Raw genomic sequence first — 885,063 nt, forward strand, 5'->3', positions numbered from 1 at the left:
AATTGTAACCCGCCAGGAACCATGATGATACACTTGAATCTCAGCCAAGGCCACGTTCGCAACATGTCCTGGGAAAGTAATGGACATCCTGAAGGATGAATAGCAAAACTGTTAAATGTATTCTTTTATTGATAAAGATGTGTAATGCGGGTGGGAAATAAAGCTTGGGAAAATACATTAAGGTGTGGCAACACTGAACAATAGACTAAAGAGAAATTATTCAAACTTAGCATGGTGTGATGATCACGCCCCCTTGCTTGTCCAATCAGAATTGGGATTTTCATAAATGTAAAACATTTAGGGGTGGTGTTTACCGTTAGAGGAGTATAATTGAGGTACTTTAGTTAGTTAGTTATTCCATGGTGATGCTGAGATGCAGAGAGACCGGGATGCTGTCCGAGAGCTGAGCAAATACTGAAGAAGAATCGAATAGCAGACTTAGAGCCTAAACCTAATAAATTAGAAGAATATCGCTGAAGAATCGGGGATGAAATTAAGGAAAAGACTTAGAAGAAGATCGCGGAAGAATCGAGGAGGAAGATAGTGTCAGACAGGGGTGCGATGCAGGCGTCGGATCTAGAAGAGGTTATTTATCCTGTCCTAAACCTTTGTCATCTGCGCTGTCCCAGGGGACCCGTCCAGCTCCTTGGCCAAGGGGTTGGTTTCCACACCATCCTAGGTAACTATAACTCTATGTGGTATGTCATTGTACTCTCTCTTTGTTTCTCCTCTCCAGGTACTGTCATCGTAATAACATTTCTTGGATGAATTATTTTACATTATTTTCGATAGACTAATTTCTTCCTCGGTGTACGAATTGTATTGGTTTTTGGCTCACATGAATTTAACTATATAAACTTTTAAAACTCTCCTGAGTCTGTGGTTATTTAAAGATATGTTATTCTATGTCATTTCACCTACAATAGTTACCTAAAAGGTCGATTGACCAGAGGAAACTACATTCGGACAGAAAAGGTTTGGTAAGAAATTATAAGGTAAATTCATTTTGCAGGTATTATCACAATAAATTGACCCCAGCGGTACTTTACTAGCTTATGTGAATGTGTGTTTATGGGCCCAGGTGAGTATGTGAGTATCTCTAGCTGGTAACCCGCTGGATCACCAATCTTTGGGGTATCATGATAGTATGGCATGGTGCGGTCTAACCTCGACACCGCATAATACTCCACTTTCCTACACATAGCTATCAATGGCAGTGGCATAGCTAGCCACTTTGCCTTAGCAGCGGCGGGCATTAGAGTAGAGGGGTGGTCTGGTGATTTTCCCATGATTGCTGCACCATAACAAACTCATGGAAGAGCAGGCTACATTACCCAGCCTGCCCTGGTATCCAGTGACGCTTTTCCCGCGCCCGGAGGCGAGATTAAAGCCCGCACAGCACGGAGGAGCGCGAGTTTGGGGAAACACTTACCCAGTGACCTGCCCAGTGTGCTGCTGACATCGCCGTTCTCCCTCCCGCTGCCGCAACCGGACATCCAGCGGCCGTCGCGCGGAGGGAGACTACATTACCCAGCCTGCCCTGGTATCCAGTGACGCTTTTCCCGCGCCCGGAGGCGAGATTAAAGCCCGCACAGCACGGAGGAGCGGGTGGAGTGCGAGTTTGGGGAAACACTTACCCAGTGGCCTGCCCAGTGTGCTGCTGACATCGCCGTTCTCCCTCCCGCTGCCGCAACCGGACATCCAGCGGCCGTCGCCCGGAGGGAGACTACATTACCCAGCCTGCCCTGGTATCCAGTGACGCTTTTCCCGCGCCCGGAGGCGAGATTAAAGCCCGCACAGCACCGCGTCGCGGGATCGCGCGCGGGATCACGCGCGGGTCGCACCGGGCGAAGCCCGGGCAAAGGGCGGGCCGTCTGTGGCCGTCCGAGGTCGCACAAGGTCGGGTTGGGCCACACTCATTGCATCCAGCTACGCCCCATTAGATAAGTAGACATTATTATTACTATTAATCCCTTGTCTTAGGGGGACTGTGCTGAGTGTGTTGGGATTTGATCTGGACTGAGCTCCCGTTTGTAATGTCAACTCGCTCCGGTAAAAGTTTGAGGGGGGGAGGCGGGGGAGGGGAGGGAGACGGGGGGAGTATGATTGGCACCATGGATCGTTTTATTACCCGCGTGGCTGAGCGCCGTTTGTCGCGAGGGCCCCTTGGTACTCGACGTTCATCGTTGGGACCGTTAGCTTTGGTGCCTTCACCTGAACATAGTCAGGAGCCCCCTTCCCATGTCCCCTTTCCCCTGGACCATCCCCGGGTGGCAGCCCTGAGAGCCAATATAGATGATCTTGAAGTGCTCACAGATTCTGTACTTCAAGCGGAATATAATATGGCCACAGATTTAGTGATTAATGAGGCGGACATCATGCCTTCGCCCTTGGCCAGTCCCCCAAACCACGCAAAAACAATTGTTGTTCCAGCCCTAGTGGTACAGGCGGAAACTCACCCTGTCCCTACTAAAAGGAAATGGTTGCTCACCCCGCAGAAAGGTAATCTGGCTAAAGATTACAAGAGACGCAGGCAGGCTGGTGCCAAGTTGGGTGGCCCTCATAAGAAAGTGTGGCGAGATTCTTGCCCGCCGCAGGAAGATATAGAGGAGGGTATATCAGGAGGGACAATGAATACTGGTTGTGGAGTACCGCTTGGAGGCCTTTTAACACAACCACTCCCGGACTCCCTACTCGTAACACATTTAGAGAAAATGATGAAATCTTTACTTCTCCCGGTGTTGGATAAAATTGGGGGGCTCTTACAGCGGGTGGATAAAATGGAGCAGGTAACCCTGGATAATTTTTTCTCGCTAAAAACATTTAGCAAATTACAGTTGAGAAATATGGAGGTCGGACAAGGGAGAGGGGATGACAGTGGGGAGTCATATTGTTGGAAACCGGGCAACCGGGTTAGCAGTCACCAGGTTCCCAGCACAGTGGTAGCTTGGCTCGAGCGGTTGGAGATCAGGCACCGTGTTAAGCGTACGTCACACCCTCACAATAACCATGCGTTCATCCGTTCCAAAAACGACACTACACCGTAAAAATTATGAAAGACAAGATGAAAATATATATGTCTTTATCTTATTTTCTCTTAGTTGCAGGTTTCATAACATAAATACAATACAATAGGATTTCCCTTTAAAAGAGCAGGTCAAATAAACAATGCTACTTTGGGATTTCAATAAATAGGTTCAGGTCCTCATTAAGCAAAGAATAAATAGATGTGCAATAAATACAGACGGCAAATAAATACAGTCAGACAATGAATACAGTGCAAGAATAAATTAGTGGAAGACAATAAATAAAGCACCCTCAATAAATAAGGAAAAGCAATCAATGACAGTTACAGATCAGATCATTTTCATGAGGTAACTTGGTCTTACTTTGCCCATACACAGCTTGTGGTCATTTGGGTGGCATGGGGGTGTCCCACCTAGATTGGTCAAGGCTGGGGCCTAAGCTGAGGCAGAACAAGGGTAACCTAAAGATCTGGCCCTCCAAACTACACAGCCCCTCAAAGATGTCACTGCACCAGTCTTAGTTCACCCCTGGCACTCCCAGGCTGGTTCTAACACCCCTCTAGCCCCTAGAATGGTCTTTTAGGGCTCCACGGGGCCTCAGACGCCCCCTCTACCACTTACTGCCCTTTTCACGATGATCGGCTCCGCTCGGCACCGTGTCGACGCCGTGAGGCTGCTCCGGATCGATGTCGCTGGGCGGCCTCGACTCGGTGTCGCTGGGCGGTCTCGACTCGATGTCGCTGGCGGTCTCGACTCGATGTCGCTGGACGGGCTCGACTCGATGTCGCTGGGCGGTCTCGACTCGATGTCGCCTTCCGGCGTCGCAGGGACACGGTCTCCCCGCTTCCGGGTGTCTCCGGAGTGCGATCTCCACTCCCGACCTCCGGCGCGCTTCACCTCAGTTGCCGGCGACTCCGGTGGGCGGACTTCACTCCCCCGTCGACGCCTCACCTCGACCTCGGGTGAATCTCCACTCGACCTCCGGCGCCTCTCCACGACCTCCGTCGGCGCCCTCACCTCGACCTCGGGTGAATCTCCACTCGACCTCCGGCGCCTCGACCTCGGGTGAATCTCCACTCGACCTCCGGCGCCTCTCCACGACCTCCGTCGGCGCCCTCACCTCGACCTCGGGTGAATCTCCACTCGACCTCCGGCGCCTCTCCACGACCTCCGTCGGCGCCCTCACCTCGACCTCGGGTGAATCTCCACTCGACCTCCGGCGCCTCTCCACGACCTCCGTCGGCGCCCTCACTCGTCCTCTGGCGGCTCCGGGTACGACGTCTGCTTCCTGTCAGCGCCGCTTCTCTACCTCAGGCCCCAGGTCTCCAGGCTTCTCAACGTCGGGACTCCAGCAGGACACCACTGAACAGGTCAGGAACTTGCTGTTCTTCCTCTTTAAGGCCTGTTTCAAATGTTCAGTTCCTAAAGATGGTTCTTCTGGTCTTGGTCCCACACAGGGCTTTAGGCTGGGCTTGGTCAGTAGGGACTAGCATCAAGGGTGGGTTTCTGGACCCCACTCCAAGCACTGGTTTCCACCCCTGCTGCCTTACTCCGACCTCCTTCTATATCTGTCCTCTCTCTTCTCCAGTCAGTTGCCAACTGCCCCCCTGAGATGGCCTCCCAACATTCTAAACTGCCTCCCACTGTCACAGAGTTCTAGAATGTTACAGAAGGTTCTAGAAACCTCCAGTGGGTTCTGGTTATGTCACAGGTGACAATGGGTGGCCACCATTTTGTGTCTCAGGCCCTCAGACAGAAGTTCCAGGGGTAGGGAAAATGGCTCCCTGACCCTGCATCAACACTAAAAAGTCTGGTGGTTCCCAAAAAGGAAAAATTATAACAGGGTTTGAGGCAAAAGTGGGACAAAATAAATAATGATGAGGAGGGACCACCCAAAGGGCTGACAGGTCTAACACGCGTCCCCCCAGCTGAAAGTGGGGAGAGCTACCCAACCCCTTGGGAGTTCTCATCACTAAGGCGGAAATACCTTGAGAGACCGTCTGCATTGGCGTGGTCCACTCCAGGCCGATGTTCCACCTGAAAGTCCATTCCCTGTAGGGAGATAGACCACCTTAGCAACTTGGGATTCTCCCCCTTCATCTGCATCAGCCACCGAAGGGGTCTGTGGTCGGTCTGAACTAGGAAGTGCGAGCCAAACAGGTATGGCCGCAACTTCTTCAGAGCCCATACCACTGCAAAGGCTTCACGCTCTATTGCACTCCACTTCTGTTCCCTGGGAAGTAGTCTCCGGGATAGGAAGACCACGGGTTGATCCAGACCCTCTTCATTGAGTTGCGATAACACTGCCCCAATGCCATGTTCCGATGCATCCGTCTGGACAATGAACTCCTTGGAAAAGTCTGGGGCCCTTAAGACCGGGGCCTCGCACATGGCTTGCTTCAGTTTCACAAAGGCCTGCTGACAAGCCTCCGTCCAGACTACCCGTCGAGGTTGCTTCTTGGACGTAAGCTCCGTGAGGGGGGCCACAATGGTACCATACCCCTTCACGAAGCGGCGGTAATATCCGGTGAGGCCCAGAAAAGCTCGGACCTCAGTCTGAGTCTTGGGGGGTTCCCAGGCCATGATGGCCTCGATTTTCGCCTGGAGGGTTTCACCGCTCCCCTACCCACCAAGTGTCCAAGGTACACTACCGACCCCTGCCCGATCTGGCATTTACTGGCCTTGATCGTTAACCCAGCTTGCTTCAGGGCCTGGAGAACAGTTTGCAGGTGACGCAAGTGATCCTCCCAGCTGTTACTGAAGACGGCAATGTCGTCCAGATAAGCAGCAGAGAAACTCTCCATTCCAGTGAGGATCTGGTTCACCAGACGCTGAAACGTGGCAGGTGCGTTCTTGAGCCCAAAGGGCATCACGCAGAACTGGTAGTGGCCCTTGGGTGTGGAGAAGGCTGACCTTTCCTTAGCTCCATCAGTCAGAGAGATCTGCCAGTACCTGGAAGTAAGGTCAAAGGTACTCAGATATTGGGCAGCTCCCAGCCGGTCAATCAGTTCATCCGCCCTTGGAATCGGATGAGCATCAGTCTTGGTTACTGAGTTTAGTCCCCGGTAGTCCACACAGAACCTCAGTTCCGGTTGGGCACCCGGTGGTACAGCTTTTGGTACTAATACCACCGGAATAGACCAGGGGCTGCTGGAAGGTTCAATCACTCCTAGCTCCAGCATCTTAGTGACTTCACTATGAATGCTGGCCTTCACCTTGTTTGTCATCCGGTAGATCTTTGACTTCACAGGTGGGCTGTCTCCTGTGTCCACGTCATGGACGCACAGGTGAGTCCTACCCGGAACAAGGGAGAACAACGAAGAGTACGGCCCCAGGACCTGGCGGCAGTCCTCCTGCTGTTCAGGAGTTAGGGACGGGGAGAGAATCACTCCCTCCACCAACCCATCCTTCTCTTGAGACGCAAATAAGTCGGGGAGAGGCTCGCTTTCCACGTCCTCTGCTCCGTCAGTCACCATCAGCAATATGACTTCGGGCCTCTCATGGTGGGGTTTGAGGCGGTTGGCATGCAGCACCCGTAGGGGCTGGCGAGGGGTCTTCAGATCCACCAAGTAGGTAGCCTTACCCTTCTTCTCCAACACCTCAAAGGGTCCTGACCAGCGATCCTGGAGGGCACTAAGCTCTCCTGGTTCGATCACCCACACCTTCTGGCCAGGCTCCAATTCCACCGGGTGAGCATTGTGGTCATACCATGCCTTCATTACTGCTTGGCTGGCTTCCAAGTTGTCAGAAGCTTGCTTCCACAACTTAGCCATTTGGCTCCGGAAGGCCAGCATGTAGCTCACCACATCCTGGGGAAGCTTTCTGGGAGTTCTTTCCCATCCGTCTCTCACCAGGCTGAGAGGTCCACGCACAGGGTGCCCATACAAAAGCTCGAAGGGGCTGAAACCCACTCCCTTTTGTGGCACTTCCCTGTAAGAAAACAATAGACAGGGTAGGAGGACGTCCCATTTCCTCCGCAGGCTTTCAGTTAGACTTCTGATCATGCCTTTCAAGGTTTTATTGAACCTCTCCACCAGACCATTGGTCTGGGGGTGGTAAGGAGTGGTGAACCAGTAGGTCACTCCACACTCCTTCCACATGGCCCGCATGTATGCTGACATGAAGTTGGTCCCCCTGTCAGACACAACTTCCTTGGGAAAACCCACTCGGGTAAAGATTCCCATCAGGGCCCTAGCCAAAACAGGTGCAGTAATGGTCCTCAGAGGTATAGCCTCTGGGTACCGTGTGGCATGATCCACCAGAACCAGGATAAACCTGTGACCAGCTGTAGTAGGCGGATCTAACGGACCCACAATGTCGATGCTCACCCTTTCAAAGGGGGTGCTAACGACAGGAAGTGGTTCCAGGGGAGCTTTCAGCTTCACCCCTGTTTTCCCACTGGCTTGACAAGACACACACGTCCGGCAATAGGTGTCGGACGACACTTTCATTTGAGGCCAATAAAAGTGTGGGACAAGCCGGGCAAAGGTCTTGTCTTGCCCCAGGTGTCCTGCCAAGGGGATTTCATGAGCCAATTCCAGGAGAAAGGCTCGATAACGTTGAGGGACAACCAAGGCCCGTGACGATCCGTGCATGGGTGCCTTGGGTTCACTGTAGAGGAGGCCATCCTCCCAGTAAATGTGGTAGTTCCCCTCAACGTTCCCTGCTGCCTGGGCTTCGGCCTGTCGCCTCAGTCCCTCAAGGGTAGGACACTCCTGCTGGCCCTTGCAGAATTCCTCCCTGGTCGGCCCTCCTTCCACGTGCCACTCGGCCGGGATGGGTAGGTTCTCCAGTTCGGTAACATCCCCCTCCGCGGACTCCTGGTCCACCACCTCCGGTGGCCTATCCATCACACGGGGCGCCTATGTCGAGGCAGGCTCCTCCTGCCCTCGGTTCTTCCCTTGGTCGGCAGCTGGCGGTGCCTTTGTTCCAGGCTCCCGCCTAAACGAACTCCCCCTCCGGGTAGTCGCAGACCCTGTGCTGACACAGGCCCAGTCAGGTGTACCCAGCATCTCAGCATGAGTCCGGTATTCCACCTCCTTCCAAGCATTATGCTCCATGTCATTCCCCAGCAGACAATCGACTGGCACGGCAGGGCTTACGGCAACTCGAAGCAACCCTGTAACCCCTTCTCATTCAAATGGAACCTCGGCCACCGGATAGTGGCCCATTCTGCCGTCAGCCATCGCGGCAGGGTGGAGCACATCGGGAATCACCTGCTCTGGAGACACCAGTTGGCTACGTACCATAGTCATACTGGCTCCTGTGTCTCTCAGAGCCTCCCCTCTTTGGCCGTTGATGGTGACCCACTGCCCATACTTTGTGGTATTTGCGGGCACCTGGATCTTAGGAACCATCTCCCGTTCTCCCAGGGACACTAAAGTGACACCCGCCCACTCCCTTCCCTTATCTAAAGGCATCTCCTCCCCGAGCACTACACCAGCTACTCCGGGGGCCTTTCCTCCGATGGGAGGGGGTGGTCTTTTCGGGCACTTCACATCTCCCTTATAGTGTCCGACACCACCGCACTCAAAGCAATGGACAACCCTTGGCTGCTGACTCTGGCCAGGATTAGGGTTTCTGGGTGGGTTAGCCCTAGGGGTGAATCCCGTTCCCTTCCCTTGGAAACTATTTTGGGGGCCTTTAGAGAACTCCGTTTTCTTTTCCCCTCCCTCTTTCTTCTGGGGGGCGCCCTGTCCGGTCTTTTGAGAGTCCCCTCCAGTCCCCCTTGTGGACACCCGGGTACTAGCCCAAATGTCCGCCTCCTCAGCAAGCTTCCGGGGTTTGGTCAGCTTGCTATCCACCAGGTGTTGACGCAGTTCGGGGAAACACTTTTCGAGCAGGTGTTCCTTCAACATCAAATCAAACAACCCCTCGTAGTCCCTCACCTCGCTGCCCTGTATCCAACCCTCTAATGCCTTCTTTGCATAGTCCAGGAAATCCACCCAATTCTGTGTGCCCAGTTTGTGGCTACCCCGGAACTTCTGTCTGTACTTCTCGGGTGTTAGTCCAAACTTCCTCACGAGCGCCACTTTCATGGTGGGGTAGTGGGTCTGCTCATCCTGCTCTAGGGCCAATAATGTATTCCTGCCAGCTGGAGGCATGTATTTGTACAATCCCCCTCCCCAATATTTCTCTGGAACCCCATGGACTCTTAAAGAGACCTCATAGGCCGCTAGCCACTTGGCGATGTCATCTCCCACACTATAGCTGGCTACTATGTCTTTTGGCAAATAAGGTTTGGGTTCCCTGGTGATTTCTCTTTCTTTGCTGCCACCATTAGGAACAGTGTGTGCCCCGACCCGTAGGATCTGGAGATCTATCTCCCTGAGCCTCAACTCGTGAGCCATCCTCCGTTCCTCCTTTTCTTTCTCCAGCTTCGCCAACTCCCATGTGAGCTGTCTTTTCTCCCTCCGGTCAGTTAACTCTGCTTCTAATAAGCCGTTGCTAGAGACACTGCTGCCCTTCCTTGAAAGTGTTCTGGGCCCCGCTAATAGGTTCCCCACCTCAGTTTGGTACAAACCAGCCCCCTCGCTGTCAGGCTCTCCATCCCTGTCCTCCTTCTCAACCTTACTTTCTCGTCGTGCCTCCCCCCAAGCCCTCAAGCTGGTCTGGAGCTCACCCTTCTTTGCACCTTGGGGACAAAACACCCCCTCTCGCTGACAAAACTCTCTGAGTTGGGCCACAGTGTAAGTTTCCACATCCTCCAATACAAACTCCATTTTGCCCACTCAGGATAGAAGACAGTTGCTTACAGAAGCTATGCAGGGGGGTACCTTTTGTAATACCTCCTCCCACCACCAGAAGTAAATTTGAAAAAAACAAAACTCAAAATTAGGAAGTCCGCTTGGAGAAAACTCCCGGTGTAGGCCTATGGACTACCCAAAGTTATTGTCGAGTAGACGCAAGCACAGCTCTATCCCACCGCTGAACACCAATTTTATGTTGGAAACCGGGCAACCGGGTTAGCAGTCACCAGGTTCCCAGCACAGTGGTAGCTTGGCTCGAGCGGTTGGAGATCAGGCACCGTGTTAAGCGTACGTCACACCCTCACAATAACCATGCGTTCATCCGTTCCAAAAACGACACTACACCGTAAAAATTATGAAAGACAAGATGAAACTATATATGTCTTTATCTTATTTTCTCTTAGTTGCAGGTTTCATAACATAAATACAATACAATAGGATTTTCCTTTAAAAGAGCAGGTCAAATAAACAATGCTACTTTGGGATTTCAATAAATAGGTTCAGGTCCTCATTAAGCAAAGAATAAATAGATGTGCAATAAATACAGACGGCAAATAAATACAGTCAGACAATGAATACAGTGCAAGAATAAATTAGTGGAAGACAATAAATAAAGCACCCTCAATAAATAAGGAAAAGCAATCAATGACAGTTACAGATCAGATCACTTTCATGAGGTAACTTGGTCTTACTTTGCCCATACACAGCTTGTGGTCATTTGGGTGGCATGGGGGTGTCCCACCTAGATTGGTCAAGGCTGGGGCCTAAGCTGAGGCAGAACAAGGGTAACCTAAAGATCTGGCCCTCCAAACTACACAGCCCCTCACAGATGTCACTGCACCAGTCTTAGTTCACCCCTGGCACTCCCAGGCTGGTTCTAACACCCCTCTAGCCCCTAGAATGGTCTTTTAGGGCTCCACGGGGCCTCAGACGCCCCCTCTACCACTTACTGCCCTTTTCACGATGATCGGCTCCGCTCGGCACCGTGTTGACGCCGTGAGGCGGCTCCGGATCGATGTCGCTGTGCGGCCTCGACTCGATGTCGCTGGGCGGTCTCGACTCGATGTCGCCTTCCAGCGTCGCAGGGACACGGTCTCCCCGCTTCCGGGTGTCTCCGGAGTGCGATCTCCACTCCCGACCTCCGGCGCGCTTCACCTCAGTTTCCGGCGACTCCGGTGGGCGGACTTCACTCCCCCGTCGACGCCTCACCTCGACCTCCGGCGCCTCTCCACGACCTCCGTCGGCGCCCTCACCTCGACCTCGGGTGAATCTCCACTCGACCTCCGGCGCCTCTCCACGACCTCCGTCGGCGCCCTCACTCGACCTCTGGCGGCTCCGGGTACGACATCTGCTTCCTGTCAGCGCCGCTTCTCTACCTCAGGCCCCAGGTCTCCAGGCTTCTCGACGTCGGGACTCCAGGAGGACACCACTGAACAGGCCAGGAACTTGCTGTTCTTCCTCTTTAAGGCCTGTTTCAAATGTTCAGTTCCTAAAGATGGTTCTTCTGGTCTTGGTCCCACACAGGGCTTTAGGCTGGGCTTGGTCTGTAGGGACTAGCATCAAGGGTGGGTTTCTGGACCCCACTCCAAGCACTGGTTTCCACCCCTGCTGCCTTACTCCGACCTCCTTCTATATCTGTCCTCTCTCTTCTCCAGTCAGTTGCCAACTGCCCCCCTGAGATGGCCTCCCAACATTCTAAACTGCCTCCCACTGTCACAGAGTTCTAGAATGTTACAGAAGGTTCTAGAAACCTCCAGTGGGTTCTGGTTATGTCACAGGTGACAATGGGTGGCCACCATTTTGTGTCTCAGGCCCTCAGACAGAAGTTCCAGGGGTAGGGAAAATGGCTCCCTGACCCTGCATCAACACTAAAAAGTCTGGTGGTTCCCAAAAAGGAAAAATTATAACAGGGTTTGAGGCAAAAGTGGGACAAAATAAATAATGATGAGGAGGGACCACCCAAAGGGCTGACAGGTCTAACACATATATAGTCCCTCAAAGTCCAGCCTTTACAACAGGCACCCCAACAGTTGTACTGGAGGCGTCTGATTGTGCCCCACAGCCTACCCCTACAACTGCAGGGTTGGGAAGGAAGTCTGGTCCGTTAGCAACTAAATCCGCAAATAAAACTAAGCCCACTAAAATATCCAACATTAAGTTAAGTAAAAAGAAGACCTGTCCCACAGCTTCTGGTACTGCCTCCAAAGATAATCCCATTACCCCTGCCTTTACGCCTGCGGCTTCTAGCCCATCCATGATTCCAAACCCTGAAGCATCCAAGCCTGTAAAGGCCCGCACTCATCCGACAGGCGAGGGATTAAGAGAGGGAAGGGTGAACAACGTCAATCTCCCCCCTGCTTGCCAGCCTTATGTAGCTGTCTTGACTGGGGTGCCTGTGCTTAGCCCGGGCAAGCGGGAGACCTTCGAGGATTTGTATAATAAGACTCTTTTTTGGTTCAAAGAAAATAGGCCTCTGCCTAAACCTTTGGAGGGACGGATCATACACGTTAGGAGAGTTGGTTGGATTGGCTCTAAACAAAAAACGATAAATGGGGACTGTATTATTGTAAATTTTGACGACCCAAGGCTGGCCAGTTATGTATGCAGTGGACCCCAGAGGATGTATAGTCCACTCGCCTGTGGGGGTCAAATTGATATACATGACCTCAGTTATTTCTATTCCCCTAACTTGCCTGGGAAGACAGTTGGTTCTTATGGGTGGGAGGAGAGGGACGGCAGACAGTTCTGTCGACCCCTCCTCCACCCTAGCTTTTCTGATAAGCCTCCATACCAGCCACGAGATTGGCTTTTGCAATATTATTGACATCCTACCTGCCCAATATGGGAAACACACCTTGAGGTAATAGAGGAGTTGCCAAGCATTAGTCAACCGACTGGTGTGGAATTGGTGAGGCCTCCCACTTGTATTCCATCTAATATAAATCCCCCTAAGGAACAATTGCAATCGCCCTTGCCATGTCCTAAACCACTTGCCCCGTCCGTTCAAACTAAGGCTGCTTTGAAGGAGGTCATTACATCTAAAGAGACTATGTTGAAGCCGACTACTGAGGCAATTGCAACTATTGCTAGCGCCCCCCTCGTCAGTAATTTGGAGCCGGGGTGGGAGGAGGGAGGCAGTGCCCCATTGAAGGTTGTTAGTTGGAATATAGCAGGACTCGGACGGAATTTAGGTATGCCAGATTGGAATGCCATGATTGAATCATATGGGATTTGTCTGTTCCAGGAGACTTGGTCCCTGGAACTTCAACATAAGATGGGCTATACCACTTATTCTGTCCCCGCTATACGCCCAAAGGGAGGGAAAGGCCGTCCTTCGGGAGGGCTGACAATCTGGGTGAATATTTCCCTGCGATATTCTATTAAACTTATTACTACGAAGTCTCCTGATCTCCAAAGGCTAACAGTCAGAGGCCCATGTGGAGGGAAAGTACTCGAAATTTTGAACATCTATGTCAGAGGAGCACGGGGGGGTTCATCTACGTTATCCTCAACTGGCCTCGATGAGGAACTCAGAAATATCAAATCTGATGCCCTTATCTTGTTAGCGGGGGATTTTAATTGTACGTATGAACCCCTTGCCCCGGACGATGTGTTGGGTAATAGAGAAGATGATAATAGGAGAGGCATTCCAACATTGCAAATTCCACCAATCAGGAGATGGAATCAAGGTGTTATTGATTTCAATGCACTCTGTATGGAGTATGATCTTAGAGCCACTAATGGTAGATCCAACTCAGACCAAATGGGGGCCCACACGTTCAACAGAGTAGGGCATTCCTCACGGATTGACTACATTCTGCTGAACTACTGTTTATGGCCCTACTTGTTGGATATGGTGGTTTTGCCGTCTACTGATAGCGACCATAATCCATTGTCTCTATCTCTGTGCCCCCCTTGGTTGGGCCACTCCCCACCTCGATTCCCTCACACGTGGAGAGCTACACATGAAGTATGCCCTTCAAACTGTGGTAGGCGCCTAAAATGGAACAACTTTGCTGCCAGGGAGTGTAAGATCCAGGAGGTTAACCTAATAATGTAAAATGTTCCTCATCGTCTAGATTCTCCTCTTCGTAGTGCCCAGGAGATCTCATTATTGTTCGATCAAACTACGCATGCACTAGGTGATTTATTTTTAGTCCACACTGTGGGAAAGAAACCTAATACAAGAGGCGCCACAAAGGGCAATGTCGGGTGGTTCACTCCTGTCTGCCGTGAGGCTAAAAGGGAACTAATTAAGGCGGTTAAATCTAAGAACAGAGCCTTGATTAGTGCTGCGAGGGGCAACCAAAGGAGAATTATAAAGGAGGCTAAAATAGCATGGGAGGATCAGTTTTGGCATGATTTAAAGGCCGCTAGCACAAGGAAGGACTCTAAGGGCTTCTGGGATTTACTAAGAGCAAGGGATAAGCCCGCGGACTCATTAATAACATGTAATATACCAGAGGACGCGTGGTTTGACCATTTTTCCCAGCTCTATACTGTGGTTCTGAGCGCGGAGACATGTTTGACTGAAAGTTATTCTGTAGTACCCTGTGAACTCTCTGAGGAGCATTTGTTCACTGTTAAGGAAGTGGTGGGGGCTATTACATGTCTTGTCCCCAATAAAGCCGCAGGCCCGGATGGCTTGCCAGGGGACTTGTTACGTATTAATTCAGTAGAGTGGGCGAAACTTATCGCTGCTCTACTGAATGCTAGCTTCAGTGGGGCAACTCTCCCAGGTTCATGGAAGGGCGCTGAAGTTGTTCCCATTTTTAAGAAAGGGAGTCGGTCCGACCCCGCCAATTATCGCCCCATAAGCCTTTTAGACTCCTCCCAGAAAGTGGCAGGCAAAGTGGTTTTAGGCAGGCTACTACAATGGATTGAGGAAAAAAGTATTCTTTCTGATTTTCAGGCCGGTTTTAGATCAGGTATGGGGACGTTAGAGCAATCCTTTCGGCTTTTGATGCTCTATTGGAAAGTGGTTGTACTGGGCAAGGGCAGTCTGTATCTCGCCTTTATAGATTTGCGGACTGCCTTTGACCTGGTCCCGCGCAACCAACTTTGGGGTGTGCTGAATGACCTGGGCATTCCTCCTTACCTTCTAAGCTTATTGGTAAAGTTGCATGCCGACAACTTTGCGCAGATCAGGTGGGGTAACCAGGGCCAAAAAACAAACCGAATACCTGTAAATAGAGGAGTACGCCAGGGGTGTGTTTTAGCCCCCACTCTGTTTTCTTTGTATGTAAATGGAGTGGTGGACTATCTATCGGAAGTTCCATCAGATGCACCATCCCTGGCTGGTAGAAGAATACCTACTCTCCTATTTGCAGATGATACCCTCCTGATCTCCAAAACCCCGGTAGGCCTGCAGAGCCTGCTATCTAGCTTCAAATCCTTTTGTGACGTAAGGGGGATAGTTATTAATACTGGGAAAACAAAGTATCTAGTTCTCAACCCTCCAAAAAAGACAATTAAACCGCCAACTTTAGATGCTGTTTCCCTAGAGAGGGTTACTGAGTTTGACTATCTTGGTATCCGCCTCTGTGATTCGATGAGTTGGGAATGTCATCTACACAAGATGTTGCTGACTCATAAAAGGGTATTGGGTGTCCTTCTTAAGGAACAACGTGCCTCAACCCTAAAACCCATTGCACCAATTCTTGACATTTACAGGGCTAGGGGTGTCAGTGCAGTTTTATATGGGGCCGAACTCTGGGGGACACACAAGGTGGATCAGTTGTCTCGCTCGGAAAGCAAGTTTTTGAAAGATTTAATGGGGCTTCCTTATAGCACCCCAACCCTCCCACTGCTATTAGACATGGGGTTAAGATCAATTAGCGACCAGGCTAGGCTCCGCCCTCTTCTTTTATGGGCAAGAATCTGGAGAGTCCCAGAGTTGTCTTGCTTTGCGGACGGCCTAACTGATGTGCTGGAGTCACCGGGCTGGTCCAAGATCCATTGGTTGAGAGAAGTTAAGCGTCTTCTTCTGAACATGGGTCTTGGCAATGCCTGGGTCAATAGAACTGCCCCCCCAATATCTGTGCTAAAGAAATTATATTGGAATTGGGTAGCTGATAGCAGATCCAGTAATTCTAAATTGTGTAGAACCTCCTTGGACTTCCTACTAATAAAAGATACGCCCCTTTGTGAACCATATCTGGACATCGTCACAAAGCGTTGCGATAGGGCATTGTATTTTCAGTTTAGGATAGGCCTACTCCCCGTCGGGGAACTTACTTCTAGGTGGAAGCACTTGACTCAAACTACCTCCATGTGTCCATTTTGTGAGCACAGGATAGAGTCAATCCCGCACCTGTTTTTTGAATGTCCGGCCTATGCCCTTCCCCGCAGTAGATGGTTAAAACCACTATGTAGAGAACTTGGGACAAGACATTTTAAGGAGGCCTTACGTGTTTTAAAAAATGATCCATGCCCACTTTATGCCTGCGGCATAGCCAAGTTCCTTGGTTGGGCCTGGCGCATTAGATCATCTAGGCGTTCCTATCTTGTATAATTTGTTCTTAAATGATTTTATCTAATTTATTGGGGTCATTTGCATAATGAATTGTATGTTAATGTACTGGCTACTTTTATTGACTTATTGTTCTGTGCCAAATGTACTGCTTTTTAAGATATTTTTTATATCGAAATAAAGCCTATGATGATGATGATGATGATATGGAAGAGCAGGGGAGCTTTGGGGTCGCCACCCCCAAAACTCGTGCCTCCTGGGGTGGACCCCCACTCCCACATCTCCCCCCTTGCTACTCCACTGATTAGTGGTGCAGCAGGGCAGTAGCACTGTACCCAAGAGGCTTCTGGGGTGCTTAGTCTGAACATTGGAAACTAAAATATCATGTGACAAAATATTGTGTCAAGAATATTGAGGACAGAAAATGTAGTGAAGGTAAGTTTCTATAGGTAAGCAAAGTTTTACTATATATCACTCCACATATATGTACCCTGCTGATATGTACATCTTCAAGGAGGTACGTAGACGTGGAGTGCAAAATAGTAAATCTATACTTAGCTAGTTGCACTTATCTTAAAAAAAAAATTGGTTTTCTATATTTTTGACACAATATTCTATCCGCACGATATTTTTGTTTCCAATATTCTGTCAGTGATCCTGCCAGGGCCGCAAATTGAATCTGGATTATTGTTGTATTTTACTAATCAATACTACTTTATTTGCTTGCACTAGCTGCCCTTGCAACACCACTGATTCACTTACAAAAAATCAACCTGATTTATCTCTAATTACTCAAACAAACTATGTATAATCCCTCCACACAGAGGGAACATGAATCGCCGGAGCAGCACAGTTGCATGGTAATGTTAATCAAAAAGAGCAGCCTTTTTTCACTGTTACCTAAAAGATTAATTATCTTTGATTGGTGATGAATACAATCATAGACGGGGATGCTTTTCACCAAGGAGTTCTAAGTGACAGGATGGAGACAATGTGAGCGAAGCTCAACGTGTCTTTGATGCCACTCAGAATTTCGAGGTAATTAATCCGTTGTTCACTTTTTACCCATCTCTAATTCTATGTTTCGTGTGTCCCCAAAACCATTTTCCCTCGCTTTTATCTGCCTACACAAGGTCAGAGGTATAATGGAAAGCCAAATATAACATGGCCTCGCATTCCTGTTCCAAATGTAAAAAAATACCTGCCCTACAAAAACGCACCTCACCACCCTCTGCGGCTCCCCGACCTAAGCGACCTTCCCACAAAGCTGTGCTGTCTGCTGTCTAGCACTGCACGAACCGGCTGTTGGTGAAACCTGTCAGTGCAGTCGGGAATTCTGATATGACGCAGCAACAGAGGGAAACAGCTTTTGGGTTTTTTCTACGTCATAGCAGTAAAGAACGAGACTTCGGATCTGGTATTCACACTCGCAGAGTTCAATGACAGCTAAACATAACAGCTGGATTACATACGGAAAGAGAAGTTCTATTATTGGCGACGGTGGCTGGCATAAATTTCCCACACCAAAAATATGGAGCAGACAATTGGCAGTGGCCTATGAGCGCCGTGCGCCGACGGCCTTCACAGGCTGTGACGTACTTCCTTGAAGCATCCCGAGAAACAATAATGTCAGAGCGGCAGACAGGTGGGGAGGGGCGGTGGGCAATTAGACGCAGAGAAGGAAGTTGTGAACTGGAATTGCCATTGGTACTCAACCTCTGACGTTAGCAGAACAGTGAACTTTGTACTTTTTATGATGTGGTTAAAGCAAGCTAAACCTGAGAGAGATCAGATCAGTGTAACACGGGAATAAGACTCGGTGCCATCCGCCATGGAGGGACGTATCTTCTTACCACTTTTATTCGGCCTCTACCTTTTGAATGGGCAAGGTAAGAACGTACTTTTTTTCTAAAAAATAAATAAAAAAACCATTTCTGTCAGCCAAGGATAGATTATTGGTTAAATCAGTTAGAAAGAAAGGTAACCAACTGTAAATTATTATCTTGCCATGTCTCCTTTTAAAGGGAACCTATTATGACCTAAATTATGTTCTGCTCTAAGTTCTGTCATACAGTCGTATTTGAAATTGCGACTTCAAACCCAGCGATGACAAAAAACATCATATCGCTGTTTTGCTGATTTTGTTCCGAGCGCCAAGACGCCTCTTGCTGACTGTGGGGTGAATAAATAACGGAGTAACCTGTCTGTCAGACTTTAAATTAGGCACTATATCATAGCGATTTTACAGGCCTTGCTGGAGGACGGTCGTTTTCACATATGAACATGGTGACCATTTTTTCAAAGTTTTACAGAGGCCAGAAACAGAGGCTTGCGAATTGCCCTTTCTTTTCACCAGATTTGGCAAAATATTCTAGAGGGAATTAATAAGGCTGTAATTGGAGTCCAGCCCTTTACAGCCTGTAAACACTCTCAGTAGCGCCTATAGTATGCTTACCAGATACATCCATGTCATCCCAGGACATTTTAGTTCGGTCCAGTTTTTACCTCAACCAAACATTGTAATTTGAATTATTATTCCAAGTGAGGTAAACCAGGACCAGCCGGTGCAGGTAAGCGCGTTTGGTCGGGGTAGGGGAGTCGACAGAAAATAAAATGTCAAAAAAGATAACTACTTACCTTGCGCTCACTGCATCACCGACTCGGGGATGCAGCGAGCACAGGGCAAGTGGTTTTCTCTTTTTTATTTTATTTTCCCTCATCGTCTGTGGACTCCCCCCACCCCACCGCGCTTACCTGCACCGGCCGCTCCTGACCAGGAAACCAACTCTAAGAATGCATTGTGTTGTTGAATAAACACCAGGGCCTGTATTATGTAATGGGCGCACTGTCCCAGTTTGTGACATGGTGCACCTTTAACCATGTGTGCCTGCTGTGATTAGAAACAGTGCACCTTATTTCAGTCAGTGCGCTGCCCCCAAGGGCGGGCATAAACTTGAGCTGCCCTGGGGACAGTGCATTAGTGAAAGACAGAGCTGCTGAGCTCTATCCTTCACTGTTCAGGTGGCAGCTGCATTGCACTTCAAAGGGGGTACATATCCCGTTGAAGTGCGTGCAGTGAGTGACTGCACCCGTTTGCAGAGGGATGTCTGTGGGTGTCCATGGAACTTCCTTTCCCACCTCCAGAGGACTGGCCTATGTGGGCGCCCTGGGAGTAGCCACCTCTGAAGGCCTCTTTGCCTGTGTGCCTGCTTCCATAGTATGGCATTAGCACAGAGATAGTGTTTTCTCATTTGGCGTTGCCCCATGCAAATGAGATAACCCCCCCCCCCACTTAACGCACCCCTTAAGGTATCTGTATTACAGAAAGGGCAACAAAAGTGTCTGTGTTCCCTCCTGTAATACAGTGTCTCGGGAGCTCAGAAAGCGGGAACACAAGTCTGTGTAATACACCCCTAAGGAATAAGGTGTCCCCAATGATATATAGTCATTTGGCCACCTTATTCTAAATAACACCAGCAGTCCATTGCCCCAGCCACATTTCAGTGACATGCCGGCATGCTTTCCCTCACATCAATAGTCAAAAGCTTGAGTCCTATAAGTGGTTGAGGATGTCCACTTCCTATTCCTCCTTGGCTGGCTAACTGGTGTGGATACTGAGACCTTGATTACAAGTGCATGGTGGATTTTTCTGCTGTTTATTGCATTGGGTAAAATTAGATGCCCTACTGCTCGGATGCAATAAATAGCAGCAGTTATGAGTGTCTCTAAAAACAGGGTATCACATGCACAAATCTGCATGTGCCGGTGTATCCAGAACTTTATACCCCACTAAGGTTATTATTTAGGTGCAATAATAACATCTGATAAGATCCAACACTAATGTGTGTGAAATGTTTTTGGTGAGATAATTATCACCTATTACAAAGTTTACCTATTAATTTGGCAGAATATGTGAAAATCTGCATGTCCAGGAATCTTTTGGGCCTTTTTCTCACTTCAAAGCATGGCAGGTTTGACCTACCGAAATTTAATTTTGGAGTGTGTTTTTTATTGCACCCTGTATGTAGATCTGGGGTGCAATAAAAACTGTAAAATTCATAATTCTAATATGTGCAGTAACCAGCGGTTGAAGAGCATTAAAAAAGTATGGAAACTGTGATGCTGCTACTCAATGGGGGTGGGGCTTGTGAGTGTGGGGGCAGGGTCAAAAGTGTGGCTGTTAAAACAAAATATTCTGTACTTGTTTTGGTCTTTCACCTTCGGGTAGCTATATTTAAAATAACGCGCAGCTTAAATGAGAAAGACATTTTTTAATGTTACGTTAATTAGTGGGAAATTGACTATAGTACATTATTAAACCTCTATTAGTTAATTAATGCACTGCAGAGGTCTATGTGTAACCAAAGAGCCACAGAATAAATCTTGGTTGGTGCAGAGTAGAATACAGACTGGAGTATTTTTAGTACTATGAGGTCCCAGCCTGTAACAGAAAGCACTGTGAATATGTAAGTCAATATTTTAAACTTGCATTACCCACAGTATAAGATAGACTGTTACAAAATGCACAACAAGTTTTAAGATAAAATGGTGATTCCAAGATTCCAAAATATGGATTTTAGTTATACCCAGAATGTACATAAGGCACTTTTTTTATATAACTCCCTTAAAAGCTCATACTTCACAGCTCAGCTGGTAACTCTTGTGCACTACTATTCAAAAAGATGTAATCTTTGACATCACAAAACTTCAAGTGATTCCATCAATTAAAGCCAATTCTGGTTTACAAGCACCCTTTATATTTGCAGAGCAACCAGTTGCACACATTTCCATTTCTTTCAGGCAAGCAGACACTCTGACAAGGTTTGTTTATTGTTTAGCTGTCTGCCCGCCTTCCGTTTCACAGCACAGGAGACTCCCTGAATGACACTTCAGCTGAAGCATTTAAACTATCGAAATTAACTGTCTGTTCACAAAAATAGGGGAAGGGTTTTTCCTAACTTAAAAAAAGTATGGGCACATCGTACCACTCCGATCCTGCCTACTTCGACATCTGACAGTAACAGGAGGTAATCGATATACTTAAAATTGTTGGGTTACTTGTAAGGAGGCCCACATGTAACTGTGACCCCCTGCACAAACAGGAGTTTGGGCACAGACCACAATTTAAGAAGGCACTCATAAACGAGACCTAAAATGCAGAATATTTCCTCTAACACAAATGAATACCTCAAAATAAATGTTTTACTGAAACCCATTCAACTCCGCCTGTAATCGTTTACTCACATTTCTATTAACGTTACCAATATATCTATATCATGGATACTAATTATTGAGAAACTGGTATCCTTGCTTTCCTTGATTTTATCTGAATTTCGCAACTTAGTGTAGAATGTTAGAGGCATTCTGGCAGCAGAGTGGACGCTCCAAAGTCTAACCTAGCCCAATATACCAATAAACTTAGGAGCAAAGGCTGTGCTGAGGAGCGGATGGTAACCATGACAAATAATTGTGTTTGTTCTTTACAGTTATGGCTTCACGGATGGAGTTCGGAAAAATTCATAATGAAGGGCTGTGCTTATAAAAGTGCTAGCAAAATATTGAAAAAACAAACTATCGAGGAAAATGTTTACTTAAGTATGTCAAATTAAAACGTTTTTTAAATGATTAAGAAATAAGAAGTGTCCATCTTATGAGGCAGTGTAATAAAGAAGTCTATGGCCAGGATGTAGTTTCAAGTAAATGTATTAAGTTGTAGTTACAAGTTGTGAAGAACCTGTAGAATAGCCCCACAAGGAGCAGCCTCCCTACTGCTCAGCCCAACTTCAACTGTCAACACTCACACCTGGCACCTAACCATTCCAAACATGTCCATCACACTAACATTCCACACAGAACACTCACACCGGCTGAGCAGCTAGCAACCAGGTACATGGGAACAGGATAAACACAACAACAGGATATCACAGGCAGCTGTATTCAAATTAGAGCAAGTAAAAAAAAAGTGTACACCTTGGCTCTGGCACGAGAGGACAAGCGTGTTTTGATATGTCTGGACTGTCCAGCAAAAGCAAACCAGAGTTGGAGCCATGCCACATTTTACCACAGACAATGTAAATGATTGACCTTAAGGGCCTCATTTGAGTACCCAAGCTCTTGTCTAGTATTCTTCCCCATCTGAGTTACTGATACCGGAGTATCAGTACTTCCTGGATATATATACCTGGTCTTTTAGAAGTTTACTCTGTGGGTTCTCTAAGAAAGGAGGCATTGCCCTGGGAATTGGCAATTCTGTACTCAGTTCATCCCTTAACTCCTCTCTTTTCACCAGAAGTTTTAGTTTGCTTTCTGTAGGCCAGGTCAGAATTACAATCTTCAGATCCACAGTTACTGCATAGCTCCTAATTCTGATGGACCCAACAGCTCCTGTTGCTAAAGACATCTGAGTTAAAGTGGACTCATAATGAGTGCTAAAGACTCATTTCAGTTGAATTCATCCCCTGTGGCATCCTAAAAATCAGATATGGCTTAGCCCTTCTGAACAGACGTGGGACAGCCTTAGGATAAGTGTTACTCAAGAGAGGTGAAAGCCAAAAGTAAAGCGCTGCACTTACATGGCAGACATAACTTTAGTTTAGTCACACACAAGGTGATGAGAGGGATGCTTGAGAAGACGTCTAACCACTGGCAATCACTCGGGGTAGCATTCCAACCCATAATTTCTCACTGACTGTACCACTCTATATGAAGGCCTGCCACATTCAAATCAGAACTGACTGTGTTCCTCAACTTTAGTTTAGTCTGCACACCAATTGCCACAAAAGGCAGAATTCCATTCAGTGAAAACTATAGGTATTGTGCCTGAAGCTCTTCCATTGGATGGCTGTCTATGTAATATAAGTAAGTTTTATTACATAGAAATTACTTAGGGTTATCAATTGCACATGTAACATTATTACTCTTCTGTAAGACCGCTATTGCTTAAATGGTAGGATCAAAGCCCAATGAAAACATGTTCTTTGCGAGAAATACTACCAGACATAAAAATGTACTACGAGCATGTGAAAAATTACAGCCTGAGAAAATTATTATATTTCAGGGGGAGGGATGAGTCACCCCTGCAGGACAAAAGACTATGCCAACATTATCTGAGTATTTAGTGTGTAAACAACATTTCATGCTACTGAACTGTCTTAGTGATTTTACTCTTTTCAAGATCTTTTAAAGGCTTACTAAAATTTGGATAGTAAATTCCATAATTTTGGGGTATTATATTTTCTTTCCATGATGGGTATGATTGGTGTAATACATTTTTCAGAAGTGTTATTCACTTTTACTGCCAGTGGTAATTGTATCATCCACCCTCCCTCCCCCACCAGCGTGGCATCCCTGGACAATGGATTTTACATCCAGATGCTATTGCAACATGAATTTATTTTCTATGTCTTAGAAGGAAAAAATGTTAACCATGGAGAGACTAGCCCTCTAAGCTTCCATTCACTTATAGAATTTAGGGTAGTGTCTAAACATTTCACAATAACCAACTGCGATTAGATTTTAATATAGCCTATTAAAAAATGAATAATAATGGCTGCTTTAGAGCCAAGCAGCAATGGCAATAATGCCAGTGTAAGCCCCCCAGAAACTTTTTTTATGCTGTTTATGGCCATTTATTCACTCAATTCCTGGTTGTAACAAATTTAAACTAATTAAACTTATGTCACTCTCATTTGCTTGCTTCTTATTCAAGTCTTGCCTTGTGCATCTTGATTGATGTTCCAATCTGCATATCATGCCTTTCCGCTGCTTTCTTTTAAGGACCTACTTTTTTCTTCCTACTTAAACACTCAATTAGAGTGCATGTGTTTTCCAGCTGCCTCCCTCGTGTACTTCTCCACCCACACCTTGTGTTACTGGCTCCCTGGTATGCTTCTTCTCCCCTCCCCCTTCTGTGTTGCCCTCTCCCTTTTTGGAGGGCCTCCAATCCATCTGACGCTCCAGGTGCCTCATTTGTGCTGTCTTGTGCAACGCCTCAGCGTTCTCTCAAATGTCTTTGGCAGTCTCAAAAGAGACTTTTAAGACATGGGCAGAGTGGGCAATTGCCCGGCCCCCTCACCCTAAACTTTCCAAGGGGCCCTCTGATAAAGTGATCATCCTCCCACTCTGTCTATCTGAATCTCTCTCTGCCTATCTTTACCTATGACTTTCTCACGTTTGGGAATTTTGGGGGTGCCAGGAAAGACTTTCAGCTGTTTTTGTGTAAAAGTTAAAATATAATTCAACATTGTTTGTCATAATGTAGGCACAAATTAGGAGGAATTAGGTAATACTGTTTTAATTAGTCTCAATGCATGGCTTCACTTAGAGTCTCCTACCCCTTCATCGCCCCCAGAGGTCCTGGCTGTGGGTGACCCTGGGCTGCTGGCGCTGCCTCCTCGCCCTGTGCCTCCTCACAGCTCCTGTGTCCTGCACATTTCCTATCCCAGCCATGTCCAACTAGAGAAATACGAGCCACTGAAAGCTCGAGGCAGGCTCAAACCAGATGCCTGGCTGTGGCTCAGCTCGAGTCCTCCCTGGCTCTTGAGCCCAAAACAGGCCCAGCTTTAATGTGGCTTCTGCCTGCTACCCACTCTCTACCAGCATGCACCAAGAATTGAAAACAAAGCACAAACCTTTGGTGTTAAAAAGGAAAGTAAGAGATGGCCATCTAGTGGGTGAATTGCATAGTGCCAATATCGGCAACACTTCTTAGTTCTCATACAGCAACCTACATAAATAAACCACAAGACACCTTCTCAGTTTTTGTACAGCAAAGTACATAAATAAACCACACGACACCTTGTTAGTGGAGAAAATTGCTGCAGGTTTATTTGCATAACAAATATGCCAACATGGTGGGTTATCTTGCGGGCGATCCAAGGGCAGGTCAGCCCCTACGTGGCCTGCCCGTCTGATGAGCCAAATTACACCGTGGCTGTTGCCAATCGGTGGTTGCCAATTTTGGGAGGGGCCACCCCTCCCATCAGTGGACCGCCAGGCCATGCACATACTCACGCCCCCAAAGGGGGGGGGGGGGCGGAGCGTTCCAGGCAGCCCCCGGTTGCTCAGGTCCACAACCGCCCGTAGGACTAACGGGGCGCCGTCGCTCTTCCAGGGGACAACTCTAAGATATCCCTGGGTATACTTGGCTTTGCACCCTTGTTGTGCTGCTGCATATAGGACTCTTCTGTACCTTGCAGACTCTGGATCACCCTGTAACTCCTCCTGCAACACAAAACAATAAGTTAGATTCTTCCCCTCCCCCTACCACCCTTTGGCCATCTGCAGGGTAAGCGGTAGGGCAGGAAACAGAGAGACCGGCAGCAGGCAAGAGGCTGCACCGTAGGTGAGGGAAGCTATTTGTACCCCTGTCCTCCCCCACCACGGCCGGAAGTGACACGGCCGACTAACTCTCTGGTCCCTAGACCGGGGACAATAATACTCTGACTCATGTGCCTTCCTGTGGAACTAAGGCGGCCGCCCTGTTAGGAGGCTCCCCTATGTGGACCCCGGGCCGCCTGACATAGTGCCAATATCGGCAACACTTCTCAGTTCTCATACAGCAACATACATAAATAAACCACAAGACACCTTCTCAGTTTTTGTACAGCAAAATACATAAATAAACCACACAACACCTTGCTAGTGGAGAAAATTGCTGCAGGTTTATTTGCATAACAAATATGCCAACATGGTGGGTTATCTTGCGGGCGATCCAAGGGGAGGCCATCCCCTACTCCGCCTGCCCGCCTGATCAGCCAAACTACACTGTGGCCGTTGCCAATCGGTGGTTACCAATTTTGAGAGGGGCCACCCCTCCCATCAGTGGACCGCCTGTCCACGCATGTACTCACGCCCCCAAAGTGGGGGGGGGGGGGCAGAGCGTTCCAGGCAGCCCCCGGTTGCTCAGGCCCACAACCGCCCGTAGGACTAACGGGGCACCGTTGCTCTTCCAGGGGACAACGCTAAGACATCCTTGGGTATACTTGGTTTTGCACCCTTGTTGTGCTGCTGCATATAGTACCCATCTGTACCTTGCAGACACCGGATCGCCCTGTAACTCCTCCACAGCTCTGGGGGTGCCACCATCACAATCAGGGCCCCCCACTAAGGTAGGCATCTTTACCTAGATTCCTGGGCCTCTTCCAGGTCCAGCCAAAACAAGTCCAAGCTCATACTGGACCAGAGGCCAGCATGCCCCTTCTGGACAGGTGCCCCCATCCTTTCTAAACTCCCTGTGAACTTAGCCTGGTAAAACCAAGACCCCTCTGTTCAAGGCCTCTACACCTGGCACTCTTAATTCTTCCTGCGAGAGGTTTCCCCTGCAACCCTTGGCCAGGCCCCTCCCATACTACATTGGGGTATCTTTGACCATCAAACTCACATGCCCACCGATGGTTGCATAACTTACACCAGGAAGAATTCAATTCTGGCAGCAAGACCCTCCTACCCTGGAAAGTCAAGTCATTGCCTACCAAGTGTCAGAGCACAATGATGAGAGGAGAGACCCCCACCCCCCACCCTTACCGCTTCTTCTACAGAAGCTGTTCCAGTGCCAGTATAGTAACACTACCCCTCCCCAGGGTGGCCTACGGCCGACTGTACCCTTTAACGCCTTGGGGTTCCCATCGCCCCACATGTAAGCATGTCCTGCCGAGTCTGAAACTCGAAAGGGGGGGGCAGTATCCGGGGCACTCACCTCGCCTCGCCTTGCCCATCAGTGCTGCCCAGAAAAGGCGAGACATAGTAAGATCGGCCTGGTCCCCCCATTTAGTATATTGGCAACTGCCAACCGGTGCTGTGTTGCCACCCTAGTGTCCCTACCCCAACAAGTGTATCTGCGCCCAGGATGACCTAAAACAATTAGTTTGGTGTTGGTTCAATATTGACATTGCCTGGCTGACGAGCAACACCTTTGACAAGCCACTCCTGACAAGATGTGCCAAGTAAGAGATATCAATCCTGCCTTACTTCCTCTCACCCAGTTATCTGTGTATAGCGCTTTTTGGAGTATGTCCATCGAATTCAGCCAGTCACTCCCTAGGTGATGCCTGGCCCTCCCAAACTTCTGCCAGTATACCAGGGAACAGACAAGACAGTGTGAACCGGAGGGGAACCATATGTATACATTCCTGCCCTTTCTTGAATACTGGGAATGCCAAGGTTCTTTAATACTTTATAGCCCATTAGTGCTTTAACCCAGAGTTTCCCCAATTTGTGGACCGTAGCACACTCTGTGGATGACAACTTCCACCCTGCATGGCTGCCAGCCAAGGCTATAAGGCAGGAGAAATTGCACATGGTTATGTTACTCAACTCAATGGTACTCGTTTTATTGACCTCAGAAGGATGAAATGCTAAGTGGACCTACCAGGATCTGAACCTGTTGACCAGAGGCCGAACACAAGTCCCTTTCATTTCTGCCACTCCACATGCCTGTGAACTTGTATCCCCGGGCAGACTTCAGGCACCTTAACCCTTACTTGGACATGCCTGAGCTAGAAACCCACATCTAAAAGGCCTGCCAACCGGCTGACCACCAAAATTGCAGTCCCAATGTTAGCTGACAACTCCCAAGGAAAATTTGCGTAACCGAAGCAACTGGTAACATGCAAACAATTTAATCTTAACTATGACTGCAAAATGTGCTCTGGTAGTTGTCTATATTAGTGCTCCATCACCTCCATATCAGCACTATCAAGGCAACCCGCACCCTCTTGGGAATGGCAAACTCACGCCCCAGCTGACAGAAAGTGCCTATTCGTGTGTAGCCCATAACCTTACGTTTATCACTGACGGTATACCAGGATTATGTTGAAACTTAGCTAGCTCTACTGCTGAGTGTGCATTGCACCATCACAGGTATGTCTTTGCCTATTCAGTTTTTTGGCTGCAAAGTTTGCTGACATCGCCAGCCCCAATCCCGGGCGAAATAAAAGGAAGCTTTACTGCTACATCTGTGAGCCTCTGCTGGTGCTAATGATGGTACAAATAACACTGGTAAACTAGATGCTGTACTATAGCATTAGAGGGCCATTGTAGCACTTTATTAAAGTTCATGGCTAACCTACTCACAGTATGGCAGGGACAGGAGAGACTGTTAATTTAAAGGCCATTGAGATGATCGTTAGATAGACCCAACTGGGAGTGATCCTGTGAAATGAGGTAGGGCTACCACCACCCCACCTCGCATGTGAATCAGTCCAGGTTTACTTCGCCATGTGCAGTAGTGCAGCCACAATTCACCGGCATCTAACCTGTACGGTGTCCTGTTCTGTGCAGTCACCCTCATACTTCCACTGGGCACCTCTGCCTGATGTGTGTGACCTAGGTACATGGTCCCCTTTGCATGGCGGCCTGCCAGTGAGATAATACATCACATACCCCATAAGTACAGCTACCCGCCTTTGCTAGAATCTTGCCTGGCATTCCTACATGCCCAGATATACCAAGCGAAAATGGCTGTACTCGGTCAATTGACCCGACCAACATCAAACCCCACAGAGACAAGATACGGCCTGTTAACCTGCTCCAAACTCTGTGGAAACCACAAATAAGCAGGATCTGCCATAAATTAGGGGATCCCGGGTTGTACTTGGAAATTTTTGTACTGCCCCAACCCGATGTGCCCCTTGGAACGATACCACAACTGCTTTGGATTTGAGCCTCACCAAGCACACTTTTTATCCTGGACCTACCTCCAACATGACGTGTATTTGAGCGCGCTGTCACCCTAGGGGTCTGCTGGCTCTTGACAGAGAAGTGACAAGATGAAACATGCTAACCTGCCTCCCACACTCAGCGAAACACCCACATGTGCGAGCTAGCCACCAACATCTGCCAAAGCATGCCAACCCATATAGTGTTTTACTTCCCTTTGCTCAAGGGGGGGGGGGGCAGTCCTGTCTAGAGGTGTGTGTATTGAACAACATGTGTCCTGGACGTACCTATGATTTGAGTACAAATTTCACAACTTCATAGTACCTGGTGTGTTTAATAAAACTAATAACAGGTCTAAAAAATCCATCCGGCATCCTCCGCTTACTTTAGGCGTGTTGGATTGAGGGGATCCAGTGAAATATGGAAGATATCTCCCTTGGCATGCCATCCCTTTAGCACCACATTACAGCTTTTATGCATGTCGCTTAAATCGTCTCCATCATGTGTTTAAGGCTAATTAGTTTGAGTTCTGCACTTGACTACATCCCTTCTAACCAACAGTGTTGAGTAACCACTCATGTTTGTTTCTTGTACAAGTCGTCCCCGTTAACCTGGCACTGCTAGACCAAATGAAACTTTTAACAAGCTCCCTATACAAAGTATATCATGTTGCGCAACTTGGAACACTGTTACTTCATCACTACATACGTTCAGGCATGAAAATACTGTCAAAGGTATCCCCACCTTAGTACCTGTTTAACCACTAAATAAATACTGTATAAGGGCACAAAAGATTACCAGTGCACTTAACCCTGGGCCTTTCATTAACTGACACAAAGTAAGGACCCTAATGTGTGCATGTACAAAGCTGCTAGGTAGGCTGTGGGCAAAATGCCACCAAGTAATGTCACTTCGGGTCCACAATTGACTGTCCTAACCGTCAGGAGTACGGTAAAGGAGGAGCATAGGCACATATGGGTAGTATAATAGTACCTGAACAGTCTGGTATGCAATGGCACTCGGCTATGCTCCACCTGTATTATCCGGTATCTCCAGTGCTAAAATGGAAATTTAGCAGTGCAGGTACTCTGGACCAGAGTACCTGCTTGTTTCTAAGAAGAACGTACGTCGTCAAGCCACCCGCTGGCCCAGTGATTCTGGCCTGGGCGATGGCCTCTCTTAGGCATTGGGTTAAAACATTAAGCTGCAATCTTTTCCTAGCCTAGTATGCCACACAGTTCTGGCTCTTCTGCCCAGTTTCCCTCTAATAAAACAACCTGTAACCTTTGGACCCATCGCCAGTCCTAATATTGCCTTTGGCAAGGGTTGATAGTTGCATAGGCAAATAAGCAACCAATAGAGAGAAATCGAAACTCGCTACAGTACTGAATATGAGACTGTGCAAGATCTATACTGCAATTGTTAGAGGTGAATCTGTCTCTCACTCCACCCTTACAACTTAGTCGCAGAGTTGCTCCAGTGCGCGCCTGCTGCATGTGGGCCGCTGCTGACACCCTTAGTAAAAGCCCTCCTTTAGCCTATCCCATAACTGCAAACCAGACCTGTTTGCACCCATAGGAAACCTTGTAACAAGGTGAAATCCCATAATCACTAGTCCCGTTACACCTATGTGCCAGATATGACCCTGCATTCTAGATGAAACAGAGTTCCTGTGCTGTAACCTTTGCCATCTTTTGTAATCCTGCTGGTACCAATTAAAATATATATACTCTCCCTATACAAGTATAAGCATGATTCTAAGCATGTGGCCTGAAGTACGCCTGGTACTGAAATGCACAAACGCACAAAACACTGGCTACACCACCCCTACTGTCACTCCAAATAGGCTAATACATTCTTTGCTTGAAAAACAAAGAGACTTCGTTTTCGCTTCCGATCTCGGGTTGAGTTTCCCCATAGACAACACAATAACGCTTGTAATAATAAACGCCCCCCGAAACCATAATAACCGTTTGCTTGCATTCGACCATTACCACCAAGCACTGCAATACTACACATGAACACTCCAGCCCCAAGGAGCCCAGAGGCATAACCCTCAGTCCCAAAAAGGGGAGGGCGCCAGGAGGCTAAAAGAAATTGTCCCGACGGGCCCCGGACTCCCCTCCTAATACACCGACGCTGCCTGCACCTCAAAAGTGCAGTGTCTCGAGGACTGCGTTACCAGGCGGGTGGCGAAGCCTTCCAACCCGCCAAAGGGCTCACCTGTACGGCCCTACAAGCATCACAACCGGCGCGCCATAGCCACTCAGCAGGGGAGGTGCACAGGCAACACTGCAACATCATCCCTACCCCAAAACGCCGAGGCAAAAGGTGCGCCCAACCTGACCACCACAGAATCCCAAGGGGTAGCAATTGCCCGCACACTCCCCAACCGATAAGCGGGCCCCCACAACAGACGCACGCAGCGAACCAAGCCAGGCCCAGCCTGGTCCGATCACCTAGCTATGGTGATTTGCTCAAACTCCTCTGCGGCAAGGATCAAAGAGCGGAGACAAGACCCGAAACCCGTCAAGGCCCCGACAGACCGTGACCCCCAAGACGACCGCGAGGAAGTAGGGGGGCCGACTCCCCGCAGCCAGAGAGGCCAACCCCGGGACAGGCTGCATAAAATGAATTGCATGTTAATCATCAGTCTTGTCCTCTAGGCTGAGTGAGGTTTGAACCCCGGTCCCTTTTAGTTCCGAACACCACCGCTTGGCAACGCGCTTTCCTGATAACACTGATGTGGGTCCACATCCTCACCTAATGCGAGGCCTCGCGAAGGGACAAAGCGCCATACACACACAGTAGAACACAATGGAGCCAACCCGAGCGACTAATCACTCCCGGGACCGTGCACATGAGGACATCACGGGGTGCAGGGCAGTGACTTGGCCTCTGCACCCCGCTGTCCACCGCCTAAAGACGGGGTGATGTCCGGCGCGAAAAGGGAGCACAACACAAGCTCTGAGGTACAGCTGTACATCCCCAAAAGCGATGGGACCCATCCGGGGAGAATGGGTCGCCCATGAGGACCGCACACCAAGGAAGGGAGAGGATATGACTCACCGCAAACAGACGCCAACCACACGACCGAAAATGTAACGAGCACGCGGCCGACGCCAGACCAGGCCTCTGGATGGAGCGACTCGAAGGCACGCAAACAGCGAGACGCGCAGCAGGCAAGAGGCTGCACCATGGGCGAGGGAAGCTATTTGTACCCCTGTCCTCCCCCACCACGGCCGGAAGTGACGCGGCCGACTGATCCTCTGGTCCCTATACCAGGGACCCTAATACACTGACTCATGTGCCTTCCTGTGGCACTAAGGCGGCCGCCCTGTTAGGAGGGTCCCCTAAGTGGACCCCGGGCAGCCTGACATAATGTGAAAACAGACCAATCCAGCCTTTCCCGCTCGACCAAAGTGTGTTGTCCTCAACAAATTATTTACTTACAGAGCGTCCATTTTTCCTTGTTAGCATATATGAGAGTACCTTCCAATGCCGGAGTTCAAGGCGTGCACTGTACACAAATAATTTAATGTATTAAGGGGAAAGACTTCTGCATGTTAAAGAAATAAATGTTTTTGAAATTATTTTCACATGCTGTTTGTTGCATGTGTAGTGTTGTTGGCCCTGGGCCCACCTGCTACTAAAATCACACTCTGGACACTCCCGGGCCCTTTTATTAACAGGGTCACGTCACTTGTGACGTCTGTGATGGACGCCTGTGATGGATGAGTGTCGGGTGCATGCGTGTCCATCCCTCAAAGAAGTGGCTGGTAAACCCAGTGCCTGCTGAGACACTGGAACGTGTCCAGCAGGACACTACAGCATGGTTTAGATGAAAACTGTTTTCATGGATTGGTTCTGGCTCGACTATCCTATTAATTTGTCGACTCGCTTACCTCTACGTCCAACAAGGAGAGCTCACATTACTCGTATATATGCGCTCCCTGAAGCTGTTCTGTACCAGTGGTTATGATAGCAGCTTCAGCAAGGCATTCGGACGATGAGAATACAGTGATGGCTGCTTTAGCTTGCCTGGACTTTGAAGCTGGGGGACCTGGTTCGAGTCTGGCGTCAGCTCTCATCCTGTTATTCTCGGCAATTCAGTTAATCTCCCATGCCTATCAAGAAATGAATGTGTCCTTGTGTCATGTAACTGGTGCTCACGTAAAGTGCTCCAATACCTTTGGGTCGAGTTCGCTCTATATATTTCTGACCCCAAAAATAAAATCAGTGGGTACCTTATTCCTCGTGCACTTTCTACTGTTCCAGACATTCAAGATAAACAAGCATCGGCGTTTGTATTGTGAAAACGTTATACCAGACTTAACTAGCACATATCACAGGCAGCAGTGAAAGCATGGAAACGGGTGTCAATCTTTTGAGGGTGGTTAAAAGCTTTCTTTCCCCGTCCCACTCAAGGTGCATCACAAATACTGGGCTACACCATACTGCACACACTGGAATAACACTCACGAGTCAACCTGATAACAGATGTAGTGTTGTGGGAAGTTGGGCCTCACCATGTCATGCGCTGTGCAAGGGGGGAATCTGGTAGCCCCCGGACACCTAAGTAAGGTGGTAGGGTCTGGCATACGGGCCATATGAGATAATAAATAGCCCGGGGACCCGGGTGTGGTCAGAGTTGAGACCACCACCTTTACACCTGCGTGCATGGTCATTCTTGCACGCCCAGGGCCTGGCCGCCATCATGCTACAACAGACTCCCCCCCCCAGTTCCCCCCTGGGCAACCCTCCTCCCCCCACGGCCTCACATAAATTTGCTCACGCCTAAAGTGTCATATGTCTTGAATCACCTACACAGTCCCTTGGCCACTCCCTTCCATCAATGTGTATTCGACATAGCGTGTCATACAACACGTTGCGCTTCTAAGCTATGCATATAACTGTAACCTACAATGCGTATAGTGGAGTGGAAGAAGTGGGGGTATGAAGCACTATCTATCATATGTGTATGTATCCTATCAGTACAGCCTATCAACACGATCCCTCGTCATCTATCTTGCACTGGCAAATTATGTTTTACATAGTGCTTCGTGCCACACCTGCTGCTCCAAGTGCTGTAAATAACGGCACTTCCTCACTGTTATGTCTGTGGGCAGGGCTCTTGTTATACCTTGCCCCAATGCCGTAGGGTAGGTTGCACACAATCGAAGGATGTAAGGCCTTGAAATAATCACACATGGAGGCAGGGTAAACGGGTGCACACGCTGCAAAGGTCAGGGTCTCTGCACACTAATGCCAGGCCTGGCAGCAGCAACATTTATTTAATCAGGCCCCACGTGATGTGGGGGAAACCAAAAGGTCACCGGCCCAGAGGGGCATGTACAGGAAAACCCCCTTCGCCACAGGGGCACCATACTTTGAACCAGACACTTCAGTTGTGTCACTGGAGCGACACTACATTTCTCCCCAAAATACAAACTAAAGACAACATAGGAGTACGTAGACATCACATTATGACCACAACTTAATTCTGAGCAGAAAACCCAAGGTCACACACTTTAAGGACAGATATATATAAAAAGGTGACATACCTAATAACAGGAATTGTCCTGACACCCTGAAAAATACAGCTCCTCACACCAAATAATCTTTCAGTCTAGCTGAAGGCATAGGATTGCTCTGGAGTTCATAACTGGTGTGAGTACGGCGATCAAGTGGGGGAGATTAAATGAACTCACCTGGGAACTACCCAGAGGGTGCACAGCCACAACAGGACTTCTGAGTCCGTGGTCAATAGACTCAGAGGATCCACAATCTAGTGGCTTTGCTTCAGACCACACTTCCTGCTCATTCATCCCAGAAGTCTCATTCTGGTTATCCAGAGAGCTTATTTCGGTGTAGATGAAACCTTTTGAACGCTGAAATTTCAGAGTGACAGTCTCTTGTCCACGATCGCAGTTACTTGGGTTCCATGCATAGAAACTATGTTCCAAGGATTATGCTCAAAAGGCAGTCTAAATGTGCAGCCGGGGCATCGGCCACCAAATCACTGAATTTCAGACCTGACATCTTTGCTCACCGGCAATTGCTAGCCCGTGCTTCGAATTTCTTCCTTCGTTCATGAACCATGTGATCATCAACAGGACCCGGGGCCAATTCGGGATGATGAGGGATGGAGTCCATGACTACCCACCCCATTGACAGTTACCCAGGTGCTCGCTCTGTGGTCGAGTGGGGAGTCTGTCGATAGTCACGAATTAAAGAATAAATGGCCAATTCAGGAGACTGTTGGCTCGCCGATGCAATCTGGATGACTTTATTTAAAGTCTTCATTAATGTTTCGGCCTCCCCATTGGCTTGAGGCCACCTTGGAGTGATTTTCCTGTGAGTGATTCCCAAGGATAGTAGATACGAGGCTATCTCTTGCGCCTGGAAAAGCGGACCGTTATCTGTTCTGAAAGGGAGCTTATTGCTCTGGCCTCCAGGACCACGGGACGGATACTTTGGTTAGCTCCCTAAGGGGTTGTGTCAGGGTTGTGAGATTCTTGATTAAGCGGCCATAATAATTAACCATGCCTAAAAAGCAGCACACCTCTTTTTACTGGAGCTGGGGCAGGTGCTTCCTTGAAGTCACGTACCTTATCAGGGTCCAAGGCTTATTCCTCTGACAAGAATTCGTACTTGTTGCAATGTAGAATGAGGCCAGTGTCCTGAATTTATTGTAACACCCTTCATAACCTGGCGTTGTGCTCGGGCACAGTCTTTGCATGAATTACATTTTTTATCATTGCTGACAATAACAACACCTTGGAGGTGTGCAAGAAGTTCTTGAATCGTATTTTGAAACACCGACGGCACTGGAGATGCCAAAACTCAAATGTTTATAATGCCGCACGTCCACATGGGTCGAAAAAGTTGTAATGTAACGGGACTTCTCAGCAAGGATGAGCTGGTGATATCCTGAGCGCAAGTTCAACTTGGAACTCCACTGAGCTCGCCAATCAGGTCATCAATTGCTGAGGTCAGGTGCTGTTTCCTTTTTATTGCAATGCTTGGCAAGCACATTCTATGCATATCCGCACCTCGCCGGGCTGTTTGGGTTTCTTGCAACCACAATTGGCGATACCCATGGGTTGGCCCCTTCACCTTTTCAACCTCAAGTTTGTCTAGTTATTTCTCCATGAGAGGTCTTAGATGGAATGCAGTGCGCCGGTGTTGGAAAGCTACCAGCCCCACTGACTGGTCAATATGTAAGTGGATCTTCTAGTCCTTTAGTTACCCAATGCCTTCAAAAACGGTCGGAAATTCGTCGAGAAGGTGAATGATGGCTTCCTGATATATCCCAAAAGTGACAATGCCAAGAGCCTCTGCCGCCCTGCAGCCCAGGAGCATGCCATGGCCTTTCTCTATGACATACACTTGTGAGTCTACACATTATGAACCATAGGTCATGGTTGTCTTGAACTTTCCTCGCATCACTAGGGGTCAATCCTGGCTGTAGGCGAACACTTTAATTTCCGCTGGGTGTAACGGTGGGGGTGATCGCATGGCACCATAAGTCTCAGCAGACATTATGTTGATCATCGCTCCTGTGCCTACCACTGCAGTGGATGGGTGACCTCCAACTCGTATTTGGCACTGTGGCAGGCGCGGTGTGGTTTGAGGGGCACTGCCAATAGTTAAAACAGAGTGGAGGTTGTGTTCCTCACCTTCATCATCATCCATGTTGTTGCTTCTCTCTTGTACCTCTGGTATAGCGTTTACGGTGGTGCGCTATACTTGCCATTTTCCTGAGCGGCAGACCTTCAAGAAGAGATTGAGTTTTCCCCACCCTGTGCACTTCTTGCCTCTCGCAGGACTCTCGGAGGGGCAATGGGTAGGTCCCAGGCAGTAGCCACCGGTTAGGTTCTTTGTGCCCTCTCTCCTGTCCTGTTTCACGCAGGTGCTGGGGTGATAATGTTGACTGGTTCTGTCTTTACCAATTTTTGTAAGGCTGTTTCTATGTGAGCAGCTTGAGCTCTGAAGAGATCTTTGGTCCCACCCAGTGTTAGGATATCAGCTAGATATTTACCTGACTCTTCCAGTATTCTCTCATGAAGTTTGGCCGAGGCGCACCCTTAAATGATTTGCTCGCTTATTTCCTCATTCTCGTCATTGAAGCCACAAGTGCTGGCCAGTTCCTTCAGACACACATCAAAACACATCAATGGATTCCTCAGCCTGCTGCCTTGCTTGGTGAAATATGAATCTCTCATAGTCCTGGTTCGCCATAGGTTCAAAATGCACAGTGAGAGCTGCTATAAGGGTGAGGTGCATCTTCGGAGCAGCTTCATTGATGGACTTGGATATCTCATCGATGTCTCTTCCCTCTAAATGGAGGATCAAAGCTCGTTTTTTAGCATTATCCACTTTCGTGGCTTCAAAGAAACGTAGTACACTCTCGACCCACTCCTTCCACTTAGGTGCTTGTGCCGATGATGCACCTTCCACTATGAATGGTTCCACTGCTGGTATGTTTGCCTTTATGTGGATGATGAAATGAAACCTGCTATATTCTTCACTTGTATCCGCCTTTTGTTCTTGTACCCAGCCTCATTCAACCGGTATGTATAGGTCATAGGGAGAAGTTTCCACTGTGTTTTCACCCTTTGTAATTTTTCTTTTTTTGCTTTTGAGCCCTCCACAGTCTTATGTCCTTCCTCTATGGATTCCTTTATTATTTCATATTTTGTATGCTTCAGCCACTCACACGGGGCAGGCTTGCTCAACTCAAATGGTACAGAAAGCAGGAGGAGGGGGCTGTCTTCTGCCTCTCCTCACCACAGCAGGCCAGAGTCACGTTTAACTTTCTACCTGCTTCGAACCAGCTGCTGGGAGGGGCACCTCTCGCCGATACCATGAGATAGAGAGTGCGACCGCGGTGTGCAGCACAACGGGTGGCCTCACACTGCAGTAGGGCAGGACCAAACTCGGCTACAACGGTCACGTGGCACGAGCACCGCACACCCCCTTGACAGGTATACGTAGCCGCCACGAAGCACCGGGAGCGACGGGAAAACACCCGCTCATCGCTAGTCTAATGTCTGTGGTCAGGGCTCGTGTTTTACCTTGCCCCAATGCCGTAGGGTAGGTTGCACACAATTGATGAATGTTAGGTCTTGAAATAATCACACATGGAGGCAGGGTTAACATGTGCCCCCCCCTGCATCAGTTGGGGTCTCTGCACACTTAGGCCACACCCGGCAGTAACAACATTTATTTAACAAGCCCCACGTAATGTGGCGGAAACCAAAAGGTCATCGGCTTGCAGGGGCATGTACAGGAAAACCCCCTTCGCCACAGTGGCACAATGCAGTAAACCACATGGTCAGTGACTGGCTACCGCCCTCCCCCTATGACCTCACCACCCCCGGACACAGGAACATAGACGTGGTATCTTTGGAAGGCGGGAGGTCGCAAGACCCCCCCGGCCGTATTTATTAAGTTATAAAACAATACATTTTATAATTGCATAATAAACAGTTATACAAAAATCAGCAGGACATTAGATACATTATTGTCAACAGGTGTGAGTGACTATCCTTAACAAAGACTCTAATACAGATTGTTTCCTAACCGAGTCTAACATCCTCCTCTGCATTTTTGTATACTAGCATTTCTGGGCTATATGGCAAGGTCGCTAACCGGTGTCAGGTCCTACTAGCTGCGCCTCCCCTACAGATGTGCGCATGCGCAGCCGGGCCCGGTAATTACCCGGTCCACGCCGTGAACTTCATTTACCCACTAAAGGAGGGCCCTTACTCTGCGCCATCCGGTGACGTCATGAGTATGCGCGCGCGGGGTGGCTACCAGCCTAAGGAAAGCGTGACTCCCCAACCCGCGCCCCTTTGAAGCACCAGTTACCTTGCCCCTGAAGTTCTAGGAGGGGCCAATGGCCCCTCCCCCTGGGCGGGAACCTCCATCAGATGATGCCCGCCCCCTCAGACCTTCAAATAGTTGCTCACCGGTCATGACCTTACCGCATGCCCCATAACTAATAAATACAATGACCTATGGGAAAAAATTCTAAAGGACAACTACACTGACTAACATCACACATCATGTATAACACCGTAAAGCTACAAGGGAAAGAAAGGGTCTAAACACAACTGCTCCGGTTACACATAATACAGTACCATTCACTACATTGGGAGAAAAAGGCCTACGAGAAAGCATAATCAGGAACATCCTTCAAGATACAATATTGATCACTACAATGGGAGAGAAAGTCCTAAAAGAAAACCTCATCAAACAATAACATTTCAGAACAGTTTACCGTGCCAAATCCCCACTACTCGGACTAGCAACGCATCAACCGCGTACTCCAGGGATGGTGGGTGGGGAAAAATTGAAGACCCGAACGCCGGGGCACGTCCGTTGTGGGGGAGCGTCCAGGCAACAAGGGAGTCACCTGGGCGCTCCCCACCTCTTTATTCTACAGTGGCCCGCCCCCCTCCCCTCCGACCCGGACGTCGATTAACGACATCCGGGTCAAGGTGGCAACCAATCGGTGGCAGGGCGCGCCCCAGAGGACACGCCCCACCACCGAGAGGTCCGGAAGGAAAGGGGGAGGTCGCCGCACCGCCATGCAGGCGGGGGGGCCAAGAGCCCCCCCTTTCCACATGGTCAGTGACTGGCTACCGCCCTCCCCCTATGACCTCACCACCCCCGGACACAGGAACATAGACGTGGTATCTTTGGAAGGCGGGAGGTCGCAAGACCCCCCGGCCGTATTTATTAAGTTATAAAACAATACATTTTATAATTGCATAATAAACAGTTATACAAAAATCAGCAGGACATTAGATACATTATTGTCAACAGGTGTGAGTGACTATCCTTAACAAAGACTCTAATACAGATTGTTTCCTAACCGAGTCTAACATCCTCCTCTGCATTTTTGTATACTAACCTTTCTGGGCCATATGGCAAGGTCGCTAACCGGTGTCAGGTCCTACTAGCTGCGCCTCCCCTACAGATGTGCGCATGCGCAGCCGGGCCCGGTAATTACCCGGTCCACGCCGTGAACTTCATTTACCCACTAAAGGAGGGCCCTTACTCTGCGCCATCCGGTGACGTCATGAGTATGCGCGCGCGGGGTGCTCGGGAAAGCTAAGGAAAGCGTGACTCCCCAACCCGCGCCCCTTTGAAGCACCAGTTACCTTGCCCCTGAAGTTCTAGGAGGGGCCAATGGCCCCTCCCCCTGGGCGGGAACCTCCATCGGATGATGCCCGCCCCCTCAGACCTTCAAATAGTTGCTCACCGGTCATGACCTTACCGCATGCCCCATACCTAATAAATACGACGACCTATGGGAAAAAATTCTAAAGGACAACTACACTGACTAACATCACACATCATGTATAACACCGTAAAGCTACAAGGGAAAGAAAGGGCCTAAACACAACTAAACTTCATTTACCCACTAAAGGAGGGCCCTTACTTCCTTGTGAAGGTTTGCGCCAGCAGACCGATCCAGCAAACTCCTGCTTTGGAGCTGCACCCTCTCACCCTCATCTAATTTAATTCAACCCAAAGCTGCACCCTTCTCGCCCTAATTTATTTTAATATAAATCTTAAGTTTATTTTCGCTCATCTGCACCTCCGGTTTCCCACCACTACTACCCCGCCCCCTTGCTCAGCCCCCGCTCCCACCTCCCTACCACTCGTCCCGCCCCCTCCCCTACTTAATGGCGGCCGCTTTGGGGGAGTGCGAGTGAGACCTTGACCTCCAATCTGAGTCAGCTCTCTCCTCGGCAGCTCCGCATCTGTGTTGCCTCGCCTCAGCGCCAAGCCCTCCTCATGGTTAGGGTTCGCGCTAGCAGACCAATCCAGACTCCTGCCTTGGAGCTGCACCCTCTCGCCCTCATCTAATTTAATTCAACCCAAAGCTGCACCCATTCTCGCCCTCATTCATTTTAATTGAAATCTTTAATTTATTTTCGCTCCTCTGCACCTCCGGTTTCCTGCCCCTGCAGCCCCGCCCCCTTGCTCAGCCCCCGCTCCCGCCTCCCTACCGCTCGTTCCGCCCCCCTCTCCTACCTAATGGCGGCCGCTGTGCCTGCCAAAGGCAAGCCCGTCTGCGCCCGTCTGTGACCCGACCGCAGCCAGCGCCGGGGTCCCTGGATCTTTGACCCCTCACTGCTACACCGCTGCCGCCCTCCTCGCACTCAACCCCGGGAGAAACAACCACTGCCAGATATTGGCGCCGAACACCACCCACGGCCAGTTCTCCGGCCGACACAGCTGTATATCCTTCACCAGCAACAGCTCTCCCATGACTGTAGAACCCTCGCCAGACGCTGGCACCACTGAAGCCCTGACGTGTATCATCTTCAACGTACGGTCCCTCCACAGACATGCCACTGAGATCTGGGGCCTGCTCGACACCCTCTCGCTTGACATCACCTTCTTCACGGAAACCTGTACTAACGCCACCTCCTCCCCCGACATCGCCACCGCCATCCCCGACGTATACAAGATCCAAAGAAAGGACTGCCCCCTCCGACCAGGAGGAGGACTTGTTATTGTACACAAGAGCTCCCTTCGACTCTCCACCTCCAGCACAAGCGACCCACTCTCCAACACAGAGCACCTTCACTTCCAGATCCAAACCAGCCTCAGAACCATGCTGCGAAGGACCCTGGTCTACAGACCCCCCTGGGCCCCGGTCCTCTTCCGCAACCACCTTTGCCGACCTCGCCGCACCCCACGCCATCCCTTCTATGGACTACATTCTCATCGGAAACTTGAATTTCCACCTTGACAACCACAGGGACCCTGACTCCACCACCCTCCTTGACAACCTAGCCAACCTTGGACTGAAGCAGCTTGTCACCACCCCCACCCACAGAACCGGACAAACCCTGGACCCCATCTTCGCAGGAGAAACAAACATCCACTTCAGCCATACCATGCAGCCCCTCTGGACAGACCACCACTGTGTACACTTCACCTTCACCAACACCACCACACCCAAACCCGTCCCGCGCCCGCCACGGAGGAACTGGAGCAAGATCACAGAGGAACACCTCAACACGACCCTCCTCCGCCAAGACCGACGCCAACTCCACAGCCAGAAAACTACACTGCTGGATCGCCAGCTGCGCTGGCAAGCTCACACCCCTCCGCCACCCCATCAAACAACGCCCCCTGAAGGCCGCCTGGTTCACCACCGAGCTCCAAGAAGCCAGACGCTCCTGCAGGCACCTCGAGAAACTCTGGCGGAACAGGAAAACCACCGAAGACCAGAACAACTACAGAAACCCCATGAATGAAAACCACCTGCGCATAAGAGTCACAAAGCGGACCTTTATCAAGAACAAAGCTACACCAACGCAAGCAATGCAAAATAACTCTTCAATGTCCTACAGCAGTTCACCAAACCCCCCTGCAAAGCCACGGATGTCACTTCTTCTCAGGACCTCTGCAACAAGCTGAGCTCCTACTTCCACCTGAAAATCAAGGCCCTTTCTGACAACTTCAGCGAACAGACTAAGGACAACGTGCCCCTCTCCACCACCGACAACCAGCCGACCATCACCACCTGGAAACCTGCCACCACTGAAGACACCACCACGACAATGAAGAACACCCACTCAGAAGCCCCCACGGAGCCCTGCCCACCGCACATCTACCAAAGAGCCACCGCCATAGCACCACGAACTAGGCTGGACCATCAACGCCTCCCTCGATTCCGCCATCTTTCCTGATGACTGGAAGCGGGCAGAAATCAAGCCTCGGCTCAAGAAACCCTCGGCCGGCCCGATGGACCTGAAAAACTACCGGCCCATCTCTCTCCTCCCCTTCGCAGCCAAAGTCACAGAGAAATTCATCAACACCCAACTGATCACCTTCATCGAAGAGAACGCCATCCTCGACCCCTCCCAGTCCGGATTTCGCAGCAACCACAGCACCGAGACCGCCGTCCTTGCCTCCACCGATGACATCCACATTCAACTCAACCAGGGCCACACTGCGGCCCTCATCCTACTAGACTTCTCTGCAGCCTTCAACACAGTCTCCCATCGGACTCTTGCAGCCAGACTCCAAAGGATCAGACTCCCTCCCTTCCTCTCCGAACCTACGAAGATCAACTGCGGAGTACCCAAATGATCCACGCTCAGCCCCACGCTCTTCAACATCTACATGGCCCCCCTCGCCACCATCATCAGACAGCATGGGCTCAGCATAGTATCTTACACTGACGACACCCAGCTCAGCCTCTCCCTCACGAAGAACCCCGAAGACACCAGACTCAGCTTCCAAGAAGGAATGAAAGATGTCACAGCCTGGATGAGCAACAGCTGCCTAAAACTGAACTGGAGAAGACAAAGGTCCTTGTCCTCGGACCCTCCCCCACTGCATGGGACAGCTCCTGGTGTCCCCCTGCCCTCGGTAACCCACCCACCCCGACAGACCATGACCAGAACCTTGGCATCATTCTAGACTTCTCCCTCAACTTGACCCGCCAGATCATCGCAGTCGCCTCCACCTGTTTCAACTCCTTCCTCATCCTCCACAAGACCTTCAAGTGGATCCCCCCTAATACAGAAAGACCGTCACCCACGCACTCATAAACAGCAGATTGGAGTATGGCAACGCCCTCTACGCTGGAATCCACAAAACCCTGTTACACAAGCTCCAAACCATCCAGAACACAGCAGCCAGGCTCGTCTTCGGAACCCCACGACACAAGCACATGACCCGGCACCTATGAGACCGCCACTGGCTCCCCATTGAGAAGAGAGTGACCTTCAAGCTGCTCACCCACGCCTACAAATCCCTCCACAACATCGGACCCAAATACCTCAAGGAAAGAGTCTCCTTCCACGTACCCACAAGGAACCTCCGCTCCGCCGACCTCACCCTGGCAGAGACCTCACGCATCAGCAGAACCAGAACAGGTGGAAGAGCCTTCTCCTATGTCGCAGCAAAGACCTGGAACGAGCTCCCAGTCAACATCAGATAGTTCCCCACTCTGCACACCTTCAGGAAGTGCCTCAAGACCTGGCTCTTTGGCTTTTCCAGAGCTGCACCCCCCAGCACCTTGAGACCCTCACGGGTGAGTAGCACGCTTTACAAACCCCTGATTGATTGATTAGGTATGGTAAATATATATATGAAGCATTGCAGATTACAGCAGTAATTGCACGAGGTTATAAGTGTTGTAAATACTAATGCATAATAGCAATTATAAAGGAAAGATTGCAGTAGACAGTAATATAGATGAACACTAAGGTGTTGAGGTAGCTAGGGTAGGGTCTCGAGACGGTGGAGGGGCAAGGCACAGGTTTTTCCTGGAGGTAGCGAAGCTCAGATTTACTCAGAGAGTGCGGGGTGGGAGCAAAACAGACCACTCTGATGGATTAGGAGAGAGCATTCAGATATTGGTTGACAAGAAGTTTTAGCTTCTTTTTGAATTGAAGGAATACGTGATTTTCATGTAGGTCTTGGAGTAGTGAGTTCCATATTCTAGGAGCATTAACGGAGAAGGCGCAGGTGCGAGAATTCTGTTTCTTAAATTTTGGCAGAATCAGGAATAGTCTGTTGGAGCTGTGAAGAGTCTCTTTTGACCGGCTTTTGATAATTTGTTTGTGAGGTAGACTGACTTCTGTTGTAGAGAGCTTTGTGAGTTATGCAAGCTGTTTTGAATATATCTCTTGCTTTGATTGGAAGCCAATTGAGCTGCTTGAGAGTGGGAATGATGTGGTCAAAGCTTTCAAAGATTCTAGGTGTGTTTATGGAGCGCCGTAATCGTTGCATTACCGTAATAGAGCTTGGGGAGGACTAAAAATTCTACCACAGTCTTTAAGTCTTTGATGGGGATGAAGGGTTTGACTTTTTTAAGGTGTTTCAGTGTGGAGAGGACGCTTTATGCAGAGCCAATACCATGTTATTTCATGCCTAAGTGACTGTTAAGTGTAATCCCCAGAGATTTAACAGAGTTGGAGATGGACAGTTTGCAGTTTAATGCAGTGAGATTGCCAAGCTATGTGTCTATGGGAAAGGATTTTTCCTTAGGTAGGCTGAAGAGAAGTTCGGTTTTGTTGGGGTGGAGCTTGAGATGGTTGCTAGTCAGCCAGGCTTGGACCATGGTGAGGGTGCTGTTTAGGTGGTGGATATATTTTACTGACGAGATTTTCATGTAGAGTTGGCTGTCATCTGCATAAAGATGATAGGCAATTTTTGCTTTATTCTGGATCACTGCCAGGGGTTCCATATAGAGGTTGAAAAGGACAGGAGGCAGGATTGACTCTTGAGGGACTCCTTGTGAGACTGGTGCTGTTTTTAAGGGATGAGTTGTTGATTTTGATTAGCTGTATAGGAAAGAGGCTAACCACTGGAGGACAGTTCCATTGATGCCTGTGCGCTGTGAGAGGGTGTTCAGGAGGATGTCATGGTTGACAGTATCAAAGGCGGCTGAGAGATCCAGCAAGATCATCTACTCCATCTGCTCAAACTTGCTATTGTAGCCCCTAATTCACCTCATCCCGCCAACTACAATTTTACATAGCACTTCAGGCCTCTCTGCCGCCATTGTAAGCAATGTTAAACTAAGCAATGCAGTTTAGTTATTTTTTTCATCTCAGATGCATAGAAGCCAGAGTAGGCCTTTTTAGAGGACAGCCTCGCAAAGGCCCCATAAAGACTGGGCTAAACTTCTCACACGGGCAAACTTCACACTGACAGCAGCTGCTGCTACTCCCAAATGCTTCAAAATGGTTTCAAAATCATGCTGAAATCATCAATATATCTAGGCTATCTGGTTTTAGGTTTAAACCTATAATAACTGATAAAACCCCACAGAAAGGAAAATAGCCATCACAAGTGTAAACATATAACCACTGAAAAAACACCTTCACAACCACAAACTAAGTGACATTCAAAGAAAGGAAAAGATGAATGAAAGAGTCATTTTTATTTCTTTCTGAAGGGGCGAATACAATGTAACTTTATTGTATAAGGCAGCGGCAAGAAATACTGGGCTAACAATAGTCTGCTTGAGTATTGTTGTTTAGGGGTGTCACTAAAATATTGTTTCTTCTTCCTTCTGCTTTTTCAGTTTTGTGGTCTTTGGTCTAAAGATGCAGTGTTATTTAGTTATTTTATGAACTTTAGAGAATCAGTAAATCAAAATCATACTTGATATTTTGGCTACATTTGAATTCACTGATAGGTAAAGTGGCTGGTTTCATAAGAATTCTTCCTCAATATGTACCATCACATTTATGCACTGACAGAGAATGGATGAAATCCTTTGATACATCAGCCCCCTTTTCTAGTGAGTCAGTATTGATTGTAGGTAAATTGCCAAACACCCCAGGCTTTAAACATTCAATTCAAGGTGTAGTGACAGGTATATGTGAAAAGAGTGTTGTCACCAAGCATCTGAGATAGTGGTGAAAATTTGCCACCAGACGTTTGGTAAACATGGCAGTGTCACTTGGAATGCAAAAAATTCCTACCAAGTTCAATAAAGATTGGAGTGATATTATTTGTCTTTGCAGTAATTCAGCAACATATATTAAAAAGTTGTATAATGACCTGTCAAAATGGATACCTGAGCTGCAGTGCTTCCCTGTAAGAGATCCTTGTCACTTTCTAGATGGTATGCTGAAAGCATCTTTACAATTTTCAGAGTTAATGAAGAATGCTATTGACTTTGTAGTCCATTCTGGTGCACTGTTTTGTTATGCCCAGGAACTAAAATGCTAATATTTCTAATTTTGTGCTTTGTGTGGCATCAAAGAAAGATTCATCCTTATTGTGTTGTCATTCTCAGTTCTCAGTTCAAAAGGCTGTAAATGCTATATTATTCATATGGGGACCGTTTATAGAATTTTTGCTTAGTGATGATGCCAAAGGCAAGAAATGTGATGATCTTTGGTCACATATTGATAGTGATGTGAAAAAGTACAGTCTACTGCATGCTTAGGTTTTTATAGGAAAACATGACTGCTGTAGTGGACATAATCAAAATACTAGAGTCTGAAAATACCCTTTAAGTGGGTCGCACACCGCTCGTCATACTAGCAAGTAGCCCCATAGGATTCTGGACAATGAAGTAGCAGCGGCGAGTACACCTATGCTACGAGTGTTAAATAAATGCCATCCCTGGACACGTGTTTCGAGGTAGTTGCCTCTCGTCAGCAGGGAGCAGGTCTGTATGTGGGGTGCCGGTAGACTGCCAAATATACAAGGTTAAATACCTTTCACGGCGCGCGGGTGCGGGATCCTGACTCGTCAGCCGTTTAGCTCGAGGGAGCTTTAAATTCAACCATTAAGTGGGTCGCACACCGCTCGTCATACTAGCAAGTAGCCCCATAGGATTCTGGACAATGAAGTAGCAGCGGCGAGTACACCTATGCTACGAGTGTTAAATAAATGCCATCCCTGGACACGTGTTTCGAGGTAGTTGCCTCTCGTCAGCAGGGAGCAGGTCTGTATGAGGGGGGCCGGTAGACTGCCAAATATACAAGGTTAAATACCTTTCACGGCGCGCGGGTGCGGGATCCTGACTCGTCAGCCGTTTAGCTCGAGGGAGCTTTAAATTCAACCATTAAGTAGGTCGCACACCGCTCGTCATACTAGCAAGTAGCCCCATAGGATTCTGGACAATGAAGTAGCACCCACTTGGTTGTATCTGAAAATACCCTTGTCTACCAAGTGTTCAGTGTAATTGGTGTAGATGTGACACATCTCCTTGAGAGTAGGCTGGGCGACACTTTTAGTCACTTTGGCACTGCAACATGCTAGAATTCTTGCCACTTAGTAAGCAAAGTAATGTTGAGGAGCAATTCTGGAAATTTAATTTTACAGTGTATGGGAAATGGCTTGCAATGATGCATAGAAATGTCCCTTCGCCAACCATAGAATTTAAAGTTAATAAAGCCTCACTGAGGTACTCTTCATAAGTTCTAGATCCCGTCTGAATTTTCTCCAGACTTTGAAAAGTACTGGTTTATTTTTGACCGCTGCAATAACTGAGGGCATATGCGCATAATTCAATGCATATGTTGGAGAACATGTCCTAGAGAATCATAATCTTCAGGTGCTCCAGCATTAGCATAGAAAGTAATGTCATTGGCCAGAGTTAGTAAATTGTATATCGGCTGTTTTAGTGTTGCCTGTCTTAAGTGCCAATGTTGAGAGGCCCTTTTTAGTGATAAACCTTTACATAGGAAGGAAAGAGAGAGCGCACATGATCAAAGACTCAGAGAAGAAGAATTGTATGGTGTACTACAATAAGTTTGATCTGTAAAAATGTATCTGGACCTCATATAACCTGTACACACACTGTCTATACACATGCACTATCAATGTAGAAAGCAAGCAATAATTAAAAACAAAACATTCCATAAACACCGGAAAAACACTGTTTCCGTTGTTTTTAATGGCTCGAAAATGTGTAACCACTGATAACCACTGTTTTTTTAAGGTACTGAAAACACTGAAAAACTCCACCAGAATTTACCAAAAATAGAAACTGAAAATAGGAATGCCTAAATATATCCAATGGCTACTTTCCTTTCATCAAAATGTTCTACAAAGCACTTTCTGTAGGTCTTCAGACCTTCTATGCTACGTATATAAAAGTTGTGATTTACAACACTTAAAATGATAAACTTGAGACGTAAAGCACTATTGAAAATGTGTACCTATCCGGCATTGTAGTATCCTGCTGGACAAGTCATGCAGCAGCCCCTACCTAGGGGCAGTCCTACCACCCACACCACACCCCCAACACAGGTGTCACCAGTCAGGTGACCTTGTCATTAGAAGCGTCTGGGCACACGTGCTCGTGGCCAGTTATGTATCCACCACACTTGTGTCTGTGTCATTACTTTACGTAGCATGTGGGCCCAGGCTCCACTACTCTGCAATGGCAATGAGGATGCGGGTCGACCCAACAAGCCACCAGATGCTGCCCCATCCTGTATCCTGACCTGCCTGCAGTACAGCTCGCCCATAGTATAGGCAGGCAAGGCTTGCTCCTGTGTCGAGGGCAGAAAAACTACAGCATGCGACACCTACCCTGAAAGAATCTGCATGCGCCGCACAGACCCGGTGAGCAACCCACAGCCTGCCCCTAGATCTATCCCCACCTGGGGTAAGCTGCTGTGGCACCGGCACTGCTGTCCTGCATTGTCCCACACCGTGAAAAGGGATTCCCACTGTGCCTCAGCGTGGAGGCCTTCAAATGGAAGGGGTATGCAGGGAACATTAGGCCCGTTGGAGACAGCACATGGTAACAGCAAGCTCTGCTGGAGAGGACATAGCTGCAACAGTGGGTGGAGGACACTGTGAACACTCCACTGGTAAAGCCCATCAGTCCGTGGGGGCAGCCTCGGACGGAGTCTACAAAACGAGGACATCCAGCGGGCACTGGCCAGAGGGAGAGAGACAAGAACAGAAGGAAGAAAGGCCCGAAAAAAACATACCAGAATGCCCAGATCTGCTCGTCCACACAACTCACCCACATTCAGGCAGTAGCAGGAACAGTCACATTCCCTGCAACAGCAACCAAAGCAGTGATGGGGAGAGAAGCCAAAGTCAGCGCAGTGAGCACTGTGTGCCCCCTGGTGGCTGTATGATCCCACTATGAGGCGGAAGTTGGACAGGACCCGTCACTACCCGCACCAGCTCGGCTACCCATGAGCCATGCCAACACACCCCCAGCAGGAAGGAGGGGAGCTGGCCTCGCTCCCCTAGACAGGATGGGAGAACCAGTGGGAGCAGATTTCTGCCTCCCGTTACAGGTGAGAGGAGTGCTGAGCACCCCCTAGTGGCCATTTGCCACCACCACATGAGGAGAAGAGGAGATGTTCTTGCTCTCACACAGTCCCACAGCACCGCCCAGGTCCCTAGCCCCAGCTAAAGAGGAAAGAGAAGCACCTGGGGCAGCAGAGGGGACAGGCACACTGCCAGAACAAGTTGGCCCTCTGCATGAGAAGGAATGACTCTGGGCTGACTGTGCTGATTGAGAACAGTGCAGCGCAAGGGCAGTGGCTTCCCACCAGAGGATGCACATGCCCATTTGAAGAAACTAAGCAAAACCTCAACAACAGAAAGAACAAGCATTGGCATAGCCAATAGGTCTCGCTTTTGGGACCTTATAAGTATTTAGCTATGCAGCACAACATCCTTGGTGTAACAACATTAACTGTTGCATGGTTAAACACTTATAAGGCTACAAAGGCGAGACCTATTGGCTATACAAATGCTTGTTTTGTTTGTTCCAATGTTTCTGTATCTGATAAAAGGGTAGAGGCCGACTGTCTATCGACATCTTCAGTATATTCGTTAATTACATTTTGTTGGTCCATGTGATTCGTTTGAAACTTTGGTACTACTTTAGCAGGCCAGGGCTGGGAAGAGAAAGACAGCGAGGAAGTAATGAAGATTCCAGGAAAGTAACCGACCAATAACCTTTCACTGTTTATTTTACTGGTCTAATAGGCAATGATCTACCCTCTCTTTCTTCATTATCGAGTGATATTATATAGTAAATTTGATGCGATTGTTGTATGATTTTGCAATATTCTCACCCTTCTTTTGATTTGATTTTGCGAGGAAATATTTTTTAGTTGAAATGTAAAGTACATCATGAATGCTCTGTTTTTTGTGTATGAGAAATCAATAGCTCACACCTTGCCTTCCAACTTGAGTTGCGAAGCTGTAAGTTACTCTATATTTCAGTGGGCCAAATATATTTGAATTTCTCCATTAATTCAGCTTCACAATTTTGTCTCTATCACATCTGTGACAGGACTGAAAACTGTCGTTTGTGCCTATACTGTGGTACATCTGTGAAATGGTGGCTGGACTGTTAGGACAGCAACTCACGCAGGTCTTGAGCCCTAGGAAAAACATAAACTACAAATCCCAGCAGGCTTCTCGCTGTTGACTGAAAAGCGTATCCTATCATGGGTGACTGTCAACCAGCCCCAGCTTTTCAACCAACATCACAAACATGATATTGTTTTCCGTTCCCGTCAATCGTTTGTGGTGGAGCCTTTTCGGGCGTGACCTTAGATGTGATTAAATAGCGACACAATACTCTGCTGAATTAATCTACTGATTTATGACTGCCCCACGTGATTTAAGATTAATGTGCCATTACTATCTTCTCTAATGGTGAAAACTCTCGGTACAACATTTAGTATGTTTGTTCTAATTAAAATTGATGTACCAGGCCCACAATGCAGTGCGGCTAAACAAGTGGTTTACAGCGCTGCATAAAAAATCGCAAATAAACAATAAATATCAGATTGGGGTTTTAGACATAATGTCTATCTCATGTTTCCACTTTTAGGGAAGCAAGTACTTGCATTGTAGCCTCTGTACCCTCTCTGGTGTGTTTTGTTTGTTCCCTTGGTACCCGTTTGTCGTGGGCCGTTTTCGCTCCTTGCTGTGCACCTTGCATTTATTCAAGTTAAGTATGTGTTTTAGTGTGCTTCGCAGCTTCTTGTTTGCATTGCATGTATATAGCTCCTCATTGTGTGCTGGAAGCACCCAGGATTGTTTGCTGTAAGCATTTGTTTTCTGTTTGTAAGCAGTAATTATCACACAGGGACACCCACTGTGGAGATCCCAGTTGCTCTTTTTTCATTCTAATGGCTTTTACAGTTTTGTTGTTTAAAAGAAAAAAAGTGCTTCCTCGGTTTAACACATGCATGGTACTCCGCTTAAGTGCCAGATGAAAGCTGTGTAAATAAAAGAGACAAATAGCCCCTCAGTAGAAGTTAAAGGTGCCGATCACGATCCGGTAAAAAATTACCCCGTGTGACTCGTATCCGGTCTTTTTACCGTACGAATCGTACAAGTGCCGTACGAACTGGCAATCACGATTCGCATGGGAAAAAGTCCATACGAACCGCATTGGGAACCATTCCCCACACGTCCTCGGGTCGGAAAATGTGTCCGACACGTCCTCGGACGATTTACCGTACAAACGTGAAAAGTCAAGTCCGACCGAGGAATCACGATCCATCCCGTGCGTCCGAGGTCACAACCGTATGGAAAAAACACCGTCCGCACCGAACTCCTATAGCAACCATGGAGACATGTGCCCGCATACGCGCCCAACACTCCCCCCAGCCCCCGTACGTCCGACACGTACCCCCCGTGTATGTACACCCCCACCCGTCTAGGTACACCCCAGTACGTTCGAGTCCTACCCCCACCCCTGTACGTGTCGTACCACCGTGTACCCCCACCCCAGTACGTTCCAGTCGTACCCCCACCCCTGTACGTGTCGTACCACTGTGTACCCCACCCCAGTATGTTCCAGTCGTACCCCCACCCCTGTACGTGTCGTCCCACGTGTACCTCCACCCCAGTACGTTCCAGTCGTACCCCCACCCCTGTACGTGTCCTACCACCGTGTACCCCCCACCCCAGTACGTTCCAGTCGTACCCCCACCCCTGTACGTGTCGTCCCACCGTGTACCCCCACCCCAGTACGTTCGAGTCCTACCCCCACCCCTGTACGTGTCCTACCACCGTGTACCCCCACCCCAGTACGTTCCAGTCGTACCCCCACCCCTGTACGTGTCGTCCCACCGTGTACCCCCACCCCAGTACGTTCGAGTCCTACCCCCACCCCTGTACGTGTCATACCACCGTCCATGTACACCCCAGTACGTTCGAGTCCTACCCCCACCCCTGTACGTGTCCTACCCCCGTGTACCCACACCCCAGTACGTTCCAGTCGTACCCCCACCCCTGTACGTGTCCTACCCCCGTGTACCCCCACCCCAGTACGTTCCAGTCATACCCCCACCCCTGTACGTGTCGTACCACCGTGTACCCCCACCCCAGTACGTTCCAGTCGTACCCCCACCCCTGTACGTGTCGTCCCACCGTGTACCCCCACCCCACTACGTTCGAGTCCTACCCCCACCCCTGTACGTGTCATACCACCGTCCATGTACACCCCAGTACGTTCGAGTCCTACCCCCACACCTGTACGTGTCCTACCCCCGTGTACCCACACCCCAGTACGTTCCAGTCGTACCCCCACCCCTGTACGTGTCCTACCCCCGTGTACCCCCACCCCAGTACGTTCCAGTCGTACCCCCACCCCTGTACGTGTCGTACCACCGTGTACCCCCACCCCAGTACGTTCCAGTCGTACCCCCACCCCTGTACGTGTCGTCCCACCGTGTACCCCCACCCCAGTACGTTCGAGTCCTACCCCCACCCCTGTACGTGTCATACCACCGTCCATGTACACCCCAGTACGTTCGAGTCCTACCCCCACCCCTGTACGTGTCCTACCCCCGTGTACCCACACCCCAGTACGTTCCAGTCGTACCCCCACCCCTGTACGTGTCCTACCCCCGTGTACCCCCACCCCAGTACGTTCCAGTCGTACCCCCACCCCTGTACGTGTCGTACCACCGTGTACCCCCACCCCAGTACGTTCCAGTCATACCCCCACCCCTGTACGTGTCGTCCCACCGTGTACCCCCACCCCAGTACGTTCGAGTCCTACCCCCACCCCTGTACGTGTCATACCACCGTCCATGTACACCCCAGTACGTTCGAGTCCTACCCCCACCCCTGTACGTGTCCTACCCCCGTGTACCCACACCCCAGTACGTTCCAGTCGTACCCCCACCCCTGTACGTGTCCTACCCCCGTGTACCCTCACCCCAGTACGTTCCAGTCGTACCCCCACCCCTGTACGTGTCGTCCCACCGTGTACCCCCACCCCAGTACGTTCCAGTCGTACCCCCACCCCTGTACGTGTCGTCCCACCGTGTACCCCCACCCCAGTACGTTCCAGTCGTACCCCCACCCCTGTACGTGTCCTACCACCGTGTACCCCCACCCCAGTACGTTCGAGTCCTACCCCCACCCCTGTACGTGTCGAACCACCGTGTATGTACATCCCAGTACGTTCGAGTCCTACCCCCACCCCTGTACGTGTCGTACCACCGTGTATGTACATCCCAGTACGTTCGAGTCCTACCCCCACCCCTGTACGTGTCGTACCACCGTGTACCCAGTACGTTCGAGTCCTACCCCCACCCCTGTACGTGTCGTACCACCGTGTACCCCCACCCCAGTACGTTCCAGTCGTACCCCCACCCCTGTAGGTGTCGTCCCACCGTGTACCCTCACCCCAGTACGTTCGAGTCCTACCCCCACCCCTGTACGTGTCATACCACCGTGTACCCCCACCCCAGTACGTTCCAGTCGTACCCCCACCCCTGTACGTGTCGTCCCACCGTGTACCCCCACCCCAGTACGTTCCAGTCGTACCCCCACCCCTGTACGTGTCCTACCACCGTGTACCCCCACCCCAGTACGTTCGAGTCCTACCCCCACCCCTGTACGTGTCGAACCACCGTGTATGTACATCCCAGTACGTTCGAGTCCTACCCCCACCCCTGTACGTGTCGTACCACCGCGTATGTACATCCCAGTACGTTCGAGTCCTACCCCCACCCCTGTACGTGTCGTACCACCGTGTATGTACATCCCAGTACGTTCGAGTCCTACCCCCACCCCTGTACGTGTCGTACCACCGTGTACCCAGTACGTTCGAGTCCTACCCCCACCCCTGTACGTGTCGTACCACCGTGTACCCCCACCCCAGTACGTTCCAGTCGTACCCCCACCCCTGTACGTGTCGTCCCACCGTGTACCCCCACCCCAGTACGTTCGAGTCCTACCCCCACCCCTGTACGTGTCATACCACCGTGTACCCCCACCCCAGTACGTTCCAGTCGTACCCCCACCCCTGTACGTGTCGTCCCACCGTGTACCCCCACCCCAGTACGTTCCAGTCGTACCCCCACCCCTGTACGTGTCCTACCACCGTGTACCCCCACCCCAGTACGTTCGAGTCCTACCCCCACCCCTGTACGTGTCGAACCACCGTGTATGTACATCCCAGTACGTTCGAGTCCTACCCCCACCCCTGTACGTGTCGTACCACCGTGTATGTACATCCCAGTACGTTCGAGTCCTACCCCCACCCCTGTACGTGTCGTACCACCGTGTACCCAGTACGTTCGAGTCCTACCCCCACCCCTGTACGTGTCGAACCACCGTGTATGTACATCCCAGTACGTTCGAGTCCTACCCCCAACACAACCTCCTAACTACGGAGCGCACCCCAGGCCCCAACATCACAACCACATGTACGAGTCGTACCAAGCCACACACAAGGACAGCACCGTACAACCAAATGGCCCATGTACACACCGTACACACGCTCAAAACGCACGGACACAACCAGGACAAAACAAAACAACACAACAATACACCATTCGAATGGCACAAAGCCACTAAACATGGCCAAAAAACACTAAAACAACACCTTCACTGACCTGCAACTGCCAAAAACAAACAGAGGCCCAATACACCACCACTCCTTATAACCAACCCACCCACAATTCAAACACAGCCACACCCACCAATGGACCAATAAAAAGGGCCCACGCACACAAACCATGAGCCTTTGCAACAGACCCACTGCTGCCAGACCCCACAGACAACCCACAGCACCAGACCTCAACCTTTACTACACCTTACACTTGCACACCTTCACACAACCACCTTCACAAACACACCCTCATCACATTCACACACACACGCACCTGCACAACCACACCCACACACCCACAACCATCCACACACCACCCCCACCATCCACACCCCCCCCACCATCCACACCCCTCATCATGCCCACTACCAAGAATCCAAAGTTCAGTAACCGAGAGTTGGAGGTTCTTGTTGATCAAATCCTCAGAGTCGAGCCACAGATCTTTGGAACATTGGTCAGAAAAACCAGCCAGGCAGCAAAAACAGCCATGTGGCAGACCATCGTCGATGCTGTGAATGCTGTTGCGGACACCAGACGGACCAGGCAGGAATGCCAGAACAGGTGGTACGATCTGCGGAGGAGGGTCCGAGCCAAGAGGCAGGATGAACACGACCAGGCCAACGCCACCGGAGGAGGGCCCTCCCGCAGACCCATACACTACCATCCCTGGGAGGAGAGGGTGATGGCCATACTGCCGGTGGAGGCAGTCGAAGGATTAGAAGGACTCCGAGACCCGGGTGAGTACACAAACAACGCACCTCACATGGGGGGAACGGCATCCACAACCAACATCACTAACAGGCACGCAACCACCACAAGCCATCGCATGACTCAACCACACTCCATGAGCACGCACATGCCACTGCTGCCACCATGCCCCATGCACCCAGCTGGACAATGTCAAGTCACAGGCCACAGAAGACAACAACACATGACACGGTAACCCGGATGGCGGGAGGCTGGGCCCAAAAAAGCACATAGTGCAACTCAGAAGCAGACAACAATTCACTCTACCCATATGGCCTAGGTCACAGCCAGACAAACAGTGTGTCCCAACACAGGAATGACTTGCCAGCAAATGGCGGACGCCTTGCATCAACACATGGGGGTGAAGGCACTGTTTTGCACATGACAGCAGCTAATGAACAGCCAACATTGTGAAAGAGTGGCAGCACACACCACCACAGCAGCAGCGCACAGACACACATCACACCCAATGGGTGCCTGGAGATCAGAAACAAACTCACATCAACAAGCCAAGGGCCACTCAAAGATCTGCTAACAGTGTGTGCCCAGGAAGCTGGGCCGAGGTGACAGAGGGTGACACACGGAGGGAGGGAGAGGGGGACAGAGAGGGAGGGAGAGGGGGACAGAGGGAGGGAGAGGGAGACAGAGAGGGAGGGAGACGGACAGAGGGAGGAGGCTGACACACGGAGGGAGGGAGAGGGGGACACAGAGGGAGGGAGAGGGGGACAGAGAGGGAGGTAGAGGGGGACAGAGATGGAGGGAGAGGGGGACAGAGAGGGAGGGAGAGGGGGACAGAGAGGGAGGGAGAGGGGGACAGAGAGGGAGGGAGACGGACAGAGGGAGGAGGCTGACACACGGAGGGAGGGAGAGGGGGACACAGAGGGAGGGAGAAGGCGACAGAGAGGGAGGGAGAGGGGGACAGAGAGGGAGGGAGAGGGGGACAGAGAGGGAGGGAGACGGACAGAGGGAGGAGGCTGACACACGGAGGGAGGGAGAGGGGGACACAGAGGGAGGGAGAAGGCGACAGAGAGGGAGGGAGAGGGGGACAGAGAGGGAGGGAGAGGGGGACAGAGAGGGAGGGAGACGGACAGAGGGAGGAGGCTGACACACGGAGGGAGGGAGAGGGGGACACAGAGGGAGCGAGACACAGGGAGAGCTAATCAGCCGTGTTGCGTGTGTGAATGTCTGCTCGTCAGCAGGTAGACTGCGTGCATGTAGACAAGGGTGGCCAGTGCCAGAACCCCCCCTCTTCACCATGGCAAAAAACAGGGCCATGTCACAACCTGTACACGAGCACAAGGACAGCTACCTGGATCATATAAGTGTGTGGATCCACTCCATGTGCGCATGTACAGTGCTACACGGAAGGCGCCAATGCATGGCTCGCCACACCTGCCCACTCCACTGCTGACTGCAGTCACACTTGACGCAGCAAGTAAGACTGTGCCACACATAGTTAAAGGGGCCAAAGTGGTGGCCAAGGGACACACCCATGCACAAGTGCACTGTGAGTGGAATGCAAGACAGATCCTAATTCCAAGAGGAAATGTGCCAACTTTGAAACGGATGAAACATGGATGTTGCATGGACCAAAATTAACATTGTCTCTCTCACACACAGGTCAACGTCGTGGTGCACCCACCAACACTGGGGGGGAACACTCCAAGGACCCGGATCTGCAGGAGCCCGATCCCACCGGCAGCGACCACTCTCACCACTCTGCGGACGACCCCGACCGACCTGGCCCCTCTGGTGTCCAACCACCTGCAGCACCTGCGTCAGGTACAACTGTGCCAACCACCACCCCCACTCCTGCCACATCCCAGGAGACACCCAGGATCCCTGCCCCAACACCACAATGCAGCCAGGCTCGCCAGGAGGGACACGGTGTCCCGGGCACCCAGGAGGAGGCAGGCGACAACGCCAATGCCACCCCTCAGGGGTCCCGGAGACCCCATGTGCCCACAAGTGCAGGCCAGGCGCAAGTGGGCAGGGGTGGTGGGAGTGGAGGACGGCGGAGGCGCGAGCCTGACCAGTTGGCTGGGGATCCGGTATTTTCCCATGTCCGTAACATCCTGGACTCATACCGGCAGGACACCACGGGCATGGCCCAGGTTGTGTCCGTCCTCGAGGGGATCAAGGCCCAGCAGGCCCAGCAACATGCGGAGCTAATTGCCTGTCTACTGGTACACCAACGGAGGATGGAGGACAGACAGGCTGAGCAAGTGACGGCATTCCAGGGGATTCACGCTACACTCCGTCAGATGGCCGACACCATGGCCGACCCTCCCTGTGCCAGAAGGCGGAGAACATCACCACCCACAGGGAGGGATCAGGAGGAGGAGGAGGAAACATCCGACGGAGCATCCCAGACGTCGTCACGGCCTGCTGGTGAGGTTCCCCGCAGGAGGCCGGGTCGTCCACGGAAAGGACCGTGAGGGTGGCTGCTACATCACCATCTCCCAGGACACCTGGCCTGGCACCTGGCCCACTGGAGCAACAGCATCACAGCATCAAGAGACATTCTCTGCCACATGGCCCTGCTGGTCACTGGCTGACCAATGTTGACAAAGACTGTGGCATGGACTCTGAGGATTTCCAATGGCAAGGACACCAACTCCCCTACTGAACTTTGGATTCCCTAATCCCGGAAAGCCCCTCACTTTGTCCCCCCCCCCCCCCCCCAATAATAAATCACACTATGAAGAGTAGATGCCTGCTGGTAGCATTATTACCTAACATGTGTCTTGTAAAGTCTAAACATGCCTGAGTCATCTTTTCTCTTCAACCATCCACACCCTGGGGCCTGAGTCTGGCACAGGACACATGGGTCACAGTTTATTAGGCAAGACAGACATGGAGCACCATACACACCCGTGATGGGCACAACCAGCTGAGGGGGTGGCCGAACAACCGTGCTGACACACACATTGAGTACACCAACAGTCATGCGCAGAGGTCAGGGATCCAGTCCAGTGTCCTGGGTGGCACCCAGGTATGTGTAGACAGGTGGCAGAACCATGTCCTGCAAGCTTGAGTCCGGTGGATGCAGAGAATGGGGGCCTGGCCAACGTTGGATGCATGGGGATGGCACATGTCACAATACCCACGCAGTCATGGACATCATGCCCAATACACAGTCTCAGCCCACACACACAGCTTGCATCTTGCGACTCGACACATTGACACATAGCCACAATCAGGGAATACCATGCCAGACATGCAGGATGCACCGTGCCAACACACCAGCATTGACTGAGAAGAGGCACCTTGGAGGCATAGGGACACCTTTATTAGTCATGTATTCGGGTTTGCAGAGGCAACTCGAAGTACAGATGAACACATCATGTGGAGTGACATGTGGGTCCAACACTGGCACCCCCCTTCTGCAGCACAAATGCGTGATAGCCATGGTACTGGCACACAAGCGTCGGCTAACAGCTAAATACCCACAGCTGCACACGGAGAGCCTGCCATACACCATAGATCCGCTGATGTGGAAGTCCCACACCATGTCAAGCCAATGCTAACCGTATGTGTCCGAGGGCAGTGTCACACACATTGATGCCATCATCACAATCCACTATCCCATCACTGATGACTGTCAACCAGGCAGACCATCTATTCAGGTGTACACAGCTGCATGTCGTGTCCCATGGGGATGCGACATGGCTGCAGAGGAACCAAACCCCGACAGGGGCAGTGTGCACACATCGTGAACAACTGCCACACCCAATACACCCCAGATGCATCCCTTACCCCATGGAGACTTCCAAACGTGTCCGTGCCTGTAACGCTGAGTCAGCCCACGATGTCATGTCCATGAGGAATAGCAGTGCCACAACAATGCAACCAGCAAACGGCATGCGCAGGTACCTGGGGAAGAGAGACACACAAGAAGTCAGCCACAAAAAGCACAGCCACTTGCATGTGCATTTACTCGACACATGTATGGATGACAACATGCTAGGTCACAATTATGACTGGGGAAATACTACCATCACTGCCACCATCACTCCAGTGACACACCCACACACACCTCTGACCCACGTGCCATACATGCAGGTGGAGACACACATCACAACGCATGCCACACGGGGACCAATGCGTGCACACTCAGACACTGGTACTCACCACTAAGCAAAGAAGTCGCGTATGAGCCGAGTCCGGATGTCCTCTTGCGGCTCCACATCCTCCACATCACTAGCCCCATTGCCAAGCCCTTCGTCCTCCACGGGTGGATGGTCCTCGTCATGTTGATTCAGGATGAGTGGCACAGCTCTTTCAACTGCCATGTTGTGCAGCATGCAGCAGACCATGAAGATCTTGCAGACCTTCGCCGGGGCATAAGGGAGTGCACCGCCGGTCTTGTGGAGGCACCGGAATCGGCTCTTCAGCATGCCAAACGTCCTCTCTATCACTCGCCTTGTCCGGCCATGGGCGGTGTTATAGCGGAGCTGGGCCGGCGTGATGGGGTTGCGGAGAGGTGTCAGCAGCCAAGGCATGTTGGGATAGCCAGCGTCCCCTACATGGGAAGCACATGGACATCGTTAGAAGTGGTGAAGCGGTCGTGCTGGTCGGCTATACAGAATACAGGACAGACAGACTGTACCCACCAACAACACATGCCCGTTCGTTGCGCAGCTGCATCATCATATCAGGCATCCCGCTACGCCTCATGATGTAGGCATCGTGTGCTGATCCTGGGAAACGAGCACAGACATGTGAAATCACCATATTGGACAGACACACCACAAGGGCATTGATGGAGTGGTAGTGCTTCCGATTGCGGTACGCCACCTCCCGTGCGTGTGGTGGTACCAAAGCTACATGTGTCCCATCTATGGACCCAATGACATGGGGCATCCCTCCCAGGGCATAGAATCCACGCTTGACCTCAGTCATCTGTTCAGGGGTTGGGAACTTGATGAAGTCATCCAGGTGAATCAACATGGCCTCCAAGAAATCATGCAGCACACCGCTGAACATGCTCTGGGACATGCCACCAACATGAGCTATGGTATTTTGGAAGGTACCCGTGGCAAGAAAATGGAGGGCAGCCATTACCTTCAGCTGGGGTGTCAGTGCCGTAGGATACCTGTGCTGCGGTTGCAGGTGTGGTGCCAGTCTCGCCGTCAGCTCCAGAATCAACGGTTGGGTGAAGCGGTAGAGCCGGATCCTGTCATTCTCCTGCATGGCAGCCAAGTCTGGAATTCTTCGGGCAAGAGGCGGCGCTCTGCAGTAATTTGGAAGTGACAAGGAAGAGTGAGTGCACTACAACAACAACTCATGTCTACTGAGCACATGTAAATCTGGCAATACACACATGCTACATAGGGAGTCAGGTATGTGCTACATGCCCAGGACACGTATGGATGCAAGGTGACACTCCTTCCAAGACCCAGCTACACACGGAGATTGAGAACCTCCCCATGCCACGCCATGGGAATAGCTGTGTCCCAGTGCAAGTGAACAGCCCGACGCAAGACAGGAGTGACATACACCCACACATCAGCAGAAGTGGGATGCCGATTGCAGAGACTGGTAGCGGAACACCGGAGCCACAGGTCACATGACATTACACTAGGCCTGCCCACACACCTTGCCATGAAGGTGCACATGTCATGACTCACCACACATTCCTTGTGAGGATGCTGACATGGCCTTGTCACGCTACTCCGTGTCCCATGCATACATGTGCACCTCACATCCGATAACACATGTGGCATGGTGTGCGGAACAGTGTGCAATGACAATCTACACACAGACACATGTTGGTTGCTGCAACGGCTGCAGCTTTTGAGGGTGCTACAACATCAACCTGATGAAAATCCCGGACACATAAATGACATAGTCACATTGTGCACTGTGGGTAGTGACAAGTCATGTGTCATGACCCCTGTACCGGGCATCATGGGACACTTCCGTGTGTTGGTGTCCGTGCCATGCCAGTGACGCTCACCCCAAGTGCGCAGTCCGACATGCACACATGTCAAAGGAGTCAAGGGCATGCCTGGCACACATTGCACCGTCACACAGTACACCTATACACATCTCATCATACATCTGGTGCCTTCTCCACTCAGGAGGCATGTTCCACATCACAGCCTGTCACACCTGTGCCCCACACATGTAGTAATGCACAGACGATGCCTTGATGTCCATTCCTGGACAAGTATGTCCATCCATGGACAAGTATGTCCATCCATGGACAAGTATGTCCGCCCTATTCCTACCTGTGTGTCGCCTATCACCACTGTGATGTGTAAAAACCGCCGTACTGCTGCTAAGAGGGCCTGTGTATGTTCCCAAATCACTGTGGGAGTGCTGCCGTATGTGTACCCATCGTGATGGCGAGCGTACAGGCATTTGTACGGTCCGTACCACTACGGGTACGCATACGCGTGCAGACCCATAGTGATAGTGAGCGTAGATGCGTGTGTACGGTCCGTACCACTACGGGTACGCATACGCGTGCAGACCCATAGTGATAGTGAGCGTAGATGCGTGTGTACGGTCCGTACCACTACGGGTACGCATACGCGTGCAGACCCATAGTGATAGTGAGCGTAGATGCGTGTGTACGGCCCTATCACTATGGGTCTGCACGCGTATGCGTACCCGTAGTGGTACGGACCGTACACACGCATCTACGCTCACTATCACTATGGGTCTGCACGCGTATGCGTACCCGTAGTGGTACGGACCGTACACACGCATCTACGCTCACTATCACTATGGGTCTGCACGCGTATGCGTACCCGTAGTGGTACGGACCGTACACACGCATCTACGCTCACTATCACAATGGGTCTGCACGCGTATGCGTACTCGTAGTGATAGTGAGCGTACATGCGAGTGTACGGCCCGTACCACTACGAGTACGCATACGCGTGCAGACCCATAGTGATAGTGAACATAGGCATGCATGTACGGGCCGTTGCCATGCATTTGGGGTGCCCTAGGGCCCCGAAACGCACCGTACCTGTGTGTGATGCTCCAAATTACATAGGGGACAAGTATTAAGGCCTACATGCATGCTGGTTGTCATGGAGACCAAGTTCAAATTTCGAAATTGTTCTGGAAGGTGCACAGCAGAAGTCAGTTGGAATTCTTCTACTTTGTTGCAATGTGTTTGTGGGGCTGACATCATGCAGGAGAATGAAACCGATAGAGAACCCACAGACTGCTAGGTTTGAAGGGATTGGTGGAAACATAGGATGCAAATGTGAGTGACCAATCACTCTGTACTCCTGTGCATGAGACTGGGCAGAAGGGCACATATAAGGCAGCCAGGTCCCATGAGGGAGTACTTGCCTGCACATCTTTGCATTCGTCGACCCAGCTGCTGCTACTGATTCCCTGGAACCATGTCAAGGGCTGTGGAGAGGACACAGCCATTCACCCTGGAGGAGAACATGGCTCTGCTGGATGTGATCCTCCCACAGTACTCCATGCTGTATGGGCGACCAGGGTATCAGGTGAGTGCATAGGCCACTGCCACAGACTGTCCCTATGTTGTGACTGTGACTTCAGGCATTGTGTCCTGGTGTGACACACATGCCATGTACTGTCGGGGGGGTCCCAGGGGGGGGGGTGCCTGATGTCTCCCAGCAGTGCCCTGAGACAGGAGGGGTGGGGGCCTATCACTCACAGCAGTGCCCAGAGACAGGAGGGGTGGATGCAGAGTCCTCACAGCAGTGCCCTGAGACAGGAGGGGTGTGTGCCTATCACTAACAGCAGTGCCCTGAGACAGGAGGGGTGGATGCAGAGTCCTCCCAGCAGTGCCCTGAGACAGGAGGGGTGGGGGCCTATCACTCACAGCAGTGCCCTGAGACAGGAGGGGTGGGGGCCTATCACTAACAGCAGTGCCCTGAGACAGGAGGGGTGGATGCAGAGTCCTCCCAGCAGTGCCCTGAGACAGGAGGGGTGGGGGCCTATCACTCACAGCAGTGCCCTGAGACAGGAGGGGTGGGGGCCTATCACTAACAGCAGTGCCCTGAGACAGGAGGGCTGGGTGTGATGCACAGTGTGAGCCTTGATCATTGATTGTGACATTGCCATCATTCCACCTGTGTACCCACTATGGCACGTACTGCTTTTTCCCTCACCAGGGGATGATGTCCCTATGACAAAGGTGCAATGCGTTGACTGCATGACATGCCTTGTTGTAACCAGCTAATTTGTACTCATATGTCTCTCTGTGACATGTGGCTGGTGTATTGATGTGGTGTCACTTGTTCCTCCTCACAGGTAGGCGCCACTGCCAAGGAGCAGATCTGGCTGACCGCCGTCAGTGCCGTGAGGGGTGTGGATGGTCGGAGGCGGAGCCTGCCCCAGGTGAGGAAACGCTGGCAGGATATCCGGTGCTGGACGTGGAGGATTGCACGGCTCCTGCTGGGGGACTCACCTGAGAGCCACAAGAACCGCGGCCGCCGCCGTCTGAGCCACCTCCACAGGCGTGTGCTGCCGGTGGTCTTTCCAGACCTGGAGAGGCGCTTACAGGCGATGCAGCAGCCGGAAGGGGGTAGGTACATGTGTGTTTGTTGTGTGTCACCGGCATTTGTAAGGGCACAGTAGCATGAATTCACTGGCAGGGTTTAAAGGTGCTGTGCAGATCCTGTTTGCCCCAGTATAGCGCTGCGCCCCTGCCACCCTTGCCCTCCTTGCAATGTGTTCCCTGGTCTGTGTGTAGTCACTCCTTCACAAGGTAATGTAGGCTGGCGCTTTGTCCACGAGAACAATGACTGTAGCATCATGTGTGGGGGTGGTGTGTAACAGGTTGTGGGACATTGCCTGTGCACTGTCAAGTTCACTGCATGTGGGTTCCATGTCAGTTGGCACTGATGCTGACTCCAGACATGGGAGTTGGTCTCTCATGTGTCATGCCTTACAGCGCGCATGTCCTATGTAGTGGCCTGTGACATGATGTGCATGAGTGTGCGATACGCATAGTGCAGGGATGGTGACATGTGTTGCAGTCATTACCATTCAGTAGCATGTAGTTGCGTGCCCACTACTGTCCCCTGGGGCACCTTTTCCTCAGTGGTGTATGTGTCATCATAAACGTGGACACTCTCAGTGTCTACAGCGTAGGTTGTGCTCTGTGCCATTGTCCCCTGTCACCATGTATGCTATTTTGTACAGGTGTCCACTGTGCAGCCTGACCTGATTGTCCTTCTTCATACTCACAGTTGCCAGTGCCTGTGTGTCTTGTTATACTCATCTGAGGATGGGCACTGGTACCTCATTATTTGTACAGGCGCACCTTGGCTGTTTGGCGTCCAATCTTGCATTTTGCCTGCCCCTGTGTTTATCACCCAGACTATGAGATGTTGGTGCCACCTGTGTCTCAACAATTTGCCTCGTGTAGGGTTTTGTTGGGGCGGGCAATGCCTATGTGTCAAATCCTGATTTCTACTTGCTGGGTCTGGGCAGTGTGTGATGTTTCTGGACACACACGCAAGGTGCAGTGACCGAGTCATGTTGGGCATGTTTTCAGCATTACCTATGCAGCATGTGTCTCAAGTTCATGGATATGTTCCCTGGTCATCGGTATTTTCGCCAACGCTGTGTGGTGCAGATGCAGTGCTGGATTGTCCCCAGGGCCTGGGTGCTATGTCAGACTCCGTTTCCTGTCTTTAGCTATTGTCTCATGCTCTCCATGGTATTTCAGTGGCATGGTGGCTCAACCAACTGTGTGTTTCATGCCCTACATCGGTACCTTGTTTAGTAGATGTTAGGGATCTTCCTTTTCAGGCTATGCAGTGTTACCTATGTTGATTGGACTCATGTGACTGATGTGTACAGCTGTCTGATTTATTTCTGTCTCTCCACCCTGCCCACAGCATCGTCGGGGGACACAGAGGGAGACATGGACACAGGCAAGGCGGAGGGACCGAGCACCAGTGCCAGCCGTGACATCGGGGCTGGCACATCGAGTGGGACAGAGGTGGAGGATAGTGCGGCCGAGGACCTGTCGACTGGCACGTCAGAATACGAAGCTGACAGGTCCGAGGAGGATGTCTCCGAGTGGGCGGTGGCTGCACCAGCAGCTGACAGCGGAACAACACCTCGCACCGCCCCCTCAGTTCCCATCAGCCGCCTCCCACTTGCTCGTGTCCCTTCCCAGCGTGCCCGGTCACCGCATGTCTCCTTCCGGCCAGGCACCGCACCCCCTGCCCCTGTCTCCACTGCTGCCGCCAATGCTGAGTCTGTGGACATCCAGCGGCAACTGCAGGTTGGTCAGGCTGCGATCCTTAATGTCCTCCATGCCCACGGGAAAACCCTCACCAACATCGAGGCATTCTTGGAGGGCATTCATTCATCGCAGGCTGACCAACGCAACTTGCTGAGGTCCATAGACTCCACACTGACTGCAGCAGTGGGTCTCCTGCAGCGCGACCTCCCCCCACCTACCCCTGCCCCATCCACACTTCCCACTCCCATGCCTGTCCCACGTACACCCAGACGTCGGCATGCACCCACATCAACAGACACAGGCACCACACCAGCAGGGAAGGTCCACCGCACTCCTCCTGACACGCACACACAGGGTGAGGTAGGCACACCCACTGGGTCGGGGGGCAAACGTGTGACACGCAGCCATAGTGGGAGTCCGCATTCCACCCAGTCCACTCCCTCCAAATCCCCTCCCCTCAGCTCTCCTGGCCACATCTCCCCCAAGGACTCCTTCATGGCCGCTCTGTCCCTGAGCCCCACAGTTACACCACCACGCAAGCGGTCAAGGAAGTCCTCGGTCAGGGTGGTTGAGTCTCCCCCCCTGTCTCCACCCTCCCCCGGTGGCGCTGCGACCCATCCCTCTGACCCCCCCCTCCTTGGGGCCTGAGGTCCCTTCGGGTGCAGGGGAGTCCCTGGAGGACCTTGCTAAGGTGTGTAGTGCCATCCTGGCCTCCGCCTTTGGCCATGACACACCCCCTGTGGTTGAGTCCTCCATCCCTGCACCCACAACGCCGCCCCTTTGCCCTGATGTCCCTGCGGTGCCTGGTGCTTCCCCCCCCCCTGATGCCCTCACCAGTATGGAAGACGATGCCATTTGACTGTGCAGGCAAGGTAGGGGACACGCATCCCACTGTGTCCCCCATCCAGCTGCGAATCATTGACTGCCCTATGGGCTTTGTGAATATTGAACTGCCTGCGATCCACGGACATTGTGCTCATGCTGAATAAAGCTTAATTTTGTTTTCATTATCACACTACTGCTATGGTGGTATTGGTGTTGGTGGGGCTGCTACATGGTTTTGGGTGGTGTTTAAGGGTTTGGGTGTGTGGGATATGTAGTAGTGTTCTGCTCATTGGGGGGACCCTGGGATCTGTGTGCCATCACAAGGTGTTGGCTAACTTCCTTTGGTCATGTAAGCAGTTACTGCATGGTGCAATTGTCCCAGGGTCTATTCCTTCCTCTGTGTACCCAGATTTCTTCCCTGCAGGGTGTTCCCAATGTTTAGCGCAGAGCAGTGTCTACATGAGCTGTGTGTGTGACGGAGCCCTTCTACTTTGGCCATGCATGCATGGCCATGTCTCCACCTGCAACAATCGTGGCATCCTTGGTGATCACTGTACTTGTGTGTGGAGTCTGTTGACATGAGTTCATGGGGACATGTTCCCTTGTAGGCAGTATGGATGTGGGTAATTCCGGCCTCACACACATGTGTTACACTCCTCCTGTCTCTGGGCACTGCTGGGAGGACTCCACACCCACCCCTCCTGTGTCTGGGCACTGCTGGGAGGACTCTGCACCCACCCCTCCTGCCTCTGGGCACTGCTGGGTGGACTCTGCACACACCCCTCCTGTCTCTGGGCACTGCTGGGAGTGATAGGCACACACCCCTCCTGTCTCTGGGCACTGCTGGGAGGACTCTGCACCCACCCCTCCTGTCTCTGGGCACTGCTGGGAGGACTCTGCACCCACCCCTCCTGTGTCTGGGCACTGCTGGGAGGACTCTGCACCCACCCCTCCTGTCTCTGGGCACTGCTGGGAGGACTCTGCACACACCCCTCCTGTCTCTGGGCACTGCTGGGAGGACTCTGCACCCACCCCTCCTGTGTCTGGGCACTGCTGGGAGGGCTCCACACCCACCCCTCCTGTGTCTGGGCACTGCTGGGAGGACTCTGCACCCACCCCTCCTGTCTCTGGGCACTGCTGGGAGGACTCTGCACACACCCCTCCTGTCTCTGGGCACTACTGGGAGGACTCTGCACCCACCCCTCCTGTGTCTGGGCACTGCTGGGAGGACTCCACACCCACCCCTCCTGTCTCTGGGCACTGCTGGGAGGACTCTGCACCCACCCCTCCTGTGTCTGGGCACTGCTGGGAGGACTCCACACCCACCCCTCCTGTCTCTGGGCACTGCTGGGAGGACTCTGCACACTCCCCTCCTGTCTCAGGGCACTGCTGGGAGTGATAGGCACACACCCCTCCTGCCTCTGGGCACTGCTGGGTGGACTCTGCACACACACCTCCTATTTCTGGATATGTACGCTTGGAACATACACGGTGGGGGTGCGCTCCATGCATTCGAGGTGAGGGTACGAGTCTAGTTACACTGGTGTGGTGGGGGTACGGTCCGTGAGTCCGCGGGTGGGGGTACGGGTCGTACTTACACTGTTGGGGTGGGGGGTACGCTCCTTGCATACGCGGGTGAGGGTTCGAGTCGAACTTACACTGTTGGCATGGGGGGTACGGTCCGTGAGTCCGCGGGTGGGGGTACGGGTCGTACTTACACTGTTGGGGTGGGGGGTACGCTCCTTGCATACGCGGGTGAGGGTTCGAGTCGTACTTACACTGTTGGCATGGGGGGTACGGTCCGTGAGTCCGCGGGTGGGGGTACGGGTCGTACTTACACTGTTGGGGTGGGGGGTACGCTCCTTGCATACGCGGGTGAGGGTTCGAGTCGTACTTACACTGTTGGCATGGGGGGTACGCTCCATGCATACGCGGGTGGGGGTACGGGTCGTACTTACACTGATGGGGTGGGGGGGTACGCTCCTTGCATACGCGGGTGAGGGTTCGAGTCGTACTTACACTGTTGGCATGGGGGGTACGGTCCGTGAGTCCGCGGGTGGGGGTACGGGTCGTACTTACACTGTTGGGGTGGGGGTACGCTCCATGCATACGGGGTGGGGGTAGGGTCCGTACATATCCGTCCCCACGCTATGTGATGCTTGTGCGGGCCGTACCCAGGCCTTTGCCACGTGGGTACGATCCGTCCCGCCATTGTTGGGGTGACGTGTGTGTGGGCGTGGTACGACTCGTACCCACGCTCTTCAGGCGTGGGTACGGGACGTACCTGTCTGGTTGGGTTGCCGGTTCGCGTGGTGACGGACTTCCGTTGTGGCGGTCGCTGGCTTATCAGGACACGCCCCCACCCCCTCGTGGTGACCAGGGCATGGGAGTCAGGTATGTCCAGGCCATGTGTGGTGTGTGACTTATGTGGTTGTTTTGTGGCCTGCCCTGGTCGTGCCACCCCCACCCCACCCCACTTTCCCCCCTCCCTTAGTTATTCTGACCTTCTGCGGCGTCTGCGTCGTAACCTGTAGAGGAGGTGGACTGCTATGAGGGCAGGGATGACTCGTAGGTTCGGGTCCATGTCTGTCCGTCGCGTACTGGTACTCCTTGATCGCGTCGTCCTGTCGCGTACGGGTCCTCCTTGATCGCGTCGTCCTGTCGCGTACGGGTCCTCCTTGGTCGCGTGGTCCTGTGTGTCCGTCGCGTACTGGTCCTCCTTGTTCGCGTCGTCGTCTGTCCGTCGCGTACTGGTGGTCCTTGTTCGCGTCGTCCTGATTTCCCGGCAGTTTTTGGCTGCCGCAAAATATTCACCGTGCGGGGTGACGTCGGTGCGAATCGTGATTCCTGGGTCGTGAATGGCTGGCTGCGAGCGTCCCGACGTCAGGTCGGCGCTTTTCCGGATCGCAATGGTAGGTTTTTTTTGGTCGGTCGGGCTTTTTTACGATTCGTACGGTACTGGGGTACCCGTGCGAATCGTAATTCCTTGTTTGTAAAAATTGACGACCGGGTACGCGTCGGACGGAGATTATGCTCCGTCCGACGGTTCGTACCCGGTTTTTGCCGGATCGTGATCGGCACCAAAATGTTAACATATGAATGCTCTAGTGAGCCATACCAGGTGTGACTGCTGGGGCCCAGGCAGAATGGCCTGCAGTGGGATGGGGCAGTTAGATAGAAGGTTTTCAGAGCTTTTCTCTTTATTTATTTATTTGAAAGGTCTTATATAGCGCGAACATGACCCGTAAGGATATCAGAGCGCTGTACAACCGAAAGAAGATAAGATTGGTCAGTAAAAAGCATGCATAAAATATTTGATTTCATTTCAGATTTTTTTTAGCTCCTAAAAGATTGCTTGCCCGCATAACCTAGTTAAAGTTTAAAATTAATCCCCTTACATGTGCGTCCGCAAGAGCGATACATTACGCCGCCCACAGAAAAAATGTCTGTCCCCTCTTACCATAGTTTTATATCGTCTCACTAAGCATAATTAAATGTGAGACAAGCTTTAAATGCATATTTATGAATGTATGGTAAGTCTATAGCGCAAAACTAGCCAGACGGCAGTGGAGCGCGGTAAATGACGCTGCCGAAATGTCACTTAAGGGAATTGACTCTCATTAGCGAACCGGGTTCGTAAACACAGTTCCAAAGAGGCTTGGACCTGTTCATGTCATAAAGCGAATAGAATTCGAATCTATACCTTTCTCCAAATTATTTTGTTTTAATTTCCGATCCCCCTTGATGACATTCTTCACTGTGATTGTCTGAGTAAACAACACTAACCCGGCATGCGGTTCATGTATGCATAGCCATTTATTGCTCTGCGTGAAGGATTGTGCAGAATATAATGAAAGTTAAAGCAGAAATCTGTTGGTAGAGCAAACCATGAAGGCGGAGACAATAAAAAGGAAAGCAACATTGGAATAACAAGCATTGGCCGCGCGGCCATAAAATAAAGCGAAAGTAATCGCGATCGCGATCAAAGAGAAAGTGATCGCGATCGCGAGGACGGGACGTGCTGTGTCATAAGCACGCGAGTGGTGCGACCGTAGCAGTGATTGGCTGCTGCACACGTGCACGCTCGTGTGAACGCAAGCGTTATGCCAGCGGTAGCACTTTGGAAACCCGCATAGAAAATGTCTCTCCGAGCAACGCATGCGCTAGCTCAGGCGAGACCTAAAAACCAGCATCACCCCCACAACCCTACTTCCAGCTCCTATGACTGATACTTTTTACACACTGCAAGCGCATAAAAACAGGAACTCAGCTCTGTGCTGAGGCAGCCCAGTTCTTTTGGATAAAGCCTCAGTAACTCTCCATATTGTGGAAAGTTCGTTCTACCAGGCAAGACACATCACAATAGTGGTATAAAAATGGACACGGACAGTGGTAAATAAATCATAAGAGCTTGATGTAGGGGCCTCTAATCGGAAATTAAAAAAAACAGAAAAACCTTGCCGTCATGGTAAGTAATTCCATTGGGAGTGGAATAATGAAAGATTTCGTGTTTTGTCAATCAATGCATAAAATAAACCAATACTGGAGCAGGAACATTCGCATTTTTAGGGTTCATTTTACACAAAAGAATTTCAACAAGAAAACATCTGAAAAAAACCCAACCCGTTTCTTTCAAGGGAGTGCCCACAGAAGGTCAGTGGGATGGAAAATCTGGGCACTGGCAACATACCGCTATCTTAAGGAAATTATACTGTGCTTAATTTGTTTTAATAAACATAAGTGCCAGGTCCCTTGTCAAGAGGCCACTGCAGCTTGCACCGCCCATTGCACTTGCCAGAGCTGCCAAAGACGATACCAATACAACTACTATCGATCACACGTCTGCAAGTGTTGCAACTCATACTATTCCAGGCCACCCAAAGTCTCAAGAATAGTTTATGTGGCAGCTATTAGTACTTTTTATTGTATGTAGAATTATTAAATAACTGTTGCTGTGCTCATCTAAAATACAGGCAAACAGACAAATAGCCCCACCATGTGGTGAACTGTCACAAGTTGACAATTAAGCACTGGTGCTGAGCATCAGAAACCACTAGCTCAAATTAAGCGCAAGATGAATATTTCCGGAGCTTTCACATAACTAATGAAATTCTGTCACTTATGTTGTGTATTGCTTGGAATTCTACCTACAGATTGCCCAAAGGCTTTATATTTGCAGTTGAAACCACTGGTGTAACGAAAATTGAGGGGTGCCCCCTTCAAGGTACTTGGAGGGGCCCCCTCCATGACTCAATCAGGGGCTCTCTGGCGAGAGTACTGTGCTGAGGGGGCCCCCTGGAGCTTAGGGGCCCCCCTGCTCCGCGGTGGATGCGGGGGTTAGTGTTACGCCACTGGTTGAAACTCATCTTGTTCGCATCTATCCTATTTTCAAATATAATGCTGGTGAGCACCCCTCGCAGAGATGTATAGGAGCAATCAGAAGCTCAGAAACAGAAAGAGGCAAACCTTGCTCACCATTTCTGATCCATGTTGTCTGAAAATGAAACTCTAACTTTGAGAAATATAGGGGTAAATGGATAGAATTTACACACTGGAGGCACATAAAACAGGCACTCAGTTCCAGCATTCAACAAGTTTAAAGTGGACTAAAGGCCAAATTACGAGTCTGGCAGTCCTAGGACCGCCAGACTCGCAGGGCGTGGCGGTCCAGCAACTACCGCACCGATGGTCCGACTGTCCCTTTACGAGTTGGGCAGTTGGACCGCTATTGCACTTTAATTGGTTTTAAAACAAAAAAAACACGGCACATAACAATACACAGTAAGCCATAAAATCAATTCACAAGATAATGTTCATACAAGTAATACTTAAAACTGACACATCAGAGAATATTGACACGTTTGTCATTTTTGTTATTTGAGCTTCAACAGAAAAAAAAAGAAAAAGTTATCACCTAAAAGTTGCCACATTTGCATGTGCCTATTATAGCTATCTACTATAAACCAATTTAAAATATCAAACGTTACAGTGCATTCTAGAACTAAGGTGCAATTATGTGTATTGGTTCCCTGAAATTGTTAGGGAAATTTCAAGAGAGAGCAACAAACCAATTAATTGATAGGTTAAAATCTCGAGAATACTAAAAACTACCTATAACATTTCTGAGGATAGCAAAGATAGATTTACATCTTAAAATACAAATCAAGTATCAAGAAGTAACAATTTCCTTCTGTCAAAAGATAGTGACATTTTTTTTTCTTTTTCTTTTTCTTTTTATTGAACAGTTGTGATGTTAATGTTAATGTTAATGTTAAGCCGAACTTTTTGAGCGCACGGCTACCCCAAAAGGGTGTCCCGGCGCTTTAGCAAAGAGGCCCAGAGAAACAGGAAACCAAAGGCAAACCTACTACAGTCACAGCGGATTACTTGGTAAAGAGCAGAGTCTTCAACTCCTTCCTGAAAGCCAGGAGGTTGTTCGCTTTCCGAAGGGAAAGTGGGAGCTCGTTCCACAAGCAGGCTGTCACGTATTGGAAGGAACGACCTCCCATCCGAACACGTTTGACCACAGGCACCTCCATTTTAGCCAGGTCCGCCGACCTCAGCAACCTCCGCGGCACATAGAAAGCAATAAGCTTCCTCAGATAGTTAGGGCCAATCGCATGGAGGGCTTTAAATGCCAGAGTGAGGAGCTTAAATCTGATTCTCCACGAAATTGGCAGCCAGTGCAGCCTAGCCAGGAGCGCAGAGGCGCTAGCTCTCCTGGGCAGCCCATAGATGGCTCTGGCCGCCGAATTCTGGACAATCTGCAGTCTGGATAACAGATACTTAGGTAGGCCTGCAAAGAGTGCATTAGCATAGTCCAGGCGGGAGCCCACAAGCGCCTGGACTACATTCCTACGGTACTGCAGTGAGAGCAGAGGAAGAAATTTCCTAAGCATCTTGAGGATGCTGAAACATTTCCCTGCTAATCCCAGGATGTGTGGACGGAAGGATAGATCATCGTCAAACACCACTCCGAGATTTTTTACCTGAGAAGATGGTTTCTCTGGGGGGAACATGTCCTGGGGCCACCATGTACAGTGCAAGGCCACGAGGTCACATAACAAGGAAATATAGTGGTAAAAGGACAAATAACCATCTTTTACAATTAAAACACATTCTCTGTACATCGTTAAGCAGGGTTGAGATCATGTCCACTTCAGTGCTACACAGTTCATCTGTTGGGGATACACGTATTTCACCACGTGATACATTCCATTTAGCCCATTTTCGATCCTATTTCTTGGGACAGCCCCTGTGTTTGAAAACATCCTTTTCTGCGATCATCGCAGTGTCCATGTCGTTTGCCCATCTCTGATATGTAGGCAAGTCCCCAGTCCCCCATACTTGAGCTATATTCCTCTTAGCAAGGACAAATCCTAGTGATGCCCACGTGCGCTCAGTCTGGGTCAGGTCGGTGGCCTCCCATAGGCTCAGTAAACAAAGGTGCGGGGAGTAAGTGATGCTTTTCCCGCTTACCCTCGCGAGTGTGGAGGTGATTCTCTCCCAGTACGGCTGGAGGTTTGGGCAGTCCCAGAGTGTGTGGAAAAATGTAACTTCCGCCGTGCACCTCCTGAGGCACCCAGAATCGGGCCTAAGCCCCATTTTCACCAGTGTATGTGCAGATAGGTAAGTTCTATATAGGATTTTGAGCTGGACTAACCGTAGCCTTATTGGGATCGCAAGTTCCTTTGGGGAGGAGAGGGCTTCCTGCCAATCGTCGTCCTCTAAATATCCGAGGTCGGACTTCCACAGCTGCCGGAGGCGTATCAATGGATCTCGTCTATTGTTTATTAATTTGCGATATGTGAGTGATATTGCTTTACGTGACATGGGATCTGTTAACAATCTATCCTCCAGTGGGGAGGCCTCGGGTAGAGCCTCACCGCTCGACACAACGGTGGTTATTGCATGACAAATTTGTAAATAGCGGAACATCTCTGACCCTGCCAGTTGAAACTCAGCTTTTAGGTCTCTAAATGGGACCATCTCATTCCGCTTCCACAGGTCCCCGGCTGAAGATATACCAATTAGGTCCCATTTATCGAAGTCCGGGCATCTGCTCTATGTGCCGAGTTGCTCCGACTCCCACAAGGGAGTGATCAGTGTTATAAGTTTTGGCCATAGGGCCAATGAGGTGTTGGCGTTTGGGGTTGGAATAAAGTGCAGGCTGATACCCCCCCGATTCATTATCCATTTGTCTGTGCGGTATGCAGGTTCGGACGGTGAGGCCAAGACCCACTGATTGATCACTGCAAGTTGCGAGGCCCAGTAATATTGTTTAAGGTCGGGCAACGCGATCCCTCCGTCATGAATATGACACGTTATTTTGCATGCCATTACTTCGCATGCCATTACTACGCGGTTATTACTTAGCAATAACCGTTACTACGCAAGTTTTTACATCGCATACCATTACATTAAAAGTGTTAATGTATGCGAAGTAAAATCTTGCCTAGTAATAAAAATGGTATGCGGAATAACGTGTCATGTTAAAAAAAAATACATTTAACCCCTTTTTTTAAATGTTTAAAACACAACAGTACTTTAAATAATAAACAGAAATATACTACCCTACACATCTAAAATTTGAAAACACTACCAAAACACTCAAACACTACACTACCCTACACTACTGAAACACTACTACACTACCCTTAACCCTAAATCACTACACCCTGCACGAACATACGCATTCCCCCACTCCGGTCCCTACACTCTTTCACTACCCATCACAACCCCCCGACACTACACTAAACACTAAAAGAGTAACCTACACTACACTAACACCACAACACTACCCTAAACCCTAAAACACTACCCCCAGCATCACCATGCCCCTACCCCCAGTCCTGTCCCTACTCCCAAACACTACCCTTCACGACCCCAACACTACCCTAAACCACTTACCTACACTACACAACACCACAACACTACCCTAAAACCTAAAACACTACCCCCTGCACAACCCTCCCCCGACCCCCAGTCCTCTCCCTACACTACAACACTACCCAGCACGACACCCCAACACTACCCTAAACCCTAAAACACTACCCTACACTACACAAACACCACAACACTACACTAAACCCTAAAGCACTCCCCCCTGCACAACCCTCCCACGACCCCAGTCCTGTCCCTAAACTCAAACACTACCCTGCACGACCCCCCGACACTACCCTAAAGCCTAATACACTACATCACACTACACAAACATCACACCACTACCCTAAACCCTAAAACACTACCCCCTGCACGACCCTCACCCTTCCCCCAGACCGCTCCCTACACTACAACACTACCCTGCACAACACCCCAACACTACCCTAAACCCTAATACACTACCCTACACTACACAAACACCACAACACTACGCTAAACCCTAAAATACTACCCCCAGCACGACCCTCCCCTGACCCCAGTCCTGTCCCTACACCCAAACACTCCTCTGCAGGACCCCCCGACACTTCCCTACACCCCAAAACACTACCCTAGACAACACTAACACCACAACACTACCCTCAACCCCAACACACTACTCCTCAAACACAACACTACCCTTAATCCTAAAAGACTACCCCCTGCACGACCCTCCCCCTACCCTAAACCTTTAAAAACAGACCCTCTTACCTCTTTCTCCTCGTGTCCTCTGTTCTCCTTCCTGCCTGCGTTGTCAGAAGGGCGGTGATCATTGCACGTCGTAGTGAGGAAACGCCTCAGTTTCCTCACAACTATGTGGTTCGCATTACAACGCATGTTTTGTAATAACATGCGTAGAAATTGCTACACAGCACATGCCGTGTAACGCTTGCATAGTAATGGTACGCGTTGTAATGACCGTGTACAAATGGATGTTTACCCTCTGTCATACTATCCCCTGGTCAGTCTATGGGTCGCGATGCGTGGGTTTTTCCCATCCCATAGAAGAGTTCTGACTTTGCTTTCTACACTGATGAAGTATGTGGCTGGGACTTTATAAGGGGTGTTTTGCAGTACGTATAAAAATCGAGACAGCGGTCCTCTCTGCCATTCGAGGTTGACTCCATTACCGTTGACGATAGGGGGCGCTTTGCGGCAGTAGCGGGGCGGTGGGAGGGCAGGACCCTGGTCCTGGTGTCGGTTTACGTCCCCCCTGCATTGCAGCCCTCTACACTAGCGGACTTAGAGAGGACATTGTTGGATCTCCCAGAAGGAATGCTGGTGGTGGGTGGCGACTTCAATGCGGTTGGCTCTGGCCTGCTCGACAGACACCCGCAGAGGAGTTCGGGGGGGGCTCAGAAGTGGCTTCCTGATTTTATAGATAACCTTGGGCTGGTTGATTGTTGGCGACTGTTGCATCCCACACAACGACAATATACTTTCCACTCAGGGGCGCATGGCAGTCTCTCCAGAATTGACTATGTCCTTACCCTAGCTGCACACGCCTCCTTCGTTTCTGAGGCCAGGCACATGGCACGAGGTATTTCTGACCATTCCCCGGTGTGGATCTGTATGGATGTTGGCAGAGGAGTGGGTGGTAGGGTGGCCCCAATTAACCCGTGGTACTTCAGGGACCCTGCGACTCGTAGTGCGGTACTGAAGGCGGTCGACCGTTACTTTCAAGAAAACCTTGGTTCGGTCACCTCGGCGGTGTCCTTGTGGGAAGCGTTCAAAACAGTGATTAGGGGTGAGGCCCTCTCCTTGATAACAGCGGCCAAGCGTCGTAGAGAAGCGGAGGTCGCCCAGCTTGAGGCGGAGATCGCGGATCTAGAGTTGGCTCTGGAAGGGGAGGTCACGTCGGAGGCGCTGCACAAGTTGAGCCTTAAACAATCGGAGTACAGGGCCCTCGTTACGGATGCGGCCAAAGCCCTGAGTAGTGAACAGCGGGGCCGTCTGTACGACGTCGGGGACAAGGCCGGGAAATTGATCGCGTGGCTCGATAAAAAGGAGCGGGCCAATCGTGTTGTGCCGGACCTTGTGATGGAGGATGGCGTCATGGTCACGGAGCCGGACGGCATAGTCCAGTGCTTTGCGGATTACTTCCACACGGTCTATACCTCCGTGTCTGACAGGCCAGTGGAGGATTCATGTGAGCTCCTGCGCGATCTTGCCCTGCCTTGCCTCTCCGACATAGACAGAGACGATCTTGATGGCGACATCACAGTCGACGAGATTGCGGGGGCTATCCGCTCTTTGCGCCCGGGCAAGGCCTCGGGTCCGAATGGCCTGCCAATTGAGCTTTACAAACTCCGACCGGACAAGATCGCTCCGTATTTGCGGGCTATGTTTGTGGAGGCGCGGGAGATGGGCTGCCTCCCACTTGACCAGCGTCTGGCAACGATCGTGGTCATCCATAAAGATGGCAAGCCCAGGAACCGGTGCAGCTCATACAGGCCGATCTCGCTCCTTAATGCTGAGCCGAAGATCCTTGCCAAAATCCTCGCAAACCGGCTGGTCAGGGTGGTCGGGGATCTGATCCACCCTGACCAATCTGGCTTCATCCCGCATCGTAATACCGCGTTGAATCTTCGGCGCATCCATGGAGTGATCGCAAGGGTGGGGACGATGCGGGAGCCGGCCATGGTGGCTGCGCTCGACGCCACAATGGCATTTGACACGGTGGAGTGGGCATACCTGTGGGCTGCGCTTGCGAAATTCGGTTTCGGGCCCGGATTTGTGGGCTGGGTAAGGCTACTATACGAAGGACCTCTCGCCAAAGTCGCAGTTAACGGTAGGGCGTCCCGTCCCTTCGATCTGGGGAGGGGTACCAGGCAGGGTTGTCCTCTATCGCCGCTGTTGTTCGCTCTCGCCCTTGAGCCGCTGGCAGCCTGGATACGATGGCACCCAGACGTGAGGGGGATTCGATGGTCCCCTGATCACGAAGACCGCATTTCCCTCTATGCCGACGATATTCTGCTCTATCTTACTTCACCCCGGAAGTCCCTTATAGTTGTTTGCGACATATTGACTTCCTTCGGGAGGAACTCGGGGCTAACCATTAATTGGGGTAAGTCATATCTGTATGCCCTGTGTGGGGACGTCCCGGTTCCCCCGCAGAATTGCCCGATCCAGATTGCCCGGGAGGGTTTCCTGTATCTTGGGATTTATATCTCTGCCGACCCAACGGTGCGGTATGAGAGGAACCTGCTCCCTCCGTTGGCGCGCCTGCGGTGGGACGTGGCGGGCTGGCGGCGGCTGCCGCTTTCCCTCCTTGGCCGTGCGGTGCTATTCAAAATGATGTCTCTTCCCCGTTTTCTCTATGTCCTGCAGAACACCCAGGAGCTGGTTCCGGCCAGCTACTTTCGGGAGGTTGAGAGTCTGCAGCGTTCGCTGCTGTGGGACGGCCGCCCGCGTATAGCGATAGCAAAATTAACTCTCCCTTGGTACGACGGGGGTATCGCGCTTCCCGACATCCGTAGATACTATTGGGCCTCCCAACTGAGCGCGATCAATCATGGAGTCTACGGTCCGGCGCTTGGCCCCGGCTTTGCTATGGACCGGTGGCTGCTGCGGGGTGGTGGCTATTATAGAGCACTTTATTCGAAGCCACCGGCTGGGTCCCTCACAGGGCCGACCGGGGTGGCGGTGCACGTGTGGAAGACAGTCACGAACTCCCTGGGATGGAAGGATAGGCTCACCCTCGCCACTCCGTTGTACGACTCGGACATGTTGGGGAACCTCTGGCACTCTAAGGGATTCGACAAATGGGATCTGATTGGCATCTCCAGGGTGGGGGACATGCTGACCAAGGGGCGGATTAAGTCGTTCGATGAGCTGCGGTCGGAATATGCGCTTGAGGGCACGGAATACTTTCGGTATGCGCAGGTGCGCCATGCGCTGCAGTCGGTCCTCGTTCAGGGGGAAAAGGTGCCTGAGTCCTCTCCATTGGAGGACCGGATCCTGGACGGCCATATGCCGGAGAGCACAATCTCCCTAATTTACAAAAAGCTTGTGAACGTTCGGACCGATCTCCTCCTGGGGGTGCGGGACCAGTGGACTAGAGACGGCCTTGAGCTGGACGATGAGGATTGGCAGTACGCGGTCTCCTCTCCTAAGGAGGTCGCAATCCCCGCCAGGTTGCGGCTTGTCCAGCTTAAGATACTCCACAGAGTCTATGTCACTGGGCCCCGATTGGTCCATATGGGTTTTTCCGAGGACGGGCTGTGTAAGAGGGGCTGCGGGATGGTGGGCACCTTTCTGCACATTATATGGGAGTGTGGTGTGATTGCGGAACTATGGAAGCGGATTCACGCGGTTATGCAGGAGGTCACGGGAATTGTATTGCACCCAGAGGCCCGGCGCTGTCTCTTGAATGTGTGGGGTCCTACAGACTACGACGCGGCGCAGACTCAATGGGTGACCCTAGGTAATATGGTGGCTAAGCGAGACATTGCAAGACTGTGGGGATCCCCTAGCCCTCCCACCCTGGATGCTTGGAAGGACAACATGGACTGGTGCATGTTCCGGGAGAAAACGGTGTATAGTGCGCGGGGGAGGCCCAAGAAATGGCATAAGGTATGGGGAGGTTGGAACCAGTATAGGGGGTACATATGTTTGCCTCCTGCCACTGAACCACTAGAGGAGCAACTTTCCCCCTAGCCTCGCGTCCGACTTGGGTATTTCTGATGCACCGCTGCTAGAATGTTAGCGCCTCTGCTTCTCCCTCCTCCTCTCAATCGGTGGCTCGAACTGATGTTGGAAATGGGGCCTCCCCCTCGCTGGGAGCTGACGCGAACATATGATGTATATTGCCTTGCTTGTTGTGTTCATTTTTAAAAATTGGAACCTTTGTTTTTATCCTGTATGATAGCTGTAGATGACTGCACGTGTCGGTTGAGGAGCTGCCGAACCTCCGGGTTGTCGGCTAAATAGCAGTGTATCTGAATTATATGAATAAAGGTTTTTAAAAAAAAAAAATAAAAAAAAAAAAAAAAAATCGAGACAGCGCTAGCATTTTAAACAGCACGGCCCTGCCCAAGAGAGTGAGGGGCAAAGACCGCCAGAGGAGCACATCGGTGTGGAGCCTATTGAGCGGGGCCTTGAGGTTAATGTCGTAGAATTGGGTGGGGTGCTGAGTCACATATATACCAAGGTAGCGAAATCCCTCAGTAGCAACTGTAATGTGGGTGTCTCTGGGCATCCGTCGCACAGGACCTTTAAGCATATATAGTACTGATTTTGTCCAGTTGATAGTATACCCAGAGTGGGCACTAAAAATGGCAAAGATGTGCAGGATCCTAAGGATCGAGGCTGCTGGAGCCGCAGCATACAAAAGGACGTCGTCAGCATAGAGGGAGATTCTATCCTCATGCTGATCTGTCCACTTGAGCCCCCTGATGATGGGGTCACCCCTAACTCAGGTCGCTAAAGGCTCTAAAATCAGGGCAAACATGAGGGGCGATGGGGCATCCCTGTCTAGTCCGCCTCTCTAGACTGAATTGTCGGGAAGTGTGTTTGTTAACAAATACTTGGGCTGTTGGTTCTGTGTATAGTAGTCTAACCCACTTTATAAAATTCGGGCCAAACCCCATACGCTCGAGGAGGGCAAATAGGTAAGGCCACTCGATAGTGTCAAATGCATTTTTGCGTCTAACGACAGCAGTGCTGCATCCTCTTGAATGGTGTGAATTCTCCCCATCACCCCATGTAGTCTTCGAAGTTTGAGGGCCGTGTTGCGGCCAGGCATAAAGCCTGACTGGTCTGGGTGCACTAATTTGCAGATGACAGGGATCAAACGGTTGGCCAATACCTTGGCACAAATTTTTGCTTCGGCAGTTAACAGGGAGATTGGGCGATAGGAGTCACATCTCGTCCTAGGTTTACCTTGCTTATGGATGACGACCACTGAGGCCAGCATCAGATCTCTGGGTAAGGACACAATTTGATAGCTCTCCAAATACATGGATCGGACGGCGGGTGTTAGCTTGGATGTCACTAGTTTAAATAGTTCTATTGGGAGCCCGTTAGGACCCATGGCTTTCCCCGACTTCATCCCTCGTATGGCAATCGCTAATTCCTCCTCTGTGGGATCCCTCTCCAGGGATTCACAATCGTCCGGGGCAAGAGTAGTAACCGTAATAGGGGCCAGAAGGACCCTGGAATCAGTTAAGGTAGTGTGAGTGGTGGAGGAATATATGGAGGCAAAGTGGGAGGCAAAGGCCTCAGCAATTTTCTGTGGGTCACTCAACAATTCTCCTGCCTCACTCTCAATTAGGGGTACCCATCGCTGCCCGGTTTCCCACTTCTCTAACCATGCGATCAATTTCCCCGTATTGTCACCCAACTCATATATTTTATGCAAGATGGCTCTCTGTTTTGATCTAGCTGTCTCTGTTGCAAGCTGTCGGTAGTTTTGTCTTTTTACACTGAGACTGTGTGCGATTTGTTCGTCATCTGTGGTCGCCACCTCATCCTCCAGCCCCCGAATCTCTCCTTTGAGAGTCTCCAATCTTGCCCTCAATTCCCTCTTACGTCCCGCCATTAGTGAAAGTGCCTGACCCTTAATAACTGCCACAAAGGCCCCCCCACAGGATCTGGTGGGATTCAACTGTATTTGTGTTCTCAGTAAAGTACTGGTCTACCCTTTTGAGAATTGCGCTCCTTACATCGGGACATATTTTTGCATCTTAATATATCTAGATAAGGCAAAAATTTGCCACACTGTGGTATTGCTTCTGAGAATCCTATTTGTAGTCCTCATATGTCTTACCGACAGAATAGGATAAATCAGAATTAACCAAGTTTTCCTGTGATCAGTGTAACTAGGACAGAAGAATAAGAAATTCTCTTCTGCTTCAGGTCTATCAAGACAGGATGGACAATTAGGGGAGATGTTATAACCATTTCACCAACAGTGAAAACCAATGAATGTCAAGATGCCATATCTAAATTGCAAGTATAAAGATTTTGCTTCGGGAGGTTACATTTGATTCATGAATTCCTCACAATGCAAGTTATCTTTAAAGTGCAGAAACCTTTCTATTAACTCCCCAGCAGTACTGTAATTCAGCTAAAGACCACTGATATAATGCCAGTATCTCTTCTTTAGGCACAGCAAGGAGTTTTTCTGCATGCAGTATAGGTTTGACCAGAATTCACTCATACCGAGTCTGTACAGCCATGTCTTGACATATTTAAGCCATGGTATACCTCCTTTAATATTGAGTGCAATCACTTCAAGAAATAATTGTCTCATAGGGAGTGGTGAGTTATTAAACCAGACTCGGATCCAGTAAGCTAGGGGACTACATGCACTATATTTTCAAGCCCAATATCCAGATTTATGGGGGTCAAGGGCGCATTTTGAGGTAAGCCAAGAATTGATCTCAAGAAGATGTTCTGTGTTTTTTTATACAACAAAAAAGGGGTAGTAGTGGGAAAAGGTGTCGCACCTCGTAAAGCAAACAAATTTAGTGGGCATGTAATGCTAATAGGTCAAGTAAACATTAACTGTTTGAGTAGTGGTGCCACTCAGGGTAATCCCACACCAGCAGCGGCTCGCACAGGTACATGCTGTGGGGGGGAGGGGGGCGGGGCAGCGTGGGGGTAGTGGAATCAGACATACGACGGGAATGTGAAAAGTAACTAAATAAATAAAACCACTTACCTTGCGTTGGCCGCATCGCCGACTTCGGCGATGCGGCAAGCACAAGGTAAATGGTTTTATTTATTTATTTAGTTACTTTTCACATTTCCGTCGTATGATTCCACTACCCCCACCCTGCCCTCCCCCGCCTCACCGCCCCACAGCATTTACCTGTGCAAGCCGTTGCTGTACCACACCCTACTGCCTTAGGTGTGAGTACATAACGGACAATGCCCTTGTGTTACAATATAATTGAGGAAGTATACTGTGGCACTCTAATCGTTTGATGATATTTAGTAACATGTATTTATGAGGTTTACTGGAAGAACTTTGTTTCCTTTTCACAGGTTACAAAATACAGAAGAACGTCATTTTCTCAAGGGTTTAATAGTACCACTGAAAGCATATAAATTAAATGTCAGTTTTTACAGAAAGGAAAAAAGTACAAGGACTATGCAATTTGATGATGGCATTTCCGAGTCCAATTAACACATTAATGTTCAGCGCTTTTGTTATGGCCCCTATATTATGAGAGCCCCAGATCTCTGGGCCATATAGCGCAGCACCAACACCCTTGATTCGATAGCTATCAATTAACCGGAGCAACTCGCCTATAAGCGGACACTTTACCCCTTTTGGCCAGAGCGGAGCTTACATGCTGAAGTATGAGCTGGCTCTTAGAGATTTGCGGGGTCCATGATAGTGTATTTCTGAGCCTTACCCCCCGGGTAATCGAATTGCTTCAGTTGTTCCAGGAAAGTATCACCCAATTTGACCTTGCCTCGGAATTACTTATGTGGGTTGAACACCATGAATTTGGTCTTGTTGATGTTTACATCTAGACCAAGTTTCTCACAAGATACTAAAAACCTATTCTATAGATTTTGTAGTACCATCAGAGTTCTAGATACAAGGAACGTGTCATCAGCAAACAGCAGAGTTGCAACTTTGTTATTAGTATTCTTGGGGGACTACTCATTACAGTCATCCAAGGACTTAATCAGCTCGTTAATGTATAAGGTGAGCAGAGTTGGTACCAGTACACACCCTTGGTGCACACCTTTCTTCACCATTATATGTTCTGAAAGTTCACCGTTGCGTTCCCATCTTATTTGGGTGTAATTGTCCCTGTGGATGCTGGTAATTACTTGTAGTAGATAGTTTGGAACTCCTAACTGTTCCAGGGCTGCTCACACTTTATATCTAGGGGTGATATCAAAAGCAGCACGTAGGTCCACAAATACTACACATAGGTGCTCTCTTTTAATCACCACATAGTTCCATAAAACTGTTAAACTCTTAAATAATTGATCAGTGATGCTTATGTTCTCTCTGAAGCCAGCCTGTAGATATGAGAGGATCTGATTCTTCCCTATCCAATCCAGTAGTCTCCACCCCAGCCAGGAGTTAGGAACCTCTGCACCTTTTAGGATGGCATTCAAATTTTGGTTAAGGATTACACACCATACTTCAGGTGCGGAAAGGAAGAGGTAACATGGTATTTTATCTAGTCCATCTGCTTTTTCCCTTTGTAGAATAGTACGGGCTAGCTTAGTTTCCTCCAACCTAAAGTTAATCTGGTCTATAGCCCAAGGCTCTCAGTTCTTATCTAGACAGGTTAGGTCATTAACCCCCAAATCCGTGATGGCCTGGCTGGCATGGTGTGGTCAAAAATGTGTTTCTCAGGACTGCAGTTGGATATGGGAGTCTTCTTCTATTTTTTGTGTGGAATCTGTTTATTGTTTTTTCCATTTTACATTATGAAAAAGGTGCAGAAAATAAGTAAACACAAGGAGATGATGGACGAAGTGCTGAAACTTTTCAAACACTTACCCCCAGTCACAGATCTGGGTTGAATCCATCATCATTCTTTAGTTCACTATGCCACCTCAGTTCAGACACAGCTATATGCAAATCAGTCTTGACTTTGTGCCTCATGGGAACAGTCCAGCACGAACTGCCAAGCCATGTCTTCCCTGGACCGGAAACAAGCATCCTGGGACCGGTTTCGGGCTAACAGCCCTCATCAGCCAGGCTAGCTTGAATCCAGTGGCAAAGTGAGCAAGGGACCCACGTCTGGGCATACCCTGCCAACTTAGGGCGAACAAAGCAAACACAAGGACATGATGGACGGAGTACTGAAACTTTTCAAACACTCACCCCCAGTCACAGATCTGAGTTGAATCCATCATCATTCTTTAGCTCACTATGCCACCCCAGTTCAGACACAGCTATATGCAAATCAGTCTTGACCCTGTGCCTCATGGGAACAGTCCAGCACGAACTGCCAAGCCATGTCTTCCCTGGACTGGAAACAAGCATCCTGGGACCGGTTTCGGGCTAACAGCCCTCATCAGCCAGGCTAGCTTGAATCCAGTGAGAAAGTGAGCAAGGGACCCACGTCCGGGCATACCCTGCCAACTTAAGGCGAACAAAGCAAACACAAGGAGATGATGGACGGAGTACTGAAACTTTTCAAACACTCACCCCCAGTCACAGATCTGGGTTGAATCCATCATCATTCTTTAGCTCACTATGCCACCCCAGTTCAGACAGTGCCTCATGGGAACAGTCCAATATAGGAAAAAACAACAATGCCTCGGGACTAATAATGTAACATAAATTTTAACGAGAAGATAAGTCAAATATCTCCTCCTTTGGGAAATATTCTTTCTCCAACACAACCTTTGTTGCTATGTTTTGTGGCCTAGTCAATGGCAATTCCAATGAACACAATTTTTTAAAGAAAAAACAAAATTTTTTACTATTTAATAGTGTAAGTATAAGTATATTTATTTTATACCCCACTTCTTCTTCTCAATTTAGTAGAATTCTTTTTTTTAATCTATATATACAAACATATACAATATTTACAATACTTACATACGACAAAACAACTCAAACATATACATATCAACAAAAAGCCCTATTTTCAACCAGGATGCCTATGGGCTTATTTTGTTACAGCATTCCTATATATCGAAGATCACTCTTTTAGAGACACTTCGAGATTTTGTTGTTACAACCTCCAAATTATTTAGAGCGCTCTTTTCCAATTTATTTATAACACCAAACACAATCCAGCGAGTGTCTTCAAAATAAATGTCGACGCGTTTCAGCCAAATAACTTTTTCGGCCTCATCAGGACTAGGGCATCAAAAAACGTATAGTTTTATACACTTCAACCTATAAGAACAAATTAAATGTCCTTATTCGTCATTCATCTTGGTTCTATATACACTATATACTCACAGGAGGAACATGGGAAACCACAACAGGTATACATTATGTTACAATTATGTGAAATTATTTTTAGCGTCATCTACTTTACCACCGAAAGTGAATATAGAGAAAGATAAAATCAAATAACCACAAATCTACTTTATTTGCCCGAAAAAACGGGAACTATATATTACCTCTTGTCTAACTACAATCTTCTTCGACAAGTGGACGTTCTTTTTCTTCTTATTTTGTATTTTTGTATATATATCTCCTGGCGAGCTGGAAACACAAAACCATCAAAGGAAATGGTCTCAGTCGTTAAATCCCAAACTAAATTAAATCCTAACGGATGTGTATACTTTAAATGACATACTTTCTCTCATTACACCGGTATACCTCGTATTCCTCTTTCAAACGAAGGGAACGTTTGCGATAACCACAGCTTCAAAACTATCAATGCGACATGCAAAAAGTGTCAGTCACTTAAAATATAGACATACCTTGCACATTACTATTGAGCCGTAGCGGAAGACTCGTAACCTTTATTACTTTCCGAAATTTGGGGTGCACTTGTAATACCTTTGTATTTCAACTCTGTCAAAAAATAAGAAATGAACAATCTAAGTTTCGATACTAACTCGCTATCGGTAAATCTTCTAATGGGGAATATGATAGGGAGTCTTCCTACCTCCAACTTCTCCACGGTGCAAACTTGCAAACTTCCGTCTCTCTCCTTCGTGTAGCTCACGTCCAAAATCACGTGATACGGAAGTAGATTTATACACGTCGCTTTAGGCCATCGACACAATAAAGGGACCACATTTACGTGTGAGGCGAAACTAATCGTGTTAAAGCAACAGTCCAGTCCAGCACGAACTGCCAAGCCATGTCTCCCCTGGACTGGAAACAAGCATCCTGGGACAGGTTTCGGGCTAACAGCCCTCATCAGCCAGGCTAGCTTGAATCCAGTGGCAAAGTGAGCAAGGGACCCACGTCTGGGCATACCCTGGCAACTTAGGGCGAACAAAGCAAACACAAGGAGATGATGGACGGAGTACTGAAACTTTTTAAACACTCACCCCCAGTCACAGATCTGGGTTGAATCCATCATCATTCTTTAGCTCACTATGCCACCCCAGTTCAGACACAGCTATATGCAAATCAGTCTTGACCCTGTGCCTCATGGGAACAGTCCAGCCCGAACTGCCAAGCCATGTCTTCCCTGGACCAGAGGAAACAAGCATCCTGGGACCAGTTTCGGGCTAACAGCCCTCATCAGCCAGGCTAGCTTGAATCCAGTGGCAAAGTGAGCAAGGGACCCACGTCTGAGCATACACTGCCAACAATGTATAATGCCAGGCAGCACTACACACAAAGGGCCGGGAGCATCAACAGGCGATGGAAGCCCTAGGTTACAGAATAAGAAAAAGAGGTCTAAATGTCAGTCCGCAGTAGATGCAAACAGCCCAACAAGGCTCTGCTGAAAAATAAAAAAGATCTACATGGTAGCCAATGCTATAAGCTAGCAATCCGAAAAACAGGAAAATAGATAAGGGTTAATTTTTGGATATCAAAACATAACAACAAAGGAAACATAAACAGCCATACAGCGGACCACACATACGGAAACCCGGAGGAGTGAACAGTGTCCACCTAAGGTAATTTCACATCATTGATTGTGTCAGTGTTAGTATCTACCTGGAGTTCAGTCAGAATGTTATCCCAATAGGTTATTGCATAAACCAAGGCTATCTTCCCTATGCAGGGCAACACTTTCAGCTTGAGCTCATCCTAGCAGCGAGTGCGTCCAGGCTATCAATGGTGGTAGTCCCAGTGATTTCCACAGACGAGTGACAAGGCATTTAGCTACTATGAAACCTAAGTCCGGGAAGCGAGAAGTAGCCTCATGTTTCTTAAGTTCGCGACACAGGCTAAAGAGACATATCTCCCATGCATGTAGGTCCTGGTGCCCAGTGCAGGTGGACAGCTGGGATATGACACCTATCAAGTAGCTGTGTACATCTGGACAAGCTAATGAAGCATGCCAGCACCAACCTGCTGACATCTAGGACATGCCACATCTGTTCTGGTGTAGTAGCGGTTAATTTTATCAGGGTTGAGGTAAGCCCTATGCATGATATAAAATTGAAATTAAAAATCCGATTGGCCGCACTCTGCTAGTCCTACCAGCGTGTTACCCCAAAGAATTGTGGTCCATGAAGTAGCGTCGGCGGGTACGCCTATGCCAAAAGTTTAAAATGAAAATAAGTGTCGCGTTAGCCATCCCTGGACATGTGTTTCGAGGTAGTTGCCTCTCGTCAGCAGGGAGTAGGTATGTGTGTAGGGTTGCTGCGTAGGCTGCCAAAAAATATTCTCAGGTAAAGTACCACTCAAGGCGCGCAGGTGCGTAGCCATGGGCTCGTCAGCCCCACCGGCTCAAGGGAGCCTGAATGTAAACAAAAATCCGATTGGCCGCACTCTGCTAGTCCTACCAGCGTGTAACCCCAAAGAATTGTGGTCCATGAAGTAGCGTCGGCGGGTACGCCTATGCCAAAAGTTTAAAATGAAAATAAGTGTCGCGTTAGCCATCCCTGGACACGTGTTTCGAGGTAGTTGCCTCTCGTCAGCAGGGAGTAGGTATGTGTGTGGGGTTGCTGCGTAGGCTGCCAAAAAATATTCTCAGGTAAAGTACCACTCAAGGCGCGCAGGTGCGTAGCCATGGGCTCGTCAGCCCCACCGGCTCAAGGGAGCCTGAATGTAAACAAAAATCCGATTGGCCGCACTCTGCTAGTCCTACCAGCGTGTTACCCCAAAGAATTGTGGTCCATGAAGTAGCGTCGGCGGGTACGCCTATGCCAAAAGTTTAAAATGAAAATAAGTGTCGCGTTAGCCATCCCTGAACACGTGTTTTGAGGTAGTTGCCTCTCGTCAGCAGGGAGTAGTTATGTGTGTAGGGTTGCTGCGTAGGCTGCCAAAAAATATTCTCAGGTAAAGTACCACTCAAGGCGCGCAGGTGCGTAGCCATGGGCTCGTCAGCCCCACCGGCTCAAGGGAGCCTGAATGTAAACAAAAATCTGATTGGCCGCACTCTGCTAGTCCTACCAGCGTGTTACCCCAAAGAATTGTGGTCCATGAAGTAGCGTCGGCGGGTACGCCTATGCCAAAAGTTTAAAATGAAAATAAGTGTCGCGTTAGCCATCCCTGGACACGTGTTTCGAGGTAGTTGCCTCTCGTCAGCAGGGAGTAGGTATGTGTGTAAGGTTGCTGCGTAGGCTGCCAAAAACTATTCTCAGGTAAAGTACCACTCAAGGCGCGTAATATAAAATTGAATGAGCTTAAAACTGAATATTCGTGGTACATGTACAGGGCATTTCAATAAAGAGGCCAGTGCCTTATCTGTGCAAAAGTGCCACAATTCGGTCTCTCAGCGCCGACCTAATGCAGTGAGCAACGGGGCAGTATGAGTCCGCAGCGAATTGGCAAACCAGCGAACGAGGTGTCTGCCGGTCCTCATTATGTGAAGATATTGTTTCAGAAGATGGGTCGAATGCTCACAGACCATGTTGCCCCACCTACGACCTAGGGATGCAGTCACAGAATTAGATTACACAAATTGACCAGGGGGTAAACCATCCTTCTCTATCAATGTCTCAAACGAGACATTGATAGAGATAAAGATCCCCTAGGGTATTTATACCAGCGATGTGCCAGGCGATCAGTTTTGTTGATGAGGTGAAACAGCTACTTCTGGGCATGCTGAGTATCACCAATGCTGGTGTGTAAGGAATCACAGAGAGGGTGAGAAAGAGACATTGGCAGTAGCAGCAATATGTCACTCCCAGCAACAAAGAATTGGGCGTTTTTGCCTGTGTACAGGGGTGGAACAGATACAGGACTGATGGCAAACTCCATGCAGGCAGGGTGGTTGCTGTGTCCTCTAAGTGCAAGCTCGCCAACCACCGGGTGATTCACTGGATTTGTGAGTCAAGTTAATACTACTCAAACTGTGGAAAACCAAGTCCTGATCTGTCAGTAGGTGTTAACTTTGCCAATGCCACTCTACATCTGGATTTATTCCAAAGGAATTCCCTCACCTGACTAGCAGATGAACAAAACAATGCCGCAGGGATGAATAGGGAAAGGTTAGTAAAACAATACAAAAGCCTTGGCAGGACCACCATTTTTAGAAGTTCCACTACAGACACAGGCAGTGCGCACCAGAAGGACATCTGGGATGCCACAGTATGGGAGACGTTGCTGTCAGAGGTCCGCCTGGCTGTGATACACACGCAGTCCGAGGTAGCGAAACATACTGGGTTGCCAATCCATCTCTGTGCGATTCAGAAGAAAATGTGGGTATGGAAGTCTTCTTCTATAGTTTGGCTCTGAGTCCCCTTAGCTAAAATGCGCCAAAACTGTTTGCTGACCTTAGTTTTTGCTGCAGTAGTTCTATCACTCTTCCCTGGTTATTTCTGCAGCCATTTTTTATGGCACCCATCAGCTCCATTCTTGCTGCCTTACGGAGCTCATGAAATCATTCAGTTTTATTATTACTTATGGCCGTACACCACTGTTTTATAGAACAATTATTTGATCTTGCCATTAATTCACTAAAAATATTTAGATTTAGTTGTACCTCATCCATGAGCTTGTCGAGGTTGATAGGTTATTGTACTACGATGGTATATATCCGAGCAAAGGTATCCTCTTTCCTCTCACGTTTCGGCCACTTGACCCTCCTTCTGTTGTTGCTTAGGACAAGTGAATTGGCCGATTCTCCCACTGAGTGGGACTGGGGGAAGATAAGTCTATGACCCAGTTCTAGGATCAGGGCGTTGTGATCGCTGTCTATTCTTTCGGTTAATCATCATGTCAATCAAGGGGAGAGGATGTGGTCCATCGGCTAGACTGCTGACTTTGGTGTTGGAAACCAGGGTTCGAGCCTCGGGGTCGCGTCCACATCCTGTGATTCTGGGCAAATCACTTTAATCTCCCGTGCCTGAATGTGTAAAGTAAAGCGCTCCAATACCTTCGGGTCGAGTTTGCGCTACATAAATATGCAAAAAAAACAAAAACATGTAGCACCAGGATGGTAAATCTAGTAGGATGTAGTCTATTCTATTTCAGCAGTTAGCCCTTTGAAGGTGTGTCATGGGACCTTGTCTGATAAGGAGTGCACCTTACAGGCTCAAAGACCATGCTTAAGAGTAAATGAGGCTACCTGGAAAGCAGGTTTCGGCACTGAACTGGAGGGGGCACTGTCCTGAGGGGGGGGGCACTGTGTTTAGCAATACCGATCTAAAAGCACCTGCTTCAAAGTCACCTTGTGTGTCTAGCGTTTAGGCAGCAATAACAATGTCATGATAACTCTTGTGATTAATGTTCCTGCAAGAGAATGAGGTCAATGTTTTGTCCAGTGGCAGCCTTGACTCACCATAAAGTAGCGCAGAGGGTTAATATGCCTGCTGCAAAGAATAGAGCTGTATTTTACATGGATAGCTTAGAGGATTAGTAAAGCCACCCTTTGCCAGCACTTTAAAAAAAACGAAATGCACTTGAGACAGGGGCTATGGAGAGATGAGGGGTACTTTTGCCGGGTAGTGGTGAGGGAATCTGAGGAGGAGCTCATATGCAAAATAGGCCCGGGCACCCTAAAAAAGTGGCCCACAGTTCCATATTGCGCCTTTTCACAAAACACGGCTTCAGTGTTTTCAGTATTATGAAAAGAAGGGGAAAAGTTGACTAAAAGAGGCATGTTTTCCTAACTTCATTGAAAATGCTGCCAAGACTCTTTGTTCATGGAGTAGTTCACACTGGTGAACCACAACTGAATATAAGTGAGGCCACTTCTGCTCAGGCTCCACTGCCCCTGCTCAATCTGCATACATTAACAGGCCAGCCCAATGAGAGATTGAGAATCATACCTCCGCCCCATTGGTAAAAGGGAGTTAAAAGAGGCCCATCTGCCTCCAGTGAGGGTGCTCAGGCCCCCACTGGACCGCTGACGGCATCTGAACAACACAAAGCCCAAATCAGCCCCCATGCTGTCTTCCCAATCCGACCCTAGTTAAATGGGGGGGCACCAAAAACATTGTGGCACCTGGCGTCATCATCAGTAAAGTTGGCCCAGAAAGGACTCATATATTGAATTTAGATCCCCTTCATGTAAAAGGTGGCGCGTCCCCCGTACTCTTTCCAGGAAATCATTCAGGGCTGTTTTTGGTGGGAGAATCCTGGTGCTGTGAAGAAAATCTATTGTAAATGTTAACTACAAGAACTGACTGTTTCCCTTTCATACTTTGAATACTAACAGCCAAGAAGTCCCTAGAATTTATGTCAAGTTTTTTTGATGGTGCATTGTAAATTAATGTTACCCCAAATAATAAGGCCCCCTATCTGCCGGCATATTGGTGATGGGGAGACTTCGACACTAAAATTGGTAAAACCCACCCTTTGAACCACATGAGTGGCCCACGTCTCTTGTAGGAGACATATATCAAATCTATCAATGTAATTCCCCCAATCTTCACAATTAAATTTAGACTTAATACCAGCTATGTTACTGTACAGTATCTTTAATTTCCCTGTGGCCACAGGGAAAGGAGACTGAATACGTCCTAGGGATTGCCTCCCCTCTTCCCAAACCTCATTGATGTTGATATATGAGTCTGTTGCTATAGTTGCATGGGTGCAAGCTTCCTACCACATCAAGCTGGCGTTGCTGCTTTGGAGTCACAATCCCTCTACCAATCATGTTCTACCAACTCCATCCTCGCTGGAATGACCCTTTCTCGAATTGTCTTGAGCATTATCGGTTTTGTTGGCAAAAGCCTACTCCTCCCCAACGCAGGTACCTACCACCTACTAGGTAGAGTGTATTTAAATTGGATCTTAGACCCTTTGGTTGGTGAGGTGCGTTGGTCTAAGTTCATTAATCCATCTCCAAGGTTTACATTGGCTAGCTCTAGGGTAATGTAGAATTAATCTTCGTCAAAATTACACATCTTGTGGCCACTATATCTGGACTTATGATGGAACAGAATTGTCTCACCTGCCTGATCCAATTATTTATTAAAATCTCACCGTTTTCATTTGCCTTAGGTCGCATTTTAGGTACATTTACCTTGTAAATGTCATATGCACTACGTTCTAGGTGATACCCACGACCTGTATGAGAGTTCCCCATTGTATACTCAGTACAGTCCCTCATGGCCCGTCTTTCCGCATGAGGGTGCATTCCCGCCCTCCCATCCATTGCCCCTAGATAGTAAGAAGGGTACAATGGCATTGACATGCCCTCCTGCAATAGCCTGTGCCAGGGATTTTGCAAGAGGTTCTTAAAGCTGGTCTCCTTAGGGGTGTGGGGACTCACTCTAGTTAAAGCACTCCTAGAACTAGACATCCTGTAACCACTGGATGTGAGTTGGGGTATTTGGTCCAGCCGTTTATTTGGGCCTGCCACTGGGACAGGATGGTGTAAGATGTGTGTCCCAGTGTTTCCTGAACTCGTGGTAGGCTGGAGTCTCTTGTTATCCTCGGGCCTTAGAACTTCTTTACTTGAACCACATTGATTTAACCTTTCAATTTTGATAGTGAGTGACCCCAGATTGGCTCTTCATAAGGAGACTTAATTGACTAATTTTTGATGGTTACTTGGAGCTGACTTGATTCGCTCTTACATGTGCAATTAATACATACATTGCTGTCCCCTTCTGCCATCTTGACCCCCGCTCCCACTGTTGCTGAGCTACTTATGTCATCGTTCACATTGCCAGTACCTAGGCGGGCCAAGGATTAACAAACAATTTGAACATGTAATCTCAGGTGCCACAAATAAACTCAGGGTAATCCCCCAAGTCTTACTGGTTGATGTATCGTGCAGCAACACTTTAGCAGAGTTGTTTTTCCCAACATAGCCCCTTCAGTAATTGCGCAGCCCTCCTCATTACCATCCACAGAAGCTAGGAGTGTAGAACAGATTTTCCCATGTGCTAGTGGTTCAGGGATTTTTTTCTTTTTTTTAAAAAAAATGTCTAACTTTCTGACATAGGGCATTCGATTTAGGGAGTTTCTGCCACTGACTAAAGTCTCAACCTCTTCGATTAGGTTATGAATGTAATTGACCGCACAGTTGTTGGCTGCACTGGGTGCTGATAGTTTAGCAATCTTTGAGGTTCAATAAGGACGCCCTTTTGCTTTCCTTTCACCCATAAAAGGTAATAACCTACCCTGGAGTTTTCCTGGGACTCGAGTTTTCAAGAATAAGCTGGTCAGAGTCTTGAAGAGTAGACAGAGGCAGTAAATGTTAATGGTATGGCCCTGCCCTGCCTCTTCCTGTTGCTGACGGGCGTTGACGGGCCACCTTTGGCCCAGGCGTGGACCGCTCGTGTCCCGAGCTGTGGGATTGCAGAGAGGCTTTTCAGCGTGGATGGCCCTGCCCCCTTCAGGCAGCACTTAGCACCCGCACCTCCTGCAACATTTCACAAAGGGGGATGGAGTCCCCCTAAATGATTGAGGTCCGCGGAGGCTGAGAACCCTCCGCAGACTTCAAGAAGGTCCCACACTGTAGAATTGCAGGGGACCTTCTCAGTGTGGATGGCCCCGCCCCCTTCATGCAGCACTCATCACCCTCTTCTCCTGGCACGTTTCACAATGGGGGATGGAGTCCCCTTAGATGATTGAGGTCCCTGGAGGTTGCCAACCCCCTTCCTGACTTCAAGAAGGTTCCACACTGTGGGACTGCAGGGTGCCTTTTCAGCATGGATGGTCCTGCACCCTTTTAGCAGCACCCATGCCTCCTGGCGCATTTCATGATGGGGGATGGAGTCCCCTTAGATGATTGAGGTCCCTGGAGGCTGAGTACCTCCTCACTGACTTCAAGAAGGTCCAGCGCTTTGAGATTGCGGGGAGCTTTTTCAGCATGGATAACCCCAACCACCTTCTGGCAGCACTCAGCACCCGTGGCTCCTGGCACATTTCATAATGTGGTATTGAGTCTCTATAGATGATCGAGGTCCCTGGAGGCTGAGAACCACTTCGCTGACTTGAAGAAGATCCCACAGGTAAAATGAACAGCATCTGATCTCAGATAATTTTGCCTGTCCCCTTGGAATGGCATCCGGCCATCCATATATTACCAATCAGAGTGACGGTTTAAGCCTGTTTGTATGGATGCATGATTATTAGTATATTTAAACTGCCTCTCATTTCTCGAGGGCACCCCAGACTGTGATTGCTGAAAGTCTCATGGTTTAAACACTATACTTCATCGTCAACCTCTTAAATAAGAGGTTCAACAGACATCTTATTAGACTTCATCCTCAAGAACACTTCCTCCCTTCTCGAGCCTTATTGAATGAGTGTGCCGAGAACCTTAAATAATATGATTCTCCCATCCCCGGTTTCTTCTGGGTGACTTTTGTTCCACTCACTGTCAAGAGACTTTACACCCCTTACAATTTCTGCTTGCCCATTCCTGATGTGAGCCTGATGATGTATCCCCAGATCTAGTGACACACACATCTAGAGTTGTAGAACTATGGCAGAAATCCGTTTGGTGTCTCCCACAATATTCTGACCTGATGATGACCCTTTTCTAATTAAATTTGTATTGTGGGTCGAAACATTGACAAACTTCTACTGTGGACTGTCTTTTATTTTTGATTGTGGATTTCGACACTTTTAACTCGAGTGTTGCATCATAATGTCCTTTTAGTCACATGTATATATTGTTATTATGTATAGCACTTCTGCACCATTTATTCACTTCATCACTTTCACTACACCATCACTAAATAGGAGCACCTTGTCTAAATATCAACATTGTGAATTGCAAATAATTTGTATCAGTATGCAACTGAAACTACCTGGCTTGAAAGAACTCAGGTGGCATTGTTTCAAAATGGTTTAAAAGTGGAAATTAAGGGTGATTTTATTCAATCACAGTGTCCTACTTCTTTCTCTAACTTAGTGATTTTACACTTTTGATTGAATGTCGGTTAAAAAGAGAGATGAAGGGAAAGAAGGAAGTTCAGTGGAAACCAATCAAATTTCTCTTTGATAAAGATGCATAATCCATATGTCTATTTGTCAACTGGAACAATATACTCGTCATCACAGGATATGCCTCTGGAAGGTATAGGTCACTATCTGATCAAGATGGCCGAAGGAACAGGAGAGTCTTTATGAGCTCTTGGGGCCAGGATCACCATCATTGAAAATCCCTTGTTATGCCCCAGCCATACAGCCACCATTTGGACTCTCATCGGATCACAGTGGGCATCTACCTAAACTTGGAAGCCGGCGAGAACCTAAATGGGAGTCGAGCTGACATTTTACATGAAGCGGCATTGATCCTTTCATCGTGTCCCTGGTCTGCCCTTGATCCGATACAACTGGCTGGGAGTCAGATACCTGGATTCTCTGATTGTGCAATATCAAGCTTGGGCTGCTGGCAGGAAACTCTAATCACCCAGAAAACAAAAAAAGGGGCCACACGATTGCAGAAATAAAGGAAGTCGAAGTCTTCGTGAAGAACAACTTTATTGTTCAAACCAACACGGAGGCTCCAACAGCGGAGCCGGCAGAACATGTGGTGCGTTGCGTGGTCAGCTGTCAACTGTCAAAACAAATGGCAGCTGATCACGTCAAGGCACGAACGTCACAACTGATACGGCGTATCAGTTGGGACAATTAGCAAGGGTGACTACGGTGTCCACGCAGGGACAAAGGTAAAACACAACACATCCCCTTCCCTAAGGGAAGAAGAGATTCATTCACACACAAAGTCTTTAAGTCTAGCTGGAGGACCCAGGAGTCTGCCTGTTCTGCTTGTGATGGCTAGTGGTGCACTGTCCAGACTTGGTGTCTTGGGTAACTTTCGTCTGACCACGTCTTCCATGGGTCTAGGCACCAAAATTGGATTAGGTGGACTCGACACTGCTGGGTCTGCACTAGTCATCCCTTCCGTGGGCACCTCACTCTCTGAGTCGTAGTCTATGGTTCGCCTGCACCCATAAGGGTTAACTGGTTCAAAGCAGGGATAGTCTGATTCGATAGGTGTTTCATTAGTATGTTTGACTGCAGATAATTTCGAAAAATGCCACACCCTTCCGTCACTCAGAAGTGCTGAGTTGCAATACACTTTCTGGACTTGGTACGGCGGGGTATACCTCTCTTGCCCTTTGGCGATGTGTCCACTTTTCTTTACCTTTACATAGTCCCCTTCTTTGAGTTCTACAGCTTTACTACCATGGGTTTTGTCATAGTATGCCTTCGCCCTAGCTTGTGACTTGGCAAGTTTATTTAGCACCAACTTAGCTGACCAGTCAACCTTTCTCTCCGCAGTGATCCAGCCCACATTGTCCTTCGACAATGGCGTCCTTCCTCGCATCAGTTCAAATGGACTGTGTCCTGTGGACTCGCACGGGGTGATCCTGTACGCCCATACAGTCTTCATAGTTTCATTTTCCCATGGCAATCCATTGCTCTTGGCTATTTGTATTATGCCCTTGATGACTCTATTGAAACGTTCTACTGCACCGTTCCCCGCCGGGTGGTACACTGACGTGGTCTTGTGGCAGATGTTGTGCCTTTTCACGTATTCTTGGAATACATCTGACGTGAATTGTGTTCCGTTGTCACTCACAACCACCTTAGGTAAACCTTCGCGGCAGAAGATGCTGTCCATGAATTTCACAATGTTCACTGCTTCAGGATTTTGAGTGAACAGCACTTCTGGCCACTTGGAGAAATGATCAATCATGACAACGACATACCATTTTTCAAGTTCCTCAGTGATGGGACCCATTACATCTATGCCTATCCTCTCCCAAGGCATGTTTGGGCACGTAAGAGGATGGAGAGGTGGTCTAAATGTGACTTGCGTCTTGTCTGCCGACATGCAGAGCGCACACTCTCTAACTGCTCGTTCAACCTCCAATCCGACACCAGGCCACCAGTACAGGTTTTTTACTCTCTCTTTGGTCTTGCTGATGCCTAGATGGCCCTCATGACATGCATCAAGTAGTTTGCTCCTAAGACTGGAAGGAGGAATGAACTTCCCTCCCCTGAGAAGGAATCCATCTTCAAGTGACAGCTCGTTTTTAACCTCCCAGTAAGCTTGTAGTTGGTCATTGAGTTCTCTTTTGTTGCACCAGCCGTCTTTCACGAATGACATTACCTGTCTAACATTTCCATCTTTTTCTTGTTCTTTGAACCATTCGTCTCTGGATATGTTACCAATCTGCTCCAGGACAGCAGCTATGGCATTCCCCTCCACATCTGTGGGTGTCTCAAGATTTTGGTGCACTACTGGCATTCTACTGAGAAAGTCAGCGACCACATTTTTTACTCCAGGCACGTATTCAATCTCATAAATATAATCAAATAACCGGACAGATAGCCTAGCTAGACGTGGTGAGGCAGTGTACAAACCTTTAGTGGTGAAGACCTTTGTCAACGGCTTATGATCCGTACATAAGGTAACCTTGCGGCCCCACACAAAATGTCTAAAGTGTTCCAAAGCCCACACACACGCTAACGCTTCACGTTCAATTACTGAAAAAGTTTCTTCAGAGGGTGTGAGGGAGCGTGATGCAAAGGCTATGGTGTACTCTGTCCCATTAATGTCTTTTTGCGAGAGCACCGCCCCCAAACCTTTGTTGCTTGCGTCTGTCGTTACGAAGCTTTTCAGGTTCGTGTCAAATCCCTTGAGGGGCAGAGCTGCACACATTTCGTCTTTAATGTTCTTAAAGCTACAGTCACAGTCCTCTGACCATATGAATTTGTTCTTCAACTTGAGCAATTGCCTTAAATCATATGTCTTGTGGGAAAAGTTTCTAACAAATCTAGAATAGAATTCCACCATCCCAAGGAACGATCTCAGTTCATCCTTGTTGGTTGGTACTGGTGCATTTTGTATAGCGTCCATGAGTTCTTTCTTGGGGCTTATGCCATCACCTGTTATGCGATGGCCTAGGTAGTTAACGGAGTTGCATCCAAATTTGCATTTGTTGTACTCGGCAGTCAACCCTTTTTGTTTTAAAACATCTAGCACCTGTCTCACTTTCATATTATGTTCCTCTTTCGTCTTTCCCATGACTAAAATGTCGTCTTGGAAGATCAAAATGTCACTAATGCCATCAAACAAATTGTGCATTAAACGTTGGAACATTGCCGCTGCAGAGGCCAACCCAAACGGTACTCGCGTGAACCTATAGCAACCAAATGGCGTGATAAATGTCGTTAGTCTTTTGCTCTCTTTGTGGAGTGGCACTTGGTGGTAGGCTGACTTTAGGTCAATTGTAGAAAACCACCGTACCCCCTTGGTGGTTGCGAGCATCTCATTTATTTTAGGTAATGGGTACTGTTCAATCACAATGTTCTTGTTGAGATCACGTAAGTCGACACACAACCTCAATTTGCCATTTGGTCGTTTAGCAACAACTAAAGGTGCGACCCATTCAGACGCCTCCACTCTCTCTATTATCCCTTCATCCAGCAGTTTCTGTAATTGCTCCTTGACTTCTCCCTTGATGGCGAAAGGTATGTTTCGTACCTTGTGTACAGTTGGAATGGTGACTGGTTTCAGTCTGATCTTGTGCTGATAACCCTTTAGTGCACCGATCTCTTTGCTGAAAACCTGTGGATACTCGCGACATAAGCTTTCACTTGAACCTTCCAGCTCAGTCACCACCAGTACAGGGTCAAGTCTTCTTGGATCCAGTATGATGCCTAGCTCACCCTGGTCCATCCAACCTAGAACCGATGGCCCTACTTTTGACACATAGAGCTTGCTTTGCGCTTCCCTTCCTTTGTAGGCAAACAAAAGATCTCGGAAACCGCACACTTCAATGGGTTCACCCGTGAATGACTTTATCTTTATGTCAGGTTTGTGTAGTTTGTCACCCAATTTGTCTTTAAACTTTTCTATCCACACTTTCTCATTTACGATGGTGTAGGGTGACCCTGAATCCGCCACAATACTTATGTTTACTCCTCCTATAGTCATTTCACACATGGGTTTTTTTGTCTTTGTAGCGCTCACATATGTACTGTCACCCCTCCTTCCTTCCTCAATGTTAAGTACGAACATGTTCATATCTACTTCTTCCTGCCCACCTTGTACGCTCTCATCATCTCCAGCCACTAGCTTCACCTGTTTGGTTCTGCGTCTGTTGCATGCTTTGGCAAAGTGACCTTTCAGTCCGCAATTGGTACATTTCACCTCTCGAGCTGGGCACTTAGGGTCGTTCGCCAGGTGATATGTGCTTCCACATCTGTAACAACGCCCCCAGACTTTAGTTTCCTGCTTTTGGCCAACGAATTTTTGACTGCTTCTGCCCCAATTTTGTTTAGAAGTAGTTTTATGGTCCGTCACTTTGCTTACACTTTCACTGGGTTTCTTATCTTTTTCATCACTGAGGATCGCTTTTGCACAGCGTCCTGTAAGCTCGGCCTTGCGAGCAATATCAATTATATTTTGCAAAGGATACTCGCCTTTAGCCCACAAATTGTCTTGGATGTTTTCATTGGACCCTTGCATTACGATCTGGTCGCGTATAAACTCATCATGCAGTGCTCCGAAGCGACAGTTAATGGCAAGATTTTTCAACACAGACACGTAATCATCTATTGATTCCTCCTTGCCCTGTTTTCTATGAAAAAATTTGTAGCGGTCAACCCCTACACACACCGTGGGCTTATAGTATGTGTTTAAATCGTCTATGGCATTGAGAAAAACATCGCCTTCATTCTCCGCTCTTATCTTTTTATTTATGGAGTTGTAAACCTTAATTCCCCCTGCTCCTAGACTATGCATTAGCATCTTGTATTTTCTTTCTGGCTTTACGTCATCATCCTCCTCCAGGGTTGATATGTAATTCAAGAAATACTCCCTCCACTCTTCCCACTTAAGCGTGGGTTCACCGCCCCCACGTAAGAATGTCTCTGGTGGAGAAAGATTCCAAATGCAGCCAGAGGCCATGTTGCGGCTGCAGGTACTGAAGGAGGAAGGTTGAATACTAGGTAGTCAGAGGATAGGTATAGGTGCTTTATAATAATGTTTGTGGCTACTGTTTCATTCAAGTATGCTCAAGGTTATTACGGTTAATGGTATAAACTCATAAGGTGTGTTATTGCTTGGACGCTAGAAGGAAGTACCTGGATAAGGCTTAAGGTGAGGAGGCAATATAATGGTCGCAGGGTACCATGCAGTCTTTGTGTTTCAGTTAGGATCGGCAAAGACACCGCTAATGCGCAGGCTGAAGAGCTGAATACTGCTTGAAAAGTCAGAAAAGCTTAAAAACACACGAGCGCCGGTAAGCTTCCACAGTTGTAGTCGCTCTAAAAGTCAATAATGCACAAGAATTCAAGAGCGCTAGCAGGATTTTACCTTTTCTCAGCAAGTTCTGCACTCCGATTTCAAATTTTCCATCAAAGCTCCAAACACGCGCCGGAGGATGTGCTCGGGTGTTTACACTTTGAACGAAGGAAAAAAAATCAATTTCAAAATGGCCGTCACGTTGCGTGCATAAGCTAGACTGCTGACTCTAGTTTCCGTTGTCCTGGGAACGTCATGACGTAGTAACGCCGCACATGCGCACAGTTCTCAATGATGATGCGCTGCTCAGCTGTTGACAGTTGGAAACGAACGTTGGTGAATGACAGTTAAAGTCGTTGGAACTGACAATCACTCCTGAGGCGCAACAGCTGTGAAATGGTTCCAGTACACAAGAAATAGCCAAACCTTCACACGGTCGTGACAACCAGCTCACCTCACACTTGCCGAAGCATGGAATGCGTGAAGCTCGTCACAGTTCAAGCTCCCACCTCAGATGCGGAGAGTTGACAGTCACTGTAGTCACTTTCATTAGGTTCTCATTTAATGGAAATTTAACAAGTTCCACGCTGACATGTAGATTAATTATGCACCGAACATTGTTCTTTAAAGTTATATACTCCAGGGCACTTCTGAAAGAAGACGTACCAAAAGTCTCATAAAGGTGTTCCTTCCGTGGGTTCCCGTGTTGGCACTCGTCGCCAATTTGTAGAAATAAAGGAAGTCGAAGTCTTCGTGAAGAACAACTTTATTGTTCAAACCAACACGGAGGCTCCAACAGCGGAGCCGGCAGAACATGTGGTGCGTTGCGTGGTCAGCTGTCAACTGTCAAAACAAACGGCAGCTGATCACGTCAAGGCACGAACGTCACAACTGATACGGCGTATCAGTTGGGACAATTAGCAAGGGTGACTACGGTGTCCACGCAGGGACAAAGGTAAAACACAACAACGATATACCCATACAGGCCGGTAGCTGAGTTTCTGATACGCCACCAGGAGGACCACCACGGCCCTAGAGGGATGGGAGCATCCTTCTCAGTCAGAGCTGGCTGTCAAGCTCTCTCTTCCCGGAGTTTAGGAGGAAAGGGCTAGAAGGTAAACAGAACCGATTGTTGTTATAAATCCAGCTGCAGGCCTCTGTGTTCGGCGAGATGATTGCTACAATTGTGCTAGTTACGGTCCCTGCTGCATAGACCCTGGGACTGTATTAGTGGTGCTGACCCATTCATGATCCAATCTCACCAGGGCCACCATTCACTACCTGGAGCATCAGCGCAGGTGGCCGGGAGGCGTGGCAACTGCGGCGTGAGCAGATTCGGGCTGGGCCTCGTTCAGTTTAGCCTGCAGTTCCGTCGCCCCATGACAGAGAGCAAAGAGGTGCAAATCTGCCCGAGAAGGTCCCCTACAGAGGCGACAAGGAAACACAGTGGCCGGTAAGTCGGCTGCACATGATATATCCTGCACAGCGCACACATCTTTTTTTGCCCTGATCACCTTCACAGGCCCTGTGGCCCTGGGGAGTACAAGGGTTGCCCTGAAGAGTCCCTATCTAGACGGGGTCGACCAAGACTTCACCTACAGGCCACCTCCACAAGGAGCAGCCATCTTGGCTGCTCCATTGAAATCAACACCACAAAGCAACAGAAACAAAAAGAGGCCCACCTGATACAGCGAGTGGCAGACATCTTGGATTGGTCTGAGACTTGCATCAGCTACAAATAAATAGTACATAAAGGCTCCTCTGAAAAATCACGTTCACCCTCCCCTTCACTCAAAAAGCAGCATCCCATAGATGGTCAGATCCATCGGAATTCTAATGAGGAATATGGAGATTCTCCTGGAATCCCCAAACAGCAGCCATCTTGGACTGGTCTGTCACCAGTCCTGGCACACCACTTGCAATCTAAACTCTAACTATGTGATCCCACTTATGTAGACATCCCAAGACCCATTGCAAGAAGGGAACAGCTCTTTTAAACTGATATGGCTGAGCTTCAATATAGGCTCACATCCTTCCCTGCAGTATCCCTGATGAAAATGAGGCCTCTTTCCACAGACACTAGCGATAGTCCTGGAGATCCTAGAGAGACCCCTGTGTAACCAAGTAGATGACAAGAACTCATGTCAGAAATTGTGTGCTATCAACAAACTCCTCACACCCCTACAACTCAACAACTTGAAACCCCATGGTCCGAACTCTTTCTCCATGACTTACCCCCAACCTCTCAGCTAAGGCTACCAAAATCTTCAACCATAATCTGCTCAAAGTACACCCAGAATCAATCATAGCAGACTTATATGACAACACAGTCAAAGGACAAGAAAAAACTGATTTAATTTTCTACATAACCGAGATGAAATGGAGAACTAACCAAGCAAACCACCTACGAATAAAGATTACCATCAACATCCCGTATGGCCAAAAACTGCTGATCTCGAACTCCAACTATCTACAGGAATGGGAATGCCCTGATCCAAGCCCATGACATCAACCTGTGGTCATTTGATTACATATTCCCTTTGCTACGCAACTCCATCTCCTATTCCTCTAATATTTCTACCACACCAACCCAATCCCGGGACCCAATGCAAGGAGAATGGCACACGAGATACACCAGAAGCTCACACTCCATCTCTACTACTAACATACATCCTGCCCTCACTACATGCGCCTCTGTTTCTATGACACCTATCTCCCATTCCTACATCCCAATACACCACTTTCTCATAACAGACCGATCAGCAGCCCCAACATATCAGCTGGAGTGGCGCCTAACACCAACACCAGTACCAGTCCTAGACATAAACCCAACATCTCATGAACAACTCTCCTCCCAAGAAACCCCTCCCTAACTCCCAACCTTCAGACTTCCATACCAGACAGGATCCCAACCAAAAAACACCTGCCTCAGAGAACCCAAACCCGAACCCTCACCCTAACCACATCTAAGAAAGGTCAAGGGTCCACTTTGAATCCATATCCTTCAACCCTCCTCTCTGGGGAAGAAACACAGGACAACGTTACTCTCTCCCATTGCCATGCAACCCCCAAGTCCTGAATAACATGAAAATGTCAACCCACTCATTCACAACCACACCCTCTCTCCATTGAACATCTCCACGATCGATCTAACTGAACATCTACCTCAGATGGAGAGACAAGTCGAGTCACTCTCTCCAATAAGCCTTAGTTCCATGAATATTTTAACTGAATGTCTAATTCACATGGAAAGACAACTCAACATAGTCAAGCATGAATTCAACAACATCCTCCTTAACCTCAAAACCTACTCTGAACACGCTTAACACTCACGCCACCCCTACCCCAACTGCACCAGACAACCCCTACGGCTGCCTGAAACAAAACCGAACAACTGGCATGCAACCCCTCTCAACAATCAATCTCACAAACAGTAAAGAAAGAGCCCCAAAATGTCCCTGAACGAGGTGACAGAGCTAGCAAAAACTTACCACCTTATGCCAACTCAGAACCACTCCACCTTCAACATCCAGTTGATCACTGGAATCGGCAGAGACTTCAACCCTTCTAAAGCCACCAGGCCACCCTCACAGTTCGTTGGAATACCTATGGCACTCCCTCCCAGAAGCATACTAGCAGAAGTAATGCAAAATGCATGCTCATAAACTGTAGGTCAGCAACCAAGCATGCAACAGAGCTGGCTGAAGCTATCCTGTACCAAGACATTGACATTGCATTCATCACAAAGATATGGCTGAATGAATCCTCCTATCCAATCCTGGACCACTTAGTTCCTCTTGGTTTCTCCATCATTAAGGAGGACAGGGAGATCCGACATCATAGTGGTACAATCTACAAGAACAGCTCACCTATGGCAGAAACAAATTCCCTCTCTCATCCCGCATTTGAATACCTCAGCACCTCCATTACGCAAAGAGACAATAAACACACAAATTATCACTTCCTCTACCACCCACCAGGAAACACTCTTGCCTTTGTTGAACACCTGTCAGACCTAATAACTCACTGCTCCCTCTCTAAAATATACCAGGTGGCTTCAACCTTCACTGGAACAATAAGAAGGACATACTAATCCTCCAATCCCTAAACAAGCTCTTACTCAGTCAAGATCTCACCCAACACTGCAAGCGGAAAATCCACAACAGAGGCTCAACCCTTTATGCAATTATAGCAATAAGCATAGACATCAGACTTCCAGTCAACTGGTATTATCACCACATTATTCTGCTCCACACCAAACAAGTGGAAGCACCTCCAAAACGACCGCAGAAAACTCTCCAATGGTCGGGAATCTCAAACTGATCCCATTAACTGACCTGAAAGAAAAAGTTTCATCTCTACTCCCCCACCTTACTGATAATCTCTCGACAGATGAGCTCACACCTCTATACAACTCATTGATGAAAACTGCCCTGAACCAGATAGCTCCCTTGAAACTAAAAAGGGTCAGACACATTCCTTCAAGATTCTGGTTCAACAAGGACCTCATCTTTATACGGTGGCAAGTAAGAGCTGCTGAAAGAATCTGGGAGATAGCCCTTCCACATCCCACCTCTACCAGCTCAAAAGATAATGCAGAAAATACAAAACTAACAAGCAAAAAGAAAAAACACCTTCTTCCACAATGCAATGCTAGACAATGCCAAAAAACACCCCAAAGATCTTTGTTTACATCATCAAACAATAAACCAACCAAAAACGCCCCCACTGTCTCTAAAGAACGCTGTGACAACTTTGCCAAATTCTTTGATGACAAAATCACAAAGATTGAACTCTACCTCAACCCACACACGAGGACGTCAACCAAAAATACTCCATCCATAACTGAGGTTAATATAACCCCAGCACACTCTGGTCCCCAAATCAGAGTCCTTTATTCCAGGGAACACCAAACCCAACCGCTGCCCAAGGTCCCCGGCAGCACCCAAAAACTGCAAGACATTCCACCCACTCACTGAAGAAGATATCTTCATGGTGATCGCAAGTTCTAAACCCTCCTCACATTTTGCAGACCCGCTCCCAGCCTCCCTGGCTAAAAGCCTCAACCACACCTTATCCACACAATGGACCAAGATAATAAATAGCTCACTGAGTAACAGGATACCTGACGACCTCAAACAGAGTCAAATAAGAACCCTACTGAAAAAAAAAACAGTGACAACCCAGAAGGATTTCAAGAATTTCAGGCTGGTTTCAAACCTTCCCTTCCAGACAGAAATTCTCAAGAAATGTGTTCTTTCCCAACTCAACCAACACATTGAAACCAATAACCTTCTCAATTCGCACCAGCCAGGTTTCAGAAAAGGTTGCAGCACAGAAACAGCAATACTGAATATAGCTGATGACATACATAAATCCATAGACACAAACAGATGCAGCTTGCTCATCCTCCTAGACCTATCAGTGACCTTTGATACGGAGGATAATAAGCTACTAATGGACTCCCTTCAACAACAAATTAAAGCAGATGGCATAGTTTTACAATGGTGCACCTCATTTCTACATAACCCATTTAATAAAAATAAACAATGTGAAGTCCAATACTTCAGCCATCACCTGAGTTGTCCCCCAAGGCTCAATCCTCTCACCAACACTCTTCATCATTTACATGGAGCCCCTCACCACAATACATAGACAAGAAAACACTGCATACTACCTTTATGTGGATGACACCCAGCTGTACTTGGATATGTCCTTTTTGAATGACATTTGCCGGCTAATGCCAGGCTCATAAAAGTTCAAAACTGTCTGTTGCACCACCCCTTCAAACTCAACCAAGAAAAGACGGAAACTCTTGTTTTGTCCAACCACAACGAATAACCATACATCCAAGAATGGGTAAATAGCCTGGATGCTCTAAACTGCAAGCTGACCGCCAAAACTCTAGGGATCACTTTGGACTTAAACTTGAGCATTAGCACACACATAGGAGCATATTTACAAGGTGATATTGCCACCAGAATCTCCCTTTAGGGAGGTTCTGGTGGCGATATGCCCTTCTCCATATTTACAAAGCGGTGTTAAGGTACTTTTTGTGGCTTAACACCACCTGGTAAATAAGGCCCCTTTAACACGCATCACTTAGCGTCAAAGGGGCGTGCAGTACGTGTTGCTGTGGGCGTTTCAACTCAGCACACATTGCTTTTCACGCTGCCCCAGATTTACAAGGAGATGTAAATCTGAGGCAGCTCCAAAAACTAACACCATGCAAGAGCAGGTGTTAGAATGGTGAAACGAGTAGAAATTCTTTCATTTCCCCTTGTTTTTGCTTTAAGAGCAAAAAAACATTAATGATTGTTTATGTGCAAGAAGGTCCCATGCCCAGAGTGCTATCTTAGCAAATGCCGGTTCTGTCTACAACCACCTGAACAAATTAAACACTGCACTAGACTCTGGACCGATCACTGGGCAGCTGCTTAAGGGATCTCTAAAATTTGGATGAATAAATTGCAACACAACTTAAAAGTATTATTGACTGGAAATTCAATATAATAGTGTCTAATATTGTTACAACTATCAACCTAGACTTATCCTATTAGATCAATTCCTATGGGCTAAAGGGGTATTGCCCACCTCTAGGTTTTGACAGTTTATACTATTACCAGAGCCATTTCAGGAAAGTGCAGCCCCCGAAATTTTAACCCGCTCTTTCAAACTTTAACACTCCCTCTATGGACTCTGCCCATGCTCTGCTTGTGTACCTGTCCTGTCGACTGTTCCACTGAGGTCTATCCCACAACAGGTAGGTACAGTCAGCACAGTGCTGACAGATAGGGGGATAATGTCTTTGCATGCACCTCGTCTGTGGACTCATCAGCCATCAAAGTGCATTAAAAGTATGGGAACTGTGATGCTGTGCACAATGGGGGTGGGTGAGTAAGTGTGGGGGGGGGTCAAAGGCATGGCAAAAAAAGAAACATTCTGTGATTTTTTTTTTTGGTCTTTTACCTTCAAGTAACTGTATATAAAATATTTATATTAAATGTAGAATATATGCAAGTTAAGTTAATCAGTGGGAAATACACTTTCGCACATTATGAAACCTCATTAGTAGATGCACTGCGGAGGTCTTTGTTTGTAACCAGAGAGCCACAGAATCGAATCCTGGTTGGAGGAGTAGAGAATAGTTAGGGGTGTAACACAGGCCCATGCAGCCTCTGTGGCTCAGCGGCAGGGCCGTTTCTACCATTAGGCAAGACTAGGCAGCCGCCTAGGGCGGCAAAAGGGGGAGGGCGGCAAAAAACAGGAGTTTTTTTTATATCTAATGCATTAATTCTTCTAGCCTGGATGACAGGGGGAGAGAGTGATGGTAGTAAAAGGGAGGGGGCGGCATTTTTCAATTCTTGCCTAGGGCGGCAAAACACCTAGAAACGGCCCTGCTCAGCGGCCTGTGTTATGCCCCTTTAAAAAGCACTCTTAAAAGCTCGCCTGGTAACTCCCTTCCAATGCCACTCAAAAAGTATAAATCTGTCATCAGGAATCGTCGTGATTCCATTAATTAAAGCCAATACCTGCTTAAGCTCCCTTTACATTTGAAGATTGTTCAGTTGTGCACATTTATATTTCTTTCATTTAAGCAGGCTCCCTGGCAAGAAGGCTTGTTTAGCTGTCTTCCCTTTCCTCGGTTTTACAGCACAGGAGACTGCCAGCCGTCCATTTCAGCTGAAGCATTTCAGCTCTCGGAATTAACCGTCCCAGAACGGTTATCTTTTCATAGAAAGTAGGGTAACTGTTTTCCTTAAATCAAAAAAAGTATGGGCATGTGGTGTCCCACATAACCGCCTCCTTCGAGTACTCATAGTCATGTGCCAACATGTGTCGATCTGCCTTTAAAACCCATAAAATGTGCCTGGCAAAGCAGCATTCGCCTCATATTTCCTCAAAGGCAGTGCTTTAAATGGGCCGGTACTCACCGGTACTGAGTACCGGCACTTCTTAGATTTATCAATCGGAGTACCGGCACTTCTCTACTGCCGAGGAGAGTACCGGTACTCATGAAACGCTGGCGGCCTTTTTTTGATAGCTAAGGTACTTCTATAGACCTGCGCCGAGCCCAGTGAACAATTCAGCGTGGGCTCATTTGCATACCATCTGGGTGTTCACAGACATCGAGGCAGCCCAGTGATTAGCTTAATTAAGAATGCCATGGGAGGTAACCAGGTTCAAATGGCTTTAAAGCGTACCCGATTCTTTTGTTAAGTGTCTGCTTATGTTTGCTTGCCTGTGATTGTTGAGAAAAACGAGAGAAATGGGGGGGATGGAGACAATAGAGACACTCTTGGAAGTTATAGTAGCGGAAATGTGTGGAATGTGTTGTGGGTGCATGTCTGCTTGTTTCTTTCTGTGTCACTCGAGAACAGCAAAAATGTATGTTGCATATTTTACAAAACAACAAAAAGTTGAAGTATCGCCGCGTTTGGCTTTCGTGTTTTTTGTTATAAGTAAACAAACCTGCTTTGTTCATTGAAAGACATTTCCCATGTCTGTGCTGCAAGTAGTATCGAAGTGAATAAGTATTGGCATGTCTTGCCCTAAGCCCCGCCCCCAAGCCCCGCCCACTCGCCACATTTAAATGAGTGCCTGCACTATTTTGCCCCCATTTAAAGCACTGCTCAATGGTGCATTTAAGAAGTAATGCTCAATTACATGTATAAATGCATTTATGTCCTAATTCATTTTCCTCGTTTTTTTCTAGCTAGAGGCCCTTTCAAAAGATAATTTAAAAAGGACATTTCCCGAAAATGAAAAATTATTAAAATATTTCACCCATTCTGTGTCTATGGTGAAATACGCTGCTACATAAACGCCCCTGTGCTTTTCAAGGAACACCTTCCCATTAAGTATAACAAATATTTTTTTAAGCAGAATAATACATATACTTCAAAGATTGTTGGAAAAAATGTTGCATTCTTTAAATACTCGCCATATTGTTCCTTATTTAAAAGAATCTGGAGGGTGAGTGGTAGAGAGAAGTAAGCATGAGAGCTTTGTCTTCAGGGTCCTGCTTGGTTGCTTGGTAGACGCTTTCAGAGATATAGACTAGGTATGCATGGATGTAAATGTATCCTTTGTGGAAGTTCTAAAATGATACCTTAGATGCGGCCCTCTGTACCAATTGTGGGCATCGGTGATTTATGGGACTCTAAAAATGATATCATTAAGTATATTCACCACACAGTAAAGATGATTGACGCCGCAGGGGGGTCCTATTTTCCCTTCAATCGCCGTCATTATGTGTCTAGGACTTTTGGGTTGAAAATACCTCTCCCCACCCCCATAAACTACTGCTACCATCTGTGATACTAGATTACCGGTACCACCAGGTGATACAATGCGTTGGTCACCATTAGACGCCAACGTAATGGGGAATAACAAGCGGATATTAATACAGCTCACAGGTTTCCATGTGTGAACTCCTAATTTATAGATGGTATGATATCTGAGGACAAAGTACTTCACGAAGTTCTTATGATGTTGATTTAATTTTAACAACCGAATAAAGAACTATTGATTGATTGATACTTCACGAATGACCTGCACGATTGGTTTCTTGTAGAAAAGCGGAATTACCGCACCTAGAACACCGGTTGCGGTAATACTGCATCACTTGTAATCCCCAATGCGGCTAATAATGCCCGTGAAAGGCCAGATGGCGAATTATGGTACGATTGCAATGAGGGCTATAGTCTTTTCATTAGAGCCCGTTTCTCTTTCGTGTTAGACAGATCAGAAAGCTCATTGAAGTTGTCCTGTAGATTGTAAAACGCTACTTAGCGCAGCATCATACAATACAAGGCGCTAGAAATCTGCAATCATTCATTAACCTTTTCTGTGTTTTGCAAACGGCCACGGAAAAATCCAACAGACTGTTAACCTTCACGAGGCACACGCATATCATAAATGTACTTTCTTGTGTTAAATCAGGAGGTGACTATTCTTCTAAATTGATGAGCTTCTGCCGGCAAAATTTCAAAAACCGTAACAGTCTTTAAGAGCAAACGTGCACTTAATTTAACATAGAAATTATTCGGTATGACAATAAGGGAAACTTATTTTAGACAAAGTGGGCCCATAAAAAAGAACAATATTCTTACAACAAAGTGACATTGTGTGGCTGGGCTGACGCGTGTATCAAAATAATGTTGGCTCTCAGATTGACTGCGACATTCTGAATTATTCTTTCTGTTCTTAATTATACATCTATGACCCCAATGCAGGCACTTTCGCACAGTCACCGAATATAACCTCAACGGCTCCCCCCACTCTGACGACTACACCAGATGCAGCCACAACCATCACCTCCGATGCAACGAGTACAGGGAAGTCTCCAACCACCACCACTGAGACATCTACTATCACCACTACTCCAACAACGAAACAAAACCCTACAGGTACAACTCCCAGTCCTCCAACAACCACAGAACAGGGCACAACCTCAGCCACCAGTGTGGCGGGCGGACTAAGTGATACAACCCAACCTAATAGTCCCACTTCGGCGCCCAATGACACAAGTGCAACCACAACCGATGGCACCACTTCCACAGCTGCTGTAAACTCTGAAGCTACGTCGACTAAAACTACTTCCACATCACCAGAAACAACTAGCATAGGTAATGTTTTAAACCCATATCTAATTGATGCTTACGCGCAGGACTACCTGAGAGTAACCAAGTAAGTGGCTCGTGTCTTTATCGTCTTCTGCAAACGCTAGCTCTGCACTTTCACATTATGAAAATAAGAGTGCGACATTGCTTATTTTTTGCCTGAAAATGAATCGTAACAGCCGTTGACGCTATTTGTAGCATCAAGCCGCTCAAGAATGTGTGTCTAGGATGAGCCTGTGAGCTGCTCGTCCAAGATGGATCCGCTGATGCACCTTGAAAGGCCAAGCTCGGATTCAGCTAGGACCAGGGAGCTGCGGGTAAAATTAGATGAAAGAGGGGCTGCATTGTTAGCTGAATATCTAAATCCCGTTTATGTAGGAGTCCATCTTGGAATGAACTCCTGAATAACCCTCGGGCTAATTGTTGAAAAGTACACTCCCTGTAGGCCACAACTCCCTGATTAATCAATGATGTGTATTTTGTACCTTGTGGTCAGTGCATTCCGCAAAGCATGTCTCACACACCCAGGATTTATTCACTGTTAAGGCGCGTGGTTTCCATTGATGCAGTAGGTGCAGTGGCACTGGGGCACAGACCCCTGAGGGCCTTACTGAACCCTGATTATTGCTGTATTGTATAATTCAAACAGCAGCTGGGGCGAAGGGGGGGCCCGTGACATCATGCAAAACGAATGGACCCCTGCTGAATGTGATGAGAGGCCCCCATATCTCACAGATATTCACTGGGCCTGGGCTGAATGGGGCCCCCTGAAAGGTTGGGGGGCCTTGAAGGCTCGGCAGCCCCCCCTGCACTGCAAGGACTGCAGGGACCTGTGTTACCTCCTGCAGGGAACCATTTTCTTTCTTTCACTGGGGCCCGTGATACACTGACTAGGCCGCTTTCACTGTCACCTACTGCCAGTGCTTTAGGATACTCCACTTCACATGATTGTGCAGCAGATTGTGAATGGCTGTAAAGAACATCTGTATTGCTGAAGAGAGCAACATTTCCTTTTAGCCTTTTTTAAAATTGTTTTTTTAGTTGTACTCCTTTTTGTTAGAAAAAGTCATAAAATGCAATAACTCAAAACTTGAAAATTCATAATTCATAGCAATTTTTAGTGAAAAGCTCAAAATTCAACAATGTAACTCTAGCAAGAAGGAAATTGTTAAAAATAAAACACAAGTCGGGAAGTGTATCATCCAACTAGTGTTTAATTCAAAATAGCAAGCACAGCGACAAGCACAGCGACAAAATATTCAAGAAAACAGTCAGCTGGAGCTTAAAATTCATAGAAATCAACATTATATGCATGTTTTGCTTAGTAAAAGTTAATGAAACTTCATTGCATAACAGAAACTTGTTGCTCTCAGCGAAAACCTCCTCTAGGAGGTGCTGATTGGTGTTGATGGGAAGATGTAATTCATGTTCACAATATTTGTCTCACTATTCTCACAAAACCTTTGAAAACAAGGTTGCATTGTTAGGAAATGTGCAAGGTACAACCCCAAGCCATGGCTTATGAGCCACCGAGAGTTATGAAAATTAGGAATCATGTTTAGTGTTACAGAAAGCTTCAAACTACTATAAAATGACATTCATGTTTGATTCAAAATAGTTAATACATTCAGGGCTATATGTGCATTTAGTAACACAACATCATATGAACGTAAATTTGTATACTACAGACAAGATTTTAAGTTTGTTTTCACAGTCCCCTTTTTATCCAATAGGAAACATTCAAACTTACAGTAGTTCCATAAAGTATAATCTCATCATTCCTTTATTAATCTCATTGTTACCACTTTTCTCATCGTCATGAGTGGTAGCCAGCGGAAACGTTTGGCAATGCCATTATTTGTGTAAGTGGTTGGATAATGCACAATATTTAGTTAAGAGCTATAACTATAACAACCTTGAACAATACCACTATCTTCATACCCCAAAAGCCAAAATATCCCCAGCCACATCAGATGCTATTAGTGCTTGGTCACTTTGTATTTCATGTAATATCCATTCCCCTTAATATTATCTATTTTTCTTGTATGCTAAGTGAAGTGTTGGGAAGATGAGTGCAGCTTTCGTTCCCTACAATAGCACAGACCTCCCTTTTGGCCGCTAAGAGACAATCGAAAGTTATTCTGTTTTGGATCAGCATCTTGACAGTGGCATCTAACTGTTCTGTTTCTAATCCCAAAGCGACCGAGGTGTAATTTCGTATTCCACTCTAAATGTCTGCATTTCTTCTTATCTCATCTAAAGTTACAGTCATTCCAAACATGGGAATTAAAGCGGAGAAGAATCAGAAGGTAGTTGAAATAGCAGCCTGCTCCTCTTTTCTCTAATGGATGATCATCAAAGTGTCTTACGTCTGGAACGATGTACATTTGCATAACAAGTCCCAGTCTGGTCTGAAGCTAGCCAGGAGTAAGCTTGGGATCCACAAATGAAATATTCATGACCTCTTTGTGGGGGCGTTTGAGAAACAACAGTCCAAAGGGGAAGGTACTATTCAAAAGGAGGTGACTCAAAATAAATGGTTTCCATTGTTAAATCACATTTTCCTTGTCCCCAAAAATAATACTGGAGACATTTGCTCCTCTGTGCTCAAAAGTAAGTCCTTGCTCAGTCATTGCAAGACATGTCGCATATGGCATATTACAATCGAAAAGGTTAGTAAACTTTTCAAGGCTTGGGAGGAAAGAGGGGAAGATGAAGTCTATGCCTGAGATGAAAAGTTGAAGGCATATGTCATTAAAACTCACGGGAAGTCCGACCAAAGCAATGCTATCTCCCACAAATGTGTGTGCATATCCAAAAGGGGGAAGAGGTTTTGTTAAGTGTCTACTTTACCAGCAGAAACACATTGGAGATACCCTTGTAAGCCAAGCGGAAGTTCAGTGCAAGGGAAAGTGTAATACAGTTTGGCCTCGGAAAATTACCCATTCTGCCGTAAAAATGTACCAACCAGCAGCCAGATGCTCAAGGCTTAAGGCCACACACACACACAGAGGTATCTGATATCCAGAAGGAGGAGGTGGCTTACCTTGGAAGGACGCAGGAGCGATGAGAAGCTGTTGAGGCAGCAACACATGATGGTGGTGGAACAGGCATGGAGAGGAGCATAGAGTATTTGCCCCACTGTTAAAAATTGGATTGTTGGTTGACTAGGGTATGAGCCCAAATCAAGCAGCAACCACAATCCTAGACAGGTTAAGAAGCAGGCAAACCCTAAATTAACCTGTGCTCACCCTCTGGTAGCTTGGCACTGAGCAGTCAGGCTAAACTTTAGAGGCAATGTGTAAAGTATTTGTGCAACACTTCAAGCAGTAAAGCAGTGAAACCACCTCCACAAAAATAACACTAGGTTAGAAAAATAGAGCTTAATGTAATAAATTAAACAAGACCAAAACAGCAAAAATCCAATCATATAACCGAAGTTATGAATTTTTAAAGAACAAACTGTAAAATAACACTTAAAAGCATAACGTGCCAACCGAGTATATCTGGTCGAACTGGACCAGTTCAAAGTCAAAAAGTTCAAGCTGACCACCATGGAACATGGGTTGGATACAGATACGGGTTAGTCCAGCTGAAGTTTTACTTTCTCAAGTTTTGTGGCAAGAGTCTCTTTAGCTGGTTAGAAGTTCACTGGTAGTAGCGTGGCACAAAGAGCCAGCCAGGTATTGTGGACAGGCGGGCTGAGGCCTCGCAGTGACAATCCACACCGGCAGATGATGCTTGCTGGGCAAAGAGATGAACTTGTGGTGGTTTGCACTGCTTCTCTGTGCGAGAGGCGCAGTTGTGGGTCAAACTGGCCTGTTCGCGAAAAGCCCAAAAGTTTGACTTTAAGACCATAAGAACCATTTCCAAATACCCATGATCTGAGAGGCACCTCTTGGGGATCAGGAGCTCATTGAAAACGTGTCTAGGAGCTGTGGGGAGCCTGTTGTTCCCCTGAGGCTCAGATCAGGAGGCCGGCAGACTAGCCATTTGAGTCCCTTTGGGGTCCTGGGTTCAAGATGGGTTCCAGGCCCAGTTTTTCCTCTCCAGGCAAGTGGGCAGCAGGCAGCAGGTCAGTACAGCAAAGCACCAGCTCTTTTGGAGTGGCAGTCTAGCAGAGATCCAGTCCTTTCAGCAGCACTGCAGGCTTCCTGGCAGAGTATCCACAGGCCCAGAAATGTACTGATGTGGTGATGTCTGAGGTCCAGTACTTATACCAAGTTGTGCCTTTGAAGTGGGGGAGACTTCAAAGAAATGCCCTTGAAGTGCAATGATGTCCTCCCTTCTTGCCCTGGCTCCAGACTTACTTCAGGGGGGCATGCCACCCTTTGTGTGGAGACAGGACACAAACTATTCAGGTGTAAGTGAGGCTAGGTGCAGCTCCTCCTTCCCATCCTGCCAGGATGGCCCATTGAGTCACACATAAGCTCTTATTGAGAGTGGCGTCTAGGGGAAATGCAGAAAGCCCAATTGCTGCCCACTCCAGACATATGATCAAAGACAGGAAGCACGCACCAAATAACTAAAGTAAGAAAATGCCATCTTTCTAAAAGTGACATTTTCAGAAGTGCAATTTAAAATCCAACATCATCATGAATTTAGATTTCAAATTGTGATTCCAGAGAAACTAAACTTTAAAACTCTATCTCTTCACAATTGGGAATTACACGTATAAAAGAGAATAAGGTAATCCCAAATGTATCCTATGGTAGAGATAGGCCTTGCAGTAGTGTAGAACAAATGTGAGAGTTCTTCATTACCAGGACATGTAAAACTTAAAAGTAAATGTCCCGCCTTTTAAATACATTGCACCCTGCTCTCTGGCAGGGCATACGTTAGGGGTGAAATAAATGTAAGAAAAGGGATGTTTTTGGCCTTGCAAGAGGTGTATGTTGTCAGGTCCACATAACAGTTTACACTGTACAAACAGGGTCTGCATTGGTATGCCTGAGATACGGTTAAGGGGCTACTTAAGTGGTCAGTACAATCAGTGCTGAAAGCCCACTAGTAGATTTCAATTCACAGGCCCGGGCATATGTAGGGCTCTTTACAAAGGACTTATAAGTAAATTAAATATGCCAATTGGGTATGAACCAATGTTACCATGTCTGAAGGAGAAAGTACATGTGCTTTAGCATTGGTTGGCAGTGGTAAAGTGCAGAAAGTATTAAGGCTAACAAAAATGAGGTCTCAAAAAGTGGAGGAGGAAGACAAAAAATGTGGGAGTGACCATGTAGAGAGGGTCATTTTCCAACACACGGCAATAGATGATGGGGCCACATCAGAAACAGCCTCAGCAGATGGTCCAGTGCCAGGAATAGCCTTAAAGCAGCAGCAGAAGCAATCTAGTCCCTCGGCGGAACAGCTAAGTTGCAGTGAGATGTGTGGATCCAAGTCACCAAACAATGGTATTTGACAGCTGTGTTGGTGATGAGCAATATCTCGTACATATCTGGTATGCGGGGCTGTGGTGTGGTCTTCCTCTGGAATACCAGAACATTGATCCAATCACAGGGCTGTAGAGAATGGCAGACCTTGGCGGGACACTCAGATAAAGTATCTTGCTCCTGAGAACGGAAACTGGAAACACATTATATAAGGTCATGCAATACTGTAGAATAGCATCATCACTTAACTGTAAATCTACCTTGGTAGAGGAGACAAAGATTTGATGAGAGCATCACAGATCAACCAATGACAATTTCATATGAGCTCAATTTTGTCTTATGGGAAAAGATCACTCTCAAAGGCCACACAGCTACTGGCAGGGCATTTTAGCTGTGTTTTGGAACATGTCTTAGCTATCTAATTCTTCAGTGTCCCATTATTCTTGCCTGCTTTGCCCACTGACCCGTAGTGATAGGCACTGTGGATGCCGATCTAATCTGCAGAAAACTGCCTGCTCTACTGCTGACTCGAAGTGGTTCCCTTGATCACTACTGATCTGGCTCAGTGTCCCAAACCTAAGAATGAAGTCTCTGGGTAACCACTTAGCTACTGTGATGGCATCAGTAAGGGCACAGAAGTACGCTTACATCCATTGTGAAAATATACACACCATTACAAGAGCATAAGAATTTTTTGAGCATTTTGGCAGCTGAATAAAGTTTACATGTACATGCATGAAGGAGCCCAAAGGGAAGGGTGAGCAGAAGGGATGACCTTAATGCATTGTCTGCCAGGTGATAAAGGATTAGCAACAGCTTTGGTCTTTTGAAGAGAAGAGGGGTACAGACCAATGGGTTGCAGTGGCAAATATATTTTACATTGTTGCATGAGCAAGGATAGTTTTTCACTTTTGGAGGCGTCATCCTACAATTGAGACAGATCCTTTAAAGTGGGTACAAGAAATAAATCAGTTCTTACAACATACATAGCAACATAGGCAGTTTTGGAAAGTGTAGCACTAATAGCAGCTGAATCAGCTAGGGCATTATCCCTTGAAACATCGTTCTGAGGGTGCTAGTGAGCAGCGCACTTCACCACTGCCAACCTTTCCAGCAACTGTAAGGCATATAAAAGATTGAGAACATACTGTCCATTTTTATAGGATACTGCCGAGGTCAAGCAACCTCTTTGCATTCTAAGGAGCCCATACATACAAAGTGTACCTCAGGGACGTTACACCAGCATCGGGTGGATTCTCAGTTATTTGGCTCTATAGAGATGGGAAAGATAGCTGATTAGTGGGTATGGAGAGGGTGCCCAAAAAGTCCCAAAGTGGTGATCATAAGACAGTAGGAACTTAACCAGCCTAGGAAAAAAGTTGGAAAACAAAGTCTGGGTAGCATATATAAAGAAATTAAGCCTGGGCAAAGCACTACGCTACGCTCGCGTAGTTTGCGAAGTTTGCGCTACTTTGCACTACGCGAATTTCACGTAGCACAGTGCAAACACGCGTAGCGTAGTGCAGCAGTCATTTTTTGCTTGCTTGCGGTCCTCAACGTCAAGTTGGCGACCGCGAGCAAGCAAAATGACATCCCGGCGAGACTTTTTCCTCATTCGCGATCAGCAACATCAAGTTGCCGATCGCGAGCGTGGAAAATACACCTCCCGGCGAGCTTCTCAACGCGGGGAGGTCAGGTTTCTCATTGCGAGTGGTCGCGTATGCTCGCGACCGCTCGCGATGAGAAACTACCAGTCCGAGTTGAGAAAGCTGCCGCTCGAGTAGAAATCTACTCGAGCGGCAGAAAACGACCGCTTCTGCTGTGCAAGATGCAGTTTGCACTGATTGCACAGTGCGGACAAGCATCCGGCACTGTGCAATTAGTGCGAACAGCATCTTGCACAGTGCACTACGCAGTTTGCGAAGCTACGCGTAGCTCGCGTAGTGCGAAGTGCACTTCGCGTAGCTACGCGTAGCGCTACATCGCAAACTACGCCCAGGGTTAAAAATATGATATCTGTTGTTTTCAGGAGACGTGGGCCTTGGACAATATTGATCTGTAGAGTTAGGCAACATTTGCATTACCTGCCGAGAGACAGCCCAATGGCAGGCAACGGTGGGCTATAAATGTGGGTTGGTTACCAAATTCTTATATTGAGTAGAAACTACCTATCAAAACCGAAATAACAACGTCCAGCACTTAAAGTTGAGAAAACAAAACTGGGAATTGGACCTCTTCAGATTTTTAGAGCGTCTATGTGCCCCCTAGCGGCCAAAAAGAGATTCTCCTAGCTCTTAAAAGTTTTAAATCAGCATTGACAAACATCCAAATAGAAACAGAAAATCTCTCAATCTGAAGGAAACCTTTAAAACAAAACATGAAGGCTCTAACGGAGCCATCATGATTTGCGGAAGCTTCAAGATCAGGCAGAGGCCTCAATACCAGCCTGCACCCACTCTTGCTAGAACAATATGTGTTAGATGAAGATAACAGATGGGGTCTACTGCATCAGTGCAGTTAACTTGTAAGCAAACGATAAAGGGGAAGTATCTATGTAACATATTAGTTGACACATTGCTTAGACCCTTGAATGGTCACATAAAATCAGACATTCCTCCAAAACCAACATATTAAACCTCAACCCAACCCAATGCCTACAGTTTTCAAACAGGGAGGTTCCTCAAAAGGGTCCATTTGCTTGACTTTTTGGACACCTTGCAAAAGGTCCCTTGAGCTTGCCAAGAGAACGTTGGGAGACAACGCTCTAAGAACCCGAACAAGATTAAGTGAACTATGTACTAATATTTCACTTGAGGACAGCTGACTATATATATAGAAAGCAAACAAGAATCTGTAAGTGCTTGTGAAGCACGGGTATGATCAGAAGTCCTCCATGGTTAAGTACCAACCAGGACAGCTGGTATGGGTGTTTGAGCCTGTGGTACCCCGGGAGCATCGAGACAAATGGACTGGATGCTACCCTACCTTGGAAAAGAGGGGGGTAGTCACCTATCTAGTGTACTTAGGGACTGCAAGGCACCCTCACAGGGTGATCCATCTGAACAGCCTCAAGCTCCACCATGACAGAGCTTATATTACAGTGTTCATGGTGACAGATTGAAGGGAACAAGAGGACAGTCAACCTCTCTCTGATCTCCTTCCCACCAATGTCAAAGATGGCTCAGTGGAAGGGGTAGTCCTCTTCTCCACTTTCACAAACCAACAGGAGACAGACTGGTACAGATTCCTGAGGCAGTTTTCTGTGCTACTTTCTTTGATCTTAGGTCTGACAAGTTTGTGTACCCATGATGTGTAAATGGGTGATAGCTTGCCTGTACAAAGCAAAATCTACAGACTGTAAGATCAGGTCAAAACATGCATCAAAACTACTGTTGCCAAGATGCTAGAGCCTAGGGTGATAGAGCCAAGTGGTATTGGTGCTCAAACTAAACCCAAAAGGAGGAAAACCTGAGATGAAGTTTTGTGTGGACTACAGAGGCCTAAATGTAGGCACCACAACTGATGCCCACCCCATACCAAGAGGTGCTGAGCTCATTGACAAGCCGCGGTGCGTAATATCTGAGCATCTTTGACATGACTTCAAGTTATTGGTAGATAGCCCTCACACCAGGAGCCAAGAAGATGTCTGTTTTTTTTACCTCTGAAGACTAATTTCAGTTTACAATAATGCCTTCTGGGCTGAAAATGCACCTGCGACCTTCCAGAGGTTCGTGAACATTGTACTTTCAGGTTTGGAAAAGGTTAGTGCAGCATACCTGGATGATATTGTTGTGCTTAGTTCCACCTTCGAGGGTCACCTCGTCCACCTCAAGGAAGTGCTTCAAGATCTGCAACAAGCAGGGTATCAAGGAAAGTATGTGCCAGGTTGGGCATGGTTCTGTTGTTTACCTGGGACACCAAGGTGCCGATTACGATCCGGTAAAAACCGGGTACGAACCGTCGGTCGGAGCGTTTTCTCCGTCCGACTCGTACCCGGTCGTAAAACTTTACAAACATGGAATTACGATTCGCACGGAAACACCATTTCCGTACGAATCGTAAAAAACACCGACCGACGAAAATATACATACGAATGTGATCCGGGAATGCTGCGACGTGACGTCGGGACGTTTTCAGGCAGCGTTTCACGACCCAGGAAGTACGATTCGAACCGACAGCAGTCCGGACGGCAATATTTTCACGGCACCCAAAAAGTGCCGGAAAAGCGAAGTATGGCGCGAAACGACCAGAGTAGGCGGCCCGGTACGCGCCGTACCCCCCCCAGCCCCCGTATGTACGCGCCGACCCCCCCAGCCCCCGTACGTTCGAGTCGTACCCCCACCCGTGTATGTACACCCCTGTACGTGTCGAACCCCCGTGTATGTACACCCCTGTACGTTCGAGTCGTACCCCCACCCGTGTATGTACACCCCTGTACGTGTCGTACTCCCCCGTGTATGTACACCCCTGTACGTTCGAGTCGTACCCCCACCCGTGTATGTACACCCCTGTACGTGTCGTACTCCCCCGTGTATGTACACCCCTGTACGTTTTACGCGCTGGGGGTACGCACCGTACATACACGGGTGGGGTACGACTCGAACGTACAGGGGTGTACATACACGGGGGTTCGACACGTACAGGGGTGTACATACACGGGTGGGGGTACGACACGTACAGGGGTGTACATACACGGGGGGGTACGACTCAAACGTACAGGGGTGTACATACACGGGGGAGTACGACACGTACAGGGGTGTACATTCACGGGTGGGGGTACGACTCGAACGTACAGGGGTGTACATACACGGGGGAGTACGACACGTACAGGGGTGTACATACACGGGTGGGGGTACGACTCGAACGTACAGGGGTGTACATACACGGGGGTTCGACACATACAGGGGTGTACATACACGGGTGGGGGTGTACATACACGGGGGGTATGACTCGAACGTACGGGGGCTGGGGGGGGTCGGCGCGTATGCGGGCACATGTCTCCATGGTTGCTATGGGAGTTCGGTGCAGACGGTGTTTTTTCCATACGGTTGTAACATCGGACGCACGGGATGGATCGTGATTCCGAGGTCGGACTTCACTTTTCACGTTTGTACGGTAAATCGTCCGTCCGTGGACGTGTCGGACACATTTTCCGACCCGAGGACGTGTGGGGAATTCTTCCCAATGCGATTCGTATGGTCTTTTTCCCATGCGAATCGTAATTGGCAGTTTGTACGGCACTTGTACGATTCGTATGGTAAAAAGACCGGATACGAGTCGTACGGGGAATTTTTTTACCGGATCGTAATCGGCACCCAAGTAGGTGGAGGCCATGTACAACCTCTCTAGGCCAAAATCTAGACAATTCTGGTCTGGGAAGCTCCTAAGATCCAAAGCCAAGTCAGAGCCTTCCTTGTCTTGACTGGGTATTACAGACGATTTGTCAAATGTTATGGTAGCACCTTTGATAGAATTAGCCTCCAAGAAGCAACCCAGAAAAGTCATCTGGAGTGACCAATGTCAGAAGACCTTTAACAACCTAACGAAAGCTTTGTGCCCAGTACCTTTCCTAAAGGAACCCAATTTCATGAAAGAGTTTGTTGTCCAGACTGATGCTTCTGAACAAGAGATTGGGACAGTATTGTCACAGCTAAATGATGAAGGTAGGGATCAACCAGTTGCCTTTATCAGTAGGTGACTCCTCCCCAGAGACCAGCGTTGGAATGTCATTGAGAGGGAAGTCTTTGCTGTGGTTTTGTCCCTGCAGAAGCTGAGACTCTATCTGTTCGGGACTCACTTCAGAGTGCACACTGACCACAGGCTTCTCAGGTGGCTGGTGCAGATGAGAGAAGACATGCCCAAACTGTTGAGGTGGTCCATTTCCCTACAGGGTATGGACTTTACAGTGGAGTACAGGCCTGGGACTAACCAAGCCATAACAGATGGCCTTTCCAGGTTCTTCCACTTAGGTGAGAACCGTCAGGATAAAGGTTAGTTGCTTATCACCTTTTGCCAGGATGGGCAATGTAAGGGGAAGCCTCTTTTTGCATGATCACTCCCAAAGTTTTGGATAGATGCTGCTGGTTTTTTGACTCTGAGAGTTCACTTCGGCCTGCTAGCCAGATATTAATGCCAGTGTTCTAACCCTTTACAAATTGTATGTTGAATTGGCTATCCCCAATTGGCATACATTAACTAATGTATACATCCCTAGTATGTGGTAACCAGAGCCTGTAAGTTAAAGTGTCCACCCTGGGCTGCAGCACTGATTGTGCCACCCTGTGACAAAGTAGAGCATGACTCGCAGCCTGCAAATGCAGCCTGGAAGAGCAGTTTGAAACTGCTAGTTCGACTTTCCCATTCAAACCAATGGCAAAGCCACCACTTTCCTTAACAATATACATTAGTCTGCAATAAGGAAGGCCTATAGACCCCTAAGTCAGGAAGCTTTATATCATGGTGTTTAACCAAAATATCGGAGAACAAATATCATGTGGACAAAATAAATATTGTGAAGGTAAAATCCTATAGGTAAGCAAAGTGTTACCATATATAACTCCACATATATGTAACTTGACAATATATATATATATACCTTCAAGGTACGTAGATGTGAAGTTGAGAATAGTGCATCTATACTCACCCATTTAAACTTACCTTCTCAATATTTTGGTCCTCCACATTTTTTCACAATATTCAGCCCATACAATATTTTTGTTTCCGATATTTGGTCAGTGATCCGAATATTATCAAGTGGGGCATATCATTTGTTGTGTCCCAACAGTAAAACCCCCCAAATTGTTGTCTATACTGTGAAAAGGCTAGTAGCCCCAATTTCAAGTACAGGGTTACAGGCTGACATCTCAGCCCTGTTAACTTCTGAACAGGACTACTAAAATAGGTAATTCAAGGTATCAAAGTAATCTTGGCATTCAACAGGACATGATGGCTAAGTCGAATTTAATGTCAATTTTAAGGAAAAGCCACGTTTATAAAGTTGCCACTCTGCAGCACAGTCTTTCTGGTGGACAATTGCAGTTGCTGCCCATCAGGCAGCCTTCTGCCTTCCTGGGGAGTAGCCTGAATGACTCCCTAGCCTTAAGACAATAGCTTCCTGTTACAGAGGGATGCATTACCTGCCTCCGGCAGGAAGTCATACAGGGTGTTAGCCCACAAGGCGAACTTCAAAGGAAACCACACTCGAGAGGCACTGTCCCTTTGTTCAGGTAGACGGGCTGGTGGCGGCAACAGAGTGGGGAAAATCGTTGCCAAACTGTTTTTTTTCCGTGGATGTGTAGCCCAGAAATAGCCACACCTCTAGGGTGGGCTACTGAGCTAGGGGTTCAGAAATCTTGAGAATGGACCGAATAGAGCTCTCTGGGATAGCTAAGATGCCACACATATCTGAAAGTCATCATCAGGCATGAGGAAACCTGGTGGCTACTGACCGCTTCATTCCCCTGGGCACTTTGTGTGCATGCATAGGGCGCCCCTGGCACCCTGGATCGCAGATTACATCTGGACTGGAGAAAGGACGAATAAGGACTGACCTAGCAAAAGAGGCTGCCCCAACCACTTGACAATGCCTGCTGCTCCTTGAGCAAGCAAAAAGAGAGTACTGTGCCTGTTGTGCCTTGCAGGAGAAATAAATGCTCCTGAGCCCCAGACAGGAAAGGTGAAATCCAAGAGTCAGTCGGCTGGCTCCCTATTTCAGCACCAGGGCTAAAAAAGCAGAAGCAGCAGGTCCTGGCTAGTCAGTAGCCACTTCTGTTGCATCGCCACTGACCACCAACGTGCAGCCATGAAGACCGCTCCTCTGGACTCAAAGTCTGTCTGACCTGGGAGAGTCATCAGAAGGCAGATTTTTCACCAAAGATAGACGCTGTCCCTCACCAAAGGAAACCACTGGACTTGCTATGACTGGAGACCAGTAGCTCAGTCGTAACTGGACATTGACTGGCTCAAAGAGGACTTCATGGGACATCATCTCCTGTGGCCCAAGTCGACCCACCTTTGTCATGGTCTAAGGAACAACCCCAGGAAGACCCCGTTGATCGCAGAGCACCCAGAGGATCTTTCAGCATCCTCATCATCCTGTATCCTCAGCATCAGGACCACTCAATTGAAGACCATCGTGGTTTTGATGTAACGTGTGGAACTGTACTCAAGACTGCTTTGGTGACCAGGTAACTGTCCCAATACTCCTTACTGGCCCCCTGGCCTTCTCCCAGTCAGAATTTGTCACCCAGTCTGGGTCGAAGTAGGAAAGCACAACTCTTCAAAATGTTTTAAAGTTTCCAAACTTTATTGTTACCAATGCTTGTTTGCGCATTGAACTAAAAAGCTGAGATTTACATTCTCCTTACAAAATCTATATCTACAGAACCTCTCTCTAGATTTTGCTCATTTTGGTGTTTAAAATTCATAAAAATATGATCTATTTTTATGAGTTGGTGTGGGATTTCTTTCATGCTATATGATTTTGTTATTCTGTTGTTCGGAGTGCCAAAATGCTTTACACTAGTTTGTTTGTTTAAGCCTTGCTGCTCAAAGCCACAGCTACCCACTTTTGAGCTAGAGGTTTTATAAACAAGACTGGCTGGACCCACAGCAGTTTTCTGAGTGTATTACATGTTGAGGTCGCACAACCACAACATATAATAAACCAAAATCCTCACATTGGTGCCTTGCGGTAGGATTCAGAACTCAGCTTTAGCTGTACCAGTAAATTAATAAGTTGGAAATCACTGCAAATCCAATAGTCTACACTGAAGGAAGGTTTCAAATGTTTTACTAAGTTTAGATATATACAAGGCACCGTTTTCCAGGAGGTATACCAACTTTCAGTGAAGTTCACAAAAGTTTGAAAAAATGTGCAAAAGTTTTTTTTTCAAAGGATGGAAAACATGGTGATCGACTTGACTACCCTTCCCACACTCAAGACCAATGAACTGAGGTTGCTGTGCAGGGACAGAAAGATCAGCATGGGTGTCACTAAAGGAGGACCTGGTGAAGGCCTTCAGAGTCTGTCAGAAAGCCAGGAGAGCCCAAGCTCAACTTGAAGAGGAGATTACCCCTGACAGTGGGCATGAGGAAGTAGGCAGAGACCTCCTCAATGATGAGGGTGAAGGGGACAACACAAGTGTGCCTCCACAGTTCATTCAAGGCATCCTTACACATCTGGGAGTGAGAAGATTTCTGCTTCATTGAAGAAGCACAAGGACTTAGAGGCCCAACTTAGTCTACTCAAGCTTCCAGAGAGGAGACTGGCCCTAGAAAAAAGAACTCTGGACCTGGATTAAAAAAAGGTCAAGCTGGGACTGAAGCCCCAAGGATATGATGGCAGCAACAAAGCCAAAGAGCAGACTGATCATAAATAAGATTTATAGAGCACACAGATGCTCCTAGGAGTGTCCTGGCACTAGTCTAGTGGCAAGTTAAATATTACAGGGTGAAAAGCCGTGTTTTTAGCTTCTTTTTAAAAGTAGGCAACAAACTCTCCTGCCTCAAGTGCAGGGGGAGTTTATTCTAGTCAGATGGACCTAGAATGGAGAAAGACCGTGCATCAGTCCTTACCCTTTTCACTCTCAGCACGCTTGCCAATGCCTGATTTGAGGACCGGAGATTCCTGGCGGGCTGTAGAGATGGACTGGACAAGCCAAGTAACTTAGACTAGTGTTCTGTAGAGCATGAAAAGTCAGTTGCAGTATTTTGAACAGGATTCTCTTCCTTACAGGGAGCCAGTGCAAAGAATGAAGGTGCTTAAAAATCCTGGCTTTCCCAGGAATATTCAATAAAAGTCGTGCTGCAGCATTCTGTATCACTTGAACGTTATGAATGGCATGGCCTGGAAGTCCAAGATATAGCACATTGTCATAATCCAAGCGGGAGGGAATGAGAGTCTAAATAACAGCTTTCCTGGCAGGAAAAGACAGAAAAAACGGAAACTTTTAAAATGCCCATAGGAGCCCAAAACACATTCCAACCATTGTGCTGATCTGAGGTTGAAAATGAAATCAATTATCAAACTTAACCCCTTAAGTTCTTGGCCACCTCCGTACAAGAAGCTCGTGGAGGGGCTCCATCTGGCCAGCATGTCAACATATTGGATGGAACCAGGGTGCCAAAAAAGTGTATTTCCATCCAATCAGTGTTACACATCAGCTGTTTCTGAGGCATATAGTCAAACACAGCAGTTACGCAAGGTTTGAATGATTCAAAGACAGATTTTCACAAGCCTCAAAGGAGAAGATAATTTGGGTATTATATGCATATTTTATGATTTTGGCACCAAATGACTTAACCAAAGAGGCAAGAGGGGTAAGATAGATATTGAACAAAGTAAGGCTAAGGGTGGAGCAAAAGGAGTTAACCATCCTTCCTGTTCTCTATTGCTTAAAACGTCAACCCCCTAAGTACTAGCCCCTTTACTCCAGTTCTCAGAAGGCGGTCTAACAAAGAAGGCAGGGGGTACCTATGATCCCTTGTTGCCCAAGGTTACTATTCCAAAGTATGTAGAGGGGATGATATGCACAAATGGCTAGCATATTATGAGAGGGCTCTCAGGATAAGGGTGGGTGGTCACCACTGGGGATCCTTATTGTGGGAACATGTTCCATTAGTGGGGAGGTTAAGCTGCTGACACTGGAAGATTATTTGTCAGAGTCATATTCATATATGAATTAGGCATTCATTGAGCTGTTTAGTCTAATCCCTGAATAGTACAGACAGAAGTTTAGGAATACACAGAATGGTTCAATTCAGATATGAGTGGACTTTGTAGATGCTTATGTGAAGTCACTGAAAGGCTAGATAAAAGGTAGCGAGGTAGATACCTATGAGGTGCTCTACACCTTAGTTGTAAAAAAAACACATACTTACAAATTGTACCTTAGAGAAATTACTCCAATATCTGATGGATTCTAAATTATTTAGTCCTAGAGAGCTAGGGAAAATAGATGTTAATTGGGTATGCACTGGGGTGCCCAAAAAGTCCCCAGGTGGTGATCACAAGAAAGGAGGACAGCTCCCCCTTCAAGTGAAAGAAGGGGTCAAAAATCAAAAAGTCAGAAACTCCGAAAGAGTTTTCTAAAGATACCCATCGGGAAGCCCAGAGCCACATCCTAATCAAAGGGGAGGGGGTACCTAGGAAATAAGTTTAACCTTACAAAGGCCAGTGGTGTGCTACGACTGTAAATAGTCAGGGCACAAGAATAGAGATACTGTGTGCACCAAAAAGTCACCCACAGGTGACCCTCCCAAAGACACTGCAGGTGTAGAGATGGGGTTGGAAGCTGTCTCTGGAAATTGTAAGGGGTACACTGAGGCCATCTTAGTTTCCATATGTGAGGTGAAAAGTGAACTCTTGGCCCACTGGTCTGATTGTATGACAGGCAGTGGCCAAGAATCAATGGGATTGAAGTCCAGGCCCTGAGGGATACAGGTGCCAGCATCACCATGGTTATGCCTAAGCTTGCTACCCAATGACAGATCATACCAGATGAGGTGCACCAGATAGTAAACTCTGACAATGTTGTAAAACCACACCCATAGTAATGGTAGACTTTGAATGGGGAGGGGTTTCTAGCCCATAGAAATTAGCTGTGTCCCCTCTCTTTCCAGTAGAGTGTCTGCTGGGCAGTGAACTTGAAACATCTAACTGGGCAGAGATGGAGAGTAGGACTCATGCAGCAATGCTTGGTCTCACTGAGTGGGTTTGTGTCCCAGCAAGAGCACATAAGTCCTTAAGGGAACACCAAGGATCCTTGGAGCCTGGAACCATGACTCAAGGCTCTAGTAGCAAGCAGAAGGGCAAAAAGTCTGGCAACGCCATTTTACAGAGTCCCTAGTCCCAGGGGAAAGGACTAGTGCCTTAAGAGGAGACTGCTTCTTTGAGAGATTTGTCTGACATGGCAGAACTTCAGGGAGCAGGAGGGAGCTCCAGAGCAGACATGAGCCAAGGACAAAAGAAGATTCTTGAAGGCCTGAGACAGCTGGTTCCCCTCTGATACCTTAGCACAAAAACAGTCAAGCTTAACTTAGAGACAATGTGCAAACTTACGGAACACACAAGCTGTAACAAAGTAAAAACAAAACACAAGAAAAAATCTTAAACTAATTTAGAGAAATACAGTACATTTTTAATGAATAAAATTATGCCACAACTACAAATAGCCTATCACAAGAACCAGAGATATTACATTTCAAGGATTTAGGTAGTCATAGTGTCTAAAGACACAAGTGCAAATCACGTTCATCTAGTCGTGCTAGACCGGTGGAAAGTCACAAGTTCAGGCTGACTGCAGTGAATCGTGGGCCGGATACGGGGACCAGGATAGTCCCACTGAAAGAATTTCCTTTTCAAAGTCTGGCGCAAATAATTTTGTCCGCGGTGGAGAAGACCATGAGGAGCAGGGAAAGCATTGCAGTCGGTCATCCATATAGCACGAAGAGCAGGCCTGCCATCGTAGATGGTCTTCACTGTTGCGTGAAGATCCAATCAGGTGTCGCGGACGGTCATTGCTGGAACTTGCCATTGGTAGTCATCGTGGTCTGTTATTGGTGTAGCACAAATAGTCGAGTTCACTGGAGCTTCACATTTTCGGTTGTCCTGGGCATTAAATTCTGAGCATGAACGGGCCAGATCTCAGTCGCCAAGAGCCCAACACTGTAGGATTTCTCCTTTTCTTGAAGACGAGGGAAGTCTGCTGCCAGCCATGGGTACAGAACATGGGAAGGCCCCTCTTGGAGATCAGGCACTCACTGTAGCAGAGACCATCAGGGTTCAGGCAGGTCCACTTGGAGGTCCAGGCAGGTAAAGTGCAGCAGTTCAGCTGAGCAGCTGCAGGCAGGCTTCTGAAACTTTTTTTCCCCTTTAGCTCAGAACAAGAGTCACTCAAGTAAGCTTGCAATTAAGAGAGCAGGTCTGGTCCTCCTTCTCAGAGAGCAAGGTAGGCCTTAAGCAGCAAGCATGGCAGTCTCCTGTGGGACAAGGCAGGCCTCAAAAGCAGGGCAATCTTCCGGTAGCAGCAGGGCAATCCTCTGGGGAACAAGGCAGTCCTACTTATGTAATGTCCACAGGTCCAAGAGGGTACTGAAGACGTGTTTCGAGGGTCTAATATGTACTCCCGCACCAGCCTTTGAAGTGGGGGGGGGACTTCCCTTGACAACCCCCACATCTGGTATTGAATATTCTTTCCTTCCACTGTCAAGGCTTCAAGAAGTCTGTGGTGACAAAAGATTAGTGTCAGGTTATTTTGTGTATGCTCAATCAATCAATCAATCACAGCATTTATATAGCGCACTACTCACCCGGAGCTGAAGGCAAGTCCCATTTAAGTGCAAGAAGGGCAATGAACAGCTCTCCCCCACCCACCCTGGCAGAATGGCCCATACTCTCACATCTAGTCCCTGTTTTGTCACTGTCTGGATGGAATACACACTGCGTAACAGCAGAACCATTCACTGTCATGTAAGCCAGGACACCGGCAGAGGGGGTATTTAGACAAAATATCGATTTGTAAATGTCGACCTACACAAATATCGAGTTGCAAACAAAGTGACACAGAAATATCAACAGCAAGAATATCGTGGTCAAGAATAACGAATTTAAGGCCTTTCCCCCCCTGTGCTAAGCCCTTTTTTGGCTATTTGGGGTAGTTTGCGCTTAGGCCCCTGTAACTTTTTGACCACATAAGGGATCCTCGCCAGATTTGCGTCCTTTTCTTCCAACATCATGAGGATTCTAAAGGTATCCAGGGTTTGTGGATTCCCCTGGAGGAGACTCAGAAATTAGCCAAAATACAGCAACATTTTGTTGTTTTTTGGAAAAATGGGAAAAAAGGGCTACAGATGAAAGCGTCTGGTTTTTTCCCTGCAAATGGTATCAAAAAAGGGGGTGTGGTGCTGAAATCACCATCTTCCCAGCTTTCAAGGACAAGCAGACTTTTGTCAGAAAACCAGCATTTTTTACACAGTTTTGGCATTTTTCTGGGACATAGCCTATTTTTGCTATTTTTTCTGCTTTCAACCTTCTTCCAGTTAATGGTAGAAATTAGAATGAAAGCAATAATGGATCCTGGAAAGCTATACATTTTTGGAAAGTAGACAACATTCTGAATTCAGCAAGGGGTCATTTATGTAGATCCTTCAAGGTTTCTCTATAGAAACTAACAGTTGAATATAGGAACAATTGAAAATTAGTTGAAAAAAGCAGTCATTTGTGCCAACGTTTTCACCTGTAACTTCTTCAAATTATGAGAGCTGTTTAAAAGCAATATACTGTTACATCCGCTGGACCTTTCTGGTTGTGGGGATATATAGGACTTTTAGGTTCACCAAGACCCCGACGAACCCTGAGCCAATAACTGAGCAGCGTCTTGCAATGGTTTTTTATTATGTACCGGGTATAGAGCAAGTCATTTGGGAAAATATACACATGGAAAAATCGGTATGAAAGACACCTATGTATTTATGAAATAGGAACAAAATATAGAGTTTAGAAACAGTATATATTTGCACATTTCCGAAATTGTGAGTACCCATACTAGCATGAGAATTATAGGTCATTTTTCAAAATGACTTATTTTTTACACATTGTCTTTCATTTGGAAGGTAGAAAAGCATCGAAAGTCAAAAGGCAATAACAGTTGCTCTACAATTCTGTGTTACCCTAAGTCTCCCGATAAAAATGGTACCTCACTTGTGTGGGTAGGCCTAGTGCCCGCTGTTATATTCTTGTCTTCTCCTTCTCCCTGCTGCTCAGCCTGTGTGTGTGATGTCATCGGAATGTTCGTGAATGCATGGTTTGAAGTGTGGTCAGTTTGAGTGAGATGGGCTGAGCAGCTGGATGCTGCTCCCGGTGGGGTCTTCTTTACCATCTACCTTATATGACTAATAAACCTACTTAATTATACCTACGGCTACTGGATTACTTACCTGCCAGAGTACTTTCTTCAATGTACCAGTGGCGACGATTGGAAGTAAAGAACCACGCGAAAACCTAAGGAACTGATGAAACTGCACAAGCGCCTAAGCGAAGCCAGCTGAGCCTGAATAACAAAGCTAATCCACGCCTTGGATGCCCCACCGGTGTCTTTTATAACAGACAGCCTACAGAGGTATGCTTTGGGCGTTGGATGTTGTGTGGCTCAATGGGTTTGTAACCTCTTATGCCTATTGACATTTTCACCTTAAAAAAAGAAAAAAAAAATAATGATAATAATCTCACAGAGTGTGACCTGAAATCTGAAACCCGCAAACATTGGACTTTTTGGCTGCTTACTGCTGTAGCGTTTCTAATTGCTAAAATACGCTGTGGAAAATGTTATCTTCGAAACTTGCACATGTTAAACATAGGATGCTTAATCTACGTGCCTTGTCGTCAAAGGGCCTGCATTATTCTCTGGATTGTTTTTCTTTCATCAACGGAGTTTGCTCCAGAACATCATTATGCCTGAATTTCCTTTCTACTAACGATCTACATACATGTGGGAAGCATACACAGAATTATTTGATTCCGCTGCATGAACTGGCTGCTTATTTGTCATTTTCATCAACATGGGGCCTCCCTTTTTTTTCCCTCTCCATTTAATTCACTGCAGACAAGTCAAAACAATCTGGGAGATGCTTTGCAAGTACCGGCAATTGACACCCTGAGACTGTTCTTTTTCGATACCGTTAAAGTACTTAACTAATTGTTTTGTGTAAAGCAGTAGTGGTCAGTTGCTATTTTTCAAAACTGTGCAATTTTTGAAAACGGAGGCGCGTACTATGCATGGTCCACGCGCCCTTACCTGCTCTACAACAACCGTGCGCACGGACTGGTATCTTCTCTGACGTCGCAGCAATTCCACTACTATTGCATTTCCGATTGACGTCGTCACTCATAGACGTGCCTTGGCCACCCGGCATGCGTCCATTCAGCGTGCCGCCATTTTGAGCTAGACATCAGTGAAGCACTGAGCTCCAATAAGTAGTGTACCAAAACCGTGTGAGCTGCAATGTTGCCCACTGCGAAGGATGTCAATGAACAATTTGGTACTGCAATGCGCGCTGCATAAATGTGTCAGGTAACCTAAGCTCCGATCCTTGGTACTTCTGCCTCAATGTTTTGCTGCAAAGGAATTCGATGCGATGTGTGGCGTGAAAATAGACAAGAGAAGGGGCTTCTGTCAAGTTGGTTTTACCTAGTAGATCGCAACATACCTAATTTATCTTATAATAACGTGAGAAACAGTTACATTATTAAATTTTCGTCAACACTGCCATCTTGTGGATTTTGATGGATCCTACTGAGTTTTGTTTCAACTTGTTTACTGGTGGGATTTTATTAGAGCAACTTTTTCAGTGACGACAACGGTGGCTACTTTCTGTTATTTTAGTTTATTATGTTTATAGTTACGGTCCAAAACATAGAGTAAAATATGCACTGTTAATGTATATTGTACTGTGGTAAAGTCTTGCAAGAGCTATTAAATGTGAATTTGATCATTTCTTGTTTTGGCAGTGGTTTGATCAATCACCAAATACATGTTGGCATTGGCAGCCACTGTGATATGCATGTTGAGTATTTTCTAAGTTATGCGTGGGTGCAGATCTGTAACAACACTGGCACTGTTTAATATCCTAGTACCATGATGTTCGCGCTTGGTTCAATTGGTTAGCGTGAGCATCTGCATTTGACGAGTCACAATGTCTTTATTTAGTTTTATTTTGGGGTGTCAGTTACCCTTTAAAGTGTGTCATGTGTTTTGTCTAGGCGTGCGTTTCAGGGAGTCAAGTATCCCGTGAGCGCTGGGGAGTCATGCACCCCTTAAAGTGGTTTTGCCTAGGCGTTCGTTTTGGGGGTCAAATACCCTTTAAAGTGTGTTATGTGTTGTCTAGGCGTGCGTTTCTAGGTGTCATGTATCCCGTGAGCGTTGGGGAGTCATGTACCCCTTAAAGTGTGTTTTGCCTAGGCGTGCGTTTCGGGGGTCAATTACCCTTTAAAGTGTGTTGTTGTTTTGTCTAGGCGCGTTTCGGGGAGTCGCGTACCCTGTGCACTGGGGGTCAAGTACCTTTTAAAGTGTGTTTTGCCTTGATATATGTTTGAATAGTCATTTAACCTACGTGTTTTGAGGAGTCTTATACCCCATGCTGTGTGTGTTTAGTTTAGAAATGTTGCGTTCCTGTCCTTGTTATTCTTAGGGGCGCCTCTTCTTTTAGTTCCGGTTCCCTGTTTATCGCTTTTTGTGCTGGTCTGGCCAACTGGCATGATTTGTGATATTTTGGGTATTTTTGGTTTGGATGAGGGATGGTGGTTAGGTGATGTGCTGCAGATCGGAACATATAAATTCTCCCTACTTCCACGGACAGAGTAATTCCACAGTCACACGCACATACACTCATCATACGCTAGGGCCCATCACACTAACATTCATTCTATAACTCTATCCACACTGAATATATAGGAGAAATCCTAAACAATCTGCGTCTAAAGCGAGGTCAATGCAACCTAAAGAAACTGTCTTGAGTCATGATTTTTAAACATAGGAAATACATTTGATACTCAATAAATGACAAAGAAATAACCACCCGACACTGTAATTCAAACAAAGGTTATCTTTATCCAAATTAGTTCAAAAGAAAATCAATCAATAGCGAAATCATTATTCTCATAGTTACCTATTCTAGCTAAGTGTCATTTGGGTCAGGACAGGTCTCTCAGTAAAGTCTCCCGAGTCGCCGTCCTCTCAATCAGCGTCGATCCTCTCGAGCATAGGTTCGGGAAGAAGTGGCCTTAGACCCTCTCTAGTCTAACAATATTTATAGGGAAACTAACAAATTGAAAGTAACAAACAAACTCTAAACGTCCGTTGAGCCGTTGAGCAGAGCGAGCAGGAAAGGATGTTGACTTGCAACATTTAGAAAATCTCCGCTCTCAAAAATCACAAAAATAAAAACACGGAAGAAGGAAGCTCAAGCTAAAAAAATGTTACATCCATAAATGCTCTTCCTCGGAATCATAGTGAAGCCACCACAAGTTTAGCAGAGTTCATTGTGGCTTTATTCTTCTCCAAGGGCAACTGGCAGCATGCCTGGAGCTGCTGTTCTCACGGAAACTTTTAATACAGTCAGAGGCCGAAGTCAGGTGGTTTCTAACCATATTCAGCAAGGCCTCTCTTCGTATTTCAGCAACTCAAATGCAGGCTGTAAATATCGGCCATCTTGGATTAGGCCAAAACGGACAATCTTAATTAAAAGAAATACAAAACAACGTTACTACATTGTAATGATTAAACAGTGTTAATACCCACTAATACCCTTATGTGTATGTAATTAACTAGCCATCTGCGACATAAAGAAGCATTAAAGCATGTTATTTAAAAGCGCAAACACAAAACAAATAGCACTTTAACAACACTTATTTAATTAATTCGCTCACCAACTTAGTTCACGTATTAATAAAGCAACATAAACGCATTCCCACGTGTAATTCTTTCATTAGTAATGTTGGTTAATCAGAAACTTCAACAAAATTAATAATTAACAATTAATTATCAGTAATTTTAATTATGACATATACACATAAACTGGAGTTTAAATCTCAATAAATTTTCAATAGAAAACCCTGCTCCAGCAATCCCCCCTTTGGTGATATATATCACCACAAAAACCAACCCCAAAAAAAAATGTTGTCCCCATTTTTAGGAGAAATTGAAATGTCTTTTTACGACACTACACACCAGACTCTCTTCGACTCCAAGTAAACACTCTCCCTCAATTCTTCTAATTCTATTTCTTGTGGGTCTCTCTTTGACCTCTTTTGTTTCTTTTCAGTATTCTGTCTTATCATTTTCTTTTTCCCTCCCCTGTTTTTACAACACAAACACCCTAATCTAAGCATCAATAAAGCAACAATTACACATGTCAAAGGAAGTAATATTTTACCAATAATGGTACTACCTATCTTAGCAATAAAACTCTTAACAGCAAGTAGCTTATTAGCCATTTTAGTCCAGATACTTTCAGCTTCCAGTGGTACTAATTCTTCATGCAAATCAGTAATATTTTTGATATAAACCTTTAGATCTCTGCTTTCGTCAGGAATGTAAGTGCAACAATGTTGAACTTTCAGCATTCCACAGACTCCACCCACTTTGGCCAATAGAATATCAAGGGCAAGTCGATTTTGCATAGACATGGCGCGTACGGCAATCATCTCCGTATTTACCAAAAGAAACCCTCCAGCGGTACTTGTCGATAAGCGATCCACCACTGTTGACAGTTTCCGAATTCCATATGCATTTAATGAAATTCCCACTGCTGGAATTAAAGCTCCAAAGATATCACCTACAATTTCTGACCAAGTTTCTCTCTTAAAGCGTGTTAGTAAATTAATTTGTCCTACATCTTCTATCTTATCTATATGAAAAATCTTTGGAAAGACCAGGCCAACATAACACGTGCCATACCAATGGTCAGGCAACCTGTAATAAGCCTTATTCCCACAAATATAATACACTCCCGGGAAAACTGGATCTTCTCCACCTTTAAAACCCCATCCTGTTGCAATAAAGTATGTATCATGACACTCACTAGTCCCAACAAAATACCTATCATATTGGGATTTCCTTCTGGTAATGCATAATTTACCCTTCTGTGGTGCATCTAAAGCCAAAGTTGGACTGGCCCCATTCCTCAACTCCTTTCCCATCTCAATATCCCATATTGTCTCACTCACTTTATATTTCCCTGCCTTTTCATGCATGCTCACTCTCCTTTTCTCTACCATGTTTAGGAAAGCCTTTTCTTCTTCTTTCAAACTGGCCAGTTAAATTGTTTCTAAAAATGTAATCTAATGTTAATTCTTCTGTCTCAATAAAAATCTCACCAACAATGTTAGCTTCTTTAGCTGGATTCAGCTTCTTATTCATAGGTAATTGCCCAAAAATGTTATCTTTGTTAGACATCTCATAGTCTATTTTCTGTAACAAATAAAAAACACTACTTAGCACACTACATGAAATCCCATACGTAGCTGGTAAATGATGATAAGTAACACCCTCTGAAACGGATGCAGGTAATTGCATACAGACGTAGCAATCCCTAACTTCCATCGTCTTCACGTATTCGTACAATAACTTTGAAAAAACATTGCTAGAAAAATCATTAATTGACCTATCCTTATGTATGTAAATGTTACTAATTCTAGTTGGAACTACCTTCTGTGAACTCTTCTCTATGTTAGTCACATTTTCAGTATGTATTCCAAAAGTGTCTATTGTAATTCTAAAAGTAACTAGTAAAGCAAGTACACCCCATAACAGCATTAATAATCCTGTACAGCAGCAGCACATTCTACACCAACTTTTCAAGAAAGCACATCTACTTTTATTATTTTCTGTGTTAGCCATTTTACTACTTTGGCAGTGTCTTTTGACTCAGCCTCTTCTACTCCACTACTGGAAACACTAGAACACTAGATTATTTCAATCTGCTAGTTTTAGATTTCTTTTTTTTTAACTTTTCTCCAAGCGACTCCTTTAGTTCACTCAATTTGGATTTTCATCACTTTTTACTTCTTCTTCAGCAACATCAAATTGTATCAGATCTTCAACATCCTGAGCATCTGACTCTTCTCCAATGTCAGTCAAGATAACTTTCAGGATTCCAACAGTTTTCTCCTCCTCAACCACTTCTCGTACGGTCCCCTCTGGATTTCCTTGACTTTCTGCCTCTTCTCCTTCAGACAGTGCCACATACGTCCATTCCGGTGACCTATACTTCTGGTTAGGTTTTCTGATTCTCTTGATCTCCTCTGGTTCTTTTGATTCTTCTTGTTTCTCACCTTTTGCTTGATTCTGACTCGACACCTCGTTCACCTGTTCGGCTTTCGATGAACTTGAACTTGCACTTGCTCGTGTCAAGTCTGTACCTTAGCCTCTTTATCTTGTTAGGCCAAAGATCTCCTCTTACACTCCTTTTCGGTCTCACTTCTTTATTATTTCTCTCTCCGATCCAAGTTCTCTTTCTCAGAACTCGACCTTCTGATTTCTAATTCTCACTCTGGTCTGATTCTGTTTCATTTGCCTCTGGTCCATGAACAATTTTCTTTTGCTCCACAGACTTCTTCCCCACCGATTGAGATTTCCCTGCTACTGTCCCTCCTCGGGTCTCCAACACGCAATCTTCTTGCTGTCTACTTGTCCCTTCACCTAGCTTATCAGGAATGTTCCCTACACCTCCTCGGGGGTCTTCCGCAATCTGTCCCTCTCTATCTTCTACTGACCCTACTTCTTCAGAAATAATCTCAGGTGAATCTTCAACCTTCTCATCTGAATCAGATGTAGTCTCTGTGGATTTGTTCTTTCCTCCTCTTTCTTCTCCACTGCTTGTTGGAACTTCAGGCACTCTTACAGAATCCGATCTCTCCTCTGAGGCTCTCAATGTCTCTCTTGAAGTCTCTCTCGGAAAGAAAAAAGAATCACCTGACTCTCTTTCTCCTTCCCCCCTTTCAGGATTCTTTTTTCTTCTCACTGGTTCAGTCTCCGCATCATCACTGGAATCTGACTCTTCAAAATACTCTTTACCAGTCCCATCCTTTGGATTCGGAACTCTCAGAGTATGACTTGCATGAACCCAGTTCTTCACACCAGCACACTTTACTGCAGTTGTCGTAGTCAGAATAACTTGTCTTGGCCTTCCCCACCTTGGAACCAAGCAATTTCTTCTTCTGTGCACTTTTATCCTCACCCAGTCCCCTGGACTCAGATCATGGGCTTGCTTCTTTTCAAGTGTGGTGGCGTCTTCTCCAACCTGGTGAAACACAGAATGAACTGCGTCAGCCAGGCCTTTACAGTAATCCAAAATCATGTCATCAGTTATTGTCATCAACTTGTTGACAGGCACGAAAGCATGTCTCATCGCACGTCCCATCAATATTTCATGTGGACTCAACCCTGTGGTTCTATCTGGAGTAGACCTAATAGTCATTAGCACTAGAGGCAAGACATCAGGCCATTTCATTCCAGTGGCTAAACACATCTTACCGATTCGGTTTTTGATTGTGCCATTCATCTGTTCAACAACACCAGAAGCCTCTGGTCTATATGCACAATGTAGCTTCTGCTGTATGCTCAATGCTTCACAAATTAAACCCATAAGCTCATTGTAGAAGTGTCCACCTCTGTCTGACTCAATTGTCACTGGGAACCCGTACCTAGGAATCAACTCTCTTAACAGTAACTTTGCCACTGTTATTCCATCATTTCTCCTAGTCGGATAGGCCTCCACCCATCTTGAGAACAAACAGACTACCACTAGAACATACCTCAATCTATTCACTTGGGGCATTTCAATGAAATCTATTTGCATTCTGGTAAAAGGACCTCCTTCTCTGCCTATTGTTCCTAGGCTTACCACTGTCTTCTTTCCTGTATTGAACTGCTGACAAATCAAACATCTTTGACAGATGCTTTCTGCAATCAGCCTGAAGTTTGCATTGTACCAGGTTTGCTTAAAGGACCTAATCATTGCGTCCCTCTCCAGATGTCCCTGGCCATGATACATTCTTGCCATTGTTGATAGCATCGAGTTAGGCATGACTGGTCTTCCATCTCTATAGATCCTAACATGATCTGTCTCTCTTGGGGCACAACCTGCCTTGATCCAATCTCTCATTTCCTCATCTCCTGCTTCATCCTGCAACTGTTTCACTTCATCCCATGTTTCTAGGACATTAGTAAACATCACAGAACAAAAAGACATCTCCTTTTCTCGTCCCCGGTTAATCGAATGATTGTTCTATGCACAATACTGTGCTATGTCATTAGCAAAACGATTACCAAGAGAAACAAAATCATCTCCTTGTCCATGAGCAGCACATTTTACAACTGCTAGTTCTTTAGGCAGCTGTATCGCCTCAAGCAACTTTCCAATCACTTCAGCATTCTTTATTGGAGTCCCACTCGACGTCAAGAAACCTCTCTGAAGCCAAAGTTGGCCAAAATCATGAACCACTCCAAATCCATACTGACTATCAGTCATCACAGTCACTCTCTGATTCTTCCCAATCTTGCAAGCCTTCGTCAATGCCACCAATTCAGCCACTTGAGCAGATCTTACTCCTTTCAAAGACGAAGCTTCCATAACTTCTGAAACCTTGCACACCGCATATGCTGCACTCAGCACACCATCATCAGTTCTCAGACATGATCCATCCACAAACAGCACATGATCACTCTCAGGTAATGGCAAATCTCTTATGTCTGGTCTGGGTTTTGTGCAGTAGTCAAGCACATCCAAACAATCATGATCAACATCATCTCCCACACTCACATTTTCTGCATCTGGCAACAAAGTTGCTGGATTCACATTCACACATCTCTCAAGAGTCACATTTGATGCTCCCAGAATAATTTTCTCATATTTAGTCAGCCGACTGTGTGACATATATTGAGTCCTGCTTCTTGTCAAAAGAATTGCCACATCATGAGGTACGAATACCCATACAGTATATCCCATTATTATACCCTCATTTTGTTCCAAGCTTCTGCATGTAGCAGCTACTGCTTTCAGGCAACCTGGCAAACCCACAGCTACGGGGTCAAGTGTTGATGAGAAGTACGCAATTGGCCTTCTCAGTTGTCCATGTTTCTGAATTAATACTGAAAGTGCACAACCATTTCTCTCACTGCAGTACAACTCAAACTCTTTCTCATAGTCTGGCATTCCCAAAGCAGGAGCTTCACACATTCTGCTCTTCAACTCTTCAAATGCTGCCATTTGTTCTGCATTCAGTTCCAATGGGTCTTTCACTTCACTTTTGGTCAATTTAATCAATGGCTTTGCTATCAGGGAGAAATTACTTATCCACTGACGACAATAACCCACCATTCCCAGAAACATCCTCACTTCTCTCTGGGTCATTGGGGCTCTCATTCCTCTGATAATTTTGATCCTGTCATCGATCACCTTTCTCAGACCTTTTTCAATATTGTGTCCAAGATAATGCACCTCTTTCTTGCAAAATTGCAATTTAGCTGGAGATACGTTTAACCCTCCATCTGCCAGATGATTCAGTAAAGCTATGGTATCTACTTCACAAGCTTTACGTGTCTTCGATGCCACAAGTAGATCATCGATGTACTGCACTAGTACTGAGCTTTCAGGCATGATCAAACTCTCCAATGATTTCTTCAACAACTGATTGAATATCGAAGGACTCTCTGTATACCCCTGTGGGATACGGCACCATGCCAAAATACGCTGTCCAAACCGAAATGCAAAAATCGGCTGGCTGTCATGATGCAATGGAATTGAAAAGAAAGCATGACACAAATCAATTACCGTGTACCATTCAGCATCATGAGGAATCTGATACAAAATCACTGACGGATTTGGCACAATGGGACAACATGCCACCACAATTTTGTTAACTTTTCTCAAATCTTGTACAATCCTGAACTTTCCATTAGGTTTCTTTAGCCCCATTATCGGTGAATTACACGGGCTACTCAGTAACTCTCTCAAAACACCCTGTTGAATCATCTTGTCAATTATAGGGGTTATTCCCTCAATTATCTCTGGTGTCAATCTGTACTGTGGGATATTAGGATAAACAATTCCCTCTTTCACTGAAATCTTCACTGGATCTACATTATTCATAAATCCCACATCTTCTCCAGTAAAATCCCAAACCGCTGTTTTCACTGTGTGTCTCAACTCTTGAGGCAAATCATCTGGATTGAACACAGCATACGTACCAACAATTTCACTCTCTCTATTATCTAGAGTCATCCTGTACAGAACATCCTCATCTGGTGTCTCAAAAGCTATTCCATCCGGAGTACAGAAAATTGTGCAATTCATCTTACACAATAAGTCCCTACCTAACAAATTCACTGGACTAGTGTCACAGACTACAAATCTGTGCATGTCTGAAAATTTCCCTATTCTTACCCTTACTGGTTCAGTAAGACGAGTCTTAATCTGTGTATTAGCTACACCAACCACTTGGATTGCTTCGTCCGAGAGAGGAAGATTTCTTATATCTGCTGACCTGACAGTTGATCTCGTCGCTCCTGTGTCTACCAAAAAAGTAACACTCTCCCCATTTATTTTCCCATCTACAAATGGTCCTGCCTGGTCTATTTCTAGAGTTGCACCAAGTATGCACTCTTCCTCCTCTCTTCGGCACCGTCAATAGTCCCCTTCAGACTCACTCCCCTCATTCTTTAACCAGTACTGCTGTACCGGGTTAGTACGTCTTGGTTTGTTTACCTGCTCATCATTGTAGAATCCTGAGTCCTGGTTATACTTTTGGGACCCTCTATTCTGCGGCAAGGGCGGTTTTGGCTCTTGACTCTGCTGTCTGACAACCTTCTGCTGTGGCTGCTGATGATTACACCCCTCGTTCTGCACCTGTTGATTCAATGATTTATTCTCATTACTCACTAATGGTGGATTGGTACACTCGGATCTCCAATGCCCCAATTGTCCACAGTTGTGACATGGGAACTTCTTCTTGGCCTCCTCTAAATTCCCCTTTCCTTTTCCTGCACCATATCTGGGCCTATTTCCTGGATTATTTGCTTGTTCCACCATCTGTGCTTCTTGTCTTTCAGCAACTTTCACCTGTGCCCACATTGCTTTCTCTTTCAGCTTCCTCTGTTTTGCCTCAATCTCATCACTGAAGTACTTTGCATGTCTCAAGATTTCATCAATCTTTTTACTCTGCCAATCAACTGCGTGCTCTCGAATCCTTTCACTGATTTCAGGTCTCAAGCCATATACAAATCTGTATACAAAATGACTCAAATCCTTATCACCCAGGTGTTCATCTCCACTGAACTGTTTAAAAGCCAGTATCAGCCTTTCATAAAAAGCATGAACTGATTCTTTTGCTTCTTGATGTGTTCGATCTATCTTAACCCAGTCTGTCTCTTTCGGGGGTACCTTATTTTTCAGGAACACAATAACCTGCTCATACTTTTTCATAACCTCCGGGTCTGGTGCTCCCGTTTTCGGATCTCTTGGGTACTCCTTTGCAGGCCAATCTACAACTATTTTACACTCTGCCCACAAGTCTGCTGGAACAATTATATAAAACAGACTATTCAGGTCAATCCACAGCACTTTTGACAATTTCACAAACCTGTCTACCTGCCTATACCACTCGACGGGCTTTTCTCTCAGTCGAGGGAAATCATTCGTAAATGACAAAATATCCTGTCTAGTCCATGGGACATGTACATATCCTCCTCCAGGAATCTCTCTCATAGGATAAGCATCCACTGTTTTCTCTTTTTCTCTCATAGGAAAAGCTGAGTAAGTCCTGTCCACTGAATCTTCCCTTTTCTTGTACCACCTATCCTTCCATTTTTCCACATCACCCCATTTTCGCAATAAGGCAATCATTTCCTTAATCTGCCCTGTTCTGCCAACATAATTTAGATTCTCAATGTCCTTATCAGAGAAATCCACCCTGTAAGGTTTCTGCAAAGCTTTCACTTTATCCATGTCAACTCCTAGTTCACTCGCTATTCCTTTTAACCTATCATGTGTACTCTTAGCCCTCCAGGTGATACTCTTGCACATGAATAACAACTCTCCATCATGATGAATTTTCAACATTTCTGTAGGAATTGTCCCTGCTATGAGTTCCTCCAGTTCTATGCGCAACCTGGCTACATCCACTGCCTGTGAATCTTTATCCTTTTTCTGAAGAACGTTCAACCAGTCATTCAAATCCTCAGCTGTTATTTCTGTAGACCTCTTCACTGCACCCACTTGTTCTGCCAGCCTCTGTGGTTCCAAAATCGTTCCTCCCATACAACCAGTATTCAATCCTGAACTAGGCTGTACATCTGATCCTCCACTACATGTGTCATGTCTCAACTGTCTCAAATTATTTTCTCCCGTCCTCATTCCTGATTCCTCCAAAGAACAAGAACCAACCAAACCATTTCCTACATAGGGAACTGTCAAACCATTTTCACCCATTCTTTGCTTATCAAAAATAGGCATAACCGGACCTATGGTTACAGGTACTGTAACAGCTTCTAGATTATTCGTCAGCTCTCTAATTTTCTCAGTCAGCTCAGATGTGGTTCTGGCTAATTCTCTTGTTTTCTCATCACCGATTTGATTCTCTCTCTCTCGCTCTCTCTCTCTCTCCCTTTCCGTGAAAGAGCTACCACTTTTCAAATCAGGTATCACAATCTCAGTTTTAACAATTCGTAAAGTATCTCTTATGGGAGTAGCAACCGGCGTTCTCTCTTCTGGTTCTGGTCTATATGGAGGTGGTCTCTTATAAATCATATCATCCAAGACCTCATCCTCATAATCATTAGCCCCATACCTTCTCACTTCTGTATCAGGTACCTTTTCTGCACCTTTTCTCCCTTCCGCTTCCTCAACAGTTCTCATAGGATATAATCCCTCTGACATACTAGCATCTCGCCATCTCCTCATTCGATCATGATGAGTTTCACGATCATATTTCCTCCCAAAAATATACCTATAATTACCTCCACTCCTCTGCTTTACTCGCTCATGCACCTCATCTTCCCATTCCACCAACGCCTCAAACTGTGTCGGCCTTGGTCTAGGCTCTAGACACATCATCTTTTCCCGTAAATTTCTCAACACGGCCAGATTAAATGAACCATGTTCCGGGAATGCTAAAACACCATCCTCCTTAGTGTACTTAGCCCAGTTGTCTAACCAAATACAGGTATGATACCCATATTTTGCAACCATGAAGGATGCAGGAGTTCTTGTCGGAGGTAACAATTCACCTTCACTAGTTATTATGTTTTTATCCTTGTCGAACCATCTTTTAATTTTACCGAACAAGGATTTCTTCTTTTTCTCCTCCGTTTGGTAATACATTTTAGCGTTTACCACTATTCTCTAATCCCTTCCGCAACTGTACGATCTTTTGTCCAATAACAGCGCGACTCACACTAACGCACCAATCCTGGAGCATCTATGTCACCCTGTACTCCTTCCAATCCCTATGCGGCTCACACCAACGCACCAATCCCAGCGCGAGCACTGTTCTAATTCACTGGCCAATCACAGCGCGGTTTGTCTCTGACGTCAGTAGTCGCTGCAGTCGCTCCTGTCTCCTGTCACTCGTCTACCCCTCCTTTACAAAGCCTTCTCAGTAGACTTCATTTCAGATTCTACAAAATCTATTAGTTACAACATATAAACATCTCCATTGTCTGCTTCGCTAACCACAGAATAGTAAAGAAAAGTCTTTTTCACAAGAATCCCGCTTCACTCTAGAACAGCGCTTGCCTCTGCTCTACCACGGAATTATTACTTTCGTTGACACAGTAGCACATCCCTCTACTCTGCCCTTCTAACATGCATCCATTAACTGTTTCCTCCAGGAATGCTCCAAAGAGTCTCACAATCAACTAAATGCTCATACATTCACGCACTTTCACACCAGAAAATGTAGTACACCCACACAGAATCCTGTCTTTCCCGAGAACAGCAAATAGTCTGTCCCACTACAGAATTATAACACACGTTAACCAAGCAGCGCTTACCTCTGCCCAGTCCTTCAAACAAGCTCAGAGAATACCTATTACTTCTCCAGTGATAAGCTTTAATGGCAAACCTTACGGATCCCTGGGACTTAAGACCAGAGTTTCACAGATAACCTTCGCTACCATATGCACTCCTTTTATACTGAAAATATGTCTCTAATAGTAACACACGACGATGTCACTGATTCCGAACCCAGACAATGCGACGCGCAACTTCAATTGTCACACGTTTTCCCCCGCATACATACAGGGCCAACAATCCCGTCTTTCCCGAGAGCAGCACTCACTTCCCTCTGCCCTACTACGGAACCGTCACCAGCTCCCCACATTCCAGAAGCCGTACACACTACATAGAACTCAATACGACGACTTCAACATATAGTATTAGTACATATATCAACATCAATCAATAAATCAATGAATCCAAAAGCCTATGTACAAGCAATCTATCAGATCAAGACAATAATCTAACCATCATACTGCTACCAGGAAACTGCTGCAGATCGGAACATATAAATTCTCCCTACTTCCACGGACAGAGTAATTCCACAGTCACACGCACATACACTCATCATACGCTAGGGCCCATCACACTAACATTCATTCTATTACTCTATCCACACTGAATATACAGGAGAAATCCTAAACAATCTGCGTCTAAAGCGAGGTCAATGCAACCTAAAGAAACTGTCTTGAGTCATGAATTTAAACATAGGAAATACATTTGAAACTCAATAAATGACAAAGAAATAACCACCCGACACTGTAATTCAAACAAAGGTTATCTTTATCCAAATTAGTTCAAAAGAAAATCAATCAATAGCGAAATCATTATTCTCATAGTTACCTATTCTAGCTAAGTGTCATTTGGGTCAGGACAGGTCTCTCAGTAAAGTCTCCCGAGTCGCCGTCCTCTCAATCAGCGTCGATCCTCTCGAGCATAGGTTCGGGAAGAAGTGGCCTTAGACCCTCTCTAGTCTAACAATATTTATAGGGAAACTAACAAATTGAAAGTAACAAACAAACTCTAAACGTCCGTTGAGCCGTTGAGCAGAGCGAGCAGGAAAGGATGTTGACTTGCAACATTTAGAAAATCTCCGCTCTCAAAAATCACAAAAATAAAAACACGGAAGAAGGAAGCTCAAGCTAAAAAAATGTTACATCCATGAATGCTCTTCCTCGGAATCATAGTGAAGCCACCACAAGTTTATCAGAGTTCATTGTGGCTTTATTCTTCTCCAAGGGCAACTGGCAGCATGCCTGGAGCTGCTGTCCTCACGGAAACTTTTAATACAGTCAGAGGCCGAAGTCAGGTGGTTTCTAACCATATTCAGCAAGGCCTCTCTTCGTATTTCAGCAACTCAAATGCAGGCTGTAAATATCGGCCATCTTGGATTAGGCCAAAACGGACCATCTTAATTAAAAGAAATACAAAACAACGTTACTACATTGTAATGATTAAACAGTGTTAATACCCACTAATGTGTGTAACAAGAGGGAGAGAGAGGACTAGAAAGCTAGTCCATGTCCCCGAGGGATTTATATGTGATTAAACAAAGAAGACTAGCTTAAGTTGACCAAAGTGATGCAGTACTCAAAGTAGTTCTGTCACAGACACCTTGTAGGTGTATTCATGAAGCCCTCACCCACCAACCTAGTTGGAGGCATGCTTCATCATCGGGCCCACCCAGTGACACCTAGTATGTCCCGGGTGTGCTACGACACCTGATTACAGCGGAGCTGGTATATTTCTGAGAGTGCAGTGAGGTTGGGTGAATTGTGATTTAAAACGGCTTGGTGGTGGTCCCAGTACCCAAGGGTAAATTAAATTTTAATAACTGGGCCGACACCAGCGGTTAAAAGTAAGGCTACAGGACGTGTAAGGGTGGAGAGTTACTGCCCCCTGCGTCTCACACATAGAAAAACGCCTTAGTGAGTGTATCACATAGTCTGTACCACAACACTAAGTCTGTTTTATTTTCACCACACCCTTTTAAAAACGGTCCTGAGGAAAGCCAGAATACTCTAGGCTGAAACATGTCGACCATCTGAAGGACGCAGGGGGCAGTAACTCTCCACCCTTACACGTCCTGTAGCCTTACTTTTAACCGCTGGTGTCGGCCCAGTTATTAAAATTTAATTTACCCTTGGGTACTGGGACCACCACCAAGCCGTTTTAAATCACAATTCACCCAACCTCACTGCACTCTCAGCAATATACCAGCTCCGCTGTAATCAGGCGTCGTAGCACACCCGGGACATACTAGGTGTCACTGGGTGGGCCCGATGATGAAGCATGCCACCAACTAGGTTGGTGGGTGAGGGCTTCATGAATACACCTACAAGGTGTCTGTGACAGAACTACTTTGAGTACTGCATCACTTTGGTCAACTTAAGCTAATACCCACTAATACCCTTATGTGTATGTAATTAACTAGCCATCTGCGACATAAAGAAGCATTAAAGCATGTTATTTAAAAGCGCAAACACAAAACAAATAGCACTTTAACAACACTTATTTAATTAATTCGCTCACCAACTTAGTTCACGTATTAATAAAGCAACATAAACGCATTCCCACGTGTAATTCTTTCATTAGTAATGTTGGTTAATCAGAAACTTCAAAAAAATTAATAATTAACAATTAATTATCAGTAATTTTAATTATGACATATAAACATAAACTGGAGTTTAAATCTCAATAAATTTTCAATAGAAAACCCTGCTCCAGCAATGTTCTTGTGTGTCAGCTTGAACTGTTGAATTGTATGGTCATATGGTGTTTTTGCATTAGTTAATATCGGATGAGTCGTCATGTGGGGTTTCTGCATTAAGTTGTTGGATTGTATTGTCATGTGATGTTTTTACATTGGTTATTGTCGGATGAGTTGTCATGTGAGGTTTCTGCATTGAAGTGTTGGATTGTATTGTCATGTATTGTTTTTGCATTGGGTTTGTGCTAGGTGAAATTGTGCCTCTCTTCATGTTTTGTGCGAGATGTGACGTCCTATCTTTCTTTTGAATTTAGTGTGAGTGGTGTTTTGTTATGTGGGTGTGATACTATTAATCATACCATTTTAAATTATTCACCGCGGTTTGAGTTCTTACATTGTGCTGTATTGCTATTTCAAAATTTTATTTATAGTTATTCATACATTCTTGTTTATGCTTATTTGAAATCCTGACCTTGTCATCGTCAGGGCTTACTGTGTTTATTTTCTCTTGTATTCTTTTGTTTTCATTGTTTAAAGGAGGGAGATGTGTTATATTCTTGTCTTCTCCTTCTCCCTGCTGCTCAGCCTGTGTGTGTGATGTCATCGGAATGTTCGTGAATGCATGGTTTGAAGTGTGGTCAGTTTGAGTGAGATGGGCTGAGCAGCTGGATGCTGCTCCCGGTGGGGCCTTCTTTAACATCTACCTTATATGACTAATAAACCTACTTAATTATACCTACGGCTACTGGATTACTTACCTGCCAGAGTACTTTCTTCAATGTAACACCCGCGACAGGAAACTGCCCAAAACACAACGTTGACACACCACATTTTTAGAGTGAGAACTGACCCTTTTTTTCCAAAGTACCCAGCTGTAGATTTTGAACCCTAGCTCTGCCGGCACCTAGGGAAACCTGGCAACCCAATACATTTTTGAAAACTAGACTCCCTGGGGAATCCAGGATGGGGTGACTTGACTGGCTCTCACCAGGTTCTGTTACCCAGAATGCCTTGCAAACCTAAAACTTTGTAAAAAAAAAACACATTTTCCTCACATTTCTGTGGTGGAAAGTTCTGGAATCTGCGTGGATCCACAAATTTCCACCCACCCCGCGTTCCCCAAAGTCTTCAGAGAAAAATGGTACCTCACTTGTGTGGGTAGGCCTAGTGCCTGCGACAGGAAACGGCCCAAAACGCAATGTGGACACACCACATTTTCAGAGTAAAAACGGACCCCTTTTTGGCAAAGTGCCTAGCTGTATATTTTGAACAATAACTCTGCCGGCACCTAGGGAAACCTAGCAAACTTGTACATTTTTGAAAACTAGACACCTAGGGCAGAGGTCTTCAAACTTTTTCACTCTGAGCCCCCCCTAAGCAAAATGTTTTGAGCTCAGGCCCCCCTTCAAAACTTTATGACAAGGATTGGGGGAGCGGAAGGGACTTGGCTGCTTGCAGGGAGCGGGGCTTATGAGATGATTTCAGGAATACTTTTTCAATAGCTTATGAACTGCACCAAATATGAGACTTATAAAACAGCAAATGCATCAAACAAAAACAGATATCCCAAACAAACTGCTCCCCATAATTGGGGTGTTGTGAGCCCCTCACACTCTTTGACCCCAATGCAACTATACCTGCTTCACTAATGATAACTGCAGTCCTGAGTAGCAGGCTATCTCCTTTGCCTTTTTTACCTCTTCCCCTCCATGATGGATCATCACCTCTGTCCTAATGCTTGAAAGGACAATAAGCTCTGATGCCCCTTTTTTTAAAGGTAGACAGTCATAATTGTGATGCAGTGAGCCCCCCAAATCCCTGGGCCCCAGTCCTGCTGCATCTGCTCCTTTATGATAACCAGCAGTGGCCACTTACACACTTGGCTGCAGTACCAGCTTCACTAATTAATGTACCTTTTAAAAAAAAAGAAAAACACTTATATTGTCCCCTTCTTTGGGGTATCTCGCTGAAGAAGCGGTCTCTCGCCATTTGTAAACATAAAAATGAGTCTGCATACAGTGCTCCCTATTCTGGGCCTTCTCTTTGACAATATCTATGAATCTCGCTCCTTTCCTCTGTCTCCTAGACCATTACTGTGAGGCCCCCAGGGATTGAGAGGATTAGGGCTCTGCATCTGAATGCAACCCTGCTGGCCTTCTACCTGCTACCCCATGGACTCAGCTTTCACAAAAAACTGCCCCATAATGGTTAATACTGACTTTGAGATGCCTCTGTCTGAAATTGAAGTGTGGGTGGTAGTGCAGAGAGTTAAAAAAGAAACTATGGAATTTTGAGTTTCTGCAGCAGCGTTTTCCACATAATTATCGTGTACTGCATTTGCTACATAATCTGCAGATTTCAGCAACAAAAAACTTGATTCTAGCTCAAACGGAACAAAAGTTACTTAAAGCGTGACAAAGTGTTCAGGAGCAGTGGAAGGCCCTTTGCAAAGACTGACTGGTAATCTTGTAGTTGCTTACTGCTGTATTTGGGTGCTACACTGGTACTAATGAGGTGCAATATTTCCCCTGACAGTGTTACCGTGAGGTAAAATGACAAAATAATGAAGTAATGCTAACAGGAAATGTGGCACATTGTGCCGCATAATTTACCTTTTCTTACTGCATAATTTAGTCAAACCTTCCGCATAATGTTGTCCTCTTCTGCTGAATAATTCCAGTGGATCTGCTTAAAGTTTTATGGTGGCAAAGATCTATTCTTTTTAAGATGTAATGTAAAGGAGTTATCAGCTGGGATCTGGAATAGCGGAGACACTTACAAAAATGTCTGCATTTGATACAGTTTGATTACTTATTACTAAAAAGTATGTTTTGTAAGAACTTGTTTTATCTCAATCACTGTATCATGTTGCAGCAGCCTAGCTTAGAGTATGTAAATACTGTTTTAAAATAATGACTTACATATTCACAGTGCTTTCTGCCACAGGCTGGGACCTCATAGCACTATAAACAGGGTCATTGAAATTATGCGGCAGGAGAAGACCAAATTATGCAGCATGGTTGACTAAATTCTGCAGCAAGCAAAGGCAAATTATGCTGCATATTTTGTGATAGCCCCAAGTAGCACTATTTTGCTATTTTTACACCTGTTAACATTGTCCTGGCCTTTATTGCCCCTCATAAGTACCACATTTACACCCACATATAGCAATAAGCAACAGAAAGGTGACCAGTCAACCTTTAGAAAGGGCCTTCCACTGTGAGGTAACATGTGTTGCTGCATTTTTCATTCTGCAAATTATACAGCAGACGATGGATTTTGTGGCAAATGCGGGAAAACCATAACTATGCGCTGTGAGTGCAGGGTGAGTGTGAAAGCGAAGGGTGAGAATGAGCAGTGAGTTGTCTGAATGCAGGATGAAAACCAAGACACTTGAAGTTAATCAGCATGTTATTGACGGGGCGTAGGGTTTCAGATATAAGTTAAACTATTGCTACTATTGAATTAAATCAGGGAATCGAGGGTGAAGGAAATAAATAATGTGCTGATCCTGCAACAAACTTCCAGTCTTATGATTAGGGTTGCCAGCTCATTATTTTGAAGTTGCAGATATTTTAAGCACTTATCTGTGCGTACTTCGAAAAGCAAATATAAAGCACTTTTAAATGTGTTCTAGGGCTGTCTGAATGTTTCATGACTGAAAATAAAAGGAACAGACAGAAAGTCAAATTACAAATGAATACATAAGTTTTTTATTTAAGACCCTATTTAGGTGTCGATTCCGATCCGTTAAAACCCGGTACGAACCGTCGGACGGAGCGTTTTCTCCGTCCGACTCGTACCCGGGAAAAACACCTTACAAACCCACAAGTACGATTCGGCCTGAAATACAATTTACGTACGATTCGTAAAAACCACCGACCGACAAAAAAATACCCTCAATTCCGAACCGGAACACCGTGGACGTGACGTCCGGACGGAGTCAGGCAGCGTTTCACGAACCAGCAAGTACGATTTGTGTCCACGTCACTCCGCACGGATTATATTTTACGGCAGCCAAAAACTGCCGGGAAATCCGGACGACGTGCAGAAGGAGCACCTGTACGCGACGGACAGCCACGGACCCCAACCTACGTGTCATCCCGGCTCTCATAGCAGTCGACCTGGTGTACAGGAACCGACGCAGACGCCGCAGAAGGTCATAACAACACCCAGGGCCAAAGGGGGTGGGGGCAGGGGCAGGAAACATAACCCCACCCAAGTTAAAATTCATACATGCCCTGTACATACATGACCCCCAGGGCCTGGTCACTTCGGGGGGTGGGGGCGTGTCCACCAAGGCCTGCGTCCCGCCACAACGGAAGTGGATGTGGACGCGACCCGTCACCACAACAATCGTGTTACGCACCGTACCCACGCCTTAAGAGCGTGGGTACGGGTCGAACCACGCCCACCCCTACGTCACCCCAACAATGGCGGTATAGCCCGTACACATGTTCCAAAGTGCTGGGTACGGGCCGTCCCACCATTGTTGGGGTGACGTAGGGGTAGGCGTGGTGCGACCCGTACCCACGCTCTGAAGGGCTGGGTACGGGCCGTACCCAGAATGTTGGGGTGCCGTAGGGGCACGGCTCGTACCCAGCCCTTCAGAGCGTGGGTACAGGCCGTACCCCCAATGTTGGCGTGCCGTAGGGGTACGGCCTGTACCCAGGCCGTCAGAGCATGGATACGGGCCATACCCCCAATGTTGGGGTGCCATAGGGGTACGGCCCGTACCCCCAATGTCGGGGTGCCATAGGGGTACGGCCTGTACCCAGCCCTACAGAGCGTGGGTACGCGGTACCACGCCAGTGGACAGACACATAGGGGTGGGTGCCTATCACTCCCAACAGTGCCCAGACATAGGAGGGGTGGGTGCAGAGGCCTCCCACCAGTGCCCAGACATAGGAGGGGTGGGTGCAGAGGCCTCCCAGCAGTGGACAGAGACATGGGGGCGTGTACACCATCCTACAATGAGCAAAACACCATGGGTGCATGAAGCATCCACAATGTGCGACAATATTGAGAGTGTCATGACAACACATCACTGACAGCAGTGTCCCACTCCCATGAGGGTGGATGTCCTTCCCCCACTGCATGACACACCACATGTGTGTGTGATGACAAATGACACATGCACACGCACCCCTGGCGCTGGCAGCACAATACACACACTGAGAGCATGCAACAAGACTGTATACTCATGTTCCACCCCAAGAAACTAAGAGATCCTAAGGGAACACACACTGTCACGCACATTCCAGGACTGATAGGGATGTACAGGTGCTGGGGCAGCCGACAAGATGTGTCCTCACATGGAAGGAAAAGGGTTGAGTCCCCACAGATACAATGCCCACAATTGTCATTCAGGTGCCCAAAGACCCTGCAGAACACGTAACACATGTGTGCGAGGCAGGGAGTACACACATGCATAGTGCGTAAAAGGGCAAATGTCCACATGAAGTCATGTCAATATACACCATACACAAGTACAGTGACCACCAAGGATGCCACAAACGATGCAGGTGGAGTCATAGCTGAGCATGCATGGCCAAAGTTGAAGGGATCCGTCACACACCAAGGAAATGTAGACACAGCTCAGCACAACAATTGGGAAACACCCTGCAGGGAAGATGTCAGGTGCCACAGAGGAAGGAACACACCTTGGGACAATGTCACCATACAGTAAGAGCGTACATGACCAGAGATGATATGCAGAGACCTTGTGATGGCACGCAGATACCAGGGTCCACCCCATGAGCAGCACACTACACCATTTCCCAGACACCTAACACATCATCACCACCCCAACTCAGGGAGCAGCAGCACCAACAGCAATACCAGAAAAGCAATAGTGTGCAAATGAAAAACAAAATGCTTCATTCAGCACTCAAAAGAGTATTTGCCAAAGTACACTATTTACAAGGCCCATAGTCCACCCCAGATGCGAAGTCCTGGGGGGGACACTTTGGGAGGCCTCTCCCCTAGATTAGCTGCACAGTGCACTGTTCCATATCATCCACAGAAGGGGGGGCATCATGTGGGCGGAAAGGACCAGGCACCGCAGGGACAGGAGGGGCAAGGGTAGGTGTCGTGGGTGCAGGGACGGACGACTCCACCACAGGGGGTGGGGCAGCACCAAAGGTGATGGTTAGCAGTGCGCTGCACACGCTCGCAAGTCCTTCAAGCATCTCCCCTGCACCCGAAGGAACCACAGGCCCCAAGGAGGGGGGGGGGCGGAGGGATGGGTTGCAGCGCTACTGGGGGAGTGTGTGGACAGGAGGGGAGACTCAACTACCCTGCCCGGGAATCCCTAAAACGCTTGCGGGGTGGTGTCACACTGGGCCTGAGGGAGAGACTGGCCATGAAGGACTCATCGTCCGACTGTTGGGCAGGAGAGCCAAGGGGAGTTGTTTTGGCGGCAGTGGGTCGTGAGGACTGCGGACTCCCACTGTGACTGCGTGGCTGCTGTGTGCCCCTGACCCAGTGGCTGTGCCTACTCCCCCCTGTGTGTGCGTGACAGGAGTTGTGTGCTTGGCCTTCCCTGGTGGTGTGCTGGCTGTGTCTGGTGGGGTGCGTGCATGGTGACGTCAGGGTGTGCTTGGGACAGGCATGGGAGTGGGAAGTGTGGATGGTGCAGGGGTAGGGGGGGGACGGAGCGCTGCAGGAGACCCACTGCCGCCATCAGCGATGATTCCATGGAGTTCAGCAACATCCGTTGGTCAGACATCGCTGCTGACATGTCCTCCATGTATGACACCATCTGTGTCAGCAGTGTGGTGTGGTCATGGGGGACACTCAGCAGAGATGTCTGACCAACATGCAACTGGCGCAGAATGTCCACAGACTCTGCATTGACGGCAGCAGGGGAGACAGGGGCAGGGGGTGCGGTGGCTGGCACGAAGGGAACATGTTTGCTGTACCAAATACTCCCCTCAGAACCCAGAACCCCTTATCCGACTAGCTCAGTGTCCCATTCGTTAGCCGAAGTGTAGCTCGGCGGTCCCAATGTATAGACAACTCAGAACAAGCGACTTAGAAGATTCTCAGGAATGGTGGGAATCAGAAATACCTGTTCGCAATCATTCTTACAACAGTCCACAACAGAATAAACAAAGACACGGTCAAGTTGAGAGAGTTGATTTAATGAACCTCGCGTCCTAACATGCAGTACTTTGGCCAACATAAGCAGACAAATGGTCACGGACAGAACCATCTGCATTGTTACAATCCAATCGAAAATGAATGGAGCAAGCATAATAAAATGACAGTGGAAACAGCCACCTTCCTTTTGCTAGTCAACTAAAAGTAGTATCATTAGATCAATAGAAGGTCTCTAGGCGTGAATGGGGGACCCCCTACCGTACAGATCAGCTTAGTGGAATCACATCACAGGATCAGCTAGTCTCATCTCCTGCGAAAGCTCTTCTTCCGAATGAAACAAACACATGCTGCACTGCAATATTGAAAGCACTCGTCATACAGGTATCTGCAGCTGCGTGCATGTCATGGCGAAATAGTGGGACGATCAACCTGCACACAACAACATGCACCGTCTACTGACCCAGTCAGTGTCTTTACACAATGTACAGACCAAGCTCGCTGCTCACCGTCAAGGATGTTAAACAACAGACAGTTCTCATGTGAACCAAAGTCGAGTAAGCAGTTCTCAATTAATAACATGCAAGTACAGTGTCGCGTGCAAAAGCAGCAAAAGCGGCAAGATGGCTATCTAACATCTGACGCGGTTGTGCTAACTTAGCATTGTACACAGGGAGATAGTCATCTTCAATACACCCCCCCCTTTGTTCGGACCAATAACCACCAGGGACGCAAACTCAAGAACACCGAGTTCAAGTTTGATAGAATGGAACCAAGGGCATGAACTGTAAGTCCATATAAGGTAGGTGATAAAGTTAGAAATACTAATTAAATCCAAACGATGTGTCAGACAAAAAAAACATGTAAAAGGGCTAACAATATAACATCGATGGATGCACCATTAAATGAGCAGGGCAAAAGTCAATCCATCAAGGTATAAGCACAATAAGTTGCAACAGCTTCCAAGAGGAAATCATCGGAACGTTCTACAAAATTGTCGGCCATCCACACGTGTTCCTCGACCACTGGAGCCTCTAGCACCATATGAGGACAACAGGCGGGTTCCTCAAGATAACTTCTCTCCAAGAAGTCAGCAGCATCCGTTCCGATGTCCCAAGTCCCCAGGACTCCATGTGCTGCTCCACAGGCCATGAAACTGACGCTAGAACAGTCCAACTCATGAGCCACTAAGGGGCTCATCATTCAATCATAATCCGGCTCAGGAGACACCGAGTTCGACAGGCTAAAATCCAAAGCCCATTTGAATGGACAATCTAGGCAAAGAAAGACAGGTTGCACGCAGGTAAAGAAGGGAAACCGGAAGGACAATCCATAGGCAATGCTTAAGGTCGCCAGCGGCAGAGTGCCGTAGTATTCAAGCATCTTGCTATGAAGATGGAGCAGCTGGGGCATGCTGTCTTGTAACGCAAGTTGTGCAGCCATAGCGTAGTACGCAGAAAAATAATAGCACCCCAGCTACGAGGGCGAGAAGCAAAGGGAGACCTCCGAAGACGCTGGTAAAAATAGAATGAAAAAATGCGGGGATCAGACCAAAAATATTTTTGAAGGAGGTCAGGAGGCCGGATCCCACAATGTAAAAAAAATGAGCCAGGCCACTTGTTGACGAGGCATTAAAGATAGTCTGCATCAGAGTCCCAAAATGTTGTGGGAGGTCAGTGTACAAAAGCGCTCTGTGCACGTGTTAGGTACGTCAAGGACAAATGTTTCTCGGGATGAAGTCAACGCGACTTCTGTTTGAGACAATAGAGCCCTTATTCTGCTCATCTTGTTGAACTCTGCTTTCAAGGTTGGAATGGAAGGCCAGATGGATTCATCGAGCCGGCCATGCGGGGGTGGGAAAAGGACGTTATTACAGAAATTACTCGTTGTGATACAGTCCCTTTCAGAATACATGCTAAATTAGGAGCGTGTATATCACAAGCACCATGCAATTGAATGTGCCTACACACTACAGAATGATCCGGAGTGGAAGTGCACCCTTCACCTTTTAAATAAATCTCCTTGCCGTCTCTCACGCACCTGTCGTTGCCTAGCACGGACACAAGGGACCCGAGCAAGTGGGATGCCGGTGATGGGAATGGAGGGGGCTGCGATAGATGGAGTGCTGCTTTCAGCTCTGAGAGCAGCCTCCGCCCCCTCTGGGAGCTCAGCCTCGGACCCCTCAGCGCCATAGTCGGTGGTGGGACTGGACAGGTCCTCCGCCTCACTCCCATCGGCCTCCGTGCCACTTGCTGCGCCAGACTCCCCAGCACTGATTGAACCGGTGCTGGATCCCTCCTCGACGTACGTGCCAGTGTCTCCCTCGGTTTCCCCAGACGATGCTGTGTGCAAGGTGAAGAGACAGGAAATGACCAGACACCTGTATACATATGACACATGAGTCCAAAATACATAGGTCACAGTGCATAGCATGAAAAGCAACATGAGTAACATCTACAATACTAGGCACATATGTAGGCCCTGCACCACACAGTTGGTTGACCTACCATGCCACTGGGTAACAATGGAGAGCAGGACACAACAGCAAATTACTTGATATCAAATATTACAGAGGAGGTAGTGTCTGGGGACAGTCAAGCACTGCATCACTGGCATGGCACAGTCACCAACACCCGCAACTGTCCCCTGATGCCAGGTACACGGATAATTACACCTGAGATGTAACTACCGCCGTATCACGATGTGACTATGTCATGTGTGTGTCATGTGTTCCCATGAGCTTGCTGTTGTTGTTCCGTCAAATGCATCAGCAGTTTCTGCATCCAACATGTGTCTGTGTGTAGATGGGCATGGCACACTATTACGCACACCAGGCCACATGTGGAATCAGACGTAACGTGTGTATGTATGCATCGAACATGGACTTGCGAGACAAGGACATATCTGCGTAGTCCCAATGTATGTGTGATCAGTATTGACATGTACCCCTTCATGGCAAGGTGCGTGGTTTGTCCTTTTTCAAGGACATGTGACCTGTGCCTCTAGTGTTCCGCAACCTGTCTGTATGATAAAACATCCTTCTTCTGCACATATGTGGATGTCTGTCACTCCTGTAATGCATCTGCCTGTTCACTTACACTGGCCCACAGCTAGTTTCATGCCATGTCATGTTGACCTTGAGCACCCACATTTGTAGCTGGCTCTTGGTAGGAGTATCACCTGGCTGGCATACGTGTCCTGTATATATTGCACAGACCAGACTCTGAATGTAGCATATGTGTATTAGCTGTTGAACATGTGCTCAGTCCATTGACATTGTTGTTGTAATGTTCTTACTCATCGTTATCTGGTCAAATTTACTGCAGGGCACCGCCTCTCCCCCGACCAATGCCAGACTTGGCTGCCCTGAGGGAACGTGACTGTATACGCCGCTACCGCTTCTCACAACCGTTGATTGACAACTTGACCGCAAGGCTGGCACCACACCTCCAACCGCTACACAGGTATCCTACTGCACTGACACCCAAGATGAAGGTGATGGCAGCCCTACATTTCTTTGCCACGGGTACGTTTCAATTGACCATAGCTGATGTTGGTGGCATGTCCCAGACCATGTTCAGCCGTGTCCTGCATGATGTTTTAGAGGCCATGTTGGTTCACCTGGATGAATTTATACATTTCCCAACTCGTAAGCAGTTGACAGGTATCAAGGGTGAGTTCTATGCCCTGGGAGTGATGCCCCATATCATTGGGTCCATTGATGGGACACATGTGGCTTTGGTACCACCACAGGCACAGGAGGTAGCCTATAGGAACCGCAAACATTACCACTCCATTAATGCCCTTGTGGTGTGTCTTGCTAACATGCTGATTTCCCATGTCTGTGCTCGTTTTCCAGGGTCAGCACACGATGCCTACATCATGAGGCGTAGCAGGGTGCCTGAAATGATGCTGCAGCTGCGCAACGAACGAGCTTGTCTTGTTGGTGGGTATACTCTGTTAGTCCTGTATTTAGCGGTATCCTTATATCTTACTGCTGCTCCTGACCCACTTCTGTCCATGATGTTTCCATGTAGGGGACTCTGGCTATCCCAACATGCCATGGCTGATCACGCCTCTTCGCAACCCCAGAACGGCTGCCGATCACCGGTACAACAATGCCCATAGCCAGACCAGGCGAGTGATTGAGAGGACTTTTGGCCTCCTGAAGAGCCGATTCCGGTGCCTCCACAAGACCGGCGGGTCCCTGCCATATGCACCGGTGAAGGTCTGCAAAATCCTCCTCGTGTGCTGCATGCTGCACAACATGGCAGTGGAGGAAGCTGTGCCACTCATCCTGGATCCGGATGAGCAAGAACATCCACCCATGGAGGATGAAGGGCTTGGTCACGAGGCAAGTGATGGGGAGGAGGAGGAGGAAGAGGACATCCGGAGTCGGCTCATACGCAACTTCTTCGCTTAATGGTGAGTTCCAGTGTCTGAGTGTGCACGCATTGAGCCTTGTGTGGCATGTGTTGCAATGTGTGGGTCCATCTGCATGTATGCTAAGTGAGTAAGAGGTGTGTTTGGATGTGTCACTCGAGTGATGATGTGATTAACCAAATTGTAGCTCAGACACTATTTTCACCTAGCATGTTGACAACCTTATACGTGTCGAGTACATACCCATGCTTGCGGATGAGCATCTTTTTTCTGACTTCTTGTGTGTCTCTCATACCCAGGTATTTGCGCATGCTGTCTGCTGGTGGCATCGTTGGGCTCCTGCTATTCCTCATGAGTACAGCAAAGTGTGCTGAATCAGCGTTACATGCACAGACAAGTGAAAATTCTCCTTTGGGTAAGGGATGCAGCACGGCTTTTTGGGTGTGGTATTTGTTTAGAATGTGTGTGCACTGCTCCTGTGCATGTTTTGTTACTTTGCATACATGTTGAATCACCATGGGGCACATGACATGGAGTTGGATTCACATGAATTAATAGTCACACTTGGTGACAGTCATCTGTAATGGGATTGTGGATTGTGATGAAGGCATCAATTTGTGTAACACTGCCCTCGGAAACATACGGGATGCACCGGGTTGACATAGTGTGGGACATCCCCATTAGAGGCTCAATGGTGAATAGCAGCCTCTCCGTGAGCAGCAGGGGGTGTTTGGCTCAAACCCATCACTTGTGTGCCAGTTCTATGGATTTCCAGCATCTGTGATGCAAAGGGGGGTGCCAGTGTAGGTCCCACATGTTCATCCACATGACCTGTGCATCTGTTAATATTGATGCATTTGCCTTCGTGCGAACATGACTAATAAAGGTGTCCCTCTGCCTCCAAGGTGCCTCATCTCGGTCAATGCAGGTCTCTTGCCACTGTGCATGCGGCATGTCTGGCATAGTTATCAGAGATTGTGCATATGAGTCTATGTGTAGAGTAGCAAGATGCAAGCTGTTTGTCAGGGATTAGAATCTGTATTGTGCATGAAGTCCATGGCTGTGTAAGTATTTTGGCATCTCTATCCCCACAACGGCCACTTTGCTGATTGTGCATCCATTGTCTCTGTGTGTGCCATGTTGAACCAGACACTCCTTCCTTAACATACACCTTTTGCAGTAGTCCTTTCTGACATCCTTGTCTTTGTGTGCAACTTGTGCCATGGTTTTCAGGACATGCCGCCTGCTGCTGCAGGCCCTGCAGCAAGGGCACACAGAGTTTCTATATTTTGCCTCACACACACGCCTCTAAGATGCACCCCCTTCCTCCCTCCACCCATTCATTTGGATGTAATCAGCTTGTGTGTGACACAGTTGCGGTGGCAAAGGCTGGACCGTGTGCACATGCTACGTGCACATTGCACGAGCCTCATGTCCTTGCATGAGCCACATCACGCTACACCATGATGTTGAAGGCCACCCACCAAGCAATGTCCATCCAATACATCTGTCGCATGCACTCAGGCATGCACTAAGCGCCCACACGACACCTTTGCATAATGAGTGTGCAACTCCAACTGCCTACACAGTGCTGGCACGCCTTCCAGGCCCTGTCACACCAACTAGGTCATGTCCCTCCTACTCCCCACCGGCTCTGTACCCCGACAAGGCCATGGGAGTGGTACTCCAGGCCTCTGCATGTAGTATGGTGTCGTTGTCGGACACATGGCAGATGTATCATGTCTCAGCGTGTCAGTCTGCAATGTGTCCAGGATCCCCCTCTACACCATGATATGCGCACAGCATCTCATCATCATCTCGTGTGCCATTGACAGCCAGGTGCTCCTCACCCTCCCCAAAGATGCAGTCCTTGCCAGTTCTCATATTCAATAATGCATGGGATCCATTGGCAGATGGCTGAACATCAGCCACCTGATGCTGGACTTGTACAGGACTGAGGTGATCATCTGCGGATTGTCCCTTTACAGGTGGCTCAACTGCTTGTGTCCCACCCGCAAGGGCCCTGCACAAGCACCCAGTGGCCACGCACATGAGCTGGTGTGCATCATGGATTGCCTGCTCACATGTGCTATGCTGATCACCAGCATCTGTACCTCAGGCTGCAGCACACTCTGCATTATGCACATGATCCCCAGTTCGATCCACCTCAAGGCAAGACAGACCATCCCCCAGGTCCACTACAACATCCGTGTCAAATCCTACCCTGCCCTCTACGGACAAGTACATTACAACTCCCATGATACTTGTCCACATCCAGGGTGCATCTGCACAGCTCTGCTTCAACATCCGGCGACTCAGCCACATCACCGTCCAACAGAGATAGCTGCAATGGATCACTGTCAGCTGCAGGATGACCTTTGCAATCCACACCCACACTCAGGATGCAGCCCACGACCACGACCCTAACACAACCTTGTGGGACTGTCATCCAGGACCCCATTGTGCCATCTACATGCATCCAACCTTGGCCTGGCCACCATTCTCCACATCCACCTGACTCCAGCATGCAGGACATAGTTCTCCCACCTGGCTACACATACCTGGGACTCCCACCCCAGGACACTCCACATGAGCCCTGACCTATGCGCATGACTGATGCTCTACGAAATAGGTATGTCCGCACGGTTGTGCAGGCACCCCCTCAGCTGGTTGAGCCCATCACGGGTGAGTATGGTGCTCCATGTCTGTATTGGATGATACATTGTGACCCATGTGTGTCCTGTGCCAGACTCAGATCCCAGGGTATGGATGGCTGGAGTTACTTTAACACTCAGGCATAGTTTGACATTACAACACACACATGTAATGGAATAATGCAAAATGACGGCATCATCTCATGATTGTGATGATTTTTATTAGTGGTGGGGTACGTGTTTGGGGGGATGTAAAGAGGTGCTCGCCGGGTGTCTAGAATCGAAAGTTCACAGGGGGAGTTGGTATCCTTGCCATTGGAAGTCATCAGAGTCCATGCCACAGTCTTTGTCAACATTGGTCAGACTGTGACCAGCAAGTCCATGTGGCAGAGAATGTCATTGCATGAGGTGCTGCTGTTGCGCCAGAGGACCAGGTGCCAGGCCAGGCGACCTGGGAGATGGTGATGATCCGCTGACTCTCAAGGTCTTTTGCGTGGACGACCCACCTTCCTCCGGGGACCCTCAGATGCAGGCCGTGACGATGTTTGTGATGCTCCGTCGGACGAATCCTCCTCCTCCTGATCCCTCCCTGTGGCTGGTGGTGATCTTCGCCTGGTGGCACAGGGAGGGTTGCCCATGTTTTCGGCAATCCGACGGAGTCAACGGCTCATGTACGTTTGCACCGCCACGAGCTCAGCCAGTCTTGCCTCCATCCATCCTTGGTGTTGTCATTGACTGGCATGTTGCTCGGCCTGCAGGGTCTTCATCTCCTTGAGGGTCCCCTTGATGTCTGTGAGGGTCGACACAACCTGGCTGATGCCCCTGGTGTCACGCCGGTATGTGTCGAGGATGTTGCGTACGTGTGCCATACAGGTTTACTCAGCTGGCTGGTCAGGTTCGCGCCTCCGCCTGCCTCCACCCCCACCACCCCTGCCCACACGAGCCTGGCCTGCCGTTGTGGGCACATCGGGTCTACGGGACCCCTGAGGGTTGGCATTTGCGGGGTCGCCTGCCTCCTCCTGGGTGCCCGGAGTACCTTGTCCCTCCTGGTCAGACTGGCTGTGTTGTTCGGTGCGAGCAGGGCTCCTGGGTGTATCCTGGGATGTGGCAGGAATTGGGGTGGTGGTTGGCACAGTTGTACCTGATGCAGGTGCTGCAGGGGCTTGGGCACCAGAGGGGCCAGGTTGGTCGGGGTCATCCACGGAGTGGTAAGAGTCGTCGCTACCGGTGGGATCATCTTCACGCCGAGCCTGGGCCTGTGATTCTTCCCCCCCAGTGTCGGGGGGAGATCCATGACGTTGCCCTGTGTGTGAGAGATAGACAATGTGAATGGTGTTTCATGCGACACCCATGTTTCATACATATTCAAGTTGGCACAGTTCCTCTGGGTAGTTGGATATGGCTAGCATTCCTCTCACAGTGCACTTGTGGATGGGTATGTTGCGGGGGACAGATTGATATGTACTCCTGGTTATTTGGCCTGTCTAATGACTGGTAGGATGCTTATTTGGCTATGGATTGGTCTTGTTGTGTCACGTGTCCATTGTGGGAGTGGCAATTTCCGTTGGATGCCCCGGGGGTGTGTGCTTGTGTAGGGGTGGGGTGTGACCGGGCATGCTGTTGGGTGTGGTGTGATTTGTCATTGGGTCTACCAGGTGATGTGTCTATCCCCTCATGGTGCATGCTGGCATGACAGTGAATGTGAGTTCCTGTGGTAGGGAGGTGGCATGTGGAGTTGGTGTTTGAGTGTACAGTGTTCACAGGAGTGCCTTGTGCTGTCTACTGCAGGGCCAAGTGTCATCTACCTTGTCTGTACTTGGAAAGTCCCTGTGCATTGAGCATGGTGCATGGGTATGTCCCTAGGCCACAGCTTTCAACACTTTTCCTGTGTGTGACACACTCTTTGTAGATGCATCATTTTGGAACGCAGTAAGGCAGTGTAGCGAGCGAGCGTAGCGAGCGAGGCAGAACCGCCTGACGTGTTGCACTGCACGTGGGCAAATGGTGCTTTTTCAAATCCATTGGAGAATGCAGGTAGGTTACTTATGCATTTGTGCCTTGGTTCTAACAAACACAGTGAGTGGGTAAACTGGGTGTAAGGTTAGGTTTGTGCCTGCAGCAAGGATCTACTCGTGCACAGATTGACACATGGCCCAGTGATTTCCAACACAAAAAGGGGTGGTTCACGCACTGCCAAACCTTGTCAACATGCACACAGTCCACCTGCTGACGAGCGAGCATGCCCACACCACCCAAGGGTGATTTGGTCTCCCTCTGTCTCCCTCTCTCCCTCCCTCTGTCACCCTCCTCCCTCTGTCTGTCTCCCTCTGTCGCCCTCAGTCTCCCTCTGTCTCCCTCCTTCTCTCTCCCTCTCCCTCCTTCTGTCTGTCACCCTCTGTCACCTCAGCCCAGGTTCCTGGGCACACACACTTTGCAGGTCTTTCAAAGGCCATTGGCTTGTTCATGTGGCTTTGTTTAGAATATCCCAGCCCCCATTGGGCAGAGTGTCTCTGAGTCTGCGCTGCTGCGGCGGTGTGTGCTGACACTCTTTCAAAGTGATGCCTCTTCATTAGCTGCTGTTATGTGCAAATTGGGCCTTCATACCGATGCCATCCTGCGACGCGCCCACCATTTGCAGGCGACACAGTACTGTGTCGGGACACACTGTTTGGAAAGCTCTGCCCTAGGCCATATGGGCTGAGGGCATTGGTGTCTGCTTCTGAGTTGCACAATGTGTTTTGTGAGGCCCACCCTCCCGGCATCGTGGACATCCTGTCTTGTGTTGGTGTTTTGTGTAGCCTGTGACTTGGCATGGCTTTGCTTGGTGAATGGGGCATGGAGACGTTAGTGGCATGTGCGTGTTTTTTGAGTGTGGTTATGTCCGGTGAGGGCTTGGGTGGATGCCATTCCCCCCATGTTAGCTCAGTGGTTTGTGTACTCACCAGGCTCGGGGACTCCTTCTACTCCATGTACTCCCACCGGCGGCAGCGTGTGCATCACCTTCTCCTCCCAGGGATGGTAGTGTACCGGTCTGCGGGGCGGCCCACCTCCATATATTCGTCAGTCATTTTGCGCCGGACCCTCCTCCGCAGATCGTACCACCTGGCTTGGCATTCATGCCTGGTCCTTCTGATGGGCACAACAGCATTCACCCGATTGACTATCCTCTGCCACATGGCTGATTTCTCCGCTATGCTGGTGTGTCTGACCAATGTTCCAAAGAGCTGTGGCTCGACTCTGATGATTTCGTTGACAAGGATGTCCAGCTTCTCCCTTGTGAACTTTAGATCCTTGTTTGTGGGCATGGTGTGGGGTGTGGGTGTGGATGTGGTTGTGAAGGTGTGTGTGTGAATGTGATGAGGGGGTGTTTGTGAAGGTGGTTGTGTGAAGGTGTGCAAGTGTAAGGTGTAGTCAGGATTCAGATATGGTGCAGTGGTTTGTATGTGGGGTCTGTCAGCAGTGGGTCTGTTGCAAAGGCTCATGGTTTGTGTGTGTGGGCCCTTTTTATTGGTCCATTTGTGGGTGCGGCTGTGTTTGAATTTTGGGTGGGTGTGTTATAAGAGGTGGTTGTGGTTTGGGCCTCTGTTTACCTGTTTGGCTGTTGCAGGTCAGTGTATTGGATGTATTTGGGCTTGTTGGACGTGTTTTGTGGTGTTGTGCGATCCGAATTGACCCTCCTTGTGGTCTTTTGCAGTGTCCTGGTTCACTACGAGTGGTTTTTGCGTCTGTAAGGTGCGTACATCGGCCATGTTGTACAGTGCTCACATTTGCTATGGCTTGGTACGACTCGTACATGCGCGATGATGGGTGAGGGTGCTGGTGTAGGGGCCTGGGGTAGGGTGCGTACAGGCACGGGCAGGGTGTAGGGGCCTGGGGGTACAGGCCGTACATACGTGGACCGGGGGTATGGCGCATACATAGGGGGGGCTGGGGGCACGGCGCGTACATACGGGGACCGGGGTACGGTGCCTACATAGGTGGGGGGGCTGGGGGTACGTCGCGTACATATGGGGGCTGGGGGTATGTCGCGTACATACGGGTGGGCTGGGGGTACGGCGCCTACATACGGGGACCAGGGGGCATAGCGCGTACATACGGGGGTGCTGGGGATATGTCACGTACATGCGGGGTCTGGGGGTACGGCGCCTACATACGGGGGGCTGGGGGTACGGCGCGTACATACGGGGGTGCTGGGGATACGTCGCGTACATGCGGGGGCTGGGGGTACGGCGCGTACTTGGGGGGGCTGGGGATATGGTGCGTACATACGGGGGCTGGGGGTACGGCGCGTACATACGGGGGGGGTGTTCGGCGCGTATGCGGCCACATGTTTGGACGTCTCCATGGTTGCTATTGATGTTCGCTCCGTACGGTGTTTTTTCCATACGGTTGTACATTCGGTCGGACGGGACGGATCGTACTTGCGCGCTCGGACTTCATTTTTACGATTTGTACGTAAAAATGTACGGGGACGTGTCGGGGACTTTTCCCGACCTGAGGACGTGTCGGGGAATTTTCCCAATGCGATTCGTATGTAGTTTTTCACATCCGAATCGTACTTGCCAGTTTGTACGGGACTTGTACGATTCGTACGTAAAAAAATATGGATACGGTTCGTACGGGGAATATTTTTAACGGATCGGAATCGACACCAAAGTTTGTTTTTAATTTTCAACTAACTGAAGTGGAAATAGTAAATTGTATCCCTCCTCTATCCAACACTTTCCCTACTGTTGCACTCACTGGAGTGGGAATAGTAATTTTTAACCCTCTGCTATCCAACACTTTCCCTACTGAGGTACTCATTGGAGTGGGAATAGTAATTTTTACCCGTCCGCTATCCAACACTTTCTCTATTGATGCACTAATTGGAGTGGGAATAGTAATTTTTACCCCTACGCTATACAACACTTTCCCTAATATTGCACTGACTCGAAGCAATTTTTACCCCTATGCAATCCAGCAGCTTCCCTACTGTTGCACTGACTGGAGTGGGAATAGTACATTTTATCTCTCCGCTACACAGCACTTTCCCTACTGTTGCACTCACTGGAGTGGGAATAGTAATTTTTACCCCTCCGCTATCCAACACTTTTCCCACTGTTGCACTCATTTGAGTGGGAATAGTAATTTTTACCCCTCAGCTATCCAACACTTTCCCTACTGTTGCACTGACTGGAGTGGGAAATGTAAGTTTCAAGATTTTTAAATAGTTTAATATTTTAATTGATAACATAGTTTTTTTAATAGATTTTATATTATTGGTATATGAATATATATATATATTTTTTAAGTTCTGTTTATTAATTTGCAGGTTAAACTTTCAAGTACGGTTACAAATTAAAGTCTCGATATACAAAGCACTCCTCATCTTACAGTGGTTCTTCTCTTAAAATTATACAGATATTGCATTTGACATTTTAAGACAGTATCCGACATGTTTCTACACCCACTTATGTTAGCTCGAGTTATGTATATGTATTTATTTGTTAACTTTTTATATAATTTCAAAATTATAAAATAAATTAAAATGAATAGTTTATTAATTGTTTTAAAGTAAATATATATATGTATTAGTTATTTTATGTGTGCTTAACTTTTTTAAATTAAGTGTATTTGTTATATTTGTTAAACTGTATATTAAATTAAAACATTTTTTCTTTTTAAAATTATTTTATTTAATATTTTATTTTATGTATAAAAAACTATATTTTGTACAACTATATTTACAACATCGATATTTTCTCTCTCAATATTATTGACATTGATATTTATAATTCGATAATGTGGTATGGGGATATTTTCCCTACTGTTGCATTGACTGGAGTGGAACATTTTAGTTTAAAGATTTTTAAATAGTTTAATACTTTAATTTATAATATTTTTTTTTAATAGATTTTATGTTATTGATATATGTATATATATTTATTTGTTAAATTTTTATATAGTTTCACAATTATTTAATAAATTAAAATTAATAGTTTATTCATTGTTTTAAAGATGATATACATATGTATTAATTATTATATATGTGTGCTTAACTTTTTAAAATAAGTTTATTTGTATTATTTGTTCAAATGTATATTACATTTAATTTATTTTTCTTTTTAAAATTAATTTGATTTAATATTGAATATTTTATGTTATATATAAAAAACTATATTTTGCACAACTATATTTATGACATCGATAATTTTTCTCTTAATATTTTTGTACTTGCCATTATAAATATAGGATGTCGATATTTTTTAAATTGATTTTTATAATTCGATAATGTGGTATGGGGATATTTTAGGTGTCGATATTCTGTCAGTGAACCGGCAGAAGGCACAAGTGGTTAGGACAAGAAAATTTAAACTTTCTAAAAGTCGCATTTTCAGAATTGATGCTTGAAATCCAACTTTACCATTGAAGATAATTTTAAATTAAAATTCATTTTGGTATGAACATGACATTTCTATCTTCTCCAAATCAAAGTTAGCACATATAAAATGTAATAAAGCGACCCAATGTAAGTCAATAGGAGAGGTGGTCTTACAGTAGTGGAAAACGAATTCAGGATTTTTTCACCACAAAGACATGAAAAAGTTAAACCGACATGTCCTGCGTTTTAATCACAGTGCACCCTGCCCTATGAGCCTTCAGGCCTTCTTTGGGGGTGACATATATGTATTAAAAAGGAAGGCTTAGACCTGGCAAAAGGTTTATTTTGCAAGTCGAAAATAGAGTTTAAAACTGAACTACAGGCTACAGTGGCAGGACTTAGATAAGCTTTGAAGTACCAAGTTAGTAGGCGACTCAATGAGTGCTGCAGGCCCACTAGTAGGATTATGCAAGCCTTGATTACAGGCAGTATTATATACTAGGGACATACAAGTAAATTAAATGTGTCAAAGGTGTGTAGGTGAATTGTACCAAATTTTAGGGAGAGAGAGCACAAGCACTTTAGCACTTGTTAGCAGTGGTTAAGTGCGCACCATCCTAATGTAAACAAAAAAAAAATTCAGCAAAGTAGGAGAGATAAAGGCTAAATGTTTGGGGTGACCCTGCAGAGATGGCTAGGTCCAACATGAAGTAAATGAGAAATTCATTAAATTGGCTCAGTGGCCAAATATGGAACATTGCATGAGTGCCATGTATCAAATTATGACAATCTTGCTCTAATATAAGGACAGGAATGTTCTTAACAAGGAAGCTGATGATCTCAGGCTCAAAGTAGGTGATAGGCTGTAGGGTCTCCACCGCTCTTTTTTTGTAATATGACTGTGCCTCGGGAAGGTGGTTGCCCTCATACTATTGTAATTAGTCAGGGCGAGATGACAGTCCCTGGGGCAGGGGGGTTTGCCAGACCCCCACCCATATTGTTGGCAATAACTCTGGGGAGGTGGCGGTCTCTGGGGCTGCAGGCGGGTCAAGTGGGCCCACCTGTATTCATTATGATAATAGCCACAGGGAGGTGGAAGTCCCCATGGCTTTGATAAGCCCTCAGAGGGGGGCCCTGTGTGCCACCCTTCTATATTTACCGCATGACCCTGTGACCTCACCCACCTGGGGGGTTATTTTAAAGCAAGTGCTGTAGCCCTTGCTTGCTTTTTATAAAACAATTGCAGCAAATTTGCAAATATCGAGATTTTGCAGCAATTTAAAAAATATATTTTATGCCATGGATGGGCCCCAAGAGGACCCCAATACCATGGCTTGGGGGTCAGGGTATTCCTAACCTGCCCCCTTTTCTTTATTTGTACCTTTTTTTGGGGGACTCGGTGAAGCCGAGTTCCAAAATGGCTGCCAACACTTCCTGGTTGAACTATTGGCAGTCAATCAGATATATATAGCTTTTCTTCTTAAATTTTTGAAAAAAACTACTGAACGGATTTACACCAAATAACAAAAAGCACAACCTGAGTAACAACATCTCCAGTGGTTTGGACTGTAGGTTCAACAACGCGTTCCTATGGGAATTAACATTACAAACGCACCCTTTTGTTGTGCCCCTATTTCTTGATCCCCACTACACGGATCACCCCCAATCTTTCCATGGCACACAGAACCTACATTAACACTTTTTTGGGTTAAATTTCATGAAGATTGGTCAAACAACTCTAAAATTATAGGCAAGTCCAAAAATGTTTTTCCAATGGAAGCTAGGTCCTAACTATATCTACCTACTGGCGACTGGGAATATATATATATATATATATATATATATATATATATATATATATATATATATATATAAAGTCCAATCCTCACTCCACAAGAAGAATGAGGCCGACATATGCTGGGGTGCACAAAAAGGATTTATTCCAAATTAGAGAAATATATATATATATATATTCACTTAAAAAACCATAGGTTTCACACATGTTATAGTTAGCTGTACATTTCACTCGTAAAAAACCAATGAAATTCCACGTTATAGTTAGATCAGGTAACTATAACTTGCGCGCCCACAATAAACTGCTGATGACGTCACATATTACATCACTCATGACATGGTCAGTGACATCACTCATGACATCAATGATGACATCTGAAATTACACATTGTGGATTGCGGTCGCGCAAGTTATAGTTACCTGATCTAACTATAACGTGGAATTTCATTGTTTTTTTTACGAGTGAAATGTACAGCTAACTATAACATGTGTGAAACCTATGTTTTTTTCAGTGAATTTGTACGGTTTTTTAAATGCTAAGTTATGTATTTATTTTTTATTTTGTTTTCTGGTTTTTCACTGTGCGCACAATTATTAAATGTATTTTTCGTACTTTTGGGTCCTTCTTGGACCCCCTGAAAAACACTAGGGGGTCTGCAACTCTCTTCGTTGCCCCCTTTTCACGTTCCCCACCTTTGTTTCTCAGTGCGAGAGACAGAAAATGGCGGCCGACACTTCGTGATTTCGACCGATTCGAATGTTTACAGTCATGTAACCACCAATCAGAATTGAGCTCGCGCACGGCACCGTACGCGTACGGTAAGCTTACGGTAAGCGCACGGAGCGCGCTTACAGATATATATATTGATTTAAATGCTATTTTCTCAGGACCTACAGAACAGATTTACACCAGACCTACAAAAGGCACATCCTTGACCTGAGGACTACCTCTCTGCCAAATTTCAAGTAATTCTGTTCAGCCGTTCGGGCTGTAGCTCGGACTAAAGGTCCTATGGGAAAATGCATGGGGAAAACGTGTTTTGGGACCCCCCTTTTTTCTCAGCCCCCGCTTGACGAATCCCCCCGAGACTTTCTGGGTAGGAGCGGAGCATAGCGCCCCATTAGTTTTGAAAATTTCGCGAGGATTCGTCGACCGGCGCCAAAGTTATTCCAAATAGAATGTTGCGGATTTCCTATGGAAACACGGTCCTAACTATAACTATCTACTGGCGACCGCCAGTAGATTATATATATATATATATATATATATATATATATATTCAAAAAAACAGGTTGCCCCATAGAGAATGGCCACAGGGAAGGAATCTCTCTTAGGCTGAGGATAACAGCACATGTGCAATTCAGCGTCTCTCACACCATGCGGCTCTACGCGTTTCAAACCGAAGTCCTTGTTCACGATCCAGGAATGAAGAAAGCAACAACAGCTTGAAGGAGCACCACTTTATTTCAATGACCATCCCGCCCATGTGGGCGTGTCACTCAGGCGCTATGCCTACTGGTATTTGCAGTGCTCCCAGTAAGTATCAGTCCAAGTGGATGCTGTTGCCTGCTGATATCATGTTCAATAAAAACACCCAAGTGGGCTGGGGAAACACTGGATGTCACATGGGCTGCCTTACGCACTCCAACAGTCCGAGCATTGCCCTTCTGAAACGGCATCCGGCAGTCCGGACGCCACAGATCCGCACTGCCGCGGGCCACTCTCGCGACCGGGCCGGCCGCTTAACACTCAAAAAAACAGGTTGGCTTTTGACACAGTGAATGGATTAGTACTTGGTACTGAATGGGTCACTAGAGGAGTGCAAAGGGAGTGACAGGATGTTTGCTGGACTGTATGGATACTGACTAGGGAATTGAAGATGTGAAAGACAAGTGTATAGTATGTTAGAAGACTGCATGTATACTGCATAGACATTTGAAGCAGTCTATGTGGTAATGTATGGTTCACAACATGAGTACTTGGAAACTGACTAAATCATCAGACTACTGCTAGGACAGTGCCTGGGTAAAACTTTTAAATTTTCAGATCTGGCACAGTGAAGAGAATAGTACATGGTACTGCACTTTAGTGTCAAACCCTGACTCATTTTATCAATGCATAAGCAAAGAATAGCTTCTAAAGCTACTAAAACTTGACAACATGACCGATTTTAAAACAATTATCTGTTAGCAAATACACCATGTTACCAAATACTTCTATCACAATCCTTACCCAAATGTACACAGACTCACAGTGTGATTTTAGACAAGCAACACCATCCCTAGCAGTTTACCAAAACTCATTCACTAGTCTAGAAGAGGTAAGGGTACTGCACACAATCTACATATATAAGTACAGCACATTAGTGTGAAAGCATGACTCATTTAATCAATGCATAAGCAAAGACTGGCTTCTAATGCTACTAAAACTTGACAACACGACAGGTTTTAAAAGAGTTCTCTGTCACCAAATACACAATGTTACCAAATGCTTCTCTCACAGTGGTTCCCAAATGCACACAGACTCACAGTGTAATTCTAGACAACAACCACTATACCTAGGAGTTTACCAAAAATCATTCACTACTGTGCAAGTGGTAAGGGAACTGCCCACAATCTACATATTTCAGGACTGCACATTTGTGTCAAAGCCTAACTCATTTAATCAACGCATAAGCAAAGACTGGCTTCTAATGCTACTAAAACTTGACAACATGACAGGTTTTAAAAAAGTTATCTGTCAGAAAATACACTATGTTACCAAATGCTTCTCTCACAGTGGTTCCCAAATGCACACTAACTCACAGTGTGATTCTAGACAAGCACCACTATCCCTAGGAGTTTACCAAAAATCATTCACTACTGTGCAAGTGGTAAGGGAACTGCACACAATCTACATATTTCAGGACTGCACTTTTGTGTCAAAGCCTGACTCATTTAATCAAAGCATAAGCAAAAACTGCCTTCTAATGCTACTAAAACTTGACAAGACAGGTTTTAAAACAGTTATCTGTCAGCAAATACACGATGTTACCACATACTTCTCTCACAGTGGTTCCCAAATAAACCCAGGCTCACAGTGTGATTCTAGACAAGCAATACTATCCCTAGCAGCTTACCAAAACTCATTCACTACTGTGCAAGGGGTAAGGAGACTACACACAATCTACATATTAAAGTACAGCACATTAGTGTCAAAGCATGACTTATTTTATTAATGCATTAGCAAAGACTGGATTCTAATGCTACTAAAACTTGACAACATGACAGGTTTTAAAACAAATACATGATGTTACCAAATGCTTCTCTCACAGTGGTTCCCAAATGTACACATACTCACTGTGTGATTCTAGACAAACAACACTATCCCTTGCACTATACCAAAACACATTTCTTCATCTAGAAGGAGTACTACATTTTAATATAGAAACGTAACTCATTTCACAAATTCATAAACAATGACTGGTTTCTATTTCTACCAAAATATAAAAACAGCACAGTTATCTGTCTGCAAACACATGAAAAACACAAATGCTTATCACAGAATGGTTTCTACATGCACACACACTATCAATAAGATTGTAGAAAAAAAAGTACTCCCTACACTTTAGCTGGAGAAATACATTAGTCTGATTAAAATCAAAATAGTCTACATACATCCCCTAACAATTAAATAACTCACCTTTCAAGTTGTTTTGTAGATTAAGAAGTATATCATTCACACACCAGATTTTCTTTTACCGAATCTCAGCAAAAACAAAGAATGGAAAAGCTTCCCTTTCATTTTCCACCCATATACATGTAAACATCAAATCACAATCCTTCACACATGAATTCAAAAGCAAACACACATTTCTATTGGTTAAACATTTCAACCCTTTCCAAATGAAATACATTTCAACCCTTCCCCCAATCTGCCTTCTGCCTGTTACCATAGAAACAGGTCATGGAACACTGCACTGAGCACACAGGTCACAAGTTCAGCACAAAATGTTGCTAAACAAGACAGCAAGTGTGCTTGACTTTTCAACATATCAGCTTATCATACATTATGTTCCTTACAATCAGTTTTTGTTAACCAATAAGAATCATGCCTTTCGAAAACAGAAATATACACCCTACCTTTCAGTGTAGAAAGTTGTCATACAACCAATGATTTCTTGTCTTTTTTCAAATTTTTTTTCCTTGGTTCTGCGCACCCAACGCGAGAGGATCCGTGCATCAAACGCGGTAGGATGCGTGCACCGTGCGCGCATTCCGCCATTTGAAAAAGAAAAAAGGGGGCCCCAGGGGGTCCTTCTGGGACCCCCTAAGCACCTCTACAGGGGTATTTCCACTCTGACCCCTTTATATGTTTTACACACTTATTCCCCTTGCTTCATCAGCCTCGCTTCTACCGAGGCAGAAAATGGCCGCCAACAGTTCCTGGTTTCGAATGTAGACAGACACTCGACAGCCAATTAGCATTCAGCGTGCGATCGGGAGGGTGTGCGCTCGGTTCGGGGAGGGTGCGCATACGGTGCGGGTAGGGTCCCCGGATCCTCCCCGGCCATAGATATATATGTACTTTTAACTCTAATTTTCTCAGGAACTACTGAACGGATTCACACAATTTATGCAAAAGGCACGAGTCTGAACTGAGGACTACCTCTTTGCCAAATTTGGTGTCATTCCGTTCAGCGGTTCGGGCTGTAGCTGCGACAACAGATCCTATGGGAAATTGCATGGGGAAAATGCGTTTTGGGACCCCCCTTTTTTCTCGTCCCCCGCTTGACGTATCACCACGAAACTTTCAGGGTAGGAGCGGAGCGGAGTTGGCCAAAAGTTTGGAAAATTTTGAGAAGATTCGTCAACCGGCGCCAGACTTATTGGGAATAGAATGCTGCGGATTTCCTATGGAAAATAGGTCCTAACTATAACTATCTACTGGCGACCGCCAGTAGATAATATATCTATATATATATATATATATATATATATATATATATATATATTGCTCCTCCTCACTCGAGTAACTGCCGCCGCACGCCAGACCAGAGGGTGCGTCGTCTTAGGCGAACTACTCCAGCAAAGTCCGCAAACTATCCACCAGTCCTCTGCCAGCAGCCAAAGGATGACGACGCCGTGTCTGGGCTCGATAAAGTTTTTATTCAATCAGCCGATTTGTACGCGTTTCGCCTGCCAAGCAGGCTTGATCACCAACAATTCAACTGAACTCGAGTGCCTTATTTACATAGTTTCCTGTGCTCGTGACACGTCACATGATATGACTACAACTCCAGTGCATTAGAAAACAGACTCGTAGTCCAACGGTACAAAGACTCTTTGCTTGCTAGAGCCTGGGCCCATCCTGCCCATAAGAGGATTTTACAGCATCTGAGGGCCATCAAGAATGGGGACAGGTCATATCCCGTGGCTCGCCACTTTGAGTCTCATCATGAGAAGAATGAGAAAGGACTTACGTACTTTGTCATCGATTGTGTACCGCTAAATGTGAGAGGGGGCAATAGGGAAAGGAAATTGAGGAGACTTGAGTCAACCTACATCTTGGCACTCAATACCCGTACCCCCACAGGTCTCAATATTGAGGAAGACCTAATTACACACCTGTAACAGGACCTGTTTAATAGTCATATGAAATGACAGCAGCAATCCCCCTCGACTGTGTTTTTAAAATTCGTTAAAATTGTTTTTTTGTTGCTTTTTGGTTTTGATTTTTATGGTGTGAACACACACAAATTTTCTTTTTCTTTTTATGAAAATTCTTGTTATATTTTTCAGTTTATAGCAAGATACGTCCAACGTATGATTTTGTAATTAATGACTGCCCACTTGGGCACAATTGTTAAACGTGGCAAGCATGCAAATTGTAAATGTACGAACTATTGAAGTTTGACAGGCTGGTGTTGCTAATAACAATCCCAGGGATATGCGGTATATGAGTGATTGTCGTTTCGATGATCACTGCCATCATTCTTGAAACAATATGGAATGATTAGGGCACCTGCCGGCCTCGATGCCCTTGAGGAGGCATGATATGAAATTGCCATTATTTTGCATTATTTTGCATTAACTGATTGATATTATGTTTTGTATGTTTGCCCAGGCTCTAGCAAGCAAAGAGTCTTTGTACCGTTGGACTACGAGTCTGTTTTCTAATGCACTGGAGTTGTAGTCATATCATGTGACGTGTCACGAGCACAGGAAACTATGTAAATAAGGCACTCGAGTTCAGTTGAATTGTTGGTGATCAAGCCTGCTTGGCAGGCGAAACGCGTACAAATCGGCTGATTGAATAAAAACTTTATCGAGCCCAGACACGGCGTCGTCATCCTTTGGCTGCTGGCAGAGGACTGGTGGATATATATATATATATAGATATATTATCTACTGGCGGTCGCCAGTAGATAGTTACAGTTAGGACCGTGTTTCCATAGGAAATCCGCAACATTCTATTTGGAATAACTTTGGCGTCGGTTGACGAATCCTCGCAAATTTTTCAAAACTAATGGGGCGCTATGCTCCGCTCCTACCCTGAAAGTCTCGGGGGGATTCGTCAAGCGGGGGCTGAGAAAAAAGGGGGGTCCCAAAACGCGTTTTCCCCATGCATTTTCCCATAGGACCTTTAGTCCGAGCTACAGCCCGAACGGCTGAACAGAATTACTTGAAATTGGGTAGAGAGGTAGTCCTCAGGTCAGGGATGTGCATTTTGCAGGTCTGGTGTAAATCTGTTCAGTAGGTCCTGAGAAAATAGCATTTAAATCAATATATATATCTGTAAGCGCGCTCCGTGCGCTTACGGTAAGCTTACCGTACGCGTACGGTGCCGTGCGCGAGCTCAATTCTAATTGGTGGTTACATGACTGTAAACATTCGAATCGGTCGAAATCAGAAAGTATCGGCCGCCATTTTCTGTCTCTCGCACTGAAAAACAAAGGTTGATAACATGAAAAGGGGGCAACGAAGAGAGTTGCAGACCCCCTAGCGTTCGTCAGGGGGTTCACAAAGCACCAAAAAGTATGAAAAATAAATTTAATAATTTTTTTATAAAATCGCGGTGTACGCGTACGGTAAGCTTACCGTACGCGTACGGTAAAAAAAAAGAAAAAAAAAAAAAAGAATTAACAATCACATTTAATATAGAAATCTAAGGACCCCCAAGGGAGAAAAAAACAATTGATATTTTGTAAAAAATGGCGAGGCGTGCACGGTATGAAATGCGCAACGTGGGTGCTCGGTGCGCGAGGCGCACCGAGTGCCCACAGCGCGCGCACGGTGCGCGAAGCGCACCGTGCGCGCAAAAATTAAAAATAAATACATAACTTAGCATTTAAAAAACCGTACAAATTCACTGAAAAAACCATAGGTTTCACACACGTTATAGTTAGGAATTAGCATTTAAAAAACCTTGCAAATTCACTTAAAAAACCATAGATTTCACACAAGTTATAGTTAGCTGTACATTTCACTCGTAAAAAACCAATGAAATTCCACGTTAAAATTAGATCAGGTAACTATAACTTGCGCGACCGCAATGCACAATGTGTCATTTCAGATGTCATCATTGATGTCATGAGTGATGTCACTGACCATGTCATAAGTGATGTAATATGTGACGTCATCAGCAGTGCATTGCGGTCGCGCAAGTTATAGTTACCTGATCTAACTATAACGTGGAATTTCATTGGTTTTTTACGAGTGAAATGTACAGCTAACTATAACTTGTGTGAAACCTATGGTTTTTTAAGTGAAAATATATATATATATATATATATATATATATATATATATATTCACTGTATAAAACATAGGTTTCAGGGGCGTTATAGTTAGCTGGACTTTTCACTCGTACAAAACCATTGAAATTTCCCTGTTATAGTTAGTTCAGCTAACTATAACTCGCACGCCCGCAATGCACTGCTGATGACGTCACATATTACATTACTCATGACATGGTCAGTGACATCACTCATGACATCACTGATGACATCTCAAATGACATCACTGATGACATCACTGATGACATCATCCAGTGAATGTGTGTTTTTCTGAAAATTACATCTGTTTTATATATGTATATCTCAAGGTCGATGGAAGAATAAATGGGTATATAAGTGTCTAAATGGATGATTTGTTTTTGAAAAATTGATTGTATAACTGACTGATTAAGTGTATCTTAGTGAATACATGGCTTAGTGATTAATGTTTAAATATGTAAATATCTGTATCAGTCTCTCACTTTGTGTATAAGTGGCTGCATGGGTTGGTGAGTAGCTACATGAGTGTCTATATAGGTTATTAGTTGGTCTTGTGAGTATCAGTATGAGTGTCTGAGTGTCTGTATGGTTCGGTGGGGGGTATTACGTAGTGCATAGGTGCATGAATGAGTGACTCACTGTTTGTATGTGTTGAAGACAGCATGTGTGCAGGACTGTATGGGTGGATGAGTGTGTGCATGGGTGTGTTAGTGAGTGAATGACTGTCTCAATAGTGTCTTTATGAGTAACTACATATGTTTTAAACTAGTATAGGTGACTATTGGTGTATATAAGTGAATATATGTGAGAGTGAGAGATTGGAAAAGTTCCTGTATGAATAAGTATGTGTTTCTATAAGTGATTGTTTAAAAGACTAAGTATGTGTAAGTTTCTGTAGAAGTAAGTGTGGTGGTGTGTGTATAACTGTATATGCAAGTAAATGGATGTTTGATTCTTTATTAGCATGAGTGACTATGTGTGTGAGTAACTCTATGGATGAGTGGCGTTGTGTAACAGGATGTATAGGTGTATGAGTACATATGATGAGTGAGTACATGTATGAGTGACTGTATAGGACTGTTGGCGAATGAGTGGATGTGTATGTGGATCTTAGAATTACTGAATAGGTTGTTGTAACTGATATTGGTATGTCCATTGTTTTGAAAAATTTTGTTTCTATTTTTGAATGTGTGTATCAAAGGTTATATTAGGGGGAGAGGAGGTCTGCCACTCTATCACAAGGATGATGTCATCAGTGATGTCATTTGAGATGTCATCAGTGATGTCATGAGTGATGTCACTGACCATGTCATGAGTGATGTAATATGTGACGTCATCAGCAGTGCATTGCGGGCGCGCGAGTTATAGTTAGCTGAACTAACTATAATGGGGTATTTCAATGGTTTTGTACGAGTGAAAAGCCAGCTAACTATAACGCCCCTGAAACCTATGTTTTTTTCAGTGAATTTTTAAGGTTTTTTAAATGCTAATTCCTAACTGTAACGTGCCTGAAACCTATTCTTTTTTCAGTGAATTTCAAAGGTTTTTTAAATGCTAATTTCTAACTATGCCTACAGAGATGGGACATGTGAAGAAAGAAGAAAAAACGCACAGAAAGAAAAAAATGAAATGCAGAAAGAAGCAACAGAAGTCCTCAAAGACGAAGAAAAGTGCAGGAAGATGGATAACGTGCAGAAAGAACAAACAGAAGAGCAGATAGAAGCCTTGTTGCAAAATTATCCTGTACCCTCAACTTTTTCAGACGGATACTGGTGGTAACTTAGTCTGACTAACCAGTCCTAGAGCCAGTGCTATGTTAAAAGACACTCAGAATACAGTGAAAACACCTACATACACTAGGGAACACTATGCGTTGCGGTCCCCCAGTGATTAGCATGACCTCCTCTGTAAGCCCCTAGTATATAATAGGGCAGGTGATTAAAACTACCTCTTAAAACGTGCCACAGGGCGTGTTTGCACACGTCACCTCAGGCCCCGTCCCCTCCCTTCCCCACTGTGTAAACACGCCCTGTGGTCGTTTTAAGTTGGGAGATTAAGTCCCCTTGAATCCTGAGGGTCCCTAGGGTCCAACTAGACCACTAGGTACCTCCAGTAAGCGCCACAGAGCTGCGTTGCAGAGAGATGTGAAAAGGGGCACGGTCTAGACCACCTCTCTCCAATGCAGCGCAGTGGCGCTTACTGGAAGCACCTGGTGGGTTAGTTGGCCCCCAGGGTCCCTCAGGATTGAAGGGGAATTATTTCCCCAACTTAAAACGCGCCACAGGGCGTGTTTGCACACGTTAACTCAGGCCCGTCCCCTCCCTTCACCACTGTGTAAACACGCCCTGTGGCCGTTTTTAGTTGGGAGATTAAGTTCATTTGAATTCTGAGGGTCCCTAGGGTCCAACTAGCCCACTAGATACCTCCAGTAAGCGCCACAGAGCTGCGTTACAGAGAGGTGTAAAAAGTGGCACGGCCTGGACCACCTCTCTGCAACGCAGCTCAGTGGGGCTTACTGGAAGCACCTGGTGGGCTAGTTAGCCCCCAGGGGCCCTCAGGATTGAAGGGGAATTATTTCCCCAACTTAAAACGCGCCATAGGGTGTGTTTGCACACGTCACCTCAGGCCCCGTCCCCTCCCTTCCCCACTGTGTCAACACGCCCTGTGGCCGTTTTAAGTTGGGAGATTAAGTCCCCTTGAATCCTGAGGGTCGCTAGGGGCAAAATAGCCCACTAGGTACGTCCAGTAAGCACCATTGCTGAGAGGTGTAAAAAGGGGCACGGCCTGCATCACCTCTGCAACGCAGAGCAGTGGCGCTTACTGGAAGCACCTGGTGGGCTAGTTGCCCCCAGGGTCCCTCAGGATTGAAAGTGAATTATTTCCCCAACTTAAAACGCGCCACAGGGCGTGTTTGCACACGTCACCTCAGGCCCCGTCCCCTCCCTTCACCACTGTGTAAACGCGCCCTGTGGCCGTTCTAAGTTGAGAGATTAAGTCCCCTTGAATCCTAAGAGTCCCTAGGGTCAAACTAGCCCACTAGGTACCTCCAGTAAGCGCCAGAGAGCTGTGTTGCATAGAGGTGTAAAAATGGGCGTGGCCTCAGAACACCTGTCTGCAACGCAGCTCCCTGTGTATACTGGAGATACCTGTTGGGCTAGTTGGCCCTCAGGGACCCTCAGTATTGAAGGGGAATTAATTCCCCAACTTACAACTGGCCAGGGGGCGTGTTTGCAGAGTGCTGCAAGGAGGGGGCGTGGCCTCCGGCGCGATGCCGGTCTTTTAATTATGTTAGTTTTTTAAGAAGGAGGGCTGTGTGCCCCCCTTCTTTTTCTAATTTATTGGCCCTGGGGACCCCATCCCCCAGGGCCTGCACCCTAATTGTTTTTGTTGAAAAAAATTAATTTGGAAGGGGGCCCCCCTCCCAAGGCCTTAATCGGCCCCGGTGACCCCAACCCCCAGGTCATGGCCTTTTTTTTAAAAATTCTTTAGGAGGGGGGCTGCGTTGCCCCCCTCCTCAGGCCACTTATGGCCCCAGGGACCCCATCCCCCGGGGCCGGCCTTTGTTTTTTATTATTTAAAAAAAATATATATTTATAGAAACACCTAGGACATGCTGGACAAACCGTATGTACCTATCACCATGACGATTTGCGTGATATTCATTAAAAGGCGACTATGCATACAATGAATCCACGTGGAATGTATTTACACCGCTAGTGAAGCTCTGACGTGTCTGACGCCCTACCGTGCCTAATCCCGGCGCCCCCGCCGGTGGGTGCTCTCCAAGTAGACACCCTTGTCGTTTATTTATACAAACATGGGTAGCTATTGACGGGCACATTTAATACACATGCAAACCAAGCCATTCAAAGGGGATTCAACAAAAATTCGACCAAACTATGCAAGAAACCCCCCTCACGGTTAATAAAACACACATCCACCGCCGGATGTGTAATACTTTTTATTTTACTCTCTGGAAAGGAGACGAACCTCACTTGAGAGTCACAGTGTTCTCCTGGCTGAACCAAATGCCCGCCGAGTGCCACACACCTCTGTGTTGTATTCCACCAGCTAGTGCGTATGCTATGACAGTCTCTAGCCCATGTGCACTGTAACACCACTGCATGAATATGTCATGCCACACTTGCCTTCACACGGGTTATATTGCCCCATCTAACGTGCCTTCCTCGATGCCTATGTTATAACGCACAGCGCTATGCCATACATATTACAATCTGGGATCCTTATCTTTGTCACAGTGCATATGCAACGTTACACTCCCCAGCACATATTTTATATTACAACTTTAGGGACTAGTTAGGTTACACAACACTGCCCTGTGCATATTACACTCCAAGGCGCATATCGCATAGCACGCGCTAGTGCCTGTGCTATCTCGCGCTCTCCAATAAATCTGTCATTGCGCACAATGTATTGCATATTATATTTCATGCCCCGGTTCATCTTATATCACACTTTTTGGTGCATAGTTTATACCATATACTATATCTAGTTTTCATTTTCAATCGTGCTCTCAGGACTATGTTCTATATAACACTGCGTCCACCTACCCTTTTCACGGGCATTACATTTTGCGATGGGGGTGGAGGGTCGGGGGGTGTTTCTGCAAAGTGAGCCCGGAGTCACAGTCACAAACGTCCTCTTCTTCCTGAATAAAAGTGAGATTATACTGCATACTTGTTCATATTTTAAGTAGTTCGCACAGACACACATTTTAAAAACAATAAAGTTCCTAATACCCAACTTCTCTGAACAGTTAGCTTACTGCCCCATCCACCTCCTCCCTATCCTCTGTTGTCTGAATCAATGGACTAGCCTCCTCCCTCCTGCCATGCATGGTCTCATGTGCTGCCACTGCCCTCCATTTAGCATGATGTACCAGTCCACTCCTCCTGCCCTCCATTGCCCAATTCTATGGCCCATCATTAACCTCCTGCTTAGCCTCTGTGCTTAGCTTGCTGCCCCTATTCTCCTTCCCCCTGCTCTCCGATGTCTTTGTGCATGCCCCTGCTCCATCCTTTTTGCCCACCATGTTCCAAGGACCTGCCACTCCTATCTACTCTGAGTGTTCTGTTGAGCTGCCACTCCCCTCCCACCTGCCTAGCATTGTCAGATGACTGTAACCTGTCCCTGCCACCTCCACCCTGCCTGTCCACATGCCATGGCCCTATCCCCTTCCTCCTGTCCTCCATGGTCCATTTTATTGCCACACCCTTCTGCCCTCCCTGGTCTGTTGTGCTGCAACTGCTCCTCCTGCCTGCCCCGCGCGGTCTGTTGTGAGGCCCCTTCCCCTGAACTCTCTTGTCTGTGCCCAGGTCCTGAACCTCTCTTCTATCCTCCATGGTCCTTTGTGCATGCCCCTGCACCCTCCTTCTTACCCATCATAGCCATTGGGCTGACACTAACCCTCCCGCTTGCCATGCATGGTCTTCTGTGCTGCCATGGCCCCTCCCACCTTCCCTGTGTGGTCAGCTATCTTCCCCTGACCCCCTCCCACCTTCCCTCCATGGTCTGTGTGTATGCCATCATAGACTCACTGTTGCTCTCCATGGTGTGTCTTGTTTCTAGAGCCCATCCTGCCTGACCTCCATGGTCATCTTGCTGCTCCTGCCATGCCCTCTTGCCCCCAGCCCTCTGTTTCCATGTGCAGACCCCTATTCCCTCCCTCCTGGCTTGTCTGTTCCATTGTAATGCCCCTGATCCGTCCCTCCTGCCCCTTATGGTCTGTTATGCTGCAGCTTTCTCTCCTGTCTGTCCATTATGGTCGGCTAGCTACCATTGCCTCTTTCCCCTCTGTTCTATGTTGTCCATGTGCATGGTCCTGTCCCCTCCCTATTGCTTTCTATGGATTGTTGTGCTGCACTCCTATCCCGCATGCCCTGTGTGGTGTATTGTGCTGCTGCAAACCCTGATGCCTGCCCTGTAGGGTCAGTTTGGTGCACCTCTCCATGTCCCTCCTGTCCTCTGTTATCTGAGTCCATGTCCCTACCCTAATTCCTCCTGCCTACCATGATCCAATGTACCATACTTGCGAACATTTTGAACTTGGTAAGAGGGAGATTTTGAAAAAAAACTGGGGTATTGATTTTCCCCTTTGAGTTACATTGAAAAAGAGGAGATTGTAGACAGGAGACAGATCAAATAAAGCCCATTTGAGCTTAAAAACATTGGACGTTTCCTGGCTGAAACGGGTCTGTTGGCATGTATGGTTGTACTACCACTGCCTCTTCCTTCTGCCCACAATGGTCTATTATATTGCCACAGCCTCTCTTGCCAGACCTGTATTGTTGGTTTGTTGCCCCTGCCCCCCTTTCCACTACCCTCCATAGTCTGTTGTGCTGCCACTGCCCTTCCTGCCTGCCCAGTGTGGTCAAATTGTTGCCTCTGCACTCTCCTACCTGCCTTCAATTTTCAGAGTCCGTGCCCCTGGCCTCTGCTTCTCAACAGTATCCCAATGAACAACTAGATTGCTAACATTCTATATTTATTACAAAAGTGTGGAACGCCTGACGTCATCTTGATGTAATCAAAACTGTAATACCTAGAGCATTTCCTTTAGAAATTACATATATGAGAGGGTCTTATTTGCATCAAAATTATGGTTAGTGCTCTAAAAAACTAAAATGAGGACATATTTTCTGAGTTTTCAAATAGCGACAAAGAACTTTTAAATTATTTGTAATCTTTATGTTTTTTTATCCAGTTGACCACTTGATTAAATGTTGCACTTAGGGGAGAGGATGTGGTGTTACTTCCAGAGCTGCAGACTTTGCAATTGGGGAACCAGGTTGGAGTTTCTGCTTCAGCTCAACATTCTGTGATTCTGGTCAAATCACTTAATCTCCCCATGTCTACAACCAAAATGAATTTGATCTTGTGTGATGTAACCAATGCTCATGTAAAGCACTCCAATACCTGACAAGTCTGCACCATATAAAACTGCAAATACACAAAAAATAAGTGTTTTGCACACTTCTGTCATTGGGCTACATGTGGGTGATATTTGTGCTGCATTTGGGCTCTTTTGTCTCTGGTGGCCATCTTGGAAGATTTATTTGTTATGAAGTTTCCTAATTTCCTCATTTACTGCAATCTCCTCAGTAGGAAATGCTCTCAGTTTTTTTACTTTGATTCCATCACGAAGGAATTCAGATATGTCACACATTTGCCATACATTCTGAATGTTAGCACTCTAGTTGCTCATTAGATCACTGTAGTAAAGCTACTGCTCACCAGGGAAGTCTGCTGCTGGTATTAAAAGTGCATGTTTCAGTCTGCATATCAGAATTTTTTAATGAAATAGAAGAGGATTTGAGAAGTCACTCAAAATATGCCCTAATTTTTCTTTCTTCAGCACTAGTCATAATTTCTATGGCAAAATGAGCCCCCTCATTGTGTTCCTTTTTAAATTAAATGTTTTAAGTGTTACCAGTTTATTCCAATCAAGATGGCTTCAGGTGTGCCATACTTTTGTCATAAGTAAGACAGTAAGCGCTATAGTTGTTCTTAAGAACACTCTGGGACATTCTGTCATTGGGCTATACTTGGGCTACATCTGGGTGATATTTGGGCTACATTTGGGCTCTTTTGTCTCTGGTGGCCATCTTGGGAGATTTATTTGTTATGATGTTTCCTAATTTCCTCATTTACTGCAGTCTCCTCAGTAGGAAATACTTTCAGTTTTTTACTTTGGTTCCATCAAGAAGACATTCATATGTGTCACACATTTGCCATAAATTCCGAATGTTAGCACTCTAGTTGCTCATTAGATCACTGTAGTAAAGCTACTGCTCACCAGGAAAGTCTGCTGCTGGTATTGAAAGTGCATGTTTCAGTCTGCATGTCAGAATTTTAATGAAATTGAAGAGGATTTGAGAAGTCACTCAAAATATGCCCTAATTTTTTTTTCTGCAGCACTAATCATACTTTCTATGGCAAAATGAACCCCCTCATTTTGTTCCTTTTTAAATTAATTGTTTTAAGAGTTACCACTTTATTCCAATCAAGATGGCTTCAGGTGTGCAATACGTTTGTCATAAGTAGGACTGTTAGCGCTCTAGTTGTTCTTTAGAACACTCTGGGAAGCTGCAGTAGAACACAAAGGAATCAACTGACAGTCTCTGCCCTTGTTGGATGTACATGTTTTACTGAGAATGTCAGACTTAATTCTCACATGACTGAGAAAGATAATGTGAATTTACAGAAAATATGCTCTCAGTTTAGCTTATAGATCACCTTCCAAACCTCTGTGGGAAAAGCATGAGAAAATAGTTTTCTCTCAAACATGATTCATGATATCACAGCAGAAGGCTTTTTCACATGGAAAAATCACCTTAGAACACACCACAATTCCTAAAATGAGTATGGTACCATCTACAAATGATTTATAATGTAACTAAAGTCTTAAAACTTTCTATTAACTGCAATGCTTTTTTTTTTTTTTTTTTAAATATTTCTTTATTAAGTATTCTTGAATTACATCCAACATTGATAAGCATGTACAAAGTGAAGGGATGAAATATTGAAATATTGACAGCTCTAGACCAGTTAAAAAAAAAAAAAGAAAAGAGAGAAGCAGAACCAGATTGACAGACCCTCCTATATTTGAGTTTGATTACTTAAGGCCATTCACCCAATCATTAAGTGGACTCCATATCTTAAGTCCCTTAATTCTCCCTCTTTTCCCTTTTTGGGCATAAAGAGCATTCTCTAAATTAAATATGTGTAGCAGTCGCGCTTTCCATTGCCCAAATGTGGGTGGTAAAGGATCAAGCCACGAGGAGGCGATACACAGTCTAAGTACAGACATCACGATAAACAGAAACTCCTTACAGTTGTCTTCTGGTATGGCTACACCAAGTAGCATAAGTTGGGGGGTTAACAGTATCTTTCTGTTCAAAACATGTTGCAAAAAAATCGAAACCTCAAACCTTAATTGCTCCAGCTCCGAACATGTAGAGAAAATATGCACCAAGTCCGCGCCCAAACTTTTACATCTAAAACAATGAATACCCTCCATACCCCCCCATTTAATAATTTTAACAGGAGTAATATAAAGATCAAAGACTGTTTTAAAGCATTGTGCCCGGAGATTTGCTGTAAGTAATACTGTATTAGCCAGTACAATAGCTCTTTCCAAACACAAATCTGTAACCTCCAGCCTTTCCTGCCATTTTGTAGAATGTTTTTCAATATCATCTAGTACCCCTTCAAGGAGTATCCTATAGAGCTTTGAAATTGTAGGGGGGTTCCTGCCAGTAATAGCCTCCAACAAAGGAATCTCGGAGAACCCAGCTATGCCACCAGTTTTCTTAGTAAAGACATCCCTAATCTGTAAGAACTTTAAAAAATCCATATTACTAAGATTAAACCTGTTTTTAATTATCTAAAATGTTGCTAGCTGGTCTCCATCCAACAGATCTGCGATCCTACGCACCCCCGCCCTTGTCCACCTCCCAAAATATCCATCCAACAATGTTACAGGAATCTGACTGTTATCCAGAAATGGAGTATATCTGCTAAACCTACCCATACCAAGTTTTTTTCTAACCCGAGTCCAATTTTGATATGCGGTTATAAGATTCTTAAATCGGGTCTTTTTAAAATAGTTAGGCTCATATATTTTTAAAAGACAGCCATTTGCTCCAGAGCCTATTAAAGTCTCAAATATAGAGGGTACTTCATTTGAGGTCGTGTTCCTATTATCATCTATTCGAAACATAGGCCAGTAGTATTTGAGAGATGCCGCTAAGTAATATAATCTAATGTTTGGTAGTCCTAGTCCACCCCTTCCAACTGGAAATGTTAGAAAACAATTTGCTCGACGTGTTTTTTTATAAGACCAAATAAATCTCGCTATCTCCCGCTCGATCTGCCCAAACCATATATTATGTATTTCCAGCGGTATTGTACGAAAAATATATAATAGTTTGGGCAGAACTGCCATTTTAATCAGGTTGCATCTCCCTATTATAGATAGCTTCAGATTGTCCCATCGACCCATGTCCTTCTTAATTTGAGTCACTATAGGGGTAAGATATGCCTCTACTACCTCCTTGGTTTGAGCCCTGACTCGAATGACCAGGTACACAGCCTCCTCCACTATTCTATCGTCTATAGAAGTCATAAATTTATTAGCTATAATCTGAATTTTCTCCCTATTGAGCCTGTAGCCAGAAACCCGACCAAATTTCTCCGACAACATTTCAACTTCGGCCAATGTCTTAGCTAATTCTAACGTGACGACAGCCACATCATCGGCATTTGCCAATATTTTCGTATCAGTATCATTCAGGCTGAAGGGAGATATGTTCTCTGAGCCCTCAAGGAGCCTAAGAAAAGGGTCCATATATAATGCATATAGTAAAGGAGAGGATGGACATCCTTGTCTTGTCCCTCTTTCTATAACAAAGGGTTCTGAGAGACCGCCCATAATCTGGACCTGGGCTGAGGGTTTATAATAAAGAGCCTGAATTGCCCTAATAAATCCGTCTCCTAGATTGTTAGCTTCTAGACATTTCCACAGGTAATTCCAAGAAAAACGGGCATTCTCCTTTCCTGCGTCTAGAAAGGCCACTGCCAAAGGAAGTTATGGAACATCAGAAGCATCTAAAAGTGTGATGAGTCTCCTTATGTGATCTTCTGTCCCCCTCCCCTGAATAAATCCGTGCTGCCACCGGGAAACCAATTGTTGCATAACTCTATTAAGACGAGAGGCAAAGATCTTAAAGTATAGTTTAGCATCACTATTTAGAAGCATTATTGGTCTATATGAGGCCATGTTTAAGGGGTCTTTCTCTTTCTTTAAAAACATTACAATGTTTGCCGAACCCCACGAGGTCGGTGGAACGACTCCCCCTTAACGATTTTAATAAGAGCAAGAAGCTCCGCACCTGTTTCCTTAAAAAAGGTTTTATAGAATTCTAATGGTATGGCATCAGTGCCTGTGGCTTTGGCCGATGGTAGATCATATAACGCTTTCTGGAGTTCCTCATGTGAGATTTCTGCTTCAAGACAATGCGCCTCCTCTGTTGTCAGTTTTACTTTAGGTAAAAAAGAAGAATCATAACCTTCAACAGGTAATATATCTGCTGTATATAGTGCCCTATAGTAATCTTTAAAAGATTCTCTGATTTCGCTCTTGTCAGTTATTATAGCGCCGTTCATATCTTTTATTTGGTTTATATGGCGTGCAGATATTCGTTGCCTGATCCTGCCTGCAAGCAATCATCCTACAGTTTCGCTATACTCATAGCACTCTTGCTTTTTAGCTAAATATGTGCCTGCAAGCTTAATTAAATAGAAATCATATATGGCCGATTTAGTCACTAAAATTAAGTCCAAAGTTACAGTTAGATCCCTTCTATCTCTTATATTTGCTATTAATTCAATTTTCAACTGAGAAAGCTTCTAATAATAGCTCTTGACTTGTTCAGTATATTTCTTCCTTCTGCGTACTCCAAATCTAAGGGTCTCCCCTCGTATCGAGGCCTTAAACGCATCCCAGACCATTCCTAGAGATGCGGTGCCCTTATTGAACCTAAAGAATTCACCTATCCAGCCTTTCATATGTTTAATATAGTCTTGGTCTAAAAGGATATCCCTTTCAAATGTCCATCTTTTATGTATATTTACCATCCCATCCCAAAAAAATTCAAAAACGAATGGGTTATGATCTGATAAAACCCTGGGATAAAGTTCAATTTTTCATTCCTTTAGTAATGATGGTGAAACTAAAAAGTAATCTAGCCTGGCACATTTTTGATGGGGAGCTGAATAATAGGTAAATCCTGGATCAAGACCCCTTAGCTTAGGCCATACATAGATAAGCCCTAAATCAAATATCAGATCATTTAGTGCTTTACGTTACTTGTGGTTTACGATCTGCACTTACAGTACTGCCGGGATCTTTAGCCCCGTTAACATTTAAATCCCCACATAGTACATAAGGAGCTGGCCAGGATGGAAGCTCAGTCGATAAATGTTTCAGAACTGATGGATCATCTAGCACTGGAGAGTATATTGAACACAGCATAAACACCCCCGAGCCACATTAGATTACCATAAGGATCCATCTTCCAAATTTATCCACAATTTTTCTGTCACAGGTAACACTATTATTTCTACATAGCACGGCAACTCCTTTTGTCCTACAATCCTGAGTTGTATGTGCAAATCTTTTAAACCCCAAGGTGTCTAATAAATTATAATCTTTATTAGTTACATGTGTCTCTTGCAGACATACCAAGTCCGCACAGAAGACGTTAAGGTCTTCTTGTACCCTTGTTCTTTTATTCTTGTCGTTAAAACCACATATATTTGTAGAAGCTATACGAATATAAGAGCTACCCATTATTTGATAGTGTTGCTTCCCTCGAATAGACATAGTGCTCTAGGAGCAATTTTGGGTTTTCTTGACCTGTATTGCTTAAAGATTTAATATAGGCAATGTTCCCACTAATATTGAAGTTCAGATACCAAAAATACAGCGATACACACAAAAATAAAAATAAAAATCTATCTCCCTCCAGTTGTACAATGCTTACATCATTTGTGTCAGAAAAAAAGTTATATTTGTCTCCCCCCCCTGCCCCCCTGCCCCCTCTGGCCACCCTGGCCAGACCCCAAGCTCCCATCCCAACCCTTCCCCATCCCCCAACCTTCCCCCCCACTAAACACGGCAAAAGGACCATAGGTCCCTAGTGATGTGGAGCCGGGAACTCCCCTGTAAATATCCCCAAAATATCCAGTAGATGAGGCCAAAGAGAAAAAAAAAGAAAAAGAAGCCCCCAGCCCATAGCTCGACAATCATGAGGCTGGCTAGACTATCAAGGGACTGAATAATTGACATCAGGTCATATGTTCTTAAAGCAGATATAAATTTAGCCCGACAATAACTAAGCCTCTTATATTGAATTTGGGAATTCTTTGGCCTGACTCTCCGATGTAAAATAAGATGTATGTCCCTGGTGCAGTACTTTTAGCTTCGCAGGATTAAGGAGAAATACTTGTGCGCCCCTTGCCAGGAACATCGGGATCAATGAGCGAAGCTGCCACCTTCGCTCAACTGTAGCCTGACAGAAGTCTGGCCTAACAAAGAATTCTTGTCCCTTCCCCTTTCTCTTCCGATTAGGTCTAGCAGCATCGAACACGGCTTCACGGGCCAAGAAATTGTTAAAAGAGATCAAGATGGCGCGGGGTAGCACATTGTCCTGGTTTGATTGTTGTCGCAGCTTGAAGGGAAAACGATGAGCTCTTTGTATTTCAGTCTTCCAGTCCCAGTTCTTTAGATCTGGAAAAGCTTCCGAAAATAACTCTATAACGAACTGACGAGCATCTGAGCCTTCTGAACCCTCCGATATACCAAGAATACAGAGATTATTCCTTCTCATTCGGTTCTCTAAGTCGGAGAGCTTCCACACAACATCCTCCTTCTGACCTTTCAAAATCTCTGTGATCCCTTTCTGCGAGTTCAGTTCATCCTCAAGCTTTGAGATCCGCGCTTCGGCTTCACATGTTCTAGCTGCTATATCTGCGCAAGTTTTGGCAACTCTTTTAATTGAGTTTTGTAGTTTACGACAAGCACTTTGGGCCCGGGAGCTTTCTACTCTGGTCTCTGCTCTGTGTGCCATAATAAGCTGGTAGATAGAATGTAAGGTAACCTCCTTAAGGGCCTCCTGATCCGCGCCGCCAAGGCTCAAGTTATCGCCCCTTTCTCCAGTTATTGCATCAGTAATATTGCTTGAGAACGAGTAGTCCCAGGCAGGTGACTCCTCTATGTTGCTGACAGAAGGCTCTCCCGAGGTCCCCTGTGACTTAGCCTTCCGGATTGTTCCTGGCCTGAGAGATATCTTTTCTTCTAATTGACTCTCTTCATCAAGAAAGCCTGTGCTGTCGCTATCCTCTTCACACCGTTCTTTACTCAGACTGCCTTCTTCCGATGACGTAGAGGGGTCAGACATTGAATAAAATTTGTCCACCATTTCCTGCTCCTTAGGATGTTCTGGTCCCCCATCTTTTAAAGCCCCCCACCGAAGGGATGCCTCCAACCATGGTACTTATAGCGCTTACTTTATTGTTACAGCTAGTTTTCTCATATACAGTCTCAGGGCCCGCCGGCAGAACTACAGTACCCACAATGCCCCTGCCAGGTTCGCTAGTGCACTGACCTGGACTGCGGTTCCCGCCGTCTTCGCCCGAAGTTGTACCATTCCCAGAGTCAGCGGCCAGCATGGAAATTACTTGCCCACCCACTGGATCAGGTAGGAAACTGAAGTTTGTAACGCCTTCTGCAGATGTGTTCAAAGCTACAGCTACGAGTGTGGAATTTAGTTTACTTTCACTTCCAAGGCTCTCCGTCTTAGCGTCCTGTAGGTTCGCCAGTTTTTTATTATTCTTTACACTCTGTAGCTTAAACAGCGAGTGGACACCTTGTTTAGCACGGACAGTCTTGGGTGTCCCCTCCTTCGATGCACCGTTTTCAGACAACAAACTTTTTGAAGTTTTCGTCGGGCTGTTAGTGCCTCCTAAAGGTTGTCGAGTCCTGGCATTCTTCGGGAGAGCCTTCGGAGCCATACCGGTGCCGATTAGCGTTGACCAAACAGCGAGCCTCTTTTTTCGAAAAACTCGGGGCACACAAAACGTTCTAAAGAAAACCTGCAGCTCATCTTGCTGAAACAGCAACAAACGCCAAATCATTCCAATAGTAGTTTTCCATACACAGTCAGGTAGGAGACATTAGCAGGGGAGCGTAGGCAAGATGGCGGCTGGTCAGTCAGCCAAGTGAGCTGGGTAACTGCAATGCTTTTTATTGAGGTGCTATCATGAATCTTGGTCCCAAGATGGCTGCCAACACTTCTTGGATGAAGTGCTGACAGCCAATCAGATCTCACGATGAGATGTGTGGTTATGCTCCGCCCAGATATATCTATGATTTTACCTTTGATTTTCTCAGCAACTACTGAACGGATTTACACCATTTAACCAAAAGGCACGAGTGTGAACTAAGGGCTACCTCTTTGCCAAATTTCGTGTAATTCTATTCAGCAGTTCGGGCTGCAGCTGCGATTAATGGTTCCTAGGGAAAATTGCATGGGGAAAGCACGTTTTGGGACCCCCTTTTTTCTCGGCCCCTGCTTGATGAATCAATCTGAGACTTTCAGGATAGGAGTGGACCGGAGCGCTCAACCAGTTTTGAAAATTTCGCGAAGATTCGTCAACCGGCGCCAAAGTTATTCCAAATAGAATGTTGCGGATTTCCTATGGGTAATAGGTCCTAAGTATAACTACCTACTGGCGACCGCCAGTAGGTTATATATATATATATATATATATATATATATATATATATATATATATATATATATATATTGTGTTTCCCAATTGCCTTAGCTTTCCAGGGTGCACTCGACAGCGCGCCACCTCAAGGGCATTACCATTCATCTCGCCCTCACCATCCGATTTATTCAATTCGCCTGACGTGTTTCTGTGGCCCACTGCCACTTCATCAGAGGCTTTCTCCTGCATTTGCTGAATTGCGCTCCTTGTAGTGCATGCTGATTTGTTTTGTAACCATGCGTGGGCATGACTTAGTTCTTAATTGGTCCACACTGCATGCTGGACTTTGTAGTTCCTTCGCGCTTCATTTGCCACCTTTAGTAGGTTTCAGTAAGTGCAGTTATTGGAGATTGTATTTCAATCCTTTGTAGGAGTCAGATTCGTAAGAGCGAGTCATTTTACACATCACGCGCTGTGCTGACAGGACCAGGAAAGTTCCTATTCCACAGCCGCTTGATTCTTTGAGCTGGTGCATCCTGCACGGGAAGGCCCCCGTGTTCACATTTTGTTTCCCAATTGCCTTAGCTTTCCAGGGTGCACTCGACAGCGCGCCACCTCAAGGGCATTACCATTCATCTCGCCCTCACCATCCGATTTATTCAATTCGCCTGACGCGTTTCTGTGGCCCACTGCCACTTCATCAGAGGCTTTCTCCTGCATTTGCTGAATTGCGCTCCTTGTAGTGCATGCTGATTTGTTTTGTAACCATGCGTGGGCGTGACTTAGTTCTTAATTGGTCCACACTGCATGCTGGACTTTGTAGTTCCTTCGTGCTTCATTTGCCACCTTTAGTAGGTTTCAGTAAGTGCAGTTATTGGAGATTGTATTTCAATCCTTTGTAGGAGTCAGATTCGTAAGAGCGAGTAATTTTACACATCACGCGCTGTGCTGACAGGACCAGGAAAGTTCCTATTCCACAGCCGCTCGATTCTTTGAGCTGGTGCATCCTGCACGGGAAGGCCCCCGTGTTCACATTTTGTTTCCCAATTGCCTTAGCTTTCCAGGGTGCACTCGACAGCGCACCACCTCAAGGCCATTACCATTCATCTCGCCCTCACCATCCGATTTATTCAATTCGCCTGACGCGTTTCTGTGGCCCACTGCCACTTCATCAGAGGCTTTCTCCTGCATTTGCTGAATTGCGCTCCTTGTAGTGCATGCTGATTTGTTTTGGAACCATGCGTGGGCGTGACTTAGTTCTTAATTGGTCCACACTGCATGCTGGACTTTGTAGTTCCTTCGTGCTTCATTTGCCACCTTTAGTAGATTTCAGTAAGTGCAGTTATTGGAGATTGTATTTCAATCCTTTGTAGGAGTCAGATTCGTAAGAGCGAGTCATTTTACACATCACGCGCTGTGCTGACAGGACCAGGAAAGTTCCTATTCCACAGCCGCTCGATTCTTTGAGCTGGTGCATCCTGCACGGGAAGGCCCCCGTGTTCACATTTTGTTTCCCAATTGCCTTAGCTTTCCAGGGTGCACTCGACAGCGCGCCACCTCAAGGGCATTACCATTCATCTCGCCCTCACCATTCGATTTATTCAATTCGCCTGACGCGTTTCTGTGGCCCACTGCCACTTCATCAGAGGCTTTCTCCTGCATTTGCTGAATTGCGCTCCTTGTAGTGCATGCTGATTTGTTTTGTAACCATGTGTGGGCGTGACTTAGTTCTTAATTGGTCCACACTGCATGCTGGACTTTGTAGTTCCTTCGTGCTTCATTTGCCACCTTTAGTAGGCTTCAGTAAGTGCAGTTATTGGAGATTGTATTTCAACCCTTTGTAGGAGTCAGATTCGTAAGAGCGAGTCATTTTACACATCACGCGCTGTGCTGACAGGACCAGGAAAGTTCCTATTCCACAGCCGCTCGATTCTTAGAGCTGGTGCATCCTGCACGGGAAGGCCCCCGTGTTCACATTTTGTTTCCCAATTGCCTTAGCTTTCCAGGGTGCACTCGACAGCGCACCACCTCAAGGGCATTACCATTCATCTCGCCCTCACCATCCGATTTATTCAATTCGCCTGACGCGTTTCTGTAGCCCACTGCCACTTCATCAGAGGCTTTCTCCTGCATTTGCTGAATTGCGCTCCTTGTAGTGCATGCTGATTTGTTTTGTAACCATGCGTGGGCGTGACTTAGTTCTTAATTGGTCCACACTGCATGCTGGACTTTGTAGTTACTTCGCGCTTCATTTGCCACCTTTAGTAGATTTCAGTAAGTGCAGTTATTGAAGATTGTATTTCAATCCTTTGTAGGAGTCAGATTCGTAAGAGCGAGTCATTTTACACATCACGCGCTGTGCTGACAGGACCAGGAAAGTTCCTATTCCACAGCCGCTCGATTCTTTGAGCTGGTGCATCCTGCACGGGAAGGCCCCCGTGTTCACATTTTGTTTCCCAATTGCCTTAGCTTTCCAGGGTGCACTCGACAGCGCGCCACCTCAAGGGCATTACCATTCATCTCGCCCTCACCATTCGATTTATTCAATTCGCCTGACGCGTTTCTGTGGCCCACTGCCACTTCATCAGAGGCTTTCTCCTGCATTTGCTGAATTGCGCTCCTTGTAGTGCATGCTGATTTGTTTTGTAACCATGCGTGGGCGTGACTTATTCCTTAATTGGTCCACACTGCATGCTGGACTTTGGTGTTCCTTCGCGCTTCATTTGCCACCTTTAGTAGGTTTCAGTAAGTGCAGTTATTGGAGATTGTATTTCAATCCTTTGTAGGAGTCAGATTCGTAAGAGCGAGTCATTTTACACATCACGCGCTGTGCTGACAGGACCAGGAAAGTTCCTATTCCACAGCCGCTCGATTCTTTGAGCTGGTGCATCCTGCACGGGAAGGCCCCCGTGTTCACATTTTGTTTCCCAATTGCCTTAGCTTTCCAGGGTGCACGCGACAGCGCGCCACCTCAAGGGCATTACCATTCATCTCGCCCTCACCATTCGATTTATTCAATTCGCCTGACGCGTTTCTGTGGCCCACTGCCACTTCATCAGAGGCTTTCTCCTGCATTTGCTGAATTGCGCTCCTTGTAGTGCATGCTGATTTGTTTTGTAACCATGCGTGGGCGTGACTTAGTTCTTAATTGGTCCACACTGCATGCTGGACTTTGTAGTTCCTTCGTGCTTCATTTGCCACCTTTAGTAGGTTTCAGTAAGTGCAGTTATTGGAGATTGTATTTCAATCCTTTGTAGGAGTCAGATTCGTAAGAGCGAGTAATTTTACACATCACGCGCTGTGCTGACAGGACCAGGAAAGTTCCTATTCCACAGCCGCTCGATTCTTTGAGCTGGTGCATCCTGCACGGGAAGGCCCCCGTGTTCACATTTTGTTTCCCAATTGCCTTAGCTTTCCAGGGTGCACTCGACAGCGCACCACCTCAAGGGCATTACCATTCATCTCGCCCTCACCATCCGATTTATTCAATTCGCCTGACGCGTTTCTGTGGCCCACTGCCACTTCATCAGAGGCTTTCTCCTGCATTTGCTGAATTGCGCTCCTTGTAGTGCATGCTGATTTGTTTTGTAACCATGCGTGGGCGTGACTTAGTTCTTAATTGGTCCACACTGCATGCTGGACTTTGTAGTTCCTTCGCGCTTCATTTGCCACCTTTAGTAGGTTTCAGTAAGTGCAGTTATTGGAGATTGCATTTCAATCCTTTGTAGGAATCAGATTCGTAAGAGCGAGTCATTTTACACATCACGCGCTGTGCTGACAGGACCAGGAAAGTTCCTATTCCACAGCCGCTCGATTCTTTGAGCTGGTGCATCCTGCACGGGAAGGCCCCCGTGTTCACATTTTGTGTCCCAATTGCCTTAGCTTTCCAGGGTGCACTCGACAGCGCGCCACCTCAAGGGCATTACCATTCATCTCGCCCTCACCATCCGATTTATTCAATTCGCCTGACGCGTTTCTGTGGCCCACTGCCACTTCATCAGAGGCTTTCTCCTGCATTTGCTGAATTGCGCTCCTTGTAGTGCATGCTGATTTGTTTTGTAACCATGCGTGGGCGTGACTTAGTTCTTAATTGGTCCACACTGCATGCTGGACTTTGTAGTTCCTTCGCGCTTCATTTGACACCTTTAGTAGGTTTCAGTAGGTGCAGTTATTGGAGATTGTATTTCAATCCTTTGTAGGAGTCAGATTCGTAAGAGCGAGTCATTTTACACATCACGCGCTGTGCTGACAGGACCAGGAAAGTTCCTATTCCACAGCCGCTCGATTCTTTGAGCTGGTGCATCCTGCACGGGAAGGCCCCCGTGTTCACATTTTGTTTCCTAATTGCCTTAGCTTTCCAGGGTGCACTCGACAGCGCGCCACCTCAAGGGCATTACCATTCATCTCGCCCTCACCATCCGATTTATTCAATTCGCCTGACGCGTTTCTGTGGCCCACTGCCACTTCATCAGAGGCTTTCTCCTGCATTTGCTGAATTGCGCTCCTTGTAGTGCATGCTGATTTGTTTTGTAACCATGCGTGGGCGTGACTTAGTTCTTAATTGGTCCACACTGCATGCTGGACTTTGTAGTTCCTTCACGCTTCATTTGCCACCTTTAGTAGGTTTCAGTAAGTGCAGTTATTGGAGATTGTATTTCAATCCTTTGTAGGAGTCAGATTCGTAAGAGCAAGTCATTTTACACATCACGCGCTGTGCTGACAGGACCAGGAAAGTTCCTATTCCACAGCCGCTCGATTCTTTGAGCTGGTGCATCCTGCACGGGAAGGCCCCCGTGTTCACATTTTGTTTCCCAATTGCCTTAGCTTTCCAGGGTGCACTCGACAGCGCGCCATCTCAAGGGCATTACCATTCATCTCGCCCTCACCATCCGATTTATTCAATTCGCCTGACGCGTTTCTGTGGCCCACTGCCACTTCATCAGAGGCTTTCTCCTGCATTTGCTGAATTACGCTCCTTGTAGTGCATGCTGATTTGTTTTGTAACCATGCGTGGGCGTGACTTAGTTCTTAATTGGTCCACACTGCATGCTGGACTTTGTAGTTCCTTCGCGCTTCATTTCCACCTTTAGTAGGTTTCAGTAAGTGCAGTTATTGGAGATTGTATTTCAAGCCTTTGTAGGAGTCAGATTCGTAAGAGCGAGTCATTTTACACATCACGCGCTGTGCTGACAGGACCAGGAAAGTTCCTATTCCACAGCCGCTCGATTCTTTGAACTGGTGCATCCTGCAGGGGAAGGCCCCCGTGTTCGCATTTTGTTTCCCAATTGCCTTAGCTTTCCAGGGTGCACTCGACAGCGCGCCACCTCAAGGGCATTACCATTCATCTCGCCCTCACCATCCGATTTATTAAATTCGCCTGACGCATTTCTGTGGCCCACTGCCACTTCATCAGAGGCTTTCTCCTGCATTTGCTGAATTGCGCTCCTTGTAGTGCATGCTGATTTGTTTTGTAACCATGCGTGGGCGTGACTTAGTTCTTAATTGGTCCACACTGCATGCTGGACTTTGTAGTTCCTTCGCGCTTCATTTGCCACCTTTAGTAGGTTTCAGTAAGTGCAGTTATTGGAGATTGTATTTCAATCCTTTGTAGGAGTCAGATTCGTAAGAGCGAGTCATTTTACACATCACGCGCTGTGCTGACAGGACCAGGAAAGTTCCTATTCCACAGCCGCTCTATTCCTTGAGCTGGTGCATCCTGCACGGGAAGGCCCCCGTGTTCACATTTTGTTTCCCAATTGCCTTAGCTTTCCAGGGTGCACTCGACAGCGCGCCACCTCAAGGGCATTACCATTCATCTCGCCCTCACCAACCGATTTATTCAATTCGCCTGACGCGTTTCTGTGGCCCACTGCCACTTCATCAGAGGCTTTCTCCTGCATTTGCTGAATTGCGCTCCTTGTAGTGCATGCTGATTTGTTTTGTAACCATGCGTGGGCGTGACTTAGTTCTTAATTGGTCCACACTGCATGCTGGACTTTGTAGTTCCTTCGCGCTTCATTTGCCACCTTTAGTAGGTTTCAGTAAGTGCAGTTATTGGAGATTGCATTTCAATCCTTTGTAGGAATCAGATTCGTAAGAGCGAGTCATTTTACACATCACGCGCTGTGCTGACAGGACCAGGAAAGTTCCTATTCCACAGCCGCTCGATTCTTTGAGCTGGTGCATCCTGCACGGGAAGGCCCCCGTGTTCACATTTTGTGTCCCAATTGCCTTAGCTTTCCAGGGTGCACTCGACAGCGCGCCACCTCAAGGGCATTACCATTCATCTCGCCCTCACCATCCGATTTATTCAATTCGCCTGACGCGTTTCTGTGGCCCACTGCCACTTCATCAGAGGCTTTCTCCTGCATTTGCTGAATTGCGCTCCTTGTAGTGCATGCTGATTTGTTTTGTAACCATGCGTGGGCGTGACTTAGTTCTTAATTGGTCCACACTGCATGCTGGACTTTGTAGTTCCTTCGCGCTTCATTTGACACCTTTAGTAGGTTTCAGTAGGTGCAGTTATTGGAGATTGTATTTCAATCCTTTGTAGGAGTCAGATTCGTAAGAGCGAGTCATTTTACACATCACGCGCTGTGCTGACAGGACCAGGAAAGTTCCTATTCCACAGCCGCTCGATTCTTTGAGCTGGTGCATCCTGCACGGGAAGGCCCCCGTGTTCACATTTTGTTTCCTAATTGCCTTAGCTTTCCAGGGTGCACTCGACAGCGCGCCACCTCAAGGGCATTACCATTCATCTCGCCCTCACCATCCGATTTATTCAATTCGCCTGACGCGTTTCTGTGGCCCACTGCCACTTCATCAGAGGCTTTCTCCTGCATTTGCTGAATTGCGCTCCTTGTAGTGCATGCTGATTTGTTTTGTAACCATGCGTGGGCGTGACTTAGTTCTTAATTGGTCCACACTGCATGCTGGACTTTGTAGTTCCTTCACGCTTCATTTGCCACCTTTAGTAGGTTTCAGTAAGTGCAGTTATTGGAGATTGTATTTCAATCCTTTGTAGGAGTCAGATTCGTAAGAGCAAGTCATTTTACACATCACGCGCTGTGCTGACAGGACCAGGAAAGTTCCTATTCCACAGCCGCTCGATTCTTTGAGCTGGTGCATCCTGCACGGGAAGGCCCCCGTGTTCACATTTTGTTTCCCAATTGCCTTAGCTTTCCAGGGTGCACTCGACAGCGCGCCACCTCAAGGGCATTACCATTCATCTCGCCCTCACCATCCGATTTATTCAATTCGCCTGACGCGTTTCTGTGGCCCACTGCCACTTCATCAGAGGCTTTCTCCTGCATTTGCTGAATTACGCTCCTTGTAGTGCATGCTGATTTGTTTTGTAACCATGCGTGGGCGTGACTTAGTTCTTAATTGGTCCACACTGCATGCTGGACTTTGTAGTTCCTTCGCGCTTCATTTCCACCTTTAGTAGGTTTCAGTAAGTGCAGTTATTGGAGATTGTATTTCAAGCCTTTGTAGGAGTCAGATTCGTAAGAGCGAGTCATTTTACACATCACGCGCTGTGCTGACAGGACCAGGAAAGTTCCTATTCCACAGCCGCTCGATTCTTTGAACTGGTGCATCCTGCAGGGGAAGGCCCCCGTGTTCGCATTTTGTTTCCCAATTGCCTTAGCTTTCCAGGGTGCACTCGACAGCGCGCCACCTCAAGGGCATTACCATTCATCTCGCCCTCACCATCCGATTTATTAAATTCGCCTGACGCATTTCTGTGGCCCACTGCCACTTCATCAGAGGCTTTCTCCTGCATTTGCTGAATTGCGCTCCTTGTAGTGCATGCTGATTTGTTTTGTAACCATGCGTGGGCGTGACTTAGTTCTTAATTGGTCCACACTGCATGCTGGACTTTGTAGTTCCTTCGCGCTTCATTTGCCACCTTTAGTAGGTTTCAGTAAGTGCAGTTATTGGAGATTGTATTTCAATCCTTTGTAGGAGTCAGATTCGTAAGAGCGAGTCATTTTACACATCACGCGCTGTGCTGACAGGACCAGGAAAGTTCCTATTCCACAGCCGCTCTATTCCTTGAGCTGGTGCATCCTGCACGGGAAGGCCCCCGTGTTCACATTTTGTTTCCCAATTGCCTTAGCTTTCCAGGGTGCACTCGACAGCGCGCCACCTCAAGGGCATTACCATTCATCTCGCCCTCACCAACCGATTTATTCAATTCGCCTGACGCGTTTCTGTGGCCCACTGCCACTTCATCAGAGGCTTTCTCCTGCATTTGCTGAATTGCGCTCCTTGTAGTGCATGCTGATTTCTTGTGTAACCATGCGTGGGCGTGACTTAGTTCTTAATTGGTCCACACTGCATGCTGGACTTTGTAGTTCCTTCGCGCTTCATTTGCCACCTTTAGTAGGTTTAAGTAAGTGCAGTTATTGGAGATTGTATTTCAATCCTTTGTAGGAGTCAGATTCGTAAGAGCGAGTCATTTTACACATCACGCGCTGTGCTGACAGGACCAGGAAAGTTCCTATTCCACAGTCAGGCGAACTGAATAAATCGGATGGTATGGGCGAGATGAATGGTAATGCCCTTGAGGTGGCGTGCTGTCGAGTGCACCCTGGAAAGCTAAGGCAATTGGGAAACAAAATGTGAAGACGGGGGCCTTCCCGTGCAGGATGCACCAGCTCAAAGAATCGAGCGGCTGTGGAATAGGAACTTTCCTGGTCCTGTCAGCACAGCGCGTGATGTGTAAAATGACTCGCTCTTACGAATCTGACTCCTACAAAGGATTGAAATACAATCTCCAATACCTGCACTTACTGAAACCTACTAAAGGTGGCAAATGAAGCGCGAAGGAATGCAGGAGAAAGCCTCTGATGAAGTGGCAGTGGGCCACAGAAACGCGTCAGGCGAATTGAATAAATCGGATGGTATGGGCGAGATGAATGGTAATGCCCTTGAGGTGGCGCGCTGTCGAGTGCACCCTGGAAAGCTAAGGCAATTGGGAAACAAAATGTGAACACGGGGGCCTTCCCGTGCAGGATGCACCAGCTCAAAGAATCGAGCGGCTGTAGAATAGGAACTTTCCTGGTCCTGTCCGCACAGCGCGTGATGTGTAAAATGACTCGCTCTTACGAATCTGACTCCTACAAAGGATTGAAATACACTCTCCAATAACTGCAGTTACTGAAACCTACTAAAGGTGGCAAATGAAGCGTGAAGGAACTACAAAGTCCAGCATGCTGTGTGGACCAATTAAGAACTAATTCACGCCCACGCATGGTTACAAAACAAATCAGCATGCACTACAAAGAGCGCAATTCAGCAAATGCAGGAGAAAGCCTCTGATGAAGTGGCAGTGGGCCACAGAAACGCGTCAGGCAAATTGAATAAATCGGATGGTATGGGCGAGATGAATGGTAATGCCCTTGAGGTGGCGCGCTGTCGAGTGCACCCTGGAAAGCTAAGGCAATTGGGAAACAAAATGTGAACACGGGGGCCTTCCCGTGCAGGATGCACCAGCTCAAAGAATCGAGCGGCTGTGGAATAGGAACTTTCCTGGTCCTGTCAGTACAGCGCGTGATGTGTAAAATGACTCGCTCTTACGAATCTGACTCCTACAAAGGATTGAAATACAATCTCCAATAACTGCACTTACTGAAACCTACTAAAGGTGGCAAATGAAGCGCGAAGGAACTACAAAGTCCAGCATGCTGTGTGGACCAATTAAGAACTAAGTCACGCCCACGCATGGTTACAAAACAAATCAGTATGCACTACAAAGAGCGCAATTCAGCAAATGCAGGAGAAAGCCTCTGATGAAGTAGCAGTGGGCCACAGAAACGCGTCAGGCGGATTGAATAAATCGGATGGTATGGGCGAGATGAATGGTAATGCCCTTGAGGTGGCGCGCTGTCGAGTGCACCCTGAAAAGCTAAGGCAATTGGGAAACAAAATGTGAACACGGGGGCCTTCCCGAGCAGGATGCACCAGCTCAAAGAATCGAGCGGCTGTGGAATAGGAACTTTCCTGGTCCTGTCAGCACAGCGCGTGATGTGTAAAATGACTCGCTCTTACGAATCTGACTCCTACAATGGATTGAAATACAATCTCCAATAACTGCACTTACTGAAACCTACTAAAGGTGGCAAATGAAGCGCGAAGGAACTACAAAGTCCAGCATGCTGTGTGGACCAATTAAGAACTAAGTCACGCCCACGCATGGTTACAAAACAAATCAACATGCACTACAAAGAGCGCAATTCAGCAAATGCAGGAGAAAGCCTCTGATGAAGTGGCAGTGGGCCACAGAAACGCGTCAGGCGAATTGTATAAATCGGATGGTATGGGCGAGATGAATGGTAATGCCCTTGAGGTGGCGCGCTGTCGAGTGCACCCTGGAAAGCTAAGGCAATTGGGAAACAAAATGTGAACACGGGGGCCTTCCCGTGCAGGATGCACCAGCTCAAAGAATCGAGCGGCTGTGGAATAGGAACTTTCCTGGTCCTGTCAGCACAGCGCGTGATGTGTAAAATGACTCGCTCTTACGAATCTGACTCCTACAAAGGATTGAAATACAATCTCCAATAACTGCACTTACTGAAACCTACTAAAGGTGGCAAATGAAGCGCGAAGGAACTACAAAGTCCAGCATGCTGTGTGGACCAATTAAGAACTAAGTCACGCCCACGCATGGTTACAAAACAAATCAGCATGCACTACAAAGAGCGCAATTCAGCAAATGCAGGAGAAAGCCTCTGATGAAGTGGCAGTGGGCCACAGACACGCGTCAGGCGAATTGAATAAATCGGATGGTATGGGCGAGATGAATGGTAATGCCCTTGAGGTGGCGCGCTGTCGAGTGCACCCTGGAAAGCTAAGGCAATTGGGAAACAAAATGTGAACACGGGGGCCTTCCCGTGCAGGATGCACCAGCTCAAAGAATCGAGCGGCTGTGGAATAGGAACTTTCCTGGTCCTGTCAGCACAGCGCGTGATGTGTAAAATGACTCGCTCTTACGAATCTGACTCCTACAAAGGATTGAAATACAATCTCCAATAACTGCACTTACTGAAACCTACTAAAGGTGGCAAATGAAGCGCGAAGGAACTACAAAGTCCAGCATGCTGTGTGGACCATTAAAGAACTAAGTCACGCCCACGCATGGTTACAAAACAAATCAACATGCACTACAAAGAGCGCAATTCAGCAAATGCAGGAGAAAGCCTCTGATGAAGTGGCAGTGGGCCACAGAAACGCGTCAGGCGAATTGAATAAATCGGATGGTATGGGCAGGATGAATGGTAATGCCCTTGAGGTGGCGCGCTGTCGAGTACACCCTGGAAAGCTAAGGCAATTGGGAAACAAAATGTGAACACGGGGGCCTTCCCGTGCAGGATGTACCAGCTCAAAGAATCGAGCGGCTGTGGAATAGGAACTTTCCTGGTCCTGTCAGCACAGCGCGTGATGTGTAAAATGACTCGCTCTTACGAATCTGACTCCTACAAAGGATTGAAATACAATCTCCAATAACTGCACTTACTGAAACCTACTAAAGGTGGCAAATGAAGCGCGAAGGAACTACAAAGTCCAGCATGCTGTGTGGACCAATTAAGAACTAAGTCACGCCCACGCATGGTTACAAAACAAATCAACATGCACTACAAAGAGCGCAATTCAGCAAATGCAGGAGAAAGCCTCTGATGAAGTGGCAGTGGGCCACAGAAACGCGTCAGGCGAATTGAATAAATCGAATGGTATGGGCGAGATGAATGGTAATGCCCTTGAGGTGGCGCGCTGTCGAGTGCACCCTGGAAAGCTAAGGCAATTGGGAAACACAATATATATATATACACTTAAAAAACCATAGGTTTCACCCAAGTTATAGTTAGCTGGACATTTCACTCGTAAAAAACCAATGAAATTCCCCCGTTATAGTTGGTTCAGGAAACTATAACTCACGCGACCGCAATCCACTGCTGATGACGCCAGATATTACATGAGTTATAGTTTCCTGAACTAACTATAACGGGGAAATTTCATTGGTTTTTTACGAGTGAAATATCCAGCTAACTATAACATGTGTGAAACCTATGGTTTTTTAAGTGAATTTGCAAGGTTTTTTAAATGCTAATTCCTAACTATAACGTTTGTGAAACCTATGGTTTTTTCAGTGAATTTCAAAGGTTTTTTAAATGCTAATTTATGTATGTATTTTTTTTTATGGGATTTTCACCGTGCGCGCACTGTGCGCGCACATCGCGATTTTTTTGGTAAAAAATTAAAAAAAAATTGTCACCCTTCGGGGTCCTTCAGGGACCCCCTGAAAAAGCTAGGGGGTCAGAAACTCTCTACCCTGCCCCTTTTCACGTTCTTATATGTTTTTTTTGCTTTTTAAGAGTTTTTACCGTGCGTGCACAGTGCGCGCACCCCGTAATTTTTTTAGAAAAAATAAAATCTATTTTTTTGGCCCTTCGGGGTCCTACTGTGACCCCCTGACAAAGGCTAGGGGGTCAGGAACTCCCTACCCTGCCCCCTGTTCACGTTCTCCACCTTTCCTTTTCAGTGCGACAGCCAAAATGGCGGCCGACACTTCCTGATTTCGACCGATTCGCATGTTTACCGACATCTAGCAACCAATCAGAATTTTGCTCGCGCACAGCAGCGTACAGATATTTATATGCTTTTAAATGCTATTTTCTCAGGAAATACTGAACAGATTTACACCAAACCTGCAAAAGGCACTTCCATGACCTGAGGACTACCTCTCTGCCAAATTTCAAGTAATTCTGTTCAGCCGTTCGGGCTGTACCTTCGACTAAAGGTCCTATGGAAAAATGCATGGGGAAAAATGCGTTTTGGGACCCCCTTTTTTCTCGGCCCCCGCTTGACGAATCACCCCGAGACTTTCAGGGTAGGAGCTGAACGGAGCGCCCCATTCGTTTTGAAAATTTCGCGAGGATTCGTCAACCGGCGCCAAAGTTATAGTTGCCAGCACTAACTATAACGGGGGAATTTCATTGGTTTTTCACGAGTGAAATGTCCTGCTAACTATAACATGTGTGAAACCTATGGTTTTTTAAGTCAATATATATATTATCTACTGGCGGTCGCCAGTAGATAGTTATAGTTAGGACCGTGTTTCCATAGGAAATCCGCAACATTCTATTTGGAATAACTTTGGCGCCGGTCGACGAATCCTCGCGAAATTTTCAAAACTAATGGGGCGCTACGCTCCGCTCCTACCCTGAAAGTCTCGGGGGGATTCGTCAAGCGGGGGCTGAGAAAAAAGGGGGTCCCAAAACGCGTTTTCCCCATGCATTTTTCCATAGGACCTTTAGACACAGCTACAGCCCGAACGGCTGAACAGAATTACTTGAAATTTGGCAGAGAGGTAGTCCTCAGGTCAAGGATGTGCCTTTTGTAGGTCTGGTGTAAATCTGTTCAGTAGGTCCTGAGAAAATAGCATTTAAATCAATATATATATCTGTAAGCGCGCTCCGTGCGCTTACCGTAAGCTTACCGTACGCGTACGGTGCCGTGCGCGAGCTCAATTCTGATTGGTGGTTACATGACTGTAAACATTCGAATCGGTCAAAATCAGGAAGTGTCGGCCGCCATTTTCTGTCTCTCTCACTGAGAAACAAAGGTGGGGAACGTGAAACGGGGGCAACGAAGAGAGTTGCAGACCCCCTAGTGTTTGTCAGGGGGTCCAAGAAGGACCCAAAAGTACGAAAAATAAATTTAATAATTTTTTTAAAAAATCGCGGGGTACGCGTACGGTAAGCTTACCTTACCGTACGCGCACGGCAAAAAAAAAAAATAAAGATGTAACAATCACATTTATTAAATAAATTAAAGGACCCACAAGGGAGAAAAAAACAAATGTTACTGCGTAAAAAAAGGCGAGGCGCGCACGGCATGGACTGCGAAGCGCACCGTGCGCGCAGGGTGTGCGCATAGTGAAAAACCAGAAAAAAAAAAAAAAAAAAAAATACATAACTTAGCATTTAAAAAACCGTACAAATTCACTGAAAAAAACATAGGTTTCACACACGTTATAGTTAGGAATTATCATTTACAAAACCTTGCAAATTCACTTAAAAAACCATAGGTTTCACACATGTTATAGTTAGCTGTACATTTCACTCGTAAAAAACCAATGAAATTCCACGTTATAGTTAGATCAGGTAACTATAACTTGCGCGACCGCAATCCACAATGTGTAATTTCAGATGTCATCATTGATGTCATGAGTGATGTCACTGACCATGTCATGAGTGATGTACTATGTGACGTCATCAGCAGTTTATTGTGGGCGCGCAAGTTATAGTTACCTGATCTAACTATAACGTGTAATTTCATTGGTTTTTTACGAGTGAAATGTACAGCTAACTATAACATGTGTGAAACCTATGGTTTTTTAAGTGAATTTGCAAGGTTTTGTAAATGATAATTCCTAACTATAACGTGTGTGAAACCTATGGTTTTTTCAGTGAATATATATATATATATACACACATCATATATATATATATATATATATTTCAATCTGATACCTTCGGGTCAAGTTCGGACTAAACAAAACATGATAAATATATAAAAGTAAATAAATTGGTGTGGCGATTCTTTTTTAATTAGAGTTAAAGGACATATTTATAGCGTTTACAAGTTCTTTCTAATGAACCCTGAAGTTTAATAATTGTTCTGTTCAATTTCATATCTCCACATTATACTGTAGAACAACCAATAAATCAAATTGCTATTCGTTTTTTAACACTTGTGGTGTGTTGTGAGTTGGCTTAAAATATAATGAGTTGGTTTAAATAATTTTATGAAGGCCTACATGTGATTTTAATTAACTTATTTGATATTTGCCTACTTTATGGTTTTGCAATAAGTTTTATGAACCATGATCAGAGATTTGTGACGTTTATTCTGTTAGTTGGATTGTTTTATGGGCAGCCTGGGAGTTACCTTAAATATATAGTACAAAACATTTAATGGTCTTTTTTATTCAACAGGGAGTTCAACTTCGCCAGTATCAAGTACAGAACCTTCGACCCCAGGTAAGGGATAAGAAATACTTGCATGGTTCACTATAATGACAAGAATATGCTTAGAAATGCGTTCACTCAGTCTGTCTGCTTTCAAACCAGTGACCTTTCCGCTGTGCTTGTTTTCACCTTCATCTGTGGACGACTCCAGCCTTTAGGCTCTTACCCCTTTCTCTGTGATATGTACCTCTTTGCTCCCTTTCTGTATACCTATTTTACTTTATCACTCTTACTCTTTCTTTATATTTCTCTCTGAGGTGCCTTTATGTTTCTGGCTCCCTCTGCCTTCAAAAGTCTCCTCTTCATTCCATGTCCCATTATATCAATTGTCCAGTGAAGCATTACTATGGTAGCTGCTCTACAGCAAGAGCGTACAGACCAGGTTTACCAACAGACCCGTCAAGAGGTACTAGATTTTCTCAAGTCCTCTGCAGTCTCTATACAGGGCTGAAGGTTGTTCTCATAATCAGCTGTGTATGGGCAGCGATGCTTGGCTGACTCTACATGCCGTCTGATACTACTTGTCCTTAAGCAGTAGGGTGTCTTCCTCCTAGATTGTGATGGCGAAGTAGTTCCGTTTAGCCTCAAGCAAAAATGTATTACGAAAAACAAAATCTCACAAATTTCACAGTTCCTGAAGGTGAGTGGTTCAGGCAGAAAATCTCCTACAGGACCTATAAAACTGGGGCCAAAAGATGGTTTATCCTCAAAGCAGTCTGCATTTGGCATCATGCTTCACTTTGGTACATGCGCTATACCCTCCTGTACAGTTTTCATGCAAGGTACCAGGGAAGTACATTTCGTGCAATACAGTCAGAGAAGTTACTCAAGTGTCAAAGGGCAGTGCGAGCTCTCACAGCTGGACCTGCCATGTATATTTCTTCACCCAAGTTGCCCACGTAATAGAGACGCACTCCTCCAGCTGGTAAGTACAAAGCCTTTTATTTCCAAAGGAAGAGGGTTACAGCTCCGCTTTAGTGTCCATTTGCTTAACGTGTTTCAGAGCGTTCACGCTCTTTCTTCAGAGGCGGTTTCAAAGCACTTGCATTCTTCAGGCTCACACAGTTCCCTGCGTGCTTCATTCAAATTTAAAGGCCTCCAGTGTGCCATTCTTTATAGATTCTGTTCGGATGCATGCCGGAACTTGTAGTGCAATTCCATGCCTATTTTTAAACCTCTAATGGTTTTGTGCATTTAAAATGATTTTGTGGACTAATAACAGCCCTCCAGTGGGCTCCAGAGCTGTAATCTTGTTCCACTGTTTCTGGGGCCAGCTGCGCCGTACTTGAAGTCCTGATCAGTTCAGGTCTCACGATCCCTTACAGTGTCAAAGGGCGGTGTAAACTCTCATGGCTGGACCTGCCGTGTATATATCTTCACCCAAATTGCCCACGTAATAGAGACGCAATCCTCCAGCTAGTAAGTACAAAGACTTTTATTTCCAAAGGAACAGAGTTACAGCTCCGCTTTAGTGTTCATTTGCCTAACGTGTTTCAGAGCGTTCACGCTCTTTCTTCAGAGGCGGTTTCAAAGCACTTGCATTCTTCAGGCTCCCACAGTTTCCTGCGTGCTTCATTCAAATATAAAGGCCTCCGGTGTGCCATTCTTAATAGATTCTGTTCCGATGCATGCCGGAACTTGTAGTGCAATTCCATGCCTATTTGGAAACCTCTAATGGTTTTGTGCTGTTCTGGAGGGCTGAAAAGGCACACTGGATGCCTAGATTGAAAAAAAAAAATATATATATATATATGTATATATTTATTTTTTTTCACAGAAAATAACATAGGTTTCAGGGGTGTTATAGTAAGCTGGCCATTTCACTCATACAAAACCATAGAAATTCCTCCGTTATGGTTAGTTCTGCTAACTATAACTCGCGCGCCCGCAATGCACTGCTGATGATGTCACATATTGCATCATTCATGACATGGTCAGTGACATCATTGATTACATCACTGATGACATCTCAAATGACATCACTGATGACATCATCTACGTGACAATCTGATAACCTCATCTTACACTAGTATAACCTTTCATCGCTCACTGTAAAATACAAAGTACCATATTTGAAACCATTGACATACCAATACCAGTTACTACATACCCACTCACTGATTCCTAAGTCTACACACACAACTCCCCATTCAACAACAGAATCATTTATACATGCAGTCACTAATTAATAGAACACTATCAAATGCACTTATACACATATATAGACATTGACACATCAGCAGTCATCTTAGTCGGTTGTGCAGTCATCCTACTTACTCATGAAAAAAATTAATCACACTTACATTTACTCACTTACACAATTATCCAACACCTCATTTATTCAAACACATAGTAACTCATAGTTAATATGTTAAAAACTCACCATTACAATTATACACTCATTCATAGAGTTACTCTCACAATCACTGACTCTTACACATACTGATTTATATACACCAACTCTCACATACAATGCCTTTTATTATTTTACTTTGTTGAAGATGTACAACTAAAACATATATTCGCTCACCAACACACAAATAAATACACTCAGTCACCCAAACAACTGTTTCCACATGCACTCTTACACCTATACACCTAGTCAATCAACCATTCACACATCTATGCATAGTTACACACACCCCATCCAACCACACACAAACTCAGTGTCCCATACGAATACTCACCCAACTAATCAATAACCAATATACACACTCATGTAGTTAGTGACCAACTGATGCAGCATGTTATACAACAACTGAGACAGTGATGCACACATTCACATAGTTTAGTTACTAATCCAGGAATTAAGTGAGACACTTTTAATTACTCACTTAAACAGACAGTCAGACAGCTACTAAATCCGCAATCCAGACAGGTATATATACACTCAATCTTCAATACAGATTGGTATATATATAATACATATTTAAATTTCAAACTAAACCACATTCACTAGATGATGTCATCAGTGATGTCATCAGTGATGTCATTTGAGATGTCATCAGTGATGTCATCAGTGATGTCACTGACCATGTCATGAATGATGCAATATGTGACATCATCAGCAGTGCATTGCGGGCGTGTGAGTTATAGTTAGCAGAACTAACTATAACTGAGGAATTTCTATGGTTTTGTACGAGTGAAATGACCAGCTAACTATAACACCCCTGAAACCTATGTTTTTTTCTGTGAATTTCTAAGGTTTTTTTAAATGTTAATTTCTAACTATAACGTCTCTGAAACCTATGTTTTTTTCTGTGAATATATGTATGTGTATGTATATATATATATATATAAATACATATATAAGCAGGTTTATAATGTGCATATCTATATAAATACAAATATAAATGCATGCATACATATACATATACATATATGTATACATATGCATGTTATGTACATGAAAGTTTAAAAAACACTAATACAAGCAAACCTAAAAAGCCACCTAATTACAAACAGAATTGCTTTAACTTAAACAAGGGCGAGACCTATTGCATTTTCAATGCTTGTTTACTTTGGTTCCATCAAGATGGCATTCAGATGTGTCACACATTTGCAATAAATTCTGAATGTTAGCACTCTAGTTGCTCATTAGATCACTGTAGTAAAGCTAGTGCTCCCCAGGGAAGTCTGCTGCTGGTATTCAAAGTGCATGTTTCAGTCTGCATGTCAGAATTTTTTAATGAAATAGAAGAGGATTTGAGAAGTCAAAATGTGCCCTAATTTTTCTTTCTGCAGCACTAATCATAATTTCTATGGCAAAATGAACCCCCTCATTTTGTTCCTTTGCAAATTAAATGTTTTAAGTGTTACCACTTTATTCCAATCAAGATGGCTTCATGTGTGCCATACTTTTGTCATAAGTAAGACTGTTAGCGCTCTAGTTGTTCATTAGAAGACTCTGGGACATTCTGGCATTGGGCTATACTTGGGCTACATCTGGGTGATATTTGTGCTACATTTGGGCTCTTTTGTCTCTGGTGGCCATCTTTGGAGACTTATTTGTTATGAAGTTCCTAATTTCCTCATTTACTACAGTCTCCTCAGTGGGATATACTTTCAGTTTTTTACTTTGAATCCATCAAGAAGGCATTCAGATATGTCAAAGCACACAAGATGATGGACAGAATGTTGCACATTGGCAAAACATTCACCCCCAGTCACAGATCTGGGTTTAATCCATCATTATTTTGCTCACCACGCCACCCCAGTTCAGACATGGCCATATGCAAATCAGTCTTGACCCTGTGCCTCATGGGAACAGTCCAGCCCGAACTGCCAAGCCATGTCTTCCCTGGACCAGAATCAAGCATCCTAGGACCGGTTTCGGGGTTTCACTCCTCTTCAGCCAGGATAGCTTGACACCAGTGGCGTAGTGAGCACGGGACCCACGTCTGGGCATACCCTTCCCACATAGGGCGAACAGCAAAACACACAAGATGATGGACGTAATGTTGCACATTGGCAAAACATTCACCCCCAGTCACAGATCTGGGTTTAATCCATCGTTATTTTGATCACCACGCCACCCCAGTTCAGACATGGCCATATGCAAATCAGTCTTGACCCTGTGCCTCATGGGAACAGTTCAGCCCGAACTGCCAAGCCATGTCTTCCCTGGACCAGAATCAAGCATCCTAGGACCGGTTTCGGGGTTTCACCCCTCTTCAGTCAGGATAGCTTGACTCCAGTGGCGTAGTGAGCACGGGACCTACGTCTGGGCATACCCTTCCCACGTAGGGCAAACATCAAAACACACAAGATGATGGACGGAATGTTGCACATTGGCAAAACATTCACCTCCAGTCACAGATCTGGGTTTAATACATCGTTATTTTGCTCACCACGCCACCCCAGTTTAGACATGGCCATATGCAAATCAGTCTTGAACCTTTGCCTCATGGGAACAGTCCAGCTTGAACTGCCAAGCCATGTCTTCCCTGGACCAGAATCAAGCATCCTAGGACCGGTTTCGGGGTTTCACCCCTCTTCAGCCAGGATAGCTTGACTCCAGTGGCGTAGTGAGCACGGGACCCACGTCTGGGCATACCCTTCCCACATAGGGCGAACAGCAAAACACACAAGATGATGTACGGAATGTTGCACATTGGCAAAACATTCACCCCCAGTCACAGATCTGGGTTTAATCCATCGTTATTTTGCTCACCACGCCACCCCAGTTCAGACATGGCCATATGCAAATCATGTCTTGACCCTGTGCCTCATGGGAACAGTCCAGCATGAACTGCCAAGCCATGTCTTCCCTGGACCAGAATCAAGCATCCCAGGACCGGTTTCGGGGTTTCACCCCTCTTCAGCCAGGATAGCTTGACTCCAGTGGCGTAGTGAGCACGGGACCCACGCCTGGGCATACCCTTCCCACATAGGGCGAACAGCAAAACACACAAGATGATGGACGGAATGTTGCACATTGGCAAAACAGTCACCCCCAGTCACAGATCTGGGTTTAATTCATCGTTATTTTGCTCACCACGCCACCCCAGTTCAGACATGGCCATATGCAAATCAGTCTTGACCCTGTGCTTCATGGGAACAGTCCAGCCCGAACTACCAAGCCATGTCTTCCCTGGACCAGAATCAAGCATCCTAGGACCGGTTTCGGGGTTTCACCCCTCTTCAGCCAGGATAGCTTGACTCCAGTGGCGTAGTGAGCACGGGACCCACGTCTGGGCATACCCTTCCCACATAGGGCGAACAGCAAAACACACAAGATGATGGACGTAATGTTGCACATTGGCAAAACATTCACCCCCATTCACAGATCTGGGTTTAATCCATCGTTATTTTGCTCAGCACGCCACCCCAGTTCAGACATGGCCATATGCAAATCAGTCTTGACCCTGTGCCTCATGGGAACAGTTCAGCCCGAACCGCCAAGCCATGTCTTCCCTGGACCAGAATCAAGCATCCGAGGACCGGTTTCGGGGTTTCACTCCTCTTCAGTCAGGATAGCTTGACTCCAGTGGCGTAGTGAGCACGGGACCTACGTCTGGGCATACCCTTCCCACATAGGGCAAGCAGCAAAACACACAAGATGATGGACAGAATGTTGCACATTGGCAAAACATTCACCTCCAGTCACAGATCTGGGTTTAATCCATCGTTATTTTGCTCACCACGCCACCCCAGTTCAGACATGGCCATATGCAAATCAGTCTTGACTCTGTGCCTCATGGGAACAGTCCAGCCCGAACTGCCAAGCCATGTCTTCCCTGGACCAGAATCAAGCATCCTAGGACCGGTTTCGGGGTTTCACCCCTCTTCAGCCAGGATAGCTTGACTCCAGTGGCGTAGTGAGCACGGGACCCACGCCTGGGCATACCCTTCCCACATAGGGCGAACAGCAAAACACACAAGATGATGGACGGAATGTTGCACATTGGCAAAACATTCACCCCCAGTCACAGATCTGGGTTTAATCCATCGTTATTTTGCTCACCACGCCACCCCAGTTCAGACATGTCCATATGCAAATCAGTCTTGACCCTGTGCCTCATGGGAACAGTCCAGCTTGAACTGCCAAGCCATGTCTTCCCTGGACCAGAATCCAGCATCCTAGGACCGGTTTCGGGGTTTCACCCCTCTTCAGCCAGGATAGCTTGACTCCAGTGGCGTAGTGAGCACGGGACCCACGTCTGGGCATACCCTTCCCACATAGGGGGAACAGCGAAACACACAAGATGATGGACGGAATGTTGCACATTGGCAAAACATTCACCCCCAGTCACAGATCTGGGTTTAATCCATCGTTATTTTGCTCACCACACCACCCCAGTTCAGACATGGCCGTATGCAAATCAGTCTTGATCCTGTGCCACATGGGAACAGTAGAGCCCGAACTGCCAAGCCATGTCTTCCCTGGACCAGTATCAAGCACCCTAGGACCGGTTTCGGGGTTTCACCCCTCTTCAGCCAGGATAGCTTGACTCCAGTGGCGTAGTGAGCACGGGACCCACGTTTGGGCATACCCTTCCCACATAGGGCGAACAGCAAAACACACAGGATGATGGACGGAATGTTGCACATTGGCAAAACATTCACCCCCAGTCAGAGATCCGGGTTTAATCCATCGTTATTTTGCTCACCACGCCACCCCAGTTCAGACATGGCCATATGCAAATCAGTCTTGACCCTGTGCCTCATGGGAACAGTCCAACCCGAACTGCCAAGCCATGTCTTCCCTGGACCAGAATCAAGCATCCTAGGACCGGTTTCGGGGTTTCACCCCTCTTCAGCCAGGATAGCTTGACTCCAGTGGCGTAGTGAGCACGGGACCCACGTCTGAGCATACCCTTCCCACATAGGGCGAACAGCAAAACACACAAGATGATGGACGGAATGTTGCACATTGGCAAAACATTTACCCCCAGTCACAGATCTGGGTTTAATCCATATGTTATTTTGCTCACCACCCCACCCCAGTTCAGACATGGCCATATGCAAATCAGTCTTTACCCTGTGCCTCATGGGAACAGTCCAGCCCGAACTGCCAAGCCATGTCTTCCCTGGACCAGAATCAAGCATCCTAGGACCGGTTTCGGGGTTTCACCCCTCTTCAGCCAGGATAGCTTGACTCCAGTGGTATAGTGAGCACGGGACCCAGGTCTGGGCATACCCTTCCCACATAGGGCGAACAGCAAAACACACAAGATGATGGAGGTAATGTTGCACATTGGCAAAACATTCACCTCCAGTCACAGATCTGGGTTTAATCCATCGTTATTTTGCTCACCACGCCACCCCAGTTCAGACATGGCCATATGCAAATCAGTCTTTACCCTGTGCCTCATGGGAACAGTCCAGCCCGAACTGCCAAGCCATGTCTTCCCTGGACCAGAACCAAGTATCCTAGGACCGGTTTCGGGGTTTCACCCCTCTTCAGCCAGGATAGCTTGACTCCAGTGGCGTAGTGAGCACGGGACCTACGTCTGGGCATACCCTTCCCACATAGGGCAAACAGCAAAACACACAAGATGATGTACGGAATGTTGCACATTGGCAAAACATTCACCCCCAGTCACAGATCTGGGTTTAATCCATCGTTATTTTGCTCACCACGCCACCCCAGTTCAGACATGGCCATATGCAAATCAGTCTTGACCCTGTGCCTCATGGGAACAGTCTAGCTTGAACTGCCAAGCCATGTCTTCCCTGGACCAGAATCAAGCATCCTAGGACCGGTTTCGGGGTTTCACCCCTCTTCAGCCAGGATAGCTTGACTCCAGTGGCGTAGTGAGCACGGGACCCACGTCTGGGCATACCCTTCCCACATAGGGCGAACAGCAAAACACAAAAGATGATGGACGGAATGTTGCACATTGGCAAACATTCACCCCCAGTCACAAATCTGGGTTTAATCCATCGTTATTTTGCTCACCACACCACCACTGTTCAGACATGGCCATATGCAAATCATGTCTTGACCCTGTGCCTCATGGGAACAGTCCAGCCCGAACTGCCAAGCCATGTCTTCCCTGGACCAGAATCAAGCATCCTAGGACCGGTTTCGGGGTTTCACCCCTCTTCAGCCAGGATAGCTTGACTCCAGTGGTGTAGTGAGCACGGGACCCACGCCTGGGCATACCCTTCCCACATAGGGCGAACAGCAAAACACACAAGATGATGGACGGAATGTTGCACATTGGCAAAACATTCACCCCCAATCACAGATCTGGGTTTAATCCATCGTTATTTTGCTCACCACGCCACCCCAGTTGAGACATGGCCATATGCAAATCAGTCTTGACCCTGTGCCTCATGGGAACAGTCCAGCTTGAACTGCCAAGCCATGTCTTCCCTGGACCAGAATCAAGCATCCTAGGACCGGTTTCGGGGTTTCACCCCTCTTCAGCCAGGATAGCTTGACTCCAGTGGCGTAGTGAGCACGGGACCCACGTCTGGGCATACCCTTCCCACATAGGGCGAACAGCGAAACACACAAGATGATGGACGGAATGTTGCACATTGGCAAAACATTCACCCCTAGTCACAGATCTGGGTTTAATCCATTGTTATTTTGCTCACCACGCCACCCCAGTTCAGACATGGCCGTATGCAAATCAGTCTTGACCCTGTGCCACATGGGAACAGTAGAGCCCGAACTGCCAAGCCATGTCTTCCCTGGACCAGTATCAAGCACCCTAGGACCGGTTTCAGGGTTTCACCCCTCTTCAGCCAGGGTAGCTTGACTCCAGTGGCGTAGTGAGCACGGGACCCACGTATGAGCATACCCTTCCCACATAGGGCGAACAGCAAAACACACAAGATGATGGACGGAATGTTGCACATTGGCAAAACATTTACCCCCAGTCACAGATCTGGGTTTAATCCATATGTTATTTTGCTCACCACCCCACCCCAGTTCAGACATGGCCATATGCAAATCAGTCTTTACCCTGTGCCTCATGGGAACAGTCCAGCCCGAACTGCCAAGCCATGTCTTCCCTGGACCAGAATCAAGCATCCTAGGACCGGTTGCGGGGTTTCACCCCTCTTCAGCCAGGATAGCTTGACTCCAGTGGTGTAGTGAGCACGGGACCCAGGTCTGGGCATACCCTTCCCACATAGGGCGAACAGCAAAACACACAAGATGATGGAGGTAATGTTGCACATTGGCAAAACATTCACCTCCAGTCACAGATCTGGGTTTAATCCATCGTTATTTTGCTCACCACGCCACCCCAGTTCAGACATGGCCATATGCAAATCAGTCTTTACCCTGTGCCTCATGGGAACAGTCCAGCCCGAACTGCCAAGCCATGTCTTCCCTGGACCAGAACCAAGTATCCTAGGACCGGTTTCGGGGTTTCACCCCTCTTCAGCCAGGATAGCTTGACTCCAGTGGCGTAGTGAGAACGGGACCTACGTCTGGGCATACCCTTCCCACATAGGGCAAACAGCAAAACACACAAGATGATGTACGGAATGTTGCACATTGGCAAAACATTCACCCCCAATCACAGATCTGGGTTTAATCCATCGTTATTTTGCTCACCATGCCACCCCATTTCAGACATGGCCATATGCAAATCAGTCTTGACCCTGTGCCTCATGGGAACAGTCTAGCTTGAACTGCCAAGCCATGTCTTCCCTGGACCAGAATCAAGCATCCTAGGACCGGTTTCGGGGTTTCACCCCTCTTCAGCCAGGATAGCTTGACTCCAGTGGCGTAGTGAGCACGGGACCCACGTCTGGGCATACCCTTCCCACATAGGGCGAACAGCAAAACACAAAAGATGATGGACGGAATGTTGCACATTGGCAAACATTCACCCCCAGTCACAAATCTGGGTTTAATCCATCGTTATTTTGCTCACCACACCACCACTGTTCAGACATGGCCATATGCAAATCATGTCTTGACCCTGTGCCTCATGGGAACAGTCCAGCCCGAACTGCCAAGCCATGTCTTCCCTGGACCAGAATCAAGCATCCTAGGACCGGTTTCGGGGTTTCACCCCTCTTCAGCCAGGATAGCTTGACTCCAGTGGTGTAGTGAGCACGGGACCCACGCCTGGGCATACCCTTCCCACATAGGGCGAACAGCAAAACACACAAGATGATGGACGGAATGTTGCACATTGGCAAAACATTCACCCCCAATCACAGATCTGGGTTTAATCCATTGTTATTTTGCTCACCACGCCACCCCAGTTGAGACATGGCCATATGCAAATCAGTCTTGACCCTGTGCCTCATGGGAACAGTCCAGCTTGAACTGCCAAGCCATGTCTTCCCTGGACCAGAATCAAGCATCCTAGGACCGGTTTCGGGGTTTCACCCCTCTTCAGCCAGGATAGCTTGACTCCAGTGGCGTAGTGAGCACGGGACCCACGTCTGGGCATACCCTTCCCACATAGGGCGAACAGCGAAACACACAAGATGATGGACGGAATGTTGCACATTAGCAAAACATTCACCCCTAGTCACAGATCTGGGTTTAATCCATTGTTATTTTGCTCACCACGCCACCCCAGTTCAGACATGGCCGTATGCAAATCAGTCTTGACCCTGTGCCACATGGGAACAGTAGAGCCCGAACTGCCGAGCCATGTGTTCCCTGGACCAGAATCAAGCATCCTAGGACCGGTTTCGGGGTTTCAAACCTCTTCAGCCAGGATAGCTTGACTCCAGTGGCGTGGTGAGCACGGCACCCACGTCTGGGCATACCACTGGAATCAAGCTATCCTGGCTGAAGAGTGGTGAAACCCCGAAACCGGTCCTAGGATGCTTGTTTCCAGTCCAGGGAGGACCTGGCTTGGCGGTTTGGGCTGGACTGTTCCCATGAGGCACAGGGTCAAGACTGATTTGCATATGGCTGGGTTCAAACTGGAACGGCATGGTGAGCAACAAAACGATGGATTTAGGCCCAGATCTCTGTACTGGGGTGAATGTATGACAATGTTCTGCATTCTGTCCATCAATTTTTGTTTTTGCATTTGTCACCCCGAGTGGGAAGGGTATGCCCAGACGTGGGTCCCTTGCTCTCCATGCCACTGGAATCAAGCTATCCTGGCTGAAGAGGGGTGAAACCCCGAAACCGGTCCTAGGATGCTTGTTTCCAGTCCAGGGAGGACCTGGCTTGGCAGTTCGGGCTGGACTGTTCCCTTGAGGCACAGGGTCAAGACTGATTTGCAGATGGCTGGGTTCAAACTGGAACGGCATGGTGAGCAAAAAAACGATAGATTTAGGCCCAGATCTCTGTACTGGGGTGAATGTATGATAATGTTCTGCATTCTGTCCATCAATTGTTGATTTTGCATTTGTCACCCCGAGTGGGAAGGGTATGCCCAGACGTGGGTCCCTTGCTCTCCATGCCACTGGAATCAAGCTATCCTGGCTGAAGAGGGGTGAAACCCCGAAACCGGTCCTAGGATGCTTGTTTCCAGTCCAGGGAGGACCTGGCTTGGCAGTTCGGGCTGGACTGTTCCCATGAGGCACAGGGTCAAGACTGATTTGCATATGGCTGGGTTCAAACTGGAACGGCATGGTGAGCAAAAAAACGATGGATTTAGGCCCAGATCTCTGTACTGGGGTGAATGTATGACAATGTTCTGCATTCTGTCCATCAATTGTTGTTTTTGCATTCAGATATGTCACACATTTGCCATAAATTCGGAATGTTAGCACTCTAGTTGCTTATTAGATCACTGTAGTAAAGCTACTGCTCACCAGGGAAGTCTGCTGCTGGTATTGAAAGTACATGTTTCAGTCTGCATGTCAGAATTTTTATTGAAATAGAAGAGGATTTGAGAAGTCACTCAAAATGTGCCCTAATTTTTCTTTTTTCAGCACTAATCATAATTTCTATGGCAAAATGAACCCCCTCATTGTGTTCCTATTAAATTAAACTACTCACTCTCTACTACTCACTCGCTACTACTCTCTACTACTCACTCTCTACTACTCACTACTACTCACTCTACTACTCTCTACCACTCACTCTCTACTACTCTACTACTCACTCTCTACTACTCTCGCTCTACTACTCTCTCTACTACTCTCTACTACTCACTCTCTACTACTCTCTCTCTACTACTCACTCTCTACTACTCACTCTCTACTGCTCTCTACTACTCACTTTCCACTACTCACTCTCTACTACTCTACTACTCTCTTCTACTCTCTCTACTACTCACTCTCTACTACACTCTACTACTCTCTACTACTCTCTGCTACTCACTCTCTACTACTTCACTACTCTCTACTACTCACTCTCTACTACTCTCTACTACTCACTCTTTACTGCTCTCTACTACTCACTCTCTACTACTCTCTCTCTACTACTCACTCTACTACTCACTCTCTACTACTCTCTACTACTCACTCTCTACTACTCACTCTCTACTGCTCACTCTCTACTACTCTCTCTCTACTACTCTCTACTACTCACTCTACTGCTCACTCTACTACTCACTCTCTACTACTGACTCTCTACTCACTCTCTACTACTCACTCTCTACTAATCACTCTCTACAACTCTCTACTACTCACTCTACTACTAACTCTCTACTACTCACTCTCTACTACCCACTCTCTACTACTCTCTACTACTCACTCTCTACTACTCACTCTACTACTCTCTACTACTCACTCTCTGCTACTCTCTCTACTACTCTCTACTACTTACTCTCTACTCTCTATTACTCATCCTCTACTCCCTACCTCTACCTCTCTCTACCTCTCTCTACACGCACACATATGCATATATATATGCATATATATGCATATGCATTTATATATGTGTATATATGCATACATATATAAACATATATATAATCTGCATATCTATATAAATACAAATATAAATGCATGCATACATATACATATATGCATACATATGCATGTTATGTACATGAAAGTTTGAAAAACACTAATAAAAGCAAAGCTAAAAAGCCACCTAATTACAAACAGAATTGCTTTAACTTAAACGAGGGCGAGACCTATTGCATTTTCAATGCTTGTTTACTTTGGTTCCATCAAGAAGGCATTCAGATGTGTCACACATTTGCCATAAATTTTGAATGTTAGCACTCTAGTTGCTCATTAGATCACTGTAGTAAAGCTACTGCTCACCAGGGAAGTCTGCTGCTGGTATTCAAAGTGCATGTTTCAGTCTGCATGTCAGAATTTTTTAATGAAATAGCAGTGGATTTGCGAAGTCAAAATGTGCCCTAATTTTTCTTTCTGCAGCACTAATCGTAATTTCTATGGCAAAATGAACCTCCTCATTTTGTTCCTTTGCAAATTAAATGTTTTAAGTGTTACCACTTTATTCCAATCAAGATGGCTTCATGTGTGCCATACTTTTGTCATAAGTAAGACTGTTAGCGCTCTACTTGTTCTTTAGAAGACTCTGGGACATTCATCATTGGGCTATACTTGGGCTACATCTGGGTGATATTTGTGCTACATTTGGGCTCTTTTGTCTCTGGCGGCCATCTTGGGAGACTTATTTGTTATGAAGTTTCCTAATTTCCTCATTTACTACAGTCTCCTCAGTAGGAAATACTTTCAGTTTTTTACTTTGATTCCATCAAGAAGGCATTCAGATGTGTCACACATTTGCCATAAATTCAGAATGTTAGCACTCTAGTTCCTCATTAGATCACTGTAGTAAAGCTACTGCTCACCAGGAAAATCTGCTGCTGGTATTGAAAGTGCATGTTTCAGTCTGTATGTCAGAATTTTTTTACGAAATAGAAGAGGATTTGAGAAGTCACTCAAAATGTGCCCTAATTTTTCTTTCTGCAGCTTTAATCATACTTTCTATGGCAAAATGAACCCCCTCATTTTGTTCCTTTTTAAATTAAATGTTTTAAGAGTTACCACTTTATTCCAATCAAAATGGCTTCAGGTGTGCCATACATTTGTCATAAGTAGGACTGTTAGCGCTCTAGTTGTTCTTTAGAATACTCTGGGAAGCTGCAGTAGAACACAAAGGAATCAACTTACAGTCTCTGCCCTTGTTGGATGTACATGTTTTACTGAGAATGTCAGACTTCATTCTCACATGACTGAGAAAGATAATGTGAATTTACAGAAAATATGTTCTCAGTTTAACTTATATATCCCCTTCCAAACCTCTGTGGGAAAAGCATGAGAAAATAGTTCTCTCTCAAACATGATTCATGATATCCCAGCAGAAGGCTTTTTCACATGGTAAAATCCCCTTAGAACACACCACAATTCCTAAAATGAGTATGGTACCATCAACAAATGATTTATAATGTAACTAAAGTCTTAAAACCTTCTATTAACTGCAATGCTTTTTTATTATGTGCTATCATGTATATTGATTCCAAGATGGCTGCCAACGCTTCTTGGATGAAGTGCTGACAGCCAATCAGATCTCACGATGAGATGTGTGGTTAGGCTCCGCCCAGATACATCTATGATTTTACCTTTGATTTTCTCAGTAACTACTGAACGGATTTACACCATTTAACCAAAAGGCACAAGTGTGAACTAAGGTCTACCTCTTTGCCAGATTTCGTGTAATTCCGCTCAGCAGTTCGGGCTGCAGCTGCGATTAATGGTTCCTAGGGAAAATTGCATGGGGAAAACATGTTTTGGGATCCCCTTTTTTCTCGGCCCCTGCTTGACGAATCACCCCGAGACTTTCAGGATAGGAGCGGACCGGAGCGCCCAACCAGTTTTGAAAATTTCGCGAAGATTCGTCAACCGGCACCAAAGTTATTCCAAATAGAATGTTGCGGATTTCCTATGGATAATAGGACCTAACTGTAACTACCCACTGGCGACCGCCAGTAGGTAATATATATATATATATATATATATATATATATATATATATATATATATATATATATATATATATATATATATATATATATATTTCAATCTGATACCTTCGGGTCAAGTTCGGACTAAACAAAACGTGATAAATATATAAAAGTAAATAAATTGGTGTGGCGATTCTTTTTTAGTTAGAGTTAAGGGACATATTTATAGCGTTTACAAGTTCTTTCTAATGAACGCTGAAGTTTAATAATTGTTCTGTGCAATTTCATATCTCCACATTATAATGTAGAACAACCAATAAATCAAATTGCTATTCGTTTTTTAACACTTGTGGTGTCTTGTGAGTTGGCTTAAAATATAATGAGTTGGTTTAAATAATTTTATGAAGGCCTACATGTGATTTTAATAAACTTATTTGATATTTGCCTACTTTATGGTTTTGCAATAAGTTTTGTGAACCATAATCAGAGATTTGTGACGTTTATTTTGTTAGTTGGATTGTTTAATGGGCAGCCTGGGAGTTACCTTAAATATATAGTACAAAACATGTAATGGTCTTTTTCATTCAACAGGGAGTTCAACTTCGCCAGTATCAAATAAAGAACCTCCGACCTCAGGTAACGGATAAGAAATACTTGCATGGTTCACTATAATGGCAAGAATATGCTTAGAAATGCGTTCACTCAGTCTATCTGCTTTCAAACCAGTGACCTTTCCGCTGTGCTTGTTTTCACCTTCATCTGTGGACCACTCTAGCCTTTAGGCTCCTACCCCTTTCTCTGTGATATGTACCTCTTTGCTCCCTTTCTGTGTACCTATTTTACTTTATCGCTCTTACTTTTTCTTTATATCTCTCTCTGAGGTGCCTTTATGTTTCTGGCTCCCTATACCTTCAAAAGTCTCCACTTCATTCCAGGTCCCATTAGATCAATTGTCCAGTGAAGCATTACTATGGTAGCTGCTCTACAGCAAGATAGTACAGACCAGGTTTACCAACAGACCCGTCAAAAGGTACTTGATTTTCTCAAGTCTTCTGCAGTCTCTATACAGGGCTGAAGGTTGTTCTCATAATCAGCTGTGCATGGGCAGCGATGCTTGGCTTACTCTACATGTCGTCTGATACTACTTGTCCTTAAGCAGTAGGGTGTCATCTTCCTAGATTGTGATGGCGAAGTAGTTTCATTTAGCCTCAAGCAAAAATGTATTACGAAAAACGAAATCTCACACATTTCACAGTTCATGCAGGTGAGTGGTTCAGGCAGAAAATGTCCTACAGGAACTATAAAACTGGGCCCAAAATATGGTTTATCCTCAAAGCAGTCTCCTTTTGGTATCATACTTCACTTTGGTACACGCGCTATGCCCTCCTGTTCAGTTTTCATGCAAGTTTCCAGGGAAGTACATTTCGTGCAATACATATATTTTGCAAACTTTTCAGAAAGTGTTATGAAATTTAGCAAAAAAATGTATTGCACAAGTTTGCAAGGTCCTAGTGCTGCTATTGTAAGTGAATGCTTGGTCTATATGTATGTTTCGTATTTGCACCCTTGAGCCCAACAGTGAGTCTGTGGCAGAGGGCATAGTACTGGTGATGAAGGGCATGGTAAGACTACTAAAGATCATATTTGATATAGGTGCACATGCATCAAAATAGGCAATTGCGATTCTATAATTGAGATTTTTAAGGAATAGCAATTATAGAATTGCAATTGCCTATGTATGTAGGAATAGCAAAACAAAAATTGCGAATCCAACACATTCCTTAATTGCGAGTCGCAAATTGCGAGTCGCAATTAAGGAATGGCTTCCCATTCATTCCTATCGGCCTATAGGCTCATAGGAATGAATGGGAATTGCATGCGCAATTTGCGAGTACCCAATAGGTGCGCAAGCAATTTCAAGGGTGCCAAAAGGACACCCTGTTGCACCCCTGAAATTTCCATTTTACCACATGTTGCGCACACACATGCCCCAAGGGCATGTGTGTGTGTAAAAGTGCATTTTTCAAAGAAATCGCGAATTACCATCAATTTGAGATTGACGGTAATTTGCAATATCGCACATTTTTTAAGTTAATGCATTGCATTTAAGGAATCGCAATTTGTGATTCCTTAAATGCAACTGCAATTTAAGAAATCGCAATTTTTGCGATTACTTAAAAAGCGTTTTTTGCATTTGGGATGATGCATCCCAAATGGTAAAATAAAGGTCGCAAAGGGGCAGATTCAGTGAATCTGCCCATTTGCGACCGTTTTTTAGGTTGTGCATGTGGCCCTATATCCCATACAGAGTATTTCATTCTGAATATCACAGCTGATATACAATTTCCCCCTTACTCTTTTAGAAGAAAGTAAGCTCCGAACTCTCTTGCCTCAAGTGCAGGGGGAGTTTATTCCATTCAGATGGACCTAGAATGAAAAATGAGCGCCCATCAGTCATTACCCTCTTCACTCGCCAAGGCCTGATTTGAGGACCGGAGATTCTTAGTGGGGCTGTAGAAATGGACTCGACAAGCCAAGTAACTTGGACTAGTGTTCTGTAGAGTGAGAAAAGTCAGCCGCAGTATTTTGAACAGGATTCTCTTCCTTACAAGGAGCCAGTGCAAAGAATGAAAGTGCTTATAAAATCCTGGCATTCCCAGGAATATTCAATAAAAGTCGTGCCGCAGTATTCTGTACCACCTGAAGCTTATGAATGGCGTAGTCCGTAAGTCCAAGATATAATGTGTTGTCATAATCTAAGCGGGAGGTAATGAGAGCCTGGATAACAGTTTTCCTTGCAGGAAGAGACAGAAAAAATTGACACTTTTTAAATGCCCATAGAAACTCAAAACACATTCCAACCACCGAGCTGATTTGAGATTGAAAAGTGAATCGATTAGCAAACTTAACTCCTAAGTTCTTGGCCACCTCTGTACAAGAAGCTGGCGGAGGGGCTGCATTTGGCCAGCATGCCAACCTGTTGGTAGGAACCGGGGTGCCAAAAAAGAGTATTTCTGTCCTATCAGTGTTATACATCAGCTGTTTCTGATGCATCCAGTCAAGCTTAGCAGTTAGGCAAGAATTGAATGATTCAAAGACAAGATTTTCACAAGCCGCAAAGGAGCAGATAATTTGGGTATCATCTGCATATGATATGATCTTGGCGCGAAATGACTTAACCAAAGAGGCGAGAAGGGTAAGATAGATATTGAACAAAGTGAGGCTAAGAGTGGAGCAAAAGCAAAAAAGGAGTTAACCATCCTTCCTGTTCTCTATTGCCTAAAAAGTAAACCACTTAAGGGCCAGCCCCTTTACTCCAATTCTCAGAAGGCGGTCCAATAAAGAAGGTAGGGGGTACCTATGATCCCAGGTCACCCAAGGTCACTATTACAAAGTATTTAGAGGGAAATGATATGCCCAAATAGTATCATATTATGCAAGGGATCTCAGGATGATTATGGTGGGTGGCCATCAGAGGGGATCCTTATTGTGGGAACTAGTTCCATTAGTGGGGTGGGTAGCTGACACTGGAAGATGATTTGGCAGTCATATTCACATATGAAGGAGGCACTCATTGAGCTGTTTGGTCTAATCTCTGAAGAGTAAAGACAGAATGTTAGAAATATACTCAAGGGTACAATTCATATATGAATGGACTTTGTGGATGCTTCTGTGAAGTTACAGGAAGGCTGGATAAAAGGTAGCCAGGCAGATACCTAAGAGGCGCTCTACACTTTAGTTATAAAAGACCACATACCTACAAATTGTAGCTCAGAGAAGTTACTCAAGTATCTGATGGATTATTAATGATGTAGTCCTAGAGAGCTCGTGAAAAGAGATATTAATTGGGTACGCAATAGGATGCCCAAAAAGTCCCATGGTGGTGATCACAAGAAAGGATGGCAGTCCCCTTTCAGGGGAAAGACGGGGTCAAAAGTAAAAAGTCAGAAACTCCCAAGGAATCCCCTAAAGATGCCCAGGGGGAGCCCAGAGCCACATCCCATTCAAAGGGGAGAGGGTACCTGAGAAAGAATTTTGATGTTACAAAGGCTAGTGGTGGGCTACGACTGTAAATAGTTAGGGCACAAGAAGAGAGAATCTGTGTGCACCAAAACGTCACCCACCGGTGACCCTCCCAAAGGCACTGTGGGGTTGGAGGCTGTCCCTGGAAGCTGTAAGGGATACACTTAGACATCCTTAGTCTTCATATGTGAGATGAAAAGTGAACCAATGGCCCACTGGCCTGACAGTATGGAAAAATACAGGCAGTGGCCAGGAATCAATGGGATTAAAGTCCAGCTCCAGAGGAATACAGGTGCCAGCATCACCATGGTTATGGGTCAGCTTGCTTCCCCGTGACAGACCATACCAGATGAGGTGCACCAGATAGTAAGCTCTGACAATGTTATAAAATCACACCAATAGTAATGGTAGACTTTGAATGAGGAGGGGTTACAAGTCTATAGAAAATAGCTGTGTCCCCTCGTGACCTCAAAACATCTACCTGGGCAGAGATGGAGAGAAGGACTCATGCAGCAATGCTTGGTCTCACTGAGTGTGTTTGTGTCCCAGCAAGAGGACATAAGTCCTTAAGATAACAACAAGGTACCTTGGAGCCTGGAACCATGGCTCAAGGCTCTAGTGGCAAGCGGAAGGGCAGAAAGTCTGGTAAGGCCACTTCCCAGTGTACCCAGACCTAGTGGAAAGTAATAGTGCCTTAAGAGGAGGCTGCATCTCTAAGAGATTTGTCTGACATGGAAGAAATTCAGGGAGCAGGAGGGCGCTTCAGAGCGCACATCAGCCAGGGACAAAAGACATGTCGACCTGTTGAAGGCCTGAGACAACTGGCTCCCCTCTGATAGCTTAGCACAAAAGCAGTCAGGCTTAACTTAGAGGGAATGTACAAAGTACACAAACAGTAACAAAGTGAAAGCAAAACACAAGAAAAATTCTCAAACTAATTTCAGAAAAATAGAGTACATTTTAATAAACAAAATTATACCAGAACTACAAAAATCCTATCAGAAGAACCAGAGATATTACATTTCAAGGATTTAGGTAGGTATAGTGCATAAAGGCACAAGTGCCAATCACGGTCATCTAGTTGTGCTAGACCTGTGGAAAGTCACAAGTTCAGGCTGACTGCAATGGAGCATGGGCTGAATACAGGGACCAGGATAGTCCCACTGAAAAAATTACCTTCTCAAAGTCTGGCGCAAATTGTTCTGTTTGCGGTGGAGAAGGCCATGAGGAGCAGGGAAAGCGCTGTATTTGGTCATCCATATAGCACGCAGAGCAGGCCTGGCATCGTAGATGTTCATCGCTGTTGTGTGAAGTTCCGATCGGGTGTCGCGGACGGTCATTGCTGGACCTTCCAATGATAGTCATCATGGTCTGTTATTGGTGTAGCACTAAGAGTCAAGTTCACTGGAGCTTCACATTGGTGGTTGTCCTGGGCATCAGATTTTTGGCACGAAGGGGGAAGATTGCGATTGCCAAGAGCCCAACACTTTAGGATTTCCCCTTTTGATGAAGAGGAGGGAAGTCTGCTGCGAGCCATGGGTACATAACTTAGGAAGGCACCTCTTGGAGATCAGGCACTCACTGTAGCAGACACCATCAGGGTTCAGGGAGGTCCACTTGGAGGTCCAGGTAGGTAAAGTGCAGCATTTCAGCTGTGCAGCAGCTACTGGGAGGCCTCTGGAGCTTGTTTTGTCCCTTTAGCTCAGAACAGGAGTCACTCAGGTAAGCTTACAATTAAGGGAGCAGGTACGGTCTTCCTTCTCAGAGAGCAGGGCAGGCCTTAAGCAGGAGGGTAGACCACTGGGGGACAAGGTAGGCCTCAGGCAGCAGGGCAGTCCTCTTGGGAACAAGGCAGTCCTTTTTCTGTAATGTCCACAGGTCCAAGAGGGTACTGAGGACGTGTTCTGAGGGTCTAATATTTATACCTGGCATCAGCCTTTAAAGTGGGGGGGGGGCTTCCATTTACTACCTCCACATCTGGTATTTAATTTTCTTTCCTTCCACTTCAAGACTTCAAGAAGTCTGTGATGACAAACTATTAGTGTCAGGTTATTTTTTGTATGCAGAAGGCAGGTCCCTTTAAAGTGCAAGAAGGGCAGTGAACAGCTCTGCCCCAGACACCCTGGCAGAATGGCCCATCCTGCTCACATCTAGTCCCAATTGTGTCACTGTCTGGAAGGAATACACAAAGTCTAACAGCAGAACTATTCACAATCATGTGAGCCAGGACACTGGCCGAAGATACAAGTGGTTAGGGCAAGACAATGCAAACTTTCTAAAAGTGACATTTTTCAGAATTGTGGCTTGAAATCCAACTGTACCATTGAAGATAATTTGAAATTCAAATTCATTTTTGTCTAAACATGACATTTCTACCTGCTCTCAATCAAAGTTAGCACTTATAAAATGCAATAAAGCAACCCAATGTAAGTCAATAGGAGAGGTGGTCTTACAGTAGTGAAAAACGAATTCAGGAGTTTTTCACCATAAGGACATGAAAAATGTCAACCAACATGCCCTACGTTTTAATCACAGGGCAGCCTGCCCTATGAGCTTTCAGGCATACATTAGGAATGACATATGTGTATTAAAAAGGAAGGCTTAAGCCTGGCAAAAAGTCTATTTTGCAAAGTGAAAAACAGAGTTTAAAACTGCACTGCACGCTGCAGTGGCAAGCCTGAGACAAGTTTTGAAGTACCAAGTTAATTGGCGACTCAGTTAGTGCTGCAGGCCCACTAGTAGGATTTTACAGGCCCTGGGTACATGCAGTACTATATACTAGAGACCTACAGGTAAAATAAATGTGTCAATGGTGTGCAGGCCAATTTTACTAAATTTTAGGGGGAGAGCAGTAGCACTTTAGTACTTGTCAGCAGTGTTTAAGTGCACAGCTCTCTTAAAGTAAAAAAACAAATTCAGCAAAGTAGGAGTGGTAAAGGCACAATGTTTGGGGGTGACCCTTTAGAGATGGTCAGATCCACCATGAAGTAAATAAGAAATTAAACATTTTGGCTCAGTGGACAAATATGGAACATTGCATGAGTGGCATGTATCAAACTATGACACTCTTGCTCTAATATAGGGACAGGAATGTTCTTAACAAGGAAGCCGATGATCTCAGGCTCAAGGTAGGTGATAGGCTGTAAGGTCTCCCCTGCTTTTTAAAACAAATATGAATATGCCCCGGGGAGGGTGGTCCGCAAGGCCCCTCCATACTACTGAAATTAGTGCCGGGGAGGTGGCGGTGCCTGGATTGGAAGGGTCCGTGAGGCCCCCCTATATTGTTTAAATTAGCCCCTGGGAGGTGATGATCCCATGGGCAGGAGACTGGGAGGTCCCCCCATAAGTGACAATAGACCTGGGCAGGTGGTGGTCCCTGGGACTGTGGGGGGTCCAGTGCTTTGATAAATGTAAAAATGATGTATTTGTATAGCGTGCAGCTACCCGGAGGCATCCCGGCGCTTGTACTCATACCGCTGTGGAACTCTTCCTGGCTTTTCCTATGAGATGTCCACTCCTGGGCACCCCAAGGTGAAAGCCAGGCATCCTTTGCGCTGTGGGGGCCGTTGTGGAGATTAAGCAAGCTATTGCCCAGAGTTGCAGAGTGGGACCCATGATTAGAATAGGCACCGAGGCGAGAATTCACAGGTCCGGGGAATTTAAGTCCAAGAGCCGCCGAGGCGGGAATTGAACCCTGGTCCAGGCCAGACTTCTGCATCAGGGTCTGCCGCTCTAACCATTGAGCCACACTTCTCCACGATAATCCCTAGGAGGGGGCCCCGTGTGCCCCCCTCCTAAATTTATCTTATGGCTATGGGACCTAAGCCACCTATTTTAAAGTTCGAGCGGGAGCCTGGGCTTGCTTTAAAAAAACAAAAATTGCCTCGCATTCGCAAATATCCCAATTTTGCAGCAATTAAAATATATATATATTTATGCCTTGTGGGGGTCCCAGGGGACCCCACAACCATGGCTTGGGGGTCAGTGTATGCCTAACCTGCCCCCTTTTCTTTATTTTCAGTTTTGTTTGGGGGACTTGGTGAAGCTGAGCCCCAAGATGGCTGCCAGCACTTCCTGGCTGAAGTGTTGGCAGTCAATCAGAGCGGTGCATATCACCGCACATGCTTGTTATTTTTCACAAAGGCTTTGCGACCAGAGATGTATCGTCAACTTATCCTAATGTCTTTCGTAGACTTCGTTTACATACGGTCACTATGTATTTATATTTACTCCAAATGTAACTCATGTAATTGCTGTCATGCAAATTCCGTCAAGCTCCCTCATACTTTCGGGTTAAGTTCGGGCTATACAAAACTTGGTAAATTAAGAAAAATAAATACATTGCTGTGGCGATTCTTTTATAATTAGCGTTAAGCGACATATTTATAGCATTTCCAAGTTGTATCTAATGAATCCGGAATTTTAATAATTGATTTGTGCAATTTCACATCTCCACCTTATACTTAAGAAAAACCAATAAATTAAATTGGTATTTGTTTTTCGAACCCTACATATGTTATTATGTAAGATTTTTTTATCATTGATACCTTTCACGGTTGTTGTTAATCTTGTGGTGTGTTGTGAGTTGGTTTAAATTATTTTATGAAGGCCTAAATGTCATTTTAATAAATATTTGATATTTGCCTACTTTGTGGTTTTGCAATAAGTTTTATGAAACCGTATCGGAGATTTATGACGTTTATTTTGTTAGTTGGATTTCTTTGTGGGCAGCCTATGAGTTACCTTAAACGTATAGTACAAAACATTTGATGGTCTTTTTCATTCAACAGGGAGTTCACCTTCGCAAGAATCACGTACAGAACCTCCGACCCCAGGTAAGGGATAAGAAATACTTGCATGGTTCACTATAATGACAAGAATATGCCTAAAAATGCGTTCACTCAGGCTGTCTGCTTTCAAACCAGTGACCTCTCCGCTGTGCTTGTTTTCACCTTCATCTGCGGACCACTCTAGCCTTTAGGCTCCTACCCCTTAATCTGTGAGATGTACCTCTTTGCTCCCTTTCTGTGTACCTATTTTACTTTATCGCTCTTACTTTTTCTTTATATCTTTCTCTGAGGTGCCTTTATGTTTCTGGCTTCCTATACCTTCAAAAGTCTCCTCTTCATTTCAGGCCCCATTAGATCAATTGTCCAGTACAGCATTACTATGGTAGCTGCACTTACAGCACAGACCAGGTTTACCAACAGACCCGTCAAGAGGAACTAGATTTTCTCAAGTCCTCTGCAGTCTCTATACAGGTCTGAAGGTTGCTCTCATAATCAGCTGTGCATGGGCAGCGATGCTTGGCTGACTCTACATGCCGTCTGATACTACTTGTCCTTAAGCAGTAGGGTGTCTTCTTCGTAGATTGTGATGGCGAAGTAGTTCCATTTAGCCTCAAGCAAAAATGTATTACGAAAAACGAAATCTCACAAATTTCACAGTTCATGCAGGTGAGTGGTTCAGGCAGAAAATGTCCTACAGGAACTATAAAACTGGGCCCAAAATATGGTTTATCCTCAAAGCAGTCTCCTTTTGGTATCATACTTCACTTTGGTACACGCGCTATGCCCTCCTGTTCAGTTTTCATGCAAGTTTCCAGGGAAGTACATTTCGTGCAATACATATATTTTGCAAACTTTTCAGAAAGTGTTATGAAATTTAGCAAAACAATGTATTGCACAAGTTTGCTAGGTCCTAGTGCTGCTATTGTAAGTGAATGCTTGGTCTATATGTATGTTTCGTATTTGCACCCTTGAGCCCAACAGTGAGTCTGTGGCAGAGGGCATAGTACTGGTGATGAAGGGCATGGTAAGACTACTAAAGATCATATTTGATATAGGTGCACATGCATCAAAATAGGCAATTGCGATTCTATAATTGAGATTTTTAAGGAATAGCAATTATAGAATTGCAATTGCCTATGTATGTAGGAATTGCAAAACAAAAATTGCGAATCCAACACATTCCTTAATTGCGAGTCGCAAATTGCGAGTCGCAATTAAGGAATGGCTTCCCATTCATTCCTATGGGCCTATAGGCTCATAGGAATGAATGGGAATTGCATGCGCAATTTGCGAGTACCCAATAGGTGCGCAAGCAATTTCAAGGGTGCCAAAAGGACACCCTGTTGCACCCCTGAAATTTCCATTTTACCACATGTTGCGCACACACATGCCCCAAGGGCATGTGTGTGTGTAAAAGTGCATTTTTCAAAGAAATCGCAAATTACCATCAATTTGAGATTGACGGTAATTTGCAATATCGCACATTTTTTAAGTTAATGCATTGCATTTAAGGAATCGCAATTTGTGATTCCTTAAATGCAACTGCAATTTAAGAAATCGCAATTTTTGCGATTACTTAGAAAGCGTTTTTTGCATTTGGGATGATGCATCCCAAATGGTAAAATAAAGGTCGCAAAGGGGCAGATTCAGTGAATCTGCCCATTTGCGACCGTTTTTTAGGTTGATGCATGTGGCCCTATATCCCATACAGAGTATTTCATTCTGAATATCACAGCTGATATACAATTTCCCCCTTACTCTTTTAGAAGAAAGTAAGCTCCGAACTCTCTTGCCTCAAGTGCAGGGGGAGTTTATTCCATTCAGATGGACCTAGAATGAAAAATGAGCGCCCATCAGTCATTACCCTCTTCACTCGCCAAGGCCTGATTTGAGGACCGGAGATTCTTAGTGGGGCTGTAGAAATGGACTCGACAAGCCAAGTAACTTGGACTAGTGTTCTGTAGAGTGAGAAAAGTCAGCCGCAGTATTTTGAACAGGATTCTCTTCCTTACAAGGAGCCAGTGCAAAGAATGAAAGTGCTTATAAAATCCTGGCATTCCCAGGAATATTCAATAAAAGTCGTGCCGCAGTATTCTGTACCACCTGAAGCTTATGAATGGCGTAGTCCGTAAGTCCAAGATATAATGTGTTGTCATAATCTAAGCGGGAGGTAATGAGAGCCTGGATAACAGTTTTCCTTGCAGGAAGAGACAGAAAAAATTGACACTTTTTAAATGCCCATAGAAACTCAAAACACATTCCAACCACCGAGCTGATTTGAGATTGAAAAGTGAATCTATTAGCAAACTTAACTCCTAAGTTCTTGGCCACCTCTGTACAAGAAGCTGGCGGAGGGGCTGCATTTGGCCAGCATGCCAACCTGTTGGTAGGAACCGGGGTGCCAAAAAAGAGTATTTCTGTCCTATCAGTGTTATACATCAGCTGTTTCTGATGCATCCAGTCAAGCTTAGCAGTTAGGCAAGAATTGAATGATTCAAAGACAAGATTTTCACAAGCCGCAAAGGAGCAGATAATTTGGGTATCATCTGCATATGATATGATCTTGGCGCGAAATGACTTAACCAAAGAGGCGAGAGGGGTAAGATAGATATTGAACAAAGTGAGGCTAAGGGTGGAGCAAAAGCAAAAAAGGAGTTAACCATCCTTCCTGTTCTCTATTGCCTAAAAAGTAAACCACTTAAGGGCCAGCCCCTTTACTCCAATTCTCAGAAGGCGGTCCAATAAAGAAGGTAGGGGGTACCTATGATCCCAGGTCACCCAAGGTCACTATTACAAAGTATTTAGAGGGAAATGATATGCCCAAATAGTATCATATTATGCAAGGGATCTCAGGATGATAATGGTGGGTGGCCATCAGAGGGGATCCTTATTGTGGGAACTAGTTCCATTAGTGGGGTGGGTAGCTGACACTGGAAGATGATTTGGCAGTCATATTCACATATGAAGGAGGCACTCATTGAGCTGTTTGGTCTAATCTCTGAAGAGTAAAGACAGAGGTGCCGATCACGATCCGGTAAAAAATTACCCCGTGCGACTCGTATCCGGTCTTTTTACCGTACGAATCGTACAAGTGCCGTACGAACTGGCAATCACGATTCGCATGGTAAAAAGTCCATACGAACCGCATTGGGAATCATTCCCCACACGTCCTCGGGTCGGAAAATGTGTCCGACACGTCCTCGAACGATTTACCTTACAAACGTGAAAAGTCAAGTCCGACCGAGGAATCACGATCCATCCCGTGCGTCCGAGGTTACAACCGTATGGAAAAAACACCGTCCGCACCGAACTCCTATAGCAACCATGGAGACATGTGCCCGCATACGCGCCCAACACTCCCCCCAGCCCCCGTACGTCCGACACATACCCCCCGTGTATGTACACCCCCACCCGTCTAGGTACACCCCAGTACGTTCGAGTCCTACCCCCACCCCTGTACGTGTCGCACCACCGTGTACCCACACCCCAGTACGTTCCAGTCGTACCCCCACCCCTGTACGTGTCATACCCCCGTGTACCTACACCCCAGTACGTTCGAGTCCTACCCCCACCCCTGTACGTTCGAGTCGTACCCCCACCCCAGTACGTGTCGTACCACCGTCTATGTACACCCCAGTACGTTCGAGTCCTACCCCCACCCCTGTACGTGTCGCACCACCGTCTATGTACACCCCAGTACATTTGAGTCGTACCCCCACCCCAGTACGTGTCGTACCACCGTCTATGTACACCCCAGTACGTTCGAGTCCTACCCCCACCCCTGTACGTGTCGCACCACCGTGTACCCAGTACGTTCCAGTCGTACCCCCACCCCTGTACGTGTCATACCCCCCGTGTACCTACACCCCAGTACGTTCGAGTCCTACCCCCACCCCAGTACGTTCGAGTCGTACCCCCACCCCAGTACGTGTCGTACCACCGTCTATGTACACCCCAGTACGTTCGAGTCCTACCCCACCCCTGTACGTGTCGCACCACCGTCTATGTACACCCCAGTACGTTCGAGTCGTACCCCCACCCCAGTACATGTCGTACCACCGTCTATGTACACCCCAGTACGTTCGAGTCCTACCCCCACCCCTGTACGTGTCGCACCACCGTCTATGTACACCCCAGTACGTTTGAGTCCTACCCCCACCCCAGTACGTGTCGTACCACCGTCTATGTACACCCCAGTACATTCGAGTCCTACCCCCACCCCTGTACGTGTCGCACCACCGTGTACCCAGTACGTTCCAGTCGTACCCCCACCCCTGTACGTGTCATACCCTCCGTGTACCTACACCCCAGTACGTTCGAGTCCTACCCCCACCCCAGTACGTTCGAGTCCTACCCCCACCCCAGTACGTGTCGCACCACCGTCTATGTACACCCCAGTACGTTCGAGTCGTACCCCCACCCCAGTACGTGTCGTACCACCGTCTATGTACACCCCAGTACGTTCCGGTCCTACCCCCAACACAACCTCCTAAGTATGGAGCGCACCCCAGGCCCCAACATCACAACCGCATGTACGAGTCGTACCAACCCACACACAAGGACAGCACCGTACAACCAAATGGCCCATGTACACACCGTACACACGCTCAAAACGCACGTACACAACCAGGACAAAACAAAACAACACAAGAATACACCATTCGAATGGCACAAAGCCACTAAACATGGCCAACAAACACTACAAATACACCTTCACTGACCTGCAACTGCCAAAGACAAACAGAGGCCCAAAACACCACCACTACTTATAACACACCCACCCAAACTTCAAACACTGCCACACCCACCCATGGACCAATAAAAAGGGCCCACACACACAAACCATGAGTCTTTGCAACAGACTCACTGCTGCCAGACACCACAGAACCATACTACAAGCTACACCACACCTTACACTTGCACACCTTCACACAACCACCCTCACAAACACCCCCTCATCACATTCACACACACACACCCACAACCATCCACAACCCCCCAACATCCACACCCCCCCCACCATCCCCACCCACACCCCTCACCATGCCCACTACCAAGAATCCAAAGTTCAGTAACCGAGAGTTGGAGGTCCTTGTTGATCAAATCCTCAGAGTCGAGCCACAGATCTTTGGAACATTGGTCAGAAACACCAGCCTGGCAGCAAAAACAGCCATGTGGCAGACCATCGTCGATGCTGTGAATGCTGTTGCGGACACCAGAAGGACCAGGCAGGAATGCCAGAACAGGTGGTACGATCTGCGGAGGAGGGTCAGAGCCAAGAGGCAGGAGGAACACGACCAGGCCAACGCCACCGGAGGAGGGCCCTCCCGCAGACCCGTACAGTACCATCCCTGGGGGGAGAGGGTGATGGCCATACTGCCGGTGGAGGCAGTCGAAGGATTAGAAGGACTCCGAGACCCGGGTGAGTACACAAACAACGCACCTCACATGGGGGGAACGGCATCCACAACCAAAATCACTAACAGGCACGCAACCACCACAAGCCATCGCATGACTCAACCACACTCCATGAGCACGCACATGCCACTGCTGCCACCATGCCCCATGCACCCAGCTGGACAATGTCAAGTCACAGGCCACAGAAGACAACAACACATGACACGGTAACCCGGATGGCGGGAGGCTGGGCCCCAAAAATCACATAGTGCGACTCCGAAGCAGACAACAATGCACTCTGCCCATATGGCCTAGGTCACAGCCAGACAAACAGTGTGTCCCAACACAGGAATGACTTGCCAGCAAATGGCGGACGCCTTGCATCAACACATGGGGGTGAAGGCACTGTTTTGCACATGACAGCAGCTAATGAACAGCCAACATTGTGAAAGAGTGGCAGCACACACCACCACAGCAGCAGCGCAGAGACACACATCACACCCAATGGGTGCCTGGAGATCAGAAACAAAGTCACATCAACAAGCCAAGGGCCACTCAAAGATCTGCTAACAGTGTGTGCCCAGGAAGCTGGGCTGAGGTGACAGAGGGTGACACACAGAGGGAGGGAGAGGGGGACAGAGAGGGAGGGAGAGGGGGACAGAGAGGGAGGGAGACACAGGGAGACGGACAGAGGGAGGAGGCTGACACACAGAGGGAGGGAGAGGGGGACAGAGAGGGAGGGAGAGGGGGACAGAGAGGGAGGGAGACACAGGGAGAGCAAATCAGCCGTGTGGTGTGTGGGAATGTCTGCTCGTCAGCAGGTAGACTGCGTGCATGTAGCCAAGGGTGGCCCGTGCCAGAACCCCCCCTCTTCTCCATGGCAAAACACAGGGCCATGTCACAACCTGTGCACGAGCACAATGACAGCTACCTGCATCATATAAGTGTGTGGAACAACTCCATGTGCACATGTACAGTGCTACACGGAAGGCGCCAATGCATGGCTCGCAACACCTGCCCACTCCACTGCTGACTGCAGTCACACTTGACGCAGCAAGTAAGACTGTGCCACACATAGTTAAAGGGGCCAAAGTGGTGCCCAAGGGACACACCCATGCACAAGTGCACTGTGAGTGGAATGCAAGACAGATCATAATTCCAAGAGGAAATGTGCCAACTTTGAAAATGATGAAACATGGATGTTGCATGGACCAAAATTAACATTGTCTCTCTCACACACAGGTCAACGTCGTGGTGCACCCCCCAACACTGGGGGGGAAGACTCACAGGACCCGGATCTGCAGGAGCCCGATCCCACCGGCAGCGACCACTCTCACCACTCTGTGGACGACCCCGACCGACCTGGCCCCTCTGGTGTCCAAGCACCTGCAGCACCTGCGTCAGGTACAACTGTGCCAATCACCACCCCCACTCCTGCCACATCCCAGGAGACACCCAGGATCCCTGCCCCAACACCACAATGCAGCCAGGCTCGCCAGGAGGGACACGGTGTCCCGGGCACCCAGGAGGAGGCAGGCGACAACGCCAATGCCACCCCTCAGGGGTCCCGGAGACCCGATGTGCCCACAAGGGCAGGCCAGGCGCAAGTGGGCAGGGGTGGTGGGAGTGGAGGACGGCGGAGGCGCGAGCCTGACCAGTTGGCTGGGGATCTGGTATTTTCCCATGTCCGTAACATCCTGGACTCATACCGGCAGGACACCACGGGCATGGCCCAGGTTGTGTCCGTCCTTGAGGGGATCAAGGCCCAGCAGGCCCAGCAACATGCGGAGCTACATGCCTGTCTACTGGTACACCAACGGAGGATGGAGGACAGACAGGCTGAGCAAGTGACGGCATTCCAGGGGATTCACGCTACACTCCGTCGGATGGCCGACAACATGGCCGACCCTCCCTGTGCCAGAAGGCGGAGAACATCACCACCCACAGGGAGGGATCAGGAGGAGGAGGAGGAAACATCCGACGGAGCATCCCAGATGTCGTCATGGCCTGCTGCTGAGGTTCCCCACAGGAGGCCGGGTCGTCCACGGAAAGGACCGTGAGGGTCGGCGCTACATCACCATCTCCCAGGACACCTGGCCTGGCACCTGGCCCACTGGAGCAACAGCATCACAGCATCAAGAGACATTCTCTGCCACATGGCCCTGCTGGTCACTGGCTGACCAATGTTGACAAAGACTGTGGCATGGACTCTGAGGACATCCAATGGCAAGGACACCAACTCCCCTACTGAACTTTGGATTCCAAATTCCCGGAAAGACACTCACTTTGTTGTCCCCCCCCCCCCCCCCAATAATAAATCACACTATGAAGAGTAGATGCCTGCTGGTAGCATTATTACCTAACATGTGTCTTGTAAAGTCAAAACATGCCTGAGTCATCTTTTGTCTTCAACCACCCACACCCTGGGGCCTGAGTCTGGCACAGGACACATGGGTCACAGTGTATTAGGCAAGACAGACATGGAGCACCATACACACCCGTGATGGGCCCAACCAGCTGAGGGGGTTACCGAACAACCGTGCTGACACACACACATTGAGTACAGCAACAGTCATGCGCAGAGGTCAGGGATCCAGTCCAGTGTCCTAGGGGGCACCCAGGTATGTGTAGACAGGTGGCAAAAACATGTCCTGCAAGCTTGAGTCCGGTGGATGCAGAGAATGGGGGCCTGGCCAACGTTGGATGCATGGGGATGGCACATGTCACAATACCCACACAGTCATGGACATCATGCCCAATACACAGTCTCAGCCCACACACACAGCTTGCATCTTGCCACTCGACACATTGACACATAGCCACAATCAGGGAATACCATGCCAGACAAGCAGGATGCACCGTGGCAACACACCAGCATTGACTGAGAAGAGGCACCTTGGAGGCATAGGGACACCTTTATTAGTCATGTATTCGGGATTGCAGAGGCAACTCGAAGTACACATGAACACATCATGTGGAGTAACATGTGGGTCCAACACTGGCACCCCCCTTCAGCAGCACACATGCGTGTTCGCCATGGAACTGGCACACAAGCGTCGGCTAACAGCTAAATACCCACAGCTGCACACGGAGAGCCTGCCATACACCATAGATCCGCGGATGTCGAAGTCCCACACCATGTCAAGCCAATGCTAACCGAATGTGTCCAAGGGCAGTGTCACACACATTGATGCCATCATCACAATCCCCTATCCCATCACTGATGACTGTCAACCAGGCAGACCATCTATTCAGGTGTACACAGCTGCATGTCGTGTCCCATGGGGATGCGACATGGCTGCAGAGGAACCAAACACCGACAGGGGCAGTGTGCACACATCGTGAACAACTGCCACACCCAATACACCCCAGATGCATCCCTTACCCCATGGAGACTTCCAAACGTGGCCGTGCCTGTAACGCTGAGTCAGCCCACGATGTCATGTCCATGAGGAATAGCAGTGCCACAACAATGCAACCAGTAGACGGCATGCGCAGGTACCTGGGGAAGAGAGACACACAAGAAGTCAGCCACAAAAAGCACAGCCACTTGCATGTGCATTTACTCGACACATGTATGGATGACAACATGCTAGGTCACAATTATGACTGAGGAAGTACAACCATCACTGGCACCATCACTCCAGTGACACACCCACACACACCTCTGACTCACGTGCCATACATGCAGGTGGAGACACACATCACAACGCATGCCACACGGGGACCAATGCGTGCACACTCAGACACTGGTACTCACCACTATGCAAAGAAGTCGCGTATGAGCCGAGTCCGGATGTCCTCTTGCGGCTCCACATCCTCCACATCACTAGCCCCATTGCCAAGCCCTTCGTCCTCCACGGGTGGATGGTCCTCGTCATGTTGATTCAGGATGAGTGGCACTGCTCTTTCAACTGCCATGTTGTGCAGCATGCAGCAGACCATGAAGATCTTGCAGACCATCGCCGGGGCATATGGGAGTGCGCCGCCGGTCTTGTGGAGGCACCTGAATCGGCTCTTCAGCATGCCAAACGTCCTCTCTATCACTCGCCTTGTCCGGCCATGGGCGGTGTTGTAGCGGAGCTGGGCCGGCGTGATGGGGTTGCGGAGAGGTGTGAGCAGCCAAGGCATGTTGGGATAGCCAGCGTCCCCTACATGGAAAGCACATGGTCATCGTTAGAAGTGGTGAAGCGGTCGTGCTGGTAGGCTATACTGAATACAGGACAGACAGACTGTACCCACCAACAACACATGCCCGTTCGTTGCGCAGCTGCATCATCATATCAGGCATCCCGCTACGCCTCATGATGTAGGCATCGTGTGCTGATCCTGGAAAACGAGCACAGACATGTGAAATCACCATGTTGGACAGACACACCACAAGGGCATTGATGGAGTGGTAGTGCTTCCGATTGCGGTACGCCACCTCCCGTGCGTGTGGTGGTACCAAAGCTACATGTGTCCCATCTATGGACCCAATGACATGGGGCATCCCTCCCAGGGCATAGAATCCACGTTTGACCTCAGTCATCTGTTCAGGGGTTGGGAACTTGATGAAGTCATCCAGGTGAATCAACATGGCCTCTAAGAAATCATGCAGCACACCACTGAACGTGCTCTGGGACATGCCACCAACATGAGCTATGGTATTTTGAAAGGTACCCGTGGCAAGAAAATGTAGGGCAGCCATTACCTTCAGCTGGGGTGTCAGTGCCGTGGGATACCTGTGCTGCGGTTGCAGGTGTGGTGCCAGTCTCGCCGTCAACTCCAGAATCAACGGTTGGGTGAAGCGGTAGAGCCGGATGCTGTCATTCTCCTGCATGGCAGCCAAGTCTGGAATTCTTCGGGCAAGAGGCGGCGCTCTGCAGTAATTTGGAAGTGACAAGGAAGAGTGAGTGCACTACGACAACAACTCATGTGTACTGAGCACATGTTAATCTGGCAATACACACATGCTACATAGGGAGTCAGGTATGTGCTACATGGCCAGGACACGTATGGATGCAAGGTGACACTCCTTCAAAGACCCAGCTACACACGGAGATTGAGAACCTCCCCATGCCACGCCATGGGAATAGCTGTGTCCCAGTGCAAGTGAACAGCCAGACGCAACACAGGAGTGACATACGCCCACACATCAGCAGCAGTAGGATGCCGATTGCAGAGATTGGTAGCGGAACACTGGAGCCACAGGTCACATGACATTACACTAGGCCAGCCCACACACCTTGCCATGAAGGTGCACATGTCATGACTCACCACACATACCTTGTGAGGATGCTGACATGTCCTTGTCACGCTACTCCGTGTCCCATGCATACATGTGCACCTCACATCCGATACCACATGTGGCATGGTGTGCGGAACAGTGTGCAATGACAATCTACACACAGACACATGTTGGTTGCTGCAACGGCTGCAGCTTTTGAGGGTGCTCCAACATCAACCTGATGGGAAGCCCCCACACATACATGACATAGTCACATTGTGCACCGTGGGTAGTGACAAGTCAGGTGTTATAACCCCTGTACCGGGCATCAGGGGACACTTCCGTGTGTTGGTGTCCGTGCCATGCCAGTGACGCTCACCCCAAGTGCGCAGTACGACATGCACACATGTCAAAGGAGTCAAGGGCATGCCTGGCACACATCGCAACATCACACAGTACATCTGTAGACATCTCATCATACATCTGATGCCTTCTCGACTCAGGAGTAATGTTCCACATCACAGGCCGTCACACCTGTGCCCCACACATGTAGTGATGCACAGACGATGCCTCGATGTCAATTAATGGACAAGTATGTCCGCCCTATCCCTACCTGTGTGCCGCCTGTCACCACTGTGATGTGTGAAAACCGCTGTACTGCTGCCAAGAGGGCCTGTGTACGTTCCCATATCACTATGGGAGTGCTGCCGTATGTGTACCCATCGTGATGGCGAGCGTACAGGCATGTGTACGGCCCGTACCACTACGAGTACACATACGCGAGGCCACCCATAGTGGTACGGGCCGTACACACGCCTGTACGCTCCCTATCAGTATGGGTGGCCTTGCGTATGCGTACTCGTAGTGGTACGGGCCGTACACACGCCTGTACGCTCCCTATCAGTATGGGTGGCCTCGCGTATGCGTACTCGTAGTGGTACGGGCCGTACACACACCTGTACGCTCCCTATCAGTATGGGTGGCCTCGCGTATGCGTATTCGTAGTGGTACGGGCCGTACACACGCCTGTACGCTCCCTATCACTACGAGTACGCATACGCGAGGCCACCCATACTGATAGGGAGCGTACATGCATGTGTACGGCCCGTACCACTACGAGTACGCATACGCGAGGCCACCCATACTGATAGGGAGCGTACAGGCGTGTGTACGGCCCGTACCACTATGGGTGGCCTCGCGTATGCGTACTCGTAGTGATAGGGAGCGTACAGGCGTGTGTACGGCCCGTACCACTACGAGTACGCATACGCGAGGCCACCCATACTGATAGTGAACGTAGTCACGCGTGTACGGGCCGTTGCAATGCATTTGGGGTGCCCTAGGGCCCCGGAACGCACCGTACCTGTGTGTGAAGCTCAAAATTACATAGGGGACACATGAGGGACAAGTATTAAGGCCTACATGCATGCTGGTTGTCATGGAGACCAAGTTCAAAATTCGAATTTCTTCTGGAAGGTGAACAGCAGTAGTCAGTTGGAATTAAAATACTTTGTTGCAATGTGTTTGTGGAGCTGACATCATGCAGGAGAATGAAACCGATAGAGTACACACAGACTGCTAGGTTTGAAGGGATTGGTGGAAACATAGGATGCAAATGTGAGTGACCAATCACTCTGTACTCCTGTGCATGAGACAGGGCAGAAAGGCACATATAAGGCAGCCAGGTCCCATGAGGGAGTACTTGCCTGCACATCTTTGAATTCGTCGACCCAGCTGCTGCTACTGATTCCCTGGAACCATGTCAAGGGCTGTGGAGAGGTCACAGCCATTCACCCTGGAGGAGAACATGGCATTGCTGGATGTGATCCTCCCACAGTACCCCATGCTGTATGGGCGACCAGGGTATCAGGTGAGTGCATAGGCCACTGGCACAGACTGTCCCTATGTTGTGACTGTGACTTCTGGCATTGTGTCCTGGTGTGACACACATGCCATGTACTGTTGGGGGGGTTTCAGGGGGGGGGAATGCCTGATGTCTCCCAGCAGTGCCTTGAGACAGGAGGGGTGTGTGCCTATCACTAACAGCAGTGCCCTGAGACAGGAGGGGTGTGTGCCTATCACTAACAGCAGTGCCCTGAGACAGGAGGGGTGTGTGTGGAGACCTCACAGCAGTGCCCTGAGACAGGAGGGGTGTGTGCCTCTCACTAACACCAGTGCCCTGAGACAGGAGGGGTGTGTGTGGAGTCCTCACAGCAGTGCCCTGAGACAGGAGGGGTGTGTGCCTATCACTAACAGCAGTGCCCTGAGACAGGAGGGGTGTGTGCCTATCACAAACAGCAGTGCCCTGAGACAGGAGGGGTGGGTGTGATGCACAGTGTGAGCCTTGATAATTGATTGTGACATTGCCATCATTCCACCTGTGTACCCACTATGGCACGTACTGCTTTTTCCCTCACCAGAGGATCATGTCCCTATGACAAAGGTGCAATGCGTTGGCTGCATGACATGCCTTGTTGTTACCAGCTAATTTGTTATCAAATGTCTCTCTGTGACATGTGGCTGGTGTATTGATGTGGTGTCACTTGTTCTTCCTCACAGGTAGGCGCCACTGCCAAGGAGCAGATCTGGCTGACTGCCGTCAGTGCCGTGAGGGGTGTGGATGGTCGGAGGCGGAGCCTGTCCCAGGTGAGGAAACGCTGGCAGGATATCCGGTGCTGGACGCGGAGGATTGCACGGGTCCTGCTGGGGGACTCACCTGTGAGCCACAAGAACCGTGGCCGCCGCCGTCTGAACCACCTCCACAGGCGTGTGCTGCCGGTGGTCTTTCCAGACTTGGATAGGCGCTTACAGGCGACGCAGCAGCCGGAAGGGGGTAGGTACATGTGTGTTTGTTGTGTGTCACCGGCATTTGTAAGGGCACAGTAGCATGAATTCACTGCCAGGGTTTAAAGGTGCTGTGAAGATCCAGTTTGCCCCAGTATAGCGCTGCGCCCCTGCCACCCTTCCCCTCCTTGCAATGTGTTCCCTGGTCTGTGTGTAGTCACTCCTTCACAAGGTAATGTAGGCTGGCGCTTTGTCCACGAGAACTATGCCTGTAGCATCATGTGTGGGGGTGGTGTGTAACAGGTTTTGGGACCTTGGCTGTGCCCTGTCAAGTTCACTGCATGTGGGTTCCATGTCAGTTGGCACTGATGCTGAGTCCAGACATGGGAGTTGGTCTCTCATGTGTCATGCCTTACAGCGCGCATGTCCTATGTAGTGGCCTGTGACATGATGTGCATGAGTGTGCGATACGCATAGTGCAGGGATGGTGGCGTGTGTTGCAGTCATTACCATTCAGGAGCATGGAGTTGCGTGGCCACTACTGTCCCCTCGGGCACCTTTTCATCGGTGTTGTATGTGTCATCATAAACGTGGACACTCTCAGTGTCTACAGCGTAGGTTGTGCTCTGTGCCATTGTCCCCTGGCACCATGTATATAGACGTGCTATTTTGTACAGGTGTCCACTGTGCAGCCTGACCTGAATGTCCTTCTTCATACTCACAGTTGCTAGTGCCTGTGTGTCTTGTTATACTCATCTGAGGATGGGCACTGGTACCTCATTATTTGTACAGGCGCACCTTGGCTGTTTGGAGTCCAATCTTGCATTTTGCCTGCCCCTGTGTTTATCACCCAGACTATGAGATGTTGGTGCCACCTGTGTCTCAACTATTTGCCTCGTGTAGGGGGTGGCTGGGGCGGGCAAAGCCTATATGTCAAATCCTGATTTCTACTTGCTGGGTCTGGCCAGTGTGTGATGTTTGTCTGGACACACACGCAAGGTGCAGTGACCGAGTCATGTTGGGCATGTTTTCCGCATTACCTATGCAGCATGTGTCTCAAGTTCATGGATATGGTCCCTGGTCATCGGTATTTTCGCCAACGCTGTGTGGTGCAGATGCAGTGCTGGATTGTCCCCAGGGCCTGGGTGCTATGTCAGACTCCGTTTCCTGTCTTTAGCTATTGTCTCATGCTCTCCATGGTATTTCAGTGGCATGGTGGCTCAACCAACTGTGTGTTTCATGCCCTACATCGGTACCTTGTTTAGTAGATGTTAGTGATCTTCCTTTTCAGGCTATGCAATGTTACCCATGTAGATTGGACTCATGTGACAGATGTGTACAGGTGTCTGATTAATTTCTGTCTCTCCACCCTGCCCACAGCATCGTCGGGGGACACAGAGGGAGACATGGACACAGACAAGGCGGAGGGACCGAGCACCAGTGCCAGCCGTGACATCGGGGCTGGCACATCGAGTGGGACAGAGGTGGAGGATAGTGCGGCCGAGGACCTGTCGACTGGCACGTCAGAATACGAAGCTGACAGGTCCGAGGAGGATGTCTCCGAGTGGGCGGTGGCTGCACCAGCAGCTGACAGCGGAACAACACCTCGCACCGCCCCCTCAGTTCCCATCAGCCGCCTCCCACTTGCTCGTGTCCCTTCCCAGCGTGCCCGGTCACTGCATGTCTCCTTCATGCCAGGCACCGCACCCCCTGCCCCTGTCTCCACTGCTGCCACCAATGCTGAGTCTGTGGACATCCAGCGGCAACTGCAGGTTGGTCAGGCTGCGATCCTTAATGTCCTCCATGCCCACGGCCAAACCCTCACCAACATCGAGGCATACTTGGAGGGCATTCATTCATCGCAGGCTGACCAACGCAACTTGCTGAGGTCCATAGACTCCACACTGACTGCAGCAGTGGGTCTCCTGCAGCGCGACCTCCCCCCACCTACCCCTGCCCCATCCACACTTCCCACTTCCATGCCTGTCCCACGTACACCCAGACGTCGGCATGCACCCACATCAACAGACACAGGCACCTCACCAGCAGGGAAGGTCCACCGCACTCCTCCTGACACGCACACACAGGGTGAGGTAGGCACACCCACTGGGTCGGGGGGCAAACGTGTGACACGCAGCCATAGTGGGAGTCCGCATTCCACCCAGTCCACTCCCTCCAAATCCCCTCCCCTCAGCTCTCCTGGCCACATCTCCCCCAAGGACTCCTTCATGGCCGCTCTGTCCCTGAGCCCCACAGTGACACCACCACGCAAGCGGTCAAGGAAGTCCTCGGTCAGGGTGGTTGATTCTCCCCCCCTGGCGCTGCGACCCATCCCTCTGACCCCCCCCCCCCTCCTTGGGGCCTGTGGATCCTTCAGGTGCAGGGGAATCCCTGGAGGACCTTGCAAAGGTGTGTAGTGCCATCCTGGCCTCCGCCTTTGGCCCTGCCCCACCCCCTGTGGTGGAGTCCTCCATCCCTGCACCCACAACGCCTCCCCTTTGCCCTGATGTCCCTGCGGTGCCTGTTGCTTCCCCCCCCCATGATGCCCTCACCCCTGTGGAAGACGATGGCATGTAACTGTGCAGGCAAGGTAGGGGACACGCATCCCACTGTGTCCCCCATCCAGCTGAGACTCATTGACTGCCCTATGGGCTTTGTGAATATTGAACTGCCTGCGATCCACGGACATTGTGCTCATGCTGAATAAAGCTTAATTTTTGTTTCATTATAACACTACTGCTATGCTGGTATTGGTGTTGGTGGGGCTGCTACATGGTTTTGGGTGGTGTTTATGTGTTGGGTGTGTGGGATATGTAGTAGTGTGCTGCTCATTTGGGGGTCCCTGGGATCTGTGTGCCATCACAAGGTGTTAGCTAAGTTTCTTTGTTCATGTAAGCAGTTAATGCATGGTGCAATTGTCCCAGGGTGTATTCCTTCCTCTATGTACCCTGATATCTTCCCTGCAGGGTGTTCCCAATGTTTAGCGCAGAGCTGTGTCTACATGAGCTGTGTGTGTGACGGAGCCCTTCTACTTTGGCCATGCATGCAGGGCCATGTCTCCACCTGCAACATTCGTGGCATCCTTGGTGATCACTGTACTTGTGTGTGGAGTCTGTTGACATGAGTTCATGGGGACATGTTCCCTTGTAGGCAGTATGCATGTGGGTACTTCCAGCCTCACACACATGTGTTGCACCCCTCCTGTCTCAGGGCACTGCTGGGAGCACTCTGTACCCACCCCTCCTGTCTCAGAGCACTGCTGTGAGGACTCCACACCCACCCCTCCTGTCTCAGGGCACTGCTGGGAGTGATAGGCACACACCCCTCCTGTCTCAGGGCACTGCTGGGAGGACTCCACACCCACCCCTTCTGTCTCAGGGCACTGCTGGGAGCACTCTGTAACCACCCCTCCTGTCTCAGGGCACTGCTGTGAGGACTCCACACCCACCCCTCCTGTCTCAGGGCACTGCTGGGAGTGATAGGCACACACCCCTCCTGTCTCAGGGCACTGCTGGGAGGACTCCACACCCACCCCTCCTGTCTCAGGGCACTGCTGGGAGGACTCTGCACACACACCTCCTATTTCTGGATATGTACGCTTGGAACATACACGGTGGGGGTACGCTCCATGCATACGCGGGTGAGGGTACGAGTCGTACTTACACTGTTGGGGTGGGGGTAGGCTCCATGCATACGCGGGTGAGGGTACGAGTCGTACTTACACTGTTGGGGTGGGGGTAGGTTCCATGCATACGCGGGTGAGGGTACGAGTCATACTTACACTGTTGGGGTGGGGGTAGGCTCCATGCATACGCGGGTGAGGGTACGAGTCGTACTTACACTGGTGTGGTGGGGGTACGGTCCGTACGTCCGCGGGTGAGGGTACGAGTCGTACTTACAATGTTGGGGTGGGGGTACGGTCCGTACGTCCGCGGGTGAGGGTACGAGTCGTACTTACAATGTTGGGGTGGGGGTAGGCTCCATGCATACGCGGGTGAGGGTACGAGTCGTACTTACACTGTTGGGGTGGGGGTAGGCTCCATGCATACGCGGGTGAGGGTGCGAGTCGTACTTACACTGGTGTGGTGGGGGTACGGTCCGTACGTCCGCGGGTGAGGGTACGAGTCGTACTTACAATGTTGGGGTGGGGGTACGGTCCGTACGTCCGCGGGTGAGGGTACGAGTCGTACTTACAATGTTGGGGTGGGGGTAGGCTCCATGCATACGCGGGTGAGGGTACGAGTCGTACTTACACTGTTGGGGTGGGGGTAGGCTCCATGCATACGCGGGTGAGGGTACGAGTCGTACTTACACTGGTGTGGTGGGGGTACGGTCCGTACGTCCGCGGGTGAGGGTACGAGTCGTACTTACAATGTTGGGGTGGGGGTAGGCTCCATGCATACGCGGGTGAGGGTACGAGTCGTACTTACAATGTTGGGGTGGGGGTAGGCTCCATGCATACGCGGGTGAGGGTACGAGTCGTACTTACACTGTTGGGGTGGGGGTAGGCTCCATGCATATGCGGGTGAGGGTACGAGTCGTACTTACACTGGTGTGGTGGGGGTACGGTCCGTACGTCCGCGGGTGAGGGTACGAGTCGTACTTACAATGTTGGGGTGGGGGTACGGTCCGTACGTCCGCGGGTGAGGGTACGAGTCGTACTTACAATGTTGGGGTGGGGGTAGGCTCCATGCATACGCGGGTGAGGGTACGAGTCGTACTTACACTGTTGGGGTGGGGGTAGGCTCCATGCATACGCGGGTGAGGGTACGAGTCGTACTTACACTGGTGTGGTGGGGGTACGGTCCGTACGTCCGCGGGTGAGGGTACGAGTCGTACTTACACTGTTGGGGTGGGGGTAGGCTCCATGCATACGCGGGTGAGGGTACGAGTCGTACTTACACTGTTGGGGTGGGGGTAGGCTCCATGCATACGCGGGTGAGGGTACGAGTCGTACTTACGATGTTGGGGTGGGGGTAGGCTCCATGCATACGCGGGTGAGGGTACGAGTCGTACTTACACTGGTGTGTTGGGGGTACGGTCCGTACGTCCGCGGGTGAGGGTACGAGTCGTACTTACAATGTTGGGGTGGGGGTGCGGTCCGTAAGTCCGCGGGTGAGGGTACGAGTCGTACTTACACTGGTGGGGTGGGTGTATGCTCCATACGTACGCGGGTGGGGGTAGGGTCCGTACATATCCATCCCCACGCTATGTGATGCTTGTGCGGGCCGTACCCAGGCCTTTGCCACGTGGGTACGATCCGTCCCGCCATTGTTGGGGTGACGTGGGTGTGGGCGTGGTACGTCTCGTACCCACGCTCTTGAGGCGTGGGTACGGGACGTACCGGTCTGGTTGTGTTGCCGGTTCGCGTGGTGACGGACTTCCGTTGTGGCGGTCGCTGGCTTCGCTGGACACGCCCCCACCCCCTCGTAGTGACCAGGGCATGGGTGTCAGGTATGTCCTGGGCATGTGTGGTGTGTGACTTTGGTGGGGGTTTTGTGGCCTGCCCTGGTCCTGCCACCCCCACCCCCCCCACTTTCCCCCCTCCCTTAGTTGTTCTGACCTTCTGCGGCGTCTGCGTCGGAACCTGTAGAGGAGGTGGACTGCTATGAGGGCCGGGATGACACGTAGGTTCGGGTCCATGTCTGTCCGTCGCGTACTGGTCCTCCTTGTTCGCGTCGTCCTGTCGCGTACTGGTCCTCCTTGTTCGCGTCGTGCTGTCTGTCCGTCGCGTACTGGTACTCCTTGTTAGCGTCGTCCTGTCGCGTACTGGTCCTCCTTGTTCGCGGCGTCCTGTCTGTCCGTCGCGTACTGGTGGTCCTTGTTCGCGTCGTCCTGATTTCCCGGCAGTTTTTGGCAGCCGGAAAATATTCACCGTGCGGGATGACGTCGGTGCGAATCGTGATTCCTGGTTCGTGAATGGCAGGCTACGAGCGTCCCGACGTCAGGTCGGCCCTTTCCCGGATCGCATTGGTAGGTTTATTTTGTTCGGTCGGGCTTTTTTACGAATCGTACGGAAATGGTGTTCCGTGCGAATCGTAATTCCTTGTTTGTAAATTTTGACGACCGGGTACGCGTCGGACGGAGAATATGCTCCGTCCGACGGTTCGTACCCGGTTTTTACCGGATCGTGATAGGCACCAGAATGTTAGAAATATACTCAAGGGTACAATTCATATATGAATGGACTTTGTGGATGCTTCTGTGAAGTTACAGGAAGGCTGGATAAAAGGTAGTCAGGCAGATACCTAAGAGGCGCTCTACACTTTAGTTATAAAAGACCACATACCTACAAATTGTAGCTCAGAGAAGTTACTCAAGTATCTGATGGATTATTAATGATGTAGTCCTAGAGAGTTCGTGAAAAGAGATATTAATTGGGTACGCAATAGGATGCCCAAAAAGTCCCAAGGTGGTGATCACAAGAAAGGATGGCAGTCCCCCTTCAGGGGAAAGACGGGGTCAAAAGTAAAAAGTCAGAAACTCCCAAGGAATCCCCTAAAGATGCCCAGGGGGAGCCCAGAGCCACATCCCATTCAAAGGGGAGAGGGTACCTGGGAAAGAATTTTGATGTTACAAAGGCTAGTGGTGGGCTACGACTGTAAATAGTTAGGGCACAAGAAGAAAGAATCTGTGTGCACCAAAACGTCACCCACCGGTGACCCTCCCAAAGGCACTGTGGGGTTGGAGGCTGTCCCTGGAAGCTGTAAGGGGTACACTTAGACCTCCTTAGTCTTCATATGTGAGATGAAAAGTGAACCAATGGCCCACTGGCCTGACAGTATGGAAAAATACAGGCAGTGGCCAGGAATCAATGGGATTAAAGTCCAGCTCCAGAGGAATACAGGTGCCAGCATCACCATGGTTATGGGTCAGCTTGCTTCCCCGTGACAGACCATACCAGATGAGGTGCACCAGATAGTAAGCTCTGACAATGTTATAAAATCACACCAATAGTAATGGTAGACTTTGAATGAGGAGGGGTTACAAGTCTATAGAAAATACCTGTGTCCCCTCTCATCCCAGTAGAGCGTCTGCTGGGCAGTGACCTCAAAACATCTACCTGGGCAGAGATGGAGAGAAGAACTCATGCAGCAATGCTTGGTCTCACTGAGTGTGTTTGTGTCCCAGCAAGAGGACATAAGTCCTTAAGATAACACCAAGGTACCTTGGAGCCTGGAACCACGGCTCAAGGCTCTAGTGGCAAGCGGAAGGGCAGAAAGTCTGGCAAGGCCACTTCCCAGTGTACCCAGACCTAGTGGAAAGTAATAGTGCCTTAAGAGGAGGCTGCATCTCTAAGAGATTTGTCTGACATGGAAGAAATTCAGGGAGCAGGAGGGCGCTTCAGAGCGCACATCAGCCAGGGACAAAAGACATGCCGACCTGTTGAAGGCCTGAGACAACTGGCTCCCCTCTGATAGCTTAGCACAAAAGCAGTCAGGCTTAACTTAGAGGGAATGTACAAAGTACACGAACAGTAACAAAGTGAAAGCAAAACACAAGAAAAATTCTCAAACTAATTTAGAGAAATAGAGTACATTTTAATGAACAAAATTATACCAGAACTACAAAGATCCTATCAGAAGAACCAGAGATATTACATTTCAAGGATTTAGGTAGGTATAGTGCATAAAGGCACAAGTGCCAATCACGGTCATCTAGTTGTGCTAGACCGGTGGAAAGTCACAAGTTCAGGCTGACTGCAATGAAGCATGGGCTGAATACAGGGACCAGGATAGTCCCACTGAAAAAATTACCTTCTCAAAGTCTGGCGCAAATTGTTCTGTTTGCGGTGGAGAAGGCCATGAGGAGCAGGGAAAGCGCTGTATTTGGTCATCGCACGCAGAGCAGGCCTGGCATCGTAGATGTTCATCGCTGTTGTGTGAAGTTCCGATCGGGTGTCGCGGACGGTCATTGCTGGACCTTCCAATGATAGTCATCATGGTCTGTTATTGGTGTAGCACTAAGAGTCAAGTTCACTGGAGCTTCACATTGGTGGTTGTCCTGGGCATCAGATTTTTGGCACGAAGGGGCAAGATTGCGATTGCCAAGAGCCCAACACTTTAGGATTTCCCCTTTTCATGAAGAGGAGGGAAGTCTGCTGCGAGCCATGGGTACATAACTTAGGAAGGCACCTCTTGGAGATCAGGCACTCACTGTAGCAGACACCATCAGGGTTCAGGGAGGTCCACTTGGAGGTCCAGGCAGGTAAAGTGCAGCAGTTCAGCTGTGCAGCAGCTACTGGGAGGCCTCTGGAGCTTGTTGTGTCCCTTTAGCTCAGAACAGGAGTCACTCAGGTAAGCTTACAATTAAGGGAGCAGGTACGGTCTTCCTTCTCAGAGAGCAGGGCAGGCCTTAAGCAGGAGGGTAGACCACTGGGGGACAAGGTAGGCCTCAGGCAGCAGGGCAGTCCTCTTGGGAACAAGGCAGTCCTTTTTCTGTAATGTCCACAGGTCCAAGAGGGTACTGAGGACGTGTTCTGAGGGTCTAATATTTATACCTGGCATCAGCCTTTAAAGTGGGTAGGGGGCTTCCATTTACTACCTCCACATCTGGTATTTAATTTTCTTTCCTTCCACTTCAAGACTTCAAGAAGTCTGTGATGACAAACTATTAGTGTCAGGGTTTTTTTTGTATGCTGAAGGCAGGTCCCTTTAAAGTGCAAGAAGGGCAGTGAACAGCTCTGCCCCAGACACCCTGGCAGAATGGCCCATCCTGCTCACATCTAGTCCCAATTGTGTCACTGTCTGGAAGGAATACACAAAGTCTAACAGCAGAACCATTCACAATCATGTGAGCCAGGACACTGGCCGAAGATACAAGTGGTTAGGGCAAGACAATGCAAACTTTCTAAAAGTGACATTTTTCAGAATTGTGGCTTGAAATCCAACTGTACCATTGAAGATAATTTGAAATTCAAATTCATTTTTGTCTAAACATGACATTTCTACCTGCTCTCAATCAAAGTTAGCACTTATAAAATGCAATAAAGCAACCCAATGTAAGTCAATAGGAGAGGTGGTCTTACAGTAGTGAAAAACGAATTCAGGAGTTTTTCACCATAAGGACATGAAAAATGTCAACCAACATGCCCTACGTTTTAATCACAGGGCAGCCTGCCCTATGAGCTTTCAGGCATACCTTAGGAATGACATATGTGTATTAAAAAGGAAGGCTTAAGCCTGGCAAAAAGTCTATTTTGCAAAGTCAAAAACAGAGTTTAGAACTGCACTGCACGCTGCAGTGGCAAGCCTGAGACAAGTATTGAAGTACCAAGTTAATTGGCGACTCAGTTAGTGCTGCAGACCCACTAGTAGGATTTTACAGGCCCTGGGTACATGCAGTACTATATACTAGAGACCTACAGGTAAAATAAATGTGTCAATGGTGTGCAGGCCAATTTTACTAAATTTTAGGGGGAGAGCAGTAGCACTTTAGTACTTGTCATCAGTGTTTAAGTGCACAGCTCTCTTAAAGTAAAAAAACAAATTCAGCAAAGTAGGAGTGGTAAAGGCACAATGTTTGGGGGTGACCCTTTAGAGATGGTCAGATCCACCATGAAGTAAATAAGAAATTAATCATTTTGGCTCAGTGGACAAATATGGAACATTGCATGAGTGGCATGTATCATACTATGACAATCTTGCTCTAATATAGGGACAGGAATGTTCTTAACAAGGAAGCCGATGATCTCAGGCTCAAGGTAGGTGATAGGCTGTAAGGTCTCCCCTGCTTTTTAAAACAAATATGAATATGCCCCGGGGAGGGTGGTCCGCAAGGCCCCTCCATACTACTGAAATTAGTGCCGGGGAGGTGGCGGTGCCTGGATTGGAAGGGTCCGCGAGGCCCCCCTATATTGTTTAAATTAGCCCCTGGGAGGTGATGGTCCCATGGGCAGGAGACTGGGAGGTCCCCCCATAAGTGACAATAGCCCTGGGCAAGTGGTGGTCCCTGGGACTGTGGGGGGGGGGGTCCAGTGCTTTGATAAATGTAAAAATGATGTATTTGTATAGCGTGCAGCTACCCGGAGGCATCCCGGCGCTTGTACTCATACCGCTGTGGAACTCTTCCTGGCTTTTCCTATGAGATGTCCACTCCTGGGCACCCCAAGGTGAAAGCCAGGCATCCTTTGCGCTGTGGGGGCCGTTGTGGAGATTAAGCAAGCTATTGCCCAGAGTTGCAGAGTGGGACCCATGATTAGAATAGACACCGAGGCGAGAATTCACAGGTCCGGGGAATTTAAGTCCAAGAGCCGCCGAGGCGGGAATTGAACCCTGGTCCAGGCCAGACTTCTGCATCAGGGTCTGCCGCTCTAACCATTGAGCCACACTTCTCCACGATAATCCCTAGGAGGGGGCCCCGTGTGCCCCCCTCCTAAATTTATCTTATGCCTATGGGACCTAAGCCACCTATTTTAAAGTTCGAGCGGGAGCCTGGGCTTGCTTTAAAAAAACAAAAATTGCCTCGCATTCGCAAATATCCCAATTTTGCAGCAATTAAAATATATATATATATTTATGCCTTGTGGGGGTCCCAGGGGACCCCACAACCATGGCTTGGGGGTCAGGGTATGCCTAACCTGCCCCCTTTTCTTTATTTTCAGTTTTGTTTGGGGGACTTGGTGAAGCTGAGCCCCAAGATGGCTGCCAGCACTTCCTGGCTGAAGTGTTGGCAGTCAATCAGAGCGGTGCATATCACCGCACATGCTTGTTATTTTTCACAAAGGCTTTGCGACCAGAGATGTATCGTCAACTTATCCTAATGTCTTTCGTAGACTTCGTTTACATACGGTCACTATGTATTTATATTTACTCCAAATGTAACTCATGTAATTGCTGTCATGCAAATTCCGTCAAGTTCCCTCATACTTTCGGGTTAAGTTCGGGCTATACAAAACTTGGTAAATTAAGAAAAATAAATACATTGCTGTGGCGATTCTTTTATAATTAGCGTTAAGCGACATATTTATAGCATTTCCAAGTTGTATCTAATGAATCCGGAATTTTAATAATTGATTTGTGCAATTTCACATCTCCACCTTATACTTAAGAAAAACCAATAAATTAAATTGGTATTTGTTTTTCGAACCCTACATATGTTATTATGTAAGATTTTTTTATCATTGATACCTTTCACGGTTGTTGTTAATCTTGTGGTGTGTTGTGAGTTGGTTTAAATTATTTTATGAAGGCCTAAATGTCATTTTAATAAATATTTGATATTTGCCTACTTTGTGGTTTTGCAATAAGTTTTATGAAACCGTATCGGAGATTTATGACGTTTATTTTGTTAGTTGGATTTCTTTGTGGGCAGCCTATGAGTTACCTTAAACGTATAGTACAAAACATTTGATGGTCTTTTTCATTCAACAGGGAGTTCACCTTCGCAAGAATCACGTACAGAACCTCCGACCCCAGGTAAGGGATAAGAAATACTTGCATGGTTCACTATAATGACAAGAATATGCCTAAAAATGCGTTCACTCAGGCTGTCTGCTTTCAAACCAGTGACCTCTCCGCTGTGCTTGTTTTCACCTTCATCTGCGGACCACTCTAGCCTTTAGGCTCCTACCCCTTAATCTGTGAGATGTACCTCTTTGCTCCCTTTCTGTATACCTATTTTACTTTATCGCTCTTACTTTTTCTTTATATCTTTCTCTGAGGTGCCTTTATGTTTCTGGCTTCCTATACCTTCAAAAGTCTCCTCTTAATTTCAGGCCCCATTAGATCAATTGTCCAGTACAGCATTACTATTGTAGCTGCACTTACAGCACAGACCAGGTTTACCAACAGACCCGTCAAGAGGAACTAGATTTTCTCAAGTCCTCTGCAGTCTCTATACAGGTCTGAAGGTTGTTCTCATAATCAGCTGTGCATGGGCAGCGATGCTTGGCTGACTCTACATGCCGTCTGATACTACTTGTCCTTAAGCAGTAGGGTGTCTTCTTCCTAGATTGTGATGGCGAAGTAGTTCCATTTAGCCTCAAGCAAAAATGTATTACGAAAAACGAAATCTCACAAATTTCACAGTTCATGCAGGTGAGTGGTTCAGGCAGAAAATGTCCTACAGGAACTATAAAACTGGGGCCAAAATATGGTTTATCCTCAAAGCAGTCTCCTTTTGGTATCATACTTCACTTTGGTACACGCGCTATGCCCTCCTGTTCAGTTTTCATGCAAGTTTCCAGGGAAGTACATTTCGTGCAATACATATATTTTGCAAACTTTTCAGAAAGTGTTATGAAATTTAGCAAAAAAATGTATTGCACAAGTTTGCTAGGTCCTAGTGCTGCTATTGTAAGTGAATGCTTGGTCTATATGTATGTTTCGTATTTGCACCCTTGAGCCCAACAGTGAGTCTGTGGCAGAGGGCATAGTACTGGTGATGAAGGGCATGGTAAGACTACTAAAGATCATATTTGATATCGGTGCACATGCATCAAAATAGGCAATTGCGATTCTATAATTGAGATTTTTAAGGAATAGCAATTATAGAATTGCAATTGCCTATGTATGTAGGAATTGCAAAACAAAAATTGCGAATCCAACACATTCCTTAATTGCGAGTCGCAAATTGCGAGTCGCAATTAAGGAATGGCTTCCCATTCATTCCTATGGGCCTATAGGCTCATAGGAATGAATGGGAATTGCATGCGCAATTTGCGAGTACCCAATAGGTGCGCAAGCAATTTCAAGGGTGCCAAAAGGACACCCTGTTGCACCCCTGAAATTTCCATTTTACCACATGTTGCGCACACACATGCCCCAAGGGCATGTGTGTGTGTAAAAGTGCATTTTTCAAAGAAATCGCAAATTACCATCAATTTGAGATTGACGGTAATTTGCAATATCGCACATTTTTTAAGTTAATGCATTGCATTTAAGGAATCGCAATTTGTGATTCCTTAAATGCAACTGCAATTTAAGAAATCGCAATTTTTGCGATTACTTAAAAAGCGTTTTTTGCATTTGGGATGATGCATCCCAAATGGTAAAATAAAGGTCGCAAAGGGGCAGATTCAGTGAATCTGCCCATTTGCGACCGTTTTTTAGGTTGATGCATGTGGCCCTATATCCCATACAGAGTATTTCATTCTGAATATCACAGCTGATATACAATTTCCCCCTTACTCTTTTAGAAGAAAGTAAGCTCCGAACTCTCTTGCCTCAAGTGCAGGGGGAGTTTATTCCATTCAGATGGACCTAGAATGAAAAATGAGCGCCCATCAGTCATTACCCTCTTCACTCGCCAAGGCCTGATTTGAGGACCGGAGATTCTTAGTGGGGCTGTAGAAATGGACTCGACAAGCCAAGTAACTTGGACTAGTGTTCTGTAGAGTGAGAAAAGTCAGCCGCAGTATTTTGAACAGGATTCTCTTCCTTACAAGGAGCCAGTGCAAAGAATGAAAGTGCTTATAAAATCCTGGCATTCCCAGGAATATTCAATAAAAGTCGTGCCGCAGTATTCTGTACCACCTGAAGCTTATGAATGGCGTAGTCCGTAAGTCCAAGATATAATGTGTTGTCATAATCTAAGCGGGAGGTAATGAGAGCCTGGATAACAGTTTTCCTTGCAGGAAGAGACAGAAAAAATTGACACTTTTTAAATGCCCATAGAAACTCAAAACACATTCCAACCACCGAGCTGATTTGAGATTGAAAAGTGAATCGATTAGCAAACTTAACTCCTAAGTTCTTGGCCACCTCTGTACAAGAAGCTGGCGGAGGGGCTGCATTTGGCCAGCATGCCAACCTGTTGGTAGGAACCGGGGTGCCAAAAAAGAGTATTTCTGTCCTATCAGTGTTATACATCAGCTGTTTCTGATGCATCCAGTCAAGCTTAGCAGTTAGGCAAGAATTGAATGATTCAAAGACAAGATTTTCACAAGCCGCAAAGGAGCAGATAATTTGGGTATCATCTGCATATGATATGATCTTGGCGCGAAATGACTTAACCAAAGAGGCGAGAAGGGTAAGATAGATATTGAACAAAGTGAGGCTAAGGGTGGAGCAAAAGCAAAAAAGGAGTTAACCATCCTTCCTGTTCTCTATTGCCTAAAAAGTAAACCACTTAAGGGCCAGCCCCTTTACTCCAATTCTCAGAAGGCGGTCCAATAAAGAAGGTAGGGGGTACCTATGATCCCAGGTCACCCAAGGTCACTATTACAAAGTATTTAGAGGGAAATGATATGCCCAAATAGTATCATATTATGCAAGGGATCTCAGGATGATAATGGTGGGTGGCCATCAGAGGGGATCCTTATTGTGGGAACTAGTTCCATTAGTGGGGTGGGTTAAGCTGCTGACACTGGAAGATGATTTGGCAGTCATATTCACATATGAAGGAGGCACTCATTGAGCTGTTTGGTCTAATCTCTGAAGAGTAAAGACAGAATGTTAGAAATATACTCAAGGGTACAATTCATATATGAATGGACTTTGTGGATGCTTCTGTGAAGTTACAGGAAGGCTGGATAAAAGGTAGCCAGGCAGATACCTAAGAGGCGCTCTACACTTTAGTTATAAAAGACCACATACCTACAAATTGTAGCTCAGAGAAGTTACTCAAGTATCTGATGGATTATTAATGATGTAGTCCTAGAGAGCTCGTGAAAAGAGATATTAATTGGGTACACAATAGGATGCCCAAAAAGTCCCAAGGTGGTGATCACAAGAAAGGATGGCAGTCCCCCTTCAGGGGAAAGACGGGGTCAAAAGTAAAAAGTCAGAAACTCCCAAGGAATCCCCTAAAGATGCCCAGGGGGAGCCCAGAGCCACATCCCATTCAAAGGGGAGAGGGTACCTGGGAAAGAATTTTGATGTTACAAAGGCTAGTGGTGGGCTACGACTGTAAATAGTTAGGGCACAAGAAGAGAGAATCTGTGTGCACCAAAACGTCACCCACCGGTGACCCTCCCAAAGGCACTGTGGGGTTGGAGGCTGTCCCTGGAAGCTGTAAGGGGTACACTTAGACCTCCTTAGTCTTCATATGTGAGATGAAAAGTGAACCAATGGCCCACTGGCCTGACAGTATGGAAAAATACAGGCAGTGGCCAGGAATCAATGGGATTAAAGTCCAGCTCCAGAGGAATACAGGTGCCAGCATCACCATGGTTATGGGTCAGCTTGCTTCCCCGTGACAGACCATACCAGATGAGGTGCACCAGATAGTAAGCTCTGACAATGTTATAAAATCACACCAATAGTAATGGTAGACTTTGAATGAGGAGGGGTTACAAGTCTATAGAAAATACCTGTGTCCCCTCTCATCCCAGTAGAGCGTCTGCTGGGCAGTGACCTCAAAACATCTACCTGGGCAGAGATGGAGAGAAGGACTCATGCAGCAATGCTTGGTCTCACTGAGTGTGTTTGTGTCCCAGCAAGAGGACATAAGTCCTTAAGATAACACCAAGGTACCTTGGAGCCTGGAACCACGGCTCAAGGCTCTAGTGGCAAGCGGAGGGGCAGAAAGTCTGGCAAGGCCACTTCCCAGTGTACCCAGACCTAGTGGAAAGTAATAGTGCCTTAAGAGGAGGCTGCATCTCTAAGAGATTTGTCTGACATGGAAGAAATTCAGGGAGCAGGAGGGCGCTTCAGAGCGCACATCAGCCAGGGACAAAAGACATGTCGACCTGTTGAAGGCCTGAGACAACTGGCTCCCCTCTGATAGCTTAGCACAAAAGCAGTCAGGCTTAACTTAGAGGGAATGTACAAAGTACACAAACAGTAACAAAGTGAAAGCAAAACACAAGAAAAATTCTCAAACTAATTTAGAAAAATAGAGTACATTTTAATGAACAAAATTATACCAGAACTACAAAGATCCTATCAGAAGAACCAGAGATATTACATTTCAAGGAATTAGGTAGGTATAGTGCATAAAGGCACAAGTGCCAATCACGGTCATCTAGTTGTGCTAGACCGGTGGAAAGTCACAAGTTCAGGCTGACTGCAATGGAGCATGGGCTGAATACAGGGACCAGGATAGTCCCACTGAAAAAATTACCTTCTCAAAGTCTGGCGCAAATTGTTCTGTTTGCGGTGGAGAAGGCCATGAGGAGCAGGGAAAGCGCTGTATTTGGTCATCCATATAGCACGCAGAGCAGGCCTGGCATCGTAGATGTTCATCGCTGTTGTGTGAAGGTGTCGCGGACGGTTATTGCTGGACCTTCCAATGATAGTCATCATGGTCTGTTATTGGTGTAGCACTAAGAGTCAAGTTCACTGGAGCTTCACATTGGTGGTTGTCCTGGGCATCAGATTTTTGACACGAAGGGGCAAGATTGCGATTGCCAAGAGCCCAACACTTTAGGATTTCCCCTTTTCATGAAGAGGAGGGAAGTCTGCTGCGAGCCATGGGTACATAACTTAGGAAGGCACCTCTTGGAGATCAGGCACTCACTGTAGCAGACACCATCAGGGTTCAGGGAGGTCCACTTGGAGGTCCCGGCAGGTAAAGTGCAGCAGTTCAGCTGTGCAGCAGCTACTGGGAGGCCTCTGGAGCTTGTTGTGTCCCTTTAGCTCAGAACAGGAGTCACTCAGGTAAGCTTACAATTAAGGGAGCAGGTACGGTCTTCCTTCTCAGAGAGCAGGGCAGGCCTTAAGCAGGAGGGTAGACCACTGGGGGACAAGGTAGGCCTCAGGCAGCAGGGCAGTCCTCTTGGGAACAAGGCAGTCCTTTTTCTGTAATGTCCACAGGTCCAAGAGGGTACTGAGGACGTGTTCTGAGGGTCTAATATTTATACCTGGCATCAGCCTTTAAAGTGGGTAGGGGGCTTCCATTTACTACCTCCACATCTGGTATTTAATTTTCTTTCCTTCCACTTCAAGACTTCAAGAAGTCTGTGATGACAAACTATTAGTGTCAGGTTATTTTTTGTATGCTGAAGGCAGGTCCCTTTAAAGTGCAAGAAGGGCAGTGAACAGCTCTGCCCCAGTCACCCTGGCAGAATGGCCCATCCTGCTCACATCTAGTCCCAATTGTGTCACTGTCTGGAAGGAATACACAAAGTCTAACAGCAGAACCATTCACAATCGTGTGAGCCAGGACACTGGCCGAAGATACAAGTGGTTAGGGCAAGACAATGCAAACTTTCTAAAAGTGACATTTTTCAGAATTGTGGCTTGAAATCCAACTGTACCATTGAAGATAATTTGAAATTCAAATTCATTTTTGTCTAAACATGACATTTCTACCTGCTCTCAATCAAAGTTAGCACTTATAAAATGCAATAAAGCAACCCAATGTAAGTCAATAGGAGAGGTGGTCTTACAGTAGTGAAAAACGAATTCAGGAGTTTTTCACCATAAGGACATGAAAAATGTCAACCAACATGCCCTACGTTTTAATCACAGGGCAGCCTGCCCTATGAGCTTTCATGCATACCTTAGGAATGACATATGTGTATTAAAAAGGAAGGCTTAAGCCTGGCAAAAAGTCTATTTTGCAAAGTCAAAAACAGAGTTTAGAACTGCACTGCACGCTGCAGTGGCAAGCCTGAGACAAGTATTGAAGTACCAAGTTAATTGGCGACTCAGTTAGTGCTGCAGACCCACTAGTAGGATTTTACAGGCCCTGGGTACATGCAGTACTATATACTAGAGACCTACAGGTAAAATAAATGTGTCAATGGTGTGCAGGCCAATTTTACTAAATTTTAGGGGGAGAGCAGTAGCACTTTAGTACTTGTCATCAGTGTTTAAGTGCACAGCTCTCTTAAAGTAAAAAAACAAATTCAGCAAAGTAGGAGTGGTAAAGGCACAATGTTTGGGGTTGACCCTTTAGAGATGGTCAGATCCACCATGAAGTAAATAAGAAATTAATCATTTTGGCTCAGTGGACAAATATGGAACATTGCATGAGTGGCATGTATCATACTATGACAATCTTGCTCTAATATAGGGACAGGAATGTTCTTAACAAGGAAGCCGATGATCTCAGGCTCAAGGTAGGTGATAGGCTGTAAGGTCTCCCCTGCTTTTTAAAACAAATATGAATATGCCCCGGGGAGGGTGGTCCGCAAGGCCCCTCCATACTACTGAAATTAGTGCCGGGGAGGTGGCGGTGCCTGGATTGGAAGGGTCCGCGAGGCCCCCCTATATTGTTTAAATTAGCCCCTGGGAGGTGATGGTCCCATGGGCAGGAGACTGGGAGGTCCCCCCATAAGTGACAATAGCCCTGGGCAGGTGGTGGTCCCTGGGACTGTGGGGGGGGGTCCAGTGCTTTGATAAATGTAAAAATGATGTATTTGTATAGCGTGCAGCTACCCGGAGGCATCCCGGCGCTTGTACTCATACCGCTGTGGAACTCTTCCTGGCTTTTCCTATGAGATGTCCACTCCTGGGCACCCCAAGGTGAAAGCCAGGCATCCTTTGCGCTGTGGGGGCCGTTGTGGAGATTAAGCAAGCTATTGCCCAGAGTTGCAGAGTGGGACCCATGATTAGAATAGACACCGAGGCGAGAATTCACAGGTCCGGGGAATTTAAGTCCAAGAGCCGCCGAGGCGGGAATTGAACCCTGGTCCAGGCCAGACTTCTGCATCAGGGTCTGCCGCTCTAACCATTGAGCCACACTTCTCCACGATAATCCCTAGGAGGGGGCCCCGTGTGCCCCCCTCCTAAATTTATCTTATGCCTATGGGACCTAAGCCACCTATTTTAAAGTTCGAGCGGGAGCCTGGGCTTGCTTTAAAAAAACAAAAATTGCCTCGCATTCGCAAATATCCCAATTTTGCAGCAATTAAAATATATATATATATTTATGCCTTGTGGGGGTCCCAGGGGACCCCACAACCATGGCTTGGGGGTCAGGGTATGCCTAACCTGCCCCCTTTTCTTTATTTTCAGTTTTGTTTGGGGGACTTGGTGAAGCTGAGCCCCAAGATGGCTGCCAGCACTTCCTGGCTGAAGTGTTGGCAGTCAATCAGAGCGGTGCATATCACCGCACATGCTTGTTATTTTTCACAAAGGCTTTGCGACCAGAGATGTATCGTCAACTTATCCTAATGTCTTTCGTAGACTTCGTTTACATACGGTCACTATGTATTTATATTTACTCCAAATGTAACTCATGTAATTGCTGTCATGCAAATTCCGTCAAGCTCCCTCATACTTTCGGGTTAAGTTCGGGCTATACAAAACTTGGTAAATTAAGAAAAATAAATACATTGCTGTGGCGATTCTTTTATAATTAGCGTTAAGCGACATGTTTATAGCATTTCCAAGTTGTATCTAATGAATCCGGAATTTTAATAATTGATTTGTGCAATTTCACATCTCCACCTTATACTTAAGAAAAACCAATAAATTAAATTGGTATTTGTTTTTCGAACCCTACATATGTTATTATGTAAGATTTTTTTATCATTGATACCTTTCACGGTTGTTGTTAATCTTGTGGTGTGTTGTGAGTTGGTTTAAATTATTTTATGAAGGCCTAAATGTCATTTTAATAAATATTTGATATTTGCCTACTTTGTGGTTTTGCAATAAGTTTTATGAAACCGTTTCGGAGATTTATGACGTTTATTTTGTTAGTTGGATTTCTTTGTGGGCAGCCTATGAGTTACCTTAAACGTATAGTACAAAACATTTGATGGTCTTTTTCATTCAACAGGGAGTTCACCTTCGCAAGAATCACGTACAGAACCTCCGACCCCAGGTAAGGGATAAGAAATACTTGCATGGTTCACTATAATGACAAGAATATGCCTAAAAATGCGTTCACTCAGGCTGTCTGCTTTCAAACCAGTGACCTCTCCGCTGTGCTTGTTTTCACCTTCATCTGCGGACCACTCTAGCCGTTAGGCTCCTACCCCTTAATCTGTGAGATGTACCTCTTTGCTCCCTTTCTGTATACCTATTTTACTTTATCGCTCTTACTTTTTCTTTATATCTTTCTCTGAGGTGCCTTTATGTTTCTGGCTTCCTATACCTTCAAAAGTCTCCTCTTCATTTCAGGCCCCATTAGATCAATTGTCCAGTACAGCATTACTATGGTAGCTGCACTTACAGCACAGACCAGGTTTACCAACAGACCCGTCAAGAGGAACTAGATTTTCTCAAGTCCTCTGCAGTCTCTATACAGGTCTGAAGGTTGTTCTCATAATCAGCTGTGCATGGGCAGCGATGCTTGGCTGACTCTACATGCCGTCTGATACTACTTGTCCTTAAGCAGTAGGGTGTCTTCTTCCTAGATTGTGATGGCGAAGTAGTTCCATTTAGCCTCAAGCAAAAATGTATTACGAAAAACGAAATCTCACAAATTTCACAGTTCATGCAGGTGAGTGGTTCAGGCAGAAAATGTCCTACAGGAACTATAAAACTGGGGCCAAAATATGGTTTATCCTCAAAGCAGTCTCCTTTTGGTATCATACTTCACTTTGGTACACGCGCTATGCCCTCCTGTTCAGTTTTCATGCAAGTTTCCAGGGAAGTACATTTCGTGCAATACATATATTTTGCAAACTTTTCAGAAAGTGTTATGAAATTTAGCAAAAAAATGTATTGCACAAGTTTGCTAGGTCCTAGTGCTGCTATTGTAAGTGAATGCTTGGTCTATATGTATGTTTCGTATTTGCACCCTTGAGCCCAACAGTGAGTCTGTGGCAGAGGGCATAGTACTGGTGATGAAGGGCATGGTAAGACTACTAAAGATCATATTTGATATCGGTGCACATGCATCAAAATTAGGGGTGGGCGGAATTTGCGGAATTAACCTTCGCAAATTATCGCGAGAATGTTTAAAATTATCGCAAACAAGCAGAAATATCGCGAAGATGCGGAAGTTTTTTTCCGGCATGTTCGCGAGATTTTCTGCATGGTTGCGGGTCGCCAACTTACCCATGTGGTTGCTTGCGGGCGCGGCCATCTTGTTTTGAGTTGTTCTCGCGGTGCATGATCGCGAGAAGAAAGACGTGATCGCGCGACGCATGACGTCACTGCGGGCGTGAACTGTCGCGAGACAGCGCAAATGGCTAAAAACAATACAACATCTCATGGAGAACGCGACCGGATCAAGAAAACTTGTCGGCGAACGCAGGGATTCAGGTAAGGCGATCGCGCGCGCGCGAGAATGTATCATTTTACAGCGCGAGCAAGAAACAAATTATCGCCAAGCTGCGGAAACCGGAATTTTTGACATTTTCGCGCTCTCCGCGGAACGCAAAAATGTCAAATTATCGCAATTTCCGCGAACGGAACGAAATTTTTGCCCAGGCCTAATCAAAATAGGCAATTGCGATTCTATAATTGAGATTTTTAAGGAATAGCAATTATAGAATTGCAATTGCCTATGTATGTAGGAATTGCAAAACAAAAATTGCGAATCCAACACATTCCTTAATTGCGAGTCGCAAATTGCGAGTCGCAATTAAGGAATGGCTTCCCATTCATTCCTATGGGCCTATAGGCTCATAGGAATGAATGGGAATTGCATGCGCAATTTGCGAGTACCCAATAGGTGCGCAAGCAATTTCAAGGGTGCCAAAAGGACACCCTGTTGCACCCCTGAAATTTCCATTTTACCACATGTTGCGCACACACATGCCCCAAGGGCATGTGTGTGTGTAAAAGTGCATTTTTCAAAGAAATCGCAAATTACCATCAATTTGAGATTGACGGTAATTTGCAATATCGCACATTTTTTAAGTTAATGCATTGCATTTAAGGAATCGCAATTTGTGATTCCTTAAATGCAACTGCAATTTAAGAAATCGCAATTTTTGCGATTACTTAAAAAGCGTTTTTTGCATTTGGGATGATGCATCCCAAATGGTAAAATAAAGGTCGCAAAGGGGCAGATTCAGTGAATCTGCCCATTTGCGACCGTTTTTTAGGTTGATGCATGTGGCCCTATATCCCATACAGAGTATTTCATTCTGAATATCACAGCTGATATACAATTTCCCCCTTACTCTTTTAGAAGAAAGTAAGCTCCGAACTCTCTTGCCTCAAGTGCAGGGGGAGTTTATTCCATTCAGATGGACCTAGAATGAAAAATGAGCGCCCATCAGTCATTACCCTCTTCACTCGCCAAGGCCTGATTTGAGGACCGGAGATTCTTAGTGGGGCTGTAGAAATGGACTCGACAAGCCAAGTAACTTGGACTAGTGTTCTGTAGAGTGAGAAAAGTCAGCCGCAGTATTTTGAACAGGATTCTCTTCCTTACAAGGAGCCAGTGCAAAGAATGAAAGTGCTTATAAAATCCTGGCATTCCCAGGAATATTCAATAAAAGTCGTGCCGCAGTATTCTGTACCACCTGAAGCTTATGAATGGCGTAGTCCGTAAGTCCAAGATATAATGTGTTGTCATAATCTAAGCGGGAGGTAATGAGAGCCTGGATAACAGTTTTCCTTGCAGGAAGAGACAGAAAAAATTGACACTTTTTAAATGCCCATAGAAACTCAAAACACATTCCAACCACCGAGCTGATTTGAGATTGAAAAGTGAATCGATTAGCAAACTTAACTCCTAAGTTCTTGGCCACCTCTGTACAAGAAGCTGGCGGAGGGGCTGCATTTGGCCAGCATGCCAACCTGTTGGTAGGAACCGGGGTGCCAAAAAAGAGTATTTCTGTCCTATCAGTGTTATACATCAGCTGTTTCTGATGCATCCAGTCAAGCTTAGCAGTTAGGCAAGAATTGAATGATTCAAAGACAAGATTTTCACAAGCCGCAAAGGAGCAGATAATTTGGGTATCATCTGCATATGATATGATCTTGGCGCGAAATGACTTAACCAAAGAGGCGAGAAGGGTAAGATAGATATTGAACAAAGTGAGGCTAAGGGTGGAGCAAAAGCAAAAAAGGAGTTAACCATCCTTCCTGTTCTCTATTGCCTAAAAAGTAAACCACTTAAGGGCCAGCCCCTTTACTCCAATTCTCAGAAGGCGGTCCAATAAAGAAGGTAGGGGGTACCTATGATCCCAGGTCACCCAAGGTCACTATTACAAAGTATTTAGAGGGAAATGATATGCCCAAATAGTATCATATTATGCAAGGGATCTCAGGATGATAATGGTGGGTGGCCATCAGAGGGGATCCTTATTGTGGGAACTAGTTCCATTAGTGGGGTGGGTTAAGCTGCTGACACTGGAAGATGATTTGGCAGTCATATTCACATATGAAGGAGGCACTCATTGAGCTGTTTGGTCTAATCTCTGAAGAGTAAAGACAGAATGTTAGAAATATACTCAAGGGTACAATTCATATATGAATGGACTTTGTGGATGCTTCTGTGAAGTTACAGGAAGGCTGGATAAAAGGTAGCCAGGCAGATACCTAAGAGGCGCTCTACACTTTAGTTATAAAAGACCACATACCTACAAATTGTAGCTCAGAGAAGTTACTCAAGTATCTGATGGATTATTAATGATGTAGTCCTAGAGAGCTCGTGAAAAGAGATATTAATTGGGTACACAATAGGATGCCCAAAAAGTCCCAAGGTGGTGATCACAAGAAAGGATGGCAGTCCCCCTTCAGGGGAAAGACGGGGTCAAAAGTAAAAAGTCAGAAACTCCCAAGGAATCCCCTAAAGATGCCCAGGGGGAGCCCAGAGCCACATCCCATTCAAAGGGGAGAGGGTACCTGGGAAAGAATTTTGATGTTACAAAGGCTAGTGGTGGGCTACGACTGTAAATAGTTAGGGCACAAGAAGAGAGAATCTGTGTGCACCAAAACGTCACCCACCGGTGACCCTCCCAAAGGCACTGTGGGGTTGGAGGCTGTCCCTGGAAGCTGTAAGGGGTACACTTAGACCTCCTTAGTCTTCATATGTGAGATGAAAAGTGAACCAATGGCCCACTGGCCTGACAGTATGGAAAAATACAGGCAGTGGCCAGGAATCAATGGGATTAAAGTCCAGCTCCAGAGGAATACAGGTGCCAGCATCACCATGGTTATGGGTCAGCTTGCTTCCCCGTGACAGACCATACCAGATGAGGTGCACCAGATAGTAAGCTCTGACAATGTTATAAAATCACACCAATTGTAATGGTAGACTTTGAATGAGGAGGGGTTACAAGTCTATAGAAAATACCTGTGTCCCCTCTCATCCCAGTAGAGCGTCTGCTGGGCAGTGACCTCAAAACATCTACCTGGGCAGAGATGGAGAGAAGGACTCATGCAGCAATGCTTGGTCTCACTGAGTGTGTTTGTGTCCCAGCAAGAGGACATAAGTCCTTAAGATAACACCAAGGTACCTTGGAGCCTGGAACCACGGCTCAAGGCTCTAGTGGCAAGCGGAGGGGCAGAAAGTCTGGCAAGGCCACTTCCCAGTGTACCCAGACCTAGTGGAAAGTAATAGTGCCTTAAGAGGAGGCTGCATCTCTAAGAGATTTGTCTGACATGGAAGAAATTCAGGGAGCAGGAGGGCGCTTCAGAGCGCACATCAGCCAGGGACAAAAGACATGTCGACCTGTTGAAGGCCTGAGACAACTGGCTCCCCTCTGATAGCTTAGCACAAAAGCAGTCAGGCTTAACTTAGAGGGAATGTACAAAGTACACAAACAGTAACAAAGTGAAAGCAAAACACAAGAAAAATTCTCAAACTAATTTAGAAAAATAGAGTACATTTTAATGAACAAAATTATACCAGAACTACAAAGATCCTATCAGAAGAACCAGAGATATTACATTTCAAGGAATTAGGTAGGTATAGTGCATAAAGGCACAAGTGCCAATCACGGTCATCTAGTTGTGCTAGACCGGTGGAAAGTCACAAGTTCAGGCTGACTGCAATGGAGCATGGGCTGAATACAGGGACCAGGATAGTCCCACTGAAAAAATTACCTTCTCAAAGTCTGGCGCAAATTGTTCTGTTTGCGGTGGAGAAGGCCATGAGGAGCAGGGAAAGCGCTGTATTTGGTCATCCATATAGCACGCAGAGCAGGCCTGGCATCGTAGATGTTCATCGCTGTTGTGTGAAGGTGTCGCGGACGGTTATTGCTGGACCTTCCAATGATAGTCATCATGGTCTGTTATTGGTGTAGCACTAAGAGTCAAGTTCACTGGAGCTTCACATTGGTGGTTGTCCTGGGCATCAGATTTTTGACACGAAGGGGCAAGATTGCGATTGCCAAGAGCCCAACACTTTAGGATTTCCCCTTTTCATGAAGAGGAGGGAAGTCTGCTGCGAGCCATGGGTACATAACTTAGGAAGGCACCTCTTGGAGATCAGGCACTCACTGTAGCAGACACCATCAGGGTTCAGGGAGGTCCACTTGGAGGTCCCGGCAGGTAAAGTGCAGCAGTTCAGCTGTGCAGCAGCTACTGGGAGGCCTCTGGAGCTTGTTGTGTCCCTTTAGCTCAGAACAGGAGTCACTCAGGTAAGCTTACAATTAAGGGAGCAGGTACGGTCTTCCTTCTCAGAGAGCAGGGCAGGCCTTAAGCAGGAGGGTAGACCACTGGGGGACAAGGTAGGCCTCAGGCAGCAGGGCAGTCCTCTTGGGAACAAGGCAGTCCTTTTTCTGTAATGACCACAGGTCCAAGAGGGTACTGAGGACGTGTTCTGAGGGTCTAATATTTATACCTGGCATCAGCCTTTAAAGTGGGTAGGGGGCTTCCATTTACTACCTCCACATCTGGTATTTAATTTTCTTTCCTTCCACTTCAAGACTTCAAGAAGTCTGTGATGACAAACTATTAGTGTCAGGTTATTTTTTGTATGCTGAAGGCAGGTCCCTTTAAAGTGCAAGAAGGGCAGTGAACAGCTCTGCCCCAGACACCCTGGCAGAATGGCCCATCCTGCTCACATCTAGTCCCAATTGTGTCACTGTCTGGAAGGAATACACAAAGTCTTAACAGCAGAACCATTCACAATCGTGTGAGCCAGGACACTGGCCGAAGATACAAGTGGTTAGGGCAAGACAATGCAAACTTTCTAAAAGTGACATTTTTCAGAATTGTGGCTTGAAATCCAACTGTACCATTGAAGATAATTTGAAATTCAAATTCATTTTTGTCTAAACATGACATTTCTACCTGCTCTCAATCAAAGTTAGCACTTATAAAATGCAATAAAGCAACCCAATGTAAGTCAATAGGAGAGGTGGTCTTACAGTAGTGAAAAACGAATTCAGGAGTTTTTCACCATAAGGACATGAAAAATGTCAACCAACATGCCCTACGTTTTAATCACAGGGCAGCCTGCCCTATGAGCTTTCATGCATACCTTAGGAATGACATATGTGTATTAAAAAGGAAGGCTTAAGCCTGGCAAAAAGTCTATTTTGCAAAGTCAAAAACAGAGTTTAGAACTGCACTGCACGCTGCAGTGGCAAGCCTGAGACAAGTATTGAAGTACCAAGTTAATTGGCGACTCAGTTAGTGCTGCAGACCCACTAGTAGGATTTTACAGGCCCTGGGTACATGCAGTACTATATACTAGAGACCTACAGGTAAAATAAATGTGTCAATGGTGTGCAGGCCAATTTTACTAAATTTTAGGGGGAGAGCAGTAGCACTTTAGTACTTGTCATCAGTGTTTAAGTGCACAGCTCTCTTAAAGTAAAAAAACAAATTCAGCAAAGTAGGAGTGGTAAAGGCACAATGTTTGGGGGTGACCCTTTAGAGATGGTCAGATCCACCATGAAGTAAATAAGAAATTAATCATTTTGGCTCAGTGGACAAATATGGAACATTGCATGAGTGGCATGTATCATACTATGACAATCTTGCTCTAATATAGGGACGGGAATGTTCTTAACAAGGAAGCCGATGATCTCAGGCTCAAGGTAGGTGATAGGCTGTAAGGTCTCCCCTGCTTTTTAAAACAAATATGAATATGCCCCGGGGAGGGTGGTCCGCAAGGCCCCTCCATACTACTGAAATTAGTGCCGGGGAGGTGGCGGTGCCTGGATTGGAAGGGTCCGCGAGGCCCCCCTATATTGTTTAAATTAGCCCCTGGGAGGTGATGGTCCCATGGGCAGGAGACTGGGAGGTCCCCCCATAAGTGACAATAGCCCTGGGCAGGTGGTGGTCCCTGGGACTGTGGGGGGGGGGGGGTCCAGTGCTTTGATAAATGTAAAAATGATGTATTTGTATAGCGTGCAGCTACCCGGAGGCATCCCGGCGCTTGTACTCATACCGCTGTGGAACTCTTCCTGGCTTTTCCTATGAGATGTCCACTCCTGGGCACCCCAAGGTGAAAGCCAGGCATCCTTTGCGCTGTGGGGGCCGTTGTGGAGATTAAGCAAGCTATTGCCCAGAGTTGCAGAGTGGGACCCATGATTAGAATAGACACCGAGGCGAGAATTCACAGGTCCGGGGAATTTAAGTCCAAGAGCCGCCGAGGCGGGAATTGAACCCTGGTCCAGGCCAGACTTCTGCATCAGGGTCTGCCGCTCTAACCATTGAGCCACACTTCTCCACGATAATCCCTAGGAGGGGGCCCCGTGTGCCCCCCTCCTAAATTTATCTTATGCCTATGGGACCTAAGCCACCTATTTTAAAGTTCGAGCGGGAGCCTGGGCTTGCTTTAAAAAAACAAAAATTGCCTCGCATTCGCAAATATCCCAATTTTGCAGCAATTAAAATATATATATATATTTATGCCTTGTGGGGGTCCCAGGGGACCCCACAACCATGGCTTGGGGGTCAGGGTATGCCTAACCTGCCCCCTTTTCTTTATTTTCAGTTTTGTTTGGGGGACTTGGTGAAGCTGAGCCCCAAGATGGCTGCCAGCACTTCCTGGCTGAAGTGTTGGCAGTCAATCAGAGCGGTGCATATCACCGCACATGCTTGTTATTTTTCACAAAGGCTTTGCGACCAGAGATGTATCGTCAACTTATCCTAATGTCTTTCGTAGACTTCGTTTACATACGGTCACTATGTATTTATATTTACTCCAAATGTAACTCATGTAATTGCTGTCATGCAAATTCCGTCAAGCTCCCTCATACTTTCGGGTTAAGTTCGGGCTATACAAAACTTGGTAAATTAAGAAAAATAAATACATTGCTGTGGCGATTCTTTTATAATTAGCGTTAAGCGACATATTTATAGCATTTCCAAGTTGTATCTAATGAATCCGGAATTTTAATAATTGATTTGTGCAATTTCACATCTCCACCTTATACTTAAGAAAAACCAATAAATTAAATTGGTATTTGTTTTTCGAACCCTACATATGTTATTATGTAAGATTTTTTTATCATTGATACCTTTCACGGTTGTTGTTAATCTTGTGGTGTGTTGTGAGTTGGTTTAAATTATTTTATGAAGGCCTAAATGTCATTTTAATAAATATTTGATATTTGCCTACTTTGTGGTTTTGCAATAAGTTTTATGAAACCGTTTCGGAGATTTATGACGTTTATTTTGTTAGTTGGATTTCTTTGTGGGCAGCCTATGAGTTACCTTAAACGTATAGTACAAAACATTTGATGGTCTTTTTCATTCAACAGGGAGTTCACCTTCGCAAGAATCACGTACAGAACCTCCGACCCCAGGTAAGGGATAAGAAATACTTGCATGGTTCACTATAATGACAAGAATATGCCTAAAAATGCGTTCACTCAGGCTGTCTGCTTTCAAACCAGTGACCTCTCCGCTGTGCTTGTTTTCACCTTCATCTGCGGACCACTCTAGCCTTTAGGCTCCTACCCCTTAATCTGTGAGATGTACCTCTTTGCTCCCTTTCTGTATACCTATTTTACTTTATCGCTCTTACTTTTTCTTTATATCTTTCTCTGAGGTGCCTTTATGTTTCTGGCTTCCTATACCTTCAAAAGTCTCCTCTTCATTTCAGGCCCCATTAGATCAATTGTCCAGTACAGCATTACTATGGTAGCTGCACTTACAGCACAGACCAGGTTTACCAACAGACCCGTCAAGAGGAACTAGATTTTCTCAAGTCCTCTGCAGTCTCTATACAGGTCTGAAGGTTGTTCTCATAATCAGCTGTGCATGGGCAGCGATGCTTGGCTGACTCTACATGCCGTCTGATACTACTTGTCCTTAAGCAGTAGGGTGTCTTCTTCCTAGATTGTGATGGCGAAGTAGTTCCATTTAGCCTCAAGCAAAAATGTATTACGAAAAACGAAATCTCACAAATTTCACAGTTCATGCAGGTGAGTGGTTCAGGCAGAAAATGTCCTACAGGAACTATAAAACTGGGGCCAAAATATGGTTTATCCTCAAAGCAGTCTCCTTTTGGTATCATACTTCACTTTGGTACACGCGCTATGCCCTCCTGTTCAGTTTTCATGCAAGTTTCCAGGGAAGTACATTTCGTGCAATACATATATTTTGCAAACTTTTCAGAAAGTGTTATGAAATTTAGCAAAAAAATGTATTGCACAAGTTTGCAAGGTCCTAGTGCTGCTATTGTAAGTGAATGCTTGGTCTATATGTATGTTTCGTATTTGCACCCTTGAGCCCAACAGTGAGTCTGTGGCAGAGGGCATAGTACTGGTGATGAAGGGCATGGTAAGACTACTAAAGATCATATTAGATATAGGTGCACATGCATCAAAATAGGCAATTGCGATTCTATAATTGAGATTTTTAAGGAATAGCAATTATAGAATTGCAATTGCCTATGTATGTAGGAATTGCAAAACAAAAATTGCGAATCCAACACATTCCTTAATTGCGAGTCGCAAATTGCGAGTCGCAATTAAGGAATGGCTTCCCATTCATTCCTATGGGCCTATAGGCTCATAGGAATGAATGGGAATTGCATGCGCAATTTGCGAGTACCCAATAGGTGCGCAAGCAATTTCAAGGGTGCCAAAAGGACACCCTGTTGCACCCCTGAAATTTCCATTTTACCACATGTTGCGCACACACATGCCCCAAGGGCATGTGTGTGTGTAAAAGTGCATTTTTCAAAGAAATCGCAAATTACCATCAATTTGAGATTGACGGTAATTTGCAATATCGCACATTTTTTAAGTTAATGCATTGCATTTAAGGAATCGCAATTTGTGATTCCTTAAATGCAACTGCAATTTAAGAAATCGCAATTTTTGCGATTACTTAAAAAGCGTTTTTTGCATTTGGGATGATGCATCCCAAATGGTAAAATAAAGGTTGCAAAGGGGCAGATTCAGTGAATCTGCCCATTTGCGACCGTTTTTTAGGTTGATGCATGTGGCCCTATATCCCATACAGAGTATTTCATTCTGAATATCACAGCTGATATACAATTTCCCCCTTACTCTTTTAGAAGAAAGTAAGCTCCGAACTCTCTTGCCTCAAGTGCAGGGGGAGTTTATTCCATTCAGATGGACCTAGAATGAAAAATGAGCGCCCATCAGTCATTACCCTCTTCACTCGCCAAGGCCTGATTTGAGGACCGGAGATTCTTAGTGGGGCTGTAGAAATGGACTCGACAAGCCAAGTAACTTGGACTAGTGTTCTGTAGAGTGAGAAAAGTCAGCCGCAGTATTTTGAACAGGATTCTCTTCCTTACAAGGAGCCAGTGCAAAGAATGAAAGTGCTTATAAAATCCTGGCATTCCCAGGAATATTCAATAAAAGTCGTGCCGCAGTATTCTGTACCACCTGAAGCTTATGAATGGCGTAGTCCGTAAGTCCAAGATATAATGTGTTGTCATAATCTAAGCGGGAGGTAATGAGAGCCTGGATAACAGTTTTCCTTGCAGGAAGAGACAGAAAAAATTGACACTTTTTAAATGCCCATAGAAACTCAAAACACATTCCAACCACCGAGCTGATTTGAGATTGAAAAGTGAATCGATTAGCAAACTTAACTCCTAAGTTCTTGGCCACCTCTGTACAAGAAGCTGGCGGAGGGGCTGCATTTGGCCAGCATGCCAACCTGTTGGTAGGAACCGGGGTGCCAAAAAAGAGTATTTCTGTCCTATCAGTGTTATACATCAGCTGTTTCTGATGCATCCAGTCAAGCTTAGCAGTTAGGCAAGAATTGAATGATTCAAATCAAAATCAAAAAATCACTTTATTCGGTTTTGCGAAGAAGACCATAAAAGTTCATAGAAATACATTTCATACATTAGTTCAATTTAAAAAGACTGTTAAAAAATCATGAGTTTAAAATGCATTTTGTAAAATCATTAAAAGAAGAGGTTAGACTCTTACTACCAACCCTTGTAGTCTCTTCATACATTTGATTTTCAGAGATTAGACCTATGGCGTATGCAAAATTTCAAAAAACGTACAGTTGCTTTTGCTATCAATTCATTTTCCAGATATTGTAACGCCAGGTAGGCTGGGCGACATTGGCGTAGACCCCAATATTTAAATATGGGCAATAGCCATTGTCTGCGGGGTGCCTCAAAAAATGTACAAAATAAGACTGTATGTATTGTCGACTGCTTTGATTGGGAGTCACAAGGGCACAATGACATTTTTGATGACCAATCATTTTGTGTGGGAAAGCAGACCATTAAGTGGAACATGTTGAACCTGAAGCGTGTCAGAAGTAGTTTTTCAAATTGGGTCATGTTATACAGCAAATAAGGTTCAATGGATGATACTGTTTGGACTAATAGACTTTGTTGTACAGAGGATTTATGGATTTCTTTTAGCAGACGTGTTTGGTGCAGGTGTGATAGACATGCTTTCCTCAGATCTTTTTTGGAAATACTGTATAAAGATGATGGATCTGTAAAATAATGACTGTGTCCCATATCTGTAAGAAAGGCTTTTACATAGGCTGTCCATTTCATCCGCCCGTAGTGCTCCAGCGTCTGAATGTCTTGAATGATGAGTCTGGTTAAATTGCATTGTTCAGTGACCCAAATTCTTCTCCAGAGCATTATAGGTTGTGTTCTTATAATGTCCTCTAGGTGGTCTATGCCCAGCTCTTCGTGACAGGCGTATGTTGAAGAATTTTTCGGCAGCCCCAATAAGAATCTTAAAAAGGCATTTTCTATTTTTTGTAATTCAGTCACGTTTGCGTAGCCCCATATCCCTGCCCCATAGATAGCAGTACTGACACATTTTGCCTTGTAGATTTTTAAGGTTTCTAGAGGTGGCTTGTGGCCCAGTTTTTGGACAAATGTTCTCAAGGCCGCTGTTGTTTTTAGAAATGATAGTTTTCTCGCCGAAATTGCCGCTTTCCACTTAAATTTATCGTCAATGACAATTCCCAGGTATTGGTAAGTGGGTGTTCTTTCCAGGGCTTCCCCTTTCACAAATAGTCTTTTAGGTTTCATGTTTTTCCTCCCCGCATGCATAGTAAAAGTTTTTTTAACATTTAAAAACAAGTTCAAACTTAACATGAATTCACAGTATCTATCCAATTCTCGCTGCAGTTCCACAGATGTTCTCGCTAAAATGACCGATGATTCAAAGACAAGATTTTCACAAGCCGCAAAGGAGCAGATAATTTGGGTATCATCTGCATATGATATGATCTTGGCGCGAAATGACTTAACCAAAGAGGCGAGAAGGGTAAGATAGATATTGAACAAAGTGAGGCTAAGGGTGGAGCAAAAGCAAAAAAGGAGTTAACCATCCTTCCTGTTCTCTATTGCCTAAAAAGTAAACCACTTAAGGGCCAGCCCCTTTGCTCCAATTCTCAGAAGGCGGTCCAATAAAGAAGGTAGGGGGTACCTATGATCCCAGGTCACCCAAGGTCACTATTACAAAGTATTTAGAGGGAAATGATATGCCCAAATAGTATCATATTATGCAAGGGATCTCAGGATGATAATGGTGGGTGGCCATCAGAGGGGATCCTTATTGTGGGAACTAGTTCCATTAGTGGGGTGGGTTAAGCTGCTGACACTGGAAGATGATTTGGCAGTCATATTCACATATGAAGGAGGCACTCATTGAGCTGTTTGGTCTAATCTCTGAAGAGTAAAGACAGAATGTTAGAAATATACTCAAGGGTACAATTCATATATGAATGGACTTTGTGGATGCTTCTGTGAAGTTACAGGAAGGCTGGATAAAGGGTAGCCAGGCAGATACCTAAGAGGCGCTCTACACTTTAGTTATAAAAGACCACATACCTACAAATTGTAGCTCAGAGAAGTTACTCAAGTATCTGATGGATTATTAATGATGTAGTCCTAGAGAGCTCGTGAAAAGAGATATTAATTGGGTACACAATAGGATGCCCAAAAAGTCCCAAGGTGGTGATCACAAGAAAGGATGGCAGTCCCCCTTCAGGGGAAAGACGGCGTCAAAAGTAAAAAGTCAGAAACTCCCAAGGAATCCCCTAAAGATGCCCAGGGGGAGCCCAGAGCCACATCCCATTCAAAGGGGAGAGGGTACCTGGGAAAGAATTTTGATGTTACAAAGGCTAGTGGTGGGCTACGACTGTAAATAGTTAGGGCACAAGAAGAGAGAATCTGTGTGCACCAAAACGTCACCCACCGGTGACCCTCCCAAAGGCACTGTGGGGTTGGAGGCTGTCCCTGGAAGCTGTAAGGGGTACACTTAGACCTCCTTAGTCTTCATATGTGAGATGAAAAGTGAACCAATGGCCCACTGGCCTGACAGTATGGAAAAATACAGGCAGTGGCCAGGAATCAATGGGATTAAAGTCCAGCTCCAGAGGAATACAGGTGCCAGCATCACCATGGTTATGGGTCAGCTTGCTTCCCCGTGACAGACCATACCAGATGAGGTGCACCAGATAGTAAGCTCTGACAATGTTATAAAATCACACCAATAGTAATGGTAGACTTTGAATGAGGAGGGGTTACAAGTCTATAGAAAATACCTGTGTCCCCTCTCATCCCAGTAGAGCGTCTGCTGGGCAGTGACCTCAAAACATCTACCTGGGCAGAGATGGAGAGAAGGACTCATGCAGCAATGCTTGGTCTCACTGAGTGTGTTTGTGTCCCAGCAAGAGGACATAAGTCCTTAAGATAACACCAAGGTACCTTGGAGCCTGGAACCACGGCTCAAGGCTCTAGTGGCAAGCGGAGGGGCAGAAAGTCTGGCAAGGCCACTTCCCAGTGTACCCAGACCTAGTGGAAAGTAATAGTGCCTTAAGAGGAGGCTGCATCTCTAAGAGATTTGTCTGACATGGAAGAAATTCAGGGAGCAGGAGGGCGCTTCAGAGCGCACATCAGCCAGGGACAAAAGACATGTCGACCTGTTGAAGGCCTGAGACAACTGGCTCCCCTCTGATAGCTTAGCACAAAAGCAGTCAGGCTTAACTTAGAGGGAATGTACAAAGTACACAAACAGTAACAAAGTGAAAGCAAAACACAAGAAAAATTCTCAAACTAATTTAGAAAAATAGAGTACATTTTAATGAACAAAATTATACCAGAACTACAAAGATCCTATCAGAAGAACCAGAGATATTACATTTCAAGGAATTAGGTAGGTATAGTGCATAAAGGCACAAGTGCCAATCACGGTCATCTAGTTGTGCTAGACCGGTGGAAAGTCACAAGTTCAGGCTGACTGCAATGGAGCATGGGCTGAATACAGGGACCAGGATAGTCCCACTGAAAAAATTACCTTCTCAAAGTCTGGCGCAAATTGTTCTGTTTGCGGTGGAGAAGGCCATGAGGAGCAGGGAAAGCGCTGTATTTGGTCATCCATATAGCACGCAGAGCAGGCCTGGCATCGTAGATGTTCATCGCTGTTGTGTGAAGGTGTCGCGGACGGTTATTGCTGGACCTTCCAATGATAGTCATCATGGTCTGTTATTGGTGTAGCACTAAGAGTCAAGTTCACTGGAGCTTCACATTGGTGGTTGTCCTGGGCATCAGATTTTTGACACGAAGGGGCAAGATTGCGATTGCCAAGAGCCCAACACTTTAGGATTTCCCCTTTTCATGAAGAGGAGGGAAGTCTGCTGCGAGCCATGGGTACATAACTTAGGAAGGCACCTCTTGGAGATCAGGCACTCACTGTAGCAGACACCATCAGGGTTCAGGGAGGTCCACTTGGAGGTCCCGGCAGGTAAAGTGCAGCAGTTCAGCTGTGCAGCAGCTACTGGGAGGCCTCTGGAGCTTGTTGTGTCCCTTTAGCTCAGAACAGGAGTCACTCAGGTAAGCTTACAATTAAGGGAGCAGGTACGGTCTTCCTTCTCAGAGAGCAGGGCAGGCCTTAAGCAGGAGGGTAGACCACTGGGGGACAAGGTAGGCCTCAGGCAGCAGGGCAGTCCTCTTGGGAACAAGGCAGTCCTTTTTCTGTAATGTCCACAGGTCCAAGAGGGTACTGAGGACGTGTTCTGAGGGTCTAATATTTATACCTGGCATCAGCCTTTAAAGTGGGTAGGGGGCTTCCATTTACTACCTCCACATCTGGTATTTAATTTTCTTTCCTTCCACTTCAAGACTTCAAGAAGTCTGTGATGACAAACTATTAGTGTCAGGTTATTTTTTGTATGCTGAAGGCAGGTCCCTTTAAAGTGCAAGAAGGGCAGTGAACAGCTCTGCCCCAGACACCCTGGCAGAATGGCCCATCCTGCTCACATCTAGTCCCAATTTTGTCACTGTCTGGAAGGAATACACAAAGTCTAACAGCAGAACCATTCACAATCGTGTGAGCCAGGACACTGGCCGAAGATACAAGTGGTTAGGGCAAGACAATGCAAACTTTCTAAAAGTGACATTTTTCAGAATTGTGGCTTGAAATCCAACTGTACCATTGAAGATAATTTGAAATTCAAATTCATTTTTGTCTAAACATGACATTTCTACCTGCTCTCAATCAAAGTTAGCACTTATAAAATGCAATAAAGCAACCCAATGTAAGTCAATAGGAGAGGTGGTCTTACAGTAGTGAAAAACGAATTCAGGAGTTTTTCACCATAAGGACATGAAAAATGTCAACCAACATGCCCTACGTTTTAATCACAGGGCAGCCTGCCCTATGAGCTTTCATGCATACCTTAGGAATGACATATGTGTATTAAAAAAGGAAGGCTTAAGCCTGGCAAAAAGTCTATTTTGCAAAGTCAAAAACAGAGTTTAGAACTGCACTGCACGCTGCAGTGGCAAGCCTGAGACAAGTATTGAAGTACCAAGTTAATTGGCGACTCAGTTAGTGCTGCAGACCCACTAGTAGGATTTTACAGGCCCTGGGTACATGCAGTACTATATACTAGAGACCTACAGGTAAAATAAATGTGTCAATGGTGTGCAGGCCAATTTTACTAAATTTTAGGGGGAGAGCAGTAGCACTTTAGTACTTGTCATCAGTGTTTAAGTGCACAGCTCTCTTAAAGTAAAAAAACAAATTCAGCAAAGTAGGAGTGGTAAAGGCACAATGTTTGGGGGTGACCCTTTAGAGATGGTCAGATCCACCATGAAGTAAATAAGAAATTAATCATTTTGGCTCAGTGGACAAATATGGAACATTGCATGAGTGGCATGTATCATACTATGACAATCTTGCTCTAATATAGGGACAGGAATGTTCTTAACAAGGAAGCCGATGATCTCAGGCTCAAGGTAGGTGATAGGCTGTAAGGTCTCCCCTGCTTTTTAAAACAAATATGAATATGCCCCGGGGAGGGTGGTCCGCAAGGCCCCTCCATACTACTGAAATTAGTGCCGGGGAGGTGGCGGTGCCTGGATTGGAAGGGTCCGCGAGGCCCCCCTATATTGTTTAAATTAGCCCCTGGGAGGTGATGGTCCCATGGGCAGGAGACTGGGAGGTCCCCCCATAAGTGACAATAGCCCTGGGCAGGTGGTGGTCCCTGGGACTGTGGGGGGGGGGTCCAGTGCTTTGATAAATGTAAAAATGATGTATTTGTATAGCGTGCAGCTACCCGGAGGCATCCCGGCGCTTGTACTCATACCGCTGTGGAACTCTTCCTGGCTTTTCCTATGAGATGTCCACTCCTGGGCACCCCAAGGTGAAAGCCAGGCATCCTTTGCGCTGTGGGGGCCGTTGTGGAGATTAAGCAAGCTATTGCCCAGAGTTGCAGAGTGGGACCCATGATTAGAATAGACACCGAGGCGAGAATTCACAGGTCCGGGGAATTTAAGTCCAAGAGCCGCCGAGGCGGGAATTGAACCCTGGTCCAGGCCAGACTTCTGCATCAGTGTCTGCCGCTCTAACCATTGAGCCACACTTCTCCACGATAATCCCTAGGAGGGGCCCCGTGTGCCCCCCTCCTAAATTTATCTTATGCCTATGGGACCTAAGCCACCTATTTTAAAGTTCGATCGGGAACCTGGGCTTGCTTTAAAAAAACAAAAATTGCCTCGCATTCGCAAATATCCCAATTTTGCAGCAATTAAAATATATATATATATTTATGCCTTGTTGGGGTCCCAGAGGACCCCACAACCATGGCTTGGGGGTCAGGGTATGCCTAACCTGCCCCCTTTTCTTTATTTTCAGTTTTGTTTGGGGGACTTGGTGAAGCTGAGCCCCAAGATGGCTGCCAGCACTTCCTGGCTGAAGTGTTGGCAGTCAATCAGAGCGGTGCATATCACCGCACATGCTTGTTATTTTTCACAAAGGCTTTGCGACCAGAGATGTATCGTCAACTTATCCTAATGTCTTTCGTAGACTTCGTTTACATACGGTCACTATGTATTTATATTTACTCCAAATGTAACTCATGTAATTGCTGTCATGCAAATTCCGTCAAGCTCCCTCATACTTTCGGGTTAAGTTCGGGCTATACAAAACTCGGTAAATTAAGAAAAATAAATACATTGCTGTGGCGATTCTTTTATAATTAGCGTTAAGCGACATATTTATAGCATTTCCAAGTTGTATCTAATGAATCCGGAATTTTAATAATTGATTTGTGCAATTTCACATCTCCACCTTATACTTAAGAAAAACCAATAAATTAAATTGGTATTTGTTTTTCGAATCCTACATATGTTATTATGTAAGATTTTTTTCTCATTGATACCTTTCACGGTTGTTGTTAATCTTATGGTGTGTTGTGAGTTGGTTTAAATTATTTTATGAAGGCCTAAATGTCATTTTAATAAATATTTGATATTTGCCTACTTTGTGGTTTTGCAATAAGTTTTATGAAACCGTATCGGAGATTTATGACGTTTATTTTGTTAGTTGGATTTCTTTGTGGGCAGCCTATGAGTTACCTTAAACGTATAGTACAAAACATTTAATGATCTTTTTCATCCAACAGGGAGTTCAACTTCGCCAGTATCAAGTACAGTACCTCCGACCCCAGGTAAGGGATAAGAAATACTTGCATGGTTCACTATAATGACAAGAATATGCCTAAAAATGCGTTCACTCAGGCTGTCTCCTTTTAAACCAGTGACCTTTCCGCTGTGCTTGTTTTCACCTTCATCTGTGGACCACTCTAGCCTTTAGGCTCCTACCCCTTTCTCTGTGATATGTACCTCTTTGCTCCCTTTCTGTATACCTATTTTACTTTATCGCTCTTACTTTTTCTTTATATCTCTCTCTGAGGGGCCTTTATGTTCCTGGCTCGCTCTACCTTCAAAAGTCTCCCCTTCTTTCCAGGTCCCATTATATCAATTGTCCAGTGAAGCATTACTATGGTAGCTGCTCTACAGCAAGATAGTACAGACCAGGTTTACCAACAGACCCAGCAAGAGGTACTTGATTTTCTCAAGTCTTCTGCAGTCTCTATACAGGTCTGAAGGTTGTTCTCATAATCAGCTGTGCATGGGCTGCGATGCTTGGCTGACTCTACATGCCGTCTGAAACTACTTGTCCTTAAGCAGTAGGGTGTCTTCTTCCTAGATTGTGATGGCAAAGTAGTTTCATTTAGCCCCAAGCAGAAAGTCTCTATGAATTCTCACGAATTTCTCAAAGTTTCTGCAGGTGAGTGGTTCAGGCAAACAATGTTTTGCCGGCACAATTAAACTGGGGCCAAAGAGGATTTATCCAGCAGGGGTAAAATGCTGTGGTGCAGTAAGGTGGCGGGGAGCGTGTTGGGGGGGGTAGTGGAATCTAACATGCAAAGGGAATGTGAAAACGAACTAAATAAATAAATAAAACTACTTACCTTGTGCTCGCTGATTCGCACACTTCGACTATGCAGCAAGTGCAAGGAGGGTTTATTCGTTTTCACATTCCCGTTGTATGTCGGATTCCACTACCCCCACCCTGCACCGATCCGCCCCGCCTCAGTGCCCACAGAATTTACCTGTGCGAGCCACTGCTGGATTTATCCTCAAAGCAGTCTCCTTTTGGTATCACAAATCACTTTGGTACACAAGCTTTGCTCCCCTGTTCAGTTTTTATGCAAGTTACAAGGGAAGTAGATTTGTGTAATACACATGTCTTGCATACTTTTCAGAACATTTTATGAAATTTAACAAAAAATGTATTTCACTATATTACTAGGCCCTAGTTCTGTTATTGTAAATTATTGCTTGGTCTATATATGTATGTTTCTTACTTGCACCCTTGAGCCCAACAGTCAGTCTGTGACAGAAGGCATAATACTGGTGCTGAAGGGCATGGTAAGACTACAAAAGATCATATTAGATATACTCACTCATAGCCTGGCTGCATCATCAAAGCTTTCTGTATTAAAATAAAACTGTACGATATAGTGCCACTTATACACGTGCTATATTGCCGACTATGATATACACTGTCAGTTTCCATATAACATATTCTTAAAGAAGGTTAGATTCATGAGTTGATAGAAATAGTTCAAGAAGACTGTATCTCATACAGAGTATTTCATCCTAAACATAACAGCTGATATACAATTTCCCCTTAACTCTTTTAGAAGGCCAACAAGGCAATGAAATAATTCTCTTTGAAGAAAAAAACTGAATGATTGTAATATAGTCTTATTTGTTTTTTATAAAAATAGATTACAATTAATGTTTTACTTCTGAAAGAAGTTTAGAATATAATTTTGTGGAATTTTAATGTTGCTCTAATGGAAAACTTCCCACCAAAAGGTAACACCTTCTCAGGTTCTAGATTGTATCGGTAGAAATATATCAGACCGTTATGGGGTGTGTGACCAGCTGGGCGTGAGTCTTTATAGGGATACTGGCTTTCCCATTTGAGGAGTATCTTATATTCACTATTAAAAATCGGTGCATATTAAATGACACATATTCTTGTTTTTAACTCAGTAAATCATTGAGATCCGTGGGCATTGCTAAGATACATTTGGCAAAAGACACACAATTGATGGACAGAATGCAGAACAAATCAAAACATTCACCCCCAGTCAAGAGATCTGGGTTCAATCCATCATTCTTTTGCTCACCATGCCACCCCATTTTAGACCTGGCCATATGCAAATCAGTCTTGACCCTGTGCCTCATGGGAACAGTCCAGTCCGAACTGCCAAGCCAGGTCCTACCTGGACCGGAAACAAGCATCCTAGGACCGGTTTCGGGGTTTCACCCCTCTTCAGCCAGCATAGCTTGATTCCAGTCGCACTGTGAGCCCAAGCCCCACGTCTGGGCATACCTAGTGCACTTAGGGCGAGAATGCAAAAGACACACAATTGATGGACGGAATGCAGAACAAATCAAAACATTCACCCCTAGTCAAGAGATCTGGGTTAAATCCATCATTCTTTTGCTCACCATGCCACCCCAGTTTAGACCTGTCCATATGAATCAAGCTATCCTGGCTGAAGAGGGGTGAAACCCCGAAACCGGTTCTAGGATGCTTGTTTCCGGTCCAGGGAGGACCTGGCTTGGCAGTTCGGGCTGGACTGTTCCCATGAGGCACAGCGTCAAGACTGATTTGCATATGACCAGGTCTAAACTGGGTTGGCATGGTGAGAAAAAGAATGATCGATTTAACCCAGATCTCTTGATTGGGGTGATTGTTTTGATTTGTTCTGCATTCCGTCCATCAATTGTGTGTCTTTTGCTTTCTCGCCCCAAGATACATATGGGGCTATCTGGAGTTGTGCCATTATGACTTGCGGGATGGAGTGGAATACATTCATTGCACATCCTTTGGAGGCTGAGATGGCGATATTTATGTAACTTGCCTCACTAGAGAGTCAGGAGATATGAATATGATATTCAAGAAGCAATACTGAGTCTCAAGCTGGCATCCCAGAGTTAGTGAGCTCATTGCAAGCTTCAAGAGCTGGAGGCCCAACGCCTGGCACCTCGCTGAAAGAAGAAATACAGATCTGGGGCTGCATTATAGATGCAGCGCATTTCCCTTCATTTCACTGGGTGCACCTTTTAAAAGGTGCACCTAGCGCAATGAAGGGAATTGCACCGTATTATAATGAATGCACTGCCCCCAAGGCAGTTGCGAACTCAGGCTGCCCTCAGGGCAGCGCATTCATGTGAAACCCGTGTTTTCACAGTGCAGGCAGCTACCCTTCTGCACTTTTAAAGGGGTTTAGAGATCCTCTTGCAGGTGAGTCCACTGCACCCGCCTGCAGGGGGATGTCTGGGGGGGTTCATAGGACCCCTTGCAGAGGGCTTGTCTCAAGAGGGGCAGAGGCAAAGGGATTCCCTCATTTGCATGTAGCACGCCCCTATGCAAATGAGTGAACGCCCTTTTGAAGATAGCGCTGGTGCTGTATGTGCGCCAGCGCTATCGATAGTACAGAAGGGGTCGCACAAGTCTCTGAAGACCCTTCTGTAATACCAAAGTGCCCTGGTGGCACGCTGCGTAATACAGCCCCTGACAGTCGTAAGGACATTAAGACCTGCAGAGTGGAAAGTAAATCAGAAAAAACAATTGTCTGCTACTTCAAGGAATGCCCAGGAACCACTAACCCAAGTTGGCCACTTTGGCCAGAAGTAGGTGAATATCAGGTGAAAATAGCTGACTCACGGGGTGATATGGAGGACATCCCAGTTTTCCCTAAATCTAGTGTTTAATGGAACTGTATTTACATTCTGCTTCTATTACTCTTACAGGAATGCTTCAGAGCACTGGAACACTGAATGCAACCAAACCAGGCAATATTACAAATATGCAAATTAGTAAACATAGCTCTAACCAGCCTGGATAAAATGTAGGTAGGACAGGGATGTCAAGCCAAACGGAGAACATTGGGACTTCTGGGTGACAATCCACGAAATTACCCAAACTAGGTTTTGTTCCTTTCCAAAACATGGTTTAGCACAATAATTGCAATGAGCCTTTTTTCATCCTGAATGTGCTCCTGCTAAACAAAACAAATGCATTTAGTGCAAATAACACCCAGAAGAAAATAACTGCTTGATAACCTCAGAAACCAATGTAAGTTTGTTTTGCATTTTGTTCCTACTTATTTGAAATGGACATAAGGATAGCTACAACCAAAATAATCAGACTTAAATATGGAATGCGAATTCAGGGAAATATGACTCTGCCACCTTTGGGATTTCCGAACATATTCTAAATAACTTTCGCCATGTTAAAATGAATCATTCTGTTATTTAAATAATGATAATGTGTAACTTTTTATTTACAGCTGAAAAGATCTTTATAAAATATGCGAATTCTGCATTCTTCCATGCATTGTTTGAGTTTCTGTCAACTATCTGCTAAACGCTCTTGTGTTTTAAGATTTTCCATTTTCTAAAATCACTAACGATTTTCCTGCACATGACTTTGAGAGCCTGCCAGGGTCATAGCCTATTGTGTTTGAATTAGGTTCACGTAATGCAATTGGACATATAATAGTTCTGTTGAATTAATTTCGTCGATAACACCACATGACACTTGAATGGAGTTACCTTGATTTCTGTGTTGCCCTCTCATAAAAAAATAATTACATTGTATTTATACAAACCAAATAAATCAGTTATGGCTCATCAGATTTACTGTATTCAGACATAAACACAGCCTTGAGTTGCACGTCCAGGTTGTAATAAAACATATTTCATCCTAAACCAGGTGATTTCTGTTCCAACAAACCCTGTCAAACGGACGCAGCTACCTGCATAAACATACAACATGGGCATGTCTGTCGATGCCCGTATGGCTTCTATCATGCAGCGAATATTTGTACTCAAGGTAAGGCAGTACCAGCATATCAAGCATTGTAACACAAACACTCGCAAACTTGTCTTGAGACAGATACAAAGGAAATCATTTGTGTGTTAAAAAGTATTTGTGAAAATAACTGAATGTCTTATGCCAAAATATTGTAATAAATGTTTTTTTTCCTCTTTTATTTTAATCAAGTGATGATAAAAAAAGATGGGTACAAGCAAACAGGATAACTAGACACACAACATGCTGTAGAAGTAGTGGCCTGTTCACAAAGGTAAATGTACAGGTGCACATTTACTCGTGTAAATCTACCACTGCACCTAGTAGTAACACTTCATTGCTATTCGCCATTTCCAAGTGTACACTTACTCCTAAGGGCAGACTTACATGTCTCCAGACCCCGATGAAGCCCCCTACACTGGGATTTAAGAGTGTAACCTCCATCAACATCGCAGAGATCTCCCAGTGAAAGTATAGGGAGAATAATTAAAGCTTATTAATATTTTGCAAACATTTTAAATATTTTAATGTACAATATTAATGTTAAATCATTTTATATCATTATTTTAAGGCCTAACGTTAATAAAATATTGCAGCATATTAACTTAAATGTGTATCTAATAATTAGTTGAATACAATATTTTCAAATTTTTTGATAATATTTCTTAAAGAAGTATTTGAAAAAATCCCCTTTACAGTCTGTTTTACATTTTTTAATATTTATGTATTAAAATGTTTTAAACATTGTATGTAGAATTAATGTAACTTTTTTTTTTTCAACAACAGTTTAAAAGTTGAATTTAATTGTAATTTTAAAATACGTGAGTATTTTAGCAGTACTACTATAGTACTATTGCCCACACTACAAAATGCAGTTTATGATTAGGCCCGAATGTGCCAACAGATAATGGGCTTGATTCACAAATTGCATTTTGTAGTATATAAAGTAGTGTTAGAGTAGAACTCCTTACAAAACTACAAAGTGCAATTCACTACCCTACATGCTTAGACCTCTGTCTCCGCCACGCCTAACTTTCCATTCTGGAGATCTCAGCCACGATGGCAGAGTTGTCTACCAATGTAAAATAGGGTTATAAAGTTACTAGACCTAACTTTACGGTTCTAATTTAAAAGGTATTTTACAATTGGAAATTGTGAACAGCAAGAAAGTGTAACGCTACTACTAAGTGTAGTAGTAAATCTGCATGTGAGTAGATCTACATGTGTATATTTAACTTTGTGAATTGGACCTATAGTGTATAAAACATGAGTTGTTGCCTATTTTTAATGTGTATCCAACCTGGATTAACCACAACATATCCACGTTTCAGAAAATAATGTAATGCCAACTTTATCTTCACATATTTTTTTGAAGAAAATTGAATTACTCACGGGGGACGATCTTCTGTCTGAGTATTTGAGTGCATTGATTTTTCACTTTTTATCATTGCTTATCGTAAACCTTGCAAACAGTTTACATCAATAACTACTTTCGATCTCAGAAAAATCCAGCAGATGACGACCAAAGTGTGGGAAGCACCTCCTTGACTTTCCAGCATGAATGTTTGACATTATTTATGGCAGACATACACCTGTTTTACTTAAAACATTTCTCATCCCTTAGTCCAGCTTATGTTAGTGAATAGGGTACATTATGGCAATTTACTACAGAAAACTGTACATGGAAAAATATCCATCTCTGGAACTTTTCCATCTCATGATTGCAATAGACATAGACAACTCAAGCTTTGCTCTTGTTTTCCATGGTCACTCAGAATCCATCAATGAAAATCATCATTGTTGTTGATGCCTACTATAGGAACAAAATCTTCACACTGTGCAGACAACTGTGTCATAATGCCTCATCAACTTTTCTGGCATTATGGTGCAAGGGTGTTTGTGTTGTTGGCATGATTGTTTTTGTGCCGGAAGGGACACCTTTCTGCACAAAAACAATTATTGGAGGTGTTTCCTCCTTATATGTGTGCTGCAGAATGCAGCATCCATAGAAAGAGGAAAATATGAGGAGAAATAATGTTATTTCTCCTCATTACGCCACCCCTGGGAAGGCGCATGGTTTTTACACATTCCCAGATATATATGCCATGATGGAAATTTGGAAATGAGTCAAAAACTTAGGGGGGTTGCATGAGAACACCTACTGCAACACCCATGGCACTCGTCCCCAATGCAGTGTGAGACAGCGCAGCGAGCGTCACTCCATAGCTACAAGGCCATGAAAAGCCACTCAGATATGGGTCTGCAATGTGCGCTGTTGAAGCGTCAGAATAAGTGATGCTCTGGTCGTGCACCGGGCTTGTAAATAAGCCCTTGAAACTACATCAGATTTTATTACATTTACATATGCACAGTTATGGAGCTTTTCAGAGATTCGGTTAGGATCACTCACCAATGGCAGGATGTCTGTCTAGGCTTATACCACAGGAAGTCCAAAATCAGAATAAGAAATACATTATTGTCTGTTGTGCAAGAAGAATCTTTCCTAACCTAGCGGTGGAAAAACGGAAGGGCTGTATCTATTTCTGTCTGACTTGTTGCCCTCCAGGGCCTGATTTAAAAACCTTGACCAATTTTTGTATTATTGGTTTATTTTTCTTATTACATGTTTCCCTTTTTGCCTATACACCTTTGTTGGCCATAACCTGCTTCAGGCACTTAACATATTTATTTATTGATTGAGTTAGCACCGTGTTTTGCCTTTTGATTAAGAGTGCTGTCTGCAAAAAAAAAAAGATTAATGACTGAAAGGGGGAGGGGAAGTTCTATTGGTGCAGAGGTAATGAACTGTGGATTACCTTCTTCAATCACAACCCCTCTTCAGTTGAAGCTTGAATATTAAACCATGTTAATGGATGTGTAAATTGAATTGCTTAAGCCATTGTTTTTTAAACATGAATTTGCTAGAACAACAGCGTTTAACTTACCCTTATGTCAACAATATATCTTATGTGTTGGACTTGGCCCTTTTTGCAGGGTCATCCCTGAACTTTTTGCCTTCCTCCTATATTTTTTCTGACCTGTTGTTGGCTGTTTTATGACTCTGGGCACTTTACCACTGCTGATCAGTGCTAAAGTGCATATGCTCTCCCTATTATGAATTGATGTATGAATTAGTGATTCCATGATTGGTTGGTTTGGTTTACCTGTCATACCCTAGTTCAGTGCACCAGGAGTGCCCAGGGCTGGTAATCCAAATGCTGATGGTGGGCTTGCAGCACTGGTTGTGCCACCCACAGAAGCAGCCTGTAAAAGTGTGTGTAAGGCCTGCCATTGCAGAGCCTGCGTGCAGTCTGGTTCTGTCATGCTGACTGGGCAAGTGCACCCACTTGCCAGTCCCTAAACCCTCCCTTTTCTTCATATCAGACACCCCTATGGTAGGCCCAAGGGCAGGGTGCATTGTAAGTATAAGGTAGGGCATGCCCTGGTGTGTGTGGAAAGTCCTAATAGTGAATTACAGCCATTTTCGTTTTTCACGATTGCAAGGATACCTGTTCCCCATGGGCCAGAATGGGCAGCTTGATTACAACATCCTATATTCCTAACTGACTCAGGGAACATGGTAGCAATTCAAGTTTAGTATGCCTGAACTCAAAATGATAAAATACATCTTTTAGTGAAGTTGGTTTTAACATTCTGTGTTTGAAAATACCACTTTTGTCTTGTCTAACCATCCAAACCTGCCTCTGCTAGGTTGTGTATTCCTTGTCTGGAGTTTGAGTGACGGGCTGGGGAATTCCAGGGGGCTGGGGAATTCCCGGAGACAGGGTGAGTCAGCACAGGGCTGAATAGAGAGATCTCCATGTAGATGGGTGGGAGGAGTTGCACCTGGGACCTGAATAGGGCTGTGCTTTCCCTCCACAATGCTGGCTCCACCTCCTGTGGTGCGTCTGATGTCTCTTCCCTGCACTCTGAAAGGAAAGAAGGAGTCATGCAAACAAAGTGCTCCAGGACTGACCAGAACTGGTTTGGACTAGGCAAAGACCTCTCTGCCTTCAGAGAACAGAGAGAAACTGTGTATAAAAAGGGGGGCCCAGGTCCCAGCACTTTAGATCACTTTGGGAAACAAGAAGAAACCTTTGCTGAGGAGTGGAACCAGAGGAAACTGAGGAGAGACTATCTCTAAGCTGAAGTGCTGCTTGGGGGATTGGCCTGCAGTGGTTGCCTGACTGCCAAAGAAAGGAGAAAGGACTTTGTGTGCATTTTCGTTCAGCTTGTGTAAGGATCTCCAAGGGCTTGGAAAAGAGCTTGCCTCCTGCTGAAGTCTCAGGGACAACAGACTTCAACCCCCAGCTCCCCAGAGTTCTTTGGAAGTGCCTGCTGCTGTTTTGGGCCTTCTGAGGGACTGCGTGTCGCAAGGAGCTGGAAGCGCGACTCACGGAGAAGAAGCGTGTCACCGTTGCAGCCGCTGCCGTCACATCTCTGAACAAGGGTGTCGCCACTGTCGCATTGCACCGCTTCAAGAAAAGCGCCTCGCATCCACAGAGAATCGTGCCGCCCTCGGAGCTGCTGTCGTCGCATCACTGAACAAGGGTGTCACTGCTGCAACTGTCGCATCGAGCGGAAGCGTCTCGCATCGTTGGAGAAGAGTGTCGCCGCTAAAGCCGCTGTCGTCGCATCACTGGACAGGGGTGTCGCCGCTGCAGCTGACGTATCGAGCTGAGATATCTCGCAACGTCGGAGAAGCGTACCGCATCAGGAAGATCTTCAGGTCTTTATTACTTTGCACCAAAATCTTCAATGCATCACCGTCCTTGCAACACTTTCGTTGCCCTGCGTGTCGCATCTAAAGGTACATTGAACTAACATCGCACTTTAAGAACTAAAAAGAACTAAGCTAAACTACCATTTTAAGTAACAGTATTGTAGATTTTTGTCGTATATGGTCTTGTGTTAAATCTATATAAAGAATACTTATTTTTGATATAAAACTTGTGAGGTGTCCATCTGTAGTGTTGTCACTTGATTACTGTATGTGTTCACTAATGCTTTACACACTGCCTCTGAGATAAGCCTGTCTGCTCGTGCCAAGCTACCAAGGGGGTGAGCAGGGGTTATTTTAGGAGTGTACCCCCTACCCTGACTAGAGGCAAGGGTCCCTAATTGTCACAAGTACCTACATGTGCCAACTAGAGACCCCCAAATCTAACATTATTTTATCAATAACCCACAAAGCACTAGTCAATATAGTTAACACAGTTTTGTAATTTTTTCTCAATTATGGGCCTCCCCAAAGCAAAGTAAAGAGATAAAGCATTTTGAAATACTGCTTTCTGGTCTCTAAAGCCGCAACCAAAGATGTTGGGTGGAATGTTTTCAAAAGTCTCACCCACTGGTTAATTGCTCCAGTCAAGGAACAACCGCATAAAAATCAAGGCCAATCAAACCAATCCTCTTCCTCAGCCGCCCTCCCTTCATCTCCTCACGCTCTCTCTCCCTCACTTTCCATACAGGCACTCTCTCTCACTCACTCCAGCTCTCTCGTTCCTTCTCTCCCTTCCTTAGTTTCTCTCTCTCCAAGCCCCATGTGCCTGTTAGTCTCTGGGAGCTCGGAAATTCGACAGAGACACCTGCAGTGCTCCTGGGCTTTCAAAAGCAGACTCCAATGCTTCCAGCCCACATGGAAAATGCCCTATTGAAAAGAAGCCAGTCTGGCCCTGATGAAAATGAGTTTTGCTCCAGACTGTTCCTAGTGGAGCCGTACCAAGTCTGATTTGCATATAGCTGACCTCTGTCACCACTCACTGACATTAATTCAAACATCACACCCATTACGTTTATTTTAAATTAAGGACAGGAAAGTATTTGAGCTTTCCTTTCTGGCTCTTGCTCCTAGTAAGTGGTGAGCAAAACTGTAAACTTCTTTTTAAATTTTTGTGAATTGCCTTTTGAGTGGCCTGAAGTTATCAGGCATTGCAGTTTAAGGGTTTGGGAAGTTGGCTGACTTTTTGATCATTGCTTGAAAGATAAGTCTACAAAAAAAAAAAAAATACAATTTGAGCGAGAGAATTCTCCCAAAAGTATTTTTTGGTAGAGACTGCTCATCTTTTTTTCAATTAGCAAATTTAAACCCCACATGTCAGGCCCTACAATAAAATGGATGGAACCTCATTTATATTTGGCCTGAAACACTGATTGCTGGGCGCAGGTATTTTTTTCTAAATTAGGCACTTTGTCATTTTTTGGGTGTCCACCAGCGAGTGAAGTTTTGAGGTGGCAATTACATATTTATACCTATTTTGTAGACTATCATTTCTGGTTGTTTTTCACATTTTCAGAATATCTATTTTTAAATTAAAAATCGAATAATAGCTGATCGAAGTGAGTTTTTATATTGTGAACAGATAGTTGTTAACTTATGGCGTGTTCTTATGATTATCATATGTTTCCCTACACAATTAGTGCTGTATTTAAATGTACTCGATATACAGAAATCGGATTACTTGGCTTGGATTGGCTTTCCATATAACTTTCCTAATATGATCCTCTTGCTATGATGAGATAATGATATTGAGGCTGTGGAATTGCATTGACTTAAAATGAAAGATGTATGCTAGAATTAAAAATGCACGTTTTGCTCATTTATGTGTACTGTTGCTAAACACCTTGCTATAATGGTTTTCTTAGGAAAACAGTTCTTTGGAACAGTAAATCTAAACAAACCGTATTCACCGGCCTTTGAAGAACCAGGGTCTGCAGAATATAAACAGCTATATCAGGAAGTCCAAGACTTTGTAAGTTATAGCATGTTTTGTTAACTCCAATCATACCAGTTTTGAAAATGCTTGATTTAATACATTAAGTAGCATTAGAGTTGTATGCATTTTGCAGGCGTGGGGTGTTTGACTGGTGGGATCCAGGAACACCCCACCCAAGTTACTATTACAGTACCTGACCACCTGTTCTTGGCTCTTGAACCCGATCTGTTTTGCATGTGCAGAGAAGACACTGAGAGTAAGACTAAGAGTTTGGTGGAGGCTTTACACTGCCATAGATCCCACCTGCTTTATTACCAGTGCATTATATCCTATGGCACTTGTAATACTGTGGACGTCACGTTTGTGAGCCGTACTTGTTCGCCAAGCTCTAAAGCAGGCCATCTGTTGTCAATATCGGTCTTTTATTCAGTTTTGTGTATTATTGCAGTTGCTCTTTGTATCGTTCTTGCATTATTTATTCTTAGTCCCTTTGTTGAATATGTAACGTACACTGCATTGTTTGCGTATTTCAAAGGACTTGTTTGGCGTTCAGGTGACAAATGTTTTGCCGTGAACTTAGGTGTGCTCTCTCCTATATCAAGCTGTTCAAATAGTAGCAGTGGGATTTTCAGTTAAACACATGGTGAGACCAGAAAACATCCACTGCAAGCACATATTTTCTACATGCTGAAAAAACGAGGATATGGTAAGTACATAAGTAAATAGTAAATTTATATAGCACATTATACACTAGAGCATTTCTAAGCACTCAGGTGCAAGATGGCATGAAATACTTATGAGAATAGAAGCATCTTAGTCATAAGCCAAAACCTCTGGTAGGAAGGAGGGTTCTGTCCTTAGTGAAGTAAGAAGATTGTTTCATAATTTAGGATGAAGGAGGGGACAGGGCTCCCTCCCATCCATGCATGTTTGGTGCAGGAAGGGTGGATGGGCTTGTGCATCGTAGCATGCGGAAAGATTGGATAGTAGATTTTTCCCATGTCAATTTTCCGAGGCAGTATTGGAGAGGGCCATGTCCTCCATGTACAGGCACTTGAAAGCAACCCTACCCTCAGCGTTGGGGCAGTGAAGTTTGATTGAGACTGTAGACACATGGAGCTCCTTTTTTTTGGATTCATGATCAGTCTTACGCCATAATTTTGCGTGACCTGCACCCATGCAAGATTCTTTTTAGCCTTAGATACACGTGTAGGTGCCTGTGTGCCAAGGAAACAGACTATATGGACACAATATATGATGCTAATCAATCCTTTATTGAACTGCCCTTTCTGTTACTTTTGTTCTTTTTTAGAGGAGGAGCATGAATCCACCCATGCTGTCCCCATCACCCACTATAGCAGAAAATCCAATTTTTATCTAGAAGCATCTAATCTTATCAAATTGGAGTTTGTTGGGTGAGTCAAGCTACTCCCAGTGCTGAGGAATTTGTAATGCTCATGTTTTTGTGTGGCAGTAGCTGGCATGACGTGGGTTGTGTGGCTGGTGATTGCTTTGAATCATCAGCATATGGTCCACTGCGTTCAGAGTGGGGAAGATCCTCTAACTCTGATGTCTGTCCCCCTTTTATGGAAGATACCACTGCTGAACACCTCCTCACTTGTGTTTGTTAGGCTTGATGCCCCTTATTCACTCACTTCCTTGATGTGAGGTTTCTGCACCTCAGTCTGTCTCTAGAGTACCAGTATCCTGCCTCACTCTCATTTTCAGTTGTAGACATTTGCCACCAAAATTGCATGTCACATCTTTGGTTGTGAAATTTGTGGGCTGACCAAGATTTTTCTTTTTCCTCACTCTCCTTTGCTTTTCTCTCAGTCTCAAGTGTCTTCCTTGATGGTGTGTGAGACATCCCCTCTCTTTTTCTTAATTATTGATTTGAGGGGTGTGATACTTCATATTTGGCCAGTGCACAGTTATTACCCCCTTAATGGTTGTTGTTTTTTGAGCAGTTTGAATTGCATGGTTGATGACAGGCAGCCATGAATGATTCAAAACGTATTGCAGAGACGTTTTAAGGCATGGGCAAAGGGAGCAATTGCCAGGGGCTCCACTATCCAATGCCCCCCTGAAAAAAGTGATCTTTCTCCCCTCTATGTATCACATCTCTCTCTGTCTATCTCCACCTATGACTTTCTCTACTCAGTCTTACATTTAGGAATTTAGGAATCCCAAGAAAGACTTTCAGCTGTTTTAGTGTAAAAGATAAACTATAATTCAACAATGTTTCTCATTATGTAGTCACAAATTATCAGGAAATTGATAATAGAATTGTAATCTGTTTCGAATAGGGGGCCCCAAAATATTCTTTGCCCAGGGCCCCAAAATCCATAAGAGAACACTAACTGATTGACATCTTTAATTTGTGAATATTTTAAAAGAGCAATGTTGTACCAGAGCTTGTAGCCTTGCAGCAAGAGCTTCTTAGGATTCACCCAGGTCCTGGCATGCCAGGTTCAAAATGTGATATTCTTGACACACATTCCTTTCAGGGTTGAATTTTGCACACATTGCTTCTTTGCTTTGCTTTTTTATGTCTCCATCTTTCAGAATGTCCTGAGTGCTTGCAATCCTGCCCTACTAGATCAATCAGGAGCTGCAATTATGCTTGTCTCTTGCTTTGTCATGAAAGACATCCAGAGAATGCATCCAGCCACCTTGTATGGCTGGGCCCAAGTGTCTTTGTATTAGCTTCTAGGACTGGTTTAGCACTTTGAGTTTGAAAGGCAATCTTCGTATATTTCTGTTTCTTCCTGCCCAATGATGTAATGTGATAATATGTTGCTACTTGCATTGTTCAATGTAGTATCTCCCCTAGTGTGCTTTTCTACTGGTATCATTGCTGGAAATCTCTTTCAGACTGACCTTTTTAGGTCAAAGCCTACCCAACTGCGGAGCTGTCTGGTTGCTAAAGACTGCTTGGGGACGTTCTGAAAGCTTCCCTGGAAATGCATTTCACTCATTACCTACCATTGGTTTTGTGGTTTGTAACTCATATTTGCCTGTTTTCTGTTTTCTGGCTTTGTTTTAAGCTGTCCAGCATGTCTTTTTCCCGCCTGTGGAACATAGCCCGTGTACTGTATTTTTTTAACGGGTGCTCACTTTCTGTAAACAGGCCTTTAAATTTTATTCTTATCTTGTCGCATTTGCTGTGCATGCAAAGACAGAGGTCAAATGTCATGTTCTGTCTTCTGAGGGCAGTTGGTGCTTTTCTTTCTCTCCCTTCAAAGTGGGAGGATTTGTGTGACAATCCGGTGGTGTGAAAGGAAAGTCTCACTCACTCAATAAAATGTAAATATCTGTAAATGAACTGTGCAAATATTTCAGAATATATCAGACTTAGGAAAGAAATAATGAAGTAATTTTTTTTTGTAATTCTGAAGTATGGTGGAAAAAAATATTTTCATATGATCAAAACAAATCAATACACATAGGGGCCGTTTCCGATCCGGGTTGGAAAGCACTCCGACCGAGCCGGAGTCCTGCAGCCCGACCGAGCGAGTACGATGCAGCCGTATGCTGCCGGACTCGGTTCGGTCAGACTCCCATGGAAGTCAATGGGAGCCGGTCGTACGACACGTACATGGGCTCCCATTGACTGAATGGGTACGTCGCGGACAAGGGCGCCCCCTACTGTGGGTACACGTCGGTGCCATCCACACCGTACATGCCTGTGTTGGGGAGACCCATGGGTCTCCCCCTGTGTCCGAGTCGTAGGGCTGTGGGTGACAGGGGGTCCGATGCAGACCCCCCAATGGCAACCACCCGGACAATTTGCGAGCCGTACACTCCGGCTCGCACAGGCTGTCCGACGCATGCATCGTACTGGCTCGGTCATGAATCGCATCCATTGCACGCCACTCCATTCTACGCCATTCCACTCTGTGCCATTCTTCACCACTCTACTCCACTCTAACCCACTGCCCTCTATGCTGCTCTACTAAACTCTATGCCCCTCTAAGCCACTCCACTCTATGCCACTGCACTATACGCTACTGCCCTCTCTGACACACCACTCTATCCCACTCCACTGTACTCAACTTCATGACACTCTACGATACTCTACGCCACTTCACTCTATGCCACTTCATTTTACACACCTCCACTTTACGCCACTCCACTCTATGACACTCTATTCTACGACACACCACTCTCCGAAACTTCACTTTTATGTATTCCAAATATGACACTCTGCCACTCCACTCTGCAACACTCTAATCCACTTTATGCCACTCTCCTCTATGCCACTCCACTCTATGGCACTCAACACCACTTCACTCTAGGTCACTCTACTCCTCTCTGTGCCACTCCACAACACTCTACTACACTCCACTTATGGCACTCCATGACTCTCTACGCCACTCCACTCTATGCCACTCTGTGCCACTCCACTCTACTACACTCCACGCTACTTTTCTCCACTCTATGATCCTCCATGCTACGTTACGCCACTACACTCCAACACTTTACTATGCTCTTCGCAACACCACACCACATTTCTTCATTCTACTCCACTCCAGTCTACGGCACTTCACTCTATGACACTTTACTCCACTCTACGCTATGCTATTTTACAACACTACACTCTATGCCCCTCAATTGACTCTATGACACTCTACTCCACTCTATTTCACTCTGAGCCACGCTACTTTGTGACACGGTACTCCACTCTATGCCACTCTATACAACTCTATGACACACTACACAACTCTATGCCACTTAACTATAGACCACTCCACTCTATGCCACTCCACTCTACAACGCTACTCCAGTCTACTCTACAACGCTCTACTTTACAACACTCTATGCAACTCCACTCTACACTACTTCACAATATGCCACTCCACACCACTCTGTCCACTATATGATATTCCACTCTACCACACCGTTAGCCATTGTAGTCCACTTAACGCCACTCCACTCTACACCACTCCACTCTACTACACTGTACGACATTTTACTCCAGTCTATGACACTTTAATCCACTTTAAGCCCCTTCACTCTACTCCCCTGCACTCTACACCACTCCACTCTGCACCATTCCACGTCACTCCACTCTACACCACTTTACACCAATCTACTCCACTCTACACCACTCTACTACATAACACCCCATTCTACCCCTCTACTCCACCCCACAGTACTCCACTGTACTCTACTCCATTACACTCCATGAAACTTCACTCTACTCTACTCCACTCCACTCTACTCCACAACACTTCACTCTACTCCATGATACTCCCCCACAACACTTCATTCTACGAAACTCCACTCTACTCTACGCCACTCCACAACCCTCCTCTCTTCTCTACGGTATTCCACACCTCTCTACTCCACTAAGTATTAGCCATGCTGGTGTACAACATGGCTAAAGCACATTGGCAAATCCAATAGCTCTTGCATAGGCAAGACCTATTGGCATTGCCAATGCTTGTTACTGTGTTGTGTTTCTGTTTTACGCCACTCACACATAGCTGTTGTATTAATTCTATCAAGTTGGGACTCATATCAGTTTAGGAGCTGCGCCAAATGTTGTTAGTTATAGGGAAAAGGGGAACTCCTGGTCTGCAATAGGTCACAGGCTCCACGACATGGGGAGCCTCACTTACCATAGAGCGCCCTATGCCTAGAGACTACACCACAGTGGGATCCTACAATTTACTAACATGGAATGTGCGGGGCCTGGGAGCAGTACCGAAAAGACATCGGGTCCACGCATACCTCCTTAGACATAAAGCCCAATAGTCTTACTACAAGAGTCACACCTTACCTACACGGAAGCTCAGGAAACCCGCAAGAAATGGCGGGGTCATATTTATTCCACTAACTACTCTGCATTTGCTAGAGGAGCAACCATTTGGATCCACCATGGGGTCCTGTTCACGGAGCTGGATCATCGCATAGACGACCAGGGGAGGTTCATCCTCTTGAAGGGCACCCTCGATAGCTTACCCGTGGTCCTGGGGAGTATATATGCCCCGAACACCGACCAGGACAAATTCTTTCAGCAGCTGAGCGCAGCATTAACCGGGTGGGATACAATTCCATGGATACTAGGAGGGGACTACAATGCGGTGCTCGATATTGGTTTGGACAGGTCACACCCCCCACTACATGGCGCTAATGCCTGCAAGTTAGCAGAGATACTGAACACTTGGCTAGAGAGATGGGTTTTATCAGACGTGTGGCGCTGTTTTCACCCTACACATAAGGGATATTCCTTTTATTCACCAGTTCACCAGCTTCACACTAGGATAGACAGATTCCTTTGCTCCACCACCATAGCAACGCAGATCGGTCAATCTACTTACTTAGTGAAAACACTCTCAGATCACAACCCACTTGAGCTTACACTTAGAGTAGAGAATTTAATGACCACCTTAGAGCAAGAGGCAGTGACAGACCCAGATAAACGAGATGCACTACAGAGTGCCCGCATTAGTCATGCTGAAACACTCAAAACGTTGCGGGCTATAGACCATAGAGCCTTTCTGCAATGGAAACACTCCGAAGCGGATAGAGCTGGGACCTTATTAGCTCGAATAGTACAGGATAGACCTGAACCACCCATTATTACTCATATTCGTACACCGTCTGGCAGATCGGCACACACGTAAAAATAGATAAATGAAGCCTTCTGCCGAATCGCAGCACGTCCCTTAATACTAGACGGTTACATTATGTCATGAATACTGCCCCGGCGGCCTATCCGGATGCGAGATGTCTGGCACTGGACCTCCGTCAGGCCTTTGATTCTATAACCTGGGACTACATGTTCACTGCCCTACAACGCTTCGGCTTCCCGGCTGACTATCTCAAATGGGTGCACCTGCTCTACACCTCTCCCACGGCGAGGGCTCGCACTGTACAGCATATCTCTCGCGAGTACACGATTCATAGGGGTACACGGCAGGGATGCCTCCTGTCTCCCCTGTTGTTTGAACTTACGCTGGAACCCTTAGCAATAGCCCTGAGACAGTCGGCAGAACAATTGGGAATACCCATTGCTGGCACAACCCACCTCACCTCCATATATGCAGATGATATGCTTTTATACCTTCGTGACTTGTCTGCCGAAGCTACACCCCTCCCCACTATTCTTTCCGACTTCGCAAAGATCTCAGGACTCGTTATTAACTCGAGGAAATCCAATGCTTTCTTCTTTCGGGAGGGGCTCCGCCCAGATGAGGTACAATTCAGTGCCTATATGTTGCCAGTCACCCATACCACGTTCAAATATCTGGGAATACAGGTATACAGATCACAGGCGGACCTACTGGGGGGTAATCTCTTGAAGGCCATAACGGCACTGCGCTCGAGCGTGGCCTTTTGGACTTCCCTGCCCCTCTCGGTGATGGGATGGATTGCCATCTCCAAGATGGTAGTACTCCCCCGGATATTATATTTTCGCGAACCTACCCATAGTGGTTCCATCATCCATATTCCGCACCTTGAACACTATCTTGGTGGAGCTCATATGGGGTGCAGGTCGCCGAAGAGTGAGCCTCCAGAAGCTGCAGCTGGAGTCCTGCAAGGGAGGTTTAGGGGTCCCCGACTTCAGGTCATACTATTATGCTTGCCAAATCCAGTGGCTATCTTACTGGACAGCAGGGAGGAATCTACAAGAAATAGGGTTTACGTCACGAGATATAGACCGGAGCCTGCTACATTCCCTGATCCTACCCAAAGCTAGGATCCCCCTGGAGGGACCCTGTTGTTGAGGACAGCGCTACATTGCTGGAAGAAAGCTCTGCGGTATGCATCAGATGTAACTCCTTATTCCCCTAATGTTCCGTTACTGGGTATTCCCATTCCCGGGGGCAGGCTTACGAATGCTAGAATACGCGCCTGGGCAGAGGCAGGTGTGAAGGAGGTTGGCGCTTTCTTTGGCGATGGTAACCTCATGGATCACGACACATTCGTGCAGGCTACTGGGGCACCGGAGGGTCAATACCTATTATACACAACTGTATCACATTATATTAGGAACACTTAGGCACCGCAACACAGAGAGCCCCCGCAACATGGCCTGGTCCATTTATTATATTATATGGGAGCCGGTGGACATCTTATCAAATGGTTATACATCGTCATCAGGGCGCATGCTGGCATCCCACTCACAACCCTCAGGACGACATGGGCGGAGGACGCTGTCTTAGAACTCACTGACAATGCATGGGTGAGTATGCTAGAACATCCTAGGAGGGTATCCCGCAACGTTAAATTGAAATGTATCCAAACAATGGTCTTACATAGGTCCTACCTCACCCCACAGAGGATACATCGGATGTTCCCGGAGGCCTAACACTGCTGCCCCCGCTGCAAAGGCGATGAGGCAGACTTTATTCATATGCTATGGACCTGCCCGCGTATATTAGATTACTGGAATGGCGTTCGGCATTTCCTAGGAGAGGTCACACATATGACAATTAACGCCAATGTCCTGGAGTGCCTTATGGGACTCCGTAGACGCACCAAAGCGCAAAAAGTCCAAAGCCGCTTTCTGGATCTTGCCCTTTTGCTGGCCATTAGGACCCTCACTATGAGGTTGAAATCCCCCAGATGCCTGTCATTATCTAGTTGGCAAGATGATATGATCCAATGGGGTGGGGCTGAGAGTACGGCGCTCAGAAGAGAGGAGTCTAGAGGGTTGCAGAAACTGCCCATCTCTATGGAATGGGACATCATGTTAGAGGACTTCAAACAACTAGATTTAGTCCCTGTACCAAATACTCCCATGCAATAACCCATTTTCACACTACCCGGGAACACAGCTAGATCTACACTGACCCAGGCCCATAAATCACTGATTATGGACAGAGTAGGACGTGGGACACCTCGCTAATAACCCTATAAGGCAATCACATGCCTCGGAAACAGCAGACCAGTAAGGGGGGAGGGAATGGGTGGAGGGTGGGGACTAGTTAGAAGTTGAAGTTAGTTTACATATAACCATGCTTAGTATTTTGGATTTCGATGCACTGTTTATGGCCGTTTATAGGTCTGTACTTCTCATGCCACGAAGGCGAACTACTGACGAATTGCATTTGTAACCAGAGGTTATATCATGGTCAACTATGTATTATGTATGTGATGGCAGTAACAAAAAACAAAACACCTGTTGTACCGAATGCTCCTGCCGTTACTCTGCTGAGGTGTTTCAATAAAGTGTGTTAAAAAAAGAAAGTTGGGACTCATATGTACTGTTTTACTTCTTGGATTAGTGCTTGTGCTTTTCTTTGTGATTATGTTGCTTTTTCACGGTTTTCCAGACTGTGAACTTCAGATTGTTTGTCTATTTTTCTGTTGTTTTAACAGCATTCCATCCACTAGTTTTGAGAAAATGAACGGCTGAGTCAGTACAGATAGTGTTTGATTTTGTAATTGTCACAAATTCTTCTCGTACTTAAATGGTTTACACATAGAATGAGTGAGTGTGTGACACGTTAAACTCAGTGGCGGCTGGCATGTACGGAGGGTGGTGAAGTGGGTGGCACAGAAAACAAATACACTTACCTTCCTGCGTGTCACGACGTCCTCCTTGACCCGTCTTCTGTCTTCGAGGCAGGCTCCAGTGTGGGACCCCGCCAACTCTCCTAACCAATCCTGGCACTGCTCTCTTGCTGGTAATCAGCATATGAGAAGTGCCAGGATTGGATGGAGTGGGCTCTCTCAGTGCTTTCAAGAGCACTGAAGACCTGCACGTACTCTAACCCAGCTGTCTTGGACAGCTGAGTTTGAAAGGCTTAAAATGTGCATGTCTGGCTGGCCATCGCAAGACAGCCTGCCAAAGAGACATGCACATTTTAAACGTAAGAGCACAGCTCCCTACTGCCACTCAGCAGCAATGGACCCACCCCGTCCTGACACTCAGTTTGGGATGGGTGGATTGCTGAAAAATAAAATAGTAATAAATAAACGTTCTTACCATTTTATTTTTAAGTTCTGTCCTGGGGCAAATGAATGAGCAGTCCCTGTAAAACTGACTTGTAGTCTGTTTCGTGCTTCAGGCAGTAGTTTGCCACAGGCACTCAGCCCAAATGTCCTCAGTTTATCAATGTTGGAAGAATGAACGTCACCCTTAGCTAAGTTTCAAACTTGTGACTGGAGGATTACTGCACTCTCCATCAGTGGACATTAAACTAATTTTGCTGCTCTCCTTGCCTTAGTTCATCTTTATTTGTCTTCCTTGACACGCGGTATTCGACATTTATGCTGAGTCTAGTCTACCCGTCTGCCATCTACCTCAAAAGGATTTGTTTGACTTCTCTCAATCTCTTTGTCTTAGTATGCCTCCACCTGATTCCATGCTTCATAGCATGCTATGTTGGTGAAATGACTTGTGGGCCCTGTTAAATATGGGGGTCTCTAGTTGGCAGAGGTAGGTACCTTTGTCCAAATAGGGACCCTCGTTTCTAGTCAGGGTAAGGGGGATACACTCCTATAATAACGCCTGCTCACCCCCTGGGTAGCTTGGCACGAGCAGACATGCTTATCTCGGTGGCAGTGTGTAAAGCATTTGTGGATACATACAGTAATACAGTGAAAACACTACAAATGGACACCACACCAGTTTAGAAAAATATGTAATCTTTATCTAAACCAGAACAAGACCAAACAACAAAAATACACAATGCAGTATTAAAAATAAGGCTTTCAAATGGTAGAAATAGTTCAGTTCAATGCAAGTTGTAAATTCAACACTTTTCTCAAAAGTACCTTAGATGCGTTACGCAAAACAAACAAAATGACCGCAGGGAAGATGATGTGTTGGTTCCTTACACTCAGGGAAGGTGAGGCGTTGATTCCTTGTTCCTGGGGAGGTGATGCATCAGTTCCTTACTGCATTGCAGGGGAGTGATGCATTGGTTCCTTACTGGAGAGGAGGTGATATGTCGTTTTCTTACTGTGTGGGGAGTTGATGCATCTGTTTCTTACAGCAGCCCCCAACGATACAACAGTCTTGGTGCCTCATGCAATGCGTTGATCTGGTACGATGTGTGGTTTCGTGAAGCCGCACAGCAGGCTTGCGTAGGGATCGGTGCTGTGATCTTGGACTTCGGAGGTCGTTGCACCAGGTGCGCCATGCGGCTATTTATCGAGCTGCGTCAGGCGCTGACGGTTTCTTCGGCAATGCATTGGAAAACAGGTGCGGATGCGACACGCTTCTTCGAACAGTCTCTAGAGGTCCTAAACAGCAGCAGGCCTATTCAGCCCAGCCCTGACTCATCAGACTTCTGGAGCCACTGCCCCTCTCCAGCCCCTATCATCCAAAAGCCAGACGTGCAATACACAAACCTAGCAGAGGCACACTAGAAGGTTAGGCAAGAAAATACCTACTTTCTAAAAGTGTTATTTTCAAACACAGAATGTAAAAATCACCCTCACTAACAGATGCACTTTAACATTCTGAGTTCAGGCATACTAATCTTTTTTTTTTTTTTTTTGGAAAACCTTTATTTTAAATCAGGACACAGCTATTCAGCCGACAACCCGGAGGTTCAGCAGCATCGATAATTAGAAACAGTGATGCGTCCCCGGTACAGTGCAAAGAGAAGTGCAAAGGTTCGATTTTAAATAAACACCAAAAACTCACAACAAACCCCAGCAAGGCAAGAGCACTGAGAGCCCATGGTGAAACCCCCAGGGGGGGCCGGACCCCACTCATCTACCAGTTACAATATATGGTAAGGAGGAAGAAGGGAGACAGCAGAGGCCAAAATAGTTCAGAAACAATACTGTGCTGGAAAGGAGGTCAGGGGGAAAGCTGTTCCTCGGGAGGTTTCAGATCCGGGGCAAGACATATTCCCCCCCTGTATTGATTCCACCGCCCCCAGATGGCATGCCACTTTCGGGGACGGCCTCTAGAGCAATAGACCGTCTTCTCCCGAAACATACTCCAGTCCATGTTTTCTTTCCACGCTGTCAATGTGGGGGGCCCCGAGGAGCCCCACAATCGCGCGATATCCCTCTTAGCAACCATATTACCCAGAGTCACCCATTGGGTCTGCGCCTCATCGAGGTCAGTGGGCCCCCAGACGTTCAGGAGGCAACACCGCGCCTCCGGCTGCACAGCAATACCCGTCACCTCCCCCATAACTGCATGGACTCTCCTCCAGAACTCCACAATGACACCACATTCCCAAATGATGTGCAGGAAAGTACCCACCATACCACACCCCCTCCTGCACAGGCCGTCCTCCGAGAATCCCATGTGGACCAGCCTTGGCCCCGTCACATACACTCGGTGCAGTATTTTTAGCTGCACCAGCCTCAGACGCGACGGGATCGCAACCTCCTTAGGAGAAGAAACAGCGGACTGCCAGTCCTCATCATCCAACTCGAGGCCATCCCTAGTCCACTGGTCCCTCAGCCCCAGAAGCATGTCCGCCCGGACGTTTATCAGTTTCTTATATATGAGCGATATCGTGCTCTCGGGCATATGGCCATCAAGGACCCGGTCCTCTAAAGGAGAGGACTCAGGCACCTTCTCACCCTCTACGAGGACTGATCGGAGGGCGTGGCGCATCTGAATATACCTGAAATACTCAGAGGGCCCCAGCTCATACTCAGTCTGCAGCTCCTCAAAGGACTTCACCTTCCCCTTATGCAGCACATCTCCCACCCTGGAGATGCCTATCAGGTCCCACTTATCAAAACCTTTTGTATGCCAAAGCCTTCCCAATCTCTCCGATTCAAACAGCGGGGTAGCGAGGGTGAGCCTATCCTTCCAGCCCAGCGAATCAGTTGCCATCTTCCACACACGCACTGCCACACCAGTGGGCCCCGTGAGGGACGAGTCTAGAGACCGCGAGTACAACGCCCTGTAGTAGTTCCCACCACGCAGCAACCACCTGTCCATGGCATACCCAGGGCTGAGGGCAGGGCCATAAAACCCATGGTTGATCGCGCTCAGCTGTGTGGCCCAATAGTACCGTCGGATGTCTGGGAGCGCAATGCCCCCGTCGTACCATGGAAGCGTCAACTTTGCAATAGCTATTCGCGGCCGCCCATCCCACAGCAACGTCCGTTGGAGGCCTTCGACCTCCCGAAAGTATTTGGCCGGTACCCAGTCCAAAGTATTCTGTAGGGCGTAGAGGAAGCGGGGAAGAGACATCATTTTAAACAGTGCCGCACGCCCAACGAGGGAGAGCGGCAGCCTCCGCCATCCTTCAACATCGCGCCTCAGGCGTGCCAGGGGGGGGAGCAGGTTCTTCTCATAGCGCACAGCAGAGTCCATGGAGATAAAAATCCCCAAATACACGAAGCCCTGCTGGGCGACCCGTATCGAACATGTTCTAGGGATCGGTGGAACCTCGCCACTAAGAACATACAAGTACGATTTGCTCCAGTTGATAACGAGACCCGAGTTCCTACCAAAGGATGTGAGTACGTCACAGACCACTATAAGTGACTTCTTAGGTGAGGCAAGATACAGCAGGATATCATCGGCATAGAGCGAAATACGGTCCTCGTGTTTAGGCGACCACCGAAGGCCCCGTATATCCGGGTGCCAACGTATCCACGCAGCCAGCGGCTCAAGGGCGAGGGCGAACAACAAAGGCGACAGGGGGCAACCCTGCCGAGTACCCCTCCCAAGCTGAAACGGAGTCGACGCCCGACCATTCACCACCACACTCGCTAGCGGCCCCTCGTACAGCAACCTCACCCAGCTCACAAAACCACGGCCGAAGCCGAACTTGGCCAGCACGGCCCACAAGTATGCCCACTCAACCGTGTCAAAGGCCATCGTGGCATCAAGAGACGCCACAATAGCCGGTTCACGCAGCGTGCTCGCCCTGGCGATTACACCATGAAGACGCCTAAGATTTAACGCTGTATTTCGGTGCGGGATGAAGCCGGATTGATCCGGGTGGACCAAGTCGCCGAGTACCCTAATCAATCGGGTCGCCAGGAGTTTAGCCAGGATTTTCGGCTCCGCGTTAAGAAGTGAAATAGGCCGATATGAGGCGCACTTATCTCGGGGTTTACCCTCTTTGTGTATGACCACAATCGTCGCTAGTCGCTGATCTAACGGGAGGGTACCACCCCCCCGCGCCTCCAAAAACATGGCGCGCAGGTGAGGGGCGACCCTATCCGGGAACAGCTTGTACATGTCGATCGGCAGGCCGTTCGGTCCCGAGGCCTTGCCCGAGTTTAACACGCGGATAGCCCCCGCCACCTCGTCAACCGTTATGTCACCATCCAAATCGTCCCTATCTATATCGGAGAGGCAGGGCAGCTCGATATCACGGAGGAGGTTACACGAGTCCTCGGGCGGCCTATCCGACGCTGAGGTATAAACCCTACAGAAATAATCCGAGAAACACTTTACAATCCCCTCAGGTTCCACAATCGCCTCTCCCCTCTCTCCCGTCAACTCTGGCACAACTCTATTGACCCGTTCTTTTTTGTCCAGCCACGCCAGGAGTTTCCCTGCCTTATCACCAACATCATACAGACGGCCCTGCTGTTCCCTACTGAGGGTCTTAGCGGCGTTCGTCACCAGGTCCTTATACTCAGTTTGCTTCAAGCAAAGCTCATGCAGTGAGGACTCTGCAACCTCCTCCTCCATCGCTCCCTCCAGAGCCGCGATCTCCTCCTCCACCTGCAGAACCTCGCCATCTCTCCGCCGCTTGGCAGCCACCACTAGGGAGAGGGCGTCCCCTCGAAGCACGGTCTTAAAAGCTTCCCACAGCGACACTGCCGAGTCCACGGTTCCCTGATTATCCTTGAAAAACTTATCTACTTTCTTTACCAGTGCGCTGCGCATCTTGGGGTCTCGGAAATACCACGGGTTGATAGGGGCCACCCTTCCTCCTCCCTCCCGACCTAGATCCAGCCGGATCCACACTGGCGAGTGGTCAGATATACCACGCGCCATGTGCCTCGCCTCGGAGACCAACGAGGCATGCGCGGCCAGAGTGAGTAGGTAATCAATCCTGGAAAGGCTACCATGTGCCCCGGAGTGGAACGTGTATTGGCTCTGTGTGGGGTGCCGGAGCCTCCAGCAATCTATCAGGCCAAGCGTGTCTAGGAAGTCTGGAAGCCATTTCTGAGCACCCCTCGTCCTCCCGCAACCCTCCACAGTTACTGCACTCTATTCAAGTCTTCAAGTATAGTCAAATCAAGTCAGACCGGTTCCGAGATATCAGCCCTGTCCATCCCGGCCACTGTCTCCGTCCCCGGCTATGTCGTCCCCCGTCCGTCGCCGGGGCAAAGCGTCCAGCCATTCGTCGGCCATAACAGGAGAGTCAAAAAAGAATGTCTGATCTTCATACACCACACGCAGTCTGGCAGGGAAGAGCATGGCATACTTCAAATCTCTCTCCCGGAGCCGCCGCTTCACCCCCAGGAAGCCCTGTCTCTGCCTCTGCACCTGCTGGGTGAAGTCTGGATAGAAATTCACCGACGCGTTTTGAAAGGGAACCGGGCCCGTCACCCTCGATGCTTGCAGGATAGCGTCCCGATCTCGAAAATGAAAGAGCCGGGCGACGATCGGCCTCGGCGGGGCACCCGCCTTAGGCCTCCCGCCCGGCACTCTATGGGCCCTTTCCACCGCGAAGAACTTTCCAAGACCCTTAGGCTGCAGATGATTAAGCACCAGGTCCTCAACAAGCAGGTCAACCGAAGCCTCATCCGAGGACTCCGGGACCCTGATGACGCGCACGTTGTTGCGCCTGGCCCGGCTCTCGAAGTCCTCCAGCCGGCGGGCGGTGAGATCGCTATCGGCCCGCAGCTTACTAACCTCGTTCTGCAGTTCCGTAACAGCATCAGTGAGGCCCGTGGTCTTGAGGTCCAAGTCCTTAACCCGTTCATTCGTTTTGCCCAAGTCCGCACGGATCAGGTTGACATCCACCAAGATGGCATCCACCTTATGCGCCAGGGCCTCAAACTGTCTCCCAATCGAAGTCTGCATCCCTTCGAGTGCACCCATGACATCCTGTAGGGAAAGCTCCGGGGCCGAAGGCGAGTCCTCCTTCTGGGCGTCCGGCGCCTGGCTCGACCCACTCGGTGATCCCTTCTGCAGGGCATAGCGGTCCATGCTGTTGACTTGGGTATAAGCTCCCCGCCTGGTAGACTTAGCCTTCAGCCGATCCCCTTCTGCTTTGCCCGACATGGTTGACACCAAGCAGATCGGTTCAGTTAAGTCGGATCCCTCTCAAGGAAAGGAATCAGGAGTGATCAGTTCTGCCGTGGGCCGCCAGAGTAGCCTGCAGAGCTTCCACAGGGCAATAAAGCCACCCAGAGCTCTCCAGTGGCAGAGCTGACAAAGGGAGCGAAAGCGAAACTGAAAGAGCGGGGACCTCCGTCCGACAGGTCACACCTCGCCTGGCCGTTGTTCTTCAACTAAGCGTCGGGCATCCTGCCCACTCTAGCCCCTGGCATCCCCCGAAGATAGGCCTCAATCTTCCGCCAGGCCCAAGTCCGGTTCCCGGTGGGCGATCCGACCGCGGGTAGCATCAATCGCCTCCCTGACGAGTCATCCACACGATGCCATGCATACCAACAGGATTAGAGACAGGATAGTCGACGGAGGGCGCGAGGGTCTCGGGAGCTCTGAGCTCACGCGGCCATCTTGGTCAAGCGCTAGGCTCCTCCCCTCAGGCATACTAATCTTTACTTTTCTATCTTGTTTCTAGGGTCAGTTATGTTTATAAGATGTTATATACAAACTCCCCATTCTGTCCTATGGAAACAGATAGCCTTGCAATAGTGAATACCGAAATTGGCAGTATTTCACTATCAGGACATGCCGCACTCATCAGGGCATGCCCTACATTTCAAATACAATGCACCTTGCGCCAGGGGTACCTTGGGCCTACCTTAGGGGTGACTAATATACAAAAAAGGGAAGGTTTAGGGACTGGCAAGTGTGTGCACTTGCCAAGTCGACATGGCAGTCCCAGACTGCACACAGGCTCTGCAATGGCAGGCCGGAGTCACATTTTACAAGCTGCTTCTGTGGGTGGCACAATCAGTGTTGCAAGATTGTTATCAGCATTTGATTTACATGCCCTGGGCACACACAGTGCACTGTACTAGGGTCTGACTAGTAACTCAAATAGCCAATCATGGAAACACCAATCCATAACAACAATTTACAGGGAGAGCATATGCACTTTAGCACTGATCAGCAGTGGTAAAATGTGCAGAGTCATACAACCAACAACAACAGATGAGAAAAAATACAGGAGGGAGGCAAAAAAGTCCTGGGATGACCCTGCAAAAAGGGACCAGTCCAACAGGCCCACATCATGAATTGCCCACAGCAGTAGTATCCCAGGGGAGGCATGAATAGCACTCTGGGCAATTACATCTTTCTTGGTGTGCCCAGGTCTGCAATTAACAGGTAGGTAAACTCCAGATGCCATAATTTGGGGCCCGGACATACTGGGCCCGATGTCCCTGTAGAGATCCATGAGCTGTGGGCAGATGTGACATCTGGTGCCCTCCTACCTCCATCCTCCACTCTGGCGAAGTAGAAGAAACTCCCTTCAGTTGAAATAACACAGAACTTGCCCTCATGTGGCCCTCGCCATCCTTTGCCTCCCCCTACTCCCATGGGCAAATAAAAAAGCCCTTGCTGCCTTTGCCACCTGTCACAAGCAGAATTTAGGTCTGCCATTTCCCAGCCGCGGCCCATGCAGGTAAGAGCTGTGGGGGGATTCGACAGACGACTATGAAGGAAAATTAAATAAATAAATAGGTTCTGCCCTGAACACTCAACGGAATCTGAGCTATTGGAAATAGTGGACACATTAAAATCCACCCTGGACAAAGGCAGGAAGGCTGTGTGGATTTTACTTGATCTGTTAGGCGCAATTGACACCATCTCACATGACATCCTCCTCACATGGCTAAAAAATAGTGGCATTTCAAACACAGCATTAGTTTGGATCAGATCCTTCCTTACCAACCGCAGGCAATCAGTGGCCCTAGGAACGTTCCTTTCTTTCGAACATCCCATTCCATCAGGCATCCCACAGGGTTACTCTCTTACCCCACTGTTGTTCTACATATATATGGCCCCTCTCATCTCTTTGATATCCGCTTTTGGTATCGAAGTAACATCATACGCTGATGACCCGCAATTGATCTTATCCCTGGACAAAGATTCTACCAGGGCAGAACTTAATTTTAAATTATGTCTGACAGAGGTCATTCATTGGATGAAGCTTAACCACCTCAAATGCAACACAGAATAAACTGATATCCTACTGATAGGAAAGGACAATCCCTTCAAGCCAAGTGTGTGGTGGCCGCAAGATGCACCAGCACCCCCAAACACAGTTGAAGTAGCAAAAAACTTAGGAGTGAATTTGGATGTTTCACTCTCATTTTGCCCACACGTCATGACTCTGGCAGGGACATGCTTCAACATGATAAAAACCCTAAAAAAATTATTTGACTTTATTCCACTTCCAGCGAGGAAGACTGTTGCAGTGGCACTTATCTTGTCATGACTGGACTACTGCAACAGCCTACTTGCGGGTGTAAACAAGCAGGTTCTTAAGAGATTACAAGTGGTACAGCATGCTGCTGCTCGTCTAGTGCTAAAACTACCACGCAGATCTTCCGCCTCAGCTGCCCTCAAAAACCTTCTTTGGCTACCACTGCATAAGAGAATCCCATTCAAGGTACTCTTAATCACCTTTAGAGCATCCAAGAACGTGGGGTCTACATATCTTTCAGCCAGGTTCACCCCCTACACTACTGCTGGAACACGCAGATCCTCATCCGCAAATCTTCTCAAGCTCTCAGCTTCAGGTGCAAAACCAAAGGAGGAAAATCTATAGCCATACTGGGAACCAGAGCTTGGAATCTCATCCCTATGCACTTAAGGCTGATGGAAACTGAAATTCAGTTCAGAAAGGCCTTGAAAACTTGGATTTTCGTGCCCTCAGATGCAATCTGCTCATCACTGATATTGTAGTGGGTCTTGTCTACCCTGACTTTCTCCCGCATAGCGCCAGGATGATCATTTCGGAGTGACAGTCGCGCTCTATAAATACCCATTCAAATTCAAATTAAAAATTCTCATTTTCCCTCATCGTCTGTCGAAATCCCCCCCACCTGGTCCCACTGCCCCACTATTCTTACCTGCACGGGTCGTGGTTGCTATTTCCCCTGGTAGAGGAAAACTTGTAATGGAGCCCTTAGAATGTCTCTTGCCTTTGCATTGCGGCTTCTGCCTTCAGATCAGATTACTCTTTCATTTATATTCTTATTCTTTTTAAATCATTACTTTGGAGATAACCACTCATAGGAAGGGTTTTCGTTGCTCTTCTGAGCAACATTTGTTTTGGTGTATCTCACCTTTATTGTCTGCTTGCTCGCTTTGTTCTGTCTTTAGTAGTTCTAATATTCTTTCTTCATTTGGTATTCTCTTTCTAAAGGCTTTTAGTTTGCTTGTAGCTTTCACGCTTAGCTTGCAATGTATATGTTAGGGTCTCTTTCACCTCTCCATTACTCTATTTATATTCAGACGCAGCTCGTGCAGGTAAGATCGGTAGGGCCAGGTGAGAGGAAATTTCGACAGACGACGAGGGAAAATTAATTATTTCTTTGTAGGTTCTGAACTGTAACTAGGCCCATCAAAGCTCCTGCTGTCACTACTGGGCATAGTGGAACTGGGGGTTCTTTCCCAACCTTGTGTTTGACATATAGCAACAAAGGAGTGGGGTATTTAGGGAGCATTTAAATACCACAGACTAAGAGCAATAAACAAGGTGAAGCGAGAGAGCAAAATGAGTGTGTTGTAATAAAAACAAAAATGGAATGGGATGTTGAAGGAAGGACAATCGGGGGTGGCAGAGCAACACAGAGAGCGTGCGGTGCGGGGTGTGAAGAGGTAAGCCACGTACAGGAGGGAGAGAGAAGGAGCAAGAAAATACATGCAGTCCAATATAGCGCTAAAAGAAGAAGAAGAAAATAGTTCCCTGAATGTAAGGCAGTGGGAGGACATAAGTCTTTGGGGCTCATTAACATCTTAAAGTCCCTACTTCTGAACACCACGGCTGCGGTCAGATACAATCAGGAGGCAAAGATAACAGAATCCTTTAAGTGTTCCAGTGGGGTCAGACAGGGTTGCATATTAGCACCCTTTCTGTTCACCCTATATATAAATGGCCTTGACCATGCACTGAGCACTTTACAGGCAGATACCCCCAGGATAGGTACCCGCAGGATTCCCGTTCTGCTCTACGCAGATGACGCGGTACTCCTCGCTCGCACCCCTAAAGGCCTGCAGCTCCTAATAGACGGTTTTGTGTCATTCATGGAGAACCTGGACTTGTCACCCAATCTTGCAAAATCCTATGTTATGGAAGCGGGGAAGAAGACAGGTAGATCCTATAACTACAAAATTGGTTCTCACTGTCTAGGAAAGGTACAGTCCTTTACGTATCTGGGGATTTTATTTGATGGCCGATTACATTTTAAACATTTATTAGAAGAGAAGTGCCGAGCTATGACCAGGTGTACTGGATCAATAATGAATTTTGCACACAGGTTAGGACGTTGGACACCAGAGCAGATTTTAAAATTATATAGCTCCATGTACTGTGCCAAAGAGCTATACGGAAGTGAGGTATGGGGATTTATTGAGGCCAACAAACTGCAAATTGAAGAGAACATGTATCTCAGGCGCCTGTTAAAAGTCCCCCAGAGCTCGCCAGCTTACGTTATTCATGAAGAATTGTGTGTCAGACATATTATGTACATGATGGCAGTTAAACCCTTAGTCTGTTGGGTAAAGATCTGGGCAAATGAGGAGGCGGCCTTAAGCAGGCTGGTTATACAAGACTGTCTTTCCCTTGATCATGGTCTCAAAATCCCTTGGTTAAGATATGTGAAGGAGTCGTTTGAGAAAATGGGATGTGCAGATTTATTCACCAGTCCTTCTAAAATGAGTATGCGGGTAAGGCCTTGGTCAAGGATCGGTTCTTTAAGTATTCTTTGACACTCCGTGAGGATAGAGAGTTTGCCAAGCCATCGGTGAGAGAATATCTAGCAGTTAGGTCTACTGAGGGCCTTGAACCATACTTTTCATGTTTAAGCAGTGCCCACAATAGATTTTTAATGACCCGGTTTAGGTTAAACCTTTTGCATCATGTACTAGCAGATCCGGCAGGGTTCACATCGTCAATAGAAGTGAAGGGGCCCTGTGGCTGCGACAACAGGTCTTCACAGGACACCCTTCACTTCGTTTTATTATGCCCATTTTATTCATATCCCAGAAGTCTCTTCTTGAAGGATCTCCTAAAAAAAGCCAGATTCAGACAAGCTCATGTGAGTCTGTTATTTTTAAAATTGGCCCCAGATGTTTTTGCACTTTTTTGTATTACTAACTTTTTAAGGGCTGCATTTAGATTAAGACCACAAGGGGTGGCGGAAGCTTATAGACTCCCCACTTGCTACTCTCTTATATTGTTTAAAAAAATATATATATCTTTGTAATTCTTTTTCATTATGGCGTGCTATAGGCCCAAATTAAGTAGATGGATAAGGAACATGAAATATATGATGTGTAAACTCCTTATTTATCTGTTAAAGCTGCACTATGCAGAATTCATTGCGTTGAACCTTTTATAATGCCTGTACCTGCAACCTCTTCCTTTTTTATACATTGTATCTTTTATGGTATTTTTATATGCCGAAATAAGATTGTATTATTATTATTATTATTATTATTATTATTATTATTATTATTATTATTATTATTATTATTATTCTTAAGTCTTTTAGTCAGAAGATAAATAAATGCTCCAGAGGAAAGCCATTGACTAAAACGCAGGAGAGTGGTATATAGACATGAAAGTAATCCAAACAAGAGTAAACGGCTGACCCAAAGCCCACTATATGTATATTTTAAATGTATTGCAGCCAATAGGTCTTCAACTACAGGCAGCTAAGGCTCTGTGTAGGCAAGAACTAAAAATGGTGAGACTACAGTACACCTGTGGGCTGTTCCAAGATGTGATTGTCAATGTCTCAAGCCCATATAAGAAAGCAAAAGAAGCTAATGCCTAAATAAGGCTGACCCAGAGCTCTTTAAAAAAGAATGGGAAAATTATGCTCACCATGAATAGTGCACATGTGGAAATGTGCCTTTTCAGGGGCACACCGGTGCAGGGTCCACCCTTAAGTTTGTCCATGGGTCCTTAGACTAACAAAGAAGAGATTGGCACTGAAGCTGGAATTCAAAATAACAAGTTTATTAATCACTCATGAGTGGGACTAAATCAATATAACACCCTCAGGCGCTGTAGGTGGTAGTACATGGAATACAGAATCCATGGCCCTTTTATTCACAGTTTGTCACAGAGTAAGCATGTAGTTACAAATGGAAGGTACAGGCCTACACAGGAATAGATACTGACAAACAATGGCAGATGAATATCACTTAGTCAGCAAAGTGGGAGGGGAACAGAACTGGTTACATCAGTAGGATATGATAGACAGTTACATTCTCAAGCAGGTGGATTCTAGCAGCTACAGGCTTTTCTGAGCTCATACATTGCTCTGTCTCAGTACAGAAGGAGTTAACTAAAATTGATGACTCAAGCAGAATAGAAAAGCAGGCAACAGTGAAGACGGCAGAATCACAAGGCTAACAAAATGGATGCTGCAAACAAGATGGCTTCAGCTCAGGCTAACAGCAATTAATTTTGATTTCCACATAAGTCCCTTTTAGCATTAGCTGAAGACATATCTATGATTTAGAAGGAGCATGGAAGATATCATGGACATCAATCATCATTAACTCACTAATTTCTTGGTCTGTTACTAGTCGGGCATTTACATTGTTGACATTTTGTTTAGTTTGTATACATGAGGTACCGGTAGAAGCACAAAGGGAAGAGAGCATCGGCCACATTGGATACATAGGCAACAGATAAAAAGGATCGCATAAAATATATACAGGTCTGACAATATCTTCCTGCTCCATACAGTAAACATAGTCCATAGCCATCCAGTCAAAGTCCATGTTCCTGAATCCTGATGGATTTCAGTGGCTATCTTGTGCAGCTTAGAAATTGCTTCAAACACTGAAGGGGCATGGTCAGGGATGTAAACACAGCAGCTGCTCCCAATAATGTGGCATGCTCCACCACGGTCTGCCAGGATCACATCCAAAACCATCCTGTTTTGGAGCACCACAATTCTCGCAATTCATAGTTCTTCTGTGATGTTTCCAAGTGCCATGGCTGATTGGTCACAGCCTCTACAACACGTGTTAAGCGCCTTATTTTTCTGCTGTTTAAGGCCGCACCAACAAAGAAGAATAGTCCCAAATTAAAGTCAATGTACTTCTGCAATGCAGTATCAGTTTGATCCACCTCATCGTGATTTATTGTCCTCTTAAATCGGCTCTTAGAAATGTCATTATACAGTTTATAGTCTTTGTGGTAGGATGCAGGTGCCAAAAACACAAGTGGTAGCAAAAATGACACAAAACAGCTACCTGACCACCCAATAGATAGGTGGCAATAGCCTTTACTTCCACAAATGAAATAGGTGTTATGTGAGGACAAAAAACGACTATTGTTCATTCCAGTAATGTTCAGCACTGTAGTACAGTCCCATTTTCCCGCAGGAATACTGCCAATACTGCTCACACAAAGGTCTGCTCAAGCTCTAGTAACAGCTATAACAGGAGGCCCATTACCCTTGACATTTCCCATACAGTTCCTTTAGCATGTGGATCTCCTTCCTCATCAGGGTAACAGACTCTATTTAACTGAGCGTTAAGTCTTCCTATATCAAAGTTGGTAATATTACCAATATAAGAAGCCCACAATAGTGCAAACCAGGCTCTGCAAGAGCCATTGTGTGAAAACGGCAAAGGAATGAAAGGCGTTGCTCCCTTTTTCTGATGAGCTGGCATCATTCCACACACCCAACAGTTGGTAATGTTTGTAGCATTATGGGTGTGATGCAACATTTGAATGAACGTATTGTTGAGATAGGACATTCTGTCCTTCTGCTCATGATAAGGGAGAGTAAAATATCGGTGCTCAATGGGGACAGGAGTAGTAGCAGTCAGTAGTTTTCGAGCAGGAGATACTCCCTCTACAACCCATATTATTGTAGCGATGATGTCAAAAATCAAAGTGAGTCCAATAATTAACATACTCTTTTGATCACAAACTTTTGCAGCAGTTGATTTCTTCGCAGGCATGTTCATTTTGCTGTTGAACAACAGAACAGATAGTGCCCTAAGGTCCTGGGCAGACGTTGGTTTCTTTGCTGAGGTTGAGACGAGTAGCCACTAAAAGAGTACCCCCCTTTGTAACTCAGTCTTTCACTACCCAGGACAGTGGCTCAAACAGTCTTTTTCAGCAGCAAAGTGTCTCTCTTCTGAGGTCGCAGCTGATATCGAGATGCACCAGGGATCGTGTGGTCCGGGAAGACTTCCTCAGGTCCTTCAGGTGACGTGGCATGTCCTTTCTCTGTGTCCAGGATGTCGCGATGTTCTGCCAACACAGCTGGGCTCACTAGGTCCTGCAAGACCTTCCGACAATGGGTTGCGTGGACCCAGTTCTTCCGGTTGGTCACTCGAACCGCAGTCCTGGTAGCCAAGAGCACCTGCTCAGGGCCACGCCAACGAGGCTCCATGGAGCTGGTCCACTGAAAGGACTTCGTTAGGACAAATTCCCTAGGCCGTAGATTATGGCTCTCACCCTGCGACCTGTCTGGAAGAGTCTCCCGAACCTGTTGATAAATAGAAGACAAACTGTCAGTCAACCGAGACAAATAGTCGTTCATCAATACATAGGGTACATCATGTATAGGGCGTGGCTTAAGAATCCCCCAAATATTCATTGGCCTTCCAAAAACCACCTCATACGGTGTGAGGCCAGATCGTGTATGTGGTATCGATCTAATAGATAGCAACGCTAATGGCAGTGCATCAGGCCATTTCAAAGATGTGGAAGCCTGTATTTTGGCCAATTTTAGCTTGAGGGTAGAATTGTAACGTTCCACTAGCCCTGCTGATTTTGGGTGAAAAGCAGCATGGAACCTCTGTTTAATTCCTAACCCTTTCATGAGGTAATCAAAAACTTGCCCAATGAAATGGGGTCCGTTGTCACTCCACAAAACTCGACAAATGCTGAAGCTGGGGAAAAACTCCTTTAGGAGCACCTTTGCTGTTGTAAGAGCTGTATTATCTTTCATAGCGTATGCCTCCACCCATTTACTGAAGGCGCAAATCACTACCAAGACATATTTTAGGTTGTTACAACGCTCAAACTGTATTTAATCCATTTGCAGAACCTCAAAAGGTGCAGTAGGTATGGCAAACCCTCCTGCTGGAGTTCGTGTTCCCTTTCCAGGATTATATTGGAGACAGATCAGACAAGACTGGACAATCTTTTTAGCTGTGCCGGCAATATTTGGATGATCGCAAACTTGCATAAAAGTTGCTTTGCCATTGAGGATGCTCCAACATGTGCCGGCCCATGTGCAATGTGAATCATAGGATGTAAATAGGCTGTGCGTAACTTCCATTTTGTCATTTCTTTATTCCTCCAACAGCCCTCATCATCCAATGTTCCCTTCTCAGACCATTGGTCTAATTTCTCAACAGAAGCAGATCATTGAACATCCAGTACCTCTTGCCTGGCATCATGCCAACGCTCAGCCTGTGACTTAACTACATACATGGGTGTAGTACTTTGCTGCATTGCAGACCCACGAGCTGTGTGATGCGCAAAGGCATTGTCTTTTCCTATTTTATCAGTCTCTTTCTTGTGTGCGCTACATTTAACAATTGCCACTTTCTTAGGATATGTCAAGGCAGTAAGGGGATTGTGTACTAATTCCCCATGCACTATGTGCGTCCCATGTGAAGTAAGAAAGCCTCTTTCCTTCCAGAGTTGCCCAAAATCATGAGCCACTCCAAAAGCATATCGGCTATTGGTGTAGATGTTAACAAGTGGATCTCTACTAAGCTCACATGCTCTTGTCAATGCTATCAACTCGGCTGCTTGAGCTGACTTCTGTGGAATGCGAGCTGTCTCAACTACTGTCTGAAGTGTTGTGATTGCATAGGCAGCGGATGTCGTGCCATCAGGCAACTTCAAGCAGGTCCCATCAACCCACAGTTCCCTATCAACACTAGAAAGGGGCGTATCTTGTAGGTCAACACAACCCTTTGTTTGTTCTTCAGTAAGGAATATACAATCATGTAACTCTTGTGACTGAGACTGAGTGGCTAGAAATGGCAATAATGTAGCAGGTCGAGTCGAGCATCTTTTCAGTGTGATATGAGGAGCCAAAAGTATCAATTCATATCCTGTCAAGCGGGCACTAGTCAAATGTGTTTTCGTTTGATTTAAAAGAGCATCAACTGAATGGGGTACTAGCACAAGCAATCTGTGTTACAAGACTATTCCCTCACTTTGACGTATGGACACAGCTGTTGCCGCCACCGCTCGAAAACACCCAGGCAACGCACAGGCGACTGGATCAAGGACAGCTGAGAAATATGCACAAGGACGCTGCTTATCACTGTGTGTCTGTGTTAAAACTGAGAGAGCACAACCGTCCCTCTTGTGTACATAGAGTGTGAAAGCCTTAGTGTAGTCTGGAGTTCCTAATACTGGTGCAGAACAAAGAGCTTGACGCAACTGTTGGAAAGCATACTGGCATTCAGTAGTGGGAGGGGTATCGGAGTGTCTTTAGTCAAAAGGACCAACAAGGGTTTAACAATGTGAGAAAAGCTAGGGATCCACTGCCTACAGAAAGAAGTAAGACCAATCAGGGCACGAACATCCTTCAGAGTATGAAGCACAGGCGTGTCTAAAATAGCTTGAATGCGATTTGGTGTAAGTGCATGTCCCTCCTTAGACAGGAGGTGACCTAAATAGGTAACCTGCTGTCTACAATATTGCAATTTCTTCCAAGAGACTTTGTGATGTTGAGAGGCAAGGAATGATAGCAATAACAGTGTTCCTTCTTCACACTGTTCAGGGGTATCGGCAGACAACAAGATGTCATCAACATATTGAATAAGAGCCACCCCTTTTGGCACAGGGAAAGAATCAAGCTGCCTTTTCAATGCCTGGCTATAAATGCTAAGACTCTCTGTATACCCTTGTGGAGCTCAACAAAATCTGAATGATCGATTATTCAAAGTGAAGCCGAACAAATAACAGCTGTCAGGATGAATAGGTATCGAGAAGAATGCATTCTTCAAATCGATCACACTGACTGTAGTTGCAGTAGGAGGAACCATAGTAAGAAGTGTTGTGATGTCAGAGACTACCGGATATTGGGGCACTACGATCTTGTTAACCTCTCGCAAATCAATGATGAATCTATACATTTTAGAATCAGCGTCTTTTTTCAAAATAGGAAGAATAGGACTATTACAGGTATTGTAAGGGACTTCTTCCACAACCCCCACCTTAATCAAATCCTGAACAATGTGTATCAATGCTTCTTCGTCCACCCGAGATATTTTATATTGGGGCAGTCGAGGCAAAGAAGCACCTTCTTTCACTTGAATATGTACTGGTGAGATAACCATTTGTCCCACATCGCTATCTGATGTAGCCCACAAGGTACTAGGTAACAATGCCAAAACAATATCCTCTTTAATAAGACAAGACCTCTCAACCATTGGATAGTTATTGTTTAAAATAACACGCACACCCTCTGGGAAACAACGTATTGTAGCACGAAAATGTTTAAGCATATCAATACCCACAATGTTATCCTGCGTGTTAGGGGAAAGCAGAAATGGAGATGTTGCAGTGAATTTATCAAGACTAAATGCAAGTGGCTGTGACAGTGTGTTAAGTGTAGGTGTCCCATCAAACCCTATCGATGTTATCATTGTGCCAGACAGGGGAGCCCTAGGAACCAATACGATTAGCTCCTGTATCAACCAGAAACTGATCAGTAGAACCCAAGACTTTTGCATCGACATAGGGACCCCTCTGATCTACGGACCTCAACCTGTTCCTCACCTATGCATAATCAGAATCCTTAGGACCATCAGCCGAATAATCAGACATTTGGTATTGGTTTCGTTTATCAAAGTTATTAAAAGAATTTGGATTGTGTTCAACTGCCTCAATTCTGGTATGAATAACCATGCCTCCCCTATTTCCTGTGTTCCCTGGGCTGTTTCTCATACTTCCTCTATCCCGCTGATACTGCTGACCTTGCAAAAGGGGGAGCACAGCACGCCAATGCCCAATTTCTTTACAATAAGCACACTGATCAGAAGACAAAGTTGCTTGAGGAAAAGGGGGTACACCAGGGCAATACATCGCATGTCCACCTCTACCACCACCTCTAAATGAGGGACCATAGACTTGAGCCAACATAACTTTCGTTTTTAGATCCTTAACCTTTTTATCCTCCTTGTCTTTTGCATCTAATTCCTGTTGCTCATAATACTGAGCCATAGTCAAAAGGGAGACTGGGAAGACGTAGTCCACGAACTCTCGCTGGCCTTTAGGCGACTATCTATTTCTGGCAACATGTTAGCGACAAATTTGCTGAGGAACGGATGCTTATCCGTGGCATCTGTCAATGACTGCGCACTAAAATCATGGACTGACTCATCCGCTTTCTGTATACAATACGCTAATGTAGTCCAATCTATTTTCTTAGGGGGTATAAAGAGTTTTCAATTTAATCACAATAGCTTTGGGAAGATCTAATATCTCCTGTAGAGGTTTCTGCGCAGGCTCTTTAGCCGCATCTATTTGCTCTAAATGCACCCAAGTATCACCATAGGCTACATTATCATCTACCTTCCAAATTGATCTCCACATATCAGGGGGTAAAATAAGTCCAAAAAACATGTCAATATCTGGCAGTCATAGTACAGGAGCTAATAGCTCCTTCCACTTCTTCATAAAAAGCGGCCGGGTTTTTCCGTTGGTCAGGCAAAGCAGCTTTAAGAGCCATGACGTCTGCTCTACTCCAAGGCGTGTAGACCCTATTATAAACAAAATATCCCTTTGCATCATCTGAATCTTTATCATCATTCATTCCCGCTCCCTCTGGGGGAACATACAGAGGTGCTGCTTCACGCATGGGTTTCATAGTAACTTCAATATCACAAGTATCTTTATCTGTCCCCGTAGATCCCTCTTGTCGCTCCAGGGTCTGAACTGTTTGTTCAGTTGTAGTTTTACCAGCTGCTTTTTTCTCCTCTCACTGACGGAACATCTCAGTGCGCAATTTAACCACTCGCCTAATTACATCAGGCACCTGGGAGGGAAGAAAGGTGCCATCACTTAATTGTTTATAATTAGAATTTATATCAGAGGGCTCTAAATCATCAGAATGTTTTCTAAAACTGAGTATTACTTCCCAAGTAAACGTCTCCACAAAATATAACTGCTCTAAATCTATCCACTGTGGAACCATTGCTATGAGTTCTGGGGCGGAGGCACTCCCATGAGCTGCTTTACGAACAGCGGATCTAAGAGTGGCCTTAAATTCAGTGGTCAAAGTAGAGTTAGTCTTCCGCCCGTCCTGCTTATCTTCATCTTTTTCTTCTGAAGACAAATGCTCTTCATCAGAACCTTCATTCTCAGGGGCACTAGGGAATTTATAGGGGGGTGGAGGTCGATCTAACAAAATAGAATCATCTTGAGGTCTATTAGTATGGGATAAATGGGGCACCTAATAGGGTACTGGCCAGTTACCTCTAAACAACGCTCCCTATCTTGTTTTTCTTTTATTTCCTTCATCTCCTTATTTTTCAATTCCAATGCTTTTTTATATATTTTCGCTGTTCTTTTTCTGCTATAGCTTCTTCTTTCCTCACTCTCTAATGCACTGTTTTCTCCCACATTCGTAGACAATCAAACATATCTTGTCGACTCTTTCGTTTAAACAGGCACTGCTCAACATACTTTTTAAAATCAAATGACCCATTTACTGGCCATCGTAGATCAGAATCCTTTTTCGTATATTTGTTCCACAGTGTACTATACATTATGGAAGAAATACCGTATTTAATGTACATGTACCTATTAGGTGTCCCCTCTAGGGGAGCCGGCTGACTACTTTCTAAATCCATTTTGGTACCACCAAGACAGCAACACAACCTACGAAGTGTGCTAGGAGCAGGCATGCTACCAATTTGGTAGTAAAATATTACTTATCCCAGATATTTCAAAGTAAAGAAAAATCTCCACATTACCTGCCTTTATTTATTGCAATAAACAAACAAACGAAACCAGAATCTTGGCCAAGCAAATCCAAAATCAAGAGTGTCGCTTCAGCGACCTTACCAAACAAAAGTCTCCAACCTCCAACTGCCAATCTCTTGGTCGACCTAATGGTCACTGAAAAACTTGCGCCAAAGGAGCTCTCAGTTGGGACCAGCCACCACCTGGAGGGTCAAATCGGGAAAACCGGAAAAGCACTTCGGTCTGCAAAGACAAAAGGTCTCCTTGTGCAGGATGTCTCCTCAGTAAGTTTCCATTCCTCCGTCAAGACCATTCCTTCGGACGGCCGTGTCTCCGATGAGCCCAACGAGTCGGGCGCCAAACTGTGGAAATGTGCCTTCTCAGGGGCACACCGGTGCATGGTTCACCCTTAAGTTTGTCCACGGGTCCTTAGACTAACAAAGAAAAGATTGGCACTGAAGCTGGAATTCAAAATAACAAGTTTATTAATCACTCATGAGTGGGACTACATGAATACAACACCCTCAGGCGCTGTAGGAGATAGTACATGGAATACAGAAACCATGGGCCTTTTATACACAGTTTGTTGCAGAGTAAGCATGTAGTTACAAATAGAGGAAACAGGCCTACACAGGAATAGATACTGACAAACATGGGCAGATGAATATCACTTAGTCAGCAAAGTGGGAGGGGAAACAGACCTGCTTACATCAGTAGGATATGATAGACAGTTACATTCTCAAACAGGTGCATTCTAGCAGCTACAGGCTTTTCTGAGCTCATACATTGCTCTGACTCAGTACAGAAGGAGTTAACTAAAGTTGATGACTCAAGCAGAATAGAAAAGCAGGCAACAGTGAAGACGGCAGAATCACATGGGTAACAAAATGGATGCTGCAAACAAGATGGCTTCAGCTCTTGCTAACAGCAATTATTTTCAATTTCCACACATACGCCATAGATGTCAAACCTAAAAATAGGTTTGGATGTGGATGTGCCTCCCAATAGTGGCCAGGTGAGGAGGGGCCTAAGGAGGAAGTGAGGCAGGAGTGGGAGGAAGAAGTGAGGCAGGAGAGGGTTTTTTGTTATAACTAGGTTAGGTGGTGACTTTGGGGAGGTGGTATGACCTCATTTAACGTAAGAACCGGGTTGAGGAAAGTTTAAGGAGGTAATTAAATATGGAGGTATGGAAACATATCATGTACTTAGCACGTAAACAAACCACATTTGGATAGAGCAATTGTAAATGTACCATACACAGTGCATGTACTGCATACAAACACGAATCAAACACTAAACGCATATGCTGTTTATAAATATAATTTGTGTTTATGATATTCAAAGTTTTATTTTTTGTTTTATTTGTTTTATTCAAATTGGAAAAATATAGGCTGCTTTTATATTTTTTAATTGTTTTTCAAGTAGAACATATATAAACATTGATCTAACACCAAATAAATAATTTTGGAAAACTATTTGAAAACGCCTAGCGAAATGACCATAAGCAGAGGACACACCAGTTATGAAACTAGCAACTTTATGACAACCTATTTCATGTAAGGGGCCCATGGGATACAGGCCACAAGATGATATTATTTTTTATTACCTGCTGTGTTCCATGGTATTGAGTTATTATATAGCACTACAGCCCTGTCCCAGCAGTAATCTCAGCGTGTCCCACCATAATAGAGTCGAAGAATATCCCAGATGTTGCATTTTTCATATAAAAATATACTGAAATACATTTAAAATCCACATAAATAAATACATTTACTTGTAGCATGCTTGAAATGTTGGCTATATAGTGACCCTCGCAGGTGATTAAATAAAGAAATTACTTTCATGGTATTTAATGAAGCAATTAAAGCAAAGGGAAAAATATCCTTTGACTAGCTACAGAAGCAGAAAGTGCTATTATTGATGCAAAGGTTCACCTACTCGATGTTATTAAGCAAGCAAGTAAGCCTGTAGAATCTCTAAAAAACAAGCATTGGCATAGCCAATAGGTCTCGCCTTTGGGGCCTTATAAGTGCTTGTTTTCAGAAACAGCAATGGAGCAATAACAGCACTCTGTTTATAATGTACTCCATTGATATTATAGCCAGATATAGATTATAATTTGTTGTAATGGCGGAAAACACAAAAGCACTATTATTTAATTAAGTGATAAAGGGGCATAAAAGTAAATTATGTAGGTGGACGGGCACAGGCTGTCTGAACATGCAAGCTGTAGGGAGAGATGAAGACTGTGTTGTGCAGCTAACACTGCATTAAAGGTCACTTTTACTCAGTTTTTGGTGTGCAAAGCACCATAGCAGTGAGAGCTGCCGCCCTCCCTGGAAAGGCCTGCGGCTATTTAAATGCTGAGTCCGGGGAGGGAAGTGTTGTTGGGGCGAGCTGGGGAGATGAAACAAAGTGCCTAGTGAGCAGTAAATCATCACCAACACTCCAGTCCTCAGCCGGCATGCAGACACAGTGTGGCATTAATGTGGGAACCACCCAGGGCATGAATGTTTTCATTGCTAAATTGCACATGTTCTGTCTAACTTCATAAAAACAAAGCGCTAGAAAAGACATTACGTAATATTTGAACGTGCTCCATTTTAAATTATATCCCTATCTGTGGCAAGTACCAAGTCTGTAGGATAGGTGCCTGAAAATTTGCCATGTGACCTACTTCATAACCCTGTCCTTAACGCTGTGCACCACACTTTTTGATATGTTATCAGAAAAAGATGTCACTACGTGTTATTTCTTCTTCTGAATTATGGTTTACATATTTTGTCAGGTTTACTAATAGTGTAGCAATCCATTTTAGCTTTCTAATAATATCGTGCAAGACAACTTGGATAAGGATCTTTGCGTCCTCAGACATGCAGGCCCCACAATCCTAGTTCTGGATTTGTCTGACAACAAGAGGTGAAAGGATTCTGCGGCCCTATTGTCTCAGCTGCAGGCTCTGAGAACACACAAGCTGGCTTCATCAGAGTACTCACTCAGGTAGAAATTCAAAGAGATTAGAAACGAAAACCTGGCAGGATTCTTCCAGAGTGAAGACTACCATTAAATAACTATTAGCAGCTTGAGTCAGAAAAGCTTTGCTGGAGCTCTTGCCTGGTCATTCATAGTTTTGAAGAATAACATCTCTTACCCAGGTCCATTCAGAAGTGGAATGTATATTCCCTGCTTCAGGCAAGACATATTCGTCTTTATTCCTGACAACAAAGGAGCCGATTCCGATTTCGGTCAGAAGGGCTCCGAACGATGGTCGAAGCCCTTCCGACCGAATCGGAACGTGTCGGCAGGATTCCTTTCCGACCGAGCCATTCTGATGGGCTTGGTCGGAAAGGAATCCGACTCGGATTTCCGGATTGGGGACGACAGGCTCAGAGAGCCCGTCCGCCGTCCGGAAATCCCTCAGTACTCCACCTCTTTGCGACCGAGGGAGTACGACGGCAGTTTTTCACTGGCTTTTCATGCCGGTCTTTCCGGCACGAAAAGGCAGTCGGAAACTGTCATTTGGGGCCCCACCTCTGTGGATCCCTGCACCCGGTGGCAGGCACCTTGGGGTGACGGACACATGGTGCAAGGATGAACTGCACCCCTGCTTTTCACAATGCAAGCATGCATTTTGCTAGGAATGCATGCTTGCATTGTGAAGTATACGAGTGCGACCGAACCCTGTTCGGTCGCATCGTACTTGAAGGGCCGTAACCGACATCAGCAGGTCAGTCGGTTACGGCTCCTGACCGATGTCGGACAGACCTGAGTCCGTCCGACATCGGGATCGGCCCCAAAGTGTCAAAGCGGAAACGAGGATCGCCTCCATATTTCAAAAGTCAGCATCTCCCAAGACCGCAAGCTCCAAACAAGACAAGCTAAGGACAGCAAATGGTTGCTCCTGTTACACATGCCAAAGCTAGAGACAGCAGGCGTTAATTTGAGTTGAATGAGTGACTAAATAGGCTGCGTAGGTCCACAGCGGCTATTTATGCTTTCCCAGGGCCAGAGCCCCAGTTGTTTATCAGTTATCGAGTGCTGCACATGCACTGGGTTGGTGTAAATACAGTTCAACGCATAAAACGGAATGCCGTTCAAGGCGGGAGCGACCTCTGGGAAAGGTGACACGCGCCTGAGGCCTGCCTGCCCCTCAACGGCTCTAAATTTATACTATGTCTGATTTGCCTAGACAGAAGGAGAGACGGGAAATGGAGATGACTAAGCGCAGTCATAGGCTTGTGGGAAATGGTGGGGAGTGAAAAAAAAAGTGCGGCCGCAAAAGTGAAAGCGACCGCGCTGTGTTTATTTAGTAACATGATCCACGACACGACGAGGACTGCAGCTGCACCCTGCGCGCCGCTGCTCACTCCCTAGACCCAAACGCAGTGGGAGTGAACATTTGAAGAAGAAGTGGAAAATGCACCCACCTTTGGCCATTTGTGTGCTTTCATTATTGAAAGCCATATGCAAAGGCCAACCAAATTTGTGGGTGTAGTCACACCCACACGAAGAAGTTTTGGAGTGCTCACAAGAAGACTCCCATAGAGAAGCACATGGGCGCTGCGCTAGGCTTGACCTAAAAACGGTCAAATGTTACTGTGTGAGCCAACTGCTTTCCACATCGTTATATCAATTCTTGGTGTACTTTATTACTTGACACTCGCCCTCCAAACATTTTCCAAGACAAACCAACAAAAGATGCAGCTAGCCAGCAGCAGCATCATTTATGACTAATGAAGGAGAGTGAGTAGACGGGGATGTAGTCATGCAAGTGTTTTTTTGAGACATTATTTTTGGTACAGTTTCCCTTATCAACAAACCTTATATCATGTAACAGCGACTGCCAGTAGAGGGCGCCGCCCACCTCGTTTTTCAAGTTATGTGGGTGGTAAATGCCAAGAGCAATTACCATCCTTTGACGTTTAAAAAACAAGAAACAGAAAAAAAGGTTTTAAGCCTGTGCCGGGTGCTGCCTCAGTGCCTGGCAGCCTCTCTCATTCGCTGTGATGAGAGTCAGGCAGCCAGGCAATTTCAAGTGGGACACATGCCCTAGTGAACATGTGTGTCTCAGCATTTATTTGTACAAAAAAATAATCCCTATGCAGTCTAAGAGCTGACCTAGCTCCACCCCTCGCTTGCTCTTTTTTGGGGGTCTGAAGAGACCTCCCATTCATGGCCCACAGCAGCGTCATATTTACAAGCAGTTCCGAGAGTCTAGGGTATAAGCCCTGTATTCCCTGGACTCCCGGTCAATCACTTTAACAGTCTGCAAGCAACAAGCTTTCCCAACACGTCACCTGTGGCCTGCAGCGGCTGCCACTAAAGAGTGCCAGGTCGCCGCCCACCTTGTTTTTCAAGTTATGTGTATAGTAATTGCCAAGAGAATTACCATCTGCATAAGTTAGTAAAAAAAAAAAATAGGGACCTTAAGTGCATGCCGTGTGCTGCCTCAGAGCCCAGCTGCCTCTCACACTTGCTGTGATGAGAGTCAGGGAGCCAGGTACTTTTAATTGGGACACATGCTCTAGTGAGCATGTGTCCCTCAGCACTTTCCATTTAAAAAAAAACTCCCTATGCAGTCTAAGGACTGTCCTAGTGCCAGCCCTTGCTTGCACTTTTCGGGTGTCTAAAGAGACCGTCCATTCATGATGCGCAGAAGTGCCACATTTACAAGAAGGCCTGGGTGTCTAGGGCATAAGCCCTGTATTTCTGTCAATCACTTTCACAGGCTGCAAGCAACATTCCCAACTCGTCACCTGTGACATGTTGGGAAAGGGTGTTGCTTGCAGCCTGTGAAGGATTACAGGCATGGGACTCGAGGTCACAGAGTCATGGGACTCTGTGACATCAAGCCACATGCATGCTGTAAACAGATACACTGTGCATGTTTTACCACACGCAGAGTATCTGTTTCTAGCATGCTAATTGCATTGGAGGCTGAGAGGGCATGCTTGAAATGAAATGAAATGAAATGAAAACAGATTTCTAAAGCGCATGGCTGCCCTTGAGCGTCCCAGCGCTAAGTAATACACTGAGCCACTATCCCAGAACATCAGAAGGAACCTACAAAGGGAAAAGAAGGGTCTTAAGTGTTTTGCGGAATTTTATCAGGTTGGATTCATTACGCAGAGCCGCTGGTAAGGAATTCCAAAGATGACCCGCGTTAATGGAAAAACGACGTCCACCCGTTTTCACCTTTTTTGCTCTGGGTATCACTACAAGGTTCCCAGCTTCAGAGCGAAGGGCACGGAAGGGTTTATAGGGGCGGATCAAATCTCTAAGAATGGGGGGGCCGGATCCTTGTAGAGTCTTAAACACCATGCAGAGGGATTTGAATTTGATGCGTGATCTAATTGGTAGCCAGTGCAAGGCCTCCAAGGCAGGCCGAGCTGAAGAGCTTTTGGCTGTACCAGTAAGCATCCGCGCAGCTGCATTCTGTGCTCTTTGAAGAACATTCAAAGTCGATTCAGGTGCCGCCAGGAAGAGGGCATTGCTATAATCCAGCCTCGAAAGCACCAATCCCTGGATCAGAAGTCTCCTGGAATTATCAGGAAGGAGCGGCAGGATTTTTCGGACTGAGCGAAGCAGCCCGTAACACGTCCCGGCCACTCGCTTGGCTTGAGTAATAAAAGACAGCTCAGGTTCCAGCCATACCCCAAGACTTTTTATAGCGTCCTTGGGGGCCGGAAGGGCTCCCATACTGGCCGGCCACATACATTTGGGCAGTGACGAGCACAAATTGCCAAGGAGCATTAGCTCCGTTTTCGACCCATTCAGTTTAAGCCGGGATTCCGCCATCCATGCCACGATGTTGGTGAGGCAAGCAGCGAACTTCTCCCCCTGACTTTCTGAAAGAGACAGGGAAACAATCAATTGAGTGTCGTCTGCTTAGGTTGCCATAGTCACTCCAAAGGGTGCCACCATCTCCTCCAGCGGGGCCATATAGACGTTAAAAAGCGTAGGGCTCAACGAAGAGCCCTGCGGGACTCCACACTGGAGGGGAATAGGCGAAGATCTAAAATCGCCGTCGCAAACCTGATAAGAGCGACCACTCAGATATGACTGAAGCCACTGGAGGGCCCGTCCCCCTACTCCAATGTTTCCCAGACGGTGGATCAGAATATTATAGTCCACCGTATCGAAAGCTGCGCTTAGATCCAGGAGTACCAGCGCCGCGGAACCTCCTGAATCTAAGATGCATCTGCCTTCTTCCACCATCGCTAGCAAGGCCGCGTCAGTTCCCTGGCCTGGGCGAAAGCCAGTCTGCGTCCGGCCTAATGAATTGTTGGCTTCCAGGAAGCCGGAGAGCTGGCGATTAACAAACTTCTCCGCGATCTTATTCAGGCCCGGCAGGAGTGAGATGGGGCGGTAATTTGCCAGATCAGTGGGGTCAAGGCCAGGCTTTTTCAAAAGGGCCTTGACAATGGCCTGCTTCCAGCTTGGTGGAACAATGCCATGGGTGAAGGAGGCATTCAGAAGATCAATTGCAGGACCAACAATCGGATCCACACATTGTTTGAGGATCCGGATAGGCATAGGATCCAGCGGGGAGCCACTCTTCAGAGCCGAAAGCTCCTCACGGAAGGCCTCCCTTGAAATGGGGGAGATTGTATCAAAACCCTTCATGCCTAAAACCCCCTTGGGGGCTGCTGTGCTCATATCACCTAAACTAGGGGGAAGGCTAGCTAGGATATTTTGTATTTTGGTGTCAAAAAACTGAGCCAGCTCATTGCATCTATTGGGATTCGCCACCTGAGAGGGTGGGGGGATGGGAGCCGTAATAAGCTCTTTGAAGATTTTATAGGCTTCCCTTGAAGAATTGCCTGCCTTATTTATTCGCTCCTCAAAGTGGGCGGCCTTGCAGTTCAAAGCCTCCCTTCCTGGACTGGACAGCAGCAGCACACCCTGTTGTGGGCCACTGTGCTTGTTCCAGAACAGGAATTACCAGGTAAGTGGGAGGACGAGGGGGGTAATGGAGACCTTCCAGTTTTTTAGGTCGAACCTAGGCAGCACGCATGCGCTGTCTGGAAGACCTGGTGTACCCGAAAAAGGACTTAGCTCCCGCCTGCTGGCCTCCCATTGGCACTCTAAAGTGTTGGTCTTATTTGCTGTGGCCTAAATGGCTCATACAGCGTAACATCATTTCCGCGTACTGGCTCAACAGCACCCCTCAACTACAGTTCCCTTCCGTTTAAATTGTTTTGTGGCATTTCAGCGCAGGCATTCCCAGCTGTATCTTGATCTATGACGGCCGCGCCTTTGTTTGCTTAGCACGGCGTGGCTCGTAGATGGTCATTTCTCCTCCTGCTCAGCGTCAAGTTTAAATTGTTTTGGTGGCATTTCGGAGACCTCTTTCTGTTTTTCTTTAATTGCAGTGCAGGCATGCTAAGCTGTATCTTCAACAATTGCGGCCGCGCCTTTGTTTGTTTAGCACGCCGCGGCTCGTAGATGTACATTTCTCCTCCAGCTCAGCGTCGCTGCTCTTCAAAGCCCTTCATCTTTCAGAGAGGTGAGAAGGGGGTGAAGAGGGGGTTAAGTTTGCACAGACGTCAGGGACGGGAATCCGATTCAGCTACTTACACCACCCTCTCTGCTGCTGCGTCAGGTTTGTTGTTCTTAGTGTTCAGGTTTGTTGCTCTTTCAGCCCCCACGCACTTCCTACAGCAGCTGAGCCAAGAAATGAGGGGTGGAAGAGTTTTGCAGCATCATCCCTCCCTGCTCCACGAGTCCAGACCCCCTCCTGAAAATGGAGCCTTTTGTGTCCTGTGTCAGTCCCCAGGGACAATAAACTGCTATTGCTATTGCTGCACCCCCCCACCTCCATAGTGCTTCTGTCCCCACGGATGGCGCTTCATACAGTGGTTATAACTTATGCCAATTCTGCCCTTGTGTAGCGCTCTCTTGCTGTCTAGCTAGGTTCACGCTACACACGCTCCAGCACACAACAAAAATTCTGAAGGCTTGCTACCATTGGATTCATTGGATCCATTCATACTCCTCGACTGCTCGCCGGAATCAATAGAACTCTTTTACACAAACTCCAAACCATCCAGAATGCCGCAGCCAGACTCGTCCTCGGAACACCACCCCACGAACACATAACCCAACACCTACGAGACCTCCACTGGCTCCCCGTCGAGAAGAAGGTCAACTAAAAGGTCTTCACCCCCACCTACAAATCCCTCAACAACATCAGACCCAAATACCTCAACGAGAGAGTCTCCTTCCACGCACCCAAGAGGAACCTCCGCTCTGCGGACCTCGCCCTGGCAGATGTCCCGCGCAACTGCAAGAACAGAGCAGGCGGGAGAGCCTTCTCCTACATCGCAGCCAAGACCCGGAACGAGCTCCCTGTGAACATCAGACGCTCCCAAACCCTGTACACGTTCAGGAGGGACCTTAAAACCTGGCTCTTCGACTGATCCAGGGCTCCCCCCCCCCGCCCCCCAGAGCGTTGAGACCCTCAGGGGTGAGCAGCGCGTTTTATAAACCCCCTGATTGATTGATTGATTAATTGAGCGGACAATGTTGTCATTGTGATCCTCCTTCCACTACCTAGCACGGGTACCAGTAATCGCAGCTTTTCTCCGGACGAGCTTCCCTGCACAAAGTCTACCTGTGACTCACCAGTGGAATTGTTTCTTGAAATCTTATCCCCATGCCCTAACTCGAGTTTAGCAGAGGTCAGCTGTAACTGCAGCACTCGCTGTCATCTGATATTAGGACCTTGTCTAGCTCTCCCTTTGTCTCCTCTTTCTATTATACCTGGAGAAACCCTACAGCGAGGAGATTGTCTCTCCCTTGCATTTCTTATACAATTCCCTGGGAATCCATCATCCCAAGTGATTCATTGGTGGACATTTCTTTTGCGGCTCTGGTTATAACCATGTCGGCGCTCCCTTTCCTCGCCACATAAGCCGTGTCACATTGATGGATGCGAAGAAGCCTGCTTCTGCAGCCTTCTCTATTTCCTCTGGGTGACAGAAATGAGCGTACTATTTCCGAAGGCACGGTCACCATCTCTCCCTTCTCGTTTTTCCTAGTTGTCATGTTGCACAGCCAGTTTAATGATTATTAAAGGCAGTATAGTGTCTATTTTAGTTGCAAATAAGAATGTTTGTTATATTAGGACCTTGTCTAGCTCTCCCTTTGTCTCCTCTTTCTATTATACCTGGAGAAACCCTACAGCGAGGAGATTGTCTCTCCCTTGCATTTCTTATACAATTCCCTGGGAATCCATCATCCCAAGTGATTCATTGGTGGACATTTCTTTTGCGGCTCTGGTTATAACCATGTCGGCGCTCCCTTTCCTCGCCACTTAAGCCGTGTCACATTGATGGATGCGAAGAAGCCTGCTTCTGCAGCCTGCTCTATTTCCTCTGGGTGACAGAAATGAGCGTACTATTTCCGAAGGCACGGTCACCATCTCTCCCTTCTCGTTTTTCCTAGTTGTCATGTTGCACAGCCAGTTTAATGATTATTAAAGGCAGTATCGTGTCTATTTTAGTTGCAAATAAGAATGTTTGTTAGATTATTTTTTGGGTCAAAAAATACCCCAGCAGTAACATAAGTAATTAAAGAAATCCACAAAGCAAGGAAGTGGTGCAATACCACAGGCTGTTACTAGGTGTTCCTGTTGAGTTATAAATAGCCCTCTATTATCCACATAAGATAATGCATCATTAATGCAATTATCAAAAGAAAGATTATAACTGAGAATACTTCCAATAAAAACAAATGGAAAAGTAGGCTCAGGTGCAATCTTTTTTTTATTTTTTATAATTGCATTAAGGGTGGAGTACATTAAGTTGCTGATACAGGTCCCTTTACAACTCCACAGGGACACCTAGTAACAGCCTGTGGTACTGCACCATTTCCTTGTTTTATGGATTTTATTTCATTATTCATGGTACTGATGGAATATTTTTTGACAAAACAAAATCTAACAAACATTATCATTTGCAACGGCAATAGCTCAAAATTACCCTAATGCGAATGCTTGTACAGATTTTGAAACAATAAAAATAAACCGCAGGCCGGCACAGCAGAGCACACATCCCGAACTCGCATATTTAAAAGGGCGCCCTTTGTGTGTTTTTATCATGCGAGCGCGTTTCACTTTAGTACACCAGTTTATATCACTATATTGAGAGGCATGTGTTAAAACTGTTAATAAATGCCTCTCAATAAAGTGATATAAACTGATGTCCTAAAGTTAAACAATCCCGCATGTTAAATGCATACAAGAGCAGTGATGGCTGCCACAAACAAACAGTGGTGAGGCTGGTGGAGGTGGCCCAGGGAGGAGCGTGGGAGAGACAAAAAAATATAAAAGGACTCACCTGGAACAGCTGGCCACTTCGAACCTCGCACCTCCGTCTTCCTCTTCTTCCTGGTCCCAGCAGACTCTGGGACAGCATCACAGACTCCCTGTGTAATCCCTGGGCTGCTCTCATGCTATGAGAGTAGCGCAGTGATTGGCCTGAGCGGGCTGGCTTAATGCTCGCTCAGGCACAGGGAGTCTGTGCTGTTTCTCCAGCCCAGCTGTGCAAAACAGCTGGGTTGGAGAAACCTAACTGCGCATGTGTGTTTGACCAGCCTAAGACGTCCGGCCAAATACACATGCGCACTCAGAAGTGCACTGCACTCCTTCTTCCCCTCCTATAGCCCCCCCTCCCTACACACGCTGGCTTAGCAAGCAACTGAAAAGTAAAATAATAATTAAATATTGTTTAATTTTTCAGCTGCTGGCTCTGAGCCAGTGGGGCGATGCTCCTCTGTAATTGCAGAGTAGCCGTCGCTGTACAAGAGACGGCTTGCCCCTTTCAAATTCCACCAGCCACCGCTGAGATCATGCCACCTGTATTGACGCTTACCAGACACCAATAGTACAATACAGTAGCATATACGTTATGTATGTCTATGACGTTCTAGAGTGAAGCAAAGCACCCCGTCCTTTCTCAGGACTTGGCCTTTACCCCTCTTCTTCAAAGACATCACTATCCCAGACACGCCTTCTGCCTTCTGAACATAAATGTCTCCCTATAAAAGCTTCCTACATTGTTTCTAGGGTGCCAGCTTCCAGTAGCATTCCTCTGCCTCCTTGCACATGAGTTCCTGCAGCCATGCTCATGACAAGGCTCCTACTGCCTCATCCATCACAATGCAACCCTTCTTTGACTACAGCCACTGGTAGAATCAGGTAAATGGTTTATTTGACAAGGCTGGGCGGTCTTTCTCAACCTCAAGTTGGGCATGGAGCAACAAAGGAGTTGGATCTTGGGGAAGGAGGGTGGGGGGCATTTAAATTCCACCAACTAAGATCAACGAACAAGGAGCGGCGAGAAAGCAAAGTGAGAAAAAGCCCAAATGGAATATTGAAGGATGGTCCCTACAATGTCTTGTTTGGGCTTTTTTTGCCAATAATTGGGAGTCAGGCAAAAATGGCCGATCATGACCTCTGTATCCCACACATGATTTTGCCAGAAACCAGCCATAAGCAAGCATTTCCACTTCAAATGAAAAAGCCTACACACGTACGAGTGAAATTAGGGCAGTTGGATCAAAATATGGGTGTATTTAAGGGCCCATACTTGGGTTTTTGTAGCTTCTAGTGAGAAGGTTGTGGAGATTATCTGGAACCTTACATTAAGTGATACCTTTCAAGTTATCTCAGTTTATCTCATAAGAGGGTCCTCAAAATGCTGATCTACATCCTTCTCCCATCCACTCTTATCTGTTATCGGGGAGCTTGTGAACTATTTGCATTGCATTATGCAGATATTGGTGTTGTGAAACAACCAATACAACGCAGTCATAACAACGCACTACTTTTACAATGCAGTCATTACAACGCAACTGCCTTTACATTGCATGCCATTACAATGCAGCCATTACAACACATGTCACTACAAGGCATGCCATTACAATGCATGCCATTACAACGCATTATACGGTAAGTAATGGGGAATAGTAATTTTTAACCCTACACTAGCCAACACTTACCCTACTGTTGCACTCACTGGAGTGGGAATAGTCATTTTTACCCCTACACTAAACAAAACACTTACCCTACTATTGCACTCACTGGACTAGGAATAGTAATTTTTACCCCTACACTATCCAACACTTACCCTACTGTTGCACTCACTGGAGTGGGAATAGTACTTTTTATCCCTACACTATTCAACAATCACCCTGCTGTTGCCCTGAAAGTATCAGCATTGTAATGGTATGTGTTGTAATGGTATGTGTTGTAATGGAATGCATTGTAAATGTAGTTTCAAAAAATGCATTGGGGTGCATGAGTTGTAAAATCATGCGTTGTAATGGATGTTGCGATATTAAAACTGCATTGTAAAGTCATGCGTTGTAAATATTTGCGTTGTAACGTGTCCTATTTATTGGTGTCATTCTTTCAGAATACAGAAGCTGCAAATATGTAACAAAGTAGATGATTAATTCCTGGTTCGTTGAAGTCCTGTCCCCACCACACTGTCATCAGTTTTCAGAGCTTAGAATGTCAGATTGTAACCTTTGTAGATCTTCCAATGGTTCCTCAACTATCTCAGTTGACTTATCCTTGGAGTCTTGATATACATTGTCCATCACTCTAAATCCTCCATCTCCTCAGCTTGCATACCTAACCACGTTTGCCTGTCTGATATATGCAACTGTATCATGAAAACTTATGACGCTTTTACATCCCATGAGGGAAAATTCTATTGGTGTGGTTAGCTATCTTTATGTAATTTGCATCTATCAAACTTTGCATGGATCCCAATTTCACATAATTATATGGGGATCGCTTTTCGAGTAACAAACCACTGTAATCATGGTGTATTTGTTGTGGCACAAATGTTCTGATGAATATTTCTAACCGCCGGCGACAGACTGTATCTGGAAAGCTTTCTTCAGCAGTACTACCACACTCAACTCGGTGGTGCTGTGTGGCTCCGCATGGGCTCCGTACCACCGAAGAAGTGACAGAGCCACATAAAAGTGCCATCTCTGCTTGCTAATGTCAGTTACTCTCTTTCTATGTCTTCTAATGGAAATCTGGAGCTTTGCTCCCAATTTTGTCAGCCTACCGACAACTTCTAAAAGCAAAACACAGTGTGCCAGTGAATATGTTACCATCCCAAACTACAGATTTCAAACCATGCCATGACTGGTGAAAACAGATGTTGGTGACAGAACTCCATGAGGTGGGTCTCGGATGTCTGGGCTGAAGCCATGATTCAAGTTTGTGGGATAAATGTGCCCTCATGCACTCAAAGGAAACGTGGGACCACAAAATGAAGATAAGCACCGTCCATCACAAGAAGAAGTCACTGCCTTTGTATTAATGGCAGTGGACCCAGTCCCGCTGCCAAGGCCGTTACCCCAAGCTGTCAACTTCACTCTCAGAGTCCTATGGTAAGTCAAAATCGAAGTCCAAGTGCAAACATCAAAACGCGAGGCTGGGCTTGACCCCATCCCACCACTCTGAACCTAAAAAGAAGGTGCAAGGGCATCTTAATGTGGGTTGTTCACCCTCAAGGTCTTTGGTCACAGAGCTAATTCCTCAATTGATGCTGGTGCTCCCTGTGTTCCCCAGGTCAATGGTGATGGTACAGCAGATTTAAGTACTTAAGGAGGCCGTACTGCAGACATTTGGTTTGGTTCTAAGTCCTTTGGGTGTACCTTTGGGCTCCAAGGTCCCGTAAGAGCCCCTAGTCATTCACCTGACTGCATACCTTTCCTCTGCACTGTCTGACCCCGTAGGCACACTTCGGGCCCAATACCTGTATTGCTTCTGATTTGAAGCAATAGGATACACCTAAACCTAGCACTCCCGAGAGGAGGAAAATTTACTGCTGTACCTTTAAATAACACACGTAAATCAGCACTTCCAAAAGACGAGGCAATAAAACAAGACCCAGCACTCTCTTAAGTTGAGGCAAGAAAACAGATTCAGGTGCATTAACAGTGACACACACATATTTATTAATCAAATACTTTTAGAAGGAAAGCAAAATATATCGATTGATTCAGTCTCCCAAATATCAAGTAACTTAGGCACAAAATCAAAATAACATATGGCATATATACATGGAGCAGAGAAACTTAGAGATTATATACATGAAGTGAATAAGAAGAATACATCACCGAGCAAGTGTTCATAATTCTGCCAACTCGACTGGAGGAGCCTTTGTTAGCCCAGGCAGAAGTCTCGATCGCGACCCTTAAAAGTTCCATGTGACAACACATCTGCTCCGCAAGCGAGCTCCTGTCCGGGTGCCAAGATTACCCTGCCTTTATTACCTTTACTCAACCTGATGAGAAGGTTCTAGAAACCTCGCCCCCTTTCTTCTGTTGTGAAAAACCAAGCTGACCGTACTGGTCTGTGTCAAGGTCAAGACAGAAGCTGGCCAGGCCCCTGTATTATGACTCTGACACAGAGCTGTACATTCCATTCATTTCTCTGGCAACAACAATCTCTGCCCTGAAAGATACCAAGCACGCATCCTTCACTACATGTTCCAGTTTACTTTGCTCGGTGAGGAGTGAAAACAAGTGAAGAGCGAAAACATCCCTCCCCACCCTGCAACTACGTCTGATCACAAAAAATGGAGTTGGTTTCACAAAATGGAGTCAGCACAGAAAATGAAGTCAGTTATACAAAATGGAGTCAATGGTAAATATATTCTTCTTAATAGCACTACAATACCGACACGGGTACAGACTTCCATTCTGCCTCCAAGACCTCCGCCGGTCTCTTCCAAGTTGACGCCATTACCAATGCCAACTGTGGAAGAGGATCTGTTACTGATCCCAATGTCTCACACTGAACCAAATTAGGCTCAATTGTGCCACTAAGTTTTAACAGCACAACAGGTCATCAGGCACTCTGACTCTGACCCAGTGCCTCCACTAGGGTGATACATCAACAGAGGCTCCATTGTATTTTTGGCTCAGATTCTGAACATGGGACACACCAAGATGTAGACAATGATGGTGGTGATGGGGATGGTTTTCTCCACCATCACTTATCAGATAAAGCCTTCTTCAAGCTCTTGCAAGATGCCAGTGAACTTGACACCACTCCAGAGGCAGGGTTTGACTCGCCACTTGGACTACCAATGGAAGAAAGCGTTTTCTTTGCAGTAGTGGACAGAAGAGTAGATATGGTTCTGGATTTATAGATGTCTTCAGCCAAGACCAAAACAAGCATCCTAACAGAAATTTTTCAGCATGGCCCAGCTATTTCTGACCCCTTGTACCCTTTTACTGAGGCCTTCATTGAAACTTTGGTGCCCCTTTGTCTGCAGTCCTTGAAGACTTTAGGGCCTCTTTGTCTTAGGCAATTCATGATGGACAAGACAGGGCCAAATATTATTGGTACTGGTCTGGGTACTACTGATTGTGTGGGGAGGGCAGTTGGCACCAGTGTAATACTTTCTTGACAAGTGTGAATGGGCTCCATATGAGTTTCCAGTTATGTACTGCCTTCCCTCATGGATATGCCCTTTGATGGAACATGCCTTTTTGGTCAGAAGCCATACATTGCATTTTGAGCGCTTTAAGGAAAGAATGGCCACAGCAAATTCCTTGGATCTGTTGGCCCATGTCAAGTATTTTCCACGTCAGTGCTAAAAGTTCATAGGATAATCCAGAGGGTAGGCCTATAGGAAGACAGTCTCCCCAACGAGTACAGCAGTCACACCAGTACTTTCGATGTCATGGACTTGGGTCTGGCAGGCAGTGCATTGTCCAGCAGGGGCATCAGTCCTCCCATTCCTCTGCCCCTGCAGCAGCAGCCACAAAACCACTTTAGTTTATGCTTATAGGCGCATGCTCAGTGGTCTAACGAAACTTGAGGGGGCTCCCTGCAAAGTACATGGAGGGGGCCCCCCATTCTCCACGTCAGTCAAGAGCTCTGAGGCCAGTGACCCGCCACACTGCAGGGGCTCACCCCAGCCATAAAAAAAGGATTCTGGTTCCTCCATTGGTCACATCCGCCCTTTCATTGGGAGATTTAAATATATCAGTAAATACTGCTGCTGCACCCTCCAGAAAGATACAGAACACTGCCTCCAGCCGGCCCACCAAACACATCCTCCTACTTGATGACCCACCTTCAAGCGAAGCCCACCTCCAAACACAGACCACTGCCTTCGTGCCTTCTACTAACGCATCTATTAACTCTACTCTCACCCCTACCACAACCGCAGATATGCTTTTCCGCCCATCTTTAAAACCACCCCTCGGATGTCATTGCAAACCCGTGACCGTCGCCCACTGCTCCCCTGTCCACCACTGACAGAAAGACTGATGGCCGGTCCCCATCTAACCACTGCCTACCAGTAAAGACAGAGCCTTTCAGCTGCTGCCCTCCCCAATGCCACTGTAGTAGTTTAAAACATGTTAAACAATCTCTTCAACTGACCACCCCAAAACAGTTCTTCCTGCTAGCCTCTACGGCAACAAAGCCGTTCCTGCTACTTTTCATCCCCTGCATGATGCACACAATAATATATTAAATGCACAAAGGGTCCGATTTTTGTTTCCTCACACCAAAATTAATTTACACTATGTACCCCACTAAACCATACCTCCTGTCAAAGGCAAACCTGATCCCATGTGTAGCACCAGTCAGCAAGTACCCCAAGGACAAACACCAGAGAGAATGCGCGATTCATGTAATTAAACCTATAGTGACAACATAGCATTTCCGCACCCACTGTCAGCCCAGCGAAGTCTGCAACTGCACAGTAGCCATCAATACCTGCAACATCTAAAGCGCATTTCCACTTCCTTTCAATGGCAGCTCCTGATACATATACCTATGTCTTCTGGGCGGCATCTACCACAGACCACAGCATTTTTTATCTCCGTAAGACTAACTGAATGCTGTTGGTGAACGCTTCTCTTCCCTCTTCTTTACTAATAACTAATGGAGGATAATGAAAAAAATATATAGTATTTTCTTACGCAAATAGCGTATCAAGCACTTGCTGCCCACAGTCCTCACCAGATCCACACGTATCAATATTTTGCTATCGCACCTTCCTGTCAACCCTATTATTATCTGGAGATGTTTTTTATCCCTTCCGCGAACTGGGAAAAGCAATACCTTACACTAAAACAAGTCCCTTTAAAACCTTTGCTACTTATACAGGCTCGCAAAGTACTTACTTGTTTTACTAACTGTCATTGTAAAGCAACCAGGTAACTTATTCTGCGGTGCAATGCAACAACTACGATGGCTGCGATGGCGACACGCTTCTTTCTCGATGCGAGGCTCTTCTCTTGATGCGGTGCAATGCGTCAGCTGCGATGGCTGCGATGGCGACACGCTTCGTCGGCGTTGCGAGACTTCCGGAATGATGCGAGACGCTTCCGCTCGATGTGATGCTGCAGCGGCGACACTCTCTGCGAGATGCGACGGCAACAGCTCCGACGGCGGCACGCTTCTCCTTCTCGAGTCGCGCTTCCAGCTCCTTGCGACACGCAGTCCCTCAGTAGGCCCAACAACAGCAGCAGGCACTTCCAAAAGACTTTGGGGAGCTGGGGGTGAAGTCCACTGGTCCTGGGACTTCGTTTAGGGGCAAGCTCAGCACAAGCCCTTGGAGATCTTCTTCAGCACAAGTTGAAATAAAAAGTATTTCCCAGTCTTTCTCCTCTCCTTCAGCAGCAAGGCAACCACTGCAGGCCAATCCCCCAGGTCAGGGACAGTACTCCTCCTTACAGCTTTCCTGGTTCCTTCTCCTCTGGCAGAGGTTCTTCTTGATAAGCAGGATCTCCTTTCTTGGGAGCAGGGTCCCAATACTTATACCCCTAATTCCTTTGTTCCGCTGGGGTAGAGGGGCCTTTGCCCAGTCCAAACCAGTTCTTGAGCACCTTGTTGTTGTGAGGCAGGCTGTTTCTTTCAGGGTGCAGGGCAGAGCCAGACCTATTCAGAGTCCAGGTGTACTCCTCCCACCCATCTATCTGTCAATCTTCCTATTCACCACCAGGCTACCTAGCCCTGCCCATCTGGGTTTCCCCAGCCCTGTCACTCACACAAGCCAGACAGCAGATACACATCACACAGAGGCGGGCTGGAATGGTTAGACAAGCAAAGGCCAACTTTCTAAAAGTGGCATTTGCAAACGCAGAATATTAAAATAAACCTTACTAAAAGATGTACCTTATTATTCTGAGTTCAGGCCTACTAAACTCTATTTTCTACCATGTTCCCTGGGCATGTTAGGATCATAGGATGTAACAATCTTAACAGCCCATTCTGGCCTATGGGTACAGGTAGCCTTACAATAGTGAAAAACGAAAATGGCTGTAATTCACTATTAGGACATGCCACACACATCAGGGCTTGTCCTACCTTATGCTTACAATGCACCCTGCCCTTGGGCCTACCATAGGGGTGACTGATATGAAGTTAAGGGAAGGTTTAGGGACTGGCAGGGTGGGTGCACTTGCCCAGTCAGCATGACAGTACCAGACTGCACGCAGGTTCTGCAATGGCAGACCCTAGAGACATTTTACCAGGCCGCTTCTGTGGGTGGCACAACCAGTGCTGCAAGCCCACCAGCAGCATTTGTATTTACAAGCCCTGGGCACTCCTGGTGCACTTTACTGGGGTCTGACAGTAAACCAAATAAGCCAATCATGGAATCCAACCAACATATACATTTCACATAGGGAGAGCATATGCACTTTAGCACTGAACAGCAGTGGTAAAGTGCCCAGAGTCATAAAACAGTCAACAACAGGTCAGAAAAAATGCAGGAGGAAGGCAAAAAGTTTAGGGATGACCCTGCAAAAAGGGCCAAGTCCAACACCTTATATCCAGCTCCCCCCTCCAAGTCTTGTGTATATTTCTGCTTGATTCCTGGAAAGTGCTCTGATACCCTAACGGGTCAAGTTCGCGCTCTATAAAAATAAATAAATAAAATAAATAGATCACTGAGGAGGCGCTAGAGGGTAAGTCACTGGGTCTTACTGTGATTTTAGCATCCCAGAAATGGACTGATTACTCATTGATGAAAGCAGCTCTTTTTGGGAGTTTTAATCTGACCACAGATTAGCATTAAAAAAAAACTTTGCAGCATTTCCACGCAGAGTAACCAGACATTATTGGAGACCTGATTGGACCTTGAATGAACTGCTAGTTTTAAAGTGCTGGAATAAGTGTAACCTGGTGCAGGCAAACCTCTGATTTCTGCAGAGAACATCCTATGTATTTATTTTGTAGAGTTACATTAACATGTAGCTGATGGAAAACTGCTTGGCGCTTGCAAGTTTGCAAAGACACCTGGCAGGCTGGTCACCATGAGAGTGCAGAAGAATACACCTCAATTAGAGCACATTTTCACACTGATTCACTCATAGATGCCAAGGTTTAAGTTTGGTACGTGTGACAATTTCATAATTTAACTGTAATAATGGGTGGCATTCACACAGTCTGACTCTGCTCAGTTTTCAGTAGCCTGCTGTTAGCACACTTTAGTTCAGTGACTTTCTTAGAGTTTCTAGTTGCTCAAATGGGGGTATTTCTAATATTTATATGTTTCCCTCCTCTTCATTACTTGATTTTGCTCACGAGAAAGTGTCACTCATAGTCGTTGAAATGTCACTCATAATTACACTGAAATTATGAAAATGTCACACATCGTAATCTGAAACCTTGGCAGCTATGCTAAGTCTACCACACACAGCACATTTGAACATCTCATAATCCCATGCCACACAATTCAACTATAAGCAATTTAACCCTACAATATTCCATACCACATAATTACAATCCTAAAAATTAAAAAACACATATTTCCACTTCACTCCATACCACATAATTCCACATCACATAATAACATTCCACACAACTTAATACCACTCCAAACCACATAATTACACTCCACACAACACAATTCAACTACACATAATTTCACTTCAACCTATATAATTATACTTCACGCAACATATTTACACTCCACTCCAAAACACATAATTACCCTCCACAAAATACAACTCTGCAGCATGCTGCATAATTCCACTCTGCACAATTATACACCACACCACGCCACATAATTCCACACGTCACACAATTCCACAATTCATCCCCACACAATTCATCACACAACATAATTACGCTCCACATAATACCACTCAGCACTACATCATTTACCTCCACATAATTATGCTCTGGATCTCAGTGAGAGCAGGTCTGAGGCTTCTTGACCTTTAGCCTACTTTGTCCTCTTTGTCAGCTACCCCAGGCTGCACAGATGGGCTTTGCTATGGAATCTGAAGTTCCAATGGGCCCAGCATCAAATACATCTGACAGATATCATCCACATCATGAGTGGAGGCGGTTCACGATCTGCAGTGGTGACTGCTCCAACACAACTGGTCTAGTGGCAGGCTGTAGGCCATCTTATATATATACATGCAGAGATAATATCAGACGTAAATTGGAATAAACAGATGTCTAATATACAACTAAATTTCAATGTTTTAGATATAAATTTGGAATGGTCGAAGTAAAGAAATGTATGGAATGAATGCCTGAAATGGATAGCAAATCTCTCAAATCATGATTTAATACAATGTATGAACAATACTAGATATTACCATATGACAAGACCTGAAGGGAAAGGTGATCTTGTAGGTATTTTCAAAATTTGCAATCCTAGTAAACAAAGATATGGATACTAAGAATGAGAATGGGCCAAATAACACAGCAAATAAAATGTCATTTTAAACATAATGCAATCTTCCATTGACACTGTGTGCATTCTGCAGGCAAAACCTATGAACATTTACAGACCTTTACAATTTTTTTTAACTACTTTGCACATTGAAAGACGGAAACATTTAATTCTGGTTATGAGAAAACTGTACATTTGTCATTTCTCTCCTATGATAGACTAAATATTTAATTATGAGAACATTACCCAATTCATCAAATGTGGAATTTGTTAGCACTATGTTTTAGGAAAATAAATGAAATGTCTAGTAATGTTATACAAATTGGTTTAAGGTTAGCTATAGTTATTGGACTTCTTAAATAAAAATATTGTTGATGATGGTCTTAGGATGATATTTGGAAAGGTTTTATAACTGATTTTATTTATTAATGGTACTAAAGTGAAATGTAGGACATAGAAAATGTGCTTTTAAATATAGTATAATATGATATGTTTGCTTGACTCTAATAGCATAAATCAAACATGAAATAAAGTTGAAACATGACCTTCATTAACAGGTTAAGTAGATTTACCAAAATTCCTCCTGTGAGTAGCCAGAATGTTTTTTAGACAAGCATGCGCTGTACGCTTTAGCCTTGAGTTGTGTAGGAAAAGTCCCCTGCTTGGTAAAATATAAGCTCCCCTGCCCTGAGTGCCCAACTGTACTATTGTCTGGATCACTTCTGCTGATTTGTATTGCCATAGGCAAACACGGATTATGTGTGTTCGCCATGACATATGTCTGTTTTGCATATTGTGGTCTTCTTGGCCTGGGTGGGGTGACTAATGTTCTACCCACATAGTGGTGGAAGGCTAAGGCCTTCACCAAGAGGCATAAGCGCAGTGGTGGCAGCATACTGTGTGGTGATCAGTAGGAGTCTACAGGTCATTTTAACCCTGTGTCACTGGAGTGGGGACTACAGGCTCTTTCCCTCTTGAAGGTTCATCTGCTGTGTGCATAACTCACTCTTGGCCAACATCAGGTAGCTATAGAGTGCTGTGCTGTATGTATGTGTGCCTGGGAAGAGTACAGCACAGAGATAGAGCATGTGTAGTATATGTGGGATTAGTGCATGTACTGAGTGTATTTAAGCCTGTGACTAATATATTACATGAGAGATGCAGTACTGCACAGTACGTGCTCAATGAAATGCATGTGCTGGGTGTATTTGTGCTTGCGAGAAGTACAATACCTGAAGGGTGAAGTGTTGTGCAGCACACACATGTTGAATGTGTGTATTGGAAGTGTGTGCTTTTGCAAATAGCACACCCTGATACAATACAGAGAGGCTAAAGTACTGAACAGTGGGCACAAATTGAATCAGTGTGCTGAATGTATGTGTGTCTGTTGTGTCAAAATGGATGGAGGTAACAGTGCTGGACAGTATGCGTGCTATCAATGTACACTGAGTGCAAGTGTATCTGCAGTGGTACATTATATGGAGGACCCTGGGTTCCATTTTGGGAAGCCCAGGCCTGCATGGTGAAGAAATGAGGAGTAGAGGAATCCCTCCCACACAGATTTGTGTATTGATGCATTCTTGTGAGCTGGGTGTATTATTCTTGAGGAAGGGAGGAAGAGACTCCCCATTTACTCTTCAAAAAGTTTCTCTTTGATTCAGTGATACATTGCAAGGAAGGGGCTTGGTCACATCTCAGGAAGGAGATGGGGCGATAAGAGAATCAGAAAGAGTAGGGGTAGTAGTCCTGGATTAACCTTTTGATGCACATTTCACTGTGGCTGACATCCAAGTGTGAACCATGGTCACTCACATGAACTGTGCTATGGGTCTAACAACTTCAGAGTCTTTCCTGCTGTGACAGAAAGCCTTTAAGTGGGATTAGGAGAAGGAAAAGTGTAGACTTAATAAGAAGTAGCACCCCAACATAAAACTTTATTGACTCAGAACCTAAATCACATTTGGTGTCTCAAAATGGACTATAAGAAGAGGCTGTCGAGACCCCAAAGTGTATCATCTGCCAAGCAGCCAGATGGGCTGTGTGAGAAGGGGAATTTCTGCAAAACGTCTGCCTGTGTCCAGGACTGGGCGCCAAGACCTGCTAGTCTCCATTCTGGGAGATGGGACAACACCCAGGGAAACCAACACCACCTGCCCAGGAGCCTAGAGCACTAGCGTCTTCCTGCTTACCAAGGCCAGTGTCCTGCGAGGAAGAGGAGAATGTTGGAGGGAGCAAGGCTGTATCAAGAAGACTCCCTGTGTGAAGTGTGATGATTCCGCTGTGCACCAATCAGGCTATTGTCAGTGTGCAGGATTGTGTTTGGTGTTCCCCGTATGCCAGGCGAGGGCCACTGTGGCATCAGCCAGACATCGAGCACTGCATGGGAAGCGCAAAGCCCGTACTGCCTGGTTGCGGTGACCCATTATGCCAGATGGGGCCACCTTTGAAAGGTTTGTGTGATCAGTGCAGCAGGAATCATGAGCCCTTAGCGACAACCCCGTATGTCGCGAGGGGCTGCCGTGGAGTGAGCGACTGCACTGGAGTAGTCTGCATTGTGTCCAGAGGTACTGCAACAACACCGTATCGCTGGAGGGCTGCCGATAATAAAGTGCCAAAGAAGTTCAGGCCGTTGCTCAGGGCAAGGGTGAACTGCGACCAGCTGGTCGAGCCGCTTACATTGAGGATTGCCCCTGATCAACCGCTGAGGATGTTGGCGGAAGCTGAAGAAGACGTTTCACTTTTGCTGAGCTCCGGTCGGGAGCTGAAAGACCAACACAAACTCTTAACTGCTGGGCATTCCCCCTCCCCCAGTGCTGAGCCCTTGTTTTGGCTATTTGGGGTAGTTCATGCGTAGGCCTACATTCCGTTTCGTCCACATAAGATATTCATGCCAAATTTGTATCCTTTTCGTCCAACATCCTAGGGGATTCTAAAGGTACCCAGGATTTGTGGATTCCCCTGGAGCGAACTGAGAGAATAGCCAAAATAAAGCTACATTTTGAGTTTTTGCGGAAAATTAAGAAAAAAGTGCTCTGAATAAAAGTGTCTGGTTTTTTTCTCATAAAAATGGCTTCAACAAATGGTTTGCTGTGATAAAATCAACATCTTCCCAGCTTTCAGGAATATGCAGAGCAAATCGAAAAACCTACCTTTTTACCACAGTCTTGGCATTTTTCAAAGACGTAGCCCATTTTTTCTGTTTTTTGTGTTTTCAACCTACTTCCAGTTTGTGGTGGAATCCTGGGTAAAACCCATGGGTGGTCCAGGAAAGTAAAATTTTTCTGTAAAGTAGACAGGATTCCAAATTCAACCAGGAGTCATATGTACAGTTACCTCAAGGTTTTCCTAAAAAATAAATAACCATTGAAAGAAAGATCTCTGACCTATTGTCATGTTAGCCGATTTACAAAAACAACGTACCATTGCGTTTGCTAGACTCCTTCGGTTGTGGGGTTATATAGGGTTTGTAGGTTCTTCAAGAACCCAAGGTACTCAGAGCCAACAACTGAGCTGCACTGAAGAATGGTTTTTCGTTGAGTATAGACCAATTCATAGGGAGAAAAATGTGGAGTGAAAAATAGGTATCAAGGTAACCTATGTATTTCTGAAATGGGCAAAAGACATGGAGTTTAGGAGCAGTGGTTATTTGTACATTTCTGCTTTTGTGGGTACTCGTACCAGCATATGATTTAGAGGGTATTTTTAGGAATGTCTTTTTTCTTACACACTGTCTTACATTTGGTATGCACACATGTAGTGAAATCCAATTGGTAATACCAAATATCCTACTATTCTATGCTCCCAATTGCCTTCTGATAAAAATGTACCTTATTTGTCTGGGTAGATCTAGTGCCTGCGACAGGAAGCGGACCAAAACCCAACATGGATACATCACGTTTTGCAACTCAAAACTAACCCGTTTTTTGCAAAGTGGATAGCTGTGTGTTTTGGGCCCTAGCTCAACCGGCATCCTAGGGACCTAGACCACCTGCACATTTTTAAAACTAGACACATGGAGAAATCTAGGATGGGTTTGACATGTGTGGCTCTCACCAGGTTGTTTTACCCAGAATCACTTGCAAACCTCAAACTTTGAGTAAAAGAAACAACAATTTTCCTCACATTTCAGTGATAAAAAGTTCTGGAATCTGTGGGGAGTCACAAACTTCCTTCTATCCAGCATTCCGCTAAGTCTTCCGATAAAAATGGTAACTCTCTTGTATGGGTAGGCCTAATACCCGCAACTGGAAACAGCCCAAAACACATTGATACATTACATTTTTCCACTGAAAACCAGCCCATTTTTGACAACGTGGGTAGCTGTGGATTTTGAGCCTTACCTCAGCTGGCACCAAGGTAAATGTAGCAAACCTATACATTTTTGAAAACTAGGAACCTAGGGGAAATCAGGATGGAGTGTTTGCATGGCTCTCACCACGTTGTTTTTTTCTAGGATCCTTTGCAAACCTCAAACTTTGAATGAAAAAAATAATTTTCCTCACATTTCTGAGAAGGAAAGTTCTTACGCGTAACTATGCAAAAGGCTGCTAGGAGGGACGAGGACTCCAGCCCCCAGTCTGCTTTGCAGCCACCCGACGCAATATTCCTGTGCCCGGAGGTGCATAAATTATTCCCGGGGGGTCCTGGAGCGCAGGCCGCATAATTTTAGAGAAGGCTGCCAGGAGGGGCAAGGACTCCACTCCTGCCCACGACTCACTATTCTTGCTCCCGGAGGCGCATAAATTATTCACTTTACATCTGCCAGCAAAAAGGTATTGTTTTACTTGCTGTTACTTTTAATACTTTGCTTTGTTGGAACCCTGTACTATTGACCCCAGTCTTGCATTTTGAGCTCTTCATTGGGTGACTATGGGGAAACGGAAGCCTGCTCCCGGCCCTGGGAAACCTACATTAGATTGCTTCTTTCAACGTGCTGTGGGGGTCATTAGGAAGGAAATCGATTTGGCAGCATGACATCTGTCCTTTACCTCTTTGCCTGAGACATCTCCAGAGATATTGCAATATCTTCCTGAGTCTCACTTCTCCTCCTCCACCTATCTCGGGTCTTGCCCAGCAGGCCACTCTAACCAGCACTATTACTTTGTCTGTTGCTACTACTGAGGGGTGTGATGAAATTATGCTGCAAGACCAGCAACTTGTGTGCCCAACTAACCCAACTAACTCTGAGGCCACCAATAACAGAGGGGGCAAGAGGAAGAGACTGGACCAGAACACCAAAGTGAAAAGACTCCATCCAGAACCACCAATTGTGTCACCTACCCCAGCCCGAGTCCCAGCCTCAAACTGTGAAATCAGCCCCAGACAAATGAGTTGTTTGTAAGACTCCTTGGCGATGTTGGTCTGTGATATGTGTAGAAATGTTATATCTTCACTCAATGCATTCCTGGTCCCCATCATCGATAGACTAGGCAAGGTTGAGGAAGCCTTGGCTAAGTTCAGGGATTCTTTGCTGGTGCAACATTCTGTAAGACCTTCTTTACCCGGCCCCTTAGGCAGCGCCACTGATAAGGCCCTTTCAACATACCTCTCACCATACCCCTCGGTTTCTGGTGGTGTGACTGATTCTTCTTGGGCTACTAGGGGTACCGCCTGTAGCTTTAGTCTAGCTAGGCCTATTCATGTATCAGGGACATGCCCACGGAATTCTCTTGAAGGTACTAGTTGGGACCGGGCTCAGCAAGCTAGATTGGGTGGCTCTGGAAGCATGTCCGTTGGTTCTATTCAGCGCTCTGGTCCCTCCAGGAGCCATATGTTGCAATTGGCCTGTCAGGCCACCCCTTTTGTCGTGATCTTAAGAAATGTACACCCATTAAGCAAGAGTTCACATGAAGATCATGAGCAATTGGCCAATAAGGTCGTACATTGGGTTAAAACTTGACTGAGCAGTTACCAGCTATTTCATAAACAGATAACCCTTGTGAGCAGAGTTCCCTGAGTGGGCAATACTCCAAAAACAGATGGTAACAACTGTATTGTTATTAATCTTAAAGATAGATGAGTGGCAAATAACATCTTGTCTAAGGTAAGTTCCATACATCTTGCGTCAACTGCTACTGAGGCTCTTACACTGGGCTTTTTCTATAGACCCCAGGGGAGTCTGCCCACTCGCTTATCATCTGGGCCTACTCTGCCAACCTTTAATAGGTTTACTCCTCTTTCGCAATTGGAGTTAGAGGACTGACTTCCTGACATTGCTACTCCCTCTGGATCAAGTGATCGACGAGCTGAACCTGTGAAACCTGGGATTTACATTCAATTAAGGCCCAATGTGCCTGTTAGGCGCAGCCCTACTCCCACCAGGGCCATTTAAAGCCATACCAGCAACCATTATCTATAGCCTCATAGAATATCGCTGGCTTAGCCAGCTAATGGGATAGCTTAGATTAAGTTTATTGAATGTCATGTTATTATATGCATACAAGAGATGTGGCTTATTGACCCTATTTATGCGGATGGGTATGCTACCTATCACACGCCAGTAGTTGCTAGTAATATGGCAAGGGCCATGGGTGGTTTGAGCATGTTTGCTTCCCTTTCCTTCCTATTGAAGGTATTATGGACAAAGTGTGATTCAGTATATTACCAGATTATTTTTTTCCAGTGTTCTGCAACAAGACTACTGCTGATTAATCTATATCACGGGTACTCATAGTACGGCCCGCGGGCCGTCAGCGGCCCGGCAAGCCTTCCTTGGCGGCCCGCGGACCTTGCAGACATAGTGCCTGTGCCCTGTGCTTGTCAGCGAACACCGCCGGTTGCAGCAGCGCGGAGCTGTGAGGCCGGGCGATTCTTTTAAAGGCCATTTACTTGTTAATGAGGCTTTGTTGTATTTCACCTCTTCTTAGCGCCCCTGCATCTCCCCTCTGATTGAGTGGAGATGCAGGGGCGCTAAGAAGAGGTGAAATACAACAAAGTCTCATTAACAAGTGAATGGTCTTTAAAAGACCTGTGAAGTACTTGGGTGCGGCCGTGTGAGTTCCCTGGAAGCCGTCTCAGCACGGGGTGAGGTGACAGAGGACAGCAGGGTGAGGTGATGGAGGGCAGCAGGGAGTGAGAGCAGGGGGTGAGGTGGCAGCGGGAGGAAGACAGAGTGCGACAGAGGGAGGAAGAGGGAGGGAGAGACTAGAGAGGGAGAGGAGGAAGACAGGGAGAGGGGGGAAGACAGGGAGAGAGAGAGGGAGACAGAGGGAGGGGGAGAGAGGGTGGGAGAGGGAGGGAGACTGAGGGAGAACGGAAGAGGGAGGGAGGGAGACAGAGTGAGGGAGACAGAGGGAAAGAGAGAGCAATAGAGAGAGGGAGGGAGACGGAGAGAGGGAGAGAGAGAGGGAGGGAGGGGGACAGAAAGAAAGGGAGACAAACAGTGAGTGAGACAGAGGGAGGGAGAGAGAGGGAGGGAGACGGAGAGGAAGGGAGGGAGAGAGGGAGACAGAGAGAGGGAGGGAGAGAGAGGCAGGGAGACAGAGGGAGGAAGGGAGGAAGGGAGGACAAAGGGAGGGAGGGAGGGAGACAGAGGGAGGGAGGCAGACAGAGGGAGGGAGGGAGACAGAGGGAGGGAGACGGAGACAGAGGGAGGGATAGGGAGGGAGGGAGACAGAGGGAGAGAGGGAGAGGGAGGGAGACAGAGGGAGAGAGAGAGAGAGAGAGAGAGAGGGAGGGGACAGAGTGAAAGGGAGACAAACAGTGAGTGAGACAGAGGGAGCGAGAGGGAGACAAACAGTGAGTGAGACAAAGGGAGCAAGAGGGAGAGAAACAGGGAGGGAGACAAAGGGAGCGAGAGGGAGACAAACAGGGAGGGAGACAAAGGGAGCGAGAGGGAGACAAACAGGGAGGGAGACAGAGAGAAAGGGAGACAAACAGAGTGATGGATGAAGAGAGAGACAGAGAGAAAGGGAGACAAACAGAGTGATGGACGGAGAGAGAGACAGAGAGAAAGGGAGACAAACAGAGTGATGGACGGAGAGATAGATAGATAGAGAGGGCGGGAGACAGAGTGAGAGATAGATAGATAGATAGATAGATAGATAGATAGATAGATAGATAGATAGATAGAGAGGGCGGGAGACAGAGTGAGAGATAGATAGATAGATAGATAGATAGATAGATAGATAGATAGATAGATAGATAGATAGATAGATAGATAGATAGATAGATAGATAGATAGATAGATAGATAGATAGATAGATAGATAGATAGATAGATAGATAGATAGATAGATAGATAGATAGATAGATAGATAGATAGATAGGGCGGGAGACAGATAGATAGATAGATAGATAGATAGATAGATAGATAGATAGATAGATAGATAGATAGATAGACAGACAGACAGACAGACAGACAGACAGACAGACAGACAGACAGACAGACAGACAGACAGACAGACAGACAGACAGACAGATAGATAGATAGATAGATAGATAGATAGATAGATAGATAGATAGATAGATAGATAGATAGATAGATAGATAGATAGATAGATAGATAGATAGATAGATAGATATGTGTGCATACCGGGCTCAGTGGATGAAGGCGTCCGCTGCAGTGGCCTGTGTTCAACCTCATGGTCATAGTTTTTTTTTGCTCTAGCCCCGCCCCCTCCCCCACTGGCCCCGCCCCCACCGGTGCGGCCCTCAGCCAGAAACCACACTGTAAATTTGGCCCCCGAGAGAAAGTTTGTGAGTACCCATGATCTATATAATAAAGTTTTTGACCATGTCAAGATGGACCCAGCGTGCTCTTTACTCAAGGACATTGAGAAATGCACCAGTAATATTCACGGTGACTGTATTTTGGTACTGGTGGGGGATTTTAACTTAAAAGTTTGTCAGTTTTCTCAGGAGAATATTTGTGGGCTGGAGCATGAGGCTGGGGTTCCTTTAATCCATTTTGTACATTGTCCTCTTGGTGATGAATTCAACCTGTTGTTGGCTAAATTCCACCTCCATTTCTCCTTCGATGTTCTAAGCCTGACACCAAACACTACACCCACCTTTGTGGGGTGAGGTACTTTGAGCCATAATGATTTTATTCTTTTTTCTAAATCACCAAGAGATTGGGTTTTGGATTACAATCTTGCTGATTCCCCCCTTAGTAACCACAGGCTTTTGTGTCTCTCTCACTCTACATGGCTCACTGATCTCTGGAATCTCCGTAGTGGTTTATCCTTCATGCTTACTATCCTCTGGGAAACGTGGGGTAATAAAAGCATGGTCCAAGGTCGACGAACCCTTGTTCTTAGCGCAGTTAGTCGTTTCCACGTACCCCGTTTTTTAATCTGTTTATCAGACGATTACACACAGAGGTGGGGCCTGCGCTTCTCAATAGCTTTGATAAGATCTGCAGAGAAGCATTTGACCTCCTTTTGGTTCTGTACAATGGGGGACGTAAGCCACCTGTAAAGTGGTTTGATGCTTATTGCACCCAGGCACATAACCAGTCACTCGCTGCACTGAGAAAAGCTCCTGGAGAACAGGATACGGAGCAGAAATGTAGAACCCTATATCGAAATCAGGAAGAACGCAATCAGAGAGGTAGTTTCTTCATCACTCGGTCAAGAAAGTGAAATTAGGGACTGCAAGCCTATTTGGGCGACAGTAAACCACAGTTTTTTTTAGGTCAAAAAAGATCCTGGTGTTGACAATATTATTCCCTCTGACATCTAGGTCGCCCATTTTACCAAGCTCTATGCTGACCCTTGCTTAGGGAACCAGATATCCCCAAACATGTCCCTTTATTTTCTCTCCAGCCGCCGCCCGGCATTTTAACTATGTCCCAGTGTCCCACTGAGTCTTCTGTGGGCCCAGTTATTGAATTGGAAGAGGTTATGTGGGCTGTGGCTGGTTGTCTGGTTGGGCGTGCTGCTGGTCCAGACCATCTTCCCGCTGATATGTTTAAAACTAACTTTCCACTGTGGGCTCCTTTATTGGCAAATGTCCTCAATGCCACCTTAGTTGCTGGCCCCTCTCCAGAACAGGTCACATGCAACGTTTGTTCCTATTTTTAAATAAGGTTACAAAAATGACCCCCAGTGTTATCGCCCCATCTCACTGATTAATTCCACTGCAAAGATTATGTGATGAATTCTGTTGGACCGTTTGCAGCTATCGATTTCCACTCTGGCCTGGGGCACAGTCAAGCAGTCCTTAGATCTATATCTATTAATTGCCAAATACACTGTGGCCAAGTGTGGCAAGCTGTATTTGGCTTTCATGGATTTGATTTCTGCCTTTGACTGTTAGTAGGTTCAAATTATGGGTACCATGACTGATATCGGGGTTGATCTTAACATTGATAATTTCCTTGGAGATCTGCACAATGATGTGACTGCAAGCGTAAGATACAGCACCTGCTTTCATCCTGGCAAGGGGCGTACTCCAGGGCTGTGTCTTGCCTCCTTTTCTATTTTTCATTTATATAAACAGCCTGGAGGATAAACTGGTAAACCTCAGGGCAGATTGTCCTCATGTAGGTGCCCTTAGTATTTCCACACTACTTTTTGCAGACAACACTTTCCTAATAGCAAGGCCTGCAAATAGCTTACAACGATTACTGGATTATTTTTGTGAGTTTATGGCCAGTCTAGATATTATGGTAAAGCAAAACAAGACTCGCATAATGATTTTTGGGGGAAGGAAATAGGATAATGTTTCTTTTGTAGTGAACAGCAAGAAAGTTGACTTTGTTCCTACTTTCTCCTATCTTGGCAATCTATTTGATACATGTCTCTCATGGGGACCCTTGAAGACCAGTAGAGCTGTTGCCTTCTCCAAATTAGTGGAGGCTGTTCTCAATTTTGCCCACACATTTGGTCAGAACCCCGTAAAGGAACTCTCGATGTTCTACAAAGCCAAATGCTGTGCTATTGCCTTATATGGGGCAGAGGTGTGGGGCATTGGAGATCAAGATAGGCTTGAAAAAATTGAGAATGGCTTTATTAAGAGACTGTTAGCTGCCCCTAAAGTACTAGGTCCTTCCTCTTCCACACGGAGGCAGGGATTGGCTACATAAGCTATCTCATCAAAATGCAACCCCTTCTTTTGTGGCTCAGACCAAAAGCCAGACTTCCTTTAATAGGGCTGTGCTTGCAGACTGCTTAAAACTCGACCACTGTTTGAGTATTCCCTGACTGAAGTATATTCAGAATACTTGTTGGAGTATGGGACGGGAGGACTTGTTTACCTCTCCTAGCAATGCAGCAGCCAGCTCCATTAGGACGCTGAAGAATGCATTCCTAGACGGATGGATAAAATTCAGAGTGCTGTAGATAAACCAACGGTCCAGACTAGTATGGGGATCTGTCCGATTGTTAGTCCTACGCCATAATTAGTATGGGTGGGAAATATGCACCATAAATTCTTATTGACTAGACTCAGGTTATGCACGGTGCATCTTCTTGCTGCTTTTACGTCACAAGGCCCGTGTTTTTCACAACTTCCCTCTTGTCCTTGTGACGACCAGTCACCTCAATCTACCCTACATTGTATGTTATTCTGCAATTTTATTAGTTGCTGAGGAAACGCTATTTGCTGCCCATCCTCAGGGCGGCCAATATTAATTATTGCAGAACCTGCTAACCCGGCCCACGATGAAGATCTGCATTTCTGCTGCTATATATATTGAAATCACCATTAAGCAGAGGGCTATTGTTAATATTCGATGTTTAATGGATTATAGGTAGATATTTAATGGACTTTTGTATATTGATTGTTCTGCTTTTTATTTATGTATTGATTGTTTTCTAATTATTTGATATTTAACTCAGATAACTTGGGTAACATTGTGGCCCCTAACAAGCCCACTCCTAAGGACTTTTTTCAAGGTTGCTGTTCCTCTGGCTTTTGTCTGAGCACTGGGATAGCTTTTCTGACAACTGATGTTGTATGACTGTTTTACATATTGTCATGAGCTGAGATGTGTATTTATTATATTTGTAAGTATTTATTTTGTTTTGCACTGTGCAATTTTATGGCTCATTGAGCTGAAATTAAGTTGATTGACTGACTGACTAAAAAAAAACATTTTCCTAACATTTCTGTGATGGAAAGTTCTGGGATCTGTAGGGAACACAAAAGACACACAGATGATGGACGGAATGCAGAGCAAAACAAACATCCACCTCCAGTCAAAAGATCTGGGTTAACCCCTTCAATGCCCATGACGAGCTGGACTCGTCATGGGCTGCGGTGGCGCTGTGCCCATGACGAGTCCAGCTCGTCATGAACTCCGCCCGCTAATGAAAGGCGCGGCACTGGGCGGGGAAAGGGGCGGGCATGCAAGGGGTTAAATCCATTGTTCGTAAGTACATAATAAATAAATAAAACGAATTACAATGCGCACTCTGCATCGCCATTTGGCGTTGCAGCGTGCGCAATGTAATTTGTTTTATTTATTTATTTATGTACTTCCATCCATTCGGCCGTATGCCGGAGTTTACTACCCCCCACCCTGCCCCTCCCCCGCCCCACCGCACTCCCTCCAGGAGCCGCTACTGCCCCTTCCGCCTGCAAGGGGGGCAGAAGGACTGATGCCATATTGTATGGAGTGGGGGCATGGCCACGCCCATGGTGGACAGCCCCCACCCGTACATTTTATTTCTTTCAAGGATTTTCCCTGGCAGATAATCACCCCATATGCCCGCTAGGAGCGCAGAAAGACTAAAACAAAAATGCACAGGATCGGGGGCTGCCCACTATGGGCATAGTAATGCCCCTACCCCCCCCCCCCAAAAAAAAAAAATGCCGGAACAAAGCTTCCCTGGTGTTCTAGTGGGGGTTTCTGCCCCTCGGGGGGGGGGGAGATTGTAGGTAGCCACCCCAAACTTGCCGCCTGGGGGCGATAGACTGGTGCCACCCTTTTTGGAGTGGGGGCATGGCCATTTACGAAATCCCCCTGGTGTCTAGTGGGCTTTATAATCCCCCTGGTAGGAGGGGCAGATTGGGGGTAATGTCAACTGATACTTTATTTAGGAGTGGGAGCAGGACCATACCCTTAAATTCTATTTTTTTGTATCGCTGGGGTATAAAGGGGGTTTTCTGCCCCCAGGGGGCAGATGGGGGTAATCACAAAAGACTGAATATTTTATTGTGGTGGGGGGAGCACAAGCCCTTGTCTAAGAGGTGCATCCCCCATGTCCCTAGGGCCAAGAGGGTGAATCCTGCTTGGGATTCACTCTGCTGTGGCAAACCCCAAGCAGGGATCCACTGAGCAGAGGTACCATTGGAAAGGGGAGATTCCCCCCTTTCCAGTGACACCTATCGCAAAGCAATTGCGAGTGAAAGTAAAACGAGCCCATCGGCTAGTTTTGCTTCCACTTTTCTGTAATGACATCAGCGTGCCCAGCCTGCTGATCACCATCACAAAAGAAAACACTCAGGCTACTTGGGATGCTCTTTCCGAGCAGCCATAGGTTAAAATACAATAAAGGGCTTCCTCTGAGCAAGGTGAAGCCTTTATTTACCTTCCATTGTAAGCCAATGGCAACACCTGCACTGGGGAGGTAGTGTGACCGTCGGCCATTGTCCAATGGCCGCACTTAAAAGGTTAACAGCTGGTGCCTTGTGAAGTGCAAGACTCCAAAACCCAAGGTGAGAGTCAATGGCTGCTTGTCAGGCTGTTTTGATATTAGAAGGAGTATGAGACAGTTCTATCAAGGTTCAGGGTGAACTTCCAAAAACTGCAAGCCCTTAATATCTCAATCTGCCAGAGAAAGTGCAATATCTCATGGTGGCTTCTCCCTCTTTTATTGTGTTAAAGCAATCACATTCCACTGGGTCTGGATTACCCCTTCACTATTGGGAATGTTAAAGGTGAATTGTGAACTACTCTAGAGGGACTTCCGGAAAGAGGCGAACACTTGAATGCTATCATTGTTTGGAAGGTTGGCAGCAGTGAAAATGACTTTTACCAAAATTGGCAAAAACTCCTACACTTATTTCAAAGACTTCAAATCTCCCTAGGCGCAACAGAATTCAAGAAAGTTCAGAGTGCTACATGACAATGTATATTGACTGTGGAGAAGTGTGGCTCAATGATTAGAGTGGCAGACCCTGATGCAGAGGTCTAGCCCGGGACCAGGGTTCAATTCCCTGCCTCGGCGGGTCTTGGGCTAAAAATTCCACGGACCTGATAATTCTCACCTTGGTGCCATTCCAGTCATGGAGTCCCACTCTGCAACTCTGGCCAATAGCTTGCTTAATCTCCACAACGGCCCCCACAACGCTAAGGATGCCTGGTCTCCACCTTGGGGGTGCCCAGGAGTGGACGTCTCACAGGGAAAGTCAGGATGGGTTCCACAGCGGTATTCGTACAAGCGCCTTGAGACCCTTGTGGGTGAGTAGTGCGCTATATAAGTATCAATTTACAATTTTTTTACTGTAAATAAACCTCGCAAGGAGAAAAGGCTCCTGTATAATTCCTGCTGGCGTAGTGTGGCGTGCGACTTGGGCATCCTGGTGTAGTAAGATGTCAAGCCAAGCTGTTATGATAAATGATGGAATTGGGGAAGCTGTAGTCTAGGAAACAGTGGTGTTTTATTGACCATGAGATTGCTGTTAACCACATACGGAAAATTCTGTGGCTCAGTAGGGGTCATTGATCATGGGGGCTGTGTTCGACCCCAGTCACAAGAGTTATATTGGAAGGAAGAGAGATCTATTTGTTCTGATCAGATAATGTTTTGGTCTCCCAGAGTTGGTTATATTTGACCAATGAGCAAATCTGTCTCAAATAGTACAGTTGTTTAAATTATCATTATTTGTAAGACGGTGATTAAACTTCAAAAGTGCCCTTGACATGCAATCAGTACTCAGTGTTCACTTCTTATTTCCAGTTTGTCAAGTGCTTCCACCGGCCTGACTATGAACAGACGATCATAACTAAAATATCGTAAGTTTTTTAAAAATTGTTCTATGACCTAAGAAATGTTTTTCACTTTGTTGTCAAGCTGCTTTATCTTGCACCGCTCTTGATTGCACAGACAGTTTGCGGGGAAGACAGAAAATGACTGATAGATTAGAAGTGGAAAAATAACAGTATTCTTAGTTTTTTGCCTTGAGTGGAGCCCTCAGAGCAATGCAAAATGACTACTTTTCAACAATTTCTTACAATACTTGAGAAATGTATATTTTACCCAAAATATTCCAGGAGTTTAGTTAGAATGGTACATAAGTGATCCAGCGCCATTCGGGAATCAATAATCAATAATAACACAAACTCAGGCCCATTCTCATTCACCCAGTATCAATGAAATCCCTATTGTGCTGGTTCAATTTTGAGTTATATCAGTTATTCATCAATACAGGTTCATCTAACATGCTAAATATATAACTGAACCTGTATATCAACTCTCTTTCCTATGGTCGATGGACCTAAAGTTGAGAAGTTGATGGTAATAATTAGAACTATCTATCTATCAATACTACTAAAATAAATCACAAACTCAGTGTAGGGTTAACAATGTTTATCTCCAAATAATGTGAAGGTAAATGGTCATCATGTACAGGTTCACAAGGCAAACAAAGAACCAATCACAAAGAAAGAGAACATTATTAATGCAAGACAGTATCAAACTCATATCAATAATGAACAAATGCAAATGAAGGAGTGGATAGGCGAAAAGACAAGTTTCAGAGACAAAATACATTTGCAAATGAATATGCAAAATACAGATCATTTAGCTATACTAACCTAAGGAAATCAGTAGGAAACTACCCCCCCTGGCTAAAGGGATAGCAGGGGTTCCTTGTGTAAGGGGTCGGAGAACAAAGAATAGATCAGGATACAGTATTCAGGTCAGGAGCAGGAAAATAGGTCGGCCTGTGTCTGGATACAGCAAACCGACGGACAACGACGATCTCCCTCTCTCTAGCTTCTCCCAGGACGCGCCCTTTATCAACCCCCAGGCACCCCAGTTATACTTTAAAAACTAACATGTCCAACCCACCATTGTAGCAACATTTTAGATACTCAGTCTCTCATTGCTCAGTTTAGGGGGTGTTCTGTCACACCACCATAGTCACGTTCATAATTTTCACTGCGTTCTTTGTTTTACTCATTTTACATTACATTAGCCACGTCTCATGAATACACGTTTCCTCCAACAAGTAACATGTTGCAAGTCTCTTCACTTCCATTGTTCCCCTCTGCAATTTTGCGCGGAAGAAGTTTGTACATTTGCACTTGATCCCACGGCCATCCTTCCGTTACTTGGCAGACACACAATAATCCTTGAAAGTTATCAGCCTTTGCCTTCTCCATTCGCCCTCAGAGCTCGATTTTCAGCTTATTTATCCATATTTATTTTCTTTAACCTCCAACTGTCATGCAGAAATGTAGGCCCATACTTGTTTCACTACGATGAACAAAAACACAGACATTATTAATTTCACGAAATATATTTCTCACTGGTTACCACCCACCATTGCACTTCCCACGTTATATTCCTAGGAATAGCATTAATGTGCAAAAGCGGCATTATTTGTATTTTATTCCAAAGCAGAACACAAATACGTCCTAGTCTTCATGCATTAGTCCACGCATTAGGGTACGCATGCGCAAAAGCATTTCTCCATGTTTTTGTGTTTTTGCAAGTTATTGTCACAGCACACGGTTAGTGAATGTTACTGAGGACTTAATCCGAACAGGTTATATTTTTGGCAAAACACAGCTCCATCGTAAGCCACCTGTAGTATACTGGACACAGTCCCACTTTCACCCAATATTATAGGACCAGACCTTGAATAGTAAATTTCACTTCAAACTCAAGACGCAGATTTTCCCACAATCATCTTAGAGAGCCCTCCAAGACTCCTATTGGTATTTCCTTCCAGTAGTTTGGACAAGGTGCTAAAAATTCAGGTGCCCCCCACATTACTTTGCAATGCATCTATGACATAAATAGAATGAACACATCTTGAAAACCGAGAAAAACTGCCTTATTAACAAACATAGAAGTGGGACTACAATTTCACATCCAGTGAAATTCACAAAATAATTTAAAACAGCACTCAACAACACAGCAAATAAAGAAAACGAGGTACTAAATGGAATAAATTAAATGCAATTTCCAGGTAGTATCATTTGTGTTGATTAAATAGATTTCTGTATAGTGTGGTAACTAATCCTGCAGTGGAACACATAAAAACTTGCTTCCCTCTGTGTTCAGTCGACCCTCTCTTTGGCTGAGGGCCTCAGCTGGTATGGATGCCCTCTTCTTGCTGGCTGGTGGTCTGTGGGTCCTTAGCAATTTCCATGACATTCTACCCCAGAGTCTATTGTGTAGCATCCTCCCCAGCCTGGGTACCCGGCAACAATATGCCACACACAGAGCTTAGTATTACACGTCTTTATTTGTGTGTAACTGCAAACTGAACATTCTAAACCAGCCTTCATCACATTCCTCACTAACACTTGCGTCACTGTTCTACGGAGTCCATCAGGATCCAAAAGGGGTCCATCATTTCTAACTCGCAAGACACTACATCTCCCTGCTGTTAAATAAATAATTAATTTTATTGTACAAAATATACACATAGATAGACATATGCAATTAAATCTCTTCAGTCAATCTTTTTGGTGCTTTAATTGTTTGACCTGATCTCGTTCTTGCAAACTGGGAACTGTCATCACCAATGTCCAGGATCTGGGTCAACGCTGTAGAGGCAACAGCAGTCACTGATGTTTCCGACCCATTTTCTCTTTCAACAGTTAGTTTTCATGAATGATTAGTTAAGTGCCTAAAATGAGAAAAGACTTTAGTAAAACATTTCCCAGAGCGCTGGGCAGTCACCAATGTTTCCTTTGGTAGCCACCACTTGAAAAGGTTCTGCATCAAATGGAGCATCAGATTTTCTCAGTAATCAGAACGGATCTCCACACTCCCTCCCCACAATTCTAGGGTAGCTGTCTTCAACCTACTCTAACTCCCAATCCACCCTCCCTCCCTCGATTCTTTAACGGATTCCTGTATGTCTCCCACAGGTTCCACACTTTCTCCCACTTTTTGGGGCAACCCCAGCTCTCATATATTGTTTTTTCTGCTGCACCGCACCAGTCGAGATCTACCTTCCATTGGCCTACTGTCGGAGCAATGTCGCAGGACTTTTACCTGTGGTTGAGTGAGGTGTTGAATGAAAACAGTTTTCAAATCCAGCTGCTCAAGTGTATCACGCAGCACTGCTTTCTTTAGCATACTCATAAAATGCTCAGCAAATCCGTTGGCCTGGGGCTTCAGAGGTCTGCATTCCGTCCATCAATTGTGTGTCTTTTGCTTTCTCACTCTAAGTGCGCCAGGTATGCTCATACGTGAGTCCTGGGCTCACTGTGCCACTGGAATCAAGCTATCCTGGCTGAAGAGGGGTGAAACCCCGAAACCGGTCCTAGGATGCTTGTTTCCGGTCCAGGGAGGACCTGGCTTGGCAGTTCGGGCTGGACTGTTCCCATGAGGCACAGGGTCAAGACTGATTTGCATATAGCCAGGTCTAAACTGGGGTGGCATGGTGAGCAAAAGAATTATGGATTTAACCCAGATCTCTAGACTGGGGGTGAATGTTTTGATTTGTTCTGCATTCCGTCCTTCAATTGTGTGTCTTGTGCTTTTCTGATGTTTTATATTCATATGCTCCAAGAAATCCTTGAACTCTTGACTATTGAAAGGCAAGCCATTCAATTCACTTCACTGTGGCTGGAATACCCCATGTCACAAAGATGGCAGTCTAGTCTTTGAATTAATTGTTCTTGAGTGGTAGATGAAAGATCTTCAATTATTGGAAATCGTGAGTATTCATCTACAATCACCAAAAGGTGATGTTCATGGTCTAGTGGACCGAAAAAGGCAATAGACACTCTCTCTCAGGCATGCTCCAGGAGTTCTGACAGGTTCTAGGTGTGGTGAGTAGTTTTTGTAAAAAGGTAGTTGCATAGCTGACAGGCATTTAATTCCTTTTCAACCCTGTCATCAAGATAAGGAAACCAGACTTGGTCTCAGAGACCTTTTTTGTGGCCACGATTTCACGATGTCCTTCATTGGCCACATCAATTATTTTCTGTTGCAGACTCTCCGTAATCAGGATTCTCGACCCTCATAGTATAACTCCTTCCTGGGTCATTGACAGTTCATCCTTGACATTTTTGTATTTTTGAAGTTTCACCAACACTGGTGAGCGGTCAAGGGTTGTTGCGGGGATTCTGCACATACACAGAACTATGCGCAGGAAAAAAGGGCCTTGGTGTATAGGGGTTGTACCTTCCTACCATCTTAGTACCCAAAATTTGAAAAACGACTAGCAATAGTGTCTCATTCATTCTCCTACATAATCACAAAGCTACAAATGATTAGACAACCCAGAACACAACACTCCCGACTCTCTCAGGAATTGCAGATTCACTGTAATAGTTCAAAATGTTTATTTTAACTTTTATGCTCTATAATGCAGTATACGAGCCACAACCAGCAGCAAAATGCATAAACCTAGCACAGTTAGCATTGTTACAATACCATAGAATATAAAAGGGGATGTCATTATATACAGACAGTAGAAAAAAGGACTATAAGGCCTAACCACCCCCCCTTGGTAAGTTGAGGTTTATTATATAAAGGAAGTTCTCTGAGCTTTGTCAGCAGACCCCATACCTTAAAGCCTAGATGGAAGGTTTACATCATAGGTACAGCATAGCTCTTCTCCATGGAAAGGCTCTCTCCAAGTGTGTGTTTGAACAACATGCATCCCCGTAATATCAAAGAACGAGTCTCCACTAGCTGTGTTCAGCATGTTTTGTCTAGGTGCTAGGGACTGACTAGAACAGAATAACAAGGACCTTTGTTTATCGACCTAGCACATCGTGTTCAGACTAACCTCCAGGAACTAGCAGAACGCAGGAAGCAGACAGTTCTCATGTAAAAGGCATAAACAGAGTTTAGCGAAATAAATTCCTGTGGTAACGTGCGCAAAAGCAGCATCATGGCAGCAAAGCTCCTGCTAACTTAGCAATGTCGACAATGACCCTAATGGCCATATAACAGGGTGTTGGTTCCATGACTGATGTGTAATTATATCCTTGTGCTTTAACATGTCACTATCATGGTTCGTGGTAGTGATAATCTGGGTTAATGAAATGCAGATGGTGTTCCTTATTTTACAATGAAGTTAATATAGGCCTCAGCCGCCTTGGATTGGGTACCGTGACTTTGTATAGACACTCTGTAAAAGTAGTCAGCAGAGTTCTGATCCTTCCCTTGATGATCCACATTGATATAATTATACTCTTGTAACTGTAGTCCCCATTGTTCAGTGTGAGGAGGAATTTTGGCCTTTGGGTTGGCAAATATAGTCAGTAATGCTTGATGATCAGTTACCATTGTAAAAGGATTTCCATACAGGAGTTCATGTCAATGTTCAAAAACCCATATCACGGCTAAACTTTCTGTTTCGGGTTGTGAGTAAGCTCGTTTTGTTTGGGACAAACTTCTGCTTTCATATGCCACAATATGCATTCTAGCATTTGGGAGTCTGCTGTGCTGTGCAGTGATGGTACCTAACCTGACTAGACTAGCGTCAACTTCTGTTTGACCTTGACAACCCTGTTTAGGAGCAACTGCGGGAGGGTCGGGCCTGGGCCCCCGCAGCACCCAATCCAGTTGGAGCGAGCTAAGATACTCAAGGCTATTGATGACACTAAGGCTACGCTGCACCAGGACATTAGTACTTTTTCAGTGGGGCTGCAGCGAAATAAACACCACAAATTAGCGGAGAAAGTCAAAATGGGGAAATCATCGATTACTGACCTCCGGCCTGAGCAGCAAACACTGACGCACTAGGTTGAGGCTGATAGGGTCCACATACATGAATGCAGGGTGGAAGATGCTGAGTGCCACAACAGGAGAAACATTATTAGGGTGGTGGGCCTCCCTGAGGGCATAGAGGGTAAAGACATGATTGCATATCTTGAGCCTTGGCTCAAGACAGTGGTCGCCCCTGAGAACTTGTTCGCCTTCTACACTCTGGAATAAGCACGTCGAGTACCAGCGCGCCAAACTGTTCCACTATAAAGATGGAGACATACTGCTCCAAAGAGCGCAAACTGCAGGCCCGTTCATAGTGGATAACAGCAGGGTCTCAATCTTTCTGAACTATTCCATAGAAGTCCAACTGAAACAAGCTTAGTTTCTAGAAGTTAAAAAAACTGTGCGTGAGGAAGTCCTGCAGTATTCATTAATCTTCCCTACCCGACTGCGGATAATACTAGATCGTGCTACCCACTTCTGCGATGATCCCAAAGCTGCTTGGGTGTGACTCGAAACCTACAGGTCGGGATCTATGCCTTCAACGGTGAAACAAGCTGATATGCCTTGAGCATGGACCGTGAGAAAGAGGACATGGAAGAGACCCCGGAGGGGACCATCAAAGAAGCCAAGATAAGTCACACACTTAGAAGGGAAGGGCGTCTGCCCTTTAGGTTGTGACAGAGATCCTGAAGACCAAGGAGACCACCTTGGAAAATGGTTCCCCCTCTGTCAGAGGAACTGGTGAATCTGAATCGGATTCCTCACACGCAGACAGCACCCTCTTACCCTGAGAATGGCGGACAACTTCCTCTGAGCAGAATCCTCTGCACAGTTCAGGAGTACACAGTAGCAGGACTTATCTGGATAATATGCTCTGTGAACCCACGGGTGCTTCTGCTACTCTGGGCCGTCGCAGACCCAGATGGGACTTGATGCCAGTTAGCCATGGCCTACCTCCTCTTGGGTGATCTCGCCAATGCCTGGTAGAGACTCTCTGATGACAGTGTTGGTTTGCTCGCATTTTGGGCGACTGGCCATTGCCAGGCTACTCTGGGGATGAGGTTTCTTCATTCTTATGGAGTTTTCTCTTGTTTTGTTTGGTTTTGCCTGCAGGGATGGCTCTGTATTTTATGGCAGTGGGATCGGGGGCTGGTTGGGTGAATGGGGGGCTCCCTTGAGGCAGATCCATTATGGCGAGAGCACAATGCTTGCTAAAATTCATGTCCTTGAACATTAGGGAGATGAGCTCAGCTACCAAGGGTCATAATATACAGAGGTATTTGCCATATTGCAGGAGATGCACCTCAGACAGAGTGAAGTGGAAAAATTGCACTGTAAATGGAGAGGGCAGTTATTCGCCACCTCCTTCTCGGCGTATACAACGGGAGTGCTGATTTTGATACGAGCTGGCGTACCCTTTGAACTCTTGCATGCATTTATGCCCCGAACCATGACCAGATACCTTTTTAACATACACGCTCGGCCTCAATGGCATTACTGACCACAGGTGACTGGCTCCTTGGAGGCGAATTTAATTGTGTAGCAGACCACTCCTTTCCCCCTCTACCTATGGCTCAGACTCACCGTACTGCTGAGGGCTTCTGTGACTGGATAGGGCACTGGGACCTGACAGACATCTGGCAAACACAACACACAGTTGTTAGAGACTACTCCTTTTATTCCCCTGCAAACCAACTGCACACAGGCTTGGATGCTTTTTTGTGTTCCAGAGGGCTCGGACACTCTGTGGTTTTCATGGAGTACCTGGGGTGCACTTTTTCTGATCACAGCCCAGTGCTCCTTGATTTTAAACCCCTGGAGGAATGCCCATTGAACCCTTTGTGGAAGCTCAATCCATTGAACCTGGACGATACCTGTTTTTGTGAAGCTTTAGGAGACTCCATAGACAATTACTTTGCCGAAAACACTCGGTCAGTGTCCACTGGGCTAGTGGAATGTGAGGCATTCAAGGTTGTAGTGCTGGGGCATTGTCTGGGGCAATCTGTAGGTAAATAGCACAAACTCAACTGGGAGTTGGACGACCTTGAAGGTCGATTGCATAGCCTTGGCTATGCACAGGCACGGATGCTGTTCACCCCGGAAGGCCTTCAGGAGGCACGTGCGCTATATTGTGATGCTCTTGAGCGGCTGCGATGTCACAATTATAAGGTGTATCTTATGAGAGCTCAGTATGAAGAGGATCGACCCAGTGGATTGCTGGCATGGCTTATTCAGACGGAGACTCGCGGCTCTCCAATTGCACATGTTAGGTCGAGTGCTGGAGAGTTCAATTACCCGCCGGGGTAAATCAATGACCTATTCCAAACCTATTACGAGGACTTATATAGCGCGCCGCCCCAGTGCCGCCAGAGTCTCAGGTGGCCTTTCTAGGTGAAATACAGCTCCAGGGACTAGATCGGCAGGCAAGGGAGGTGCTGGGTGGCCCGGAGATGGTGCAGGAAATTCGTATAGATAATAAAAGCATGGCCACAGGTAAGACCCCGGGCCCGGACGGCCTCACTGCAGAATTCTACTCAGTATATGCTGCAAGGTTTGCTCCCCAACTGGAGGCCTTATATGCAGAGTCTGCAAGACAGGGGAGTCTGCCCGGGTCCACACATGCCACAGTTGTTCCGCTCCCTAAATTGAATACACAGGGAGCCCGCACCAGGGACTTTTGCCCACTCTCTTTGTTAAATTTAGACTTCAAGCTGCTTAGAAAAATCTTGGCACTTCGTTTGCTTCCACATATGTCCACCCTCATTCATGAAGACAAAAACAGGTGTATCCCAACTCGGAATACCTCACTTAATCTGCGCAGATTGTACTCCACGTTCTACCACCCTGAAGCACAGTTTTACCCGCGGGCGGCCTTCTTGTCGATCGACCCCAAAAAGACCTTCGGCACATTATGGTGGGACTATTTGTTTGCGGTTATGGGGAAAATGGGCCTTGGAGATGGCTGGATACGGTGGCTGAAATTGCTGTATGAGAGCCCCACAGCATGAGTTAAGATGGGCAGAATAGTGTCTCCGCAATATGGGGTCTTCCGCGGTACCAGGCAGGGCTGTCCTCTATCCCCGCTAATGTTTTCCTGGCCATTGAGCCCTTGGCAGAGCTGTTCAGTCTGCTGGGGGTGGGTATGGGGCTAACTGTGGGAGGACATATTATCTCCCTGTACGCTGATATTCTCTTACTCTATTTGTCAGACACCACAACGGATACTGCCAGGGCGCATGACCTTCTGGGGGAGTTGGAGCATTTCTCTGGGTTGAAGGTCAACAAAGCTAAGACCTACTTCTTTCCTGTGTCCCCAGATCTACTTCACCCCCCGGGAGTCCCGTCAGATCTCAACTGGGCCCAGACCACCCTCTGATACCTAGGGATTCAGGACTTCCGTTCCCTTGACGACCTATGGGAGGGTAATCTTGGGAAGATGCCCAGATCTCTTCGATCCTGTTTTTCCTTTCTGGTGCTCCCTAAAGTCTCACTGTCCAAAATGGTAATGCTTCTGCGTTTTCTCTATTTCTTTTATCAATCCTTTGGTATCTGTTCCCTCCTGCTGGATCTGCCAGCTTGATGCTCTGCTGTGCGAATTGATCTGGGATAAAGGCCAGCAGCGGGTCTCCTTGGAAACTCTTTATTGCCCTGTGGTAGAGGGCATCTTTGGAGTGTCGAATTTTGAGCACTATTTTTAAGCCTCCCAGGGACAGTGGATTGAACAGTGGCTGAACGGGCAGAGGCTGGGAGAGTTAGGCTTGGCAGAGTGCTCGATACACACCAACCTACTGTTGGCTCAATTGCTCAACCCGGGGTAGGGGATCCCTTGCCTGACCTGATTGCTGAATATGGCATTGCAATTTTGGAAGCATTGTGTCACCAGGACAAGGAGAACCTCCTTGTATGCGCCGGGTTTACCCTTTGTGGGTCTACCTCATGGGGGCCCTTTGACAATTTTCTCCACTGAGCAGCTCTCAACCTGGACTGACGTGGGACTGGAAACAGTGGGGCATTGTTACCAACAAAGTACCATCATCCCATTCGGAGACTTGGTCTCAGATTCCGTCTGGCTTACTGGCTGGCCAATTCCTCCGGTACGAAGCTTTAGTTCACACTTTTAGAGGGCTCTGGGGAGGAGGTCGTGAAAAACTCAAAACACACATGGTACAGCAATCCTTGCTTACCCTGGGCACGGCGAGGCACTTGGTAAAGTGGTTCTATGTCTCTCTCTCTGATATGACTCGCAAGCCTTTGTCATGATTACGCCAGCGGTTGGAGGCAGTTTTAACTCGGGAAATTCCAGACTCCGACTGTAATAGATCCTGGTGTATCCTAAGAAGGTCTCCAGGAACACAGGACTGACATATACGCAGTTTAACTACCTGCATATGACTTATATGACACCCCATAGACTTCATGCAGTATATGGTGGTGAACAGCGCCCCTGCCCAAAATGTGCTCATATTAATGCAGATTTTATACACATAACCTGCAAATGTACCATACTGTGACAGTTCTGGGATGCGGTATTGACAACACTAAATAATAGAGTAGGACGTGGGCTTGATTCAACTGTTGAGGTTTGCCTGCTGGGACTCTTCCCACAATCTCCAAAACAGAAAGTCAGAACTAGGTTCCTGGACCTGGCAGTAGCAATGACCTGTAAATCTACTAGTGGGCCCGTGGTGGGTATCTGGCTGTGAGATGTGTGTTATTGGGCTGAGGCAGAAGGGAGGGCTCTCCTCAGAGAAGAGGCATGGGGACTGTGAAGGTGCCCCATAGCAGGGCAGTGGAGGGAAGTCCTTGACACTTGAGAACACCCTGAACGTGATCTGACTGAGGACGTGGGGGACAGTGATGAGATGCAGGCAGATGGGGGCGCTCACATATAGGGGTACCTGGTGGCTGGGAGGGAGCTGGTTCATAATTGTGAGGCTGCAATAGGCCTTAATGGAGGTCTCCGACGTGCCTTATCAAAGGGACATAATGTGGGGAATGCTCACCCCAGGATTCCTGCGTGACTATGATTAGCGTTGAGCAGTTGTAAGACACATATACATCTAGACAGACCCCCCTGTTTACCCATATACTATCTCTAATTTGCTTGTTTGGAGATTAGCTGTTTACTATAGCCACCCTGCAATAGTTAGTCAATAAGGTTCTTTTTTGTGAGTTAAACTAATTGAAACATGTGATGTAGATATCTCCACAGACTTCCTGATCAAATGTAGCTGGGCCCCCCTAAATGTGGGACTGTAATGGCTAATTGATATATAACAGTGATGCTCACCGCTATGGTACACCCAAAGATAGATTGTTGTGTTGTTCTATTGTGTACTGTAACTGCTATATCAATCTGATAATCCCGCAATGGACCTGCATGGACATACTCCCGGAGTTTGAAGATGTATGTCATATCTGTGGAGTGTTTTGTTGGGAAAGGCAACTGGTATGCAGAATGTACATGTATTTACCTGACTGTTGTTTATACTAAATGCCAATAAAATATGTTTAAAAGAAAATAAGAAACATCTTTTGAGGGATCGGCATTTGACAAGGCTTGTCCTTTAGCAGTATCTGGTGTCATACCCCCATCGGAAGATATGGCAAAATTATTTTAGCTTTGTCTTATTGAACTCACGCTTTTCTGCATTCAAAGTCAAACCTGCTTTGGAAAGTATATAACATACTTGTGTAGGCGCTTTTTCATGCTTTTTCTGTGTATCTCCGAAAACCAATATGTCAGCACTGAAATTGAAAGCATTCATGACAGGTTGTAAGATACGTCGAATGGTGTCTTGAAACAGTTCTGTAGTGGATGATACATCAAAACACAGTCTTTTCTATTGAAACAGACCAACATGTGTAGTAGAGGTTGTAATGTAACTGCAATGGTAGCCTTCATTTAATTCAAGGCGAGAGAAGAGCTTCCCACCACTGAATCGCGTTATCAAGTCACCAATGTCAATCAATCGATCAATACTTTATTGTTTTAGTTAGTTAAAACCATAACAATATACTAAAAATAATTATAATAAATGTAAAAGATTTATACAAAAGAGATTTCTTTTTCTTTTTAAAACATCATTTGCTTCACAATACATTAAATCCATTGCACATTTAAACGTGAAAAGTGACAAATGCAATAAAATCAAGAGGCAGTAATCTTTTTTATAAAATACGGTCTCCAAGGGGGCCTGCTAGGGTTATAACCTTAATTCGTAGTGCTTTTTAGCATATTGATTTGAATATGTAAGGGTTGGACAAAGCTGTTCAATATGAAATATATGTTCTCCAGTTTGCTTTTCTGTTTCTCCATTTGGAACGGTCTTGACTAATTTTCCATCAGGGTTAAAAATCTTACCAGGTTACAATTCAGCTGTGGGTCATTTGGATCAAAGCATTTTAATAATACTGCTCCACAGGTATATTAAAATGTTTTTCAATAATCAAATGCCATGTGATTTTAAGTTAGGGCAGACGCAGATTAGATTAATTAGATCCTGTTTTGGTGCACCCCACAGATTGCATGCTTTCGAGCCCTTATATTGCCAACTTGGTTGATCAGCATTTGATGGAATTGTACCAAGACGTAGTGCTAAGAACTTTGTTTTTAAATGCGGTGCATACGTCTGGCCTAGATACATTGCTGGTTTTAATTTTGTGTATGATTGTGGGACCATACATGCGTGGGATCGCTTATTCAGGCTTTTTTTTAATCCTCTGTTAGCGAGTGCTTTCTAGCCGCTTTCTTTAGCACAAGCTGAAAGGAAGAAAACGGGAGGTTCATTTGCCAGAGACTTGTAGTATTAGTGATTTTTAATGATGATCTTAGGTACGTAGTGTAGATGGATCCTGGGTCTTTATCTAGGGCCCTCCACAGCTCATTGTTGGTTGGATTTTGCCTGTTAGTTCAGATTTTATACCAAGTTTTTATAGTTATATATCACCTTTTCACGTGCTGCTGCTGCAACCCAAATTCTAACCTCACCTGTGCCGGGGAGGAGTTGCGTGGTAGGGAGAATATTGTCTTGTAAGCTTTTGTTTGTAAGGCATCCAAAGTTGCCGAGTCTTTCCCATGCTGGATTTCACTTGCGCATGCCACTGTTGGCAAAAGTTTGGCTTTAATTACTTCTAGCAGTGGTGTGAACGATGGACCTTTCAGGTTCTTTGCGATTGTGCAAAAGGCACCCTTACCCTTTTTCATTTGGATCTCATTGTGGTTTCGAAAAGTAAGTCTATTATCCATGAGCACTCCCAGATACTTGTAGGTGCTAACCACTTTCAAGTCTATATTGTTGATTTGGAATGGCCGGGACTTCTGAGCCCGACGACTTATTATCATATCTTTTGTTTTTGAAATATTAATTTCTATTGAATTTTCCTTGGCAAATTGCGCCAGTTCATTAATCGCCCTTTGTAAGCCTATGTGTGTCTGCCTTAGTAGCACTATATCATCTGCGTAAGATAAATGAGTGATGGGCAAAGTGCCTAGACATGGAGGATGTGAGTTCACCTTATGTATCTTTGGAGAGAGGTCAGCCATGAAAAGGGTAAACAGATGTCGGGCCAGGACACACCCTTGTTTTAAACCAGCATTTGTGTAGACCTTCCTAGTAAGCTTATTTCCGTCTGCAAATTTGCCTTGAATCCAGGTGTTTGTGTAGAGTAGCTGTAAGGCTCTTAATGATGGTTCCGAGAGTCCCCACTGGATTAATTTGTGCCATAGTAGACCTCTATTTACCCGGTTAAATGCCGCTTTAAAGTCTATAAAGCAAAGGTATAAGCTCTTTTTTTCCCATTAGCTCTTATCTGCCAATAAGCCTATGGCAAGAAGATTTGTAGTGGTACCTACGCCTTTATGAAATCCCGACTGGTTAGGAGGGATTTTGTTGTTCGTCTCTGACCAGTCTAGCAAGTCCGATAAAATCAAAGATGCATAGTATTTTGCTTCAGTATCGAGTGAGTTGATCATTCGGTAGTTGGTTGGATAGGTTCGGTCTCCTCATTTGTATATCGAGTTAATTATTGATCCTCTCCAACTCTCTGGCAGGCTATTTAGTTTGCTGACCTCCTGCAAGAGTCGAGACAGCAGGACAGCCCAGAAATTAGGGTTCTGTTTATGGATTGCTTGCAGGATCCCATTTGGGCGAGGGTGCCCCCATCTCGTCTGCCCGCCTGGATCACTGAGGCTGTTTGGTCTATTGAGATGTTTGCAAGCCTATTGCCATCTTAGGATTTATAGTTCCTGTTGTAATTTTCTGTTTCCCGATGATTGTTTGTGATAGTTCTAGACGATGTTTTTGCCTTAGTGCTTCAGATGATATAGCCAGTATTTTCAAATTTGTTGATAATTGGTGTGTTGACGACTCACAGGCCTTAGCCGAGGAATTGGTGACTTTTTCCTCTTCTTCAATCCTTTTATCAGGTACTATGAAGAGGATTGTATGTGTGTTATCCAGGCTAACTCAGTTAAACAAGTATTATTTATTGCTGATTTTGATCTCGTGAGGCCATTTACTAATTCCTTGAAAGCTTTCGTGGTAGATGTTTTAACGCTAAATAGGATCTTTGCCCATAGGTCATCTGTTCAGCTTTTTTTGTCTTCCCAGATTCGTTTCTTGTATTGCCTGTTCAGTTTTTTATTTGGTCCCAGGTTACTTCATACACTGTTGTTCCCCTTGTCCATTTGATAGTTCTTCTTAACTCTGCTCTAAGATTTAATGCTGTTTTATTCAGCTGCTTGTCCTGTTTGAAGCCCGTGGGGCTGAGATGGCGGGTTTGCGAAAATTCCTTCAATAGTGTTATTACGAGTGTGGTCCAATCTTCTATCAACAAACCTTCCTGTGCTCCGAGGGTTACGATCAGTTCCTTTGCCCTTGAAGATATTTTTGGAAGAGAACAGCTTGTCCATTTTAGCTGTTTTAAGTTGAGTGATGATACTGTACCAAGTTCAGGTGTCACCATTGATCGTCTACTGTCAGAGATTGCCAGCACAACGTGTTGGACTGAGTGGTCACTCTGAGTAGTATATCTGATTGAGAATTCCTTCCTTTGTGCAAGTAGTGGCAGGGTGACAATTGTATAATCTAAAATTGATCGGGCTTTAGGGCCGTGATAGGTGTACGTTGGAGGTTTATCTTGCTCAGATCTTCCATTAAGCACACGTAGGCCTAGAAGTCCTAGGTCTACTACCAGTCTCTGGCCATTTACATCACAGCGTTTATGCACGGGCTGATCTTGAGAGTGTATGGCCCATATTGCATTTGCTGTTACTATGTCATCTTCCTCATCCGGTGTGTGTATTAAGTTTGAGTTAAAATCCCCGGTTAGTATTATGTCCCAGGTTGGGAACTCAAACCTTATTTCTTCTATTGCCCTAATTAGCCTGTTGAATAGGATTTTTTTGGCTTCACGCTTCGGATGAGCATACACACATTAAAAAGTATTACAGTACTTGCCGTTTTGTCAGATCCCACATCTATTTTTATTACTTGCATATCTGTCGTAGAGGCAGGTATTTGGGTTGAGCCCGTGTTTAATGTCGTAGAGATGTAAACGGCCAGATCATCCTTTGGTCTGCCACATCGCTGGGTTCTTATGGCTTAAACAAAGTGAAGAAGATATCCTGGAATCTGTTTAAGGGTTCTCAGTCATGTTTCTTGTAGTGCAATTATTTCATATTTCTTCCAGCTATCTGGAAATGAATGATCCCGCAGATTTTGTTTCGCGCCTGCTATATTCCATGATAAAAGGCTTAGTGATGAGCTCTGTACTGCTGTTTTTTGATTATATGTCAAACTTCTTTTCCTCCCCTTCGGACTGCATCAGTTTCTTGGCCTACTTTATCGTAAAGCTTTGGCTTTAGCCCAAACACAGCCTGGTCACCTTTAGCACTTTGCAGGACTGAATGAACTCGGCCTACACTGGGATCCGCTGGCTTTGCCTTTTGCCGATGGATTAAGGGCGAGGAATAACCTTGTTTTTTTGGACAAGAAAGTGTGATGTCCCATGCTTCAAACTGGGGTGTAGCAGTTAGTATCAATGAAGTAATCTCTGCTGTCCTCCAGGTTGAAAGAGTTGCTTCATTTTGATTTTGTGTTCCTAGACTAATAAACTTGATGGCTAGCAACCCTGATGAGGAAAAATGATCTAATAAACCCGAAGTCTCATTGGAGTTTGTGGGGTCGTCCTTCAATTCTTGATGTGTTGCTAATGTATTTGAAGTTTGTTTTTTATTTTTAAACTCAAACATAGGAGTCTGGTTACCTGTTGCGCTGCCCTGTTAGTGGACTGTTGACTTTTTTTGGCTCGATTTATATCTACTAAGGAATTAGGTGGTGGAACAAATGATTCTCCATCACACTTCTTTGCTGAAACCTGCAGGGGTTGCTCGATGTGTAGTTCATTTGAGGCAACTGGGGAAGTGATAGATTTACCCCGAGGTGATATGATGCTTACCTTCATGTTGTGTTGTACTGACATTTTGTTAGAACATTTAACATCTTGGAGTATAGACTTTAGGATTGTTGGAACTTCACTGAGCTTCTCAATTATAGGTCCACACGCACAGTTGGTCGCTGGCAGCGGGATTGATTTGCAGTTATTCTTTATTATTAATTCCATCATGGTATCAAGTTTTGAATTAATCCCTGAAATACATGAAGCTATGATATTCATCAGATCAATCTGGATATCGAGTTTATCTGACTACATGTTTAAAACGCTGATTGAGTTTTGCAAAGTATTTGTTAAAGTAAGGTGCAGATTAACTAGCTCTTCCGTTCTTATGTCAGCTTTATCCTCCTGGCTCTTCCGCTGGGATGAGTTTGATCCCTGGAATTGAAGCGGGTTTTTAGACTTTCACTATTATGTACCAGGTTTAATTTACTTTGCTGTTCATCATATACTTGTATTTTATTTACTGACTTGTTGTCTTCACTGCTTGGGCACTCTGAGGTGCTAGATAATTCGATTGCTTTTTTGCTGACGCATTTCGAGTTGGCTTGCTTGCTTTTCCATTCTTAAATTAGAATAGTCCACCTGGCCCATCGGCTGGGGAGTAAAAACCAATTTCTTGAACTTACTGCTGTTTGTTAGTTTATCACTGCCATGGACTGAAGTTAACTTGGGTTGATAATCCTCTTGAAGTTGAATTTTGTTTGCCGGGACAGTGCCTTTACTGCTTAAGCTTTATGAGGAGCTCGATATTCCAATTACTGTTTGCTGCAGAGTTTCCGGTTGGCTTGCCAGCTGAGTAATAACTTGGGTACAGTAAGGGACCTTTGTGATGGTTTCCATTGCCTGGACTAAATCCGAGTGGTTTGTAATTGAGGGGTGAATCAAGCCAGGAGTCCCGGGGATTTTCTGTGGTGTTAATTGCCCTCTTGGTGCTGCCATTCTCTCTTTCCTATCTAGGCATAGAATGAACTACATTGCTAATATGCACTTGAGCAAAAGCTTTTATCTTGTTCTTTGGTGAGTAGTTTGTTTTTACAACCACCTGTGTGGGGTCCATTAATGTCGTCTTTGGCTTAGCAGGGCTTTTTGAATCCTTTACTGGTGCCATTTGGTACTTGACTACACTGTGCGTTGCTGCTTCCTCCATAGAGGTGTACTTGTCCGCTGTTGCGTAGATGGCCTCCATTGGATCTTTTAGAAATGTAAATTTTCTACTGGGGTTATTTGATTAAAAAACTGAGGGTATGGGCGATATAAATGTTGCATCAGGAAATTGCGGTGGGTTTCATGTGCTAGCACAGTGGTTTGTTGCACCTTTCGGGACTTGCTTTGACCTAGGATTTTTTTGAGTCAATTGCTTCCTAATGCTCCCCTATCTCATGATGTAGTGCTCGGCTGTCAGCAATGTGTGGACCTGGATATTATTCTCGTTCAATTGCCTTGTTTGCCTGACACATATCAACGCATAAAGCAAACACACGGAGATGATGGACAGAACGCTGAAACTTTACAGACACCCAGTTCTGACACAGCTATATGCAAATTAGTCTTGACCCTGTGCCTTATGGGAACAGTCCAGCCCGAACTGCCCAGCCATGTCTTCCCTGGAACGGAAACAAGCACACTGGGACTGGTTTCAGGCTAACAGCGCTCATCAGCCAGGCTAGTTTGAATCCAGTGGCAAAGTGAGCAAGGGACCCACGTCTGCGTATACCCTGCCAACTTAGGGCAAACAAAGCAAACACAAGGAGATGATGGACGGAGCACTGAAACTTTTCAGACACTCACCCCCAGTCACAGATCTGGGTTGAATCCATCATCGTTCTTTAGCTCACTTCAACACTCCAGTTCAGACACAGCTATATGCAAATCAGTCTTGACCCTGTTCCTCATGGGAACAGTCCAACCCGAAACTGCCAAGCCATGTCTTTGAGCAGCAGGACTGACGTCATCATTAATATGTAACTTTACTTTTATAGTCTTAAGCTTTCCCAAACCATGAAACAACAAAGGGAACTGATTTACTATTTGTGGTGAGAATTCAGGTTGTAATTCATGGACATCTGTCCCATATCAGCGGTTGTGCTGAAACTGAGTAGACAGGCACTTGACGCAATGCCTTGAAGCACATGGATGGGTGCTTGCACTTTTGTTTTCTTGTGTTTCATTGTCGCTACAAATAAACCTTGACTTTTTAAAGGCATCAATGCAGCCCTGGTATTCTCTTTGGTTTACGATGACGTAAGTTGCGGCAATGGCGATAAATCATTGTATTTCTCCTCAGGCATCATGTTTATCAAAGCATCACTGTCGAAAATTAAAGGTATCGAACAACCATTTATTTTCATTGTAATCTTCAGACAATGTTTGAATGTCTTTGGTGTTTAGGCATGTCGATCTTTCCTAGACTGACATTTTTCTTCACAGGCGGCCAAACCAACATGTGCACTTTTTTCTGAGGTAAACATCGACATGGCACAATCATTCTCTTCACTTTCACTTGATACTACTACCGAATAACTTTTTGACGATGATTTAAATGACGATCAACTTTGTTTAGTGCAGATTTATCTTAACTGATGCCGTCGCTTGGCCTTGTGGGTGTGCATTAAAGTTGCTCCTGGAATGTTCTGGTGGCCATTTTGTCTTCCTTCACTTTGCAAACAGTCACTAAATGTTTCTGCCTCATACAACCTTTGCATATCTGTCAAAGAGTGGGGCATGTACCTGCGTGTGGAAACAGAAATCCACATCTAAAACACAACTTCTTTTTACTTGAAGACATCACTTTGTGTCGTTCAATCTGTTGTTTTGGATTACTTTTCACACACATGACAGATTCATTCTGGACACCTCTCGCCTCCATGTCAGCAGCTTGTCTATCAGCATGCTCTTCAGCTCTGGCAGCAATTAACACTCGCTCCAGACTAAGAGTTTCCCATAACATTTGTCTTCTGAATTAATCTGACAAGCATCTGTCCATAACTCTCTGACGCATAGCTTTCTCATCATTAAATTAATTGAAGTTACAATGTCTGATGAGTGTGTCAAGTCTAGCGCCAAATTCAATGATTTCACCAACTTTCTGGCTTTCTTGGTTGATTCGTAATCAACATTTTCCAATGGATTAAACTTGAGATTCAACACTTCTTTAATCTGGTGTTATGTGACTTCTTCGTCCTGTTCGCAGCATTTACTTTATGACTTCTTTTATCCCTTCACCAGCAAGATTTTTGAGATGCGTGATAATCTTTTTGTTATCAGTCTCTTCAAGAGCAACAATGAAAACGTCAAATGTCTCTTTCCAAGCAGTCCATCTATTGCCAATATTTTGCCTTTTGGCGGTATCGAATGGTGTTGGTGGTTTCAAGAAAGCAGCAGCATTGTAGCCATTTCTGTGAGTGGCTGACATTGTGGGTGGAGCCTCTCTCCAGCTCCCTGGCTGTTCATCTTGAACCTGTTTGTGTGAACCATCTCTAAGGCCTTGAGATGTGGTGGCCTCTGGATCATCCTTGATAACTTTGTAAATAATGGCCTCAGTCTCTGCCTCCATTCTCTCAGCCTACCACAGTTTCCAAGATATCTTCGGTCTCTTCGGATTGTCACCAGCTTGGTAAGCATATCCCCTGTGCTTTGCTTGGATTGTGGCACCAGGCGCTGACTCGTACCAGCTCACATTAATCAGGTTCTAGTGAGTAAATAACTGTTTCATTCTTTGGTGTCTCTTTGCCCGCTCCTTGTCTTCTCCACTTTCTAATTGTAAGGTTATCTTGCAATTTGTGATTATCAATAGCTGTTGTTTGAAAACCTGGTTGTATCTGCTTTTAGCATTAATTCTCCATATTACGTATGACTGAATATTACGTAGTAGCGCAGTACCTTTATGTACGGTCTGACCAACAGGTTATCAGTAACCTATATGTAAATTTCTTTGCAATGCTTTTGTTGTTTTCAACTTCTTTACAGAGGCTGGAGTTGCGCTTTGACTCCACATGCGTTAAGTGCTGGTTCCCTACTGCGACTGCAACACACGTGACATGCACAAGCAATTTGCTTGATCCACGGCAATCTATCTGGGAAGGCAATGTCGATCTTCGTGTTACTTATCCCTTAACTCGTCACCAGTTGTAGCGTACTCCCCAGCCCGGGTATACGCTAATGGCTACACCACACACAGAGCTTAGTATTACACGTCTTTTTTCATCTGTGTGTAACTACGAACTCAACATTCTAAACCATCCTTCATCGCATTCTGTTTTAATACTTACATCACAGTTCTACAAGTCCATCAGGAGCCAAAAGGATTACATCCTTTCCAACTCACAAGACACTACACATTGGGGGCGTCTGGGATTTTAGATGGCTCCTGGTAGTCAAGGTCACTTTCTTGATCACTTTCTGACAGGTTCTGGTGTTGCTCTCCTGTCTGTCCTTGCAGCTTGTGGGACCATTTCTAGAAGGTGGACACATTGAAGGGCTTTTTTACAAGTCCCTTGTGCTGCTGGTGCATCACCCTTAATATGGGAAAAGGTGACGTACCAGCGGCGAAAGGGGCTTGTAAATAAGCCCCTTAGTTTAGTTAGTGTTACTTGGTCTAGTCCTCTTTCTGCTGTCATTATCGTGCCCTTCTTCTCGGTAAAGGGGAGGAGATGGCTTTCAATCCCAATCCTTATGGCCTTGTTGATCAATTTCATTATCCTTTTTACTTCTCCACTGGCTTGTGGTCTGCGAGGCATCACTTTTCTGTGTTTGATAGCAAGTGCCTCCACATATTCACTGAAGTACTGGCTTTGGAATGGAGGGTGATTGTCCCTGTTAAATGCGAAGGGCACCCCATATATTGCAAATGTTTTGTCCATGCAGAGTCGTGTTCACTCAAAGTTTGTGTTCATTAGGAGTTCCAAAGCTGGGATCTTGGAGAAGGCGTAAAACATAATCTACATGTTATTCCCATTGGGCAAGGAATTACTTCTATGCTGATGTCATGCCATGGACCACCACTGGGTGTCTCTGTGATGACAAGGGATGGTCTGTCTGGTGCTTTCAATGCCTGACACCAGTGACACCGGGCCACCATCTCGTCTGCTTCCATAGCCAAGAACCAGACCTTGGGTCTTAGATGTGGTTTTGTTTCTGTTGCCCCCTGGTGTCATGTGTGGGCCAGGCTCAGCATTTGGCATCTCATTAGGTGGGGAATGATGATCGGATGGCCCTGCAACAGAACTTCTTGGTCTGTGACACTGAGCTCATTCTGGATGTTCCAAAGTTCGGTCAGATCCCACTGTTAGATGTCATTGTGCCCCCTGACATTCCTGATGAGGTCCTCCAATTTGTTCAGCAGGGTTGCCTGGATTGTCTTTTGATGGCATAGATTGGATGCTGTTGCTTCTGTGATGTTGTTCAAACTGACTGCACAAGGGCATTCGATCTCTGCTATCCACTGGACATACTCATCCGCCCCATTGTGAGACTCTGTGGGTGGTCCCTTGATGGCCTTGGATCCTTCAAGAGGTAATGGACAGGCACCTCTGCTTGTATCCCATGGTCATCCTGAACTTCTGTATTTGGAGGGCCCACTTCTCAATACCCAGAGTAGGGTGTGGGGCTTTCCCTCCAAATAATGGTATGAGTGGCTTGTAATCTGCTATGACCCCAAATGGTTGGCCATATATGTACAGGTGGAAGTGATTGCACCTGCATTTGATCGTCAGTGAATCTGTTCAATGGGGGCATACCTCTTTTCTGACTTGGTTAGGGCCCTGCTGGCGAACATGATGGGTGACCACTGCTCATCTGTGGCATTTTGCATTAGAATTGCTCCAGGCATTCACCGGAAGTTCAGACTCCTCGGCTAAGTCAAAGTAGGCCATTACAGAATTGTTTAGGAGTGTGTGATTGATGGCTTGGAAGGCTTGGTCTCATCTTGCTCCCAGAACCATGGGACAGATGCTTTTGTCAGGTTTCTCAGTGGGCCTACCAGAGTAGCTACATTTAGGATGAACCTCGTGCAGTATGTCACTAGACTTGCAAATCTTTGGACGTCCGAGAGGGACAGCGGGAGTGCTGCCTCCCTGATATCCACACACTTTGCTGGATGGAGCTTGCTGCCTCTGCTTGAGAAAATGTACCCAAAGAATTCAATTTCTTGAGAAGGAACTGGCAGTTTTGCTGATTAAGGGTTAGGCCCCGGTCACTGACCTGTTTGGGGGCTGCTCTGAGTTGAGAAACAGCCATTACAATGTGGTCATAACAACACTTGACCATTTGCACGAATACATTACCATGCATATGCCTTTACCACACATGCCTTTAGCACGCATGCATTTACTACAAATATGCTTTCACTACACATGCCCTTACAACTAATTCTGTTCTAACGGCATGTATGATAAAAGCATTTGCATGGTAAAGGTTTTAAAAAGAAAGGCCTATGCGTGGTAAAGGTTTAAGAGCACATTTGGCTGGGCGTTGCTGTGAGCACTTACTCATACAGTGTATGACTTTGAGACTGGCCACTACACAGATGTCCGACGTGTGTGAGCGAAGGAGGAAAGAAGTGAGACTCAGTAATCTGCCATTGGTCAAAATATTTAAGAACCTACTAATTTTGAGAAAATACATCGTAACTGTGACAATTCCGGAGGCTGAGCATAGGAGGAAGGAAGTGTGGCTCCAAAATCTATCATTGGTCAAAATATCTTTGATGCTACTTGTTTTGAGAGATGACGTAAAGGTGTAAGCTGGCCCATACGCAATGTGAGGGGTCATTTCCAATGAAGGGGAGAAACATGGTGAGAAGGTAAATGCAGCTCATATGACCTAGTTTTGTCATTTTGCAAATCTCCTAAAATGTAGCCTGTTGTTATGAATGACATGGGCTTTGCATACTGGTGTTGTAGAATATAGCTGGAGAGATGTGCCTGGGTTAAATTGTGTAGGGTCTCACAAATGACTACAATTTCTACCTCTTTTAAAAACATGTTGCATATGGTGAGAAAGCTGAGGAGGAGACAGGGGATTCACAGAGGATTAGAATGAGAGAGGAAATACCGGCTTTGCTGTCGACCCCGACTGGGGAGTTCATAACTCTTGTCTAATATCAAGGTGAGAGAACTGTATTGGTACCGGCAGCTCGCATCCACAGATAAATCCGCCCATTTTTTAAATTTTGGATGCAGGGGGTTGTTCAACTTGCACTGCACTCCCCCTAGTTCTGTCCTGAACAATTTGCAATTATCTGCCAATCGCTCCCAGGCATGCTCGACAGACAGCCATTATAATGCTGTTGTGACCGTTACTAGAAGCCATTACCACTCAACACATGCTACCATTCATACCTTTAGAACAAATTCATTGTAAAGGCATGCGTGGTAAAGACGTATATATTTGTGCTAAAGGCATGCGTGGTTAAGGCAAATGCATGGTAGTGGCTGCATTGTAAAGGCATGCGTGGAAATCGCATGTGTGATTCCATCATACAACCCTCTGAGTCAGTTGCAGTGGTGGGGGTGTAAATGAAGAAGTCATCACTGACATTCATGACGCCTTATAGTCCAGAAAGAACCTCACATCTGGCATTCTGAAAGATCCGTGCCGCTGAAGGCATCCCAAAGTTGATGCTGATAGCAGCAAAGACCGATGTAGGTCAAAAATGTGGTAATGTACCAGCAGTCTTCCTGTTCAAGCTGGTGGTAGTCTGAGTTTAGGTCCACTTTGGAGAACCACGTGGAGCCCTTCAAGTCTGTGACAAGGTCATCAATGGTTAGGGTAATGTGGCGTTCCCGCTTGATGGCTTTATTGGGTAGCCGCATGTCGATACATATGCGGATACCATCAGGCTGATTCAACTTGCTCACCACCCCCATCGTTAATACCCACAGGGTTGGGCCAGATACTCTTTCAATCACTCCCGCGTCTTCCAGCTTCTGATGTTTCGCTTCAACTGTTGGGCAAATTTGAAACGGTACCTGCCTGGTGCGCATGGCTACTGGTCTTACCGATGGATCTATATGGAGAAACACTGGGGCCCAAGATGTTTGCAAGTCTCTGGAAGAGGTGGGGGAACTCTTCCAGCATTGACCAATGCCACCATCATCAACAGATGTGGCGTCTTTGATTAGGTGGAGTTTTTTCTGCAGGGTCACAGCTGGGGAGTGTCTCGGTGCCCTTGGAGGTGATGGGTAGGTGTTACTGTTCAGGAAGCAAGTCTGCCGGCTCCTCCGAATGAATTATTCTTGTCAATGCGAACTCCTGTGAGTACGTCCTTGCTTGCAGAACAACTTTGGGACATGTTATCACAGCAAGTTCTGGCCATGGAGGATCGCACCGGCATGAGAAATGGATCATTAGGCCAAGGGTGAGGAATGCTCTTCGCCTCGTAAGGCACAGAAGCTCTTGATATTTACCGGATATTTGCCTCCTGGGGCCCACCGGAGGGATTAAAAAAGGATTGTAAAATAAGCAACTGAGCAGGCAACCCACTGAAGGGCTTATAATTTTTTGGATTAAAAAGTACATATAACATCAGGCATTTTGAAAAGGTACTCACCTACAACCCACTAAGGGGCAATTATCATGTGACATTAAAAGTGTTTGTACTTTGCCTGAGCAGTTGTTGTTCACCCAGGAAGAAGGAGCTGGGGGCTCCGAAACGCGTAGGTGTTACTGTTCAGGAAGCAAGTCTGCTGGTTCCTCTGAATAAATTATTCTTGTGAATGTGAACTCCTGTGAGTGTGTCCTTGCTTGCAGTACAACTTTGGGACATATATATATATGTATATATGTATATATATATATATATATATATATATATATATATATATATATATATTACCTACTGGCGGTCGCCAGTAGGTAGTTATAGTTAGGACCCCTTTTCCATAGGAAATCCGCAACATTCTATTTTGAATAACTTTGGCGCCGGTCGACGAATCCTTGCGAATTTCTCAAAATAGGTGGGGCGCTACGCTCCGCTCCTACCCTGAAAGTCTCGGGGGGATCCGTCAAGCGGGGGCTGAGATAAAAGGGGGGTCCCAAAACGCGTTTTTCCCATGCATTTTTCCATAGGACCTTTAGAACGAGCTACAGCCCGAACGGCTGAACAGAATTACTCGAAATTTGGCAGAGAGGTAGTCCTCAGGTCAAGGAAGTGCCTTTTGTAGGTTTGGTGTAAATCTGTTCAGTAGATTCTGAGAAAATAGCCTTTAAATCAATATATATATCTGAGCCCGCTTACGGTACGCTTACCGTACGCTTACCGTAAGCGTACGGTGGCGTGCGCGAGCGTGATTCTGATTGGCTGTTAGATCTTAGTAAACATTCGAATCGGCCGAAACCAGGAAGCGGCGGCCGCCATTTTGTGTATTTCACTCTGAAAAAAAAGAGTGAAAACAAGAAAAGGGGGCAATGAAGAGAGTTACAGACCCCCTAACATTTGTAAGGGGGTCAAAGAAGGACAGAAAAGTACAAAAAAAACATTTATTGATTTTTAAAAAAATCACGGGGTACGCGTACGGTAAGCTCACCGTACGCGTACGGTAAAAAAAATAAAATAAAAGAAATGAAATGCAGATTTAAGAGTTTAGATATTAGGGGGCTCTAAAAAGAGCCGTTGTGTTTATGAAGTCATTTTTTTAGTGGTACCTACAAGTAAGTACCGATGCAGAGTCTAAGGTTCAAAAGGAAGACTCTGTTCCCTTCATCATTGAAGTGCACACCATCTCCTCTATAAATGTCTTGCATGTCATAACGCAAGTTGTTGTGGTAAATGGCACCCATACCATAGTCACGGAGGAAAGCAGAAACAGATTTGTTGACGTGCTTTCTTGCTTTGTCAATCTGCGGACAGAAATGATTGGACCAGTTCCATTTTTGCCTTTGGCATATGTTGGAAAACACAAAGGCAGTTTTAGGGAAAAGTGAAAACAGTTGTGCAAAGGTGTCCTTCATAAGCATTTCCAGACCTACCCCAGTCAAAGTGCCTAGGTCATTGCCACCACAGTGCACTATTATGAGGTCAGGGTGTTGGATTTGCATGAAGGATTTCACCAATGGCATCAATTGGTGCCACTTTAACCCTCTCTGACCAATCCATTTAATGTCTACATTTGGCAAAGCAAGGTCTCTCACCATATCTGTTTTCTCTGCAAACTTTTCACTCCAGAAGACATAGCTGTGTTCTACAATTCACACTGTGAACATCTTCAAAGGAGAACTGGATGCACTCAGGAGGTGTCTTTCAGTAGAATGGCAATATGAAAAGAAAGACAGTTTGGAAATGGAGGCATACATATTTTTTTCAAAACAAAAAGAACTGATTGGCTGTTTCATACCATTCTAGAATAAAAACTAGGCTGTATGTGTAAATTAATAGAAGCATGTTTTGTATTGGTACAGAAAAATGTATAACCTAAGAACAATACTATGGATTTGCTGTTAGGTTTGAAAAGTCAAGCACTCTTGCTCTGTGGAATTGAAACATTGTGTGGCGAACTTCTGACCTAACTCTGCACAGCAGTGTTTCAAGAGCTGTTGCTATGGTAGCAGGCAGAAGTCAAGTTGGGGGAAGGGTACTAGGCAGAAGTCAAGTTGGGGGAAGGGTACTTTTGGAAAAGGGTTGGTTTTCAACCAATAGAAATGTGTGATTACATTTGAAAAAAAGGGGGAAGCACTGAGATTTGAAACTTACATGTATATGTGTGGAAAAATAGAGGGAAAGTTTGCCATTATCTGGTTCTGCTGAGAGGAGAGAGGTGAACACAACAGAGATCCTGGCTCTGATAATCTGCTGTTTGAGTGTCACATTTCTTTCACAACTAACTAATTTTAAAGGTGAGTTTAGAGTTTGAGAGGGGATGTATGTGGTAACTTAAGAAATGAATAATAGAAATGGAAATTCTTTTTGTTGTAGTTGCGTTTATCATTTTCTGTTTTGGGAGAAATTTAAATGTGAGGAACATGTAAAATAATATGGAGTATGTTTTCACAATAAATTAAGGTGTACTGGAAAAAAAAAGAATAGTTTAAGGGTTTGAGGTTGGACTCAGTAATGCAAATACATTCAGCATCACTAAGGCTGGTTGCCCTTGCTGGAGTGTAGGCAGCCACCCAGGTTACACATGGAGGTGGTCTGAAAAAGAAGTTTGGACATGTGCATTTAAGAAAATCAAAAAAGTGGTTTCATAATGTGTCAGTCTGTAAAAGTGATTTTCACTTGCCCAATAAAAAAAGGGCAGTAAGTGTGCTTTCAAATTGGCAAAGAAATTTCGTTTTGGGACTAATGTGAAAACATGACTCTGTGTGCAAAGAGGAATTATAGGCAGAGATTTATTGCGTATTGCTCTGGTGATTTCACAGTTGCATTAGATGGAAAGGGGGAGCGATTTTTTGGGGGAAGAAGCAGACTCTTAGCACACACCCATGTGCTTGCCATGTATAATCATGCACAGTATTTACAAGCGAGTGGGGTTTTCAGGTTTCAGTCTGTAATGCAAATACATTCAGCATCACTAAGGCTGGTTGCCCTTGCTGGAGTGTAGGCAGCCACCCAGGTTACACATGGAGGTGGTCTGAAAAAGAAGTTTGGACATGTGCATTTAAGAAAATCAAAAAAGTGGTTTCATAATGTGTCAGTCTGTAAAAGTGATTTTCACTTGCCCAAAAAAAAAAGAGCAGTAAGTGTGCTTTCAAATTGGCAAAGAAATTTCGTTTTGGGACTAATGTGAAAACATGACTCTGTGTGCAGAGAGGAATTATAGGCAGAGATTTATTGCATATTGCTCTGGTGATTTCACAGTTGCATTAGATGGAAAGGGGGAGCGATTTTTTTGGGGAAGAAGCAGACTCTTAGCACACACCCATGTGCTTGCCATGTATAATCATGCACAGTATTTACAAGCGAGTGGGGTTTTCAGGTTTCAGTCTGTAATGCAAATACATTCAGCATCACTAAGGCTGGTTGCCCTTGCTGGAGTGTAGGCAGCCACCCAGGTTACACATGGAGGTGGTCTGAAAAAGAAGTTTGGACATGTGCATTTAAGAAAATCAAAAAAGTGGTTTCATAATGTGTCAGTCTGTAAAAGTGATTTTCACTTGCCCAAAAAAAAAAGAGCAGTAAGTGTGCTTTCAAATTGGCAAAGAAATTTCGTTTTGGGACTAATGTGAAAACATGACTCTGTGTGCAGAGAGGAATTATAGGCAGAGATTTATTGCGTATTGCTCTGGTGATTTCACAGTTGCATTAGATGGAAAGGGGGAGCGATTTTTTGGGGGAAGAAGCAGACTCTTAGCACACACCCATGTGCTTGCCATGTATAATCATGCACAATATTTACAAGCGAGTGGGGTTTTCAGGTTTCAGTCTGTAATGCAAATACATTCAGCATCACTAAGGCTGCTTGCCCTTGCTGGAGTGTAGGCAGCCACCCAGGTTACACATGGAGGTGGTCTGAAAAAGAAGTTTGGACATGTGCATTTAAGAAAATCAAAAAAGTGGTTTCATAATGTGTCAGTCTGTAAAAGTGATTTTCACTTGCCCAAAAAAAAAAGAGCAGTAAGTGTGCTTTCAAATTGGCAAAGAAATTTCGTTTTGGGACTAATGTGAAAACATGACTCTGTGTGCAGAGAGGAATTATAGGCAGAGATTTATTGCGTTTTGCTCTGGTGATTTCACAGTTGCATTAGATGGAAAGGGGGAGCGATTTTTTGGGGGAAGAAGCAGACTCTTAGCACACACCCATGTGCTTGCCATGTATAATCATGCACAGTATTTACAAGCGAGTGGGGTTTTCAGGTTTCAGTCTGTAATGCAAATACATTCAGCATCACCAAGGCTGGTTGCCCTTGCTGGAGTGTAGGCAACCACCCAGGTTACACATGGAGGTGGTCTGAAAAAGAAGTTTGGACATGTGCATTTAAGAAAATCAAAAAAGTGGTTTCATAATGTGTCAGTCTGTAAAAGTGATTTTCACTTGCCCAAAAAAAAAAGAGCAGTAAGTGTGCTTTCAAATTGGCAAAGAAATTTCGTTTTGGGACTAATGTGAAAACATGACTCTGTGTGCAGAGAGGAATTATAGACAGAGATTTATTGCGTTTTGCTCTGGTGATTTCACAGTTGCATTAGATGGAAAGGGGGAGCGATTTTTTGGGGGAAGAAGCAGACTCTTAGCACACACCCATGTGCTTGCCATGTATAATCATGCACAGTATTTAGAAGCGAGTGGGGTTTTCAGGTTTCAGTCTGTAATGCAAATACATTCAGCATCACTAAGGCTGGTTGCCCTTGCTGGAGTGTAGGCAGCCACCCAGGTTACACATGGAGGTGGTCTGAAAAAGAAGTTTGGACATGTGCATTTAAGAAAATCAAAAAAGTGGTTTCATAATGTGTCAGTCTGTAAAAGTGATTTTCACTTGCCCAAAAAAAAAAAGAGCAGTAAGTGTGCTTTCAAATTGGCAAAGAAATTTCGTTTTGGGACTAATGTGAAAACATGACTCTGTGTGCAGAGAGGAATTATAGGCAGAGATTTATTGCGTTTTGCTCTGGTGATTTCACAGTTGCATTAGATGGAAAGGGGGAGCGATTTTTTGGGGGAAGAAGCAGACTCTTAGCACACACCCATGTGCTTGCCATGTATAATCATGCACAGTATTTACAAGCGAGTGGGGTTTTCAGGTTTCAGTCTGTAATGCAAATACATTCAGCATCACTAAGGCTGGTTGCCCTTGCTGGAGTGTAGGCAACCACCCAGGTTACACATGGAGGTGGTCTGAAAAAGAAGTGTGGACATGTGCATTTAAGAAAATCAAAAAAGTGGTTTCATAATGTGTCAGTCTGTAAAAGTGATTTTCACTTGCCCAAAAAAAAAAGAGCAGTAAGTGTGCTTTCAAATTGGCAAAGAAATTTCGTTTTGGGACTAATGTGAAAACATGACTCTGTGTGCAGAGAGGAATTATAGGCAGAGATTTATTGCGTTTTGCTCTGGTGATTTCACAGTTGCATTAGATGGAAAGGGGGAGCGATTTTTTGGGGGAAGAAGCAGACTCTTAGCACACACCCATGTGCTTGCCATGTATAATCATGCACAGTATTTACAAGCGAGTGGGGTTTTCAGGTTTCAGTCTGTAATGCAAATACATTCAGCATCACTAAGGCTGGTTGCCCTTGCTGGAGTGTAGCAGTCTGGACATGGGCTTTTTAAAAAATCTGAAAAGTGGTTTCATAATGTGACAGTTTGTAAAAGTGATTTTCACTTGCCCAAAAAAAAGAGCAGTTAGTGTGCATTCAAATTAGCAAAGAAATTTCGTTTTGTGACTATTGCGAAAAGAAATGTAGTAATATATTTAAATAAAATAAAGGAATTTTTTTTTAGTTTTTTTCAGGTATTGCTGAAGAGCAGTGAACAAAATTTAAGATGCCTACAAAATCCAGAGTTCAAAAAACGCTAAAAAAAAAACTATATTTGAAGACAACTAGAGGATCAAAGTTAGTAGAAGATGCTGATGTTGGAAGGAAGAAAAAATCTTCTGGTAAGCAAAAAAAAGATTTTCTAAGGAATATATTCAAAAAAAGGAAAAATGTACAAAATGTCTGTACAGGAAAGAATGATTTCAATCGAAAAGGACAGGAAAAAATTGAGAATTTAGTTAATGCAAATATACCTTCTGCAACTAAAAAGTTAAACTTAAACAGAAAAACAGCGTTTAAAGAGATACGTAGAAAAATGTTTCAGAGAAGAGTTATGTCCAATTTGATAAAGGATGTGAAGAAATATAAGAAAAAAACAAAGTTTATAAGAGAAAAAAAGAAATTGAAGCCATTGCAGCAAAGGCATTAGAATTAAAAAGGAAACTATTCATATTAATTTTGAATAGGATGCGTACATTAGACAAAATGGTTAATGTACTGAAATCACATAGCAAAAGGAAAAGAGTAGTGAACAGAACAAACTTTTGTAAAGTGTTTTTAGGAAAGTGGATGCATAGTTCAAGTAGTGAACCTTTTTTTAATGAAGAGAGCTATTTTCAAAGTAATAGTTTGCTGCATGCAGTTGACACCAGAGGTCGTTCATACGAAGTAAAAAATGGTTGCATAATGGAGAAGGAGATAATGGTTCCAAGAGATGAGGTACAAGTGATGGCAGATGAGGCAATGGGGAGACGTCCTAAAGCCCCAGTGTACACTTGGAATTGTAGTAGTATTTGCACTGTGCGTCAGGAATCTATTGACAAATTTCGAGAGTTTCTAAGAGAATATAGTAAAAAAAGTGTAAAACAGAAGATTAAGGTGCTTCAAAGTCTGGATCCATGCAGAGTGAGAGAGAATACTGGTTTGCAGGGTCATTCTCTGGCTTGTCTATCTAGAAAAGTGTGCAATAGTGTTTTCCATCATTTTAGGATGCTGGCTGTTCATCATACTGAAATGAGAAAGTTTGTGAGACGGTTGTATTTTGCCAAAAGTCCAGCAATAAAGTTAAATGAATTGAATAGGGCTCTGTTCCGAGGAACGGTATCAGATGTAGAGAAGGTTGTTGATGAAATTCAGTTTTGTTACTTTGGTCCTGAACAAAACAGTGCAGAGAAGGACACAGTAAATGAGGAAGAAGTGGAAGAGAATGTAGAACCCTCTGTAAGTAACACATTTAATGATCACATAACAAAATTTGCAATAGTCTCTAATGAAAGACCAAATTTTACTTGTATTTGTTGCCGCAGAACTCATTATAGAAAACAAACTAGGAATGTTGATCTCTACAGAAAGAGTGAAAATGAAGATAATTATAAGTGGAAGGATTTTGCCACATATATATTTCTAGAAAATTGTTTTGAATTGGGTGAAGATCAGCGTATTTGTAAATACTGTTACAACAAGTTAGAGGAAAATAGAATGCCGACCAGAGCTGTACATAATAATTTAGAATTGGATGCTATTCCTGCTGAACTTTCTGAATTGAATACATATGAGTCTATACTCATTCAATGTGTTCATCCGTTCCAGACCATAGTACGTATGGAGCCCAAAACTGGTAAATTACCTCCTTCAGATTTACTGAGAGGTTTAAAAGGTAGAGTGGTGTATTTGCCCTTGGATTTGAAAAAAAATATGGAAACTATTGATGCGGATACTTTGGAAACTGAACCATTAATTATTCTGGTTAATGGTGTACCTACAAAGAATAAGAAGATTTGGCAGGAGCTGGTAGATGTGCGGAAAGTACAAAGAGCAAATTTGTATTTGAAAAAAAATAACAAATGGTATGAATCAATTTATATAGAAGAAGAAGAAGAAGAAGATTTACAAGAAGACACAGAAACACCAACTGGACAAATTGAAAAAGTGGACAAGTCAAAGGAAGAAGAAATTTATGAACATTTTAGCATACATCCTCTTCATTCGAAAGAAGTTATGGGAGACAATATTGATCTCTTTCAGATGAAGAAAGCAAAAGGAACTCCCGTGAGTGTATGGGAGGAGAGCTTGGAAGCTCGATGTTTTCCCCAGCTGTTTCCTAAAGGAAAAGGAGGACGATACGATGAACGTCCAGAACAGATTCCAGCTTCTGAGTATCGGACTACAAGACTATATGCTGAAGATCCCAGATTTCGACAAAGTATTCCTTATTTGTTCCATCTTTTATTTGAAAGCGACTTGTCTGCACTGTCTTATGCAGTAAATCACATTTTAAAAAGTGGAGTACATTTACAAAATGTGTCTGCTAAGGATTTTATGGAGAAAGTGCAGCACCGAGATGATCATTTGGAAACACAACTGATCAATCTGATGGCTTGTCAGCGTGGGACAAATGAATATTGGTACCGACGCCATGGTGAACTAAAATGCATGTTACGGAATTTAGGAACACCAACATGGTTCCTTACCCTAAGCTGTGCCGAGTACGCTTGGGATGATTTACTGGATTTTCTACGAGAGGCCAATTCAAACATTAAAAACATCGAATACAAGACAGCAGGAGAACTGTGCTCATTGGATCCGGTTAATGTTTGCAGATATTTCAATCATAGATTTGAGGCTATGATGTCCTTCATCTGCAATAAAAAAAATCCACCCCTTGGAGAAGTAGTGGATTTCTTTTGGAGAAAAGAGTACCAGGCAAGAGGTGCTCCTCATATTCATATGCTGTTGTGGATCAAGGATGCCCCAAAGTTTGGAACAGATACTGATGAAGCAGTGTTATCTTACATTGAAGAATATGCAACATGTGCTATACCAAAAAGCACAGAAGAGAACAAGTTAAAGGAGCAAGTTTTACGTTTCCAAAGTCATCGGTGTGGAAAATACTGTCGACGGAAATACAAGAGCAAAGAAAAATACTACACTAAATGTCGATTTGGATTTCCTAGACCTGTTCTTTCAAATGGAAGAGTAAACAGTTTTATGTCAGCTGTGAGACATACTATCACAAGAAAATCACCTAAGAATACCTACAACCTTAAAAGAAAAGAAGAATCAAAAAATATAAATGACTACAACCCAGTCATTTTATCCATGTGGAACGCTAACATAGATATACAGTATGTTGCTGACAATTCCATTGCTGTTACTCGATATGTAACGTCTTACATTACAAAATCAGAAAAAACAGAATTGAAGGAAATGTGGGAAGAGATTTCTCACGAGAAGACTGTCAGTAAGAAGCTGTACAGTTTCAGTTTGAAGATGTTATCGCATCGAGAAATTGGATCCTACGAATGTTCAGATAGGTTATCTTCTGCAAGTCTCTACTCGAAGTCAAGAAGAAGAATTTGGGCAAGTTTAGGCCTTGCAGCAATGAGAAATCGGGTACTGAAATCTGTAGGAGAAATTGAATATTTGGCCGAGAATGACCCAGAAAGTACAGATATTTTGAAATCAAACATGTTGGACACATATTATCCCAAGAGAAGTCATCATCTGGAGAACATGTGTCTCTATGAAGTGCTGCAGAACTACATTTATTCACGGAAAGCTGCAGAAGACATCAATAATGGAAAATATAAAGTCGTTGGTGAAGAAGGATGTTTGGTGAAGCAAACAAAAGGAAGTTTGATAAATCACCGGAAGCTGAGTTGCGACACTACTGACAAGAAGGAATTTTACTACTTGGCTCTTTTACAGTTGTTTAAACCATGGCGTACAGAGGATGAACTACTGGGAGAATTCCAGAGCTATGAAGATTCTTTTAATGCTTGCAAAGACAGCATACAATGCAGTACATTCTCAAGTTATCTGCAAATGTTAAATGAAGAAATTGAACAGGAAACTACAATTGCGGCAGAAATAGCTAGAGATAGTTCTCAGGACAGCCAAAGTTCAGGAACACTCAGTCAAGATCCCCTAGGACAACCAATCGTTGAAAATGAAGCATCAATAGCCATGAATGAAGTGGAAACGGCTATGAATCAAGCTCAAGAAGAATTTATAGACTTAGAAAATTTGGAAAGACAACTGAATCAAGAGCAGCAACAAATTTATGAAGAGATCAAAAACAAAATTGATCACGGATTTCTACATGAAAAAAAAGAGTGCTCATGCACATCATTTCATCCAATCAGGATGTATGTAAGCGGACAAGCTGGAACTGGAAAAAGTTTCCTAATAAAAGTCATCAGAAGCTACCTAAAGCAAAAAACGGATTCTACTTTGTCTTGTGTGGTTACTGCTCCAACTGGGTTAGCAGCATATAACATAAAAGGAAACACTTTACATCGTTTGCTAATGTTACCAGTGGAGCATGAGAACAAAATACAATTCAACAAGCTAACTGGAGAAGCATCCTTGGAAGTTTCAAGAGTATTGAAGAAGATGCAAGTTCTCATTATTGATGAGGTGAGCATGGTATCAAACTTAATGCTTGCCTTTGTGCATTTAAGAATGCAGCAAATTTTGAAGACAGACTATGACATGTTATTTGGTGGAAAACACGTCATAGTTTTTGGAGATCTTTTGCAACTTACTCCAGTTAAAGGACAACCAGTGTTTAATACTGTCACACATGAAGACACGAAGAAGTCATTGGGAAGCATCGGAAATACAAATATTTGGTGCTTCTTTGAGTACAAGGAACTTACTACTAATATGAGGCAAGCAAACGATGAAGAATATGGAAGTATTCTGAAAGATATCAGGATTGGACTACTCACAGAAGTTGGCAAAAAAGCATTACAGAGTCGGCTGCTACATAATTTATTTCCAAAGGAAGAAATAGTTGCAGAGAAGATATACAAGAACATTGCAGAAAACAAAAGTGTCATCTGCTTAATGCCAACTCTACGTGAATGCTCAATATTCAATGAGGAGCTTTTGAAATTGGAAAAGGAAGAGATCAGGAAATTGGAAGCAGTGGACAAAATTGAGGATGGAAGAATTACTGTCACAGTAACAGGCAAAATGAAAAATAAATTGGACTCACTAGAGAAGAACATCTCCAAAACAGCTGGATTAGAAAAAAATCTATATGTTTGCATGAACTGTAGAGTATTTTTAAGAAGAAATTTGGATGTTGAAAAAGGTTTAGTTAATGGAGCGATGGGAAGAGTTGTGGGTTTTATTAATTATCAGAAAAAAGAAGGAGTTGAATGTTTAAAAATAAAATTTGATCAGATAGAAGAAGTTAAAGATATTTGTCGTTGTTCAGTTCGTTTCATGCTTGTGAAAGACTTGTATGTACGTAGGAAGCAGTTTCCGTTTTCTCTAGCATATGCTGTAACTATTCACAAGTCTCAAGGATTGACTGTAGATTGTGCTTTTGTGAACATTGGTTCAACTGTGTTCAAAGAAGGTATGGCATATGTAGCTTTGTCACGAGTGAAAACATTATCTGGTTTATTCATGATAGACTTTGATGACTCAAAAGTTAGTGCTGATACAAATTGTGTAAAGGAGTATAATAGATTAAGAAGAAGCTATGCTCCTCATTTAGGTCAGTATCCTGTGTTGGAGAAACGTGTAGTTTCTCGTAAAAGGAGAAATGAGAATATCTGTAATGAAGATGTAGAGAGGAGGAAAAAAAAGAGGAGTGATGTAATTGCAAGCAAAAAGAAAAAGGAAAATGAAGAACAGGTTGTAGGATGTCATTTTGAAAATAGCTCTGGTGTCAACTGCTACGCAAATGTAGTGCTGAATGTTGCATTTTATCTGGAAAGTTTGCAAGAGCAGATAATAGTAAATCAGGGAAAAAGATTCTGTTCAGAGCTGAGTCTCCTTTTTCAAAAGCTAAGTAAAGATAAAACTCAAATAGAAAGTGCTACTGAAATTAGAAAACTTTTAGATGTATGTTCAGGACGAACACAGTTTTCTCAAAATGTACAGCAAGACGCACAGGAATTCTTGTTGTATTTTCTTCAGGTAGTGGAAGAAGAAGGAGTTCCCATTGAAATTTTTTTTGGTCTCTCTTATAAATGGGAACATAGTTGTGAAAATTGTTATAATATATGTGGCTCTAATGTTGATAATGAAAGGTTTATTTATTTGACATTGCCAGAGAGTAAAACAGTTACTTTTGCAAAATTAGTTAAAGATGCTAATCATAGCATGAAATGTGGTGAGTGTAAATCTGACATGTTTTCAACATTAATTTTAAAGGAATACGGACAGTATGTAATTTTAATGATGCAACGATGTAGAGCTGATGGTTCAAAATTGGATACTTTAATAAAGAAGTTTACAGGACAGCAATTATCAATTTCAGGAAAAACTTTTGTAACTGTTGCAATAATTTTCCATGATGGACCTACTGTTACTTCTGGACATTACACAGTTTATCTTAAATGTGAAAAAGGTTGGACACTGTGTAATGATTCCCAATTGATTTTCAAACAACGTTTGCCTTTTGATTTAGCAAATTCCTATCTAATCTTCCTGAAACCTAAATTTTAGAGAGATTTGGCAAGATCTGGACAAAATAATTTTACCATTTTACTGGATTACCATTGCAATTTTATAGAAAAAAGATTTTTTAAATTATCATTTGGCCTAATGGAAAGATAACCAATTGTAATGTGGACTTTTTTAATTTTAAATGAAACTTTGAAAAACCAATAATTTAGAGATAATCGGTAACATCTGCACAATTTAAATTTTGGAATGTTATTGGACTGCCATTGGAAATTTTTTCAAAAAAGATTTTAAAAATTACTATTTGGCCATGTGGAAAAGTAACCAATTCTATTGTGGACTTAATAAATTATTCAAAAAATTTTCGTGAACCAAAATGTTACAGAGAATCGGTGAGATCTGGACAAATTAAACTTTAGAATTTTATTGGATTACCGTTGGAAATTTATTCCCAAAAAAAATTTAAAATTACTATTTGGCCTAAAGGAAATGGAATCAGATGTATTTTGGAGTTATTTGAGATATAATATTGTGATTATACTTCTGAAACAAACATATCAGACGATATTTTAAAGAAATAACTATTGGTATTAGATGATATTTTTTTAGAATATTATGCATTTCTATAATGTTAAGTTTAAGTAAAAAGAGATTCTGGGCTTTTTTATTACAATCTTTGTGATTGTTATTTTTTTTTGCCCGCTGTAAAATGATGAATGCAATTGCTTTCACAATTTATAGTGAAATGCAATATATTCTGAAAACAGCAAAAATAAGGCAAAAATATTTTTTGGAAAAAAATGTAAATATGTGTACTGTATTATAAATTGTTTTAAAAATATTAATACTTTTTTCTTTTTTTTCAGATTGATATAGAAAATTTTCGAAAACTAGAACCATTTTTAAAACTATTTTTTTAAAAAACAAATGAATAAATATTTTTTTGAGTGAGTATGGTAAGTGAATAATAATAATTGTAGTCTCTCAAGGACCTTGTAATGTGATAATTGATTTTTAGTGTTTTTTTTTAAAAATAAAAAAAAAGTACGCGCACCGTACGCGTACGGTAAAAAAAAAAAAAAAGTTTTTAAAAACATATGTAAAAAAAAGATGAAAGATAAGGTTGGCTCTTAAAAGAACCGTTGTGTTCATGCAGGGACAGAGGAAAGAAAGAATGGGAAAATTAGTCTCTGTGACAAGTGTGCTGATCTATTTTGAGGTTCACTAGGGAAACACTGGTCTCCCTATGACAAATTAGATCATGACAAGAGGCACATCGAATATCAACCCTCAGAAATCGAGGGTTAATTTCCAGAGGGCCAGCAGAAGGAGATGCTCCCCCCACAGATGAAGGGCTCACCTGACCTGCAGAAGAAGGAGTCAGCCCTGCAGATGATGGTCCAGGCTGAGCTGCTGTGGATGTGCTTGCTTGTCTTTCTGAAGAGTTACCTCCAAAAAGATGACCATGTGTCCTTCTGTGTACATCCTGGAGGTGTCTCTTCATGGTGTGATTCCCAAAGGAATACTTCCTGTCAGGATTACCTCTAGAAAGTACACGCTGACACAGCCTGCAAGTTACTAAGGGTGCATTCACCTTTTGCTGGCCTTCAGGAAAAGTAAAATAATCCCATACATAAGAGGGCTTTTGTTTCCTCGATCTCTGCCTCAAGACAGTGCTGCTAGTGCTAGCCTCACTCTCAGAAGGGCTCTGCTGTTCTGCCATCGTATCCCAAAGACAAACCAGCTCCTTCTCCCAAGGGATCACAAGCAGAAATGAGGGGAATGGGTGTGGTGTAGGAGAGTTCTAGAACTGAAAGTAGTTTCAACCAATCAAAAGTTGTGTTTCATGATCACATGACCTACCGTACGCTTACGGTACGCTTACGGTACGCTTACGGCAAAAGTACGCATGCGCGTAAAAAAGACACGCGCTTGCGCGCATGCGCTTAACAGTCACTCCCTGACACTTCCGCGTAACGTGCGCATGTGGCGTAAGCGCGCACGCGTCCCACGCGGAGTACGCGCGGCTACGTAAATTGCGTAATTACGGACGTTGCGTAAACCGTACGCTTACCGTGAGCTTACGGTACGCGTACTAAAAAAATAATTAAAAAAATAGAAAAAAAGTACTGCTACTAAATTTTACATGTTTATTTTAAAAATTATATTAAAAAAACAAATTAAAGAATTTTAAAAATTTAATCATAGTCTTTATAAAAGGTAAGAAAATTAAAATAAAAATATGTTAGAAAAAATAGAAGAAAAAAAAAAAAATTAGCATTTAAAAAACCTTGCAAATTCACTGAAAAAACCATGGGTTTCACACACGTTATAGTTAGGACTTAGCATTTAAAAAACCTTAGACATTCAGTGAAAAAACCATAGGTTTCACACACGTTATAGTTAGGAATTAGCATTTAAAAAACCTTAGAAATTCAGTGAAAAAAACCATAGGTTTCACACATGTTATAGTTAACTGGACATTTTACTCGTAAAAAACCATTGAAATTGCCCCGTTATAGTTAGTTCAGCTAACTATAACTCGCGCGCCCGCAATGCACTGCTGATGACGTCACATATTACATCACTCATGACATGGTCAGTGACATCACTCATGACATCACTGATGACATCTCAAATGACATCACTGATGACATCACTGATGACATCATCCTTGTGATAGAGTGGCAGACCTCCTCTCACCCTAATATAACCTTTGATACACACATTCAAAAATAGAGACTAAAATTTTCAAAACAATGGACATACCAATACTAGTTACAACAACCTCTTCAGTAATTCTAAGATCCACATACACATCCACTCATTAACCAACAGTCCTATACAGTCACTCATACATGTACTCACTCATCATATGTACTCATACACCTATACATCCTGTTACACAATGCCATTCATCCATAGAGTTACTCACACACATAGTCACTCATGCTAATAAAGAATCAAACATACATTTACTTGCATATACAGTTATACACACACCACCACACTTACTTCTACGGAAACTTACACATACTTAGTCTTTTAAACAATCATTTATAGAAACACATACTTATTCATACAGGAACTCTTTCAATCTCTCACTCTCACATATACTCACTTATATACACCAATAGTCACATATACTAGTTTAAAACATATGTAGTTACTCATAAAGACACTATTGAGACAGTCATTCACTCACTAACACACCCATACACACACTCATCCACCCATACAGTCCTGCACACATGCTGTCTTCAACACATACAAACAGTGAGTCACTCATTCATGCACCTATGCACTACATAATACCCCCCACCGAACCATGCAGACACTCAGACTGATACTCAAAAAACCAACTATTAACCTATATAGACACCCATGTAGCTACTCACCAACCCATGCAGCCACTTATACACAAAGTGAGAGACTGATACAGATATTTACATATTTAAACATTACTCACTAAGGCATGTATTCACTATGATACACTTAATCAGTCAGTTACACAATCAATTTTTCAAAAACAAATCATCCATTTAGACACTTATATACCCATTTATTCTTCCATCGACCTTGAGATATATATATATAAAACATATTTAATTTTCAGAAAAACAGACATTCACTGGATGATGTCATCAGTGATGTCATCAGTGATGTCATTTGAGATGTCATCAGTGATGTCATGAGTGATGTCACTGACCATGTCATGAGTGATGTAATATGTGACGTCATCAGCAGTGCATTGCGGGCGCGCGAGTTATAGTTAGCTGAACTAACTATAACGGGGCAATTTCAATGGTTTTTTACGAGTAAAATGTCCAGTTAACTATAACATGTGTGAAACCTATGGTTTTTTTCACTGAATTTCTAAGGTATTTTAAATGCTAATTCCTAACTATAACGTGTGTGAAACCTATGGTTTTTTCACTGAATTTCTAAGGTTTTTTAAATGCTAAGTCCTAACTATAACGTGTGTGAAACCCATGGTTTTTTCAGTGAATATATATATATATATATATATCTATCTATCTATATATATATATATATATATATATATATATATATACACACACACATTTTACATACTGGCGGTCGTCAGTAGGTAGTGATAGTTAGGACCTTGTTTCTATTCAAAAAGCATTTTTTCTTTTGCCAATATCTTTGGCGCCGTTGATGAATCCTCAAAATTAATGGTTCACTCAGGTCAACTCCTATCTTGAACGTTTCGGGGTGATTCGTCAAGTGGGGGCGGAGAAAAAAGTGGGTCCCAAAACGCATTTTCCCCATGTTAATTTCCATAGGAACTTTAGACACAGCTACAGCCCGAACTGCTGAACGGAATTACACCAAATTTGGCAAAAGGGTAGCTCTTGGTTCATAAAGTGACCTTTATTTTCAATGGTGTAAATCCGTTCAGTAGTTCCTGAGAAATTCAAAAAATAAAAATATCAATATCTGAGAGCCGAGGAGGGTTCGCAAACCCTCCTGAGCACAAGCTTCATTGTTATTGGCTGCCAACACTCCAAACCAGGAAGTGTTGGCAGCCATGTTGTGACTCAGTAAAAGCAAGTCACAAGAAATCAGTTAAAAAAAGCATAAAAAACAAGAAAAGGGGGAAGGGTAGAAACACCCTGACCCCCTAGGCCTGTTCAGGGGGTCCCATAAGGACTCCCAGGGCCAAAAGAAAGCTTTTTTTAATCGGCCGAATTTGCACTGGGTGCGTGAATTCACCCGATAAAATTAAAATAAAACGAAGCATGGGCTCCCGCGCCTCGTTTTCTATAAGCTCCTGGGTGTGCCAGGCCCAGGGGGCAATACCTATTCACTTAGCTGGGGCCTTCAGGCCCCCCCCGAAGCCCCGGGGACTGCCACCTCCCCAGGGCATTGTTATTTTAGGGCGGGAGGGCCTCGCGGGTCCCCCCATGCCCCGGGGACTGCCACCGCCCGGGGCTATAATTTATTTAGGTAGAGGGGCCTCGTGGGCCCCCCAAGCCCCAGGGACCACCACCTCCCCGGGGCTACATGATTTAACTGCGAGGGGGCCACGCAGCCCACCCGCAGCCCCGGATGTGGCAGTCCCCAGGGGGGGTGGCAGGACCACCACCTCCCTGGGGCACTGTTGATTAAAATGGGTGAGTCCGTTGCAGACCCCCGGCCCTGGGGACCACCACCTCCCAAGGTGCAATGCCGTTTGCTATGGCAGGGAGGGAGCACTGCTCCCGCCCTGTCATAGCAAACACTGCTTTGCTTCTTGGAAGCGAGAGCAGGAAACCTGAGGGCCGGCCCAGGAGGATGGGGTCCCTGGGGCCAGAAGTGGCCCAGGAGGGGGGCCACTCGGCCCCCTCCCTTTTGATGTATTTTTTGTTTTTTTTAAATAAAGCCGGGCCCCGGGGGATGGGGTCCCCGGGCCATAATTGTCCTCAGGAGGGGGGCCATTCGGCCCCTCTCCCCCAAAAAAGACAGGCTGGCCAGGACCCGGGGGATGGGGTCCCTGGGGACAGAAGTGGCCTGGGGGGCCACGCAGCCCTCCTCCCGGGAAAAAAAAAAATTACAACGAGACAGGCCCCTTGGGATAGGGTCCCCGGAGCCAGAAGGGGCCCAGGGGAGGGGGGCCACATGACCCTCTTCCCGTTTTTATTTTCAATAAAAGAAGAAAAAATGCTCAGGCCCTAGGGAATGAGGTCCCCATGGCCCAATAAATACTAAAAGAAGGGGGGCCACACAGCCTCCCTTCCAAAAAAAAAAAATTTTCAACAAAAACCAGCATCTCGCCGGAGGCCCTGCCCCTTCCCTGCACCACTGTGCAAACGCACATCCTGGCGCATTCTGAATTGGGGGATTAAGTCCCCTTCAATCAAGTAAGGGTCCTTAGGGGACAACTAGACCACCAGGTGCCTCCAGTAAGCCCCACACAGTGGAATTGCTGAGAGGTGGTCCAATGCCATGCCCCTTTTTACACCACTCTGTCTTTTGACGCATTGCTAGTGGGGCGATGAGGTCCTCTTGTGTCCTGAGGACTAAAGTGGACTTAATTACCGAGCAGCAGTGCGCCAGGAGGCGTGTTTGCATGTGGTGTAAAAAGGGGGCATGGCCTCGGACCACTACAGCAATCCAGCTGTGTGGGGCTTACTGGAGGTACCTGGTGGGCTAGTTGGCCCCCAGGGACCCTCAGGATTCAAGGGGACTTAATTCCCCAATCCAGAACGTGCCAGGAGGCGTATTTGCACAGTGGTGGATAAAGTGGGCGTGGCCTGTGTCCACCTGTCAGCTATCCCACTATCTGGGGCATACTGGAGGTATCAGGTAAGGTAGTTGGCCCCTAAGGACCCCCAGCAGCGAATTCCCATCCAAGAGCATGCCAGGAATTGTGTTTGCAGAGTGGTGGGGAAAGGGGGCCATGGCCTGCTATGGGAATTTAGCAATCCTGCTGTGTGGGACTTACTGGAAGTAATAGGAGGGGTAGTGTGCCCCCAAGGTTGACCTTAGGGGCTAACTACCCCTCCTGTTACCTCCAGTAAATCCCACACTGTGGGATTGCTAAGAGGTCTTCGGAGACCACGCTCACCTTTCTCCACCACTCTGCAAACGCGCTTCCTGGCACAATGCTGGTTGGGGGATGAAGTCCACTTTACTCCTGTGGGACTTTGGTGGCTAAGTAGCCCTCCTGGTACCTCCTGTAAATCCTAGGTAGCAGAATTCCTGAGCACTGGTTGGAGGCCCAGCCCCCTTTCTCCACCACTCTGCAAACGTGACTACCAGTTAAAGAAGCATTTGTAATGTAATAGGTCTCGCATTTGTAAGAGTTAGAGCTATTAGCGCTGTAAATCTTTGTTTTATTAATGTGTCTTGGAGTGGAGTGTTCTGTAGGTTGTGTGTAGTGGAATTATGTGGTATGTTGTGCAGTGAAATTATGTGGATAGAAAATATGTGGTATTTAGTGTATACTAATTATGTAGAATGGGATTATGTGTTATGGAGAGAAGTTGTGTGGTATGATAATCTGTGTTGTGGAGTGGTAACCTCAGGTTTAGTCTTCCTTGTTTCCATAGATGCTAAACTATAAACTCAATGAGACAAAAAAAGAAAGAAACACTGAGGAGCACTGCTGGACCTAGTCGGAGGTATGAGCAGGGCCACTGGAATTATGCAACTGTTTGGCTGTGATGACTTTTGCACAATTATACATTTTCTGCATTTGCCACATAATCCATCATCTGCTGCATAAACTGCAGATTTGAACACAAAACCTTGTTTCTAGATCAAGCGGCTCAAACGGTACCAAAAATGCAGCGACAAGTATTACAGCGTGGTGGAAGGCCCTTTGCAAACCTGGAATGGTCACCTGTTACTTATTGCTAAATATGGGTGTTAAATTGGTACTAATGGTGTGCAAGCCACTCTTGCTTCTTTCTGCTTCTCTCTTGCCCATTTTCAGCATTTCTGTTGCTTCTGTCTACACCTTTCTCTCTTTTTCTGCACTTCTTTTGCCTCGTTCTGCTCATCTCTTCCACTTTCTGCACCTCTCTTGCCTCTTTCTGTACCCCTATTGCCTCTTTCTGCACCCTTCTTCCCTATTTCTGCACCTCTTTTGCCTCTTTCTGTACCAATGTTCCCCATTTCTGCACCTCTCCTGCCTGTTTCTGCACCTCTTATGCCTCTTTCTGCACTTCTCTTGCCTCTTTCTTCACCTCTGCTGCTTCTTTCTGCACTTCTGTTGCCTCTTTCATCACCCCTCTTGCCTCTCCCTGCACCTCTGTTGCTTCTTTCTATACTTCTCTTGCTTTTTTCTCCACCTGTGTTGCTTCTCTCTGCACCCCTCTTGCCCCTTTCTGCAACCTTCTTCCCTCTTTCTGCAACTCTCTTGCCTCTTTCTATACCTCTCTTCTCTCTTTCTGCACCCCTCTTGCCTCTTTCTGCACCCATCTTCCCACTTTCTACACCTCTCTTGCCTCTGTCTTCACCCCTGTACTCTCTTTATTCACCTCTTTTGCCCATTTCTGCAACTTTCTTGCCTCTTTCTGCAGCTCTCTTCCCTCCTTCTGCACCTCCCTTGCTTCTTTCTGCACTTCTCTTCTTTTTGCACCTCTCTTGCTTCCTCTGCACCCTTCCCTATTTTGCATCCATCTTGCCTCTTTCTGCAGTTCTCTTGCCATTTTCTGCACCTCTCTTGCCTCTTTCTGTACCTCGCGTGCCTCTTTATGCACCTTGCTTGCCTCTTTCTGCACTTCTCTTGCTTCTTTCTACACCACAGGTGCTTCTTTCAGCAATTCTCTTGCCTCTTTATGTACTTCTCTTGCTTGTTTCTGCATCCCTCTTGTGTCTTTCTGCACCTCTGTTGCCTCTTTCTGCACCTCATTTCCTTTCTATACCCCTCTTGCTCTTTCTGCACCACTCTTTGCCCTTTCTGTACCCCTTTTGCCTCTATCTGCACCTCTCCTACCTCATTCTGCACCCCTCTCGTCTGTTTCTGCACCTCTCTTGCCTCTTTCTGTACATCTGTTGCTGCTTTCTGCACTTCTCTTGCTTCTTTCTGCACCCATCGTGCCTCTTTCAGAACCTCTGTTGCTTCTTTGTTAACTTCCCTTCCTTCTTTCTGAACCCTCCTGCCTCTTTCTGTACCCCTGTTGCCTCTTTCTGTGATGTGTGATGTGAAGGGGTTTTTGTAAAGCGCAGGTTGCACTCCAAGGAGCATCTTTGCGCTGTAGAAGAGATTTAAGAATCCTAGTGGATCTGGAATGAAGGGGGAGGTATCTAGACTAGGTTTTTACATTGCTGTTCGGAGAGAGTGAAAAACCAAGTTTTGAGGGCCTTTCTGAAAATTGCTTCCGTAGGGATTTGACGGAGAGGAGAGGGAAGAAGGTTCCAGGCCTTGGAGCCTAGTACCGCCAGGGATTTTCCTCCTTTAGTCTTGAGTCTGAATTTGGGAATGGTGAGAAGATTGGCCCCTTGAGACCTGAGGCATCGCGTGGGGCTGTAGTGCTTGAACATTTTCAGTATGTAGTTGGGTCCCTTTCCATTGAAAGCCCTGAAAGTGATCAGTAGAATTTTAAAAAGCACCCTTTTGTAGATGGGCAGCCAGTGTAGGAAGTTCATTGCTGCTGTAGCTGAGGTTCTCTTTTTCCATCCTAGCACTAGTCTGTCTGCAGCATGCTGTACCATTTGTAATTTGTGGCAGACTTCTCTGTTGGTCCCTGCATATAGACTATTACAGTAGTCGATGCGGGAGGTGATGAGGGCTACTGCGACCGTTTTCCTTGCGGAGATGGGAATTAGGTCGTAAAATTTCCTGAGCCCTTTAATAATTCCGGAGCAGGTCCCTGCTACGGCTGTGGCTTGCTGTTTGAAGCTCAGGGAGGGGTCAAATTTGATCCCTAGGTTACGGACTGAGGAGGCAGTACTTGGGGGGGCAATGGCGTCCTCAGGCCACCACGATGAGGGGTTGAAGGTATTTCCTTTGCCGAAAGGTAGAATTTCAGTTTTCCCAGTATTGCACTTGAGATGATTTAGGTTCATCCATCTGAACGTGGCGGTAAGGCAGTTTTGGAGCTTTTTTTCGGCTTCACAGGTGTCATTCTCCAGCACCAGAATGAGCTGTGTGTCATCTGCGTATGCAATGGTATCTATACCAAAAGATGAGATGAGTGTGATTAGTGGGGCCATATATATATTGAAAAGTGTGGGGCTCAAGCAGGAGCCTTGAGGGACTCCGAGCCTACTAACTTTCCTTCTGACCTGTACTGTCCTAAAACCACCACTTGTCTCCTATTTGCAAGGAAGCTTTTGATCCAGCTCAGTGCGGTTCCGACAATTCCTGCCGCGGCTAGACGGTCCAACAGAATGGTATGGGACACCGTGTCAAACGTCGCGGACAGGTCTAACAGACCCAGGACTGCTTTCTTTCCCTGATCTAGTGCTGCACGGAGGGTTTCGGAGGAGAAGATTAGGGCTGATTCTGTAGAATGTTGGGATCTGAAACCTGCTTGGTTGGGATGCCAGATGTTGTTGGTTTCCAAGAAAGCAGTGAGTTGTTTATTAACAGCTTTCTCAGTAAGTTTGCAGAAAGCTGGAAGTAGGGAAATGGGATGAAGGTTTGTGAGGGTAGTAGGGTCTGGTAGTGTTTTTTTTTGCAAGGGTTTGACTGCTGCGAGTTTCCATTCTTCGGGGACCAAACCATGGTTGAGTGAAGAATTTATGATGCTATTAATGAGTGGGTTGGCAATCTCTATTAGTGAATGGAGCACCAACGGGGGACAGGGGTCAAAGGGGGATCCTGATTTAATTTTGAGGATTTCTGTCTGAGTTTCTTCTTGGCTTACAGGTTGAAAAGAGGTCAGGGTATGAGTTTTTAATCTGGAATTAATTGCCTTGCTGTCCTCATTGTTATGAGGTTGCGGGAAGTCTTTGGTCAGTGTTAAGATTTTGTCCTCAAAGAAGTATGCAATGGTGTTGCAGAGGATCTGTGAGGGGGGGATGTCTTTCTGCATGGTTTTAGGGTTAGTAAATGTTTTTACAATGTTGAAGATTTCTTTTTATTTCTTATTGCTTTTATTAATGGCTTCCGTATAGTATTCCCTTTTGCCTGTTTTAATCGAACCATGGTATTGGCGACGGGCGATTTTATACATGTCTTGGTCAAGGTCTGTATAGTTAAGTCGCCACTTCCGTTCAAGCGCCCTAACCTTCCTTTGTTCCTCTTTTAGGGTGGAAGAGAACCACGGGGCGGTGGGTCTCTGTTTTCTCCTGGTCTTCAAACAGGGAGGGATGGACTCCTGGCCCTTTATGAGTGTGTTGATCCATTCCCTAAAGGCCTGACTGTCTTTGTCAGGAGCTCCTGACGGAGTCGGTCTAGATTTGTCAGCTCTTGTCAGGAAGTCTTATTTGCCAATCAGATCTTTCCAACAGGGTCCTTTCATGGTAGGCCCTGGGGAATCGTTAGCTTTCTTGGTCCGAGAGTGGAATGTCACTGGGAATTCAAACGGGATATAGCTATGGTCTGTCCAGGTTAATATTTGTGGCGTGTCTACCTTAAGTGCTTCGATATTGGAGCAGATACAGTCAAGTATATGTCCCGCCTTGTGTGTGACGGAGGTGGTAAGAATTTTCAGGCCAAGTACATTCATAGTATCAGTGAAGCAGATTGTAGCCTGGTCTGAGTGGGCGTCTAGATGTATGTTGGCGTCTCCCAGGATGGTGAAATTGGCTGATTTGAGGGCTAGGTTGCCTATTGCTTCACCGATGCTGTTAGTGAAGTCTGTGTGTGTGCCAGGTGGTCGGTAAATCAAAGCCCCTGAGAAAGTGAAGGAGTCGTGTATTTTTAGCGCAAAACCAACATTTTCTGCCCCTTTAAGGCCTGGTATGGTGAAAATTTGGCAGTTCAGGGTGTCACGGTAGACAATAGCAATACCTGCACCCCTCTGAATAGGTCTATCCTCTCTGGAGATTAGGTATCCTGGGGGGAGGGAGTTTGTTATATCAGGATTACTATTGGGTGTCAACCATGTTTCCGTCATAAAGAGGCAGTCTAGCTTGTTTTCCATTATTAGATCAAAGATATGTGCGGTGTGCTTTCCCATGGACCTGACGTTAATCAGTCCGCACCGTAGGTTCCTTACTTGTATAGGTGGCTGATTTCTCGCTTGATTGTTGGGGCCAAGGCTGTGTCTGCAGAGTCTGCAGCTCCAGGAACCTATCCAGGTCGTCATGTCAAGTGATAGAGTGCAGGACGATGGGTCTGGTTTAAGTTTTAGTAGAGCTTCTCTTGTATAGCTAATTTTTTGAGCAGGGGGGGTGGCAATAGGCACGGGTGAGGCGCAGACGGGCGCAGACGGGCTTGCCTTTGGCGCGCCTTCGGCGCGCAGGCGGCGCGTCCGCTGCGCGCGTCCGCTGCGCGCGTCCGCTGCGCGTTCAAGGTGGGCACATTGTGAAGTGAAGGGGGAGTGGCCTACGTCCGTGGGCGGGCCGAGAATGGCAGCAAGAACTCTGACCCGCGGCAGCCCTTGGATCGGCAGCGCGGGGAATTCTGATCAGGTGAGGTGGGGGGGAGTGCTCAGGAGGAAAGTGCAATAATGCAAAGTACAAATTTGTTAAAAACAGTTTCTAAGATCAAGTTTTTTTAAAATATGCGAACGAGCTCCCGGCTATCTCGCCTCAGGAGTGTTGAATCTCTACTGCGGGCTTGTAGTCAGCTCGCTTTTAAGTGGGTTCGCGGAGGGGGCGTGGCCTACGTCCGTGGGCGGGCCGAGAATGGCGGCAAGAACTCCGACCCGCGGCAGCCCTTGGATCGGCAGCGTGGGGAATTCTGATCAGGTGAGGTGGGGGGGGGAGTGCTCAGGAGGAAAGTGCAACAATGCAAAGTACAAATTTGTTAAAAACAGTTTCTAAGATCAAGTTTTTTTAAAATATGCGAACGAGCTCCCGGCATCTCTCTTCTTTCTGTACCCCTGTTCCCTCTTTCTGCACCTTTCTTGCCTGTTTCTGCACCTCTCTTGCCTCTTTCCGCACCTCTGTTGCTTCTTTCTGCACTTCTCTTGCTTCTTTCTGCACCCCTCTTGCCTGTTTTTGTACCCCTTTTGCATCTTTGTGCACCTCTCCTGCCTCTTTCTGCACCTCTCTTTCCTTTTTCTGCAGTTCTCTTGCCTCTTTCTGCACCTCTTTTGCTTCTTTCTGTACTTTTCTTGTCTCTTTCTGTACCCCTCTTGCCTCTTTCAGTACCTCTGTTGGTTCTTTCTGCACTGCTCTTGCTTCTTTCTGCACCTCTATTGCAGATTTCTGCATCCCTCTTGCCTCTTTCTGTATCCCTCTTCCCTCTTTCTACACCTCTCTTGCCTCTGTGTGCACACCTGTTCCCTCTTTCTGTACCCCTTTTGCATGTTTCTGAAACTGTCTTGCCTCTTTCTGCAGTTCTCCAGCCTCCTTCTGCACCTCAATTGCCTTTTTCTGCACTTCTCTTGCTTCTTTCTGCACTCTTTTTCCTTCATATCTCTTGCCTCGTTCTGTACCCCTCTTGCCTCTTTCTGCACCTCTTTTGCTTCTTTCTACACTTCTCGTGCCTCTTTCTGCACATCTGTTGGTTCTTTCTGCACTGCTCTTGCTTCTTTCTGCGCCCCTGTTGCTTCTTTCTGTACTTCTCTTGCTTCTTTTTGTACCTCTCTTGCTTCTTTGTGCACTTCTCTTGCCTCTTTCTGCACCCCTCTTGTCTCTTCCTGCACACTCAGGGCTACTTTTAAACTGACCTCAGGCTCAGGAGTGCACACATGCAAGTGCAGAAAAGGGCTGCTGTCCTCTAAACTGACATGCCCTATTATATGCAAGGGACTTGGAGGTAGTTTAAATCCCCCTGCCCTATTAGGTACTAGGGCCTTACAGGGGAGGTCATGCCAATCTCAGGAGTACCCCAACCCTACAGTGTACCCTAGTGTATGTAGGTGTTTTCAGTGTATTATAAGTGTCTTTCAGCATAGCACTGTCTCCGGGCTGGTTAGGCAGAGCCCAGGGTCAGTCAGAGTCGGTTACCACCAGTACCAGTCAGCAAAAAGTTGGGGGGTGCCCAGGGCACAGGATGACTTTGCAACCAGGCTTCTTTCTGTACCTCTGTTGGTTCTTTCTGCATATCTCTTGCTACTTTCTGCACCTTTCAATCAATCAATCAATCATGGGTTTGTTGAGTGTGACTACTCTCCAGCAAGGCACCTTTCTTCATCTTTCTGGACTTCTGTTGCCTCTTTCTGTATTTCTCTTGCTTCTTTCTGTGCCTTTCTTCCTTTCTGCACATGTCCTACCTCTGTAGGCATAGTTAGAAATTAGCATTTAAAAAACCTTAGAATTTCACTGGAAAAACCATAGGTTTCAGGGACGTTATAGTTAGAAATTAGCATTTAAAAAAAACCTTTGAAATTCACTGAAAAAAACATAGGTTTCAGGGACGTTATAGTTATAGTTAGAAATTAGCATTTTAAAACACATTGAAATTTACTGAAAAAACACAGGTTTCAGGGATGTTATAGTTAGTTGGACATTTCACTCGTACAAATCCATAGAAATTCGGTCGTTATAGTTAGTTGAGCTAACTATAGCTTGTAACCCCGCAATGCACTGCTGATGATGTCACATATTACATCATTCATGACACGGTCAGTGACATCACAAATGACATCACAGATGACATCATCCACGTGATAATCTGATGCATCTCCTCACACCCTAATATAACCTTTGATACAACCACTCTAAAATACAGACTACCATTTTCAAAACCATAGACATTCTAATACCACTTACTACATACCCACTCACTGATTCCTAGGTCTACACACACACACACATCCACTCATTCACCCATAAAGTCACTCATACATGCAGTCACTCATCCATACAGCACTATCATATGCACTCATACACTCATACACCTATACAGACACTCACACACTGCCACACATCCATAGTTACTCACATACCTAGTCAGTCATGCAAAGAATCAAATCAATCACACTCCCATTTACTCACCTATACAGTTATACACACACCACCTCACTTATTCATACTAACACATAATTACTCTCTTATACAATCACTGATACAAGCACACACTCATCCATACAGCCACCCTCACAATCACTCACTCTCACATATAGTCATTTATTTACTCCAACACTTACATATACTTCCTTCCACATATGTAGTTACTCACACATGTAACACTGAGACATCCATTAACTTGCCAACATACCCATACACATACTCACCCACCCATACAGCCCTTCACAGATGCACTCTTGAACCCATACACACAGTGAATCACCCATTCACCTATCTATGCACAGACTCACGTACCCCCTATCCACAACCCACACAGACCCTCAGGCACCCATACAGATACTCAGACAACCAATCAATAACCCATATAGACACTCATGTAGCTACTCACCAACCCATGCAGCCGCTTACACACCAACTGATAGACTGATACAGACATTCACACAGTTTAGTCACTAACCCATGCATTTAGTAAGACACGTTTAATCACTCACTTATACAGTCAGTCACACACCTACTTAATCATCCATTCAGACACTTATACACCTACTCATTCTTCAATAAACCTTGGCATATCTATATAAAAAATATTTAAACTTGACAGAAGCACACAGTCACTGGATGATGTCATCAGTGATGTCATTTGAGATGTCATCAGTGATGTCACTAACCATGTCATGTATGATGTAATATTTGACGTCATCAGCAGTGCATTGCGGGGGGTGCGTGTTATAACGCCCGAATTTCTCTAGTTTTGTACGAGTGAAATGTCCAACTAACTATAACGTCCCTGTAACCTGTGTTTTAAAAATTGAGCACTTTGTAAAAATTATAAACTAATAAGACCAGTTGCATTTGTACTTCTCCACTCCAACATCGTGCAGGTAAATTAAGACAAGGATTTCCTTACTTGTACTTCAAATAGAACTTACCTGCATTATGGGAAACGTAGTTCTAATTGACTGGTCATGTGACACATTGACTTTAAAAACGCACGCTTGCACTTTGCATTTTTCATTGCTTCCACCTGTGAGCAAGGCGACAATGTTCGCCGAAACGCGTAAGGAGACGGAAGCTTGTGTGCTGTTGTGCCAAGAATAAATTCAACTTTTCCAGCAGTTGGCCTCTATCTGTTGCTTCATGGTTTTGGAATTGGTGGGTTGCTCCGTGCCCATTGTTAAGAGGCCGCCCTGAAGGGTCGGGGCCTCCGGTACTCGGAGGATGTTGTGGAATGTTGAATGAGGAGCATGACCCACTTGCCCTCTCAGGACTTATCAAAGGATATGCTACTGAGCGAATCCAGAGAGCGCATGGAAGGGATTCGGAAAGGAAGACATCCCTTCTGATCGTGCTGGAGACGGGCATTTTCGAAGCACGCAAAAAATTGAGCACTTTGCAAAAATTATAAACTAACAAGACCAGTTGCATTTGTTTTTCTCCACTCCAACATCGTGCAGGTAAACTAAGACAAGGATTTCCTTACTTGTACTTCAAATAGAACTTACCTGCATTATGGGAAATGTAGTTCTAATTGACTGGTCATGTGACACATTGACTTTAAAAACGCATGCTTGCACTTTGCATTTTTCATTGCTTCCACCTGTGAGCAAGGCGACAATGTTCGCCGAAACGCGTAAGGAGACGGAAGCTTGTGTGCTGTTGTGCCAAGAATAAATTCAACTTTTCCAGCAGTTGGCCTCTATCTGTTGCTTCATGGTTTTGGAATTGGTGGGCTGCTCCGTGCCCATTGTAAAGAGGCCACCCTGAAGGGTCGGGGGCTCCGGTACTCGGAGGATGTTGTGGAATGTTGAATGAGGAGCATGACCCACTTGCCCTCTCAGGACTTATCAAAGGATATGCTACTGAGCGAATCCAGAGAGCGCATGGAAGGGATTCGGAAAGGAAGACATCCCTTCTGATCGTGCTGGAGATGGGCATTTTCGAAGCACGCAAAAAATTGAGCACTTTGCAAAAATTATAAACTAACAAGACCAGTTGCATTTGTTTTTCTCCACTCCAACATTGTGCAGGTAAATTAAGACAAGGATTTGCTTACTTGTACTTCAAATAGAACTTACCTGCATTATGGGAAACGTAGTTCTAATTGACTGGTCATGTGACACATTGACTTTAAAAACGCACGCTTGCACTTTGCATTTTTCATTGCTTCCACCTGTGAGCAAGGCGACAATGTTCGCCGAAACGCGTAAGGAGACGGAAGCTTGTGTGCTGTTGTGCCAAGAATAAATGCAACTTTTCCAGCAGTGGGACTCTATCTGTTGCTTCATGGTTTAGGAATTGGTGGGCTGCTCCGTGCCCATTGTAAAGAGGCCGCCCTGAAGGGTCGGGGGCTCCGGTACTCGGAGGATGTTGTGGAATATTGAATGAGGAGCATGACCCACTTGCCCTCTCAGGACTTATCAAAGGATATGCTACTGAGCGAATCCAGAGAGCGCATGGAAGGGATTCGGAAAGGAAGACATCCCTTCTGATCGTGCTGGAGACGGGCATTTTCGAAGCACGCAAAAAATTGAGCACTTTGCAAAAATTATAAACTAACAAGACCAGTTGCATTTGTATTTCTCCACTCCAACATCGTGCAGGTAAATTAAGACAAGGATTTCCTTACTTGTACTTCAAATAGAACTTACCTGCATTATGGGAAACGTAGTTCTAATTGACTGGTCATGTGACACATTGACTTTAAAAACGCACGCTTGCACTTTGCATTTTTCATTGCTTCCACCTGTGAGCAAGGCGACAATGTTCGCCGAAACGCGTAAGGAGACGGAAGCTTGTGTGCTGTTGTGCCAAGAATAAATTCAACTTTTCCAGCAGTTGGCCTCTATCTGTTGCTTCATGGTTTTGGAATTGGTGGGTTGCTCCGTGCCCATTGTTAAGAGGCCGCCCTGAAGGGTCGGGGCCTCCGGTACTCGGAGGATGTTGTGGAATGTTGAATGAGGAGCATGACCCACTTGCCCTCTCAGGACTTATCAAAGGATATGCTACTGAGCGAATCCAGAGAGCGCATGGAAGGGATTCGGAAAGGAAGACATCCCTTCTGATCGTGCTGGAGACGGGCATTTTCGAAGCACGCAAAAAATTGAGCACTTTGCAAAAATTATAAACTAACAAGACCAGTTGCATTTGTTTTTCTCCACTCCAACATTGTGCAGGTAAACTAAGACAAGGATTTCCTTACTTGTACTTCAAATAGAACTTACCTGCATTATGGGAAATGTAGTTCTAATTGACTGGTCATGTGACACATTGACTTTAAAAACGCACGCTTGCAGTTTGCATTTTTCATTGCTTCCACCTGTGAGCAAGGCGACAATGTTCGCCGAAACGCGTAAGGAGACGGAAGCTTGTGTGCTGTTGTGCCAAGAATAAATTCAACTTTTCCAGCAGTTGGCCTCTATCTGTTGCTTCATGGTTTTGGAATTGGTGGGCTGCTCCGTGCCCATTGTAAAGAGGCCACCCTGAAGGGTCGGGGGCTCCGGTACTCGGAGGATGTTGTGGAATGTTGAATGAGGAGCATGACCCACTTGCCCTCTCAGGACTTATCAAAGGATATGCTACTGAGCGAATCCAGAGAGCGCATGGAAGGGATTCGGAAAGGAAGACATCCCTTCTGATCGTGCTGGAGACGGGAATTTAAGAAGCACGCAAAAAATTGAGCACTTTTCAAAAATTATAAACTAACAAGACCAGTTGCATTTGTTTTTCTCCACTCCAACATCGTGCAGGTAAATTAAGACAAGGATTTCCTTACTTGTACTTCAAATAGAACTTACCTGCATTATGGGAAACGTAGTTCTAATTGACTGGTCATGTGACACATTGACTTTAAAAACGCACGCTTGCACTTTGCATTTTTCATTGCTTCCACCTGTGAGCAAGGCGACAATGTTCGCCGAAACGCGTAAGGAGACGGAAGCTTGTGTGCTGTTGTGCCAAGAATAAATGCAACTTTTCCAGCAGTGGGCCTCTATCTGTTGCTTCATGGTTTTGGAATTGGTGGGCTGCTCCGTGCCCATTGTAAAGTAAAGAGGCCGCCCTGAAGGGGCGGGGGCTCCGGTACTCGGAGGATGTTGTGGAAAAAAAAAGTAATATATATATATATATTCAGTGAAAAAACCATAGGTTTCACACATGTTATAGTTAGCTGGACATTTTACTCGTAAAAAACCAATGAAATTGCCCCGTTATAGTTAGTTCAGCTAACTATAACTCACGCGCCCGCAATGCACTGCTGATGACGTCACATATTACATCACTCATGACCTGGTCAGTGACATCACTCATGACATCACTGATGACATCTCAAATGACATCACTGATGACCTCACTGATGACATCATCCAGTGAATGTGTGTTTTTCTGAAAATTAAATATGTTTTATATATGTATATCTCAAGGTCGATGGAAGAATAAATGGGTATATAAGTGTCTAAATGGATGATTTGTTTTTAAAAAATTGATTGTGTAACTGACTGATTAAGTGTATCTCTCACTTTGTGTATAAGTGGCTGCATGGGTTGGTGAGTAGCTACATGGGTGTCTATATAGGTTAGTAGTTGTTTTTTTGAGTATCAGTCTGAGTGTCTGTATGGTTCGGTGGGGGGTATTACGTAGTGCATAGGTGCATGAATGAGTGACTCACTGTTTGTATGTGTTGAAGACAGCATGTGTGCAGGACTGTATGGGTGGATGAGTGTGTGTATGGGTGTGTTAGTGAGTGAATGACTGTCCCAATAGTGTCTTCAGGAGTAACTACATATGTTTTAAACTAGTATATGTGACTATTGGTGTATATATGTGAGTATATGTGAGAGGGAGAGATTGAAAGAGTTCCTGTATGAATAAGTATGTGTTTCTATAAGTGATTGTTTAAAAGACTAAGTATGTGTAAGTTTCCGTAGAAGTAAGTGTGGTGGTGTGTGTATAACTGTATATGCAGGTGAATGTATGTTTGATTCTTTATTAGCATGAGTGACTATGTGTGTGAGTAACTTTATGGATGAGTGGCATTATGTAACAGGATGTATAGGTGTATGAGTACATATGATGAGTGAGTACATGTTTGAGTGACTGTATAGGACTGTTGGTGAATGAGTGGATGTGTATGTGGATCTTAGAATTACTGAAGAGGTTGTTGTAACTGGTATTGGTATGTCCATTGTTTTGAAAATTTTAGTCTCTATTTTTGAATGTGTGTATCAAAGCTTATATTAAGGTGAGAGGAGGTCTGCCACTCTATCACAAGGATGATGTCATCAGTGATGTCATCAGTGATGTCATTTGAGATGTCATCAGTGATGTCATGAGTGATGTCACTGACCATGTCATGAGTGATGTAATATGTGACGTCATCAGCAGTGCATTGCGGGCGCGTGAGTTATAGTTAGCTGAACTAACTATAACGGGGCAATTTCATTGGTTTTTTACGAGTAAAATGTCCAGCTAACTATAACATGTGTGAAACCTATGGTTTTTTCACTGAATTTCTAAGGTATTTTAAATGCTAATTCCTAACTATAACGTGTGTGAAACCTATGGTTTTTTCACTGAATTTCTAAGGTTTTTTAAATGCTAATTCCTAACTATAACGTGTGTGAAACCCATGGTTTTTTCAGTGAATTTGCAAGGTTTTTAAAATGCTAATTCCTAACTATAACGTGTGTGTAACCCATGGTTTTTTCATTGAATTTGCAAGGTTTTTTAAATGCTAATTTTTTTTTTTATTCTTCATTTTTTTCAAACATATTTTTAATTTAATTTTCTTTCATTTTATAAAGACTATGCTTAAATTTTTAAAATCCTTAAATATTTTTATTTAATATATTTTTTAAAATAAACATGTAAAATTTATTACCAGATTTTTTTTTTTTTTTTTTTTATAGTACGCGTACCGTAAGCTCACGGTAAGCGTACGGTTTACGCAACGTCCGTAATCTATCTACGCTGCTTGCGTAAAGTTACGCACTTTGCGTAGCCGCGCGTACTGCGCGTGGGACGCGTGCGCGCTTACGCCACACGCGCACGTTACGCGGAAGTGCCGGGGAGTGACTGTTATGCGCATGCGCGCAAGCGCGTGTCTTTTTTACGCGCATGCGCACTTTTGCCGTAAGCGTACCGTAAGCGTACCGTAAGCGTACGGTAGGTCATGTGATCTTGAAACACAACTTTTGATTGGTTGAAACTACTTTCAGTTCTAGAACTCTCCTACACCACACCCATTCCCCTCATTTCTGCTTGTGATCCCTTGGGAGAAGGAGCTGGTTTGTCTTTGGGATACGATGGCAGAACAGCAGAGCTCTTCTGAGAGTGAGGCTAGCACCAGCAGCACTGTCTTGAGGCAGAGATCGAGGAAACACAAGCCTTCTTATGTTTGGGATTATTTTACTTTTCCAGAAGGCCAGCAAAAGGTGAATGCACCCTTAGTTACTTGCAAGCTGTGTAAGCGTGTACTTTCTAGAGGTAATCCTAACAGGAAGTATTCCTTTGGGAATCACACCATGAAGAGACACCTCCAGGATGTACACAGAAGGACACATGGTCATCTTTTTGGAGGTAACTCTTCAGAAAGACGAGCCAGTACATCCACAGCAGCTCAGCCTGGACCATCATCTGCAGGGCTGACTCCTTCTTCTGCAGGTCAGGTGAGCCCTTCATCTGTGGGGGGAGAATCTCCTTTTGCTGGCCCTCTGGAAATGAACCTTCGATTTCGGAAGGTTGATATTCATTGCACATTTTGTAAAGGTCTAATTTGTCATAGGGAGACCAGTGTTTCCCTAGTGAACAACAAAATAGATCAGCACATTTGTAGCTTTGAATGATTTTCCCATGCTTCCTTTCCTCTGTCCCTGCATGAACACAACGGTTCTTTTAAGAGCCAACCTTATCTTTCATCTTTTTTTTACATATGTTTTTTAAAACCTTTTTTTTTTTTTTTTTACCGTACGCGTACGGTGCGCGTACCTTTTTTTTATTTTTTAAAAAAAACACTAAAAATCAATTATCACATTACAAGGTCCTTGAGAGACTACAATTATTATTATTGACTTACCATACTCACTCAAAAAAATATTTATTCATTTGTTTTTTTTAAAAATAGTTTTAAAAATGGTTGTAGTTTTCGAAAATTTTCTATATCGATCTGAAAAAAAAGAAAAAAGTATTAATATTTTTTTAACAATTTATAATACAGTATACATATTTACATTTTTTTCAAAAAAATATTTTTGCCTTATTTTTGCTGTTTTCAGAATATATTGCATTTCACTATAAATTGTGAAAGCAATTGCATTCATCATTTTACAGCGGGCAAAAAAAAATAACAATCTCAAATGCACACAAACTGCTCTTTTTTTTGGGCAAGTGAAAATCTCTTTTACAAACTGTCACATTATGAAACCACTTTTCAGATTTTTTAAAAAGCCCATGTCCAGACTGCTACACTACAGCAAGGGCAACCAGCCTTAGTGATGCTGAATCTATTTGCATTACAGACTGAAACCTGAAAACCCCACTCGCTTGTAAATACTGTGCATGACTATACATGGCAAGCACATGGGTGTGTGCTAAGACTCTGCTTCTTCCCCCAAAAATTCGCTCCCCCTTTCCATCTAATGCAACTGTGAAATCACCAGAGCAAGACGCAATAAATCTCTGCCTATAATTCCTCTCTGCACACAGAGTCATGTTTTCACATTAGTCCCAAAACGAAATTTCTTTGCCAATTTGAAAGCACACTTACTGCTCTTTTTTTTTTCGGGGCAAGTGAAAATCACTTTTACAGACTGACACATTATATGAAACCACCATGTGTAACTACAACAAAAACAATTTCCATTTCTATTATTCATTTCTTAAGTTACCACATACATCCCCTCTCCGACTGTAAACTCACCTTTAAAATTAGTTAGTTGTGAAAGAAATGTGACACTTAAACAGCAGATTATCAGAGCCAGGATCTCTGTTGTGTTCACCTCTCTCCTCTCAGCAGAACCAGATAATGGCAAACTTTCCCTCTATTTTTCCACACATATACTTGTAAGTTTCAAATCTCAGTGCTTCCCCCTTTTTTTCAAATGTAATCACACATTTCTATTGGTTGAAAACCAACCCTTTTCCAAAAGTACCCTGCCCCCAACTTGACTTCTGCCTAGTACCCTTCCCCCAACTTGACTTCTGCCTGCTACCATAGCAACAGCTCATGGAACACTGTTGTGTGCAGTTAGGTCAGAAGTTCGACACACAATGTTTCAATTCCACAGAGCAAGAGTGCTTGACTTTTCAAACCTTACAGCAAATCCATAGTACTGTTCTTTGGTTACACATTTTTTTGTACCAATACAAAACATGCTTCTATTAATTTTCACATACAGCCTAGTTTTTATTCTAGAATGGTATGAAACAGCCAATCAGTTCTTTTTGTTTTAAAAAAATATGTATGCCTCCATTTCCAAACTGTCTTTCTTTTCATATTGCCATTCTACTGAAAGACACCTCCTGAGTGCATCCAGTTCTCCTTTGAAGATGTTCACAGTGTGGATTGTAGGGCACAGCTATGTCTTCTGGAGTGAAAAGTTTGCAGAGAAAACAGATATGGTGAGAGACCTTGCTTTGCCAAATGTAGACATTAAATGGATTGGTCAGAGAGGGTTAAAGTGGCACCAATTGATGCCATTGGTGAAATCCTTCATTCAAATCCAACACCCTGACCTCATAATAGTGCACTGTGGTGGCAATGACCTAGGCACTTTGACTGGGGTAGGTCTGGAAATGCTTATGAAGGACACCTTTGCACAACTGTTTACACTTTTCCCTAAAACTGCCTTTGTGTTTTCCAACATATGCCAAAGGCAAAAATGGAACTGGTCCAATCATTTCTGTCCACAGATTGACAAAGCAAGAAAGCACGTCAACAAATCTGTTTCTGCTTTCCTCCGTGACTATGGTATGGGTGCCATTTACCACAACAACTTGCGTTATGACATGCAAGACATTTATAGAGGAGATGGTGTGCACTTCAATGATGAAGGGAACAGAGTCTTCCTCTTGAACCTTAGACTCTGCATCGGTACTTACTTGTAGGTACCACTAAAAAAATGACTTCATAAACACAACAGCTCTTTTTAGAGCTCCCTAATTTTTAAACTCTTAAATCTGCTTTTCATTTATCTATTTTTATTTTTTTACCGTACGCTTACCGTAAGCTTACCGTACGCGTACCCCGTGATTTTTTTTAAAATCAATAAATGTTTTTTTTGTACTTTTCTGTCCTTCTTTGACCCCCTTACAAATGTTAGGGGGTCTGTAACTCTCCTCATTGCCCCCTTTCCTTGTTTTCACTCTTTTTTTTCAGAGTGAAATACACAAAATGGCGGCCGCCGCTTCCTGGTTTCGGCCGATTCGAATGTTTACTAAGATCTAACAGCCAATCAGAATCGCGCTCGCGCACGCCGCCGTACGCTTACCGTAAGCGTACGGTAAGCGTACCGTAAGCGGGCTCAGATATATATATTGATTTAAAGGCTATTTTCTCAGAATCTACTGAACAGATTTACACCAAACCTACAAAAGGCACTTCCTTGACCTAGGGACTACCTCTCTGCCAAATTTTGAGTAATTCTGTTCAGCCGTTCGGGCTGTAGCTCGTTCTAAAGGTCCTATGGAAAAATGCATGGGAAAAACGCGTTTTGGGACCCCCCTTTTATCTCAGCCCCTGCTTGACGGATCCCCCCGAGACTTTCAGGGTAGGAGCGGAGCGTAGCGCCCCACCTATTTTGAGAAATTCGCGAGGATTCGTCGACCGGCGCCAAAGTTATTCAAAATAGAATGTTGAGGTTTTCCTATGGAAACGTGGTCCTAACTATAACTACCTACTGGCGACCGCCAGTAGGTAATATATATATATATATATATATACATATATATATATATATATATATATATACATATATATATATATATATATATATTCAACCAAACTGCCCAGCAGATGAGGCCGCAGCACACAACAAGTAAGGAACAACCTTTTTATTTCTAGCAACAGGCAGCTTACGATCCCGTATTAAATCCTCCTGGCCTGACGCGTTTCAAAGGGTGTCTCCCTTCTCTTCAGAGGCCGCCCTGTGCAGATGGTAAATCCGTGCTTTGCCACAAGTTCCCTGCATGTTTTAACTTTTCCGATTGGCCACAGGTGTGCCTTCTTCACTTTCATTCAACAGTGCATGCCGGTCCTTGTGGTTAAATTTAATGCATAGTAAATCCCTCTAGTGGGTCCCAGGTGCTGCAAGGCATTAAAGAGTCCGTTTCTAGCCCACCATTGGGCCCCCGAATCACACTCTGCCTGTCGAAATTAATTCAAGTTGTGCCTTTTGCCAAGGGGGAAGTTTCCCCCCTGTAAGCATCCCAGTGTCAGATGGCGCGATCCCTTTGGTTTGGTTAAGTAATTAACACGGCGGGTCCAGGCCGTGGAGGGATCGCGCCATCCGAGACTGGGATGCTTACAGGGGGGAAACTTCCCCCTTGGCAAAAGGCACAACTTGAATTAATTTCGACAGGCAGAGTGTGATTCGGGGGCCCAATGGTGGGCTAGAAACGGACTCTTTAATGCCTTGCAGCACCTGGGACCCACTAGAGGGATTTACTATGCATTAAATTTAACCACAAGGACCGGCATGCACTGTTGAATGAAAGTGAAGAAGGCACACCTGTGGCCAATCGGAAAAGTTAAAACATGCAGGGAACTTGTGGCAAAGCACGGATTTACCATCTGCACAGGGCGGCCTCTGAAGAGAAGAGAGACACCCTTTGAAACGCGTCAGGCCAGGAGGATTTAATACGGGATCGTAAGCTGCCTGTTGCTAGAAATAAAAAGGTTGTTCCTTACTTGTTGTGTGCTGCGGCCTCATCTGCTGGGCAGTTTGGTTGAATAATTAACACGGCGGGTCCAGGCCGTGGAGGGATCGCGCCATCCGACACTGGGATGCTTACAGGGGGGAAACTTCCCCCTTGGCAAAAGGCACAACTTGAATTAATTTCGACAGGCAGAGTGTGATTCGGGGGCCCAATGGTGGGCTAGAAACGGACTCTTTAATGCCTTGCAGCACCTGGGACCCACTAGAGGGATTTACTATGCATTAAATTTAACCACAAGGACCGGCATGCACTGTTGAATGAAAGTGAAGAAGGCACACCTGTGGCCAATCGGAAAAGTTAAAACATGCAGGGAACTTGTGGCAAAGCACGGATTTACCATCTGCACAGGGCGGCCTCTGAAGAGAAGAGAGACACCCTTTGAAACGCGTCAGGCCAGGAGGATTTAATACGGGATCGTAAGCTGCCTGTTGCTAGAAATAAAAAGGTTGTTCCTTACTTGTTGTGTGCTGCGGCCTCATCTGCTGGGCAGTTTGGTTGAATAATTAACACGGCGGGTCCAGGCCGTGGAGGGATCGCGCCATCCGACACTGGGATGCTTACAGGATGGAAACTTCCCCCTTGGCAAAAGGCACAACTTGAATTAATTTCGACAGGCAGAGTGTGATTCGGGGGCCCAATGGTGGGCTAGAAACGGACTCTTTGCAGCACCTGGGACCCACTAGAGGGATTTACTATGCATTAAATTTAACCACAAGGACCGGCATGCACTGTTGAATGAAAGTGAAGAAGGCACACCTGTGGCCAATTGGAAAAGTTAAAACATGCAGGGAACTTGTGGCAAAGCACGGATTTACCATCTGCACAGGGCGGCCTCTGAAGAGAAGGGAGACACCCTTTGAAACGCGTCAGGCCAGGAGGATTTAATACGGGATCGTAAGCTGCCTGTTGCTAGAAATAAAAAGGTTGTTCCTTACTTGTTGTGTGCTGCGGCCTCATCTGCTGGGCAGTTTGGTTGAATACTTAACACGGCGGGTCCAGGCCGTGGAGGGATCGCGCCATCCGACACTGGGATGCTTACAGGGGGGAAACTTCCCCCTTGGCAAAAGGCACAACTTGAATTAATTTCGACAGGCAGAGTGTGATTTGGGGGCCCAATGGTGGGCTAGAAACGGACTCTTTAATGCCTTGCAGCACCTGGGACCCACTAGAGGGATTTACTATGCATTAAATTTAACCACAAGGACCGGCATGCACTGTTGAATGAAAGTGAAGAAGGCACACCTGTGGCCAATCGGAAAAGTTAAAACATGCAGGGAACTTGTGGCAAAGCACGGAATTACCATCTGCACAGGGCGGCCTCTGAAGAGAAGAGAGACACCCTTTGAAACGCGTCAGGCCAGGAGGATTTAATACGGGATCGTAAGCTGCCTGTTGCTAGAAATAAAAAGGTTGTTCCTTACTTGTTGTGTGCTGCGGCCTCATCTGCTGGGCAGTTTGGTTGAATAATTAACACGGCGGGTCCAGGCCGTGGAGGGATCGCGCCATCCGACACTGGGATGCTTACAGGGGGATAACTTCCCCCTTGGCAAAAGGCACAACTTGAATTAATTTCGACAGGCAGAGTGTGATTCGGGGGCCCAATGGTGGGCTAGAAACGGACTCTTTAATGCCTTGCAGCACCTGGGACCCACTAGAGGGATTTACTATGCATTACATTTAACCACAAGGACCGGCATGCACTGTTGAATGAAAGTGAAGAAGGCACACCTGTGGCCAATCGGAAAAGTTAAAACATGCAGGGAACTTGTGGCAAAGCACGGATTTACCATCTGCACAGGGCGGCCTCTGAAGAGAAGGGAGACACCCTTTGAAACGCGTCAGGCCAGGAGGATTTAATACGGGATCGTAAGCTGCCTGTTGCTAGAAATAAAAAGGTTGTTCCTTACTTGCTGTGTGCTGCGGCCTCATCTGCTGGGCAGTTTGGTTGAATAATTAACACGGCGGGTCCAGGCCGTGGAGGGATCGCGCCATCCGACACTGGGATGCTTACAGGGGGGAAACTTCCCCCTTGGCAAAAGGCACAACTTGAATTAATTTCGACAGGCAGAGTGTGATTCGGGGGCCCAATGCTGGGCTAGAAACGGACTCTTTATTGCCTTGCAGCACCTGGGACCCACTAGAGGGATTTACTATGCATTAAATTTAACCACAAGGACCGGCATGCACTGTTGAATGAAAGTGAAGAAGGCACACCTGTGGCCAATCGGAAAAGTTAAAACATGCAGGGAACTTGTGGCAAAGCACGGATTTACCATCTGCACAGGGCGGCCTCTGAAGAGAAGGGAGACAACCTTTGAAATGCGTCAGGCCAGGAGGATTTAATACGGGATCGTAAGCTGCCTGTTGCTAGAAATAAAAAGGTTGTTCCTTACTTGTTGTGTGCTGCGGCCTCATCTGCTGGGCAGTTTGGTTGAATAATTAACTCGGCGGGTCCAGGCCGTGGAGGGATCGCGCCATCCGACACTGGGATGCTTACAGGGGGGAAACTTCCCCCTTGGCAAAAGGCACAACTTGAATTAATTTCGACAGGCAGAGTGTGATTCGGGGGCCCAATGGTGGGCTAGAAACGGACTCTTTAATACCTTGCAGCACCTGGGACCCACTAGAGGGATTTACTATGCATTAAATTTAACCACAAGGACCGGCATGCACTGTTTAATGAAAGTGAAGAAGGCACACCTGTGGCCAATCGGAAAAGTTAAAACATGCAGGGAACTTGTGGCAAAGCACGGATTTACCATCTGCACAGGGCGGCCTCTGAAGAGAAGGGAGACACCCTTTGAAACGCGTCAGGCCAGGAGGATTTAATACGGGATCGTAAGCTGCCTGTTGCTAGAAATAAAAAGGTTGTTCCTTACTTGTTGTGTGCTGCGGTCTCATCTGCTGGGCTGTTTGGTTGAATAATTAACATGGCGGGTCCAGGCCGTGGAGGGATCGCGCCATCCGACACTGGGATGCTTACAGGGGGGAAACTTCCCCCTTGGCAAAAGGCACAACTTGAATTAATTTCGACAGGCAGATTGTGATTCGGGGGCCCAATGGTGGGCTAGAAACGGACTCTTTAATGCCTTGCAGCACCTGGGACCCACTAGAGGGATTTACTATGCATTAAATTAAACCACAAGGACCGGCATGCACTGTTGAATGAAAGTGAAGAAGGCACACCTGTGGCCAATTGGAAAAGTTAAAACATGCAGGGAACTTGTGGCAAAGCACGGATTTACCATCTGCACAGGGCGGCCTCTGAAGAGAAGGGAGACACCCTTTGAAACGCGTGAGGCCAGGAGGATTTCATACGGGATCGTACGCTGCCTGTTGCTAGAAATAAAAAGGTTGTTCCTTACTTGTTGTGTGCTGCGGCCTCATCTGCTGGGCAGTTTGGTTGAATAATTAACACGGCGGGTCCAGGCCGTGGAGGGATCGCGCCATCCGACACTGGGATGCTTACAGGGGGGAAACTTCCCCCTTGGCAAAAGGCACAACTTGAATTAATTTCGACAGGCAGAGTGTGATTCGGGGGCCCAATGCTGGGCTAGAAACGGACTCTTTATTGCCTTGCAGCACCTGGGACCCACTAGAGGGATTTACTATGCATTAAATTTAACCACAAGGACCGGCATGCACTGTTGAATGAAAGTGAAGAAGGCACACCTGTGGCCAATCGGAAAAGGTAAAACATGCAGGGAACTTGTGGCAAAGCACGGATTTACCATCTGCACAGGGCGGCCTCTGAAGAGAAGGGAGACAACCTTTGAAATGCGTCAGGCCAGGAGGATTTAATACGGGATCGTAAGCTGCCTGTTGCTAGAAATAAAAAGGTTGTTCCTTACTTGTTGTGTGCTGCGGCCTCATCTGCTGGGCAGTTTGGTTGAATAATTAACTCGGCGGGTCCAGGCCGTGGAAGGATCGCGCCATCCGACACTGGGATGCTTACAGGGGGGAAACTTCCCCCTTGGCAAAAGGCACAACTTGAATTAATTTCGACAGGCAGAGTGTGATTCGGGGGCCCAATGGTGGGCTAGAAACGGACTCTTTAATACCTTGCAGCACCTGGGACCCACTAGAGGGATTTACTATGCATTAAATTTAACCACAAGGACCGGCATGCACTGTTTAATGAAAGTGAAGAAGGCACACCTGTGGCCAATCGGAAAAGTTAAAACATGCAGGGAACTTGTGGCAAAGCACGGATTTACCATCTGCACAGGGCGGCCTCTGAAGAGAAGGGAGACACCCTTTGAAACGCGTCAGGCCAGGAGGATTTAATACGGGATCGTAAGCTGCCTGTTGCTAGAAATAAAAAGGTTGTTCCTTACTTGTTGTGTGCTGCGGTCTCATCTGCTGGGCTGTTTGGTTGAATAATTAACATGGCGGGTCCAGGCCGTGGAGGGATCGCGCCATCCGACACTGGGATGCTTACAGGGGGGAAACTTCCCCCTTGGCAAAAGGCACAACTTGAATTAATTTCGACAGGCAGATTGTGATTCGGGGGCCCAATGGTGGGCTAGAAACGGACTCTTTAATGCCTTGCAGCACCTGGGACCCACTAGAGGGATTTACTATGCATTAAATTAAACCACAAGGACCGGCATGCACTGTTGAATGAAAGTGAAGAAGGCACACCTGTGGCCAATTGGAAAAGTTAAAACATGCAGGGAACTTGTGGCAAAGCACGGATTTACCATCTGCACAGGGCGGCCTCTGAAGAGAAGGGAGACACCCTTTGAAACGCGTGAGGCCAGGAGGATTTCATACGGGATCGTAAGCTGCCTGTTGCTAGAAATAAAAAGGTTGTTCCTTACTTGTTGTGTGCTGCGGCCTCATCTGCTGGGCAGTTTGGTTGAATAATTAACACGGCGGGTCCAGGCCGTGGAGGGATCGCGCCATCCGACACTGGGATGCTTACAGGGGGGAAACTAACCCCTGGGCAAAAGGCACAACTTGAATTAATTTCGACAGGCAGAGTGTGATTCGGGGGCCCAATGGTGGGCTAGAAACTGACTCTTTAATGCTTTGCAGCACCTGGGACCCACTAGAGGGATTTACTATGCATTAAATTTAACCACAAGGACCGGCATGCACTGTTGAATGAAAGTGAAGAAGGCACACCTGTGGCCAATCGGAAAAGTTAAAGCATGCAGGGAACTTGTGGCAAAGCACGGATTTACCATCTGCACAGGGCGGCCTCTGAAGAGAAGGGAGACACCCTTTGAAACGCGTCAGGCCAGGAGGATTTAATACGGGATCGTAAGCTGCCTGTTGCTAGAAATAAAAAGGTTGTTCCTTACTTGTTGTGTGCTGCGGCCTCATCTGCTGGGCAGTTTGGTTGAATAATTAACACGGCGGGTCCAGGCCGTGGAGGGATCGCGCCATCCGACACTGGGATGCTTACAGGGGGGTAATTTCCCCCTTGGCAAAAGGCACAACTTGAATTAATTTCGACAGGCAGAGTGTGATTCGGGGGCCCAATGGTGGGCTAGAAACGGACTCTTTAATGCCTTGCAGCACCTGGGACCCACTAGAGGGATTTACTATGCATTAAATTTAACCACAAGGACCGGCATGCACTGTTGAATGAAAGTGAACAAGGCACACCTGTGGCCAATCGGAAAAGTTAAAACATGCAGGGAACTTGTGGCAAAGCACGGATTTACCATCTGCACAGGGCGGCCTCTGAAGAGAAGGGAGACACCCTTTGAAACACGTCAGGCCAGGAGGGTTTAATACGGGATCGTAAGCTGCCTGTTGCTAGAAATAAAAAGGTTGTTCCTTACTTGTTGTGTGCTGCGGCCTCATCTGCTGGGCAGTTTGGTTGAATAATTAACACGGCGGGTCCAGGCCGTGGAGGGATCGCGCCATCCGACACTGGGATGCTTACAGGGGGGAAACTTCCCCCTTGGCAAAAGGCACAACTTGAATTAATTTCGACAGGCAGAGTGTGATTCGGGGGCCCAATGGTGGGCTAGAAACGGACTCTTTAATGCCTTGCAGCACCTGGGACCCATTAGAGGGATTTACTATGCATTAAATTTAACCACAAGGACCGGCATGCACTGTTGAATGAAAGTAAAGAAGACACACCTGTGGCCAATCGGAAAAGTTAAAACATGCAGGGAACTTGTGGCAAAGCACGGATTTACCATCTGCACAGGGCGGCCTCTGAAGAGAAGGGAGACACCCTTTGAAACGCGTCAGGCCAGGAGGATTTAATACGGGATCGTAAGCTGCCTGTTGCTAGAAATAAAAAGGTTGTTCCTTACTTGTTGTGTGCTGCGGCCTCATCTGCTGGGCAGTTTACTTGAATAATTAACACGGCGGGTCCAGGCCGTGGAGGGATCGCGCCATCCGACACTGGGATGCTTACAGGGGGGAAACTTCCCCCTTGGCAAAAGGCACAACTTGAATTAATTTCGACAGGCAGAGTGTGATTCGGGGGCCCAATGGTGGGCTATAAACTGACTCTTTAATGCCTTGCAGCACCTGGGACCCACTAGAGGGATTTACTATGCATTAAATTTAACCACAAGGACCGGCATGCACTGTTGAATGAAAGTGAAGAAGGCACACCTGTGGCCAATCGGAAAAGTTAAAACATGCAGGGAACTTGTGGCAAAGCACGGATTTACCATCTGCACAGGGCGGCCTCTGAAGAGAAGGGAGACACCCTTTGAAACGCGTCAGGCCAGGAGGATTTAATACGGGATCGTAAGCTGCCTGTTGCTAGAAATAAAAAGGTTGTTCCTTACTTGTTGTGTGCTGCGGCCTCATCTGCTGGGCAGTTTGGTTGGATATATATATATATATATATATATATATATATATATATATATATATATATCTTACCTACTGGCAGTCGCCAGTAGGTAGTTATAGTTAGGACCTATTTTCCATAGGAAATCCACAACATTCTATTCCCAATAAGTCTGGTGCCGGTTGACGAATCTTCGCGAAAGTTTCCAAACTTTTGGCCAGCTCCCGTCCGCTCCTATCCTGAAAGTTTCGTGGTGATTCGTCAAGCGGGGGCCGAGAAAAAAGGGGGGTCCCAAAACTCATTTTCCCTATGCAATTTCCCATAGGACCTGTTGACGCAGCTACAGCCCGAACTGCTGAACAGAATTACACCAAATTTGGCAAAGAGGTAGTCCTCAGTTCAGACTCGTGCCTTTTGCATAAATAATGTTCAGTAGTTCCTGAGAAAATTAGACTAAAAAAGATAGATATATCTATGGCCTCGGAGGATACGCGCACCCTACCCGCACCCAGCGCGCACCCTCCCCGAACCGAGCGCGCACCCTCCTGATCATGCGCTGAATGCTAATTGGCTGTCGAGTGTCTGTCTACATTCGAAACCTGGAACTGTTGGCAGCCATTTTGTGCCTCGGAAAAAGCGAGGCTGAAGAGGTAAGGGGAATAAGTGTTTAAAACATATAAAGGGGGCAGGGTAGAAATACTCTGACCCTCTAGTGTTGCTTAGGGGGTCCCAGAAGGACCCCCTGGGGACCCCTTTTTAAAAAAATAAATAAATCGCCAAAATGCGCGCAGGGTGCGTGGATCCGGCCAAAAAAAAAAAACCCAAAGCGCGCTTCATTAATAATTAGCCTCCGGGTGGGCCAAATCCCGGGGGGCAAAATGTCTATACACTAATAGGGGGAGGGGGCTGCGTGGCCCCCCTCCTGGATCACTCGAGGGCCCTGGGGACCAGCACCCCCCAGGGCCGGCTCCTACAGTGTCCTGGGGTGCCCACCCCCAGGACACTGTTGTTTGCTATGAGAGGGCGGGAGTCTCCTGCCCTCCCATAGCAAACTTCGTTAGGATTTTGAAAGAGAGAGCAGGTCCTGCTCTCTCTTTCAAAATCCAAACGATATTGCTTTTCCACACGGGGAGCTGCATGTCAGCAGCTCTCCATGTGGAAAAGCAATGCCGGCTCCCGAAGGACGCGGGGAGCCGGCTGGGACCGTGGGGGCCTTGGGGCTCCCCCCACGGTCTCCAATGTTTTTTTATAAGCCCCTGGTGATGGGGTCCCCGGGGATAATAAAAATTAGTGAAAGGGGCTTTTTTTTTACGGTAAAATTAGGAGTCGCGCATCCTAACGCGTTGGGTGCACTGTTCCTCTCGCGTTGGGTACGCGGTTCTAGCGCATTGGGTGCGCGGATCCAAGGAAAAAAACAGAAATTTTTGGGAGATAAACATCTAGCTTAAGTGTTTTGTTCTTGAGTGGCTCTAAAAAGAGCCGTTGTGTTCATTGAGTGTTTTGGTACTTATAAGTAAGTACCTATACAGAGTCTAATGTTGTTGAGGAAGACTCTGTTTCCTTCATTAGTAAAGTGTACTCCATCTCTCCTATACATCTCTTGCATATGAAAGCGCAGATTGTTATTGTAAATGGACCCCATTCTATAGTCTCGGAGAAAAGCAGAAACAGATTTATTCACATGTTTCCTAGCTTTCTCAATTTGTGGACAAAAATGATTGGACCAGTTCCACTTCTGCCTTTGGCATATGTTAGAATACACAAAGGCAGTTTGGGGAAAAAGTGAAAATAATTCTGCAAAGGTGTCTTTCATAAGCATTTCCAGACCTACCCCAGTCAAAGTGCCTAGGTCATTGCCACCACAGTGCACTATTATGAGGTCAGGGTGTTGGATATGCATAAAGGTTTTTACCAATGGCATCAATTGGTGCCACTTTAACCCTCTCTGTCCAATCCATTTAATGTCTACATTTGGCAAACCTAGGTCTTTGTGAATGCCTTTGTTTTCTGCATCCTTTTGGCTCCAGAAAATATAGCTGTGTCCCACAATCCACACTCTAAGCATCTTGAAGGGAGGTCTGGATGCACTCAGATGGTCTCTGTAAATGAAATGGCATCGACTATATTCTTGTTGACATCTATTTCTGGGGAAACGTTGTGGATATGGTCGTTAAAAATACCATAGATAGCGACCATAACCCACTGTGTTTACAAATTAAAGATGTCTGGTTGACCCCGGACCATGAGAACAATCGACCACCTCTTATGTCAACCAAAGAAGTATCGCTGGCAGGTTGCAATAGACGCCTTAAATGGCATGGAATTTCACAACACGAGGGGAAGCTCGCATCAATTAAAGAATTATTAGCCAGGAAATACATCCAGCTCTCTGAAGCCAGCAACAAAACGGATGATCCCCAACTCATATCCTCCCTTTACCATGATACTATCAACAAGATAGGGGAATTTTTCATTCTGGGAGAGAACCCTCCCCGTAAAGTGTACCCCGTGCAAGGCTCAAACCCATGGTATTCTAAAGATTGTAGAAGGGACAGAGCGACCCTGTCAAAAGCCCTAAGAAAACAAGATAGCAATTTATTTAGAAAGGCGAGACGGGACTACTCTAGAACCCTGTTAGTCGCCAAACGTAATTGGGAGGAAATGCACTAGCAGGAATTAAAAGAGGCGGCATTAAATCGAAATTCCGTGGTCTTTTGGGACCTCCTAAATAGAGGTAAACGGGCTAAAACGACAACTATCCCAAATCATATAACAGAGCTGCAATGGTTTAACCATTTCTCTGCTATATATGCAGGAGAGATTGTCTCCATAGACTATGTGGAGGAGTATTATTCGCCCCCTGCCGTAAATTTTACAGCAGAGACTAATTTTGGGACCCAAGAAGTTATCCTGGCTATCAAAAGTATCGCACCCGGTAAAGCGGCAGGCCCAGATGGCCTTCCAGGAGATCTCCTTCTACATGATCCAATCCCCTGGGCTTCGTTCATTTCTGTTGTAATGAACGCTATAGCCAAGGGTTCTACAGTACCTGAGTCATGGAAAGCTGCTGTGGTGATTCCCATTTATAAAAAGGGCAACAGAGAGGACCCTGCCAACTACAGATCTATTAGTCTAATTGACGTGATACAGAAAGTGGTTGGCAGGGTTCTCCTTATGAGATTGAGGTCTTGGATTGAGAATATGAATGTTTTATCTCATTTGCAAGCAGGTTTTAGACAAAAGGTAGGCACTATGGATCAAGTTTTTAGATTTTTTATGATCTACTGGAAAGCGGTAGTTCTAGGCAAAGGCACTTTATATTTAGCTTTTATAGACCTAAAGTCTGCTTTGGATTTAATTCCCCGTCAAAGATTGTGGCAGGTCCTATTCCAATTAGGTGTCCCCCAAGAGATCCTTGCCTTTTTAAATCTTCTCCACGAGAACAACCATGCTAACATTAGATGGGGTGCCCAGGGCCAGCTTACAGGGAGTGTCGCGGTGAACAGGGGGGTTCGCCAGGGCTGTGTATTAGCTCCCACCCTGTTTTCCTTATATATTAACGGGGTGGTGGATCTCCTTAGAGAGGTTCCAGCTGATGCTCCAGTCCTGGCTGGTGAAAAAGTTCCTACCCTCCTGTTCGCCGACGACACTCTCCTGATCTCTAAATCCCCGGCTGGCCTACAAATTTTTTTAAATAGGTTCGACTCTTTTTGCAAGTCCCATGGTCTCATCATAATTACAGAGAAAACTAAATTAATGGTTATCAATCCTCCAAGACGTATTAGATATGCCTTTAGTCTGGATGGTACACCGTTAGACATCGTGGACTCCTTCGACTATTTAGGCATACGCATTGTAAAAGGGATGAAGTGGAGCTCGCACTTGACCAAGATGCTCCTATGCCACAAGAGGGTATCTGGTGCCATTATTAGAGAACAACATCTCTCTACTAGTCGACCAGTGGCACCGGCCCTTGTGGTATATGAAGCACAGGCACTATCCAGCTCTATGTATGGGGCAGAAATTTGGGGCTATGAAAACATCCAAGATCTGGTCATGTCTGAGAACAAATTTATGAGGAATCTTATCTCTCTTCCCACTTCATCTCCTCTAAAACCCTTGTTTTATGATTTAGGCAGACACTCCATTCAGGACATTGCACGACTCCGACCTCTATTATTCTGTGCAAGACTGCGACGGACACCGGAACTTGCCAAATATGCTGCAGGCCTAAATGAATTAATATTAGCTGACACTGGGAGGAGGTTAAAATGGATTTCCCATGTAAAACAAATGCTGAAAGCCATTGGCTATGAAGACTGTTGGGAATCCCAGGTACCCCCCTCGAAACAGGACCTCAAGAAGGCTTACTGGAGTTGGGTTAATGCAAGAGAGCTGAATAATGTAAAGATGGGGAAGATGAGCGAAGCATTTTTTGAGCATAAGCCCCTTTGTAAATTGGAACCCTATCTCGACTTTATTCAGACTCCACTTGATAGATCACTGTATGTGCGCTTCAGATTAGGGTCCCTTCCTCTCAATTCTGTCACTGCTAGTTGGAAGGGTTTTTCCCCTACGTCTGTTGGCTGCCCGAGTTGCGCAGCACCCAAAGAGTCTATTCCCCACTTCTTATTTGCCTGTTTTTATTACAGAAGAGCTAGAGCTAAGTGGCTGAGACCGATTTGCAGAATGCTGGGTAGTCGTGACTACCGCGTTGTGTTACGCATTCTACAAACAGATACCTCATCCCTCACTATAGTTTGTGGAATGGCTAAGTATCTGGGTTGCGCTTGGCTACTGCGGAAAAAAAAACTCGCTCCTCATACGCACTAAACAACCTAAGTGGTCTGTCTTTACTACCTGATATTTATCCACTTATAATGAAATCTGGGTCCCTAAGCTTCTTGTACTTTGCATATATTGTTTTTATCTTGCTATATAGTCTTTTTATAGATATATTTATGATTGATCAATTCTTTTTATTGTCAATGTCTACTTGATCCTTTTTATAATATTGTATGTTGTGCTTTTATGATATTTTTTATCGAATAAAGCCTTACCTACCTAAAATGGCAGTTTGAAAAGTAAGATTTTTCTAAAATGGTGGCTAAGATGCAGTTTTGAAAAAAAGACAAGAAATCATTGTTTGTTTGACAACCTTCTACACTGAAAGGTAGGGTGCTTGTTTTTTTTTTTTAAACGCGTGATTCTTATTGGTTAACAAAAAGTGTGTGAAAGGAACATTATATATGATAAGCTGATATGTTGAAAAGTCAAGCACACTTGCTGTTTTGATTAGCAACATTGTGTGCTGAACTTGTGACCTGTGTGTTCAGTTCAGTGTTCGATGACCTGTTGCTATGGTAACAGGTGGAAGGCAGATTGGGGGTAGGGTTCAAATGTATGTTATTTGGAAAGGGTTGAAATGTTTCACCAATAGAAATGTGTGTTTGCTTTTGAATTCATGTGGGAAGGAATGTGATTTGATGTTTACATGTATATGTATGGAAAATGAGAGGGAAACTTTGCCATTCTTTGGTTTTGCTGAGAGGTGCACAGAGCAGAGATTCTGTATAAGAAAATCTGGTGTGTGACTGATATCTGGTGTGTGACTGATATACTTCTTAATCTACAAAACAATTTGAAAGGTGAGTTATTTATTTGTGAGGGGATGTATGTAGACTATTTTGATTTTAATCAGACTAATGTATTTCTCCTGCTAAAGTGTAGGGAGTACTTTTTTTGTCTACAATCTTAATGACAGTGTGTGTGCATGTAGAAACCATTCTGTGATAAGCATCTGTGTTTTTCATGTGTTTGCAGACAGATAACTGTGCTGTTTTTATATTTTGGTACAATTAGAAATCAGTAATTGTTTATGAATTTGCAAAATGAGTCATGTTTCAACACTAAAATGTAGTACTCGTAGATTAAGAAATGTGTTTTGGTAAACTCCTAGGGATAGTGTTGTTTGTCTAGAATAACACTGTGAGTCTGTGTGCATTTGGGAACCACTGTGAGAGAAGCATTTGGTAACATCATGTATTTGCTGACCGATAACTGTTTTAAAACCTGTCAAGTTGTAATTGTTTTAGTAGCATTAGAAGCCAGTCTTTGCTTATGCATTGATAAAATGAGTCAGGCTTTGACACTAAAGTGCAGTACTTACATATGTAGATTGTGTGCAGTCCCTTTACCTTTTCCACAGTAGTGAATGAGTTTTGGTAAACTCCTAGAGATAGTGTTGCTTGTCTAGAATCACACTGTGAGTTAGTGTGCATTTGGGAACCACTGTGAGAGAAGCATTTGGTAACATTATGTACTTGCTGAGAGATAACTGTTTTAAAACCTGTCATGTTGTCAAGTTTTAGTAACATTAGAAGCCGGTCTTTGCATATGCATTGATAAAATGAGTCAGGCTTTGACACTAAAGTGCAGTGCTTAAATATGTAGATTGTGTGCAGTACCCGTACCTCTTCTAGACTAGTGAATGAGTTTTGGTAAACTCCTAGGATAGTGTTGCTTGTCTAAAATCACACTGTGAGTCTGTGTGCATTTGGGTAAGGATTGTGAGAGAAGCATTTGCTAACATTATGTATTTGCTGACATATAAGTGATTAAAACCTGTCATGTTGTCAAGGTTTAGTAGCATTAGAAGCCAGTCTTTGCTTATGCTTTGATTAAATGAGTCAGGCTTTGACACTAAAGTGGAGTCCTGAAATATGTAGATTGTGTGCAGCCCCCTTACCCTTTCCATAGTAGTGAATGAGTTTTGGTAAACTCCTAGGGATAATGTTGCTCGTCTAGAATCACACTGTGAGTCTGTGTGCATTTGGGAACCACAGTGAGAGAAGCATTTGGGAACATCATGTATTTGCTGACAGATAACTGTTTTAAAACCTGCCATGTTGTCAAGTTTTAGTAGCATTAGAAGCCAGTCTTTGTTTATGCTTTGATAAAATGTGTTAGGCTTTGACACTAAACTGGAGTCCTGAAATATGTCGATTGTGTGCAGACCCCTTACCCCTTGCACAGTAGTGAATGAGTTTTGGTAAACTCCTAGGGATAGTGTTGCTTGTCTAGAATCACACTGTGAGTCTGTGTGCATTTGGGAACCACTGTGAGAGAAGCATTTGGTAATATCATGTATTTGCTGACAGATAACTGTTTTAAAACCTGTCATGTTGTCAAGTTTTAGTAGCATTAGAAGCCAGTCTTTGCTTATGGATTGATAAAATGAGTCAGGCTTTGACACTAAAGTGCAGTACTTAAATATGTAGATTGTGGACAGTACTCTTACCCCTTCTACACTAGTGAATGAGTTTTGGTAAACTCCTAGGATAGTGTTGCTTGCCTAAAATCACACTGTGAGTCTGTGTGCATTTGGGTAAGGATTGTGAGAGAAGCATTTGGTAACATCATGTATTTGCTGACAGATAATTGTTTTAAAACCTGTCATGATGTCAAGTTTTAGTAGCATTAGAAGCCAGTCATTGCTTATGCATTGATAAAATGAGTCAGGCATTGACAGTAAAGTGTAGTACTGAAATATGTAGGTTGTGTACAGTACCCTTACCCCTTCCACAGTAGTAAATGAGTTTTGGTAAACTCCTAGAGATAGTGTTGCTCGTCTAGAATCACACTGTGAGTCTGTGTGCATTTGGGAACCACTGTGAGGGAAGCATTTGGGTTCTTCATATGTTTGAATATGCATAACTGCTTAAAAACTTTCCTGTTCTCAAGTTTTGTTAGAATTAGAAGGCAGTTATTGCTTATGTAATCACCCAGGAAGTGTCCTTGCAATACTGTAAACATTCAGTTAATATTCAAGTAGTAACTAAGTGAGGCAGGCCTTAGCACATGCATTGATTCAAATGCTTATCCACTATGCATGCAGTCCTCTAACCATCTACACAGTTCTCTTTTACACCTTTAATTCCATAGTCAGTATTCATACACTTCAAGCAAACACTCTGTTACTCCCCATGTACTCCTCTAGTGACCCATTCAGTAGCATATACTAAACCATTCACTTTGCCAAAACCCAAACACTTATAAATTCACTCAGGCACTCTCTTTGTAGTACTCTTCTCATTCAGTCAGTATCCAAGTGCTCATGCAGCGAGCCAGGCCTTACAACATGGACTGCTTGAAACCCCTATGCAGTATGCATACAGGCCTCTAGTCACCTACACATTTGTCTTTCACTTCTTTAATTAACTAGTCAGTATCTATATACTTCAATAAACATCTTGTCACTCATCTTGCACTCATCCAGTGACTGATCCAGTACCATGTACTAATCTTTTTACTGTGCCAAAACTGAAAAACTTAACAGTTTTACCCAGGCACTCTTCTAGCAGTAGTCTAATGATTCAGTCAGTTTCCAGGTACTCATGCAGTGAACCATGCATTACCATATAGAGGGTACAAATGTCTATGCAGTATGCATGCAGTCTTCTAACACACTATACACTTGTTTTTAATAGCTTCAATTCCCCAGTGAGTATCCATGTACTTTCAGGAAACATCCTGTCACTCCCCTTGCAGTGTTCCAGTGACTTATTCAGCACCATGTAGTAAAGCATTCACTGCGCCAAAACTGAAACACTTGTAAATTCATCCAGGTACACTTCTTGCAATAGTCTAATCATCCAGTCTGTACCTAAGTACTAATGGAGTGAGGCAGGCCTTAGCACATGGATTGATTTAAATGTGTTTCCAGTATGCATGGAGGCCTGTAACTACCAACACAATTGCCTTTCAGACGTTCAATTTCTCTGTCAGTATCTATAAACTCCAATAAACACTCTGTCACTTTAGTTGCACACCTCCACTGACTCATTTGGCAGTAAGTACTAACCTATTCACTGCACTAGAATCCAAAATCTTAAAAAGATTCACAGAGTCACTCTTTTTGTAGTACTCTAATGATTCAGTCAGTAGTCAGGTAGTTTTGCAGTGATCCAAGTGTTACTCTATGGACTGTTTCAAACGTCTATCCATTATGGATGTAGGTCTCTAGCCACCTACATACTTGTCTTTCACACCTTCAATATCCCATTCAACAGTATTCATACAGTTCCCGCAAATACTCTCTCACTCTCCTTATACTTCTCCAGTGACCCATTCAGCACCATGTACTAATCCATTCACTGCACCGAAAGGCAACCACTTATAAATTCACCCAGGTAGTCTCCTTGCAGTGCTTTAATCATTCAGTCAGTGCCCAAGTACTCATGCAGTGAGCCAGCCCTTAGCACATGAATTGCTTCAAACGTCTATCCAGTATGCATGCAGTATTCTAACCACCTACACTCTTGTCTTTCACATCTTTAATTCCCCAGTGAGTATCCATGTACTTTCAGGAAACATCCTGTCACTCCCCTTGCAGTGTTCCAGTGACTTATTCAGCACCATGTAGTAAAGCATTCACTGCGCCAAAACTGAAACACCTGTAAATTCATCCAGGTACACTTCTTGCAATAGTCTAATCATTCAGTCAGTACCCAAGTACTCATGCAGTGAGCCAGGCCTTAGCACGTGAATTGCTTCAAATGCCTATCCACTATGCATGCAGTCCTCTAACCATCTACACACTTGTGTTTTACACCTTCAATTCCCTAGTCAGTATTCATGCACTTCTAGCAAATACTCTGTCACTCCTCTTGGAGTCCTGTAGTGACCCATTCAGCACCATGGAGTAATCCATTCACTGTGCCAAAACCCGAACACTTATAAACTCACCCAGGCATTCTTCTTGCAGTACTCTAATCATTTAATCAGTATCCAAATAGTATTGGAATGAGACAGGCCTTAACGTATGAATGGATTGAAACATGTGTCCAGTATGCATGTAGGTCTCTAATCACCTTCACACTTGTCTTTCACACCATCAATAATCATGTCAGTATTCATACACTTCTAGGAAACACCCTGTCACACACCCAGTTTGTTTCCTAATAGTATTGTAATGATTCAGTCAGTTAGCATGTACTCTTTTAGTGAGGTAGGCTTTAGGGCATGAACTACTTCAAAGTAGTATGCACTATGCTTGTAGTGTTTTAACCATCGTCACACTTGTGCTTCATGGCTATAGTTTCTTAGTCAGTTTTTATATAAAATGTGTTTTTACAGTAATAGAATAGTATGAATTTGAAAGTTATTAATATACTTTTATTTGTAATTCTTTTTTACAGATACTGTTTTTCGACGATAAAATAGAGAAAGCATGCCTGAAAAAAAAAGAAAAGAAGCGAACAGAGACAGGAGAATTACTTTAAGAAAAGTCAACCACAAGTAATGTGGCTAAAAAGAAAAAATCTTCTGGTAAGATCACAAAGCAATTCATTAAAAATGTTTGTAGGAGGAAACAGAATGTACAGTACGCTGAATCCACTTGAATGTTTCAACTACAAAAAATATTCAAAATAAGAGGAAAAGCAAAAAAACAAATATTCAGTCAAAGGAGACAAAGTGTGCTAAAAGAAGGCAAAATCAGTATAAGGAATTACGAAAAAAAATATTTTACAAGAGAGTAGTACATAATTTGCTGAAAGATGTGAAGAAATATAAAAAGAGAGCTCTATTTTATAAAAAGAAGAAGCATATTGAAAACATTGTTGAAAAGGCTTTAGAAGTAAAAAGGAAACTATTCATTTTAGTATTAAACAGAATTTGATCACTAGATAAACCAATCAATTTAATGAAGGCCAAAAGTAGGAGGAAAAGAGTAATTGATAGAAAAAAAATGTGTGATATTGTTTGGGGAGAATGGAAACACAGTTCCAGTTCAGAGCCTTTCTTTAATGAAGAGAGTTATTTACAGAGCAAAAAATCACTGTTTGCAGTTGACACCAGTGGTAGAGGTTACGAAGTTAGAGATGGTTGTCCAATTGAGAAAGAGAAAATGGTTGAAAGAAATGCAGAAGAAGTGATAGCTGATGAAGTTCTAGGGAGACGTCCTAAACACCCTGTGTATACATGGGATTGCAGTAGTATTTGTAGTGTACGACAGGAATCTATTGATAAATTATGCAGTTTTTATGAGCATATACTAAAAAAAGTGTTAAACAAAAGATTAAGGTGTTGCAAGGACTAGACCCTTGCAGAGTGAGAAAAAATACCGGTTTGCAAGGTCATTCTCTGGCTTGTCTTTCTAGGAATGTTTGTGAAAGTGTTTTTCACCATTTCAGGATGCTGGCAGTACATCATACTCAAATGCGGAAGTTAGTGAGAAGATTGTATTATGCGAAAAGTCCAGCACTAAAGTTAAATGAGATGAACAGTGCTCTTTTACGTGGCTCAGTATCAGATGTGAAGAAGGTTTGTGAGGATATTGAGTTTTGTTACTTTGGTCCTCAGCAAGAGAGTGGAGAAACTGTGACATTAGTAGAAGAAAATGTTGAAGACAATGTAGAACCTGTGATTACAAAATATTTTGAGGATGAAATCACACAGTTTAAGGTAATTTTAGGTGAAAAACCAAATGTTTCTTGTATATGTTGTCGGGGAACTCACAATAAATATCAGACTAGGGGTGTCAATCTGTATTTAAAAAGTGAAATAGAAGATAATGATAAGAGGATGGAATTTGCAACTTATTTGCTGGTAGAGGATTGTTTTGATTTGGGATCTGAGCAGCGTATTTGCAAATATTGTTATAACAAATAAGATGAGAATAAAATGCCTGCTAGAGCAGTTCATAATAATCTAGAGTTGGTTGCTATTCCTCCAGAGCTGATAGATTTAAATACGTATGAGTCTATTCTCTTTCAATGTGTTCACCTGTTTCAGGCTATTGTTCGTATGGAGCCTACAACAAGTAAATTACCTCCATCAGAGTTGCAAAGAGGATTGAAAGGAAGAGTTGTGTATTTACCGTTAGACTTAAGGAAAAATATTGAAACTATTGGTGTAGACCATGCAGAAAATGAGCCACTAGTCAGTCTAGTTAATGGTGTTCCTACTAAGAATAAGAAAATCTGGCAAGAGTTAGTGGATGTTAGAAGAGTGCAAAAGGCATCATTGTATCTGTTAAAAAATAATGAGTACTATAGAAATGTGTTAGTAGGAGAAGAAGAAATAGATTTAGCAGAAGATACTGAAACATTAATTGGACAAATTGAAAAAGTGGACATGTCAAAATGTGAATAAATCTATGAACATTACAGTGTACATCCACTTCATTCTAAAGAGGTGATGGAGAATACGATTGAGTTGTTCCAAATGAAAAAAGCAACAGGAAGTCCCATCAGTGTATGGGAAGAGAGTTTGGAAGCTCATTGTTTCCCACAGTTGTTTCCAACAGGAAAAGGTGGACGATATGATGAACGTCCTGTGCAGATTCCTGCATCTGAATATCGGACAACAAGATTATATGAAGAAGATCCAAGATTTCGACAATGTATCCCTTATATGTTTCATCTTCTGTTGGAAAGTGACTTGTCTGGACTTTCATATGCAGTAAATCACATTTTAAAAACTTGAATGCATCTGCAAAATGTAACTGCAAAGGATTTTATGGCTAAAGTGCATCAGAGAGATGATCATTTAGAATCTCAGTTGATTAATCTGATGGCATGTCAGCGAGGGACTAATGAATATTGGTACCGTCGTCATGGAGAACTGAAATGTATGCTACATAACTTGGGAACTCCTACATGGTTTGTTACACTAAGCTGTGCTGAGTATGCTTGGGATGATTTACTTGAATTTCTTCGAGAGGCAAATTGCAATATAAAAAATATTGAATACAAGACACCCGGAGAATTGTGCTCATTGGATCCTGTTAATGTATGCAGATATTTCAATCATAGATTTGAAGCTATGATGTCTTTCATCTGCAATAAAAAGAATCCTCCTCTTGGAGAAGTTGTGGATTTCTTTTGGAGAAAGGAGTATCAAGCAAACGGTGCTCCTCATATACATATGTTGTTATGGATCAAGGACGCCCCCAAATTTGGAACAGATTCAGATGAAACTGTTTTGTCTTTCATTGAAGATTATGCCACATGTGCTGTACCCAATAGCAAAGAACATAAAAACTTAAAACAACAAGTCTTACGATTCCAAAGCCATCGATGTGGAAAATACTGTCGACGAAAGTACAAGTCAAAGGATAAGTTCTATACCAAATGTCGTTTTGGATTTCCACGTCCTGTATTATCCAAAGGAAGAGTGAACAGTTTTATGTCAGCTGTGCGACATACCATCACAAAAAAGTCTCAGAAAAATACCTACAATTTAAAAAGAAGTGAAGAATCAAAATACATAAGTGACTACAATCCAGTTATTTTATCCATGTGGAATGCTAACATGGATATTCAGTATGTTGCGGACAATTCCATTGCTATCGCTCGGTATGTAACATCCTACATTACTAAATCAGAAAAGACAGAATTCATAGAAATGTGGGAAGAGATTTCTCACAAGAAGACTCTAAGTAAAAAATAATACAGTTTCAGTTTGAAGATGTTATCGCATCGTGAAATTGGAGCATATGAATGGTCAGATCGGTTATCATCTGCAAGTCTATATTCCAAAAGTAGAAGAATCATTTGGGTGAGTCTAGGTCTTGCAGGAATGCGAAATCGGGTACTGAAATCTGTTCATGAAATTGAATATTTAGCAGAAAAAGAACCAGAAAGTACAGATATTTTGAAAACGAATATGTTGGACACATATTACCCGAACAGAAGTCATCATCTTGAGAGCATGTGTCTCTATGAAGTGCTGCAAAACTACACTTTTAAACGGAATACTACAGAGAACATCAATGATGGAAAATATGCAGTTATTGGTTCTGAAGGATGTCTGGTGAAACAGAGGAAAGGAAATTTAATTAATCACAGGAAACTGAGTTGCGACACTGCTGATAAAAGGGAATTTTACTATTTAGCCCTTTTGCAAATGTTCATACCATGGCGTTCAGAACTGGAATTACTTGGAGATTTTCAGAGCTATGAAGATTCATTTAATGCTAGTAAGGATAGCATACAATGCAGTGCTTTTGCAAATTATGTGAAAATGTTGAATGATGAAATTGATCAAGAAGCTACAATTGCAGCTGAGATTGCTAGAGACAGTTCTCAAGACAGTCAAAGTTCTGCTGCACTGAGTCAAGATCCACTAGGACAACCAATTGTTGAAAATGAAGCAGCAACTGTCATGAATGAGGTGGAAACAGCAATGTATCAAGCTCAAGAAGATGCAATACAGTTAGGAAACTTGGAAGAACAACTAAATGTTGAACAGAAACAAATATATCAACAAGTGAAAGAGCAGATTGACCATGGATTACTTCATGAAAAGAAAGGGTGCTCATGTACATAATTTCAACCTATCCGAATGTATGTGAGTGGTCAAGCTGGAACAGGAAAAAGTTTCTTAATTAAAGTAATTACAAGTTATCTGCAAAAAACAACTGAGTCGCATTTGTCTTGTGTTGTCACTGCTCCAACTGGGTTGGCAGCACATAACATTAAAGGAATTACTTTACATTGTTTACTAATGCTACCAGTAGAGCATGAGAACAAATTGGAATACCAAAAGCTATCTGAAGAAGCTTTTTGTGAAGTTTCAAGAGTCTTGAAGAAAATGAAACTTCTCATTATTGATGAGGTGAGCATGGTCTCAAACTTGATGCTTGCCTTTGTGCATTTAAGAATGCAACAAATTCTTAAAACAGAGTATGACGTGTTATTTGGAGGAAAACACGTCATAGTTTTTGGAGATCTATTGCAACTCACTCCGGTAAAAGGACAACCGGTATTTAAAACACTTGCACATGAAGATACCAGAAAGTCTCTTGGTAGTCTTGGTAATGTGAACATTTGGACTAATTTTGAATACAAAGAAATTACAACAAATATGCGACAGGCAAATGATGCTGAATATGGAAGTATTCTTCAAGATATAAGAATTGGAATTCTTACACAACATGGCAAACAAGCTTTGGAAAGTCGATTACTTTGCAATGTCTTTCCAAATGAAAATGTACTTCCTGCAAAAGTGTACATGAAAATTGCTGAAAATAAATCAGTGATCTGTTTAATGCCAACACTGCGAGAGTGTTCCATATTCAACGAAGAACTATTTAAACTGGAAAATGAAGAAATTATAAAAATGGAAGCCATCGATAAAATAGAGCATGAAGGAATCACTATTATTTTGACAGGAAAGTTGAAAACAAAACTGGATTCTTTAGAAAAAAAAATATCTAAAACAGCTGGTTTAGAAAAGACACTGTATGCATGTGTAAACTGTCGGGTCATTTTTAGGCGAAATTTGGATGTAGAAAAAGGGTTAGTTAATGGCGCAATGGGTAAAGTGGTAGATTTTGTTAATTATCAGAAAAAAGAAGGAATTTAATTTTTTTAAATTAATTTTGATCAGATTGAAGAAGTTAAAGAAATTGGTCGTTGTTCAGTTCGTTTCTTGCTTGTTAAAGATTTATATGTCCGTAGGAAACAATTTCCATTTTCTCTGGCATATGCAGTGACTATTCATAAATCTCATGGATTAAGTGTAGACAGTTCATTGGTGAACTTTGGATCTACTGTATTTAAAGAGGGTATGGCATATGTTGCTTTGTCGCGAGTCAGAACATTATCTGGTTTGTTTCTGATTGATTTTGATGAGACAAAGGTTACTGCAGATGCAAACTGTGTAAAAGAGCATAATAAGTTAAGAAGGGTGTATGCTCCAAATTTAGGTCAATATCCTGTATTTGAAAAGCGTGTGGTTGGTCGAAAAAGAAGGTTTGAGAGTATCTGTTCTGAAGGTGTTGAGAAGGGAATAGCACAAGATAATGTTGTGATTGCAAGTAAAAAGAAATTGGACACTGTTGAAGAGGTTGTTGGTTATCAGTTTGAAAATAGTTCAGGTGTCAACTGCTATGCTAATGTAGTGGTCAATGTTGTTTTTTATCTTGAAGGTTTGCAAGAACAAATTATGCAGAATCGGCAACAAAGATTTTGTTCTCTGTTGCATTCTGTTTTTGAAAAATTGACAAAAGACACAAGTAAAATACAATCTGTTTCAGATGTTCGTAATCTTTTGGATGTGTGTTCTGGTTCTACACAATTTACACAAAATATCCAACAAGAGGCTCAGGAATTTTTAATGTATATGCTTACCATTTTTGAAAATGAAGGTGTAGAAATAGAAAATATTTTTGGCCTTTCTTATAAATGGGAACATCATTGTGAAAATTGCATGTATACATGTTCCACTAATGTAGACACTGAAAGATTTCTATATTTAACATTACCAGACTGTAAATCAGTGTCTTTCAATAAATTAGTTAAAGGTGCAAATCAAAACATGGAGTGTAGCAAATGTAAATCAGAAATGTTATCCACATTATTTTTAAGAGAATATGGACAATACATAATTTTAATGATGCAACGTTGTACAGCTGATGGAAGAAAATTGGATACTTTCATAAAGCAATTTGTAGCAACACAAGTATCAATATCAGGAAGGACTTTTGAAGCAATTGCAATAATTTTCCATGATGGTCCTTCCACCACATCTGGACATTACACTGCCTATCTAAAATGTGACAAAGGTTGGACACTTTGTAATGATTCCCAGTTGGTTTTCAGACAACGTTTGCCTAGGGAATTACTAAATTACTATCCAATATTTTTAAAGTCAAAGTTTTAGGAAGATAATTCGCTCTCTGAGAAATTTATTATTATCATTTAATAGGACTATTATTGTACAATTTACATAAAAAGGAGTGCAAAAATACCATTTGGCCTCAAGGAAAGGTATAGGTTTGAATTATGGACTTTTTTGTGCTCATTGACTCGGTGAATATTTTTAAGCGGCAACATTTACAGTTTTTGTAAGTTAAACTTATAAAATTTTGTTAGCCATGTGATTTGTATCTTGTGGTATTTTACTGAGAATAGCATGTTGGGTTTTTTTAAACAATCTTTTTGATTGTTTTTTTTTTGCCCGCTGTTAAGTGATGGGTACGATTGAAATCACTATTTCTAGTGAAATTCAATATATTCTGAGAACAGCAAAAAAGGCAAACACATTTTTTTGTTGAAATAATGCTGTGTTGTAAAAAATGTATTATTACATGTTATAACTATCTTTTCTTTTCTTTACAGATCCTAATTCCAAAATAAGCAGTTTACATCTATTTTTATTGCAAAAAAAATCTGAAAAAAATGTATACCATTTTTAATTTCTATTACTGTGAAGGTAAGTTTAAGTAAATATAAATATGCAAAATGAGCAGCTATGCATGAACCTTCAAAGATTGAAAAACTTTTTTTAAAACACTGTTCATACCGATGTAGTTTTGAAATCTCTCTGTTACCGGATATTATGCGACTTGCAAAAAAACAGATTTGAGTGGTTCAAAATATTTCCCATTGTACCTATCCGACACTGGGATGCTTACAGGGGGGAAACTTCCCCCTTGGCAAAAGGCACAACTTGAATTAATTTCGACAGGCAGAGTGTGATTCGGGGGCCCAATGGTGGGCTAGAAACGGACTCTTTAATGCCTTGCAGCACCTGGGACCCATTAGAGGGATTTACTATGCATTAAATTTAACCACAAGGACCGGCATGCACTGTTGAATGAAAGTAAAGAAGACACACCTGTGGCCAATCGGAAAAGTTAAAACATGCAGGGAACTTGTGGCAAAGCACGGATTTACCATCTGCACAGGGCGGCCTCTGAAGAGAAGGGAGACACCCTTTGAAACGCGTCAGGCCAGGAGGATTTAATACGGGATCGTAAGCTGCCTGTTGCTAGAAATAAAAAGGTTGTTCCTTACTTGTTGTGTGCTGCGGCCTCATCTGCTGGGCAGTTTACTTGAATAATTAACACGGCGGGTCCAGGCCGTGGAGGGATCGCGCCATCCGACACTGGGATGCTTACAGGGGGGAAACTTCCCCCTTGGCAAAAGGCACAACTTGAATTAATTTCGACAGGCAGAGTGTGATTCGGGGGCCCAATGGTGGGCTAGAAACTGACTCTTTAATGCCTTGCAGCACCTGGGACCCACTAGAGGGATTTACTATGCATTAAATTTAACCACAAGGACCGGCATGCACTGTTGAATGAAAGTGAAGAAGGCACACCTGTGGCCAATCGGAAAAGTTAAAACATGCAGGGAACTTGTGGCAAAGCACGGATTTACCATCTGCACAGGGCGGCCTCTGAAGAGAAGGGAGACACCCTTTGAAACGCGTCAGGCCAGGAGGATTTAATACGGGATCGTAAGCTGCCTGTTGCTAGAAATAAAAAGGTTGTTCCTTACTTGTTGTGTGCTGCGGCCTCATCTGCTGGGCAGTTTGGTTGGATATATATATATATATATATATATATATATATATATATATATATATATATCTTACCTACTGGCAGTCGCCAGTAGGTAGTTATAGTTAGGACCTATTTTCCATAGGAAATCCACAACATTCTATTCCCAATAAGTCTGGTGCCGGTTGACGAATCTTCGCGAAAGTTTCCAAACTTTTGGCCAGCTCCCGTCCGCTCCTATCCTGAAAGTTTCGTGGTGATTCGTCAAGCGGGGGCCGAGAAAAAAGGGGGGTCCCAAAACTCATTTTCCCTATGCAATTTCCCATAGGACCTGTTGACGCAGCTACAGCCCGAACTGCTGAACAGAATTACACCAAATTTGGCAAAGAGGTAGTCCTCAGTTCAGACTCGTGCCTTTTGCATAAATAATGTTCAGTAGTTCCTGAGAAAATTAGACTAAAAAAGATAGATATATCTATGGCCTCGGAGGATACGCGCACCCTACCCGCACCCAGCGCGCACCCTCCCCGAACCGAGCGCGCACCCTCCTGATCATGCGCTGAATGCTAATTGGCTGTCGAGTGTCTGTCTACATTCGAAACCTGGAACTGTTGGCAGCCATTTTGTGCCTCGGAAAAAGCGAGGCTGAAGAGGTAAGGGGAATAAATGTTTAAAACATATAAAGGGGGCAGGGTAGAAATACTCTGACCCTCTAGTGTTGCTTAGGGGGTCCCAGAAGGACCCCCTGGGGACCCCTTTTTAAAAAAATAAATAAATCGCCAAAATGCGCGCAGGGTGCGTGGATCCGGCCAAAAAAAAAAAACCCAAAGCGCGCTTCATTAATAATTAGCCTCCGGGTGGGCCAAATCCCGGGGGGCAAAATGTCTATACACTAATAGGGGGAGGGGGCTGCGTGGCCCCCCTCCTGGATCACTCGAGGGCCCTGGGGACCAGCACCCCCCAGGGCCGGCTCCTACAGTGTCCTGGGGTGCCCACCCCCAGGACACTGTTGTTTGCTATGAGAGGGCGGGAGTCTCCTGCCCTCCCATAGCAAACTTCGTTAGGATTTTGAAAGAGAGAGCAGGTCCTGCTCTCTCTTTCAAAATCCAAACGATATTGCTTTTCCACACGGGGAGCTGCATGTCAGCAGCTCTCCATGTGGAAAAGCAATGCCGGCTCCCGAAGGACGCGGGGAGCCGGCTGGGACCGTGGGGGCCTTGGGGCTCCCCCCACGGTCTCCAATGTTTTTTTATAAGCCCCTGGTGATGGGGTCCCCGGGGATAATAAAAATTAGTGAAAGGGGCTTTTTTTTTACGGTAAAATTAGGAGTCGCGCATCCTAACGCGTTGGGTGCACTGTTCCTCTCGCGTTGGGTACGCGGTTCTAGCGCATTGGGTGCGCGGATCCAAGGAAAAAAACAGAAATTTTTGGGAGATAAACATCTAGCTTAAGTGTTTTGTTCTTGAGTGGCTCTAAAAAGAGCCGTTGTGTTCATTGAGAGTTTTGGTACTTATAAGTAAGTACCTATACAGAGTCTAATGTTGTTGAGGAAGACTCTGTTTCCTTCATTAGTAAAGTGTACTCCATCTCTCCTATACATCTCTTGCATATGAAAGCGCAGATTGTTATTGTAAATGGACCCCATTCTATAGTCTCGGAGAAAAGCAGAAACAGATTTATTCACATGTTTCCTAGCTTTCTCAATTTGTGGACAAAAATGATTGGACCAGTTCCACTTCTGCCTTTGGCATATGTTAGAATACACAAAGGCAGTTTTGGGAAAAAGTGAAAATAATTCTGCAAAGGTGTCTTTCATAAGCATTTCCAGACCTACCCCAGTCAAAGTGCCTAGGTCATTGCCACCACAGTGCACTATTATGAGGTCAGGGTGTTTGATATGCATAAAGGTTTTTACCAATGGCATCAATTGGTGCCACTTTAACCCTCTCTGTCCAATCCATTTAATGTCTACATTTGGCAAACCTAGGTCTTTGTGAATGCCTTTGTTTTCTGCATCCTTTTGGCTCCAGAAAATATAGCTGTGTCCCACAATCCACACTCTAAGCATCTTGAAGGGAGGTCTGGATGCACTCTGATGGTCTCTGTAAATGAAATGGCATCGACTATATTCTTGTTGACATCTATTTCTGGGGAAACGTTGTGGATATGGTCGTTAAAAATACCATAGATAGCGACCATAACCCACTGTGTTTACAAATTAAAGATGTCTGGTTGACCCCGGACCATGAGAACAATCGACCACCTCTTATGTCAACCAAAGAAGTATCGCTGGCAGGTTGCAATAGACGCCTTAAATGGCATGGAATTTCACAACACGAGGGGAAGCTCGCATCAATTAAAGAATTATTAGCCAGGAAATACATCCAGCTCTCTGAAGCCAGCAACAAAACGGATGATCCCCAACTCATATCCTCCCTTTACCATGATACTATCAACAAGATAGGGGAATTTTTCATTCTGGGAGAGAACCCTCCCCGTAAAGTGTACCCCGTGCAAGGCTCAAACCCATGGTATTCTAAAGATTGTAGAAGGGACAGAGCGACTCTGTCAAAAGCCCTAAGAAAACAAGATAGCAATTTATTTAGAAAGGCGAGACGGGACTACTCTAGAACCCTGTTAGTCGCCAAACGTAATTGGGAGGAAATGCACTAGCAGGAATTAAAAGAGGCGGCATTAAATCGAAATTCCGTGGTCTTTTGGGACCTCCTAAATAGAGGTAAACGGGCTAAAACGACAACTATCCCAAATCATATAACAGAGCTGCAATGGTTTAACCATTTCTCTGCTATATATGCAGGAGAGATTGTCTCCATAGACTATGTGGAGGAGTATTATTCGCCCCCTGCCGTAAATTTTACAGCAGAGACTAATTTTGGGACCCAAGAAGTTATCCTGGCTATCAAAAGTATCGCACCCGGTAAAGCGGCAGGCCCAGATGGCCTTCCAGGAGATCTCCTTCTACATGATCCAATCCCCTGGGCTTCGTTCATTTCTGTTGTAATGAACGCTATAGCCAAGGGTTCTACAGTACCTGAGTCATGGAAAGCTGCTGTGGTGATTCCCATTTATAAAAAGGGCAACAGAGAGGACCCTGCCAACTACAGATCTATTAGTCTAATTGACGTGATACAGAAAGTGGTTGGCAGGGTTCTCCTTATGAGATTGAGGTCTTGGATTGAGAATATGAATGTTTTATCTCATTTGCAAGCAGGTTTTAGACAAAAGGTAGGCACTATGGATCAAGTTTTTAGATTTTTTATGATCTACTGGAAAGCGGTAGTTCTAGGCAAAGGCACTTTATATTTAGCTTTTATAGACCTAAAGTCTGCTTTGGATTTAATTCCCCGTCAAAGATTGTGGCAGGTCCTATTCCAATTAGGTGTCCCCCAAGAGATCCTTGCCTTTTTAAATCTTCTCCACGAGAACAACCATGCTAACATTAGATGGGGTGCCCAGGGCCAGCTTACAGGGAGTGTCGCGGTGAACAGGGGGGTTCGCCAGGGCTGTGTATTAGCTCCCACCCTGTTTTCCTTATATATTAACGGGGTGGTGGATCTCCTTAGAGAGGTTCCAGCTGATGCTCCAGTCCTGGCTGGTGAAAAAGTTCCTACCCTCCTGTTCGCCGACGACACTCTCCTGATCTCTAAATCCCCGGCTGGCCTACAAATTTTTTTAAATAGGTTCGACTCTTTTTGCAAGTCCCATGGTCTCATCATAATTACAGAGAAAACTAAATTAATGGTTATCAATCCTCCAAGACGTATTAGATATGCCTTTAGTCTGGATGGTACACCGTTAGACATCGTGGACTCCTTCGACTATTTAGGCATACGCATTGTAAAAGGGATGAAGTGGAGCTCGCACTTGACCAAGATGCTCCTATGCCACAAGAGGGTATCTGGTGCCATTATTAGAGAACAACATCTCTCTACTAGTCGACCAGTGGCACCGGCCCTTGTGGTATATGAAGCACAGGCACTATCCAGCTCTATGTATGGGGCAGAAATTTGGGGCTATGAAAACATCCAAGATCTGGTCATGTCTGAGAACAAATTTATGAGGAATCTTATCTCTCTTCCCACTTCATCTCCTCTAAAACCCTTGTTTTATGATTTAGGCAGACACTCCATTCAGGACATTGCACGACTCCGACCTCTATTATTCTGGGCAAGACTGCGACGGACACCGGAACTTGCCAAATATGCTGCAGGCCTAAATGAATTAATATTAGCTGACACTGGGAGGAGGTTAAAATGGATTTCCCATGTAAAACAAATGCTGAAAGCCATTGGCTATGAAGACTGTTGGGAATCCCAGGTACCCCCCTCGAAACAGGACCTCAAGAAGGCTTACTGGAGTTGGGTTAATGCAAGAGAGCTGAATAATGTAAAGATGGGGAAGATGAGCGAAGCATTTTTTGAGCATAAGCCCCTTTGTAAATTGGAACCCTATCTCGACTTTATTCAGACTCCACTTGATAGATCACTGTATGTGCGCTTCAGATTAGGGTCCCTTCCTCTCAATTCTGTCACTGCTAGTTGGAAGGGTTTTTCCCCTACGTCTGTTGGCTGCCCGAGTTGCGCAGCACCCAAAGAGTCTATTCCCCACTTCTTATTTGCCTGTTTTTATTACAGAAGAGCTAGAGCTAAGTGGCTGAGACCGATTTGCAGAATGCTGGGTAGTCGTGACTACCGCATTGTGTTACGCATTCTACAAACAGATACCTCATCCCTCACTATAGTTTGTGGAATGGCTAAGTATCTGGGTTGCGCTTGGCTACTGCGGAAAAAAAAACTCGCTCCTCATACGCACTAAACAACCTAAGTGGTCTGTCTTTACTACCTGATATTTATCCACTTATAATGAAATCTGGGTCCCTAAGCTTCTTGTACTTTGCATATATTGTTTTTATCTTGCTATATAGTCTTTTTATAGATATATTTATGATTGATCAATTCTTTTTATTGTCAATGTCTACTTGATCCTTTTTATAATATTGTATGTTGTGCTTTTATGATATTTTTTATCGAATAAAGCCTTACCTACCTAAAATGGCAGTTTGAAAAGTAAGATTTTTCTAAAATGGTGGCTAAGATGCAGTTTTGAAAAAAAGACAAGAAATCATTGTTTGTTTGACAACCTTCTACACTGAAAGGTAGGGTGCTTGTTTTTTTTTTTTAAACGCGTGATTCTTATTGGTTAACAAAAAGTGTGTGAAAGGAACATTATATATGATAAGCTGATATGTTGAAAAGTCAAGCACACTTGCTGTTTTGATTAGCAACATTGTGTGCTGAACTTGTGACCTGTGTGTTCAGTTCAGTGTTCGATGACCTGTTGCTATGGTAACAGGTGGAAGGCAGATTGGGGGTAGGGTTCAAATGTATGTTATTTGGAAAGGGTTGAAATGTTTCACCAATAGAAATGTGTGTTTGCTTTTGAATTCATGTGGGAAGGAATGTGATTTGATGTTTACATGTATATGTATGGAAAATGAGAGGGAAACTTTGCCATTCTTTGGTTTTGCTGAGAGGTGCACAGAGCAGAGATTCTGTATAAGAAAATCTGGTGTGTGACTGATATCTGGTGTGTGACTGATATACTTCTTAATCTACAAAACAATTTGAAAGGTGAGTTATTTATTTGTGAGGGGATGTATGTAGACTATTTTGATTTTAATCAGACTAATGTATTTCTCCTGCTAAAGTGTAGGGAGTACTTTTTTTGTCTACAATCTTAATGACAGTGTGTGTGCATGTAGAAACCATTCTGTGATAAGCATCTGTGTTTTTCATGTGTTTGCAGACAGATAACTGTGCTGTTTTTATATTTTGGTACAATTAGAAATCAGTAATTGTTTATGAATTTGCAAAATGAGTCATGTTTCAACACTAAAATGTAGTACTCGTAGATTAAGAAATGTGTTTTGGTAAACTCCTAGGGATAGTGTTGTTTGTCTAGAATAACACTGTGAGTCTGTGTGCATTTGGGAACCACTGTGAGAGAAGCATTTGGTAACATCATGTATTTGCTGACCGATAACTGTTTTAAAACCTGTCAAGTTGTAATTGTTTTAGTAGCATTAGAAGCCAGTCTTTGCTTATGCATTGATAAAATGAGTCAGGCTTTGACACTAAAGTGCAGTACTTACATATGTAGATTGTGTGCAGTCCCTTTACCTTTTCCACAGTAGTGAATGAGTTTTGGTAAACTCCTAGAGATAGTGTTGCTTGTCTAGAATCACACTGTGAGTTAGTGTGCATTTGGGAACCACTGTGAGAGAAGCATTTGGTAACATTATGTACTTGCTGAGAGATAACTGTTTTAAAACCTGTCATGTTGTCAAGTTTTAGTAACATTAGAAGCCAGTCTTTGCATATGCATTGATAAAATGAGTCAGGCTTTGACACTAAAGTGCAGTGCTTAAATATGTAGATTGTGTGCAGTACCCGTATCTCTTCTAGACTAGTGAATGAGTTTTGGTAAACTCCTAGGATAGTGTTGCTTGTCTAAAATCACACTGTGAGTCTGTGTGCATTTGGGTAAGGATTGTGAGAGAAGCATTTGCTAACATTATGTATTTGCTGACATATAAGTGATTAAAACCTGTCATGTTGTCAAGGTTTAGTAGCATTAGAAGCCAGTCTTTGCTTATGCTTTGATTAAATGAGTCAGGCTTTGACACTAAAGTGGAGTCCTGAAATATGTAGATTGTGTGCAGCCCCCTTACCCTTTCCATAGTAGTGAATGAGTTTTGGTAAACTCCTAGGGATAATGTTGCTCGTCTAGAATCACACTGTGAGTCTGTGTGCATTTGGGAACCACAGTGAGAGAAGCATTTGGGAACATCATGTATTTGCTGACAGATAACTGTTTTAAAACCTGCCATGTTGTCAAGTTTTAGTAGCATTAGAAGCCAGTCTTTGTTTATGCTTTGATAAAATGTGTTAGGCTTTGACACTAAACTGGAGTCCTGAAATATGTCGATTGTGTGCAGACCCCTTACCCCTTGCACAGTAGTGAATGAGTTTTGGTAAACTCCTAGGGATAGTGTTGCTTGTCTAGAATCACACTGTGAGTCTGTGTGCATTTGGGAACCACTGTGAGAGAAGCATTTGGTAATATCATGTATTTGCTGACAGATAACTGTTTTAAAACCTGTCATGTTGTCAAGTTTTAGTAGCATTAGAAGCCAGTCTTTGCTTATGGATTGATAAAATGAGTCAGGCTTTGACACTAAAGTGCAGTACTTAAATATGTAGATTGTGGACAGTACTCTTACCCCTTCTACACTAGTGAATGAGTTTTGGTAAACTCCTAGGATAGTGTTGCTTGCCTAAAATCACACTGTGAGTCTGTGTGCATTTGGGTAAGGATTGTGAGAGAAGCATTTGGTAACATCATGTATTTGCTGACAGATAATTGTTTTAAAACCTGTCATGATGTCAAGTTTTAGTAGCATTAGAAGCCAGTCATTGCTTATGCATTGATAAAATGAGTCAGGCATTGACAGTAAAGTGTAGTACTGAAATATGTAGGTTGTGTACAGTACCCTTACCCCTTCCACAATAGTAAATGAGTTTTGGTAAACTCCTAGAGATAGTGTTGCTCGTCTAGAATCACACTGTGAGTCTGTGTGCATTTGGGAACCACTGTGAGGGAAGCATTTGGGTTCTTCATATGTTTGAATATGCATAACTGCTTAAAAACTTTCCTGTTCTCAAGTTTTGTTAGAATTAGAAGGCAGTTATTGCTTATGTAATCACCCAGGAAGTGTCCTTGCAATACTGTAAACATTCAGTTAATATTCAAGTAGTAACTAAGTGAGGCAGGCCTTAGCACATGCATTGATTCAAATGCTTATCCACTATGCATGCAGTCCTCTAACCATCTACACAGTTCTCTTTTACACCTTTAATTCCATAGTCAGTATTCATACACTTCAAGCAAACACTCTGTTACTCCCCATGTACTCCTCTAGTGACCCATTCAGTAGCATATACTAAACCATTCACTTTGCCAAAACCCAAACACTTATAAATTCACTCAGGCACTCTCTTTGTAGTACTCTTCTCATTCAGTCAGTATCCAAGTGCTCATGCAGCGAGCCAGGCCTTACAACATGGACTGCTTGAAACCCCTATGCAGTATGCATACAGGCCTCTAGTCACCTACACATTTGTCTTTCACTTCTTTAATTAACTAGTCAGTATCTATATACTTCAATAAACATCTTGTCACTCATCTTGCACTCATCCAGTGACTGATCCAGTACCATGTACTAATCTTTTTACTGTGCCAAAACTGAAAAACTTAACAGTTTTACCCAGGCACTCTTCTAGCAGTAGTCTAATGATTCAGTCAGTTTCCAGGTACTCATGCAGTGAACCATGCATTACCATATAGAGGGTACAAATGTCTATGCAGTATGCATGCAGTCTTCTAACACACTATACACTTGTTTTTAATAGCTTCAATTCCCCAGTGAGTATCCATGTACTTTCAGGAAACATCCTGTCACTCCCCTTGCAGTGTTCCAGTGACTTATTCAGCACCATGTAGTAAAGCATTCACTGCGCCAAAACTGAAACACTTGTAAATTCATCCAGGTACACTTCTTGCAATAGTCTAATCATCCAGTCTGTACCTAAGTACTAATGGAGTGAGGCAGGCCTTAGCACATGGATTGATTTAAATGTGTTTCCAGTATGCATGGAGGCCTGTAACTACCAACACAATTGCCTTTCAGACGTTCAATTTCTCTGTCAGTATCTATAAACTCCAATAAACACTCTGTCACTTTAGTTGCACACCTCCACTGACTCATTTGGCAGTAAGTACTAACCTATTCACTGCACTAGAATCCAAAATCTTAAAAAGATTCACAGAGTCACTCTTTTTGTAGTACTCTAATGATTCAGTCAGTAGTCAGGTAGTTTTGCAGTGATCCAAGTGTTACTCTATGGACTGTTTCAAACGTCTATCCATTATGGATGTAGGTCTCTAGCCACCTACATACTTGTCTTTCACACCTTCAATATCCCATTCAACAGTATTCATACAGTTCCCGCAAATACTCTCTCACTCTCCTTATACTTCTCCAGTGACCCATTCAGCACCATGTACTAATCCATTCACTGCACCGAAAGGCAACCACTTATAAATTCACCCAGGTAGTCTCCTTGCAGTGCTTTAATCATTCAGTCAGTGCCCAAGTACTCATGCAGTGAGCCAGCCCTTAGCACATGAATTGCTTCAAACGTCTATCCAGTATGCATGCAGTATTCTAACCACCTACACTCTTGTCTTTCACATCTTTAATTCCCCAGTGAATATCCATGTACTTTCAGGAAACATCCTGTCACTCCCCTTGCAGTGTTCCAGTGACTTATTCAGCACCATGTAGTAAAGCATTCACTGCGCCAAAACTGAAACACCTGTAAATTCATCCAGGTACACTTCTTGCAATAGTCTAATCATTCAGTCAGTACCCAAGTACTCATGCAGTGAGCCAGGCCTTAGCACGTGAATTGCTTCAAATGCCTATCCACTATGCATGCAGTCCTCTAACCATCTACACACTTGTGTTTTACACCTTCAATTCCCTAGTCAGTATTCATGCACTTCTAGCAAATACTCTGTCACTCCTCTTGGAGTCCTGTAGTGACCCATTCAGCACCATGGAGTAATCCATTCACTGTGCCAAAACCCGAACACTTATAAACTCACCCAGGCATTCTTCTTGCAGTACTCTAATCATTTAATCAGTATCCAAATAGTATTGGAATGAGACAGGCCTTAACGTATGAATGGATTGAAACATGTGTCCAGTATGCATGTAGGTCTCTAATCACCTTCACACTTGTCTTTCACACCATCAATAATCATGTCAGTATTCATACACTTCTAGGAAACACCCTGTCACACACCCAGTTTGTTTCCTAATAGTATTGTAATGATTCAGTCAGTTAGCATGTACTCTTTTAGTGAGGTAGGCTTTAGGGCATGAACTACTTCAAAGTAGTATGCACTATGCTTGTAGTGTTTTAACCATCGTCACACTTGTGCTTCATGGCTATAGTTTCTTAGTCAGTTTTTATATAAAATGTGTTTTTACAGTAATAGAATAGTATGAATTTGAAAGTTATTAATATACTTTTATTTGTAATTCTTTTTTACAGATACTGTTTTTCGACGATAAAATAGAGAAAGCATGCCTGAAAAAAAAAGAAAAGAAGCGAACAGAGACAGGAGAATTACTTTAAGAAAAGTCAACCACAAGTAATGTGGCTAAAAAGAAAAAATCTTCTGGTAAGATCACAAAGCAATTCATTAAAAATGTTTGTAGGAGGAAACAGAATGTACAGTACGCTGAATCCACTTGAATGTTTCAACTACAAAAAATATTCAAAATAAGAGGAAAAGCAAAAAAACAAATATTCAGTCAAAGGAGACAAAGTGTGCTAAAAGAAGGCAAAATCAGTATAAGGAATTACGAAAAAAAATATTTTACAAGAGAGTAGTACATAATTTGCTGAAAGATGTGAAGAAATATAAAAAGAGAGCTCTATTTTATAAAAAGAAGAAGCATATTGAAAACATTGTTGAAAAGGCTTTAGAAGTAAAAAGGAAACTATTCATTTTAGTATTAAACAGAATTTGATCACTAGATAAACCAATCAATTTAATGAAGGCCAAAAGTAGGAGGAAAAGAGTAATTGATAGAAAAAAAATGTGTGATATTGTTTGGGGAGAATGGAAACACAGTTCCAGTTCAGAGCCTTTCTTTAATGAAGAGAGTTATTTACAGAGCAAAAAATCACTGTTTGCAGTTGACACCAGTGGTAGAGGTTACGAAGTTAGAGATGGTTGTCCAATTGAGAAAGAGAAAATGGTTGAAAGAAATGCAGAAGAAGTGATAGCTGATGAAGTTCTAGGGAGACGTCCTAAACACCCTGTGTATACATGGGATTGCAGTAGTATTTGTAGTGTACGACAGGAATCTATTGATAAATTATGCAGTTTTTATGAGCATATACTAAAAAAAGTGTTAAACAAAAGATTAAGGTGTTGCAAGGACTAGACCCTTGCAGAGTGAGAAAAAATACCGGTTTGCAAGGTCATTCTCTGGCTTGTCTTTCTAGGAATGTTTGTGAAAGTGTTTTTCACCATTTCAGGATGCTGGCAGTACATCATACTCAAATGCGGAAGTTAGTGAGAAGATTGTATTATGCGAAAAGTCCAGCACTAAAGTTAAATGAGATGAACAGTGCTCTTTTACGTGGCTCAGTATCAGATGTGAAGAAGGTTTGTGAGGATATTGATTTTTGTTACTTTGGTCCTCAGCAAGAGAGTGGAGAAACTGTGACATTAGTAGAAGAAAATGTTGAAGACAATGTAGAACCTGTGATTACAAAATATTTTGAGGATGAAATCACACAGTTTAAGGTAATTTTAGGTGAAAAACCAAATGTTTCTTGTATATGTTGTCGGGGAACTCACAATAAATATCAGACTAGGGGTGTCAATCTGTATTTAAAAAGTGAAATAGAAGATAATGATAAGTGGATGGAATTTGCAACTTATTTGCTGGTAGAGGATTGTTTTGATTTGGGATCTGAGCAGCGTATTTGCAAATATTGTTATAACAAATAAGATGAGAATAAAATGCCTGCTAGAGCAGTTCATAATAATCTAGAGTTGGTTGCTATTCCTCCAGAGCTGATAGATTTAAATACGTATGAGTCTATTCTCTTTCAATGTGTTCACCTGTTTCAGGCTATTGTTCGTATGGAGCCTACAACAAGTAAATTACCTCCATCAGAGTTGCAAAGAGGATTGAAAGGAAGAGTTGTGTATTTACCGTTAGACTTAAGGAAAAATATTGAAACTATTGGTGTAGACCATGCAGAAAATGAGCCACTAGTCAGTCTAGTTAATGGTGTTCCTACTAAGAATAAGAAAATCTGGCAAGAGTTAGTGGATGTTAGAAGAGTGCAAAAGGCATCATTGTATCTGTTAAAAAATAATGAGTACTATAGAAATGTGTTAGTAGGAGAAGAAGAAATAGATTTAGCAGAAGATACTGAAACATTAATTGGACAAATTGAAAAAGTGGACATGTCAAAATGTGAATAAATCTATGAACATTACAGTGTACATCCACTTCATTCTAAAGAGGTGATGGAGAATACGATTGAGTTGTTCCAAATGAAAAAAGCAACAGGAAGTCCCATCAGTGTATGGGAAGAGAGTTTGGAAGCTCATTGTTTCCCACAGTTGTTTCCAACAGGAAAAGGTGGACGATATGATGAACGTCCTGTGCAGATTCCTGCATCTGAATATCGGACAACAAGATTATATGAAGAAGATCCAAGATTTCGACAATGTATCCCTTATATGTTTCATCTTCTGTTGGAAAGTGACTTGTCTGGACTTTCATATGCAGTAAATCACATTTTAAAAACTTGAATGCATCTGCAAAATGTAACTGCAAAGGATTTTATGGCTAAAGTGCATCAGAGAGATGATCATTTAGAATCTCAGTTGATTAATCTGATGGCATGTCAGCGAGGGACTAATGAATATTGGTACCGTCGTCATGGAGAACTGAAATGTATGCTACATAACTTGGGAACTCCTACATGGTTTGTTACACTAAGCTGTGCTGAGTATGCTTGGGATGATTTACTTGAATTTCTTCGAGAGGCAAATTGCAATATAAAAAATATTGAATACAAGACACCCGGAGAATTGTGCTCATTGGATCCTGTTAATGTATGCAGATATTTCAATCATAGATTTGAAGCTATGATGTCTTTCATCTGCAATAAAAAGAATCCTCTTGGAGAAGTTGTGGATTTCTTTTGGAGAAAGGAGTATCAAGCAAACGGTGCTCCTCATATACATATGTTGTTATGGATCAAGGACGCCCCCAAATTTGGAACAGATTCAGATGAAACTGTTTTGTCTTTCATTGAAGATTATGCCACATGTGCTGTACCCAATAGCAAAGAACATAAAAACTTAAAACAACAAGTCTTACGATTCCAAAGCCATCGATGTGGAAAATACTGTCGACGAAAGTACAAGTCAAAGGATAAGTTCTATACCAAATGTCGTTTTGGATTTCCACGTCCTGTATTATCCAAAGGAAGAGTGAACAGTTTTATGTCAGCTGTGCGACATACCATCACAAAAAAGTCTCAGAAAAATACCTACAATTTAAAAAGAAGTGAAGAATCAAAATACATAAGTGACTACAATCCAGTTATTTTATCCATGTGGAATGCTAACATGGATATTCAGTATGTTGCGGACAATTCCATTGCTATCGCTCGGTATGTAACATCCTACATTACTAAATCAGAAAAGACAGAATTCATAGAAATGTGGGAAGAGATTTCTCACAAGAAGACTCTAAGTAAAAAATAATACAGTTTCAGTTTGAAGATGTTATCGCATCGTGAAATTGGAGCATATGAATGGTCAGATCGGTTATCATCTGCAAGTCTATATTCCAAAAGTAGAAGAATCATTTGGGTGAGTCTAGGTCTTGCAGGAATGCGAAATCGGGTACTGAAATCTGTTCATGAAATTGAATATTTAGCAGAAAAAGAACCAGAAAGTACAGATATTTTGAAAACGAATATGTTGGACACATATTACCCGAACAGAAGTCATCATCTTGAGAGCATGTGTCTCTATGAAGTGCTGCAAAACTACACTTTTAAACGGAATACTACAGAGAACATCAATGATGGAAAATATGCAGTTATTGGTTCTGAAGGATGTCTGGTGAAACAGAGGAAAGGAAATTTAATTAATCACAGGAAACTGAGTTGCGACACTGCTGATAAAAGGGAATTTTACTATTTAGCCCTTTTGCAAATGTTCATACCATGGCGTTCAGAACTGGAATTACTTGGAGATTTTCAGAGCTATGAAGATTCATTTAATGCTAGTAAGGATAGCATACAATGCAGTGCTTTTGCAAATTATGTGAAAATGTTGAATGATGAAATTGATCAAGAAGCTACAATTGCAGCTGAGATTGCTAGAGACAGTTCTCAAGACAGTCAAAGTTCTGCTGCACTGAGTCAAGATCCACTAGGACAACCAATTGTTGAAAATGAAGCAGCAACTGTCATGAATGAGGTGGAAACAGCAATGTATCAAGCTCAAGAAGATGCAATACAGTTAGGAAACTTGGAAGAACAACTAAATGTTGAACAGAAACAAATATATCAACAAGTGAAAGAGCAGATTGACCATGGATTACTTCATGAAAAGAAAGGGTGCTCATGTACATAATTTCAACCTATCCGAATGTATGTGAGTGGTCAAGCTGGAACAGGAAAAAGTTTCTTAATTAAAGTAATTACAAGTTATCTGCAAAAAACAACTGAGTCGCATTTGTCTTGTGTTGTCACTGCTCCAACTGGGTTGGCAGCACATAACATTAAAGGAATTACTTTACATTGTTTACTAATGCTACCAGTAGAGCATGAGAACAAATTGGAATACCAAAAGCTATCTGAAGAAGCTTTTTGTGAAGTTTCAAGAGTCTTGAAGAAAATGAAACTTCTCATTATTGATGAGGTGAGCATGGTCTCAAACTTGATGCTTGCCTTTGTGCATTTAAGAATGCAACAAATTCTTAAAACAGAGTATGACGTGTTATTTGGAGGAAAACACGTCATAGTTTTTGGAGATCTATTGCAACTCACTCCGGTAAAAGGACAACCGGTATTTAAAACACTTGCACATGAAGATACCAGAAAGTCTCTTGGTAGTCTTGGTAATGTGAACATTTGGACTAATTTTGAATACAAAGTAATTACAACAAATATGCGACAGGCAAATGATGCTGAATATGGAAGTATTCTTCAAGATATAAGAATTGGAATTCTTACACAACATGGCAAACAAGCTTTGGAAAGTCGATTACTTTGCAATGTCTTTCCAAATGAAAATGTACTTCCTGCAAAAGTGTACATGAAAATTGCTGAAAATAAATCAGTGATCTGTTTAATGCCAACACTGCGAGAGTGTTCCATATTCAACGAAGAACTATTTAAACTGGAAAATGAAGAAATTATAAAAATGGAAGCCATCGATAAAATAGAGCATGAAGGAATCACTATTATTTTGACAGGAAAGTTGAAAACAAAACTGGATTCTTTAGAAAAAAAAATATCTAAAACAGCTGGTTTAGAAAAGACACTGTATGCATGTGTAAACTGTCGGGTCATTTTTAGGCGAAATTTGGATGTAGAAAAAGGGTTAGTTAATGGCGCAATGGGTAAAGTGGTAGATTTTGTTAATTATCAGAAAAAAGAAGGAATTTAATTTTTTTAAATTAATTTTGATCAGATTGAAGAAGTTAAAGAAATTGGTCGTTGTTCAGTTCGTTTCTTGCTTGTTAAAGATTTATATGTCCGTAGGAAACAATTTCCATTTTCTCTGGCATATGCAGTGACTATTCATAAATCTCATGGATTAAGTGTAGACAGTTCATTGGTGAACTTTGGATCTACTGTATTTAAAGAGGGTATGGCATATGTTGCTTTGTCGCGAGTCAGAACATTATCTGGTTTGTTTCTGATTGATTTTGATGAGACAAAGGTTACTGCAGATGCAAACTGTGTAAAAGAGCATAATAAGTTAAGAAGGGTGTATGCTCCAAATTTAGGTCAATATCCTGTATTTGAAAAGCGTGTGGTTGGTCGAAAAAGAAGGTTTGAGAGTATCTGTTCTGAAGGTGTTGAGAAGGGAATAGCACAAGATAATGTTGTGATTGCAAGTAAAAAGAAATTGGACACTGTTGAAGAGGTTGTTGGTTATCAGTTTGAAAATAGTTCAGGTGTCAACTGCTATGCTAATGTAGTGGTCAATGTTGTTTTTTATCTTGAAGGTTTGCAAGAACAAATTATGCAGAATCGGCAACAAAGATTTTGTTCTCTGTTGCATTCTGTTTTTGAAAAATTGACAAAAGACACAAGTAAAATACAATCTGTTTCAGATGTTCGTAATCTTTTGGATGTGTGTTCTGGTTCTACACAATTTACACAAAATATCCAACAAGAGGCTCAGGAATTTTTAATGTATATGCTTACCATTTTTGAAAATGAAGGTGTAGAAATAGAAAATATTTTTGGCCTTTCTTATAAATGGGAACATCATTGTGAAAATTGCATGTATACATGTTCCACTAATGTAGACACTGAAAGATTTCTATATTTAACATTACCAGACTGTAAATCAGTGTCTTTCAATAAATTAGTTAAAGGTGCAAATCAAAACATGGAGTGTAGCAAATGTAAATCAGAAATGTTATCCACATTATTTTTAAGAGAATATGGACAATACATAATTTTAATGATGCAACGTTGTACAGCTGATGGAAGAAAATTGGATACTTTCATAAAGCAATTTGTAGCAACACAAGTATCAATATCAGGAAGGACTTTTGAAGCAATTGCAATAATTTTCCATGATGGTCCTTCCACCACATCTGGACATTACACTGCCTATCTAAAATGTGACAAAGGTTGGACACTTTGTAATGATTCCCAGTTGGTTTTCAGACAACGTTTGCCTAGGGAATTACTAAATTACTATCCAATATTTTTAAAGTCAAAGTTTTAGGAAGATAATTCGCTCTCTGAGAAATTTATTATTATCATTTAATAGGACTATTATTGTACAATTTACATAAAAAGGAGTGCAAAAATACCATTTGGCCTCAAGGAAAGGTATAGGTTTGAATTATGGACTTTTTTGTGCTCATTGACTCGGTGAATATTTTTAAGCGGCAACATTTACAGTTTTTGTAAGTTAAACTTATAAAATTTTGTTAGCCATGTGATTTGTATTTTGTGGTATTTTACTGAGAATAGCATGTTGGGTTTTTTTAAACAATCTTTTTGATTGTTTTTTTTTTGCCCGCTGTTAAGTGATGGGTACGATTGAAATCACTATTTCTAGTGAAATTCAATATATTCTGAGAACAGCAAAAAAGGCAAACACATTTTTTTGTTGAAATAATGCTGTGTTGTAAAAAATGTATTATTACATGTTATAACTATCTTTTCTTTTCTTTACAGATCCTAATTCCAAAATAAGCAGTTTACATCTATTTTTATTGCAAAAAAAATCTGAAAAAAATGTATACCATTTTTAATTTCTATTACTGTGAAGGTAAGTTTAAGTAAATATAAATATGCAAAATGAGCAGCTATGCATGAACCTTCAAAGATTGAAAAACTTTTTTTAAAACACTGTTCATACCGATGTAGTTTTGAAATCTCTCTGTTACCGGATATTATGTGACTTGCAAAAAAACAGATTTGAGTGGTTCAAAATATTTCCCATTGTACCTATCGAAGGACCACAATCATTTCAATCATTCTTCTTTGAGCATCTTTGCAGACAAAACTCTGTGCTTACCTTAAATTATTCGGAAGCAATTTTTTTTTAAGTTCAAGAAAAGGTTTATTGGAAAGATTATTATGATCATAAAAACAATACTTCATATATGCAGTTATTTGTTAATACATAAATACATGAAGGTGTAATAAAGAATAACGATATATAATATCCATTAAAATAGTAAAAGGATAATATAGAAGATGATATGAATACAAGCAAAGGTTCACAGAAATCTTAAATAACAGTACATGTCAAAAATACACAATTAAAATTAAAAAAAATATATATATAGATATATATAATAGAAAATGATAAATTAAACATAATTATAAATAAACAATAGGAGGTCACGGAGGCTTGGTCACTTCTTGTTGTGAGGGAGCAGGTAAAGGAGTTTTCTTCACGATATCGTCTAGAAATTGTGTGAGTGGGCCCCAAAGGTGAGAACGTTTAGTAGCAAGAGAGATAGGATGAACGAGTGCTGTATCAAGGCGATGATTGTGACATACAGCATACCACCAAGCTAAATAGGACAATTTAGAGGAATCTTTCCAGTTTTTTTATATTTGCTGAAAAGCTACAGCTATTAACAAATCAGTAAGTGGTAACTGAGATTGACTTGTTTTCCGGTCCAGTGTTAAACTACCTAGGAAAATGTTTGTAGGGGAGAGTTCAATTGTGGTGTGAAATATAGTGTTGATTTGGTGCCAGACCTGTTTCCAAAATATAAAAACATGTGGACATGTGAAAAGCATATGATGGAGATCAGCGTGAACCTGGGAACATGTCCAGCAAGTGTTGAGATTTGTGTTGTGTATTTTATGTAGGTATGTGGGAGTAAGAAACAATCTGTTGTAAATAAAGAAGAGTGTTTGTGTTGTGCTGGCCGCTCTGGATGATTTCCTAAGTTTTGTCCAAATTCTGTTCCAAAAAGAGATAGGCCAATTTGTTCCCAGATCGGATTCCCACGAGAGTTCCACTTTGGTTTTGTCTCGGATCTCAGGAGGTACCATTAAACGGAAATAAATGGTGGATGCTTTGGGCTTTATGTGCAAAAGGTTATGCCATGGGAAAAGGGAGTGGGAAGGTGAGGAAGGTGAATATTTGAGTTTAGCATAAGTATCAAGTATTGCTTTCTGCAAGGTCAAAAATTTAGGTTTAAAGGAAGAAGGCAAATGATAAAGAGTTTGTAATTGCGTAAATTGAATGGGTGTGCCCTGATCTAAAAATTGATGAACCCAGAGTAGACCTTTATTTCTCCAAGCCTTCCAAAATATAGGTTTCCTATTGAGAAGGATTTGTTTATTGTGCCAAATTGTGGAATTGAGAAAAGTGTCTAAATTATGTACTACTAAGTGGGGTGCAGTGGATAGTAGCTTACAGGATTGCTTAATTATGGGAGTAGAGAGCTTTTGTGGTTTGCGAGTAAAGGAGAGATATTCCTGAAATGAAAAGGGAGCTAAAAACGAGGTCTCAAGATCCACCCAGAGAGGTTTATCTTCAGATTGATTAGTGATCCAATTTGATAGTTGTCGTAACTGAAAGGCTTTGTGATAATTGGAGAAATGGGGGAAATTTACACCGCCTTCAGATTTTGGTCTTGTTAATTTCTGTAACGCCATTCTTGGTTTTTTAGCATTCCATAAAAAAGAAGTCAAAATAGAATTAATCTTTTGAAAGAATTTAGATGGAATGGAAAGTGGAATGTTAGAAAGGATATACAAAACTATCGGAGTCAACATCATTTTGATTGTGTCCAGACGACCCCACCAAGAAAGATGAAGGGGATGCCATCTTGCGACCAAAGTTTTAAGTTTGGCAGAACATTTGTCTATGTTTAAAGAGATAGATGTCTTTATAGAGGGAGAGAACCAGATACCAAGATATTTTATATGTTTAGGGCTCCAGGTAAAATTGGAGATCTTAAAATCATCCTTAAAGGTGTATTTGGTTAAGGGTAATATCTCACATTTTCCTCTATTCAGTTTATAGCCAGATACCAATCCATAGGCCTCCACCTCTCCCATGAAAGCTGTAAGTGAAGATTGTGGTTTGGAGAGAAAAACTAAAATATCGTCAGCATATGCTGCCAGCTTAAGTTGTTGAGGATCCGAGACAAAACCTGTGATTGAGTTATTCTGGCGTATTCTTGAGAGAAAGGGTTCTAAGGCCAAATTGAAAAGAAAAGGGGACAAGGGGCATCCTTGGCGTACTCCTCGTTTAAGATTAAAGTAGGGGGAGATGAGGCCATTGGTAGATATGGCGGCCTTGGGCTCAGAGTAAAGTAGGGCTATTAAAGAAATTATTTTCGGTCCAAACCCAAACCACTTGAGAGCGTGGAAGATGAAAGGCCAGTAAACCCTATCAAAGGCCTTTTCTGCATCTAACGCAATTGCTGCCAAGGAGTCCGGATAATGTGATGATTTAGATAAAATGTCAAAGAATAAGCGTGTATTGTCAGTGATGTTGCGACCTTTGACAAAACCTGATTGTTCTTTTCCAAGCAGCATGGGAAGATATGGTTCTAATCTTAGGGCTAGAGCTTTCGAGAAAATTTTATAATCTACGTTAACTAAGGATATAGGTCTATAATTCTTACAGTAACGTAAATCCTTATCAGCCTTTGGTATTAGACAGATCAAGGCTTCGGAAAAAGAGCCAGTGGAATTACGGGAAGAGATAAAGGAAGAAAGAAGAGTGTGTAAGTGTGGGAGTAATAGATGAACGAAATGTAAATAAAATTCAACTGTGAAGCCGTCTGGGCCTGGGGCCTTGTCTTTTTTAAGAGTTTTTAAAGCATTTAACAATTCTGTTTGTGTAAGTTCAGCTTCCAAAGAGGCTAAATCTAATTGGGGATTAATATGTTTTTGAATCGCGGAGAAATATTGGGATATGTCTGTATCTGAGGGTGTGTTTTCTGGTGTGTAAAGGGATTGATAGAAATGTACAAATTCTTGGAGTATTTCAGTGTCTTTGAATTTCGGTGCTTGGCTATCATCGATAATGGAATCAATATGAAGTTTCTGTTGTTTAATCTTTAGATAATTGGCTAGAAGTTTGCCTGATTTATTTTGGCCGCCATAATACTTTGCTGAGGATTTCAGTAAGTATAGGGAGGCCTGTTCGGTAGTGGACTTGTTAAAAGCGATTTTTGCAGTGATGAGATCTTTAAGGGAGTCCTTCGACTTGGAGGTGTGGAAGGAGTGCTCAAGTTTTTTAATCTTAGCAAGAAGTGTGTTATGTAATATGCGGTAAACTTTACGTTTATTTGACACAAATCTAATGATGAAATCCCGAGCGGTGGCCTTAAAGGCGTCCCACACTGTATGAAAGGAGACATCATTCGTTAAATTAATGTGAAAAAACTCTTGGGCGAAAGAGGTAAAAGATGAATTGAAATTAGGGTCAAGGAGTAAGGAATTATTGAAACGCCATTTTTTTGGCAATGTGGATTGATTTAAAATGTCTAATTGAATTGAAACAGGTGCATGATCCGAAATGAGTATAGGGCCTATGTCAGCAGAACGTAAGGATTGGGAAATGTTGCGGGAAATAAAAATATGGTCTATCCGAGATTGTGTTTGATGTGGAGAGGAAAAAAAGGAGTATTCTCTTGTGGATGGGTTGCAGAGGCGCCATGAGTCTAATAAGTTTCTTTGTTGAATAGTTTGTGTGAAAACTTTGTGTGGCGTGTTTGGGATAAAGGGGGATTTAGAATTTCTATCAATAAACGGGTCCATCACTTGGTTGCAGTCTCCTGCAAGAATAACGTTTTCTGATGGGTACTTGAGCAATAATTGAGCTATACGAGACCAAAACGTGGCATCACCACTAGTAGGGGCATAAATGTTAAGCAAAGACAGAGGGGTCTTCCCCAGCAGGAGGTTAGTGAGAATCCACCTACCCTCTGTGTCGGATTCTTGAGATACAAGCTTTGCATTCAGTGTTTTGTGACAAAGAGTTATAACCCCATTCCTTTTGCCATCTCCTGGTGAGAAAAAGATTTCACCAACCCAATTTCTTTTGAGTTTTAGTGATTCTCCTTCGGTAAGATGTGATTCTTGCAGTAACGCAATATTAACATCTAATTTGGAGAGGTGAGATAAGACTCTCTGTCGCTTAATGGGGGAGTTCAAGCCTCGGACGTTCCATGTGACAATTTTCAAAAACATTTGTGAGATGAAAGTAATAAAAACATAAGTGAACCAATAAAATCTCGTAAATTGTGAACGATAGTACATGTGAAAAATTCAGCAATAGAAACTATAAAAAACATTGAAGTAAACCTTATATTAGGTACGAAGATATTACAAGTTAAAACCAATTGAGAGAAGCTGAAAAGGTGGGAAAGATGAAGAAAAGGAAGAAGCAAGATTGGAAAAAGAGGCAAATGATAGAAACATGTATGATAAGAAAGAAGAGGGAAAAAAGGAGAAGGGGTGAGAGCTGTAAAGAAGAATATAAGAAAAAGGATCATATCCACAAAGAAGTCAAAACAATGGAAGGATGTGGGGGGGGGAGACCACATGGAATGATGACGTACCCAGACTCCATGAGGTAAGGCGGGGAAGACTTCGGGATGTAAACAACATTCAAAACTAAAAGGTCAAGCACATGAGGTTAGGTCCTGTGTAAAAAGAAACAACAAATAGTTAATACAAACAGGATGGAATATGTCACGACACATTATGAGGTCATAATGTGAAATGGAAGAAGATAGTGAGAACAAACAGACCATTATACCATGACAAAAACCATTCTAGAATTCTGTAAGTAAAACAACATACTGGAAAGCTAATCCCTATTCCAATATATAACAGAAGAAGAGCTATTTAGAGATTCATGAGATCAAACAAACCATTATACCATGGCAAAAGGTATATTAAACTTCTATAGTTAAAACAGCACACTGAGGATTTAATCCCTATTCAAATATATTCCAGACAAAAAAACTATTTAAAGCGAGTGCTGGAAATGTCCATCTTTTCTGGGCATTGTGCATTGAGGAAACTCTTCAGCTTTGTTGGGTCCTCATAAGTTGTGGTGTTATTGTTGAGAGTGACTTTAACCCCTTCGATGCGGCGCCGATTCCCTCTCAGCGCTGACCGTTTCTTGCGCGGGCGTGGTCATGACGGAACGGTTCCGTCATGAGCACAGCTCAACCGACGCTCAAGATGGAACCGTTCCGTCATGAGCACCGAAGGGGTTAAACAAGCAAGGATGAAGCAATCCGAAACGAGCTCCAATTGAACGCAACGCTGGACGCATATTGAGGAATTCTTTGCGTCTATCTGCTGTGGATTTGGCGTAGTCTTGCGAGAAGAACAGTTGATGACCTGAAAATGAAATACGCTTCAGGAGCCTAACTGCGGAAAGCACTTTGAGGAGGTCCGTATACTCAAGGAAATATAATATAACCCCTCTTGGTCTTTTCGTGCTTGAGGGTGTTGAATGCAGTGGGCCCAGTCTATGAGCACGTTGTATATTGAGAGTAGTACCCTCCGGTAGATTTAGTACTGTCGGTAGAAATGTTTGAAAGAAGGAGATGGGATCCGATCCCTCCGTGCCTTCCGATAATCCATAAATGCGAAGGTTGTTGCGTCTGTTTCTATTTTCAAGGCTTTCAACCTGTTTTTGCAAGGATGTAATCTGGGAATTAAAGATGTCTACTTTGTTGTAACATGCACTGAGAGTTTCAACATTATGTTCAACCTTGGTGACTCTTTCTTCCAATTTTTCCCAGCCATCGGTTAAGATCTGTATTTTAGAATTTGTCTCTTCAACAAATGGCCGCAGAGCTCGAATTTCCTCCAGAAGGAGATCCATGGAGACAGACGAAGAAGGCTTGGGTGGAGAGGGTGGATTTTGTTTAAGGCGTTTAGTTGTTATTTTAGTAAGAGAAGAGGAGCCATTAGTCGTATTCGAAGAAGCAGCTGTTTTGGGTGTCGATGTTTGGGAGTCTTCCATTTTAATGAAGTTCACACGTGACTTTGAATGGACAATAAATCTACGATGTGAAGATACTTGCGATGAAGATACTTTTTTTAACCTACCCATGCAATGGGGCGAGTTAAAACCTATAGAGACAAGATAATGTAAAACTGCAAGGTATAACTTACGTGCGTAATTCCACCTAATAATAGTGGGCAAGGCACACTGTAACAGAATTTGTGTGCATTTGGCGCATGAAAGAATATCAAAATATACATTTACCAATAAGCATGAAGTGAAATATAAAAGTGATATCTGTATGCTTAAATGGAATAGAATATATGTATGAAATGTAAGTCACCACAATACATTACAAGACTGTGTCTATGCCCAAGCAAACCATACCACATGCTTAGCTTAATACCATATCCAATAAAGCCACTTTAAATAAAGAATCTCGTGGTACACTCATATAACATTGTAGGTTCTGAGAGAAACACAGCTAAGAAATGCAGATATTTGCACATACACATATTAGCAACACAGTAACAAGGTTGCTGAAATGCCCATCTAAATCCTGTTAATACAAGCGCAAGGGAGTAATGTCCAAATTCACTTTTCAATATGATTTCTAGTGTGAAACATCCATAATCAGTGAACCGGGGTCAGTAAATGAATAAAACATTGCTCCTTTCTGAAGAAATTCAGAGTGTGATGGAAATAATCTCCTCAGTGTGCAGACTGCTTTGAAGCCACAGTTCTCATTCAGTTAGTCAGGAAGCCATGTGTTTCACAGAAAGGGCATTGCAGGGCAAAGTGAGGCAATAAATCACTGCAGAATTTAACTTTAGAGTTCTTCTCATGTTAGTTCAATTTGTTAACCTCCAGAAATCTATGCTGCCAGTGAAAATGCAAACTGAAAGGAAACCGGGCTCTCCCAGCGAGTGAGCGGCAGTTAAGCAGCTGTCACAGATACCTCAGCTGTGAGCAGAAAGGTTAATAAAAGGTCAAAGCTTGCCAGAAAGAAGACGAAAATGCTTCCATTTAGAGGCTCTTACATTCCGACCATAAATTATGCAGTTTTGCAGACCTTCAAGACTCCAGTAAAGCCAGAAAATCCCTCAGAAAGCCCCATCACCTCAAGCGAGTCACAGGAATGCCGCCATCTTCCTCGGGCTCAAGCCACGCCCCCCTGGAAGCAATTTTAAAACAGAAATATGTCAGTTTTTGTCACAAAGTTATTGCGCAAGATACTCTTTCATATTTACATACAAAGGCGCTCTGTGTACTTTTTCTACTCCATGTAAATACAACCTCATCATACGCACCACTTTGCGTTGAAAGGTTGTTCTATAAGTGTTGTTGTGTATGATTGCACTGAATACTCATAGAAGAAGACACATCTCCAGATTTATCAGAAATCATGAATCTCGATATGTGTGTGAATGCTGCACCATTCTCTAATTGGTGTACGGAAGCAGAACAAGGAGAATTGTTTTCTTTTCTCCTCATTTTTATATCTTCAATGCATGCTAAAATGTTCAGCATACATTGATGGAGAAAAATGCGTTTATTGATTGTTTTCGTTTCCTTGAAGGTGTGTCTTTCTGCACAAAAACAAACAGCACATGACATAGATATCCTTGCACTATGGTGCAAGGGTGCATGTGTCACCACATGGCTGCAATTTAAGCAGCCGTGCAGAGAGAAGCATAGATTTGCAACATATTTATGTATATATGTTGCATCCCTGTGCTTCGGAAGTACTACAGCACACTGCAGTTACTGTGTGATGCTGCGGGCACTTCCTCATAGTTCTGCACTTATTCATTCACTATACGCTATTAATGCATTCATTCAGTCAATCACATACTACACATACATTCATCTAAACTTTCACACACCTACAAACAAATATAGCTCTTTTTTTAAACCAGGAAAGTTAGTTCTTACAAGAATTTTTATTTCCTTCTTTTTTCTTTTTTAATTTATTTGTACTTTTTGGAACAATTTTGTTATTTTTTTGTTTTTTTCAAAAAGAAAAAAAGACAACAGGAGGAACTAAACAGTCAACTTCTGCAAAAAAAAAAAAACAAGTTCAATTGACTGCTCGCTGTAACATAGCACTTTGTTGCATTTAATGCAACTCATTTTTAGTTTTCCAAATTCTGGACGTATGTCCGGGTGAGTGATCGATGGTGATTCTGCAGAAGTGCTTGCCACTGCTGGCTGAGGCTGCTGTCGGAGTCTTCTGCATTCCTGCTTGACCAGGTTCACGGGATGCAGAGTCTTCAGGTGTTTTAACATACTCACCGTCCCACAAGAGTATTTTTTAGATGGATCCCCTCTGGAAAGCACTTTTTGACATATTTTACATGTCACTTTTGTTGAATTAGTTTTATTTTGTCTTTCTGGGAAGGAAAAAAATTTCCACACCACATAGGTGTATCTATCTGTGCGTGGAGGTTCCACAACAAATTCCTCATCGGACGAATGGTCTGAATCTGATGGTGGCTGCTGTCCAGAAGCCATTGTCTTCAGATAATGAAAAATTGCAGCTGTGGAAATCTTCCCCAAAAAGTTTCTTCTAGTTCTAAGGTGTGAGATGTTCCTCCAAAGAAGCTCAAAGAAGAATGATTGAAATGGGTGGGGTCTTTCAATAGTTAGAATAGGAAGTGTAATGAACCAATCAAATCTCTTTTTTTCAGGTCACATGGGATCCGCGCACCGTGCGCTTACGCAGCACGCACCCAGCGCACATCCACGAAATTGAATTTTAAAGGAATATAGGATTGGATGTAAAAATATATTACTTTTATGAGTAGTTTACAGTTTGTCTTCAATTAATATTCACCTAAAATACATATATATTTGTTTTTTTAAATGTTAAATGTTTTGCGGGATTCACGCACCCACCGCGTCATAAACACATATGACGTATCGTGGAAGCGAGCAAGCGTCACGATACGTGCATCGTACGTGTCGCGTATAGGCGTGGAGTCGCATTACAATCGCGCAACAAACACGTACCCAACGCATACCATACGCAGGTGCTTACGCGTAGGGCTCGTGAAGGGTGCGCATAGGGTGCGCGGATCCCCAAATAATGGAGAAAAAAGTTTTGAAAATACAGTTTAAAAAATATTTTAAAAAAATATACAAATATATTTTAAAACATTAACAATTTTTTTTAAACCCAATAAAAACAAATAATTTTTTTAAATTTTAAAAGAATTAATTGAAAAAAATATGTTAAAAAAAGGTGATAAAAATGCATTTTTCAAAAAACATTAAAGGAATTGACAGACTGAAATAGAAAAATGTAGAGATCCAATGAAAATCATTAAACATCATAGCTTTAGTGATAAATTACAGATAGGAATTAGCATTTAAAAAACCTTTGAAATTCACTGAAAAAAACCTAGGTTTCATGCATTTTATAGTTAGGAATTGGCATTTAAAAAACCTTAGAAATTCACTGAAAAACCATAGGTTTCAGGGGTGTTATAGTTAGCTGGACATTTCCCTCGTACAAAACCATTGAAATTCGCCCGTTATAGTTAGTTCAGCTAACTATAACTCGCGCGTCCGTTGTCACTCCACAAAATTCGACAAATGCCGAATCGGGGAAAAACTCCTTTAGGAGCACCTTTGCTGTAGTGAGAGCTATATTATCTTTCGTAGCATATGCCTCCACCCATTTACTAAAGGCGCAAACCACTACAAGACATACTTCAGGTTGTTACAGCGCTCAAGCTGGATGTAATCCATTTGCAGGACCTCAAAAGGTGCAGTAGGTTTTGCAAACCCTCCTGTTGAAGTTCGTGTTCCCTTTCCAGGATTATACTGGAGACAGATCAGACAGGACTGGACTATTTTCTTAGCCGTACCGACAATCACTGGATGATCCCAAACTTGCATAAGTTGCTTTGCTATTGAGGATGCTCCAACATGTGCCGGCCCATATGCCATGTGAATCATAGGGTGTAAATAGGCTGTGGGTAACTTCCATTTGGTCATTTCTTTATTCCTCCAACAGCCCTCATCATCCAATGCTCCCTCCTTGGACCATTGGTCGAATTCATCAACAGAGGCAGTTTGTTGCATGTCCAGCACCTCTTGTCCGGCATCATGCCAACGTTCAGCCTGTGATTTAACTACATACATAGATGTGATACTTCGCTGCATTGCGGTTTCTCGAGCTGTATAATCCGCAAAGGTATTGCCTGCTCCTATTTTATCGGTCACTTTCTTGTGTGCGCTACATGTAACAATTGCCACTTTCTTAGGATAGGTCAAGGCAGTAAGGAGATTATGTACTAATTCCCCATGCACTATTTGTGTCCCATGTGAAGTGAGAAAGCCTCTTTCTTTCCAAAGCTGCCCGAAGTAATTAGCCGCGCCGAAGGCGTATTGGCTATCAGTGTAAATGTTAACAAGTAACTCTGTACTAAGCTCACATGCTCTTGTCAGTGCTATCAACTCAGCTGCTTGAGCTGACTTCTGTGGGATACGAGCTGACTCAACTACTGTCTGAAGTGTTGTAATTGCATAAGCAGCAGATGTAGTGCCATCAGGCAACTTCAAGCAGGACCCATCAACCCACAATTCCCCTTCAACACTAGAAAGAGGTGTATCTTGTAGGTCAACACAACCCTTTGTGTGCTCTTCTGTAAGAGATATACAATCATGTAGCTCTTGTGGCTGAGACTGGGTAGCTGGAAGTGGCAATAATGGAGCAGGATTCAGAGTCAAACATCTTTTCAACGTTATATGAGGGGCCAAAAGTGTCAATTCATATCCTGTCAAATGGGCACTAGTCAGATGCTGTGTCTCTGTTTGATTTAGCAAGGCATCGACTGAATGAGGTACTAACACAAGCAATCTATGTGACAAGACTATTTCCTCACTCTGACGTATAGACACAGCTGCTGCCGCTACCGCTCGAAAACAACCAGGCAGCGCGCGGGCAACTGGATCAAGGACAGCTGAAAAATATGCACAAGGACGTTGTTTATCACCGTGTATCTATGTTAAAATCGAGAGGGGACAACCTTCCCTTTTGTGTATATAGAGTGTGAAAGTCTTAGTTTAGTCTGGAGTTCCTAATACTGGTGCAGAACAAAGAGCTTGACATAGCTGTTGGAAGGCATTCTGGCATTCAGTAGTCCATGGGAGAGGCATCGGAGTGTCTTTAGTCAAAAGGGCCAACAAGGGCTTAATAATGTACGAAAAGCTATGGATCCACTGTCTACAAAAAGAAGTAAGGCCAATCAAGGCCAATCAATGGATGGACGTCCTTCTGAGTACAGGGCACAGAAGTATCTAAAATGGTCTGAATGCGATCTGGTGTGAATGCACGTCCCTCCTTCGACAGGAGGTGACCTAAATAGGTAACCTGCTGTCTACAAAATTGCAATTTCTTCCGAGAGACTTTGTGATGATGAGAGGCAAGGAATGATAATGGGGACAGTGTTCCTTCTTTACATAGTTCAGGGGTATCGGCAGGCAACAAGATGTCATCGACATATTGAATAAGAGCCACCCCTTTTGGCACAGAAAGTAATCAACCTGCCTTTTCAATGCCTGGCTATAAATGCTAGGACTCTCTGTATACCCTTGTGGAGTTCTACAGAATCTGAATGATCTATTATTCAAAGTGAAGCCGAACAAATAACGGCTGTCAGGGTGAATAGGTATTGAGAAAAATACGTTCTTTAAATCAATGACACTAAACGTAGTGGCAGTAGGAGGAACCATAGTAAGAAGTGTTGTGATGTCAGAGACTACCGGATATTGGGGCACCACAATATTGTTAACTTCTCGCAAACCAATATTGAATCTGTAAATTTTAGTATCAGTGTCTCTTTTCAAAATAGGGAGGACAGGACTATTACAAATGTTATAAGGGACTTCTTCCACAACCCCCACCTTGATCAAATCCTGAACAATGTGCGTTAATGCTTCTTCGCCTTCCCGAGATATTTTATATTGGGGCAATCGAGGCGATGAAGTACGTTCCTTCACTTGAATATGCACTAGTGGAATAACCATTTGTCCCACATCGGTATCTGATGTAGCCCATAAAGTACTAGGTAAAGATGCCAGAGCAATATCCTCTTTAATGAGACAATACCTCTCAGCCATTGGATAGTTATCATTTAAAATAACATGCACACCTTCTGGGGAACGACGTATTGTAGCACGAAAATATTTGAGCATATCGATACCCACAATGTTATCCGGCGTGTTAGAGGAAAGCAAAAATTGACATGCTGCAGTGAATTAATCAAGACAAAATGCAAGTGGTTGTGACAGTGGGCTAGATGTAGGTGTCCCATCAAATCCTATCGATGTTATCATTGCGCCAAACAGGGGAGCCCTAGGAACCAATTTTTTAGACAGAGCACTATGAGTAGCTCCTGTATCAACCACAAACCGATCAGTAGAGCCCAAAACTTTTGCATCAACATAAGGACCTTTCTGATCTACTGTGACCTCAACCGGTTCCTTACCCCATCCTAGGCATTCCTATGCATAATCAGAATCCGCAAGACCAGTGGCCGAATAGTCAGACATTTGATATTGATTTCATCTGTCAAAAGTATCAGAATAATTTGGTCCGTGTTCAACTGCCTCAAACCTGGGACGAGTTCCTATTCCTCCCCTATTTCCTGAATTCCCTGGGCGTCCTCTCATACTTCCTCTACCCCATTGATACTGCTGACCTCGCAAAAGGGGACACTCAGAATGCCAATGTGCAATCTCTATCAATAAGCACACTGATCAGAAGACAAAGTTGATCGAGATAAAGGGGGTACACCAGGGGTATATACTGCACGTCCGCTCTACCACCACCTCTGAATGGTGGACCATATACTTGAGCCAACATAACTTTAGTTTTTAACTCCTTTACCTTCTTATCCTCCTTGCCTTTTGCTTCCAATTCCTGATGCTCATAATACTGGGCCATAGACAAAAGGGAGACTGGGGAAGACGTAGTCCATGAACTCTCGTTGGCCTTTAGGTAACTAGCTTTTCCTGGCAACATGTTAGCGACAAATTTGTCGATGAACAGATGCTTACCCATGTCATCTGTCAAGGACTGCCCACTAAAGTCATGGAATGTCACTTCAAATTGTGTAAAGAAATCAGAAACTGACTCATTCGCTTTCTGTTTTCAAGACACTAACGTAGTCCAATCTATTTTCTTAGGGGGTAGGAGAGTTTTTAACTTAGTCACGATAGCTTTGGGGAGATCTAATATTTTCTGTTGTGGTTTCTGCGCAGGCTCTCTAGCTGCATCTATTTCTTCTAAATGCACCCAAGTATCACATATGCTACATTATCATCTATTTTCCAAATTGTTCTCCCATTATCAGGGGGCAAAATAAGTCCAAAAAACATATCGATATCTGGCAAGGTCATAGTGCAGGAGCTAATGGCTCCTTCTACTTCCTCATAGAAAGCGGACGGATTTTTCCACGGATCGGGCAAAGCAGTTTTATGAGCCATAACATCTGCTCTACTCCAAGGAGTATAGACCCAATTATAGGCAAAATATCTCTTCGCATCATCTGAATCTTTATCAGCACTTGTTCCCGCACCCTTCGGAGGAACATACAGAGGCGCAGCTTCACGCATCGGTTTCACAGTAACCACAGTATCACTAGGGTCATTATCTGTCCCCGAAATTTCTTCTTTTTGCACAGGGTTCTGAACTGTTTGTGCAGTTTTAACTTAACTTGCTGATTTTTGCTCCACCTTTAAACATAGTGTATCATGTCTTAATTTAACCACTCGCCTAATTAAATCAGGTATATTTGAAAAATGGAAAGTTCCAACATTCAGGTGCCGATTCCGATCCTGGAAAAAACGGATACGAACCGTCGGTCGGAGCGTTTTCTCTGTCCGACTCGTACCCGGTAAAAACACCATACAAACTTGCAAGTACGATTTGTACGGAAACACCATTTCCGTATGATTCGTAAAAAACACCGACCAAGGAAAATATACATACCAATGTGATCTGGGACACCTCCGACGTGATGTCGGTACGCACTCAGGCTGCGTTTCACGAACCAGGAAGTACGATTCGTACCCACAGCAGTCCGGACGGCAATATTTTTACGGCACCCAAAAAGTGCCGGGAAAGCGAAGTACGCCGCGAAACGAGCAGATTAGGGGGCCCGGTACGCGCCGTACCCCCCCAGCCCCCGTAAGTACACGCCGAACCCCCCCCAGCCCCCGTAAGTACGCGCCGAACCCCCCCCCAGCCCCCGTACATACGGCACGAACCCCCAGCCGTGTATGTACACCAGTGTACGTACGGACCGTACCCCCACCCGTGTATGAACACCGGTGTACGTACGGACCATACCCCCACCCGTGTATGTACACCGGTGTACGTACGGACTGTACCCCCACTCGTGTATGTACACCGGTGTACGTACGGACCGTACCCCCACCCGTGTATGTACGGCGCGAACCCCCAGTGCTACGCGCTGGGGGTTCGTGCCATACATACATGGGTGGGGGTACGGTCCGTACGTACACGGGTGGGGGTACGCGCCGTAGATACACGGGTGGGGGTCCAGCGTGTACATCCGTGGGGGGGCTGGGTTCGGCACGTACATCTGTCGGGGGGGCTGGGTTCGGCACGTACATCCGTGGGGGGGGCTGGGTTCGGCGCGTACATACGGGGGCTGGGGGGGGTTCGGCGCGTACAGACGGGGCTGGGGGTTGTTCGTCGCGTATGCGGGCACATGTCTCCATGGTTGCTTTTGGAGTTCGGTCCGTACGGTGTTTTTTCCATACGGTTGTAACTTCGGACGCACCGTACGGATCATACTTGCGCGCTCAGACTTCACTTGTCACATTTGTACGGAATTTCGTCCGGGGACGTGTCGGACACGTTTTCCGACCCGAGGACGTGTGGGGGAATTTTCCCAATGCGATTCGTATGGACTTTTTCCCATACGAATCGTACTTGGCAGTTTGTACGGTACTTGTACGATTCGTACGGAAAAAAATCCGGATACGATTCGTACGGGGACATTTTTTCCAGGATCGGAATCGGCCCCTTAATCGTTTAGAATCAGAATTAATATCATTGGGATCTAAGTTTTTAGAAACGTTTCTAAAACCAAGTATTACTTTCTGCAAAATATAACTGCTCTAAATTCTTCCACTGCTGAACCAGCACTAAAGGTCTGAAGCAGAAGTAGTCCCATGAGCTTCTTTGCGAGCAGTGGATCTAATAGTGGCTTTTTCGTCAACAGTCAAAGTAGAGCGAGTCTGCCGCCCATCTTGCTTATCTAAGTCTTTATCGTCTGAAGATAAATGTTCTTCTTCAGAAATATCATTCTCAGGGGCAGAGGGAAACCTATATAGGGGGCGGAGGTCAATCTAACAATAAACCTCAGGATGATTCCATCTTAAGTATGGGATAAATGGGGCGCCTAACAGGGTACTGGCCAGTTACCTCTAAACGACGCTCCCTTTCCTCTTTTTCTTTTATTGCTTTCAACTCTTTATTTTTTAATTCCAACGCTTTTTGATATATCGTTTTTTGCTGTTCTTTTTCTGCTATAGCTTCTTTTTTCCTCACTCTCTCTTGCACTTCTTTCTCCCACATTCGTACACAATCAAACATATATTGTCGACTTTTTCTTTTAAACAAACACTGCTCTACATATTGAATCTTTTTAGAGTCAAATGACCCATTCACTGGCCATCATAGATCAGGATCCTTTTTCGTATTTGACATACGTATATCTATTAGGTGTCCCCTCTGGGGGAGCTGGCTGACTTCTTTCTAAATCCATATTGGTACCACCAAGACAGCAACACGGCCTACGGAGTGTGCTGGAAACAGGCATGCTACCAAGTTTTTGTAAAATATTACTTTTCAAAATATTCAAAAGTAGAGAAAAATCTCCACATTACCTGCCTTTATCTTTTGCAAAAAATAAATCAAACAAACAAAACCAGAATCTTGGCCAAGCAAACAAGAGTGCCGCTTCAGCGACCTTACCAAACAAGAGTCTCCAGCCTCCAACTGCCAATCTCTTAGTCGACCTAATGGTCACTGCAAAAATAACGCCAAAGGATACCTCAGTCGGGACCGGCCAACACCTGGAGGGTCAAATCGAGAAAACCAGAAAAATCGCTTTGGCTGCAAAGACAAGGGTCTCCTCATGCAGAACGTCTCCTCAGCAACATTCCACTCTTCTGTCAAGACCACTCCTTTGGACGGCTGCGTCTCCGATGAAGACCCACGTTTGTGCGCCAAACTGTGGAAATGTGCCTTTTAATGAGCACACCGGTCCAGGGGTCACCCTTCTCTGTCTACGGATCCGTAGACCAACAAAATAGAGATTGACACTGAAGCTGGAATTCAAATTACAAGTTTATTAATCACTCATGAGTGGGACCACGTCCACACAGCACTCTCAAGTGCTGCCTGAGGTAGTACATTGAATACACAGACATGGTGCTTATATACAGAGTTTGTTGCAGAGTAAGCATGTAGTTACAAATAGAAGGTACAAGCATACACAGGAATAACTACCGACAAACATGGGCAGATGGGAGATCACTTAGTCAGCAAAGTGGGAGGGGGAACAGAAATGTTTACATCAACAGAAAACAGTTGACAGTTATATCTTTAGCCAGGTGCATTCTAGCAGCAACAGGCCTTTTCTCAGCACATACATTGCTTTGGCTCAGTACAGTAGGAATTAACTAAAGCTGATGACACAAGCAGAATAGAAAGGCAAGCAACAGTGAAGCCGGAAGAATTACATAGCTAACAGAATGGATGCCACAAACAAGATGGTTTCAGCTTATGCTAACGGAAATTATTTCCGATTTCAACAGACGACCCTTTTAGCATCAGCTGAAGACATCTTCTTATGTTTTCGAAGGAATACGAAAAATATCATTAACATAAATCTGCATCATTTAATTAATTTCTTGATCACTTGCTAGTCGGGCAATTACATTCTTAACATTTTGTTTACTCGGTATACACGAGGTGCAAGTAGAAACACATAGGGAACAAAGCATTGGGCCACATTGAATACATAAGCAACAAGTGATAAGAATCGCAACAATTATACACTGACAGTGCACCACCTTTAAGGCTCCTGGTGAACATGCTGCTTCCTTTAAACTAATCAATGGTTCATTGTACAGAGATATTTCATCAATGCCCTGATTGTGTTTACCTGATAGGGCTGCGCTGTCTTGAGTACAGGATAAAAGAGCCTTACTCTGCATATGGTGCGCGTGTAGCAAAAATATTGCAGACGGGAGTCTTAAAAAGCTAAGATATTTCAACTGTATGAATGCTTGGGAAGGTGCAGCGAAACCTTTAATGTCTCAACCAAAAGGACTGTACATTTTGGGCTTATTTTGGGAAGTCATAAATTGTGAGCTGGAATGTGTTCCTCCCTGGTGACAGCTAGCTGCTGGAGTGTGTAGAGCGAAATTAAAGAAGGGAAAGCTTGCCTGAATTTCAGACAGTGACATTCACATTTGAAGCCATTGAATTTGCTTTTTGTGAGCTTTGAATTGTTAATTCACAAATATAAACCCACAGAAGGCACATTTAATTGTTTCAAATGTGAATGTCATCATCTAATATTCAATACCAGATTTTCATTTTTCAGGGCTGTTTAACATTATACATGTTTACTTTCACTTTATACACTCTATCAAGACTACGTTCCAGCTCCACATTTATGACTCAGCAACAATAATGAACTCCATTCCCTAGATGCTGGTCATAACTAATTGTTAATCATTCTTTGCGGGGGCGCATCTGCTCTCAATGGCAGGTTTTGCACTATGGTGATATGACAGTCTGACAGTTTATTTATAGCTGGCACGTCTTTAGATTGCTTATGTACAAAATTTCCATTATTTCAGTGTACCTATGTCGAATTATACAAGTGTCTCACAACAGTAACTGTTTTAAAAAATATTTGTATTCAGTTTTCTCTTTAAACATGTCATGTTATCAAACAACATATTCAATAACAAAGCTACATAGGGTAGAGCATACAGAGCTTTTGGTGGTTCAGTGGTAGAGTACAAAGTCAGTTTAGACCCAAGTGTTCTATCTTCAGCCAGCACAAGTCTAAGCAGGATAAAACCTAGGCCTTCAGAGGCTTTAAATGGTTGAATATTCTGCAGCATCCCCATTCATATCAAGGTTATAATATTTAAATCAGGGCCCCCACACTTTACGAAACTTCCAGGGACATCCTCTTGCCTGATACATAACTCTCTCTGCTGCCATGTATAGGTCCATTCCCTGCTTCCATACCTGTAGGGTCGGTGGTCCAGGGGCTCCCCAATAGTGTGCCACATCTCGTTTTGCAACTACCATGCCTAGATTTCCAAAGGTGCTTGCTTCTGGGTACGTCTACTTCTGTGGGTATTCCCAGTAGGATTAATTTGGCGTCTATCGGTAGGGTGACTCCTAGTATCTTGTTAAGTTCCTCAACTATGCAAATGCCAGTAAACACTTCTCGGGCATAATCATAATGTGTGTAGACCCCATCTCGTCTCCACATCTCAAAATGTTGGATGTAGCAGCCCTACCAACTCTGTGAGGTGGGCCCTAATATAGTATCCTCTATGAAGGACTTTACATTGAATGTGATGCTGGCGGGTTTGATAGTCCCCTCTTTAGGGTGCATCAGGGCCACCTCCCAGTCTGTGGAGTCTAATTCTCCCTCTTCATTTTCCCAGGTTACTTTTAGTTTTGTCAGGGTGTCAGGGACATTGTTTAGGATAGTCTTATAGGTCCATGATACTACCTTCTCAATTAATTCTCCATGAAGGAGCCTCCCTTCAAGTGATGCATATTCCTGGAGGTCTTCTATCACTGTCTTTTCTGCCTGCCAGGCATATTTTAACTACAAGTATTTAAAATACAGGGTTAAGTGTAAACATTATTCCCGCTGTAGGGAGCTAAAAGGAATCAATGCACCCCATTTGATAAGGTCCCCCAATTTGGAGATGCCAAACATTTCCCACTTTCTAAAATTCTTTAATTTTACAAATTCTTTTAGGCATGTTTCCACCCATACAGGTGTTTCCTGAATGGGTGATACTTATGTGCCTCACTGCACTACACTGCATGTTGTTGTGAACGCATTGTGATCATTTTTAAAACGTTATTCTACGCACTGTGATCATCTTAAAAACGTTATTTTACCTTGTGAATTTGTGTTTTCTGTCTTGATCCTGCGTTTGCTCCCCGGTCCACCACAGCTGGTGCTGGTTGTGTGGAGGGACGCCTACGCTATAATCGTCTTCCTCACTTCCGGTGGGACACTCGATATCCGCCATCTTGAGAGAGTTACGGTCTAGTCCTCAGACCCATTCCCTCGCACACAGTACTTAAACAGGATATGGCGCTGACGCGCAGCGGACGCGCGCAGCGGGCACGCCGGCGGCGCGCCGAAGGCGCGCCTAAGGCAAGCCCGTCTGCGCCCGTCCGCGACCATGACGCGCCCAGCGCCAGCCACGCTGCCTGTTTACCTTCACACCAGACCATGACAGCTCAGCATTTGGAGGCATTAAATATAGGTAATCAATGTGGTCATTCGCTCAAGGTTGATGGCATTTCGGGTCCGTTAAGTTGTCGATTATGTCGGACCCAAATTAATGTAATTAACCAGGATATAACGTCTAACTCATACACCACCCACTCCCTTCCAGCACCCATCCTTGGAGGCCTAATAAATGCTCGTTCTCTTAGAAAGCATGCCCTGGATATTAAGGAGTTGATTGTGGAGAACAAATTAGACTTCCTATTTGTCACCGAAACGTGGTTGAGGGAGGACTGTAATCCAGACATAGTAACCGCTCTGCCACCAGAGTTCACCATGTGTAGGTTGGACAGAGAGGAGGGCAGGGGAGGGGGGGTAGCCATTATACACAGGGATTCTCTGCAGGTGAAGACCTTTTCCCTCCAAGGCCTTACAGGAGCAGAAAACATGGGATTCTGCTGTGCTATGGATAACTCCTTTTCCTTTGCTGGAGTACTGTTATATCGGCCACCAGGAAATAGCAATATTTTTTTGGATTCCCTGGGAGAAGCTCTCAGCGAGGCAGTACTCAGATACGCGAACTTCACTCTTTTTGGGGATATTAATCTTCATTTAGAATGTGAGGATAGCCCGGGAGTGTCTTCCTTTATAGAAACTATCTCTATGCTGGGGCTCAAACAGTTGGTCCAAGGTCCTTCTCACTGTGGAGGACATACTCTGGACATTGTCTGTTCTAACCTAGAGTCCCTACAGACTGGCAAACCAGTGCCACAGGCCTGGACTGACCACAGTTTTATTCCTTTCGACTTCTCTATTCCCCAAAAAGTTAGTGCAGTTATAAACGACAGTGACCACAGCTATTCTAGTAAGCGGAAGTGGCATCTGTTGGCCTCTAATCCCCTCTTGACAGCCACGGCTTTAAATACTGCTCCGGAACTTATAGGGGAACCTGAAGCGGATTCAGATAGACTGAATAATTGGATCATATCCATCGGGAATAAACTGGAACCCCATAGAAGAGCCATTAGAACATCTAAAAGGAAGATCCACAATGACCCTTGGTTCTCCAGGGATCTTGCGGAGCTCCATTTACAGAGCAAGCAGCTGGAACGTAAATGGAGGAGAGGATACGAAGTATCCAGTCTGCTGATCTTCAAAGCATTTAGGAAGAAATACAAGGTGGCCATTAATTCTGCAAAAAGGGAATACTTTTGCAATAAAATTGCTTTAGCCAAGAATAACTCTAAAGAAATATTTAAAATCGTAAAGTCTTTTACTGATCCCAAGGTCCTGCACACCACCATACCGTCATCTGTGGCACTTTGCAATGAAATTGCATGTTTTTTCGAGGACAAAATTAAAAACATTCAAAGAAACTTTAGGACTTGGAAAGCGGAAGATTTTAACGATATAAATGAACCAGACCTCAGTTCTAATCTTCCAGTTCTGGCATCATTTCAAGTGGCCACTTTAGCCCAAACTAAAGAGGCTATATTAGCTTGCAAATCTGGTTCACCACTGGACGTCTGCCCTCCGACGTTCTTACATCATATTATTGATGTGGTTAATCCTGTGATCAATGGCATAGTGAACTCCTCTCTTGCCTTGGGTAAAGTGCCCACAGATTGGAAATACGCGATTGTCAAACCGCTAAAAAAGAAACAGAACGTAGATTCCTCAATATTATCCAACTACAGGCCAATTTCGCTTCTCCCCATCTTGGGTAAGATCACTGAGAAAATAGTGTGTCAACAACTGGCAAGCTTTACTGAATCTGCGTCCATCCTCCATCCTCGACAATCGGGTTTTCGTCCCAGACACTCGACGGAGTCAGCGTTACTCGAGATCACGGACACCCTTAAATTCATCTTGGACAGTGGCAGGAAGGCAGTCTTGATTTTGTTAGACTTGTCTGCCGCGTTTGATACCATTTCCCATGACATCCTGTTAGCCAGATTAAGATCATGCGGCATTACAAACTTGGCCCTGGCATGGATATCATCATTTCTGTCTAACAGGAAACAAGTCATCTCCTTGGGATCATGCGTGTCATCTGAACGCACTGTCTCTACGGGTGTCCCTCAAGGGGCCTCCATCAGTCCCCTGCTGTTTAACATATACATGGCCCCTCTGATCTCATTGATCTCTTCCTTTGGAATTGAGACCACATCCTACGCTGACGACACTCAACTCATTTTGTCTTTGGAAGATAAAACAACATCAGCAGAGGAGAATTTTAAAACCTGTTTCTCAGAGATCATTAAATGGATGACTAACAACCACCTCTGTTGCAACACCGATAAAACAGAGATCCTTCCCATTGGTAAAAACAACACATTCCAACCCAAGGATTGGTGGCCAGAGGATACGGCAGCTCCTCCATCCATTGTGGAGGTTGCCAGAAATCTGGGAGTTTTGTTTGACACCTCACTTTCATTTAAGCCGCATGTATCAAAATTAACAGGGATTTGTTTTAGCCATATTCGAACTTTGAAAAAGTTCTTCAATGTTATTCCAGCAACGGCAAGAAAAACAGTTACAGTAGCTCTGATTCTGTCACAAATTGGACTACTGCAACAGCCTTCTCGTTGGGACCAATAAATCGTCCTTAAGACGGCTTCAGGTTGTCCAACATGCAGCTGCCAGACTGGCCCTGGGCCTTCCTCGTAAATCATCGGCCTCAGCTGCACTGAAGTCTTTACATTGGCTATCAATTCCAAAAAGAATTCTCTTTAAACTCCTCCTGACAACCTTTAGAGCTGTTCGAGGAGTCGGCCCGCCTATCTCTCTGCCAGGTTTAAACCATATACCACTGCCAGAACGTTACGATCTAGCTCAGCAAATCTTTTGGCAGAAGGCAGGTACAAATTGTCAACTAGGGGAGGAAAATCAGCCTCAATACTTGGAGCTAAAGCATGGAATCAATTACCTAGGGAACTCAGGGCAATACAACAGCAAGATCCATTTAAACGTGCCCTTAAGACCTGGATATTTGGTCTATCTGATGCCTGCTCTCTTGCTCTAATTTAGATTGCTTTGTATCAGTATGCTTGGTTATCGGCAGCGCCAGGAGGCTCCAGTCGGAGTGACAGATGCGCTATATAAACATACCCTTCATTTCATTTCATTTCCCGTGATAGTCTCATTTCGCATTACATTAGCACTTCCGCCCCTTTACATGCGCCACTGTCACTTTAGTAGCAGTCAACAAACTGTGCGACCTCCACACTATAGTAACTGATGAACATATTTAATGAAGTGAGATATGGGGCAGTTTTTGATATGTTTAAACACTACACATTCACAATTGCTTTATAAACCTTCTTCCTTTCTCAGATTTCCTTTAAAATGTACCATTTGCCACTGTTTTCCTCAAATGTTCTCTGAGGAAGAACGTCCCAGACACCCTTTCTGTTGCTCCTTGCGAGTTCATTTCAGTGCTATGTTATAACAGATACTTTAAGATCCTCATCTACAAATTTGTGAAGCTCTTCTTTCAATGAGCCCACATTGGTGGCCACTCTTTTTCCCACTTGTCCTTATTACTGTGGAATTTTCTCCCAGTATATTTGCTTACTATTTCTCACAATTATACTTTTATTGTGTTTTTAAAACCACCATATATTTTTTCATCAGTTTCTTGATAACTCTGTCAGCTTCAGATCAACCTTCAGCACTAGGATACCTCTTTGGAGTCTTTATTACGTTATACCAAGTTTTCTTGCTTTCATTCATTCATTTGAATGGTGGGAGTGTATGACCCCATGAGTCTGCTATATATTTTGCATGTACTTTGCCAGCCTTGTAGCCCTATCCAGTCCTTTTATTCCTATACTAAGAAATTGCCTTAGTCAATGAGGAGGTTGAAGGTATCCTCAAAAATGGGGCTTCTCTGCTGGCCCTTTTCCTATGCTGCTGCATGAACTTTCACTTCTTCGTGAGAAAAAAGATGACATCAGTACACAGATAAATCTCTCAGGCCTGAATCATTCGATTTATAGAAGCATTTCAAGATGGAGAGAATCTTTTTCCTGTAGGATCTCTTCGTGCCTGGGGATTGAATGTGAGGCTTACTCTAAAAGAAACATAATTTTCAAATTTGATCTCTGAGAGTCACTAAATACTTCTGAGTTTTCAGTGAAGAACCTGAAGGTTGCAGATTGTGGGCCTTATTCGGGATCACTGACAGAATATCGAGGAGGAGAATATCGACCTACAAAAATATCGAGGAAAAAATATAGAATGCCAAAATATCGAATCCCTATCTGCAAACAGGTAAGTGCAAAAATATAGAATCCAAAATATCGATGTAAAAAATATAGTTGGTCAAAATATCGAATTTTTTAAATGTCTTAAAAGTAATGTAAAATTAATGAAATAATAAATATAATTAACTAAAACATACTTAAAAATACTTAAATACCTTTACAATTAATAAATAATTGATGTAATTTAAAAAAACTATTTTTTTAATACATATATATATTAACGTAATATTAATAAAAAATAATCAATATTTTTAGCGTAGGATAGCAGGCGGGTAAAATTTACTATTACCACCCCAGTAAGGGCAACAGTAGGGAAAGCGTTGGATAGCGGGATGGTAAAAATTACTATTTCCACTCCAGAGAGTGCAACAGTAGGGAAAGCGCTGGATAGCGGGAGGGTAAAAATTACTATTCCCACTCCAGAGAGTGCAACAGTAGGGAAAACATTGGACAGCGTAGGGGTAAAAATGACTATTCCCACTCCACAGAGTGCAACAGTAGGGAAAGCGTTGGATAGCGTATGGGTAAAAATTATTATTCCCACTCAAGAGAGTGCAACAGTAGGGAAAGCGTTGGATAGCGGGAGGGTAAAATTGACTATTCCCACTCCAAAGAGTGCAATAGTAGGGAAAGCGTTGGATAGAGTAGGGGTAAAAATTACTATTCCCACTCCAGAGAGTGCAACAGTAGGGAAAGCGTTAGATAGCGTAGGGGTAAAAATTACTAATTCCAGAGAGTGCAACAGTAGGGAAAGCGTTGGATAGCGTAGGGGTAAAAATTACTATTCACACTCCAGAGAGTGCAACAGTAGGGAAAGCTTTGGATAGCAGGAGGGCAAAATTTACTATTCCCACTCCAGTGAGTGCAACAGTAGGGAAAACGTCAGATGGCGTAGGGGTAAAAATTACTATTCCCACCCCAAAGAGTGCCACCGTAGGGAAACCGTTGGATAGCGTAGGGGGTACAAATTACTATTCCCACTCCAGAGAGTGCAACAGTAGGGAAAGCGTTGGATAGCGGGAGGGTAAAATTTACTATTCCCACTCCAGTGAGTGCAACAGTAGGGAAAGCATTGGATAGCATAGGGGTAAAAATTACTATTCCCACTCCAAAGAGTGCAACAGTAGGGAAAGCGTTGGATAGCATAGGGGTAAAAATTACTATTCCCACTCCACAGAGTGCAACAGTAGGGAAAGCGTTGGATAGCGTATGGGTAAAAATTACTATTCCCACTCCAGAGAGTGCAACAGTAGGGAAAGCGTTGGATAGCGAGAGGGTAAAATGTACTATTCCCACTCCAGTGAATGCAACAGTAGGGAAAGCGTTGGATAGCGTAGGGGTAAAAATTACTATTCCCACTCCAGAGAGTGCAACAGTAGGGAAAGCGTTGGATAGCGTAGTGGTAAAAATTACTATTCCCACTCCAGAGAGTGCAACAGTAGGGAAAGCGTTGGATAGCGGGAGGGCAAAATTTACTATTCCCACTCCAGTGAGTGCAACAGTAGGGAAAACGTCAGATGGCGTAGGGGTGAAAATTACTATTCCCACCCCAAAGAGTGCCACAGTAGGGAAAGCGTTGGATAGCGTAGGGGGTAAAAATTACTATTCCCACTCCAGAGAGTGCAACAGTAGGGAAAGCGTTGGATAGCGGGAGGGTAACATTTACTATTCCCACTCCAGTGAGTGCAACAGTAGGGGAAGCATTGGATAGCATTGGGTAAAAATTACTATTCCCACTCCAAAGAGTGCAACAGTAGGGAAAGCGTTGCATAGCGTAGGGGTAAAAATTACTATTCCCACTCCAGTGAGTGCAATAGTAGGTAAAGCGTTGGATACTGTAGGAGTAACAATTACTATTCCCACTCCAGTGAGTGCAATAGTAGGAAAAATAATAATTTAATATTTTATTAAAAATAAATTAATTATTAATACTAATAAAAAAATTATTACAATTAATGGAGTCTTGCTGAATTTTGCCCTAGCGGTGCCACGATGTGCTGGAGGTGCACCAGAGGGAGGAAACCACATCTCCCTGTAGTCCCTGCGGCGTGTATGCCGCCAACGCCGCCCACGCGGCCCACGCGGCAGGAGACGCATTAATTGGGACCAGGGCTCCCGCAGCGCGGTAAGCCTTTGAAACCTGATTTCTGTGTGTAGTGCGGGAGCGCTTGAACTGTGCCGTGGAGACTTGATGAATTTTGCCCTAGCGGTGCCATGAAATGCTGGAGGTGCACCAGAGGGAGGAAACCACATCTCCCTGTAGTTCCTGCAGCGCGTACGCTGCCAACGCCACCCATGCATCAGGAGATGCTTTAATTGGGGCCAGGGCTCCCGCAGCTCGGGCCGTGCGCGTTCCTGCCCGGGCCGTGCCCGGGATGCGCCCGGGCCAAGGGCGGGCCGTCTGTGCCCGTCCGAAGCCGAAGGAGGCTGGGCTGGGCCCACTCTCTTGGCTTGTGATCAATCCCTCGCATTATACCCCCAGAGGAGCACCACGAGTAACGCCGATCGCCCCTGCTCATTACTGGCCCTCCCGCAGCAGCTCCATTGCCTAAGGTGAAGGTAGGAAGGCGCCTGTCTCGCCCCATATCTGTTTAATACACCACATATCTGTTGGGTTACCTGTTGACGATTGTCCCTCTAGCCTGGTGCTTGGGGTACCCTGTTGCTACATTTTGTCCAGCTCTGTCTGATTGCCACCTCTTCTCAGGCCCTAACATTTGACAACCCGTTTGAGTAATACCAACTCCCAGTGCCAGGCAGCTGTTGAGACTGCTAGCATTAAGTCCATCATGGTCAGACGCAAAGCGACATTAGCCTCGGGAAGGACTGTAGCTGGTATCACCCCCTCAGTAACTACCATGGACTAATTTCTTCTACGTGTTGCAGCTGTCTTGGACAAGGAGATCGAGTTAGTTAACTGTCGCCTTTCTAGGTCACCGGTTGCTGGTGCAACTGCCTTGCACACAGATATACCTGATTTACAGACCAGCATGGACAATGATCCTCCCAAATCCCCAGACAACATAGAAACGCATGACCACAGTGGGGTTACTTCCCTGCCCATAGCTCAACGAAGGCCCCTCTCGCTGGTTGTAATAACTAATAATCATGGTGGCACTAAGGCCAAATCAAATCAGGCAGGGGTGGTATCTACCCCGTGCATGTCCACTTCCCGACTTGACGTTTCACCGCAAGGGAACCCTCCACTGACTACACTGGGAGTTAAGGGGATGGTTACAGGCACTAAAAGGAAATCACAAACAATGGGGACAAGACCAAAAAACAAAAACCTAATCTGCCCCCTAAAGCTCAACCATCTGCTATATCCACACTGCCAATTTTGACATGATGGGTGCTCTGGAGTCCCTAAAGGGTAACGATGGAAGTCATGATGGACTCTAAGCTGGCCCCGATGTATCAACGATTAACGGCAATTGAAAAAAGTTTATTAGACCTGAAATGTTCCCCGCTAACAGTTCAGAATGGCGGCACAGTTGACCAACCTGTACATCACTCTATACTAGATCCCTCAAATCTGGATCGCCCGCAAGATCCCGACAGCAGCCACTTACAGAGGCAGGGCAGACAAGATATCGAAAGTCGACCATCGTCGACACAGAGAGGATCTTGTCACCCGAGTAGCAGCTCGTCTCTGCAGCCACAGCCCCAGCCCCAGCCCCAGCCAGGGACTCATCAAACAGGGGCATGGCCTACGAGGGGAGGGTAAGTTCATCCTTTAGACCTACCAGTAATACATCTGCCCGTGGAATCTACCCCTTATGTTGTGGTATTGGGGAATGTGCCAACTCTTCCAGGGGGTAGGAAAGAGAACTTTTCCCAGTTGAAGAATAAAGTTTTACACTGGCTATCATACAATACTCATTTGAGATCAAGGGTGGAAAAAAATCTTATCGTGGTTTAGAGTGAAGTGGATTGGTAGCTCTCACAAATTATTATTGGGGGATTGTATCATTGTACATTTTAACAGACCACACCTGGCAGAAAGGATTTTATCTTCAAGGTTATATTCTGGTTCATTGAGTCAAGAGTCGGCAATTGTGGCTCTACCACTCGGGTTCTTTTATAGACCCGCCTTCGCGGGGAGTACACACATGAACCATGTTAATACGGCTCTACCTGTCAACCTGCCGCAGCGAATCTTGCCTACTAGGCATGTACATTAGAATCTGTTTGCTACAACAGCATATTCTGATGATACGACCCCTTACTGGCAGGGATTTGGTTTACCGCCCCTGGAGCTGTCAAACAGATTCACCCCACTGTCTAGATTGGACACATGCGACTGACTTGATAGGTCCCCTGCATCGGACTCGGCAAATTGTGTTGTTCAGCGGGACATTCTAGGGAAAAATCAGTGTTATATTCTGGAATGTCGCAGGCTTGGCTAACAAGCTCTCTGACCCTCTGTGGAGAGCTTTCATGAGACGATTCCAAGTGATTTGTTTGAAGGAAACATGGCTGGTAGACTGCAGCTTATTTTTAGAGGGCTATAAGTCTTTTTTCGTCCCGGCTTCCCCCTCAACGGCTGGTAGACCTAAGGGTGGTTAGGTCATTTTTATCTCTGTCGCATTGGACTGTCAGATTCAGGTTTCACCCTCACATAGTCCCTGTATACAATACCTGACCCTAAGAAAGGGATCTAGAAAACTGGATTGCATTAACTTCTATAATTCAGTATCAAGTACGTCTGGTGAATGTAACATTAGTCTAACCTTATGTTTGTTGGGGACTTTAATATACACCTCTGTGGAGATCCCATGTTGACCAGATTGGGTGATTTAGGTTGCCCTCGTGTGAGGGGGCTGCATTTTGAGCATACACCTCAGGGGGACGCCCTGAACATCCTCCTTCATGAGTTTGATTTGATATCTCTCTTGTCATTAGGTGACTCTTGTAGTAAGGCAGCCATTCCCTCCTTTAAAGGAAGAGGGTGTGGTACAATTATTGACTTTATGATAATTTCATCATTCTTGAAATCTTCATTTCGGGGTTTCTTTATACAAGAAAGTGCTTACAGTGACCATAACCCATTGTGTGTTGAATTGTGGAATCCATTAATGTTATGTAAAAGGGGTATTGCGGAAAAGGGGTTATTAAGACCGACAGATGGTAAACAAAGGCTTAAATGGACACAGATCTCTCCAGATGCTATTCATAAATCGGTTATGGAACATTGTGCCAGTGAACTGGCCACATGTACCTCGCCGCATACTTCACCAGGGGGGAACATTAGTGCTTTTAATACCATTTCCTCCAGAGTCAGTGATCTCTTAAGTGCCCCGGAACGCAGAACAGCCTCTCCAACTCCTAGGTGGTTTGATTCTTCATGCTCAAAGGCGGCAAGATCCTTACGAGAAGCTCTTGACAGGAGTCCTAGAAATCAGACCCTGGTCAGGGCTTGCCATTAGGATTGTAAGGTGAAACTGGCCAAGCGCAGGTCTATTCTGAAGGAGGAGGCCTGGAGGGAGTCGATCGAGGCTTGCACCCTGTAGAATAGCTCCAACTTTTGGAGCATTATTAATAGTCCGTTCCTTGAGAGTGTTGAAGGAAGCACTATATGCGCACACATCACGGAGGATGACTGGGTGTCTCATTTTAAAGTAATGTTTGAGAGTCCCCCCGAGTTGATTTGTGAGTCCGGTCAGGAGGTAGTTTTTACTACATTGACCTTTGGGCTGGGGGAGATAGGGGTAGGCATTGCAGGGCTGACAAGCAACAAAGCGCCGGGCCCTGATGGTATTCCTCCAAACTTTTTTAAATCTGACCCCTCGTTTTGGACACCGGTTCTCACTGCCGTAATTAATGCGGCAGCCAGGACTGATTGTCCTGAGTCTTGGGCCACCTCGACTATTGTGGCAGTTTTTTAAAAGGGGGATCGTAACAACACACATTGTTATAGACCAATATCGCTGTTAGATTCGGTTTTTTAAGGTGGTGAGTTGTGTGCTTCTAGATAGACTGACCGGATGGGCAGAGGAACACAATATCTTATCAAACGTTCAATACGGGTTCCGCCCAGGCCGGTCTACTGTGTCCCAGTGTCTTAACCTCACCCTGATTCTTAGCAAGTACACGGTTGCACGCCCTGGTACCATCTACTTAGCTTTCATGGACTTCTATTCCGCGTTTGAACGCGTCAACAGGTCCAAACTGTGGCAGTCCATGAAAGATATAGGGGTAGATGGCAACATTGTTCACTTTTTAGAAGATCTCCATTGCGCAACCAAGGCTAACGTCAGGTTTTCACAAGATCTGCGTGTGTCTAGTGATTTCGATATTAAAAGAGGCGTTCGTCAATGGTGCATTATGGCCCCCTTCCTGTTTAATTTAATATATTAACGACCTAGACCAAGTTCTTTTGTCTACAGGGGTGGATTACCCGTATGTAGGCAGACGCGGACTCCCTGTATTACTTGAAGCCGACGATGCAGTCTTTATTTCTAGAACTGCGAGGGGGCTACAAACCCTACTTGATGCTTTTTCCACCTTTATGGCGGATCGGGATTTATCTATTAATGATTCTAAATCCTACGTCATGCAAGTGGGGATCCGCCCGAAAAAACTTTTTCAATTCACGGTTGGCCTGGCAAAGGTGCCGCAAACTGATGTATTCTCATATCTGGGGGTCTTTTTGGATATGTGTGGAAAGTGGGGCCCACTTAAACAAAGAAAGAAGGGGGATCTGATGCGGGTGAACGCTGCTATTTTTAACTTTGCATCCAAGTTAGGAAAGAGACCTATTGCAGCCTTGTTGAAGATTTATCAGGCATAGAGTGTTGCAACAGCCTCTTATGGAAACAAAATTTGGGGGCATGTCCCCTTAGAAAACATCCAGGTAGTCGAGAACAGTTTCCTTAAACGTCTATTGGGTGTTCCTTGTGGTACATCAAATATGATGGTACACGAGGAACTTGGGGTGCCTTTCTTAAATGATACACTGGCACTGCGTCCCATAACGTTTTGGTTAAAAACCTGGTTGAATAAGGACCTAACCTTGAGTCATATGAGTTTTAAAAAGTGTATGACCCTCGACCGGGCACTTGGCATCCCATGGCTCAAATACATTAAGGACAATTTTGAAAGGCTGGGCGGTAGTGAATTGTACACCAACCCTGACTCAATAACCAAACAGGATGTGGGGACAATAAGGGAGTCCTTTGGCAATCTTAGGAGATTGGAAAGAGAAGAGCTGGAACTGTGTAAACCCAGCGTACTCAAATTTATAATGTTAAAGACCACATTATCAATCGAGCCTTACCTCCTGGGACCTTTTAGTACTTATGAACGGTTTTTATTGTCAAGGTTCCGACTGGACCTTTTTCACCTCCTGGTCGCCGTCCCTAGGGGGAATAGCTGAGGGCAAGTATTACCACCCTGTGGCTGCGACGGAGAGTCTCCACAGGATCTGCTACACTTTGTTTTATTTTGTAGTTTTATGTGGTCCCTCTAAAGTTTTTTATCGTGCCCATTTTGAAAAGGATGGATTTTAAACAGGCTCGTCCAGCTCTCCCGTTTTTACAATCATTGAAGGATGAGTGTATCCCTTTTGTTCTTGGGTACCTGAAATCTGTGGCAAAATCCAGGGCCTGTCTTGATTGAATTTTAACTGTTGTCAGGGGCCAAGGTTGTTTTTAAGTTCCGTTATAGTTACGGGACGGTGCAATCATGTTGGTAGATAATTAACTTATTGCTTATGCTCAGTGATATATGAATTTTGTAGTTTTATCTCCTTCACTGATTTATTTTTGGGAACGTCGTGGAATGTGTTTTATCTGTGACAAGAAAAAAAGATGTGACTTTTATGTAATTAATATGTGAAGATAACCTTTATGGTTTTATATTTCTGAAATCGAATAAAGTTGAATTGAATTGAATTGATATTAACTGTGTATTATTCATGTTTGGATTGACCATCGCTAATGTAGGCCGGTGGTTAAAATGGCTAGCATTTGGGTGCCATCTTGCTTCATGACACAGGTGCATTTTTTCTAAGAGAAGTTGGAGCTCAAATTAACTAATACAATGTGCCTTTGCCTTTTTTCCCATGGAAGGATGTTTTCTTCTTTGTGATAACCATAGAATGCCCTAACTGGTTGCAACAGTACACCTGTAGAGTTCAGACTAAAGTATCACGTTTTGTTGCAGATAATTGTACGTTTGAAGGACAATTAGTTAAGCTGTCCTTTGGAAGATCCTGAGAAATGAATGAGCTCAAGACTATGGGCCATATGTAGGTAGCCTAATACCGGTCGGTAACGGCCGATTTTTGGTAAATATCACGTTAACGACCGGTATTTAGGCTTTTGCTATGTAGGGGGAACATTTGAATCTGTAAAATTACCGAATCGGTAATTTTACCGATTCGGTAAATACCGAATCCTGAAATGAGATGTAGGTGACACTCAAATGAGTGATGTGTAGGGAAAATAATTCGGTATTTAGCACCAAATATATGTTGGTGCTAAATACCGAATTCATTGCAAAAAGCAATATTTTGCTGGACTAACAGTGCCATGTGGCAGACATACATGCCCTTAGGGCATGTATGTGCGCCACATGTGCACACATGCAGGAATCAGGGGTGCAACAGGGTGTCAATGTGACACCCTGCCACCCTTGAATGTGCTCCCCCCATTACCGAATCGGTATTTACCGATTCGGTAATGAGGCATACCTTCCCATTGATTCCTATGGGCCTGGAGGCCCATAGGAATCAATGGGAAGGTATGCCTCATTACCGAATCGGTAAATACCGATTCGGTAATTACCGAATTTCTCCGAATCGGTAATATTTACCGAATGATTACCTACATACGAGTTACCACTTCTTAAATACCGAATCGGTAAAGTTTGGTATTTAAGAAGTGGTAACTTGTATGCTACCTACATATGGCCCTATATCTCCTTACTCTAACCTGGTTGGATCGTTTAGGGGAGCTATGTGTTGGTGTAGCAAATGTTCCAATTGTGTGATTTAAGCTAGTGCAGAGTAGGTTACCGTTCATATATGCTTTGTCCACTTTCAAAATGGCTTAGAGTAAAGTAGAGTACTCTCTATATGAAAGAATGTATGCTACTTAACTGTTCTTTGAGGCAGCTCTATGACAGTTCAGCCCCTTACTTATATGACTTTAATTGATGTGAACTTCATATTAACTAATGCATTCATGTATTGATTATTGATTAATACTAGTTTGATTATTTCTGCATCTGTAAATATTTTAACCTTTAAAACACCTATTTAGTCTGAAACTTGATCACTCTCTGTCTTCCTTGTGGAGCTTAATGTGCTTCACGTTATTTAAATGCATTGATGTATTGAACAGCGTCAGTTGCGAACTTCGATTACTCATATAGAGGCTTATGGGACTCAAATTGATGGAATCAGTGATAACATATTATGATAAAAGAGACAGAAGAATTAATCAGTACATGGACATACCCCACACTCCTGCTGAAGTGACTGCAAGTTAGAAGACAACAATCTAAGACCATGGCTAGAGGTTTGCCTTATACGGAAGTTATAAGGGTACCCATCAATTAGAATGCATACATTTCAATGATGTAAAATTCTCCTGATAGTGAAAAACCCTTAAAACCACTTTGAAAATCTTTGCCAGGCGCCAGGTTCTTAATCCTTTCCATTGGAAGTCATAATATGATGTTGTCGAGGAGAATTTTGTTCCATTCAAAATACTAAGGGGCTTATTTACAAGGCCCTTGCGCCACTTTTACATCACTTTTCCCATGTTAAAAATGACGCGAAAGGGGCGCAAGTGCCTTGTAAATCTGCCCCTAAGAATATTCAGGTTGCAGTATTTCACATTCTTAGGGGTCACACTGTGGAAAATTACAATGAAAATCTTATTTGTAAGATCCTGCCTGACATTCTGGATGCCTGTGGCTTGCACAAAAGATTACTTTTTAGTTGGAAGGATTGATGGAGCTGATCTGGATCCCACCACGGATGAGCCCAGTCTTTAGAAACAAGTCAGTTTGTTGATCATCATTGACAGAACATAGAGGGAAAGTGGACAAATTGTCCTTGAGAAGTCTATAAAGAAAAGCTTTGTGTTTGGTTTGAGGCCCTGCTCTTGCTCTAAGATAGAATGCTTGGAATGTGTATAAGGGCCATCAATATTGTAATGCTCGATGTAGTGAACATTAAGAAAGATATAAAAGACAACAAGATCAGCAAATCAAGCAAGATACTTATGAAGCTTTCAATATTGTGGTGGTCAGACCTTTTCCCCCTCAAATGTTAACAAGGAGAACTGATACCCCCTTGCGTTCTCAGAAGAGGTGGTACATGCTGACACATTTTCTTGGTGCTTACCAAGAATATCTTTTGTGGCCCTAAGATCTATTCTCTCCTAGTCTTCTGTAAGGTGTCTTCTGGTGGATTCCACATTTCTAAATGGAGTGAGAAACTGGAAGACAAACAATGCAGATGCAGTGTTTATAGTTCCAGGATTCTTTTATTCCACAAGAGCCATAGCATGGTGGCCAGAGAGGGTTTGTGAGAGGGCAAACACCTTGACCAAACAGAGAGAAAAAGGGACTCCTACTTTCAAATGAATAGTATAGTCTTAGTCTTAGTCTTTATTCGATCAACCAAGAGTAGATCATAAAAGATACACAAAAAGAGACCTTTAAAAATGAGAAAGATTAGATAAAAATGTTTAAATGCACATCTACGATAATATTCATAAGTGATGACATACAAAGAGATAAAAAGTCTAAAAATCAATACAAGAATAACAATATGTTATTCAAATAAACTTACAACCCCTAACAGCCACTAAAGAATAAATAATGTGCATTAGTTCAAAAATAGCATCATACGACAGAGCTTGCAATCTCTAATACAAATAGCTCTCTATACAATAAAAATTTAAAACATCATGCTCCTTCTTAGGGCTAAAATGCACTTCAGAAAACTGGGAACTAGGTAACATGTATCTCGATCGTACAATTGTAATAAGAAGACTAGGGCAGCCTTGCACTTAGAGAATTTATGTCTGCGCAACAATGGTAATAAAAACCTCCTTGTGAACAGCAAATAATATTGACAGAAGAAAACAAAATGCTGTAAAGTTTGGCTAGGATGCTTATCGCATGGGCAAGTACTAATAGTATCAGAAGAGTATTGGCCCAGTGAAAACCATATTAACCAACAAAAATAAACTAGCCTGAATCCAGCCAGTAGTGTTCTTGCTTTCACATTTTCTACATGTAAAAGATATGGGGCAATCGTAGGCACGGTCTGGATAATACAATTGTCCCTTACCGTGGGTTTGGCCACTTCCATTAGGTCCCTAGAGGCCTGTCTATGCTTAACAAAGCTTTCCTGAACCCAAATGTTATCCTTTTTCATGATGGCCCCCGGGTGCTCAAACAAGTGTACACAGCCATGGGCTGAAAAGCAATCCTTAATGTATTTTAGCCATGGAACGGCCAGGCCACGATCACAAGACAGGCACTCTCTAATGACGGCCTGTTTAAGTTCTGCTTCTTTTTTTGACCATAATGAGCACCAGAGAACCAAGGGGGCAGCATTAATGGTATCCTGCACATATTCCATGCCTAGCTCCTGGTGCAGGCGAAATGTGGGGTCGAGGGGAGACGCCCAATAACCGCCGACAAAATCTATTCTCCTCCAGCTGCATGACACCCACATCCTTGCATCCCCAATTCCCCATTCCATAGGGTAAGATTGGCACACATTTCCTATTGTATATCTCCACAATTGGGGCAATAGGCTTTTTACCAATGGACGTGGAAAGCAAAGGTAGTGCCTACAGCTCAAGTATATCTAGTAACCCTATGGCTAATGCAAATTGACGAGGAACACCTCTCATCAAAATCCGTACTCAGGTAAGAAAATGAGGTTACCCTATCCAATATCTTTTCATTCATGTTTAGGGTGAATGTTTGTTCAGGTTTGTCTCCAGGTCTAACCCTTGCATAAATCTGACATAACTGGAGATTAACAAATCAATAAGAAAGGGGACTAGGAGCGAATTGAAAAAGGTCCTGAACCAATGCTCCTGAAAGTCATATGTTATTCCAATGGATGGTTACAGTTCCTAAACAAAGACAAGATAGTAACAGCCAAAGGATAAGCTGTAGAGAGTAGGGGATGTCTCCAAAGACCAAGTGAGTGTGCAGAGTGAGGAGAGAGTACTCCTTGTTGTGGTACTTGGTGCCCTCACACACCCTTGCGGATGTTTAGCATTATCATTGGGCACAGTTGCTCCTCGTGGGGGTGGCGCTGCAGTCCCTCACGGGCCCTTAGTTAGGGGCTCTCTGGTGGAGTTCTTTTAGGAGTTGCCGCATTTGTGAGTGTGGGTGTGTGGGTAGAGCTGTGCTAGTGAGTGCAGGTAATAAAATTGAGACAGGGACCAAAAGTAATTTAATTGGGAGGTCCCTGGTTCAAACTAAAATATTGACGGGGATGGAGATGCACGATAGTGCTATTATGAGAGGGGAAACAGAACCAAATAAAGTCCCACTTCTCTCGACCCGTGTAGTGTATTAACAAAAGTGATGTAAAGAAAGTCAGGTCAACATGTTTCGCGCTTTTGATGGTCCCTATTGGATCCAGGAGCGCTTCGTCAGGACCAAAAGAAGAATATTAGAAGAACGGGTTCGGGAAAAGACAACCCGTCATAACTGGAGATTAAACTCTTAAGGCCATTAGCCGTCCTTGCCAAGAGAACCGCATCATCTGCGTATAAGAGGGAAGGTACAGCTTTTTGCTCGACATGGAGGACATCTGCCCCAACAGATGCCAGCACTCTTCCCAAGTTGTTTGTGTAGAGCAAAAAAAGAATCGGAGCAAGGACGCAGCCATGTTGTACCCCACGCTCGACTGTATAGGGTTCAATGCATTCGCCATTATTACCAAATCTTACAGAAGCGGTGAGATCATATTTAATTTAATAATTCCACAAGAGCCATAGCATGGTGACCAGAGAAGTGAACAGTTGAAATGTAAGCAACACGGATTAACACATCGAGCAAACACAATGACCTCACAGTAAAGACGGGTTTCAGCCAAATGTAAGCTTAGATAAACACTTAAGTCTTACAAGATCCACGCTCAATGGGTTTATTGTGCATTATGGTACATTGTAAAGTCTAGAATTTTTAAAGTGGAAGTGTCGGTTTTTTTACATGGCAAAGTCTATAGATATGAGCACCAATCCCTGAAATGTTTTTTCAGTTTAAGAATAATTTCTAAAGTGTTATTTTTATGTAAAGGCGTGATTCAGATTGCTTTCTTTCTTAAATTATTTCAAGCTTACATATTTAAAGATGTGTTCCAGAATCAATGGCAGTCCGAGTTATTCTACTGTTTATGAATATCCAGTAGATTCACAAAAAACCTATCTCTGAAATCGTTTTGGAGGAAAAACATAGGGGCAGATCTACAAGGAAGTGCCGCAGCGTGGCAACGCAAGCCCTTTGGCTGCGCCACGCTGCGGCACTTCCGAAGCACAGGAATGCGGCATATTTACAATACTATGTTGAATTCCTGTGCTCTCCCCTGCGCTGGCGCACAAACTGCAGCCATGCGCAGGCACCCTTGCACCATGGTGCAAGGATTCCTGCGTCATGGGGAGATTGTTTTTGTGCAGGAAGGTGCCCCTACAGGCATTTTCCTCTTTCAATGCGTGCTGTAGAATGCAGCATGCTTTGAAAGAGGAACAAACAAGGAGAAATGAAAACATTTCTCCTTGTTGCGCCTCACTACGCCCCCCCAGGGTGAGGCGTCATTGACATGCAGTTCCAGATTTACGATTCCTTGTAAATCTGGAAATGTGTCTCGTTCCATGGGTGTTGCTGTGGGTGTTCACACGCAACACCCATGGAACGAGACACATTTCCAGATTTACAAGGAATCGTAAATCTGGAACTGCATGGAATCTGGAACTGCATGGAATGCCCCTTCCACGCAAAGTGCTGTGTGTGCAGAGGCCATGTTTACAAGATGAGGAAAAGTCACTCAGGGTGGCTTTTCCTCTCCTTGTAGATATGGAGAAGTGAAATGCGCCTCCAGTACATCTTAAAAAATGATGTACTGGTGGCGCAGGGGGCTTGTAAATCTGCCGCTTAGAATCCTTTTTTTGTGATGTTTCTGTTCTACTAATGATTTCCATTTTCTTTGTCTTTTGGGCAACAATTATTGTAAAAAATGTGTTTCTTCATTTATCTGTGTAGTGCCTTAAAGATTCCATTACAGTTTTAAAGGAACTCTAGGCAGAAATCACCCTTATTCTTGCCAAACTATCAAATTAAATGGCAACTGTTCAAGACTTTCATCATTTGGTGTGCATCATTATTATATCTTTTCCAGTGGTGGCTGCTTCCTTTAGAAAGTGGTGGGGCGCAAACATTACTTTCAGCCCCTTAAAATTAAAAACAAACTTTACCCGAAGTTCCTCCTACCTCGCTCTACTTGCTGGACAAAAGCACCGAGGCAATCCAAGCACTACTCTCTTGCTGCTTTCAATGCTAAATAGCATAAGGGCAGTGCTAGGATGGGCTGGAGCAGGCAAACACAGTGCGCCATTGGACACCTACTGGGGTGTGCTTCTGCTTCTCAGCTGCCTTTCAGCTGTTGATTGCAGAAGCCTGAACTGCGCATGTCAGGCTGGCCACAGTGAAAACACAGGCCTGTCCGACATGCGCAGTTCAGTTAACATAGCCTGAACAGCTACTGTGATGCCGGGAAAGAGAGCTCCGTCATGGCGCCAGCCCCTGTACAAGTGAGAGTGGAACGTGTGAGAGGGGATAATGTGTACAGTTTGTTTGTGTAGTGGGTCGCAAAGGGTGGGCCAGGCGGTCAATGCCCGCATGCTCCTATGGACGAACTGCCCCAGATCTTTTCACTGCAATTAGCCAAATTTAAAATTCCCTAAAAGCCTGAGAGGTTCTTATTTAGACTCCAAATATATAAACAGTCCCAAGAATCTCCCCATTTCGTGAAATATTGTTATGCATGTGTTGTTTGTGCATGGCCTCGCTAGCAGCATGTTTGCAAAAATGTGATTGCAAGTGGAAAGCTCAGAATGAAACTCAGTACACCAATGTAAGATACATAGATTGACTTTACCAGCATTGATTGTTTTATTAAATTCTTATTGTTTCAAAAAAGTTTGGGTATGTATGATTTGCAGTTTATATTCTTACACCTTACTGTTTTTAAGCTAAAACCCATGTTTCTTCAGGGGAAAAACATTACAAAATCCAGAAATCTCCAGGATCTAGATCCTCTCCTGGAAGGATACAAGCTTCCAGGTGAACATCTGGTGAACATCTGTTTGTAATTTGTGGTAGTCTTCTTACTGGCAACAAACCATTTACGCCACTTTTACTGGCTGGATAGTTGGGTGCATTTCAGAGTCTTGTGGCATCGGAGGAGTTTAGGTTTCTCACAGTCGGAGACCATATGCTCGACCCCCAGAGCAAAGCCACTATCTGCTGAGAAGGTAGGAGCTTTTTTATCTAAGTATTCCTTAAGAAATCAGTGCAATTGAAACATTGTATTCCCTATAGTAACCCTCTTTTTAATACCAGGTTTTGTATCAGCAGTATTCAAAGTGACATCAAGCATGTGCACTGGCACTGGCCTCTGGCACCCCAAAATGGTGTGCACTGCAACCTTCTGTGATTGCCTCATTGCTTCAAGATTGATATAATTGGTAGTACTTTGAGTCCTCTTAGCATACTTTTTCCCTCTTTGAAGTTAAATGCTCTATTTAAAGGAAGAGCAATTGGGGCCCAACTCACAAAGCATTTTTATCTGTAAGCGTATATTTACTGCTCAGAATGGTTACATTTATACCTCTAAGCGATTAAGAGAAGTAGAAATGGAATACTGTGGATCAAGGACCCTCCCCACACTCAACAATGAGAACAAATAGCATATTACACATTGCACATCTGCCTATGTATTAAGGGGCATATTTACAAAGAAGTGCTGAAAAACAGCACGGCAAGAAAAGTTGCTGGACTGCTTTGCTTCACCTGCCAAAAGCAGATCTGTGCCAAATCTTGGAATGGTGCAGTTAGGTTCTTTCCATGCATTGGCAGACCTAGAGTTGTCTAGCGTCAATGCAGACACCATTGCACCATAGTGCAAGGGTATTTGCATTGTATTCAGGATATTTTTTGTGCTGCACAAAAGCTATCCTTTAAGACTATTTCCTCTTTGAGTGTGTGCTGTGTCATTTAGTCTTACTTTTAACATTCTTCATCCCGCAAAAGCAGCCATAAAACCAACCACAAGATGACCCTAGACTCCAGGTAAAGAGCATAGAGCTCCAGCTAGTAGTGCTTCAAAAATATGATAAGCTCTCCTGGAATCATAGATTTAACCCGTTCGCTGCTTCTTTCGGCCAACGGCCGTCGCGAGCACTACCTGACTAGTGCTGCGCACGTCCGTTGGCCGACGCAGCCCCGCCCACTCTTTAAAACCGCCGCAACGCGGTAAAGGGGTTAATGGCCCAGAAAATATACAGTTTTTTTATTGTTGCTAGGGGGGCTGCTGCACTCACTGCAGCCCCTTCAACATTATAAAATGCTTGCTGGTGCCCCTGCCCATTTTTTGGAGCACCACTAGGATATAACAAATGAGTAAAAAGCCCATGCAGCGAATTATGGGGACCAGAGCAGTCAATGATAAACAAAGGGCTCCTGACGCTCATTTATCATTCTTTTCCTTTTTTTTCCTTCTTTGGGTATCCCATTGCCCACCCAGGACACACCACATCATTTTTTATGTTGAGCGCTGCAGAGTAAGCCCCTCAGCCCCATCGGCTCCTCTGTCGGTACCCATTCCAGGTGCGGCGGGAGCTGCATTCCTCCCACCCAGCAGGATCAGCTTTTCTTCCTGCTCCTGCTTGGCGGGAGCAATTCTGTGTTTCCCTGCCTGCAGAAGCACGGCCAAGGAGAAACATGTGACCCCCCATCAGGAAGGAGCGGCTTTCTGGGACCACCAGGTGGGAAGACATAAGACTTCCCTGCCCGTGCTCTCAAAAGCTAGCAAACAGAATTACACCAAATCACAAAGTATACGTTTTCTGGCGCCAGATCTTGTGTTCTGCCAAGTTTGGTTTAATTTATTTCAGTTGTTTTGGCTGTAGCTGTGTCTAATTTTCCTATGACTCGTTTGACGGATCACACTAAAACTTTTCAGAAAGCAGTTGAGGTGGACAAACCTTTTTCAAAACGTTTTATGAAGTTTCGTCAAACAGTCGCACAGTTATTAGCAAACCAAAAAATGCTTTTCCTATAGAAATGTCATCCTAACTATAACTATCCAGTGGCGACAGCAACTGGGTAATATATGTGTGTAATATATATGTTTGTATATAAGTGTGTGTGTTTGTATATATACAGATCATCAAGACACATGGTTATAGTACACTGTTTATTGTATAGTCATGATCTGGGTAGTTTTATTCAGCTGCTTGCACATGAAATTACACAGTATTTTATTCAATGTGAAACAGTTGAGTAATTTCTAATTAGTAATGCTCTGTTTGTTAAATTAAAAGCACTTTCTTTTTTGTATTGGTGGCACCTTTCAATTTGAAAGGTAAACAACTATTTTTTCACAGCAGAAGAAAACTCTTGCCTTCTAAACGTATAATTGACCCAATTTTTTATATATTTGGGCGAGGGGCTTGGAAGTGGGTTTAGGTGCACTTATGTAGGAAAATATATATTTAAGGTAGACGTTTTAGAAATGTATATTTCAAGTAGATGTTACATAAGTGTTTTATATGTTTTCATATGCTACTTTATTCAGCTGTATTTTATAGTTTAACACATGATGTTCTATGTTATTCTAAATAATTATGTATGGGTCCAAAGGACACATGTAGAAAATAAGTTTTTATACTTTGAGAATGATTAAATCCATGCTTCTATTTTTAATAGTTGTGAACTGTATTTCAGATATTTTTCAAACAGCAAACGTGTCTGGAAAGCTGCACCTGGTACTGTGATAGAAGTAATTAATATATTCACAAGCAGTTCCATCATCACACCGCAAGAAGTGATTGATACTATAGTAACAGCTGCAGGAACAAATGAATTATTTTCCAATGCTACAGGTAAGAAAAAGGTTTACAATAACATAGTTATACAATCATGTGGAATTAAAATAAAGGTTTTTTCTATTTCATCCCATCGTTCTTCCTTGAATTTGCTGAGAAATTGTTTGATTATAATTATGTATTCAGGGAAAAATCTAAAATAAACAAAATGTCCTTCATATTTTCAAATGTTGGCATGCTACAAGTTTTAAAAGGCGACCTGCGGGTTAGCACTAGTCTTGAGTTAAACAGTAGTCAAAAACGAATGCAACAGAATAAGCAGTTTTGATGTAATGTGCTCGTGGGTCAAGTTTTGTTGTAATTGTATTTATATAGTGCTCAATAACCCTGATGAGATGTTGAACCGCTTTATGACGAGTAGCACGCTACTCCGGAACCCAAGGTTAGTGATTAAACCAGTGACATTGTTGGTTATTGGGATTAGGCATGTGTTCTGAAGACAGAAAAACATAAATGCACTCCAGTGTCTTTGTGATAGATTAAAATGAATACCAGTTAGATGTGCTCATTAATGGGCTCTATGAGGTTTCAGGCATTTGGTTGGTAAGATAGGTAGGCTGGTGGACCTTAGATATTTTTAGTTTTCTGGGGAAAGTATTTTTTTAAAGGAGGGATTTTAATCTATGACATGAGGTGTAAGCCAAATGCAGAATTGCAATATGACAAGTAAAGGCAGACAGGCAAGAGAATAAAGCGGCTACACTTAGAAACAGAAGGCATGCAAAGGATGAAAGGCAAGGGGAAGGTTAGTCTGAAGAAAGAAAGGAGGGGATTATTTGGCAGTAAGTCAAAGTCAATTTTTCCTGCAGGGTTTTACAAGTATCGAGGGGGCAAGGCTTTCTGGGATAGCCAGCAATCTGGAAATGTAAGCTGTACAAAAAAACAACGTAATATAGAGTACTCCATGTCCTAAGACAGCTTGAGCATGAGAGACCAAGTGTACAGATCATTTAAACATTAGGAACCCAAGCGTGCGGTATGCCAAGTCTAGGCAGATTTTTCAAACATAGACTGGAGTATCCGAACCTTGGTATTGGGTCTGTATGCTGCATATGGGAAGTGGTGCAGAAAAAGAAAGTTTGATTTAATGATCTTTCCTCACTATTGTTTATTAAAGATTGTTTCACTAACTCACTAAAAAGAAGTTATTTGACACTGGCTGAGAGCATCTCACAATGTGTGGTCTAATTTATACCTTGTTTGTAGCCTAATCCCATTCTAAATTGTTTCTTTGGTACAGCAGGGCAACCACAGGTATGAAAGGTACCTAGTGCTAACATCCATGTATATGTTGTGTGTGTTTATGTATGACCCTGTGTGTTACATGCATTATCTGTGTTCATGAAGCAAAGTAAGGGAGGTCTGTGGAATCCATTTTGGAAGCCCCATGTCTGTTCATGTGCAAACAATGGGGGTGTGGTTGTTTTCCCAGACAGTGGAAGTGTATTGCTAACATTCCTAAAGTATGAGAGAGGAGACCTAGACAGTGAAGTGGTGACAGATGAGACAGTCCTCAGGACCACTTGGTTGTTGCTGCTGCTGACTGTGCCTGCTTCCTGTCTGTTAGGGAGTATGTAAGGATGTGACGCCATCCATGTACTGACTAGTTAGAGAGAATGTGCACATGCCTGGCCCTTGCATGTCTGGTGATTCTGTGTGTGCCTGAGGCCACTGGAGGTCAGATTGGGCCAGTGCTGGATTCGTGTATCTTGTGAGAGAGTGAATGAAGCTGGTTCTTGGTTTTGTTATTTTGGATCTCTGGGCAGAGGAGCTTTCTTTGACAGTTAGAGTTTGCTGTCAGTTTTTATTGCTCTAGTTTACTGAAGAATATAAATATTCATGTCCGTACAAGGGTAGAGAGCATTCAGATGCTAGATTCTGCTGTTGTGTCTAGATTCACCTGACAGGTTTTTCCAGTGACAGAGGTGCCCTGTGGACGGGTCTAGTAGGTGCTTTCACCACTCCGAAGAGAGAGATAATGTTAATTTGTTTACTTTACATTTGATATAAAGGATTCCGACACCCAGTGTTCAGTGGGCTCTGTTTCTGTCTTCTGGAAGCATTACAGCATCTTGGATGCTGCAATGTGGTCATTATTTGCCCTCTATTTTGGCCACAATGACATGGGCCACCCGCTCATGTCAGAGGAGCCCACATGTTGAACCCTCTAAATGACTCCTGTGGTCTTTGTTCTCTCAGCACGACCTGCAGAGCTGTTTTCTTTCCTATTATATCCTTGGGTCTCCCAGAAGACCATCTCCAGAAATCTTGCAATTGCTTGAATTATACTGTGTTAATTTCTTGTAGATGAACTGAAGTGCGCAGGAGATAATTAGCAGGGCCTCGGTGTGTCCAGAATTGTTTTTGTTTTTCAGAGTCAGGTTGACAATAGCGCCATCAAGAGATTAGCTGCTGGTGTGAAAGAGTTTCTTTGATTCAGAGTATTTTTGGGGGGAGCTGGACATAGACACGAGTCTGGATGTGGCACTAGCAGGTGGAGAACAAGACTGGATTATATTCATTATTGCTTATCGATCACTTACAAGCTCTTGCTTCCTTTTCCAGGAATTGTAAGACCACTTCTCCATTTATCATGCATGCTGAAATTGTGTGATGAATTATTTGCCTAAACACTGAAAATGGTTTGCACGGCCCTGTGTGGACCACAAAACAGTGCATGGAGGTCGCACAGTTGCCTTAACCGGCCGCCTAGTAGTCAATCAGAATGATTTCAACACAAGGACGGATACTGTTTGAATGAAGTGTGACCAATCAGAATTGCTAAAAAATACAAACTGTGCATTTCTGACTAGCTGACCTTCAAAGAATTAGAAATGGTCTATGTGTGTAGACCAATCTGACGGGCTGCTTGATAGCCAATGATAATTACTCTTGATATCCAAAACAAAGACGACCCCTATCAGGAGGGAAAGACTTCAATCTTGAAAGGGTCTGTAGTAACACAACTAGCGCTGTTGGCCACAGTTTTTTTGTCCTTGAAACAGGAAGCAGATCTCTTCAAGGGTACTTTCACCCAATTGTCCGTTCTTTTCCTATCATAGGATCTGTAAAATTATATTTCATTTATCCTTTGTTGGAACACTGTAGATTATATGTAACAATTGTCGTCATCTGTTGTTTGCATGTTTTTTGTAAACACAGTTACAGCTCATTACTTAAATTCGACTCTGAATATTACCTAAGCATCAAAATGTATAATTAGCTCATTTATTTGATTTATGATCAGTTCATTATGTTACAGATTCACTTAATTTCCACAACGGGTACGTTATAGCACTTTACAAGCATCCTGGAATGATTTGGATATATATTGAGGAAGCATACACAGAGTTAAAAAAAACATAAAACTTTACATCACTTGCAAAAAAGCACATGACACCTAAGTAAATAGAGACTTAAGGTTAAAAGGGAAAATAAAACACTTTTCAAAATATTGCGAGAGATAGAATACATTTTTTTAAAGCAATTTCTTGCATCTGGGAGAAGCCACCCTGATGGTGCGTCCCAATATAAGTCAATGGCTGGAATCATTTAAGTGGTGGTGCCCTATGGGCAGAGGGGCGAATATGTCACATTTGGAAGTGCATGTGGTAGCTAAGGTGTCAGGCTTCACGTTCTCCCGGGTTATGTGCTGAGTGTAATATGCAATTTATTGGCATTGTTGTGTGTCGGGAAGGGCTGTGATGCAAGAGAGTTGTACCTGCACTTGGTACAAATTGCCGCAGCCTACCCTCAACTGTGGGAATAAGCAGCGTATATCCTGTTGCAAGTCTGCATACCGTGTCATGTCACATCTCAATGTGTATCTGGTGTTCTTATCTTTTTACTTACCTTCTGTTAATTTAGTTTCGTGCTGCATTGCTAGCTTATTCGGTGCACACAGCTCTGTCACGACACCCTGGTTCCAGCGTCCCTGGTCAGTTGACACTTGGAGCCTTGGAACTGGAGGGCTAGGACATCTGCTGCTCATGACTCCAAATACTTATGCAATTAAAGCTTCAGACTAATTAATGTCTCCTGTGTGCTTCCTCTGCAACACAGAGAACGTTGCATATGCGACGAGTTTCCTTTTCTGGAGGACTTTCTGGATTCTGAGCGGATTGGATCTATTAAGAGCCCAGGCATTGTGCAGAAGACAAAAGGCGTTTGCTGTATGAAGAATGCTGCCACGGTATTGATCACAACACATAGGCATCTGTTGGAGGTGTGGAGATTGGTTTTAGGGACCAAGTGTTGGAGTGTAATTGTGGAGTCCATGACGCCGCCCAGGTCGTGTGAAAATCGTATTTAACAGTGACATACTAGTTGCATCCTGGCTTGATGTTTTTTATGATGTTAAGGTTACAAATGAGCTGCCATCTTGGCTTAGGTCTCAACTGTATCAGACAAGAGGTGTTTCATAAGGGAAACATTTCTCTTCAGCTGCAGATCAATGTTGGAGCCACATATCGAAATGTCACATTCATGAGCAGTAGTAAGAAAAAAACAAGGATCGATTTCTTCATTGCTAGTTGAAACATTTTGCTTACATTTACTCTACACTTCTGTAAAAATAAATAAAAAAAAAAGTTTTTCATCACCACTAAATTCACCTGAGCAAGAATAGAATATAAAACGCAATTAATAGGTAGTTGCCTGCTAGTTGTAATATTTTTTACTCATTTCTCTTCTGCATATTAAAAAAGTAATATAAAGAAGAATAGAGAGTGCATTCTACTCTAAGACATTATAGACACGTTTAGCACTACGCCGCCATACCATAGTAGGATATGTGATCGCGTTCTTGAAGTTCAGCCTTCAAGAGAAGATTTTGGCCATTCGGACGAATTGGAAGCGACCAATAGGTTAGAAATGCATTTCACCGACAAACCAAATACTGTTGTAGATTTTTATTCTAGAAGACAGCACAGTGACGAGATTATTGATGAATGTGTTGCATCCTTACGCATATTTCCAAGTTCATGTGAATTTGACAACCTTGTCGATCAATATATATTTATTTTCACATTGTTATTAACTGTTTTTCGTTGGAAGAAATAATAAGTATTACAAAATAAATTGAGAGATCAGCATGTGCACCGCGTGTGCTTGCTCACAAAAGTGATGATCCTGTTCCTAGTTCGGTGAGTGCTGTTAGTAAAGAAAAGATGATAGTAATTTTAGGGTCTGATTACGAGTTCCTCCTAATATTCCGACCCATGCTTAAACTCGTGTTTATGCATGGGTCGGAATTACGAGGTTGGTTTTATTTAAAGCATCTGATAATTATAGAATGCTATTTACCATATCATGTGGATTTTGGTGTGTTGAACACCAAAATCCACATGTTATTCCCAATGGACTCGTAAGAGGTGTAATTTATCACACCCAATAAATAACGTATCCCGTGGTATTGTTATTTATCAGGGATGATAACCACTTAGCTTGTAAAAAGGCCCTTAGAGGTGTTCAGTAAGGCGGACCAGCTAACTACAGATGTTGGGTCACACTTTAATTTGCTCTGAGTAATCTTCTTTTCATAAAAAAGTGCATTAAGAGCAAGAAAATCAGCCAGTTCCTACATGTTTGTATCAATACTTCTAGTTCAGATAAGGTCCGCAACAGCTCTAGTGATGTTAAACCTCTTTAGGAAGATGTTTCTAGACTTATTTTGATGCTCGATATATATATATGGATGATTTATTTAGTGCGGCTTATCACCCGTGAGGGTATCCAGGCGCTGTCCATGGGCATGGGGAGATTAAGTGATTTGCCCAGAATTACAGGATGTTGAGCTGAGGCCAAGACCCGGACCTGGATCCTCAGCCCCCGAGTTGGCGGCTCTGGCTGCTGTGCCACATTCTCTCCCCAGGTTGAGTAGGTGAACTTGAAAGCCATGGCTAAAGTACTAAGAGGTGTGGTGTCATCATATTTCAAAGCGATACCAAAGGGGATGATGGACAGAGCGTTTGTGCAAATCAACCACTCACCCCCAGTCAACTGATCTGGGTTTAATCCATCATCATTCTTTAGCTCACTCCACCACCCCAGTTGGACCCTGTGCCTCATGGGAACAGTCCAGCCACGGGATTCAAGATAGCCTGGCTGATGAGGGTTATGAACCCGAAACCGGTGCCAGGATGCTTGTTTCTGGTCCAGGGAAAACATGGCTTGGCAGTTCGGGCTGGACTGTTCCCATGAGGCACAGGGTCAGACTGATTTGTGTATGGCCATGTCTGGTGGAGTGGATTAAACCCAGATCAGTTGACTGGGGGTGAGTGTTTGATTTGCTCAAACGCTCCGTCCATCACCCCCTTTGGTATCGCTTTGTTCGCCCTAAGTTGGCAGGGTATGCCCAGACGTGGGTCCCTTGCTCACTTTGCCACTGGATTCAAGATAGCCTGGCTGATGAGGGTTATGAACCCGAAACTGGTCCCAGGATACTTGTTTCTGGTCCAGGGAAGACATGGCTTGGCAGTTCGGGCTGGACTGTTCCCATGAGGCACAGGGTCAGACTGATTTGCATATGGCCATGTCTGAACTGGGGTGGTGGAGTGAGCTAAAGAATGATGATGGATTAAACCCAGATCAGTTGAATGGGGGTGAGTTTTTGATTTGCTCAAACGCTCTGTCCATCATCCCCTTTGGTGTCATCATATTTCAGCCATAATAGCCTGCACACATAAAGATTATTTGATTGCTTCTGAGTTTGCCTATGCTCCATCTACCTGAGGAGTCAGTTTTATAGTTTAGGAGATTTATCCCTGCATTCTTCTCTATAATAAGAGCAATCGCTGAGAATTCTCTATCTGATATCAGCAGATAACATACTGAACTCATCTTTGCATAGTGCCTTACATTCCATACTGGTCAAATGTGTCTCTCGTAATTTGGAAAGTTGAGCCTCACAATCTTTTAGACACCTTAAAACAATTCTCTGTTCTACTTTTGATACCTTCAATTTAAAAATTATAATTCTTTTATTTATTTTCGCTTATTTGTACCCATCACTTAAACTTTAACTTCCAGAATTTCTAATTTGCTAAAGTGTTTTTTTCTCTACTATTCTGTTGATAAACATGAGAATTTGTTTAATGCGTTTATGAAAACCTAGATTGATTTTCTAATCTCTCTAGGTCTTCTGTTAGGCTTTGGTTCTGCAAATTCAATATAATTATTCCTCTCCTTATGTTCCTCACATGTCTTGACTAACCTTAGAAATATTTTATTCAAATACCTTTGTTCTTTCTGCAGTATCATCTAACTCGTTCTCCAAAGGCTGGCATCTATATTCCACTTTGATTTGATTATGAAATTTCAAATCTTTTCTGGATTTCAGTTTTGAGACCTAACTGGATTGTTTCTAAGGATATTGCTTCAAAACTAAGCTGAGTCTCCTGTTAATCAGCTTTGAAGTTGTTTTTGGCCTGTCAGAGCGTTTTTTACCGTAATCGAAGTGTTTAGGGTGGTATCTTCAAACAGGCTATGGAGTACTTCAAACCTATTTATAACAGGTATATCTTGGTTATTCACTCTTTCGGATTTATCTGGAGTAGGGTTGTGTAAATAATCATGCTTGCTTTATTCCCGCAGACTGTTAATTTTGGGGGGTGTGATATTCTGAAGTCCTCTGTTATTATGAGTGTTTCATAAAGGGTCAAAATATTAAAACTTAATTTCTTTTATGATTCTTTAAAGTGTGAAGATTGTAAGATTTTTACAAAGATTTGTGTGGTCAAGAAAGGCAATGATATTTTGGGTTGGGTAGCCCAAGGTTGTTTAGGTATTATGCTTCAACTAGGTAATGTAACCCTGTGATGCTTGTCGTACCACACTACATACCTATAACTCGCCTGTGTACCTTGCAGTGTGTTCACGCAAATCATGTAATTTAGATTTGATGAGCGTTGTTAATAATGGAGGGTTTCACATGCTATAACTTCTGTAATATGCAAGGGTATAGGTAGGACATGGTGAAGGGGTGAGTTATAGTTGATGTAGTGTGGTGAGTGAAGTGAGAAGACTGTGAACAGAGGTGGGCGAGTTATCTGAATTTTAAGGTGGCGCGTAATTATAAATGTGAGTTGCGCGAAAAGCGGGAGTAGTATTTTGTTTTAATTTGGCAGGATTACATATTATGGTGCTTACATGTTTATTTTGTGTAGTGCAGGTAAATTATGTAATTATTTGATGAGTTTTAATGAATTGAAAGTTAGCAATATGAGTTACTGTGTTTTCTTTTTCAAAATGTGCGGGTATTTCGTGGTAGTCCCACGGTACATAGTTATCACAAGTCATTAGCTGATTAGGTAATCATTGGCTTTATAAAAGTTAAAGGCAGACATGCTGTTTTTAGTTACACTTTCCCAGTGTTGCGCATGACGTCTTCCAATGTGGGTGTTAGGTTTGGTATTTTTGCCCTAACTATTACCACTTGATTAAAGTCAGTCAGCCAGTCAGTCAACCATTGTTATTTTGGTTCAGCGAACCATAAAAGTGCACTGTATAAAAATGTGAACAAAATAAATGCAGATCATGATGCAAAAGTAGAAGATGAATTTCAATTCATTAAAATACATCTTTTGACAATGAAGTGTCATGCAGTTAAGACAGAACCACGGAAATAAAAACCTCCAAATAGTTCATAGAAAGGAAACATAAAGGGTCCGCTAGGTTACCCGGAATGTCTTATCAGCTAACTTTCAGGGCCTTATTCATGAGGCCTTGCAACACTTTTACGCTGCTGTTGCGTCACTTTTTTTTACTTACCGGCTGCGTAAAAAATGTGCCACATTATGCCCTATTTGCAAAGAGACGCATCTAAGCAGATGCGTCACTATGTAAAGCCCTTCGCTACATTATACCTGCATCAGGTATAATGTATGCAGGGTGGGTGTTCCCCCGCAAAAACCCTCGTAGAAGTGGCTCAGTGAAATCTATCAGATTTCACTGCGCCACTTCTATGATACTACTGCATCAATATCTTATGCCTGCCTCACAGCAGGCGTAACACTGACGCAGGCCTATGTGAAAGGACACATTGCTGAAGTTGTGTCTGTTTTCAGATACACCCAGCAATGCGTCACTTTGAGCCGACAGATACGTCAGTAATACTGACATATCTGCCATTCCTTGCGACATGATGCATCATACAGTAAATATGACGCATCCATCATGTCGCAAGGAGGGCGCAGAGAAAGCAGTCACATCACTATTTTCATGCAGCGATGCAAAAGTTTTCATAAATGAGGCACTCAGTTGGTTAGTCCATCTATTTTACTGAAATCTGCATGGATCATAATAGTAAAAACCATACCACGTGAGCAAAACGTATTAAAACCCTTGAGAATAAAAATCGATCATAAAAATGTATAATAAAGTAAACATAATCAATATTCAGATTACAAATACAATTTTCAAGTACTGCTAAAATGCTACAGATATTATTAGATCTTTTTAGCTCCTAGAGTTCCTGATTTTTAAGCAGTGGCGGCTCCTCCATGGGGGCGTCGTCCCTCGTCCCACTGCTTTCTCGCAGTGCGAGAAGCAGAAACATAAAATGTTAAATCTACCATTTTATGTTTTTGCTTCTCGCATTGTGAGAAAGCTGAAGTGCCTGGTTGGGGGCGGGCGGGTGGGCAGTCCTGCTCGAGGGCAGGGGGGGAGTGGCTTGGCCAATGTTATGGACCCTGACTGTTTGGTCGGCACCAGGGCTGACCAAAGCAGTCATGCCCACTGTACATTTTCTCTATATAGGCTGTATATAGCCTACAAAGAGAAAATGGCCTCCCCTTAGGTGCCCAGCTGGGGCGCTCTCCACTGCGCCACACCAATCACAACGCTGCCATTGCAGCATTGTGATTGGCTTAGGGTAGGGGAGGGAGGCTGCCTGCTGGCTGCTTCCTGTTCCTGCAGGAACACGCGGGAGCGGTGGGACCCGGCTGCACCATTACACCCCAGGAGCGGAGGCAGCGCGGTACCTGGCGGTATGGTAGGTAAGATTTTATTTGTTTATTTTTATTCCCCCCCCCATTGCCCCCCCCTGCGAGCATGCCGGCCACGGCTGCCAGTAACATGAGTGGACCTTTGGGGAGACACAATGGTTGCCTATGTTCCCACATGCATGTTTATTTTATTGCAGAATTCATTAACCCCTTGAATGCCCATGACGAGCTGGACTCGTCATGGCACACAGTTCTCGTGTGCCCATGACGAGTCCAGCTCGTCATGAGGCATTCCCTGGGAAATCCCTCTGGTGCGGGCACCAGAGGGATTCCCTTTAATTCAAAATAGCCTCGGGAACTGGGGAAGAGCTACCCCAGCTCCCGAGGCCCCCCTCTGCTTTCCCTGTAATGACGATCGGCACGCACGTTGCGCCGATGTCATTACAGTGAAACTGAAACTGAAATGAGCCAAGAGGCTCATTTCAGTTTCACCTTCTACGTGCTCAGGAGGCTATCTCAGCCCCCTGAGCACGTAGAAAGACGGGAGAGGTATCGTTGGAAAGGGGAGAACCTCCCCTTTCCGATGGTACCCCTCCCCAGTGAGGGGGGAACAGCCCCTTGGGCAAGGGCCTTTGCTCCCCCCTGATTATTTTGGCACCATTGAGTCTTTTTGTTCCCCCTGGGGGGCAGATGGGGGCAGTAGCCCCTAATCTGCCCCCCTGGGGGAGGGGGGGGGCAAAAAGCCCACTAGCCACCAGGGAATAAAAAAAAAAAAAAGGGTAAGGCCTGCCCAAAATGGGCAGGCCCATGCCCCCACCCCACCCCCCCCCATTATTACAGTATTTCTGCCCCCCGGGGGCAGATGGGGCAGTGGCCCCTAATCTGCCCTTTCGGGGGGGCAGAAAGCCCACTAAACACCAGGGATTTGTTTTTAGGGTTTTTTAGGGTGGGGTCTGCCCTAAATGGGCACGCCAATGCCCCCACCCACCCGCCACCATTACAGCCTTTCTGCATTGGCCCCTAATCTGACCCTTCGGGGGGGGCGGAAAGCCCACTAGACACCAGGGATTTTTTTAGGAACTAAAAATAAGGGTGGGGCTGCCCAAAACGGGCATGCCCATGCCCCCACCCCCCCAATTATTACAGTCTTTCTGCCCCCTCGGGGGGCAGATGGGGCATTGGCCCCTAATCTGCCCCTTCGGGGGGGGCAGAAAGCCTACTAAACACCAGAGATTTGTTTTTAGTTTTTTTTTAGGGTGTGGGCTGCCCTAAACGGGCACGCCAATGCCCCCACCCACCCGCCATCATTACAGCCTTTCTACCCCCCCTGGGGGGCAGATGGGGCATTGGCCCCTAATCTGCCCCTTCGCGGGGGCGGAAAGCCCACTAGACACCAGGGATTTTTTTAGAAAGTAAAAATAAGGGTGGGGGCTGCCCAAAACAGGCATGCCCATGCCCCCACCCCCGCAATCATTAGTCTTTCTGCCCCCTCTGGGGGGCAGATGGGGAATTGGCCCCTAATCTGTCCCTTTGGGGTGGCAGAAAGCCCACTAAACACCAGGGATTTGTTTTTAGAAGGTTTTTTTTTAGGGTGGAGGCTGCCCGAAATGGGCACGCCAATGCCCCCACCCACCCGCCACCATTACAGCCTTTATGCCCCCCGGGGGGGAGATGGGGCAGTAGCTCCCAATCTGCCCCCCACAGAGGGGCAGAAAGCCCACTATCCACCAGGGATTTATTTTGCGCAATTGTTTTTAAGGTGTGGGCTGCCCGAAACGGGCACGCCAATGCCCCCACCCTCCCCCCCACAAAAATGACAGTCTTTCTGCCCCCTAGGAGGCAGATGGAAGCTGTAGCCCCCAATATGGCCCCCCTTGGGGGGTGCAGAATGCCCACTAGAAACCATGGATTTTTTTTGTTTTATTAGTGTAGGGGTAGGGGCTCCCCAAAATGGGCATGACAAAACCCCCACCCCACCCCCAGAGAAATTCCAGTCTTTCTGCCCCCCCGGGAGGGCAGATGGTGGCAGTGGCCCCTGATCTGCCCCCTGGGGGGGCAGAAAGCCCACTAGGCGCCAGCGAGTACGCAGGCTTTTTTTATGCGTGGGGGTGAGGGCTGCCCAACATGGTCATACCAATGCCCCCACCCCCACAAAAAATAGCCACAGTCTTTCTGCCCCTTTAGGGGCATATCGGGATGAAACCCCCTTCCCCGATTCCCCCCCAGAGTGGCAGAAAGCCCACTGGGCTCTGACTTTTTTTTTGCAACGTGCATACCTGTGGATTTTGGGCCCTAGCGCAGTTGGCACGTAGGCAAACCTAGCAAACCTGTACATTTTTTAAAACTAGACACTGAGGGGAATCCAAGATGGGGTGACTTGACTGGCTCTCACCAGGTTCTGTTACCCAGAATCCATTGCAAACCTAAAAATGTGTCCAAAAGAACACATTATCCTCACATTTCTGTGGTGGAAAGTTTTGGAATCTGCGTGGGTCCACAAAATTCCACCCACCCCGCGTTCCCCAAAGTCTTCAGAGAAAAATGGTACCTCACTTGCGTGGGTAGGCCTAGTGCCCGCATCAGGCAAGGGCCCAAAACCTATTGAGGAGACATCAAAATTACCTATCACAAAACAACCTGGTTTTGCAAAGGGGGTCCCATGAGTTTTTGGCCCCGGGCTTGGCGGCCATCTAGGGAAACCTACCAAACCCACACATTTCTGAAAACTAGACATCCGGGGGATTCCGCGGGTACTTGGGCCTCCCACACGAGTGAGGCACCGTTTTTATCGGGAGACCTGGGGGAATGCTGGGTGGTAGGAAATTTGTGTCAGCCCGGTGATGCCACAACTTTCCCACGCAAAAATGTGTGAAAAGGTGATTTTTTCAGCTAAATTTGAGGTTTGCAGGGCATTCTGGGTAAGGAAACTTTGGGGGATCCATGCAAGCCATACCTCCCTGGAATCCCCGGATGTCTAGTTTTCAGAAATGTGTGGGTTTGGTAGGTTTCCCTAGGTGGCTGCCGAGCACCGGGCCAAAAACCTAAGTGACCCCCCTTGCAAAACCAGGTCGTTTTGAGATAGGCAATTTTCATGTCGCCTCACTACGTTGTGGGCCCTTGCCTGTCGCGGGTACTTGGGCCTCCCACACGAGTGAGGCACCATTTTTATCGGGAGACCCGGGGGAATGCTGGGTGGTAGGAAATTTGTGTCAGCCCGGTGATGCCACAACTTTCCCACACAAAAATGTGTGAAAAAGGTTATTTTTTCAGCTAAATTTGAGGTTTGCAGGGCATTCTGGGTAAGGAAACGTTGGGGGATCCATGCAAGCTATACCTACCTGGAATCCCCCGGGTGTCTAGTTTTCAGAAATGTGTGGGTTTGGTAGGTTTCCCTAGGTGCCGGCAGAGCTAGGGTTCAAAAACTACAGCTAGGCACTTTGCCAAAAAAGGTTCATTTTTCACTGCGAAATTGAGTTGTGTCCTCGATGCGTTTTGCGCCGTTTCCTGTCACGGGCACTAGGCCGACCCACACAAGTGAGGTACCATTTTTCTCGGAAGACTTTGGGGAACGTGGGGTGGGTGGAAATTTGTGGATCCACGCAGATTCCAGAACTTTCCACCACAGAAATGTGGGGAAAATGTGTTTTTTTTGGCACTTTTTTAGGTTTGCAAGGGATTCTGTGTAATAGAACCTGGTGGGAGGCAGTCAAGTCACCCCATCCTGGATTCCCCTGGGTGTCTATTTTTCAAAAATGTGTATAGGCTTGCTAGGTTTCCCTAGGTGCCGGCAGAGCTATGGTTAAAAAACTACAGCTAGGCACTTTGCCAAAAAAGGGTCAATTTTCACAGCGAAATTGAGGTGTGTCCACGTTGCGTTTTGCGCCGTTTCCTGTCGCGGTCACTAGGCCGAACCACACAAGTGAGGTACCATTTTTCTCGGAAGACTTTGGGGAACATGGGGTGGGTGGAAATTTGTGGATCCGCGCAGATTCCAGAACTTTCCACCACAGAAATGTGGGGAAAATGTGTTTTTTTTGGCAATTTTTTAGGTTTGCAAGGGATTCTGTGTAATAGAACCTGGTGGGAGGCAGTCAAGTCACCCCATCCTGTATTCCCCTGGTTGTCTATTTTTCAAAAGTGTATAGGCTTGCTAGGTTTCCCTAGGTGCCGGCAGAGCTATGGTTAAAAAACTACAGCTAGGCACTTTGCCAAAAAAGGGTCATTTTTCACAGCGAAATTGAGGTGTGTCCACGTTGCGTTTTGCGCCGTTTCCTGTCGCGGTCACTAGGCCGACCCACACAAGTGAGGTACCATTTTACTCGGAAGACTTTGGGGAACACGGGGAGGGTGGAAATTTGTGGATCCACTCAGATTCCAGAACTTTCCACCACAGAAATGTGGGGAAAATGTGTTTTTTTTGGCAATTTTTTAGGTTTGCTAGGGATTCTGGGTTACAGAACCTGGTGGAAGGCAGTCAAGTCACCCAAACCTGGATTCACCTGGGTATCTAGTTTTCAAAAATGTATAGGTTTGCTAGGTTTCCCTAGGTGCCGGAAGAGCTATGGTTCAAAAACTACAGCTAGGCACTTTGCCAAAAAAGGGTCATTCTTCATTGCGAAATTGAGGTGTGTCCACGTTACGTTTTGCGCCTTTTCCTGTTGCGGGAACTAGGACGACCCACACAAGTGAGGTACCATTTTTCTCGGAAGACTTTGGGGAACACGGGGTGGGTGGAAATTTGTGGATCCACGCAGATTCCAGAACTTTCCACCACAGAAATGTGGGGAAAATGTGTTTTTTTTGGCGATTATTTAGGTGTGCTAGGGATTCTGGGTAACAGAACCTGGTGGGAGGCAGTCAAGTCACCCAATCCTGGATTCCCCTGGGTGTCTAGTTTTCAAAAATGTATAGGTTTGCTAGGTTTCCCTAGGTGCCGGAAGAGCTATGGTTCAAAAACTACAGCTAGGCAATTTGCCAAAAAACGGTCATTTTTCACTGCGAAATTGAGGTGTGTCCACGTTACGTTTTGCGCCGTTTCCTGTTGCGGGCACTAGGCCGACCCACACAAGTGAGGTACCATTTTTCTCGGAAGACTTTGGGGAACGCGGGGTGGGTGGAAATTTGTGGATCCACACAAATTCCAGAACTTTACACCACAGAAATGTGAGGAAAATATGTGTTTTTTTTTACAAAAGTTTAGGTTTGCAAGGGATTCTGGGTAATAGAACCTGGTGAGAGGCAGTCAAGTCACCCCATCCTGGATTCCCCTGGGTGTCTAGTTATCAAAAATGTATAGGTTTGCTAGGTTTCCCTAGGTGCCGGCAGAGCTAGGGTTAAAAAACTACAGCTAGGCACTTTGCTAAAAAAGGGTAATTTTGCATTGTGAAAATGTGGTGTGTTCACGTTGGGTTTTGAGCCATTTCCTGTCGTGGGCACTATGCCTACCCATACAAGTGAAGTACCATTTTTATCGGGACACTTAGGGTAATTCAGGTTTGTAAAGGAACTGTTATTACCTATTGACTTTCGATGCATTTCTGCCTTCCAAATGAAAGACATTGTGTAAAAAAGAAGTCTATCTAAAAAATGACTGATAATTCTCATGCTAGTATGAGTATTCCCAATTTCGGAAATGTGCAAATATCTACTGTTTCTAAACTCTATATTTTGTTCCCATTTCAGAAATACATAGGTGTCTTTCATACCGATTTTTCCATGTACACATTTTTACAGAAAAATTACTATATACCCGGTTCATAATAAAAAACCATTGCAAGTTGCTGCTCAGTTTTTGGCTCTGGGTTCGTCGGGTTCTTTGTGAACCTACAAGTCCTGTATATCCCCATAACCAGTAATGTCCAGCGGATGTAACGGTATATTGCTTTCAAAGAGCTGTCATAATTAGAAGAAGTTACAGGTGAAAACGTTGACACAATAGGCTTTTTTTTCAACAAATTTTCAATTTATCCTATATTTGACTGTTAGTTTCTATAAAGAAACTTTGATGGATCTACACAAATTATCCCTTGCTGAATTCAGAATTTTGTCTACTTCTCTAAAATGTATAGCTTTCCAGGATCCATTATTGCTTTTGTACCCATTTCTACCATTAACTGGAAGGAGGTCGAAAGGACAAAAAATAGCAAAAATAGGCTATGTCCCAGAAAAATGCCAAAACTGTGTAAAAAATGTTGGGTTTCTGACAAAAGTCTGGTATCCCCTAAAAGCTGGGAAAATGGTGATTTCAGCCCCACAAACCCTTTTTTGATAACATTTGCAGGGAGGGAAAATCCCAGATGCTTTCATTTGCAGCCCGTTTTTCCCATTTTTCCCCCAAAAAACTAAATTTTGCTGTATTTTGGCTCATTGCTGTGACCCCTCCAGGGGAATCCACAAACCCTGAGTACCGTTAGAATCCCCATGATGTTGGAAGAAAAGGACGCAAATTTGGCATGGATACCTTATGTGGTCAAAAAGTTACAGGGGCCTTAGCGCGCACTACCCCAAATAGCCAAAAAAAAGGCGTGGCACAGGAGGGGGAAAAGGCCTGGCAGCGAAGGAGTTAATGTTAAAAGGCATTGTGACTGAAATCTGATAATCACGTGCGTCAGTGCAAAGCTTCTGGTGACTTCTTCATTCCACAGAACAAGGCTGCAAGTACAGCTCCACACATATTAGAACGAGGAGTAGAAATGAATGAATCTTCGTACTGCTTCAAATTAGATTCTGGTGTTTACAAAGTTACGGGGTTGATTGATTTCAAGCTATTGAGTGGTTACATAGGAGCGTAGTGATTCCCATGCCATCTTGAATACAGGCGGTCTGTCCTTGGAATTTATTTATGTGTTTTAAGGGTGACCAATATTCAAAATAAGGGCAAGGGGAATCATGGTATCTTGTGGAAAGAAAGGCAGAAGACTATACGGCTAGCAGCCTTCAGAATAAGAAATGAGCTGAGAGACATAGCGACTGAAGTAAATGCGGTTATTACGAGGACTACACCTCCCCAAAAATGTACTTTTTATGCTAATGCATCCCAGGGAGAGAAAAAAATTAGGGAGTGCTAGGTCCGAGAAAGATTTTTTAACATAAGACAACCAAGGGATGGCGTTTGCTTGATCTAGTTTTACACAATCGGCCAAGATCTCTTTAGAAAAAGAACGAAATGGGGAGGTCCATACTTTCATCCACAGGAGCAGGGGGGGCGGCCAAAACTATGGGGGATATTCTCAAGAATGTGTGATAACTACTGCAAAAGTAGCTTAACGCAACTCTTCACATCTCAGTCTATTGCGGGAAAATAACACCCTGTCAACGTGGTATTCTCAACACGGCGGCACCATGCAATAGACCCACCACAAAGCATCAAATGAACTCGCTAAAATCAACGCGATGCCGCAAAAATGCAAAACACTAACGCGAAAAAAGCGGCAATGACGCAAATCGCAATACAAAAATCAGCAAAAAACAGCCACAGGCCTGCAATCTCCACGCGACATGCAGGAATATGCACTACAAAAGTAGAAAAAACCCACATACAAAAGCCAAACAACAGCAAAGCACAATAGAGTCAGCCGGAGCAAGTGCAGTGGACACCCAGAACCCCACAAGTCCCCCGGAGGACCAGCCTGGGACCTCGGGGTCAGGGAAGGGCAAGGACAAGAAGAGTACGAAGAAAAGGTTCAGTCCACATGAATTCAGGATCCTGATAACGGAGGTGATAGAACACCATCAACTACTGTTCGTCACCTCCACTGTGTCACAGGGAACCAAAAATGGAATATGGCAGACCATCGTGGACAAGGTGAATGCAGTCGGAGTGCTGAAGAGGACAATGGAAGAGGTCAAGAGGCGCTGGAATGATGTCAAGCAGAAAACCAAGCAGAAACTCGCAAACAACCGGAAGGCAGCAATGCAGACTGTAGGTGGCAGTCCAGCGCCACAGGAGGAGACACTGCTCAACATGACCGGACACAACAGCAACAGGGTGAGTAACGACCAGGGACTGGGGGGACGGGGGGGAGATGGGCACAATGGCACACATGCACAAGTAAGCATAGCACATCTGCTGACAAACCAGGCCCCAGACCCCCAACTCCCACCAAGAGACCAATGCACCCAAGTATGCAACATCCCAGCACTGTATGAGCACAGAAGTCAGAGGCACACCACATGTAAGGGATAAGGAGCAGCCACATCAGAGCTGCAGGGGCAACTCCCCCAAAATGCGGCACACACACATCACATGCAGAGCACTACAACATTGACAACGATGTGGCACAATCCGCAACACGTCCACAACAGAACAGAGGACACAACTGGTGCCGCTTGTGTGCAGAAAATAGCCAATCACATATGGCATCGCAGGGACATATGAGTTGACAATGTACAAGTACAAACACACATCTGTGATGTTTTCGAAATGTCCACTGTCCCGCATCATATAGGCAGCTCCCTACAAACAGTCACAATGTACACTGTCATTTAGTCCGAATGTAAACATGTACAATGCGGCGGCATACATGTGAACACAATGTTAAACTGCATCTCCCCTTCACATTGCAGAGGGAAATTCAACACCTCCTGCATAGCAGTCCCAACCTCTCTTCTCTGATGATGGAGAGGACCACAACACCTTCAACTCCAACGCCCTCCAACAGCTCGTGGACAGCCTCTGCAGCCCACTTCCAGGAGCAGGGCAGCCCAGCTGCCGCGAGGAGAACCCACCCCCTGCACAGAACACACAGCTGGCAGCTCCCACCACCACGGCTGGCTCCCAGGACCCCCACGATGAACACATGGCCTTCCAACGCCGTGTGTTGGGGTGCCAGGAGAAGCTGGCTGAACAGGTGCAGGTGGGTTCGACCGCATGGCAGACAAACTGGATGCCATACGTGGGTGTCTTAAGTCCCATCAGGGACCACTCACAGTACCTAACGGACACCGACACTCCACTCCATGCCCTCCAATGAACCATGGCTGACATCGCCAGAGTCCTGACTGTGCGACAAGAATGACTGTCTAGTCAGAGTGGCTCCAGCGAGCTCGCCCGGGAGTTGGGAATCATGCAGAGGCTCATGGAGAACACGGAGCGGACGGGTGCGGAAAGAGCGGCTGACACGGCTGCACACCAGCGAGAGGTAGCTGGGTCCTTCAGTGGCATAAAGACCCTCCTCATGGCATTGCTGCAACAAGGCCAGGCGCTGATGCATGCTGCTGCTACCACTCCATCCACATCTCCGCCCCCTGAGGTGTCACTGCCACACAGTGTTGGAGACAGAACACCACCACCCACATGTGAGGCACATGAAAAAGCAGAGGATGAAGTTGCGGATTAATCTGCCATGGTGGTGAGAAGAAAGCGGTAGCATTCATCTCCGCCATATGGCCTGTTTCTGCTTAGTTCTGCCCTCTGCATCATCACCTTCCACTGTCCCCCGATGCACTCTGCGACACTCACCTTGGACCTCGACATGGACTGCCATATTCTGTTTGGTCACCAATCACACAGCTATCAGACTGCGGACTGTACTCCTCCTCTTCTGATGTACTTGTCCTTCCCTGAAGGACTCTGGCTGGCCCTCCATGGGCTATCAATGTAAAGTGGGGTTGTCACACCCATGTGCCATGTCTATTATCTTGCAAGTGTGGAAGTATGGATGTATGTAGGGTCAATGATTCCCCCTTACATCCATGTTGCTCATGTGTTGGGACTTGGGTCACGGGGTGACACATTGCCGATTGCGTTCCGGGTGGCGCTGACACTAGAACGGAGACACACGCATTAGTCACTTCCTTGTCCAGCCCAGAACGGAAGTACGCCCAGATCCTTGAGAATATGCCCCAATGTCTTCAAGAAAAATTAAGCCAGATTGCAGGTGGGTAATTAAACTGGCTGTACTCCGTGGTGTAGCTAACACCATACAAACAAACTTGTTCTCGATTATTTGTAATGTACCAGGTAAGGTATAATTCCACACTCCTGCCCAATAAGTTCCCAAGGGGACACATTTTGATTTGTACAGGGAAAGTAATTCCTGAATTGGTTTGTGGCCAAATTTATTTGGGAAAATCAGAATATGGCTTCTATTGCTCCCTCCATTTTACCTGCTCTCTAGATCAAACTTTTTCCAATTTTAAGTTGAAAGAGAACATTATCCCAAGGTAACTAAAGTTCTGTGCTCTGATGATTGGAGTCCCTGGTCATGGATAAAAATTGTGGGGTTGGGAAAGGGTCTTTTTGGGCCCGCACATCAAAGTATAGGACTTTGCATAATTTATTTTCAACTTAAGCTCACTCATGAAATCATTAAAGATAGCCAATAACAGCTGAAGCCCGTTCGCTGTACGGGCTAAAAGGACCACGTTGTCTGCATAAAGAAGCACGGGGATGACACAGTCCCCTATTCGTGAGAAATCTTTGACTTTTAATATCAATTCTTTCCCTAGGGCATTAATATAAAAAAGAAAAAGAAAAAGAAAAGGTGCTAAAATACAGCTCTGTCTGACACCCTTATTTGAAAAAAGAAAGGGGTGCAGTCACCATTGGCGTTAAAACGGACCTGTGTCTTCGCCCCCTCATTTAATCTGATCAAGACATCTATTAGTGCCGGATTTACTCAAGCTTTCCCCTTCATTGACCTGCGCTTCACCCTATTAGCCAGGTCAAATGCGCTGGATAAAGCGATAAATGCCATATGGATTGCCCCACCCTTGGCCTGCACGTATTTACCTGAGATCATAAGGAGGTTCAAAGATTGTTCCACGGTTCCAAGTTCAGGGCGTAAACCCAATTGAATCTCCAAAAGGAACTTTGTGTTGCTAGCTCATTCCCCAAAATTTGAGCTGAGGAATCCAAAAGGGATATGGGTCTGTAGCGGGGGGTGTATTTCTATTACCCTTCTTAAAGATTGGGACTATAGTGGAATCTCTTCATGAGGAGGGAATCTACGAAAAACATTTGTTAGAAATGGTGCCCAGAAGACAGGGTTTGGTTTAAAAACGTCAATGGGTTCCCCATCAGGCCCTGGGGCTTTACCTGAGGAGGACTTGGAAATGGCTGTCTCTGTCTTTTCTACGGTGATGGCATTGCTCAGGACTAGGACTTTGTCCAGGGTTGGGGAAACCAATTGCTTGTCTTGGCTTAAACAAATATTACCAAAGATTTCTGAAAAATGGTGGAGCCATTCAGCAGCTGAAAATGGCATTCAATCTGGGGGAATTGTTATCACTAGAATAAGACCTGTTGATAACGTCCCAAAAGACCTTAGAGTCGCATGATGATGATGCCGTAAGTAAGTCGTCCCAGGCCTGGTCCCTCAATTCTGGTTTCCTAGCAGCGATGATGGCTTTGTACGAAGTCCTACGTAATTTGATTTGGGCAGTGTTAGGTGGATAGTCCTTAAGAGCATCCTTAAGCTGTTTTAAGGCTGCTGAACAATTTGAGGAAAAACATTTAAAAGGACTAGGCTCTCTGGGTTTAACCTGAATTACAAATTGCTTGGTGGCTTGTTTACAGATAGTCTCAAAGCTCTGAACCATATCAACAGGAGTGACACCCTCTGCCACACAAACCATAATTTCACAGTGGCTCTGAATGGACAGATTGCTCCAAAATTTGTTAGGGTCTATTTGGCCCATTTAAGATGGATATTCTAATTGACTAAATATTTTAATTCGATGGCACAACTAGTCCCCATTGATTTAGTAGTGGGACCTGAGTGAACTAGGAAAATGGAGTTGTGATCTCTCAGAAATGAAGGGACTGTGCAGGAATCAAGAACATATGGAACCATATGGGAAGAAAATAACAAAATCAATTATGGAGCCTCTTCCTTTGCCAGTAAATGTGGGAAAATCAACACTACAATGAAGATTAAACTTTACGATACTTTGGTTCAGGGTGTCCCCCATACAGGGTGTGTAAAAAATAGATCAAATTCTCGTTGGATCGATCTGAAACCCCACATACCCGCTTGGTCACTATAGGGCACACAATGGAGTTAAAATCACCCACCATGGGAAACGCCTCCCTGTCTGGGTGATTTCAACGATAATCTGACATGAATTAATCTAAATCCTTAACCAAATTAAAGGGATGATTAACAAAATTATTGAAATAAAAGGTAATCAAAAGCCTGTCCAATAAATCTGGAACTACAAGGCGTAAAATTTGGGAGCAAGACAAAACCCTAACGTTTCTGCTTTCAACAGGAAATGCTTTAGGCGAACAAAGATCTCCAAAACCTCCTCAGCCCGACCTTAGGTTGATGGTAAAGCTGGTAAACAGAATGATTGAAAGCCATCAATAAAAGAGTAATAATAGGTAGAGCAAAATAGTTATAACTTTCTACGTATTTTTTTAAAAAGCTATAGAGTAGCTGGGGAGCAAGGGAGCACCACAAATTGTTTTTTCCAACATTAAAATTTTTGTTTATGAATTTTTCTACATTTTTATACCACTGCACGGCGAAGTGCATTTTTTTAAAGTAGCAAAAGTCATTTTTAGTAATTGCTGCCCTACTCCGTACACTTTTATAAGAATATTTAAATGTGTCAAAATAATTTGTTTTTTAAATGTTGCACACTTTAGCACATTATATTATTAAAATACAGTGTCTTATAATGTATTTCCAATTTTTATTTTTTCTTTGGTACCGCAGTACTCCAGATTTGAAAAACAAAAAAAAAACAACAAAAAAAAAAATATATATATATATATATACTCACTGAAAAAACCATAGGTTTCAGGGGTGTTATAGTTAGCTGGACTTTTCACTTGTACAAAACCATTGAAATTCCCCCGTTATAGTTAGTTCAGCTAACTATAACTCGCGCGCCCGCAATGCACTACTGATGACGTCACATATTACATCACTCATGACATGGTCAGTGACATCACTCATGACATCACTGATGACATCTCAAATGACATCACTGATGACATCACTGATGACATCATCCAGTGAATGTGTGTTTTTCTGAAAATTAAATATGTTTTATATATGTATATCTCAAGGTCGATGGAAAAATAAATGGGTGTATAAGTGTCTAAATGGATGATTTGTTTTTGAAAAATTGATTGTGTAACTGACTGATTAAGTGTATCATAGTGAATACATGGCTTAGTGAGTAATGTTTAAATATGTAAATATCTGTATCAGTCTCTCACTTTGTGTATAAGTGGCTGCATGGGTTGGTGAGTAGCTACATGGGTGTCTATATAGGTTATTAGTTGGTTTTTTGAGTATCAGTCTGAGTGTCTGCATGGTTCGGTGGGGGGTATTACGTAGTGCATAGGTGCATGAATGAGTGACTCACTGTTTGTATGTGTTGAAGACAGCATGTATGCAGGACTGTATGGGTGGATGAGTGTGTGTATGGGTGTGTTAGTGAGTGAATGACTGTCTCAATAGTGTCTTTATGAGTAACTACATATGTTTTAAACTAGTATATGTGACTATTGGTGTATATAAGTGAGTATATGTGAGAGTGAGAGATTGAAAGAGTTCCTGTATGAATAAGTATGTGTTTCTATAAGTGATTGTTTAAAAGACTAAGTATGTGTAAGTTTCCGTAGAAGTAAGTGTGGTGGTGTGTGTATAACTGTATAACTGTATATGCAAGTAAATGTATGTTTGATTCTTTATTAGCATGAGTGACTATGTGTGTGAGTAACTCTATGGATGAGTGGCATTGTGTAACAGGATGTATAGGTGTATGAGTACGTATGATGAGTGAGTACATGTATGAGTGACTGTATAGGACTGTTGTGTATGTAGATCTTAGAATTACTGAAGAGGTTGTTGTAACTGGTATTGGTTTGTCCATTGTTTTGAAAATTTTAGTCTCTATTTTTGAATGTGTGTATCAAAGGTTATATTAGGGTGAGAGGAGGTCTGCCACTCTATCACAAGGATGATGTCATCGGTGATGTCATCAGTGATGTCATTTGAGATGTCATCAGTGATGTCATGAGTGATGTCACTGACCATGTCATGAGTGATGTAATATGTGACGTCATCAGCAGTGCATTGCAGGCGCGCGAGTTATAGTTAGCTGAACTAACAATAACGGGGGAATTTCAATGGTTTTGTACAAGTGAAAAGTCCAGCTAACTATAACACCCCTGAAACCTATGTTTTTTTCAGTGAATTTCTGAGGTTTTTTAAATGCTAATTCCTAACTATAACGTGCCTGAAACCTATGGTTTTTTCTGTGAATTTCAAAGGTTTTTTAAATGCTAATTTCTAACTATGCCTACAGAGATAGGACATGTGAAGAAAGAAGAAAAAATGCACAGAAAGAAAAAAAAGAAGTGCAGAAAGAAGCAACAGAAGTCCTCAAAGACGAAGAAAAGTGCAGGAAGAAGGATAACGTGCAGAAAGAACAAAAAGAATAGCAGAAAGAAGCCTTGTTGCAAAATCATCCTTTACCCTCAACTTTTTCAGACGGATACTGGTGGTAACTGAGTCTGACTAACCAGTCCTAGAGCCGGTGCTATGTTAAAAGACACTTAGAATACAGTGAAAACACCTACATACACTAGGGAACATTATGCGTTGGGGTCCCCCTGTGATTAGCATGACCTCCTCTGTAAGCCCCTAGTATATAATAGGGCAAGGGGATTAAAACTACCTCTTAAAACAGGCCACAGGGCGTTTTTGCACACGTTAACTCAGGCCCCGTCCCCTCCCTTCACCACTGTGTAAACATGCCCTGTGTCCGTTTTTAGTTGGGAGATTAAGTTCATTTGAATCCTGAGGGTCCCTAGGGTCCAACTAGCCCACTAGGTACCTCCAGTAAGTGCCACAGAGCTGCGTTGCAGAGAGGTGTAAAAAGTGGCACGGCCTGGACCACCTCTCTGCAATGCAGCTCAGTGGCGCTTACTGGAAGCACTTGGTGGGCTAGTTAGCCCCCAGGGGCACTCAGTATTGAAGGGAAATTATATCCCCAATTTAAAACGTGCCATAGTGCGTGTTTGCACACGTCACCTCAGGCCCTGTCCCCTCCCTTCACCACTGTGTAAACGTGCCCTGTGGCTGTTCTAAGTTGAGAGATTAAGTCCCCTTGAATCCTAAGGGTCCCTAGGGTCAAACTAGACCACTAGGTACCTCCAGTAAGCGCCACAGAGCTGCGTTGCAGAGAGGTGTAAAAAGGGGCTTGGCCTCAGAACACCTGTCTGCAGCGCAGCTCCCTGGCGCATACTGGAGATGCCTGTTGGGCTAGTTGGCCCTCAGGGACCCTCAGTATTGAAGAGGAATTAATTCCCCAACTTACAATTCGCCAGGGGGCGCGTTTGCAGAGTGCTACAAGGAGGGGGCGTGGCCTCCGGCACGATGCCAGTCTTTTATTTATTTTAATTTTTTAAGAAGGGGGGCTGTGTGGTTCCCCTTCTTATTCTAATTTATTGGCCCTGATGACTCCATCCCCCAGGGCCTGTCTCCTAATTATATTTTTTTTACCCCAATCCCCAGGGCCGGCCACTGTTTTTTATTATTTTAAAAAAATATATATTTATAGACACACCTAGGACATGCTGGACAAACCGTACGTACCTATCACCATGACGATTTGCGTGATATTCATTAAAAGTCGACTATGCATACAATGAATCCACGTGGAATGTATTTACACCACTAGTGAAGCTCTGACATGTCTGATGCCCTACCGTGCCTAATCCCGGTAGACACCCTTGTCGTTTATTTATACAAACATGGGTAGCTATTGACGGGCACATTTAATACACATGCACACCAAGCCATTCAAAGGTGATTCGACAAAAATTCGACCAAAACTATGCAAGAAACCCCCCTCACGGTTAATAAAACACACATCCACTGCCGTATGTGTAATACTTTTTATTTTACTCTCTGGAAAGGGGACGAACATCACTTGAGAGTCACAGCGCGCTCCTGGCAGAGCCCAATGCTGTGTTACACCCACCATTGCCTGCTGAGTGCCACACACCTCTGTGTTGTATTCCACTAGCTAGTGCATATGCTATGACACTCTCTAGTCCATGTGCACTGTAACACCACCCCGTGAATATGTCATGCCACACTTGTCTTCGCACGGGTTATATTGCCCCTTCTAACGTGCCTTCCTCGATGCCTATGTTATAACGAACAGTGCTATGCCATACATATTACAATCTGGGATCCATATCTTTGTCACAGTGCATATGCAACGTTACACTCTCCAGCACATATGTATATTACAACTTTAGAGACTAGTTAGGTTACACAACACTGCCCTGTGCATATTACACTCCAAGGCGCATATCGCATAGCACGCGCTAGTGCCTGTGCTATCTCGCGCTCTCCAATGAATCTGTAATTGCGCACAATGTATTGCATATTATATTTCACGCCGGTTCATCTTATATCACACTTTTTGGTGCATAGTTTATACCATACACTATATCTAGTTTTCATTTTCAATCGTGCTCTCAGGACTATGTTCTATATAACACTGTGTTCACCTACCCTTTTCACGGGCATTACATTTTGCGATAGGGGGTGGAGGGTCAGGGGGTGTTTCTGCCAAGTGAGCCCGGAGTCACAGTCACAAACGTCCTCTTCTTCCTGAATAAAAGTGAGATTATGCTGCATACTTGTTCATATTTTAAGTAGTTCGCACAGACACACGTTTTAAAAACAATAAAGTTCCTAATACCCGCCTTCTCTGAACAGTTAGCTTGCTGCCCCATCCCTCTCCTCCCTATCCTCTGTTGTGTGAATCCATGGACTAGCCTCCTCCCTCCTGCCATGCATGGTCTGATGTGCTGCCACTGCCCTCAATTTAGTATGATGTACCAGTCCACTCCTCCTGCCCTCCATTGCCCAATTCTATGCCCCATCATTGACCTCCTGCTTAAACTCTGTGCTTAGCTTGCTGCCCCTATTCTCCTTCCCCCTGCCCTCCGATGTCTTTGTGCATGCCCCTGCTCCATCCTTTTTGCCCACCATGTTCCATGGACCTGCCACTCCTATCTACTCTGAGTGTTCTGTTGAGCTGCCACTCCCCTCCCACATGCCTAGCATTGTCAGATGACTGTAACCTGTCCCTGCCACCTCCACCCTGCCTGTCCACATGCCATGCCCCTATCCTCTTCCTCCTGGCCTACATGGTCCATTGTACTGCCACACCCTTCTGCCCTCCCTGGTCTGTTGTGCTGCAACTGCTCCTCCTGCCTGCCCCATGCGGTCTGTTGTGAGGCCCCTTCCCCTGAACTTTCTTGTCTGTGCACAGGTCCTGACCCTCCCTTCTATCCTCCATCGTCCTTTGTGCATGCCCCTGCACCGTCCTTCTTGCCCATCATAGCCATTGTGCTGCCACTAACCCTCCCACTTGCCATGCATGGTCTTCTGTGCTGCCATGGCCCCTCCCACCTTCCCTGTGTGGTCAGTTAGCTGCCCCTGACCCCCTCCCACCTTCCCTCCATGGTCTGTGTGTATGCCATCACAGTCTCAGTGTTGCTCTTCATGGTGTGTCTTGCTTCTAGTGCCCATCCTGCCTGACCTCCATGGCTATCTTGCTGCTCCTGCCCTGCCCCCTTACCCCCAGCCCTCTGTTTACATGTGCAGACCCCTACTCCCTCCCTCCTGGCTTGTCTGTTCCATTGTAATGCCCCTGATCCGTCCCTCCTGCCCTTTATGGTCTGTTATGCTGCAGCTTTCTCTCCTGTCTGTTCATTATGGTCAGCTAGCTACCATTGCCTCTTGCCCCTCTGTTCTCTGTTGTCCATGTGCATGGTCCTGTCCCCTCCCTCTTGCTTTCTATGGATTGTTGTGCTGCACTCCCATCCCGCATGCCCTGTGTGGTGAATTGTGCTGCTGCAAACCCTGATGCCTGCCCTGCAGGGTCAGTTTGGTGCACCTCTCCATGTCCCTCCTGTCCTCTGTTATCCAAGTCCATGTCCCTACCCCATTTCCTTCCATGATCCAATGTACCATACTTGCGAACATTTTGAACTTGGTAAGAGAGAGATTTTGAAAATAAAACTGGGGTATTGATTTTCCCCTTTGAGTTACATTGAGAAAGAGGAGATTGAAGACAGGAGACAGATCAAATAAAGCCCATTTGAGCTTAAAAACATTGGACGTTTCCTGGCTGAATCTGGTCTGTTGGTGTTGGAAGGCGGACCCCGAGGAGTCGGCGAGATCACTCAGGGGGGGGCCCCCACACCGTACGAAGTAGCCGAGCGCTGCAGAGAAGCCTCCTGGGAGATCCTTCTCCTATTATGTACTAGCACAGCAACACCACCACACCGGACTCAAGGAGGTTGTCTCAAGATGAGCAATTCTTTATCAGCACTTTAAAAGGTTACGGGTTCAATATTACACAAAAAGGGGATCCAGGGATCCGCAAAAGTCTCAGTGTCTCTTTTAGGAGGGAAGGGGTAGCGGGACAGTCTTAGGCAGGAGCTTGGTACGAGGGTACCTGGGGCCCAGTTCTTATCCTCAAGCTGGAGGACCTCCGGGTCTCGGAGGTGTCGAGCCGCGACGGTGTCCGCAGGGCTCTGGCGTTCAGTTCGTGGGGAGCCGCGACCAGGTGAGCGGGACTCTCAAGATGGTTTCTGCTCAGCTCGAGCCGCGAAGTCGTCAGCAAGGCTCCGAGGGAGGCTTCAGCGAGGTTGGGCCGCGACAGCGTCAGCAGGGCCCCGATGTTCGGGGGGGCTTCAAGGTTTCAGCAAGAAGGAGCCACGACGCAGTCTGCAGGGCTCGTGGTGGTTTCAAGCAAGAGTTCCTCTCCGTAGGGTCGGCCGCGATTCAATCAGCAGGGCTCTCGACTCCGGGATACAACTGCCGGTCTGTGGCGGGGTCGCCCCAGATATAGGTCTGGAGCCCTTTGATGTCCGGACCCTTGCGCCCGGGGGGCGGAGAGGCCGGGTTGGGAGCGGCCAGACGCCCAGCAGGAGAGGCGCCCGGCCCAGGAGAGATGGAGGCCGATCGCACATCGGTGTGTGGGGACGGTTGGGGGTACCATCGATACCACCCTCCGCCAGGGCGATGAGGTGTTCACGTGACACCCCCTGGCCAGTTCTTGGTGCCTCAATGTCTGGGCCTTGCTGGGGCCGAGGCCGAGTTGAGCGGAGTCATGAGGACTGGTGTGCAGGGTCACGTGGCAGGCGACAACATGGCGGAGCCCCGAGGGGTAGGTGACCTCGTGCGGCCCGGACGGGTAGCTCGTGGAGGCTAGGGCGGGGAACGGGCCCAACCCCCGGGAAGTCAGGACCACGCCACGAGGCCGGGTCCAACAGGCGTCCCCCCCAGCCGAAGGCAGAGAGAGTCACTCATCTTCTTGGGGATTCTCCTCGTCAAGGCGGAAGAAGCGGAACAGGCCGTCCGCGTTGGCGTGGTCATTGCCGGGTCGGTGCTCCACCGAAAAGTCCATCCCTTGCAGGGCAAAGGACCACCGCAGCAGCTTGGGATTCTCGCCTCTCATTTGCATTAACCACCGCAAGGGCCGGTGGTCGGTCTGGACCCGAAAGTGGGTACCGAAGAGATAGGGCCGGAGCTTCTTAAGGGCCCACACTACGGCGAAGGCCTCGCGCTCGATGGTGCTCCATCGTTGCTCCCGGGGCAGCAGCCGTCGGCTGATGAAGGCCACCGGGCGGTCGAGTCCCTTCTCATCAACCTGAGACAGGACGGCCCCGATCCCATATTCGGAGGCGTCTGTCTGCACGATGAACTCCTTACTGTAGTCAGGGGCCTGGAGCACAGGGGCAGTGCACATCGCTGCCTTGAGAGTCTCGAAAGCTAATTGGCAGCGGGGAGTCCAGTGCACCTTCTTGGGCTGTTTCTTCGAGGTGAGCTCTGTGAGAGGCCCAACAATGCTCCCATAGTTCCGGATGAACCGCCGGTAGTATCCAGTGAGGCCCAGGAAGGCCCGCACAGCGGTCTGGGTAGTGGGGGGTTCCCATGCCTGGATGGCATCGACTTTTGGCTGGAGAGGGGCCACCTGACCGCTTCCCACCTGATGGCCCAGGTAGGTCACCGATCCTTGGCCGATCTGGCATTTGCTGGCCTTGATCGTGAGCCCGGCCCTTTGGAGGGCGGCCAGGACGGCTTTGAGGTGAATTAGGTGCTCAGCCCAGTGGTTGCTGTACACGGCAATGTCATCCAAATAGGCCGCGCTGAAGGCCTCGAGCCCGGCCAGAACCTTGTTTACAAGTCTCTGAAAAGTGGCTGGGGCGTTCTTCAGGCCGAAGGGCATCACCCGAAAGTGGTAATGCCCATCAGGAGTAGAAAAGGCGGATCTTTCTCGGGCGCCGGGGGTGAGCTGGATCTGCCAGTACCCGGCGGTGAGGTCCAGCGTGCTCAGGTAGCGGGCGGACCCCAAGCGGTCGATGAGTTCGTCGGCCCGGGGTATAGGATGGGCGTCCGTCTTGGTCACAGCATTCAGGGCTCGGTAGTCTACACAAAATCGTAACTCCGGGGGATGGCCGGGGGCTGCGGCCTTTGGTACCAGGACGACAGGGCTGGCCCACGGGCTGTCGGAGGGCTCGATGACCCCCAGGGCCAACATCTTCGCTACTTCGGCCTGGATGCATGCCCGTACTCGGTCGGGTACCCGGTAGGCTCGGTGTCGCACGGGGGGGCTGCCCCCGGTGTCGACGTCGTGGACGCACCAGTGGGTCACCCCCGGGGTGAGGGAGAAGAGGGCTGCGTAGTCCTGCAGCAGCTGTTGACAGTCGATACGCTGTTCCGGGGTCAGAGAAGAGGCGAGTTGGACACCTTTGATGGATCCGTCATGGACGTTGTTCTGCAAGAGGTCGGGTAGGGGCTCGGAGTCGTCCTCGCCCCCCTCGTGGGTCGCCAGCAGCAGGCTCAGTTCGGTCCGGGCAAAGTGGGGTTTGAGCCTGTTAGCATGTAGAACCCGGAGGGGGTTCCGGGGGGACTCTAGGTCGACTAGGTAGGTGACGGGGCTTTTCTTCTCCACCACCTTGAAGGGCCCGGTCCACTTGTCCTGGAGGGCGCAGGGCTCAACAGGGGCCATGACCCAGACTCTCTGGCCTGGCTCGAATTCGATTGTAGAGGTGTTCCGATCGTACCACCGCTTCATGTCCTCCTGGCTGGCCTCAAGGTTGGCTTCGGCCATGGCTCGGAACTTGCGGGTCTGGTTTCGTAGGGTCAGGAGGTATCGGTAGACGTCAGGAGGGGCGCCTGAGAGCTTCGTCTCCCAGCCCTCCTTGACCAGGCTGAGCGGTCCGCGGACCGGGTGTCCGTACAATAGTTCAAATGGGCTGAACCCCAGGGACTTCTGCGGGACCTCCCGATAGGCGAACAGGAGGCATGGTAGTAGGACATCCCATCTCCGCCGGAGGGGCTCTTCCAAGCCCTGAATCATCCCCTTCAGGGTTCTGTTAAAGCGCTCGACCAGCCCGTTCCCCTGAGGGTGATAGGGGGTTGTGAATTTGTACGTGACCCCGCACTGCTGCCACAGGGACCGCATGTACTTGGAAATGAAGTTCGTGCCCCTGTCGCTCACCACTTCGCGGGGAAATCCCACTCGGGAGAAGATCCCCATCAAGGCCCGGCCTACCACGGGGGCCGTCACAGTTCTTAGCGGGACCGCCTCCGGGTACCTGGTGGCGTGGTCCACGAGGACCAGGATGAAGCGGTGGCCCAGGGCAGTCCGGGGGTCCAGGGGCCCCACGATGTCGATCCCGACCCGTTCGAACGGGGTGCTGACGGCTGGAAAGGGCTGGAGGGGGGCCTTGACCCGACCCCCCGTCTTCCCGCTGGCTTGGCAGGTCTGGCAGGACCGGCAGTGGTTGTCCACGTCTCTCCGCATCCGGGGCCAGTAGAAGTGGGTCACCAGACGGCTGTAAGTTTTATCTTGCCCTAGGTGTCCGGCGAGGGGCACGTCATGTGCCAGGTTGAGAAGGAACTCCCGGAAGCGGAGGGGGACCACCAACACGCGGCTGGCCCCGAGTTCTGCCACTTTCTGTTCACTGTACAACAGGCCCTCGGCCCAGTGGGTACCGGTCTGGTCCCCGTTGGCTTGTGCGGACGCTTGTTGTCGGACCCCTTCGAGAGAGAGACATGACTGCTGGTCTTGCTGGAACTGCTCACGGGTGGGGCCCCCTTCGTGGCGCCATTGTGCAAGTTCTGGTAGGGCACCGAGGGAAGCAATCTCTTCGGGGGAGGGTTCAGTAGGTCCAGTGTCGGTGTCCGCCTCCCCCTCGCTGCAGGCGGGGGGTGGTGCGAGCCCCTCGGGCGGGGCGTCACCGGGGGCCAGGGACGAGCGGGGGGCCTGGGTGGTCATGGACCGGGTGATGGCGCAGGCCCATTCGGATAGTCCCAGCATTCGGAGGTGCTCTCGTCGCTCCACTTGAGCCCAGGGGGAACTCTCCAGGTCGTTCCCCAGGAGGCAGTCTACTGGTGCGTCGTCGCGGACAGTCACTTTTAGTAGGCCTGTCACCCCTCCCTACTCGAAGGGGACTAGGGCCATCTGGCACAGGCTTTCGCTGTTGTCGGCCGTCCGGACGGGGCACAGCACATTGGGTAGGATCTGTTCGGGGGTCACCAGGTGGCAGCGGACAGCGGTGACACTGGCGCCGGTGTCACGAAGGGCTTCGGCCCGTTGACCATTGACGGTGACCTGCTGCCGGTACTTCTGGGTGTTGCTTGGGATGGGGGTGCGGGGCACCATTTCTCGGCTGCCCAGGCAGACCAGGGACATGGCCGCCGGCTCCCATTCGGTGGTTCCTCGGTCGAGGGCTTCTTCTTCTTCTCCTTCCCCCAGGGCGGCGGCCGCCAGCTGTCGGGGCGGGGGCCCGCCGGCCCCGCTTCTTCGGTTCAGGGGGCAGGTCGGATCGCTGGCATAGTGTCCGGTTTGTTGGCAGCCGTAGCAGGTGGCTGGGGGCCGTGGTCCGGTTCTGGCTGGGGTCGCCCCTCTTCGGGCTAGGCTCGGGGAGAGGTGTTGCTGCGGCGGCCCTCGAGGTGGGCTCTTGGGGGCCCCGGCGGGGGGTTCCCGGTTTCTGTTCGGCCCTCCCCCTCCACCGCGTTGGCGGGGAGGTCCGGTGGGGTTCCTCTGGTACTCCCCCATCGAGTTCCGGGGGACTCGGGTGTTGACCCATCGATCGGCCTCGACGGCGAGTTTTCGTGGGTCGGTCATCTTGCTGTCGAGGAGGTGTTGCCTTAGCTCCACGAAGCAATTGTTGGAGAGATGTTCCCAAACAATGAGGTCGACCAGCTGCCCGTAGGTGGTGACTTTGCTACCCTTGATCCATCCTTCTAGGGCCCGGCTGAAAAAGTCCACATATTCCACCCAGGTAGTACCCGGGATCTTCTTGCAGTCTCTGAACCGCTGGCGGTACATTTCCGCGGTTAACCCGTAGCGGGTGAGCAGGGCCTCCTTCATGTGGTCGTAGGAGGTCATCACCTCCTCTGGCAGCTGGAGCAGCGTGTCTCGACCTTCACTCAGGAACCGACCCCACAGGCCGGCACCCCAGTCCTTTCGGGGCACCCGATGGGAGGTCATGGCCACCTCGTATGCCCTGAACCATTGTTGGATGTCGTCATTCTTATAGTACTCCTTGACGACATCTTTCGGGATATGTACCTTGGCCTCGGCAGGCGGTAGGGTGTCTCTATTACTGGGGGTGTCGGTCCCCCCGTTCTTTGCCTTGATTTCGAGCTCTTTGAGACTTCGCTCGTGCTCAAGGGTCAGTCTTTTTTCCTCCAACTCTCGGTGCCGTCTCTTCTCTTCTATCTCCTCTTGTAGCCGTAGCTGCTCTAGGGCCAGTTTCTTTTCCGCCAGCTGGAGTTCGCCGTCCAGCCGCAGTCGTGCGAGCTCTAGTTCGTGGTTCCGGACCTTCTCCCGCTCTCGTATCTTCTCTTCGGAGAGGCCGGTTTCTAGGCTCTTTCTTCCTCCGGTTGCCGGAGTCGGGGCGGTTGATGTGGCCACAGTCAGGGGCAGGGAACCTTCTTCCTGGGAGTGGCCTGCCTCGGCCTCCAGCCAGGTCCTCAGGGCTTTCTGCATCTCCTCTTTGGTACCTAGGCCGGTGGTTGCAATGCCTTTGTCCTTGCAGAACTGTTTCAATTCTTTGTGCATGTATTCCTCCAACCGTTCGGGCTGGAACTCCGTGGTCGCGTTGTTTTCTTGGTTGCTCATGACTTCTGTTTGTCTGGATGGGTAGCTAGTGGGTTACTGGCTGGTACGTACTGCGTTCGGCTCGGATCCCGTCGCTGGCCACCAAATGTTGGAAGGCAGACCCCGAGGAGTCGGCGAGACCACTCAGGGGGGGGCCCCCACACCGTACGAAGTAGCCGAGCGCTGCAGAGAAGCCTCCTGGGAGATCCTTCTCCTATTATGTACTAGCACAGCAACACCACCACACCGGACTCAAGGAGGTTGTCTCAAGATGAGCAATTCTTTATCAGCACTTTAAAAGGTTACGGGTTCAATATTACACAAAAAGGGGATCCAGGGATCCGCAAAAGTCTCAGTGTCTTTTTTAGGAGGGAAGGGGTAGCGGGACAGTCTTAGGCAGGAGCTTGGTACGAGGGTACCTGGGGCCCAGTTCTTATCCTCAAGCTGGAGGACCTCCGGGTCTCGGAGGTGTCGAGCCGCGACGGTGTCCGCAGGGCTCTGGCGTTCAGTTCGTGGGGAGCCGCGACCAGGTCAGCGGGACTCTCAAGATGGTTTCTGCTCAGCTCGAGCCGCGACGTCGTCAGCAAGGCTCCGAGGGAGGCTTCAGCGAGGTTGGGCCGCGACAGCGTCAGCAGGGCCCCGATGTTCCGGGGGGCTTCAAGGTTTCAGCAAGAAGGAGCCGCGACGCAGTCTGCAGGGCTCGTGGTGGTTTCAAGCAAGAGTTCCTCTCCGTAGGGTCGGCCGCGATTCAATCAGCAGGGCTCTCGACTCCGGGATACAACTGCCGGTCTGTGGCGGGGTCGCCCCAGATATAGGTCTGGAGCCCTTTGATGTCCGGACCCTTGCGCCCGGGGGGCGGAGAGGCCGGGTTGGGAGCGGCCAGACGCCCAGCAGGAGAGGCGCCCAGCCCAGGAGAGATGGAGGCCTGTGGGGACGGTTGGGGGTACCATCGATACCGCCCTCCGCCAGGGCGATGAGGTGTTCACGTGACACCCCCTGGCCAGTTCTTGGTGCCTCAATGTCTGGGCCTTGCTGGGGCCGAGGCCGGGTTGAGCGGAGTCATGAGGACTGGTGTGCAGGGTCACGTGGCAGGCGACAACATGGCGGAGCCCCGAGGGGTAGGTGACCTCGTGCGGCCCGGACGGGTAGCTCGTGGAGGCTAGGGCGGGGAACGGGCCCAACCCCCGGGAAGTCAGGACCACGCCACGAGGCCGGGTCCAACAGTTGGCATGTATGGTTGTACTACCATTGCCGCTTCCTTCTGCCCATAATGGTCTATTACATTGCCACAGCCTCTCTTGCAAGTCCTGTATTGTTGGTTTGTTGCCCCTGCCCCCCTTTCCACTGCCCTCCATAGTCTGTTGTGCTGCCACGGCCCTTCCTGCCTGCTCAGTATGGTTAAATTGTTGCCTTTGCACCCTCCTACCTGCCTTCAATTTTCAGAGTCCGTGCCCCTGGCCTCTGCCTCTCAACAGTATCCTAATGAACAACTAGATTGCTAACATTCTATATTTATTACAAAAGTGTGGAACGCCTGACGTCATCTTGATGCAATCAAAACTGTAATACCTAGAGCATTTCCTTTCGAAATTACATATATGAGAGGGTCTTATTGGCATCAAAATTATGGTTAGTGCTCTAAAAGACTAAAATAAGGACATATTTTCTGAGTTTTCAAATGCCGACAAAGCACTTTTAAATTATTTGTTATCTTTATGTTTTTTTATCCAGTTGACCACTTGATTAAATGTTGCACTTAGGGGAGTGGATGTGGTGTTACTTCCAGAAATGCAGACTTTGCAACTGGGGAACCAGGTTGGAGTTTCTGCTTCAGCTCGACATTCTGTGATTCTGGTCGAATCACTTAGTCTCCCCATGTCTACAACCAAAATGAATTTGTTCTTGTGTGATGTAACCAATGCTCATGTAAAGCACTCAAATACCTGACAAGTCTGCACTATATAACACTGCAAAAACACAAAATAATAAGTGTTTTGCACACTTCTGTCATTGGGCTATATTTGGGCTACATCTGGGTGATTTTTGGCTACATTTGGGCTCTTTTGTCTCCGGTGGCCATCTTGGGAGATTTATTTGTTATGAAGTTTCCTAATTTCCTCATGTACTGCAGTCTCCTCAGTAGGAAATGCTTTCAGTTTTTTACTTTGATTCCATCATGAAGGTATTCAGATATGTCACACATTTGCCATAAATTCTGAATGTTAGCACTCTAGTTGCTCATTAGATCACTGTAGTAAAACTACTGTTCACCATGGAAGTCTGCTCCTGGTATTAAAAGTGCATGTTTCAGTCTGCATGTCAGAATTTTTTAATGAAATAGAAGAGGATTTGAGAAGTCACTCAAAATGTGCCCTCATTTTCTTTCTTCAGCATTAATCATAATTTCTATGGCAAAATGAACCCCCTCATTGTGTTCCTTTTTAAATTAAATGTTTTAAGTGTTACTAGTTTATTCCAATCAAGATGGCTTCAGGTGTGCCATACTTTTGTCATAATGAAGACAGTAAGGGCTCTAGTTGTTCTTAAGAACACTCTGGGACATTCTGTCATTGGGCTATACTTGGGCTACATCTGGGTGATATTTGGGCTACATTTGGGCTCTTTTGTCTCTGGTGGCCATCTTGGGAGACGTATTTGTTATGAAGTTTCCTAATTTCCTCATTTACTGCAGTCTCCTCAGTAGGAAATACTTTCAGTTTTTTACTTTGATTCCACCAAGAAGGCATTCAGATGTGTCACACATTTGCCATAAATTCAGAATGTTAGCACTCTTTTTGCTCATTAGATCACTGTAGTAAAGCTACTGCTCACCAGGGAAAACTGCTGCTGGTATTGAAAGTGCATGTTTCAGTCTGCATGTCAGAATTTTTTATTGAAATAGAAGAGGATTTGAGAAGTCACTCAAAATGTGCCCTAATTTTTCTTTCTGCAGCACTAATCATACTTTTTATGGAAAAATGAACCCCCTCATTTTGTTCCTTTTTAAATTAAATGTTTTAAGAGTTACCACTTTAATCCAAGCAAGATGGCTTCAGGTGTGCCATATGTTTATCCTAAGTAGGACTGTTAGCGCTCTAGTTTTTCTTTGGAACACTCTGGGAAGCTGGGTAGAACACAAAGGAATCAACTGACAGTCTCTGCCCTTGTTGGATGTACATGTTTTACTGAGAATGTCAGACTTCATTCTCACGTGACTGAGAAAGATAATGTGAATTTACAGAAAATAAGCTCTCAGTTTAGCTTATAGATCACCTTCCAAACCTCTGTGGGAAAAGCATGAGAAAATATTTTTCTCTCAATCATGATATCCCAGCAGAAGGCTTTTTCACATGGTGAAATCACCTTAGAACATACCACAATTCCTAAAATGAGTATGGTACCATCAACAAATGATTTATAATGTAACTAAAGTCTTAAAACCTTCTATTAACTGCAATGCTTTTTAATGAGGTGCTATCATGTATATTGGTCCCAAGATGGCTGCCAACACTTCTTGGATGAAGTGCTGACAGCCAATCAGATCTCAGGATGAGATGTGTAGTTAGGCTCCGCCCACATATGTATATGATTTTACTTTTGATTTTCTCAGGAACTACTGAACAGATTGACACCAGACCTGCAAAAGGCACTTCCCTGACCTGAGGACTACCTCTCTGCCAAATTTCAAGTAATTCTGTTCAGCGGTTCGGGCTGTACCTTGGACTAAAGTTCCCTATGGAAAATTGCATGGGGAAAACGCGTTTTGGGACCCCCCTTTTTTCTCAGCCCCCGCTTGACAAATCCCCCCGAGACTTTCAGGGTAGGAGCGGAGCGGAGCGCCCCACCTATTTTGAAACTTTCGCGAGGATTCGTCAACCGGCGCCAAAGTTATTCCAAATAGAATGTTGCGGATTTCCTATGGAAACACGGTCCTAACTATAACTATCTACTGGCGACCGCCAGTAGATAATATATTTATACATATATATATATATGTATATATATATATATATATATGTATACATATACATATATATTTTTCTCTACCTCTTACCACTTTACTAAAGTGGTAGTAAGTATGGAAAAATGGCAAACCTAATACTTACCTACATGAATGGTGTAATACAGAACACAAGAAAACTCAAGCTGAAAACAAGATGGTTGCCTTTCACTTTTGTAAAGGCAGTCATTAGCCAATCACCTATATACCTTGAGAGTGGCCACAGATATAGCTAAATTAAAAACACTTTTTAAAACTTATAAAAATGCTGGTCAGAGGCTGCTAACACAGGCACCCCCCAACACTAGCTATTATCTAAACTAATGATTTTGAAATTGATGCTTATGGTCCTACACTTAAGAATCAATATTCAAGGTGAGAGCCGTAGGCCTCATCTATGCACAGTATGAATGAGTAGACAGGAAGGCACGCTTACAGCCCTGATGAAGGCCTCTGACCCAAATGGGCTTTAAATGTAGGCCAAAACATGTTGACGTTTACAAGGGTAATTGAGGCATTGATACTCAAACAGACCCCATGATCTGTTTTTATCCATGTCCAAGGTACCCAACTAATAAAGGAAGCCTCCTCAGGTATACCATGAGACATTTTTATCACCTTTCTTCTGAATCTCTGATTTAAATCCAGTCAGGATTTTTATAGGAGCTCCCAATTTTGGTTGAATCCGCCCTGGTGGTACTATCCTACCAGGGTGTGGATAGGCGCCGATGATGAGGCATGGCACTAATTAGGTGATGAGGCATCTACTCCAAAATCTTTGGATTCCCCTTAGGTCTTTTGGTAAATCCATCCTAGTTGCTCATATTTGTATGTGATTGTGTCAGGGAGAACACAACTAGGACTCCTACTCTCTCACTCTCTCTTGGTAAAAGAAAATAAATAAAGAAATATATACATATATGACAGAGGGGCTGTAGCCACTCTGTGTAGTTATAGTTAGGGAGACGAGAGATTGAGATTTTTGGGATTTCTGTCCCTTAATAACGTTGCACCCTTTTGACGAATCTCCACAAAACTTTGTAGACCTGTTGCACCTGTTACATTGTTGGAATATTGAAAGTTTTGTGGTGTTTGGTCTAGGGGGTGCAAAGACAAAAGGGTAGTCCCAAAACATGCTTGAAATCCAATGCATTGTACATTGTACTTTATATTTCATGTAGCATAAAAACGGCTGAACTGACTGTAATGAAATTTCACAGCAATGTACTAGACTATGTAGATGCTATTGCAAGTGATAGTAAGAAGTGATTATGAAGTTATAAGGGCCAACAACTTAGTGATATCTTGTAGAACAATAATACTAAATGTAGCACGGAAGCTGAAACAATAAACTAGACTGCATATGTAAAGTTTCAGATTTACTTCATGAACAACGGAAAGACCCGTATGGTCACATGCTAATGAAAAATGTATAACCAAATACATAATGAATATAACACATCTTTACATAGAGTTTTCTTTGCATGATCTGTGGCTCATAAAATAAAACTGGCCCAACAAGCCAAATAAAAGCAATCTGTCTTATTCATGGAGGACATGATAACTATAACTAAGCTTTGGCTTTTTTAGTTGAATACATATATATATATATATATATATATATATATATTCACTGAAAAAACCATAGGTTTCACACATGTTATAGTTAGCTGTACATTACGCGACCGCAATCCTCTGCTGATGATGTCAGATATTACATCACTGATGACATATGTGTCTTTATGAAAAATAAATATTTGTAATATATGTATAGCTAAAGATACAGTATTAGCATCAACAGAGGATTGCGGTCGCGTGAGTTATAGTTGCCTGCACTAACTATAACGTGGAATTTCATTGGTTTTTTACGAGTGAAATGTACAGCTAACTATAACATGTGTGAAACCTATGTTTTTTTCAGTGAATTTGCAAGGTTTTATAAATGCTAATTCCTAACTATAACGTGTGTGAAACCTATGGTTTTTTCAGTGAATTTGTACGGTTTTTTAAATGCTAAGTTATGTATTTATTTTTAATTTTTGCGCGCATGGTGCGCTTTGCGCACCGTGCGCGCGCTGTGGCCGCTCGGTGCGCTTCGCGCACCGAGCACCCACATTGCGCATTTCGTACCGTGCACGCCTCGCCATTTTTTTCAAAATATCAATTGTTTTTTTCTCCCTTGGGGGTCCTTAGATTTATATATTAAATGTGATTGTTAAATTATTATTATTTTTTTTTTTTTTTACCGTACGCGTACGGTAAGCTTACCGTACGCGCACCCCGCGATTTTTTTTAAAAATTATTAAATTTATTTTTCATACTTTTTGGTCCTTCGTGAACCCCCTGACGAACGCTAGGGGGTCTGCAACTCTCTTCGTTGCCCCCTTTTCATGTTATCAACCTTTTTTTTTCAGTGCGACAGACAGAAAATGGCGGCCGATACTTCCTGGTTTCGACCGATTCGAATGTTTACTTTGATCTAACAACCAATCAGAATCGCGCTCGCGCACGGCACCGTACGCGTACGGTAAGCTTACCGTAAGCGCACGGTAAGCGCACGGAGCGCTGCCACATATATATATTGATTTAAATGCTATTTTATCAGGAACTACTGAACAGATTTACACCAGACCTACAAAAGGCACTTCCTTGACCTAAGGACTACCTCTCTGCCAAATTACAAGTAATTCTGTTCAGCCGTTCGGGCTGTAGCTGTGTCTAAAGGTCCTATGGAAAAATGCATGGGGAAAACGCGTTTTGGGACCCCCTTTTTTCTCAGCCCCCGCTTGACGAATCCCCCCGAGACTTTCAGGGTAGGAGCGGAGCGGAGCGCCCCATTAGTTTTGAAAATTTCGCGAGGATTCGTCGATCGGCGCCAAAGTTATTCCAAATAGAATGTTGCAGATTTCCTATGGAAACACGGTCCTAACTATAACTATCTACTGGCGACCGCCAGTAGATAATATATTTATACATATATATATATATGTATATATATATATATATATATGTATACATATACATATATATTTTTCTCTACCTCTTACCACTTTACTAAAGTGGTAGTAAGTATGGAAAAATGGCAAACCTAATACTTACCTACATGAATGGTGTAATACAGAACACAAGAAAACTCAAGCTGAAAACAAGATGGTTGCCTTTCACTTTTGTAAAGGCAGTCATTAGCCAATCACCTATATACCTTGAGAGTGGCCACAGATATAGCTAAATTAAAAACACTTTTTAAAACTTATAAAAATGCTGGTCAGAGGCTGCTAACACAGGCACCCCCCAACACTAGCTATTATCTAAACTAATGATTTTGAAATTGATGCTTATGGTCCTACACTTAAGAATCAATATTCAAGGTGAGAGCCGTAGGCCTCATCTATGCACAGTATGAATGAGTAGACAGGAAGGCACGCTTACAGCCCTGATGAAGGCCTCTGACCCAAATGGGCTTTAAATGTAGGCCAAACAATGTTGACGTTTACAAGGGTAATTGAGGCATTGATACTCAAACAGACCCCATGATCTGTTTTTATCCATGTCCAAGGTACCCAACTAATAAAGGAAACCTCCTCAGGTATACCATGAGACATTTTTATCACCTTTCTTCTGAATCTCTGATTTAAATCCAGTCAGGATTTTTATAGGAGCTCCCAATTTTGGTTGAATCCGCCCTGGTGGTACTATCCTACCAGGGTGTGGATAGGCGCCGATGATGAGGCATGGCACTAATTAGGTGATGAGGCATCTACTCCAAAATCTTTGGATTCCCCTTAGGTCTTTTGGTAAATCCATCCTAGTTGCTCATATTTGTATGTGATTGTGTCAGGGAGAACACAACTAGGACTCCTACTCTCTCACTCTCTCTTGGTAAAAGAAAATAAATAAAGAAATATATACATATATGACAGAGGGGCTGTAGCCACTCTGGGTAGTTATAGTTAGGGAGACGAGAGATTGAGATTTTTGGGATTTCTGTCCCTTAATAACGTTGCACCCTTTTGACGAATCTCCACAAAACTTTGTAGACCTGTTGCACCTGTTACATTGTTGGAATATTGAAAGTTTTGTGGTGTTTGGTCTAGGGGGTGCAAAGACAAAAGGGTAGTCCCAAAACATGCTTGAAATCCAATGCATTGTACATTGTACTTTATATTTCATGTAGCATAAAAACGGCTGAACTGACTGTAATGAAATTTCACAGCAATGTACTAGACTATGTAGATGCTATTGCAAGTGATAGTAAGAAGTGATTATGAAGTTATAAGGGCCAACAACTTAGTGATATCTTGTAGAACAATAATACTAAATGTAGCACGGAAGCTGAAACAATAAACTAGACTGCATATGTAAAGTTTCAGATTTACTTCATGAACAACGGAAAGACCCGTATGGTCACATGCTAATGAAAAATGTATAACCAAATACATAATGAATATAACACATCTTTACATAGAGTTTTCTTTGCATGATCTGTGGCTCATAAAATAAAACTGGCCCAACAAGCCAAATAAAAGCAATCTGTCTTATTCATGGAGGACATGATAACTATAACTAAGCTTTGGCTTTTTTCGTTGAATACATATATATATATATATATATATATATATATATATATGTATATATATATATATATATATATATATATATATATATATATATATATTCACTGAAAAAACCATAGGTTTCACACATGTTATAGTTAGCTGTACATTACGCGACCGCAATCCTCTGCTGATGATGTCAGATATTACATCACTGATGACATATGTGTCTTTATGAAAAATAAATATTTGTAATATATGTATAGCTAAAGATACAGTATTAGCATCAACAGAGGATTGCGGTCGCGTGAGTTATAGTTGCCTGCACTAACTATAACGTGGAATTTCATTGGTTTTTTACGAGTGAAATGTACAGCTAACTATAACATGTGTGAAACCTATGGTTTTTTCAGTGAATTTGCAAGGTTTTATAAATGCTAATTCCTAACTATAACGTGTGTGAAACCTATGGTTTTTTCAGTGAATTTGTACGGTTTTTTAAATGCTAAGTTATGTATTTATTTTTAATTTTTGCGCGCATGGTGCGCTTTGCGCACCGTGCGCGCGCTGTGGCCGCTCGGTGCGCTTCGCGCACCGAGCACCCACATTGCGCATTTCGTACCGTGCACGTGCGGTCGCGTGAGTTATAGTTGCCTGCACTAACTATAACGGGGGAATTTCATTGGTTTTTTACGAGTGAAATGTCCAGCTAATTATAACATGTGTGAAACCTATGGTTTTTTAAGTGAATATATATATAGTTAGGACCTATTATCCTTAGGAAATCCGCAACATTCTATTTAGAATAACTTTGGCGCCGGTTGACGAATCTTCGCAAAATTTTCAAAACTCGTGGCCCGCTCCGGTCCGCTCCTATCCTGAAAGTCTCGGGGTGATTCGTCAAGCAGGGGTCGAGAAAAAAGGGGGGTCCCAAAACATTTTTTCCCCATGCAATTTTCCATAGGGACCTTTAGTCGCAGCTACAGCCCGAACTGCTGAACGGAATTACACCAAATTTGGCAGAAAGGTAGACCTTGGTTCAGAGTCGTACGTTTTTCTTAAATGGTGTGAATCCATTCAGTAGTTCCTGAGAAAATCAAAAGTAAAATCACATATATATCTGGGCGGACCCTAACCAGACATCTCATCGTGATATCTGAGCTTCATCCAAGAATTGTTGACAGCCTTCTTGGGACTAATATACATGATATCACCTCATTCAAAAGCATTGCAGTTAATAGAAGGTTTTAAGACTTTAGTTACATTATAAATCATTTGTTTATGGTACCATACTCATTTTAGGAATTGTGGTATGTTCTAAGGTGATTTTACCATGTGAAAAAGCCTTCTGCTGGGATATCATAAATCATGTTTGAGAGAAAACTATTTTCTCATGCTTTTCCCACAGAGGTTTGGAAGGTGATCTATAAGCTAAACTGAGAGCATATTTTCTGTAAATTCACACAATCTTTCTCAGTCATGTGAGAATGAAGTCTGACATTCTCAGTAAAACATTTACATCCAACAAGGGCAGAGACTGTCAGTTGATTCCTTTGTGTTCTACTGCAGCTTCCCAGAGTGTTCCAAAGAACAACTAGAGCGCTAACCTTCCTACTTATGACAAACGTATGGCACACCTGAAGCCGTCTTGATTGGAATAAAGTGGTAACTCTTAAAACATTTAATTTAAAAAGGAACAAAATGAGGGGGTTCATTTTGCCATAGAAAGTATGATTAGTGCTGCAGAAAGAAAAATTAGGGCACAATTTGAGTGACTTCTCAAATCCTCTTGTATTTCATTAAAACAATTCTGACATGCAGACTGAAACATGCACTTTCAATACCAGCAGCAGACTTCCCTGGTGAGCAGTAGCTTTACTACAGTGATCTAATGAGCAACTAGAGTGCTAACATTCAGAATTTATGGCAAATGTGTGACACATCTGAATGCCTTCTTGATGGAATCAAAGTAAAAAACTGAAAGTATTTCCTACTGAGGAGACTGTAGTAAATGAGGAAATCAGGAAACTTCATAACAAATGTCTCACAAGATGGCCACCAGAGACAAAAGAGCCCAAATGTAGCACAAATATCACCCAGATGTAGCCCAAATATAGTCCAATGACAGAATGTCCCAGAGTGTTCTAATGAACAACTAGAGCGCTAACAGTCTTACTTATGACAAAAGTATGGCACACCTGAAGCCATCTTGATTGGAACAAAGTGGTAAAACTTAAAACATTTAATTTAAAAAGGAACAAAATGAGGGGGTTCATTTTGCCATAGAAATTATGATTAGTGCTGCAGAAAGAAAAATTAGGGCACATTTTGACTTCTCAAATCCTCTTCTATTTCATTAAAAAATTCTGACATGCAGACTGAAACATGCACTTTGAATACCAGCAGCAGACTTCCCTGGTGAGCAGTAGCTTTACTAAAGTGATCTAATGAGCAACTAGAGTGCTACCATTCAGAATTTATGGCAAATGTGTGACACATCTGAATGCCTTGTTCATGGAACTAAAGTAAACAAGCATTGAAAATGCAATAGGTCTCGCCCTCGTGTAAGTTAAAGCAATTCTGTTTGTAATTAGGTGGCTTTTTAGCTTTGCTTGTATTAGTGTTTTTCAAACTTTTATGTAAATAACATGCATATGTATGCATATATGTATATGTGTATGTATGCATGCATTTATATTTGTATTTATATAGATAAGCAGATTATATATATGTTTATATATGTATGTGTATATATATTCACTGAAAAAACCATAGGTTTCACACACGTTATAGTTAGGAATTAGCATTTAAAAAACCTTGCAAATTCACTTAAAAAACCATAGGTTTCACACATGTTATAGTTAGGTGGATATTTCACTCGTAAAAAACCAATGAAATTCCCCCGTTATAGTTAGTTCCGATAACTATAACTCGCGCGCCCGCAATCCTCTGCTCATGACGTCACATATTACATCACTCATGACATGGTCAGTGGCATCACTCCTGACATCACTGATGACATCATCCTTGTGATAGAGTGGCGGTCGCGCGAGTTATAGTTATCTGAACTAACTATAACGGGGGAATTTCATTGGTTTTTTACGAGTGAAATATCCATCTAACTATAACATGTGTGAAACCTATGGTTTTTTAAGTGAATTTGCAAGGTTTTTTAAATGCTAATTCCTAACTATAACGTGTGTGAAACCTATGGTTTTTTCAGTGAATTTGTACGGTTTTTTAAATGCTAAGTTATGTATGTATTATTATTTTTTTTATATATTTATTTTTCAATAAACTACGTATTAAAAATTAGAATTTTTTTTAATGGTTTTTCACCGTGCGCGCACGCCCGTGATTTAAAAAAAAAAAAATGTAAATGTTTTTTTCTGCCTTCGGGGTCCTTCAGGGACCCCCTGACAAAGGCTAGGGGGTCAGGAACTCTCTACCCTGCCCCCTTTTCACGTTTGCCACCTTCCTTTTCCACTCTCGCACTGAAAATAAACAAAATGGCGGCCGACACTTCCTGATTTCGACCGATTCGAACGTTGACTGACATGTAACCACCAATCAGAATCACGCTCGCGCAAGTTAGGGTGTGCGCACGGTGCGCGGCTATAGATATTTATGTGCTTTAACTGCAATTTTCTCAGGAACTACTGAACAGATTGACTCCATATATGCAAAAGGCACATCCCTGACCTGAGGAGTACCTCTCTGCCAAATTTCAAATAATTCTGTTCAGCCGTTCGGGCTGTACCTTCGACTAAAGGTCCTATGGGAAAATGCATGGGGAAAACGCGTTTTGGGACCCCCTTTTTTTCTCGGCCCCCGCTTGACGAATCCCCCTGAGACTTTCAGGGTAGGAGCTGAGCGGAGCGGCCCATTGGTTTTGAAAATTTCGCGAAGATTCGTCAACCGGCGCCAAAGTTATTCAAAATAGAATTTTGAGATTTCCTATAGAAACACGGTCCTAACCATAACTATCTACTGGCGACCGCCAGTAGATAATATACACATACATATATATAAATGGACATGCATATATATGCATATATATGTACATATGTGTGCTTGTAGAGAGAGGTAGAGAGGTAGAGGTGTAGAGGTAGAGAAGTAGAGGTAGAGAGGTAGAGGTAGAGAGGTAGATAGTAATAGAGAGAGAGGTAGAGAGTAGAGAGTGAGTCATAGAGAGTAGAGAGTGAGTAGTAGAGAGTGGTAGAGAGTAGTAGAGAGTTGTAGAGAGAGTAGCAGAGAGTGAGTAGTAGAGAGTAGTAGAGTGAGTAGTAGAGATTAGTAGAGAGTGAGTATTAGAGAGTGAGTAGTAGAGAGTGAGTAGTAGAGAGTAGTAGAGTGAGTAGTAGAGAGTAGTAGAAAGTATTAGAGTGTGAGTAGTAGAGAGTGAGTGGTAGAGAGTAGTAGAGAGTGAGTAGCAGAGAGAGAGAGTAGTAGAGAGTAGTAGAGAGTGAGTAGTAGAGTGAGTAGTAGAGAGTAGTAGAGAGAGAGTAGTAGAGAGAGTAGTAGAGAGTGAGTAGTAGAGAGTGAGTAGTAGAGAGTAGTGGAGTAGTAGAGAGTGAGTAGTAGAGAGTAATAGAGAGTGAGTAGTAGAGTGAGTACTAGAGAGTAGTAGAGAGCAAGTAGTAGAGAGTGTGTAATAGAGAGTGAGTAGTAGAGTGAGTAGTAGAGAGTAGTTGAGAGCGAGTAGTAGAGAGTGAGTAGTGGAGAGTGAGCAGTAGAGAGTAGTAGAGAGTGAGTAGTAGAAAGTGAGTAGTAGAGAGTGAGTAGTAGAGAGTAGTAGAGAGTGAGTAGTAGAGAGTGAGTAGTAGAGAGTAGTAGAGTGAGTAGTAGAGAGAGAGTAGTAGAGAGTGAGTAGTAGAGTAGTAGAGAGTGAGTGGTAGAGAGTAGTAGAGAGTAGTAGAGTGAGTAGTAGAGAATAGTAGAGAGAGTAGTAGAGAGTAGTAGAGAGTAGTAGAGTAGTAGAGAGTGAGTACTAGAGAGTGAGTAGTAGAGAGAGTAGTAGAAAGTAGTAGAGTAGTAGAGAGCGAGTAGTAGAGAGTGAGTAGTGAAGAGTGAGTAGTAGAGAGTAGTAGATAGCGAGTAGTAGAGAGTGAGTAGTAGAGAGTGAGTAGTAGAGATTGAATAGTAGAGAGTGAGTAGTAGAGAGAGAGTAGTAGAGAGTGAGTAGTAGAGAGTGAGTAGTAGAGAGTGAGTAGTAGAGAGTAGTAGAGAGTGAGTAGTAGAGAGAGAGTAGTAGAGAGTGAGTAGAGAGTGAGTAGTAGAATAGTAGAGAGTGAGTGGTAGAGAGTAGTAGAGAGTGAGTAGTAGAGAGTAGTAGTAGAGAGTAGTTGAGAGACAGTAGTAGAGAGTGAGTGATAGAGAGTGAGTAGTAGAGAGTGAGTAGTAGAGAGTAGAGAGTGAGTAGTAGAGAGGAGTAGAGAGAGTAGCAGAGAGTGAGTAGTAGAGAGTAGTAGAGTGAGTAGTAGAGAGTGAGTAGTAGAGAGTAGTAGGGAGTGAGTATTAGAGAGTGAGTAGAAGAGAGTGAGTAGTAGAGAGCAGTAGAGAGTAGTAGAGAGTGAGTAGTAGAGTGAGTAGTAGAGAGTAGTAGAGAGTGAGTAGTAGAGAGTGAGTAGTAGAAAGTAGTAGAGAGTGAGTAGCAGAGAGAGAGTATTAGAGAGTGAGTAGTAGAGTGATTAGTAGAGAGTAGTAGAGAGACAGTAGTAGAGAGAGGGTAGTAGAGTGAGTAGTAGAGAGTAGTAGAGAGTGAGTAGTAGAGAGTAGTAGAGAGTGAGTAGTAGAGAGAGAGTAGTAGAGAGTAGTGGGGAGTAGAGAGTGAGTAGTAGAGAGTAGTAGAGAGTGAGTAGTGGAGTGAGTAGTAGAGAGTAGTAGAGAGTGAGTAGTAGAGTCAGTACTAGATAGTAGAGTGAGTAGTAGAGAGCAGTAGAGAGTGAGTAGTAGAGTGAGTACTAGAGAGTAGTAGAGAGCGAGTAGTAGAGAGCAAGTAGTAGAGAGTGTGTAGTAGAGAGTGAGTAGTAGAGAGTGAGCAGTAGAGAGAGTAGTAGATAGTGAGGAGTAAAGAGAGTAAGAGAGAGTAGTAGAGTAGTAGAGAGTGAGTAGTAGAGAGTAGTTGAGAGCGAGTAGTAGAGAGTGAGTAGTGGAGAGTGAGCAGTAGAGAGTAGTAGAGAGTAGTAGAGAGTAGTGGAGTGAGTATTAAAGAATAGTAGAGAGAGTAGTAGAGAGTAGTAGAGTAGTAGAGAGTGAGTAGTAGAGAGTGAGTAGTAGAGAGAGTAGTAGAGAGTAGTAGAGAGCGAGTAGTAGAGAGTGAGTAGTGAATAGTGAGTATTAGAGTGTAGTGGAGAGTGAGTAGTAGAGAGGGAGTAGAGAGTGAGTAGTAGAGTAGTAGAGAGTGAGTGGTAGAGAGTAGTAGAGAGTGAGTAGTAGAGAGTGAACAGTAGAGAGTAGTAGTAGAGAGTAGTAGAGAGACAGTAGTAGAGAGTGAGTGGTAGAGATTGAGTAGTAGAGAGTGAGTAGTAGAGAGTAGAGAGTGAGTAGTAGAGAGAGTAGCAGAGAGTGAGTAGTAGAGAGTAGTAGAGTGAGTAGTAGAGAGTAGAGAGTGAGTAGTAGAGAGAGTAGCAGAGAGTGAGTAGTAGAGAGTAGTAGAGTGAGTAGTAGAGAGTAGTAGAGAGTGAGTATTAGAAAGTGAGTAGAAGAGAGTGAGTAGTAGAGAGTAGTAGAGAGTAGTAGAGAGTGAGTAGTAGAGTGAGTAGTAGAGAGTAGTAGAAAGTAGTAGAGAGTGAGTAGTAGAGAGTAGTAGAGAGTGAGTAGTAGAGAGTGAGTAGTAGATAGTAGTAGAGAGTGAGTAGCAGAGAGAGAGTATAAGAGACTAGTAGAGAGTGAGTAGTAGAGTGAGTAGTAGATAGTAGTAGAGAGACAGTAGTAGAGAGAGGGTAGTAGAGAGTGAGTAGTAGAGAGTAGTAGAGAGTGAGTAGTAGAGAGTGAGTAGTAGAGAGTAGTAGAGAGTGAGTAGTAGAGAGTGAGTAGTAGAGAGTAGTGGAGTAGTAGAGAGTGAGTAGTAGAGAGTAGTAGAGAGTGAGTAGTAGAGTGAGTAGTAGAGAGTAGTAGAGAGTGAGTAGTAGAGTCAGTACTAAATAGTAGAGTGAGTAGTAGAGAGTGAGTAGTAGAGTGAGTACTAGAGAGTAGTAGAGAGCGAGTAGTAGAGAGCAAGTGGTAGAGAGTGTGTAGTAGAGAGTGAGTAGTAGAGAGTGAGCAGTAGAGAGAGTAGTAGAGAGTGAGAAGTAGAGAGAGTAAGAGAGAGTACTAGAGTAGTAGAGAGTGAGTAGTAGAGTGAGTAGTAGAGAGTAGTTGAGAGCGAGTAGTAGAGAGTGAGTAGTGGAGAGTGAGCAGTAGGGAGTAGTAGAGAGTGAGTAGTAGAGAGTGAGTAGTAGAGAGTAGTAGAGAGTGAGTAGTATAGAGAGTAGTAGAGAGAGTAGTAGAGAGTGAGTAGTAGAGAGTAGTAGAGAGAGTAGTGGAGTGTGAGTAGTAGAGTAGTAGAGAGTGAGTGATAGAGAGTAGTAGAGAGTAGTAGAGTGAATATTAGAGAATAGTAGAGAGAGTAGTAGAGAGTAGTAGAGTAGTAGAGAGTGAGTAGTAGAGAGTGAGTAGTAGAGAGAGTAGTAGAGAGTAGTAGAGAGTGAGTAGTGGAGTGAGTAGTAGAGAGTAGTAGAGAGTGAGTAGTAGAGTCAGTACTAGATAGTAGAGTGAGTAGTAGAGAGCAGTAGAGAGTGAGTAGTAGAGTGAGTACTAGAGAGTAGTAGAGAGCGAGTAGTAGAGAGCAAGTAGTAGAGAGTGTGTAGTAGAGAGTGAGTAGTAGAGAGTGAGCAGTAGAGAGAGTAGTAGATAGTGAGGAGTAAAGAGAGTAAGAGAGAGTAGTAGAGTAGTAGAGAGTGAGTAGTAGAGAGTAGTTGAGAGCGAGTAGTAGAGAGTGAGTAGTGGAGAGTGAGCAGTAGAGAGTAGTAGAGAGTAGTAGAGAGTAGTGGAGTGAGTATTAAAGAATAGTAGAGAGAGTAGTAGAGAGTAGTAGAGTAGTAGAGAGTGAGTAGTAGAGAGTGAGTAGTAGAGAGAGTAGTAGAGAGTAGTAGAGAGCGAGTAGTAGAGAGTGAGTAGTGAATAGTGAGTATTAGAGTGTAGTGGAGAGTGAGTAGTAGAGAGGGAGTAGAGAGTGAGTAGTAGAGTAGTAGAGAGTGAGTGGTAGAGAGTAGTAGAGAGTGAGTAGTAGAGAGTGAACAGTAGAGAGTAGTAGTAGAGAGTAGTAGAGAGACAGTAGTAGAGAGTGAGTGGTAGAGATTGAGTAGTAGAGAGTGAGTAGTAGAGAGTAGAGAGTGAGTAGTAGAGAGAGTAGCAGAGAGTGAGTAGTAGAGAGTAGTAGAGTGAGTAGTAGAGAGTAGAGAGTGAGTAGTAGAGAGAGTAGCAGAGAGTGAGTAGTAGAGAGTAGTAGAGTGAGTAGTAGAGAGTAGTAGAGAGTGAGTATTAGAAAGTGAGTAGAAGAGAGTGAGTAGTAGAGAGTAGTAGAGAGTAGTAGAGAGTGAGTAGTAGAGTGAGTAGTAGAGAGTAGTAGAAAGTAGTAGAGAGTGAGTAGTAGAGAGTAGTAGAGAGTGAGTAGTAGAGAGTGAGTAGTAGATAGTAGTAGAGAGTGAGTAGCAGAGAGAGAGTATAAGAGACTAGTAGAGAGTGAGTAGTAGAGTGAGTAGTAGATAGTAGTAGAGAGACAGTAGTAGAGAGAGGGTAGTAGAGAGTGAGTAGTAGAGAGTAGTAGAGAGTGAGTAGTAGAGAGTGAGTAGTAGAGAGTAGTAGAGAGTGAGTAGTAGAGAGTGAGTAGTAGAGAGTAGTGGAGTAGTAGAGAGTGAGTAGTAGAGAGTAGTAGAGAGTGAGTAGTAGAGTGAGTAGTAGAGAGTAGTAGAGAGTGAGTAGTAGAGTCAGTACTAAATAGTAGAGTGAGTAGTAGAGAGTGAGTAGTAGAGTGAGTACTAGAGAGTAGTAGAGAGCGAGTAGTAGAGAGCAAGTGGTAGAGAGTGTGTAGTAGAGAGTGAGTAGTAGAGAGTGAGCAGTAGAGAGAGTAGTAGAGAGTGAGAAGTAGAGAGAGTAAGAGAGAGTACTAGAGTAGTAGAGAGTGAGTAGTAGAGTGAGTAGTAGAGAGTAGTTGAGAGCGAGTAGTAGAGAGTGAGTAGTGGAGAGTGAGCAGTAGGGAGTAGTAGAGAGTGAGTAGTAGAGAGTGAGTAGTAGAGAGTAGTAGAGAGTGAGTAGTATAGAGAGTAGTAGAGAGAGTAGTAGAGAGTGAGTAGTAGAGAGTAGTAGAGAGAGTAGTGGAGTGTGAGTAGTAGAGTAGTAGAGAGTGAGTGATAGAGAGTAGTAGAGAGTAGTAGAGTGAATATTAGAGAATAGTAGAGAGAGTAGTAGAGAGTAGTAGAGTAGTAGAGAGTGAGTAGTAGAGAGTGAGTAGTAGAGAGAGTAGTAGAGAGTAGTAGAGTAGTAGAGAGCGAGTAGTAGAGAGTGAGTAGTAGAGAGTAGTAGAGAGCGAGTAGAAGAGAGTGAGTAGAGAGTGAGTAGTAGAGTAGTAGAGAGTGAGTGGTAGAGAGTAGTAGAGAGTGAGTAGTAGAGTGAGTAGTAGAGAGTAGTTGAGAGCGAGTAGTAGAGAGTGAGTAGTGGAGAGTGAGCAGTAGAGAGTGGTAGAGAGTGAGTAGTAGAGAGTGAGTAGTAGAGAGTAGTAGAGAGTGAGTAGTAGAGAGAGTAGTAGAGAGAGAGTAGTAGAGAGTGAGTAGTAGAGAGTAGTAGAGAGTAGTAGAGTGAGTAGTAGAGAGAGAGTAGTGGAGTGTGAGTAGTAGAGTAGTAGAGAGTGAGTGGTAGAGAGTAGTAGAGAGTAGTAGAGTGAGTATTAGAGAATAGTAGAGAGAGTAGTAGAGAGTAGTAGAGTAGTAGAGAGTGAGTAGTAGAGAGTGAGTAGTAGAGAGAGTAGTAGAGAGTAGTAGAGTAGTAGAGAGCGAGTAGTAGAGAGTGAGAAGTGAATAGTGAGTAGTAGAGAGTAGGGGAGAGTGAGTAGTAGAGAGGGAGTAGAGAGTGAGTAGTAGAGAGTGAGTGGTAGAGAGTAGTTGAGAGTGAGTAGTAGAGAGTGAACAGTAGAGAGTAGTAGTAGAGAGTAGTAGAGAGACAGTAGTAGAGAGTGAGTGGTAGAGAGTGAGTAGTAGAGAGTGAGTAGTAGAGAGTAGAGAGTGAGTAGTAGAGAGAGTAGCAGAGAGTGAGTAGTAGAGAGTAGTAGAGTGAGTAGTAGAGAGTAGTAGAGGGTGAGTATTAGAGAGTGAGTAGAAGAGAGTGAGTAGTAGAGAGTAGTAGAGAGTAGTAGAGAGTGAGTAGTAGAGTGAGTAGTAGAGAGTAGTAGAAAGTAGTAGAGAGTGCGTAGTAGAGAGTGAGTAGTAGATAGTAGTAGAGAGTGAGTAGCAGAGAGAGAGTATAAGAGACTAGTAGAGAGTGAGTAGTAGAGTGAGTAGTAGAGAGTAGTAGAGAGACAGTAGTAGAGAGAGGGTAGTAGAGAGTGAGTAGTAGAGAGTAGTAGAGAGTGAGTAGTAGAGAGTGAGTAGTAGAGAGTAGTAGAGAGTGAGTAGTAGAGAGTGAGTAGTAGAGAGTAGTGGAGTAGTAGAGAGTGAGTAGTAGAGAGTAGTAGAGAGTGAGTAGTAGAGAGTAGTAGAGAGTGAGTAGTAGAGTCAGTACTAGATAGTAGAGTGAGTAGTAGAGAGTAAGTAGTAGAGTGAGTACTAGAGAGTAGTAGAGAGCGAGTAGTAGAGAGCAAGTAGTAGAGAGTGTGTAGTAGAGAGTGAGTAGTAGAGAGTGAGCAGTAGAGAGAGTAGTAGAGAGAGAGAAGTAGAGAGAGTAAGAGAGAGTAGTAGAGTAGTAGAGAGTGAGTAGTAGAGTGAGTAGTAGAGAGTAGTTGAGAGCGAGTAGTAGAGAGTGAGTAGTGGAGAGTGAGCAGTAGGGAATAGTAGAGAGTGAGTAGTAGAGAGAGTAGTAGAGAGTGAGTAGTAGAGAGTAGTAGAGAGTAGTAGAGTGAGTAGTAGAGAGAGAGTAGTGGAGTGTGAGTAGTAGAGTAGTAGAGAGTGAGTGATAGAGAGTAGTAGAGAGTAGTAGAGTGAATATTAGAGAATAGTAGAGAGAGTAGTAGAGAGTAGTAGAGAGTGAGTAGTAGAGAGTGAGTAGTAGAGAGAGTAGTAGAGAGTAGTAGAGTAGTAGAGAGCGAGTAGTAGAGAGTGAGTAGTAGAGAGTAGTAGAGAGCGAGTAGAAGAGAGTGAGTAGAGAGTGAGTAGTAGAGTAGTAGAGAGTGAGTGGTAGAGAGTAGTAGAGAGTGAGTAGTAGAGTGAGTAGTAGAGAGTAGTTGAGAGCGAGTAGTAGAGAGTGAGTAGTGGAGAGTGAGCAGTAGAGAGTAGTAGAGAGTGAGTAGTAGAGAGTGAGTAGTAGAGAGTAGTAGAGAGTGAGTAGTAGAGAGAGTAGTAGAGAGAGAGTAAGTAGTAGAGTAGTAGAGAGTAGTAGAGTAAGTAGTAGAGAGAGAGTAGTGGAGTGTGAGTAGTAGAGTAGTAGAGAGTGAGTGGTGGAGAGTAGTAGAGAGTAGTAGAGTGAGTATTAGAGAATAGTAGAGAGAGTAGTAGAGTAGTAGAGAGTGAGTAGTAGAGAGTGAGTAGTAGAGAGAGTAGTAGAGAGTAGTAGAGTAGTAGAGAGTGAGTAGTGAATAGTGAGTAGTAGAGAGTAGTGAGAGTGAGTAGTAGAGAGGGAGTAGAGAGTGAGTAGTAGAGTAGTAGAGAGTGAGTGGTAGAGAGTAGTAGAGAGTGAGTAGTAGAGTGAACAGTAGAGAGTAGTAGTAGAGAGTAGTAGAGAGACAGTAGTAGAGAGTGAGTGGTAGAGAGTGAGTAGTAGAGAGTGAGTACTAGAGAGTAGAGAGTGAGTAGTAGAGAGAGTAGCAGAGAGTGAGTAGCAGAGAGAGAGTATAAGAGACTAGTAGAGAGTGAGTAGTAGAGTGAGTAGTAGATAGTAGTAGAGAGACAGTAGTAGAGAGAGGGTAGTAGAGAGTGAGTAGTAGAGAGTAGTAGAGAGTGAGTAGTAGAGAGTGAGTAGTAGAGAGTAGTAGAGAGTGAGTAGTAGAGAGTGAGTAGTAGAGAGTAGTGGAGTAGTAGAGAGTGAGTAGTAGAGAGTAGTAGAGAGTGAGTAGTAGAGTGAGTAGTAGAGAGTAGTAGAGAGTGAGTAGTAGAGTCAGTACTAAATAGTAGAGTGAGTAGTAGAGAGTGAGTAGTAGAGTGAGTACTAGAGAGTAGTAGAGAGCGAGTAGTAGAGAGCAAGTGGTAGAGAGTGTGTAGTAGAGAGTGAGTAGTAGAGAGTGAGCAGTAGAGAGAGTAGTAGAGAGTGAGAAGTAGAGAGAGTAAGAGAGAGTACTAGAGTAGTAGAGAGTGAGTAGTAGAGTGAGTAGTAGAGAGTAGTTGAGAGCGAGTAGTAGAGAGTGAGTAGTGGAGAGTGAGCAGTAGGGAGTAGTAGAGAGTGAGTAGTAGAGAGTGAGTAGTAGAGAGTAGTAGAGAGTGAGTAGTAGAGAGAGTAGTAGAGAGAGTAGTAGAGAGTGAGTAGTAGAGAGTAGTAGAGAGTAGTAGAGAGAGTAGTGGAGTGTGAGTAGTAGAGTAGTAGAGAGTGAGTGATAGAGAGTAGTAGAGAGTAGTAGAGTGAATATTAGAGAATAGTAGAGAGAGTAGTAGAGAGTAGTAGAGTAGTAGAGAGTGAGTAGTAGAGAGTGAGTAGTAGAGAGTAGTAGAGTAGTAGAGAGCGAGTAGTAGAGAGTGAGTAGTAGAGAGTAGTAGAGAGCGAGTAGAAGAGAGTGAGTAGAGAGTGAGTAGTAGAGTAGTAGAGAGTGAGTGGTAGAGAGTAGTAGAGAGTGAGTAGTAGAGTGAGTAGTAGAGAGTAGTTGAGAGCGAGTAGTAGAGAGTGAGTAGTGGAGAGTGAGCAGTAGAGAGTGGTAGAGAGTGAGTAGTAGAGAGTGAGTAGTAGAGAGTAGTAGAGAGTGAGTAGTAGAGAGAGTAGTAGAGAGAGAGTAGTAGAGAGTGAGTAGTAGAGAGTAGTAGAGAGTAGTAGAGTGAGTAGTAGAGAGAGAGTAGTGGAGTGTGAGTAGTAGAGTAGTAGAGAGTGAGTGGTAGAGAGTAGTAGAGAGTAGTAGAGTGAGTATTAGAGAATAGTAGAGAGAGTAGTAGAGAGTAGTAGAGTAGTAGAGAGTGAGTAGTAGAGAGTGAGTAGTAGAGAGAGTAGTAGAGAGTAGTAGAGTAGTAGAGAGCGAGTAGTAGAGAGTGAGTAGTGAATAGTGAGTAGTAGAGAGTAGGGGAGAGTGAGTAGTAGAGAGGGAGTAGAGAGTGAGTAGTAGAGAGTGAGTGGTAGAGAGTAGTAGAGAGTGAGTAGTAGAGAGTGAACAGTAGAGAGTAGTAGTAGAGAGTAGTAGAGAGACAGTAGTAGAGAGTGAGTGGTAGAGAGTGAGTAGTAGAGAGTAGAGAGTGAGTAGTAGAGAGAGTAGCAGAGAGTGAGTAGTAGAGAGTAGTAGAGTGAGTAGTAGAGAGTAGTAGAGGGTGAGTATTAGAGAGTGAGTAGAAGAGAGTGAGTAGTAGAGAGTAGTAGAGAGTAGTAGAGAGTGAGTAGTAGAGTGAGTAGTAGAGAGTAGTAGAAAGTAGTAGAGAGTGCGTAGTAGAGAGTGAGTAGTAGATAGTAGTAGAGAGTGAGTAGCAGAGAGAGAGTATAAGAGACTAGTAGAGAGTGAGTAGTAGAGTGAGTAGTAGAGAGTAGTAGAGAGACAGTAGTAGAGAGAGGGTAGTAGAGAGTGAGTAGTAGAGAGTAGTAGAGAGTGAGTAGTAGAGAGTGAGTAGTAGAGAGTAGTAGAGAGTGAGTAGTAGAGAGTGAGTAGTAGAGAGTAGTGGAGTAGTAGAGAGTGAGTAGTAGAGAGTAGTAGAGAGTGAGTAGTAGAGTCAGTACTAGATAGTAGAGTGAGTAGTAGAGAGTAAGTAGTAGAGTGAGTACTAGAGAGTAGTAGAGAGCGAGTAGTAGAGAGCAAGTAGTAGAGAGTGTGTAGTAGAGAGTGAGTAGTAGAGAGTGAGCAGTAGAGAGAGTAGTAGAGAGAGAGAAGTAGAGAGAGTAAGAGAGAGTAGTAGAGTAGTAGAGAGTGAGTAGTAGAGTGAGTAGTAGAGAGTAGTTGAGAGCGAGTAGTAGAGAGTGAGTAGTGGAGAGTGAGCAGTAGGGAATAGTAGAGAGTGAGTAGTAGAGAGAGTAGTAGAGAGAGTAGTAGAGAGTGAGTAGTAGAGAGTAGTAGAGAGTAGTAGAGTGAGTAGTAGAGAGAGAGTAGCGGAGTGTGAGTAGTAGAGTAGTAGAGAGTGAGTGATAGAGAGTAGTAGAGAGTAGTAGAGTGAATATTAGAGAATAGTAGAGAGAGTAGTAGAGAGTAGTAGAGAGTGAGTAGTAGAGAGTGAGTAGTAGAGAGAGTAGTAGAGAGTAGTAGAGTAGTAGAGAGCGAGTAGTAGAGAGTGAGTAGTAGAGAGTAGTAGAGAGCGAGTAGAAGAGAGTGAGTAGAGAGTGAGTAGTAGAGTAGTAGAGAGTGAGTGGTAGAGAGTAGTAGAGAGTGAGTAGTAGAGTGAGTAGTAGAGAGTAGTTGAGAGCGAGTAGTAGAGAGTGAGTAGTGGAGAGTGAGCAGTAGAGAGTAGTAGAGAGTGAGTAGTAGAGAGTGAGTAGTAGAGAGTAGTAGAGAGTGAGTAGTAGAGAGAGTAGTAGAGAGAGAGTAAGTAGTAGAGAGTAGTAGAGAGTAGTAGAGTAAGTAGTAGAGAGAGAGTAGTGGAGTGTGAGTAGTAGAGTAGTAGAGAGTGAGTGGTGGAGAGTAGTAGAGAGTAGTAGAGTGAGTATTAGAGAATAGTAGAGAGAGTAGTAGAGTAGTAGAGAGTGAGTAGTAGAGAGTGAGTAGTAGAGAGAGTAGTAGAGAGTAGTAGAGTAGTAGAGAGTGAGTAGTGAATAGTGAGTAGTAGAGAGTAGTGGAGAGTGAGTAGTAGAGAGGGAGTAGAGAGTGAGTAGTAGAGTAGTAGAGAGTGAGTGGTAGAGAGTAGTAGAGAGTGAGTAGTAGAGTGAACAGTAGAGAGTAGTAGTAGAGAGTAGTAGAGAGACAGTAGTAGAGAGTGAGTGGTAGAGAGTGAGTAGTAGAGAGTGAGTAGTAGAGAGTAGAGAGTGAGTAGTAGAGAGAGTAGCAGAGAGTGAGTAGTAGAGAGTAGTAGAGTGAGTAGTAGAGAGTAGTAGAGGGTGAGTATTAGAGAGTGAGTAGAAGAGAGTGAGTAGTAGAGAGTAGTAGAGAGTAGTAGAGAGTGAGTAGTAGAGTGAGTAGTAGAGAGTAGTAGAAAGTAGTAGAGAGTGCGTAGTAGAGAGTGAGTAGTAGATAGTAGTAGAGAGTGAGTAGCAGAGAGAGAGTATAAGAGACTAGTAGAGAGTGAGTAGTAGAGTGAGTAGTAGAGAGTAGTAGAGAGACAGTAGTAGAGAGAGGGTAGTAGAGAGTGAGTAGTAGAGAGTAGTAGAGAGTGAGTAGTAGAGAGTGAGTAGTAGAGAGTAGTGGAGTAGTAGAGAGTGAGTAGTAGAGAGTAGTAGAGAGTGAGTAGTAGAGAGTAGTAGAGAGTGAGTAGTAGAGTCAGTACTAGATAGTAGAGTGAGTAGTAGAGAGTGAGTAGTAGAGTGAGTACTAGAGAGTAGTAGAGAGCGAGTAGTAGAGAGCAATTAGTAGAGAGTGTGTAGTAGAGAGTGAGTAGTAGAGAGTGAGCAGTAGAGAGAGTAGTAGAGAGAGAGAAGTAGAGAGAGTAAGAGAGAGTAGTAGAGTAGTAGAGAGTGAGTAGTAGAGTAGTAGAGAGTAGTTGAGAGCGAGTAGTAGAGAGTGAGTAGTGGAGAGTGAGCAGTAGGGAATAGTAGAGAGTGAGTAGTAGAGGGTGAGTAGTAGAGAGTAGTAGAGAGTGAGTAGTAGAGAGAGTAGTAGAGAGAGAGTAGTAGAGAGTGAGTAGTAGAGAGTAGTAGAGTGAGTAGTAGAGAGAGAGTAGTGGAGTGTGAGTAGTAGAGAGTGAGTTATAGAGAGTAGTAGAGAGTAGTAGAGTGAGTATTAGAGAATAGTAGAGAGAGTAGTAGAGAGTAGTAGAGTAGTAGAGAGTGAGTAGTAGAGAGTGAGTAGTAGAGAGAGTAGTAGAGAGTAGTAGAGTAGTAGAGAGCGAGTAGTAGAGAGTGAGTAGTGAATAGTGAGTAGTAGAGAGTAGTGGAGAGTGAGTAGTAGAGAGGGAGTAGAGAGTGAGTAGTAGAGTAGTAGAGTAGTAGAGAGTGAGTGGTAGAGAGTAGTAGAGAGTGAGTAGTAGAGAGTGAACAGTAGAGAGTAGTAGTAGAGAGTAGTAGAGAGACAGTAGTAGAGAGTGAGTGATAGAGAGTGAGTAGTAGAGAGTGAGTAGTAGAGAGTAGAGAGTGAGTAGTAGAGAGAGTAGCAGAGAGTGAGTAGTAGAGAGTAGAAGAGTGAGTAGTAGAGAGTAGTAGAGAGTGAGTATTACAGAGTGAGTAGAAGAGAGTGAGTAGTAGAGAGTAGTAGAGAGTAGTAGAGAGTGAGTAGTAGAGTGAGTAGTAGAGAATAATAGAAAGTAGTAGAGAGTGAGTAGTAGAGAGTAGTAGAGAGTGAGTAGTAGAGAGTGAGTAGTAGATAGTAGTAGAGAGTGAGTAGCAGAGAGAGAGTATAAGAGACTAGTAGAGAGTGAGTAGTAGAGTGAGTAGTAGAGAGTAGTAGAGAGACAGTAGTAGAGAGAGGGTAGTAGAGAGTGAGTAGTAGAGAGTAGTAGAGAGTGAGTAGTAGAGAGTGAGTAGTAGAGAGTAGTAGAGAGTGAGTAGTAGAGAGTGAGTAGTAGAGAGTAGTGGAGTAGTAGAGAGTGAGTAGTAGAGAGTAGTAGAGAGTGAATAGTAGAGTGAGTAGTAGAGAGTAGTAGAGAGTGAGTAGTAGAGTCAGTACTAGATAGTAGAGTGAGTAGTCCAGAGTGAGTAGTAGAGTGAGTACTAGAGAGTAGTAGAGAGCGAGTAGTAGAGAGCAAGTAGTAGAGAGTGTGTAGTAGAGAGTGAGTAGTAGAGAGTGAGCAGTAGAGAGAGTAGTAGAGTGAGAAGTAGAGAGAGTAAGAGAGTAGTAGAGTAGTAGAGAGTGAGTAGTAGAGTGAGTAGTGGAGAGTAGTTGAGAGCGAGTAGTAGAGAGTGAGTAGTGGAGTGTGAGCAGTAGGGAGTAGTAAAGAGTGAGTAGTAGAGAGTAGTAGAGAGTGAGTAGTAGAGAGAGTAGTAGAGAGAGAGTAGTAGAGAGTGAGTAGTAGAGAGTAGTAGAGAGTAGTAGAGTGAGTAGTAGAGAGAGAGTAGTGGAGTGTGAGTAGTAGAGTAGTAGAGAGTGAGTGATAGAGAGTAGTAGAGAGTAGTAGAGTGAGTATTAGAGAATAGTAGAGAGAGTAGTAGAGAGTAGTAGAGTAGTAGAGAGTGAGTAGTAGAGAGTGAGTAGTAGAGAGAGTAGTAGAGAGTAGTAGAGTAGTAGAGAGCGAGTAGTAGAGAGTGAGTAGTGAATAGTGAGTAGTAGAGAGTAGTAGAGAGCGAGTAGTAGAGAGTGAGTAGAGAGTGAGTAGTAGAGTAGTAGAGAGTGAGTGGTAGAGAGTAGTAGAGAGTGAGTAGTAGAGAGTGAATAGTAGAGAGTAGTAGTAGCGAGTAGTAGAGAGACAGTAGTAGAGAGTGAGTAGTAGAGAGTGAGTAGTAGAGAGTAGTAGAGAGTGAGTAGTAGAGAGTGAGTAGTAGAGAGTGAGTAGTAGAGAGTAGAGAGTGAGTAGTAGAGAGAGTAGCAGAGAGTGAGTAGTAGAGAGTAGTAGAGTGAGTAGTAGAGAGTAGTAAAGGGTGAGTATTAGAGAGTGAGTAGAAGAGAGTGAGTAGTAGAGAGTAGTAGAGAGTAGTAGAGAGTGAGTAGTAGAGTGAGTAGTAGAGAGTAGTAGAAAGTAGTAGAGAGTGCGTAGTAGAGAGTGAGTAGCAGAGAGAGAGTATAAGAGACTAGTAGAGAGTGAGTAGTAGAGTGAGTAGTAGAGAGTAGTAGAGAGACAGTGGTAGAGAGAGGGTAGTAGAGAGTGAGTAGTAGAGAGTAGTAGAGAGTGAGTAGTAGAGAGTGAGTAGTAGAGAGTAGTAGAGAGTGAGTAGTAGAGAGTGAGTAGTAGAGAGTAGTGGAGTAGTAGAGAGTGAGTAGTAGAGAGTAGTAGAGAGTGAGTAGTAGAGAGTAGTAAAGAGTGAGTAGTAGAGTCAGTACTAGATAGTAGAGTGAGTAGTAGAGAGTGAGTACTAGAGAGTAGTAGAGAGCGAGTAGTAGAGAGCAAGTAGTAGAGAGTGTGTAGTAGAGAGTGAGTAGTAGAGAGTGAGCAGTAGAGAGAGTAGTAGAGAGTAGTAGAGTAGTAGAGAGCGAGTAGTAGAGAGTGAGTAGTGAATAGTGAGTAGTAGAGAGTAGTGGAGAGTGAGTAGTAGAGAGGGAGTAGAGAGTGAGTAGTAGAGTAGTAGAGAGTGAGTGGTAGAGAGTAGTAGAGAGTGAGTAGTAGAGAGTGAACAGTAGAGAGTAGTAGAGAGACAGTAGTAGAGAGTGAGTGGTAGAGAGTGAGTAGTAGAGAGTGAGTAGTAGAGAGTAGAGAGTGAGTAGTAGAGAGAGTAGCAGAGAGTGAGTAGTAGAGTGAGTAGTAGAGAGTAGTAGAGGGTGAGTATTAGAGAGTGAGTAGAAGAGAGTGAGTAGTAGAGAGTAGTAGAGAGTAGTAGAGAGTGAGTAGTAGAGTGAGTAGTAGAGAGTAGTAGAAAGTAGTAGAGAGTGCGTAGTAGAGAGTGAGTAGTAGATAGTAGTAGAGAGTGAGTAGCAGAGAGAGAGTATAAGAGACTAGTAGAGAGTGAGTAGTAGAGTGAGTAGTAGAGAGTAGTAGAGAGACAGTAGTAGAGAGAGGGTAGTAGAGAGTGAGTAGTAGAGAGTAGTAGAGAGTGAGTAGTAGAGAGTGAGTAGTAGAGAGTAGTAGAGAGTGAGTAGTAGAGAGTGAGTAGTAGAGAGTAGTGGAGTAGTAGAGAGTGAGTAGTAGAGAGTGAGTAGTAGAGAGTGAGTAGTAGAGTCAGTACTAGATAGTAGAGTGAGTAGTAGAGAGTGAGTAGTAGAGTGAGTACTAGAGAGTAGTAGAGAGCGAGTAGTAGAGAGCAAGAAGTAGAGAGTGTGTAGTAGAGAGTGAGTAGTAGAGAGTGAGCAGTAGAGAGAGTAGTAGAGAGAGAGAAGTAGAGAGAGTAAGAGAGAGTAGTAGAGTAGTAGAGAGTGAGTAGTAGAGTGAGTAGTAGAGAGTAGTTGAGAGCGAGTAGTAGAGAGTGAGTAGTGGAGAGTGAGCAGTAGGGAATAGTAGAGAGTGAGTAGTAGAGGGTGAGTAGTAGAGAGTAGTAGAGAGTGAGTAGTAGAGAGAGTAGTAGAGAGTGAGTAGTAGAGAGTAGTAGAGTGAGTAGTAGAGAGAGAGTAGTGGAGTGTGAGTAGTAGAGAGTGAGTGATAGAGAGTAGTAGAGAGTAGTAGAGTGAGTATTAGAGAATAGTAGAGAGAGTAGTAGAGAGTAGTAGAGTAGAAGAGAGTGAGTAGTAGAGAGTGAGTAGTAGAGAGAGTAGTAGAGAGTAGTAGAGTAGTAGAGAGTGAGTAGTGAATAGTGAGTAGTAGAGAGTAGTAGAGAGCGAGTAGTAGAGAGTGAGTAGAGAGTGAGTAGTAGAGTAGTAGAGAGTGAGTGGTAGAGAGTAGTAGAGAGTGAGTAGTAGAGTGAGTAGTAGAGAGTAGTTGAGAGCGAGTAGTAGAGAGTGAGTAGTGGAGAGTGAGCAGTAGAGAGTAGTAGAGAGTGAGTAGTAGAGAGTAGTAGAGAGTGAGTAGTAGAGAGAGTAGTAGAGAGAGAGTAGTAGAGAGTGAGTAGTAGAGAGTAGTAGAGAGTAGTAGAGAGAGAGTAGTGGAGTGTGAGTAGTAGAGTAGTAGAGAGTGAGTGGTAGAGAGTAGTAGAGTGAGTATTAGAGAATAGTAGAGAGAGTAGTAGAGAGTAGTAGAGTAGTAGAGAGCGAGTAGTAGAGAGTGAGTAGTGAATAGTGAGTAGTAGAGAGTAGTGGAGAGTGAGTAGTAGAGAGGGAGTAGAGAGTGAGTAGTAGAGTAGTAGAGAGTGAGTGGTAGAGAGTAGTAGAGAGTGAGTAGTAGAGAGTGAACAGTAGAGAGTAGTAGTAGAGAGTAGTAGAGAGACAGTAGTAGAGAGTGAGTGATAGAGAGTGAGTAGTAGAGAGTGAGTAGTAGAGAGTAGAGAGTGAGTAGTAGAGAGAGTAGCAGAGAGTGAGTAGTAGAGAGTAGAAGAGTGAGTAGTAGAGAGTAGTAGAGAGTGAGTATTACAGAGTGAGTAGAAGAGAGTGAGTAGTAGAGAGTAGTAGAGAGTAGTAGAGAGTAGTAGAGAGTGAGTAGTAGAGTGAGTAGTAGAGAATAATAGAAAGTAGTAGAGAGTGAGTAGTAGAGAGTAGTAGAGGGTGAGTAGTAGAGAGTGAGTAGTAGATAGTAGTAGAGAGTGAGTAGCAGAGAGAGAGAGTATAAGAGACTAGTAGAGAGTGAGTAGTAGAGTGAGTAGTAGAGAGTAGTAGAGAGACAGTAGTAGAGAGAGGGTAATAGAGAGTGAGTAGTAGAGAGTAGTAGAGAGTGAGTAGTAGAGAGTGAGTAGTAGAGAGTAGTAGAGAGTGAGTAGTAGAGAGTGAGTAGTAGAGAGTAGTGGAGTAGTAGAGAGTGAGTAGTAGAGAGTAGTAGATAGTGAGTAGTAGAGAGTAGTAGAGAGTGAGTAGTAGAGTCAGTACTAGATAGTAGAGTGAGTAGTCCAGAGTGAGTAGTAGAGTGAGTACTAGAGAGTAGTAGAGAGCGAGTAGTAGAGAGCAAGTAGTAGAGAGTGTGTAGTAGAGAGTGAGTAGTAGAGAGTGAGAAGTAGAGAGAGTAAGAGAGTAGTAGAGTAGTAGAGAGTGAGTAGTAGAGTGAGTAGTGGAGAGTAGTTGAGAGCGAGTATTAGAGAGTGAGTAGTGGAGAGTGAGCAGTAGGGAGTAGTAGAGAGTGAGTAGTAGAGAGTGAGTAGTAGAGAGTAGTAGAGAGTGAGTAGTAGAGAGAGTAGTAGAGAGAGAGTAGTAGAGAGTGAGTAGTAGAGAGTAGTAGAGAGTAGTAGAGTGAGTAGTAGAGAGAGAGTAGTGGAGTGTGAGTAGTAGAGTAGTAGAGAGTGAGTGATAGAGAGTAGTAGAGAGTAGTAGAGTGAGTATTAGAGAATAGTAGAGAGAGTAGTAGAGAGTGAGTAGTAGAGAGTGAGTAGTAGAGAGTGAGTAGTAGAGAGAGTAGTAGAGAGTAGTAGAGTAGTAGAGAGCGAGTAGTAGAGAGTGAGTAGTGAATAGTGAGTAGTAGAGTGTAGTAGAGAGTGAGTAGTAGAGAGTGAGTAGAGAGTGAGTAGTAGAGTAGTAGAGAGTGAGTGGTAGAGAGTAGTAGAGAGTGAGTAGTAGAGAGTGAATAGTAGAGAGTAGTAGAGAGACAGTAGTAGAGAGTGAGTAGTGGAGAGTAGTAGAGAGTGAGTAGTAAAGAGTAGAGAGTGAGTAGCAGAGAGTGAGTAGTAGAGAGTAGTAGAGTGAGTAGTAGAGAGTAGTAGAGGGTGAGTATTAGAGAGTGAGTAGAAGAGAGTGAGTAGTAGAGAGTAGTAGAGAGTAGTAGAGAGTGAGTAGTAGAGTGAGTAGTAGAGAGTAGTAGAAAGTAGTAGAGAGTGCGTAGTAGATAGTAGTAGAGAGTGAGTAGCAGAGAGAGAGTATAAGAGACTAGTAGAGAGTGAGTAGTAGAGTGAGTAGTAGAGAGTAGTAGAGAGACAGTGGTAGAGAGAGGGTAGTAGAGAGTGAGTAGTAGAGAGTAGTAGAGAGTAAGTAGTAGAGAGTGAGTAGTAGAGAGTAGTAGAGAGTGAGTAGTAGAGAGTGAGTAGTAGAGAGTAGTGGAGTAGTAGGGAGTAAGTAGTAGAGAGTAGTAGAGAGTGAGTAGTAGAGAGTAGTAGAGAGTGAGTAGTAGAGTCAGTACTAGATAGTAGAGTGAGTAGTAGAGAGTGAGTACTAGAGAGTAGTAGAGAGCGAGTAGTAGAGAGCAAGTAGTAGAGAGTGTGTAGTAGAGAGTGAGAGTAGAGAGTGAGCAGTAGAGAGAGTAGTAGAGAGAGAGAAGTAGAGAGAGTAAGAGAGAGTAGTAGAGTAGTAGAGAGTGAGTAGTAGAGTGAGTAGTAGAGAGTAGTTGAGAGCGAGTAGTAGAGAGTGAGTAGTGGAGAGTGAGCAGTAGGGAATAGTAGAGAGTGAGTAGTAGAGGGTGAGTAGTAGAGAGTAGTAGAGAGTGAGTAGTAGAGAGAGTAGTAGAGAGTGAGTAGTAGAGAGTAGTAGAGTGAGAAGTAGAGAGAGAGTAGTGGAGTGTGAGTAGTAGAGAGTGAGTGATAGAGAGTAGTAGAGAGTAGTAGAGTGAGTATTAGAGAATAGTAGAGAGAGTAGTAGAGAGTAGTAGAGTAGTAGAGAGTAAGTAGTAGAGAGTGAGTAGTAGAGAGAGTAGTAGAGAGTAGTAGAGTAGTAGAGAGTGAGTAGTGAATAGTGAGTAGTAGAGAGCAAGTAGTAGAGAGTGAGTAGTAGAGTGAGTAGTAGAGAGTAGTTGAGAGCGAGTAGTAGAGAGTGAGTAGTGGAGAGTGAGCAGTAGAGAGTAGTAGAGAGTGAGTAGTAGAGAGTGAGTAGTAGAGAGTAGTAGAGAGTGAGTAGTAGAGAGAGTAGTAGAGAGAGAGTAGTAGAGAGTGAGTAGTAGAGAGTAGTAGAGAGTAGTAGAGAGAGAGTAGTGGAGTGTGAGTAGTAGAGTAGTAGAGAGTGAGTGGTAGAGAGTAGTAGAGTGAGTATTAGAGAATAGTAGAGAGAGTAGTAGAGAGTAGTAGAGTAGTAGAGAGTGAGTAGTAGAGAGTGAGTAGTAGAGAGAGTAGTAGAGAGTAGTAGAGTAGTAGAGAGCGAGTAGTAGAGAGTGAGTAGTGAATAGTGAGTAGTAGAGAGTAGTGGAGAGTGAGTAGTAGAGAGGGAGTAGAGAGTGAGTAGTAGAGTAGTAGAGAGTGAGTGGTAGAGAGTAGTAGAGAGTGAGTAGTAGAGAGTGAACAGTAGAGAGTAGTAGTAGAGAGTAGTAGAGAGACAGTAGTAGAGAGTGAGTGATAGAGAGTGAGTAGTAGAGAGTGAGTAGTAGAGAGTAGAAAGTGAGTAGTAGAGAGAGTAGCAGAGAGTGAGTAGTAGAGAGTAGAAGAGTGAGTAGTAGAGAGTAGTAGAGAGTGAGTATTACAGAGTGAGTAGAAGAGAGTGAGTAGTAGAGAGTAGTAGAGAGTAGTAGAGAGTGAGTAGTAGAGTGAGTAGTAGAGAATAATAGAAAGTAGTAGAGAGTGAGTAGTAGAGAGTAGTAGAGAGTGAGTAGTAGAGAGTGAGTAGTAGATAGTAGTAGAGAGTGAGTAGCAGAGAGAGAGTATAAGAGACTAGTAGAGAGTGAGTAGTAGAGTGAGTAGTAGAGAGTAGTAGAGAGACAGTAGTAGAGAGAGGGTAGTAGAGAGTGAGTAGTAGAGAGTAGTAGAGAGTGAGTAGTAGAGAGTGAGTAGTAGAGAGTAGTAGAGAGTGAGTAGTAGAGAGTGAGTAGTAGAGAGTGAGTAGTAGAGAGTAGTGGAATAGTAGAGAGTGAGTAGTAGAGAGTAGTAGAGAGTGAGTGGTAGAGTGAGTAGTAGAGAGTAGTAGAGAGTGAGTAGTAGAGTCAGTACTAGATAGTAGAGTGAGTAGTCCAGAGTGAGTAGTAGAGTGAGTACTAGAGAGTAGTAGAGAGCGAGTAGTAGAGAGCAAGTAGTAGAGAGTGTGTAGTAGAGAGTGAGTAGTAGAGAGTGAGCAGTAGAGAGAGTAGTAGAGAGTGAGAAGTAGAGAGAGTAAGAGAGAGTAGTAGAGTAGTAGAGAGTGAGTAGTAGAGTGAGTAGTGGAGAGTAGTTGAGAGCGAGTAGTAGAGAGTGAGTAGTGGAGAGTGAGCAGTAGGGAGTAGTAGAGAGTGAGTAGTAGAGAGTGAGTAGTAGAGAGTAGTAGAGAGTGAGTAGTAGAGAGAGTAGTAGAGAGAGAGTAGTAGTGAGTAGTAGAGAGTAGTAGAGAGTAGTAGAGTGAGTAGTAGAGAGAGAGTAGTGGAGTGTGAGTAGTAGAGAGTGAGTGATGGAGAGTAGTAGAGAGTAGTAGAGTGAGTATTAGAGAATAGTAGAGAGAGTAGTAGAGAGTAGTAGAGTAGCAGAGAGTGAGTAGTAGAGAGAGTAGTAGAGAGTAGTAGAGTAGTAGAGAGCGAGTAGTAGAGAGTGAGTAGTGAATAGTGAGTAGTAGAGAGTAGTAGAGAGCGAGTAGTAGAGAGTGAGTAGAGAGTGAGTAGTAGAGTAGTAGAGAGTGAGTGGTAGAGAGTAGTAGAGAGTGAGTAGTAGAGAGTGAATAGTAGAGAGTAGTAGTAGCGAGTAGTAGAGAGACAGTAGTAGAGAGTGAGTAGTAGAGAGTGAGTAGTAGAGAGTAGTAGAGATTGAGTAGTAGAGAGTGAGTAGTAGAGAGTGAGTAGTAGAGAGTAGAGAGTGAGTAGTAGAGAGAGTAGCAGAGAGTGAGTAGTAGAGAGTAGTAGAGTGAGTAGTAGAGAGTAGTAGAGGGTGAGTATTAGAGAGTGAGTAGAAGAGAGTGAGTAGTAGAGAGTAGTAGAGTAGTAGAGAGTGAGTAGTAGAGTGAGTAGTAGAGAGTAGTAGAAAGTAGTAGAGAGTGCGTAGTAGAGAGTGAGTAGTAGATAGTAGTAGAGAGTGAGTAGCAGAGAGAGAGTATAAGAGACTAGTAGAGAGTGAGTAGTAGAGTGAGTAGTAGAGAGTAGTAGAGAGACAGTGCTAGAGAGAGGGTAGTAGAGAGTGAGTAGTAGAGAGTAGTAGAGAGTGAGTAGTAGAGAGTGAGTAGTAGAGTAGTAGAGAGTGAGTAGTAGAGAGTGAGTAGTAGAGAGTAGTGGAGTAGTAGAGAGTGAGTAGTAGAGAGTAGTAGAGAGTGAGTAGTAGAGAGTAGTAGAGAGTGAGTAGTAGAGTCAGTACTAGATAGTAGAGTGAGTAGTAGAGAGTGAGTAGTAGAGTGAGTACTAGAGAGTAGTAGAGAGCGAGTAGTAGAGAGCAAGTAGTAGAGAGTGTGTAGTAGAGAGTGAGTAGTAGAGAGTGAGCAGTAGAGAGAGTAGTAGAGAGAGAGAAGTAGAGAGAGTAAGAGAGAGTAGTAGAGTAGTAGAGAGTGAGTAGTAGAGTGAGTAGTAGAGAGTAGTTGAGAGCGAGTAGTAGAGAGTGAGTAGTAGAGAGTGAGCAGTAGGGAATAGTAGAGAGTGAGTAGTAGAGGGTGAGTAGTAGAGAGTAGTAGAGAGTGAGTAGTAGAGAGAGTGAGTAGTAGAGAGTAGTAGAGTGAGTAGTAGAGAGAGAGTAGTGGAGTGTGAGTAGTAGAGAGTGAGTGATAGAGAGTAGTAGAGAGTAGTAGAGTGAGTATTAGAGAATAGTAGAGAGAGTAGTAGAGAGTAGTAGAGTAGTAGAGAGTGAGTAGTAGAGAGTGAGTAGTAGAGAGTAGTAGAGTAGTAGAGAGTGAGTAGTAGAGAGTGAGTAGTGAATAGTGAGTAGTAGAGAGCAAGTAGTAGAGAGTGAGTAGAGAGTGAGTAGTAGAGTAGTAGAGAGTGAGTGGTAGAGAGTAGTAGAGAGTGAGTAGTAGAGTGAGTGGTAGAGAGTAGTTGAGAGCGAGTAGTAGAGAGTGAGTAGTGGAGAGTGAGCAGTAGAGAGTAGTAGAGAGCGAGTAGTAGAGAGTAGTAGAGAGTGAGTAGTAGAGAGAGTAGTAGAGAGAGAGTAGTAGAGAGTGAGTAGTAGAGAGTAGTAGAGAGTTGTAGAGAGAGAGTAGTGGAGTGTGAGTAGTAGAGTAGTAGAGAGTGAGTGGTAGAGAGTAGTAGAGTGAGTATTAGAGAATAGTAGAGAGAGTAGTAGAGAGTAGTAGAGTAGTAGAGAGTGAGTAGTAGAGAGTGAGTAGTAGAGAGAGTAGTAGAGAGTAGTAGAGTAGTAGAGAGCGAGTAGTAGAGAGTGAGTAGTGAATAGTGAGTAGTAGAGAGTAGTGGAGAGTGAGTAGTAGAGAGGGAGTAGAGAGTGAGTAGTAGAGTAGTAGAGAGTGAGTGGTAGAGAGTAGTAGAGAGTGAGTAGTAGAGAGTGAACAGTAGAGAGTAGTAGTAGAGAGTAGTAGAGAGACAGTAGTAGAGAGTGAGTGATAGAGAGTGAGTAGTAGAGAGTGAGTAGTAGAGAGTAGAGAGTGAGTAGTAGAGAGAGTAGCAGAGAGTGAGTAGTACAGAGTAGTAGAGAGTGAGTATTACAGAGTGAGTAGAAGAGAGTGAGTAGTAGAGAGTAGTAGAGAGTAGTAGAGAGTGAGTAGTAGAGTGAGTAGTAGAGAGTAGTAGAGAGACAGTGGTAGAGAGAGGGTAGTAGAGAGTGAGTAGTAGAGAGTAGTAGAGAGTGAGTAGTAGAGAGTGAGTAGTAGAGAGTAGTAGAGAGTGAGTAGTAGAGAGTAGTGGAGTAGTAGAGAGTGAGTAGTAGAGAGTAGTAGAGAGTGAGTAGTAGAGTGAGTAGTAGAGAGTAGTAGAGAGTGAGTAGTAGAGTCAGTACTAGATAGTAGAGTGAGTAGTCCAGAGTGAGTAGTAGAGTGAGTACTAGAGAGTAGTAGAGAGCGAGTAGTAGAGAGCAAGTAGTAGAGAGTGTGTAGTAGAGAGTGAGTAGTAGAGAGTGAGCAGTAGAGAGAGTAGTAGAGAGTGAGAAGTAGAGAGAGTAAGAGAGAGTAGTAGAGTAGTAGAGAGTGAGTAGTAGAGTGAGTAGTGGAGAGTAGTTGAGAGCGAGTAGTAGAGAGTGAGTAGTGGAGAGTGAGCAGTAGGGCGTAGTAGAGAGTGAGTAGTAGAGAGTGAGTAGTAGAGAGTAGTAGAGAGTGAGTAGTAGAGAGAGTAGTAGAGAGAGAGTAGTAGAGAGTGAGTAGTAGAGAGTAGTAGAGAGTAGTAGAGTGAGTAGTAGAGAGAGAGTAGTGGAGTGTGAGTAGTAGAGTAGTAGAGAGTGAGTGATAGAGAGTAGTAGAGAGTAGTAGAGTGAGTATTAGAGAATAGTAGAGAGAGTAGTAGAGAGTAGTAGAGTAGTAGAGAGTGAGTAGTAGAGAGTGAGTAGTAGATAGAGTAGTAGAGAGTAGTAGAGTAGTAGAGAGCGAGTAGTAGAGAGTGAGTAGTGAATAGTGAGTAGTAGAGAGTAGTAGAGAGCGAGTAGTAGAGAGTGAGTAGAGAGTGAGTAGTAGAGTAGTAGAGAGTGAGTGGTAGAGAGTAGTAGAGAGTGAGTAGTAGAGAGTGAATAGTAGAGAGTAGTAGTAGCGAGTAGTAGAGAGACAGTAGTAGAGAGTGAGTAGTAGAGAGTAGAGAGTGAGTAGTAGAGAGTAGTAGAGAGTGAGTAGTAGAGAGTAGTAGAGTGAGTAGTAGAGAGTAGTAGAGAGTGAGTATTAGAGAGTGAGTATTAGAGAGTGAGTAGAAGAGAGTGAGTAGTAGAGAGTAGTAGAGAGTGAGTAGTAGAGTGAGTATTAGAGAGTAGTAGAAAGTAGTAGAGTGAGTAGTAGAGAGTGAGTAGTATAGAGTGAGTAGCAGAGAGAGAGTATAAGAGACTAGTAGAGAGTGAGTAGTAGAGTGAGTAGTAGAGAGTAGTAGAGAGACAGTAGTAGAGAGAGGGTAGTAGAGAGTGAGTAGTAGAGAGTAGTAGAGAGTGAGTAGTAGAGAGTAGTAGAGAGTGAGTAGTAGAGTGAGTAGTAGAGAGTGAGTAGTAGAGTCAGTACTAGATAGTTGAGTGAGTAGTAGAGAGTAGTAGAGAGTGGGTAGTAGAGTGAGTACTAGAGAGTAGTAGAGAGCGAGTAGTAGAGTGTGTAGTAGAGAGTGAGTAGTAGAGAGTGAGCAGTAGAGAGAGTAGTAGAGAGTGAGAAGTAGAGAGAGTAGTAGAGTAGTAGAGAGTGAGTAGTAGAGTGAGTAGTAGAGAGTAGTTGAGAGCGAGTAGTAGAGAGTGAGTAGTGGAGAGTGAGCAGTAGAGAGTAGTAGAGAGTGAGTAGTAGAGAGTGAGTAGTAGAGAGTAGTAGAAAGTGAGTAGTAGAGAGAGTAGTAGAGAGAGAGTAGTAGAGAGTGAGTAGTGGAGAGTAGTAGAGAGTAGTAGAGTGAGTAGTAGAGAGAGAGTAGTGGAGTGTGAGTAGTAGAGAGTGAGTGGTAGAGAGTAGTAGAGAGTAGTAGAGTGAGTGTTAGAGAATAGTAGAGAGAGTAGTAGAGAGTAGTAGAGTAGTAGAGAGTGAGTAGTAGAGAGAGTAGTAGAGAGTAGTAGAGTAGATGAGAGCGAGTAGTAGAGAGTGAGTAGTGAGTAGTAGAGAGCGAGTAGTAGAGAGTGAGTAGTAGAGAGTGAATAGTAGAGAGTAGTAGTAGAGAGTAGTAGAGAGAGAGTAGTAGAGAGTGAGTAGTAGAGAGTGAGTAGTAGAGAGTAGTAGTGAATGAGTAGTAGAGAGTGAGTAGTAGAGAGTAGTAGAGAGTGAGTAGTAGATAGTGAGTAGTAGAGAGTAGTAGAGTAGTAGAGAGTGAGTAGTAGAGAGTGAGTAGTAGAGTAGTAGAGAGTGAATGGTAGAGAGTAGTAGAGAGTAGTAGAGTGAGTAGTAGAGATTAGTAGAGAGTGAGTAGTAGATAGTAGTAGAGTAGTAGTGAGTGAGTAGGAGAGAGAGAGTAGTAGAGAGTAGTAGAGAGTGAGTAGTAGAGTAGTAGAGAGTTGTCAGTCAGTGTCAGTCAGTCAGTGTCAGTCAGTCAGTCAGTGTCAGTCAATCAGTGTCAGTCAGTGTCAGTCAATCAGTGTCAGTCAGTCAGTCAGTCAGTGTCAGTCAATCAGTGTCAGTCAGTCAGTTTCACTCAATCAGTGTCAGTCAGTGTCAGTCAGTGTCAGTGTCAGTCAATCGGTGTCAGTGAGTGTCAATCAGTCAGTGTCAGTCAGTCAGTGTCAGCTAGAGCATCTCTGCTGACCTGGTTCTCTGGCTCTAAAGCAGCTCTGCTGACCTGGTTCTCTCCCTCTAAAGCAGCTCTGCTGACCTGGTTTCTCTGGCTCTACAGCAGGTCTGCTGACCTGGTTCTCTGGCTCTAGAGCAGCTCTGCTGAACTAGCTCTTAGGTTACAGAGCAGCTCTGCTGATGTGGAGTTCTGCTGACATGGTTCTCTGGCTCAAGAGCAGCTCTGCTGACCTGGTTCTCTCCTCTAGAGCAGCTCTGCTGACCTGGTTCTCTCCCTCTAACGCAGCTCTACTGATCTGGTTTCTCTGGCTCTACAGCAGCTCTGCTGACCTGGTTCTTAGGCTCTAGAGCAGCTCCGCTGACCTGGTTGTCTGGCTCCAAAGCAGCTCTGCTGACCTGGTTCTATGGCTCTAAAGCATCTCTGCTGACCTTGATCTTAGGCTCTAGAGCAGCTCTGCTGACCTGGTTCTTTGGCTCTACAACAGCTCTGCTGACCTGGTTCTCTGGCTCTAAGGCAGCTCTGCTGACCCGGTTCTATGGCTCTAAAGCAGTTCTGCTGGCCTGGTTCTCTGGCTCTAGAGCAGCTCTGCTGACCTGGTCCCTTGGCTCTAAAGCAGCTCTGCTGACCTGGTTCTCTCGCTCTAAAGCAGCTCTACTGACCTGGTTTCTCTAGCTCTACAGCAGCTCTGCTGACCTGGGTCTCTGGCACTAAAGCAGCTCTGCTGACCTGGTCCTATGGCTCTAAAGCTGCTCTGCTGACCTAGTTCTCTGGCTCTAGAGCAGTTCTGCTGACCTGGTTCTCTGGCACTAAAGCAGCTCTGCTGACCTGGTTCTCTCCCTCTAAATCAACTCTACTGACCTGGTTCTCTGCCTCTAGAGCAGCTCTGCTGACCTGGTTCTATGGCTCTAACGCAGCTCTGCTGACCTGGTTCTCTGGCTCTAAAGCAGTTCTGCTGGCCTGGTTCTCTGGCTCTAGAGCAGCTCTGCTGACCTGGTCCCTTGGCTCTAAAGCAGCTCTGCTGACCTGGTTCTCTCGCTCTAAAGCAGCTCTACTGACCTGGTTTCTCTAGCTCTACAGCAGCTCTGCTGACCTGGGTCTCTGGCACTAAAGCAGCTCTGCTGACCTGGGTCTCTGGCACTAAAGCAGCTCTGCTGACCTGGTTCTATGGCTCTAAAGCAGCTCTGCTGACCTGGTTCTCTGGCTCTAGAGCAGTTCTGCTGACCTGGTTCTCTGGCACTAAAGCAGCTCTGCTGACCTGGTTCTCTCCCTCTAAATCAACTCTACTGACCTGGTTCCCTGCCTCTAGAGCAGCTCTGCTGACCTGGTTCTATGGCTCTAACGCAGCTCTGCTGACCTGGTTCTCTGGCTCTAAAGCAGCTCTGCTGACCTGGTTCTCTCCCTCTAAAGCAGCTCTGCTGACCTGGTTCTCTGCCTCTAGAGCAGCTCTGCTGACCTGGTTCTCTGGCTCTAAAGCAGCTCTGCTGACCTGGTTCTATGGCTCTAAAGCATCTCTGCTGACCTGGTTCTCTCCCTCTAAAGAGTTCTGCTGACCTGGTTCTCTGGCTCTAAAGCAGTTCTGCTGACCTGGTTCTCTGCCTCTAGAGCAGCTCTGCTGACCTGGTTCTATGGCTCTAAAGCAGCTCTGCTGACCTGGTTCTCTGGCTCTAGAGCAGCTTTGCTGACCTGGTTCTCTGGCTCTAAAGCAGTTCTGCTGACCTGGTTCTCTCCCTCTAAAGCAGCTCTGCTGACCTGGTTTCTCTGGCTCTACAGCAGCTCTGCTGACCTGGTTCTCGGCCTCTAGAGCAGCTCTGCTGACCTGGGTCTCTGGCTCTAGAGCAGCACTGCTGACCTGGGTCTCTGGTTCTAGAGCAGCTCTGCTGACCTGCTTCTTAGGCTCTAGAGCAGCTCAGCTGACCTGGTTCTCTGGCTCTACAACGGCTCTGCTGACCTGGTTTCTCTGGCTCTACAGCAGCTCTGCTGACCTGGTTCTCTGCACTCACGATGCACGCACCCACTTCGCGAAAATATATTTAAAAATAATATGTTTATTACAAGTACAAATATATTATTTTTATGAATATTTTAGATAATGTCTTGCCCTAATATGTATATTAAAGACACATACATATCATTTTGGAACATAATTTTTTTTTGCAGGAGTCGCGCACCCAGCACCCCCCAGCACGTATATGACGTCACGCGGGACCCGCAACCGCGCAAGCATCTCGTACCGTAATGCGCATGTGTCGCGAATGCGCGGGAGCAGGAGTCGCAGACTGGTCGCATACCAATCGCGCACATCACGTAATATTAAATGTATATGATGTACGCGGATCCTTCATGACTTTCTAATATGGCGGCTAGAATGTGCACACCCACCGTGATGTGCACTCTTTGAGTGCGCGACTCCGAAAACAAATTGGATTTTTTTTTGTTTAAAAAGAAAATAATATAAATGTATTAAAATAAAAAATGAAAACAAGAAAATTAATCAATATTTCAGTTTATATATATTTTTTTGTGTGCAATTTTCAGAAAAATATATAATGGTATTTAATGAATAAAATATTTATAAATAAACAGTTAAAAAAGCGTAGAAAATCAGTACAAAAAAATAGGCATAACTACTAGCGCACATAAAAATTAGCATTTAAAAAACCTTTGAAATTCACTGAAAAAACACATATATTCCAGAGACATTATAGTTATTAATTAGCATTTAAAAAATCTTTGAAATTCACTGAAAAAAACATAGGTTTCAGAGTCGTCATAGTTAGAAATTAGCATTTCAAAAAACCTTAGAAATTCACAGAAAAAAACATAGGTTTCAGGGGTGTTATAGTTAGCTGGCCATTTCGCTCGTACAAAACCATAGAAATTCCTCCGTTATAGTTAGTTCTGCTAACTATAACTCGCGCGCCCGCAATGCACTGCTGATGATGTCACATATTGCATCATTCATGACATGGTCAGTGACATCACTGATGACATCACTGATGACATCTCAAATGACATCACTGATGACATCATCCACGTGACAATCTGATACACCTCATCAGACACTAGTATAACCTTTCATCACTCACTGTAAAATACAGCGTGCCATATTTGAAACCATTGACAAACCAATACCAGTTACTACATACCCACTCACTGATTCCTAAGTCTACACACACAACTACCCATTCAACAACAGAATCATTTATACATGCAGTCACTAATTAATAGAACACTATCAAATGCACTTATACACATATATAGACATTGACACATCAGCAGTCATCTTAGTCGGTTATGCAGTCATCCTACTCACTCATGAAAAAAATTGATCACACTTACATTTACTCACTTACACAATTATCCAACAACACCTCATTTATTCAAACACATAGTAACTCATAGTTAATATGTTAAAAAATACCATTACAATTATACACTCATTCATATACTTACTTTTACAATCACTGACTCTTACACATACTTATTTATATACACCAACTCTCACATACAATGCCTTTTATTTTTTTACTTTGTTGAAGATGTACAACTAAAACATATATTCGCTCACCAACAAACAAATAAATACACTCAGTCACCCAAACAACTGTTTCCACGTGCACTCTTAAACCTATACACCTAGTCAATCAACCATTCACACATCTATGCAAAGAGTTAAACACACCCCATCCAACCACACACAAACTCAGTGTCCCATACAAATACTCACCCAACTAATCAAAAACTAATATACACACTCATGAAGTTAGTGACCAACTGATGCAGCATGTTATACAACAACAGAGACAGTGCTGCACACATTCAAATAGTTTAGTTACTAATCCATGTATTAAGTGAGACACTTTTAATTACTCACTTAAACAGACAGTCAGACAGCTACTAAATCCTCCGCCCAGACAGTTATATAACCACTCAATCTTCAATACAGATTGGTATATATATATAATACATATTTAAATTTCAAACTAAACCACATTCACTGGATGATGTCATCAGTGATGTCATTTGAGATGTCATCAGTGATGTCATCAGTGATGTCACTAACCATGTCATGAATGATGCAACATCATCAGCAGTGCATTGCGGGTGCGCGAGTTATAGTTAGCAGAACTAACTATAACGGAGGAATTTCTATGGTTTTGTACGAGTGAAATGGCCAGCTAACTATAACACCCCTGAAACCTATGGTTTTTCTGTGAATTTATATATATATATATATATATATATATATATATATATATATATATATATATATATATATATTATCTACTGGCGGTCGCCAGTAGATAGTTATAGTTAGGACCGTGTTTCCATAGGAAATCTGAAAATTCTATTTTGAATAACTTTGGCGCCGGTTGACGAATCCTCATGAATTTCTCAAAATAGGTGGGGCGCTCCGCTCCGCTACTACCCTGAAAGTCTCGGGGTGATTAGTCAAGCGGGGGCCGAGAAAAAAGGGGGTCCCAAAATGCGTTTTCCCCATACATTTTTCCATAGGACCTTTAGTCGAAGGTACAGCCCGAACGGCTGAACAGATTTACGTTAAATTTGGCAGAGAGGTAGCCATAAGGTCAAGGAAGTGCCTTTTGAAGGTCTCGTGTAAATCTGTTCAGTATTTCTTGAGAAAATACCATTTAAAACCATATCAATATCTATACGCGCGCACCGTGCGCGCACTGTGCGTGCACCCTGCCGTTTGCGAGAGCAATTCTGATTGGTTGTTAGATGTCAGTAATCATTCGAATCGGTCGAAATCAGGAAGTGGTGGCCGCCATTTTGTCTCTCGCAGCCTGAGGCAGTGAAAAACAAAGGTGGAGAACGTGAAAAGGGGGCAGGGTGGAAAGTTCCTGACCCCCTAGCCTTTGTCAGGGGGTCACTGAAGGACCCCCAAGGGTGAAAAAAACATTTAGTTTTTTGTCGAAAATGCGCGGGGTGCGCGCACGGAGCGCGCAAGGTGCGAGCACGGCGCGTACAACGCTTCTTGGGCGCTCGGTGCGCAAAGCGCACCAAGTGCCCACAGCGCACGCACGGTGCGGTGCGCGCATGGTGAAAAACCTGAAAAAAAAATATATTAATAAATACATAACTTAGCATTTAAAAAAACGTACAAATTCACTTAAAAAAACCATAGGTTTCACACACGTTACAGTTAGGAATTAGCATTTCAAAAACCTTGCAAATTCACTTAAAAAACCATAGGTTTCACACATGTTATAGTTAGCTGACATTTCCCTCGTAAAAAAACAATGAAATTCCCCCGTTATAGTTAGTGCAGGCAACTATAACTCATGCGACCGCAATCCTCTGCTGATGACGTCAGATATTACATCACTGATTACATATGTGTCTTTCTGAAAAATAAATATTTGTAATATATGTATAGCTAAAGATTAATGGAAGAAGCCATGGGTAAATAGGTGTCTAAATACAGTGATGTAATATCTGACGTCATCAGCAGAGTATTGCGGTCGCGTGAGTTATAGTTGCCTGCACTAACTATAACGGGGGAATTTCATTGGTTTTTTACGAGGGAAATGTACAGCTAACTATATGTGTGAAACCTATGGTTTTTTAAGTGAATTTGCAAGGTTTTTTAAATGCTAATTCCTAACTATAACGTGTGTGAAACCTATGATTTTTTAAGTGAATATATATATGTATATATATGTGTAAATACCTCTTGCTTCACAAAAAAAAGGTAAGAGCCGCACTCAGGATTGAGAATAAGAGAAAGATTTATTGACTGACGCGTTTCAACCTCTCGGTCTTTGTCAAAGTCACTTCAAAGGCAGGAAGTGGCTACTTATAAATGCATTTACAACCAAGCATGACCACGCAAATTTCAAAATAGACATAAAAGAAATAGTCTTGAATATGCATGAAAACAGACTCATCCCACATTTAAGCTAGCATTTGTCAAATACTATTTATAAAGAATTAACAAAATGCCTTTAATATATATGCTTACTGTGGGAAATGAAAAATAAGATGAAATAAAATATAAACAGACCAGAATACAGCGCAAGTCATATCTGTAGCGCAGGCGTGAATCGCTGTGTGCAAGAAAATGCTCCCATCGAATGTGTACCAGGATAAAATGGTTCACATCCACAGGCAGTGAAAATGTCAAGTGGCATTGCGGATATTAGCAGAGTGGAGTTAGTGGGAAATGGACACCAAGAGAAATATATATAAATAAATATATATATGGTACTACCTAAAAAGTGGTAGGTTTATAAAATAAACAGTGCTCTATGGGTATCAACTTCCTGGGAGTAAGCGCTAGATGGCATGGCTAAGTAATGGGAATAGACAAGGTGAATAGAAAAATTACACAGTGAGTGTAGCAAAAGTAAAACAAAAGAATGGCTTGGACAATGCTGGGAAAAACCCACCCCCAGTGCTATAAAATGAGAACATGGTGGCAATGCATACTACTTATCCAAGCAGCCGCTTGGAAGGAGTTACAACCCAAAGAGTATTGCAGGTAAAGAGGACATGGACTCTCATGAAGGAGATAACGGTGGAGGTGGAATGACAGGAAGAAAAGACTGCAAGGGCAGGGAATAAGCCCATGGTAAACAGAGTATATATACATATATACAGTGTCCAAGATGTTGGGGCACCACAGGCATATGATATCTCCTCATCCTAGGTGAACGTTAAGGTCTTCCTCACGATTGAGGCCTCCGGTAGCCTTGCTCTGCAGGTGAATGATGTACTCAGATTCCAAGCGTCGTAGGCGGCGTTCTCGGTCACCTCCGCGAGGATACACTGCAACCCTGTCAATTCCAAAATAGGAAATCTTAGAGCTGACATCAGATACCTTTCCATGCTCTAGCGCGCAGTGTTTGGCAACAGTGTATGTTAAGTCCCTATTTCTGATAGCGCGGAGATGCTCAAGTATACGCTTCTTCACAGGAAACACAGTGCTGCCAACTTAGCGCAAGCCACAAATACAGGTCAAGACATAAACAACAAATTCAGTATTGCAATTGATAAAAGGAAGTATTCTCTCATTCTTTCCAAAAGGTAACAAATAACTTTTAACTTTGCGACTGTTAGCACAGGCCTTGCACCGGCCGCATTTGTGAAAGCTGGGGAGTTCCTTTAACCATGTGCTTGTTCTTTTAACTTGTTGTGTGAGATGACTATGTACCAGCGTGTCCTGTAAGGATTTGCACTTATGATATGTGATGTGTGGTTTAGGGCTGACCAGCTTACCTATGAATGAATCCTGCCTGACAAGGTACCAATGTTTGCTAATAATTTTATGTAGTGCCTGAGATGCATTGGAAAAGGTGGTGATGAGTCTAACTTCCTTCTTGCCCTTATCTCGTGTCCTCTGGATCAGGAGACTGTCCCTGTCACTGGTGGAGGATTTTTCAATGGCTGCTCTGATGGTTTTTCCCGAGTAGCCTTGTGCTCTAAAGCGGTCAACCATATTCACTTGTTCCTTGGACAGTGCCTGTGGGGTACTACAATTGCGTCTGGCTCTGAGGAGCTCTCCATATGGGATGCTCCTCTTCAGGCCTTCTGGGTGGTGGCTCCGTGCATGTAAAATGCTGTTCCCGGCAGTAGCCTTTCTGAACAGACTGGTGTGTATGGTATCGTCATGAACTTCCACTAGGACATCCAGATATTCAATCGTGGTAGTGTTAATCATGCTGGTGAACCTAAGATTTAGGCGGTTGGTGGAAAGTCCAGCAATGAAATCATGCAAAGAATCCTGTGGATCATTCCAAATCAGAAAGATATCGTCAATGTAGCGGGTCCACAGGATCACATTGTCTGAGTAGCACCCATTGCCTTGATGCCAGAGATGCTCCACCTCCCACCATCCCATGAAAATACAGGCATAACTAGGGGGGAAGCAACTCCCCATCGCGGTACCTGTGTATTGTTTGTACCATGTGTCCCCAAACAGAAAGCAGTTGTTATGCAGGCAAAAGTGTAGCATGTCCAGCAGTAGCACAGTGTGGTCAAACATAGAGATGGGTCTGTCACGCAGGAAATATTTACATGCCTCAAATCCTAAATCATGTTCGATGCAGGTGTACAACGACACCACATCACCACAGCAAGTACATATGAGGCTTTCCATGGAATGACTTGTATTTTGGAAAGGAAGTCCATAGTGTCCCTACAATAGAATGGTAAATTAAAAACATAGTCACAGAGGAAAAAGTCAAGGTATACGTAGGAGTCTTCTAGTAGGCTTTGATTACCTGCAATAATGGGTCTCCAAGGTGGATTAGTAAGGTTCTTGTGCACCTTGGGGAGCATGTAAAATATATATCAAACAAAGAAAACCTCTACTCCCCATCAGGAAAAGAGCACGCACACGAGGGCTATTTGGGTTAAGGCCTTTTTATTAAACAAGCCTCCCCAGACCCAACATAGAGAAGCGTTTCAGCTGACACGGCAGCTTTCCTCAGTCTAATGAGCGGCATTTTGGTTTCAGTTTATATAAATTGTTAAAATTATGGACATAGAAAACATCATCATGAGAATAAAAGTTTGCATGTTCTTAAAATCAGAGACTGAACACTACTCATTTCATTTAAGCTATGTACATTAATGGATATTGCTATCGATAACTGTAAAATACAGAATGCATCAAGATGTTTATATATAAAGTGCAAAGTGCAACAACCAAACCAATATCGTACATGAACTTAATTGTGCCTAAACACTGAACATAAAAGAAATGCCTTCATGATGTTACAAACATAATCATCGCCAAAAGCCATTATTTGAAAACCATCGCACTGAACACATGGTTAAAGACATATTTAGAAAACGCGCTGTTGGAAAAAATGAAAGGCAAAGGATACATGCTATATTACGTTGTCATTATATCTCCCTTAAAAGCACCATGGGGGAATACTCATGAGATCACGTCTGGATCATTATAGAGGACAAGAGTATGATGTGTTAATATGCACTGTCGTGATTAGCAGCATGCCTTGAACAACAATGAAAACTAATAGGGCGCCACATCTGACCTGCAACAAATAAACGTAACAGTGCACGTATATTCACAACACCCTAAATAAGCAGTTCGGGTCACATTAATAAATTCCACTTGGTTCCTACCCAGCAGTGGCAGACATATATAGATATAGATATCTGCCTAAAACGAATCTTAGTTAAAGTGTAGTTATGGTTTTGAATTAAAATGAAAAAGCCACTGAAAATTGCAAGCTACGATTAGGATCACAATCCATAACTCACAAAGCAGCCATTCAATCCATTCCGTGTCACTGGCACTGCACTCAGCTTATCATGGGGAGCCAACATATGCTGTGTAGGGACTGTGGCTGTGCACGGCGAGGGTTGGACTCTGGCCAGGCCAGACAGACTCTACGTCCTGAACCCAGCATTCCACCAACAGACAACTTTCACTGAGCACGGTCTTTAGCATTCTGCCACAGGATTGGTTGGACAGCCTGGCTTCAATTTATTTTTTTAAAACAATTGCATTTTGGAATGTTCTAAGACGTCCCTTCTTATCTTTTGATTGATAGAACATTAATACTCCTTGTCCATACTAGTTGTACAGAGATTTTATCAATTTAACTATTTTCCTTTAAAGAGTTCTGCCATATTTATCCACACCTATGATCTTACCATACACTAGTCATATTCAGGGATTTTTTTCAGTCTCTTTTCCAACTGAGCATACTTCTACATTGGTCAGTATTAGGTTCCACCCAGCTTCTGACTTCTACCCTACTTCCTACTTTCTTGGCTTCAGCTCAAGGCTTATTAATCAACCTGATAAACTAGATTTTAAATCTTGGACTGACAATGTTACTCTCATCTCCATAGTCCTCAACCATTGACCAAAAATGTACAAAGATATTTGGTTCAGACAGGACATTTTATTCCCTGCCTATACTATTCTATATGTTCTTCTTTTCAGATGAAGAGTTACATGCTCCTTCAAGGTCTTGGCTCATCCCCTTCCATTCACAGAACCCAATGAATGACTCACCTTCACTCTGGAACTCCTATGGGGTACTCCGTTCAATGTTATTATGCAATACATAGTACACACTCCTAGCAGAAGTATAAGTACCTGGGATTTTCCGTCACCCAGGGAAACCTATGAAAAATACACATTTCTAAAAAGCAGACACCTGGGGAGTCCAGGGTGGTTTGACTTGTGTGGATCCCATGATGTTTTCATTCCCAGAGAGCCCCAAACCAGGGCTAAAAGTCATCAATTTTCCTCACATTTCCATGAAAAAACTTCCAGAATCTATGAGAATCCACATCATTTGTACCATCCAGAGTTCACACACTTCTCCCAATAAAAACAGTGCCCCACTGGTGTGGCTGGCCCGATCAAGTGTGACTCTATAAGACCCAAACCACTATGTACCTCATATGGTTCTCCTACAAAGATCTTGCTTGTCAAGGCACCCTCTCAGACATTAATACGCAGAGTAAGACAGATCAATAAGTAATGGGGCTAACTCAAAAGTCAAGTACTAGATCAATGAAAAGTTAAAGGATTATATTACAAAATTCAAGTATAGGCGGTGCAGAGTCAAGGCCATGAAGACTCTCAGATGCAAAGTTATAGAGATTGCAAAATCTGAAAATTATTGTAAGTCCCAAATGTGCAGCAAAACCAGAAAAATGTTTGGACAGCATCCCTAGCAGCATCAGTAAAACTCAAAAATCTCTGGCTCACCTACAACATCATCAATCGATTCTTATACCCAATTCTTGCATAGAGAAGTAGAGAAACTGCAAAATCATAAAGGTGTGAGTGAGAGAATTTATTTTTTAGCAAATTGGAAAATGACTTAAATTAACGTCATTAACTTAACACACAGGCACCATCCAAATTCTGCATATTACTATTTAACACTCTCTATGCTAATATCATTCGGATAGGTTCTAACAAATATGAAAAACTTTGGACTAACAAAATCAAAGTGGAAGGGCCTTGAAAATATTACAAGTCTCAGGGAACAGGATGAGTTCTTCGAAAGCAATGTAATCATAACAGTGGAAATAAACCATTACAAGTTAACTTGCCAGTGCTCTGCGAATCCTGTGGGGAGAAGATGCGTGCGGGGGAGGCAGGATTGAGTGACAGATACAGCATCCATCGTGCTCAAAATAACACTTCACATGGAAATGTGGCATAACTAAAACACATGAACAAATCCATTTCTACACATCATAGAAAATTTGTTTTTAATTATAACCATATTCTTACAGTCTATATATTAAATTAATAAGTGCTAAAACACATTAGTCAATATTTTAATGCATGAAAATTAAAATAAAAACACACTCAAGAAACCCCCGATTGTTTTATAATCACTAAAATAATTAATAAGACATTATTAAACAAGAAAATCTATTCAGTTAAAATCACTCTCAGCTTCTGTCTGGAATTCTCCTCCACAAATTGCAATTGATTATAAACACAATCCTTGATATTCTCCAAATCATTGTCTTCTGAACACCTTCCTTTTTGTTGCCTTTTCTATCTTGAATCCACAATTTTCAATCAAAAGATCAGAACATTTAAATAATAGAAACAAAATAATTGCACAAATCATTATAATTTTATTGGTGTCAATATGATATACAATTTTCCTCCACTCAAAGAATCTATCCATTCACCAACCTCACCAAAACCCTTTCCTATCTCACTATTTCAAGAATGTACATCTGCCCATAGGCCATGCTCTTTAACAGATTGGCGTTAATGAGAAATGTTAGTCAGATTCAAGAGATATGAATTAATGATAGGACTATTATCAAGTATAAAGCACAGCTACTCTTAACTTTTAGTACTAAATAAACACCACCTTCCTTTGCAAGGAGAATATCTAATGCTAGGCATTTCTGTATTGCCATAACCCTAATATCTATTAGCTCAGAATTGAGCTAAGTTGGTGTTCCCATTGTACTTACCGCAAGTTTATATTCCATACCACAAGCTTATATTCCAAATTAGATAAACTTCTAACTCTTAAGTAATTTATTGATAGACCTACAGAACGGAATTATAGCACCTGAAATATATATATATAGAACTACCAGTCTAAATCCTCATTTCACCCTCTTCAAACCAACTTCATCATTCATTTCATTCATGTGATAAACTGTGGGAAAAACTAAAGCATGATAGCAAAATTCAACCCAATTTCATGGTAAATTGAAATAAGCATTCTTACCACGCACATTACTGATTCGTCTTAAACGTAGCTCTCCACCAATCAAATAATCACCACTTACAACATAACTTCTTTCACACTTACTCTCTCCTACAAATTCAGTTTACCGTCTTTCAAAGGTTCAATATACAGTAGGCACATTTCACCCCTTCTTTCTCGCGCCATTCTCAATCTAGGGTGTAGATTTGGAAATATAAATTCTTCCTCTTCCTTAATTTGTTCATTTGCAGCCTCTTCATATTTCCAACCCCTCCCAATGTTCACTCTTCTTTCATTTTACTCATTATTAAATTCATGTTCCTTCACACACAAACTACAAACATACTCCATTTAATAGTTTCGTTTCATGCCTAATTTATACAATTATATTTAGACATTTATCATGCTTAATATTATTAGAACCTCCATTCTCCGAGATATATACATTCTCCAGCGATACGCTGAAGTCTGACAAGTAAGGAATTAAACATTCATCAATATTAAATATGCTAATAAACACTGCACAGAACATACCTAAATAAATAGGAAGTTGAGAATAAGTAATCCTTTCACTCGCAGAAGAAGGTAGGATTGTGCATATATAATTACTCGTTTGACCTTTATTATATCTGAGTATTTCCTTACCATTCTAGTATACATATTCACTAGCTAAACTTTCTCTAAGCATTAGTGTTTTATGATTCACCTCATTATATACTGTAGTTATTTAAATTTTTGTGGAAGCATAGCCCACCGGTGACAGTAAGCACAACAACAGGCTAAAGGACCATTACTATTGCTAATAAAATAACAGAACCAATAATTTAACAGCATTTGCTGTACTCCCTTTTCTATTGAGACATGATTTCAACTCTAAAGCTCAAAATTGTAAATTAACGAAAAATGTTCTTTGAAATAAATAGTGATTTTCTTCTTCTTATTTCATTAACATAATAATCTAAAATATTTTTTCTAAAAGTTCCTTCAGTTTTTTCAGTTTATTCTCTTTATACATTTCTCTTCATTTACTCCAACTTAAAACAAATTATCTTTATATTATTTTAAACTTTTCGAGGTGGTTCTTCTTCCTCAGATTCACCTTCCAAATGACTTTTAAAACTGTATTGCCAATGATTTATTGGACTGTAGGACTCTGATTCTACTTCTTCTTCTGATGCTATAGCTAGATATACCGCTTCAGGCGATGCATAGATTCTATTTGCTGTTCTCTTTCTAACTGGTCTTTTAGCCACAGGTGATTCACTCCCACTATTATCAGACTAATTCAATTAATTCAGAACTTTCTTTGACTAACTTTATTCTCTCATGTCTCTCTGATTGACAGTGTTTTCTTTTGCAAGTTGCTTTCAATGATTTGTTTTTCTTTATCTTCTCTTTTCCACATACTGAGAAATTTGTACCTGAGGTTGAACCCTGATCATTTTCAATTGCATGATTCACTGTGAACTTCTTTCTTCCTCTGGGGCTTCTTAAGACTCGATTTTTCAACTGCAGTCTTTCAATGTTTGGATAAGAGACTACTTCTTCTTGCTGCTGCTCTTGCCTTTGACAATGTAATAGCTCTTCACTCTGATCCCTGCTTTGAAACAGGAATGTGTCACCACTGGTAGAAGTACCAGGTGCTCACCAGAAATCTTACTTCTACTTATCTGGGCTTTTATGCCTTCATCAACTTCAGCAGTTTTAACATTTTCCAGTCTCAAATTCTCCGCTCTCTGGACCCACGCCACAAACGTGGACTTGAACCCTGTGAATCAGTGGTTGTTTTCATCACTTATTCATCTGTCGGCTTCACTCTTTTTGCATGAGCGGCATGGATCCATTGCGAATTCCTACACTCTTTATTGCAGTGTTCATTGTCAGGATCACTTGGAATTCACTACACCAGCATTCCTCCATGCAGTTTTCCTGACCTGATTTTTGATCAGTATTCAATCACCTGGGCTGAGTTCATGACGGACGGTGTTTTTCATTGCTTAAATTGTCACATTCATGTAATTAGAGACAAATGTCTCCATATTATCCACACCTTTGCAGTTATCTAGAAGGATGTCAACAATTTGGTCCAGGGAATACATGGCTTGGCAGTTCGGGCTGGACTGTTCCCATGAGGCACTGGGTCAAGACTGATTTGCTTATAGCTGTGTCTGACCTGGGGTGGCAAAGTGAGCAAAAGAATGATGATGGATTCAACCTGGATCTGTGACTGTGGGTGAGTGTCTGAAAAGTTTCAGCGCTCTGTCCATTATCACCTTGTGCTTGCTTTGTTCGCCCTAAGTTGGCAGGGTATGCCCAGTCGTAGGTCCCTTGCTCACTTTGCCACTGGATTCAAGCTAGCCTGGCTGATGAGGACTGTTAGCTCGAAACCGGTCCCAGGATGCTTGTTTCTGGTCCAGGGAAGACATGGCTTAGCAGTTCGGGCTGGACTGTTCCCTTGAGGCACAGGGTCAAGACTGATTTGCATATAGCTGTGTCTGAACTGGGGTGGCGAAGTGAGCTAAAGAATGATGATGGATTCAACCCAGATCTGTGACTGGGGGTGAGTGTCTGAAAAATGTCAGCGCTCCATCCATCATCTCCTTGTGTTTGCTTTGTTCGCCCTAAGTTGGCAGGGTATGCCCAGACGTGGGTCCCTTGCTCACTTTGCCACTGGATTCAAGCTAGCCTGGCTGATGATGGCTGTTAGCCCGAAACTGGTGCCAGGATGCTTGTTTCCGGTCCAGGGAAGACATGGCTTAGTAGTTCGGGCTGGACCGTTCCCATGAGACACAGGGTCAAGACTGATTGTCATATAGCTGTGTCTGAACTGCGGTGGCAAAGTGAGCTAAAGAATAATGATGGATTCAACCCAGATCTGTGACTGGGGGTAAGTGTCTGAAAAGTTTCAGCGCTCCGTCCATCATCTCCTTGTGTTTGCTTAACAATTCTTGGGAACAATGCAGCTGTCTTATTTCTCTACCCATGATCACTTCATAGGGTGACAAACCAGTCTTTTTATCAGAAGTATGTCTGATGCTCATCAAAACAAAAGGGAGAGTGTCTGATTACTTTAAACCAATTAAAGCACAGATTTTGGCCAATTTGTTTACGAGAGTTCCATTCATCCTCTCAACCACTCTGGAAGACTGAGCATGATAACTGCAATTGAACCTCTGGTTTACTTGAAAAGCAGTACAAATTTTTTGCAAAACCTCATTTTTAAAGTGTGAGCCATGATCTGTCACAATAGAAGATGGAAGACCAAATCTTAGAATCAACCCTCTCAACAAATGCTTAGCAACTGAAAGGCTATCTCATCCATGGGTAGGGTTGGCCTCAACCGATTTAGCAAACAAGCAGACAATCTCCTGTGGAAACAGATCCTCCAGAAGTACCAGCAATCTTCTACTGAAACCACAACGCTTTGCCAAAAAGAAAACGTACAGCCGTGCCTTCTCTCGAATCGCTCCTAGGATTTGGAACGTACTACCCCCTGAAACCAGACAGAACCCTTATTTTATCTCTTTTAAAAAAGAAGTAAAATCCCTACTGTTAAGAAAATTCTCATGAAACATTTTACATATGCATCTACGCAATGGAGAACTCTATTACAATGTCTTAATTTTGTATTCCTGTATTCCTTTTGTTTCATAATCTCGACTCATGTAAAGCGCTCTGATACCCACAAGGGTCATGTTTGCGCTATATAAAACCTTCAACATAAAGAAATAAATAAATAAAAATGACCAAGTTATATTTAAAACCATTACAAACTGGCATTTCGACAAAGTGTGCTTGGAGTCTTGTAAATGGGCCTTCCGATTTGCCAGTGTGATTCATGTGAGTCTATGTTCTTTTTCCCTGATTATTCCTTTGGCACACAAGAGATCTGGAGCATAGTTTCTCAGCAATATTTCAAAAATGCAATTTTCCCAGTATTTTTTGAATGTGCAAATCACTGCGTCCCTTCCTGAGTGTGACTGACCATGATAATAACTACCAATGAGATACAAAATAGCATCACATAGAGCATAGTTATTTTCTGAACTCAAATACTGTCAAACACTAAGGTACCTGAATTCGATTCCTTCAGGAGCAGAAGATAATGCTCCAGTCCCTCTCTGAAACACCCTTGACTGAATTAACTTACAGTCGCAGGTATTTACAAGGAGGAAAGGGGTTTGGGATGATAGAGAGACTCCTCACAAGGTGCGTTGTGTTCGCCTCATCTACTTTGCTCTGGAGGTTTTCTGTGTGCACCTATAACAGAGTAGCATAACATTAATAGGGACCAACTAGATTACAGTACACTCTCTACTTAATTTCTACTTGAATACATTGCTATTTAAAATTCCGTAAAATAACATTCACCTGTAAACTTAATGAGGAATTGCACCCCTCCGTGTTAGATTAGCAAAGAAGATTGATGGCTAATGAGTACCAGCTGGAGAACTAACCCAAAAGGTTGAGTTATGCAATTTTAGCCATGTTAATCAACAACGTTATGTCCTTAGAAAGTAAGTCCTTGAAGAATGAAGTCCTTGTATATATTAATGAAGTACTGTTGTTGCTATATATATGTATAGGTTTTTTAATTGAAGTTTATAAAACTCAAGTCTTGTCACATTATTTTCAAAGAATTCAAAGTTAACAGTCTAGATAGAATGGTAGTCTGAATAACACAATAAATGTCTTTAGAGATTACCTTAGTTCTTCATCTCAAAAACTGATGCTTCCTTGGTATATCTTAGCAAAACCAAAGGGGATGATGGACGGAGTGTTGAACATTACAAACACTCACCCCCAGTCAACTGATCTTGGTTTAATCCATCATCATTCTTTAGCTCACTCCGCCACCCCAGTTCAGACATGGCCATATGCAAATCAGTCTGACCCTGTGCCTCATGGGAACAGTCCAGCCCGAACTGCCAAGCCATGTCTTCCCTGGACCGGAAACAAGCATCCTGGGACCAGTTTCTGGCTAATCACCAGTCATCAGCCAGGCTAGATTGAATCCAGTGGCAAAGTGAGCAAGGGACCCACGTCTGGGCATACCCTGCCAACTTAGGGTCTCAAACTGGTACGGCATGGTGAGCAAAAAAACAATGGGTTTAGGCCCAGATCTCTGTACTGGGGTGAATATATGACATTGTTCTGCATTCTGTCCATCAACTGTTGTTTTTGCATTTGTCACCCCGAGTGGGAAGGGTATGCCCAGACATGGGTCCCGTGCTCTCCATGCCACTGGAATCAAGCTATCCTGGCTGAAATGGGGTGAAACCCCGAAACCGGTCCTACGATGCTTGTTTCCAGTCCAGGGAGGACCTGGCTTGGCAGTTTGGGCTGGACTGTTCTCATGAGGCACAGGGTCAAGACTGATTTGCATATGGCTGGGTTCAAACTGGAACGGCATGGTGAGCAACAAAATGATGGATTTAGGCCCAGATCTCTGTACTGGGGTGAATGTATGACATTGTTCTGCATTCTGTCCATCAACTGTTGTTTTTGCATTTGTCACCCCGAGTGGGAAGGGTATGCCCAGATGTGGGTCCCATGCTCTCCATGCCACTGGAATCAAGCTATCCTGGCTGAAGAGGGGCGAAACCCCGAAACCGGTCCTAGGATGCTTGTTTCCAGTCCAGGGAGGACCTGGCTTGGCAGTTCGGGCTGGACAGTTCCCATGAGGCACAGGGTCAAGACTGATTTGCATATGGCTGGGTTCAAACTGGAACGGCATGGTGGGCAACAAAACTATGGATTTGGGCCCAGATCTCTGTACTGGGGTGAATGTTTGACATTGTTCTGCATTCTGTCCATCAACTGTTGTTTTTGCTCCTTGGTATATCTTGTCTGTTCAAAATATTTCTCAGGTAAATGACAAATTCTACTCACTCAGGAACTTTGACAGATAGCGTAACTCAATTTCACCCATTTCCTTTCTGTAACCTCTTTCTGAAGTTCTCTCAATTCACCCATAAAAGTCTGAATTGAATTTAAAAAAAGAGAAAATCCACATTTTATGTATTATGTATGGTGTTTATCCTTGATTTATCATTCTCACGAATCACTGTCTCCTTCCCAAGTGCACAATATTTGGCTACTTGATCAGCATAGTTATTTCCAATAGCAACTGTGAGAAATCGGGGTGTTAGTTGACTGGAGTGTGAACCCTGGTCAAGCAACAGCCACAATCATTTGCAGGGTGAAACACAGACTAAATTAACCTATGCTTAACCCTGGGTAGCTTGCCACAAAAAACAGTCCAGCATAACTTTATGTGCTTCATAAATACTTTACACATTGTCTCTAACAGTAATACAGTGACAACACAACACAAGAAAAACCCCAAACAAATTTAGAAAGATAGAGTGAAATTTTAGTACAACAAAATGGCAAAAATCCAATCAGTAGAACTGGTGTCGTGTAGCTCCTACAAACCTATGTAGGATCTGTGCGTTTAGACAATATACACTGTAGGATTGGGGTCAGACTGATTCTAGACAACCCTACCAAGTATGTTAGCCTGTATACCAGCTAGCTCACAGTGCCACTAGAAACCCCTCTTACCAAGGAGAGAATAGTATCGAACATGACAACCCTGATCCCACAGGATCGTGGAAACAGTGCTACTTGTCACTCAGTCACTCGTGCTCACTTCGTGTCAGAGAGATACACAGAATAAACGGTGGGGACGTTTCTCAATAAGCATTTATTGAACCAGTGTCATTCTAGTGTAAAATAGGAGTGCTGAAACAACCTTTAGACAGTAAGAGATATAAATGATTATAAGTGCAACAGAGTAAAAGGATGGTGGATTTTATTCCATCGTGCTAAAACAAGGAATACAGACAAGTATAGAAAATACATGACAGTAGTAAATGCGTACTCCTACAATGCAACCCTAACTAGAAGTACCTAAATATACCTAGCATGTATGTAGGTGTAGAAGCCAAGAATCCCTCTAGGATAAAGTCAACCCCATTACCTGAAGTGAGAGATTGTGGGACCCCATCTTGGTCTCGAGATGGACACCCCGCAAGCGATGTCAGACCACTGCGAGCTGGAGTGTCTGCGTGCAAGAGCCTCAGCGTCTTGCATCAGTGTGTCAGCATGGAAGTCCTTTTTCTCCTCTGACTACCTTAGCAAGGGATGGTATTTATATACCCAAAGTGATATCCCCTGGGGATATACCTCGTTGTGTCATGTCGTACTGGGATGACAGAAGGAATGACCCTTATACATAGTTATTATGCAGGAGATGGTAGGCCTGCTGTCCTGCTGTGATTCCAAGAATCCTCATTCATAATGAATGAGGCTTAAGCTTTTAGGAGAAAACCCCATGTCATCTCTGGACATTACCGTAACCAGGTAGAAAGTCAGTACTAAGAACCGTTACACAGTGTAATGGTAGGGGAGAATATAGGTGAAAGGTTAGGACTACCTGAACCTATATTGGGGTACCTATATGGAACATAATACCCACTCCTCATCCGACTGGACGACATACTAATAAGTCTAATGTACGCTAAAATGGTGTACGCAAATACGTATATAAAAATAGTACTTAAAATTGTAAAGAAATCTAAGAAATGTTTAAAAAACATGTATTGCAGGCGATAGAAGTCTGTACTAAATTATGTTTGTGGATATAGCTTGAACATAGAATGACTGAAAGCCATGTAGTTTAGACAAAGTGTCTTGTTCGAAATTCCCAATTTGGTTGTTTTTGAAAAAAAGGCCAAATTTTCCCAGCACATGATGAGCCAAATGTTTACGTTTCCTGGCTGGGTGACGCAACATCACTGTTGCCTGCAATCGCAGACGACGGTGCCCGCAACACCTCACAGATCAGGTCAATCGAGCACAGCCCCTGCTGGTGATGTTGTGTGCCATCCAAGGTCTGAGTAGTTGTTGAGGAGCCGGTATCCTTTCCGACAGGAGCTGAAGCATCCTGTGGTGGCTCTAAGAATCCAGACATCAACATTGGAATACGCTGAGGGCACGGCAGAGCATGGGCCGTTATCAGGTCCAGTAAAGCATCAACGTCCGGTGGCGCAATTGTCGGAAGTGTTCAGACAGAGGTCCAACATGCATTCTTGTCTGCAGAACAGGCCTCGGAGGACAGACAGAATACAGTTGATCCCGACTGGTCTAAATGACAAGAACCAAGACTCGCTCAGTTCTCAAAGACGAGGTGTGCCCAGATGGATTACCATGCGATCACAGTATTGGCGCTCCAAGAGCGTTCGTTCCAACTCCTTGGTGACTGTGGCGTTCATTGCGCAGCAGAAAAACTGACAATCAGGATACCTGCTATTAGGAGCAGGATCAGTGGAAACCCTCCAAAAATGCTTCCGAATACAGAGTGTATGAAGTTTGGAACAACTCCGAGGATTGTCTGAAAGGTGCTTAACAGTCCAGAACCTATGGTCTTAAATAGGTGGACAATACGCGTCGTATCAGACATGTTGAAGATACGTTGTACCATTTCTGTGAAATGGAAAGGGCAGTTTGTTCGTACTAGTGCCTGTGTCTCAGTCTAGGACCTTGCAACCTGGAGATCATAAGTTTCCTGGGCGGAGGTTAAGGGCACGGTTTGCTGTAAAAGTATGGCTTTCATTCGGCTCAGAGTATCAAACCGTGTAAAGGAAACATTCAACAAAGGCCATAACGGCACCTCCTTGACTGTATGGGTCTGTGGAAACAATACTTCCGTACAGCAAGTAACCCGTGAGCTTACAGTGACAAGATATGCGATGCCCGGGAGCATCCTACAACAGCCTTGATCATTCAGCATCAAGTAACTCCCATTTGAAAGTAACCTGAATACTGGATTAACCACAGCAGCTGGGGTCCCTTTCAAGTGACAGGAAAAGTTAGCAGCTGAACCATTACAGGCCCCATGACGCATGGTAACCTGGCATATGAGAGATGCTCTTAAAGTGCTCTTGTAGTTGGTACCGATAAGAAACACTTCAGTTTTCCCATTCCTGCATCTAAATCTGTACGGCAATTCCCAAGATTTCATGATGAATTCCCTACCCATCACTTCATATCTGCCTGCCTGTTGTTTTTTTAAGCAATACTGAAACTGGATAGTTGTGACCGATAGTGTTATATGGGCATGGATTAACCATTCTGTGGATGGTGATTCTGCCACAGTAAAAGGTAACTTGTCAAGTTTTTCAATACACAGCATTGTATATTTTGCTCCCCTTTGTGCCATCGTTATCTGCTTTTCAGTGAGATTGTATGCTGAAAATAGAGACGTACTGTTGATAAATCGCCAAGGCCCATAACCAGCACGCAATGATTGCAGTGTCCAGCTTAATTACATAATAGAACGTAGTTGAGATTGTCCGTGTTGTAGTATGGACAAGTATTGTTCTAGTATATCAATAGCAGAAGATACAATGTTGCCCAGTGAATAAATCCTGGATGTTAATGTAGTCATACCATTGTCAACTACAGCTAACGCCTTTTCTCAGTTAATTCTATCCATTTCACGAAGTCTCTCTGCGGCTTCTTGTTGAGAGATTTTCCATATTTAATTATAGACAGCATAATAGAAACATTTCTGACATGGCTTTCGGAGACCTAATAAAAAATCCCTTACATCCCCCTCATCTGAGAATAAGGATCAGGGCTGTTTCTCCTGGGACAGTGACGTTGTTTTTAGCCAATCGAGGCAAAACTTCCCAATACGGTATGATGTCACTGCCCCTAGATTTTCTCTTCGTACACATTGTGAGTCTGGCCTATGGATACTAAACCCTTTGGTTGTACCCCTAAATCTTGATTGACATCTGTTTGTGTCTGTGGGTCAAACTAACCATCCCCATGAATTGGGGTCTGATGTATTGTACTGTATGATGTCATCTATTGTATCCCCTCCACGCAATGTGAAATTGATATCTGAAGGTATGGGAAACTGAAGTGTGTTCAAATCCTTGTTCTTGGCTAGTCCAAGATAGGAAGTCTGTTGCACTGTGTCATTCAAAAAGAGGATCTGCTGTGGGATGAGGCACGCTCTAAATAGTGCTTCTGTTCCCTGAGCTTGCCATTCCTTAGAACCCCAGACTGAATTTGTGTGTATATTGTCCTTCCATAAGTTGAAACCCTGTTCAGACAGTTGGGCAATAAACGATGCAGATTAAATCTGTTTGGTGTTGGTCAGCATATTAATCTGTGCAGGTGTAGGTGCAACCTTATAGTAATATGAGGTTGGGTCAGTAGTGTGAAACCCTGATAAATATTAAAACTTCTCTGCAAAAGTTTTTTAACTACCTTTTGGTGGTGTTGGGCAATGTTCCCACTGGTGGTATGTAAAAACATTTCTTGGCATACTGGATTTGTGCAAGAAGTGATGACCATAATGCTGGTAACAGTATATGCTATCAAAGTCAGATGTTTCCTCTAACATTTCATTGTTTGAAAATGCAGCGTATTGTTGTAACTCAGACAACTTATTTTTTACAGTTTCAAAATCCCAATCGTCAGAAAATGTACTGGAGTGAATGATATCTTTTAGAGAAATTTTAAATAAATATGTTTTTTTTAAAAGTTCCGTAGGACCAAATACATCATAATCAACCTTGTTCCAAACTATTCCATCAGGAATTGGAACGCTGTAATGTTCACGGAAAACAAGTCTCTTTGTTCACGATGAGATGATGTATGAGATTTCAGGACCAAGTTCACATTTGGTACTGCAGAGCGTTCTGGGAGATGTTTTCCATTTATGAGTAGGCAGAAAACAGTCACTAGGCCAATCCAGAACAGGAAAAGCAATATTCTAGTGTTGATCCAGAGCTGGAACCAAGGTGATACTAAGTAAGTCTTTTTCAGAAAAGTGTAGAACTCACAAATGTGGTGCTTATGGTAAACTGGAGCTGGCGTTGTCTCAGGTTTGCTGGGATCAAGAGAGAAGGTATCAAAATCGATGAAGTAGCCAGATGCAGTTCGATCTATCTTTGGTAGCTCAGCAGGTTTTCTTGAACCTACAGGTGTCTCTTGTTGAGGCATATTGATGTAGACATCAGTTGAAGGTCGAATTGAAATTTGTCTTTCATCTGTGGTTTGAAGTTCTGTTTCAAGAGGAACGAGTTCCATTTCATTGTTGGAAATTCCTTCACTTTGTATTGGTGACTCTTCAAATGTTATGAGTCTTTCTGGCTGAACTTCCTGTATGATAGCGAGAGGAGAGCGTTGGCTACCCAGGACCCCACGAGGCCTACTATTCAGTGTCGGGCACATAGTGTGGTTTGATCAGATCAGTGGAGACATATCTCTTTTCTTTTTTGCCTGCAAGAGGCGGAAGAAGTACTGTTCTTGTTCCTTCGACAGCCAAGACAGGTACAGGCTTTCTGTATGATGACCCAAATTCTTTCTTGTCCTCGATCTTTTCTCTGATCAGATCCCCGACTTTTGGGATCCAGACAGGTCTTGCCGTGACTGATTTGACGTCCCCAGTGGTGGTGCGTTTTACTTGCACGTTGCTTAGTAGTGCTCTGGATTCATTCAGATCCTGTAAAACAGCATTTATTGATGTCAAATGGTTTTTCATCCACCACTGTGCTTTCACAATCGAGATCAGGTACCCACATTCCCGTCCCAAATAGGACCTCGTAAGGAGCGACACCCACTAGAGAACTTCTTGGCATATTATTGAGGGCACGCTGTACCCCATATAAGTGATTGACCCAACTACCACCTGAACCTAATACTCTTGCTGTTAAAGATTGCTTTAAGTCCTGGTTTTTCCTCTCCACAACCGAATTTCCCTTGGGATGGTACGGAGAGGGGTACTGCAATTAAACTTAATCTGCGATCCATGTTTGGTATTACTCTATCCCCCACTCCTGGAATTTGAGCATACGGAATGTTGTTTGCATCTAACTTGTAGGCGTATTTGAGTGGAAAACCTTTTGGTAAGGCTGTGCTGTTTTTGCGTAAAGCAATGATAGCTACCATTATCTGACCGTCTATTCTCGTTATTGTACGAGTGATTGCAGCTACAGCGGCAGTACGTACTGCCCCTTTTGCAGCTTCATCAGCCAATGAATTCCCTTCAAAGTGAACGCTATCACGTTGATGACTCAGTGTGTGTATCACGTGAGCTCTTGGTAGTTCGTTTTTCAACTCGACTACCTGTTCCCCAAAGCATTTTATGCTTAATTGGGCCACCATTTGAGTCTTTAAACCAATTCAGACTCCAGTAATGTAGATATTCATTGTATATCTGGACACAATAAAAAGAATCGTGCACAATCACTGTGGGTAATTCCCGATCCGTTTTTATTAGTGCTAGTAACAGGGCTTTTAGTTCTGCCAGCTGAGCCGTGCAGTCTCCTAGAGTCTGTGTCTTCATACTGCTAGGATGAAACTTGCCATCCTGCATACGACCTTTTACAATTGCACAAGTGCCGCTGTATTGCTGTTTACTTCCTATGGCCGGCTGAGAAGATCCGCCAGTGTAAATGATATATTCCTACTGATCTAGAGGCATTATTTCATTTGGTAGAGTATATTCTTGCAGAAATGCTTGTGTTTTAAAACTAGGGTCATACCTGTATTCTACATCCATTGCAGTGAGAGAATTAGCCCATTGCATCCATCTTGGATGCAAGACTTTAGCATTAGGACTGCTTGCCTTTGTAGCAGCCTCTAAGGCTGGTACTGGGGTTATGACAATTATTTGTTTTCTCTGAGCCACTGCTCTTTCTCTAACTACAGCGGTCTGTACTGCTGTCAGTATTTTTTCTGTAGAAGCAATGCGCACTTCAGCGTTTGTGTAAAAGTCTGATTTGTATGCTATGGGTACTGTTTCTCCTTGATTGAAGGTTAAATAAGTGTACCCGGATTGACCCGCTATAACACGGATCACCAAGTTGCGGACATTTACGCGTGTCTGCAGATGTTTTGAAGCTATCATGTCAGCTTGTAGTGAATGAAGAACATCTGTGACGTTCCTGTGTCCAATGCCTAATTGAAAAATCAGGTCTGATTAAGTCGTAGAAAGGTCTTACTCTTTCTGCATAATCCAAAATGTATGTTCTGCCAAAATTTGAAAACTCCCAATATGGATTGTAAGTTTTTCAGCGATTTAGGAGGTTGGAGCAGCGCACACTTTTCTAAAAAGTTAGCTGCAAGGCTTTTACCTTCACTTGACAACTTGCATCCTAAAAATAGGACATTGAGGTGGGCTATTTTAGATTTTTTAAAGTTGAATTTGTAGCCCTCAGAGGCGAATCCCAAAATTATGTTGCTCACCCCGGTCAAGTGTTCCTTTAAATCGTCATCCATCAGATAAATATTATATACATAGGACAATGCCTCTTCATCCAAATTCTGAAGTAACTCTGTTACTCTAGCGGAAAACAACCCAGGGATATTCTTATACCCTTGGGGAAGTCTACAAAATTTACACTATGAACCTAGCACGGCAAATGCTGTTAAATACCTGCTTTCAGGCGCTATATTTTGGCAGAAAAATCCATTTGAGATATCAAGTGTTGTTTTGAATTTATTTCGCACAATGTTATTAATTAATGCACCACTGTGCATTCTGTACTGCAAATGTTTTAGTGCATGTGTTTAGATGTCTGTAATCTAAAACTAGACGATATGAATTATCGGGTTTCATTATAGGAAACAAAGGATTATTCATTGAGGAGGTGCAAGTTTCTATTACACCCTGGTATTCAAGTTGATCTAAGATCTCCCTGGCCTGTTTTTTTTATTCTTGTTTTATTGGGTATTGTCTCAGTGGAACTGGAGTAGTTTTTACTGGGATTATATGATGAGGTGACTCAGTATCCCACCCAACATGGTTGCGATAAAGTGCTGGAGCAAGGGCTACCGCCCACTCCTGCGCATATGGGTGTTTTATATATAGTGGAACGAGGTTGAAAAAGCAGGTAAAATAACCGTTTCGCCCTTTTGGGCAATCCATAACAATTGCAGGTGGCCAAACTCGTTCAGCTAAAAGGATGTCATAACCGTAAGTCAGGTTCTCCCAAAAGAGACCTCTAATTTTTCTGGGTTTCTCCCCCTCCATTGTGAGTGTTATCGCATGTAACCTATATGGGACACTTACCCTTGCATCAGGTGTTTCCACCGTGATATGCTCATTCAACTCCGCTGTCACCAGAAATTCCATGAGGTTCTGGTGAGCTATTGTTACTTCTGCTGCGCTGTATAGCATAATCAGAGCGCATTCCCTGTTCAGAAGTTGAGTCCTCAGAATTCTGGGCATGTCTAACTTTGAGACCTGCTACTTTCGTCTTTTTCAATTGAGGTTTAGATTTTGGCTTGTATTCTTTTTTAGAAGTGTAGTCTGTATTGTGTGGCATGTCTCTGGACTTTGTATCCTCTTCTTGTCTGTGTTCTGACCTTCCTTCTCTCTCTGAGTTTCTTCGTGAACCCTGAAAGGCACCAGAGGAGCATGTATCAGTATCCTGATACCTGTCAGGTTTTTTAATGCTATCTCTATTCCTAAGGTTGTATCTCCTTTCGGAGGGCTCCTGTTGAGGAGACCCACTCCTGGATTGAGATCTATTCTTCTATTTTTGTTGTTATCATCCCATTTCTTCTTGGAAGAATCAGGTGCTTGGTTTAGTGTTATCCTTTTCAGGACCACCCATGAGTTGAGGTTTTATTGGTCTAGCTCCCAAACTATCTCTACCTAATTCAGCATAGGTGTCTTCAATTATTTTAGGTAATTCACGTTCCTTTTGTAAAGGAGTGAAATCCCTCAGGCGTTGGCGTATTGCCACTGCTGCTGCCTCCCCTTTTATATTTGGTAATATAATAGCTGATACCTGGGCACAATTGCCTAGCAACTTTTTCCCTAAGTTCAGAGCAGGTTCTGCTCCATACTCAGTCTGTATTTGACTTAATAAGTCTGGTATTACTGCTAATGAAGGGATACCACGAGTTCTGGTATATATGGCAGCGAAAACTGTACCCCAAATGGTACAATCCTCTATCTGGGGAGCTATCCCCATTGGCAAGCAGATTGTTAGCATTCTGTGTTTTTCTTGAGGGCTGTGTTATTTTTTTAGCTATCCAGAATGGCATTTGTTCACATTTAGTGGGTATTTTACCCATAACTGCGTTAGCATTTGGTGTATAATTTTAGTTGCATTTCTCTGAATGGGTCCTCCTTGTGTAGCTCTTGTTGGCTGAAGTGTGAGTGTTCTCATCACGGACTGTTTCACGCTTCGGTAAAGTTTTATTACTTCTTTATGAAGTGGACGTAAGTCTGCTACTGGCATTGAGTCAATGTCTGGATGCGGTGTGTAAGCCGCAAGGACTGGCCAAGTGGCTCTGTCTCTTCCGAGTGGACCTAATCTTACTTTGTCTTTAGTATGGGGGAGGGTGCTTTTAAACCAGTTTATGTGCTCCTGGTAGGTGAGCGGAATTTTAATGTCCTCATACGGACAGTATTCATCTGGTGTTTCATCTTCAGTGTAAGAATGAAATGTTTGTGATTGTGCATCTGCTTGTGGGAATTTCAACCCATGAATAGAATACTTCTGTTCTGTATGACTCGTAAGCCTCAATCACGAAAGTTACTATCCCACCCCTAGCTGTGACTCCATAGTCTGCTAGTTTTGAAGTAAGGGCAGTTCTAACATTTTCTGAAATCTTAATTTCCCCTTCTTGCTCTTCCTCCCTTACTGTGGATACACGATGTGCATGCGCAGTGGCGTCCTCCGTCATTGTTGAAAAAGTTTCTCAAGGAAGAGTTTCAAGGAAACGGAGATAAGGTTTTATGCACACTAGGAACTGTTTGTCCTTCAAGCTTGATCAACCTACAGCCAATAGATAGGAATTTTGCCTACTCAGCTGTGGCAGATAGTTCCCTTCCCACTCCAGATGTCTCTGAAGAAATGTGAGTAGTGGTCTCTGAAAATAGCCCGACTGAACTACTCAGATTTGACTGTTAAATAAGTACTAAACTAACGTTGGGCACCATGTTGTGTAGTTCCTACAAACCTATATAGGATCTGCGTGTTTAGACAACATACACTGTAGGATTGGGTTCAGACTGATTCTAGATACCCCTACTGAGTATGTTAGCCTGTATACCAGCTAGCTCATAGTGCCTCTAGAAACCCCTCTTACCAAGGAGAGAATAGTTCTTGGCAACTATCGAACATGACAACCCTGAACCCTCAGGATTGTGGAAACAGTGCTACTTGTCGCTCAGTCACTCATGCTCACTTCGTCTCAGAGAGAAACACAGAATAAATGGTGGGGATGTTTCTCAATAAGCATTTAATGAACCAGCGTCATTCTAGTGTAAAATCGGTGTGCTAAAACAACCATTAGACAGTAAGAGATATAAATGAACAAAGTAAAAGGGTGGTAGATTTCTACCATCGTGCTAAAACAATGAATACAGGCAAGTATAGAAAATACATGACTGTAGTAAATGCGTACTCCTACGATGCGACGCTAACTAGAGGCCAAGAATCCCTCTAGGATAAAGTCAACCCCATTACTACAGTGTAATGATAGGGGAGAATATAGGTGAAAGGTTAGGTGAATACCTGAGCCTATATTTGGGTACCTATATGGAACATAACACTGGAGTTATGAATTTTTAAAGTTTTTAGTAGAAACTAGAGTTTAAAAGATCAAAGCACCTACCGCGGACATCTAATCATGTCAGACTGGGTCAAAGTAAAAAAATATGGCCGACCGCAATGGAGCACGGGCCGGATAGAAAAAGTGGATTGGGCCCAGTCAGAGCTTACCTTCAGACTTAGAAGAATTTTCAAGAAAAATGTTCCAAGAAGGTAAAGTTCAGTGGAGCAAGGCTGCAGGCAGTGATCGAGTAGGGAGCGCCATTGTTGGGGAGCCTTGGGTCGAAGTCATGGTGAAGATTTATACGTTCGGACTTAATCTCTTTTTTGGAAATCGAAAATCTCCTGCGAGACAGGAGGCGGTAGCTATAAGAGTTCCAGAAGGTTGCATACCCCTTTGGCGTAGGACTGCTGGATAGGATTCGCTGTTGTGGAGAAGAACAGAGGGGCAGATTTACGTTTCTTGCGACACGCATCTCAATCCTTGCACCACCATGGATGCGCCGCATTTACAATGCAGCGCATCATGGCGCAAGGAAATGCAGATGCGTGACGCATCTGCTGCCGCAAGGTTGGCGCAGTGCTGGATTTGTGTCGCGGGCACGACGCAACTCCAGCACTGTGCCAACCTTGCCTATGTCTAACATGGTGCGTCAAGCCTTACTCCTGCTTCAAGCAGGCGCAAGGTTTTGATGCAGGGGGGTCCGAAAAGTGACTGAGTGAAATCTTGTAGATTTCACTCAGCCACTTTTCCGAGGCGTTCCTGTGCCGTAACGCCCCCCTGCGCCAAAATGCCCACATGAAACATGACGCAGGTTTCATGTGGCGCAGGGCTTTACAACGTGACACATCTCCCTAGATGCGTCACGTTGTAAATACCCCGCAGCATGGCGCTGGCTTTACGCCACCGCTGCGTCACAGAAGTGACGCAACAGCGGTGCAAAAGTGGCTTACGGTGCTTGTAATTCTGCCCCATAGTGGGAGCAGCCGTGAAGTCAGGCTGACCAGCAATGCACCTTGGGCGGATAGGCGAGCAGCTTGGTCCCGGTCCCGCCTTGATTGTTTAGAACCACAACGAAGGGTCCAGGACAGGTGGGACATCACTTTTGGAGGGGGGGGGGGGGTTAGGACTCACTCATTCATTCCACACTTGGCTGGGTCCAAGTGTGGAATCAAGATGGTGGGAGCCTTTTAGCAAATTAACCCTTGGGATAACTCTGGTAGTTCTGGATGCAGGTGAAGATACAGGGCTCAAATAGCAGGACTGGCCTCTGAGTGTTCAAGGCAGGCTCCAGGCAGAAAAGTAGTCCTTCCAGGCCAGGTACAGCAAAGCAGTCTTGCAGAGTGCTAAGAAGGTCACAGCAGTAGGCAGCCCTTTAAGAGTCCTTCCGCAGGTCCAGGAACTGAAGAGTGGGTCTGAGGGCCCTATTTTTATACCCAGTTCTGTCTTTGAAGTTGGGAGAAGTTTCTAACGGTTTTTACTTTAAAGTGCGTGGAATTTCCTGATTCCCCTGGCTCTAAGGTGGTTGCAGTGACAAGGTGGATGTGTTATGTCCTTTGTGTGAAGTCAGAGCACAACCTATTGAGTTGCAAGTGTGGCTGTGCTCAGCTCGCCCCTCATCATGCCAGCAGATGCCCCAGTCAGGCACACATAATCCCTCTATTGTCTGACTGTCTGGGAGGAATTAACTAAAGTTACACCCAGTCATGTGATCCAAGATAGGCTGCAGGCACAAAAGAGCTAAGGGCAGGAAAACACCAACTTTCTAAAAGTGGAATTGTTAAATTGTAATGAAAAGTCCGACTTTAGCATTAAAGAGGTTTTTTTATTACAATTTCATAGATACAAACATAAACTGGCTCATAAACTGGCTACTGGTCCCAATGTTATCCTATGGGACAGGTAGGCCTCACATTAGTGAAAAGCAAATGTAGGTGTTTTTCACTATGAGGACATGAAACACTTAAAAGTACATGTACAGCCTTTTAATTGCAATGCACTCTGCCCTATGGGCCAACTAGAGCCTACCTTAGAGGAGACATATAAGCAGTAAGGGAAGTTTAAGGTTTGACAAGTGGGTTATGTTGGCGAGTTGAATTGGCAGTTTAAACCTGCATTCAGGCTGCAATGACAGGCCTGGGACATGTTTTAAGGTACTGCTTAAGTGGGTGGCCCAATAAGTGCTACTAGACAAATGTGATCTACTGACCCTAGGTGTATGGTATACCACACCACAAGGGTACAAGGGAATTATAAGTAAATTAAGTATGCCATTCAGGTGTAAGCCAATTGAACCATGTGTAGGGGAGTGAGCACAAACACTTTAGCACTCGTTAGCAGCGGTAAAGTGCACTGAGTCCTAATGCCAACAAAAACGAATTCAGCAAAAAAGGGGAGGGTAAAGACAAAAGGTTTGGGGGAAGATCTCTTAAGGCTGACAGGTCTAACAGTAACTATATATTTTTCCAGCCTTATGAACAGCACACTTGACCATAGCAATCTCCTTTGGCTTCTGAATTGCTTCCAAGAGATCAAGTATATAGAGACTATTCTTTGTAAGGGATCAAGAAGATGTCATGAAACTTCTTTGTGACCACATGTGCCCAAGATTATGCACCACATCAACATCTTACTGGCTATATGCATAAATTGCCATGCTTAAGTTTTCTGTCAAAAACAATGGTCCTTGACCATTTAATTAATACAATTGAGCCAATTGCTTCAATTAGTCAGTTAGTTTTTGTAATCTTGAGCTCGAAACCCAAAAACACTTTTTAGAGGGAAAGAACTCACAATATTCAATATATAATTCAATCCAGCAAAGAACAACATCCAACCTTGTTTAGATTATCATACATATTAATTTATTATTGAATAAGGCAATTTAAGGTTGCTCCAAGAGGAACGTGCAACAAAAGAGGGTGATTAAGAGTGAGTGGGTGAAGCAAGAAATGAGAACAGAGTAGTAAAAGAAATTCATATGGTTTACAATAAGGATCGGTTATAGTTCACCGTCCAAAGAACCTGGTCACATCTCAATCACAAATACATGTTTTCGTATTTCAAAAGGACCCAATAATTGGTCAAGCACAAGGGAGTTATATGTGTATCCCAGGTAATGGAAAGTAAGCGTCGACGTTTCGACCCGTCTTGAAGGCCTTGAGGAGATTTAGACCTTGGCCGTGCGGATCTTCATCAGGACCAAAGGGAAGGGGTTTGGGGCAACCTGACTGGGTGATGAATTTGATCGTCCACCTGATATCCAGTTCAATGGGGTTCCTCAGACATCCAATGAAAAGAGGACTGCGTATCAAAGGTAGTAATAGAGCTGTGGGGACTCAATCCGTGCGCAACAGACGCAGCTGTCTGATTCAGGTCAGTCGCTAGTGTGATCGTTATGATGAGGTATGAGGTATGAGGTTCACTCGTAACTCGTAGCTCTATTACTACCTTTGATACGCAGTCCTCTTTTCATTGGATGTCTGAGGAACCCCATTGAACTGGATATCAGGTGGACGATCAAATTCATCACCCAGTCAGGTTGCCCCAAACCCCTTCCCTTTGGTCCTGATGAAGATCCGCACGGCCAAGGTCTAAATCTCCTCAAGGCCTTCAAGACGGGTCGAAACGTCGACGCTTACTTTCCATTACCTGGGATACACATATAACTCCCTTGTGCTTGACCAATTATTGGGTCCTTTTGAAATACGAAAACATGTATTTGTGATTGAGATGTGACCAGGTTCTTTGGACGGTGAACTATAACCGATCCTTATTGTAAACCATATGAATTTCTTTTACTACTCTGTTCTCATTTCTTGCTTCACCCACTCACTCTTAATCACCCTCTTTTGTTGCACGTTCCTCTTGGAGCAACCTTAAATTGCCTTATTCAATAATAAATTAATATGTATGATAATCTAAACAAGGTTGGATGTTGTTCTTTGCTGGATTGAATTATATATTGAATATTGTGAGTTCTTTCCCTCTAAAAAGTGTTTTTGGGTTTCGAGCTCAAGATTACAAAAACTAACTGACTAATTGAAGCAATTGGCTCAATTGTATTAATTAAATGGTCAAGGACCATTGTTTTTGGTATCAAGTCTACACCCAGGTCCCCATACCATGGGTCACCCCATTTTTGTAATGGCTAAGTTTTCTGTCAGGCATCATGTTCTTATTGAGCTAACCAACTCTGCCGCTCGAGCTGAAGTAACATTCTGCAGATAGGAAGCTTCAAGCATTTCAGAAATGAAACATACTGCTTTGAACCCTTGAATCCTGTTTTGATTTTAAAAACTGAATCCTCATCCTGAGTTTCAATCGCAACACCATGCGTTAAATCACACAATTCACTTTGCAAAGCTAGTCTCTGAATAATAAATTCAAGGGACCTGATTCACATACATGAACTAATGCTTGTTCTCAATATGCCCGCTTTTAACTTGGTCAACTGTTTTCACCTAATTAAAAAAGTGTTTATTACTTAAACTTCTCTGCCCGGTGGGTTTGGGATTTCCTCAGAATGAACTGTAAAACAGGTAGCTCCCATATCAATTCAAAACGAAATAGGATGGCCCTTGACTTCACTATCAATGTATGGCCCACTTTGATCTACCTCTAGGACTGCTCCAAGTAAGAAAATACTCCTCCCTCAGACACTGTGATTGTGAATTATTCCCTGAAGAAAAGTGTGAAGAATCATTACTCAGAATCAATGGATTCTGGTGATACCCTGGACTACACAGCATTTTCTTTTTACCATTTTGCTGCAACACTGGAGCTGAAGGCATCGTCAGACTAAACTGTTTCTGCTCAGGCACACCCTGCACAGCAATGTGGCAATGGACTGTGTCAGCTTCATTGGCAGTGTATTTCTTCGCTTCTGAGGCACAAATTCAATAAGGATTCTATCTTGATTATGTCTGCATTTCCGTTTCCAATGCCCAGTTGTTCCACAGAAGTGGCCAGCAGTGTTCATGTTCATCAATTCAACTTTTGCATTAATTCTAGAACTGTTGCTCATCCTCTTTCACCACCTTGCATTTTCATTAGTCCATTCCCCATTCTTCACCTTGCATCTGAGTCATTCCATTCATTCCAGCACTTCCAGATTGAACATAACCCATATCTGAACCCCTCAACTGATTTAGGGCACTTCTCTGAGATTGTTTTGTCTAGCAATCATCAGTTTCTCCTTGATTCTCTTCGGCATCGCTACTGTATTTGGCCAGCTTCAAAATCTCATCCATACTGTCACGCAGCTCACTTTATTTTAATTAATAGCTTAACTCGGGTCGCAAACCCATCACAAAAGCAGAAACAGAATGCATGATGTTACTATGCATACATTTACAACGCGGTATTTTACATCAGGTTCGTTACAACGCAAGTCGTTACAACGACTTGCGCTGGAGGGCGCTGGACTTAGAAATAGTAAGATTTACTATTCCAACTCCAGTCAACGTACAGTAGGTTAGAGCGCCATCCAGCGCAAGTCGTTACTACTTGGGTTTTAATGACTGCGATGTAAAGGCATTGCGATGTAATGCCCGCATTGTAATGGATGTTTCCCGCAGAAACAAATCCGCTGACACCATCCTCCTCAGGATTATCGACTCTGCTATTCCTATTAAAAATCAGCATGAGTCTCTCAGAATAAGCATGCATGGATTTGTTTGGTTCGAGTGAGTTATTTATTTATTTATTTATTCATTTATAGACTTATAGAGCGTGCGGATACCCAACAGGGTTTCCTGGCGCTGAAAGCAGAACAATACAGGAGCCACACAATGCAAATGATAGCATGGAAGATTATGCTTGGTTGTATAGGAAGGTCTTTAGTTTCTTATGGAAGGGCAAGAGCGATTGACTGAGTTCCAGAGGAAGTGAGTTCCACAGTTTGGGGCCTAGGTAGGAGAAAGACCTGCCACTCATATGAGCAAGATGTAATCTGGGCACCGAAAACAGAAAAAGGCTAGCAGATCTCAACCGTCGAGTGGGCACATAAGGTTTGACCAGACTTTGTATGTAGGGTGGGCGCTAAGCCATGTTTGGCACAAAACATTTAACATAAGGCCTTAAACTCAATGCGTGTGTTTACTTTGAGCCAATGGAGTTGATGAAGTAAAGGTGAGACTGAGGCATGTTGAGGCAACCAGAGGAGGAGGCGTGCAGCCAGATTTTGTATGAGCTGTAAACAGTGTATAGAGGCTTTATCAGCGCCCACGTACAATGCATTGCCGTAGTCAAGTCTGGAAGTCATCAATGCCTGCATAACCGTTCTCAGGGCAGCAGGTGGAATTAGCCAGAGGATTTATTTTAGCCATTTAAGGACCACAAAGCAGGTCGCAGTGACCCCAGACACTAGGGCTTTAAGGGAAAGTTTGTTGTCAGTAGTAAAACACAAGTTATTGACTTTAGGGACCAGAGCAGGTGGAGTTCCCAAAGTATCAGGCCAATAGTTAGTTCCCCAGAGTTCGGGATTGTTTCCTAGAATTAGAACCTCTGTTTTAGTACTGTTCAGCTTCAAGGCATTTCTGGACATACACAAAGAGATATTACTCAGTCCAAGCAGGGAAGGGTCCTTATGCTGAGCGGCAGAGAGAGAAAAGATGATCTGTGTATCATCTTCATAGGAAGAAATAGTCAGTCCCAACTTCGCCGCAATGTCCGCCAGAGGGCGAACATAGAGGTTAAAAAGTAGAGGGCTTAAAAACGAGCCCTGCGGCACTCCTGATGATAAAGATACTGGGTTTGATTTAGTGGTATGGGAAAAGCCTTGAAACGAGCGATCTTATAAGAAAGAGATCAACCACCTCAAAGCCATGCCCTCAATACTTGCGGCTTCCAGACGATCAGCCAAGATAGAGTGTTAGACTGTGTCAAATGCCGCACTCAAGTCTAGTAAGATGAGAGCTGCCATACCACCACAATCAAGCTGCTGCCTGAGATATTCAGTGACCCCAAGCAGGTCCGATTCGGTGCTGTAACCAGCATGGAAGCCAGACTGAGACGGATGCAATAGGTTGTGAATTGCCACAGGAGAGGAGAGCTGGGAGTTGATATGTCTCTCCAAAACCTTAAATAAAACATTAAGGAGGGATATAGGGCCATAATTTGACCAGCAAAGCGGGTTGAGACCAGTCTTCTTCAGTAAAGGAAGCAGAAGGGCGTGTTTTCAGTTTTGAGGAACGAGACCTGAGGTTAGAGAGGCATTGAGAAGATTGAGAATCACGCTAAGAACTCACTTGTTCAAAAGCCAGAGCTTAGCTGGGGAAGAGGGTCGAGTGGGGAGCCGGACTTGATACTTCACAATAGTAATATTATGAATAGGTTCTTTAATATTTGCACACCTAACATCTGTCTTGTGCACCTTCTTTTTCAAATGCTCAGTCACCTCTCTATATCTATTTGTTGCCTCATCAAAAGGAGCATTATTTGGAGCAACTCTAGCTGGTTCCTCAGTTGGCCAAGCAACAGCAGAGTACATATTCAGACCACAAATCACTAGGGGTCACAGTTTCAAATAATGAGTTTGTCAGTCCACAGCATTTGTGAAATTGTCGTCAGCCTATGAACCTCCTCTTACGACCGGCAGGCTCTTCCCTCAGCTTTGAGAAATCTGTAGTAAAAGCAATAAATTAGCTCTTGTCCAAGGCAAATGCGCTAAGTTTCCTCTATGTACTTCCCTCAGATGGCCTCATCTTCGAATCTTTAGTCAATCCCCCTATTCTATTCTCTGATTCCTTTTCTTGCTTTTGCCTTGCATTTCCTTTCTTCCACCTTTTAGTATACTTATTCAAATCACTCCATTCTCTTGTTTTCTTAATTAAATCTTTAGCGTGAGCCCTGAGAGTCATCAACACCATTTCTTTTATTTCATTGTGTGCCAAATCCATTTTTGAATTTTTTGTCACATTCTTTATTTTACTAATGTCAAACTCACACTCATCAGCTAAATCCATACATTTATCATGAGCTTATTTTGCACATCTGGCTGTTTCTTTAATCAAATATCTCATTTCATCAACATTATTTGACAATAGTCTATTTAAATAATTTGTGTCCTGTAACATTTCTCCAAATTCGATTTCAGAAGACCAACATTAATAGTTCTCTCTTTCGGAGTGTCTTGTACCAGGTGTATCTTCACTATAACTCAGTACTGCTGTCATTGCAATCTCAGGTGGGGCACTACTCAACATGACTGTAGATGAAGTCTGCATCTGCATCGCTCCACTATCTCCTGATGCACTTATGTCAACTATCCCACTAGAACCAGGACCGCTTCCATGTCCCCATACTCTGTGAATGGAGGAGGACTGGATTTCAAAATATCATTAATGAAATTATCATCATAATTATTATCCTGATTATGATCCTTTTTCTCTGTGGGCTTCTTCTTTTAATCAGTTTCTTTAATTATTGCAGGAAAAACTCTCACACCTTCCATGTTATCCTCCATCCAGATCTTCTCCTGTCAATCCAATGTGCTCTCTAACCATTGGCTAATAGGATGCTTAACCTGCTTTGTCATTTTCTTTCTCTGCTTCTCGGTAGCCATTCAATCCAATGTATTCAATGCCTCAAACTGTATAGGTCTAGGCAACGGCATCCTCTCACTCATTGTCTGTCTCAAGAAATCTAGCATTCTATTTTTAAAAGTGCTCTAAAAAGAAAACTGCAAAGTTTCATCAGAAGAGGTATAATCATGCCATTTAGAAATTCAGATACATATGTAGAACCCAATGTCTGTCAACATTTCTTAAGTAGGCATTTTCTTGGCGGGTAATTTCTGACCTTCAGTAGAAGATTTAACAGAACCTTTAGGCTTTTTCAATACAGCTCCCATTATTTTGTTTCAAAACAATCCACAAATCACACAAAACAACTTAGCGCACAAAAAACAATCCTAGTGCAGCTCTGTCAAAGGTGAACCTATCAAAGTGCAACTCTGTCAATAAACAACCATCTCACCAATCTCATCGTGGCTCCCTGGCTGATTATCCAATCACAGCGAGACTTCTCTGTACATGAGGAAAACAATTGCAAACCCTTTCTAATTCAATGAACACTAATTAAACTCTTGTCTGTTCAACCTAAATAAAGAAAAATCAGTAATTTAAGGTAGTACAATACAGCACGAACTAGACCTGAGACATCAGGTATCAGAGCGCTTTACATGAGCACCAGTTTTGTTACAGAAGGGCACATTCATTTTTGTTAGACACAGGGAGATTAAGTGATTTGCCCAGAACCACAGGATGGTGAGTGTTGTTGCCGAGACTCGAACTCGGTTCCACAGCTTCGAGGTCAACAGCTCTAGCCATAAGGCTGCACCCTCTCCCCAGAAGTCAGGGCTGTGATAAGGGATTAATTTAAGGTCAATAGAGGCACTGTAGAATCGGCAGGAGTGTTGTGGGAAGCATTTAAGGCTACTAAATGGGGTTGTTCATAGGTTTAACATATGAAGTCAGAAAATCATTGATGGGCATGATAGAAACACATGAGGAATGCATACAATTGCTGGATCACAGATTGCGAACGGGAATGCATATTGGGATGAACGGAATGAAGAAGTAAAACACCTTGAGGAAGCTAGAGAATGCCTAAGCAAACATGATTATAAAACTTATTGTAAATTGTAGCATGAATAGGGAAGACAAGTTTGGAAGATTATTGGCTTAATTGGTCAATTAAGAGAGAGGGAAGAGGGCAGTTGAAGCTATACGTAATGGGGGGGGCTGGGTGGCCAGGGACCAGGAGTCCATCCGCCACTGCTTCAAGGACTTTTACTTACCCCTGTATGATGATCAACTGAGGGAAGATCCAAGGGTCATTGAGCGGTTCTCACTGAAGCTAGCCTACCCCGACTAGCGCCTAATCTCAAAGAGACATTAAATTCACCTCTCACTGAGGGGGACATTCGTTAGTCCATTAGAAATGTTGGTATGAGGAAGGCTCTGGGGAGTGATGGGCTCCCCACAGAATTGTATAGAGTATGTGGATCTGCAGGCCAGCCTACTCCGGGCATGCTTAATGTAGCACAATTGCAGGGACACTTTCCATTACGCTACATGAGGCATATATATATAGTCGTACTTCCTAAAGTTGCGAAGGACCCATTGGACTGTGAGTCAGATCAACCACTTTCAATGATAAATCCTAGATGGTAGGCAGGCAAAGCGGAGACCCTAATACACCCTGACCAGGCGGGATTTGTGGGTGTATGACCATGACCAACATATGCAAAGCCCTACTGCTCACAGAGCATATCACTCACACAGGAGAAAAGTCTGGGATAGCCAGCCTGGACACACAAAAAGCCTTCAATACAGTTAATTGGACCTGAAACAGACGCTTCAATGGTATGACTTGGGGGTGCCATTTCTATAATGGTTATTTCTCCTATACCCTACTGCATAGGTAAAAATGGGTGGCTGATTATCGGGCAGCTGGAGTATCCACAGGGGAACCCGGCAAGTATGTACATTGGTACCTCTAATTTTCGAGTTAATGATTGAACCATTGGAGATGGGGTCTCCCTGGGGTGGCTGACGTAGCATAATCATGCATTATGCAGATGACATTCTGTTGACATTACGGGACCCCCTGGAAAAAGGGCCTGCTATAGGCCACACATTAAGGAAGGTGGGGCAGTTACCAGGATTTAAGTTGAACACAACAAAATCTATTCTCTACCCATTGAACGAGGTAAAGGAGGGTGATACCTCTGGGACACCACTTCAACTAGTCCCCGTGCCATTTCAATACCTGGCTATCAGGCATAGCAGGGGTCAAGGGGAATCTATGAACACAATTTAAGTACATTACTACGAAACCTGGAGGTCAATATCATTGCATGGTTACGATTTCTAATGTCCCTCATGGGTCGCATAGCGCTAAGCAAGATGATAATCTTACCAAGGGTGGTTTATGTGCTGGCCCATATCACCATGCTGATCACAGACAAGTGCTTCTGTAAGCTAGATGACCTACAGAGATTGTTATAGTGGGGAATATGGTAGGGCGAAAGTAGCACTGGAGATACGTAAACTCCCATGGGAGAAAGGGGGATTGCTGGCTCCTAACTTTAGAGCATTTTACTATGCAACACAATTAAAATATTTAGTGCCGTGCCTGGTGGAGGAGAGGAGGGACCCGGTGTGTGGTACCCTAGACATATTGTTGACACCCAGGCATCTGTTTTCTACCCCATGCATGTCCAAGAAAGTGCTAAAAATCACACCAATACACATTCAGATGCTGGTTATGATATGGAACAGATCGACCAAGAGTCACAAATTAATGTATTAACCTCAGCTAGTACCTTGGAGTTCGATGCTCTGTCCGAGCTTACCTCATAGTGTGAGAGAAGCAAAGCAAAGAGGCACGCCTATACACCTGGGAAGTCTCTGTAAGGGAGATTGATGGGATATCCCCGCCTCTGTGAGAAAGGGGAGGTGCCGTCTAGGGCCTTCATATTTTATGCCAGTTTGGCAGTTACAGTACCATAAACATGCCCCAATTTCCCCCAGGAACCTGAAACCCATAGGGTAAATCAAGTATTGCTATCCCTGGTAGTGGGAGGGAGACCAGTCACCACTCTGTATAGGACATTACTTCCCCAGGAGGACTAGTGTGTGTAGCACTCAAAAGCACTGTGACACGTGAACCTGGGGAGGAATTACAAGACACACAGTGGGCACAGTTTTTGACAACTGTAAATCGGTCACACGAAATTAAGACGTATACATTGCAAGCATAGACATAGAGCATATGTCACTCCGGAACTGCTACACAGAATGAACCCAGATGACGTGGTACGTGCCCCAGATGTAGAACGGCCTCTGGAACATTTATTGACGTGATGGGAATGTGCTATATTACAGCAGTTTTGGGGAGAGCTAACCACAAACTGGGAGATCTGACAAACATAATTGTGAGATGTGATATGCACACATGCGTGTTAGGATTGCGCACTAAAACAAAAAAATAAACAATATGTTAAAATAAAAATTACTGGGATTAACCATAGGAAAAAAGTGTCGAAGTGGGCGGCACCCCCGACGATGAAACAATGAAAGAATGAGGAAACTCAAAGGCAGAATGGACTACCACGGGGGCCCGCTCGAATGGAACTTGGGAGCGATTGAATTAGAACAATTCGAACAACATGGGACAACTATGAGTAGTGATAGCGAGGACTCGGGATGACAGTCGAATAGCCGATTAGGACACAAGTGTATCATGTAAACGTCTCAGTAGAGGTGCAGGGTCATTGAAAGCTTTGTACACTGACACATGGTTAATAAATGGTGGAACAAAGCAGTGGATAGCCTAATCACAAGGGGTGGGGGGGGGGGGGGCAGAGTATGTTCATCGTCATCCAATGTGTGATTGTTGCTCTTGCTAATTGAAACTCAATGAAAACAAGAAAAAAATAAGAGTCAGGGGAACAAAAGAGTTTCTGATGGCTGAGCCTTGGCTGGCACCCCAGACAGAAACCAGGGACCCAGCAGTCAGTCCAGAACTGGCCTGCAAGCCCACAGTGGCGGTCACCCTATCCGATTTAGAATGGGGTGACCCTCAATGATTTTCCCATTTGGTCTGCCCCGTGATGCATGACATACCAGTTCAAGAAAAACAAACAATAATTCCTAGGCACACTTCACCAAGGACTTTTTTTTTTATTTACTGAAAAAAACACATGCCTTGGAACTTTGTTTCAATATATGTATCTTGGAGAAACAAACAGTGACACACACCATTCCTTTCTGTCTTCTGGAGTTTGTACCAAATGCTTAGAGATCCTTGCCAGGCCATCAGGGATTTCTAAATGGGTGTTGTGGTGGAAAGCACACTGCAACACCCATTGCATGCCCCTTTCACGCTAAATAAAGTGTGAAAAATGGCATTAACGCCGCATTGTAAATAAGAAGAGGAGGATATCGCATCCAGAGCGTCGCTAAAAGTGACGTTCCGGTGGCGATGTCCCCCTGTAAATATGCCCCATTGTTTTCCTCTGTTAAGTTAATTTGAATCGCCTACCACAAACTTCTTACGTCATTCTTCTAGTGATGGGAGAGGCTAAGAGGTAGGAATATGAATAAAAAAATGGCAAGAGGAAGAAGGAAACACTATACATATAAGGACATCTTGTTGTATACAGGCAGCAATGGCATACAGTAGGAAGTATTTGTTTTGTATCTGCAAGACTATATCCTTTGAATTACGAGCAGTGTGATCTCTGTAAATCGCTTACAGATTTTACAAAAAACGATGAATCAATAATTGGTAAGAGTGAAAATGTGTGGAAATTCCATAGTCTGAAATGTTTGACTAACCCCATTGTTCTATTTTTGATCTTAGGAAATATGTTCTGTAAAAAAGAATAAAAAAGTACTTTTATATTTTAGAATCCAATCCATGCAACTCTTCTTATTGTGATGACGCAACAACAGATTGCGAGCTACTACAAAATGGTTCATTTGTAAACTGCGCATGCAAAAATGGATTTTACAAAAAGACTCCAGAATTGAAAACGTGCAAAGGTAATTCTGACTTTCTCTGCACTGCCCTTTTTCACAGTGTGTGGCTAAAATTGTACTTAGTATGCACTTATTATTGTGTTTTACAAAGTGTCATAACACCTATCTAATTATGTAATAATGTAATAAAGATATTGCAGCCAATTCACTTTCACACAATAGTTTAAAAACATTTCTTGAGGTGGATTGGAATTATGCTGCAGATGAGGGCCAAATATTGGGGCATATTTACAAGGGCATTGCGTCACAGGAACGTCACTTTTAACGACGTTCCTGTGGCACAATGCTCAGCAGCATATTTACAAAGTGGCATTAAGCCATGTGTTGTGGCTTAATGCCGCTTTGTAAATGTGCTACCCTTTCACGCAGGTATCTGCGTGAAAAGGGGCGTGAACTGGGTGTTACTGTGGGTGTTCCACCGCAACACCCATTGCTTTTTGACACTGCCCCAGATTTACAAGGAGGTGTAAATCTGTGGCAGGGCCAAAAACTAACACCATGCAAGAACAGGCATTAGAATGGCAAATGAGGAGAAAGTCTTTTATTTTTCCTCATTTTTGCTTGCAGCACAAATCTAAAGAGCAAAAAGCCATTAATGTTTGTTTATGCAGATAAACAACCATTGAATAATGACTATTTGCTACTTCTATTGGTGCTGCACAATGCAGCGTGCATAGAAATAAAAAATATCCTTAATGGATTGTTTATGTGCAGAAAGGTACTTCCTGCACATAAACAAGCATGCCCTGCAAGTAAGGGTACCTGCGTTGGCGCTAGGCAGCTACATTTAGCGCCAGTGCTAGGAAAAACGCAGGGTTGTGCCATATAGTAGTAAATAGGGCACATCCCTGCATTTGAAAATGTCGGAGCGCGGCGCTGCCAAATTTGGCCCAGCTCCGCTGTCCGACATTTTATAGTAAATATGGCCCAATGTTGCTGGTGTGTATGAGACCAAAAGAAGGCAATTTATGCACTGCACATGGTATCCTTATTTTCTAGGTACTATGACTTTTTAACAGACATTGGTAAAAATGGATCCCAGTTATATGGAAATTACATTGATTATTTTTTGTGTTCAGATACTTTATTGAAATAGTAACATGTTGCAAATGTCAAAATACAATTAACAAATATAAAATTACCTTAGTCACAAGAAATCTCGACATACATCAATAACTAGGTTTGTCAAGGAAAAAATTAGAAAGTAAAATGTGCTACATTAGAAGCAGATCGAGAAAGAAAATAAAGACCTCTTTTGGAGGGCATTTGGAAATCCTCTAAATTCAGGTGAAAACTTAATTTAGAGTAGAATCAACAGGCTAACTATGCTACTCCTTAGAGATAAATTTGTGGAGGAAATTCAGCTGGTAAATTCTACTCAATATTTAGAGTTGCCTTCAGAAACTGGAGTACTTTCAATTCCCTCTAAAGTGTAAATAAGCCACCCAGGGGTATATTATCAGTCATACATCCAGTAGTCATAGAGAAAACATGTAAAATATTACATTTTAATTGAAGAAAGATTCCAAAAGAAGATAGAAGTTGAAGACAGTTTATAAAGTTTATAACAGTACATAATATGTGTATTTGTAAAGCACGCATTCAACCAAGGATATCTTGGTGCTGAATAACAGATGTTTATTGTTACCCAACCCAATGGTACTTATTTTATCGACCTCAAAAGGATGAAAGGCTGAGTGGACCCGACAAGATGTGAGCTTGTGACCAACAAGGTTGAACACAGGCCCCTATAGTGGTCACATTAGTCCATTAAGCCACCAGACCCAGCTTTAATATGTAAGGAGATGTTAGCACCTTCTCTGGTGAAAGTAACCCAAACCCACCAGGCATGGTGGTCATAATTAATTTAACATCAGAAGAAATATGAAAATCAAAGAATTAAATTTCTGCTATCGGTAATGAACATGAAAGTTAAATGGATTTTCAGGTTCATAAGAAAGGAAACTATACACTTGTACCGTATCCTCCAAGTCAAAATGTTATTTACCAAAATTAATGAGTTTGTCATGCATGGAAGCACCGGAACATCATTTTACTATAAGAATGCCCTTTCTACCGCCCAAAGTAAAATAGTTTGTGTAAAGCATAAACAATGTTGAAATCAGCAGAAATTAGGCCTATATGTACAAAACCTCCAGACCAAGGACAAACTCAATAATTGTTAATCTCGTTGTTATTTAAAAAAGCAATGTATGGATCAACACTATTTCACTAGATATGGACCCATAACAGGCCTTCCATAAATCTATGAATAACTGGAAATAAAGAGCTAACACAACTGGAGTTAACACACTAGAGTTAATTCTTCTACATATATATTTCCAGGGGTTTAATTACCTTGACAACATTTTTTGGGTTCATCCAAGTTATATGTTAGCTTAATTCGATGATGCTTTTTCTGTGGTGGATGAGAATCTGCATCCTCAAAGGATTGTTTGCAACCTTTGATGCTTCTGATGATGCTGTTCTTAGGGATCGAGTAGTGTTGGTGCTCCACATTACTTGTTGTGGTTCTTTTTTGAAAATTGTTACTCAGATTGTACCTCAGTTCCCTTCCGTACCACTCATTTTTTTCACTTTAAGGAACCAAGTGCAGCAAACAAATGCTAAATACACTTATCTGTTACGCCGCGGGCTGACTCGCAACCCGCGGCGCCACCTGTTTCCTATTCGCCAGCCGCGGTGCATCCTGCGGTGCCCCTCCCTCCTCTTCGGGGGCGCCGTGGTACAACATCGCAGCCCGCTGTGGCCATTTCAATGGCGTCTCGTAAAGCACCCGCGACGCCTGTTAGTTTTCGGGCAAGCCGTTTACTTCCAGTCTTCTCCTGGTTCCTTTTGGGCTCCTGGTCTTCCTGTGTTTCCTGGCTCCTTGTCTTCTCCTTCATTCCTGGAGTCTCATCATCAACATCAGAGGTTATTTCCCTCCGGGGTTTTCCTCTTGGGACTCGTTCTAGAGGGCACTGGCTGCTTAGGCTTTCATTGTTGGCAGCGCCGTGGCTATCGGAAGGGCTTACCCCTATCTCGGCCAAACCAGGACTTACAGGAACCGAAGCCGGGAACCATCCCAACGCCTCAAGACTGGTAAGAAAGACCCTAAAACTGACAGATTGCAACACCCAAAAACCCGCATGGATACTTCACAGTCCCCTCCTACTGAAGGGTCGGTAGAAACAGCACAGGCATTGGTGCAGACGGTTCAACAACAAGCCCAAGAACTACAACAGCTACGAGAATAAAACTTAGCCTTATGTCACATGCTGACAACCAAGACATCCGATGTACCCATGGTCTCTACCTCTACTCCTTGTTATTCCAAAGATCCCAACAAGCTGAAGGAATTCTTGGATTCCTTGACTGTGTTTTTTGCATGTCGTCCAGCCCAGTTTTCCTTGCATGGAACTAAAGTTGGGTACCTGATTAGTGTCTTGTCCGTTCCTGCCCTAGCATGGGCAACACCCTTGGTAGCCACAGAAGACCTACGACTGTCTAATTATGCATCTTTTCTTGAGTCATTTAAATGGATGTTTGAAAGACCTGGGCTGGAGACATCAGTGGAAGAAGCCTTGTGTGACATCCAACAAGGAAGTCATGCCGTCTTGCAGTACATCACACGTTTCAGGCAATTGGAGGCAGAAACTATTTGGGTGGAACGACCACTGGTAACCCTTTTTCGCAGACGGCTGTGAGAAGAAATCAAAGATGAATTGGTACATTCTTCTCGTGCTGAGACTATGACTGAGTTAATGTACTTAACATTATCAGTTGAACATCGTCTCAATGAACCTAGTTTGGAGAGATGAAAGTTACGACTCCTGCAGCATACCGGAGTAACCCGACCTAATGTTTGTAAAACAGAAACCCCGTGTCCGACATACAGTCTTCCACAGGAGAAGAACCTATGCAGATAGGCTTAACGAGGGGACCCCTGTCAAGGGCGAAACAGGAATACATAAGAAAAAAACAAGGAGTGTTTCTCTATAGTGGCGCCTCAGGGCACATGATTCGCAATTGTCTCACTTGTCATCCTAGGCAGTCGGAAAAAAACGCAAAATCCCGTCCTCTGTGAGGAGGGAGAGGATTGGATGGCCTGGATTCCCTTTGCTCTGTAACTTGAACACAACTACCACCTCTCTCTTTCTTCTGCCTATGCTTGCAAGGCTGCCAGATGGAGTAGAAGAGAAGATACTAGCATTGTTGGATAGTGGTGCTAGCAGGATGTACTTCGATGTAGCATGGGCTAATGAGAGGCGAATTAGTCGTGTCCCTAAAGAGATCCCAGAACAAGTCCATACTGTGGACGGAACTCCTCTCATTTCCGGTCAAGTCAAAGACATGACACCGTTACCACAACTTACATTTGGAAAACATCAAGAACTCTTGTCTTTTGACCTGATCGCCTCACCCAGCCACGTCATGATCTTAGGTATACCTAATCAGACATAACCCGTATATTAACTGGTTGACAAGAACCATTTCCCTGTCATCTCATTTCTGTCAACAATTCTGTTACCCCACTTAAGAATACTGGTCTCCTAAGGTAATGACTATGATAAGAAAGGAAGCCTGTGCCTCCGTTAACTCCGTCCAAGGCCTACCAAATCACTACCATACATACGCTGACATCTTTCTGAAACCTACAAACGCAATGTTACCGCCTCATAGGGAGTTTGACTGTTCCATTCCATTGGAACCTGAAGAAACAGTACCCTTCGGAAGAGTATATTCTCTCACTGAACTAGAGAAAGAGACTCTCAGACAATACCTTGAGGAAAATCTCCAGAGTGGCCTCATCGTTCGTTCCTCGTCACCTGGCGGGGGGCACCCCTCTTCTTCGTCCCCTAGAAGACAAAAGATCTCTGACCATGTATTGACTTCAGAGGCTTGAATAAAGTCACCATCAAAGACCGCTATCTGTTGCCCTTGATTAAGGATATCCTGGAGTCGGTAAGAGGGGCTCAAATGTTCACCAAGTTGGTTCTCAGGGGTGCGTATCATCTCCTTCGAATCAAAAAAGGAGATGAGTGGAAAACCGCATTTTGAACCCGGTTAGGGCATTTCGAATATCGAGTTATGCTTTTTTGGCTGACTAATCCCCTTCCATATTTCAAAAGTTCATGGACAACGTCTTCTCGGATCTCCTAAACCAGATAGTGGTTATATACCTAGACAACATATTGATCTACTCAGCAGCTCCCGAGTTACATCGCACGCACGTCATGCAAGTCCTGGAAAGACTACGCCAATATAGTCTCTTCTGAAAACCTGAAAAATGAATTTTACAAATCCGAGGTAGAATATTTGGGTTACTGAATCAACAAGACAGGAATAGCCATGGATCCTCAAAAGGGACAGGCTATTTTGGATTGGCCATCACCTTTGACCATTAAAGAAACACAGTGTTTCGTAGGTCTGCCAAACTTTTACAGTCAATTCATTTACAACTCTGCTCACCAAACCAGCTTCATATCCCAAACGTTAAAAAAGGAATATCTCCGGCAATGGTTCAAGTGGACCGAAGCCGCTGAACAGGCCTTCCAGTCCCTAAAAAAGGCCTTCACGCAAGCACCCATTTTAGGACACCATGACACACCAAAGAAATTTTTCGTGGAGACAGACGCGTCCGACAGAGCTGTTGGTGCCGTCCTCCTCCAACAACAAGAAGACGATGGACTGGAACATCTTGTGTTCTACCTGTCACATATCCTGTCAGACTCTGAAAGGAACTACTCTGTTCTAGAACAGGAACTACTTGCCATGAAGCTGGCCTGCCATGAATGGAGGCATTTCTTTAACCATTTGAAATCAGAACAGACCATAGAAACCTCAGATGGCTCTGTAACATTCAACATCAAAATAGCCGTCAAGCCCGGTTGGCCTAATTTTTTAGCCAGTATGACTTTTTGTCGTCTCCTATATACCAGGATCTCAGAACACTTTGGCAGACGCCTTGTCTCGTCGTTATCCAGAAAGACCTTCGCCCCCACAACAGAACATAATCAAGCCACAAAGGATTGTTGGTATGGTTCAATCCTTCTTAGACAGGATTCATTCTGAATACAAATCCATGAACCTAGAAGAGTGGAAGAAGCTAGCCGATCTGGTTAAGCAACATGACACACAACACTACCATGGTGGGGCTTTATTTATTCCCACACAAAAGGAGCAGCTAGAAGCCCTCCAAATGTGTCACGATTCTACGTGACCGGTTATCGTGATTTCAATACTACCCTAGAACTAATACTTCGCTCTTTCTGGTGGCCGTCGATAAGAAAAGATACCTAAGTATATGTGTCATCTTGTCCTGTCTGTGCCCAAGCCAAAACATTGCATACTAAACCCATGGGATTGCTTCAGCCCCTACCTGTTCCATCGGCTTCATGGCATACCATATCCACCAACTTCATTTCCTCTCTGCCTCCATCTGCAGGTAACCGGGTTATAATGGTGACAATAGATTCTTTCACCAAGATGGCTCATTTCACCGCCCTTAAAAAACTACCTACTGCAAGAGAACTCGGAAGCATCTTCATACAGGAGATTACCTCCTCCATGGCCTGCCACGGATGATTGTATCGGATCCAGGCCCTCAGTATGTATCACACTTCTGGAAACATTTTTGTAAAGCTCTTCATATGGAGGTGGCCTTGTCCCCCGGGTTTCATCCCCAGACCAATTGGCTTAAATCAAGGGCTAGAGCAATACCTCCTCTGAAATGCGACTCAGAGAGACTGGTCCTCCTACCTACCGTTGGCAGAATACTCCTACAACAACTCACTCAATAGTGCATCCAAGACTACCCCATTCTCTTGTTTATACAGTTTCCATCCACGGACCTTTCCTTCAGTTCTGCAAGACAGCCCCTCTGTTCCAGCGGCAGCCTCCTTTTATTTGCCACCTCCAAGCCATACGATCTAAAATTCATGTCCATCTCCAAGAGGCTAAGGAGAAAATGAAGGACACTGCTGACGTCCATTGCCGCCAATCTCAATTATACCAAGTCAATGGTCCTCGAAGTTTCTACCTGTTCAGTTATCACGTAGTAAATTTAAGCCACGCTTGTATGGTCCATTCAGAGTTACTCAAGTGGTGAATAATGTGTCATTTCGACTTCAACTGCCACATGCTTGGAGGATACATCCTGTTTTTCATGCCTCTCAGTTGAAACCCTATGTCCCGGATCCCTATAGAAGAGTTTCTTCTCGTCCACCTCCTGTTTTGGTCAATGAGGTACCTGAGTACGAGGTCCAAGCTATCTGTGACTCTCGGTTTTTTAGGAGCCGTTTGCAGTTCCTTGTTCATTGGAAAGACTATTCCCTCATTGATAACATTTGGGAGGATCCTGACTCTGTCCACGCTCCTGTTCTTGTCTGCCGTTTTTTTTTGCTTTTTCCTGGCAAGTCGAGGCTTTGGGAGGGGGACCTACTGTTACGCCACGGGCCGACTCGCGACCCGCGGCGCTACCTGTTGCCTCTTCGTCAGTCGCTGTGCAACCTGCGGCGCCCCTCCCTCCACTTCGGGGGCGCCGTGGTGCAGCATCGCGGCCCGCTGTGGCCATTTCAACTGCGTCGCGGAAAGCACCCGTGACGCCTGTTGGTTTTCAGGCACGCCACATACTTGTGTTATTTACCTTCCTAACATGGCGATCTTTCTGTAATGCACTTCACTCTTTTCCCTATCCAAGATGGCGACACCTCTCCTTTCTGTTTTGTTACTTCCCGTTCCTGTATGTCACTTCCTGAACATTACTTCCTGTTTTTTCTGTATATAAGGGATCCAAACCTTTTCTTTCTTGCGTTGCAACACTTCTTGTTCCTGCTGGTGTGTCCTCGCTCCTGTTGGTTCAGTGGCTCCTCTTTTAGTGATTCCTTCCTTCAGTTGGTGCTTCTTTTTCCCTTGCGCCTTCTGCTCCAGCTTGTCTTCCAGTCTTCTCCTGGTTCCTTTTGGGCTCCTGGCCTTCCAGTGTCTCCTGCCACCTTGTCTTCTCCTTCATTACTGGAGTCTCATCATCAACTTCAGAGGATTTTTCCCTCCGGGGTATTCCTCTTGGGACTCTTTCTGGGTGCACTGGCTGCTTAGGTTTTCATTGTTGACAGCACCGTGGCTACCTGAAGGGGTCACGCATATCTCGGCCAAACCAGGACTTACAAGAACCGAAGTCGGGAACCGTCCTAACGCCTCAAGACTGGTAAGAAATACTCTAAAACCAACACTATCATGTTTAATTTCAATGTTGGCCTTGTTTGGGATTGAATCTGACTGCAGGAGCAAGTTGACATAGCATGCAAAAACTAATATTTTTACCTAAATTCTGCTTATTGGGGGTTATCAACGTTTTACCTGTTCCCCAGAGTGATATTGAGCTGCGGAGTCTCAGAATATCGTACTTATCTCAAAAATCCTGAGGAGGACTTGACCCAGGGAATAGGACGATCCCTTCATATTCTCACATGGCCTTGATGCTGTAGCTCACCTGGGAAAAGGCCTTGTCAGATGAGGTGGGGTGCTGGTTTTAGGTGCAAATGGCACTGCTCGGAAGGTGGTGTGGGGATGATCCCGTAAGACGCCTGTAAAGACGGAGTCCTAGCCAATCACAACCCCCCCGTCATGCCGGCCGCGAGTAACGGCGCTCATAAAATGAAGGACCGGATACAAACAAACCCAGAGCTTGCACAAACAGAAAAGAATTTCAAGGGATGATAAAACTGCCCACTCGTTCCTCTGCTTAATTGACAGGAAATCGATGTAATCACTTCCATACTCTGTCTTACAGAAGTTAAATAAGATAATGTACGTCATGAACAACACAGCCCGATGTGAATGAGCGTTGCCGCCTCGAGTTTCCATTATTTACTAAAAACATTATACCACCGAAGCTTAATCACACAATGGTCTCCTGTATTGACTTCGCTTTTGACAGTGCGTGCGGTGTTCAATGCCTCGAATAATGGCCCTCAAACCCATCTGGCGCCAGAGATGAGTACAATTTTGAAGAGGTTTTCATTTTTGTCAGCATGAACTTTAATTGCTCGACCAGTGTCACATTTTACCCTGCTGGTAAAAGCTAAGCCTGTGTTGTTGTTCCTCGAGCTGCATTAGGTCGGCTGCCCCCGCTGCATTCGCCGAGTTCCGAAAGCGTACGAGACACTTTATAGAGCTGGCAATAAAAGGCTAATTGAATTCACAAATAATGCATTTGCCACTGATTGGAAACTTCCAAAGTTAATTAGGAACCTCGCTTTAGTGCCAATATCGGCAACAGTTATCACAAAACACATAAGTACATAAATAAAACACACAACACTGTAATGTAAGTGGAGAAATATTGCTGCAGGTTTATTAGCATAACCAATATGCAAACATGGTGGGTTATCTTACGGGCGATCCCAGGGCAGGCCAGCCCCTATGCCGCCTGCCCGTCTGATAAGCCTAGTCACCATGGCAACGCCAAATGGTGTATACCAAATATTGGGAGGGGCCACCCCTCCCATCCGTGGACCCCCAGTCCACTTGCTTCACACGCCACCCCCGTGATGGGTGGGCGGAGCATACATGGCAGCCCCCGGTTGCTCAGACCCACAACCGCCTGTCGGCTAACGGGGCGCCGTCGTTCTTCCAGGGGACAACGCTAAAACATCCCTGGGTATCCTGGCTTAGCACCCCGCGGTGCTGCTGCATGATGTACCCCTTGGTATGTGCAGACCCTGGATCGCCCTGTAACTCCTCCTGCAACACAAAGTAAAATTGTTAGAAGACCTGGCCCCCCCTTTGTCCCTCCGGACGCCGGGTAAGCGGAGGGGCAGGCAAGGCGAAAGAGCGGACAAGAGGACGAGGAGGGGGCGGAGACAGTATATGTACCCCTGTCTCCTCCCCGCCCTCGCCGGAAGCAGCTATCTGCTGGGGTCTCCCCTGGACTAGCCCAGGGACTCGACCTCCCACCCCTGTGCCTTCCTGTGGCACTAAGGCGGCCGCCCTCCAAGGGGCGGGCCGCTACGCAACCCCCCCCCCCGGGCAGCCTTACATAGTGCCAATATCGGCAACAGTTATCACAAAACACATAAGTACATAAATAAAACACACGACACTGTAATGTAAGTGGAGAAATATTGCTGCAGGTTTATTAGCATAACCAATATGCAAACATGGTGGGTTATCTTACGGGCGATCCCAGGGCAGGCCAGCCCCTATGCCGCCTGCCCGTCTGATAAGCCTAGAGTCACCATGGCAATGCCAAATGGTGTATACCAAATATTGGGAGGGGCCACCCCTCCCATCTGTGGACCCCCAGTCCACTTGCTTCACACGCCCCCCCGTGATGGGTGGGCGGAGCATACATGGCAGCCCCCGGTTGCTCAGACCCACAACCGCCTGTCGGCTAACAGGGCGCCGTCGTTCTTCCAGGGGACAACGCTAAAACATCCCTGGGTATCCTGGTTTAGCACCCCGCAGTGCTGCTGCATGATGTACCCCTTGGTATGTGCAGACCCTGGATCGCCCTGTAACTCCTCCACAGCCTTGGGAGTGGCCACCGTCACTACCAGGGCCCCCCACCAAGGTAGACCTGTTTACTTACAACCTGCTGCAGCCCAAGCTTCCCCTAGGTCCAGTAGGAAAAGGTCCATGCCTAAACTGGAGAGGTGCACCCCATCTCCCTCCAGGCACCCTGTGGACTTGGCGTGTATAAGACCATGCCTGATGAAGCCAAGACCTCTTTGCTCTGCGCAACTGCGCATGGCTCCCGGTAAGCCTTTATACCTACAGCATACTGATACCGGGCTTCTCCCAGGTCCAGCCAAAACAAGTCTACGCCCAACCGGGCCGGCGGCCAGCGTGCACCATCAGGACAGGTTCCCCCATCCTTTCTAAACTCCCCCGTGGATTTGACTGAAATGACCTTAAACCTAAAACAGGCGATGGTCAAAAGTTGCCTTTGCATGGCTAAAGAACAATCCCTTTGACAAGACACTCCTGCCTGGCAGTGCCCATGCGGGAGGAGGTAAGAGTTGACAAGCCTGCCTTACTTCCTCTTTCACTCCGTTGGAGTATGCCCATCGTATTCCATCAGTCACCACCAAATGTAAAGCCTTGCCCTCCCAAAATTCTGCTAGTATACCAGGGAGAGACAGGTCAGAGTGACCAAGGAGGAGAACAACGTGTAAAGTTCTTCTCTATTTGAATACTGGGAAAGCCAATTGTTCTCCTGCTGATTTGTAGCCCACAGAGTTACCCCGGTGTTTCCCTTAATCATATGGACCATAAGCCCTTGTTGGAAGGCCACTTCCACCCTGCATAGCTGCCAGCCAGTGATGGAGGGCGGGAGAAGTTACCCGGTACCGATACTCGCATCAAAGGTACCTGTTTCGTCGAACTCAAGGGCGGGCTACTAAGTGAGCAACCAGGCTCCGCCCTAGTATCCAGAGGTCAAACCCAAGCCCCTCCAAGTTCTGCTGCTTCACCTGCCTGTTAACACGAATCACAGGTCAGACCACCGGCCTATCACCCATGCTTGGCCATGCCTGAGCTAAAGTACCTCTGAACAGCCTGACAACAGGCTAACCACCAGCATTGCGTTCTGAATGTTTCTGACACTGCCAAGAAACATGCGCATAACTAAAGCAACTGGTACCATGCCATAAAAGTAACAATTCAGCCTTCTATGAAACAAAACGTGCCCTTGTGGTGATCCGAGTAGTGCTCCCTCCAAGCCAGCAGCCCTACCCAGGCAACCCGCACCCTCTTGGCACTGGCACACCCCCGCCCCAGCTGCCCTCGAATGCCTGGTCGTGTGTAGCCACAACCTATGTTTCATCACTGCGTCATACCGGGGTATGATGACACATCTAACTCTACTGCTGAGTGCCCGTTGCACCATTGCAAGTATGCCTTTGCCTGCTCAGAGTCTGGCTGCAAAGTTGGATGACATTGGCACCCCAGCCCAGGGCGAAAATGGCAGCTTTACAGTATCTGGTGCTATAGACGGTCCCAGTACTCTGATGGAACAGAATGCAATTCCCTTGCTCCTGTTGAGCACGAACCCAAAACCAATTGCTCACCATGGTTCAATACCTTCCTGCTGCTAATCATTTCCTAGCTGAATGTTAACAAAACAATGTTCTGTAATGGCACTACTTCGCAGCCTGCACCATTCTGCCAGTGCCGAAAAGACCTTTGTCATGCTGCCTGACCTAATCAATCTTGCTCTGTTCTAGAAGCGCCCGCTTCAGCCGTAGAGCAAACAACTCGCCAGTAACCCCAAACTGGCCCTGATGCGAGACAAACCGAGCCAAGGCACAACAGTGAGTGTACTAACTAATAGCAGGTCTAACAGCGTCAACAGGCATCCTCAGCTTACAATAGGCATGATGGAGTGAGGGTATCCAGTGAGAATCAAGATGACAGCTTCCCATCTGACCGACCGTGGTGGGAACCACTCCTGTATATTCTAGTACACATGGTCCCAGTTCACCTGTCACTGCCTGATGTACGTGACCTAGGTACATGGTCCCCTTGCATGACGGCATGCCATTGAGACCAACATCCAGTCCCCGATAAGTACCACTATCTGCCTACGCTACAATCTTGCCTGGCGTTCCATCATGCCCAGCTATACCACGTGATGATTGCTCTCCTCCGTCACTTGACCCGACCACACCTAGAAGAACAAACACAGCGAGAGGAAGCGGCCTGTGACCTGCCCCAAAAACCACCATCCCGCATCAAACCGACCCGATGGAAAGACAAGCGCCTAACGCTCTACACCCGCGGATGACCCAGGAAATAACCAATTGTTTAACAATCGAGTAAATAACAACAGACATCCTTTCAGCATCTGAAGGCCTAGCCCTTCAGAAGTAACCTGGGAGCCCAACGCCAGGCATCAGGACAGGCCTCGGCACCTGTGGTGTGTGTGATCTTTGCCCACTACCGTGTGAGCCAGGGCCCCCATTGCATTTTTTTTTTTTTCTTTTTTGATCACTGAAGCACACGAAAACCACCCTAGCTGTTCCTTGCCGCTAGTTCATCCTACCCTCAGGAGGCCAAGAACGACCAGGTAACATTAACACTCACTCAACACTAGGCGTAACTCTTTGCTTCGCCTAGGTGCTGGGTGCAAAGTGACACCTCCCCCTGCTCCCGACCTTAGTGGTGAAGAGTCCTAGGAGTGCTCGGCTAATATAAAAGACCCCGACAGAACAGAGGGAGCACTGCGCAGCTACAAGTGTTTTCCAGAGTAAAACTGGACTGCAGGGCTACCCAGCATGCTCCGGCACTGGCTATGGCATACAGACCGGCCACCAGCACACCGCGCATTTAATAGGTGTTCCAAGTCCACTCGGCCTAATTTGCCAATGCAACAAAGCATTGCAACCAGGCCCCCCCCAGAACAGCTGAGGCAGGAATACTACCAATCAACCTCCCATCTCACATCAGTACTGGCTAGATTAAGCCTCTTTGGTGCATAGGATAATGCGACATCATTGTGGCTAACAGGCATATCCTCTAGAAAAATGCCTCCGTTCAGGCATGGTAAGGCTGGGTCACCAACACTACTGGCCAAACTTCCTAAAGTTTTACACTCCCAAGCCCTTTCAGTGTGAATATTCTTGAATCAGAAGGCACCAGGGATACCTACGGGCCCGAGCCCATCACGATGAAGGGTGTGCATTACCCACAGTGAGAGCCGTAGTCATTATTGGTGAGCCCAGGCAAAGTCAGGCAGATCATTGCTTCCCCAGGTCTATTTACAACATCTACTGGGTTACCAAATACGTTAAGGACATCTGCAATGCATAACCACCAGAGTACGATGTTGGGCCGGTGGCGATGAACGACGTACAAAAAAGGCTGGTAAAGCAGTGGCCACCAAGAACTCACACAATAGGTCAACCTGCCTGGCCCACTGCAGCCAATAACCGGGAAATCACATCTCCTTCCGGGACAAGGGACGTTGACGGACACAACAAAATGGGCCCCTCACCCTATGCCATTGACCGACTCGGGCCCACGAGGAATCTACTGTGGCGGAGGACACCTACCCCTTGGTGGATGCTGTATACACATTACCCCTTCAGGAGCATGCCTCCAAGGTGGCTGACTCACCACGTGCACTCCGACAGTTCCAGCCCGGTAGAACTCAAGCAACATCACCCAATCTCTAAGACAAGCAACAATCCATGACATGTCAATGCATGGGAGGAAGGCAAATCAACCCCCGCTAACCCAAACCGCAACAAGGGACATATGACCTGTCTTTGAATGCACAGCACATGTGGTAAAAACAAGTTTTAAAGGCATATTTAATGTCCCTTCACCACCAGCACACTACTTTAGAATAGAGGCACCGACGACCTAAACCGTTCCTTAATTGCTGGAAAGTGTCGAGGCAAAGTCGACGTTAAAATCCCAAGAGCATCAGGCCATCTTCCACGTGCAAGTCGAAGAAGCTGTGGCTCCAGTTTGCCAAGAGGTCAGGTGGCTCACGAAAGATCCCAAAAGAGACGTGCGAGGCCATGTTCTGTATTTACTTTCAGTTCAACTTTTTGCTCTTAGCAGCTCTTGCTGCATATAGACAAAGTTCACCCCTACTTCTTGCTTCATACTCCCAATATGAAGAAACTTATGGAGGTATGTACAAGGTTTCCTCTCCAAATATGTTGGATTCTCCCAGGGATCTAACAATTAGCTATTTACACGAATGCCTTCCAACTCAAAGCCCCTGCATATAGCTGCAGTTCAGCGTTTGTGCTGCGTAGCGACTACTTCAGTACCAAATTGTGTGATGCAGCCCCTATGTTTCATTAAGCCATGTATCACATTTCACAAAAAACAAGGCAATGATATACATGACCCCTACTTTCCTCCTCAAGGTTATTTCTAATTCGTGCCAATCAGAATATGTAGTCCCCTAAAGGCCCTTTCCATATATTTCCTTGCCAGATGAAAATCATCTCACACACAAAAAGCAGAGTTCTTAAAAAGTGCCTAGTCAAAACTAAAGACTTGAGGCAGTCTACTCAACTATGCTCGTCTCCATCACATGACTAAAATGCTGTAAAACTCTCACACTCTCGCGGAGACAACGGCAATGCTATGGCCAAGGGGCAGGGCTTCACGCAGTGCATAAAACAATTTCCAGAAATGGCCATCTTTCGCCTTAAATATCCAGTATACATATAACGGGGGTGTGTGTAACGGTGCTGGTGTCTGGAACAGAGTAACCAGAAGCCTTTAGGCATAGAGAGAACACTTGAAAATTACTATTCATATTATGATTGCACTCCAAATATTAGTTCTTGTTGGGGAAGGGGCCAAGTCTGATCTTGGAAGCCTTAACACCTTTGGGCAGTAACAGAAGGCCTCCTCTCCTGTCCTAAGGGAGGTGTACAGTGCTAAGTCCTGAAATGCCCTTTCTGGACCCCTGCTCCCTACATTTCCACTTCTCCTCCCTTCGGTGTGCAGCTTCTGTAGCCACAGAGAATTTTTGCATGTATATATGGCGCTAACTCGATCAGAAAGTATGGAGCGCTTACACGAGCCCCGTTTATACAGGGCATCTATAGTATAGGCGCGGGAGCGTAGGAGATATGCCCAGAATCACGAGACCGCGATCCCCGAGGCTCGAACCCTTGTCCCAGCACCCAAGTCGGCAGCGCGAACTCGAACAACCGACTGCCCGCGCCGTGTCCAGGAACAACACAACTCACAACACAGGAGCTGGACTGTCTGGGCTAGTCCGCCCAGCCCCTTCCTTTTACTGCAACCCTCTTTCGCCGTGACCTCGCTGGTGAGAGACGCCAAGGGCACACTTTGGCTGGCTGCATAGCTTTGAATAGCGCAGACTCGGCCGGAGATATTGGTGCACTTTACTTCGTCACCAGTTCAGATACATTACCCAAGCCCATATTTATTTGTAGCGTCACAGGCTGATGAGCCTACGTCAGGTGCGACCTGCACTCGCAGCTCGGCCGCGCTGGCCTACACCACAGCCTGTGATGACTGCTTCCCGGCACCTGGAAAATGTCTGGCTCTCCACACCAGGATGACAATCGAAAATGCAAACCCTATTCACGGAAAGCAACCCACTCCTGGTGGACGACGCAAACAACCAAAGTTCCTAGATGGGATACACCATTATACAACAGTGGCATGTTCCAGAAAGTAGTAAAGCACCCTTTCACTTCCACCTCCATCCTATGCAAGCCGATCATGGGAAGGTGGGCCCAGAAAAGGCTCTCCGATACATGGGTGTACCCACACCAGGCGACAAAGCACCCTGCACACATTGCACATTCAGGCACCGCCACAGTTGGTGACCTGCTCAAGGCACCAACGCGCCTGACAGCACCGCACCAACGCCACACACACAAACAGCGCTGCGAGGGCCCAGGCGCGAGGCATGAATGGCGCTGCGAAACCCCGGCATGAGCAGGGGGTGTTGAGTAACATGTCTTACAAACACTAAAACCTCCCGCTTCAGTATGCGGAGACTCCCTCAAAACCCTGCCTCCTATGCTGATGCGTTTCTGGCATTAACCCAAAAACCGTCAAAATACTCTTCCCTGAGGTCCCGCGGCTGAATCAACGGACATAATGTGAACAAACCGCAAGTCTCGACTCCTTCACCATCAAAGGCTCAGAGCCGCTCCCTGTCCCCTCGCCTCTCCCGCGTGCACATGTAGCGCTCAGGACCTGCGCCTGCCGCGTGGGCACGAGGCACTTCAAGACCCGGTTACATCGTCCATGCAGAGTCCACGGGCCACTCCCATGTAAGAGACCGGAATCAGCAATGGACATCAACATCAGCACTCACCTGGGGGATGAGACTTCGAAATGAAACCCGAATTCTCCTGGGGGGCAGCCGGACAAGTGCTACAACAGAGCCACAAAGCGACGATGCCCCGGAGTTCTGGGGGAGGGCACCGGACAACCCCCACCGCAAACAATCCCCACCGAGGACACCACGAAACAGCGGTTGGCTGCAAAATTAGATACATTTGTATTTGCTACGGTCTCTATCGGGGTTCGAACCGTACATGAGTGGCAGTTTGCGCTACCCCTTGGCTACACGAACGTCTCTAATCCCCGAGAATCACCGCTGCCAGCCCAACCGAAAAATGTCTCGGGATAGCCACTCCACGCCTCTGTACAAATTCCACCTCTCTCGGACCTGCACGACCCGCTCACCCGCAAGCCAAACAAGGCACAACTGCATTGCGCAAGCGCGACCCGAAGGTACCGGGGCGCCAACACCGCACTGCAACTTACACTACACATTCAGACACGGGGTGAACGAGAGAAGGAGGAGGCGAACTCGAGGCTCGAACACCGGTTATCTGCGCCAGAGGCGGCAGCGCAGCCGATGGCCCACATCCGCTCCAAGAAGAAGTAATACTCCTGAGGAAAGGCGCGCGCTCAGCAGAACACCGCATCCACACGTTGAGGCACTGTGAAATGAAGTGACTAGCCCCGCATCGCCTAATGCGGACCAGACCTCGAGGCACGAACCATGGCAACTTGCTCCAGAAGCGGCATCGCAGTCGACGGAGCACATCCCCCCCCTGCACCCACAGACTCCAACACTCTGCCACATAAGTTCAGGGGGTCCGCCTATAGTTCCGCCGCCCCCAAACACATGCCAAACCTGGACTCTGCTGCGCGAGAAGCCGCCGACTGGGACACGTCTAACTGCCAGCTTTCAACGCACAAATTCTAATATCGCCCAATAAAGCAACCGGGAGGCCCTAGCACTCTGCCACCTCAAGCAGACTCACCGCGACAGGCGGACGTTCTGGGCCGCAGACGATCGTACCAGGCGAGCGATCGATCGAAGTGTGACTCTGCCTCCCCAAGAGAACACGACCGACACGGAAACAGTAGCCAAGGCGAACGAGCGGACAAGAGGACGAGGAGGGGGCGGAGACAGTATATGTACCCCTGTCTCCTCCCCGCCCTCGCCGGAAGCAGCTATCTGCTGGGGTCTCCCCTGGACTAGCCCAGGGACTCGACCTCCCACCCCTGTGCCTTCCTGTGGCACTAAGGCTATTATTACCCCACTGCTTATTGCCAAGGTTTCTAGAAAAACGAACTCCATGTTCTAGAGTTATCTAGAAAATGCTAATTTTTATAGTAATAGAGAGCCCTAATCGGAGTGAAGTAACCCTTATGTCCCTGGGTCGTGGTGCCACTGTTTTTGCTGCTCAAATGATAGCTATGTCCCCTATTTTAGATGACTGAAGTGATGTGGCATAGGTTATAAAACTGGGAATGTAGAGGGTTGCTTTTGCAGGTTTACAAGCACAAATCTGAGAAACGTTTGCTTGCGAGGTGCCTTCTTAACTTGAGTATTGTTTACCCTTTTACAATTTTGGATCCCAAACCTTTGTGTATTTTCTGCTTCGTTCCAAGTACCCGCGAAGGAAAGTGCCCATGAGCTTAAAGCACTCCTACCGGTTACATCCAACCTGACTCTCCTTGATTCTTTCTTGTTCTTGGCTGCTTCAGCAGTCAGACACTTACAACCCGGTTAATGTTTGTCAGCAGTGCATTGAAACTCCATCACCTAACCTTAAAGATCCTGCCAAGTTAGTTGAGTTGTTACTTTCAGAATGTATTAATATAGTCCTGGGGCCATTACATTGCTGGGGTTGGGCTTATTTCAGTACTTTATTGTTAAACGAAAACAGGACCATCATAAGTAAGCAGCTTGGGAGGGCCTATCAGATTGTTCACAGTAACCAAACTGGTATTATCCAGTAAAGCACCTCTCAAAAATATTCACATCTTAAACAAAGCAAACAACACTTAACCACAATTGTGCATGTTATTAGCCATCACCAAAGGCACCGCCAGCGGCTGCCACTGGAACTGCAGCCTTCACACATTATTCTCCAGACAATGCTGTGTGCTCAGCCCTTGCAGCCTTAGTTTCCTCTCTGTGCTGAGTACTAACCATTGAGACTGCTCTGAAGGACTCCAACTCCACACCCTTTCAACATTGATTTGTGTTACTAATAAAGGTATTGTGCTGAGTCCCTTTTTCCTGGCTAAGAAGCATCGGATCCAGAGTGGATGAAGATCCAGTCTTTCTCTGAAGAGAAGGTAGCTGAGCAGAATATTTAAATACCCACAAACCTTTATGTCACATCTACAGCCCCACAATCCTTTCTTCTATTGCTGCAATCTTTAAATGCGATTTTCAAAAATTAGGCTGACGTTTCCTTACATTGTAACATATTCCACGTGTTTCGTTTATATTTAAAATAAGCCACTGTACCTTTCAAAGGTTTATCTTTTTCCTGGGATGACAAGCACTAACCTTCTTTTGTAAAACAAATAAATTATAATAATACAAAATTTATAAAGCGCCTGGTTACTCCATACGGAGTGTTCCTGCGCTAGAAATAATTCTCCATTATAGAGCCAAAATGTATAAAAACCCAAGTCTTAAGTTTCTTACGAAAGACTAATCCTGAGCATTCCTGTCTCAGATCCAGAGGCATATTTTTACACATTTTGCCAGCCAGAAACTAAAGGAACATCCTTCCATGGGTGCTTTTTTCACAGTGGGGATTATGGTGAACGCGGTTCCAGCAGACTTAAAACTTCTGGATTGGTAAGGCTTCACCAGAGAATATAGGTAATAAGGTCATTTATAATTCAAGATTTTATGGCAGAAGCACGTGGCTTTAAAGGACACTCTCTTGCTTAGCGGGAGCTGTGTAGTTTAGCAAGGGCTGGTCCCTTGGAGGAGAGTCTCGTGATGTTCAGCAGCAAACTTGCTGCTGAATTCTGCACCCTCTGGAGCTTTCTCAACCTCCCTTGTGTGGCTCCGAGATATAACACATTACATTAGTCCAGTCTGGACAAGGCCAGGGCCTGGACTACTGTTTTCCTGGCGGCTTCACACGGAGAAGGCCCCTGATCTTGTTCAATGTTTTTAGGATACCAACACATTTCCCCACGAGGCTAGCTGTCTGGCTGTCAAATGATAGATTTTGTCAAACCATATGCCTAGGTTCTTCACTTTCGGCTAGGGAACAGGTACTGGTCCATTTGCATCTGGCCAAAGACTGTCAAAACTCTGAATCTGACATTTGTTTGCAGTTTACGTGTCAGTGAAATGCCCTGCATGCCCTGCTCAGCAGTCTGGAAAAGCACAGCCTGGAAAGAACATCCCAGATACTGCATGGAGTGCGCACTGTTTGGCACCAGCACACGGAGCCCGGCACTGGTGTGTTTGGGCAGTGGTGGTACAGATGGAGAGGTACTACTCCTCCTGGAGCTTGCCCATCCATGATGACATGCCATCAATCATGGCGACAGATAATCCAGCCACTAATTGACTGCCCTTTGGCTGTTCAAAAATGTGAATGACATTTCCAGCTAACCAGTGACTGTAGGTGGCAGGCCCATTGCCCTAGTGGGCACTATTGCACCAAGAGTGCTTACAGTATGTTAAGATTTGCTTCCATTATGCCACAGGAAGCATTACGAAGGACATCATTGTGCCAAGTATTCCCACATAATGTTCAGAATTACCATCATTATGCATAATTAGATTTGCCCCATTATTCATTATTAGTATATGTTTGAATATGCACATCGCTCAATAATCCTTAATGCGAGCTCAGAGTTGCATCATCACTCAGTAAGCCTAACTACATACCCAGATTTGCACTATCGCCCAGTAGTAATCAGTACATTCTGATGTTTTCACAGTCATTTAGAAATGTCGACTGAATGGCCACATTTGTAGCATCACTTGAATTCTATTTTATTAATGGATTTAAATCATCACTTAGAAAGCTTGTGCATGATCACTTCTGCAGCTTCGCTGAGAAATATTGACTGAATGCACGCTTTACAGAGACCTGAGATCTTTACTCACTGCCATAAGCATTCGCCTCAAGCCTGGGCTTGAGCCGTCTGATTCTACCAGTGCAAGTTTCTAAGGGACCATTTAAGTGTCACTCGTAACCCCCTAACCCCTCTGCACCCAGAGTTACTGGTATTCCGGGTATTGATAGCTTGGGAAAGAGATAGAGGGTGGGATTTATGTATTTTGCTTTATTTCTTAATCGGCTAAGCTCTGGCACACAGTTACATCTTAAAAACATAAAAATTAAAACATTGACACATCACCGTGACCGCTTTTCTTGTCTCTGTTTCTAATTGGCAGCCATCCGTTCATTACTGTCGCCCGTTACTTTGCCTGCGCCGTGTTACTCTTGGTAAATGAATGCTTTTAAATGGAATGTACCCTTTCATTGTTCTCTTTCCAATGTGTTTTCATTATCATGATTATGAATTATGGAAAGTTATTTTGTCTGTTCGTCGTCCTTCAAGGGTTTGTCGACATATACTATTCCTACAACGAAGTGATAGTGTTTAAATCAAATCATTTATGTTTGTGAAATATATATGCAATGTACATTTCACAACTGAAACAGAAATACCTGATGCAGTGTGAAACTGCATGTTACTTCAAAAGGAGTACTAAAGCGGTGCAGAGGTATATAGAGAGCTGAGTTGAGATAGAGTTGGGCAAGAAATTGAAAGTTGAAGCCTGGATCTAGCTCAACTCGAGGTCCCATAGGGACCTTGAGCCCATACCGAGCCGAGCCTTCATGTGCCTTCTGCCTGCCACCCTCGCTCTACCTTTATGGACAAAGAGGTAAAAACAGAACCTTAACATTTGAGATAAAAAGGAGAGACCAACAGATACCCTTTCAGTGAATGTTTTGTACAAAGTGGAACCAGAACACTCGGATTCATTGCGGCTTCCCCCGTAACTAAATTGTGTGATCTTAGGCAGATATTTCTTTTTACCTGCTTTTTCTTCACTATTGCATATGAAAGCACCTTCAAAAACGTGAAAACTGTCTTGCCTCTTAGTTCATTAATAGCACTATTGCCAGGTTGGGGGCGGGGCCGAAATGGTTATAAATTCAAGTTAAAAACTATCACGTTTGATATGTACGTCTCAGGCAGTGTTTCCATGTGATTTATAATATCACAGCTTCCACTTGTTCAAGAAGTATGATTTACATGGCGAACGTGTTCGCGGCTCGGCTCGTGCACGGGCTCTAAGAACTACCCAGACCCTTGACTCGGCTCTGTCTTGGCTCGCACTGTTAATTTGTTGGATTGCTCACCTCTAAGTCGTGGATTTCCCTACCTACCTTCCATGAGATCAGTCATAAGTTATTGTCCGTATACTCCCTCAAAGTTCCATGTTTAACTTTCCAATGATGTGTTCCGAGTGAATAGTCCCATTGTTTCCCAATCCCCAAGGACTTGTCGCGCGCTCCAGCCTTCTGGGTGACCTTAGGCCTGAGTGACGTGAGCAGTGGTTGCCTGTTCGATTCCTTGACTGCATTCTATGACGTTTATCACAAACAACATTGGGGCATATTATCAAGCCAGGCGATAAAATTATCGCCGCTTTAGCGGCAGAAAAATGCCGCTAAAACGGTGATAATGGGCTTGATAGTATGCTCTATGGAATTCCAATTGAAGCCCATGTTAGATGTCCTTCACATCTAACATGGGCTTCAATTGGAATTCCATATAGCATATTATCAAGCCCATTATCGCCGTTTTAGCGGCAGTTTTCTGCCGCTAAAGCGGCAATAATTTTATTGCCTGGCTTGATAATATGCCCCATAGTTTCTTTAATTTATGGACCAAATGAAACTTCGAGTAGTAAAAAGGTAACTGTTATATTTATATGTAGAATGTGTAGAACTGTGTCATGGAGAGCCACCTCTCATAGCTGCCAAGGTTTCAGATCTTTGTGACATTTTGATAATTTCAGTGTGATTAGGAGTGACATTTCAATGACCATGAGTGGCACTATCTTGAGAGCAAAATAAAGCAATGAATAAGAGGGGAATATATAAATATCAGAATTTACAGTCATTTGAAAAACGAGAAAAAGATTTTAAAACTGCTGCAGAGCATCACTAGAAATTAGAGGGCACTAGTGCCCTTGTAATCTGATCATACTGTAAAGCTGGGTAGGACGGCCCCCCTGCTGGAGAGATCTTGTTTTATTTGGCGCAGGGCGCCGCCCTTGGCGCTATAATGAGGCAAATTGCATGCAGCGCTAGTCGATTAGTACTGCACCCCCTCCCTCCCGACGCTGTTACACTACAGTATTGAACACTAACGTGTCACTGCTGAAGCAGAGAGAGGCTGCTTGCTGCACAATAATTCCTAGAGTACATGAGGTCGTAGGCAGCCCAGAATGAATCCAATTTTATAGCAACCAAGCGCAACTTCATACCTGGCAGACACCGGACGTGAGAGAGCCGTCCGTGCTGAAATAAGTGTAAAGGCATGCAGCGGTAAAAATCAAGTAACTTTAAGTGCTTGTGCTGCAACTTCTTGCTGCTTGCGGCAGCGCTCAGTGGGGCAGTCTAGCCATTGATGGGCGATAAACTAAGTGACCCTGAGTGAGTGTAGAACGATCAGACACAGAGCAGAGGGAGCAAAAAGACTGCAGAGAGCAGCTCTCACCAAACAAGCTCCTTCTGGCACCCATCTGATAACCAAATTCCCGCCTGTCAGGACCTGCAATGGCAACATTAGAGATGCTGATAATTGAACTCCGCAAGGATTGTTGCGTCGAGGGGATGTGTAGGGTAATTTTTAAATGAAATCTTGCTGGGGTTCACACTGTAAACTTTAAAAAAAACCTTTCTTTTCTGTCCCACAGCATGGCAGTGTGAACCCCACCCGTCTCCAGAGTGAATAAGTAATCACCTACTGTGACGCCACCCGGGCAATGATTTCAAGGGTACTCACCAGCTGCACAGTCTTCTCTGGGCTCCATCGCGGCTGCCAAGGTCCCGTTAGTCGAGAGCCCAGTCGTCGGGAATCACAACGTAGATTCATTATAAATTTGACCGCGGTGGTGCGAGCATAACTACCATTTGCCGCACATAAACTATGCTTCCTAACCCCTGCCCTCCTACGCCACAGGCGCCAGCAGGAAGTGACGTACCAATGCTATCGAAAGTCGGCTGTTGACACTGGGCGCAAATTATTACATTGTAGCCTGACAGCTCCTGAGGAAGTCCAACTGAAATGCATTGGGGGCAGGCGAAATGCCAATGCATTTCAGTTGGACTTCCTCAGGAGCTGTCAGGCCAGGGTAAAGTTTTGAGGGGGCCCCCTGGAGCTCTGGGCCCCCCCGCACTGCGGGGGCTGCGGGGTCCTTTGTTACGCCCCAGCTGAACAGTCAATGAATGTATGTATTGTATAGTTAAAACCATTACAAGTGTATCAGTGTGTTCAAAAGTTAATATGGGTAAATGATAACATCAGCATACGCAAAGATTGTCCTCTATAGCTCATAAAAATTGGAAATTTCTTAAATGATAAATAATTCAATCGTATGGCGTTATTAACCTTCCTGCTCCTCAAATTTGCTTGAAAATGTACCATTTGTCCACTCTTTTTTCAAAATTTTCTCGTGGGGAGAACCCCCCAGTGCCCCCTGTAGGTTGTTCAGGCTCGCTCACTACGCTTGCTCGCCAAAGTGCAGTACGACAATAATTTTATGCCAACCACTTTCAAATGTCACCAGCCACCACTGGGCATGAGGGCAGTTAAAATTGCCAATCAAGCTTCAGGGGCAGGCTTAAAACTTGAGGAGAAGAGCAAGGAAGGGATGCCTGCTTAGGTACCCAAGGGCAATAGGGATGTAGCTGCTGATATGGCCTGATTTGGAACCATAAAATTGAAAAAGGGTTATGCGTGACCCCAATATACAATAGGAGTTGATTCCTTATTAGGAAAATGGAAGACAAGCCACTGATGAATTGATTTCAAAAGAGACTTTTTGGAAACAACAAAGGAACTGTGAATCATCAGCTGCGCTTTACTTATGTGTGAAAACAATCTTTAGGGGGACATGTACAAGTAAATGTCGGAGCGCGGTGTAACACCAAATTTGGCAACTTCATGAACACCCATTTTCAAAACACTGGGATGCGCCGTATTTAAAAAAATACAGCGCACCCCTGCATTTCCTCTACCGCTGGAACTAAAAAAACTGCCAGCGCATGCACCCTTGCGCCATGTTGCAGGGGCGATTGTTTATGTGCAGGAATGGACACCTTCCTACACATAAACAATCTTTAAAGGTTATTTGCAGGATGCAGCACACATGGAAAAATCAAAATACGATAAGAAATTAATAACTTCTTGTATCGCCATCCTAAGACCAGGTTTTACCTGTCCATAGTTTTTGGCACTGCACCAGCCTTGTAAATATGGGGCAGCGTCAAAAAGCAATGGGTGTTGCGGTGGAACTCCCACAGCAACGCCCATTACTTGCCCTTTTGCCGCAACGGACTGCTGCAGAAAGGGGCATATTTACAAGGTGGTGTTAAGTGGCTTAACGCCATCTTGTAAATATGTTGGAGGGAGCAACGCCAACAGAGCGTCAGAAAAATTGACACTCTAGTGGCATTAAGGGCTTTTAAATATGACCTTTATTTTCTTTGTGTGACATTCCATGTGCTTGTGATAATTAGGGAAATTAAGAAAAATGTAAACCCACGGAAAAGTGATTAAATGTTATTATTAATCATTCCTACACTTCATCAAAATGTACATATTGTAGTGAGGAGACTCTTGGCAACAGAAATGTATTTGAATGTGAAAGCTGGTAAAAGATTAGTGTTGACAACCATTGTGAAAAAGACTCAAAACACATCATATGTTTCAACAATGCCCAGAGGTCCGTTATCTCAGATACGATAACATAAGGAAACAAATATTTATAGTTTTGAGGTAGGCATGAGGATAGTAATGCTTCTAAGCCGTTGTACTCAAATTGAAATCATAGTAGGCAGTCCTTTTTTTTTTAAAAAAAAAAAAGATTTTTTTTAAGCATGATATATACAGTGCAGTATTTCTTTTGATGCAATAGGATGCTATAGCGAAATTACATGGCGTTATTAATTAAAACAATATACATGGTTAGGAAAGCATCTGCCATTTTCTTTTACGAACAAAGATAAAATTCTATCATATGTAACCTTTTAACTAACTCCAAACCTCCGCCATCCCAGCCACCACTTCCCCCCAATGTCCAAAGTGTAACAAGGAAAGTGGGACCCACAGTACCCAAACATGTAAGTGGGTAGGTGAAATCATCCCCCTGAAGCCAGATATGGTGTTCGCTTGAGCATGATTGGAAAAAGACAGTATCTCAACCTCAGAATAAATAATGACTGCGCGCGGGACTCAGTGCAGGGGTCACACCGGGGAATTATAGATAATGGAGGAAACCCGCATTAAAATCTCTGAGGGTAAGCCCTGTTTTTACCAAGGATCGTCCCTAGAGCCAGCAAGCCACCCATTGTAACTTAGAAGCCAAGTAGTAGCATGCAGAGTCCTGAAGGGAAAAGTCCCTGCCAAACAGCATCTGCCTGTCCGACAGATCACAGTGACTCGGGGCCGAGTCAAAGCCCTGAAATAAGGAGTTTAGGATGAGCTGGGGAAGGCTCGCAAATTAGTACAACAAACGCAATTGCACCACAATTTTCACTAGCGAGACCCGAGCCATCACTGACAGCAGAGAGGACCAGAAAGTGATCTGTGAGCTTCGGGCACATACTGGTCTGCCCAGATTCCTATCTTGTAGATCTGAGGAAGGATGATATACATTGATACCCAGGTATCGAAAGGTAGTCAGTTTGTGTGTTAACAGAGAATCCAGTTGGATACAGAAGGGGAACTCATAATCCGCTTGTAGAGGGAAAATGCATGATTGGGCCTAATTCATTTGGAAAACTGAGATCTCTGCAAAGTCCTCCAGTAGACGTGCAATTGAGGACAAACCAGAGCTAGCATACCGTACGTAAAACAAGATGTCATCAGTTTAAAGCGACATTGCATGGAGAATACCATGTGTAGTTTGTGAAGCCACAGGCAGGCTGCCAACGGTTCCATCAACAAGCAAATAATAAAGGAAAAAGAGAGCAGCCTTGACGAGTGCTTCATCCCACAGATCAGGTTGAGATGGAAGCCCTGGTTTTTACATGCAAGGTGGGTTTAGAGAACAATAGGCACACCCATTCTTGACAGGAAGGGCCCATTGCAAACAGTCGGAGCACCTCATGCACATACTGCCAATGGAGGGAATCAAAAGCCTTCTCCAGATTGATTGATGTACATGCGGCTGCAGGAAAGAAATCTGCAGATTTTTCTTTAACATGCCACCGTCTACGAAGATTGAGGGAGGTACTAGGCCCCAGGACGAGGCCAGACTGATCTCATGGACCAAATAGTGGAGCTCAGGTAAAATCTGCTAGCCAGATTTTTCAAAAAGGTTTTATAATCTGTATTAAGGATTGAAAACAGGTGATATGAAACTAGATCAGCTGAATCTTTATGTGATTTCAGCATTGTAGAAATAATGATTTTGCTCATAGTTGGGGGTGGGGGGGGGGGGAAGCCCAAGGTAAATATGGACTCATTTAAGGTCTCTAATCTCAGCGCTAGTGATGGGGCAAAAAAACGAATACAATTAATTCGGCCAGACTGACATCAGAGCTTGGAATCTTCCCGGGAGAGGTCTTGCATGATCGGCGCAATTTCCTGTATCGGTATGGGAGAGTCAAGGGTAAGACTAGCCTCAGGTGAGAGGCAATAGATACAAATAGGTGTGACACATGCGGTCACAGAAGAGTCTGACAGAGGAGTGTGATATAAAGTCCTATAATATGCACAAAAGGCACTATTAATGTCAGACACAGTACAAGCAATCCACCCCAATGGCAAGTGAACGCTAAGAGGTGTTGTGTTAAGGAGGTTGGGGAGGCTAGCTGCGCCAAGAGCCGACTAGGCTTATCCCCCCTCACCATGTATTCTAGTGTGATAGACCAAGAAATCGTGACAGCAAAGCATCTCTAAATTATCAAAGTAAGAGGTGCGGGCAGATTGAACATTATCAAGGTAGTCGGATGACGATTGGGTCTGGCGTTCGAGTTCGCGCAGTGAAGCTTTGAGTTGCAAAATATCCCTAGTAAGCGTTTACTTAAAGTCCACTGTAGTCTTGATATATAGACCCATGGTAATTACTTTCAATGTTTCCAACTCTGTAGAGTAAGAGAAGGCCATACCACTGTCCTCATGAAAGAACACATCCATATGTTCAAGGAACGTATGACAGAATGTCGGTTCGTCCAGCATGAGAACCTGTAATTTCCAGGTGGGGATCGAGGTTAACGTCCTGCCCCAGATCATCACCATGCATAAGGGAATTGTGATTGGACACAGTGCAAGGAGGTTGACGTCACTCAGGTGTGAATAGAGTGGGAATGAACAAACCTGTTGAGACAGGAATGTAGTTTGTGGACAAGAGAATAAGAGTACTCACGGTGATGTGGATGTCGCAGGTGCCACGTGTCATCTAAGTCCCAGTGTGCCAACCATTGTCAGAGCTGTGACGCATTCAAAAGTACTGTCGATTGTGGAAGTAGCGGGGCAGTTCTATCAATATGGGCATCTAAAACACAATTAAAATCCCACCCAGTAATCTATAGGGCATTAGGCCAGTCTGCTAGAAATGTCAACAGGCGGGTCCAGAAAGATAACTGATCAATGTGTGGAGCATAAACAAAACCACCCCAAGATTTACTGATTTACCATCTACGAGGCCCCACAGTAGGGTGAAGCAACTGTTGGCATCAGAGTGTGGGTCTTCCATTCAGAATGGTATCGCCACCCTAATCCACAACACCCCTCCCCCAGGACATAGGTAGAGAAGCCTGTGCCATAGGCCTGGCCTTGCCATTTTGATTGCAATTTAGCGCTTTGCTCTGATGTTAAATGTGTTTCACTTAGAAAGGCTAAATACGCTTTTCTGTGCAGAGAGTTTGTCCCTGACATTCCAAGTAATCAAAGCATATGGAGCCGCAAATGGGGCTCTGAGTACAGAAGGAAGCAGGGCACCCAAAAAGAATGATATGCTTTTAAAGCAATATGGGGTTCCAGCAGAATGAGCTGGTAGGACATGGTGATATGATTGAAAAACCCACAACCAAAAACAATACACAAATAACAGTTCTTGGACAGATTCTTAACGTATCCGTTCAAGTAAACGGAAAGAGAAAACCCCCCATTAGAAAATAGGGAACAGGAAAGAACAGAATATTAGACATTCAGTTCCCTCAACTAACATGACTCAAGGAATAACTGAAGGAGGGCACGATCTTCACAGAGGGAACTCTCCGAACCCGCTGATAGACAAATAGGATTCAAGGATGAAGAAGGGCTAGTAATGGGAAAGCCCGGAGTGAGTGCTAGTGTTTAAGTGGAGGGGGGATGTCCCTGGCTGAAGCTGAAGTCAGTTAAAACTGAGATTGTGATGGCTAAAAGTAAATTGCATGATTGGAATTTCCCATCTGGCCATTGGAGATTGGTGCTCCTATCTCAAAAACTGCAGTCAAAAGCCTGGGAATTTTAATCGATGAAGACCTTTCTCTGAAGCCCCGGATAGGCGCAGTGACCTTGTCCTGTTTCTTTCTACTTTGAAAAGTGAAACAAAATTAGGAAATTCTTTACCATGGAGGCCATCACCCAGATTATAATTGCATTTTTCATGTCATGCGAAGTCTCTCTTCCTGGTCCTATCCAAGGGTTTGAGTCAGAGGCTCCAGCTGGATCAAAATCAAGCAGCTTGATTGGTCTGTGGTCAGCCTAGATTCTGTCACCCATGCCTTGGCTGGTAAAATTACACTGGCTTCCAGTCGCCCAAAGAACCATTTTTAGGTTCAAATATTTTTATTGGTGTTTCAATACAGTGCCAATATCAGTTACACTGACCTCTTAATAACTCGAGGGGTCGCTCATCAGTGCACACATATACAGTACAGCAACAGCTTGGCAAACATGCCCCATCCCAACCCAGCCTCCCCACCTCCTACACACTTCATATCCTTACTCAATCAATTGATGAACACAACCATTTCTTACTGTCTGGTAATTCAGTTAAGGCTGCGTGTCAGTGTCCGATAATCTCAGGAGGCGAAGATACTTGGGGCATGTCAGCTCCCAGAAGTATTGTGCCAGCAAAGACAGATAAGGCCGCCATAGGTCTCCGAAGGAGGTGCCCTGATTGGCAAGTATGAGTGTAATATTTTCCATACCTAGGATATACCATAGCCTATGAAGCCATCCAGTATGGGTGGGACTCTGCAAAGTGCCACAGGGCAGCAGAACATTCTGGATAGCTGCCACTGATGCCAAACCAATCTGCCTCCCAAGCCTGGACTTTAGGGGGAATATTAATGGCTTAAGCAGCCCCAAGTGCATATAAGCGGGAAACCTGGGCAGTTGCTTGTTGAGGTGTAGATCTATATCATCAAGTACCTGTGACCAGTATGCTAAAAGGCGCGGCAATCTCATAATAGATACACCAGAGTCTCCTGTGCCCTGCACCCCTGCCATCAGTCCCCACTCCGAGCTAGATTGCCTTTATGTAGGCATGTAGGAGTGTAATACCAATACATCACTACTTTAGTGAGTGTTTCAGTGAGGGCCACATTGCTGGCTGTGTGCCTAGCTCTATATTATATGTCTTCCCACTCTCTGTCACTGAGCTGTCTCCCCAGGTCCATTTCCCATCTGGTCTGTTTGGCTTTGTATATGTGTTTGTTCCCTTGGATCAGAAGTGCATATATCTCGGAGATAAGTCTTCTATCCGAAATTTTAGTGATTAGCCATTCCTCGTATTGGGTGAGGTGTCGCTGTGCGTTAGCTCTATTGTGTGGTTGCAGTATCAAGTGTCATAACTGCATCTAGTGGAAGCGCTTATTTTTAGGAAGGCTGTAATCTGATCACTCCTTCCTCATTGAAGAGGTGCCCCATTGAGCACCAGTCAGACTGCCGCCATCTTGTGAAGGTCCCTGGTCCTATGCTTGGACCGAAGTCTTGATTGTCCAGCAATGGGGTCATAGGTGAGGGATAGGGGGGTCAGTCTCTACCGAACAGAAGTCCGGTCCCATGTGATGGGGGACATGTTAAGATTCCGAGTTCTGTGCATTTTCTTGAGAAAGGGGACCTTCCAAAGGTAGATACCCACCACCGCTCTGTCCTGGAATAGCCAATGCTTTTCAGTCTCAGCCAGGCTCCATTCCACTAGGTAGCGCAGTCGGGCCGCTTAGTAGCATAGTTAAAGGTCGAGGATGTCCAAGCCCCCGTCCCTGGGGAGGAGAAAGCACTGGTCCCTCCTCATGGGGTGCACTCCCAGATGAATTGAAGGAGTTCTGCCTGGTGCTTACGGATCACGCCCTTTGGCGGGGTAAGTGGGAGAGTTTGGAAAAGATTTAGGCTCTTTTGGCGGACTGACATCTTAATAGACGCCACCCTTCCTAGCCAGGAGATCTGGTGGTGTTTCCAGCATGCTAAGTCACTGTAAATTTGTTGATGTAGCGTTTGATAGTTGAGAGTGGCAGTTAGTTGTATGGAGGAAGCAAATTGGATCCCTAGGTGTGGGATCGCCACCGTCGCCCAGTGAACTGGATATTGCTGCACCAGTCGGTCCACCAGCTGGGGCGGCAAAGAGAGTTGGAGTACCTGCTATCTCTCCACATTCAGCCGGAAACCCGATGCTGCACAAAAGGTCTCGAGCTCCATCAGGAAGGCTGGCAAAGCTGTGGCCTGTGTTAGAATGGGCGCCATGATAAGGCAAAAGGTCTTACAGAGAACTGACAAGTAGCTGTCACGAGTTTCAGACGAGCGATAGCTGATATAACTTCCTATATAAGTATCTCCCTTTCTAAGGGCTCTGCATTTTCCAGAGCAAGAGGGGACGTGCACGTGTCTTGGAGATATTGGGTGCTATCCGCAAGATCTAGGTGTTGGCCAGCATAGAGGTGTGTACAGTATTCCCTAAAGGTGTCCTCTATGTCCCTGTCCTCTGTAGTCAACTCTCCCTCCGATGTTTGTATAAAGGACACCCCCAGTCTTCCGCTGGGCACGTAGTTTGTTTGCCAAGAGCCAGACCCATTTGTCGTCGCTGATGTACAAAGAATGTCCGAGGCAGAGGACTGCATACTCTGCCCGATCCAGGTTGAAACCGCCAGTTGGGAGCGAAGTGCTGGTAGTTGACGACACACCCTTGGGGCGCCTGTGTGTTTGTGTACATGCTAGAGCTCAACAACTTGCTTAGTGAGGGTCTCCCGCTTCTCTTTTAGAACTTTATTGTCAGCAGCTGAGATCGCAATGAGTTCCCCCCTAGCAACTGTTTTGAGTGCCTCCCACAGTGTCGCAATGGAGATATCAGGGTGTTGTTGTGTGTGAGGGACTTGGCGATGGCTCGTTGGATTTGTGCCACCACCTCAGGGCATTGTAAAATAGTGTCTCGCAATCTCCACTGACAGGTGGGGCGCTCCAGCGGAGGAAGGGACAGCGAGAGTGTCACTGCGGCGTGGTCATAGAGCACCACTGTGAGTATTACCGTCTCTGTGGCGAGCTTTTGTATGTCCGTCGTGCCCAGAAGGTAATCCAACCTAGCGTATGTTTTACGTGTGTTAGAAATGAAGGAGTATTGGCGTGTATGTGGATGGTAAGCCTTCCATAAATCCCTGAGCCCCATGTCTCTCAGCCACTCGTATCAACCCTCTGACAGTGCCCCTGCTTGACCATGTCTCTGCGTCGACCTATCTAGGATGTTATCAAACACCAAATTGAGCTCGCCCCCCAGCAGTACCCTCCTTTCAGTAGTAGACATCGCCTCTGCTAGTGCGGTGTGTAGAAAGGCCTTCTGCCCTTCGTTCGGGGCGTTGATAGAGCCCACCATCCGTCGTGAGGTGGTAAGTGAGAAGTCTGCCCCTAATTTCCACTCCTTTTTTCCTACCTTCCCCCTGAATGCACGTGCCACCAGTATGCCCACCCCCGCTGTCTTCATGGAAGTAGAGGAGAAAAACTGATGGGGGAAGGCCTGTGTGCTAAGGCGGTGGCAGTCCTTTGAGAGAAGGTGAGCCTCTTGAAGAATACATATGTCCGTACGGAATTTTCTAGATAGGACAGTACCAACCCATTTTACTGGGTTATTAAGTCCTCTCACATTGAGTGTGTGGACCTTAAGTGGCTTGGCCTGCATTGGGATTGACTAGGTAGGTGTACGCTACGGAAAGCGTCCGTCTGCCGAGACCGGGGAAATCGCCAGATACTGTTGAAAGCTCATTGAGAATCCTGCATGTAAGTCATTGTGTCAGCTGAGTGAGTTTAAAACCCAATAACAAAACATTGAGAACATTAAAAAAGTAGAGCTGGAGAACTATAGTGTCAACTTACATTCAATCTCGCGTTCTTGAAAGTCTGCGAGTGTGACCATATGAGGTCCAAATCGTGGCCTAAAAATTCCCCCTTCCACCCACCACCCGGTCCAATAGCAATACTTCGATCTGCTGCTTGACCGGCCCTCCCATGTGTTATCTGTTTTGGTCAGCACCTCAGGAATCGCCTCCAATGCCACCTGTTGCCTCTTAGTGTCCGGGTGCCTTGCTCCACGTCTCCACCAATGTGCTCTGCATTCCCTAGAGTGGGGGTAAGAAGGGGCCGATACTCTCCCTTCTGCGTGCAGATTCAATTCCAGGATCTGACATGTCTCTGGTAGTGATCACAGGTGCAAAGGCTACCCTTCCCAGTGGAACATGTTGTGGAAGGGGTGCCCCCACGAGTAGGGTTTCCCTTTGTCTCACAGGAACGTGGTGATGGGCTGGAACTCTCTCCGCTTCGGCAATTGATGGCTGTTAAATCTTGATAAAGTGATGGAGCCTGGTCTCTGAAGGTAAATGGGTGCTCCTCCCAGGCTTTACGCAGGATGTCCTCCTTGACCTGGTAGACATGTACACACACTAAGATGAGGGCCCTAGGCACCGTATTCAAGCACGGCCTTGCAACTCTGTGCGCTCGGTCAATCTTAATTGCAGTTTCAGGTGAGACTCCCAGGACATGGCAGAAGAGGTTCCGGATGTAGCCAAAGATATCCTCTCCCTCCACTTTGGCAGCGATGCCTCGTATGCAGATGTTTTTCTGGTGGGATCTGTTTTCTAGATCCTCCATGTGGGCCTGTAGATCTATGTGTTGTTCATGGAGGCGGATGACCTTCTGTTAAAGTGATTAAAGTTCCTTCTCCCTGCCATCTCCCTGCTTCTCCAGTGGCACGATGCAAACCCCCAGTGAGTCCACAACCCTTCTGATTTCCTCAGTATCCTGGGAGAGGTCCCTTTTTACCGCTTGTAGGTCAGCTCTCAGAGATGTGATGAGTGATTCCAGGTAGGACTGCGTCAATGGCTCCTCCATCGTGTCTTCGTCTTGGCCCCACATGGAGTCCGACGTGGAGGGGCAGTCGCCTGATGCACCCGATTGGGCAAGTGAGCATCCCCGTCAGAGTGCGGTCCTTCTTGGTGCGGCTTGACGTCATCGCCTGCAGCAGTCAGTGTTAGTCCCTCCCAGGGTCACCAGTTGTGAGCATGGGCAGGCTTGTCGCCTCTCGACAGGGCCCGTGCCAGAGCCCCCAAGGGGAGCAGGAGAGACGGGTCTCAGCCAGACTCCCCTCCATGTGCATTCCAAGGTTCTCCTCCGCTTCTCCATGAGGCATCTGAAGGCTCTCTTCCCGCTGAAGAAGCGCCACTGCTCAGGTCCCTGCAGAAAGTCCTCCCTCCCCCAGGCGGGCCTCAAGCAAACAGGGAGGCTCTATCCGACCCCTCCTGGCTTACTGCCTCCCTACAGGTTCCTTCCTCACCTCCTCGTTAGAGCTGAGGGCCACGCACTCTGCAGGCCCCCACCTTCCGATGGGGCAGCGCAGCTTCAGGGCCCTGCTCATATTACCTCAGGCAGATAGCCACACTGGCGTTCAGGCCCTCTGTAGGGCTCTGCTCCCCTGCTGTGTCTGCTGCTGCACCGCTCCTTGAGTCGCAACCAGAAGGCCTTGTTCATTCAGGAAGGCCTCAATCGGATAGGGGGGCATGAGCCTACTTTCCCAGGCCCGCTGCTGTCCCCCAAGCCTCCATCTCACAGTCCTGCTAGTGCTCGGGCGATCTGCGCTGTGGCCTCTCTACCTGCTGGCCGGGCCACATGACCCTAGGGCCTTGCCCTCAGTGTCACAGTGAGGTGTCCGCACCCACAGCTAGGCCTGCTAGATCGGGGCCGGGCTCCTCGCATCTCATGGGATAGTGCTACTCTGTTGTACGTGTGACCACCGGGTGCCTCCCGGGGGCTCTCCCTAGTTTCCTTTTGTCGCGGCCTAATCCCGGGACATGCAGATAGTTGGCTCTGTGCAGTGCACGTTGTCCCAGGCTCTCTCCCCTCTGATCTGTCCCGTGGCTCCTGCGGGTGGGGTCAGTCTCATGCACCAACGGGGGGAGGGGGTGGCTGGCCACTGAGCAAAGGCCCATCAAGTTCCAGGCCACAGTTTGCACACTCTGCTCTAGGCAGTCTCAGTCAGCATCACCAGCTCCCCGCTGCAGACATTTTGAAACAGCTGCGGACTTACTTCGGTCTGCCGCCTTCTCTGCTGCTGCTCGGGCAACAGCCCAGCTGCGTATCGTGGGCTTCTCCGGGAACCTTGCCAGAGCAACCTGACACGATGTCGGCCTGTCCACCGCTTAGGTCTCAAGCTTGTTTCTCTGCACCTCTCGCTGCTCAGGTCTGGTGCCTCAGTTTTCCAGGCAGTGGCCGGCTGTATGCTCTGCCTTCTCGGGCCGGTCTTGGCTATGCTGATGTACTGGGCTGGTGGCAGGCAGGATAGATGGTAAGAAGCGTCTTACCCTGTCGCAATCTTGGCTACGCCCCCAAAGAACCCTTTTTAAATCCAGGTCAAATCTCAAAATGGCATAAGCCCATCTTTCATGAACTCCAGAATCCGGCATTAAACCCCCAAGGGCAAACTGAGGTCTGCGCTCCAAAATCTATCAAATATCCCTAAGTTCAACAGGAAGAGAGTGTGTGGATCCAGGTTTTGCGTACTTGCCCCCGGCATTTGGAATTCCTTGTCTCCTAACCCACAACCTTCTATACGAGTTTTAGGTCTCTACTAAAATCCTGTCTTTTCAGACAGGCGCACAGCTAGGATCGGAGTTTTTCTTGCTGCAGTGCCTTTAGCGCCATGAAACCTTTTTGGTGTACATGCGCTTTATAAATACACTACAACATAACATAACAACATCGTAGAAGAGGCACTTGAGGAAAGCTTGTACGTCATGTAAAGAGAACAAGAGGAAACATCAGTCCCCCCTCGCCAAAAGGTGCCTCTGGACTGAAAGGACAGTACCCCAGACAACTGTATACATAATGTAATCTACTGACCTTGCTGTAAACACTGGAGGTGTCATGGTGTCAGATCAACAATTAGCACATATTTAAAGCCCATGTCTAGGAGCCTCTTCTTGACCTGAGTAAATAAAGCCCGTTGTCGTTGAACGCCAAGGTGTAGTCTGGAAAGAACATCACTTTCTCATTGTCCCGCATAACGGAATCCTTGTTCCTGCCTGCCACTAATATGGGGTTCCCTGTCAATGTAATTCAGGATCTAGGGTACTGTGGGTCTGAGGGGGGGGGCCATAGGTGGGTGCCCTGATGGAACCCAGTGGGTGCGCTCAATCACAAAATAGGGTGAGAGCGAGTTTGGGGCTATATCAGTCTTTAGCCAGTCCTCAAGAAAAATAGTTAGGTCATCTCCTTCTGGCCCTATGTGTAGGCCAATAATGCAGATATTATTCTAACGTGAACAGCCCTCTGCATGCTCCAGCCTGGTCTTTGAAATTCGCAGTCATTCCAAAATAGATTAGCTTAGTTCTGACAAATCTTGTGTAAAGGACCGCAGTTCTTTGACGGCCATTGCGTTTGTGTTGATCTGTTCCAACTGGGGTTCATGGAGGAGGGACAAATCATTGGTCAGGGAATCAAAACTGGCCTCTAAGGCTGTGCAGGAATCAGCTATTGTTGCAAGGATCAAGTCCACTTTTTCCAGGAGTCCCTCTGTCCCCTGAGAGGAGGTTGGTAGTGCGGAGACATCCGCTAAATCCATGATGCAACATTCAAAAGGGGCAGATGAGGTTGAAACCTGTGAGGATAGATCCAGAGTTCCGATAGGTTTCTCTGCATGGAGCATGCGGGCGCCACTTTATTTGCCCATTTGTCAAAAGGAGGTCAAGGGGGGGCATGAAGAAGTACCTGGAATAAGAGGGGATGCCCTTGGCTGCCCAATTGAAAGGCCTACCTCAATCAACAAATGCAGGCCTTATGTAGGCCAAAGTGGGGGCCCGAGCGGCCTGAAGGCCCAAGTGTACGGGTTCAATGTGTGGCATTCAAAGGTCTGTAGCGCCCCATATTTCAAGGGGTTCCCAATGGTTGTGCTTGTGCTCCCTAGCTGTGTGCGGACTCAGATAGTAAGGCTGTGGTCACAATGGACCTGATTATCTGTGGCCTCCCCGCAAAAAGTGATGCGGGAGCCCCCAAATATTTACTGTGGTGGACAGTCCGAGTTCTCCCTGTACAGCATTTGCCCCTTCAGGAGAAAGTGACCCCAGCAGTAAGTTAACGGTGTGGTGTAGAAGGGGAGGACATCAGCATAGGTGGGAGGGCCCTCACCTCTCAGCTGAAAGCCCCCTTTCCCAAAGGCTCTGCCTAAGTAGATCTTGGTATTAGGCAGTGCAAGAGTTGCTGGTGCCAAAGCAGTATGGGTGTGGACCCGGTTGTACTGCGGTGTGCGCTCGATTCTAATAAGGCCATTGCCCTGGCATGCAGGTGAGGGGAGCTGACTCCCAGGGTAAAGGCTGGGCGCCACACCCCAAGTGGCATCGTGGTCCAGGCCAGGGCGGGCCAGCTAGGTCTTTGTACACTGCCGAGAGCAGGGCTCAGTGAACCCGAGTTATGATGGAGGCCGTGCAAGGGATTCTCTGGTCTTGGAGCTCAGCTACAGTGTGGCTGTAATGATCGTTGGTCAGGCCATGCACCATATCATAGTAGTCAGTCCTATACATGAGTCTTTTATGACAACATCCCTAGTTCGGAAAATTAGGGGGGAATCATGACTGAGCAGAGCTCGGCATTGTCTTATGGTAATCCTTGCACCATATGATAGTTTTCAGCTGTCTTTACCATCTAGTCTTCCCCACTCTAAATGTCGATGTGTTTCACAAATTGAGCTCCCAGATACTAAAGTGGACAGTTATCTGAGAGATAGAGGGCACTGACAGTACAGAAAGAAAATGTAAGATTAATGATGTAATAAATCTAGATATTGCAAGACAGAGCATAAGATGTGAGTGGAACAAAAGATGTGAGTGGAACATCACACAGAATCATTCTGAATCCAGTGGACTTTCCCGAGGGTGCTGAAAGAAATAATGTGGAGCAATCTGCACATGATTGGCTCCAGCAGGTAATCTCAAAGGATGCGTTGTCACAGTGCTATTCATGTTGGGCCCTATTTACGAGAAACGAACGCAGTGTGGTGCCGCATGTAATTGTGCTGCCCAGCCCTGCTTTAGTTTCGAAGCACAGAGATGCGACATATTTAAAACAATTTGTGGCTTCTCTGTGCTTTACCCTGTGCTGGCGCACAAATTGCTTCCATGCGCCAGCACAGGCACCTTTGCACCATGGTGCAAGGATTCCTGCGTCATGGGGAGGTTGTTTTGTGCAGGAAGGGGCACCTTCCTGCACAAAAACAATCAATTGAGGTGATTTCCTCTTCCAATGTGTGCTGTAGAATGCAGGGGATGCCATGTCTAGCTGCATGCACACACTGCTGGACGTCTCTTGGCTGCTCACGGCCTTTCTTCCAGCCGGCAGACTCCTCTCCTGGCCTGGTGATTGAGAGAGGGTAGGGTGCCATCCACAGCTGTGCTGCAAGTACTCTGCAAGTACTTCATCCCCGCCGCGGCAGCCCTTGTGCGGGGGCTGGATCTTCATGAAGAGGCGGCTCGCTATGTACAGGCAACACTTTTTACAAAAGTGAACTCCTGTCGCAGTCCCCTTGCTGTCTGGACGAACTCAGCAGGTAGTCGGCAGGGTCAGTTCTGCTCGCTCAAGCACACGCCATGCGGGTCCCGCCACTGTCACTGGCTGGGCTGCCACTCTTACGGCGACAGCTTATCCTGCGCAGTACACTCCCCTGGGCCAGTCATCACACCAGGGGCTGCAGAGATTTGCCTTTTGGAGCTGGCGTGCTCACTCGGTGACCATACTCTAGCCCTGCATTGGTCACACTCGAGCTGGTTGCAGGCGTGGGAGTGCCTTAGGCTACAAATCCACCCACCAGGAACTGAAAGGTGGCAGCCAGCTTATACATGGTGTCGGCCCGCCCTTCGCCAATGTGGGGGTCTAGGACCTAGGCTCCCATGCAGTTAAAATGAACACACAGACACAGTGGTATACTATCTGGAATGGGCCCAGGGCACGTGCGCCCGGCCCCTTTTATTGGCATGGTCACCTGAATGGGGCGCGTGTGGAAGCCAGCCCTCTAGGAGTGGCTGGTGGAAACACAGTATTTGGAAACACTAGAACGTAACTATCCGGTCACTACACTCCTCATCATCCATGTGCTCCCAGCACCAGGCTGTCCAACATGCACCATGCTCCCTCTTAGAGTCCACCACTGACTCATACTGCGGGGGTCTGTATCTGCTGACCTCAGCTCTGAGCGGCCTTTGTCATCCAGTCTGTTTGGCATTGATCACTGCCATCGGCCAGCCTTCAACTGTCCTGTCTCTCGCTGTTCTCTGAAGTCTCGATGCCGCCAAAAGCCACTCCGCAGCTCCAGCATGGCAACAGGCCGCTGCCAACGCACACAGCCTTAAGCTCTATCAGAGGGCCGAGCAACCAGAGAGCAGCTCCCACGGCAGGGAAAAGGGTCACAGGTTGCCCCACACTATTGCAACGCATTTTCATTTTGTATTGAGGAAGTGTGGCCCAACTGGGCAACGGTGCTTGGGAAGCTGTAGGCAAGCATGTCTACTCACGTCGAACATCTTAGCTACACCTCCTCTTGATTGTAATGCTTTTTAGGAAATCTTCCTGCCAAACCTTTGCTATGCTAGCTAGTCAAGCATTTTAATAAAGACATTTAAAAAAATAATGTACACTTTTACGACTGTATTTTTCAATTTATTTGTAGGGTTATTATGGACATTGTGGAAGCAATAAAGAAGTGATACATATTCATCAGAAGTACGATGAGTTGTTTGAAATGTTTATCTCAGCTATTCATAGCCTTACAAATAAACTACAGTCACAAAATTAATGCTTGATAAATATGTTTTCACCAGTACTTAGTTAACAAACCTTAGTTCAATCTGAGGGGTATATTTACTAACATTTTGTGGCGGGTTTGCATCACAAAAGTGACCCAAATCAGCACAAAATGTTTATTTGAAATTTACTTTTCAGCACAAAACTAGTTTTGTACTGGAAAGTTGCCCGAAAGTAATGCACAGTAGCGCCTAGCGCTTCTTTGCATTACTTAGCTTCAAGGGAGTGTTCCATAGAGGTCCATGGGCATTCCCTTGAACCCGTTGCTTTACATTACTTAGCTTCAAGGGGTTGTTCCATAGGTGGTACATGGGCTTTCCCATGCAACCACCGTTAGTTTTTTAGGCAAATCCCAGGTTACTGAAAAAAAGTAGACAGGATTTTGCATCAGAAAATAATTCAATTTTGAAATTGGCGTTATCAAGGAGAAATGCTTTTATTTCTGCAATCTTTTCTAGATTTGCATGTGTATCTCGCACATACAAAGTTGGAAAATTGTAAAAGTTTGTTGAAGCAGGTGCTTAATATGAACCAGTGTTTGTCTGTGGGGGCCACCAGCACCTATTTTTGGGGACCAGCACTTACTTTTCCTCAAGAGAGGGAAAAATAAACAGAAGAGAAAGGCGAATCACCATCACAAAGGGAGAAATCAAGAGCCTGCAAGAGTGAGGTAAAGGGGCAGCAGTATCTGGTAGCGGATTAAAGAACTTGGGGTGAATTTAAAAGTATGCAGCCTTGGTATTGACACAGTGAGGTTTAATTGCACTGGCCGTGGGCTTCTGACCAAAGCGACAGGCACTGGCACACTATATTTCACAAATTAAGCACTGGTTTAGGCATTGTATTTTGTACTGGAAGGGTATGCTTCCAGTGCAAAACCTATGCTAGGCATCACGCACACACTAGTCCACTAAGGTGCAGAGTTGTGTGCATGGAGCTGGCAGCCTGATTGTGCACCAGGGCTAGGGAGAGAGCAGGAAAGTATCTCTGTAGATAAGGCACATTTCTGCTGTCTCTGGCTCACACAACAAAGTGCGGCGATTTAAATAAACACCAGCCATTTTCCACACAACGTTGCAATCCCGGGTGGAAATCATTGACAGGAACAGAACGGTCGGCGCACCAACAAAGAAACAAACAAAAAATGAGTTGGAGTTTTTACATATTTCAAAAAGGCTCACAACTTTGGAATTTGATGTATCGGGTTAGCAGTACCGAAAGGCCAAGGATGCCTTAGAAAACCAGAATTTTTTAATTGCCTTGAAAAAGTCTTTTTGATTAAGACGAAACACGTGTCGGCTGATGTTTGCAGAATCACACAACCAATAAATCAACAATGGAATGAACAAACTTTCTGGACTCCTTCTGTTCATGAGAAAAGAAGATTTCAACTTGGGATTTTTTCAATGGGAATGTTGTGGACAATTGAATCCACATTGTTATCAGATTCAGGACTTATTTGTCTTTTGATTTACCTAAAAGAGAGTGCTACACAAAAGGTGCTATTATTTGTAGTGGATTAAAGAACTTGGGGTGAATTAAAAAATATGCAGCCTTGGTATTGACACGGTGAGGTTTAATTGCACTGGCTGTGAGCTTCTGACCACAGCCTTGGGCACTGGCACACTATATTTCACAAATTAAGCACTGGTTTAAGCATTGTATTTTGTACTGGAAGGGTATGCTTCCAGTGCAAAACCTATGCTAGACATCAAGCACACACCATTCCACTAAAGTGCAAAGTGTGTGCATGGAGCTGGCAGCCTGATTGTGCGCCAGGGCTGGGGAGAAAGCAGGAAAGTGCCATATCTCTGTAGATAAGGCATGTTTCTGCTGTCTCCCGCTTAGACAACGAAGCGCGGTGACCTTAGTTGCGTTACTATACATTTTAGATTATATACCACCAAGCTCATATTAATGCTATGCTTGAACTATTTAACTACTATGTGTTATTCAACACAGAATTTAAAAGAGTACTAATTTTTGCCAAATTTTGGGGAATATTTTTTCCATGTCAAAAGAAAATAAAAATCTTTGCATACCCATATGATCAGCATCTTATAGTTAAAAAAAGCAAATGCAACTGTTCTGGGTATCGTTTAATATGAAAAATATGTATGCTGTTCCGGCTTTCAGCGCATTGTTCTCTATAGTTTTATGACATCATTCCTAATCAATGTGAAAAAGGTAATAAATCTATGAGTTCAATGTATTCTGCGGCCCAGATTTACAATGGTTTTGTGTTAAGGTTGCGTCACTTTAGTGGTGCAGCACTGACATAAAATATGTTTTGGGGCCTCATTTATGAGGCTCCTTGCGCCGCGGGAACCTCACTTTTTGTGACGTTCCGCGGCGCAGAAGCCTCCGTGATATTTAGCAGGCAGCACTAAGCCACTTTTTTTGGCTTATTGCTGCCTGATAAATATCTGTCCCCTTAACGCAGTTTTCGGCGTTAAAGGGGCATGCAATGGGTGTTGCTGGGTGCGTTCCCAGCAACATCCATGGCTCTTTGTACGAGCAATCGTAAATCTGAGGCAGCGCCAAAAACGTACGCCTCCCCAGGGGAGGCGTAAGGGAGGCGCAACGAGGAGAAATATCTTTATTCCTCCATGTTTTTCCTTTTTCTATGTGTGCTGAAGGGACGGTTCTAGAACTTCTGGGGCCCCGGGCGAAAGTCAGGATGTGAGGCCCCTCTAATTTGCATGTAACATCACAAGAAGTGACATCACAGAAAGTGACATCGCAGGACTATTGATCTTATTTGGCATCACTGAAGAGACCTAATGTGGATATCATTAACATGGACAAAAAGATAAATATACAAATGAAATAATTCCATATATTTTAAAACTGTCACATCGGATCTCACCTTGTTTCCTGGAGCCCAGACTGGTGGTCCTGCTGCCTGCCTCATCGTCAGCTGCTCCTGGGTCCCTGACGCTGCGTGTCTCCCCTGCCGCCGCCCCACGCCATCGCGGCCGCAGCAAGGGGAGACTACAGCTCCCAGGGTGCTTTGCTGTTCCTTCCTGCCCTTCTCGCGCCCGGAGACGTTGAAAACTCAGAGGCTCCCTCGGTGGAGCGGGTGTCACATCGGATCTCACCTTGTTTCCTGGAGCCCAGACTGGTGGTCCTGCTGCCTGCCTCATCGTCAGCTGCTCCTGGGTCCCTGACGCTGCGTATCTCCCCTGCCGCCGCCCCACGCCATCGCAGCCGCAGCAAGGGGAGACTACAGCTCCCAGGGTGCTTTGCTGTTCCTTCCTGCCCTTCTCGCGCCCGGAGGCGTTGAAAACTCAGAGGCTCCCTCCGCGTCGCGGGACACGCGCGGACGACGCCGGGCTAAGCCCGGGCCATCTGTAGCCCTCAGGAGCCGAGGGAGACCGGGCCGGGCTCACCCCCTTAAAGGTGCTTGTGAATCTATTTGAACAAACTAATTTGTGAGCTGGCATTCACTCCCTTGTTCTGTGCCCTTTGTTCTTTTTGCATGTTTTACCCATAGCGAGCTACCCTATATATAGCTGTTAACTCGACCCATAGTCCAACCACAGCGGTATTATTATTAACATGGCTGGAGGCGCTAACAAGGGGACCCTAGATAGTTATTTATTTAGGGTCAACTCGGGATTAGAACGGGAATTAATCCTTGCTGAACTAAGGGCAAAGCACCGTAGCTCTATTGAGCTTATTAAAAACACGCCATCCCTCGTGGGTTCTTTGCACTCAGCCACTTTCCCACTTAGGAGTTGCCACTCCCAAAATGAAGACCTAGATAACTCCAGCAACGATGATCTCCCAATCCTATCACGAAATTTAACCTCCTTACCCGAGTTAAATAATGTCCAGTCCCTAACTGCTCCACCTCTACTCCTTAATTCAATTTCTGAGCCAGTACTCTCAATTGTGTCACCACTACAAGCTGTTAAGCTTCCACCTCAAAAGGTTAACACACCTAGGCAATCCAAATTTTCAGGTCCACCACCTAGAAAAAGGAGAAAGAGAGGTAGTGAGCCGTTAAGGAGTAAAAAAAAGAGTAACCACTCTGATTTGGTTTCAACTGCTAAGGGTCCTGTAACTTGTACTGATAAAACATCTCTCCCAGTTACTTCCGTTCCTTGCTTAGCAAATGATATATCTATTGCGGAGGTATTGGGTAATGTTGAACAGCTATTTAGATCTCTCATCTTACCTATTGTTGAGAGATTAAAAATAATAGTTAATAGACTTGATAATGTAGAATCGCTAATAGGTAATAACAGGGAATTAATCAAGAATTTTGCAAAGCCAGTGATGGCGCCCCCTATTACTACAGCACCTGTTGTATCGTCCCCCATTGTACCATCTCTAAACTCTATTCCTCAAAATCATCCAAGTATTAACAATTTAAATAATAAAAGTATAGGAAGAGTCATTACCCCCAAACCATTGCAACACTTTACTTCAAATAAAGATAGAGAGTCTTTGAGGGAAGATAACTTAATTCAATCTGGTACAACACGTGATAAAAAAGGTAAAATTCCATCTCCTACTGTAAAGAAACGCAAGGGGCTCCAATTAGAACTGCCACCTGAAGCAGTTCCCCTTGTGGTTGTTCTCGCGGGAGTCCCAGCATTAAAAGAGGGGACAACCGAAGGCTACTCGCAGTTAAAAAATAAAGTTATTCATTGGCTTGGTCAGAATCGCCCTCTTCCTTTGTATATAAATGGCGAAATTTTACATGTACGGCGTCTCTCTTGGTTGGGAAACACACCTAAGAATATAATCGGGGATATTGTAATAATTAATTTCAGAGATCCCAGAGCCGTCAGCCATATTCTTAATTGGCATACGAACAATGCGAGGTCTTCTATTTCTACCTGGGAATTGACTTATTTTTACCCAAGATCTCAAATAGTTCCCACTGCTAATCCAGGGGTTCCACTTTGTAAACAGTCCAATCCTGTCATCTCTCTTGGAAACCGCTATGAGGTTCTAGCAAATCTTGAAGAAGTTGATTGACATAATCACCATAAGGGCTCAATGATAGACATCCAAGAGACTTCTTTTGATTTACCTTCCCCTCCCAATGAGCAAGGAAACTTACCACTAGAAACAAGTGTTGGTATTTGTATTAATCCCCTCATTTCTCTTGATCCTCCTTTATTAACTAACCCCCCGGTTGGCACTGGGGACAATATGGGGAAGCTACTTTCATGGAATATTGCTGGGTTGGCCTCTAAACTGATATCTGATGACTGGCTTTGTTTCGTTAATAACGTTGACCTATGTATATTTCAAGAGACCTGGCTATGTGAACCATCCTTTGCTCAGGGATATTTGAATTACTCTGTGCCTGCATTAAAAGGTCTAAAGGGGAGACCTATGGGTGGATTAACTATATGGGTCCGTCAGAGTCTAAAGTTAGTGGTCAAAGCCATTGACACCAGCCATAGAGACATACAATTAATCAGAATGAACTTAGATAAATTGGGAATGCTTGACATTTACAATATTTATGTGAGGAGTAATAGGGGAGGGAGATCTGAGGTTTTAGCGGCCTTGGGACGTCTCCTTGATATTCACTCTCTAAACAATAACATTGTCATTGCGGGTGATTTTAATAGAACATTCGAACCCCTAGCTACTGGAGATGATTTTCTTGGGGACGAAGAAGATCGGCAATGGGGAGTTCCCAAGCTGGAGCTCAAATCGGTTGTGCGTTGGACCGATGATGTGATTAGTTTGAATGCCCTCTGCTATGAAAAGGGCTTAAGAGCTCTAAACGGGAGGACTCGAAGTGATAAAAATGGGACTAGTACATTTGATAACGGGCGACACAAAAGTAGAATTGACTATGTTTTATGCAGTCTTAAATTATGGCGGTTGATCTGCGACATGGAGGTTGTTTGCAGGAGTGAGAGTGACCACAACCCCCTGTGTGCAGATCATAAATGGTGGTTTTCCACCAACCGGACCATTGGCCCGACTGAGCTTGCCCCTTCTTTGACTGTCCCCACTAATGACATGCGCAGATTAAGGTGGGCGAACATAGTGACCAACCAACTGGCCATTGCTAACATCAGCGGCGAAGTAGATAAAGCAATACTAGCCATTGAGCATATAAATTCATCTAGCACCGGGTTGGGCAGAGTAGTTGAAATACACGACTCCCTTTTTTGTGCAATAAAAAACCACTTCCTTAAGCCTGTGAAAAACAAAGGAAAGAGAGTCCCAAAGCCTGCAAAGTGGTATAATGACCAATGTAGAGATGCTCGACTAGCCTTAGGAACCGCCATAAAGGGGAGGCAGTCTACTGCCATTCGATTTGCTAGAAAGGAATATAAAGCTAGTATATCAAAGGCAAAGAAAGCCTGGGATGAGCATCATTGGTCTGAGCTAAAGATAGCTAGTGACAGGAATGATTCCAGGTTATTCTGGAGCATCGTTAAGTGGGGAAGTTCGGGTTTACCCGTACCCCCAAATAACAATGTACCGGAAGATGAATGGGTAAAATTCTTTAAAAATCAGTATGCTGAGTCAAATAAAGTCGTCACAGGGTCAGATATAAGTTTAAATCAATTTAAAGAAAATTTCTTTAGTATCAAAGAGATTATGATGGCCCTCAGCTCAGTGTCTGGTGGACGCGCCCCAGGACTTGATGGTGTCCCAGCTGATGTCTTTATCAATGATAAAGAGCGCTGGTGTAAGTATATACATCACCTTATTAATGCAATTGCGCAGGGTGCAGCGGTACCAACATCTTGGCAGGGTGCGGTAATAATACCCGTGTTCAAGAAAGGCGACCGGTCCCAGCCGGGCAACTATAGACCGATAAGCCTTATTGACACTATCCAAAAGGTTGTGGGGCGCGTGATTGTCAATAGGCTCCTTGACTGGGCCGAGGAGACCAATGCCCTGTCACATTTCCAGGCAGGATTCCGTCGGTCCACAAGCACGGTGGACCAGGTCTTCCGCTTTACCCTGTTGCAATGGAGGACCGTGGTGCTGGGCGAGGGCAGCTTGTACGCAGCTTTTGTTAATCTGCGGGCTGCCTTCGACCTAGTTCCCCGGACCAAGCTGTGGTTGGTTCTTAAGAACCAGGGTCTACCAGAAGAGTTACTGTCACTAATAATGAGGCTTCATGAAACAAATTTTGCCAAGATTCAGTGGGGGGGGACAGGGTTCGGTGACTGTGGATTTTCCAGTTGAACGGGGTGTTCGACAAGGATGTTCAATGGCTCCCATCCTTTTTACATTGTACATCAACGATGTTGTTGCCCGTATGCTCTCTGCAAAGGTGGATGCTCCCTCTATAGCTGGCTCAAAAATGCCTATTTTAATGTTTGCAGACGACACGCTTATTTTATCTAAGACCCCAAGCTGTCTGCAGTGTGCTTTGTCTATTTTTGACCAATTTTGCAGGAAGTATGGCTTAGAGGTCAACACGGCTAAAACAAAACTTATGACTTTTAATCACCATCGTAGCTTTAAATCCAAAATTACTATGAATGGCCGTCCGCTAGAGGTGGTGAATACTTTTACGTACCTAGGACTACACATATCTAGTGAGAATAGATGGCGTCAGCATATAGATATTGCTACACTTAGACATAGGCAATTGTCCGGTTCCATTAGCTCAGAGCATAGAAAATCTTTGACCAAACCAGTAAAACCTGTACTTCAGGTTTACGAAGCGAAGGCTCTAGGCTCTGCACTCTACGGGGCTGAGCTATGAGGCTTCGAGAAAGTGGCTGCACTTCAAACCTCGGAAAATAAATTTCTCCGGGCAATAACCGGTGTCCCTAAAAGTTCACCTTTGTTGCCCCTTAAATATGACCTGGGTAGAAGAGCAGTCACAGATCTGGTTAGGCTCCGTCCGATTTTGTATTGGCGAAGGCTATGGACGACACCAGTGCTCTCCCACTATGCTGAGTGGTTCCTAGACATTATTAGAATAGATGTATTCCACAAAATTGGGTGGCTTAAATCACTTAAATCAACTTTGACTGAGCTTGGTATGTGCTCGCTTTGGGAAGATCCTGTGGGAGCAACTTTTCCATCCAAAAGCACTCTGAAAGAAATCTATTGGGAGATGGTAGCCTCTCGGCATTGGAATAGTTCTAGCGCTGGATCTATGGCTGGAGGATTTCTAGAAGCTAAGATGTATCCTTGCCTGGAACCCTATTGGGATATCATAACTAGACCAGGTGATAGAAAGCTCCTTTTTCAAATAAGAGCAGGTGCACTACCCCTCAGATACTTGGTAGCCAAATGGGAAGGTGGGTCCTGTGATAGCTGTCCTGCATGTGGCACCACCAAAGAAACAATTGGTCATTTTCTATTTTCTTGTAAAGTTTATCAGGTTCCAAGACGCATTTGGTTATCTCCAATGTGTAAAAACTTGGGGACTACTAGTAGTATTGTTGCTCTGCGTATTATGCGCACCAGCACTTTGTCATGGATTTCAATAGCTACTGCGAAGTATCTTGGATGGGCGTGGTCGATTAGACAGAGACTGCTAGTCACTTGACTATTCTCTGTTATGATCCTTTGTCTATATTTCTAACTTGTATTCCTTTAAAAAACAAGAAATTTTTAACCAAGATAAATTTCAAACTTTTTATCATTTTTAACTGTTTAATAGGTATAGTATGTAACTCTCAAATTAGAACTGTCAATCAAGTTAGAAATTGTAAAACGTATGTCTTGTATTCTGATATCATGTGGCTGTAAATTTAATTCTATTTTAAAATGTTGTATGAATTTTTATTTTTTCTTCCTGTTGTATGTATTCTGCTTTTATGATTGAAATCTCGAATAAAGCATACTTTGACTTGACTTGACTTGTATTAAATGGATTACATTTGTCAGATTGGATGGAAAAGCTAGGTGCAGGTCTCACAAAGATGCATATTTGTTACTCCATGTTAACTGATTGTTTCCAGATGAGTGCATGATAAACATTCCAGTTCAGTCTCATAAAGGGGAGAGAACCTGTTGAGGTAATGAGGGGCAGAATCATTCAAAATATAAAATTGAACAAAAGAAAACCCCTCACCCCATGGTTAAATCTTATAGTCAGGGCATCATTAAGGTGCAGGATGTCAGCTTGGGATTTCATTTTATAGTAAAGCTGGGTATCATCAGCATAGAGGTGGTAGTTGATCCCTGCTTGCCTAAGAATGAGGGTGAGGGGTTCCATGAAGAGGTTAAATAGAGAAGGAGAGAGAATAGAACCCTGGGGAACACCCAGGGAGACAGGAGTAGGTTTAGAGAGGCAATTGCTGACTTTAATTTGTTGGGTTCTGTGCTGAAAGAAGGACGCGAACCATTCGAGGACAGGACCATTGAAGCCGAACCTATCTATGAGGGTGTTGAGTAAGGCGGAGTGGTTAACATTGTCGAAAGCAGCAGATAGGTCAAGAAGAATGAGATGGGAGGCCTCTCCCCTGTTGAGAAAGTGATGGATGTCATCGACAATGTTGAGTATAGCAGTTTCAGTACTGCAGCCCTTTCTAAAGCCTGACGGTAATGTGTCCAGGAGGCTAAAAGAGTCAATGTGGTTGTCCAGTTAGAGCAAGGCGCATTTTTCGAGGGCCTTGGATAGCAGAGGAAGATTAGAGATAGGCCGCAGATTGTTAAGGTCGGTGGGGTCAGCAGTAGCGTTTTTGAGGATGGAAGTGATTTGGCCAAGCTGGAGGGAAACCGGGACACACCCTGAGGCCAAGAAGGAGTTGATGATTATAGTCCAATAAGGTGCGATGATATGCTTTAAATCTTGAACAAGGTTAGCGGGGAGAGGGTCCAAGGTATGAGAGGAGGGTTTAAGCTTAGTGATGATGTTGAGGACTTCACGCTTGTAATTGGCTGAAGTTAAGCCAAGATGCATTATTTTTTAGCTATGGACTGGTGAGGAAATTATCTGGAGGGGCGACGGCAGGAGGAAGATGAACAGAGTCAGGAGGGGGCGAAGGGGTAAAAGGAGGCTTGGATGGGATGTCATGGAGGGGAGATGAGCGCTGAGGTGGGAGGGTAAAGGCAAAGGATAGATCGATCTTGGCGATTTTTTTCAGAAAAGAAGTTCGCGATTTTGTCACATCTTTCAATAGAGGCCATCAATTTGGGGGGGGCAGACGCAGTTTGATTTTTGATACTGCTAAATAGTTCCCTGGGTCTATTTTTGGCTTGGTCGAGTTGTGCGCGGAAGAAGGAGGCCTTTTCATTTAGGATGTGTTTTTTGTAATTAGCCCTTGCGGTTCTGAGGAGGGAAAGATTTGGGGAGGAGGGGTGTTGTCTCCACGTGCGTTTGGACAACCTAAGCGAGTGTCTCTCATTGTTGGGATCAGCATTAAACCAGGATTTGGCGGGAATGTTTTTTTGAGGTTTTAATTTGGCTGGGGCAATTTGGTCAAGGACCTCAATGATGGATTTGTTGTAGTGTTCGGTAAGGTCATTAGCATTGTGAGAGGGAGGTAAAAGTTGAAGTTTTGCTTTAATCTTAGTCTCCAGTTCGCCTGGGGGAATAAGGTGAAGATTTCTGGTTAATTTCCTATTTTTATGTTTTTAGGGGCAGGGGGAGGTACGGCACTATTGATCGTGAAGAGGATAAGGTGATGGTCGGACCAGTCAATGGGGACAATGTGGGAAAGGGAAGCCAGATCTTTGCTAGTAATATTAGCATCAAGAGTGGCCCCTTTTGAATGTGTTGGCGAATGGCAGAGTTGATTCAAGTAAGTAACGTCGAGGAGGTCACTGAGGATGATAACCGAGGGATCATCCTTCTTGTTCCAGTGAATATTAATGTCTCTGAGGAAGAGATTTTTGGAGTTGGAGATCGAGGCTTGGGAAAGTTGGTCAGACAATTCCTCCACAAAGGGTCACCAGGGGGATGGTAGATATTATGTAGCCAAATAGGAGGGAAACCCTGAACTTTAAGTTCGGCTCCAATGTGTTCGAAAGTGGCATGATCGGAATTCAGAACAAGGGAGAGTTGGAGTTCATCTTTATAGATTATGGCTAGGCCCCCATCAATTTTGTCAAGCCTATCTTTTCTGAGGATGGAGTAACCTGGGGGAGAGAGCAGGTCGAGAATAGATGAGGAGTGGGCCTAAGCCAGGTTTCAGTAAGAAAAGTGATGTCAATGGCTTCACTAAGGATGGTTTCCAAAACTTCAGTTGCATGTTGTGCGGCCGATCGACAGTTGACCAGCATGCAGTTGAGGGGTTTAGGGTTGGTTATAGAGGACAGCAGGAATGGAAAGTGGTGAGATGCGAAAGAGGTCTGGGCGAGCCAGGGGAGGTAGGGATACGGCTATTCCCCAGGATCACCGGAATAGAAGTAGATAAAGCAATACTAGCCATTGAGCATATAAATTCATCTAGCACCGGGTTGGGCAGAGTAGTTGAAATTCACGACTCCCTTTTTTGTGCAATAAAAAACCACTTCCTTAAGCCTGTGAAAAACAAAGGAAAGAGAGTCCCAAAGCCTGCAAAGTGGTATAATGACCAATGTAGAGATGCTCGACTAGCCTTAGGAACCGCCATAAAGGGGAGGCAGTCTACTGCCATTCGATTTGCTAGAAAGGAATATAAAGCTAGTATATCAAAGGCAAAGAAAGCCTGGGATGAGCATCATTGGTCTGAGCTAAAGATAGCTAGTGACAGGAATGATTCCAGGTTATTCTGGAGCATCGTTAAGTGGGGAAGTTCGGGTTTACCCGTACCCCCAAATAACAATGTACCGGAAGATGAATGGGTAAAATTCTTTAAAAATCAGTATGCTGAGTCAAATAAAGTCGTCACAGGGTCAATAGAGTAGTCATGGAGCTGGGGGGAGGGTATTATTTAAATCCCAGGGGTCCGGAGAGGAAAGATGGATCGGTGATTGGGATGGTATGAGAGGACAATTACCGGGCGGACCATTGGTTGAAATACCGTAAGGAGTAGTACAACCTTGTTGAGGGAGAGTAGTGTTAGTTTGTAAGGAGCCCATAGTAAAGGGATGATTGGCAGGATTAATGTCGGAGAGGGCATTAAAGTCTTTCCTGAGAGATGAAAGTTCCAACGACAGGATAGAGAGGTGGAGTTCAATGTTATGAAGCGATTGGGTTAAGAGCGTGGAAGGTAAGGAGGCAAGGAGGTCTGGGGAGAGGGGCATGTTCCATGTTAGTCAGGGAGAGAGAGGAATAGGAAGTGGACGTGGAAGGAACCCAGGAAGCGGGAAGTGAGGGGTGTTCCCGCTGCTAGACTGAGGATGAATTGTGATGTGAGAGATCGCATATCCAGAAGCCTGATGGGTGCAAGGAGAGGATGAGGGGGCATGAGGCGAGTGAGGAGGGGTGCCATCTTGTCTATGGGGTGTGGGGGTCATTTAGATTGAGAGAGATTGGTGTCCATGGTGGAGCAGAAGGGGGGACGGTGTGAGAGGAAGCAGTGTGTAGGGGGAGCGGATTAGGGGGATCAGTCTGAGGGGGCTGGGAGGAATGAGAGGTATGAGGGGAGTGATTAGGGTTGAGTGGGAGAGCGTCAGGAGGAGGGGAGAGGGATTGGGAGGCAAGGGGAGAGATGGTTTGAGTGGCTAAGTATGATGTAGAAAAGTCAAGCGAGCTAGAGGATGCTAGGGGGGTGGTGGGATCAGAGGTCTGGGACTGTGAGACTTCATAAGACGCAGTGTGTAGGGGGATCGGCATAGGGGGGTCGGTCTGAGAGGGCTCGGAGGAATGAACGGTAAGAGGGGAGTGATTAGGGTTGAGTAGGAGAGCGTCAGGAAAAGGGGAGAGGGTCTGGGTAGCCGAGTGGGAAGACGGAATAACAGGAGAAGGTGGAGAGGCAGATGAGGCGCGGGGAGAGAGGGTTTGAGTGGCTAAGTATGATGTGGAAATGTCAAGCGAGCGAGAGGATGCTAAGGGGGTGGTGGGATCAGAAGTCAGGGATGGTGAGACTTCATAGGTAGTTGCAGAAATAGGAAGCGACGGGGTTGGAGTCAAAAGAGGCGAAGCCGGGAGAACTTCCTGTGATTGCAAGGCTGCAGTGATATTGAAAGGAGAAGAAAATAGATCGTATAAGGAGCTGGAGTGGTGCTCAAAGTTGGTGAGGTGGTTTTCAGAGGAGTGTATGAGGATATTTCCGTATTTAAAAATAGAGATGTCAATTTCGCCTAAAAAAGTGGAGGAAGGGGTGGTGGACAGTTTCAGGCCATAAGGGATTTTGCAAGATTTTGTTATGGGGAGGTAGTGGAGGAAGATACTTTTCCATTGAGAGGGGCGTCTGGAGTAAAAGATGTAGTTAGTTTTAATAATGGAGGTGAGGCTAAGATAATTATCAACAAATAAGGTTTCTTGGTGACATATTAATAGTTTGTGTTTCAAGTTCTTCTTAGCATTTTTAGAGAGGTTGGGAGAGTAAAGATGGACCAAGAGTTGGGGCCACTCCTAGTAATGAGTATATCGGGTGCAGTAAGGGTATGATTGAGGGGAGGCATGGTGTTTCGGCTTGGATGATCAGTTGTGCATACAGGAGATAGAAGGAAGGCGCGAGGATGGGGGAGAGTGGAAGGGGGGGTGGGGTAGAAAAGTCAGTGAAAGGGAAATTAGACCCAAAACCAGGCCAAGGACCTTGTATTGGTGAGGGAGCCGTAGGAAAAAGGGGGGTAGCCAGAAGATAAAACTGAGATCAGAGTCGGCACGGAGGAGAAGGAGAGGATGAAATAGAGGTCTGCCAGTTGGGGAGAACGCACAATAGAGACAAATGGGAGGAAGAAGAGAAAAATAGGAGGGAGAACAGAATAATACTAAGAGGCAAAGTGCTATGTGCAAATTGTGTGGCTAGTTAAGGATCTGGCAATGTAACATTCAAGGTAATAAAATCCAGATGAGGTAGCACGGTTTGGGAGCATGAAGCAAATGTGCAAATTGTGTGGCTAGTTAAGGAGCCGGCAATGTAACATTCAAGGTAATTAAAATCCAGATGCGGTAGAGCATGAAGCACATTAGACAAAGAACATCAAGACACAATTGCAAATAACATACACAATTCCAAATAAAATACAAATAGACTGGCAACAGTCAAAGCAACATTTGAGATATAACGCATCAATGAGGTAGATAAATTTGTGTGCACGTAGAGCATAAGGCTAGAAATACCGATAAATTAGTAGCAGTTACCGAAACATATGAAGTATAAGAGCATCAAGAGGAGGTAGGCCAATTTGGATGCATAGATCACAAAAGGTTAAAAACATCATGCGACGGTTCAGGAGAAAAATAACAGGTTATCGAGCAGCAGGTAAGGAAACCTATAAAAATCAAATTAAAGCGTTGAAAAGAGGAAAATAATAAAGAGGGCAAATTGCACATTAAGTGGAAAGCCTCTTGGAGCTATCTGAATAAGATAAAGATTGTATTAGCAGCAGGTAAAGAAACATTTGGGGTAAGAAAGTCACCCTATGAGGTAGTTATGTTTCCTTCCTTATTTAGAATGGATTTACAATCAATATAAAAAGTTATTTATATAATTAATTATTCTGGTAATGTTGCTCCTATCTAACTTATTTAATTCCTTATATTGTATTAATTTACAGTGGTTTCATAGTTCTGCTGGTGACAGTCCTATTTTTCCTTCTGCATCCTTATCCCTGACCCCAGTCTTCTTTTTTTGTCTGTCGTTGTTTACCTTGTTATCAATATCTTGGTGGTATTAGTCCTGTTTTTAAACCTGTGTCCGGCTGGTCCTGGAAACAAAGGGGTCTTCTGTCACCTAGCAACAAAATGCAGAAACGAGGCCTTGAATGGACGGTCCTTAGCAGAGGCGCTGCCCCGCCCCCGACTGTGCCAGCCCCATTCTGTTTGTTCCTTCCTCCCACCCCTGCACCCACAGGAATGCCACCACGCCCTGACCAGCAAGATCAAGACACCTCGCATTTGTAATGTGATTGTGTGGGGCAGGGGGCCCTGAAGGTGCAAGTGGGCTATCTGTGAAAGTGTGGCCTTTCACAGTGAAGCGGGCCCCCTATTTTTTAGCTGAGCACGAGGCCCTGGACAGCTGCCCACACTGCCCATGCTTAGTGCCGGCCCTGGTGTGTTGCATTCTGCAGCACACACAGAAAAAGGAAAAACGCCTCTTGTGATTGTTTTTGTACAGGAAGGTTTCCTTCCTGCACAAAAACAATCATCCCCTCAACGCAGGCACGCTTGCACCATGGTGCAAAGGTGCCTGCGTTGGCGCACAGCAGCACATTGTGCGCCGGCGAAGGTTAAAAGAACAGGAATGCGCCGTATCTGATAGGTACAGCATATACCTGCCCTTTTCTTTTGCTGTAGGGCAGCGCAGCAGGAAGGCTTGCTGCACTGCCCTACTGCAACACCTCATAAATGAGGCCCTTATCATTTACTAACCCCACAAAGCCACTTTGTGTGGTTTACTGAATAGAAATTAACGCAATGCAGCGAATAGCCTTGCGTTACTTTGCATTGGATAGGGGTTAATGTGTGCAGCATGGGCGTTCCCAAGCATTCACCCATGTATTTTTACACTATCAAAGATTTCCAAAGATTTGTAAACCTAGGCTTGCCCCAAAATGGTGCTTCTACCCAACAGAGGCTTAAAGAGGAGAAATATTTCTATTTTTCCTCATTGCTTCCTCTTTCCATGTGTGCTGCATTCTGCTGTACACTTAGAAAGAGGAATATGGCTCTAAGGCAGGCTTCTCCAACTAGCAGCTCGCAAGCTACTTGTAGCTCTTCGGCTACTTGTAAGTAGTTCGTCTTCATGCATCTCTGCCTATTTAACTGGAACCTTTTGCTTGGTTAAGATTAATTTATGTATGCCAAAATTGTGTGCTCAAGACAAAAATGTGTGTATTTTAAGAACTCACATGCTGATGTTTGGAGAAAAATTTCAGATTTTCCAAAATATGTTTAAAGCAGGTTTTCGAGTGATAAATCATGTGGGGAGACTAATTACTAACAACTATTTTTGTGCCAGGGTCTCTGAAGCTGTGGCTGGAATGTATCAACTATCTAATGGTATTCAAAATTGGCAAATCTTTTTTACCTTACTGCTAACAACCCTACTTAATCCACTGAGGTGATCACTACTGGTAATCTTATATATGGAGGCCACTGATTTAGTCTTTTCCGATGTGGTCACTGTTACAACACTAATAATATTAGTAGCTCGCAATGATTTTTATTTAACATAAGTAGCTCTTCTGGCACAAAAGGTTGGAGACTCCTTTGCTAAGGATCATTTATGGCCAGGAAGGTGTGCCTTCCCGCACAAAAAAAAATCCTGTCCATAACGCAGGCACCCGTGCACTACAGCGCTAGGCAGCACAAGAGCAGAAATGCCCCATATCTTTGTAAATATGGAGTATTTTTGCTCTCTCCCTTTCACTAACGCGGCACAGCAAGATCCCTTGCTGCACCGCGTTGCATGAAATAATAGTAAATGTGCTCCTCAATGTTTCAGAAGATGGCATGCATGTAACCCGCATGAGACCTACAGCACATCAAAAGGAGGCACGGCAAGACAATCGCCTGTGCGATGTTCAGCACCCAAATTCAACCGAATGCTTTCAGACCATACCTGGTCCTTTGAGTACTGCCTTTAGTGATTAAAATCCTCTCATAGCCAGGAGAGCAGTGGCAGTCTACCACTGTTTGACTATGACTGGCCTGTTTTCCATCAGTGGCCTCAACAATTTGAATGCTTGTAGGTATACATTATGGCGTTTTAGCCTTGTTTTCGCTCCGATGGACAGGCATGCACTCTAAGTATACCCGTATCAAAAGCTGATGTTGTTTACTGCTCCTTCATATTAGACAATAAGGAACCTGTTAGTGGCAACTATTATTAGTTCTGGGGGAGAAGCTTTTTTACCATCTCTACAGTGCGATACTCCTTATGATTAACATGAATAGACTTCATATTCGTTCAATTGTCATTTAAATTACATCCCTGGTTCACAACCTACATTCCATAAGTCTTTTTTCAGTGTTTTTCATGAGTCTTTTGTGGTATTCGTATCACTATTTTAACTGCTATTAACTGTCTTTATATCTACCTCCCTCTGATGAAATACCAATTACTCTTCAATATTAAGGGGCATATTTACAAGCCCCTATCACCACAGGAACGTCAGGTTTTCTGACGTTCCTCTGGCAATAGGGGCTATGCCTTATTCACAAGGCGGAGTAAAGCCACTTAACGTGGCTTAACGCCGCCTTGTGAATAAGGCCCCCTTTCACGCTACACTTAGCATGAAAGGGGTGGGCAATGGGTGTTGCAGTGGGCGTTCCACCACAACACTCATTTATTTTGATGCTGCCCAATATTTACAAGGGTGGTGTAAATATGGGGTAGCGCCAGAATGAAGACCAGGAAAATGTTTAATTTCTCCTGGTTTTTGCTGTTTCTATGTGTTCTGCATTGTACAGCACACATAGAAACAGCAAAATGCCATGAATGATTGTTTATGTGCCGGTAGATGTTTCTTCCTGCTCATAAACAATCATTACAAAAATGATGAGTTGCAACTTCTATGTGTGCTGCATTCTGGCACCTCTTACTATACAAGCTGAATTGTTATTCATTGACAACAACCAACAACAATTAGTCCAAACGTGGTTCAATGACATAAACCTGGAGGAATTCAAACCTCAGCCCTCTTCTAGTGCTGTAGCACTCTGACTCACCTTCAAAGAACATCTCACTTTGAAAACCGCACCAGGTTGATACTAATATTTTCTACTAAAGAAAGTGAACCCATTCCTCCCAGAAAGCAAGTTCAGAACTGCCATTCAAGCCCCTGTGCTTCTGCATCTGGTGGTAGCAATACCCGCTCTGCGGCTTCTTTACTCTACATTGGCAGCCGTTAAGGGTCTCAAAGGAGCCTGAAGAAAAAAAACACATCACCCCACCTTAACAGAACTCCATTGGCTCCCATTCCTGACCCACTCCACCTCAAATGTTAGGTGCGTCATCTACAACGCCATCAAGGCCATAATCCTTGTTTATCTTTGTGATAAGCTTGCCATTTTCCATGTTTTACCTCACACCTGAGAAGTATAGTTCTTAAACTGACAAAAAGGACTAAGTTCTACAGTCACATTCGGACACCTTTAAACTTGAGGTACAAAAAGTGCAGAAAAGAACAAACTACGTAGCATGTTGTTCATCTGTGCACCCAGGATATGTGCTTAAATTCATTACAGAACAGTATGGCGTCGAGCAGAGATGGCGAAGGAACTTAGAAGTTATTTGTGCAGGCGAATGACTGGTACACACTGTGTAAATCATTTCAAGTATACAAAAAAGTTATGGATAGAATGCTAGAATTAATCCCTGCTACTGGTAATTACATAGGGCTGCATCTCAGTCCATTGTTATTTCGCACACCAAACCACCTCACATTGGACCCAGCCATATGTAAATCATTGATCCATTAGGAGCAGCCCAGCCTGAACTGTCATGCCGGGTCCTCCCTGAACTGCAACACAAGCAAACCAAAACTGGTTTCACCCTGATTGGGGCTTTTCAGTTGGGTGTAGCTTGGTTCCAGTGCACATTAAGCATGTGACCCACATCTGGACATAGCTGTTGCACCTAGGGAAGTGGAATAGTGCTTAATTTGAGCTGGTGGTTTCCAGTGCTCAGCACCAGCACTTAATTGGTATCCGGTGCTAGGCACCAGCCCTTAATTGTGAATACCACATTTAGGACTGTCTGCCACATGGTGGCACTGTTCATCTAAATTAGAGATGAGCAAAAGAACGGTTGTTTATAAATACAATATACATCAAAAAAATACTAATACCTTCCTCCCCAGCCATTCCTTTAGCTTTGGGGACCTGGAAAAACCTGAACTGTTGCAATTGCAGGTGAGAGACATGGTTAGTAATTGGTTTGGTGGGGATGGGAGGTACAAGCTGCAGTGGCCTCCTGGTCAGAACCCTGGCACTTAATATTTTACAAATTAAGCACTGGAGTGGAACTGCCAGGCCAGATTCTTCCTGAACTGGGGCACATGCTTCTCAAGACCAGTTTCACCCTGCTTGGGGCTCTTAGCTTGGTTCCAGTGGAAAAAAAGAGCACATGACACATCGGGGCATACCCATCTCATCCTAAGCCGTTACTTTGAAGTATGCATAAAAATGTGGAACAGAATGCTTGAATTAATCTCAGCCACTGGTAATCACTCGGACAACATCCCAGTCCATTGTAATTGTGCACACCATGTCATCTCAATTTGGACCTAGCCATATGAAAATTTGCCTTGACCTTGCTCCAATAGAAGGAGTCCCTACTGAACTGCCAGGCTATGTCCTCCCTAACACAAGCAACCTAGGTCGGTTTTACCCTGATTGGGGCTCTTTAGTCGAGTGTAGCTTGATTTCAGTGGCAAAGTGTGCACGGGACCCATGCTTTTACCACGCATGCCTTTTCCACTCAGCCTTCACCAAAGAGAGGCCTTTACCACACATGTTAAGTATATATAAGGTAAGTTAATCTGCCCCAATACACACACACATATATAAATATATTAACTGAAAAAAACCAAAGGTTACAGGGACGCTATAGTTAGGAAATAGAGTTTTTAAAAACCTTAGAAATTCACTGAAAAAACAGGGACGTTTTAGTTAGGTTCAGATTTTACACACGCGAAACTGTAGAAATTCGGCAGTTATAGCTATAGTTATTTCAAGTAACTATAACTCGTGCCCTAAGGTAACTTTAACTTGCTCCCTCGCCATGCACAGTTTTCTCATCAATAATTTTACTGCAGATGTTGCAGTGATATTATCAATGATGTGATAGAAGATGTCATGAGTGATGTAATATTTGAGGTAATTAGCAGTGCATGGCGAGTTATAGTTACCTTAGGGCACGAGTTATAGTTACTTGAGATAACCCTACCTATAACTACTGAATTTCTATGGTTGTGTGTGGTAAAATCTGAACCTAACTATAATGTCCCTGTATCGTTTGTTTTTTCAGTGAATTATTTAAGATTTTTTAAATTCTATTTCCTAACTACAACGTCTCTGTAACCTTTGTTTTTTGTGTGAATTTGTACAGTTTTAATGCTATTTCCTATCTACAATGTCCCTGTAAGCTTTGTTTCTGTGGGAGTGTGTGAATGGATGTGTGAGTGGGTGTGTAAGTGGGTGTGTGGGTATGCAAGTGGTTGTGAGTGGCTGTGTGGGTCTGTGAGTTGGTGTGTGACTGGTTTTGTGGGCTGTGAGTGGGTTTGTGGGTGGGTGAGTGGTTGTGCAAGTGTGTGTGTGAATGGGTGTGTGAGTGGCTGTGTGGGTCTTTGAGTGGGTGTGGTAGTAGGTGTGGGTTTGTGAGTGGGTGTGTGAGTGGCTATATGAGTGTGTAAGTGTTTGTGTGTGTGGATGGGTGTGTGAGTGGCTATATGGGTGTGCGAGTGTGTGTGTGTGGATGGGTGTGTGAGTGGTTGTATTGGTCTGTGAGTGGCAGTGGTTATTTGGGTTTGTGAGTAGGTGTGTGAGTGGCTGCATGGGTGTATGAGTGGGTGTGTGAATGGTTGTGTGGGTGTGCAAGTGGGTATGTAAGTGTGTGAATGGGTGTGGGAATGGCTGTGTGGGTCTGAGAGTGGGTGTGTGGGTGTGTATGTGTGTAAATCGGCATGAGTGGCTGTGTGTGAGTAGGTATGGTAGTGGCTTTGTGGGCTTGTGAGTGGGCGTGCGAGTGGCTTTATGGGTGTGTGAGTGATTGGGTGTTTATGTGGTGTGTGAATGTGTGAGTAGGTGTGTAAGTGGCTGTGTGGGCCTGTGAATGATTGTTTGGGTGTGCAAGTGGGGGTGTGAGTGTGTGAATGGGTGTGTGAGTGGTTGTGTGGGTCTGTGAGTGGGTGTGGTAGTGGGTTTCTGGGCTTATGAGTGGGTGTGTGGGTGGCTTTATGGGTGTGTGAGTGATTGGGTGTTTATGTGGTGTGTGAATGTGTGAGTCGGTATGTAAGTGGCTGTGTGGGCCTGTGAATAGTTGTGTGGGTGTGTAAGTGGCCATGTGGGTCTGTGAATGGTTTTATGGGTGTGCAAGTAGGTGTGTGAGGGTGTGAATGGGTGCCTGAGTGGCTATGTGGGTTTTAAATAGGTGTGTTAATGGTTTTGTGGGTCTGTGAGTTGGTGTGTGAGTGGCTGTATGGGTGCATGAGTGGGTGTATGAGTAGTTTTGTGGGTGTTCAAGCAGTTGTGTGAATGTGTGAGTGGCTGTGTGGGTCTTTGAGTGGGTGTGATAGTGGTTTTGTGACTGGCTGTATGGGTGTATGAGTGGTTGTGTGGGTGTGCAAGTGGCTGTGTGAATGCGTGAGTTGTTGTGTGAGTGGGTATGTGAGTGCCTGTATGGGTCTCTGAGTAGGTGTGTGTGTGGGTGTGTAAGTGGGTGTGTGAGTATGTGAGTGGGTGTGTGAGTGACTGTGTGGGTCTGTGAGTGGGTATGGTAGGGATTTTGTGGGTGTGTAAGTGACTGTATGGTTTGTGAGTGGGTGTGTGAGTGGCTGTGTGGGTGTGTAAGTGAGTGTGTAAGTATCTGAATAGTTGTGTGAGTGTGTGAATGGTTTTGTGAGTGGCTGTGTGGGTATGTCAGTTTGTGAATGTGTTTTTTTAATTGGGGTCTGGATCCATGGATCTGCTGCGGATTCGCACGAGTTGTGATGAGCATGGTGGTGGATCCATGGATTCTCACATGGAAAAAAAAAGTTTTCCTATACTTTCTTCCCCATGAAGGGTCCCTCACAGACTCCTCCATCTCTCCCATAGGGTCAGGACCCCTTATATCCCATTTCTACTTTATTCTCCCACCCTCCTTGGAACTGTGTCCCAATTCACAAAATGGCAGATGCAACTTTTCTCTCAGGTTGCGGGCAGCAAATCATGGCATTGCTGCTGGCGCATGGATCCTCAGATCCTCCGGGATGGATCTGCAGTAGATTTGTATCTCTAGATATACATAAACCTTTTCCTTTAAGAATTCCAAAGTTACTGGACAGATTTACACCAAATGACAAAACCACTCTTTCTGGACCAAGATCTAGCTTTCTGCAAAATTTGGTATAATTCTCTTTAATGGTTTTGGCTATACTCATGTCTAAAATCCCTATGGTAAATCACATGGAGAAAACATGTTTTGCCCCTCTCTCTTTTCTCATGCCCTGCTTGACGAATCAACCAGAAACTTTCCAGACAGCAAGCTGAAGTGAGCTGCACACAAGTTTTGAACATTTTATGGAGATTCGTCAAACGGCGCCAACGTTATTAGCAAAACAAAAAATGCTATTCCTATGTAAACTAGGTTCTAACTATAACTACCTACTGGCGACCGCCAGTAGGAAATATATATTTATTCCCCCGAGCATTACGGTTTACTCAGTATCTCTTCCTAGGTGACATCAATATCCATTTGGATAATATTGAAGGGGTAACTAGGGAATTTGTACACTGTCTCAATATTGCCCAGCTTACTCAATGGGTCCAGGCCCGACGCATTCAGGGGGCATATCCTAGGCCCTATTTGTTCCAATTTCCCCATAAAAGTGGTCGACCCTATTCCAGTACTTTGGTCCGACCACCTTTTATCCTACTGTTCCTGGGACCTAGCTGGCAACATTTCCCCTAGCCGCACTGCTCATAGCCAGGCCTTTGTTAAAATTGACCCAGTGTCCTTTAGTCATGCTCTTGCTGACTTTAGACCACCCCTCCTTGATGTGCTGGATAACTCTCTAGACAGCTTCTCCAGCTGGATTAGGAGTGCGGTGGGCCAGTTCTGCCCCTCATGCCGCCCTAAACTTTCTAGAGATTCCCCCTCGAAGCCATGGTACACGCAGGAGCTTAAGACCCAGAAACAACTTTGCAAAAAACTTGAACGCCGGTGGCGGTGGGATTACTGCCCCCTGGCTAAGAGGAACCTTAGGATAGAGCAGAAGGTGTATTATTTCTCTATAGCCCAGGGCAAGAGCCTTTACTTTGCCGACCGGAATGATTTAGCCAGAAATAATGCTGAAGAAATCTTCTCGATTGTTTGGAGTTTCATGGCCCCTCATGCAGAGTCCATCCCAATTCACTCTTCCAATGCTTGGTGTGAGGAATTGTCCAATTCTTTTGCTGAAAAGATTCGTTCCATCCAGGCGTCCTTTACGCTAGGGAATTATGCCCTGACCAGGCCTCTTCCTCAGGGGGAGATACCTAGTGCAGGACCTGCCCTGATGGCTTTCTCTCCCATTGATTTCCCAATCATTGAGAGTCCTCAAAGCTCTTAAATCAGGCTCTCCGACTGATCCATTTGCAGCTAGACTTTTGGCCGAGGTCGCTGAGACTGTAAACCCTGAAGCCAACAGATTAATCAATCTGTCTCTTCAAGAGGCCTATGTCCCGATGGCCTGGAAACAGGCTAAAATGTTGCCACTTCTAAAAAAAACATAATTGAATCCATTGATTCCCGCAAACTATCGCCCCATTTCCCTTCTTCCGGCCATGGCGAAAGCTTGCGAAAAGGTGGTCAATAAGCAGCTTACAGCTTATGTGGAAGGAGCCAGTCTTCTCCATTCAGCTCAATCCGGTTTCAGAGCCACTTACAGTACCGAGTCGGCCTTGGTGGAGGTAGCAGAGGCATTTCGGGAGTGCCTGGATTCGGGGGGTAGGGCCGCTCTCATTTTTCTGGACCTCTCGGCAGCATTTGATACGGTCCCCCACTCTCTGCTGCTCACCCGCCTGTCAGACTTGGGGATCACTGGTGATGCCTTGAGTTGGCTTACATCCTTTTCAGAAGGGCGTACTCAGCAGGAATGGCTTCCCCCTTTCTCCTCTGCCCCTCAGGAGGTGTCTTCAGGTGTACCTCAGGGGTCATCCCCAGTCCCCTTCTTTTCAATCTTTACATCATCCCTCTGATATATTTGGCTGAAGATTTAGGAGCCAAAATCATAGCATCTGCTGATGACACCCAGCTCCTGTTTACCTGGGGGAAAACAGAGTGCTCTCCTTCTCAAGCCAAAACATGGTTATCAGAGGTTTTTCAATGGCTGTCCTCAGCCCAACTCAAGTTTAACGAGGACAAGTCAGAAATCCTTCTCTACGGGACTTCCCCTCCCCCCCCAGTTCAGGGAGCCCATAGGGCCTTCCGAGTTTCCCTCACCGGCTTCAACCGGGCTTCCTGCTAAAAATCTAGGAGTCTGGTTTGAGGAGATTCTCTCTTTCTCCACCCAGATAAAGAAGTTAGTGGGGAATTGTTTTGGCATACTTAAAACTCTGAGGAACTTTTTCCCACTTCTTCCCAGAACTGCCAAGGAAACGGTGGCCGTGCCCTGATTCTCTCGCAGATTGATTATGCCAGCTCCTTATACATTAGTCTTCCGAGCTATCTCCTCAACAAATTGCAGGTTGTTCAGAATGCTGCAGCACGGCTTGTCTTTAATATTCCTACGAGATCCAGTATTAGACAGGATTTGCGATCACTCCACTGGCCCCTGGTGGTCCAGCGAGTGAAGTTTAAAGCCGACTTTGGCCCACCGGGCCCTTCACGCTGGGGGTCCCCCTTATGTACGCAAGCGCTTTCTATTTTACAATCCCGCAAGGCATCTCCGGTCCTCTTCCCAGCTCTTGGCTTACATCCCCCAATTTTGGTTCTCGAGAGTGGGGGGTCGCCCTTACTGTTAGAGCGTCATCTTCCTGGAACTCACTTCCTGTCGCCCTCAGCAGCACTCAGGACCTCCGCCTTTTCAAGACAAATCTGAAAACTCATCTGTTTGCGTTTACCCTTACGTCCTTTACCCTGCCCACCCCTAAAACGTAAAATAATACTTAACGTCTTTTGCCACTACTCACCCCTGAACCCTAAAATTATCTTTAACTCCATTTACCACTACCCACTCCTACACCTTAAAATTAATTACCCTTACCTCTCTTACCACTACCCACTCCTGAACCCTAAAATTACAGTTACCTCCCACCACCCCTACCCACTCATTATTTTACCTAGACATACCATGCATGCTAAAGGCATGCATGGTAAAAGCATGCGTGGTAAAGGATGCGTGCTAAATGCATGCTTGGAAAAGACTGCATGGTAAAGGATGATTCCCTCCAAAAGGTTGCTGCAAGTTGCCTTTACTGAAATCAATCAAAAGTGAGCATAAAGTCTGCAATTACTTGAAGAATTAGCTCTCATAAAATAGAGATAGCACTCAGAGTATTAAGCCATTGAACAAATTCAAATAGTGAACTTGCACTGCCTTCCCAGATGAGAAGTAAATTGCCAATATAGTGTTGCCAGAATTTACTGCTGGAGTCGAAAGGATTGGTATTGTTGAACATGTGGTTTTGATTAAAATAGTCAACATAAATGTTCCCATGGGCCAAAACTTGTCTGCTTTGTGACTTCTTCACCCCTTGCCTGACATTTGGCACAAGCAACAGCCAACAGTCATTGAAATTCAAAGTACACAGAGGATAAGTTTGGGGGTTACAGCTTGGAAACTGTCATTTTTATTGTGCCAAAACAGATTGTCAGTGCTGAGTCTGGCTAGCGTATAACTCTCATTAGGTTGGAACCTACCAGACAGCACATCTATCTGGTTGTGAAAAGACTTCTTGGGGACATTCTGAAAGCTGCCCTGGGAATGTATTGTGCCCTTGCTTTGTAGTTTGCAATATAAAGATCGAAGGAGGGAGGAAAGAGGGAAACAGAAGGTTGAGACACCCTCCTCTATAAAACGTAGCATTCAATAGAGTCAAGCTTGGAACATGTGAAGGGAGCCCACTTTTAGGAGTAAAAGTTTTTTCCTAGAAAGAACTCTCACTCACTGAATGTTATTCAGTGACATCTTCATCATTTAGTTCTTCTGATCCTCTGAGGATCAGGTGTGCTGCGACCTTTTTCTTGCAAGGGAGCATGTTCATCTTCCTACATGATAAGAGTCATTAAGAAAGACGGGTCCCTCATATCGTGGCATTGTGCACAATATTGGTTAATCCTGATAATTAAGTCTGGCACAAGACTGTCAGAGGAACTATTAGTAGAAATAGAGGCATTTGAACTAAAACTTAAACTTAATGTGTCTACTAATATGTACAAGAAAGAGACTAAAGGAACTGAATAAAGAAATTAATGACTGGCGAATACCTGAAGAAATCAAAAATAGAAAAGCAAAACAAAGATGTAAAAAGGTTTTCGCATGAGTAAGTATACCCATACAACAGGGATGATTGTGTTCTGGGAGGGGGCAGTAACACAAACAGTGGTAAAGGCAGCGCCTCATAGTTGTCCTCTGGCTCTGAAACAGGTAATTATTCAAGCACAAATTCGAGGGCAAAATGAAACTTCAGGGGTTTCAGAAGAGGCAGGAGAGGCCAGCTGTGGTTCAATTATGGACCACTAGTAGGACCCCAGTGTATGCATACCACATGCACACCCCAAGCAATGGGGCTACAATCAGATGCCCTAGAGACTCCCAAGCATCCATCAACATCAAGGACAGTCTTTTTTAGGGAGAGGCAGAGGACCACAAAGAACGAGACGCAAGACAGGTGGGATTTCCAATGGGAAGAAGACCAGAAAGCACCACCCGCAGCATGTCAAGGGACCTTACCCCAGTGACAAGCAACCGAATTTAGTATTCAATCTAACAAACTGAGATTTCACATACACAACAGATGGTTGTAGAGAATGGGCTAGGCTTTGTCCCGACACCCCCTTTTGACAAGTTTAAACTGTTAAATGAGAAGGCTGTACTGTAGGACATTAAGGACCTTGTGACAACATGAGTACAAAAGTTTGTTTTACCTGAGGCAGCTGGGATGAGTACCCATTTGACTGGATATGGCTTAACTATTATAAAACTAATTTTACCTACAGATCAAAAACTGGAGAAGACGGTATGTTGTATGTCATACAAGTCCAGAGTTCTAATTCAAAATAAACTGGTATGTTGTGTGTCATACTAGTCTAGAGTTCTGATTCAAAAGAAACTCCCACAGCTGTGAGCTGACGAAAGCCACTGTATTTGGGGTATGTGTCAGAAACTAGTTCTTCTTATTTAGGGCTAAGGAGTGATAGTAACTCCATTTAACTCGTCTTTCCCAATTTTTATTCTCGCCTGACGGACCACGGAATAGAGACTTATATGGGCACTGCCAAGGCAATGTTAACTATCGCTTCATATAGGTACCACACCATTTTTACTTAAAAAGTGCTCCCTTGCGAGGAAAAAGGGCGTAGCATGCCCTGATCCTCAGAGGATCGGGAAGAACTTGATGATGAAGTGTGTCACTGAATAACATTCAGTGAGTGAGAGTTCCTTTTAAGAAAAAGGTTCTTCTCCTAGGCTGAGTTGGTTCCCTTCACATGATCCAAGGTTGACTCTATTTTGATTTATAGTTGGAACTCACATTTGCTTGCTTTCTATTTGCTGGCTTTATTTCTTTTAGGATATTTAGCATGGCTTTGTTCTTCCTGTGGAGCATAGCCTGTTTACCATCGCTCCTTGTATTCTTCCACTAGTGATTGTTTTCTGTAAATAGGCCTTTACATTTTCTTCCTAACTTGTCATATTTGCTGTACATTCAAAGACAGTGGTCAAATGTCAGCCTCTGTCTTCTGAGGGAGGTTGGTGTTTATTTTTCTTTTGCTGACTTCAAAGTGAGAGGATTTGTGTGGCAATCTTGCTGGATACTGGGGATGGGAAAAGAAATGTTTTTTCTTAGCACACAATAAAATTTAAATGTCTGTAAATTAACCTTTAAAATATTTCTGAAGAGATCAGAATTAGGAAAGCACAAATTAAGTATATTGTTTGTAATTCTGACGTGATGTGGAAACAAATATTTTAATACTATCAAAACAAATCAAAACACTAGGCGATTCTATTCCCACATATTATTGTGTGTGCTCTGTATATAAACTGTATGTGCAAATGTAATGGTCATAACAATTGAAAATGTGTTGTCTGTAATGTCAATGCACTACCACACTATGCATAGTCCACTTTAGGCCACTCCACTCTACGACACTGCACTCTAGACCACTCTACAAAATGCTACTGTATGACACTCTACTCCACACTACGCCTCTCCACTCTACTCTACTCTACTCTACTCAAAGTCACTCCACTCTACAACACTCAACTCCACTCTGTTCCACTCCACTCTACAACACTGTTCTCCACTTTATGTCACTGAACTCTACTTTACTCTACCCCACTCCACTCTATGACACTCTACTCAACTCTATGCCACTCCACTCTGTGACACTCAACTCCACTCTGTGCCACTCCACTCTACAACAATCTCCTTCACTCTATGCCACCCCACTCTACTCAACTCTATGCCACTCCACTCTACGACACTCAACTCCACTCTATGCCACTCCACTCTACAACACTCTCCTCCATGCTTTGCCACTCCACTTGACTCCACTTCACGACACTGTATGACACTTTACTCCACTCTGCGACAATCCCCTCTATGAAACACCATTCCACTCCACACCACTCCACTGTACGACATTCCACTCCACTGTGCACCACTCCACGATGCTCTGTGCCACTCCACTTCATGACATTGTACACCACTCTACATCACTCCATGCCACTTTACCCCACTCTACATCACTCCATGCCACTCCACTCTATGACAGTCTATGCCACTATACTCCACTCTACAACACTATACTCCTTTCTACACAACTCCTCGAACACCACTTTACTCCATTCTGCGACACACTACTCCACTCTACGACACTCTACTCAACTCAAAACCCCTCCACTCTACACCACTCAACTCCACTCCACTCCACTCCACAACACTGTATTCTTCGCCACTCCACTCTACGATACTCCACTTCATGCCAATTTTCTCTACGATACTAACTGCTAGCCATGCTGAACAGCAGCCACGCTAGTGTACAACATGGCAAAAACAGATTGGCAAAGCTAATAGCTCTAGCATAGGCAAGACCAATTGGGGTTGGCAATGCTTGTTTTTAATTTACAAATGGTGTTTTTCCTTTTTTAACTCTCCGCCCTGTCGGTTCAATGCTTTTTAATAGCACCTTCAGGTTGGCGCAGCTTTTTAACCTCAGAGGAGGGGACCTTTATCAATGGTCTGAAAGGGTGAAAAATATGGGACAAGTAGTGACACTGCGAAAGATGAGCTTGCTGTTGCTGTTGACATGATGGGCTTGTTGAGTAAGAGTTAAGTATTCTACATCGACCTGTCGAATGCGTTATTGCTACTGGCTGTTGTTGATATATATATTAAAAATATAACATGATGCTTTTCTTATTTCAGATAAAAAAAAGTAATATTTAATTACGAATTTTTCAAACAAGTATAAATGGCTAACAGCCTCATGCATCAAGCCAAAATCCAGTCGGTAAAATACCGAATCGTTATTAGCTCCCGGTAGCGAGTCCCAAATACCCAATCCCAATGCATCAACCCAAAACGTGAGCAAATAACGAATCGCTAAATAAATATCCGCTAACATACCGAATCGCTAATACCCAAAATGCTAAATTACCGAATTGCTATATACCGAATTAGCAGTTACCGAAATCACTATTAGCTCCCGGAAAGTGCCAATAACGAATCGCACCCCAATGCAACAAAACTCGCTAATAACGAAAATCCCAAAAATCGCTATTTTGCAAGAGCTAAATAAGGGGAATCAAAACCTGGAGGTAAAGTTAAAAAAAAAAAAAAAAAATAATGCTAAAAAAAAATCTACATGTGCAAATGATTGAGGCAATCACTAAACCCTTAAATGTGGCCCAGGAGACCCTGTTGGCTCCCACAAAATGGCTGCCCTCTACGTGCTTGCAAGGAGGATGCGGATCAATGCAGCAGGACAGCGCAGGAGAAGGGTCCAGGAGCGAGTTTTCAGACTGCGCATAACCTTGCTCGGGCAGAATGAGGACGAGGTGTACCAGAAGTATCGCCTCAATCGTGCTATGATCATGCGCCTGATTGCAGACCTGGAACCATTACTGCAGCACCAGACACACCGGACAAATGCAATCCCTGCGCACGTTCAGGTCCTATGCAGCCTGCACCTACTGGTCTCAGGGAGTTTCCAGGGGGTAATTGCGGAGGCCGGAGGTGTTTCGCAAAGCGCACTGTCACGCTTCTTCAAGAAATTCCTAGATGCCATGCTGACAATGCTCCACACACACATCAGCTTCCCCACAACCCCACAGCAGTTGGACCGCACCAAACAGGCTTTTTACCAGGTGGCACAATTCCCACATGTGATTGGATGCATCGACTGCACGCATATCCCCATATGTCCTCCCGCAGCAAATGAGTACATATTCCGGAACCGCAAGTCATACCACTCGATCAACGTGCAGGTTGTGTGCGATGCCAATAACATCATAACGGACCTAGTGGCACAATTCCCAGGGAGCACACACGACTCCTACATCTTCCGCCACAGTGGAATGCACAGGCGACTAATCAACGGAGAATTTGGAGAGGGACTCCTGCTAGGTACGTAGAAATACGCTTCCCCACACCAACACCACACATGTATGTACATCACCAATGCTAAGTCTATGCTTCTATCTTCTAGGTGACAGTGCCTACGCCCTGCGTGAATACATACTGACCCCATACTTAAATCCAGCAACCCCGCAGGAACATCGCTACAACGCTGCACACATCAGCACTAGGAATGTGATAGAGAGGACTTTTGGGATTCTCAAGACCCGCTTCCGAATCCTCCACAAGACTGGCGGCGCCATGCTATACCAACCTGAAACATGCTGTCGGATAATTGCTGTATGTGCAATGCTGCACAACATTGCCACCAGAAGGGGGATACCCATAGAGGTGGACAGGGATGACGACCACCGGGATGACCAACCACCCGCCCAACAACGACAGGCACACATCCCAAACACAGCAGAGGGCCATAGGAGGCGGACATACATAATGCAAAATCATTTTTGAAACATGGGAAAATGAGACATTACAAGTTAGTTTGGGGTGCAACTGTTTAATGCACAGTAGCACTGAGGATTGTGCAACAAAACTAGCAATGTAAATCATGCTCCAATTGCATTATTGTAAATAAAAGGTGCCTTAAAGTCACGCCTGTGCATACACAGTCATTGGATGGCCATGGTTGCCCCACCATGGTCCTGCATGCATGTCCAACTGTCTAGTGGCGCTTCCCACGTACCCCAAGCCTCCGCTCAGGTGTATCCAATGCCTCACCACGGCCTGGCCCCGTGGAGGCACGCGAACTGCGGCGCCTGGTGCTGGCCTCTGCCAGTGACACGCTGCTGACACTGGAGGCAGCCTCACTTGTGTCATCCCCTCCCAATGCAGCAGCACTGCATGTGCTGCTCTGAAGGTGTTCCACAGCAGTGGTGATGTGTCCTAGTGACTTCGCGACATCCCCGCAGAAGTGCCCAAGGTCCACCTGCAGGGAGACTGAGCGGCGTGCCAACACTGCGGTGCTGTTGCTGTGCCGTGTTATGGCCTTGGTAGCGGCGGCGGCGGAACGCAACATTTGCTGCCGGTGACTCCTCCTATGGCACTCATGGCCCTCCCTCATGGTACGGGTGAGCTCATGTACCTCCTCCCTGAGCTGAGCATTGCCCTCTGCAACCGCAGTGGTCATGTCCCTGACCGCCGTGCTCATGTCCGTGACTGCTGCAGTCATGGCGCGCATCTCCCTAGCAAGGTGCACGATATTGCAGCTAATGTTAGCCACATGTCGTACCTGCAGACGCTGTGTACGCAGCATCCTCTCCTCGATTGCAGAGGTTGTTGGGACATCCTGTTCGGCTGAGGAGACGGAACTGCGACGAGCCCTGTGCCGCCGTGCGTGTCTTGCGCCTCCAGGTGGTGCATCAGGTGGTGTGTATGTGCGCTGCCTGGGTGCCAATTGCGAGGTGGGTGTTTCCATCTCCTGCAAGGGCGCAACTTGGGACCTGCGCCTCTGCGCTATTGTGGCTGTAGTAGCTGCAGCCTGTTTGGCTGGTGCCGTTGCTTGTGGCGCTGGTGCTGGTGCCGTAGCTAGTGGCGCTGGTGGAGGTGCCGTAGCTTGTGGCGCTGGTGGAGGTGGTGCTGTTGGGGTGGCAGGTGTTGGCGATGCATGCGCGTCCTGTGCTGTCTCCTGGTCTGACTCGACGGGTGTTTCCGAGATGATCAGCTGGCCGCTGTCGTCCGAATCCCCAGGTGATGCATCTGTGTGTGAAACAGTGCATGGTTAGTGGGATAATTACAACTACATAGTGTTGTACACATAAATGTCCCTCTGTGGTCCACTAAATGAACAGTCTCCATCCATGTTCAACTGATATGGTGTATGGTCATTGGATTTACGCCTGTACATGCACACTGGGCTGACTAGACTACAACTCCCAAGATGCACTAGTGTCATGTGTAAAGCTGTCTGTGCCAGAGCTGCAGACACACTGAGATCGGGCTGGGGGCATGGAAATGGATTTACGCTATGCTGGGTGTGGGCACAGGCATGCATCTTACCTTGGGCACTTGTGGCTGCGCCGGACGTGTCCATCTGGGTCACCCCCACGACGGCTTCCCGCTCTATCGTCCCTTCCACAAGGTCCTCCAGGGCTGTGTTGGTTGGTGCTGTAGATGGTCCGCCTCCAGTCCTGGTCGCCTCCCGGAGCCTCTCCGCAATCCTCTCTTTGGCACGCTTCCGCAGGTCGTACCACCTTTTTTTGAGGTCGTCGAGGCTGCGGGTCGTGACGCCAACTGCATTCACCCTCTCACGGATGCGCAGCCATATGCGCCGCTTCTCCTGCTCAGGCACCTTGAGGGACAGCTTGCCAAAGAGGCGGTCGTGTTTGCTGGAGACTCCCTCGATAAGGTACTCGAGCTCCGTGTCAGAAAATTTCCGCTTTCGCTTGCGTGCTGACTCAGTGCTGGATGGCACTTCCTGCGCCATGATGTGTGTATCTTTGGATTTGCTGAGTCGGTGTGGCCTCACTCTGCACAGGCAGTCTTCCTTCCCAGCTCCTGTCTGCTCCTCTGTCGAGGCTATGTGGGTGGGGCTGCAGTATTTCCTGGTTGGTGATGTCATCTACACGTTCCCGGAGCGACGCGGCAAATTGCGATTTCGCTATTACCGATTCGGTAATAGCTAACTCGGTATTACCGAACTCGCTATTAGCGAATTTGGTATTACCGAACTCGCAATTTGCTAATGGGAGTTTGCATGCCCCGCTATAGAGAAATCGGTAAATTTAGCGATTTTTAAGGAATCGCTAAATTTTACCGAATCTGTTGATGCATGCCATATACCGATTCCTTAATGGCGATTCCTTATTTTTCGCTATTAAGGAATCGGTATTCGTTTGGTTGATGCATATGCCCCAAAGTTCTATATCTGGCAGGACACCCCCTTAGTTATAGTTCGGCCCCACTTTAAATAAAGAACAGACCATATAGTTTTCTGAAACTTGAATTGTGCCCATAAAGACCTCCAATAGCAGTTTGAGATGCCCATGCACCTCACCTGGACCTGGCTGATTGCTGCCTACACACCTCCACACATCGAATTTGACCACCAATCTCGGATCCGCCCGTTAGGAAGGTTACCTCCAAACTACCCAAAAACGTTGCAAACTAATACCAGTTGCAGCCTTTGAATAACAAGTAACAATAACAACATTAACAATGCAGAAATATGATAAGGAAATGTCACTCACCACCTGTTGCCAATGGTGACCAATCGCTGCCTTCCCATTAATGGCACTCCAGATACCATGAAGCAGGAATCATATTCTTTTAGAGATGGGCCTAGTTCACGCTCATGATGCGAAAATAAATGGAACTGAGGTGCAACTGATAAAGAATATTAACTACAGTGTAGTGTTGCAAAATATATCATGCTAACATTGACTCTTGAGTACCGACTCATCAAGTTCATTTCTGAAAATTCTCCTTTTACTGTGAATTTCGCGGATATGTTATCAAAGTTGTGTTTGGTACTATTTCTATAAAAGTCTTCAAGGTGCTTTAAAGATCTCTTGTTTTCAGACTGTGCACGAGATTGTTTAAAGGAAAACTTTAAGGAATGCGTTCAGGACAATAAAGGAAGTGGCCTTGTTCCATCCTGTCAGTGCCTTGCAGATTACAAGTTTGACAAAGAAAAGAAGAATTGTGTGCTGTAAGTATCAAACCCAAATATTTTACTGTTCTACTGCTGGCTCTGAAATAATTGTGCTGGGATTAAAAATCGTAATTGTTTTGGCAATCATAAAAAAATTCTTTATAAATTTTGGATGGGGATGGCCCAAATACATTAAGAATATGTCAGAAATCGTCATTATGCTGTAGATTGGATATGTTTTCACAAACCAATTCCTCGTCTTCACCTAGGGCCCGAATCTGACAACCCAATTTTCAGTTAGTTTGTATTGTATTGTATTGTATTGTAATTGCATTTATATAGCGCTTACTACCCCAGACGAGGTATTGAAGCTGTTTTCCGGCGAGTAGCACGCTACTCCGGAACCGATAAAGGATTAGTGGTGAATTAGTATAGGGAAATATGAAAGTAATTTGAGTGGTGGATATGTTAGTCAGTTATTTGGATTGAGAAGGATAGTGGAGGGATAGAAGAGTGAAAAAGGTTTGCATTTATATAGCGCTTGCTACCCCTGATGGGGTGTTGAAGCGTTATTTGGGCAAGTAGCACGCTACTCCAGAAACCAAAAAAGAATAAGTGGTCAATTAGTGTTGTGTAGGTCCCCCCAATCCGTAGGATCTGCCCATTGTTTGGACAACATAAACTAAGGGCTTGGTGTCTAGACTGGTTCCGGACACCCCCACAGGATATGTTGGCCTATAGACCAGCTAGCTCACAGTGCCTCCATGACCACCCCTAACCTTACCAGGGAGCGAATGGACTCTGGCAACCACAGAACATGACAACCCTGATCACTCAAAAATGTAAACTGCAACTACAAATGGAAGTTTCTTTTTTGTTGAATCAGCTCTTGTGGAATTTACAAATGCAGAAAAATGTCAGGTGGATGGCTTTTTTTTTTGCCTTCACAGTCTAGTGGGTATTCAAAAACAATAGTTTCCTAAACACTCCCTGCCATGATCAGAATAATCCAAACATCCCCGGAATCAGGGAGCAACTGAGGGCTCATCTCTTTAGTAAAGAATATAAAAAGTGATGGGCAGAAAGGTTGAATTCTATAATACTTTCCTCTCTTCCCTTCTGTCTTCTGTGATCGATTCTCTAATCACCCTTTTGAGCTTTACCCTGTACAAAGCTCTGTGGTCCTAACTAGGGGGATGATTACGATGTCCACCCGCCACCATAGCAGTGATATGGACCGCCCGCCAGACATGCTGCGGTCCCACCACTGCAATTAGGATGCGACCGCCATACTGGTGGGGGCATCCTGGGCCTTTAACATTGCGGGCAGTGCTGCTATCTGCAGCACCGTCCGCACTGTCAAAGGTGCTTGCACTAAATTTCCCTGCACCACGTGGTGCCTGCCACTTGGTGATGGAAATGCAGGGGAATACCATGGGTACCCCTCAGTGCAGCGACCCCCCCCCCACATGGAGGGCCCGCAACGGGACCCCAAACCATCCCTGCCAGCCTTGCCGCCATGGAAAGGACTCCTAAAACCTACATCCTAATATGGCAGATGGTGCCTGCTAGGCACGGCCACCATATTAGTATCCCTGCTCCGCCCGCCAGGCAATCGGTGCAATTGGCACCGGTGGAAAAGCGGCAGATGATTTTGCGTCCGCCACGATACCCACCGCCATCCTAATATGGCGGTGGGTAATTCTCAATTTGATGGCGGAACGATCGCCACCGCCGGACTGGCGGTGGCGATCGTTCCACCATCGTAATGAGCCCCTAGGTTTGTCCTTTAAACACACTTATTCATGTGTACGCCCATATTTGCAGAGAGTGCAGGAGGAAGATTTTTTTCACATGGAAACTATTTCTTCACACGAGGGAGTGTGGTGTAGGAATTGTGCAAAAGCACATTTTACTGAATCTTGCAAATCATTCTCCCACTGATAAAGCACATTATTACATTATGGGGCAAGCAAGAATGCATTTGGAAAATTTCATTTTTCTATGATTTAAAAGAATGTTCTTGATGAGTTTAGTAAATCCCCAAAAATGTGGGAAGCTATGGAAATTTAAGGGACAAACTTCCAACTTGTGGACATTTGCTAGTGATATAGTTTGTAATTTACACATTTTCTTTCAGAGGCCACAGTCTTAATGCAGCACACATAGAAGTTGCAAAACGTAATTTTTTAAATTATTCTTTATGTTCAGGAAGGGAAACCTTACTGCCCATAAACAATCAATGGCATTTTGCTGTTTCTATGTGTGCTGCACAACGCAGCACACATGGCAGCAGCAGAAACAAGGCGAAATTAAACATTTCTCATCGTTGCGCCAGGGTAAGACCAGGTTTTCCTAGGTCTTAATTGTGGTGCTACCCTTGTAAATATGGGGCAGCGTCAAAATCAATGGGTGTTGCTCCTTTCTGGTGTGACATACTGCCAAAAATTGGGAAATAATACTTTCTAAAGTCCTTAAGCATCCTGTCTTCTCCAGGGAGCTGGAGCTGTGGGTGTGGAAACAATTCAGAGATATAAGCATAGCCATGTCAATTGCACAATGGCAAGAAGTAAAGTGTCGATTACTAGGCGACCTATATGCTTGGGAATGGTCTACCTCCATCCAGAAGCACAGGAGACTGTCTCCATGGGTAAGAGCCAGTATCTACAAAAGCAAAAATTTCATGGACTGGTATGGAAATTTGGACTGGATTTGCTGGAGGCGCTCTTCTGATCTGAGACCCTACAGGTCCTCCTTGGTGTGACAAAGGGTGGGCACTTGGTTTCCGGGATATATTAAGCCCTCAAAATAGACAGACCTAAGAGAGAGCTGACAACTAGAACGGAATGGAGTGACGACTTGGGTGGACAGCTCAGAGATAGTGAACAGAGGATAACCTGTGCATTAATAAAATGGGTGTACGGCAATGCAAGATTCAATTTAATTAATTTCAGTTATGCACATCGTGCCTATCTTATCCAAGTCAATTTGAGCAGAATTTACAGGGGTCGTGCTGTGGCTTGTGAAGGAAGTGACCCGAAATGGGCCACACGGGTCACTCACGACCACCTCTCGGCGTTCCCAGAAATGAAGAGTCGGGATGACAGTGGAGAATACAATCTAACACCTTTATTAGTAAATCCACTGCAGTGGAGTCTGGTCTGACCAGCCTCATCATGGAATAGCTGTCGAGGGACTGGACTCAAAACACTTGGTAACACAAAATAAGCCTTCCAACACCTCTCAAAACGCTGCCCCTGATGGTAAAATACTGCTTGGGCAGAAAACTGAACAAAGAAGGCACTGAAGGATGAGCTACCACCTATGGAATGGGTACACATTATCAGGCTCCCAAGGCCATCTCACTCAGTCTCCGCTCTCTCTAGTGTGGGAGCATAACTATGTCCAGAGATAGGCATGCAAAGCTGAATAAACTATTCTCTTTGTGCATCTGGGTTCCAACCTTGGATGAGATAAGGGAACTTTCTGAACATCAGCTTCTGCTGAGGCAAGCAGAGAGCGGGGCCACTAAGGCCGCGTTTAGCTTGCAGCGTAACATGACGACTGCGGGAAGGAAAATGGCGTCTCAGATGCTAACTATAGCCTGCACAACATCATGAAAAGCTGGACACACACACATTTGCAATAGCGATCAATATGAAATAGCTACATGAATGCTAACACAACACGGTATACGTCATGGGGGACGGGCAATGGTACATTAGATTCTAACACTTGTCCTCGATGCAGACTAGGTGAGATACCTTTGTGCACTTGGTTATTGCAATAAAGTTTTGACCTACAAGCGGGAAGTGGTGGGGCGAATACATGGCGTAACAGGGATTGTCCTTGATCTTTCCCCTTGGCAATGCCTCCTGGGTATCATAAGTATACCGAAAAATAGGAAGATGCAATATAAATGTCCTTACCTAGCACTTCTGTTAGCGAAAAGATGTATCGCCCTGGGCTGTCTGGGGACTAAAGCACCAACAGTTACACTTTTGGTGAGAGACACAGTTGAACCAGCACTGGTAGAGGAGACATACATCAGGATATCTCGAAGAGATAAGAAGGTAGATGAGGTGCCCGAGCAACTTTGACTGATGCCCGGTGGAGCTGTCATATGCAGCTATAGAGGAGTTTGGCTCTGGTTCACTACTCGGCCGGCACCTACCCAGCCAGACATCAGACATCGTTTTCCTCCCCTCCCCATTGGGTTTTCCTACCTGCATTCCCTACCCCCCGTCTACCATTCCCCCTCTACCTCTTCACTCCCCATAAGACGTGTGTATGTGCTAATAATCTCACAATATTGTGTAATCTCATGTTTTTTTCTTTTCTCCTATGTCTGTACTTATCTATGTAATTATGAAACCTATAACTCCCTGATCCTCATGTAAAGCGCTCTGATACCCCCCGGGTCTAGCCAGTGCTATATAAAACTTTGCAAATAAAATAAATAAATGAGGATCTGGAATATGGGGAGATGCACTGACAGCATTGAAAAGGGGAAGAATGAAAGGAAGAGATATTGGCTGCCTTGTGCAGAAGAATGGTGTCCTAAGAATACTCTTGCTGAACAAGACCTGGCAGGGAGGTGGACAAGATAAAACAGGTCGGGATGACAGCGAATCCACAGGCAATGGAAAGAAAGCATACTGTAGTGGTCTTTCTCATACGTATTTGCCTAGTATGCTCGTGCCAGGGTGTTCTGGCTGAGAGCATTCTATCTTAGAATGTGAGTAGTTTGTTTTGAACTTACTGTGTCAGTTGCTGCAGACAATCTCTTCTGCCGGTTTCTGCACGGCACCTGTGTGAAATGAAACCTTCTTAAGCAACAGATTTGCTTCGTCCAGTGTCCTGCTTACTAAAGAATTGTTGGCGACGAGTTGCAGGTGTTCGCAGAACCCACAGCTATCTTTGTTGATCTACATCGAGTTTGCTGGTATCTCGAAGGAGCGGTGAAAAACTTCTTCAAGAATGGAGTGGAGAAAATACGATTAATGGTATTCTACTTTACTGGCAAGTCTGAGAGGTACTGTCTTTGATCTAAACTTTAATCAAGCGGCTCCGGTGGAAAAGAGTACATCGTCACTGACACGCACATGACGTATTGTGCAACGCATCATTTACAGCATCTCAAAAAGCAGTCTGTGTGCTAGTTATTCTTATTACGCAAACGTAAGCGCCATTTTGGTTGTGGCACGTCCTACATATTGCGTCCAATGAAATAGACGTACTCATTGATGGCCATTTTAGTGGTTGTAGCAATTGTTTTTCTGCATAGGACGTAGTGGCCATTTAGGGATCCTTTTTCAAACTTTATTGTTCATCGGTAATTTACAAAGCGGCATTGTGCGTTCAAATCGGCTACAAAGTTGCACCTCAAGTTGGAGTTTGTTATTTTGCAATACAGTGATGCGCACACTTTTCGTTTGCTGAATCCAATTGGACGACAAATTACAGTGACACGCACACTTTCGTTCCAGCTTGATGAAGCACAGTTTTGAGCACAAAAGGCCCAGAGCTGCATTACAGCGACACGCAGGCTTTTCTCAATGTAATCTACTTGTGTGTGTTAAAGTACAGTGACACGCACACTCTATTTTCAAAGTTTTACATGCGTGTTGAAGCACAGTGATACGTACACTTTATGTTAAAACGTAAACGTTTGGTTCATGTGATTTACTCGTGTGTTAAAGTACAGTGACACGCCCACTTTATTTCCTAGGGTTTTGGTTCATGTGTTAAAGCACAGTTGTACGCACACATTCTGCATTTTTTTAATGCACATTTTAACTACAGTCCATGTACTCTACTGGTGCATAAAGCAGGTATATATGTTATGTTATGTTATGTTAAACCTTTATTTCTATAGCGCACGACTACTCCAAGGAGTGTCCCGGCGCTTTATCGAGGCAGCTCAGTAAAACAAAAAATCATAAAACAGGCAGCAGGAAAAAGAAAGAAACACCCTAGAGGTTAAAAAGCCAAGTCTTAAGGCTCTTCCTAAACAGAAGGAGAGTAGAGGAGGACCGTAGGTCCAAAGGCAAGGAGTTCCACAACTGAGGGGCCCTCAAACTAAAAGAGCGACCCCCAGTGCGGGCCTTCCTCACTCGGGGAACCACAGCGAGAAACAAAGATTCCGACCTCAGAGATCTAGCTGGGCGGTAGAAAGACAGTCTCCGTTGTAGATACTTTGCTCCGGCGCCAAATAGCGCTTTATGCGCCAAGGTCAGTGCTTTAAACATAATCCGCTTCCGGATGGGCAACCAATGAAGCGATCGCACCAGACCCGAAGCTCTCGCTCGCCTATGGAGACCAAAAATAGCACGGGCCGCGGAATTCTGCACAACCTGCAGCCGCTGAACCAGATATTCCGGAAGACCTACATAAAGGACGTTCGCGTAGTCCAATCAGGAGCCTATTAAGGCTTGCACAGTGATCTTTCTATGCTCTTCTGTAAGTAGAGGCAGGAACTTCCGGAGCATCTTAAGAATGCCGAAGCAGGTACCCATCAGGCCAAGAATATGTGATCTCAGTGACAGATTATTATCAACCTTCACTCCCAGATTTTTTGCCACAAGCGATGCCTGGGCGGGGGGACACATACCTAATGGCCACCAGGCCTGCCAGTCAGGGTCCAGAGAGCAGCCGAAAAACAGCACCTCCGATTTATTGGAGTTTGCCTTAAGGCTGTTCCGCTGGAACCAGCTAAAAACCATCTCCAAGCAACCCCGGATGTTCTCTCCATCAAAAGCCTGATCTTTCCCACACGTGAAGAGCAGTTGAGTGTCATCAGCGTAGGATACGATCTGGGCCCCAGAGGACTCCACCAGTGCCGCCAAAGGTGTCATAAAGATGTTGAACAGAGTCGAGCTCAACACAGAACCCTGCGGAACACCGACTCCCAGTGGCGGCATCTCGGCGGAGCTCGGGGAGGCCCAGACCGTTTGTCGGTGGCCCTCGAGAAAAGATGTAAACCAATTGAACACCGTCCCCCTCAGACCGATGTCGTAAAGTCTGGAGAGGAGCACCTCATGGGGGACGGTGTCAAAGGCCGCCGACAGATCCAGCATGACGAGCATGGCCCTTCCTCCAGAATCCAGTGTCTCCCTGATGATCTTAGACACTTCCAGAAGTGCCGTCTCCATACTTAAATTAGGACGGAAGCCGGACTGCGATGGATGGAACAAATCATTATACACATTTTTACTTGTGTGTCATAGATACTGTATAAAACTTTTGGTATTTATTATACGTTTCTATTTACGTTACACTCACAGCAAGTTTTCCTTTCATCTGCGTACTCATATTGTGTTTTTACAGTTCATAGTTTGTTCTTTGCGAGCATTTATTATAGTACATAGTTTTAAAAATGCAATCTGTATCTGCACCTACACCTTTTCTAGAGTCACCAGGCAATCCACCAATTCCATAGAAAAATTGGTATGACGCTTTTGTAACTTATATTGGTGCAATTGGTGCATCACGCTATAGAGTTGAAAGAAAAAAATATCTTCTGCTGCATTCGTTGGGCTTTGAGGGAAGGTCTGTGTTCAACACTTACCTCCTTTGGTACATGCACAGGATGAGGAAGAACTTGATGAATATGCAGAGGCTGTCAAGAAATTGGAACTACGCTTGGATGTTCAGCCCAGCCTTATAGTGATCAGGCATAAGTTTTTCAAGCGTGAACAAAGACCCGGTGAGGATGAGGATGTTGACACTTTCATCTCTGCATTGCGAAAATTGAGTGCAGACTGTCAGTTTGAAGCTTTTACAGAACAATTGATTAGTGACCAATACATTTGTAAATGCTCAGATAAGAATATTCAGCAGAAGTTGCTATCGATGGGGAATCCCACTCTTGACGAGACTATACGTACTGCAAAGAGCATTGACTTTCTAAGGTTTATGTAAAGGAATTGGATGAAAAGGTTACAACTAATGAAACTGTAATGGTAGTTCGCACAAAAGATAAAAAGAACAGTGTAGCTCTTCGTCCGGAGAACAAATTTGGGAAACAAAACATTATTTGTTACCGCTGCGGCAATCTTTCACGTTTCAAGTCGGGTTGACCTTGTCCTGCAAAAAATGTTGTTTGCAGAGTGTGTGGCAAATTAGGACACTTTGCTAAGATTTGTCTAAGTGGAAAGCGTGGTGGATTTTCAAATCCTGATGTTAAACAAGTCTCTTCTTCTGTTGCGAATGTATCCATAGCTTAGCGTTGTGACGAAAGTTGCAGTAGCATACAAGATGACCTGAAAGACATGGTTGTTGTGGTTGGTGATATGCACGTAGTGACGTGCATATCACCAACCACAACAACCATGTCATTTCTGAGTGTGTAGACCCTTATGTAGATGTTGATATGGGAGGGAAGAGTGTGTGCTTGTTAGTTGATTCAGGAGCAAGCATAACGATGATAACCCAAGAATTATTTGGTGAAGTCTTGGGCACTCGTTCTTTGATGCCATCAGACAGGTTCCCTGTTTCATATTAAGGAAGGAGAATTGAATTGGCTGGGTACTTTGAAGAAATTTTGGAGTTCAAGGGTAGAAGAATACACGGAGAGGTATATGTGTCCATCAAAGGATTGTCAATTCTTGGATGGTTTCATCAAGGTTTGTTTAAAATGATACTTCGTCCTGGCACCGAAGATCAGGTTTCTATTGTTCGCTCTGATGATTTTGATGATCATGTCTCTGAGCATTATCCCTCTGTTTTTGGCAAGGAACTAGGCCGGGTTAAAGGATGTACTCATGTAATTAGAGTCAAGGATGGTGCCATACCTGTGAAGCACAGGTTAAGGAATGTACCGTTCAGTGTCAGGGACCAATTGGAGCAGGAGCTTAATGGTTTGTGTGAGAAAGGTATTATAGAACCTATTGAATCTTCGCTTTGGTTATCTCCTTTGGTTGTCGCAAAGAAAAAAAATGGAGATCTTCGCGTTTGTGTTGACTTGCGCAGCCTCAATAAGAACATTTGGGTAGATTCACATCCTCTTCCAAAGATTGCTGATATGTTGTCTATGATCTCTGGTTCTAAATGGTTTAGTAAGCTGGATCTGGCGTCAGCATATCAGATTGTTTTGGATCCTGCCTCAAGACATCTCACTGCGTTTCTGTCGCCTATCGGTTCTTTTCAGTACTGTCGTATGTCCTTTGGGCTGGCCTCAGCGGCAGCAGTTTTTCAGAGAATTATGTCTTATATGCTTAAGGGCATTAAAGGTGTGGTCGTATTCCAAGATGATGTTTTGATATATGGTGATTCTAATGTATCGTGTCCTTGATGTGTTACAAGATAGTGGGGTGGTTCTTAAGCAAGACAAGTGGCTGTTGAAAGTACAAAAGGTTGAGTACTGGGGCATGTCCTATCTGAGCATGGTGTTGAACCCAGACCTGGTCTGGTCAAGGCTATTGTTGACAGCCCAGCGCCTAAAGACAAAGTTGGTCTTAAGTCGTTCATTGGACTCTGTGAGTTTTATTCCCGGTTTGTTCCGGACTATGCTGCTAGGGTTCAGCCACTTACCAATATGCTCAAGAAGAGTGTTTCTTTTGCGTGGGATGACGATTGCCAGGGTGTGTTTGAGTGGATCAAGACCCAGTTAGTTTGTCTGAAAATTCTAAGACCTTTTGATCCCAATGCGATGTGCACTATCGCTGTTGATGCCAGTGGACTCGGTTTGGGTGCCATTCTCACACAATGCATCAAAGGGACAGAGAAAACTTTCGGTTATGCTTCCAGGGTTTTGCGTGGTGCTGAACTTAACTTTGCTGTAATAGAGAGAGAGCTTTTGGCTTGTTGGTGAGCCGTTCAATCCCTACATCTGGGGAAGACATTTCGAAATACGCACTGATCACAGTCCTTTTGTCTCGATTCTTTCAGGTGAAAAGCTTAAAGAACACACACCTAGAATAGCTTGTTTGTCCACTCAGTTGTTGCAGTATGACTGTGAGAAGGTGGCCTGATATATGCTGTCCACTAGTTCTAGTGGGCACCTTGTATCAGTTCAAACAACCCCTTATGGTGAATGGTTAAAGACAACCTTATATGAAAGCTATCCTAGTGGTAGCTATGGAGAGCAGCCTTCAGGCTAAGTCTTCAAGGAATGTAAAGCAGCTTGTTTTACCAGTCTATAATCTCTTGAATGATCAAATGAAAAGACAACCACGCCAGGTATATATTCAAAATATATGTATTTAAGGTTAAACACACCCCTCTAGTCTCTTTATGAGACTGGTGTTCGAAGTACTAAAGTTTCAAGTGATCAAGCATCAGTAAAAGCACAAATACACGTTTGGGCCCTAGGGGCGCACCAAACCATATACTAAAAAAGTGGTATAAGAACCACAACTGAAATAGGCACAAAGCCTATTGCCTCTAGAATCGCTGGGACCCCAAGGAATCACCCAAGGTAGTGGGGATAACACGACTGACCCAAGAGTTGGGACTCGGACATGTAACAGTGCAAGTACTGTATAGTAGAACAGATAAATACCATTAACCCCTTCGCTGCTAGGCCTTTTCCCCTCCTGTGCTAAGCCTTTTTTGGGCTATTTGGGGTAGTGCGCGCTTAGGCCGCTGTAACTTTCTGACCACATTAGGTATCCACGCCAAATTTGCGTCCTTTTCTTCCAACATCATGGGGATTCTAAAGGTACCCAGGGTTTGTGGATTCTCCTAGAGGGCTCCCAGAAATTAGTCAAAATACAGCAACATTTTGTTTTTTTGTGAAAAATGGGGAAAACTGGCTGCAAATGAAAGTGTCTAGGTTTTTCTCTGCAAATGATATCAAAAAAGGGTTTGTGGGGCTGAAATCACAATTTCTCCAGCTTTTAGGGAATGACAGATTTTTGTCAGAAATCCAACATTTTTTACACAGTTTTGACATTTTTCTGGGACATACCCTATTTTTGCTATTTTTTGTGCTTTCAACCTCCTTCCAGATAATGGTAGAAATGGGTAGAAAAGCAATAATGGATCCTGGAAAGCTATACATTTTTGAAAAGTAGACAACATTCTGAATTCAGCAAGGGGTCATTTGTGTATATCCATCAAGGTTTCTTTATAGAAACTAACACGTAAATAAAGTAAAAATTAAAAATTTGTTGAAAAAAGCAGCCTTTTGAGTCAACGTTTTCACCTGTAACCTCTTCGAATAATGACATCTCTTTGAAAGCAATGTACCGTTACATCCGGTGGACCTTCCTGGTTGTGGGGATATATAGGACTTGTAGGTTCACCAAGAGCCCAACGAACCCAGAGTAAAAAACTGAGCAGCATTTTGTAATGGTTTTTTTTTTGTTCCGGGTATATAGCAATTATTGTGGGAAAATGTGTACATGGAAAAATCGGTATGAAAGACACCTATGTATTTCTGAAATGGGAACAAATTACAGAGTTTAGAAACAGTGCATATTTGGACATTTTCGAAATTGGGAATACTCATACTAGCATGACAATTATTGGTCATTTTTCAAAATGACTTTTTTTTTACACAATGTCTTTCATTTGGAAGGGAGAAATGCATCAAAAATCAATAGGTAATAACAGTTGCTTTACAAATCTGAACTACTCTAAGTCTCCCGATAAAAATGGTACCTCACTTGTGTGGGTAGGCATAGTGCCCACGACAGGAAGTGGCTCAAAATCTAAGGTGAACACACCACATTTTCACACTGAAAATTTACACCTTTTTTGCAAAGAGTCTAGCTGTAGTTTTTGAACCCTAGCCCTGCCGGCACCTAGGGAAACCTAGCAAACCTATATATTTTTGAAAACTAGACACCCAGGGGAATCCAGGATGGGGTGACTTGACTGCCTCCCACCATGGTCTGTTACCCAGAATCCCTTGCAAATATAAAAAATTGACAAAAAAAACACATTTTCCCCACATTCCTGTGATGGAAAGTTCTGGAATCTGCGTGGATCCACAAATTTCCACCCACCCCGCGTTCCCCAAAGTCCTACGAGAAAAATGGTACCTCACTTGTGCGGTTCGGCATAGTGCCCGCGACAGGAAACGGCGCAAAATGCAACGTGGTCACACCTCAATTTTGCAGTGGAAAATGACCCCTTTTTGGCAAAGTGACTAGCTGTAGTTTTTACACCCTAGCCCTGCCAGCACCTAGGGAAACCTAGCAAACCTATACATTTTTGAAAACTAGACACCCAGGGGAATCCAGGATGGGGTGACTTGACTGCCTCCCACCATGGTCTGTTACCCAGAATCCCTTGCAAACGTAAAAAATTGACCAAAAAAACACATTTTCCCCACATTTCTGTGATGGAAAGTTCTGGAATCTGCGTGGATCCACAAATTTCCACCCACCCCGCGTTCCCCAAAGTCCTACAATAAAAATGGTACCTCACTTGTGTGGGTCGGCATAGTGCCCGCGACAGGAAATGGCGCAAAACGCAACGTGGTCACACCTCAATTTTGCAGTGAAAAATGACCCCTTTTTGGCAAAGTGACTAGCTGTAGTTTTTACACCCTAGCCCTGCCAGCACCTAGGGAAACCTAGCAAACCTATACATTTTTGAAAACTAGACACCCAGGGGAATCCAGGATGGGGTGACTTAACTGCCTCCCACCATGGTCTGTTACCCAGAATCCCTTGCAAACGTAAAAAATGGACAAAAAAAACACATTTTCTCTACATTTCTGTGTTGGAAAGTACTGGAATCTGCGTGGATGCACAAATTTCCACCCACCCCACGTTCCCCAAAGTCCTACGAGAAAAATGGTACCTCACTTGTGCAGGTCGGCATAGTGCCCGCGACAGGAACGGCGCAAAACGCAACGTGGTCACACCTCAATTTTGCAGTGAAAAATGACCCTTTTTTGGCAAAGTGACGAGCTGTAGTTTTTTAACCCTAGCCCTGCCGGCACCTTGGGAAACCTAGCAAACCTATACATTTTTGAAAACTAGACACCCAGAGGAATCCAGGATGGGGTGACTTGACTGCCTCCCACCATGGTCTGTTACCCAGAATCCCTTGCAAACGTAAAAAATTGACAAAAACAACACATTTTCCCCACATTTCTGTGATGGAAAGTTCTGGAATCTGCGTGGATCCACAGATTTCCACCCACCCCGCGTTCCCCAAAGTCCTACGAGAAAAATGGTACCTCACTTGTGCGGGTCGGCATAGTGCCCGCGACAGGAAACGGCGCAAAACGCAACGTGGTCACACCTCAATTTTGCACTGAAAAATGACCCTTTTTTGGCAAAGTGACGAGCTGTAGTTTTTGAACCCTAGCTTTGCCGGCACCTAGGGAAACCTACCAAACCTATACATTTTTGATAACTAGACACCCAGGGGAATCCAGGATGGGGTGACTTGACTGCCTCCCACCATGGTCTGTTACCCAGAATCCCTTGCAAACGTAAAAAAATCGACAAAAAAACACATTTTCCCCACATTTCTGTGATGGAAAGTTCTGGAATCTGCGTGGATCCACAAATTTCCACACACCCTGCGTTCCCCAAAGTCCTACGAGAAAAATGGTACCACACTTGTGCGGGTTGGCTTACTGCCCGCGACAGGAAACGGCGCAAAACGCAATGTGGTCACACCTCAATTTTGCACTGAAAAATGACCTTTTTTTGGCAAAGTGACGAGCTGTAGTTTTTGAACCCTAGCCCTTCCGGCACCTAGGGAAACCTAGCAAACCTATGCATTTTTGAAAACTAGACACCCAGGGGAATCCAGGATGGGGTGACTTGACTGCCTCCCACCATGGTCTGTTACCCAGACTCCCTTGCAAACGTAAAAAATTGACAAAAAAAACACATTTTCCCCACATTTCTGTGATGGAAAGTTCTGGAATCTGCGTGGATCCACAAATTTCCACCCACCCCGCGTTCCTCAAAGTCCTACGAGAAAAATGGTACCTCACTTGTGCGGGTCGGCATAGTGCCCGCGACAGGAAACGGCGCAAAACGCAACGTGGTCACACCTCAATTTTGCACTGAAAAATGACCCTTTTTTGGCAAAGTGACGAGCTGTAGTTTTTGAACTCTAGCTTTGCCGGCACCTAGGGAAACCTACCAAACCCATGCATTTCTGAAAACTAGACACCCCGCGGCTTCCAGGGAGCTAACATTGAGGTTTGCAGGGGATTCTGGGTAAGGAAACGTTGGGGGATCCACGCAAGCCATACCTCCCTGGAAGCCGCCGGGTGTCTAGTTTTCAGAAATGTGTGGGTTTGGTAGGTTTCCCTAGATGGCCGCCGAGCACCGGGTCAAAAACCAAAGTGATCCCCCTTGCAAAACCCAGTGGTTTGGCGATAGGCCATTTTGATGTCACCTCACTACGTTTTGGGCCCTTGCCTGCCGCGGGTACTTGGGCCTCCCACACAAGTGATGCACCATTTTTACCGGGAGACCTGGGGGAACGCTGGGTGGTGGTAAATTTGTGTGAGCCTGGTGATGCCACAACTTTCCCACCCCAAAATGTGTGAAAAAAGTGATTTTTTCAGCTAAAATTGAGGTTTGCAGGGGATTCTGGGTTAGGAAACGTTGGGGGATCCACGCAAGCCATACCTCCCTGGAAGCCGCCGGGTGTCTAGTTTTCAGAAATGTGTGGGTTTGGTAGGTTTCCCTAGATGGCCGCCGAGCACCGGGTCAAAAACCAAAGTGACCCCCCTTGCAAAAACCGGGTGGTTTGGCGATAGGCCATTTTGATGTCACCTCACTACGTTTTGGGCCCTTGCCTGCCGCGGGTACTTGGGCCTCCCACACAAGTGAGGCACCATTTTTACCGGGAGACCTGGGGGAACGCTGGGTGGTGGTAAATTTGTGTGAGCCCGGTGATGCCACAACTTTCCCACCACAAAATGTGTGAAAAAAGGGATTTTTTCAGCTAAAATTGAGGTTTGCAGGGGATTCTGGGTAAGGAAACGTTGGGGGATCCACGCCAGCCATACCTCCCTGGAAGCCGCCGGGTGTCTAGTTTTCAGAAATGCATGGGTTTGGTAGGTTTCCCTAGATGGCCGCTGAGCACCGGGCCAAAAACCAAAGTGACCCCCCTTGCAAAACCAGATTAACTATTGTTCCTACAGCGTGAGAATTTTGGAATAAAATTGCAAAGAAAATGTGGCAGACATTTTGAGGTTCGCAGGACATTGGGGATAAAAAAAACTTTTTGAATTCACAAGAGAGACATCACCATGAACTCCCATGGGTTTTCGACAATATCTACAGTTGGTGGGTTATTCTTACATGAAAAGTGTACCTTGGCAAAGAAACTAAAGACAAAGATTGCTGCACAACCATCTATTCCTCAAACACACACACATACTGGTTGGATTTGGCACGAGGGTGAGTCATGGTTCAGTGTATTAAATTTTATTAACTAGATATTTCACAAAAATGAAATGCACTGTCAATAATTAAATTCACAAAAAACCAAACCAATGACTCGCAGCTCGTGAGCTGTAAAGCCACGTCAAGGCACCAACCACTTTACAGGCCATTCACACACCTTTCATACGTGATACAAACAGGACCATTCGCACCACCAGGTACAAAAGCAACACAGTACAAAATTCACCAAAAAGGGACAAGGTACACCCTGCTTCAGAAAGATAAATATTACTGCACAGCCATCTAATCCGCAAGCACACACACATACTGGTTGGATTTGGCACGAGGGTGAGTGATGGTTCAGTAGATACAATTGTATTAGCAAGTGATTTCACAAAACATGCAATGCACTGGTAATAATTGAAAGGGCAAGAAGCTGAACCATTGACTCACAGCTCGTGAGCTGTAAAGCCACGACAAGGCACCAACCTCTTTACAGGCCATTCATACACCTTTCATACGTGTGAGACATACAGAACCATTCACACCGCCAGCCGCGGGCCCATCACATAACAAAACTCACACCAGCACACAGCGCCATTCAAGGGCCCATCACTTTCAAATGCCCACAATCCACACACAACAACTACACATGCTGATGGATTGCTTGGAGTGGCTCTCAGCTAGCAGTGTGAGTAGTGACTAGCAGAAAGTCACTACTCACACACAGCCAGCCGAGCTCCAGTCCACACACACCGCTAGCAGAGCGCCAGTCCACACACACCGCTAGCAGAGCACCAGTTCACGCACACCGCTAGCCAAGTGCCAGTCCAGGCACACCGTCAGCCAAGCGCCAGTCCAGGCACACCGCCAGCCAATCGCCAATCCACGCACACCGCCAGCCAAGCTCCAGTCCAGGGACACCTCCAGCCAAGCACCAGTCCGCACACACCACCAGTCCACGCACACCGCCAGCCAAGTACCAGTCCACGCACACCGCCAGCCAAGCACCATTCCACGCACACCACCTGCCAAGCTCCAGTCCACGCACACCACCAGCCAAGCTCCAGTCCACGGACACCACCAGCCAAGCACCAGTCCGCACACACCACCAGTCCACGCACACCACCAGCCAAGCTCCAGTCCACGGACAGCACCAGCCAAGCACCAGTCCGCACACACCACCAGTCCACGCACACCGCCAGCCAAGTACCAGTCCACGCACACCGCCAGCCAAGCACCATTCCACGCACACCGCCAGCCAAGCTCCAGTCCACGCACACCACCAGCCACGCACCAGTCCACGCACACCGCCAGTCCATGCACACCGCCAGTCCACGCACACCGCCAGCCAAGCACCATTCCACGCACACCACCAACCAAGTGCCAGTCCACACACACCAACAGCCAAGCGCAAGCCTACACACACCGCCATCACATTTAGGATTTTTTTAGAAAAAAATAAAAACACAAACAAATCGCAAATAGATACAAATCTTCTAACAGAAAATCAGCAACTAAATACATTGCACTAACACCAACCTTGAAACAGAATCAAATTATCCAAAGAATACAGACCAGGCAGTTCACTTTACCACTCATGAATGCTCCCAATAATTCTTTTGCGTGTGGTACGCTCTGAAACAAGCCGGGAGACACAGTGCAGGATGAGAAGGACAGTCGGAGCAGTACATACGACTCTCCTTCCGCGTACCTCTTCACCAACAGACTCTACATCTCCTACTGGGAAAATCTTTTGAGGGTCTGGGAGGAATGTGATCTGGAAAGTGGCGATCTTTCAATCTAGCAACATCCTCCACCACTCCAACTCTAGGAACACTTGCCTGTTCCACTACAACAAGGCTGCCTATTACAGACTCCTGAAACTTAGCTAAAAGTCATCTTTGACTCAGGGCAAGAATCCTGGAACACAACAAAAGCATTAAACATTGCCAAGTGGAAAAGATGGATAGCCAACTTCTTGTACCAAATGTAAGCCTTACGAAGAGCAGTGTAAAGTTCCAACCTCTGATCTACTCTGTCAACACCACCCATGTGCCTATTATAGTCTAAAATGCACACAGGTTTGCGCGCTTCAGCGACCTGACCCCACACAGTCACAGGTGCAGTGCTTTCATCATGGATGGTAGTCAGCATGTCGACATCTCTCCTGTCTGAAAACTTCACAGCAAGAAGCTCCTGGCAACGCAACGCACTGCACAGTCCCCGCACAAGCTTTTGACAAACAAGTTCTTTCGGGAAACTTTACGGTTAGAGCGGATTGTGCCACAAGCAACAGTGTCCACTTTGGCCAATTCCCTGAACAACCGTACACCAGTGTAGAAATTATCTACATATAAATGGTGGCCTTTGTTAAAAAATCCTCTACCAAGTTCCCAAACAATTTTCTCAGTCACTCCAAAAGTGGACGGACAACCAGGGAGGTTAATCCTAGATTCCCTTACCGGTGTACACCCTGAAATTAGACACATATCCAGTCCTACTGTCACACAGCATATACAGCTTTATTCCATAGCGTGCCCTCTTACTAGGAATGTATTGCCTAAAAACCAAGCGGCCCTTGAACAACACCAAAGACTCATCCACTGCAATTTCTTTCCCAGGGGCATAAATCTCAGAAAATCGATCAACAAAGTGATCAAGGACAGGCCTAATCTTAAAAAGACGGACACAATCAGGGTGATCTCGTGGCAACGCTAAACCATTATCAACAAAATGCATCATCCGAAGCAGAAGCAAATACCTGTCACGACTCATGACTGCCGGAAAAATAGACGTTGCCATCAAGGGACTGCTAGACCAATATGAAGCCATTGATGGCTTCCTTAGCAAGCCCATCAACAAAGTTAAACCCAAGAACTTCTTCATCTCTTCAAGATTTGTGGGAGTCCACCGGGTAGCTCTAGAGTGTGGCTTAAGACTGGCACTGTTGTCCCTCAAAAACTGTTCGGCATACAAATTAGTCTGCTCAACAATCTCTGCCAAAAACACATCGTCCATAAACAACTGAAAAAAATGTACCGGCAAAATGTTTTCAGTATTCACTCTAGACCCTGGAACACCAGTAAACTCTGGCAATGCCGGCTGCACCATGCCAGGGGCAACCCAGAGGTCATCACTTTCAAAGGGAAGCCTTGCAGACCCAGCCTGCAGCCCAGATGCCTCTTGCCGCACTACACCAACGGGAAGCCTTGCAGCCGCAGGCTGCAGCCCAGAAGCCTCTTGCCGCACTACACCAACGGGAAGCCTTGCAGCCCCAGGCTGCAGCCCAGATGCCTTGCAGCCGCACTATCGGCACATCAGTCTCCTCCTCTAACACAGGCACTTCATCCGCACTAAGAGTATCTTCATCATCCGATGACTCCATACGGAGAGAAAACTCACTGCCAGAATCATCCCCTGCCTCCTCTCCCTCAGATGCAGTCAGTCTCTGAACCATGGTCAGAGGAAGACTCAAACAGCAAACCAACAACCTGCTGAGCAGTAATCCTGCGGCTAGCCATTATACTTACTAAGATAGAAGACTGCACAAACAAGTCAACAACAACCAACAATGTGCAAACCAAGTAAGTAAAGAAATGTGTACCTTTATCACAAAGATCAATGTACTCAAAAACTATACAATTCAATTACAAGAGACAGCTGCACTCACCAGAAACCAACTCTGCAGTGACACAGCAAAAACCAACGATATCCAACTAGAAAGAAGAAAAAAAAAAAATTACTCACAAGACAACAAAATACACATCGAGCACAATGCAAAAAGTTTTTGACACTCAAAAAACAAACATACTGCTATTATTACACCATTTGCAAAAAAAAATCATGCAGAGAAATCAAACACATTTACATTGTACAAAAAAAAGTCTCTTACCAAACTACACAAACAGCAGAACCACCAGTAACAAAACGGCAAACTGAAAAGAGCAAACGCCTTCACCTAGAACAAAAAAGTAAAAAATAAACATTACAATTGCAATTCACAAAACATACAACAATAAACATTATAACATGCTATGTCACTACCCAAATGGTCAATCGGGTTGTGTGCCAGGTGGGGCAGAAAACAGCAGGACAAAAAAGTCTACTCTGTCCCGGGGCGGGTGGGCCAAATACATATTATAAAAAATTGCACCCTGGAAGCAAGGGGTCACTTCTATTTTTATTTACACTAATTCCCTGGTGTCTAGTGGGCTTTTCTGCCCCCCCTGGGACCAGAAACGGCTACACAAAAGACCGATCTGCCCCCAGGGGGGGCAAAAAAGTCTTGAAAATAATTTAGCCCCCCAGGAAGCGACCCTTGCCCAAGGGGTCGCTACCTTTACGCAAAAAAATAACATCCCTGGTGTCCAGTGGGCTCTTCTGGCCCCCTTGGAACCAGAAACGGCTACACAAAAGACCGATCTGCCCCCAGGGGGGGCAGAAAAGTCTTGAAAAATATTTGAGCCCCCAGGAAGCGACCCTTGCCCAAGGGGTCGCTTACTACAATAACAAACACATCCCTGGTGTCTAGTGGGCTTTTCTTCCCCCCCCCCCTGGGAGCGGAAACGGCAACAAAATAAAACCGATCTGCCCCCAGAGGGGGCAGAAAAGTCTTCAATAAAAATTGGGGGCCCAGGAAAGCGACCCTTGCCCAAGGGGTCGCTTCCTACAATATGAAACAGATCCCTGGTGTCTAGTGGGCTCTTCTGCCCCCCCTGGGAGCGGAAACGGCAAAAAAATTAAACCGATCTGCCCCCAGAGGGGGCAGAAAAGTCTTCATAAAAATTGGGGGCCCAGGAAGCGACCCTTGCCCAAGGGGTCGCTTCCTACATTATCAGACAGATCCCTGGTGTCTAGTGGGCTCTTCTGCCCCCCCCCCCCCCTGGGACCGGAAACGGCAAAAAAATTCAACCGATCTACCCCCAGAGGGGGCAGAAAAGTCTTGCTCACATACTGGGGGCATAGGAAGCGACCCTTGCCCAAGGGGTCGCTTCCTTTATCACAAAAACGCATCCCTGGTGCCTAGCGGTGGCATTCCTGCAGCACGATCGCGACGCTGTGCGCGATCGTGCTGCAGGAATGCCCTGTATTGAGACATCAGGGGAGAGGAAATACTCTTTCCTCTCCCCCGATGCCTCAATACTTTGAAAATCACCGCTGCGGCCCCCGCCTCCCCACCGGAGAGCTCCACATACCTCTTCATGCTGCTGGGACGCCTGGAAGCAAATGGCTTCCGGGCGTCACAGCGCTTCCTGATGACGTTGGCGTGCGCTGACGTCACCAGGAAGCGTGGGGGGGCTCGGGGGTGGCAGCAGAAACTCTTCCGCTGCCATCCCCCTCGGTGGGGGCACGATCGATGTCCCAGGGGGGGAGCGCCAGTGCTTCCCCCAGGGGCTGTGCTCATGACGGAGCGGTTCCGTCATAAGCACAGCCCAAGCGATGCTCATGACGGAACCGCTCCGTCATGAGCATCGAAGGGGTTAATGTATACAATAACAACAAATAACCCCTCATAAACAGGTTACGAGATACTCGATTTGGAAAACAAAGGGGTCCCCTACAAAAAGGATAAGCCTTGGCAGGGAAATACCATGTATGGGAAAGAGGTTAAGCACCAGGCTCAGTGCAAGGGTAAAGTAACAAGAAGCGCAGCAACTTCAGAGACAAGACAATAATCAATACAAATGCAATTAGAATTATTACAACACTATATTTTTATTTTATTTTATATTCTTTTTTATATTCGTTATTTACTTCATATGTATGATAAATACTTTTATAGACATGATCATTGATATTCAATAATACGTAATCAAAGAGTGAATTTTGCTTTGAAAAACATAATTATACAACCTTTAGATCTGTTCAATTACATGAAAGCATTAAACCAACACATGAATATTTAAAGTTATAAAACACTGGACAAGTTTACAGAAATTTGAAGTTATGACGCGTTTCGGCAAAGCCTTCTTCAGAATGTTCTTGCCAGTGATTACTATAACTTGATGAATTATTTCATTCAGGAAGCGAAGAAATACTTGGTCATGAGGCCAACGAAAAATGTAAAATTATCTAATTGAGATAAATTACGGCAAAGTTCACAAGCTGGTGATAATACACTGTTGTGTGGCTCTCATTCAATTAGCATGAGGTTCCTGAATGGAAGCCGATAGGATTAAATGATAGATTAATCTTCTGTTATATGTAGTGAAATCCCCCACAAGAGCGGTGCAATAAACTTCACCTCCCAAAAGTTAGAATACTTGTGGAGTCTTAACTTTTTGGCGAGATCAGTGGATATACATTTTTTTTGAATCTCCGCCGATATTCATGGGTTCGGGTAGAGATCACGATCACATCGCAATTCAGGCAATGGTCCACAGATCTGCTTCCTTTGTATCCTTGTGCGGACCCAAGGTAGTGACACAGGGGACCCACGGGTGCTGTATGCAGTGTGGAAACACAACCGCGGGTTCCTATTATCTTCTATCGGCAATGTCGCGGTTGGAATTTTAAAGATTAGGGACACTTCTAATCGAGTCAGGACCAAACCCTTTTGGACTTAAGAAGTTCTAGGGCTAGCACCCACAAGAGCACCAGAGTACCCGAGTTACCTCACTCAGGGAAGCCGGGTGCATAGGTGTCTTTTGGTGTCGGGTCGCGTCGTCGATTTCAATGGAAGCCTGCAAAGAACTGCTGCTGCCGTGAAGAGGAGAAGTGTCCAGAGAGATCCAAGCCTGGATCTAGGATGTAAGGATCCTGAAAGCAGAGGGGACAGAGTCTGGGTCACTTGCCAGTGACCTAGGGCAGGAAGGACTAATGCCCACAGATGTCGGGTGCTTCAGGTGAGTTGATGGGTGTCTTGACTCTTCAGCCACGAGGTCCAGGAGGCGTCGACTAAGTCCATGAGCCGGATTCGAGCTGTCCCATGCAGTTTGTCGAGTGCTGCAGTGTCAGCGACCAGAAAGGACCCAACAAGCCTTGGCAACGGCAAGTCACTGGAATTCAGAGAAAGGACTGCGGTGCAGACCAGCAAGGTCTGAGGGACTCACCCAGCGAGGGTAAGTCAGGGCACATCTGGAGCAACCAGGAACGCCCAATCATAAAAGGAGTCGCCTTCGTGGGGACCTGCTAGCCAACGGGCTAGTGATCGCGAAGGACCCTTAAGTGATCGCACTTGAAATGGAGTGGAGTGGAGGCCAACAATCTTCGGTGCAGGAGGTGCTCAAGGCTGGGGCTACTCGGAGCCCAAAGCACAACTTCGAGGATGACCAGGAAGGTAGTGTTGCTGCATGGGTCACAGTTCCCCGTCACCCACGATAGCCACGGGCCTCAGCTTTGCTGTGGACTCAGGGTAGCCTCGGGGAAGTCTGGAAATCTACCTCTGGGGATGCAGAGACTTCGGCATCCGGCGGGAGCTTCAGAATTGCAGACCGGTCAGTGGCTTCGTTGGTGCCTGCCAAGCAGGGGAGTCATTCCTTGACCCCAAGGGAGATTTCTTCCGTCTTCTAGTCGTGATAGAAAGTCGAAGGTCCAGGATATATGTTGCAGAGGTTCGTCCGGGATAATCTAAAGTCCTAGGGACTGGATTCCTATACTTATACTAAGTTTAGGGGATGGACTAACTCTAAGGCCCCACCTATGGGTGGACCTGGGGTGGGGGTGGTTACACCCCTTCCCCTTTGTCCAGTTTCGCGCCAGAGCAGGGGCTGAGTCCCCCTGCAACTGGTTTGAACTGGGCTATGCACAGGGACACCTTGTGTGCCCCAGGCAGTGTCCCAAAATCATTCTCTGAATGCACCCAACCTGCCCCAATACACATCTGCCTGTCTGGGGAGGTGGTTACACCTCCCAGTGACAGGAAACCTATTGTCCATGCCTCCCCTGCCGGAGTTTCCCCCAGCAGCAGGAGGCCAGACCCGTGTCTGTGGCAGTGGCATCCATTTTGTGATGCCAGGGCTTTGGAAAGTTTTAACCCGGCTTAGCCAGTGTGAACATGTATCTCCTTCTAGAAGGGTCGAATGCTACCCCCGCCGCCAGGACTGGCAGGGGGGTAGTATTCCAAAGCGTTTGACACCAAACACAACATGTTTTGATGCAGCCACCCCAAAGTTAACATTTACCGTGAGGTTATAATGCACTTAAGAGTATATGGTATGGCTGTATCACAGAACAGCCATAAGGAAGTATTTCTGAATGCTGCAGAGGGGCTCAGCTCATGCTTGGGCACCCTCTCACATAAAACCAAGCACTCTGCCTTCAGGATTGTCAAGGCCTGCTATAGGAGTGGCTTATAGGTTTATATGTGTCTGTATAAGGTAGTGATATAGGTAGCCTATACCACAGTAAGGGGTGCAAGCACACCCTTACCCAGGCTGCAATAGCAGACCTGTGGTGTCATTTTGGAGTGCTTCCCAGGGGTGGCATAATATATGCTGCAGCCCCTGGTAGGCCTCTGAGGTACCTATGCCCTAGGTACATAGTATAACATATACTAGGGGCTTATAAGGCACTCCAGAATCCAAAAAGATATGTACCTAATGTACATGCAAACCATTTTACAGAGAAAGCAGATAGACTGGGGCCCTGAATAGCAGGATCCCAGTCCAACTAAGTCATAAACCAGCAAAATACCAGGCAAAAAGTGGGGGCAACCATATAGTCAGATTCCACCTTCCTACATAACCCCCCCCCCCAAACGAAAGGAGATACGGCTAACTTTGGCCAGTTGAGCCTTTATTGACTAAGTGGCCATATAAGTAAGCACCTGCACTAGCATGGTTGCCCCCTGTTTCATGGTCCACTGAGCTATTCCTCACCCTAAGGGCATTAGAGGATATCCACCATGGGGAATTACTACCTGTGGTGTGTTTTGGCAAAGTAGGAGGCTGGTGAGGTGTCTGAGTAGAGAAATGAGGCCCTAATAAAGTTGGCCCCAGCTTCCTCAGGTCACTTGTCACCATATATGCCTCTCTTTCCATGACTGAGTTGAACTTTGCTCTAAGGGTCAACCTTTGGCTGCCTACAGCTAGGGGTTGGATCCCTTTGGGTGGAACACTGGAGGGGCTGGGCAGGTTTGGAGCCTTTTGGTCCCATGTTTGCCCTTGCCCAACAGAGTCCTGCTGGAGGAGTTCCCTACACAGTGGTAATGGGGATCCCTCAGTGGTTTGAGGAGTTTTCACCTGGCTAGGGCTACTAGCCTGGGAGCCCTTAATCTGCTGATGGGGGGGTTCCTCTGGACAGGGGCCCTTTGTGGGTCCACTAGCCTCCCTGACCTCTACAGCCCTGGGCTGACTGAGGCAGGGTAGAGAGGGGCAGGTTACCTGCTCCAGACTGGGTACCACCTTGGGAGGTTCCACTGCCATCAGGGGTGTTGCCACGCCAGGCCTGACTACCTCTGGGGAAGCTCCCTCTCAAGGGGTAGGATCAGTTCCCTGAGGAGGCTGACCCTTACCTACTATCTGGGGGGAAGAAGACTTATCTTCAACCCTCGTGCTCTCTTGTGGGGGAGAGTGTGCCATTATTTCAGGCTCCATCACTCCAAACATTTTCTGGGTTTGGGCTGTGGCCATCACGGCCCCACTAACTCTTTCAGGGATGCCCAGCATTCTTAGATGAGTTTGGTGTTCAACTTCAGCCCAGGCTGAAATTTCCAGATCATTGCCCATCAGGCAAGTTTAGGGACACTGCCACTCTTTTTGGGGCTGTGACCCCACCCCAGCTGAGATTGACTATGGCCATGGGGTGATCTGTTCTGACACCATCAATGTTGGTCACCTGGTATTTAAAATCAGGTAAAAGCTGCTGAGGGGGGACTAGTCTCCCTGTCACCATGGTGACACTAGCCCCTGTGTCCCCCCTGAAGCCCACAGCTTTCTGACCATTAATCAGTGGCTCCAATCTGTACCTGCCCAATGCATTGGGACCTAAGGTAAAAGTGGCAAATCCCATGCCACCATCAGAGTCAGAGGAGTCAGGTGAGGAGGCCCTTCCTAAATTGGGGCCTACCTCTGTTCCACTTGCAAAAGCACCTAACTTTTTGGGTGCAATACTGCCACCTGGGAGATTACTACTAGTAGTACCAGGAGGAATGGTAGTATTTTTTGGAGGAACATTTTCTTTATTGCCAATCCTGGGGCAACTGGGATCAGTTTTCCAGTGTCCAGGCTTGTTACAGACATGGCAATATGGTTTCTTTTCAGGAGAGGAAGGAGTTTGGGACCCACCCCCAGAAGAGGACTTTTGGGGCCCTGTAGTGGACTTATCTTTAGATTTGTCCCCACCTTTCTCTTGGGGCTTGGTAGAATCTTTTGGTCACCTCCCTGATTCTTAGGCCTTACTCTGGTTATGACCCATGTGTCTGTCTTCTTTCCCAATTCTTGGGGAGAGGTCAGATCAGAGTCCACCAGGTACTGGTGTAAAAGCTGGTTTTGACAATTACTAAGGATCTGCTCCCTCATAATCAAATTGTACAATCCTGAAAAGTCATGCACTTTGCTGCCATGTATCCAACCTTCCACAGCCTTAGTAGCACAATCAACAAAGTCTACCCAGTCTCGCGTCTGAGCTTTTTGGGTGTCTCTGAACTTCAACCTATACTGTTCAGTGGTTAGGCCAAACCCATCAATCAGAGCACTCGTCAAGACCTTGTAATCATCAGCATCCTCTTCTCTTACAGTGAGGAGCTTGTCTATACCTTTGTTTGCAAAGGAGAGCCATAAGATTGCTGCCCACTGACCTTGAGGGACCTTCTGTACTTTACAGACCCTCTCCAAGGCAGTTATCCATTTGTGGATGTCATCCCCACTCTGGTAGGGAGGGACAATCTTATTTAGGTTTCTATGGTCATAAAACCTCTCCCTATCTCTAGGGAAATTGTTGGCACCAAGGGACTCTAGTCCATCCTTTTTACTAGCTCTGTAGAGCTCCAGGGCTTCCCAGGCCATCTGCTGCTTTCTGAGGTTGAACTTGTCTTGCTCATACTTCAGCAGTCTCTCTCTCCTCTCCTGGGAGGTGTCCCTCCCTCTGTGAGAAGAAACAGAGGAGTTAGACTGGATAGATCCCCTTGACAGAGATCTATCCCTTCTAGCCCTGTTGTCAGACCTACCAGGAGGAATAAAGGAAGTAGCATTATTGTCATCCTCCTCATCCTGGTGGTCTGTGTTCACCAAAGTCTGGTCATTGTCACCAGTCTGGTCAGCATTAGAGTTAAGGTCAGGGGAGTTTCCACCCCTGGACCCACCCTCAGGTGCTGCCCCACCCACACTGTCTACATCATCAGGCCCACTAGGCCCTGTGATATCATCCAGTTTCAGTATCTTTGAGCTGCTGGATGGATGGACTTTTGCCTGTCCTCAGCTTCCTAATGGAACATAAGTCCCTAAGTTGAGCAAAGGTGAGATCCTCATTTTTATAGGGAAGGAGTTCACTGGTTCCTGGTAGGGACCCAGTGGTTCCTGGCTGGTTAGACATACTAATGTGGTGAGGTGTATTGCACTACCTACACTTGTGTGGCCTACTAAACTCTCTTGAGTTGTAGAAAGGGTGTGCTATCCCTTGACACACAACTCTAAGTTCAGTAGAACTTACTGTAGCTAAACTTGATATTATATGTACCTCGGGTACCTTTAGTGGTTTTCAGTTGATCAATTCAATTGAGATTATCTGGTAAAACAATAGCAAGCTGGAATCCCACACGTTGCACACCAATGTGAGAAGGTGGCCTGATATATGCTGTCCACTAGTTCTAGTGGGCACCTTGTATCAGTCCAAACAACCCCTTATGGTGAATGGTTAAAGACAAACTTATATGAAAGCTATCCTAGTGGTAGGTATGGAGAGCAGTCTTCAGGCTAAGTCTTGAAGGGATGTAAAGCAGCTTGTTTTACCAGTCTATAATCTCTTGAATGATCAAATGAAAAGACAACCAAACCAGGTATATATTCAAAATATATGTATTTAAGGTTAAACACACCCCTCTAGTCTCTTTATGAGACTGGAGTTCGAATTACTAAAGTTACAAGTGATCAAGCATCAGTAAAAGCACAAATACACGTTTGGGCCCTAGGGGCGCACCAAACCATATACTAAAAAAGTGGTATAAGAACCACAACTGAAATAGGCACTAGACCTATTGCCTCTAGAATCGCTGGGACCCCAAGGAACCACCCAAGGTAGTGACACAGGGGACCCACGGGAGCTGTATGCTGTGTGGAAACACAGCCGCGGGTTCCTATTATCTTCTATGGGCAATGTCGCGGTTGGAATTTTAAAGATTAGGGACACTTCTAATCAAGTCAGGACCAAACCCTTTTGGACTTAAGAAGTTCTAGGGCTAGCACCCACGAGAGCACCGGAGTACTCGAGTTACCTCACCCAGGGAAGCCGAGTGCATAGGTGTCTTTTGGTGTCGGGTCACGTCGTCGATTTCAATGGAAGCCTGCAAAGAACTGTTGCTGCCGTGAAGAGGAGAAGTGTCCGGAGAGATCCAAGCCTGGATCTAGGATGTAAGGAAGCAGAAAGGACAGAGTCTGGGTCACTTGCCAGTGACCTAGGGCAGGAAGGACTAATGCCCACAGATGTCGGGTGCTTCAGGTGAGTTGATGGGTGTCTTGATTCTTCAGCCACGAGGTCCAGGAGGCGTTGACGAAGTCCATGAGCCGGATTCGAGCTGTCCCACGAAGTCTGTCGAGTGCTGTAGTGTCGGCGACCAGAAAGGACCCAACAAGCCTTGGCAACGGCAAGTCACTGGAATTCAGAGAAAGGACTGCGGTGCAGACCAGCAAGGTCTGAGGGACTCACCCAGTGAGGGCAAGTCAGGGCACATCTGGAGCAACCAGGAACACCCAATCAGAAAAGGAGTCGCCTTTGTGGGGACCTGCTAGCCAACGGGCTAGTGATCGCAAAGGAGCCTCGAGCGATCGCACTTGAAGCTGGCCCACGGGTCACTCGTGGAGTGGAGGTCAACAATCTTCGGTGCAGAAGGTGTTCAAGGCTGGGGCTACTTGAAGCCCAAAGCACAACTTTGAGGATGACCAGGAAGGTAGTGTTGCTTCAAAAGTTCACAGTGTCCAGGGGTCATGATTCGACATCATCCACGATAGCCACGGGCCTCGGCTTTGCTGTGGACTCAGGGTAGTGTTGGGGAAGTCTGGAAATCCACCTCTGGGGATGCAGAGACTTCGGCGTCTGGCAGGAGCTTCAGAATTGCAGACCGGTCAGTTGCTTTGGGAGATTTCTTCTATTTTCTAGTTGTGATAGAAAGTCGAAGGTCCAGGATATATGTTGCAGAGGTTCGTCCAGGGTAATCTAAAGTCCTAGGGACTGGATTCATATACTTATACTAAGTTTAGGGGATGTACTAACTCTAAGACTCCACCTATGGGTGGACCTGGGGTGGGGGTGGTTACACCCCTTCCCCTTTGTCCAATTTCGTGCCGGAGCAGGGGCTGAGTGCCCCTGCAACCGGTTTGAACTGGGCTATGCACAGGGACACCTTGTGTGCTCCAGGCAGTGTCTCAAAAGCATTCTCTGAATGCACCCACCCTGCCCCAATACACATCTGCCTGTCTGGGGAGGTGGTTACACCTCCCTGTGACAGGAAACCTATTGTCCAGGCCTCCCCTGCCGGAGTTTCCCCCAGCAACAGGAGGCCAGACCCGTGTCTGTGGCAGTGGCATCCATTGTGTGATGCCAGGGCTTTGGAAAGTTTGAACCGGGCTTAGCTTGTGTGAACATGTCTCTCCCTCTAGAAGGGTGGAATACTACCCCCGCCACCAGGACTGGCAGGGGGTAGTATTCCAAAGCGTTTGACACCAAACACAACATGTTTTGATGCAGCCATCCCAAAGTTAACATTTACCGCGAGGTTATAATGCACTTAAGAGTATATGGTATGGCTGTATCACAGAACAGCCATAAGGATGTATTTCTGAATGCTGCAGAGGGGCTCAGCTCATGCTTGGGCACCCTCTCACATAAAACCAAGCACTCTGCCTTCAGGATTGTCAAGGCCTTATATAGAAGTGGCTTATAGGTTTATATGTGTCTGTATAAGTAAGTGATATAGGTAGCCTATACCACAGTAAGGGGCGCAAGCAGTAGCAGACCTGTGGTGTCATTTTGGAGTGCTTCCCAGGTGTGGCATAATATATGCTGCTGCCCCTGGTAGGCCTCTGAGGTACCTATGCCCTCGGTACATAGTATACCATATACTAGGGACTTATAAGGCACTCCAGAATCCAATTAGATATGTACCTAATGTACATGTAAACCATTTTACAGAGAAAGCAGATAGACTGGGGCCCTGAATAGCAGGATCCCAGTCCAACTAAGTCATAAACCAGCAAAACACCAGGCAAAAAGTGGGGGCAACCATATAGTCAGATTCCACCTTCCTACAATGACTTTGAAGTTTTGTATATTCCAAGTAACAAGAATGGGAGAGCTGATTACTTTTCTAGATTTCCTATTGAAGATGATGGCGAAGTTGATGAAAAATGATGAGGATGACAGTTTTGTTGCGAGTTTGGTCCTGAATGACGTGTGCAATCAGTTAAAAGAATGGAGGGACGAACTTTCAAAAGACAATTTACTCTCTCTAGTTTTCAAATTTGTCAAATATGGTTGGTCAAGAGAAAAACATGTCTTTCTCTTTACAAACCATTGTGAAGGTCTCTATGGAGCTTTTTGTGGAGGATGGTTTGTTTGTGCGGGGTGACAGGCTTGTTCCCCCAGATGTGCTTAGAGCAAGATTGGTAAAAGGAGCACATGAGGGGCATTTAGGCAAGACGCTCACCAAAAGGAGGTGGCCTCAGATGGATAAAGATGTTGATTTGTACGTGGGCGAATGTGTGGTGTGTTCCAGTGCTGAAAAGAGTTTCAACCTCAGAACCCCTCCTCTTCAACCCATTGAGTTACCTGCCAGATCATGGGAAAAGATTGGAATTGACCTTGTTGGTCCTTTCAATGTTCTCCCTGCATCTTCGAGGTTTGCGATTGTGGCCATTGATTATTATTCTAAATGGCCTCAGGTGCGTTTCATTAGTGAGCCTAACTCGAAAAGTGTGATTGATTTCCTGAAAGACATTTTTCTACGTGAAGGTTTTCCCTCTACCATTGTGAGTGACAATGGTGTGCAATTTGTCAGCCAGGAATTAGAATTTTTCTTAATCAAGGTGGTATAGCTCATTTCAGGAGCTCTCTTTATCACCCACAAACTAATGGTTTAGTGGAACGTATGAATAGCATGCTGAACAACTGTGTGCAATGGGCTTTGGAAGGGAAGTGCAATGTCCAGAATGCAGTTAGATCCATGCTTTGGTTTTATCGCACCACACCCCACTCATCTACCAAAGTGTCTCCCTATGGACTTTTATGTGGAAGGAAACCTTGTTCTAAAGTTCGTCCTGGGTGGATGTCAAAGTGGGTAAAGATGGACTCCGTAATCGATATGGATGACGTTGAGAGAGAGAATGTTTCTCAAGCTCAAACCAGACAAAAAACTTATATTGATCTCAGGAAAAAATCTGTTCCCCACTCTTTTTCTGTTGGTGATGTGAAGATTCCTGTTCACAACAAAAAAGGAAACTTGAAGTTCACTGATCCTTTGGTTATAGACAAATTTATTGGTAATGCTGTCAGAGTTAATAACAAACATTGGTGGAATGTGTCTAGAGTTGTAAGAAATTCTGGAAGTCGTGTTAGTAATGATTTACATTTCGAACGACATGACGAAGATAAGATTTCTTCTTCTATAGTCTCTCTTCCGTCCTGTTTATGCAGGAGCAATAGGCAACGTTCTGTTACTGCCAGATATCGTTAAGTTTTTCTTTTCTTTCTACGTTTATTTTCTTCCATGTTTTGTTTCCTAGTTTTGTTTTCTTCTTTCTTTTTGTTTGTTATAAGGAGGAGGATAATGTAGTGGTCTTTCTCATGCTTATTTGCCTAGTATGCTTGTGCCAGGGTGTTCTGGCTGAGAGCATTCTATCTTAGAATGTAAGTAGTTGATTTTGAACTTACTGTGTCAGTTGCTGCAGACGATCTCTTCTGCCGGTTGCTGAGCTGCACCTGTGTGAAATAAACCTTCTTAAGCAACAGATTTGCTTCGTCCAGTGTCCTGCTTACTACACGTACTCTGTTGATTGAAGATGGTATGTTGACAGAATGCTGTACCTTCTAAACAGTGATGGATTGCACAGTGATATAGATGCTCTCAAACCTTGTAATATGACACTTGGATGGTGGGGGGGGCTCTATGTCACATTGGTCCAGTTTTGTATGTTACTGATGACTACTGCATACAATATAAAAGAAAAAGGAATACATACATACTTTACAAAAATCTATACATTCATGTCAGACCCTTGGAAAAGGAATTAGTAGTGAGAGGCTGAAAGCTATACACCTGTGTAGATCATTTGCAGATCTAATGTTTGGATGTTAAAAGTTCCTCGCAACAGGATTTTCAAAACATTATGCTTTTGACCTGGGAATGGGTGAGAAATAACCACTTGAAGTAAAATTCAGAAAAAAACAGGGCCGGTAAGTTTGAACAACAGACTCGACCTCGGGCATCATCAATACTTGCCCCTAAAAATGGGTTCTTTCCCTGTTCCCAAGACCTCATCAAATGGTCGGGGTGTGCTAATGAACAGCGACCTCTCAATCAAACCCCAGATTGCTTTTGTGGATTTCAAATGCATCTTTCTGCTGATAGTGATTATGAAGTTAGTACCCTTTGTTTCTGTGGAAGCTCTCAAAATGGTACTCATAGGACTCATTGGGCTTGGCAAGGCTACATTATGCAAACTCTTTGCACGTGAGACTTCCCAAAAAGGACCTATACAGACTGCAAGCTGTGCAGAAAGAATGTGGCAGCAACCTTTGTTGAAACAGATTCAATAACTATCAGTCAGGCAGAGGATTCAGTTTAAAACATGCTGCCTAACTTTCAAAGCACTACATAGAATGGCACCCTCATTTATGGCTATGCCTATAACTTGATACACACCCGTGTGTGCCCTCCGGTCATCAGAAGCAAACTACCAAAGGATGTGTCAAAGAAGCATAAGGAAGATGTAGGTTCTCTGTGCAAGTGCCTGCTTAGTGGAACTCTATTCCTGATCAGAAAGTACTTGAAAACGTAGGGGCAGATTTACAAGAAGATGCTGCAGGCCGGCACTACAAGCCATTTGGCTGCGCCTCGCTGAGGCACTTTCAAAGCACAGGAATGCAACATATATACAATGTAATGTCGCATTCCTGTGCTCTCACCTGCGCTGGCGCACAAACAGCTGCCATGCGTCGGCGCAGGCACCCTTGCACCATGGTGCAAGGATGCCTACGTCATGGGGAGCTTGTTTTTGTGCAGGAAGTGGCACCTTCCTGCACAAAAACAATCACTACAGGCATTTTCCTCTTTCAATGCATGCTGTAGAATGCAGCACGCATTGAAAGAGGAAAAAAACGAGGAGAAATGAAAACATTTCTACTCGTTGCGCCTCGCTAAAGCATACTGACGCATTTCCAGGTTTCCGAATCCTCGTAAATCTGGAAATGTGTTTGGTTCCATGGATGTTACGTGGGAACGCCCACAACAACAGCCATGGAATGCCCCTTTCACGCAAATTTCTGCATGTAAATGGTCCGTATTTACAAGGACAGGAAAAGCCACGCAGGGTGGCTTTTCCTGTCCTTGTAAATATGGGGCACAAAAAGTGACGTACTGGCAGCGCAAGGGGCTTGTAAATCTGCCCCCTAGTTGTTCAAGCTGAAGCTTGCTGAAGCTTTTCTCCTCTCTGTTCTTTTCCATTCTATCTCATATCCATTCATGCAAACACATACATTATCTGTTGCCAAGAAACCCTTTGTGAACATGTGCTGTATCAGGATTCCACAACACAACACAACATATGCTGTATGAGAGCTGAAACGACTTCAGCATTAGGATAATGCATTTCTCCTTCTTAAGACGCATTAGGTTAGTTTCAAGTGTCCACTTAGAGCCAGATCCATGTCAGATTTTCAGCACAGCTGTTGACTAAGTAAATTATTTCCATTTAGAGGAATTGTATGTAAATTTATCTTGCATAGATATCTTGAAAATCTTGATTATATCAGGCGCCCATGTTTGACACTTCACGCATAGAAGATAAGCAACTGTTTTGGACTTTTTCTCAGTTAAAGCAGAGGACACTGCAATAGAATTACCGCAATATAATCACACAGTGTGTTAGTGATGGAGTTTGATCACAATCAGACACAGTTACTTATATAGTCCAAGCTTCTTCGGGAATGCACCAGTGAACAAGGTCTCCAGAAATCACAGAGAAGAGCTAGGAGCATTAACAATCACACGTGGCATGCACCATCTAACTCAGGATGAACAGAACTATGGTGATGTGTGCGGTTTCTGAACTTAGAAGAAATGACAATTTGTAGTATCCTGCATTTATATTGTAAGGCGTTTTACCACCTCTGCTCAGCCAGTGCCTGTGCTCTGACTCATTAGAATGTTGGAGTCTGATGATGCCTCGGAATGTTGGGACTGAGAGAGGTGAAGTGACAGTTGGTCATGGGCTGAGCAGCTGACAGGCAGCTCCTGGTGGGGCTCTGATTTACCACATGTTAACTACTTGAATAAAACATCTTGAATTACAACCTCCTGTGTGGGCCTTCATCACTACACCATTACAGTGCAGTTCTGCAGCCAGACCAAACAGCAAGGAGCAGCTGAATGAGATTTAAGAAGGAATGCCGTATGAGCAGTCATTTGATCATTTGTTATTGTATGTGCAAATGAAGAGCAGTTGGAACTGACATTCGTTGTCTCATTTTGTTCCTTAGGTGTGATTTTGGCTATTCAGGAAAAGAATGTCAAGACAGTAAGTACTGCTTATTTCATTCCATAATGTGCCTAGAAGCGCTCTCATCCCCACTGTCTGCAATGATGTGCAATTTAAGTGAAAATGCTTTTAGGTGTCTATCTGACATTTCTCGGGCTACATGCATATTAAGAATGTATAGGCACAACCTTATGGTGTAGCCTTATGCTTTAAAACTACTTAGGGGAATATAGATTCTGATCCATCAGTATTTAAAATGAATCTGACAAATGAAACCTAGTAATCAATTACATTTTGAAAAGTGTAGCATGACACCTGCTTGGGCAGCTTGACTTCAGTGGCCCAGGAAAGTAATCATGGGCTTTAAGTAAGCAAGAAAAATGGCCCCCTAACTTTAAGTAAGCAAGGAAAATGGGCCCCCAACTTTAAGTAAGCAAGGAAAATGGGCCCTTAACTCCGGTCAACTGTGAGTGACTCAACCTTCCTAAACGGTAGAAAAATAGAATTCTTTTTAGAATAGTGCACACCTTGTTCTAGATCATCAGCTCGACTCCGTACGCTCTGCAAAGTTTAATCATCGGTTAAGAGCCATTCATTGGGCGCATAGGCAGAAGCTGTTGTTGAGTGTATTTTCTTCAAGAAATGCCCGCCTCTATGTCTCAGTGGTTCTAAACACCAGCTCAGAATAATAACATTATATTGTTACTTTCTGCGTGTCTTTGTCAGTTGAAGATATAAATCTCAAATTGAGATTAGAAGTGCAGGCATGTTTTCTCCTGTTTGTGCTCATTGGTTGACATTATTCCTTTTTGGCTCATTCCTTTTGGTCTAGCGACTGGCGGCCTAGGGTACTGGCACCTACTCCTATCACAAAAAAGCGGTAAAAAAACCTGAACATTTCAATTGACGAAAATCTGTCAATGAAAGAAAATGTGAATTAAATCTCTAGCATATGCCTCTTCCTGATGCATATGCTCAGAAAAGCCTGTCTGTGGCTACCCTTACAGACCAGGAAATCCCATACCCAGGCATTTATTGAGAGCTGCCTGGACTACGGAAACACTCTAATGGTTGCAATGAACGAGGATCTTTTTTCTAAGCTCCAGTTGATACAGAACACAGCAACGCGGTTGGTCAGCAACCTACCCTCTCGATCTCCTTCTGAACCCACATTGAGATCTCTGCACGGGCTGCCTATAAGAAAGCCCATCCTTTTTAAGCTCTTATGTCGGGTCCATAGGTCTCTTCATGGAAATGGGCTTCGCTACCTAAAAAATAGGTTGCAACCTTACATTCCTACTCGTAACCTTACATCTAGTGAGCAACTGCTATTATGCCTACAGCTTATTCGTATGGTCTGGTACGGGGGCGCTCTTTCACTTTTTTGGCCCTTTACCATTGAAACCAGCTGCCACTATATCTACGCGTGTGCGTCAATTCAGTCTCATTTAAAAAACTCATAAAACATGGCTTTTCATTCTGTAAATTTCAACCAAACTTCATCTGTGTGGCCTGCCGGGGCACAGAGAGTCTCAGGGATGATTTGTGCACTTTACAAATATCTATAATAACTATAATAATAATTGAAATTATAAATGAAAAAAGAGAGCACAGGAGACTAATGTCAACCAATGTCAACAAAAGCAAATAAAAATAAAATGGGGAAAAATGTTGCACGCAATAAATTATACTAGTTTTACCTATTTTTGTGTGCAGAGTACTCCCTTTCTCCCCACAGTAGTGCCTTCCCAGTAGTAAACTTACCACTAACGTGTACCTTGTAGATACCAAATAATCGTAAGCTTACACCATTGTGAATCAAGTCCCATTTTTTTAGTTATTTTGTTGATATTTGCTAGTATTTCAGATGTTTAATTGCTTACTCTACCATATTATCCAAAAGATGTTTAAAGAATACTACATGCATACAAATTACATGTTTTTTTTCCAGATTTCCTGCTTATTCTGGTCATAGTCGGTGTTGTTTTAGGTGCTCTTCTCCTCGGCTTACTGGGAGCAGTCATTGGTCTTTCAGTAAAGTATGTTTTATTCTCACAAATTTCAATTATAATGTACAAAACTGCAATGCTTCTCGTTCAGCGAGATTTTTGCAACTGGAATAAACTGGAAGAAATATTTTAACTCTCAATGCATAAATGTTTTATATATACTAAAGTTTTTAATTTGTTTTCAGTGAGATGTACTGAAATGTATATTTTTTGTGGTTGATTCGAAGAGCCACACCTGGCTCAAAAGGACAACTCGTCTTTATTTGCAAATCTACTGAATTACAGTGTAAAATAGAGGAAACTACAGTGTAAGGTCTCCTGTCTGTCAATCCTCTATTTCTTTTACATTCATATAAATTAAGTCCATTATAATTGGACATTTAAGTCAATATTGTGTTCAAAAGTCAGCTAAATATGTACATCTGCTGCATTTAAGAGAGCAGCAAGTTGGAAATTGCAAAGGATTGGCTCCTTCAATGTATTGCTTCTTCGGCAAACAAGACACAAATGTGTTAATACCACAAGTAAAATTCTTAAATACTGACCTTGTGCAAACTGCAAGCTATGCTAGTTCAATGGATTTAAACCTGGAGGTACTTCTTTAACCATGTAACTGACCTATCAATAGCTCTTTAAAGTCAATCACAAGGTTTTCCTTCAAATTTTCCTTTCTCTGGGTATTAGCAAAAACAAAACCCTCCGGTCTCTTTGCAACCTTTTCTTGAACCCTTGCCTTTGAGACAGTCCTTAGTTGGAATGTACCCGGACTCAACTCATCCCCTTATCTTTCTGTGCACATTCTTACTTAGTGTCTTTATCCATGGGTTTTGTTTCAGCTCCCACATTTACAATGATGGACACAAACAATATCATAATCCCTCAGACATTTGCATTAAATTTCTTTCTTGGGAAATCCTAAAATATATGATTACAGTCACAAAAGTGTTACGATCTCATGACATGCTGTCTGTATTAGAACCTAAGAGGTGGTCACCTAGATCAAACAACAAAATGCCCACAAATATTTAAGTATCTGGGAAAAGTGTTCAATTATAGCGGGTAAGGAAAAATGTTGCTTAATAGAGGTTATATGTGGTCCATTTAAGGGCCAGTGTTAAGTGGTTCACTGTCAACACAGAAGCACTCACTGTTAGTGGTGAAAATAGGGAATGGTCAGCTATAAAGCAAAGGTAAGGGAGTCCCAGAGCATCAGCTCCCTCAAAATACTGCCAAATTACCCGCACTTGCCACTTTGTTTCAATAAATATTCCCCCAAAGTGTGCAAGATGTTGCCCATTCTCTCTTGTTCCTGATTTCATCCGCACCTCTGAGCACAGCTAATCACTCTGGTGAGGAGAAAGGCCCTCCCACTGCTCAAATCTTCACCGGCTCACTTAGTAGTATGTCAGTATAAATACTGCCAGCCTCTGTAGAGACTGGTAGTAGACATTTCAGTCTATCAACTGACCCAGTTCAAGCCAATTCAGTACACTGTTTTATCAACTAATCAACCATGTCCTCCCTTTGCATACATCAACAGTCCTTAAAGGTCTCCCCTTGACAGAGCTTCCATCCTGGTCACTCATAAACTGCTGTCACTCACAAAGCCCTCACTATTCAGTTTCAGGAAATGCATCTAATGCCTTGCTTCACCCTTGATGTGTTAAAAAGTGGGTAGCTACTTTCCCCATCATATATCTTTATCACCTTCTTCAAAGCCCACCGCGATCCTTTCTTAATAGATGATCAGTCAGACTCCATTTGTCGGTGGAGGAGCATGGAGCAGACAGAGGCTACTAGGCCCAAAAGGGTGAGGTCATTTGCCACAGATGTCTCGAGCTTCATCCCAATATGGTGCTGCAAGCAGGTCCAAATTTAAATCTTTCTAATCATGTCTTTCAGTGTGGCGAGGGCACCCATGAGTCATTACAACAGGCCCTGAGCAGTGACACAACATCTAAGGCAGTTCTGGCCCCCCCCGGCTGTGTGCAGACAGGTACCCAGGCAGCAGTTATGGCCTCCAGGACAATTTCTCCTCAGTGATGCTTTTTCGACAACTGCGGCCTTTCAGACTGAATGAGTCTATGCTTCAGCAGCAACACTGCTCCTCGCCGGCATCTGCAGTGGAAGCACTGTTTCTTGGATTCATAGCTGGCTTCCAGATGAGTCAGCGAAATCAGCATGCAAGTCCTGGTAGCAGCAGTGTCTTTGGCAATTGGGGACATGTGGGCCGAATGCAGACGGATACCCATGCAAAACAGTTGCGGAAACTTGTAATCTTTATCAGCAGTAATGTATCTCCGGCAACTGTAGCCTTAAAGGCTGCACGAGTTTTCGCTTCAGCAGCAACGTGACTCATCTTTTCTGGCATTAGCAGAAGCACTACTTATCAAATCCACAGAGGGCTCCCAGAACACGTGATGCTCGTTCTTGCAAAGCTTTGGGGCAGTTCACAAAGGAACCACTCAGCAAGACTGGGATACCTCCTCATAGTATAGGTCACTCTTATCGTCGCTGTCTAGGGCAATCAACTTTGTTTGGAAATTCCTCTCGCCTGGAGGACACAAGGAGTCTCCTCCTGAACAATCTCTCCTCCTGCAGGGCCAGGCTCGCTCCTTCACCATCTCACCAGGCAGGCTTCAATGCATGAGGTAGATCCTCAGCTTCTCCAGAAGAAAGCACAGACTTCAGGTGATATCCCCTCACCTCTGAAAGATTGGTTGTCATGTTGATACCAGCCTTAGTTACACAGTAGTTCCTTGAATACTTTGCGGAGCAAGCACTTCCTTTGTTATGAAGAACTTGGAACTGGAACAAAGGGGGTAATTACGATGGCATATGGACTTCAGTCTGTCCACCATTGTATCGGATTTGGGACCGGCCGCCTATGTGCCGGCCGACCCACAATCCAAATTATGATGCGACCGCCATCACGGCGGTCGCATTACCTGTATTTTTTATTGTGGCGGGGATGCGATCAGCAGCTCACGCTGCAATACAAAAAATAGGGTGCAGACATATCCTAGCACTACGTGGCAGGCACCATGCGGTGTCTTCCAAATGGTGCAGGGATATGCCCCAGGGTGAATGTCCCTGTCCCAGGGATTAAGGGGAGCCCGCTACTGGCCCCTGAATCCGTTTCCACCAGCTGTTTTGCGGCAGGTTGACAGCCACAGAAAAACCGGGGGAAAGTGAAAACATAATCCCTACAGCGGTCCCTGGCAGGCACCTCCGCAATGTAGGGATCTGAAATTGGTCCGACGGTTCCCCAAGCCATTTTAATGCGGCGGGAGGAAAACCGCAATGCGATGGCGGATGGACTGCCACTGACAGCCAGTCAGTGGCGGTCCCTTGGCCATTGTATTGAGGCCCTAAGTTGGGTGGTTTCGATATCACATTATCTTACACATTTTTCAGGCCAAGGATGTGGATCCACTGTCTAAGGCTTCAGAACTTTTTGGGGTGTCATTATCTGGCTATCTCTCAAGCATAATTTTTGTGCAAGATGATGGCTCTCGAAGCATGTCACAATTGGACTGGCTCTAAAACAGAAACATCTTGAAACAAGGGCACAATGGAGTGTGAGTTCTCTGCACAATAGTGTCACTAGTTTTCCTGAAGGCAGGCCATGGCTAGAAACTTCCTCACCTCGAACTGCAGAAACTGTAGTCTCGCCCATCCTGGTACCATCAATTACATGGCAGTTCTCCTTCTTGTACTGTGCTAAACTAGGTGCAAAATAGATGCCATGTACTTGTACTGAGACTTTCACAACACACAGCCAGATTTACGAACCTTTTGCACTGCAAAGTGATGCAAACCTGCACAAAATATTTTTGCTGGATCAGTTGCCTAAAATTAACACAAAGCAGTGCACAGAATGTCAGCGAAAAGTTCTGGGTTTCACATAACAGCAGAACTTTATATGATAGGAGCCAGTAATCTTACTTCTCCTTGATACAGACAAAAAGACCTTTTCATATCAATGATGCATAATTAAAATATTGTACACTCCCACTGATGCTCTATATGATGCACCCAGAGCATCGACAGTAGTCCTGCGTCCCCTATCAGGGCATGCTAACTATGCCCCTCCAGGTCACAGAATAGGTTCCGGACCTCATATTACCAGAGACAGGCCTAGGCCATTGCACACACGCTAGATTAGTGTGATGCCAGGACCAACCAAAAGGTCAGGGTACCAGTTTCACATGTAGTTGGGCCCTCAGGGCAGGGATACATGTCTGTTTACCAAGCAGGGGACATTCCAGACCCTAGATGATCCAAGTGCTTGAATTCTTTGCTACTTCCTCATATTTCTTCCGTGGACGACTGGCTAGTTAAACACTTTCCAGTGGCACCGACTGACATTTGCAGACAACAGGAAATACCTCTTTGCCTTTGAACTAACACCACACAGAAGCTCTGGCAATACTCCACTGCCATTAAGTGTTCCACAGTGAATCGCAAGATTTTTCTGGATTCCCAGAAAAAATTATTGGTGATTAAGATTATGAGGCTCACATTTCCCCAGGATATACCTTAACAGATTATGATGGATGCCTTCCTTCTTGGATGGGGGAGCACAAATGAATCACCTACAGATTCAAGGCATATGATCGGGGTCGGAAAAGAAGAAGTCTTAACATTGTCCCTTGCTCTCAAATCTGTTCTTCCAGCTGTCATGTCAAATTCTCTTGTGATTCGGGCAGATAACATATTGACAATACATTACCTAACAAGTCTGGAGGGACACAAACCAGAATTCTGTCAATGGAACTGAATGATTGTCAGGGATCCCCACAATGCAGCATTCTATCTTCCAGGTGTTCAAACCTGGGAAGCAGATTCCTTCAGCCGGAGTTTTCAAGAAAATCACAATTCTGCATTAAATTACTGAGGACTGCATGATGTCTTCTGTAAATAGGGATTTCCCCAGATACATCTGTTCACAAATGCAGAAAACATGAGATGCTCAAACTGCGCCTGAAGTTTTGACCAACCGGGAACATTGGAAGCATTTCATTTTTTCTGTTGGATGCTGGTGAGCACCTCAGGCATTTATTTCAGAGGGACTTCAGCTATTTCCTTCTTCTCTCAGAGCCTGACCAGGTCTGCAGCTTCCTTAATTTACAGCAGCAGGACAGCAGACCAGTTCCTTTCCTATGTCCACTAAGGTCACAGAAACAGAAACAGAAAAAGGACCAAAAGTACAGCAATTTTTACCTGTATATTAGCAGCCCTTTTTTTCCCTGCACAATGCAATGGAAATAAATCCGGTTTGTTACACACACGCCTTGTTGGTGTGCATGTTGCTACTCTACCTGATTGTACAGCTGATAGGCAGGACATATCAGAACTTCATGTGCCTGATTAGGACCAAACCGGAAATACTGATGAAAGGTAACACACTGGAAGACTATGTGTCTGTCAACTGCCCCAAACCTAGCACCCAAAGAAACACCCATTTAGGAAGGAAACTTTGGCATAGTTTTTGATTTGGACCTCTCTTTCAATCATGCAATCTAGATTTTTGTAAAAATAATACAGTGACTTCACACGATACCCCCAACATAAGCTAATCTTTGACAGCAGAGTAAAAGAGTATTGATATAATCCTAAGGTAGACTACTGAAGCATAGTGTACAGTGATATGTCAAGACAAGTCAAACTAGTGCTCTAGAAGAACTGACACTAGTCACCAGACCTTTTTTGAACTAGAAGAAAACAACCCACATCATATCTGCTTTGAAAGAAATGGTTTCCTGTGAAACAAAGAGTAAAGTTCAAAGCTATCTATTCAAGACGTTGTAGTACAAGCCCCAAAAGTCTCATAAAGTTAGCACTTCACTATACTCTGCACTGAAACCTCAACTGAACCAATTTCAGGGAAGTGGGTCCCTTGCTCACTTTGCCACTAGATTCAAGCTAGTCTGATGAGGGGTGTTACCCCAAAAACGGTCCCAGGATGCTTGTTTCCGGTCCAGGGAAGACTTGGCTTGACAGTTCGGGCTGGACTGTTCCCCTAAGGAACTGGGTCAAGGTTTATTTGCATATGGCTGGGTGTGAACTTGGGTGGCGAAGTGAGCTAGAGAATGATGATGGATTCAACCAAGATTTGTGACTGGGGGTGAGTGAAAAGTTTCAGTGCTCTGTCCATCATATCCTTGGGTTTGCTTTGTTCACCCTAAGTTAACAGGATATGCCCAGACGTTGGTCCCTTGCTGACATTGCCACCAGATTCAAGCTAGCCTGGCTGATGAGGGGTGTTACCGCGAAACTGGTCCCAGAATGCCCGTTTCCGGTCTAGGGAAGGCATGGCTTGGCAGTTTGGGCTAGACTGTTCCCATAAGGAACAGGGTCAAGACTGATTTGCATCTGACTGGGTCTGACCTGGGGTGGCAGAGTGAGCTAAAGAATGATGATGTATTCAACCCAGATCTGTGACTGGGGGTGAGATTCTGAAAAGTTTCAGCGCTCTGTCCATATTCTCCTTGTGTTTTGTTCCAATATCAGTCTTGTCAGCCAAGCCAAATTCAGATGAAAAAGTATGGAAGCACAATCAAGATGATGGGCTTTTAAATGTTGAACTTGCTTTGAATGTCTGGAGCCCTATCCACCAAACTTGCTATTTCCCACTGCATTAAAGGGAGTGGAATCTCAGTGTTTCTACTGGTGGAGTCTCAGCCAGCTTCACTGGTGGAAAAGCTTTACGTACACAACAGGACCATTGGATCCCCATGATCCTGGAGTTGCTGTTTTTAGTGTGGGGCTACCACCACTGGACTTTCCTGCGTGACAACATGTTGCGAGGCATAACAGTAACAGGCACCGAAATGAATCAATGCCCTGGCGCAAAGGGAGTAAGCTCCCTGCATGTGAGGGCCATTGTTTTCGTTGTTATTAGGAAAGAAACTCCTGCTTCAGAGTTTGAGAAAACAAAAAACTAGTGGGCCCAAAAAAAGGCACCCACTTGGACTAGTTTTCTGCCTTTAATGCATCCACGGCTTTGGCGGATGCACTGAATGCAAAGAGCTCCCCCGGCAGGTATGCTGCTATCTGTCAATTGAGCAGGTGGCCCTCCACCGCCATGGATGGCTGGAGAGCTGCCAGCCAGAAAATGAATGATATTGTTATTTTGTAACACAATCTTGGTAGGGACCTTCTTATAAGTAACTATTCCGGGTTTCATTTTGTGGTTTACCGATAGTCCCTCATTAGGAGTGGCTCATCAGTTACAGTAATGGTAGTTATCGGGTCTATCAGAATGATAAATTTAGCAGGAACACTGCTGATGGAACTGTACATTTTTTTCTTTTATGTTACTCCCCAACAATGTATCCCCCACTTCGAAATTACTAGGATTTATAGTGATGGTAATTTCTTCTGAGGAAATGCTGGGGATTATGATTGGCTACTCAATGTTGAAATGAGGGTATCAGAGTCTTCAGCGTTAGGGAATGGTACTGTGTTTTGCCTTAACCTAAACAGATGTAGCTATTCTTACTGGGTTCTATCAATAAATTAAAAAAATGAACATATAATTGCTCCATCTAATTTAAAAGTCCTGACTATTTTCGTTATGTTAAAACGTGTATTTCTGTATTTTCTACCAGAGCTCAGAGAAACAGCAAGACTCCTGACAGAGAGCGATTGATACCCCATGAAGAGAACCCAGTTTTTGGTAGTGGCACGTCTACAAATGGTACCCTGTTTCCCAAAGTGAGAGTCAAGCCTACTGTGACTACGAATGTGGCAACAATGAATCCATATACAAGTGATGAGCCATTTCAGAGATCTGTGCCCACGCGAGATTATGACGATGACAATGTAAGTTTTCTATTGTTCTCCAGTAGTAACCAATTTCTGCATAGTTGCATTGAAAACGTGTTTGTATTTATAATACATGGCACATAACATATTTGTTTATGGGAGATAAAGTAAGCAGTACAGGGGGATATGTGGTCAATAATGGGCAAATCACTTATTTACTTGTGCCTAAAAATATTAATGTGTCAGAATTGCTATGCAATTGTAAATATGTGAAATGGAATGGCATTGTCCACCTCTAATGTCTGAACCCAATTGTAAGTTCACAATTTGTATTATCTATCAGCATCACTCTACAATGTACACCACTCTGATCCTATCTAGCAGTCGCTGCCCATGCAGGTAAGAGCGGAGGGGCCGGGTGGGGGGATTTGGACAGACGAAGACAAGGGAAAATTAATTATTAATTTAATTTTCCCTTGCGGTCGTCTGTCAAATTTTATTTCTATAATATATTATGTGCTATTCATGCACAGTATTTGCGAGTAGTCACAGCAGGAGAAACAAGTAAACTGAGTGATCTATCTCCAAGAAAGGTGTGACAAAAGCATAGAATGTTCTATATGTAGCGGAAATTGCAAAAATGGAAATTGAAGTATATCCTGGAACGTCAGAGGCTTGAATTCTCCTATTAAGAGACATCGCGTATTGTTGTACTTATCAAATTGGATGTTAGTATAGCCTTAATACAAGAGTCACACCTAGCGGAATCTGAATCGTTAAAACTGAAGAAAAGCTGGGTTGGTGAGGTTTTCTTTTCACCAGGGGATGGCAAAAGAAATGGTGTTATAACCTTATGTCATAAATCACTTTGTACTAAGCTTATGTCCCAGAAAACGGATGAGGATGGTAGATGGTTGTTTACCAAATTATTGATTGTAAATACTCCACTTTCCTTGTTTAATATATATGCCCCTACGAATGCTGATGCTCCCTTTTGGTCTGGAATAACTCGACAATTGATGAATTATCCCGCAGATAATTTAATTTTTGCAGGTGACTGTAATCAGGTTGTAGATCCCTTTCTCGATCGCAATTCCACACTATCGTACACTCCTAACAAAGCACAGAAAATGTTTTATACACACCATAGAGCATAGAAATCTAACTGATGCTTGGAGGTGAGAATCCACTTATTTTTCACCTCCGCATCAGACTCAATCTAGAATAGATCATATTTTCATATCACACCGCATCTCACAATACTTACTCTCAGTTGATATAGGTCCTATACTCATATCTGATCGCGCCCCTGTTTCGATTGAACTAGACATAATCTCTGAAACCAGATTGCTTGAGAGTTGGCGTTTTAATAATTCAATTCTTTTAGACAATACTTTTACTTCCTCTTTTGCCTCTTTCTTTGATAAATACTTTCATTTTAATAAAACTGATGATATGCCCTTCCACATCATCTGGGACGCATTTAAAGCAGCTGCTCATGAATTCATTATTAGATATGTCTCTAACAAACAGAAAAAATCTTCTGTCTCTACGGATTTGTGCTTGACTAAAATAAAGAGCTTGGAAAACTCCTGTTCTACTTCTAAATCAAAGCATTGCCTATCAGAACTTATTAGCGCTAACATTCAGTTTAATAAGGAATCTACTGACAATGCCTCGTTATATTTATTATAGTCCAGTGCAAAATTTTACGGTGGCCAAAATAAGTCAGGTAAATTATTAGCTTATTTTAAACAAAATAGGCTCCACATTGAATCCATTATAGATGCTCATCAGTTATCTAAATATAAAGACTCCAAGATTTTTGAAGATTTTGTACAGTTCTATAAATCACTTTACACTCTAGAAAAATAAACCTTGATTTCTGACATCTCTCATTATCTCTCTTCTATTCAACAGTCTTCTGACTCCTTGATGAATTTTGACTCATTGGAATTTTATATACCCCAGGCGGAGCTATTAACTGCTCTGCAAACTCTTGAGAAGGACAAACCCCAGGGTCCAGATGGATTCACAGTTGAATTTCTTTTACACTTCGCTCATTTGCTCATTCCACATTTGCTTAAACTTATAACCTCTTTCCTACACTCACATGGATATACTGGCTCCTTCTCAGACACTCTGATTTGCCGTATGACTAAGGATGAAAAGATCTGCCCTATTGTAAAAACTACAGGCCTATATCCTTGGTCAATGTTGATTATAAGATCTTTTCTAAATCTCTAGCTATGCGTCTGGAATCTTTTCTTCTCCAATTACTTGGCAAAGAACAATCATGTTTTGTCAAGAGACAGTATATCACGGAAAATGCTCGCTTATTTTTTAACATTTTATCCAAATCGTTGCATTACCTCGATTCCCTTCCGGCAATTGCTTTAGATGCTGAAAAGGCATTTAGAACCATTTTTATCCAGAATGAGGCAAAATGAACATATACATGGTTGTATATCTACCACCCAGCAAATTAAGTTAGCAGCATATGCTGATGATGTTCTATTGTTTCTCTCTCAACCCAATCTGTGCTCCCAGTATTTCTGCAGGAAGTTGACTCTTACTCAATAGTTATTAAGACTCACAAAAGAGAAAAGGACAATGATAAACAGGGTCAGGGATACTAACCTAGATTTTGATAGGAGGTTCCTGTCCCCTATTATATCTCTAAGGTATATTTAAGATGAGAGAAAATCATGAGTGAAGGAAAATGAAAGAATTTCTTAATACTGCCCTCGCTCACTATGCAGTGGCATGCTTCATCATAGGGCCGCTGCAGACGTCTAGGTGCAGACCAACACACTGGACGTAGCGCTGTTTTTTTAGGGGTGAGGGAGAAAATTGAAAACGAAAACAGAAAAGTATAAGTGATAGGTACAGCTTTTCCCTTAGGAAGGGATCTCAAGTGCAGAAAAGCAAAGAGTATAACAGTCCAAGGAGATATCTAGCGATTACCTTTATTCTTGGTTCCCCTTGACTGGATTAAAAATGGATTAGGATATACAGGAGGGGTAACTGCCCTTAAATCCCTACTGCAAGTACCAACATGTTTCGGCCTCTTCAATTAGCCCCCTTGGGTCAATGCGGCCTTCTTCAGGGTGTGGATCCCTTGATGTTTAAGGTCACAGCCCGTGTTGTGGGTTCTGTGGCACTCTGGTCTAAAATTTCTTATTTTCCAATGAACCTCCTACTATGTATGGAGGGAAAACATTTTCTGTGGGGAAAATAACATAATAATTCTGTGTCAGTCCCTTTTTAACAACTTTCATTCATGTAGTTTCCCTTCACCCTCTTTAGTACACCTCTATGTTGTGCTCGATTTTTTTTGTCTCTTTAGTTATACCTCCAGTCTTTAAAAAAAATCTGCATGTGGTTTAAAATCACACTGTAAACCGTGAGGTGGTGTGTTGCTAACAACTCCTTTGTTGTGAATGGACACACGTCCTCTTGTACACCTTTAGTGCAAAAAACAAGAGAAACTGTGCCCTGAAAGCTTAGTACGTAAAAATCCATGTCTTACCTGAGTTCACAAGAACTTCTCTAAAACTGGGACCGCCAGGGGAACACTGTCTTATTGTCAAACTCTGTATGCAAAGATACAAGGAAACATGATTTACCCAACATTGAAAGGTACATTTAACTACTTTCATTCATGTAGTTTCCCTTCACCCTCTTTAGTACACCTCTATGTTGTGCTCGATTTTTTTTGTCTCTTTAGTTATACCTCTAGTCTTTAAAAAAAATCTGCATGTGGTTTAAAATCACACTGACAACCGTGAGGTGGTGTGTTGCTAACAACTCCTTTGTTGTGAATGGACACACGTCCTCTTGTACACCTTTACTGCAAAAAACAAGAGAAACTGTGCCCTGAAAGCTTAGTACGTAAAAATCCATGTCTTACCCGAGTTCACAAGAACTTCTCTAAAACTGGGACCGCCAGGGGAACACTGTCTTATTGTCAAACTCTGAATGCAAAGATACAAGGAAACATGATTTACCCAACATTGAAAGGTACATTCACTAGCACAAAAAGTGATATGCCTCGCTGGCTCCTAGATCTTCTTGTGAACGAGAGACCATTGCTCGTAAGTCCAAAGCTTCTGCTTAATTCAACGAGACTCCCAGCGATGGGGGTCCCAATCAGAACTGCCTCTTTTTACGCTGATAAAAATGCGCACTAGATCAACAGGGATACTCGCCTCAATTCCTCGGGGGATCGGCTATCTACATGGGCAATAACCAGACCTCCATTTGCTGTAATCACCCCACTTACTTCTTCAAAGACCGGCGTTCGTACAATACCCCCAATCGGGTCCTCCGACGATGCCGTACCCTTAGAGTTCCTGCGGCCGTCACGTGATCGAGTCTAGATCTGGTCCGGGAACAACTAGAGTGATACGAGTGTAGAGCTATGTCTTTTGTTTTTGGCGGCCATCTTAGAATTGCCGCCCTCTGAAAGTTCCCTTTCTAGATAATACCACAGGAAAGTAAAAAATGCAGAAAGCAGGATTTTGAAGGCGTTCGTGGTCACTATCTCTCTATATTCTTATATCTAAATAGATATAAATGGTGAGGGAAGGAAAGTTGTCTCATTTTAATCAAACCGACAACACTCTCCTCTGTCCAGTGCTTGAGCGTCCATCATAAATTTTTTTATTTTTCTGTACTTCTTTCTCCCTTCTTATGAGATCGTCCGGCCAGGAGAAGTAACCTTTGTGGGTCTTAAAATTTGTCATTTTCCTGTACCTCTTTCTCCCTTCTTATGAGATCATTGGAACAGAAAAAGTAACATTTGTGGGTCTTACAATAGTAAACCGAAGTTTGCAGAGAAGCCTTTCTCATAATATTTATTATAATAATTCTCAGATCCTGCCCACATATAGCTCAAGGGTCGGGGAGAAATCCCTGCACGCAGAACCAAAATGTTCCAATTCAGACTCTTCTATTTCTTAGTTACTTGTTATCCCATGAAGCTGATACCAAGGGATAAAGTAATTCATACCATGACTATCGCTGTGCAGTCTGTTCACCAATCTCTGTTCTCTAACAAAGAGAAAGTTTGCACTATCACTGACATTTGGTAGAATATATGGTCTGTCAATGACTGAGCATATAAAGTTTTTTTTCAGTATGACTCCTTTCCTTCAAGTGGGTTGTGAGATTTGTATTCGTTCTGCCACAACGTATATTACTCATATGTTCTAGGATTTGGGTCTTTACACAGCGAGTTGTCATGACCACATATTGTAATCCGCATGGGCATTTCAAAAGATAGATCACATTATCGGAATTACACGTGGTGTGTTTCCTCAATTCCCATGGTTGGTTAAGGCCGATATCTATGCTCTTCCCATTTATTGTCTGAGGTCATGCTTTACAATAGCCACAAGCATAGTGGCCAATCACTGGAGGTAGGTGCCAGCGATTCTCTCTCCCCCTTTCCGTCGGTCTTTTTGTCCTAGGTCTCGTATGGATAGAATGGGGAGAAATATATCCACCTGGTTTCTTGAAAACCTTGCTGTTATTTAAAATCTTTCTAAACATTCCACTCCCTAACCCCATTGGCAGAAGTCACTGTAACCAATTTATAAATGACAAACTGAAGAACTGGTATATATATCCCATATTAGATAATGTTATAGGAAAGCTATGATCAGTTATTTTTTGCAGAGGTAGAAAATTGGCTCTATATACACATTGCACTTATATTAACGCATTTCCCTATAGACACAGAATGTGTAAAATCCTTTGATATGTCAGGTCCTTTGTATTTAAAAGACGTTTTTTCTCCTACTGTTGCTTTACATTAAGAATACAAGCAACCCTATTTGCTTTGTGAAGACGTGATTTCCATGACTTTGACACCCACTGTGGTGCTCACTATTATTTGACCAGAGCTAACCTCGATAAGAAAAAGCATACATCCATGGTACTGTGTATGTGGGGAAATAGCCCATTCTCTGCCTGGTTCCATTACTTAGTGCCTCACCTTGGATCTTTATGGCATACCATAGCCTCAAGTCCACTGATGATCCTAAATTTAGCAGGTTGGGTGTGATCCTATGAACGTTATATATACCATGTGTCTCTAATGCACAAGGGCACAAACAACCAGAACAGTATGCAACCCCCAGTTGATAAAGTAGCCACAAACACATAAAATCACAGCTCTCTTATTTGGAGAATGAGTCTCACTTTCACATGTTATGTCCTATTAGAGGTCTTTTTTCTCAATCAGAATGCAGGGGTACTGCCTCCCTGGCAGTTACCTAGAGCTGTCCAACACCGATGTTTGCTGGTAGACAGCAGTCAGTAAAGGATCATGTTAAATACAAGGTTTGGTAGTGCAATCACGGATGGCTTGCAGTACATCACCCTGTAATTGCCAACTAGAAATCATCAGAACAGAGTTTCTGTGACTTCACTTCACCTTCTGTGCCATTCACCTGATGAAGACGGGCCGCTGGGACTGGGATGGCTCCAGTAACCTACTGGTCATTGCCAGGTCGGTGGTAGATATTTTAATATGTAGATTTTGACACACCCTTGAGATTTGTATGAGGTAGTACTTTTCAAGCCCAGCGGGTATATATAAACAACGCCTTGTGTAGCGAAGCCCGTCCCAGCAGGGCAGTCTCTGCTCTGGAGCACCCACAACAGAGTCACAAAGAGGTGTGAACTTTCTGCAGTTATCTGTCATCAGCCCAACCGAAAGAGTGATCAAGGAAGACAAAGGGCTGGACCTCATCTATGGAGTCCCATTCACATTGCACAACAGAATTTTCAGTTCGTCTCCGCACCTCTACCATCTACCAAAGGGAAGTTCTTGAGGAAGGTTAAACATCAGCCCCTTTCTAAGAGGGTCTTGATTGGATTTCTAAAAGGAGCTGTGTCACCATCCTCTTCACGCCTCTGTCTGGATCTCCAGAGACAAAAATGCAGCCTCTATCTTATGCCATAGCAAACCAGAAGCATCCATAATAGATCACATTTTGCTTTGTAATAATAATGTGAGCGAATCCTGAGGATGAATGTCAGAAGACATTTACTCCAGCATTTACAGAATTTCCTTTTTAATGTTTTCATCAATTACCCATATATATTTTGTCACATTGCACTGATCTTATGTTTACTGCTTGTTTGAGTGTAGCCTAAAACTCTTGATGTTTCCCTATATATACGTCCAGCATTACTTTTCTCTTCCAACCCCTGAGCTGATCAGCTGACCTTGCTGAAGAGGTGGTCTATCTGTATCCTAGCAGCAGACAGACTGTGAGTCTGATTCTACTGCCCATCAAAAATATCTGAGGTAGCACAATCTTCACATACAAATAAAGTTGTTTCTTTCTACATTCTTGCATCCTCAAAGTGCACGCTGTCTCAAATACCTAAACTATAGCATGACAAACTAACCTTTACTTGAAACTCTTGATAGTCATCTCTTCTTCTTATTTCAAACAGTTCTCTCATTCACTTCTACCCTCTGTATGCATCCTCACTCTGAGAACAACATACTCCAAGTCACATGCATGTTTGCCTCAATCTCTATTATTGGATTTGTGAAAATTGCACACAAATCATTTACAAGATCACAATTTCTCATTTTCTTTGTAAATCATACCCTTTCAACCTCCTAATACGTAATCTCCTATAGCTCATCACTTAATACCACAAACCATCTGCATGAGTTCACATACCCTCCCACTAATTGTCACCTAACACCATTAAATTCAATCTACCACAGAATTGATTGCTTGAGTGCACAAGACTAATTCCAAAAGCTGACAATAACCAATAACATTGGGTTAACCACTAACCTTGGATTCTGAAGCAGCAGACTGCCTGATGTAAAGCACTTCAATGTCTTGTCAGGGGCAGTAAGCGCTAGATAAAAGCAATTACAATACATTTGCAATCTTTGTAGACATTGGATCCAAAATTTGACCATTTCACTATATGAACTGTGTTAATTATAGCAGGGGGACATGCCAGTAAACTATGAGACAGCTATTGAGTTACTCATCGTGATAGATGGGGCTTTCAGTTTAAATGCATACAAATTACAAAATTAGCTCTTCATCTAACCCCAATCTGGCACATTTTAGCATATTCTTTGAGGCAAAATGTTTTACTCTTCCTGAATATATATGTCCTTCAAGCACCAAGCTGAGAAACAGTCTTGGAAATCCCGGCAACAGCTTTGTACCAACACGGGTAAAATAGATAGAAATTTAACACAACAAAAGAAGCTTATTATCTAAGTGTCAAAAGCTAATTTTGAAAAGCAGAAAAAACAAAAACAGTGAAAAATAAAATTGTTTACTTTCCCCCTATTTAAAAAGCATACAAGGGCAGAAGAAACTTAGGCTGGGGTAGGGATCATAAGGTTTGCAAGAGACTTCAAAGCAGAACCAAATGTATCTGGGGAGGAGGGCAACTGAAAAAAATGTGTGTTGAAACAAGAACAATGGAAAGACAAGTGAGGTCAAGGGAGTATGGTGTAAAATTATGACAAAAATGTAGTTGATTAAGTATTGACATTAAGCAACATAAATGTTTTTACACAGAAGAGTCACAAAGCACCCAACTTCCTTAAACACAGCTAGTACATCACTCCCTGTAACACGGAAGTATTTACTGCATATGAAGCTGAGGTCAGTATACCTGTAATCCATAAAGTTTGCTCATGCATCGAGCAGTGCCCTAGCTCAAGATAAGGAGGACCAATGCTTATGATTGAAGTATGTTTGCAATTGCTCGCACTAAAACAATATTTACAGAAGAGAACAAGGGGCATATTAACAAGGGCCAGCGATAAATATCGCAAAGCACGCTTAGCACTTGCATATTTATCGCCGGCTATCTCTGGAATTTATCGCCCGGTTTGCGCGTTATTAACAACGCACATCGCCGAGGCGATAAAAGTTCCAGAGATAGTTGGGACATCGCCGTTTTCCATGGTGGAAAACAGCGATATCCTAGATGATAGGGCCTGTGGTCTTAGCCACAAAATCCACCCCCCATGTTAAGTATGCCTTAGTCAGGAATTTAACAGACGTTAAATTCCTGCGTTAAGACATACTTAACGTGATTTTAAAAATCGTTACCCTCCCTTGTTAATATCGCAAAGTTGCCTTCGCGATATTTTCCCAAGGGAGTCTTGTCAGGCACGCCTCCTTTGCATCTCATTAGCAATGCGATCGGAGGCGTGCTGCAAACGGGCGCTAAGTCAGCAAGACACGAGATAGCGTGTCTTTGCTGATAAGGCGATGAAATTATCGCCGCTTTTCGCCCGAAAACGGACGCAAAAGCGGCGATAATTTCATATCGCCGCCTCTTTAATATGCCCCCAAGTGAGATTTTCTAAATTACCTTTCTCGCTGCAATCTAGCAGAGAGCTAGTGTTTTTCTATCTTTTCCATCACTGGTATAAGAGAAGTTCAGACAAAACTCTTGAGATTTCTAAAAAAAAATTACCTTTGAATACGAAGCACAGCTGCAACAACCAAGTCATCATTTTCCTACTCTGCATAAACCTTTTCTTATCCTTTTGCAAATCCCAATCTTTCAACTGGCCTTAATGTATGTATAGATGGATGGATGTATATGGTATTTCTATAGCACAAACCTAGCCAAAAGGTAGGGGGAGCGCTGTACACGGTCAAAGTCAAGCTTGTAAATAATAGGAGAGGAAGCAGAGTTGTGAATAGTTAATGCATTGCGATGTAGTGTTATTTAAAAAGGTGAATTCCCAAAATTGGAGCAGTGTTAGGGGCAGTCCTGATAAATGCATGGATGTTGTTACAGATCCCGAGTGCATAGATGGATAAGACCTGTTGCATTGTTTTCATTATTTTAGACTTCTTAGTCTACAATCTGATGGTGACCTGGCCAGGGGGTTGGGTTCCAGGAACCAGCAGAGATGGTGAACTTGCCTGCTCTGTAAATGATGCAATTAGTTTCGAGGATGGTGCTGGCTGACAAGTGGAGCCAGTGGTTTTCAATCAAGTTGAGGGTGATGTTGTCATTTTTCTTCGGGCCTTGGACGAGACATGCTGCTGCATGTAGGATGCCCCTAATCGATGCCAGTGCGGAGTCTGGGAGGCCATAATTTAGGGCATTAACACCATCTAGATTAATGAGTACAAGGGCTTGAACAGCAGTTCTCAAGTCGCTTTCTGGAAGAAATGGTTTGACTTTCTTTACAAAAGAGAGTTGGTGTTTTTTTTGGACAATGTGCTCCATGAGGGAGAGGCAGGTGTCCAGGGTGAATTCAAGTGATTGAGCATTTGGTGAGTGTTAGGGTTCGAAACCATCAAGGTACATGTCACTGAGTCAGATTTGTATTGTATCTTGTTTGTTGTCCTTGGCAAATAATAGAAAATTTTTAGTTAGTTAGTTTGATCTTCCGATAAGCACTGCTGATCCAGGCTGGATGATGTGCAAGTAGTGTTTGAGACGTGGAATGTCTGAAGTAGAGGGAACATTCAAGCATATTGGTGAATCTTTTTTTTTTTTGCATATACATTTTTATTGCCATTTGTAAAAATCATGACAAATTTATCACAGGAAAATAACATGGTAATATTCAACAAAAAGCCCATAACAACCAACCAAACCGCTCCCTGTTTGGGTTCTATTAGGACACATCTCTGTATCATATACTGCACAAAGAAATTGGCACATTATTAAAGACTATTCGGTGGTAAAGCTTCATAGTTCCAGAAACAGAGTCAACTCTCTCCAATGACCGTCCCACAATCAGACAATTCCTCCTCTCCCCCTCACACAGAACTCACAACTCATTAGGCAGGGCATCAGGGGGTTCCAATAGCTCCGCAACATTTCCGCCTAAGTCTGTAGGTCGTTGGTAAGTTAAATATCTCTATGTGTTTTTTGCATATGGCTTTATTCAGTCATGGGCCATTTAGCCAAGTCTCTCAGCCAATCAGGTACTTTTGATGCAACAGGAGACATACATCTAATGGCTATTCTTTGCTTGGCTAGCACAAGGCCCAAACCTTTTACTATCCTTCTTCTGTTTTTTAGCCAGGATCAGTCCCAACAGGCACTGCCCAGTATTTCTGGGAAGGGATCACCCAATGACCACATTCAGGGACTCCAAAATTGTCCTCCAGAATATATACAATCTGGGACATCCCCAAAACATATGTAGAAAGTCAGCTCCCTGCCCAGCACAAAGGGGACTGGAGGATGGTTGTGCCGGGTAAATTGCATGCAGTGTTCTCGAGGTGAGGTATACCTGATGAACTACATTATACTGGAGCAGCTTACACCTTGCATTTGTAGAAGTCCCTTTTACCCCTTCATGGACTCCCTCCCATTCCTTAGCAGAAAGAAGAGCCCCCAAAATCTCATGCCACCTGGGGTGCACCGGCAAATTACCCAGAGGCAAATCCTCCCACAGCACCCAACAGACATGCAAGATCAATCTCCGGCCCCATGCCATATTCAACAGTGTTCCTAATGTCTGGGATTCCTGACAGACCTCTGGGAAGGACACATGCAGCACACATGAAAGTCACAAAATGGCATTTTTTTTACAGATATTTTATGTACAGGATGGGGACCTTCCTGTACATAAACAATCCATTGCAGTTTTTCTTGACAAGTCCCCAGCACACGTCAGAACAGTACATTTTATAGATTGGAAATAAAAAATGCGAATGAGTAACCACAAAATATCTCAGACATATGTAAGTTTTCTTGTTTTTTTAATCCAGTGTATCTTCAGGCTGAAAGAATCTCCTTGGGACATAAGCAGCCGACACGTGTTTCGTCGCAAAGGGACAGTATCCCGTGACTTTTTCAAGGCTGCAATAGACAAATACACCGATGTATCCCCTTACAACATCGGGAGAACATAGTCTAGAACATTTTACAAATGACAAAGACAAGAGTCTGAGAGGCCAGCATACACATAAATGAAATTAAACCATATATTAAAACAAGGAAGCTCTTATTAGGGACTAAAAACCGCCCCGAGTAGAGATGGAGAATACCGGAAGCGATAGAAAGAAATGTGACCAAACGTGATAAGTGATAAATATGAGTAAGATCTATAAATGATCAGAAAGCATCTGTATTTACTGGAAGACACCATACCCGGTGAAACACTACAGCTATGAGTGTCCACAAAAGTAATAAATAACGCTGGTGAGAAAATATCTGTAAAATCAGGCATGCAGAAGTGTTGATTGCAAAAGTATCATTCAAAAAGATGTGCAAATGTGCACCATGTGTGACCCATATTGCCATTAAATAGTTTGATGGGTACCAATATATACTTCCGTCCTTTATGAAGAAGATTCTGTGAATAGAAATATGAATACTCTATCAGAAAATTAATAAAAAGGACGATAAGCAATAACCTCAGTGACATGGTGCCAAACCAAAAGAACCTGGTACCTACATGAATCGTGGTTGTAATTCCGTCCTACGAGGGATAAAAAATCTGCTCAATTTAAGTTCAATAATGTTCTTAGGGTCCGGAAAGCATGACTAACGCAGTTAAATCATCTGAGAAAGAAAATAACCAGGCTATAACACTAGTGCGTGATGTTAATTATGAGCGCTTCAAAACGAAATGAGAAAGCCAAACAAAGGCGAGCTAAAGTAAACATGCAAAGTTAAGGCAGATGCGACCGTTCTGTAACCTGCAATTTCATCTTAGTAGTGTCCAGGATTAGTGTACAGTTACCAGTCTCTAAGGCTAATGTTTTAGAAGGCCATCATTCATCAAGTCCTCCTTACTAATACGATGTCCTCCTAATACTCCAAAGGTCCAAAGATTGTATACATAAAGGACATCAAGTCTACATATAACGGTGTACAAATATCTCTCAGCACAGTAAGGAAATGACATGGTCTGAGACAACAATACGCGCTATGCGCCTACGTCTGCAAACAGGCGTTTATGGCTACATATATCAAAAACGGATAAAGTGTCAGGGTGAGATACTCCTCACTGTAACGTGCTTACTTATAGCTGATGCGAGGAAGGCGAGTAAACACAACCAGTCTTAACGCGAAAACCGAGTACGGTGAACAGGTGTTGTTCCCTGAACGGCGCTTTTGAAGTGAAACCAAAGACCCCATCTCTTGGAGACGCCACGTCAGTGCCGGTGGACGGAAACAAAAATGAAAAAGGGACTAGGACGTCCAATGCTAATACGGCGGCCATCTTTAAGTAGTGTTATTAAAAAGGAAGGTGCTGAACTCATCCAAACATGAAACTATTGGTCAGTGGGATATGAATAGGCAACACACGGCTTCTTAGCAACATCATATTAAAAGATTCTGTCTAGTGTGTCTAGACAGATCAGAAAGTAATAGGTCTGATAGAAATGTGTAGGCAAAGAAAGTATATGCTCCATCTCTCCCAAAATTTGGTAGGAAACCTACAAGTATTAAGAAAAACACACCAGGGCGAAATCAAGATAAAATTGCAATAAGCAAACATAGCAAGCAAAGGTAAATATATGATTATATACATCAGGTAATAGTCTATGAATTGTCAGCATGAAATATTCATTCACTTCGGCAGAATAGCAAACATTTTGATACCCGAAAGGTAGAAGGACGGGGAGTGACTTCCCCATATCTATTATTTTCCTAAGAAATAATGCAATTCCTGGTCAATGTTAAGCCCTATGTCAGTACTATGCAATCTGAGTATCCACATTGCCTCTCTCTTACGAAGGACTAGTTCTCTGTTTCCACCCATCGGATGTCGTAGTGTTTGTTCTATGCCAAAAAACTCAAAGGATTTGTGTGTAGATTGTGCAGTACACTGCGCAATGTGTGCTGAGATGGGATACCTTACATCTCCTTGTTTGACAGCTCTTATATGTTCATTGATTCGTTCTCTTAATGTTCGTATTGTGCTACCCACGTATATCTTTTTACATTTACATTCTATGACATACACAACATACTTCATAAGGCAGTTGATGTTAGTGTTTATATCATAGGTTCTGTTTCCTGGTCCATCAAAATATGTTTTTTTCTTGCAGGCCCATTTGCAGGCTGCACAGTGTCCGCATCCATAGAAGCCTCTAGTGCATTCTGTGAGCCAGTTGTCCCTAGACTCCTCCCTCGGGTAACTAGGACTAAGTATGTTTCTGAGGGATTTTCCCTGTCTGTATGTTATGTTGGGTCTGTCAGTTATGTGTTTGTTAAGAGCCTTGTCAGCCCTCAGTAAATGCCAGTGGCTGTTGAGACTCTGTAATAGAATACTGGACCAGTTGTTATATCCAGTCACCATCCTCAATTTGTTGTCAGAAATTACTAGATTTGTGCGTTCTTTAAGGGTGTCAGTTCTTGTGATTCTACCTATTCGTTGATCTGCTTTCTTACGAGTGTTACTATCGTAACCCCTGTGTCGGAATCTAGTCAATGACTCCTTTTTTACATTCGTCATACTCCGGTTCAAAGCTGCAGTTACGTCTTACTCTGACTAGTTCACCAAAAGGGATGGATTTGATCTGGTGTGAGGGATGGCCACTAGAGACAGCATGTAATGCACTCCTGCATGTCTGTTTGCGATATAGTCTGCTGTGAATCTGGCTGTCCCTGATGTAAAGTTGGACATCCAAGAAAGAGATCTCATTCTTACTATATTGGAATGTGAAGGCAATGTTGTAATCATTGGAGTTCAGGTGTTCAATAAAACTCATCAGTTTGGCAGTGGAGCCTGTCCAGATCATGAGACAATCGTCTATGTACCTGCCCCAAAAAAGTATTGAATCATTCCATTCAGATCCCATGTGGCCCCAGACTCTCATCTTCTCGAACCAACCCATGAAAAGATTAGCGTACGAGGGAGAGAATCTGGAGCCCATGGCAACTCCTTGCTTTTGTCTGTACCATCTGTCTTTAAATAAAAACACATTATTATCTAGAATGAGCTCAACCATCTCGATAATCATTTCTGTGTGGTCCCATGCACTTGCAGATCTAGTATTTAATGTTTTTCTGATGGCCATGAGGCCATCATCTCTCCTGATACTGGAATACAATGCAGACACGTCCAGTGTAACCATTGTCATGTTCTCATCCCAATTCAGGTCAGACATGATCCCTAGAATATATTTTGTGTCACGAATATAAGATGGTAATTTAGCAAACATTGGTTTTAGGAAGCTGTTTACATATTCGGAGATCCTCTCTGTTGGTCCGTCATTGCCAGAGATAATGGGTCGTCCAGGTGGGAAGGGAAGATTTTTGTGAATCTTAGGGAGTGAGTATATACATGGATATCTAGGTCGATCCACCCTAAGATATGTTATCTCATTGTCATCTAATAGGCCTTCTCCGTGCCATCATTTCAGTTGTCTGTTAATATGGTCTGTCAATGTCCACATTGGGTTATTGGAGAGGAGCTCATAGCAGTCAGTGTCCTGGAGTTGTGATAATATGTCATTCTCGTAATCTGTTCTACGCACAACCACATTGTTCCCTCCTTTGTCTGCTTCGCGGATAGTAATATCTTTATCACGAATCTGGTCTGTTTGGGCATTACGTTCCCCATGTGTCAAATTGTCTCTTTTCGACTTGATAGGATTATTTCTGTCAAAATGTTTATCTAGGTCTGTGATAACTAATTTGTGGAAAATGTCGATGTTGTTACCAGGAAAAAGAGTGGGTGTCCATTTGGATTTGGTTTTCAAATTACTTGTGATACACAACATACTTCATAAGGCAGTTGATGTTAGTGTTTATATCATAGGTTCTGTTTCCTGGTCCATCAAAATATGTTTTTTTCTTGCAGGCCCATTTGCAGGCTGCACAGTGTCCGCATCCATAGAAGCCTCTAGTGCATTCTGTGAGCCAGTTGTCCCTAGACTCCTCCCTCGGGTAACTAGGACTAAGTATGTTTCTGAGGGATTTTCCCTGTCTGTATGTTATGTTGGGTCTGTCAGTTATGTGTTTGTTAAGAGCCTTGTCAGCCCTCAGTAAATGCCAGTGGCTGTTGAGACTCTGTAATAGAATACTGGACCAGTTGTTATATCCAGTCACCATCCTCAATTTGTTGTCAGAAATTACTAGATTTGTGCGTTCTTTAAGGGTGTCAGTTCTTGTGATTCTACCTATTCGTTGATCTGCTTTCTTACGAGTGTTACTATCGTAACCCCTGTGTTGGAATCTAGTCAATGACTCCTTTTTTACATTCGTCATACTCCGGTTCAAAGCTGCAGTTACGTCTTACTCTGACTAGTTCACCAAAAGGGATGGATTTGATCTGGTGTGAGGGATGGCCACTAGAGACAGCATGTAATGCACTCCTGCATGTCTGTTTGCGATATAGTCTGCTGTGAATCTGGCTGTCCCTGATGTAAAGTTGGACATCCAAGAAAGAGATCTCATTCTTACTATATTGGAATGTGAAGGCAATGTTGTAATCATTGGAGTTCAGGTGTTCAATAAAACTCATCAGTTTGGCAGTGGAGCCTGTCCAGATCATGAGACAATCGTCTATGTACCTGCCCCAAAAAAGTATTGAATCATTCCATTCAGATCCCATGTGGCCCCAGACTCTCATCTTCTCGAACCAACCCATGAAAAGATTAGCGTACGAGGGAGAGAATCTGGAGCCCATGGCAACTCCTTGCTTTTGTCTGTACCATCTGTCTTTAAATAAAAACACATTATTATCTAGAATGAGCTCAACCATCTCGATAATCATTTCTGTGTGGTCCCATGCACTTGCAGATCTAGTATTTAATGTTTTTCTGATGGCCATGAGGCCATCATCTCTCCTGATACTGGAATACAATGCAGACACGTCCAGTGTAACCATTGTCATGTTCTCATCCCAATTCAGGTCAGACATGATCCCTAGAATATATTTTGTGTCACGAATATAAGATGGTAATTTAGCAAACATTGGTTTTAGGAAGCTGTTTACATATTCGGAGATCCTCTCTGTTGGTCCGTCATTGCCAGAGATAATGGGTCGTCCAGGTGGGAAGGGAAGATTTTTGTGAATCTTAGGGAGTGAGTATATACATGGATATCTAGGTCGATCCACCCTAAGATATGTTATCTCATTGTCATCTAATAGGCCTTCTCCGTGCCATCATTTCAGTTGTCTGTTAATATGGTCTGTCAATGTCCACATTGGGTTATTGGAGAGGAGCTCATAGCAGTCAGTGTCCTGGAGTTGTGATAATATGTCATTCTCGTAATCTGTTCTACGCACAACCACATTGTTCCCTCCTTTGTCTGCTTCGCGGATAGTAATATCTTTATCACGAATCTGGTCTGTTTGGGCATTACGTTCCCCATGTGTCAAATTGTCTCTTTTCGACTTGATAGGATTATTTCTGTCAAAATGTTTATCTAGGTCTGTGATAACTAATTTGTGGAAAATGTCGATGTTGTTACCAGGAAAAAGAGTGGGTGTCCATTTGGATTTGGTTTTCAAATTACTTGTGATACTATAGTCATTGATGATATTTAAATCTCTCATGATCACGTCAGAGGTGATCACCTCATCTTCGCAGTCAGTGAGTGACAACAAAAGCCTGGTATCTAAAACATCCTGAATAGAAAGTTCGCTCTGGGCAAACACACCACATCCTTCTTGCAAGTTTTTATTGCCTTCATCACATAATTCAAAGTGTTTTTTTATCTTCATTCTCCTAACAAACTTGTACAGGTCAATTTTCAAATCACAAACATCACCATACGTATTAGGGCAGAAACTCATGCCTTTGGTTAACACAGAAATTGCATCATCAGACAAACATTTATCAGTTAAGTTAACAACATTAACAGTTTCTATTTCTTCGCATTCCAGGATCTTGTTTTGACCCCTGGTCACGACAAGAAGCGAACAGGGGTCAAAACCAGATCCTATGTGAATGAATATTTCATGCTGACAATTCATTGACTATTACCTGATGTATATAATCATATATTTACCTTTGCTTGCTATGTTTGCTTATTGCAATTTTATCTTGATTTCGCCCTGGTGTGTTTTTCTTAATACTTGTACGTTTCCTACCAAATTTTGGGAGAGATGGAGCATATACTTTCTTTGCCTACACATTTCTATCAGACCTATTACTTGCTGATCCTTAATATTGACTAGACACACTAGACAGAATCTTTTAATATGATGTTGCTAAGAAGAGGTGTGTTGCCTATTCATATCTCACTGACCAATAGTTTCATGTTTGGATGAGTTCAGCACCTTCCTTTTTAATAACACTACTTAAAGATGGCCGCCATATTAGCATTGGACGTCCTAGTCCCTTTTTCATGTTTGTTTCCGTCCACCGGCACTGACGTGGCGTCTCCAAGAGATGGCGTCTTTGGTTTCACTTCAAAAGCGCCGTTCAGAGAACAACACCTGTTCATCGTACTCAGTTTTCGCGTTAAGACTGGTTGTGATAACTCGCCTTCCTCGCATCAGCTATTAGGTAAGCACGCTGCAGTGAGGAGTATCTCACCCTGACACTTTATCCGTTTTTGATATATGTAGCCATAAACGCCTGTTTGCAGACGTAGGCACATAGCACGCATTGTTGTCTCAGACCATGTCGTTTCCTTACTGTGCTGAGAGATATTTGTACACCGTTATATGTAGACTTGATGTCCTTTATGTATACAATCTTTGGACCTTTGGAGTATTAGGAGGATATCGTATTAGTAAGGATGACTTGATGAGTATCAGACAACTTTACTCGAATTTGGGCGCAGATTGTAGATCACGGTCTGTTAACGTACGTGCTGACATTAGGCTGTCTTCATTTATTCCTTTAGCACGCTATTTTCATATGCAGATTGCTTTTCAAGACCCACTTGGAGCTCTATTATTAATTTCTCAGTTGTGAACGCTTATGTGTTTTTAAGCGTGTAGCACATAATATTTGAGGGGTTACTTACCTTTTTACTGTGGTATCTGCTTATTTTCGATGTGCTTATTTGGACTTTATTTGAAGTTTTGGCCTTCTAAAACATTAGCCTTAGAGACTGGTAACTGTACACTAATCCTGGACACTACTAAGATGAAATTGCAGGTTACAGAACGGTCGCATCTGACTTAACTTTGCATGTTTACTTTAGCTCGCCTTTGTTTGGCTTTCTAATTTCGTTTTGAAGCGCTCATAATTAACATCACGCACTAGTGTTATAGCCTGGTTATTTTCTATCTCAGATGATTTAACTGCGTTACTCATGCTTTCCGGACCCTGAGAACATTATTGAACTTAAATTGAGCAGATTTTTTATCCCTTGTGGGACGGAATTACAACCACGATTCATGCAGGTACCAGGTTGTTATGGTTTGGCACCATGTCACTGAGGTTATTGCTTATCATCCTTTTTATTCATTTTCTGATAGAGTATTCATATTTCTATTCACAGAATCTTCTTTCATAAAGGACGGAGGTATATATTGGTACCCAACAAACTATTTAATGGCAATATGGGTCACACATGGTGCACATTTGCACATCTTTTTGAATGATACTTGTGCATTCGACACTTCTGCATGCCTGATTTTACAGATATTTTCTCACCAGCGTTATTTATTACTTTTGTGGACACTCATAGCTGTAGTGTTTCACCGGGTATGGTGTCTTCCAGTAAATACAGATGCTTTCTGATCATTTATAGATCTTACTCATAGTTATCACTTATCACTTTTGGTCACATTTCTTTCTATCGCTTCCGGTATTCTCCATCTCTACTCGGGGCAGTTTTTAGTCCCTAATAAGATCTTCCTTGTTTTAATATATGGTTTAATTTCATTTATGTGTATGCTGGCCTCTCAGACTCTTGTCTTTGTCATATGTAAAATGTTCTAGACTATGTTCTCTCGATGTTGTAAGGGGATACATTGGTGAATTTGTCTATTGCAGCCTTGAAAAAGTCGCGGGATACTGTCCCTGTGCGACGAAACACGTGTCGGCTGCTTATGTCCCAAGGAGATTCTTTCAGCCTGAAGATACACTGGATTAAAAAAACAAGAAAACTTACATATGTCTGAGATATTTTGTGCTTACTCATCCGCATTTTTATTTCCAATCTATAAAATTTACTGTTCTGACGTGTACTGGGGACTTGTCAAGATATTTTGAATGTATTTGTTGACCCAGGTCACAAAGCTTTGAGGAGTTTGGTGGTTTCTCCTCACCTGTTAGCACCGTTACCCAGATATTATCTCTTACAATTTTGAACGTGTGTTATTTTCCTGTGTGGCGCCTGTAAACCTACAATATATATACCACTATAGCTAGTCAGTAATCCATTGCAGTTTGCTTTTTCCATGTGTGCTGCACAAGCCCTTTGGAGAATTGGTCCGGGTTCGATCCAAAGAGCCTCCAGCTGTCTCAGGCATACTCTCTATTACCTCCCCCTCCAAATTGATGGCATGGAACTTAAAGTTAGCTTTGGGGACACCTGAATCGCATTCATGGTAGCCCAGAGCATTGGTACTGTCATTGCTTAAACATGCTCTCCGATGTTCTTGGATGCGTGTTCATAGTTGTCTCACTGTACTGCCAACATAAATTTTAGCACAATGACATATGATAACATAGACCACTTACATTGATTGACAATTCATAAACTGTTTTATCTCATGTACACACTTGTTATTGTATGAAAAACGTACGGTTTTATTCAAGCCCATATGGCATACATTAAAGCTTCCACATGTAAAAAAAAACTCTTAGGGCATCTCAGCCGTCGGTCTGGTCGCTGTGTAGCTAGGACACAGTGCTTCCCTCAGTGTTCCTGATCTCGTATAAGTGACTTGAGGTTTGTCAGCAAGTAGGGAACCCACACCCGGTGCCCCCTTGAGAATTTTCCAATGTCTGTGTAAGATTTTAAACAGGTCCTGATTGAGTTTGGAATATATAGTAATAAATGCCAAGCGTTCTTTTTTGGTAACTCCCATATTCCTTTTGGTCTTAAGTGTGTCTGTTCTCTTGACACCTCTTGCCCGTCTCAGTGCTTGTTTGAGATCCTGGTCACTATAGCCTCTCCTTTTGAAACACTGCAGTGAGTTCTGGGATTCTTTTTCAAATTGTGTATCATCACTACAATTTGTTGGGACCCGGACCATTTCTCCAAAGGGTATGGCGGTTTGGTGCTTACAGCGTGCGCACTGTGGAAATACAATGTGCTGTTAACAGCTGTTTCTTTTCTGTACAGGGTGCTCTTTACTTTGATGTCTTCAATAATTGGATTTTAGTTTTGGACATATTTATTGTACGGCACACATTAAATGTTTTTTTTTATTTAACTATTCAAAATATTGGCGCAAGTTGGTTTCAGATCCCGTACAAATCATAAAAACATCATCTCAGTAACGCCCCCCAAAAAAGACATCCTTTGTCCAGGGTCCAGCATCATGGGACCACACATCAAATTTCTCAAACCAACCCATGAACAAATTCGCATAGGAAGGCGCGAATTTTGATCCCATCGCCGTGCCCTGCTGTTGGTAATACCAGTCTTGATTAAATAGAAAGAAGTTGTTAATCAAGATTAAATCAATCAGGGGGCGCTAGGTGGCGCTGGACCGTCATGGCCGCACTTCTGTGAGGCTCTCGCCGGCCGGGCGAAATCACATCCTGTAATACCATCCTCCGGGCCGATAATCCACACTGAAACGCTGCTAATGGACAGCGTAACTGAGCGGGACATCCTGGAGCGAGTTTGGAGGGCATCAGTGACCGGGTGCCGGAGCTATTGACTGCGGCTGCCGGAGGGTGCGGAGCAGCATTCTGGGCGGAGCTGATGAGCGGTGGCCCAGGTCAAGACACTGACCGTGGCTGACGTCGCTGCCCCCCCTGCGGACTGTCTGGAGGCTGGACTGGTCCCCCCCCCCTTCGCGCTGCCCCTGCTGGTGGCTCCTTACGACAGTGGACGTGCTGGACCCCCGAGGTGAGATCGCGCTGCCTCGGCGCCTTCAGCGGTGGGCCCGCCTTGCACTCGTCTGCCTGGCTGACGCGCCTGGGAGCTGCTGCGCGCTCCCTTGGATCTGCCTTCTGCGGGGGAGCTAAGAGAGGGGATCTCCAGCGCTGCCTTGGGGAGCGGCCATTGCCCTTGATCTGGTGCTGGGGGGCGCCGATGGAGTGATCTGGGGACCCCGCTCGGCCTGGAAACTGAGACCCCTGGTGCGAGGAGCCGCGGCGCTGGTGCTGAGAAGGCCGCTGAGAGGAGGCAAGCTCCCGTGTGGGGCTGAGCGACGCGTGTGGAGGCCTTGTTGACCTGTGTGCCCCTGGCGGTCTGCGGGGGGCTGGACGACCGGAGGGCCCTGACACGGCCGGACACTTGGAGCGCGCCCTGGGTCAGATCGTAGACGCGGGCTTGATACTGGGGGGCTTGGGCCCTCGCTGGCAGTCGCCATGGGCAAGTCAGAAGCGAAACAGTCGACGCTCCAATTCAACGCCTCTAAGAAGAAAACGCGGGCGCCGCCGGGGGATGGCGGAGAGCGGGACCCCGGTGAGGAGGAGGAGGTAGACTGGAAGACGATCCTCCTAAGCATGCAGAAGAGCCTCACCTCCATCGACGCCAAAATCGACAATATGAACACGCGACTGGAGGCGGTGGTACACCGGCTGGATCAGCATGGGGAGCGCCTGAAGGAGGCGGAGGGGCGCATTTCGGAGCTGGAGGATGGCGCCGTGACTGGTGCGGCCAAACTGTCGCAGATGGACCGGCTGCTTAAGGTCATTGCTGACAAAAATGAAGATCTAGAGGCGCGTTCCCGACGCAACAACGTTCGCCTGGTCGGCCTAGCGGAGTCCAGTGGTGGAGGCCGCATGGAGGACTTCATCGAGCGTCTGCTCATTGACAAATTTGGCCGAGACTCCTTCTCCCCGCAGCTTGTGGTGGAGCACGCCCATCGCTCCTTGGGGCCGCGGCCGGTCCCCGGGGCTCCGCCGCGCCCAGTCATCATCAAATTCCTCAACTACAGGGACCGTGATGTTCTGCTACGACTCGCCAGGGAGAAGCAACCGATCCTGCATGAGAATGTTACCATTTCCTTCTACCCTGACTTTACCCAGGCGGTGCAGGATGCTCGCCGCAAATTTGCCGGAGTGAAGAAAAAGCTGCAACAACGGGACATACCATACGCCATGCAGTACCCTGCCAAACTCAAGATTACTCTTCACGGCAAGCCCCTGTTTTTCGGTAACCCGCAGCAGGTGGAGGACTTCCTGCTGGAGCAGCCCTCTGCGGCATCGCAACGTCGTAGCCCTGGGGCGCAGTCGGGCTCTTGCTCCCCGCTGGATGCGTCGGAAGGATGAGTACTGCTATCCTGGTTACTTCTGTTTCTCTTTCCCCCTACGACTGTCTCTTCCCCGAGGTGGGCACTGCCTTGCCCCTCATTGCTCCTGTTCCTTTCTGCTTGCTCGATTGGGGACCGGGCCGTTGCCATGGCGTGACTGTTTGTATGAGGGGGATCACCTCTGTCCTGGAAGGGACTGCCTCTGCCTTCTGCCTCGTCCTCCGTGACAGGGGAGCTGGCGGATACTACTCTCTGGAACCCTGCTTGAGCCGTTGTCCACTGCTTATGCCGTTTTGGACCGGACATTGACCTGTTTCGCCCTGGCACTCCCCCCCCTGTCCCACGTAGTCTCCTCACCCGCAGGGGTGCTGGTGCGGTGGGTGCAAAGAGGGATTGGGGAGGGTGGGTCTGGCACCCTAGCGGCTCCTATTGAGGGTATACCCCACTTCTATTGTTATGTTCGTTGACAGGGAGGGGTGGGAGTCTAGATTCCGGCAGGATTGGGCTGCTGCGGTGGGTGGGGGTGGGATGGGGGCTGGGGGTTGTTTCAGGGGATTGATGTTTGGGGGGGGGGATTTGTATCTGTGACAACACACTTCAATATTGGCACATGCACTGTCCGCTATTTAGGCTACAGCTCAGCTGCTCTGGGTATTGGGGCCTACGGGTGGGTGTTTGGCCTTTTCCCGATACTGGGCGGGCTGCTCTGCGGGGAGTGGGGGACAGTCTGCGGGGTCTCACCGGGATTAATGAATGGGGTCCCCACGAGTAACACCGCTGGGAGAGCGGGGGGAGCAGCGGGACCCGCACAGTAAGATTAATATCTTGACATGGAATATTAGGGGGCTGGGAGACCCGCGCAAGCGCCGCCAGGTCCTAGGTTATCTGGACCGCCACTGCATACATATAGCGTTATTGCAGGAAAACCACACTGACCCCCATAGGGCGCCTACATTCGCGTCACGGTGGGCTGCATACAGTCTCTTTTCTTCCTACTCCACGTACTCCAGGGGAGTGGCCATCCTTGTCAAAAAACACACCCCGTTTGTTCACCTGGGGGATAGACTCGATCCCGAAGGCCATTTCTGTGTGGTGTGGGGACGGATGGGCAATGCTACTGTTACACTTGTCTCCTCCTACGGGCCTAACGTGGATAGTCCTGCACACTTCATTGCCTTATGGGAAGTCATTTTGGAGATAGGCTCCACACACCTGACTTGGGGAGGGGACCTTAATGTCACACTTGATCCTGCCCTGGACCGTTCTAATGCGGGCGCGGCGCATCATCCTCGCTCCCAGGCTTACGTTCTAGACCTCATGGCGCAGCACTCGTTGCTCGATGCATGGCGATACATGCACCCAGGTGCTAGGGAGGGCACGCACTGGTCGATGTTGCACTCCACTTGGGCTCGGTTGGATTACATGCTCCTGTCGAGGACACTGGGGACCTCTCTCTTGGAGGCGAGACACTTACCTCGCACCTACTCCGATCACGCGCCTGTGCTCCTTACCCTGGCCCGGTCCGGCCTGGTGGGGGATCCGCTTCCGTGGCGCATGCAGCCTCACATCCTATTGGATGAACTGTTTAAATTTGAGATGGGCCAGGAGATCACAGAGTTCATCGACCGTAATCGGGGGACGGTGGATAGCGTGGCGACAGTATGGGAGGCCTTTAAGGCCACCATGCGGGGTGTGTGTATTTCTAAGGGCTCGGGCGTGCTGCGCTCGCTTCGCGCGGAGCTGACGGCCTTGGAACGAGATTTGCAGACGCTGGAAACTGACCCTGCCTTCATGCGAGATCCCGCGATCCAATTAGACTACCGCACTAAGCTGACTGAGTTCAAGACTGCGGCTGAGAGGGAGGTGCGTTTCCGCGGTAAGCACTTTAAGGCGCGCGCGTATGGGGAGGGGGAGCGCCCTGGCAGGTTCTTGGCGGGGGCGGTTCGTCCCCCCCGCGGCACTAATCACATATTGGAGGTCAGGGCCCCAGATGGCACCCTGCAGCGTGACACACCCTCCATACTGTCTACCTTCGTGTCTCATTATTCCGCCCTGTATACATCTCAACGGGTAGCGCCCCTGGAGATGACCGAATACCTGTCTGAGCTCACCCTCGGATGGTTGTCGAATGCCCAGCGTGAGTTACTGGCGGCTCCTATAGGCCTGGATGAGATCAAAGAAGCCATCATGCAGACTGCGTCGGGGAAATCCCCAGGCCTGGACGGCTTCCCAATTGAATACTATAAAACCTTCATCGACCCGCTCGCGGCGGTTTTGCGGGAGGTGTTTGAAGAAGCTAACGAGACTGGCTCCCTCCCGCCCAGCATGTCGGAGACGCTCATCGTCTCTCTCCTTAAACCGGGAAAGCCCCCGGATAGCTGTGACTCGTACAGACCTCTCTCTCTCATTAACAGTGATGTGAAGGTCCTGGCCAAGGTGCTGGCGAACCGGGTAAACCTTCTGGTCGGGGGGTTGATACTGCCGGATCAGGCGGGTTTCATTCCGGGCCGCTCCACCTCCCACAATCTGCGGACGCTTTTCTCGGTACTGAACAATGCGGACTCCTCTCTAGCTTTGGTGGCGGTTTTCCTGGACGCCACCAAGGCATTCGATTCGGTCGAGTGGGATTACCTCCACTTGATCCTTCAAAATATGGGTATGCCTGTGGCGTTTTCTAGATGGATTCAGATACTATACTGTAGCCCCAAGGCGAGGGTTCTTATCAATGGCCGAGTCTCAGCTCCATTCCGGGTGACTAGGGGTACTCGACAGGGATGCCCGCTGTCGCCTCTTCTTTTTGCGCTGGCGATGGAGCCCCTGGCGTCCCGTCTCCGGCAGAACTATCTCGCGGCCTCCCTGCGATGCCAGCAGCGGCAGGTCCTGCTGTCACTCTATGCAGATGACCTCACACTCTACGTTAAGCATCCGCGGGAGAATCTGAACCCCATCCTTCGAGAGTTTGTCCGCTTTGCGCTCTACTCGGGAATTCACATCAATTGGGGCAAATCCACGGTCTTCCCCCTCACGAATGGTATAGAGAAAATTCCACTTGATTATCCGCTGGAGTGGTGCGACGAGAGCGTGAAATACCTGGGAGTATGGGTCTCCAGGGACCGGCAGGAGGTGCTGCGTATGAACTACGGCAGGGCGCTCGAGGCCATACGCTCGCATGTGGCCCGGTGGCTGACCCTACCCCTAACCATGGCTGGTCGAGTTTCCCTTATAAAGATGGTCGTGCTCCCCAAGCTGCTCTACCTCTTCCTCAATATTCCGTTTCACCCGGGCGGCTACTTTTTCCGGGAATTAAGATCGGAGCTTATCCGATTGGTGTGGGGGGGGGGAAGAGGCCTCGGCTCAGGTGGTCGGTCCTTACTCGGCCCTATGGGCAGGGCGGCTTCGATATACCGGACTTTACACTTTATTATCACTGTGCTCAGGCGCACTATGCGTACTACTGGTATCGACCCTCGCCCTTCATGCCGCAGACGGCGGTGGAACACTGGTTGGCGGATCCGGTGCCGCTTGAGGGGGCAGTCCTCGCTGAGGTGCCATCGTCCCGTGCGGATCGCAACCCTGTGCAGGCCACGGCGCACGCTTGGGGCGCGGTCGCGGATCGTCTGGGGTCGTCGTTTCTCTACTCCCCATTGATGCCCCTGGTGTACCATCCGGTTCTTCCGCTCTTAGGAGAAGAAATGTTCCGGAGAATAAAACTGAAGATGGGGTTTGCGACCTGGGGTGACCTCTTTCATGCAGGTAGATTTCGCGATCTCCCGCTCCTCTACGGGGACGTTGTCCCTACCCCCCTGGAAACTTTTGCCTTTATTCGCCTCCGAAGTGGGCTACAGAAAGTGTTGCCGGCATATCCGAGTGAACCTCCAGTTCTGGAGCCGTTTCATAATATGCTTTCTTCTCCTTCGCCTTCACATATGGTCTCTGCACTGTATCGGGGGATATATGACCGGGATGGGGGCCTGGTGCTGCGGTCCCGTGCGGGCTGGGAGGCCGAGATTGGCACTGAGCTCACGGATGATCAGTGGGGGTTCTGCTGTTCGCAGACTGAAATGATCTCGTCTAGTAGTAGGTTCCGCATCATCCACTACAAGTTTCTCCATCGCCTCTACTGTACTCAGATGCACAGATTCCGTCTACGTGATGACGATCGCTGCGACAGGTGTAATTCTCCTGGAGCGGACTTCTTGCACCTGGCCTGGACTTGCCCTAGCATAGACGAATATTGGGATCAGGTGTATGAGGCCTTGGGGGAGATGCTGGGATCCCCGCTGACGCCCTCTCCCATACAGGCTCTTCTGGGGTACACTCGGGATGTGCCGAAGCCGGATCGCCGTTTCGTTACCTGCGCACTGCTGCTTGCCAAGCGCCGCATAGCGTGCCGATGGGGGCGGGGGAGGCGGCCCAAATTTAAGGAATGGCTGCGGGATATGGTTACTTGTCAGGAGAATGTTCTGTTGTATTCAGAGTTGCTCCCACCCAAGTCCCGTCCCCCCGACATCTGGGGACCTCTGTCACAGTACCTGGCGGCAAACTGCGCCCAGCGATCGCCGTCTGCTCCTGTGGGGGTGGACTCACCGGCGGGTGGCTCTGGCTAGGGGGGATGCATGTGGTGCGGTTTCCTCTGGGGAGGGTCGTCCAATCTGTGGAGGGGAGGGGTGGACGCTGCTAGCTCTGGGGGTCCCCCTGACGGCTGCCTTGCAATCTTGCTCCCCCGCGACGTGCAGCTACACTGCCGCTATGACCCGTATGGGCTCTCCGCGAGTGGGGATGGGGCGGCACGACTATGTGTCTGCAGGGGTACTCTGTACGACGGGGGCGGGTATACAAGCCCGCGCTGAGGGGTAGTGGCTCTCTGCAGAATAGGAGGGAAAATTGGGGGAGGCTCTGGAGAGGATGGTGATGGGCTGCCACTTGTAAGTGACTGGAATGTAAAATGTGCTATGATTTGTTACTGATGCCTTCTCCATTTGCCCATATTGCCAATATCCGGATAAGTGTGTAATGCTGATGCACTGTATGACATGAAAAGTTAAATAAAGAGTTAAAAAAAAAAAAAGATTAAATCGATCATTTCAAGGATCATACCATTATGTTCCAAAAGGCGTGCTTTCCTGGTGGATAAAAATGATCAATAGCCATCTGGCCAAACTCTTTCTTGATACATGTATACAGCGACTCGACGTCCATGGTTACCAATCACATTGTGTCATCCCACTATAAGTCCTCTACCTTGTTGAGTATATCCTTCGTGTCCTGTATATAGGACAGGAGGTTAACCACCAATGGTTTGAGGAAAGTATCTACAAACTCAGACAAGTGCTCCGCTAGAGAACCGTTCCCAGATATTATGGGGCGGTCAGGAGGAAATTTCGCTTTTTTATGTACCTTCGGTAGAAGATACAAGCATGCGAACCTAGGTTGTAAGATCAACAGATACTGGTATTCAGAATCTGAAAGGAGACCTATCTCTTTCCTTTTTTTTTTGTCCTCATCTCATCACATAGCGTCTGCAAATATAAGCAAGAAACCATCCTTCAAACTTAGGCGCCCCGGGTTTCTGCTATTGCATTGGCTGTAGGTCTGACCAGGCCAGCTTCTTCATATGAAACTTGGTGTAATCATTGGACTTAGGGGCATTAGATCAGTCTCATTTCTTTTGCCCCATACTAAGAGCTGTGACCAGATGTTACACCCATTATCATTCAAATGTCCTAAGTCCAAGCGAGTCATACTCAGTGAGGCCCTCAGCCAGTTCTCATAGAGCGGGGGCCGTGGGCCCTTCCATAGCCTACAAATCTCCCTCCGGGCAATAAGGATCAAGTACATAAGCAGGCCTTTTTGCTTTACTGACAATAAAGTTATCAAATTATTGTCAACACCAAATATTACTATAGATAAATTCAGATTGAGCTTTCCAAAACACCTTTAAAACGCCACATTAAAAAAATATATGTATATTGTCAGCCGGGGAAAAAGCGCATCTTGGGCATTTTGGAGTGGAGAGGTGAGCAAATGTAGCTATTTTCTTGGGGGTATAATATAACCTATTGATTACATAAAAATGGTTCTTCTTTAATGAAGCAGGTTTAACCGACATATACAATATCTGGAGGGAGGGTTCAAACATCTCTACAGCAGTGGTCTCCAGAGCTGACATGTTCCAGGCTACATGTTGTGGGGAAAGAACCACATCATCGGCATCCTGTAGCTTCTTATTCCAAAACCCAACCTCCTTTTTTATGAGATTTGTGTTCTGACATCAAAACTCAATTCCCGCCGATGGAGTCTTTCTCTGCTGAACACCAGGAGGCCAGTTGTAAATATTTAAATTGTGAGAAAGAGTTTCCTATTTTTTACCTTAATACCTCCCAAGGATAAATCCCATCGGCGGATATGAGATCGGACCAAATCCGGATGCCGGCTTTCTTGATGGACAATGCAAGGCTATCCTCTAAACAGGCAGGTAGCCCAGGTGAATCCCAAATGGGAGCAAAGTCCGAGTAAAAGCCAATCCCCCATTTTACCCTAACCCTATACCAGACATTCAAAGCTGCTTTTAAGACTTTCAGGCAAACCTTTTTGAAGAACCTCGGTGCGCCGCACTTGTATATGAAACCCTCTCCACCACCCTCAAACATAGCTATTTCATTTAATATCTTCCCCCAATTAGATCCCCCCGCTGTACCAAGTAGTGCCCGAAGATTTTTAAACTGAAAAGCAAAAGAATACCAAAGTATATCAGGGAGTGCAAGGCCCCCTTTCAGAAGCTTGCGCCTTAATTTCTTCCACGAGAGCCTGGCTGTTTTATTGGACCAAATAAAACTTCCTATTTTGCTTTGTACTTTGCTTCTATCTCTATATGGAAACTCAAGGGGGATGGTGCTAAATAGGTAAGTCAATTTTGGCAAGATGACCATTTTTACCAAATTGACCCCACCATATATTGTAAGTGGCAAATTTACCCATCTTGCAAAGAGGTGATCGATCTCTTTAGAGACCTTCTTTAGATTGATCTTGGGGATTTCATCTAAGTTGTTAACTATAGTTATTCCTAGGTATCTAAATTCCCTACTTGTTTTACCTGCCCAATTGTCAACGCACCATCACATCTCTTGGAGGAGTTTGCGAGGTAACCTGAATATAAACCAAATTCCTCGAGAAGGGCTTCCACTCTTGGAAGCACCTCAACTAGTATACAGCAGCAAGTCGTCCGCATAGAGGGCTAGCTTGCTACTATAAAGATGAACACTAAACGGCACAATTAATTCATCCAATCTTATTGCTTGGGCAAGAGGCTCTATGTATAGATCGAAAAGTAAGGGCGAGATGGGACAGCCCTGCCTCATTCCCCTCGCAATATTGAAACTTGATGTTAACATGCCGTTTAATAGAATCACTGCTGAGGCACCCTGATAACAATTAATCAGTGTCTGTATGAAGACTGGCCCAAATCCCATTATTTTTAAGATTTCCCACAGGAAGGCCCAACAGACACGGTCAAATGCCTTCGCTGCGTCAAATGCTGCCACAGCCAAAGGCATCGACCGCGCCACAGCCAAATCTATGCTGCCAATCAGCTGCAGAGTCTGTTCCTGTATATACCTCCCTGGGATGAACCCCTTTTGGTCCATTACCAACTGTGGGACTAACTTGACCAATCTCCCTGCCAAAATGCTCATAAAGATCTTAAAATCAGCAATAAGCAGGGAGATTGGCCTATATGAGTCGGCTTTAAGGGGATCTTTTCCTGGCTTTAAAATGAGGACAATCGTAGCCTCCTTCCAGGAATTCGGGACTCTGCCTTCTGAGCTGTAAACCTAATTAAATAGTTCACATAGCCTTGGAGCCAATTCATCCTGAAGGATTTTATATACCTCGCCTGGGAGGGCATCAATCCCAGCAGCCTTGTTGTTCTTATTCTTTTTAATATGATTTTTTACTACTTCATACTCTGTAATATGGGCATCCAAAGAAGTTTGACTACCCTCAGTTAAAACTAGTTGTTTTTTAAGTCTCAGCCAGTTTTGAATATTCTCTAAACTGGGGGAAATCTCTTCCCTGTATAGGTCCGAGAACAGAGATAGGAGACATCTTTGCATATCTTCCTGTTTACATGAGGTTACTCCACTCTCATCAACAATTAATTCATTTATATTATTCTTGGCTCAATCTGCCCGTGCCTTCCAGGCCAGAAGGGCCCCCGCCTTTTCACCATATTCATAGTGCTGCATATTATAAGTAGACCACTGGGCTTTTACTTTTGATTCAAGTTTTCCCCTATATTCCTGACGGAGACAGTCAAGACCTTTATTGACTTGTGTCAGTTTTTCAATGGATAGCTGTGGGGTTCTCAACCTCTCTTCCTCCAACTTCCCTATTTTTTTTTCTAATTTCTGAAATTCCAGAGACTCTTCCCTATTTTTTGAGCAAATCAAACTGTGTAGCTGCCCACGTAGATTTGCTTTAAAAGCATCCCAGACAAAATTTAGGGAGGTCGAGCCAATATTAAGGGCAAAGAAGTCTGTAGTGGATGCTTTAAGTGCACTTATTATATCGGGATCAGAAAGCATTGCCCTCTTCAGAGTCCATCTAGATCTGGAATTTTGTCTAGCACTTAAATAAGACATAAATATAGGGGCATGTTCAGAGAGGATACTCGGTAGAATGGAAATATCACCAACATTCTCGAAACCCAACCTATCAATTAAGATGTAATCAATCCAAGAGTGACCGTATTTTTTACTAAAAAAAGTAAAACCTGCTTTGTCCCCCTTCTTGGCCCTCCAAACATCAGCCAACCTAAGATCGTGCATCATATTGATCATTGCTCAGCGAATGCGTGGGGCACCCACATGATGGCTGTGATTAGACCTGTCCCGTAGGGGATTAAGAAGAACATTGAAATCTCCTTCGATGATTATTGGGGTAGTCATTTCTATTAATGTGGCCTGCATGTTACAGATGAATGATGGATCGTCGACATTTGGGCCGTAAAATAACACTATTGTTAGTTAAACCCCCTCTATTTCGATCTGTGCTATAATCCATCTCCCCGAATGATCAGAGGAGACTGATTTAATATTACCTCTTGCCCCTGACCTAATTATAATTGCCACCCCCCTATTATGTGCAACCTGTTCTGAGGAGCAAAAAAGCTCAATCCAGCGATATTTGCCAAAAATGGTCTTACACTCGGAGTTGCTCAAATGAGTCTCCTGGAGGAGGCAAATCTGTGCAGAGGATTGTTCAAGGTATTTCAAAACCAATCTCTGCCTGCGTGGACATCTGAGCCTGTTAGTATTCCATGAGATGAATTTAATTTTACTACTCATTAAGGCTGCCCATCAAAAAGACAATATTCAAATATTCTAAAGAAGGCTTAGTTTCTAACACAAGTCTCAGAGTGAGGATATCTTTTGGATTTTTTCCCCATGCTACCCCACCTGTGCTCCCCCTCCCACCCGCAATCCATCCCTGCCCCTGTGTGACCCCCTTGCTACCCTGGGAAACCCCCCCTGGTCCTCCGGGCATAAGCCCTATGGGCGGGATCCCCTTGATGCCATCAAAAATACAATTATACAATTATACAAACCAAAAACCTGACCACTTCTAGGAAACCCTGCAAGATAGCCATTATAATGTTTACTAAATTAATGTAGGGCCATCATACCCCCTTTCCCCTCCCTGATCTATACCTCACTCCCACTCCTGATTTTGTCGATGAGGGCATCCACCTCCTCGATCAGTCGCATATTATACATGTGGTTGTTCCACATAATTCGAAGGGATGCCGGAATCCTTAGTTGTACCTTAGACCCCAGTGAGGTCAAAACTGTCATTCTCTTGCCCAACTCCCACTGTTTTGTGGCGGTAGTATGTGATATATCCGACCTGATGAAAAAAGAAAATGGACTAGAAAAAGAGCTACATTTAACCGAGCCTACTCTCAAAGCAGAGGATAACATTTTCTCCTTTAAAGAATATGTAAGAAAGTTTACTAAAATCTTCCTTGGCTTAGGTTTGGCAGGGTTCCTCTTATGTGGGTCCCGATGAACTCGCTGGAGGTCCTGGGCTAGATCAATTTCCGGAGAATCTTTTAGGATTGTGTCCTTTAGAAGAGAAATCACAAAATGTGAAATATCTCCCCCTCTAGGTCTTCAGGGACATTTAGTATTTTGAAATTATTTTTTCGGGCATGGTTCTCAAGACGCTCTATGTCGTCTTTCAATTCCCTATTTTGAACGGTTAATTTGTACATTTCCACCAAGGAGCAATGCAAGGCTTCCTTTATTTTTGGGATTTCAAGTTCCAGAGCATCAGTTCTCTGTGTTACTTCTTCAACTTTTTGAGCAAGTACTTCACATGAGGACTGAATTGCGTCTTGGTTAGATTCAGAAATAGTAAATCTTCTCCCTATAGCCTCTCTTAGAGCCATCAAGATATCTGATAATGATCCGGCCCCCATAGTAGTGGATGAACCCGTTTTAGTTTTATCCGGTATATCTGGTAAATCCAATAAGACCGGGGGGCCAGGGAAAATAGGGACTGGAAAAGAAGCCACCACAGCATCGGCCATCACCATAGCTTGTGAGGGTTCTGGACTATCCTCTTGGTTGCCTTGATTTTCTAAAACCATGTACCTATTGAATATATCAATAGCGGGGTAGATGACTACCGGTACCTCAACTGATGTACTTGTCGCAACCGTTACCCCAGATTCAGAAGGCAAAAGAGGCGGAATAATTCCTTGAGATAATGGAGATAGTGGAGTCTGCAGAAGAGCAGTCTGTGCACTCAGGGAAGCCATACTAGGTTTTATTTTTAAACCCTTATCAGAGGGGGTAGATATTACCTTATAGAAGGTCTTCAGGGAGGGGGTTACTTTAACTTTGGAGGGTAGGACTTTCTTGGCTCTTCCCTTCCCTCTTCCACCCCCCGGTGAGGTGTTATCCGTCGTGGTTTTCCCCTTGCGCTGCCTAGTACTGTCCCTAACCTCCGCAACTGGGGTTGATACGTGTGTAGTAATATCAATGCCTGTATCGAATTTCACAGTCCTGTTACGGAGAGTGCACCTACACACAGTCGGTTTAAGGCTCTGTTGTATTCTGCAAGGGGCGTTGCACGGAATACTGCTATCCTTATTTTCCATACAACTTTGAGGTCCCCCCGCCAGACAGACCAAACCTTCTTTCTTAAACCCCTTAAATTCACCTGAGCAGCAGCGTAAACCACGCTACTAAAAACAACCCCCGCAGACTCTAGCAGTCCTGGCAGTCCTGGTATGCTCCCGCTCCAACGGAACTCCCGGGCCTCGAGAGTCCCACTCGAATTACACTTCAGGTTACAGTCCGTATTATGAAAGAGACGGTCTCCTACCTTGCCGCGGCTCCTGGTTGCTCTCAGTCCTGTCCGCTTGCTGCCCTCCGCCCCGACATACTCACAGGTGCTGACTCTGCCATTAAGGGCCCGGAGCTGGAGGCAGGGAATCCGCCGTTTCCACGCTCGCGCTGCACCAACAGCCCGCAGCGTTGAGAGCTCCAGGAATGGGACACCGCCCCTTGAGCCCCACGAGCCGAACACCATTCGCGTCTTTGAGGGCAGGCGCGCAGGACCCACACAGGAGAAGTAAGTATTGCCCTTCTCACAATCCCATACAAAAGACAGCAAGGAGGTGTAATGAAACAATGATAGTGCTAAAAATACAAAAACAAGGCAAAAGAAAAAAAGAAATTAGGGAAGGGGTCCTTGCGTCTTAAAATGCAGTTTTTTACTTCCTAAAACGCTCGCAGGGTCCCATGAAAGGTCAAGTGGCAGGCATCAAAGGGAGCACGTCCGCGGCTGTTTAGCTTCCAGCCGCCATGTTTCCCCTCTATTCCCCTCGGGAATGGAGCATCACTGAGAGAGTTGCTGCAATGCTCCCTGCTGCTGGGGAGCACCAACCTCTCTCTTTCCAATGGGCAAGACGCATATTTATCACCAACATAGCTTCAGGACAGGGATTAGACCTCAGTTTTTTTTATAACAATCTTCATTACTGAGTTGTCTAATGGCTCTTGTTCACAATCGTACCTATTCATGACGACCACGTTACCTCCCTTGTCAGCCTCATGGATGACAAGGGAGGAATCTTTCTTAAGACTGTATAGGGGTGCGCGTATGGAAGATGGCGACCGACTCGCTGGGCTGGAAGGACAGGCTAACCCTCGCTACCCCATTGTTTGAATCGGAACGGTTGGGAAGACTCTGGCATACGAAGGGCTTTGATAAGTGGGATCTGATAGGGATATCCAAGGTGGGGGATGTGCTGCATAAGGGGAGGGTGAAGTCTTTCGAGGAGTTGCAGACTGAGTTTGAGCTAGGGCCTTCAGAATACTTTAGGTATATCCAGCTGCGTCACGCCCTCCGATCAGTCCTAGTGGAGGGTGAGAAGGTGCCGGAGTCTTCTCCCCTTGAGGACCGAGTCCTTGATGGTCATATGCCCGAGAGCACGATTTCGCTTATATATAAGAAGTTGATAAACGTCCGGGCGGACTTGCTATTGGGCCTGAGAGAACAGTGGACCAGGGATGGCCTCGAGTTGGATAATGAGGACTGGCAGTCAGCGGTTTCTTCGCCTAAGGAGGTTGCGATTCCGTCGCGTCTGAGGCTGGTGCAGCTCAAAATACTGCACCGGGTGTATGTTACGGGGCCACGGCTGGTCCACATGGGATTCTCGGAGGATGGCCTGTGCAGAAGGGGATGTGGTATGGTGGGTACTTTCCTGCACATCATTTGGGAATGTGGGGTCGTTGTGGAGTTCTGGAGGAGAGTCCATGCAGTTATGGGGGAGGTGACGGGCATTGTGGTACAGCCGGAGGCGCGGTGTTGCCTCCTGAACGTTTGGGGGCCCACTGATCTCGATGAGGCACAGACCCAATGGGTGACTCTGGGTAACATGGTGGCTAAGAGGGATATCGCGCGATTATGGGGCTCCTCGGGTCCCCCTACACTGACCGCGTGGAAGGAGAACATGGATTGGAGCATGTTTAGGGAGAAGACGGTCTACTGCTCTAGAGGGCGCCCCCGGAAGTGGCACGCCATCTGGGGGCGGTGGAACCAATATAGGGGGGGAATATGTCTTGCCCCGGATCTGGAACCGCCCGAGGAACAGCTTTCCCCCTGACCTACCATCCAGCACAGTTTTGGTTTAGGTACCCGTTCTGAGCCTCTGCTGTTCCCCTTCTTCCTCCGCACACAGTCTTATAATTAGTAGATGAGTGGGGTCCTGCCTCCCCTGGGGGCTTTCGCCATGGGATTTCAATGTTCTGCCTTGCTGGGGGTTGTTGTGTGTTTTTTCTGTGTTTATTTAAAATTGGACCTTTGCATTACTCTTCGTACTGTATCCGGGACGCATTACTGTATCTAACTTGCAATGCTGCCGAACCTTCGGGCTGTCGGCTGAATTTCGAAATAAAGGTTTTCAAAAAAAAAAAAAAAAAAAAAAAAAAGACTGTATAGAGCTCTACGTTCAGCAGTGGTAAGGTTTTCCACATTCCACCTGCTGCTACCCTCCAGTAGTTTATCTTTCAATCTGTACAAATCATTAGTCACCAGTCTATGAAAAACATCAATGCTGTTTAAATGTGGTCCTTGTGGTACAAATGTGTTTCTTAAACGCAAACCACTATCTAGAGAGAAATCTTGGTGAATATCTAACTCTTGGGCGATGCCTTTCAGAGGTGTCTCCATATAACCCTCTAGTGACAGTAGCAATGAGACATTTTTTAAATGTGCAACCGAAACTTCAGAAACTTTAACTGTATCCACATTCTTTGATTGAGCCTGAGATTGATTTAAGTGAAAATTACATTTCAATTTTGCCCTCCGGGAGAATTTAAACAAATCGGCATGTAATTCAGAAAACATACCCTTGTTTGTTGCACAAAAACCTAGTCCTTTATTTAATACGGACAATTCAATATCATTCAACGTACGATCAGAATAATTGATTACAAGATTATCAACATCAGAGATAGTAGCATCAGTTCTTATACAATGTTCTTTCGCCACCCGCTCCTTCTTGTCGGCTTGTCGGCTTATGGACTTCATCTGTTTGTTCCCTATGCAATACCTTAACACTTCTTCTAAAAAAGAGGAAGCACCACTCACATTAGGTTCAACTGTGCTGGTAGCAGAGGTACCCACCTCCTCAATAGAGGAAGCATTGGAACTGCTCAATAGGCTGGAAGCACTTCCTAGACTTTTAGTATCTGTATCTCTGGGCTTGGGAATTTGAATATTATCAAATTTGTGCGCAAATGTATAAATTCGCCCTTGGGAGTCATCACGGTCATCCCTAGCTATCTTGTTAAGTTTTCTCTGTTTAATACTCCGTTGGTGGATTTGAATTTGTTCCTTAAGGATGGCGTAGTTTTTATCAGTCGCCTCCTTTAAATTCAATCCTTTCATTTCTTTCTCCAAAACACGTATCTCCTCTCTCAATTTTAGATACTTTCTATCGGAATGTTCGATCAGGACATTCATCATGCTTTTGTAAATTTTCTTCCCAGTCTTTAAGTAAATCCGGGTCGAGATCATCAAATGTGGTAAATGTTAAAATTCGGAGTCCACAAGGTTTTTTTTTTATTATCTAAATACCTCTTGAGAGTTACCACGTCCCACCACTTTGAGAGCTCCACCTTCTTCAACCTCTCCAATTTGATAAATTTACTTTTAAGTCCCTTCCCCACTGGAGACATGTTTCCTGAACGTTTAGTGTTCCCTAAACTGAATAGGTCTTTGGCCAATTCTTCCCTGTGGTCATCAAAATCCATTTTTTTTCCCTCAATTCGGGTTTCTTGCTGTGGCTCTTCCTTGGAATTCTTCACAACAACGTTTGGTGGTTGGTTTCTTCATTCTTTTCTTTTTGGCTCTTTTGATCAATGGTACTTTTTCTTTAAGTCTAATATATGGTTTAGATTGCACTTAGTTTTGAATATGTAAATGCCGTAGTTCACTGAGAAATGATAAATCTTTCTTACTTATGATTGTGTAAAGAATCTTGGCAGTTTAAAAAAAGTCATGTTCGTAAGATTTGTATGTTTTGTTATTTATTGTTGTTTGACTGAATACATGTTATGTTTGCAGCCCTGAGGAAGCCCTCTTCATGGTGAAATGTGTTGGCAGCATCGGCGCTTCGCCGTCTTGATTCAAGCAACTATTAAAAAAACGTGACTAACATCTTTGAAGAGTCCGGAGAGATCTTGTTTTGTCTAGCATTTATGCTTTTCTATTTGTGTGTTCCCTCTATGTGCTTTCTTTCTTGTATTACATTAGACCATTGGCAGTAGACCTTGGAGGTGGGCAACAGCGACTCTGTGTTTTAATAAAATAGTGTACAGCTGGTTAGTGCAGCGTTAATTATCCCTTGCTGCCATTTTCTCCTTTGTTTAGTATGTTGTAGAAGTGTTTATATCATCATGAAGCAAGCAATAACGTTTTTTTTTTTTTGCCATCATGGAAATGTTAAGGGTAACGTTCTTACGCTCATCAAGAGAAACAAGGAAATGTGGCTTAATCCGGTTCTTCAATAATCATTATAAAGTTATACCATAATAAGCAACAATCAAATTAATAGTACAGAGAGTTGAGTTCACTATCCATTAGCAACAACTTGGAAAGTTAATGGAAGCAAGAATAACTCCCATGCAAGAGTCTCTGCACTGGACTCGCCAACAGGGAAGTATCAATGATTGCCCCAAAAGGTTATAGACCTCGTAATTAATGATCAAAGGTTCATGCAGATTAGAATATCCTGTTTTTTTCCCTCGCAAGAGTCCCTATAGCCAAAGGACTCGCCAACGCAGGGAAAATACAGGCATGAGCAAAAAACGAAAGGAATTTCAACGAGAGCTCGAAGTGTTAGCTCCACGAGCTAATTATGTACAGAAAGGAAAGCGGTGCACAAGGCACCCTTAACCAACCAGGAAAGCAGGATGACTGCTGTGAAACCCGGCCACCAACCATCAGGAAACCTCCAGAATAATCTGCAGCTTTTCCTGCCAGTTCTCCTCCTTTTCCGGGTTTGCGGGATGTCGCGCACGATGGTGCGTGTGACGTCAGACGCTCTCTGCATTTGGGAAATGGCATTCTTTACTTTGCCGGCACCGACTCGTTCACACGGAGACTGTCAGTTGACGCCGTGAGTGATCCCTGACAGTGATCTTGTTGTCTGTCAGCTAGTGCCACTACCAGCTGTCCTGTGCATCAAGGGTGGCTTCAGTGGAACTCCACCCTGCATATCAAGCCAGTCATTCGCCTCCAAGGGGGCGACAAAGAAATACACATTACCCTCATGTTGTACCTTCAGCTTCGTAGGTAGCATAAGGCTGTAACAGAGATGATGCTCCCACAGCCATTTTTCAGCTGGCATAAAGACCCTATGGAGTTCCTGCACCTTTCAGGTGTAGGCTGGCAAATCATGATATTCCTGCCTTCAAACGGGAGGGGGGATGACCCATGGACTCTGACACGTTGCAAAATCACATCTCGATCCCTAAAGTTAAAGAGTCGGGCAATGATGTCACAAGGCGGCACCTCTGGTCGAGGCACAGGATCCAACGCACGATGGGCACACTCTAAAGTGAAGAATTTAGAGAGTCACCGGTCACCATGGTTTCAGGGCAGTAGTGATCCATTCCTCTAGACACAACTCTGTAGATTGCCCCTTTGCTCATTCGGGAAACCCACAAAATGGAGGTTGTTTCTTCTGGAGCGCTCCTCTGCATCTTCAATCCTATCCTCCATTTGAGCCCAGAGTGATTAGAGCGCAGTCACTACCTTTTTTCATGGCCACCTATTCCTGTTGGAGTTTGGTGACATGTTCTTCAGCCTTGGGGACCCTCTCCGATATGTTACGAAAGTCGGCATGGAGCAAGGCCACCTTAATGCCCACTGTGTCAATCTTTACGAGAATGGCCTCACAGGAATCTTTTATTTCCACCAAGAGAGGTACCTGGTTCCACGGGAGGGGTCTGCTTTGTTTGCTCCCCCTTGGCAACCTCCAGAGGCAGTGGGTGGGGGTAATTGTCAATTTTGTTGGCTTGCACGGCCTTGGCAGGGTTTTCCTTTGCATCTTTGCCCCCCACAAATAGTGCTCCTGCGCACCTCACTCGGGCCCAGTCACCCTGCGAAGGCCCACTATGGAGCCCCGAAGGCAGGAATTAACTACTGTCCATCCCCCTGAGGTTAATGAGTCGATGACCAATAGTCACAGCCCAGTACATCAAGTAGGGGGCTCCCAGGTTTCTGCTCCCCTGCTACAGAGTGCGATCCAGCAGCTGGTGCACAAAGCACCCCACAGTCTCACTCGGGGGGGGGGGGGTGTCCTCTCTCTTCTACTGTCAGAAGGGCATATCCCTTACTTCTCTACAATAATGCAGGCAGTTATCACGCCCAACCATGCTTGTCCTGTGGCCTATATCAACATTGGGCAGCCCAGTCTGTCCCCATGCAGCACACTCCGATTGAAGGAGGGCATAGCCCTTCCCCTCTACAATAATGCAGGCAGTTATCACACACCTAGCTCCATGCTCCTCCTGGGGCCTGTATTGGTATTAGGAAGGTGGAGGCCAGGGGTCGCTTTGATGCAGGTGCAAGGGGGAGAGACCGGAGAACTCAAGCACCCCCACACGTGAGTCCACACACCTATATGTATTAGCACAACCCAGAGCGCTGCCCACTACCACTGCCTCCTCTGACCGCCCCCTTACCCCGGAGGGGCCATAGGCATCAAAATCATCACTAGGGAATCAGGGAGTGTCACAAAGGGTTAACCCTGACTTGTAGGGGGTACATTTGTCAGCATTGGTCCGATGATTATGTTGGATGCAGATATAGTCTGCGGGAGCTCCAGGTAGCACGGCTATGCAGCCATCTTGCCTGGTCATTCACGTATATTGGTGAATCTTGATACTGTTATATGTGAGTAGGGCCCTTAAACATTAGCATCAGCCTTGGTTCTTTTTCCAATCTCTTCCATCCATGTCAATTGCCTTCCTAACTTTACGAACTTAGACAACACCAGGTATTCACTACTACGCAGCACACACCCACTAATCACACCTGAAAAGCTACTCTCTTCTTCCTTCAAAGTAGACTCCAAATCCTCCATTGAGTCTAGATAAGCTAGGTTTACGGGTTGCAAGGTCTCAGATGAGTTAACGGAGTGGCAGGCAATGCCGCAAGGATACTAACTGGAATAGAGAATCTGGACTCGCCTGTTCCATCAGAATCACAAGCAGGACTTGGTGAACTTGTGATGGTCTGCTAATACAGGTTTGTAGACATAATAAAGCAGAATAAGAAAATGTAAAGACCTCCTATTCCCCAAGTAATGGTATAGGAGGCGTTTGTGTTATCTTGCATGTGGCCTGAGCAACCAGGTCAAAGTTAAAAGATCAGGGGTGGTGGTACTGGCCTTCCCCTGGACAATTATGAGGAATATCCCAGAACACTAGCCTCCTGTTGTTTCTACAGTGACAGAAACCGGGCCCAAAGCAATTGGTAGGGCCAAGTGTATCACCTAGCCATCTGAGGGATAAAGCCTTGGGGCCACCGAGAAATGAAGCACCAACAGATGACAGTGAAAAAACCTGCAGGGAAAAATCAGAAGAGACATCACCAACCACCCACTGCTGCCAGCAGAGATATTTGCACTGCCCTTTGAGATCACTGGACTAAGCAATTCCACATTTAAGAATCAGTCATGTTTGTTTCACTGACTATTACCTCCCTGCCTCCTCATCCAGCGGCCACCTGCTTCACCTGCTGCAGGCTATTAATAATTTTTCAGTACACTACGCATCACAAATCAAACCCCATACCAGAACTCAGTTGTCCATAGTAGACCAGTCCCATCCACACAATTTTTCCTGCCTTTTCAGGATCCAAGTCCTTCTTGTTAACTGAAAAAGCAGCTACAACTGGAATCACAGGAGAATATCTAAGCAGCAGCTTCAAGAAGACAAACGTTCCCCGTATGTCAAGCAGGCTTAGCCAGCAGATTCACACGCCTTTGCATCCTTAAGACAAGTCATAAGGTAGACTGGCTATTTTCCATTAGTAGAATTCCTTTTGATGGTTTGAGCAGGTTCCTAAGTTGTTTCCTCCCACAAGACAAAAATAAAATCCTTTAGAGGTTCTTTTCAGGTATTGAACTCTAGAAACAGTGGGTGATCAAGAATATTTATGGAGAAATTCAATGTGGTGTTGGAAGAGGACACCTAGCCTATCCTAAAATAACTCCCACTTTTAGAATATTCTAAGGTCGCCGAAGTCTTGAGGGATTTATTTCAGGTATCAGGCATTTGAAAGGAAATAGAGCTCAATCTCCTAACTAAATCCTCTCTTTACTGCTCCAATCATCTAAAGAAACATATTCTCTTCTCCAAAACTGCAATGACATGTTATAGTCTCAGTTACCAGTAATGATTTGTATCAAATAGTGACACTGGAGGTAAAGTTTTCCAGTCAGCGGAGAGCGGTGAACTCCTCAGATGGAGCCAAGGTGTATGGTGGATGCCCGGGGGAATTACTTGGAACTTCTTTGTCCCACTTCACCTGGGATGCACTTTGACATTGCCCCTGTGATGATAAAAAGTGAATGAGACAGGATCCTTTGAGCCACAACAAGCTGGGGAAGTATGGATTACTTCTTGGAAACCCAGCACTACAGCCATGCTCAATCCCACAGTCCCAACAGCTGCCAAGTCTTTTGCACCAAGACATGGTGTGGAACTCAAGACCACAGTGGGGCTGAAAACTGTCGCTTAACTGAGTTTCTGGAGGAGTGAGGATTTGGTACCAGAGAACCTCTGAGCTCCTGGGCACAGCCCTTTAACCATAAGAAACAGATTCAGCTTAAAGTGATGGCCAAGTGCTTTCACGCTTCCTAGGATTGGTTACTAGCATCGTTTGAATATTGCCCTTGAGGTCAGTTACCACACAGGAGATGTTAGATTCAGGTAACATACAGAATATTAAGTGCACAACTTTAATATCAGGATACTTTCACACATTTAATATCAAGATACTTTCTCTGTGGTGGCAAGTAATCATAACTTCTTTTATTAGAATGAACAAGTGTTTTGGGCGATGTCATATGAAAGAATGGGGAATAAATTGGTGCTTTATTTCAACAACCAGATAATTTTTTTATTGAAGCGTTATATTAATGCAAGCATGTTTGTTATACCAAAAGAGCCACCCAGGCAACCAGATGGAATGTAGTTTAGATATAGATGATATGACCACATCCAGGAAACAAGCACATGTACCTTCTTGTCAGTCTATATTTTTAACACTACTTTTAAACAGATGGAATCTTAAACACGGACCTCAGGTTCAGGATTCTTCCTCTCCTTTTTTTTTTAGAATTTTTGAAAAAATGGGTTTCAGCAGTATGCCTTGTTCCATTATTTTACATCAGATGTGCTGCTGTTGGGCTTGGGGGCCAGGGTGTTACCTTTGGTGACAGCATCATTCATTTCAGCCTGATGTATGTGTTGGTGTTTACAAGTCGTGAAGATGGGGAGCAATGCAGATTGATAAAACTGAGATTTTGCACATTTGTTTCTTAGGAAATTAGAGTAGAATTCACATATTGAAGATTTCTACAACAAAAGAAAGTTTTTTGGTTTTTCTAGAATCACAGGATTTTTGATCAAGAGAAGAATCGTTGTATAAATCCTAAAGTAAGAAACGTAGGGGCAGATTTATCAAGACTTTGCGCAGACTCAAAGTCACACAAAGTGATGCAAACTGGCGCAAAGTCTTGACAGGGTATTTATTTTCCAGCACAAATCCTTTTTCTGCTGGAGAAGTGCCTTTCCTAGGGCAAATAGTGATTTATTCTACTTTGCTTCATGGGGTCATTCCAGCACACCCGCACGTGGTTTTTGATGCAAAGCCTTGTCTGCTAAAACTGCTAGGCTAGGTTTTGAATCAAAAATTAACATGAGGCAGCCACAGAGCTGGAGAAAACATTTTATTTCTCCTAACATATCACACATTGAATACGTGCTGTAGAGTGCAGCACACGTGCAATGTGTGAAACCTTTTAAAGGTTGTCTAGGCATAGGATTTGGTACTGGGAGTGATCTGCCAGTACAAAACCTATCCTAGAAAACGCGCACTAAGAGGCTGCCTACCATGGTGTAAACAAAGCAGAAGGACCTTTCTAGAAAATATGGCTCTGCACTGCTCTGTCCGACTAGCACAACGCTGCACAACAACTAAGCTCGGTGCTCTGCATTGCACTGTAATTTAGTGAATCTTGCCGTTAAAGTCCTATTTAGAGTTTGACGGATGCAGGACATACGCCAAAAATGGTCGATGTTGTGTCTGTCCTGTTTAGAGTGAATAAATGGCAAAACACTCCAAATAGGGTGGACAGGAATGCACTACTTTTTGCAGATTTCCCACATCTGCCAAACTGTAAATACCAGCTTTGGACATTGGACACTAGTTCAGATTGCATACCAATACCAACCAGATAATGGTTAACAGATTATTCCACATCACCAAGACAAACAGATGTTTAGTCAACAACCTACAACATTCAGTGAGATGTAGCCTTAGTGTGTCCAATTGGCCTAAGGCACTTAAAAACAATCATTTGTAAACAAAAAGTGTAAAGACTGCAACATCACGTCCTGGTGATATGGAGACATCCTGGAAGCCTTTTTAAGTAGAGCGATGCACTCAACATGGACCAATCAGAAAGCTATGGTGCATTAGGCCACGGAGAACAAAAAGAAAATTACTTCCTGTTAGCTTTTGGAAGCTATTTTCTGTAACAATAGGTTTGGCATGGAAGGCTCTAAGTCAACCTTCATGATAGACTTTACTGAAATGTGAATCATGAAACTATCAGATGAAAGACTGGAAGATCACATGACGAATGGTGGCTCCACTTGACCTGACTGCACTTATAATACAACACTACTTCAGTGGAGGTCTTGTAGTACTGGAAAAGATGCAGAATCCACTGCAATTAAACATCAAGTTTTGGGGGAAGTTTCTAAGTCAGGATTATGACCTTCTGGCACTGCATGGTACTTCTATGGGCAGAAAAGAATCTGCTGGGACCATCAGTGAGGCCGGGTAGATTGTTTTCATACATTTCTATTTCACAACCAAGTAGGTATTTCTTGGAAGGGCAGTGGCAATATTCTGACACTGAACCAATGAAGTCAATATGTTAAAATGTGTTCTTATTCATGTTTTTATCCTCCCTTTCAGGATTCCTGGTATGAAATGGCTCCGAAGGACAACAGACATGGAAATCAGTCTAAATACTAAGAATACGGACAAGATCTGTCCTTAAGCGCCCCATACTGGACCCAAGAAAGAGAAGATGGCACTCCTCAAGTTATTTCACATACACTTGATACCAATCAAAGGAAAAAAGGAACCTTGTCTGCACATAGAGATCACAAGGAAATGTTTGTCAAATTAACTAATGGCCAGGTGATGTTATGTGCAAGGACGACCCATAACAATACCCTCGGTCTGCTTACCGTTTAACCTCTCATAGACCGGACAGAGTTACTATAGCACTTTCTATCAGGATCTGAATTTAATTTACAGTACCTCCTCTGAAGCAAAATCCTAAACATGATTCCCATGACATAGAATGATTTTTTTCTTTAAGATTTTATATAACTATATTATTTAAGAAGCCTTAACTATAAAATTCAATGGCCTTTTTTTTATACTGAGTCAAAGGAGATGGAAATTTGTTAGCTCTGTAAAATTGTTTTAAAAAAAAGCTTGCTTCACCTTTCCTCAATCATAACAATTGCCTTCCTAAATCTCCTTTGTCCGGCATAACAATCTCTGCTGTTTGAATCAAGCAGTGTTTACATCCTAAATATTTCAAGAAAAGCTTTTCTTTTCACAAAATGTAGTTCAAATGAAGTGTGCCCCATTGATGTTGGGGGCAGCCTCATTAAATTGAATTAGTAGTGCAGCTACGAATCCCCACTTGAGTCTCCGGTGGCATACGTGAAACATAACAATCACCGGAAATAGTTTTGATTAGATCATAGATGAGGACTTCATAAGGGGCTACTAGAATAACACATGCTCCCGAGTTGTAGTAAGTTACTTTGCCTCCCTATTGGAATTGCCGATACCCAATACCAGGGGCATTGAATACTCTGTGGAGCTGAGCTACTGGCTAACCCTGAGGTATTTCCGAGAATGAGGAATTACTGCGGGAATCAGTAATCTGGTCACAACTCCGGTAGATATTTCTCATTTCTCCCCAGTATTTTACCTGGAGACTCCAATTGGTTTTAGCCAACTGAGGGCCTGATTTTGATCTTGGCGGATGGGTTACTCCCTCACAACGGTTAGGGATATCCTGCCTGCCGAAATATAAATCCTATAGGATATAATGGGATTTATAAATCCGCAGACGGGAAATTCGTAACTGTTGAGATGGAGTAACCCATCCGCCAAGATCTAAATCAGGCCCTAAGTTTCTTAGAGAACTATGCAAGACCTGCAGCGGTACCATGGATATTGTAATTACAAAGGCACCAGTAACTACCATTATCAGTCCAATTGGAATTAAAAGTGCACTCTAAATGAGGGCCATTATCAGCTACCTTCAAATAGATTTTGCACTATGAAAATACATTCCTAAAAAGTGCAAAATGAAGATTAGAAAGATTAATGTATTTTTCCTTGCACTTCCAAAGATCTAGGAAAACTCAATCAAAATCTAACAGAGTTGAATATAATAAACAATTAATGTTTTTTTAAATATAAGTGTATGCTATGAATTTATATAATATAACTGCTAACGTAGTTAAGCATCTCCTATCCTCATTGAAATCTGTTTTTACTTTTTGTTTTTCAAAAACATAACTTCAATAAAATTGTTCTCACGGTTATTTTGACTTTTGTTGTTATTTTGTATCGTGATCTTGCATCAAAAGTTCCCTAACTAGTATATGGTGTCAGTATTTCATGGTAGAGGTTAGTGTGGAAATAGAAGGTCAGGTGTGGAAAGGATTATTAACCCCTTCAGTGCCCCGCCCTTTCCCCGCCCTGTGCCGGGCGTTACATTAGCGGGCGGGGTTCATGACGAGATAGTCTCGTCATGGGCACAGCGCAACCGTGCTCCATGACGAGACTATCTCGTCATGGGCACTGAAGAGGTTAAGGCAGCGCACTGTGATCCCAGTCCAAGCAGTGGGGCTGGAGCCGTCCTTGTATCTTCTGAGGTGGAAACCTTAAAATCTATCATGATTTGTTGTATGATTTGTGATTAACTGCCAGGGAAATTCTACTAAAGTTTCAGTAAAAATGTATCACTATCGTCTGAGGATACGTGGGTTGAAAACTGAGGGCCCAATTCACAAAGACCCTCCGCACTCATGCTGAGGGTCCGCAGTGGTTGCGGGAGGGCCCGCACTCGTGGCGACACCTCCGTACTGCAGTTACCCATTGTGGAATCCCCACCACAACTGTGGGGCCTCCGCCACAAGTTTAGAGGCCCTTTCTGAATCAGCCCCATAAATTTCAACTGAAAAAAAACAGAAACTCCAGAACATCTACTTACAAAACACTGAAATGAATGAAGTCGTTCTTGTGACAGTTTTGATTTAAAACTAGAATATCTTATCCAAGCAGTTTCCTCTGGGAGAGTTTGGATTGTCCCGGCCTCATCTTTACAGCACGTTTATGCCTGAACTTGAGCATACTATTGTTTTGTTTTTTATAGGGCAACCATCTTTTTTGATAATTAAGGGTGCTGAAATACAATTGATCGAACTGAAGGGAATGTTGCTTATGTAGCACCAAGATTGAAAATCTTGACCATGTCTTATTTGTGTGTCAATCATATGATGATTTGCTGTCTACCAGAATAGTGCTATTGTCAAATTCTAAGGGAATGTCAGATAATGTACAGAACCACAATTAAAATTATTCAAATGAAAGGAAATCTTGCTTTAACAAAGTTTTTAGCATGATGCATTTGTGATAATTTTGACATGTAGTAATATGTGTCTCTGTTTGTTTGCTAAAACAAATACATATTATTAAAAATAAAAACAAATGAACATTGTTGTTATACAGCTAACAAAGATTTCTAATAGACCTAAAAAATAACAACTTCTGCTCAATAATTGATATACCTCACACAGCCATTGGGCCATTTCTCCTGAATTTCAAATCATAGTTGACTAAGCTGATTTTTATGGTTTGTCTTCGCCTGGAATGTCATTTACAACGTGAGAGAGGCCAGGCTGCATTAAAGGCTTTCAGGCCACTTCTCTGCTGATTCAGAAAAATGCAAGTTTTCTCATTTCTCATTATTAGAATCTCTAAAAGTAAATAAACAAGCTATGGCTTTCCAAAATAAAAGAAAAATCAAAAATGACTGCCTGTGCATGCGGAAGCATGCACACACACAGCTAACCATCTTTGACTTTCTTCCTTTGCCTTAAACCAATTCAAGATGGCTGCAAGTGCGTAATGACACTTGCGTGCGTGGGTGACCACCCTGGAATAGTTTGCTTCAAAGAAAATGCTTGCTTAGATAACTGCCCATGCTGTGCATAAATCCACTTGTGTCATGATGCACTCCTAGCGATTTGTATGTTTTTTTTAAGGTTATGATACCATTCCAAGATGGCATACAGACATTTTCAAACAGTAAATTTTAAGAAAAAGTAAGTGCCGGAGAACAAAAGTAAAGAAATGAGTGATGCACTAGCAATGTGCCGTTGCTAGGCCCTCACAAGCAAGTTTAACAATAAAATTAATAGATACAAAATAAGCAAAGAAAAAGGGAGCGGGAAGAGGAGCTGTGGGGGACCATCAGACAAGGGAAGGGGGCAACCAAAGCATTAACTGCAAGTGCAGGGTGGGGATCTGAAGGACAATGTGTGGATGGGGCAGAGAGTGTGGAAAGACATACACTCCAATGGAGTGCTGGAACACAAATGAAAAAGTGGTCCATTAACGTCAGAAAGGCAGGACTCCAACTAAGCTAATCGGACACATTGTAAAGAAGAAATGTTCCACGGAGAGGAGAATAATTAAAAAAGCCATTGAATAAGTAGTAAGGAACAGAGATAGACAAGAAAGTCATCCAATTAAGATCAAGGTGCTGAAAGAGAGCCCAATCAATGTAATAGTATATTGCAGATAAAACATCTTTGACATGGTACAGATAAAGCTGTCTAGGCAAAACCTAACAACCATTTTTAAGGACAATGCGCCTGGGTGTACTGTGCTAACATGTAAGCATTAGCACATTTGAACAAGGCACACGGGGGGCCTTAAGCAGGAGCAGACAAAGAGGGCTATAGTTGCTAAGTAGCCACTCATGCAGTTTAATGCAAGAACTCGAGTGGAGTTGAAAGGAGACACTCAAAGAGACAATAACATTAGGTGAGAGGTGAATACTTCCCTGGGCTTACCCAAGACATGATTGACAGAGTACAAAGCCAATCACTGAAACAGACTGGTTGAATAAAGCCACTGATTGAAATGGATGTAACCAAAGCCCATTTTATGTATTATGTTATCAGAAGGTCTGTTTGACAGCTGCTCTGTCAAAACCCATGCCTAGAAAGGTGGGTTCCTAAAGCTGTAGTTTTCAGAACATTTGTACTGCAGCACCACCCTTTCGGATCACTGGGACAAAAAATGTTGGCCCCTAGAAGGCACTCTCCTTGCACTAAATGTTATAGCAGGTAAAGACAATTATTTATCGAAAAGCCAGCTCACACCGCTGAAAATAAGGGAGTCTAGGAAAAAGTTGCATAACATAGGCTTTTGAGGTAAAGTAATCCCCTATTTCTCCCAAATAAGAGCTGAGCAAATGCAGTAATATTACATTTCCACACATCTTTTCTATTTATTAATACATTTGCTTAAATGCTTACACTGAAATCAGTCCCCGCAGTATTGGTAATACCGGACAATGTATTGCAAAACTATTTTCTCTTTTGTTTATTTCAATACAATTGAGAACAATGAAGAAGGTACAGGAAAGGAAGTGACCATCTCTGTACCATAATCAACATGTACAGGGGAAAGCCTGGTAGCACCAGTGTGCTACAAGATCTCAGCTACAAAACTGCTGATATGTTAGTCCTCTTGTCCTAGCTAAGCACTGAATGAATGTTTAACCCAAGAGCCGGCAAAATCCACAGTACCCTGTGATTCTCAAGCAGGAGCAAGGGATACCAGCAGGGAACATACTCAAACATTATTTCCTATTTAAAGTGTGAGGTGGTGGTGGGCAGAAGAGTGAGAGTCACTTAAATTTAGAAGGGAAGGTAAACAAAGACGTCACTCGCTATCATCAACTCAGACAGACGTCTTTCTTGATATTCCAGGAATATTTTCTAACCTGATAAAAGAAATAATGATGATGAAATAACGATAAAGGTCTCACAGCAGCATCAGCTTACAAGAACAGGGCTCATAGCACTAAACACACCCATGAAGCAACAGTCACCCTGCTTCCCCAAGAACAAATTTACATCTATAGAGGTAGTCTCTAGAGAAGACATTGATTGAAAACCTTGATAAAGCAGAACTGAAAAGTGCATCATCCAACACATATTGAATGAGGACAAATCAAGAGAGTCTTCAATCTCTAACACAAACTCAGGTGCATGTGTGGCCCTACTGAACTGAAGCAGACTGGGATGAAGCATGGTGGCCCATAAACTCCTGTGAAAGAGGACCATGCCAAGGCCCCTGCCAGACAGATGAGATTCATCATGGCACCAGCAAAAGAAAGAAATAGCACACACCCTGTGTCACCAAATGGAGACATCAGAATTAGTGCCAGATCTTCTGGGATTATCAGTACCAACATAGTATGGGGCCGGAACATAGGAAGGAACACTGCACCAATTAGAATTGCAGAGGTGAAAATGAGGGAACTGAAACTCAACTAAGATAATTAATTATATGATCACAAACTTCAATAAGCCTGTTGCTCCTGAATACCATGCAGATTTGCATGATTTAGTCCTTGTCTGGATTAATGCCAAAATAGGTGAAAGAAGAGTGGCCTCAAAAGGAATTTCATCTGGTACTTGCTAAGTTCAAAAGAATGTGCTGTTGAAGGCTGCACAAAAAGTAACTTTTGAAAATAATGTGCTTTAGCTAGTGATTTCAAACTGCAGAGAAGAGATGGAGGGCAATGAATTGAAGAGGTACTCTATCAAAGCTATATTTAATCATCCTAAAGCTGCCCATCCAGTCCCTATTATTTTGGCATTTTGGATTCTGCATCAAAAATCCTTCAATTTTAATCCAGGAACTATAGCTCTCTTCAATCATTTTCAGACTATAGATCCTTCAATAGGCCAAGACAGAAGCAACAAAATGCAAATCCATTAGATTGTAATTTTGTGTAATTAATCAATTTCTGTTTACGACATTGTAACCTTGACCGCCCTTCAGTGTTTTATAATGCACTAAATATCGCTAGACCCCCCCCCCGCACAGACAGCTGCTCTCACGGTATCCATAAGGTCTCATAAATTAAAAACCTCCAGCCACACCCAGCATCTTCTGAGGGAGGTTCTGGTGGTGAGGCCCTGTGACTGCCCTCCTAGGAAAATAGCTTTGTTGTGGGGGGAATTGTCCACATTTTTAATACAAGGCTGAGTGCCATCATATTTGTACAAAGTGTTAAATGTAGGATTCGATGTCAAGTCTCCTAGACCCATGACTAAAGTCTAGCCACTATCAACAACAAGCGTGCCAATACTGAATGTCAAATCTGCAATTTACTCACTCAAGCCACACGTGACCCTCAACGTGATTAGAAAATAATTTATTTATTTAATTTTTTTAGAAAAAGTTTAGAAGAAAACTATTTAAATTGAAATTGGACAACAAAGTGATTCCCTTTTATCCTTGGTAAGTCACTTAATTCACTTACCAAGGGTATGAGGGTATACTAATGGCAAGTCCTCAAATCTACTACTAAGTGGTGATAAGGAATAGAAAATAAGATACAGTATTACATACTAATCACACTTTAAAAAAAAAAACTGTCTGGTCATGTGTGTGAACCAGATGTACAAAAAAGTGATAGTAAAAAGTCGATCGTAACTGCAGGTCTGCTTTTACATTCCGACTTTAATTTTGCGAAGCGACTGATATACCAGTAGATCACATACAATATGTCCATTCATTGGGGGGGAAGGGTGTCACAGAACTACCTGCCAAAATAATATTAATTAGGCAAGTCAATACTTGAGATTACCAAGTTTGTTGACAGACATGGTGGCCTGCAAGAAATAGCAGACCTTAATCCCTGTATTTCACAGTCCCAAACGGGAAACTTTGTTTTTAAAAGAGTTTTTCTTTAATGAAAGAGCCGGTGCTGCTTTACAAAAACAATTTCTACTTAGGGATGAATTGGAGGGTGGAGGCTTGTTCCAATGAGACACTGACTGCTCCCCAGAACCCTTCCAAACAAGACCCAGAAGTGAAGTTGTCCAATGGACACAGCTTTCTCTTGGCAAACCTATTACAACCTACTTCAAAAAGCTGGTAACTTTCAATGGTTTGTGACCGCAATTAGGGCAACAAACCGTTGATCAATCGCCTTCCGAATAACAATCAGAAGGCAACGCCTCTTTCAGACTCCTTCCTCGTTGCTCTTCTGAATGGCTCAGTAAACCCATTTTGCAAATCGGAAATGCTTTTCCGATTCACAAAATGGGTTTATTACATAGTAAAAACCCATGTTGCTGTCACTAATGCTGTCATTTTTCTAATCGTGAGGTTTCAGACCGCAAACTTGCTCTGTACATCTGGCCCTCTAGCTCTGAAAGTAACTATGGGCCTAGAGGAGGGCAGGATTGAGCTCGATGACTCATAGTTCACAATGCACATTTCTTTCTCCTCACCAGCCCCAACCAGCATTGATTCAGTCCTCAGAATCACACAAGATTTCACTCTTTGGACCCTGAGAATATGTATTTGAGTACCAATGGCCTAGATCCTGGAGGTCCACACCTCAAGGATCTAGGCCATACAAGCAATGAAGACAAATATTTTTGGTCTCAGTTTACTACTACAAACGCTGATGTCCCCAAGAAAGCTGTTGACTGCTAATAACGGCTGTCGTAAATGTAATAGATTGAGATGATAGGCAAGGTATGAGAGAAGTGGCAGAAGCAGTAGTGAGGATGCAGAATTTCTCAGGGTGGGGGTGAAGGCAACTGATTTACAATCACAAGGGAAAGATTTGAGGATATTTTATTGCGGGATAAACGCTGGCGCCCTCTAGAGCGGGTGTTTGTCCTGCGGTGATTTTGCTGTCCTTCCCCTCTTGCACGGCATTTCTTTTTTTTTATTTATGGGGGTGCCCCTGTAACCTCCATTTTGTTTTGGTTACAAGGGGTATCCCTGTTTCTCTGAGTCCTCGCTGTGGCATTTCGCCAACTCCTGAGTTGTTTATTTATGTGATGCAGTGCAGTCGGCAAAAAGTTCCCCTGCACTAAGGATGAGGCACAATAGTGTCCTACCCAAGGGAAGGTGAATGAGTTTAGTGAGGAAAGGATGGCATTACTAAACCACTCTGTTTGTTCTCAATAAACCTTAATAATTGATTGGAAGTATGACCTTTACAATGTATAGAAACCTTCAACAAAAAGGCATAAGAAAGGGTAGTTACAATATATTAACAAGGATGTAAAATAAGTAACTAAAACAACAGAGATAAAAGAAATATTGAGCCTGATTTCATGGAATACATACCCTCTCTATAAATACAACTACTAACAAAATCATACACCAATGCAAGGGCCCACATATGAACCAATAAAGTTGCAAGTACAAAATAACAATGAAGAAATCCATGAAGAAACAGCACAAAAACCGAATTCAAGTGATCTCTATCCAGCAGTTAAGGAACAGAAACAAAATGGACATGCAGGAGTAACATGATAGGTTTATGGGTGTTTTTGATTGGAAAGAGGACCCTGACGCAGGAGTAACATGATCAGTTTATATGTGTTTTTGATTGGAAAGAGGAACCTGGCCATTTAAAATTAACAAACACATAATATGCAGCAGTACAAAAAGCATGGGCAGAGTAATAAAGTAACTAATTTTATGAACTAGTTAGTAGTTTACAACTGCTCATTCTGAAGCAAAGTTATTGGCTAAGTAAACAGGCTTTCAAATCATTATAATAGCTTATACATCATAATGAATAGAAAATATAATTACAGACCGACTATCATAATGATTAAGTATCACATACTTTTTTTGCTTTTCTAAAAACTGTAGTGTTTGATGAATCTGCACGAAATTTGGCATAGAATTATCACATTGATCTAAGTTCTTTCGGTTCAATTTAAGTTGGGAAAATATTAATAGGAAGTCAAAATACAAAGATCTTCAATTTGATATCACATAGTTATTTATGCTCTTTGCTACAGCTTAAAGGAATCACACCAAACTTGTATTGAAGTTATAACTTCACTGAAAGTAGATCCTTCTGCAGTTTTGTTTAAATTCACTCAATATTGCTGATATATGTACATTGCAAAAGTGTGTCAGATTACTTTGAAACATTAACTTATTCCATATAATGATGATTTATCGTCGGCTTTTCTGTTGCTATGGCTCAGTGAAGGATCCAAGTACAAATAAAGTAATCTGATTGAACTAAGCAACATTTTTCACTTTGTCCAATTCTGAACCTGTAGAACCTCAAAGAAATTGCAGGTTCTCATAATATAATTTTCTGATCGCAACTAAAAATGTGTTGTTGTCACTTACATTATGTGATGTGATGAAACACACAAATTCCTGTAGATCCTGTATTACGGAAAAAAGTAGAGGCATAAGAGGGGTGGGGTGCAATTGTCAACTCGGAGAGAATACAGGTGGGGTCAAGATGAGTAGGTATTTCCTTTAAAAATGTATTAAGTTCAACATTTTCACAGAGGACTTTGCGGTTCTGTATATGGGTGAGAGAATCCTCAGAACCAGCACTTTGTATGCTTGTCGCATTTGGAATCCGCAGATTGTGATCCATAATTTCTAAAAACATTTTTTTAAAGAAGGACAGCACAACGTGGGCCTCAGTACAAGGCCTGGTTAAAGGCCATAGCAAGGACTCAACCTTTTGTTTGCAGAGCATTGCTCATGATCTCACACATGACATCACAAATGGCATCTTTAAGTCATCACTAGTTAGCCTTAAAGAAATCCCCAGAACACCTTAGATTAGCCCATCCAAAACACCTTTCTTCATACCTCTTTGTCTTCATTTCAGGCAAGTTGAGATTTTAGGTAAAGGCGCAGATCGTCTACTATCTTACCATGCTATTTTACGGGTGAGAAGAATAAAGTGACTTTTGTGAAAGGCAATTATAGAAAGAAAAAATACATAAGATACAAAACCATGATAATATATATTATCATTGACATAAAAATAAATAGCGCAAAAAAAGAAGTAATAAAGTGAGATGCCTTAGTGGGGATCACTATCCACCACATGCTGTAAATTCTTTGCCCTACTAATTCAAGTAAAGTAGTTATAACTAACTTCTAGGACATGCCATAGATTTCCGGCTACCGTTGTACCGGACACAACGGCCTACAAAGTGACAGAAGAGGAAAAACAATGTTAGAATTCGTTAGCTCTGCAACTATTTAAGCAATACTACAAGACTATAGTATGTATAATGAAACGTGCAGCACAATTTCATACTGGTGTAATACAAGATTAAGGAAATACACCCTCAACCCAGCTTTAAGATCATCTAAGGGCACCTATTTGGAGAGTGTATGTAACAAGAAGGCAGGGGCATAGCTTAGTGACATTTGGGGGATGTGAATCTCAAGTTTCCCAATTAAAAAGCAGTGGGTCGCAAGATGAATGGGTGAGATGGTCATGGTTCAGAATGGACTGTTCTCATGAAGAGCAGAGTCAGTACTGATTTGCATTAGGTGGGTCTCTGGGGCCGATTTAGAGTTTGGCAGACAGGGTACTCTGTCACAATGGCAACAGAGTAACTTGTCCACCAAATTCAAGGTCGGTCCGCCTCATTTTGAGTCAGGTGGATTGCAAGTTTTTGCTGACAGAGTAAAATGTCTCCTTTCGTGTAAAACTCCCTCCCACAGCTTGACTTAGTAAAGGCTGTGGGAGGTAAGCTGTGGATAGTCAGATGGCTTTTTTAACTGTCCATTTTGCAAGGTATATAGTGGCTGTGAGGGAAGGGAAAAAATAAAAAATGACCCCCCACACACACCATAGGAAATAACTTCCATAGCTTGGGGGGGACATTCGTTTTCTTATTTTTCCGAAACAGATTCCCACTTTAGGAGTTTGTTTGTGAAAACTAAAAAACTTTGGAAAAATTTGATGGAGCCATTCGTTAGACTTTTCCTACAATGACAGGAACCGTCATGATGACGGTTCTTGACAATGTGCAGTGATGTCTGCGTGGCTGGTGGACAGCTCTAAATTTTGCAGGCAGAGTAAAGGCAGGGTGGCAGACATAAAGTCCACCCATTCTGCTTTTACACTGTTCACCAAAACCTAAATCGAGCCCTCTGTCCAGTGTGGCACAGTGGGTGAAAAATGATGATTTGAAATGCTACTTCAAACAATTGCCAGTAGTTTGGCTATTTGCAAGCATTTGTCCCATCATCTTTTGTTATTTTTATTGCCAGTAGTATTCCTTGGCACCTGTAACTGGCATAGAAACTGGTTCTATATATACTGCACCAAAGTGAGGTACCGTGTGTATAGAGTCCAAGAGTCCCCAAAGGTAGGCAGAGGTTAAAGTTAGATGGAACCTTACTCTCTAAAGTGGTAGCTTGGTCGAGCAGTAAGGCAGTATCAGAGGACAGTGTTAAGCATTTGATGTGCTCCCTCAGCCAGCAAATGAATTCACACACTCAAGAACTGAACTCTAGGCCAATTGTGTTTGTATAAAAATATACTGTTTTGATTATTCGTGCGATTTTTTAAGAATATTTTCAGATTTCAAAACTCCACACTTAGAAACTTTTTGGGGCTGTGCATTGAAATGAATAGGCTTTTTCAACAAATTTCAGGTAAGTTACTTTCACGTTACTTTTTCTACATCAGGGCTGGATGCACTGGGACATGTCCTGCAAACAGGTGGGAAAACACATTTTGGTTATTTGTACGATTTTTAAAGAATATCTTTAGTTTTCAAAATTGTCAATGTTATCCTATGGAGGAAAAACAGGTTATCGGTTTGCAGGTAAGTAAACGACTGTGGGAGTTAAGGTTCTGGGTTTAGACTCAGGGGTCACCCAGGCTCAGTAATGCACTGTTGTTGCACCTTCAGCGACACTAGGGCGGCCGGGTGCAAAGTGCTGAGGCCCGATGTTATCCAATGGGGGATAGGGATCCTCCGGTTGGTGGCTGCTGGCAAGCAGGCCACTGGGTTGTGGGAGCAAAGCACCTAGGGTTAAGCTCAGGGCAAGTTGGGGACCAAAGTAGCACCAAAGGTGCACCCTCAGCGGCACTAGGTCGGCCGGGTGCAGGGTGCTGTTTTGAGGTCGGGTGCCCTGTTGTTTTCAATGGAGAACCTCCGGGACAAAGAAACACTGCAGGCTCGGGGACGAGGTTCTTCTGGGTGCGACCACCACTTCGAGGTGTAAGTTGATGTGTCGGGGGTTGGTTAGGCACCGTTGGTTTGGGCACACAAGGTTGTGGGGCGTCGGTTGCAGGGGTGCCCTGTGACGTCGGATTTTATTACCCGCTCTGGTGGGGGGGTCCTCTGGATTGAGTCTGCAGGCGTCGTCTGGAGGCTTGAGACAGGTCAAGGGTCACTGGATCACAGGTCAGGATCGCCGGGGGGACCTCCTCGTAGTGTTTTTCTACTCGAGCTCAGGCTGGTTTCGGTGGGTGTAGAGTGGGCTGGATTCGTGGTCTCTGGCTGGCACCAGAAGCTGCAGTTTAAACACGTCCGTAGTTCACGGGAGTAACAGTCTGGGAAGTGAAGGCAGGCAGGTCTTCCGGGGTTTGTGAGGTTGCTGGCTGCTGGACACACCGGGATATCGCAGAAGCAGGTTTCAGGGGAGACAGGCCTGTAGGGCTGGGGCCAAGTCAGTGGGCGTCGTCCTCTTGTTAGCTCTGCACGGCTCTTCGCCCTTCTTCTTGTTTTCTACTTGTAGGTAGGCTGGATCTGCCTTCTTGGTTCTGGGCTGCCCCCTAAATACTGTATTTAGGGGGTGTTTTAGGGGTCTTGAGGTCAGTAGCCAATGGGTTACTGACCTTAGGGTGACTACACCCTTGGTGTGCTCACCCCACATGGGGGAGTGAGCACAATCCCTAGTCCTGATTGGGGAGTGCCTGCCATCTGCAAGATGGCGAGCACTGGAGAGTGGGCTTCACCTCGCCTCCCCCACCTGAGGGGTGGAGTTGGCAGAGGTGGGCACACCTCCTGGGCTGGCTAGTTTTACCCACCCGTCTTCCCGCCGAAAGGAAGGGGAGACAGGAAGGGGGCCTGCTCCTGATAGCAGGAGAGGCTGGGGGTCGCATTACAAAGGCTGCCAGGCCTTTGAAGCTCCCCTGCCACAGATGGCTCTTCCTGGCCTGGGGGAGATGTGAACACCTCCACCCAAGAAAGGCTTTGTTTCTGGGCTCAGGGAGCATAGGCTCCCACCCTAGGGGTCCAGAAACATGTTTCGTAGTGGCAGGCTGGTATGCACCAGTCAGGGAACCCACCAGAGGCTGGCCGTTTTTCAGGGGGCATCTCTGAGATGCCCTCTGTGTGCATTTTCATTAAATCCCACACTGGCATTAGTGTGGTTTAATGGGCTGAGAAGTTTGATACCAAACTTTTCAGTTTTCAGTGTAGACATTATGGTGCTGTGGAGTTCGTAATGACAAGCTCCCAGCACCATATACTCTTAATGGCAGCACTGCACTTACAATGCCTAAGAATGAACTTAGACACTGTAGGGGTACAGGGCTCATGCATCTATACCCTCACCACTGGCATAGGGCACCCAGCTATAGGGGTGACTGATCTATGCCAGGGAAGTGGGTTGTAGGCATGGCACACAGGGATGTGTTGACTCTTTACTTTGTTCTGCCCCAAAACATGCAGCCTGCAAAGGCAGTGTGTGTGTGTAAAGGTACAGAGCCTCTAAGGGTGGCACAATAAGTGCTGCAGCCCTTAATTGTCTTCCCTGGTCACAGTGCCCTGGGTACCTGTGGTACCATTTACCAGGGGCTGACCTGTGGCCAGAGATGCCAATTGGGTTAGTTTTGGGGAAAGAACACAGGCCTCGGGAACCTGATTGGCAGGGACCCAGGGCACACCAAGAAAAAGTGCATCAGTAGTCTGGCAAAAAGTGGGGGGGTTACTGCAACAGAAACCCACTTTCGTACACGAGCCCCCCCAGCCCAAAGGCCAGGAGACTCTGCCAAAGCTCGGAGAATCTTCCTAGTCTTTCAGGCGAGGAAGAGTTGAGGAAGTGGTTTGAAAGTTGCAGGGCCTACTCTGCCTTACATCCTTTTGTCCAGGTCAGTCCCTTTGGGGAGCTGGCCTACCTCAACAGTTGGGACCTAATTCCCAATGCTCCTTTCCTAGCTCTTTAGTGTCTTCACCCCATCTTTTTAGTTTGGGTTCAGAGGTGCCCACCTCTGCAAATTCTAACTTAGCCAGGGCAAAGCCCAGCTTACCCACAGAGGTCACCCACAGCTTGAGCAACCCCACCATGACCAATAGGGTCAGGGGGCCTAACTTGCTATTTGGCAGGGGGCTAGGCCAACATGCCAAGGACAGTGCTGTCATGAAGGCTAATGCCCAGCAGAGGCTGCTGACAGCTGTCAGTGCCCAGAACCACACCTTTAGCTCCTGACTGGTAAGTGAAGGGGTTATCTTACAGGCTTCTTTGGGTTCTGGCTGCCTGTCTGCTGTTTTAGGGTGTGGGGGGGGGGTCACTACACTTGGTAGTGAACACTCTTCCTCCACCCTCTGTTCTGCCAGCTGAGGAGCCACCAACTCAGGCTGGACAGTTGCCTGACTTGTCAGGTCTTTTTGTTGGCTAGGGAGGACTTTACCAGTGCCACATTTGGAGTTCTCCCTTACTGGGATAGAATCTCCCTGGCCCACTGGAACTGTGGCTAACAATTGCCCACCTTTCCTACCCTGTTTCTTCTTTTTTGGGGGGGCTTAGCTACACTAACTGCAGGTTGAGCCCCCCCCCCCAGGTTTCTTGGGTGAGGTGTGGTATTGGACCAGTACCTCTCTTTGGCTCAGACCAACCTCTGAGTGGTCATTCCCAGGAGACAATCAAGGGGGAGGTCTTTACTGACTACCACCTTTCTCCATCTAAGGGACCCAGATATTGCTAGGGGCACTACAGCCACAGGCCTAACAGTGACACCCCTTGGGACAGCCCTTACTCTTCTTGTTTCTACTGGAACATATTGGTGTGGGAGTACCAACCTGTCATGAACCACAGTGTGACTGGCACAGGTATCTCTCAGGGCAGTGGCTGGGATTCCATTCACCAGTAGGTGGTGGAAGTGTCTAGTCCCCTCTGGAATTTCCAGCTCACCTCTTGGACCCATTTTCCAGTTAAAGGCTAGGAGGACTTCTTCATCTGAGGACCCCTCCTCCAAAGCTACACTGGCAACCCCTGGAGCTACACTAGTAACCCCTGGAGCTGTACTAGGGGCTTTGTTTTAGGAAAGCTAGGGTCCTTGGTGTGGTGTCCTGCCTTTTGACAGTTGTGACACCATACTCTGTTGGGATCCTAATTCTTACCTTGGTACCCTGTTTTAGTTTGTGAGGTGTCTTTGGGCCCACCCTCCTGGACAGGTTTTTGAGGGGCTACCTGGGACTCCTCACTTTTATCTTTAAGGGGTTCACTGTCTTTCCTCTGGGGAGGCTTTGTAACCCCTTTCTTTTGGTCACCCCCAGTGGACGTCCTAGTTACCTTTGTTTTGACCCAGTTGTCTGCCTTCTTTCCCAATTCTTGGGGAGAAAGTGGACCTAGGTCTACCAGGAACTGATGCAACTTTTCATCAATGCAGTTACTCAATATGTGTTCCTTCATTAACAGGTTGTAAATTCCATTAAAGTCATGCACATTGTTTCCAGTTAACCAGCCACCTAGTGTTTTTACTGAGTAGTCTACAAAATCAATCCAGGATTGGTTTTGGGTTTTGTGAGCCCCCCTGAATCTAATTCTGTACTCCTCAGTTGTGAGTCCAAATTGCTTAGAGTGCTCTTCATGAGGTCATAGGACCCAGCATCTGCCCAAGAAAGGGTCAGGAGTTTGCCTCTGCAGTTACCAGAGAACAGTTCCCAAAGGAGGGCCCCCCAGAAAGTCTTCTTCATCCTTCTGGCTTCACAAACCCTCTCAAAAGCTGTGAACCACTTGGTGATATCATCACCCTCCTCATATTTAGGGACAATCCCTTAGGGGATTTTAGGATCATAAGATTCCTCTCTATCCTTATTATTTTGATTGCTGCCACCATTGATGGGTGCTAAACCCATCTCCTTTCTTTCTTTTTCTAGAGACAGGAGTCTGGACACTGGATCCAATCTTTTGACCAGCCTTGCTAAAAGGCTGTCCTCCTCATTGAGGCTTTCCTCAATGCCCTCACTGGAACCTGACCCATCTGTGTGGCCTCTAGGTCCCCAGGGGTTGCTTCTTGGAGTTAAGGGTATGGGGACCCTTTCCCCCCTAGGGATAATTGGAGGTGGGTTCCCAGCCCTATCATCCTCATCCATTTCCTCATCTGATTGGTCATCACCATTCTCAGATGGGTGGTGTGAGAAGTTGGCCTGATATGTAGTGCTCACTATTCTAGTGATCACTGTGTATCATTCCAAACGACCCTTATTGATGATTGGTTGTAAGTCAACCTTTTAGACCAGCTATCCTAGTAGCGTGGATACGAGCAGTCTTTAGGCTAAACTCTAGAGGGCGTGTTAAGCCAGCTGTTTACCATCACATATACCCCTTGAACACCAAGTGAAAGGACACCACACAAGTTGTTATGAAAATAAAGGATATTTATTTATAACAAGACTACCCTGGCTCTTTATGAGTCAGGGAGCTAAGCACACTACAAAACTCTTAGGAAAATACTTCAGTTGCACAATTTACACAAATGCCCGAGGGGCACGAGAAACCATCTACACTAACAGTGGAATGCGAATGGTTAGAGTCTGGAGATACTGATTCCGGAGTGATCCGATCAGTGGGACTAAACGAAAAAGGAACTGGACACTTGTAGAGCGAACCTGCGATGGAGCACCGAGATGCTCGAGTTACCTAGCCCGGAGGCTGCGGCTGCGTGAAGTTCGTCAAGATGTCGGGAGTCCTCGTGTAGTCTCAGGAGCCTGAAAGAAGAAGTTGCTGGCAGGCGACCAGTGACGATGTTCAGAGCGATCCAAGCCTGGATCGGTGGTGAAGGAAAACCTGAAAGCAGAGGGGACTCAGTTCTCAACCGCTAGCCAGCGATCGTGTGGGTACCAGGAGGGTACCGGCTGAAGTCACCTCGACCAGGTGAGTGGGTGACGTCGGACTCGGCTGTTCCTCGGACCAGGAGGCGCGGCGGCGACCAGGATGGAGGGCGAGCTGTCCCACGAAGGTGTCTGCTGTCGATGATGCTGGGCCCAGGAAGGGGCAGCGGATCTTGGCAGTGGCCACCCAAGCGGGGGAGTCAAGATGGCGTCGGGAGTGGACCAGGAGGGTCCGTGGTACTCCTCTGTTGAAGGGGAGCAAGAGCCAGTCTGGAGCAACCAGACTAGTGATGAAACAATCGTGGTGCGTCGTGAAGAGGGCCACAAGCCGGTCGGCAAGTGGTCGAACAACGCGGTGAACAACAAGGAGCGGAAGGGCCCCCACGCAGATCTCGGGGATGCTGGGGAGACAGACTTCGATGCTGGAGCTGCTCAGGGTTAGGGCTTCTCAAACCCTAGGTGCACTCACTCGAGGGTCCCTCGGTGGGCGTGCTAGATAAGCGTCGTGCAGGTTCTGAAGATGGCCGGTCCCGCAGGTCTCGTCACACCTACGACTCTCAGCTGAGCTGATGAGGGAGGTAAAAGGTCAGAGATGGCAGGGAACTCGGGTCTCGTCGAGCTGGGCAGTCTTGATCCGTAGGAGAGACTTACAGCAAACCGCAAGCGCTTAGATGGTGCCTGCTGGTGCAGGGTGGCTACTCCTTAGCCACAAGGGAGAGTCTTCAGAAATAGTCAAGAGTTCCTTTCGTGGAAAGTAGTTCGTGATTCGGAGTTATCCGATTATCTGATTATCCAATTTGGGAAGGGGACTCGCTCCTACCTTTATTCTAAGAAAAGGGGCTGGCCCGTGACTAGGTTCTACCTATAGGTGGAGCCAGGAGGGGGGTGGGTACACCCCTAACCTTTGTCCGGCTTCGCGCCAGCTCAGGGGCTGGTGTGCCCCCGAAACTGGTTTGAGCCGGGCTATGCACAGTGAGCACCGGGGTGCCACTTGCAATCACCTTCCTTTCAGCCCTGCCTACCTGGGATACACAAACCCTGTCTGGGACGGTGCTAACACCGCCCTCGACAGGAAACCCTTTGTCCAAGCTCCCCTTGCTGGAAGGTCCCCCAGCAGCAGGAGGTCAGACTTGTGTCTGGTGGCAGCATCCATTTTGTGATGCTGAGGCTTGAGTCAACTTTAACCGGGGTTCAAGGTTACTTCCATGTCGTGTCCCTCTAAAAGGGGGGAATGCTAACCCCGTCACCAGGACTGGCGAGGGGTTCGTATTCCCATTCGTATGACACCTTACTCGACATGTATAGGTGATGCGATGCCAAAGTTAGCAAATAACCGCAAGGATTATAATGCATTAAAAGTAGTTGGCCCGCGTCACCATGGAACGGCTATTAGGACTTGGTTCCGCAAGCCGTCGACGGGCTCAGCTCGCGCCAGAGCACCGTCCCACATGATTCCCTGCACTCTGCCTTCAGGATCGATAAGGCCTGCTATAGGAGTGACTGATAGGAACCCATGTGTCCATTTTAGGGTTTAGGTGTAGGAATACTACACCTACAGCAACGGGTGATTACACCACGTGGCCCCAGCTGTCGTGCAGCCAGTTGTGTCAGATTTGGGCGGCCATTCCAGGGGCGGCATAATACATGCTTCAGCCCCTGGTAGGCCCTGGGTACACCGATGCCCTGGATACCTGTGGTATGCTGAGACAGGGACTGACAAGGTGGCCCAGTTCCAATTAGTGGATGCACCTAACGTACATGTGTGTTAATTTCGAGAGAGAACAGCTAGGCTGTGGGTCTGATTGGCAGGCCCACAGCCGGAGAAAGTCGTAAACCAATGAAGCAAAAGCAAAAAAATCTGGGTGATCATAGGATTGCAGACCCTACTCTCCTACAGGTGGTCCTTTGCATACTCAGCCAGGAGCTCCTGGAGCCCTTGTTTGGTTGGATGCTGGCCCATGGGTATATTTTTAAGTTTACATAAGGACCTTATCTCCTTGAAAGACAAGTGAAGATAAGGGGTGAGGTCGAGCTCCTCAACCATGTCCTGTATGTCATGGTTATTTTCACTAGTAGCTGGGTTCTTTTGAGACATTCTAACAAAAAGTTCTAATCCCTCTACCCTGGACTATAGTGACTCTTTGTTTTCTAAAATTCTTAATGGATTTAAACAAGGTCCTAACAAGACTTTTAGTAGTTTGGGAAAAAAATGCTAATTTGAAAAATCAGAATTCTAAAGGCAATTTAAGAGTTATATCATGTGATCAGGTGGTAAACAAGTAGTCCAACAAATGCAAGTTGTGTATCCCACCGCTGCCATCAATGTAAGAAACTGGCTCTATATATACTGCACTAAAGTGAGGTACAGTGTGTATAGAGTCCAAGAGTCCCCAAAGGTAGGCAGAGGTTAAAGTTAGATAGAACCTTACTCTCTAAAGTGGTAGCTTGGTCGAGCAGTAAGGCCGTATCAGAGGACAGTGTTAAGCATTTGATGTACACCCTCAGTCAGCAAATGAATTCACACACTCAAGAACTGAACTCTAGGCCAATTGTGTTTGTATAAAAATATACTGTTTATTTTTAGAACCAAGCAGGCCTGGTACAGGTAAGCATTAAATACTTTTCAGTAATGAGTTACTTGATATAGGACAGTTTGACAATGCAATAGAAATTGTACTTTGTTTGATTTACAGGGGAGCAGTAGTAAGCAATACTTAGCAAATACAGTACATTGGAATGAATAGGCTTTTTCAGTAAATTACAGGTAAGTTACTTTTACGTTACTTTTTCTAATTCAGTGCTGGATGCCTAGATTCAGCACTGGGACATTTCCTAGAAACAGGTGAGTAAATGCGTTTCGGTTATTTGTGCGATTTTTAAAGAATATTTTCAGATTTCAAAACTCCACACTTAAAAACTTTTTGGAGCTGTACATTGAAATGAATTGGCTTTTTCAACAAATTGCAGGTAAGTTACTTTTACGTTACTTTTTCTACCTCAGTGGTGGATGCCTAGATTCAGCACTGGGACATGGCCTGAAAACAGGTGAGAAAACACGTTTTGGTTATTTGTACGATTTTTAAAGAATATCTTTAGTTTTCAAAACTCCACACAGTCGGAATATTGTCAATGTTATCCTATGGAGGAAAAACAGGTTATCGGTTTGCAGGTAAGTAAACGACTGTGGGAGTTAAGGTTCTGGGGTTCGACACAGGGGTCACCAAGGGTCAGTGATGCACTGTTGTTGCACCCTCAGCGGCACTAGGGCGGCCGGGTGCAGAGAGTTGATGCCAGATGTTATCCAATGGGGGATAGGGGTCCTCCGGTTGGTAGCTGCTGGCAAGCAGGCCACTGTGTTGTGGTTGCAAAGCTCCTAGGGTTAAGCTCAGGGCAAGTTGGGGACCAAAGTAGCATCAAAGGTGCACCCTCAGCGGCACTAGGGCGGCCAGGTGTAGTGTGCTGTTTTGAGGTCGGGTGCCCTGTTGTTTTCAATGGAGAACCTCCAGGACAAAGAAGAACTGCAGGCTCGGGGATGAGGATCTTCTGGGTGCGATCACCACATCGAGGGGTAAGTTGGGACGTCTGGGGTTGGTTAGGCACCGTTGGTTTGGGCACACAAGGCCGCATGGCATCGGGTGCAGGGGTGCCTTGTGACATCGGATTTTCTTACCCGCTCTGGTAGGGGGGGTCCTCTGGATTGAGGCTGCAGGCATCGTCTGGAAGCTTGAGGCAGGTCAGGGGACTCCGGATTTCGGGTGAGGATCGCCGGGGGACCTCCTTGTAGTGTTTGTCCACTCGAGCTCAGGCTGGTTTCGCCGGGTGCAGAGTGGGCTGGATTCGCGGTCTCTGGCTGGCAACAGAAGCTGCAGTCTAAACACGTCCGGTGTTCAAGGGAGAAACAGTCTGGGAAGTGAAGGCAGGCAGGTCCTCCGGGGTTTGTGAGGTTGCTGGCTGCTGGACATGACGGGATTTCACAGGAGCAGGTTCGAGCGGAGACAGGCCTGTAGGGCTGGGGCGAAGTCAGTGGGCGTCGTCCTCTTGTTAGCTCTGCACGGCTCTTCATCCTTCTTCTTCTTTTCTTCTTGTAGGTAGGCTGGATCTGCCTTCTTGGTTCAGGGTTGCCCCATGAATACTGTATTTAGGGGGCGTTTTAAAGATCTTGAGGTCAGTAGCAAATGGGCTACTGACCATAGGGTGACTACACCTTTGGTGTGCTCAAACCACATGGGGGAGTGAGCACAATCCCTAGTCCTGATTGGGGGAGTATCTGCAAGATGGCGAGCACTGGAGAGTGGGCTTCACCTCGCCTCCCCCACCTGAGGGGTTGAGTTGGCAGAGGTGGGCACACCTCCTGGGCTGGCTAGTTTTTCCCGGCCGTCTTCCTGCCGAAAGGGAGGGGAGACAGGAAGGGGGCCTGCTCCTCATAGCAGGAGAGGATGGGGGTTGCTTTACAAAGGCTGCCAGGCCTTTGAAGCTCCCTGCCACAGATGGCTCTTCTTGGCCTGGGGGAGATGTGAACACCTCCGCCCAGGAAAGACCTTGTTTATGGGCTCAGGGAGCGTAGGCTCCCACCCTAGGGGTCCAGAAACATATCTCGTGGTGGCAGGCTGGTGTGTACCAGTCAGGGAACCCACCAGAGGCTGGTCGTTTTTCAGGGGGCATCTCTGAGATGCCCTCTGTGTGCATTTTTCATTAAATCCCACACTGGCATCAGTGTGGGTTTAATGGGCTGAGAAGTTTGATACCAAACTTCTCAGTTTTCAGTGTAGGCATTATGGTGCTGTGGAGTTCGTAATTACAAGCTCCCAGCACCATATACTCTTAATGGCAGTGCTGGAGCAGAGTTTTCTGTTGAAAATTTATCGAGTTTTAAGCTCCAGTTACGTCTATATGTTATGATTTAAAATAACTAATTTGTAACGATTAATTAATAGTTTGTTTTTGTCTGAATTAACCAACATTACTAATAAGAGAAACTACACGTGGGATGCATATATGTTCTTTAATAATAATGTGCGGTTCTATTAAATATGTGTTGTAAAGTGCTATTTGTTTTGTGTTTGTGCGTTTAAAATAACGTGTGCTAATGCTTTATCGTGTTGCAGAAGGCTAGATAAGTACATACACATAAGGGTATTAGTGGGGTTTAACACAGTACAATCATTATGATGTGGTAACGTTGTTTGTGTTTCTTTTGATTAAGATGGTCCGTTTTGGCCTAAAACAAGATGGCTGCCACTTACAGCCTGCGCTCGAGTGATCGAATTTTGATGAGAGGCTTTGCTGAACATGGTCGAGAGTCACCTGACCGCAGCTTCTGCCTGGGTAGAAAGTTTTCCGTGAGGACAGCAGCTTTGGGAAAGATTCCAACTGTCCTTGAAGAAGGATAAAGCCACAATGAACAATGACCAGTCTGCGGTGGCTCTGCTAAGATATCAAGGAAGAGCATTTACGAAAGAAACATTTGCAAACTTGAGTTTCCTTCTTTCGTGTTGTTATTTTTGTGATTTTTCCTGAGCGGAGGTTTTCTAAATGTAACCAAGAGACTTCCTTTCCTGCTCGCTCTGCTCAGTGGCTCAACGGATATCTAACATTTGTTTGTAACTTTTATTTGTAACTTTCCCTATAAATATGTTAGACTAGAGAGGGTCCGTGTTCGTTCTTTCCTTTGCGTTCATTACATTCATCGCGTTTGGACGTTTCCTATGCTGAGGACGGCGGCTCGAGAGACTTTACCGAGAGACCTGTCCTGACCCATTTAGCTAGAATAGGTAATTATGAGAATAATGATTTGCTAATGATTGACTTTCCATTTGAATTAATTTAGATAAACAGCCATTTGTTTGAATTCCAGTGTCGGGTGTTTATTCCTTGTCATTTATTGAGTATCAAATGTATTTCTTATGTTTAAAATCATGACTCAGGACAATGTCATTAAGGTCGCATTGACCTCATTGTAGATGCAGATTGGTTTAGGTTTTCTCTCCTATATTCAGTGTGGATAGAGTAATAGTGTGAATTTAGTGTGATGGGCCCTAGCGTATGATGTGTGATTGCGCGTGTGACTGTAGATTTACTCTGTCCGTGGAAGCAGGGAAAATTTATATGCGCCGATCTGCAGCAGTTTCCTGGTAGCAGAGGATGGTTTGATTATTGTCTTGATCTGATTAGATTGCTTGTACAAAGGCTTTTTGATTCATTGATTTATTGGATTAATGTTGATATATGTACTAATACTATATGTTGAGGTCATCGTATTGAGTTCTATGTAGTGTGTACGGCTTCTGGAACTTGGGAGCTGGTGACAGTTCCGTAGTAGGGCAGAGGGAAGTGAGTGCTGCTCTCGGGAAAACGGGATTGTTGGCCCTGTACGTATGCGGGGAAAAACGTGTGACAATTGAAGTTGCGCGTCACATTGTCTGGGTTCGGAATCAGTGACATCATCGTGTGTTACTATTAGGGACATATTTTCAGTATAAAAGGAGTGCGTATGGTAGCGAAGGTTATCTGTGAAACTCTGGTCTTAAGTCCCAGGGATCCGTAAGGTTCGCCGTTAAAGCTTATCGCTGGAGTAGTAATAGGTATTCTCTAAGCTTGTCTGAAGGACTGGGCAGAGGTGAGAGCTGCTTGGTTAACGTGTGTTATAATTCTGTAGCGGAACAGACTGTTCGCTGTTCTCGGGAAAGGCAGGATTCTGTGTGCATGTGCTACATTTTCTAGTGTGAAAGTGCGTGAATGTATGAGCATTTAATTGATTGTAAGACTCTTTGGAGCAGTCCTAGAGGAAACAGTTAATGGATGCATGTTAGAAGGGCAGAGTAGAGGGATGTGCTACTGTGTCAACGAAAGTGATTATTCCGTGGTGGAGCAGAGGTAAGCGCTGTTCTAGAGAGAAGCGGGATTCTTGTGAGAAAGATTTTCTTTACTATTCTGTGGTTAGCGAAGCAGACAATGGAGATGTTTATATGTTGTAACTAATAGATTTTGTAGAATCCGAAATGAAGTCTACTGAGAAGGCTTTGTAAAGGAGGGGTAGACGAGTGACAGGAGACAGAGCAGAAGCGACTGCAGCGACTGCTGACGTCATTCAGACCGCACTGTGATTGGGTAGTGGATCAGAACAGTGCTCGCGCTAGGATTGGTACGTTGGTGTGAGCCGTGCAGGGATTGGAAGGAGTACAGAGTGACGTAGACGCTCCAGGATTGGTGCGTTGGTGTGAGTCGCGCTGTTATTGGACAAAATTCGTACAGTTGCGGAAGGGACTAGAGAATATTGGTAAACGTTAAAATGTATTACCAACCGGAGGAAAAGAAGAAAAAATCTTTGTTCGGTAAAATAAAAAGGTGGTTTGACAAGGATAAAAATTTAATAACTAGAGAGGGTGAATTGCTACCTCCGACGAGAACTCCTGCATCCTTCATGGTTGCGAAATATGGGTATCATACCTGTATATGGTTGGATAACTGGGCTAAGTATACTAAGGATGATGGTGTCTTAGCGTTCCCGGAACATGGTTCATTTAATCTGGCTGTGTTTAGAAATTTACGGGAGAAGATGATGTGTCTAGAGCCTAGACCAAGGCCGACACAGTTCGAGGCGTTGGTGGAATGGGAAGATGAGGTGCATGAGCGAGAAAAGCAGAGGAGTGGAGGCAATTATAGGTACTTTTTTGGGAGGGAGTATGTTCGTGAGACTCATCATGATCGAATGAGGAGATGACGAGATGCTAGTATGTCAGAGGGATTATATCCTATGAGGACTGTTGAAGAAGCGGAAGGGAGGAAAGGTGCAGGAAAGGTGCCTGATACAGAAGTGAGAAGGTATGGAGCTAATGATTATGAGGATGAGGTCTTGGATGACATGATTTACAAGAGACCACCTCCGTATAGACCAGAACCAGAAGAGAGCACGCCAGTTGCTACTCCTGTAAGAGATACTTTGCGAATTATTAAAACTGAAGTTGTGACACCTGATCTGAAAAGTGGTAGCTCTTTCATGGAAAGGGAGAGAGAGAGAGAGCGAGAGAGAGAGAATCGAGTCAGTGAAGAGAAAACAAGAGAATTAGCCAGAACCACATCTGAGCTGACTGAGAAAATCCGAGAGCTGACGAAAAATCTTGAAGCAGTTACAGTGCCTGTGACTATTGGTCCGGTTGTGCCTATTTTTGATAAACAAAGAATGGGTGAAAATAGTTTGACAGTTCCTTATGTTGGAAATGGTTTGGTTGGTACTTGTACTTTGGAGGAATCAAGAATGAGAACAGGAGGAAATGATTCGAGACAGTCGAGACATGACACCTGTAGTGGAGGATTAAATATACAGCCTAATTCAGGATTGAATACTGGTTGTTTAGGAGGAACAATTTTGGAACCACAGAGGATGACAGAACAAGTGGGTGCAGTGAAAAAGTCTACTGAAATAACAGCTGAAGATTTGAATGATTGGTTGAAAGTTCTTCAAAAGAGGGATAAAGATTCACAGGCGATTGATGTAGCAAGGTTGCGCATAGAATTGGAGGAGCTTATTGCAGGAACAATTCCTACGGATATACTCAAAAACCATCATGATGGAGAGTTGTTATTTAAGTGTAAAAGTATCACCTGGAGGGCTAAAAGTACACATGACAGGTTAAAAGCAATAGCGAATGAACAGGGAGTTGACATGGATAAGCTGAAAGCTTTGCAGAACCCTTACAGGGTGGATTTCTCCGACAAAGATATTGAAAATCTAAATGGTGCTGGCAGAACAGGACAGATTAAGGAAATTATTGCCTTATTGAGAAAAGGGAAGATTCAGTGGACAGGACTTACTCAGCTTTTCCCATGAGAGAAAAAGAGAAAACAGTGGATGCTTATCCTATGAGAGAGATTCCTGGAGGAGGATATGTACATGTCCCATGGACTAGACAGGATATTTTGTCATTTACGAATGATTTCCCTCGACTGAGAGAAAAGCCCGTCGAGTGGTATAGGCAGGTAGACAGGTTTGTGAAATTGTCGAAAGTACTGTGGATTGACCTGAATAGTCTGTTTGATATAATTGTTCCAGCAGACTTGTGGGCTGAGTGTAAAATAGTTGTAGATTGGCCCGCTAAGGAGTATCCAAGGGATCAGAAAACAGGAGCACCAGATCCAGAAGTTATGAAAAAATACGAGCAGGTAATTGTATTCCTGAAAAATAAGGTACCCCCGAAAGAGACAGACTGGGTTAAGATAGATCGAACACATCAGGAAACAAAAGAATCAGTTCATGCTTTTTACGAAAGGCTGATACTGGCTTTTAAACAGTTCAGTGGAGATGAACACCTGGGTGATAAGGATTTGAGTCATTTTGTATACAGATTTGTATATGGCCTGAGACCTGAAATCAGTGAAAGAATGCGTGAGCATACAGTTGATTGGCAGAGTAAAAAGATTGATGAAATCTTGAGACATGCAAAGTACTTCAGTGATGAGATTGAGGCAAAACAGAGAAAGCTGAAAGAGAAACCAATGTGGGCACAGGTGAAAGTTGCTGAAAGACAAGAAGCACAGTTGATGGAACAGGCAAATAATCCAGGAATTAGACCCAGATATGCGGGAAAAGGAAAGGGGAATTTAGAGGAGGCTAAAAAGAAGTTCCCTTGTCACAACTGTGGACAATTGGGGCATTGGAGATCCGAGTGTACCAATCCACCTTTAGTGAGTAATGAGAATAAACCCTTAAATCAACAGGTGCAGAACAAGGGGTGTAATCAACAGCAGCAACAGCAGAAGGTTGTCAGACAGCAGAGTCAAGAGCCAAAACCGCCCTTGCCGCAGAATAGAGGGTCCCAAAAGTATAACCAGGACTCAGGATTCTACAATGATGAGCAGGTAAACAAACCGAGACGTTCTAACCTGGTACAGCAGTACTGGTTAAAGAATGAGGGGAGTGAGTCTGAAGGGGACTATTGACGGTGCCGAAGAGAGGAGGAAGAGTGCATACTTGGTGCAACTCTAGAAATAGACCAGGCAGGACCATTTGTAGATGGGAAAATAAATGGGGAGAGTGTTACTTTTTTGGTAGACACAGGAGCGACAAGATCAACTGTCAGGTCAGCAGATATTAGAAATCTTCCTCTCTCGGACGAAGCAATCCAAGTAGTTGGTGTAGCCAATACACAGATTAAGACTCGTCTTACCGAACCAGTAAGGGTAAGAATAGGTAAATTTTCAGACATGCACAGATTCGGAGTCTGTGACACCAGTCCAGTGAATTTGTTAGGTAGGGACCTATTGTGCAAGATGAATTGTACAATTTTCTGTACTCCGGATGGAATAGCTTTTGAGACACCAGATGAGGATGTTTTGTACCGGATGACTCTAGATAATAGAGAGAGTGAGATTGTTGGTACATATGCTGTGTTTAATCCAGATGATTTGCCTCAGGAGTTGAGACACACAGTGAAAACAGCAGTTTGGGATTTTACTGGAGAAGATGTGGGATTGATGAATAATGTAGATCCAGTGAAGATTTCAGTGAAAGAGGGGATTGTTTATCCTAATATTCCTCAGTACAGATTGACACCAGAAATAATTGAGGGAATAACTCCTATAATTGACAAGATGATTCAACAGGGTGTTTTGAGAGAGTTACTGAGTAGCCCGTGTAATTCACCGATAATGGGGCTGAAGAAACCTAATGGAAAGTTCAGGATTGTACAGGATTTGAGAAAAGTTAACAAAATTGTGGTGGCATGTTGTCCCATTGTGCCAAATCCTTCAGTGATTTTGTATCAGATTCCTCATGATGCTGAGTTGTACACAGTGATTGATTTGTGTCATGCTTTCTTTTCAATTCCATTGCATCATGCCAGCCAGCCGATTTTTGCATTCCGGTTTGGCCAGCGTATTTTAGCATGGTGTCGTATCCCACAGGGGTATACGGAGAGTCCTTCGATATTCAATCAGTTGTTGAAAAAGTCATTGGAGAGTTTGATCATGCCTGAAAGCTCAGTACTAGTGCAGTATATCGATGACTTACTTGTGGCATCGAAGACACGTGAAGCTTGTGAAGTAGATACCATAGCTTTACTGAATCATCTGGCAGATGGAGGGTTAAAGGTATCTCCAGCCAAATTGCAATTTTGCAAGAAAGAGGTGCATTATCTTGGACACAATATTGAAAAGGGTCTGAGAAAGGTAACTGATGACAGGATCAAAATTATCAGAGGAATGAGAGCCCCGATGACCCAGAGAGAAGTGAGGATGTTTCTGGGGATGGTGGGTTATTGTCGTCAGTGGATAAATAATTTCTCCCTGATAGCGAAGCCACTGATTAAGTTGACTAAAAGTGAGGTGAGAGACCCATTGGAACTGGATGGAGAACAAATGGCAGCATTTGAAGAGTTAAAGAGCAGAATGTGTGAAGCCCCTGCTTTAGGACTGCCAGACTATGAGAAAGAGTTTGAGTTGTACTGCAGTGAGAGAAATGGATGTGCACTTTCAGTGTTAATTCAGAAGCATGGACAACTGAGAAGGCCGATTGCGTACTTCTCATCGACACTTGACCCTGTAGCTGTGGGTTTGCCAGGTTGCCTGAAAGCAGTAGCTGCTACATGCAGAAGCTTGGAACAGAGTGAGGGTATAATAATGGGATATCCTGTAAGGGTGTTCGTACCTCATGATGTGGCAATTCTTTTGACAAGAAGCAGGACTCAGTACATGTCACATAGCCGGCTGACTAAATATGAAAAAATCATTTTGGGAGCATCAAACGTGACTCTTGAAAGATGTGTGAATGTGAATACAGCAACGTTGTTACCAGATGCTGACAATGTGAATGTGGGAGATGATGTTGATCATGATTGTTTGGATGTGCTTGACTACTTCACGAAACCAAGACCAGACATAAGAGATTTGCCGTTGCCTGAGAGTGATCATGTGTTGTTTGTGGATGGATCATGTCTGAGAACTGATGATGGTGTGCTAAGTGCAGCATATGAGGTGTGCAAGGTTTCAGAAGTTATGGAAGCTTCGCCTTTGAAAGGAGTGAGATCTGCTCAAGTGGCTGAATTGGTGGCATTGACAAAAGCTTGCAAAATTGGGAAGAATCTGAGAGTGACTGTGATGACTGATAGTCAGTACGGATTTGGAGTCGTTCATGATTTCGGCCAGCTTTGGCTACAGAGAGGTTTCTTGACGTCGAGTGGGACTCCAATAAAGAATGCTGAAGTGATTGGAAAATTGCTTGAGGCGATACAGCTGCCTAAAGAGCTAGCAGTTGTGAAGTGTGCTGCTCATGGACAAGGAGATGATTTTGTTACTCTTGGTAATCGCTTTGCCAACGACATAGCACAGTATTGTGCCAAAAACAATCATTCGATTAATAGGGCACGAGAGAGGGAAATGTCTTTTTGTTCTGTGATGTTTACTAATGTCCTAGAAACGTGGGATGAAGTGAAACAGTTGCAGGATGAGGCAGGAGATGGGGAAATGAGAGATTGGATCAAGGCAGGTTGTGCCCCAAGAGAAACAGATCATGTTTGGATCTATAGAGATGGTAGACCAGTCATGCCCAACTCAATACTGTCGACAATGGCAAGAATGTATCATGGCCAAGGACATCTGGGGAGGGACGCAATGATTAGGTCTTTTAAACAAACCTGGTACAATGCGAAGTTCAGGTTGATTGCAGAGAGCATCTGTCAGAGATGTTTGATTTGTCAGCAGTTCAATACTGGGAAAAAGACAGTGGTGAGTCTAGGAACAATAGGCAGAGAAGGAGGTCCTTTTACCAGAATGCAAATAGATTTCATTGAAATGCCCCAAGTGAATAAATTGAGGAATGTTCTAGTGGTAGTCTGTTTGTTCTCAAGATGGGTGGAGGCCTATCCGTCTAGGAGAAATGATGGAATAACAGTTGCAAAGTTACTGTTAAGAGAGTTGATTCCTAGGTACGGGTTCCCAGTGACTATTGAGTCTGATAGAGGTGGACACTTCTATAATGAGCTCATGGGTTTAATTTGTGACGCATTGAGCATACAGCAGAAGCTACATTGTGCATACAGGCCAGAGGCTTCTGGAGTCGTTGAACAGATGAATGGCACAATAAAAAACCGAATTGGTAAGATGTGTTTAGCCACTGGAATGAAATGGCCTGATGTCTTGCCTCTAGTGCTGATGACTATTAGGTCTACTCCAGATAGAACCACAGGTTTGAGTCCGCACGAAATCTTAATGGGACGTGCGATGAGACATGCATTTGTGCCTGTCAGCAAGTTGATGACAATAACTGATGACATGATTTTGGATTACTGTAAAGGCCTGGCTGACGCAGTTCATTCTGTGTTTCACCAGGTTGGAGAAGACGCTACCACACTTGAGAAGAAGCAAGCCCATGATCTGAGTCCAGGGGACTGGGTGAGGATTAAGGTGCACAGGAGAAGAAATTGCTTGGTTCCAAGGTGGGGAAGGCCAAGACAAGTCATTCTGACTACGACAACTGCAGTAAAGTGTGCTAGTGTGAAAAACTGGGTGCATGCGAGTCATACTCTGAGAGTTCCAAATCCGAAAGATGGGACTGGTAAGGAGTATTTTGAAGAGTCAGATCCCAGTGATGATGCAGAAACTGAACCAGTGAGAAGGGGGAAAAATCCTGAAAGGGGTGAAGGAGAAAGAGGGCTGAGTGATTCTTTTCCCTTTCCAAGAGAGGCTTCAAGGGAAACATTGGAAGTCTCAGAGGAGAGATCGGATTCTGTAAGAGTGCCTGAAGTTTTAACAAGCAGTAGAAGAGAAAGGAGCAATTCCACAGAGACTACACCTGAATCAGATGAAGAGGTTGAAAATCCACTTGAGATTACACCTGAAGAAGCAGGGTCAGAAGAAGATAGAGAGGGACAGATTGCGGAAGACCCCCGAGGAGGTGTAGGGAACACTTCTGATAAGCTAGGTGAAGGGACAAGTAGACAGCAAGAAGATTGCGTGTCGGAGACCCGAGGAGGGACAGAATTAGGGAAATCTCAATCGGTGGTGGAAAAGACTGTGGAACGAAAGAAAATTGTTGAAGAACAAGAGGCAAATGAGACAGAATCAGATGAGAGTGAGAATGAGAAATCAGAAGGTCGAGTTCTGAGAAAGAGAACTTGGATCGGAGAAAGAAATAATAAAGAGGTGAGACCAAAAAGGGTTGTAAGAGGAGATCTTTGGCCCAACAGGATAAAGAGACTGAGGTACAGACTGACACGAGCAAATTCATCGAAAGCTGAACAGGTGAACGAGGTGTCAAGTCAGAATCAAACAAAAGGTGAAAAACAAAAGGTTACAAAAGAACCAGAGGAGATCAAGAGAATCAGAAAACCTAACCAGAAGTATAGGTCACCGGAATGGACGTATGTGGCACTGTCTGAAGGTGAAGAGGCAGAAAGTCAAGGAAATCCAGAGGGGACTGTACGAGAAGTGGTTGAGGAGAAAACTGTTGGAATTCTAAAAGTAATCTTGACTGACATTGGAGAAGAGTCGGATGCACAGGATGTTGTTGATGATCTGATATAATTTGATGTTGCTGAAGAAGGAGTGAAAAGTGATGAAAATCCAAATTGAGTGAAATAAAGGAGTCACTTGGAGGAAAAGTGAAAAGTAGAAAATCTAAAAATAACTGTTTGGAATAATCTAGAGTTCTAGAAACTCAGTAGTGGAGTAGAAGAGGTCAAGTCAAAAGACACTGCCAAAGTAGTAAAATGGCTAATACAGAGAATAATCAAAGTAGATGTGCCTTTTTGAAAAGATGGTGTAAAATGTGCTGTTGCTGTACTGGATTATTCATGCTATTATGGGGTGTATTAGCTTTACTAGTTACTTTTAGAGTTACAATAGACGCTTTTGGAATACATACTGAGAATGTGACCAATGCAGAGAAGAGTTCGCAAAAAGTAGTTCCAACTAGAAGTAGTAACACCTACATACATAAAGATAGGTCAATTAATGATTTTTCTAGCAATGTTTTTTCAAAGTTGTTGTACGAATACGTAAAGACAATGGAAGTTAGGGATTGCTACGTTTGTATGCAATTACCTGCATCAGTTTCAGAAGGTGTTACTTATCACCATTTACCAGCTACGTATGGAATTGCATGTAGTGTGTTAAGTAGTGTTTTTTATTTGTTAGGGAAAATAGATTATGAAATGTCTAACAAAGATAATATTTTTGGGCAATTGCCTATGAACAAAAAGCTGAATGGGTATTAGTGGGGTTTAACACTGTACAATCATTATGATGTGGTAACGTTGTTTGTGTTTCTTTTGATTAAGATGGTCCGTTTTGGCCTAAAACAAGATGGCTGCCACTTACAGCCTGCGCTCGAGTGATCGAATTTTGATGAGAGGCTTTGCTGAACATGGTCGAGAGTCACCTGACCGCAGCTTCTGCCTGGGTAGAAAGTTTTCCGTGAGGACAGCAGCTTTGGGAAAGATTCCAACTGTCCTTGAAGAAGGATAAAGCCACAATGAACAATGACCAGTCTGCGGTGGCTCTGCTAAGATATCAAGGAAGAGCATTTACGAAAGAAACATTTGCAAACTTGAGTTTCCTTCTTCCGTGTTGTTATTTTTGTGATTTTTCCTGAGCGGAGGTTTTCTAAATGTAACCAAGAGACTTCCTTTCCTGCTCGCTCTGCTCAGTGGCTCAACAGGTATCTAACATTTGTTTGCAACTTTTATTTGTAACTTTCCCTATAAATATGTTAGACTAGAGAGGGTCCGTGTTCGTTCTTTCCTTTGCGTTCATTACATTCATCGCGTTTGGACGTTTCCTATGCTGAGGACGGCGGCTCGAGAGACTTTACCGAGAGACCTGTCCTGACCCATTTAGCTAGAATAGGTAATTATGAGAATAATGATTTGCTAATGATTGACTTTCCATTTGAATTAATTTAGATAAACAGCCATTTGTTTGAATTCCAGTGTCAGGTGTTTATTCCTTGTCATTTATTGAGTATCAAATGTATTTCTTATGTTTAAAATCATGACTCAGGACAATGTCATTAAAGTCGCATTGACCTCATTGTAGATGCAGATTGGTTTAGGTTTTCTCTCCTATATTCAGTGTGGATAGAGTAATAGTGTGAATTTAGTGTGATGGGCCCTAGCGTATGATGTGTGATTGCGCGTGTGACTGTAGATTTACTCTGTCCGTGGAAGCAGGGAGAATTTTTATGCGCCGATCTGCAGCAGTTTCCTGGTAGCAGAGGATGGTTTGATTATTGTCTTGATCTGATTAGATTGCTTGTACAAAGGCTTTTTGATTCATTGATTTATTGGATTATTGTTGATATATGTACTAATACTATATGTTGAGGTCATCGTATTGAGTTCTATGTAGTGTGTACGGCTTCTGGAACTTGGGAGCTGGTGACAGTTCCGTAGTAGGGCAGAGGGAAGTGAGTGCTGCTCTCGGGAAAACGGGATTGTTGGCCCTGTACGTATGCGGGGAAAAACGTGTGACAATTGAAGTTGCGCGTCACATTGTCTGGGTTCGGAATCAGTGACATCGTCGTGTGTTACTATTAGGGACATATTTTCAGTATAAAAGGAGTGCGTATGGTAGCGAAGGTTATCTGTGAAACTCTGGTCTTAAGTCCCAGGGATCCGTAAGGTTCGCCGTTAAAGCTTATCGCTGGAGTAGTAATAGGTATTCTCTAAGCTTGTCTGAAGGACTGGGCAGAGGTAAGAGCTGCTTGGTTAACGTGTGTTATAATTCTGTAGCGGAACAGACTGTTCGCTGTTCTCGGGAAAGGCAGGATTCTGCGTGCATGTGCTACATTTTCTAGTGTGAAAGTGCGTGAATGTATGAGCATTTAATTGATTGTAAGACTCTTTGGAGCAGTCCTAGAGGAAACAGTTAATGGATGCATGTTAGAAGGGCAGAGTAGAGGGATGTGCTACTGTGTCAACGAAAGTGATTATTCCGTGGTGGAGCAGAGGTAAGCGCTGTTCTAGAGAGAAGCGGGATTCTTGTGAGAAAGATTTTCTTTACTATTCTGTGGTTAGCGAAGCAGACAATGGAGATGTTTATATGTTGTAACTAATAGATTTTGTAGAATCCGAAATGAAGTCTACTGAGAAGGCTTTGTAAAGGAGGGGTAGACGAGTGACAGGAGACAGAGCAGAAGCGACTGCAGCGACTGCTGACGTCATTCAGACCGCACTGTGATTGGGTAGTGGATCAGAACAGTGCTCGCGCTAGGATTGGTGCGTTGGTGTGAGCCGTGCAGGGATTGGAAGGAGTACAGTGTGACGTAGACGCTCCAGGATTGGTGCGTTGGTGTGAGTCGCGCTGTTATTGGACAAAATTCGTACAGTTGCGGAAGGGACTAGAGAATATTGGTAAACGTTAAAATGTATTACCAACCGGAGGAAAAGAAGAAAAAATCTTTGTTCGGTAAAATAAAAAGGTGGTTTGACAAGGATAAAAATTTAATAACTAGAGAGGGTGAATTGCTACCTCCGACGAGAACTCCTGCATCCTTCATAGTTGCGAAATATGGGTATCATACCTGTATATGGTTGGATAACTGGGCTAAGTATACTAAGGATGATGGTGTCTTAGCGTTCCCGGAACATGGTTCATTTAATCTGGCTGTGTTTAGAAATTTACGGGAGAAGATGATGTGTCTAGAGCCTAGACCAAGGCCGACACAGTTCGAGGCATTGGTGGAATGGGAAGATGAGGTGCATGAGCGAGAAAAGCAGAGGAGTGGAGGCAATTATAGGTACTTTTTTGGGAGGGAGTATGATCGTGAGACTCATCATGATCGAATGAGGAGATGACGAGATGCTAGTATGTCAGAGGGATTATATCCTATGAGGACTGTTGAAGAAGCGGAAGGGAGGAAAGGTGCAGGAAAGGTGCCTGATACAGAAGTGAGAAGGTATGGAGCTAATGATTATGAGGATGAGGTCTTGGATGACATGATTTACAAGAGACCACCTCCGTATAGACCAGAACCAGAAGAGAGCACGCCAGTTGCTACTCCTGTAAGAGATACTTTGCGAATTATTAAAACTGAAGTTGTGACACCTGATCTGAAAAGTGGTAGCTCTTTCATGGAAAGGGAGAGAGAGAGAGAGCGAGAGAGAGAGAATCGAGTCAGTGAAGAGAAAACAAGAGAATTAGCCAGAACCACATCTGAGCTGACTGAGAAAATCCGAGAGCTGACGAAAAATCTTGAAGCAGTTACAGTGCCTGTGACTATTGGTCCGGTTGTGCCTATTTTTGATAAACAAAGAATGGGTGAAAATAGTTTGACAGTTCCTTATGTTGGAAATGGTTTGGTTGGTACTTGTACTTTGGAGGAATCAAGAATGAGAACAGGAGGAAATGATTCGAGACAGTCGAGACATGACACCTGTAGTGGAGGATTAAATATACAGCCTAATTCAGGATTGAATACTGGTTGTTTGGGAGGAACAATTTTGGAACCACAGAGGATGACAGAACAAGTGGGTGCAGTGAAAAAGTCTACTGAAATAACAGCTGAAGATTTGAATGATTGGTTGAAAGTTCTTCAAAAGAGGGATAAAGATTCACAGGGGATTGATGTAGCAAGGTTGCGCATAGAATTGGAGGAGCTTATTGCAGGAACAATTCCTACGGATATACTCAAAAACCATCATGATGGAGAGTTGTTATTTATGTGTAAAAGTATCACCTGGAGGGCTAAAAGTACACATGACAGGTTAAAAGCAATAGCGAATGAACAGGGAGTTGACATGGATAAGGTGAAAGCTTTGCAGAACCCTTACAGGGTGGATTTCTCTGACAAAGATATTGAAAATCTAAATGGTGCTGGCAGAACAGGACAGATTAAGGAAATTATTGCCTTATTGAGAAAAGGGAAGATTCAGTGGACAGGACTTACTCAGCTTTTCCCATGAGAGAAAAAGAGAAAACAGTGGATGCTTATCCTATGAGAGAGATTCCTGGAGGAGGATATGTACATGTCCCATGGACTGGACAGGATATTTTGTCATTTACGAATGATTTCCCTCGACTGAGAGAAAAGCCCGTCGAGTGGTATAGGCAGGTAGAAAGGTTTGTGAAATTGTCGAAAGTACTGTGGATTGACCTGAATAGTCTGTTTGATATAATTGTTCCAGCAGACTTGTGGGCTGAGTGTAAAATAGTTGTAGATTGGCCTGCTAAGGAGTATCCAAGGGATCAGAAAACAGGAGCACCAGATCCAGAAGTTATGAAAAAATACGAGCAGGTAATTGTATTCCTGAAAAATAAGGTACCCCGAAAGAGACAGACTGGGTTAAGATAGATCGAACACATCAGGAAACAAAAGAATCAGTTCATGCTTTTTACGAAAGGCTGATACTGGCTTTTAAACAGTTCAGTGGAGATGAACACCTGGGTGATAAGGATTTGAGTCATTTTGTATACAGATTTGTATATGGCCTGAGACCTGAAATCAGTGAAAGAATACGTGAGCATACAGTTGATTGGCAGAGTAAAAAGATTGATGAAATCTTGAGACATGCAAAGTACTTCAGTGATGAGATTGAGGCAAAACAGAGAAAGCTGAAAGAGAAAGCAATGTGGGCACAGGTGAAAGTTGCTGAAAGACAAGAAGCACAGTTGATGGAACAGGCAAATAATCCAGGAATTAGACCCAGATATGCGGGAAAAGGAAAGGGGAATTTAGAGGAGGCTAAAAAGAAGTTCCCTTGTCACAACTGTGGACAATTGGGGCATTGGAGATCCGAGTGTACCAATCCACCTTTAGTGAGTAATGAGAATAAACCCTTAAATCAACAGGTGCAGAACGAGGGGTGTAATCAACAGCAGCAACAGCAGAAGGTTGTCAGACAGCAGAGTCAAGAGCCAAAACCGCCCTTGCCGCAGAATAGAGGGTCCCAAAAGTATAACCAGGACTCAGGATTCTACAATGATGAGCAGGTAAACAAACCGAGACGTTCTAACCTGGTACAGCAGTACTGGTTAAAGAATGAGGGGAGTGAGTCTGAAGGGGACTATTGACGGTGCCGAAGAGAGGAGGAAGAGTGCATACTTGGTGCAACTCTAGAAATAGACCAGGCAGGACCATTTGTAGATGGGAAAATAAATGGGGAGAGTGTTACTTTTTTGGTAGACACAGGAGCGACAAGATCAACTGTCAGGTCAGCAGATATTAGAAATCTTCCTCTCTCGGACGAAGCAATCCATGTAGTTGGTGTAGCCAATACACAGATTAAGACTCGTCTTACCGAACCAGTAAGGGTAAGAATAGGTAAATTTTCAGACATGCACAGATTCGTAGTCTGTGACACCAGTCCAGTGAATTTGTTAGGTAGGGACCTATTGTGCAAGATGAATTGTACAATTTTCTGTACTCCGGATGGAATAGCTTTTGAGACACCAGATGAGGATGTTTTGTACCGGATGACTCTAGATAATAGAGAGAGTGAGATTGTTGGTACATATGCTGTGTTTAATCCAGATGATTTGCCTCAGGAGTTGAGACACACAGTGAAAACAGCAGTTTGGGATTTTACTGGAGAAGATGTGGGATTGATGAATAATGTAGATCCAGTGAAGATTTCAGTGAAAGAGGGGATTGTTTATCCTAATATTCCTAAGTACAGATTGACACCAGAAATAATTGAGGGAATAACTCCTATAATTGACAAGATGATTCAACAGGGTGTTTTGAGAGAGTTACTGAGTAGCCCGTGTAATTCACCGATAATGGGGCTGAAGAAACCTAATGGAAAGTTCAGGATTGTACAGGATTTGGGAAAAGTTAACAAAATTGTGGTGGCATGTTGTCCCATTGTGCCAAATCCTTCAGTGATTTTGTATCAGATTCCTCATGATGCTGAGTTGTACACAGTGATTGATTTGTGTCATGCTTTCTTTTCAATTCCATTGCATCATGCCAGCCAGCCGATTTTTGCATTCCGGTTTGGCCAGCGTATTTTAGCATGGTGTCGTATCCCACAGGGGTATACGGAGAGTCCTTCGATATTCAATCAGTTGTTGAAAAAGTCATTGGAGAGTTTGATCATGCCTGAAAGCTCAGTACTAGTGCAGTATATCGATGACTTACTTGTGGCATCGAAGAAACGTGAAGCTTGTGAAGTAGATACCATAGCTTTACTGAATCATCTGGCAGATGGAGGGTTAAAGGTATCTCCAGCCAAATTGCAATTTTGCAAGAAAGAGGTGCATTATCTTGGACACAATATTGAAAAGGGTCTGAGAAAGGTAACTGATGACAGGATCAAAATTATCAGAGGAATGAGAGCCCCGATGACCCAGAGAGAAGTGAGGATGTTTCTGGGGATGGTGGGTTATTGTCGTCAGTGGATAAATAATTTCTCCTTGATAGCGAAGCCACTGATTAAGTTGACTAAAAGTGAGGTGAGAGACCCATTGTAACTGGATGGAGAACAAATGGCAGCATTTGAAGAGTTAAAGAGCAGAATGTGTGAAGCCCCTGCTTTAGGAATGCCAGACTATGAGAAAGAGTTTGAGTTGTACTGCAGTGAGAGAAATGGATGTGCACTTTCAGTGTTAATTCAGAAGCATGGACAACTGAGAAGGCCGATTGCGTACTTCTCATCGACACTTGACCCTGTAGCTGTGGGTTTGCCAGGTTGCCTGAAAGCAGTAGCTGCTACATGCAGAAGCTTGGAACAGAGTGAGGGTATAATAATGGGATATCCTGTAAGGGTGTTCGTACCTCATGATGTGGCAATTCTTTTGACAAGAAGCAGGACTCAGTACATGTCACATAGCCGGCTGACTAAATATGAAAAAATCATTTTGGGAGCATCAAACGTGATTCTTGAAAGATGTGTGAATGTGAATACAGCAACGTTGTTACCAGATGCTGACAATGTGAATGTGGGAGATGATGTTGATCATGATTGTTTGGATGTGCTTGACTACTGCACGAAACCAAGACCAGACATAAGAGATTTGCCGTTGCCTGAGAGTGATCATGTGTTGTTTGTGGATGGATCATGTCTGAGAACTGATGATGGTGTGCTAAGTGCAGCATATGAGGTGTGCAAGGTTTCAGAAGTTATGGAAGCTTCGCCTTTGAAAGGAGTGAGATCTGCTCAAGTGGCTGAATTGGTGGCATTGACAAAAGCTTGCAAAATTGGGAAGAATCTGAGAGTGACTGTGATGACTGATAGTCAGTACGGATTTGGAGTCGTTCATGATTTCGGCCAGCTTTGGCTACAGAGAGGTTTCTTGACGTCGAGTGGGACTCCAATAAAGAATGCTGAAGTGATTGGAAAATTGCTTGAGGCGATACAGCTGCCTAAAGAGCTAGCAGTTGTGAAGTGTGCTGCTCATGGACAAGGAGATGATTTTGTTACTCTTGGTAATCGCTTTGCCAACGACATAGCACAGTATTGTGCCAAAAACAATCATTCTATTAATAGGGCACGAGAGAGGGAAATGTCTTTTTGTTCTGTGATGTTTACTAATGTCCTAGAAACGTGGGATGAAGTGAAACAGTTGCAGGATGAGGCAGGAGATGAGGAAATGAGAGATTGGATCAAGGCAGGTTGTGCCCCAAGAGAAACAGATCATGTTTGGATCTATAGAGATGGTAGACCAGTCATGCCCAACTCAATACTGTCGACAATGGCAAGAATGTATCATGGCCAAGGACATCTGGGGAGGGACGCAATGATTAGGTCTTTTAAACAAACCTGGTACAATGCGAAGTTCAGGTTGATTGCAGAGAGCATCTGTCAGAGATGTTTGATTTGTCAGCAGTTCAATACTGGGAAAAAGACAGTGGTGAGTCTAGGAACAATAGGCAGAGAAGGAGGTCCTTTTACCAGAATGCAAATAGATTTCATTGAAATGCCCCAAGTGAATAAATTGAGGAATGTTCTAGTGGTAGTCTGTTTGTTCTCAAGATGGGTGGAGGCCTATCCGTCTAGGAGAAATGATGGAATAACAGTTGCAAAGTTACTGTTAAGAGAGTTGATTCCTAGGTACGGGTTCCCAGTGACTATTGAGTCTGATAGAGGTGGACACTTCTATAATGAGCTCATGGGTTTAATTTGTGACGCATTGAGCATACAGCAGAAGCTACATTGTGCATACAGGCCAGAGGCTTCTGGAGTCGTTGAACAGATGAACGGCACAATAAAAAACCAAATTGGTAAGATGTGTTTAGCCACTGGAATGAAATGGCCTGATGTCTTGCCTCTAGTGCTGATGACTATTAGGTCTACTCCAGATAGAACCACAGGTTTGAGTCCGCACGAAATCTTAATGGGACGTGCGATGAGACATGCATTTGTGCCTGTCAGCAAGTTGATGACAATAACTGATGACATGATTTTGGATTACTGTAAAGGCCTGGCTGACGCAGTTCATTCTGTGTTTCACCAGGTTGGAGAAGACGCTACCACACTTGAGAAGAAGCAAGCCCATGATCTGAGTCCAGGGGACTGGGTGAGGATTAAGGTGCACAGGAGAAGAAATTGCTTGGTTCCAAGGTGGGGAAGGCCAAGACAAGTCATTCTGACTACGACAACTGCAGTAAAGTGTGCTGGTGTGAAAAACTGGGTGCATGCGAGTCATACTCTGAGAGTTCCAAATCCGAAAGATGGGACTGGTAAGGAGTATTTTGAAGAGTCAGATCCCAGTGATGATGCAGAAACTGAACCAGTGAGAAGGGGGAAAAATCCTGAAAGGGGTGAAGGAGAAAGAGGGCTGAGTGATTCTTTTCCCTTTCCAAGAGAGGCTTCAAGGGAAACATTGGAAGTCTCAGAGGAGAGATCGGATTCTGTAAGAGTGCCTGAAGTTTTAACAAGCAGTAGAAGAGAAAGGAGCAATTCCACAGAGACTACACCTGAATCAGATGAAGAGGTTGAAAATCCACTTGAGATTACACCTGAAGAAGCAGGGTCAGAAGAAGATAGAGAGGGACAGATTGCGGAAGACCCCCGAGGAGGTGTAGGGAACACTTCTGATAAGCTAGGTGAAGGGACAAGTAGACAGCAAGAAGATTGCGTGTTGGAGACCCGAGGAGGGACAGAATTAGGGAAATCTCAATCCGTGGTGGAAAGACTGTGGAACGAAAGAAAATTGTTGAAGAACAAGAGGCAAATGAGACAGAATCAGATGAGAGTGAGAATGAGAAATCAGAAGGTCGAGTTCTGAGAAAGAGAACTTGGATCGGAGAAAGAAATAATAAAGAGGTGAGACCAAAAAGGGTTGTAAGAGGAGATCTTTGGCCCAACAGGATAAAGAGACTGAGGTACAGACTGACACGAGCAAATTCATCGAAAGCTGAACAGGTGAACGAGGTGTCAAGTCAGAATCAAACAAAAGGTGAAAAACAAAAGGTTACAAAAGAACCAGAGGAGATCAAGAGAATCAGAAAACCTAACCAGAAGTATAGGTCACCGGAATGGACGTATGTGGCACTGTCTGAAGGTGAAGAGGCAGAAAGTCAAGGAAATCCAGAGGGGACATGTACGAGAAGTGGTTGAGGAGAAAACTGTTGGAATTCTAAAAGTAATCTTGACTGACATTGGAGAAGAGTCGGATGCACAGGATGTTGTTGATGATCTGATATAATTTGATGTTGCTGAAGAAGGAGTGAAAAGTGATGAAAATCCAAATTGAGTGAAATAAAGGAGTCACTTGGAGGAAAAGTAGAAAATCTAAAAATAACTGTTTGGAATAATCTAGAGTTCTAGAAACTCAGTAGTGGAGTAGAAGAGGCTAAGTCAAAAGACACTGCCAAAGTAGTAAAATGGCTAATACAGAGAATAATCAAAGTAGATGTGCCTTTTTGAAAAGATGGTGTAAAATGTGCTGTTGCTGTACTGGATTATTCATGCTATTATGGGGTGTATTAGCTTTACTAGTTACTTTTAGAGTTACAATAGACGCTTTTGGAATACATACTGAGAATGTGACCAATGCAGAGAAGAGTTCGCAAAAAGTAGTTCCAACTAGAAGTAGTAACACTTACATACATAAAGATAGGTCAATTAATGATTTTTCTAGCAATGTTTTTTCAAAGTTGTTGTACGAATACGTAAAGACAATGGAAGTTAGGGATTGCTACGTTTGTATGCAATTACCTGCATCCGTTTCAGAAGGTGTTACTTATCACCATTTACCAGCTACGTATGGAATTGCATGTAGTGTGTTAAGTAGTGTTTTTTATTTGTTAGGGAAAATAGATTATGAAATGTCTAACAAAGATAATATTTTTGGGCAATTGCCTATGAACAAAAAGCTGAATCCAGCTAAAGAAATTAACATTTTTGGTGAGATTTTTATTGAGAAAGAAGAATTAACCTTAGATTATATTTTGAGAAACAATTTAACTTGCAGTCTGAAAGAAGAGGAGAAGGCTTTCCTAAATATGGTAGAGGAAAGAAGAATGAGCATGCATGAGAAGGCAGGGAAATATAAGGTGACTGAGACAATATGGGATATTGAGATGGGAAAGGAGTTGAAGAATGACCTCAACATATAGTATTAGTACATATATCAACATTAATCCAATAAATCAATGAATCAAAAAGCCTTTGTACTTCTTTAGCTGGATTCAGCTTTTTGTTCATAGGCAATTGCCCAAAAATATTATCTTTGTTAGACATTTCATAATCTATTTTCCCTAACAAATAAAAAACACTACTTACTACTTTTTGCGAACTCTTCTCTGCATTGGTCACATTCTCAGTATGTATTCCAAAAGCGTCTATTGTAACTCTAAAAGTAACTAGTAAAGCTAATACACCCCATAATAGCATTAATAATCCAGTACAGCAGCAGCACATTTTACACCATCTTTTCAAAAAGGCACATCTACTTTGATTATTCTCTGTATTAGCCATTTTACTACTTTGGCAGTGTCTTTTGACTTAGCCTCTTCTACTCCACTACTGAGTTTCTAGAACTCTAGATTATTCCAAACAGTTATTTTTAGATTTTCTACTTTTCACTTTTCCTCCAAGTGACTCCTTTATTTCACTCAATTTGGATTTTCATCACTTTTCTCTTGGTTACATTTAGAAAACCTCCGCTCAGGAAAAATCACAAAAATAAAAACACGGAAGAAGGAAACTCAAGTTTGCAAATGTTTCTTTCGTAAATGCTCTTCCTTGATATCTTAGCAGAGCCACCGCAGACTGGTCATTGTTCATTGTGGCTTTATCCTTCTTCAAGGACAGTTGGAATCTTTCCCAAAGCTGCTGTCCTCACGGAAAACTTTCTACCCAGGCAGAAGCTGCGGTCAGGTGACTCTCGACCATGTTCAGCAAAGCCTCTCATCAAAATTCGATCACTCGAGCGCAGGCTGTAAATGGCAGAAAAGTGTATCGATGTACCGAGAGACCTGTCCTGACCCATTTAGCTAGAATAGGTAATTATGAGAATAATGATTTGCTAATGATTGACTTTCCATTTGAATTAATTTACATAGGTTTTCTCTCCTATATTCAGTGTGGATAGAGTAATAGTGTGAATTTAGTGTGATGGGCCCTAGCGTATGATGTGTGATTGCGCGTGTGACTGTAGATTTACTCTGTCCGTGGAAGCAGGGAGAATTTATATGCGCCGATCTGCAGCAGCAGCACTGCACTTACAATGCCTAAGAATGGACTTAGACACTGTAGGTGTACAGGGCTCATGTACCTGTACCCTAACCACTGGCATAGGGCACCCAGATAGAGGGGTGACTGATCTATGCCAGGGCAGTGGGTTGTAGGCATGGCACACAGGGATGTGTGCCATGACGACTCTTTACTTTGTTCTGCACCAAAACACGTGTAAAGGTACAGGGCCTCTAAGGGTGGCACAATAAGTGCTGCAGCCCTTAGGGGTCTTCCCTGGTCACAGTGCCCTGGGTATGTGTAGTGCCATTTACCAGGGGCTGACCTGTGGGCAGAGATGCCAATTGCTTTAGTTTTGGGGAAAGATCACAGGCCCTGGGAACCTGATTAGCAGGGACCCAGGGCACACCAAGAAAAAGTGCATCAGTAGTCTGGCAAAAAGTGGGGGGGTTACTGCAACAGAAACCCACTTTCCTACAGTAGAGATGTCCGCGGGTCTGACGGAGAGCTCTAAATTTTGCAGGCAGAGTAAAGGCAGGGTGATGGACATAAAGTCCACCCATTCTGCTTTTACTCTGTTCATCAAACCCTAAATCGGGCCCTCTGTCCAGTGTGGCACAGTGGGTGAAAAAAGATGATTTGAAATGCTACTTCAAACAATTGCCAGTAGTTTGGCTATTTGCAAGCATTTGTCCCATCATCTTGTGGGTTTTTGATTGCCAGTAGTATTCCTTGGTACCTGAAACTAGCGCAGCTTTCCAAGCCTACCACTGCCAATTTTTGTGAATTACAAGTACTATATTTGTATCCATTCAAAGAATACTTATGTGAAGTAAACCAGCTCCTCCTATATATATTTATATTCCTGATCGAAAAAAATTTACAGGTTAAAATCTCTTACTGAAACCAGGACAAAAAAACAACACAATCTGGCAGACCCAACTCAGAGCCCTCAGAAGCAACGGCCAATCAAGAATGCATTTGTTTGAGGGGTTTCACCCTCCTTCAACAAAGCGACACCCCTGCAAGAAGGCTATTTAGGGTGAGAGATCGCTTATTGTACAGGCCTCCAGACTGAAACAAGATTCTGATTTCCATAAAAAATTCTGATACCTAACTTGTCTTCAGCAAAAAAACACTCACACCTAATCTCTTCTCTCCTTAAATATCCACCTTCTGCACTCCTATTTGCTGATGAGCACCAAGGGATCTTTAGGGGTATGCTGGCCTAAATCGATTCATACTAACGCAGCATAACATAACATAACAAAACATAACATATCATAACATAAAACACAACAAGAAAAGACGCAGGGCCCGATTCACAAAGGTGAAATGAGACAAAAGGCTATTTTCTATGACTTTTGGTATTCACAAGGGACATTTACTACTCGTAAAAGGGGCTTTTACTACTCGTAAATGCCTTTTGTGAATACCAAAAGCCGTAAAGTTAGACGTTCGTCTCAGTATACCTTTGTGAATCGGGCCCCTAGAATGTAGACATATACACTTCATGCTGTGGTACTTCTCACCGAAGGTGTCAAGGATGGTGCTCTCCGCCTTGAAGTATTCTGTGAAATTATGTTGTTTTTTCCCCTGTTCTCTGGGGCAGTTCTGCTGAGTGGATTTAGCGTAATGGCCAGAGCTAAGGACTTTGGAACTGGGAAACCAGGTTTGTGCCCTGGCCTCGGCTGAAACATCCTGTGATTCTGAGAAAATATTTCATGATAAGCTGAACCTGAAAGTTGTTTTATGTTTTGCTTTAACATTCCGAAGGAGGTCCTAGAAGAACACCGGATCCACTTGCCCGATAAATGTAATGTTTACCAAACACACTCCTTCGGGTGCAATTTAACTGGAGACTATGTATGATTAATTATTTATATGAGCGTGAATTATGGCAGGAGTGTTGTAGGCATCTCCATGCCACAGGTAAGACTTTGGACTGGAAAACAGAGTGAAAAATAATAAAACATTATTCATTACCTAGCTCAAAGCCACAGTGCCCTGCTTTTATTACTCTGACAGGTGCTATTAACAAGCAGCTGAGTCACATGAATCAAGCACTACCAACCAGCACATTGTGTGTGTGTCTGTATTGAGAAAAGAGGCACCCATGTGCCCAAACCCTAACTCTGTAGCTTGCTGTACCACAGACTCATGGCGCCCCTCACTGACGAGTCCCAAGAAGGTTGAAACATAATTGTGTTCTTGTTCTGAATAGAGGAAGCAGTTGTGGTTGGGGTGTCCCTTGTGGGTGGGCCAAAACTGAGCGATAAATGATTGGTCCCTGTCTGTAATGACACAGTGAGCAAACAAAAACAATGGAAATGTGGTCCGAGCAATTCTCAGCAGTTACGATTAATTCAAGACTTTTATCCGCCACTTTTTTTTCTTCTAGATGGTATTCAGTGCTTCATTTTTAAATTCTGTTTTTATTGATTGGAATGTTTCGTGTAGCAGTGGTACAAATTCTATACATTGGCAAGGTTAATTTACTTATAGTTCGTTGTACACATTAAATCTGTTCCACCGTCATGCATGAGAGGAATTCTTTGCCCCCTCCCATTCATCCCACGTTTTCTGGGATTCCCAAATAAGAATCATTAACAACTTACAAACTTAAAACTTGGTGGCTCCGCATTCACACATAGCCACTTCAGCAGTTTCGGCCATACAGGTTTACTTTGTCAGTAGACCACCCTCTGCATTCATTGGCAGTATCCTTCCTTTTCATGAACAGTTAGGATTAGAGCATGCACCTTTCTCTCACTGTCCAGAGTGAACTAGATTGGATTCCGATTGGCCCCAACAGCCTTACTCTGAAAGGAAATCAGTCCGTGCTACTACTCCCTCAGCAAAAGCTGATAGTACTTCTGACCATGACTCTGCAATTGGTCTTCGTTGCACCCTCTCTGCTCCTCAGCCCTTGAGACAGCACACCTCTGCTTCAGCCCAGCTCTCTACCGACTCCGCCATCTATAATGCAGTCATCCATATGTCGATCGCCAATGCAGTGATATGTGCCTGCGGGCCACTACGAGAGCTACGCCCAAGAACCTATTTCCCACTTTCTTTTCTGGATACAAACAAACAATTTCCCACAGTCAGCATGTCTCTCCTGTCAAGGGCGCGTTCCATATCCCCAACCACCTTGGCCCAGAACTGACTGACGACAGGGCAGCTCCATACCAAGTGTCTGAAATCTACATCCAATGGAGAGCAGCGAGACATTGCATGGTGTCAGCTTGCATCATTACATTGATCCTGTTCGGATTGAGATAGGTTGTGTGGAGGTAACTCAATTGTGTATACTTGAATCTCATATTCCTAGATATCCTGTGCACTTCTCCAAGGGTCTGTCCCCATTCTTTATACCTGAACACCCTGCCTAGCACTCTGTCCCATCTAATGCACAAGGACACCAGGTCAGTGCGAGTCATGGGCAAAGACGTTTTGTAAATCCAAGTATGTAGCTTATATGTGGAGTCTCCTGCAAGTGGTTCTAGGAGTCCAGCCTCATGTTAATTAGTGCTGTTGAGAATGTTGAGATATAATGTTCTATGTCTGTTGATTGTTCCATCTTGAATTAGTTGTTTCCAGCTGAACATGGATGCAGCAAATATTTAGTTGCATATGCATGTGTCACTGTCGGCACAAGGTTTCTCAAGATGATTTTGTTTGTTCTCTCTCAGATTGTAGCACAAGGGTTTGATAACATTATTGTGTGACATTTTAGTTTAACACAGTGAGAGGGTTAAAAGGTTTGCACCATGCAGAATGCAACCCCACCCCTATTTTTTTAATCAGCCCAGGTGATCCAGCTGTTCAATGGAGCAAGCAGAAAAAAATGTTCAGTCATTTTGCTAGGGTGTGTCTGCCAACGCTAAGGGCCTTATTACGATGTTGGTCGGAGATGCCTACGACCGACACTGTCTCGGACTCGGGACTGACTGAACTGAGGTCAGTGGTTTCAACTGCCTGATTACGATGCAACCACACACTGTTCAGTCGGAATCCCATTGTTCCCTATGAGAGCCTGTGTTACGTCCGTAAACTGGCCGTAACACATGCTCCTATAGAGAAATGGGAGTATGTGTAAAACCGTGCACCCTGTGGCAGGCATCCCATGGTGCCTGCCACACAATGCAGGATTTTACAGGGGGTACCATTGGTACCCCCTCAACCACAGACCATAGACCGCGGAGGCAAGTGGGCCCTGCTAGCAGCCCCCAAAGTCGGTTTCCGACAGCCTTTCCATGTCGGAAAGGCCGACACGAAAAGACTGTGAGAAACCAACATCGTAATCCCTTCAGTGGAAATGCCGTCTGTAGGAAAGTAGGAGCTGCTTCTTAAGGTTACCCCCACTTTTTTGCTTGATGTGATACTGTTTTTGACTAGTCTGACTGGTATCCTGCTAATCAGGACCCCAGTCGATCTGCTTTCTCCCTAAACTGTTGTGTTCAGTACCTAGGTAGATCCCAGATTGGATACTGGGGTACCCTTGTCAGTCCCTAGTATATGGTATCCATGTACCCAGGGCATAGGTACCCCAGAGGTCTCCCATGGGCTACAGCATGTATTATGCCACCCATGAGAGACCATTCAAAATGGATCTACAGTCCTGCCATTGCAGCCTGTGTAAGTTGGTGCATGCACCACTTACGAAAGATATAGATGTACTATATCTAATGGTCACTGCACTTAAAACCTATAAGTCACTCCTCTAGCAGGCCTTCACAATCCTGAAGGCAGGGTGCTTGGTCCTAAGTAAGACGGTGCCCCTGCATGAGCAGGACACCCCTGCAGCCTACGGAGTCCATTCTATCGGGTGCTCAGTGAAGCAGCCATATACTATATAGAGGGTTAACGCGTGACCGCATGATGACCATCTTGAAAACGGCTGCAACAAATCATATCAGGTTTGGTATCAAACATGTTGGAATCATACCCCTACACCGTAAACTGTGTGTGGGAGGTAGGATTCCAAGCACTGGGAGAGCCCTCCGTTAGGCTCTCAGTGTTCCCAGTACCAGCCTTCTAATCCCGGACAGCACAAAATGGTTGCTACCGACCAGAGACACATTTCTGCCCTCCTGCTGCTGAGCCAAGCTCGAGCAGGTGAAGGCAGAACAATAGGCATCCTGTCACAGGGAGGATTCGGTGTATTTGGGCTGGGTGGTTGCGCTTACCAGCGCCTAAAAGTCTGCATGAGGGGCAAATTTGATGTCCCTGTGCATAGTCCAGTTCAAACCAGTCCTGGGAGCGTGTGGCTCCCGCTCTGGTGCGAAACTGGACAAAGGACATGGTAGTAACCTCCCCCCCTGTCCAGACCCTCCCCTGGGAGGGTCTCCTGAATCTTCCCAACCCTTTCCTTTGGGTACTTAAGAGCTTACCTGGGTGTAGGTCCCTAGATTCGTCATGGACACGAATAAGAACTGAAACAACTGCACGTCTACCATCTGGGAACTCTGGACTTCGCTGGACTTCGTTTGGGCCTTTGTCTCTCTTTCAGTCTGCTGCCTGTGCACCATGCAGTATCTGTGCAGGACCTGTGGAGCACCCAAGACACTTAAAGATAATCTCCCTTGAAGTGAAGAAGTTCCTTCCCTGCATTCGCAGGCACCTCAACACTGCTGACTGGTCTGCTGTTCCCAAGCTCCTGCGCCACCGAAGAGTTTAACAACACAGGTGGTGGTTATCTACGGCTCCTGAGGCCCGAGCTGCCCTCTCACCAAGTCTGAGGTCAGAAACCCATGTGAGGACTGCATTAACTGAACCCTAGTGCACCGCGTACTTTTGCAAGTGCATATGCTTGTTTTCAACTCTGACACAAGTGCATTGGGTCCAAGTAACCCCAACATCCAGCAACTTCTTCCACCAAGATCTTTAGCCACATCTCCTCGTGGGCACCGTGGCCTGCTCCTTTTGGTGAGCTGCTCAAGGTCTTTTTGTGAACCCTGTGCCTTCGACCTGTGGGTCCAATTGAGGGTCATATTTGTTTTCCTTGGACTCCCCCGATTTCTTGGGGCTTGCCCTGACTCCCATGCTTGTGGTGAGTCTTCTGAATCTTGCTGGTCCCAACCATGCACTTTCTGGATTCCCTGCATGGGTTGCATTTGCCAAGGCTTGTTGGGGCTCCTGTCGGACACCGACCCCTCAGCACTCGACATCCTTTGTTGGGCAGCTCACATCCAAGTCCTGGTCATCCTCAGCATTGCCTGGCCCATGCAACTGCGGAGTCAAAGTCCCCGTCATCCTTCCTGAAGTACCTGACATACGAGGGCATTCGCCTTCCAAGTCTTCTGGTCACCCCTGAGTGACATAGACTCTGTCCCTTCTGCTTTCAGGTATTCCTCATCATGACTCCACGTTTGGATTCCTCCGGACACTTCCTCTTCTTCCAGCAGCGGCACTTTCCTGAAGTCCTCAATTGGGTTCAACGGCGGTTTCCGATGCCCCTTCAGACCTATGCACCCGGCTTCCCTGGGATAGGTAACTTGGGTACCACAGTATCCACGGGTAGGGTGGCTCTCCAACCCTCTGTCTTCCACGGGGCTTCTTCAGGGTCCATTGGGAAGGGCCCAAATCTTTAAAATTCCAACTGTGACTTGCATATAGACTTGTACGGAGCTGCACACGCTCTCCTTGGGGTCTCTATCTACTTACCTTGGGTGGTTCTGTGGGTCCCCAGCAATTCGACATTGTCTTGACTCGAGTTATGGTTCTTATACCACTTTCTTAGTATATGGTTTGGTACCCTCCCTGGGGCCCACTGTGTATTCGAGCTATTTGCTGTGATAACTTTGCTACATTCTATCTCCATGTAGGAGATACTTTAACGTACTAGAGAGTGTTCTATAATAAATGCATATTTTTATACATACTTTGTGTGGTTCCTTTTCATTTAATCTATCCTATAAGAATCCATTCTGGTGAAACAAGCTGCTTTACACTCCTTAAAGACTAAGCCTGAAGGCTGCTCTCCACAGCTACCACTTGGATAGCTTTCTAAGGTTGTCTGAGACCTCTTAAATCACCATAAGGGTTGTCTGGACTGGTGCAAGGTGCCCACTTACAGCAGTGGACATCATGTACCAGACCAGCTTCTCACACCGTCCATAGGGAATTATGGTGCAGTTCCAACCTACAGAAAGACTCAGAGAGCCGGTCGGAATCGAGTTCGAATGACTGGCCGGTTCACGCTCCGACAGCCGACATCGTAATCAGTCGGACCTCAGACCTACCGAGTGGGTCGTAAAGTTTCCGACCGCAGTTGGAAAGCATCCGTCTAGCGGTCGGAGGTTTCCGTAACACATCGTAATCGGCCCCTAAGTGTGGAAAGGAGGCATGCTCTTCTAATTGAAAGAAAAATAATGTATGCATTGTTTGAGGGGCGAGGTACAGGAGCTTATGGAGAATCTTCCTGAATTGAGTGCAGAGGAAGAAAAAAGTTTGAATGAATTTGAGATATGTTTATTAAAAATGGACAAGCATTATCTTCCGAGAGTGAGCACGGTTATGGAGAGATATTACTTTAGAAAGTGTAAACAAGGGAAAGATGAAACAGTAGAAGTGTATATTATGTCCCTAAGGAAGTTGGCAGCTACATGTAAATTTAGACTGTCGTTAAAGGAAAGGATTTGTGATCAGTTTGTACTGAGGTGTGTGGGTGACAAGATCAGGGAGGAGCTGTGGTTGAAGGACAAGCCACCTTTGTAAGTAGTGATCATGGTGGGTAGGAGAATGGAGCATATGTTAAAGTGTGTCTCAGAGTTAAGTTCTGGAAGAGAGAAAAGTGTGTCAAGTTCAGAGAATGCAGAGGAGATAGTGTGTGAGATACGAAAGAGGGAAGAAGTAAAGAGAAAGGAAGTGGTTAAAGAAAAAGAGAAGGAGATGCACACAAGGTTCGTGGATGAGAATGTTTCAGGTGTGGCAATAGTGGTCACAGAGAAAATTCGAGTTTGTGCCCAGCTTTGAGTGTTTATTGCAATGGCTGTGGGAAGAAAGGACATTATCTTAAATGTTGTTGTAACAAAGGGAGGAGTAATTTCAGGAGGGATGTCAAGGAAGTATCACAGGAGATGGTTTTTCAAATAAATAAGACGATGCAAAAGGATGAACTTCCCAGTGAAAATGTGATCATTGATGGTGTGAAGGTGCTCATGCGTTTTGATCCGTGTTCGCATTTAACTATTGTTTCAAAAATGTGCTAAAGCTGCACTCTATATATGTGAAGCCAGGAGGTTATGGCGGGCAACCGATCAGAATGCTCAGGTATTTTGAAGGCTCTTTTGAGTTAGGAGGAAGGTATGTTGTAGGTAAAATATATGTGTCTAACAAAGGTGACAATTTGTTGAGTTGACCTCATCAGAGGTTGTTAGGTGTGGAGTTAAATCCGAATGCTGAGCCACAAGTTCAGGTGCGTGAAGTTCACATGAGTGATGAGGTTTTCATTTCGCAATTTCCAGAATCTTTGGGTTGTTTGAAAAACTACAAGCATTGAATTAGATTGAAGGATGGGGCAGTCCCGGTCAGTGCTAAGGTAAGGAGAATACCTCTGGCTTTACAGGATCAGGTGAGTGAAGAACTTGAGAGGTTGGAAGCAGCAGGTGTATTAGTGGAGTTTGAGGCCACTGAATGGTTTGCTCCCATTGTCATGACTTGCAATATCGTTATAGTGTATGGCAGGGAGTACTTTAGCCCTCACATAAGTAATTGTTACAGAAAATTATTAAATTAATTGAATTTGGTCCATATAGCACTGCTGCAATGCATAAGTCCAATTTAAGTGCAGTGCAGACCCTACCTTCCTAGGGCTTTGACAAAATTGCGTATCGTTATGTATACTCAAATTGCAAATACAGTTAGCAAGTCAAACCATCACTTCATAATGACACAGATATACAGTTGGGAGAGCCCAGATAATTGGTGGACATCAAACCCTTGGCAATATAGTTGGGTACACTTCAACTGTATCATTAAAAAAAACATAATCTTTAAACCAGTCTTGTCTCCTTGGTGGTCCTTTCATACATGATATCACCACATGGCCCTTGGCCAAAAGCAGACGTAATGCCTTAAGTTCTCGCCCTGGATGTGGAACCTCTGCAACATAGCTTAGCAATGTAATCAGAGGCGATGGCTGTAGGGCAGCTTTAGTGCTCTCCATTTTCATTTCAATCACCTACTCCCTAAAACTTCAAGCATCTGGACAATGTTATGCCAAATTGATAAAATCCAGATTTGGTTCACGAGGATCTGCAACAATTTGCAGTTACATCAGGGTCAATACTGCAGTCATGAACCGAGGTATTGCCGTTAGATACAACAATTGAAGGGAATAAGTCTGTGCTGGTAGTTCCAGGATATGCATTCTATCTGGGTGCAGCAATAACTCCAGCCTTTGTTGCTTATGGTCATGTATGTCCAGCGCAGTCTCCTATAGTTTGTGTACAGGGTGTACCACATTAAAAGTCATACAGCCTAAAACCCCACCGTCTTTTTTTTTTTATGTCCTCATTCACCTCTGACCACATTGACCACTCCAGGTGCCTGTATCTGAAACATAGCCTGAAAGCAGGTGTGAGATTTCTCCTCCCTGCATGTACATCTACGCACTGGAGAGGCACAGTCCCAGATGCATAGGGTCACTCTTAAATTTGGTCCGGTGTACACTGGCGACTGTTGAGATGGCTTATAAGTGTGGGAGAAAACAGAAAGCCTATCGCAGTCCAGAGAGATCCAAAGAGGTATAATCATAGGGCAGTTTTTATTTTCATTTTCAAGGGAGTCCCGATCAATTTACTTCTGCCTCCATGCTTAACCAATTCAATAAGTAACTCCAAAGGGCTTTCTTCCTCTTAGATTGAATTCCTTTCAAATCTAATTTGGATATCGATATAGGAGTCTAGTCAGTCAGAGTGTTGAGGAGAGAAACATTCCACCCATCTTCAACAGATTTCCCTTCTTGCTAACAGAATGACATAGAAAAGGAATGCTCTTTTTGGATCCGTTACTTCATTGGAGATTCCAAAAATTATCAAAGTGAGGCTTACCTTGACTTGGAACCCAATAAAATTCGAGATGGTTTCACCAACCTTAATCCAGTAATCGCGGCTACCTGGACATTCCTAGAACATGTGTATATCTGATGCTCTCTCCAAGCCACATTTCTAACATTTTACAGGGGGTCCTTTTGTCATCTTTGATAACCTTTGGGGAGTTAAATAGGCCCTATTAATTGAAAAGAGATGGTTTCTCCTTAGCCATTCCGGCTTAACTGTAAGAAACAGAGTACTCAGTGATACTTGCCAGAGTTGTTCCCAAGGCTCTCCCGGCAGACAGGCCCCCCCACAGATCTTCTGCAAGCCTGAAGTCCCTATCTATTGCTGCTTCAATTTTCCAGTACCACACTGAAACCTCCTTTTTCCCCTGAGGCTTTTCCACCAGATGTTCCTCTAAGAGATTTCCTACACCACTTAGGGATTCCAGGCTCTGAGCCCAGCTTTTAAGTTGGATATATTTACATTTAGAGAGACTCCCTTCAGTGTAGCGTGTAATATTGATCAGGATAAAATTGTGCCTTCCTGGGCTGTGCCTTCCCATATGCTTAGTACGGCCTCCCTTAATGGCTGTGCTAGATTGTCCTTTAGACAGTCCGGTGTTCCGGGAGAGTCCCAAAGGGGGGGGGGGGGGGGGTGAGGCTGGAAAAATAGCTAAGACCCGTTAACCTTCTAATGTGTGCCCATATTCTGGCCATGGCCTGAAACACCTTTAGTCTTTTTTTTTTGAAGAACTTAGGATCCCCATACTTGAACATACAAACCCTCCTGGCCTAGGTTTAATCCCCTCAACATTACTGAGAACCTAGTCCCTACTCCTATACTATCTTGTGATTTTAAGAACATTCTATCATGGGACAGTTGAAAAGCCCAGGCATAATACTGTAGATCCGGGAGGGACAATCCTCCCTTCCCCCTCCTGCATCTCAGTTTCTTCCAAGCAATCCTAGTTCCCTTGTAGGGCCAGATAAAATAATGTATATCCTGCTGGAGTTTATCTATGGAGGACTTGCCAAAATATAGTGGGATTGCGTTAAAAAAGAAGATGATTTTAGGGAGTATTATCATTTTAACCAGGTTTACCCTCCCAAAGATTGACAGTGGGAGATGAATGCAGCACTTCATAAGACACAAACACTCTCTTGTTACATTAGACAGGTTATCCTCTGTAATTTTATCAAAGTCCTGCACTATTTTTACCCCAAGATACTTCATCTCTCTTTTGGTCCGATTTTGGCTCTGCGTTGAATTCCATGACATAACCTTGTTTTTCTCCGCGTTTATCTCTTAACCTGATATCCTACTGAAATCCTCAGCTTGCTTTATCACGGCTGGCAGGGTGGAAGAGAGATCTGAGGAGAAAACCAGTATGTCATCAGCATAAAGGGCAACTTTTCTCTCCCACCCTTCATGCCTGAATGGTGAAATATTTGCCTCATCTCTGAGCTTCTAAGCAAATGGCTCAATGTACAGATTAAAAAGGAGGGGGATGGGGACAGCCCTGTCTAGTGCCCCTAGTTATTTTAAAGGGCTTAGTTCAGTTCCCATTGACCCACAGTTTTGCAAATTGATCTTGGTATATCAACTGAATGGCTCTACAAAATTTCTTGCCGATATTATATTTCTCCAATACTACTGCCACGTATACCCAGTTCACTGTATCGAAAGCCTCTTTGGCATCTAGAGTCATACCTGCAAAGGGGAGCGAGTGTGTTGTAGCTAGATCATCGTGCCAATAAGGTCATATGTGAGATCATACAGATTTCTGCCCTTGACAAAACTCTTTTGGTCAAGGTGTAACATATCACCTGCTACTGTACCCAGCCTGTCCGCTAGGATTTTGGTAAATAACTTATAGTCTGCGTTTAGCATTGATATGGGACTGTATGACTCACAACTTGCTGGGTTTTTCCCTGGCTTCAATATTAGGGCAATTGTCGCCTCTACCCAAGAAACAGGTAATTTTTTCCCATCACTTAGGATCTCATTAAAAAGCTGGTTCATAACTGGAATTAAAACATTGCCCATGCTTTTGTGAAGTTCAGTTGGCAGACCATCTGGGCCGGCCGCCCTGCCCCCTTTACTTGAAAGTATATCTCTCTTCACCTCCTCCTGGGTAATATCCTGCTCTAGATGATGCTGTTGCGATGTATCTAAAGGGTTAAAAGAACTCGCACTCAACCATTCCTCAGCTTCAGATTTATGAACCACCCTATCTTCTGAATATAGTTTCTGGAAAAAATCATAAAAAGCACTCTCTATCTCTGCATCGGTTTTTAACTTGATCTTACTTTCACCTTCCTCAATTACTCTTACCAGATTGCCCGTTCTCTCAGTTTCTGCTTTCCAGGCCAATAGCCTCCCTGCCCCCTTCCCGTATTCAAAATGAGCCAGCTTACTCACTTCCCATTGTTTCATGATCCTCGTCTGGAGAATAGTATCAAGCTGCTCCTTCAATTTGTCCAGTTTAGCCTTGCTTTCCTGCAACTTCTCTATCCCCTCAATACTACTCATGCCTGTCTCCACGATCTTCATATTTAATTCTATTTGGGCTACCTCTTCCCTCTACTGCCTATACCTGAAACATAATCTGCTTGTAATACACCCCCTTAAGTAGGCTTTCAGAGAATCCCAAAGTATTGTAGTTTCCGCTGACCCTACAATATGGCCAAGGAAGTTTTACGTCTCAAGACTCAGATGATTCATTTCCTCTGTGTCCTGAAGCAGTGTTCGATCAAGAGTCCAGGCTCTACCAGTCTTCCTGCTCTCTAGATCTAAATCTAGATACATCCCTGAATGGTCAGATAGGTGTGGCATTGAGTATCTAATGTCCTAGACTTTCTCCCTCCGACTAAGACTAACCAAGACGTAATCTATCCTAGATTTATGACCGTATTTCCCATTGTAATAAGAGACCCCCAACTGGAGATGCATTCATTTTTTATCAAGTGGGTCTCTTGCAAGATGATAACTTGAGCTGGAGAATCTTTAATATATTGTAAGATTTTTGCCCTTCTTTGTTTAACGTGCAATCCATTCACATTCCAAGATAAAAACAGGACCATTTTTTAAAATAATTTGAATTTGAGTTGAAATTAAGGCAAGAGAAAGAAACCGGGCGTTGCATATGTCTCTGAGGTAAATAACTTAACTAAGGCTAATGAGGAGAATTTTTTGTTTTTTTCCCCTACATGTTCCCTACCCAGTGCACCCCTCCCCACCCTTGTATCCCACCCTGGAGAACCCAACCCACTATCATCCTGGATTTGATGTTGGTCTTGTCTGCCACACCCGGGGGCAACCCGTCTCCGCAACTCTCTTACGTGTAGCAACCATGACCTCAACAGATTCAGTAGATATCTACCCTTTTTATTTATTTCCTTATCATTTTAATTTGTGCATTTGTTTGCTTGCTTCTCTATTTGTTTGTCTGTCTAACCAACTAACTAACTACCCCACCCCTACGTGAACCCCCCTACCCAACTTAAGATGGTTAGAGAGGAGGGAACCTTTAGCTTAACACTGCAGGAAGAGAACCCAAAAGAAGATTCCTACTGTTGACCGTCGCCTGTTTTCATGTTTTCCAAAAGCTCATTTGCCTCTTGTTTGGATCTCACATTGTGCATTCTATTTTCATACATTACTTTTAAGGAGGCTGGAAATCTGAGTTGGGCAACGGCCCCCAGTTTTTTAAACTCATATAATTTTCTCCCTGGTTCCCACTGCCTATCTAAAGTGACTCAGTGATTTGGCTTTCAAAGTCATGGTCAAAAAAATTTCTTTTAGGGAGTAGTTGTGGAAATTCAGGAGAATCTTTTGTGGCTTAGTTTTATTAGGATTCCTTCTAAAGGGGTCCCTATGCACCCTTTGTATATCTTTCTTTAGTTCTTCCTCAGTCTCTTTGATCTGCACCATTCCCTTTGTTAATGTGGCAATGAAAGACTTTTGATCTTCTACCTCCTTCCCTTCTTGAACATTCAAAATGCGTAGGTTACTCCTCCTGGAGTTATTCTCTAACTGTTCCAGCTTATCTCGGACCTCCTTCTCCTCTCTTTTGAGAGCCAGTATATCGGCTTTTGCAGTACTTAATTCGCTTTTTAATTCTCAAGTTCTCAAGAGTCTCGGGGGCATATCAGCAAGGAGGCGAAATAAAATAATCGCCGCTTTTGCGTCCGTTTTCGGACGAAAAGCGGTGATAATTTTATCGCCTTATCAGCAAGGTCATGCTATCGCGTGAATCCTTGCATTAGCTCCCTTTCCCATAACACCCGCCTTTGCAACTATAATGAGATGCAAAGTGGGCGATCCGTCCCAAAATAACTGGAGAAATGTCGCTAACCGACATTTCTCCAATTATCAATGGGCACGCTAACAAGCATAGCGATAAGAAAAGTAGCGCTAACCGTGGTTATCGCTACTTTCTTTACGCCTGCTTTTAGTTTGACTTAGCCATTATATCCAATGTAAGGTGGATATCATGGCTAAGTCTGCCCTGCCCTATCAACAAGCTATCGCCAAACGTTGTGAGATTATCGCTGGATTTCCAGCGATAATCTCACATTTGGCAGTTAGCGCTTGGAATTTTATCTCTTTTGAGATAAGAGTTGCTGATAGCATGCTATCTCAACGATAAAATTCCACGTTAGCCGGCGATAATTATCCTAGCGCTAAGTGCGCTAAGCGATAATTATCGCTGGTCCTGGATGATATGCCCCTCATTTCTTAAACTCAGGAGATCCATCTTTTTTTTCCAGTGTTTCACAGTAGCTCCTGATCTCTCCCTGATTGGACTCGGATACAGCGAATCTCGTTTTGATATGCTCCGAAAGGGTATGGAACAAAGCTTCCATAGACACTGGCAGGATCGCCATAGAGTTTCCAGTGGCTACTTCAGCTGTAGCCAGCTCGCTCCCACCGCTAAGAACAAGAGGAATTGAGCTGCTGGGCGCAGAAGCTTCTCCATTTGCTCCTTTCACTTCTGTATGTTGCTGTCCCTGACTACTTGTGAGGTTTAATATAGAAGAACCACCTAAAGCAGCCATTTGCTCTGTGTTGAGCTGTATGGCTAGCTCAATTGCTGGACTCTTTTTAAGTACTTCAGCCTGTCTTGCAATATCAACAAAAGGTTGCAGCTTGAATTCTAGGTTTATAATCGCTCAATTCATTCCTACCCTTTCCTGCTTTTAAACTGCGACTTTTCACCTCACACCTCAAAAAAGCAGAGGGGTTAGCTACTTCCTCAGGGTCCTGTGCAGCTTTTTGCATGGAAAGGGGGAGACCTTTTCCCCTTTCCCCACTGACTGTCTTTGCCCTCGTGGGGCCCTGTCTTCTACCCGGGGCTATCGTTTTCAGGGACCTCCAACAACACCCCCTGCTCCTTTTACCTTCCTTAATCTGTACTGGGTCCAAAGGGTCTTCCAGACCAAGCTGGAGACAACTCGAAAAATTCCTCTGTGCCTCTTGAGGTTCCTCGGTTTTAGCAGCCTTCTTTTCAGCCGACCCGACTTCCTCCTCCAAAGCGGCGCAGGCAGGACGCATGCTGCCGCTGCTCATGTTGCACCGGAGGAGACCGCGCGCTGATCTGCGGCTCCTCCTTAACTCCAGGGCAACCGCCTCCCAGCGGGTGTTAACGGCCTGAGCGGCTGGATCCTGGACCTTCACGGCTGCCGGCTGGGCACATACCCAAGGTGTATTTTAAATTATTTTCCGGGTAAAGAGAGAAAGAAGGGGGGACAGGTAGATAGTTTCTATTTTTCCGGCATTCAGGTAATTTCACAAAGGTAGCGCAGTAAAGCGGAACGGGTGCCTCCGGTGAGCAGGCAGCTGGTGTTAGGCAACGGCCGCCATGTTCTCCCCCATAAAAACAGACCTTCTTGAGTGGATTGTCAAGATCATTATCGTCAAAAGAGTACATTTTGATGGTTCTTCTGGAAAGGATGAGATGATGGATCACGCCATCTCTCACATCCTAAAATAGGCATATATTTCTAGTGGACTGAGCTCTTGATCACCTCAGAACAGCTCTACAGTCAGAAAGATGTTTTCTCTAAAGAGATGGCTCACTCGGTGTATGTCTCTGGTATGAAGAGGTGTGGCGCAGAGGCCTGAGTGGCTGACCCCGGAGCGCGGGGCTCATGGTTCGATCTCCTGCGCTAGTGGCAGCTCAGCTCAGCACCATGTGACTCTGGGCAATAGCTCAATTAATCTCCCCGATGGCCCCCAGCCAATGAAACCATTAGGGATGATTAGTGCGCACTTTACAAATTACCGGAATTAATTCAACAACGCCCAGTACGTGCTATCAAGGGCCAGATGGAGTATTGGCAATTAGATACGAACACTGTTTGATAACATTAATTTCTACTATCTTCACAGCTTAGATAAACACCAACAGCTGGAAAACCACCATGCTGATAGACACAAATGATGGTCAATGCACTGTATGCACAGGCTGACACTCTTATATCTACCCTTGACTCGGGCTCAGTAGCAGTATGAGAGGTAGTGTGCTGTTGGACAGATTCTCTTCTTTTCAAGTTAACAATTCACAGGAAGTTTAGACTGGGTCAGACAAGCACATTCCAACAAGATCAAGATCCTTTACTATTCTTGGGCCCTGAATATCTCCATCCTGTTACCCAACTGCTCATTTTCTATAGGGAGCCACTGGTGGTTGTGATCAGCCAGTTGCATGATTCGCGCACCAGTTGGCGGATTGTTCCCAGTTCTGTATGTCATCTACACTGAAGAGCACATGCAACTTCTCAAGTAGCCAGCGTAGTACATTTGCTATTGAAATTCTAAGCATCCCTGAAGCTGTAATGACCCAAGTGTGAGCTCCTCCTCCTTCTGGGGAACACGTTAAAAGGCACTAGTGATGTATGCATGGGGCAGCTCTCTCAGGGTGAGGTCCTGCTCTCTCTTCAAACACCCTCATGATCTCTTGTATTTACTAGAGACCATGGCCTGATAATGTGCAAGCACAGTATATCTATCTAATGTGAAGAGTTACTGATCAGCTCCATCACTGGAAAAACGGATCATCTCTGCTTCAAACAGACTGTAAGACCGTGATATAAATCGTGTCGTTTTTGCTGGCATAGAATGCCAACATGCTGCATCCAGGTTGATTTTCTTTTTTTTTTAAATATATTTCTACGGTGCACCTTTACCAGAATAAGTGCAAGGGCGCTTGGCATTGATACATTTGAACAAATATTGCTATACATTGATCTAGGATAACGGATAAACAACAGAACGAAGTAGAAAACTCTAAACAGCAGCATACAGTTCTCAGCTAGAAACATTGAATAGCCTAGGTGTGCACACAGTCAAGTTATGCTAGCTTTGTTTAGGAACTGTTTCGATAGATTGACTTTCAAAGTGTTTGCTGAAATTGATGAGATGGGTAATAGTTCTCACGCAAGATGCAAGGGAGTTCCTACCACAGGTAGCAGCTCATGAGAAACATTGCTTTTGAGCAATGATTGATTTGAACTTCGGTACTTCTAGAAAAAATTAATCTCTACTTCTGAGCCCTCCCAAACCTCCAGAGATAGTAGTTAGATCTGCTCAGAACCACGGTTTGTAGAAGCTCATCTTTGTGAGCCAAAAATCATATTATGAATTGGACCAAGGCTGGAATGGTTAGTCACTGTAGACCCACAATCTGGGAGTGAATTTGTATTTAGAGAGATCAAGCTTTGCTGTGGAATATATTATGGCTCGGAGTGACGCTGAGGTTGTGAGGAATGTTCCTGCAAGTATGGCATTCGCAAAATCTATCAGGATAGGGCTTGTGATTGGACGGCTGCTCTGAGATCATTTGGTTTGATGAGGTGTTAGATTTTCTCCCAAAAATGAAGATGAAGTTAATCAGTTTTGCTATTTTGTTAATACATGGAACAAGTATGAGTGATGATCCTCAGGGGCGTAACACAGGCCCCGCCGCCCCCCTGGTGAGGGGTGCCCCCGAGCTGTATGGGACCCCCTCAGCCCCGTACTCAGGCCTTAGAGCTCCGAATTAAATCCTGAGCGGGGGAATCTCCATGTACCTTGCAGAGGGGCCCCCTCAGCTTTCGTTACGCCACGGATGAGCCTTAAGTAAATCCCAGGGATATACCAGCAGGCGAAGGAATAGGGGGGATACCCACCAGATTCACTGAGTTCAGAATGGAGGGGTTGAGTTTCCTCTTGGGAGAAATTGTTCTTTTGTGGGTTGAGAAGGAGGACCTTCTTCCACATTCACTACTGCCTTTGGACAAGACAGTGCCTCATGATGGCAATGACTTTAATGGTTGAGATCTTCAATTATAACTGAGCGCCATCTCCATATTAGTATCTGATAACATCAGAGTTTTTTTATAAATACTCATTGTGGCTCCATGCATAGAATGAAAACCGGGGGTGCTAAAATTGAACCATGTGCGAGCGGGTTCACCAGTTTCTGCGTTGCTGGGACCTGATCGCCTAATTTACTAGCCAGTGTCTATTTGTGATAAAGAATGTGATTCAATATAAGATTTTACTTGGCAATACAGGTGTTGTGTTTGATGGCTACTGTTTTATTGATGGCTTGTCCAGGTCTTTGCAGGTTGAGAGGGCCCAAGACTCGCTTTTATGAAGATGGAGGCTAACTTACTGGTTCCTCTGAGCACAACCTGAGGAAACAGGCTTGCAACGAGGCACTAGGGCAAGCTCTTTGGTCTATGAGGCACAGACGCAGGAGGTAAAAGGTCAGGCATGTGATAAGGTGAATAAGTGCAGCCTGACCTAAAGGTCCAAACTTTATGTAACAGAATCACCTACAAGACAAGAAGGAAGAATGATCTGAGTGTATTCAAGAAAGGCTTGAGAAACTTCAAAGGTGAGGTTCCTTAGATGAATTTGAAGGAGAATATTGCACTGATTTGGAGATCTGTTTTAATAGAAGCGCTTGGCGGGCTAAGTTAGCCTGCTCAGAATGGTTGGCCTTATTGTTTTGGCTCATATAATAAATGGGTTGCTCATGTTTGTGAATCTGAAAGATCTTAATGGCGATTCATGGAGTAATGGCAATACATTGGCAAATATGCCTTATATGGCAGCCATGTTGGAGAAGTGTGGGCAGAAGTAGTCATTAAACTTAGCCTCATCTTTTGTAATGGACCTGTAAATTTCAATGTATGGCTTTAATTCTAGCCATGCTACCTGTTGATTTTTAACCTGCTATATCTGGTTTACCTAAAGTACCAGGAGGCACAGTGTAGTGTGCGCTATATAAATGTACTCCATCCATTCGCTCATTCATCCATCCTACCTTTAATGCAAATGCCACACCCTACAGAGCAGTAGTATGTGCTATAGAAATGCTGCAATACAATACAAAAAAATACTTATGTATAAGATGTCTTTGTTGGAAAAGAAAGAAGGTGCACAATACCACATGTCACTGGGTTTCGCTAACAAAAAATATGAGTGAGTCAATCTTTGAAACTGACTAACACTGAATTGCAGTGGACAGTGTTCCTTCTCTTAACCACTGCATGCATAAGAAAGGAAAAGAGGCATCTAGGTTGGGGCGATAGGAAAATGTCCACGTCACACTAGCAGGGATCCTCTCTACTCCATCTTAGAGTTAGAAGATGCATTTTGCTAAGTTACTTGAAATTTGTTCTAGCAAGATCCAAGTACGAAGGAGTTTTTGAAGAAAAGAGCAACATGTGTCTGAAGTGATGAGTGCAAACGTTTTTGTGCCCAGAAAGTCATTACTAATGAGGCAGTGCTGTACAACTACAACACACGATCAAACTATAATAGTAAATAATGTAATTGCATATGAACTGCGTGCCTTGGTAAAAATCCAACATTGGTCATAAATAAATTAAAGCACTTGCTTCATAAATGTTGAGGGTCATTACATTGGCATATTCATTTCTTAAAGAATGAGCTGCTTGTTGGTGTGGTCTCAATCGGTTTCAACCAAAATTTGAAGCACAAACCAATTTTCGATTTCTTTCCCACACAAGGTGCAAGTAGAGTTCCTTCGTGTATGCTAAAGTTTCTCTAGGGGTCAGGAAAGTATAGACGAATTGACTGGACCAACTTTTTCACCACTGCTACGTGTTGCACAAGCAAAAATCCCACCGTCAATCACCTGTGGCAGTGAAGTGCTGAGAGGCAGGGACGCCTCACTGCTGGATACCACCTTGGCAAAGGCATACAGAGTCATGCTGAACCTCCCGTCATACACCTTGCTGGCACAGATTCGACTCGAGTTTGGACTAACAAAGCAACTCCTCGGAAGGCGAGGCTTGTACATTAAGTGCTGGCACAAAATCAAGAACTCATCCTGGAACGTACTGAACCACCAGCTCTGGCAGGAACTGAGTAACACATCCATCTCACCGGCCAAAGCCTATTTGGAGGAATCGCTGGCCTTTACAGGTTTAGCCGAACTATGGGAAGTCCCAACAACGCACTCGCACTTTAAGGTTATTGTCAATAAGGTCATCAAGAAACTTTCCTTTATAGAGGACAAGGCCACCCTATCACATAGGAGCCACGCATGGATGACTCTGAGCAGCTACAAACTATTTGGGCCACAGACATACTTCGTCCTGGGGTACACCAGGAAGTCAAAAGAATCCTTTTTAAAACACAGGTTAGGAATCCTTCCTGTTATTCCACAGCTTCCACCGTGGCTGAGAAAGAATTGCGGGAAATTATGCAGGCTATGCGGAGAAGGAAATGAAGACATCGAACATTTAATATGCTCCTGCACTAATCTAAAAGAGGAAAGGGCAGACCTCCTAGAAAGCCACTTTAACAAATGAGGCATACGGACCCGGAGACAAGCAGTGCTTGCTTGCTTCAACCCAAGTGACCCGCAGCTAAATGGGAAGTTAGTCAAGTTCTTGAAACTAGTGGCATCTAAGCAAGGCTCAGTGTAATCCTGTGTGAAACTAAAAGCAACAAAAACTTAAACCTTCCTGCAATGCACTCTGAGCACAGACTCTGACGATCTAGAGGAAAACTGCCACTCCGGGAACTCTGCCCTACTCGAACATTCCAGCACTTTTTATAACAGAAAATAATTTTATAAGAGTATTGATTGAAAAGTGTAGTCAATCAAAAATGTTTTATCAGAGTGTACTTTTGAAATGGTTTTAATTAATCATAAACAATAAATGTATTACTATTGCATTGCAAGAGAACGAGGCAGAGAAAGCAGAGTATGGAGAACATGTGCTGTGACTCGTCTTGTACATGTCGAGCCAGACAAGTATGGACTATATATTGGCAATGGTATGCAAGAGTATATATCAAGAGTAAGCGAGGGTGAGAAGGAAAAAGTAGAAAGTGAAAGAAAAGATAGATGGGTGGATGGAAAGTGTGTGGAAGGAGAAAAGGAAAGAAGGTAAAAAGGAAGGGAGAATGGAAGAAGGGAAACATAAGAGGAATAAAAAAACAAGAGATGGGATTAAGGTGAAAGGAAGGAAGGGTGAAATGAAAGGTGAAAAGAAGGGTGTAAGGTGAAGGGGAAAAGAGAGAAGGAATGGTGAAAGGTTAGGCGGGACTGTGAAGAGGTGAAGTAGTAGACAAATGGTTTGATGATGGGTTAAAGGGTGGATGGATAAATGATGCATGGAAGAAAGGATGAAAGTATAATTGGGTGAGACGAACTGATGGAGGGGTCAAAGAGTAGATGAAAGGGCGAAAGGATGGATGGAAAGGTTGATAGGATGGATGGATGGATGGATGGATGGATGGATGGATGGATGGATGGGAGAGAGAAGGGTGGAATAGTGAAGGCTAAAGGGAACTATTCTTGGAAAACTCGGGCATAAAAGTAGGCTTCAAAGAGGGAAATATTTACATTTTCAGGATGTTCTCAGTGTATTCCGTTCTTAGAATAGAACTAAGGACGTCAGAGTTGGCTTACAGGTTGTGGCTAGTGATACTGCTAACCCATCACCTCTTTTCGTCTTAAGCGCAGAGCCCATTAAAGCTAAGGAAACCCTAAATGGTAGGTAAAAAAATAAACACCTCTCCTTGCCTCGCTTTGTGAGATTGGTTGTATGTTATGTTAGGCTATGCCACGTTTTGTTATGTTAAGAGATGTAACCATCACGCGACTAGTGCACTTTTGGCATTTGCACGGCGTGACTGCGCGTTTATAGTCTGTCGTCCCTTTCTACACCGCTTTGAGGTTTCACACAGACCAGACTCGTGGCAATGTGGTGTCAGTGAGTGAGATCAAAGAAGATATATCTGCTCGCAGTACTAATAATTAGTGGTGGTTTGTTTGGGGGCACTTGCATGGCCTGCAAATATTGCACGTGGTGTATTTTATTTTGCCATCAAAATCTGAAATTTGGGCTTTTTCAACACTTCGCATTTTTTTAAAACTAGTATGAAAAATACATTAAACGGTCACCATTTTGACTCTTCTCGTCACCTGCAACAAGCTGCTACTGTCAGCATAATGATTCTCCACATTGAAACATTTAAAGTGGGCTACTTTCTTGTTGTGGCGTATAAGAGGCTTTCAAAACATGTAAAATGTCGCCCACTTCTGGATTTTTAGGATGCTGTCTTGAAACCCATACATAATTATAACAAATCTGGATTAAAGATGCTTACTTTTGCTTCAGTATAATAATTCAGAGCCAGGGAGAACAGCTACTAGGGGGATGTGGAAGACACTAGACATGTTCCTGGACTCCCACGAACCCCCGTGAGCCCACTTGGGATCCCCGGGGGGCCTGGGGGGGGATTTCACACAAGGACACAACCCCAGACTAGGCTCATAGCGATAGAACACTTTTTGTACCCTAGCTCTACTCTTTCTCTCCTATCCTCTCTCTTTTTACTATCCTGTCTCTAAATCTCCAGCAAGTCAACGTAGAGGGGCTCAGCTGAACGTGTACATCACAATACCTCTAATTTACTGCAACTCCAACTACGTTTATCTGGAACCCCATAATGAAAATGCAAATGTACTTGTTTGTAAAAATTAATAAAATACTTTGAAATCAAAAAAACCAAACATTTCAGGGCCATATTATCAAGGAACGGCGATAACATTATCGCCGCTTTAGCGGCAGGAAACTGCCGCTAAAGCGGCGATAATGGGCTTGATAATATGCCCTTGTGAATTCCCCTAGAAGCCCAGGTTCACACCAGAACCTGGGCTTCTATGGGAATTCACAAGGGCATATTATCAAGCCCGTTATCGCCACTTTAGCAGCGGCGATAATGTTATAGCCGTTCCTTGATAATATGGCCCTCAGTCTTCCAACCCACTCCTGTTTTAAACATTTGCCCTGCGTTACCTTTTACACCACTTTTACTGCTCTAAGCATTTCAGATGCATCGTCCTAATGACACTGAAATGTTCACTGAGGCACGATAGGAGAGAAGGGGGAGGGAGTATTAGGGAGAGGGCTGAGGTGGGATGGTTTGGGCAAAGACCTGTGGTGGGGAGTGTGTTGGGATGATAACCTCTTCTAATGAAGACATCATCAAACCTTGTGTGAAAACAAGCACACAAAGGGGTCTATGGTGATTGAAATGCTTCTTAAACAGCAAAGTAATTGTACATGTGGAATAAATTAACCCAAACCTTGCGTCATTGGCATATCGCAAATCATTGACAAGTTCTGGGCCTTCTTTAGAGACACATATTGATGAGGATACTTGGGTAAAGTATTTCCAGGAAATCTACAAAAAGACAGGGATTTCCCCCCCTGCACCCGTGAGTGATGATATTAAGTCCTCCTCCCATCTCTCTTTTAACCTTAAGGAAGTCGAAGTAGCTCTGCTGAAATCCCCATCCAGGAAAGCATCGGGCCCCGATGGGGTCCCCATGGATATTTTCCTTGCTGATATTGCTTTTTGGTCCCCTCTTCTAACCGTATTTAATTCTATAGCAAAACATGGTCCTCCTCCCTCCTGGAAAAACTCTATTATAATTCCAATTTTTAAAAAAGGTGATGCTTCCCTGCCCGCCAATTATCGACCTATCTCTTTGATAGATAGAACAGGGCAGGCTTTTGCTAAATAAATTGGAATTATGGACAGAAGAAAAGAACATTCTTTCGGAAGCGCAGTATGGGTTTAGACTGGGGCGTGGTACAGTAGACCAATGTCTTAATCTAACAATGATTATTGGAAAATATACCACGGCTAAAAATACTCAATTATACATGGCATTTATGGATTTATCAAAGGCATTTGATTGCGTGGTACATAATAAACTATGGCTAATTTTAAAGGACATGGGAGTTGATTATGCTATTATTAATTTTATCAGAGAGCTCTATAGGGATGCTACCGCTTTGGTCCGATATGGGAGCCTAGGTGAATGCACCACTGTTTTTAAAATCGAAAGGGGCCTTACACAAGGATGTGTGTTGGCCCCTTTATTGTTTGCCCTATATACTAATAATCTTAATAACAGCTTGACCAATATTGCGGAAGACACACCAATAGCGTTGCGGTCCCCCCTCCCTAACCTCTTATACGCGGATGCTGCGGTTTTGATGGCAAGGCCCCTTTTGGCTCTGCAAAAGCTTATTACACACTATGCAGCGTTTATGCAATCTTTGGATTTACATGTAAATAAAACTAAATCATATGCTATGGAAATAGGAGGTTCCAAAAATAAAATGATGGGTTATTATTTAGAGGGAAGCAAAATTGAGCATGTTCAATATTTTAATTACTTAGGTATTGTTTTTGGCACTAAACAAAATTGGAAAGAGATGCTGCAAACCCGTGAAAATCTAATGCTTCAAAACATAAATGCAATCTTTAGATTTGCCCCAAAAATTGGGCTGTAAGCCAGTTCCCCAGATGGTTAAAATATATCTGGCCAAAACCCTACCAATGGCAACATAATGGGCGGCAATATGGGGGACAATAAATGTGACCACACACCAAGTTCTGGAGGATAAATTCATCAAAAGATTGCTGGCAGTCCCACTTACATGCAATCATTTTGTGGCTCATATTGAAGTTGGTATGCCTTTTATTATGGATGTTATAAAACTAGCCCCAATTTCTCTCTGGTTATTGGTACGGAAAAGGGATACCGTGAAACTTAATTAGGAAATTCTGAAAGATATAATGAATATGGCCCATGCGCATAAAATACCACGGCTTTCTTACGTGAAGCAAACATTAACCTCCCTGGGTCTAGCTTTTCTATATGACACTCCTACTCTTTGTGTAGACTTCCCTAAATCCAGGTTGAAGGAAATTTACCTACAGAAGGTCACACGTGATAGATGGGAAAGCCAAAGAGATAAACAGTCTGTAAAATCTTATGAAAGTATAATGCAGCTGTCAAATAATTCTTATGCTTATTTGGCGTTTGTTGAGTCTAATCAGCATCGCTTTATTTTGTCTAGATTTCATCTTAATTTTATTCCTCTGATGCTGGGATACCCAGCTAATATATATTCCATTGGTCTGTTACCACCTTGCCCCTGGAACAATAAGGCGACACAATCAACTGTACATGTACTGTTCTTCTGCCATTTGTACAGATAAGAGAGGAAGACTTTTATTATCCCTCTTTTAAAGAAATCCTCTATCCGTAACCCAGTTTTAGCACTTACGTTATTATACCAACTAGAAATCCCTGTTTGTTTTGCTATGTACTGGCCTCCTTTTTACTGGCTGCTGTGAGAACTTTCATGGCTTTTAAATAACTCAGTCACTGTTTTTCTTAAGAGTCATTGTTTTAGTTGTTGGTACCCATTGTAACTTACGATTGCTGCTATTGGCTAGACAAATGCATCAAGATCCTCATTCGGATTGTAACATCATTATGGTGTACTCCTATGATATTGCCTTAGTTGCTGGTACCCTTTTCTTGCACTTTTCTTTTAAGAGTTTCATCCGGACTGTAATGTCACCACAGGTGTACTCTTATGACATTGCCTTAGTTGCTGGTACCCTCTCCTTTTTAACTCATGATTGCTGCTATTGGCTAGACGAATGCATTCGCAATTCTTTTAGATGATCAACGTTCGTACAGCATTATTCTTATCGTGGTATTTTTATGCTTGTTATATTTTGGTCAAAGGATTGTATATTGTATTGCCTTTCCTTTTTTTTCTTTTTTTTATCCTCTTATAACCTTCAATTATCATCTATACTGTAATGGTTTGCTGATGCACTTTTACGCACTTAAGCGGTGCGAAATAAAATTTTGTGTTGACAAGTTCTGGGACCGGGTAGAGCAACACGTCGAAAGGATGTCTTCCTTTCCATGCTCACAAAACTACTAATTAACACATAAATACACAATTTAAAATTTGATTCAAATACTTTTTAGGCATTGTATTTGTGACCACCTAGATTAGTTCTGTAGTTCCAAATGTATGGAAAAATGCAGATACCCTTAGATACCTTGCACTGAGCATCAGCATTGCAATAAATAATAAACATTTCAAATAATTATGGATTGTCATGCTGTGGAAAAAGAAAAGTAGATGTAAACGAGTCATACATTTACCTGTTTCAGAGACTGTTTGATCTTCTGATCATGCAGTTGTTTTTCACAGTGTCTACTGGCACTAGTGGTTGGTATTGTGATGTGACATCCACTTTATGATACATTTTTACAGTAGTATAGTGATGTAATTCTAATATTACAGGTGAACAGCGATTTTAAAGCTTGATTGTAGTATATGGGATACAGTTCATGTGATAAAGTTATAGCACATAAAGGCAAGAGACCGCAGGTCAAGTGGTATCATAACATCATGATACTTTAAGATAACTAGCAATATGCGTGTTATTGTACATTTGGGGGAATTTTATTCCTTAGAATACATGATATTCATTGTTGACAAAATAGCTCTTTTGTTTTATGTGACAACTTCAACCAGTCTTGACTATTTGGAGAAAAAAACATTGAATTCACAGATTGGGACACTCCCGGTGGTAATGGAAACATTAAAATTAAAGTCATAGAACACAAAAGATGATGGATTAGACTCCTGGGGCCGTATTACGCATTGTCATTGTTTGCGCCGGGCGCACCTTTTAAAAGGTGTGATGGGCGCAAACAATGACAATGTGCCCCATTACAATGTATGGGCTGCCCCCAGGGCAGCCCCTCCGTGTCTTCACAGTGCAGGCGGCAACCCGTCTGCACTTTTAAAGGGGATTAGAGATCCCTTTGCAGGCGGGTGCAGTCATTGACTGCACCTGCCTGCGAGGGAATGGTACCCCCTCCAGAGGGCTGCCTTCAGGGGGCACACTGACAGTGAGCCACCTTTTAGATGGCGTACCGTCAGTGTGCCTTGTGAGGGCTTCTTTGCCTCTGTGCCTGTGTCTATAATAAGGCGCAGAGACAAAGGGATTCTCTCATTTGCATGAAGTACGCCCCCATGCAAATGAGGGAATACCCCCTGAAGATAGCGCTTTATGTACGCCAGCGCTATCGGTATTACAGAAGGGGATGCACAAGTGTCTGCAGCTCCTTCTGTAATACCAAAGTGCACCAGGAGTGTGCAAAGTGGGCGCAAATGCCCATTGCGCCCTCAGGGCACTTATGTAATACAGCCCCTGGACAGCTTAAATGCGCCAATCATGGCATAAATGTCAGTTATTAATTACATGTGCCTTTTCCCCCGCGGGAACCTATACAAAAATATAAATGGCATTTCTTGAGCAGCTCATCGATGGAAAAACAAAAGACTGATTTCTATGCTGACAGACCCACACATTCAGTGTACATCGAGCCTTCTAGGCCTGGGGAGGGAAATGATTGCTGTCTTGTTCCCACTGCTAACAGACCCAAAGAGCCTTCTCCCCAGCCCCCTCTGCTCTGCTATGCAACCTTGGAAGATCGCGAGAGGAATGAGGTTGTCGGAGTGAAGTGTTATGCCAATGGTGCGCTGGCACTATGGTGTCACTACTCGTCATGAATTAATAAATGTGACTAGTGAGATTTTGGCTTATGATAAGCACATTCTAACATCAGAATGCACTGGTAACAAGACAATAATTGACAGGTCTGGACAGGGAGATTGCTGCCTCATTTTAATCAGAAGACAATTGGATTTAGATTGTCTTTGCCTATTGTAGACTCATTTGCATTATATAGTAATTAGTTCTCCTAAAAGTTGAAACTTAACTTGTTGCTCAACCCTGGCTGGTTGAACTTATTATGCTTTGGAACCTTGCCGTACCTCAAAAATATAGCTACTGTAAAAAAGCAGTTGGGACCTACCTACCAAAGACTATTTCATAAGTAAGTGAAAGAAGAAAGAAGTTTAGCACAATTAGTTGCAAAAATGGAAGCGCACATTCAAAGGGAAGTCAATTTGTACAAAACAAATATATCAAATGGGAAATAGTCAATTGCAATGACAGCTTTCCACCGGTTATATGTCGTGCAAATCACCAAGTGGGAATAACAGGCAGTGCTCAACGATTTATGGCAACTTTTATGTTTATAGATGGCTGCCAACTGGTCAGGAGTCACGGTGGCCATCATAAGCCAAATCCTGCCTTTTAGCCAACAGCACTTTGGATTCTGTGACCTACTGTTGCAATGTTCCTATTGTAAACAGGACCCGCACTCTTCAGCATGCAGTAAATTATGTAGAATGTGTATGAATTAGCTATATTTGCTCTTCCTGTGGCTAGCACTAAAGGTTTGCGAATAGGCAAAGATTCTTCACTGCTGAGTTTACAATGTTTCTCCCCCCCCCCCCCCCAAACCTTTCAAGTTAAAAAAGTCCGGAACACTAATTTCAGGGAAAAAGTCATGCAAAGGTACATTCTGTTGAAATTTATTTTTTATCTGACAATTCTCTTGCAAACAAGGTGCTGTGAGAAACGTTACCCTCCAAAAAAATGTTTGGAAGAATTTTCACCTTCCGGCATAGTTTTGAGAGAAATTGAATACATCTTTAACCTTTGCAATGTAAATTGTTTATACCCTCCTCAAATCTTTGTATTTGAACCCAAACTTTTGTCAACTTCAGTCCAGCATGCAACAGGAAACTTAGCAGTTTAGCGTATAGAGATGCAGAATACTGTGCTAATCAAATGTTATTACTTTTTCAGTTCCTCAAGTACAGATACCCTGTGGGGATACGCCAGGAACTGAATAATTATTTGATGTTGTCAGTGAAATAGCCAAGTTTTCACCGCTTCAATCTGAGATATCTAAGATTTGAACTTATTATGATTGCCAGATGTTCGGCCTTGTATCTGGGTTTGGGTAACCTCCTGGCAGGGTAGACCGGTTTTCCCATGTCCAGAGGTCTTCCTTGTCCTTCTAACTAATGCTTCAGATTTTTATCAAGCGAGCTTCAAGTTGTTTTGACACAGCTAATAATTGATCTCATTTGGACACGTTACCAAGTTGGTTGGGTTCAAGTCTATATATTTGCTTAGCCCACAAAGAACCCACGTACCATATAAACATAAAAGATGTAACTGTAACGTCTAACAGATGATATCACAAGTGAACACAGGATCACAGTGTTTAGTGTATCACTGCCCGCAGACTGTTTTATCGTGGGGTTGGTAATGGCCTTTTCAAACAATCCATGACCCAGTGGAGGAAAAAATTTTTGATGTTGAAAACGTTTTTCCTTTATAATTATAGGAAGTTAATAATAAAGTGCAAGATAACTGCTGTTAAAACTAGGTTTAGGGGTGAAAACCTCTGCAAGAGAATTTTTTTTGTAAGAAATTTCTCCCTGAGGCAAAATTGGTAAACTTTGAAAACTACTTGAATCTGGACAATGCCACCCAAACAATGAAACTTAAAACTTTACCCACCCCCTGTCTATAATTTCTACCTGATCAAGACATTCCAGCATGGTCACGGACTTGACAATGTTAGAGGTCACTGTCGTAATTAACAGGATATCAGACACCCTACACTGCCACCAACCACCACTGTTGACAATGCCCAATACAATAAAAGAACTGATTCAATCCCTCAGGCAGTGAGAAAGTCTGCTTGTGTGTGATATAAGATTTTATGAGATGCTATCTGGTCTTTGAGTTGTGTTACAATCACCCAACCTAACAAACGGGCAAAGAAAAAATGAAATTGGCTTCAAGTTGCCAGGAATCGTTTGGTCCTAAGGACAGTTTCATCAACGGTGTCTATTGACTCCTTGACAAGGACATTTCCTGTAATATTTGAAAAGTGCACGGTGGTGGTTTCTAATAAACCTTAAAGATGGTGGGAGGAAAGCATCCCACAATAAACCAGGCCTCTTACTGGCAGACAGAAGGCATCTGGTACTGCTGAGGAGTAATTGAGTTTAGTTTCACTAATGTATGTGCACAAATTTCCAAACCACAAGGCTTTCTAGAGAGCAATGCAGTGTTGAATAAGGGCACACGCCCACGGATTGGGTTCAGGATCATTTACAATGTAATAGAATGTTTGAAAGTAATCAGAGTTGATGGGACCGGTTGTTTCTAAATGTAGTGTTCTTTGAAGAGGTGAGTTTTCTGATCCTTTCTGAATCACCGGAGGGCTGGTGCAATTCACATGTTGACAAAGATGCTGTTCCAGTTCCTGGCAGCTTAGATGGAAATGTCTGTCTTTTGGTTTTCTTTTTTTGCAGTGTGATGGGGTTTATGGTTAATTATTTCTGTTTTGCCAACTTCCCTCTTTGTCTTGACTTTGTGCAGGTTGAATCAATTGATTTCTAAATTAATTTGACAGTGTGTTTGTTGACTATCTAAAATGTACCTTGATGAAATAGTGCTAAGTTTCTCTGAGGTGGGGGTCACCTGGTTGCCCAATACTCCTGGACATCTGAACTCTTTTCAAACTATAAAATAAATTTAGGGGGAAAAGCACTTAAACAAATCTTGTTAATACAATGATTCTTTTTTATAATTCTTTCATATGACATGATAGTGTCCTAGTTGAAATATTTTATCAATAAACTGGAGATTGTTGTGGCTAGAGAAGGAAACAGGTTTGCCTAATATCACGGGCAGTGTCATAGCACTTAAAAAAACTTTCAACCATGCTGCTGTGCAAAATGGGTAAAAACATTGACGCCACCAACAGCTCGCATAGGTGAGACCTATTCGGTTTGCCAATGCTTGTTTCCTTACACCAGACTCTGTGCAGATTGAGTCCTAGCCTGGAGTGCCTCCATCAAGGGGCTGCACCAGAGAGACCAGTTGCTCAAATCCAGGGCCACTGCTATTATGCAGCAGGAGAGGGACAACTTATGTGGCACGGTTGAGTAAATAATGGTTCAAGAACAAGCAAACTATGCGGCATAATGCAACACATTTTGTAATAGTATTACTTCGCTATTTTGTAATTTTGTACCTTGGAAACACTGTCTACACATTGGTCTCACCTCATTAGTACCAGTTTAATACACAAATATAGCAATAATAGAACGGTGACCAGTCCCGCTTTGTAGAGGGCCTTTTGCTGCACGGCAATAAGTGTCACTGCATTTTTAGTAACTTTTTTAACCACTTGAGCAAGAAACAATTTTTCTTTGTTAAAATCTGAAGATTATGTGGCAAGTGATAGATTATGTGGCAGGTGATAGATTATGTGGCAAATGCAGCAAATCTATAACTGCAAAAATTGCTGCAGGCGCACAATCTCATAATTCCACGCAACTTAAAATGTGTCGCCAAGCCCTTGGACTTAATGTAAACTAAAAAGGCCCAGGCTTCCTGACGCTGGTGCTCTAAGCTACCCTCGAATTGGCTACAACACAACTAGCTGCCGCTTATGCCCCTTCTTGCACTAGAATGCTTTACTCAGATTCTGAACAATGAAGAAACCCTGGGCTGCAGGTGGCACATTACAATCAGGCCAGGTTTACAGGTATACAAACGTACAGAGCAATATTGTTTCATCTGTTAACACGACCGCCCACTAGGAGTTGAACACACTGCATGATTTGTGCATGTTGGTCCCGTCCACCATTTGCTCTTGGTGAAATGGAGCTGAAATGTATAGAAGGCACATTTAACATTCATGTGTGTTATTCTCCATTTCTACTCCGAAAATCGAGATTAAAAACATTAAATGCATAAATGTTATTTGCATTAGTGTGATTTTATACTCGCTTTTACACTATGGTCCGAATGAACCCGCTCATGTACATTTTCTTTCAAAGAATGTTATACAAGAAAGTATTACAGATGGCAACATGTTAATACAGAGGCCTGATGGCTCCCTACATCCCTCCTATTCTTTAGTGAGATCAACCACCTCGTCTACAGCTCTGGTTGCAAGAGGCACACAAAGTATTTGAGTCTCTGGCTGGTGGCTGGGTTCGACCGGAGACCATATGTCTGGCTCCGGGAGATTTTTTGAGTCCCCTGCTCGCATGGACTTACACGCACAGTGTCCTCTTCATGAATTCTGCCACTTTGGGGGCCAGAGCTGCTGCTTTCGTGCCCCCTGCTCGGCAAAAGATATTCTTCACTTCTTGCCGGAGAGAGGATTTCTGCGCTGGCAGGTTCTTCTCCAAACTCCAGCTCAACTTCTGTTTCGACACTCTGTGAGGATCTGGCCACTTTCTTAAACGACGACACGTTCCTGGTAACTTTGCGAGGACCCTGTATCGCAGAGATCATAGTACCATTAACGCAACAATTCTCAAAACCTCCTGTTCGTAGGGTGTTCGTAATTTCCATCCGGGGCACCGGTCCTTGACGACGACATGATCTCCCACTTGTAGTGAGGAGAATTGTCTTCTCCAACTTAGGCTTGCCTTCCTGTTGGGGACTTCCCTTCTAGCCTGAGTGGCATTGCTGTTGAGCTCCGCTGGGCACCAAACTGAGCTGTCAGGAAATATTGTCCCTCATGGGATTCCGAGTTAGCAGATGAACCGGTGCACAGTTAGTGGTGCTGTGTGGGGTCTGTCAATATGCGTTTGGGAACTTGTGCAGGCAGCTTTCAGCATCCTCGTCCTGTTACACTCTTATTAGGAAGGCTCGGTTGAGAGTCTGCATGAACCGCTCAACTTCCCCATTGCTTGGGGCCACTGCGGCATGATCTTACTATGTCGAACAGCAAGGGAGGCCTGGAAATCATGGCTGAGAAATGGTGGACCATTGTCGTATTTTATTTCCTTCAGGAGACTCAGCATCCCAAATGTCTTGTCTAATACTGACTTGACTTGAGGGAATGCTATGGATGACACTACTTCCACAACGGAAACTTTGAGTGTGAATTCATCATCACCATGGTGGTTCGCCCATCTGGGAAGCCCCCAAAGTTGATACTGATCTTGGCCCATGGTTACAGGCACGGTTCTTCAGTAAGGACTTGGGTGGCGAGCTGCTCCCAGCTCGTGATTGCACATGAATGGCATTGGCTTACTGTCTCGTCAACTAAGGTATCCATCTCCGGGAACCATATTTGGCTGCAGAGCCGGGCATTGGTCTTTGCCACTCCACGGAGGAGTTAACCATGCTGCCCCTCACTTTGCTTGTGACGGACCCTCCACAGCTGCTGCAGTGCGAGTTGATTGTCTGTGTTTAGCGACCAAGACCCATCAAGGAAGTGTTGCCATTGTCTCTGGGCCAGAGTTTCTCTGGCCCTTACCAGGTTCTCATCCTGGTTGGTTGCCTCGCCGAGTTCTTCCAGCATCAGTGTCTTCGGGCAAGCTTGTTGGATAATCATTCTAACAAATTATTCTATTTACTCTTCGTTCTGGTCCAATTGCAGAGTTCCATGTCAGCTGGGGATAGTGCGACAGCTAGTCGGCCGGGTTGTTGGTAGACAATGTTGAAACGGTATGTCTGCAGTTGCAGCGTACATCGTTCTATACTGGGGGAGCTAGGCGTGTAGTGCCTGTGAATAGAGGTATGAGCGGTTTGTGGACAGTCATGACTCTAAACTCATGGCTGTAGAGGTGGAAGTATTGACAAGCCCAATTTATGGCCAGAGCCTCTCTTTTGATCTCGGCATATCTCATCTCCGTCTCCAAGAGTGCTCTGCTGGCATAGGCTACGGGTGACCAGTCATGTTGGTGCTTTCTTGCATGAGCACAGCCCCTAGGCCAACGCGGCTAGCGTCGACAATTAACTCTGTTCTTTGCCTCGGGTGGAAATATGCCATGGTGGTTTTGTCCATGAGAGCCTCTTGAATTGCTTTAAAGGCCTTGGCAACTTGTGGGTTCGGGCCCCAAGAACACCTGTGCACATGAGAGCCCACAGGGGCTCGGACAGAGAGGCCAAAATGGGAATAAAAGATCCACAGTAGGTGGCCATTCCAAGAAAAATGCGGACCTCCGTTGGGTTCCTGAGAGTGGGTGCAGTTTAGATGGCTATGGCTTTTTTTGGATCCACACGAATAACCTCACTGGTGAACAGGTATTCGAAGAATTTGATAGATTCTTGGTAGAGCGAACATTTAGCTTTGTTCAGGGTGAGGCCACAGTCACTCGGGGCAGGGTGGCTCGAAGACAAACATGGCGCTCTTCCTGGCTGTTCAAGACTATAAGGATGTTGTCACTTAAATTAAGGACTCCCATTAGGCCGGACAGTGTTCCCTTGATGGTGTTTTGGAAAACCTCAGTCGCTGAGGAAACTCCAAACTCAACTTCTTATATCTTCTGAAGCCTACATGCGTGGAGAAGGTTGTGCTGTACCTGCTCTCACGGGCCAGCTCCAGTTGATGGTATCCGTGATTGAGGTCAAGCTTAGAAAACCGCTTAGCCCCCTTGAGGTCAGCTATGATGTTGTTCATCGTGGGCGTGATGTGGAGCTCTCGCTTGACAGCCTGGTTCGGGAGACACATTTCTGTGCAGAGCCTGGTTGCTCCAGGTTGCTTTGGTTTCGGTGCGATGACAAAAGATGACACCCAGGGAGGGGGGGCCGGTGACCTTTTTTGATGACCCCAAGATCCTCCAGCACCTGTACCTCTTGCTCGACCTGCAGCGTCAGTTGGAAGGGGACCCTTCTATGTTGCCGGTCCATGGGTTTGACAGAAGTGTCAATGTGGAGTTTCAACTGCTTGTGCTTTAGCTTGCCTAGCCCTTTGAACAGTCGCGGGAATTCGTCCAGGATGGAGTCAGCATGGGAATCATGGATCTGGTTTGCAAAGAACACCAACTCCAAATCTTCAGCGGTGTGGCAGCGTAACAGCTTGCCTTACTTGCCCTCGGTGACATGGAACTTCGCTCGGGTTGTCTGTTTGTCGCTTATCACATCCACTTCGATCACACCTCGCAGTGGCAAGGTTTCTGTCTCCCCTGTAGGTATAGATTTTCAGTTTGGTATGCGTGAGGGAAGTGGGTGGTATGAGGAGTTCATACTACTCGGAGTCCATCATGTTCACAGCAACCCCAGTGTCTATGAGGGCTCTCACAGTTGTGTTTGAAACCTTGATAATGTACATGGGTGCGGCTGCCGCCTGTGAACCAAGTGGACCAGCAAACGACAGCACAATCATATTTCCCTCCTCATTGTCCGTATTGAACCTGGATCCATGCACACTGGCACAATCTGGATCTGGCGTGTCCTCCAAGGACAGGTGTTTGAGGGCTGCCACTGTTTAGCAAAAGGGGTTTGAAACCTCTCGCTGTGGCACTGTTATTATAGTGGTTTTCATTGTGCAGCACATCTTATCTGGTCCGCGTTGACCAGTCAACAAATGAAAGCAGCACCCTGACACAATCTTTTTAAAATAAACAGGGATTAACCAACTTCTTTCTTTTCCCTTTCTTGTGTTTGCTTTAATCAAGTAACGTTGTACACATCAGGCTCGGTATCCATCAAAACTAGGCACTTTAAACAACTGGAAAACGCTCTTACACATGTTTTGCCTCTTAAAGGGTGATTGGAGCATCCAAAGTAGTCTGACAATCTGCTGAAAGAACAAGATTCATGAACTAAAATTAGGAACATTGTGATTTACTTTTGAAAATATACTACATGCAATTTACTTCATGAAGCTTTCAATCCCTCAACACAACAACGTTTATAACTTTTGAACCCATTTTAGAGGTTATTCATTATGAGCTAAATTTGCACTTTCAAAAATAGGCCCTATATTGAAAATTATAAGCTCTTTATATCGAAGGTTCCATCCTTAGATAGCTCCTAGTTTGGTTCAGTTTATTTATTTCTATAACGCAGCAATGCCATGGTGCCCTGCTTCAAGGTGCCAAGCAATACAGAGCAAAACCACAGAACTCAGAAGAAGAGAAATGCATCAGTCTTGCTGCAGGTCACTCATTAGTACACACATCTGCCAATGATTAACCAAATGCCCAAGAAAATCAGCTATTTTTTTAAACAACTGAGTATGTTGTCCACCAGAAGCAGTCCAGTATTTATTACGCCCGTAGTGTATGCAAATCGTCCAAAATGAACAACCAAGGAACATTTAAAAACACGCCCTTCTAGCAAAACAGGAAAACAGTGGAACATTTTTAGTGGATGCGATCCAGATTTCGTGAAGGGGTTACATATAATCAAAATGGTTCTCACCAAGGAATTCAGGTAATATGTGTAAGAATGTTTTATTTGAAAAACACTTCTGATCATTGTGTAAACAAGAAATATTTTCTAGAAAATGAAAAAATTAGGCCGAGGTTCTCCACCAAATGTTCAGAAAATGAATCAATTTATTGGGTGATTATGTTAAAGAGCCTTCACACCAGCAGTTGTCCAGCAAGCTAAATAGGTTATGTGTAAATAAAAGTTCTAAAATATAACTGATTTTCTCGTTTTTGTAACTTCATTCTCTTCCTCTGCCATTGCAAGTCTCTCCTTTCTCATATTTTCTTTCTCTTCATGCAACAGTTTGAATTCAGTGTGGCAGCTACACTCGCGGGACACTTCTCCATCGTTTACACGTGGTCTAAAACATACTCCACCACAACATGTGAAGTTTTGGGGGTTGTGTTTCCACCAGTCAGACGTGGGGGGGAGGGGGATCTTCTCCAAGAAAATAACCATACTGCCATCTGAGGCACCAGAGTAAGCAAACAGCAGCCATGGTTGAAAATGATTCTACTTTATTTCACGGGAGCATCATGGTCATTAATCATGACTTTCAAGATAAACTTAAATCTCCCATAAAACCCATTTTCATCGATGAATGAACAAATGTGTAGGCCCCTTTAAAAAAAAAAGTCAACATTTTTTCATATAGGCTACTCCTCTTGAGGACAAATGAGGTGACCATCGCAGTCATGCTATTGAAAGGGCTTTAGCAGAAATAATCCTGAGGGTCACAGCCTGGTACAATTACTAAAATTAATTGTTCAAACAGGCAGCCTCAAATTCAAAACGATAAATCATAATGTGACCACGACACTCTCAGTGGTTAAAAACAACCACTTGAGAAGGTTTCATACTTGTCACTGGTGTGGCATGTCAGGTACATTTGGCAAACTCTCTTAACACTTACTCCAAGCTGCAGTCATTAAGAGTGGCTTAACAAATGTTTTCTGGTTACATCCAGTCAATAGAATTTCAAGATTTAATTGCAATATTGCAAGATTTAAGAATTAATTGCAATATTAATTCTCCATGATTGTAGTGCTTGCAAGGTTGGGCTTTTGGACTCACTTTGTAGGGTGGTATTCACCCATTTTAATCTAAATAATCCACTCACTTCAACCTTATGTCGGGTTGGTGTCTAATTTCAAAGGGCAATCTTAGACTCCAAGAAAAAGCAAACCTCCCTTGATCACCTTATATTTCTGTCTCTTAGGAAATTGAGCAATACTGGGTCTCTGTAAGGGCCCTGTTTTTACTGAAGCAGCCTTCTGCTCAGAATCTCGCTTTCTGTAAAATTAAACTCAGCTGGAGCATCAGCGTGGAGCATTGCTACCACAGCCACGCCACAGAGTAAACAGTGCATGGCCAAGTGGCACTCTAGCACTAGGAGCTTGTGTGCAGCAAGATTTCCATGGCAGCTCTCCTCTATACCCTAGGATCCTCTCTGTTTAGGTAAACATTCTATGAAATCCTAGCATAAAAGCGGACTTCCAAGTAGATAGTGCTCAGGTCTCACCAACAACATTTTCCATTATGGTCTGAATTTAAGTAATTCTTCTGGGCTGTAGTACGGTTTCCAGACTTCCAAAGCAGGACCTGTGGTCCTCGAGTTGGAGCGTTACCCTCTCCTGGCTAGATCTTTGGATTATTGCTTTCTCAGCAGAGTTTGCTTTCAGGCGGGTGTGTGGTATTGGTATTAAGAAATGTTTCATCAATGAAGTCATACTGTAGTAGGTCCCGAATGTGAAGTGGAACCTTGTGGAATTGACAGTTGATGGAGAGGTATCTTTCATTTGGCAATTATTCAAGGATCATATTTAAGTGCCACCTCAACCCTCTGTAAGGTCTGTACCAAGCTGTGCAGCAACAACACTCTCAATTTTGTCTTTTCTACAGAAGTAGTTCAGATCCTCAGAAGTGGTTAAAATCTGGACTTCCTGCAAGGCTAGTGCTATTTGTGGGAAAATGTTAACCCTTTGCACAGCAGTTTATCCCGTTTTCTACTCAGCGCTGGTGCCTTTCTGGGGGTGCTATGTTTGGCTTTTGTGCATTTCAGGTGCCTTGAGAGGCCCAGTCAGGCCCAGTCACTGTGTTCCAAGTATCCTCGTGACATACGAGGGGCCTGATGCTATTGCTTGTACAAGTAACAAGCAGCACCAGCTTTGGAAACAAATGCAAGCGATTTCCATAGCAGCCATCTTGTGTGTATTTTTATGTTGATTGAACACAACATACCTACATCAGGCCCTGGCACATGCTAGGCTTTATTTATGCAGACTGTTTTGGGGAACCTGTTCTTTAAGACTGAATTGGTACTTCAAACATTTTCGAGCCGGCCTGCGTATTGATTTCCAATGGATCGATTACAAGGTTTATTTGTTCAAACCTTGAAATTTGGTGCTAAATATTTGGGGCTATCTGCTTTTCATGTACAAGTGTGGCACAGAAGAATCTTCACCGTGCAGTTTAACCCAACTGTGTTCAATGGTACGTTCTGAGGAAAATCTGGATTTTATTTCAAATTACCCCAGTGGTTTATAGTTTGAATCTTATAACAGAGAGTGTTAACCAATGGTTCTTACAAATTAAAAAACTGTCTAGGTGGCATCTCATCTGCAACATCTATTGTTTTTTTACCTGTACTCCATTATTATTACATTCATACACATAGGTTGAGAGTAACGACCATGCAAAACATGACGCCTCCTCCGTTGCTCCTCATGCATCCAGTTGATCCATCAGTAAAATGGGCCAAGAGGAAGAAAGTATTTTTAAATTGCACTAGAGTTTGTGGCGCTAGTTTAGGTGTCGAGGGGAAATGAGCACTTTTATTTCACACTCTAGGAGTTGAAGGACCAACCTGAATTGTCACATAAAGACGAACAAGGTTTAAATTAATTGAAAGTTGCAGTGAAAAAAACATAGATTTACCATATATGCAGTGTCTTATTACCATCCTTGAAAGATATCATTTTGGTCACAGAGTCCAAAATGATAATGAATTCGTAGAGAAGTATATCACCACTTTAAGGAAATTAACATTGTCTTGTAAATTTGGAGCGTTAATTGACAAGCGAACAAGAGATCAGTTTCTCTTCAACTGTAAAATTGACAGAATTTGTGAAGAACTATGGCTCAAAGATGAACCACATTTCAAAGCATTTTAGCTACTGCGAGGAGGGTGGACATATGATGGACTGTGTTGAGATGTTGAAGAGAGAAGGTTATGTACAGATCGAAATAATAACTGAGTAAAGAAAATGTGATAAAGATTATGTTAGAATTTAAAGGGCGCGGATCCAGGTGTGGCTCGCTGGTCGCTAACCATTAACTATAGAGTATTTTTTTCCATGAGTATGAACTTGACCAGCATCCTGAAAGATAGTAGTCTGCAACAAGGTAAGTATGAGCAGCACGTCCACTTTGTTCCACATCAGCCAGCTCTCTATCAACTGCCATTTCCACAAGGTTTCTCTTCACTTTCCAGATCCTCTGACAATGTGACCTTAATGGTGACATCAGTGTATCAGTGCAGATACCACTTCTTCCCTTTTTTTCTTTAAAGAACAAGTACAAAAATAATACGTCAAATATTAAAATAAAACTTACTAACAAATACTACAAAGATATGTATACATAATCTTTTTCTTAATAGTTGAGTTCGATTCTTTCAGCTACTTTAGATTCCTACCATCCGACACCTTCAGTGATTATTTGAAAATCTAAACTAGCCTATTTGGGTCAGAGAACTTAGACCAATGGTTTTAACCAAGCGGGGCACGTATCTTCATCGAATCGCAAATACCACCCACCTTTTTATGTCTTTTTTCAAACTCTATTTTCCTATCATCAAACTTGTAAAATTTGTGTTTTTTTCACTCATCATTCACTGACACACTCATCCAAACTTGGTCTCTTTTTACCCTTTTCAGCAGCTAATCTAGAGTTTGATTTACCTCCCCTAAACAACTGAAAAGGTGTACGGCCAGTGGTAGCATGGAGAGCTCATCTATATGCTTCCAAATGGGCTTGAACCTCTTGTTTCTGATCAAGCCCACAATATTTAGAAATGTAGTTTTCTTCTTTTAAAGTTTTGTTAAATCTCCCTACAACAGCAATAGTTTGTGCGTGACAGAGGCAACCTCTTATAAATAATGCCATGATAATCCAGGAATGTTTTACTTCATAATTGATTGAACTCAATTGTCTATCATCATATTATTTGGCATTTCTTCTCATCTGAAAATAATTTCAGGAAAACATATAACTGTCCCCAAAGAAAGGTTAGCAACACATCCTAAATCAGGACATCTTAAAAAAAGATTCACTACTACAAATAAATAGGGAGCTGAGTTCTCACCTTCTAAGGAATGAACCAAACCCATGGCAGGTTCTTGCCAAGGCCCATTGGTAAATTTCTACACACCACAGTAAGAGTTCTTGTTTTGTGAATTTTGTCACTATACTTACACTGATGACATTATTTAATGTTCCTTTCCACTTTTAAATCAAAGCTAGGCTACAAAAAATCAGAGCAAATTCTTGCCTTTTGACTGTCCCGAACGTCCTTCATGAGATATGTCGAAGATTTTTTATCAGGCAATCTAGCAAATGGTACCAGCCTGTCCTCCCCCGAATAATAATCCATCAAGCAAAGATAATTCATCCTTGACAACCCTATACAGCTGGATCAAATCACACACCATTCTCTGATTCAGCCTGTCCTCATACTGATATTTACAGTACATTGCTAAAATATCATCCTGATCCAGTTCCCTTTTCCACTCAACCTGTAATGTAATTCCACTCATAACAAAAGACATATTCAGCAGTCCACACATCACCTACACATCTAGCATTATCTTCATCCACCTTCATAAATCTAGAGAGGCAATCTTCTGCAATGGTATCTATACATAGAATATACTGAACCGAAAAATATATTCTTGAAGTTAAACAAACCAAGTATGTATTCTGGCTGAAACCATATCTAAGGCTTTTTTTTCCAAACAGTTCCAACAAAGGCTTGAGATCTATCCCCACAGAGAAAATAGAACCCCACAAAAACTATCTGAATTGTTTTGCAGCATAATTCACAGCTGTTAGAAATGTGGGTTTCTAGTTGGCACAGGTAGGTACCTTTGTCTAAATAGGGACCCTTGCTTCTAGTCAGGGTAAGGGGATACACTTCTAAAATAACCCGACTGGTTAGCTCCTCCTGAGGCTACCGTGATACTGAATACGACAAAGTCTAACAATTCCAGGCAATCATTTCGATACGGGTCAGCTAAAGCATTGATAGACTCGGACACAGTACCTTTTTTGTTGCGACCAACACGTCGGGGTGTGTCGGTCGGGGCATGCGATGCGGTCGCATTGTGAAGCAGAGAGTTGCAGCAGGCAGTATCCTCATGATGCGGTGCAGGCAGCGGCTCGTTGACGGAGACGGTTAGACCAGGGCTTGCGTTGAAGGGTGAAACGGTGCTCGCTGCGGTCTGATGATCGGGTCGGGCAGCGACGGAGTCGGTGACGTCCTTGCAGTGTGTAGCAAAGCGGTGCAGAGTACGGTGCCCACAGGACGCAGTGCAAGCAGCGGCTCGTTGACGAAGTCGTGAGAACAGTGTTGCATTGAAAAGCGAGGCGTTGCTCTTGGTGGTGCTTTCAGGACACGGAATCCATGCAAACCATCAGCTCTTTATAGATTTTCTTCATGCATCTCAGTTGACACCTAGTGACAATACGGGCCAGTACGAGACCCATCCAGCCAAGCTGGGCATTCCCAAGACACTATCTCTTTGGCATAGCATTTCAGAGATGGCATCTTCATAAGTGCAAGGGTGATGCACCATCTGTGCTCTCCTCAAAATCTAGCCACTTTCTCAGTTCATATTTGCTGGCACGCACAAGTGGTTGCTTCGTACTGACTGCGAGGCATGGTACTCCGACCTCTGCTGCTACCTCTTCCATTGCCTTTCCCAGGATATGTACAGGAGCCAAAACCACAAGGTAATTGCCTGAAAGACAACCAGAGATGAGATGGACACAAGTCACATAGAGGTGATCAGCTGAACTCAAGTTGCTCTCCTCAGTCCTTTTACTAACGCTCTCTTCAACATAAATCTTTGCCATGAGGTACGTATCATTGGATATATTCTTACCTGGTGGAATTCTTTAAAGCTGGAATGGGTTGCGATAATCCTACGCAGAAGGACCTAGTTGATGTTTTGGTAGTTCTGTCAGGTCTGGGCTTACACAGTGCAGCTGTCAAACAGACATATTGCTTAAAATATACACAGAGTGGGTTTTGTTCATGCCACTTTCAACAACTGGCTTTCTTCAAATAGCCACTTGCCTGGCTTTAATCTACTAACCCGTCATGTGTTAGCACATTAAATTCAGACCTAATTGCGTTGCCAATGTGTGGAAATTCAAAGAATAAAGCAATTTAAACATCTAGAATTGTCAAAAAGACAATCTACATCTATTTCTGCAGAAACCCTTTTCAAGCAATTTTCTCTAGCCTTTTAATCTGGAAACCTGCTAGAGCATGTTAACTTCCAGGGGCTTTTTATTATGATTGTAAACATTTTGCACCAATGGGATATATTCATAACGTGTTGCCTGGTTTAACCAAGTAAATTATAATGTTAAAAAAATGCCAGATATGCAGAAAAAACTTGGAAGCATGCAAAGTCAAACTGTAGTATTCTGTCGTAGCTCAGGCGTTCTATAGTATCTTGTAAACGACAGTTCGAGACCGTACGAAGCAGCTTGGTGGTGTGTGTCCGCAGCAGCTCCATTACAATAAAGCTTTCTTCAGCTCTTACCTGTGAGGAGCTGCTCTAGAACCCATCTCAGTTGCGGCGTATTGTTCAACTCGGCACAGGAGCAACGTGGCGTGGGAGTATTTGGAGTCTTTCACAAGACTCTTTATCGTCTCTCCATATGTGACTGAGCAGTGTTGGCTGTGCAGGATATATGGTTTATTGGGATTGTGATGGCGTTCTGTGGCCTAGCCTTACAACATCTTAGCATTTTAGAGTTCCGTGCACGTCAGCCAACAACTTTGTGACTACACGCTGCGTGGGCACGTACAGGTGCCATTTTGTATTGGGAAGCAAGCACATCAAGAAACCTCCCATTCGGACGTCATTAGGGCACTTCAAGTACGGTTATTCATCCAACTTGGTTTTTGAGCATTAGGCGGTGACACGTATATGTACCAAGTCAAGTCCACATTAATTTACTCAGTGACACGCACACATTGCTACATTAATGTTCATAAGCAGTCTACATTTATGCACATTTATTTACTGCTTTTTCCATGTTCAAAGCGGTGATACGCACACCTTTATCAGCGTGTTACTAACATTTAGAGCGAATCTACAACAGTGATACACACACTTTTTGTCAATGTTAGTTAAGCTTTCCTAAGCATCTAGTACAAGTGATCACAGGAAGTTGTGAGCCAGTTTTCTCAACCAGTGATACGCACACTGTTACTGGGGCATCTTTATGTATATTATTTTCTTTTCAGGTATATACTTATTTGGCCAATTTGGAATCTCCTGAGTTCTTCTTATCATCTTTTGGTTATGACGTTTTGTTTGCTCATCTATGTCTGCTTACATCTGTACTATGCAGTTAGTGAATCCTCCATCTCTCTTTTTAGAAAGTTCTGGGGAACCACCTGTATCTTGGAGGAATTGGTTGGATGCCTTTGAAATGTAAATGGGAGCCATTGGCGCATTCAGATTTCGCACTGAACGAAGAAGGTATCTTCTGCTGCATTCCATTGGGTTCGAAGGTCGCTCGATTTTTAAACATTTGCCTGAGTTGGTAGGAACAGAGGGTGAGATAATAGACGAGTACATGAAGGAAATAAAAAAATACTAGAGCTAAGTTTCAATGTATAACCTAGCATTGTGTTTTTGCGTCATCAGTTCTTCATGAGACAACAATTAACTAATGAAAATGTTGACAAATGTTTCCACTCTCAGAAGACTGGTGGCTGAATGTAGATTCAAGAATTTCACAGACCAAATGGTACGTGACCAATTTATTAGCCATTGTACTAACAAAACCATCCGGCAGAAATTGTGATCCCTAGGTGACCCCACATATTGACACATCTCAGATTTCAGTCAAGGAATTAGAAGAGGAAACTGAAACAGTCAGTGTGGTAAAGACCAGGGATTATAGTGGATATAAGGGTTCTGCCACTAAAGAAAACAAGGATGTGAGTAGGCTTAGTAAAAGTAGTTTTTTTAGTCAGTCTAATTTTTGCTTTAGGTGTGGTAACTTGGCACATGGTAGAGTGGAAAGGACGTGCCCAGCGAAGTTTGTGACATGCAGAATGTGCAACAAAGTAGGACATTTTGCCAAAGTGTGCCAAATTTCTAAGAAGAACTCGATTAAAGTCAATGTTGTTGTTGCTACAATGAAGAAAGGTCAAGATGTTCTTTTGAACAGATTCAAAATGAGTTGCAAGATATGGTGTTGATTGTCAATGTAGGGGAGGTGGCAACTGGTGATCCGTCAGACTGTATGGATCCTTACATTGATGTCATGGTGGGGAACAAGGTACTCAAACTGTTGGTAGACTCAAGAGTCAGGATCACCATGATCATGGAAGAAGTTTTCAAGGAAAATTGGCCTGGCAGGTCCCTGGAACCACCGGGCCACGCAATTGTTTCGTATGAGGGTAGGAGAATAGAACTAGCAGGGTTCCTCGAAGAAATAATGGAGTTCAGAGGAAGGACCATCTTAGGAAAATTGTATGTGGCTATCAAAGGTCTATCCATTTTAGGTTGGTTCCACCAGGGTCTTTTCAAAATGATTTTTAGGCCAGGTACTAAAGACCAAGCGTCAATTGTTAGTGAAACGCAAATAGAGGAAGCAAAATCTAATTATCCCTCAATTTCGTCACAAGATAAGAGTTAAAGAGGGATCCCTCCCTATTAAACACAAGTTACACAATGTACTATTTTCAGTCAGGGAAGAGTTGGAAAAAGAGTTAAAAGGTTTGTGTGACAAGGGATTAATAAAGCCCATGGAGTCTTCCTTGTAGTTGTCCCCATTGGTGGTGGCTCGTAAACGCAATGGGGATTTGAGAGTCTGAGTAGACTTGCGCAGCTTGAACAAAGCCATCTGGGTGGATTCTCATCCCCTTGCAAAAATTCAGATCTTCTGGCAATTATAATGGGAGCGAAGTGGTTCAGTACATTAGACCTAGATTCTGCTTACCATCAGGTAGTCTTAGATGATGAGTTAAGACATTACACTGCGTTTTCCTCACCCATAGGTATGTTCCAGTACTGTAGGATGCCATTTGGGTTGGCTTCGGCTGCTGCGGTTTTCCAGAGAATAATGTACTAGCTTCTTAAGGGGGTGAAAGGCGTGACAGCTTTTCAGGATGACGTGTTGAATTTTGCATCCTCTATAGAGGAGCATAACGGTATTCTTGACCAAGTGTTATCCATTTTCCAGGAAAAGGGTATTGTACTAAAATTGGGAAAATGTACGAGTCTAAAAAATAAAAAAGGTCGAATACTTGGCTCACATGGTTACGGGTGATGGTACTGAACCAAGAACTGGCTTCGTAGATGCCATTAGCAATGCTGAAGCTCCTATTGAGAAAACTACATTGAAATCTTTTATGGGCCTAAGTGAATTTTAGTCGAGATTTATTCCAGATTTTGCCAATCATGTCAAGGTGCTAACATGCTTGTTAAAAAAAATGCAGTGTTTTGTTGGGATGCTAAATGTCAAGATGCATTTGTCTGGATCAAACGTCAACTTGCAAGTTCCAAAGTGTTGAAACCTTTCAATCCGAACTTGCCATGTTGTATAAAGGTAGATACCAGTAATCATGGGGGGAGCTGTCTTGACACAAAATAATGCAGGGCGTGAACACAATATTGGGTATGCATCTTGAACACTCAGAGAACCAGAAACACATTACTCCACTAAAGAAAAAGAACTACTGACCTGCTGGTAGCAAATCCAAAAATGGAAACCTTAAACATGGGAACCAAGTTCTTGGTTAAGACGGAACATAAACCATTGGTCACAATTTTGAATGGTGATAATTTTAAAAAGACCATACACCTCGTGTAGCCAGGTTGTCTACTAAACCTTTACAATTTAATTTTGATATTGAACACATTCAGGGCACAAAGAATGCTAGAGCAGATTTCCTATCTATAAGTTCGTCTCTTATTGAAGAAGAGATAGAGGATGAAGGATGTGAGGAGAGTTGTTAGAATTGCAGCTGTCAATTTGCAAGAGATGTGTGACATATCTGAGACAGAACGGAGGATGGAAGTGAGTTTGGACAAAGTACGTAAGCAGGCCATTGAGTATGTCATCAAAGGGTGGCCCAGGGAGAGAACCGTCAAATCCTCATATCAACCTTTTTGGAAGGCGTGCAATTAATTATCTATTGAGGACGGGTTGTTACTCAGGTTAGACAAATTGGATTGTAGTCTAGGTTGATCGAGTTAGCCATGAAGGTCATTTAGGTTGCACATTTATTAAACGCAGGCTCAGACAAACTTTTTGGTGGAGTATATGGAGAGGGAGCTTGATGGGTTTGTCGGCAGATGTGGCAAGTTGAGAGGCTGAATCGAGTGGTGGTGCAGTGCGTCCAGTGGGAAGTTGCTAATAAGTTTGTGGTGGTGAATGCAGTTAGAGCCATGATTTGGTTTTATAGAACTAGTCCACAAAGTTCAGCGTTGGTGTCTCCAGTAGAACTTTTGAGAGGAAGAAAGCCCTTTTCAAAGATCTTTTTGAATTGGATGAGTAAATGGATTAATGCTGATGTGTCTTTAAGTGATCAAAATTTGACAGTCAAAAGGAATTTAGTGTTGGCTACAGCTAGGCAGAAGGAACAATATGACAGTTGTGCTAGGGTTAAAGAACTCCAGATCCAAGTAGGGGATGTTGTACGTATCAAAGAAGGAGTCCATACTAAGAAAGGAGGAGAGAAATTCAGTGAGCCGGTTGTCATTGATAAAGTGTGTGGAAGTGTTGTCAGAGTAAACAGTAGGAGTTGGTGGAATGTTGCTAAGGTGGTGAAGTGCAAAAGTGAGCAGAATGTGACAGGTTTCCAGTTGAAAAAGATGATGGTCCAAGAAGACAGTGGCTGTCTTAGATCTAGTACCTCAAATTCCACTGGTCCTAGTTTTTTCCATCTTTGGTTGCCCAGGGAGTTGGCTCAGGTCAAAGTGACAAGTCAGATTCTTTTTCTCATCATTAAGGCTGTGCAAAAGTATGCAGGGGGGGGGAACAGGTGAGAAGGTTGCCGCTCAGGTATAGGTGTTTTTCCCAGCTGACCTCTTCTATTCGTTTCTGATGTGTTACATCTCCCTTTTGTTTTATCCACTGCTAAAAATCTATTTTGATTTACTGGTAGGTTTTTACCTTTCCTTATTTAGTTTATCTTTTGTATTCTTAGGATGTTTTATTCTATATGTTTGGATTGCCTGTTTTTCTTTCAGTTTTAGTATTTGCATTGTTCTTCACAATCTGTTTTTAGATATTATATCATGTCAGCATTTTGTGTTTTGTATTTTAAAATTGTTATACTTGGGAAGAATTTGTTTTTGCTTGTTATTAAAGGGGAGAAGTAATGTAGTATTCTGTTTTGGCATTTGTCACCCCGAGTGGGACGGGTATGCTCAGACGTGAGTCCCGTGCTCTCCATGCCACTGGAATCAAGCTATCCTGGCTGAAGAGGGGTGAAACCCCGAAACCGGTCCTGGGATGCTTGTTTCCAGCCCAGGGAGGACCTGGCTTGGCAGTTCGGGCTGGACTGTTCCCATGAGGCACAGGGTCAAGACTGATTTGCATATGGCTGGGTTCAAACTGGAATGGCATGGTGAGCAAACAAACAATGGATTTAGGCCCAGATCTCTGTACTGGGGTGAATGTATGACATTGTTCTGCATTCTGTCCATCAACTGTTGTTTTTGTATTCTGTCATAACTCAGGCGTTCCATAGAATGAGGAACGTATTGTAAATGGCAGTTAGAGACCAAACAAAGCGGCTCGGCGATGTGTCACATTGGCAGCTCCGTTACAATAAGGCTTTCTTCAACACTTATCTGTGAGGTGATTGTTTCTACGGGGAAGATTACCACACAAACATATTAACTTTTGCTTAAAGAAACTCACAAAAAAATGCAGTAGCTAAGAAAAAACATTCATAATTTTTAATAGAACAATTTGATAACATCTATGAAAATCTGACAGATTATCACATTCATCAAAGAAGCGTTAATCTGCCACAACTGACATTTGCGATTCTTTTGTGTAAACGTTTGTAAATTTCATTGCCTGATCTTGAAGACTGCATCAAACCTGTTCGGAGAGCTGTGGATGCCTTTCCACAAAGGTGGTAGACAAACACCGTCTCGTCAAAGTTTAATGTATAGTTGTTGATGTTATGTCAGTCATTTGGTTAGATGAAAAAACAGCGATCCCTTTCATCATTTATGCCTTTTCAAAATCAAATGTCACTCTAGCCTCCTCATAAGGATTTTCGTGTCCACTAGCTCCCAATTTTGTTCTGAGGGAATATTTACAGAGCATTTTAAAATAGACGTAAGTACTCTACCAACAAAAAACTATGTGGCCAGCGCAGATCTTTTTACACTACATGCAGTTTGTGGAATGGATTTTGAGATGCTTGCTTCCATGAGATTAGAGAATGTTATAGTCTCTCGCCAGAAACTTGGTTCTTATCTATCCCTACGCCATCCAGACTGAATGGCAACATCTGCAATGGTTACATTCTTGAAGGACGTACATAGCCTACATACGTTGCACATTTGTTAATAAACAAGGGGTATCTTTAATTAGTTACAAAATTGGAAGTAAATGGAAGAGGGGTAAAAATGAATCCACTTTACTCCAAACATAGGCAGAGGGAAACAGAAGTAGAGCAGAGTGAGAACACTCCCTGGACAGTTCATTGAAATTTTTGGTAAAACACAATATGAATCAAAATTTGCCAAATGCATCCAAATTCTTGAGCCAGAATATTTCAAATATTAAAGCCCAGTATGGTCCCTGTTGGTAACCAGAGGAGAATGAAATCTGCTCCTTTCCTTGGCTTTAGGATCTCCAAACCCTTGCAGGAACTATGGAACATCACATGTATTGGAGGTACAATTTTCACATTAGCAGCACTGTGACTTCTCTTTTCTGAAAGCCATAACATCGAAGGATTAAGATTGAAAAAACGTGGATAACTTTCATCCTTGGATCCCTGGAAGCTTGGTTTAAGTTTGTTCACTCCCACATTGCCTGTGTTGGAATCAGTGGAAGCATGCTTGCTTTGGAATGATGTGCAGCATATCAGAATCTTCTTGTTGATACTCCCAGCAGCTTTCGAAAGTGGATTTGATAAAACAGCAATTTTTAACATCTTACATTGTATCCTTGGTGTGTGGGTGTAACTCCTAGATTAAGGAGATTGTTTAAAGTTTGGCGATTCAAATGAACCACCATAAAGTGGCAGTTCACCTACCCAAGCCAAGCATGGTATTTGTTGCCCAGCCCTATTTAGGACAGAGCGGGGCAACCATCATTAGATTTTCAAACTTAAGACTACAAAGTAATATGTGGAGTTTCCCAGGCAGGGAAATCAAACAGTTACCGCAGCTCGCAAGGAGAACTCTCCATGTACAACAGGGTCTTTGTTTTTCTGTTTTTTGTGTGCTTGTTTTTGTAAAATATAGGAGGTTGCACAGCAGGGCCAAAACAATAAGGCAAACACTCACCAAACTCTTCATCCTTCAAAGCAACCCCTGCATACTAGAAGTAGCCATAGGTCAGCGAAGTAGAGTCACAGCCTCAGATGACCTGACTGCTAATGACCTGGCTGACTAGCATGGTAACCATCAACCTCTAAATGACCCTCTGAATTTGCTCATTTTTAATGGGATGTTACCAATATGTCACCATTGAAGAAATTTCCCTGAAACCTCAGCCAGTGTACCCTCCAATCTATGCTAAACCGATATTCTTATTCTTGACATTCTCTCTTTCAAACACAAGAGTACTGAGCTTGGCTTCAATTACTAAATTCAACTGTGGGACAATTAGCAATGTTGAATAAAACCCAAGACTAATGAAAGCATAACATATACCAGATATAGAAGATCTGACCATAAACGTGACAACTCCAAGCCTGTTTTTCCTCTTCAACCCTCCACTTTTAACATCCCCCAATCTGCAGCCTTTAAAGCCATATCTCTTGAAGAAATTGCTGAAAAACCCTACTTCCTCAGGGACCGCTGATGCTAAGATAATGTCTCACCCGAGTATTTCATCAAAGCCCTCTTTGGAGAAGCTACCACAGGTATGCGCAGACGTGAGTTCCGTACTCACTGTGCCACTGGAACCAAGCTACATCCGACTAAAGAGTCTAATAAGAGCAAAATCAGACTTGGGTTGCTTGTGTTCTGTTTCATAAAGGATCTGGCCTGGCAGTTTGTGCTGTACTACTCCTATTGGAGAAGGGTCAAGACTGGATTTCATATGCCTGAGATCAAACTGAGGTGACATGATGGGCAAATGAACGATGGGCTGCAACGCTAACCAGAGCGATTTGTTGCAAGCATCCTACCATTCCTTTTTGTTTGTTTTTATCTCACGTAAGTCATTTTCCTAGAAGCTCTCCAGAGATAACATTTCTCTCACTCCTGAAGAAACCTAAACTAGACCCTTATGACTCTGCCAATTTCTGGCCCAACACTCAACTACCCTTCATCGGAAATTTAATCAAAAAAGCAGTTTACACTTAACTTTAAGACACATCAGCATCAACTATTGACTGTATGACTACCAATGTGCTGTCTGCTCACACTGCACAATGGAGAAAGCTACAGTACGAATGGTAGATGGCATCCCCTTGATAACAGATAAAGCCAGCTGATATTGTGGGACCCATCAACCACCTGTAACACCATCATCCATCACACCCTCCTCAACACAATGAAGTCTTGAATGGGAACATCCTTCTCTGGTCCTCCTCCTCCTGCCTATCTAACCAATGACACTCCATTCACTTGGAAATCTCTAGGTCCCAAAGTATCCCTATAACCTCCAGTTCCCCCAAGGTTCCATCTTGTTTATCCTCATTTCCAACCTCTACAAGTAGTCCCTTGTCTCAAAATTAATCTATATACTGACGATGCACAGCTGAACTAAAAAGCCTCCTCTCCTCCATTGATCCTATGCTGCAAACACTGCTTACACTTCATTCAGACCTGAATGTGCAGGACCAATCTGAAGCTCCATCCCACCAAGTTAGACTTTCAATTATTTTCCAAGGCCAACAAGCAAGCAATTAGCTCAAACATGGTTCAATGACATGGAGCTGGACAGATTCAAACCACAGCTTTCACCTGTCACTACACTGGACAACAACTTCACCATGAAGGAACACATTGCCAAGCAAGCAAAGTCGGCTTGGTACCATCTTTGACTACTAAAAAAGATAAACCTTTGCTCCCAGAAAGCAACTGAAAAGCTGCTCTTTTGGCTCTCATACTGTGGCATCTGGATGGTGGTGCTCCCCTTATCCGTCGCTTCCTGCACTCCAAACTGCCCCCCCCCCTTAAAAGCACCCTACTTGCCACAGCATGCCTCATCCAGGAACTAAAGAAATAAGACCACATCACCCCCAAGCTAAAGAATCTCCACTGGCTTCCCTTTCCAGCCTGCACCATTTTCAAAACCAGCTATATTGTTTTCAAAGCAATCACAACTGATGTTCCTTTATGTTTGGCTGTGAAGCTCATCTTCTCTGGTGGCTGTAGGCACACCCACAGTCGGGACACCATCAAACTGGAGGCACAGAAGTGTAAAAAGAAAAAACAAGGCAACATGCTTTCTCTATATGTGAACCCAGGATCTGGAACAACATCTCAGTATCTATCAGGATCAGCCCAACCCTAGTTAATTTAAGAAAGAGCTGAAGATGCACCTCTT

The 885,063-nt window shown here is 44.9% G+C and overlaps 1 protein-coding gene and 1 long non-coding RNA gene across 22 annotated transcripts; both read left to right on the forward strand.

Annotated features, from left to right (window-relative positions):
* Positions 1 to 17,994: 17,994 nt before the first annotated feature.
* MUC13 (mucin 13, cell surface associated) lies at positions 17,995 to 790,361 on the forward strand. 21 transcript variants are annotated; one of them, XM_085647277.1, is made up of 19 exons: positions 17,995 to 18,136; positions 112,380 to 112,772; positions 209,767 to 209,811; positions 225,663 to 225,707; positions 233,885 to 233,929; positions 258,647 to 258,691; positions 266,889 to 266,933; positions 275,677 to 275,721; positions 285,296 to 285,340; positions 289,975 to 290,094; positions 296,719 to 296,825; positions 363,515 to 363,570; positions 510,507 to 510,664; positions 624,670 to 624,804; positions 699,101 to 699,230; positions 733,340 to 733,377; positions 735,290 to 735,377; positions 742,964 to 743,177; positions 788,701 to 790,361. In XM_085647277.1, exons 1-19 carry the CDS (start codon positions 18,079 to 18,081, stop codon positions 788,758 to 788,760), a joined length of 1,872 nt encoding a protein of 623 aa, XP_085503403.1. In that variant the 5' UTR covers positions 17,995 to 18,078; the 3' UTR covers positions 788,761 to 790,361. The 21 variants fall into 21 exon arrangements, with proteins under 21 accessions (XP_085503403.1, XP_085503418.1, XP_085503408.1 ...); XM_085647292.1 differs by having other exon boundaries at positions 112,380 to 112,553; XM_085647282.1 differs by lacking the exon at positions 275,677 to 275,721.
* Positions 390,407 to 443,645, forward strand: LOC146856847 (uncharacterized). Its single transcript, XR_014979819.1, has 2 exons — positions 390,407 to 394,683; positions 443,559 to 443,645. It is a non-coding gene; the product is annotated as an uncharacterized LOC146856847 (long non-coding RNA).
* Positions 790,362 to 885,063: the final 94,702 nt, after the last annotated feature.

The sequence above is a fragment of the Triturus cristatus genome, chromosome 3_2 (assembly GCF_964204655.1).
Source record: "Triturus cristatus chromosome 3_2, aTriCri1.1, whole genome shotgun sequence".
NCBI classification, from domain to species: Eukaryota; Metazoa; Chordata; class Amphibia; order Caudata; family Salamandridae; genus Triturus; species Triturus cristatus.

Bases quoted from the DNA above. Each gene is read 5' to 3' on its own strand.
- MUC13 (XM_085647277.1), top strand. From the start codon at position 18,079: ATGGAGGGACGTATCTTCTTACCACTTTTATTCGGCCTCTACCTTTTG. The intron at 290,095-296,718 runs GTAAGGCAGTAC...TGGTTTTCTTAG, and splicing joins AGCGAATATTTGTACTCAAG to GAAAACAGTTCTTTGGAACA. The intron at 510,665-624,669 runs GTAAGAAAAAGG...TTTATATTTTAG, and splicing joins ATTATTTTCCAATGCTACAG to AATCCAATCCATGCAACTCT.